At 41.3% G+C, this 1,153,433-nt stretch overlaps 4 protein-coding genes, 6 long non-coding RNA genes and 2 other non-coding genes across 36 annotated transcripts; 7 read left to right on the plus strand and 5 right to left on the minus strand.

Moving 5' to 3' along the window:
• Nucleotides 1-12,452: 12,452 nt before the first annotated feature.
• Nucleotides 12,453-75,380, minus strand: CREM (cAMP responsive element modulator). 21 transcript variants are annotated; one of them, XM_020872716.2, is made up of 10 exons: nucleotides 75,282-75,376; nucleotides 68,948-69,047; nucleotides 63,416-63,539; nucleotides 43,624-43,770; nucleotides 40,449-40,546; nucleotides 40,164-40,306; nucleotides 31,739-31,927; nucleotides 21,296-21,331; nucleotides 17,315-17,471; nucleotides 12,453-13,195 (listed from the first exon to the last, which is right to left on the minus strand). In XM_020872716.2, the coding sequence occupies exons 2-10, from the start codon at nucleotides 68,989-68,991 to the stop codon at nucleotides 13,051-13,053; spliced, it is 1,083 nt and encodes a 360-aa protein (XP_020728375.1). In that variant the 5' UTR covers nucleotides 68,992-69,047; nucleotides 75,282-75,376; the 3' UTR covers nucleotides 12,453-13,050. The 21 variants fall into 21 exon arrangements, with proteins under 21 accessions (XP_020728375.1, XP_020728378.1, XP_070328114.1 ...); XM_020872718.2 differs by lacking the exon at nucleotides 12,453-13,195 and adding an exon at nucleotides 13,467-13,616 and having other exon boundaries at nucleotides 75,282-75,379; XM_020872719.2 differs by lacking the exon at nucleotides 21,296-21,331 and having other exon boundaries at nucleotides 75,282-75,377.
• Nucleotides 75,282-76,671, minus strand: LOC139036565 (uncharacterized). Its single transcript, XM_070472022.1, has 2 exons — nucleotides 76,268-76,671; nucleotides 75,282-76,085 (listed from the first exon to the last, which is right to left on the minus strand). The coding sequence occupies exon 2, from the start codon at nucleotides 75,965-75,967 to the stop codon at nucleotides 75,314-75,316; it is 654 nt and encodes a 217-aa protein (XP_070328123.1). The 5' UTR covers nucleotides 75,968-76,085; nucleotides 76,268-76,671; the 3' UTR covers nucleotides 75,282-75,313.
• On the plus strand, nucleotides 75,744-92,924 carry LOC110124229 (uncharacterized). Its single transcript, XR_002309723.2, has 3 exons — nucleotides 75,744-75,860; nucleotides 91,906-92,105; nucleotides 92,837-92,924. It is a non-coding gene; the product is annotated as an uncharacterized lncRNA (long non-coding RNA).
• Nucleotides 92,925-101,324: 8,400 nt separating this feature from the next.
• CUL2 (cullin 2) lies at nucleotides 101,325-170,988 on the plus strand. Of its 2 annotated transcripts, XM_070472023.1 has the most exons (23): nucleotides 101,325-101,474; nucleotides 101,882-102,057; nucleotides 116,906-117,046; nucleotides 122,309-122,411; nucleotides 124,611-124,705; nucleotides 131,100-131,205; nucleotides 131,870-131,952; nucleotides 135,841-135,948; nucleotides 141,029-141,125; nucleotides 141,238-141,348; nucleotides 143,020-143,182; nucleotides 147,316-147,440; nucleotides 149,300-149,407; nucleotides 152,581-152,640; nucleotides 153,337-153,465; nucleotides 153,558-153,644; nucleotides 154,617-154,769; nucleotides 155,266-155,343; nucleotides 159,413-159,479; nucleotides 165,263-165,465; nucleotides 167,160-167,261; nucleotides 169,523-169,639; nucleotides 170,389-170,988. In XM_070472023.1, exons 3-23 carry the CDS (start codon nucleotides 116,928-116,930, stop codon nucleotides 170,518-170,520), a joined length of 2,346 nt encoding a protein of 781 aa, XP_070328124.1. In that variant the 5' UTR covers nucleotides 101,325-101,474; nucleotides 101,882-102,057; nucleotides 116,906-116,927; the 3' UTR covers nucleotides 170,521-170,988. The 2 variants fall into 2 exon arrangements, with proteins under 2 accessions (XP_070328124.1, XP_020728346.1); XM_020872687.2 differs by lacking the exons at nucleotides 101,882-102,057; nucleotides 135,841-135,948.
• Nucleotides 170,989-180,638: 9,650 nt separating this feature from the next.
• On the plus strand, nucleotides 180,639-180,742 carry LOC139036900 (U6 spliceosomal RNA). Its single transcript, XR_011489754.1, has one exon. It is a non-coding gene; the product is annotated as a U6 spliceosomal RNA (small nuclear RNA).
• A 39,305-nt stretch (nucleotides 180,743-220,047) lies between these two features.
• Nucleotides 220,048-220,151, minus strand: LOC139036903 (U6 spliceosomal RNA). The gene has a single exon (XR_011489757.1). It is a non-coding gene; the product is annotated as a U6 spliceosomal RNA (small nuclear RNA).
• A 45,240-nt stretch (nucleotides 220,152-265,391) lies between these two features.
• PARD3 (par-3 family cell polarity regulator) lies at nucleotides 265,392-820,261 on the plus strand. Its single transcript, XM_070472024.1, is given in 26 exon segments — nucleotides 265,392-265,814; nucleotides 357,199-357,300; nucleotides 478,543-478,723; nucleotides 513,719-513,894; nucleotides 531,518-531,649; nucleotides 568,795-568,886; nucleotides 571,139-571,222; nucleotides 581,649-581,774; nucleotides 582,787-583,166; nucleotides 586,977-587,116; nucleotides 589,873-590,001; nucleotides 592,296-592,334; nucleotides 601,843-602,031; nucleotides 603,346-603,472; nucleotides 603,475-603,515; nucleotides 611,798-611,948; nucleotides 618,288-618,477; nucleotides 622,988-623,136; nucleotides 624,193-624,237; nucleotides 629,114-629,341; nucleotides 643,284-643,515; nucleotides 673,496-673,606; nucleotides 683,441-683,683; nucleotides 803,656-803,776; nucleotides 813,342-813,469; nucleotides 819,811-820,261. Coding segments are annotated over 26 exon segments (4,053 nt in total). The 5' UTR covers nucleotides 265,392-265,694; the 3' UTR covers nucleotides 820,208-820,261.
• A 161,277-nt stretch (nucleotides 820,262-981,538) lies between these two features.
• Nucleotides 981,539-994,140, plus strand: LOC110124215 (uncharacterized). 3 transcript variants are annotated; one of them, XR_002309708.2, is made up of 3 exons: nucleotides 981,539-982,107; nucleotides 982,847-983,009; nucleotides 993,834-994,140. It is a non-coding gene; the product is annotated as an uncharacterized lncRNA (long non-coding RNA). The 3 variants fall into 3 exon arrangements; XR_002309710.2 differs by lacking the exon at nucleotides 993,834-994,140 and adding an exon at nucleotides 993,651-993,817; XR_002309709.2 differs by lacking the exon at nucleotides 993,834-994,140 and adding an exon at nucleotides 983,778-993,644.
• A 58,189-nt stretch (nucleotides 994,141-1,052,329) lies between these two features.
• Nucleotides 1,052,330-1,060,840, minus strand: LOC110124224 (uncharacterized). Its single transcript, XR_002309718.2, has 2 exons — nucleotides 1,060,579-1,060,840; nucleotides 1,052,330-1,052,984 (listed from the first exon to the last, which is right to left on the minus strand). It is a non-coding gene; the product is annotated as an uncharacterized lncRNA (long non-coding RNA).
• Nucleotides 1,060,841-1,079,413: 18,573 nt separating this feature from the next.
• LOC139036478 (uncharacterized) lies at nucleotides 1,079,414-1,080,829 on the minus strand. The gene is made up of 2 exons (XR_011489239.1): nucleotides 1,080,701-1,080,829; nucleotides 1,079,414-1,079,776 (listed from the first exon to the last, which is right to left on the minus strand). It is a non-coding gene; the product is annotated as an uncharacterized lncRNA (long non-coding RNA).
• A 1,095-nt stretch (nucleotides 1,080,830-1,081,924) lies between these two features.
• On the plus strand, nucleotides 1,081,925-1,104,458 carry LOC139036479 (uncharacterized). Of its 2 annotated transcripts, XR_011489241.1 has the most exons (5): nucleotides 1,081,925-1,082,089; nucleotides 1,093,582-1,093,662; nucleotides 1,095,298-1,095,362; nucleotides 1,100,537-1,100,617; nucleotides 1,104,389-1,104,458. It is a non-coding gene; the product is annotated as an uncharacterized lncRNA (long non-coding RNA). The 2 variants fall into 2 exon arrangements; XR_011489240.1 differs by lacking the exon at nucleotides 1,104,389-1,104,458 and having other exon boundaries at nucleotides 1,100,537-1,104,022.
• A 10,672-nt stretch (nucleotides 1,104,459-1,115,130) lies between these two features.
• LOC139036480 (uncharacterized) lies at nucleotides 1,115,131-1,141,677 on the plus strand. Its single transcript, XR_011489242.1, has 3 exons — nucleotides 1,115,131-1,115,189; nucleotides 1,140,086-1,140,212; nucleotides 1,141,081-1,141,677. It is a non-coding gene; the product is annotated as an uncharacterized lncRNA (long non-coding RNA).
• Nucleotides 1,141,678-1,153,433: the final 11,756 nt, after the last annotated feature.

Here is a 1,153,433-nt window from a genome sequence, read left to right on the forward strand (position 1 = left end):
CCCCAGCACCCCTGGCCTGGCTTGCACAGGCTCAGCACCATTCCTCCACCAGCCACCTCTGGACATCCCTGCCAGCCCACCAGCTATCAATAGGGTGGCTGCAATGGTTCTTGCCCAAGATAAAGGGCACACCTCTCTCTGACCACCCCCTTCTTCCTATGTGCAGCCCACACCCTGTAATAATGTCCTTGTGTGTTATAACTAGATCATGACCCTTCTCAGGTCATATGTCACCTCCTCACTTCTCTCAGACTCCTAGTGCCCGGTAGACAGTTAAATATACACCCCCCAAATGGTAATTATCTGTTAGACCTGTTGTTATCCAACGGTTTGAAGAATGTTTTCTCAGCTCAACAGATTAGCGCTTTCCTTAATAAACATTTCACTACCGTATAAACACCATTAGCTGAAAATATCATTCTGGCTTAGTGTATGTCCTTACATAATGATTTAAATTTGAAAAGCCCCCTGTATGATCATTATACATGGAAACAGCAATGTCTCACTGATGTGGCATTATAGGAAGGGGTCCAGGCCATTTAAGTAAACTTCCTGGGTAATTAAAAGACCTCTTTAAGGACCCTTTGAAAAGTTTCACCATTTTTGATGGCACTCTTCGTTTCAGAAATCATAATCAAACACTTAAGTACTTACATATTTATCAGTAGATGTTTTTCTAAAATGTATCTAGATATCTGCTGCTGCTAAGTTGCTTCAGTCGTGTCTGACTCTGTGCGACCCCATAGACGGCAGCCCACCAGGCCCCCCCATCCCTGGGATTCTCCAGGCAAGAATACTGGAGTGGGTTGCCATTTCCTTTTCCAATGCATGGAGGTGAAGTCGCTGAGTCGTGTCTGACTCCCAGTGACCCCATGGACTGCAGCTGACCAGGCTCCTCCGTCCATGGGGTTTTCCAGGCAAGAGTACTGGAGTGGGTTGCCATATAGATGTCTGCCTCCTTGTAAATGGGAAATCAGACATAATTTAAGTTTTTCATTGCATTCCAAAGCATCATTAAGTATATATTGAGTAGTATAATAATGCAGTGCTAGTTTTGCTTCTTAGAATTCTTGTTTCTCAGCCAGATTGCCAGACAACACACTGTCTAATTCACTGCTTCTAAACTACTCCACAGGCTTCCCAGGAGGCTCAGTGGTAGAGAATCCATCTGCCAGGGCAGGAAATGCGGGTTCGATCCCTGGGTCAGGAAGATCCCCTGGAGGAGGAAATGGCAACCCACTCAGTATTCTTGCCCCGGAATACCATGCACGGAGGATCCTGGCAGGCTACAGTTCAGAGGGTCGCAAAAGAGTCAGACACGACTTAGTGACTAAAGAAGCAATCTACTCCAGACCAGCACACCAGGAAATCAGACTTAGGAGTGAGAAACGTGTTTGTGCACTGCTGGTAGGAATGTAAACTGGTGCAGCTGCTATATGAACTAGGACGGTGGTGGTGGTTAGTCGCTAAGTCATGTCCGACTCGCAACCTCATGGACTGTAGCCTGCCAGGCTCCTCTGTCTATGGGATTCTCCAAGCAAGAATACTGGAGTGGGTTGCCATTTCCATCTCCAGGGGAATCCCCCCAAAATAAAAATAGAATTATTGTATGATTCAGCAATCCCACTTCTGAGTGTACCCCCCAAAAAAATTTGCAGGTGGGGGTCTCAGAAAGATTTTTGTACTTTCCTGTTCACAGCAGCAGCATCTGCAATAGCCAAAAGGTAGAAGCAATCTAGGGGTCTGTCGACAAATGAGTGGATAAACAAAATGTGGTGTATACCTACAATGGAATGTTTTTCAGCCTTAAAAAGAGTGTATTTCCCCTTGAGAATCCCTATCTTGTCCTGGATCTATTGAGTTTTCTTCCCTCTCAGCCTTTCCCCGCCAGGCTATGACCACTGCATGTCATGACCGACATTTCATCCTGGCCCCTCCCTCTCTCAGTTCCTAGGAGGGTCAAAAGAAGAGAGAAGGAAATTGAAGAGGGGGAGATGGGGTGCAGGGGAAAACCATCTTGAGGGGACTAGCAGGGGAGACCTAACAGCCCCTCATTCCCTCTTTTGTGCTAGGCAGTGTGCGCACGAACATGTATATATTATGACCCCATGTTACAAATGCGGGTAATGAGGCCCATTTCCAAAAGGTGAAATTAAATGAAGAGAAACAAGGGCACTGCTGTGAGTTCATTATTCTCAGATTAAATCTTTCCTAATTTTTCTCAGGGGGAGCAGCAGGTGGAGGGGGCTGTTAAAAAAAGGAAGAAAGGAAATTCTGACATATGCTACATATGAACCAACCTTGACATTGCGCCAAGTGAAATAAGCCAGTCACAAAAAGACAGATATTTTAAGATTCCACTTATATATGTGAAGCACCTGGGAAATCAAATCATAGATACAGTGGAAGCACAGAATCCTAACCTTAGGACCACCAGGGAATTCCCACTATGATTAAAATTTTTCATTTTGATCTCTCATCAACATCTGGGTGTATCTGCTTAGTTTCTCTTTCTGTCACAGATTAGGGAATGGAATGGGAGAGACTGAATGTACACATACCCAATGGCCAGACCATCAGAGCAATAGGTTGACCCACAGCCTGCAGCCACCTACCCTGGAGACCAACCCCTTATCTATAGTAACCAGCCCAGGAAGCCAGCCTCGTTTAAATCAAACTTACAGGAAGCAAGATTGCTGTCTCTAGCAACAAGCCAGGAAGCTCAACAGTAACTTCTCTAACAGTTAGCCTCAGATGGCTAGGGCTTGATTAATAACTGACACACCTTCCTAATTTTGTCCCTGCTTCCAACTTAAAGCCAACCAGAGAGAGTCAAACCTGACCCCCAACCAAGCACATAAGATCCGCGATTCTAGGTTATCCACCCTCAGCTGCCCCCTGCCACCAGCCTCTGGTCAGGCACACCTGAAACCTCCCTTTCTCCATCTTATAAAGTTTTCCCACTCCTTGCCCACCTTTGAGTCTCCACCGAAACACCAGTGACAGTGGCTGGCTCCCTTACTATTGTAAACTCAGAATGATGGTGTTTGCTTTTCTCATTTTGTTCATGGCTCTTTATTTCTGCAGATGTATAGTTTCTGCTGTGTAATGGCAAAACACTATTCAACTTTCTGCAACACTTAATAACCACCAAAACATAACTGTTACAACCCCAGTTTCCTACCAAGTTCTTTCATTATTACAGTGCTGAAATTTTAACAGTGGGTAGTCATTTGGAAAAGTTCTTTTAGAACAATTCTTTTGCCACTTAGACTCTTCTGTAACACTTCCTTCAGCCACTGAGAAACAGAGAACATCTGTTTGTTCTAGTGTTTGGGATGGCTGGAGTGGCCCCAACTGATGACCTCCGAATAGCAGGGATATTTGTCCATCTCACTTGAGAATGTACATGTGTTACTGAGTCCAAGCTTGTACTGCTCACTGCATGACAGAACAGTACGTCAAGAGATGAGTTGTTGGGGCAAGGAATAGCAACATTAAGAGGAAAGCCAGAAGCCTGAAAAAAGTAATGGATGTGTCCCAAATAAGCAGCTTGTCTGGAGTTAGAATTCAGGCTTCTTTTATACTAAAAGGGGAGGGAGTAAAGTGAGACATTTCCTGTTTCCGGTCAGCCTTGGAAGGGGATGTGTTAATTTCTTTCTCCCTGAAGTCATTCACAGGTGGGCCTGGTCAGGATGTTTCCTGGGAGCTAAACAAAGGTATTTTAGCTTAATGCTCATTACCTGGGAGGCAGGGTTCCCAGAGATGGGCCATTATGTATGATTTAAGTTTATAGGCAATATCCCTTTAGTGATTAACTTGTAATAAAATTAAAAGTAGGACGTATTTCTGTTTGCTTGGATCTGAATAACTACTGGTTAAACATCAGGTGTTAGAAAGTACTTGATAAAGCTGGCTTCACTGTCATGCTGAAAAGTAATAGATATTATTTTTTAATTAGGTGATGTCCTTCTCTCCCTGAATCTCCATGTACATGACCTCCCTATGCCATGTTGGTAGCATCTATTTGTCTCAGGCAGAATTATGATTCTTCTAGAAGACAAAGAAAAACATGTTATGTTTGTGCAGTCTAGCCTTTGCTGTCGACAATTTTTTAAGATCACAAACTTGCAAATCAGGCTTTCAAAAGAGACAGGACTTTCTAAATCCCAAATGCTCTGACTTTGTATTTCCAGGGGCAAACCCAGGCTGTCTCGTACATTAATGTAAGAGCTTGATTTTTAACACTAATGATCTTGTGGGAAAATGCAAGGGTGAAACAGAAGTTTACTTTAAACCAGAGCTCCAGGGAATCCCTTGAAACAGGAAAGGAAAATAGAGAAATCCCATCTCTTCCAGGTCTGGGGAGAGGAAGCAACAGCAAAATGAGTTGGTTTACCCTCTAGTCAGAGGACTGCAGGGAGGTGACATCCCACTGGCGGAGAGAATGGAGCTTAGAGATTTTCTACACTCTTTTCCTGGTATTCGATTCTGGTTTGCAGTTGTAGGTTCAGTGCATTACATCATCAGTCTTAGGGCTTGTTACCTGGGTACTTCCTGTGAGTCTGCACCTTCTCCCTGCTCTTCCCCATCTCCATTCATGGCAAATGGGAAATGTTTAAGGCAAAGCATACTCTTGTTGAAAAGCATATGTTGTTTGATACCTTTTTTAGACATCGGATACCTTAATTGTGTTATTTTGAGGATAAAAGAAAAACGCATGTCTTTCAGAAAAGTGATTCCCAAATAGGGTTCATTTTGACTTGCCGTTGAGACTGAGCAGACCGAGATGGGCTGTTGTTTCTGTTTAACAATTTCGCTCCATCTAGTGGTCAGTGTGGGAATTTCCACAGGTGCGCTTTCCTGTCGTGACTCTGCAGCCCCAAGGATGGGCGTGGGATTCCCCAGGCAAGAACACTGGCCTGGGTGGCCGTTCCCTCCTCCAGGGGATGTCCCGACCCAGGGATCAAACCCAAGTCTCGTGTCTCCTGCACTGGCAAGATGATTCTTTACCACTAGAGCCACCTTTAAAACTCCTCTTAAAACATAGTCATTTTTCTTAGGAAGGTTTGGGGGGGCGGGGGGTGGGGGAGGGATAACTGACTATAATTAAGGTAATATATGCATTTTTAGCAAATATGACAGTCATTTTTTGAAGAATGACTAAGGTTTGTATATATGATTGACAGGTTTAGCAAATAAAAATACAGGGTACTCAAAATTTAAATTTCAGATTAAAAATAATTTTAGTATAAAATTTAGTAAAATTTTTTAGTAGAAGTATGCTCCAAACACATTAATCTGGCAATTTATGTATTTCTGTCATGTTTTGCATCTCATTTAACAAATGAGAATTCTGAGGCTCAAAGGCTCAAAAAAATTCAAAGTATTTTTCCCATTTTACTATGGCTTGTCCTTGTTTTTTCTTTAAAAATTTTCCTCTAAGTTTCCAGAAGAAATCAGATCAGAGTCTGTGAGATAACACTTCAGTTTAAGCTCCAAGGATCCTGAGACATCTTTGTTTTAACTTGACCAGGTGAAATGATCACCATGCAAGATCCCAGGGGACCCTCAACCTCTCTCTGAAGCTTCCCCACCTGGCCCCTGGGGCTCACTTGTGGGTTCCAGTCATTTGTGAGGACACAGCTGCTACATGAGGGCAATCTTTATCATGAAACCCAGCCCAACCATAGGCTGCCTCAGGTTCTCTCCTGCAACTCCAGACTGTCATCATAAAATACACGGGGACTTCCCTGGTGGTCCAATTGTTAAAATGTGCTTCTACTTTCCACAGCAAGTGGCATGGGTTTGATCCCTGGTCAGGGAACTAAGATCCTGGAAACTGTGGTGCAGCCCAAAAAAAAAAAAATTCTCTCCTAGTTTTGATGAAATTGCAAATTACAAATGATATCTTACCATTCTTTATATCACAGGAAGCAAAAAAAAAAAAAAAAAGCAAATTAGTTAACTATAAATGGGCATGAACCATCTTAGTGGAGTGGTGGCAATGCTCTAACTTCTAGATTGTGGTGATGATTACGCAGCTAAAAGTCACTGAACTGTACACTTAAACTAGATGAAATGCAGCATGTCAATTATATCTCAATAAAGTTACTCCCACACGCCAAATTCATTGCAGTACACTGTATGACCACAGAGTGTCAGCCAAGACAAACGTAAAGGACTTTCCCATAAACCTCTCTCCAAAGAGAACATCACCAACCACACTGACTGTGGCTGCCTCTCACCACAAAAATTCCTGTGTCCTGGGCCTCAGGGGTTTGAAGTTACCAAGCACCAGAGTCAGGTAGCAGGAATAAGGAAATATTTTCAAATATTTGCTTATGCAAATCTACAGTGATCTTAGCTATCAAATCATTTAACCCATAATATTTGCTGAAGCTGAAACTCCAATACTTTGGCCACCTGATACGAAGAACTGACTCATTGGTAAAGACCCTGATGCTGGGAAAGATTAAAGGCAGGAGGAGAAGGGGACAACAGAGGATGAAATGGTTGTATGGCATCACCGACTCAATGGACATGAGTTTGAACAAGCTCCAGAATTGGTGAAGGACAGGGAAGACTGGCGTGCTGTAGTACATGGGGTTGCAAATAGTTGGACACGACTGAGTGACTGAACTGAACTGATATGCAATTAAGTTAAAAAAAAAAAAAAACAACCTCACGCCACAATAATCTTCAATAAGCAAACTAGAAATTCAGTCCTATTGGAAATATTAAAGTCCTTTAAAACTGGTTTTGGACTACTTATATGTTCTGTTATGTAAACTTTAACTTGTATAGCTACTATATAATACATTAAAACTGTAAATTTAAAAGTAGAATTTTTAAAATTTCCATCTAATTATATAAGAATCAATAAAACTATTCAAATAACAAGTTTGATTTTAAAAATCAGATAAAATAATCAATAAAACTTTTTCAAATACATAGTTAACATGGAGAGAAATCTAAAAGGAGTATAGTCTCTCTTACTCATGACTAATTTAGTTCTTTGAAGAAGGTAAAATTAACAGGTCGAGTTATGGGAAGGTAAATCTTCTAAAGCATTGAAAACCACAGTGGTTTCTGGGCTGGCAATACTTCCTTTTTACTCAGTGCAGCCGTGTTAAGATCAAGCAAGGCAGAGACCTGTGAGCTGAAAAATTTTCAGTCACATTTTGAGCATATTTATAAATAACTGTAAGTGAAGTAACATTTGTCTAAATAAAGTCTTCATATGTCAAAATCTTAACCTAGATGATCCGGATCAAACTAGACACCCCTTCTTTCATTAAGGCCAGTTTCAGTCTAAGGCCGTTTTGTTCATGAATTCTGTACCACATGTCAGAGATAGATGGATCCACCAGGGTCCTGCAACCTCCCAGTTTCAGGGGGCACAAGGGCAAATGGTTTCTCAGAAAACTATGCTTTCACCAAAAGCTGGTTGAAAATCCAGTTTATAAAAAAAGAGAGGCACCGTGGTAATGGAGTTAAGACTTCTGAGTATTTCTAATCTCGCCATTCCCAGTAACTATCAACATTTAAATACATCAACCTGAAATCTGGTTTCCTTGTCTATAAAATCAAAGCAGTAAGTTACACCTTTATGACTTCTTTTAGCTTGAGGATTCTATTCCAATGTGTAAGTCTGCAGCTTTGATAGCCCAACATCTAATCCTCAATCTGTGGTGCCATCTTCTCCTGATCGGCTTCATGGATTTTAAACACCAGAGAGAAATGGATGCATGCTCTCAAACAGATAACTGGCAAGGGCCTGCCATACGGCACAGGGAACTCTGCGCAGTGTTATGTGCCAGCCCGGATGGGAGGGGAGTTTAGGGGAGAATGGATACATGTCCATATACGGCTGAGTCCTTTTGCCGTGCACATGAAACTATCACGACATTGTTAATTGGCTATATTTCAACATAAAAAAGTTTTAAAAAGAAATGGGTCCATGCTCTTGTTCGTTACAACAGGAAGGGTTCGGGTGTTCTTAAGTCTGCCCAGTGGGACCACAGAGCTGTCTCCAGCCGACACCCACCTGGCCAGTACACAAGCCCTCCGGCCACCTTCGTGCTTTGGGCCCGGGTTCCCTTGCTCCCTACCAGGTTTGTTCTCGGCCCTGAGCCCTAACAGTTGTGTGACCTTGGGCAAGTCACTTAACCCTCTCAAAGTCTACTTCCTCATCTGCAAGATGGGGATGCTGGTGAAAGCACCAGTACTGATGAGAATTAGGTGCGATAAGCCCCGTATGGCATGCAGTTTGGTGCCAGGCACGGGGACAGCACTCAGTAAATGGCAGCCATTACTTTGGATAACAGCTGTGCGGTTGGAGCCTCCACCGGACTCAGGATGTAACAGAAGAGTCCAGAAGTGCAGTGTTGCCACGGGCCTTGGCCCTCTCTCCTTCCAGACCCTTTCTCACTTGTAGCAATGAACATGCTGCCTGACTCCGCAGGTCTCTTTCCAGAAACCTCTCATCACAGTGCTGAATATGGTGCAACAATTTGCGGAAACAGGAGGCATCAACCATGAATCTCTTTCCCAAAAAAGAAACGGATGACCGCAGCTGCCTCCCGGGTGACTGGAGCCGAGGATGGGAAACAAGACTTTGCACTCTATACCTTTGCATCCCTTGAATTTTGAATCTCAAATATGTCTTACCTATATTAAAAAATAAAGTTGATTTCTGAAAAGTAAAAGGGTACAATTTATTTTTTAAAGGTGACACCTTCCCCCCGGACAGTTAGGGAGCTGAAAGTGGAGCCTCACAGGCCTCCTCATCCCCTGCCCCCACCTCAGGGCTTTGGGCAGAAGCCACAGGGGCACAGAGCGGGGAGGAAGGGTGTTAAGTTCAGGCTCTGATTCTTTCTGCTCAAAGATCCAAGGAACTCGTAGATTTGGAGCAGGGCTTTATCTCCATATGTGATCGATGGCCCAGGAAAGTAAAGGTCTGGATTAAAAGCAAGAACAGGGACTCCCTGGTGGTTCAGTGGTTAAGACTCCACACTCCCAAAGCAAGGGTCACTGGTTCAATCCCCTGGTTGGGGAACTAAGATCCCTCCGCCAAAAAATAAAAATAAAGTAAAAACAAATGGTAATGAAGTGTGTACAGCGCAACCCACAGTGAGCTTTGGTACTATTTACACATAAACAAACATTTTTTTTAAATAAGGAAATCTGAAAAAACAAAAACCTCTATCTTCCTGAAAACTAAGACTGGCTTAGAAATAAGAAGGGTTGCATTTCATTTAAGCACATACAACCTACTGTAACAGAGTGCAAGGTTACTTTTGTTTTATTCATTTTCCATCTTTGATGGAATTATGTGTGAAGAGACTTAACCTTAAATCTCGTCATGAGTCATCACACAGTACCCTGTGGCAAAATAAATCTCTGAAGTACAAAGGACACTGTGTTAACAATGCTTTGTGTTTAAAAAAAATACATTTGGAATTCTGAAATGTACGAATATGAAATATATTAGGAGAAAATGGATTTATAGAGAAGCTTACGCACAAAGCATAAAGATTAAACTGTGCCACGCCTGAGTAGCTGGCATGGGGTTGGGTGTCTAGGACCACCTCAGATTCGGCACCTCAGCTGCCGAGAAGCTTGTGAAGTGCTGATAACTCAGCAGGGCTGGCTGAGTCTCAGGGGCAGCCTATGCCGCACATGTGCCCAAATCACGCCATTATTTTTGGATGAGAACTAGAAAAGCAGTGTGTTGGTTTCAAGAGTCCTCATATTTTAAAAATGTACTTTAGGCATAAAGGCACAGTCTTAGTGGACATAAGAAGAAGTGATGAAGGAAGCAGGGAGGCGAGGCTGCTGATACAAATGGTCCTACTTCGGGCAAGTGCAGAGCTCCTGGCCACACACCCAACAATGTCCTCCCTCTGTCCTTCCATTCTGAGCAATTTCACCTCACAAGCCACCTAGTTAAATCTGACAAGGTGGTGTAATCCTCCAACCTAGGGTCAGTAATTTCTATTTCCAATAGTACAGGTGCAGAAACTCTTAGGATTAAAAGAATAAAGTCACAGAAAGAGTGACAGCTCTGGATTCCATGCAACACTGCTGCATGAGACAAATGATGTTCACACAGCTTCTAGCTTACCTCTGGCTCCATCCACCAGGAGGCTGCAGGCAGTATCTGCTAACACTGGGTGGAGAGCTAGCACATTGTGCTAATCTAGCAGCAAAAGATGAGGTTCCAAGGTACAAATCAGATGAGCCAGAATCCGGGGAAGTCGTGTGCAGCTCCAGCCTCAGCTCCCACTGAGGTCCCCAGCTCCCGGCCAGCTGCAGCCTTGCACATCCCCAATATGGGAGACCCCATTAGCTGCCCACACCTGGCTCTTCTAGAATCCAGTTCTATTCAACACCAATTGGCCATATGCTTCACAGAAGCTGGCCGCCCTTCCAGCCCCAGAGGTTGCTTCCTCACTAGGAATCCAGAGCTTTTAACTCCACTCTCCAGCCAGTGAGCAGCTACAGAAGGTGACAATGAGCATCTGGCAGGTGAGACTCAGCTGGTGAGACCTGCAGAAGGTCTTCTGTGCAGGTTTTCTGTTCTGAAGACAGGACAACCAGAAGAGGTGCTGCCAGCTGCCCTCTGATGCCTGTATCCAGGCAATGACATCAGGATTGGGAGACTAGCCTACACACGGAGCCAATGCTCGTGAGGCCATGTTGAGCCACTGAATCTCTGGGCCTGGTGTTTTGTGAGATGATAATATTTCCTCATGTTTAAACTACTGGGGAAAAGGGGGGGCATTGGCTATCTGGAGGTCCCAAGTAGTCAGATGCAATCTCCTTCCCCTGAAATGACAGAGTTGGGGTACACATGTATACTCACAGTCTCTGTCGAACCAAATGGACACCCCCGCCGTGAGTCCTAACTTCACCTCCTCCATCTCCTTAGACTCTTCTCCTAGGAGGGGGTGTCTGCTCCGTACCCCATCTAGACACACCCACCCTCACCCGCTGCATTTCCAGTCACTCCCAAGTCTGGCTCCACCCACATCTGCCTCCCATTCTGACCTACTGCATCTCCTGCATCAACTTGTTTACGCCCTGTCTGCTGACCCCTGGGTCACCCTCTCAGTGTCCACACTTCTGAACATACATCTCATTGACACAGACTCTGAGCAACTAAATGAAAGGTTGAGTGATGGAGTGAATGATGACTGTGTGAGTACCAAGCACCCTTCTCCTTCACTTGAAACCTGGGGCTTTCCTTTCCTCTTTTCTTTCTTATCTTCTTTCCTCATCTTACTTCTCTGTAGAATGAAAGACAAACATTGAGATAAAAGAGATTCAGAGCTCAGGCTCTGAGGGGTGGATTAAGTATTTCTAGAGAAAGCCTCTAACGGTGCACCTGGCCTCCTGGGAGTTACAGATAAGAGATGACGCCATGGGGGTGGCACTGAGATGCCACACAGCGGCCTCCTGGCCTGCACCCCACACGCCTCCTCCACACAGTAACCGGCTCCGCTGCTGAAACCGGGGGAGAGGCAGCCTTCACAGGTCGGGAGTTACAGCAGAAACCAAGGCGAGTCCAGCCCACAGGAGGCCCTCAGCAGATGTCCCGCGAGTGAGTGAGGTGACAGAGTACCTTGTGGTCAGGGCTTTGGGCTTACATGTGTCTTCGAGGTTTTTTATTCTAAAAGCAGGATGAGATGTGAATACCAGTAATAATCTACTCGATGTAATGAACTTCATCTGAAAGTGCTGACTCAAAAAAGTATTTGATCTACAAGTAGCTGTTTCGAAGTGAAAAATAAAATCTTGCGTTGTCTTAGATTTTCCTTTAAAATTCCTACGGTGGGACTTCCCTGGTGGTCCAGTGGTTAAGAATCTGCCTTGCAATGCAAGGGGCTTGGATTGGATCCCTGATCGGGGAACTAAGATCCCACAGTCTGTGAGGCAACTAAGCCCACGTGCTACAACTAGAGAGTCCTTGCAGCAGCAAAACATCCCGTGTGTCGCAACTAAGCCCTGACACAGCCGAACAAACAAATATTAAAAAAAAAAAAAACAACCCTCCCATGGTTGTTAGCCAAAACTCAAAGTAGAGGGTCACCAGCAGGAGATTTCCAGGCCATGTGCAGAGAGGCCTAGTCCATCACACCAGCTGAATCTCTCAGAGCTACTCCGTTGTATACAGCTAAGCCCTGGGGCTGGGTTTCTGAGATGACGGCAGAAAGAACACGTGGCAGAGAACACGGCCCACTGTGGAAATCGGCAGTGGAGCCCGTGAAGGTCTGCAAATACAATTTGAACTTGTAACTCGGCACAGGTATTAAAATATATGTCACCTTTCATCACCTTAAGAGCAAACTGACACTAAAAGCTCTGCAAGATCTTTTATATTACACCATAGAGTAAAAACTGTAGTCAATGTTTGGATAGTTAAAAGAGCACCAAACACCACAAAGTGTAACCAACATGGTTCTATTAAAAACTGTTGTCAACTCTGGCATTCAAGGACAGCAATACAATATTTTCTTTACAAAGCAACCAATATAAAAATCTGCAAATGCCATAAATTCATTTATAGGCTATTATTTTCACATAGGCATGTCACTAGATTCTTTCCATTCCTTTCTTTCCATTCTCTCCTGAGGTATTTTTTGTGGTTTATTTTTATTGTACTGCTGGATGCATTTATCTTTGATCACCCTTTCCTAAAATGATTTTTAAAGATCTGCAAAAATTTTTATTGCATAGGACACTATTCATGACACAGAGATTGGGAACTGCAAATATGTGGCATTGGAACAAGTCTTACAAATATTGCATTTTAAGAATCTGTTACAGACTTTTTTTTACAGTTTGTCTCTTTAAAAAAAAAATTGAAGTTATAGCTAAGAGTTAACTACGTACAGTGAAGCAGTTTGGGAATGTTAGAGATTAGAAAATACGCTGAATGATACAAAGGAGGAAAAAAAAGCCATAATTCTTGCCAGCTATATATTGTATTGCCTTCAAAAGCAACTGTACAGGTTGTAATCAGTTCATAGTTAAATATTTCTACTAATCTGTTTTGGGAGAGCAAATGTCTTTCAAGGTTTCCAGTTCCTCTATAAGCTTCTTGTTTTGAACTTCCAGCACCGCAACTCGACTCTCCAGACACTTGACATATTCTTTCTTTCGACGTCGACATTCTTTAGCAGCTTCCCTGAAAGAAAATAGAAAGCAAAAGGGCAAACAAAACATTTTTTCGCATGCACGCTACTGACAAGGAGGCTGAAGGAGGCTTGGGAAGTGTGATCATGGTTGCGTTCCCCATCCTGGGACAAGAGGTCTCATTCAGTTTCAAACACTAAAGCCAAACTGGGTTCTCAAGGGTCACTGGGGTCCCTTCCACAAGTCATTCCACATGGCAATTAGTAGCATGGCTGCACCTCCTGCCTTGATTAGAGTTCAGAGCAAACAAGGTCCAAGCCAAAGACAGTTACTCTGCTTTATGGCAATAAAGATCTTTGAGGGCCTTGAGTTCCTCAATGAGGGTCTTGTTTTGGTTTTCAAGCACAGCCACGCGGTTTTCAAGACACTTGACATATTCTTTCTTCTTCCTGCGACACTCCCGGGCAGCTTCCCTGGAACCAACACAAGGCAAGTGACAAGGGGAACAACCTCTCAGCGCAGTCCAGAGCGGCCCCCCAGGCTCAACCGCCAGGTGGTCCTCGGTCAGGTCTGGACAGACCACACGACAGCTGTGACCAAGCACATGCCTGGGCGTGTGGTCACCCTCAGCCAGCACGAGCGATGGCAGAGCGACAACTGGCCCGGCATCTGTGGTACAAGGTGTTTCCTTAGGGCACATGGCCCATGGTCACAGGGGCCAGAAAGGTTTTCAGTAACCAAAACGATAGGAACACATCTCCACATGACTTTCTACCAAAAAAAAAAAAAATTACAGATCTGTTCAATTCTCTTAACTATCTTTGTCCACCAAAAGCCACATGTTCCATCACGAGTTAACTTTGATCAAAAATGATTAGAAAAATTAATCCTCAGCAACCTTAAACCTCAGTATGGGAGGTTTTCATTCTTCAAGACTAAATCTCAGTTAAGACAAGATCAATTGGGATGGCAAGCAATAATTTATTGGCTGGGAAAAACAACACGGATAAGAATAACAGGTCATGCACATTTTCATAAACCAAAATTAAAGGGACTAGGCTTTTGAAAATTAAGGGAGAGGAGAGAGGGTACAGAATATAACCCTCAGTAATTCAGACAACTTAAACATGGAAATGTGAGAATGCCATGACAGAAATCATGGAAAGGACATGAGACATTCATCTGCAAACCAGGACAGAAAGCAGTGCAGACATGCCCAAAGGAGACCAGACCAGCAGCCAAAGCAACACACACAAATGAACCTATGAGCTGAGTTGGTCATTTTATGCATAACCCCACCAAAAAACAATGGACACAGCCAACATTTTCTCTCCTTTTTTTTTTTCAGAGAGGGAGGAGGTGGCAACCACATCATTTAACTCCTCTGCAGAAGATACCCTTTGATCACAGCTTTGTTTTGGAGCATTCCTTTGAGAAGAACTGCCTTTCGGGTACACATCGTATCAAAAAGCCTACGTTGAAACAGATAATTCAAATATATAAACAAAAGTTGTTTTGAATGTCTAATTACCAGCTACTGTAATGCCAGTTACCTCTGCTACAATGCTGAACTAGGACTGACATGTGGACACACTTGGCCGATTCTGTTTTATGTTTGGGGGTAGTTGACGCTCACTAACAACTGGTTATCTGTGTTTTTTTCTGTGGGAAGTAAGGGTCAGCAGAAGAGAGACCTTGAAATCCCAATGAACCGCAGGAAGAGATCAAGCCTTACTGCCTAGCTGAGAACAATGCCATCGCCCTGTTAATTTAAGATGTTCTCAGACTTCTCAACTGGTTAACAGAAAAATTAACAGTGTAAAAGTGAGCCAAATCTGATAAACACAGATTAAGTTAATATAAATGATTCACATGGCAAAGTCAAGAATAACTCCAATCACACCTGGCAGTTTGAGAACATAATTCAACTCTTTCACAAAGAAATGAAAATACATTTCTGAACACCAAGTTTTTCATGATTAAATCATGAAATTCTAGATCTGGAAGGAAGATAGTCATTTTATAAAACAAGTTACCATGAAATTAAATTTTAAATATTGAAGAGCAGTGTTGTGGGATATCTAGTTTTTCAAGTTTTATTTACCAAGGTGAACTATTTCTAGTGAAATATCCATACTTCGTGTTTCATGTGTCTGCCTGCACGTTACCAGAGTCAAAATGTTCTAGGCACAACACTCTGGATGGTCATACCAGTAGGTGGTACATTCCTAAGTTGTCTCAGCTACGGAAAACACCTGTTTCTTCTATTAATAGTTAGCTCAGCTTTCAGGTCTTGCATTTGTCTGAAGATATCCTTGGCATGGAGAAGAAATACACAGCAAGGAGGAAAAGCTGATAAGCTTGTTAAAAAAATAAAAACCATCATGGGATTGGTAGAAATACAATTAAGTATCTATTATGAATGCCAGCCAAAGAATTTAGTCTTTTTAAAGAGAGAATGTGTAATAGGTCTTTTACATGAATAAGTCAGTCCTACGTGTCTCTCCGTGGAGGGGCTATGAGTAGTTTTAATTCTTTCTGTAAGGTCACACAACTACATGTGCAGAGGTCTCTTGCAGGTGACCTCACTGTTAGTGCTGTGTGGGCTCTGGGTAAAGACAACCTGAATGCAGTTCCAGGTTCCATGCAGTTTGGGCTGTGTGATCTTAACCAGCTTGTTACCTGACCTCTCTGAACCTCAGCTGCTCATCTGTAAAGTAAGGAGAAAGTGTGTGTGTGTGTGTGTGTGTGTGTGTATGCTCAGTCATGTCTGACTCTGCAATCCATGGGACTATAGCCCACAAGGCTCCTCTGTCCATGGGATTTCTCAGGCACGAATACTGGAGTGGGTAACCATTCCCTTCTCCAGAGGACCTTCCTGACCCAGGGATGGAACCCAGGTCTGCATTTCAGGCAGATTCTTTATGGTCTGAGCCACCAGGGAAGCCCATGGAAAGTAAGGAGAATAACTAGACCTATTCTCATGTGAAAGCTACGTGCCTGCAAGTTAAAGAAATGGTAGGAACAAGCATTGAAAATTGCTCAACAGACACTGAGCAACCGAACAGCCATTTGTCATCTGCTTTTCTCTTGTCCTGCTCTGAAACTGAAATCTGGAAGCTAAAATAGACCCTTCTCAGAATTCCTCGCACCTAGGGACTGTCTCAGTTATTTCTAGCCTAGGAAATATGCAGAACATGTGAGAAAATAAGAGAGGGAACTAGAAGTATATGTACTACAGGAGGTGTCTCTACATGGTGGGGCTGTGGGTAATTTTAATTCTTCCTCTTGCTTTGTCCCTGCACTCAGCTAGAATTTTTCAGAATAGACTGTAGTTTGGTATAATAGAGAAAAAAACAAAGTTACAAAATTGGTAGAAAAAATCTATATGTAAAAGACTTAGAAAATTCAGAACTCACACTCAAATTTATTTTGTTCATAAAGAAGTTTCTTTTTTTTTGTAACAGGCTCTTTATTTAACAAGTCAGAGGGGTGGGATGGGGTGGGATGGGGTGGGAGGTGGGAAGAAGGTTCAAGAGGAAGGGGACATATGTATGCGTACGGCTGATTCATGCAGATGTATGGCAGAAACCAACACAATATTGTAAAACAATTATTCTCCAATTAAAATAAATAATAAAAACAAACAAGTCAGGCCATTATTTTATTTCAGTCTTTTTGTATAAAGTATAGAAGTACTTCATTGTCATCATCGAACCATCTTCTAAGGTTTTCATTGTATCTGAATGTCTTATTTCATAATAATGATAATTATATTGACCATACTGACAAATTAAATAATGATAATTTTAAAAAATAATGATTAATTTTTATTGAGTATAGTTGCTAAGAAGCTAAAAATTACTTATCACCTATTTCACAAAGTAAATACCAAGTATAAAGTGAATCTTTATTTGTAATAAAGTCCTTCTGTTATCATTAAAAAAATTTAATGTATCATTTAGATATTACCCTACAACACAGGGGGATTTACCTTAGCTGATGAAAGTTTCATGGCTGGAACTCTGATTAGAAAACTTACCTATGAGCACAAGCACAGCAGGAGTCTACACAAAATGCCGCAGAACACGTAACTTGGGAGAAATAGCTGAGGACAAGTAGTAACTGATATGTCCCCTAGGTGGCCGCAGTTTCTAATGAAACGCCTTACCTGTTTTTCATGAGCCTCAGCTCTCGTTTGCGAGTCGCTTCCTCTGCGAGCTGCTGGGGACTGTGCAGGCTTCCGGGGGAGGCAGCCATCACCACTCCCTGTGGCAAAGCCGTAGTCGGAGCTCGGATCTGGTAAGTCGGCATGTCGCCAGTGGCAGCTGCAATGAGACAAAATGGCACAAGTCATATAAACAGTTTCCCACTTGATATAGTTTATATAAAGTTGACCTGGAAATAACAACCTTCTTTTTACATGTTGTGAGAGGTGATCTTGCTAACGTTTAAGATGACTGTTCAGGGCATTATAGAAATCTTAGGTATGAAAGATCCCATGAGCATTTGGAACAATGATACTCAGGATGGTCTATACATTTAATAGGAAAATGCCCTAACACTTTTTAGAAAGTTTTTTTTTTTAATCAAAGGCTAAAGTAGGGAGACTTTTGAATTAATAGTTCATTTAGCCTAAAATCAGTGGTGTGCTGATATATATTTAATCGCAAGCTCTCCAGGAGGGAAAAAAAAGCCCTGGTCTGTAGTGTTTATCGAATCCCAGGATGTGAACACTCTCACCATGGCCAGTTTCAAGCTACCAGTGTGACTTCACAAGATGTAGAGCTGGAAAGACATACTATAGTAAGGGGCACACCATACAGAGAAAACAGATGTAAAGAGCCTCAAGATCATGGATATAATCATTAGAAAGGATGAGTTTTAAGTGTTTTTTAATGTAATTTATTTGTTAAGTATATGTATATTATCAATACATCTAATTTTTACTGATGGCTGTTTTTGCAATCAGTTCATAAAAATCCTGAAAATGTAATCATTGGTACCAGCAAACCAGTGGGAGCTGGCCCTAGCACACCACTGCAAGAATTTTACTGAAGCAGAACATCTGTATCCTCTGAACAGCCCAGTGAAAAGGTTTTCCCATAGCCTACATCATACCTGGAACAGTTCCTGAAAATCTCTAAGTGCAAGTGTTATTAACAGATGACGACTGACTGGGCGGCTGGAAGGAAAATACTAGCTTACTGTATTTTCAGCTTAAAAACAAGAACAAAATAAGAAACAGGAAAGCTCTACTTAAAACTGGATTCTCTGCGGAATAACAACTTTTGTCTTTCCTAGGTTCCTTGGGAGAATAACACACTTCTAAACAATCATTTTTTAAAACACCTTTTCTAATTATAGTATAATCATAGCTAAATGATAAATTTAAATATTTAATATTCAGACTGAATACTAAAAGTCCTCAAAGTGTCCTGATTTCAAAATTTGTCTATCCACTGCCATAAACACAGCTTCCTAGAAAGGACAGATGGATTTAAGTCATGAAACATTTTTTTACCACCAACTTTTCAACTTTGAGAATGAATGGTCCATAGTTAATTTGACATTTTGATGAGATATTGCAAAATGCATGCTCTCTCAAAGTTAAATGCAAGAAAGGTTTAAAAAGTTATCAAGTTCTATAAAAATTGGTCTGAACCTAGTGCCAATCAAAATATGAAAGGTATCATCACTATGTGTCATTGAAATGTATTATACCCATTGAGTAAGAAACAAAATTTTACCCCAAAGGGAGACAAAGACTTTTTCACTAAAGTGGAATATTATCACTGAAAATAGCCAACCAGCTTAAAAGGTTCATCAAAAATGATCTATGTGCTTCTTTTGGATATATACCAGGATTTTTTTCCCTCTAGGGCTTGAGAATTAGGTGAAAGAATAAAAATATGGCTTTAAGTGAAGATAACAAGGTCTTTGTAAGATTAATAAAATCACCACTTATAAATTTCTCCCTTCTGTATATAAAAAAAAAATTTCTCCCTTCTGTATATAATTTAATAATCATGATAAACAGTAACCGCGATAGATATAACAATCACTAGCAAAATTTAATATTAGTAAACTTGGGAAAAATCCTAAATTTACTTTTGTGACTATTTAAAACACTGTATACACAGATGTATTATTATATGTCACAGAAAATTTTGAAATATTTTGAAATTATTTAAGAAGATTATTTTAAAAAATCAGTTGTAAACTGTTCACTTCCTAAAGATTTTTTAGAAAAACTTCAAATCATATTGCCAGGGCAACTAGAATGGTGCACAGAACACAGTTGTCTCCTTTCTCTGCCCTCACATCAGGGGAAGGTGGTTATGGGTTAATAAAGGTTAAACAATGGAACAGCTGGAGGCGACAGAGGCTTTCTAAAATTGGAACAATGGCCTGTGACGAATGAGAAGTTCATGTGTCGTCGCTGTGCTGACATTTGCAGGCGGCAAGGATGCAGACCTTGGTCTAGGGTTGTTCTGGCCAAACACTGCTCACAAAGAGTGCAATAAAAATTAACAGCAAGGTACAGAGGGGTTCAGGATGCTTGCTCTGGTTTTGTGTATATCTGCTATTTTTGGTACTGTAAGTTAGAGCAGACTGGTTATGTGATATACAAAAGTTAAAGAGTATCCATTTTTTTCAAAAGGAAAAGGGGTAGGGGGAGGAATATTTTGCAGGTGAAAAAATCAAGTTCATTCACTGGTCTTAAAGCCAGAAATGGTTCTAAACTTGTGCCTGTTTCCAAAAGCTGAAACTACCCTCCAAGGGCCAAACTTGGCACCATGAAGAAGAGTGGCACTTTTTAAAGAAGTATTCTTAAAACATTTTGAGCAACAGCTCAGGAATACATGCAGCTTTAAAATGGTATCTTGGAAAGGAATTTTATATTTGGATGTATTATTTCTAGATTATTCGCTAACAAAACTAGGTTTTATTACAATTTTTCAGACCTAGAATATATTCATTCTATCTCCTTCAACAAAAAAAATCACCCTGCAGTGCATTAGTTCAAGCCAGAAATAGGAATCAATGTAAATTAGTAGGAATTAGCATCAATTCCTATAATATCCCAAATAATCTATGTGATGGTGCTATTCTAATGTCTAAGGGTTACTGAATAAGGATCAAAGGATGAATTCCATATATTGAAACATGATCTTGTTAGTAAGCATGTTAATAAGATATGGGCAAAGAGAATCTTTTGTTTTAAGGAAATCCAAACGTCAAAAAGTTTTGTTTTTGAAACAAGTTATCAGAAAGTTTTTGTCTTAGCTTTTAGTTTTCAATGAAGTGATTCAGTGGTAATTTAAAGCAGGTTAGATGCTGAGGATCAGAGTTCAAAGAAACCTATTACATTCTTCGGTGTCACACTCTGATCCATGGATTCTTACAAAAGCCAATTCCTGTTCCTTCTAACTACTAAAAGTGCCCAAATTATTTTTTATTCCAGAATTTCACTGTACACATTATTTCTGAAAATAAGTAGACCATCTGTGGGGGCTTTAAACTCATGATCAAAGAAAAACAAGAAAAAGATATTGATATACTAATTTTATTCTAAGGCTGCAAACTTTAAAGACAAGTCAGGGACATCTTTTTTACCTTGGTATCCCCTAGAGTCTAGCTCAGTCTTTGATATTATGAGTGCCTGGTGAGTTTACATGTGCACCACATGGAGTAAAATTTGAACTTCCTGGGGTTTTGCAAAAGTCCACTGTCATTTAGAATGTCTAAAGTAAGCAATATTATGATTATAAGACCAAAATTAGCTATTGTTATTATAGCTAAGTCTTTAACACTAAGCCATGGAAAGCCCGATAAGGTGCCATGTGTTTTTTCAGACTTCTTGATAAAAGGCATTATTTCTTCAGTCTTCCCTTAGATAGTAGTCATCTAACATGTCATTTTAGAAGGAGAGAAGTTCTATTTATAGTGTCATTCCAACCATCTAACTCCTGACATGAAAAAAAAAGAAATGTTTAGGTTTAGTATCAATATTTCATGAGAAAGAAAATCCCTAGAACTCTCACTTCTGGTCAGTAACTTCATACCTCTCTTCGCAAAGCTTTAAACACGGAACAGCAGAAAGAGCATGGGGCTTGGAGTTTGGGTCCTAGTCAGCTCTGCCACTTACCAGCCATGTGACTTGGGGCAAGTTCAGTTTCCTCATCTGTAAAATGGGGATACATGGTCTCATTTCATACTCACAATAAACCCTGTAATGTATGTCAAAGTGTCTAGCACAGTGCCTGGCACATGGTAGGTTTTCAGCAAATGTTAGTTCCCTTCCTCTTCCCTTCCTTAAGTTCTGAAAGACAATATTCCAGATTATGCTTATACTGTATATTAATTAGTTCAAAGGCATATACAACCATAAATATATTTCCCCCTGGAGTTTCCCTTCTAACAAACTTGGGTAATGGAAATGGTTGAAATGTGTGGCTCTTATTCCTTATTGCGCTTTTTAAAAAATATGCCTCTTAAAAAACTTTTAAAATTTCTACTATAAAAATTTCTACCATATATTCTATCCCCTTAGAGAATAAAATTATTAAACAATAATAGAAAACATCCTTCTTAAGGTGTATAATCATTTAAAAGAGGACCTCAAAGGTGGAGAATCACAAATAAACAAATGGTACAATCTCATCATCCTGGTATTAAGAAAACTGAAAATCCCAGAAGTCAAAGGTGCTTGTTTCTTCCTAACAAAGAAAAGAAGAAACCCAACCAAATGGCTAGCTTGATAACTTCCAAAGTGAAACAATTTATCAATACCCCTAATGATGGTGATATTATTTGCTCATTTGTTTATTGAGTTCTCTGAGCACATTAACTGAATAAAGATTTTTTTTTCTACACACAGCTCCTACCTTCATGTGTCATGTTGCTCTATTTGGCTAATCCCACACACACTGGAGAAATGCAAGCAATGGAGGTGACTTAGCAGTCATACTGGTTAGCATGGGTTGCTTGCCCTGGCTCCAGCAAACCAACAACATCCTCATTTTTCTTTTCTGGCCCTCTTCCTCCCTGCCACCACACCAGGACTCAAAATGTCCAGACCAGGCTTGTCCTCGCCTGGTGTCTGACACCATCCAAAACGTCCCCTCCTCCACTGCCCCCCCCTTTTCCCAGGTAAATGAAATCCTATGTAAATGTAACTAAATACTGAACACTTTCAAATTTGCCAAATTTGTCAAAATTAGAAAAATTTCAAATACTGTAACACACAGACCCTGTAGAATTGAGCCAGTACTATTTTTTAAGTTACCCATAAGGGATCTTCCTGAATTGTTTATTAAGTAAAATTCTTCAAGTGAAAAAAAAAGTGTATGTTAAAGATGAAATTATGAATGTCAAAATTTAAAGTTCTATACAATAGCAAATATATACTATATCGTCCTAGGAGAGTAAAAGTAAATATTCTAGAAAAAAGTAACGTGATATGGTATGAACAGGACCCAACAAGGAGTCTGAAAATCCAAACGGGTTCATCGTTTGCTAATTCTGTGAGCAAGAAGAGCTTCACTCACTCTGATCCCTGTTCGGCTAGATGCGAATAAGAGTAACATCAGCAGCAGTCTACCGCGATAAGGCATGGAAGTGCTTCTCCTCTCACCTATTTAAATGTGTTTTCCTCAGTGGGGACTTTCCTGACCCCTTAACCTTGTTACCTGCTTCTTGTGGTCTCTCATGATCTGCCAGCTTTCTTATAGCACTCGCCACATTTGTATTTATTTGTAACAGTAAGTGATTTTTTTAAAGTTTACATAAATGCAAAGTATCATCATAATTATTTTATTAGGCAACATATTCATATAGGCATATAAAACTGGGCAAAGTGAAACAAGCATCCAAAATTGTATTTCATTAAAATATTTTTTCAAAAATAGTGGGGAAATAACACAATGGCAGTTTCTGTATACCTTCCACGCAGTTACAACCTGATCCAAAACATTTTTCATGTGAAAATCTCCAAACAAAAACCTTTTCCAGCAGCCCCCTTTCACAAAGGTGAAATGTATCCTTATTCTCATGCATCAAATATTAAGATACTATTTTCCAAATTTGAATAAGTTGTAACTTTTTAACAATTCAGAAATCCAGGCTGAATACCATGACAAAAACTATTTCTGATAAAAATTTAAAGTATAACCAACAACAACAAAAAAGTATAACCAACAGAAACAATAATATAATTCTATAAACTACACGGATATTCACTCTCACATTCAATTCCATGATCCTATAAGCAAATCCTCCTAAAACCTTTTCTAGGCCAGTCATTATTCTGGAGCCTGATTTTGGTCTAGATAAGCTTTTCAAACTATAAGTTGTAGACCATAAGCAATTCATTAGATTCATGGGTCAAGAACAACATTAAAAAAAGAATAGAATACATAGTATATCACAGAGCATAAGCACTATTTTTGAAACTGGTTTTATATAAATGTACCTGTTTTATATAAACACACACACACACAAAGTCTACTGCAGCATGATGTAAAATGTGCATCATGGTCAAAATTGGGTGGGGACGATCCCCTGGAGAAAGAAGTAGCAGCCCACTCCAGTCTTCTTGCCTGGAGAATCCCATGGACGGAGGAGCTTGGTGGGCCACAGTCCATAGGGTCACAAAGAGTCGGACACGACTGAAGAGACTTAACACACATGGTCAAAAAGTTGGCAAGTCAAAGATCCAGCTCTATCCACTCCCTTCAAAATCCGGATGGAGAGGGGATGAAACTGGAAGTCCAAGGTGGAGCCCAAAGCTGCATTACTGCCTTCAAAAGAACCCTTAAATCCTGTGTTTTGGGAGCTCCTCAAAAAAGCAAATAAAATACACTTTTCATTCTCAAATAGCATTTTAAACAGAACTGATTCTGTGAGAACTGACCAGATTTCCAAAAATAATGATTTCTGAAGACACAGTGAGGTCTTGTGAAAAACATTTGACATTTTAAAAATTTCAGCATTCTGAAAATTTTAAATTGGAATGGGTAAATCAGGTATAAGCACTGTGGACAAAACTGTGAGAAAAAAATCTTTTCTCACAGGACAGTAGTATGTTCAATGTTCTCTTATTTACAAGCAATGGTTAAAAATGTATGCACATTTTACTTTAACATTTAAATATATTCTAGGTATTCTCCAATCATTTAATTTTATTTTTTGCTATAATTTGTTTCTCATGTTTGGACATGAAAATTGGAATTAAAGGCTTAGTAAAGAAAGATACACACCAACTAATGATTTTTAGAAAATAAATGCATGCACAAAAATGCTTTTGGTCCTAAAATCATATGACATGGACTGTTTGAGATTAAGTCTATCTATCTCTTACAATAAGTCTGTCATCTGAGGGCTTCTGCAATCTGTAGCACCTCCAAAATCTCACAAAAACTTCTTTGGGAAAAACAATTTAACACAGGCTTTACTTGCTCAAGACAATGGAATGTTCCCTTCGGGGAGAGAGCGAGATCCACCAAGTGAACAGCTAAAAGGTGTTTACAGTCACCCTTTCTTAAGAAATTCGACTGCAAGTTTAGTATGGGTCTGGCACTCAACTGCAAGTCACTAAATCACAAGCATTACCTGTAACTAAGAGCATCAACCCCCAAGAAGAAGTGAAGGTGGGGGTGGGGTAGGTGGGGGGCGGCCAATCAAAGGCGTGCACTCCCTGGGCCGAGCGCGAGCGGGCGCTCCGTCCCCAGGCACCTGCGCAGGCCGCTAGGCCCCGCCGGGCACACACTTACCTGGGGTGCAAGGTGAAAGCAAGGCTTACGGGACCTGCTGGGAGCTAAAGGCGCCGTCGGGGAGGGTGGCCACCCCCACCTGCGCGCGGCCGAGCGGAAAGAACTGAGTCAATTACGGCGTGACTCGAACTGACGTCAGCGTGCAGCTCGCCTGCAGTTTAACTTTCCACTCCCCGCTGCACCGATTCCAGGAAATGTAATGACGTCGGCCCTCTGAACCCGGTGAGCGGAGCAGCAGACCGTTTTCCACAGGACGGAAGGAACGGCAGGCTCACCAACACCCTTGACGCGCTGGGTTCATTATTCTGTTTTGCAGCTACATTTGAACACAGCGTGAAAAAAATCGGAAGTTGACTTTGACTTTTTTTTTTTAACAACTCGAACAGAATGTGTGTTTCACTCGCAGCTGCACTGGATTTGCAACAGGTTGCAGATGAATCAACAGCGTATTTTAGTAGAGCAAATGGGGAGAGAGAGAGAGAGGGGCGTGGGGTGGGGGCGGCGGCAGATTACCGCTTTGGCTAAGGAAACAGCTCAGTACTGAGCGAAGAAGCAGCTATACTCAGATGCCTTCACAGGGTGCCGAGCAGATTACGGTTACAGATTAGAAGAAACGTCTTACTTCTCAGCTACTAGAAAGTTGATACTTTGGGAAACACTCAAGAGGTCCCTAAATAATTGTTCTAAACTTAAAAAAAAATTCTGCAGAATGTAAACCCCTCTTTAAAATTCTTACCTGTTTCATCCCCAGTTACAGCCATGATGGGCTTCTGCATACAGCACCGCCTGGCTTCCCCTGCCGCGGGTTCACAAAAAGTGTTCCAAACCAGCAAGCCCGTGCGGGGTGAGTAGGGGTACTGACATCACAATGACATCACTAGCCTATCACTGCCATCAATTTGCTTTGTCACACACGAGCTCACTGAAACCAAACCCTATTAAAACCCTTCCTGTAATAAATCATCTCAGTGTTCTAGTTCCTCACTTTTACATAAAAATCGAGTTGGGCTCTGGCAAAACAAACAAAAAAACCCCATCTCATTAGCATTAAAAGTTACCTGGTTGTTTTTTATGGGGCTACTTTTAATTATTGTTATGTCCAATGTCTCTAAGCAAGCAAAGTAGGCATAAACCTTAAATATTTTTCATAACTCATAAAAAGATAAAAAGCACTTACAGATTTTAAAAAAAAATTGACAATCAGCCCAGAAAAATGCTGTGTATTTCACTGATGCTTCTAAACTCACCAGGTTAGGAATACCCAGCCACCTTAGTTGACTTAATACATTTTTCTTTGCTACAATATCATAAAATCCAGCTGTTCCTAGGATGACACAGAATTTGCTAATTTCACTTGAGGGAAATACATACTGAAATTTTAAAAATTCACTCTGCCAAAAGTAGCAAGTATTATATAACATTCTTCCAGAAAAAATGAGATTGAATCATATGAATTGGCTGATAATTAACCTTTTTGGCCCATAAAAACAGCAATTTCATGTGGCTCAATCTAATATGCTATTTTACTCAATTAAAATCCCTTGAAAAGAATTTTGTGGTTTTAAAAAACTCATAAATAAATCATAATTACTATTCATACATTTAAAAAATACATCCAGTTTTATTTGGATCACTTAAAGGTTCAGCACATGAAGAGCTGGATCACTGCTGGAAATTTAAGTATTACAAAGTTAGACAAAAGACAGGCACATGTTCAACAGAAAAACAGACTACAGCCCTGGGGAAGAAAATGATATACATCTCTACTGCACAAACATAAATGATCTGTCGCTGATCTTGTATCTTGATTCAGTGGGCTTACAAAGTCCATTCCCTCTAGGACTAGGATTCAATTCAATGTTACATCAGTGGAAGGGTATTCATTCAACTACCTCCTCCTTGCTTTATTCAATGAAGTACTTCTAGTAAGGCAGAGACTTCACATTCAGACACTTGGGAGGCAAAACATGATGAAGGATCCATGGTTCTAGTAATTCTCTGAAGCACATAAACTAATGACATCCTAACTAAGGAAGAAAGTATGGAGACCAATGGAGAGTCCATGAGGGACTCTTTTCCATCCCAGCGACGCTTGAGGGCTTGGGTTCAAGACTGCTGACCAACTTTATTTCAAATTTGAGAAAGTTCACATTGATTTTAATCTCAACATTTCCTTAAATTGGCACCTGGGTGCTCAAACCTACTCGTGTAAAAAAAAGAGGGTACTTCCTTGGTGGCCCAGTGGCTAAGACTCCCAGTACAGGGGGCCTAGGTTCAATCCCTCGTCAGGGAACTAACTAGATCCTGCATGCCGCAGCTAAGACTCAGAGGAGGCAAGTAAATAAATATAAATTTATTTTTAAAAAAGAGTAGAGGAAGGAAAGGAAGAAGGGTTGGTTGCTTGGCTGACTACTGCTATTGGTACAGTTTTAATAAATCCCCGGGACTAGATATACTTGGTTAATCAGCACATGGAACTAGTTAGTCACATTTTTGCAGAGGGAGACCATTTCGCTTTTGTACAGTAAATGGTTATTGAACATTTATCACACGTCAGGGGTGTCAGGGGTCCCAGCAGCCAGATGTAGATGGTTGGGAAAGGCTGCCTAGGAAAGTGTTTCCCAGCATGAAGTGATGGGGGAAGTGCTCCTGCCAGGGCGCATGGCTCTAGGTGAGGGCCCTAGAGGGGAGAGGACGCATGGCACAGGACAGGAAATGAAAGGAACTCTGCACAAAAGAGGGAGAAGTGCAGGGAGAGTCCAGTAAGGAAGGAAAGCCTGGATCAAGCTTTGTTAGGGATTCTGATTCTGTCTAACAAGTAACAGGCATTCACAGAAGGGTTTGGAGCAGAAGAGGCTGACGTGATTACACACTTGAAAATTTTACAAACACCACTCTGAACTGCAGAAGGGAGAGCAGAATGGGAAAGAGGAAATGCTGGAGACAGAGACTTTTGTTTCTAAGAAATATTAGTAGCTCCCAGAACCACTGGGAAGGATGAGTAAAGGGAGCCTAGCTAAACTTTCAGGAGCAATTCCCAAAACACCAGGCCAACAAAGGAGCCGCTGCTTCTGGCATGAGGAAGAAAATCAGGGTGCTGCTCCATAGCTGCCAGCTTCAGGGCAGCCACCAGGCAGTGGCCGGGGATCACCGAGGTCCGGCAGGAGGACTGTGGAGTAGAGGTGGGGAGGAATGAAGAGATGGGCTCTTTAGCAAGAAGGAGGGATGAAGACGGGGCGGGAGAGTGACAGGTGGCACCCAGGATTCCGCATGAAGTAATAGGATGGACAGTTACTGAATGAAATAGGGTAACAGAAGGGGAAGTGCGGTGGGAAAAATTAACGTGGGGTTTTGGACTTCAGGCGTCAAGAGATGTGAGACGGGAGCAGGGATGAGGTGATCCAGAGAAAGCACTCAGGCCAGGCGGAAGAGGGCCCAGGATGCAGCCTGAGCACCGTCACAACCACCAGGGAGCTGGGCCGAGGGGACCAGAAGAGGGGCAGGGTTACCCAGGAAGTGAAGGAAGCAGGGGTCAGCAGTGCTAAATACTGCAGAGGGAGGGGGCCATCAAGATGACGCCAGAGACAATAAAACTAGTACTATTTCTGTCTAACACAAGCAAAATAAAAAATGTACAGATAGTCAGCTTAATTACAGGAGCATAGGTGTAGCTTATTCAGATGATCCAGAATGCATTTGTATTTTTATTAAATTTTGATCTAAACTGTTTAGAAATAAAAGTATGAAACATTGCCAGACCCCTGGGGTCTAGAAAGCTGTTTAAGAAGTAGTCATTTATAAACTTCTGTTGTACAGGAACACTTTGCATTCAAAAGCATTATGTGGCATAGTGTGGGGGAAAAAAAATGAGGACAGAGACTCACAGAGAAACTGCTGTGACCTTTCAAGGGGCAGACACGGTAGAAGGTGGACAGAGAGTAAGACAAGAACGCCCACGGACCCTGTTGTGTTTAAGGAAGAAGTAGAACCCCTGGCCACCATTATTTTTCAGATGGAGAAGGAGAAGATAAAAGTAAAGGCAAGGGGAAAGAACAAGAGGAATATTTATTTACATCTTATTTGTGTTTGATATAAACATTTATGTAGGATCACAGGGAGATTCACCAAGAGTCAGAATATTATTAGCAGTAGAAGTAATTAGAGTTTTAGCAAGATTCATAGATAAAAGATAAACTTTAAAAAAACCAATTATTTCTCTATACCAGCAACCAGAAAATGTAACAAAGAGCTACCACTCCCAATAGCAAAAACAAAAACCCAACCCCATCATGTATTTAAGAACTGAACACTGTTCAGAGTATGAGAGGATCCCCCCCCCCCCCCCCCCCTCCATGGAGAAAATTTTAAACTGTTAAAAAAAGTTAAGATCTGAATAAGTTATGCTCTGTTTGGTGGGAACATAAAGTGGTGCAGCCACTATGGAAAGCACTATGGAGGGTCCTCAAAAAATTAAAAATCAAACTATCCTATGATCCAGTAATCCTACTGCTGGGTATTTATCTGCAGAAAATAAAAATACTAACTCAAAAAGATATCTACACCCTCAGGTTCACTGCAGCAATATTTACAATAGCCAAAACATGGAAACAATCTAAGTGTCTATCAACAGATAAATAATTAAAGAAGATGTGGTATATGTATATATAAAATGTAATTTTAATCAACTATAAAAAAAGAAGGAAATTCTGCCATTTGTGACAGCATAGATGGACCCTGAGAAGAGCATCATGCTAAGTAAAATCAGTCAGACAGAGAAAGACAAATGCTGTATGATGTCACTTTTATGTGAAATTTAAACAAACAAAACTCAAACTCACAGACAAAGAAAACAGACTGGTGGATGCCGAAGGTGGGGAATGGGGGAGAGCAAAAAAGGGTGAAGGGGATGTCAAAAGGTACAAATTCTAGTTATAAAATAAGTTCCAGGAATGTAAAGTACAAATTGGTGACTACAGTTACTAATATTTCGTTGTATATTTGAAAAGTACTAAGAGTAAGTCTTTAAAAGTCCTCAGCACACACAAAAAAAGTCTGCAAGTATACATGGTTAAGTATGTTATAATAAATAGCCTTATCACGGTGATCACTAACTGTGACTATACAAATGTAAGATCATTATGTTGTACACCTGAAATTAACAAAAATGTTATGTGTAAGGTATACCTCAATAAGAAAAAAGACTTCAGTTCTCACTAAATCAATTGATAAATTGAGTGTAATCTCACATTGGTTTTCTTACTGCATTATACTACTAGTATTTAGAAATTCAACCTTATTCCCAATGCATATGAGAGAACAATAGTTCACAAAAGTGAAAACAGCACTAAAAACAAAAAGTTAAGACAAAAAAGGGGCGCTTGTTCTGTGACAACAAAAGCAGTGCAGTGCTGGCATGCAGCAGCGAGAATGCTGAGACATTTCACGACTGCACAAGGCCTACTTACTACACAGTTAAGACGGTGCATAACTGGCTGCATATGCAGAGAGAAAAAAATAAAAACAGGTTTTCACCCAACACTCTACACAGAGGTGGATCACAGGTAGGTTAGCAATGTAACGTGAAAGGTAAAACCATAAAGCTGACAGAATCAATGCAGAAAAATATCCTTTGTGACTTATAGAAGAAAAATACTTGTTAAACCCCCCCCAAATATAAGACTTATGTGTGTATTATTGATGCACAACACAAAACATTTAAAAAAAACTCTCCTTCTTAAAGTGGCAAGTTTTCAGTAGATTTTCCATATTAAAAAAGATAAAATGAGAAGAAATGAGAACATTCTTTATGATTTTTCATTTAAGTATAAAGGATATATGAGTATCAGATAAATAGAATGGGTGCTTTAATTTTATATTTAAAAGAAAACATTAAAGCACTGGGTAAATACTATTGATTTTTTTAAACTCCATAAATGTCACCAGTTTAGCTTTTCATTCACTTTTATTATACTCCATATAGTGCCCCAAATACTTCAGAGTAAATCTAAATTATCAAGAGACTCATCAATTGTAATCTGCTGTTTTCTATACTTGCAAAACTTTCAAACTAAAAGAACTGATGTTACCCCCTGCCCTTAAAATTAGTGCAAATAGACCAAGGGGAATAGAATGAAACTAAAACACAAGATTTTTGAAAGTTGCATTGAACACATTAAAGTTATTTGAGCACAACTGAATGAAATAAAAAATACTGTATACTTCAATTTTCACTGAAATCTTAGGTTACCCTAAAAACTTAAGGCTATATCACAACTGCTTCATTTCACTATTCTTAGCTTTCACAAGAGATAGAATAAGTACCTCAGAATTCAAATGTACTAAAAGTGCTCTAAAGAAAGCACAAAATAAGCATTTGTTTTGAAATAAGATGTTTAGAAAGTAGGCTTGAGTGTAACAACAGGGGAAAAACCCAAATTCAGTGCATTGTGGACTGGATACTTAAGTCTTCCTAAGACTAGATACTAAAAACATATTTGGTACATTTCTAATCCCCAGAGGAAGAATATTTACTTAAAAACTTCATGTTTCCAACTCCTTTTTTTCCATTATGTTACTCTGAATTTAACTTTTCTTTAGAGCCAATGAAATCTGCTAAAAATAAAAAACTGTATAGTTTATTTAACTTTTGGTATAGTATGCTAAAATACTTCTCCAAGCCTTTTTAAAGTCCTCCTTACCCCTTCCCTCCCTCCCCAAATCTACGTCCTGTATGTTTCAGAGAACTATGAAATCACCACTAAACGGCGTGCTCTAGTAACCCACAGGTATTCTAAATGAATTAGATGAATGACATATACCTTGAACCACCACCTGGCTGCCTGGGACAAAGAACTGCTGTGTGCCATCTGCTGACTGTGCTGCATACTGCACAATTGTAGCACCTGGTGGAGGAGCTCCTGAATTTGTCATTGTTAATGCCTGCAGTCCCTGAACACCATCAGATCCTGGGTTAGAAATCTGGATTGTTCCACCTTGGGCTATAGCAACTTAACAGAGAAAGAAAAGAAGTATTAGAGAATTTCAAGATTTGTTCTTAACAACCCCATATTGGAAGAATATATACTCTGGACCTATATATGACCAAAGCTTCTCATTCTCAAGTTACCCTTAATTCTCTATGCTAGATTGATTGATCAAGGGACCCTCCTTCATGGGACAACACACTGAAAAAGCTCAAAACACTTGAAAATTCTTATATTCAGGACTGCTTGAAATACACAGAACTCAGAGAGCTCCTCCTCCTCCCTGGCATCCATATATATATATAGTATTTAAGAGGAAGAATGGAGATGCAGGCAGGGATAAAGTCCAGGTTTTGACTTTCTCCTTTCTTTCTCATATATTATTAGTTATAAACAACATTCTTCTAAGACTTAAGCAATGGTCAGTTAAATTCCATCGAGCATTATAATTACAATAAATTTAAATAATAACCTTCAGTTAACTACTTGTCTAATTTATCATCAAAAGAAAGTAACTTTTAATGGAATATATATTTAATATATAGCTTTAAAGCCTATATATATGTATTAAAATATGTGTACTTATATATTTAATAAAACATATGTGTATATATATATATATATATATATATATATTTAGACATGAGGTTTTAAAGTGCAAGTCTATAAGACTGTAACCTTTACCATTTTGACTATGTCAGGAGAATCCTGAAATATAAAATGCTAAGTTGGAAAGAACCTTAAAAGGTATCTGTACAGAAAGAATTTGTGCTACAGTATTTACCTCTACGAAGTATCTTAAATAACTGTAGCTATGGCAACAGATATGAGGTAGACTTCCCTTAAACACTGAGACTTACCAACTATGTTTAAAAGTTGACATATTAACAGAAAGTTTCAAAAGAATAACTGATCAAATGTTATGTTTTAAAATTTCACTCTTAATAGACAAATAAGTATTATTGAAAATATCTGAGAGCTCTATATACTTTAACATAAAGATGACTCCATGTTTTAGTTTACACACTAGAGGTTAAGTGGAACAAGGGCTAGTCTTTAAAAAAAAAAAGTCACATATAAACCAGCTAACTAGACTTTACAATGAATATAGAAGTTAACACATAATCAGAGTAACATGACACCTAAGTGCATTACTGGAATGCTGTGGTAGTGTCTAAGGTATATTCTGAATATTTCAGAGTCATTTTCTAACTTTGTTATGGCATCTAAGCAAAGGTGACAATCTCATCAGATAAACCTGTCAGAACTATTAGTAACAATAACCACCACCACCACCAAATCTTCAGTTCTTTGACCTAAAGTTCTAGGGCCAACACAGAAAGATAAGTTACCATTTTAAAAAAAGATTTCAACACAGAGGCACTATCTGGTTTTAGTTCACTGGCAGGCTACCACAGATTGATAGAAACTGAAGAATCAATTACCAAAATGTCAACAGTTGAGAAACTCTGAAGTAATCTCACTTTATTTGTCTGGTTCATCTACAGCATTATATCTTGTACACATTTTCAAAACAAGATTTCACCATGACTGTCCAAAGATTTCAAGGATCTCAGGACTCACTCTTAATAATAAAAGGGTTTGAGAGAAATCTAAAAAAGAAGAGATCGCCTCCTTGGATCTTCATGGCTGGACATGAATGAATGTCATATGTTGTTATATATTTGAATGCATATTTTCAGTTGATAGTTGGATGTCAAAGAAACAGTGTTTTATAAAGAACAGGCACAGGCAGTGTACCCACCATGTTAAGAAGCACAAAGCCTAGCACACAGCAGGCCCTCAATAAATATTATTGATGAGTGAATGGCTATCATTTCCTCAAGACAGGACAGATAAAAACTTAAGCCACATGTAAGTGTAGAAGAGTTAAATGAAGTATGGTTTCAAATTGTAATTATAGAACTTAATTTTCCGTATTGACAATATTATCAAGTTTGTCAACTAGTAACAGATCTAAGTAGTTGCTTTCAAGGATAAGAACCATGAAATAGGTAGATAAAGATCCTTTCTTTCTTCTTTTCATACTTCATTTTTTTTACTCTTTTAGTTTTCAATGTTTTCCCAATAGATCTAACCAAATTTCTTTGCTTTCATGCTGTGAAAAACTGAATCTGTTCTTATCATTTTATTTTTCTGATCATTATATAATTAGAAATGGAAAACAAAAGACACGCGGGCACACAGAAGCTGGCTCTCGAGAGAAAATGTTTCTACTGATAAGTCTTGTCCTTTAGCCTAACTTTTATTTTTTTTTATATCAAAGGCACTCTTGATTTTAGCATAAGCAAATGACAGAGGGCTCTCTCATTTAAAAATATTATCTCTCAAATGACAATATCCCCAATGCTGAAAGATTTCTCAGTGCTTCAGGATACCGGAAATAGGCTTTGTGAGCATGTGTGTATATATTCAAAAGATGTGAGGAGGAACTTTTTAGGTTACAAAAATTTTCAAGGATAGCATAATATGTTTTCAATAAACACATCAGTATAAATTAAGTAGTAGGAAAAACAAAAATGAAATTAACTGAGTGAGTCTAGTCATATCTTAGCTAATTATTAGCTTTACAAGCTTATGGAAATTTTCTAGTGAACGTAAAAGGTAAAAGAATTTTGTGTCAATTATGTGCCCTACCCACTTATTCCAAACCTTTTTGTTGGGGGGGGTGCAGTCTGAAGTATTTTAAAACCAATATCAGACATCAGGTCTGGCAAATCATTTTAAAATAAAATCATTGGCCCATATCAAGGTCATTAGGAACCAATGAAAATAGACTGATTCCTAGGTCCTTAGAGACCTAGGTTTTACTAATGCTCTCTTGGACTGAAAGGGCTGCCCTGGAGGCTCAGATAGTAAAGAATCCACTTGCAATGCAGGAGACTTAGGTTTGATCCCTGGGTCAGGAAGATTCCCTGGAGAAGGGAATGGCTACCCATCCAGTATTCTTGCCTGGAGAATTCCATGAACAGAGCAGCCTGATGGGCATGCAACTGAGGCATAAAAACTTTTACTTATGGCCACTTTATTGTTTGTAATGGAGAGCCTACACGGGCCTTTGTATAGTGATCAGGATGCAAGCAGAGGTAAAGTAGTGTATTATTTTAGGCCACTTAACACATGCACACTTATTTTCCTCTTCTCAGTAAGCCTTAATAACATTACGATTTGATGAAATAATCTCAACTCAAGGAAAACTGAATGGTTAGATTAGACGATCAGTTAAATTCTACTTCACTGCCCATTATGAGTTGACTCAAGCCTGATGGTATACTATCTGCCCAGAGTAGTGGCGGGCAGAGGTTAAGCTCTGGTGTCGCAGTTGCTCTGGGAGATGCCTAACTTTCTGTCCCCTAAAGTCTCAGGTGAACAGCACCCCATCATTAAGTAGGTCACTCTGTACCCACAGAGTGAATGTTGAACACACTGACCTTACATTAAAAAAAAAAAAGTTTGTCTAGAGAGAGTTTAATTCATTAGTTAAGAAGTATTTTTCCACTAAGTCAGTTTTAGTGGTTACACAGATGTCTTCATATACATTCTGACATAGCCATGATATTTAGTTTCCAAATTAGAATTAACAAGTATGATCTCCCTATCCCCAACTTACCATATCCCATGTTAGCCAGGATGATACCATACCAACTAGTCTAGGCAATGAATTTTTAAAAAATTCTTGGCATAAAAAACTGTTTTAAAAAATCTGCTACTTCTACTATTCACTGCCATGGCACACTTCTCTTCTTAGAGGAAGTAGTATCACTGAAGCAAGGAAAACACTACTTATAGGGTGAAAATTCAAGAAATTGATTAAAAATAATATTTAAAGGCATATATAATCAATAAAGGAGGAAGAGAAAAATAAGGATGGAAACTGAAAAAGAAAAAATTCATGACCAAATGAGGAAGAAGCAAAATTTAAGATTTCATCTGACCTCTTTTCACATAATACATCTTTTAAAATCTAAATCTGTATATATGAGCTAATTCAAACTACAGGATCTTCCCTGTAGCTCAGATGGTAAAGAATCTGCCTGTGATGAAGAAGACCCAGGTTCGATCCCTGGGTCAGAAAGATCCTCTGGAGAAGGTAATGGCAATCCACTTCAGTATTCTTGCCTGGAGAATCCCATGGGCAGAGCAGCCTGCCGGGCCACAGTCCATGGGGTCTCAAAGAGTCGGACCCGACTGAGCGACTAACACTACCACTACTGCTATATATGAGCTAACTCAAACACATAGACATGTAAATGTTTAATTACTTACAATTTACAATTTAAAACCATCTTTATTCCAATTGCAATGAAAGGATTCATAAATAAAACCTCATTGAATGAACTTTAAAAAAGAACAGCCAAAAAAAAGAGAAAGAACAGACCTTATTCCAGTGAATTCTCAGACTGAGATTCAAAAAGTGAGCACAACAGAGCAACTATGAGTACCTGAAAGACTAAAACAGTCTGGTGCTACAAGAAGAACAGCAACACCAAAGTTAAAGAACCAGACTTACACTAAGCAGATACCATCCCAAGTCTGCTTTGACAGGTTCCTTGGGAGCACAGAAGCCAAGTCTTTCCTAACAGCAATAAATGCAACTGCATTTACTTTGGAATGCACAAGCCGATCATGCCAATTCCTCTTATGAAGAAATGGAATGGGTGCTTATTCATTTGAGTTTCCTGAGAATTCTGAATTCTTCAAGCAGTCCACAAAGGTCACAGAAAACCTTTCTGCATAATGCTGGATTTAGGATGAACTTACTCACCGTTAGCATACAGATGAGTTAATACTCACTCTAACAAGATTCCTAGGAAAGCAAAGTAGGAGCAAGAAAAGAAACAGGGATATTTAGGAAAAAATAATTTGAAGTCTTGGATGATAGCCCTTAACTGGTAAGGGAAGAAGTAGGATTAGCTCAACAATGGATTTTAAAAAAACCTGTCTTTAGAGAAAATTTAATGAAGAAACTTCAAACATTTAAATTTCTTTACCTACAACAGCACAAATAGAATAACCACAACCTCTGTTCATGAATTCATTCCCACTCAATGCATGTCATACAGCAAGTAACATTCTTTGCTAATTCTAAGACAGTCTGAACCACCATTGTTCAGAAACAGTCTCTTGAGACAAATCAGATTTTCTTTGACCAGAATGACTTAATTGGCATACAGCAACCCTGTCACTATGATCTGTACTTCCAGTAAAGTTTCGCAAGTGTAGCTCACTTTCTTGGTGTTGCAATAATGAATCCCTGCCTATTTTAAGTTATTTTCCCTACTCTTGGAAATAGCCTATTCTAACTTTCACTTCTTGCTTTTGTCATTAAAAAAAATAAGTCGAAATAATAAAGCCAACTTCCATAAATATCTCACTTTCAACTACTAAAAATGCAACTACTTGTATATGAGAAAACTTAAGCACACTTTTTTTTTAGCACACTTCATTTTTTAACTTTTTATTTTTATTTCTTCAACTTTTACAGTTCCTTTGTTTTTAACACCAACGAACTCACTGTATTAAATTAGAATAAATAATAATTAGTAAAATAAGTAAATAATAATTATAATTTATATATAATAATTTTTGAAGTTTTTTTATCCATGGATAAAAGTTGAAGAGAGAATTAAAATCTTTTTATAATAAAAGTTCATAGAACGATCTCAAAACTAGGTACATAGAAATACACAGAAAAATCTCCAGAAATTCTAGTAAAATAAACTCTAATCTAAAAACCAAAGGACACCAGTAACTCTTTCTATTTCTAGATATTTAAGAACACTTAATCCTTAATTTCTGTTAAGCTATTGCTCGTAAGAAATGGTTGATGAAAATGGATCTTGTTATAAATATACACTTAAAGCAAGGTCTTCTAAAGAAAAACTTAAATATTAGTATTTACTTGTCAAATGAAATAATTATCAACATAAACAAGTGTCACTAAGTATCTAAGAAATCCATTTTTAACATAGGCAATATCCCTTTTTTGAGAGCTGATAAAATGGCAGTTTTTAACCTGCAGACAACACATATTGGACAAACACAACTTTTTATTAAAATAATTGCCAGGATCATACTGTATGGGTCCAAATTAAGAAAACTAAGTAACAAACTGTCCATGACATCTTATGGAGAAACTGTATGGTAAACAGTAAATAAATATGCCTGAACTTCTATGCTAAGGAAAAAAAAATTGTCCATGACTTTTAATGTGGCAAATAAATATATACCCTGATTTCTAAACATTTGATTTTCTAGTTCTCAACCAGAACCCCTGACTCCACTCCCCCACACCCACATACTCCACACCCAAAGTAGTGACGACAATATTGAACCCCCAGCTCTAAGCGCACGCTAAGAGCTCAAGAAATGCTGCTGGAGAGGACAGTTTAATGACAGTGAGTGAGACACTGCCACAGCTGGCTTACATTTCTCTGTTTCACATCAAAAGCAGTATGTCTCTTTTGACATGAAGAGTCAAAAGATTTTACCCCACAGGTAAAATCTGTTGTCTCTTTTTGTTCTCACATTAACCCTGAGCTTGGTAATTTAGTGTTAGTCATACTTCAAAGAAACATGAGATGTGAAATTACACCAGGCAGTGACTGGCAGGACCATGTACCACCTCCTTCCCCGTATCATCGCCAGCTTCAACATCCTCTCAACCCAACATGTTCTCACGACTCCAAACTCTCAGCTAATAATCTAGGCAAATTCACCCACAGCGTCCTTGCCCATGTCACTTAGAAACAGATCAATTGCTAAGCAGCTTCAGGATATGCCAGAGAGATGTGTAAGATGATAGCATCTTAATCACCCTCCAAACTTTAAGATATCTTAGCATAATTTCAGCAGTAATTTCCAACATTTTCCCTGTCATGACACAAAAGAGACAATGATCAGATGGTAACAGCCCACTGCTCAAGGCCAGAGCTGACTAACCAAGAGGTTCCAGCATCTCCAAGCCCCGCCCAGTCACACTGGTTCTAAAACTTCCAGCATCTACTCCCACGGGTCAGACAAAAAAAGGCACATAAATCAGAGAAGTGATAAAAGAGAAATGAAGGGGAAAACCTCAAGGTCTCTTACAGACAGTGGAGAGTTCTCTTTTCCCAACATTGAATTTGGACATGTCCAATCAGCGCTATGTACAGGATGTGGACAAATTCTATTATAGCCCAGTTCTGCCTAGTACCAGGGTAGGAGCTACCCAAAGAACCAGAATCACCAAAGCAGAATTTGCTTAATACTGCAAATCTACCACAACTAAAAGAAAAAACTAATGACTGTATAAGGCCTTCCCACAGATTACAGCAGCCAGGTCACAAGTTAAAACTTGAGATGTTTTGTAGGTATTATTACTTTTTAAAGGGAAAACAGAAAATATATCTAAAATATTAACACTGTACTTGGATCAACACATTCATTAACATCACACATATTTCTGTACCTAACTAGCTTTTTTTTAAAAAAACTTTTTTCCTGCCCTTTTCTCTTTCCCTCCCCACTTTTCTTTCTTTTTTTACTGAAGTATTTTTTATACCAAATGTTCTTGATTTGGGGAAAGACTAGTGCCTTAACTGGAGCACAAAGCATAGAACTAGCAGCCCATTAAAATGCACAAGACTAAATGTGGATGCATCTGTTTATTTACAGCTTTTGGTGCTTAAAACTTCAGATAAAATGATCTGTCCAATTGCGTCAGTTTAAAAAAATAAGTCATTTTTCCATTCTCTTCCAGAAAAAGCTGCAGCACAATTAACACAGTAGAGAGTAGTGAAAACAGAATTACATTTAAAACATAGTTTAGAAAACATAAGCACCTGTTTGAGATTAGTAAGATGTAATTGTTGGTGACAAAAGTCAACAGGAACAAAATACAGACATTTATATCTTACTATGTTCACATGCATCATAGAGACAAAAACAGTAAGCTTTAAGTGTTTACTAGATGTGAATACAAACATATAAATAAGAAAAACCTCCTCTTTATTTTGAACCCAAAGTTTTCTTCTATATTTAGTAAACAAAATTTTTTTGTTATTTTTCAAAAGTATACGAAAACTGTCAGTACAAATCTCTCACTTATTTAACATGTACTTTTCACACTGTGATACACAATTTAGGTATTATGATGCATTTTTTAAATGGAACAGTTTAGTGCCAAAACCCAAGCTGCTTCAGGGAAACAAGAGACTTAAAGCTAGCACTACGTCATATGGAATTGCCGCATACATACTGTATTGCCCCGTGCTAGTCTGATATATGCCAGTCGGCACTGCCATAGCAGCGATGTTAGGCGGTGATCCCTCTTCCTCTGATTTTTCTTCTTCAATCTTGGGTACACCAGGCACATCAGAGGAAAGTTCATTCAGTATTTTTCTAAAATATAATTCATCAATACAAAGAATTAAGATACATGAATGAGATTTAAAACAGAAAAGCTATCAGGGGAGAATCTGAGGTTATCTTTATTTCTCCCTTTTTGGAAAAACTTTTCATGACTGTAGGAAACTTAACTTACCTGTAAGAGGGTCTTCGTGAAAGGATTTCTCTACGTTTATGAGAATCAATTACACCTTCTGAATCTGCAGACTCATCTGTTTCTGCAATGGTTGCTACCTATAACACAAGAGTTCCTGAGATGCATCATAAAACCCATGGTACCTCCTTCATTCACAACTCAGTGTCTGAAGGGGCTCTGTGTGCAGCCCAAAGCCGGGCACTGCCCACAGAACACAGAGCCGGGCTAACCGTGCTCACAACCTAGATCAGGAGAGGAAGGGCAGACACTGACGCTTCACTGTAAACCAGCCCGTGTATCAAGGATGACAGAGATGACAGACGCTACAGAAATGCACACGCGCCAGACAGGCTTCAGGAAAACACTCAATGTAAGACACACAAGGCCTAAGCCCCAACCCTGAAAACGTCTCACAAATCCAGCAGAGGGTGAGCAAGCACATGACAGAGAAAACAATACCACTGCTGACTTAGGCTGGGTCTTCAAATTAGACATTAGATCCAAAGAAAGAATATTAAGTAGGTAAATACTTGTGTTAACAAACCTGGTTAAAGTCATGATTTATATTACAAGAAGTAGGTTGGGCTTGATGTCAGTAGGTCTTGTCAAAATAAGGAATTACTCCTTAAAAGAAAGATCAGTTTTAAATACAATTTCATTTTTTGAAGGACTAGTATAATAGCATGAGTATTGAAGAAAGGAAACTAAAATAACAAATCTCTCCACAACATGACTGTTCTCAATATATTCAGCCATCTATCATAGGTTCTGAGTTTACAAAACTGCCTATTAATATCATCTATCATCTAGTTCTGAGCTTACAAAACTCCTCCAATGAATATTATAAGGACATGGGATTTGATTTGATATAATCAAAAAATCATATTAAAATACCAACAATGTAAGCAGGAACATATACTTCCCAAGGCATATGGATGTGCATGTATGTTTGCCCACACGTATAACCATGCATCTTTGGTCATGGATACCCTATACAGAAGCACACTCAGGCATGAAGAGAACTTATTAGAGAAACTATTGTTGCAGTCAGACAACCATACATCATCACCAACTATTTATCACTTTCAATTGGGCTTTCACACATCTCTTGCATAATCATAACCACCCCTTTGTGCAAGGTAGGCTATTACTGTAGAAAGTGAAAACTGAAGTTCATCATTCACCAGGTCAGAATTCTAAGACAAGATCCACATGCTCCTACCTCTGTAAAGATAATTAAGTCACCCATTTAACAAAATCTAAAACAGCCTACTGAAAATGAGATAATACTCTCTCTTCCAGTGCCAGCGAGGTTAAAGCTAAGTAGAAATATCTGCATCCTAATAAAAGTCACAAAAAGGAGAGTGGACAGTCTTGTTTTATAATCAGAGTCAGAAAGAGTCAGAAGCTCCTAGAATCAAGGTCCTCACAAGAAAGGAAAAAAAAAAAAAGACACTACTGAGAATCACTCAAACTTTTGAACAACTTGGAAGAGACATCTGTGCCACAAAGATAAACAGACTTTTATTGCACATGGATTTAGTACTTCCAGTATCGTGGTGCAACTCTTATCCTTATTCTGCAACAAACTAGATTCAAACACACAGAAAAAGGACAAGACCAACTAAGCAACAAGACCGTATAAGCAACTACGTTTTCTTCACAGATCTTTTTGTCATCAGATAGGTTCAAATAATTTCAATATTTAAAGGATAAAGACAAACTGACCTTAAAAAGGAACAGAAATAAATTTAGTAAAAGAGAAAAGTATGCTTTAAAAATGCATACTTAATAATTTATATCTGTTGATGCAAAAAAGACTGTTTTTGCTTAAGAAATGTTAAGAATTTATGACCAACTTTGGTGACAATAAATAACAAAACATGTCTCTGGATCACAACCGCAACACTAACCACATCTAAAAAAACCAAGGTTTAATCTGATGTATAAATGCAACAGCAATTAACAATTATATCATGGCACACATACTGAATGAACAATAAACATAAATTTCTACACTTTACTGTGAGTATTGGTGAAAACAGTGTCAGTACTACAATATTTACATTACGATGTTTATCAGACATCTCCAAAGAAGCCTCCAAGTACTTTTAAGTGTTTTTGGAGAGCTTTGCTAAATGAATCTGAGTTTGAGCAAAGAGCAACAATTTAAAGGAGAATACTGGACCTGCGAATTAGGAGCTGACAACAAAACTGCAGCTCGAGTCAACCTCTGTATCCGACAGGGCACCAAGCACTTCACAAAGAAAAAGGGATCTGCCTGCAACGTGGGCGACCTGGGTTCAAAGCCTGGGGCGGGAAGATCTCCTGGAGAAGGGAACAGCTAGCCACTCCAGTATTCTGGCCTGAATTCAGGAGAGAGGAGCCTGGTGTGCTACAGTCCATGGGGCAGCAAAGAGCTGGACATGACTCAGGAACTTTCAAAAAAAAAGAAACTTCTACAGAAATAAAAAGGAATTCTTCCAAATGTTTAATAACAAGAGTTGATCATCACTCTTTTCCATGCCCACCAGTTCAACCACTTAGAATTTATCCTAAAGAAATTTTTAGGCAAATATACAAATATAGCTTATGTACATATATTTAGATAAACACAGGGATGTGTATAAATAACATTTCTCAAGGTGTTAAAAACTTAAAAAATACTTTTAAAATATGGAAATTGTTACATTATGCTGAATTGTATTAAAATAATTTATATTAGGTCATCTGTGACTAAAAAAAGACACTACATATAATTGGTAACATTACTACCTTATAATTTGGTAATAATATAGTACATATAAATAATAGAATACTGCATGCCATTAAAACATGTTTATGTATGCACATAGAAAACATATATGGAAGACTTTCAACCAAATGTTAATAGTAGTTATATCTGAGTGTTGAGATTATTTTTACTTTCTTCTTTTCTGTATTTTATAATTTTTCTCTCAATGAACATAGGCAAATGTGCAATTTCAAAATAAATAAAGAAGCCAGTGTTGACAAAACAAAAAGAAATTACCACCATACTAATAGATTGTTCCTTATATGGTTAAAAAAAAAAAGCATCAAATCTACAGGGAAAAAAAAAGGATAAATGAATTAGTAAAAGAAAAAATAAAAGCTCAAGAAAGTCAAAGAGAAGTCATTTAGGAAGGAAGCCAACCTGAACAGTCTGTATTTGTGGCGACTGAATAACGGATGGCTGTGGTGTCTGAATTACTCCCTGGACATGGACGGTCTGGCCGGAAGGTAACTGTACGAGAGTTACAGCTGGGGAGCCTCTTCCGGTGCTGGATCCAGCTACAGAAACCTGCAAAAACCAGCATCACTGAAGATTAAGGCTGAACATTTTTTTTTTTCTCCACTGTTACAATCTGCCTATTTTCCCTGCTTCTAAGAAATGACCAGCAAGCCAGGGTACTCACCATTAGGAGATGGTTACAGTGCTGGAACAGTCATTCTCTGATGTGACAGATATTAAAGAACCCATGCGTCTCACTTTCAGTTCCCATGCTTCAGTGGCTAAGAATGTTCCAAGCACAAAGTTCTAAAGCAGTTAAACTACCTCACTACTACCTCAAGACTACTAACAGTGAAGCCTTCTTTAGGCCAGAGTATAAACTACTCTCTCTAACTTCTTAAGAGCAATCAGAGACAGAACTTAAATATGGTAAATTATTTTTTTAATAAGTGCAACTTCTGACATGTGATATTAGAGTATTACTCCAGATATAAGCTAATACCTTGTCTCTATACTGATGAAAATTGCAGTTATTTTTATGCCCCAAGAGTCACAAAAAAAGGCAAAGGTCAAAGAAGTCCCAGGACCTCTCAGGCTCTTAGCATCTCCAAACCAGAGAAAGCTCATGCCCTGGAGACTGTGTGGTCCTTGCACACTCCCCTCCCCACAGTTTCAGCATGCAGAAGCATCACTTGGTTTGCACAGAGGAGATACAGCTGTTTCCCACCACCTTGGGTGCTTGCAACAAAGAGCCCTGCCAGCAAAACACATTAAAACATGTTTTGTTTCGTTTTGTTCACTTCTCTGGACTCAAAACCTGCCAAGTTTCTAATTGGTAAACAACTCAGTCCTAAAAGCCGGCGTAATCTGACAAACTCTGCCTCATTTTACTAAGTTTCACTATTCATTATGACTTCTCCTCGGAACAGACAGAGACTTTGGACATGAAAGAACCTACTAGTTTCTATTATGAGTGGTGGCAGACTACAGAATCTAAAACAAATTTTGAAGGAAGCCTCTGTGGGCCCTCACTTGAAGGAAAACCAATCATTTCCAATCAACTTACACAAATACTTTTAAAAAATTACTACAAACTGGGTTTATAACAAATAATCAGATTTATTTACAGCATTCCCTTGGAAGGCAAACTTCTTCGGCAATCTAGAAGTAAAGTCTTCTATCCATGCAAGAGAACCTACATGGAGAGCACTGAACTAGGTGCACCAGGGTGGAAAGCAGAATTGCCAAAACCAACACCTAAAGAACAATAGCACGCAAACAGAGAGAACTAATTGCTCCATTGTCCAGGTCATGAAAACCACAGGAGTGCAGAACAGAAAGATCAGCAGGAGTCTGAACAAGTGGAGGTGTTGTGTGGAAGGTGCCCCTTGAGCCGGGCCTTCCTATGGTCTGGATAACAGCTGGACAGAAAAGTGAAAAACCGGGGCAGAGAGCACCCAACACGTAGCCCCATGGGCAAATTCAGCCCACCTGCCCCTGGAGTATTATTGCCAACTTTAGATTTCAGGGGAAAGAAAAAGGGCATCCCATAATGGAGCCCTCAGATTTAACATCCAGAAGTTTAAAAGCCACTAGATTTATTCTACAAACGTTCCCTGCATGAACTATATATAAGGGATTCTTCTCTTTGTGAACCAATTGCCAGAAAAAAAAAAAAAGTATTCCTCTGCCAAATGACTAAGGCTCAGACTTTTAAGTCTCAGGACACCTTTATACTCCTAAAAATGACTGATGACCTCAAATAACTTTTATGTTACATCCAGCAGGATCCTGTAAATGTACAGCCAGCTCCTGGGAAGGGAAAATGCTATGGGTAAATTTTGTAGATTTCTGTAATGAAAATACTCCTACTATGCAGATTTTAAGCTGCCAATGGGTGACACTGAACACAAAGCTGGAAGAAGATGTGCGCAACTGGCTATGACAAGCAGCTCAGCTCTTATATATATAAGCTGTTATATTATATGTGTGTGTGTGTATATTTATATATATATAATATTGATATTTACTAAATAGAAATTAAAACTGAGAAATTTTAAAAATAGTAATTAATTTAAAAATATCAATAATTCCATCACATGCTAACATAAATAGCATTTTCTGAAGACTATTTTCAAAGACATAATAATTAGTACCAAGAATGTCAATGTTTTACATTTTTACAAATTCTTTTAATGTCTGGTTTAACTTAAAACAAGCTGGATTTTCTTACCTATTTCTGCACTGAATCTGTTGCAATAAGTTATTTTAATTGGCATATGAATATGCCTTATACAGATGTATGATTAGAAAAGGTGGAGTGTTATCAATAGCTTTTTCAGAAAAATGTGGGTATTCTTCTTGGATACTACCCCAACACTCAGCAAGTGGTTTTTTTTAGTGGCCATGTGGAATCTGAAAACTTGGTTACGTTAAAATCGATTGATCCGGGACTTTCCTGGGGGACCAGTGGCTAACATAACACACTCCCAGTGCAGGGAATCCAGGTTCAATCCCTGGTCAGGGAACTGGATCCCACACACTGCAACTAAAGATCCTGCGTGCTACAACTAAGATCTGATGCAGCAGAATACATAAATGCTGAAAAAAAAAAAAAAAAAAGAAACTACTGCTCTGTCTTATACTTTAGATGGTTCTTTAGCCAGGCATGATTTTGTAATGTCATGTAGTAGTAGCTACTTGGAAAATACTGAGTTATTGAATTAAGTAGATCTCCCAAATGCTGATAAATTTCATGATACACTATCAGAAAATTACATTCACTAAAATCAAGATCAACTTCATCGGAAAACTATAAAATATTGGCAAGTTATCAAGCTCAAAATGGCAGATGAAGAATTTCCACAATTTGAAACTTCTGCTAAAAGCCTGAATTTTATCATCAGCAATAAACACTTTTTACTTGATGTGACAAGCTTACTTCATTTGCTTGAGAAAAATTTTTCAAATACTCAAGTTTGAACAGACATAGATATAATTTAGTTATTTGCTACTGCTTTGAGAAAAATTATATCCTGTGGCAGCGGCAGGTGTGTGTGTGTGTGAATGAAGCTAATTCATCTTGTCCCTCAGACAATAACTTGTCTTTTTTCTCAAGATACCATGGATCTTCAGTAAGTGGCAGAAATGCTTTCAATGAATGTTCCACTTTCAGAACACAGAATATTAAAACAACATGTACTTGAGGGTCAAGATTTAATATAATTGGTAATGATTACATGAAGCTCATGTGTGCTTCATCAGGGACAGTCTTAAGTGGAACAGACATTTAAAAAAAAACAATTGCAAATGAATGCAGTGAAGACTGCAATGACCACTAACAAAGTCTGGTGCCACTTACATGACTGGGATGAGGCCCCAACGGTTTTAACCCCCACTGTTTTTGCACCATCAAGACAAATGCCAATACAGAGGGAAAAAAAGTCTTAGTATTATTATGAAAATAGGGTTATCCTCCAAAACTTCCAGACATGATTGTGTAACATCATGTAGTAGTTATTTGGAAAATACTGGGTCCTTGGAGTCTCCTCCAGGGTTCCCTGGATTGCACTTTGAAAACTGCTGCTCTGGCCTCATGCAGCCTCTGGGCCCTGCTCACAGCTCAAAGCAGTGCTGAAATGGGCTGCGAGTTTAGCTCTACCACAGCAGCATGATCAAAATCACCATCCACAGTAATCTTGATGGACCATTCCTGTGTCAGAGACTGAGCAAAACAGAAGGTACATTATACCCAAGGGCATCACCAGTACTCCTACAGACGAGACCTGTGGCTTGAGATGCAGTTAATGCTCCACACACTTTCAAGGAAATGACCCTGCTGCAGAAAAATTAGATATTCTGAAGAACAACTCAAGAAAGATTCATGGGGGTTTTGATAAGTATAAATCATGCTTAAAGTCGCTCTAATTGTCTTTCAAGTGTAATTTTCAGGACTTTACATTATTAAACAATGTTTCATCAAAATGGCTTAGTGAGAAGAAACTCTGCTGTAGAAAAGAGAGCTATACCCACTAGAACAAAACTGAATTCCCAGAATTCTGGAGATGAGTTATATGAATCTGTATTTGCAGTAAAAACTCAATGTCCAGACTCTGGGCAGTGAAGAAGCTCATGTGTGAATGTTCTCAGTTGTATCCGACTCTTTGTGACCTCATGGACTGTAATCCACCAGACTCCTCTGTCTATGGAATTCTCCAGGCAAGAATACTAGAGTGGGTTGCCATTTCTTCCTCCAGGGGATCGTCCCAAACCAGGGTTCGAACCAAGTCTCCTGTGTCTCCTGCATTGCAGGTGGAGTCTTTGGCCACTGAAGCACCTGGGAAGCCTCATTTTTCTTATAAACATCAAATATTCATTCCAATAATTTGTAACAAGTCAATCTCACAGAAACAAGTCATACTTACAAATTAACTCATTCTTTAGTTCCCTCAACAAATGTTGGAAGCCTACCTTGTGGATCAGTCTAGACAGCAGAGATAAAGTAGTAAACAAGAAGTGCTAAATCAGAAGGAGATAGAAAACAGATGAAGAGACAAAAACATAATTTGGGAGAGGTGCCAAATTCTTAAAAGAAAATTAAGAAGGGTAACTAGTGAGGTGGGCTTCCCTGGTGTCTCAGGGATAAAGAATCCACCTGCCAATGCAGGAGACACGAGTTTGATCCCTGGGTAGGGAAGATCCCCGGGAGAAGGAAATGGCAACCTACTCCAATATTCTTGCCTGGGAAAATCCCATGGACAGAGGAAACTGGTGGGCCACAGTCCATGGGGTCACAAAAAATTGGACACAACTAAGAGACTAATCACCGACTCGATGGACATGAGTTTGAGTAAACTCCAGGAGTGGGTGATAGACAGGGAGGCCTGGTGTGCTGCCATTCATGGGGTTGCAAAGAGTTGGACACAACTGAGCGACTGAACTGACTGAAGAGACTAATCGACAGCAACTAATAAGGTAGACGAGGGTGGAAGGAAGCTACGTTAAGGTATACCTACTGTGGAAAGCTTCTCAGAGGAGGGAACTTCTGTGCAAAAAAAAAAACAGTCTAAAAGAAAAGTAGGCTCGGATGTATAGAACAAACTTGTGGACTCTGGGAGAAGGCAAGGGTGGGATGTTTCAAGAGAACATGTATATTATCGAAACATGTATATTATCTAGGATGAAACAGATCACCAGCCCAGGTTGGGTGCATGAGACAAGTGCTCGGGCCTGGTGCACTGGGAAGACCCAGAGGGATCGGGTGGAGAGGGAGGTGGGAGGGGGGACCGGGATGGGGAATACATGTAAATCCATGGCTAATTCATTTCAATGTATGACAAAAACCACTGCAATGATGTAAAGTAATTAGCCTCCAGCTAATAAAAATAAATGAAAAAAAAAGAAGGGTTATACCATAAATCCAGGTATTATAATAATAATTATTACTGTAATTCAATGTGGAAAAAAAAGAAAAGTAGGAAAGAAAGCCATGGGAAGATCTATCAATATACTCATCACATTCCAACAATCAAGCAAGCAACCGCTGAAAAAACAAACATAAAATGGGTGTATTTTATATTTTGTAATTTTACACCTCTATTTATGAGGCTCTGAAAAGTGTAAAAATGAACTCATGCTGGACAGTTTACCTTTTTTTCCAGATCCCCTGAAGAATAATCTTCTTCTATAGGATGGCTGAAACATAGATTATGCTGATGCCACCACATTCACCTGAAAACCTCACTAGAAACAGGAGTTAATGTGATGAAATAAATGAAGATGATGCAGTTGACAGCCTCACTTGGCTTTGGAATTATAAAAAAAATCTCCTAATAGTGACACTTATACCTGGTAAAACCTCACAATGTTGTAACACAGCATTTGATTAGCACCTAGTGGACTGGCACCAATCGGTAGCTAGGTTCCCTTATGATGGGGTTTGTGATGTCACAGTGCAGCTGAGCGTGTCACACAGCCACTGAGCCTGCCTTCCAGACAGTTAATAAAGGATGAGAAGATGTGAATGCATGGTCTAGCAGACTTAACTATCAACTCTGCTGCCTGAAAAATCAAATCTACACATTATCTATTTTAATTCTAAGGACTGCAGTGAAAACCCAGTAACACCCTATAGGAGAAGCTGGAAAAATATCTTGATTTCTGTGTATTAAGACAGGATTCTCAAAAAGAGTCTGTTTCTTCTATGGGGAAAAAGAAGTGTTTAAAGAATAAGGCTGAAAACAGGAAAAGAATATTGTAAATGTGTACACTTTAAAAATGACACAAAATATTTCACTTCATTTTTTTAAAAAGTTGTAGTTAGGGACTTCCTTGGTGGTCCAGTGTCTAAGACTCCATGCTCCCAATACAGGGGGCCCAGGTTTGATCTCTGGTCAGGGAACTAAATCTCACATGCCACTACTAAGACCTGGTGCAGCCAAATAAATAAATAAATAAATAAAAATTCTTTAAAAAGTTGTTTTTAATTGCATTAAATGAAGACAAACACAACATGAAAAATATAGAATTGGTATCACTGTAGTGTCTTTAGTGTTTTTCTTTCCCATATTGAGGTTCTGGTTTTTTTAAACAGTGTAACTAACAAATTGCAAAAATCAATGGAGTTAAATTTTACCTTGTAAATATCAAATGAAAGCACTGAAAACAGAGTTGGACACATAAGACTGATATTTTTATATCTATGTTAAAATTTTAAGGAGAACTACAATATGATCTTTGAATCCTTGTATAGGGAATAAACAAAAACTATCTAAAATCTATAATCTGAATTTAAAGGAAGTAGTTCTGTTTCTGTAATTATAAATGGCCAAATATGTCTCTTTTAAAAAATTCCCCTTTTGAAAGCAAAGCAAATATCAGAATCAAGTCATTCTTAATTATATCATCTATTCTGATAATACTTCCAATAAGCGGTGGTGATCACTGTGGCAACTGGTGATGACAAAATTAGGGTTTCTTTATGCTTTGAAAACCAACGCTCCAGCGAATTTTTTTCCCTAGCTGATCCTTATCATTTCCTATTAATAGTACTTGGAGCATCATTTTATATTCTAATATGATATGTGTTTTACTTATATTTATAAAGACTGTGAACATGATCTTTAGAGAAGTCAAAATTCTTTTAGCTCTAGACTTTTAAAAATCAGTCTTATATATTGATTTCAAAAGACTGAAATTAAAACTGATCATAATTTTCTAGCCAACTCCATTACAAAGTGATAAATGCACATAATAAAGTAGGTTGCTATGAGATCCTTAGCCCAAAATGACATTTACCCAACAGATGGCTTAAATTTAACGGCAAACAGTCGATATTAAAACTACTCTTGACAATGATATAGATTAGATTCATTTCTAATACTGAGGAAGAAATGAACATGCCAAAAGTCTGAAGCTACAGAATGAATGCCTAAAACCACTTACCTTTATTTCTGACCAGTATCAACTTATTGGGATCTTCTCTCGTAGCTTAGTGGGTAAAGAATCTGCCTGAAAGGCAGGAGACCTGGGTTCGATTCCTGGATCAGGAAGATCCCTTAGAGAAGGAAATGGCAATCCACTCCAGTATTCTTGCCTGAAGAATTCCATGGACAGAGAAGCCTGGCGGGCTACACAGTCCATGAGGGTGCAAGAGTCAGAAACGACTTAGCAACCAAACTACCACCACAATATCAACTCATAGGAATGCCTATGAAGGAAACTTCAATTCACTTGAATTATTCTACATTAATTTTTCTACCAATCACTTGATGCATAAGCCCTAAAGATTACTGACTTAACAACCTTAAAAAACAGTAATAATGAACAAAATGTGGTGTGTACATACAAAGAGGAAGGAATTCCTATCACATAAAATACAGATAAACCTTCAGGACATTATGTGACGTGAAATAAGCCAATCACAAAAAGACAAGGAAAAGAAATGCAAAAAGACAAAATGGCTGTCTGAGGAGGCCATACAAATAGCTGTGAATAGAAGAGAAGCGAAAGGCAAAGGAGAAAAGGAAAGATATACCCATTTAAATGCAGAGTTCCAAAGAATAGCAAGGAGAGATAAGAAAGCCTTCCTCAGTGATCAGTGCAAAGAAATAGAGGAAAACAATAGAATGGGAAAGTCTAGAGATCTCTTCAAGAAAATTAGAGATACCAAGGGAACATGCAAAGATGGGCTCAATAAAGGACAGAAATGGTATGGACCTAACAGACTCAGAAGATATTAAGAAGAGGTGGCAAGAATACACAGAAGAACTATACAAAAAAGATCTTCATGACCCAGATAATCACAATGGTGTGATCACCAACCTAGAGCCAGACATCCTAGAATGTGAAGTCAAGTGGGCCTTAGGAAGCATCACTACGAACAAAGCTAGTGGATGTGATGGAATTCCAGTTGAGCTACTTCAAATCCTAAAAGATGATGCTGTGAAAGTGCTGCACTCAATATGCCAGCAAATTTGAAAAACTCAGCAGTGGCCACAGGACTGGAAAAGGTCAGTTTTCATTCCAATCCCAAAGAAAGGCAATCTCAAAGAATGCTCAAACTACCGCACAATTGCACTTACCTCACACACTAGTAAAGCAATGCTCAAAATTCTCCAAGCCAGGCTTCAACAGTATGTGAATCATGAACTTCTAGATGTCCAAGCTGGTTTTAGAAAAGGCAGAGGAACCAGAGATCAAATTGCCAACATCCACTAGATCATCGAAAAAGCAAGAGAGTTCCAGAAAAACATCTATTTCTGCTTTATTGACTATGCCAAAGTCTCTGACTGTGTGGACCACAACGAACTCTGGAAAATTCTTAAAGAGATGGGAATACCAGGCTACCTGACCTTCGTCTTGAGAAATCTGTATGCAGGTCAGGAAGCAACTGTTAGAACTGGACATGGAACAACAGACTGGTTCTAAATAGGAGAAGGAGTACGTTAAGGCTGTATATTGTCACCCTGCTTGTTTAATTTATATGCAGATAATTTCAAATTTGCTGGCATATTGAGTGCAGCATTTTCACAGCATCATCTTTTAGGATTTGAAGTAGCTCAACTGGAATTCCATCACATCCACTAGCTTTGTTCATAGTGATGCTTCCTAAGGCCCACTTGACTTCACATTCTAGGATGTCTGGCTCTAGGTTGGTGATCACACCATCGTGATTATCTGAGTATAAGATAATCATGAGAAACGCTGGGCTGGAGGAAGTACAAGCTGGAATCAAGATTGCTGGGAGAAATATCAATAACTTCAGATATGCAGATGACACCACCCTTATCACAGAAAGAAAAGAAGAACTAAAGAGCCTCTTGATAAAAGTGAAAGAGGAGAGTGAAAAACTTGGCTTAAATCTCAACATTCAGAAAACTAAGATCGTGGTATCCGGTCCCATCACTTCATGGGAAATAGATGGGGAAATAGTGGAAGCAGTGACAGACTTTATTTTGGGAGGGGCTCCAGAATCACTGCAGATGGTGACTGCAGCCATGAAATTAAAAGACACTTACTCCTTGGAAGAAAAGTTATGACCAACCTAGACAGCATATTAAAAAGCAGAGACATTACTTTGTCAACAAAGGTCTGTCTAGTCAAAGCTCTGGTTTTTCCAGTAGTCACATATGGATGTGAGAGTTGGACTATAAAGAAAGCTGAGTGACAAAGAATTGATGCTTTTGAACTGTGGTGTTGGAGAAGACTCGTTCATTGGAAGGACTGATGCTGAAGCTGAAACTCCATTACTTTGGTCACCTGATGTGAAGAGCTGACTTATTTGAAAAGACCCTGATGATGGGAAAGATTGAGGGCAGGAGGAGAAGGGGATAACAGAGGATGAGATGGTTGGATGGCATCACGGACTCAATGGACATGAGATTGGTTGAACTCAGGGAGTTGGTGATGGACAGGGAGGCCTGGCATGCTGCAGTCCACGAGGTTGCAAAGAGTCGGACATGACTGAAAAGACAAATATTGATGATTCCTCTTATATGAGGTATCCAAAAGTAGGCAAATTCATAGAAACCAAACATAGAATGGTAGTTACAGGAGGTTGGGGGTGTGTATAAAAAGGAATTGTTGTTTAATAGGTACAGAGTGTTAGATCTGCAAGATGAAAAAGATCTAGAGATCTGTGTCACAACAATGCAAGTAGATTACAGCGAACACTACTGAACTATACACTTGAACTTGTTAAGACTGTGGATTTTATGTCTTTTCTTTAACCATACAGAAAAATAGCAATAACTTATTGCCCCACGTTTGCTGTATATGATAATTAGCTGACTCACTGCCAAGAAGATAATCAATCAATTGATTTTACTAAAGGCAATGAGACTGACTTCCCCACCATTTTATAAAACATAATTCTAAAGCTCTGAGTGCTCTTGTGCTCCTGGCCCCAGAGTTACTGCTCAGTACTTAGATTGGCTATTGGTGCCAGGATTTATAAGAACCAGTTACTAAAACATCAAAATGGATAAAGTTTAAATCTTCTATGCTCTTCATATATCCAAGATCAGAAGCTGAACTGGGACCTAAACATGAAACTATCTTGAAAGTGAAAAGTGTTAGTTGCTCAGTCTGTTGTCCAACTCTTTGACCCCATGGACTGTAGCCTGCCAGGCTCCTCTGTCCATAGAATTCTCCAGGCAAGAATACTGGAGTGGGTAGCCATTCCCTTCTCCAGGGGATCTTCCTGACTCAGGGATTGAACTTGGGTCTCCTGCATGGCAGGCAGATTCTTTACCATCTGAGCCACCAGGGAAGCCCCAAAATACTGGAGTGGGTAGCCTATCCCTTCTCCAGTGGAACTTCCCAACCCAGGAATCAAAACAGGGTCTCCTGAATTGCAGGCAGGTTCTTTACCAGCTAAGCCATCAGGGAAGCCCCACAGTAACTATACATAGCATATAATTATGACTACTCTTTGCTGATCATGCATGTTCCCAGGAAATGTCCTCTGAAATAATCTGGTTCAACACTGAGACCTATGTATTATCATAGAAGTAACGGAAATGTTTAATGCAATCTAAAGCCAGGTTTCCTGGGCTCTGCCTTTTACTAGCTGTGTGACCTGTGACAAGTTACTCAGCCTCTCTGTGCCAAATTTTCCTCAACTGCAAAAGATAATGAAAACAGTACCTTTCTACCGAGTTGTTGTGAGAACTGAGCTATGTGTAAAACATTTAATTCAAAGTGAGTATTGGTGTAAGTTAGGGTTCTTTTTCCTTATGCCAAGTACAAAGCAGGAAACAAGCCCTTAGAAAAGGTAAAACTGAAAGTTCTGAGGAACTGGCAGGCCAACTTGTACTGGCAGTACCTATCACGGTATATTAACATATCTGATATCAAATAAATAACCATTAGTTTTCAAAAGGTATTTAAAAAGAGGTCTACTGCTGTATAGAACCTACCTACTTAAAGGCAAGTACTTTTCCTGAACTATTTCTGCTTGCACTATTTTCACCTGATATTGCCTTTACTTAGCATTGGGTTTTGCCGTAAAACCTGAACAAACTTTTTTGGCCAACCCCATATTTTCGACCTCACAAGCAGGCTTTTCTCTCCTATGCCTTTTTGGAGAACCACAGGTTGTACCTCTGGGGGTGGGGGAGGGCTCGGAAAGCTCCCATTTCTGAAGATCATTACTAAGATGCTGTCATCACAATTAATCAATGAGTAAAAATTTCCCAAAGCCTCTGTGCTTCCCAAATGTAATTCCTTTAATAGTTTGGGGTTTACAGAGGTTGCAGCAGCAAAAACTGAAGTGAGGCAAAGTAAACAAGCTGAATCTTACTCAAGGAAGAAACTATAAAAATTAACATTTCTAATATTGAAAAATTTCAGTGTCTAGTCTACTATTTTTGTTTTTGCTGTTCTTTTTTTTATTGTGGTAAAAAAAAAACATAATATAAAATTCATCATCTTAACCACTTTTAAGTGTACTATTCATCATATTCACACTTTTGTAAAAGATCTTCAGAACATTTTTATCCTGCAAATTGGAAACTATAGCCCTTAATCAACAGCATTGCCTGTATTCCCTCCCCACAACATACTCTTTAACTAGGAAGAATCAGAGAAAGGGTAAAAAAGTAACTGTTTATACTCAGTTATTTTTCCATTACTGTTAGTGACAAACTACCTGCTACTAAAACTAAGACTTGAGCATCAAACAAAAAGTACCTAAAATCATTACAAATGAGAGAAAATCTCTAACAATCTCTTAAATACTAAAATAGATTTGTAGCAGTTTTTTTTTCTGATTATAAGAAGTGAAAAAACAAAATCTTTTTCTGAAATTTGACTTTGCTTTATACCTGCTGAAATTATCTTTGAAACATCAATTTTCTTTTTTTAAAAAAAATATTTATTTGTCTGCATCAGGTCTTAGTTGTGGCACATGAGCTAAGTTGCTCCTCGGTCTGTGGGATCTCACTTAGTTCCCTGACCAGGGATCAAATCTGCGTCCCCTAAATTAGAAAGTAGATTCTTAATCACTGGGGCACAAGGGAAGTTCCTGAAACATCAATTTTCATTCAAAGCAAAGTAAATCCATGGCTGATTCATGTCAATGTATGGCAAAAACCACTACAATATTGTAAAGTAATTAGCCTTCAACTAATAAAAATAAATGAAAAAAAAGCAAAGTATTATCACATTTAATACACTGGGATGAAAATACAGAGTGCGTTTTAAAGCCAAAAATTAACCTTTAAAGAAGCAGAAGGTGAAGAAGAACTAAAGAGCCTCTTGATGAAAGTGAAAGAGGAGAGTAAAAAAGTTGGCTTAAAGCTCAACATTCAGAAAATTAAGATCATGGCATCCGGTCTCATCACATCATGGCAAATAGATGGGGAAACAGTGGCTGACTTTATTTTTTGGGGCTCCAAAATCACTACAGATCATGATTGCAGCCATGAAATTAAAAAACACTTACTTCTTGCAAGGAAAGTTATGACCAACCTAGACAGCATATTCGGAGAAGGCAATGGCAACCCACTCCAGTACTCTTGCCTGGAAAATCCCAAGGACAGAGGAGCCTGGTGGGCTGCAGTCCATGGGGTTGTGAAGAGTCAGACATAATTGAGCGACTTCACTTTCACTATTCACTTTCATGCACTGGAGAAGGAAATGGCAATCCACTCCAGTGTTCTTGCCTGGAGAATCCCAGGGACGGCGGAGCCTGCTGGGCTGCCGTCTATGGGGTCACACAGAGTCAGACACGACTAAGTGACTTAGCAGCAGCAGCAGCAGACAGCATATTAAAAAGCAGAGACATTACTTTGTCAACAAAGGTCCGTCGTCAAGGCTATGGTTTTTCTAGTAGTCATGTATGGATGTAAGAGTTGGGACTACGAGTGCCAAAGAATCGATGCTTTTGAACTATGGTGCTGGAGAAGACTCTTAAGAGTCCCTTGGACTGCAAGGAGATCCAACCAGTCCATCCTAAAGGAGATCAGTCCTGGGTGTTCATTGGAAGGACTGATGTTGAAGCTGAAACTCCAATACTTTGGCCACCTGATGTGAAGAGCTGACTCATCTGAAAAGACCCTGATGCTGGGAAAGATTGAGGGCAGGAGAAGGGGATGACAGAGGATGAGATGGTTGGATGGCATCACTGACTCAATGGACATGAGTTTGGTTGAACTCTGGGAGTTGGCGACGGACAGGAAGGCCTAGTGTGCTGCAGTTCATGGGGTTGCAAAGAGTCAGACATGACTAAGCAACTGAACTGAACTGAAAGAAATATACTAGCAAAATAAATTAGCTATTATTATTAGGAAAGAAGGGGGCGACAGAGGATAAGATGGTTGGATGGCATTATCAACTCAAAGGACAAGAATTTGAGCAAAGTCTGGGAGATAGTGGAGGACAGGGAAGCCTGGCATGCCACAGTCCCTGGGGCTGCAAAGAGTCAGACATGACTTAAGAGACAGAACAACACAACTAGCTATTATATACAAAGTTATCAAAATGTGAGTACAAATTATATAAAAATTATTATTAAAATCAAACAAAATGGTCACTAATATTAATAGTTCACAAATTATTTTTACTTATGTCCCTTAAACCCTGAATTACCTTCAAGAATGAGTTACATGTCAAAGTAGTATATTTTCTTGAATTAGCTAAGGAACAACGAAGATTTAGCATTTACTGAAAAAAAAAATCAGTGTTCTATTTTCTCCTCCTAATTTGTTACTTTTTAGAGCTAAGTGAATACAAATATTATGATTAAAAAATTAAATTATGGCACTTAAAAATAACCAGGAGAAAGAATACATAAAATTAAAGAGCAACAAAAAGAAAGTGAAAAGTAAAATGAAACTTTTTATTTTACAATCTTAAAAGGAATATTTCCTCCTTCAGTAAGAGCCTCTCAAGTCACGGAATCAGCATACTGAGGTTTAAAAAACAAGATTCAATTAAACACTGAGCTTGAGCTAGATGTACTCAGCCAATAATAAGTATAACAAATCAACCGAACATGATGCAGACCATCATATACAAATATGATGTTGCTGGCCAATTAGCAATAACAAACATTGCTTGTTTTGTTTTCTGACAGCTATTCACATTATTCCTGGTCCTACTTAGGACAGAGGAGGTAGACTTTCGGCACAGCTGGCAGAACAATGAGAAATGCCATCCCAATTTTCCACCAGTTTGAAACAGCAAACATCTAAGTCATACACTGAAACCTATCCCTTGTTAAGTCAATCTTTCCTACTCCAATCCCTCACTGCAAGCCAGGCCTGTTTTCCTCGAAGGTGCTTCTTTAACACACCGCTGGCATCTACAGCAGACAGGGTAAGGAAGGTAAGACTGCAATCCCTGAACAATACGCCCTAGTGGCTTCCTCTGCTCCACAGAGTCCTCCTTTTCCTAAAACTACAGAGGGTGTCAGAAAGGTAGAATTTTATAGTAGAACTAAGTCTCTCAAGGCACTGTGCTGACCCTGATGCTCTCGAGTTTCTGCTCCTTGCATCTTTCCTTCCTATCTTGGCTGAAACTTTGAGAATTGGTCATCTACACCGCAGAGTTATTGAGCCTTCCGAGTCAGGCCTTGGGCTGCATCAGGAGCTGTAAGGCATGAAACCCCAGACAGCACACCCTCTCCCAGGGCTCCATCCGGGTTCCCTTACTCAGACAAGAGCTTCATGGCAGCATTATCAATTCCCAAGGGACATGGGACAAACAAAGGGCAGGGGGCCATCACTGTTGCTTTCAGAGCAGATTACACATTGTGAGATAAATGAGAAAACATGAGTATGGTGAGCCTATTATGCCAAGGAATTACGCTCAGTTTTATTAGGTATGCTCATGACATTTGGTTATTTTAGATAATATGCATAAGCACTGCATACCCAGAAGAAAGGAGGAATGAGATGACATGATGTCTGAGATCTGTAGAGCTGCTTAAAATTCTTTCACAAAAAGGGAAAAAGAAAAATTAAAAAAATATAAGTTTTGTAGCAAGTGCTACAAAATCTTAATTTTAGGTTTCTATAAATGTTGAAGTCTTATTTTACTCTTACATATGTCTGAAGTCTTTCATCACAAAAGAAATGATATGAAAAAAAAAAAAGAAAAAAGAAAAAGAAAAAGAAATGATACGTTCCCATTACCCATTTAAGGATTATATTACTTCCAAAGGCTCTATGTGTAACTTTTAAGACTACTTGTATATACAGTAATTTTACTTGTCACTATTTTGGCTTTGGGAAAGGGTTTTCTCCTGGCTTGGTGATATAAAATAGACTCTCTTAACTTATCACCAACAGTTTTTCCAGGGGGAGAGGAGTAGACTATAGTCTCATATACATTTCAACATATACACTTAGACAAGACTCCAACTTCAATTTTTTAAAAAAATAATTCAAAGCAAGAAAATACACAAGTCACAGTACTTAAACCTCAACAATCTTCCATGCCAGCCTACAGCCCTTGGATACTGTTACCACTTGATCTCTATTTGCTCTGGGATACAGACGGAAGGGGCAGGCTCCACTGATACCTGGGAAGTTATAAAACAGAAACACTGCAAACTGAGAACTCTAGCCTCCCTCCCTCAGTCAGCAGAGCAGAGGTGTGAGGGCCAAGAGCAAGCTTAAGTTTTCACATCTTTATAACTGGGATGATTTGCAGCGTTAACTTGATTAGCAGAAGCCCTGGAAAGGCCTGGATAGGCAAAACTACTACTATCGAATGGTCAGAGGCAAAGGATCACACCCATTAAAACTTTGGGTTATATCTTTTGTTCTTACACTGTTTAGTGATAAATAGACCACGTGAAAAGGAAAGTAAGTGTCACAAATTCCGCTTTATACAAGACTGAATCTAAGTCTAAAACATCTGGGAATTCATAATCCTCTAGTTTAAGATAAGTGGCAAGAATATACAAAATATCAGGAATTATTCAGAAGAGTCAGTCACTTTTAGAATACATTATAGGCTTAATGAATGAAGATTTCCTAATCCTTCTATCATATAATATTTCATAATAATGAATACTCACAAATGAACTGCTTCTGGCATTACAAGAATCTAAATTGATAATAACGTTTAGAAAATTTTGACTACTAAGAACTGTGTCCTAATTCTGCAAAACATCATGATCCATAAAAGATTTATGGCCTCACATCCATGGAGGATAACTCTTACTTAATCAAAAGAATCAATGAATCAGCATACAGATTTCTTCTTAATCTCTTAACATTCCTAGTATGTGAAAGATAAACACCGTGATATAATTTTTGATCAAGTGTTTTAAATATATGGAAAATAGAATAAGATAGCAGGTCTATGAACTTGCTATCCAGATGTAATGACTATCAACATTTGATATACTTGAGATTTTTAAGGAAGTAAACATTATGAATGTAAACCATAGCCTTTTCCTTGCTCTGTGGTTCAGCCTTCTCACAAGTCTCTATCTCTGAGCCCTTCTATTTTATTTAACTCTTCAAACTTCCCCACACTCCAGCTCACACTCCTTTGTCTCCCAGACCCATCTTTCTCTTTCACAGGAAAACTCTTGAAGAATCTATACTTCCAATTTCTACCTTCTCTCTCTCTTAATTATTTTGTAACCTACTAAAGCCTGGTTTCTGTTAACTAGACTCCTATGAGATTTCAAAAACCTCATTAATCCGAGGTTATTTTTCAGACTTTACATTACTTGACATCTTCAGCAACTTCTGACCGAGGCTACAGAGCTGGATGTCACCCAGGCTGAAGGCTGGAGGAAAAGGCGTGTAAAGGACAGGAAAGCAGTACCTACAGGGAGAGAAGTGGGTGCAGGAGGAAGAGTTGCTCTCAACTAGCACTTCAGCAAAAGGTGAACTAAAGATCTGGAATCACAGTTATAAAAACTCTAGTTGCCATTTTGGTCTTTTCTGAAATATCTGTCACCAAGGCAGGCAGGACTGGACTTCCTCGGTGGCTCAGACAGTAAAGAATCTGCCTGCAATGCAGGAGACCCAGATTCAATCCTGAGGTTGGGAAGATCCTCTGTAGAAGAAAATGGCAACCCACTCCAGTGTTCTTGCCCAGAGAATCCCATAGACAGAAGAGCCTGGCAGGCAGTCCATGGGGTCGCAAAGAGTCAGACATGACTGGGTGACTAACACACTTGGGACTTTGAAATGGTAAATAATTGTGATGTGTGAAAAAGCATGATACATAACTATAAGATCTTAATTACATAAAAATGGATGCTTGGTTGTGTAAATATACAAATGAGATCTAAAAGGACGCATCAGTAAAGTGCTTATGATTCTGGATGACTTTGGTTTTTGCTTTGGTTTCCTATTATGCACAGGTTAACTTTTAAGAAATAAATGTAATTTTAAAAATCTTAAAAGAAAACTCTTCTTAGAAGACCCCAGATTAATCAAAAGATATATGTATATTCTATTAATACTCTTTTGGCAGACAAAAAGACAATAGCATAAACATCAAGATGCTAACAACAATTAAATTTCTGCCTGTAAAGACTACAGGTGGCTTTAATTTTCTTCTTCATTTAATAATACACATTTTGCCAATTTTCTACAATTAACTTTTTTTTTTTAATGAGAAAAAGGCTGCTTTCTTGAAAAATAGCATGGTCTGCATGCCTGTTTTCCAGGGTGACAAAGAAGGGTGTTGCCAGGGAGACGCAGCTCTACAGAGCACTAGTGAGGAGGAAACCCCAGGGAGCGAGTGGGTGTTGGGAGCCTGAAAGAGGACGGAAGGGCAGGCGGGGTCCAGACCATGCAGGAGCCAGGCTGGCCGGAGACAACCCAGGAGCTGCCTGGCACTGCCGAGGGCCTTCCAGGCAGCCATCGGTCCTTCCCAGTCTCTCTTCCAGATACTGCAAAGTCTCTCTACTGCTCGAACTCACGTCACTGTGATGCCACCCAAATGGGGTCCCCGCTCCTGGCTTGCTGATGTCCCACCCAACACCACCTGGCCGCAGGTATCCTGCTTTGGTGAACACTTAGAACATGGGATGGTCTGCTCTCTCAGATGCACACCACCCTCCACTTAACCCTGACCAGCTCCACTTTCCAGCCCAGACACAGCTCCACTTGGCCTCAACGCCAGCAGTTCCTGCCACCACCCTCTGCCTTCTGTATACTCTTCTCCGGCCTAGAGAAAATGCTTCCCTCTCCTTATATACCCAGTGACCTCCACTCACCCTTCGTAATAAAACCCTCTACAGAGCACTCTGAATATTCAGGAAATCAACCCTGAATATTCACTGGAAGGACTGATGCTCAAGCTGAAGCTCCAATACTTTGGCCCTTGATAGCGAAGAACTGACTCACTTCTGGAAAAGACCTTGATGTTGGGAAAGATAGAAGGCAGGAGGAGAAGGGGACAACAGAAGACGAGACAGTTGGATAGCATCACCGACTCAATGGACACGAGTTTGAACAAGCTCCGGGAGATGGTGAAGGACAGGGAAGCCTGGCGTGTTGCAGTACATAGCGTCACAAAGAGTCAGACATGACTGAGCGACTGAACGACAACAGAGCACTCCTGGTCACCCAGCTGCTACCCCTCCGACAACTCAGTCATTTCTATGTAACATCTTGCAGCACTTCTTACATGGCGAGACTTCTTCCTTAAACACACTAAACCGAGAGACATCAAGTCCAGGAAATCCAGAGCCTCAATGCATCCAAAACAATGCCTAGATACAGAAGGGGCTCAGTAAGTAGTTGATGAACTAAATAAACGTATCTCTTTTTACTATATATTTTTACAGATATCTCAGAAATGAGGTTTAAGAGCTGAAAAACAGCTAACTCATATTGGTGCTCTCTAAATGAAACCAATTCAAAGTTTAAGGCCTAACTAAAAAGAAAGTAAAGATTAAACCAAGTATATACTGGGCAAATGGCAAGATTTCTGTCATCTTTAGAGGTGAGAATACAAAACTACATCAATTTGGAATTACCAACCTTACCAAATAGTAATTTGAGGACTACACACGATGCAGGGGGTTTTGTTTCTCTTTTACATAGTGTCTGTTTCAATGCAAAAGTAATTCAAACATATCTTCTCTTTGAAGGCAAATCAGTAAGAATGGCTGATACCCAGGGAACAGGGGAAACTTAAGATTAATGGCAAGAAAACAGAATCTGCGTGTAATTCTCATTTCCACACAGGCTGACTTTCACGGTTGCCTGCCTGATGCCTACGTTGAGTTTACCTGAGCTAAAGTGGGGATTGAATTTTGACCAGTCTGCATCTGCATGTGAGCAGATTCGCTCTCTGCCACAGAATCTGGTAAACTTCCGTCCTGCTGAGAGTCAATTGTTTCCATGGTCATTTGTCTGAAAAGACAATAAAAAGGAAGAAGAATTAAGGCCCTATCTGAAATATCTGTTTTCACCTGGCTTTCTGGTTGATATTCATTTCTATCATCCAATTGTTCTACCTTGTTTTTCAAGAGATAGATTCAGTGGCAAAGCTCTAACTCTCCAAACATAAAGGTACCTTCTCTGCTCACTGGATATGAACACTATACCAAGGGAGCACTGCACAATGTCCCATGGGAATTAGTTTATTCAAAAATTTTTTAATCTTACAATAAAGTCTCCTTGATAATTATTTTAAGCTCTCTAGCATAAATCAGTGATAAAGTTAGATTTTATATTTTACATGAAGTTGAAATATCCTACGACTCTCATGGCCTAATAAACCTGCTTTATACTATGATTTAGTATGAAAGAATTTCCACATTACCTACATTAAATGTGTTATTATATAAAGATGTATCTGACTTTGTCAGCACTGAATAGTTTCTGATTTTAAAAAAACATGTCAAATTGAATCAGAGTAGACCACTTGTCCTGCAGCTCCCCCTTCACTTAAAGAGGAGAATATAATTTTTCCAGGAAAAACTTGTACATTTTTTGCTTATAATTTCAACTTAAGTTAATGATTTCTATATAGGCTCTTTCTAGACAGAAGGTAAACCACATTATAATGTTACCCTACTACGAGAACATATAAAATGCAAATAAAATCAACAAAAAAATTTTTTTTAAACTTATAGGAACTACTCCCTGCAATTGTGTACTTTTCAATCGTGAATAATAGTGTTTTTTTTTTTTACCTCAGTAGCCTAAATATATATCCCAAAAGTATGCAGGCAACTTAGAACTTTAAATTGAAATGTCCAGATGTTTTTTCCAGACTGAATTCTTTTGCATTTCAAGAGGTATCACCTGAATCCAAGTCTTCTGTTCTCAAGGCTGTCTGCTATAGTCTGCACTACACCTAGAATTACTTTTCTCTATTCAGACAGTTTAATACTTACAACTGACCATGACAGTTTAGAGCAATTATAAAAATCTAGAGTCTACAATGAAAAGATGTCTTTCCCTCAACATTCCCCAATTCTTTTATCTCTCATTATTTCCCAGCATGGACCTTCTAATTCTAGGTAAGCAGAGGCCATCCCCCTGCAAAAACTGCCAATTCCTGAGGTTACACTTTTGCTTGTGAGCAGTTTCCAAGGAGAATACCTAGAACATTTGATTCTGCAGGATATGAAAAGATATTATCTGGGAAAAGAGTGTAACAGGAAAAAACGCTTGGTCAGAGTTTAAAATATCTGGGATTAAAAGGGTTTCTTGGCCGCAGAACTTTCTCTGAAGCTTGACTATTTCAGTTTGACTTGGGAAGGATGATGCAGATCCAGTCAACAGCATTTTCCAAAAGAACCATCCCAAACCCTTTTCCCACAAAGCGAGTCCTAGCAGAAGTGGTTTGGGAAGAGTGTGAGAAATGTTGTCTTCTGCTTCTTCTTACACCTTTATTAAAAGCTCTTCAGGTTCTGTCAAGAACTTGAGTCTCCACTCAAACATTACCCTCTGAAAGGCCTTTCCCTTTCAGAAACAATCCTTTAGCACCATTTACATGACAGACCCTGAGAGTACAAAAGTGGGTACATCACAATCCTTGCTCTCAAAGACACTGTTCTCCACTTGGGCCTTAGTTTCTCCAAGAGTCCTTGGACAGCCTGTTTTGGAATTGACAAACACACCTGTAAAGAGAAAAAATAGCAGATTCCCAGGCTTGACCCCAAACCTACTGATTCAAACTTTCTGGCCTGTGAAGTCGCTCAGTCGTGTCTGACTCTTCGCAACCCCATGGACTGTAGCCTACCAGGCTCCTCAGTCCATGGAATTTTCCAGGCAAGAGTACTGGAGTGGGTTGCCATTTCCTTCTCCAGGGGATCTTCCCAACCCAGGGATCAAACCCGGGTCTCCCGCACCACAGGCAGATGCTTTACCTCAAACTTTCTAAGGGGTCTAATTTTTATATCTAAGAGATTCTGATAGCTATTAAAAATTGAGAAAAACTTAGCTTATTGGTAAATGCTATTGGTTAGACCTGTAATGAACACAAATTGTGTGAAGGATGCTATGTATGAAATGCTTTGTGAAACACAGGAAAACTGAAATAGACCTGAGGATGGGGACATGAGTTGTACGCTGAAGAAGGAGAGGGTAGAAAAGAACAGGATAACCAAGAGAGGAAGGAAAATACAGAACATGTTTGGAAAACAGAGTAGCTGACTACAGTAGACAACCTGGTGAGGCATGCAGGAGCCTGCTGGTTTTCACCCTTAACAACTTCTAAAGGGCAATATAGTTAGTTCTTCTTATAGAGGTGAGGACAATGAGACATAAAGAGGTTTAGAATCTGATTTTCGACAAAGGGATTGAGTGGCAAAGCCAGGTTTCGAACCGAGGTCTTTTCCCGAAGCATATTCTCAATGACCAAACCAAACTGCCATTCAATCTCTCTCACAACATGAGCTCACTTTATCTTTACAGCCTCATCTCCAGTCACTCCATTCCTTCCCACATTCTGTATTCCAGCCTCCTTACGAGCCAGGTCTTTGGTCGAATACACATCTTATTTTCTCAATTCTAATTTTCTGTATCTGTACTTCTCTCTTCCTCGGATGCCCTTCAGTCTTTCTTTGTCCAATGGACACATTTCTACTCATTCTTCCAAGTCTGGATCAAAGACACCATCTTTTAAAAGTCTATTCTGATAGCCTTGGGCAGAATTATTCTGTCCTAAGTTCCCAAAGCATCTTGTGCAATCCCTCCATTTCAGCACTTGTCTAGCATATTCATCTGTCCACAAAGTTCTAGCAACAGTGTGAGGAACAGATACATCTTAGATTTCAATGTATTCCCAGTGCCTAGAATAGAATCTACCATAATCATTAAGTAGGGGAATTAATTAATCAACTATTCCAGAAGACTATATGACTATCAGGTGTTAAAATAATAACAAGGAGGTTCAGAGAGATTCGATGTCTTTCTCCAGGGCTCACAGAAGACTGCATGACAGAGGGTGAACAGGAGGTCCGGTGTTAATGACTCCAGGGTTCCTTCCACAGCTGGTACCCTGAGCAGTATCCCGTGTAGACACGTCTTACAAAAATGGCGTGCTTCTCAGTATGCTGCCACTGCTGTCACAGTCTTCACTCAGATGGGCCTTGTCTTTCACAGTAGGATGTACAGACTCTAATTTTAACCGATTTTATTCTCCTGGAGTGCCTTGTACAGGGCCCAGTACATGTCATTCAGTCCAAGTTTGTTACTAAATCAATTTATTTGAAAGTAAAAATCTACAGAAGAGCAAGGTCAGCACTACCAATTTATACAGCCTGTCATCTTCAAATAAGTTCATTCTGCTGATCTATACCCAACTCCTCTCCCGTACAACCTCCTAAACCCACTAAAAGCCAACCCCAGACCATGACTCGGGGCAGAAGATTCAATTAACATTGAAGTGCTCAACATGGGTCAGGCACTATATGGGGCATTTTCAGACACTAATCCAGCAGGAAATAAAGGGCCCAGACCTCAGATGGAAATGACACATATCAACACTAATATCTGTAAATCAGTCACAACTAGTTCCAATGGAATTTGTTTACCAAGTGTAAGAGAAAGACCCATTTTAATCTTGCACTGTTCACTTACCTACTTTATAGCAAAAATTAAAGAGGTGAATCATATGATATTTTCCCCCAAATCTCACTTTCTATACCAAATTTTAAACACAGTTGTACTAGTATTAATAATCTGTATATTAATTAATTATATAATATTTCAATCTTAAATACAAATGAGAAAAAGACGAATTAGGAAATAGAAATTATGGAATATTTAAAAATAAACACATAGAAAATGATAAAAATGAAAACAAAGTTAAAAGTCCATTAAGCACTATAATTTACAAGTAAGCAAAATACTGGCAAACATTTGGTCTACAATTCTAAAGAACAGATAAGGATTTGCTAACATGGGCATATTTAAACTTATAAATGATTAATGGTAGTAGCAACATTCTTTTCTTATGAAAGTTAAATATTTCTTCTGAAATCTTTATTTATTAACAAACCATTCTCTTCTTCAGTGGAAAGGTAAATGTTATCCCAACATGTTTTGAAAAGTTGGGATTTATTTTAATAAATGTTAATATAATCATTGTTTTAAAAGAACAGGATCCACTCAGTTGCACAGTTTTCAAAGTCTTCTAGGGTGAACTACCTTTAGTGTGGGTAGAATTGTATTTGTGGGTTACTGTTATTTTCTAGGCTTTTAGTAGAACATCTATGTCATATTTCAAAAACTCCCCAAAATACTGAACTACAGCAAACAGTACAGTACTGTTTATATATGATTTACATAACACATTTTGAAGAAATGAATACAAAGGAGTATATTTGTAAAAATTATGTTTTTATAATTATAGAAATATTTAGATAATTAATGACCAAAGTTATTTTGGCATATCTATGTACCAAGCACACACAAGATATTTAAAAAGAAGAAAAAATGAGAAGAAAAAGGAAAAATATTTTTGAAAAATTCTATCCTAGGTACCCAGGAAGATATTCTTTAAAGATAGGAAGAAAAAAAAAGAAAGAAACAAAGAAAAGACATACAAGCCAAAAATATCTAAATGAAAAATAAAAGTAGCTTCCTAGTTATAATTAAAATGTACAATTAATAACTTTGAAAATCTTAGTTGTATCCAATTTGTAAAGACAAATTATACTGTGGAGCAACTATATTTATCCATGCAAAACTTTTTCACCTGCTTAAAAAACAGAATCCAGCAACAGAAGGAAAAATGATTAAAGTTGTTTTTATTATGTCTTTTTAAATAGTTTTATAAAAACTGTCATGAAAAATTCATTTTCTTTTGGCTGCTAGACCCAACTGATGAACCAGAATGTCTCTGAAAATAACTAAAACAAAATCTGAAAAATAATATTTGGATTTCCAGAAAACATTGGTAGAGATGTGCTGTTTTACAACCTTAGGTACAGGTGTTGACTAAAGGCAAGAATGAAAATGAAAACTCTGTCCACTTCCATATATACCATCTCGTTTGTAACTGAAAAGGCCAGCACTTAGAACGAGCTGACCATGAGTGACCACTCAACTCCTATGTTGCCTAGCACAACTCATAGTAGAAGACAAACTCCCTAATTGAACAGCTGAGCAATTTGGGTACATACTATTATAGTTTTATTGTAAAAAAAAATATATATATATATATATATATATATATATATATACACACACAACCCATATACATACACAAACACATATACATATATACACACACCATTAATTTATCCATTTTAACTTTAAGCTAAGAACTTTCAAAAGAATAGAAAAATAACATATCCACCTACCTTAGATTTGTCTTCATATATTTTTTCCTGCCACATTTGCTCATTATTAAGACATTTATAATTAATGCTTTGCTCCTTCCTGTTTTCTTCTGTATTTATTCTGCAGTAAAATTATAATGTTGAATTGGGGGATCATAAGATTAAAAAAAATTAAAATCTCTCACAACTACAGAAAAATACCCTAGTTCCATAAAATTAAAAAAAAAAAAAAGCATAGAAAGCTGAAAATTATTTCATTCCCAATACTCTCTAAGAAGTCATCATTGACTACCTGCTTGCCACATCTAAAGCAATGGTTTTTAGTCTCTATCTTCCTTAATACACCTAACAGCATCTCCTACTCATCAAATTTTGTCCTCCTTGAACTCTTCAGGGCACCAAATTCAAGCTTCCCTGCCAAGTTATCCAGTCCTTTGCCCCAGTCTCCTTTGGCCCACGCTTTAAGGGTTGGTGTTTCCATGCTCCCAGTCACAAAAACAGCCACGCTCTCCCTCAAGACTGCTTCATCCATGCCAGATGAGTCTCACATCTCACCTCCAGCCTGACCCCTCTCTGGTTGAATGCTCAGGAGTATCCGACTCTTTTGCAACGCCATGGAGGCTCCTCTGTGCATGGAATTTCCCAGGCAAGAATACTGGAGAGGGTAGCCATTTCCTCCTCCAGGGGACTCGTTCTGACCCAGGGATTGAACTTTTGTCTCTTTTATTGGCAGTACCACCAGTGCCATCTGCGCCTGTATGTATCTGCCTATTTGACATCTCTCAACAGTTTGTTCACAGATTCTCAAGCCTGAAATATTTAAAACTAACCTCAACTCCTTTGCTCTACATCTCCCTTCCTGCTATATTTTTTATCTCAGTTGGAGGCTGACGTCACCATGGCCCCAGGCACCGTATCTGGGCATCCTCTGCCTTCACTCCCGCTTCCTTTGTCTGGCCCCAGGTCCTGAGGAGGCAGTGCGGTCTAATGGTCATACATGGCAGCACAGTGTGCGATCTAAAGACCACAGCACTGCAGGCTGATCTGGGTGTCAGCTTGAGTTCTAGCCCTTACTGGACTATGGTTTTCACAAGAAAGACAAAACTGAAGTCCCACTACAATGAGCATGGTCAAGATGAAAAGAATGCGGAATAAAGGGTGGTGCACCTCTAACGGAAGCAGGCAAAGAGAGAACACAGGAATGTACAATCTGCTTCTTGGGCTGTGGCTGAAGAAAGATTTTATCTCTTCGGGAAAGTAGGAGACCCTCACAGGTTAACTATGATTTAAGTAGCAACAGTAAGGTTTGGAAAAAGATAGGAGAAGACTATGAAGTTCATAATGTAAAGCTGGTTCTTCTCAACCAAGTCAATTAAAAAGTTGGGGAAGGGCAGGCTAGCTAGAAAAGAGAAGTACGGTTGACCTTTAAACAATACAGGATTGAAACAGTGTCGGTCCACCTATATGCGGATTCTTTTCAAAAGATATATTGGAAATTTGGGGGAAACAGGCAACAATTTGAAAAAACTCTCAGGTGAAATTCATAGCCTACAAATACTGAAAATATTTTTTTTTAAAAAGGGATGTCATGAATGCATAAAATATACGGAGATTCTAAACTAGCTGAACATAGGCATAAGGTGAGTGGTAGGCACTTAATACAATGTATTAGTTTTCTTACTGTTTTATAACTTTCAGAGGGTTACATGACCATACAGTATGCCTCACTCTCATAATTGGAAAAACTTTCATGATAGGTGTTTTGTTTTATAATGTAACAATGTTTCCAATACTGTATTATAAACGACTGTAATATTATATGCCATAAATTTCTATAAGGATTCACTCATCAGTGTATAGCCGAGGCTACTGTGCCACTGTCAATGCATGAATCATTATATCTATAAATGAAACAAAATTTCTTTTCATATTATCTTTTCATTTTTGATGTCTAGTATTAGGAATACATATAACAGCTACAGTGATTTGTATCATCTAAGATAGTATTGATGTACTGACAAATGATTCCTCTTGTCAATTTATAGTACTGATAAATACAGTACAGTCCTATAAATGTTTCTCTTCCTTATGGTTTTCTTAATAACATTTTCTTTTCTCTAGCTTCTTTATTTTAAGAATATAGTATATAATACATATAACATACAAAATACATTTCAATTGACTGTTTATGTTATTGGTGAGGTTTCTGGTCAATAATAGGTTATTAGCAGTTAAGTTTTAGGGGAGTCAAAAAGTATATGGGGATATTCAGGGGTTGGCGCCTCTAACCCCCATGTTGTTCAAGAGTCAACTTCAATTACCAAAAGCCATATATGTAAAGTTGACAGGGATGAGCCTATGATTATTATGTATTTTTAGGTGAAGATGAGTACAGGAAAAACAAAAAATACAGTAGTAACAGGAAATCATGCCACTTTTAACTTTCTGTAATCTTTGTGAGCAAAATTAGAACAAGTTTCATATAGCAATTTTTACACTTCTCTGTAAAAATACAAGTGGTCAGGAATAGTTTTTGTGAATAATTATTTGATACACTTGTAAATACTGTCTTCACTATTTTGAACATGAATCACTCAGAAAATCAAGCAACATTCTAATTCAGATTCAAGACCACCCAGTTTAATTGCTTCAGATACCTATTACATGTGTATGCATGCTCACTCAGGTGTGTCAGACTCTTTGTGATCCATGGGCTGCAGGCCGCCAGGCTCCCCCTTTCCACGGAATTTCCCCGGCAATGATACTGGAGTGGGTTGCCATTTCCTCCTCCAGGGGATCTTCTCAACCCAGGGACTGAACCCATGTCTCCTGCATTAGCAGGCAGATTCTTTACCACAGAGCCACCTCAGATACCTATTATTATTTAAGAAATATTAACTCTTTAAAAATGAAATTCAAGTAATCATGGCCCCCTTCCCTGCTGCGCCCCAATTCATGAAAGGAAACAAAACTTTCAATCTTTGGGGGAAGTTATTGTTTGACTAATAATCACTGTAGAGTTTTTCAACAGCATGCTCCATTGCTGCACTTTAGGTATATTTCAAAACACTTACCTACATATAAAGTACAACTGCACTGACCACTAACTAGTAAATCAGGGAAAGAGTAGGTAAGACACTGGAATTAGCTAAAGTTTATAGAAATGAATTTCAATGTTGTGATACTCAGCTTGGTCCTATCTTGCATAGTGTCCAAGTGCAGACACAGTCTAAATAAGTTAAACTTCACTCCTCTGATAATTTTAACAAATGAAAGAGCATCCCAAGTGTGTCTTTATGCATGATACATAGCTGTCCCAATGCCAGAGCTGGAAACTTTCATGATAATCAATGCTATGCTATAAATTACTAAGCATTTCTAGGTGGAAAAAATAATTTTTGTGCTACCAGTCGAAAAAAATTGAAGCTGTTTGAGAATGTGAACAAAACTCTGTAACATTTGACATTCTGAGTTTAGGATGTTCTAATTTTAAGTCTGATGAGTTTAAACAAAAACAAAAACAAAAATGTTCACTAAGATAACTTTTAAGAAACTGAGTTTATTTTCAGGAATCCTCAAAAGTAAAAATATCAGAATCACATGAACCCCACTGTTAAAATTTAGCAGGATTTCACTTTGACATTTGATTGGCCTGTTCACTGTTCAGAAAGTGTGCGTGAACTTGCTTCTCATTTGGGGAGAGAGACTTCAGGAGAGCCTCACAAAAAGTTGCTAGTAAGGTTTTCTTGGAGGCAAGCATCCTTCCTCACCAGTGAGACAGTTATTTTAAACAGTTCCAAATAACCTTACCAGCCCATGCTTCTTTTCAAAACTGTTTTGCATGCACCTTGCCAGTAATTTCCTGTAATGCTCCTGCGATGGTGTCAAGAGATTTGCAAAATAGATATTTTTAAAATTTGCTATAACTGAATTATACCGTAAGACTCAACTTGTCTTCATGAGTAATATTAAGATAAATCCCCAGTAATGTCATCCTTAGGTTATTCTCTTCATTCTTATTTTCTACTGGATATCCTATAGCATCATTAAAAGAAAACCCATGAATGAAAGATTTAAAAACAGGGCACTGTTTATTGTACAATTCTCATGGTAAAAAGTATTTTACATACTTTGTGTGCTTTAAAAGGGAATTAACAAAATTATTTAAAATGTATAACTTAGTTTCTTCTAAGTTATCTACATATGTACAATGGATGAGAAACACTTCCCCTGAAATCTATATTTTTACAATGTATATACCTGTACTGATAATATTGAAACTGGATTCAATGTAGGATCCTAACTCTTCTCAAAGTTGACTTTTATATGGGTCAACAGCAGTCCCATTAAGTAGAAACAGTTAACAGGATTCAATGACATTTCAGGTTTATTTACTTAATGACCAATACTGATTGCATGTCAAAACATCAACGGTGCAGTTGTTAAGTGTTTGCATTGTTCAGTTTTATTTTTCAAAGTTTATCTAAATAGGCCAAGACATTTGAGCACATTCCCCAGTTGAACTGGCCCAATATTAACTTGTAGAGAACACGATGGTGGAGAAAACAGTATCAGGAATATATGTTTACACTGATAAAAGATTCACTCAGGACTCCTTTTGTATGTTAACCTGAAACTCTTCCCTACTATTCATAAAATGTCCATAATTCTAAACATGACTTCATATTTTAATCATACAATGATTTGCGTCAGTAGGAAACTAGTCTATGGAATCTGTAATTTGTTAAATTCACCAGATTTCAGGAAAGTTTCTGGGGCAACAGGGAAACAGAAAAACTAAAGCGCTCCTCTTTGTTTACACATTCAATAAAAATTTATTCATACACTCTTACAAAATGTGTACACAAAACATCCGTGTAATTACAACTTCACACTCACCAAAGCAACTCCAGATTGAAGAGCAAGTCACTGCGCAAGCATTAGGTTACTCTTAACTATTTTACAGATGCACCAAAAATGTCTGTGTCATTACCATCACTTAACATGACAATGCTCTCAACGTTTACTTATCCAGGATCAAACCCATTGAAATATCTTCTCAAAAACTATGTCTGGATCACCAAGTAGCTCTTTAGACATCAGTATTTTTACTACTTCTTATAAAAAGGCCAAAACACACTGTTTGCAGATTGCCTTTCTGTAGTGGAAAGCTGAGCACCGAAGAATTGATGCTTTTGAACTGTGGTGTTGGAGAAGACTCTTGAGAGTCCCCTGGACTGCAAGGAGAGCCAAGCAGTTCATCCTAAAGGAAATCAGTCTTGAATATTCATTGTTAGGAATGATGCTGAAACTGAAACTACAATACTTTGGCCACCTTACGCGAAGAACTGACTCGCTGGAAAAGACCCTGATGCTGGGAAAGATTGAAGGCGGGAGGACAAGGGGACAGAGGATGAGATGGCTGGATGGCATCACCGACACGATGGACATAAGTTTGAGTAGGCTCCGGGAGTTGGTGATGGACAGGGAAGCCTGGCGTGCTGCAGTCCATGGGGTTGCAAAGAGTCGGACACGACTGAGCGACTGAACTGAACTGAGTGGGAAAAAGTTCCCTTTAAGTTCAAAGATTCAAAGACTGTGACTTATGAGGGGAAAGCAGCTTGTTATTCAAAAGCAGCATGGAGACTAGGCCAAAGATGTGGTACCCACAGGGGAACAACCAGAGAAAACGACCTTCCTGTCTTCTAACACAGTCTTCAGCTTGGACTTCCAGCCCTGCGCATCTCGGTTTGTGTTTATTTCCAGGGAGGGCGGCTGCACTCCCAGGAGCCCGGCGAATGCGGCGGGGAAGCCAGAGGTGTTCGGAAGCCGCTTGGGTGAGCCGCTCGGTTACGGGGCCAGCGGTGTGGGCCGAGCTGGTTCCGCCGGGCGGCATCGCTCACCCACTGGCCGGCCGGCCGACCGCCGCTGCTCGAGCCGCGCAGGGAGGGAAGCGGCTCACACTAGGGATCCGGGTCCGGCGGGGAGAGCGGTGAAGATGTCCGAGGACGCTCGTCCCTTTGAGTCCGCGGTCGGGACCGCGGTCGCCGGGCTGGATGGTCCTGGCGCCAGCGGGGCACGGGGAAGGAAGGTGGCGTGCCTTCCAGAAGCACCGCTCGGTCAGTCTCGGGTCGCGAGGATCGGGGGCGGCGGCTCCACCGAGCGAGCGAAGCCGACCGATTCGCGTCGCCCGCTTGCCCTCCCCTCTCAGGAACCCGAGAGGCGGCCCCTCGGAAAAAGCCCTTGAGGAGCGCGGGGCAAACGGCCCCCGGCTACCCGCTCCGCCCCGCCCCGCCCCCGCTCCGGCGCCGCCGGCTCAGGCCCCGCGGGTCCCGCCGGCCGGCGCGCCACTTACCCGCAGCGAAGCGATTTACGTAGCGGATCTCGTCACTGCTTACGGACGCGAGGAGGTGGGACGACGAGCCCCACCGGGACAGCCGCCGGCCCACGTCGCCCCACGTCAGCGCTGATGCGGCCGCGGCCTCCCCGCCGAGCGCGACCCAACGCGGCGTCGCAGCCGCCCGCCCGCTCGCGGCCTGGAGTCCGCGCGTCCACCCGCCCGCCCCGCTCCGCGCCTGTCCCTGCCCAGGGGACGCCGTGGAAATCCACGCTCGAACCCCGCCCCCTGCCGGCCGCCGGTGGGAGTGCAGCGCCGACAATCCAACAATTGAATGGAACGGGGAGGGGGAGGTGAGGGGCGGGGCCTGAGGGCGGATTGGGAGGAGGGGTCTGAGGTGGGGAGGAGGGGTCTGAACTGGGGAGGAGGGGTCTACAGTGGGGAGGAGGGGCCAGGGGCGGGGCCGGGAGAAGGAAGTAGGCTGGGCGGGGAAGAAGGCCGCGTTGTAGGCGGGTTCCGAGGAGGTGCAGAAGAAACCGGAAGTTTCCTGGTGGCACCTGCTCCCGGAAGTCAGTCCATTGGAAACTGCTAACCCAGGTGTTGCCGTTGTGTGTGCCTAAGTGGCTTCCCTTTGGATTGTCCCCAGCTGCCAGGCGAGGCCCGGGAGCGCATCCTACGCACACCACCCCGCCGCCGCAGGCCATGAGCCCCGGAGGCCCAGCCCGCCGCCGATCCTCGGCGACCTTGTCAGGGTCCCGGCGTCCTCATTTGGTGATTTGACGGAGGACAGGAAGGCTTTTTGGTAACAAGCGAAACCCCCGCCTGGAAGAGGGCAGAGTTTCGTTTTCGTCTAGCTGGAAACTCGAGGTTTTCTAGTAATAGGGGCGATCCCGGCCGATCAAACGATCACCTGTTGTATACCAGGAACCCTTATAACAGGGTTATAACCCTGTTAACCCTTATAACCCTTATAACCGTTATAACACGGTGACCCAACGCCCGACCTTAGGTTCTCAGGAGTGGGTCACACCGAGAACTGCCGTCAAGGACACTACTTGAAAAGTTGCTGAGTAAAGAAAATAAGAGTATAAGTCACGTAGTGCTGGTGGAGGAGGGCAGCTTTGAGAAATAGTAGGATCCCAGTGCGGAGAAGGCAATGGCAACCCACTCCAGTACTCTTGCCTGGAGAATCCCAGGGACGGAGGAGCCTGGTGGGCTGCCGTCTATGGGGTCGCACAGAGTCAGACACGACTGAAGTGAGTTAGCAGCAGCAGCAGCAGCAGCAGGATCCCAGTGCGGTTATCCCAGAAGGGGAGAATCCTGAACTGTTCAATGTTAGATTGTGGCCATTCCGACCTACTGTCAGCAGTAAATGTCTGCTAGCAGAGATGAGACGGTAATAACCTGGCCAGTTCACGTCCTCCTTTCCACATTGGCTGAGCTTTGAAATTCTTCCAGGACAATAATCGATGCCTGTCTCCTCCTCCTGTTAAAATTGAGGGACATTACAAAGCTAATAGAAAAGTTAACCAAGTCCTGTTTCTGTGTGTGCTGAGGTAAGGCTGGCACAGGTTACTTATTCTTAAGTAATCAATGAAGCTCATTTTAGTTCAGAAAAAAAGAGAGAGAGAGCCATTAGAAGAAATGAGAAGGAAAAAAGACCAGAATGCTAAACCTGAAAAGTCATAACCTTTGTTTTGTTCAAGGTTGACCATGTGCTGAAAGAATAGATCTTTAGCTTCCAGTGATTTATGGGGAATTGTGATCACTCTCCTTCCCAAAACATTGTTCTCCACCTACTTGTTTATCACTAAATTTTTAAAAACAAACTATACATTCTTTGTAGATAGAATCCATCAGACAGAGGGCTTCAAATGCAAATATGAGTCAGAGGGGGCCGAAAAGAATTTGCAGCCGGTTCCAGTGACAACTCAAGACAGAGCCTGTATCCCTGTTGTTCAGTTGCTAAGTAGTGACCAACTCTTTGGGATCATCACGTATTTAAAGCCCATCTCCCTTGCCAGAATGTAAACTCCATGATGACATCTGTCTTATCCAATGCAGCTTCCCTGATAACTTCTGAGTTATTCCTTAATTCAATAATAGGGAGAAATGATATTATGGGTAACACATTAAGTAGCTCTCAATACAGTTGCATCTTCATATTAGGCTCTTACATAGCTGTTCACCTGCTTTTGTTCTTCTTATCCAGATCAGGGCCATGTGCTAAAGATGATTAATAACTTTTCTAAAAAGATGAGGACTAGAATAAGATCCTGTTATCAAATGAACCATGTGAAAAATGCGCTTGAAATGAAAGATTAGCCAGTGCCTTTCTGTGAAACACAAGGGAAATGATATCCATATTATTTTGTATATAAAATGCCTTATTTTTTAAAAAAAAGATCTATTTAATTGACTGAATTGGCTCTGGATTGTGAAATGGGGAAATTTTGGTTTCCCTCAGGGCTCTCCAGCTCAGTAGTTATGGCATGCAGGTTTAGTTGCCCTGAGGCATGTGGGATCTTAGTTCCCCAACCAGGGATGGAACTCATGTCCCCTGCATTGGAAGGCATATTCTTAACCACCAGGGAAGTCTCTAAAATGCCATATATATATATATATATATATATGCATGCTCCATCAATAAAAAGTATTTTAACTAGAGTTTAAAATTAAAAAACTTAAGGCTATGACAAACCTAGACAGTTTATTAAAATACAGAGACATTACTTTGCTGACAAATGTCCATATAGTCAAAGCTATGGTTTTTCTGGTAATTATGTGTGAATGTGAAAGTTGGACCATAAAGAAGGCTGAGCACTGGAGAATTGATGTTTTTGAATTGTGATAATGACAGATGTCATCATGGAGTTTACATTCTGGCAAAGGAGATGGGCTTTAAAGACATGATGATATAATTACTTATCCAATGCAGCTTCCCTGATAAATTCTGAGTTATTCCTTAATTCAATAATAGGGAGAAATGATATTATGGGTAACACATTAAGTAGCTCTCAATACAGTTGCATCTTCATATTAGGCTCTTACATAGCTGTTCACCTGCTTTTGTTCTTCTTATCCAGATCAAACCAGTCAATCCTAAAGGAAATCAGTCCTGAATATTCATTGGAAGGACTGATGCTGAAGCTGAAGCTCTAATACTTTGGCCACCTGATGAGAAGAGCCAATTCATTAGAAAAGACCCTGATGCTGGGAAAGATTGAGGGCAGGAAGAGAAGGGGAGGACAGAGGATAAGATGGTTGGGTGGCATCACTGATTCAGTGGACATAAATTTGAGCAAACTCAGGAGATAGTGAGGGATAGGGAAGCCTCGTGTGCTGCAGACCATGGGGTCACAAAGGTAGGACACGACTTAGCAACTAAACAGCAACTAGAATTTACCAGGGCCTTGCTGCTACTGACAAGTACTAAGTTGTGTCTGACTCTTTTGCACCCCATGGACTACAGCCCGCCAAGCTCGTCTGTCCATGGAATTTTTCCAGGTAAGCATACTGGAGAGGGTTGCCATTTCCTTCTCCAGGAGATCTTCCTGACCAGGAATCAAACCTGGGTCTCTTGGTCTGCTGCATTGGCAGGCAGATTCTTTTACCACTAATGCCACCTGGGAAGCCCTTGATCTTCATAAACTGACAGCCTCTTATTTTGTAGGTTATAGTGCCATCATGTGGATATTTGATTTTCCTAAATTAAAATGTAACATTTTTGTAATACAGACTAGAACACTATGACTGGAAACCCAGCCATCCCACACTGAGGCACTACTTATAATTCAGTACCAGTTACCAAGTCTGGCTGAGTGAAGGTTCATTTGGGGACTTCTGAAACTTTGTTGTAATCATGCAGAATTTGGAAACATTCATTTAAATGATAAAAGAAACCTTACAAAATGCAATAGCTTGAAGATGCCTGCAATCCCTATGATATCAGGTTTTTTTGTGTGAGTAAGAATCCACCTGCCAATGCCGGAAACATGAGTTCAATCTCTGATCCAGGAGGATCCCACATGCCTCAGAGCAACTGGGCCTGGGCGCCACAACTACTGAACCTGTGATCTAGAGCCCGGGAGCTGCAAGTACAGAAGCCTACACACCCTAGACCCTGTGCTCCACGGCAAGTGAAGCCACTGTAGTGAGAAGCCAGCACACTACAACTAGCGAGTAGCCCCCACTCGTCGCAACTAGAGAAGAGCCCTCACAGCAGTGAAGACATAGCACAGCCATAACTAAATAAATTTTAAAAATTAAAAAAATAATAAAGCATACAGATGAGTAGCTAGATGAAGAGACACATAGGTCTGGAAGGGTCCCAGTGCAGGAGCTTCTTCTGTCCCTTGGAGCTGGGGTATGCCAGAATGAAGCAGGGCAAAGGCTAATAGAGTTTTGCCAAGAGAACGCACTGGTCATGGCAAACACCCTCTTCCACCAACACAAGAGAAGACTCTATGCATGGACATCACCAGATGGTCAACATAGAAATCAGATTGATTATTTTCTTTGCAGCCAGAGATGGAGAAGCTCTATACAGTCAGCAAAAACAAAACCCGGAGCTGGCTGTGGCTCAGATCATGAACTTCTTATTGCCAAATTCAGACTTAAATTGAAGAAAGTGGGGAAAACCAATAGACCATTCAGGTATGACCTAAATCAAATCCCTTATGATTATACAGTGGAAGTGAGAAATAGATTTAAGGGACTAGATCTGATAGAGTGCCTGATGAACTATGGACAGAGGTTCGTGACATTGTACAGGAGACAGGAATCAAGACCATCCCCAAGAAAAAGAAATGCAAAAAAGCAAAATGGCTGCCTGAGGAGGCCTTACAAATAGCTGTGAAACAAAGAGAGGCGAAAGGCAAAGGAGAAAAGGAAAGATATTCCCATTTGAATTCAGAGTTCCAAAGAATAGCAAGGAGAGATAAGAAAGCCTTCCTCAGCAATCAATGCAAAGAAATAGAGGAAAACAATAGAATGGGAAAGACTAGAGATCTCTTCAAGAAAATTAGAGATACCAAGGGAATATGTCATGCAAAGATGGGCTCAATAAAGGACAGAAATGGTATGGACCTAACAGACTCAGAAGATATTAAGAAGATGTGGAAAGAATACACAAAATAACTGTACAAAAAAGATCTTCATGACCCAGATAATCACAATGGTGTGCTCACTCACCTAGAACCAGACATCCTGGAATGTCAACTCAAGTGGGCCTTAGGAAGCATCACTACAAACAAAGTTAGTGGAGGTGATGGAATTCCTGTTTCAAATTCTGAATGATGATGCTGTGAAAGTGCTGCACTCAATATATCAGCAAATTTGGAAAGCTCAGCAGTGGTCACAGGAATGGAAAAGGTCAGTTTTAATTCCAATCCCAGAGAAAGGCAATGCCAAAGAATGCTCAAACTACTGCACAATTGCCCTCATCTCACAGGCTAGTAAATCAATGCTCAAAATTCTCCAAGCCAGGCTTCAGCAATACATGAAACATGAACTTCCACATGTTCAAGCTGGTTTTAGAAAAGGCAGAGGAACCAGAGATCAAATTGCCAACATCTGCTGGATCATTGAAAGAGCAAGAGAGTTCCAGAAAAACATCTGTTTCTGCTTTATTGACTATGCCAAAGCCTTTTGACTGTGTAGTGCACAATAAACTGTGGAAAATTCTGAAAGAGATGGGAATACCAGACCACCTGACCTGCCTCTTGAGAAATCTGTATGCAGGTCAGGAAGCAACCATTAGAACTGGACATGGAACAACAGACTGGTTCCTTATGGGAAAAGGAGTACATCAAGGCTGTATGTTGTCACCGTTTACTTAACTTATTTGCAGAGTACATCATGAGAAACGCTGGGCTCCAGGTTGGATGCATGAGACAAGTGCTCGGACCTGGTGCACTGGGAAGACCCAGAGGGATCGGGTGGAGAGGGAGGTGGGAGGGGGGATCGGGATGGGGAATACATGTATATCCATGGGTGATTCATGTCAATGTATGACAAAAACCACTACAATATTGTAAAGTAATTAGCCTCCAGCTAATAAAAAAAAGAGAGAGAAACGCTGGGCTGGAAGAAGCACAAGCTGGAATCAAGATTGCCGGGAGAAATATCAATAACCTCAGATATGCAGATGACACCACCCTTATGGCAGAAATGAAGAGGAACTAAAGAGCCTCTTGATGAAAGTGAAGGAGGAGAGTGAAAAAGTTGGCTTAAATCTCAACATTCAGAAAACTAAGATCATGGCATCTGGTCCCATCACTTCATGGGAAATAGATGGGGAAACAGTGGCTGACTTTATTTTTCTGGGCTCCAGAATCACTGCAGATGGTGATTGCAGCCATGAAATTAAAAGACACCTACTCCTTGGAAGGAAAGTTATGGCCAACCTAGATAGCATATTAAAAAGCAGAGGCATTACTTTGTCAGTAAAGGTCCATCTAGTCAAGGCTATGGTTTTTCCAGTAGTCATGTATGGATGTGAGAGTTGGACTATAAAGAAAGCTGAGTGCCAAAGAATTGATGCTTTTGAACTGTGGTGTTGGAGAAGACTCTTGAGAGTCCCTTGGACTGCAAGGAGATCCAACCAGCCCATCCTAAGGGAGATCAGTCCTGGATGTTCATTGGAAGGACTGATGTTGAAGCTGAAACTCCAGTACTTTGGCCACCTCATGTGAAGAGCTGGCTCATGTGAAAAGACTCTAAGGCTGGGAAAGATTGGAGGCAGGAGAAGAAGGGGACGACAGAGGATGAGGTGGTTGGATGGCATCACGGACTCAATGGACATGAGTTTGGGTGAACTCTGGGAGTTGGTGATGGACAGGGAGGCCTGGTGTGCTGCAGTTCATGGGGTTGCTAAGATTTGAACATGACTGAGTGGCTAAACTGAACCACCCTACCAGGCCCAACACAAGGATGTGTTTACCAACCTGGAAACTCTCAGAACCTCACAGTTTAAAGATTTTTATGGAGACTGCATTGTGCAGGTGAACGTCAGCTCCCTTCCCTCACTGTAAGCTTGAAGTTCCAAGCTTCAAATCCTGGCTTTGTTTTCCTGGAGACCAGCCTCCATCCTGAAGCCATCCAGACGCCACCGAAGATGCTTCTGTCACTCAGGAAATTCCAAGGGACCCATTGGAACTTTGTGTCAGGAATCAGGGGCAGTGACCAAACGTATATTTCTTTTTTTTCTTTTTTGACTGTGCCATGCAGCATGAAGTATCTTAAGTTTCCCGACTAGGGATGGAACCCATGCCCCCTCCAATGGAAGCATGGAGTCTTAACCACTGGATTGCCAAGGAAGCTCCTAAATACACATTTCTTATTATGTCACAATTAGCCATTCTGCAGCTGTGCAGAGGTATCTCGTCACTTTAGTTTGCAACTCCTCTAATGACTAAGGATGTTAAGTTGAGTAACTTTTCATGTGCTCATTTTCCTTCTCTATATCATATGTGAAGGGGCTTTGTTTATTTTAATTTTTTTTTATAACATTTGTCTCTGAGAATTATTTACACATTCCAATAGAAGTCCTTATTACGTACGTGCTTTGCAAGTATTTCCTCCCTGTCTCAGCTTGTCTCTTTATTTTCCTAATAATGGGCTTTGAAGAGAAGTTTTAAGCTTTGATGAAGAAATCCAATCAATTAATTTGCTATTTTGTGAATCAAGCCTTCAGTGTCATACCTAGGAAATCTTTGCCTGGAGAACAAAGATTTTTCTCATGGCTTTTCTTCCAGAAGAATAATAATTTCAGAGTTTACCGACCAGGCTGTTAAAATTTCCTTTATTTATGGTTAGGAGACTGTGAAAAAGAAATCAAGTTCCAAAGTCTTTTTTTTGCCATATTCTAGGTATTTTTGCCTGGAAAATCCCATGGACAGAGGAGCCTGGTGGGTTACAATCCACCCTTTTTAATGTAAACAGAATCACCTCAACCTGGCTCAGGAGAGCAATATAGTCTAAGGGAAAGAATCTTCTTTATCTCAGCACACACAGCCTCATTGCTTAGACCAAAAATCTGATAATCTTGAGACTTTTCTTTCTCTCGCTTAGAAATGGCAAACTTGGGAATTTCCTGGTATCCAGTGGATAAGAGGAGAAGGCAATGGCACCCAACTCCAGTACTCTTGCCTGGAAAATCCCTGGATGGAGGAGCCTGGTGGGCTGCAGTCCACGGGGTCCCTAAGAGTCGGACACGACTGAAGTGACTTCCCTTTCAGTTTTCCCTTTCATACATTGGAGAAGGAAATGGCAACCCACTCCAGTGTTCTTGACTGGAGAATCCCAGGGACGGCAGAGCCTGGTGGGCTGCTGTCTATGGGGTCACACAGAGTCCGACATGACTGAAGCGACTTAGCAGCAACAGTGGATAAGACTCTGCACTTCTACTATGGGTGGGGGAGGGTGCCTGGGTTTGATCTTAGTTTGGGAACTAAGACCCTGCAAGCAGCATGAATGTGGTCCAAAAAAAAAAAACAAGTGGCAAATCCATTCATGCTACCTCTAAAATAATTCCCTAATCCATCCACTTCTATCTTCTATGCTCAAAACCCTAATCCAAAACACTAGTATCTTTTGCTGAAACGCTGCAGAAATATCCTAACTGGTCTCTCTATTTCCATTCTTTACCATGTTACACAGACTGAATTGGGTCTCCCTACTCAAATTTGTACGTCCCCATAACATCTGAATGTAATCCTATTTGGAGCTAAGGTCTTCAAAGAGGTAATTAAGTTAAAATGAGGCCATTAGCGTGGGGACCTATTCCCATATGACTGGTTTTCTCATAAGAGAAAAGAGATCCCAGCAGTGTGCACAGAGGGGTGGACATGTGGAGAGAAAGGAAGCCAGGTGCAAGTCAAGGAGAGGCCCTGCGACCGTTCCTCCTCTTATAGCCTTCAGAGGAAACCTACCTCCTGGCTCCTTGATCTTGGACTTCTGGCCTCTGAAACTGTGAGGAAACAAACTTCTGTTGTTTAAGGGAACCCAGCGCATTGTGTTTTTGTTGTGGCGGCCCTAGAAAACCAATACATCCTCCTATAGCCCAGCAAATTTTCATTTGCTTATTGTTACCTATGCATGTGTGCTGTCGCTTCATTGTGTCCATCTCTTTGCGACTCTATGTACCACAGACTCCCGGCTCCTCTGTCCATGGGATTTTCCAGGCAAGAATACTGGAGTTGGTTACCATGCCCTCCTCCAGGGAATCTTCCTGACTCAGGGATCAAACCTACATCTCTTAAGTATCCTGCATTGGCAGGCAGATTCTTTTCCACTAGCGCCACCTGGGAAGCCTGTGGTTAAAAACCTCGTGGTTAAAAAACCCGTGGTTAAAAACCCATGCTCAAAAACCTCCAAAGATTTCCCACGTGGTTAGAATGAACTCTAAACTTCTTGTCATAGTATACAGGGTCCTACCCACACATTTTTTGATTTAGCCTCCAGTCTTCTCATTAATTCTTTGTTTCAGTAATTGTTGAGGATATATTTTTTCTCATCTTTCATAACTCTTTATATTTTATAAGCTAAAATTTTATTTTAAATTTTTATAACTTTATATTTCATAACTCTGTCTTTGTATTTTACATATAAAATACATTGTCACATATTTTGTGTGTGAAAATTTTTTTTCTTATAGTGTTTATTGATTTTTTTTTTTTAATTTAAGAAGGCTGCTTCTTGCAGGAGCCAGATTCATTGCTTTTCATTAAACGTGTAACTAACATTAACTGTACTCCCTTTATTGTATATAATTATTTAATTTTGGGGGGAACCCAAATCCAGGCCATCATATTTAACCCTTGTTGAATGTCATGCTATTTGTTTCATTTCTGGACCTTGAATATGTCTTTAAGTATCTTTATTCTGCATTGACCTATAACTTTTTTTCCAGAGATTTTTATTTATTTACTCTGAGTTGCGATCTGGGAGGAATCTTTTAAAAGGTTCCCTAAGTGATTCTAGCTAAAATTGAACCACTGCAAGATCAACAAAGTAGACAGGGTTGTTAGCAAGAATCGAGGCTCTCAGGTGATACAATTCTGATGTCTTTCTTCTGTTCGTTGTGAGTTCCTTTTTTTTTTATTTATTTATTTATTTTAAATGGAGGCTAATTTTTTACTTTACAATATTGTAGCAGTTTTTGCCTTGACCTATAAATTGAATTGTTGTTATTTAACCGCTAAGTCACGTCCAGCTCTTCTGGGACCCCGTGGACTGTAGTCTGCCAGGCTCCTCTGTCCATGGGATTTCCCAGGCAAGGATATTGGAATGGGTTGCTGTTTCCTTCTGCAGGGGAACTTCTTGACCCAGGGATCAAACCCATGTCTCTTGCATCAGCAGGCAGATTCTTTACCACTGAGCTAGCTGGGAAAGCCCATAAATTGAATTAACTTGACATTAATTGAGCACCTAGTATTTGCACATTACTATGCTTTCCTAAAATTTCATCTATCTTTAACACAACTAAGAACCAGAAAAGAGGGCCAGCAGTCCCTTTTTCCGACCACACCAAGTTTCTAAGCAACCAAGAAAAATGAGAGTCAAAAAGACTGGGAAAAAAAAAAAGACTGAGAAGGCAGAGGGCAGGAGAGAAAAGAGAAAAGAGAGACCAAAAGTCAAGATGCTAAGCTCAATGTGAAAAGAAATGTCTTGCACCATCTTCTGTATATGTGTGTGTGTGTGTGTTGTTAAGTGTGTATGTGTCTCATAGTAACATTGTTTTTGTACAGCTAATAAGCTGTATTTGAACTCTTCCAGATGTCAGAGACAGAAATGATTCACCATAAAGTTAATGCAGCTTTAATTTCCTTTCCAAGGCACTCTGTGGAGTCCTAATATATTTATTTGCAATTTTATATTCTTTTTCTTAAGGACAACCTCTCAAATCCTGGATCTGGTGAGGTTACATTTTATTGTGAAAATTTAGATTAAGTATAGAGGGGGAAGGATGAATGGAGGATAGAATCTGAGGTCAATATTAGATCCAAGAAGCTGAATGAACACATTTTGAGTCAAGTAGATTTTGGGTGGGACTACCTGGAAGGCTCATTGGTCTTTGGCTTAGAGGATTTGCAAAAATCCAACTGATTAGGCTTCAAATGAAGAAAATATCAAGTTATAGAGCTTTCCCTACTGATTTTATAACTAGCTGTTTCCCTTAAAAGGTAGCATTTATGGAATTTCAACAATTTGGAATGGAAATAACGTTGAAGATCACCTAGTTCAAGTTTCTTATTTTATCACGGAGGCACAGATATTTATTTTTTTTTAATTTTATTCATTTGTTTATTTACTTTTGGCTGTGCTGGGTCTTCACTGCTGTGCAGGCTTTCCTCTGGTTGCAGTGAGCAGGGGCTTCTCTTCCCCGTGGTGCACTGGCTTACCACTGCCGTGGCTTCTCTTGTGGAGCACAGGCTCTAGGGGGCACAGGTTCAGTCGTTGTGGTACACGGGCTTAGCTGCCCCACAGCATGTGGGATCATAGTTCCCCAACCAGGGATTGAACCTGTGTCCCCCTGCATTGGCAAGCGGACGCTCAACCACTGGACTACTACCAGGGAAGTCCCGAGGCACAGACATTTAAATGACTTTAAATGTGATGCTACAGCTACAAAACAGATCTCCTGTTTCGTGTGCTCTATTATGTCTACTCCCTCTAGTTAGAGACCGTTCTGTTTGGTGTGCTAGAATTAGAGCAATAAACTGAACACTAGCTCTGCTCCTACCAGTGTCAAAAGCAGCTGCTCAACATCCATTTATGACAGAAATTCTGCAGAGAGTGGGCACAGAGGGAACACATGTCAACATAATAAAGGCCACATATGACAAACCCACAGCTAACATTATACTCAATGTTGAAAAGCTGAAAGCATTTCCTGTATCAGGAATAAGATAAGGATGCCCACTCTGGCCACTTTTATTCAGCACAGCAAGTGTCTTTTAGCTTCATGGCTGCAGTCACCATCCACAGTGATTTTTGGAGCCCAAGAAAATAAAATCTATCACTTTCCACTTTTTCCTTTTCTATTTGCCATGAAGTGGTGGGACTAGATGCCATAATCTTAGTTTTTTTTTTTTTTAAATAATCTTAGTTTTTTGAATGTTGAGTTTTAAGCCAGCTTTTTCACTCTCCTCTTCCGCCTTCATCAAGGGGCTCTGTAGTTCCTCTTCACTTTCTGCTGTTAGAGTGGTGCCATCTGCACATGAGAGGCTGTTGGTATTTCTCCTGGCAATCTTGATTCCAGCATGTGATTCATCCAGCCTGGCATTCCACATGATGTACTCTGCACATAAGTTAAATAAGCAGGGTGACAACATATAGCCTTGTCCTACTCCTTTCCCAGTTTTGAACCAGTCCATTTCTCCATGTCCAGTTCTAACTGTTGTTTCTTGACCTGCATACAGGTTTCTCAGGAGGCAGGTAAGGTGATCTGGTATTCCCATCTTTTTAATGTATATGTATATATTTATATATATTTCAAACACATTTTAAACTGCTTGAAAAATGTCTTATTTTAAGATCAATTGCTATAGTTTAAGTTGTCTTTCTTTCCAGCTATCAATCATCACCTTTATCATTTATATATTCTTTCCTAGCACTGATAGGTAAAGCCTATACATAGAATTGTAAAATGTGGAACATGGAAGTAGACTTAGGATTCTTCTAGTCTAGTCTAGTCTAGTCTTTGTATGCTGGATTTAAGAATCTGCCTGCAATGTGGGAGACCTGGGTTCAATCCCTAGGTTGGGAAGATCCCCTGGAGAAGGGAAAGGCTACCCACTCCAGTATTCTGGCCTGGAGAATTCCATGGACTGTATAGTCCATGGGGTCACAAAGAGTTCACCACTAGCTCAGTGGTTAAAAATCCACCTGCAATGCAGGAGATGCAGGTTCAATCCCTGAGTTGGGAAGATGCCCTGGAGAATGAAATAGCAACCCACTCCAGTATTGCCTGGAAACCCCAAGGACAGAGAAGCCTGGTGGGCTATAGTCCCTGGAGTCACAAAGAGCTGGAAATGACTTAGTGACTGACACCACACACATCACTAAAGGTGAAAAATAATTATCTTAATTAGTAAAAGGCATTAGGCTCAGAGACCTAGTATTTCAATTTTCTCTTTCTCTTCCCACAAATTTTTAAACAATTTGTGCTTTCAATTTTTAAAAATAGAATTGAAGAGGCAGTTCAACATGGTGGTGTAGGAAGACCCTGAACTCACCTCCTCCCACAGACACACCAAACCCCCAGCTGCTTGTGGAACCATTCCCTCTGAAAAAGGTCTGGAAACTAGCTGAGCGGTTTCTGCACAACAAAGGATAAAAGGGCCACACAGAGGTGGGGAAGAGAAATACTCCACCCACAGCGTGGTGACCCACAATCACAACTACGGAGCTTTTCCCTAGGAAGCAAGGGGTTCACACCCCACAGCAGTCACCACAGCCATTGGGACCAGTACCAAAGAAATGAGCCCCCAGAACATCTGGCTTAGAAGACCAGTGGGGCTTACCTCCAGGAGACCCAAAAGGCTGGAGGGAGCTGAGAGCCCCGCTCTTAAATGGCTCAAGTGCAAACTTATTCACCTCAGGACGCAGTGCAAAAGCAGCAATGTGAAAAGTGTCTAGACCCCATGAGAAGGAGATTCATTTGCTTATTGTAAATCATCTGCCAGTGGGGCAAAGGCCTGTTGGGGGGTGTCTCATGGTGGTCATGCTGCCACTCCCAGGGCAGCATGCTGAAAAGTGCCCACAGTCTTCTCATGAAAAAGGCCTATTTACTGGTCCTGTCTTTTATTATTTACTTCAGCCTGAGGGGCAGGCTTCAGGTTTACCACACGTCTAGAGACTCCAGCGGTGCTCTCAGGGGACAGAGGTCATCTGTGCGTGCTCCCTTGGCCTCCCTGCAGCTCACCAACGTCTCCCAGAAAGAAGTACATACATTCCTCTGGAGCCCCAAATTTTGCAAATTTACCATGGGGACACCTCAAGATCAGCTTGTCTGGAGGCCAGCAGGGTTTGCACTGCAGTCCCACAGGACTGTATATATTTCTTTAAAAAACTTTTTTTGGCATGTGCACACAGCTATATTTATTTATTTACTCACTCCAATATCCTTGCCTGGAGAATCCCATGGACAGAGCAGCCTGGCGGGCTACAGTCTATAGGGTGGCAAAGCGTTGGACATGACTGAAGTGACTTAGCACGGGTCTTTGCTCCACGGCATGTGGAATCTTCCTGGACCAGGGAACAAATATGCATTGGTAGCTGGATTCCTATCCACTGTGCTAACAGGGAAGCCCAGGTTGCTTTTGTGTTGGTTTCTGCTATACATGAAGTGAATCAGCTATATGTGTACCTATATCCCCTTCTTGGATATCTCTCCCATCCTTCTCCCATCTATCATGAGGTTGAATAGTGAGAAATATTTGTATTAAGTCAATTGCTTTGCTTCCCTTGTGGCTCAGTGGTGAAGACCTCTCCTGCCAATGCAGGAGATACGGGTTCAATCCCTGGGTTGGGAAGATCCCTCCAGTATTCTTGCCTGGGGAATCCCATGGATGAAGGAGCCTGGCGGGCTACAGTCCATTGGGCCACAAAAGAGTCAGACAAGACTTTGAGACTAAACAACAAAGTCAATAGTAGGTTCCTAGGTGCAGTAACTGTATGATTTTCTCTGGTATCTCAGAGTCTAGAATAAGGTCCAAGAAAAAATAGACTCTCTTGATACTTGTTTAGTTAAATTAATGAATAAACAACATATTTGTAAATAAAAAAGATGCTGCCTGCAGGTGACTTCCCATCAGCCCAAGGTGCTTCCACTGCAGGGGGTGTTGCTTCTATCCTGGTTGGGGAACCAGTCAATAAAAAAGTGATTATACTTAGCAGTTAACCATAAGTATTTATAAACTTCCATAATGGGGCTTCCCTGATAGCTCAGTTGGTAAAGAATCCACCTGCAATGTGGGAGACCTGAGTTCAATTCCTGGGTTGGGAAGATCCCCTGGAGAAGGAAAAGGCTACCCACTTCAGTATTCTGGCCTGGAGAATTCCATGGACTATACAATCCACAGGGTCACAAAGAGTTGGACACAACGGAGCGACTTTCACTTTCATAATGACCTCAGAATTGTCCTGGCACTATGGCGAGTCTGTGACTATTCACCATCATTCTCCCAAGCGTGCTCATCATTCAGATTCAGAAGACTGACCAATACAACCATTTGTGTTGTGTTGCACGTCACAATTATTAAAGCTATGAAAGCTCAAAGGTGAGGAGCTTCAATAGACCTAGAAGGGGAGACTTACTGGAGGAGATGAGAATATTGCCAAGTCTCTGAAACCAAGCAAGACCCTGTGGAGTTCCCAAGGATTGGGGCCTTTCTGTCTCCCATTTCTTTCTTTCTTTCTTTTTTTTTTTCTGTCTCCCATTTCTTGTAGGCAAGACTCCTCCCCTGACTTCCAAAGGATGGATAGGAACAGTTGCTAATCAAGTAGGAGCAGCCATGAAATCACCTGAGGCAGCTTAAAGGGACCAGAGAAGCTTATCAGGATTAGGAGAGGGACCACCTGAGACGAGATTAAGGGAGTGCAAGGAGACACTTTGGAACTGTGGTGCTGAAGACTCTTGAGAGTCCCTTGGACTGCAGGGAGATCACAGTAGTCAATCCTAAAAGAAAGAAACCCTGAATATTCACTGGAAGGACAGATGATGAAGCTGAAACTACTTGATGTGAAGAGCCAACTCGTTGGAAAAGACCCTGATGCTGGGAAAGATTGAAGGCAGGAAGAGAAGGGGATGACAGAGGATGAGATGGTTGGATGGCATCAATGATTCGATGGACATGAGTTTGAGCAAACTCTGGGAGATGGTAAAGGACAGGGAAGCCTGGCATGCTGCAGTCCATGGGGTTGCAAAAACTGACATGACTGAAAAACCAACAAGAACAGAGGTCTGCTCACATCCTGATCTTGTCAGACCCCACCTTTGGCCCACTATTTTAAAAACCCTCATCAAATTCTTTAGGGTGGATATGCAGTTTTTTGAGGCTGAAGACCAGTGTGTCTTCCTTTGCCTGGAAAGCTATGAAGTTGTCCTTTTCTTCTTCACCCAAAATTCTATCCCTGGGATTTGATTCAGCACTGTTATACAGAGATGCTGAGCTTTTGGTAACATTTCCATGAGAAAGAAGGAAATCCTGCCATTCATGACAACTTGGATGAAACAAATAAAATAATAGAGAAAGAAATATTGTGTATTCTCACTTAACATGTGGAATTTAAAACATCTGATAGTCAAGTGGTAGTTCCCAGGGGCTATGGGGTGGGGAAATGGGGAGCTATTGGTCAGAGGGTCATACTTCCAGTTATAAGATGAATATGTTCTGGGGATCTAATGCACAGCATGGTGATTATAGTTAACACTACTGTCCTATATATCAAAAGTTGCTAAGACAGTAGATCTTAAATGTTCTCACTACAAAAAGGAAATGGTAACTTTGTGAGTTGATGGAGGTGTTAGCCAAGCTATGGTGATAACCATTTCACAACATGCAAGTGTATCAAAATGACAGGTTGTACACTTTAAACTCACATAAGGTTATATGTCACTTATCTTGACTTCCAGGTATTGTATCTCTCAAACGAGTCTAACTTCTCCAACTCCTGGTTTTTGTGGATGAGAGACCTGAGACTTCCTTGAAGGTTATGAGAGCTGCTCAGATGGAAGACTGAACACTGTGTTGTAAATACACTCTCTGCTTCCCTTCCACCCAGGAGACCTCTCCTCTCATTTTCTCCTCCTCCTCCTTCTCCCGGGTCCACCAGGTACCCATTTACGCATATAGCCATTGTCCTGCTCCCCTGTTCTTTTATGGGATCAACTGGTCAGAAAAGACTAGGTAAATTGGAGGAAAACATACATGAGAAAGAACTTGGATGAGAACCCAGGATGACATGGAAAGTAGAGTGATATAAACGAGTAGTGAGAGAGAGCTTGTCAGGGTGATGGAGCTCTTTTGAATCCCATGGTGGTGGCGGCGCCACAGATCTAAACAGTGTTGTTAGGGACTTCCCTGGTGGTTCAGTGGCTAAGACTTTGGCTTCCAGTGAAGGCGAGTGCAGGCTCAATCCCTGGTTGGGGAGCTAAATCTCACATGCCTTAGGAAAATCAAAACATAACAAAAAACAAAACAGACAACAGATGCAATATAGTAACAAATTCAATAAAGACTTTAATAATGCTCCACATCAAAAAGTCTTTAAACAGTGTTCAAATTGGTAAAAAAAAAAATGTATATCTCTCCCCTAATCAATGTTACTGCATGATAATTTAAAATTAAATGAAAACAGTGTAAAACAGTGCAAAGAGTCAGGCTTCTCATCTTTCCTATCTTCCTAAACAGTCATAAGGAAAATATGATGAGGATCCAGGTTACAAAGTGGGTATTTGTTAAGAATAGTAGAGGCTACACATGCTAATTTCTAAGACTACTTACACATTGTATGACTATGTGAATGTCACTTTCTCTCTCTCTCTCTTTTGTTTTTTTTACTAGCATAATACATCTTTTGGGAAGCAAGCAGTTGCTGACTTTTTTTTATAAGTTGTTGTGATACATGAATATTTTTATTAAACATTAAACCATCATGTAGTTCTTAGTATATTGGTCTTATTTGTTCATCCATAGAGATCTAGACAAGCAAACTTTAAGGTTAAAAGGGTCAAATTCTTTTTTTTGTTTCCTTATTTGACTTGCACTCTATTTACTGGCTCTTATCCTTGCCATGGGGTTCCCTGGTGGCTCAGACTGTAAAGAATCTGCCTGCAATGTGGGAGACCAGAGTTCGATCCTGGGAGGATTGGGAGGATCCCCTAGAGAAGGGAATGGCTACCCACTCCAGTATTCTTGCCTGGAGAATTCCATACACAGAAGATCTGGTGGGCTACAGTCCATGGAGTCACAAAGAGTGGACATGACCTTGCCCTACCTATTAATAAATATGCTGCTTTAGAAATCCAGTTGCATAATGGTGCACAGTTCTTATCTTCAACATTGGTGTTGAGCAGATGAAGCACTTAGGACCCACTCTGCACAATTTGACTTTATGAATTGACCTCCTTCTCTCGCTCAGAGATTGTGTCTTTGCCATTTGTTGTGGCTGTTGTTCAGTCACTAAGTCGTGTCCGACTCTTTGCGACCCCATGCACTATCTCCTGGAGTTTGCTCAAACTCATGTCCATTGAGTTGGTGATGCTTTGCCATTTACTCTTTCACAAAATTAGCTGCCTTCCTTCCTTCCAGACTGCCATATTTGATTTGCTCTGCTTCTTTGATCCCTTTCTCCTAGAATGGGATGGACCACATTTCTTATTTTCATTAAGTTACAAGTTTTCCCATCTTCTCTCATCACACTTCTTTGGGTGGATCATGATTCATTTCCACTCTAGTGACACACATATTTTTAATATGATATAACAGTTGAGAAAAATGTCATCTCTCTTTCATATATCACATATTATTTATTGTAATCCATTACTCAGAGTCACTCTTGGTTCCCAATTCTGGGAAATCACCTTCTAAATGCATTATCTCAGATAGGGAACTTTATAGATATTTCATTTCTCTTTCTTATTTAAAAAAATTTTTATTGAATAGTTGATTTACAATGCTGTGAGTGTATTTCTTTGAAATAAGCTCTCATTTGACACAGCTTTGATTTTGTTAAATTACCTGTCTGAATGTGACTGCAAAGAAATATAAAGGATTCGGAGGTAATTTTTTTTTAATTAAAGCAATTTTTTTTCTAATTTAAAAGAGGATACTTTTCCTTTTCTTTTTAAATAACTTTCAACCAGAATTATCTACATATAAACTTGGCATCTGGTTCCACTTCCCCATATGGAAAAGTCTTAAGTGCTCTTAGCTTTTCTGATTAGAGACCCTAGACTTTTTCTTTATTTAACTGTACATTTAGATGAGGTTTTTATTCTTATTTTTAATTAACAGACTTTATTTTTTAGAATAGCTTTAGATTTACACAGAAGCTGAGCAGATAATAATTCCCACCTCCTCTCTTCCCCCATCCCTGGTTTTCCCCTTTAACATCTTACATTGAGATGGCACATTTGTTACAATTAGTGAATGTATTTTGATATATTATTATTAGTATATATTTGAAATTTTCCTTAGTTTTTACCTAATGTCTTTTTTCTGACCCAGGATCCTCTCCAGAAACCCCATGTTACATTCAGCAGTAATGTCACTTGGCTGTGACAGTTTCTCAGACTTATCTTGTTTCTGTTTTTGTTTTCTGTGCAGATTTATTGAGATACAACTTATCTTGTTTTTGATGACCTTGACAGTTTTGAGGTGTACTGGGCAAGTATTTTGTAGAATGCTCCTCCCTGTATTAGAATCTTTCTCGTGGTTAGACTGAAATTTGGAGTTTGGGGTAGGATGATCACAGTAAAAGGGCCAGTCCCGTCCCATCACACCAAGGGGATATAGGATCAGCAATGAGCTGTCATTATCAATGTTGACCATCATCTGGCTAATATGACATTTGTCATGTTTCTCCACTAGAGATTTTCCCTTTTGAATTCCCTTTTTGTACTGTATTCTTTGGAAGGAAATCACTTTTCCTGGCCTATACTTAAGAAGCAGGGACTTACGGTCCCTTTCCTTTAGGTGGAATACCTACGTAATTTATTTGGCATTCTCCTGCCTGAGATTGCTTTTTTCTCCTCATATAAGGCTTATTCAGTCATTCCTTTATATTAGTATGGACCCATGGATAGTTCAGGCTTCCTTTGTGGCTCAGCTGGTAAAGTATCTGCCTGCAATGCGGGAGACATGGGTTTTATCCCTGAGTTGGGCAGATCCCCTGAAGAAGGGAAAGGCTACCCACTCCAGTATTCTGGCCTTGAGAATTCCATGGACTATATAGTCCATGGGATCACAAGGAGTCAGACATGACTAAGTGACTTTCACTTTCACTTTTCTTGGATATTTACTTTCTACTTTGGGTTATCATCTTTGACTTGTTTTCTTGGTTACATTGTTCTAGTTCTGACTCCGGAGCTTTTTCAGTTGGCTTCTGTGTCCTTTGACCTACTCCTATCAATGTGGATGTTTTTATTTTTGAGCACTTCCTTACTTTGTCACACTACAAGATGTTTCCAGACTCATCTTGTATATTTCCTGCCCTGGCCCTGCAGTTAGATGTTTCTCCAAAGAGGAGCCTTGCACTTTTATAAGCATAAAACAGCTCCTTAATCAGCTACTCCAAACATGAAAACAGTTCTTCAATCTCTGCTTTTCTTTTTTAGTTTACCAGAAACAAAAGATGGATAAGTGTTTTAATAAATGATGTAACGATGAAATACAAATTTCCACTAAAAGTTTAAGAAAATATATAAAAAGGAGATAAAATTATTTGAAATCATAAGTCCCAGAAAAATCAGGGCTCCTCGGGTTTCATGTCTATAAAGGATGCTTAGAAGCACAGAAAACGATTCTGGTTGGGATCCTTGAATGGTGGGTATTATTTGTAGATTATGAAATGAAGAGAGAAAACTATGTATACTCACAAGTGGAAAATGAATATTTACTGAGTTATGTAATGACATTTTAAGATATCCTATTTAAAATGTTTTTCATTAATTTACTTTAAATATAAATTTATAAATTACTATGCCTGTCTAAGAATTACTTAAATGTTCTCATAAAGACCAAAATCAGAAAGATTCAGAAGTAAAAATAGCTGGCTACAAAGTGGCAAATCTATAATATGTTCAGAGTTTGGTAAACATATTTAATCATATTCATAGAAAAATCTTGAGGAATATTTATCAACCTAAACATGGTTATCTATTTCTGTAATATTGGTCTTTTTAAAAAATTTGCTTTTTTTTTTAACAAAAAAAAACTGTTACTTTTGAAATTGGAAAAAAACAAAGGAATTCAATAAACATCACACAAAGCCAAAACACATTTTTAAGTAATATATGTAGCTTTTGCTAAGAAGTAAAACAAGAAAAGGACTCAGAGATGAACTAGAGTTTAAGGTTTGGTTGGAAGGTAAAGACCAAATATTGCTTAAAGCAGCGGCTTGAAGGGTTGGTTAGGAAGGATAACTTTGTTCTTCTGGAAGGAAGAAGTAATCCCAATTTAATATGAAGGTTATAACTTTTTGAAATGTAATTTCCCTATTATACAGTTTGGGGAAGGTATCCATCCCAGAAAGGTCTCTAGAATTTGGAAATAGAAGAGCAATGGGCTTCCCTGGTGGTCCAGTGGTTAAGAATTTGTCTGCCACTGCAGGGGGACACAAGTTTGATCCTCAGTCTGGGAAGATCCCTTATGCCACAGAGCAACTAACCTCGCGTACCAAAACTACTGGGTTCAGACTCTGGAGCCTGTGCTCTAAAACAAGAGAAGCAACCCCAATGAGAAGCCCGTGCAGGGAACAAGAGTAGGTCCAGCTCACCCACTAGAGAAAGCCTATGCACTGCAAGACCCAGCACAGCCAAAAAAAAAAAAATAAATAAATAATAATAATAAAATAAAGAAATCTTAAAAATAGAAAAGAAACATGAGTGTTACAGTGATTCAGGATTGACACTCTGTGCTAATCCACACCTTCAGCTGGAGTTTGCAAGGAAGGTGGGGCGAGCAGAGGTATTTCCTGAGTTCAGGGCAACTGTTATCAAACTTTTTAGTCCCTGGACCACTCTATAGTCTCAAATATTATTGTGTAACTCAAAGAACTGTGTTTATGTGGGTTATATCTAGCACTAGTTACCATATTAGAATTAAAAAGAGAAGATTTTTAAAACAGTAATTTTAAGAAACAAACACATTTTAACGAAATGTCTTTATGAAAAATCATCGTATTTTCTCTGGTCAGCAGAAAATCTCCATAAAACTTTAATCAGGTTGTCTGCTGATGGGTGTGGCTTCAATCCCTCCCAGTTAGTTGTTTGGCCTGAGGTGATCCAGCCCAGGAGCCTAAAAACCCTATGATAGGGTTAACGATGACCTATAAGAGCAGTGTAGGACGCTGCTACTGCCAGAGTCCGCGTCCCCACAGAGCGCTACTGCCGACCCACGCCTCTGCAAGAGACCCTCCAACACCAGCAGGTAGGTCTGATTCAGTCTTTGCGGAGTCACTGCTCCTTTGCCCTGGGTCTTGGTATTTGTCCGTTCCCTCTAAGAGTGGAGTCTCGGTTTCCCCCAGACCTGTGGAAGTCCTGCAATCAAATCCCACTGGCCTTCGAAGTCAGATTCCCCGGGGATTCCCTGTCCCTCTGCCGGATCCCCAGGCTGGGGAGCCTGATGTGGGGCTCAGAATCTTCCCAACAGTGGGAGAACTTCTCTGGTGTCTATTCTCCAGCTTGTGGGTCGCCCACCCAGTAGGTATGGGATTTGATTTTATCGTGATGGCCAACCAATCCTTACCTAACAAGCATCCTTACTTTTTGCTATTTCTAATCCTAAGTCCTGACAACTTAGGTTAACTTTGTGGTTTTTGCCCATATAAGCCTCCCTCATTTTTGAGCCTGAATCTGTGTCTCTTGGGCTATCTTCTCTGGTGCTATTGTTCTCCGGCTTGTGGGTTGCCCACCCAGTAGTTATGGGATTTGATTTTATCCTACTGTATTCTTGTGGCTTCTCCTTTGCGTTTGGATATGGAGTATCTTTTTTGGTAGGTTCCAGCTTCCTCCTGTTGATGGTTGTTCAACAGCTAGTTGTGATTTTGGTGCTTTCACAGGAGGAGATGAGTGTACATCCTTCTACTCGGCCATCTCAAACCAACCTCTCATATTTCCAAAATAAAAAGATTCTGTGAGTTTTCATTCTGTGAGAAGTAAGGCATTGCTTTCTGTTTTTGTGTATCTCTTTAATATCTGGCTTAATAAAAGACAGCTAGATTCTCTATGATTGAAGTATAGAAAGAAAATAGAAAGCCTTAGGTGGAGAATTCAATTGTCTTTTGGGGTGATTGTGGATATTCTTATCTGATACAGAAATTTTGACAGGTGGATGTTTCTTAAGTGTTAGTTGCAATGAAAATCTGCAACCATATCAGGTAATCTTTTGCACTCTGTGTTTTATGTGTATGTACACACACACACTCCCACACCTATCTATCCTCTGATCTATCTTTCACTTTGAATTGATATTTTATGGAGAAGGAAATGGCAACTCACTCCAGTATTCTTGCCTGGAAAAGTCCACGGACAGAGGAACCTGGCGGGCTGCAGTCCATGGGGGGTTACATGACTGAGCATGTGTGCAAGAGGGTGGAGGGAGATGGGTTGGTAACAATAAACTGGTCGAACTAAAAAAAAAAAAAAAAATCGATATTTTATTCATGGGTGATTTTAAAGTGGCCTGCATCAGTTATTTGGAAAATATTGGTTCACTGTGTCATGTAGATCTTCCATGTATTAAGATAGCTTATCATACAATATAAAAAAATCACAATCATTAATAGCATCAGAAAAGTCTTTAAGCTGTCAAGCTCATGGTGGTGATGGAAGACATTTTCACATCTGAAGTATGAAGTCATTCTGGCTTGAACTTTAGGCTAACTGGAACAGCCTATCTTATGGCTTATCAAAGGTACAATGTATGTCTACTTTAATCCTTAAAAAAAGAATTATTTAAGAAATGAAAATGGAGTAATTGTGGTTCAGGCATTCAAAGGGGAGCCAGGTGGCCATTATGGGTATAGTGTCACACTTGTTACTCCATCACTGAGAACTTGAATTTTCTGAACTCAAGGACAGCAGTTCCCAAACACAATTATCTGTTAGCAGCTGATTATCTGGCCGCAACCTTATGGTCTCAAGGTCTTCCCTTTAAACTATGCAACCGTTTTGGATCCCAACCAATCCTTACCTAACAAGCATCCTTACTTTTTGCTATTTCTAAACCTAAGTCCTGACAACTTAGGTTAACTTTGTGGTTTTTGCCCATATAAGCCTCCCTCATTTTTGAGCCTGAATCTGTGTCTCTTGGGCTATCATTCTCAGTTAGGCTGGAATAAAACTCTTTTCTATTCCTATTATAGATTGTTTATTGATTATCTCAGTTGACAGTATTGACACAAATTTCCCACATTTTCAAATTTCACTTGCAAGTGAAATTTTATCCTTGGCAACAAATACTGTCAGTTGTTTTGCTTGAAGTGTTAGGCTCATGTTACTCATTTTGTAGAAATGTCCAAGACAGAGTAATGTTAACATTTCTATCAACTGTTCTTTCAAGGAAAAATGGCACTCCATGAAAAAATAGTTCAGCTGGCAACTCAGCCACTCAAGTGTTTTTCTTCAAGACCACAGTCCTACTTGTGGTATTCAGCAAGAGTAGGCGTGTGCTTCCCATTTCTTCCTGCATAATGTTAGAAGACCTGTACTCAGGGTTGAAATTTATAAAATTAGTACTTTTTACTACTTCATCAAGGATATTCCCAATACAAAACAAGAACAAAGTGCCAAACTGGGAGTGTGTGGCATCAGTGCAAAGACCAACAGGACAGATTTGTGCCACCCTCTTTTTTTTTTTGGCCTTGCCATTCAGCTTGTGGCATCTTAGTTTCCCCACCAGGAATTGAACCCAGGCCCTGGCAGTAAAAGTGTATAGGCCTAACCACTGGTTGGCTAGGGAATGTCTCTTGCCACCCTCTTGATTCTGTCTGAGATGTCAGCCGGGTTTTGTGAACCCATAAAAAAATAACAAAGAACGTGTCATTTACAAAGAAGATTGTTTTTAACATCGGGACCCCTGAAAAGATCTCAGATTTCCAGAGGTCTGAGGGCCATACTTCGAGAATTGCTGGATTAAAAGAAAGAGACCATGTGAGAAAACAGGTCATATAGTGGGATTGATTTTAACATATGATAGCTTTCTTAAAATAAGTACTGCAGACTTCTAGTGCTGCGAGAGGCAGATTAAAGAGGAGAAAATCGGTGGGATTTACCAGGTCGGGAGATTTTACGTGGACCTTGAAGGAATGGAACCCACTCCAGTATTCTTGCTTGGAAAAATCCTATGGACAGTAGAGCCTGGCTACAGTCCATGGGGTCCCAAAGAGTCGGACACGATTTAATCCGACATTCATGCATTGAAGAAATGGTACAGAGTTTTAAGAAAGGGTGTTGGATGGGAAAGGCTCAAAACGCACAGAGAAGACAAGACTGACTTCTGAGATCTTTGGATACCAAAGGCTGATAAAAGAATAAAGCCAGGCTTTTGTTCCCTGGGGCGCTGTGCGTACTAGGGAGGAGATGGGTACTGTCTGAACTTCTGTCAACATCACCCTGAGCAATTGTAGGCGAAGGACACCCTTGGATTGACAGGTGCAGGGAGGCGGGGAGTTGGGGTCACAGGCTGTCAAGGGATGGCCTCTGCTGAAAATATATATTTATGTCTCAGAATGTCTACAGATAAAAACCCACTAGAAAAGGAGTATGTCCGAGGAAACTAATTTTGCTAATACCTATCAATCCTTTGAAAAGCCCATAGAAGTAGGTGGCAAGGAGATGGTGGTGTATCAGAATGTTCACGTAGTTCTAAAAGAACTTTAGGGGAAAATCCTGTGTTGAAACAACTTTTCTAACACGTTGTTATCAGCGGCCCCCAGACTTTGAGGTCCTCAGTCGCTAGCTCAGCGAACCGCGAGCGCTCGTGGGCAGCTGGGGCCGCTCGCAGTGGCTTGGAGCGAGGTTCCCTCGGCCTTCCGCGACCGCACAAGAGTGGCCCTCGGCCCTCGCCGTAGTCGGACTCTACCAACGCCGGCGCAGGGGGGGTGTTGGTGGTCGCGGAAGAGGAACCCCGAAGGTGTGCCGGGAAAGCAGGGCTTCGGAGGACGGTTGTTTCGCGGTTCGCGTGGCTCGCCCGCCCTTCTCCCCTGCACGCTCCCCACCGCGCCGTTCCATCCGGGATTCTCCCGTGTTCCCGTCACGGCAGGTGAGCGCCCCGGCCCCCGGCCCCGGGCCGGCCCCCCCCGTTCATCGGCGGTGGTGGCGGCCGGCGGGGAGGCGCCTGCGCGCAGTAATGGCAGCGCGGTGAGCAGGGACGGAGCTGACAGCCGCCGCCGCCCACCCTCCTCGCCGGGCACCGTCCTGCGCGCCCTCGGACTGTCTCCCTCCCCTGCTCCCTGCCCCGCGTCCCGCCTCTGCATCAGGTAACCCGCTGAAGGCCCGGAGCCTGCTGCGGGCTCCGGGAAACTTCCTCTCCCGGTTAGTGGGTGGCGGGGCTGGGGCGGGGAGAGGAGTTGGGGGCGCAGAGGGGGAGGGGAGGCATGGGGGGATGTCGGGGACCGGGTGTCCTGAGGGTGACCCCGGCTCCAGGAGCGCCGGCCCCGGAGCCTGGCCGCCCCCGGGCTGTATCCCGGGCCTCCAGCCGGCCTTGGCCGCCCCTCCCTCGGCCCCATTTTGCTCCCAGGGAGGGAAGGTGCGAGTGCGTGTTCTCTTTTATTTACGCGCTCACGCGGTTACACAGCTCTCTGTGTTTGCGGTGTGAGGGCGGCGGGGCGGGGGGCATCAATCTTTTACATCCTTACCACGAGTGTCTTCACTTTTGTTTCCGCAGACAGCGAAGATTGATAGCTCTGGGGAGGAGTGCCCTGCGTGCATGCTAGACCTGTCTCAACCCTTGGGGTCTGGTGAAATAAGATCCTTAGACTCTTAAGAGCACTTAGTTACACACCAGGGAGTCTGGACCATTCCCTATCACCCCGCAAATACGTGCATGTACAGAAAACATTTGTGAGTTGCAGACTGTTTTGTCGTTAAATACTCTGCTTTCCCCAGGGAGTACTAATACCTAGTTGTAAGGGAGAACCGTGGAAGTTTACATTTTGATAATAAGATTAAAGATTATTAACATTCACGTCAGACTTTGGCTTCACAGTGTAAGCATCTTTGAACTAGACCAGTCCCACATCTATACATAGTAAGATAGGGGAAATAATCACTTAGTTCTGAGTTACCACCGACTACATAATAGGCATTTAAGAACACTCAAAAGACTGCTCCCCCCTCTTTACTACCTCACGGTTCTCTCCAAGACAGACAGTCGAACAGATTGTTTATATTTTGCCTCTTTTGCCCAAATACGGTATTGGAAGACCCTTCCGAAAGAGTCAGAGATGAAATAGCAGATGTATACGGTGTTCTCAGTTACTCTTCCCTACCCCAGATACTGTTTATAAGTTGGAAGGACATCTGTACATAGTATGTGAAAAATACCCTTTCTATGTCTGAATGCTTACATGCATCTGAATTACTTTTACTTCACTCTCCACCCTATGGTGATTTTTAAGTGTTTTCTGTGGGACGATAGTTTATTCATGTTTTTTCATTTTCACCCGTGTGTCACTAAATGGAATGTTGTAGGCCTTCTTCAAAGTCCGTTTTCCCTTGTCTGTCAGTTCACTATTCATTAAGGAGCTGGTTTGTGTGACAAGCATTACCTGAGGCCTTAGGGATACAGCCATAAACGGGACATGTGAAATTTCTGCTTTCCTGGAGCTTCAGTTCTGGGAGGTAAGGGAACGTCAGAAGGTGAGAAATAGAGAAAGTTTCAGCCAATCGTAAGTCCTATAAAAGAGGTAAAACAGGGAGCCGTGGTAGTGACTAGGAGAGACAGCTTCAGATGCTGTGGTCAGGAAAGACCTGTCTGAGGAGACTTTTGACCTGATACCTGAAAAGTGGGAAGGATATGGCCTCTGGAAGTCTGAGGGAACAGAAAATGGATATGCCCACAAGGTAGTTTCAAGCTTAGATTCAGCAAACTGAAAGCAACTCACTGAAGTTGGGCTGAGACCCTGGTGAGAAAGAAGAGGTTAGGAGGTAGCCACAAGTCAGGTCATGTGAGGTCTCTTATCCAGAGGTGTTTGTTTGGCTTTTATTCTTAAGGGACATTGGAAAGCTATTCCCTTTTTGCGAAGCTGGGAGTGATATGGTTTGGTTTACAATCTGACTGTGAAGGAGATTGGATAAGAGGGAAGAAGCAGGGCTACCGGTGAGAAGTCTGGGACAGATCTGAGTAGTGACCAGAGTCCAGGAAAAAGATGCTGAGATATATTGTGGAGTTGAAAGTAGTGATCTGGCCTGGTTCGGATGGGAACGCAGTTGGCTGGGATGGGGGTGACTCCCAGGTTTGAGGCTTCACCTGGAACGTGATGATGCCGTGAATTGAGATGGGGAAGTGAGGGAAGCAGGTTGTTGTATGCGTGTAGGGTTGGATGGGACATTTGAAGTAGGACCTATTCAGTATTCATGTAGAGATGAGAAGCAGGCAGTTGGATATACAAGTCTGGAATTCAGTGGAGAGATTAGGGAGGCATTCATTCATTCAACAAGTATTTTTTAAGCACCAGCTATGGACTAGGCAGTGGGGATACATCATAGTGAAAAAACAGACAAAAATCTCTGCCTTCAAAGGATTTAACTTCTAGTCAGAGAAAGATATGGGGAGTCATCTGACTTTATCTGTTGGTTATTATAATTATGTTAATTTTTTAAAGAATTTAAAAAACTCCTCTGTTTTGCTTCTTGTTATAACTGTCTTTAGATACAAACTATATTCACATGATTCAGAATTTGAAATGCTTGGAGTATAGAATGAGAGTCTCTATTTCTTGTCCCAACATATTTGAGGCCAAATATTTTGGTGGTCTCTCAACACATCTTTCCAAAGATATACTTAGTGCACATGTAGACAAATGTGTGTAGGTTTCTTCTCCCCACTTGGCAAAAATGGTAGCATACTTGCTTTGATTTGACACGTTGTATTTTTTAGAGTATTAAATAGTATTTAAAAGGTTATGAAACAGTATGAGACCGTCTGAAATAAGAATGTAGGAAAGAGGAGGAGACAGTCCTGGGGCACCGCAGCATTTTCTGATTTGGTCCCTATCTTCTGTGAGTTTAGGACCTGCACATATGGAGTTGAGTTGAAAGAGCTGTTGTTTTGGTGAGGCTTTTTTTTTTTTTAACACAAGTTTGTACTGTTTCTTGTGTTTTACCTTTCTTATCTGCCTGTTTTCTTTATGTGCTAGAAAAATGTTTGATTATGATCAAAAGCAGCGTTTCCGTGAATGTACTGTCAGTTAAATTTAAGTAAGTTGATAAAAAGACCAGGGTTGAATCTTAATGTTTTGAGGGAGTTTAGCTAATGTTAAATCTTGGAAAAACAAGCATACATTTGGAATGTTTTCATGAGACAAAAGTTACTGCTCCTTGAGATGTATGACTGAATTCTCTCTCAGTAATCAGTTAATAATCCGACTATCTGTTCAGAGTCGTCTGGCCCTTTGCCTGGGCTTGAATCGTAACAGTCAAGTTTCTGTTGTGTTGCAGATGTTAGCATAATTCTTATGTCACCATCTTTAGGAATTCAGAACGTCCCCAATTTACGATGATTTGCCTTAACAGTTTTTCAACTTTGCGGTGGTACAAAAGCAATATGCATTCAGTAGAACCCTATTTTGAATTTTGATCTTTTCTTAGTCTAGCAGTATGGAGTATGACAGTCTTGTGATGCTGGGCAGTGGCAGCAAGCCTCAGCTCCCAGAGAGCCAAGCGGTCATGGGAGGGAACAACCAGTACGCTTAACAGTCATCCTGCACATGGACAACCATTTTGTTTTTCATCAATGTAGTAGTCACAAAATTACCTGAGATAGTCAACATGTTATTTCTAAGTAGGCTTTCTGTTAGATGATTTGCCCAACCGTGGGCTCTTGTAAGCGTCCTGAGTACTTTTAAGGTAGGCTAGGCTAAGCTATGATGTTCGGTAGGTGAGGTGTATTAAATGCATCTCAACTTGACGATATTTGTAACTTTCGATGGATTTGGGGAGACATAACCTGATCTTACGGAGAAGGCAATGGCAACCAACTCCAGTACTCTAGCCTGGAAAATCCCATGGACGGAGGAGCCTGGTGGGCTGTAGTCCATGGGGTCGCGAAGAGTCGGGACACGACTGAGTGACTTCACTTTCACTTTTCACTTTCACACATTGGAGAAGGAAATGGCTGCCCACTCCAGTGTTCTTGCCTGGAGAATCCCAGGGATGGCGGAGCCTGGTGGGCTGCCGTCCATGGGGTCGCACAGAGTCAGACACGACTGAAGCGATTTAGTAGCAGCAGCAACCTGATCTTAAGTTGAAGAAGATCTATATAAGATTCAGACTATGTTTGTATTTGGGAAGGCCTGTTGGAGATACTGGAACAGTGAAGTTCCTTGAAGTCTTAAAAGTTTTGAGGCAATGACTAGAGTTAAGGTCATGATATTAGCATCTGCTACAACTTTTGGGGTGCAGTTAATGTTAGTTCCATCTGTTGATTGACCCATAGGAGGAGAGATGGAATATTTTCTGTAAGTTGTTTTAAGCTTTGTATTTTTGAAGAATTAAAAAACTCAGACTCATTGTGTTCCTTGCTGAATTTAATACTATTTTTTATATTGGTTGACATTTTGATTTTCACTCAGCTGTCTTTAGCCAGACACTTTCTATATAAATTGATCTACCCCCCTCTTTTTTTTTGAGATTGTTGTGGATTTATCAACTGTTTTGTTCAGTTTGATTTTATTTATGTTATTGTTATCTCCCTTTTTTCTTTTTCATCTTGAGATAAGTAAGCATTTAGTTTCTAGGTTGGAGAAATACCTTAAAGATACTTAGTTTTTCTTTTTTGAAGCATTAGTAATTATTAATACTATGAAATGTGTGTGTTTAGTGTATTAAGCTTACTTAAACTCTGTAAATGTAGATATTAATGTTCTATTTGAAGATTTTAGTTATCCAGAGAATTTTCACTTGTATACTTAAACAGTGTAAGTGTTACTGTCGATATTTAATCATTGAATTATAGCCTGACTGATGAAAAATTCTGACACATATACAGTCAGGTTAGTAATTTATCATCTTTGTTTCTCTTATCAGCTGTAAGCTTCTTGAAAGCAACATCTTTAATACCTGGTAGAGGTTTGAGTATTATGAATACTTAATAAATATCTATTAACTCAATGACTTAAGTCTTGTTCTAATGTTGGTTGCTTTTCAAATAATGAAATGTCAGATTTACCGTGTGTAAATATTTCTTGAATTTCTCAGTTTTGCTTTACTTCAGTTGACAGAAAGTACAGGATACTTAAATTAAAAAAAAAAAAATTTTTGTTTCTTTTTTGTTGATTTGGCTGTACCACGTAGCAAATGGGATTTTAGTTCTCCAACCAGGGATCAAACACATGGCCCCTGCAGCGGAAGAACTGAGTCTCAGGCAAGCACTGTACTGCCAGGGAAGTCCCCTAAATTTAAATGTTGTTTTAGACTCTACAGAGAAGTTGCACAAATGGTACAGAAAGCTCGGGTACACCTTTCCCTCAGATTTCCCTAATGCTAACAGCTTACATAACCAGGGCACAATGATCAAAACGAGGAAAATTAACATTGGTACCATGTTAGTTAAACTACAGGTCTTTATGTGAATCCCACCAGTTTTTCCTGTAGTGTCCTTTACCTTTCCAAGATTCAGTTCAGTATCAGATACAGCATTTAGCATCTGCTCCCTAGTCTCTTCTAATCTGTGATTATCTTTTTTCATCTTCCATCATCTTCGTGCTTGCAATGAATGGTCAGTTTATTTTGTAGAATGACTCAATTTGGGTTTCTCTGATGGTTTCTCTTAGTTAGATTGAGGTGGTAATTTTTGGCAGGCATACTAAAAAAGTGATGCTGAGTCTACAGCATATCACATTGCAGGATACAGGATGTCAGTATATTGTATTAGAGGTCATATCTGTTAAATTGCTTGTAAAAGTTACTATTTTTTTCTTTGTAATTACTGGATATCTTGGGGGAGATTCTTTGAAACTATGTAGAAATCCTGTTCTCAATTTTTTTGTCCTTTCATTGCAGTGTTCTTTGGTAGGTCTTGCTTGTAACAGTAATTACAGCAGTGTTCACCTGATGGCAATTTTATATTTTCCTCATTTCCTTCTACACTTATTTTTTTTTTCCTTCTACGCTTATTAATTGGAATTCTTCTATAAGGGAGAACTGTCCCTTCTCCATATTTGTATCCATGTTGAGTCAGAGATATTTGTTTTACTCTGTGGTTTATAATTTAATTTTATCTTTATTTAATCACTCAGATTGTTCTGCTATGGCTTTCAAGTTGACTCTTTGTCTTTTTAACATCCTCCAACCTCTTTAGGAAAGCACTTTCTGTTTTCTGACATCTTAACATGTCCAGACTCATTATATTGTCCCTGCTGCAGCCCTGGAACCAATCACTTCTCCAGTGAGCTCTGGTTCTTTCTTTTGGAGAATGGTTTTTAGAAACCAAAATCTAGATGCTATGTGTGCTGATTGCCACTGGGTGTCTTTGCTCCTAGGCCCTCTCAGTGATCAGAGCTAGAAATATATGTATGAATATTAATCCATGCATATACAACATGTTTATTTCTATATCTTTTCATCTCTGTGTATGTTTTAAAAACCATACTGATAACTCTCATTCCAGTCAAACACTATAGCGTTTACACTAGCTGTCCCCTTTTATTTATAACTGCTGTTTTCTCATAGAAATAGAGCATACTTTTCCAACAGTCTTAATAATGGTTTGAAGTTACCAAAATGAGTCCAAGGTTTTTAGATATATGTGACTTAATTTAGCTCTCAGAATAGGATAACACATACTGCAAGTCATTGGGTTGTTAAAAAGGATGACTAGAATAAATTCGAGTAATCCTTTTTAATATTTGGATAGGAGGTCAGGACTAGAAAGAAAATTCAGTCTTAATGTTTATTTGTGAAAAGGCTTATTGGTCACAGCTTTGTCTAACCTGTGCGCCATAGTGGATGGGCTTGCCTACTCATGAGAAACTCAGATTAATTCAAGTTCTTTAACTCATCCCTGAAACATGTAAGAATTTTTTTTGAGGCTAGTTGGAGTCTTAAATTCCTGCCTGGCTTATTAAAATTGGAAAAAAGTGAGAAAGTAAGTGAAAAAGACATAACACTTCATTCAGATAGGAACCATGGAAAGAAATACTCTCTATAGACATGTGGGAGAGTCTCAAGTCATTGAGGAGAAAGGTCTTTATTTCTGGTTAACTTGACTTTAGTTTGGAAGCAGATTCTTCCATAATTTCTTTGTTGTATTATAAATATATTCCGTACTTCCTACTGTCCCCCGTTGCTAAGGTTTTCTTCCTGCACTGTACATTTTGCCAATTGGAGTTACAGACCACTATGTTTCTCTTGACTGCTTTTTTCACCCGTGTCCTCCTTTTTAAAAAAACACATTACTAGAAATTCTTTTTATTTATTTTTAATTAAATAACATTTTTCTTTATTTATTTGGCTGCACCAGATCTTAGTTGCAGCATGTGTAATCTCTAGTTGTTGCCTGTGAACTGTTAGTTGCAGCGTATGGGATCTAGTTCCCTGGCCAGGAATCAAGCCTGGACCCCCTGCCTTGGGAGCATGGACTCTTAGCAGGGAGGTCCCCTAAAAATTCTTAAGTAAGCAAGTCACGTGATGGAAATGACATTTGTTGTGTGTAGCTGTGTGTGTTAAGCCTTATTGCAACAGTAAGCATTATACCCTGAGCATGCAGCTAACGAAGATACCTCTTGGCTATAGCTCATGGGTCACACATTCAGTGCAGTAAGATGAAAGTGTTTAGATGCATACTTGGAGCTTATTTTCATATGAAATCATGATAACTTTTGATCAGTGTATACCAGAGACAGTCTTAGAAATGGAAAATATTGCAGAATTAATAACGCTCTTTGATTAGGTATTAAATATTTTCCTTATTTTGTGTATTTAGACTATAACCTGCTCAATAAGCCCCCTGTATATATAATTTTAAAAACTTAATAAGGTATATTGATTTACCTGAACTTTATTTAGGCCCCAATATTCTTTTGGTAATTTTTGGAATGCCAGAGTTTTATTGCTGGGAATGATCAGTACTGAAATAAAAAGTTAAATTTGATAGGTTTTTTGTTTTATTTATTTATTTATTTACTAAAAAGAGGACATTAAGTGTTTAGCCATTTACATTGTTGATAATTATACTTTTGGAAGGCAGCTGAAATGTTTATCAGTAATTAAGCTGTAGTCATACTGATTAGTATGTTGAACATGGTTATACATTTTGCTAAAATAGTTTGTGCTTCAAATAAAATATTTAATTATGTACCAGCATCAGTTCTGGACTTAAAATGAAATGTTTTGAGATGCTGTTACTGCTTTACCTGCTGAAGTGTAATTATCCTGGTCACTTCTTTGTATGAAAAATGTCTAAGTGAAAAACAGTATCACTCCAAATTAAAATCCACCTGATACTGGCAAAATTATATCTTTTGTATTTCTGGTATTGCTGGCAACTTTGTTTTCTTTAAAACTTTCTTGGGGTGGGAATTTTGTCAGGCTGTGTTAATACATGGTAACACATTGTCAGGCTGTGTTAACACTTTGGGACTGTACCATGTTGTTTCAGAGCTCTTTCAACATCTGTACTTCAAAGTTAAGATTCTTGGGAGAAAGGAAAGGTTAGTGCATTTGTGCATAATTGGTTGCTCAGTTATGTCCAACTCTTCTGTGAGTCCGTGGACCCACCAGGCTTCTCTGTCCATGGGATTCTCCAGGCAAGATTACTGGAATTGGGTTGCTATTTCCTCCTCCAGGGGATCTCGTGTTCTGGGGAGTGAGGTAGGTGTGTGAAGAGAAAAACTTAAAAGAATAAGAGTTTTAGAACATTGCTATCAGAAATCTAGATAACTTATCAATTTGATTTTTGTCTTTACCTTGGGTTATCTAGCTATTCTCATAGAACTAGTAACTGATTATAAAATGTTTGTTGTCAGAATACTAGTCAGTCTGTCCTGAGTCTTTGACAATCAGTGATTTGATGTATGTTTTTGTATGTTTGACTTTTTCAGCAACCATATAATACGTAGCCTAATGAGTATGTCTGCTTTCACGTGGCATAATGCTTTTGAGAATCATCTGTTGTCCACATATCAGTGATTTGTCCCACTTTAATACTGAATAGTATACTGTTGTGTGAATTCACCATATTTTGTTTTCCATCCACTAGTTGATGGGGTATTTGGGTTTGTGCATTTTGGTTTATTAATAAAGGTGCTCTAAAAATTTAGAGGTTTTAGGTTTAAATGTTTAGGTTTTCCTGTAAATGTATGTCTTCATTTCTCCTGTGTAAATACCCAGAAATGGAATTGCTGGATCCCATGGAAAGTATATGCTTAACTTTACTAGAAACTGCCTAAGTAGTTAATAGGCAGCTTGTCACTGTTTAGTATGTTAGCTGTGGGCTTGTCTCATATGACCTTTATTATGTTGAGGTACATCCCCTCTATGCCCACTTTGTTGAGAGTTTTTGTCATAAATGAATGTTGAATTTTGTCAGATGCTTTTTTCTGTATCTGTTGAGATCATCATGTGATTTTCTTCTTCATTTTATTAATGTCATTGATTGATCTGTGGATGTTGAACCTTGTATCCCTGGAATATATCACAGTTGATCATGGTGTATCAATCCTTTTAATGTGTTGTTGAATTTGGCTTGCTAAATTTTTTTTTTTTGCAGATTTTTGCATATATGTTCATCAAGAATATTGGCCTGTAGCTTTCTTTTCTTTTGGGGGTGTGTGTATTTTTTTATGTTGATACCCATGTTGTTTATTTATTTATTTTAAACTTTTTATTTTGTATTGAGGTATAGCTGATAACAAATATAAAAGTTTCAGGTGAACATCGAAGGGACTCAACCCTTTATGTGTATCTAGATTTTCTTTTCTTGTGGTGTCCTTTGGTAATCATGGTAATGCTGGCCTTGTAATATAAGTTTGGAAGTATCCTTCCCTCTTTTTTCTTGGAGAGAACCCTCCTGGAGCCCTTTGTTCTGTGTCTGTATAGACGGGTTGTTTTTAAAATCTGTCAAGCTTCTGTCCTGAAAAATTCCTGTTCCTCTCCTGTGTTCGATTCCTCTGTTTCTGGGATCCCAAGTCTTTCTTGGTTCATTAATTTCCTCCTGATAGAGGATATCTTCCAAGAGATTCCTGAGTAAAATGATTTCATGTAAATTATTTGATACCACTCTGGATAGAGAATTCTAGGTGATTATTTTCCCCTGAGCATTTTGAAGGCGTTGCTTTATATTACCTTCCAGCATCCAGTGTTGCAATTGTAAATCTAGATATAATTTATAGTCTGTTATGACTTTTTTCTTTTCTGAAAAATTATGAATTCCTTTCTTTATCCTCAGTGGTTTAGTATGCCAGAAAGCGGTGCCTTGTTATTTTTAAAATCAAATATTCTGGGTACTCAGTATGACCTTCTAAGTTGGAAAACTAATGTTCATTAGTTCTGCAGTATTTTTTCTTTGATAATTACCTCTTATTCTGATTTTCTAGAATGCATATTAATTGATTGTTAGATATTTTGGATTTATAATACTTTTTAAAAAAACTTTCTGATTCTGATTTCTTTTATGTGTTCCCCACTCTTCCTCATATTTATGGAACTGTTAATGATGATGATGGTAAAGATTTTTTTAAAACCCTTTTTCTTTGACAAATTGCAAACATATACAGAGAATGAATAGTTTAATAATGCCTACTGTACTTGTCACTCATTCTCAACAATTATCAATCAGTTCATAAAGAAGCCATTTAATTTTGAGGTAGGTCTCAGACAGCATTTATTACATTCATAAGTATTTTGGGATGTGTCTTTGACAGATAAGAACTCTCATTTTTAAAGCTCTCATTATTGTTATAAAAAATATTTTTAAGGTCATAAGGTCTCAGTGTTTTCAGATTTCCAGCGTTATCATAAATATAAATTTAAAAAAAAGAGTGTAAATCTAGATCCAAATAGGAACAATCATACTATGGTAGAGTAATATGCCTTTTCAGTCTATTTTAGTTTAATTTCTCATCCGTAAATGTCTCTCACTCTCATTTTCTTTTCTCTATCTTATGTGAGTGCATAATTTATTGGAGAAATCTGATTATCCAGTAGTTTCCTGTAGTCTGAATTTTGCTGACTTGCAGGTTGATGGTTAGTACTGTTTGTATGTATAATATGTATCACACAAGAGGAATTCAGAAGGTATTTAATGAACAGTAAGGATAATGATAAATTGTAATTTTCTTATTAATAAGTATTTGTAGCAATTGTAACTTGTGTTAACAGTATCTTTAGAAGAAAACTTTGTTGCTGTCAATGTGAAAATAACTTACTAATCCATTTAAAAAACTATTTTAACTCAAAAATACTGATATTAAACTAGGTACTTTAATTTTGGAGGACTCATCACATATCATATCAAACATAATAGAATGAATCCAAGTACAGCCAAACTGTGAAATGCTATTTGCCTAGTCACTAGGTCGTGTCCAACTCTGCCACCCCATGGACTGTAGCCGTGTCATAGACTGTAGCTCAATCCATGGGATTCTCCAGGCAAGAATGCTGGAGTGGGTTGCCATTTCCTTCTCCAAGAAATGCTATTAGGATTAAAGAAATCCTTAAGTATTAATATAGAATGCTTTTCCAAATGTACTGTTAAGTGAATATATTGTTAAGTAAGTGGTGTGATGCCATTTATATAAAACAGATGAAGAAAAACCATCTCTATATTCAATTATGTAAAAAGGGGGAATAGTGACATTTATGCGTAAAATACTCCCAGACACATATAATAGATTCCTCTAGTGATGGGACCTGGTGACTCTAGCATGGGAGTGAGAAGGAGACTGAGATTTCAGAATTTGCAATCATATAAATGTACCTGTTCTCCCCTACATTCCCCTCCATATTAAATTGCTCCAAAATTTTTGGTACGGTTATTTCACCTTAAGTGTCTTAACAGCTTTATTGAGTTATCCTTCATACTATTCAGTGTACTCATTTGAATTGTACAGTTCACTGGTTTTTAGCACATTTGAGGGTTGTGCAAACATGATGACAATCAGTTTTAAAACATTTTCATCACCTAATTAGCAGTCACTTTCCATTTTTCTCCAGGTCCTCTAACCCTGTGCAAACACTGAAATACTTCCTGTGTCTACTGATCTGTCTTTTCTGGATATTTCATGTAAACGGAACTCTGTAATAGGCGGTCTTTTATGACCAACTTTATTCACAGAGTATGTTTTTGAGGTTTATCCATATTGTAGCATCTGTCAGTACTCCATTTGTTTGTGTTACAGAATAATCATTGTATGGATGTACTACATTTTATTTATCCATTTTTTCCTTGATAGACATTTGAATGATTGCCTCTTTTTTGGCCTTTATGAATAAATGCTGCTATGAACGTTTGTGTCCAAGTTTTTCCGTTTTTTATTTTATTTTATTTATTTTTGGCTGGGCCAGGTCTTTGTTGCCATGTGGGCTTTTCTCTGTTGTGGTGCTTGGGCTTCTCACTGAAGGGCTTTGTGTTGCAGAGCAAGGCTCTCAGGCACTTGAGCTTCAGTAGTTGTGGCAAGTGGGGTCAGTAGTCGTGGTTTCTGGGCTTTAGTTGCTCCGTGGCATGTGGGGTCTTCCTGGATCAGGGATCAAACCAGAGTCTCTTGCATTGCCAGGTGGGTTCGTTACCCCCGAGCCACCAGGAAAGCCCCATATCCAAGTTTTTGTGTGGACATGTTTTCTCTTGCATAGGAGTGAATTACTGAGTCATGTGGTAGGTCTATGTTTATATAAATCACTTTTGTAATTATTAACAGCCATATGATACTTAGAAATGGTGCTCTCAGTGAGAAAATCTAATCTATGAATCATTTTTAAATGTAATGGAAATTTCATAAATGTTATTGTCATAACATTTCTTTCTTTGCCCTCTCTCTTTTACGTCCTTATATAAATTCTCCATGAGTAAATGATCGTTTAGACAATTTAATAAGATGAAGGAGCATACATTTTATTTAAGGAGCTTAAATAAAGGAGCTTTTGGTACCCAGTTACACAGTAGTCTCCCTCCCCTGAGGAAACACTCAGATAATCATGGCTCAGTTCAGTTCAGTTGCTCATGTCTGACTCTTTGTGACTCCGTGGACTGCAATATGCCAGGCTTCCCTGTCTATCACCAACTCCTGGAACTTGCTCAAATTCATGTCCATCGAATTGGCTGAGGATAGTTTAATTCTCTAATAGTGGTTAAAGAGAGTTCTGAAGTCATACAGAAGACACCTTACCTAGCTTAAATGGGCCCAGAACATTTCTTAAAAGCTAATATTCTGGGCCAAGGCTAAAATATCAGTAGGAGTTAGGTGAATGGATTGAAAGGAGGAGGCATGGAGAAGAGAAGAATTTTAGGTACGGAAAGCAATCAGGGTAACACTCAGTGTTTGTGAATCAGCCTGTTGTCTTCAGTGACCTCTAAGCAAAGAAGTTTTCAGATTGTGATGCCAAGGAAGGGAGAAGAGCAAGGTGAGGAGGGGCTTCAGTCCAAGGTCACATCATGGAAGCTTGATGAGCCATGTTGCCAATGAGCTTAAACCAGATGCTATCCATAGTGGATAGCTGCTTTAAGAACCAGAGTGAAACGGTCAGCTCTGTGGTTTAGGTATGTTATTTTTGTTGCTGAATGCCAGATCCAAGAGTCTAATTTTCTTACAAGACAAGAACTATGTTTGTTGATCACTGTTACCCTCACCAATACCATGCCTGGCATGTATCTAAGTACTCACTAAGGATGTTACTAAGTCTGCTGGAGTAGGACATGGTGACCCACTTGCCTGGGTAATCCCATGGACAGAGAAACCTGGTGGGCTACAGTTCATGGGGCCGCAAGGAGTCGGCCATCACTGAGCACACAGCATATAGTTGTATATGGCAATTGAGGGCAGGGTTTCCAGCACAGGTCTGAATCCTCCTGATGCCATCAATAAATAGCTCTGTGACCTTAAGCAAGTTTGTTAATCACCATGTAATTAGTTTTCTTATCCAGAAAATGGAGGGAACAGTGGGCCCTACTTCATCAGATTGTTGGGAGGATTAAGTGACTTTATATAAAGCACTTAGATTTGTGTTTGGCTCTTAGTAAGTATGGGCTTCCCTGATAGCTCAGTTGGTAAAGAATCTGCCTGCAACGCAGGAGACCCTTGTTCGATCCCTGGGTCGGGAAGATCCGCTGGAAAAGGGATAGGCTACCCACTCCAGTATTCTTGGGCTTCCCTTGTGGCTCAGCTGGTAAAGAATCCACATGCAATGTGGGAGACCTGGGTTGGGAAGATCCCCTGGAGAAGGGAAAGGCTACCCTCTTCAGTATTCTGGCCTGGAGAATAAATTCCATGGACTGTATAGTCCATGGGGTAGCAAAGAGTCAGACATGACTGAGCGACTTTCACTTTCATAGTAAGTACTGTATAAATATTAACAGTTATTAGTACTTCTTTGATAAATAAAAGATTAATGCAAACTGGAACTGTCGACGGCCTGACCCCAGAGCTTTCATGGGGTTGCACGAGAATGGAAGGATTTAAGAAAATCCCACACAGATAGGATGTGTGAAAAGTGTGAGGAGTTAAGGTTAATTTTCTGATTTAAAACTGGAGCTTTAGGTTCCCCTCTTCCCCTAATACACACATATACACACAGGGATTGCTGCTAGTTAGAGGAAGTTTAAGGCCTGGAGGTAGTCTCTGGTCTGTTGATCAGAGAGGGAGTTGATTTGGTGTGGCACACCCTCTTTGGGCTTTTGTCTGACCTCTCTGATTCCTTTTCTTCTCTCCTTGAAGTCTGTTCCCTGGACTCCTCTGGAATTCTTTTCTTCACCACGTAAGAAGGGCCCAGGCCCGTGGACCATGCAGCTGGTCTCTTGTCTCGTTGCCTTTCTCTCTGTGCATCCTGCCTTCCCCCTGCTGTCTCCTTTTCCCCGCAGTGGGACACAAAGAGGAAGAGCGTTTCCTCCTTGTTTGGCCCTGGCTGCTGACTGACTTGGGGCTTCACAGTCCCGGTAATGAGGGAAAACTTCGGGGAGGATGTGAAGGCTTGTGCTGGAAAAATGCTCCCTTGTGCAATTAAATGTGGCTTTAAGAGGTTTTTCTTTTGATTCTGTTCTTCTTGTGTGTTATGGAGAAGGATTTGGAATCCAGCTAAACTGATGCTTTAAGAAAAGAAACCCTTTAATGGTTTTGCGTTTCCTCATACATGGGCTTGGTCTCCAGTTTAAGGAGTGCAAATCACGAGGATTTGGGGCTGAAGCCTTTTTGTCTTGACTGAGTATCTGCTATGCATTTCTCAAAACTTTTTGACTCATTGAGCCCCAGCTTCTTTCTCTCAGCACGTGCAGCTTCTCATTCTTTGGACCACTCTGAATTATAAATAATCTGTGTTAAAAGCTCTCTATTTCTTAGAGTTTGTAGTGAATACAAACATTCTGAGGAATTCCTTGTCGGGACACTCATGAAAAGATGGCAGCCAGTGTTGATTGTCTCACCAAGTGCCAGGCTCTGTTCTCACCCCTTCCTGCATCCTGCTGTCTGATGATGCGATTGTTACAGAGACAAGTGACTGACCCCGTGGAATTCATGCTCATGTTAGCACTGTCTTTAATTAACAGATTTCAACACTAAACTTGCACAATGTCTTTGAAACCAAGAGTAGTGGATTTTGATGAAACCTGGAACAAACTCCTCACGACAATCAAAGCTGTGGTGATGTTGGAGTATGTGGAGAGAGCAACGTGGAACGACCGCTTCTCGTATCCTTTGGTGGCACCTATGCCTGCGCCTGTCAGTGCTGGGTTCATAAGCTTGTTGAAAACAGGTTTAAGCTTTCCTAAGTGGAAGAACTTTCCAGTATGACTGTTTTCAAATGTATTATTGTTCCCAGTTCCAAGTTTATTGCCCGTATGTGGCAGTCAACAATCTTCCATAACCTTTTGTTCAACAAATACTTTACTGAGATTTAGTGTATGTCAGACACCGCCTCAGGCTTTGGGAGTACAGCTGTGAACAAAACAAGCCACTTTCCCTTCATTCTACTGAAGGGATAGGCATTAAGTAGATGTAAAGCAAGCCTAATGCTAGTGCTTCTATTAATCATAACAGGTTAAATATCGGGGCGGTGGGCTGGGGAGGACTGAAGCAGGTCAAGGGTCTGAGTGTGGCTGGAGTGTGTGTGCAGCTCTGCAGACAGTGGTCAGGGAAGGTCTCTCTGCGGATGGTGATAAAACTTGAGCAAAGACTAGGACAAAGGGAGGGAGCAGGTCACACACAGACCTAGGGGCACCGTGCCAGGCAGAGGGCGCATAGCACATTCAGCGGCTGTGAGGCAGAAGCAGTTCTTAACTGGGTTGTCTACATTTGTGAGTTAGGGCTTGTATATGAAAACAGATTGGTGGTTTCCCTATGGTCTAACACCTGCTGCTCTGCATTCCTACATGACAGCAATCTTATTTTAAAAAATTAATATAACATACATAATATATACTATACCTAATATGGAGAAGCTCTATACAGTCAGCAAAAACAAGACCAGGAACTGACTGGCTCAGATCATGAACTCCTTATTGCCAGATTCAGACTTAAATTGAAGAAGGTAGAGAAAACAACTAGACTGTTCATGTATGACCTAAATCATATCCCTTGTGATTATACAGTGGGAATGACAAATAGATTCAAGGGATTGGGTTCAAGGGATTAGATCTGATAAAGTGCCTGATGAACTATGGATGGAGGTTCGTGACATTGTACAGGAGACAGTGATCAAGACCATCCCCAAGAGAAAAATGCAAAAAGGCAAAATGGTTGTCTGAGGAAGCCTTGCAAATAGCTGCGAAAAGAAGAGACGCTGAAAAGAAGAGATGTGAAAGGCAAAGGAGAAAAGAAAAGATATACCCATTTGAATGCAGAGTTCCAAAGAATAGCAAGGAGAGATAAAAAAGCGATCACTTCCTCAGTGATCAGTGCAGAGAAATAGAGGAAAACAATAGAAGGCCAAAGACTAGAGATCTCTTCAAGAAATTTAGAGATACCAAGGGAACATTTCATCCAAAGATGTGCTCAATAAAGGGCAGAAATGGTATGGACCTCACAGAAGCAGAAGATATTAAGAAGAGTTGGCAAGAATACATAGAAAAACTATACAAAAAAGATCTTCACAACCCAGATAACCATGATGGTGTGATCACTCACCTAGAACCAGACATCCTGGAATGCGAAGTCAAGTGGGCCTTAGGAAGCATCACTACAAGCAAAGTAGTGGAGGTGATGGAATTCCAGTTGAGCTATTTCAAATCCTAAAAGGTGATGCTGTGAAAGTGCTGCACTCAATATGCCAGCAAATTTGGAAAACTCGGCAGTGGCCACAGGACTGGAAGAGGTCAGTTTTCATTCTAATCCCAAAGAAAGGCAATGCCAAAGAATGCTCAAACTACCGCACAATTGCGCTCATCTCACACGCTAGCAAAGTAATGCTCAAAATTCTCCAAGCCAGGCTTCAACAGTACGTGAACTGTGACCTTCCAGATGTTCAAGCTGGATTTAGAAAAGGCAGAGGAACCAGAGATCAAATTGCCAACATCCGCTGGATCATTGAAAAAGCAAGAGAGTTCCAGAAAAACATCTATTTCTGCTTTATTAACTATGTCAAAGCCTTTGACTGTATAGATCACAATAAACTGGAAAATTCTGAAAGAGATGGGAATACCAGACCACCTGACCTGCCTCCTGAGAAACCTGTATGCAGGTACGGAAGCAACAGTTAGAACTGGACATGGAACAACAGACTGGTTCCACATTGGGAAAGGAGTACGTCAAGGCTGTATATTGTCACCACTGCTTATTTAACTTATATGCAGAGTACTTCGTGAGAAACGCTGGGCTGGATGAAGCACAAGTTGGAATCAAGACTGCTGAGAGAAATATCAATAACCTCAGATATGCAGATGACACCACGCTTACGGCAGAAAGTGAGAAAGAACTAAAGAGCCTCTTGATAAAAGTGAACAGAGTGAAAAAGTTGGCTTAAAACTCAACATTCAGAAAACTAAGGTCATGACATCTGATCCCATCACTTCATGGTAAATAGATGGGGAAACAATGGGAACAGTGACAGACTTTATTTTTTGCGGCTCCAAAATAAGTTCAGATGGTGATTGCAGCCATGAAATTAAAATATGCTTGCTCCTTGGAGGAAAAGCTATGACTAACCTAGATAGCATATTAAAAAGCAGAGACATTACTTTGCCAACAGAGGTCCGTCTAGTCAAAGCTATGCTTTTTCCAATAGTCATATATAGATGTGAGAGTTGGACTATAAAGAATGCTGGGAGCTGAAGAATTGATGCTTTTGAACTGTGGTGTTGGAGAAGACTCATGAGAGTCCCTTGGACTGCAAGGAGATTCAACCAGTCCATCCTAAAGGAGATCAGTCCTGGGTGTTCATTGGAAGGAATGACGCTGAAGCTTGAAACTCCAATACTTTGACCATCTGATGTGAAGAACTGACTCATTGGAAAAGACCCTGATGCTGGGAAAGATTGAAGGTGACAACAGAGGATGAAACGGTTGGATGGCATCACCAACGTGATGGACACAAGTTTGAGTAAGCTCTGGGAGTTGGTGATGGACGTGGAGGCCTGGCGTGCTGCAGTCCATGGAGTTGCAAAGAGTTGGACAGAACTGAGCAACTGAACTGAACTGAATACAGTGTGTCTATATGAAAGTGAAAGTTGCTCAGTCATGTCCAACTCTTTGCAACCTTTTGGCCTGTACAGTCCATGGAATTCTCCAGGCCAGAATACTGGAGTGGGTAGCCTTTCCCTTCTTCAGGGGATCTTCCCAACCCAGGGATTGAACCCAGGTGTCCCACCTTGCAGATGGAGTCTTTACCTGCTGAGTCACAAGGGAAGCCCAGGAATACTGGAGTGGGTAGCCTGTCCCTTCTCCAGCAGATCTTTCCAACCCAGGAATCGAGCTGGGGTCTCCTGCATTGCAGGTGGATTCTTTAGCAACTGAGCTATCAGGGAAGCCCTAAAAGAGTGATCTGCCTTTTCTGAGGTTCAAACTCAGGACCTTCAGATTATGAGACTGACATGCTGCCTTCTTTGCTAAGAGGGCAGACATGTATATTATATGTATATTACAGCATTAATAATATCATTATATAGGTAAAAACACAGTGTGACCTCCAGCACCCAGGATATATACTCTGAGAAAAACCCACAGCATTCCAGTGCTTTAGGAGGTTAAAGCAGTCTCTAGGAACCCTCAGCTGCAGGTAGCTGGGGAGAAGGGTGGGTGGTTGTCTCACCAGCTCTGCCCAGTGTCTGCCAGGCGCCTTGGCTGGTAGGGCCTGGGGGCAGCCCTGGCAGACTGCTGACCTGCCTTCACCTTCTACCACAGGACATTCCGCATGAAGGAAGGGAGTAGGGTTGAGGCCTGGTCTCTAGTTTGAAGGGCCCTGTAGGAGGCTTTATGGACTGAGTAGTCCCTGCAGGAACCAGAGACTCTTTCCATCTAAAGGGAAGATGAGACGTGAAGGTATTATTACCAGAGTGTGGGTGTAGGTTCCTGTCATCTCCTGCTCGCTGCCCTCTCCAGCAGTGCCCTGGTGCTGAAGGATGGCTGCCTCACTGAACAAGGTGTGTGTTCTCTAGAAAGGCTGGAATTTCGTAAGAGTGATTCACCTTGTCAGTGCCTAACCCAGTTGTTGATATTAAACTGAATGTTGGTGCAGGAACAGTGAAGGTCTTTGAATTCTGTTGCAGTTGTCAGTAAGAAACATTTGATAGGCTGTCTGTGTTCTGGTCACTGCAGATACAGAATATGATGGTAACTTTTCTAGAAGGCTTCGTGGTTTGCCGAGATCTCTTACATTTCTGTGTTATTCGGTGTCCCAAGCACGCCTGTCGGATCAGCGGGGCAGATGTAATAGATGCGGAAGGTGCTCGGGGGGAAGGGGCCCACCTACACTCTGCTGGCAGTCTCTGAGGAGCACGGATTTTGCGAGGTTTCTGACACCTGACTTCTTGTACTTTCCATTGTATTTAGATGATAATTGGTCATGGGTTTTGCCTTTGAAGAGCTTATTATTGAACTAGTCTCTTTTAAGTTTTTTTGGTGTGTGTGTGTGGAACATCATGAACTGTTTCTGATTGGAATCTTAGTAAAAACTTTAAAAAGTGTTAAAAGTTACTTGTGCATGAATGAGGTTGGGCTAGGCAAGTACTTAGGTACTCTTAAGGCTATTTTAACTAAAATAATGAGTAAAAAGAGAAGAGAAGGAGTTGGTCATAGAAGATGACAAGAAAATGAGCAGAAGTTAAAGAAAATGGAGTAATTAAATGTGTTCTTATTCTGCAGAATATATAGTTATTGTTGGTTTGTAAATGGTTTTGAGATAGCTTGCTTCCTTGAGAAGTGCCTTCAGTTACTGATATTTCTATGATGTTTATTGTCTGATCTATTTAAGATGGTCCAATTACTCTTCACCTGATCGTGAGTTTTCTGCTCCTCCCCTGAAATAAAAAAATGTCTGCGCAAACAGCAAACTTGGAATCTCAGTTTTAAAATTTTATTTTGAAAAATAAAGTACTGTGTTCCTAATTGTTCTCCAGCCAGTTTCTCTCCTTTTCCTGTTATTTTGCCCAAGAATATAAGGTTGACTTCTGATACTCAGATATTTTAGGTAGAAATTTTAGCGGTCGTAAATCTTGCATATTTTGAAACTGAAAAAAAAAAAAAAAACCAGCCCCCCACCCTCCTCTGAAAATTGTGCACCATCATATGTTAGAACTTTTGTTTACAAAGCATTTTTTGGGGTGTGTGACTTACCTTATGTGATCCTGTCCTCTCATGTGTTGGGTCGGTCTTCATTCTGTATGTATCTATATAATCCTAAACTATAAGAGTGAAATACAGGTTTTTCATGTTTTAACTTGAGTTCAAACTTCAGTTAAATCTCATTTGTTTTAAAGTAATGTCTCCAGTGAATATGAAAACCTTAACAATTTAACTAGAGATATCTATGCTTTATGTGTGGCCTATCCTGAACCCCTTGGAGAAAGACTTTATACAGAAACTAAGATTTTTTTGGAAAATCATGTTCGGCATTTGCACAAGGTAAGGTCTGCTGTATGCATGATATAAGTGTGTTTATGGCTACATAGTTATTTGACTAGTTCACTGTTTTCCAGTGCAGAACTTGTATCAAGTTAAGGTTATTTGTTTCCTAAATAGCATTTTTCTGAAATGTATTTAAGAGCTATGAGTCAAGCACTGTGTGGTTAGGTTCTCCAAGGGAAATCAGTTTAGTTGCTCAAGGTTATGCTACTAGTAAGTGAGGAGAGTTTCAAATCAAGATTTGTTCAACTTGAAATCAAGTCCTCACATGTTCTTCAGATGGTGTTTGTAGAACCAAGTTTTTTTGTTTTTACTGTCCCTTCCCCACCTCTTGGTGAATCTCTGTCTTTGTAATCAACCTTTTAGCTGCCTCTTAATATCCTATCTTGAAAGTCCTAGGATTAAAAAGGAGAATGGTAAATGAAGAAGTACGACAGGAACTCCCCATGACCAGTTATTTTGGTCAGGGTGCCATGCACATGAGGGAAACATCACAGACTTGATGATCTGCGTATACAAAGTGAACGAATTTGCAGTATTTGGCGAACGGCAGCATTTCTAACTTATTTCGGATTAGTGATCTTATCAGGAACTGGATGAGATCATTTATTGTTTGAGCTAAAAACTTGACCACTTTTTATTAGCCCTGTGACCCTGGGCAACTCACTTAACCTACCTCGTGGATTGAACTTTAGGTTCTTTTATCTATAAAATAAAGTAACATAAACTGTGTAGTGTGTCTAACCCTGTACACGACTAGGATGAGGCCTTTTTCAAAGGGTAATAACCTATAAGAGCACAATTGATGCTGTGATATTTCCCGTATAACCTTTGAAGAAAAGCTCATTTTCCAAAGCATGTTTTATCTATTTGTTTATTATTATTTCTAAATAGGGTAAGTCCCTAGACTTAGAATTACTAGGTCTTAGGTCATGAACATTTTTTATTTTTTTAACTTAACGCAGTTGGTCTTCCATGTCTATGTCTTCCATATTGGTGGATGTGGAGGCCTGACTGTAGGGGAGTTGAGCCTCTGTGGGATTTGATGTCCATGGGGCATCCTACAAACAGTCCCTGCTGATACTCAGGAATGACTGCAGTGATTTATATTTTATCCCACCAGCCACAGAAGTTCCCAAGGGGGCCCTGTTCCCTAGCATTGTTAATGCTGTGCCATGTCAGTCTCTCAGTCTTGTCCGTCTCTGCGATGCCATGGACTCTGCCTGCCAGGCTCCTCTGTCCGTGGAATTTCCCAGACAAGAATCCTGGAGTTGGGTTGCCCTTTCCTCCTCTAGGGGGTCTTCCCGACCCAGAGAGTGAACCTGTGTCTCCTGCATTGGCAGTGGGTTCTGTACCACACTATGCCACCTGGGAAGTGTTGCATTATTAATAGTGGTTGGTGTTTTTATTTACCACATGGTAGGCAAAAAAAGTACTATTTGTCAGCTCTTCCTATCATTGTGAGCTTTAATTGTTAAAATCCCAAGTTTAAAAGCATAGCATTTCATCAGAGTTATTAGATGAGCGTTGAGCTCAGGACTTGCCCAAGGTCACATGGACAGTTGATGGAAGGACAGTTGAAGTACAAGAAGCGGTGACTCTGGGAATGTCCGTCCTAGCCAGTGAATTTTTATTGTTATACCGAATTTCCATTAAAACTAACTTTTTAAATACCAGGCCTCAGATTTCAGCTTGATTTTCATTTTTCAAAAGATAGTAGGCTTTTATTTTTATTTTATTAAGTAAATATACAATAACTTATTTGGAGAATGTGGAAAAATTGTCAATTTTCATAGTCTTATTCACAGAAGTGAATAATGTGAGGTGATGATGTACAACTAGCAGTCTGATCAAAATTGATGGACATGAGGAAAAAGAGATACATGGCAATAGAATTACATTCTGTTTTAATCTGACAAGAAACAGCATCAAACCATTACATTTTATTTTTTTATCTTAGGAAATGAAGCATTTACTCTGTAATGTGGATGTTTCATTTTCATCTCTAAGATTCACGTTTTTTTTCCCCTAACTCTTTCATTGTTACTGAAGGTAGTTAAATTAGAATGTAATCTGTAAATATATAATTCTCAAATTATGTCACTTATGTAAGAACATTAATTTTTGATAAATTTCATTGCTTACAAATGAAAATGTTCATTGCTTTGTGAGTAAAAAGTGTTTTTCTTCTTTATCTAGAGAGTTCTGGAGTCTGAAGAGCAAGTGCTTGTTATGTATCATAGGTATTGGGAGGAATATAGCAAGGGTGCAGACTACATGGACTGCTTGTACAGGTAAGCGCACTTTCAGTCCCCTGACAGACGGTATTGCTTTTATGACCTGTTAAAATGCACGGAACTGAAGCGTTTCATGATGTATGGACTTTTCTCTGCTAAGGGGAAAGTTCTGTAGTGCGGGTCATGTGGATACTTGGGAGCCAGGCCACGTGTGGGAACAGTCTGTGAAAACTGCAGCTGTATTTGATGGCATAGCCCTGTTTCTTCAGTTGTCTGGGGCTGGGTAGCACGCATTAAATCTTGACAGCTCTAAAGTGAAACTTTGGCTTGGATGAAACTTCTGGTGGCTCTAAGCCAGCACGCTCCTCCAGCATGTTCCTGTTTGACTCCAGGATTCAGTATGTTATGTCTCATGGAGGTGCCCAGCCTCAGCTCATCCTGCCTTTCCTCATGCCGTTCTGTCCGTCTGTCTGGATTGCTTTTCTCCCTTTCCCTGAGTGACTAATCCCCATTCCCTGCCCTGAACTTCTTGCCTCGGTCTCCTGCTTAGATCTCCTGTCTTAACTGCCCCCTCCTACGTGTTTCCGCGGCACTGTGGCCTGGTCCTCTCTGACTCATTCACGCCAACGCTGGAAATAGGTGCTGGGGTACACAGGCAGAATCCCGTTGATTGAAGGGTCGTGGATAGAGAAAGGAATGATGCTGGCCCCAGTGGCCTGTGATGGCTGCAGTGAGAACTGTGCCCTCTCTGCATTGACTTGCACATTTACACAGTGCTTTGCAGGAAGCCACACCGGGGCCGAGGTATGGTCACCTCCTGTGTTTGTCCTTCTTTGCTTTATGGGTTTTTTGTTTGCTTTTATATCAACGTTGGACTTTACTAGTTGTAGGTTGCTTATGTTAGAAACTGGAGCTTAATTCTAAGTGGCCAGTAGCTCTGTTTCTTCTTAGAAGAGCATAATGTAATAAAACCAAACCAGAAACCAGCAATGGCTAACAAAGGCATGGCTTGCTGTGGCTTTGCCTTTTATAAAATGGTGTCTGCCATCCATTAAACGTCCTCACCATTTGATTTTTTTCCCTACCTCATCCATCAAAGTGACCCAGTCATAAATAAAACTGTAAGAATTCCTTAGCTAAACTATGCGGGAGAGCAGAGGGAGGTTTAAGGATCAGAGTGAGGGCACCTGTGTGCCTTTGCACCTGCTGAGAAGCTGGGTACAGATTTGTCATCTTTTGTACAGATGACAAAAGAAAGCGCTTCACCTGTGTGTGGGCAGTGGGACCCCTCATTAGCTGAGATGCTTCAGCAAAGGTCCAAGTTATTTTTCTGTTCTTTCGTAGTTTTCTGAGACAGCATTCTCTTGGTTCTTCTGCATCTCTCTTGACCAAAATCAATTTGGTGTTATTCAAATTAGTACTATTAAAGAACTTTATTAAGTTTTATAACATATATGATGCACACATATATATATGTGCATACAAATAAAGCCATATGAGGTGATTTTTTACAGTGGAGGAAAACTATGGGTCAGAGAGATTAAATGGCTTTGCTCAAGGTCCCTGAGCTGGAAAAATGACAAGGGGAGAATTTAAACCCATATCATCCTGAGTAAGTCCATTCAGTGCCTTCATTCTGCCTAGTCTCATTCAAGATAGAGACTGCAGTCATGTAGGTTCTATTCTCATTCCTTAGCCACACTCCTTTTTCTTTCTAGGATGATCTCAGTTACTCCTGGTTTTAACTACAACCTGTATATTGATTACTACCAAAATAGACGTTTATTGCAGGCAGCCTCAGTTTCAGAGGACAGCCTGTTCCTCCAAGGTGTTCTGTGGGTACATCCTACTGTTGCAGATGTTCACAGCTTGTTATCTATTTTTGCACACACTGCCCCCAGTAATGCTCATCTCAGTTAATGGTAGTACTGGACACCCAGATGTATGTGCCAGAAGTCGGTTGTCCTTCACTTGGGGTTATCTTCTGCCTGATGCCTCTTGGTCAAATCCTCCAAATGTCTCTTAAATTTATTATTTCCTTTGCATTGCTATTATAGTATGGTAGGTCAACCTTTTTCTCATTTTTCACCTTTATATTAACGATAATGTAACCAGTTTCCCAGCTTTTGTTTTCTAATTTATTCTATTTAGTAAATTTCTTAAGTGCAGATTTGATCATTTAGTAGCTTTCACTGTCTGTAGCAAAGGCTTAGAGTCAGTGGCTCACGGGATTCACTTAGAGTGTTTTGTTTGACCTCTATGTGGTTGGCTTCATGTGATGATCATCATTGGTTAATTTATACTGGTAGACTGAGTCATGATCTCATGGAGGTACATTTGGCAGTGATTAGATGAAAAGTGTTTGATACTTGTTGGATAGTAGGTTATCCAGGCTATCTTGTTAGCAGTCTCAGTCTATAAGGAAATCTGTGTAAAGAAATGTAAAGGGAAAAAAAATCAGTTTTGTTTCAAAAGTATTTTTCAATATTATTTCGAAGTAATTTCTAGCCTCTTCTTTACTCTGGTTGATTTATAAGATGGATGTGCCTTAGCATAGGTGACTTAAGGATTCTGATCATAAGGAAAATAATAATGTTCAACTTTTCCTGCTACTCCATACCTGTTTAGGCCCTGCTGGCCCTTGATGGAACTGCTGGGACATAAGGTTATTTGTTTAGTCCTAAATTGTGTCCGACTCTTTGCGACCTCATGCACTGGAGCAAGTAGCTTGAGAACTAACAACTCCTGAAATCCAGTAGGAATTAGCATGAGAACAGTTCTCATAATGCAGTTCTCCTAAGATAGGTTGAAATGCCTGATTTCTTAGAGGCTTCAAATTTACGTTTAGGCTCTTAGTTCTTGTTAGTTAATGCTATTGGGTTACTTCTAGTACTCCAGAAAAGCTGAGGATAATTATTAACCACTTTGAGCCAGGATGAATTATAAAAATGTGTACTAGTGCATGAGTTGCACCTGAGCAGTGCGGTATTACCTGTGCAAAAGAGTAAAGACTATTTAAAGGGTTTATTGGAAGCTATTGTACGATCTCATAGTATATATATGTTCGTTTAAAATTTTGAACTCTTTGGGAGAAGGTGAGGGTGGGATGTTTCAAGAGAACAGCATCAAAATATGTATATTATCTCGGGTGAAACAGATCACCAGCCCAGGCTGGATGCGTGAGACAAGTGCTCGGGCCTGGTGCACTGGGAAGACCCAGAGGGAGCTGGTGGAGAGGGAGGTGGGAGGGGGGATCGGGATGGGGAATACATGTAAATCCATGGCTGATTCATGTCAGTGTTTGACAAAAACCACTACAATATTGTAAAGTAATTAGCCTCCAACTAATAAAAATAAATGGGAAACAAAAAATAATAATGATAAAAAAAGATAAAAAAAAAAGAATATCTGAAATTGAATCCCTGTTCTTCCACTTGTTAAACATAATCATGGGCAAATTACTTACTTTGATTTTTACTTCTGCAAATACAGGAAAATAATGACACTTGTGAAAATTATGTAAGCTTATAAATTAATCTACATTAAAATAATAACTAAGAAAAATTTCAATAAATATTAGTCAACATGATTACTTTTAAAGATTTTTTTAATTTGTAAAAATCTCTTTATACTCATATCCCTTAAGGTAATTTTATGATGACAATCAGTATAAATGATAAAGGATTCATTATACTAAAAAAAAAATGTGTGGTTCATAAATTCTATTGTAAAGTGCTACAGTGACTTAGAAATTAAGAATCATGTCTGAATCAAAATGAAAAACTATCCTACTTTTTTCAGTTATATCTATAAATTATTTTAAAAGCTTCTCTATCAAGCTTGAGCTGTCAAGAGTAGAATATCTGGAATGAGAAGGATCTAGATAATAAAAGTTAGTTTAAAATTTATCCCATGAGGGAAAGAGAATAGTGACTGGTCCTCTGAAATAACACAGTGTATGAAGCTCTGAAGTATACACACAGACCGTGGGAAGGGATCAGTGAATCCAGACTGCTGCAGATCTAGCAGCTTCTCTTCCAAGTCAGCAGTGCTAAGAAGTTTACATTTAATATAGGAATAAGGGGGCTGCTGTAGGCTTCTGGATAGGAAGTTGGTATCCTGAAAATAGAGTTTTCAGATGAATGAGAGATGCCAGAAATGGGAAACAGAGACCAGTCATGAAAATGTTGCACTTGATCCAAACGAAGAGTCAACAAATGCATTGGAAGTGAAAAAAGAAAATAATGGGAAGAGGTGATGACTAGTTTAGAACAGGAGGACCAGCTGATGAAAAGGAGATAAAATGGAGCGTGAGGTAAGTGGTGCTAACGTTCTAGGTAGGATTCCTGATGGTCGTGGTACACTGCACAGAAAAGGAGTGGTTTAGAGCAGAGGCTCTAAAAGAAAGGCACATGTAATGGTGCAGATATGACAGCTAGGTTCCCCCTACTCAGAAATGTTACATTTCTTCCTGTTGTTATGTCCTGCCAGATGGGTAAGCTCACTGGGCAGAAATTACATTTTTTTTCTGTCCCCATTGCCTTGTTGTACCTGGCGTGTAGTACGCATTTGGTCAGCACTTGCTGAATGAGAGAGGGGGCCCTTGTGAATTTTCTCAGTCAGCTCTGCCACTTAGTAGTGGATGGACCTCTGCCGAATTCTTTAAACTCTCTAAACTGCAGTTTTCTTACACATAAAATGGGGATCCTAATGGTACCACAAATACCTACCTCCTATTATTTAGCCAGCTGCAATGCTTAGGGCTGTCTCTGATGCATAATAGTCACTCCATAAATATTAGTGACTGTTTTTATTTCCTGGCATTCGTGACTTATGATCTGGCTCCAGGCTGCTTTTCCAGACTTGTGTTCTACTGGTAGTTTTTACCATCCATGCTTGCTGGAAAGTTACCCGTTTATTCATTTAATTAATTCGAAGGAGTATTTTTCAAGGACTGCCTGTCTGCCGGCCACAGTTCTGGACACCGTCTGGCAACCCTCACGTTCTAGAGAGTATGTGCAGACAGAGAGAACAGAATTATTTCACATAGTGGCAAGTACTGTGAGGAAAAGAAAACAGTTTTGTATCGGATACTAACTTCACTGGGGGTTGGGGAGTGAAGGGTGGTTTGGATTGGGGGTCAGGTTAGGCCTGAGAGGTGTGTGAGTCAAGACCAGAGTGACCTAGGCCAGAGGTGCCTCCCTGCCCGAGAGTCTGGTTTCAGGTGAAGCAGGCGTTTTGTCTCGAGCTGAGGCTTCCTCTCTCTCTCCTGTTCCCCTTTCCTCAGCTGGAAGCATGGTTGGAAACCCAGCAGGAAATTATGAGGGTTATAGTGAGGATGGAAGGGAAGGTTCAATGGTACTTGGAAGGAAATGACTTTGTAAGCAGTGGACAGAAGAGACTAAAATGTTGAATGAAGCTCCATGGTGTAAGCCCTGGAGGCCAGAGCTCGAATTGAGTGAAGGTGGGAGGGAATGTGTGTAAACGATTGTGGCCTTGTGCTTTATTATTTCCCATCGTTTCCTAGAATTGGCAGAGGAGTTACGCCATTGAGATTTTTGTTGTCTTTGCTTTCAGTTTCAGTTGTCTGTGAACACTGAGTAGACTTTTGATTTTGATGCAGCAAACGTGTGTTTTAATACAGAGATTTTGTGGTTGTTGCCTAAATACTTGTATCGTTAATAGCCATTTTCACCTTGGCAGAACCTGTCCAACGAATAGTTATAGGAGGTGAGCATGAAGGGCCTTGTGAAATCTGGGATGGTGGCAAGTGGTACTTGAATATTGCGCACTCTTTGCACACATTTCCTTTAATCTTAGAACTCTGTTCATCTGAGTGATTCTAAGAGTTCGTCACAGTTGGTCTTTCTTTATAAAGCTTTTTCCCTCTGGTTGACACAGTGACCTTCCACGTGTCTGTAATAGTCTGTTCCATTTTGTTACCTAGTGATTGTGATTTTGTTTTTAGTTCAAAAATCAAAAGGTACACATTTAATGGTGATAAAATATAAATTAGAGAACTTACTTGAATTTGATCTTTTTAAGCATTTTCTGTTTAATTCTTTGCAGAGTGAACTCGGCTTATTTAAGGAGAACCTGAGAATGAGCAAATTAACTTGTAGAGGGTCTGACCCTTGGATAGCAGCTGTTGAGCTCTAAGAGTATTGGAAATTTTGGGAGCAAAACCCTTGAGTTTTTTAAGTGAGACTGTGGTAATAGGATTTTTTTTTTCTACCCTAGAGGTCTTACTTTTTGTCTCTTAGGGCCTTGCAAAGAGAGTTTGGCTGATAATTTTTATCTTTTTTAAAAATTATATTTCTAATTTCTTTGGGGCGTATTACTGAACTATTCTGTAGTTGATTATAACCCTAAAGTTATTGTTCTAAAATTTCAAGTTATTTCTTTCCTACTGATTTTGACATAGCATCTTGATACTACATTTGTTTTTCAGGTATCTCAACACACAGTTTATTAAAAAGAATAAACTGACAGAAGCTGATCTTCAGTATGGTTATGGTGGTGTAGATATGAATGAACCACTTATGGAAATAGGAGAGGTAGGAAATTCTTTAAAAGACTGGAAAACATAAACATGTTTTTATATACTAAGTTAATGTGATTCACTGACTTCTTAAGAACACTGAGTTGATTGTCTTAAAATTGTCAAGATTTGAAACATCCTAAATTTTAAATAAATGAAATACTGTTATGATTTACTAAGACTTTCACATAGATGAGAAGAACAGAAAAGATGTGGGATGAGCATTATTTTAATAATTAAGTTAATGGTGGATGAATGCCAGAAGGTTAATAGTTTGCCGTATGAAGAAGCTCATAAAATGTATTTAGAAAATGTTGAGACTCTTACAGTTTAAAAAAAAAATGTGAAGGACATGGACTTAAAAGAGAACCCAGAAGAGATGAAATAGAAATCTGTGGATGCAGCAAACTTCTTTTAACTAGGGTTTTATAAAAATCATTTATTTCTGTAAGATTTTCAGTTAATGATAAAACCTTAATTCTGTTCCTTGTTCAGAATGTCCGACATGAGAGTCAGTATCATTTTAAATTAAGACATTTATTTTCCTTATGTATATTCAGTTTTTATTTGAGTTTTGAAATAAAGTTATAAATACTTCTTCTGATAGGTATTTACTTTTACAAATGTTTAAAGAAGACACTGAGTAATTCAGCCTTGATGATTCTCATTTTTCCTGGCAGCTAGCATTGGACATGTGGAGGAAATTGATGGTTGAACCACTTCAGACCATCCTTATCCGAATGTTGCTCCGAGAAATCAAAAAGTGAGTGTTGACATTGATCTTCTTGAGTTGGTTCTGATTTGCTGATTGAAATGGTTTAAAATAGTGAACACTGGCCTGTCTGTCCACTGCACATAGGCCCCATTTTACTGTAATGACCCTCTTTTTCCATTTTAATAAAGCCAATATTTTAAAGTGGTTTTATAATCTTTTGGTTTTGGGGGGCAAAACCAACAAGATTTTACTGTGACATCATATGCTTAGTAAATAAGTAAGTCCCCAAAGGAAGTGACTTCTGTAGCCCTGAAACCTCTTGGATCCTGTAGGCAGTGCTGCTGAGTTGTTTGAACATATTCTCGGTTGAAACCCTGATGATGATAACCTGCTCAGGAAAAGAGATTCTTCTAGTTGGTTGGTTACCTTTATAACAAGTTAACCCATGAGGCAAATTTATGAGAAAAAGGCTCTAGAATGGTTGATTCTGCTTGTGGCCCAGATAGGATGGCTTGTCTAAGCTGCTGTATGAATGGATTGTGGCACAATGTAAGTTTTCCTGTGGAGTCCAGAGCGGGGCGTCCTTGGCTCAGGTGTGGCCTAGAAGATTCTTATTAGACCTTAGGTGACTGGAACTGCTGTGAAGGGAATTCCCTAGACCAGTGAATTGCCACATATAAGTGGCCACTCCCTCTGAAACTGCTTTCTTTAAGAAGACCCAAATAGGGAGTTTTTATGTGAGGAAAAAAAGGAAAGCATTGTTCTTACTATGGGGCTCCTAATAGGAAATAAGAGGTTATGAAAAAAAGTTCACAAAAGAGGATAAGACACTATTTTAATAGTTAATGTTAATACCAAATAGGAAGTATGTGGTAGGAATTAATAACTTGGTTTTTAAAAATGGTCACTCACACTTTAATAATTCCGTTGTCTCCGGAGGGGATGAGAGAGAGGAGGCTGTGGAGTGGCAGGGTGGAGCTGTTTCTTCCTTCTCTTTGCTGAACTGTGAATGACCAAAAGGGCCCTCCCAACAAGGGTTTTAGGTGCTAATGTAATCTCCTTTGCTAAAAATATCAATTTTATTCTTGAAATTCAGCTATTTTACAAGTATAATGGAAATATTGTTATAAATTTTCTAAATGCACTTTTAATGTGTGTCTCTTATAACAATTTTGATCTAACCTAGTAAATTTTTAAGTGTGATTATTAGCTTGTTAAAAGTGAATTTAATGAAAAATTAAGGAAAGCATGACTGTGTAAGAAAAACAGTAACAGCTGTAGGATACTAATTCTGGAGAAGACGTAGAGACTGGGGTCAGAAACATTGGGCCAACTCATTTTAGTTTTGTTGTTATAATCAGTTTCCTTCACAGTATTTGACATGCTTTACTAATACCTTATTTTTTTATGTCTGCTTTATTAAGTCAGTATTACTTTACATTTTCTAGCGAGGGGCACTAAGGCTTAATAATAACAATAAAATATGGAAACTGTGTGCCAAGCAGCTATTGAAGTTTTGCATGCTAATCCCATTTAATCCTAGCCACCCTAGGAGACTGGTATGATTTTCCATTTATAATGTGTTAATCTTCTTTGAAGATTTCAGAATGTTGAGGGCAGTCTCAGCCTTGAGGTAAAGTTATCTGTCAGGCTAATGGAGGATTTTTTTCAAAAGCAGAATGTAGATTACAGAATTTTTTTGTTTGCTTAAGAGAGTCAATGAAACAACTCTTAGTTTAATTTTTGTTTTTTGTGGTATCATTAAATCTGTACACACAAAATTTAATTGATAGTCCAAAAGTAAAGTTGCTCCTTCTGTTTAAGGAAGCAAGAAACAAGTGATGGAGTCATAGATTGTGTGTCAGCATATTTTCATAGTGTCTGCTTTACTAAGGAAAGATAGAAGTAATTCTATTCATATAATAATTTGTCTTTTGTAGTAAAATAGTAGAATGCCAACTGGGACTTTCAGTGTAGTAACAACCTAACATTGATAATTTTAATAAATGCTGTAATTTCATGGATCTAAATGTTACAGTGTAAGAATGTGAAATTGGAGAGAAGAAAGCAGATCAGTTTTTTAATGCAAGTAAAAGGAATTGTTTAGATACTTAAGGATACTACTGAAAACACAAACTCTTTAATGTTAAATGGATTCAAAATTGCTTTCCTTTTTCCCAGTGGCTCTGCAGTTAACTTTCTAGTTTCAGATAGTCTTTGCGCAAAAATAAAAACTTTAAATAAAATTCTTTGTTCACCTGTGAATTAGGAGCAGTTTATAACATAGGTTGCTGTGACTGATTTGTGTTTTCTCTGACATGTTCATAGGCTTTTTATTCTGTTTCTAAACTGTTAAGATTTCATTGAGGAAAAATGTAGATTTCATTGAAGAAAAATATAATCTTGGATAAAAATAAAATTTAATGCATGTGTATTAGTCACTCAGTTGTGTCTGACTCTTTGCAACTCCATGGATTATGGTCAGTCAGACTCCTCTGTCTATGGAATTCTCTAGGTAAGAATTCTGGAGTGGGTTGCCATTCCTTTCTCCAGGGGATCTTCCTGACCCAGGGATCAAACCCAGGTCTCCTGCGTTGCAGGCAGATTCTTTACCGTCTAAGCCATCAGGGTCTCTTAAAATTTAATGTAGTAGGCTTAATTCTTTCATATCTAAGTTTCTAAGAGAGGTTTAAATTTCCCAACTCATTTTAGATTTATTGATTTTCATCCTTGCAGTGGCTATTTTTGCTTTATGAATTTTGGGCCTCTGTTGTTGGTTGAATAAATATGAGGATTATTCTCTTCATGGGTTTCACTGTTACGTACTAACTTTATCTTGTGCTCTTTTTTACATGTTCTGTCACATGTTAATATTGTTATAACAGTTTCCTTGGATTTTGGGGGATTTTGTTGTGTGTGTGTATCATTTAACCTTCTTAGTGTAAAATTAAATATAGATAGAGGAGACCATACAATACAAATGTATAGCTGAATGAATTACTGAAAGGCAGATGTGCTTCTAACTGCCACCCCGGTTAAGAACTGGAGCTGTGCCAGTCTCCCCTGAAACCCTGTGTGCCCCAGCCCCTGCCTTTCTCCCAGAGAAACAGCTGTCCTGACTTTTGTGCAGTCATTTTCCTCTGTTTCTTTATGGGTTTTTCACCCATGTGTGCATTCCTAGATGCTATAGTTTAGTCCTGTTCTTCCTAAAAAACATTTTAATCAACAGATTTCTCCTCCATCCTTTATTTTTTTTCCACTTGTAATACATTTGTTCATGAATCCTGGCCATTTGATCCTCACGCTTTCCCACTGTCTAGATTTTGCCAGTTGAGTGCAGGAGGCCCATTTATATGTGTTTGTTTGTCCTGTGTGTTTCCTGTAAATTGGCAGTTAAGTGGCCTACTCAGAATCAGGTCGGTTCTCGCTGGCAAACCAAGATACTTTGTTCTTTCATAATGTATGATTTTTTTACTCTTTTTTTTTAATTTAAGCAGCCACTGAGGCTAAATGCTGGCATCTTTTAGTTTATTGAGGTTTGTAAAATGGTGCCACTTTAATCCTGTTTTTTGATTTTCATTTTTTAACTTGAAATATACTTACCCTTGTCTATTATTTGGTTATCATATATGAAAGATGAAATAACTGCTTTTTTTCCTTTTCTTTACCCATTTGTCAGGATAATGAATTGGTTTGCTGTCATCTTCAGGAAGTGGCCAGTTAGCTTTTTCCATCCAATAAATCATGATGAAACTTAAAGACTTAAATATATTTGATTTGTTTCTATTGTCTCGATTTTATTTAAGTTTGAATAACCTCTGTTTGGTTAGTTGGTGCCAGAGTCTTTTTGCTAGGACTGTTGTCATCCTTGATAACTTTCTTGCTATCTCATATGTCAGGGTGTTCCAGGCTTATCTTGTACATTTTCTTCCTCAGACCTGGCACCAGCTGCTCAGTGAAAAACTTAGTTCCAAACACACAAATGATATGTAAATGCATTCTTGAAAAACATTTAATGTTCCAGATCTTTTCCTCTCCCTGGAGGTAATCCCTGTTTATTATTTGGTTAACTGTCTTTTCAAACTTTTTCCTATGAATTTTTATATCTATGTACAGAAATAAATACAGATTTTTTTTTGTTTTCTTTTTCCAAGTGTATAATTTTTTCATTTTTTCCTAACTTTAAAAAATCATTTATGACATGCTGATTTATCTATTGTGATAATTTCTCTGTGTTTGTGTATAATTTTTTCATTTTTTCCTAACTTTAAAAAATCATTTATGACATGCTGATTTATCTATCGTGATAATTTCTCTGTGTTTGTACACAGAGATCTCACCTTCCTCCTTCCTAAACTCTGTATCTGGTATGCCTCTACCTCATTTTAGTGAACTCTTCTAGTGATGTGTATTAGTTTGCTCCCAATCTTTCCATTAGTACAACTCCGAGTTCTGTTATGCACATGGGCAGCTTTTTAGAGCCACAGAGTATATGCATTTAGAATTTTGCCCTCTATAAAGCACCTGTTCTGCCAAAGGCAGAGAGAGTATGAGAACCCATTTCTCTACCACTCATCAAGCCTTGATGCTACCAAATCTTGCTAGTCCTTGATTTCCTGGTACCACTGGGGGTGCCCTCAAGTGAATACCGCAGAGTCTGGGTGCAGGCAGTTTCCTTCCTCCTGGGACTGCGCTCACTGCTCCTGCAGGGACGCGCTGAGCAGCTAGTCTGCCTGTGAGCTCACTGGTTTTGTGCCAGCCCTCTTTGAGTAATGCCACTCCTTGTCCATCCTCCTTCACGTCTTCCACCCCCTTCTTGTAGCCATCCTTTCTCTTGTGCATTTTTGTTTTTCTGTGCTATCTAGTCTTCATTCGATCTTATTTTCAATTTCTACAGGCTCAAGGGCTATTGCCAACAATGGAATATTAAAAAGTATCCTTCCTATCACTTCACAGGTTTGGCTTGAGGCAGGAGACTGCATTTAATTTAACCTTCTCATCTTAATCACAGGGTCAAATGAAGGTTTCACCAAGAGATTAATTTGCCCATTGTCACATAGCAGAATCAGGACTTACGAGAGTTTCAGCCTTTTTGTTGTTGTTAATTTTTGGCTGCACTGGGTCTTCATTGCTACATGAGGGCTTTCTCCGTTGTGGCGAGCGGGGGCTACTCTCTAGTTGTGGTGCGTGGGCTTCTCATCGCCGTGGCTTCTCTTATTGCGGAGCACAGGCTCTAGAACACAGGCTCAGTAGTTATGATGCACAGGCTTAGTTGCCTCCGTGGGCATATGGGATCTTCCCGAACCAGGAATTGCACCCATGGCCCCTGCATTGGCCGGCGGACTCTTATTAACCGCTGTTACACCAGGGAAGTCCCTCAACCTAACTTTTAATGACCATCACAAAGCTAGTCTGCCCTGTTAGATGCCTTGGACTTAAAATCACACTCAGTGCTTTTTTTTTTTTGGTCTCTTAGCTTTCTTCTGCTTCCATTTTGCTCAGTCTGTACTTAAAATGCTAGCTTAGTGATGCTTCACTCATTTACTAGGCACTGTGCTGCATACTTTCTTGGATTATGCTTAATCTTTACCATATCCTCTTGAGAGTAGGTGCATTTCTTATCCCCACTTTACAGATGGAGAAATCTGAGTACTAAAGGTTAAGCACCTGCACATGGTGACATATTAATGCAACCAGAACTTGAGCCTAGGCAGTCTGACTCCAAAATCCGGGTCTTAAGAACTACAATAAACAATTCCTATAAGCTCCCAGCCGAGTGATTTCATTGTGGTGGTTGTAGGCATTTTCCACTTAGTTCTGTCAAGATCCAATAATGAACCACATAATAAAAATACTTTATATTCTTTTCTCAGGGCTCATCTCTTGGGATCACTGTTCTTAGATAAATCCAGAGCTTATTCACATAACCAGCTTAGTCATTGATTTTATATAGTACTACCTTAGCATCACTTCAGTTTATTTTCATTATCTGTCAACTTACTAGAAATAAATTACAATGATTTTGTTGTACATTTTGTGCAGTTATAAAAGTATGCAGTGATCTTAAAGATGGAATAATTATACCTAAAGGTTTATGAGTTCAGATATTATTCTTACAGTAGAAGACAGCTTAGTCATTAAGCACTAGGAATATTGATATTCTTTCTAGGGAACACCTTATCAGATTCCTGCTTCTCTGGGCCTTTTGTGGTCAGAAACAAAGGGCAGGAGTAGGAGTGGGTGTTTTCTGGATGCTGAGCAGGGACAATAGGATTTGGTCATGAAAATAACTTTAGGTAACCTCATTCAGATATTTCTCCCTTTGTCCCAGACAGAGTTAAAAGGCAAAGAGCTATGTGCTTCAAATTGATAAATTAAGTCATATCATTTTTTCACCAGATTTAATTTGGGCTTAAGAGGGAAGGTGAGCAGAAGACATGAGCTCACCTAGTATCACCTTGTATGTATTTATTGTTCTTATTAGTGATAACAAAATGTAGACTTTGTAACTGAGATTTTATGACTGTCAGAAGGACTGTAGCCATATTAATTCAATCACAAAAAACTTTTCCCAGAATATCCAGATAATTAAAGGAAGAAGGAAAGAGGGTTAGAGGGAGGTGAAAACAAGGAAGGACACTAACTTACAGTTTTCTGTTGCTTTTTTAGTAAAATAATTATTCATTCAAAGAAAGAAAATATTTTAAAGTGAGGTGGAAGATTACCAATAGAAAGGTAAACCTTTGACTGGATAATGGTTTGATTTAGGTATTATTACTGAATTCAGAGCCTTCCAACATAGAGCCAGGCTGTTTTACTGTGGCTTTAGGCAAACTTTTTTTTTTTTCTCCTATTTCTATAATTAGAAAAATAAAAAATTCACCTACATTTCTTATTGTGATTAAGACTTGCATCCCCGCAGTGCCCTTGACTGAGTAGGAGCTTGTCACAAGTCACATGAATAATTGAGATGATTTTAGATCCCTTTGTAACTGTAAAAGAATATAGAAATATTAAAGCATATCTCAGTAAATTCTAAGTAGAGAATTACCTTTGTGCTTAGATGAAAGCAACTCAGTGGCTCTAGCAGATATCTTAGAGAACAATAGTTATTAGTTGTTTCAGTGAGCAAAATACTGTATAGAGTGTACTGTATAATCTGAGGAATCCCGTCAGATTACTGCAGGCATAGTTGTGATGGTTTAAAAACTGGATTCTCAGACCAAATCCTCTAGTAATAGAGTTTGTGGTGACTGAAATTCAAATATTCTTAACCACTGGTATTGCAAGTCTTGAATTGATGGGCTCATAGCTACTCTGTTAAAATTGAAGAAGTATCTTAGTATCTACATAGTATCTTTTACACTTATGCTTTTCTGTTGTTTATTGAAATGACATCTAATGGGTACATTCAGTCAGTTGAGTTCAGTCTCTCAGTCATGTCCGACTCTTTGCCACTCCATGAACTGCAGCACACAAGGCCTCCCTGTCCATCACCAACTCCCAGAGTCCACCCAAACCCACGTCCGTCAAGTCGGTGATGCCATCCAACCCTCTCATCCTCTGTCGTCCCCTTCTCCTCCTGCCCTCAGTCTTTCCCAGCATCAGGGTCTTTTCAAATGAGTCAGCTCTTCGCATCAGGTGGCTGAAGTATTGGAGTTTCAGCTTCAACATCAGTCCTTCCAGTGAACACCCAGGACTGATCTCCTTTAGGATGGACTGGTTGGATCTCCTTGCAGTCCAAGGGACTCTCACAAGTCTTCTCCAACACCACAGTTCAAAAGCATCAATTCTTCGGCACTCAGCTTTCTTGATAGTCCAGCTCTCACATCCATACATGATTACTGGAAAAACCATAGCTTTGACTAGACGGACCTTTGTTGGCAAAGTAATGTCTTTGCTTTTTAATAAGCTGTCTAGGTTGATCATAACTTTCCTTCCAAGGAGCAAGTGTCTTTTAATTTCATGGCTGCAATCACCATCTGCAGTGATTTTGGAGCCCAACAAAATAAAGTCAGCCATTGTTTCCACTGTTTCCCCCATCTATTTGCCATGAAGTGATGGGGCTGGATACCATGATCTTAGTTTTCTGAATGTTGAGTTTTAAGCCAACTTTTTCACTCTCCTCTTTCACTTTCATCAAGAGTCTTTTCAGCTCTTCATCACTTTCTGCCATAAGGGTGGTGTCATCTGCATATCTGAGGTTATTGATATTTTTCCCAGCAATCTTGATTCCAGCTTGTGCTTCATCCAGCCCAGCGTTTCTCATGATGTACTCTGCATATAAGTTAAATAAGCAGGCTGACAATATATAGCCTTGACATACTCCTTTTCCTATTTGGAACCAGTCTTTTGTTTCATGTCCAGTTCTAACTGTTGCTTCCTGACCTGCATACAGATTTCTCAAGAGGCAGGTCAGGTGGTCTGGTATTCCCATCTCTTTCAGAATTTTCCACAGTTTATTGTGTGCTACACAGTCAAAGGCTTTGGCGTAGTCAATAAAGCAGAAATAGATGTTTTTCTGGAACTCTCTTGATTTTTCTATGATCCAGCGGATGTTGGCAATTTGATCTTTGGTTCCTCTGCCTTTTCTAAAACCAGCTTGAACACCTGGAAGTTCACAGTTCACGTATTGCTGAAGCCTGGCTTGGAGAATTTTGAGTATTACTTTACTAGCGTGTGAGATGAGTGTAATTGTGCGGTAGTCTGAGCATTCTTTGGCATTGCCTTTTTTTGGAATTGGAATGAAAACTGATCTTTTCCAGTCCTGTGGCCACTGCTGAGTTTTCCAAATTTGCTGACATATTGAGTGCAGCACTTTCACAGTGTTATCTTTCAGGATTTGAAATAGCTCAACTGGAATTCCATCACCTCCACTAGCTTTGTTCATAGTGATGCTTCCTAAGGCCCACTTGACTTCACATTCCATTAACTGTCATAAATATTAATTCAGCTGCAATATTAAAAATTGCATTTTAAGTATCATGCATGCATTGACCTTGAAAATACTTCATAAGTAAAGTGCTTAGACCAATAAAATTAGCAGCCATATTTTGGCATACTTTGGTATATTTCCATGGATACTTGTATTCTCAAGAGTGTTTTTTGTTTTACCTTGTTTTAGTGATCGTGGTGGAGAAGACCCAAACCAGAAAGTAATCCATGGGGTTATTAACTCCTTTGTTCATGTTGAACAGTATAAGAAAAAATTCCCTTTAAAGGTAACAGAGCTTCCTTTAAAACATAAATTATTCCTTTAAAACATAAATTTATTATTAATTTCTTAGGTTGCTTATTCTGATTTTTAAAATATGATTTCATTGATTTATTTAGTTTTATCAGGAAATCTTTGAGTCTCCCTTTCTGACTGAAACAGGAGAGTATTACAAACAAGAAGCTTCAAATTTACTACAAGAATCAAACTGCTCACAGTACATGGAGAAGGTAGGAAAGCATGATGGTAACTGTTGTCATCTGTTAGAGATCAGGTGTGGCTTACTTAATGTTAGTTATCTTAGTGAATATTTTTTTTGGTAGAAAAGGTTCCATTTTTCTTGATTTGTCATTGCTCTTGCTTGACATTTTCCATGAGAAAAAAATGCTGTCCCAGTTTCATTGTGATCAGTGCTTTCTGGTAATCCTGATTAATCTAAAACTAATATATTTCATATTCTTGACAAAATAATAAGCTACATTTTATGCCTAGTAGATAAGAGAATAGGCTAAGTACAAAAGCTAGGTATTGGGAGTTTTTATCTTTCTTCCTCTAAAATAGAAGGAAAAAAAATAGTAAAAATGCAATAATTCTAGAATACTTGGTCTTTTGGTCTGTTAAGTTTGCGGAGACTGAGAAAAACTTGCATGAGAAATTTTAATCATTAAACCAACACATTGATAACCATATTTAAAATGGCTATGTATGTTTTCTTAGTCAAAGAATAATCAGATTATAAATTGAGCCATCAGATATGTTAGACATTTTAACTAGTTTTTTTCTTCCACAGTGTTGGATCTCAGGCATTTTATTATCAGATGATTTTTGTTAGTTTGTTCACCTTTAAGAAGTGTTTGAAGTGGAAAAGCTGTAGTGAAGCCTCCATAGGACATAGATCAGAAAATATCAGTACTAACTGATGTGATACACTGGTGTCTGTCCCACAAACCCAGGTCCAGGAGTTGCTTAATTCTCTTTTGCTTTGTCAGTGATTAGCTCTGGGACCTTGAATAAGTTATCTAGGACATTTTTCTCCATTAAGTGCAGGTTACACTAAGTCAGTGGGTCTTAGCTTTTAGCCCTTTTTACATCTTAGACTCTTGCTAAAGGTTCTAGATCCAGTCTTGAAAGGTACACACAGAGTATCAGTGATATATAAACTCTCATGATTATATCTGACTCTCAAAACAGGCTGTTGGCAAACACTGAAAACAACCCAAATGTCTTTTTCAAGAGTTGAAAAAACAGGCAAAATGTATGTACATACAATGAACTATTATTCAGACTTAGAAAACAATAAAGTTCTGACACATGCTACAGCTGGGATTAACTTTGAAGACATTATGCTGAATTAAAGAAGCCAGAAACAAAAGAACAAATATCTTATGGTTTAACTTATGTCTAGAATAGACAGTCAGAGAGGCAGAAAGTAGATTAAAATTTTGGGGGAGAGGAGAACAGGGAGTTATAGCTTAATGGTTTCTGAGCTTCTGTTGGGTGTAATGAAAAAGTTTTGGGAATAGACAGTTGTGCAACATTGTAAATGCAGTTAATGCTACTAGATTATATACTTAAAAATGGATAAAATGACAAATTTTATGTTACATCTAGTTGACCACAATTCAAAAACACCAATAATATACCAAAAATCATTGAATTGTATGTATAGGACAATTGGAGTCAATAAATAAGGGAAAAAGTGCAGACCAGTTGACTTTTGTTCTTTTTCATAAGGCAGTGGTGAAGTGTAGCTTAAATAAGATTTTGAAATGATGGAATGTGACTTTGAATTGTGAATAGAATTATATAAATAGTTCTGTTTGTTAATTTGCCATGTAAGTTACTGATATTTCAAGTGTTTTCTTATAGTAGTTCATGACTGTAAGGATCTGTTTCTAAAGGTTCTAGGTAGATTAAAAGATGAAGAAATTCGGTGTCGAAAATACTTACATCCAAGTTCATATACTAAAGTGATTCACGAATGTCAACAACGAATGGTAGCAGACCACTTACAGTTCTTACATGCAGAATGTCATAATATCATCCGGCAAGAAAAAAAAAATGGTAAGTGATACCAAACATCAGTATGAATAGGAATGAAATTATAAACCCACTTTTTATATCATCTTCCAAACTACCTTAGACTTCAAACATATTTAAGTGATAGTTGATACATTTTTTTAATATGCCTTTTTACAGATTATTAATTATCTATTTTAAAAGAATGTTTGGAAAAGTATATTTTTTAACTATTTTCTAAAGTCAAAAGAAAAACTGGGAAAGTGTGTTTGCACATTTTTAAAAATCACAGGGACTAATTTCTTTAATACATTAAGAGTTTCCAGAAGGAGAAAAAACAACATGAAAGGGAAATAAAAATAGATTTTATATATCTGAAGATTCTCAGCCTTAGTCAAAATAGAAGTACAAAGTGAAGATAAGAGATGTTAACAAAAAGCAGTGAAAAAAATTTTTTTTAGAAAAAAACAATGAGAATTTTTCAAGAATAGGGAATAAATGTAACAAGATAGATGCCAGACGCGCACAGAAAACTAAACATCATTGAAAGCAGCACTGATAGATCCAGGGCAAGCTTCGCAAAACCCAAGATTATTTTTTTAAACTCTGAAAGTTACACTGTTAGCCTGAACAGTCAAGACAGTTTTGAAGAGCACAGTGAGAAACCTTTGCAGGATAGCATGACTTCTAAAAATTGTAGTAATTAAGAAAAGAAGTGGCACGAGGGTAGTCAAAGTGACCAGTGGAATAAAAGAAAAAGCCAGGAAATAACTCATGCATACGAAGATACCTCATTTAAGACCGTGGCAGCCAGCAGCACAGTGGGTGAAAGATAGCCTTTTGAACACACAGTGCCAAGTCCATTGGATAACCAGTTGGGGAAAAAGTGAAATTTGATCACTACTTCAAACACTGTATACAGAGTCAGTCAACACTTTGGGCTTTTGATCTCAGTGTAAGGCAGTAACACTTCCAGAAGATAACATAGGCGAATAACTTCAGGACTTGGGGGTAGAGAAAGATATTTTAAATGAGACACAGAAAGCATTAACCACAGGGAAAGATGATCAGGTTTATTACTTTATCGTTAAAAGCTTAAAATAAATACAAAACCATAAGACCTTTGGATCATCAAAAGAGCATCACAGTGACAGTCATAGGACAAAGGAACCAAAAATATACGACATGGAAAGGACAGTCTCTTTAATAAAGGTTTTTGAAGAAACTGGATGACCCGACTTAATACCGTCTACAAAAATTAACTCAAAATGAATTGAACACTTTAACTTGAGACCTGAAGCCATAAAACTCCTAGAAGCAAGCAAAGGTGATAGACTTCCTGATACTTGTGGTGATGGTGTTTTGAATCTGACACTAAAGTGAAAGTGAGAGCCGCTCAGTTGTGTCCTACTCTTGGCGACCCTGTGGACTGTCCATGGATTCTCCAGGCCAGAATACTGGGTGGGTAGTGTTTACCGTCTCCTGGGGATCTTCCCAACCCAGGGATCGGACCCAGGTGTCCTGCATTGCAGGCGGATTCTTTACCAGCTGAGCCACAAGGGAAGAGAAAATAAACACGTGGTTCTTCATCAAACTAAAAGGCGTCTGCCCAGCAAAGGGAACCATTAACAGAATGAAAAAGCGACCTACTGAATGGGAAAAAATCACATATCTGATAAAGGACTCATACAACTCAATAGCAAAAAAAAATTGAAAAATGAGCAGAAGACCTGAATGGGCATTTTTCTAAAGAAGACCTCCAAATGGCCAACAGGTACATGAAAAGGTGCTCACCATCATTAATCATCAGGGAAATACAAATCCAAAGCACAGTGAGGTATCACCTAGCACCTGTTAGCATGGCCATTATCCAAAAGACTAGAAATAACTAGGATATAAAGAAAAGGGAGCTCTCGTGTACTGTTGGTAAGAAATGAAAATTGGTGGAGCCACTATGAAGAATAGTATGGAGGTTTCTCAGAAATTAAAAAGTAAAACTTTCATGTGATCTAGCAGTTCTACCTCTGGGTATTTATCTAAAAAGAAAAAGAAAAAGCTAAAAAAAGATATAGGCATCCCAGTGTTCATTGCAGCATTATTTACAAGAGCCAAAATAAGGAAACAACTTAAGTGTCTGTCAGTAGATGAGTGGATGAAAATAAATACACAAACACAGAGAAATATCATTCAGCTATGTAAGCAAAATGAAGTATTGCTATTTTGAAACAACATGGAAGGATCTCCAGGGCATTGTGCTAAGTGAAATGTCAGACAAAGACAAATACTATGAGATCTCACTTATATATGGAATATAAAAAGCAAAACAAGTGAGCTCATTAATACAGAGAACAGATGGAGTGGTTGCTGAAGTCAAGGTGGTTGGGTGAAGGAAATCACGAGGCTTAATAACTTCCAGTTACTAAAAAAAAAAAAAGTCATGGGGATGTAATAATATGTAGCATGGTAGCTAGTTAATAATACTGTGTTACATATTTGAAAGTTGCTAAGAGAATAGATTTTAAAATGTCTCATCACAGGAAAAAGGTTATAAATATGTATGGTGAAAGATGGTAACTGGACTGTAATGATCATTTTGCAGTATATAACAATATTGAAAATCATTTTGTTATAATCTTTGGTATATGTCAGTTATACTTGAAAAAAAGACAGTCATAAGGTTATATATTTGCAATTGTTGAAAAAGGTTTGTCCAAAATATAAAATAATTAGGACATTTGAACAGTCACTGCAAAATAGAAGATATCTTAGATGGCCAATAAACATATAAAAAAGTCTCTCAATCTCACTAAAACAGGGAAATATAAATTAAAATCACACTAAGATATCAGTAATTAATCACATTTTGATATAAAATGAAAAAGACTGAAAATAATAAGTGTTTAAAAGTGTATAGAGTATCAGGAACTTGTTATACATTGGACGTAGAGTATAAATTGATGCACCCACCTTGAAACGCTTGACAGTGAGTAACACTGAATAACCATATCTCTTACGATCAGCCGTTGCTCTCCTAGGTGTTAACTCCCCCACCCAAAATGCATGCACACATGCACAGAAGAATGTGTGCAAGCATGCTCACAGCAGCGTTGTTTGTGATAGCCCCAAACTGTAAACAGTACAGATGTCCTGTAACTGTAGAATGAATAAAGTACCACACAGTGATATGATGGAAGATTAAAGAAGAGTGGGAAGGAACACCTGATAGCTGTGTACAACTCAGATGAACCTTTCATACTGAACCAAAGAAACCAAACCTGAAAGAATTGGATGATTTTGTTCTTACAGATAGTTAGATCAGGTAGATCTGATCTGTGGTTTAGTTGAGTAGTGTCGTCATGACTGTGATTACCGTTGTGGAAGAGCAGGAGCAGTAGTGAAGGCAAGGGGCTTCCGGGAGGAGGTGGTGTCCATTTCTTACTGTGGGTGGCTGGGGAGGGGGGTCGCTTGTGGTAATTCATTCAGCTGCACACTTATGGATTGTATACTCTTCCATATGTGTGTTATACTTCAATAAAAAGTTTAAAATAAAAACCACTACACTGAGATGTCATTTTGCACCTCTCCGTGTGAAGATCATAGCATTTGTTGACAGAGCGCCCCACTGCTGAGGCCTCTGTCTGCAAGGCCCTTCTGTAAGACAACTTTTGCATAGTAGTCCCACTTCTGGGAATTCATACTATGGATACTCTTGCCCATATGCAGGATTATTAATTGTAACAATGTAAATATCAAAAGATTAGAAACAGCAAAATTCCCATGAGTTGTTAAATAATTGTCATATAGCTGTCAAATGGAGTGTTAAGCAGTTGTAAAATATGAGGAAATGCTTTATGTACTGATATGAAAAGATCTTCAAGTTAAAATGTTGTGTTCTGCAGTCACAAATAACATATGAAACACGCTTCACTGTTTATTAAAAAAGGTGGGCAGAGGGAAGAATAGTGCTTGAATGGGTAGGAAACATCTCTGAGAAGATACTACACAGCCACCGCATTGCTTTCCCAGGAGAGGAGTACAGGGGATTAGGAGAAAGGTGTGGGGGACTTATTTGCATATGCTTCTGTAATTCTGCATTTTGAACCATGTATTACCTGTTGTATTAAAAATATTTTTTAAACTGTTTGTAAATTTCATAATAAATTTCTCTCTCCCCTCAGACATGGCAAATATGTATGTCTTACTCCGTGCTGTGTCCACTGGTTTACCTCATATGATTCAGGAGCTGCAAAATCATATCCACGATGAGGGCCTTAGAGCAACCAGTAATCTTACTCAGGAAAATGTGAGTGACATAAGGAATGGGAAGATTCTTCTCTTAATCAGACCATCATGGAGTTTTTCTTTTGACTTTACTGTTTAAAAGCATGAAGGAAAAGTCCTACCATGCCAATAAATGAGACGTCTTTATTAAAATGTTCAAATCTCGATTTTGTTGGACATGTTTTAGAATTATCAGTAATTAGGAAATCAGTGAGTAAGACTTCTTACACACTACTGTGTTCATTTAGCAATTCTTAGTTAATTTCTCACAGAAAAGTATGTTTGCAATTTCAAAATAGTTGTTTCTACATAACTAGCATCTATGATTAGTTAATTGTAGTGGTAATGGTGTTAATCACTGATCATATAGACAACTTACAATTTGGTTTCCTTTTACATGTCCTGGGTATGATAGCCAAGGAGGCAAATTTGGATTAAAACTATCTTCCCTAAATACATGCTTACTACCCAAAATACTCAACAGTGACCCTTATGTCTCCAATTCCTGTCTTTCTTAAGAGTTTCCTGCCATTTAAATGACAGTTTACAACAAGGTGTCTTTCTTATCAAAGCATGCTCCTGTTGTCAAATTTTGTTGGATCACCTTCCTTGGTTTTACTAGTAATGGATGACAACTAAGGTAGACATGACATCATATGTCACTTGTCTTCCCTAAGTAGAGCTGTTTGCTCCTCTGTGAGGAGTGATCTGTGTATAGACCTTATTTAAAAAAAAGAAAAGAGATGCCACTCAGTTGTTTCTGACTCTTTGCAACCCCATGGAATTCTCCAGGCCACAATACTGAAGGCGGTAGCTTTCCCTTCTCCAGGGAGTCTTCCCAACCCAGGGGTCAGACCCAGGTCTCCAGCATTGCAGGTGGATTTTTTCACCAGCTGAGCCACAAGGGAAGTCCAAGAATACTGGAGTGGGTAGCCTGTCCCTTCTCCAGCGGATCTTCCTGACCCAGGAACTGAACCTGGGTCTCTTGCATTGCAGAGGGATTCTTTACCAGCTGAGCTATTAGGGAAACCCTATGGACCTTATTGATCCAGGAACATTTATGAAATACTGTTCTCCTTAGCCGTAGAATTGTCCTTGGCAGATAATTCTTAGATGTCATGTCCTGTCACAGTCATGTATAAACTTTTCTATTTTTGTTAAACTGTTGGTTTATATTGTTTAGATATAATAGCCTGTATTATTTACTAGTTTTCTTAGTTTATGTTAGTTTACAGATTCAGGGTGTGGAATGACATTGGTCATAGAGGCATAGAGTTTAATGCCACGGCCTGGGAGATGCAAGTACAAGAGAATGTGTTCATAGGACACTTGGAAAATTTTTAGCTGACTTAGAAGTCTTAGGTCTAACTTCATAGTTATCTCCATTAATAGTGAAAACTCACTTTTGCACTACTAGGTAGGTATTTCTTTACTGTGAGATGTGGGCAACTGTACTTCTGTACTCTTGAGTCTCAGTTTTCACAGATAATATGTTTTTAACCTCTCCCCTCTCTCAGCCTTTAGTGGCTTTGAAGACCATTTTTGTTTACATAATGCCCCAAGAAATTGATAGGCCTGGTAGTTCTGAGGTTGTATCTAGTTACCTTTATGATACAGAATCCCAGCACCAGAGAGGTGTGTTTTCCATGGGTTCTTTTGGAAGAGGAACCACAGTCCTCCATTTCTGGTATTGAATGACAGCTAATTTCAACATTGAAGTTTTAGATTTTGACTGTTTTAGCTAAAAACATTTTTTGAGGATGTGTGTTGTGTGTAACATTGCTTGCTGGGGGAAAACTTCACTCTTAAGTAGTCATTACTAAGCCTAATTGTTATATCCCTGAACTTCTTAAAATATGATTTTGTATTTCTTATTTTTAGATGCCAACACTATTTGTGGAGTCAGTTTTAGAAGTACATGGTAAATTTGTTCAACTTATCAACACTGTTTTGAATGGTGATCAGCACTTTATGAGTGCGTTGGATAAGGTAACTTTTCAATACATGTATCTTTATCTGTATATAATTCTCCTAATTTAATCATTCTTTAAGTAGTTTCAGAAATAGGGATACTAATTATGAGATTTCTAATCTGTACATGAAGATTAACCTTAATCAACCAACTTCATAGTGAAAGTCAGAAGTATGTAACTTATAACTTTTAAGTAAATAACTGAATTATTAAATTGAATGCTTGGATTATATGGGAATTGAATTTCCCTTGATTTTGCTGTAAAAGGAGACTTGTTAATACACTAGTACATTCTGAGAATACATGTATAATTTTAGTATTATTTAGTGCTCTTTTTTCCTTTGAATATAATACTTAGGCTATATTGAATAATACTTGAAAGAAAATTAAATATATTTTACAAACTTGAATTTAAATTTGCTTACATGTTTGTTGTAAGATTTTTCACAATATAGTTTTATTCTGTGTTCAGATATTAGAAATGAGTTATAAAGAGCATCTTTCAGTAGGAACAGGATATATATAATCATTATATAATTGTCATGAGGGATACAAGGATTAGAGTTTACTTTGTATTATATATGAAAAGAATATTAATAAACTACCACCAAAATGCCGTTTTGTTTGAGGTAGTAATTTCTGGATGTACCGATTATAGCATATATTAAGCCAACTGTATTTTTACCCTGTTCAGTTCAGTTCAGTTACTTAGTTGTGTCTGACTTTTTGTGACCCCATGAACTGCAGCACACCAGGCCTCCCTGACCATCACCAACTCCCAGAGTTTACCCAAATTCATGTCCACTGAGTTGGTGATGCCATCCAGCCATCTCATCCTCTGTCCCCTTTTCCTCCTGCCCTCAATATTTCCCAGCATCAGGGTCCTTTCAAATGAGTCAGCTCTTTGCATCAGGTGGCCAAAGTATTGGAGTTTCAGCTTCAACATCAGTCCTTCCAATGAACATTAAGGACTCATCTCCTTTAGGATGGACTGGTTGGATCTCCTTACAGTCCAAGGGACTCTCAGGAGTCTTCTCCAACACCACAGCTCCAAAGCATCAATTGGTTCAACTTTCTTTTTAGTCCAACTCTCACATCCATACATGACTACTGGAAAAACCATAGCTTTGACTAGACGGACCTTTGTTGGCAAAGTAATGTCTCTGCTTTTTAATAAGCTGTCTAGGTTAATCATAACTTTCCTTCCAAGAAGCAAGCATATTTTAATTTCATGGCTGCAATTACCATCTGCAGTGATTTTGGAGCCCAAAAAAGTAAAGTCAGCCATTGTTTCCACCGTTTCCCCATCTATTTGCCATAAAGTGATGGGGCTGGATGCCATGATCTTAGTTTTCTGAATGTTGAGTTTTAAGCCAACTTTTTCACTCTCCTCTTTCACTTTCATCAAGAGGCTCTTTAGTTCTTCATCACTTTCTGCCATAAGGGTGGTGTCATTTGCATATCTGAGGTTATTGATGTTTCTCCCAGCAATCTCGATTCCAGCTTGTTCTTCATGCAGCCCAGTGTTTCTCATGATGTACTCTGTATATGAGTTAAATAAGCAGGGTGACAATATAAAGCCTCGAGGTACTCCTTTCCCTATTTGGAACCAGTCTGTTCCATGTCCAGTTTTAACTGTTGCTTCCTAATCTGCATATAGATTTCTCAAGAGGAAGGTCAGGTGGTCTGGTATTCCCATCTCTTTCAGAATTTTCCACAGTTTATTTTGATCCACACAGTCAAAGGCTTTGGCATAGTCAATAAAGTAGAAATAGATGATTTTCTGAAACTCTCTTGTGTTTTCGATGATCCATCAGATGTTGGCAATTTGATCTCTGGTTCCTCTGCCTTTTCTAAAACCAGCTTGAACACCTGGAAGTTCACAGTTCATGTATTGCTGAAGCCTGGCTTGGAGAATTTTGAGCATTACTTGACTAGCGTGTGAGATGAGTGTAATTGTGCGGTAGTTTGAGCATTCTTCGGCATTGCCTTTCTTTGTGATTGGAATGAAAACTGACCTTTTCCAGTCCTGTGGCCACTGCTGAGTTTTCCAAATTTGCTGGCATATTGAGTGCAACACTTCCATGGAATCATCTTTTAGGATTTGAAATACCTCAACTGGAATTCCATCACCTCCACTAGCTTTGTTTGTAGTGATGCTTCCTAAGGCCCACTTGAGTTGACATTCCAGGATGTCTGGCTCTAGATGAGTGATCACACCATCATGATTATCTGGGTCATGAAGATCTTTTTTGTATAGTTCTTCTGTGTGTCCTTTCTACCTCTTCTTAATATCTTCTGCTTCTGTTAGATCCATACCATCTCTGTCCTTTATTGAGCCCATCTTTGCATGAAATGTTCCCTTGTTGTATCTAATTTTCTTGAAGAGCTCTCTAGTCTTTCCCATTCTATTGTTTTCTTCTATTTGTTTGCATTGATCGCTGAGGAAGGCTTATCTCCTGGCTATTCTTTGGAACTCTGCATCAAATGGGAATATGTTTCCTTTTCTCCTTTGCATTTTGCTTCTCTTCTTTTCACAGCTATTTGTAAGGCCTCCTCAGGCAGCCATTTTGCTTTTTTGCATTTCTTTTTCTTGGGGATCATCTTGATCCCTGTCTCCAGTACACTGTCACGAACCTCCATCCATAGTTCATCAGGCACTCTGTCTATCAGATCTAGTCCCTTAAATCTTTTTCTCACCTCCACTGTATAATCGTAAGGGATTTGATTTAGGTCATACCTGAATGGTCTATTGGTTTTCCCCACTTTCTTCAATTTAAGTCTGAATTTGGCAATAAGAAGTTCATGATCTGAGCCACAGTCAACTCCTGGTCTTGTTTTTGCTGACTGTATAGAGCTTCTCCATCTTAGGCTGCAAAGAATATAATCAATCTGATTTTGGTGTTGGCCACCTAGTGATGTCCATGTGTAGAGTCTTCTCTTGTGTTGTTGGAAGAGGGTGTTTGCTATGACCAGTGCCTTCTCTTGGCAAAGCTCTTATTATTAGCCTTTGCCCTGCTTCATTCTGTACTCCCAAGGCCAAATTTTCCTGTTACTTCAGGTGTTTCTTGACTTCCTAGTTTTGCATTCTAGTCCCCTGTAACAAAAAGGACATCCTTTTTGGGTGTTAGTTCTAAAAGGTCTTTTACCCTATTGCTGGCGACTAATTCCTGTTCTGTCTTCTATTTAGGCCCTTACATCAGTTGTAAATTACAGAGAACCCAAGTCTGTTTGCAAAGCACCTGAATTGGTAAGTTTGATGGTTGCATAAATGTAATCTTATGAAAAATTGGCATTAGAGGATGCAAGCTGAGAGGAATGTCAGATTTGTTTTTGTAGCATTTTTTTAAAAAATTGATGAAATTAATTATTAAAAATAAAAACTGATCAACATTGTATATAATGTTGGCATTTGTATAAGGGATGCAGTAGGTCATCTCCATAGCGTTTTCTTAAAAAATATTTAAAATATTCCATCTTACAAAGTTTGGGTTGGAAAGTATGACTGCTTTAAAATAATTTGCATTAAAAAAAAATAATTTGGCATTTCATAGAGGTTTAATTTTATCTGAACTCTAAAAGGAGGAATTTGATGACAAATGAAAACCTTTAAAGGAAACTTGCTTATAAGGTTGTTGTAAGATTTTTATTAGGTATTTTTTTAGTGTCAGAAATGATAGTACTGCTCAAAACTCACCTGGGTGTTGCATCAAAACCTAGTTACTTATATCAGTGCTCCATTGGATCATTCAGTGTTGATTAGATTTTACTTGTTTATAGTTTTTTAAAAAAATTTACCCAGTGACATGTATTTTAAGTTTTAATGCAAAATTTCAAAACATAAGCTCGAGGATGACAAAAACCCATGATCTTATTTTGTGTTGTTACCATGGTGACTCCTTTGAGAAGGACCCTTTGTAAGAGTTACTGTCAATTTCTATTTGAGCTCGCTAAGTACTGTGACAACTTGCTGAAGAAATCAGCAAAGGGGATGACAGAGAATGAAGTAGAGGACAAGCTCACGAGCTTTATCACTGTCTTCAAATATATTGACGACAAAGATGTTTTTCAAAAGGTAATTTTTGAGTCTGACAGTTTTGTGTGTTAGCTTTGATTAATCTTTGAATTTTAAATCAGAAAATAATCTTTTAATCTTTTTTAATGTAGTTCTACGCAAGAATGTTGGCGAAGCGTTTAATTCATGGGTTATCTATGTCTATGGATTCTGAAGAAGCCATGATCAATAAATTAAAGGTACTGTAGGACTTTGATATGATGTCTTAGAAGTTATTTCACTAGCACACAGAGATGGTCATTTTCACAATATGAGTAATAGGAAATAATTCATTAGCAGTTGACTGGTTAAATGTTAAGTGTAGTTTCATGTTAGCACATGCAAATGCTGTATTAAAGGACAGAATCTCTGTGTTGATATAGAATCATCTACAAGATAAGATTTATATTACTTAGAAACGAACATACTTAAAATATTCCTTCAAGTATAAGTTTTGTGGAGAACATTTGAATTTCAGTTCACTTTTATGTGATTTTAGCTTACACACTGATGAGATAAGCACTTGCTGATTCATATTTATGCTGAGTTATTCAATAGTTGATAGTTTTCCTGTATAGCAGACATTGAATATGTAGTCCATTTCAAAGATGCCAAAAATAACTTTTAATTTTTAAAGATAATGTTAACAAAGATTTTAAATCCCAAGATTAGAGATCCAGATTTTTTGACCTTATGATCACAGAGTTTGGAATAATTTCAAAGAAATAGATTTCTTCATTATTCAGCTGATAGTATTAAAAATCTGCCTCAGTGTCCTCCTTATAACTTAACTACTGGCTCAAATATTCCCAGTTGTCTTTCATGTGTATTCGATACTATCTGTAAACCTTACAAGGTGTCTTACAGTAATGAAGCAGTTTTTAGTGTTGAAATGACATACAGATTTATAGAAAAGTTCTTGTTTTAAATGGAAATTTGTTACTTCATGAATATTTGTTTTCATTCACTTATTTAATCTGTGTTAAAAAAAGAAGAAGAAAGGGATTTTTGAAATGTTTTGAATAACTGCTTTGCATGATGAATAACACAGGCCTTTGGTGTGAGTGTACAGGCCGGCTCTTTGACCAGAGGCAGAGCAGTAGCAAAGCATTCTTAATAATCAGTATGGTTTATTATTTTTGTTTTTAAATCTTTTAAACTTTCTTCTACAGCAAGCCTGTGGTTATGAATTTACCAGCAAGCTACATCGGATGTATACAGATATGAGTGTCAGTGCAGATCTCAACAATAAGTTCAACAATTTTATAAAAAATCAGGACACAGTAATAGATTTGGGGATTAGTTTTCAAATATATGTTCTACAGGTATGTGTTCTATTGTGGGCATTTACTAATCATTTCTGATACAGAGGACTGATTAACAGATGGATGCCTGATTACCTTTCTTTCAGTCAGAGGGTTATAGCTTCTGAAGTTACATGTTACATTGATTTGGAATGAACTGTGCCCTGATAGTCATGCCGATGGGTTTAATCAGCATTTGGAGGAAGGAGAAAAAGTTGTTTTAGTCACTTGTGGTGGTGGGGTTAGTTGGTAAGTCATGACCAGCTCTTAAGATCCCATAGACTGTAGTCTGCTGATGTCCAAGGGATTTCCCAGGCAGGAATACTGGAGTGGGTTGGCATGTCCTTCTCCAGGGGATCTTTCTGACCAAGGAATCAGGCCTCGGTCTCCTGCATTGCAGGCAGATTCTTTACTGCTGAGTCACCAGGGGATCCCATTGTAGTTGCATCCTTTTTATAAACATTCACTTTCAAGTGAGAAATGTATCTATTTAACAATTTTACTCTTCTCCTTCTAGGCTGGTGCATGGCCTCTTACTCAGGCTCCTTCATCTACATTTGCAATTCCCCAGGAATTGGAAAAAAGTGTACAGATGGTAAGTGGACGGAAGATATATTGGAAGACCTAAGGAATTTTAATAATTGTCTTCATGTTATATCACTTTAAATATTTCTTCAAAGTCTTAAGGGCTCATGCGATATAAAATCATATTTACAAGTTATGATTATTCTGCCTTGTAGGAAGAATGTAAATGATAATAGTTTCTAATTAACACTAAACTAAAACACTTAGTGGTGTCAGTTGTCAGAACGTGTCTCTTAGTTAATTGATTATCTATCATAAGTAATTCTAAATTACAAAAATTTTGATATTAGAAGAAAGTTTTAGAATACAGGACTTAAAGGAGTCATCTTTTAATTTTTCACTTGAATGTGGAGCCATTTTTATAATTCATTTATCCTTTATAATAGTTATTTTTGTTTCTGGGCTATAATTTGGGTAAATATATAGAGAATGGGAAATATTCTAGAAAAAAAAATGAAGATGAAAAATACAGGTAAACATGGTCTTAAAGTGTGACTGAATAGAAACCTTAGAATTCTGTTTTCAGAGACTGTGGAGACTCCATTGTTAGCAGCTGTCGAGCTGTAATTCGTGTACCATGTGGCTTAGTCATATAGTTGTGTAGTCATTTTATCAGGCTGCTGTAACAAAATACCACAGCCTGTGCGGCTTATAAACAACAGAGATTGATTTCTCATGGTTCTGGAGGCTGGAGGTCCAAGGCCAGGATGACAGCATGGTGGGGCAAAGGCCCTCTAAGGAGAGACTGTGTCCTTATGTGGTAGCTGGAGCTGGGGAGCTCTGTGGGATTTAATGCCTTAGATGAGTGATCCAAGCACCTCCCAAAGGCACCACCTTCTAAAACCATCACGATGGGCATCAGGATTTCAACATACGAATTTGGGGAGACACAGACATTCAGGCCACAGCACTACACAGTTCATTTAACGTGTACACTTTCAGTGGTTTTCAGTATAGTCACAGTATGTTCGTTAGCACCGTTAATTTTAGAACATTTTAATTGTTTAATTACCCTGAAAGAAACCCCCTACCCATTAGTCACTCTTCACCTTCACCAACTCCCTACCCCCTCCCCAGCCCTAGGCAATCTGCTTGCTTTCTCTATAGATTTACCCATTCTAGACATCTGTCATGGTGCTCTGTCATATGTGGTCTTTTGTGACTGCCTTCATTCACTTTGCAGAATGTCGCGGTTCATCCATGTTTTAGCCTATGCCAAATACTGCCAAATAATGTTCCATTATATGTAGTCATCACGTTTTATTTACTCATCCAATATCAGTTGAGGGACGTTTGGGCTGTTTTGGTCTTTTTGGCGTATAAGTCATGCTACTCTGAACATTCATGTCTAAGTTTTTGAATGGATGGACATGTTTCCATTTCTCTTCCAGCTGACCCTTTTTGATTCTCTAACTCACCAAACAAGGCTTCTTATTTCTTGATAGGATGGAAGTTTATGTAGCATTTTTTTTTTTTTTATTATCCTTTTCATTAATGTTTTATTTTATATTGGAGTATAGCCAACTAACCAGAGCTTCCCTGGTAACTCAGCTGCTAAAGAATCTGCCTGCAATGCAGGAGACCCTGGTTCGATTTGTAGGTTGGGAAGATGCACTGGAGAAGGGATCGGCTACTCACTCCAGTGTTCTTGGGCTTCACTTGTGGCTCAGCTGGTAAAGAATCTGCCTGCAATGCAAGAGACCTGCATTTGATTCCTAGAGAAGATAAAGGCTACCCACTCCAGTATTCTGGCCTGGAGAATCCATGGACTATATAGTCCTTGGGGTCGCAAAGAGTTGGACATGACCGAGTGACTTTCAGTTTCACTGCCAACTAACAATCTTGTGATAATTTCACCTTCACAGCTGGTTAACAATCTTGTGATAGTTTCAGGTGAGCGGTGAAGGTGACTCAGTCATACGTACACATGTATCCAAAAGGCTTTCGTTATATTTTAGTAGTCTTTTATTTGGGCGATAACTTGAGGTTGTGAACCAGTGAGGTATGCATATGTTATTTAAAATGAAAATGGAGGGTTGCATGGAAACATATACACTACTATATCTAAAACAGGTAGCCAGTGGGAATTTGCTTTATGACTTAGGGAGCTCAGACCAGTGCCCTGGAGGAGTGGGATGGGGTGAGAGGTGGCGATGGGGGTTCCAGAGTGAGGGGACATGTATACTTACGGCTGCTTCATGTTGATGTATGGCAGAAACCAACACAATATTGTAAGACAATTATCCTTCAGTTAAAAATAAATAAAAATACATTGAAAATGATACTTCATTACACTGTTTCCTAGAGAAGTTCACAATGTGCCGTTTGAATCTTTGAATTACATATATTTTTGTTTCTTTCAAAATAAGGATTATAAGTCAAATAACAGTGTGAGCTTTGAAATCATAAATCCTGGTTTTACGTGTCAGTTCTGTAATTTACTGTGCTCTGTGACTCAGGGCAAATAACTTTCTAATTTTCTGTTAACTGATGATACTAATACTCAGAGTGCTGATATGAAGATAAAGTCAGATGTGTAAAGTAAGTACTCAATAAATGATAGCTGATAGTAGAAGTAGTAGTAGTTAATGCTAATATTGATAGTAGTGGTGACAGCAGGCTAGCCTAATATAAACAGTCAGGTATATTTTACAATACCGTGCATAAGGTAGACTTAGAAGACTGACCGACCCCTCACCTTTAACAGTCTTAAAACTCATTTCTTCATAAGAGCATACTTTGCCAATTGAAATTAAAGGAGAAGTTGGCGGCAGAAATAGTAATAGTTTCCTTGTAACTTTGTCATTCTTTTCTTTCTCCTTGAAATAATTATTTTCCAGTACTTATTGGAATACTGGAATAAACCCCTTAAACTTCATTTATTAACATATGGCCACCCCAGGTTCCAGTGTCCTTATTTACAAACAAAAAGTGGGTTTCTTTCTGATTGTAAAATCTTGATTTCAAGAATATTGTTTTCTCCATTTGAACTTTCTCTCAGTACCAGTAGAGGGAGTTTGTCCTTTGTTTTTTCCTAGTAAGTCCAGTTTCAGTATCATTTCACTGTAGGTTATGTACTAGCTCTTTAAAAAGAACTCTCTACTTTTTGGACTGATGTCCCACATTCAGTCAGAGGGAGGAATTTTTTTAATGTCAAAGCTGAGTTACTAGAATGTTTAATTTTCCACAATAGTATCAACAAAAGGATACGAAGTCAAGACTCTGATGCTTTGCTTGTGTTAATGTGTTTGACTGTATGTGGAAGTTAAATCATGGTTGTCACTTTTGGAGTAGCTATTGACACTAGTCAACCTGTCCCTTCAACAAGGGTATATGTTATTGGAGACTAGAGATGAAGGTATGATTTTAATTTATATTTTCATACTGAAATGTGCACAGTAATGTTTTTTGCTTAGTGCTTTATAGGCTTCCCTGGTAGCTCAGCTGGTAAAGAATCCACCTGCAATGCAGGAGACCCTGGTTCGATTTCTAGGTCGGGAAGATCCCCTGGAGAAGGGATAGGCTACCCACTCCAGGATTCTTGGGCTTCCCTGGTGGCTCAGCTGGTAAAGAATCTGCCTGCAGTGCGGGAGACCTGGGTTCAATCCCTGGGTTGGGAAGATCCCCTGGAAAAGGGAGCAGCTACCCACTCCAGTATTCTGGCCTGGAGAACTCTGTGGGTAGAGGGAGGAGCTGGCAGGCTACAGTCCATGGGGTCACAAGGAGTCTGACATGACTGAGCAACTTTCACTTGTATTTATAAAGTTCAAATTGATATCAATCAAAACAGTAGTTTCTGAATTTATACAAAAAGTCAGATTTGCAGGACTGTGGTTTGGCAGTGAAAACCACCGACCGAGTTGTAAGTGAAAAGGGCTGGTCTGCTATCTGCGTAATCTTTATAGGAGCTTTAATGTGTTTTGTGTTTTCTCGTCTGTCAACAGGAGTAAATATACTCTGTGGGCTCTAGTGTCTTTTTCTAACATGAATTTTCTTTTTGCTTTTTTAGTGTAGTGATAGCCAAGTAAGTTAGGTTGTTGTAGCTGAAAATAATTTGGTTCCTTTTTTCTTTTTTACAGTTTGAATTATTTTACAGCCAACATTTCAGTGGAAGGAAACTTACATGGTTACATTATCTTTGTACAGGTAAAATGCATTTAATTATATCTAGTTTAATGAAATCTACATGATAATGATTATGTTAAAATTTTGGACAGAGATTTCTTAGAGCCTAATTATAGTTTTTTTTTTTTTTTTTTTCTCTTCTAATTATAGTTTTTAACCTTTCCTTCTTCATCTACCTTTCTGGTTACCCTTAAAGCAACAATAAAGAAGTTCACATGCAGCACTTTTAATAGTGTGCTGCTGATAAAGAATTTCTGAATTTTATAATAGTTTCATACATTTCTGTAACAAAAACTTTTGATAGATATTTGGAATTTTATTTAGAAACCCAGACTTGATGAGTCAGATACTCTTAAAAGAACCTGTTCTTTCTAGATATGCCAGATATGCTCAGAAAGTTCATTAATTAATTTACAGCACCACAAGGAGACCTAACCATTTGATTTTTATTTGTGGTACTGTAGTGAACTGCTATAGAAAATGCTTTTTCCAAAATGTCCCAATTAACTTCCAGTACTTCCCAGTTTTAGAAAAGTTTAATCAAAATCTAATCATAGCTTCTTCCTGGAAGAAGAAGCTAATCGTAGCTTCTTCCTGGAAGAAGAAGCTAATCGTAGCTTCTTCCTGGAACAGTGGGGTGGACTTATTGGAAAGTAGGATTAATATTTTGGGTAGTGAGAGCTTGTATGTAATTGCTTTGAGCTGCCTGAAGATGTGAGCCCAAGCAAACACTAAGAATTTTGTCTACTTTTGCTAAAGCTATGCTTTGAAAAGTGCATTGAATCAACTTTCAGTTTGTATAAGAAGGAAAGGATATCCATGTATGTTAATGTCTCTTAGAAATGATACAGGAAAACCTGATTAGTTGCTATACCTTTATCAGGAAATTGACTCGAGAAATTTCTGGTGGCTCAGTGGTAAAGAATCCACCTGCCAATGCAGGATATGCAGATTGATCCCTGGGTTGGAAAGAGAAACATAAGTACCATTTATTTGATTACTTTATATTTGAAATACGATGTCTCATTATGTTAGTAATGCATATTAGTACATAATAATTAGTACATAGTAATACATATTTATACAAGTGTATCTTTAATGAACAAGTTGAGCATTTTGATTTTTCGTGAAATAAAGAGATGTTTGCTGATAGTCTTAGTATGTGGTCACTTAGTAGCTGGTTTTTAGTTTTATACCTGTTGTGAATTTTTATATTCTCATTTAGTAAATTGGTTTTAAGAAACTATACATTTGCTGGACCAGTGTTTTATTTATTTATTTATTTTTCTTTTCATTTATTTTTATTAGTTGGATGGACCAGTGTTTTAATGTACTTGAATTAAAGTTACTTTTACTTTCCCTAAATATATATCTTGGGGAGTTTAAACGCTCTTTGCAGTTACCTCAGCAGTAATCAGTCCATCTCTTCAAGTAGCTTTAATGAGGGACTTAACTTTTTGGTGTATGGAAACTAGTTGTATTAAGATACTGGTGAGAATATCTCTTCGGGGGTCCTGATCACTCGTGGCTGGAGCATCCGCTGGTGATCACGGCTTGAATCGGGTGTCTTACTCCTGGCTGCAGATCGGTGACACTCTGTCGTGCACTCGGCAGTTTAGCAGCTGACGTTACTCGTAACGAAAAATTCTCCGCTAAAGACTAGGTTGCTGATAGGTAAGGAGGGAGAAACTCAGATGAAACTGTTTTCAGAGTTCTGCCTACTCTTTATTTCTGGCAGCTGCTAATACCACTTGAATTATGGTTGGCTAATTTTTCAAGTATATATGTATCAGAATGTTTTATTCTAGTTGGGAGTCTCTTAGAGTATTCTAAAGGTTAAATGACCTCTTTGTCATTCTCCTTTCCTGTTTACCCAGCAGTAATTAAGTGAATCATCCAGATTTCGGGTTTTATCCCCTACCCCACATACTCCTCACCCTTTCCCCAGTCTTTTCAGCTCTGAGCAGAGTTATAAGAGAATGGTGCTGGAAAAAGTGAGAAGAGGTCCATGTACCCCTGATAATAATAATGTATTGGAAAAAGCAAGAAAACTAAGTTTTCATTTTTTCTCTAAGGGTTGCAGAAAGGATTTGATATCAGTGAATGATACTTTCAACCCTTAATTGTGTTGTCTCCTGATGCTTTCTGGGTTCTTGTGGCAGAGACTCACTCTGTTTCCAGACCCTTGGCAGTATGTTGCAGAATCTTTGACAGCTGGGTGATGGTCCTAGCTTAATCATCTAGATGCTTGAGGCATTATTTTATACTTTGTTTCTGGGATATGATTGAGCAGTCATTGCACAAATGGTCTAATGCCATTTATGTGGTTTATTTTTTTGCCTCTCACCACATTTTCTAAACTTTAATGTTGAGATGAAGCTCTTAAAATGCTCTTTATACTAATTGTTAGTAGGACAATCCTAGTGGTAGTATTCTTATACTTAAACTCTATGTGAATTGGATATTTCGATTAAGTATTAAAACCTTCTTTTATGGAAATTCAGAGATTAGAATTTTTTTTTCTCTAGGTGTTCAAATTTTGAAAGACATTTCTGAGTGTTCGTTTTTTAAAAAAAAAAGTTGAGGCAAAGTGCGAGTTAGAATAAGCATATCTATCTGGTGATACTAAGTTGGAGAATTGACTTATCGCCTTTAAATTCTTTAATTATGTAATGAATGAACTATATATTATTAAATAATAAAAGAAGCACAAAATCTTGACCAGAGTTGCTAATTATCACTAACAGAGCCTTTGGGGTAAGTTCATGTAAAATTCAATTCCTTGAGTTAAAATGTAGAACCCGAAAACCAGATCTCATACTGATTTAGTTTATAAGTCAGTAAAAGTCAAATAATGTAGGATGTGTATGTGCATTTAAGAGAAAGAGAAATGCAATAACTAAACCACAACTTTGTGCTTTAGGAAGAGATTCTTTGACTTGTAGTAACTGTTTCTTACGTTACAAGTGCATATCTGTTTGACAGCAGTGTTGGCTACAAGTTCTTCAGTGACCTCACCCACCACCCCCTGTGCCCCCAGATGGATAGAACTGTAGTTGAAGAAGGCTGATGTGTTTTTATAGCTCTCAGAGTAGTGTAGGGTCTAGAACATTTTTATTTCATCACTTGTTTCAACAAACTTGTTCAGTTGTCTGACTCTTTGTGACCACATGGACTCTGGTCCATGGAATTCTCCAGGCCAGAATACTGGAGTGGGTAGCCTTTCCCTTCTTCAGGGGATCTTCCCAACCCAGGAATCGAATCCAGATCTCCCACATTGCAGGTGGATTCTTTACCAGCTGAGCCACAAGGGAAGCCACATGGCAGAAAGCAAATAAGAACTAAAGAGCCTCTTGTTGAAAGTGAAAGAGGAGAGAGAAAAAGTTGACTTAAAACTCAACATTCAGAAAACTAAGATCATGGCATCTGGTCCCATCAGTTCAGTTCAGTGGCTCAGTCGTGTCCAACTCTTTGTGACCCCATGAATCGCAGCATGCCAGGCCTCCCTGTCCGTCACCAACTCCCAGAGTTTACTCACACTCATGTCCATCAAGGTCTGTGATGCCATCCAGCCATCTCATCCTCTGTCGTCCCATTCTCCTCCTGCCCCCAATCCCTCCCAGCATCAGGGTCTTTTTCCAATGAGTCAGCTCTTTGCATAAGGTGGCCAAAGTATTGGAGTTTCAGCTTCAGCATCAGTCCTTCCAGTGAACACCCAGGACTGATCTCCTTTAGGAGGGACTGGTTGGATCTCCTTGCCGTCCAAGGGACTCTCAAGAGTCTTCTCCAACACCACAGTTCAAAAGCATCAATTTTTCGGCACTCAGCTTTCTTCACAGTCCAACTCTCACATCCATACGCGACCACTGGAAAAACCATAGCCTTGACTAGACGGACCTTTGTTGGCAAAGTAATGTCTCTGCTTTTTAATATGCTATCTAGGTTGGTCATAACTTTCCTTCCAAGCAGTAAGCATCTTTTAATTTCATGGCTTCAATCACCATCTGCAGTGATTTCAGAGCCCAGAAAAATAGTCAGCTATTGTTTCCACTGTCTCCCCATCTATTTCCCATGAAGTGATGGGACCATATGCCATGATCTTAGCTTTCTGAATGTTGAGCTTTAAGCCAACTTTTTCACTCTCCTCTTTTTCATCAAGAAGCTTTTTAGTTCCTCTTCATTTTCTGCCATAGGGGTGGTGTCATCTGCATATCTAAGGTTGATATTTCTCCCAGCAATCTTGATTCCAGCTTGTGCTTCTTCCAGCCCAATATTTCTCATGATGTACTCTGCATATAAGTTAAATAAGTAGGGTGACAATATATAGCCTTGACTTACTCGTTTTCCTATTTGGAACCAGTCTGTTGTTCCCCGTCCAGTTCAAACTGTTGCTTCCTGACCTGCATATAGGTTTCTCAAGAGGCAGGTCAGGTGGTCTGGTATTCCCATCTCTTTCAGAATTTTCCACAGTTTATTGTGATCCACATAGTCAAAGGCTTTGGCATAGTCAGTAAAGCAGAAATAGATGTTTTTCTGGAACTCTCTTGCTTTTTCGATGATCCATCGGATGTTGGCCATTTGCTCTCTGGTTCCTCTGCCTTTTCTAAAACCACCTTGAACATCTGGAAGTTCTGGTCCCATCACTTCATGGCAAATAGATGGGGAAACAGTGGAAACAGTAAGAGACTTTATTTTGGGGCCATGAAATTAAAATATGCTTGCTCCTTGAAAGAAAAGCTATGACCAACCTAGATAGCATATTAAAAAGCAGAGGCATTACTTTGTCAGTAAAGGTCCATCTAGTCAAGGCTATGGTTTTTCCGGTGGTCATGTATGGATGTGAGAGTTGGACTGTAAAGAAAGCAGAGCGCCGAAGAATTGATGCTTTTGAACTGTGGTGTTGGAGAAGACTCTTTGAGAGTCCCTTGGATGGCAAGGAGATCCAACCAGTCCATCCTAAAGGAAATCAGCCCTGAATATTCACTGGAAGGACTGATGCTGAAGCTGAAACTCCAGTACTTTGGCCACCTGATGCAAAGAACTGACTCATTGGAAAAGATCCTGATGCTGGGAAAGATTGAGGGCAGGAGGAGAGTGGGACGACAGAGGATGAGATGGCTGGATGGCATCACCAACTCAATGGACATGAGTTTGAGTAAGCTCTGGGAGTTGGTGATAGACAGAGAGGCCTGGCATGCTGCGATTCATGGGGCCGCAAAGAGTTGGACACGACTGAGCGAGTGAACGGAACTGATTTCAGCAAAATAATGAAACTGCCTGTTTGTCTCTCCTCACATTTGTGTTTGTTTCTAGATGATTACTGGGGAGAAAGACTTAATTTATGAGACAAAATAGCATTGTTATAGTTTAGCAGAAATTATGCTTTAGCCAGAGCTGCAATAGAGGTGTCCTCCTCCAGGCACAAACCTTCCCTGGGGTAGACGAGATAGACACAGGAGGCAGTTGCTGGTAGCAGACTGTCATGTTCTCTTTCTGTCTGTTTCTCTTCCACCTCCACTTCTTACTGTTTTTTCTGCCCAAGTCTTAGCTTTCCTAGTAACTATTTGATAGCTTAACTGTGATTATACTAGATACCCCAGACTAATACCCCTCCACTCAATTCTCCCTCCTCCCGCATTCCCTCAGCAAACAAATACTACATTGCTAGCAGGAATAACTTTTCAATAATTAAGTTCTTAGTTCACTCTTTCAAGAGAAAATATTGGAAATAATTATTTATCAGGTAATTTTGGAATGCTTCTTTGAGTGATCAGCTTATTGTCCCAACTTTGTCTTAATTATAGGTGAAGTTAAAATGAACTATTTGGGCAAACCATACGTAGCTATGGTTACAACATACCAAATGGCAGTTCTCCTTGCCTTCAACAACAGTGAAACCGTCAGCTATAAAGAGCTTCAAGACAGCACTCAGATGAATGAAAAGGAATTGACGAAAACAATCAAATCATTACTCGATGTGAAAATGATTAACCATGATTCAGAAAAGGTATGGGGTAATACTTTTAGAAATTTAAGTATTATAGACAATAAAGCTTCATGGGACATTGGCAGTTTTAAAAGTAAGGTTATAATCGTTAATGCCCTTTGTACTTTGCAGCGCTTGAAAGCTGTGTTGCTTCAGGCTCTTTCAGTGTCGCAGAGAAGGCTCTGTCAGTTGGTACTCATGTGCCCTTTGTTAATCAGTTTTGTGTATCTTGTGACAGCTCACTGAAAAATTATTTAAGAGTTGACATCAGAAGGATTCTGATTAATTGAGGTTTTAAACCTGTAGTCATAAGTTTTCCTGGGCTCCTCTGTGTGTCTAGTTAATGTTTAATTACGTGGTTCTATGATAGGCAGTGAGAGCTTGTTGATGTCTAGTCTGTGTGTATTTACAATGTGTGACTCCCGTCTCAGATGCTGTCACTCTCACATTTAATTTAGAGTCCTAAACTCTAGGATTCAACTCAACCCCATATAGTTTCAGTATCTGTCACGGGACTAGCAAACTGATAGTACATTTCTTTATTTCCTTATAACTTTTTTCCCCTGGTAACATGTTTTTGTTGTTATAGTATCTCATAGATAGTTGAATAGTTAAAAAAGCAACAGATGTGGGTTCAACCTCCTGTTTCAGATTATTGTGCCTGTAAGAAAAACTTTCAAATGATGTTGTGTTTTTATTTTAGTTCATGGCCTACACCAGTTCATCTTGCTAGAGATGACGTTTGTAGCCTCTGAATGGCATGCCTGCTGTAATTCAAATCAAGCTTTTCTTAATTTTGAGAAATGATTAATTTTTCTGACTTCAGAAACTTAGCAGAATATTGAATTCTTAATATTAAATATTAGAGTTTTAATTAATTTTGAGTAAACACTTTTAAGATTAAAATTTAAGTTTAAATTTTTAAGCTTAATTAAAATGCTTAAAAAGGTAAGTAGTTTTCTAAAGCATGTTATATATTTTTGCTGCTCAGTAATGTACAAAATAAGTATTGATAGGTTTTATGCACATTAAATGTGAAATACAAAGCTGTCATTTCTTTAATAGACATTTTGTGGTTATTACGGAGAAAGTGCCATCTGCCAAGTGCTCCATGGTCCTGCTGGTGGAGAAATTCCAGTGTATGACAAAAGTGGCTTTCTTAAGCTTAAGAGCTAAAGATTGGCTTAACAGCTTCCACTTGAGAAGAGACCACTGGCTTCTGGCAGAGTGGATAAAATGTGCATTACAGGGTAATGTCGGAATTGCACTAGGTGGTAGGGAAGTGAGCTTGTGTGCCATTGAAACCAGCCAGCTTCTATCGTTAGGTTATTTTTAATTGGTGGTTCGTTATTGTAGCATTCAAAAAAAATTTGGTTATTTGGTTTTTCAAAATGTAATGAAAAAATTCTGAGCCTTGGTATTTAATAAAAATTAAAATGTTAAAATTCTGCTAAACAGTTGAGCCAGAAAAAGTTTTGCTGAATCTAAGCTGATTAAAATTCTATCAAGTGTAAAATTAGGAAAGAGTTGTTTTCTCCTTCACAGTTTGACAAAAAACGATTATTTTCTCTTAAATAATATTTATAATATAAGAGATTATGAGAGTTCAGTGTTTTTTGCTTGGTCATTATTTAACTTCATGGCGTGTTATTTGCAGCAATTGTTATTTGATGATTTTATTTTTATAAGTGTAAATGAATTATTTTTAATTATAGGAAGACATCGATGCAGAATCTTCATTTTCATTAAATATGAACTTTAGCAGTAAAAGAACAAAATTTAAAATTACTACATCAATGCAGAAAGACACACCACAGGTAAGTGCTTTCTGATGTCATTTCTTTTGGAAATATTTAAGCATTAGATTTTATAAGCAGTAACATTGAGACCAATGCAGAATCTGCACATCAAAATTATGATACATCTTCTCTGGTTTATTCTTTGCATTGACTGGCCTCACAAACAGTATTTTAAAGTTTAAAAACAGTAGTATAATCTTAGGGAAAAGGTGTCGTAATTTAGTCATATTTGCCCTTTTGTTTTTCTCCCAGTTTTATTGAGATATAATTGCCATACATCACGGTATAAGTTTAAGATGTACAGCATAGTGACTTGATTTACATACATTGTGAGATGATTATCACAGTCGGTTTAGTGAATATTGATCATCTCATATAGAGACACACACACACACACACAGTTAAAGAAGTAGGAAAAAAGCTTGCTTGTGATGAGAACTCAGGATTTACTCTCTTAACTGCTTTCATATATAACACACAGCAGCATTAATTATATTTATCATGTTGTACATTACATCTCTAGTACTCATTTTATAATTGGGAGTCTGTACCTTCTAACTGCCTTCATCCAATTTTCCTACTCTCCCCCACCAACCCCTGCCTCTGGTAACGTCAAATGTGATCTCTTTTTCTATGAGTTTGTGTGTTTTTGAAGTATAATTGATGCTATGTTAGTTCCTGTTACACAACATAGTGATTTATTTCTGTACATTTCAAAATGATCACTATGAGAAGCCTAGTTACAATATATCACCATACAAAGATACCACATAAATTCCCCCACTCTGCACATTTCATACCCAAGACTCATTTATTTTGCCACTGGAAGTTTATACCTCTTCATCTCCCTCACCGGTTTTTCTCTTTCCCCCATCGCCCTTCCAACCACCTGTTTATTCTTTGTATCTATAACTCTGTTTTGCTGTGTTTGTTCCGTTTTTTTTTTTTAGATTTTACATATACATGAAACCATGGAGACATGTCTTTCTCTGACTTATTTCACTCGGCATGATACTTTCTAGGTCCATCTGTGTTGTTGCAAATAGCAAGATTTTATTTATTCTTTTTTTATGACTGAGTAATATACCAGTGTGTGTGTGTGTGTGTTCACCATATCTTTTTTATCCATTCATCTATTGATGGGCACTTAGATTGCTTCCATATCTTTGCTATTGTAAGTAATGCTGCAATGAACATAGTCATATTTGCTTTTAAGTTTTATTAAAATGTATGGATTCGTTTCGTATTCTTTTCAAAAATTTCTACCTTGAAGAATAATGTAATCTCTCATATTCTTCATTCATAAAATAAGGGAAAGTTTTACAACACATTTCTTTCAAAGAAAAACTTGAAAATGCTTTCAGACTTCCCTGTGCAAATGAACTGTGTGGAGATTACGTTAAAACTCAAAGTGTGATGAACTCATAGGTCTGGAGTAGAGTCCGACCTGGGATGAGCCAGTGTGCACTGTGAACACCCACTATTGACATGGTGGTGGTTCTCAGGCAGCCTGTTACATCACTGCGGATTTCTTACTGCTTCCCGTGTGCCACCCTGCCCTTGGGCTTGAGGCAGGTTGTGAAGGTATCAGATATGTCAGGCTCCTCTGGGAACTTAACTTCCCCTGCCAAGGTCAAGTGTTAATTAGTTGCTATTCAGTTTGACCCCTAAGATGATCAAGATCTCATATTCCTGTAGGCTAATGGTGATAACATGTACTAGGTTGTATTTTATCTGTTAAGCTGCTGTGAGATCCCTATTAATGTGGCATTGCCTGCTTCTGTGCCTCCCCACCACTGTCTTCCCTTGAGCTCCATGGAGAGAGGCCCTTCTGGCCCAGCCTTCCTGGCTTCTCTGCTTGAGTCAAATGGAGCCCTTCCCAGCTCTTGCCCTTGAAGCCTGATCCAGTATCCACTTGGAGCCAGTTGCTAAAGTCTGCAAGCTTTGTGGTATAAGTCTTTACTCAATCATAGGTCCGCGGTCTTGAGACTTATTAGTCTGTGTCACTTAAGTTCTACTTTCTTGACTATTTACACTGAATACAATGTACTGTAGTGTTCATTTTTTAAAAAAATAGCCTTCCCACTTTAACCTGAGAAATTATATATAACTCATCATAGGTATTCTTTTGGTAATGGTTATGTTATATTGGGCACATAATCGTATAGTTTGATTCTGAGTATTGATTGGAGATTTATTTAAACTCACAAATAAAATGAGTTAAAAACAAGTGCAGTGTCTGAGGGTCTCATTTGCTTTTTATGGGCTTCATAAAACAGGAAATGGAGCAGACGAGAAGTGCTGTAGACGAAGACCGGAAAATGTACCTCCAGGCTGCTATAGTTCGTATCATGAAAGCGAGAAAAGTACTGCGGCATAACGCCCTTATTCAAGAGGTAAAAGGGGAAAGTCCTGAAGACTTCTTGGGCAGAGGGTATTAGGATTAGGCAGTGTTTCTTTGTGAAGATGATACAGAAACCTGTGACTCCTGTATAGCATAGAAATGCTTTTTGTTACTGAAAGAGAACAGTGCTCATAAATCCAATATGAAATTCACGTTTAGATTTAGAGGTCTGAGCCTCATGACCAGTTACTGAAGGAGGTCAACCGTGTCCCCCACTCACTCACTGCTTGAATACACGCGTGTCTCCCGTTTGGTGGAGCACTGTACTGGTCGCCATGGGGTGCACATCAGTTCAGGACATGGCTTCTGCCCTTTGGGAGTTCAGTGTCGTAAGGAAGAAATGCATTACTGAAGTAATGTGTGAGTAAATACAAAATTACACTAATGTGCCACAAAGAAAAGGTATATGGTACAATGAGAGTGTATACAGGTCTTGACTCAGGGGGTGTTAGGGAAAGCTTTCTTGAGCAAGTGTTGCTTCAGCCAAGAGCCAGAAGTCGCGGAGGGATTAAATGGAAGCTCGAGGGCGTGTTTGAATAGTTAGATTAATTAGTTTGTGATTTGATTTAGTGTGTTAGGTTTGGCTGTATCTGTGCCCTTGACCATTTAAATTCCTTCACAGCCTCAACGTTAAGACTTTTCCCATAGTTTGCGTGAAAATGTATTTTTGTGCATTGCATCAGAGCTGAACAAAGTGCTCCTGGCGAGAAGAGCATTTTACCATCTGCCTCTCTCCCACAGGTGATTAGCCAGTCAAGAGCTCGATTTAACCCTAGTATCAGCATGATTAAGAAGTGTATTGAAGTCCTGATAGACAAACAGTACATCGAACGCAGCCAGGCGTCCGCAGATGAGTACAGCTACGTAGCGTGACGTGGCGCTCCTCCGGCGTGGGTATGAGAAGGTCATTGCCATCAGCATCCGGTGTGTTCCTGTGGGAGAAAGCAGGCCTGTGCCTCCATAATTTGGTCATTTGGCAGCCCCTGTTTCTCTGCTGTTTACAACATCACCAGTGCCACGTCATGAGCGTCAGAGAAAATGCCTAGAGATATTTCAAGCTCATGTCATTATGACATTTCTTAAAACTTTATTAAAAAAAAGGATGAGTGAAGTATTGCTGAAATGTGGAAATCTGGCTGGGTACCATGCTTTTTCTCCCCTTCACGTTTGCAGTTGATGTGTTTTTTTTTTTTTTTTAATGTATCTTAAAGGACATAAGATTAAAAAAAAAAAAACCCTAAATATTGTAATATGACAGATAACCTAATAATTGTATCTACATTAAAATGACAAACATGATATTGCTGCTTGTCAAATAAAAAAATAAAGAAATAGAATGCCTTTTTTATGTGGATGGGGTATCACAATGTAATGCTCAGAAATGTCCATTGAGTCGTTGTGCTCCTGTTTAAATCCTACATGAAAAGTCTCAGTTATTGTTTCTGAATGCCTTCAGCATAAAGGATGCGTTCAGCATAAATGATGTTTCTTTTTATGGATTAGAGCTACATTGGATGTGAGCCTTGTGAGGAGTGAGGGTGTCACTCTGTCTCGAGTTTCTGGTGGTGTCCTGCTGCAGCGCAGATCCGTGAGCGAGGGGCCTGTGGTGACCTCACGTCTGGCTTAGAAAGAGCCGTCATTCCCAGGTTGTGTTACTTCTCTCTCCACAGTACATCAGTTCTAATGAGGTCTGACGCCCCTCTGCTCCTTCCCTGCCCCCTTCCTCGGGGTCGTAGGTCATCCTGCGGTGCCGGTGTCTTCCTGTGCGTTCCTCCCGTACCCCTGCCTGCCTGTTACTCTCCCACCTCCTTCCATTTTAACACTAGATTCACTCCTACATCACTGATACTCTTAGCAACGCATAACCTAAATACTTTTTTTTTCCTGTATAGTGCATTACACCAGGTGCCGCTTTTATAGACATGAAAGTTCATTATTTATGTGATCAACAGCAGTATTAGAACACTCTGGTTTATTTCCACATTTGTTATCTACCCTTCCTCCACCACTACACACACATTTTTTTAAAAAGCTGAGATATTTTAAAGCATATCCTTCGTGGATCATTTCACTTGCAATATTTCAGTCTATATCTCTAACAGAAAAGGCCTGTAGAAAACACAACCACAGTTACTTTACTACACTTAACAAATAAACAATAATTACTTAATATCATCTCATACATGGCTTGTATTCCAGTTTCTCTTACTGTTGCCAAAGTGGCTTTTTCAGTTGGATTGTTTGATGGTACTTTTTCTAACTCTTGTCTCTTCAGTGTTTTAAAAAAAAATGCTGAGCTTTTAATGACTTCTCTACTGTATTTCTCATTTTCCCTTTTATCCCCTAGAGGGGAAATAATGGCAAATGATACAATATTGTACATCCACTGTCAAAAAACAAACCTTTGTTTTGATAACTTGTTGGTAAAGTTTTCCAAATTGATTCCTTTTTTCTTAAATGCTTATAAATGTTAAGTCTTATCCAGCTATCTAATTGCCAAGAAAATATATTGAAAATTTTGGAGAAAATACTTGTGCTGAGATCAACAGAAATGACTGACAGGAGTTTTTGTCCCATCTTTTTTCCATTTCTCCTGAAAGGAGACATATTGAAGGCACAGTTGTCATCCGCGAGGAAGGAGCCAAGTTCCCTTAACAGAGGCGCCTTCCGAGAGGATGGATTTCGTGCGCCTTCTGGTGAGCAGCAAGGAGCTGGGGAAGACCTGAGGCTGGGGGGTCGGGTGGGGTCAGGCAGTTGGCATCACAGCACCAGCCAAACCTTGGCACACGGCCCTGTGCTGGGTGCCCAGAGCCATGGAAGAAAGGGTCAGAACAACAGAAGGGCAAAACGAGGGAGGACGGGAAAGGCTGTCAGTGCTTTGCCTCAGAGAACAAAAGGAATGTGACCAAAACTCAGAGAAGTTAAAAAATCACGAATACTGGGGTGGTGAACATGTGAGTCAGAGATCTGGCTTAGAGCCGTACAACGTATAGCTCTTGTCAGCACTTTGTCTTTTCCTTTCGAACCCAGATATTTTCATTGCTATTGTAGGTGCACATTTATTCTAGAGTTTGGTCCAATATTGTATGACAGTTGCTCTAATATGAACAATAGAATAGACATTCTGGAGTTTGCGTTTTACCTTATAACTTATGGTCTTAATAGGATTTTATAACCTGTATATGCTACAATGCTAAAACATTTCCATTAATTTTTTTTTACCTTTATTGAATGCAGACTGTGGCTGCTGCTTCTACATGTTATTTGTTTGCAATCTTCAGATAATCCTGAAAAATAAGCAACATTCCTCTCTTTTCATAGATGAGGAAACTAGAGTGCTTTCCAGGAGTCATTGCCAGAAACTGCATAACCTGAACTTAAAACCAAGGCTAAACTGTAGACCTAATATAGTACATCCTGTGAATTAGATAGAAATAACTTCATTTTATATGTGAAGAATGATCATTTTTCCTAACTTTTCATAATAAAAGTTTGTGTTCAGTTAACTTGTGAGTAATAAACACTTCCTATTTTAGTTTCTTAAGATACTTATTTAAGCTGTAAGTATACATGGTTAAATGAGTTGGCTCAAAACCTCCTCCATCACAGGTAGGTGGACAGAGTCCTGAACAAAAGCACTTTTAACAGTCAGGCAGAGGGACGGGGTTCTCTGAGGCAGGCCATTATGTATGATTATAATAACAAAAGCAACGAAAAGAGGTCAAAGAAACTGTTCCAACATGAAGTCAGGAGTCAGATTTGGCTCTTCACAACAAAAAAAGGATATGAGCTTCTGAAACAGTAGTTGTAAGGGCAGCTGTATGCAGGCCATAGCTAAATGGGTGGGAATGAATATGGAAAGGCTCACTAGTTGAGGACCGGCGTGTTCATGGGGCATATTTAAGGCCGAATCAATAGAATCCTCATGTGAGACACAAGCCCCATTGGCTGGAGTTCATTAAAGGCGGACTTCACTGGTGGGCAGGAATGACTTTCACATTTGGTGACTGTGCTGCCTGGGAAAAGGTAAGTTTATCTCCCATGCCTCCCTCTAGGGCTCAGGCAACCCCCCATCCTTTGTCACCTAACAGCCATGCCCTGGGGCCAGGTCTTGTGTGGGTACCATGGCTCTGACCATCAGCAGCCAAGGTATGATCTGTGCCCAAGTGGGGCATTTGGACTTGTGTTGGTCAGACGTGAACACAGCGTTCCAGGTGAAGGTGCTGAGGAAGGAAACTCCTGGGCTCTTGCAGGAGGTCGGGTAGGAGAAGTTAAAGGCAGAAAATGAAGGTGGGAGAGCGCAGGGTAGGCAGCAGCGGCCAGAACACCTGCTGAGCCTGAGCGGCTGGTGTTCACACAGTTTGCTTGGGCGGGTTATATTTGTATTGGAAAAAAACGGATGACGATGTTTTTTAAAGCATAGGTGGAGAGTGCATGAATGTTTCCTTTGCTGATGCTATATAGTGTATATATTTCTATTTTTTCTTTGGTGTTTGTGAACTGTTTCAGAGTATTTGCAATTTCAGTGGGAAATGGAGACTGTGTGTGTGCAGAATGGAGGGAGGGCGGGAGACGTCCACGCAGGACGGAGGAGTCCCAGGAGGGACTGGGCAGGGAGGAGGGGGCCAGTGGCGCCCTCCAGTGGCGGCAGTAGGTAAAGCGACACCCTTCCCAGTGGACTGGGTTGAGGGCAAAGGTGAGTCAAAGAGGACCTGAGACTCTTGGCTGTTACAGCAAATACCATCCAGCGAGATGGGGCACCTGGGCAGACGCGAAGGTGGAGAAGGAGCGGGGTGAGCCTGGTTCCAGACACCCGTGATGTGTGTGAGGAGCTGGCAGGTGGCCCCAGGGGCCTGATGCTCCTGATGTAGGTGCTCTGATCCTGGACCTCAGAAGCCAATCGTAGAGGCTTCTGAATCCATCCTCATTCCCCTGACTCTGCAGCTCTTGAATTACTGTCCCGGGTAAGTGTGACTACAGAGCAGTAGGCATTTACTACCACACGAGTATAGTACATAACATCTTGATGTTTCATCTTGATGAAACCAAGAACCAACAAGAATGAGAATATGTGATCGTTTGTACATGTCTCGAGAAGTCCCTTGGACTGCAAGGAGATCCAACCAGTCCACCCTAAAGGAAATCAACCCTGAACATTTATTAGAATGACTGATGCTAAAGCTGAGGCCCCAATACTTTGGCCACCGGATATGAAGAGAGCTGGCTCATTGGAAAAGACCCTGATGCTGGGAAAGATTGCGGGCAGGAGGAGAAGGGGATGACAGAGAATGAGATGGTTGGATGCCATCACTGACTCATTGGACATGACTTTGAGCAAACTCTGAGAGATAGCGAAGGACAGGGAAGCCTGGTATGCTGCAGTCCATGGGGTTGCAAAGAGATAGGACTGATCGACTGAACATGTTCTAGGGTCTGTCTTCCTAGAACTTCAGAGAGTGGTCTTTGTCACCCTACTTGGAGGCAAGAGCATGTTCGTAGAAGTAGAGGAATTGAGCCGTAAGTCACTCCATTTTATGATTATTTCTTACGTTCACAATCTTTGTTAGCGTTAAGCGGAAACCTGGAGGGAGGAACATATCGGTGTTTTGCATTCTCCTGACAACATTAATGGTACAATTTTTCAGCAAAAGGAAGAAACATTTGAGAACTAGCTTGTGGAAAAGAACTCAAATAAGGAAGGCAGGCAGGGTTTGTTCAGTTTTCGATTCTTTATTGTTTTCTTTTTCTCTAGTGCTTACTATTTATAGTTATAGTAATTGAAGAATTGCAGCTTGTGTCAGAGGTTCACAGTCCAGGGGAGGGTGGGTAAAGCGAATGGGTTGCTAATTTTATCCCTTGTGGTTAGTTCGGTATTTTCCTTGGAAGAACTTTGGGGTTATAGGAAAATGATGGAAATGTTTTGTGATTTTTGTAACCGCCCTGTTGAGGTATCATTCGCTTTGTGGGATTGCCTACCTCAGCACTGCACTGACAGCCTGACCTCAGAGTGGGTGGGCTTTATTAGTTTATCCTTTGGGGAAGAAAGGACAAGTTTGAAAAGCAAAGATCTTTCAACAGAAATAAGCTGGTTTAGCATCAACTGTACCTAATTTTGGCCACCTGATGCGAAGAACTGACTCGTTGAAAAAGACCCTGATGCTGGGAAAGATTGAAGGCAGGAGGAGAAGAGGACAACAGAGGATGAGATGGCTGGATGGCATCACTAACTCAATGGACATGAGTTTGAGCAAGCTCCGGGAGTTGGTGATGGACAGGGAGGCCTGGCATGCTCCAGTCCATGGTGTCGCAAAGAATCAGACACGAGTGAGGGACTGAACTGAACTGAACTGAACTGAACCTAACATGTCCAAGGAGGTCACCCATGCAGCAGAAGTGCCCTGATAGAGAAAAAGCTGAATGCTGAATAGGAAAAAAGAAAGGCTGTTTTAGGTGTTTATATACTGCTGAGGTGACTAAATTAAAATCTATGCTGTGCATGGAGGAAACTTGGGAGGCACTTTGTTTAGACTGTACATTTTACAATACCCATCTCTCAAGGTTGGCAGCCAAGAAAGATACCAGCCCTGCAGCCCCCTGGTGCAATGGTAAACTGGTCGTGCAGTGGGATAGGAAGGGGCCAGGACGGGTGGGGTGGGGGGACATGCAGTCCCTGATTGCACAGCACCTGCTCCACCTGGCTTGCCCCCCAACCCCCAGCACTGCCCCATGGAGCAGGGTGAGAGGAAGAGGTGTCCGCAGCCTAGCCCACTGCCTCTGCCCTCTTCCCTGCTGGCATCAGCCCAGGTCCAATCGGAGAGAGCCTATTTGTATTCCCAAGGAGACGGCACCTCCAGGAGGCCAGCCTTGCTCTGGACAAGTCAGGCAGGCTCACTGCTGATCCAGTCACTTAAATCCCAGCTGGCTCCCTCCGAAAGCTCCGACACGAATTGGAATTCCTTGTAGCTGCCGATCCCAGAAGCAGCACTCAAGGACCAGGCTGCTAGCTGATGCATCTTTGTCTCTGTCAGACCATCACTCCTTCCAGGGGTGATTCTCAAGAGGCAAGGATGGGGCCAACCAGGAAGCTCAGGGAACTCGGCGGAGCACTGTGCTGGGGTTTCTACACTGGAGGGGTGCGAGGTGTGATGTGAACTCGGAGGATTGGGGTCAGTCCTTTTCTGCCTGAAGGACTTACTTCATTAACTGCTTTGTTTTGCATTGGGTGAGTGTGTATGTTCATTTTCATTAGACTCATGCTGTCTTTGGTTGCATACTGATTGTTGTTGAGTCGCTCAGTCGTGTCCGACTCCTTTGTGACCTGGTGGACTGTAGCTCGCCAGGCGCCTCTGTCCATGGGATTCTCCAGGCAAGAATACTGGAGTGGGTTGCCATTTCCTTCTCCAGGGGATCTTCCCAACTTAGGGATTGAACCTGCATCTCCTGCATTGGCCGGCAGGATGCTTTACCACTGAGCCACCAGGGAAACCCACTTACTGTTCCTGCTTACTGCACTGTGTTGGATAGTGTCCCCCCAAACTGCATGTCTACCCAGAACCTCTGAATGTGACCTCGTTTGGAAATAGGGTCTTTGCAGTTGTAATCAAGCTAAGTTGAGGTCATGCTGGGTTAGTGTGAGCACTGATACAATGATGGGGTCCTTATAGGAAGGTCATGCTGGGTTAGTGTGAGTGCTGATACAATGATGGGGTCCTTATAGGAAGGTCATGCTGGGTTAGTGTGAGTGCTGATACAATGATGGGGTCCTTATAGGAAGGTCATGCTGGGTTAGTATGAGCCCTGATACAATGATGGGGTCCTTATAGGAAGGTCATGCTGGGTTAGTGTGAGCCCTGATACAAATGATGGGGTCCTTATAGGGAAAGGGAAGTTTGGACACAGACACACAGGAGAGGCAGCCATGTGAAGACAGAGGCAGAGATTGGAGTGATGCAGCCATGAGTATCACAAACAACCAGCAGAACCTGGGAGAGGCAAGACCTTCCACATGGGTATTAAAATTTCCAGAAAGAAACAAGAGCCAGGCAGAGGAGAAGCAAAAATAATAAATTCCTCTGTGCTAAAAAAGACGAGTGCTCAAAGCAAGTACATTTACCGAGGCTGGATTAATAAAACAGCCACTTAAGGAATATCCTGGTAAAAATTCCTGAATTTCAAGGAAAAAGAGAAAAATCTCTCGCACTCTGGACTAAAAGGGAAAGAATCAGCTTGCACCGAATTTGTCTTCCAAAACACTGAAAGCCAGAAACAGTGGAATAACATTTAAAACTGCTCAGAGGAAAGAAGCCAAGATTACTGTGCAACCATTAAGGTAAAAGGCGAATATTCTTTATGCAAAGATTCAGAGAATAAATCGCACATCTGCTTCCATTTGATGAAAATACTGGAGAACTCTATAATCAGACTATAAATAAAGCAGAAAAAAAAAAAAAAAGACCTCAAGGTTGGAGTGATGGGCAAGGAGCTTTGCAGAGGGCGTGTTGTGATACATGTAAAATGATACCATGGTCAAGAGTGTGTACCGTGCGTGCTAAGGACCTTAGAATAGAAACAATTCTACGAGCAAAAACCATAATAGTAGCCGGGAAATAAAAGCACTAAACTACCTGGTGGAGCAGGGGCCCCCGTGTCCCATCGGGGCCTGGGAGCTTGCAGGGCAGCTGTAATGTTCTCAAGGTTTCTTACTGATGAAGGAGTGGAGTTTTGTGGTGGAAAGACATCATCTTGCTCTGCATTTCTGTTGTTACTTATAGTGGTAGAGAAATAGGTGTCCATTGTACCAGGTATAGACTGGTATCCACTAGTGAAATGGGAAATTATGGTAGAATTTTCACGTCTGGTTTAGAAAAATTAGTCTAAGTGATGCCCAAGACTGGAATGGTGATGGACCCACTTCTGGCTGAAGTCGCCAGGTCAGAGCAGCAGAGGACACAGAGACCCATGGTTTCCAGCTCCTCTCCCTTCCCTGTGCCTCCTGGAGGAACCAGGGCCCGAGTCCAACCCATTCCAGGCAAGTACCTGGAGGCCCAGCTGCAGGGTGATGTTTTGTCACCATTTGCAAAAAGGAAAATTAAGAAAATCCATTCTTTGTTTAGGGTTTGCCCTTTTGGTAGTGTCGGGGGGGGGGGGGGGGGACGGTGAATATTCCTTTTTTTTTTTTTTTTTTGTAATTTCCAGCATGCAGAAATGTTGGAAGCATAACACAAAGACCTCTGTGATGCCCCCTCTCAGATGCGCCAATTATTTACATTTTGCTCAGTTTGGCTTATTATTTACCTATGGAAACCTTCTTCCTGAACTGTTGAGAATAAGGGGCTGAGCCTGTACCCGTGTGCCCCTGAATAGCCGAGTGTGTTCTCTTGTGTGAGCACAGGGTGATCAGAAGCAGGAGGCAGCATTTATACAGCACCCCTAATGACAACCTCCATTCACGTTTCATGTTTTTCTCATCTGGAATGGAAGCCCAGATCAGGCAGTATCATTTCTCTTCGGTCTGTTTCAATGTGGAAACATTTTTCAGTATTTCTTCATCCTTTGTGAGCTGATGAAAGGCAGGAGGCAGTTCTACAGAATGTGTCTGAGAAGGAGACGCGCCCTGGCACCGAGGCGCTGGCAGCTGCCGTCGGCTGGGCGCCGGTGGTGCTCTCGGGAGGCCAGCACCCACAGGAAGGGCTCGGTGTCCTCCTGCTGAGCCCCAGCCGTCTCGCAGAACCCCAGGGCCACTCTGTGACCACGCTGGATCGTGGCAAAGACAAACCACCCTATAATCATGTCTGAAGACAGACAAAACATGACCATTGCCAAAGCCACAATGTACCAGATGCCCCCTCTGGCTAGTGAGTGATGGCTTCTCTAGTCTGCCCTCCCTGTAGACAGGACAGAAACCTCCAGGTTCCTCTGTCCATGGGATTCTCCAGCTAAGAATACTGGAGTGGGTTGCCATGCCAACCCAGGGATCAAACCCGTCTCTTACATTTCCTGCATTGTCAGGCAGGTTCTTTACCACTAGTGCCACCTGGAAAGCCTGTACCAAATCCTGTCCTCCTAATATGTTAGGTCCTCCTGACATGCTTTGTTCTGATGAAGAATAAGGCCAGCTTGTCCAAACACAGGGATGCTCCTGGTCATCTTTTTTATGGTTTTATTTTTAATTGGAGGATAATTGCTTTGCAATATTGTGTTGGTTTCTGCTGTATAACAATGGGAATCAGTCATAAGTATACATAAATTCCCTCCCTCTTGAACCTCTCTTCCACTCTCCCCCACCCCACCCCTCTCCCTTGTCACAGGGCACCAGGAGCTCCTGGTCATCTTTGATTTATCCTCTCAAGTGAGGCCCCAAGATACTTGGGACAGCGTTTTGAAATAAATAAATTCTCTATGTGTGGACTTTTAAAAATCTGTTGTGTGATCCCAGGCTGACTTCTTATTGGCATCACGTTCACGTCTCATCATGTGCCTCCTGACGTGCTGGAACAGGATGACCTGAAAAGGAAGTAATCCGTGGAGCAGAGATTCGCTCTGTGAGAGAGGAGGATGGACAGGCATCTGGAGCAAGCCTGGGCGCATTCCTCAGGTCTCTTTTACGATGCAGTCCTTGAAGAACAGGTTGAACTCTTGCTCCCAAAGATAAGATCAACTTTGCAGAGGAAATGTCAAAAATTGAAGAAATCAGAACAAAGCCGTTATTAATCATCCCTTCACCTCAGGTAGCTGTTTCAAATACATCCTGCATGCAACCTACCATAGTCAATACTAAGGCTATGAGAAAACAGTGGAGCAGTTCTTACCCTCAAGCAACTCACAGTCTGATTATATTAAGTTGATAATTAAGTGTGCCAGGGTATTGTGGAAGGTGAAGGTGCATGTTCAAAGATGACTTCCTGGGGAAATGATGCTACAGGGTAGGAACTAAGCCTACCGATGGCCCACAGGACACAATAAAGACTGTTTTCAGTAAAGAATGAATGACAGTGCTCGCTTCGGCAGCACATATACTAAAATTGGAATGATACAGAGATTAGCATGGCCCCTGCGCAAGGATGACACTCAAATTCGTGAAACGTTCCATATTTTTGCTGATTCATGTCAGTGTATGACAAAAACCACTACAATATTGTAAAGTAATTAGCCTCCAACTAATAAATATAAATGGAAAAAAACCCAAAAACCAAAAAAAAGAATGAATGATGGGGGACTTCCCTGGTGGTCCAGGGACTAACACTCCACGCTCCCAAAGCAGGGAGCCTGGGTTCAATCCCTGGGTGGAGAACTAGGTGCCACGTGCCACAACAAAAGATCTCACATGCCAAAACTAAGACCTAGCACGGCCAAATAAATAAGTAAGAAAGAATAGTGACTCCTCTGTACTACTAGGTCTGGGCTGAACTACTTAATACCCCAATCGCCTGACTAAAGCCAGGAGAAAGCCAGACAATGTGTTTGAAAAACAGTCTTCCTGAAAGCCTCAAAGAACCAGGCAGGGAAGAGTCACGGGGACAAGGTCTGGAATGAGATAGGAATCAAGGGAATGAAGTTCCCAGGCAAAAGCAGTCCCTGGCCTTCATCCCCAGGTTCCTCATCTCAGCAGTGCTGTCTTAGTTACCCTCCTGTAGAGTGCACGCTCCATCAGGGCAGGTACGTGGCTGCCTGGACCGCCCATGAGGCTGGGGCTCTGCCGGCCTGGGCCCTCGGACCGGGGGCTCCATGATCACTGTCTGAGGCTGCATGGTCTCACCTCCACCTTGACTGGCAAGGTCACAGGGTCCCTCCTCCTTTCTGGGGTCCCACCCCTTTGCCTGTGAATGGCTCTTTTCCAGAGGTCCATGGCTCTCTGATCTCTGTCCCTCTCTGATCTCGGGACTGGGTCCTGGGCCCTGCGACCCAGAGTTGCTGTGAAGTGGATAGACAGGGGAACAGCCTCCCTGCCCTCCTTCCTCCGCCACTTTCTCAACAGAAGGTAGAAGTTTGGGGAGGGGGGTGTGGATTGGCCCAATTATACTCTGTGCCAGGGTCTGCTTCCTGCATTTCCCTCTGTATTTTTAAATTTTTTTATTTATTGATTTTTGGCCTTGCCAAACAGCTTGTGGGATCTTAGTTCCCTAATCAGGGATTGAATCCGTGCCCCAGAGGTGGAAGCACCAGGGAAGTCCCCCTCTCCAGTATTTTAAAATAATTTAAATCTAGAATCAACCCCCTGAGGTGGTTATCATGAGGCCTTTATATTGGAAAGTGAGCTGAGGTTTAGAAGAGGTGAGCTGGGTCTCCACCCTCCACTCACCTGGCTGCCCCCGAGGGAATTCCTGGCGGGCCTAGCATCTGCCTCTCTCCCCAGTTTGAAGCTGGCTTCTACTTCCTGAGGCTCAGGTCTTGAGCAGGTGGTTGAGCCTCCCTGGAAGTTAGGGAACTGGGTGGGGCCCCACCTCCCTGCCGGCTGCTGTCAACAGGCCCGGGGAGCCGAAGCGGAGGACCATGCTGGCTCAGGGCAGGGTTCAGGGCTGGGAGTTGGGATGGGTGGCAGCCTCTGCCCTGTCCCCTCACCAGGTTTGAGGACCTGGGCCAGTGGGGGCCTCAGACAGGAGAGCTGGCTGAGGGCCCTCATATGCACTGGGACCTTGGGGAAGATGGGAGTCCGAGGCCTGCAGAGAGCTTCATAAGCCAGGAGTCCCCAGCCACAGGACATGTGATGGAGGACATTCCTAAAGGGCGCTGGACACGCCAGAGCCCCCCTCCTCTGACCCTCAGGCCCCTTCTACGACCTTTTCTAGTTCCGCCTCAGGCCATGCTTCGCTCCTGAGTGTTGTTTGATGCCTCGGTTCAGAAGAGGCTGGACTCGTCCCAAGGTCTCTCTCTTTCCCCTGCTTCTCCTCTCAGGGCCTCTCGGCTGTCATCTCTTTACTGAGTGTGGCTGTTGCCTCCTTTCTGTCCCTTCCTTTTCATCTCTGAGCCGATTCAGATCAAAATCCTGCTCTTTCTTCAGAGCCTGCGGTCACGGCCTTAATAGGAACTATTCCTGCCTTCAGGGTCTTCTCACAGGTTTGACCCTATTTGACCCTATTTACCCCATGAGAGTTGGACCGTAAAGAAAGCTGAGTGCTGAAGAATTGCTTTTGAACTGTGGTGTTGGAGAAGACTCTTGAGAGTCCCTTGGACTACAAAGAGATCAAACCAGTCAATCCTAAAGGAAATCAGTCCTGAATATACATTGGAAGGACTGATGATGAAGCTGAAGCTCCAATACTTTGGGCACCCGATGGCGAAGAGATGACTCATCGGAAAAGACCCTGATGCTGGGAAAGATTGAAGGTAGAAGAAGGGGACGACAGAGAATGAGATGGTTGGATGGCATCACTGACTGGATAGACATGAGTTTAAGCAAGCTTCAGGAGCTGGCGATGGACAGGGAAGGCTGTGTGTTGCAGTCCATGGGATCACAAAGAGTAGAACACAGCTGAACACCTGAACGGACCCCACTGAGGGCTTCCCAAGTGGCGCTAGTGGTAAAGAACCCACCTGCCAACGCAGGAGACGTCAGAGATGAGAGTTTGATTCTGGGGTTAGGAAGATCCCCTGGAGGAGCGCATGGCAACCCACCCCAGTATTCTTGCCTGGAGAATTTCATGGACAGAGGAGCCTAGCAGATTGCAGTCCATAGGGTCGCAACGAGATGGACACAACTGAAGTGCTTTAGCATGCACACACCCTACTGAACCCCCGTGCGTACCTGATTCTCCTTTATTTCACAAACTTCTTGACTCTGAACTTGGTTTCCCCAGTGAGTGCTCATTTCAACTCAACAAACATTCCTTGAGATTCCAGGAGAGTTTCAGTCTTTGCCTTCAAGAAACCTTTAAATTTGTAGTAAAAATAAGACACTTCCACAGGAGATCAAAATATGTGATGTGGTGAATATTTCAGCTGATGAAGAAGCAAAGTGCTACTGGAGCCGAGAGGGAGAGACTAGTTCCAAATGAGTAGGGGGAAAGGGGTAGGGCAGGTCTGGGAAGGCTTCTTGGAGGAGGTGGCACTGAGCTGGGCTTGAACGCTTCAGAAAGTCCAGAAGGGTGGAAGAGGACACTGGACAGAGGGAAGGTGTGCTTGGGGAGTCACTAGCTTTCCACTATGGCTCAAGTACAAGTTGAGAGAGAAAGAGGGAGATAGAGATAGGATATTATCAAAGGAAGGTCGAAATGATGTCATTGATAGTCTTAGGTCAAGTTCAGAAGCTTAAACTTTTATGGAAAAAGAGGAACCAGAGAAGAATTTTGAGTCAAGAAATGCCCAAGACTCAACCTGGAAGGCATTCTTTTCCCCAGTCACCAAGTCTACATCCTCAACTGCTTTAAGAAGTGAGCAAGTCTCTCCATCCGTTAGGTCACCACACCTCCGTTCAGCCGCCACTTTCCCTCACCTGGATGGGCACGGCACTGTCCTAACTAGTTCTCCAATCTCCGGATGCCCCTCTGGCATGTCCACTCCTAATGTACTCCTCCCCCAGGAACCACACTGGGTCTTTGCCAAAGTGCAGATGCAATCGTGTCCATTTTCCGGCCTTGTGACTTGTGGAGGCTTCACGTTATTCTCAGGATAAAGCCAACATTCCTTACATATTACACACCTGTTCTTTCCTGTGTCTTGCCATTCCTGCCACCTTACTAACTAGTTTCTAATTCTGTATTCCCTTTCTTCATGGGGATGCCCCCTCCACTCATCAACTTGCTTGACCCCAGGGGTCTCTGGGTCAAAGTTCAGCTCCGGTGCCATCCCCCCACCCCCCCAGGGACCTGGCTTCCTGCTGTTTTAACACTTATCACACAGTGTTGAAATGGGCTGTTGATTTATTATTTTCCCCTACTCTCTGATTTATAATCGGATCTGCATTCCCATAGAGCAGGTGCTTGGGACAAAAAAAAAAAAAAAAAAGTGTTCTCAAATGTGTGAATAAGTGTTCACTTTCTCCCTAGACTGACTGACCTCTCCTGCCGACAGGCTCCATGCCCTCTGGACAAATTATTTGCTCCTGTTTCTTCATCTCTTCTTTTCTTTGCCTCTCTCTCTACAGTGATGACTATGGTCCTGTAGGAAGAGAACACACAAAGTCATTTCCAGATAACATCTCTGTGAAAATTCTGGAGTGAAAAGCCAAATGGTTAACAGCGGTGGCCTCTGGGCAGTGGGGCAGGGGATGATAGTGTATTGGTTCCATTTTCTCTAATTGCTTAAATAGACTATATTTTGTAGTGGGAAAAATACTCTTTTTTTCTTTTCTCTCTCTTTTTTTTTAGTTAGAAAGACTTAAAAAGCTTAGTTTCAGGCAGAATAGTATGTATATTAAATGGCTATCTGTCTAGAAAAAGAAAATCAGAAAAAACATATATTTATAAAATCTCTCTTGAAGGACATATAGATGGGCAATGTCAATCACTTCCTTGAAGGGGAGCTAAGAGGCCAGGGCCTGGGGAGGCAGGCTTTTCACCAAGTCCCTAAGTACGTTTTGGAGCTTCCCAGATGGTTCAGGGGTAGGGAATCTGCCTGCTAATACAAGAGATGCAGGTTTGATCCCTGGGTTGGAAAGATCCCCTGGAAATGCTTTCAGGGCTTCCCTCATAAGCTCAGTTGGTAAAGAATCTGCCTGTAATGCAGGAGACCCCAGTTTGATTACTGGGTTGGGAAGATCCGCTGGAAAAGGGATAGGTTACCCACTCCAGCATTTTTGGGCTTCGCTTGTGGTTCAGCTGGTAAAGAATCCGCCTGCAATACGGGAGCCTGGGTTCGATCCCTGGGTTGGGAAGATCCCCTGAAGAAGGGAAAGGCTACCTGCTCCAGTATTCTGGTCTGGAGAATCCCTTGGGCTACAGTCCATGGGGTCGCAAAGTTTCGGACACGACTGAGTGGCTTTCACTTTCCAGTATTCTTGCCTGGGAAAATCCCATGGACAGAGGAGCCTAGCAGGACTACAGTCCATGGGGTCGCAATGAGTCAGATATGACTTCGTGACAGAAAAAATAAGAAAGTACATTTTGGATTTTGAACCATGGGCAAAAGATAGAGTGCGATTGCAAAGAGTTGAGTTTGACTTTTAACCCGCAGATGACCGAGGGAACCTCCCTTTGCCCATCTGTGAAATGCAGGAAACACATGAAGGGTCACAGATGGTCCGTGATGGAAGAGTGGGCTCTAGGGCGCCACCCGGAGACGGGCCGGGGCCTCTGCTCCCCTAGCGCTGCCTCCCTCTCACCCTTGCTTGTCCTCCAAATGAAGCTGTCAAGGCCAAGCTGTGTCTGCCAACTCCCCCTGAGTTGTCCGCCTTGGCTCCCTGCCTGTTGGAACACAGCTAATAGCGTGGAGCGAAAGCCACCCTTGGAGGCGCTGGGCATCTCGGAGCGGCCAGACAGCTCTTTGTGTTTTCTCAGGCTCTCAGCTTGCCAGCTGGTTCCACACATTAGAAATATTTTGGGTCGGCACTGCAGTTTTCAACCACACAGATTCGTTTTGTTTCATGACTACTTCCTTATAATAGCTCTGGGAAAAACTGCGCTGGGCCCCATCCCAAACCACGTCCCTGGCGTGGCCAGCTACGTTCAAGATGGTGTCTTTGGGTAGAATAGTAAAAGAAGCCGAGATTTCCTGCAACTTACTAGGATTTGGTCTGGAAAAAAAGGAGTGTTTGGGTTGAGTTTCTCAAGGGCTGTCATCACCACGACCTTCAAGCTGTTTGAGGCAGGAAGAGGAGCTTAATTTGCCATGTTCCTGCCTGTTTAGATATTCCTGTTTTTCTCTGCAGCCCCGTGGATTTCTTTCTCCTGTTCGTGGATATTTATTGAGTGTTGATGAGAAGTACTTTCTTTGTTGACTGGGATAGAGCTGCCAGATTTGGCAAATAAAAATACAGGGCACTGGTTAAATCATAATTTCAGATAAACAACCAATTTTTTTTTAATATGTCTCATGCAATAATTGGGGCACATATGCATTAAATATTATTCATTATTTTAGAATGTCCCATGTAATATTTTCATACTTAAGCTAAAAATTATTCATTGTTGATCTGAAATTCAGATTTAACCTTAATTCGGTTAAGGTTGTATTCTCTCTGGCAACCTTGCCTTTGAAGGGCACGGATGAATCCTCTGTAGCCCTCATGAGTGTAAATGAATTCATCATATTCTTTTCTGAGATATATAGGGAAAGGTGAGGGGCACTTGAGGTTGGAGGTAAGAGCGGACACCTCCTTCTGGGACGGGATGGAGGGAACTGAGCCCCTGAGCACCTGGTAGGTGATCCTCGTGAAGAGTGGACCTCAGACCTTCCCCCATGCAGCCCTAGCAGTGATGCCAACACTCAGAGCAATGCCTCACTGCTCAGTCTCTGCACCACCCTTAGTCCAGCCTTGCAAATCCCCCTCCTTCTCTGGCAATTTCCTCGGGTACCAGAAAAGGATTTTCAAGGGATACATTGGAGATTTTTATCATCTGTCCATGTTTTGGCTAAGAAGGTGTTTGTTGTGACTGCTGGTCATACCTCTTTCCATCTGGTTTCTCGTGGTTTCCAGGACTGTCCTCTGCAAGGCCAATCAGAGCTTGGATTTTCAGGAATATTTCTCACCTGCTCGATTCTGCTCCCCTGAGAGCCCCTGCTGAGGAGAGTTCCACAGATACTGTCCCCGTTCATTTTTCTGTTTATAGAGCAGAGCAAGGTGGCATTTGTCCATGTCCTTGATCTAAGGCAACAGCATAGCTAAAACCCACCCCTTAGTTTACCCCCAGTTTTGATTTTCCTGGTTGAGGACCATCACTTTCTTAATTTTTTTAATGTTCAATTGCTAAGTCATGTCTGAATCTTTGTGACCCTGTGGACTATAGCCCACCAGGCTCCTCTGTCCATGGGATTCTCCAGGCAAGAATACTGGAGTGGGCTGCCATGTCCTCCTCCAGGGGACCTTCCCGTCCCAGAGATCGAACCTGCATCTCTCACGTCTCCCATATTGGCAGGTGGGGTTCTTTATCACTAGGTCCACCTGGAAAGCCAGTCAACTTTGATCCAGAGCCATTTATTACCTTGATAATTCATAGGAAGCAATGCAATATTAAAATCAATCAATTAATCCATACAAATAAATATTTGAAGCCTAAGAGAAAATGAAAGAAATGAGGCTCAGCAAAACTGCATTATGCCACGTCATTGACTTTTATAATCTTTTGCAAATAGCTGTAAATCAATAGATGTGGAGAATCTGTGGTGTTGCCTTGGCCACCCTCATCTTGTTGAAATAGAACTCAGCTCTGGATTTTGTCTCCTGTGTATTGCTGCTGACATTATGGCTTTTTCAGGTGTCTTTCATAAATTTGGGTACCTGAGAATGGCAAGCCCCTTCAGAACACAAACCATCTTCTCGTTGCAACTTTTAGCCTTTGTTCTCTGAGGCATCTTGGGCAAAATGTGTAAATATTCTTATCCTGGATCTTTTAAAATATTTGGAAATAAGAGCAATAGATCTTTTTATTTTGCTTGGAAAATTTAAATTGGAAAACAGTTAAGACATAAATATCTCGTGAGAAGGGAAACATATTGCTTAGCTCAACAGTAAATATTTACATAATTAATATAAAATGGACATTAACATATAAATATGTTTGGAGAATGAAAGAGGATAAATAGAAGTAGGTAGTTGTGTGAAAACATTGGAGCTAAAGCTAATATGTACCAGAAGCTAAAACGTTTTCTGTGTTCCCACTCCGAGTGGGGCTTAGGGTGGGGCTGCTGTTTTTCATTATAAACCCATAATCCTTGACTGTCAGGGTTCTTAGTTGAGATAACAATCTACTCTCGCTTTTTTCTTAAGCAGACAGGAGTTTAAGGACTAGCTGGAGCTCCGAAAATCTCAGGGAGATGTGAAGAGGCTGGGTTTGTTTGCTGGGTCCCATGCTGGGCTGCAGAAATGGACACTGCCTGGACGCCCACTGCCCTGCTGTCAACAGCAGCCTTCTCGCTTCAACCTGGGCCACAAAACGCAGGTCCCCCTTGCCAGGCTCCAAGTCAAAGGTGTGGGAGGTCAAGGGATGGGCAGAACCCACCTCCCACAGTCCAGAGCCATGCTGAGAAGCATCAAGGCTTAAACACTGCTGGGAAGGCAGGTTTTCATGATGTGGAACTGTTCAAATGGATTTTATTTTTTGAAGCCAAGCGTACATATTACTTTGATGAAAATAAAAGGAATAAAAAAAGAAAAGGGCTTTGTGAGCTGGCAGTAGAGCCAGCTTCTAGACTCATCAAGTACTCTTAATAGGATGAGTTGGCATTTTCACGTGGTTGGTGGAAAGTTATTTGAAGATGGGTTTTTAGCTCACTTCCTCTTGAAGGATGTGTGTAGCCCTCATGCTGGCTGCATTCAAGAGCAACTGCATTCATGAGTCTAGTCCTTACATTGGAAAGAAAAGTGTTTGCAAAGCCAATGCCTTCTCTTCGGTTTTATTCTGGGCCCTCCTTCCCTAGGCCCCTCAAGATTGACATTTGAGACCTGATTATCCTAAAGCAGTCTTCTTAAACCACACTGTGTCAGAGCAGATGGCTGATTGAGGCATGCCAGGACAGGTGTCTGGGAAAGAGGGAGCAAGTGGATCCACCAAGGTGTATATTTATAGCAGCTGGAGTTAAAAAATACAAGCAGCCTGGGCCTGTTGAGATGGTGTGGGGACCTCACTGTGTGATGAGTGAGGCCTGAGGTGCTGGGGTCTGAGTGGGCTGGGGAGGAAGGCCCCTTGCCTCAGAAAGCCGGAAGAGATGGGCAGCCTGGAGGTCGGACCACCGGAGGTGACCAGCCACCGGCAGCCTAAGGTCTCTGCCCTCATCCTCGCCAGTTGGAGCTCAGATCGTGGAACATCGAGGGGATTTGCAGGACATGTTTATGAAATCTGCAGCGCAGGGGAGGACTTTCTGAAGAGCTTCACATGTCATCATGGTGTTTACCCCTGAGCTTTACTGAGAGATAATGAACATATGACATCATCTTAGTTTTAGGTGTACAGCATAAAGACTTGATATATGTATAGATACGTATTGAGGAATGATCATGGTGATGTTTCATTAACACCCATCAACACTCACACTTACTTTTTTTTTTAGTTTTTTTTTTTTTAATTGTGGACCATTTTTAAAGTCTTTACTGAGTTTGTTACAATACTGCTTCTGTTTTATGTTTTGAGTTTTTGGCTGCGAGGCATGTGGGATCTTATCTCCCCAAACAGGGATCGAACCTGCACCCCCTGCATTGGAAGGCAAAATCTTAACCACTGGACTGCCATGGAAGTCCCCACTGTTACTCTTTATTCATAATAAAACTTATTGGCAAGTTTGTCACTGATGTACATTGTACTGTATCTATTGAAATGAACTTCCCGAGGTGGGGGGGGAGGCATTAGAGAAAACTGCTTTTGTGGTGAAGACACCGTTGCAAATCACAAAAACCACTTTCTGAAGGAAGAAAAAACTACTAGGAAGACAGGAGGAGGACCTTTGCCCACCCTAGGGGGACCGACTGCAGAGCAAGTCCCCATGAGGGATGCAGATGCAGAACAGACCTTGGGAGCCCCGGTGCAGGCCTGGACTCGCTGACACATGATGCCAGCTCCGTGGTACCGCCCACCAGGGTTAGTCATCCAGGGAATCAAGCCAGGGAGCCCCTGATATGCTGCCCTGGGGAGAGGACAGGGCCAAAGAGGAAAACATGCAAGGAGGAGGAGGCCTGATTGAGGAGCGCCTGGGGGGGCCCCACACGTGAACTCTAAAAAGAGGTGTTTTTTTCAAGAGAGTGAGAGCCAGGAAGAAGCATACTAACAGGAGACCTGGGAGTGAGCAGACGTGAGCCTCGTTCCCTGCATCTTGCACATACTGTGGCTGGGCCGTGGGGTCAGGCTTTGCTCTGGAGAGCTGGGCAACCACAGTTCTGAGCATTTAAAAGAATAATCACTGTGCCCATGGGTGCCTCTGGGTGCTCACAGGAAAGGGGTCAGCAGGGTCCTCCTTGGGAAGCTGCCCAGAGACCCTGACGAAAGCGGAAATTTGCATATGTCAAATGCCCTGCATCCTCTCCCTGTTTCTTCCTACTCACCTCTCCCTTCCCAGACCCCAAAGCGAAAAACAACACAGGAGTGACAACAGCTGCCAGCTGACAGAGAGCTGTGGAAAAAACACAAACTCGATTTTCAAGTCTGCCTGGGCACCCAACCCTGTTTATATGACTTTCCAAGTGGTTAAAGTCAATGAATACCAGCGCCGGATTTTAGGACACCCCCGGGTGTCTTTATTCCAAGGGCGATTGTGAAATTCTAAAACTAAAACGATTTTAAGTCCCTGCACTTTCAAATAAGCTCACACCTTGCAGTCTTTACAAGCGCACACTTTCAGAGGGAAGGAGATTGTGAAATCCAACAGCAGCCAGATTCTAGCAGGCCGACGACGGCAATCAAAACACCACTTGGTATTTGAGTAACGCTCTGCGGCTTTGAGAGCACTTTCCTGGGTTAGTGACTAAACCTGTGAATTAAGACAAAAGATGACTGTTCTAGCCTCCATGTTGAGCTAGAGGTAGATATGGAGACGGGCCCTTCCTCTGGCAGGAAGCTACTGTAGCTCATCTGTGAAGTTCCAGTTTGTCAACAGCTGGTGGAGGTGCTGTTTGAAAAGAAGCTTGTGGCCCAGGCCTGGGCAGCAGTGACATTGTTTGGGCCCGGCAGAAAGAGTGACCGATGCAGGGCCTTAGGTCACGGCCAGAGAAGGGAGGAGAAGGCAGTTCCAGGCTGGCTGTCCCTGTGTGCTGCGCTTGGCTGGGAGTTCTGGGGAAGCACCCTGAGCAGCTGGCCAAGTTAGCAATGACCTTGTGAGCAGCAAGGCCCAGACTGAAATCTGGGACCATTTCTTCTGGAGCTCACACCCCTGCCAGCCTGGGGAGCTGCCTCTCAGTTGAATTCCTAGAACTGAGCTGTGTTTGAGAGACAAGGGTCTCCTTATGTGGGCCTGCCTGCATCCTAACAGGCTGATGTTTAATTTAAAGCAGCACCATGGAAACTGAAGAATGGAGAACAAACTTGGTTTTAAAGAACATAAATATGGGAACTTTCCTGGCAGTCCAGTGGTTGTGATTTCACCTTCCAATCCAGAGGGTTTGGGTTTGATCCCTGGTCAGGGAACTAAGATCCCACCTGCCTTGGGGCTGAGAAATCAAAATGTAAAACAGAAACAAAAGGGTAAAAAATTCAATGAAGACTTTAAAAATGGTACACATTAAAAAAAAATCTAAGAAGAAAAGAAATATGAGATATGAGACAAAAACTTAGGTCTCATGAAAACCTCTTCAGAGAGGTTCAGGAGGCCTTCTGCTGAGTCAAGAAATTGTACCCTGCTCAGGGCTGGCCCACCCATTCACTCCACCCAGAAGGGCTGACATGCTGTCTACTTGTGGTTTCGATGTCTGTTGGGCAGGACGGCTCAGGGTCCCTCATGGGAGAGGGACAACTCATTGAGAAAATGGAAGAAGGCAGAGAAATGGCTCAAAAGGCCAATGAGACCATCCAGAAAGAATTAGTGGGGGTGTAATTAGTAGGATTTGGGTATCTCTCCAGAAATCTCATCCAACAGGTACACTGGGTGTTTAAAGAATGAACTAATGTTAAGGACATAAAAATGCATGTCATACCAACAGTTGCTTTGTGTTGTGAATGGCATTCACACACATGATGTACAACTGTACTTAATACAATTTTTCAATCTATATGTGAGACAGTGTGGCAAATCAATGATTTTGGCAATCGTATTAGCTGCAGATACCAAACATATAAACCCACACACTCCTGGAATTTGGCACAGCTTATCTGTATTTTAGGGAGTCATAACTAAAGCTGCAAAAATATGTTCAGGTTCACTTTATCAATCCAGGGACTGATGTGTTATTTTATATTTCACTCTGAAAAAATAAAATTAAAAAAAAAAAACTTTAGGGTAGAAAGATACATTTCAGAAGAATCTTTACTTCCTTTTAAAATTGCCCATATCTGGCTATATGCTATTTAACTTATTTTAGGATTTTTACTGTGGATAGTTAGACCTAAGTGAAAAAAGAATTATACCATTCCCCAGGGTATAATATACATGATAGAAAATGACTGTCTTCTGTATTCACATCGACACAGACAATTAGGAAAGGGATAATCTGGGATCTAATTTATTTTCTGTAGTTGCCATAAAAAGCAAATGTCTATTTTCACTTGGGAAATGAGATACATGATAAAAATAAGATTAAAAGATGCAGATAGTTGACACTGTTTATACATACTTTAAACCCTCAGAGAATGCTCTTAATGTTTTATTTCCCATTCATTTAGTAGGTTCTATGATTAGATTTGGGTGCGAGGAAGCTTCTGGAAATTCACCTCACAGAAAAACCGTGTACCACATGTTCTTAGTATACACTTTAAAGAGTCAGGCATGGTCTCCAGATTTCAACTTTCCTACTTAAGTCCTGGCAGTTTGCTACACGTCAGTGATATTGGATCATGCTTTATATTCTATTTTATGATGATTCAGGCAGATTCAGGGTTTAAGTGTCTTTTTAGGAGGATTGCATCCTTTATTACAATATATAGACAATGCTGCATAAATAATTTCTAGCCTAAATGGATAGTAACTGCACATTTTTACTTGCTGAGGCCAAATCTTCAGAATCATTCTTTATTTTTTAAATATTTATTTATTTATGTATTTGGCTGTGCTGAGTCTTCATTTCGGCGTGCGGTATCTAGTTCCCTGACCAGGAATGGAACCCAGGCCCCTGCATTTGAAGCGTTGAGTCCTAATCACGGGACAGCCAGGAAAGTTCCTGAATTCAACTTCTTCGTGTACTGAGTCCATTGCTAGATTGATCTACTGTCGGGGTGCCAAATGGATCTTCGTTCTGTTGTCCAGGTCAGCCGAGGCTTTCACAAATGGTACGAAGGAGAGGAACTGGCTGCCAGAGGCAGAGCCAGGGCTTAGGTCAGAAACGGAGTTAACATTTATGACATGTCTATGTAATCTGGACACACGTGACTATTCTTTGAAACACACACTGCTACTTAAAAAAAAGCTATTTATTTATTTACTATTTTTGGCTGTGCTGGGTCTTCGCTGATGTGCGAGGTCTTTCTCTAGTTGTGGTGAATGGGGGCTACTCTCTACTTGTGGTGTGCGGGCTTCTCATTGTAGTGGCCGCTCTTGTTGCGGACCACAGGCTCTAGGCACACAGGCTTCAGTAACTGTGGTGCTTGGGCTTAGTTGCCCCGACTAAGTTCTTAGTGGGTTCTTAGTTCCTCGACTAGGAATCAACCCTTCAACCTCTACGTTGGAAGGAAAATTTTTCTTTTTTAAAAAAATTTATTTATTTTTAATTGAAGAATAATTGCTTTACAATATTGAGTTGGTTTCTGCCAGACATCAACGGGAATCAGCCACAAGGATACACTTGTCCCCTCCCTCTTAAACTTCCCTCCCACCTCCCACCCCATCCTACCCCTCTAGGTTGTCACAGAACCCTGGTTTGAGTTCCCTGCATCATACAGAAAATTCCCACTGGCTATCTATTTCACGGAAGGTGGATTCTTAACCACTGGACCATCTGGGAAGCCCCCACACTGTTCTTTTGATTTTAAAAACTAAATGTAAATATGCCCCAACAGTGGGAAAGACCCATTGCCTCTAGGAAGAGTCAACTGGGGATCAGAGGTCAGGAGGTCAGCGGGCAGGAGAGTTTCTTTGCACAAAATGTCCTTTTATACTGTTAAATTTAATATGAGCACATGCTGTCATTAAAAATAAACCAAAAACCCCAAAACAATGGCTGTGCCTGGTAAACAGTGGCTTCTACAGACCGAAGGAAATTGGAATTTTCATTGGCTCTGGGAGCCATCCAAGCAGGGTCCAAAGTCAGTGAGATTTACTTGGTTGCACTTACTGTAGATGAGTTTTTTTATATATAATTTTATTTATTTACTTTTGACTGTGCTGGGTCTTCACTGTGCGTGGACTTTTCTGTAGTTGTGGCAAGTAGGGACTGCTCTCTAGTTGTGATGCTCAGGTCTCTCATTTCAGCAGCTTTTCTTGATGCAGAGCATGGGTTTTAGAGCCAAAGGGCTTCAGTATTTGTGGCTCCTAGGCTCCAGAGCACAGGCTCAATCATTGTGGCACACAGGCTTAGTCTTTCCTTGGCAAGTGGAATCTTCCCACATCAGGGATCGAACATGTCTCTCCTGCATCAGCAGGTGTATTCTTTACCTCTGAGCCACCAGGAAAGCCCTGTAGATGAGATTTAAAGAGCTCACCATTTCCTGGAGACAATGCCTCCTAGCTACTGTCTGAGAGGGGCAAAGAGGCTCCCCAGATCCCAGTAAGAGGCAGGCAACCTAAAATGTACCCGATGCCAAACAAGCCATGAGTTGTGACATGTTTCAGCTGTAGCTGGGCAAGGGAGAATGAATCACAGGTGAGAAAATGGTCACAAGGAGAAGTTGGGATAAGGGTTTTCTGGGTGATCCAGGGATGTGTCAGAAGCGGCTGCCGCAGCAGGCTGACCTCAACCTTCAGTTGCAGCAGGACAGTCACGGCCAAAAGGACCTGATACGGGATCATTGAAGGATATCGGGTCTCCTTTGACCTGTATTTATATCCAGTAAGTAACTTTCTTGGCTTCCTTTGCATTTTCACATGCATTTTCTTTCTGGGGAGAGACAGGGCTGATGACTGGTTAAAACACATCTGGTCACAATGCATGTCTCCCTTGGGAGTGAGTGTGTTAACTCGGCAGTGCCATGAGCCAGTCCAGGGTGAGTTTGGATTCAGGAGCCAGTGTCACATAGGGAGCCCACTCAGACTTGAAACGAGAGGAACCAGCTCCCGTTCTCAGCTTCTCCGCTCACTAATGTGGGATCTTGACCTTCTTAACCTAACTTCTGAGCTTCAGCTTCTCCTGTGCAAGATGGAAATAAGCTTGGGTGAAAACCAAGAAAATATGGACAAAACCCTTGAGATGATGTCATGTGATAGACATTCAATGGTTCTCTCTCACTGTCCCATATATAAAGGACCATGTTGTTGTTGTTGAGTCACTAAGTTGTATCTGACTCTCTGCCATCCCATGGATTATAGCCCGCCAGGTTCTTCTATCCATAGTGTTTTCCAGGCAAGAATACTGGAGTGGGTTGCCATTTCCTTCTCCAGGGGATCTTCCCAATTTAGGGACTGAACCTTCATCTCCTGCATTGGCAGATGGATTCTTTACCACTGAGCCATCAGGAAGCCCACGAATGACCATGTGTATCTGCATGACTGCAAGTCATTTCAGTCATGTTCGACTCTCTGCCAGCCTATGGACTGTAACCTGCCAGGCTCCCCTGTCCATGAAGATTCCCCAGGCACAAATACGGGAATGAGTTGCCATGCCCTCCTCCAGGGGATCTTCCCAACCCAGGGATCGAACCTGTATCTCTTATGTCTTCTGCATTTGCAGGTGGGTTCTTTACCACAAATGTCATCTGGGAGCCCTATAAATGACTATATTGAAGATTAAATTAGTGGGGATCTGTAGATCCTGGCCCTTAGGATTCATGAGGATCAGCATCATGCAGAAGCAAGCAGTAGAGAAACCAGGCACAGGATGGAGTGAACCTAAGAGGCAAAGCTCAGTTTTGAACAAACCCAAACATGGCAGGTGAGGGTAGAACAGCTTCTATGGTTCAATCAAGAAGAGGTTTAATCAGCAATCACCTAGTAAGAGGAGAAAAATTGTCGTTCTTCATCATCATTCCTCCATCTTCCCAACATGCACATGTGATGTAAATGACATTGCCCGGAAAGGGATCCCACGTTGGCCCACATGCCCCTTCAGTTACTGCATCCTCTCTCCTCTGTCTGCTCCCGGCTCCTGAAGGGTCCTTCCCTCCCTCCTACGTCCACAGCAGGACTCCAGGGGAGGGCTGCCCCTTGCACCATCCTTCTCTGTTCTGTCTTGATTTCTCTCCGGCCTGCTCCATTAGCCTTTACTCTGTGACAGCTGCCAATGACAGAGTCCCCAGTGACCTTCGTGGGGTTCCATCAACCCACAAATCTCAGGCTTCCTCTTTCTTGACTGATTTGTGGTTCTTGCCACATTCTACCCGTTCCTCCTCATGACATGATGGTCTTCAGTTGGCTTGGGGAACACCACACTCTCTTGGCTTTCTCCTCTGTCCCTCACTGCTGCTTTGGAGTCTCAAGTGCACTCCCAAATGCTGCCCATTGGGGTGCTCGGGCATAGTCACGAGTCCTCTTCCTTCCGGGGATCTCACTAGTTTCCCGGCCAGCAGTAGTGTGATGTCTTCCATGTTCATATCTCTGGCCCAGACCTGCCCCCTTATTTCCAAGTTCATTGGCAGAACCCTAGGTGAATAGTCATCTCAAGCCTCCAACTATTCATTTTTTTTTTTTTTTAAACTTAGGAACACCAACTTGATTTCATCCAGGAAGGATGTTAAAAGGAAAAAAAAAAAAAAAGACCTGACTATTTAAAATCACCTTCATTTCACAAAACAAAGGATGTGCTGACATTTTAAAAATAGAAAGGTCATAGTCTCAGAATCACACCTCCAGGTTTTTCTCCTTCCCCCAAATCTTGCTGCTTCTCATTTTAGTAAATGACAATTTCGTGCTTTCAGTTGCTGCTTTGGACTGAATTATGTCCCCCAAATTTACATGTTGAAGCCTAAGCCCCCATGTGAGTGTACTGGAGAGAAAACTTTACGGTAAGTTAGGTTAAATAAGGTCATAAAGGTAGCTCTGATCCCATAGAATCAGCGTCCTTTCAAGAAGAGAAGGAGACACAGAGAGACCTGTCAACAAATTTGTCTTCAAACTACATTCAGACTTTACCTGCCACTAATCACGACAGAGGATGAGATGGCTGAGATGGCTGGATGGTATCACCGACTTGATAGACATGAGTTTGAGTAAACTCCGGGAGTTGGTGATGGACAAGGAGGCCTGGCGTGCTGCGATTCATGGGGTCGCAAAGAGTCGGACACGACTGAGCGACTGAACTGAACTGAATCACTGACAGTGTTCAGGCTGTTGGGTGACTGCCATAACCTCTTAGCTCATCTTTCTATGCTGGATTTGTCACATCCACACCCCAGTCTGTTCTCTTATCAAAATAAACAAACAAAAACAAAACAGCCAGAGTAATGCTTTATTTTATATACTTAAGCATTTATTTTTTATTGAAGTATAGTTGATGTAGGCTTCCCTGATGGCTCAGTGGTAAAGAATTTGCCTGCCAATTGAGGAGACTGGATTCAATCCCTAGTCTGGAAAGATTCCCTGGAGGAAGAAATTGCAACCCACTCCAGTATTCCTTCCTGGAGAATCCCATGGATAGAAGAGCCTGGCGGACTACAGTTCATGGGGTTGCAAAGAGTTATACATGACATAGTGACTGGACAACAAATAGTTGATTTGCAATGTGTTAGTTTCTGGTGTACAGCGAAGTGAGACTATTTTTCAGATTCTTTCCTATTACAGATTATTATAAGATATTGAATCTAGCTCCCTGTGTTGTACAGTTCTGGTCCTTGTTGTTTATGTTTTATATATAGTAGGGCGTGCCTGCATGCTCAGTCGTGTCCAACTCTTTACAACCCTGTGGACTATAGTCCATCAGGCTCCTCTGTTCGTGGGGTTTTCCAGGGAAAATCCTGGAGTGGGTTGCCATTTCCTCCTACGGGGGATCTTCCTGACCCAGGGGTTGAACTGGCATCTCCTGTGTCTCCTGCATTGGCAGGTGGATTCTTTACCACGGAGACCTGCGAAGCCATGTCTGGTATTGTGCATGTTAACTCCAAACTTTTAATTTATCCCCACCTTCCCTCACTTTTAGTAACCATGTTTGCTTTCTATGTCTATGAGTCTGTTTCTGTTTTGTAAATAAGTTTGTTTGTATCATGTTTTTAGATTCCACATCTGAATGATGTTATATGTCTTTGTCTTTCTGATTTACTTCACTTAGAACGATCATCTCTAGGTCCATCCATATTTCTGCAAATAGCATTATTGCCAGAGCAATGCTGTTATCGCTGAAACAGAGTGTGTCCCTTCTGGGCTTGAGCACCTTGCATAGTCTTCTCCTCTTGTTCAGAGAAAAGCCTTTATCTTTAAGAATGGCCTCTAGGGGGACTTCCTGGCAGTCCCATGGTTAGAACTTCATCTTCTAATGTGAGGGGTGTGTGTTCAACCTCTGAAGGGTAGGGAGCTAGGATCCCACATGCCTCGGAGTCAAAAAACCATAATATAAACAACAGAAACAATAGTGTAATAAATCCAAGAAAGACTTTAAAAATGGTTGATTAAAAAAAAAAAGAACCTATGACTGATTGATGTTGATGTATGGCAAAAACCAACACAATATTGTAAAGCAATTATCATTCAATTAAAAATAAATTAAAAAAAACACATTTTGTAAGAAAAAAGAAAAAGAACAGAAGAATGGCCTCCAAGCCTTTATATCTACATCCCCTCTCTGCCATATCCTTTCTGAACTCAGCTTCCTTCCATCTAGTCGCCCTGCTTTCCAGCTGTTCCTCACGCACCTGTGTCCTCCTCTCTTGCAGGAGGCCTTCCCTGACCACCCTACTGGGGTTGCACACCCCCTTTTCCCCACGGTCCTCCTCCATTTGCCGGCTCTGATTTCCCCATAGCACTGTCACCATCTAACACTACATACAGTTTGCTTGTGTATTGTCAGCCTTCCTCCCCTAGGCTGTGTCCCGGGAGAGTAGGAATCGTTTTCTCTGTCGTTCATCGCTGTGGCCCCAGACTGAGACCAGGTCTGCTGTAGAGTGGCACCACTCCAGAAAGATTTGTTGAATAGCTGCACTGATGAATGAATAACTATTTCTCTACCTTTTTTCCCAGAAAATTCAATCTTTTGAAATAAAGCAGTCTTTAACTTTGGTTTACATAACCACCTTTAAGTAAGGATTTTTGCTCTTTAGAGAGCAATTAACTGCACAGTTCATGAGTTGGGTGAACCCAGGCAGCCAGAGCCACGGGGCCGCCTTGCAGCCATGTACTCTTAATTGCAAGAAAAGTCCTGTAAAGAAAAAGAAATGTTTTGAAGGCTGTGTTTGTAAACCTGAAGGGAAAATAACATTCTAGTGGTATTCTTTAAAAAGTAAAGGTTGGGAATTTTTAAGGATACTTTTAAAGGCAAATTATTCGGGGTGCTTGGTTCATTGAGAAGAGACTCATCCTTTCTACCATCCATCTGGCACCAGAAAAGCCATCATCCTTGGGGACATAGGGAGTTTCCATTCTTCCAGGGTGGGGATGATCCTTGGAGAAACAGTATGTGGACTCCTTGGGACTTACTGGCAGGAAAAAAAGGAAAATTATCTGGAACAACAGTGGTTCCAATGTCCTGTCAGGGTCCACGTGAGTCCACTAATAGCCCCTGCCCAGGATGCAGGTCACAGGCAGCCTGACCTGGCCCTTCATCCTCCACCAAACCCTCTCCGTTCCCAGGAGGGAGCCTGCCACTTGCGATGCAGCCAAGGACTGCTATTGGCACCGCATGTTCTGATGGCTTTTGCAGAGACTGCTGACATGGTTTTCAGAATGTCAGAATCTCCTCTTCTAGGGAAAGCCTTCTACAAAACAGATTTAAAATCATATCAAGTCATAAAAAATATTCTTTCTGACAAAGAGGCAGGAGGAGCCACGGGCTGCCTGACCTTTGGCAAAGGGTCAGCCTGGCCTGCCTGCAACTACTTGCAGTAATTAATCCTCAAAGACCAGAAAGCCCAGAGCAATCAGTGTGCTAAGCTCGCGGCCTCCCACATTCCTGGTAGGGGTTGATTATGGGGAGGCCGAGGGTCTTGGAGTTAGGCTCCTGCCAGCTTGGATTTTGAGGGCTGAATGCCTTCTGAGCACTTCTTTGGTTGAAGGCCTGTGCTCATTCCTTGAAACTTCCTGAAGCAAGCAGTAAAGAACCCGTTACTTCAACGTGAAATGGGATGGGGTAAGAGAAAAGCATCATTGTTGTTACTGTTGTTCAGTTGCTCAGTTGTGTCCAACTCTTTGCGACCCCATGCACTGCAGCACACCAGGCTTCCCTGTCCATCACCAGCTCCCGGAGTTTGTTCAAACTCATGTCCATTGAGTCAGTGATGCCATCCAGCCATCTTGTTCTCTGTTGCCCCTTCTCCTCCTGCCTTCAATCTTATCTGAGCATCTCATTTTCCAACAAGTCAGTTCTTTGCATCAGGTAGCTGAAAGTCTGTGCTCATTCCTTAAAACTTCCTGAAACAAGTGGTAAAGAACCGGTGACTTCAATGTGAAATGAAACGGAGAGAGAGAAAAACATCATGGGTATTCATATAGCCTCCACCTTCAAGAAACGCCGAGTACTTCACATCAGGGATGTCTTGAAATGCGGTCCCCAGACTCCGAAGGCTCAGGTCGCCTTCTGTCCCTTGCTGTGGGCTGCTGGCTGGATATAAATGATTTGTTTCTCGTCTTTAATAAGCTACTTAACATGGTCACAGTGGTACATGCATCTGGTTTAAAAGTTCCAACAGTGCAAAGGCTTCATGAAGGACCAGAGGCTTTGCTCCAGCTGTCTCTCCCCTCCCCGTCTCTGCTTGTCAGGGGGCTTTACTTCTTTAAATCTTTTTTATAATTTCATTTATTTTTGGCTGTCCTGGGTCTGTTGCTGGGTAGGCTTTTCTCTAGTTGTGGCAAGTGGGGGCAGCTCTCTTGTTGTCGGGCACGGGCCCTAGGTCTAGTGGGCTTCATTAACTGCAGCTCACAGGCTCTAGAGCACAGGCTCAATAGCTGTGGAGCATGGGATTAATTGCTCTGTGGCATGTGGAGTCTTCCTGAATCAGGAATCGAACCTGTGTCTCCTGCATTGGCAGGCAGATTCTTTACTACTGAGCCACCAGGGAAGCCCTGAACTAAGTCTTAGAGTAAACTCTTAGTAAATTATCTATTTGGGGAGGGGGTGCACTTTTCTGATACAATCATATAATATAGAATCCTTTCCTGATTTTACAGTCTGGCCATGAAAAGAACTGTTCTTGCACCACCAGGGAAGTCCTGTCAGGGGACTTTTAGTTTTACGCAATCTCAGTTCACATCCACATTTGCCATTAAAAACACAATGAAATCTGGTGCTCCATCTGTAGATTTATTTCAAATGTTTCAAACACCGGTGTTTGCTATGTAAATGTCAAGGATGTTTCAGATCTTTAGGGTCTAACTCTCTGAGGCCTGGGTCCCCTGTGTGTGATCACCAAACAAAACTCCGGCCTGGCCCATCCAGTTATCTCCTTATCATCCCCTTGGGGGTGGCAAGAGTCGTGCAGGCAGCAGCAGATCCCGTCATGCAGAGACTTCTCAGCCTGCACGTATCTACATGGCTCCCAACCAGCTTTGCAAGGCACCCGCAGACGTTGTACAATCACCTGGGAGGCAATTACTGACTAGTCTTGCTGACTGCCTCGCAATGAAGGCAGGGAGAAAGACTCCGCAGCTCAGTCCCCAGAATCTTCTTCTGAGCCTGAGTTTAGGACAGGATAACTGGTGAAGCTGGAAAAACAGTCTTCTGTGCAGCTGTCAGGGCATTTTGACCTCATCTTGCAAAAGCTGAAAAAATAAAATTAAAGTAAAATGGAAGTGAAAAGATTTCCCAAAGCCTTTGACAGAAGTCCTTTTTAACCAGATGCAGAAATGCTTCTCAGTAAATGGTGAAATGCCAATGAAGTGGGATCGGTTCTCAGTGGACCCAGGTGGACCTGGGTTTGGTTCTTGTCTTTGCTCCTTAAGAGCTGTTGGGTTCTGTTAACTTCCTTCCTTCCTCTCTGCAAGCCTGTTTCCTAAGGTGTAGGGGACGCGCCTTACCCTTCTTGGGGAATGGTAAACCTACACACCCAGCAAGCAGGCTGTGCACTCTGAGATTAAGTAGGCAGCAGGGCACCACCCCCTTGCCTGCTCCTAGGAGATGTTCATGTCTTCACTCTGGTCCATCCTGTTTTAGGCAAGATTGGGCCAACACCTGCAGACAGATCTTATTTTCAGATTTGCTTTTAGAGTTTCTGGAAAGAATTCCATCTCTCTCCCTACTCTAATAGTAATTTTACCAACTGGACTTTTTAACTTTCAAGATATTTTGCCTTTCTCAGGTGGGCTATATATAACAGCATACTTTAAAATTTCCTGATGGGCAATACTGTAAGCATTTAAAGTTATGTGTCCTCATCTCAGCCAGTGTGAGCCTAAGTGAGTTGGAGAAAGAGAGAGATGATATAAATTCTGATATTTTATGATTGTCTAATAGATGGAGATCCCAGAATGTGTGTATATGTTCCACATGAGGAAGTGTAATACCTGCATGGACCTCATTTTAGTGTCGGCATTAATTTCTTGGCCAGGTTTTTAAAAGGTGTTCATAAATAAGAAAACTTTTGTAAGATCATTCCAGTTTCTGTTGTGTGTGTATGAACAGAAATGATACCAGAGAAAATACAGGAATCTCAGCTGCTAAAACCTATGTGTAATGTGAAAGTAATTGTCGTATTTTGGAAGGAGCACAGTGGAAAAAGAGTTCTCAACATAAATATTGAATAAGCATGGAAGGTGTCCTGTGATTCATTGAGGTTACAACTATCATTATCATTTCCTCCCTGTGCTGCAAATAAGTTCTCCCGTTTTAAAAAGAAACAATTCATTCTCTGTAGTAATCAATCAAGAACCTTCTGTGTTCTCCTATATTCAATGTATCTTCTGGCCAAAACTGGCAATGTATCTTCTGCCAAACACTTACCGTGTTTCCTTTCTTATCTATGGTGTTGGTGACTAGATTACCTGGCGTGGTCATGTACTCTCATTCTTCGCAGCCCAACAATTTCTGAGAGTGGAGCCAGGTCAGATCAAAGAAGCAACAGGAAGATGTTTAGGAAGTATCTCAAGACTGCATCCCATACTGTGCAGTTGTGGTTGAAGCAGAAGGGATTTAGTACAGGGTATTGAAGAGTTGGTGATGGACAGGGAGGCCTGGCGTGCTGCGATTCATGGGGTTGCAAAGAGTCGGACATGACTGAGCGACTGAACTGAACTGAACTGAACTGATTGGCTGGCTGAAAGGAGCAGGGGGAGGACAGAAGAAGCAGAGTTGGGCTGAGTGGCCAGCTTCCACATCCCAGCAGCGGGCACTGGGGAGCCTAGGGCCCGGCCGCATGCGGGAGCTGCCTGCAGACCTGGGAGACCTCCCCTGCAGCGACTGGCCCCAGATCTACAGGATTCGGCTACAGTGCAGACCAGCAGGCGGGGGGCTCTGTGCCCCGCCTCTCCAGCATATAATTCCCTTCTAAATTCAAGTCTTGTGTGAGTGCCTCTAATTAGCAGCAGCTGGATCTCATGTAGAGCCCTGGCTGCTCAGGAGCCTGTGAAGCATCCTTTCCTGCCCTGGGTCCCAGGACAGGAGGCGCATTAGGATGAGGCTGGAGCACACACAGTGAGCAGATCCCCAGTCACACCTCACAGCCCTGCCAGGATTGTTCCTCTGAGGGACAGGGCTGCAGTGGGCCCTATCCCACTGCGGAATAAGAATAAGACTAAGAATAAGACTTCCCAGGGCCAGTGGTGGGCGACACTGGTACATTCCAGAAATCCAGCCCAGAAGACTCCCACTGAGAAATGGAAGGTCAGAGCTGGCAAATGAAGTGATGCCGCTGAGACCTCAGGTCCCGTCCCAAAAAGTGAAGCACAGGATGGAGGGCTGAGTGTCTGGGGCCCCTCGCGGTAAGAATCTAATTCAAGAGGACAGACAATCCATTTTTGTTCCCACGTTATCTGTGATTAATTCTTAATGGCTTCTTGGAGCACTAAATTAAGATTTTTCAGGTTCAGTGGAGAAGAAAGCTGCGATGTATTAGGAATATCTGCTGTAGGCACAGGTAAGGGCGACTTGAGTATAAAGAAGGAAGTGTGGGAAACTCAAGCTTGTGCTTGCGTTTGTGTCCAAGAAGAGAGTGAGGAGGTCATAGGGCCTGAGAAGTTAGAGGTGCTTTGCTTGGAGAGAGAGCGAGAGCCCGAGGGCAACATGAGGTCCCGCCTTGATGGAGGAGGACTGTACATTCAACTTTTCATGGAATACCATGAATGCAATACAAAATGACACTCGACTATTTATCTTGAAGTTAGCAGTGAAGGCTTTCTATTTTTTGGTCATAGGATAACCAAACAATTTAAGTGCACACAAAAAAGGCTAGTGGTGGTAACTGGCTTATGTTTAAAATTTTTTATTTTTTTAATTGAAGTTGCTTTACAATATTGTGTTAGTTTCTGCTATGTAGCTAAGTGAATCAGCTATACGTACACATTGATCCTCTTTGTCACTGCACAGCATTGAGTAAAATTTCCTGTGCTATACAATAGGTTCTCATTAGTTATCCATTTTATTCATAATAGTGTATATATCAATCCCAATCTTCCAATTCATCCTACCCTCCATCCTGGTCTTGGTGTCCATATGTTTGTTCTCTATGTCTGTGTCTTTATTTCTGCTTTGAAGATGGGTTCATCTATTTGTGGTAATTAACTTATATAATGGAAATATCCATCCTGAGCTGATTCCTAGTCTCAAGTGACGTCAACAGGTGATGAAGCCATGTGCTCACCTTCCTTAAACCCTGAAGACAGCAGAAGGCTCCACATCGCTCACCCCACACTTTCCTGAAGAACTCTAGACTATGGTGCAGTGAGGCTGGAATTCTGCACACCCCAGTTGTACTTTTCAGTTCCATTAAGAAAAGAACAATATGAATTATAAACTTTTTAGATATCTGTACAAAATGACTGAAACAAAAGTAGCCCAGAAGTGTCTCTGCAGAAATTAAATCACTGCTGAGGGCAACTAGTAACTGAATATTTCCAAATTGTTTTAGAATGCTTGAAAGGTTATTCTCTAAAGTTGCTCAAACAAACTGCTATCAACCTTATTTTTATTTGAGATTTTCTTTTTCTCTCAGTTGTCTTCACTTTTTCTGTCTTTCACTCCTACATTATATGACCATGATTGAAAGGGAAATATACAATATTATTGTCAAAATATAATTTTCATTTCAAAATAGACAATGCCATTTTCAAATGCTTGGGACCAAAAAAATCAAACCATAGAAATATATAAAAAAATAAAAAGAAAAACATGAAGCTTCCTCCCCATACTCATCCCCAAAGTCACCCTCTGTTAATAGAGGCATATTTGAAAAAAAATCTTGTGTCCCATGAATAGTTTTATATTCTTTTCTGTGAATGTAGAATTTACATTTTCCTCTCAAAGGAAAATTTCCTTAATCCATTTGTTATAAACCAACAAACCGGTAAGTGAGAGACTACTTTTTTAAAAACCAGATTGACTCTTATCTTCAAAATCACTGCAGATTGTAACTGCAGCCATGAAATTAAAAGATGCTTGCTCCTTGGAAGAAAAGCTATGACCAACCTAGACAGCATATTAAAAAGCAGAAACATTACTTTACCAACAAAGGTTCGTCTAGTCAAAGCTATGGTTTTTCCAGTAGTCACGTATGGATGTGAGAGTTGGACTATAAAGAAAGCTGAGTGCTGAAGAATTGATGCTTTTGAACTGTGGTGTTGGAGAAGACCCTTGAGAGTCCCTTGGACTGCAAGGAGATCAAACCAGTCCATCCTAAAGGAAATCAGCCCTGAATCTTCATTGGAAGGACTGATGCTGAAGCTGAAGCTTCAATACTTTGGCCACCTGATGCGAAGAACCGACTCATTGGAAAAGACCCTGTTGCTGGGAAAGATTGAAGGTGGGAGGAGAAGGGAATGACAGAGGATGAAATGGTTGGATGGCATCACCAACGCTATGGACATGAGTTTAAACAAGCTCCGGGAGTTGGTGAAGGACAGGGAAGCCTGGCATGCTGCAGTCAATGGGGTCGCAAAGAGCTGGACACGACAGAGTGATTGAACTGATTATGTATCTACTTATCTATCCATCTATCATCTATCTATCCATATACAATACACATACACACTGACATAGATATGTATTAAATACCATGCAATCTTTAGAATGATCTTAATTAAACTTTTTGTGGAGAGAAGCAATGGTTAAATCATAGCAATTATTACAACTGTTATTAGCAGTTATAACAAGAGTTCCTCATGTCTAGGTCTCCATCTCTCCCAGGATCCCCACCATCCATGGCCTGAATAAGCACACATCAACTCAGGCTTCTGAGGAAGGTTGTCTGCATTTCTTGACATTGTTATTGGTACCTGCTCTAATGCATGCATGCATGCATGCTCGGTCACTCCATCTTGTCTGACTCTTTGAGACCCCATGGACTGCAGCCCACCAGGCTCCTCTGTCCATGGAATTTCCCAGGCAAGAATACTGGAGTGGGTTGCCATGCCCTTCTCCAGGGGCATCTTCCCAACCCAGGGAACATCTCTTGCATCTCCTGAACTGGCAGATGGATTCTTTACCCTTGACCACCTGGGAAGCCCATATGCTCTCATACCTGTCTCTTAACAAAGTGTTTATTACTCAAATAAATATGATCTACATTCAATGGAAAGTTGCTCTTGACTACATTTTAGTGATGGCTCCAGGGTATGAGTGATGAGAAATGTCAGGCTTCATGTGTTGTCCAGGATGAGCCCTGAAGCTCTGGTGAGGCCGTGAGGAGTGCACTCCGTGTGCGGTCTCTCTCGTGGCCTGGAGTCTTGTCTGCTTTCTATAAAATTCTGAGTGCATTTCCAAAGCCCTGCAAATGAATAACAGCACAAGGCAAAATCTTTTAAAGTGTCCCTGTAGATCACAAATCTAATTAGAGTCCAGTCAACCTTGTGGTTTATTTCTCTCCCCACTGACAGAGGGCCTCAGCATTAGAGATGTTTCTCTGGGGTTTCTAAGTGACTTCTGAGCAGGTGCCTTGAAAACACCAATGTGTGGCCAGAGGAGGGTCACAGTAAACCCAATCTCTTTGATAGTATAAATTCTGGAGAGGCGGAGGAAGGAGCAGGAACCGGGAAAGCTTAGGCATGTATGTTCCCATGTGAAGAGTGGCAAGAGGAAACAAATAAAATGTTGGGGAGAAGATATGCAGAAAGACCTCGTGATGGTGGTGGGTCTTCCCAGAGATAAAACTCTAGCTTCATGTTGCCTAAGGTCTCTAAACCCTACACCAGGGGGGCTGGCAGACTCCTAAAATGTAATATGGTTTACTGCTTAAAAGATCCTATTGAGTCTAGTTCTGTCAGATAGGACCCAGCCTCACACCTACTTGCAGTTAACAGTGTCATCTCTGTCCTAATGTTCTTCAGCTTGAAGGAAGTAAATTCTGGGTACTAAACGTAGATAAACTGGAATGGTTCATGTACAATTGTCTTGGCTCAAGTCCAAGGGCATTGTGACTCTTGGCCTAATAAAACCCATGGGTTATTCTCAGCTTCTATAAGAAGATGTTGGTTTTCCATTTCGTCTCCTATAAGGAAATTAGAAATGAAACATCTTTATTTTCTTCCGAATTTTCATGTAAAGTTTAATTACATGGTGTTCAGCATATTTTCAAAGGTGGGTCACCATCCTGTCTAGCTGTTGGATTCCTCCAAGTGTAGAAACAAGTAGTGTCAATGTCATTTGCCTTTTTTACATTAGCAAGGTATATGTTCAGTGGGGCTGATAGCAAGGAAATAGACGCAACTGTTCTTCTGGCCAATTTGACGATATTAATCTTGATCTGCTGATCTGAAACCACACACGTGAAAACAAATAGAGTCTTGGCTTTGATGCGTGGTGCCCAAAGGACAGTGACTGATCAAAAAAATTCCAGGACCTTTTCTTCAAAAATACTTTCAAAAGGATTTTTACAATGAAAGTGCCCATCTTCTTCTGGAGGGTGATGCCCTGGGGCCCACCGAGTTCAGCACTGTCTCCGGTGGCCCTCATCTGGGCTTTCAAGGGCTGGACAGGGCCCTGAAGGTGGCTCCTGTGGCCGGTTCTCTCTCATCAGCATGTATGGACACAGGCCTTGTGCCCCAGTGGAGTGTGCTCATGGGCAGGAGCATTGAATTCCTAAGTGGAAGTTTCACTCATTCATGGGACAGTTATCCAGTGCTTGCTGTCTGTTGTTGAGGGCTGGGCACTCTCTAGGCACCACAGATAGAACAAGAGAGAATGTCCCTGCCTCTTGGAGCTTATATTTTAGTGAGAAGACAAACAATAACTGAGGAAAGGAAGCAGAAATGTGTGAGTACTAAGAAGGAATGAAGGTTTACTGAAGGGGAGGGAAGCGTGGGTTTCATATAGCAGGGCAGCCAGGGCGGTTATTTGCTTGAATGTAACCAATTTGTCCAGCCTGGCTTGTGACGAGCAGGTTAGCCCTTCCAGTCTCGGGTCCGCCACTTGACAGAGTGCTCCCAACGTTGAGTAGAAATCAGTGTCTGAGAGCTGCATGTCATTAACATGAACTGGGGTGCCAGCTGTCGCTGGCCACAATTAAAATGGAGCGTTATGGCCTTATAATTTTGTTAATGCAAAACCATCTTGCTGCGAGTGGGAACAAATGAAGGATGAATCTTATTAAATGCAAGTACTTACTCAGACAATTCTTTAAAACTCCCTCAAATGCCGCACGCAGAGGGCCAGGGGATGTGGATGGAAAGGCCCTTCCTCTGACGTGTGGTGCAGAGCGGCAGCGGCATAGAGTGGGACAAAGCTTCCACACGTCATCAGATGTCCAGCGCCGGCGGGACATGCAAGCGAGGCGTGGAAAACACCACTGTGCTCCCAGCAGTGGGCATTGAGCAACGTCTAAGGGGACATCTTTGCCTCTTAAATACGTTAGTCTCAATAAGACTGTGCAAGTTCTGACTTCTCAGGAAAATGCAATGAGAACAAAGCACTTGGTTGTGGGAGGTGGCTCTTTCCTGCGGCAGCTGTGAAGTCCTACCAGGGGGTGAACTACTGATCACACAAAAGGAGAGCAGCTGCAGGGGAGTCTCCGGGGTGGGGGGTCACTGTCCCAGAGAGCGCCCCCAACCTGGCTGGCCGGGAAGGCAGGGATCTGGGGTCGAGCTGTCAGATGACAGCTGCGGCCGCAGCCCCAGTGGACCCCACCGGGCCATCCTCCAGGCCGGAAGCTGGGGAAGTGAGGACAGCGACCCCGATTCAGCTGTTTTGGATAATTCCGAACATTTGGCGTCACATCTGGTGTCAGTGATTTGGTTACTGTTTCACATATTTCATTTCACGTTGGGTATTAAGGGATGAAGCCAGCCGTCCACAGAGGCAGGGAGAGTGGAAAAAGAGCCCACTTCTGAGCAAGTCCTCAGGTCATGAGGTTAATCCACTCCTGTGGCTCCTGTAAAAACTGCTAATTGAGGCATGGCTCAAGTCCTGGAGCGCAGGCAGCATCCTTGCCCTGGTTATCACCATATCCTCACGGATGTTCCTTCAGCTCCTGGCCCAACTGCCTTTCCATGGATGCTACCTGGTACCCAGACCGACAGTTTATTGGAACATTAAGTTTTTAGTGTCATTTCCCCATAATTATTGGTTATGTGAAAAGAGAAGAGAAAATCTATGATGTGTCAGTTGGGTGCCAGTAAAAGACCTGAGATCAGAGTGAAGAGCTGGGTGAAGAGTCACACCTGTGAGGCACGGTGGCTATTACTGGACCACAGGTTAGAAAGAGCCTGGCCAGGAATGACTGTTCCTCCTGTGAGCAGTGGGTCTCCGTGCAAAGAACACAAGAGCATTTGGGGTTGAACCTGGGTCGTGTAGGTTCTGCCTCTTGCGAACTGTGTGGCCGTGGTCGTGTCCTGGGCCCAGTGTCCCCACCTGCAAACGGGGACAGGACAGGTTTCAGATGGTCATTTGGGGTCAAGTGAGGGGAGTGAACGCAGTGGACGATCTGTCCACTGTAGTGGGCGGTGCCAACTGTGGGCAGCCCTCCTGCTGGGGACACGGGGCTTCCGGGAACCCCTGCTCCTGCCCAAGCTCCACCCCCGCCCCTCTCTCCGCCCCCGCCCCCCCACACCCCGCTCTCCCCAGTCATCTTCCTGCCACCTCCACACCTTCCCGCTGTTATCTTGGCCTCCCATTTCCTCATCACCTTTCAGATCCAACTCTCCCTGAGTTTTAGCTGTAATTGTCCCCCAAGTAGGGTGTCGCTGATTTCCTCCGAATTTCACACTCAGGAGTGAGAGTGTGTCTTTAACTGCCTGCCACATGGGTCAGTCTGCCTGAGCAGATTCTTATCCCCAAGGGCAGAAAATGCTCTGTCTGTTTGTCTGGTGGAAGTAGCCAGTGGGGAGATCTAAGGAACCCCTGAGCACCTGCTTTTTTTGGTCACAAGATAGAACAGGTGATGTTGACAGTATATAATAGTTTTGCAGGGTGTCCTGTTAGTCTAACCCAAGTTGGAATTAAAGTGACTGCCTTTGATAAGATGGTGGGACCATCCTTCCCTGGACAGAAGTGGAGGAGAACCCCAGACGGAAGATGCAGGGACGGGGAACTGAGGGGAGATGGTCCTTCATGGCCTCAACCAGTCCAACCCACCAGCTGCATCTGGGCATCTCAGAGCCCCCTTGGGGTTGGGGAGGTGAGCCGGCAGAAACCAGAGAGCTCTTGTGTTTCCAGAAACAAAGGACTTATTATGACTTTTCTTCTAATTCTAAAATATCTATTAAGCTTTCAAATGAGCCAAATACTATTTATAGGGTATCTAATAAGATGGTTCTTGCTCTCAGAATCAGTTTTGAAGGCACAATAATCACAGTTTTTTAGATAGTAAAGAAATTTTTCCCCTGATTTTTGAATGGCTGAGCCCGCCCAATCTGCTGTTTCCAGCTGGGTGGACCCCCAGGGGCTGCCCTTGGCCAAGTGGGGAAGTGGATAGAGCTGGTCCTTCCCACCCAGGTCCAGCTCTCAGGAACCTCCCCGCCAGGGGTGGGTGCCCACTGCTCACAGGAACCCCCACAGCTATCTGGAACAAGCATTCTCTTCCCTGGGAAGCTCAGCACAGCCATCTTTCTCCAGACCCCTCGTGGATCATGTTCTAGATAAAGTAGCTCTTCACTGCTAGGATGATCCATACAAAACTGAGGGCAGCAGTGGTCAAAAATCAGCAGTCTCATAGAGGTCACCTAATAGATGCCAGATCGAAAGAAACAGATAAATTATTTTAACTAATAGCCTAAGGGACCAGTGATTAGGAATTAGTGATTAGGAAGTGATTAGGAATTCAGTTTGAGGAGTCAGAGAGGCCTGAGTTGAAACACTGATGCTACCCCCTGCCTGTCCAATGTGGGTCACTGTCTCCCTCAGTTATCAAATGGAGGTAATAATACCAAATTCAAGATTAAAATTCATGACCTGGAAGAATGCTCTTGCTAATTGATGGGTGTTTACGGGTGAGCTTTGATGATAAGTTGGTAACAGAGCAGATCTTAGGTGGGTGTCCTTTGTTTGGAAGGCCTGCTGAATGCCAAGTGCACCCCAAATGCCCAGGGCTGATCAAAGTGATTGACATGTATTAACGTGTGGAACTCTCATAACAACAACCCTCCAAGGTAGATACTATTATTATTATTCCCATTTTAGAGATAAGGAAATGGAGGCTCAGAGAGGCGAGGAACTTGCTCAAAGACACACATCTAGAAAGGGGCAGATATGAGTTTCAAATCCATACAGTCTACCTCCAGAATCTGCACTTGTAATCTCCCTATACCTGGCTTCTCTCTGAGGCCTACAGTTACTCTGATTTTATTGTTGTTGTTGTTTTAGTTGCTAAACTGCACCCGACTTTCACAGCCTCATGGACTTATAGTCCTGCCAGGCTCCTCTGTCCATGAGATTTCCCAGGCAAGAAGACTGGAGTGGGTTGCCATTTCCTCCTCTAGGGGATCTTCACGACCCAGGGATCGAACCCATGTCTCCTGCTTTAGCAGGCAAATTCTTTACCCCTGAGCCACCTGGAAAGCCCAATCTACTCAGATAAGAACTGGATTTTCAAAAGACTGTCTTATTAAAAGGTGGGCAAAGGACCTGAACAGACATCTCACCAAAGATATACAGATGATATCGGTATATCTTCAATACTCAGGGAAAAAAAAAAAAATCCCTAACATCAACTCAGAGTTCACCAGACCAACACAGCATCTTGCCAAAGCTGTGCCTGTGTCTGTAAGGGAGAACCCCATGTTAACACAGCACCTCTGAACAAGAAGCTGAGAGGTAAGGGGGTTGCTAGACATTAGAGTTACTGGAATAGTTTCCTGGTAGTTTGGGCCTGGGGTTTTCAGGACAAGGCTCTTAGTGAATGAGATCTTCAACATATTTGTGAGCAAATGGTGTGTGGGCTCATGTCAGGCACCACCTGTGCATGAGGCAGAAGCAGTTTTTTAAAAATTCAAGCTGTTAGTGAAATCATGAAATCCAACACATGCAGAAACATCAACACTATGTCACTCAGAGGCCGTTCTCAGACACATGTCACGTGGAACTAATAAATTCAGACGCTGAAATAGTCCTTCTTTCCTGGGTTTCTTTCTTGTGTAACACTATCGAAACTCAGATAGTGTAGGTCTGCTCAACAAATTGATTTTGACTCACTGTTTCAGGGCCTGAACAGAACTAAGCCAAGCCTAAAGGAACTCGGATTGAAAAAAAAATGGAAAATACCATTTTTTAAGTAGATAGGGGGATTTCCAGGTGGCATCTCTGCTTGCCATCAGTGACAACTTCTGCTTGGACTGCAGAAGGGAAGAAGTAGCGAGAAGGCTTATAAGCTGAAGTTTCTAAGTTCTGTCTGGAAGAATCTGAGAGGATGTACACAGGAGTAAGTCTGCTGACTTAAAGCTCTTTCATGGTCTGTGTAGGAATCCTGGTTTTCAGTGAGAGTAGCGGAAACTAATTTTTTTATCCTGCAGACTTCAATTTTCTTTAAGGGGTACATCTTCTGGATCCTTCTCCCCTTGTGAGGTGGTCACACATTTGTAGAAATAAACTTACCATTCAGGACCCACCCTTGCTTTTTTGCTTAGAGTAGACAAAAGTGTGCCTGCTCAGTCATGTCTGACTCTGCGACCCTATGGACTGTATGTAGCCCGCCAGCCAGTCCATGGGATTCTCCAGACAAAAATACTGGAATGGGTTGCCATTTCCTCCTCCAGAGGATCTTACCCACCCAGGGATGAACCCGAGTCTCCTGCGATGCAGGCAGATTCTTTACTGCTGAGCCACCAGGAAAGCCTCGGACAAAAGAACACCCCCCCAAAATTCTGAGGGCTTTTTCTGGTTTTATAATTACTTGGCTGTAAATTACTTGGGGTTTAACTTTTGCTTCCATTACTATCCACATTATATTGGACGGTTTTCCATGCTGGCAGGTTTAGTGTTTCCGTAAGGACCAGTGCAATCCTGTTTCCCTGGATAACTAGTTTTAGAATGGAAAAGAATGGGTAGAAATAACTCACCATCTTTTGACTTCTTCAAAAAGTGCATATTGTCAGTGGGATTGGCCTTCTGGCACGGATTTGCACTTCAAAGGGTTCACAGCAGGCAGGGTGAGAATATCAGCACCCAAAGGAGACTCCCTAGTACTCTCCGAGTACTTTTAGTTTTAGAAAACTAAAACAAGTTTTCAGTCTGCCATAAAAAGAAGCAAGTAAACATCATTAAGGTGACTTTTCTGAAAACGAGTCATATTTCTCTGTGACTCTACTTCAGAGATGCTCAAGGAAACAGTTACCACTGGAATTGCTTGATCATCTCCTCAAAATGGGCTTTCCTGGTGGCTCAAATGGTAAAGAATCTGCCTGCAATGCAGGAGACCTGGGTTCAATCCCTGGGTTGCAAAGATCTCTTGGAGAAGGAAATGGCTACCCACTCCAGTATTCTTGCCTGGAGTATTCCATGGACAGAGGAGCCTGGTGGGCTACAGTCCATGGGGTCACAAGGAGTCGGACAGGACTAAGCAACTAGCACTTTCACTATTTTTCACTACTCAAAATGGTCAACAAAATTGATCGTTTAAGGGGCCAGGTTGTTTTCCATGTGCATTTCTCTATTATGCTAGTATAATTGGACAGATGGAGGCTAGTCTGAAAATACATTAAGATGAAGCTAAGGGATGATCATTTTTAATCAAAATGAGACATGCATGGCCCTTTCCCTCCTCCCAAGCATCCCACAAGCCAGTCCCTCATGTATGAGGCCAGGTGCTCAGCCATCAGAGAGGAAAGGTCCACATTCCAGCCCGTGATTCATGATGACAATGCCTGTCACTGTCTCTATGAGTCCACTCGGAGAAGTGAATTAATTCTCAGCCAAACTGCCTCAGTTGGTGGCTGGAATGAAACTTGGAAGTTGATCCACCTAGATGGTCGTTTCGGCGGTTGCCTTTCCTGAAAGCTCATATTTGTGATGTCTGTTCACCAGGGTTCATATATGGATATGATGTGGGTCCTACTACTTGGAAACATAGGACAGAGTCCCTGAGTCCCTTCTGGCTGGGACCCGCCTGGAGTGAGGGGCTGGTGGCTACCGAGCTTGGAGCTCTCGCCGCCCCACCCTGCTAACTGTGGGGAGCGGCTGCTCCAGACACACCATGCTCCCTCACTGTCATTCTCCTCTGAACTTCTGCCTTCCCCAGAATGTCTTTCTCACATTACACTGTTTGGTGTTATTTCTGAATTAGGCTGTTGGCACTGAGTTGGCATATACTGCTTTTGTTTCCTGGTGGACAGCGGCCCCTCTTTTCCACTCACTCACCTTCACCTCCAGGCACGGTGTGCAGAGTGCAAAGAGCTGGGCAGTTGGCAGATGCTTAGTAAACAGAGCGAGCGATCAATTGATTGAGTGAGTGGGTGACTAATTGGTTGATTGATTGGAACTCCCTGCTTTTTGCTTAGGTCACAGCAGTGCATCCCCGCAGGGATGGGGTGATGGACAACGTGCTTTTGAGGGATGGGCTACACCCAGCTTAGCCTCAGAGACCTCTTCCTCCAAATCACCCAGCTCCAAGACTCACATTTGCATGATTAAATCCAGAGGGGCATCGAAGTGCTCAAAGCCTCAGGACTAACAAGCTTTGCTGGAGGTGGGGTGGGGGGCAGGGGAAGAGCTTGTACTTGTGGCAGGCCCAGGCTTTGCTCTGTTCTTTGGCTCAGGGCTCTCTGCAACCAAACAAAAATAAGTACTAGAGGCCTGCTGGCTTCCGGCAGAATGAAGTAATCAGAATCCTGCTACAAGGGAGCTAGTGACTGTGTACATTCAAACAGCCCAGGGAAAGTCTAACTGCCCTGGTAATTTTGACACTGCAATGTTTGTCTTTGTCTTTAGGTTTAACCTGGAACACAGAGGATCTGAATTTTGTTATAAGCCAATGACATTTTTAGCTGGCATCTCTTTGCTTGGAGCTGACTCCATACGTGTATGGGTTTTGATTTTTGGAATAACTGTGCCTGGCAAAAATAATTATACAGAGGAATGTTCATTATTGTAAACTCTTCTTAGACAGTAGAAGACAATTTGGTCAGACTAATTGCTAAATTGAGCTTGCCTTAATCAAGCTCAGCTGATTAATTTTAAAGGTTTTTGACAATGGACATTTTAGGAGTGTTTAACCAGGCTAATAAGTGCTCTTAAAATAGCAATCGTATGATAACCACACTGTAAGCTGGATAAGTAAAAGTATGCAATGGACACCTCACCCATTAGCCACAAAGGGAAAAATTATAACCCACACATGTGCACACATATATCTTCTTTTAGCTGAAATCCTGTAATTTATTGCATATGATTATAGAATAGGAACAAATACGGAAATGGTTTAAGCACTGATGAAATTTTATCAATAAAATATGTTGGAATGGTTTGTGGTAGCAGAGCATAAATAAAGTTTAAAAGAACCCCCCATCCCAATATATAAGCAATGCAGACACACACACTCTATTTTACTCTGTTTTTGAATTAATAAAATTTAGATACACAGGGCACCTCTAATAGCCAAGCCCTTCTTTAACTTTGAAAATATGGTCCTTTTCAGGAGATTTCAAAATTCACTCCACATATACCTGAAAAACACAAATGCACAATTGGCTGGTTTTCTTTGTATGATAATAAAATGATCTGTTCTCTAACCCCTCATTTTTATCATTGGCAGGAATGTGACTGTACTGTAACCCAAAAGACATCTGTTAGCAATTTGCAGTCTCCAAGAGGCCCATGGTTTTATAGGAGCTTCATCTGAAACTCTGATTCATTTGGTAAGAAGTCAGCTAGCAGCTAACCTAAGCAGAGTGGGGGCAGCCACCCCCCGCTGGGCTCTGGGGAGGGGCTGCATAAGAGTCCAGGCTCTGTCTCACAGCATCTGCCTGATCAGTTCAGTTCAGTCGCTCAGTTGTGTCTGCCTCTTTGCAACCCCATGGACTGCTGCATGCCAGGCTTCCCTGTCCATCACCAACTCTGCTTTCTCTCTTGTTGCCTCTTCCGGCAGCTCGGTCCAGTAAGGAGCCCCCAGTTGTGCACTCCCTGGGGCAAACACTTTAGTTTCTTGTGGCTCTTTCTTCCAGTCTTTACCTTCATATTTCTCACTTTCTCTGCTGCTTTTCATTTCATCACATCCGGCCATTTTCTGTGGACTTGTAACAGCTGAGCATTATAACACAGCCTTCTTCCTCCCGCCTCCATCCAGTTGTATCTTGAGAGAATTGCACTGATGCAAACTAGTATGTATAGGATGGATAAACAACAAGGTCCTGTTGTATTGCACAGGGAACTATGTTCAATATCCTGTGTCAAACGATAATGGCAAAGAATATGAAAAATAATGTATATAGGTGTATAACTGAGTCATTTTGCTATGCAGTCAAAATTAACACAACACTGTCAGTCAACTATAGTTCAATAAATTTTTAAAAAAGAGAAGGCTGTGTTAATAGTGTCAGCATTGTTAGGCACTTTTAATTACTGTTCACTGCTGACCCATGGAGTGTGCTGTTTCCTTTCTCATACAACATTTCCCTTTTTCCTGGAATAAATAACCAGTGTTTTGTTGTTATGGCTTTTTGGTTTGTTTGTTTGTTTTGCTTTTTTATAAACTGTTCCCCTCTGTACTGGCCTGGACAAAGCTGTCCTCATAGAAAAGACCTTTACTACTTACTGCTGTCTGTACTGAATCCTGCTTCCTGGGTTGCTTTTCTTCTTCACTAATGTTCTTGATTTGCAGGGAGAAATGCTTCATTCTGGTAGAAGAATGTATGGTAGGTAAATTTAGGTCTGTGCGAAACTCGTGTTGGAGACTTTTCTCAGGTGCTCTTTTGCTCTTTGCCTGTCCATCTGTATTTGAGAGGGAGGTCCTTGGGATGTTCTTTGGAAGCTCTCTGTGCAGATGGAGCTTGTCAGCTCAGGAACTTGTGCATTGAATAATTGTGTGGGCTCTTTGTTGGCCCCTAAGTCAGCATTTTCAGGGTGTTAGGAGAAGATTCCTACAATCCCAACCGCTCCTGCCCTCCAATTTCCAAGGGGCCAGAGGGCATCCTGCTGGGATTCTGAAAGCAGATTAGGAATGAAGGGAGTCAACTAGAAGAATTTCACTTAATAACTATGTGTTCAAGCCCCAGGCTCATCCTGCTTTCTCTCTATCTACTTCTGGTCTCTTGGCATTTGGGGTGGTAAGGAGGGTGCATGGGTGGAGGTGGGGTGGGCAGGCTCCTGATTTCTGGGCAGGGGTGGGGGAATGAACTCCCACCTCTCTGTCTTCAGTTCTGAGCCTTCCTGAATCCCACGGGAAAAACTGATGCTTTTTTAGCGTCCCCTCTGCAAAGTATATGGGCTTTCCTGGTGACTCAGATGGTGAAGAATCTGCCTACAATGTGGGAGCACTGGGTTCAATCCCTGGCTCAGGAAAATCCCGTGGAGAAGGGAACAGCAACCCGCTCCATTATAATTGCCTGGAAAATCCCAAACACAGAGGAGTCTGGAGGGCTACAGTCCATGGGATTACAAAGAGTCAGCCATGACTGAGCAACTAACACTTCACTGCAAAGTACTGACCCAGTACTGATCACTATTCCAGTGATCTCTGTTCTTTCACTCTGCATGCTAACTGCCTGTAGCTTTCAGAAATGTGTTCAAATCTCCACCTGTAGCTTTCAGAAATGTGTTCACATCTTTCATCTTCTGATATTCCCTCTACCAATATCTTTGTCCTTGTGGCTTTGTATATTTTTTATTTTAAAGGGAAAGGAGATGCACATATGTGGTGAATTGATCACATTTAACCAGGAGCCTCAGACACATCAATTTTGCTGAATTTCACTGGCGCCGGTGACAGGAGGGACAGAGCTGAGGATTCCTACACTTCCGGGTGGTGACCTGTCCAGTGTCCACTCAGCACCCGGCGGAACTGGATGGGTTATTCTCCCAACTGAGGCAGGATGAAATTCTGTTTCTGGAAACGTCCTTTCATCTTTTAGACCTTCCCTAAGTTGGTCAGCCACATTCATGACCTTGGGCAAAGATGATACATCAGAAAGGCAGAGAAAAATCTTTTACCTCACACTTTCTTAACTTGGGATCAATGGAATGGTGGTAGTTGGGGAAGTCTGTGGTTAGAATGTGCATGAAGTTGGATGGGAGAAATGTCATATCATTTTTTTTATATCTATATTTGCATTAACTTCTAGTTGAAATTCAATGATGAATGCTGCAACAAACCACAGGGGTAAGTAATGGAAATATTCGTAACTTCATTACTGACAGAAATCACTGATGTTTTCATATCACAAAACAGTAGTTGTGGATACCTCTAATTATGATTTGGAAATTATGACCACTGGAAATTACGGTACTCATCAGACCTGTCAGTCTTATTTTTTTAATAGAAGCATGAGGTAACAACTTAATTTTTTTTTTTTTTTTGACCATGCCACTTGACTTGCAGGATCTCACTTCCCTGATCAGGCATTGAACCTGGACCACAACAGTGAAAATGCTGAGTCCTAACCACTAAGTGACTAGGGAACGCCCCTTAATATATATATATATATTTTAAATAACAGAAATTTATTGCCTCACAGTTCTAGAGACTAAAATTCTGAAATCAATGGGTAAGCAGGGTCCATTCATCCTGAAGCTGTGATCGAAAAGTAATTAGCCTCCAACAAATAAAAATAAATGAAAATAAATAAATAAATAAAATAAAGAAATTAACAACAACAACAAAAAAACCTGTTCCATACCTTGCTTCTTTTAGTTTGCTGGTCATCTTTGGCATTCCCCAACAAAAAAATATGGAACTCTTCACGAATTTGCATGTCATCCTTGCGCAGGGGCCATGCTAATCTCTGTATTGTTCCAATTTTAGTATATGTGCTGCCAAAGCGAGCACCCCTTAAATATTTTAATATATATATTTCCATATATTTGGCTTATTGTAGTCTATGTATCAATATCATGTTTTTGCGATCACAATATTTTCTGAGAACTTTGGAGCTGGTTCATTTAATCATTGTCAGCAGGGGTCTCCGTGTTTTCCTCCCTTGCAGCCTCAGCAAAAACTCTGGCTACTCACCCCCTGTTCGTAAGATCGTGACGGTAGACCCAAACCTCACATCCAGATACGGCCATGCGGGTGGAAGAAAAATGATCATTGCTTCACTTGTGACACTTCTCATAAACAAGAAAGTGTTTCTTAGAATTCCCTCATCCTCCAGAAGACCTCCCCTTATAACACGTGACCAGAAATGGGCACAGGGCCATCCCTAGATAAATCACTGTCCAGGGGATGGAGCCATTAGGACTGGCTTATCCATGAGTCACAGAGAAGCCCAGACACTGTGGCACAAAAGTAGGGCTCTCTTGATAATTCCCTGGTGGTCTAGTGGTTAAGACTGTGTTTCTACTGCAGGGAGCCTGGGTTTGATCCCTGGTCGGGCAACTGAGATCCTACAAGCCTGGTGATCAAGAAAAGAAAATAAAAAGGGTAGGGTTCTATTTGCAAAGATGAAATGGGGAGTGGTGCTGGTGGCCAAGGAGCTGTGCGTTACCCAGGCTGATATCTCTCCAGTTTGCTCAGGGAGCACATCTGCTCTTGTTAGGATGATGTCAGTGGACTTGAATTGCTCCCCTTCCTCAGAGAGACTGAACACCTCAAACCTTGCTACTTCCCAAGCCTCCTGAGGCACGTGCAGAGCCTCTGGTTCCATCTCAGGAGTGAGAGAGCTGCCTTGCGGGCTCCCCCTGGCCTGGGCAGTGCCGTGTGGTCAGACATCAGCCTCCTCCTCTTTGCCACATTTTGTGCGCCCTGACGGGCTTGTGGTCTGGAACTTTCACTCCACTCATGTGTCCCAAATGGCTCAAATGGTAAAGAGTCCACTTGCAATGCAGGAGACACGGGTTCGATCCCTAGGTCGGGAAGATCCCCTGGAGGAGGAAATGGAAACCCACTCTAGTATCCTTGCCTGAAAAATCCCAAGGACAGTGGAGCCTGGTGGACTGCAGTCCATGGGGTTGCAAAGATTTGGACATGACTGAGTGAATAGCTTAGCACACCTGCATCACAGGCCAGGCTCCCGCGCCCATGAGAGGGTGGAGTCCCCCGCCCCACCCCACCAAGATTCTTCATAGATGTGTCTCATGCCGACCAGGTTTATTTTAAACCCACTCGGTCCCCCATATTGGTGAATTGGACTTGGCACCTTACAGTGGAATAAAACCATTTTTCGTCACATTTGCTCTATGGCTTAAACTCAGGTGAGTTTATCTCAAGTCTGCTGATATGATGCAGAAGGCAGGGCTTATCCACCCATCCTAAGGTGTCTTTGGATTTCTTTGTGAAGGCAGTTGGAACCATCAAAGTTCAAGCAACTCCTGTGGTTTAAAAATGGAATTTCCCTCTGTCCCGCCCTAGGTGTTCTGATGGGATTGTGTCTCCAGCTTATTATGCCCACAGCCCAGATTTTGAAAGCTGATCTTCTACCACAGTCTCTCGTTTTTCTAATTTGCATGTCTTCCTTCTTCTGCCCACAGTGGCAGAGACTGCTGCACCATCCCAGGAAAGGGCCCGGGCAGGCTGGATTTCTCCCTGTGCCCAGCTGATGTGGCCAAGAGTCTGCCTCCTGTTCTAAAATCCTTGTAAAGCTGAGGTCCAAGCGGAGGTGATGGTCTGTTTGGAAGACCACAGGGCTGCAAATGTTTGTGTCTATAAACCTGAAATCCTTTTTTCCCTGAAAATCTTGTGTCCTTCCCCTTCCACTTGCTTCTAATACAAGTCAATCTGTGCCTGGGGCTGCATACACAGACCACAGCTCCAGGGCAGAGGAAGGGTGGACTGAAGAAACTAAAAAGCAAGTCAGCAAATATGCATTGGTGGTGGGTGCTGGGACAGGCAGGCCTGGCAGAGGGCTGAAATTCTGGGGTGTCTATGGCCCTTCCCTGAAGCCAGATCCCATCTGGCCAAGCAAGTCCAGCCTGAAACAGAGAACAGCTTTCAGGGGCTTCTTCTAAAGGGTGGGGACCGCTGAGTCTGTCTGCCAGTCCCTTTCCAGCCTACTGGATGCCCTCCATCCAGATGCAGGACAGGGAAAGGGCTCTGAGTCAACCTGCAAACTAGACTATGGATCCAGTTTGTCTTCCTTTACTCTGCAAATTGGCCAGCCTTCCACCTGTAGCTCTCAGAAATGTGTTCAGATCTTTCATCCTCTGGTATCTCCTCCACCAAAATCTTTGCCCTCGTGGCTTTGTATATTTTTTATTTTGAAGGGAAAGGAGATGCATGTATGTGGCTAATTGATTGCATTTTACCAGGAGCTGTAGACTTGTCAATTTTTTTAAGTTAATTTATTTGTTTTAATTAGAGGATAATTACTTAACAATGTTGTGATGGTTTTTCGCCATACCTCAACATGAATCGGCCAAAGGGATACATGTGTCCCCTACCACCAGGTACCTACAGGCCTCGAGGTTCTTCTTAACAAGCTGCAGTGTTGCTAGTGCTGAAATCACTTATTCAACCAAAGAGTCAAGGAAATCCACCCATGTTTATCATCTGAACCCTGATATATATGTGTGTGTTCAGTCTCTCAGTCGTGTCTGACTCATTGTAATACCCTGGACTATAGCCTGCCAGGCTCTTCTGTCCATGTCTGTGGAATTCTCCAGGCAAGAATACTGTTGCAGGTTGCCATTTCTTACTGCAGGGGATCCTCCCAACCCAGGGACCGAACCTGTGTCTCCTGTGTTTCCTACACGGGCAGGCAGATTCTTTACCACTGAGTTGGACCATAAAGATGGCTGAGTGGTGAAGAACTGATGCTTTTGAATTGTGCTGGAGAAGATTCTCGTGAGCCCCTGAACAGCAAGGAAATCAAACCAGTCAATCCAAAAGGAAATCAACCCTGAATATTCACAGAAAGGACTGATGCTAAGGCTGAAGCTCCAATACTTTGGCCACCTGATGTGAAGAGCCGGCTCATTGAAAAAGACCCTGATGCTGGGAAAGACTGAAGCCAAAATCAGAAGGGGGTGACAGAGGATGATGTGGTTAGATAGTATCACTGACTCAATGGACATGAATTCGAGCAAACTCTGGGAGATAGTGGAGGACATAGGAGCCTGGCATGCTGCAGTCCCTGGGGTTGCAAAGAGTAGAACATGACTTAGCAAGCAAACAACATCAGCCTGATACTCAATAAAGATGTAATCACTCCCCCTCAATAGAAAGAAGATAAGAATACTCTATGTGTAGAGAAGAGAGTTTGATCAGAGCTATCACATGTACTACATGTTATACAAAACTTCTACATTATTGATTTCATTTTACCCACTTGGTTTATAAACCATAGAGACAAGGGAGGAGGCCAGCATGTTTCTCTTTATTTCTCCTTTCCTCTCCTATAATTTCAAGTTTATGGGAGCTATTGCTTGGTTATTTGGTGCTTTATAACTATTTTATCTATTTATATTTAGGTAGACTAATAGTTATAAGTTTATAGCTATTTTATCTTCACTGTGAATCACGCCCTTTAGCTTTATAAGGTGCTTTTATTGGTCTTGCTTAATCACTTTTTTGGCCTGAATTCCAGCTTGCCTGAAAATCCAGGACCCCTGCTTCCTGTGGGTGTGCTGTGTGTGCTTCGTCACCCAGTCGTGTCCAACTCTTTGGGGCCCCCATGGACTGTAGCCCGCCAGGCTCTTCTGTCCATGGGGATTCTCCAGGCGAGAATACTAGAGTGGGTTGCCATGCCCTCCCCGAGGGGATCTTTCCAACCCAGGGACTGAACCCAGGTTTCCCACATTGCAGGGGGATTCTTTACCATCTGAGCCTCTAGGGAAGACTTTGGGGGTATTTTCCACTAAACTACCTTTACTTACCCTTTTACTTTCAATATTCTGATTTGTTTTAGTTGTGTCCCAGGTATATAGAATTCTGCTCTGCTTTATAATCAAATCTGAAAATATTCTTTCTTTTTGAGCATTAACCCTGTTTGTATTTGTTTATTGATGAAACTAGCATGTGTTTAGTCTTAGTTCTGTTATATTATTTTATATTATGATTTGCTTTTAAAGTTTTTTTAATAAGTCAACAGAATTCCATTTTATTTGTTGGTCTGTTTGCCTTTGTTTTTTAGTGTAATCTTTGTGATATTTAGGAAATTAATATATTTTCTAGTAGACATCTTTATAATAATAATGTTAACATTCTACTGAGTTGGCCAAAAGTTCATCTGGGTTTTTCCATCTGATGTGACAGAAAAACTTGAACAAGAAAACCCAATATTTGTATAGAAAGTATCTATTAGTTCCCTAAGCAACTAATCACTGTTACTAACCTCTTCTAGACAGCATGTTAAAAAGTGGAGACATTACTTTGGCAACAAAGGTCCATCTAGTCAAAGCTATGGTTTTTCCAATAGTCATGTATGGATGTGAGAGTTGGACTATAAAGAAAGCTGAGCGCTGAAGAATTGATGCTTTTGAACTGTGGTGTTGGAGAAGACTCTTGAGAGTCCCTTGGACTGCAAGATCAAACCAGTCAATCCTAAAGGAAATCAGTCCTGAATATTCATTGGAAGGACTGATGCTGAAGCTGAAACTCCAATACTTTGGCCACATGATGCAAAGAACTGACTTATTGGAAAAGACCCTGATGCTGAGAAAGATTGAAGGCAGGAGGAGAAGGAGACAATAGAAGATGAGAGAGTTGGATGGCATCACCGACTCGATGGACATGAGTTTGAGCAAGCTCCGGGAGTTGGTGATGGACGGGGAGGTCTGGCATGCTGCAGTCCATGGGGTCACAAAGAGTCGCATATGACTGAGAAACTGAACTGAACTGAACTGGTTATTTCCCTACTACTGCTGCTGCTAAGTCATGTCAGTCGTATCTGACTCTATGTGACCCCATAGACGGCGGCCCACTAGGCTCCCCCATCCCTGGCATTCTCCAGGCAAGAACACTGGAGTGGGTTGCCATTTCCTTCTCTAGTGCATGAAAGTGAAAAGTGAAAGTGAAGTCGCTCAGTTGTGTCCAATTCTTAGTGACCCCTTGGATGCAGCCTACCAGGCTCCTCCATCCATGGGATTTTCCAGGCAAGATTACTGGAGTGGGTTGCCATTGCTTTCTCCGTTCCCCACTACAAACAATGGCAAAATTAGTATGTTTCCTCTTCCTCATCATTCTACTACCAGCTCATTTTCAATAATAATTTAATATTTGTTACAATCCATCTTTGTTCTTTAAATAAGTTTCTAGTTTTTTTACTTGAGTTGTCAGCTCTTATGTCAGTCAGGGCCTAGGGAAACAGAAACCATGATGAAGTCCTTAAAACAAAGTGACTGGATCAGAAAGAACCCCTGAAGGAGAAAATGGCAGCCCACTTCAGTATTCTTGCCTGGAAAATCCCATGGACAGAGGAGCCTGGTAGGTTACAGTCCATAGGGTTGCAAAGAGTTGGACACAACTGAATGACTGAGCATACATGACCGTAAACCAAGGAAGTGGGTACACAGGTGGCAGAAATGCTAAGAAGCCCCAGTAAGACTCTGCAGATTACTAAAAGTGATAAGTTGCTACTTCCCCTCGGGGCTGGGAGGAGGTGGTGGTACTGAGTCAGGGACCAGACGTACCTTGAGGTGCTGCCCCAGGAGAGATGCAGCTGCTGTTGCCCAAGGCTTCCCTGCCCCGACCCTCCAGCTTCACACAGGCTCCTTCTAGCAACCCAGCCACAGACATCAGGCCCAGGATGCAGCCACACAGCTTGCTGGGATCAGCCTTCTTGTGATATTGGCCAGAGGAGCCAAAGGGCAAGATTGTACCTGAGAACAAGCAGGCCAAAGACTGCAGGGCTTTAAATGGTGTCCTTTGTCTACTGGTTGCTGTGGATGAACTGAAATATCCAAATGTTACTCTTTACTCTTGGTTTTTAACAGTTTGACTTGGATGTAACTCAGAAGCTTCTTTATGTTTATCCTGTTTGGTGTATGTTTATCCTGCTTGGTGTTTGTTTATCATTTTGCATCTACAAAATTCTATATTTCATCCAATTTGGGGAAATTTTGGCCTTTATTTCTTAAAAAAATTTTTTTCTGCCCATTCTCTCTTCTCTCCCTTTAGTGTTCCAATGACTCAAGTATTAGACCACTTGATATCATTTAACTGGTCCTTGAATTTCTGTTCAAACTTTTCAGAATTTTCTCTCCTCTGTATTCTTCATTTTGAATCATTTTAATTGACCTATCTTGCATTTATTTCATTTAGTCTTTACTCTGGTGTGTCTATTCCAGAATAAATCTATTCCTATGAAATTTTTATTTCAGAAATTTTGGGGGGTTTCGGTTCTAGAATTTCCATTTAGTTTTTTAAAAAATTGTGTCAGTATCTGTGATAAGATGTCTTGTTTTTGATTTATTTAAAACATATTTCTTTCATTTCACAAACAATAGTTAATATTCACTTCAAAGTCTTGCCTGTGGGTTCCATCTTTGGTTCATATTGAGATACGGCTTCGTTGCCTCTCTTTCCTCTTGAGAACAAATTCCATTTTCTTGATTTTTCAGATGACTGAAAAATCATTTTGGACTGACATAATGCCTAAACATTACGAATGTTAGGTTGTAGAGATTCTGGATTCTGCTCTTCCTCAATGAGTGTGTTTCATATGTTCACAGGAGCATTTTATGGGAAAATTCAGTTTTTCGATGTGAATACTGGTCTTGGTTTAGATCTTGTTTCCTTAGCTAGGCTGACTTAAACCTGTTTCACATGCACATGGCTCAGAGTCTGTCAGAGACCACTGGAGGATCCCACCTCTGAGTTTCTCCCTCCTGGGACTCCCCTGTCCCTCTCCTCACCATTCATGGTTTCTTGCCTTCATTTTTCCAGCTTCCTGTCTTTATTTTTCTTGTTTCTCAGGATAGAAAACCCGTGGGGTTTTCCTTGTTTGCCACTGTGCTGCTGGGCAGATACCCGGACCAGCCTTAGCCCCTGGCAAAACGCCAGAGACGGGAACTTACTTGCATGGCCCTCCCTTCTCCTCCCCAAATAAACGTGTACCCCTCCCCACACCCCCAGACTGTCAGCTTCGGTTCCGGCTCCAGTACTTCTTGTTTCACGTTCAGGTTTCCTGCAGGGAGGGTGGGTGAGGGCTTGTCTGATTGCGTTTTAGTCCATTAAATCTCGAGATAGAGTCTTTTTTTTTTTTTTAAAGGGAAGAAGAAATTCTAATGAGATTTTGCTACAGAAATAGCTACAGACGGCTGAGAGGGCTGGAGGGAGCAGCTGCATTTCCTCCATGCGGGTCACTGAGGAACTCATGGGAGCCTGGTAATGACCAGAGGGAGAGAGGACCCCTGGATGCCATATGGCTTGAGGGGTCTGATGTGAGGGAGCGAGAAAGAAAGAGAGAACCAGAGAAGGAAAGCAGGGAAGGAAGGAGCGAGGGGAGGAAGGAAGGAAAGCAGGATTTTGATTGCAGTTTTGCTATCAGAATAGACATGATTAGACCTTTAATATCCAATAAAGAGACTTCCGGTTGCCAGCTGAAAGTAAACAGTGAGATCTGTGTGAACTTATCTTGGATAGCGAAAAATAATTCAGCTGGAGTGTATTTGAAAAAAGGGCAGTGGTTTGATAACAATAAAATTTCTCTGTGCTAATTCATTCAATACATTGGCTGCAAGTGGAAGAAAGGATTTAATTATTTTCTACTCCACACACATTATCACTTCCTATTGACAGCCTCATCTTTTTTTTTTTCCATTTATTTTTATTAGTTGGAGGCTAATTACTTTACAATATTGTAGTGGTTTTTGTCATACGTTGACATGAATCAGCCATGGATTTACATGTGTTCCCCATCCCGATCCCCCCTCCCGCCTCCCTCTCCACCCCATCCCTCTGGGTCTTCCCAGTGCACCAGCCCTGAGCACCCGTCTCATGCATCCAACCTGGGCTAGTGATCTGTTTTAGCCTTTATAGTATACTTGTTTCAATGCTGTTCTCTCTGAACATCCCACCCTTGCCTTCTCCCACAGAGTCCAAAAGTCTGTTCTGTACATCTGTGTCTCTTTTTCTGTTTTGCATATAGGGTTATCATTACCATCTTTTAAAATTCCATATATATACGTTAGTATACTGTATTGGTCTTTATCTTTCTGGCTTACTTCACTCTGTATAATGGGCTCCAGTTTCATCCATCTCATTAGAACTGATTCAAATGAATTCTATTTAATGGCTGAGTAATATTCCATGGTGTATATGTACCACGGCTTCCTTATCGATTCGTCTGCTGATGGGCATCTAGGTTGCTTCCATGTCCTGGCTATTATAAACAGTGCTGTGATGAACATTGGGGTACACATGACACCCTCATCTTTTCTGTAGGGTTATATCACAATTTTTGTTAAATTCAAATTCATTGTTTATATTTTGTGATCATGTGTGATATTAGTCACCACAGAGTTGCTGGTTCTACTAGGAATACATTTTCTTTCTTGTATTAATTTCCCCTAGTGATAGTAATTGACTTGGATTTTGTTCCTTGGTTCTTCTGAGTTTTTGTCCACTTTATTTTGCATTTACCTAATGCTGATTCACCTCCTAACTTCCACAATAAATCTCTGATGTGTTCAGAATCATTAAGTAATCTACTTGTTTTATGTTTGTTTTCTCCTCTTGAGGATATGTCTTCTGAAATCCTCAGACTCTCTTTTAGCTGTTCTCCCCACAGTTGTCATCCTGTGACAGCACTTCTAGAAATTACTTTCTTTCCCTCCTATCCTAGACTTCTTGTGTCCTGAGTCTCAAGTCTTCTCTTTTGGTTTATTCCCTCATTGGATGAAGCATATCCTGTAGGATATTCCTAAGAAAGTGTATCAGTTCAGTCACTCAATCGTGTCCAACTCTTTGTGACCCCATGGACTGCAGCATGCCAGGCTTCCCTGTCCATCACCAACTCCTGGAGCTTGCTCAAACTCATATCCATCGAATCTGTGATGCCATCCAACCATCTCATCCTCCGTCATCCCCTTCTACTCCCGCCTTCAACCTTTCCCAGCATCAGGGTCTTTTCCTGAGTCAGTTCTTCCAATTAGGTTGCCAAAGTATTGGAGTTTCAGCTTCAGCATCAGTTCTTCCAATAAATATTCAGGACTGATTTCCTTTAGGATTGACTGGATTGATCTCCTTGCAGTCCAAGGGACTCTCATGAGTCTTTTCCAACACCACAACAGCATCAAAAGCATCAATTCTTTGGTGCTCATCTTTCTTTATGGCCCAACTCTCACATCCATTCATGACTACTGGATAAACCATAGCTTTGACTAGATGGACCTTTGTCAGCAAAGTAATGTGCATAGAAGACAAATTTTTTGGAGACTTCACATATCTAAAAATGTCATGATTCCCCTTCACAAATGATTGACCGTTTGGCTGGGTAGCTCCCTACTGAGTCCCTACTTTTGTTGTGGAGTAATACAATGAACAAGAACAAATATATTTATAAAGAAAGGGATAGAAAGAAGAAAGTTCTAGCAGACTTCTTTATCCATTCAAGCAATGGACTTTGCTTTCGTTGAGACTGAGGTTGTGGGTGTGGGTCTGGAGGGACCATGTGGTATTTGTCTGAAAGCACTTCTTAGGAAAATCACCTCCCTCTCATTTGTGGGGCTGGTCAATCATGGTGTCCTCTGTCTGACCACAAAGATATTCATGGGAGCTCAAGCAAGGCCAGTGTGGTTAATATTAATAACAGATCCGAGGGGGGGAAACCCCTCTGTGCTGCCTATCTTCTGTTGTCTGTCCAGACATGTTCTGGTCCTATGTTTGCCTGCTTACTGTCCAGAGAGGCTCCCTGATCTATCAGCCTCCCACTGAACTGAACCTGTGGGGCACTCCCTGAAAACCAGTGAGAGAGCAAGTAAAGGCCAGATAGCCTGGGTTCGCTGTGCTCCCCCAAAATGCCATGGCCCCTGCCAGTAAGCCCTCTCCACATCTCTCCCCACCCAGCTGCTCCAAATTGCTTCTTTCCCCAGCGTCCTCAGGTCTGGGAATAACATTATATTAGTAATAGTTTCTGCGGTTTATAGCACCAAGGACAGCACTAGCTGTCCTTAAAACTTGCACTCACCATCATGAACAGCCCCTTCATTAGATAACCCTCACGTCACCTAACTTGGAGTGTGCCATTTATTTTCTTCTGGGACTTCAGTGGAGCTATTCTTTCCCCTTAAAGGACTTAAGGCTGGATTTCTTAGTCACCACTAGCCGAGCAGGGCTTCCCTTGTAGCTCAGCTGGTAGAGAATCTACCTGCAATGTGGGAGACCTGGCTTCAATCCTTGGGTTGGAAGATACCCTGGAGAAGGGAAAGATTACCTACTCCAGTATTCTGGCCTGGAGAATTCCGTGGACTGTATAGTTCACGGGGTCGCAAAGAGTCACACATGACTGAGCGACTTTCACCAGCCAAGTAAGCAGAAACAGAGCCAAGAGGTAGAGATGACCCTGATAACATCCTCTGAGCACCTGGACTCAGCTTGGTCTGCAGCTAGTTGTATCCCAGTCTTCCTAGAATTATCAGCTAACAAACTTTCTTTAAAAAAAAAATTAATCTAATTGGTCCAGGAGCCATGAAATTTAATGGGAGCCTACTGGCTGTCCGTGATGCACAAGAATGTAGTTCTCAGCTTCATGTGGTGTTGCATAGCCATGAAAAATCATGTCATTCTTGATTTCATTATCTTTATCACAGCTAAATGTTTACTTGCCCCTACTGGCCTATCTTGTGGTCTATTGAAATAAGATCTTCAGAGCCATATCAATTCATATTTTGTGCCCAAGATATTGGCAATGCAGTTCAAGGTTTAAAAAAACATTATTGGAAGAAATATGTATCATATTCCCTCAAGAGACCTAGAACATTACATAGAAATTGCATATATGCATCCCTATGCTGGTGATTCTGAAGCCTAGAGACAGTGGACTTATTTAAAAAGTAGAAAATGCTTGATATGGTTCCTAACACCCTGCCACCTTCTTTTCAGTCTTGTGGGAGCCATTTTCTCCTCACTTACTCTTCTGGGGCCTCTTTCGTCAGGCACAGCAAACGATTTCCTGCCTCAGGACCTTTGCACAAGCAGTGTTCTTTAACACAAGGCTCTCCCCCCATTACTGGTTCTTCAGGCTGTGTTGAAATACCACATTTTTAGAGAGGCCCCTCTAAGCCCCTTATCCAATGGTATCTCCCTATTATCCTGTCTCTTTTTAACCTATGTTTTACAACCATGGCACTTATCACAATTTGAAATTATTTTCCCTTCCTGTGCGTAACTGGTATGACCTGCTTCACCAGCTTGGGGTGAAAATCAAGTCACAGTGCTTAAATCTTCAAGTCAGAACTGGCTCTGGTTCCATGAGCCAGATTTCCAGGAAGCTTACGCCCTTCCTGAGGCTAGGGGAGGTTCTTTTCCCATCAAATTGTCCAATAACTTCAGGGATTTACTCGCTTCAAAGGGGCCAGTCCTGACCCCAAACATCTCATCAAGAGTACCATGTATAAAGTAGATGACTAAGGAGAACCTGCTATATAGCACAGGGAACTCTATTCAGTGCTTGGTGGTGAGCCAAAAGGGAAGGAAATCCAAAAAAGAGTGAATATATACAAGCATAGTGGATTCAATTTGCTGTACGGTAGAAACTAACACACATTGTAAAGCTGCTATGCTCCGCTAAAAATTAAAAAGAAAAAGAAAAAGAGTCAGTTGGAGCCTCTGATGAGTTTAGTAGTTGGCTCCCTTATTTTTAAAATTTTTTTAAATATTTACTTATTTAAAAACAAATAACTATTTAATATAAATTACTTAGTTGAGGCATGCAGGTTCCAGCAGGTTCAGTAGTTGTGGTGTGCAGGCTTAATTGCTTCTCGGGCAGCATGTGGAAAGTTAGTTCCCCAGTCAGGGATTGAACCTATGTCCCCTGCATTGCAAGGCAGATTCTTAACCACTGGACCACTAGGGAAGTCCTGGTGGTTTGAAAGGGCTGTGCTCTTTGTTGAGAGCTGACCCCATGCACCTTTAGGGGTCAGTGTCCACTGCTGCTGGTCCACCTTCATTGGCTGAGCTCACACTTTGGGGCGCACCTCATGAGGGGGTGTCTGGTGTGACTCTGGGGCTCAGCCCCAGCGTCCCACCCCTGCCCAGTGGCCATGGGTGTCCTGGTTCTATAACAGGCCCTACAACTGGCACGGCTGCTTCAAGACGTTGGAGAATGGGTTCAGGGGAGATCCCTGAGGACCCCGGCCAGCTGCAGTGTAGACAGCTTACACTCCAGTGTCCCTTGTGGGATCCAGCTACTTCTCCGCCCTCTTTGTCTCTCTGTGGTCCTGCCTCCCACACACAAGCCACACCCTGGAAACATGTACTGATAATGCTTTCACCTCAGGGTCCGTGGCTGCAGGAGAGGACTTGAGACCCCCTTCCCCAAGATGAGCTCCCATCAGCACCCTTGAGATTTTCTCTGCTGGCTGATGGCTGGAACCATCTCATCCTCCAGGCCGTACAATCTTCACCCACTGTCAAGGTCTCCTGCCCCTTCATCCCAGGAAGGCCTGGCCCCAGTCTGAGTTGCCCTTGCCCGCTTGCCTGGAGGAGGAGGAGGAGGAGGACAGCAGCTGCAGTCAGGCGCACAGACATGGGCCTTCCGTCCCCTTGCTCTAGGGTAAAGGCGTCGCTCACCTCCTGTGACCAAGAAGGGCCACTCAAGTGAGCCTTTCCAACACGAAGACGATTTATCCCTGGATAACTGATAGAGACTGTGATAACTGTCTCTATAGATAACTGATAGATAACTGATAGAGTCTCTATCTATTCCTAGATAGAGACTGTGAGAGACTTTTAAATGGAAGCTCATTTTAGGTTAAAAAAAAAAAAAAGAACTCCATCATACTGCATGGCTGTCTCCTGTTTAAGCCTCAGAACCTCAGCTTCATCTGTGAACCCATTAATGGCACGTGGTGGGCAGACAAATCAGTTCTTGCTGAATGATTGTATCACCAATTCCTGAAAAAATTCATGCTTATCAGTAAACTAGGGTTTGAGAACCAAAGGATGGGTGCAGAATGATCTAATAACCCTGTTAAATGCTGCTGATCAGGGGTTTCCCTGGTGGCCCAGTGGTAATGATTCTGAGCTCCCAAAGCAGGGGGCAGGGGTTTGATCCCCTTGCTCGGGGAACTAAGATAGCACATGCGGCACAGCCTAAAGATAAATAAATGAATGAAAATAAAATAACAACAAAATGCCATCAAAAAAATTAACAATAAAGAGAACAGGAAATGCAAGTAGATACATAAGTAAACTTTGAAAACATTAAAAAAAACTGATCATGGATAGAAATATTAGCGTCCATATACATGCAATTTTATTCACGTTTTCTTCCTTTTAATTTCAAGAAGTGCAATTTTCTTTTCATTTGGAAACTTTCAAGAAGGATTTCAGACATTCAAAATGGTGTGAAAAAGAATATAACAAACACCAGGGAACCCAACACAGAATTTAAGAAATAAACCCAAACTAAAGTAGTTGCAGACACTTGGGTATCACTTCTCCTCCCACCAGAGGTACCATTGTCCTAATTTAAAGAAAGTTCCACAGCCCTAGAAGCCACAGACCAACACAGGTGTGATCTTGCCCCTCCTCCTCTGACCACGAGTGACTAAACCAGGTGGACGCCCCACACACCTGGGCCAATCAGCTGCTGCGTCTCAGGAGTTCAGACTTGAAGGCCTGAGCTTGTGTGCTGTGACGAGCAACGCTGACAGGTCTTGCTAGTTGCAGGACTTGGACTTATTTTGGGTGTGGCCACAAGGAGTCTTGTGAGAGAAGGTAAGTGAAAAGTGAACAGTGTGAAGGGATAAGAAGAGAGGATGTGGAGGGAAGGGAGGGGAAGGCTGAGGGGGAAGGGGAGACACAGGGAGGTAAGGAGAGTAAGTGGGCAGAGGGTGTGTCCAAGAAGAAACACTGCTAATTATCTTGTCTGCTGCTGTGCTCCGTCCTGTCTGACTCTCCGAAACCCTATGGTCTGTAGCCTGCCAGGCTTCTCTGTCTATGGAATTTTCCAGGCAAGAATACTGGAGTGGGTGGCCATTTCCTGCTCCAGCGGTCTTCCCGGCCCAGGGGTCGAACATGAGTTTCCTGTGTCTTCAGCACTGGCAGATTCTTTAACATTGAGATGCCTGGGAAGCCCTTTCTGCATCTAATCTCTGCTCAAAAGACTCAGTTTGCACCTGAATTTATTTTAAATTATGTTAACCTATTTTAACTTGGGTTTTTAGCAGACCAAATGCACTTTTCTTTTTTTTTTTCATTTATTTTTATTAGTTGGAGGCTAATTACTTCACAGCATTGCAGTGGTTTTTGTCATACATTGACATGAATCAGCCATGGAGTTACATGTACTCCCCATCCCGATACCCCCTCCCACCTCCCTCCAAATGCACTTTTCTATAAAAATTATTCTATATTATATTAAGGTATTATAATTCCTTTAGGGAATGATATCCATTTTTTAAAAATGCCTAGTTTTTCATTATCCTCATTTTTATTAGTGTCATTTCTTTGTCCAGTTTGCTCTGATTATATATGTATATATATATTACATATTTTATTTATATATATATATATAAAACTTCAGCTCATTTTTACCCCTGTAATCCTCTCCCTAATCCCTGCAGCATAATCGTGTTATAAGTCTTAGGGATGTATTCTTCTTACTCACCATTATTTTTTCATTCAGTCAATCATTTATTCATTCCACAAATAAAGTGTCTACTATGGTAAGAGGAACACAATAATATGGACAGATTTAAAGTAGTGAGCTGTGGAAGACACTAAAGCAGGGAGGAGGATAGAAGACTGAATTGTCTGGGGTTTCAATTCAGCACCTGAGGAGGTGACATTTTGTAAAGACTTGAAGGATTCAGGGGACTGTTCTAGTATTGTGCAGAGCCCCAGTGCAGGAAGCAGGGGTGGTAGGTGCAAAGGCCCTGGGGCAGAGAATGACCCTGGGAGCAGGATGAAGGAGGATAAGCAATAAGACGCGGGGTCACAGTCAGTGCAGGGCCTCAGGGCCATTGTCAGGACTCACTGGGAGCCATGGGGGCTTCTGGTGAGAGAACGGCCCAGTCAGACGTCTCCGATAGCAGGGTTACCCCAGCTGCTCTTTTGGCAACTGTCTGAAGCAGAGCTGTTCTTCAGCCAGGAGGCACTGGGGCCTGGCGTGTGTTCTTGTGTATTTTCATATCACCTGAGTGTGACGGAGGCAAGCATGCATGCAAGGTACCCGGGCAGGGGGCTATGATGATCATGCAGGTGAGCAGAGCAGGTGGCTTGGACCGGGGAGGGGACAACAGAGGAGGTGAGAAAGGGTCAAACTCTGGAAAGAGGTGAAGCAGAGCCCTTTGCCACCGTTAAAAAATTGTCAGTGATCTACACGGGAAATGTCATACGACATTGGTAGTTTAAACAATTCCTTTTACGAGAAGGAGGACCCAGGATGCTGGTGTAGATCCTTTCCTCTGATGCTTCATCCCAAATTCCACCCCTCTATTTCAACCAGGTCATTCTCTCCTCCATGCATCCCATTGGCTCACCTTCGTAAGTCCACGGACCCATTGCCAGTGAGGTGTGTTCTCATTTTTGAGGCCTGCTTCCAAATGGTCCTCCTTCCTGTGTTCCAGCCTCTGGGGTTCAGTTTCAGTTTTCAATACAAACTTATAGAATTTCAAGTATTACTTGGTAATTACTGCATACTAATTACTGGTGAAATTTTTCTTTCTAGCAAACAGCAAATGAACATGCCTTTCTGCTATCATGATCACATTGCAAATCTAATTTAACAACCTGTGGAGTAACCAAACATAGAGATAAATAGTACATTGTCAAGTGTTTTTAGCAAGGTAGAAAATTGGTCAAATCCTTGAAGGTGGCAATATTTAGCTTGGATTTGCTCTGTCTTCATGGCACTTTAGTTACTATGATCCTGGGCAATGTTCTAGACCAAAAAAAAAAAAAAAAAGAAAGAAAAAATACTTCCTGTTTTCAAATTCGTCAATCCACGTCTTATTAGTGGCTGTATTTATACATTTGTTGTTGTTGTTCAGTCACCCAGATGTGTCTGACTGTGACTCCACGGTGCAGCACACCAGGCCTCCCTGTCCCTCACCATCTCCTGGAGTTTGCCCAAGTTCACGTTCATTGCATCAGTGATGCCATCCAGCCATCTCATCCTCTGATATCCTCTTCTTCCTCAATCTTTCCCAGCATCAGGGACTTTTCCAATGAGTCGTCTGTTCGTATCAGATGACCAAAATTCTGGAGCTTCAACTTCAGCATTCAGCAACATTTATACGTTTAATTGTCTGTAAATAAAGAATATGGTAAGGGAGAGCATTTGGAATAAGACATGCTTCTATAGAAAAAGAATCAGCTCGAAGCATTCAACTTAAACGAGGGTGAAGCACACAGATAATTGTATTTAATGGCAATGAAATGTTTTGTTTTATTTTTAAATGTCATTTTGTCTTACTGTAAACTCAAAGTCCTCCTGTGAAGTACCTCATTAAGCAGAAAAACAAGACCAGACATGAATTAATGCTTTCTTCTATTCTGAGCTCTTCAAAATTCAAGGTGCTTCCTTTTTTTTTCTTTTTTTTTAATTGATGTATATTGGATTTACAATGCTGTGTTAGTTTAGGTGCACAGCCAAGTGATTCAGTTATTTATGTAAATATGCATTCATTTTCATATGTATGTCTTCTTTTTCAGATTCTTTTCCATTATAGGTCATTACCAAATATTGAGTATAGTTCCCTGTGCTCTACAGTAGGTTCCTATTGATTATCTATTATGTTTATATAGTAGTGGCAAGGTGCTTCTGAAGCATATAACATTTAGATTTTTTTTTTAACGTCCACAAAATCAGTGAATTCTTTGCTATTTAGGATTTAACCTTTTGAAAGCAAGTGCTTCTGCTAGGTTTTACTTAACTGCATGAGACTTTTCTTGTATCATTTTTGACACATTTTCAATTGACTTTCATATATGAACCCACTCACCTTCTCTAGATTTTACCCAGTACATTTTACCGAAGGTAAACTTTTCATGGTGAAGGACTATGCTTAGAATGAGACTCCTACAAGATACTGTATGTATATATGGCTCTTGGACTAACAGTTTCTTCTGTTTTATGGATAATTCCTGACAGGGATTGAATTGACTTCCAGATGCAGAGAAGAGAGATGCAAATATACACACTCATTAATATTACGGGTACTTTTTTTAGAGGAGTTATTCATTTAGATGATAATATAAGAGACACTTTCTCTTTAATGGCCAAACTACACAGTAAAAGCAAGTGTTTAGAGAAAAGACACCCTAATGAACCATTTCCTGTAGTATCTTGTCGCTCACATGCTCACACATACGTATTAAGCGCTTTCTTCTACCTACAGACCATCCCAGGCTATTTTTATGGTTTCTGAACCCATCTGTTCCAACCTGTACTCGCTGCTATTTAGAATACAGATGTTAATTACCTCCTTAACATCTCCCTGCTCCTTGCTAGAAGCCTCGAATGCCCCCAAGCAGCTATGAGGTTCTCAACACCAAAGCCTTGCTTCTGGTTTTTCAGAGCAGCCCGACTCAGACTCCTCTCCTCATCAGTCCTAGTTAGAGGGACATGGATATGCCCTCCAGGCAGAAATACAGACTTGATACTTCATCTATCTTCACTGAAGTCCCGACTAAGGCAGACCTTCTCGCTTTGAGTTGAATAAAATAATCCTAATTCTAAACATCTTAAACATCTCGTTAACAGGATGAGTCCAAACACGTCAGAGAGGCTCCTTCCCACCCCAGGTCTGTCCAGCTTGTTTGAAAGCTACGCTTTCTCTCCGTGCTGTGTAACCCTGGCTGGGTTTTTTCCCACTACTGGGCCATCCATAGGTGAAGGCTGGTGCTTTATCAGGGTTTGTTTTCATCCTTGGGCCCTATCATCTTTTCCCTCTGATTTAAAATCCCCTAAGGGGCCTAACATTGATTCTGTGATTGCTATTGGTTTGTCAACTGATCTTTTTCCCCCTTCATTTCCGGTGTAAGCTTCAGAAAGTTGCCACTATAATGAATGAAATGCAGCTTCCAATAGGCCTCTGAGAACACATAGAAACCCCACTTAGAATGAAAACATCCCTGAATTAATTTTTTTATTTTTGGTTGCATGCCACAGCATGTGGGACCTTAGTCCCCCCAGGGGTCGAACCCATGCCTCCTGCGTTGAAAGGTAGAGTCTTAACCACTGGGGAAGCCCCCCAAACATCACTTTAAATGGGTCATGGAGAATGACTCAGTTTTACCCCTTGAAAGTAACACATTTTAGTAGAAATTAAGTGTCATTTGATAAGTCTTCTAGAACTTTGTGCTAATTATAATGCCTCATTTTATTACGAAAAGCTGTAGAAAGAAGAGTGTCTTACAGTTGCTAAAAATGGAATTTTTTCACATGAGTTCTTTAAATTTATTACTTTACTCATTCCTTGTAGTTGATAATTGAATGGGAAAGGAAATAAGTCAGAAAACAGAGGAAAAAGAAGACAGCACAGTGCCAGGCAAGAATAGATTCTCAACAAATGTTTGCTGAATAAATGAATGAAAAGAAGCCCTGAAAATTTAAAAACAGTCATGATGTAAGATCTCAGCTCCTGGAATGAAATTCAGTTAAAAACATTCAGACCGTTGTGAGCATAAGTATGATTTTTGTAATGGGGAAAACATGTGTTTCTTTTTTTAATTAAAATTTTAGAGAAAGAAAAAGGGTGAAAAAAAAGATGAATGCCAGGAGAAGTTGAATGAGGTGAACAGAAAATAAAGGCAAAGAAGAAAAACAGATGAGTCTGGTAAAAGGAAAACAAACAGAAATGAAGCAAATTCGCTCACATTTCTGTTTTTCTTTTCTTTTTTTTCAGAGATAAATCTCTCACCTTTATTCTTCAAACTTGAGATCAGACATCTGATCTCAAGATGTCTGATCAAACATGTACTACTTAGTAGTGATAAATATGGGCTTCTCTGGTAGCTCAGATGGTAAAGAATCCACCTGCAATGCAGGAGACCTGGGTTCGATCCCTGGGTTGGGAAGATCCCCTGGAGGAGGGCATGGCAACCCACTCTAGTATTCTTGCCTGGATATTTTTAATATTACAAGAGCAAATAATTATGGAGGAATTACTATAGCTGAGTCATTTTATTTTTTGTTTTTTTAATCTGTCCGTTTCTTTCTTTTAATTAAATAATTTTTATTGGAGTGTATTTGCTTGTGTTGTGTTATTTTCTGCTGTACTTCTGTTTTTCTTTCTTCTTACTCCCTTTCCTTCTTTCTAGTATTTATACTCAGAATTCCAAAGGGATATTTAAGAACAATTTGGAAATACGTTAAGTAAGACAACACCAGGTGGCAAATAGCAATTTAATTCTCCTTGCCAACGGAGCTAAAGACAGCATGCTTTTTATTATTAATAGAAGACCCTGGTGGGAGGGAGAGGGGAGGGAGGAAGGAAAAAGCCATTTAGTGTGTGGTGATGAAGGCAGCACGGAGTTGATAGGACTCAGATAAGAAATCTCTCTCAATGCACGCATGAATTCTCCTTTTCATTATGCCGCCTGCTAGAAAATTGGGTGAACAGGCATTTAAGACTTTTTTTTCCCTACAGCAAATATTTGCATGGGAGCCATGCGTTGACACCGTGTGCTTTGGATCTCAGGGAGCAGGCTGATGCCTCTTGGGGCATGTAAGTACAGAAGACAGGGCCACACCCCCGAGAAGGTAGCTGGTTTCAGAGGCAGTTCCAAGAGTCCTATTTGCCGAAACTGAGTCAACTGTGGTATTTGTCACTTTGGAAAATAGGATGGGGGTCTCCTTCTGAAGTCTTCCATGTGATTATGTCCTATTTGGTTTTTATCTGATAGAACACTGGATTTTCTGGGCCCCTAAACATATACTATTTCAATTCAGTTCAGTCGCTCAGGCATGTCCAACTCTTTGCGACCCCAAGAACTGTAGCATGCCAGGCCTCCCTGTGCATCACCAACTCCCAGAGCCCACCCAAACCCATGTCCATTGAGTCGGTGATGCCATCCAACCATCTCATCCTCCGTCGTCCCCTTATCCTCCTGCCTCAATCTTTCCCAGCATCAGGGTCTTTTCAAATGAGTCAGCTCTTCACATCAGGTGGCCAAAATATTGGAGTTTCAGCTTCAACATCAGTCCTACCAATGAACACCCAGGACTGATCTTCTTTAGGATGGGCTGGTTGGATCTCCTTGCAGTCCAAGGGACTCTCAAGAGTCTTCTCCAACACCAGAGTTCAAAAGCATCAATTCTTCGGCGCTCAGCTTTCTTTACAGTCCAACTCTCACATCCGAACATGACCACTGGAAAAATCATCACCTTGACTAGATGGATCTTTGTCGGCAAAGTAATGTCTCTGCTTTTTAATATGCTGTCTAGGTTGGTCATAACTTTCCTTCCAAGGAGTAAGTGTCTTTTAATTTCATGGCTGCAGTCACCATCTGCAGTGATTTTGGAGCCCCCCAAATTAAAGTCAGCCACTGTTTCCACTGTTTCCCCATCTATTTGCCATGAAGTGATGGGACTGGATGCCACAGTCTTAGTTTTCTGAATATACTATACTATTATATACTATTTAGTGGTGATAAATACGGGCTTCTTTGGTGGCTCAGATGGTAAAGAATCCACCTGCAGTGCAGGAGACCTGAGTTCAACCCCTGAGTTGGGAAGATCCCCTGGAGGAGGACATGGCAACCCACTCCCAGTATTCTTGCCTGGAGAATCCCCATGGACAGAGGAGCCTGGTGGGCTACAGTCCAAGGGGGTCGCAAAGAGTCAGACACAACTGAGCGACTAAGCACAGCACACAGTGATAATATACCATTTAACATAAATTAGTAGATCTGGCCATTGTTATTGCTGTTATTTCAGCTTCTGTACCTGGCAGTATCTTCAGCTCCTCTCGCTGCAGAGGCTGCTGACGTTCTGTCTTCAGTCTGGCTGGGAGAATGGGAAAAGCCCAAGAAGGAAGGTTTTCTTTCTCTTGCTCTTTTTTCTTTTTCATTTTTGAGTTCCATATTTCTTTTTTGTGAGGTTCGGTAGGTACAAATGGAAGAAGCAGGTAACGAGCTCTGTTCTCCAAGGGAGCTGAACAGAAAGAGAGCCTCGTGTGAATGCATTGAGGTCCATGTTGAGAGCTTTTTGGATAGTGGGCCCTCGATGCCCTGTCTGACCAGAATAGGAATCATGGAATAGGAAGTGGGGCTCCAGGGCAGCTGCACACACCCAGAGAGGCTGGCTGTGCTTTCCTCTGCCCCACGGACAAACGGGCTGTATGGATATGGTGGTGGGAGGGCACCCTCGAGTAGGGGACTTCCCGTCTTGCCATGGGTTTGTGGGCAGCAGCCTTGTCAGGCTTTAGAATTTGAGTGCAGATCTCACACTAATCGGAGTTTCCTTTAAAAAAAAGCAATGCAGTGAGAGACAACATTAAGACTGTAAATGTAGCTCTCAATAGAGAATTTTTGAGTTCTTTCCCTTTTTTGGGAGTGGGGGAGGTACAAGGTTAAGGTCCAGGGCCCTAGCTGGGGATCAGAGTGGGGGTTTGTTCAGTTTACTTGTCTGTAAATGGGGCTGTCATGATGACTGCAAGAGCTGAGTTAATGAATCTTCAAAGCACTTAACATGCTTCTCTCACAGTCAGGCTCAGATGCACTTTAACATTAATCTATTATTATTACTTTCATTCACTTACCATGAGGTTTAAGCCCTCTTTGCCTGCAGGTCTTGGAACACTCTGTGCAGGACAGGTCACAGCTAGAAAGCATTCCACATTTCTCTAGAGATTTGTTTTCAAGACCCCATGTTTATTTCTCTAAAACTCCAAAATAGCAGGAACTTTTGCAATTTATTGAGTTAGCACAGAGGTCTAGATTCACACTGTAGGACAGACTTCCAAGATTCTAATGTAGCTGGCCCTTCTTGTCAGATGCCCAAGGACCTGCTCCCCCAACACAAAGCCAAGCAGAGGATGAAGGTAGCTTTCAGATAGGTGAGGTAAGGGAGATTTATCTGGGAACTTGTTTCAAAGCCCTGGGAACCTGCCTTTTGTAAAGAACTATTTTCTGGTTTCCCAGAACACAGAGTCTTGGAACTGTGACTTATCCATACAGAAAAGAAAAGCAAAAACTCCAGCTTGCAGGTTAGATGGCATCACTGATTCAACGGACATGAGTTTGAGCAAACTCCCGGAGACAGTGAAGGACAGGGAAGCCTGGCATGTGCAGTCCATGGGGACGCAAAGAGTCAGACATGCCTTAGAGACCAAACAATAACACATATTTGTTGAGAAATTATTATGTTGTTTGCCAGGGGTTGGATATCCAAAGATGAACAAGTTCCTTAACTTTGAGGAACTTAAAGTTAGTGATGGAAGCATGCTCAGTGGCTCAGTTGTGTCCAACTCTTTGACACCCCGGGACTGTGGCCCACCAGGCTCCCCTCTCCATGGAATTTTCCAGGTAAGAACACTTGAATGGGTTGCCATTTCCTGCTCCTGGAGATCTTCCTGACCCAGAGACCAAACCTTAGTCTCCTGCATTGCAGACAGATTCTTTACCACTCTGCCACCTGGGAAACCCCAGGTATGAATGTAAGAACAAGGTGATATGAGTGGGTGATATTATTACTTGGAGGATAAGTAGGAGTTGGTCAAGATGAAAATGGGAGAAAAGGCCACTCTAGAAAGATGCTGTATAGCATGAGCAAAAGGTTAACAGTCAGCCAAGACCCCGGATTACTGATCAGACGAGTGAGAAGTCTGCGGTGACCAGGGCACGATATCCTTCTCTCTCTGCTGAGGCGGTAACCCCACCAGCTACACTGCTCAGAGCTCAGCAAAAGATGAGAGCAGCGATCACCGTAACTGATGTTCAGACCGGGAGCAGGGCACTAACTCATTTCCAAGAGGGACCACCAAGCTTATGAGGCCCCAGAAACTTGTGAAATGACTCACTTGAGTGGACGTCATGGTATAAACCCTGACAGCTGGAGGGGAGGGTGAGCTTGAGGGGACTGGCTTGCAGAAGCCAGCCCAGGGCAGCACAGGCACTTCGGGGGCTGAGAGGTGCAAGCTCAGGGCTCATGAAGTGCCTTTGATGACTTTTCTGAGGTGTTGCATTCTGCCTTTCCCTGCAGGTGAGGGTGAACTGGTAGACTGTCTGCACACCTTTGCAGTGTGGAGAACATTCTGGAAGGAAAGGAGCCAAGACAGGAGTTGATGTTTAGTTAGGAGGCTGGAGCAGTGCTTCTGGGGAGCCCTAAGGTCTGAAGGAAGATGGTGCTGGTGGTGACAGGAGGGGTCAGTAGAACCTGGGGCTGTTTCTGGACTAGAAATGGCAGGATGTTGCGAAGCTGGATGAAGCAAGGAAGGAGGATGATGCTCAGGTCGGAGTCCTGTGGTCACAGGGGTCTGGGTGTGGAGCCGAGAGTACTCTCTCAGCAGAGCTGAGATGACCCTTCAGTGGGTTTGCGTCATTGGCACTTACAGCTGCCCCTGGTGGAGGGGGATCCCCAGGAGAGAGGGGGACCGGGATGCAGAAGGGTGGGGTGGCTGCCCACACTTACACAGGAGGCCGAGCTGCATCCGGCACCCACGTCTGCCCATCTCCTCCCTTTGTCACCATGTATGTTTGCTGTCTTTCCAGAAGTAGGAGGTATAACCTCAGTCTGAAAGTCTAAAGAGTTCCAGAATTTTGGAGGACAGGGTGGGCCGATCCCCCCATCTGGGGGACAGAAACGGGCCAGGAAAGGAGGGGATGTGAGCATCCAGCCCACACTGTCCCAGGGGGATGGTACAGGAGCACTGAATCAAGCAGGTGGTAAAAATGAAAGGCCTGTTTCCAGGAGGGCTGCTTAGGGGGCTGTGGAGCAGGGGCTGGGGAGCAGAACGCACTGGCCACCTTGGAAGGACTGGAGGCCCGAGGCTCAGGGAGGATATGTGGGTTGCACAGCCCTTGTCAGGGCGTTTGAAGATGCAGGATTCATCAGGGATGGCTTCAGGGACCAGGCGGAGGAAAACGAGGTCTCCTTTGTAGCAGCCAAGAGGGTTCAATTCTCAAACAGACCTGGGACACTCCTAGGGCTTCCGTGAACCACTGGGACTTCTGTCCACCAGAAGTTGGTTCTTAAATTCTGCCAGCGGACAAGGTCATGGACATACACTTTGTTACCGTGACCCTGTTTCCCCCTCGGGCAAGTACACACGGCTCAGTCCATGCAATAAATAATAACAATGACAGCAACACCTGTGCAACATTTGCCTGCCCCAGGCGTGGCACTGTTTACATGCACAGTCTTACTTAACCCCAAAATAATACGCAGAAGTTAGTGCCATTACTTCCTATCCTACACGTGATAGAATGGGACACGAGCTATTCCTGTGTCTGTCCTAAGTTAAAAGGTTAGGTACCAAGGCTCCTACAAACTTACTGTGATCATCACCCTTTCCTTACTCAATTAAAACGCCCACTTTTTAATTGGGTTAGGACTTCCTGGCAGTCCAGTGGTTAGGACTCTGAACTTCCTGTGCAGAGGGTGTGGGTTTGATCCCTGGTCGGGGACCTAAGAGCCCACATGCCTTGGGGCCAAAAAATCCCCTAAAACATACAACAGAAGCAATATTGTAATGAATTCAATACAGACTTTTAAAAATGGTCCACATCAAAAGTCCTAAAATAATAAAAATAAAAAAACAAAGAAGTCCAGTCTGTATGCATCTTACACAAATCCGCACGCCCAAGTGTTCTCTTTTTCTTCTTCAAGTTTGTTTTCTCAGCTGACTAGATTGTGGGCGAAGTGACATCACCATCTGATCAGCATCTAAAAACATTTCGGCTAAGTTAAAAAAAAAATAGAGATCTCGAACATACTCCCTTAATTACATTTGACCATTTGAGCAGCTGCGTGGAAACCCCGGGTAGCTGGCCTGTTCTGCAATTTGTTTTGAAAACAAGCTTTTCAGTCTCTCAGCTGCGAGGATTCTGTGTAAAGGGTGTACACTGTGAATCACAGTTTCAAAGGAAGACGACAAACACAGATCTCAGCCAAGCAATTTGTAAAACTGGATTGCTGACAGAAATTCAGGAAGCAGCAGAAAACAACCAAACACAAAGACACAGTCAAGAGGCTGGATGCAACCTGAAGCAATCGCGGGGAAGAAGCTCCGGGGTGAAGGAAAGACAAGGAGCAGAGAGCCTGCGGGGTTGAGAGCACGTGGTCTGAATGCAGGATGCCCTGCGTTTGGTACCTGAACTGTCTTCAGCTGTTCCTAACGTGTATTTAGTTCCCCGAGGAAACAGGGAACGGAATGTTTCTTCAGCTAGATTCGCGGCTTTCACAATCATCAGGAACTCAATCGTCCAAATCTCTTTAGTGGTTATTTCGTGGATTTTGTGGTCTTTTTCTCTAATAATAACAATAACAAAATAAAAATAAGTAACACTTACTGAGCTTTCTACCTTCAACAAGGATCAGAGAGACCTTCCTGGTGGTCCAGTGGTTAGGACTCTGAACTTCCAATGCAGGGGACTCAGGTTGTTGGATCCCTGGTCAGGGAACTAAGATCCCGCATGCCATGTGGCATGGACAAAAAATAAAAAAGGAAAAGTTCATTTGGATTCAGCCAAAAAAATAAACAAACAAAAAAACCACAACAAGTGTCAGAGTCTTTCTGTGCTCACATGAATGTAAACTCGGTGAGGGCAGAGGTGTCTACTGGGTCTGTTCATTGAGGTGACTACAGTTCCTGGAATAGTGCTGTGCTGGGTACACGGAAGATGCTTGTTAGATGTTTGGAGACCGAATGGATGGATAAACAAACACCTGTTGCACGTGGGCAGGTAGTAGTCTAAGGTCTTCACTGGTTCATTTAAACTTCGTCACCATTCTATTCAGAAGATATTTGTGATTCTTTCTGTTTTACAGATGAGCTAACTGGGTTCCAAGGTCACATGGCTACAGGGGCAGAGGCAGAATCGGACCCAGGAAATCCCACCCCAGAGTTCCCTTCTCCATACTGCTGCTGCTGCTAAGTCGCTTCAGTCGTGTCCGACTCTGTGCGACCCCATAGACGGCAGCCCACCAGGCTCCCCTGTCCCTGGGATTCTCCAGGCAAGAACACTGGAGTGGGTTGCCATTTCCTTCTCCAATGCATAAAAGTGAAAGTGAAGTGGCTCAGTCATGTCCGACTCTTAGCGACCCCATGGACTGTAGCCCACCAGGCTCCTCTGTCCATGGGATTTTCCAGGCAAGAGTACTGGAGTGGGGTGCCGTTGCCTTCTCCATTCTCCATACTGCTGGTCTTCAATTCACTCACTTTTATTTTAAACCTCTCCGATTGACTAGACTTCTGAGATTATACAAACGTGATGGCTGAGTCATATTTGAATGTGTAGAAAAATACACCACGAAATTGTCAAATCCAAAAGCCCATTGCTCCCCTACACACTAAATTAGAAGAATCTCTCCCATGATAAAGCAGTTCATCTCCTACTTTTATTTTTCAAACAAATATCAGGAAATCTGGTTGAATATTTATGTCTCACGTTATGAGACTATTCAGCAGTTTTCTCTTTTTGTAATTGTAGAAAATTCTTTCTTTGTAAATGTAGACACTTTGGAAAAACACAAAACTTTTTCTTGCCAGATAATTTTCATAAGACTAGTTTTGTCAAGTTTCCTTGTTAAAAACATTAGATTTTTGCCTTTGATTTATTTTATACTCCTTTGATTGGGTCTGAGGATATTTAAGTGGGTGTAGACCTCAAAGTTTCTAATCCAGATCTCTACATTTTTAGTTTTTACTGGGAAAACCATGTTCCTTTTCCGCATTTCCCCAATTAATTTAACAGATCATGCCCTCCTCCAAAGACCATTTCCAAATATCTGCTGAGATCTCTTCTCCTCCACATCCTCAGGGTCCACATCCTCAAGGGTCCATCCAAGGGCCACCCCACCGCTTCCCCAAACCATATATTCACTGACCTAAGATTCTTCTCCTCCCCTCCCCTTTCAGCTTTTCTTAGGGATCTTTTTGATCATTGAAAAGAAATACCTTCAAAGATGTATTACCTCAATAGAGTTTATATAATAACACCATAATGTACAATATTTACATTGAAATGACACAGTTAAGTTTTAAAAGGAGACCATGGTAATGAGGTGACAAAAATATTGCTCATTTATTTTCCAAAATTCCTTGGAAAATGAATCTACATGGTTACACTTGAAGGATGTTGTACTTTGCAATCACATAATGTAGCCCTGACTGCATCAACATCACTTGGAAAAGTTGGTGATAATAAAAGCTAAGGATATGGTTCCATTATATAGGTTAAAGCAAGTTTCATTTACCTGTCTGTGTATATTGCTTGTTTTTAATTAATTTAAGGTGTTTTTTTCCTTTGTAGCCTTCAGATAGAGACACCATCTGCCACCAAATAGAATCTAAAGAATCTGGATAGGGAAATATTCTCATTCTTCCCTTTTTTCTAACCCTTTCAATCCAACAAATCTCAGGGCTTTCTGATTATAACTACAAAGTATTTTTTGTCTTTGTCCTCCACGTGAAGAGTAGAAAGGAAGAAATAAACCTCTTATTATTTATTGATGATATGCTTGTCTACATAGAAAACCCAAAAGAATATAAAGAAAAATTATGAAAATCAATAAGAGTTTGGCTAGGCTGTGGAATACAAAATCAACACACTAATGCCAATTGCTTTTTTATATACCAGTGAAAGTAGAAAGTATACTTTTGAAAAAACAAAAAACAGTTACAGCAGCAGCAAAAGTATGAAGGAACAAGGGAGAAATCTTGCAAAATGAGTGAGCTCTTGAGGAAAACATTTTAGAACTTTGCGGACTGACGGTAAAGAAGGGCAAAGTAAGTGGAAAGATGTATTATATTCGTAGATGGAAAGAGTCAATATTAAGTGTTCCTATAATGGTCATTTTAAATCAAGGTCCCAAAGGTTCTGCCCCATCCCTCCCTAACGGAAACTTGACAAAATGATTAAAAAATGAATGAAGAAGAGCAAAGCGTGAAGAATGGTTAAGAGACTCCTGAAAATGTGTCTTGACTAGTTACATAAGACACATCATATGGCAGCAATGACTGTTGGTAATGGCACAAAGCTAGACAGCAAATGGACAGACTAATGCAAATATGAAAGCTCTATTTATGACTGGAGAGGCATCAAAGATTCGTGAAAAAAAAAAGTGGACAATTCAGCAAATGCTATTGATCCAAACAATTGGCTATACATACAGAAAAACATTAAGTTGGATTGCTTCCTCTCACATTAAAAATCCATTCTATGTGAATTTAAAGACAAAATCAAGAGGCAAAACTATGAAAAAATTTGAAAGACAATTAGAATATATTGAAGTAGGTACAGATACCTACTTCAATAAGCTTGAAGTAGGTACAGATTTTTAAAAATAAGTTGCAAAAAACAAACTGTGAAGGAAAATAAAGATAAGTTGGACTATGTTAAAAATAAAAATGTTTGCTCATTATAAGACAACTTACGAGAGTTAAAAAGAAAGTAACAAACTGGGGTAGGACATTTGCAATACATAGCACTGACAAAGGATCAATATACAAATTAATAAAACAAGTAGGTACAAAAATAAGACAGACCACCCAATAGGGAAACAGGCAAAGGCATGAAAAGGTACCTCATAGAAAAGGCAACATGAGTGGTCCATAAATACACGAAAAGGTGCACAATCTCATATAGCAATCAAGGTAAGGAATACTAAAGGCACCAATTAGATACGATTTCACACTCACCCCCAAGTTAAAAGGTCTAACAATCCTACACCCTGGAGAAGATGTAGAGACATGGAAATTTCCACTTGGGAAACAAATTCGGCAGTGACTAGTGAAGCCAACATGTGTAGGACCTACAACCAAGAAGCCCTACTCCTGAGAAATATATCCTAGGTAGAGCTCACGAAGAATCTGGAGCAAACTGAGCAAATTCAGGGTAGCTGTGCCTATGGAGTGGAAGGCAGGGGAGGGAGAACTCCGGGTGATTTTCAGGTTTATGGCTGGAGCACCTGGGCAGAGGGCAGTGCCACTTACTGAGATTCGGAAGCCTAGAAGAGAGGGGTGGGTATCCAGGGTTCTTTTTAGATTGCAGATGCCTTTTCTGCATGCAGGAGCTAATATCTTATGAGCAGATGGAAAAAGGAGTCTGGGAATCAGAGGAGAGGTGGGGGCTGGATTGCTATGGCCATCCTTCTATCCTCCCATCTGTCTATCTCGCCATCAGAATCAAGAATTAATGAATCAGATTAAATGAATGTTATTTAACCCCGTGGACTGGATGGGATATCTAGGTAGACAAGAGAGATGGAGAAGATATTGGGACTGAAGCTTGCTGTGCTCCACCATTTAATGATTCTTTAGACTTGAGATATCCAGCCAAGGTCATGGAAAAGGAGTGGCCAGAATGGCAGGAAAAAGATCAAAGTGTGTGATATCCTGGAAGCTCCTGAAAAAAGTGCTTCCAGAGGAAGGGACAGTGCCAAGTACAAGGGTCAAGTAAGAAAAGACCGCTGGACGCGGAAACAAGAAAGGTATCTGTGACCTTGAGGGATCTCAGTGGAATTGTGGAACATGATTCAAGAAGATTTAAGAGGAAATGGGAGTGATAGTGTGGGTGGCTGAACCAAGTCAGTCCTTTACAAAGTCATGCTCTAAAAGGCAGCAGAGAAACGGAAGTCCTTTCTAGGAGATTTGGAGACAAAGGAAGGTGTTGGGGTTTTTGTTTTTTGTTCAAGATATGAGTTTCTGGAACTTGTTTGTATGCTAATGGGAATGATTTAACAACAGAGGGAAATTCTGATAAAAAATTTGGGGACCAATGTTCTCAAGGCAAGAGTATTATATAAGGAACATGGAATTCAGATTATTGTCAACATGTGTGTTAATAAAAATGAATTTTGAAAAAAATCATTCCCCATAACTCTATAAAATAGACAATGAAATAAATATTAATAATAACAATAATGACAATTTGAGGCAAGAACCACATTTATCAAGTACCTTCTCTAAGTCAGGGACTCTGCTGCTTTAGTCATTGTATTACTCTGACGACACAGAGATGAAAAATTTATTAAGATTTTTCTTGATGTGGACCATTTTTAAAAAGTATTTTTTGAATTTGTTATGATATTGCTTTTGTTATTTATTTTTTTTTGCTTCTGTTTTATGTTTTGGTCATGAGGCATGTGGGATCTTAGCACTCCAATCAGGGGTCAAGCCCACACCCCCTACATTGGAAGGTGACGTCTTAACCACTGGACCTCCAGGGAAGTCCCCAAATATATGTTCTTATTTTTTGAAATGTTTACAAATGAAGAAGTTGAGATCAGAGCATTTCATGGGCTGGCAGTGAATAAGTGACAGATAGGTGGTGAATAGATGGCTGGTCTAGGATCCAAATCCAGACCTTAGTTAATGCCCAGGTGCTCTGACTGCCCCGTGATGTTCAGATCTGGGTCTGGCAAGCACCCCCTCTCCCTCCGCTCTGAGCTTCTGCAAACCCCATAGGCCCTGGGCTGTTGAGAGCCCAGATAGAGCAAGATGTATCACAGTTGGGAACCTGTCTCACTGTTCTGTTTAGAACATTTTTTCCCATTTGAAATGGTTATGTTATCTCTCCCATGACTGAAATGTTTACCACTGTTAATGCAAGAGCTATTTTCACATACCAGCCATTGCCTGAAAAGAAAAAGTCTCGTGAGAATAAATATGACCTGTTCAGGACAAGTTCTAGCAAGTTGTGTTTAAGGTTATTTGTACTTTTCAAAGGCTCCTTATTTCAAGTTCATAGATAAATGTGCATCTTTGTATGGCAATCTTCTGGAGATCAGGAATTGTGTTTTCCACTGTTTTTATACTTTCTTTATTATTCTCTAAGAGCTTGGCATTCTGAAGAGATGTTCAAAGTGGAGCTGCTGTCTGGTTGATGGCAAGTGTGTGTGGACATCTCAGAGTCTTACTGAGTTTCCTCCTATCTAGATCATGAAGAGCTCCAGGGAATGAGAACCTTATTGGATTGGACCCTTGATTGAACAATTTTTAACATTGATTGCTAAACTTTGAAAATTTTTTTTTTTTTTTTTTTGGTTCACATATGCCATGGAAGAAGCCCTCATTATCTTAGCATAAAAAACTAATAAAATGGAATCCACTTCCAATGTGGAACAAAATTTTCATATTAGTTAAATTAAAAAAAATTATTGGGGTTAGTAGATTTACAATGTTGTATTAGTTGGAGGTGTACAGTGAAATGAATGTGTTATATCTACTTTTATTTATATTCTTTTCACACATAGGCCTCATATTAATTAAATCTTTTAGATTTATTTTTGATTGGGATTTATCTAGAAAAGTGAAACTAGACAGCATAAAAACTACATTTTAAAAAATGTATATTAAACACAAAAATAAACTCAAAATGGATTAAAGATCTAAATGTAAGACCAGAAACTATCAAACTCCTAGAGGAGAACATAGGCAAAACACTCTCCGACATAAATCACAGCAGGATCCTCTATGACCCACATCCCAGAATTTTAGAAATAAAAGCAAAAATAAACAAATGGGACCTAATGAAACTTAAAAGCTTTTGCACAACAAAGGAAACTATAAGCAAGGTGAAAAGACAGCCCTCAGATTGGGAGAAAATAATAGCAAATGAAGCAACAGACAAAGGATTAATCTCAAAAATATACAAGCAACTCCTCCAGCTCAACTCCAGAAAAATAAATGACCCAATCAAAAAATGGGCCAAAGAACTCAACAGACATTTCTCCAAGGAAGACATACAGATGGCTAACAAACACATGAAAAGATGCTCAACATCACTCATTATCAGAGAAATGCAAATCAAAACCACAATGAGGTACCATTACACGCCAGTCAGGATGGCTGCTATCCAAAAGTCTACAAGCAATAAATGCTGGAGAGGGTGTGGAGAAAAGGGAACCCTCTTACACTGTTGGTGGGAATGCAAATTAGTACAGCCACTATGGAAAACAGTGTGGAGATTTCTTAAAAAGCTGGAAATAGAACTGCCATATGACCCAGCAATCCCACTTCTGGGCATACACACCGAGGAAACCAGCTCTGAAAGAGACACGTGCACCCCAATGTTCATCGCAGCACTGTTTATAATAGCCAGGACATGGAAGCAACCCAGATGCCCATCAGCAGACGAATGGATGAGGAAGCTGTGGTACATATACACCATGGAATATTACTCAGCCATTAAAAAGAATTCATTTGAATCAGTTCTAATGAGATGGATGAAACTGGAGCCCATTATACAGAGCGAAGTAAGCCAGAAAGATAAAGACCATTACAGTATACTAACACATATATATGGAATTTAGAAAGATGATAACGATAACCCTATATGCAAAACAGAAAAAGAGACTCAGATGTATAGAACAGACTTGTGGACTCTGGGAGAAGGCGAGGGTGGGATGTTTCAAGAGAACAGCATTGAAACATGTATATTATCTAGGGTGAAACAGATCACCAGCCCAGGTTGGATGCATGAGACAAGTGCTCGGGCCTGGTGCACTGGGAAGACCCAGAGGGATCGGGTGGAGAGGGAGGTGGGAGGGGGGACCGGGATGGGGAATACATGTAAATCCATGGCTAATTCATTTCAATGTATGACAAAAACTACTGTAATGATGTAAAGTAATTAGCCTCCAACTAATAAAAATAAATGGAAAAAAAAATAAAATGTATATTAAGAAGGTTTAGATTAGGTCACATTATAATATGAACTATGTCTTTTTAAAAACTAATGTTATTTAGTTATCTTCTTTTGTCTGTGTTGGGTTTTCGTTGCTGCTTGCGCTTTCTCTACTTTTGGTGAGCCAGGGCTATGCTTTAATTGCAGTGTCTGGGCTTCTCATTGCAGAGGATTCTCTGTGGAGCATGGGCTTTAGCGTGCAAGGGCTTCAGAAGCTGTAGCTCCCAGTCTCTAGAGCACAGGTGCACGGGCTTAGTTGCTCCGTGGCATGTGGGATCTTCCTGGATCAGGGATCGAACCTGTGTCTCCTGCATTGGCAGGCAGATTCTTTATCACTGAGCCACCAGGGAAGTTCTGAACTAAGTCTCAGAATAAACTCTAAGGAAATTATTTAATCTGAGGAGACAGAGAGCTTTTCTGACACAATCGTATAATCCTCTGCTGATTTTACACTTTGACCATGAAAAGAACTGCTTCTACAAAAATGTGCCCCAGTTTCATCAGTTTTCCCAAGGGCCTTTCTTAATCCTTTGATATTAAAGTCATTCTTTTCTGAAGCCCCATCTTCATTACTCTTGTGGACTCTTCCATCTTCAACCTGGGTGGACCTTACCTGGTCCACAGTGCTGCCTGTGATGAGGCTGGTTGTCCATATTGTTTCCACGAAAACCCAGCTATTTTATGAGATTACAGTTTTGCTCTGTGCACATCTAAACCAGATGTTTATAACCTCAGACCATCAGATTCTTAATGACTTATGACCTTGGTGACCTAGACGGCAATGGAGACGTGGGCATGGAGCAGAAAGAGACATCATCAGGTTGTGCATGGAGCTCCATTAGCGGCCTGTTTTGGTTGTTGTTTCTCTGTTATGTGAGTTTGGAATTAAGATAAAAATATTTGCCCATCCCAACTTGAAGTGGCGGGATGGAGGGAAAGGGGAACAGAAAGAAAAAATTAGGCTTCCCAGGTGACGCAAGTGGTAAAGAATTCGCTTGCCAATGCAGGAGATACAAGAGATGCAGGTTCAATCCCTGGCTTGGGAAGATCCTCTGGAGAAGGAAAAAATGCAGTCCACTCCAGTATTCTTGCTTGGGAAGTCCCATGGGAGAGGAGCCTGGTGGGCTACAGTCCATGGGGTCGCCAAGAGCCAGACGTGACTGACTGCACACACAAACAGAAGAGAATTCGCTCTTAACTGCCTTTCTCACTTCATCCCATTCAGCTCTCTCAATGTTCCATATTTCTCTGGAATAACATCCTTCCCCCTGTTTCAACCCCAAGTCTATTAGCCACAGTTACTAATGTTTCCTACCACCCACTCTTTCCCCCATCCCCAAGCACTGGGGGAGAGAGCCTAGAAGGGCTTGGAGGATAAAAGTGCTTCTCCAAGAGGCACTGGGCCCCTTAAACAATGAGGACATGGATTTAGGCCCTGAGAAAAGGTAGGTGGGTTGCACCTTTAGTCCCCATCCCATAATTTAAATTCTCAGCACACCCCGGGGACCGAGGCGCAGCTCCCTGCAGCAGCTGCTCTAATTACAGCCCCTCGGGGAATGCCGTCATGCTCCCTCCAACCTCCCTCTCCACCACCCCACCCACCGAGTCACTGCTGCCCAGCCCAGGCCCAGAGCCACCACCTCCAGTGCCCTGCCAAGGTCTAAACCAATGTTAGATGGCCATCCTTCCCAGAAGCACTGTCTTAAACCACTGCCTTATGTCCGTAGGTTACACGCTATCCAGAGTACAACAATCTCCGTTAATGAGATGAATCTACTTGCACTAATGTGAAAAGCTGCCTGAGATATATTAAGTGTACAAAAATGTGCAAAACTATCTATAATAGAACATTTTGCTAAAATATTGGTATCGACTTATATATTAGTTCGTGGAACTGGACATTAAAACGAAGATTCAATGACATCAACACTGTAGGTAGGATAGATGTCAGATACCACGCAGAGCGTGACACAGGTCAGCCTGGAGGAATCTTCAAAGTAAATACAGAAAACTAGTTCTGAGACCCTTGAATCCTGGTGCCCATTTTGAGAATATAAGCTAGTGGAGATGGAGGGTTTTGGGAGGAAGTGAATTTAAAGAGTTCTGCTATGGAGGCCAGGAACGGAAAAGTGCTGGAGCCCCTCAAGGATGGGCTCCTCCAGACCCTTGCAGAGCTGGGTTTGTGTCCCTCAGAGCTGGGGGACCTCATGGATTGGTGCCTGATTCATGCCTGACAAAGCAAAAGCAGCTTGTGGCAGGGCAGAGAGCAGAGGGCTGTTTGCACAAAGTGACCATGCTCCCGTGGACCTGTGTGTATGGAGGTATAATGCATGACTGTTTTCTTGCAAATCCTGGTGAGAGAGCCAGTCTACTGTCGCTTAAAGTCCAATAAAGTCCAAAAGGAGGGCTGGAAAGGGCCAGGGCCTCCATCACAGAGAGTCTGAGCCAGGAGTGGATCCTGAGACTTGAGGGCTGAACTGGGCAGGATCCAGTTGAAGAAGAGGCATCCTTTAGGCCTGAGGGCCTAGTAGGGGACCCACAAGATGACCCTGGAACACCCTGGGAAGGAGGTGTTGACTCGAAGCATTTTTTTCCACCCAATGTAGTAGCCAGCAGCCAAGTGGGGAGGTCCAAATCTCTCATCACTTGTGTTCCCCACCCTCGACTTGGCCAAGCCAGCGAGTAGGGATGAAAGAAAGAAAGTGAAGTCGCTCAGTTGTGTCCGACTCTTTGCGAGCCCATGGACTGTAGCCTACCAGGTTCCTCCATCCATGGAATTTTCCAGGCAACCTGTGAAGTGGGTTGCCATTTCCTTTTCCAGGGGATCTTCCCAAACCAGGGATTGGCCCCAGGTCTCCTGCATTTCTGGCAGACAGACACTTTACCATCTGAGCCACCATAAGGAAAAAAAAAAAAAGAGAGAGAACCAGATGCACCATTTGCAGCAAAGGAAGTATCTTCTTTGAACAAAGGCTGAATTGATGAACCAAATCTTGGACTGGATATCTAGTTTCTGATTTACTACTGTATTTTGAGATTGCATGAAAGTCTAGTTCCTAAAAACTGGGCAAGAAAATTGAGGAGACTTCCCAGCATTTAGCCAGTGGCAGGGGAAAATTTCCCCACTGGATCAACTTTAAGGGGCTTTGGAAACAAAAATACAGCAGTGTTATTCTCACACCTCTTCGTTGTGCTTCATGGAAAGACTGGTTTCATAAACAAGGCAAGAGGTCCCAGAAGAGGACCCACCAGCTCTGGTTATCTCCAGCAGGGTGGGGACAGGAAGTTGTCCTCTTTTTCTCTTATCTGTTTCCACTGTGTTTAAATTATGGAAGCAGGGCACGGGGATTTTTGTAATCAGAAAAGCCGTGATGACGAATATGCCTGTCTGAAATACTAGGGGGGAAAGTCATCTCTGGTGAGTGAAAAAAAAAAAAAAATGGTGAGAAAGAGAGCAAGCTGAAAAACAAAATAGCAATCATTGTAGCTAACATTTGTAGAGGCCATTCCATTTTCCAAAAGTTTTTCATGTTAATGATCTCATTTGATTGTTTCAGCAACCCTGGAGATATGCATTTGAATTATTCACATTGTGCAGATGTAGAAACAGAAACAGTCATAATTGTTGGTTACTTTGCTTGGCCAACAACACTGCTAGTAATGAGAAGGCTCAAATTTAAGTCTCTGACTGTGAGTCCCATATTCCTCCTATTGCATAACATCAAGTGCTGCCCTGAAAGAACATTTAGTTGTCAGGAAGCATTCGCCCAGCCCACTCCCTGTGGAGGGTACGTGGTCCCTTGGTGCGCATGACACAATAAAGCCATGCTGGCATGGCCTGAACTGACAATAGTTTTCTGAATTATGTTCCACTTTCCTCTTTAAAGAGGTTCTCTATGTGTTCCCTCCCACCTTCAAACGTCTTGCTGGATGCCTTGCCTGTCAATGACTCCATCATTGCCTCAAAGTTCAGTGTGCTTTGATTTCTCCACCTCATTTTATTGCAAAGTTGGTCATTTTTAAGTCTTTTAGCTTCTCTTCTAGAGGAATGTAGATCTGTTCATAGTCCATTTCCATGGATTGGACATCCCCCCCCTTGGTTCAGACGTTTAATTTCCTATGTGGCTTGCTGCCAACTGTCCATTTTTAAAATTGCCCTTTTCTGGAAGCTTTCTCTGGCCACTGAGGCTTCAGCCTTTGCGTTTCCATGGTAAACTACACTCTGTTATAATGGTCTGTTCACATTGATCTCTGGCTGCCTCCATCCCAAGAAGAAGGACATTCTTGAGGACAGTGATTATGTCTTACCTTTTATCACTATTTAGTATAGTGCTTGGCAAAATATTAATTTCCCAATAAAAGTTGAATGAGTGAATGAGTAAATTTTTTACAAAGGGACATCTTTGAAGAACATAGACTCTGGGTGTCATAAGTGGGAAAAAGAATGCTGGGCGACAGAGGGAGAGAGAAGGCCAAGTTGTACCACCGCACGTGGGACCTTTCCAGTCCAGGGACTGAACCTGCATTGGCAGGCAGTCTCTTAACCATTGGACTACAAGGGAAGCCCTAAAAGAGAGACTTTGGTATAAAAGGCCCCTAACACACATTTTCACCCTTTACTTCCAGCCACTCACTTCCAAGAATCCTCCACTTCCATAAGGCCCATCTGCTCACCACTGCTTCGCTCAAAGCCTGGATCATCCTGCTTCTTGCTCAGTGGGACTCCCTTCCTGAAGTTCCTGGGAGCCACCCTCAGGATGCTGGCAGGAATGTCTCCATGCTATCTCTGAGCTGAGCAGAGACCCAGGGCCACAAAGGTCGGCTTGCCTCAGTGAACTTACCCATCCGGAACAAGCTGGTAGCCACTGGTGAGATGCTGAGCAGATGACATTCCAAAGCACAGATAGCGCGAGCTTTTGAAATTGAACTCCTAGCTTAGCAGCGTATTAACCTGACAGAGCGGGGAGGATGACTCAGCCATCTCATGTCAGGGGCAGAGAAGCAGCTGGACTGGGTGTGCACTGGTCCAGCACACTCGCATTACGGCCTAGAACACAAGCACCTGGGTGCTGGATTTTATCACAGAGCAGCCTCGCTGCCACGTGGCTCCTTCTGACATGAGCAGGTCTGGTTTTGTGGAAGGAAGACTTCCTGTCGTCAGCTGGGTGAGCGTGGGGGTGGAGATGGGGAAATTTGGGTGGGGGTGGAGGTGGGGGACTTTGGGTGTGTCTCAGAAGGGGTAGCCCAGGTTGGCCCACTGCCCAGAGGTCCTCGGCGAAGGTCCCGCATGGTTGGTTGTTTTTTTAATGTTGATTAATTTGGCTGCATCGGGTCTTAGTTGTGGCATGTGGGCTTAGTTGCCCCTGGACATGTGGGACCTTAGTTCCCTAACCAGAGATCGAACCCATGTCCCCTGCATTGTAAGGTGAATTCTTAACCACTGGACCACTGGGGAAGTTCTGCCGCATGGTTAATTCCACCACAGTGACTGCAATTAAAGCTTCCCTGTCACCCAGCCTCATTCACTGTTTCAAGATTTGAGAATTTCAGACATTTAATCTTGACAAGATCAAGAAAAAGTATATTGTTCCAATGATCAACCACAGTGCATTTTTCTCCTTCTTTACTGAATGAAGCTGCTCAGCCACATTTGCTAAAAAAACAGTCTTTAAAAGCTGATTCATATCCCCTGTACTTTAGAGCTGAGATTTATCTAAGCATTGGTGCGAGGCTTTATGTGAACTCATTCCATCCTTTTCCTTTTAATCATCAAAGGTTAAGTATCCTCTGGGTGAGGAGAATTTCTCTTCTTGAGAAATGATTACAATCATTTCCTTGATCCGTTCCCCTTCCCACCTCATTTTCTCAAAGTCTTGGAGTAAAAATTAAAAACAAACAATGACTTCAGTACTTCGTGCCTCTAGGAGATCTAGGCCCACCTTGGAGAGAAGGCATAGTGGTTGTCCCAGATGGGAATTCCGATTCAGACTAGGAGTCTCACTTCCTATGCCTCTGGATTCCTCCAGCTTAGAAGGCCAGCACTCTAGGCCTTGCTGGAGAACTTGACTCAGGACTTTGCTCTCAAAGATTCAGCTGAAAGAACCTGAGGTGGACACACCTCTCCACACTACTGGCTGTTCCCATCTACCTCGGGTCAAGTGGCCACTGGGAAGTAGGCAGCTCAGACTGCTTTGTTTGACTCTCTGGCAGATCTGTCTCCAATAGCTCAGTTGGTAAAGAATCCACCTTCAATGTAGGAGACCCTGGTTCAATTCCTGGGTTGGGAAGATCTGCTGGAGAAGGGATAGGCTGTCCACTCCAGTATTCTTGGGCTTCCCTTGTGGCTCAGCTGGTAAAGAATCCGCCTGCACTGTGGGAGACCTGGGTTCGATTCCTGGGTTAGGAAGATGCCCTGGAGAAGGGAAAGGCTACCCATGCCAGTATTCTGGCCTGGAGAATTCTATGGACTGTGTAGTCCATGGGGTCACAAAGAGTTGAACATGCCTGAGTGACTTTCACTTTCTTACAGATCTGTCTCCAATATCTGGGTTTTAACATCACCAGCGGTGCCACCTTAACTCTGCTCCATGTGCTGCTAGGCTGGCCTTTGAGGACTTGATTGACAAGCTCCCTCATTCTTAGACTTTGGAGCATGGGAAGCAGAGAGGCATTTGATGAGGGAACCATGGCTCTTGAGTGGTGGATCACGATGCTGGATGGATGGATAGAAGGATGCAGGGGATGGCCTTTTGTAAGGAACTTGGATCTCTTCCTGCACACTGAGGTTGGGTGACATGGGGGCATCTAGAAGTGGTTTCCCAAGCAAGGCAGTGGGGCTGACACAGCTTCTGGTCATTTCTGGGGACTGGCATAGGACAGCAAGAATACAGTAGATACTCTGGTGACTACTGATGGACTGGTTGAGGGCAATCTGGACTATTTTGAAGGGAGGACTTGGAAGCCCATGGTTGGGTATGAAAGTCAACACCACCCCATCAGAAATCACAGGCTGGTGAGTCAGGTGCTTTTTGGATTACGCCAGCCTCTAGGGTAAAGACAGAGTGTTGGATGCAAGGGAAAAGGAGATGGGCCCACCTCATCCCATGAGATTTTCTTCTGGTCAGAACCAGGTCAATCTGTGTACTTTTCATCTCAGATGATGGGGGATAATTAAGGCTCCTCTTATCTCTTGTTCTTTTCCTTTTCTTTCATTGACTTATTACTCTCACCCTTACAATTCATATGAGCTCAAGCTTCATTGGAAAAACCACTGTTTTTAGACTTTGGTTTAATGTTGCACAACAGAGAAGATCTGTGAAGTCTAAGTGCCATTCTTTTTTTTTTTTTCTGGCTGTGACTCGGCCTTGGATCTTAGTTTGCCGACCAAGGATTGAACCCAGGTTACCTGCAGTGGAAGCGTGGAGTCTTAATCAAAGGACCACCAGGGAAGTCCCTTATGTGCCATTCTAATTTCCCTCAATCTTTGCATTCTATCTTAAACAGCTTTACTATTACAATATTTGTATGTATGTTAAGAAGCCATCTTTCCCCTATCACTCTGTATTCATTCACTCATTCATCACACTTAGAAACTAGTGTGCAGATAGCCTTGGGAGAACAATTCTGGGGAAGTGTTGTGAATAATACCACCTCTGCCCTCAGAGAGGGCACTTGTAAGTTCCTCAACGGTGCACGTGGCTTCCAGCCATTAGCAGTTCCATTCTGTAGAGCTTTGCTGTCCAATATGGCGGCCACCAGCCATATGCTCTCACAAGGTCAGATGCGTGCTGGTTACTCAGTCTTTGACGGATGAGTGAATGCATGAGTGAATGAATGTGAAGGACTGGTTCAAAGGATGTGCTGTATGTTTAAACTATGCACAGGGTCATGAAGAATTAGTAGGCAAAAAAAAAAAAAGTATGAAAAATAGTGGTTAGTAGACATTTGGTTCTGTCCAAAACTTTCACAGGACATTTGGCCTACACCAAGAGGTTCTCGATACTTGGTCACTTTCGGCCCTGTCCAAAAGATCCATGGAGACATTTGGTCCATGTTAAAAGGTCCTTGATATTTGGCCCTGTCCCAAACAATCTGGCATGGATCAAATATGCCCATGATGTTTTGTGTGCGTGCGTGCTAAATCGATTCAGTCCTGTCCGACTCTTTGCAACCCTATCGACTGTAGCCTGCCAGGTTCCTCTGTCCATGGGATTCTCCAAGCAAGAATACTGGAGTGGGTTGCCATGCCTTCCTCCAGGGGATCTTCCTGACCTGGGATTGAACCTGAGTCTCTTATGTCTCCTGCATTGGCAAGGCAGGTTCTTTACCATTAGTGCCACCTGGGAAGCCCTCATGATGTTTTGGACAGGACCAAGTGTCCTGCAAGGAAAATATTCATTAGTAGTTTTTAAAAGTTGATTATATGTTGAAATGATACTAGGATATACTGGGTTGAATAAAATATATTATTGAAATTAATTTCATCTGTGGCTACTAGAAGATTTAGAGTTAGGAATTTGGTTTGCTTGATGTTCCTCTTGGACAGTTTCACTCTAGGTGGCCTGCTTCCACCCCCTTCACTTTCTTCTCTCCCAGGAAGGAGCATTTCCTCTGGGTACCATCCTCATCTCCATATGTAGCACCTCTCATACCCTGCTGCTGCTGCTGCTAAGTCGCTCAGTTGTGTCCGACTCTTTGCGACCCCGTGGACTGTAGCCTACCAGGCTCCTCCGTCCATGGGATTTTCCAGGCAAGAGTGCTGGAGTGGGCTGCCATTGCCTTCTCCTTCTTGTACCCTAGTGGCCGCCTATTCATGTCTGAAACCGTTTCCAGTGTCAGAACCTCTTGAAGAAGGAACTTGCATACTCAGCCCACAGTGCTGTGCTTGTTATAAAATAGACAATAATTAATTGGTGAATACTGTTATCAGTTGCTCCTATTAGACTAAACTTGTGTGAGGCAAGGCATTTACGATTGTTAATGTGGTCTTAAGTATAATACTGCATAGGCGTTCAGTATGTGTGGGAAACATTTCAGAGATATTCCTAAAACACAAATGAATTTTAAAATTTCTGGAAATATTTTATTCCTAATTATTAAAACTTTTAAGGGTATGATGTTAGGTAATTCAATACTGTTCCTACACACATGGGATGTGTATTTATTTCACAGTGTACATGAATGCTCCTGGATAGAGCTGAATTTATGGTCCATGTGGTCACATCTGCCCATTTATAAAATACGCACAAAACCCAGCTAGATTCTAATCAATTTTCAGAATTCTCTGATGTTTTCAAAACCAATTTAAATCAATCAATTATAAAAGAGAAGTATAAGTTAGGTAAGGGTCATAACTTTTTTAACCGAAATAAGCAGAATTTAGGACAGTAAACACAGTAGAAAATATTTACTTAACGTTTGACCCTTAACTTTGATAAGTTTGCTTCTTAGGGGTTTGCTTTTATGCTTATCTCAAGTCAGAAGAAATATGGTCAAACTGAACATTTTGTAGATGTGAACGCAGCCTGGCCCTAATGCATCTTTATGGTTAGACGTTAGGTAAGTATATTAGTGAAAACAGATTCATTATTTGTGAGAAAATTTTATGAATTTGACTCAAGACACCAAAGTGTCTGGTATCTAAAATTAACGCAGTATTAGTTTTTCATCAGTTATTAATATAGAGGGAATCACTGTATCTAGATAAACTAGGTAGATTTAAATAAAGATTTAAGGTTTTATCTGGTTAGTTAAGTCACATTGTAATTATTAATCTTATGATCATATTTGTGAAAAACTGTCTAAAGTTATTAATGATTTAATAGTGGAAGGAATTGATGTACTTAAAACAGTACAGAAGTACTTGGATGTTGTCTCTTTTCTGAATTCAGGCCTCCCTCCCCAATTCGGCTGTAAACACTTTGCTGGCTTGAATTTGTAATGTCTTGAATTACAGTTATTGAAGTAGCTATCTTATTTTAAAATCTATATTTTTCTTACTCACTTTAAAAAAAATCTGCTTTCCACATGGAAGTTCTCTAACTGCGTGTGGGATCAAATTAAGGGAAGTGAGTACAGGCTTGATTGAAGGTCATGAGTCCTGGTCCAGACACTAAACAGCTGTATCACCAATCCAGCAATTTCTCTGAGCCCTGGACTCCTCTCCCAGGCGATCCCTCCCCCTCAGCATCCTCCTTTGCTATCTGGTCCTGACTTTGTTACCCTTCACCCACATCATGATGTGTGTGTGTGTGCTCGGCCCCTTAGTCATGTCCGACTCTTTGTGACCCCATGAACTGTAGCCTGCCAGGCTCTTCTGTCCATGGAATTTTCCAGGCATGAATACTGAAGCCAGTTGCCATTCCCTTCTCCAGGGGATCTTCCAGACACAGGGATCAAACCTGTCTCCAGCACTGACAGGTGGATTCTTTACCACTGCGCCACCTGGGAAGCCCTACATTACGGTAACTGGACTCTACTAAGCTACCCACTCCCACGTGGCAGCATGCACTAAGTGTCTTAACACATTATTTTAATCTTAATAATTTATCTCATAATTTATGGAGATCATCAGCCCACTTTTCAGCGAATAAAATTGAGGCTCGAGAGAGACTGAGTGGCATGCTAAAGGCCCAACAATGGTACAATTACTATTTCTACCTACATCCCAGCATTGTCTGATGTCCTCTGGCTACTCCTGAACTTGCCTTTCAACCAGAACTATTTTGAGAAAGCCCCACTCTAAACTTGTATACTCCTCTCTTCCCAAAGCATTAAAACAGAGACAACATCTATAATTATCAGTAATTGTTGTTGTGGATCCAAGTATTATTAATACAGAAGCAAGGAGACCTCCACAAGATTTGTTGTCGTCGCTGTTACAAACTTAATTATTGGGTAGAAATGTTGAAGGTTGCCTCTAAACAGAAGAGGAGTAAGAGAGCCTTTCCCATGAATGCATGGCGGGAAACTTGGGCTCTCTTTCTGGGTCATCCTCTAGCTTTCTCTGGGTGGCCTTGGGCTAGTGATTTCAACACTCCTTAGCATCCTGGGGGAAGATGGGATGATGACACATGGTGCCTACTTATTGCACTGCTGTGCCAGGATAATTGATTTTACTGGTCAAGGGCTGCAGAGGTGTGGAAGTACCTCGTGTATGGCAAACAGCACTATACCTGGGGCAGTGGAAAATGCAGGGATCCAAAAAGCAGATTAACCTGTCTTGTTTCCTTAGTTTAAAAAGGGAGGTGGACGGTCACCAAGTATATCTGCTGAAGTTCTCCTGGAGCCCACGGAGCTGTTGATCACTTTCACAAGCCCTAGAGACGCTGGCAAAAATGAATCCACTATCGCTTGGGACAGACCTGGGCGGGCCATGACTCTTTGTTGACACTTGAAGTCTCTGAACAGAGAGACACACAGTTGCCAGGAACGCTGAGATTCCTGCCATAACAGAGAGGAGCCTCAGTTACTTTTCTTGACGTGGTGTTGGTTCCTCTATTAACTGTCGCGGGTCCCCGCGCAGGTGACTCCAGGCGGCCCTGCTTTCTTCCCCAGGGCTGTGGTGGCCTTCCTAGTGCAGTGTTCCTAACTTTGCGTTCAGATTGCTTGGGTTGCAGAATTCTAAGAAATAAAACGATGCGAATTGCTGATGTCGGAGTTGCACACGACGAAGCGGGTGGGTCACCACGGGGTCACAGGAGCTTCAAGGTAAGTGGTGGCCTGGGGAGAAAGGCCTCCCCGCAGGGCAGCCCCTCACTCCTGGCCTCCGGGGGCGGGGTGGGGGGGATCGGGAGTTGGGGGGATCGGGCGGGAGCCCCCCCCACCGGACCTCTGGGGTAGTGTGGAGGCAGCCGCGATTCCGCCTGGGCCCCTCCAGCGCCAGGAGGGGGATCCACAGCGACAAAGGAAGGGGGGTGCGGGAGGCGGGGGCCGGGGGCTGCGGCGCCCAGGCTTGGGGGGCGGCGGCGGAGGGAGGCCGCCCCGCGCCCCTCGCCAGGTCTCCGCGTGTGCAGTGTGTTGTGGGCCGGCCGCGCCCCTCCCCTCCCCTCCCTCCCTCCCGTCTGCTCCCTTCCCCTCCCTCCTCGTCCCTCCCCTCCTCTCCCCTCCCCTCGCCTCCTCCCCGTCCCTCCCCGCGCCGCCGTCCCCTCCCCCGCGGCCCGGAGCGAGCGCCGCGCCAGCGCCACACGGCCCGGCCGCCGAGCGCGACGACACACACCGAACAGGTGGCCGGAGGCTGCGGCGCCGCGCGGGCACAGGCGGGCGAGCCCGGGGCCAGGCCCGGCTAGGCGCGGCGAGGGCGGCAGGCCGGGCATGCGAGCCGATCGGGCGCCCGGCCGCGGCCCCTAGCCTCGCGCCCCGCGCCCCGCGCCGCGCGCCCCGCGTGCAGCCGCCTCGGCCCAGGGCGCTCCGGGCCCTCCGGCCGCGGTCACCGAGGGGCGCGGGCCGGCCCGCGGCGGCGGCGGCGGCGGCGGCATGAAAGTGACCGTGTGCTTCGGCAGGACCCGGGTGGTCGTGCCGTGCGGGGACGGCCACATGAAAGTTTTCAGCCTCATCCAGCAAGCGGTGACCCGCTACCGGAAGGCCATCGCCAAGGTGAGGGGCCGGGGGCGCGGGCGGGGGCGGGCGGGCGGCCGAGGGGGCGGAGGAGGGGCGGAGGAGCGGGAGGAGGGAAGGCGCCGGGATCAATATGGCGCTTCCTGGAAGGGGAGGCGGCGGTGGAGGCGGGGAGAGGGAGCGCGCGGCGGCCGGCCGGGCCTGCGCCCCCCGCCCGGGCTGCGGGCCGCAAACTTCCCCGCGCCCGGGCCCCGCGCCCCGGCCCCCGCTGTTCCTTCGGGGCCCGGCCGCCGGCGCCCCGAGCCTCCGGGGAGCCGAGGCGGGGCGTGCGGAGCCTGCTCCCGGCCGCGGGCTGCGGCCCCGGCTCCCCGCCCTGGGCCGCGGGCGGAGGCCGGGCGAGGGAACTTTTCCTGCTGGAGCGGAGTTCGGCCCGCGCGCGGGGAGAGTGGCTCGCTGGTGCCTCTGCGCCCCCGGCCCGCGGTGGGGGGAGCCCCTCCTGCGTGCCCTGCCGGGCGGGGGTCCCGGGGCGGGTGGGGGCGCGGCGCCGGGAGCGACCAGCTCCAGCTGGCTCGCGATCGTCGCTGGAGCCCTGCACTTCTGAGACCGAGAGGCCGAGGAGCACAGCCTCGAGATGGGTCACCGAATTCCGAGTGTTCCTGCCGGCACCTCGCCGTGGACCCGTCTGCACAGAGCTCCCTGCGGAGCCCGGGCCGCGCCCCGGCCTGCAGTGGAGTGGATTTCCCTTTTCCCCGTGGAGTGATAACATTGTCTCCACTTCCCTGCATTCCTCTACAATGTGTCAGAAGTGAAAAGGCTTTTTGTTAAATTGTTTTATCGTCTGTCTGTTTGACAACGGCCCACGCCTCCCAAGTTTCTCTCAAGCACCTGAGGATATTTCCTTTGCGCCAGAGGAACGTTGGTTGGAATGCACAGTCACTTTCAGAAATCCCGTTTTGTCCCCGATCTTGGAGTGGTTTGAGCTCTGTGGGTCTGGGGCCACAGAGGAAAAAATTTTTTTACACTCCTGTTTTGAGCAGAGAGGAAAATTAGCACACGTTTGGCCTTTTAAAGATAATCTTGGGGACGTTTAAGAACCTGACACAATGATGGAAGATGTTGACTTTACTTCACGGCTCTAAAATGTTCCTTACAGTTGGTTGAACTTTTATTGAAAATCAAATAAAATTAGTGGAAATTGGGCACCTGCTTATCTTGAACCACTGTCAACTTCTGACCCTACCTTGAGCATTTTAAAGGATTGTTTATGGATGACAGTTTGTGATCTAAATGTTTGGTACCAATAATCACATTGCACATGTACTCGGGAAACCAACAAAATAAACCGTGAGAGGAAAGAGAATAATATATACTTTGCAGTGTGCTCAGGTCCATCAGAGAGGAGTGATGGATGTTTCTTGGCTTACATGCTTAAAATGGACCTGCTTAACATTAGTCATTTACATGCTTAGGCATTAACATGCTTAACATTAGTCATATTTCATTATGCACAAGATGCATGTGGGTGGAACAGCTTGTTTGGGAGATACAAATGTAGTTGTTTGGGTCATTTGTATGCTCCACAGAAATTCTTAAGCATTTACTGTGACTGAGGCATTGTTCTGGGTGCTGGACATCTGTGAGATCCACTGGCTGTTTATGGAAATTGGACTGTGAGACTCAAGGAGAGAGGCTACATGGTCCTGCCTTAGTCCTGCGCTTAGGGTAGCCAGCCTTTGGACTGCGAGTTACAGTGCAGTGGGGAGAAGACAGGCCTCTGGGGTTTTGAGTAGATGGAGTTGAGAGGCCTCAGTGAAAGAGCTGGACTTTGTCTTTAGGTATCAGTGGTGGTGGTTTTGTAATGACTGGGGAGCATGAAGAAGGAAGCATAAGTTTCTGCAGGGCACCTGGGAAGGCACCCAAGAGAAGGAGCATCAGAGCTGAGTTTTGAAGGATAGGCGTGAGACTGATTACTTTTCCTGGTGGAGATGGAAGGAAGGAAGGGTCATGCTCAGAGAGTGATGGTGTTATTGGAGTTGGATAGAAATGACTCAGAGATGATTCAGGGGCTTCCAAAATTGTTTAAATTCTCTTTAAGTGCAATTCACAGTTCAGCAGGTAAATTTTAAAATGGGCTTTGTGGTTTACAAAGTTCAGTCATCGGATCACAAGACTGTTGACTCTCTAGTGTTGCAAGAGCTGGAGTTTCTTCCAGGTCCATTTGTATTTTTTTCCTCTTAAATGATTAGGTAATGGCTAAGATGAAACTTTAGTGGTTCTTTCTATTTTGCCCACCTCCTTTAAAATGGTTATGAAGCAAACAATTATTAACACTTGTTTTAACTTTTATTCTCTTATCTCTTCCTTACCCCTTACCATTGAACAGAACAAGATAAATTTTGTATGAAGAACTGGGTAACTGGGTAGCTGTAGAGTGGTGTTTGGTTGCTAGGTGACATGTGCCATGCTGAACTCCCATCTGGTAGGGAAAAATGGGGGAAGATCATGTTTATGGCTTTGTATAAAAACCAGCTAAGCTGGAAAAAGAAAGAAATTAAGAAAAGAAAAAGGAAAGAGAAAGAATGATCCCAAGCCACTAAGACTTTTCTCTGCAGTGAGCATTTTGTGGTGTGGTGGGGCTAATTTTTGGCATTATATTTAAGCTGTTTTCAGGTTAAACAAATACATTTTTCTGGGCAGTGGAGTGGTGTGACTTAATACCAGAAATGTCCTCAATAAGCAGATATTTGAAGGCTTACAGTTATTCCTAGCACTTTTTTCCCCCCTCCAGTTAAAAACTGTTTTTCTGTTTATGATCCCTGATGGGTGAAAATGGGTTGGCTGTTCTTCCCCATCCACCCATCCTCATGCAGACCATCTCTGAGGACGGTGCTCTGCTAGACGTGGAGGACCATGTCCTGTGGACTGTCCTACTGCTACCTGTGGCCTGACTCATCCGTGGTCCCCGATGGACGCAGGGCGCAGAGCACCAGCTGCCCGGACTCTGTAATGTGGTGACTTGGCCTCTTTGCCTGCTTTTTCTTTATTCTCAGTGGATCAGGGCTGGCCTGAGACTTCCCATTTTTTTCCTGCTGTGCACCTCAACTCTGGTTAGCAGAAAAAAAAAAATCTCCATTCTTTTTTTTTTTTTTTTAATTGTTAATTTGTTGAAGGGCTACTGTGTGCAAAATGTCATGCTCTATGAAGAAATATAAGGCTGAATTCTTGCTCTCAAGAAGAATGTAAACTGGGAAACAGGGTGAATATATTAAACTATAAATAACAGTAGGCAATAACGCTAATTAGCAACAGGGTGGTACATACAGAGAGTAGTTGCTTCTGGATTTCAGAGATGGAAGTGGGCATTATAGACTTGGGGTGGCAATCTTCTGGAATCACCGGGGTTTGCATGTACTAGGCTTAGTCAGTGGGAAGGCTGGCCTGGATTTAGGACAGCACTTCCTAACTGGGTAGTGGGGTGACCCCCAAAACCACCTGCCTGACCCAGGGGTCCTGGGTTGGTAGGTGTTCAGTGGGTCCAGGCGTGTGCATCTGGAGTGTGTTGACTGCCGTGCTGAGAGGTCAGAGAGAGGACATCGCAGGTGAGCATCAGGGCTGGTTTGGCTCCCGTGCTGCCGTCCTGTCAGGTGGCGGGGCAGGACCAAGCTGGGGAGGGCCGGGAATGCCAGGGTGAGACCCCGAGGCTTTGTACAGTCTGATGGTCTGGGTGGACAGACTAGTTCTCTTCTGGGCAGAGGACCAGGATCACCTTCAGTCCACAGAAACACTGCTGATCGCTGAAGACTAATGAAGGGAAGACAGAAGTGAGCCAAGGGAGTGACTGGAACCTCTGGGCTGCCCTCCATCCCATCCCCAGACCTCTTTTAGGGTTTGAGGGGGAGCTTTGGGTTGAGTTTGGAGACCTGGGTTTTTTCACCATTTAACCCTGGGCAGACCAGCCCTACGGAGCCTCATTTCCTCATCTCTTGAACAGGTTCCTCCCCTGCAGGGTCCCTGTGAGTACTGAGGGGTGATGAATGGGCAGCTCCTCAGCTCTGCATCTGGATGCCTAATTGGTTTTACTCACCAAATGGTTTTACTGCCTGCGAGACTTTCCCGAGTAGTCTGCTAGTCCTGTTTGGGTTTTTCCTCTTTGCTCAGGAAGACAGTGTGTAATTTAATTAAAGAATAGGTAGGAATGTTAATATTTGCCTAAGCAACATCACAATCAGAAGAGCACATTGTGTGTGTGTGTAAAGTAGAGAATGTAAAAATCGCAGATGTTACAGCTTTACTCTGGGTTGACTTCTGGGTACCATTTTTATTTGTGGGGCAGGCACTGCTTCTGTTCCTTGAGCATGGAAACCTTACGAGTTATTTAATAATAATTTATTTGTGGCTCAGCTGGTAAAGAATGCAATGTGGGAGACCTGGGTTCAATCCCTGGGTTGGGAAGATCCCCTGGAGAAGGGAAAGGCTACCCACTCCAGTATTCTGGCCTGGAGAAAAGAGTTGGACATGACTGTACAACTTTCACTTTCAGTTTGTTGGTATTAAAAAAAAAACACAAACGTAAATTTATGGGCAGTAACTTTTGAAGATATACTTTCCTTTTTTGGGGGCGGGGAGGACTGTCGATTACCATAACCATGTAAGTCATGGTTTGTATGAAGAATCTTGTGTTTGGTGTGTGATTTCTTGTGGACAGATGGATGACTGCATGTTGTTACACATTCACGAGTTTATTGAAACTTTTAGGAAAACAGATTGTTGCAGAGTTTGAATGACTGTATTTTTGAATAATGAAATGAGATACATTTTATTATTTTGTTAACATTTTCTCATCTTCCTCTTCAAAAAGAAAAAAAGAAGAAACATGTCTGGAAGGTTGATCTTTCTAAAATGCACATCTCCGTGTACTCTTCTGTTTAAGGACCCCCGTATCAGCTTTCCCCAGAGGCCAGGTCCTGCCACCTCAGCAGGGCCTGTCCCTTGCAGGACTCCTCCTGCCTCTTCCACCCCAGGCCCTCCCACTTCATCCCTACCCATTTGGCGTTGCTTGCACTTTCCTGCCTTTGCTCTGGCATTTTCAGTTTCTCCCGCCTAGATGACTTGCTTGCTTCACATCTCCTCTCTTGAGCCTCAGCTCAGCTCAGGCTGGCCCCACACCCACAGCTGCTTGAGGTTCTTCCCGCTTCCCACAGCTCCCATACTGACCTGGAGGAATGTGCTTTGTTGTGGGTGCTTTTGGAACAGAACTGAGCCCCTTCTCCTGGGTGAGGTGCTTGGAGGTGCTTGAAGGTGATGGTCCTGCCTCAGTCTTACCAGTACCTGCCACATGTCATCTTACAAGCTGAGTAGGTGCAAAATTGAGGATAAATACGTGGCACGTATTCTCACACAAAAAGTGCACTTTTGCTTGGAAGACTGTCTGATTTTGAAGACTTTAAAGCTTGGAATGTTTGGCATATTGGGACAAAGAGATTGATTTAGTGTGGTTTCGGGGTATCTGGAAGTTATTCTTCTGTGTCATTTGTTTTCAAGGAGTTTGGTCTGTTTTTCAGGCAGAGCAGAGGAATCATCCTGGGGTTTGCTTCGGGCCTGTTTCGAGGCTGGTGGCCAGGGCAGTGCAGGAATCTGGCCCCAAGACACACCTTTGCTGGGTCTGGCGCTTCTAATTCTGTCAGTTGGGATCCGTGGGTAAGTGCCAGGAGTAAACAGAAATGTTTAGGATCTGAGATTCACAGGGAGAATCTGGCGACGCGAGGTGCTTCTTGGCTTGTGGCAAATGTGGTATTTAGGCACAGGAGGTAATCTGTGCACATCAAAGCGCCATGTGCACGAATCCCCATCTGTGCTGGAAGGTTTGTTCAAGCCTAGAGTTGGATGCAGGTGGTGGTGGTGAACACGTGGAAGATGACCCGAGCCCTCTGCCCTTTTTCAAGGATGGAAAGTGCTTTCCCCAGGTGGAGGTACTTTTCCATGGGGTAGGGGTGGGCAGCCCACACAGGCGACTTCTCTCCCACTTGGCCACTCACGCAGCAGTCCAGGTGCCACCAAGGTCAACAGCTCAAGAACAGGGCTCAGAAGGTTTATGAATTTCACTGATTTTTGGTATCTTTTCTGTTTTACATGGAAAAGAGAAAAATCTTAATAAGAAATGCAAAGCTCTATGATCATTGCAGGAAGGTGATTGTTTTTTGTCTTATAGTCATTATTTTCTCCCACTGAAAATTTTTTTTTCCATTTGGAAGGATTATGTAAAAAATGCTTTTCCTTCATGGCTCTGTCTTCCAGTATCTGACCTTCCATCTGTTCATGCCATAAAATATTACTTTTGTTTATTCTTTTCTCCTCCATCAACTAATATTGGAACTTAGAAATACAATTTCCAGCTTCTTTCCAAATGACTTGATATGTGAATTATTTAGTTTTTTTCTCTCAATAATAGCTTATACACACACAAGAAATTGAAAATACATCTATAGAAAAAATATGTATGTGAATGTTTATGACATGATTCCTAACAGCCAAAAAAATAGAACAAGTCAAATGTTCATCAACTGAAAAAATGTGGTATATCTATACATTAGAATATTATTAAGCTGTAAAGATGAGTGAAGCTGTGATGCATGCCTCACTAGAGATGGACCTTGCAAACAGTATGCTACATAAAGGAGGCCAGTCTTAAAGGCCCACATGCTATATCAGTCCAAATTTACAAAATGACCAGAATAGGCAAATTTGTAGATACAGAAAGTATAGTAGTGATTGCCAGGGCCTGGGGGTTGAAGAATGGTAGGTGACTGTTTATGGGGATGGGGTTGATCATAGGGATGATGAAAATGTTCTCAATTTAGATAGTGGTGATGGTTGTATGCCTCTGTAAGTATACTATAAACATCACTGAATTGTACACTTTAAATGGGTGAATTTTGTAATATATTGTTATGTCTCAATAAAGATGCTAAAAAAAAAAAAAGACTGCATAAGCCACTATGGACAGAGCTCCATTTTTAAGGTATTTTATAGTTCTGAGAGTCCCATAAAACATGTTTTTCTGTGTCAGAGATGCTCAAATGAAGACTGGCTATTTTTAGGAGTTTTCCATACAATGTGTGAACCTGCTTTCTCGAGGTTGCCTGCTCTCTCCTGGTGCTGTCTGCTAAGCCCTTGACTGCTGAGAATCTGCGTTTCCTAGTGCCCCCTGTAAAGGCTTCGCCAACTAACCGTTCACTTATTCTGCCTTGTTCTCTCTCAGCCCAGTCCACCAGCTGCCCTGGCAGTTGATTCAGATGACCTGAGATGTCCATCATGGAAGAACTCTTCCAGTTTTTGGTTTTGAGCTTTGGCAGGTCTCACAAGCCCTGTGCGCATCAGTTTTCTCATCTTCATCTCCCCGTACTCAGAAGTTCTGGGCTGGGCTTCTGCTTCCTGTCCCCCGGGGCAACAGCCACCCTGAGTCTGCGTGGTTGGTGGTTGTGTCCGTGGGGCCATCAGGCATGAGAGGCTTTTTCAGAGGCGAGAACAGAGTAGATCTCAATTCCCCCAACCCTCCCTGTGAGAATGTTTTGCTTCCGTTACTTTGAAATGATGGGCTTGACCTGCAGGTCAAACATACGCTGTTTTGAAAGTTAGGATGTATTTTGCCTGGACTGTCCCTCAGAATTCCTTACTGTCCCAAGATAAATATCTTTTAAAATAAATTACATGCTCAGAAGTAACTTAATAAGACTGTGTCCTTTGTGAAGTGTAACTAAAGGTGTGATTCTGCATGCTTCTGAATGTATGGCATGTATGTACACATACACACACCAATGTATTCATGAATTTGGTATTTTTATGGTGATACCAATTTAAGGGGTTTTAGAGATGACTGGTCCCTACTTTTAAAGTTCTTTAGTATTCAGAAATGATAAGGCAAGTTTTTGGAACTCAGGTTTATTTTTTCCTGGTGTGTAGTTTTTCTTGTTTTTGTACTGCATCCCTGTACGATAGGGTTTATGTATCTGAAAAGTCCTCTTTGAGATATTCTATGGCACAAAGCAATGTTTCCTTCTCTGTTTATTTTAGAAAACAACTCACTATATACAAAAAACCCTAAGCTTCCTAAATACTAATAATACATGCTATTAACAGATGAAAAACACAGGCTGCTTCCGTGTAAGTGGTTGAGATGAGAATGGGCTATTTTGTTCTAGTTCTTTGCAGTATACAATAAAAACTGGGAAATATTTTTTCATGTTCATGATTTAATATTTCTAAATCTAACATTGAATCCAGAATTAAAAAATAATCCATTTCCAAGGGAACACAGAAAGGCTTTTAAGATGTACCATTTGTAATTCTGAAACCTGTTGTGCAAAGTCATATGGGAATAATACTTAGCCAGGTTCCTGCCCAACAGGGGTATAGTCTAACCTGAGATTCTCTCATTCCAGCCAGCAGCACCTGCGGAAGAAGGAGGGGAGATGTGCAGGTTATTGGTTCCCGGTGAACCACCATACAGGATATGACTAATCACTAAATCCATGAAGGCTGAATGTAGGATTTGGTATTTTTATCGCTTTGTTAGAGATCTGGGAAAAAACCTTTCAGACAAATGAAGGGGATCTCTACATGAAAGTGCCTCATTTGGATTGATAACTACCTAAACAACTGCATCTGGAAGATGATGGCATTTCTGCATTTGTACTGCCCGAGGAATATGAAATGAGTCATATTTTAAATTACGAAGGCACATACTATTGGAAATATTTTTTGTCAAGGAAACCTGGAAAGCTAATAAAACCCTGAACTTTTTATAGTGGAATCAGTTTTATCTTTTGTATTTCACGACCCACTTTTTAAAAACACAGATGTTTGGTAAAACACAATTAGCTGGAGGTGGAAAGTTTGGTGGTGGATGTTTTTTGTTTTTTTCCTTCTAGGATGCAAGCACATCAGTATGACACAGTCTGGGCCAGGATTCAGAAGAACAGATTACATCATTTGTGTATCTGAAAGCAAGAACGGTAACCTCTGTCAGCCCAGGATACATGTCCTTCATAGGACTGTTGTGAAGGTTTAAAGACAGAATATTATAAAAAGGCATTGTAGGAAGTAAAACAGATTGAGAGCTGTACTGTTCTTTCGCTTTTGCTAAGAATGGTCGCAAGTGATTAAGGTTCACTTGAATAAATGCTTCTAAATTGTTTCTTCTCATCTTCCTTAGAATTGCTTTAGATGTGGAATATTGAATATTTGCGGGAAAAAAAAGAGTTCTCCCTTTAAAAGTCTTGAAAGCATTCCGCTGTTTGAGAAATAAAATCCCAGTGACATTGTTATAGATGCTCCAAAGATGTCCATAGAGGAATATCTTTTCTTGTTTTTAGTTTTGGCCGTGGTAGTTTTGAACTTTGATAAGTCTCACCATCTGTCTGAGCCTCAGTTTTCTCATCTGTAATTTGGGAATATTTTCTTTAGTCAGCAGTCATGAAGATCAAGGGATTTAATGTAGATAATTCCCCTGCCATGTTATAGACTCTTAGTCAATTTTAGATCTTTTCCTTTCCCTCAAGTTTCACACAGAAATTAGACATATAAAATCAACTTGATTTTTATTTGATTTATAATTCCAGTTGTCATTTTTCAAGATGGTTTGTCAAAGAGTTACCACTTTCTTCTTAAAAGTACTGTAGAAATTCCAGTATTTAGTATTCCAGTTTTGGTACTTTTACTAAATCAGCTAGAAATAGGGAAAAAGAATGTTCTGGTAACCCAGTAGCTGATTCTTTTACAGATCAAGAAGTGTGTTTCTCCTAACTCCGTAGCTTTTTCTGTTATTAGCCTGTCTTTTTTTAAACGTTATTTATTTACTTTTGGCTGTGCTGGGTCTTCGTTGCTGCCCGTGGACTTGAGTTGTGGCAGACGGGCTACTCCTTGCTGTGGCACTCGGGCTTCTCATTGTGGTGACTTCTCTGGTTGCAGAGCTCAGGCTCTAGGGTGAGTGGGTTTCGGTAGCTGCGCTCGAGCTTAGTTGCTCTGTAGCGTATGGGATCTACCTGGACCAGGGATTGAACTCCTGTCCCCTGCTTTGGCATGCAGATTCTTAACCACTGGACCATCAGGGAAGTCCTATTAGCCCTTCTAATTTTCTAAAATAATTGCAGCTGCCATACTGCTAGATGAATGGAGATTATGGAACCTTTCTTTGCTATATTTACAATATTTTAAAAGGCACTGGTTACACATTTTTCCATTAAAGAAATCTTTTGAAAGTTGGAAAGAGTAAAACTAGAAATTGTAAATACTATTGATATTTAAAAAATCCTAAAGATCTTTAAGATAGGTGTTTTAAAGACCTTTAGCAATTATTAACTAGTAGTTCTGAGGGTATCTTGGAGCTCAAAGAGATAATCTGAGTTATAAAAAAAGTGGGAAGGTTGACAGTTTTGTGACCCCTCTAATCCTTTATTCTATAGGCCTCTATAATTCACATGCCCATAACACTTCTTTACTCTTTTCTGTATCTTTAAGATGGTGATTTGGGGCAGCCAGATCAGCAGTAAATGAACACAGAACATCTTTTGCTTGGGTAGGTAGTTGTAAGGGTTGACAGATTGATACAACTTTTAATACTTTAGTTCAGCTAAAGGCACCCAATGCCAATCACCTGAAGACTTCGCCCAAGAGTTGACCTATTTATCATTCTGAACCAGGAGTGGTGCCTGGGAGGCTTCCTCAGGGTTCTGGGTGGGGCTGTGCTAAAATGCCAGACTTGCCAACTCATCAAAACTCAACTGAGTTCATGCCCAAGAGGACCACCTCTTTTTACTTACATTTTCCCTTTCACAGTATTGAGAGTTATCTTCCTGTCTTTGAGGACTTTAAACATCTTATTAATTCAAGCTTCCTCCCTCTCTGCATATGTGTATAGTGAAGTTGCTAGGTAGTGGTTAAAACAATAAAGCTTATCTAGTTGTGCAGCATTCATATTTTGACTTTGATTCCTTCCAGTATTTGTTTATAAACATTGTGTCATGTGAGTGCATTTGAAATCCAAGGCTTTTGATTCACACAAGGCCTAAAAAGAGGTACAGCAACATGGTTGATTGGAATTTATACTTATCTTTTCCATTTACAATTTCCTGTGTTTTTGTGCTTTGTAATGAAAGTGATAAATAGTGCTTTCAGAACCTTTCCAGAATATCCCAGCATTTTATAACAAAACTGTAGAGAAATAACTCTGGTTTTTTTTTTTTTTCCTCCCCAGCTTTATTGAGGTGTAATTGACAAATAAAATTGTAAGATATTTAAAAGTGTGCACCATTATTGATACACCTGTACATTGTGCAGACTTCCTCCATTTGAGTTAATTAACACATTCACCTCACCTTGAGTATTTCTTTATGTTTTCTGAGAACATTTAAATTGTACTCTTTGACTTGGGAGCATTTTAGACAGATCTGTTCTGATGGGTGATTGGGGTGGAGTTTTAGTCTAAAGCAGAAGACTTTTTGGTCCTGGGCTGTTTCTTCACCTATGAGGAGGGAAGCCGCCTCCTTTACAGATTCAGGATAGTGGTATTTTCAGGTCAGTCTTTTGGTGTCAATAACCTTTTTATGTCAGGGTCGATGATCGAAAGCTCTTGCACAAGAGGTGCTGTATCAAGGGCATTATTTATCTGCCTGTCACATTGGGGAGCTGTTGAGAAAATACCTTTAACAGTGATACCCATCACATCTCAGTCCCAATTTGTTGAGGAGTTTCTGACAGGTAGGAGGGGAACCAGCACACAGTGGGATCAGGTAAGAGTAGCAGTGATAACGCTTATTATCAACAGGCATGGTTAGCACTCTGGGGGCATTTTGTAACATCAGGCCCTAAGTCTGGGCTTATGCTCATTAAACCCATGGAGTGGTAGTGAGGCAACTCTGAGTTTATGGGTGAGGACACTTGGGCTAAAGCAGATTAAGAAGGTGGCAAACAGTTGTACATCTGCTGCGACCCCTCTGGCTGAAGAGCCCGTACTGTTCTACAGGAAAGAATGAACAGAGTCCATTGGAGAAGACAAGTTCTTTTCTGATCTAGGTTTCATCTAGTGGCTCATGAATGAAGGGGAAGAAGTGCACATTTGCGATGATGGAGCCAGCTGGGTCAAGGAGGCTAGACGTTGAAGCCCCTTGCTGCTCAGGTGTGGTCTATGGATCAGCAGCCCTGGCTTTGCTTGGAAAATTGTTAGGAATGGAGAATCATGGACCCCATCCCAGACAGATGCTCTCAAAATCTGCATTTTAGTCAGATCCTCAGATGATTCTGAGCTTCCTTGGTAGCTCAGCTGGTAAAGAATCCAAATGGTTACCCACTGCAGTATTGTGGCCTGGAAAATTCCATGAACAGGGAGCCTGGCAGGCTACAGTCCATGGGGTCACAAAGGGCCGGACATGACTGAGAGACTTTCACTCACTCAGATGATTCCAGGGGCTCCCCTGGTGGCTCAGTAGTAAAGAACCTGCCTACCAATGAAGGAGACTCGAGTTTGATCCCTGGGTCAGGAAGATCCCCTGGAGGAGGAAATGGCAACCCACTCTGCTGTTCTTGCCTGGAGAATCCCATGGAAAGAGGAGCCTGGCCGTCTATAATGCACGGGCTTGCAAAGAGTTGGACACAACTTATTGACTAAAACAACAACAGATGATTCAGAGCAGTTGCTCTCAACTCTGGCTGCAGGCAGGAACATCTGAAAGGGTTTTAAGAACTGAATGCTCAGGCTCCCCACGAACCAAGGGAATTGGATCTCTGGGTTGGAGTGGATACTGGTATTGCTCTGAAGCTCCTTGGGGGTTTCTCTGTGCTTCCAGGGTGGAGAACCACTGGTTTAGAGCAGCCTCCAGGCCCTTAGGGGTTGTTGTGTTATGTGACCTGGGACCTGCCACCTTGTAGTTATACATGGAAATTTCCAGAACACAAGTTGAGAGGATCAGCCAGGGTGCTCACAGGCTCGTTACTTAAGTGACAATGGCTCCACCTGTACATTTTCATTTCTGACTTTTGAAGTCACTCCCCAACTTAAAAAAATTTTTCTATTTTCTATTGGAGTATAGTTGATTGACCTGATGTAAAGAATTGACTCATTTGAAAAGACCCTGATGCTGTGTAAGATTGAAGGCAGGAGGAGAAGGGGATGACAGAGAATGAGATGGTTGGATGGCATCACTGACTCAATAGGCATGAGTTTGAGCAAACTCCGGGAGTTGGTGATGGACAGGGAAGCCTGGCGTGCTGAAATCCATGGGCTTGCAAAGAGTCGGACAAGACTGAGTGACTGAACTGAACTCATAGTTGATTGACAGTTTTGTGTTAGTTTCTAGTGTACAGCAAAAGTGATTCGAGGTATAAATATACAATAATCTATTCCTTTTCAAAATGAAATCACTGTCTTCTCCTGCCTGTTAATTAATTTTGAGTTTTATTTGTGGACGCAGTTGACAGCATTGGTACTAGGTATTCTTGAGGTTTCAGCTGTTAACTCTTAAGGACATCTAGTCTGAGTTTAGTGACAGAAATGACTTAAGAGATTCAGGAGGAGCAGTAAAACTGACAGCCCAAGAGATAGAAATAAGGGGGGAAAGGAAAGGTCATATTAAGTCAAACATGTGAGATTTGGTGCAAGTCATGTGATGTCCCCATGGTGTTTGTGATGTGTAGAGACAGGACAGCTAAGACTTTTGGTTCTGGGTAAATAAAGCAGGCTTGTGAGCAGTGGACTGAGCACTCCTTTTGCTGGACCTTCTCTTCAGGCTTGTTTGTGGCTGTGCCTGCCTGTGTAGGAGAAGGCACACCCTCACCAGGCCAAAGGGCATTCCTATCACACACATCCACGCTCAGCTTGTTGGAATATTCCAGTCAGACAGTCCCCACCCCCACCCCAGGGAGCAAGGGCATCAGGCGCCTCTGGGCCTGAGCCCTCGGGGACCTGAACGTGGGTCAGAGAATGTGCCTGCCCCCCGGGTCCATTTTACAAACTTGGACGTGAAATTAAAAGACGTTTGCTCCTTGGAAGGAAAGCTATGACAAACCTAGACAGTGTATTTAAAAAGCAAAGACATCACTTTGGACATCACTTTGCCAACAAAGGTGCATATAGTCAAAGCTATGGTTTTTCCAGTAGTCGTGTATGAATGTGAGAGTTGGACCATTAAGAAGGCTGAGCACTGAAGAATTGATGCCTTCAAACTGTGGTGTTGGAGAAGACTCTTGAGAATCCCTTGGACAGTAAGGAGATCAAACCAGTTGATCTTATAGAAAATCAACCCTGAATATTCATTGAAAGGACAGATGCTGAAGCTGAAACTCCAACACTTTGGCCACCCGTAGTGAAGAGCCGACTGATTAGAAAAGACCCCAATGTTGGAAAAGATTGAAGGCAAAGGAGAAGAGAGTGACAGAGAATAAGATGGTTAGATATCATCACTGACTCAGTGGACATGAATCTGAACAAACTCCAGGAGATAGTAAAGGACAGAGGAACATGACATACTGTAGTCGACAGGGTCGCAGAGTCGGACATGACTGAGTGTGCACAACAACAAAGACAACAGCAAATGGCATTGTAGTCTTTGCTTTTCCTGGCATTGTAGCTCCTTATACCATCCCTACATTTTTATACATTTCCTTTGTTACTTGAAGTAGGAAAAAGAGGACAGATGACCAGCTGTCATTCTTCACATGGATTTGCCAACTGACCTTCATTTGAAAAGTTTGCACATGGAATGGGGCTTCCTGCCACCACCCCCCCACCCCCCGCCCCCCAACCCCAGTCATAGTGCCAGGAGGACCCAGTACAGGGCTCACCAGCCAGAGATGATAAAGACAGGACATGTTTTCATCAAGGGAGATTTCAGAGATGCAAAGTGCAATATTTAAAACTGTGTCTTCAAAGGTACTGCAGCTATAAGAACTTACTTATAGACCTGTTAGAAATTACTTCAGTTAGAGGTGTAACATGTTTGGGAGCATTGCCCTTGTGAGAAGTTTTCCTTATTCGGCAGTTTCAAATAGCACTTAACCATGAGTTGATTAGTAAAAATGTTGTTTGAAAACTTATGTATGTTTAGGTATTGCTGCTTAACAAACTACCCAGAACTTCATGGCTTAAATCAATAACTAATTACATCTCATGATGTAGTGGGTCAGGATTTGGTCAGGGCTCAGCTGGGTGATTTTTCTGCTTCATTTGCAGTTACTTGGGGATATTTAGCTGGCAGGTCTTCCTGGTCTGGAAGGTCCTAGATGGCTGCATTCATTCACATGTTTGGTGCTGGTGGGGTTGGTAGAAGCTTGGGGTTCACTGGGACTGTTGACCAGGGCACCTAGTTTTTGCATCTCCAGCATGGAGGGCTCAGGGCTCCTGGAGAGGGTGTCCTATGAGTCAGAAGAAGAAGCTGTCACTCTATAAAGACCCTAATATGGAAGCCAGCACAGAATCACTAACCTTATATTCTATGTGCCAAACCAGTCACTAAACAGCAGAGATTACAGGGCAGGGGATACTGGCTGCACTTCTCAAAGCCAGGAGAGTCCAGGAACTTGTGACCATCTTTATTTTGCTGTCACTATAGAGGGGTGTGTGTGTGTGTATGTATTGTAGATAGCATCAAACATGCAGTCTTTTAACTGTTCTGTGTCATGTTGTAAAGTTCTCCTTTTCTTAGTCTGGGCACAGTAATAAAGTGTATATCCTGAACTGTCAACGCTGACAAATCTAAGAAGTCATTGGAGTTCCTAATTCATGAGTCCAGAGACCTGTCAGCTTTCCCAGACTGTACAGCAGAAAGAGATAAAAATAATAACACCTTGGATTTACATGGCATCTCCTCCGAGAGGTTCAAAGTGGCTGTGCCGCTCAGGATTCCTTTATTGGAATGTCTCGTGAGGTAAATTAGTCATATATCTTCAAGTTCATGTACTGATGAGGAAATGAAGTAATTCCATCAGTCTGCTAAGCAACAGTGTTCAGAAGGCAGCTCTTCCAATGTTCCATGTACTAAGAACTGGAGTATGAGTTTACCTTTTTTAGAGGGGATTTTGGAAGATGGTGGAGATGGACTTTTGAACATCTGGTAGTATTTTGAATTATATGTCTCCTGCCAAAACCAGTGTCAAGTTTAAAGAAGAGTTAGTTATTTTTCTAATGTGGATCTTTTTGGGGGGGAGGGTGGAAGCTTATGGATATTGCATCACTGGGGTGTTTCACTATAATGAGTTAAATTCTGTGGGCTCAGCAGAGATAGGCAGACAGTAGGCCTGGTGAAGGCAGCTGCTCTCTCATGAGTGTGTGCTGTGGATACAAGGTGGCTTTGGAAGTGGGAGAACCTTGTCGCCTCTGTGATGTCCATTCCCGAGTCCTCTCATTGTGGGAGCATCCCCTGGTGCTTATGAGTGATTCAGTGGAGTTTTCAGGGGGTAGTTTAACCATATGTTAAGCTCACCATGCTATTTAGTGCCTTACTTTTGGGTAATATGCTGCTCCACTGTAATGCTCTAAATGTGGTGCTGGTTACGTTCATTCGGTTTTACTTAAAATGAAACACTTTACATGTAATTGATAGGTATCAGGCTTTGGGAATAAAGTTCTCCAGTCACTACTTGTTAAGGGCATTTCCTGGTTCATGACCCCCCTCATCCACCCCCCCACCCCCCGCAACGTGTGCAGTGACCCACTCTATATGTTCCCAGCAGGGAAATTCCCCAAGGACAGCTTTCATCACAACACTCTCCAGCTCAGAGAAGTCCATGAGGCTTGGCAGGGCCTTCCAGGCAAAAACAACCTGTGTCAGCTTAAAACGGCCCCTGCCTACCTTTCCCCCTGACTTCTACCACCTCTCTTCACCTGCTCATCTTAATAGAATGGACTCATATTTCCCCCAAATTGTGCTGTTTCCTGGTTCCCTAGCCTGGAATCCTCTTGCCCTCATTTCTCTTCTCACTTGGGTTCTCCCATTCTTTCCTCTGTGTTGTTGACAGAGCTGTGCCTTTGTGTTCAGATAGATTCAGGGCTTCCCTGTTGCCCCCAAGACAATCTTCCTTCCATCCTCCCAGGGAGGATTCAAGACTCTGCCCCAGTCTCTGTCTCTCCTTGCCTGGCACCATGTGCCATTGCCTGGACCACTCAGGGTCCCCTATGCCACAGACCCAGGTGTGGCCCAAAAGGTACCCTCTGCTCCTCCCCACGCACAAACCAGAGAGATCCAAAAATAGACACATCCAGTTATAGGGATATAAGGCGTCACTAACACAAACCTTTTCTTTTTGAAAGGAAGTTACCCCAATAATTTCGACTGTGTTATTACGTGTTTTATTACTTGTGAATAATTAGAAGAGGATGAACTTTTAAGGGGTGACTCCCAGGTGACTCAGTGATAAGAATCTGTCTGCCAGTGCAGGAGACACAGGAGATGTGGGTTCAATCTCTGGGTCGGGATGATCCCCTGGGAAAGGAAGTGGCAACCCACTCCAGTATTCTTACCTGGGAACAGAGGAACCTAGTAGGCTACAGTCCATGGGTTGCAAAGAGACTATTGAGTGACTGAGCATGCATAAACAAATGTTTAAGAAAGAGTGTGTTGATAGCATTAAGAAGGACCTTTTGAATGTTTCTTCTGCAGCATGGTGCTGGTTCTTAGCAGTCTCCACTGGGAATCCTTGGTGCTGTCCACCTTCCCCTGCTGACTACTGTGGCTTGACATGTTGGATTTACTGCGCTCAGATGTTGCTGTAAAGATTGTGGGTGGATACCCACGTTCCAGGGGGTGGATGACTTTTCCATAAAGTGGCTAAAAGAGGGGGAGGTATGTCCTTAGTGGAAAAAGTGTCCTTGGAACCTGCACCGCAGCTATGACTAATGCTGGAATTGATTAAGAAATACTCCTCTGGCGGTGAGGAGCCACTTTTTCATGTGTCTGTGTCTTTTATCGGGGCTTCCCTGGTAGCTCAGCTGGTAAAGAAGCTGCCTGCAATGCAGGAGACCCTGGTTTGATTCCAGGGAAGATCTCCTGGAGAAGGGATAGGTTACCCACTCCAGTATTCTTGCCTGGAGAATCTCATGGACAGTGGAGCCTGGCAGGCTACAGTCCATGGGATCGCAAAGAGTCGGACTTGACTGAGCGACTAAGCACAGCACAGCGTTAAACCTGAATGAATGTTAAGTTTTTATTTTTTGCATTTGCTGTGCTGAGGAGTGGAGTCTGTGAAGCGTCAAGAGAGGGAGAACAGGTGCTGCTTGATTAATGACCATTTTTGAATGGAGGGAGCCCGGCATTTGAAATGTTCATCTCTTCTTACCTCAGAGAACTGGCAAGACCCTTTGGACTCTGTTCTATTATCACCCATCTCCTTGGCCCCAGGGTTTGGCAGAGCAGAAGGTCCATGCAGAGTGAATTGTACAAAGGCACCTTCCACAATGCTGTGACTGCATCCTGATGGATCAGAGCAGTTAGATGATGGATCAGGGGCCGTTAGGTGATGGTGTAGTAGAGTATGGCTGGGCACAGACCTTAGCACTGCCTTAGCTGTGCTGCCATTAACCTGCACCGCATTACTGCATGGCTGTTAGTGGTCCGGCTCAGCCATTGATTGGCACAGCTGTGGGCCCCTCCCCCAAGCAACCAACTGTCAGTGAGTGACCGGTAGAGGTCCCGCTCAGCCACTGGTTGCTGCTACACCCCACCCACAAGCAACCAACTGTCAGTGAGGGACCGCTAATGGTCTTGCTCAGCCATTGGTTGGTGTTAGGCCCCGCCCACAAGCAACCAACTGTCAGTGAGGGCCCATTAGTGAGGCGTTCAGTCAACTTCCTGTAGAGTGGTGGTCATCAGGCAGCGAGAGAAGAGGCAGATCTTGGCCTTCTCCCCGGGGCCCTCCAGCTCACTTAACCTCAAACCAACAGGTGAGCTGGGGGCCCAGGGGACAGGCTGGGGGCCATGTCCTGCAGGCTCCAGAGCCCTCACTAAGGCCACTAAGTGTGCCTAGGCCTTGAGGTGGTGATGACCCTCTCCCCCATTCCTGCCTCTGCAACCTCATGGCATGGGTCACCACCTGTGGGACCTGCTCTTCCTCCCACCGTTGTGTGGGTGGCCTGAAGAGCCTGAGGGCTGGTTGGATCCTGTGCCCTGGCTCCCTCAGTGATGACGGCTGGAGAGGATCTGGGGACCTGGCCCTGAGGGAGCTGTCAGCTGAGATCTGCCCCTCTCAGCCAGGACTGTACCTCGGAGGTGATGGTTGTGCCTGGGGACTGTGTCCTTTCTTGTCAGAACAGAGAATAACATTCAGTTGGTGGAGGTTTACAGGAGCATCATTCCTTTACTGTGTATGACCTGACCTCAGGAACGCAGGCTCTGCCACCAAGGCGTTTGCAGCGACTCACTCGCCCCTCTCTCTCCAAAGCCCTCTCTAAGAAAGGGCTTTGCTGAGAGTTCTTCGGGAGTTTGGGGTTTTTGAGGGCATGAGTCACTCATCTCCTTGCATGACCCTGAAGTAAACCTTTCTCTGCTCCAAACTGATGATTTGGTGGTGTTTGGCCTTGCTGTGCGTTGGGCCTATGGACTGGTATTTTGGTAACAGTGGGTCAGGGGCAGTGAAATGATGGGTTGGAGCAGTTAGATGAAATCTTGTATAGGAGAGTTCAGTTCAGTTCAATCATTCAGTCGTGCCCGACTCTGTGACCCCATGGACTGCAGCACACTAGGCTTCCCTCTCCTTCACCAATTCCCGGAGCTTGCTCAAACTCTTGTCCATCGAGTCGGTGATGCCATCCAACCATCTCATCCTCTGTCTTCCCCTTCTCTTCCTGACTTCAATCTTTCTAGGCCTTCAGTTTGGTTTCTTTTTCTCCCACTGGGGTGATTATCTATTTTGTGATGCTCTTAAACTATCAACCAGACTGTGGGTGCAACATGTATGTGTGTCTGTGTGAGAGGCAGGGGTGGAAGGTGGTTATTGCACTGTGTGAGTTCTTCGGTCAAAGACTTGGGATTTATTTCACAGTCATAGATGGGCTTTTTTTTGTCTTCCAGGGAATAAATACCTCTCATGTAATTCCATGGATTAAAGAAATGCAGTCAGTTTTTGTATGGCTCATTAAATCTTTTAAAAATCCATTTATACTGGGGTACATTTGCTGTAATATTTGAAAACAATTCACAAAAAACTTCATTTTTTCCCCCCAAGTTTGTATTAGCTCAGCCGTAACTTGATTTTCCCTGCTTCATTTACAAACTTCTCATTTACTTACAAGTACTGTGTTGCATGAATGCCAGTTCCACACAGGGCAGAGCCTCTGAGGCCCCCTCTGCCTCTCATCTGCGTGGGTGCTCAGTGCACCTGTGAAGTCATTTCAGCATCTTCCCCCCCTCATTTATGCATCAGCATCATTGTTGTGCCTGCGTCTTTGGGGATCTGACTGATTGGTAAATTAGAGCTGGCAGAGGAAGTGGAAGACAATGCACAAGTGTTTTACTTAAACAAACACACTGTACAATTTATTTTATTGGATTTTGTCCTTTGAATGAGAACGCCACAAGTAATCCTATTACAGACTAGAAATGCTTGCTCACACCAGATTACAAGCCTCAGAGTGTTGCTTTGCCTTTGGAAGCACATAAGTCTTTAATAAATGAGGCAATTTCCACATTCATCAATAATTAACCAGGAATATGAGAAGTTTTATCCCAATCCAAAGCTGCATGCAGAGGATTTGAGACAGTCTGCCTGTGCAGATGAAATCGCTCTGAAGCATCTGTGAATGCTGAATTCTTCCTCAGAGATGCTGGTTTGTGAGGTGTGATGAATGCTTTCTTGAAAAATGTTTGTTTGCATTAATTATTTACAGGAACATAAATACTTATTATAGGGAGTTTGCAATATACAGATGTTTTTGTAGAGCATATTACCTCACCTACAGTCTCACCACCCAGAATAATCTAAAATTTGAGTATTTTCAGTCTGAATTTCTGTATGTTTGTGTGTATATAAATACAGATGCTTTAAAAAAATAAGTTGAAGTCATGATGTATGATTGTTTGACTTTGTTTACTTGATATGTTCATGTTTTCCCGTGTCTTTTTATTTTATGTTGTGTGGCATGCAGGATCTTAGTTCCCTGACTAGGGGCTGAACATGGTCCCCTCCAGTCCTTCGCATGTCTTTTAAAAATCATCATAACAAAATTTAAAGGCTATATAGTATTTCAATGTTTGAATATATACATATTTGCCTATTGTTGGAAATTTGTTGCCCTATTTTTCACCGTTTAAAAATATTGTAACCATCCTAGTGCATAAAATTTGGTCAGTGGTTTGGATTATTTATTTAAATTAGGTGTATAATTTTTTTGGTTGAGGAAGTCATGAACTTTTTTTTAAGGCTCTCAGTTATGCATTTTGCCAGTTTGCTTTCCAGAAGTTGCACCGGTGTGTGCTTGGCTGGCCTGAGAGGTTCTTCTTGCCTCCTCTGGGGAGACCTCAGGGCTTAGTAGGTGGTACACCACACTCACAGCTGTGAGCCTCTGGGCCCAGGAATGAAGTCTGCAGCCTCATTTTGATCATCTGTTAGCTGGGCTATAATACATCTGCACCTTCTCTTTGAAGATTAAAGAGAGACACTTATGTAAAGGGTGTGACCTTGAGCTTGTCCAGTGTAGGCATCTGGTGCTTGGTTGTTGTGGAGAAGATGACTGATCTACTGTGCAGGATTTAGATTCTTCCCTGTTACTAGAGCAAGGTAGCGACTTCAGAGATGAACGGTAACTATATCAACTTGTCTTTCAGGAAGAGGCACAAGTGCTTTTCTGAACTGGGATTCTGTGTAAAACAGTTTTGACAACCAAAGTTTAATATTAAAAAACAGAACAAAATAGCTTTTTTTTCCTGAGGATGCTCTGTGCATGAAATGCAAAGGTGTCCCCTTGTCTAGAGCATCTCCCACCCATCCACATGGACCCCCTGCATTTTACAGACCCCTCAGTGCTTCATCAGTGCACTACGGCGCCCCTCTGCCCTGTGCTTTGGGTGTGGAATGACATTTTCCACAACTTTCCTGCTAGTCTGACTGGTACAGTGTCTGTTTTCCACTTTAAGACTTAAAACATTTCCTTTGCCATTATGGTTTTCTAGGATTCCTTCCATCTTGCCTGAGATACAGAAACACTCCATATCTTCACCATTGTTTGTCCAGCTCACATGCTCCCAGACCTTAGTTAATTGTAAAGCACATCTGGTCTTAGCATTTCCATGGCAGCTCTAAGCCCACTCACCTCCCTGAGGTCTTGTGTCATCAACACTCCACCTTTTGTTCAGATTCTACTGTTGGAATCATACTTGTTCTTTGAAGTGTGTCCCACCCACCCCTGATGTGTAAAGGGTGTGTCCTTGTTATCTCCTGTGTTTGGATCAGTCTATACTACATTAGTAGTGTTTATATGAACTGGGTCTTATCTTTGTATTATTGAGGTGCATAATAGATTTATGAGGATTTTTGTTAAATTTCCTAGGACTGAGAAAAGTTGGCAAACACCCAGTAGTTTTTCAGTTACTTGCCTCTGAACTGGTTGTGGTTTTTAGACTAATTGCTTTGGAGAACTCTTTACAAGCCTTGAAGGTGTGTGTCCCACTTTCGGGCATTTGATTCTCCTGATATAGTGATGCACAGCAGTCACATTTTCACTGAAGTCTGCATGACATCTTTGGACTTCTGAAAGCAAATCTATATGTACATATTGGAAAAGAAATAGACATAGAATCCTAAAGCCCATTTTTAAGTTTCTAACGAGGCAGTGGGTGTCAGAAATGGGTAGATTTTAAGTGGACTTTGGGCTTGTTACTTGAATGGGATAAGAATCTGTGTGTGGCTCTCCTAAACCATTAGACACTGGCAGGCGCCTGGGTTCCTTTCTAATCCCCAGATGTAACGGGATGCCTCTGACTCTAGTTACTTACAACTGCCATTCATAAAACTGCTGGCCGGTCCTCCCAGGTGGTCGTGGTCCTAGTGCCTTTCAGATGGCCGAGCCCACTTGCCCTTCCCTCGTGAGACTCACGTCACTCAGGCCGTCGGGTGCCGTGTGTTGGCTTGGGCTCTCCTGGCAGACAGTGCTCTCGCATCGCTTGGCCGCTTTCAGTCAGTGATTATGGGCCAAAGCTTTGGCCAGAATTAAAGAATGGTTGCCAGAAAGAGTTGGTTGGGTTATCCCGAGCTGCCGCGTGCATGCATGCTAAGTCGCTTCAGTCGTGTCTGACTCTTAACTCTGAGGACTGTAGTCCGCTGGGTCCATGGGAATTCTCCAGGCAGGAATACTGGAGTGGGTTGCCATTTCCTCCTCCAGGGGATTTTCCTGACCCAAAGGTTGAATCTGCGCCTCCTCTGACTCCTGCATTGCAGGTGGATTCTTTACCACTGAACCACTGGGGAAGTCTCATCCCAAGCTGCTACTGGAGAATGAATTTCAAAGTGCAAAGTTAAGGAAATAAGAAGAAAACTGTTAAAATCATAGATTTAGATGTCTGGGTTCCAAAATATGACTTTGTGATATTTCTACTAGTTTGGGAGATTGAGGTCATTTGAGATTAGAAAAAAACATTTTTAAAATTTTTTTTTTTGGTTGGAGGATAATTGCTTTACAATGTTGTGTTTCTGCTGTACAAAACCATGAATCAGTTACAAGTATTCATATATCCGCTAAAACCATTCATTTTTAGAAGCATGAGATAATTTTTCTTTTGTGTATTTAAGTAAAAATGTCACCTAATGTCCCAGGTAGCTTGATTAGTGACATTTTTATGAAGCTCTAGCCATTATTTTCTAGTATGAAGCACTTTAATATTCCCATGAATGAATTTAAATAAACTCCAATATCCACTTAAACCATTTCCAACAGTTTTAGGGCAGTAAGGAAGCTTAATTGGTGACTGGATTTCTGGCACCAGTTTTTCAAAGAGGACATTGAGGTGAAGATTGAGAAGAATAAATACTAGGCATTATTACTACTGAACTGCATTTATTAAGAGGGTTTCAAATGCCCATGAAGAGTTATGTTCATGTGTGGGAAAGTTCAAGATACATTTCCAGTTCCACAAGAGACATAGGAAAAGAAAAGGGAAGAAAATCTTAAAAAAAAAAAAAAAAATTTGAAAATACCAGGAGATGCTCATCTCCACTTCAGATCTTAGGACAAAGTGAAACATCCTAAAACACTTGAGTTGTTTTCTCCTGCCGTTTGGCAGGGAACTAGCATTTTATTTAATTTTTATTTATTTATTGCCTACTTTAAATATTAGAATGATGGTTATAAAAACTGTAGCTGTTTCAGAAACCACTTAAAAGATGCACATTTTATACAGAGTTTGCTTGCAAGTAGTTAAAGGAAGGCGTTAGATGATTTGGAAACATACTAGACCAACAGCAGTATTTGTTTTTTAGAGTGATAAAATAGGGTGGTTTTCCCTTTTTTTATTCTAAAATTTTTATAATGTGGTTATATGTTTGTGATAAATGAAAACTGTATACTTTCTTGTTTTTATTTTAAATGTGCTAGAGGACTTATTATAGTCTCAAATAGTATACACCCTGAGGCAATTATTCCACATTAAAACTGAAATAAAATATCTGAAAGTTCAAATAAATGTACCTTACAGAAAATATTTAGAAACCAAAATTTCTAGATGGGAGTTACATCAGTCCCAAATTAATGCTTTTTAACTATTGTCCCTTGGATGAAAATAAATTCAACTTGACCCAATCAAGGTTTCAGTTTTAGCACACTGATAAAAATGGTATTTTTAAAATGTTTTAGCTAAAGTTTAAATGTACAAACTTCTATATTTAAAATAGATAACCAACAAGGACCTACTGTATAACACAGGAAACTGCTCAGTACTCTGTAATAACCTAAAACCTAGTAAAAAAAAATTGAAACATATATGTATAACTGAGGGCTTCCCTGGTGGCTCAGTGGTTAAGAATCCACCTTCAGTGCAGGGGTTGGGGGTTCAGTCCCTGTGTTGGGAAGAACCCCTGGAGGAGGGCATAGCTACCTTCTCTAGTATTCTTGCCTGGAGACTCCAGTGGGCAGAGGAGCATGGTGGGCTATAGTCCATAGGGTTGCAGAGAGCACAACTGAAGTGACTGAGCATGCACACCTATGTATAACAGAATCACTTTGCCATACACCTGAAACTAACACAACACTGTTAATCATCTAGCCTCCAATATAAAATAAAAGTTAAAAAACTGCTTACTGTAAGTCCTTCTTGGAATATAGTTGGCATGTAGGAGGAAACCTTTGTATGTAAGTCATTGGGTAAAAGTGGCAGGACTGATGTGTTGGGGGCATAATCGCTTGTACTGCAGATCTGAGTATCTGGAAGTGGAGGGGCCAGCTCTTAGGTGTGTGGGTATCATTGTGAGAATTGCAGTTAGTTATAAAGAACAGAGGTAGAGCTCATCTCAACACTGGAGATTATTATGGAAGATGGAGCTCCTCAGAGAAGACCTTGCTGTGTGCCCCAGTGTTGGTTGAGTACCTCGGAGGGCACTGGGGATTCCAGACTCCATCGCAGCCTTTCTAAAACTTAACTCCAGCACCCGGTGAAGGTGGCTGGGTGCTGCCTCTCCTCACCTAGGGCCTCTCAGGATCTTCAGATGGGCAGGTCTTCTCGAGCTGCTTGATCAGAGTGGGCTTGGGTTACTTACACCCTGACCTTAAATCAGGCCTCTGCAATTTGTAGGAGACTCCTGCTAGGATGCAGTTGGGTCCAGAAGCAAGTTAGGATGATATTTGAAGGACAATTATGTGGTAAATAGTGGAGTTAGAGTGCATCCCCTTACTCTGCATTTTACAAGTTAAAAATATCTATAAAGTATGGCAGGCATTTCACAATTTCTCATAGGTGCCAGATTTAGGTATCACCTTTTAGAGTGCTTAAGCACTGTGAAGAGAGAATTCCATTAATCATAAAGTTCTGTTTTTCTAATAAGTTAAAAAACATCCCTACTGCTGTCTTTCTGGGACCGTGTAGTTCGGTCCCAGGTGTTCAGTGTGGTTCGTGTGCTCCCCCGGGTTCAGGAGCCCTCTTTCCTCCACAGAACCGTGAGCTCCAGGCCAGGAGCTCTGTGTCTTTTATACACTGAGTGTGGACTGTGCTGAGAAATCATTAATTTCTGTCCTACTTTTACTCCCAGAAAGCCTTGTTTATTCAAAGAACTGAAGTTAAATGTCTTACAGGAAAAGGCACGGTGAATTTAGAGAATCAGATCTACCTTTGTTTAAACATTCTGTTGTAGGATCTTGGTTTTAGAGGTCTTCACCTACCAGTTTTCCTTTTGCATCAAGTACTAGCTGCCAAAGAAAGCCGAAATCTGGTGGGCCTCTTTATTTTCCCTCCGCCTCACCCCCGCCCAATGTGGAAACCACCAGAAACCAATAAAAAAGGGTGGGAAGTGACTGGAGAGCAGACAGGAAATACCAGTTTCCCTAGCGCAGCTCCGCCGCTCACCCGAGCCCGCGGTTAGAGGGGGAGGGAGTAGCCCTGCTGCCTCTGCAGGGGCGTCCTGCCCCCCGTCCGCAGCGTCTGCAGCGGGGCAGCCTCTCGGTGTCACCCAGCTTCCTAGATTGCTGCTCCTGTGAGCCTCTGCAGATGCAGGCACTCCGGGAGCTGGGCAGAGGGGTGCCCGAAGGAGCAGAGCTTCACTCGGATGCTGTGCTGGGACTGGGAAGCCTGGGATGGGAGAGGCATCTGCCCGCCACCCCCCCGCAAAGTTCAAGAAAAGTACAGAGTAAACGGAAGTACTTCCCTTCAAATACAGGAAATCCCCAGTCACTTTTATGTTTCCCCTCACAGCTGTGTGAAATAATATCTTGCAATTTAGCCGTAACATTGAACTTCAGCTCCTTTTACTGTGTGGTATCCTAGGGGTTGATTTTCAGTATATCCTTATTACAGTGTATTGTATTTCTCACCTGCATGGATGATTGTTCTTTGTTAGTTTAGAAGTCCTGTTTTACCCAGAGAAAGAGAACAGAAAAATAACAGCAATTTTGAATTGCAGCTCTCTCCATTTTTATTTTTAAAAGATACCACTTCTGTAAAATATGCGGCGGGAGAAAAGAAGGGGTGTTCTGTTGTTCCTGGGGATAGACCAGGCAGGGGACCAAAGGCGACTCCGTTTCCACTTAGCAATGGTTTTATTAATGAATCCCAGTAGAGTTTTAACGGCAGAGCAGGATTTCCTCCTATTATGATTCCTGATGACCTCCAAGATAACAATTCTTTAGGAAAGTACTCATATGACCTCTTTCTGATTACAGGCTTGTAATAATTAGATGTTTATCTCCAGAAAAAAAAATACCATAAAATTTTATTAGTAGTACAAAGGAAATGCTTGTGTACCTTATCATGTAAATTGTTATCTTACAGTCTCCATCATTTCAAAAAACGCACTGAGAAGGCTGTTGACCAAGAGTTCTCCTATAGAGCAGTACTTGGACTTATAGACAGTATCCATCATGTCCACCAAGCGCCTAACAAGTTGTGCCCACACTCCCATTGTTGGATGCTATTCAACTTTTTGGGAAGAAGTGGGAAACCAGGGACTTATTTGGTGATGGCTTTTGAGGTTAGGTTAGGTCAAGGGCAAAATAAATGTGTCAGCAACTTTAAAACCATTCATATAAAAGATGTAGATTCAAAGCAAGGTTCATGGTGTTTCCATGGGGATAGCCAATAAGGCATCTCCTGTTCAAAGAAATTGATGCGGAGAAGACAGAGTGTGATGGCAAGTGTTGGATTACATGTGTCACTTGGTGGCATCAGTGTCATCATTCATTCATTTCTGAGCATCTGGATCCTCAGTTACAAGTGGTCAAAGAAGACAGGGACCCAGGAAGACCATGGAGGAATTTGCCCCATATAGGAATTTCTCTGAAATAAGCACATCTTCCTGAAAGTGCCAACTGAGAGAGCTGTGTTGGGTTTTTTCAGGTGTGAATCTCATCTGGATAGTATTTGCAGTTTTGCATGACGTGATTGAAATGTTACAATGAGTACCTCCTCTTGCTTTCACTGTCTACATGTCGCTTCATAGAAGTGAATTCCATGGGTTTTTATAGCAAATTCAGAAGAGAATGATTTACACACAGTTGCTTTATGTTATATGATTGGTGACTGTACCTTTATCCATATTAATCTTGATTGATTACATATATTGTATATGCTGTAGGTTGCTAGGTTATTCTAAGAGTCTGTCAGTTTTGACAATTAACTATTATTGACAATTAATCATCCCTTGTGAGCAAAAATCCTGGTTTATCTGCCTCATTTTAAGGGAATGGAGATGCATTTTTAAGGGAAAGGAGATGCCTTTTTAAACAAAATGCATTAAGAGGGAAAAAACCACACTAGGTCATTTAAATAGTAAGTTCTTCATTGAAAATATGATTTGTCATTTATATCAGTTCAGCATACATGCGATTACCTGTGTAACTGATAGAATAGAATGTGGGGTAACTATGGATCCTAAGAGATGGCTTCTAAGTATGTAGGCCTTCTGAGCACTGCAGACATACTTTCTTCACCAAATGTTTGCCTAGGGATCACATCTGTAGTGATACATTCACCACTGCTCACAGCAGCCAGTTCAAAGGGTTACAAACTCTTACTGGAAAAGTTCTGTTGGCCAGATACCTGTTTCCTTTTCATCTTTGGCAATTTATATTGCTTATCATTCAGCAAGACAGACAAGTCTCTTCACCTCCATCCGTGACACCCAGATCTGGAAGCTAAGAACCCAATATGAGAATCAGTCAGCACAGAGATATTGCTGTTTGCCAGACAAGTGACTCCGAACCAGCTGCTGTCTTATATATGTCCTTGGCCAAGGGGCGTAGAATCAAACAGACTGCGAGTCAGACCTGAAGGTCACCTGGTGCTCCCTCCCTCCCTCCATCCCTCCCTGCCCACTTATGGGGGACACCAGGAGACCCCACAAGCTTATATGTACTGTCTAAAGCCACACATGTTGGCTGTGAGCTCGGTGAATTTGTTTTAGGTCTGGGTTCAATAGTGAATACATACTTTGATCTCTGTGTTGGAGGTTGCTAGCTCTTGTTTCTGAGTGTGGTTTTGACTAGGTTCGACACTCAAGGACATTTACTATTTGTTCACAGTTTCACTGTTTAATGTAATAATAGTAATTTGGGAAATTTTAAAAATACCTTGTTGACATTTGACAGCCACAGTAGGAAAAAACAATGCTAGTTTCATGTACGTGGCCTGAGTGGTCCCGGGTAGGTCACGGCCTCCCTGCCCCTTTCGGATGTTCAGAGTTGACTGGAATCTAAGGGAGATGGGAGAAGCTTTAGAGACATGTGGACATGACGTTTGGAACCATTTCTTAGCTCAGACAAGTTACTCAGCCACTGAGTTGCAGCTTTTTCTTTTTCTTAAGGGCAGGATGTTGGAAGAATAAAGCTCTAACTCAGAGCCTAACTGGTTTCCATGTCCTTGGGGAGGCAGTACTGCTCATCTTCATTTTCTGATCTTTTTCCTGGTCTCATGACCATTCTTCAGGGAATCAGTCATTAGTTGATTGATTAACAAATGAACATCTCTTACTGAGTTCATGGTGTTAGTGATACGAAGATGTCCACTCAGACCCCTAGTCCGGTGGGAAACATCATCAGCAAGAGTGGGAAATGGGTTAGAGACCCAGGCCCCATGTGTCGTGGGACCCAGGGAAGGTCACCTTTGTTCTCCCCGGTCTGATGGCAAGTAAGAGCCCATCCAGAGAAGGTGACGTTGGAGGTAGACACGGTGAGTCCTTCGGGGGAAGAGGGACTGACCTTGGAGGGAATGGGCTTATTGTCAGCAGAGGAATTTTTACCTGCCTCCAAGCAGGTGAAGGTTCTAAAGTAGGGGATATAGCACAGAATTACCGAAAATGCTTTCGAAATGTTCTTAGTTTATTATTTTTATTATTTTGGAGTGAGAGAGAGGCTACTGATTTTCTTGTTCCTTTTTTAGCTTGAGATTCTTCTGTTATAAAAGACCAGTAAGAAAATTGGTTAGTAGTAGCCTACACTCTCCACATTGTAGCCTGCCTCCTTTCAAGCTCCAAATATAGCTTAGAATCTTCCTTTCCTCCTTTAGTTTCTTAAAAAAAAAAATTGTTCCTGCACTTCAGCTAATTCTGGGGTTTATCTTTCTGACGGAGTTCTTTGTGGTTCATACCACATTTTTGTTTCCTTCTTGGCCATGGGCCTGCCCCTCCAGTTTTTAGATAAACTGTTTTAAAAATGGAACTACCAGTTAGTTAGATTAATTGCTTTGGATAATGCTGATTCATCTTTCTCAGACTGTTGTGCTTTAGTGTCTTGAGTGCTGCAAAAGCAGTGATCTCTTGCAGGTGTGTAATGTGTTTTTTCTTGGACTTTTCAAATTTAAGTCTAGAAATGGTATCTGCTTAGTCCCTTGTATTGTTATTACTAGTTCCACAACTGGATTCTCACTTTCTTCCAGGGGTCTTGACGGTCTGACTGATGAGTTCCTGTTTGGTCCAAATTATGGGTGAATTTGATTTTCTTCATACGTTTCCAATATTTCTTCAGTGAGCTACTTTAATTTTGTTAAAGAACAAAGAATGAAACTGAGAATGATAGCTTTTCTTACTGCTTCTTCAGAGGCAAGTCACAAGTTCTTATGACATGCTCTTAGAATTCTAGAGTCATACCTGGAGGGTCCCTTATGTCTTGATTCTGTGCAAATTTGTGGTTAAAAATAAGAGAGGTTGACATATATATATATATATATGTACATATATATATATATATATAAATATTACTCAAACTCATGTCCATTGAGTAGGTGATGCCATCCAACCATCTCATCCTCTGTCGTCCCCTTCTCCTCCTGCCCCCAATCCCTCCCAGCATCAGGGTCTTTTCCTATGAATCAACTCTTCGTTTGAGGTGACCAAAGTACTGGAGTTTCAGCTTCAGCATCAGTCCTTCCAATGAACACCCAGGACTGATCTCCTTTAGGATGGACTGGTTGGGTCTCCTTGCTGCCAAAGGGACTCTCAAGAGTCTTCTCCAACACCACAGTTCGAAAGCATCAATTCTTTGGTGCTCAGTTTTCTTCACAGTCCAACTCTCACATCCATACATGACTACTGGAAAAACCATAGCTTTGACTAGATGGACCTTTGTTGGTAAAGTAATGTCTCTGCTTTTTAATATGCTGTCTAGGTTGGTCATAGTTTTTCTTCCAAGGAGCAAGCATCTTTTAATTTCATGGCTGCAGTCACCATCTGTAGTGATTTTGGAGCCCAACAAAATGAAGTCTGACACTGTTTCCACTGTTTCCCCATCTATTTGCCATGAAGTGATGGGACCAGATGCCATGATCTTAGTTTTCTGAATGTTGAGTTTTAAGCCAACTTTTTCACTCTCCTCTTTCACTTTCATGAAGAGCCTCTTTAGTTCCTCTTCACTTTCTGCCATAAGGGTGGTGTCATCTGCATATCTGAGGTTATTGATACTTCTCCAGGCAATCTTGATTTCAGCTTGTGCTTCATCCAGCCTAGCATTTCTCATGATGTACTCTGCATATAAGTTAAATAAGCAGGGTGACAATATACAGCCTTGACGTACTCCTTTCCCAATTTGGAACAAGTTTGTTGTTCCGTGTCCAGTTCTAACTTACTTCCTGACCTGCATACAGATTTCTCAGGAGGCAGGTAAGGTATTCTGGTATTTCCCATCTCTTGCACAATTTCCCACACAGTCAAAGGCTTTGGCATAATCAATAAAGCAGAACTAGATGTTTTTCTGGAACTCTCTTGGTTTTTTGATGGTTCAACGAATGTTGGCAATTTGATCTCTGGTTCCTCTGCCTTTTCTAAATCCAGCTTGCACATCTGGAAGTTCATGGTTCATATACTGTTGAAGCCTGGCTTGGAGAATTTTGAGTATTACTTTGCTAGTGTGTGAGATGAGTACAATTGTGTGGTAGTTTGAGCATTCTTTGGCGTTGCCTTTCTTTGGGATTGGAAAGAAAAGTGACCTTTTCCAGTCTTGTGGCCATTGCTGAGTTTTCCAAATTTGCTGGTATATTGAGTGCAGCATTTTTCACAGCATCATCTTTTAGGATTTGAAATAACTCAACTAGAATTCCATCACCTCCACTAGCTTTGTTCGTAGTGATGCTGCCTAAGGCCCATTTGACTTCATATTCCAGGATGTTTGGCTCTAGGTGAGTGATCACACCATCGTGATTATCTGGGTCATGAAGATCTTTTTTGTATATTTATCTATCTATCTTTGTTTTCTCTGGACAGTAAGTGGCAAATGCTCTTAGCAGGGCTTTGTCTGTTTTGTTTCCTTCTTATTTGCACCAAAATTTCTTCATGCTCCCACAAGTACACCCAGTATTTCCCCTTATGATACATTTTCTGAACAAAGGGTTACCTTTAACTGGCAGCCTTGTGTTCCATTGTCTGTCCAGTCTTGATCCTGTAAAGAATTTGTTTTTTTTTTTTTTTTTGCTGATCAGTCTTTATCTAACAGCACATAAAGGGTTAGAGTATTGCTGTATTTTGAGCAAGTTCTCTGTCGCATAACCTTGAACAACTGGGTACTATGCTACTTCTTTCTGTTGTACCAGTCTCCAGAGGAAAGGGATTTTGGAGTTAAAATTGCTTCTCTTTTTCCTCAAAGTATGTTTCCTTTATCTGGTTGGTACTTATCTTCAAAGCATAACTTTTGACAAGCATGAAATTCTGATGCAGAGTATATCTTGGGTTTTTCCATTTCATATACTTTCACTTTAAAAAAAAAAACTAAATAAACATTTGAATTACTTAAATATGGTATCTGTAAATGAAAAGTTAGTGTGTGATTTGAGTTCAGTATTTTAATGTCTGGGTGTCAGTATTATATTTGGCAGGATTGCAAAACAGTGACAGGTATGTACATGCAGGTGATTTTAATTCAGGTAAAACTGTTTTACCAGCGTAAGATCAGTGTGGTCTTTGAGTTGGTTGTGGTTTTCAATGGTTCCTTTTAAATGACAAATTAGTTCATTTGGCATCATCATTATCCATTTACAGTGTCATTGGGTCATGTGTATTTAACTTATGCTTATTTAACTGTAAATGTTTGCTTAAAAATAATTCAGTTCAGTTCAGTCACTCAGTTGTGTCCGACTCTTTGCGACCCCATGAATTGCAGCACCCTAGGCCTCCCTGTCCATCACCAACTCCCGAAGTTTACTCAAACTCATGCCCATCGAGTCGGTGATGCCATCCAGCCATCTCATCCTCTGTCATCCCCTTCTCCTCCTGCCCCCAATCCCTCCCAGCATCAGGATCTTTTCCTATGAATCAACTCTTCGCTTGAGGTGACCAAAGTACTGGAGTTTCAGCTTCAGCATCAGTCCTTCCAATGAACACCCAGGACTGATCTCCTTTAGGATGGACTGGTTGGATCTCCTTGCAGTCCAAGGGACTCTCAAGAGTCTTCTCCAACACCATAGTTCAAAAGCATCAATTTTTTGGCGCTCAGCTTTCTTCACAGTCCAACTCTTACATCCATACATGACCACTGGAAAAACCATAGCCTTGACTAGACGGACCTTTGTTGGCAAAGTAATGTCTCTGCTTTTTTTTTTTTCTTTTTTTAAAATATTTATTTTTATTTATTTAACTTATTTAGCTGCACAGGGTCTTAGTTGCGGCACATGAAATCTTGTAGCTGTGGCATGTGGGATCTAATTCCCTGACCAGGGATCGAACCTGAGCCCCCTGCATTGAGAGCTCATAGTCTTAGCCACTGGACCAGCAGGGAAGTCCCTGTCTCTGCTTTTTAATATGCTATCCAGGTTGGTCATAACTTTCCTTCCAAGGAGTAAGCGTCTTTTAATTTCATGGCTGCAGTCACCATCTGCAGTGATTTTGGACCCCCCAAAAATAAAGTCTGACACTGTTTCCACTGTTTCCCCATCTGTTTCCCATGAGGTGATGGGCCCAGATGCCATGATCTTAGTTTTCTGAATGTTAAGCTTTAAGCCAACTTTTTCACTCTCCTTTTTCACTTTTATCAAGAGGCTTTTTAATTCCTCTTCACTTTCTGCCATAAGGGTGGTTTCATAATTAATAGTATATATATATATATTTTTTCCATGCAGCATTCTCTTAAACAAGTCAGACTTGTATTTACCATACTTCTTGTATTCAACCAAAGAAAGTGCAGTCTCTTCCAACACCACAGGAAAAACTGGCAGCACAGGCAAACCTGCCTTTGTGAGAGAGAATGCAGTCCTCAAACGCCGGGCCTGCTGTACTGTGTGGTCTAGTCAAGTAATTTTCAGGGATAATTTTATCTTAAACCGTAGCCTTGGTCTTAGAAGCTCTGCATGAAAGGTTTGCTGTGAATTCCTTGGCCAGACCTACAGGGTGTAGCGATGTACTTTGTTATCAACAGCATTGAAGGGCTATAATTTTCCTATATAGAGCATTTAAGCTAGGTATGTTTTGCTGTTCAAGTGTGAACCGTCCGTGACCTATTTAAATAGCTATATATTTTCACCCTCAGTTTGTTCACACTGACAGTGCGTTTTTGTCACGGAGCTTGTTTTCTGTTGAGAAGTAGTAATGGCTGAGAAATGTGGGCTGTGTTAAGTAAACTGGAGAGCCACTGGTTTAAAGCAAAGAGCTGGGAGTCCCTGGGAGCAGTGATGTGTTGTTTACTTCTGAACATTCATCCAACTTCAGTGGTAGAATTAAGTCCCTATTATTCTTTGTCTAACGCGAAAGCTTCTCATTGAAACTGCAAGGCGCTTATCGGGCACTTTGACGCCATCAAATTAAAGAGAAAAATATTAAGAGCCCAGTGGATGGTTGGCCAAAGGACTCAAATGGGCAGTTTAAAAGGAGAGAATCAACTAGTGAAAAACCATGGAAAAACATTGAATAAACCTGCTATTCACAGGCTCAAAAATTAAATGATCATTCATCTTATTAAATTGGTAAAACAAAAACTGCATGACATGTTCAATGTGCCAAAGTCACGGTGACCCTGTGTGTTTGGATCGTCATGTCATTGCTGGTGCTTTTGTGCAACTGTATATTTCCTTCGAAAAGCAATTTGGCAAGATTATGAAGATCTGCAAAAACGTTCCTACTCTTTCATTCAGTTCCTGGAATATTGTCCTCTGAGATATTGTTTATCCCTAGGAAATTAAAATCATGGGTGAGGATATTCAGCCAGCATTATTTAAATTCTGAAATCCTCAGCATGACTTCAAAGGTCTGACATCAGGAAAATCATTATGTAAGCCACAGTTTATCCATTAGAAGAAATAGTATGTAGCCTTTAAATGGATATGAAGGCTTTATAGCAAAGTGAAAAAAGGTTATGCTAGGTTAAGTGAAAAAAGGTACAAAATGAAAGTGTACCCTACAGTTAGAAAAATGTTAAACATGCTAAGGTAAAACCCAAATGTTATTTGTCGAAGGGTGGAGAGTTAATAGATTTTTTTGTTTGTTTATAATTAAGAGCTTCTTCAAAGTAAAGAGAAAATTAAAGAATTAGATACGGCTATGGTAGGATGAAAATGAGATGCTGGGATGACTATATTTTGAATCCAAGGGAATGTATCAGCTTGTTTGGTGTGCTACCTGGTTCTGGCAGCAGTTCATTTGCTGTCTAAGTGGATTTCACTTTCCTACCACCCGGGTATGAATGAGAAGTAATTTTGGTAGCTAAATGAACATGTTGAGGCCTTTTTTTTTTTTTTTTTTTTTTGGAGGCCATATTTTAAAGTTCAAATTCCTTCTGCTAAATGTTTGTTTTTGCTAAAGGTATTTATTGTGTCTTCCTTTGCTCTAATGAGTATACAAACCAGAGAACCATATAGGAATAGATGTTTTTTTCTTAAGTGCTTAGAGTAAATCTTTGAATCATCAAATATTTTGACTCTCTTTTACTCCTCATTTTGGATCATTTCTATTATCCTGTTTGTAGAAGTTCTGTCCTACCTTTGAGATGTAATTGATAGATTAATGACATGCTTTTTTGGTGAAGTAGTTACTACATTTTTCTTTATACAAATTTCTCAAAGGTACTCAATCCTTACTAAGTAATTAAGATCACATGTTTTTGGATGAAGGTTGAAATTTGCATAAATGCTTATTCATACAGTGTAAGTGGGTCTTAGCCAAAGTGGCTCAGTGGTAAAAAAAAGTCCGTCTGCCAACTGGAGATGTAGGTTTAATCCCTTGGTTGGGAAGATCCCTTGCAGGAGGAAATAGCAACCCATTCCACTGTTCTTGCCTGGAAAAGCTCATGGACAGAGGAGTCCCAGGGGCTACAGTCCAAGAAGTTGGACATGGCTGAGCATGCATGCACACTGTATGTTGGTGACCTCCCAGCTGTGTTTTTTATTTGTATGTATTTTCCTTACTGTAGAAATTTAAAGTGGATTTATAGAGAAAATGTTCCAGGTCAGGAGACAAGTCTGAGCAATGAGGAATCTGCAGGGTATGTGATCTACATATGACAGGTGGCCCAGTGCACAGAGTGGGCAGTTGGTGTCCTGGAAGCTGAGGTGGGAGAGACCTACCTGTGTGGCAGGCTGCATGTGTTGATTTGGCCTTTTCTCCCGTATCCCCTAAGGAATAGGATCTTGTGAAGTTTGGGGCAGATGGGATTCCTGATGCTATCTGAGCAAGACTGTGGGCAGGGCCCTGTTGGGTGGTCTCAGTTACAGGGATTAGCCAGAGGACCCGGGGAAAGTATATTGTATTAGGCAGTGAGCGATGAGCATCTAACTAAGATATCAGTGGGACTAGAAAGGGCTAATGCAAGAGAAATGGATGCTTTTGATATGACATGAGAGGAGGGAGGCAAAGATGCCACTTGGAATTTGGACTGAGAGACAGGGATAGAGAATTATTCAATCATAACTCAATTCCAGGTCAGCGATCATTTTTGTAACCCTGTATATCAATTTTCTCACTTAGAGACTACAAAATTAACCTGAAGTTTCCCTTAAACTTGGAAGTGCAATGATTATCCACTTTTATGTAATCACACTTCCTATTTTCTGAGGACAGTCCTAGGTTGTGATTGAGGATAATTTCTGACCCCTGATTTTTGGTGTGCACATTTTGTCGGTGGGATATTATAGGAAGACTGTTGAGATTTCATCATTGCCACATGTAGGAGTGATCCTGTTTGATGAGTTATACTGTTTTGCTGCTGATATTTATACTGTTTTGCTGCTGATATTTGCTGTGGGTTTAATTTTTTTTTTTTTAATTTTAAAGAAAGTTTTATTTATTGTTGGCTGTGCTGGATCTTTGTTGTCTCTCGTGGGCTTTCTCTAGCTGCAGTACAAGGCTTTGTCATTGTGGTGGCTTTTCTTGTTTCAGAGTTTCCTGTGTTTTCAAAATGCCATACTCCTCTAGAGCAGCGCTTCTTCAGCTCACCTGCACACTGGGGATCTTGTGAAAGTGCAGTTTCTGATTCAGCAGGTCCAAGGTAGACCAAGAGTCTCCACTTCAGACAGGATCCCAGGTGGTGCAGGTGATGCTGGACCTTTGATGGTCAGGCGCAGCAAGGCTCTGCAGGATGCTTCTACTGAAACTGCATGCTTTGAAGATTACTTTTTGATGATGGGAAGGAACTCTACTGCTTCAGGCTTTTAGTGTGATTTGAACATTGCTGTGAAGGTGGATTTCATTTGCAATCTGATTTCCATATTATTGAAATATCAAAAAGAATCCCTACTATCTCCCTTCTAGAACTTGCATTATAGAAATGTTAATATTTAGAAGAAGTTTTACCTATTAAAATAAACTTGAGGTTTGAATAGTGATACTTTCTACCATTGAAGGAACCTAAGATGCTTAATAGTAGCTTCAGTATATGTATCAGTTCAGTTCAGTTCAGTCACTCAGTCGTGTCCCACTCTTTGCGACCCCATGAATCGCAGCACGCCAGGCCTCCCTGTACATCACCAACTCCCAGAGTTTACTTAGACTCATGCCCGTCGAGTTGGTGATGCCATCCAACCATCTCATCCTCTGTCGTCCCCTTCTCCTCCTGCCCCCAATCCCTCCCAGCATCAGGGTCTTTTCCAATGAGTCAACTCTTCACATGAGGTGGCCAAAGTATTGGAGTTTTAGCTTCAGCATCAGTCCTTCCAATGAACACCCAGGACTGATCTCCTTTAGGAAGGACTGGTTGGATCTCCTTGCTGTCCGAGGAACTCTGAAGAGTCTTCTCCAACACCACAGTTCAAAAGCATCAATTCTTTGGTGCTCTGCTTTCTTCACAGTCCAACTCTCACATCCATACATGACTACTGGAAAAACCATAGCCTTGACTAGATGGACCTTTGTTGGCATAGTAATGTCTTTGCCTTTTAATATGCTGTCTAGGTTGGTCATAACGTTCCTTCCAAGGAGCAAGCATCTTTTAATTTCATGGCTGCAGTCACCATCTGCAGTGATTTTGGAGCCCAACAAAATAAAGTCTGACATTGTTTCCACTGTTTCCTCATCTATTTCCCATGAAGTGATGGGACCAGATGCCATGATCTTAGTTTTCTGAATGTTGAGCTTTAAGCCAACTTTTTCACTCTCCTCCTTCACCTTCATCAAGAGGCTCTTTCGTTCTTCTTCACTTTCTGCCATAAGGGTGGTGTCATCTGCATATCTGAGGTTATTGATATTTCTCCTGGCAATCTTGATTCCAGCTTGTGCTTCTTCCAGCCCAGCGTTTCTCATGATGTACTCTGCATATAAGTTAAATAAGCAGGGTGACAATATACAGCCTTGACGTACTCCTTTTCCTATTTGGAACCAGCTGGTTGTTCCATGTGCAGTTCTAACTGTTGCTTCCTGACTTGCATACAGGTTTCTCAAGAGGCAGGTTAGGTGGTCTGGTATTCCCATCTCTTTCAGAATTTTCCACAGTTTACTGTGATCCACACAGTGAAAGGCTTTGGCATAGTCAATAAAGCAGAAATAGATGTTTTTTCTGGAACTCTCTTGTGTTTTCGATGATCCATCGGATGTTGGCAATTTGATCTCTGGTTCCTCTGCCTTTTCTAAAACCAGCTTGAACATTTGGAAGTTCACGGTTCATATATTGTTGAAGCCTGGCTTGGAGAATTTTGAGCATTATTTTACTAGCATATGAGTGCAATTGTGTGGTAGTTTGAGCATTCTTTGGCATTGCCTTTCTTTGGGATTGGAAAGAAAAGTGACCTTTTCCAGTCTTGTGGCCACTGCTGAGTTTTCCAAATATTTGCTGGCATATTGAGTGCAGCACTTTTCACAGCATCATCTTTCAGAATTTGAAATAGCTCACCTGGAATTGCATCACCTCCACTAGCTTTGTTCGTAGTGATGCTTCCTAAGGCCCACTTGACTTCTCATTCCAGGATGTTTGGCTCGAGGTGAGTGATCACACCATCATGATTATCTGGGTCATGAAGATCTTTTTTGTACAGTTCTTCTGTGTATTCTTGCCACCTGTTCTTAATATCTTCTACTTCTGTTAGGTCCATACCATTTCTGCCCTTTATTGAGCCCATCTTTGCATGAAATGTTCCCTTAGTATCTCTGATTTTCTTGAAGAGATCTGTAGTTTTTCCCATTCTGTTGTTTTCCTCTATTTCTTTGCCTGATTGCTGTGGAAGGCTTTCTTATCTCTCCTTGCTATTCTTTGGAACTCTGCATTCAAATGGGAATATCTTTCTTTTTCTCCTTTGCTTTTCTCTTCTCTTCTTTCACAGCTATTTGTAAGGCCTCCTCAGACAGCCATTTTGCTGTTTTGCATTTCTTTTCCATGGGGATGGTCTCGATCCTTGTCTCCTGTACAGTGTCAGGACCCTCTGTCCATAGTTCATCAGGCACTCTGTCTATCAGATCTAGTCCCTTAAATCTAGTTCTCACTTCCACTAGTTTCCAAATGACTCTATGCAACCTGCAGTTCAGAATAGACACAAGAAAAATGAGCAGGGTTTATTTTAATCATTTCAAGCAAAATGGCTTCCTTTTATTTTGAATCATGACAGTGGAATAAAATGATGTCCCGTGAAAAGTTTTGCAATTAGGTTAGTGAAATTTTCAACATCATTGTGTATCTCTCATATTTTGGTGAAAAATGATCTGAAGCAAAAGTAATTTTAGCTGTTTAAGAAGGTAATCATGGTACAGAATGAAATTTTTCTTTCTTTGGGAGGTTATTAGCTCTTTATTATCTTTTTTAAAGAGAAATATCTATAAATAGGCATTTTTCAAAAAAGGAAATACAGAGAAATCAGTTTTAAAAAACAAGTTGGGGGTTCAGGAGGGAGGTGACATGTGTACCTGTGTCTGATTCATGTTGATGTATGGCAGAGGCCAATGCAATATTGTAAAACAATTATCCTCCAATCAAAGAAAAGAAAAGAAACATGTTAAGAAAGTATTAACTTGTCCAATTTCTAGCATCTATTTCTAAATTACCTGGTATTTTGGAAAAATTTAATCTGTTTATTGTTTAATTGCTAACATTTAGGTACTTAAGATACTTTATATCTATATATTAAAATTTTTTTTTTATTTTACTTTTTTGGTCATGCCACTTGTCTGGTGGAATTCTCCAACCAGGAATTGAACACACTCCCCTTGCAGTGGATGCACAAAGTGCTAACCACTGGACCGCCAGGAAATTACACACACACCTAAACATATATATTTCATGTATTGGTGCTGCTGCTGCTGCTAAGTCGCTTCAGTCGTGTCTGACTCTGTGTGACCCCGTGGACGGCAGTCCACCAGGCTCCCCCGTCCCTGGGATTCTTCAGGCAAGAACACTGGAGTGGGTTGCCGTTTCCTTCTCCAATGCATGAAAGTGAGAAGTGAAAGTGAAGTCGCTCAGTCGTGTCCGACTCTTAGCGACCCCATGGACTGCAGCCTACCAGGCTCCTCTGTCTATGGGATTTTCCAGGCAAGAGTACTGGAATGGGGTGCCATTGCCTTCTCCATCATGTATTGGTAATCAGCCTTAAAGGGGTCACTTTATTAAATCGATACCTACTTTTTATTGTATTAGGAATTCTTAAGGATGTGGGTATAAAACTTGAACAACATCCTTGATGTATTGAGTTATAGATCCACTTCTGAATAGGAAATACAACATTTTGACAGTCTGGTAATAAAGTCACTTGGATGATTTTCCATTCACATTTTTAATATAATTGAATCTCTCAGGGAACAACTTGATTTTGCCAACTTTAGTGTAATTCCGTTTGTTCAAATTCTAGTATAGTTACATTTGCCCTGACTGTTTTAAAGAGTTCCTGGCTCAAGTTCTAGGTGTCATCCACCTATAGTGGCAACAAGAAAACAATATGTATACACACGTATAATGTGGGGCAGACATTGCTCCTGCCCCAGTTCTGTTAGCTCTGGCTGCTGCTCATGGACCAGCCTGCCTGCCAGCTACTTCAGCTGCTGCTTCCATAGCAAATGTGGGAAATTTTGCTCTAACAGCAGAGGATTTCAGAGAGATTAGCTGCCTTGAGAGGGTGGGCTTCAAACCTGATAATGTATACTGTGCAAAATCTGTTTTTATCTTTGAATCCTGTTTATATCCAACTCTGTTCATTTGGTTTATTCATTCAGTTCACATGGGACTGAGTGTCTGTTTTAGCAGGTATTGTAATCTGATGGGTATGTTTCTGCTGGAGAGTGGACTGGGGCATTACAGAGTTGCTGGAAAAAGCAGAACCCTTTGCTAGTTGGGATGAGCATAGGCAGCTCTGCCTTTCAGGTTGAAAAACTTCCTTGGCATTTGGATCCATGACTTCTTCCCACTGTCAGGGGCTGACCTGAGCTTGTTTCCAGGCATGACCCGTCTTTGTTGGCTTATCCTGTGAGCTCTTGGGAAATACTGTCATTTTAATTTGCTCTATTTCTGTGAAGCTCCATTAAACAAGGTCTGAGCTCACCCTATGGAAAAACTCCTTTGTTTCTGCCTAAAAGGACAGGGTGTTCATTTCTATCAGATCAGTTCCTTTAAATATACCAGCCTGGGCATGTGTGTGTCTTTGCTTAAACACTTATTGCTTCATAAGATATACCACAGAATTGGAAGAGGCAGGGAAAACTGTTCCTCAGCTGGCATTAAAAGCGGACACCAAAAAAAAAAAGTAGCAAGTAAGCCTTACATGGGTGGGACTGGCCAATGTTACGTTTCTTTCTTAGTTCTGTGCTAAGTATTTTTGGCTTTAAAAAATTGTTTTGCACTAACAACATATGGACTGATGTGCCCTGCTAATTGCACGGCAGTGATCTTGACAGTGGTGGTGATAGGTGTCCCTTGCTTACGCCCATGTGCCAGGCATGGTGCTTCACACAGGGAGACTCCTTCAGTGTCTCCCATCTGGCGGGTGCAGTGATTACTGTTGTTCTCAGGAAATGAACCTGGGATGCTGAGGGATGCGGAGTCTAACAGCTGGGATGGGCAGAGCTGCACCCCTGCCTTTGCAGGGTATCCATCCTGGTGAATGGCTTCATCACTGCTGTGCTTTGTCCACGTTTGCTTTCAGAGGCCAGAACACTTAAAATCAAAGGAGTACAAACTTAAAAACTGCTATGAATTTTGTGTAGTTTCTTGAAGAAAATCGTGACTGCTTGCATATTTTAAAATGACAGATTCTATTTTGTTTTAAAGATTTTTTTTTTAATGTGGACCATTAAAAAAAATTTATTGAATTTGTTAAAATATTGCTTGTTTTATGTTTTAGTTTTTTTGGCCATGAGGCCTGTGGGATCTTAACTCCCCAACCAGGACTGAACCCATACTTCCTGCAGTGCAAGACTGGAGTCTTAATCACTGGGCCTCCAGGGAAGTCCCTAAAATGACAGATTTTGATACCAGGTCTTCCTCCGTCGCCCCCTCCTCCTCATCAGCAAGAAGCATTTGATTGTTGTTTGGTTGTTCATTCCAGAGCAACCTCAGAGACTTTTAGGGCTTGAGTTCCCAGAGGAACATCGCAAAACCTCCCCAGATCCGGTGACTTTAGACCTTGAAGGTCATGGCCAAATCCATGGCCTCTTCTTGCTGCCCCTTTCAAATCCGGTGGTTTCTGAGAACTGGTCGCATGCTCTCTGTCTGGAGTCCCCATGTAACCTCAGTCATCGCAGACGCCACCACTGGTACATTGAAACTGCAACTTGACATGCAGTTTATTCGTCCCCTCTAATTTACTCTCAGAGCAGACATTCTGGGTCAGGTTCCTGTGGTCCGCGGGGTGAGTCATCTGTCCGCAGTTACATACCTGGTAAGTGGCAGGCGAGTTTGGACTCCTGGTCTCGTGCTTTCCGCTCTAGTAGGCCATCCTGCTGCTCTGCGAGTGAGCTCCAAGCCCATGATGCACCTGCTCAAAAATGGCCACCCAACATGAAAAGTTGGGTGAAGGATGCTTTATCAAGTCCAGGTAAGCCATTTTGTTCAGGGTGCTTAGCAGGAGTGATGGGATGATCAGAGCTCAAAGCTCTGTCTTCAGGGAGTTTACAGGCAAGCTCGGGGCTAGAGGTATAAGCTGAATTCAGGAATATTGAGAATACCAGGCAAAAGGGATGATTTTTAAACAGAGGGAGGAAATGGTTTTGCAGCTCACATGCTGGAGAGATGATAATTGGCTGAATAATGAGGAAAGATGTTGGAGGGGAGATAGCACTTAGTAAGATCTTAATAGAAGAACAGGTAAGTGGGCATGTTGGCTCAGACAGCGTGGTGAGCCACAGAGGTGGCAGAATGGCTTGTATCTGAGGTGCAGGGAATATTCGACTGGATAATGTAGCTGCACGTGGCAGACAAGATGGAAAAACGGCATCTGTAATAGACGGTCTTGAATATAGGGCCATCAGCTGAAATCTAATTTAGGAAGTTATTGGGAGCCACTGAAAATTTTTGAACAGGGGATCTAAGGGCTATATTTTAGTAAGACAAAGCTGGCTTGGTGGTAAGGGCAGATCAGAACAGAGTACCCCTCCCCCTCATTCTGAGTTAATGTCATTTAGGGAAAGAGCCAGGGAGACTCAGCAGCTGAGGGTTTAGGCCTTAGAGGCACTTAGGCCTCGCACCCAATTTCAGACACAAATGGATGTTGTCAGAGAAGGAGGATATGCTGGAGGAGCTTTTTGAAAGTCAATGGCAGCAATTGTGCTACTGAAGCGAGTGTTAATTAGAAGGCGCGATGTGAGGAGTTGTCACTCTTGGGAGTGTGGCATGGTTGTGGCGTGTTGTGTGTGACGTGGATGGGTGTATGATATAAGAACACTGTGTATGGTTTTAAACAAAGGAAAAATGGACAGGCCTTTGTCTCATGTCACTCTCTAAAAGTCTCAGTGACCAGTCTGTCGGGGCTAATGACTGTGCTGATGTATAACCTTTTTTTTTTAAAAGACCTTTGAGTTATTTGGAGTGTTTTGGTTGTTTTTTCATGATACGTAAAGTGCTAAGAGTATTGTTCTGTTCTTCGAATGAAAGAACTTGAGAAATCTTGAGGCCTTTTCATTTGTATAATCCTTTCAAAGCTGAAGTAGTTTGATGGAGAAGAGAGGGATTCTGTGTTCTGTTGTGATTTTCCTCAGTGAATCTCCATCAGTGTTTGGTTAAGAAGTCTTTTTTCACTAAACTCACCTTCCCTAAATGTCCCCCTCCCGCTACCTCCTTAGACACACTACTCAGTCCTTTTCTCACCCTGCCTCACCCAAGCCTGTTGTTCCTAGTGATCCCTTCGAGTTTCTGGTGTACTTTTATGGTATGTAACATGTTGTTATACGTCCTCTCATCCACTTGTATTGCCCTCAGACCATGGTCTCCATGAGAGCACGGATCCTGTTCATCTTCCACCCTGCTGTGTACGTGCTTGGTGGATGTCAGATAAACTGAGGAACCAACGTGCACTCACAGTGAAACTCGAGTGGGCTTTTGGGAGTAAAAGGAGAGCTCTTGTAACTGCTGTAATGTATGCAAACGCTTCAGTATATGAGGAAGGTAGGTACTGTTGAGCATTCCCTCCCTTTCAATCAGAAGAGTGAGGCTTATAGGTCACCCAGAGAATATCAGAGGATACAGAGAAGGCATTGATGACCTCTTCATTTTCGTATCTTAATGCTTGTGAAAAGCCTTCAGATAGATTATTTTAGGGCACTCATAGGGTTCGCAGTGCTCTGCGAAGCAGTGGAGGGTACGCGAAAAAGATTAGTCATGCCTTGATCCTGGAAGGGCTGTCACTGAAATGGCAGTGTAATATACAAATGTAGAACCCATGACATTTATGAGCGCGTGTCTGTGGTCCAGGGACAGTCTAACTGAAGAGTCACTGAAGACATTTTGGACAGTGGGAAGAAATTGGGCTAGCTCTCGTTCACCAATTTAATAAAGACTGGCACCTTTTGATCGGGGGTGTAAATGTGAGTATGGTAGGAGGGGGCACAGAATGAATTCAGGGCTGGCTGCGTTCTTCAGTGATGCTGAATTTTGTGTTCAGAGACTTTCAATTAAATCCGTTGCACGTAGTCTTTTAAGTGAGAACTTGGTTGTAGAGGTGGGTCGGTAGGCGGTGATAGAGTTGGTCCGGGTGGCAGTCTCGGCACCGTGGCTGCGTCTGCAGTGTTCTGAGGTTCAGCCATGTCCTCACCCCTGCTGGACAGCTGCAGAGCCTGCCTCAGAGCGGAACGTGGGCCAGTGTGGTTCTGTGGAGACCCTGGCTTTGTTGACAGTGACATCAGTTTGAGGTTGAGATTGGAGGGGATGATGGACATCATTGGGCTTTGACAGGAGGCTGACTCAAAGGAGTTTGTTGAATTCACTGATGGAAGCCTCGGAAGGGGAGGTGACGTGCATGCGTGTCCTCTGGTTGGTGAGCTGTGACGGCTGAGCACGGTGTTTGAGGGTGAGCTCGGCTCAGCGCTGAGAACTGGGCATCTACCTGTTTAGACCTAAGGGAGTCACACCTTTTGGAGCTCTGTCTGTGCCGGGCTGGAGCCACACCCCGACTGTGCGCACAGGTGGTGGCGTGTGTGCGGGGCTGCAGCCGGGCTGGGAGCCCGCCACCAAGTTGTTTGAGGATAAAGGTGGACAAGGGCCAAGCCAGGGCTCTTTTCCCTTGTCCCTCCATGGTGACACTCAGCAGTACTTTCAGGGCTGTATGTGGGAAACTTGGACCTCGGAAGATCCTTTGAGCGCTGAAGTCCAGTGAAATAATGGAACAGACAACATAAGGAGACAAAACAGCTGTGCGTGTCCTTTTAAAAAACAAACTCATGCTTCTTTCAGATAGATTGGAATCTCATCACCTAACATTTTGTATTTTGATCTTTTATTTCTCTCATATTCTTAGGAGTTTGGAGGTCACACAGAGATGATTATTTACTACTTTAAAAATGTAATTTTTCTTCTTTTAATATTATTTTAAACCTTCTCAATGGCTTACATGTTTCTTTGTATGGATATACTATTTACTTTTCTTCTGAGACATTTAAATTGTTTTTATAAATAACCTTGCATTGAGCTTGTTTGTATGTAAATACTTATCTAAATATCCAATATAGTCTTTAGATTCTAAAAGAGGAATTATTCTAAAGAAACAAACTGCATATATTGCCATGTTCTTTTTAGAAGGCTGTAATTGTATAGTCTCACCAGCATACCAACATTTATGAAGGTAATTCTTCATTTCACCTTTCTCTACTGACTGGATTATATCATTTAAATTTTTTTGCTAAATTTATTCAGAAATCACAATTAAAAAGTCTGCTGTCCTGGTGGTCCAGTGGTTAAGACTGGGCTCCCAGTGCAGGGGGCATGGGTTTGTCCTTGGTTAGGAAACTAGATCCCACATGCTGCAACTATAAGATCCACATTCTCCAGCTAAACATCCCGCATGTGGCAACCAAGGCCCAGCCCAGCCTAATAAATATATAAATAAATATTTTTAAAAAATCTGCTGTTGTCCTAGGTCTCCTGTAACTTTACCGAGGGAAAGTGTCCCCTGCTACACTTATGTCCAGCAGTGTTTGGATTGCAGCAGTAGCAGGAATGGACATGTTGGTCAATAAAACCCCAGAGAGAACGGGAGGTCACTTTTCAAGATGCTTCTGTTTGTAGTAGCAAGAAGTCATTATTGGTCGCCTCGAATTAGTTCAGTCAATTGAGGTTGAATTAAAAAGACATGGAGTCGGTTGACTTTCTTGGGACGCTCAGAGTGCAGGAGCACTTCACAGGGGCCTGTCCACCCCTCAGGACCCCAGAACTGCATTTGTTTCTCGCTTCCCTGCGCCTAGAGGAGTGAGGTGCCGCACTGGTCAGCTGCTGGGCTCCTCCTGCCCCTCTGTCTCCTTTTCCCGTCTAATTTTTAAGTGCCCGTCTTCCAACTGAAATCATTTACGTCTTTGATTGAGTCTTGTCTCCTTAGAATCCAGGCTCTATTATAACAAGCACTTGGTTTTTCTGGCTTGTGTTGCCTCCCCAGAATCTGTCCTGTAAGCGGTGCTGAAGGGGGCTCCCTGTTGCCCGTGGAGACAAGTGTAGCCTGTCACCCCATCTTCAGTTTGCCCCAGCGGCTTTCCCAGAGCATCTTCCTGAGTGACACTGCCCTGCATCCACGTGTGCGCCTGCCTGGGTACCCTGCTGCCCGGGCTCCTGTGTCTGACGCACCGGTTCACATGGGGCCTGGCTGAGGACTTGTTTAGCGTTCAACTCAGGATATCACTGACAAAACCTTCCCTCACATCCTAACTGGCTCTCATCTTGCTTCTCTGCATCCCGGAAAGGCATCCTGTTGACTAAAAAGTGGCTTCTTAACTGTGTATGGTTATGTCTTTGTGCCTCTAGAGTGGGGAGTCCCTGCTCACCCAGTTCCTGGCCCAGCAGTGCTTGGGGCTCAGCCAGCTAAAGGCCCACTGGACTTTTCATTCAAAAGTCTTTGTTTCTCAAACTGTCTCCCCACCGCCGCCCCGCCCCCCCAAATTTCTCAATTTGTTTCTCATTTTACCTCTTCAGTTGTATATTTTTTGGTTCGTGAAATAGTTAAAATATTACAGCCGGTGGGAATCGTGGCCAATATCTAGCCTCATTAGAATACGTACCTGTACTGTGGTTTTTCCATTAAGCTTTGCCCCAGGAGTTTCGGATCAGCTTTGGGCCTGGTAGCAAATGTAGATAATTGTTTCCTGATTAGGAGTCAGATTTGACACTTCCTATTGAAATGTTTTGCTGTCTGGGATATGAAGCAGATGGTTGCTTATGGCAGAACAGATGTCTGTGTTGAATCAGAGCGTTTTAATCTGCTCTTGTACCTTGAGGTGTTTCCCTTGGCAAATACTCACTTCTGACCTACTTGTTTCAGTTTTGGGTGATTTTCCCTGCTGAGGGCCTATATAGATCCTTACAAAGAAGTCTGATAAAGTATGAATAGAGCATAAGTAAGTTAGTATTGGTTAATCCACGTGCTTACCTGAGTGCAAGGCCAATGTCTTGATGACTGGGTAAGTAGTAATTTGTTGATTAACACACTGTTAGCATGAACTACTGATCATAACACTGAAAAAGTCGTTTCACTTAAATATAGTTTGACTCTTCAGATTATATGTGGAACTCAGGCTGTTGGTGGGTTGCCTGCTTTTGAAAGTTTGCTGTGTCATAAGACTAATGTAGATTTAGGCATGACCTGTGCTTCAGTTTCCTCATCTGTAAAATGGTTTGAGCAGGAGTGGTAATAGTATTGCTTTTCGAACTGAGTAGGGGTTACATGAGTTCATGAATGGAACATGTCAAGAATGCTTAATGGCTCATAGTCATTGCAGAAATGTTAGCTCTGTCACTAGTATCATCGATGTCTCATCATTACCATCCTCATCTGAGAAGTTGGAGCTCTCGCTGCCTGTGTGCACAGTGCAGAGACTGGACTCAGGGCCAGATCTGAGTAAGGAGTGTCCCGCTGAGACCTGTGTGTGGTCTACCCAGCTTGGCTTTGTTTCACTTTCTAAGGTGCTGATTGTGCCAGCTGTTCCCTGGGATGTGTAATGTCTGTGGACAGTTTTTGTTTGAAAGTATAGATTTTCGAGAGTCACAGACGTAGAGAACAGACTTGTGGTTGAGATGAGCTTGTTTGTGCCGGAAAATTATGAGTGTAAACTAGCGCATCAAGATAGCACTGTTAAGTGAAATTGAATTCTCTTTTGTGGGTGTTGTTCATGTATATACACGCATGTGTTATGTTGGTGCATCTCGGGGGTTCTCATGCAGTGTGTGTAAAGCTGCCTGTGCATGTGGAAGCAGTTTTTCAAGCTCCGTCCTTGAGCCCTCTTCCTCCCTATTTCCTTTATCATGACATCCATCATTTCCTCTGTCATAGCACTTTGTTTCTTTGAGATATCCTATTCTTAAATAGAAAATAATAGACCTTTTTAGGGGGAGAAGAGCATAAAATACTGCAAAGATATCACAGAAGGAAGGCATATGTCTTTGCTTAACATTGATTCTCCAGGGAAATCTACTCATTTAAATGTCATGGGAGGAATGCAAATATCATTTGTGACTTGGTAGAAGAAACGTGCCATCATTTGCCTCTGAAAATCTAGGAATACTATAATTTGGCTATACTTCTAAAATATTTCACTGATCATTTTCTTAGAGTTAAAGAATAAATCCTAATTGCTTAGTTTTAAACTACCTTAGCTAATAAAATATGTGTGTAACCTTTTTTTTTAAATGTTTGAAAAATAATAAATCCAAATTAGGATTCTTTTTGTTTTCAATAGGGCCAGATACTTGAATATATTTGTGCCTTAAACAAACAAAAAGATTGGTTGAACTTTATGCCCAAATAATGTTTTATCTTCTATGATGAGCTCTGTATAAAAAAGTATATTAATTATCTAATTTATCTATTGTGGAATAAAGATTATCCCAAAATGTAATGGCTTAAAATGCCAGGTGCTTATTAACTTGTTTCTGGGGGGCAGGACTTGAAGCGTGGATGGGCTGGGGGCTTTGGCTCATCTCTTAGGAGACTGAAGGTGAGAGTGGGACTGGGGAACCTGCTGAGCTCCACTCATGTGGCTGTCTGCTGGAGGCCTTGGTTCCTCACTGCAGTCAGTGAGCACCTGAAACAGAGGCCACCTGCTGTTATAACCAGTTCGGAAGCGACAGCCTGTTCCTGCTTTTGTATTCTGTTCATTAGAGGTAGACCAGGGAGAAGGGATCACACAGGGGCATAAACAAGAGATGGAGATCATGGGGGTGTTTTAGAGGCTGTCTCCCATATTTCATTTGCTTATATAATGTACAGTTTGCTAGATCTTGGAATTATAGTGAACTTGTTGAAAACTGAATACCTCATGGCAACGTGAAAGATTTTGATGGGTAAAGTTATGTTTCTGAAAATTAATAAAGAAATCTCCAAGGAAAATGAAGGATTTTTAAAATTCATAAATGTTCAGAGCGATCTTGAAAGTAAAGGGGAAATAGAAAATGTAGTGGTATATGCAGAGCTTCTCACTATATTAAAATATTACACTGTAAGACTTGTATTTCATATGTGAACTGACTGAATGAATCACCACTGGAGGTGAGCTTTCATTCAGTCATCTTCTCTAATATTAGTTTTTATCTTGGCATTGTTATGTGGGCTGAAATCCGAGCACTTAACATGTTGTTTGTGTCAAAGAATTTTGCCTTGATTTTGGGTACAGAGTGATGAATTGGCTGCCCGAAATCAGTTCTCTCAATTCTTTTTTAGATTGATACTTTTTCTTTAGCCTCTTTTCACTTGCTTTAATTTGGAATATTTGATTGCTAAGTATGTCATCCTTAAATGAAATGTTTGAGGCAGAAAGTTCTAGAAGCTTATTTTCTCTTTTCGCTGGGGTGCTGAATAGACTACAAGTCTCCTGGGAGATAATCTGGAGGATTCTAACCAAGGATGAAATGTTTTCCTTAAGCAGGGCCCCTTGTGAAACAGGTCTCAAGAGTACATTGTATCTACTATGAAGTCTGTTAAGTGCAGATACAGAATTTATTGGTTACATTTATACTTTAGTTTTCCTTTGAAGGTGATAGTTAGGTCCTAAGTTTAGAGATTTGACATTGTGGCTAAAATCCTCTGTCAGATCTCTGTATTCTCTTCTATGCAGTATATTTCTGTGGTTTCCTATTTCTGCTGTTAGTATTGAGTGTTGACTAATGGAAGCCGTAGTATTTCCTCTTTGTTTATTTCGGTCCTCACTTACCTTCAGTGCATGTGCTTCCATAGCTTTTCTTTTTTTTTTTTTTTCCATTTATTTTTATTAGTTGGAGGCTAATTACTTTACATCATTGCAGTGGTTTTTGTCATACATTGAAATGAATTAGCCATGGATTTACATGTATTCCCCATCCCGGTCCCCCCTCCCACCTCCCTCTCCACCCGATCCCTCTGGGTCTTCCCAGTGCACCAGGCCCGAGCACTTGTCTCATGCATCCAACCTGGGCTGGTGATCTGTTTCACCCTAGATAATATACATGTTTCAATGCTGTTCTCTTGAAACATCCCACCCTCGCCTTCTCCCAGAGTCCACAAGTCTGTTCTATACATCTGAGTCTCTTTTTCTGTTTTGCATATAGGGTTATCGTTACCATCTTTCTAAATTCCATACATATGTGTTAGTATACTGTAATGGTCTTTATCTTTCTGGCTTACCTTGCTCTGTATAATGGGCTCCAGCTTTTCTTTTCTCTTTCCCCTTTCTGCTCTTCTTGGGCAGCAGTATCTAAAAGCATCCCCAGTGAATCCTCTGTTTGCATAACCTATTTTGTCTGACACAGCCTTCTGTCATGACTTGGTTTAGCTGTTTCGGTCACACCCTTTATACAATGGGGGATTTCCAGTGCTGTTAAGCCCTCCTTGTCCCTGGGGTCCAAGGTGTGCCTTTCAGAGGGCAGGGCCAGAGCTCTCCAGGTCTTACATTTTAGGTGGGAGCTCATCTTAGGGATTGTTTTTTCTGTGAATGAGTAACAGTGAAATTAATCCAAGCTCAGTGCTGAAATGAAAACACATTTGCGTTTTACACTGTAAGTCAAAGGTCCGTAGTACTTAGCTGCCCCGATGAGAAAATGATTCATCATCAGGTATAGTTATGTAGAGCGCATGATGTGATAGAGCAAAAAGGAAACTGCTGGTGAAACAGCGACTCTGAAATTCACTCGGCTTCTCCGAAGTCCTTCACTTTGAAACTTCTTTGCTTTACCTGAGCATCAGATGGACCTCAGTGTGGTGGGGAGGTTTTGGAATTACCTACCACTTTGCAGCCATAGTGTTTGGAAAAATTACTTAATGTCTGTGGACCTGGGTTTGCTCATCTGTAAAATGGGGAGAATGCCAGTTTCCTTGAGAGATTGGCTGGAGATTCTATAAGAGTGTGTGAAATAACATCTAGCACAGTGGGTGGTAATTGGTGGGTATTCCACATTCTCTCCAGAGAAGGAAATGGCACCCCACTCCAGTATTCTTGCCTGGAGGATCCTGTGGATGGAGGAGTCTGGTGGGCTGCTGTCCATGGGGTTGCACAGAGTCGGTCATGACTGAAGTGACTTAGCATGCATGCATGCATTGGAGAAGGAAATGGCAACCCACTCCAGTGTTCTTGCCTGGAGAATCCCAGGGGCAGAGGAGCCTGGTGGGCTGCCATCTATGGGGTCGCACAGAGTCGGACACGACTGAAGTGACTTAGCAGCAGCAGCAGCCACACTCTCTCTTTATTCAGTTGATTCCTTCTGTGTCAATGCTATGACCTGGGTTGTGTGAGGTTTTGTTAAAGTGGCACCTGTCCATGATGATGGTAACATGTTCAGCATGGTCTAGGCAGCTAGTGAATAACAGAGAAACACCGAGCAGGTATAGCGGGTCAGGAACAGATGTGATTTAGAAGTAAATAGCAAGGTGGGCTCATCACTGAGTTGACAGTAAGGAGTTAGTTTAGAAAAGTAGATTTCATGCCCCCAAACTTCATGTGTAAAAAGGCAACTTTGCCTTAAAAGAGAGATTTTTAGAACATCTCTGTGAAGCATCAAGAGTGAATCCATCCCAGGTGTAAGGGCAAAATGAGGCATCACATGTTGGGTATTTTACAATAGTTGTGAGAAAAAATGTGTCCCTTACAAGGGCAAGAGGGGACCAGAAGCTTGGGCATGGTTTTAGATTGTCCAGGGGAATTTGCAATGGTTTTCAGGATGTACTCTTTAAGAAAACAGATTGTTTCAGAGTCTCAGTGAGTGGATAAGGAGACAGGAGGTGAGGGGCAGGTAGGTCGCTGAGCCCACAGCTTCTGTGAATTTCCTTCACCAGGCACTGTTGTATAAGAAGGCAAACTTTACTTACTTATTTATTTTTAGTTCATACTGATGTTCAGTTATGAAGTCTCAGAATCCAGGCTGAGAAACTAGCCCTGGAAAGCACATGGGGGCACAGAGGAAGGAGGGTTAAATAATCTTGTTTTTGGTGACTCTTCTACCAAAAGATTCAGCTCAGATCAGTTGAGGATTGTTTAGGTTAGAAACAAAATGCCCACATGCTTTAAATGAAGGCTTTAACTGTTGTACAGTAGAGCTTGCATTTTGTGGTGTGAAGTCACTGTTGTGTATAATTCATTTGGTGGGTTAGGATTGAAGAGAGTGGGGAGGAGAAGAAAGCATTGCTAAATCAATAAGAATTGAAGCATTTCCTTTTACCCTTTCAGTCTTGGTAAAAACTTTGCTTCCAGTCCTCTGCTTAAATTTGTGAGGCTTTAACTGGTGTCCTGTTACAACTGTTGTAAGTAGCTAAATACTTACCTGTATCCCAACTGGCATTTTGGTAGATAGGCAGCAGCAAACTATACAATTGCATTAATCAGCCAGAGCTTGAGTTCTTTTCTGTTACTTTACATGCCATGTGATAAGGTCTCGGGAATATTTGTGCCTTTGGCATATTGAATGACTGCATTCAGGACTTTACTTACAGTGGTCTGGTCTCCCGTGGTGGGGGACGTGGAGGTAAAATCTATGGTGTGTCAGGCTAAAGTGGCAGCCTGGCTCACGACTGGCACCAGCACACCTGCTCTCCGAGGTTTGCCCGGAGCTTGGCTGCCGGCTTCTCCAAGGGTGCCCTATGCTCTCGGGTTGTTCTTCCGTTCGTCAGTCCCAGCGCCCTTGGGGCCCGGCTGGTGTGTCATCCAGGTCTGCTCCTCAGCGTTGTGGGTGCGGAGGAGAGGCTTCCTGGGCGCACACTGGGTTGGGTTCTGAGGCCTGTCCTGGGTCCAAGACCACAAGGCCGAGGCCGCCGAGTGCATCAGGAGGGGTTCACCTGCTGCTCTGGTTGCTTTCTTCCATTAGGACATCTCATGATGGGACACTCCACTCTGAATTGGAAACCAGTTCCTGTCATTATTCGGATTAGTAAGTATAGGCTTCCCTGGAATGAGGACTTTTGGCTGAGGTATTCTCAGACAGCCCCTGGCCGGGCACTAGGGGAGAACGGCCACCCTTCGAACACTGTCCTCCGGGGTTGGCAAATACCAGTCTTTTCAGGTTTAGTGGTGTGACAGGTGACAGCATCCTCCTGCTGGTTAAGGACAGGTGTCATGAGTTGGATCTGCCTCTTGAATTTTGTTTGGATATTTTGTAAAGAGATTCCATTGAATTGAGAGATGGAAGTATTTGAGGTCAGTGATTACATTTGACTTCATAAGATACTCTAAAATGGTCTTCATATCCATCATCTCTGACGTCAGTGTAAGTACCTTAAAGTATGAATACTATAAATATATATATATATATATATATATATATTTTTTTTTTTTTTTTCCCAATACTTTCTTAGCTTTTGCTCTGGTTTCGGGGCATTTAAATGACTTTGTAAAAACTTACCCCTTAAATAATACAAAAAGCTGCCTTAAGTTGGTGGAGCTGCCAGGTCGGAAATGCTATCTGCACAATAATAGGCTGCAGCGAATACGTTATTTTCAGGTTGTCTCACTGAGTTTGAACTGGGGCAAGCAGGAGACGGCCTTTCTTGCACATGTCTGTGATTAGCAGATGGGCTGCTCTCTCCTGGTTAAGCTTGTCCCCACTAGTATTTCTAGTTCACGGTCACCTGAGAAACTGGGTTTTTGTTGTCCCACAGAAAAATCTCCCACAAAAATAAATTATTCTCTAAGAAAATAAAACTAAATTGTAGTTTATTGGGATAAGCACTAGCTTAACAAATTAGGAGAACTACATATTTCAGAAATGTAACCAATTTGACCTCCCTGTCTTACAAGTGTGCAGTACTTACTACGCAGGGTTGAGGTGCTCTTGTGTTTTTTTTTTTTTAATTAAAAAGTTAATTTTTTTTTTTTTTTTTTTGATGTGCCGGGTCCTGGTTGCAGCATGTAGGATCTTCGATCTTTGTTGCAGCGTGCAGGATCTTTAGCTGTGGTGTGTGGGATCTGGTTCCCTGAACCAGGGGTCAAGCCCCAGCCCTGTGCATTGGGAGCTTGGAGTCTTAGCCACTGGACCACCAGGGAAGTTCCCCTGCTCTTGCTGGTTTAACCATAGTCCTCATCAGCACAGCAGCTGTCTCCTTCTATTGGGTAATTATGTGCTGGATACTAGGCTGAGTAATTTTGTGTTTAACACTTAGAGCAACTCGATGAGGGCTTTGTCTTTGTCTTGCAGGTGAAGTTGCCTTAGCAACTGCCCCAGGCTCATGTCAGCAGTGCCTGAAAGTGAGGGATTTTGAGCCTGGTTTTGTCTGATGTCAATGCCTGTGCTTCTTTATGTGCCTCCCACTCTGAATTTACAGTGCGAAAGAGTTATAAATAAGAAAAGAAAAATGTTTCTTATATCACCTCCAAGAATAATCCAAATGGACTTAGCGTATAAACATTTAGACAGCTTAATCAGTGCAAACAAGAAATAAAGACTCCTGCTCTAGCTCCTCGCCTCCAAATGTAAACGCATTAATTGTGGCTTCTGCGTAGCCTTGCAGCCTTTAGACTTTTAGGCAGGGGTGTGTGTGCATGTGCCTGTGTGTCAGACAGAGGAGAGGGGGAGGATATAATCCCAGTTTTGGTAATACTACAAGTGGGTCTGCTGCTTTCTAGAAGTGGAATTGCTTGGCTATCTTTCTTTTCATAGTCTCTCATTTTTGCCTTTGCTTGAAATGTTGTATCTTCCACAAATTAAGGTATGTTTGATTCTTTTTATGTATTCTGTATCTATTCTGTTTATTTTTTCTCCTTTCCACCCTTCAGCCCCAGACTATTTTTAATTCTGTCTAAGCACCTCATGTTACTTTTTGTTTTCATAATTTTTCTAAATTTTTCATCTTTCCTTTTTAAGACTATAACTTTAGACTCATTTTGCCAAAGCTGACCCATTCCACAGAAATGAATGGAAATTTATTAATATTGTAATTGAGAATGCATTGCAATGATCAGTTACTTCAAGGAAGGGGTTAAGATTTTTATTTTATTTATTTGCTCAAACCTCCAAGTTTGCGAAATCTTAGTTCCCCAGCCAGGGTTGGAACCTGCTCCCCCTGCAGTGGAATCTCGGAGTCTTAACCATTGCGCTGCTAGTGAAGTCCTGACATCTTTAAAATAGTTAACTCTAACCCCCCAAAAAAAGAAAAAAAGAAAAGAAACAAAAGAAAATTCTAAGAATATGTATAATTTCCCTTTTATTTAAGTCTTTTTTGGTCACTTCTTAGAATTCTGAATAGCGTCTAATACATTTATTATTTCCTAGGTACTTAAACCCTTTTGATTGCTATTGTCAACTTTTCTCATAATGTTTTTATTTTTTTCCCCTCACCATATTTTCAAAGTGGCTATAATTTATATATAGGGAAGCAGTTAATGTATTTAATTTTTATAAAATTTATTATTTAAGTTTTATAATAATTCAAGTTATTCTTTGGGGCTTTCCAGGTATGTAATTTTATCATATGCAAATAATGATAATTTTGTTTCATTTTCTGTATTCTTAGCAAATATTTACTTCTCTGTTTATTGCCTGGCTAGCACTTTCAGGGTAATGTTAAGTGAGAGTGGTGTTAATGAGCATCCAGTCGACTATATGTCAGACACATAATAATGGTTTTGGTAAAAAGGATATCAAGATCTACCATAAAAACATGTAACTTAAATTTATAATTGTGAAAATGGATAAAGAGAAAGTAAATTGAAACGATAGTACAGGGGGCAGGTAATAGACTAGGACTAGAATTTGAGGAGTAAATAACGAGAAAATCTAATGGAAGAAAAGTAAGGTCAGTCCAGGCAGAAAGGTTGCACCGGAGGCTGTGTGTCCACCTGCTGAGTCAGTCTGGATTCTGAAACTTGCTGTGCATCAGGCTCCATTTTGGTTGGATGCTCTGAAGATGGCATCCTTTCATGAAGTGCCTGCGACAGAGAGGGGCTCGGTAAATGAAGGGAAAGGAAGGTGGGAGGAGAGGGAGGGGCTGCTGCTCAGAGGTGGATGCAGATGAATGCTCATCTGCTCAGAGCTGGATGCTCAGAGCTGGATGCAGGTGAACTGTTCCAGATGGGGTCTGGATGGGGGTCCTGTTTGCCGTGTGGGGCTTTGCAGGGGCAGGTGGATTGGGGGCAGGTGGAGGGCTCCTGGTGGCTGAGATCGTGTAGGAGCCCTCAGGGTGAGGGTGGAGGGGCTGGCTGCCTTTGGCTCCCGCACCCACATTTTCTCTGTGTTTCATGCTGTGAAGACAGGAAAGAGGGTGGTCCAAGTGCTGCCCAAACCCTGCGCCTGCACTCTATCTTTGGACAGCTGGTGTGGGGTCTCCGGGTCAGAGAGCAGTGGGGACAAGGCTTGAGCCTCTCTGTCCACCTCAGGGAAGCCAGCAAGGGCACAGGGTGTCAGAGTGGACGGAGAGCAAGGCGTTTGCAGGTCTACCCACAGAGCCAGGAGGTAAGAGCAGAGGTGAGCCATCCTCTGACTGTCCTGAACATGTCTCAGCCTTGCTTTCACTAGTGACTTTCTTAGTCATGGGTCCTTTGATTAAATGAACTGTGGGGAGAGAGAGCCCAGTCGGATGAACATACCTCGAGAAGACTGCTTTGATTTTGGGGTAGAGGGAAGGGAAGAGATGAGACCATCTGTCTGGGAAGCTTGAGGGTGTTGGACCAGGTCTCGAGGATGCTGCCGGAAGCTCAGGAAGAATATCAGCAAACTTCTGGAGAGTTGTAACGTGGTAATACTCAATTCTGGATGAGCACTGGTGAGGGTGGCAGAGAAGTTAGTGCTATATAAAGTCAGCACCCAGTGTTTGCTTTTATGTTGTTTAAGGATGAAATGTTTGACTTCCATGATTTAAAAATAATGTTTTCAATATTCTGACAACAGTATTAGGAACTGTTTTTTTTTTTTTTTAATTTAATTTTTTGGCTGTGCTGCAAGGCATTTGGGATTCCAGTGTTCTGGGGTTGTCAGTGGTGTTGATTGCCAGGATATATCACAGTCTAGGGGTTTTGGGTATGGTTTTTGATTAAGTCCTCATACTGATACTGTGATGTGGGTGATATTATCCCCATTTTGATAGGAGACGAAATTGAAGCTTGGTGTGGTTAAGTAATTGGCACCGTCTCTCAGAGCCTGTGGGTGAGACAGGCAGGATTGGAACCCAGGAATGTCTGACTGGAGCTCCTAGCTGGGGTGGAGGAGGTCCGGTCCCGGGCCGCGAGGTAATGTGACCTCACAGAGCACACATTGCAGTGGTGGGGCTAACCTCGAGGGGGAGAGGGAGCCTGGGATTTCTCCCTGATCTGAGGACTCAAGGCTCTGTTGCCTGTTCCCCTCGATGAGATGCTGTATACTAAAACTGGGGAATTCTCAGAGGAATTGTGGACCACACATGACCACTTAGCGTGCACTATAAAAAGCAACTTCAGGAGACTTTTGTGCTGCAACTTGCAAATCTTTGTAAAATGGGAATATCTGCCAACTCCAAAGTGATTTTAAAGAATAAAACCTAACGATGCATTTCCCATTATTTCTTATAATGGGAAACAAAAGGGAGAAACTTTGGCACTTGAAGAAAAGTGTATTGGTCCCCTTATGGTTATATTGGGACAGAGAAAATACTTGTTGCTGTTGATGATAAATACCTGACAGCTGCAAAGTGTTGGACATTTTGCTGGCATTATTACAAAACTGTAATCTGCTTTTTTTTAAAAGCTGCAAAGCTTCAGTTCTTTAGTTTTTTAGCCAAAAGTGTCATATGAAATGGCCATGAAACAGGACTACTAGTAGGTTAAAATATTAGAAATGTTTGAAAGAAATTAAAAATTTAAAAGTTGCATGTATGCATTTCCAAGTCTGTTCCTGCTGGAACGAGGCAAATAATCTGTTAGAAGTTCTAGTATATTAGAGAGTATTATTTAGTTACTGCTCTAGTTTTGATTTTTAAAGAGTTGTAATTGAAGAGGACAAATGAGGAGAGCTTTTTTGCATAGAAAAACTTCAAGGTTAATTACTATCATGCGATTACATACAGTAAGTCCCTATGTGCAAATGAGTTTTATTCCGAGAGCACGTTTCTTAAGCCAACCAAGTTAGCCTAAGTACTCAACTAACACAATAGGCTATATAGGACTGTATTGTTTATAAATTGTTTATAAATAATATTGTTTATAAATTGTTTATAAATAATACTGTTTATAAATAATATATTAAAAAACAAAAATTAAAATGTTTTTAATCTCACAGTACTGTGCCTCGAAAAGTATAGTGGTACCAGCTGACCCTCTTCTGATCCCTGGGGGGAGCAGTGTGGCCTGTGATTATAATGAACATTTGGAGGAAAGTTTTCTAAATTCTCCTTAAATGGTCCTGTTTTTATTTGAGATTTGACATTTTATTCATCATGGATTTTGACATTAATTTTGATTTTTTTTCAAACTTTTCATTAAAAGTGTTTATCACCACTGAGATTCTGCCCCCCACTCCACTTAAATTTTGTCTCCTAGACAGGCCCCCCTTGTCTCAACCCAGTCCTGGCCCTGCTCCAGTCATGGGTTTGTAAAGACTATAATTCTTTGTTGTTTGTCATAAAGAGTGGTTATCAAAGCCAGGTAATTTGGAGGTGTAGACAAGAGATTTCACTGATATGCTGGTAAACAGATGCCTGTTTATGCTGACTTAGTGGCCAGGCAATAGTAGTTGCAAAACCCTGAAGTGAAGACAGAGCAGTGAGGTGGGCAGTGGTCAGGGCGGCAGTCTCTTCCATTAGTGGTGAAAGGAAATCTTTCAGTCTTTCAATCCTGGAAGGTAAACAGCCAAATATTGGACTAACTTAAAAATGTTATTACTTTTGAGATGGGAAATATAATGTTCTTGCTACTGAATTCCTTTTCACAGTGAACACTTTTTTCTTTTAAACTGGAATTTCTTATGGCAAATATTTCAAGATTTATATGGATAATGCAAATCTTCCTCCAACATGAGTGATATTAAGAGAAACATAGCCATCTGGTTTGTTGCCTTTAGCTGTAAAATTGAGCTGTTGTGCTATTTATGGTCATTTCTGAGTGATACCGTGGAGGGTCCACGGAGCAGAAGGAGCTGCAGGAGTGGGGCTGGCGGTGGCTGGCTGGGCCCTGGGGGCACTGTGCTCTGTCTGTCACCAGGAGCGCCCGGGCTGGCTGTTTGCTGCTGCCTGCACGGGCTCAGTTGTATCTGGGAATCTCTTGGACGAGCAGAGACACGCTTCTCCTTGGCCCTGAGTGCCGACGGTGCCTGTGCCAGGTGCCCAGCGCTGCTGTATAAGGCAGGGACGGGCCGCGGTGGGAGGGCCCACCAGGGCCGCCGAGCCAAGCAGCGGCAGTCACGTGGCTCACCAGCCCCCAGGCCAGCTCTGTTTCCCTCTTTCCTCCTCTGACTGTGGCACTGACTTTGTTTGTTTGTTTTTTAAAACGTGGACCATTTTTAAAGTCTATGCTGAATTTATTACAGCATTGCTTCTGTTTTATGCGTTGGTTTTTTGGCCAGGAGGCGTGTGGGATCTCAGCTCCGTGACCAGGAACCGAACCCGAACCCCTTCATTGGAAGGCGAAGTTTAACCCTGGACTGCCAGGGAAGTCCCCTGACGGTGGCGTTGACTGTTGGCAGCTGATATGCAGGATCAGTCTTCATGTTACCTGCAGCCGTCACTTCAGCTTCCAATAGCCATTCCTAGTCAGTGCTGCATGTGAAAATCCGTCGCAGCTGGTGAGGATGGTCTGTGTTCAGAGGACGTAGGTTTCAGGTCAAGGAGAACTTGGCTGCTTGCCTTTGGCTCTGTGTGCTGCATTAATTGGCAGAAGTTTTAAGGGTCTGAAATTTAGAGGTGATTTCAATTCATTTTGAAAGACAGGTGAGAGGGACAGCTCTCAGTATGTCAGGTACTGATCAGTGGGGTCTTATCGGGGTTGATTTATCCTAAATCCAGCTATTTGTCAGATCTATCGCAGAAGCTGGTCTCAGGCTTCTGTCCTGAGCTGAGGCAGCTCTGTTGGGTCTTTGACTCTGAGCTGTGCGGATGAGAGGACTGAAGTTACCGACCAGACCTGTGGCTCTGGTTCCTTAGGAAACTGCTTTGATGGTGAAGAATCCGCCTGCAGTGTAGGAGACACAGGAAACTCCGGTTTGATCCCTGGGTTGGGAAGATCTCCTGTGGGAGGAAGTGGCGACCCACTCTGGTACTCTTGCCTGGAAAATCCCGTGGACAGAGGAGCCTGGTTGGCTGCAGTCCAGAGGGTCACAAAGAGTTGGACAGGACCGACTAAACACACACTCTCACACACACACACACACACACACACACACACACACACGAAGACAGGGGCAGACAAGCGCTGAGGCCTGAGTGTAGGGTTTTGCTTGGCTTCTGGTTCTTTTTGTGTACATGCCCTGGAACCCAGACATTCCTAGAAGTCTCCTGTTTGGGAGGAAGATGTAGTGGAGAATAATGAGGAGATGATAATACACTTTAATTGAATGTCACCTAAGTCCAGGGCACTCTCCTGGACCTTTGTAACTCAGATTTGTAACCCATGAACTAGGTGCTATCTTCACATCACACGAGGAGGACCCTTGGCAGTAAATGGAGCCTGAGACTGTTCAAAGTTGACCTCAAGAATCAGCAATTTGAGGAACTTCCTTGGCGGTCCAGTGGTTAAGACTCTGTGCTCCCAATCCATGGGATGCAGGTTGGATCCCTAGTTCGGGAGCTAAGATCTCACAAGTTGGGTGGTGCAGTAAAAAAAAAAGCCAGTGATTTGAGACCCCTCCAATGTTGTGTGCCCAGTAGATTACTGATGTAGTGATGTTTCTTCATAAATAGACTTGTGGAGTTATTTCACATTTTAAACATTTAAGATCACTATTGAAGTAAAAAAAGATACATGCCAATAATTGGTTTTTTTTTTTTTGGCTCAGAATAAAAATTCATCTCCGAGCCCTCAGGAGGAGAGAGAAGGAAACAGAGTTAGTTGTTCATAAAATACAGAAGAGGCTGGTAGGGGACACGTGGTGCTTTGGAATAGATGACATGAAGGAGGAGGAGATCCAGGGGTGGCAGGTGGGAGGAGTGGGAGTGTGAGATGGGGCGGAGCCAAAAGAGCATTCTTACAGTCCTGCCAGGAACTCACGGTAAACCTCTGTTTTGCTGTAACTGCAAAGGTGATTGACAGAGGAAGTTGTCTAGAGCCACTGCCACTGATTCAAAAGGCTGGTGACTTTGAGGTCATGAAAGAGGCTGAACCCTAATGGCACATGTATTTCCTGGGAGACAGATCCGCTGATACACTTTTTCATCATTTTGCATTCAGAACATCTGTGTCTGCTTGAATTAACTACTATCTCCGCATCCAGGAGAGCTGTTAGGGACATACATCTCCTGCCACTCAACTTGGAGATTTTTCCAGGGCGATGTGTCTGCCACTCAGCTCTTGCTGCTCTGGTCATCATCTGGAAAGGACCCCCCCCCCCCCCCCCCCCCCCCCCCCACTGCCTGCTTGCACTGGTTTCATATTTCCTTCCCTCCTCCTTTGGGGGTGGGTGGGGGGCCTGGCTCCCACCAGCTGCTGTCTTTGTGTTTTCTCTCTTGAGCTAAAGTCTCTGACATCCTCCCCGCTCGGCTTTGCCTCCTGTGAGCCCGTGCGAGGTGAACCCTAGTGGCTGGTTGTCTGTGCCCCCACTTCCACTGCTTACTGTGGCTTGTGTTAGTTAACTCCAGATTTTATTTGGTTTTCACTAGTTTTTCCATTAATGTCCCCTTTCTGTTCCATTTTAGTTAGTTGTTGACTGTTTATTAATGAAAACTAATGTTTCAGTGCTTAGTTATTTTATTTAAAGGGATGGTAATTCGGAGAGTTAGTTACCTTCTCCTGGGTGTCATCTTTCCTCACTTCCACTGGTTGGTATTTTGTTCAGATACATCATCTGTAGCCTTTCACTGAACACCCTCTTTTGTTTTTGCTCTGGTTTATGTTTTGTAGTAGTGTGTTCTTTAAACACCTTATATTTACAAGTAAAATTAGCAATATTTTGTACGAAGTGGCAACATGCTTCCCTGTATTTTAATGAGGTTTGAATACACAGTAGTTTTGTGTGCCATGGAGCTGATTAAAAGTGGGATTTTGTCAATATTTTGTAATAATTTATAAGGCAGAAGAATCTGAAAAAGAATATATGTATATATAGTAACTGAATCATTGTGTGGTACACATGAAACTTACACAGCATTGTAGATCAACTATACTTAAAAAAAAAAAAAATCCAGGATTCTCTTTGTATGATGGATGAGTCTAGTACCAGCTTTTCCAGGACCAGTGGTACTTGTAAAAGTGTGATCATTTCAGCCAGCTAGCTAATAAAGATATTTTCCTTAAAATTATAGATGCAGGTATTATGTAGGATAGTTCATATGGGAGAGAGAGGGGAGTTTGTTTCTTAGTAGGTTAAAACTGGCATTTAAAAAAAAAGAAAAGAAAATAGTCGAGGACATTGCGTGTAGTGAGACCTATAGCCTTCAGGAAAAACGCAGAGTCTCCCCTTGCCCAGCGAGACCCCCACGCCTGGCCTTGCCTCCCCCTTGCTCGTAGCCCAGGTGCGTCCTCTGTCCCAGGCTTCCGGGCATCACCCGGCATGCGCACGTCCCTGTTTCTTAAATGTGCGTCAGGCCGCCTTGCTGTGGTTTTGCCTCCACAGTAATATGAGCGTGTTGAGGAAGGGGATCGGCCTTTTGTCTCTGGCATCGGGATAAGTGCTGCTCTGGGGTGTTTGTGGCAGACCTCTTTTCCGTTCCTTGTTTGGGCCAAGGTTAAGGGCATGACTTCACCTGTCCTTGAAGGTGAATGTAGCCAAGTACCTAGAAGGGCTTTCTGCTTTTGCCTATTGTGACTGCCGAAATAGGAAATCCTCCTTACCTGACCGCATAATCACAGAATAAACTTTGGCTTCTGTTAAAAAATGAAAGGCAAAGTTGTACGAGTGAGATACCTTTGACCTCACGACTGTTAGCTCAGCCAGCTAAGTACACAGCTCAGAGCGAGTCCCAGGGACCAGATCCGCACCGCACACTGCTCCCCTTCCCCCTCTGTCCCTCTGGCTCCGTGCGTTCATGTTTCTGAGCCTGGATTTGGATACTGTGGTTCTCAGTTGAGATTGTGGAGAGTCTCAGCTATAGAAGGGGATGGAGACATGAGACTTCCCACGTTCTGGAATGTTTACAGTAACCTGTTTCCAACATTTCGAGATCATTCTTCAAGTTTGTTCTCTGTAGTTGTCATTTTTTATTGAACATAGACAGTCAGTTCAGTTCAGTCGCTCAGTCGTGTCCGACTCTTTGCGACCCCATGAGCCGCAGCACACCAGGCCTCCCTGTCCATCACCAACTCCCAGAGTCCACCCAAACCCATGTCCATCGAGTCGGTGATGCCATCCAACCATCTCATCCTCTGTTGTCCCCTTCTCCTCCTGCCCTCAATTTTTCCCAGCATCAGGGTCTTTTCCAGTGAGTCAGCTCTTTGCATGAGGTGGCCAAAGTGTTGGAGTTTCAGCTTCAACATCAGTCCTTCCAATGAACACCCAGGACTGGTCTCCTTTAGGATGGACTGGTTGGATCTCCTTGCAGTCCAGGGGACTCTCAAGAGTCTTCCCCAACACCACAGTTCAAAAGCATCAATTCCGTAGCAGCCGCCGCTCCTGTGCCAATAGCTGTGATTAATCTTGCAAAAACTGTTCTTTTCAACATTTTGCCTTGCAAGATTATTCCCTTTCCTTTTGTTTTTACCCTGTCAATTCTGAGAAGCAGGGACCCCTGAACCTGGGGCTTATTTCTTATTATGTCTGTCTCCTTAAAATTTAGTTGACTTATTTCTTTGCTCTCCTCTTATAAATATTTGCAAATTCATTACAGTATTTACTTTCCCTGTGGCTTAAGTTTTTTTTAAAGATTTTGGCAAAATGTGTGGCATGCTGGAGGATTATTGGAATAGTATTTGGGAGTTGGAAGTTTTTAGATCTTGCTCTCGAGTTAATGTTTAATTTTGAGCCTTGACTTTCTCAGTTGTTATTCATGACCTACAAATTCTTTGTGTTTGATTAAATCTTAGTGGTTTTAATGGCAAATAAAATTTGTTTTATATTCTTCTATGGCCTAAAAAATGTTATTTTAGGAAGAACCATAATTTATAGGACATAAAGGGTTTTTTTGCGCTGCTTCTAAAAAATCTCGGTACAATAGTTCAGGCAGCAATGTCAGCAATTAGTGTAAAGGACTTGTGTAAAAGAAAGTGAAAGTGAAAGTGAAGTCTTTTAGTCGTGTCCAGGCAATAGTGAAGTGGGCTGCCATTTCCTTCTCCAGGGGATCTTGTGTGAAATAACCCCTCGTCAAATAAGAGTTGGGTAGAATTTATAGGGGAACCGAAGATCTCATGCTAGAATACATTTTCTTTGCATACAGCCTCAAACTCAGACCTGCTCCATAAGAGAGTTCTTGAAAGAAGATGATCAGTCATCATTTCGTATTCTGACAGTTTTCGGAATCAGAGAAAAATGAAAGGCACAGAGAAAATAGTTTAAAGAAATAGCTCAAAGCATATTTTACAGATGTTTATAAATGTATACATTCACACAGATACAAATACCTTTATGATACAGAAACCTTGCCAATGGCAATTTGTAGCTGTAAAATTCTTAACTTTGGGGCACAAAATTGGATAACTTACAGTGGTAGAGATGTGTAATCAGATCAAATTTTGGACTCCTGTCCCTCCCCCATTGCAATAGATCATTTCCTTTTAATTGGGAGATTGTAAAAATAAACAGACACATGAAACTCATTGTTAGGTTTATTAAAGAATGGTTTTGAGGACATGAGTTTACTGTGTCTCACGCCACATTCATCTTAAGAATCTGCAAGGCAAACTTCCTCCTGGTGGCACACTCCTTGGTGGTTTGCCTCTTGTATGTACTCAGTGAGGGGTCCCCTCCCAGGCCAGGCTGCTGGATTTCCCCCAAGCCAGTCTGAAGATTTCATGGAGGTCAGTACCTTTGGTTTCATTGTAGTTTTCCAAAGTTAATTTCTCTACTCTTGATTTGGATTATTAAAAAATCCTACTGCATTATGCAACTTTGTAGCTGTATAGTGCAATCTAAAATGCAGGCTCAATGATTTCCACACATAGTTAATCTATCCTTTAGAAAAAAAAGAGGTTTGGATTTTGGAGAGGGAGAGAGGCTTTAAGAGTTGTGGTTGTGGATGAAATCACTTTATATCTGACTGCTTTTATATGATGCTGGCTTTACTTTGTTAATATTTTGTTAAGGATTTTTGTGCCTATGTTCATGAGGGAGATAACATATTTTAGTATCTTTGTCTGATTTTGGTATCAGGTTATGCTGGCCTTTCAACATGAGTTGAAACGTTTTCCCTCATATTTACATAGAGAATTTATATAAAATTGACATTAATTCTCCCTTAAATGTTTATGAGAGAATTCAGCAGTGAAACCATCTGAATTTGTAGTTTTCTTTGCGAGAAAGTTTAAAATTACGAATCTGTGTTTAACAGGGTTACTCAAATTTTCTATATCTTTTGGTATCAGTTTTGGTAATTTGTGTCTTTCAAGGAATTGGTCATTTCTTCCAAGTTGTCAAATTTATCAGCATAAAGCTGCTCATAATATTCTGTTATTAACTGTTTAATATCTAGGATTTGTAGTGATGTCCCTTTTGCATTCACAGATATAATCTGTGATTTCACTTTTTCTTTGATTAGTATAGCTAGGGGTTTATCACTTTTATTAATTTTCAAGAACCCAACGTTTGGCTCATATTCTGTATTTGTCCACTTTCCATTTTATTGATTTCTCACTTAACTTTAGTATTTCCTTTCTGCTTACTTTGGTTTAATTTGCTTGTCTGTTTTTCAAGCTTCTTAAGCTGGAACCATAGATAATTGTTTTTAGGCCTTTTTTCTTCTTTTTTAATTGGAGGATACTTGCTTTACAATATTGTGTTGGCCTCTGCCACATATCAACATGAATCAGCCACAGGTGTGTATGTACATCCCCTCGCCCCTGAATCCCCCTCCCATCTCCCACCCCATCCTGTCCCTCCAGGTCGTCGCCGATAACTGGACTGAGCTGCCTGTGTCACACAGCAAATGCCCACTTGCGCTCTATCTTGCCCTCTACCTTTTTTTTCTTTTTAAAATAAGCACATAGACCTATAAATTGACCATCAAGCTTTAACTCCAGTCCACAAATTGTGATATGTTGAAGTTTTATTATTATTTGGTTCAAAATCTTTTTAAAATTTCCCTTGTGATTTCTTTTAGCCTTGGGTTATTTAGAAGTATGTCCCTTAACCTTCAAATATCCAAACATTTGGAGATTTTCCAAATATCTTTATCGTTGATTTATAATTTAACTCTGTAACTAGAGAGCATACGCTGTATTATTTCAGTCCTTTGAAATTTACTGAGACTTGTTTTATAATTCAGCCTGTGGTTGAATCTGGGTGAACGTTCCATGTGCACTTGAAGCCGTTTTCACTTCTTATTTTAGCCAGAAAAGGAAAGACAAATTGGACTGAGAACAAAACAGCATCTTTCTCTGGGCTGAGGTGTGGAAGTGATGCAGGCAGCTCTGTTCACAATGACTTTCTTGGTGTGTTTTATGTGGGAGGGGATATGGGGTCCCCTCGCTGTATGGTTGACCGCAAAACTGTAATAACGAAACAGGAGGCAATTGTAGTCTATAGAAGGAAGATTGCTTAATTGGTTCCTTCCTCAAATTGCAAATTTGCTCATTCTGTGGGAAACTCAAGAAATGATAGGAATAATTCATCTTACTGAAATTCCATTTTTTAGCAGGAGGGCTTTCATATACATACAGCTGTCCCTCAGTATCCATGGTGCTTAGTTCCAAGGCACCAAGATCTGTGGATGCTCAAGTCCTTAATGGCATGGTATTTGTGTGTAACCTAAGCACATCCTCCTGTATACTTTAAGTCATCTCTAGATTATTTATTATATTAATACAATGTAAATGTTATGCAAATATATTGAAACGTGACAAATTAAAGTATTGCTTGTAGACCTTTCTGGAAAAATTTTTTTTTCCTTAATATTTTTGATCCATATAGTTGTTTGAATCCTTGGATGCAGAACCTGGGGGTACAGAAAGCTTAATATACCTGTGCTAAGGATGATAATTTCATAGAGGTGGATGACTCAGACTGTTTTGTTGTGAAATAACAATTTATTCACTGTGCATTTCCTATTAAAATAAATACTAAAATTTGATACCTTGAGCCTTTTCTGTCTTAACTTAGCATTCTGTAGCTAGAGTGAGGCAGGTAGAATAAGTTCCCTTGGATAGTCAAGACAGAAATGATCATCACCTCCTCTCATAGAACTTAGATGAATAATGGACTCTGTTAGGTAAATAAAGCAGCATACATTTTGTTTTCTAGGGAGACTGACATAACTGAATTTCACTAATCCCTGGACAGTGAATTTTTTAAAAAGCATTTTGCTCATACTGAATTGTGATAATTTTAAATTCATGGCAAATCACAACTGCAACCACAGTTTCTACCTCAATACTAATAATGCTAATGTAGTGTTCAGCTCCCATTAGGGTGAATAAAGGGCAAAGGAGGCACTGGTGTAAAAGTCTACTTTTAACCACTTGTAGATTAATTACCTAGTTGAAAGTTTTGAAATATTAACTATATTTTTTGGAAACCTTGGTAACATTAAATTTTCATTGCCTCTTGATGTGGTTTTCAGGCCCAGAGTCTCACTCTCAACAGTCTGGCATTCCCACATCTGTATATTTGTTTGTCCAGAAGGGCATAATTTCTAAAAGATGAGCCTAAAGATTAGATCCGACACAGGCATCAAAAGTATCTCACATTTCAAAAGCCAAACCTTGGTATTTCTCTGTGCTATGAGATGCTTCTGGACTGATAACACCTATCTTGGGTCAGGATATAGCCCTGAGAAATTATTTTCTTGAACATTTTAAGAAACACATAAAAATTCTTTATGAAATGCTCTTTAATTCTGGTTCAGATGATAAGACCTACTAAAATTCTGTAATACATATTGAAAAGCCCATGATTTTGCAAAAACGAGGCAAGGGGGATGTTGGAAGTGTTTTTTCTAAGAAAGGTCCTCCCTTCTTTTCTCATTCTTTTAAATTGCATCTCTCCCTGGGGATAGATCACAGATGAGTGCACAACTGCCAGAGTGAGCACTGTGAGCTGTTAGCCTGCTGTCAGATTACTTTCTGGCTCCTGTAGAAGGTTGTTCATTGCATAATGAGTTAATTTGTCGTAACTTCCTTAGTGTATTTTTAATCAAGTGGGGTTTTTGTGAGCATGTACTGGTCAGATTGGTGGTGATTTAGTCGCCAAGTCGTAGCCTGCCAGTCTCCTCTGTCCGTGGAATTCTCCAGGCAAGAGTACTGGAGTGGGTTGCCATTTCCTTCTCCAGTGGATCTTCCCAACCCAGGAAAAGAACCCGAGTCTCCTGCATTGCAGGCAGATTCTTTACCAACTGAGCTTCTGGTCATATTGGCTTATAGTAAACTTTCTATATTAAGTCAAGTCACACATGTTTAGCGTATATTTCACATGCAGAATATTTCAAATTCTTACAAGAAATTTTAACTCAGAGCATTATCTTTTTTAAAAGATAACACTTTCAGCATTTTAATTCAGAGCATTATCTTTTTAAAAAGATAATACTTTCAGCATTTGAAGGGTTTTACATTTGAGGATAATTCGATAATTTTGTCTAATGTGAGGATTTACAATACTGTGCTACATATGGTAGCGCTAGTGGTAAAAAAAAAACCCACCTGCCGATGCAGGAGACAGATGTAAGAGATACCGGCTTGACTCCTGGGTCGGGAAGATCCCCTGGAGGAGGGCATGGAAACCCACTCCAATATTCTTGCCCGGAGAATCCCATGGACAGAGGAACCTGGTGGGCTGCAGCTCATCAGGTCACATAGAGTCGGACATGATCGAAGTGATGTAGCACACACAGGAAAAACTATTTTAACATAAATGGGCTTCCTAAAATGTGGAATCTTTGCTGCTTCTAGGTAATGAGAAAAAAATAGTTAAGTATTGAAATGGTTGTGTTCTATTGGAAAACAGAAACATTTTATTGCCGCCTGCAGTGACATCAGAGGATTGAGGAGCATTTAAAAATAAGCACGCGTGTGACACATTTACTGTAAACTGGGTAGTGGGTGCATGCTAAGTTGCTCAGTCATGTCTGACTCTCTGCAACCCTATGGACTCTAGCCCGCCAGACTTCTCTGTCCTGGGATTCTCCAGGCGGGAATACTGGAGTGGGTTGCCATTTCCTTCCCCCAAACTGGGTAGTAGCTTATTGGAAATGAATCTTTTTAAAGTGGAAAGGCACTTTTAGGTGTGTATGTTCCTTTCTCTTATATTCATCTTCTAGGAGATGTTTCAGGGTTGAAGAGAATTTTGCTGCTTCAGTTTCTTAAGTGCCCTATTTGTTGCAGTCAGTAGAAATATTTGATTGGGACTTGCTGGCTACTAACCTGGCTTTTTCTAATATGTGAAGATGTTTACTAATGACACTCATTATCGGAGTCTGTTATAAGTTTTATTTGTTGTGTTTCAATCTACAGGTTTCCCAAAGGCTATTTGTATGTATTTGAAGCACTGTACACTTTTATTAAGTATTTGACAGCCAAAACATGGGAACTTTTTCTAAAAACTGTGCTTTATTAATGATGAGAAATTGAGGAAGACAGAATGAAGGGCTTTTCCTCTGCATGATCCTTACCTATGATCTATCATACACAACACACTACTGAGCCTCAAATTGGTGAAATCTAATCAAATAGATGGAATAAATACGGTCTTTAAACCAGAATGCCTGCAGGTATCTGGTGTTAAGGTCCCATGTCAGATATGCCCAGGACACAGTGGTGATGGAGGGGCATGCAGTGATGGGGTGGGGTTAATATTTCCATCATTTCCAATAGGAAACTCACTTATAGTTGTCAAAGATAGTGTTTAACAAGAGGGCCAGAAGAGTTTTATTCTGGCACCGTTAAAGGATCTGGGATGGAGAAAGAAGTGACCAGATACAGAAAGAAAATAAAAAAGGGTTTGAGCTGCCCATAAATCATTGATGAAGAGAAAAACTCAGTGATCTCTCTTGTGGCTGCGCTCAGACTTGTTCCAGTGAAATGAATTTTGACCTTTTTCCAGAATACCAGGTGGGAATTCTTTGAACTTTCAGGCTTAAGCCTGGAAGGACAGGCCTGCTTGGGATCCAGTGGGACTTGCTCTGCCTGCAGGTGGAGGCGGTCTGGGCAGCAGAGCTTTGATGGCGTTTGTCACGGCCACCTGAGCAGGTGAGAAGATTCCCCCATGGCCCTCAAAATGCGCAGCTTCTCCTGAGACCAGGGGCATCGAAGCAGGAGCAAGCCCACCGCACACGCCGGATTTTCCTCTCCAGGCTGCTGGAACCCTCATCCCGCCCCCATCGTTTGCTTTCTCAGTTGTTGTAGTCATGTGCGCTTGGGACTCTTGTGCCAGAGTGTTTAAGCTTGACTTCTCCCAACGATGGGCTGGCCCAGCCCACTGTGAAGGGGAAGGGGTGGTCCAGTTTTTGTGGTTTTCAGGATGATATATGTTAGGGGGAGTGGGGCCCTTAGATCTTGTGCTGCTCCTCTGTGATTACAGATGGGGAAATGGCCAGAGCTTTTAATTGCCTGAGTGCACACAGCTAGTTATTGGCAAAGCAGGGACTGGAGCTGACTCCAGTCTGCAGAATCTTGTGGAAAGCTGCCAGCCGTTGGGACTCAGGGATACTGTGGCCGTAAGGGAGCCCCTTCCAGGGCTGGGCTCACGGAAGATGCTGGACAGATGGAATGTTGGCCAGTCCCCTACGTCTAAGAGAAATCAGCTTTTGTTTTAGGATACCGCCAACTTCTAAGGATAAACGTAGTTATCACTAAGAGCTTTAGGAATGTTATATTACACCTGGCTCAGAGACGGTCGGCTGTTGATGGTTAAATTTAGGCCAAAATCCATGAGGAGCTAATTGATGATCTGTACTGACCCTTTAAGCTTGGATCAGATCTCAGTCTAGAGAAATTTATGCTTAGATAGTGCGTGTAGCTGTTGCAGGGCTGAGAATAGGGGAACAGGGGATTTCTTTATAAACCAGGAATGTACTTACCCAGGACAGCAGAGTTAGTCCACACCAAAGAAATCATATTCTGGGTTGCACAGAACCATTTTATTCAGTTATAACCCTTATGGATTGGGGGGTGGGGAGCTCCCCATGCTCATTCCTAGACCAGATGGTCTGGGTTGGGGTGTTGGGTAAGCTAATTAATAAAGCTCTTTGGGTGTTTCGGATAGTCAGGAATAAGAACTCCTGTGTACAACCTTACTCCCTTTTGAAGTAGATTGGCCCTAGATATTTGCGCCCCCAAAGGGTAGGGTTTGCAATGTACAATACCTATCCACGGTTGAGGAAGGAACCTTGGCTATAATAATAGTAACTAAAGTTACTGAGAGGTGACTCAGTCCCATGAACTATTTTAACTGCTTTAAAGGTTTAGACTCCTGTAATTGTTTTAACCACTATGTGTGTTGGGGACTCTCTGTTACTCTCATTTCTCAGCCGAGGAGAGTGCTGTGAGGAGAGGTTCAGTAGTTGGTTCAGTGAGGCCCAGAGCCTGGACGCTGACTCCTGGCTCTGTTGCTTGTGTGGAAGCAGCTCACCCATCCTTCATATTGATGATCCACAGAAGCCCCTCAGCTCGTGAGGTTGATTCAAAGCATTGGCATTTCTACTGCTTTGGGCACTTGCTCCACAGCACATCTTAGACCGTGGAGGCCAGAACTCTCTGTGATGTGCAGGAGTTCTGGAAACACCTGCTGCAGGGAGGGCTTATCCCGGAGTGTTCTGCGCCATGTGTGTGTGTATACATATATATGGATATATATATATTCACCGTGGCATTTCCTGTGGCTTTCTGTGATAAGTTTACTGTAATTAAAATTGTTATTTTTTTAAACAAATATTTATTTGGCTGTACCTGGTCTTAGTTGTGGCACACGAGATCTCTTTTTAGTTGAAGCATGTGCGATCTAGTTCCCTAGACAGAAATCAAACCCGGGCTCCCTGCATTGGGAACCTGGAGTCTTAACCCCTGGATCACCAGGGAAGTCCTAATAATCAAGTTATTTAAATTGTATATTGAGATTAGGAACAGAGAGAATTATTACATATAATTTAATTTTTTACAAGCAACTTTAGAAAAGTACTAATAAATTTAGAAACATTTTACTAACAAATATAGAAATGTATGAACTTTTTAAAAAAACCTAGTCATGTAGGGAACTGAAGGGACATAAACAGCTTTTTCTCTACCATCATGAGAGAGTGGATGGTCGTTGGTCATACAAATCTTTCAATGCGGGCATGATTTGGAAGGACGTTTTAATTGCATGGAGAAAGCCATAGACCACAATTCAGCTTCCAGATGCACTGCTCTGGGTTTCCCCCACCCTTAAAAAGTGTTTTATATAGTAAAATGTTTTAAACAGTATAGGATTTATTTTGTAGTGTCCTCAAATTGCCTGTTTATTTTCTCATGAACACGAGTTTATTCTAATTTCTGATTAAATTGCTCCCATGCTGAATATGAAGTATCAGTTAAGAATGCATTTTGCCTCGATTGGGGTGAAGAACTGTTTCCCTCCGCAGAGGAAAGGAACTTCTGCTCTCAGAGTGCACTCTGCTGGTGGCTCTGGGTTTTAGTAGTAGTCACAAGGCCAGCATCCTCTAAGTAACAGAAGGAATGTGGACTTGAGAGTCAAAGGCACTTTAGCACCCACTCCCAGCAGCAGCATCCCTCTGCCCTGGGGCCTAGAGTATAAGGCAGCCCCTCAGGAGGGACAAAGCAGCCCCTTTCTGGTCCTGCCTCCCCATCCCAGTCCTTCTTCCCCATCCCCATCCTGCCTCCCCATCCCCGTCCTGTCTCCTCAGCTCCGTCCTGTCTCCCCATCCCTGTCCTGTCTCCCCATCCCCGTCCTGTCTCCCCATCCCCGTCCTCTATCCCCATCCCCATCCTGTATCCCCATCCCTGTCCTGTATTCCCATTCCTGTCCTGTATTCCCATTCCTGTCCTGTATTTCCATCCTTGTCCTGCCTCCCCATCCCCGTCCTGCCTCCCCATCCCCGTCCTGCCTCCCCATCCCCGTTCTGCCTCCCCATCCCTATCCTGCCTCCCCATCCCCATCCTGTATCCCCATCCCCATCCTGCATCCCTGTGGAGTTGCCAAGTTCAGGGCAGCAGGCGCCTTCAGTGCCTCTGCTGCATCATTGTGGTCAATACTTGAGTGTATTTTAAAACACAATGTATCAAGATAATGCAAAATTTATGAGGTAATTGGGTTTTTCCCGCCACCTCCGAAGCATCAAACTAGCGAAAGTGAGAAGTTTCAAAGTTTTCTTGACATAATAGAGCCAAGGTTAATTACTCTGATCTGATTGATACTTAATACATTTTGTTTTTCAAGAGATTGCTAGAATTATACAGTGATCTGAGCTGAAAGAAGTTGAGAGACGATCTCTGACAGAGAAAATCTGGGGAGTTAGTAAGGCACTGTGTTTGTTTAAGGGGGAAGAAACTCCAGAAAGTCATAGTGGGCATGATGACTTTGCTGCTGCTGCTGTGTGTGTGTTTCGGCTTTCACTGACTACTTTTCCTCTTACGGTTTTATTGAGAACATGTGAATCGAGGGCAGCCTCTACCCTTCAAGTCAGTATATGCATTTGGCAAACAAGACCAGTGAACTAAGAACACCCTGCCCTTGGCTGTGCTTTGTAAAGGTGATTCTATTTTGGAAGGGGATTTTAAACAAACTCTGTGATATGCCAGATGCAGAAGCAAACAATTTGAAGTTAAAAGTTTTTGAGATGGAGGCCTTGAGCATGTGTCCTGACATGAGGAGGAAGTGTGAGTGGCCCTGCCCACACTGGAGATGGAGCAGCCAAGTCTTTCCCTCTGTTCCTGTCAGTCAAGAGGCCTCCATGGATGCTTCCTGTGATTGTGGTTGGCAGGGGCCCCTTGCACTGAACCAACTGACTCTTAAAACGTGCAATTGATAAACTATAACTTGTTTTCTCTGTAGGTGACTTCCCCTGGAAGTACAAGGGTGAAGGAAAGGGTGGCGGTGGGTGAAATCTTACTTATTACTATTTAGAAAATAACAAAGCCAGTGTTTTTCTAGTGTTATAGCTTATATGATTGCAGTTTAATATATGCTTCAAGGTATTGGTATAACCCCAGTGCACATTTTTTTTCATCTAACGCAGATTGCAAGTGATACTTAATGCTTTGTTTGTATCTTCCGTCAGTTACTGAATCCGCCTACTTGTTAGATCTCTCACATTCTTCTTCAGTCTTGCTTCTCACAGCTCCAGGAGATGATGCTCCGGCACCTCTGTGGCTTGAGCAGTGGACCCTCAGTGCCTTGCTGGCCTGTTGACCTTGTGGGGATTGAGTTCCCTGGTCATATGCTCATCCTTTGTGTACACTGGACACTCACAGGGAGAGGGACCCCCCTCCCCCAACCTCTCAGCCCCAATCCTGCCCCGCCTCATCTGACTCAGCGTGCTCACCCTGCCTTTGGAGGAAAGGGGTCCATTCTTCCATGTCCTCCTGCTTGCTGTCTTGCTAAACCCAGGTGCCAGTCAAACATCCCTGCAGCATTAGCCTCCATCACTTCTTTCTTTTCACATGGTTTAATTTACACTGTATTCTTTCCACAGTTGTTTGACTGTTTTCAAAAACAGCATGGAGATAGAGGGCAGAAAGAAACCTAATTTGAAGGTTAGAATTCTGTTATTTTCAGCATGCAGTCTCCTCAGCCCTGGAATTGATTTCACTTGATTGCCACTGGTCTTTGTGAAGAGTGGACCTTACTTAGGATTTATATGTAACCTAGTCAAGTTTGCTTCAGTAGCGTGTTACTTTGCATAAACGTTGTCAAGGGGGCTTGAAATTTGCTGTAGATTCAGGATTAATGCATCACCCTTCTCAAGGTGCTTCCATTGCCTTTCTGCTGTGATGGGGCTCAGAGTTGTGTCGAGTGCCTTCACATCAGTCTGAAAAGTTCTTTCTTAGTTCATAACATTGTGACTTCTCATTAAATGACAGCGACAGTCCTTAAAGGCAAATTATCTTGTTTAAATTACGATGGATTTTGCTTTCCTAAATAACTGGGCGCATTTTTAGGACTCTAGTGGCCTTTATATGTGTATCGATAGGTATTATTTTAGGTGCGTTGAGAAGAATTCTTGACAAGGTACAAAATGACATTAATTCCAAGGCACTTTTTTTTCCCTCCCAAGAGTAAGGGGAAAAAAGAAAAATGAGTGTCAGTAGTCTATGCTTTATTTACATTTACCCATGGGAGCAATTGTTTCCCACATAAGCACCATAAACTGAAATTTTGGTGCCAGTACCCTGGTGTGGGGCTCCATCCAGAATGGAGACAGGTTTGCAGGAATGTCATGTGACTGTGAGATGGGCCCCAGAGAGGCTTTGTGTCAAAACAAACACTCACCTGGTCCAAATGGACTTTGCCTCTTGTTCGTGGGAGATTTTCGGTTAAGAATGGGCTCTGGTGTCCAGGGGCTTGGAGACGCTGATGTTGCGCTCCTCCAGTCTCCTCTGTGCTCGTCCAGGCTCTGCGGTGACGGGAACAGAGCCCTGCCTCGGTGGCGGGAGGCGGTCAGAGGGCCGGGCTGGACGCGCCTGACGCCGCCGGTACGTGGGGCCGGCGACTGAAAGGACGGGCACTGCTCTGGCTCACGGAGCACATGTCAGACGGGTTTTCTCTCTTCCTTGTGGAGTCTTGTTGACCTGCTTTTCACTTTAGTCTTCTGATAAACAAGAAGTGCTGTGCAGGGCTGAGAGGGGGTGTCTGAAGGACTTTTACTGTTAAGCCCATATAGGATTTCATTTTAAAAAGAGGAGAGATGAGGGGTTGGAGAATGTAACCCAAGATGATCCCACAATCCTTATGATTTTGGAATTTTAACCAGTGTGATTTGGGGTCTTTCAAAATGCTTGTCGGATCTCAAACTGTGGATTCACATGTGCAGCTTCTGTGGGTGACATCTTGCTTAAATAGTTGTTTAGGGCAAGCAGGAAGCTGGAGATGATGTTGGGGTTGGGGGCTAGAGTGTCAGTGATTCCCACTCAGGTTTAGAGAGCTCTTCTGCAGCCTGGCCCCCAGAGTTCCTGTGTGTGTGGCTCAGCTCCCCACATCCCGGTCCCGTGAAGAGAGGCGTCAAGTGCAAGGCAGGTGCTGAGGGTGTGTGTGTGAGGTGTCTGGGCTTTACTCCCCGCTGTCCAAACATGCCAGGTACATCTTGGCCTTCTTACCTTTGTCTGAAGATGGCCCCCACTTGAGGGGACAGAGTTCCTTTGTGACGTGTGCTTTGTCTCTGCTATTTGTTTTTGTGATTCCTGTACCACTTGGTTGGCATTTAATCTTGATACCTAAGAATTGTTAGTGAACTTTCCACACACCTGTGGTTTGCCTCCCAAAGTTGATTTGAAGTCTTGGAGGGCAGGGGCCTCCATAGACCTGGCTGGACCCCTTTATGTTAAAACACAAGCTCGACTTTGAGACTGAGCGTTAAGCTTTTCATCGGCTGGTGGCGTGTCACATGCCATCGTGTCGCCTGCAGCTCTTAAACTGGGTAATAAGAATACAGTGTTTTCAGTCGTTAGGAGCCACTGCATGGATGTTCTTGCATATCCTCGACTGTTCCTGCTGGCAGGAGTCTTCCAGAAGCGTGGATGGATCTGTGGCCTTGCTTCCTGCTTCCTACTCTGGATGGTGCAGAGCGTGGTTCTGCTGCCATCAGGAGGCTGCCTGTGTTTGGAAAGGTGGATGGATCAACAGCTCAGAACTCTGCTACTGCCAAGACATATGTCTGTAAATATTGCTCAGTAGAGGATGTTGTAGGTAGGGGAGGTTAGGTAGTTTTAATTTTGTATGACGAGTTGCTTTCAAGATCAGATTATGGTGGTTGTGAAAATGCTTACCTTCCTTCCACTTTGAAAAGGAGAGCTATCTGGAGTGTGTTCGACTTTTGTGTCTGCTTGAACAACGTGTGACCCGCAGTGATAACTTACCTCCTTCATTGCTACACACACGGCCTCGAGTGTCTGCAGATAGGAAATGACTGTGTATCATCGGGCCACTGAGTCCATGGGGTCTTTTCACTGCCTTTTCTTTGTGGCTCTTGGTAGACAGGCTACATGCCCACTGGGTGCCTATGTCATTAAAGCTCTGTCTTTGTGCCCGGTCCACTGTATCTGGGCATCTTCAGTGCTTCACAGACCAGCTTTGCTTCTGTTTTGCTGTCTTCCCACCCTGTCTGATAAGTTTATAGTGACACATTTTATTGTTGTTTGAGATAGTCCATTTCATGCTTTAATTACTAGTTGTATAATTAGGTTTTGCCTGAGTTCCCAAACAGCTAATTTGTTTCTTTGCTTCCATGCAGGATTTTTATCAGAGACTTTAGGTATGGTGCAGAATATGTTGGGTCTATGCCTGCTATATTTTCTGTTTTAGTGCTTTGATTGCACTGCTTAGCATTTTGTTTTGTTTCTTTGGAAACACTGTGCACCGTATTTTCTTAGAAGTAATACATTGAAGGCACAGTTAACTAAATTTCAAATATCTCATAAAGGAAAACTTTACAAGGACAGCAAACTAACTGTGTACCTAAGGGATTAAGCAATGATATGGCATTAACCTCTATAATCTCCTCACATATTTCATAAGGTATCTTGAAGCCCTTTCTTTCAAATTCGCCCATTTCAAATGAATTTGAAATTGACCAGATGAAGCCAGATAACTTTGTGAGTCACACTAGGGATTTTCAAGGAAAAATTTTAAGTGCCAACACACTTGGAAACAGATGAGTTAGTAAAGGAATACAAATTGATCTTTGGTATGGGGTCACCAGTAACATGTACCGATGAGTTTTGGGGTGTGGGGCTGTGTTTAAGCGACTTGGTACTAGGGACCATTCGCTGCTGTAACCCTGTGTCTGTTCAGTGCGTGCCATTGAATAGATGCTCCGTGAGTGTGTGAATCAGGTCCTGAGGCTCGATTAGGGTGATACTGTAAAACATGCACATCTTCAAGACACTGTTGTGAGTGCTATGGAGAGATAGGGCAGGAGACAAAATGAGGTGCAGAGGTAGATGTTAGCAGGAACTGACATTTGGGTAAGCTTTTCATGGGGGAAAAGGTTGGGGTGGCTTTCCAGGAGGGTACAAACAAGCTATAGCAAGTCTGAGTGACAAGGAGATCCCGTGGATTCACTGGCCTGCATCTCAGTGTTTGTGGTGACGATGTGCGCTTTGTCTGTTTGTCACTCTCTTCTCTGCTGAAAATCATCCTAAAAGCTGATGCATGTTCCTCACCTGCAAATATGTCCATGGTAATGAGACTCCGAGAGGACTCTGGTCTCTGGCACATCTTTTGAAGATACCATCATAGCTCCCGCCCTGGACCCATACTGGGAGTGTCCTGGGAGGAGGAGGGTGCTCCACCTCTGGCATCAGCGGTCCCAGGAAACACTGGGACAGGCCCCTCCACCCTCCCGAGTGCCTGCAGTTGGAGCCGCGTTCTGAGCACCAGCATCAGCTGTCCCCCACCTTGGGGCGACCCCTGTGATGTGGTGGTGCTGTGGCCTTCCCCGCCGGACCCCGCGCAGCGAGGGCTATGCCGCGTTTGAGTGTAGGGGCCACAGAGTGCAGCTGGATGGCTGTGTGCCCAGGCTTCTAAAAAGGAGACCCCAGGTAGGTGCAAGTTATCTGTCAGAACCCACCGTTTCCTCACAGTCTCCTCTGTTAGTTCAAGAGTCATCTGATTCAGGCCGGTAGGGTACTGCCAGATGTAAGGAATTAATTGTGGATTTTTAAGCAACTTGAGATAACATCTTTTAAGAATAACTGGGGAGGTGGTTTTTGGATTAAGTCATAGGATCGGGGAGTGGAGAGCTGCTTTGGGGTCAGATTTGCTTGGTTTGTTTTAGAATTCTGCGCTATTAGAGTTTATCATGTTTCAGGGAGGCTTTCTTTCCGTTGGAGAAATTCCTTTTGGTCTGAGTCAGCCTCTCTTGTTGGCTGGTTGGAGAGTAAATAGGAGAGGGGAGATTTTTCTTTGGTGAATCTGGGTGAGAACCTCGAGAAGATCTCTTAGGTTGGTTATTTTTTTATAAACAGTAGAAAATCATTCAGCATCTTAGTTCACTTTAGAAGATCTTGGTTTTTGCCTTATCTGCACGGGTGCTGTGGGCTGCTGATGCCCCAGGGTGGGTCTCTGCCCTGAGGGGTCTGAAGCCTGGTTTTAATGGTTGTATGTGTGTACTAAGTCACTTCAGTTGAGTCTGACTCGTTGTAAACTTGTAGCTTGTCAGGCTCTTCTGTCCATAGGATTCTCCAGGCAAGAATACTGGAGTGGGTTGCCCTGTACTTCTCCAGGGGATCTTCCTGACCCAGGGGTCTCATGTCTCTTGCATTGGCAGGCAGATTCTTTACCACTAGTGCCACCTGGGAAGCCCTTTATGGTTATGGGTTTTTTGCTTTTTTTCCTTCAGCTTGGAATCCAGCACTTCCAGGTGCATGGCTGGCATAACATGCTTCTTAAATCTATGTCTTTATAGGTAACATGGGGGTAAAACATTACTTCCTTATACTGAAGTTAGTCAAGTCTGTATATACATGTAGACTTAGGTTATATATTTTTCATTATTTTTTTTTTCCATTCTAAGTGGGAAAAAAAAGAATGAAAGAAAAGAAAGGACTCTGTCCTGATCAGTTGTTCCCTTCCTCATATGTCCTCCTGACAAATCCGTCTGATCCTCCTGCAAGAAGCAGTGCGTCCAAAAGAGCGCAGCAGTCATTGAGAAGTCAGAGTGACATCTGAGCTGAAACTCCCTTTCCTCTTGGGTGATCTCAGACAAGTTGGGTTTCCTGCTCCCCTGGCCTCACACCTGCACATGGACCTGGAAGCGTTGACCTCGGATGAGCGTCCTGAAAACCGTCGCTGTGCATGAGCGGCCTCACGGCTGGCCCCTTGTGGAGTCAGGGGAGGGTTAGGAGGCGCAGGGCAGGCGCCCCCCTTCAGATCTCCGGTGGCCCCCTGCCTGGAAGGAGAGGCTTGGGCTTGGGGAGAACACTCTGTTTTCCGGGTCTCAGCCTCATTTCCTGTCTCACGCCCCTTCCTGCCCCTCTGGCCCCTCAGGTGACAGTACCGCCCACCCTCTGCCCTGGGCGTCCTGACCCTCACCAGGACGTAATCGGGGAGAACGTGGCTGGCCCCAGTAAGCTGTTGTCTGGCTCTCCTTTTCCTAGGTTGTAAGCAGGTGTGACCAGCATCAACTCACTTCTGCCCGGTCTTCCAGGCCAGTGGTGCTGGGGACGCAGCTCTGCGAGTGAGCGTGAAGGTGTTTCTGCAGGAAATTGGGTTCTTTTACATTGGAAGGATAGAGTACCTGGAAGGCTTCTTTCCCCACAGCTCAGGTCATCTGCAGTGTCAGCCAAGATAGTCACACTGAGGTTTTTGAGTGAGCTCTAAAGTCAGAGGATACAGGATGAAGGAGGCATTGATCCCAACAAGGTCCCTGTGTCCATGGGGTTTCTTTTGGTGGTTAGGGGAGCATAAGCCTATTTGTGGATTCTAGTTTTCTGAGAAAGTCTTGTTGAAATTTCTTTTTTGTCCAATTGGGTTATTATACATATTTTATACATTATTTGTGCAATAACGTGGTGTTTTGTTCATTGTTTTCTGCTAAAGAGAAGAAGATGGTCCCTGCATTTGGGGAACTTATCTAGAGATAAAAAATATCACCATGCATGTGCAAGGAAATAGGCTATTTGTGACATGTCTGTGGTCTAGATGAACGCCTTGGGGCTGGAGGGCATTTCACAGGGGAGGTGGTTGTGATCTCGGCCGAGAGTCTTGGACAGCCTGGGTCACTGGAATCATGGGGTGAATGCTCTCCGCTGTGTGGAGGGCAAGGAACCAGTGTTTACTGAGCACCTGCTGTGTCTCGGGCCTGGCTCTGGGTGCCTGGGGTAGGATCCACAGAGAGCCGGGAAAAGCAGGCTTGGAGAGAGTGTTGAGTGCTTGGCTGAGGACCTTGGGTTTTAGTGTTTAGGATGTAGTGAGTAACTGGAAGTGACTCATCACAGGGCAGGGACACGATGAAATAGGTGTTTTGTGAAGATGAATGCAGTCTAAGGATGTGGAGAGGATTAAAAGAGGAGCCTGGAAGAAGTGAGATGAGTTAGAAGGTGATTCCATTATTGAGAACAAAAGAAGAAGGAAGGGGAGAGGAAGGGATGTGTTCACTTGTTACTTAAGGTGATAAAATTATAAAATTACACATGTGTGTTTCTTATCAAAAACCAGAAGGGTGGCCAGTTGTGTTCAGCAGTTCTTTCCTCTTGTCTGTGGCTTCAGATTACACTCTCTTCAGACTGAAAATGAGATGATACCTTTTATGCTGTTCTGCGCACAGCATTTAAATTATTGTGCAGTATTTCATGGATTATATGTCCTCAGTTTCTAATTGTTGGGTGTGTAGCTGGTTTCCTATTTTGTACTACTGTTTATTAAAACATCTGATTTCCTATATACATCTTGACCACGTAGACACACATTTTAAATTCCTGGGTCACGTACTGATCACTTCCAGGAAATTTTCCATTTATCGATTCTGTCATGATATGACAGATTCTTCAATTGTCCTAGCTTTTTTTTTTTAAATAAAATTTCTCTCCAGATGCAGGATCTAATCTAGTATCATACATTGAATCTAGATATTAGACAACGTGCATTTTTAAAGAAAGAAATCAGTACAGTTGTGTTATTAAGGCCTCATATTCTGGACTTGTCTGGTTGTTTCCTTGTGGTGTCATTTGACTTGATTTTCTGTCCCCTGTATTTCCTGTGGGGAGGTGAGGTTTATGGCTTGATTAGGTTAAGTCAGAGGAGGACAGTATTGTCAGTAGGAATGAAGACAAAAAGTTGATTTTAGGGGGAAGACAAGGGATATAAGCTTCATAAATTAGAATTAAAATAGGACTTGATAAAAATATTGTTCAGTTATCAGTTATTCCCAAATGGACATCCTTTTATTCATTGCATTAAAATTTGCTGGCAAGTTATCAAAACAAGCTCCCTGGGGAACTCAGACGGCTCCCAAAGTCACGTGTAGTGAGAGAGGTTGATGTTTTTGAGTGTTGGTAGAGCTTTGAGGTGAAATTACTCTGAGAAAGAGTTTGTATCTGACACTGTGAATACATTTGTAACCATCTCTGTGATCATCACAGGAATGTGAAATATATATGTATTTATTCATGGTGATGTTTTTTAAGATGTAGTAACAAATATCTGTTTAATTTAAGAAATGTTCATGGGGCTTCCCCGGCGGTCCAGTGGTAAGGACACTGCGCTTCCACTGCAGGGGGCGTGCGTTTGACACCTGGTCAGGGTATGATCCTGCATGCCACATGGTGTGGGAAAGAAAAGAAGTGTTCCTGAAAGCATTAGCCCATGAATTTATGAGCTAAAACATAATAATAATAGTACCTAGAAGAAATAGAAAGCATTTCAGCCTTGAGAAGTTCTGATTCAGTAGAGCTGAGATTTGGAACTTCTGACTAGTAGTCAGGTGATGGTGATCTGGGCTGGAATCCTACTTAGAGAACCACTGCTTCAACTAGGATGAGGTTCAAACTGTAATATAATACTTAGGTGAGTGGTTTTTCAAATTTGATTTTTTTAAACAATCAGAACTTTTTTATTAAAATAAATATTTTACGGACCTATTCACTATGCAAAACATTAAAAAATGATGCTATTGGGTAGAGATTGGTAGGAAGGCCTGTAGGAAGACAAACAGCTGTGATGCTGCTGTTGGAAACCACCCATGTGGGTCTGAGAAAGGGCAAGGAATCATCGGCAGACCTGGGCCCAGTCTTGGTTGACAGCATTTATTAGTTGTGACTTCTTGGCAGCAATTTATGCTCTTTGAGTCTCAGTTTTCTCATCTGAAAACAGGTGTTATAAACCCTCCCATCACGTTAGATAATGCACACGAATGTAATGCAAACCTCACTGGGGGTTACTACATTCTCATTCTTCCCTTGGCTCTGTCCCAAGCCAACTCTGTGATCTTTGTTAGATGATTTCTTTGGAGTGGAGCAGGAATTGGGGAGCATCCGTGGCTCGGGTGATGTCTTTGCTGTTATGAAAGTAATGTCACAGGCACAGAGGTCAATCATGGGCTGATTTCCCATATTTCTGGGCTAATGTGCGACTGTAAAGTGATTATGTGCTGGTTCTAATAAAGCAGAATGCCAGACAGTTATTTCCTTGAGGTTGGAATTCACCTTTGGTTTCAGGCTGCACTTTTCTTTTTTGATCGACATATTAAATGAAGCCATCCACCCTTCAAGGGAGGCAGCAGGTTTGTGGTTTGCTCTGTTGTGTTGTGGTGGTGCGGTGGTGTCATGAGTGTTGGGTGTGGTTTGGGGTGGAAAAGGGGGGCAGCAGAGGTTGATCAATTGATCTATAGATTTCAATTGAAAATATTTTTAAAAATCCCAGAAAATTTCAAAAGCATAACTTGAATTCGCCATCCACACAGATGACTATTTACACAGTTCTTGCATTGTTTTAGGTATTATACATCATCTAAAGTATTCAGGAGGAGGTGGTAGGTTATATACAAATACTACATCATTTTGTACCATGGATTGAGCATCTCTGGATTTTGATGCCCCCTTAAGTCTTGGAACCCCATACTGAGGGAGGACTATATCATGTCTATCTTGAACTACCAATGTTCATTAAAAAAAAAAAAGAACTTTACAACATACTTAAAGTTTCTTGCTTTTGGTTTAAGTAGATTGGAAAGATACTTACCAAGATAGTCTAGCATGAGGCATCAATCCTACTGACTTTCTATTGCTCTTCTACTGACTTTAAAGAGAATATGCTTTCTATCTGTGATGTCATTACCAGTGACTTCATTTGTCTCTGCAACATAATTTTCCTTGGCTCATAGGATGGACAAATGCTAACCTTGAAGCCCTGTGCCACCATGCCCCTTATTTTAAGGATGTCTTCAAACAATTTCTTGTCTTTTGGTTTCTGAACATTATAGATGTGCAGAGTCAAGTGGTTCTACCAGGATTCTCATGAAAAAGAGCGGCCCCTCCTAGAGAGGTTGTCTTTTCCAACTTTGTGCCTGGTCATTTCCGTCTCCTCCATGTTTCTGTGTGAACAGTTATGTTACTCCTTCTGTCTGTCTTTTGACTCAGTGTGGAAGATTTAACCCCGTTTCACTGCCCTTGTGGGTTTTGCCTCCCTCTCTCGCAACCACTTCTTGGATTTCTCTCTTTCTCTCTCTCTCACACACACACACAAATGTGATGTTTGATGTCACATTATTATCTTTTAAAACTGCTCAGAGCTGAACCACGTAAGATACCTTGATTACTCATTCTTTGACAACTTTTGTGCTTTCTCTGGAATGAACTATTCTACCCACCCCCTCTCCCCCCCGCCCCACTTCGGTTGGTCTTCTGTGAACTTGCAGCTAATTCCACCCCAGCTTGGCCAGCTGTTAAGTAGCGTCTATTGTGTTGAGTTGCATGGGGTCGTCTCCTGGCCTTGCCTCCACGCCAGCTCCCACCGTGACCTGCCCTTCTCACCCCTGGGAAGTGTCCTGTGAGTTCTCTCGTGGGTTTGTGCCCTGCTTCACGCGCCGCAGTGTCCTCGTTTGTGGTTAGCTCTCTGTTGGCACACATCTTCTAGTACTCACCTGAGAAAGACAGAGGGTAACTTTCTGGTGACGCTGCATTTCTGAAAATGCACCTGTGCCTTACTGATGGGTGGCGAGTGAGGTCTAGAATTCTCTGTCGTGAAACATTCCTCTTAGGAGTTTTGAAGTCAGTGTGCTGGTATCATATATATTTGGTGCTGCTCTTAATAAAGTCCAACCCATTCTGATTTCTGATTCCTTTTCCCTTTGCTGAGGTGACTTGTATTTTACTTTCTGGAAGTTCCTTCCTTTCTTCATTCCTTCATTCCACCCCTCCCCCTTCTGGGATCTGATTCTCCTAAAACCTCACCGCCAACCTTTCCCAATTCTTCTCACTGATGTAATCTTTTTCTCTTCAGAACTCACAAAGTTATTTTTTAACTTACTTATTTTTAAGTGGAGGGAAATTGCTTCACAGTATTGTGAAGCCTCTGCCATACATCAACATGAGTCACCTATAGGTATACAAGTATCCTTTTCCTCTTTAACCTTCACAGCTCATTTTTATGTTTCATTTTCTTATGACCCATGATCTGTCTGTTTTTAAGGCGGGAGGAAAAGGGGACGACAGAGGATGAGATGGTTGGGTGGCATCAACAGCTTGATGGACATGAGTTTGAGTAAGCTCTGGGAATTGGTGATGGACAGGGAGGCCTGACGTGCTGCATGCAGTCCGTGGAGTTGAAAAGAGCTCTGACACGACTGAGTGACTGAACTGAACTGAACTGAACAGTGTGGTGGTGCTCTTTGTGGAGTGGTGAGAGATTTCTTGAAATTTGGATAGGAATCATTATTTCATTATGACTTTCCCGCCTCTGTTTCTCTTCCTGTGTCCTGGGATAGAGCTTTCTTTGCAGCATTCTTGGCAGTTTCCATCTTACCACATCTCTGTGCTTTCTTTCTTGCTGATCATAGAAGCATCCCCTCCATCTTTTCCCCAGTCTTGTTGGGTGAGAAGCAGTGATTCTGTGTGTGGGTTTGTCTCCTGGTTTCTACTCTGGGCTCGGATGCATCTTGGGGAGTGTTGCCTGGCGGGGACATTTGCTTCTTCATAGTCCTCTATCCAGCCACTTGTTGCGAACCTTGTCTTTCATTTCTGGATTTTTGTTCGTCATAATGTAAACTTATTGTTACTGTTCAAATATTTGGTTATTTTCTATGTGCATACTGTAAGTGAAACCTTTTTAAAAAATTGCATATATGTCACGTTTGTTTTTTAATCCAATGACAAGTCTACTGGTTGTAGAATTAATGTTTTTGGCATTTTTAAAAATGGCTTATCACTGCTTTCTGTTCAGTTGTATGTATAAATTTCTATAGCCAGGACAGCAATGATTTCTGCTATTATTTCTAACTTCTTAGTGAAAACCACCGTGAAGTGGAATCAACGAATATGTTCCAACTTGTTTAGAAAACAAGTTTTTCTCCTGGGTTCTTAACTGTTCCTTGAAAATACAGCCAGTCCTCTGGGTATTCAGAGAGAATTGTGTGGACGAAGGCTGTCATTTAACATCTCCTGAGAGACAACCCTTCCAAGATGTATTTCTCAGTGGCAAAAACATCCTGGTTTTTATACTCTTGTCGGGGGAGGTAATTCATGTGCTGCTCACATCTGACTGTTTTTTTAGTGTCCTTTGCTCTGTTAGGATTACTGATGATTCCCACTCTGTGCTTCTCTCCAAGCGGTTGTCTCCATTCAGCACATGGTCAGAGTGACATTTAATAATACCAGCCTGATGAAAGCCTTGACATGGTGTTGTCGTGGCTACTTGGCATAGCTGACCGCTGAATCAGGACTTCTCTGGAGGCAGGAATCAACAACTGGATCTCAGAATTAGACACACCCTGATCAGACAGTTGAAAGATGATAAGCCAAGTGTGGAGAATATTTCGAGGAGGAGGGAGTGACCAGCAGTGTCAGATTCTGCTGATAGACCAAGGAAGATGGGTCTTGAGAACTCACTAGCAACATGGAGGCTGTTGGTGACCTCAATAGACAGTTTTGGCACTTGTGGTGGGGAGGAAGCCTGACTGGAATGGGGCTATAGGAGAAGAAGAATCTGAGATGACAGATCTTTAAAATATTTTGCTGTCAGGAGGATCAAAGTGTGGTAGCTCAAGGACAAAAGTAGGGTCCATAGAAGATCTCATACAATTATTTTAGAATCTGCAAAAATACAGTAGTAACTTTTGAAGACTCTGAGTTGACATCTGAGTGCTATTTTCCATGCTGTTATGGATTTTAAAAAATTAATTTATAGTTGATTTAGTTTAGTTGATTTACACTGTTGTGTTAATTTCTACTGTATGAGTGATTCAGTCATACACATATATACATTCTTTTTAAAAAATACTCTTTTCCATTATGGTTTATCACAGGTACATTGAATATCGTTCCCTGTGCTATATAATGGGACCTTGTTGTGTATCCATATGATATATGCTAGTTTGCATCATACTGTTAATGGTTTTTAGAAACTTTAACAGTAAGACTGGGGATAGACTTTTAACCTTTCTTGGGATGTTCCAGTCAGGAGAAGCTCTTGGGGAAGAGAATGGCCATGGAGTCTTGAGGGATGGAAATGATCAGCCTGGGGGGTAAGTGGGGCTCCAAACCTTGGGCACGGTGGGGCGAGGTGCGTTTATACAGGACACAGTGCGGGCCGTGAGAGGGGAAGGGATATGAAGGAGGCCGGACTGTGGTAGGTTCTCCAGTATCAGTTTAAGAGACTGGAAAATCTTTAGGAGGGAATTTATTTCCAGGGAATACCTTCAAATGTTATAGAAAGGCAGTAGATTATGATCTCATGTGGAAAGAGTGAGGAGGGTTAAGAGGCTTTAAGAATGTGTTTTATAAGCTCCATTTTAGAGGTCTATCTGCTTCTGTGTTGGAGTAGGAAATGACAACCCACTCCAGTATTCTTGCCTGGGAAATTCCATGGACATTGGAGCCTGGCGGGCTTCATGGGGTTGCAAACAATTGGACATAACTGAGCACACACACATGCTGCTTTTGTGTGCATAAATGTGTTTCAGAAATGAGAGCAGATATGTAAGCTGGTTAGGTCTTCTGGCTTGGGGGAAGTGGAGGACAGAGTGGATCAGTGATAAATGGCTGGATATGATGGTGAAGGACCACCTTCTCTTTATTCACCCCCTGGGTTATTCATTCTTCCCCATTTCTCTTGCAGAGTGAATACTACTTGGGAAGGAAGAGTAGAAGTACAGTTTGTTTTAGGACTTTGTTCTTTAACAGCTCAACAAATCTAGAAATGAAAAATTCTGGAGCCTGGCTGGACTAACAGCAGCGGGTTTCCTAAGAACTCTCTAGGTGACGTTATTAATATAACCAGGGAATTAGCCGAGTAAGGCCCATGTATGAAGTGGATGCCAAGAGAGAGTGTGTGTGTGTGTGTGTGCGTGCGTGTGTGTTCTACAAGCTTACTGTCTGTGTTCTGGATGAGCAGTTGATTTCAGTACTGAACTCTTTTCTCTTTTTAAATTTTTTGGCCTTATGGCATCTTAGTTCCCCAGCTGAAAGTGCTGAGTCTTAACCTCTGCACCTCCAGGGAATTCCCTGAATTTCCTTTTAAAGAAGTCCAGATAAATGAAGGTGCATGCAGAGCAACTGTGGAGTGTTGGCATAGTGGTTTCTATGGTCATGTTTAATAACTTTGAGAACTGGAACCTGAACTGTTTTCTGTGCTGGTTAAAAAGTGACAGGGATTGATAATACATGTTCCATTTTAATGATTCCCTTGGAGGGCTTTGGATTCCCTGGCTTCACCCTTGGAAGGTCTGAGTCAGTAGATATGGGGTAGGGTCCATAGTCTGTGTTTTTATTAATAACTGTCATTAATCTTGTGCCTTCTCCACCCCAGCCTTTCCTCTCAGAAAGAGCTGTACCTGACATCACTGTTTAAGTTGGTAAAATAGAGTGTTAGTGTGAATTGAACTTTTTATTAGTAATTCTGTGCTATGGATGATTCAGTAGCTAATGGCAAAGGTTATAGTTTAGTGTATTTTTGAATATACAAGTGAAAGTGATTGTAGAAATTGAAAAACAGCTATGTTTTTTCCTCCTGTCATTTTAGAACTTGATTTGATGTTATATTCTGTGGTATATATGTTGTGTGTGTATGTGCATGTGTATATGTGTATATGCATGAGTGTGCACACACACCCAGGTAGAAGTGTGTGACACTTAAAATGAAGTCCTTTGTCTTCCTTCTTCCCAGCCCCACCCCTCAGGGGTAAATATGAAAGTGTTGGTGTGTGTATCTGGGGACGTTTTTCTATGCACACATATGAGTGTATGTAATTGTCTTTATAAAACAGACTCAAGCAGACATGCTGTTCTGAGCTTGCTTTGTTCACTTGTGGTCTTAACACTCTTCTGTCACTCTATTTTAGACAGTTTGTAGTGCTGACTTAGAACCACTAAGGCGGGCGGCCTCCTTTCTTCAGAGAGGCTGCACCATGAGTCTTTCAGACACACGGTGTGTGTTGCTTGCTTATTAGAATGCCTCAATAGATTGGGTTGGGGAGATTATGAAGTATTTCATATTGGCCCATGGGAAGCGCAGCACTTCAGAGGGATTACTGTTTTGTGCGCCATGAATTCTGCTGGTTTCTGCAGCTCCTATCACACTAGTGTATCTTGTCTGAGCAAAGGGATGTACATGCCTGAGTGCCTCCACCGTAAACAAAGCAAAATGGACTCAACCAAATATAGGGGGCTGCCTGAATTTTCCATCAAGTGCAGTGTTGTTGATGAGGTCAGTTCCTTTTCATGGCAGGAGTTTATCCCAGTTTAAATTGTTGCGTTCCCTTTTGGTGGTGCTAATTTGCCGTATACTCTCATACAGGATCCAAACTACTGGATACAAGTGCATCGACTGGAACATGGAGATGGAGGAATTCTGGATCTTGACGACATCCTCTGTGATGTGGCAGATGACAAAGACAGAGTGAGTTCAAATCCAGGGAAGCGGCTCCAGTGCATTTTGTGAAGACTGGGGAGGGTGTGGGTGGAGGGGAGCACTTTCTTTTCTGTTTCAGACTCATGTACTTTAAAGAGCATTGGGGCCACTCATACTGGTTTGTTTGTTTTATTGTAAGTATCATGAATCTTTTGCTTCCCTGAACCCCGGGGATCAAAACTAGGTTTTGGGAATTTTAAAATTGCAGCGTTTTAAATGGAAACATTTTAAGAGGTTTCCATGCCATTCCCCCCTTATTTTCACTGAACGTAACATCTTTCTTGACAACTCAGGCCTGTCATATGATCACCATTTCTGTTTTGATCCCAGTGGCTGGCATTCCCTGGCTGCATTCCAGCATCCTCCCAGTGGGCTTGGCTTCCAGGAAGCCACCCTTTCCTCTGTAACTCCTCTTTGAGTACTGTCATACTGCAACACCATCTTCACTGTCAGCACTTAAGCCATGGCCTGGATCCACCTCCTGTCTGTCCTCACTGAGGGAGGGGCCAGAGGAATGATTCAGAATGTGTTAGGAGTGTGACGGGATGCTGGGCTCCGGCATAGGAATGAACAGATTCCACCCCTCTCAATCCTACCCCTGCCCCCAGCTTTTTTTTTAGGCAGCTGGTTAATATGATTTTATTTCAGTATTTACTAAAGTTTGAAATATAATCACATAAAAACTATAAACATTTCAGAAAGTGTGAAATATTAGAAAGTTAATGAGTGCCATTGATCTTTCCAGGCAAACAATCTCTTTTGCTGAGATAAGCAATACCAGTTCTGCAGCTGGCAATATGTATGATACTCTACCAGAGTTTAAAAATAGGCTTGATCAAGAGATTGCACGTGATACAACTGTAGTGCCAGTTCTTGATTGGATGAGGTGCTGACTTGAGCAGGCTGTGGCCACGCCCCCTCACCTTTGGCAGTGAGATGATGGGGAGGACTAGCCGTCGCATCCTCACCTGTTCACCAAGGCCTGTGATGCTCAGGGTGGGCTCCGCAGTGATGTTCCGTCCTGGGATCAAGGAAGGTGAACTCCCAGCGGTCACTCCTGTCCCTCCCAGGCGATCACCCCAACCCCCGGGCCCGTGCCTCCTGGGCTGTGGGCTGCTGCATCGTCTTTACACCTGCATTCCCCACAGTTAGCATAGTGCCTGGTTTGGGACTGGCTGATGTCTTATGTGTTTTCTTGAAATCTTAAGGAAAAGGAAAATTTCCAGGTACCAGGTGTTGTGTAACGTCAAGGATATTTGATTCACTAGCCATTGTGGGGTTTGTCCCCTGCAGCTCCCGTGGGCTGGGAGCACATTTGTTGAAAATACAGAACTTCCCTGCCCATATGTGATTTGCTGCTGTTTCTCCAGGTGTCAGGTCTTCTCGTGAGGCTCCAGGAGCAAGAGGCTCTCAAGTCCTTTTGCTGAAATCCACACGAAGAGGCGCCTCTCGAGACTCAAATTATAGTCATTTTATTGTGCAGCTCAGCTCCAGAGCTTAGACAATTACAGAGATTTATGAAGAATTTAAACAGGTGTCCTTTCCCAGTCATAATCTGCAAAGAGATGAGCTAATGTTGTATTGATCTTTTAATATTTTTTCTTCTCCCTTCCTCTTCCTTCTTTTCTTTTTTCAGTTGTTTTTCTTCTGTAGGATAATATGGCTTCTTGTGCAGAAAGAGAAAAATACTGGCAAGGACATAGCTACCTGTGACCCCATTGCTGCCTGAAGCTCATTACTGCTGCTGCTTGAGTGGGATTTATTTTTCCTGACACTCTTTTTCTTCAGATACACACACACTTTTTCTCTTAAATAGGAGTGAGTGAGTAGTAGCCTACTCTACTGGAGTTGCTTATAAATATATTTCCTGTCCATTGACGGCGACTTTGCTGACAGAGCTGCACAGTGTTCTGTTTTAGGGAGTTTTGTGCTGGTTCATTCCTCCTGGTTTGGATTCTTGGATTTCTGTGGAGGAGGCCTTGTGGTCCCGGTGTGTCCCTGCCCCCAGCGGCAGTGATGAGCATGCCTGTTTTTCCACCTGTTTCCTTTCAATTTAAGTCTAGTTAATTTACAATCTTGTGTTAGTTTCAGGTGTATAGCAGGCTGATTCAGTTACACTTGTGCATATATCCTTTTCCATTATTGGTTATTACAGGATATTGAAAACTATTTCTTTTCTGGGTGGAGCACAGATGTAGGTTTCCCCCAGGTTGGTGCCTTTTCAGTCTACATTTTTACTTTATATCCAAGTAAAGAGAAGGAGTAAGAATTGGCTCTGAGATTGCCTCCGTGCTGTGTCTCGCCCTGATGTGTTGTGGGGCCGTGGGTGCCACAGGAGCAGGACGATATGGCACCCCCATCATGAAGCACCCCCATCAGCATTCAGGCTCCAGACACAGTTCACATTCTGAGCCGGTGTTGAGACGTAGGTGTTCAGCCATCGGGATGTTGAGACTTATTTTACGGCCCAGTGTGTGGTCTTTTTGGAGAGAGGGAGCGATAAGGAGAGAGAGAAAGTGGGGGCAGGGGGAGAGGAAGAAGAAAGAAAAGAGAGGGAGAGAGAGAATAAGGCCAACTGTAATCTGAAAGAGCTGCATATTAAAATTATAGGGTGCTTAATAAACTGTGTTTTAGATTTTATATTCTTATGTAGATTTGATGATGCTGAATCTACATTTTCTGGAATCTTTTTTTATATATCCTTTATAGGTCAAAAAATATATTTTTAACCTGAGAAAGAAATACTTAAAATATTAGTAAGAGAAATAAGTTTTCAGACAACTTTATACCATATAGATTTAGTTTTCAAAGGGAAAAATACCACTGACTGAAATAGTTTTTGAATCCGTTTTATTTGTTCAGAAATATTTAACTGTGTGTGTGCGTGCATGTGTGTTAGTCACTCAGTTGTGTCCAAATCTTTGTGACCCCATGGATTGTAGCCCACCGGGCTCCTCTGTCCATGGGATTCTCCAGACAAGAATACTGGAGCAGGTAGCTATTGCCTTCTCCAGGGGATCTTCCCACCCCAGGGATTGAACCCAGGTCTTCTGCACTGTAGGCAAATTCTTTACCATCTGAGTCATAGAGAAGCCCAAATATGTTTATGTGTATAATTAAGATTTTGAAAGAGCATCTTCATGGACCCACTTCAAGTTGTAACTAAAAAAATATAACTAATCCAGAATCTCAGCACCACATGAGTGTTGTTGGGTGATTGTTATATTATTTTGTGTATTATTTTTAGTTCAAAGAAAAGTGTATTATTTGAAGTGATAAAGTTATTCAAAGTGAGGGATTGTGTGTAGTCAGCTGCATGGCTGTTTTCCATGGTTCTGAAATTTGATTCTGTATAATCACCTTGGAGTGTTTTCAACTTTTTTTTGGCAGGTTCTCTGACTAAGAATCTTGACACCTATTTTGCTTTTAGGTTAGAAAAACAATCTTCTAAATAAATAATACAATCCCTCTTAAAAAAAAAAGTCCTGTTTTTTGGAACTCCTCTGGGCTCCTGCATTTTATACCCTCCACTCCTGAAGTGAGCCAACTCACTGGAAAGACCCTGATGCTGGGAAAGTTTGAGGGCAGGAGGAGAAGAGGGTGATGGAGGATGAGATGGTTGGATGGCATCACTGACTCAGTGTGCATGAGTTTGAGCAAACTCCGGGAGATAGTGAAGGACAGGGAAGCCTGGTGTGCTGCAGTCCATGGTCACAAAGAGATGGACACAACTCTGACTGAGCAACTCCTCAAGTGCCCCAGGTGCTGTTTTTGCTCCCAAACTGTGAAGAGAAGACTTCATTGGCTTGTCTGCTTGGCAGTCTCTGTAAAAGGGCAAACTCAGAGGTACAAATTTTTACCTGGTCATTGAATTTGTAAAATTATGAAAAAATATTTTTAACAGGATTAAGAGGAAATAATTCAAATGATCACAGAAGAAAATTGAAATATCTATTTAGCTATATTTTGGTCACTGTCCTTTAGTTATTAAAGTTCAATGCATAGCACTGAGAAATTTTCATTTAGTGCTTATATGATTCTAATTCCAGGGCTTACCCAAATGTATTCAAAATTGTGTGTGGGTTGTCTTGGGTTCTTGGAGTAGGTTTGATTTCCTAAGACACAGAATATTCTAGAAATACGTTGGGCATGAGGATGTGCCCTGTGAGTTCCTCTCTTCTGGACATCGATTCTTCCAGGCAGGGTACAGAGTCAGCCTGCAAGTGCCGTTACGCCGGTCTGTTTACTCTCAGAATCTGATTCTCAGTCTTCTCGTTGACATCCTGCCAAACTGTGAAAAACCAAAGTGGCTTTCACGCGTTCTCTAGCACGGTCGACAGCAGCTGTAACTCGCGCCTTCCTGAATGATGCACTTATGTTTTGTCTGAAATTCTTCCTGATTTGCTCCATTATTTATTATTTACTATCTCTGAGCTTCTCTTAGTTCTCTGTCTCTCCTGTCTTTCCCTCTGTACACTACAGTAAACTGGGTACATAGATGTCTGGGTAAGAATACTGGTCATTTACTTCTCCCTGAAAGCTGGCACCTTATATTGACTGAAGGGCGGAAATGGACATTTCAGGTGGAAGTGATCAGCACTTAAGAGTTGGAGAAGGATGCTTTGTGGGGGGCAGTCAGCAGGAAGAGAGTCTTTTTCTCACTCACAGCATTGTCTTAAGTCTTTGGTGTTGAAGGAGATTTAAGATGTGGTATCAAGCATTTCCTCTGTCATACTGGGATGTAGTTTTGTTTTGACCAAGGATGATGTCATGTGGTTCTATCTTGGTGATGGCCTTGGGAAATATCTTTCACTTATCCATATCTTGCTCTTTGTAGGAAGGGTTGGATGGGATAGCAATTTCAACTCTTGAAGAGTTTGTGTGTTTAGAATGGGGTCCAGGTTGTCGAAGGGTTGGTTGCTGTGGAGACAGCTGTCTGCTGCTTGTTGGAAAGAAGTCAGGATTCTCTGGGGGACAGTCTGGCTGGCCAGTGTCCTCATGTAGAAGAATATTGAGAAAAAGAAACTTATGTATTGGCATTGTGGACAAGCAACTGTTTCCACTTGTCGGTGGAAGCTAGCACAGAGGCATTTGTGGAATAGACAAGTTAGAACTGCATTGTTGAACCAAAGCCAAGTGCCCCTCCTGCTGTTGAAGAAGGGTTAAGTGGAGAAGTTTTCAAACCAGGGTGCTGAATAATAATAATAATGAAAAGACAACACATGAAATAATTTCCTTTGAAAGATAAGACTTTTGATATATATTTTAAAAAATTATTTTTAGTTAATTTAACCTATTTATTGACTGAGCACCTATTGTGTGTCAGACATTGTGGTTAGTGCCATGGTACATTGTTTAACACACAAGTAGATATAGTTCCTGCTTTCTTGGGGCTTAGGATCTATTATGAGAGTCAGACTTACTGATAGATAATGATTTTGAGGAAAAGGACCGATCCTGTGAAATACGTGACAAAGTCCCCTGGCCATGCTCAGCGGGAAACAAAACTTAAAAAAAAATGTGAGTGAGCTGGAATTTGAAGGCAAGCCAGGTCAGAACAATGAAGTGTTAGGTGTTCAGATGTACATTTGAGAAATATCCCCAGCTGAATGTGTCAAGATGGGCGAACTTTCCTGATGATCCATTGGTTAAAATTTTGTGCTTCCAAAGCAGTGAGTTACGGGTTCCATCCCTGGGCGGGGAGCTAAGATCCTACAAACTGGGTGGTTTGGCAAAAAATTAAAAAAGGAATGAATGAGCAGGAGGCATAGTGGACCCAGGGGGCCAGTTGGTGGGCTTTGTGGGAGACGGGAGATGGATGGAGGTTGGATCTGGTGGTGAAGTGGGAAGGTAGGCAGATCTGAGGTGGTTTAATAGGTAAATTTAATGGTGGGATTATTCCCTAAGGTCGGGAGTGTTGGGGGGGACCCTGGTGGGGGATCAGGATTTAGTCCTGACTTTAGCTGGTTGAAGTACCCTGGAGGATCAGTTTGGCAGGTGAATATTTGGAACCAAAGCACGGATAAATGTGTGAATCTGATATGAAATTGTTAAAAAATCAGATTAAAACAACATTGAAAATATAGCCTAATTTTAATGAAAATAATTATACACCTTTGGAAAGGTTTTAAGGGGCCAATTGAAATAGTTATCTCTGAGGGTGGTATAGGTGAATAACTGGAGATTTTGTTACTTTCTTTTTTAAAATTTCTCCATAGTTCTCCTTCTGCCTAATTCCAATACGAAGAGAACATGAGTTCTAAAATTAGGTTATAATAGAAACATCCTTTTTTTTCTTTAAAAACAAAAAACAAAACTTTAGTGTGAATTGGCATAGCGATGATTTAGAGTTTGCTAACTTGAAATAATTTGTATAAATAAACTTCATTTAGTTAGATGATTTGATTAATTTCCTCCTAAATGAATTTATTTGAGTTAGGTTCTAAACAAGAAAATATTTAAATTAAATGCCAATAGAGCACTAAATGGCTAATTAATTAACTCGAAGGGATTATTTCCCAACATTTAATTATTTCGTGAGTACTGGTTCACCCACTGCTCATTAGTTTGTGGGTTGGTGGGTCGGGGAGCACAGGGCCAGGTGTATTGGAGTTGGTGGTGGGTGAGGGGAGTTAGCTGAGGGGGACAGAAGTAGTAGGACCTTTGCCGGTGGGGGCTGGCTGTGGAATCTTGGCTGGGCAGCCTTCCTGGGGGAGGCCTGGAGGACTTAGCTTGGCTGGGGCCACCCAGTGAGTCAGGGGGAGTGGGGGTCAGTTCTCCATGTTAGTGGTAGGCTGGGGCTGGGTTCCCTGGTCTGCTGCATGCTGCTTGTCTATTGCTTCATCAGCAAGGGGCATCTTGGGGGTGGCTGCTGGGGGGTGGCTAAGAGGCTACAGGGCCCCTGTCTGAATCCTGGCCTGACTTCTTAATGACCCATGGCAAATCCGGACTTCTTTATGACCTTTGGCAAAGTATTTAATCTCTGTAAGCTCGATTTTCCCATCTCTAAATGGTGGATAGTAATTGTATTACCTTGTAAGTTTGTATTAATTTAAACCTGAGAATTTGTGTTAAGGTTTCAGCATTGTGCTTGGCAAAAATAAGACCCCAGGAAACGGTAATTTGATCATCCTCGATTGCTGTTGCTGCCACCATCTTTGAATTAGGGAAATTATTCATTCTTAAATACCACCTTCTAACGATTCAAAAATGAACATATAAGCTGGGCTATCTTAGGTATTTGTTTTATAGAAAGAATTTCTGTAGATATTCATTTTCATTTACTTAGTTTAGTATTTCTATCAATTTGAAGAGAACTTGATATGAAATAGATACTCAGGGATAGTTGAGGGGGAAATAGGTTATTTTCTAACAAACCAAACTAAAAGTTTTGACAGCAAAAGCAAAGGCAACAAAAAGCAAAAATAAATGAGTAGGAATATATCAAATTAAAAAGTTTCTGCTCAGCAAAGGAAACTACCAATATTAGGAAACTGCAACCTACAGAATGGGAAAAAATATTTGGAAATCATATATCTAATATCTCAAATAACCAAAAAAAGAACACCAAAACCAAAACCCAACTGGGTCAAGTAATGGACTGAGGAAATGAATAGATATTTTTCCAAAGAAGACATGCAGAATTACCACCAGGTAGGCAGACATGTGCTCAACATGACTGATCATCAGGGAAACACAACTCAAAACCTGTCAGAGTGGCTGGTATCAGAAAACAGGAGACAGTAGGTTTTGGTGGGGATGTAGGGGAAAGGGAGACCGAGGCCTTGTTTACTGTTCATGGGAATGTAAATCGGTGTAGCTGCAATGAAAAATTGTATGTAAAATTCTCAAAAAATCAAAACTAAAATTACCAAAGGATCAAGCAATCTGGGTATTTATGTAAATCAAATGAAAACACTGCCTTGAAATATCTGCCCTCCCATGTTCATTGAGCTATATTATTCAGTTGCCAAGACACAGAAACAACCCAAATGTCATCCATGGATGAATGGATACACACACACACCCACACACACACACACACACACACTCACAGGAATATTATTCAGCCATAAGGAAGAAGAAAATCCCATCATTTGTGACAACGTGGGTGGACCTTAGGGAATTTATGCTAAGTGAAATAAGTCAGAGAAAGACAAATATGTATTGTATGATCTCATTTGTACATAGAATCCAAAAAAAGCCAAACCTGTAGAACCAGAGATTAAAAGAATGGTGGTTACTAGGGGCTGAAAGGTGGGAGAAAAGGGGTGATGTTGGTTAAAGGGTACACAATTAAGATGAACAAGAACAACATAATGATTAGAGTTAGTAATATTGTATTACATGCTTGAAAGTTGCTACCACAGTAGATTTTAAGTGTTCTCACCCAAGAAAGATATGGTAATTATGTGCTGTGATGCAAATGTTGCTAATACTCCAGTGGTAATTGTTTTGCAGTATAATCAGTGCACCAAATCAACACTTTGTACACCTTAAACTTACATAATATTTTATGTCAGTTACATACCAAGCTGGGGAAGGACAGGAAGGAAGGCCTTGTTTATGGTTTTAAAATATTACTTGGCCAACACCAACAGTTCTCCAGAAAAAACAGCACATCTCAAAACAAGTGCTCCTGAATAAATGCTGTGAAAAGGTATTTTATAACAACTTTCATCTTTCAAAATGCTTTGCATAGGTTTTCCTTTCTCTCATATCTCAAGTGCAATGTATAAAATTCAACTTTTCATGTATACAATACACTGTTATCATCACAAAAAGGAAGAAAAAGGAGGAAGGTAGATGACTGTTGGCTTCTTCCTGATATTTTCTGGATAATTTCGGAGAAGTAATTATAAGTGATAAACATGATCATCCCATTCATTCATGCAACTATTAATAAAGGATAGAAATCATGTAGAAAGTAGCAGTTTTTTCCCCTTCCTGGATTGTGTAGTAACCTGGATTGTGTAGTAAAAAAGGAGGAAAATAGGAAAAGTGTGGATCCTTTGACCCTCTTATAATTCCAAAATAAGTCAACTATTAAAACTGAATCCTCTTGTGCTGCATACTGTAGCAGGATAGAGATGTAACTTTGTATCAGACCTGGGAGTTGGGTATGGTAGTGTGCTTGGTTTGAGAAGTGGGAGAACCAAATATACTTTCTAAACCTGCAGATCTCTTTCACTTCTTTGGAATCCTGCCTGGCCTCAGATAACAAACAGTTTAATTGCTGGTTGGGGTTGGAGAAAGAAGCTAGTTTAGCTAGTAAAAATATATTGACTTTAACTACTATATTAATTTTGTCAGACTACTTGTATGTAATCTTATATGAATATTCAAATGCCAAGAGTTTTGTCATGTGTAATTATATCACAATGATTATTATCACAGTGATTGATTATTATCACAATTATTGATGCCCCATGTTCCTATGTAAGACTAAAATTACAGCATCCGTTTGAACAAAGGTTAAGCAGATCTTACAGATTCACTCATTTCTTCATTCATTTCATCCTTCTGACATTCACTCAACAAATGCTTTTCAGTCGCTAATACGCTGGAGAAACAGATGGAGGTGCTGAGGATGTATTTGTGGCATGATGTCCTCTTATCTCACAAAGCTCTCCTTGCAGTGAGAAAAAGAGACTCTGAAGCAGTGAGTCTGGGCTGTAGTGGAGCATAGGAGGGAAGGCCAGCTCTCAGGACACAGGTGTGCTGACTTCAGTGAATGAGAAGGAGCAGATCTGAGAAAAACCGGAGGCAGAGGGAGAACAACCTGAAATGGGAAAAAGGTTGCAGGATCTGAAGGGGATGAGTGTGGCTGGGATGCAGTGAGCAGCTGGGAGTGGGGAAATGGTGGGGTTGGAGAGGAAGGCGGGTACTGAGGACTATATTAAGCTACTAAATTCAATAGAAAGCCATTAAACTGTCAAACTAAGAAGTGACACAGGTATGATTTTACAAGGTGGATTTTGAAAGAATGCATTCTAGATGTGAGTGAGGAATGAGGTCAAAGAAGATATATGGAGAATGATTTTAGAGTCTTAACTGGAGCAAGGTGGGTATACAGAGGTTCCATTTCATACACATGGAAGATGTCACAAGCGAAATAAGGATTCAGGGTTGGGGACAGTCAAGTCTTATTCCTGTTGAGACATTGAACTGATTTTGCAATGCCTGTGAGACATCCAGACAGAGATGTCAGGTAGGTCATTGGACATATAATTCTGAAGTTCAAGGGGAAGATCGTAGTTGGAGATATGAATTTGGAAATAACTACTACATAGAATAGATGGTATTTAAAGGTGTGTGACAAATAGTGTTTCCATGTGACAAAGTTTGCAATTATTCTAACCTGGTCACCTTTATTGGTTCCTCCAAGAGTGTACACCCTCATCTTATTGCTTGCCTTCACTGTGATGGAAAATACTAGTAACATTTTAATTAAAAATTAGTATGTGGAAAAGAAACTTCCTAAATTCTTCTGAGTCAAAACATTTGAATTAGAATAACTTGAGGTTTATATATTGAGGAAAACAACTGAGTGTAAAAAGCTCTAAAGAAACAGCTCAGGGAGATGACGCCTCAGACACAAGATAGTGGTCTTATTATTTCTAAGACGTGCACAGAAATGTGTGAATACTGTAACTGTTTGATCTTAGATGGCCTGGACGTGATTGCCTCCTAGGAAAGAGCTTATTTAATCCAGTAAAAGCACATAGTTAAAATCAGAAACTCACCTGGAATAGCGGGATCCTATAATCTGTATCCTGTATGTCAGAATTTTGATAGTCCCTCCATTGGAATGCCCAATAGATTGCTTAATTTCTTATAAAATATTAAGCATCACTTGTTTTTAAGGGGATAGTCAAATGCTGACTGTTCTCAGGCATTTTGTTATTAGCAGTAGCGTGTAGCGTCAGCAGAGATTTCTCAGTTCTAGGAGCTTGAGACTGAAACCTAGCTGCGCCTACATTTTCTTTTTTTAATAACAGCATCATTTTCTTTAATTTAGCTCAGATGTGGTTTTTGAACACCCGTTCCAGGCAGAAATTGAGATATTGAAGAGAATAGACAAATGCCCTTACTTTTCACCATCCATCGTAAAACAGGAAGATGAAAGTGCTTCTTTATAATCCTGTGTGCCATTTCTGACTTTCCCTCTTACAGAGCAGCAGTCTTAAGATAATTCTACCTTCATTTGATATAGCAGATGATTGCTTTGTTTAGTATTGTCCCCATTAAAGTTCTTGTACTTGTATGATTTATCAGCTATATATTCTGGTATAATCTAATGTTCGGTTATGTAGTTTTTACAATTATGTAGTTTCTTTAATGATTGGTATATGTGTGTTTTTAAAAACAATAATGTTGCACCACTTGTTACAAAAATGAACTCTTAGGATTATGAGCTAAATTTAAAAATATTACCTTGACTGTACTTCCTTTCAGTCCTTGGGTTAGGCTGTGTGTGTCCCAAAGCATGGAGTTTTGTGGGAGACTCTAGTATTAACTGTGCCAGGAGCATTCATTGTGTTGTGAATATTTGTAAGTTCTTGATTTTTCATCTTCATTTTCCTGCCCCCTCCTCCCACTCAAGCTTCATTCAGTTGGACTTGAGACAAACTGAAGGTATGATCCTGCCTTTGGAAAGGATGTAAAACACCCTCTTCTCCTTTCTGGGGCAGAGGACAGGTATTCCAGGCTCCTATTCATTTTTCTTGTGACTCTTTTGTCCTGTACTTTTCTGGGTAGAAGTATTTGAGCATCAGATTGCTTCAGTTCTCATTTATTGGAAGAAGAGATTGTTCAAGGAGTTTAGAAAACTCTTTGCTAAGTAAGAGGGCTCTGACTTTGAAGTTAGGGGTTGGGGCTCCATCCTGTCCTGGAACCAGCTGTCTGTTTTGGCAAGGAATGAGTTAAAGAGACTGCTTTGAACCTGCTGTGTTTACTCACACCCTGCTGACTCCTAGGTGTGTGGTTACACCCTGTGTCACTCCTGACATCTACCTCTGGCCTGTTTAACTGGTGGAGGGCGTTTTCCTATGGTGCAGAGGAAGCCGTGTCCTTGGTCTCCCTGCCCTGTGCAAACTCGCGTCTTCCTGGGGGGTTATGTATATGGAAAGGGTTCTTTCCTGTGTTTCCCACCTGTTTCTCATTTGTTGCCCTTTCTGGAGGGCTGAGCAAAACACAAGTCTTGTATCTGGGTTTGGGGGATCTTTTTTTTTTTTTTTCCTGAAGTTAGTTTTGGAACCTGAATCACTGTAGATTTTGCCTTCTGATGGACTGAGATGGCAGACAGATTGACAAGGAAACCTGCGAAGAGATATTACTCCTTTTCTGGAATCTCTCGGAAAGATTCAGTGAAGGCCCTGAGGTTTTCAAGGTCATTGAACCTTAAAAGAGCCACTTCAGAAATCAGCAAACGGCAGGTTGGTACAGAAATTTCTGATCCCTTCAAGTTTCCTTTGGAGTTGAAAGTACTTCAAACTTTTGAGAAAAGCTTTGAAAATTTGATTTGAAAATTTAATTTGAAAATTCTTCTAAGGTTTCAAAAACATTGCTATTTTCTGTGCCATCTGTCAGTTAATGGATGTTTATTATTTGTGTGTATGTTTGTTCATTTATTACCTGAGTTTAAATTATTCACTGTTACAACACAAAGTTGTCATGGTATCAGAAGATTCTGATTCCTAATATGAATTCTTCTCCTAAAAGTTTGTTTCAGTGAAGACTCTCATAGTACCAAAACATCTCACTGAAAGGATTAGTTGACTTTTGTGCATAAACAAAATATTACAGTAAATGCAAATTAGTGTTTATATACTTTCATAGGAATATTTTTCCATAGGACTATGTGGAATTAAACTGATTAAAAAAAATAATTGGAGGCTACTCCTTGGGAATATAAAAAAAATGATAGGATGCGATTCTGGCTGTGTGCTTTCTTGTTTAGTTTTACTATCTATGTGTTGAGTATGTAACTTAATGGCTGTTAAAATTAAACATGTGCTGTATGCTGTGCTGCGCTTAGTCGCTCAGTCGTGTCTACCTCTTTGTGACCCCGTGAACTGTGGTCAGCCAAGCCCCTCTGTCCATGGGGATTCTCCAGGCAAGAATACTGGAGTGGGTTGCCATGCCCTTCTACGGGGGATATTCCCAATCCAGGGATCGAACCCAGGTCTCCTGCATTGCCAGTGGATTCTTGTCTGAGATACCAGGGAAGCCCAAAGTAGTACATAGAATTTTTTTAAATAGTATTGTCTATTAGAATTGAAAAGATTTCTCTTCTTAATGTTAATATTTTTGGAGCTCCTTTTCAGTTACCAAATAACAGTAATAACTGATAAAAAGTCAAGTAACATCTCACATAGAATGTGATTTTCTTTTTACTTCATCATTTATTTTTGGACAAGGGCCATGGATTATGTGTGCCCCCCAGTGGTCTTTTGTAGAATGGTTATTTTTGAGCTCCATTAAGAAGCAGTCGTAATATCCAGACCACTACTAGGGAAGAATTGTGCTTTCAACATTACAGAGAAGTTCTTCAGAACAACTTCCTTCATATAATTCACACCCAGCTCAAATATGTGATATTTATTTGGATACTTTCTGAAGGATGTGTATTTCGGAACATCTCTCAGTGGTTTATAGGAGTGGACAGTGAAAACTCATGTTAATATGTACCATCACCTTATTTTGGACCTGACTGCTAATATTGAGTAATTTTAATTTCTTCTTTTCCCCCTTCTTTTCCTTTTTACCACAGAGAATGCTGACATATCAGATACAAATCAAGTCCAAGACATTCCAAATCACTAACCTATTTCCTCCAGCAAAAATCACAGCCATAGTAGATGTTTGTGGATTAGGGATTCTCAACAATCCTGATTTTTTTTCTAGTTATTTATGCACAGATCAGTGTAATTTGAATTGTGGACACAGATTAAAACCTGATTTTAAGAAATTAAAGCTTCGATGTAGAGTGTATAGAAAAGAAGATGAGAAATTAATGAGGAGATCAAAGGGGCTGATTCAGTTGTCAGAATCTTTTCTCTACCCCTTGAGGACGTACCAAGTTGCAAACTGCTTGAACTTGAGGGTGGGACCTGTGTGTTGGCATTCTGTGCTTGAGAATTGCAACAGGAGCACCCTGTCTTGTCATTAATGATTCCAGGGCATTGTTTACAGAAGTAGGGTGTTCACCTCCAGTTCTCCGCCAAAATCCAATTTGTCTAATTAAATTCTGCTGAGCATTTCTAACTTCCTGTCTGAAACGCATTCTAATTGCTTGTAGTTCCAGCAGTGGTAATAATAGTGATGGCTTTCTGCTCTGGTAAACATGTGTTTAAGTGATTACATTCCAACCTGTCGGGGATGATGAGATTACTTTTTCATGTTAAAGATGAAAAAGACTTGATTTTTTGGAGGACGCACGGGGATGCCGGCTGTGTTGGTGATGAGCTCAGATTCCTATGCAGGGTTCTTGGGTCATCTTGTATGAACAGTCAGTGACACTCTTGACCAAAAAAGGCGCTTGCCCTCCCCACAAGGAAGATGCATTGCCTCCTCAGAGCCTTGTTTTTCTCCTTGAAGCCTGTGTGTGAAATGTCAGCAGCCATTTAATTTCAGATTCCTGCATTGTTTTGCTTTAGGAAAGGTTTCCCTAGGTTTCAAAATCAGGGTTTTGCATACTTTTGGTTGCGGGGGGGTTATGGTTAGGACAAGAATGTAATACCTCTGAGACTTGTTAAGGGAATTAAGACCTCATATTAAGTGGAAAAAACTAAGAAAAGCAGAAATGTTGTATATTGGACAGTTTGCTGGGCTTACAAGGCAAAGCAGTTTAAAGAGTGTGTGGTTGAAAAATCTGTCTCAGCAAAAACACAACCAAGGCTTTTGGAGTAAACGGTCAGAATTTGTGCATCCAGGATCTGTGTGTGGTCCAGCGTGTGGATTTCACTAATTTACTGTGACTCCGTCATTGTGATCATTCATCTGTGTGTGTCTGTTTCTATGCTGACTTACTTCTACATCCTGATTATATAGAAAATCAGAATGTAGACTCAGAAGTCAGCAGAATGACACATTCTGACAAAGCTGCTTAATGATGGAAGAACAAGGAAGCTAACTCAGAAAGTTAGATGGTTTTTTAATTCAACAAAAAGGAACCTTAAGAGCCTTAAGTTATATAAACATGTATTTTATCTGCTAAAGAGCCTTCATTTTTAAGTAGAAGGTAAAGACCTTAGAATAAAGTTGTCTTGGTCTTTTAGGGCCTGAAGGTAATTATTTTGGATCCGTTTGTTGATTATCTTCAGGTACAAAGCAAAGGAAATTGTGTGGATTTTGTATTCAAACAAAGTAGAAAATTGTATTATCTATAGTGTGTGTGTGAGGACAACATGCTAAGTCTTTCTCCATGCTCTGTTAAGAGTGACATGTAGAAGGATCACATTTGGTCAAAGTGTACCTCTGGTTGAATGAAGTTGTTTTCTTATACCAACCATTCCTTAACGATAGATAGTGCCACTACTCACCAGTGAGAGATTGCAGTTATGCCCAGAGTAATTTGATGTATAGCACTGTTTATTGTAAAACACTAAAACATATGTCCTTGTTCAGTGCTTTTTAGAAAACTACTTTGAGAATATTTAACAAGCTAGGAATATGTAACAGTTCTCTTATTTCATAAAATGTAGCCACATTTCTTTTTAAAAGAGGGAATGATTTATAAATAGAGTGTATATGTGTGGATAACTTGGGAGAATCTTTTGGTTTTTTTGTTACCAGAATAGTTTTCTAATCATAGCAGAAAATATAGTGCTGCCGGTGTCACCCAGACGGGAAGAAGTGTGCTCTTGATGAGTTCTGTGACATAGCTTTGCTGTGTACATAATCAAACGTCATCAGGTTCTATTCTCTTTCACTCTTGTGTTGCAAAAGTTGTATATTCTTGCTTTTCTCACAACCTCAATTACTGAGAAGCTCTTAAACTTAAATGCAATTCATGTTTTCAAGAATAGCCTATATATTTTTTAATATTAAGTTTAGCTTTACCCTGTGTAATTAGGTGAAAATGTGCAGATGGTATTACATAAAGTATCAGTTTAAAAAATACAAACCTTTAGTATTTAAGACCCTCACATTATTCTAGGGCAAATACATTTTCTTTCAAAAGCACGCTGTCCCCAGATTGAGAGAGCTTTGATTTGGATTGAAGTAAGTTCTCTTTAGTTATTTTTTGAGGGGTTTGTTCCAGCATTAATTGTACTCCTTAGTTATCCTTTGACATTTCTTGATTAGGTAGTTTGATCTGAAATAGCAGCCAAGTTAAAGTAGCCTGAGATAATTTTGAATTTAAGAATAGATTAATCCAGAGCTTTTAATACATAAGGGGAAGTGAAATGTGTGTAGGTTTTAATGATGAAATGTATCATCCTTGAGGTGAGCAAAGGAAGACTGTTGAACAGTGTTTAAGAAAGAATCAAATGGGGCCAGGGTCTTTAACTTCTCTTATTCTATACCCCTTACTGGAGTTAGCGTCTCACCACGACATGTGTGTTAGTCACTCAGTCCTGTCCGATTCTCTGTGACCTCATGGACTGCAGCCTGCCAGGCTCCTCTGTCCATGGAATTCTCTAGGCAAGAATACTAGAGTGGGTTGCCATTCCCTTCTCCAGGGGATTTTCCTGACCCAGGGATAGAACCCAGATCTTCTGCATTACAGGTAGATCTTTACACTCTGAACCACCAGGGAAGTCCTCACCACATCATAATACAAGCCCAAGCAGGCCCTGGTGACCAAGAATGAAGGACCAGCATGGAATGTGGTTCATTTTGAGTAAAAAATTAAGGCCATGTAGTTGGAGGATGTATGTTTTTTGAAAGGCAGCAGCTCTTGCTTAGGGAGTGTCTTCAAACAGGGTAGAAGCGATGCAGCCCATCCATGCGGTGGATATAATTTATATTTTATGTAGTGTTGGTTATACATGTTCCCAAGGAGAAGTCCTCTCTGTCGGATTAGAACGAATGGTTGTTCCTGCCACGTGGGACCTGCCTGGTGAGAGTGATGGATACTCGGTTGGTGGTAAATTCCTTGTTTACCTTTTTGGGCTGTGAACTAAATGTACTGTAATTTATGTTAATTTGTGCTTTTAAAAGTCTTTAATTTTGTACTTGATCATAAAGGCGGGTAAGAAAGATGAAGTGCGCATGAATAATCGTGTTCCTGGGGAAAGGGAGAGTGGTTAACCTTTTGAATCAGAGTCATAGGTAAATGAACTCAGCTTTTTTTAAAGTGATATATCGATTTTCAAGCTGTGTCTTGAAAACCACAAAACAAGTTGATGTTGAAATTTGCAGCCTGTCCCCCTGTCCCTGAGGAGCCCTGCTCCTGGGCTCCCAAGCCCTTGCGGCTTGTGTGGCTCTTTGTAACAGCTGGAGTCACTGACATTCATTTTCAAACACTCAGTTCTCTCTGATTTGGAAACACATATAACCATACTTTGGCAAGCATTTTCCCATTCCAGTTTCTCCTAACCCTGATGTTTTAGTGTCTCTTGCAGCCATGTTAACATTGGTTCTTAGTTTTAAAATTTTTTTGAATTTAATCTTCACATGAAGTTTGAAATACATATTACTATGATGCAAAGAGTAAAACAATTTTTAAATGTTTTTAGGACTATGTTCTAAATATCAAGAGCCAAGCAAACTTTCAAGGTTTTTTTTTTTTTTTGTTTGTTTTTAGTTTTTTCAACTTTATGGAGGAGATTAATGCATTATTTGAGGAAATTGTTTTGAAATTCTAATTCACCCTTTTTTAAAGTTTGATTTGTGGGGTATCACTTTATTTTTCCTTACTGAAATTGGCATTTCTACACAATTTGAATATCTGCTGATACATTTGGGTTTTCCTTGATTCAAAACTATTTCTTAAATGCAAAAGCAGTGGTCTGGCCTTATCATGCAATTTACCCTTTCATTGGAGCCATGATTTTAACAGAAATAAGACTCTTAGCTCCTTTAAATTGAAGACCATCTGAGGAGTCTAGATACCCTAAGTAAAATGTGTGTGTGTTTTTTTTTTTTAAATAACATGATGCTGATCTTGGGAACACTCAAATCACCAAAATGTGGGAAAACTGGCATTTTTTGTCAAAGGATCTTGTTTCTTTTCATTCATTCTAAACTATCCTTCTTTTTCTTACAATGATAGTTATATTAGTAAATATATTATTTGATAAATAAAACAAATTCTTTAACTTTTCAAGTGTTTAAAATAAGCGATTTTATACTTAAGCCAGCCTTGAGGAAAAACACAAAGTTTACCAGCTTCCGTTATTTTACTTCCAACACCTCAAGCACCCGTTCTGTGTACAAGACTATTCTTGTTGCAGTGAAAGTGATTCTTAACCTTATACACCTGGTTGCACCTTCTGGGATTGTGTTCTCTCTCTTTCCAGAGAGTAAACATAAGTAAAATCACCATTGTTTACTACTGTATGTGCCTGCTAAGTCGCTTTAGTTGTGTCTGACTCTTTGCAACCCTGTGGATTATAGCCTGCCAGGCTCGTCTGTTTCTGGGATTCTCCAGGCAAGAATACTGGAGTGGGTTGCCATGCCCTCCTCCAGGGAATCTTCCTGACCCAGGGATCGAACCTGTATCTCCTGCAGCTCCTGCATTGCAGGTGAATTCTTTACCCCTGAGTCATGGGGGAAGCCCTTGTTTACTACTTACCTGCCCCAAATCTACTCTGGCTCATGGATATGTGGTATCTGTCACATTTAAGGTATTCAATGAACTCAACTCCTAATAGTTATCCCAGTATTACAGGAATTCCCCTCCCCCCTTTTCCATCTCCCATATTTTCATCTCTTGTATCCTCAACCTAGAACAATGCCTGGCACATAGGAAATGCTCAAGTATTTGTTGAATGAATCGGAATAGAGATATTGCCCCAAGTATCTTTGCTTTGAGAAGGCCTGACCATGTGAATACGTTTTTTTCTTTTGCTTATCTAATTAAATATTTGCCATTGGCTTCAAATATAACTACAAAGAAGGCTCTGGAGACATTTATATTGTGTGCATTTACAGTAAGTCAAGTTTTTATGCTGGTGGAAATGGACCTTTTTTTTTATTACAGTCAAGAAATTGACCCGAGTTGTGGTTTGTCTGGGCCTGCCCTGGTCTTTGTTGTTTTCACTTGTCTTTGTAGTTTAGGCTGTAGACAGGTAGTGATTACTCTTCCACCCACAGTCTATTGCAATCACTGCAGTCTACTGGTAAAAATCCATGTCCATCATCAGCTCATTCAGGAAGGTAAAGGACAAGGAGAGATGTGCCCCATGGCTGTGTGGTGTCTCCTTCCTCCCTTGGTTTTTGGAAAATCCATCCGTCTCACTTCTTTCTCTTATGATCTTAGAACAGTAAAGCAGCAGGTAGTTTCTCCTTCAGGCCTTACAAATGAGAATGGAACTTAAGATAATAAAGCTCATTATAATTACTTTTAACAAAGTCATCACAGTGTAATAAACACTTCCTGTGGAATTTTAAAAATAAACATTAGCCACAGTGGATCCTATTTAAATTTGGCTTAACTTACCAAGACCAAGTCTACCTTGGCTGGGCATTCATCTGTCCATCATCGGGTGCCTCCAGCTGGACTGGGCTCGAAAGGGGAGCGCTCTGGCTTTGTCCCACGACACCCACATGTGAGCACTTTGGTGCTTAGAATTCTCTACTGCAAACATTTCTCAAATATGCTAGATGCAAAGCCATTTAAAATCATTGTGCATTTTTCAGTGCTGGCCGATAAAAATATCTCTGTGCGTAGTGTTCTTTTGACTTGGTGGTGAATCAGGTGACAGCACTGTGGCCCCAGACTGATGTGCTGCTGTTGTAGCTGCCGGCCGTCTCAGCACCACTGCTTGCCCTGCATGTCGACCAGTATGTCTTGAGGATCTATGGAATGACGCTTGGAATACTACCCATTCTTTCCTTAGACATCAAATTCTAATTTCTGACATTGTGTGAACAGAAAGTTTGCTTCTTCCAGCTGATTGGCCTTTGTTAAGTGGTTTATTTTAGTGTTTTGGATTTTTTTTCTTGAATTTCCAAACCAATTTCTCAACCTGTGTGTCAATAATTATGTTATAATTTACCTTAGCATGTTTCTGAATGACCTGGAGCAGATATTTTGATTGTTGGATATGCATATCAAGGTCAGGTATCAAATTAGGTCCAAACAAGGTCTTGTTCAAAACATCCGTCTTTAGTTTCTGGAACTCCCAATCCTGTATGATGTGTACATGTCCTACTCCCACTCTTCCTGCCTTTAAGGATGAGGAGTAGGTAATCAAGCCCAGGAGCAGAACAAGATACGAGGAGCCCTCACTGAACAGATGGCAGAAGGTGAATAGGACAAACCTGAGTATTTGAAGTTTAGTCTTGTTGAGTGATTCCTATAGCACCATCTAGAGTCTGAGAGTGATACTGCACTAGCTCCTGTTCAGCCAGCACCAGGCTTTCCCTGGCTTTGACAGAAAGAGAGGTTCAGATTCTTAGATACTTTGTATTGTGTTGGGAACCAAAGACAGCAAGTCAGCAGCAATTTCTTGCTCCTTGATTAGCCACATAATTAGTCAATATATATTTCATGAGTACACATGCTATGGTTTAAAAAATAATTTATGCCTCAGTAATATATTTCCTATATTTAAAGTGCGGTTTTTGGAGGATTGACTTTTATTTAGAAGTAAATTAGGTAATTCATGAGAATCTCTACTATAGTGTCATTATCCTCTAGCTTATTTGAATTGCTATACCTGTTTTGATAAAGACAATCTAGAAATCTTTATTATTAATAACTTGCACAGATTATATTAAAACAGAGAACTACTCCAGGCAAGTTTTCTTTTTACTTAAAAGATATGATTTTCCTGGTAGTTATGGTTTTACTTATGTTGTGTCCCTATTTAATGGGATGCCTTTGTAGAAAGGTGCTTATTCTATCTTTTGGGCTATCTATCCTTCTATCTAAGGACATGTAAGATATACATGTAAACACATATGTACTTTATGAAGCATTTCTGAACCATGTGGATTCTGTGAAAGCTGTTACAGAGAGTAGGACAGAGTGTGCTTGAGAACCCAGAAGTCTTTAGAAAGCAGTATTTAATATTTTGCACAGAAAGACTTGCTTAGGATGAGCCTCTTAAAGGCCTTGTCTAGGATGATGGAAAACAGTGGCCACTAATTTGACTAACAAACAGGTTCTGATTGCACTTGCTGTTGATACTGACATTGACATAAATATATTAAAAGCATTCTTTTTGGAAAAAAAGTAGAAAGTGGAGCGTTTTGTGGATGAATAGGATGACACAGTATCTTTAAAACGTTTGCCTTGCCTGGCGCCTCCCAGGGCAGGAGTGTAACACACGAGAGCCCACCTCTTGTGTTAAGTGTGCCTGCTTGTCACATCAGTACTTGCCTATAACCAAGTGTCTGGAAGTAGAGGGGGTATTTTGAGACTGAGGGAAAACTGATCATACTGTTCTTGGGGTTCTCAAGGCAAAAATGCTGAAGTGATTTGCCATTCTCTTCTCCAGTGGACCAAGTTTTGACAAAGGTATGACCAACCTATACAGCATATTAAAAAGCACAGACATCACTTTGCTGAAAAAGGTCCGAATAGTCAAAGCCATGGTTTTTCCAGTAGTCAAGTATGGATGTGAGAGTTGGATCACAAAGAAGGCTGAGCACTGAAGAATTGATGCTTTTGAACTGTGATGTTGGAGAAGACTCTTGAGAGTCCCTTGGACTGCAAGGAGATCAAACCAGGCAATCCTAAAGGAAATCGACCCCAAAATATGCATTGGAAGGACTGATCCTGAAGCTGAAACTCCAGTCCTTTGGCCACCTGATGCAAAGAGCCAACTCACTAGAAAAGACCCTGATGCTGGGAAAGATTGAGGGTGGGAAGAGAAGGGGGCAACAGAGAATGAGATGGTTGGATGGCATCACTGACTCAATGAACATATGTTGGGGGAGCGGGAGTTGGTGAAGGACAGAGAAGCCTGGTGTGTTGCAGTCCATGGGGTCACAGAGAGTTGGACATGACTGAGTGACTGAACAACAACAAAAGCTGATCATGGAGAGAGAAGGGGCCACGCTTTCAGCCGACCTCAGGTGTCAGCTTAGCCTGCATTAGAGAATGTGATCACTGGTCCCGTGACATGGGTACCTCCCGGAAGGTGGGGGCATGGCTCTCTGCAGAGGAGAGAGATCTGTCCCTCTTCCTAAGGGTGCGCGATATTCTCAGGAGGTGCGGCCGTCTCTACACCACTCCCTCGGTGATGGGGAACCCTAGTGCGTCACTGACGAAGCCAGCCCCTGCCTCCGCTGAAGGTCAGGGGCTCTTGCTCGTGTCTGTCTGTCCACTGCAGCCGAGTTCACTGCCCTGAGCTCTGTGCAAAGCCATGGTGATAACAACTCTCCTTCTGTGGTTCTTTCCTCTGTGTCACTGAGCTTGGATGAAGGCCTGTGGACCACAACCCAGGCCCAGTTTTGGCTACAGATGAATAAATAGATCCTGTCCATTGTTTTTTCTTTCCCCTTTATTTTATGCAAAAATGACGCTTAATTGTTGTCACCTACTTTCCTGACCTCCATAGAAAGGGGTTTGTCTCAGTTTCTCTGCCATGACCCTCAAACCCTCCTTTGACTAGATGTGAGCAGTTTGGGAAAAACCACAGGTCCTTCATCAGGCCATTTCAGGGGGAAGGAAAAAGTTTGTATTTTTGCTGAACGGATGTCCCAGTTCCCTTTATTCGTTCACTTTAGGATGTTTGCAAGTAAGTTTTATTTCCTAAGATGCAGTTTCTTTATTAGTTACAGAAGAACTAGCTTTGTCAGCATGTTTGGTAAAGGAGATGCATCTTTTCTATCTCTTGTTTCTCGGGGAGAATAACTGCAGCTTCAATTAAGAAGTACTTTTTGACTTGAGGTGTCCAGTATGACCTGAAGGGCTGTATTATGTGTAAAGATGAATGCATATTTGTTAGACCAAATCTTCACATTATTTCTGTCAGTCCAATTAGTTACAATCCTAGCCCTTCTGCCACATGTAAGAAGGAGCTTTTGGTAGATAATTTAATGTGTGAAAAAATGTCTATTAGTTCCTTGTTGACGGGGTCAGCAGGGTCCGTTCTTATACACCAGCATGGAATACAAGGGGCAAATTGGGTTATAGCATCTACCACTGCAAAAATGGCTTAGAGTATTGAACTAGAGCACCATGCTTCTGTGTTGTGTTTTAAAATAATTTTCCAGTCTGAGGATGGCTGTGTTGGGTGGTTCAGTTCCTAAGTTCTTGCTGCCAGAGGCACTATCCTGGGTACTCACTGGGGCTCACGAGCGTCTGGTCAGGCTGGTTCAGCCACAGAAAGCCTAATGGTTGCTGCACCCACATGTGGAAACCCGAGGCTGTCTATCCATGTGTTCGCTGCTGCGCACTGGGATCAGTGAGGGAATGACAGTCCTCATCTCCGCAGGTGTCTTCACTGTGCCCGCTTCAGCTGTGACTTTCAGTGGCTCTGCACTCGGCGCCCACCCTATACAGCTCCCCCCCGGCAGGGTTGGGGGGAAGCACCCCGTGTACGTGGCAGCCTTGTGCATAGTCATGTACTCCTCAGAAAATACTGCCACGCTTAAGATGTCCTTTATGTTCTAAAATTGTAATCTAAGTTTTAAATGGTCTGTCTCTTCAGAAAAAGAAATGTGCAGTGCAGGCATTTATATTGATACCGTATGTGATTCAACCATACTTCTGTCCTATGAGATGTCTTCATTAAAACAAAAGACTTTTAGAAAATAGTTTCAAATTTGAAATTAAAGAGGATTTTTATAATTATAAAAATTTCAAACACTGGGGGGAAGTTTAGAAATAAATGTTTATCAGGCTTCCTCCTTTGGGGAAAGAACCACAGGCCCAGGTGGTGTGCTGGAGGCAGGACTTACCTCAGGCCAGGGTCTCCTGGGTCCTCGCTCCTTAAAGCCCACCTCTTTAGAGTTTGCTTCCTGAGGGTATAGTCCACACCCAGGCTTTGTGTGCTTTTGCTTTGCATGAGAGTTTTCTATTAAAGTGGATTTTGTGTGTGAATTCTAACCAAGAGAGTCATACACATTAAATAACAAACACTTTGAAAATAAAATAATGTCATGTATAAATTTAACACTTATCCTGTGCCAGGCATAACTATAAGGACTTTTTAACAAGCATGATGCACACCGTCTGTGAGTGGGTTCTGGTGTCTTCTCTGTGACATGTGCCAGGATAAGCTGCTATTTACCAGCCCCGACCAGGGCACTGAGCTCTGCATTGAATGTCTGGCTTGTTTGCTGCTCCCTGTCTCTGTGCTGGAGGAAGTCTAGAAGGAAGGATGGAGAGGAGGCACCTGGTTTTTCTTGTTTGCTCTTCCTGTCAGGGTTGCCCAGCCAGGGCGATTCAGTGGTAACTGATTCTAGTTTTCAGCTCTTTTTCTGGAAGCCCCAGAACCATCCCAGGAGGCAGCAGCCGGGTTTCCCTCTCAGAGCCCCAGCACGTGCTCTGCGGTGAGCTTCCTCCGAGCTCCTAGGGGCCAGCCCATCCTGCTGTGTCCTTGTTCCACGAAATCCCTCCACTAAGGGCCCTACATCCCAGTCCCAGCAGGCAGCACCCTCTGCTCTGGCCAGGGTACCAGCTGCCCAGGACCTTCCTCCAAGGCTCTTGGTTCTGCAAACCCCCGTCACCCTCCTCCTCTGGCATTCCCAACTCCAAGCTCACCTGTTTACCCTTCCTTATACTTTCCGTTGTGACTTCTCTTTTCCTTACTGGGCCCTGATTGCTCTTTTGGCATATATTAAATAATATTCAGGATTAAGCATATTAGCTAATAAGATAATTTTGGTGAACTTATCCTAAGAAATACTGTAATTTAAACCAGTATCTAATTATGAATTAGTACTAGTATTTGTTTTCAAATATTTGCCAAAGGATATAAAACCCAAACCATCTTTTTAAAAAAATGGAATGATTCCTTTACTGAGCTACAAAAAAAGTTAAAATGAGGCTGGAAGAAAATAGGAGATGGTTCTCAATTATTAATTAGTGAAAAACTGTGGCTTTTGGGAAAGCTGCTGATCCAGTTAAAATAAACAAATACCAGTTGATTTTAATGAACTCCAGTTGGACCTAAAGAAAATGATTTCATCAGATGAATTTCAAATTTCATGATCTTTGATCACAAACCTCTATGTCTAAATTCGTTTCTCATCATCCTCAATTTAAGGAAGCATGAAACAGTGCTTGAAAGTGTGTGTGTGCTTGTTCTGGCTTTTCTTATTTGTGCCTTTGCCAAGACTCTAAAAGACCTGGCCACTGTAGCAAAAATTTAGGGTCCAAGTTTGCATCTGAACATAATTCCTTATGGAGTAAAAAGTAGAACTGTGACAGCTTGGTTCTTCCCCCTCAGGCATAGTTTGGAATGTTTAATAAAAGGCTGTTTCTTCACACCGAGTTTCCATCGAGCTTGCATGCATGCCTTAGCTTGGTGCTTTTGCAATTTTTATGTAGCATCTGTTCCCCAATCCAAGGGCGCTAACAAGACCTTAATACAGATAGCAGTCAAGACAGCAGGGAGCTGCCCCTGTCGGCTTCTGACTCCTCCTGTGTCTTGAGTTATTATTCATAATGTAAACTCTCTCCCAATTCCCAGCATGTACATAATTAATGGAAGAGACTATCCCAGGAAGTTTAGCAGCCACAAGTAGGTCACCATTACCAGATGTTTAATTATTGTCATTAGAAAGCATTTGGAAATACCTGGTGAGCTTTCTAAAAGCATAACAATAAGCAAATCCCTTTGGATTTTGACGGATTGGTTCTTCTGTGTTGAACGATGATTAAAGTGATTACAGGCACAATGCTGGAGCCTTCCTCTGAATATCTTTATCAAAAAGAGGTAATAATTATGCTATACTCAATGTGAAATGCACGCCATCTTCCTTTTCATTTGTTTCCTGATTTTCTTCAGCTGTGCCAAGTTTTAATTAATGTGCTTCAATAGTATGAAAACTTGAACATCTATAATTACATATTTAGTAGTAATATTTAAATCTTTACTGACAATATATTTATCAGATAATATTTGCTAGAATTAAGGTCAGTTGCCTGGAACCTCAAGAAAATATTGGAATGGAATGTGTTCCAGATTCTTTTTTTTAATTTTGAAGGTTAAAAATAAAAATGCGAAATAGGAGAGGTCGAGAGAAATTGTTAGAATGAATTTACAACCATTCTGTTAACATTATAAATTTTAATTTTTTTGGTGGCATGTGAGGGTGGTCCTAGTAATGAAACTTGTCAAAGGAAGGAAATTTTGAAGAAAATGCTTGTTTATTTGACTTTCTTCAATCTCGTTTGTATGTCATAAAAAATTTTTACTTTTAACTACTATGTGAAAGGTCTGTTGTCAAGCCATCCTTCTGAAATGTCTGTTTTTGAGCTCACACTGAAGCTTACTCTAAAAAGTCCTTTTCTTTTTTGAATTCAGTTCTGAGGAACATAGGGAATTCCTGTATGTTATTCTTTACTGATTTCTTTCACTGCTTCTCTTGTTACTCGTAGTATTTTTTCATTTCCTCTCGTGGTTTGTCTTAGTGGAATTTAAAGTTTAATATTAAGGTAAAGTTTTGGTTTTTAAACCAAATTTCCTAGTGTCCAGTTACTATTAAGATGGACCCACTGGCTCCACCTTGTGGGCAACCTCTGTATTGTCATCCCCAAGGCTCTTGGTAAAAGGCCCAAGTGCAAATGACCATATCCTTCAGAGTTCTCATTTCCGTATTGACTCTTCCCAGTATTCTGCCCTATTTCACACATTTTGTAGTAATATCATGCACATGACACCCCTTACTGCATCCTGTGATCAGGAGAAACACAGACTAGAGCCATTCCTGTTGTCTTTTACAGAGAAAACATACAGATAAATCACTGAGAACTAATATGCTGAAAAGATTTCTAGACAAACATTGTGCAGTGTGCAAACGCTAACCAGGTGACCCTAGGAGAGACCTTCTCATCAAGTCTTTGTGTTAAGTAGTTCAAGCTCCACTTTTTAGGAGTTTGCAATGGTTTGATAGGAAGCTAAGCTCACTTCTCTTTTGAACAGTGTCACACAGGTAATCACAGAAGAATCACTTGATTACGTAAGGGGAATGGCTCTTTTTGGAACAGGGGTTTGAAGGGTAGACATTGTCCCAAGCTGTGCTTCGTGAATCTTGGGCAGAGTTTTGGGCTCCGAAAAGCATTTGTCTTGTGCTCTTCTATTTTCCTCACAGGAAAGACTAGCGATTTTTAAAATTTTATGGTTCTGTTATTAGACAGTTGGCAGGTGGAAGGGGATGAGCAATCTGGAATGGACTGTGGTTTTAGAGAATAGAGGCACAGAGGTCACAAATGTTGTGGGCACCAGCATCAGGGGAGCGCAGCTATGAAAATGCTCACTGTGTGTCCGCGTCGCGGTGGGCTGTGTTCATAGGAAGCGGCTGGAAAAGAGCCCACATGGAAGATCTTGACGGGCAGACGTCAGAGCTGAGTCTCGGAAGAAGTGCCAGGTGCTCGTAGGATTTTGTGACTGGATTTGGTGCTCGGCTTGATCGAATTTAGCGGTACAGCCACCATGGTGCCCTGGTTTTGTTTTTCCTCAGCCTGTCTACTGAGAGTCACAGATATTTTTCCATAGCAAGGCTGGGAGTACATCTTGGATTCTAGAGCACAGAGTCTGTATTCAGATGACTCGGGTTCAAATTCAGCCCAGATATCTGGCTTTGTGACTTTGGGCAAGTTACCAGAACTTTCCGCCCATCTGCAAAAAAGGGGGTGATTTATAGAAGTTCTATTTGCAAGGGAGTGGTTGTGAGGGTGAAAACAGTATGTGTCCATTGTGTCGCCTTATACGCATTGGTGGTGATTTTAGTCGCTAAGTCATGTCCAACTCTTTTTTTTTTTTTTTGGTTTTTTTTTTTTTTTTCCCATTTATTTTTATTAGTTGGAGGCTAATTACTTTACAGCATTGCAGTGGTTTTTGTCATACATTGAATTAGCCATGGATTTACATGTAATCCCCATCCCGGTCCCCCCTCCCACCTCCCTCTCCACCCCATCCCTCTGGGTCCTCCCCGTGCACCAGGCCTGAGCACTTGTCTCATGCATCCAACCTGGGCTGGTGATCTGTTTCACCATAGATATACATGTTTCGATGCTGTTCTCTTGAAACATCCCACCCCCGCGTTCTCCCATAGAGTCCACACATGTCCAACTCTTGCGACCCTGTGGACTGTAGTCCGCCAGGCTCCTCTGTCCATGGGATTTTACCAACACTGGAGTGAGTTACCATTTCCTCCTCCAGGGGTCTTTCTGACCCGGGCATTGAACCTGTATCTCCTGCATTGCAGTTGGAATCTTTGCTGCTGAGCTGTTAGGGAAGCCTAGAAGACTCTTGAGAATCTTGGACTGCAAGGAGATCCAACCAGTCCATCCTAAAGGAGATCATTCCTGAGTGTTCATTGAAAGGACTGATGGTGAAACTGAAGCTCCAATACTTTGGCCACCTGATGCAAAGAGCTGACTCATTTGAAAAGACCCTGATGTTGGGAAAGACTGAAGGCGGGAGAAGAAGGGGATGACAGAGGATGAGATGGTTGGATGGCATCACTGACTCAATGGACATGACTTTGGGTGGACTCTGGGAATTGGTGATGGACAGGGAGGCCTGGTGTGCTGCAGTCCATGGGGTTGCAAAGAGTCGGACACATCTGAGCAACTGAACTGAACTGAACTGTTTAGGAAAGCTCCTTTATATATGTTAGCTGTTATTATTTCATTCTTTTTGTATTTGCATAGCCTTCCCCAGAAACCAACATCTTTATGATACTTCTGAACTGTTTTTCACAATTTTACTGGCACCAAATGTGTTTATTTTCACCCAGTCCCTATTAGAACCATGTAATCATATTCATATTTTTATAAAGGTTGTCAGTTTACTATTAGAGCAATTAATAAAGACAAGGTGTGAATTATTCTGTTAGCTCATGCCTCTGTGTTAAGCAGATTTAAAGATTCTACTGTCATGAGTGAGTGTGTGAGTGTGTGTACATGGGTACAGACATGTCTTTTGCAGATTTCTTTCCGCCCTGTAATCACATCTCCGGGTCACAGGGAACGAACTCTTCCTTCACAGCTGGGTGCCCCACGGCCACCCCACGAGCTGTGCCAGGGTCCCCAGGGCTTGCCCAGGCCTTGGGTTTGGTCTCTGTGAGCATCTTTGTAGAGGTGTTCCGTGCATCTGAGTCCTTCATCTCTCCCTTCCAAATGCCCCTCCACAGGCACACCGTGCTATTGTTATGTTTGTTGTGGGAGCATTTTCTTTTCAGAGGAGGTGGTTTGTCAAAACTGGGAAAAAGATGAGTAGGTATGATTTTTTCAGTCCTTAAACTCAGTGAGCAGATCTCTGTGGGGACTGATGATGACGTGTTTTAGGGGACGTGTGAGGGGCAGGCTGACCACAGATCACAAGGAAAGACGTCTGCTTCCAGTTTAAGTGTCTGACCTTGAGGTTCTGCTTCTCAGGTGGTTCTGTTCCCAAATATTGTCTCCTTTTTAAAGTGTGAGAATAATTTGTTCCCTCCTAAAGAATGTAGTCCTTGTGACTGACCCCAAATATTATTTTTTTGATTATTTTTCATTATGTAAGACCCTCCAGCTCTTTCTTTTCCTTAAAAGGGAGGATCTAAGCTAACACATTTTCCCATCTCAAGCATGTGATTTGTCTCTTTTTTATTTATTTCTGGTCCCTTACCAGCCTCAGAGCTCTCGGGCTTGTCATTTAAATGAGCGCTTTTGGTTTCACATGCTGTAGCTCTTCATTCCCTTTGCCTTAGTGACCAACTTTTTATTTGAAATGCAGATCTCTAAGTAACAAGCCAAAGTTTGACCTGCTTATACAGTTTGTTGCTTTCCATATAGACTCCTTGTTACAGCTGAGGAGTTTGCATATTTGTTGCATATGGTTGCAGCGAGCCTGGATATGAGTGCGCTTCATTCTCTAGAATCTGAGTCTGTATTTCCCCTCGGGATCTTCTGGTGACTCTGCAAGCTCAGAGCTGCCCTGTCAGCTGAGACAGCACCCATACCCCAAACAGCATGCACCCCAGTTAGCCCCCAAGATCCCGCCGCACCTGTGCTCGTGTCTATTATTGGAGGATGTTGGCTGTTTTGGAGTCAGCATATCTGAGCTGTCCTCAGCATCCATGTGGTTGATTATTTGTAGAACATCTCAAACCAGGTACCTTTCCTGTTGTCTGAGATCTACTGTTCGGATTTGGCAGAAAGTGAAAGGAGATCTCTGTCTCAAATCCCCTAAGGAAACAGGATTAGAAAAAAAAGGCTTATCATTCAAACTGATAACCAACGAATGGGTGAGCAAGGTGGTTCCAGGCTGCTTGCCTGTTCCCTCAGAGATCCTTTCAGGTTGTGAATCATCTTGGTTGAGCTGGTGACTCACTCACAGCCAGAATATCAAAATAGTCTTTAGGTTTTTGAATAAAGAGAGGAGCTATTTTTTTTTAAACTTTCTTTTCTAGAAATTTAGGGAAAATGATGTATTTACTTTTGAACTCTTTAGGAGTAAAATGTAGATTTTTAACAAAGAAAAGGAAAAGGAAAAAAAGGCATGAAAGCTTCCTGGGCCATCACCTTGTTCGTCTTCAGCCCAGACCACCCGCGTATGCTGACCTGTCTCTCGGTGGCCGACAGTGGGTTGTGAAGTGGCCCTGTGCCTTGAAGTTGTGCACAGACTGGCGTGTCTGCACAGTCAGAGTCGGCTGGCTGGTGGCTGTGGGAGGCCTGGGAGGGAGACGGCGGAGGTGATGAAGGGCTGTTTGTCCAGCACGAACGAGGGCCGTGTCTTCTCACTGATACATACTTCTCCTTGGAGGCCAGCAACCAACCGCGGGACTGCGTGCTGAGTGTGATGTCTGTGAGGAGGGCTGGTAGTGTGTGCTGAGTGTGACGTCTGTGAGGAGGGCCGGTAGTGCGTGCTGAGTGTGACATCTGTGAGGAGGGCTGGTAGTGTGTGCTGAGGTCTACAGTGTGAGTAGGAGATAGGGGACCGATGGGCTCATTTTGTTCTGAAAAAAAAAAAAAAAAACCAAAAACCCGAACTCTTGTCATCTGAAACAGAAGAGACCCTAAAGTAATTAACCTGATGAACATTTCCTAAAGCCTGTCCGTGTCTCTCGCAGCAGTAAAATTGCTCAGGGAACTCGGCCTCCTGGGTGGTGTGCCTTTGTGACTCAGCAGCTGAGCTCCTGGTCTTGTTCACTGAAGGCAGCTTGGTTCCAGAGGATGCAGCTGGCACTTTTGCATCATTCCGTCACTTGGCACCTCTAGCCAGAGGGTGGCCTCAGTGCTGCGCAGCTCCGGAGTCTGGGAGGCCTTCCTGAGTCGGCTCTGCGGACCAGCTCCCAGGGTCCCGGGGCCTGAAGGTGCTGCCCCGGGTCTGGCCCCGGAGTGAACGTCAGGCTGGTGGGGACTTCTCTGCAGGGACCCTCTCGGCGAGGGTGAGCCTTCTCTGTATGGGGGCGGGGAGGCGAGAGGGGCCACTGACCCTCCCTGTGCAGCTGCCGGGGAGGCTGGTGGGCTGTTCTGTGGGAGGAATTCCTGAGAGAAGTGGGGGTCGCACGCCCCCTGGGAGGCATGTGAGGGCAAGAGTCTCCTCTTCAGAGAGTGTGTCGTTCTCTGCTCAGACCAGTGGAAAAGCACGTGGGAAGTCTTTGGCTATGTTGATTTTTGCCTTTTGGAGCAAAAAAAAAACAAAACTCTCTTTTGTGTCAGTGATGGCGGGAGCGAGTGAGCTATGGTCCCTGAGTACGGGCGGGTGTTGTGGACGCCCCTCCTCAGCTGTCACAGCAGGAACACCACGGTCAGACCCCGGAGTGTGCTCATGGTCCTGGGTTCAGGCGTCTCAGTTCTCCCTCCCTGTTCTGTGTTTTCTGACTCCAGTGTTGGCAGCAGCTGCACTGCTGAGTGAGTGGATGGTGAAGATAGTTTCTGGGCTCACCCTAAAGGTGCTCAGTTTTCCGAGGCCGCCTCCGGTATTTAAGCACCTTAAAGAACGTTCCCGTCCATCTTCGGGGTTGCCGCACTACCCAGCCAGCGGCTCCACTGTGCTTGTATTCATCATTCAAGACTTATTTGGTCTCTGGGCTTCATGGCCACTCACGGGGATGCAAGTACCCGGTGATGCACTTTGGCTGCGCCGGCGTGGGGCAAGGGAGGTTAATTGGGAGTCCCAGAAGTTCAGGAATCTTCTGACTCAGCCTGTTTAACTCGGAAGATGCATAGCTCCGCCACCATGCATAAAACCGAGGACACGGCTTCCCATTTTGGAGGTGTCATTGGGTAGTGACCATGATAAGTTCATCCCAGCTGCTCCCCAAGGGCAGCACCCCAAAAAGTGTGAGCTGATGTCCCAGCCCCTGTAGAAGTGCCATGTGCTGGGAGAAGGTGCTTGCAGTTGGCGTGGGGCTCCTTAGATCTCCGCGTGTCTTGGGGTCTTATCACGGACTTCTCAGTGCGTGGCCGACATGAAAAGAGGAGCTTTCCCACAGCTCTGGGCATTTGTTTTCAGATGAAATGCATCAGTATGAAAAATAAAGCATAAAACAGTCATGAAAGTTTTTGGAGTCCTTTTAAGAAGTGCTTTGAAGCTGAGTTAACATTGTAGCATTTATTACAGTCACTCTGCAGTTCAACTCTGCTTTATAGGTTTTTAATCTTGGGTTCCCATATGTGTTTTAAGATGATATAGCATTATATGCAGTTTCAGTCTGTTTATAAAAACCAAATGCAGTCTTCAAACCCATGTGCATGCCACATGGCAGTATCAGGCTGAAGAATGTGTTTCTATTTATAAACAAATATGCTGGTGAGGATTTTAGGTGTGATTTGCAGATTGCACATCTATCTAGGAGCAATCTCTACAGAGAATAGTAATAGTAATGATTCCCACCCCCCCCTTCCACCACACACATACACCTTGGACCCTATTCTTGAAGGTTTTAGTAGAAACAACGCTTAAATGCTCTCACTCCCAACTGCAGTTTCAAACAGTACAAAACTTGGTTTCCAAATATGTTTATCATTTCTTGATTGAATGTTTTCAAAAACTGACATGTCCTAGAATTTCTCTCACATAGGTCTTAGCAGATGCTCATATTGATTAGAAGACAAAGAGTGAAGGTATGTTATGCTTGCTGGCATTTTAGCTCAAAAATCACAAGGAAATTAAGGGTGCATGTCAGCCTGGTTCCGACACGAAAAGAGGGCTTTTCAGATTTTTTCTGGATTTTTATGTCTGGTGTAGATCTCCTCCTGGGTGCTTGAAGGGAAGGCTTTAAAGATTCCACTGTCCGCCCTGGGTGCTGGTTATATCTTAGAATATAGAACAGCTATAAGTCGGTGGGTTGTATTGGTAGGGCTGCTGGTTTTGTGAAGCTTCACCCAGCAGACATTCTGAAGTCGCCTGCCAGACTGCCATTTGTGAATCTTGTAATGTGTCCTCCAGATGAGGGGTGTGGCAGCCAGGGCACAGAGCCCTTCCCTGAGAGCCCGCACGCCAGCTGTGTGCATGGTTTGGGGAGGGAGGTGTTGTGGGTGCAGCTCATGATGAGGGTCCACTCCGTGCAGACAGAATGAAGTTTCACGTATGAGCAGCTGTCTGGTTGTGTTTAAGGCAACTTACCCTCCTCTCTTTCCTCTTAATGCATGTAGTAGCAATCAAGGTGGAAGAGTAATTAGTAACGCTCTCTTAAGTAAGAGTGGATACTTCCACATTTCCCATAAAAGCAGTACTAGACATAAGATATATGGCTGTGATGCTAGAGAGGACCATGAGAGGTGAATGGAAATTTGGAGAGGGGCCGTAATCTCATAAAAGATCGTGCAGTTACTACATTAGCAACATGATGGGGACGTGTTCCCATCTAAGTGATGACCAGAATGTGCTTTATGTGAAGAATATTCTGTGAGAGACAGAAAGTCCTACCAGGGCCCCCTCTCAGGTTATTAGTGGATGATGCTCACACTTCATTTTATTGCCAAATGACTATTATGCTCTCTAAGGTATGAAGTGATATTAATGATCATTTGCAATGAGAAATAACACTTTATAGCATTGCTATCATTTACACATATTAAAATATGTTGTAATATGGAAGAACACCCTAGGGGGGAGAGATGAAAACTTAGGAGTTTAATTTGAAATGCAGTTCAGAAATTATTTGGACAGGAGAGAAAGCTTCAGGGCAAAATTTCAATAAAAGTGTGTTGTTTTCTGAACTATTCATGAGAGTCTGTTTTTTTCATGTACCTGGACTTAATTATGGCTATCCCCCCCACCCCAAAAAATAGTTTGGTTAATTGTAGTCACTCATCTGTACTAATCCAAAAACAAAAAAGTTATTAATGTAGTTATTTAGAGAAAACAAAATTAATCATTTGATTGTAAGCACTTAGATATTATAATCACATCCTTAGTATTTTTATCTTGCTTCTTTTGTGAAAAGTCATATTTCTGCACTCTTACTGTGTTGGGGGAAATTATGTCCTACTTACTATCATATATACTTTTATCAAGCTTCAGTCTTGTCCTAGTGATTCTCCAGAGACCTAATCAGTTAAAGAGATTTTCTTTTCCATTTCAGATTTTAGCCTGAAGTTTTACTCTTAGTAGTCAAATATTCTATAACTATGTAACAGGGAAGAATTAGAACATGTCAAATATAGTAACACACTCTAATAGTTTGCTCTAAAATTCTGTTAATAATAGGTAATCTCTGCTTACCTGAATTTCTTCTTTTTCCCCTGTCATTTCTTAGGAAGGCTTTTATTTGCTCATTGATCTAATATTTAAAGGAGTCAAGAGGGTCTGGCTGTGCTCCCATTGAGGCAGCTGCCCCCCCGCCAGCCTTCTCCTCCCCCCTCACTGGGTCACCTTCCAACCATGAAGCAGGGCCGAGCTGGACCCGCCCTGGCATCAGGCCCTCTGGGATAATGGCGGGGTTGGGGGAGGTCGCTCTGTCCCCCACCCTGAGTGCCTTGCAGAGGCCAAGGAAACTGCGTGGTGCCCCGTCTCTGCTCTCCCCAAGACAGGGGAGGTGGTAACCCTGAGGGGCTGGGCAGAGTCTCCTTGAACCCCCTGGCTCTAGGGACTGAGACCAGGAGTCCCAGGCCGGCTCATTGCCAGACTGCTATTTCTAATTTTAAAAACTTGGTTTCTTTCTTTCTTTGTTTAAATTGAAGTATAGTTGGTTAACAATGTTGTGCTAATTTTCTGCTGTACGGCAAAGTGACTTGGTTATATACATACACATTCTTTTTTCATATTCTTTTCCATTATGGTTTATCATGGGAGGTTGAGTATGGTTCCCTGTGCTATATGATAGGTAGGACCTTCTATCTATGATAGTTTACATCCGCTAGCCCCTAACTCCAGTCTATCCCTCTCCACCCCCGTCTCTACCCTGGCATCTATAAGTCTGTTCTGTATGTCTGTCCGTATGAAAAACTTGGTTTCTTAATGTGCTGGTGGAAACACATGCCTGCAAAAAATTCTTGACTGCTTTTAATGACAATGTTGAGTCTGGAACCCCATTATCTTGGTTGGGATTTATCTTTATTATTATATTTATCAGTATCTTTATTGTCATTTTCTTTAAACTGTATGTACTGTCTGCTGCTCTGATCATGACAGACATCCCCCTTCCCTTGGAAAATTCAGTGAGCATCCCAGCACCACGAAGAAACCTTGTGAAATACACAGGCTTTCTTTTACTTGTATAAAATATGTATTTTTATCCTCACTTATTCGGCAAATAAATTTCTTAAAATTCATAAATGGCTTAAGACACTGAAGGCCAGTTTCCTTATCACTGAGAATGCTGTGGCCCCCGCAGAGACCCTCAGGCCAGATGGGTGCCCAGTCCTGTTGGTCAGGGGGGTATTTAGTGTAAAGACTGCAGAGCTGTTGTGTGCCCTGTAAACAGCATCCTGGAAATGGGGTGCATGCTTTATCCTTATTCCGTAAAGGGGTGCCTGGAATGAGCTGCCAGGAGGAATCCCAGGGCTGTGGGTGCACAGCGATGCATGCAGTGCCAGGGTGTCTGGGCCCTTGGAACCGGCTCCTCCCTGTGGCCACCCTTGGCCGCGTCTGTCAGCACCAGTCACACTTGCATCTCAGTGGTCAGATGGGCCCTGGGGACCCAGCTGCTCCCTCTGTGAAGCAGTTTTAATATATTAAGCTTGGAAAGCTCCTGCTGAGCTGGATAAAGACTTGGTGTCCTTTGGGTCTCGCCTGTTTTATTGGTTTCCTTCTGCAGGGCAGATACTCCCTCCCGCCCTGGCTGAGGCTCGGGCCCTGGGATGTGGAATTGGCAGGTTTGACTCTGGAAGCCCCCGAAGGCACAGGGAGATGGTTCTGAATTTGGCGTGTTTGTCTCAGAGTTCAATACCCAGTCACTGTGGACAGTTTTGCCAGGTTTTGCAGCCTAAAAATATCATGCAGGCAGTAAATTAAAAAAACAGACACAACATGCATATCTTGCCACTAAGGGGTCTTTTGTTCAGGTTATACTTCTCTTTCATTTTATTTATTTTTTTAATTCTCTGTTAGATTTACATGAGGAAATAATTATTTTAAAATGTGGAGAAGGAAATTCAGTGTTATTGTATTTGTAAGCGTGAAAGCAGAAAGTAACAGAATTAGAAAAGGTCTTTGTGCTCCTTTGACTTGTTTATTTTATATTTCTGTCAGTAAAGGACATTTTAATATATTTAGTCAGTGTAGAACTAAAATGTACACAGAATCTCCTGTTTACTCACTGCATAGATGTTCCCTGAGCTATTTCTTCTTCTCCACCTTTATTGAGATGTAATTGACATACCACACTGTAAGTTTAAGGTGTAGAATGTACTAACGTGCTGTGTAATGATATCACACTAAGGTTGGTTAATACACCTATCACTTCACAGAGTTACTCTGTGTGTGTGTGTGTGAGAGAGAGAGAGAGAGAGAGAGATGAGATCAAGATCTGTCTGTGCAACCTCCATGTATACAAGACAGTACACTACATCCCCAGAATTTATTTATTCATCCTAAAGCTGGACGTTTTTGCCTTTTGGCTAACATCTCCTCTCTTCCCCCTCACCCCCAGTCTCTGGTAACTACCAGTCAACCCTATTTCAATCAGTTCAGTTTTTTTAGTTTCCACTTATGAGTGAGATCATACAGTATTGGTCTTTCTCTCTCTGACTTATTTTTCACTTAGCACAATGTCCTTAAGTTTCATCCACGTTGTCACAAATGGCAGGACTTTCTTCTTTCTCATGGCTGAATAATATTCCATTGCACATTCATAGAATATTTCCTTTATCCGTTTATCCATTGACAGGCAGGTTGTTTTTCCATCTCAGCTACTGTGAATAATGATGCAAAGAACATAAGGATTCAGATATCTCTTCAAGACAGTGATTTCATTTCCTCTGGATGTATACCCAGAAGTGGGTTTGCTGGATCATATAGTAGTTTTATTTTAATTTTTTTTGTTTCGCAACCTCCATACTATTTTCCATCTATAGATAGCTTTAGGTAGTGTAGGCATTTCAATAACATTAATTCTTCCAATGTATGTGTCTCCTTTAATTTTTTCACTATTATCTTTCACCTCCTTGGTTAAGTTTATTCCTAAGTATTTTATTGAAATGCAATGGATATTTGTATATTGGTTTGTATCCTGTAATCTTGCTGAATTTGTTTACTAGCTCTCAGTTTTGTTTTTCTTCTCTTTTGGCGGAATCTTTAGGGTTTTCTGTGTATAATATCATGTCATCTGCAAATAGAGACAGTTTTCCTTTTTCCTTTTCAATTTGGATGCCTTTAATTTCGTTTTCTTGCTTAATTGCCTTGACCCCTGTCTGTGTGTGAGCTGTTCGGGGGCAGCAGGCCAGCTCCAGGCAGGGGACACGCAGGCCCTGCCGAGTGCAGCCCGCGAGGTGGCCCTTGCATGGCAGGCTCTCACTGTTCAGGAGCTGAGGTTGTGCCGTTAGGGCACTCACATGCTCCCGTGACTCCATCCCGGGGGATTGTCAGGAACGCGGCCCCTGAGATGCCTACTTTTAAACCAAAGTCAGCAGGTGATGGATCCGTGGGGGAAGGGAAGCTCGGAGGGGGAGGATGGGTCTTGCCTTCCTGGTGGGAGGCCAGCAGTGTTGGAGGGCTCCCCAGCCGAGTGGGAGTGCTCAGGTGGGCGGTCAGGGCAGCAGGGCCGCCCTGTGACTGCACGGGCCAGTGCAATTGGAGATTCAGGGAAACTGTGGTCTTCATGTTCTGGGGGCAGGCACGGGCAGTTACAGAAATGACATGGAGGGCGTCAGGAGGCCTGAGTACTGACAACACCCGTAACAAGGGAGACAGAGTGACCAGCGGTGGGTGCTGGTCTGATAGGCTGGCTGCCTGAGTCCATTTTCTCTGATGGGGCCACATGTCAGCGAGGCCCTTGAGGGCGTATTAGAGTTTCTGGGTCAGTAATAAGAGCGCAGGAAGCATGCAGCGGGCTCCGGGGAGTGACAAAATGTGTCTTTATCAAGGTGCTCTGGCTCCTCTGCGGACCATAAAGCAGTTAGGAGGCTCTTGTAGAGTCTAGGAGGTGGAGGGAGCGCAGCTCTGGCCAAGGAAAGAGGGAAGAGGGGGCTGATCTGAGCAGCTAGTTAGGAGGTGGAGTGACAGGCCACAGTTTCTGGCCAGTACAGCAGAAGCCAGGTCACAGTTAGGGGGTGCTGGTGACCGTGAGGGGCATTTTGGCATGTGCTGTGTAGCGTTCAAATCACGCTAGTGAGCAGGTGATCAGATCTGGGGCTATGAGGACAGGTCTAGGTCAGGGTGGGGAACTTGGGTGTGGTTGAGGATGGGCGAGCCTACGTCAGTGAAAGCAATGAGGTCCCAGACTGAGCCTTGGGGCCTCCAGCGAGGATGAGCCCCACACTTCAGTGGCAACCCTGGGGACCGGGGAGGGCGGGTGGGGAGGGATGCCTGCTGAGTAGGCCTGGGTCCACAGGCTGGGGGAACCATAGTGGGGAGGGAGTTGAGGGGTGAGGGAAGCAGCTGGGCTGTGGCTGAGGCGGCGGGGGGCGGGGGGGGGGTTGGGGGGAGTGGCAAGGAGGCTGGGAGGGAGTGGGAAGTGAAGGGTTGGTGACAACAGCACATTCACAGGCAGCTGGAGGGACTGGTGGGGGAGCGGAGGGGCTGGGGGCAGAGGGGCAGAGTTGGTGGATAGTCCAGGGCCCTGAGAAGGCCGGACGGCTGCGTGCATGAGACGCAGGAGACCTGGAGCTGCCCCTCAGGTGCAGGCATGCATTTGCAGCTGGTGCCCACCTGCCACCGAGTCCTCCCAGTCCTGTGGGAATTTGCTGGGGAGATGCCTGCCGCCTGGTAGGGGGACCTCGGTGCATCTTCTGGTCCCCTGAAGCACATCACCAGTGCCTCTTGCCCACCTTTTGCTCTCAGTGCATTGCGTCCTACACTTAATAATACACAACACGGAATTAAGGATCTCAGCAGTTACCTGCTGAGTGCTGCCCTAGGACACCTCCCTCCCAGCCTCCGCACTTTATAGACCAGGGGACTGACTTAGAGATGAGGAGCTGCATCCCGGCGTGCCCAGCACTTCCGGTGGCCCTCGGAGCACCGGGATGTGGTGTTGGGGCGAGTTCTGCTCGCGGCCTCCTGCTCAGTTTCCTCCGCGCCCCCCTGTCTCTGGGTGTGTGCTCTGAGGATGGATCACCCTAGGGCCCCGAAACTCTCAGCTGGTGCGAGTTAGAATCGCACAATCTGCCATTCAAGGCCACAGTCTGGGAGGAGATTGGATAGGAAGGTAGAGCTTGGATGCTCTCAGCTTCCACCTGTGCAGGAGTTGGCCAAGGGAGGGTGGAGATTTTGCGCAGAAGGAGCAGAGATGGGCCTGTCCTCCCCCACAGACGGTCTGCCCCAGGTGCCGGCAGGAAGGCAGCTCCATTTAATTGCTTTGCAGTTTTGGCCTCTGTGGTTTCCTTGCCGGCCTTGGATGTGTTTTAGCCCAAGCAAGAATTCAAGATGGGAGTTGTTTTAATTCTATAACACAGTGTGCTCGTGATAAGAAAGTCATCCATCACAGGAGAGCGTGAGGAAGCAGCTCGAAGCCGCATGTGCAGCAGAAGCCCTTCTGCTCCCTAGGCCGTCTCAGGGGAGGGCCGAGCAGGTCTCGGAGGACCTCTGTCTGGGTGGACCTCTGCCCTGAACAGGGAACCTGGGAAGACTTCGTGGGGGGGGGGGGGGCTCTGTCTTCTGTGTGTGTGTGCGTGCGCGCGTGCACAAAGATCTCCTGTTAAGTGTAGATGTGTGCTGGCGAGGTGCATACATGGATTCTCACAACAGCTCTGCTCAGTGGCTGCTGGTTCCCGGGTTTTAGCGGAGGAAGTAGGGCTCTGGCCATTCACCTGTGAGGTGGTCCCTGACGCTGTGCCCTTCCCCATGCAGATGAGAGAGCTGCTCCAGTCCTGTTGGTTTAAAAGCATGTGTTATATTTCCTCCTGTGTTTTCCTACGCATTTAATTTTTACTTTTTAAAATTATTTCTGTTTTTCTTTTTTTTGGTCTCTACTGCAAGGACTTGTGGGATCTTAACTCCCCCCCCAGGGATCAAACCTGTGTCCCCTGCAGTGCAAGTGTGGTGTCTTAACCATTAGACTGCCGGGAAGCCCCTCATGTGCATTTTGAAAAAGAGTAGTGGTCGTAATATATGTTGTGCTTTCCTGTGCACACTTTTTCAAGAAGAGGTTTTTTGTCATCTTTATGTATCCACCTTCATGTCTCATCAGATCTTGTTTCGTAGACTAGAATGACTTTGAAGCCAGAGAAAATCTTAGATATTATGCCAATGGCACGAGGACCTTAGGCCTAGTAAGAAATATTCTTTGAAATGAACTCTCACAGGCGTATTTCATATTTTATATATTCTCTTCTAAGAATGGAAAGGAATTTAATTTTATTTTTCCTGGAGGGAGAACTATAAATCACATAAATACTAACAGAGATGTTTGTGGATGACAGAACTCAATTCATAACTGATTTTCAAATCAAAGCAAACCCACTTAGAAGCTAAGCTTTTCAAGTGCTTTGTGACACCCGGTGGAAGGGGCTATTATAAGACTAAGTAGTTGTGCTGTTTGGTGATATTTTTACTTCAGAATACCCACAAATGAAAGTCAGTACCGTCTCCGTTTTCAGGGTGTGATTTCCGGACCTTCCAGCAGACGGCACTGCCAGTCTGTCATTGAGTTTTACTGCTGGCAGTTCAGGGAGCCTGTCTTCTGTATGTGGTGCTTCCCAGAAGAAATGGATCTGAGTGTGATGTGCAGATACTTAGATTTTATTTTAGGAAGTTATCATGAAAATTACTATAGGTGTCATAATAGCATTTGTAAGGTATCTCAGGAGATGGGACTGTTTCTTGTTACCTGAATGTAATGAACATTTTGCAATTAGCTACCCAGTGAGGTTTGACATAAAATTGGTTGGATGGCATCGCCGACTCAATGGACATGAGTTTGAGCAAACTCCAGCAGATAGTGAAGGACAGGGAAGCCTGGTGTGCTGCAGTTCATGGTGCCGCAAAGAGTTGGACACTGCTTAGCAGCTGAACAACAACAAAAGGCGTTGTTACTGACTATGCTTGAATCTCTACTTAGCCCGCTCCCTCCCCCGCCCCCCAGCTTGATTTGGGTTTTATAAAGGAAATCTTACTAATTTGAATTCAGGGGATGCATACAATTTGGGGGGTAATTTTTAGTATGTAGCAAAAAAGAACATATAACAATTCCTTACTGGTGGCTTTGTGATTTCCTGTTGATTTTTAATTGTTCTTAAATTTCAAGTATTTCTTTACCAGCTCTGGGTCCTGGTGATTGCATCTTCAATGGAGACTCCCATGGCTTTGTTACGTTCACTTCCCCCCTCCCTACAGTGTCCACCTTCTCTCTCCTGTACTTTTGTCTGCCAGACCTGCACAACCCTTATATTCTGTAGACTTGACTTGTCAGTGTTTTCTCAGCACAAGAATGGTGGGTGAAGTAGATGTCTGTGTATATGTGTGTTTTGTCTATACGTATGCATATGGATGCAGATACATTTTGGCTTAAGTTCTTTAGTGTGAAAAATTTTAAGTGATGTGTTGGCATGTCCATACAGTTCTGAGGTTTGAGTATCTTTCATGCCCGTAAAACTTGATTATTTGATGTCCATCAAATGTCGAATTTTTAGGAGAGACCTCTTTATATTTTCTGTGGTTAGCTTGTGTTTCTGTTTTTGTTTTTTTCTCCTTGGTCCAGCTCACAGGCTTTCCCTGCCTGTCCGCCCTTCTCCTTTATGGGCGCGGGGCCGGCATGGTCCGCTGGAGGGCAGCGCGGCTGCGCACAGCCCGGGAAAGTCCAGGGGCTTTCTTTTCAGCTGGCAGGTGCGAGGGGCACTTTTGAGAACAAAGCGCATTATTACCGAACACAGAAACCCCCAGCGACAGAGCATTGTCGTGAATTCAAATACACGATCCGGGAAAATTCTCAGGGTCCCCGGGACTGGTCTCTAGGGCGAGCCTGAGACACTGATCACTTGTAATTAGAGCTCACACTTGTGGATGGGGTGAGCGCCGACGTTACCGGGCGGCTCATTGTGGGGCTTTGGAAAGCGGTGGCAGGCCCGCGGAGCCAGCGCCTCTTATCCCTTGAATACTTATGAGGTACAGAAATAAGAGCTAGTTGGGAGGAGGCTTTTTATCTGGATCCATCCCTGTTTGTGAAGGGAATGGAAAATACTCGCAAATAAAGGCATATGGATCACTTTACCCGTCTTGCAGGAAGCTACACTCCAGCACCTGACGGAGTCCTTGCTGACAGACTTATTTTACTTGTTGATTTCTGGAAGCTGGACCATTTAACTAGTAAATCTTTGCAAAGAGGTATAATTACAGTATCAGATGTGTTTCTGTGTTAACTTGTGTTAACTCGTGTCTTGAACTATCATCTTGATTTTAAGTTGCTTCTTTAGGTTTCATGTTTTTCTTTTTTCCCGCAACGATCTTAGTGCCTGAATGTAAGTCATAGCCAACATTTCTTTGATAGGCTTTTATATGAACAAGTGCACCGTCCGCCCCCCGGCTCAGTTTCCCTGTTAACATCCTTTTCCCTCTCTCTGCGCGGATGCGCTTGCATCCGGGTCTTCCTGCCTGTCCATCACGGCCGCGTGCCACGCTCACTGACTCCTTGCTGGTCCCACAGGCACATTAACGCGGGGACATAGAGCATCGTGAAGTACATCAGTTTATCCTACTGACTGGTTGACAAAAGGCTGACGGGAACTGCGGCTTATCTTCAGCATCACTGTTGCTTTGACTGGGTGAGATGACTTGAATTTCGGTGTGGCTTTGTCTTCCTCCGGCCCTGCAGAAGCGCTTGTGCAGTCACCGGCTCAGTTGCGGCTCAGTTATTTGTCCAAGGTTTGCAAAACCTCTCACCCGGTGTGACATCGGCAACATGCCAGTGGTGAACCGGTGTCAGAGGCCGGTACCGCCCCGTAGCCCGACAAGGTGCTTGCCTCGGGCCTGGTGGAGAAGGTGGGCTCCTGCGGCCACGTGGATGGCCTGGGTGGCTGAGACGTGGCTGAGAGCGGAGCTACTGGGCTCAACTTGGGGAGGGCAGCTCTTCAATTTGGGTGTCCCGGGACCTGCGGCTGACTGTTGGTTTGGCTAAAACAAAGCTTGCATATAACCTTCGGGCAGAGTAAGAAAGACGAGTGTAGAGTTTTTGGGTTTTGCTTTTTTAAAGAAGAACAGTGCATTGAGACAGCATCCTCATCCTCATTAGACCAAACCCCATGGTGCTGTTCTGGGAGCATGTGGGCTTGAGGGTTCAGTTTGCTCTTCACCATCACCTCTGTGATCGGATCCTTCCCCGATTTTGTCCACTGGTGGGTGTGCTCTCTGCCCACACAGCTTGTGGGACGATGTCACATCGTGTTTGTAAAAACCCAGCACGCTGCTTGGTGCATTCCAGCAGGCGCACACATGTTCTCTTTCTCCATCACCCTTTACAGCTGAATTAATGGAAAAAATAAGCATCAAAACAAATACATTACTTCCTATGTGCTAGTTGTCTGATCTCAAGGAACGAACAGTTCAGGAGACTTGACTGATGTGTGACCTGGTACCAGGTTCTGAGTGCTTTCTTACCTCACTGAGTCCTCTTAACCACCCGCATCAAATTATTACCCTCCATTCACTCTGAGGTCACTCCGGACAGTCAGGAAGCCCAGGAAACCTTTCTTGAAAAGAAGGGGGTGGGGGCTCAGATGTCCCCTGTGTGGCCCCAGGGCCAAGCCCCCTCCCCCACCCCCCCAGCAGAGGTAGCCCGGAGCTGACCTTGCGAAAGCAGCCTGAACTCATGTGTTCTGCTCCTGCCACGCTAAATCCTGCACCAGTGGGCCCTTTCCTGAAATATGGACAGAGCTCAGGCGCTTGTGGCTGCCACGCCGGAGGAACCTGTGCGGAGGCCAGAAGGGGATCCTGGGTCCTCCTCCCTTTGGAGCTGTGTGTTTGGTGAAGATCTAGGGTGGAGAACCAGGCGGGTGCCCGTGCTGGCCCTTGCCTGCCTCCACCTCCTTCACATCGGGCCGTCTCCGCTTTGTTTCTTGATCCTTTTGTTCCAAGCACCACAGCTTCAACTTAACTAGAAATCACCCAACCAATTGAAAAGACTCCCAACTGTGGGAATGGAATTTTGTGCCTTTCACGCAATACGGGAGTATTCAGAGTATTCGGAAACACCACCTGTAGGATCTCTGCAAAAAAACAAAGCCATCCCCCTGCTTCACTGGAGGTGTTTTTGTTGTCTGTTACTCCTGGTGTCTGTGAGGGGACTCTGAGCCATGGAGTTCTTTCTTTTCTTCTTATTCAACAGAACATCTCTTAAAAACCCTACTCTCAGAATCTCTCTGTTCCTTTAAAGTCTGAGGGGTTTTTATTTTTTTTTCTTCCCTCTAAATTGTAATACTGATGGAAAAGAAAAGTGTATAAAATGGAAAATAACAAAAAATGCCCTGAATACCACACCCCTACCCTCCCTTGGAGGGAAAACACAATCATCTTTTTTCTGTTTTGGCAGCATTCTTCCAGAAATTTCTGCACATATATGAGCATTTTAAACACACCCCCACACACAAATGGTTTCCTGCTCTACATACTGTTCTGCCAGTATATCTTGGATGTGTTTCCACATCAGCAAATATAGATTGACTTCATCTGTTAGCAGCTCCTTAGTAATTAGGGGATAATTTCTTACAACTCTCCTAGTTTTTGGTTCCAAAGCAAGATGCTCTGGATCCATTCCCATGTTCTCCCAGTCCCACTTCCTGTGTTCCGTGCTCTCCCAGCCCTGCTTCCTTTAGGGAGAGTTTCATCTACTAATGTCACCCACTCAACTTCTTGTGGCTTTCAATTACTTAGGTGTGTTGCCAATTACATTCATAATAAGAAAAGTATGGGTCTCAGAATTTAGGTTGGCCACCAGAGGCAAATGCAGTTGGACAGGGAATTGGGGATCAAGACGGAGCAATGGCCTGTTATGCACAGTGTTAAAAACTGGAGCCTCCAACTCAGGAGAACTTCTGGAGATGAAAGCTCTGCCCAGTTATTTGACCAGCGGCCTGGGTCCCCCTTTAGGTCTCACCCTCTTTGTTCTTTCCTGAGTTGTCTTTGGCCACGGGGCTCCATTCACCATTTGAATTCAGTGGGACATAAAGAGGCAGTCAAAAAGTGCATTAGAAAAAAAAATCACAATTAAAAATATAATTGACTCCTTTTATTTGAACCAGTGTAAATATTATCAATGTTTCTATGACAGTATAGCTTACTAGGTTCATTTTCTAGAACTGTATGTGACTGAGAATTTGTATTTGTATATAATCAGTATAATTAGCTTTCAACTGCTTAAGATTCTTGCTTTCAAAATATGCACTTTTAGCTAATCCTTTTTCTAATTTCTCTTTAAAAGCAACATTTCTGAGTGTTAGCTACGTGGTATAAATGGCATAGAACTAGTGTGAGTACCTTTATCTACGATCATCTGTGTCAAACTATTCAGGCCTTCTTATTGACTTTTGTTTTCTATATGTTTTGCATCAGGCTCTTAAAATCAACATTAACTCCTTTATTCTAAGTCTGTCTGAAGCACTTGGGGGAAAGGCAGCCTCTTTTGACTATGAAGTGACATGGAGGTTGTGGTGTCCCCTTGGTGTGGATTTTGAGTTGGATTCTGGGTTTGGGTGATGGGGCCAGGAGGAGACCCGGAAAGTGGAACAGGTAAAGTCTGCAAAGAGCCAATCAGTGTGGTTGTAATAGCTGAGGTTTTTCTTTCTTTTTTTCATAACTGACAGCACTGTGAATTTCTAGGTCTCTCCTAGTGATGTTTGAGTGTAGGTGCCCAGTCATTCGGGGGCTTCCCAGGTGGTAAAGATCCTGCCTGCCAATGCAGGAAATGTAAGAGACACGGATTTGATTCCTGAGTCAGGAAGATCCCCTAGAGGAGGGTGTGGCAACCCACTCCAGTATTCTTGCCTGGAAAATCCCATGGACAGAGGAACATGACAGGCTATGGTTCATAGGGTCGTGAAGAGTTGGACACAACTGAAGTGACTCAGCACATACAAGCGCACCCAGTTATTCCAAGCCTGATCCCAGCTCTGTGTGCGTTATGTCAGAGTATCAGAACTTGTTTGCAGTTCCTGTGATGCTGTGGATGCCAGTTATTGGAGCAGCAGCTCATGGGAAAGTGGGGTCAGGTCCTCACTGGAACAGAAATAGAAAAACGAGGCTCCTGGATCCCTTGTAGTCCCCGACCCTGCTGAGGTGTGCGGGCTGACTGCTTGGCCTGGAGAATATTCTCTCTGCACAGCTCCCTGCTTCTCACATTATCCTCACCGGTCCACTTGCCTTTCCATTTGTGCCTTCCTGGGCCACACATGACTGTGGTTTCACACCGTAATCAGCAGGAAGCAGCTGGCCGCTGCCTGGAGGGCAGAAGGGCGAGGCCAAGCGGGTGCTTTCGGCAAGTTGACCACATGGGTGCTTTGCCTCTGTGGTCTCTCAGCCAGGATGGGAATGTTGAAAAACAGAGATCTTTGTTCACAGAAGTCACCCTGTGTGTTTGCTCCTTCCAGTGGGTCCTGAAAAGAGAGAGGCTGAGTGAGGGGCCAGCCTGGTATCCTGGTAGTGTCTTTGGAGGTTGGGAACCTGGACAGGTGGGAGGTGGCGTCTCTCTGTGCCCGCCAGGTCTGGGCAGGGGCTGTGGCCATGGATTAAATCTCTGTCACACCAAATGTGGCCTCGCAGCGGACGCAGAGGGAATCTGTTTTTCCAGTTTTGGTGACCTGGGGACCAGCCCCAGGCCCACAGGAAGTTGAAATGTTAATCCCAAAGCCCTGGGTTGCTGTGTCTCCTGGTAGATCTCCTGTCCCACCACTGGCTCCCTGTCCTCCTCTCGAGTGACGGTCTGTGCGGTCAGGTGGCTTCTGCAGGGCTGCTCAATATGGAGGGGATACAGGCCACATTCACCTAGCACACTGGGGACAGCTACGTGTTTTCCCAGGCATATTTTATCCTGGGCATTAGATATTTATCTAAATGTCTACATCCTGTATATATTCAGTATCTAAAGATCTATAATGTTGCTTAGTGAATAACTAAATGCTGTGTACTGTTGACCTCAGGAAAATGACAAATTATTAAAAAAATAGTCCTAAAAAACTAATGAAAGCTGAGTATTTTGGTGCTTGTTATTTTAATCAGGTCACTAAACAGAGGTTATGACAACCGGATGAGTGTTTTATCTGAAGCATTTGAGCGACTGGGTGGTCTCTTTTCCTTGGCTTCCAGATAATGCAATGCGATATTAATTTTGATGAATGAAATATGCTTAGCTGAGGCCCTCTCTGTGAGGAGGTTGTTTTCTCTCTGGGGTTGCAGTCAGTAGATGTTCTGAGCAGGAGACCATAGCACCACACTGTCCTTGCGTGTGTGTGTGTGTGTGTGTGTGTGTGTGTGTGTGTGTGTGTGTGTGTAAGTTAAGGGAACCCTCCACCCCTGTGCTTCAGGATTACTGTTTTTGTAATGGAGACTGGAAGACTTCCTCTTTTTTTGGCAAGGGCTATAAAGAGAGATCATATTAGTATAACCTTTGCCCCTTCAGGTGTGGATGAGTGCGTTGTGGTTAGAATTTAATTTTAACAGGTTTTATCAAACTGCTGAAAGATATTGAAAATGTTTAATATGAGAGTCGAGGCAGTAAATCACCCATTGGGCTTGTTAAATCAGCATCCTCGGGGGTGGGCGCTCAGGTCCCTCTCGGGACCCTCATTACTGCCCCGACCAGCACGTTGCAGTCACCTTGTAACTCTGCGATATTGAACGGCTGCTGGAGACCGTGGCGAAGGGGGATTTAACACCTTGTCTCCCCCTCCTGGGGGAGGGTTTATGGACCTAGTCTTAGATCATTTGGCTTTTCACCGGGATTTTAAAAATCATATCTGAGGTATGTAGACACATCATATTAGTGTCACCTGTGACATTGAATGGTGTCTTGTGACCCCCTCCCGTCTGTTGTGCATTTTGCTTCATCTTTTTTTTTTCCTCTCCTTTTTATACTTTTCTTCCCTCTTTTTGTTGGCTTCCAGTTTTCTTGCCCGTATCACACGTTCGGAGTGCAGGAGTGGCCACTCTTGTTGGGGACACATTGCTAGTCTCCACACAAACTACAGCCCGCGTGCCAAGCCCGCCAGGTTGTTGGACCCGGCTGCTGTCCCCGTGCGCTGTCCGTGGCCGCGCTCACTGTGCGGCACTGGGCGTTGCTGAGAAGTTGCCTCGGCGCCTGCAACACCTACTGTCAGGCCCTTCTCAAGAAAAGGTTGCTGAGCTCTGATCTAAATCTTAGTAGGTATTTACTAGCTGCTGAATGAATCGGTGTATGAAAGACTTCCCAATCAGGTTTTACTTAGTATAGAAACAAAACTGCCGGTTCCGGGTCCCGGGCTCCTGGTGCACCTGTGGCGAAGATCCATCAGAGCATGTGCTTGAGCCCACACAGGTGTGTATCATCCTGTCACGCCACTGTTGAGTGTGAACATTGTGTAAGCCTCTGCGCGGCACCTCTCAGAGGAAAAGGGAAGACGTGGGGAAGTAAGTTTCTGGACTGGAAAATATTCCCAGGTAGCATGGATTGGCATCCCACATGCATTGAGAATCAGTCCCTTCATCTTGGTGGTGCAGGTCCCCAGCGAGTCAGGCAGGTGAGATCGGAACCAGTGAGATGCTTGCCATCTGCCTGCCTTCAGATGGAAAAGACAGGCCCCGCCCATAGATTGAGCTGGTGAACGTGTGTACCAACAGCTTCAGACCTTTCAAGAAGTTGACAGGGCAACTTCTGTGTGTACTTCACGTCCTGCTAAAATCATTGATCTTATTTCCCACATGAAACTTGAAAAACTGTTTTAATCAGAGTGCTTATGGATGCTCTGTTAGTTTCCGAGGGATGTTCTGAAGGACCCAGAGCTGGGTGAGTTAAACAACAGAAATGTGTTATCTCTCAGTTCCTAAGACGAGATGTCTGGTCAAGGTGTTGGCAGGGCTGTCTTTCCTCTGAAGCCTCAGGAGAAGGAGTGCTGCCTGGCTTGTGGTGCTGAGCGTGCTCCTTGGCTTGAGGACACATCATTCCAGTCCTGTGTGTGTTCATGTTGTCTTACCTCAATGTCTGTCTGTCTGTGTGTTCAAATTTCCCCGATTTATAAGGATACCAGTCGTGTTTCACTAGGGCCTGCTGTAGTGAATTCATTTGAACTTAATTGCTTCTTTGAAAACCCTATCTCCAAATAAGGTCACCTTCTGAGGTCCTGGGGCTCAGGACTTTCACATATCATTTCAAGGGGACACAATTCAATAGATAGGTATCTCAGATCAGTATAACTCAAAAGGATGTTTGGCCTCAAAAGTGAAGTCGTACAGAAACATGGCCAAGAAAAGGTAACGTTTCATTCTCTGAGCTAAGACAGTGTTGGATATGATTGCTTAGGCTTCATAAATGGGCTCATGTGTTGATTGTATTGGTCACACATCTCTTTCTGGATATGCACATTCATATGTTTGGATATGGATAGAAAGAAGGGAACTGTTTTTGAAAGTTTGCCCTGAAATTACAGTGTACACAAGTATGTTAGGTGTCAGGATTGTAACCATGTTCTTCTCATGTGTTTTGTTGTGTTCTTGGCCAATTTTCAGATATTTGTATCCAAATGTGAGTTTTACCCCTCAAACCAGTCAGAATTTTATACTTGATTTTACATCTTAGCTATAACACGTATTCTGTGAGTGCTTTCAGAGACTCTGTACTGCCAAATGTAGAACTATGAGTTAACCACATAATCATGTCCAATGATATTGTTCTTTTTGTTCGATTTCCTTCCCCTGTCCTCTCTAGAAAGAAAGAGATTAGAAAAGACAAGTTTTATTCTTGGAGAGAGAGAGGATGAGAGTAAGAGTGAGAAAGACAGAAAATGCCTTTCCCCACACAGAGAGGAGAGAGCAAGAAAGCACACACAGAGGGAGAGTGATTCCAGAAGGATTGCCTGTGGACCTGCCCTTCCAACTCAGTGGATAGATTGAGAATGAGCATCCAGTGAAGCCTGTTCTTCCCTCCATCCCAGCTCCTTCTGGCCGCCCAATGCCAACATCTGTTGCACTGAATGAATTCCACTGTTTACACAGACACCCCCCGCCCCCCGCGTGCCTTTTGTTAGACACTTTTGTTCAGATGATAGAACACTGTTGTCCTAGAGGTTTTCATTTCAAATGTCTTGTTCCCGATTAAAGTTGAAGATTGAAGTTATTTAAAACTGAACATAATTATATAGGGGAAGAAAGTTTGATAGCCTGTTAAAAGATGCTTAGAAAATCCCCGTTTTGGTTTAGTTGCACTGTTAAATAATGCATATTTAATGTGCATAAATAATCGTGTGTCTGGAGTAGGCAGGTCTGCTATAAATAGATGCCGTCAGACAGGGTGTGATGCTGTTCCGTCATGTGTGGGAACAGCCTTGGGGGCTGTTCCGGGGCTCCCCGCCCCACGTGCTGCAGCCTCAGCCCTGTGAAGTGTCGGTTTTCACTTCTGGGTTGCTGAAGCCCAACGTATATTCCCATATGCTTTTGTGTGTCTTTGTAGAGCACTTTGGGGTGGATTTTTGGTATTTCATCACTTTTCTTACTCTGCCTTCAGGAGCCAGAAACACCGACATTTCACATGTGACCTGCAAACTCTCAAGCTTCTGACACAGCACTGAAGGGCCAGGAGAAAGAAAACAGTCTATTTGTCAGGAAAAAAAGAAATAAGTGAAAAAGCTCCCCCCAAAGCTTAATTCCCACTCTTCTCCAGTGATTTCCTCAGGAGGATTATGAGAAATACTATTAATATGGACTGTGCATGCCCTGGGCACTAAAAACCAACCGCATCCCAGGCAGCATTGTCCTGTCATGCATTTGGTTTTTGCAGAATCTTCTTGTTTTTCCCCGGAGCTTCTTGTTTTTATAAAAGACACTAAAAGCAGCTGACTAAAGTTTATTCAACATATTCTCTCAACCCTAATTTATTCAGTGTTTGTATGTAGCCCACTGGGACTGATTGTAATTGTTATCTTGCTTACAGATACAAACTCATCTTTATCTGTGCAGTGGCTCCTCCCTGTCCCCATACAAAGGGGGGAAAAACCTCTTCTGACAAATATTATCTGTCATCTTTTTGTAAGAATTGAAATGGCTGACATTTTAGGTGAAAGTTATAGTTTAGAATTATTTTCAGAAGCTTCAATAAAGGAAACATAATTTCCTTTCTCACATATAATTATCTTATTTGATATCTCTTTTCTATGTTAATTCATGATATCTTGAGACTTTGAGTTTTAATTTAAAGCAGCATTGGCCTGCAAATCCAAAGTTGATATTTCTATGAAATTTATGCAAAATGTGTAAGTCAGAAAAAAATGTTCTTCAGAATAAATGATGATCTTGAATTTCTGTCACTAGAGTATTTTCCAAATTAAGTTCTGAAAATGTATCTTTCTTTCTGTATGTTTCTAATAGATTGATAATGTTGCCCTGTCTAGAGGAATTCTGTTCTTTGTTTTTAGCAAGCAATATGGTCCGACATGAGTGTGACTTGGGTTAATAAGTAAAAATCTCTAATTGAAAACAAGTGCGGAAATGGCCACCTGTAGAAGTACCTAGTTCTTCTACTAAATTTTAGGAAAGGTGTGAAAATTGAATAATGATTAAATAAATGATTGGGATTCATGTGTTGCTTGAGAACTCTTTCTCCCTCAGCTGGCACAGAATGTTATATAAACATGAGCACCAGGGTTTTGATACTTATTTCATCCACATGTATTTTAAATGAAATTATATTTAGATATACAGTCTTTTTTTTCAGTTTAGGTACTGCAAAGTAGATTTAAAAAGACAAAATGACACTGGGGAAAAAAAAAAGAAATCTGTGCATCATATGACTGTATTTGTCCTTATTGGTATAGCCTGCCCTGGAAACTTCTTGAGCATAGAAACATACTATACATACTTCTTTAGAAGGCTTATATTTACATGAAAGAATTAACGTGATCATTTTAAGGAGGTGAGAAGGCAGAGGAGCTGTTTATTTCAGGTCATGGTGAGTCTGGCATCTGGATTCTGTCTTAACAGTTTTCAAGGGTGTTCTTGAGCAGCTAGGAATGTGCAGGTAAGCCATGTTCTGTTGTTCAGTGTTGGAGCTATGAATTCTTTAATGGGCCCTGCCTAATTTGATATTTTGTGTGCCTGCAAACCTAGAATAGAGTGGGATTCTCCTTCCATCTCTGTTCAGAGGTTTCTCTTCATTGGATCACGACAAAGGAAGAGGCCATGCCAGCCCACTTGGGGGGAAGGGGACCACCTGTGGGCTTGCGGGCACCTGCAGGCCTGCTCCGTGAGGTGCCTGGGCATGCATGTGGCCCTGCAGTCCTGTTCTAAGACTGAAGTGCTTCTCATCTCCTGTGGCTTTCATAAAGCATGAGAGCTGGTTCGTCATTAGTGATTTAACTTGGAATCAGAAGTTTTCCACTTCTCTTTCAAGCTTTGGAATTAGTTTAATTAAAAAGTGCCCTGAAATTGCAGGGTGAGCTTCTGTCTGTTTATCCGTGAGACTTTTAAGCTGATATCTTGGAAGCAGAACAGAAATGCAGAAACAGGATTCTGCGGTAGATGAAACGCTCAAACCCATTTTGACTTTTCTGTTGTGCTCATCAAACAGCAGCATTGTTTTCTTCCATTGTCTTTTTAATAAGAAATGATGTACATTCCAAATGAAAAGATAAATTTCTATAAGTCTAGATTTTAGCTTGTCTGTGTATGAGGACCCTGTGCAAGTTTTTTATTGTACAGTGATTCAGAGAGAGGAGTGCCCTCCACGCCCCTAGACCTCTTGGTCTCCAGTGACACAGAGTTTGGAGCAAGAGCATCTGGAAACAAGGCAGGAGAAGGTGCGGATGAAGTCTGGAGGGCACGGACTCGGTGTGGGTTCAGCCGCTCTGAGCTATGGATGGTGAGTCACCTCTTGGTTGTTAGGGATGCAGGATGCATTTTGTTGCCTTTTTTCTCTTTTTGGTAATAAGTTGGTGGCTTTTGAGAACGAGAGGAGGCAAGATGACATCATGCACAAGTGACTGATGACCTGGGGACACCTCTTGTGTGTGGTTGTCTGAGCAATGCCTATTTTTCCACTTGTTTTCACTTCACAAGAGCAGGGCCCATGGGTCTTGCTGCAGAGCTGGTGGGAGTGTTCATTACTCTCCCGGTGCCTGGCATAGGGGAGGGAGCTCATAGTAGGTCCTCAGGAAGCATTTGATGAATAAATAAATGAAGGCATACACCTAGAAGTAGGTTCTGCTCTCATGCAGACACGGACCCAGGCCTGCTCGGCTCAGCGCCAGGGGAAGTGCACGGTCCTGTGTTAGGAAAATCAGAGTCAGAGCTCCCTGAGATTGCTGTGAGCTGCCTGGGGAGGGAGGGACTGCAAGCAGAGAGTGAGTGGTAGAAATAGAGCAGAGGGCACTCAAAGAGTTTTAATGGGCAGTTAAGCCAGATGATTCTAAAGTGCTATTTATATTCTGAGACTCCATTAAATATTTGAGCATCTCCTGTTTCCATAACAATGTGTGAATCACCAGGGAGAGATCCTGCAGTGTGTGCAGTGAGATGCCTACCTTGGCTTGGGTATTCCCAACTGCATCTTGATAGTAAGAGAAAAACTAAAATTAAAACTTAGTGAATAACAAATTATAAATAGATGCAATGAAATTCAAAATATTTAAACCATTCATTCAGTAAAAATTTGGATGCCCATAGACATTGTAGATACAGGGGTCGTGTTTGTAGTTGCAGAGAACAGCAGAATCTTCTGAGAGGGAATGGGGTTGGGCTCACTGTGAAGATATTACACAAGAGCATCAGTGGTGGCGAGTGGGGAGTGCGGAAAGCCGGTGCGGGAGTGAGGCGGTGCCTCCAGCAGTGAGGAAAGCTTGCTGAAGAGAGAATGCAGGGAAACCAGGCAGGAAGCTGGAGTCCTGTCGTGGTTGACCTCAGGTGTCACTCAGGCACTGAGTTCATCCTGTGATGCAGTGTGGACAGAGAGGTGTGTGTGGTTCAAGTGCATTTAGAGAAGTTTTTGCCCCCACCAGAGAGGAAGGAGGACTAGGCAAAAATGACATGGAGATCCAACTGTGCAGAGTCCATCAGGGCCGTATCATAGCTAAAAAGACATCTTACGTTTTGTTAGTGGCTCATCTGTTTGCCAGTTTAAATGTACATTTAGTGCATTTGAGGTCTATTCTTTTTGGGGTCCATTTTCCTTTCAAGTGAATTCATTGGCATTTATCACTTTCTCATTTCTGTACTAATTGTGACTGGCTGTCACCGTTATGGAAGTATTCTCACATGCTGGTTTCACTGGTGTAAGATGTCACTTGATGTCACCAGGAGCTGAGAAAAGCTATTTTAAGTGGGGTGGGAAAGGAAATGTATTTCAGGTTTTAAAGGAGCCCCTGAGTTTTCGAACAAAGCTGAGGATTTTTAAGGAGCTTGGTCGCCTGTGCGTTCTCGGGAGGTCTTGTTAAAAGGCTTTGGATTTTATTCTGGTCCTTTGTTTCTAGGGCATTGTTGGTGGAACATCACTGGACGTTTATATAAACAAATAGAATCAAGTGTGAACCTAATGTTTTAAAATAAAGATGAGGAAGCCTGAATTTTAGAGGAAGCGATAGAGGAGTTGTGCCTTTCCTACCTTCTTCTCCTTCCTCCTCCTTCCCCTTGCCCATCTCGTGCTCTGGCTTAAAAAGGCCATGGTTTTGAGGACCCTCTGTTATACTATAATTTTGCTCCAGACGATACAGTTGAGTATCGATATTTTTAGAGAAGCCATAGCTGATACTTTCAAACCTTTTTCTTTAAAATTTTTTTTTCAAGCTGAATTGCATTTGACTTTTACTTCTCACAGTTTTTACCAAAACTAAGAAGTTAAAGAGTTAAAAACTTAAAGCTCTACATTTGATCTCTCTAAGCTCTGAGTCCTGGAGACTAGCCCCATACTCTCTGGGGGTGGCTGTCCCTCTGTGAAGCTAAGCGTTCAAGACCAGTCCTGTGAAAAAACTGTCCACTACCATGTGAACTCTGCTTCAGTCTGTGCGGCAGTGAGCTGCTACAGTTCTGTGGGCCAGACTGCCCGTTGATGTGTACTTAAAAATAACTTTCTTTTTGAAAAAGTTAGGTAAAAATGTTAATTAGTATTAACAGTGCTTTAAAAGCACATGCTAGACATTTAGAATATGACTTAAAGAAGTGATCTGGGTACCTTTAGATTATTTGTTAATAAATGTCATCATTATTCATTAGTTTTCTTATCCTTGAACAGCATACTTTTTTGGTCTCACTCTAATGTTCCTTAAACTTTATATTCCTTCTCTCTCAATTTTCTGTCAGAGAACTTCCTGATATATTCAAATTTGTCGTCTCCAGAGCTTCAGCTCTTATTAGCTCTTCTTCATAGGCAGCTCTGAAATAATTTCCCAGAGGATCCTGTCTCTTCCTCTGAGACCTGTGGTCCTCCTGCCGCCCCACGCAGAGGAGCCGAAGGAGGGGGTTTGTGCATTTGAATGACGGATGTTGGCTGACTTCAAATGTCACGAACACTTTTTCCCAGAAGGAACAAAAGTTTAAAGGAGAAAAAAACATTTTTTTCCCTCTCTCCAAATTTAGCTCTTTGCCTTTGAAAGCTGGATCCAGCAAAGCAAACACATCCATATGAACAAATATGTATATGTGAGTACGTTTGTTAACACATTTTAGTGTTTATAAACTTGTCCTATTAGGATGGCCTTGGAGTATATTCTTAGTGATTGCTTTAATTTTAGTAATTTGTATAAGTTGATTCATGAGAGGGAGGGTCTGCTGATCAATAGAGCATTATACATCTGTAGCTTGTGATGCATCATAATGTCAAAAAGCAAATTAAAATAAGTGACAGTGGTTTTAGAAAAAGATGCAAAATGTGTGTGTGTATGTGTTTTGTTTTAGAACTACATGGACTTATTTAAAGCTTTTTTTAATTAAAATTTTTAAAATTTATTTATTTTCGTTTGCAAAATATTTTTGGCATTTTTGACCCTAAAGGGTTTCCTCCATAAATTTAGAAACTTGGAAGCTGGTCCCTAGAGAATATTGGGCAGAAAACCATTTTTTAAGCCTTTTTTTATTCTACAGGAAATGAATGTGTTTGCTCTTTTCCTGTGGTGCCATATTGTCTGAATTTCTATTCTGTACTCATAATGGGCAGAAAGAGTAAGAAGGCCACACATTTGCTAATCCTCTTGATGCTGTGTGGTGCTATGCTGTGGGGTTGAATAATTATGATTAATTGTGAGCTAGACCATGTGCATTTCTGAGAGTGGGTTGTAATTAAATAAAACTTAATGATTTTAACATTGGGCTACTGGTACGTATTTATGATACATAGCTCTATTGTTCATATAAGATATACTTTGTAATCACACAGATGTTGTTGAGCTCAAATTTCAAGCCATAAAAATATTCTGGGACTGCTTTCTAATGAAAATAAGGTTTCATGTATCTTTGTGTTTCACAGATTAGACCTCAGAAAGGTGAAAACTGAGAGGTAAATGGAAAAGAAAGCAGGTGGCCAGTAGCACACATGTGATGCACTTTAATCAGGATGCATGTTGGCCTGATTTGTGTGTTGTTTACATATTTTTATAAAAGTGCAAAAGTAAGTTTTTGTGAGTGACTTATTTTTTAAGTCTTTTTTACATATTTTTATATGTTTTTACGTATTTTTATAAGAGTGCAAGAGTAAGTTTTTATGAATGACTTAAAATACTTGAAACAATTCAGCCTTTGTGGATTTGTTCTGAGCTCGCTTTTGAATTCAGAAATGAAGTTATTTTGTGTAATGGACTTTTAAGTTTAAATATTTATTAGTATTTGTACTTTAAGTAGCTTTGGTTGAATTATGGTCACCTATATGGGTTTAGATTTTATAGCTGCTTGGAGAATTATGTACATTAACTTGAAAGATTAATTACATTTAATTTTCATTTAAGATTAATTACTATTGTTGGCTTGATTGCTGTCAGAGTACTTTATCATCTCCCCTTCAGCTCGTTTCCAGCCCAAGGTTGCCCAGTCACTTTGCAACTAGCTTAGTGTCCTGGGTTGTCATTTTTCCCATAAAGAGAATAAGGAGACTCACCTTGCTGTGTTTTTGTAGCGAATAGCAATATTAGATTCCACTCACTGGGTCCGGTACTGTGCATCAGAATTAAGAGGCTTTCTGCGTCTGTTCTGTCATTAAACCTTGCTACTGCACTTTGGGGTAGAAATTGTTGCCCTAGTTTTCCCACTAGGGAAATGAATCATGCAGGTTTCCCACGCTTGCCCAGGGTTGCACACAGTTCCTCGGATGCTGTGTTGGGACAGTGCACATAGAGCGCCCAGCACCATCCTCTCACGTTGTTGTGGTTGTTATGGATCCACAGTGACCACTGGAGAAAAGTGTGTAAAGAGGTGAAAGCTAATTTTTTAAATATGACATTGTTTTGGGCATTTTTTTTGCCTTTTCAAAAATCGTGGTTTTCCTCTTCCTAAGGGATAATTTCTCACTGATAGGGCAAAAGTCTGTATGTTTAAGGATTTGGGTGTATATTTGCAAAAGGATTTTATATTTGTTTAAATTTTATATTTTTAATGCATTTTAAACATAGCTTTAGAACACTTTGGTGTATGCATACAATTATTTATACATATTTCTTCTGTCTATGTTTATATCTTACACACTGTGTTTATAGTTCTGTACTATATATATGGAGGACTTCCCAGGTGGCACAGTGGTAAAGAATCTGCCTGCCAATGCAGGAGATGCAAGAGATGTGGGCTCGATCCCTGGGTCAGGAAGATCCCCTGGAGTAGGAAATGACAACCCACTCCAGTATTCTTGCCTGGAGAATTCCATGGACAGAGGAGCCTGGCGGGCCACAGTCTATGGGGTTGCAAAGAGTCAGACACGACTGAGCGACTGGGCACACACTATATTTGAACTACTTTATTCTAAATGTCAGACATTACGTTTATTTCCCACTTTTGTGTGCATGGATTAAGATAAATTTAACAGTTTTTAGCTGCCTCCCCCTGATTTCATTATGCACAATTGGGGCCTCGAGGGTGGAATTCTTGTGGTTGGTCCAAGATCTAAATTTTTCCCTGGACCTCTTAGACTTTCACTTTTAACTTGTCCTATTAGAAGTTCATAGGAAAGTAATTTTAAAAATGATATTTTTAAATTTGCCAAGTTAATTTTTCTGGCCATATCTGAAATTTGAAAAGGCATTAGGAAAATCTAAAATAACTCCCTTATGCTTCTTTTCCTTGCCTTCCTCGATATATGAGTACTCCTGTGCCTTTTAATAGTTTGGTTTTTAATTTCTTCTGTCTTCCAGTTTTGTCCAGATGATGCTTGGTTGGTTAGATAATGCATCTCTAAGGGTCTTATTGTCTTGAACTTCTAGAAAAAGTTAAAATTTCACATTTTGGTTAGCTTACCTTGTCTCCATTTTTAGGTTGAGGACTACAGTTGTTTAACAGTAAACTGACTTAGTTGTTAGGCAAGGTTATGTTCCTAAAATGGTACAAAATTGGGATGGAAAAATATTCATGTTTGTATGACTTTGTGTTTTACAAGTAACTAGTAAACACAGAATACCTCTGAAAACTAAAATTAAACTTCTTGGCCATCACTGATTTTTACTTTTATGTAAGCATTGAACAATGAATGTAAAAATAAATTGGTCCTTATTCTGCCTAATCGCAGATTCATGAGTTTCTTCCATTTTTAGTGCTAAGTTTGGCAGGCATTGTGGCAATAGGCTGATTTATCTCCTAAATTGTTTAGGGGCTAGGATGTTTTCTGCAACACTTTACACAGAAAAGAAAACCATCCATTTCCCCCCCTTTTGTATGAATATATTTCCCTTGGTGCTGCTTACTTTTTAAAGTCATGGAAGAGTTGAAAATTTTCAAGTTTGCTGTTAGCATACACACACAGCCTTGTCTACTGGATCTGCAAATATAAATAATCCTTATGTTAAATTTTAAATAATCAAAATCTATGGCTATTTTCTAGTTGTTTCATTTGGTACCACACTCTATAAAACCTAGAGTTAATCATATACAACATTCAGCAATTTCATTTTATAGTCAGTGACAATCATGACATGAAACAAAACAAAATGCCTCCTTCCTATCATTAAAAAAACCTCCTAGCAGCATATTGCAGGAGCTCCATAAATGTTCTTTGGAACATGAATCTAGTTCAACCCTGATCCTATTGGTTCCTTCGAATTTTCCTCCTATGACTTCTCTGCACAGACCTGCCTCTTTTCCTGTGATTGACACAAGTCTACAGGTAACATTTTGGGGTGTATTTGCTAATCCGCTGAGCTGTCCTGGAAGGCGGGTCTCTGCTGAGACTGTCTGCATCAAGATTTCTTGCTTTGAAGAATGTCCTGGTTGCACAGAGCCCACTGGGTTTTGATGAGTGTTGCTCTTTTCTGTCATTTTGAACAGGGACACAGCCTAGCATGTTCACATGTTCACATGTAGAAGACTCTGAGGAGCAGCCAGAGACTAGTGAGCACCAGACCCTCACTCAGGACCGGCTGAGTAATTTGCTGGGATGCCTCGTGCAGGGTGATTCAAAGTGCCTGGTACTTGATTCAAAAAGTCACCATTCATGATGTCAACAGCAGAATGTAAACACAGTGTGGGCTCTGTGCTGAGGCCTGGGTGGTTGTACCCCTGAAGCCTGCCCTGCTCTTCCTCTCAAACAAATGAAGAACACATAAATACTTCTCACAAAGCTTTCTCGATTCTAATGCTAGAGGCCTGAGCAGAGTTAAGTGTTAGTCGCTCAGTCATGTCCAACTCTTTGCATCCCCACGAATTCCAGGCTCCTCTGTCCATGGGATTCTCCAGGCAAGAATACTGGAGCGGGTGGTCATTCCCTCTTCCAGGGCATCTTTCTGACCCAGGGATCGAAACCGTATCTCCTGCATTACAGAGAAATTCTTTCCCATCTGAGACATCAGGAAAGCCCTACTCCAGATCATGGGATCGAGTTTTCCCTGCTGACTGACCCCCAGTCTTCCCCCAGCTACAGAATGAGCTCTGAGAGGTGCCAGACACACAAGCAGAAATGTCTGAGAGGTGCCAAAAGAGGAATTTACCTTTCCTTCCTTTTCTCAACACACTCGGAACAGAAAAAGGATCATAAAAACAGACATCACCTCGGGTAACTGCCATTCAGAATTTGTATAATTTGTATAATTTGTAGAGTTTGTATAAAACACGGAGGATCCCTTTCTTTTAATCTATTCATTTTCCATTCATACTGTTTTCCCTCCCAAGAATCCCAGGAAGTTACTTAATTATTTAACTGTGCTTCTAGCTGTTACACATTAAGAATTCCTATTGTTGGCACAAAACCCATCACTTAAGCCTCATCTTGGGAATGCACTCACCCTTATTATTTCTGATATGACCATGAAATGTGGTTTTTAGCACATTTGTATGTACCCTGGAGGGTTGTTTGCAAACACAGATCACATATGTTGTGAATTTATTTGTAAAATGATGGAATATTTTTATGGTTTTAATGTACCTGGAGTAATGACTTTGTGGGTGGGATGAGGTGAAACTTTGACAGTTTTGAAATCTGTAAAATGCAGAAAGCTTGGTTTTGCCTTTTGAGGCACTTAGATGGGCCCCCAAAGATGAAGATTTATGCCAAAGCACATTTCTCAAGTTCTCCTTGTACCACAAAAATAACACATCTATCTGTGGATCTGGGCCACTCCTTCAATGTCCTAGCTGTGTTAGGGCTGTCTCCTGGATACTGTTAACTTCTCTGCCCCACTAGACCCATGAAGAACCAAGGAACCACCAAAAGCGAGAAATCCTGGAAATGCATGCTGCACAGCGTGGGGACTTGATGGAGGGGATTGGGTCAGGTGTGCTTTCCCACTTCCAGCTCATCTGTCTCCACCTCCCCTTTCTCCTGGTTGCTCTCTTGGTTTGAGGGACCCAGGCTCCCACATGTGTCCCCCTCTCCCCTGTACCTGTGAGCATGAACAGAGCATGTAATTTCTGTGAGCATGTAATTTCTCCTATGAAAACCAGCAAGACTAACAAAAAATCACTTGCATTTGCTGGTTGGCTGGGCGCAGTTTTATAACTCTCATAAAGTATATTTGGGGTGTCCTTTGCTTTGGGGGCCCTTTTGTGGAATGAGGGAATCAGCTTCCTTGTTAAAATTTCAGGGTAGCCATTTTTGGTGGGGGTGGGCGGAAATGAGGTTTTTTGATTTTCTTGTTCTTGAAAGTATCTGGGACTGAAGGCATCTTCAGTCACCTTATTCTTCCAGGATTTGGGTATAAAGGGGTTGATGGCATGTCAGATGGATTTCTACATGTAATTGTCTTTCTCTGAACCCCGAGTGGTGGTCTACACCAGCTTAGCATCTTCACACCTTTTTCTTTTCCCCATGACTGCTACACATATGTTTTCGGGTATGTTTTTTCTATTTCTGTTCCATCCTCGCTTTCTCGCCCCTGCTCCTTCTACTCCCTGTCTGGTGTGATGGGTGGATGTGATAACCTCCCATCCTGTTACATGTTTCTGGTTATGAAGTCTTTGGCAAAGAAGTGAGTTATCCGAGTCCTCTCTGCTAATGGATGGCTTAGATAACTGAGATTCCTTCTGAGTTTTGAACTCTGATTGACTTAGGAGCCCCACCCTGGACTGCATATCCACTTTTCAGTATGTTGCCTTACCCTTGCCTTCCTTTTCTGCATGATTTTGGAGGGAACTAGGCAGAAGGGACAGTCTTTGCAGATTAAACCCAGGCAAGTTAATGTTGTCATTGGGCAAAGAGTATTAACCCCTGGGGTTCTTGGAATATGTCAGGTCTTTTCTGCCAAGGACAAGATGCCATCAAGGACAAAGATGAACTCTTCAGGGAAACAAGGATGCAACTTTAATCACACTGGAACTGCAAAGCACCAGGCAGGGGTTCCCTTCTAATTTGAAAACTTGCAGCCCACCCAGGCGCCATTGCTTCACTCTGGGACACCTTGACAAGCTGCCAGCAAAGAGTAATTTTCAAAGCACAACAAAAATTTTTGGATACACTCTCTCAGGTCCTACATACAGTGCTTAATTTTGATAGCCATTTGTTGCTCTAGTATTCAATGGCACTTTCTTCTTTCCATTCATCTCTTTCTACCAAACAATCACATGGAAGGAAACAACATTTTGAACTTTAAAACCACAGCATTACTATTTGTCAACTATTTTAAACTATAACAATTTTAAGTCCTTGTGATGTTGGATACATATTTTACACTGTTCTGAACCTCAGTTTCTCTTTCTGTTCATTGTGGGCATTATATGGACAGTAGAAAAGGCCTTTAAACTTTGAAGTATGTATATATCTTAGTTTCCTGACGAGGGATCGAACTCCAGTTCTGGGAGTGAAAGGGCTGAGTCCTAACCACTGGGCCACGAGGGAATTTCCGAAAAGTATTTTTCTAAACAAATTGTCCCAGTAAAACTTGGGGATAATGGTAAGCAAGAAATACATACATATATAACATATATTACATTATAGAATATATAATAATATTATATAAGCAAAACCAACAAATCAGTAACAAATTATAAGAATAAGCAAGGAGGTACAGTCGTTCATCCAGCTTCTCTTAGCAGCCTACACAGCCCTGTGTCTGCTGGCACCATGGTGAAGTTGAGAACACCAGTCTTCCCAACTCGTATCCCTGTGTTATCTTGCAAGCCTGTCATAAGCTACTAACTCATTCCTTGTTCCAGTTTAGCCCTCCAGGACTAATTCCTTGACCATTCTGTTAGGAACCTAGAGACTTTGGGACTTTTCAGTGTTTCTTTGATTAAGCAGATTCTTGAAATGTCTTTAGCACTGGTAGTGTAAAGTCTACCCTCTTTCCATTTAAACTCTACAGCTGGGAGCGATTTCTTATTTATGTGCCTAAAGCTAGTCAAATCCCTTCTCTCTTTTGCAGTCTTTCTCTAGATTTATTTAAGATGGAGATAATGCATTGAAACACTGCTGGGGCATGTGTCTGCTGCTTTTTGAGGTTGCTTTATTAAAGGACACCCTCCACCCCCACCTCCCACCACTTTGTTGTCATCTCCACTCTCGAACTGGGTTAGGCACCTTTGGTGTGTGTTCACATTTCCTACAAGGCTTTGAAAAATGTGTGTGTATGTAATGGAAGGAAAGTCTGATGCAGTTATGTTTAAACAAGCACATATTCCAAAGAGAGGTAAAAATTAGAGTTGGATGAATATTGCTTGCAAACTTGAATGCTCCCAAGGTTATCTGCACAGACATGCCAAATCTCACTGGATCCATCGTGACTGTATAGGGTTTAACTGGAATTAGGGCTCAGGAACAAAAGCAATGATGGGAACAGTCACTGTTTTTTTTTCTTTTTCATGGAAAAAAAATTAAGGATAAAATTAAGTTTTTATCCTCATTTATTTGATATTTGAGCAAGAAGAGGAAAAAGAAAACTGCAGTAATTCTAATGCAAAAACCAAGGCGGAATATTTTTTGACCTAAATAATGAGCTCTATTTGAGGTAACAAAGTGAAAAAGAAAATTTTACTTTGTGTCTGTTTCCATGGAAAAACTCATTACACTACACTATAATAAACTTTACTTTTTATTCAAAAAAAGTGACTTAGTTATGGTGATACACACCCTCCTTCCTTGAAATATTTTAGATGGGTAATTCTGACCACCACCACCAACACAAACACCATAATTGGTATTTGAAATGCCATTGGGAACACATGAGGATCAGAGAAGGCAATGGCACCCCACTCCAGTACTCTTGCCTGGAAAATCCCATGGATGGAGGAGCCTGGTAGTCCATGGGGTTGCTGAGAGTTGGACACGACTGAGCGATTTCCCTTTCACTTCACTTTCATGCATTGGAGAAGGAAATGGCAACCCACTCCAGTGTTCTTGCCTGGAGAATCCCAGGGACAGAGAAGCCTGGTGGGCTTCTGTCGATGGGGTCGCACGGGGTCGGACACGACTGAAGCGACTTAGCAGCATGCATGAGGATAAAGGAGAAAATGTCATGAAATCAACTTGAAATTTTTTTTTTTCTTTTTCCCATTTATTTTTATTCGTTGGAGGCTAATTACTTTACAATATTGTAGTGGTTTTTGCCATACATCGACATGAATCAGCCATGGATTTACATGTGTTCCCCATCCCGATCCCCCCTCCCGCCTCCCTCTCAACTTGAAATTTAACCAACTTGGAGACATCATACCTTGTAGGGCGCCTTATGGAGTGTAGCCATGTTTTGTAGTACTTTTTAGTAGATTTCAGAAGTTGTAGTTGGAAGTGGAAAAATCTTTTATTTCTAAATTTATGAAGGATTGATTTCTTTAAGACTCTGAATATTCTGTGGATACTTCGGCCAATATTTTGCAGTAGAAATTTCTATTTTAGTATAGTATTTCATGTATTCAGTTGATTAATCTTTGCTATGCTGAGAGAAAAATAAATCTCTTTCCCTCTCCCTCATCTGACAAGAATGACTTTAAAAAATTTAATAAAGGCTGATTTGACTTGAAGACTAGAAAGAGGAGTGGAGACAGAATTTCCCCAGTGATGGCCTGAGTCATTTTAAGGGATATTTTGATTTTGAAGCCTTAAGTAGTTCTTGTGTATTCCTGGACCACAGGACTAAACCTCAAGTGTAGAGTTTTGGATAAAGAACTGAATAATAATGATGGTGACGACAGTGTCCTTTACTATTGTCCTTTACTCTGTGTCTGCTATTCGCTTGGCTCTGTCCTAGATGTTTTAAATGTTGCTGTTTATTCAACAGGCAAATAACTCCATGGTGCTGATCTGAAGAAACTAAACTTTGAAGAGTTGCTGGGCCAAGATGCCCTGCATTCAAAAGGCCAGTGTTAAGATAAAAGCCCATATCTGACTGATTTTAGGGCCATGTGCTTTCACTGTCCCCATCTGCCTTCAGAGAGACTTCATGGCCCTCTCTCTCTAACTGTTGGCATCACTTACCGCTCATTCTTGGGTTTTTCAGTTTTCTAGCAAAGTTGTGTGAGAGGAGAGTTGAAGAGCTTTTTACCCAGACTTCAGTGATGTATTATTGTAAATGAGCCTCAGAATCCACCCAAATACACTTCCTTATGACAGAACTGCCTGTATACTATTCTGTTGAAGCTTTCTGGTGCAAGTTGGAAATAGGAGTTGAAATGTAATAGCCATTAAGTGTAAATTGTGGGTCATTTCAGAGACATTGTTTTTACAAATTGATGACACACATGCTAGGTCTCTCATGTAGCAGTGTCAGACTGAACAGTCTTTACCAGCCGCACACGTTCCCAGTGCTTGGGATTGTTCTCAGGGCTTGCGATTGACTGTTGAAGTAATAAACCTTCTCTTTGCTGTCTGAGAGCTGAAAGGGAGGCTGTAGTCTGTTTGGGAAAAGGCGTAAGTCATAATTGTAGGCTGTAATAAATGTAAATCCATGAAAAATGGTTCAGCTTCAAACAGCTGAGTAGCAGAAGCTTGTAAAACCATGCCCCAATCCTCCTTTCTGGGGCCCAGATCACAGAAGAATTATTCATCTTTTTTTTTAAGCCATGAGATTCTGAAGGCTTCTTATAATCTCCAGTCTCTTGGCTTTCTGCAAGAAAACAAATATCAAGTCTTAAATGGCAAAATGATCCTAAATAAGTTGAACTTTTTCAAAATTTTTACCAAATTTGAATAATAGCAATGCTCCTTACAGATGGTAGCTCAGGCCAGCACTTCCTCAGTGGCGCTGAGCTAATATTCTAAATTCGAGATGGCATTCTCTCTGTTCTGCTGTCTGGGTAATCACTGATGAAACATTAATCATCTCAAGGTTCTATTCAAGTCCATTGATGGAAATGGTGAAATGTAATTTAGCTCGAGGAATTGAATTAATGTTTTCTAATAGCTCTGAGGTATTCAGTGATTTATAGGTTTCGATGCTGGAAGGTGTGTGTATTTCTGTGTGTGTTTGTGTGCAGTAGTTAATCTAAATAGATAGTTACAAATGATACACATTCTATACTATAAAAATATGTATTAACTTTATGGTGACTGTTAGTATGGTTTATTTGTGCCTGTCAGTGTAACATTGATTATGTTATATACCCAATACGAAGTAGTGCTCCATTAAGAACTATTTGTTGAATTTTTATAAAACCTTTAACTATGGATGTTCATATGCAGATGTGGACATGAATATCTGTCTATATATTTGTCAATATTGATATCTATGTTTAATGGTTTATTTTCAAGAAAGTTCAGGATTTATTCTTATTTGATTATACTATGAACTGCTATCATGCAAACATTAGTTTTCCATAATCCATCATTTCCCTCATTTATAGCTTTTATTTTCCTCCCACCTCCCGATACTCTCTAATCTATAACATTTTTGCCTAAAACCACGTTAATAACATACTTGTGTCTTTCTCACTACTTGCTTCTTTCAAAAGGTTACAGTATGATGCAGTTTCATTTTGTTCACTTTGGCACCTATAGGATCTGAGCAGTTTCTGGCCCTGTGTAGGCATTCACCATTGAACTAAGGTATTTAGTGTTGAATGAATGTGGACTGTGAAGAAGCCACGGCAATGTCCAGGGTCCTGGGGAAGGTTCATTCTATGATTCTGCCCCTCTTGCATCACTTTGTTTCCTCTATTTGGTTCTTTATTTGAACAACATGCATTATTATACCCCTGTCAGTGGATTGAGGGTTAATAAGATTATGTAAGTGAAATTCCTTATGTGTTGCCTAGAATGTAGTAGGCTTTCATAGTTGGCTCTATTTGAATGTTCTGTCCTAGGTATCCCTATGTGTGAGTGTCCTCATCTTATAAGGACGCCAGTCATACTGTGTTAGGACCCATCCATATGACCTATTTTAATTACCTCTTTAAAGACTCTTCGAATACAGTCACATTCTGAGGTATGGGAGTTAGGATTTTGACATATGAATTTGGGCAGGGCGGGGTGGGGAATATAGGTAGTCTTCTAACAGTGCAACACTTTAAAAATGTGATTTGAAGCTCTTGTTAAATGAATTGACTTTACTTGGCAAAGGGAAGGATAGACCAGCTCTGCTTAACCAAACTTCTTATATTGATTTCTGCAAAGCAGAATACTTGATTAATCACATTAAGCTCAGAGGAACTGACCCATTTGTCATATATCTTCCACAGCACAGGATATTGAAGGTACTTTGTATTTTCATGTAGAATTACTTCTGACAGAGCAGTACGCCTCAGACTTTAACGCGCACAGTTCTGTTGGAGGGATCTTGTTCATGTGCAGGTGTCAATTCGCCAGGTCTTTCTTAGAGGCTGAGATGCTGCATCTCATCTGTACTCCGGATGATACTGATGCCGCTGACACCACACCTTGAGAAGCAGGCAGGACTGGCTCCACAGGTGACAGGTCGAAATCAGAATCAGAGTGTGGTTCCTCGTTTTCCAAAATGATTCATAAATTTGAAACTGTACCAGCAGAGCATTAAACTAAGTGCATGGAACCCTGTGCTGTGACACCATTAAAATGCCCACGAGCCAGTCCTGAGCTGCTATCAGAGCGCTAGTGGAAATGATCTCAGGTCACTTACTCACACTGATCTGTGAAATGATTACCCTTATTGACCCATATAAAACCTTTGTATTGCTAACCACTCATGGTTTTTCATAATGTTTGCACAAAACTCTGAAGATGTGGGGAAGCGTGAACATGTGGGAGGGATAAATAGAGTTGCCCTGATACTCTGCACATCCCTGTGACTGTGATATACAACTCCTCCTTCATTTGGAAAGGTTCAAAGGCATCTAGGCCATGACATGTGAATTCCTTGGCAAAAATGATGATTCTTCTTTTCTGTCCTTGAGATAGCACTAAGCCTTCTTTTTTAGCTGAGTTTAACACTAGGAGCAAAATCCATTGCATTTTTTTTGAGACGATCATTATAATAATATAAAATCTTAAAAACTTGGGTTACTCATATACGTGGATTTGTCAGTTTTCTGTGCAGGGAACACAACCACCCATGTACTGAGTCACACATCTTAGAGTTATCTCCCCATTTTCCTGCTACCTTCTCCCCTCCTCTCCTCTTCATTAAGAGAACTGTATAGGTAGATAATTCCAGAAGCCGAGGAGATGTTTTTCATTTAGGATTAGCCCAAGGAGAACCCCGAGGTTTGATGAGAATGGTCTGAGGTCTCTTCCTCCTCTTTCATCCTACTAGGTTTCTTGGTACTTTTCCAAGTCCTTGGTACTGAGTTCCTGTAATCAAGCAGTTATTGTAAAGACAACGGTCAGGTTTCTATGGAGTGATTACTTCTGTTATAGTTGTGTTTTTTAATACTCTTTCCCATATCTTTATCTCCAGGTGTCTTATTTCTGTATGAATTATGGAATTTTTGTAAATTAATTTTTTTGATCATGCTGTTTACCACGTGGGATCTTCCTTGTGACCGGGGATCAAATCAGTACTCCCTGCAATGGAAGCATGGATTCTTAACCACTGGACCACCAGGGAAGTCCCTGAATTATGCGATTTAAGGGAAAATAGTTTCTTTAAAAAATTCTGGTAAACATCTTGTGGAGGATTGTGATTGTCTTGGTCTGGAATGGTAACCTGAATTTTTTGAATAAGTGCTAGTTCCATTTGTTGTTGTTATTCAGTCACCAAGTTGTGTCTTACTCTTTGTGACCCCGTGGGCTGCAGCACCTAGGCTCCTCTGTCCTCCAGTATCTCCTGCAGTTTGCTCAAATTCATGTGTATTGAGTTGGTGACTCTATCTAACAATCTTCTCCTCTGCCACCCCCTTCTCCTTTTGCTTTCAATCTTTCCCAGCATCAAGGTCTTTTCCAATGAGTCAGTTCTTTGCATTAGGTGGCCAAAGTATTGGAGCTTCAGCTTTAGCATCAGTCCTTCCAATGAATATTTAGGGTCATATTAGTCAATCCTTTGGGATTGACTGGTTTGATCTTCTTTCTGTCCAAGGACTCTCAGGAGTCTTCTTTAGCACCATAGTTCGAAAGCATCAATTCTTTAGCGCTCAGCCATCTTTATGGTCCAACTCTCATATCTGTACCTGACTACTTGAAAAACTATAGTTTTGACTGTATGGACCTTTGTTGGCAAAGTGATGTCTCTGCTTTTTAATATGCTATCTATGTTTGTCCATACAGCTCAAAATTCAAAAGGCGTGTGTGTCCTCTAAAGTTAGTTTAGGCTTACATGAGCAAATGCACCCACCCTTCCCTCATTTTACACTAGCAAACTATTTTCATGGTTTTGCACATTTAAAAAATTATCTAAACTATAATACAGGATTTTGTGAAAGGTAATAACCTTCAGGGCTGTAAACAATGGAGGTGGAAGATTTGAGGGGTGAGAAGTGTGTGCTCAGTAGCCAGAGATCCCACCTGCTGCCACAGTCACCTTTTCTTACTGCTCTTAGAGTTGGTGCTATTCCTAGGCTTTCAGAGTTTTGCCCAAAAAAAGGAATATTAGAAAAAGTGGTGGGCTTTTGTATTAGAAATAATAAAGAATTACCAGGGGAAATTTAGTAGATTGTTTTTAAAAAGAAAAATTATCATCCAGTTAGTTTAATTTCAGTTCCTAATAGACTGATGAAATAACATTAACAAGAATGTGTAAACATCTATAAGATAATGGAAACAGAACCAAAGACTTTAAAGCAGTAATCATCACACAAAAACCTGATTGCTTTCCTTGATAGCTTTATACAATTACTTGATTAAAAAAGGCTATATATGTTAAATATCATGATTTTAAGAAAACAGTGTTTTTTGAAATCTTATGTACCAAATTAACTGAATTGGATAAGAAATGGTAAATGTATAATGAGCTATCCAAAGAGATAATGATTATTGAAAATATATCAAATTGAAGAGACCCACAGGGTAATGTGTATATATTTTTTAATGATCTGGAAGAATTAGCTAAGCAGTGTATTAATGACATCTACAGATAATGGTGAATGGGAGGGTGCCTCTTTTTTTTTTTTTTTTTTGTATTAGTGAGAATGAAGCATAGGAGTCAAAATGCATGTTTAGTATAACAGCAAAAGATGAAACAGACTTATTTTAAAAAAACTATTGTATTTGAGAGAAATCATCAAATCAATGGGTCAAGGGAAGGAAAGACATAGTGACCAGATGACCATTTCAGGAGATGGCAGTATAATAGCAGTTAATTATTATGTGAATTTGATAAGATCTTGATGTACAATTAACCTAAAGATTTTTAGTCCATATAATGAACAAATATCAAGTGCTAATCTAGGAATGATATTATACATATTTGTCAGTTCCATTACCATCCCATCATTAGATGGCATCTTGACTGCAAAAGCAAGAGGTTGTACTGCATTAAAGGAAAATTTTCTATGAAGAAGTGTCTTTCAACTGAGAAAATAAAGTGGACATACATTGTAGAGACACGTGAAAACTCGTTGAGGCAGATGACATTTGTTTTATTGTAAATTATCAGCATGAGTTGGGTACCATGTTGCTGTCTTCCTAAAGGAACTGCACACGATCACTTGAGAAAGCGCGGTGGGACCAAGGAGCTGGCCTCTGAATGCCCTTTGTCGTAGGTGTTGCCCCTTGTTTTACATGGTTGGGCTTTAGCTTAGAGAAGTTGCAGCATCTTATGAAGTGTGTCATAGACAGTCTATGGGTGTTTAGGCATATAATTGCTGCTTACTAGAGAGTCTTTGCACTGGATTTCCTGAGGTGACATCAGTAGTCATTCTTCATGTTAGCAAGCAGTAGGGGTATTATGTCTGCATGGACAAGGAAGAGGATAAGATTTCAGTCTCTAAGGCAGTCATGATGGGTTGCCCTTTTGACTTACAGCGTCTCGCAGTAACAAATGCATGTCTACTTGGGACCAGGAAGAAACAGTAGTTTGAAATTTAATAGCTTGAAAAGTCAGGAGGACATGCCAGTCATTTTTGTGTCATCAAATTTGTGGATCAATCATAGGTTTTCTAACCTGAGCGATCCTAAGAATTTATCATAGTGCATAACTTGTGTATACCAAGGGCTGTAATAAATAAAATACCCCAGGATAGTAGCATTATTGATATATGTTAAACTGGTGGAGATGCTGGAATTAAAATTAGTCTCTAATTTGCATTGATTTTTTAAAGAATACATCAATTTTATGGAAACTTTTGAAGAATTAAAGTGATAGGAAACTGTAAAGCACACTCTTCTTCTGGTAGAAAATGTTCTTTTTTCCCCTCTCCTGATGAGTTTAGCACAGAATCAATATTAATATTGTTTGTATTGTACTTTAGTGTTTACCAAGTGGATTCGCATATATTCTCATATTTCATCTGTGCAACGACCTCTGGAAGACAAGATTTCCTAATTATGTTTTTTACTGTCTATTTCTTAACTCTGTCTAAAAGCAGATTGATTGAACTCCATTTCCTCAATTTCGAAGGCTGGACGGATTAACTGTATGATGATTCAAGGAGGCAGAGGAAGGGAAGAGCTAGAGATTCTAGATGATAGAAACCACCCCTTAAATGATTTCACCAGCAGTCTCACTTCTTTTTCCAAAGGCTGAAAACGGAATACAACCTAAAGACGAGGAAAGCAGGGAGCACGTGTGTTTCTGAACTTGGCAGTGCAGCAGGGCCTTCCTGCTGTGCCTTGGGGAGGAATTCGATTTGGCTGTCTGTCCTGCAAAGTCAACTTTGTTTTTTTCTCCTCAGAGTCCTGTTTTACTGGCATATGCTTATACTGGATTTACATTTCATCTCATTAAAACAAAAATTGAGACCTCTGTATCATTCTTTTCATAATTATATTTACTAAATATTTGGTAAAGACTTTCTTGTGGCTCTCTGACTTTGTTAGTTAGGATTAAGCATGGCACTATACAACCCCTGATTCCCCAAATAACAGCAGGATCTTAAACATGCTAAAAGTTAATTTCCCTCTTACATAAAGAAGTCAAGCAGTCTGCAACCCAGAACTGATTTGTGTGATAGCTCCAGAGGCAGAGAACCAGATGCCTGACTCACTTCAGTGTTATCTTCAGACTGTCTACCTTGTGGTCCAGAGGGGTTGCTTGAGTGTCAACCATCAGGTCCACATTCTGGACATCAGGAGGGAAGAAGGGTGCCTGATTTCCCTTTTAGGACGGTTTTTTGATATACCAAACAGCTTTCCTGTTTTTCTTCCTGCTCTAGTTAGAGGGCCGATGACGAGCAACTTGCTGCCAGGTCAGCTCAGCTCAGGACCGGAGCTCCTTACTGAGGGGGAGAGGAGAGTGAGTGCTGGTGCAGGACCTCCCATCTTGCACATGTAATGCAGGACACCATCGATGAGCAGTGAGGGTGCCTCTGCAGTCTGTCCGTTGTCTGGCTGCACTGATGGGTTTATAGTGGTAAGGTGCTGTGACTTACTGCTCTTCATGTAGATGTGCACATATATTAGAATAATCACCTGATTCATTTAAACTCGTGCCTGTAAAAGGAGAGTGTATTTGTTCTCAGAAGTCACTGAGTAAGGCTAGATTTCTGTACTGTTTCTAATTTTTACATTATTTCCTAAGGCTTCAGGGGAAAATGTGAGCAGCTTGATGCTAGAATAGTTTTCTATGTGATTTCCTCTCCTTTTTCTTTAAAGGAACAATAAAGTGTATAGAGAACAATGGGCAAAATGCCAGCCACCGTCTTTAAGGTCTGGGATTTGGCTGTGGAGCATAGAGGAAAATTCCAGAAACACTCTTAAGAAAGTTATTATTTTCTCTTAAATGTGATTTGGAACAGCAAAGGACAATGTTTTATAGCACATCTTTTAAGACAACTGAATTGGCAATAAATTCACACAATGAAACTTCCAGCAAGTCTTTATATTTCTACTGGGGAATTCCTTAGTGCTTGGTGTAAATTTTTAAATAGTTAATATCAGCTTTCCATTCTTTCGTTCCTTTCTTTGTAGAGCTAGTGGGAAGAAAGCTTGCTGTGTTACAAAGAATGCCTTTTAGTAAGACTATGAATCAATTCACGTGCGTTTCTGTGTCAGACATATTAAGTAGTAGTTTTTAGGCACTTGAGGGATTGCCTGTAATGTCATAATTGTGAGATTCTCTTTCTCATCCATAACCAAGTGAAATCCTTCCTTTCCACCACTGCTTGTCCAGGCTCCCAGCCTGCTGGTTCTTTCTCACAATCTATTTTCATCAGGTTCATCTCTAAACCAGCAGAGCAAGTCCTAGCTTCTCAAAGACCTGGATCTTAGTTTTAGATTTGCTGTTGAAGGACAAGGTATAAATTAAGGCAAATTGATGTGTGTTTTGAGGCCTCAGTATTCCCACATTTAAAACAGTAACTTGAGTTACAGTATTATTCTCTCCCACTTACAAAAATCTGAAACTCAGTGCAATGGTTTCTTTAAAAATTAGCAAAGAAATTTTCTAGAACATGTTTTTCTAATAATCCCAAACATGTTAATTTATATTTAAAGATGCTACATTTAAGTTATTAAATTATTAGCTTTTTAAAATGAATTAAAGTAAAAAAATTTTGAATATTTGTGATTATGAGTTCAAGTAGGTAAGCTTAATTTTTATGATACCTATATTTTGTGGGGAAAAAAGTTACCACGAAACTGTTACTTTCAAACCCTAATCATATTCTGCATTTTCTGTTAGAAATTTAATGATAAATGTGTTGAATTACTGAAGTCAGATAAGGAGAAACCATCTCAAAAGCTGAATAGTCTGTCAGTCTCCTTGATGACATTCAGTTTTATTTGTATTCAAACAGCAAGTCTCCTTGGATTAGCAGCTGCCATTGTTCTGAAGCTTGGTCCTTGTCCTGAGTACAATGTGTCTGTTGTCTTTGTAAATCTTCATGTGCTTTACGTGTGTGATTATGATTTCAAACTTAAAGAATTTAAACTTCGGAGAGTACAGGTTTTTAGAATAGATTTTAAGGATAACAGCCAGGATTAGTGAAAACGATAGGGGAATAGATACTGCCTTTAAAAAAGAAATTTAATTTTGCAATTTTTAGCAAATGGGTTAAAGTGCTTTTTGAGATTCTATCTGAAATGTTTAATTGGGAGATTTAAAATTATTTTTAGTGAAAATGGTAGGTATTATTTACTTAGTATCTACTTTCTGGCAATGAACTAGCCTCTACACATTTATTTTTTTCATTTAATATCTTCAGAGGGTTCACACCTATTTCACAGGTGGGGAAACTGAGGTCATCCAGAGTGAGTGACAGGAAGGCAGAGTTGAGGGCTGCTAACCCTTATCTGAGAGTACTTAGATACTAGTATTTATTGAGAAGGATGTTGCTAAAGTGGTTTATTTAATATTTTGCTTTCCTGATTAAGCAGATCTCTTGAAATTTTATATAACTGGTATATCTTCCTCTTTTTAGAACTTCTAAGTAATAGGAATTCAGCCTGAACTGATTCAGAAAAAAAAAAAAAATTTTTTTGCCCACATAAAATCTGATTAATACGTTTACTTTTGTTGTACTGCGCTAAGTCTCTTTAGTCGTGTACAACTCTTTGCAACCCTATAGCCCTTTGCGGCTATAGCCCATCAAGCTCCCCTGTCCATGGGATTCTCCAGGCAAGAAGACTGGAGTGGGTTGCCTTGCCCTCCTCCAGGGGATCTTCCCTATCCAGGGATTGAACCCTGGTCTCTTATGTCTCCTGCATTGGCAGGCGGGTTCTTTATTACCAGTGCCGCTTGGAAAGCCCAGTACATGTACTTGTGTGCATCCTAATACTCTTAGAAATGTGAGGCATGTACGTTACCTCAGGGACGGAGTGCATCTGGAGAGTTGCAAACATCACTGTGAATGAAAGGCTCAGGCTGTGTAGACAGAGACCCTGTGTTTGAATCCTAGCTCCACCAAGTCCTTGACGTATGAGCACTTAAGAGCCTCAGTTTCCACATATGTTAAACTTACCTCCGGGCTCTCAGGTTAAAGGGAATGATGTGTTTGAACCACAAGCATGGTGCTTGGCAATATTTGAGTTGCCGTTGCTCTTTTATAGTGTCTTCTGGGGTAAGTTTATTGTTCATTGGCATGGGAATGCCTTCTCATTTGAGTCAAGAAAAATAACATGTGTTCAGAATTCTAAAAATAAGAAACGAAGACTTACTAATTAAGTAATATTGAGTGTATTTTTTATGTTACTTAAAGACTCTGTAGAAGTCCCCTAAATAGATTTTTTCCCCCCAGTGAGCCTTGAATATGATTCAGTTAAAAATTAGTTTCCTTTAAAATTTTCAAACATTTTCAAAAAATTTTCTGTGATATTTTTATTCAGTAGTAGTTGAAGTATTGAGGAAGTGTTACAGTTTTAAATTTATTCTAGTATCAATTGACACATTAAATGAATGATTCATATCCCTGAACAGTATAAAACTGTTTCACATATATGTGTACACACACACACACACACATACATATATATAGTTTTAAACACATATATTTAAATAAAATGTTTTGGGGGTTCTTTTTATTGAAAAAACTTATTCACATTTTACAGGCAGGGAAGATGAGTCATAAAATGGTGCTTAGAAGAGCAGTGAGAGTGATGGATTTGCAGAGAAGGAAAAGGGTGTGAGGAGGCAGGCATCCTTGATTCTCATTCAAATTGGATTCATTTCTGCTGTGCTGTGTGGCTTTCCAGCATGGCTCGCTTTCTGAAATGTTTTAAATTTTGCTTCTGTGTTGTCATATAGTTCAGTGCTTGTGACTGGAACGGTCTCTTGGGCAAAGATACTAATTTAAGAATGTTACCAATCTAAATTTCCCTAAGAGGATTAAATAAATTCCACAGCAAATAAATGGACGTGTTTAGAAGTTTTTTCCCCCCAAGTTAATTTCCAGAAAACACCCAGGAATCATTTGCTAAGCTAAACACACAGGTACATGAACGAGCCCCGGTTATGTGGATGGCCAGTCGCATGGAACCTTATCCGTAGGCTTGGGTTCTGTAGTAGGAGCCACGCACCTCACAGCTAGAAGCTGCTCCTATATGTCTCTCCCCAAAGTCGGCGAGGCAGCTCCCCTCTTTGCCTGATCATTAGTATTCATCAGCCCACAGCTCAGACTCTTTTCCCTTGTTTTTGTCAGGGGAAGATGATGGAGCAAGGTTGCTTAGAAACACTTAGCCACACTCTCCACGGGAATTATCAATCTGTCCTGTGCGTTCACCTCTGCACACAGGGGAGAAAATTGAGTTTTGCTGCTGACAATGTTAATTGATTGCAAGTTGTTTTAGATGCTGTGTGATGTTGAAAACCGGATTCCCTTTCCTTTTTATGTGTTGGATGTGGAGAAACCATACGGTGACTCGTTGCACTGAAGCTAAAACGATCGTAGAGGCATCTGAATTTGGATTTGTACGTGTTAGTATTCAGATCTTGACACTGGTCAGCTTGTATCCTCTTTGGTTTTGGAGACTGTTTCTGTAGTGATTTCTTTGGTTTCCAATAAATTCACACAGCTGTCTCCTTCAGTAGAGTTCTGATTAGCACAGTCAGGGAGTGACAGGTGAAACTGGGGTGGGGGAGAGGGCTGAGATGAAAACCAGCCCCCAGCTGATCACCTCTAATTTTTATGGCCCCCAAATTCTTTTGTCACTTTTTTCTCTTCTCCAGCCCTTCTGGTCAGATTGTCATCTTCAAAAATGTCTTGCCCTAAAAGGTAAAGTTATGAATACAGTGTGTTTCTGTGGTTGATTTTATTGGACTTGAACTCCTTTTTAAAGATTTTTCTGATTTTGACTATTAGGAGCTCTTGAAAGCTGGAAGAGGAACAGAGCAGATGAGAGAAAGTTAGGTAAACAAGCTGCCGCCTCTCTGAAGTTAGACTGGGTTGACTGGGGTAGGAAGAGGGGCTAGAGGCAGGCCAACGGGATGAGTTTGTTTTGGGTCTGCAGCTCTCTCCTGTCTTGTGCCTAAGCCAGCTTGAGTGTGAAAAGGACAGTACCTTTGGTCCTGGGTGTGTTCTACCAAGGACTCCCGTTGAAGTGAATGTATTGAACTTTTCGGAGGCCCTAATATCTTTTATATATATACATATATATATATATATATATATATATATATATGTATATATATGTATTTATTAAAGATTACAAAGATGTTTAACACACACTGTGTGGCCTGTGGGATCTCAGTTCCCTGACCGGGGATTGAACGCAGGTCAAGGCAGCGAAAGCCTGGAATCCTAACCACTAGGCGACCAGGGACCTTCCAAGCACATTTAAAACCAATTCTTCTTTCTTCAAGACAACACGTAAGAATTGCCTGTAGAGCTTGAAAAATCAGTGCTTATTCGTTGTCTTGCTCTTGGCAGATTCTGATTTAGTAGGAAAGAAAAATTTTCTAAATTCTTATAGGACTTATTAGTTTATAATGTTAACGTATATACGGTAGATTATATTATATGCTAATGAGTGACCTATCATAATAAGATTGCAAATACGAAGGATGTTACTTAAAATAAAAATATTAATCCCAAATGGAAATGTTCAAGCCTTATCTAACCAGAAAACAAATGGCTTCACAGTATCAAAAGACCTCTTGACGAGCTCCCTGTTAAGGTTACACTTCTTGGTAGTGTTTTGTGAAAAGGGGATGCATGAAAGCAATTCAATCCAGAAACTGCATTGAAGCTGACACTTTGATTTCCTTCTAAACCCCAGCTATAATGGATCCTTGAAATTTCCGGTGTACATTACAGAGACTATTTTAAATCTCCAAAAATTATAATACCAGTGTATAATATAATGAACCCCACAAAATATGTTACATAAAGCAGAAAACATTAGATACCTCCTTTAGTATAGAAATAAATCATTGTTAAAAATTTCTACTACCAAAATGAATTTTATATCACATTGCATCATTAGATTTGACAGCTTCACTATCATTTATTTTTACTGTGACATCTAGTATTTTATTAATCTTTTTTTTTTTTTTCAGAAAAAAATCATTTTATCAGATCTTGTGTTAGAGATGATGAGCAGAGCAACAAAGCTATGAACATGATGTTGGATATTCTAAGATTAACTTGGTCACAGCTCTGTTTTACAACCTCATGCTGAAGAGGAAGTCTTGTGATTGTGTGTGTTTATTTATTTTTATGCATTTATTTATTTATTTTTTTTGCCAAATGGCATGAGGGATCTTAGTTCCCTGACCACGGAATGGAACCCTGTGCCCCCTGCAATGGAAGCATGGATTCTTAACCACTGGACCACCAGGGAAGTCCCTGTTTATGTTTCATAGTAAGATGTACACTGCTTGGTGCTACCTCACAGGGTTATAAAGACCAGATAAATTATATGCATAAAGACTTGGAGCAATGCTTAGCCCATATTAAGTGTGTACATTAATGTTAGCTGTTGACATTATCACAGCACCATCATAATTACACCGTTATCATGGTTAATCTGTTAATATCTGTTAATATGTTAATATTAATCCATATTATCCCTTTAACTTCTCCAGAGGAGAGAATTTAGTCTTCTAAGTATGTTTTTGCCAAGCTTATAATCAATTAAACCCTTTAAAAAACTTTCCTATTCGTAGGACTATAAGTGCCTGATGTATTTATTTTTGGTCCTGTGCTGTCTTCTTGGCAGAGGGTAATTTTTCTATGGTTGAGGAATCCACAAGACACTTGATTTAGTTCTGTGGTTTCTCAGTGTGATCTGACAACATCTAAATGTTAATTTCTGAAATGGGTGATGTCGACAGGTATACCCCGTGCAGGGCTCCCCCAGTGGCTCAATAGTAAAGAGCCTGCCTACCGTGCAGGAGATGTGGGTTCAATCCTTGGGTCGGGAAGATCCCCTGGAGAAGGAAATGTCAACCCACTGCAGTGTTCTTGCCTAGAGAATCCCATGGAGAGAGGAACTTGGCAAGCTACATTCCGTGGGCTCTCAAAAGAGGCGGACATTACTTAGTGACTAAACGACATACCACATATATACAAAATCTCTGTGGAGTTTCCACTAACTTCTTAGAGCAGAAATGTTCCTGAAGCATCTGACTTTGATCAAAACAGGTGAGGTACAAGGCAGTGACTCCTTGGTCCCAGGTTGCGGCCAAGCTTTGTAGCTCCATTTGCTCCCCGAGGCATGAGGATTAAAAATTAAAAACCCACTTCTCTGTTACTTTTCATAGAATCCCAGGATTTAAAGTTTTACTGTGTGAAGAGGGGTGCTGATTCTAATTCACATTCATCTAGCTTTAAGAATAAATGACTGGAACTTCATAACCTATTGGAGTTTTGAGTGGAGACAAAAAGTCCATCACTTCTTAATTTTTCCTGAATAGTCCTTTGTAGCCCATCTTCACCACTGAGCAGGAAAACATTGCTCAGCACTGTGATAAACTAAACATATATAATATGTAAATTTACATATTATAATATGTAAATTTACATAATTTATAATATGTAAATTATAATATGTAATTTATAATATGTAAATTTACACAATATGTAAACTAACATACTGTATTTTCTTTTATGAAAGAACTCAAACAACAGGTAAAACTTTGAAAATATTTTCAAGTGTTTTGGCTAAAACTAAGTGAGGAAGCAACTTTGGGAGTTTAAGACTGAAAATTTTTATATGATTAGATACATGTGTGTTTAATTTGCCAACTTTTAGAAAACTTCATCTGAGCCTATTATTTGTCCCTGTTTGAGGAAAGTAAAAATATGTATTGGTGGCATTAGAATCACTTATTCCTGCTTTTGTTTTAGCAAGATTTCCATATGAAATCTTTAGTAGTAGTAGGGAAAATATTTACATGTAGTCTGTTGTTTCTAGTTGTCTGAGTAGAAAGGAAAGGCTTGCTTAACCAGTGGTCAGCTAATCCTCACTCATTTGGGTGGGGAAGAACTAAGTTTCATCATTTTTTCTGATACTACAATTTTTCTTCACGTTCTGATAACATTTAGTGATGGTGACTTGTATTGACTTTTTAAAAAATTACTGTCATTTATAACACAGGATTACATAGCATTGCATATTTATTTTGAATCATTTTCTTCCTCATAATTTAAAAATCAAAACCATGTCTATCTAAATTTTCTTGTGGTAGTAAGATCAGCCTGTCCCCTGCCCTCATTCTTCTGTAGGATTATTTTCCCTTTTCTCTATAGTTTCCATATGCTGATGTTTAAATGCTAATGCAGTAAAACTTTTCTTATTTTGCACTTGGCTAATGTTGTGTTACTGTCTTTTCTTGTTCTGAAGGGCTCTGGCTGTTTATCTGGCATTTTAAAAGTTTCTGTACATTTTTAGATGGTATGAAAAGTAGTATGATGAGTTTAGCTTTGAATATTAATACCTGTTAAACATTCTAAGGAATGGTTTTTTGTTTTTGGAAGGTTTTATTAACATTTTTATTTGGAGATAATAATACATACTGAATTGTAATTGCTTGTGTCAGTTGAAGTATTTCATACTCAGTAAGTTAGGAAGGGCAGTGGGCAATTGACATTTGAGTACATCCTTCCTATAGCTCAGGGAATTGAAGTTCAGAGAGGTTAATTGCCCGAAGTAAAACAGTGAGCAAGTTCTAGAACAGAACTTCAGAGTCTGACTCCAGTGTCTCTGTTCTTTAACTTGCAAATTGCTGCATCTGAGAAGAACAGAGTGGGTCACCCCCGTTCTGCCACCTCTTAGCTGTGTGACTCTGTTAGTTTATTATTAATTGTAATGTTGTTATTCTTATCGTTAGACCTCAGAGTTATATCATTTATGAAAATAATCTCCAAGGTTTTTTAAAAATAAAATATTCCCCCTTTTATTATTTCTTTAAAAATTTAAAGATAACGATTTATGTTTCCTGGTGTAATTGGCAAAGAGATACATTTTCTTTTTTATTGTATAGACACTTTCAAATTAAGCAGGGTTTTAATTCATAACAGAAGTATTTAAAATCATAATGAATTCAAGCTTCTTCATAGGGTGTCTCTTTTGCCAATAATGGCACGATTCTTACAGCACTGGTTGATTGTCAAAGTGTGATCATTTTGGTGGAGGTCATTCACATCTGTAATACTAACTTCAGTTGGGTGAAGTTTGATTTCACTCTTTTGTCCAATGATAGTCCCAGCCTAGATAAAATGCAGTTTTTTGGGAAGGCAGTTCCTGAAACTCCTCCTCTACTCGGTAGGAAGTGTAGCTAGCAGGATGGAAGGTTGGTCCTGATGGTGACTGATGGACTGTGGAAGGGAGGGTGAGGTGCAATGTCTATTTGATGGTCCCACAGGAAGAGAAATGGATAGTGAGTGGAAGATAGTTGGTTTCCTTCTCTTTTAGCCCACCTATCAGTTCTTCGTCAGACAGAACCTTCCATACTGGGGAGTCAACTACTCCTGCTTGCTAGCTAGCTCCTCCAACAATGACACACACCTTACCGTCCAAGGACAGATGGCTGGAGCATAAATCTGTAAATGTCAAGTTAAGTCTGTTGTGCAAGGCTTCTAGCTAAAATATTGATAGCTTAGTGTCCAGCTGTAACTGCTGGTTTCTGCTCTTCCTATGTTTATCTTATTATTTAAATGAATAATGCTCTTACTACTTTAAAAGCCACTGGAAATTTTTAAATTAGATTAAATTGTCAAAGCACATAAGTGATGTTTGCTTCTGTCTGTATGTGTGTTAATGAATGATTTGAGGTAGTACTCTAAGGATGAGTTTAGCCTCTGAATGTTTGAAATTCTATCTAGGCCAGTTGTTTAATGTGAAGTCAAATCAGTGTAAAAAGAGAATGTTATCAAAGGACTCAGACTTCTTAAGGATTAAAAATGTTTTGGAAATGTCTTAGGGATTTAAATTTTTATAATACATGTTACACCCAAGCAAACACTCATATGTATGCCCACACACATATTTAGTTACTATTTTAATTTAAAATGGTCTCAGTTCTTATCACTATTTTTTGACATGAGTGCTTGTCTATATTGACATTGTTTTTAAAATTTTTTTTTAGTAGGTTCAGAGTTTGTTTTCAGAACATATACTGAATCAGTTCATGGTGTAATAGGACTATGCTCCAAAGGTTGATATTGACACTCTGTTGAATACCTTTTTTCTCTGTTGCACATTAACTAGCAACCCTGTTTTCAGGCAAGGTTGGCGAGACAAGATCTCATTAACCTCTTGTTTTCTTTGCGTGGGGCACTGTGCTAGCAGCTATAAATTGCATTTCCTGTTATTAGTTTCCTGTGTAGCAATCTTTCTTAACTAGTCTATAGTGCTCTTTATTTCCAAGTCTTTATAGAGGAAGTAACTATAAATAGAGAAGTTAAATTTTATTCTAAAATACATTAAAAAAAAAAATCCGGAAAGTATCTGAACAGTTACAGAATTTTATTTTTAAAAAAGTTTATCCCTTAATATAGTACATTCAGAAAACATTTAAAGACATATTGTTGTCTTAAAGCAGTATTGCCTTTATAGCCATCTGATCAGCATCATGTATGTTGTTTGGGCTGATGTGGGGTGGGTGTGCCAATTGCAAAAACTCTTGGATTAATTTGTTTAATTAGTATCCAGATGAGCTACCATGGGACTTCTACGTGATATTTTCCATTGCAAAAGCAAAAGCAGTATATGAAGAAAACACACAACTCATGTTCAAAACTTTTCTTTGTTCAAAGCTTTTCTTCTTTGTTCAAAGCTTTTCTTCTTTGTTTTGACATTACAAAGGTAAATTTTGCACTGTGATCCATTTTGCACCACTTTCTTTACCACTCTTGGTCAGACATTCTCACTGCATTTCCTGAATAATGTATTTACCATACATTTTACTCCTCATACCCCTGACTCTCCACCTTGTTTCCCCCAGGAAGTTTTTGCACTTGCCTGTCAAAAGGTCAAGTCATGACCTGAGTTGGTTTTTAAGGATTTTAAAATCTGTATTTGGAATTAGTAACTATCTGTGGTTTTCTGTAACATTACACCTCTTTGCATATACTTACAATGACCGTTAGAGAAATGTCCCTCAAGGGGTGCTTCGTGTTGTTTTCACATCCTTTTCAAGAATGCACAGCTCTGTCTGTCAACCTCTGAAAAAAAAAAATAGTTCAAAACTTTCTGCAGAGTAGAAATTTCCATCCTGGGCCATAGTGCTGCCAGGCCTGTTGCTCCCTCCCCCACGCTGCAGGGAGTTGTTGACCGAACCTTGAAATCCCCCCACCCCCACTAGAAGAGCCCCTTGCTGCTTTTTCCTTGGGGCGACCCTAGGATCAATGGAATGTGTTCAGTTGGACTTTAAAGGGTCAGTTCATTGGATTTTGTTTAATCACTGACTGGTATTTTCCTTTTGATAGGGTGGAATGATAGTTGAATCCTGACTTTCATTTTTGTTTTTTTGCCATCTATGGGCCGAATTAGGAAAAACCAATAACCACGATGATTTGAATCCTATGTTTTTTTGAAGGTTGTCTTCCTTGCACCAACTCTGGTGCTCTGATTAGTGTTGTGCACTTACACACACTCTTAAAGGAAAGCACCATTGCCTTTTCCCGTTTGAAAAGTGAAAGGTCATCCATCATCCATAAAAACCCAAGGTGCAGGTTCCCAGGTGTACTATGCATCAAAATCACTTTCTGAAAAGTCAGATTTTAAGAATTAGGAATAAATAATTTGCAGTACAGAGTTGCTGCAAATAACTCGGTGTTTTCTTGAGTTTATTGAGACAAGAAAAATGATATTAAATCTTTTAATGTTATATATTCTATCTGGCCATATGGTTTTCAGTAGTGACCAGATGAAGCACTGTCTTTATATAATTAAACTAGCTCTCATAATTGAGTATAATTGAACAATAAGTTATCTTGGGTTTCTGGCCAGCAATTAATATCACTGATGGTCTGAATTTGTTTTAATACTATTCCTTTCACAGACAGTATTGGTTAACAATAATGAGTGGACTTTAGAAGCAGTTTCCTGAACTTAGTGGGGATAAGAGATATACTTATTGCATAACTTTATAGTAAGAAATACATGAATTACAGTGGACATTTGAGAAGTGTTGGTTGTTTTTATCAGTAAATGAAAAATTATCATATTAATGACATAACTATAGACTGAGATTATTTCATTAATTATGTAATTCAATAATGTTCAATTAGAGGGACCCAATTTTTTCTTTTCTGTCATCCCCAGCATCTAGGCTTGTTCTTCCCAGGATCACAAAAGAACTGTAGTGGCTCCATTGCACACATTCCAGCAATATGAGTTTGCTTTTTCTTTTCTTTTTTTTTTTCCCATTTATTTTTATTAGTTGGAGGCTAATTACCTTACATCATTGCAGTGGTTTTTGTCATACATTGAAATGAATTAGCCATGGATTTACATGTATTCCCCATCCCGGTCCCCCCCCCCCCCCAATCCCTCTGGGTCTTCCCAGTGCACCAGGCCCGAGCACTTGTCTCATGCACCTAACCTGGGCTGGTGATCTGTTTCACCCTAGATAATATACATGTTTTGATGCTGTTCTCTTGAAACATCCCACCCTCGCCTTCTCCCAGAGTCCACAAGTCTGTTCTATACATCTGAGTCTCTTTTTCTGTTTTGCATATAGGGTTATCGTTACCATCTTTCTAAATTCCATATATATGTGTTAGTATACTGTAATTGTCTTTATCTTTCTGGCTTAATTCACTCTGTATAATGGGCTCCAGTTTCATCCATCTCATTAGAACTGATTCAAATGAATTCTTTTTAATGGCTGAGTAATATTCCATGGTGTATATGTACCACAGCTTCCTCATCCATTCGTCTGCTGATGGGCATCTAGGTTGCTTCCGTGTCCTGGCTGTTATAAACAGTCCAGCAATATGAGTTTGAAGCCCATCTCCAAAGCCCTAGGAAGGCTTCACCTGCTGACCTGTGTGCTAGAATTGAATCCCTTATTCTTCTCTGAGCAGACCTTGAAAATGAAAGGAAATTATAAGAAGTCATAGAGCCAGTCAGAGACAGATACTAAAAAATTGGTGTTCAGTTAGTGACACAAAAGTTTGGAAAGGATATTGAGTAACATTGTTCTAGCATTTATTTTTATATTTTACTGATACATAAATGTATGTGTGTGTGTGCTAAGTTGCTTCAGTTGTGTCCGACTCTTTGCAGCCCTATGGACTGTAGGCTGCCGGACTCCTCTGTCCATGGGACTCTTCAGCCAAGAATACAGAAGTGGATTGCCATGCCCTCCTCCAGGGGATCATTCCCAACCAAGGGATCGAACCTGCACCTCCTGTGGGTCCTCCAGTAGCAGTGGGTTCTTTACCACTAGTGCTGCTTGGTAAGCCCAAAGGACACTTGTCCCACTGAACCAGCCAGGAGACGAAGCTGGAATCTTTTGATCCATAGTCAGATGCATTATAAAGACATAGATAAATAGTATTTATTTATATGTGAACGAAAGCTAATATTTGGGCATGTGGAGCCTACCAACCAGAGGATAAATTAATTATTATATAATTTCTCCTCATAAAATCCCCATGAGGTAGAAACTATTAACTCCATTTCATAGATAGACAGGGTCAAGCAGTCCAAGGTGGTGGGATCAGGATCTGCTGAAAGAAATGTGGTTCTCTGAAGTTGAAGCTCTTTCTATTATAAAATGCAGTTTCTTATTCCTTTTGGACATCAGAATATTAACTGATGCTCTTAATTTTACTTTATGGTAAATCAGGACTGATTTCCTTTAGGGTGGACTGATTGGATCTCCTCTTAGTCCAAGGACTCTCAAGAGTCTTCTCCAACACCACAGTTCAAAAGTATCAATTCTTCGGCACTCAGCTTTCTTTATAGTCTAGCTCTCACATCCATATATGACTACCGGAAAAACCATAGCCTTGACTAGATGGACCTTTGTTGGAAAAGTAACGTCTCTGCTTTTTAATAAGCTGTCTATGTTGGTAATAACTTTCCTTCCAAGGAGCAAATGTCTTTTAATTTCATGGCTGCAATCACATTCTACAGTGATTTTTGGAGCCCCCGAAAATAAAGCCTGCCATTGTTTCTGCTGTTTCCCCATCTATTTGCCATGAAGTGACGGGACCAGATGCCATAATCTTAGTTTTCTGAATGTTGAGCTTTAAGCCAACTTTTTCACCCTCCTGTTTCACTTTCATCAAGAGGCTCTTTAGTTCTCCTTCGCTTTCTGCCATAAGGGTGGTGTCATCTGCAGATCTGAGGTTATTGATAGTTCTCCAGGCAATCTTGATTTCAGTTTATGCTTCATCCACCCCAGCATTTCTCATGACGTACTCTGCATATAAGTTAAATAAGCAGGGTGACAATATACAGCCTTGACATATTTCTTTTCCTATTTGAAACCAGTCTATTATTTTATGTCCAGTTCTAACTGTTGCATCCTGACCTGCATACAGATTTCTCAAGAGGCAGGACAGGTGGTATGATATTCCCATTTCTTTCAGAATTTTCCACAGTTTATTGTGATTCACACAGTCAAAGGCTTTGGTGTAGTCAATAAAGCAGAAATAGATATTTTTCTAGAACTCTTGCTTTTTCAATGATCCAGCGGATGTTGGCAATTTGATCTCTGGTTCCTCTGCCTTTTCTAAAACCAGCTTGAACATCTGGAAGTTCACGGTTCACGTATTGCTGAAGCCTGGCTTGGAGAATTTTGAGCATTACTTTACTAGAGCGTGTGAGATGAGTGCAACTGTGTGGTAGTTGGAACATTCTTTGGCTTTGCCTTTCTTTGGGATTGGAATGAAAACTGACCTCTTCCAGTCCTGTGGCCATGGCTGAGTTTTCCAAATTTGTTGGCATATTGAGTGCAGCACTTTCACAGCATCATCTTTTAGGATTTGAAACAGCTCAACTGGAATTCCATCACCTCTACTAGCTTTGTTTGTAGTGATGCTTCCTAAGGCCCGCCTGACTTCACATTCCAGGATGTGTAAGTTAAAAAGACCATATTTTTCTTTATGCCTCTCATTTTCCTACCAGAAGATGATGATTCATTTGGTTGAAACCATTTATGTTCTGAGTGGTTTAAAAAATGGTTTTGATAGTTATAAAAATGATAGACTTAAAAAAGCTTTAAATGGTGATCCCTCCTGTGAATTTTCCTGTAAGAAGCTTGGAAGCTGAAAAACGGAAATGGACGAATAGAGTGAGCGAAAGGTCTGTATGCCTGTCCTAGGAGGAGAGGGTGGTGACTCCCACGCATGGTCCTAGGTGTGCCTCCAGCTACTTGGAGTTACATGATTTCAACATGGCTTCTACCCTGTACTTGGTTTTACTGAATTTGATTTTGGACAAGGATAAATGGAAATTGGAAGTGACAAATCAGATACTGGTTTGAAATTAGAGGAAAAAGGCAAAGCAGTTGGTCCACTTTTAGCAAGAGAAGATTCCCATCATTTCACCTTTGCTATTGCCATGATGAACACTGAGACTGGGATAATTTTAATTCCTGCAACACAAAATGTTTGATAGTGGTAAAGGGGGGTTCTTGTTATCGATCCTCTTCTTACCTCACTGCCCCCAAGGTTGGAGACAGGGTGTAATCTGCATCAGTAATTGAAGTAATCAAGAGTATTTCTGGTCCCTGACCCCTCTCAGGATCAGAAACTCAGCTCTTGGCGTTCTTAATGTTGAGTAGCTGTGTCACCTGTTTTTACCAATAGTAGTGTTTAATTTGTTTAAACGATGCTATTTGTTTAATTAATTAATTTTTAAACTTTTTGTTTGTTTTTGCTCTAAAACTTTACACTAAACAGTGGTTTGGGAGAGTATATTCCCAGAAGGAAAGCATAGAGACTAATTTGACCTTAGATTCTGTCATTTTTGCATAAAAATGCTGAGTTAGTTCCAAATGCCTCAGATCAAAAGGAGAGCTGACACTTTATTCCCCTTGCTATCCTTTGGAACTTATGAAAACGTGTTCAAAATTTAATACTATTGTTTTAAAAAGGCATAAAAGAGCTCCCTGGACCTGCGTGCCTTCTGCTGTTCCCAGTCACTCCCCCAGCCCCAAACTAGATGACAGGGTACTGGCCCCATTCTTTCAAGACTTTGTCTCCCTGGAGTTTTAAACATAAATTTCTTGCATCTGTTGACATTAACTTTCAAACATAAGAAATTTTTTTTAATACTATAACCATGTATCAAAAATTTTTTAAAAAATCCTATTGTCTATGACCAGATATCTGGTGTATGCTGAAGTTTTTGGTATACCCTTTAGAGAATTGCTTATTAATTTTTTTGCACCTTACAAAGCACATGCCTGTGTTGAGACTGACAGTATAATTTATACACATACAGTGACAAACATTTATATTTGACAGAATAAATTTAAGTTTTTCATTGACTTTGTTACTTTAAAGCATTTTCTAATTGAAATATATCTTTAGTTAATCCTACTTTGATACATTGCCTAGTAAAGTACCTTTACTGTAGTTAGATGTTACAGCCTTAAGTATACCCTGGTATACCTCGGAGAGGATTGCTTTGTACCCATAAATATTAAAATATTGTCCTCACTGATTCATGGATTAAAAAGATAAATTAAAAAAATGCATTACTTGGAGGAAACCAAAAAATGAATGTATTTCCATTTAGCAGATTGTTTTAGTTTTCTGTGACATTGTACCAGGCTTGTGTCCTTTTTTCATTATCAAGCCCTACACATGTAACAACCCCTTAAACTCTTTAAGCATTAGATTAAGAATTAGAATTAACATATATAAGAGTATTTGCTTTTGATATTTGGTATCATTAACTTTTTCTGCATGGCCTAGTTTTGAAAAACAATCGTTCTGGGTTTGAGAAGTAGTGATATTATGTGCCAATATGCCAGTACAGAACATACTAGAAAAAATATTCAGGGTATGGTAAAGTCAACCTTCAAAAGGTTAGGAAAAGTATCCCAAAAATGCTGCTTTGGACTCTGATTCCTTCTTCAGGAATCTTGGTTAGTTACGGTTCCTCATGTATAATTTTTATAAGTTGAGCACTTTTTTTTTTTTTTTTTTTTTGCCTGGAAAGCCAAACATTTACCACTATTTTGAGTTACTTAGTAGAATATACTGGTGTTTATGTTGCACATAGTTAAAGCATATGACCTATGTCAGCTTCTAATTCAAGCTTAAAATTTTTTTGACTTTGTAAACAATATTTTGTTAAAAAAGAAAACTCTCTTCACAGACTCATTTTAAATGCCCATTTCTATACAATGTGAAGGATCTTCGTTCAGCTTCCAGGATAATCCTAAAACAAATACATCCATTTCTTCATAAATGCACCAAATCTTCTTCACTTTGACAAGTGGTAGAAGCCTCTCAAGTGTGTTTTGTTGTTATAATCATTTCTGTTCTCATTGAGTAAGTAAGGTCAGATTATATTGCTATCCTGGGCGTCATCCTTTTCACCAGTTATTGTGTGTCTTTCTGTTCAGTGAGTAAGTCTTTATTAAACTATGAAATAATTAGGAACTTAAGGAACCTTGACTTGCTGAGATGTTAAAAAGGCAGTGATATTGTTTTTTACTTTCATTGGTGTGTGTCTGTTCTGACTGGTAACTATTGTGACTCAGGTGGAATTTACAACTCAATGTTTTATTTTTCTTTTAGTATTATAAAAGCTCTAGATGCTGGCAGTTTACAATAAAATTGGGCTTAAAAACCATTTCTGTCTAATTCTCTAGACTTTATGAGTGAGTGAATGTTAGTCGCTCAGTCGTGTCCGACTCTGTGTGACCCCATGGACTGTCATGTGCCAGGCTCCTCTATCCATGGAATTCTCCAGGCAAGAATACTGGCATGGGTTGCCATTTCCTTCTCCACTAGATTTTATGACCCTTGCCTAAAAATGCACAGGTACTTAGCAGTTACAAATAGGAGAGCAAGACACCTCAGCCATGGGTTATAGAAAATCATAACAAATTTGCACCAATTAGCCTACAAGCCTTTATCTTAGATCCATGAAAAATACTACTTTGCCAATAAAATCAATTCAGGCAGATCGATCTCTTGTAAGATGTGCACAGTGAGCTGGAGTAGAAGGCAGAGTGTGGGGCCAGGATTAACAGGGTGTGTGGACCAAGGGCAGAAGAATGCCATGAGGGAGTGTTTTGGGATAGAGGCTCCAGAAAACTTAAAACTTTGGGAAAAAAAAGTCTTAATTCTAGATGAGCTGTTTATCTCAGGGAGAAGAAATAGCAAATGTGTGGGTTTGGAAGTGAGCATCTAATTGATGTCTGGCTCCCTGTAATTGGAATAAAAGCTCAGTGCACACACTTGGGGGAGGGCACATCGTGGAGCCGAGGCACAGACGCTGTGTTTGCAGTAGGCACCTTCACACTCTTGCATATTAGAGTCAAGGGGACCCTCAGAAAGGAAATAGAACTTGTTCTCAGATTACTTAGGACTTAAGATGTTTGAGGAAAGGAGTTAGTAGGACTGGTGAGAATTTTATCGGTCCTAAAGATGAAGGCAATGATGATAGTTTACAACGTGCTTCTTTTCTATAATTCCATACTCATAGGTGATAAAACGAAGCAGTATTTCTGTTAAGAACTACAACTTTGTAACAGCATCCACTCCAAGTGTTTTTGGAATACTCAAGTCACAAATGCACCTCTGACATGCCTGTGCTAGATCATTTGGGCTGTAACAGAGAAGGGTATAATGACTCATTCGATACTTCTGAGCAAAGACATTGTCAGCCACATGCATGAGTAAGTAGGGTCTGAGAAATATTTGGCATCTTCTACGGAGAAGTATGTTTTGGAAGGTCTTTATTTACCCATAGCTATTATATATGGACAAGTGGTCCAGCGGTTAAGATTCTGTGTCTTCACTGTAGGTGGTACAGGTTTGATCTATGGTTGGGGAACTATAATCATGCTGTGTGCCACAGTCAAAAAATTAGGGCTTCCCATGTGGCTAAGTGGTAAAGAATTTGCCTGCAATGCAGGAGGCCTGGGTTCAGTCCCTGGATTGGGAAGATCCCCTGGAGAAGGAAATGGCAACCCACTCCTGTATTCTTGCCTGGGAAGTCCCATGGACAGAGGAACCTGGCGGGCTACAGTCCATGCGGTTGGTTGCAAAGAGTTGGACATGATGGAGCTACTAAACAACAGCAACAACAACAGGAATACAACAGTTGTCTGCATCTTTGATTGAGAAACAATCCTGGCATCATCATCATCATAATTATATCATGCTTTTTGTATTTTCTAGTTATTCTGATTGGTAATTATTTTCTGTGCATGTACTATATTCTACAAGATGTATTGGGTACCAAGGATACAAAATTGAATAAAGCAATTTTGAATAACTTTGAACTTTATTGAATAAAGTTGAATTTATTTTTTTTAATAAAGTTCGTACTTTTCAAGTAGCTTAGTAATCCTCATCTATTTTCATGCCCAAACCACTCAGGATAAAAACACCTTATAGTGATAACAATGACCTCCTTTGGAATGGATGTTGTTTGGACACTCCTCTGTCCTGTGTAAACCTCTGGGTCCTTTAAGCATTGCTGTGCTACCGGCTGTGAGAAAAAGTTAAACTGACTATTATACTTGTTTTTATCACTTGTCCCTGCTGGTGGATTGGGGTCATATATGTGTATGTGTTCAGAAAGATTCTGAATGAAATATAAACTGTCTGTGAATCAGAAATATCCTTGTATAGGTATTTTGGGTGGAACTTAGAAAAGTGAAGGGCAGTGAACCGGGGAGGGGCCGTGGGAGGGGAACGAGTGTGCTGGGGAGGGTTAGTTATCACCCTTGAGATTCATAATCGAAACAGACCTGGACATAAAAAACCCAATGGTAATAATGTTGTCCATCTAAAAGATCTTAAGCCACGGGATTGAAGAGTGGTAGCATGTTGCATATATTAAATATTTGTTGCACATAGGATATTAGGGCATATTCAGTTGAGTTTCTTGATATTCCACATAACAACAGCCAAATCAGATTAGCATAAGAAAAATGGAATTGGGACAGTACCAGAGGGCTTCTTCATGACCTCAGTAGTGCAAGCAGTTGATGGGAACAGAGACTGTAAAGGCCTTAGGAAAACCAAAAGTCCCTCTTTTTTATGCTGTGATTTCTTGCTTGCTTCTGGAATTTCTTCTTTATTTTTCCTCCCCAAGAGCAGCTTTCTTCACTCCTGTTTCCACGTCATTATTTGTCTGTCTCAACATCCCCACCTGTGCCTTCTATTAGTCTCAGCCCCTTTCAGTCTGTCAGTCTCACAGGTAAGTTTCCTTGTAAGTCTTCAGATGGTCTAGTTTAGCTCAAAGGTCCACCTCTGATGTCATCAGTGTCGCTGGAAGGGGAGGGTGTGGGTGATGACAGTGTCTGTGGAGATGGAGTAGACCCACTCAGAACACCTGACCCACACCCCTTTGGATGGGTGGTAGGCTGGTGGGCGTGCAGTTAAGTGGAGTTGTTTCTCAGACAATGAGAGATGGCACTGAACTTGGGCAAAGTGGTCCCATGATTATTAAAAAAACCTGAAACATCTTGAGGACATTAGAAAATAATAAAGATAATAAAATAATAATGGAAGGTATGTATTTAGTTGTGAAAGTTTCATGATCTACCTCTTTGGAAAAAGACTTTGTAGTAGTTGAAGCAAAACTTGAAGTATTCATTTCTTTGATCTGGTAACTTTGTTTTGTTTCTTGGTTATTTTGATTTAAATTTTTTTCTAGATCATTTTGCCATATTCAATAGACAAGCTTTTGTTTTCTAATGGAATTTTTAAAATGGAAGTATAACTTTCCAACGTTTTCTTCAAGTAGAATAGTGGCAGCATCGTTCTGTTTGAATGGATTGGGACCACAGTCCATGCAGTCCATGTCTTGAAAGCTAACATTACAGTTACTATTCTTAAAAGACAAAACTATCTGTCCATTTTCAATCAATTTGTTGATCCTCAAATATTTTATTCACTGCCATCAAAATATCTTACTATTAGTATTCTAGATTTTTCCCCTCGAGTGAATGATGTTGGCTATTTTTCTCATTGTGAAAGTGTTGGTGTGGTTTAATAAAACTATATTGGTTCCTACTATTAAAAGTTTTTTGTCCCAGTCTTAAAGCTCAACACTTGAAAAATGGCCCCCATTCTGTGGTATCCTGATTCTTAATAAAGGCTGTTGAGTTGTCATTGACCTTAATTTTAAGTTGGTTAACTTGGCATATTAAGTTTCTTTGATTTATATTACATTTCTTTTTTTAACTATGGGAATTACTCTTCTTAGAAAATAAATTCTTTAAATGATGAAGAATTTATTTTCTTTTTAGGTTGCATAAGAAGGAAGCTTGACATTAAGCCATGTGCCAGGCACTCTAACTTTTTCTATTATTTAAAAAAGGCAAGCATTAAAAGGGTAGTACAAAGAAAGAACCTAAGCTACCTTTCTTCGAAATTTTTCACCTTCTTAGTTCACTGAAAGCATTTGTCAACACTTCATCACTAACATGGAGTATAAGTTAATGATGCACTAAGTTTAAAACCTCTTATATTCAATTAGAGGACCTGTTAGCTTTGAAAGCAGTAAATAATAATTGGCATTTACTGAATTTTAAATAGGATCTACACATTGGATTTTTGGTTTAGAGCACATATAGCATTTTGTGTTATGCCATGAAACTCGATGTTCTAAGAATATAGTTACCTTTTAGCATTTAACCTAAAATCTCTTCCTGATTTTAATGTGGAATAGTTCCTCTCTTTAATTGCTAACATGTTTTTCAAATATTTACACATGATTTTAAAGGTGCTAATTGGCACTAGAATAGCTGATGGATAGTAAACATTAACTTAAGCACATCCATAATAAATTTTTGTATCCTGCCCTGGAATTGCTGGCATTTGTGCATTAAATGCATCCTGGCTTAGCAGTAAAATGCATAAAATGGTAGTGTGCAGTTTCAGCTTTTACCTTTCCAGGGCCTTGGATGCCAGCTTTGGGGTCTGCCTCGGCAGAATTTGATGGATTCTTTTGTAAAATTGTAAATGTTATGGTGAAGCTCTGATTTTTTTTTTTTAAACAGAAACATTGCCTGTTTATGTGTTACAGCTTATTTGGCCCAATGGACTCTCTAAAAACCCACCTTCTAAAACCCAGATATGTGATTAATGTCCTCTTTTGTTTCTTACTCTTGCTTTTTGTTTCATGCTTGTTATTCTTCCCACATTTCTGCCCAGTGTCATTTGTATGTTTCATAAAAACATGCATCCTCGGATGGGTCATGTTCCACTGAGCCAGGCATCTTGTCCGCCTCATCTGTTCATCCCACTTTACCTCTCTGTAGTTTCCCTGAGAGTTTGCAGTTTATTCAATACATCATTTTTGCAATTATTTTGTTATTGTTCAGAGATGTACAAAGGTCTTTTCTCTGAATGTAGAACCTGACTAGGAACCCCCAGCTCCAGGCTGTTTTCTTGTGTATCTCCTGGGGACTCAGGTTCGGGGGACCAGAGAGGAGGCCTGGGGTTCTTCTGTCAACCGTGCCTGCACTGGTTTTGACCTGGGAAATGAGGTCACTCACAGTGAGTCATTTCCCAGCTCTAAACCTGGCTGCTGATCAATTCCTAGAGCCAAGTGCAACAACAGCAACGAAACATCCCATCACATACTGCATGCATGCATGTGTGCCTGCTCAGCAATGTTTGACTCTTTGTGAGCGCATGGGCTCTAGCCTGCCACGATCCTCTGTCCATGGAATTTTCCAGGCAAGAATACTGGAGTGAGTTTGCCATTTCATTCTCTAGGGGATCTTCCTGGCCCAGGGATAGAACTTGGTCTCTTGAGTCTTCTGCATTGGCAGGCAGGTTCTTTATTACCAAGCCAATAGGAAGCCCATCATATTTTGCTCTTACTACTGTGGATTCAATACAAACAGGAGATTCTCACCTCTGTAAAGTGAAGGTGTGGGGCTATATTGTATTTTCAACTTTAGATAAAAGGTGCATCATAAAGTCTAAGACCTTCAGAGGAGGAAATTATTGAACGTTGCCTTTGTTGTGTATTATTTAAATAAAGCTTTGTGGTCAAGTGCTCCAAATCAAAGGGGACCATCTGAGTTCTGCTGAGATAAACCCATAGCATATCCCAGCAGGGCTTGTAATCCAGAGTTTCTTATGGGAGAATCAGCATTTTTTGTGAGCAGTTTTCAAGGTACTGGATTTTAAAAGCTATCACAGTTAATATATGGAAAGACATAGTGGCTTGAAGTTTCCATTGTTGAAAGATACCAGCTAAAAACAGTGAAAAGTGTGACTGTTGAGATGAGAACTATCTGATTGTTGCAGTTTGGTTTTCCAGCTCCTGCTCATCTTCTTTATAGATGTTTGGGTAGTTTGGTTGGTCTGATTCAGCAGAAAGAAGATCTAGTGGTGGATATTCCTGAAGCATTCTGCTCCTGGTCTGTTGAAAGCTGACCACTACAGACGACCTAACTTCTGAGAGTGATGAACAGGCAAGAGGATTTGGGGTGTGATAGAGACTAAACAAGAACTTGTAGGGGGCAGTCCTGTTCAAAGTGTTTAGAGAGTAAAGTCAGGCAAAGGAGACTCTACTACCACTTTTCTTTAGTTCTTCACGTTGGTCTTCAAATAAAAGAGAAGAACACTACTTCTTATTCGGAAGGCTGGTGTGTTGAAGAGGATTGTTCATAAATCAGTATGCTTAAGATCAGATTTTAATGCTGTTTGGGAAGTGAGCTTCATCCTGTTTTAAACAGTGGAGAAACTTCTGTGGGAAATGATATTTAAAAATGAAAGGAAGAGAGAAAGAGATTGTTCTGAATTATAGAAAACTGGGTTTCCAGGGTAAATCAATGTTACTCCTTTTGAATAAATTTCTAAAGAACAGGCTGGCTAACTGATAAAATCCAAAACATCAAATGGGGAGTTGGTGGGCTTGATCAGTAGAGACTGAGGCCCCCATTGTATAACTTGTTTGTCACCATCTTGTTAGCTTTTAGAGCCCAGAGAAGCACAACCACATACATACATGAAGTCATGGGGGATTGTTTATGTTTAATGTCAGCTAATTTTTTCAGTAGCTACTAGAAGTGATGGTCAGAGTTTGCTGGTTAATTAGCCATTTTAAACATAGTCATTGACTGAAATATGTTTTTCTGTTACACAGCATATTTTTTCTCTCATCATTAAGCAGTATTTTAATTTGAGTTGCTACTTGAGCAATAGATGTCAGGTTATTTAAGGAGAAGAAGAAAACTCTCAGTATTTAATCCATTCAATTGCAAACAGCGTTGCCTCGCCAATGTTCCTTCTTTTTAAAAAAAATTTTATTGGAGTATAGTTGACTTACATGTTGTATTAATTTCTGCTATACAGCATGGTGACTTAGTTACACATGTGCATATATTCTCTCTTTTTTAGGTTTTTTTTTTCCCATATAGGCCGTTACACAGTATCGATAGATTTCCCTGTGCTAGACAGTTAAGTCCTTACTAGCTGTCTGTTTTATATACAGTAGTGTGTATCTGTCAATCCCAATCTCCCTGCTACTTTCCCCCCTGGTATTCTTCCTCAGTCTTGATGAGCGTTTCTAGGTGTTATTAAGACCTAAACGTGCAATTTCCTAACAGAGCTTTGAAGCTGTATGTCTCAGTATCATAAATCTCTAGGTGAATTCTTGGCAGTGATGCATATGTTTTATGTGTACTGTGATTATCTCTAGTCATAATTATTTAATACACATGGTATATGTAACATTTATCTTCCCAGGGAAAAATGATGTGTAATTCTGGCAGATTATTTGTATTGTTTATCCTTCAAATATTTGGTAAAAATTCTATGTATCTGTCTTTGAAATACCCCTACTGTTCTATTTTTAAACAGTTGTATGAAAATAAAGAAACTAAGCAGAGTAATCTTGTTTCTACCTATTTCCTCTTGTCAATTACTATAAATGGTGAACATTCATTAAATTGACTGGCTGGTGGGAACTGGCTGACAGTAGGAGTGTCCCCCTAACTTTTTGATGGATAGTTCAATAATGTCACCCCTTGCATAAATTTGCATGAAGATTTGAAAGTTTCATTCGCCACTGGATACTAGGAAAATTTCTGCAATCTTATCAAATATTGAAAAAGTAAATTTTATAAAAATAACTCTTGTAGTAAGCTAAGCAATTTAAAAATATTTCTTGCTTTGTGTGTTTGAAAACTAGACAGCAGACTAATAATTTCTTGCCTTTTCAGATAATTTCATTTGTGTTCTGGCAATAATAAATGGCCTTAAATTCTAATGTGCTCATTCATTGTATTGACCCAGGAGAATACGTTAAATGTCTAAAACAGTATAAAAGGAGAGATATGATACTTAGCTAATACAGTGAAAACAAAAGCTATATATTTATTTTCAGTGGAACCCTGAATCTTGTTAATAAAGTGAGTACTGCTAATTACTGTGATCTGCAAAGTACTATTTTTCTTCTTTGTACAAAAATGTATGCATCTAGTATATTCAGTGTTTTAGTGAATAATATAAGGTATTAACTGCAGAATTTTAAACAATTTTTTATTATTACATTGACATCACCCTATATGTTGAATATTTACTAGGTTCTAGAACTACAGAACATGTAATTTACATATGGTATTTTTTTTTCTAATTTTATCATAAATATACATTATACATTAAAACATACTTGTAGTGTAAGATGGGCTTCGCTTGTGGCTCAGATGGTAAAGAATCCACCTGCAATGCAGGAGTATAAGATATTGAAAAACAAACGAGTAAAAGCCACAAAATAAATCTCCTGTAATTCTACAATATCAGATGTTGACTACAATATGTTAGTATTTTGGGGACTTCCGTAGCAATCTAGTGGTTAAGACTGCACTTCCACTGCAGGGGGTTCAGGTTCCATCCCTCTTTGGGAATGAAGATCCCTCATGCCGCAGCGGGGCAGCCAAAACATAATAAAAATTAATTTAAAAACTGTTAATATTTTGGAGTATATCATTTGTTCTCTTTTCAATGTCTGTGGATGTATATTTTAATAGCTATATTGGTTTAAAATACTGTGGATATTCAGTGATTTATTTATTTTTTCAGTGATTTATTTAAAACATCTACTGTGTATAGTTAAGGGTGTGGTTATGAATTTGTGACAGAATTCTTCTCAGTGTTTTCCCTCTCAACATCCATGTGGCTAGATTCTCATGGAAATCTCTTCCACATATCTTATCTCTGTTGACAAGTGCTTTCCAGCAATGTGATATTTGGTTCCTCACATCTCTCATTTCCTAGATCTTTAGGGGCCTCAGGCTACTTTGAAAGCTCTACTCCCAGAGTGTCTGTTTGTCTCTCAACTTGCCCCTTAAATTGAAGCAGTTGGGATTTTGGTTAGAGATGACCGAGTTGTGAAAACTTGGCCTTGATTTAGGAATGGGTGATCACATTGTAAAGATGGCAAGATGGGCTGCACATAAGTTACTCTTTGGTCAAGCAATTAAATAAAAATTTGAACTAATGGAAGAGGACTCCAATGGCTATCTGAAATCCACACCCTGCCTATTTTTTGAGGAGGGAGTAGTATCAATGAGTGTGGGACTTTCTACGTGTTATAGAAACTGAAATTACATCCTCAGGAAAGCTATCTATTTGCACAGAGCTTGTGTAAGTTACCGAGTGGATGAGCCTGGTTCTGTGAAAGCAGGAAGGGAGGAACACTCCCCGTGTGTGGTGGACGATAGTGGTTAACAGTAGACTTTGGTTTCACACTACTTCTTAGGGCCTCAGCTTACTGTTTAATATGACTGAGCTAGAGCTGCTCCAGGGAGAAGGCAGTGGCACCGCACTCCAGTACTCTTGCCTGGAAAATCCCATGGACGGAGGAGCCTGGTGGGCTGCCGTCCATGAGGTCACTAAGAGTTGGACACGACTGAGCGACTTCACTTTCACTTTTCACTTTCATGTGCTGGAGAAGGAAATGGCAACCCACTCCAGTGTTCTTGCCTGGAGAATCCCAAGGACGGGGGAGCCTGGTGGGCTGCCGTCTGTGGGGTCGCACAGAGTCGGACACGACTGAAGTGACTTAGCAGCAGAGCTGCTCCAGAGTCATGAGAAAATGTGTTCCTACATCATGAAACTATCATAAGGGTGAAATGGGCTAAGTTGTGGATGTTGCTTAGCACAGGAAGTCTTAGCACTTACTTGCAGGTTAGGATAGTGCTTCTCCAACTTTGGATTATAGTTGCTGGAGGGTTCAGAAAAACAGACTTCCAGCCCCAAGTTTCTTACTCAGTAGGTCTGGGCTGAGGCCTAAGCATTTACATTTCTCATGAGTTCCCACATGGTGCTGATGCTCCTGGCCAGAGACCACACTTTGAGAACTATAGGGCATTGTTAAGGGCAGGTATTATTTTGAACCATTATATGATTGAACTCTTTCTTTTTGGCCACCTGCATAGATAACATTTAAATCACTTCCAACTTATCATCTAGTCCCATTTTTTGTAAGTGGTCAGATCTGAATTGTTTTGGATTATTGTAGAAATTTAAAGCTAGAATTACATAGTTATTTTAAATTTTGGAATTTAAATAAAATCTAGAATTTTGAGGATTTTGATAGCCTTTAAGTATATACATGAGTATGTAGTATTATATGAGTATATAATGTGCTTACTCACTCAGTTGTGTCCAACTCTTTCTGAGCCCATGGATTGTTGCCTGCCAGGCTCGTCTGTTCACGGAATTCTCTAGCAAGAATACTGGAATGGTTGGCTGTTTCCTTCTCCAGGGGCTCTTCCCAACCCAGGGATTGAACCCAGGTCTCCTGCATTGCAGGTGTATTTTTTACCATCTGAGCCACCAATATTGGCTTAAGTTTTAAAGAAAATGGTTTAATAAAAGTCATTTTCCTTTGATGTGGACTCTGTATATGTTTCTGGTGGATCTAGAACATTTGAACATGAGATATTTTCCATAGTTTTAAAATAGATGCAGAATTTAAAATAGTGTTAGACTGTGAGCCTTGATTTTTCTTTTTTTTTCTTTGCTTCCTTGTGAAAGATCTGCAGGGACTAGGCTCCTCTGACGACATTATTTCTGCCAGATGTTTAAAGCAACTGGAATCATCTAGAGTATTGTCATGAGTTGCCAGTGATTGGCCATCATCATGAGAACAAAGCTTCACTTGTAATTTTCTTGATGAGCGCAAGACAGGGGCAGGCGTGAGTGTGTGGTGTTGGCACACTTAGTTTAGTACTCCTTCCACAAAGCTGTTACACTGACTATTAATTGGCCTTCTGGTAAAATTTCTGCTTGATGCAAATGATGAAAAAAATGCACCCTTGGATACTAGCTGCTGCTTCTGAAAAATTTGCATGCCCCGAGATCTCATTAGTGACAGAAAACATATCTTCTTTTGAAGGTGATTAGGTTTCTTTTAAATATAATGATTAAAATGTATTAGACCGGACTGTGGTTAAAAAAGACTTAACTTGCAACTGTATAGTTTGTGGTTCTGTTGCCTTGTCTCTTTCTCAGCAGTTTGAAAAGCAAAGAGGAGCTTGTCTGTGTTCAGTCCTTCACCGGGCTGTGCTTTTCCAAGGTAGAGCCTGTGTCTGCAGTTGTGAAGTTTAGCAGTTTCAAACCAGAAAACCTCCAGCTCACACTGTATTTTGAAAAGCATGAGTGGTGAATAGGAAGTTGATTTCTGCTTGTGTTTTCCCGGCTTGTTTTTTTTTTTCCCCCTGCTTTATTTCTCTTTCTGGTCCTCTCTTTGTCACTTACTACCTTCTGTTTTAGGGTCAACTCTAATAACTTACTCTGGTGATTCTGACGATGGAAGGACTGTCAAGTCAAAAAAAAAAAAACGGGGGGGAAACCTGAAACCGTTGGCTTCTTCACAATGTGTTGAGTGTAGAGATTTTTTACTTTCTGAGTAAGGATTTACAAATAATGAAACTGTCCTGCCTTGCTTTATCTTTTTGTCAGTTTGTCACAAAATCCTTTATTGTCTTAGTTTCCCACCTCCCCGAAGTGAGCATCATAATTTTTTTTATTAGGGAAAAAATTGGAGCTAAGTTTTAACTGTGTCCATTGAGAAGCTGTTGTTACATTCATTTCTTAAGTATTAGCAGACTCTGCTTACAGTGGTGCACATATGTGCCCTATAGGAATGACCCTCAGATGGTGTGAGATACAGCTCAGTTAGTGGCCTTGAAACTTGTGACCGCCTCTAGGGTTGGCAGTGGTGACATTTGCGACTAGATTGTTCTTGGCTCTGTGGTCTGTCCTGTGTGTTGTAGGAGGTTTTGTGGTTTTCCCTGACCTGTACCACCTAGATGTCGATAGCACCTTCCCAGAGTCGTGACAGACGCTGCCAACGTCCCCTCAACAAATCCCCTGTAGTAAAAGGTGCACTTGGCTTGGCAGCCCTGTGAAGAAAAATGTAAACTTGTAAACAGCCTCCCTGCATAAGATGTACGTTGATATTTTCTATTCTTTCCTATTCCATTTCATTAGTTCCATGCCGTTTTATTTAAAAATTCTTCTAAGTATATTTTTCTAGTAGGACCCTATGGCACTTAGTTGGCACTTAAAACTGTATGTGGAATAATGGTTTACTAAGGGTGGGAAATGGCACACTCCAGTGTTCTTGCCTTGAGAATCCCGGGGACGGGGGAACCTGGTGGACTGCCTTCTATGGGGTCACACAGAGTCGGACACGACCGAAGCGACTTAGCGACAACAACAAAGGGTTTTCTTAAAGTGAGGCACCAGGCTGAAGAACATGCTTTTCCTGGGCTCCCAGTAGCTGCTGTGTGCAGAGATGGTTCTGAAAAGCAGCACCAGGTGAGGCGGCAGAACTGCCCAGGGCCCCTCCAGCCTGTGGTCCAGCACACACCACCCAAGAGGGATTGTTCTGGTCTGGAATTGTGGCTGCTTTGGTTTAGGAGACACAGTTTATGCTGTCAGCAGGAGAAGGTGTGTTGTTTTGGGCTTCAGGGATTTTGCACACGGTTCACAATGGAAGATGCCTGTGAGGCTAGAATTCATCTGTTGTTCAGTCACTCAGTCCTGTCCGACTCTTTAAGACTCAATGGACTGCAGCACACCAGGCTTCCCTGTCCTTCACTGTCTCCCCAAGTTTGCTCAAAGTCATGTCTGTTGAGTCGATGATTCCATCCAACCATCTCATCCTCTGTCACCTCCTTCTCCTCCTGCCCTCAATCTTTCCCAGCATCAGGGTCTTTTCCAGTGAGTCAGCTCTTCATCTGTAGAGCATCCGTGGAACAAGAGAATGTTGTTATTCCTTTAGGGACTTAGATTAGATCTTGGGGTAGAAGGCTTTTTGTCTCATACCACAACATTTAGTTTCATTTCTCTAAAAGAAGCATTTATGTTACATGTGTGTGCGTTGTAAGTTCTTCCCTTCTCTTTGCATTTGTTTTTCTAATGCAAACACTATGTGTGAAATATCAGTTATGCACAGTTATGTACAAGATGATGATCCTCCTGGCCACAAATAAGAAACCTTCCGACTGCCCTAAAAATAATGTGTTAAGATTCAAAAAGAAGCATTAACTTTATCTCCTGAAAAATCAGCTCCTGCATTTTCAACATTCTTTTGAATGTATCTTTGTGGAATGTTTCAATTATTTAATTTTTTTGGATAATTTTTTTTTCTTTCAAAATTTTACCTGTATCTCAGATTAAAGCTATGAGAGCTTGTGAAAAAGTTGCTATGGTGATTATATATTTAGGCTTTTTTCTCAAATTTAGGAATGGATTGGCAGTCTAAAACCTCATTTTAAAATCAGTTATTTGGAACTGTTACTTTTTTCACAGAAACAATATTGAAAGTAATAGTTAGGTTTTAGACTCAAGCAAAAAACTTACTTAAACCAGAAAGTAAAGGAAATTTCATATACTCATTTTTTCCCTCATGAATTCTTCAACTAGAAGAAGTTTAGCAGACGGTTTATTTGTTTTGCACTTTTTCTTACCTTGTTGTTGTTTAGTCAGTCAGCCATGTCTGACTCTTTGCAACTCCATGGACTATAGCCCGCCAGGCTCTTCTGTCCCTGGGATTTCTCAGGTAAGAATTCTGGAGTGGGTTGCCATTTCCTTCTCCAGGGGATCTTCCCAACTCTGGGATCGATCCCACATGTCCTGCATTGGCAGGAGAATTCTTTGCCTCTGAGCCACCAGGGAAGCCCCTTTTCTAACTTTACAGGATTTGAAATATAGGGTATATTGAACCACAAGGGGCTTTGGAGGATTTATTCATTCCTGTAGTAAATATTTACTGTGTCCCTACTATTTGCAAGGCACTGGTTGAGACCCAGCATCAAATAAAATGATGCTAGTCATTCCCCATTGCCTACTGGCAGTTGGGAGCTGACCTCTAATTTCATGCCCTGGGAATGAGGTAGGAGGCCAGGAAGGAGGCTGCTTGCCTTGTCCTCCAATGGCTAATAGAACCCTGGAAAAGGGGCACTGGGGTTCCTGAAGCCTCTGCTCCATCAACCTGCCTCCCAAGTTTCCCTTCTAGTCTGTCTATTATCCACGGGAGCCATTCCTGAGCTCTGCCATCCTGACATCTTCTTCGTTCATCTTTGTCTTCACAGTGTCAAGAGAGCCTGAAGCACTGATGTGGATGTCTAACATCCAACCTATTTGTAGCATTTGTTGGTTTCTGTGGTGTGAATGCTTTACTGCGGCCAATTTCAAGAACCAGTGTGATGTCAGTGAGTGTGGACTTGGAAACACACTGTACATACCATTTTGTAGTATTTCTACCCTTTGGATGAGGTAGATGTGCTTCCCAGGTGGCTCAAGTGGCAAAGCATCTGCCTACCAATGCAGGAGCCAGAGGAGACACGTGTTCGATTCCTGGGTCAGGAAGATCCCCTGGAGGAGAGCATGGCAACCCACTGCAGTATTCTTGCCTGGAGACTCCCATAGAGGAGCCTGACAGGCTACAAAGAGACTCAACTGAGCACAGATGCATGGATGAGGTAGATACACATCCTCAGATGACACAAAGCAGTGAAATGCAGTCGTGTAATCAGAAAGCGGTATCTTCCACGAAACTGGTCCCTGGTGCCAAAAAGTTTGGGGACCACTGATCTGCACAGCCTGCCACTGCCCTCCTCACCCAGTGTTTGCAGTCTCCAGCTGAGTGCTGATGCTGTCGAGGCCACAGCCTCTGGGGTCCAGCCCCCAAGCTCATCCTCCAGGAAGTGGATTGGAGTGGACAGCTCCCTCTGAAGATCTGATTCCCAGGGGCAGTTCATTCCAATTGCTTGGAGTTGTGTCTTAACAAAGCTTCTTTCCTTTCAACTCCGGAGACAGCTTCAGTGAGATTCTCATCAATCAGACCCGTTTCCTTGCACACTTGTTTACAAGGAGCATATATCCAAGGGACATTATCTGTGGTGGCATCCATGAAGGCGACCACGTTAGGGAAGAGCAGCCAGTCTTTTGGAGCGCCAGTGCATGGTGGCATTCAGCTTTCCTGACTCTCTTGTGGTTTTTAAGGTTCTGCTGGGAATGTTTGAGAATAGGAACTCTGAATCACTAATTTCAGAGGTTTTCCATTAGTATTTATTTTATTTACTATTTATTTATTGGTTGCACTGCATGGCAGGCATGTGGGGTCTTAGTTACCCAACCAGGGATTGAACCTGCACCTCTTGCCTTAGAAGCAGAGTCTTAACCACTGGACTGCCAGTGAATTCCCTTCGTTAGTAGTATTTTTTGTGGGCAAACTAATAATTGAACTGAACTTATGTTTCAATCACTTTATATGGAAGTTTAATTCAACCTTTCTTGGTGAAAACATTATATATTAAGATTTCACAGTCTTGCATAATAGTCTATTTTATTCATTTATTACACTTAGCAATGCCACAAGTTTTGAGGTGACTTTTCTCCCTCTTAATTTACCACTTACTTAAGTGTGTTTCACTGTCTGACAAGATTGAATCAGGCAAGTTTTAAGGTGGCAGCAATTTATAAATAATGTGCTTCTTCCAAAGAAAAAGCAGCAGCCTATTAATGGTTTGTTTACATGAAATTTGTGTTTATTTCTGGCAATTTTGATGCTAATTGTCTCATCAGATTTGTGTTGTACAATAAACACGGATCTGGCCAGTTGGGAAGTTTGTGTTTTCCTACCTTTTCGGCTATTTTGCAAGCATAGGGACTGTGTTTACATATCCGAGCCATGGCCTTTCCTGCGTTTGCTCTCACACCTGTGTAGGCAGACCCTGTGCTCTGTGGAGTCTCTTGTATGTGAGGCGATTTTATTGTCTGAGCAGTTTCCAGCTTCTGGGTCATTAAGACATTTTCAGCATTTTCTGTGGCTTCAGAGATAAAACTGTTGATGAGGCACGTGGGCTCCACAGCATCCACTGTGGTTGGTCTGCTACTGGATCCAAAAACACCAAAGTCTCCTCAGCTTGTGGGTGGCTTCCTGTTGTTACTTTCTTTTGCATTCTCTCTCACCGTTCCTTTCAGTCCTTGGGTCATTCGGACTGCTGTTTTAAATCCCTTACATCCAATGTATTGAGTATGTTCACTTCCTCAGAAGAGGGCAGGGCGATGTGCTGAGACGATGAGCTCTTCCAGATGGGGTGAAGTGTCAACACAAAGGTTCCACCCAGGACCGCCGAATTCAGGGTTCGGGGCCCCACCAGACCAGGTGGTTGGTTTTCTGGGGTGGGTGCTGTCTTCTAGAAAAGTGTGAGATCCTTCTAAAAGGAGCCTGTGGGGGGTAATGGTTCTGAGCTATGTCTCCTTGTAATGCCTTGGTATAGTATTAGTATCTGTAGAAAACCGAATGGTTGAGGCTGTAGGGAGCTTAGTTTTGGTTCTGATTGTGTCCTTGACATCTTTATGTCATTGGAGACATACTGGTTTTGGGAAGGACCACAGCCCATTTCTCCTTTTGTAGATAGATGGTGGGGGTGATTGTTAATATGGCCTTAGCTCTTCCCCAGATTTTCTTATGTTTGGTAAATTTATGTCAGTTTTTGATTTGAAAGCATAATAGCACTCAATGATTTAAATATCTTTAATATACATACTTATGTTTGAGGGGGGATAACAATTAGAATATTTAAAATGTTATTACACTATACTGAAACCCTACACATTGGTTCTGGTTTGTGGAAACACAGATAGTAACTGGAGGCTGAGGTGACTGGTGTACTAGATCCCAAAGTGGATCAGTGCTAAGCACTTGGGATGGATTGTGTTTGGAATATTTCCTCATACTTCTGACCACAGGACACTATACTAAATGCTAACATTTAAAGGAAAAACACTAACAACACTAACTTAATTCCTTTACAAAAACTGGTTTGGGTAATTGTCCTGTAGATTTAGTACCAATACCAACAAAAATGTAAGCATTTGGAGTTCAGTGTATTCGGATTTGACTTTTTACAGCCTAAGTTTATTTTCAAGATCATTGCAAATCAGATGCTAGTTTTTTAAAACTGTTTTGCTTTAACATTGCTCTTCTTGGATATCTGTTGCTGCCCTTATCAAGGCCCCTCTGCTTGTTAGCCATGATGGAGGGTGTGTCCTGAATAGTACCTTGCAGGGTTTGAAGCCAAACCATTGGTCTTAAACGGGCGTGGGCAGTTCTGCTACATATCAGCAGTGCTGGATCAAAGCCAGTTAATGCAACCCTATAGGTTTCCCTTTCACTGTTTGTTTGTTTTTTTAATGTGGACCATTTTTAAAGTCTTTATTGAATTTGTTACAATATGGCTTTTGTTTTATGTTTTGGTCTTTTGGCTGTGAGACAGATGGGATTTTAATTCCCTGATCAGGGATCGATCCTGCACCGCTTGTGTTGGAAAGCGAAGTCTTAATCACTGGACCACCAGGGATGTCCCTGCCAGAATTGAGTGGATGTTCTTTGTATTTCAAGGCTAAGAAGGGTCAGCTCCCGTCATTTAGTATAACTTGGTTGTTATTGCTGTTACTGTAATCACATTTTTTACATAGTTAGGAATTTTGTTTATGATTCTCTTACTTTTATTCTAATCCATGTAAAGTGAAACCGTATTTCTAGGTTTTAACATTGAATATTTATAGAGTAAAATGAGAAGATGAAGCAGAAAAAGTAGCAGGGACGTGCTTCAAGGAAATAAGAAGAATCTGAGGATATTGAGAAGAGATGGACACTCAGCTACTATATAACTGTGGTTATCAGAGTTATGTGATGGAACTTAAGAAATATGAATTGATATTTAATTGAATTTTAGAAAATGTGTTTTAAATTCTGTCTTCATTGTCTTAGAAGGGAGATCTGTGAACCTGCTGAAATTACATCCAGAGTGCAATGTGTCTGTGCAGTTTTGTTCTGTGGAGAAGGTTCATTCAGTCATTGCTTGGCACATAGTAGGTGTGTGGTGTGAGTAAAAGAATAAAGTGAAGCATGTGATGAGCTTTAGCCTTATGATCTGGGATAGCATTGTATAATCAGCAATGCATTGTGATCCTTCTTATAGGAAAGGCAGAAATAACAGCTGGAGGGTCAGGGGCTCCAGGAACATGCAAGACCCCTTGTTTTGCATCAGTCTACTGTTTCCTGGATTCTAGTCTCAGTCTAGTTGAAACATACTTCTGGCTTCTGAGAATGATGAGATCTGGATGTTAGGGTATTGAGAAGTAGGAGGACGGTAACGGGGGCAGTTGGTCTGCTTCCTTGGACTGAGGTACGTGCCGCGCTGCTCACTCCTCTCCTCTTGCAGGCTGTGATTTTCTGGGTGTGTGAGCAGAGGGGTGAGGTCAGGGCAGGGGGCCCAGAGGACTTGCAGTGACTCAGCTGCTGGCATTAGCTTGCCTACACTTCTCAAAGGGGTTGCAAAATCATTATGCAACGTGACATTAATTCATCATGTATTTATTGCAGCATCTTTCAGACAGGAGCAGGGTGGGACACAGAGGTTAAAGAAATAGACCCTTTCACAAAAAACCAAGAGCTGTTTATAGAATCCTCATTTGTTGAGACAAGCATATTATGAAGATGAATTACCTACTTAGTGTTATTTGAACAAATATCTGAGTATCTATCAGTGGACTAAAAATTTAGCTTTTTCCTATTCTTTTATTATTCATCCCCTATCAGTAAAATTCTTTTAGCACGAGTGTTACAGTAACTTTAGGTCCCACTTGTTGAAAATATATATTGATGTCACCTTCCTCGAGAAAGTGTTAATGTGCCTTCTCGTGGTATTTCAGTAATACTGATCATGACTCCATGATACTCTCCTCTTTCTGGCTTCTGTGAAACCATGTTTCCTTGAGTTTACTTCTATTCCCTAGTCAATTCTTAAATTTCTTCCGAAGTGAAATTGGAGGAAGAGAAGAGAAGCCTGCCATCTCAGCTTTGTGCTGGTTTGGTTTGCAGTTCCCTACTTGTTCCACATCCAGATTGGGACCTTAACTAAACTCCTGGTTTCACCCACCACCCACTGATGACATTGCCAGTTCCATATCTTTAACCTTGAACACCCCTTCCCATCCTGGAACGCCATCTCCAGGTGTCTACTGGGAACTGAATCCAGGGGGTACCTCAACTGAAGGCATCATCTTTTGTCTCAGACGTCTTTGTCCTTGTCCTTGCCCCCTGACCAGCCACCCAAGGCACAAACCTAGACATCTCAGATTCGATCCTGTCCTCCACAATGGCACCCGTCTTACCAAGTACCAAAGCCTTTTAACTAAGTCTCAATTTGGTATTTTCATCATTATTTAATTGTCTTTTCACGCCACTGCTTTCCCATGAGTCTAACCTCTCCTGACTTCTTCATTATTGGGCTAACGAGCTGTGTGTGTTTACCCTTCCAGTCCTTTCTCCAAACTCCTCCAAACCTTCTGCAGAATAAATGTAGATCACACTGCTGTGCATTCAGGATTGCCTTGTGGCAGCCCTTCATCTCCCTCCCTTGATTGCCTCAATCTCTTGATATTCTCTCTCTCAAATCATCAGGGTAGCTGACATTTATTGAGTACTTGTAACCTGCAGGAACTTCCGAGCACTTGGTCAGAATTAAATAACACATGTGACAGTCCTGTGCAGTGCAGAGACCAGAGTGAGGAGGAGCTGTCTGGGTCCTCCAGCTGGGGGTCATCTCTGTGAGCCTCACCCATCCCGGGAAACCCACCCAAGACAGGCAGTCTCGCCCTATTGAAATGAGTGGAGGACACGGCACATGATGGGGTGACCTTGACTCGAGCCCCTGTTCCAGGTCCGCTGTGGGGAAGTTTTTTGTGAGACGTAAATGGAAGCAGAAAGTTTGGCTATCTTTAGAATACATTAGAATACATTCTCCTGAAAGTTAAGCTTTCCAAACTCTTTGTGCTTGTCTAAATCCATTAGGTGGCACTGGATTTCAAAAGATTTTTGTGCAGTTTTAGTATTAAAGCGATTTGCGGATTGGGGGATATGTTTAACTTCTAAGGTATTTCTTTTTATCTGTCAAATGTGGGGCAGAAAGGATTGACACACAATTAGTATTTATTCTGTGTTCATTTTTTAAAAAAAAACAGTATTAAGCAAGTTATACTAATGAAGAGTTGTTATAAAGAATTTTATTATTTAGTTACTTTTTGAATAAGCCTGCCAGCTGATTAAAATGAGCCTAATTTAATCAGCATTGTGTTGCATACTGAAGATAATTTGGGATAATGTCAAGGACACGTTCTGTCTTCTTTGTGGAAGGTGGTGAGATAATGAGTGTAGCAAAAAGGAGTCAGAACATGTTTGAAGTTTTTCATCTCTGCCTCTGGCTGGATATTTAAAAATCACACTTTGTCTTTTTGCATGCAAATTAATCTGAAAGGCATTTTGTAATGTAACATTAGAGTTATATTTTACAAAACAAATTTGTTGAACTCTGATCTTTTGCTAATATTGGCTTGTGGTTGTCAGAATGAAGACTGACTTTGTTACGTATCAGCATAAACCCAACTTTCATTCAGAGCTTGGAGGGAGCAGAAGTGATGGGTTTGATGTGTTTTCAGTGGGAAAGAAATCACCAAGAAGCAGTGACTCCCAGTTCTTCTACTGTGCTTTTCTGAGTCACCTTTTTTCTCCTGTGTCCCCTGCTGCTCCTCAAAGTCAGTGCCATAGAATCTTCTGAATTTCTGTCTGTTAAAGCAGTTAAACTCTCCTTATTTCTGATGATGCTTTTCAGTTGGAAGCTAAGCTATCAGTGGGAGTCTGGTTCAAATTGTGAAGTCAGCAGTTAAGGGATTACTAACCCTGAGTAAGTCCTCTATACAAATGGCAAGTTGCCTTGGAAACAGGCTGGTTCCTTTAGCTGAAAGTGTGATCTCGTCTGTAAATGCTGGGGATGATGGCTTTTACCTTTATTGCACCACCTCTAGGACTAGCGTACTGAGAGGCTTTCTGCTTGACTCCTTCTCAGTACTGATGCCTTGATGGAGCCAGAGCCAAGTTTTCATTTCTCATGCTTTTAATTTTAAACATAATCTGCAAAATTTAGAACTAAGGAAGCGATCCTTTAAATTTCTATTTTAGGATAGGAAATTTTCCTTTGCTGATTGCCAAAAAAAATGAAAGTACTATGGCTCCCTGGATTTGACTGGCAAGGAATTTTAGTGATGAGTCATATATTCAACAGTGGGATCAGTGATGGGTGATTAGGGAGAGGATGTGAATGCATTGTTCTGTTAGGTGGTTATTTTGATGAATCCGGTGGATTTCTCCTGGAAGCCTGGAATCACCTGATCTGCACTCCATTGAGCACAGAGTCAGGGTGCAGGTTGGTGGGAGGCTGCGCTGGTGACTTGAAGCTTAAATGCACTCCTGCTTCCCTCTTATGTAGATGTTTCTCATGCTAGGTGCAGGGGTGATGAGGGCATATGGAGACAAGGGTCTCAGGCCAGTGGAAGAGGCACTGGCTGAATTTACCTGGCTAGCTGAGGAGGTAAAAAGACTAGAGGGCCTTCCTGACGGAGGCCTCAACTTGGCTTCTGCAGACTCTCCAAATGGAGGCAGAAGTTCCGAAGTGCAGGATGGCAGGATGAGCTCTTCCCTCTCACGACCCAGTGGTCCTGCCTGGTGGTAATGTGGTGCTGCGTTTCTGAACTGAGCAATCACATTGCAGCTGTCATCCCTTAGGTCTGTGTGTTGGGGTTTGGGGAGAGTTGAGTCTGGCGCCCCAGAAATGACACATCTTTGTGGGACAAAGAAGAGAGGTGTCACTCATGCATACTTACTCCTCAAAGCTCAGGTGGCATGGTTGGGGCTGTGGGTTTGGTAGTGAGCCTTTAAATCACAGTTCAGAGTAAGGTATTGATGGAAAGGGCTCTCTGTGTGTGTCTTTTCTATGTGTGCCTATGATTTTGGCTTGCCATTGTGTCTGTCTGTTTCCTGTGTGATCTTGGGCTTTTGGTTAATAACATATATATTTTAAAATTTAGATCCATAACCCCCACACCATGGCATTCAGGAAGGAGTCAGTCTTGGTGGAATCTCTAATTTGTGATTTGTTGATGTAGCTGTTCCTGAGTCAATATGTAACCCTTACTGATTGTCAAGCTAAATTGTGTACAGATTAAAACTACTTGTGGTTGAATCCTGTCTCCACACCTTGCTGATTTTTGGAGAGATGTATGTGAGAACGTTGGAAGAGCGGCAAGGTGGCAGGGGAGTACCCATGGATGAGGACCTGCTGTCTCTCAAATCTTAAGCTCTGGAGCTGGAGGTGAAGACAGATTGAGGTCAAGGACTCCCACTCTTTGCTGTTCCTAGCTTAGTCTTGAGGAAAAATTGCTAAGCCTTCAGTGTGCTTATGGCATTTAGAGTTCTTTTCTAAGCTTTGGGCTTTTTTGTTTTGGTCATTCGTTTTTTGTTGTTGGTGTCTTTTTTTTTTTTTTTTTTTTGCATCAGACAAGATACACTTAATTCTTGAAATGCTGATGAAGCAGAGAATTAATCTTGCATATATAACATTTAAAGTTTTTCAGTGGCAAACTTGAGATTCTCTGTCTGCCATTAGTCAGCTTTTATCAGCATTACTACTATTATAAAACACCATTGGTGCAAATATATTCTTTTACTAATGTTTTGCTTACTCGACCAGTAAAAACAGTAGCTTTATTTAAATGAGTTTTTAATGAATCATGAGAGCAAGTAAGGCTCAGAGAATGGCTAAGGATTTAGTGTTGTCCCTGTCTTTAAAAGGAATTCGGTCATTAGAAAGCTTATGAATTGATTTAATGGGTGTTTTTGTTTGTTTTTGTCATGTCTACGTAATAATTTGTTATTACATCATTACATTTGATCTGAGGTTCATATGATTCTTTCCCAATTTTACCATCATCTCTTCAAGAGAAACCTGCATGTGTTGTAAAGTCACAACAAATGCCACCTCCTCCAATTTGGAGTCAACCTATATACGTTTGATTAGCCAGTTTCAGGATTACTTTGTTCTGTCTTACTGTGCAGTCTTGCTTTTTATTAACAGTTCAACAATAGTGTAATGTACTTGTAACCTCATGGATGGGTTCAAATAGAACAGTGGCTCTTGGGGATGGGCATGGGTGGGGGAGAAGTTTGCATTGTCTGACAAGTGGGTCAGCCAGCTCGTGGCTACAGCATTTGCATATGTTCATTGTGGTTTGCGGTTGACAAACTCAAGGCTATTAGTTGAGCATAACTCAGATTGGGAATCTAATTAGTCTGAAGGCTCAGTGGGTGACGGAGTGTGTCTCCCTGAGGGACGGCAGAATTAAACCCCAGTCCTAAAATGTAAGCTGGGGAGTGTCATAGGTGAATATATGTTTCACTGTGACTTCCAGATGAAGCGTAGCATATTTATTAGGCATCTGTGACCACGAAATGGCACCTTCTTAAAGGATGCTGTTACTCTTGTGGGACAGTGACTGGGAGCATCTGATCATGTTGGTCTCCTTGGTTGCTCAGGTAGCAAGGGGGATATCTTACCCCCCAATGTGGTATGTTGTTTGAAATGGCACTGTTGAATATTTTTCTCATTAGTTCCCCTTTTTGTGAGTAGATAATGTAATCTGCTAGTGTCTCTTAGCTTTCATTTGGTTTTTGGCTGTGCTGCATGGCTTACAGGATTTTAGTTGTTGAACCAGGGATTGAACCTGGGCCCATGGCAGTGAAAAGCATGGAGTCCTAACCACTGGGCCACCAGGGACTTCTCTAGTTTTTCTTTTCTTTTATTTGTGTTATCACCACACCAGTTATCAAGTGTGCTTTATGGGAAACAACTGTATGTGGGTTTTTTTTTTTTTTTTTTTTAAGGAATGGATAAAGCAAAATCCAGGAACCAAAATATGTGATCTACTTAACCTTGTTTTTAAAAGTGCCGCCTTGAGTCAAAAGACAAGGGGGGAAAAAAGTAAAGGTATTGATACATGTGATCTTAGCTATAGAAACTCAGATTGGCCTAGGGGAAGGAAAAGTAATTTTTGGAATAGTGGTAGTTTAGTATGTTACAGAACAGCCTCACTTTTGTCATGAAATACATGTATCTCCAACTACTTGATTTTCATTGTTATTTTTTGGAAATGCTACACTGTGCTACAACTCCCACCTTTGTAATGCATTTTCTCTCTGTTGCATTTTTTCTTTATAGGCACATTTACCCATGAAACCTCCCTGACATTGTTCAGAGAGATGTTATTTTACTTGATGTCATCATTACTTTGGGTTTCAAAAGCATCATCACCATGGTCTCCTGTTAGGAAGAATATTGAAAAATGTGTCAAGCAAAGTTCCCCACCAGAAGCATAGTCACTCTTTTTTGGTGATTGGTGATTTTGTTTTGATACTGTAGACCAAGTGATTCAGTGAAATCTGGCTTACTCATATTTCTTAGGTGAAGAAAGGATCTTGAAGCCATCTTCAAGTTCCTTGTCATTTTTAGTATTTTCCCATATGCTCTGGACCTTTTCCAGGGCCAGAAATATGATGCCTTTCTAAAGAGTTATAGGTCTTTATTTCAAAGTCAAACAATTCAATACATTAATGTTGAACATGCTAAAGGCATTCATGAAACCCATAATAATCAACTTTTTCTGGATATATGCAGACTGTACATGAAGAAATCAACAGAGACAGGTGGGTTACTTAAAGGCTAGGGCAGTAAAACAGCTTTGGAGGGTGTATGGAACCTAGGCCTAGAGTCTTGGTGACTTCACTTAGACAGCCGCTTAAGTCCCCTGCCATTTCCTGTATGAAGATAGAATCCACAAGATCTTTTGATTCTTTAAAAAAAAAAAATTCTTCTGGGACTTCCCTGGGGCTCCAGTGATGAAGACTCTACTTCTAATGCAGGAAGCATAGGTTTGATCCCTGGGTTGGGGAACTAGGATCCCACATGCCACCCCCAACTCCCAAATAAATAAAAGGCTTTTCTGATTAAAACTGAGTGACAATACCTTTAGCACGGTTACCCTCAAGTACGTTCAGAAACTTTCACTTAGTAGTATCAAAATAATGTGAACTTGGTAAGGTGGAATATTATCTGTGATTTATCCTGAATGAACAGAATTCAGTTCCAAGACTTGCCGGTGCTCATAGCTCGGAGATTCCCTGCAGGCCATGCTGTTGAGTTTTTAGATGCTCCAGGGTGGTGAGGTGGGGAGAAAAGTATCTTTGAAGTTAGATAGATTTGAACTTCCAATTTCAGATTCATCGTATACTACCAGCTAAGCTCTAGTCATATGAATCTTTCTGAGCCTCAGTTTTCTTTTCCCTGAAAGAAAATGTAAAAAGCTGCTCCGTGTTTCTGTGAGGGGTTTAGGCAGGTTGCAGAGCATCTGCAGAAGAACTTCGCTCTGTTGTTATTGCGATGCTGAATTTTCCAGCAAGCCTTCTCCTTTCCTTTTCCTGTTGTTTTCCCCTCTTATTATTGGTGTCCAAGAACTTTGCCTCAGCCTCCAGTTACTCTTGGAACTGATCCTCAAAATTCCAGAAGTCTGTGTTTATCAACCCCCATGATCGCGTTCATTTTACGTAACAGTGAGGGTGCGCTTGTGTTCTGGAAGCTGATGTGCCTTCTCTCTTATGTGTCCCAAGTCCAGGAGGAGAGGCCAGGGCTTCAAGTAGTTTCCTGTTGCTGCCGCAGCAAATTCCCATAGACTAGTGGTTTAAAACACCACACATTTATTAATATCTATCATCATTTTTGAATAGTATTTATTTGGCTGCATTGAGTCTTTGTTGTGGCCCTCAGACTCTCTAGTTGTGGCATATTTACTCAGTAGCTGTGGCACACAGGCTTTCCAGCTGCATCGCACATTTTTAAATTGACAGTTCTGTAGGGTAGGAGTCTGACGTAGGTAAAACCAAGGTGTGAGCAGAGCTTCGTTCTCTCCTGAGGTGCGAGGGGAGAATTCATCTCCTTACCTTCCGGAGACCCCCACCTTCCTTAAAGCCAGCAGTGTACTATGTCGACACATTTCTCTCTGACCACAGCTGGGAAAGAGTCTCCATTTATCCAGACTTGTGTGATTAGATGGGGCCCGCTGGACAGTCTCCCTGTTTGAAGGTCATTAATCTGAATCACATCTTCAAGTCCCATTCGCTGTGGAAGCGCAAGTTCCCACAGATTCTGAGGACTTGGGTGGACAGTCGTGAGCATTATTCTGCCAACCTCACCACCATCCTCTTTTGAGATGAGGAGGTGTAAGGCTTAGGGATGGCAGAGGCCAGTGGATTGGGGCAACACCCATCTAAGAAGTAAGGTTAGAGCTGGTTTTGATTGTAGTTCTCTTTGATTGTGAATTCTGTGTCCTTAGCCACTTTGTTCCATGCAGTTTTTTATTCATAAAACAGGCCACCCTCGATCCTCAAGTGGTTTACATATGCATTTGCATGCGATATTTATGAAATGGGTTTTCTGCTGGTGTTCTGGTGTCTCAGGCAGCTGAAATGACTCGTTCCAAGGGAAGTGGAAATGTGTGGCCAAGTTTGGAGTTTTATTTACAGGTGGGTCATCTTAGGTGTTTCCATGGACAGAGGAGCCCACTGGGCTACAGTCCACAGGGTCGCAAGGAGCCGGACATGATCGAGCAACTGTCACTTTCACTTTCATTATGGCTGTTATCCTAAATTCTGCCTCTCTTTTCTTGTGGATACTTTTTGGGTGAATGGATCACAAGAGTGATGAAATAATAACTGTTGAAATTAAAACTGAACTTTCAAAAACAGTCTACTTCATGGGCCGCAGTGAAGATTCCATCTGTTAAAATACGGGTTTGAGTCACGTTTCACAAATTGAAGAGCAAGACGGTTCCTTTATTTTTTGAAGGGCACGATAGAGTTTTTAAATATGTGATGTTTCTGTGAAGGTCTTGCTTCTTTTGCTGTGCTACTGTGTATTCTTGTAGAGTAGATTTTCTAAAATTATATATCCTTCCCAATTTAACACAAAATTGCTTTATATCTGCACCTGGCACTTAAATTTCAGTTTAAAAGAAAGCCGTAGAATTGTATGTTTTTGGCATATTGCAAATCACCAACTGTGATTCTGCCATTGAAATTCAAACAGCATTTGTTCATGACACAGTCCAGATTTCATAATACTTGTGTTTTCTAAAAATGCTGGAGATAATTATTGAAACTAATATATGTGTATAAGTTCTTTCATCATGTGTGGCATTTAAAGACTCGTTCTTTGTAATTTTCAATCTCCATTTTCCGTTTGCAAAAAGGACTTTATTCTTAGGAGAACACATCATTGTGAAAAGTTAATAACAAAACTTGAATTTCATTTGCTTCCAATTAAGCGCCAAAATGTCAAAACTTAATATCTTCAAAATGCATATGAAGCCACACACCTTGTAAGAAGTCTGATAAAATTAAAATCAAGTACAGAAATTCAAAATCCTGATGAAGAGCTTGAAATGAATATTCTTAGCTTGGTCAAGGAACCTTGACTTTTAGTTTTATTTCTCACACGGAAATTTTTAAATTGGATGTTACTAGAGGGATGAGCAATCTCATGCAGGATCATCAATTTATGGCCCATGGGTTAAGTTTGGCTCATTATCTGCTTTGTAAGTAAAGTTTTATTTAAACATAGTCACTGTCATTTATTTATATATTGTGAATGGCTATTTTCATGACACAATGCAAAGTAGAATAGTGTGACAGAGACTATATGACTTGCATGGCTCCAAAAATAGTCTCTGTACATTTTTAGAAAAATGTTTGCTGACCCTGATCTGTAGAATGTCTATTATTAATCAGAGGAGATGCTTGTGAGATAAACAGGTTGATAATGTATACATATATATACCGTTTGTGAAAACTAGTGTATACATACAAATACCTTTACATTTTTACAATTGCTAAGGATTTCTTTTCCCACTGATGTTGCTTATTATAAGGTTGAGTGGCCCAACTCCTCATCTGACTTTAATTTCTTCTTACCACTTAGCCTTCCTTCAGATTGTTTAATCAGCTAATTATATAAGATGCCACAGCAGGATTCTGAGCTTCCTGTTTGTCTACATATCTCTATGACCTTATGGTGGTTTTCTTTTTTGTCTTATGAATTGATGGATGTAAATAGAATTAATTCAAACTGTAATTATAAAAACTTTTCATCATCTGTGAATTCTTCTTTCAGTCTGTTAACTAAAAGGAGTTGAAAAGACTTAGGTTGGAAGCTGAAGGCTTGGTTCTTTTGGGGTGTGGTCCTGTCTCTTCTTTCCTTGGAAGGCTAAGCTGTGCCATAGAGCTTTTTTCCTCTTTGAGATTTTAAAGTAGTGCTGCCACTGTTTAGTTGTGAGAAGAAATAGAGTGAGTTTAAATAGAGTGAATTCACACAGTACTTGGTAATACTGTATTATGAAAATTTTCAATTTTCAGAAAAGTTACAAAAATAGTACAGAGGGTTTTCATGTACTCTTCACCTATCCCTAATGTTAACATCTGACATAACCGTAGTATAGTTATCAAAGTTAGGAAATGAACAGTACCGAGTACATACTAACTAGTCTATAGCCCTCATCTGAATTTTGCCTCTTCTCCACTAGTGCCCGTTTCCTAGTCCAGGATCTGGGCAGAGACCTCATATTGCATGCGGTTTGTATTCCTCCCCAGTCTCTTCCAAGGTGCACAGTTAGGTCAGCCCTTTACTTTCCTGGTCTTGATATTTTTAAAGAATAGGAGTTATTTTATGGAATGTTCCTTAGTTTGGATTCGTCTGATGTTTCCTCGCAATTAGACCAAAGTTACGTGTTTCGGGCAGGAGTACCATGGAAGTAATGTCGTACACTTCTTGGTGTATTTTTCAGAGAGTACATGCTGTCAACACGTCTTATTACTTAACGAAATGCTGTCTGCCAAGTTTCTGCCCTGCAAGATACTATTTTCTCTTTTTAATTAAAAAGCATCTTACAGGGAGATACTCTGAGATATGTCCACCTCTGATCATATTCTTACCATTAATGTTCGCATCCACTGCATCCACTGTTAGATCTTGCCTGCGACAGTTCTGACTGTGGAGATTGCTTAGTGATGATTTCTCTTTATTTTTTCCATGTTTATTAATTTGGATGCTCCAGTAAGGAAGAACTGTCCATTCTCCATCATTTATTTCTTTGATTATTTGATTATATCATTATGGACTCAAGGAGGTTTAGTTTTATCTTGGGTTATAGTCTAATGCTATCATTATTTGCTTACAAGTGTCCCAGATGGCTTTGGTGATTCAGAGCTCCTTCAGGTTGGCCCCTGATTCCCTTAGATGTTCTCGTTAACATCATAAGCTGTTCCAGGCTCATCATGTATTTTTCTTACCCTGCCCCTGGAGTTAACTGTTTTTCTATGAACTTCTAGTTCATTTATTGGAAAATGGTATTAGAAACCAAGATCTGGTCTTTCATATCCATTGGTTCTTAAATTAGTAACTTGACATTGAAGCAATGTCATTGCTTCAAGGATCTCTCAGTAGACAGAACTAGGACATACGTGTGTGGTCTGTATACCACCCATGGATTCGCATCCATCTGTACCTGCCTACCTACCTACTTAGGAAAACCTTGAGTTCATATTGATGCCTCCAGTTCAAATCTAATACTACAGTTAATTTCTTTTTTTTGTCACTTCTGTTTTTGAACTTTGTAAGAACTTTGGCTCTTATTATCCAAAATACTTTTCTTTTTCATTCTTCCTTGAGGTGTGTGTATAGTAGGAGGAGGAGGAGAAGGGATAGTAATAATAGTGGTAACAGTAGTAGTAGAAGTAGCATGGATTTCTAAATCATATGCTTGTGAGAAACAAACTTACTAACTGAATACAGTATTTCTGTTCCTGTCCTTTTTCCTTTAGACGTGCTTTAAACAGTGAAAACAATTTTCCAGAGTTACTTAGTTCTTTTCTTCCCCACCCTTTTCTGTGTGGTTGTGTTTTTCATTTGTAACAGGTTTATTTGTTTGTGTTCCATTTTAGATAATCCAGCCTCCAGACCTCCACCTTGCCTCTTGGTTGATTTCAATTATTTATTTGTTTTAAATGTTTTAATTATTTTGATGGCTCTAAGAGTCGGAGTTACAGAAAAACATGTTCAGGAAAGTGTCACCACCCATTACCCTCATTACCTGCTCCCATTCTCTTTCTTTCAGCCTCGTTCCCTCCAACTCTCTGTAGGCTACCAGCCTCATTAATTTCTTTTATCCTTCCTGTGTTTCTTATGCACCATGAGCAGATGCTTTATGACAGTTCATATCCCCTTCTTCCCACACGAGGGGCCCCTTATTACCCTATGCTGTGTATACTATATGTCATATATATGTATATGTATTTATGTATAGGTATATGCATTTTCTTTTCCGCTTGATATACTATCTACAAAAAGATTTAAATCCACTCTATCCCCTTTAGCATTCTGAGATACAAAACCGTTGTATTATTTTCCACCTGTAGAATTTTGGATATGACATGTACAACTTAGAAATGTAAAAGTATCAAAACCCAGGGAAAGCCTATTTCTCTGAAGTTCCTCTTCCTAAAATATAACATTCCTGGGTGTGTAAATATCACTATTTACACCAAAGATGGTGTAAGTTTGGGGTTGTCCTTTCAAATGCCTTTGTATATAACTGCAAATTCACCTGTCATTTCTAGCTGGTAGCCGTGTTTGATGAGCAAGACCCACATCATGGAGGTGATGGCACCAGTGCCAGCTCCACAGGCACCCAGAGCCCAGAGATATTCGGCAGTGAGCTCGGCACCAACAATGTCTCAGCCTTCCAGCCTTACCAAGCAACAAGTGAGATCGAGGTCACCCCTTCAGTCCTTCGTGCGAGTAAGTGCATATTTCATCTTCATTTACAGGAATGCCAACTTTTGTTATTCAGGCATGCTCCTGTGAGTGGAATTCATTATCTGTTTAAAATTGATTAAGTTTAGAATCTGGGCAAATGTCTTTTGCAAGAGAGATAAGTAAGATTCTTTACATTTTTGGATTGAGCTTAGATTACTTTGGACTGGTAAACTTTTAATAGCTCACTAAAGATCAATAAGGATAACTTAAAGTTATATTACTTGAATTTTTCTTCCTATGTGTTTTGTTTGAATGCTAGAACAAATGAAAGTAATCAAAAGCCTTCTGTTGAAACAAAGCAGAGCATGTTTGATTGATAGTCAACTTGGTTATAATCATCTCTGGATCTTTATCTGGAGGGGGTCAGCGTTAGCTTCAGGGATCTGGAAGAGCTGATATGAGATACCATCTCAAGGAAAGAAAATATCAGACTTAGTGGGTTTATAGTAGAAATCCTAGGATGCAGAGTGTCCAAGTTCCAGTACACTAGCTTGAAGAATTCTATAGCCACTCCTGCCATTCCTTCACTTCTTTTACTCACAAATGTGAAGAATGTCTGCTAAACATAATATTTAGTGTTTGTAAGTGTATAATCTTATCATTGAGCAGTTGGTAAGAGAAAGAAGGCCTATTTCAAGAACTTTATATTAGAAATCACTTATTTTTTAGGCACACCTAATTTAGAAACATTTCAGTTTTCAAGTAGAAAATTTAATCTTGTGTGATGTTACTGGTCATCTTCAGTGGATCTTCACATAGAGATATGGAATAATATATAAAAGTAATATATAGAATATAGTTATATAATTTTAAAAATATGCAGTTTTTCTTGCAAAATGTATCTTTGTCCCCACTTTCTGTATTGGTAGCAGTCTACAGCATCTTGGTAATTTGCTTCTAGATGTTTATAAACTATTTCTGCTTCCACTGTCCCTTGGAGTATATATATATATATATATATATATATATATATATATATATACACACACACACACACACATATATATAAATATATTACTATATAATATCTCCATATTTCTATCTATCTGTCTATGGAGAATAAGGAAAGGACATCAATTTAATAGTTAACACATCTGATGATCCAAAATGTGATATGTGTACCATGTATGGTATATGAAGTAATATGTAGAGTGTGCACAGGTCATTTTCTTTTATTATATACTGACTCAATAAGTCCATGCTTTAATGATTATCTGCTTGGAGCAAATGTGTTTAAAAAATAGATTGCCTAGTTTCAATTTAAAGAAAATTTTAATTAAATAATAGTGTAAGTATTCATAGGTACCTGATGTTTGGAAAGCAGTGTCTTTATGTGAGTAATTACACCAATGTATATAATGAAGTACAGAGTTTTTTGTTGCGTTATTGTTGTAGTTTTTTTATTCATGTGTTTTATATAGCAAGATGCACCTTAAATTTAGATATGTGCTGGAAGAAAGGCCAGTCCTGTCTTTAAGTTAGGAAGAATTTGAATGGCTTGCTGCCCATCCGTTTGTATCTTTTGACTTCACCGATTCAACAAGATTTCTCCACCACCACCACCACCCACATTTGGCTGGCTCTGTTTCAACCCCAAACATCTCTTTTACCTTGCTTTTATTGAGAAAAGGAAGCTATATTTGAAGCGTATATGTTGTCTTGTAGCCACCAGTGAGAAAATACACAATTATTAAGAACAAGAAGCTCTGGCTTTTATTTGCTAAGGTTATTTAGATTTTATGTCCTTGACAGGCATTGGGTAAATGCATGTTAAAAACATACTAAATACAAGGTTTGGTGACTATGTAAAAGTTAGTCCATACATATGAGTCATTTTCTATAGTATTAATACTATTCATTCAGAAATAAAACAAGGGTCAGTCAGTGCTGGCCAGACTTTGTGCTAGGTGATCAGAGCCTAGAGTTGAGTTTGTAAGTCTTTGCTATCAAGGAGTTTATGTTCAGTGATCTTCCTCATTTTCAGGTATAAAAGGAAAGGAACCAACAATATGTAGAGATCTGTTCAGTCATGCAATAATCAACTGCAGTTAGAGGCATAGTTAATATAGGATTTCAGATAAATAAGCCTCAATACTTATCTTGAAGAAATAAAGTGATGATTTTTCTTTGAATTAATTCACTCATCTCTTTTATTCTATAAGGAACTGATGGAAGCTAAGAAAACTCTAGAAGTATCATTGTCTTGTGATGTGAGAAAAAAAATGAAAGCGTTTTCTTTTTCTCCTAAAGTTTACTTTTCCTCTTCTGATTAAAAAAAATCAAGACATTTGGGCATCCTGAAGTGCTGTGGGCCCTGGTCATTGAATCTCCTCAGTCACGGTGGAGAAATCCAGAGGCTTTCAGGCCAACAGAGCCATTTTAAGGAGTGGCAAATGAGGAAGGTGATGATTTGACAGCAAACACTTCAAACTGTTGTTCTGGCATCTCTTGGCAGGTTTCTGCATCCTTCAGTCGTAGATAGGTATACTTTGATTTAATGATAACCAGATGCTGATAACCTGTTCTTTTTTTTTTAAGAAAACAGACTTTGGATAAGTTTGAGAGTCTATTGTACTTTACACTTTTAACATGAGCTTACTCTGCAGACACTCCTTTCTAGAACATGGTTTAGAGTATTCATGGTTCAGAAAAAGTAAGGCAGAACCACATCAAGTACAATCTGTGGCCTTGCTCGGCCTCAGTTCTTGCATCTCAAGGTAGCTGGCCTAGGACCGTGAAGAGTGAATGAGATGCTTGAACTCTTGATAGTGTCTGACACATGATGAACACTAGAGTAATGGGAACTTGTAGAAAGGGGATGGTGATAATGACATCTCTTGAGTACAGACCCAGTTCTTATGGATGTTTTAAAGTTACAGAGGAGTTACAGAGCCCAAGTATATAGAATGTGTCTTCCTGGATAGAACACATTACCTTTCTTGGGTGGGGTGGGGTGGAGTACTCTCGTATAGAGTGAAACTGGAACTGTGTTCTCCTAACCTCACAGTTCTGTTATAGATAACTTAGCTTCCTCTGTGTTTAATGTTCACAAATCCAGATTTAGAGAGACTTACTGTGCTCAGGGGCACAATTTCTGGAGCAGATCATTGAGGCCAAGTCTTATTTTTCTCACTCTATGATGTTTTTTTCTTTTTAAAAATTTTTTCTAAAGGCTGTTTATAGGGCCAGACATTCTGAGGGTACTCTAGCTTTAGAATGCTGGCAGGATTCCTTTTCACCCCAGAATGCTGAATTAGTGTTTCCTTTGGAAGAGCCAGACTAAAGATTCAAGATACCTTGGCAGTGGCATTTGCCCTAGTGATGGAAAAAGTCCTAGAAATAAAATTGCTGTAGAAGTTCTGAGAAACAAAGTACCTGATTAGATTGTCTTTTAACATTTTAACTTTTCTGAGCTATTTTAATTTTATAGTGAATTTTTATCATTTCTGGCAAAATGTTGCTGAAGTGGTGCTCTTTAGTTGGTAAGATTTTACTAGCTTCCTGGCTTTTAGAACTTACAGAGACATCAACAATTACTATGCAAGCTTGTGTTATGAAGTTAGCCCCCCTGCCTTTTTTGAGCTCTAAATTTTTTTCATACTCAAGAATATACAGATTGGTTTTCTCTTGCTAGGAGATCTAAGATCTTTGGTTTAGAGATCTATCCTTTTAACTGGTATTAGAATACTATTTTCCAGATTTAATTTAAATATATATTGAAAATAGAAATAATATTCCTATTGTATTTCCTTTTAACTTGTGAAGTGGAGCATGGCATATAAATGGCATTCTCAGTATTTCAAATAATTACCTTCTTACTGTGCAAGTTCTATTCAGCCTATAAAACTCATCCAGTTTTGTTGTAGATGCAATCTGATTATTACATGTTGACAAGGTCATATATCTATTAATTGGATTGGAGATGGGATACAAAATTGCTGTAATTATTGTAATTTTCTAGCTAATTGCAGGGTTGGTGGTGAATATTTTACTTCTGCAAAATGAAAAACAGTATTCCATCAAAAGTTGTTCTATGGGGTTTCGGACATTTTGTTTCATATCTTTGGTGCTTTTTGCCCACAAAGTACCTCTTTTGTATCTATTTTTTGTGTATCAGTCCGCCTTTGGATGTCAGAGTGCTCACTGGCAGGCATCAGTGGAAGCAGCAAGGCAGAGAGCCTGGAGTATGCTCTCTGCCTCTTTGTTCTGGTTGCCACGGTGCCTCTATTGTTTGTTTATAAATTGGAGCACCCTCCTTTCAGACTTACAATCAGGGTTGAATGGGTCATATCCAATTGGAAGAGGGCTGCTCCGCTCTGCTCTGTTGTCACCTGTGCACTCAGAAATACTCCCCAAAATGAACATTCTTCACTCCATTCACATTGTTTATGTTCTTTTTTGGCATGAATAATTAAATAAATTATTGGTCAGCCCATTTTGCATTGTAATATATGGCTTATTTTGCATATCGTCTCTTTTTTGTGTGTTTTTTGCTTCATTTAAACTAAGCCAGCTTCTAAGAGCTGGAAGCGGAACTGACATTTTAAAAATAATGGTGTGTACACAAGGTGAGTGTGTTTGGAGAGTTCCTGGTGGGTGGGGGCTGAGTTACTGAGGCGGGTGTTGGAAGCTCACTACCTAGGATGGTGCAGGCAGACTGATGTTTATTCCCTGCTGGAGCGTAAACTGGAGGCGCAGGTGAAAATTGCCAGGCCTAATGAGCAATTTGGCAGATAAGATGGGCTGTCAGGCGACAGCAGTTCAGCCGCAGGCATACTGTCTGCAGACCAAGATGCTTGTTCCACAGACAGCATTTCAGTACCATAAAGGAAGCTTTTTTGGTTGGTATCTGGTGTGGCAAATATGTTTATTTCATCCGTCGATTTTCCAGTGAAGTAACCAGACATCAACATATGGCAATTTTGATTGCAAAATTATTTTTAAACTTGCCTTTTCATATGGTTCATCCATTAAAAAAAGAAGAAAAGGCCAATATATGTTCCCCCCACACCAGAACACAAGAAATATTAGGTTTTAAAATGCTGATAAAATGTAAGCCATCCATGCTTCCTTGGTCTGAAGCATTGTGTCTGTGGTCTTTAAGTTGGAACTTAACACTCGACAAAGAAACATGTAGTCTTTTCAGCGAACTGTGTCATTTCTATCTGCTTCTTTAACCCAAGAATCCTTTCCTTCCATGCAGCACATGAAAGTCTAGGCATATGGATGACTTCTCCCCACCGAGGCTGTCAGTGTATTGTAAAAGGGATGCTGGGACAGGTTTCCGTATCCTTGTAGTGGCAGGCAGTCCCTTGGGAAACCACAAGGTCCCTCTCCCCTAGTTTACCATCGGGCGTCTGAGGCTCAGCGGAGTGAACTAACAGAGGCTGTGCTTACGGTGCAACCATAGTGCACGTCTTCACGTTCAAGACAAGTGGAGTTACTGCTGAAAATGCATCGATACTTACTGTACACCAAAGTCCCTTTGTGACATTTCGAGATACCAGACTTGGAGTCAGAGTGCTGTCGCGCTTCCTGTCTGACACCAGTATTTCCCAATTATCTTTCAGCAGAATAACCACTGGTTTCCTACATTGCTTAATTGAATTTCTGTGAAATACTTAATTAAAAAAAAAAACCGTCCACACATCACATGTATACAGTATTTTACTCTTAATAATAACGACTGTGGACCGTGGGGAGGAGGAGTATATTTTAGAAACTCTCTGCCTCCTGTGGTCAGGTGGACTTTGGACTGTAGTTAGCAGCTGATGCTTGGTCAGTGGAAAGGTTTCCTGTAGGGTTCACAGCACCGCCTGTGTGTGGTCCCCACACCCTGAACCTTAGAGAGCTGGACACCTGTGCATGGAGCTCTCTGTCTGTTGCACCTGCTGAAATCTAGGGAAGAGCAGTTTTACAGATTTCCCGCCTCTCCCTACCCCCAAGCCCAAGATTTCCCCATGGTCCAATCACCGCTGTATTCTTCACTTCTTTTTGTCCTTGGCTAGTATATTTTACTTGATCCTGAAGTCTTGCCTTATACTCTTGTCTTTGTATGGGAATATACCTTAAGTGCCCACTGTTTATCTGTTTATCAGGCAGAGAAACAGTTACTGACACTTGAAAATTTGTAAAAGTGATATAGCTATGAATACGTTAAGAAAGTACAATTTAAATCCAAGCAAGAAAGCCCATTTTCACATCGCAATAAGAAGTGCATTACAGAGAGAAAATAATTCTATGAAAATGTTTGAGCAGACACGATTGGATTGTAAACAAGCTTTCTTTTTCATTTTCATCCTCCATTCTAACCAGGTATCCAGATTCTTTTTTTCTATTAGCGGATGTCACAGAGAGACCCATATGTGGATTATTTTGTCAGCATGAAAGCCTGGCAGATAACATCTTTTCTTCCCTTTTTGTTGCACTTGATATAGATCTCTTGTATAGCTCTTCTTGAAACTGTTTGCTTATTTAGTCTTTCATTGCTTTTAATGTCAGAAACAGCCTAGTGTTCCTCAACTTGTTTGCTCCTGTCTGCAGCTAGAGACTGACTTCATCTCTCAGAATCCTTGTGTGAGTCCCAAATGGGGAGGGACCCAGAGGTAGGGTGATTTTTAAAGGCACCCCTGAGGTTGTCACCTCTTCTGCCTTTTCCCTGGAATGGACAGCTAGTGATCCCTGTGGTGGCCACGTTTTGAAGAAAAACTAACATGTCTAAATCACTGTATGAATTCATCAAGTTATTTTGCATTTACAAATTTCACTTATATTGACATTTAAGTTAATTTAATTCTTATTTACCACTTCATTGCCTACATTTCAGCAAATTATCTTTCTCCTTAACAAAGAGCCTGGGCGCTGTAGCAAGTGGGCATAGTGGCATGAGTGCTGTGGTCCCAGACACACATGAAAGAGGACAGCCCCTTCTTAAAATGAGATCATATCTGTCCAGCACTTTCTGTGGCTTAGAGTTGATGCTTCTGTTTCGTAGTTCCCTCCTCTTGGCATTTGACAGGACTTAAATGAATCCAGAATTTTCATAACAACAAAAAGGGGGACTGTGCATCCATTTACCAAACCCTCCTGTTTCTCTCTCTTGGTCTCTAAAATGATCCAGACCATATACCTGGCTTATTCTCAGATACTGTCACCCTGCTTGTTCCTCAGTGGAATGCCTTTCCATTTGTGTTCTCTCTAAAATTTGTAGAAAGCTTTCTGTCTCTACATTTTTCTCTATCACCCTGATGTTTTCTATCTGTTCTGAGGATTAAGCAATCTCGATATGTTATTTTCCAGCTCTTTCTTACAGAGTCAAGGGTAAATACAGCAATGCCAGCTTGTTGCCTGGTTGCAGTTCTGTTTCGACAGTATTATATAAGGGTTGTTTTCTTGTCTTTATAGTGGTACCGTACTAATAAGTGTTTGTATGGTTAGGGTTGGCCAAAATGTTTGTTGGGTTTTTCCATACAATCTTTGGGAAAAACTCGAACTTTTTTGGCCCACCCAATACATATACACACATATATAGCTGATACTTAGTGAGGTTATATGAGGAAGGAGTATAGGAGTAGCATGTACCTTCAGGAAAATAATCATTTTTGTAGAGATAATTCAGGTGTTCAAAGATGGAAGATTGCAACTGGATCCATCTAGGACTAATCGTAATATGGAAAGAGCAGGAGCCAAAGGCATTTCAGACTACTACTAGATTAGTCAACCCATCACCTAAAATGTCAATTTGTACCATAGCTGATCTACTGGTTAATTTGTTATTTAGATCAGCTTGAGAAGTATTTATTTTAAATACAGAATTTGTGTTAATGCATTGGAAAAGAATATTCTCTTGCTTGGCAGAGATGTTACAACCTAAAGATTTATGATTTAGAACAACAAAAACCAGCTGGTGATCAGTTTGCATAAGTAGTGTAGAATTATCTACTAATGCTGGATAATAACTCTTCTTTTTGTAACCAGAGTCAGGAAGTTGGAAATGGGAGGCAGAAGCAAGGTCAGTGATGAGTCCCTGGGACTTCCCTGGTGGTCCAGTGGTTAGGAGTCCATGCTTCCACTGTTGAAGGCACAGGTTCAATCCCTGGTTAAGGAACTAAGATCTGCATGGCCCTTAGGATGATTACATAAATTGATGGAGCTTGTGAGTATTAGATGTAATTTCCATTCTTGAACCTCCGTATCACCTCACCTCCAGTTCACATTCTTGAGCTCTCCTAGGAGTTTCTAATAATTCTGCTTTGAACAGAGGTGTTGAAGTGACTGAAGACCACTTCTAACAAGCCTTCATGGGCTTATTCATCTAAAGACCTTTTATTTTGTGTTACTGCACCTTTTTTATTTGTTTTCTTGTAAAGAAGTGGATTGTTAGGCATTTACTAAATTTTTTTAAAAGAAAGAAACATTTTCTAAAACACAGTGCTCTTTCCTGTTTCTGGGTTTCCTGATATGCTGCTTTATGTTGTAACTGCTTATGTACCTCTCTGGCAGTTCAGTTGCTGCATAATTAAATGTGATAAAAAGACTCTTTATAACTTTGAACATAAAATTTCTACTGATCCAAGTTCAAATGTATATTTGATCTCTTAATTTTATTTACAAGGATGCTAACATTCCTTTAATAGGATTTTTTTTTTTTCTTTTACACTGAAGAAATGTTTGATAACATTTGCAACTGAACACGATTTTTTATATATTTCAATATTCCTACGTTCTCAAAGACTGTAAATTTATATGAAAACTTTGCAAACAGTCATCTTTGGGGCTTCCCTGGTGGCTCAGTTGGTAAAAGTTGCTAAAGAATCTGCCTGCAATGCATGAGACAGGTTTGATTTCTGGGTGGGGAAGATCCTCCAGAGAAGGGAATGGCAACTCACTTCAGTGTTCTTGCCTGGAGAATTCCATGGACAGGGGAGCCTGGCAGGCTACGGCCCAGGGGTTGCAAAGAGTCAGACATGACTGAGTGACTAACACTTTCACTTTTCTGCATTTATATCCTCAATTGGATATGCTTGACGCAGTCCTCTATCAGTGTAGAAAATTGAGACCCTTAATTAGAAAAAATATCTGCTGAAAACACATATAAAATGACCGCTCTCTGTTTGATGGTTACATCATCCATCTTCGTTCACTTCCTTTATTATCAAGACATACTGAATCACTGCATTTGTGTTACATCTTACTATAAGACTTAATTGTTTCAGAGGAGAAGTTTGGTTTAGCTATAGATGGTTTTGTAGTTGTGGTTATTATACCTTACGAATTGTAAAGACAGTATATACTTAGGGGAAGAAACATTTGAACTAACAAATAGAGTAACTACTAGTGGCATAGTTTTATTCTCTGGAACTTGGCTATTGTAGACTTTGATTCCCATTTATTTATTTACAGCAATGATGCTTCACTGTCATGGGTAACACAAATGTTGGTGTGTGGAATCTACTTTCATATGCAAGCGTCAGTACGGTCATGACAGTGGTGTACTAAACATGTCTGGAGAAGGTGTGTGTGTATATGTGTGATTTGCAGTGATTCTTTGTTTTTGTCTTTTCACAAGTATTGCCCTTTTTGACTGACAGGAAACTGAATTTTAATATGGGCTTTTTAACTTCAAATGTCCATAGCAATATTAAAGAATATTATATAATGTGAAGATATTTCTCATAAAACTAATGGGACAGTTTTTTTTTCTGTATGATGAATATGTTACATTTCGAAATAAATGAAATGTCTGTCTAGATTTTTTTCTTCATTTACTCTCATAAACTCTGCCCTTGAAATAAATACACATCAGACTTTTGAGGAAGTTATTAATCAGATGAAGCTAATAAACAGTGAAGACTATCTTCATGTGACTGGTTTTTATAATTTGCTTTCAATTTCTATTCCAAGCTTTAAGATTTTATGCTACTCATATTTGAAAATTTAGATTTTTTTTCCTGTCTACTCATCTGCTAACTATATTGGTAACTATTACATTTTTGAGCATTTTCTCATAATAAACTTTAAGACATCAAAATAATGTAAGAATATTTTTCACTTCTCTACCATTATTTATTGTCTGTCAATCCATTGCTGCTTGAAAAGATCTACTAGGTGTGGGGTGGGAAAATGCAACTGCTTTATATCTGTGCCTTGATTTTGATCAAATGTGCTTCATCTTTCTGAAAAATGGGAGAAATCAGATTACAGTAGCACTTGTTCCTTACCTTTTCAAAATCAAGGCACAGCTGAGTAAATGGGGTTCAGGGGCCACACCTGGACCCACTAATCATGTTGTTAAACTTCTTGCTGCTTCTTAGCCCTGTAATTTGTGAGAAGCAACATTTTAAGAGACTTGACTTGGCAAATCTTTTTGGGGAAACTGAGCATCTTCTGAATAAATGCATAAAGTCCGCATAGTCTGTTCAGAGGAGATTCATTCAATTGTAGTACACAAAATATTAAAGAAACTGTCATGATGAATATGCAACTTTGTATAGCTTTTTAAAAAATTTAATCCTAGTTGAGAAAAAAAGACGATTACTCAGTATCATTACATTGCTTATTTTCACTTGCCTTTATAATTTTCAATATTGCAAGGTTACTTGTCTTCTGTTCAGTTTTTCATCATAGAAAATTTCAAGCACATACGTGATTAGAGAGAAGAGTGTAAGGAAATGCCATGCCCCACTCTCAGTTCTAACCATTATCAGTTGGTGGCTAGTCTTGTTTCATCTGTACTCCCCCAAATAGCATTGTTATCAAAGTAAGTTCTAGATCTTATATAATTTCTTCTGAAAATATTTCAGTACTGTGTTTATTTCTAAAAAGTAAAACTGTAAATATGTAATCTTATATGATACTTTCTTAATGCTATGTAATGTGATATTAGTATTAACATTACTCTATTTTGTAAATGTAGTTTTTCTATTTGGCTTGTTTAAATCAGCATCTTGGGAAAATCCACATACTACATCTGATTGATATGTTTCTTTTGGTCTATGAGTTCCTCTTTCTGTGTGTGTGTCTGCATGTATCTATACATGGGTATGAGTATATGTACGTACATACACACACACACACACACATTTATTCCTTGGACTGTTTTTCCTGTGGTTTTCCTCTGCCAAGCCCATTATTAGAAAAGACCCTGATGCTGGGAAAGATAGGAGGCGGGAGGAGAAGGGGATGACAGAGGATGAGATGGTTGGATGGCATCACGGACTCAATGCACATGAGTTTGACCAAGTTCTGGAAGATGGTGATGAACAGGGAAGCCTGCTGCGCTGCAGTCCATGGGGTTGCAAGGAGTCGGACCCAACTGAGCGACTGAACAACAACGAGCCGCAGTGTGTCTGTGGCATCTGCTGCGTCCTCGTGTACCCTGTGCTGCTTGTAACCTGGTGGTTGTCAGATGCGGCGTCTTCTTTCTGGCTTGGCTCTCTGACAGGTGTCTCTGGCCGCTGTTGTGTGTTATGGTTCACTTAGGAGACACATACGGCCTGGTGACTGTTTCTCGTTGTGGGATGTTAGCAGCATTGGTAATTTTTGCCTAGATCTGTTATTACAATTTTTTTAAATGTTTGCAGCATGTTGCTATTCCAGTTCTTTCACTTATTGGCCACATTATTTCTATAAAGTTCATCTTTTTGTCAACTGGTTTGTTACTCTGAGATACGCTATGTCCAAGAAGAATAGACCAAATGCCTAATTCTGTCTCTGTCTGTATTAGTTTTCACAATAACATGGTTTTTGTTTTGTTTGTTTTCCGGCTGGCATTCTGCTGGTTTCATTTTTTCCTGTTTCCTTCTTTAAAAAGTCACAAGAACTCATAAGCTCTAGTATAGTTCTTGTTTCTGTCTGCTCTGTTACTGTTCAGATCATCCATATTTGTAGTGATGTGACCTCTCTAAACTGGCTCCTGAGAGCCCTTTAATGGCAGCATCCTCGCTTTCTGCCATGAAATGTGTTCCATGGTCATCTTATGTATTTTCTGCCCCACATCTGCAATCAGTCACTTCCTGAAGCAGCCTTGTCCTTTGAATGGGGAAAGGTATTCAGAGACTGCTGTGTGGGTACATTGGTTTTATTTTGCTAAGCCTAAAAGTGAGTTAAAATTAAGACATCCTGGTCTGATTTCAGTTTTCAAAGTGGTGCCTCAAAGTGCATGATGATGTGATTATTTGAGAGTGAGTCTTTCTAGTGGTACTAGTCAGCACAGGTTGTTCATGCCAATTCCAGGTTTCCTTTATTTGGGTGGTGAAATTTTATGGTAACTAGTAAGACTGGTGTTGTGAGTTTCCTGGTGGTCCAGTGGTTAGGACTACATGCTTTCACTGGCAGGACCCAGGTTCAGTCCCTGGTTGGGGAACTGAGATCCTGCAAGCTGTGAGGCACAACTGGGAAGAAAACAAAAGGACTCTGTCGTGTTTCCCTGGGCTCTATGACCATGAGTGTGATGAGGTCATCCTTAGCAGGTGTCTGAAGCATTGGTGGACGTTCTGCTTGGCTGTCAGTAGATGCCAGAACACAGAGCTGCCGGCATGCTGGTATTTGCAGGGAGTCCCTCAAAAGGAACCCAGGGTGTTTGTATCATGACCGGCAAGCAGTGTTTTCGTTCTTTTTGTTGTTGTTGTTCAAGTTGTGAAGAAGAAATGGCCTCTCAGTTAGTGAGCTTGGCACTGTATGTGCCCCTTGTGAAACAGTGGCCAGAGGATGGCTCCAGATCACTGTGCCATCTCTGGTGGGCACTCTCGGGGAATATGGCACTGGCCAGGGATGCTGGGGTCTGCAGCGGTCTGTTGTAATTGTCACCGAGGGTGGTTCTGTCCCCAGCTCTCACAGCCTCACCAGGTCCTGTGGCTTCACGACCTGCCTTTGAGCTTCCAAGGATGGTGCTGCTGGTGGTCTCTGCAGTGGGGTCATGACTGGGGACGTAGGGAAACAGAATGCTAGAACTTTGCATTAGTTTATCGCTTACTTTCTTGTATCCAAGAATTTACCGTTTCTTGTATGTGGTTACTAGTGCCTCTATTAGTTGAGCATGCATTTAAATAATAAGTAAGCAGAAGCCTGCGTGCTCAAGGCTGTGCTGGTAGCGCTCTGCTGTCCAGGAAGCAGGGCGCCCAGGCCGCCTCTGGCTGTTCTCTCCTAGTCCTCTGTCGGGCAGCTCTGCGGTCCTTTTTGCAGTAGCAGGAGTGATTGTAAACCCCACATCTCCTCCTTTCACCCCAGTGCCTCAAAACCTTCCGTGGCTTCCTAACATTTTTAAATACAGTTAACATCAGTAACATCACTTCATGGCAAATAGATGGGGAAATAGTGGAAACAGTGACTGACTATTTTTCTGGGCTCCAAAATCACTGCAGATGGTGACTGCAGCCATGAAATTAAAAGACGCTTACTCCTTGGAAGGAAAGTTATGACCAACCTAGACAGCATATTAAAAAGCAGAGACATCACTTTGTCAGCAAAGGTCGTCTAGTCAAGGCTATGGTTCTTCCAGTGGTCATGTATGGATGTGAGCGTTGGACTATAAAGAAAGCTGAGCGCCGAAGAATTGATGCTTTTGAACTGTGTGTTGGAAAAGACTCTTGAGAGTCCCTTGGACTGCAAGGAGATCCAGCCAGTCAATCCTGAAGGAGATCAGTCCTGGGTGTTCATTGGAAGGACTGATGTTGAAGCTGAAACTCCAATACTTTGGCCACCTGATGCGAAGAGCTCACTCATTGGAAAAGACCCTGATGCTGGGAAAGATTGAGGGCAGGAGGAGAAGGGGATGACAGAGGATACGATGGTTGGATGGCATCACTGACTCAGTGGACATTGGTTTGGGCGGACTCTGAGAGTTAGTGATGGACAGGGAGGCCTGGCGTGCTGTGGTTCATGGGGTCGCAAAGAGTCAGACAGGACTGAGTGACTGAACTGAACTGAACATCAGTAAGTTTTGGTAAAGTTTGCAAGAACTGTCTTGTGTCCGTCTTTTTTACCCTGTAACAAGTCCCCTTGCTTGAGTTTCTTGGATTGGTCTCAGGCCTCCGGGGCCCTAAGCTCCCTGCTTCCCCACAAGTGTGGTGAGGCCGCTTCTCTGTCCTCGCTGCTCACCTGCCTCACCTTGACTTATCTCTCAGGACTCTGCTCGAAGCCACAGTTTCTCCCGTGGTCTTCCCTGATTGCACAGACTTGCAGTGCAGTCCTGTGGTGTCTTGTGCTTTTCTTGACTCCAGGAGAAGAGGATTTGTCTGGTTCTGCAGATCCACTGGTGCACTGGTAACCTTTTAACAGCTGTGTCTCTGAAAACCAAAGAAGGCCTGGCTCATGGCATTTGCCTATTTCCATGGTGTAAACATTCTCACTGACCAGTTTTATGTTCCCAGCGCCATGTCTCTGAGCACAGAATTGGTGAGAGATGCAGTACTATATGGTGTTTCCACCACACAGATGCAATTGATGTATCACGATGTACCAAGCATACATAATAACAACTTGTTGTAAAGGACTTGGAAAGTGATGTGTTTTGAAGTGAAAGTGAAAGTCACGCAGTCATGTCCGGCTCTTTGCGACCCCAAGGACTATACAGTCCATGGAATTCTCCAGACCAGAATACTGGAGTGGGTAGCCTTTCCCTACCCCAGGGGATCTTCCCAACCGAGGGATCCAACCGAGGTCTCCCACATTGCAGACGGAATCTTTACCAGCTGAGCCACCAGGAAAGCCTAAGAATACTGGAGTGTTTTAATATAATCTGTTTAATTATGCATGCATGTGTGTGTGCTAAGTTGCTTTAGTTGTGTCCAACTCTTTGTGACCCTGTGGATCAACAACAATTACTGCAAAGGTTCAAAAGAAGAAGGATGCTATCAATTGGAGTATCTTTCTACTGGAAAACAAATACAGGGTACTGAAAATTGTCCTCTGTTGCGAAATACAAATAGATGAATGGAAGTTTGGTGTCTTCAGCTTTAATTTATGCAGGATGCTAAATCCTAGTCTCTGTATGGGCATTTGTTTGGTCTCTAAATATTAGGATTATGAAAGAAAATGCAAGCTTTCGAAAAGCCAAAAATAAATTCATTAAATTTTTGACATGATCATGATACAGAATAGATGCTAACCATCAGGTAAGTCAGAGCATCAGGACTAGGCAAGGATTCCTCTGTGATCATATGTGCATGCATGCTTAGTTGTTCAGTTGTGTCCAACTCTTTGCAATGCTATGGACTGTATCCCACCAGGCTCCTCTGACCATGGGATTCTCCAGGCAAGAATACTGGAGTGGGTTGCCGTGCCCTCCTCCAGGGGATCATTCCCAACTGAGGGATCGAACCCACATCTCTTAGGTCTCCTGCATTGGTAGGTGGGTTCTTTACCACTAGCCCTACCTTGGAAACCCCTATTTAATAAGTTTATGTAATTTGAATTTGAATAATAGTTCTGTTCAATGACCAACTTTCAAAAATTTCTTTAATCTTTATTTTTTCTTGTAAGATGATTTGAACCAACTCTAGACATCCCCTGTGGAAGCACAGACAAGTCACACATTTTGATTTTGATTAAAAACAGTGGGATAAGGCAAGTATGATAGGTATTTACTGCAAATAGTTCCAATTGTGAGGGGCCTGGAGCAATTTTGGGACAAGTCTGTAGAGGAGGAAGAGAGAGTGTTTCAGGTAGATCGATATATAGATTAGCAACATTTGGACACTGCACTGGATCGGGGGAAAGAAGGGAAAGAGAATGTTCAGATTTTTGGCCATGTTTGTACTAAAAATGTAGATAATCTCCTTCCCCCATGAATGTTTATTTTCCTGTCATCCTTGGCATTTATTTTCATACCATATTTTTGAACCCTGTGTGATGATTACGCATTCTTGGGTATGCATAGCATAGCTAACAATGCACTCCTAGTGGTACACTTCAGCCTGCTCCAGCTTATCCTGATGAGAAGCAGAGATAGGGTTCTTTTTCCTGCTTGCTGTTTTCCAGCGACTTAGCTATCCTAGAAACATAGGTGATTTTTATTTTTGATATTTTAATTCAGTAGGGTTTTGACATGGAGTCAGCTCTCTAATAGCCAATTTATTCTGAATGCATCTTATGATTAATTCGGAAAGATACTGAATACTATTTTTTTTTTTTTCAATAGGAATTTCTCTTTTTAGAAATGCAAGCACTAAAAGTTTGTGGCTTGTCAAGTCACTGTTTAATCCCTTGTAAAGATCTTACACTTAGGTCATGATCATTATTTCCCCATAATTTGCTTTAGAGCATATGAGAGTTTTTGAAATTTGAGGATTCAAAGATTTGCTGTTACCTTTTTTTTTTCCCCATAAAGGAAGACCTGTATTCAGTCCCAGGTCTCTTGTGAAATGTGTGATGCTTAATTGGAATATTGTTGCTTGGAATAACTCAATGCCAATTAACTGATTTCTTCAACATATACTTTTTGAGCATATTAAGTTCTAGATATGTTAGAATAAATAAGTTGTATATATCCTGTTAATTTTGATACTTTAAAGCTTATTTTCCTTTGTATAATTATAATGTTGATACTGTACAGACTCAATAATGTTAGATATGTTCTCTGATTATCTAGCACATGTGGATTTATGTTGAATTTCTAAAAATAACACTAAAATAATAATTAGAAAATAAAAGTAGAGAATTGTGAAAAAGGACAATGTAAGTTGGAAACCAAGACACAGAAAATTTTATCTGTGTGTAATCTATATATATCTATACTACCGTATCACACATAGTAGTTAAATCTGCAAATCTTTGGGTTTGCTTCCTGGCAGCTCGCATGAAAAGAGAAAGAAATCTTTTAACATTTCCTTCCTAATCAAGTTTAGGCTTTGTCAGACTCCTCGCAGACATACGTATAATTTCAGTCTGTCTACTCATGAGATTCTTTTAGGATTTACTCTTCTCATTTTTCTTTTAATGGCCAAATTGCTTAAATTTTCTTTCAACTGATCTTATATGTATCATGTATGAAAGAGCTTATTTCTACAGATGCTTAATGATGTTCAGTGTTCTGAAGAGTAGACAGTTGAAGAATCTAGATAGCAAGATAAAAAGCAAAAAGAAAGGTAATTATAAGTGAACTGAAATTAATTTATGAGGATGTACTTACCAATATGCTGTGCTGTGCCGTGTTTAGTCACTCAGTCATGTCCGACTCTTTGTGACACCATGAACTGTAGCCCGCTAGGCTCCTCTGTCCGTGGGGATTCTCCAGGCAAGAATACTGGAGTGGGTTGCCATGCCCTCCCCCAGGGCATCTTCCCCACCCAGGAATCGAACCGAGGTCTCCCGCATTGCAGGCGGGTTCTTTACCATCTGAGCCACCAGGGAACCACAAGAATACTGGACTGGGTAGCCTATCTCTTCTCCCAGGGATCTTCCCAGCCCAGGAATTGAACCAGGATCTGCTGCATTGCAGGGAGGTCCTTTACCAGCTGAGCTACCAGGGACGCCCCCACTTACCAACATATGTGCTGATATTTCACGGAATGCGTATGTCTCAGCTTTTGAATTATTAACTTTTTCTGTTGTAACTTAACATTTCTTTCATTGTAATAACTTTTGTATGAGAGCAAGTGTGTATATATAAAAAAAAGAGGGAGGCATGTCAGTGCACCCAGATACCCAAGTTGATTTCAGGGAAGCACCTAATTCCTGAAGAAATTAAAGGGATCTAATGAAGTTCAAGGGTAGGTGATTGGCTTTGGAGAATGAATTATAATGTATTAATCTGACTTTGTTGGGTAGACAAGAGAGAAAAAGAAAAACTGTGAACATATTCTTGTTTGGAAGCACCAGTTTGCTATTCATTCCCTTAATTCATCAATCATTGAAAGGTGAATTATCAGAAAAACATTTCAGTGACATTTGCCTGCAGCTACTAAATTGGTAGTTTTGCCTGAATTACTTGATCAATTCAACCTGAGTTCCTAAATTGACTAAACGTTTGGCTGAAAAGACTCTTGGTGAAAATATAGACTATTTCACAAGCTTGTAGTGACACATTGTGTGAAAATATAGATTATGAGCATCCAACACATTTTAGTTAATCCAAGTAAATGTTCCTGACCTAAATATAAGAGCAAATGCCATCACGAAAGCTGATGTAAGACGTAGACATTTAAATAGCTGTGTAGTAGAACATTTCCAATATTATTTTCTAAAGGTTAGCTGTCAAAGTTTACATCCTGTGAAGAAAAAGTTTTAAAATGGCTTAGAATCTAGCCTGTGTTTTGTTCTTAGTGTTTTTAGACAAAACGGCCCTTCTGTACTTTATTTCTAAAAATCGAAAGCTGCTAGAGCCAGAAAGGGTTTTGCGATGGAATCCAAGCCCTTCTTGTTACAGATGATGAAACAGAAGCCAGGTGAGAATATGGACAGCCCAGTGCTTTTTAATCTGTGTTGTGAAGTGCGTGGTTCTATTTGAATTAAGACCTAAGCAGGTATGAGCATGTCTTTGTAAAGAAGATGCTCAGACGCACCCTGTATCCTGTTCTGCCTTGTCTTTCTGGCTGACTCTCTTCTTTTGTCCATTGAATTAATGTACGGTCCTATTTGTCGAGAAAACTAAGGAGGCATATTAAAAATCTGTACTAATGTAGATAAATTTTGTAAAATCAACCAAGATTGATCACCGTCCCTACTTAATTCAGAGCAAAGGAAGAGAACCTAATTTTTCTATTTTTCCACACCTCGTTTGCTGTAATGAAAATGGCTTTTTGCTTTGAATCGTTTTCAGTGAAATGATTTTCAATATTGTTGTCTTTGTGGCATTTTGACAATTAAAATGTATTTCTCAAGCCCACTGGAAATGCTGCAGTGCTTTTTCTCCTTTTCATTTTTTCCATTGGTCGTATCTGTGCTTGTTGCCTAGGAAACTACACTTGGGTTGAATTCTGTTTGCTTGCTTGTCAGGCTGTCAGAGTTATGGGTAAAGTTCGTGACTTTATAGTTGGAAAAGTACTTCCTAAATATTAGAAATGTTTTATCTATATTAAAGTGCTTTATCTCCTCAATTAAAAAGCAGACTAGCAGTTGTTTGGTTTTCTTAATATAATAAATAGAGGATTCCTCCCCACCTCCCATTACTATTGGAATTTTCTATGTTGTATACAGATTTGCAGTAGGATTTGAATTGTCACATAGGTTCATTCCAAATATAGCAGTTTAATAAAAAAATTCTTCTGTAAATATTTGTTTCTTTGGGGAGTCATGGTCATGTATTATGGTTATTGAAATATGCAAATATAAACATAAAAATATTACATAAAAAAGTCCAATGAGATTTTAGAAAATGCAAGTTATTTGCCCTATATCTAACAAGTTGAAAGATTGTTTTCTGTTTATGACATTTTCAAATTAAAAAGATGCAGGAGGACCGTTTCACATCTTATTCTTTCTTAGTGATTAGTTAATAAAATGGAGAGTATAAAATTACTGATTATTGAATTATATTTTTGTTTAGCTAAATTCAGTATCTGACAGAATTGTTTAATATAAAAACTTGCAATGACATGTTTTGCACACTCTGGCTAGTGCTACCTACCTGGCAGCACAGATAGGGGTCTTGCTAGTCCAAGGCACCGTATGGGGCCTTGTTAGAAATGCAGTCTCTCAGCCCTGCCCAGAACCTACTGAATCAGCACCTGTATTTTTAACAAGATCTCCCAGGTTAGATGCGCAGTGCTCTCTGGTCGAGAGCAGTGATTCGCTGTCTTGGCTGCAAATAGAATTTCCTGGAGAGCTTGTAAAAGTAATGTCTGGACTTTGTCCTAGACCCTAGACCCAAGTTTCAGGATTTCTTTGTGGGGGCCCAGGAACCCACATTTTACAGGATACTCCCAGATCATTTTTAATGACTAGTGATTATTTGCACCCGTGGGTGTAACTCAAAAGAGTTACAAACCAGAGCACGGTGGGGATGGGAAGACCGTAGTACTGACCTGCATTTCTGACCTTTTATTAAGGTCAGATATAGCAAGGCTGCAGATGAGAGAATTAGCCCTTGTTGAGTACTTAGTATATTCTAGGTATTATTGTCTGAAACAGACTACATATTTGACTGAAAAGAGCCTTTCGGCAAATATATAGCCTACATCACAAGGTTGTAGTGACATACTGTGTGAATATATACATTGAACCTATTAATCCCCATCAGAGTTTCCTATATGGGTATGAAGCATGAAGCATTTAGTTTTACACACACACACACACACACACACACACACACACACACACTCTCACTCCATGATGTCACCCCACTTCACTTCAGTGTGTACCACTGCCCATTTCTCCCCACAAATCCCCTAAGAATAAAATAAACTGTGATGAAGTTAAAAGTCTCGTTTGTCTGCCAGTCTTAGAAGGGAAATGTCTCATTCTGAAGTTCCTTCATGACCTTTGTTTTTACCCGTGGAAAGGACTGCAAGGACCCCAGCATCAGGGGAGCCGCCAGCTTAGTGACAGTGGTGGTCCTGCAGCTCTGAGCAAACCCACATGCATTTTTACTGCTCTTCTTCCAGGTTGGCGGGGAAGCCAGAGCCCTGATCTTTCAGTCCTTGGTGTTGCAGGACTCCATGCTTCCTGGGAAGGGGTGTGCTCTCCATGGCTTGACTATCATGGCTGGGATTTGTCTCCTCCAGTTAGTGGTAGGTTAGCTTCACCAGTTTCCCTACTTATTAAGTGGGAGTAATAATGTAACCTGTATTTAGCCTTGTTCTGAGGAGATTATCAATTAATGCAGTAAGATTCTTAGCACACACATGACCCCATAGTAAATGTTCAATGAGTGTTAGTGATTACAGACTTAATTGGCTCGTTACAAATGATTAGGATGTATTTACTTTTACATGATTCTTTCCTCAACAAAAAGGAGGGATGGATTAGATTAGCTCTGAAAGATCTCTGCACTTTGAAGGTAACACAAACAGACACAAGGCCATATGTTTCAGAAATATCCAGTCTTATTGCCGCCTTGCAGCAACCAGGGCCAAATGGCTTTATGAATAGCCAGGATGTATAAGGCTCTTAGCAAGGAATTAATTTGAAACTGGAACACTCAGGACAGGAGAGTGGATAATGAGCTGTTTGAATGCTTTCTTAGTCTGCTGTCAGGCTCCCCCAGATAAACTAGCATTCCTCCACCTTCCCCAGCCCCCGATTCCTTCCTCAGCTTCACTTTACAGCACTGATCACCTCATGACATTATCTGACCTTGTTTATCCATTGTCCTTCTCATCACTAGTAAAGGAGACGGACAAGGGATCTCTCTGGTGATTTGTATCACCAGAGTGTGTCGTCCTAGAGGGGTCACTTACGGGCAGCAACTAGAAGTGTGCCTAGCACACAGAAGGTGCTTGTCAGATATTTGTATTGAATTAGTGACTTTTTATACCTTCTTGTATAGCTTTTAGTACCATGAAGATTCAAGTTCAAGATGAAGAATCTATATATGAGCATGATGATGCGTAGCGACTCTGGTGGAAGTTTACCACCTGAATGCTAAGAAGGGCTTTGCTTCTTAGCTGGCCCTTCCAGCTAAGAAATTCCCTCGCGGTCCAGTGGTAAGACTTTGCCTTCCAATGTAGGGGGTGTGGGTTTGATCCCTTGTTGGACAGCTAAGATCCTACATGCCTTGTGGCCAAGAAACAAAAACATAAAAGAGAAGCAAAATTGTAACAAATTCAATAAAGATTTTGAAATAGTCCACATTAAAAGAAAAAAAAACTTAAAAAAGGAGTTCCTTGCCATTGTGAAGTAGCTGATGACGGTTAATATGCTCATGAAATAATTATAAAGTCTACTTACATAGAGGACCTTCCTTATATAACAGAAAGTTGTACTTTCCTTAAATAATAGAAAGGATTACATCCTTAAAGAATGTACTTTCTTAAAGAAAAGAAAGTTGGCTCATGAAATAGGTGAAAAGCTGGTCCCTGGTTAGGAGAAAAATATTACACTTTTGTAGAGTATTATGAAATAAAGGTTAAAATAATAAAGGAATGGGAGAATAATTCTAATCAAAAGTTAACTTGACAGTTACTGAGTTACTTGAATCCTTAATAAAATAATAGAAGACAAATGTCAAAGGAGAAAGGGCACTGTGCATTTAGAGAGTATCTCCGAAACCATCAATAGGTAACATCAATTTTGAAAGACAGATGACTTGTCAGGTGAAGCTGATAATTTCAAAATTTAATTTACATGGTGGTTGAACTAAATTGGTACAGTGGAAGTCATATAAGGGATTTGATAGATATACATATAAAATTATATATGAAGAATTTAGATTTACTCACGCTCAAATATTTTCAGAGGAGAGCAAACACTGAGTGAAGAACAATAGTACAAAGTTAAAAATAAATAGTAGAATGTTGCTGAGATTCTTGATGAGAGAGTTTATCACTAATGTATCAGTTAGTAATTCTTTGAGCTTCTCCTAACAGAAACCACCCCCCCCCCTTTATTTTTGGTCTTCTCTGGCCATCTAATATCTGTAATTGTTTTTTCTTTGCTAAAAAGGTTGCCCTTATAATACTTGAGACAGTCAATATGAAAGGATGGAGATAGATGGTTAGTCACATTCATTCATACAACAACATTTTAGCAAACATTTGCTGAGCTGGGATCTAAGGGTGGAACCTCTGAGATCAACAAGGGAGATGGGTAAGAGAGCACTGGTCCTAATAGTGAAATTAACCCAAGGCGTGGACTCACCATGCTTTCAGAACCTAGGGACTCCTTAGAGAAGGAGGTGCTCTCCAGATTCTCAGAGTGGTCAAGAGAATGGACAAGAAGGGACGGAGGGGTCTGTGGCCTCTGGTCACTTCAGAGCACTCCAACTGGATCTCAGCATTGGGTGGAGAGGTGCCAGGGCTTGATCTGATGTCTTGTGACCCCACCGGATCAACCTCTCTGAGTTGTGCCGTCTGACAGGTACTTTAGTAAAGGTATGAGTGATGTGCAGGGGATGCATTCATGCATTCAGAGGTCTGGGCTGGAGGCAAGGAACACACGAGCTGATGAGAGCCCATCAAAATGTTGTAGCACAGCTAAAGAAAGTTTTAATGTGGCATAGTGGTAAAGAACCCGCCTTGCCAAGGCAGGAGATGCGAGAGACGAGGGTTCAATCCCTGGGTTGGGAAGATCCTCTGGAGAAGGAAATGGCAACCCACTCTGGTATTCTTGCCGGGAAAATCTCATCAACCCAGAAGCTCAGGTATAGCCAATGGGATTGCAAAGAGTTGGATGGCTCAGGTATAGCCAATGGGATTGCAAAGAGTTGGACCTGACTGAGCGACTGAGCACACACACAGCCCTGCGGAGTCTTCAAGTGCAATGGTGGGAGCAGCAGCCTGGATGTCAGGGTTACACTGGAAATGCAGAATTTCATCTTCCATGACCCAAGATCTGCGGAATCATCTTAACAAGATCCCTTGGTGTGTTGTATGCACATTAAAGTTGGAGGATTTCTGGATTAAACGACCCTGGTTGACTCGTCCAGGGCTCCCTCCCTGGTGTTCACTTTCTCCATCGCTTCTTTAATGCTACATTTTAGCCGCACAAATTTCTTGCTGTCGTTTTAATTGTGTAGAATTAAGTGTCTGCCCTCTGTCCCTGCAGTTTTCTCAATCTGTGTGTTTTCTTCCTCTCTCACTATCCCACTGGCCAAACACCACCATCTCCGTGATGAAACAAAACCCCAAACAGACAAACCTAAACCTTCAGTTCTGATGACTTATTCACTTCTTTGCTGGTTCAGCACCCTCTGGGGAGTTGTGGCAGTAACAAGTGTAGTGTTATTTCCTAGGAGCTGTGTGCTTAGGGGAGGCAGACCCCCAAACTCAGGGTAACAGCATGGCAGATACTTTGGTGGGGTCAGGCCATTAAAGGAGCACCTTGCCACTGAAGGTGTGTTCAGTGGCTTCCTGAGAGAGGAGACCTCAAGAGTGAGAAAGGACAGCCGGGTAAGATTGAGCCGTCCCTTCTGTCGAAGGCTTCGAGGATGCTCTGAGAAAGTGCCCTGTCCCGACCCCTGCGGAGGCTCTCAGTATTCCTCCTTTAGCACCGTGTCACCCTGCGCAGGGTTGGGTGATTAGTCCGCCTTCTCCATGGCACGACAGCCTCCACGAGGGCAGAGCCATGACTGTGCCCCACACTGAGCTCCCCGGGGACTGGTGGTCAAAAGCATCCATTGAGGAAGAGAGGGCGGTTTATGGTTCTGTACTGGGGGCTGGTGGGGAGAAGGCTCTAACCCACATGAGGGTGGGTTAAAGGAAAAGTGAGGGTAAAGCAGCCTTCTTTCTCCAAAGTTGCTTATCAAGGAAAGAACACAAGAGAGCAGCATCTGGAGAGGAATTGGAGGAAGTGGGATCGGTTCTTAAGATTTCTGAGTTGATTATTCAATCGACAAATATTAATGGAAGAAGGTATAGTTGGACCTCACTCTCTATGGAGGTTCCCACAAATATTTTTGAATCCTAATGCATGTATCTCCAGCAAGGACCCTGCCTCTTTTTCAGCGCTTATACTGTAAACAAGGTCCCTTTCATGGTCTACTGGGTGCCATGTTTTTCACATTTTTGTGCTTTTGGTTGGTGATCTTGCCATTCAAAATGACCCCCCAAATGTAAAATGCAGTTTTGTGGTCCTAAATCCAGCAAGTCAGATGTACCTCACGGAGAAAATACATGTTATTTCAGCTTCAGCCAGGCATGAGATTTAATCCTGTTGGCTGTGAGTTTAGCGTTCATGAATCAACCATATCAATGTGATGAAGAGTCTTTAAACAGAAACTCACAGAAAACATGGCCGTGCAGAGGCTCGGGCCTCACCCGCAGCCCCTCCCGGACTGAGGCCTCAGTGTTCTGAGTTCGGGGAGGGTGGGCAGTGGCCTCACAGTGTGGCTGCCGCGAGCAGCAGGAGTCAGGGACTTTCTCTCCTGGGGGCCGCTCCGGGCCCTGGGATCAGGCAGTGAGGACGGACAGAGCCGGACTTCACCCCCGAGCCCTCCCCGCCAGCCGGGCGACTGTCCCTGGAAATAGAGGACGTGTGCAGGGCCCAGCGCCCATCTGTGGGGGAAGCATTACCTCTCACGATAACACAGAATCCTCCCGGCCGCAGCATGCACCTTTTCTGTCCTCTCAACTTTCTCTCTCTCTGCTGCTGCTTTCTCCCCTCCTTTGCTTTTCCTCAATCCTGCTGTATCTTTGTCCTTCCTTTAAACTTCTCTTTAATTGCCTCTTTCTGAATCTGCTGCTGGATCAGACGGGATTGAGGAGCAGCCGCGGGGGCCCCTGGGCAGTGAGGACCGGGGTGGGTGGACGCCAGAGGCCGCCCAGGAGGGGAGACGTGGAAGTACCTGAGCTGGGAGCACATTGCGGGGAACCATTGGTGTGGACAGTCAGCAAGGCATGTGGCTGTGTGCAGAGGCGAGGAGACTGCTCTCGAAGACGTGGTTAGATGTTTTCAGTCTTGTGGCTACAGGCCTAGACCTCAAGACTTCTCACCTGGGGTTGTTTTTTTGGAGGGGGGCTTTTATTTAATATTTTAAATTGAGAGAACTGAGAATCACATGTAAGAAATAATATCTAGAGATTCCCTGTCTGTTTCCCTCACTGGTAAGATTTTGAAACACTGAAGTTTTAGATCCTAACAGCACTGAGACAACCCACTGATCTTATTCACTTCTCTCCATTTACTTGTACTCGTATGAATATTTGGGAGGTTCCTGATGAGGGCGGATGTACTATTTTTTTCCAGAATGGGAATCCTAATGATTCCAATTTCATATGCCTCAGAGAAATTCTTGAGTTTTTCTTTGTAAATATTTTCACATGACATTAGAACACTGAGTATTTGTTTCCCTCTTGACTCTCATATGTGATATGTATATCACATATACATATGAGGATATGTATCTAAGATTCAGTGGGACCTTTGAACTCATCGTCTTATCTATAGAAATGGGTTTTAAACTCAGTCTTCCCAAGAATCTCCTGTTATTTCTAGTGAAGGGTAAGCATACTGTGGTGGCTATGACACGTCTTAATTCTTCCTGGATAGCAGTGTGGTCACATCCAAATGACACGGAATGGGGAGTCTATTGACAAGCACTCCAGGGACATCTAGGCTCAGAGGAGTAGTGTAACCTTTGACCCAGCCCTACACTCTCTTTCTGGTCTCAGGTCACTCATCTGTAAATGTGGTATTTCAGTTTATCTCAGACCACCTTCCAACTATAGTGTTCTTTATTTATAGCTTGTAAATTTTGTAGGGGTGTGTGTATGTGTCTACATGTGTGTGTGTATATATATATATATATATATATGATAACAGGGTAATAAAATTCATTTTTTTGTCCTTCTCTCTGAGTCATCTGCTGTTTTTTTCAAAGCTTATTTCCTGTCTTGCCTTTCCTCAGACTTTTTCCAAGGATTTTATCTCCGTAAGTGAAATACAAATAAATACCTTTATAAATAGGGGCACTTTTATATTGGAAGGTGGCAATTCTGTTGTCATGTTTTTCTCCCCATGGCTTGTATTAATAACTTCTCTCCTCACTGTGATATGTGTCTTTAAGAAATGTGTTATTGCCAAAGATGGCGGAGATGGTCTCATTTTGCATGAAGCATAATTTTGCTGTTTGCATCATATGTTCTAACACATGTGTCAACTGTGTGTTATTTTTAGATTTGATTAAACACCTTGATGGCTGGTGTCTGTCTTCTTGGAAAAGACTTCTTCATTGCCTTGGGTGGTTAAATGATTTAAATATCACTGGAAGAATAAAAGAAGAGAAACATTGGGAAAACTGGCTAGGAGTATAACCGTTAAAAATGTATATATCTGACCTTTTAAGTATTGCTCTAATTAATTATTAGATGTTCCATTTTTTTCACTTATTTAAAAGGCACCTTATCAAGAGAGGCAAATTAATATTTACAGTGCATTAGTGCCAGAGAGAATTTGAAGGTTTATCCACTCTTCAAAGGAAGGCACACATCAAACAGCCTCCACCACCACCCAGGACCTGGTGACATCGTCCCCATCTCTGGGTGCTTCATCCAGTAGCTTAATTATTGAAGATCTTCATCTTTGAATTTTCTTTAATATTTCAGAGCCATACTTTGAAAATCTATATATTCAATAAATCAGAGATTACCAGGAGAGAAAGTTTTATTATTGTGTTTTGAGAAGTATTGATTTTCCTAAAATGGAGGGTAAGGAATGATAATAATAATGACCAAATTACCTTAAATGATAAGCTCCCATTATTTCTAATTGCTTGCAAGAATGCAAATTGCACAGGATTATTAGTAATGCTGAAAAATTGTGAGCCCTAGAAACATGAAGCAAATTATAGGCAAAAAGGCTGTATTTGTATTTTATTTCTCTGAGGCCAAGACAAAATTGCATTCTTTTATGCAATATTTTGCTTTATCAGGACAGTGAGAGGTGGGGAGCTTGTCAAATGAATCAGGCAGTTGTGTTTCATGCTTCATTTTGTTGATAAGGTCAGACCTCTGGAGTAGTCTCTTTCCTCAAAATCATGTTCAAGTCATCCAAAGACCTGAAGGCAGTTGTGGCTACTTCTGCGTTGTAACCCATAACTCTTGTACATTTTTCATTCTTCTCTGAGGCAACTGTTAATGACACTACTTTGAGATGCTTTTATATTTTTTTCTAGTGCCTCTTCATAAATGGTTTTAAGTTCTGTTTAGGATGAGGTTTGGTGGATGATTATCAGTATAGGAGCATATGATCCTGTATGGAATCAAACAGAAAGTTTTAATGCTAAATCTCTGATTTTACAGATGGGGACACTGAGGTCCAGTGAGGTGGACTAACATGTTGGGATTACACATCTAGGCAGGTGGTGGTTCTTTTTTTCTTTTCGGTAGACTGAACAGTTTTATTTGTGCTTTATAGTTCTAAAATCTGCTTACTTGATAGACTGTTGTTGGTCAGTCGATAGGTTGTGTCTGACTCTTGCGACCTCATGGACTGCATCAAGCCAGGCTTCCTTGTCCTTCACCTAGTAGTCCCTAGACTACTAGGAGGGAAAAGGTACAAACCAACACGTACAGTATGAGCCCGTTTTTGTGAAATAAAGCAGAAACACACTAGGAATACAAAAACTAAAGGCAAAGGCTGAAGTGAATGTTAACCAAAGTTATAAAAATTATAGCTCTTTATAATTCTTCATCCAAGTACGTGGTCAGTTCAGTTCCATTCAGTTGCTCAGTTGTGTCTGACTCTTTGCCACCCTGCAGACTATAGCATGCTGGGCTCCCCTGTCCATCACCAACTCCCGGAGTTTACTCAAACTCATGTCCATAGAGTCGGTGATGCCACCCAACCATCTCATCCTCTGTCGTCCCCTTTTCCTCCTGCCTTCAATCTCCCAGCATCTTTTCCAGTGAGTCAGTTCTTTGCATCAGGTGGCCAAAGTATTGGAGTTTCAGCTTCAGCATCAGTCCTTTTAACGAATATTCAGGACTAATTTCCTTTAGGATGAACTGGTTGGATCTCCTTGCAGTCCATGGGACTCTCAAGAATCTTCTCCAACACCACAGTTCAAGAGCATCAATTCTTTGGTGCTCAGCTTTCTTTATATAGTCCAGTTCTCACATCCATACATGACTACTGGAAAAACCATCACTTTGACTAGATGGACCTTTGTTGGCAAAGTAATGTCTCTGCTTTTTAATAAGCTGTCTAGGTTGGTCATAACTTTTCTTCCAAGGAGCAAGTGTCTTTTAATTTCATGGCTGCAGTCACCATCCGCAGTGATTTTGGAGCCCAAGAAAAGAAAGTGTCTCACTGTTCCCATTGCTTCCCTGTCTATTTGCTGTGAAGTGATGGGACTGGATGCCATAATCTTAGTTTTCTAATGTTGAGTTTTAAGCCAACTTTTTCACTCTCCTCCTTCACTTTCATCAAGAGGCTCTTTAGTTCTTCTTTGCTTTCTGCCATAACAGTGATATCATCTGTGTATCTGAGGTTATTGATATTTCTCCTGGCAATCTTGATTCCAGTTTGTGCTTCCTCCAGCCCAGCATTTCTCATGATGTACTCTGCATATAAGTTAAATAAGCAGGGTGACCATATACAGGCTTGACGTACTCCTTTCCTGATTTGGAACCAGTCTGTTGTTCCATGTCCAGTTCTAACTGTTGCTTCCTGACCTGCATACAGATTTCTCAGAGGTCTGGTAATCCCATTCTCTTGAAGAGTTTTCCACATTTTGTTTTGATCCACACAGTAAAAGGCTTTGGTGTAGTCAATAAAGCAGCAGTAGGTGTTTTTCTGGAACTCTCTTGCTTTTTCAATGGATGTTGGCAATTTGATCTCTGATTCCTCTGCCTTTTCTAAATCCAGTTTGAACATCTGGAAGTTCATGTTCAAGTACATGGTCAGTACTGTAATACTGCATATCATAGCTTCTCCTAATCTGTATTCAATTTTTTTATCTTTCTAATGGTGTCATTTAATGAACATCTATTAATTTTAATGGAGATTTGGATCCTTTGCATCACGAAGAACATCTCAGGGAGACTGTTAGGCAAAACTCTATTCATAGTGATCCAGAAACATATTTTGTGTTGTTCACTGAGTTGATATTGAACCAAAGGTGCCCAGACACTAATGGGTAAGATGAGTCCCCTTGGCACAAAATAAGATGGTAGCCCCAAATGTATTCCTCACTCAGCACAGCTGCAGTTTAAAGAAAAAGCCATTTTATCTGCTATTCTTGATGAGGCAGCAAAATGATAACTTTAAAAAAATCCTGACCGTTGAACATGCAATTTAATATTTTGTGTAACAACATAGGAGGCAGGCATAAAGCACTTGTACATGTTGAAAGTAGTGAAGGTGTTACTCTCTCAGTCGTGTCCAACTTTTTGTTACCCCATGGACTATAGCCCTCCAGGCACAGCTCATCTATCCAAACGATTTCCCAGGCAAGAATACTGGAGTGGGTTGCCCTTTCCTTCTGCAAGGGATCTTCCTGGCCCAGGAATCCAACCCTGGTTTCGTGCATTTCAGGTGCACTCTCTCATCTGAGCCACCAGGGAAACTACATATTGAGAAAAACTTTTATATGATGATTTGAGTTGTAAGCTAAGATAACCATTTTTAATGGAGAAGTGCTTTTATTTGAAAGAAGAATGAAAAAGCTGTGTTTATTCAGACTTTGGTTATTTGGCAGAGTTTCTAAAAAATGGATGAACTGAGCCTGTCATTACATGGAAAACAACTTACAGTGTTCATTGCCAAAGATAACATTCAAGCTTTAAATTCTAGTAGAATTAGATTCTGGAGAACTTATATCTCATTGTGAGCATGATAACGTCCCAATACTTAATGATTTTTCTGATGGAATTGGTAGTAATATTCACATATGTGATTTTCTGCTATAAAGAAATATGTCAACATTTTGAGGGTTGGTTTAACCTAATTACGAATATGTTCCAAGTAATTGTTGCAAAATTTTTCATGGGTAGAAGATCCGTTCAAAGAGCAAGATGTAACAAGAGAACAAGATGTTTGCATTCTATATTGCAGCTAACCTTCGAGTCAAGTTTTGATGTGGTATCAAAGATTTATAGTTATCTGAGGAGATTAATTTTTATTTTCTTTATTTGACTGCACTGAGTCTTAGTTCTCTAGGCCAGAATACTGGAGTGGGTAGTCTCCCTTCTCTAGGGCATCTTCCCAACCCAGTGATTGAACCCAGGTCTCCCACATTGCAGGCAGATTCTTTTCCAGTTGAGCCACTTAGTTATGACACATGGGCTTTTAGTTGCTGCATGTGGTATCTAGTTCCTTGACCAGGGATCCCTGGGCCCCTTGCATTGGGAGTGTGGCATCTTAGCCACTGGACCACCAGGGAAGTCCATCTGAGAAGATTATTAAAATTCTATTTCCTGTCGCAGCTAAGTGTCTGTGGAGTTCTTTTTTTCTTTGTATACTTGGTCATATTGCAGCAGGTTAATGAAGAAGCAGAAATGAGAATCCAGATGTCTGCTGCTAAGCAACATGTGAAACAGTGCCCCTCTCCAGCTTCATATGCTTTGTTTTGTAAAATTATTTTCATAAAATTCTGTTGTTTATGTTAACATGTAATAGGTTTATTATTGTTAACTTAAAAATGAATGAATAAATATTAAAAAACTTTTTTTTCATTTTCACTTCTAGCATGGTATATGCCTAGCTATACCCCACATAAACAGAAGTTTTTTGGGTTCTTCAGTAACTTTTAGGGTAAGAAAGGGTCCTGAGGTCAAAGTTGAGAAATACTGGTATAGGTATCTGTCCCTTGGGGCATGCTTCGTCATCTTATGCATCATACTTCCTTTATTGAACAAGTAGAGATTTTTTATTTTTTTCCTTCATTTTCTTTTCCCCTCTCCTTTTAACATTTTTGGAATTGGGATTCCTCTTGTTTCAGTTTATATGTATAGTTTATGTAATAGTCCTTCAACTCTCCCAAATCTAATGATGCTATTAAAATCTGTGTTTGATTTCTCAGTGTATGTAATTTTACTTTGAAAACACTGCAAAATTCTTCCCCTTTACAAAATTGAGACTGACATTTATATCTGCAAGTAGCTAGAAGTGGAGTTTATTTTTCAATGAATGGGCGAATAACAGAATTAATTTCATGATTTGGGTGGTGATGGTGCTCTGACCAAGGAGCCTCAAGTTCTGGCCAGAAAACTCTCCCCATGCTCTTCCTGTCACTTATCAGGCTCCACTTACTGGTCTGTGAAGTGAGTCATGTGTTTCTCCACTGGGCCTGCATGCATGCTAAGTCAGTTCAGTTATGTCCAACTCTGCGACCCTATGGACTGAAGCCCACCAGGATCCTCTGTCTATGGGATTCTCCAGGCAAGAATACTGACTGGAGTGGGTTGCCATTCCCTCCTCCAGGGGATCTTCCTGTCCCAGAGATCTAACCTGCATCTCCTACAGCTCCTGCATTGCCGGTGGATTCTTTACCACTAAGCCACCAGGGAAGCCCCCTTCTCCATTAGGATTAATGCTTAAAATAAAGATTCAGATCCTTTCAAGTCATTGACTTCTTAATGTTATTTAATATGTGCATGCGTGAGTATAAACTGGATGAAAATGACATAACTTTCACACAGCCATAAAATGAAGAAATTATAAACCAATAAAAATGTAAATTGTCACTATCAGCGTGAGACACTGTCTAAATCGCAGCCAGCATGAGTGTGGACATGCGGTATGTTATGGTGTCTTCACATTTGCTACCTGTGTGCTCTTTGATGACTGTTCTTACAGCTCATCAACTGCAAGGAAACCTGACTTCAAGATCATCATGCTGTCACTTGGCATTCCTTTGCTGAGAACATATTGTTTACTTTTCAAAATGAGTTTTGATCTCCTGCGGCATCCTTCATCGTGTGGTTTGTGTCAATGCTGCCTGCGGTCTGTGCCCTGGCATCTCCCCAGAAGGGGCAACTGAAAGGTCTGCAGTCCCGCTATAACTCCACCTCTTCTTGAATCCACTTTCTTCCCCTGCATCTCTAATTTTGAGGGTTACAGATGCAAAGAGGTACAAAGTGCTAATTATTTGTGTCTGTTTCAGACTAACAGATTAACACAGTGATCATGACTTTTCAGAAGACGATGATCCTAATTATTTATCTAATCTGAATCGGGTCTGCAGTGTATTTCTCTTGGGGAGAATTTCAGAAACAAGTTGAGTAAGCTGTTTTATTGTGTTCAGTTGAATTCATTGAAATTTATAGTCCCTGAATTTATTTGGGGGTGAAATGTAGTTTCATGTACTTTTTTATTTTATCATTGTCGGGACTGCTTTTAGTCATTGCTTCTTGACCATTTTTAAGGCCTTTTGTGAACTAATAGTGCTTCTTTTAGACTTAACACACACACACACACACACACACACACACACACACACACACACACACAAATATAGGTATACATAGTTCGTTAACAACCAAGCAATCAGCAACCCTGTAACTGGAGGCAACAGAACCCATATCTAAGGAGCAGTATTTTAATTTCCCAGAAGTATTTTATTCTCCCTCCTCCCCATTTTGTTGCTTTTCTGCTTACATTTTTGATGTTTGAATCTGAGAACAATTTTTTTTTAATTGGGAGAGGACTTTTTTATGGTAAGAGCGTAGTACTATTAACACACCTAGATCCTTAGAGGTATATTTTTGTGAACTTGTTTTTGAGAGTGATTGTATAGTTCTTTGTTTTGTTTTGTTTCTATTTTTTTGGTATAAATTATAAGCAGTAAGGACTGTCACATGTTTTTACATACACTTAAAAACTGGAAATTATTCTTTCCTGTAATTTTCCTGTATGTATTTCTCTTAGCAATTTAAGATAAACACCAATAGTATTAAATTAAATGTTCAATGTATTTTTTTCTCTGGTTATGTTACTTAGACTCTTTATTGGTTATCAAATCCTCATGATGTGGAAGTAAATGTTAAATGCAATATTTTATTATGATTCATATGCTTCTCTGATCATTTATATATTTTCTCTGATCGTTTCTAATTTGCTTTAACATATTTGAGACTATTGGATTGACAATGGTTTAAATGTAACTGTTAACACATATAAATCATCTATCCTTAGTTTCACATCCTCAAGGATCTCCATAGCCACACATTGACCCGATGCATCAATATTCCAAAATTGTTTCTCATAGAATAAATGATGAGTTTACTCCTTCTCCATTAAAACTGTTTTGTTTGAGGCTTTTAATAAATATTTACCCTGCATCCTAGGTTTTGTAAACAAATTGCTCTAAGCGTTAATTTAATCTAAAATTTTGTCGTATGTTTATTATGCTTTCCGCTCAGTTGACGTGTGGGGCTTTTGGTTCTGATTCTCAGTGTTACAGATGCATATGCCTGTGTTCTTCTACCTGGTTTTCTAGTGTTTCTTTTCCGTTGTCACAGTCATCACATCTGCTAGCATGTACCCAGTGCTACCATACGAAGGCTGACCTGAGTTTGTTATTGATTTTTGTTAGAGTAATTGCAAACAGAATACAGCTGATAAAACACCACCTTTTATGTAATTGTGTATGTGAGTATATGGCAGGTACTACCTGAGTATACTACCATGTGGTGCAGTGGTCAAGAATCTGCCTGCCAGTGCAGGAGATGCAAGAGACAAGAGTTCGCTCCTTGGGTTGGGAAGATCCCCTGTAGAAGGCATGGCCACCCACTCCAGTATTCTTGCCTGGAAAATTCCATGGACAGAGGAGCCTGGTGGGCTATAGTCCATGGGATTGTAAAGAGTTGGACTCATTGACAGCATGCCACTTGCATATTGGTGTTCTACTTTTAAGATTTCATTATCTAAAGGATAAGAAATATGTTTGTGCTTTGCACTTTCTGATAATACTTTGTTGAGCAAAAGAAATATTTTATTCAACAGATTTATTTACTAGCAAAGCCAAACCAATGTCAGGATGATAATAGCAGCAATGGTTATTTTTGTCACTCTCTGTTGAGTGCTCACCGTATATCAGGATCTGTTTTAGGCAGTCTATCTCATTTAGTCCTTGCAGTCCCCTTAGGTGAGAAGTGATGTTTTATTGCTGTTTGTGCAGGAAGGGACCAGGGAGAGGACAGTGAAGCCACTTGCCTAGAGCTACACAGGTAACAGGTGTGAAATGCAGATACACCTGGCCGTCTTACTCCAGAGCAGGTGATCCTGTGGATAAGTATTCTTTCATCCTGTAGACATCCTGTTTCTTTCACAGTGAAGTCTTTTAAAGAAACGAATGGAATTTCTACTTAGGATGCTCACCCGCTGTCACCTTAAAGTGTTACTCTACTCTTTAATCTTTGGGACTTAACTATCTTTATTCTCACACACAGTTTTCAGGTGTTAGGTTATCTCTTAAAAACACAATGCTTTTTTGTGTTACAGATATGCCTCTTCACGTCCGACGGAGCAGTGACCCAGCGTTAATTGGCCTTTCCACGTCTGTCAGTGATAATAACTTCTCTGAAGAGCCTTCAAGGAAAAACCCCACACGCTGGTCGACAACCGCTGGCTTCCTCAAGCAAAACACTGCTGGCAGTCCTGCAGCCTGTGACAGGAAGGTGAGCGCCCCTCGTTCGTGTCTCCTTCAGGCCAGTGAGGGCTGGCGCCCATGGGCTGGAACTTTTGTGTCCACAGCATCCCCACCGTGTCCTCTGTGACCTTCACGCCAAAGTTCCAAGAGCTTCCTTATTTTGTATTGCCCTTGAATTTTCTGATAAAAATCTGTGTTATTTTTTCATTTTTTTGAACTGATAACATGTTCATGTGGTTAAACATGACAACTTTCAACATGAAGCACATACACGTAAGGTCGCTCTCAGACTGGTCTCTTGGCTGCCCTCGTCTCTGTCCTCTTCAGCAACCGTCTTAGGAGCTTTCTGCGCGTCCTCAAAGGGGTATTTTATCAGTGTGTAGGTGTGTATCCACATTGGCCCCGGAGGTACGCTAAAGAAATCACAGCATATGGGTTGTTGAGGATGAAAGTGGACGTTGTCCACGGTCATTTGCTCTCACTATGCAATTGTTAATTTTATCTTCATGCGAAATGAAAGTGCACTGTCTAGTCTTAATAATATTCTCTTCTTTGACCTGATTTAATTTTGTCCGTGACCTAATTTATTTAGTCTAAATAAACAAACGTTATTTTAGTCTATTTAGCCTACTTTTTTCCACTTTGTATTAACAGTCTTTGTCATATATTCCTTATCATCCCGTTCTGTTAGATCTCTAACCTTTTACCCAATGAGCTGTAAGCTGTGCTTGTCATTTTCACTGCTGAATTTATAAAATAGATTCTCAGCAAACATCTATTGAATGAATTAATGACAAATTTTCAGTTCAGTCTGTAACTGAGCACTGTATGTATTGAGAAGTACAGAAGCATATTAATCACATATTAATAGTAAAATCACTTCAGTCATGTCTGACTCTGTGACCCCGTAGATGTCAGCCCACCAGGCTCCCCTGTCCCTGGGATCCTCCAGGCACGAACACTGAAATGTAGCTTGGTATTTGCTTGATTTAGCCTTTGCATCTATGTTAAAATACCTTTTAAATTTCTTTTAACTTAGTTTCACATTTCAACAAACTCCTTTTTGTACTAGTTTGTGTAAAGAAAAAAGATGGAATATATAAGATTAAACTGAGAAGGCTCTATTAAGAAAAGCAATGTACTGTAGTCTCTGCTTATTTTGGATGAGAGGTTTAACTGTTAGGCTCATTCTTCTGATCTATTTTATTAGATATGTGATGAGTATCTTATTGAGATTAGCCTGAAAATTTAGAATTTTTTATCACACAACAAACTATTCAAAGAATCTGGTTTCTGAATAGGCCTCGCGACCTTTCATTTATGTTTGGAACAGACCTGATTTACTTGGATATTCACAAATATATGGCTTCCCTGGTGACTCAGATGGTAAAGCGTCTGCCTGCAATGTGGGAGACCTGGATTCGATCCCTGGGTTGGGAAGATCCTCCGGAGAAGGCAATGGCAACCCACTCCTGTATTCTTGCCTGGAGAATCCTATGAATGGAGGAGCCTGGTAGGCTACAGTCCATGGGGTTGCAAAGAGTTGGACACGATGGAGCCCCTTCACTTCACTTCACAAATATATAACAAGTCAAGTTGGTAGTTTAAAAATATTTATTCCTTTTAGAAAGGTTTTTGCTTAGTTGTAGGATAGTGCGTCAGAACTCACTGAAGAAATGAAGGTTTTCTTTCTACCTCATTCAACATCTTGTCTGTATGAGTCAGCTTCACTTGTAGCGAAGAGAACCACAGGAGCTATTTTAGACATAAAAGAACTTAATATTGAGAATTTGTGTTTCAGAAAATCACTGGAAGGGCTGGCAGAGCAGGCCATAGTCTGGGCCCCCAGGGCTTTCTGGACAGTCTGGCTGGTCTGAGGAGTGGGTCCAAGACCTAATGTCCCCATGCCTGCATCTGCTCACTAGACATTAGCACCATCTCCTCATGTGCTCACCTTGCCTCCTGTCACCTGTGTACCTGACCTGAACCCAGGAATACCCCAGAAAACACCACCATTTCCACTGCTTGCCACTAACGATAGCCCAAGAAAATCTCTATTTCACAATTATCATTAACATCACAGGCTCTTGAATCCCAATGAGCAGAATGAAGTTTGCTCCAGATACTTGTCTACAGGGGCGTTTTTTTCCTGGGAAATGAACTTTAGTGTTCTAGCCTCCAGAGCCCACAGAGGCTACCTGGAGCAGATGGGGATCCTTCTGGCCAGTTCTTTTTAAAATAACATGTATCTATCATTGTAAAAATGTGGGCAACTAGTAGCACAGAACAAAACTATAATATCCTATTTCGAAACTCAGCTTAATACAGATGTTAATGATCACACACACAAAGTTGGAGTCATTCTCTGTCTACATAGTTGCATCCTGATGATTTCTACATTTATTTCCATTTCCTGGGGATTTCCCCTGGTGTGAATTTTGTTAGAAATATTTTTGATGAATGCAAGATATTCCAGTGTAGAGTGTACTTCATCATTCTCTCATTGTTGGACATTTATACTATTTTTTCACATTATAAATATCAGTGCTATGAGATAAACTCGAATATAATTTTATTGGTTTTAAAAATGATTACTTTACCCAATAAACTTTTTTCCTATTGGGAGTGGCATTTAATGTAGCCAGATAGCCACACTATTCCTTAGCAAAGTCCTTGATTCACACACATATCTCTAGATGACTTCGTATTCACCTATGGCACATGTAAAAGGTAGTGTGCAGGGAATTTGTCTTTTGAATTGTCTTTGGCTTTACTTTTCAATACCTGTTTACTAAGTTTCCTGGTCTAGATTTTAAGCTGTTTGTAGTTTAGTCTGAGGAGTTTTTTTTTTTTCTTTTTAACATGTATATGTCTGATAATGCTGTCTTATTTTCTGTAAATGACTTGTGATGTTTACAGTATTAAGGAAGAATGCTTGAAGGAAAGCATACTTGCTTATTGGTATGAAATTTTATTTATTTGTGTTGCATCCATGAGAGCTCACTCATGCTGGGAAATTTCAAGATGTTATAAATTCTTATCAGTGTGTAGAGATTTAGGTTTTCTGTATAAAAACATGGAAATAAATTAGTTAAGCGTTCATGGTCCTGTGATTCATTGATCTCTGTGCTTGTATAAATCATCTGTTCTTGTATAACTCATCTGCATATGTAAGTAGTTTTCTATTTTTCCAAGTTAAATAAACAAAATGGTTTTGGAGTAACCAATCAGCTAAAGCCTCTTCTTTCTGAACAAGGCAGTCACAGTCAATTATCCCTTGTGGTTCAAAACCACGGATGAGAGATGGAATCTAACCAGGTTAAAGAGTGATACTGTGCTGTCAAGTTTAGAGGGCATAGTGCACAGACTTTGATGCTACTAAGCCAGATGAGAACTCAGAAACCAAGAGTGCTGCAAACTTCTGAATTTCTTAAATTTTGTCAGTTTTACCTGGCAATGAGGCATAGAGGGGAAGAGAATCTTGGCTTTTTTTTCCTGAGATCTCTGGAACATTGGCTCATTCCTGTTTTTCAACATTTTGTGGCTGACTGCCCTTTCCACCTCTTTGAGACCAATTTGCTCACACTGTGTGTGGAAGGTATCTTGCTAGAAGATGTATTGTCCTTTGAGATTTTGTGTGTGCAAATTAAATATTTCATCTTGGGAAAGAGTCAAGATATTTCAGTCAGTGTGAATATTTAAGTTGTCTTGCCACCTGTTCCGCCATCCTTGTTAGGTCCACGTCCCTATGAATGAAGTGGCCACCTAGGATGTGGACATAGTTTGACTTAATTCAGTGTAATGAGGCGCTTATCACAACCAGCCTGCCATGAGATTTCAGGGACAAGGTCTCTGTTCTGTTCATTGGGCAGTGGTTATAAGCTGTAGTTTCTTTCTGATAAGTAATAAGAGGTGTTGCTTAGAAGTAGATGTTTTTCTGGAACTCTCTTGCTTTTTTGATGATCCAATAGATGTTGGAAATTTGATCTCTGGTTCCTCTGTCTTTTCTAAAACCAGCTTGAACGTCTGGAAGTTCTCGGTTCATGTACTGTTGAAGCCTAGCTTGGAGAATTTTGAACATTACTTTGCTAGTGTGTGAGATGAGTGCAATTGTGTGGCAGTTTGAACATTCTTTGGCATTGCCTTTCTTTGGGATTGGGATGAAAACTGACCTTTTCCATTCCTATGGCCACTGTTGAGTTTTCCACATTTGCTGGCATATCGAGTGCAGCACTTTCACAGCATCATCTTTCAGGATTTGAAATAGCTCATCTGGAATTCCATCACCTCCACTAGCTTTGTTCATAGTGATGCTTCCTAAGGCCCACTTGACTTTGCATTCCAGGATGTCTGGCTCTAGGTGAATGATCACACCGTTGTGATTGTCTGGGTCATGAAGATCTTTTTTGTGTAGTCCTTCTGTGTATTCTGCCACCTCTTCTTAATATTTTCTGCTTCTGTTAGGTCTATGCCATTTCTGTCCTTTATTGTGCTCATCTTTGCATGAAATGTTCCCTTGGTATCTCTATTCAATAAATATAGTTTAATTTCCTGCCTTTTTTTGCTAATTTGTGATATATTGAGAGCATTTTTCTGTGTCTTGTAAATATTGATAGTTTGCACAATGTTCTGTTATGTAATGATTTTTTGGACTTGTTTATTAACTTTGGTGTTTCTTATTGTTGTTATTTAACATATTTATACATTTTCCTTTTTTTTGCTCTTATAAATAATCTTTAGAAGTATCCTCCAGAGGATATCCTAATATACCAATCATATGTTGACATCTCTGATTGTTTTCTTAGAATAGTTTTCTTAAGTAGACTTATTTGACCAAGGAAACAAACATTTTTAAGGCTATTGATAGTTATTTCCCATAAATTCATAAATGATAAAGTGAAAAGTATTTATGTTATGTAAAGAGATTTGTGATAATTCCTAGAGGGCTGGGCTGGGAAGTGAGAGGTAGAATGAAGAGCACCAAGAAGCACCTGGTACTCCTTCTGAATTCCAGTACTTACTGTTCTACTGAATAGCTTAATGGTTCCATTTGACTGCATCAGAATTATGTATGGACTTTTAAAAGATAAAACACATTGATACTGATAGATTCATTCATCTGTTTCAGGACATTTGTGTGTGTTTATTTAAAGCTCTTCTGTTGATTCCAGGAGGGTCTTTTTTAAAAGAACTTGGGTCCAGTTCAAAAGGGATGATATCTTTGCCTATCAAGAGAAGGCAAAGAAAAGTATAATTCTGATTTTGAGATGTTTTCTTTTTAGGTTAGATTTTCTGTCTTAGAATAGAATCTGGAACATTTAGCGTATTTGATTTTGTGACATTTCACTTCATTTCACACTCAGCTCTTATTTATCATTTTTAAATGAAAATCTATTATTGAGTCTTTTTAAAAAGTATAACAACACCCCATGGAGATATTAGATCCTATCGTATCAATACAAAGCTAGAACAGGAAATATTTTTCTAGATAGAAGCTATAATAAAAGCAGTGTTTTTGTTTATTGGTAATTTGTGAATCCATCCTGCCCCTAATCTTAGTTGAAAGTGCATTTGAATACATAAGGTCATTTTCTGGGACATCAAATTCCTAGCATTAGGGTCACCAATGCTAATCAGACATAAGAAACCTCCAGAGAACTCCTGCTACCTGTTTTATTGAGAGCGGGAATAAGAAAACTTTTACAGTTGATATGTAGACAATAAAATAGCAATAATCTTTGAATCCTATTTCATGTGATTATAAAGTAGCTGCTTGCTAGCTCAGTTATTCATTCATTTGTTCATTCACTGTAAAATGGTATTCTATATTTAGCTCTTTTTTGCTTCCTCCTCTTCTCAAACCTTTGGCTCCTTAGTCTGCTTCTTCTCATTTTTCTTTCTAATGTAGAAGACCAGTCATATTGGTAAATTTGAAAATACTAGTCCATTTTAGCAGAAGGCTAGTACAAAAAAGTTGTTCATGCCATCTAGTTACAGTAACCATCTAAAACCTCAAAGGATGGGTTAAGAAGTTTTTTAAAACCATGTTTTCTCTGTGTATAGCTGTGTTTAATTTTCTGCGAGATTGTTGTTAAGTTGCTAAGTTGTGTCAGGCTCTTTGCGACTCCATGAACTGCAGCACACCAGGCTTCCCTGTCCTACACCATCTCCTGGAGTTTGCTCAAATTCATATCCATTGAGTCAGTGATGCCATCCAGCCATCTCATCCTCTGTCATCTCCTTCTCCTCTTTCCCTCAATCTTTTCCATCTTCAGGGTCTTTTCCAACGAGTATGCTCTTTGTATCAGGTGGCCACAATATTGGAGCTTCAGCATCAGTCTTTCTAATGAATATACAGGGTTGATTTCCTTTAGGATTCACTGGCTCTATCTCCTTGCTGTCCAAGGGACTCTTAAGAGACTTATTCAGTACCACAGTTCAAAAGCATCAATTCTTCATTGCTCAGCCTTCTTTATGATACAGCTCTCACATCCTTACATGACTAGTGGAAAAACCATAGCTTTAACTGTATAGACTTTTGTTGGCAAAGTGATGTTTCTGCTTTTTAATACACTGTCTCAGTTGGTCATAGCTTTTCTTCCAAGGAGCAAGCATTTTTAAATTTTGTGGCTACAGTCACCATCTGCAGTGATTTTGGAGCCCAAGAAAATAAAATACGTCACTGTTTCCAGTTTTCCTCTATCTGATTAGCTTTGAGGGAAATCCAGCTGAGACCCAGGTCTATGACTAACCCGGTACAGTACAACACTTGTACTTTCTGTAAAAGACCACTAAAACTATAAATATCATTTATATTTTTATTTTGCATATTAAAAGATCTTAATTTGAATGCACTGCATCTTTGTGCTTTCAGTACTTAATGAATCTACTCGTTTCTGCAATAGGCTAACCTCAAGTGCCAAGCTCTACTAGTCTGAGTTTTTAATAGCCTAGACTCATCTTCTACTTCTGTGCCACATTTAGGAATGTAATCTCCCTCCACATGCTTTAAATATTATAATTTGTGTTCATAGTTATGAAATCTTAAGGTGGTATTGAGAAAATGGTTAAGCCTGGATATGATATTTTTACAGCTCACAAACCATTCCAGGAATATAAATCCAAAGCAAAGTCAGGATTCTTGTTTAGTGCCCTCAAAGTTACACATCATACAGATGGAAATGAAGATACCAAACCCATTTTCTTAATTTGAGGGAGGAGACCAGGAACTCATTAACTTACATTGAAGAAAAATTCAGGTATTCTTTAGACATGTAAAAGTACTTTGGCCTCATTTCATCTTTCTAAGTGGTTTCTATTTTTAATGTTTGATACGTTAGCTTCTAAACCTACCAATTCAGGTCATAAAGTTGTGGCCTGTCACTGAAGAGAAGAGCCTTGGTTGGCTGCTGGGACTGGGCTCCCTGGTGTTTGCCCTCCAGCTCTATCTTATTAATAGCTTGCATGTGTTCTAGGTGCCATCGTGTGGGCTTCTGTGGGGAGGTGTATTCCAGTCAACATTTTTTACAGAGTCGGGGTAGAAGTGGTTTCCATCTCTCCCATCTCCTAAGGGTACTGTTTCTGAGGTTTTGGTGTTTTTGTGTAGTGATAGCCAAGCTGATCTGAGTACTTGCAGGGTGTGTTACGTGTTGTATCTCATCCATTCACTCTCTGAAGTCTAAGTATTGTTACAATTCATTGATGAAGAGGTAGAGTCTGAAAGAGTTTAAATAATTCACCTTAGAGTTAAACCAACTGCTAAACAATAAAGTTATTAATCTCTATTAGCCAGTTTCACATTCTGTGCTCTTGATTTTACTACCCACTTTCCTACATGCTTACAGACTTTACATATTGCCCAATATTCATTTAGTTGTATATTTTAAACTGTAAAATATTTCATAACAACCTCATTTCTGTCACCTCTAAAACTTTCTGTTAGGCAATTAAAATAGATATATAAGAATAATCAGCATTTGTTATTAAAAAACTGGCATAATTTTAAAACCTTACCAAGTCTATATTATATCTTAGCATCTTAGTCTTGAGTAAAAATACGCTAGCTTTGTTAGTGTCACTAATCCTTTTGGTGAGTACCACTGAGCTGTACAGTTAAATATAGTTAAAATAGTGTGTTTTATATTATGTGACTTTTATCACAGTGGTGGTGCTGGTTTAGTCACTAAGTCATGTCCAACTCTTGTGACCCCGTGGACTGTAGCCCGCCAGGCTCCTCTGTCCATGGGATCCTCCAGGCAAGAATACCGGAGTGGGTTGCCATTTCCTTCTCCAGGGGATCTTCCTGACCCAGGAATCAAACCCGGGTCTCCTGAACTGCAGGCAGATTCTTTACCGACTGAACTATGAGGAAGCCCTTTATAATTAATAAACTTTATTACTTATTGCTGATTAGTGCTGACAGTTCTTATATTCCTTTTTATTGCTTAACAGAAAGTTTTAGAGGAGATAAAAATGATGTTCTATATTTTTCAAAAATATATCTGTGGAGATGCTTTACCCAGGAAACAATTGCACAATTAAGGGGAAAACTTCACCAGGACTAAATTGTATTAATAGATGGTCCCTGAGAACTTTTCACAAAAATGACTCAGTTGTTCTGCTAAACCACTCAGTCCATTGAACTTATGCTTAGAAAAATGTAAGAAGGAGCTGCAAATATTTACATTGTCACATCAATTGTATATGGTGCCTATTTTAGTAAGTTCTTTGGATATACATTGCTTTAAAATTAAGGTAAAATATTTTCAGATTTTAGCACCCTCTTTTACTATAATATATGCTTTAAAATCAAGGTAAAATATTTAGATAGGTAAACCTAAGTGATTCACATTGCACATTTAGGTGATATGTAACATGGCAGATATTTTGGATTCAGATGGCCACTCAAAATGTTTTTCTGTCTCTCCTTCACCTCCTTGCATCTGTTCCCTTCCACCCTCGCAGTTTGCTCCTGATGCAAAATGCGATTGTTACTTGCAATTTTAGTTTGAGATATGAACATTTGGAGTTATGTGTTTTTGAAAGAAAATGAAATGTAGATGGGTATTTTGTATCTTCAAAATAAGAAACAAGTAGCACTTTCTAAAATGTTTGAAAATTGTTTCAGATTCAAATTTGTTTTGCAGAGTCAAACAAGTGCTGCTTGTCATCTTTATTGTATTAATTGTTTGGAAAATGAGCCAGGCTCCGCAATGTGATCTGACTCACAGCATTTGCATCCTGTTTTTCCTTATACACTTGTTCTTGGTGGAAGGAGGATGGTCAGAAGTGGTCATCCCGACCTTACTGACTATGGGGTGCATGTGGCTGTAGGCCAACTAGGTGACCATGTTGATTTTATGAAATACTGTGAAAGAAACGAAACGGGAGCTGCTGTAACTGCTGCTTCCCTGTTAGCTCTTTTCCTTTGTTGCTCAGAATCCAGATGGAGACAGCATCTTTGAAACTGGAGAAAATATTATATTTTCCTCTGCCTCTACCTTCTCCTCACTCCCTGATGCGTATTTTCATAGGATAAAGGAGCTAATCCCAGCTGTATCAGACAAGAGACCATTGTATTTAAAACAGTTTTAAAGCAAACATTTTATTGCTCATGATTATTCCCAAGACTATGCAGTATTTATCAATGAACCAGCCGTCTCTAAGGTAAATATATTTTGTGATTCAAGAACTTGGGTGGTACTTTCTCATGGGAGAGGGTCATTGTGTAAGAATGGCTAGATATCAAAATTATATCATTACTCAGGTAAACCACAATTCCTGCTTAGATTGAGAGCGAGAGCTTGGAAATGTCATCATGCAGAAACTGGGCACTGAAGTGGGGAGGTAGAACCTTGGGAGCTGGTTAATCATCTTAATCTCTGTACAGTATTTGTCATAACTTCCCTGAATCCCTGTTTCTTCTTTTAGACAGTGAGCGGTTCAGTTGGATGTTCTCTACCTTTTTTCTTCCAGTTTTTAAAATTCTGTTTCTAAAGTTTTTCATAGCATTCAAACTGTTGAGGTGGGTTAGGAACAGCTGGGGACATTGGTTCGAAGAAGAAGCCTGACTGAGAATGAGTTTCACTGATCTTTTGCTTTTCTTGGATTTCCTGGTCTGCTCCACAGGCATATCTGGCCGCTTCAGAGAACCCTGTGTTCTGATGGTCACCTCTGGAAGCATTATGGCATTCATAAGTAGATGTACCTCCACGAGAAATTTGAACAACCCCTTTATCCTTTATGTTCATAGCCTGATGCACATCTGTGTTCCACGGATTACTTTTCTTACTGGATATCAAAACTGTTACCAAGCCTAGTTGTAAGTTGTGAGATAAAACTATAGCATCAAGCTTCTGGTTTTGTGAATATACCAACCTGAAAGATTTGCTGTGTGATAGGAAACTTATCTGCAAAGTTAATTTTAATTCTCAGATGTGTTCTTCCATATTGGAGAGTTCCAATGTGATTTTTTTTTTTATTTAACATTCCTCAGTGTGCCACTGATCCAAATGTAATTTTACTATTGCATATATTTCATAAAGGCTAGAAAAGATATGAGTTATAGTTCAAAATTAAAGGCCAGAATGAGTTTGAGAACTGTTTATAGTACTTTTAACATTTCAAGGAAAAAAAAAGAAAAACTGATGAAATTTGATGTGCCTGCTAGGAGATACTACTTTATACCTTAATTTTAAAATTGACTTGAATCAATTAATATTTTCAATTGTTTTTACTAACTCCTGTTTAATACTTAAACTCAGTTTATCAAGAAAATTAAAATAGTTAACAATAGTTATGAAATTTGAGCTAAAGTCATGCTGTAATACAGTTTTGGCATTCAAAATCTTTGGATTTTGGTTTTTTTTTTGGATTTTGACTCTTTAAAATTTTAAACAAGTTACAGTGTAAAGTGTAAATTAGTGTCTCTTGTTGCAAATTCTACCACATTTTAGTAGACAATATCATTTATAAATAGATATATAGTCTACTACTAGACAAAATTTTGTTTTGACAAAAATAATATGAATTTTGAATTTCCTTTTTGTCTTGTCATAGTTCTGCTCAGAAGTAGGAACAGATTTTAAAACACATATCATTTTCTTTGTCTCCTCTACCCCTGTTATTAATAATGATTAAGACTGTGAAAGATGGCAATTATCAAAATGGAAAGGAAGATGTATACATATATGTACCAGTATTTATGTTCATTTAGAGATGGGAATTACTACTAATATGGAAATGATTGCTTGACCTACCAGAGTTTCAAATAATGCTTTTCAGTTCATTCCACTTGAAAATAGACATGTGCCTAGTATGTGTGTGTGTGCTAAGTCGCTTCAGTCATGTCCAGTTCTTTGCAACTCTTTGGACTGTAGCCTGCCAGGCTCCTCTGTCCATGGGATTCTCCAGGCAAAAATACTGGAATGGTTTGCCATTCCCTTGCCAGGGGATCTTCCTGAACCAGGGTTTGAACTTGTGTCTCCTGCATTGGCAGGCAGATTCTTTACTGTTGACCCACCTGGGAAGCCCTCAAAAAGTGCCTTAATAGGCACGCAGTTGGTTTAAACTGATAGGGGCTGCCAAACTTTCTGACTTCATTTACAAGTTGGTTGTTGAACCTATGTTTTTGTGTGTGTGTGAGTCACTTTATCTATCCTCACCCTCTCTCTCCTCCTGACCAACCCTCTCAACTCCTATTTGTATCTGTGAAGTGGTATGAAGGTCAGAACAGTGCATTGACAACAATCCTGTTTACAGACCATTTTGTGGTTATCTTTAAACTTTAGCTTTGGTGTTGCTTCCAAGGTCATGCTCTGGTGTAGCCTTCAAGAGGGACAGAAGGCAAAACTCTGACCCAGAAGGGGAGTGGATCTACCACACTGACTTGACAATATGACTGTTGAAGATTTTAGCCAGCTTGCTGCAGTTAAAAAAACATGGTCTAAGCTATAACTACTCATTTCACTTCAGCCTCATAATCTCAGAGTAGACATCCTGAAAAGAGTTTCCTTTGTTTTCTGTCTTTTCTTGGGGAAACGATAAAGTGGAAAATTGAATTCTCTTGGACCACAATTGCCGAGTTGAAAAATATTGTAAATTTAAAATATTAAAACAACACAGGAATATTCAAAACCATAGGATTCATAGAGGGTGTAAAAATAAAATCTATATGTGTTGGGTGTTTAGTGTTTCAAAACATGGCACAATCCCTAATGATTTTTTTAAAGATGTTTGGAATTTTTGTTTTGAGATAAAGTGGAAATAGAATTTAGTTTCCTGTGCTAACTTAGAAATATCCATTACTTCTATAATGCTCATGAAATTTTCCTTTATTTCTGCAGTAGTGATGTAGGTCTGCCAGGAAATCTGACCATCAGCTAAATAGCTGTTTCTGAGAGATAAAGCCTTGAAGCTGCAGCTTATTATGCCAGGAATAAGCCTCTGTCCCAAGGCATTGGGTGGGTTCTGTGTGATTTCTTTTTATTGAATTGTAATTGGCTCAGGAAGAGGGGAGAGGGAAAAGCTACTTTGCTTACCCTGGAAGAGATTTACTCCATACCCAGGGTACTGCTACCAGGGAGCAGCAAATTAATATGCATTTCTCAGCCTGGGTGGCTTTTTGACACCTGATGATGTGGCAGTACATTTAGATGATAAGGAAAATCCCTGATCACAGCAGGAACATCTGGGTTTTTCTGGCAAGAGGGCAAGTTTCCCACCTTGTGCAGAAGCTTAAGTGGCTGTTTTGGTCCAGTCTCTTCTAATTTAAAAGAAGAGTAATTCCTTATGGTATTTTTCTTATATAATCTTTTAGATATAAAGTTGTGGCTTTAATAATTTTTTGCTGTTTGCAAATTTAGTACTTATTAGGGCTTTCTATTGGTCTGTTGGTCTATTTCTACTAATATATTGGTCCTACTGCTAGATTTTTATAAGTCTCAAGAAAAAGATTTCATGTTTTGCTTTAAATTTACCAATATACAGAATTGAGACATTAATTTGATCATAGAATAAAATAGATGTAAAAGCCCATTCTCCAATTTATTATAAATTCAGTGTGAAAATATCAATGACTAACATTTTGGTTGGTTTATTTTTTTCTTTAGGTTATGGTATATAAGTTTTACAAATTCATTCAAAAAATATTTTTGACTTTTATGTAGTTAGTTATAGTTTGGTCCATGGAAAATGTAGTCTTGCAGACATAGTTAAGAGTACCATAATTTTAAAATCATTTACACTGGAATAAATATTTTCAAATTGAAAATAGAACACACTGTATACATTTCATTTGAAAACAGTGACTGTTCATGCATATATTGTAGAAAATACAAGTAGAAACACATAGTTTGCCATTAGGTTTAAGTATGTGCTTACATCATTGAATATGAATCACAGCCTAATAGAACTATAAAGTGTTTGTACTTGATCCAGACTTCAGGCAGGATTTTGAGGAAGAACATTGCTGAAATGCCAGTAGCATGAGATGGTGCAGTCGACAAAATAGCAGATAATGTAGGGTAACAATTGGTAACATATTTTAGAAATTCTTCACTTACCTGGTGATGACTAAGGTGACTGACTGTAACTGGGCTTTTCATAAACACATTAATATATGAGTTTATTACTGACTTTACCATATCAACATTGAATTAGGAAAATCTTTTTATGAGGGATTATTTTTCTTACCATTTAAATGCTCAAAGCTGATTCTACTGATAGATCTTTTGATTTTTTTTTTTAAACCCATATCTGCCTTAATACGATTACTTTGTGGTAGCCTGCTGCATGAATTACATGTCATAATTGACATAAATGGAGAAATGCCACACTACTTTTTAGATGCAATTAGAAATAATCATATTTTCCTCAGACATTGTATACTGTGGTACTGTAGGTGTGACATAAAATTGAAATAGGCATCTAACAGTAGTATGCTGCAGTCCATGGGGTCTCAGAGTTGAACACCACTTAGCGGCTGATGACAGCAATACGTCTTTTAGTATAAATTTAAAAGTAGAGTCTTTGTATTTCAGTGAAAGTGCATTTCCACTAAATTTTGTCATGGTACCTTTATTAAAGCATTCCATTATCAATTTGATTTTTATTAAAAAATTTTTTTTCATTTTTATTTCTTGAGTTGTTTCTGGTGTTTTTCAAGATTATTTTATTAATTTCTTATTGTGATTATTTGCCGAGCTGTGCCACGTGGGATTCTAGTTCCCCTACCAAAGATAGAACCTGTGCCCCCTGCAGTGGAAGCATGCAGCCCTAACCCCTGGACTTCAGGAAGTCCCTCAATTTGATTTTTAAAACAACTGATAGAAATGTTCCTTTAAAATTATGGGATTCTGAAACCTCGTGAAAATAGGAAACATAATAAGTATTCCAGAAAAAGCCATCCATGTAGGTGTAGGCCACTGAGCTAAGTGCCAGAGTTTAAAGGTGCCTGGTGATCTTCTGCCCAGGCGTCACTGTGATCATGAAAATAGCCATTTTGAGAATTAACTAAATTATAAGTTAGAACTATAATTAGAAGTAAAATTGGAATATAGTGATAACAAAATGCATGACATTATTAGTTCTGGTGAGAACCAGGGAATGCCTCTTACAGAAAGCATCTTGGGAACTGGGTGTTGAAGAGTGGTGAGTGTTTTTACAGAAGAAGCATTACTGGGAGTCTAGACTCAGGAAGATCCTGATGGAGATGAGAGGCCTATGGCACTAAAGGTCCCCAGCTCAGCCTCGTGTTTGTTCCAGGTGTGATGTGACCTAAAGGGCATTGTAGAAGAATCCTCTGTGGCACGTTGTTGGAGAGGATGAGGATTGAGCAAGCCTCCAATTTGAGGGCTGCTGTAATTGTTCAGATGAGAGGCACATTGATTCTGTACGAGGGTGATGTCCAAAATGTAAGATTTTGGCCATGACCTCTGGATTCACAAGACGTAGCAACTGTGGGGATTAGGTGGGATGGAAAGAGGTGAAGCAGATGATGCTGTTTTTCAGAAGGGTGCCAGAATTGATAGAGGAGTTGGGTTTCATTTTGATCTACTAATTTGGAGATATCTTTGGGACATCCTGTTGGAAATTTAGATCATGAATTCAGAAAAAATATTTAGTGTTGGTGACTTGTGTGTAGATATTTTCATGGGTTAGGTTTTGAAGGACTTCACAGGTGGCGCCAGTGGTAAAGAACATGCCTGCCAATGCAGGAGACTTAAGGACCATCCCTGGGTGGAGAAGATCCCCTGCAGGAGGGCATGGCAACCCACTCCAGTAATCTTGCCTGGAGAATCCCATGGACAGAGGAGCCTAGCGGGCTGAGGTCCATGGGTTTGCAAAGAATTAGATACGACTGAAGTGACTTAGTATATGTGCAGATTTTGAAACTGCATACTTTTGGGCTTGTTCAGGGAGATGGTGGTGAGTGGTCCATAGTAAGAGTCCACAGGGGCCATTTAAAAGATGAGGAATCTCCATCATTATGGAGATTCAAAAGTACCAGCAGCTTCTTGGATTCTAGATGTCAAGAAGAGTGTTTTGTAGCATCTTATCTCATCATTTTAAAGATGTATTTTCCCCTTTGCAAGTGGTATTTCATCATGTTGCATACACCCTGTTCATTATCAGCTTTTCACCTAATGGTTTTAGCATCCATTAATTATATTTTCCTGAATGAATGATTTCATTAGGAGTTGAAAATGGTGATTTTTTGAATTCTATTAATTATTCTATTATTATGTCCATTACTCTGCATGTTTCTGAAAGGACAAGCTTTCCTCCTTGACTATTGGTTACTTTGAAATACCGTTCCTACAGAAAAAGCAGGATATATGTATTTTTTTAATGCTGTCTGTTTGATTGTTCATTTTCAAAGTAGAGAGTTGGTATAATAATAATTTCTAATGGTGGGAAATGAATAGCAAAACCAGTTCCCTAGTCAATGGTAGGAGCCCAAGATCCTTGATGTAAAAATTGTGCTTCTGTTTCTCCACTCTTCCACCTTTCCTCTCTTCATGGATCTTTTAGTTTCTGTCATTAATAAGTTTATCTGCCTTTTATGACTTATTTGAATTTCTGGTCAGTAAGTTTAGGGACTACCACGTGAAGCATAGATTTGCTTTGTTCTGAAGTTATTATGCTCAAGGAAGGGCTCTCAATATTTTGAGATACAGTGAACTTTAGTGTCTTCATTTGCTTGATTCCTTTCTTTAGACTTTGTGTCTCTACTTTACTTTACCCTTTCCACGTTCTTATCAGCAAGGTCAGTACTTCATCGTGGGCCTGGAGAGCAGTCTAATCTCACCAGCATTTTCCTTGTACTTGTGGTTGTGCCTCCTCACAACTTTGACCCATAGTAACCAGGAGGATACAGAGTTTTTCTAGTAAAAAGTAGTTGCTGCTAATGGTTAATTCTACTACTGTGTTTTTAATGTTCACTTTCTGTAATTTGGCTTTAAAAAGTTACAAAGTTTCACGCTACACTTTATACTGGTGGATATTTATAGATTAATTTTTTTTTTCAGAAGTCACAATATTGGCATAGGTTCAGGATAACCAGTTCATTTTTTAAGTTTTATCCTCTGATGGAACAGAAAACAGTATCCTGGTCTATTCTAAGGTCTATACAATCAATCCTATTATATTACACTTTTTGTTTCTATGTGTGTGTTTGCTGCTAATGTGGTTTGAGTAATGAAGAATAAGAATCAGTCATGTGTATGAAGATTTTTACAGTCAGACTACCCCCAACAAAGTTTTTAAGGAAAATATTTGGGTATTTAACGTGGGGCACTGATTGCAAGTTAGCTGAAGTGAGGCTAACATTTTAAATTTGTTCTTTTAGAAGATACTTAGATTTAGCTATTGAACTGAAATGCTCAATTTTACTACCTTATCCTAGCCTTCTCATTTCTTTTCAGAACATTGAGATTAAGCCAAAGCAAGTTGTCATAAATTATTATTTGAAAGAAATACCTTGGCTGCTCTGGGGTATATTAAATAAATATTGAGCAATCAAAGACATCTCATCTCAAGCATGTTGGGGTGAACAATTTTGTGTCTATTATGTACCAGGTGTTGGGATAGGCTAATTTTTTTCTTCTCTTACTATTTGAATTAATGTGTACGACTAGCTTGTGAAGGAGGTAACTGAAGAGCCCAGAGTCTTCAATCTCTTGCCCAAAGTCATGAAACTATGAGGATCTAAATAAAGAGCAAATTCATTCATCTTCTCTGTTTTAAGTGTTTTTGGTAAATTATAGAAAACATCTCACAACATTATTCTAAGATTGGAAAGAAGAAGAAAAGAGAAATGCCGTGATTGAGTGATGGTAAAAGTCCGGTATAGAAGTATTTTCCTGCAGAGGTTGACCCCAGAGGAGGGCGGAGTATGCTATTCTATCTACTGTGTGGTGTGTCTACCTGTGTGGCCAGAGCCATCAGACTCCCTTTCCCAGGCAGGCGACTGCATTTCTGAGGTCTAACCTGCAGGAAATGACCTCGGTCAGCTCTTTGGTATAGACTTGGGGAAAACATTTTAAATATGTAGAATAATTTTTTTTCTGCTACTTTAGAAAAACCGGGTGCATCATTAATTTGCAAGGGCTGGTTTTTTACAAGATACCTTTTTGTTTCTTTTTGAATAGAAAGATGAAAACTACAGAAGCCTCCCACGGGACACTAGTAACTGGTCTAACCAATTTCAGAGAGACAATGCTCGCTCATCTCTGAGTGCCAGTCACCCAATGGTGGACAAGTGGCTGGAGAAGCAAGAACAGGTAACATAAACGCATCCTTCTACACGCATCGGTGGTATAACTTCCTGGCCCACCCCCTAGGCGTTTCCCTCCATCACAGTGATGCTTGGAGATAAGTGGTTCTGCCCAACTGTAGTTAAATACCAGGCTCTGTATCTGAGTGTGTATAACATAAATGTAGACTGTTTTGGTGGTGGTCCCTGATGAAAGATTTCTCCTAAGCAGTTGCTGTAGATTCTCAAGTATTACCACCATAGAGCTTTTTAGGTTGTGAGGCACAGATATTTGGTATGAATAATGCAGTTTATAAGTAGACTTTCAAGGCCACCCCTGGGGACTGCCCTGGCAGTCCAGTGGTTAATCACCCTCCAATGTAGGGGGTGTGGGTTCGACCCCTGGTTGGGGAGCTGAGATCCCACATGCCTCAGAGCCAAAAAACCAAAACATAAAAAAACAGAAGCAATATTGTAACAAATTTAATAAAAACATTAAAAACGGTCTATATAAAAAGGGGGGGCGCTTAAAAAAAAAATCACCCATGGGTTCCCCTCTCAATTGAGAGGCAGTACAGTTGAAAGATCTGAAGGGACGAAATAAAAATTTCTGTTATCCCTGACTTCACTTTATGGGAGAAACGGACATTCTAGTGTTGTTTCAACAATTGTCAGGTCTGCGGACTTGTCCTTTCACAAAAGACCAGGACCTGTTGTAGGCATGTGTTATCCCAATTGCTTAGTTCACTCTGCAGGCTAGCCACCTCCAATTCATAAAATCAAAAATTGTTCACCACTCAGCGTACATAATGGCTTCCTATCTTAGGAAGGGGACTGTTTGCAATTTGTTTGAAAACTAAGAGGTTATCTGCTAAGTTTTGATGTATAAAAAAGTTCTTGCAGTGTCATTGTTTTTAAAAAAGTGTTAATTGCTTATTGTTAGTCACAGTGGTTTCTCTATAGTTGGAACCCCAGTGTTTTCTCTGTAGTTTTAGTAGTATTGATATTAAAAATCTATGTATTTGGTTCCCTCATCACTTATTTTCTTTAAAAAGTTCGTATGGATCACAAACTAGGTGAGTATTCAGTGACAGAATGCTTTGTTGTGTATTTGTTTCAGTAATTTCTAAAATTATTGATAATGTGGTTGCCTAGATACTGGAATAAGCTGTTTTTCAATTTAGATTAATGATATCAGTGGAAGGAAACCCTATTCTACTGAATTCATCTCAGTTTCTTTTTTCAGTATAATCTCCTAAAATAGTGCTATGTATGTGGGGTGTTTGAACAACAGAAAATGACAGTTTGCCTTTGATACGTGCAATGGTATATGCTTTTTACCCTATAGTAAGGAGCATAAAACTGTGTGTGATGGAAAAGTTTTTAAATAATTTAAAAGCCATTGAAGTTCTAGTTGGAAGAACAAGTGATAAAAACAAGTGAAAAGCCAGTGGTAATGAAATAGTAATCCCGATTAGATTGAAGTCCATGTTGTTTTGAGAAGATTATCACTTTGAAGTAAAGTTTTTTTACTGTTTACTTTTTATTTGAAAAAAAAAAAGTAGTACAATAAATCACAGAGACAGCACAAAGCGTTCTGATGCACACTGCACATGGCTTAGTGATATCAGCTAACGCAAATAACCACATTATCCAAAAGTGGAAACAGCACTACTAACTAAGCTGCTGTTTGGTTTCTACCAGTTTTTACTTGCATTGTTTTGATGTATGTGTGTTAGTCGCTCAGTCATGTCCTGCTGTTTGTGACCTCATGGACCATAGCCCACCTGGAGTGGGTTGCCATTTCCTTCTCCAGGGGTCTTGATGTGTAGATTTATGAAAGAAATTTTTATTGGGGTGTAGTTGCTTTACAGTGTTAGTTTCTGCTGGACAGCAAAGTGAATCAGCTCTACGTATATATACATCCCCTCTTCTGTGGATTTCCTTCTCACGTAGGTCACCACACTATGTTGGGTAGAGTTCCCTGTACTATACAGTCAGCTCTCACTGAAGTAACTTTTTAAAATGAAGATGGTTTAGCTGGGCCTGGGATCAGACTGGCAGCTACCTGCTGTTCACCTTGTATGGTATTTGGGCGCTTGCTCGCCTTGTCTACCCCTCGGTTTATTCATGTAGCAGATGAGTTTGTCATCAAACCTGCCTCGTCAGTGATGTAATACCCGCTGAGGATTTAGAGTCATGCCTGGTACGCAGAAAGACTCACTGTGTCTTAGTGTATTTGTTGGAAAGACATTGGGTGTGAATATAGAACATCTGGATTGCGTGATAAGGAAGCACTCCTTGCTCCCGTAGCAAGAAGTCTGGGGGAAGGGCAAAGGGGGCTTCGTTTTTGGCCTGGTGGCCTCCTTCAAGGTCTGGGGTCCCCAGCTTTACTGGGAGTCTCCCGAGGTCTCCACTAGTCTTTTCCTGCCTGATTCAGACCATCATATCCTTGTAGAGGAAGGGGGCCGTTCCCTTCTCTTCACTGTGGCTCACTTGAGAGCAGATAAGCTTTTCCTGCCAGCTTGCCTCTTTCCTCACCCACCAGATGCCCTCCCTGTTTTGTTGTTCACAATCACATGACTTGCCTGCCCATTTCTAAATCAAAGGCAGTAAAGTACCTGTGTTGGTTTAGACTAATCAAACTTGACCTCCTGGAACTGGGGGTGGAAATGGGGGTTCACCTTTGCTGAAACACATTTGCTCCTCACTAAACACAACCCCACACACACACTCAAAATCAGGGCTCTGTTCAGGAAAAAGTTGCTGAATCGGATAGTTTTTTTTTTTTTGCAAGATTCAGAGAAAAAAATTGGCAGCCCAGAGCTCCTAAAATATGATACATTTAATTATTTCCAAAAATATAACTTTGTCTTACTATTGTGATTGTAGGCCTGTAAAGAAAGTAAAATAGTTTTTCTTTGTAATTTTGGAGTTTCTTTTTAAGCAAAAGGGATTCATTGAGAAGCCACACAAACACCTCCCCCCACCCCAAATAAGCCTTGCTTTGCTTCTGTTGAAGTTATCTAAAGTATTTGTTCTATGATAAAAAAAGTTTTTTTAAAAAACTACTTTTTTAGTCTATGTAGTCCACTGTAGACGGCATTAGCTAATTGCTAATTGATTCCTGAGCCCACAACATCTTTTTCCTTAGCTTAAGAAATGATGATTCATTCATTAAATTTAGTGGTTTACCATCAGCTGGATAATTAACCAACCTGAAAACTACTTAACTAGACAGGAAGAGCAAAAAAAAAAATTCATATTAAAACTTTGGCTTAAAGTAAGCATGGTTGTTTGGACAGAAGAGGACAAATAAGTTATGCTGGATACACTGGAAATCTAGTCCAGCCATTCTCATTTAATTGTGGATTTATTCATTTAACTGTTCCCTCGAGTCATCTGACTTTAATGACCTGATGCCTCGTTTGTGGCTTTTTTTTCCCCTCCTTAATTTTTGCCATTAAAAATAAAGTAAAGGCGTGGCATCAGGTAGATAAAAGAATGTTTCATGCGGTTTAAAAAAAAAGTCAGCCCTTGCCTTTAGGATTTGAGATCACAAGGGTGGAACTGATATCTTCTCTTAGTTATGCCATCTGTCCTAAAGAGGTCAACAGAGTTCCAGATTTTATATGCCTGCAGTGGTTTTGTTTTTGCTCTATTTCCTACTAGAGTGCTTGCCTCTCATTATCTCTGTTTTTTGAAGGCAATTATGCCCACATCAGCCGTGCCAATGGGAATAAACAGTAGGGATGAAAAGGACAAAGGAGGGTGTGAGTGCTGAGCTAGCAGGCACCTCTGGAAGCTGAGGTGCTTTCCCTTTTGTGCAAGGACCCTACATAAGTGGGCCACTTAATCTTCCTTCCCTCTGAGTGTTGCTAAGTTACACCTCTGTCACCAGAGATAGGTGGTATACTGAACTCTGACCCAGGAAGCACTTGGAATCAAACTTAACATGATTATGGAATCATGACTGACTCACTCCGCTCAGAATAGCTTGTAGCTGCATCCTACATCAAGATCATCTTAGAAGGTAGGACTGAGCATCCTTCAAAGGCAACCTTTTCTTACCTCAGTCATTTGACTTCCTTCTTCTGAGAGCACTCAGAGGAAGCACAGAGGATTTGAAGACTAAATCAGTTTTTGTTGTGTTGCCTTTAAAAAGTTCTCCTGGGACTTCCCTGGTGGTCCAGTAGCTAGGACTCTGAGGTTTCCCAACTCAGTTTCCAACTGAGCAGGGGGCATTAGTTGGAACCCTGGTGGGGGCACTAAGATCCCACATGCCATGCAGCCAAGTTTTATAAAAATAATAAAATTAGGTCTTAAATAAATAAAATGTAAAAAAAAAGTTCTCCTGCTTTAAAAATTTTGATTCTAAGATCTAAGTAACAAAAAACGCAACGAAGTCCTTAGTTTTGATGTGTGGCTATGTTTTAAGAAATCTGAATTTCTTTTTATTATTACCACTTCCCTGACTCTGCATGGACTATAATATTGGCAGATAATAGATCATAAGCTGCCTTTGTTCTTATATCCCCACGGTTTATTGCAGCTAATAAATTCTGCAAAAGAGGAGGCAGGATCTTTACAATATGTGATTGGGAGAATTTGGGACCAGAACTGTAGAGGGAGCTTAAGGGAAATTTAAGCTAATTGGGAGCCTGCCATTTTCACTACCTTGTCTGGGTGAACAGGCCTGAAGCCAATTAACAGAAAGAGTGGTGAGGTGGAAGGCACATTCCAGCCACCACTTACACTGTCTTACAGGGGACGACTGCCCTGACCTTTAGAGAAAAGTCCATGCTTTAAGGTTTTTTCCATCAAGCAAAAACTTCATCTAATTGGCAGGTTATACTGAGGGAGGCAGACTCAGGGAAAGCCTTAAATGTGTGGTGATGGTGTGATTCCGGCTTGACATTGAATGTGCTGCCCCCTCCCCGCTGGAGCCTATGAGGCTGTGAGTTTTAGAAGCACTGACCTGCCTTTTTCCTTCTTATTTTGTGTACTTCTGTCACTGTCTCTAGACGTGATGCTTTTGCTCCAGACTTTTTCATGTCGACAGGACATTTCTGACTTATGATCACTTCTTCCTTATGAAATGAAGGTGGCTAATCCAAGGAGGGATAGGTTTGTTTTTATGTCAGCCTGTGTTTGTTGAGTCGTGGAGATTATAATGAGAAAATAATTGACTGTTAAATAGAAAACAGATGTAATAAAATAATGCCAGAGAATGAAAGTTTATCATTGGTCTTATTTGCAAAAAGAAAAAAAAGAGTCCAACATTGTCTGCTTATCCTGATGCTTTTTAAAGTTTTGAAAATATTTATGCATTGTGACTACTACTATCATGCTACATAGTGAGTATATTCACAAATCATAGAAAAGGTAAGTTACTATGAAAGGGTTTCATTTTTATTTTTCATTATAATTTGTTTAAGGCCAAATTTTTGAAGATCTGGGGCAGAGTAAATTTTAAAAATTAGAGCCTGGGGACTTCCCTGGTGGTCCAGTGTCTTAAGACTCCACACTGCCAGTGCAGGGGGCCTGGCTTCCATTCCTGATAAGGGAACTAGATCTCACATACTGCATCTAAGAGTTCTAATGCTGCAGCTAAGACCCAGTGCGGCCAAATAAATAAATGAACAAATAATTAAAAATAAGTACTGAAAAATAAAAGTTAGAGTCTGTTTTGGATGTGAATAAGCAGTGTGTGAAGAAATATTTTTAGAATGGATACGTGTATGGGTATGGCTGGGTCCCCTCACTGTTCACCCGAAACTGCTACAGCATTGTTAATCAGCTACAAATACAAAATAAAATAAAAAGTTTTATTTAAAAAAAGAGAGAAATTTTCATCTTATCCAAATTTTTATACGGGATAGTTTAAAAAATGAGTAAGTCGGTCAGTAATTCCTCATGGTCCTAGGTCATGCCTGTTTCGCCCTGGTGTAATGAATGACAGAGGCCAAGGGTCACACCATGGGCCCTGCCTGCACACCTCTCTTTGAGGCTGATTTTTCTTTTGTCTACCTGCACAGGGGCAGATCCTCATTCTTTCCCAAGTGCTTAAAACCCTTTCAATGACACTTAGAACCATCCAGATGACATAATAAATAAGTTGTTTTCCAGAATATGAACTGATCATACTTTCTTAATGACGAAATTAGGAGGTGGCTTCCTCAGAAACCCGATTACAACAGCTGCAAACCCATCACTGAGATGACTGCAGGGTCATCCAGTTAGAACCAGGAATCACGATGGAAATTCTGACCGGGGAACTGGCCGGGCTTCATGGTCTCTGTTGACATTAACGGAACAGGAGGTTAGGGTCTGGTGGTGCCAGATAGTAATTAGAATGTGTTTTGTTTATTATTTCTGTAGCACATAGACACTGAGGAACCAAAAGACTAGATTATCTGGTTAAAAATAATCAAAGGTCCTTGCCTCCCGATTCTCAAATTCTTCAGTTTTCTATTAAAAGGTAGGGGATCTATTAATATTATTTCCTAGTTGGCAAAGTTTGGCAGAACTTGCGCCGAAGCAAGTATAATTGCATTCCCCTCTAGCAACAGCAAATGTAGAAACAAGAAACATTGATCGTTTTAAAATTAAATTTAGTTTTCATTATAAAATGCCAGAGAGTTTCTTCATAGCAGAAACCTGTCATGTTCACAATAACACCAAAAGTAAAACCCAAACAACCTCTGAAGTGAGGTGTCATGTCTCTTGGATATGCCAAGAGCAGATTGTCTTGGACTTTGATAACGGGGTGCCTACCATAATAAGACATGTCTTTACATTAGCTGAGGTTTAAAACATGATTAAAGTGACTTCTGTGTACATGACACATATTATTTCTCATAAACCCTACACATTTTCTACTTGTATTATCAAAGAACTGTGGACTCATAGCATCAAATACAAAATCAGGACTGGAAGGCAAGGGGCTGGTGGACATTTTTCCAAGAAGGGCACATGAGTTTCCTGGGGAGCCTTGCCAAAACACATGCAGGGCCACTTTCGTGAGAGTGATAAGCTGCATTTTACCCTTATCTAAACTCACAATTCAGTGGCATGGCCTTGACTGGGTTGTGTAAACCCTGCAAACTTCATTTTCACTACAGACAAGATGGGGAAAATAATGCCCACTGTTGGCGTGTGTGCAGGTGAGGTGAGGGAACACATACCAAAACTCAGATCCAGATTTTGGTGCATCATGGGCACTTGCTCGGTGCTGCTTTCCTGTCTTAATTTTGGGGGAGAATGGGCTCAATGGTTACACTTCACTTAACTCTCCCTAGTTTTGGGTCACTGAAATGTTATTTTCTCCTAGCATATTAGACGTACCACTTGGTGTGCTGGGCTGGTTCGTTTTCATCCCTGGTGTATTTCTAATGCCCTCATCATCCTTCCAGAATTGGATTCTTGTTTCCATGGCATCTTATCAGAATTAGAATAAAAGTTAATCATTTTAAATCATCTCTGGTTCTTCTCTGAAAAACCTAGTCTGACATAAGAATGACATTAGTGTTAATCTCTGTGTCTGTGTCCATGTTTTATATTCCCTTCTGTTTTTGGCAAACACATGTGGTTTTGATACGATTAGACCCAAGGATACCATTTAAGAATGCTAAGTGTCTTACGGGGGCTTCTGCTCTGCCACTTTCTAAGCATCTGGGTCCCTTTGTGAATGGAAGACGCTCCGGAGGCATAGTGCTGCTCACTGGTTTTTGGAGTGTTGGGTTGGGGGTAGTGCAGTTTAATGGGAACTAGTCAATTCTCCTCTTCCTTTATGACTGGCCCTTTTTATTGCTTCTTTGGCCTATGGAGCTAAAAGCCTGGGAGCAGCAGGGAAGTGCGTCTGAAATTCTACTGAGTGAAAAATCTTTGGTGGTGTGTGGATTAACCTTCACGGGGTGTCTGTTAGTAGCTGATGATTTTCTTGCCCGTGAATACAGCTGCTATAACTCGATGTTTAGAGCTTGTGCTGTGGATAAAGGCACATTTTCTTTTTTAGCTATGACCCTCAGGTGCCTTTTCATATATTCATTGCAGGCAGTCTTCAAGATTTTTGTTGTGAGCTGCACGATTAAATATGACTATGAAAAGAATACAGGTTTTCTCCTCTCTCTTCTACATTCACTGAGCAGTGAACTGCTCTCTTTTAAAGAAATTTGACGAAGAAATTTCTTTAAAATCTTTAGCTTACAATATGTTGTCTTCCCTGCCCGTGTCCTGCAGCCTGCCCATAGCAAGTGAATCCCTCACAAGCCATTTTATATTTGGGGGTTTTGTGATCTAGGTAGGTGTAGTTTTTCAAAGTCAGTCTCATACAGGCTTTTTCTAGCTACCTTCAGCAGGATTCTGGGTGGTCCTGAAAAAAATGGCTATTTTTAAACACTAAAGCATTTTGCTCGATGGTTGTGTGTTCTTTTCTCTCACTGAGGCCTGGGTATGTGTGCCCTACAGTATTTTCACTGGGTCTGTGTATCTGTGAGCTATTTTTTCCTTCAGTTTTTCCCTCCTTTCTTTCTCTTTCTGCTCTTATGGCTGAAGGAGGTTGTTGATCAGCTTTCTTCAACATCTGAGAAGATTTTAAAGAAGAAAATACTGAAAATAAACACGTAGTTTCCAATATAAAGGACTTCCCTGTAACTCAGATGGTAAAGAATCTGCCTGCCATGCAGGAGACCGGGGTTCGATCCCTGGGTCAGGAAGATCCTCTGGAGAAGGGAGTGGCAAGTCACTCCAGTGTTCTTGCCTGGAGAATCCCATGGACAGAGGAGCCTGTTGGGCTGCAGTCTGTGGGGTTGCAAATTGTCAGACGTGACTGAGAGACTAACACACACATTTCCATAATATAACCGCAATAGCATTGCAGGGGAGAGGGGTTTGGAGTGGGCTTTTGGGTTTTACTTCATGTTTTTGTAGAAATACATACTCCTTTGCAATAAGAACTTATTACTTGTAACGTTTTTATTTTTAGCAAATCAAGCTTCATAAGATTGAAAGATGGAGTAATGTTTTTTCTCTTTCTCTTTATTAAGCAAATACTGTAATTACCAAATTATAAGATAAAATGGCAATGTGGATATTTATCAGAATCAAGTCAAAACTTTTGAGAAGCAGAGTGTTTCTTCCTGCCTGCTGTATTCCTTCACTTCTCTGAGGCCATGCTTGAGTTCTCTGGCTCCTCCGGTTCCCAGCGCTGTGTTCACACACCTACCGTGGCGTGTGCTGCCGCCCTCCTCATGCCTGGAGGAAATTTCCCTGCGGTCAGCAGCCCTCCTCTCTGCTTTGTCTGCTGTGCCTCCTCAGTCACAGGACTTTGCCTTGTGTTTATTTCTTCCCTAGGCAGCCCTGAGTGTGTGTGTGTGTGTCTGCACTAGGTCTTCTAGGCAGCAGCTGCAGGCTGCCCACTGCAGTATTCTTGGCCTTCCCTGGGGGCTCAGGCAGAAAGAATCCGCCTGCAATGCAGGAGACCTGGGTTTGATTCCTGGCTTGGGAAGATTCCCTGGAGGAGAGCATGGCAACCCACTCCAGTGTTCTTGCTTGGAGAATCCCACGAACAGACGATTCTGGCAGGCTACAGTCCCTGGGGCCACAAAAAGTCAGACACGACTGAGGGACTAAACACAGCACATAGGCTTCATTAACACTGACGCTGTCCTGCAAGCTCGTGTCTCCTGGTTGCCCTGCTAATTCACAGACTTGGTTCCTTCCTTTTTTTTTTAACTGTGGTAAAAGTCACATAATATAAAACATACTATTTTAATCATATTTAATCGTGCAGTTCAGTAGCACTGGGTCCATTCACATTGTTTTGCAACTCTCACCATCATCCATCTCCTGGAGTTTTCACCTTCCTAAACTGAAGCTCTGTCCTCCTTAAACAGTAAGTCCCTATCTCCACAGCCCCACCCCCACCACCTGGCCCCTGGCATCTCCTGATGTACCTTCTGATCATGAATTTGACTATTCTAGGTACTCCGTATAAGTGGAATCAAACAATATTCATCTGCCCCTTCTGTATACTGGAATGCATTTTTTTTTTAAGGTTAACTTAACATACATCCTACAATCAGATTGCACCTTCTCCCCCCCCACCCCCCACCCCCACCCCCACTCTGGTCATGTCATACAGTAGGCCCTCATACATAATAGTGTACATGCATCAATCCCAATCTCCTCCTTGGTGTCCACAGGTTTGTTCTTTATGTTCTTTATCTTTCCTGTATCCAGCCCCTTGCCTCCTTCCTACCCCCTGCCCCGTCCCTCCCTAATCTTCCTGCTGAAGGAGGGGCACATTCCTGCAGCCTCAGGCTATTGTCTCTTCTTTCATCAGCCTTTTCTTTATTACACTTATGAATTTGAATTTATCTTTGTTTATGTCTGTTTCCATGCACTAAAATGGCACAAGCATCATCCTGGTTACTATTTGTTTGTAGCTCTGACTCAACCCCCATGTGTTTTTGAGTGAATAAGTGTTTTGAGAAATTTGAAGGAGAAAGTCCATAATGATTTTACTTTTCCTGATACCATGTATTGCAGGTTGCTTCTTTGCTGGGTGGACTAGATTGGCTGTTTTTATGTCATGTGATAAGATCCTGTGATTTTTATTAGTCACCAGCTAAAAACGGCAGATTATAGGTAAAGCAAAGAAAACCTGTTAAACGTTAAGACATGTTCCCAAGTCAGCCTCATGCATGCCCATGGGCATACTTCTGAGTCATCAGTGTTTGGCTGCATCCTCGCTCGTTTTGCAAGGGCTGCAAGTGTTACACCGAAATCCTGGTCTGATGGATATCTTGGTCTTCGTCGTTTACAGATTTATTTAATCGCTTCTTTATTTATTTATTATTTTATTTATTTAATTTGTTATTTATTTAATTTATCTATTTAATCACTTTCCCTGAGAGTGTCTTGTAACTGAACATGGTGTTAAAAGGTGACCCCGAGCAGTCTGTTACCAGCAGTGTCTCAGTATCCTTATAATTTTTGCTGGATCACAGATCACAGTTGCCCTGGGAAAGACACCTGAGCCTTTTCAGGCTTTTAAAGCTTTCTAGAGAACATCATGATTGTAGAAGGTACAAGCTGCTGGGACTTACTTAAGGGAGGCATTAGTGGGACATAAAAAAAAGCCCTCTAAAATGTTGCTCACGTTCCTACATAGTCATCGGTTCTATTAGCTCTAAAGTTTTTAATTACTTGAATATTGAAAATATTTAATTATCAGAAAATGTGAAATTACTCTGTGGTTGTAGCTAAAGCGACAGATTAATTTTCCGTTTAATTGGAAAACAATATTTGAACAAGTTGTTTGATTATATTTAATATTTTATAAGCAAGTGAGTTGAATGTAATATATTCTCCTGAATATGTCATATATTTTGTTTGTTTCAGACCTGTTTTCTTGCTATTTAAAAATTGTTTTTCAGAGAGTTCTGAGGTTTGTATTGTCATTAGAATAAATATGAATTATAATTATTACTCTTGGACCCCAGGCTAGCAAAAATTTTATTTTCTTTTAGGGACAAATTTTCTTATTCTGGGAACACTGGAGTTTCATATTTATATGTTCAGTGTATATAACATGTGGATATTATAAATTCGGAGCTACCATTAACATTTTAGATCTAGTATATAGATTTTTTATATTATTTTCTTCATCCAATTCTGAGTAACGTTTCTCTTTTTATACATGGATATTTCATATAAAATTGAATTTTAGAAATTATTTTCAAAAAGAGATGTGATGTCCTTTATTTCTTATGGAACTGCACAAAAAGTTTTTTAGTAAAATGAACTGATTCTTATAGGAAGATAACCCACACAGTCTGTAGAGAATTTTTAAAAAGAAATTAATACTAATAAGTGTCCCTGTTTATTCCTATCATACTCTGGGCTCATTGGCCATCTAGTGAGATGAATGATGAGAATAATGGGGTCTTCTCTGTTATCCTTTAAAACAGTATACTTGTTGGACTATATGGGGATTAATTTGACAATGTTTCTTTTTTTAAATAAAAAAGTTAGGATATGTTATTTAAGTTTGGCAAAGGTGATATATTCATAGTCCACAAATCAAACATTATACATGGATATTACAAAATACTGCCTTCCAGTGTCCAGCTCTCCTCCCTTTATGCAATCACTGTTACTGGGTTCTTATGGATCCTTTCACATAGTACCATTCTTTTCTAAGCTAACATGAAAATATATTCTTTTTTCACATTTTTGCATAAATACTATCCATTATCTTCTGAGCTTTGACTTCTCTGCTGAGAATGACTCATCAGTCTTTTTATATTGAAGCATAAATAGTGTCTGTTTATGAAACAGTTTAATAATTTTCCTTTGTACAGATGGGACATTTCTGCTGATGAGCACTCTGCTGTTCACTGGGCTTTGCACCCCAGTGAATAACCTTTGTCCTTAAGCTACTTGGCATTGACTGTCTCGTGGATAGATACCTAAAGTTGAAATTGTACATTTGTGGGTTTGTACGAGAGTATATACATACATAACTTTGATGGATGTTTCCAGATTGATCTCAGTAGATATTGGACCAGCTTATACTCCCATCAGCAATGCCCAGGAGACCCTGTGCACTCTGTCATGTTGCCTTACAACATGAGGCTCTGTGAAATCTGTTCAGCTGACGAGATGTGCCTTTAAAATTCCCCCCTTTCCGCGCTCTCTAGAACAGAAGAGTGTAGACTCAGTTGGCAGCACGTGAGCTGAGAGTGGACTTCCTTTCCTCTTCAGGAGAGCATGTCACTCAATCCCTGTCTTCCTGGAAGGAAAAGGAAGCCTTAGGGGTAGGGGTGGAGGTTCTTGTTATTCCTTCAGAGACAAAAGACACAGTAGTATTAGTATTTTTTTTTTAATTCTTTCCATTCTATTTTATTTGTTTTTTGGCCATGCCATGTGGCATGTGGGATCTTAGTTCCCCAAGCAGGGATCAGACCAACACCACCTGCATTGGAAGCATGGAGTCTTAACTACTGGACTGCCAGGGAAGTCCCAATAGTACTAGTTTTGATGCTAGTGTTTCTGTTGTGGGTGGGTCTTCTGCTGCTCTTTCACTGACATCCCAGTGCTTTTCCCTTTTCTCCGTCATTGCCAGCTGCCTGGACCTTCTTTGGTCTCTAGATTCATGTCGCTCTTCCATCGCTGGCTTTTTGAACATGCGTGTTGACTGTCCCTTCCCCTCTTCCTAACTCCTCTCCTCTGGTCAGAACTAGGAGAGCTCCACCTCTGGAGAGGTCCTGACACCTGCCTCCTGTGGCCCATTATCCTATCCCCTTGCTTTCGGCCAAACCAAAAGATGGTGCACCCAGCAACTGCTGATTCCCTTTCTTCCCAACATAGCAATTATGTTTAGCATAGCATAGCATCAGGCTTCATTTTAAATGTGTCTTTTTCTTTTAAGGAGGGCATGCCTGTATCTGTTGCTCTGGGTTTCTGTTTTTGAGGGAGGCATGCCTTAACTTCTGGTGGCATGAAATCTCTTTCACAACCTTTGCATCTAAACACAACTTTACTTTCATTGAATGCACATGTAGTTGTAAAGGGCTACCTATTTGTAATTTTTGTATCTAAACTGTTCTTCTCGTGAAACATTTTTGTAGCAAACATTTTGATTAAAAATATACTACTCCTTAGATAGTATATCTTTCCTTACATTGAATGTTTAAGTTTTCATGAATCTCTTCTAGATTAAGTTGGGGAAAATTTGAAGGGAGGGCAAGGAAAGTTAGATTATATCAGCAGAAATCTAGGCTTTTGGATTTACTCCTATTTTAAGTCCCTAGAGGAAGTAATTTTCCTGAGAACTTTGTATTTTAATCATAAACAGACCTGATTCAGTAATAACTTTCATAAACCTTTGGCTGAGAGTTTGGCATTAATGTCCTGAACTCATAGAAAGAGAAACATATTTCCGTGGATTGGCCAAGAAAAATAGGTCTCAATTCAAATAAAAATAATGTTTGTTATTTTAAAAAGATTTTTCCACTGAGTTATGTGTTAAACTTTTGCTAATTTAGTTGTCTAATATTGGACATGACTTAGGCAGCAATTTGATATACTTTCTGTGGCTCAGTATAATGACTATTTGAGTTTTTACAATTTTGCTCTTGAGTAGGAGTTAAGTTGAATTAGGGTATACGTAATTATTTAATTAACTTTTGTTATTTGTAGATTTTTATAAAAAGATAAATCCCACGTCTTATTTCCTTCAATTTATTGGAAACCGTAAAATATGCAGTGGATTTTATTGATGGTGAACATGTCTTCTTTAAGGGGTGTGTGCATTTTTCCTTCTGTAAGTGGCTGAACTAGCATTTTGGATCTACTGCATCCCTAGGAAGTCTTTCTCTTGGCTTCTCTGCCATTCTGTCTGTAAGCTCACTCACTGTTTTATTTGCAGAGATCCCTTTCTTTTGCTCTGTCTGAGTGTGCACAGGTCATTTTTCTAAATGGAATTTTATGTGCTCTTCTTTGGCATGACCTTTTAGTTTCTCTTCCCATCCCTCCAGCCTTATGTTACCCACAAAAACTAGCCAACTACTTCTTTCTAGATGTCTTTTAGCCATTTTTACACTTTCTCCCAAGCAGAGGGGAAGTGGTCCCTTGTCTGAAGGGCAGTGTGAGGTAAATCCCCTAGTTCTGGACGTGACCCACCTTCCACATCCAGTTGTGCGATCCATCGCAGCCTCTGGATGCCAGAATGACCTAACTCCCTGGGAAATGGTCTGCAGTGAATTTCCGAATGTTTCCTAGAGCTAGAAAATTCTATGATTGTCAGTGACTTTCTTATTTTTTGTCATTTTGCCATGGGTCTCCCAGGTTTCAGACTACTTTTGCTTTTTCTCTTCCTTCTGCTGCTTCTTGTTTCACCTGTTGCCAGGTGCTGCATGTTGTACCTCTAGTGTAGTGTGTCTCTGTGCCTTTCTACCTTTTTTGCACCTGTTCGCACTTCAGCCTCACTCCCTCGACTGGACTCATGTAACATTTGTCTCTCTCCACCATCTGTCCTTTCCTTAGCCAACCCTGCATCTTGCTGTTTGCTTCATCTTTCAAACCACCGTTTGTATTGCCTCACCTCCAAGTGTAAAAGCATTAAAAAACTCTCCTGCACTGATTTAAAATTAACTACATTAGCTGGGTGTTTTGAGAATTCTGCAATCCAGAACTCTAGTTAACCTTTTTTAGACTTTATCTCCTACCTGACCTCATGGATATCCTATGCTCTGTTGGACTTCTTCTGTGCCTTTCTTTCAGTGAATATTCTCTTTCTTCTGCCTCCGTGTCCCCCCTCCTTTAGAGTCAGCGTCGTGTCATTAATTACTTAATCCAGTCTCTGGTGTGTTTTGTTTTTGGCTGTGCTGCACCATTTGCAGAATCTTAGTTCTCCGGCCAGGGATTGAACCCAGACCCTCAACTGTGGAAGTGCCAAGTCCTAACCACTGGACTGCCAGGGAAGTCACATATGTTTTGAATGTTCACTCTGAGACATCATCCTGCTTGAGAACAGAGTGATTAGAACAGGGAAGAGGTCCAGATTGGGTCCTAGTTCATGCTTCTTACCTGGGATCCTAAATAAGCTGCTTAATCTCTAGCTTCCCGGAGGGGTGGGCATAACCTGGATGGAAATTGTCACTTAAGGAAAACCAATATTCCAAAAGCCTCTCTGGAGAACAAGGCATCTGGTAAAATTTTGAGGAACTCCAAATCATTGATTTCGGTTAATGATCTTTCCACAAAGCACCAGTCAGTTTTTATTTCATGCCATCAGGTGTTATTTTCATTGCTTTTGAGTCAAAGATGTTCTGGTGGCCCCTCAAGAGGAGGTGATGTCATGTGCTCATAGCCAAAGGCTCAGACTTGACTTCCACTTTGAGGGACTTACTAGCCTGACCGCTATGAGCTGCTCTTTCCTTCTCTGGGCAATTAGGGAAATTATTAATACCCCCCCCCCCCCTTTTTTTTTTACCAACACAGTTTTTCAGAAGCTTTCATGACCTCCTCATAGTTGTTAACAGCTTATGCTCCTAAACCCTGAAAAACCGTGGTCACTTTGATTTGACTCTTTGACTCTTAAAAATTGTCTTATTTGTAAAATAGTGGATGGTATTCTCTTTGGGACTTGAAAGATGACAGTGGTACCCCTAGTAAAGCCAGGATACAGAAACATGAAACGCAGGGGAGTTTTGTTGGTAATCATCTGATATGCTGGGTTTTAGTGACATGTGTGGACAAGATGGATATTAGAAGTTAAGTTGGGTCCAGATTTGCACAGGTATTCAAATATATATTATGCAAAGGCAACACTGGTGATGGAGAAAGGGGGTCAAATCTGTCACATTGGTTCAGACAACAAATTTTTTTAACCATTCAAGTCCACCTAAAATGGATTTGAAATGAGAAAGCTCTATTAAGAGATAAGAAATAATGTCTTAGATCCATGCTGTTGCAGCGGAGATAAAAAAGAATAAATTTGACAGGTACCAGGAGGAAGAATCTTTTGGTCTTGGTAATAATCAAGGTGTGATTTTCTCTGGTTCAGATATTAAAAATTGCTGACAATAATTTCAGTAGAACAAAGGGTCAGGCACCAGATTTCTATGGGGGTTTGGAATAGTGGGTCTTCCCAGGTGGTGCCAGTGCAGGAGACATAAGAGACACAAGTTTGATCCCTGGGTCAGGAAGATCTCTTGGAGGAGGGCACGGCAGCCCACTCCAGTATTCTTGCCTGGAGAATCCCATGGACAGAGGAGCCTGGTGGGCTACAGTCCAGAGGGTTGCAAAGAGCTGGACACAACTGAAGTGACTTAGCACGCCTGCACGAGGGGTAGGAGGGGGTATAAAACATGAAAAACAAGAGAAAAAGAGGAAGGCATTTTGTTTTTTTCAATGATGGGGGGAGTGGTTGCCTAGTTGCCTGTTGGTATAAAGAAGTCATTGCTCATTGGGATAGAGCTGTGCACTCAAAATTTAAAGAGAACCTTGATTACCTTGCATTAATAAGCCAGCTTTCATCAGGCTTCATATTTGATTAGTTCCTCCTGGAGTCTTCCAAAGGCCCTCTGGTTTCTCCTAACCTGAATGGTTTTGTGTTACTGGAATTTATCTTGTTGTCTATTTCTTCTAACAGATTGCTATGGAAATATTAAATAACACTGGGCTTGATTCTTATCTCAAGGGATTCTGACTCTTAAAATTTCTGTTCATGCTAAGGAACTTTTTGTTTGGTAGAAAATTTGATATGACTGGTGATTTTGTTTTTTCTTTTTTACCCTCTGCATACTTTGCTCTACGTAATGAGATGATGGAACTGTTTATCATCAAAATTTATAGCTTCTTTCTTATATTGTTTTTCTGTTAGGTAAGAGGCTAATGTGTACAAATTAAAATATTGATTTTTTTTTTTTTTTACTGTAGTTTAGCAAAAACATTTAGCAAAAAAATTTTAGTAACCAAGTGATTATAAGGCAGTGGCCCTAAAGGCAAACTTGTGTACTATAGATTGGAATGTAATTGATGAGTGAATCTGGCAATGCCTGTCTTTGATTTCAATATTTTACTAATGTGAGTACTGTTTACAGAGAAATGTTTGCTGTTGGATAAGTATGTTAATTGTTACAGTAGTGAAAAGTGCTAGGAACAATCTACTGTTGTCCATTTATGGAGGAGTATCTATATCAGTTATTTTATATTTGTACTGAGGGATACTCTTAAAAGCCATTAAAAGAATTGAGGTAAAAGTTTTGAAAGATTTCCCAAATGTGTCTTTAAATGAAAAGAACAAGTTTCACAGGGTATATATTATATGTTTCACTTCACATAAAAATTATACCTGAGTATATGGGCATCTCATGCATATGTAAGTATAGAGAGAAAATTGGAGAGATATTTTCCAAATTGCAGGTGTGATTCTAAATTGCAATTGTGAATCATTCTAAAGAGAAAACTTGGACTAGGAGTGTAGTGATGACATGGGACCGCCATGTTTTATTCTCTATACTTTAGCACCAGCTAATCTTTTATGAGATGATTTGATGATGGGGAAATACTCCCTACAACATTAAAAGAAATTACTAAGGAGACATACTTCCAACACTGAGGTGGGTTGGTCTCCCCTGCTTCTGATGTTTCTTTGTATTACTTCTATTTTTCCCTCAATATCTAGCATCTTCTTTAACATTTACTTTATGATCTGTTTTAAATTAATATTTAAAATTGTTCTTTTTTTTTATTCAATTTTATAAATGCATAATGTCTTTCATTAAAAAGTTTAATGCAAGATTGGAGTCATTTGCCCTGTGAAAAGTGGCACATGACTGGATATATGTCCTTGTGTTTTGTGCCCTGATGTGAAGGTTCAGTTCAGTTCAGTTCAGTCGCTCAGTCGTGTCCGACTCTTTGCAACCCCATGAATTGCAGCACGCCAGGCCTCCCTGTCCATCACCAACTCCCCGAGTTTACTCAAACTCGTGTCCATTGAGTTGGTGATGCCATCCAACCATTTCATCCTCTGTCGTCCCTTTCTACTCCCGCCTTCAATCTTTCCCAGCATCAGGGTCTTTTACAATGAATCAGTTCTTCGCATGAGGTGGCAGAAGTACTGGAGTTTCAGCTTCAGCATCAGTCCTTCCAATGAACACCCAGGACTGATCTCCTTTAGGATGGACTGGTTGGATCTCCTTGCAGTTCATGGGACTCTCAAGAGTCTTCTCCAACACCACAGTTCAAAAGCATCAATTCTTCGGAGCTCAGCTTTCTTTATAGTCCAACTCTCAGATCCATACATGACTACTGGAAAAACCATAGCTTTGACTAGATGAACTTTTGTTGGCAAAGTAATGTCTGTGCTTTTTAATAAGCTGTGTAGGTTAGTAATAACTTTCCTTTCAAGGAACAAATTTCTTTTAATTTCATGGCTGCAGTCACCATCAGCAGTGATTTTGGAGACCGAAAAATAAAGTCTGCCACTGTTTCCATTGTTTCCCCATTTATTTGCTATGAAGTGATGGGACTGAATGCCATGATCTTAGTTTTCTGAATGTCGAGCTTTAAGCCAACTTTTTCGCTCTCATCTTTCACTTTCATCAAGAGGCTGTTTTAGTTCTTCTTCACTTTCTGCCATAAGTGTGGTGTCATCTGCATATCTGAGCTTATTGATATTTCTCCCAGCAATCTTGATTCCAGCTTGTGCTTCATCCAGCCCAGCATTTTTCATGATGCACTCTGCATATAAGTTAAATAAGCAGGGTAACAGTATATAGCCTTGATGTACTCCTTTTTCTATTTAGAACCAGTCTGTTGTTCCAAGTCCAGTTCTAACTGTTGCTTCCTGACCTGCATACAAATTTCTCAGGAGGCAGGTCAGGTAGTCTGGTATTCCCATCTCTTTCAGAATTTTCCACAGTTTATTGTGATCCACACAGTCAAAGGCTTTGTCATAGTCAATAAAGCAGAAGTAGATATTTTCCTGGAAAATATCCAGTGGATGTTGGCAACTTGATCTCTGGTTCCTCTGCCTTTTCTAAATCCAGCTTGAATTATCTGGAATTTTATGGTTCACATACTGTTGAAGCCTGGCTTGGAGAATTTTGAGCATTACTTTGCTAGCATGTGAGATGAGTGCAACTGTGTGGTAGTTTGAGCATTCTTTGGCATTGCGTTTCTTAGGGATTGTAGTGAAAACTGACCTTTTCCAGTCCTGTGGCCATTGCTGAGTTTTTAAGATTTGCAGGCGTATTGAGTGCAGCACTTTCACAGCATCATCTTTAGAATTTGAAATAGCTCAACTGGAATTCCATCACCTCCACCAGCTTTGTTTGTAGTGATGCTTCCTAAGGCCCAGTTAACTTCACATTCCAGGTTGTCTGGCTGTAGGTGAGTGATCACGCCATCGTGATTATCTGGGTTGTGAAGATCTTTTTTGTATAGTTCTTTTTTGTACAATAAACACTGGTAGATTAAAGATTTCTAATCAGATTAATTTTCTGAAGAATTGTAATCATGGATTTTTAAATGGACCATGAATTTATTTGCTCTCATTTATGAAGCACAAGATTAAATCTGATATAATAGCAGTCACTTCCTATTTCCATCAGGAATGTGGAGAGTATCCAAAATAAAGAATGGATAATCACCAACCATGATTACTCTCTTGAAGAGTTTCATTATAAACTTCTAAAAATTTACTTTTTAAATCTCAAAAATTATCACCCACCATCTAGCATGTAGAATTATGGGTTTTTTTTGGAATTAGTACATTCAAATCTTTGAAAATATGCAATTATGAAATGAATTTACTTTATAGGCTTAAGAACAACCTTTATAAATATGCTTTTAATAAACAGAAATTGGATTTATTCTTTAAAATTTTATTTTAGACTTGCCTAACTTTGCCTACTTTCCAACCATATTCTCTGAAACCAAACCTTGTCTTTTCTAGTTTGGTCATGGGTCATTTCCCTCTATGAAAACTTTTATAAAATCACATTATAATCTGTTAAAACAAGGGTATTTTTAGTTGTACTGTTGGGGAAAGCACCTGTGAAATCTTTGACTAAATTTCTAATCTTTTGTAATTTAAGCTTAGCCTCTCTCCCCCCCCCTTTTTTTTTGAGGGAGATAGTTTGAAATATCTGCAAAGGTGAACAGAAGTACATGCATTTGGTAATTGAAAACCATTATGATGTATACTCTTGCCATTTTCTTAGAAAAATTTCTCCAAATTAAAACTAAACCTAGACAATTGCACTCCATTTTCTATTTTTGAAAACAATTTATTATCCTCAAGTCACCTTCCAGGTTTAAAAATAAAACATATATAAGATAGACAACAACAACAACAAAAAAAAGATAGACAACAAATGCTTGCAATTAGTGAATATAGGTGAAGAGTCTGTTGAGTGTATTTATTCAATTTTCTGTAGGTTGGACATTTCCCCCCAATATTTGGGGGGAAAGCAAGTTACCTGTAATCCAGATTTTTTGCATTTTCTTTAAAATAACAGTGAACTCATTCCTATCTGAATGTGGTCCTTGCAGCTCAGGAAGTGAAAAGTATTTCAGCCTCAGCTTAAGGCCTTGATTTAAGAAATATTGGGTCATACAACTCAGGTTCTATTTCATCTGCAGCCGCCTCTGTTTATAATTTCTCTGTCCTCATTGTCCTCAACAATGGATGAGGATGTGGATGTTGGTAGACTGGGTCAGGCTATGTTTTCATTCTCATGGTGCACTTAGTTTGTTACCTTTTTTTTGAGGACTTTATTGGATTTGTTACAATATGCTGTTTTCTTTCTTTCTTTTTTTAAATGTTTTGTGGTTTTGGCTGCAAGGCATGTGTGATCTTAGCTCCTCAACAAGGGATCAGACCCACACTCTCTGCGTTGGAAAGCCAGGTCTTAACCACTGGACCAGGGAAGTCCCTAGGTTATCACTTTAGCAATCCAGAGCGGTCCAGGACTGGCCTCACGGGTAGGACCCTGGAGACAGGAGCTGAGTTGGATGGTGCTAGTTTGTAAAGATGCCCCTGAGGCCTTCTGACCTGGCTCAGCAGTAGCTGACTGCTGAATAGCAAGCAGGGGTGATTGTGGGTGTTCCTTCCTTCCCTGCCTGCAGGGTCTCTTTGCATTTCACCTTGTGGTGCTGGGAACCTGGGTTTGGGCCCTGTACAGGTCACCTGTCTTGCCCTGTAGGAGCTTGCCTTTGAGTCTGGGAGATTACCATGTGGACTGATGGCTATATAATGAAGGATGGGTTACTTAATCACTCTGAGCTGCAATTCTCTGTAGAACAGAAACAGTATGTGTATAGGGTCTGGCACATTTGTGGAGATGTTTAATATTATCACAACTCTCAATAAAGTGTTTTCTCTCTTCCTACCCATCTTTATCCTCTGAGGGAAGTACTCTATATATAAAGGTCTTCTCAGTATTTCTCTAAAATATCTATAAGATAAAATAAATGTTTTGTTCAAAATGTGTGCATTTAATAGGTATACTTATTAAACCCTAAAAGTAATGTTATGCTGAAGGCCACGACTTTTTAGTTGCTTTGCTGAAGGGAAGAATTGGGGTGAACTATAACTTGTGTTTTGTACCCCAAGTCAGACCCTCCAAGGTGATACCTTTCTCTAGGCTTAGATGCCACAGAGGTACCAGATGCACTTTGGTGTCGAATCTCTTTCTAACTGGATTTTTAGGAAATCAAATTACCATTTCAGATAAGAATTGCCCTTTGCTGTCAGAGTGGTGGTGGTAGTTGTTAGAAATTCATTGGCTGATCGTCCACATGGTTCCTGACTTAGGAATGTTCAGTTTGCATTCATCAGAAACTTATTTCGAATTTTGAATTTGGATCTAGTTGTGTACCATTGCATTCTTTCTTGTGATGCTGGGTGGTGGCAGTGATTCGCAGCTCCCAGTCAGTGTGATCAGGAGGGTAAACAATCAGTACACCAACAAACATCTATTCTTCCCTTTCAATACAGTGTTCAATAAATTACATGAGATAGCCAACACTTGATTATAAAATAGGCTCTGTGTTAGATAATTTTGCCTAACTGTCAGCTAATGTGTTTGGAGCACATGTAAATCAGCCTCGGCTAAGCTGTGATAGTCAGTAGGTTAGGAGTATTAGATGCATTTTGGATTTAACAATATTTTTGCCTCACTATGGGTTTGTTGGGACCTAACTCCATCATAGGAGATCTGTAATTCATCTGTTAGTTGGTTCAAACGATAAACATCTGATAGATGAATAGCCCTGTTAGGATATAAAACTAAGCAGTAATCTGGCCAAGTATGATTAGGTGTCAAATATGATGCTGGCATTTGTATATTATTAATATCTGTTATTAATCTGCTAAGACCTCTTTTTTTCACTCATCCTAGGCCCACCTGGGTAATCATAGCTGGCTCCTACCCAAAGGTCATATGTCTTCCAAACTGTTCAGTGACATGATATTGGTGGTTTGCAATCTGCCATGGGGGGGAGTACTTGTATTGGCAGACATTACAAGTAATATCTTTTTTCCTGTTTAACAGTTTGTTTTTGGAGAGCCTGCTCTAGCACACTCCTAGTCATGTCACATCTTCATGGCACTTTCTAATTTTTTGGCTATCCCTCCAGGTCTCTGCTTTGAGAGCCCGTCATCGTATCGAACTTTTCTCTAACCTGGATGATCAGACTTCTCTTTAGCCCAAATGAGTTTCTGTGCATCAGTGTCTGCCCGCACCTTCTCTGCTGGAGCCCTGCAAAGAGCTGTGCTTAGGGTGGTTCAGGTCCCTCTCCCTGTGCTTTCTTAGTGACCTTGCTGCGATGGGAACCCCAGGACTCTGGCCTGGGGAGAGTGAAAGTCGCTCAGTCACGTCTGACTCTTTGCAACCCCAGGACCTCTGCAGTCCGTGGGATTCTCCAGGCCAGCATCCTGGAGTAGGTAGCCTTTCCCTCCTCCAGGGGATCTTCCAACCCAGGTCTCCTGTACTGAGGGTGGATTCACCAGCTGAGCCACAAGGGAAGCCCAAGAATACTGGAGTGGGTAGCCTATCCCTTCTCTGGTGGATCTCTCTGACCCAGGAATCAAACTGGGGTCTCCTGTATTACTGGTGGATCCTTTACCAGCTGAGCTATCAGGGAAGCCCATGAGGATGCGATGTGAAACTGACCCTTTCAAACTTGCAGACCTATCAGAAAAGCCAGGCAGGGTGCCAAGTATTCTTTAGGGTGTCACGGATTAAGTGTCTTGAGAAGACACCTCCTTAGATGTTTGCAGGACAGTATATGTGTTTCTATTTTTAACATACATTTGTGTCTTGATGGTATCTCTTTAGACTGTTAGAAGTGAGTTCTGTGATTGCAGGTCTCTTTGACTTCCTCAAGCATGTTTGACTCAACTATATAACTTTCATATCTTCACTAGTAGTAGTGTTTGTTTAATGATTCTTTTAAGAAGTTGGAATTTTATTAATATCTGATTGCTACCCTCAAGAATATGTACAGGCACAAAAACCACCTGCAGTTCTATCTTGACCAGGAATTCTCATGTGGAGATGATTTTTGAAACGATGGAGAATAGAGACAAAGGCCAGTGTGGCCTGAGGAGGCTGGGTTTCACATTTAATGCCCAAGGGAGAAAGGAAAGACACTTCAGGAAGGAGGGATCTGGCCACTAGGGCTCAGAGAGAGGCAAGAATCAGGATGAAAGGGAAGGGCTGTGAGACTTATTTTAGAAATTGCGGAATGACAGATTCAGGGTTTTGAATAGGAAATAGTATTTGGTATTCTAGATTTAAAGCTAACCTGAATCACAAAGGCTGAGCTGACTTTACAGGGAAAGTGTGAAAGGTTTCTGAAGGTGTTTCCCTTGTATTTTCTCTATCTGAAGATATGTTGTTCACAAGTTGTTCACAAGGGTGAAATAAGTCCTTACTCTGGGTCGTGATGCCAAAGATAGCTGTTGAGCTTTTTAAAAATACATGGATTGTCTAATACCTTAAATTTTGTTTCAGTTTGTTATCAGTTACCAAGTCTGTTTTCTACTGAATCCCAGTACTTGCTGGGTAAAACTTTAAGAGAGGAGGCTAAGTTCTTTAGCAGCCCAATTCAACCTGTCTGTCTTCTGAGGAATAAGTAGCAGACAACTCTATCTTCTTTTATCTCAACATTTGGGAGTAAATATTTCAAGAGTCAAACAGTTTCTATCCCCATGAATGACCTAAAATCTTAAATATTTCAAGACTTTTATTTTTGTAACTGAAAGTAACTAGGTATCTGTTATGTTTCCTATTAATGTTTTAATTTGTGCTATCACTGCTGCAATCATTTTTTACTGAAAACTGTATAAAATGAGCCTCTTGCTCTGAAGGCCTCTTTCTGGTAAATATTGATAAGACAGTCTTTGATATAAAATGAGCTCAAGTTTTTTAGACCATGTGCAAATCACAAATTCTGGTTTTAATTATATCTCAAGGGAACAACCTGAGGAAACCAAAAGAACTGACATAATTGGATCAAATTGTGTAATCAAAAGCAAATGATGTGGTTATTAATCCTAATGAAATGATTTCCCAGCATTTAATTCATTTCTCTGATTCCAGAAATTTTAGTAATAAGTGTGTTGAAAAGGGTATTCTGAGCAGGTACTCTTCCTAAATAGTCCTTTTCTCCAGACTGTTTTTGGTTGAAATATTTCTGAAGGTTAAACCTTAGAACAGAGTCTATTCTATATATGAAGTCACATGCTATACATGAAGGTTTAGTCCTATTTTATTTATGTAGAAGGCAGTATTCCAAGCATTTTATGTTAACTTATCCTCATAGATTACCAGTAGATAGTACTATATTATTCTTCTCAGTTTATAAAATGAGTCAAATCAGAGAAGTTACATCATTTGTCAAAACCATTCTGCATGGAGATTCCGTTTTAACCACAAGGCTAATGTGCTCAGCTGGTAAAGAATCCGTCTGTAGTGCAGAAGACCCCAGTTTGATTCCTGGGTCGGGAAGATCCCCTGGAGAAGGGAAGGCTACCCATCCCAGTATTCTGGCCTGGAGAATTCCATGGACTGTATAGGCCATGGGGTTGCAAAAAGTCAGACACGACTGAGTGACTTTCACTTTCACTAAGGTGCTAAAACAACCATAATACATTTAATAGTTTAAATTAACGTATTTGTTAACATCTTAATTTTCGTTTGGTATTTGCATCCCATTCCAAGCATTAGGGCAATGTAAAAATGCACAGCTAATTAGCTTTATTAATGTTAACCTCTGCATTTATTATAAACTTTTGAACCATAATCTAAAATTGAGCATTCAGACCATGCACCTTGTGTTAAACATATAATAGGTTTTGTTTTGTTTGAGAATACGATCTCTTGATCCCCAGGAAAGCTAGCTTTTGCGTCACTGACTTTAACTAGGAAATTGAGGAATTTTTTGTTTTGGAAAGCTACTTTCTCTAAGCCATTTCAAGTAAGTTAATGACTGTGTTTCATATGTCAATTATAAGACTGCATTGGAAAGTAATAAACCAGTACAAATAGATGTTTATATGAGTGGATTTTGTTATGGGACCCACGTGTTGTTCTTTACTTGTTTCTTAACAATTTAAAATAATGAGGTGTAGAACTTTGAGGACTACACAAATTTTTTAATAAGCCCTTAAAAATTAATAATGGTGAAGTATGTATTTATCATCAAGGAAAAAGGATTAAATAAATACATGTTAGTCCCCATTGGAAGCAATATGAGGTTTTTATGGACCACAAAGCACAGTGATGAACTTGCCTTGTAAGGACTCTTCTTTACTCTTTTTTGGATTTTTTTTTTAATTGAAATTTCTTCTAATGTATTTGATGCGGCATCTTACCAATCTTCTTTTTTTAAACTTTTCTACCATTCAGATACTACACCAAAATGATTAAGAAAAAAACAACTGTCTGCTGGAACTGATTCAATACGATATACATTCAGTGTCAATGCCCAGTTCCATCTTTTTACTTCCCAATAATATTCTAATTTTCTTTCTAGATCCTTAATTCTTTGTAGAGTCATTTTTCAAAGGAGTTATAAAGTAGCAATATCCCATAATAAAAAGCAATTTATGAAAGTTTTGTAACATTTTTTAAAACTAAAAATACCCTTTATTTCTAAAAGATTTTATGCTCATTGTAAAAATACTTAATGTTATAAAGACAGTAAAAATCACTGCCATTCAGTTGTAATAACTGGTAAGATTTCCTGATGTTCATTGTTTATATGTATGTGTGTGCACTGTTTGCTCAGTTGTGTCTGACTGTTTGTGACCCCGTGGACTATAGAATCCCACCCACCAGCCTCCTTTGTCCATGAAATTTCCCAGACAAGAATACTGGAGTGGGTTGCCATTTCCTTCTCCAGGGGATCTTCCTGACCCAGGGATTAAACCCAGGTCTCCTATATCAGCAGTCAGATTCTTTAATGCTGTACCACCTGGGAAACCATTATTTACATGTTTCTCCTAAAATGATGTGATGGTTGGTTGGCATCATTGACTCAATGGACATGAGTTTGAACAGACTCCAGGAGATAGTGAAGAACAGGGAAGCCTGGCATGCTGCAGTCCATGGGGTCAGAGGAAGTTGGACATAACTGAGCTACTGAACAACAGCCTAAAATGAAAATTCATAGACAAAAATATTTTAACAGTAATTCTCCCTCTATATGAAAGTACATGTATTATATGTTCAGAGTCTAATATTTGTTACAACATGATTATTATATTTTCTCACAGACCCTGGCCCTGACTTACTAGTTGGCGAGGGTCACATCCAGTACTGAATTGTGCTTGGCTCCTCTTCTCTGGGTTATAAAGAGTGAAACTGAAGAAGCACAGGCCATAAGACTGTTCTCAAAATCACAGGGCTGCTGCTGCAGAGAAATCTGCAATCTTTTTTAGGCCTAATTTCTTCATAATAAACATTCCTGCCTTGTTGTGAGGATTAAATGAAAGATTGTGTAGGCAGTTTGTTGTGTGTTATAGATGTTTCATAAAATTAGTTCTTTCTCTTTTCCCTAAAAATTTTGCTTTAATAGGTAGGATGCTTTGCATGTAGTGATAGCCATGAATCTATTCCAGCAAGCTCTTGAGACGGAGAATGTTGTATTTCTTTAATTCGGATTAATGTACAGGGTGGACCCATTATATGTCTAGTTATAATTTCATGTAGAGCGTTCAGTAAACTTTATTAAAGAATACTTTGCATGTCAGCAACATAGCTCTGTTATCCAGGTTACGTTGTGCTCAAAGATTTGTGAACTTATGACATGGTTACATTGCTCAGTTATAATTGAAAAAAGACTAGAAGAAACTTAATTCACAAAAAAGATCCCATCTGTTTTGTTTGCTGAAATATATTTAAGGGTTGTATTGTTGACTAAATTGAGGTTGTATTGAGGAATAGAGAAGTGTGTTCTTTAGTAATTGGCACATTGGAAGTCCTCAGTATATGCTAGCAATTATCACTTTTTGTTAATTAAAATTTATAAAATTTAAAATTCATAAGTACCTTGCCTTTCGAAGAAGTGATTTGTCTTTATGAAGAAATATTTGTTTAGACTTTTCATTTTTTACTGATTTAAGTAAAAGTTTACTTAAACTAAAGAGCCTTTTAATGAATGGGAAGATTGATGATGAATGGAAAAGCCCTGATGCTGGAAAGATTGATGGCAGGAGGAGAAGGGATGGTTGGATGGCCTCATCAGCTCAGTGAACATGACTTTGCGCAAACTCCAGGTGTTATTGAAGGGTGGGGAAGCCTGGTGTGCCACAGTCCATGGGGTCGCAAGGAGTCTGACATGACTGAGCAACTGAACAACAAGTTTCTACATTAACAAATTGGTGATTAATTTTGTAATAATTTTTAAGCCAAGGAGAAATTGAGTTTTTGAGAGAAAATAGTTATAAATTGTTTTTTTAAATTAAATCTAGATATTTACTTACTCATGTATTGCACTTATTTTACCCTGAAGATAAAGCATTTTAAAATGTCACCTCTGTAAGGATTAAGTGTTAGTTAGAACAGCGAAATTGGTCAGATCACAAAATCAGTTTGTTTCTACAATCCATAAATTAGAGTGTTTTTTTCAGGAATGTTCAAAAGAAACCAATGGGTATTAGTCTGATAAGGAAGCCACACTTGAACCAGATTGATTACGCTGGTTAAAATCATGTCACCTAATGGGTACACTTAGCCTTTGGTGTGTGGTAGGGAACCTGGGCAGTAGAGCTACTTCCTGCAAAATAAGTGGCTTCCATATTGTTGAAGTGGTGATAGTGGTCAAGTCTTTGGGATAAATATGCTAGGAGTCAGGCAGAGGATGCCAGGAGGGATGCTGGAGTTAGTTATTGAACTCAGTGATACTTAGTAAGGCTTCCTTTGTGTCTCTTGGAGTACAGGAATCCTGGAGGAAGATTCCTGCATGTGACTGGATGTCAGACTAAGTATGCCTGATAGGATTCCTCCACTCCCTGAAACCTAATAATCTATAAGAAGCAAGCTTAGATTTTGAAACTTAATTTCAGGATTCCACTGTGCATGTAACAGGTGCAAAGATACATACTATTTGTTGTTCTCTGTGGTTAGATAGCTTCATAAATCAGCACCATCTGTTCTTCTTCTAAAAGACTCTTCTCTTGCCTTGGGTTGTGTGGAGTCATGTTGTGTATGTTTCAAGACAGGAAATGTTTCATTTCTGTGGGAAATGGAAATTTCATGGACTGTGTTCAGGACTGTGTTTGCCATTCCGTTTGATCAGTATTAACTTGAGATGAGGGTATTAGGCATCCTGTTGAGGGTGGGCAACTCACATATAATATTCAACATCGCAGGTACTGAATTATTCTTCATTTAATCCAAAGTTATTTGACATTGAACTCTGGAGTTCTGTGGAGCAAGTTTATATTAAGATGAACTGCACTGCCTTTAAAGGTATAAGAGCTATTATTTTCCCTGTATAATACAAGAAGGCAGTTTTATTTTTTAAAAGTCTTGCTTATTATCTAGTACTGTCTTTTCTTAAGAGCATTTTAATTCTTTTTGGTAAAGTGCTTTTGCTCTAGTAGAATACAATGATCTTTAAATAAAATATTACACATTTCCTGATTTTATTTCTTTAGAAGTTTGCTTATAGGTTTATCATTTTCAACAGTGAAATCCACCCCCCCCCCGCCCCCGCCAAATGTTTTCAATTGTTTTCCACATATGATGGAAAATTATTTTTCCCTGGGGATTAGGCTAATTAATCAAATAGTGGCAACCTTAACACAAAAGCCTTCTGGAATCCAATTTGTGATACTCAGGGGACTTGGAAACAGATTCCCCTCAGAATTTATTTTCCACCAAATGTGATCCCCTAAAGTGGTTTAATTCATACTGTCAACATTCAAGTAGTGTTGGAAGCTATGGCTCACTAAGAGTTAATGTATCTCTCATTAAGTTTGGAAAATTTTGGAATTCCAAAACTTCAAAAAGGTGAAAAAGATCATTTAGTTGAGCACTTGTGTAGCAGCGTAATTAAACTGGTTAAATTATTTTACATGAAAAATAATAATAACAACATTTGAGGAAGAATATTATAAATTTGTTTAGCAAGATATCATCAGAACTTTCTTTTCCTTTCTTGCTTCCTAAACATAAAAATCAAAGATTGGTATGCTGGAAATTTAAGTAAGCAAGGATAACTTAAGTTTTTAAAACACATTTAAACAGTATTTAAATTTTTTCTTGAAATTGTAGGCTTTTCTTTAAAGTAATAGCTATTCAAAATATTTATATCCTCAGAACTCAAGAGTATGAATGCAGAGATGCAGGTGATTGCTTTCTGGGTGAATTTTTATTGTGTTCCATAAAACAGACAATTTTCCTTGTTTTGTAAACAAGCCGATTACAAAGTTTATCCTCTTGTATGAATGATGGAAGCAGGATTCAGATTTTAAGTGTTCTAACTACCAATTCTGTACTATTTTGCAATAGTATCCACTTAAGTTTTTGGATATTATTAACAAAAATCTGTGAATATAGAGAAAATATTTAGTGCACAAGAAGGAAAAAATACAACTAGATAATTTTTGAAATTAAAAAGATAATTATGGATTTAGCCTAATTTCATTTTTTCCCCTCTCCTCTTACTGCTTGACTCTTCCATCTTAAAAACATTGCTTAGGTCAGTTTTATATCACAGATAAAGGGTTAAGAAAAATTATTTCCCCCTCTGCATAAGAGTATAAACTTTGGTGAGGTTTTTGGTTTTGTTTTGCTCCCTTTTCCTGGAAACCTGATAAAGGTTTCCGTGAACAATCTTTGTATGATAATTAAATTATTTTGATTGGTAAATTGTATCTGGACTGGAAAAACTAGATATCTGACAAGCAGCTGTCCCTTTGGTGATGTCATGAGACATCCTGGCTTCTCTGAGGCAGGAGTCTGCTGAGCCAGGGTCGCACTTTGCATCCCGCCCCATCAGTGTCTTCCTGTGCACCTCAACTGTCATCTGGGGGACCCACAGGAGAAGGTCGTGGGCAGCTTCCAGGAAGGCGCCTGCCAGGGACCTGAGCACGATACTGCCTTCCTGGCAAGTTGGGTTTCCTGTCTTTTATTGTTTGAAGTATACCTGGTGCCAGATTTAAATTAAAATTAAATACAACATACTGGGAGGCATTTAATGAAAAAAACTAGCACTCCCTGTGTTCCCCAGACCCTCTCACTAGAGTCACTAGAGGCAGCAGCTCCCAATTTATGCAGATGTTGGTTCCTTCCAGTATTTACTTCCATGTTTCGGAATAAAATATTTATGTTGTTGTTTTGTGGTTACTAGCTATTGACATCTTTTGATTTGTCATTATGGAAGATGGGGTTTTCCCTTTAATGCCACATTTGCCTTCCTGATTCCCCTCCTCTAAGTCTTGTTACATGAAAATTCCAAGTGGAATCAATACTCAGTGTCACATTATATGGTGATGTGAGAACCGCTCACGGCTTAGCCGAGTGGGTTCTCTGATTACGTTTCCTTTCCCACGCATTTTCCTTTGCTGTTCTTGGAGCTGATTGCTTTGGCATTTTGACAGTTTGGTTTGTTTTCTCTGTCTATACTTTAGTCTGTGTCCGCCCCCCCCCTCCCCCCATCATTCTCTATCAGGTCTCTGAAAATATTTCCCAGATACTAGAAAATATCAGAGTAATTATTATTATGATTTTTCTCATGGAGACGGACTTCCCAGACTTCTGTGTCCTGCTGGACTGTCACCATATTCTGGACTTACCTTGCGTTCTGTCCATTGTCTCATTGAGTTTTCTGGGTTTTACTGGAAGACATCCAAAAATAATGTTATAGGAAAGGGACCAGAGGAAGTATAGACTTTGCTTGTCTAATTGGTGTTGTGTTTTTTTTTTTTCACACTTGATTTTTGTTTTTCTTTGATTGGGCATATTGTTCTACATTGAAAAATATGTTTTTCCCTTGATATAGAAGGTATAACTCTCTTCATGTAGTAGAATTTAATGTTTTACTGTTCAAAAGACATTCTTATCATAGAGCGTGTGTTAATCATGTTCCCAGTTTTAGTTTGCTAGCGATCATACAAATGTGTGTATGTACTGTGTGTGTGTACTCAGTCGCTTTAGTCATGTCCGACTCTGCAACTCCGTGGACCACAGTCCGCCAGGCTCCCGTGTCCGCAGACTTCTCCAGGCAAGAATACTGGAGTGGGTTGCCGTGCCTTCCCGCAGGGGCCTGCAGATGCTACCACTTGGCAATGCTCAGATTAAATTCTGTTACTGGGAGATAATTTTCCATGGTTCTTTTGCATTTCTGTACATCTTGAGAATGAAGGCCTTTGTGCCGCACTCTTCTTTCAACCATGTGTGTACGGCAAACAGCCTTGGAAGACAGACACGGGGTCTCCCTCCAGAGCAGTGAGCAGGCATGTGAACTGTTTGTGTAAAGGGTTCCAGTTCCCTGGGCCCAGTTTCTCCTGTGGAGACCAATGCCCCCTGGCCCTCTTCTTATCACCTTTGAGAATTTTAGCTTAGGAATCAGTACCCAAATGGGTGATACTCTGGCTAATGCCATTGCTGTAATGAACTGTCCTTTGTCTCTGAACCAAGGTGTCCTCTTTGACACCCATGAAGCTATGTGGCAGGCTAACTTAGAGCTTTCAAGCAGGATGAAATCATAGCCCCGTCACAGGTCTTCACATCTGTTTTCTCTCTGAAAATTTCCTCTATTAGCAACCCATGGTGTTTTCTTTTCCCTGCCATTTATTGGATTGTAGAATATTCATTGGAAGGAGTGTTGTTGAAGCTGAAGCTCTAATATTTTGGCCACCTGATGTGAAGAGCCAAGTCATTAGAAAAGACCCCAGTGCTGGGAAAGATTGAAGGCAACCGGAGAAGGGGGCAGCAGAGGATGAGATGGTTAGAGAGCATCACAGACTCAATGGACAAAACTTGAGCAACCTGCAGGAGATAGTAGAGGACAGAGGAGCCCGGTGCGCTGGTGGCCCGCGGGGTCACAAAGAGCTGAGCACGACTTAGTGAATGGACAACAGCAGCAAGGCAGCATTTAGCTGTTTATCATTTTTGGTATGTTTTCTCATTCTGAAACCCTTTTATGATGAAAGTACTTTGTATAAAGCAAAGTGCAAGAAATTATGGGTTTTATGTAGCTTTCTAAAATGCATATGATACATTCTGTATTTAATTGAGTGGGTAATATGTTTGGTATTAAATTTTACTGCAAGACACAAAGTATGAAAGGGTGAATATATACTCTTAAAATATCTTATGGTTGTATAACATTACCCTAAAACAATTACTGAGTTATGTTTTATATGTCATGTATTTACTGTTTCTCTTTTCAATAACAGCCAACATTTATTGTCAATTACCATGTGTCAGGTACTATGTTCTAATTTGTGACATGGGTTTATCTTACTTTTTCCTCTCAGTAATCTTAAGAAGAATTAGATGGTTTTATTGTTCCTAGTTTACAGAAGAAGGGATAGAAATACAGAAGGGATATATAACTTGTTTAAGGATGTAAAATTGGCAGATGGCACACTCTTTGTTCACATCCAGGTCTGTTTAATTTTCAAAACTGAACTCTCAACCACTATTCTCTACTGTAAAATAGACGGGATAGGACAGAAAGTACATGGACTCACCTGAAAAAATTTCTTCACACTGCATAGTTTAAATTACTACTCTAGGCCTTCCATCTTGATTTGGCACATTTAATAACTGAGCTTCATTTACTGTGGTTACAGTGGAATTCAGTGTGTAACTCCTGCTGAAAGTGACTGTGTTCAGTTGCAGCTCTGAAGAGTATGCAACAACAGACTGAAGCAGCACAAAGTTGCTGTGTGCACATTCCCAGACTGCAGTTCCCACAGCAATTGCAGCCCAGCCTCAGGGCAGTGAGTTTTGCAAAATAACTCAACACCATATGCAGCGACATGAAATAACATTCTTCATGCTCTTGGGGCCCTGATAATGGCCACTGTGGGAACAGTGAATGTGTCAATTATCAGTTGCTGTTTCATCACTATAGTTTGGGGCATTTCATTTATGTGGCTATTTCCCAGTGCTGCATAGGTGTTTCTGCCAGTTGTTTATTGTGGTGGTGTTTCAGCAGTGCTTAAATTATTAATGAATCCTGAAACTAAATGTCTTTAACCCATAAACTGTTTGTATGTTTTCCATCTGATTTATATACTACTGTGTTTCTCTCCTGTCTATCCCAACTCCCAATGGAAAAGCTTAATTTTGGGAATTTATTGTTTACATTGTAAGTGTGGCTCTTAGGCAGGTTCAGATGTTGGTTCACCTTGGAAATGTATCATGTACTGGTGCTTAAAAGAGATAAATGACTAAGAAGGACATAGGCAGAGCCCTTCAAAGCACAGGATCATCAGTCTTCAAGTAGTTTGGCCTCATGCGGTGCTCCACCATTGAGGATGCATGGAGTTTATCTAAACTCATAGAAGAACTTGGCACATCCAGCTTCTTATTTTGCTGGATTCTCAGAGGAAATGTCAATTGGGCAATACCAACTACCTTGCCTTCATATTGCCTTAGTGACTTGAAATATCATTTGATGCTCTATCTTGAACTTAGAGCCATTGCTTATCATTTTGTTGATTGATGTCTCTGTTAATGGCTTATACATTTATACTATGAGTTAAAAATATACAACTTTTCTGTAATGGTAGACTCTCATTAGGTGGTTTAATAAGTTCATATATAAACTCACTGTTATCAAGTTTATATAGTAGAAAAAGATAAACCTAACAAATTATGGGTATGTAAATTGTACACATAAACCTCCAAGATGTAAATTAAATAAATTTCATTGAGTTGTATTTGGAAGCATGTTACCCCAGAGATTCCTGAGGATGATTTTGTTTTCATTAGCAAATACTTGCATACTACCTGCTGGGTATAAGACACTGTGGAGCCAAAGTAAAGCCCACGTGAGCCTCTTAGTCACTGTGTTTGGAGATTCTGAGTCTTTTCTAAGTATTCTAATTTGGATAATAAAGCCGTTGCTGTCACCAGACATGTTTATCCTTATTCAGATGATCCTGCAAAGTCAACATCACTGTTAGTGAACTGCTTAGTGAAAAGACAGTGGACAAGATGACAAAGAGAGGTATATTCTTGGGTGATATTTTATTTACTTTTATGGACCATCACATTTATTCCACATGCACCTTTTGAAGCACCAGCATATTTACTCAATTTCTACAACATGTTGGAATATAATATTTTTTTTGGACAAACTATTGCCTTTCTGAAAGGAAGAGTGCAATGCTGGGAGATGGTTTGCTTATTCTTTGTCCCTTTCCCTGCACCTGATCCTTTGTAACAGAAGTAAACAGAAGTGGTTCTTCATGGCTAAGATCTTACTGCCTTTACCTTTAAATGATCAGTCAGTGGGCTTAGGATAACCTTATGTGACATTTCACAGGATGAAGTGTTTAAGTCTAGGATTGGACTAACTTCATGTTCATTTTGATGACCTGTGTTAATAGGAACTAGGGAACTGACAATAAGACTGAAGATTTTGCTAATCTTTAAGATTTATAATGGTCTCAACTGTTTGGATTACTAAAATGTAAAATATCTGTCCCCAATGTAATGTACCTTTATTTGAATATTATAACATTGTAGTAATATATTCAGAGCAGTAGTAGGCTTGCATGCATGTATGCTTAGTCGCTCAGTTATGTCCAACTCTTTGCAACCCTTTGGACTGTAGCCTGCTAGGCTTCTCTGTCCATGGAATCTTTCAGGCAAGAATACTGGAATGGATTGCCATTTCCTCTTCCAGAGGATCTTCCTGACCCAGAGATCAAACCTGTGTCTCCTGCATTGCAAGCAGATTCCTTACCCGCTGAGCCATCAGGGACACCCAATATATATCAACAACCTCAGATTTGCAGATGATAGCACTCGAATGGCAGAAAGTGAAGAGGAACTAATGAGCCTCTTGATGAAGGTGAAAGAGGAGAGTGGAAAAGCTGGCTTAAAACTCAACATTCCAAAAATAAAGATCATGGGATCCAGTCCCATCACTTCATGAGAAATAGATGGGGAAAAAATGGAAACAGTAACAGACTTTATTTTCTTGGGCTCCAAAATCACTGGGGACAGTGACTATAGCCACAAAATTAAAAGACGCTTGCTCCTTGGATAAAAAAGCTATGACAAACCTAGACAGTATATTAAAAAGCAGAGGCATCACTTCGCCGACAGAAGTCCATATAGTCAAAGGTATGGTTTTTCCAGTAGTCATGTATGGGTGTGAGAGAAGTCAGTTGTGAGGTCCAGAACTTTCCTAGCAGTGAGTGTAGCTAATGGTCACCCCGTTCAGGAGGACTTATTGCCACACGCTGCGACTCCCAGGACTGCTGTTGCTAGAATCTCTGTCTCTGCGGCAGGCCACTGCTGACTCATGTCTTTGCAGGAGAGCCTCAGACACTCAGAGGCAGGTCTGCCTTGGGCTCTTGTGGGGCAGGTCTGCTCCTTTCCTTTGGTCTTGGTGCACACAAGGTTCTGTTTGTGCCCTCCAACCGTCTCTGGCAGGTATGAGGTTTGATTTTACATGTGATTGGGTCCCTCTTACCATCTTGTTGCAGCTTCTCCTTTGCCCTTGATTGTGGGGTATCTTTTTTTGGTGGGTTCCAACATTTTCCTGTCAATGGTTGTTCAGTAGCTAGTTACAATTTTGGTATTCTCGCAGGAGAAGATGAGTGCATGTCCTTCTGCTCCGCCATCTTGGGTTTGATTTTTACATATTAAATATACCAAAAGGTGAAGTAAAAGTGATAAGGAGTTAACATAGGTATAAGTCTTAATGTTTCCTTTCCTTACTGCAGAGGCGTCTTGTTCACCCCCTGGGATATACTAACTCGGGGACTTACTGCTTTAAAATGCAACTTTTCATACGTTCAAACCCATGTTATCATTAAAGGTCATCCTCACTAGACGAGGGACGTAGTTAATGTGATCATAATGCCTGTTAGACTCCAGTTTTATCCAGTTTCTTTTCATTCCCTTTCTAAGAATAAACCTGACCCAGGGTGTGCTTCTCTTTGTCTAGGATGAGGATGTTGCAGAGGAAGACAGCAGCCGCGTGGAGCCCGTGGGCCATGCCGACACCGGTGTGGAGAACATCCCCAACTTCTCTCTGGAGTAAGTTGCTGACAGTTTCCGCTAAGTTCGTGACATCCATGTAGCTTCACTGATGGCAGCAAGTATTCTGAAACCGTATGGCATGCGGAATGTCTGTGCTTATTTAAAACATGCTTTGCACTGGTTTGTTTTCCAAAGAGCATCTTTCACCTACTGAGTTAATGATCTAATGTTAGGACTGTAGCATGGAAGTTCACATGTACCTGCTCTGAGTTTCATGCCTTGGCAAATACTATTAAATGGTAGTCTAAAGTAGTATGTGATTGAAAATGTTTGTCATGTTCATGGCACAGTCACTGTTCTCAGGTTGCTTTTGTATGTCAGTATTTTGTTTGTTTTCAACTTTGCCAAATTAAAAAAGATAGACGTACTTTACTTGAAAAACTAGTTGGATCAGGTAAGCATCAGTCATTTTAGTATATGTTTTTATTGATTTGAAGAAATAGAATCTCTCAAGATATTTGACTGGGACCTTATATGAGGTTAGAGACCTTGAACATGATTTTAAGTATAAAAGGTCAAAGAAAAACTTTCATATATTGTCACAACTTTGCAATTATCTTAAATAACGTCATGTTTGAATGGAAAATGTTTTTAAGACTTTGTCGGAGTTACCTTAGAGCAGTCATTCTAAATTTTTTCTTTGACTTTGGGTAAAAGTTGGGGTAGAGATATTAATGATTAGACCCTTTTTTTCTTTAATTATTAGACTCTTAATTTTGTCTTTTCTTGGTTTTCCAAGAAAGGGCTATAAGAATTTTCTCAGTGAAATTAAACAGGGTCCTGAGTCAGATTGTGTTTGGATATTCAGCACCCAGTGCTCTCTAAGTAATTACATTTAAGAAATACTTGTACTGTCATAGTTCTTTTGAGAAAGACTATGAAATAAATAAATGTATCAAAAATACCATACTATCCTTAGTTGACAAACAGACATTAAATAGGTGTTCAAATGCTATTAATGATATCTGAAATAGGATTTTAGGACCTTCTATGAAAACATTAAAAACTTAAATATCCATGTAAATAGTATTACTTTAGTAAATATTTTGCAACATGACAATTTTAATTTAGCTAATTAGGATATTAACTAATGTCCCAAGTAGTATATATGATTAAATCTATATACATATTTTCAATTTTGATTTGTTTGATATTCCTATCTTTAATTTTCTTGAGTCTTTGTATGACATAACCAGGGTACTTACAGTATATAGGATTACCTCAGGTTTTTATTTAAGACATACAGTTGAAGTATTGGCATTTTCCAGTGCATAAGAACTGTACTGGGATCCTGATCAAGTCCATTGGTAGTTACTTATGTTTGTCCAGGTTTCCTTAGATACCTAATATCTAGTTGAAATAGTATTTCCAAATATTGCTCATTGGATCAGTACTGTTTAGATTTCTGTGCCATGTTCATACCCACAGAAATACGTACAAAGTGAAATCTCATTGAAATGGTTTAGTAAATTTACATTCTCTAGATTACACCAATTTGCAGTAAATTTGGGCTTACGATATTAATATTAAAGTAGTGTAGTTATGTAGTAGAAGTCTACAAATGAAGTCATGTAACTTCATATAAACAGTGTAAAGACTTGAGAGTTCAATTACGAACACTCTTAAGGTAATTGTTTGATTTTTCATGGGTGTCCACTGGGGTTGTGTCACCTGTATATACAGTGAGCTTACAGCAGGCAGGATGTTAGGAGCAAGGGTGGTGGCATCCTATCTGGATGGCTACCTCCAGGGGCAGAGCTGTGCCCTTACTGGACTATTGGAAGGATCAATGAGGTGACCTGTGCAGGAGCGCTTTGTAAATTATAAAGTGCTGTGCAATGGAAACATCTTTGGCCCATTAGTCTTCATAATCCTTGATTAGATATTAGGATGGGAAATTTTCAGTGCAAGTCTAGAGATCTGATTAAAAATGTGAACTTGGACTATACAGAAGAGTGTGGTCCAAGAGCAATGTGCTGGGTGATTTTTAATATAGTTATTTCTGATGATTGCTCCCCTCCCATGCCCTCAGACTAGCGTGCAGGTATGTAGTGTTGAATGTGCTTTCATCACCATGCTTCTATTCCAGAATGTGAATGTATATGCGTGTGTGCCCCTTGGAATTTTTGTTTTGTCCTCTTTTGTTGTTTACTGTGTGTCTGTGCCGTTGCAGTTTTGTGTTTGGTTTGGTTTGGTTTTGGTTTGTGACAGTACATGTTCATGCTCCCTCATTCATCATTGTCTCACAGTGCTATGGTAAAGCTCGTACAAGTCCCCAACGATGGAGGGCCTCTGGGAATCCATGTAGTGCCTTTCAGTGCTCGAGGCGGCAGGTAACGTATCTTGCAGGTTTTTAATTGAATCATAATGTACAGTGTTTTATCTTCATTTATGCTCAGATGTAGAGTAGTGTTGACTTAGCATATGCTTAATAGAAGCCTTTTCATTTGGGGGCCACTTTGCCTTCCTTCACACATATGCATCATAATCACAGAAAGCACTTAGGCTGATGAAGAAATCGGGCATTTGAATTATTCTAATAATTTTATTGTTCATCACATCCATGCAAACATTTTACCACACTGCAAATTGATGATAGCCTTTATTGCCAGAACTCCAGCTGAATGTGCAAAGGTAAGGAAGTTCTTCAAGCATTTTTCTGGAAAACATGTATCCAGTATAAGTTATCTGGATAACATAGAAAATGATTCATTGAAAATTTGTTTATATGTTTGTTTAGTTCTTTAATTTTGTATGATTTTTATAATTGTGTTCTAAAATTTTTAAGTTAGAGAAGCTATAGATTTATTTCCTCCCGTGAGATCTGTGTCTCCTCTTCAATCTGCCCACCCAAATGGCACAGTTTTGCACTGTTTGTTACTGACTTCATTACTTCATAGAAGATGTATCCTTAAATATGTCAAATGTTACATGAGTTTCTTTTACCCAAGTGCTTGCTTTCAATGAAAGAATTATTGTTTGCTTTATATATATTCAAATACTAAGAACTGATTTTGCAGCTAATCACATCAACTAATCAAATGTTTGATGAGTCTTTCATCATCTGCCTCCTCCTGAGGCATGGTGGGGCATGCGAAGAGGCATTAACCTTTGAGGATCTACTTATTACCCACTGAAACATATTTATGATCTATTTGTGTTTTTAGTTTGAACTTCTTTCTTTTATTGTTATCCCTTTATCTATTTATTTTTAAACTTCCTTTGTGCTGGGAGAAGAAAACAGGGAGCTGGAAAGTCGCCTTAGGCCAGTGAGTGAGAACACAGGACATTCTTTCAACTCTTGCAAAGGAATTATAAGCATCTAGTATGTTGTAAGAGAATGGAATGTCAATTACAGGCGTGTGACTGAATTATCTGTTTAATTTTTTAAAATAAGTGTTTGAACAATTGCACTACCTTCCTAGTATATGTTCCTGACAGTGCTGTGTCCAGACTTCATGTTTCTGGTAAAGCACATGCCTTATGGAAGGTCTGGAAGCTGATACATTGATTTACCTAGAACTCTGCTGGAGTAGGAGGCTTGAAAGTGAGCATTATCTAACAAGATGAAAAATTCTCCTGGAATTGAGAGCAGGGTGTTAAATTCACAGACTTATGACCACTTTTACTTTTTTCCCTTCTTTTCTTCTTTTTTTAAAACTCTAGAGAAACACTGAACTTTTGTCAAAGAACTTTTATTTAAATGAGCTCAGTTGTTTTCAAAATGGCCCTTGCTTTTATCTCCTTTAAAAATTATAATTTTAAATGATCTCAGAAGTTAAATTCCTTTTCCATTTATTTCATGAGTAGAAAAATAAGCTAAGAGGGTAAAATGCATGGATGATAGCTTTCCAATACTAGTGTGCCTTTAACTGCTTGTGGAATATAACCCACTACAACTGAGACTCAATTGTGTATGGACCAGCTTTGAACCAGTATTTCAAACATATTATTTTCTGCCATTTATTACACATTTTCTACATTGTGAAAGGATGTTGGGATAAAATAGATAGGTAAAAAGCCTAAAGCAAAAAAACTGTAAGATAGAAAAATAAATCTACTGCAGATTAATTCAGTGGAAGGTATTTATACTGGTTACCATGGCATTTCATTTTGATATACAGAATTCATTCAACTAGACAAGGATCCCTTTGCAGAACTAGAAGGTGTCATTTTTAATCCCTGTTGATTTGGCAATGTAATGAAGAAAATCCTGTACAGCATTCTTGTACAAGGGACAAAGAGATTAAGACAATGAGATTCTTTATAAACCCTTTCTAGGCATCAGCAATTTCCATCCTGGGAAACAGAGCAGAATTCTTTCCGCTTAACACCTGTAATGTGTCTTTGAGCTTCCTCATTGTCTTGACATTCCTGGTTCTCTGGAGTGAGGCCGAAGATGCAGAGAACAACAGGGGGCCTCCTCCAGAATTCTAGATGTCAATCTTCAGGAGCCAGAGACACCCATCTCCCTTGTCCTCAGAAATGCTGACAAGTAAATTCTTTCCCAGTCTGTCAGAAACCTTCCCGAGCATTTGCTGTGTTAGGTGTTGGGAAGCAAGGATGAATGGGACGTGGTCTGTCTCCAGGGATTTGCAGTCAAGATGGAGTGATAGCCAGGAACTCACACTGTTATAATTATGTGATAAATGCCGATGTTGTGAGTTGATAGAGGAGGGGTTGTCTGAATTAGGTAACAAGCTGGCTTGTTGTAGAAGATGATTTTAATTGAGATGACACCTTATGAAGGAACCTACATCAGCTCCATGGTGACTGTGAGGGCAAATTAAGCAATGCAGCATAGCATAAAGGAGGAAATTAAGTGGAACTCGTGAAGAAATTGCATATATTATCCAGTGGGAATATGAGAATACATATTTGTGGGATGTAAGTTGAAATTTCTGAGAATAAGTTTCTTTGTGCAAAATTCCAGTCATACTTGGGCCCCTGTCAGGTTTGGAGATGTAATCAATTGAATAACACTTAATGAATACTTATTTTTCTAAAAGTGACATATACATGTCAGTATTGCTTTCTGATTTCAATTTCAAAGTCAAAAAGTTTTAAGGAACAGTACAGAATGGGAATTATACATCCTAAAGAGAAGAAACTCGATGCGAAACATCTCAAATATCAAACATAATTCAGGGAAATTGGAGAAAATGTGAAGTCAATGTTAGAGAAATTTTTAAAGCTGCTTCTGTATTTGGTATTATTTTGATCTGCGGTATAATGAAGTTTTTTGAATAAAGATTCTGCTGCATCAGTTTTAAAAGGCCATCTTCTAGGGTGGGTTGAACGTTCTTTAGTGACACCTGGCTTGTGGCTGCCCTTCCCCAGCCACTGCCTTGGGCACTAAAAATGGGGACAAATGGCTGCACAGGGGAGTCTGTGTTGATACCCCTTGGTGCTCTGTTTTTCTCTAGTTATCATCCTGTATTTTATTCAAAAATATAAAATTAGCTGATCCCCACCCAGAATTCTTTATTCACAGTTTCACTACCTTGAAATCAATTTTCACTTCACACATATAATTTCATTTCCTCTTGATTTAAATGTCAAACATAACCTCCTTATTTAAATCACAAGTGCTACTACTTTCAGGATGGATCTGCCAAGTAATTGTCATTTCCTTTGGCAGAAAAACCATGTTTCATGTTAAAATTTTTTATATTTCTAGGACCTAGCCCAACAATATTGCTCAGCGAAGCTTACTGTGACTATCCCTACTAACTCTGCATTGCTATTGAAATAAAATACATATAAAAATAAATACCTGATGTACATTAGAAATAAAACAATAAGGATGTATCCTGGCTTAATGTTAATAAGTTTTCCCGAGCCTTTCCAATTACTTAGGAATATGATTATGCTATAATATTAAATATTTAGAAAGCAAGATAAAATGTATATTCTGAAATCGGGGCTGGGCTTATGAAATAGTAAGATTTTGTAGTTTTAAGGGACTTAAAGTCTAATTGAGAAATGTGTATTACATAAAGAGATCTATACTATGTGTCCAAAGAACTTGATGCATGTGTGTGGTAGGATTTAGAGGAAGTGGAGCTGTGAAGCAATGGAACTTGATCTGTTCTTTAAAGGAAATATATGATTTAATGCTAGTGATGTCTGAAAAGATCTTCTTTCCAGGAAGAGGACATACAAAAGGAAGATGTTCCATACAAATGTGTGTGATTTGCTGAGAAATAATGATTTGAAACAGAGTGTATTGGAAATGGCTCTTAGAAAGCACTTTATGAATGGCCTGTGAGACTTCATTCCGTAAATAATAGAGAAATTGTTGAAGGTTTTTGAGAAATTGCATTGTATTATTTTTTAGATTAGCTATTATTCTTCTATTCGGTCCCAGTCTAACTTATAGAAGTCATTCTTAATCTTCTCCCCTATGGAAACACATATGGCTAAAGCATATTATTCTTTTTTAAATTAAATTTTATTCTTTATTTTATTTTTTAAAGCATATTATTCTTAATAAAGTGTAGCCTGCTTCTCTCTCTCTTTTCTGTAATGGACATAATTGAATAATTTTTGTCTCAAATAAAACTCAAGTGTTTATTAAGTTTTAACTATTCTGTATAAAAGAGTAGTTAGTAGACATATTCGGAAGGTCTTAAGAAAAATACTCATCTACTTAATAATTCAGTGAAATTCTATGAACTTGATTCCTTTAATACTTACATGAGTTATAAATAGTGTTAGTTTTAACCCTTAGGTCACTGAACCTTTATTATATTACTTTTTGCTGTATAAGACATCAAAAACAGAAAGCTCATCTTCTTTCCAGAATTCCCAGTTACCTGTGCTGTGTTCCCTCTTTGTGGCAGTCAGTGATGGCCTTAACCACATACTGAGTCTTCATGTTATTGGCCAAGGGCTTGTTAGAAACAGTCCAGGCTAAGAGATGCATCTTGATGGCACCTTTTTTGGGACCAAAGATACTTGGGACAGTTCCTGGCTCTGTCCTTCAAGTAAGTGTGGCCTGAGCAGGTTTCCTTCACTTAGCCTCAGTCTTCACATCTGAAGGCTGGGACACTCCTGTGACTTTGTATGGTTTAAATAAGAAAATACAGGAACTTACAAAGTGCGTGTAAAATTCCTTTAGTGAGGTATTTGGCAGTGGCAGCTAATATAATAAGAATGGTGTTGACATTTCACCTTCTACTTATCTACCTGTGATACACTTTAAGATTACCTCCAAATTCTGGGTGTTCTGGTTGTCTAGGCAAGTGCTAATGAGACTGTATAATAGTGGAATATGATCTCAAAACAATCTCTTCTATCATGAATGTGAGGTGAAAATTTACTGTTACATCATAAATTTGAGAATTTCAGTACAAACTTATTTAGGTAGTTGGGTGTATTTGTTAATGAAGAATTACAGCCAATTTGAATTTCATGGAAACAGCTCAGGTGTTAAGAAGAGCTTTATTTGAGGCTTGTATATTTCCGTTCACTTTAGAGTTTTTAAGTTGAATATTCACTTTTAAAAGAATAAATGTCCTCTTGCACTTTGAGTACTCTATTTCAATTCATTTCCCCCAAAACACAATTTATTTACTATATCTGTATCCTGTTGTCTGGAAGATTTCAGTTGTTCATTCTCAGCTGCAGATTCATTTTGTTCGAATCAAGGGGACATATTAAATGCATTTGTTTTAGAGAGAAAAGTTGTATTTTACATTTAGATAAAACTTGCTTCTTTAAATGTAGTAATATGATGACTATCATTTCTGCCCTAATTTTAAGGAATTCTCTATTTTCACTTTGCCATGTTTTGGTCCACTTTATCTCCTCCACTAAAGATTAAAAAAAAAAATCAAGATGTTTTATATTAACTTGGGGTTCTGACTGCAGTTCTGAGGGATTGAATGTAGGTCATTTCCAGCCCACTGTCCCTGGCTCAGTGAGGAGAGAGGGTCCTGCTGCTGGGAGCTCGTTCTGCTTTTGCCTTCTCTGCTTTTGCTGTAGTTGTGGTGTTTACACTGTGTCAGCTTTTATTAAGATGAATTATGATCATTTCCATACAGCTGGGTGGCAGTTGTGGGAGTTTACGTTATCAAAGCAAAACTCAGACTTGCTCAGCCAATTTAGATGTCAATAAAACATTTGTTACTTATTTTCAGTTTTATCATTGGCTGTAATTTATACTTAGGATTGAAAATGTTAACATGTGTGACTGAGTTTGTTTTAATTAAGTGTATAATTAGGCTAATGAACCTTGTAAAAATGTAGTGGTGCAATCCTTAATATAATCTAAGCAGTTAAATTTCTAATTATGCATCCAAAATCATGTACAGAGATGCTGCCTTTCCAAGGCTGGCTCTCTGGGGCTGTATTCTCCTTCTTTGCCCCCTTTTGGGGGTAAGAAACATTGTACAAAAGCCATGGTGAAGGACTTCAAAGAAATATGTGTATATTTATATATTTTTAAATGTAGGAAATTCATTCAAAAGTGGGATTTGTACATAGCGGACATAGTGTGTTTTCCCCTAAATTTTTGAAAAGATAGAGGAACCAGGGAAGAGAGGTAGTTTTGGGGGTGTTTTCAGTTTACCAGAAGAAATCCACTTGCCCAGAAAGCATCTTGCCAAGTCAGGTTTGCATTAGATTCATGCAGGAGGTGAAGAGGTGCTGCCCCATGTAACCCTGAGCCCTGATGCTGTGGCTTCCCGGCTGACCTCCCTGCTCTGTTAATAATGACCTGCTCCTGCGTCCTCTGCACAGTCAGGCTGGTGCTCTGCCCCTGGTCCTTCCCCCAGGCGACCTCCCCTCCCCACTGCCCGACTCCTCTGCTCCCTCTCCTCGCTCTTCTGTCTTTCTCGCAAAGTGGTTCCTTCCGATGAAAAGTGGTTGCCCCTAATGAGGAATTCCGGTACTGACTGCCAAGAAGGAAAACTACTCCACCCTGGCAGAGAGTCATGCCAAAACGCTCTGACCTTCACGACCTTTAATTATTCTCTCTAATAAGAGTGTTAAGGGAATCACAACAGCATCAGCACTCACTTCTTTATTCCTTTAGAGGGAATTCTAGTTGCTGGTTGAATTTGCAAAACAGACTCCTAAAATTTGTTTCTAATTATAAATACTACCTGAGCTGCCTTTTCATGGGCAGTGGGGGTGGGGGGGTGGGGGGGGTGGAGACGTCTCTGCTGGCAGACACAACATTCCAGGAAGATGAAAATCTCTGTTATTACTTCCCATTGATTTCCCTCCAGAGGGTCCTCTTCATTCTCATTTTGGCTGTTATGTTATCGGTTCAATTTTCCTGTGAAGTTTTTTTGATCGTTCATTCCCATTCCTTTTGTAATCATTTTCACCTAGTGAAGCAAATGGGATAATATTGCAGATTGTACCATTTTCCTTTTCAATTAATCCATTCTTTTGAAGAGAATGATTCTAATAGTGTGGTCAAGCGCTTAGAAATCAGCAGGCTACTAACGTCTCCTTAATTCAGTCTGTTCTGTTGCTTCCCTGATCTCTTGCTGATTTCACTCGGTGAAATTTCTCCCTTTCTGCTCCCCTACTCACCACCCTCAACCACCCCGTCGACTCTCTGGTCTCTAGTGCTGAGAAAAGGATTCTGAGGTTTCTGCGACTACTTTAATAATGTTGGATTCTAAAACCTCATTTAATAAACTTTGGCAATATTTCATGTAAATGTGATAGCATACTTGTTTTCCATTTGTAGCATTTTTACTGTATGTGAGGATTACTCATGCATTTGGTTGTATAAGAGGGCTTGTATAGAAAGACAAGCCATTCTATGAATGAAGCATGTCAGGCCTTTTTACTGTATATTATTATCCTGGAATGATTCCCATGGGGGGGAAAGTAGATTTAAGAAAAGAAAAATGATTATCTAGATGAATATAAATCCATGGACCTATTCATCTGAAGAATATTAATACCACTTGTAGAATTAAATTACAGATTTCCAAGTTAGATTATTTAAACTCTTATAGATACTGAAAGGTTTTATTGGAGATAAATTTATAAATTTAAACAAATGACTGATACTAGCTACCTGCTAAGTAATTTCCATTAAACTTGGTCTGACTTTCTCTATTTCCCTAAAAATACTCTATTTCAGAATACACAAAATATTTCAGAATATATAAAAACATACTAATTTTTAGACACTTGAGATCACAGCAATGTTGTAACTGTATTGAGAAATTGCTCATGATCTCACTGATTAAAAATTAATTAACTGGAGTGACTCTTGGTAGGGCATACTTTTACTCAGGGGCTGAGCACATGAACTTGAAAGAACTGTTGTTGGTCCTTTGAGGCAGCGTTCAGCAACAGAAGTGATCCCGAGTCATGGTTCTATTAGGATTGCCTGTGGGTGGCTCAGTCATCTTTTTTTCCTGCTGTGCTCTCACGTTGATGCTTGGATGGCAAACTGGCCCCACATCTTCTCCTGGTTCCACTATTACCAATAACTGTGATTCAGTTTGATTTCTCTTCTTATTTTGTCCCATCCAGCAGAGACATGGGCATATCTTAATGATGTGATGCCTCTGGATAGAACACTTTGTTCAGTTGCCCATGCATGTGTGTGCGCTCCGTCACTCTTTCCCATCCGACTCTGCGGCCTCGTGGACTGTATCTCACCAGTCTTCTCTGTCCATGGGATTACCCAGGCAAGAATACTGGAGTGGGTTGCCATTTCCTTCTCCAGGGGATCTTTCCAACTAAGGGATCAAACCTGTGTCTCCTGCATTGGCAGGTGGATTCTTTACCACTGAGCCACATGGGAAGCCCATAGACACAGACAAATCATAGGGAAGCTTGGGAAGGTAGACTGTGGGCTTGCTTACATTTTAGAAGTCACTTTACATTTACCGTGCACTTTGGTGATGCACAGTAAGGTCTCACTTCCTGCCAAGCAGGGACTCTGACGGCTCTGGTCTCATGCTGCTGGCTCAGTGTACTTTTTCTTACCTTTGAGCTTAGAGGATTTTTATATTGATTTAGTTCCAATGTATGATGGCAAGTAACTAACAATGACCCACGTCATACTTTTCACTAGTCACCAAGCTTCTTAGACTCTTACACTAGTAGATGTTAATCCCCAATTATTAACATGACCCAAAGGCAATTTAAATGTCATCTCCTCTTATTCTTGCAGTAGGTATACTTAACCATAGTAAGACACTGTGCCTCTTCAGTATATTTAATAATAAAGTTTAGAATGACATTAATAGTGACTCAGTAAATATTCATCAATGAAACAGGGTTAAACTGTAGAATAACAACCAAAAAACAAAAGGGCCTTCACCTCAGTGAATTTCAGCTCAGTCCTGTATTTGGTATAAATGATACCATCATGAAAAAGAGGATCTGATTCTGCATTTTATTTCACTTACTCTATTTTGCAAAACCTTGTTAGGAGACTTGTTTGCCTCAGATAAACCTAAGCACCCATTCATTCAGTTTTCATTTGTCAAGACCTTACTACAAGCTCAGGCCAATGTTCCCCACTTTCCAGGAGTTGACAGGGCAGCAATAGAGATAAGATGTGTGTATAAGTAACAGTGACAGGTCAATGAGATCAGCAGCAACAGTTACCTAAAAGGTTTAAAAGAAGGATGCTATCTATTGGAGCATCTTTCTATTGGACAGTACATACTTCAGATTGTACTCCGTTGGAAAATACAGATAGGTGATTGGAAATTTGGTGTCTTCAACTTTAATTTATGCAGGATTCTTAATGCTAGTCTCCATATGGGCATTTTTTTGTGTCTCTAAATATTAGGATTATGAAAGAAAATTTAAGCTTGGGACAAGCCGAAAATAAATTCATAAAAATTTTAACATGATCATGATACGGAATAGATGCTAATCTTCACAGTAAATCAGAGCATCAGGACTAGGTGAGGATTCCTGTTACTTATGAAGCTGTGATCATATATAGTGTTTGCTATTTCTATGGGGTATATAGAATGTCCATCCTGTCAGTCAAGGAGTTGGTGCTCCAGACCAAGTACATTTGCAATAATCTTTCTCCCCCCTCCATCTTGGTCTCTAAAAGTTCACTCAGGCTTTTCTTTCTACTTGAAGTTTGACTCAACACTGAGAGCTGAATGGTGACTGCCAAGATTGGAACTTGTCCCTGGCTTCCTATTTTCTTCCGAAGGGAATAATGGCAACAAATTACGTACTTCTGGGAGACCTAACAAGTTTTGAATTTCAGAACATGAGGCAATATCAAATTCAGATGCCAGGAATGGAAACTCTTCTATTTTTGAAATCTTCCCAATTCTCCTTCTCAAATGTGCAATGCACCCGGGTGAGCTTCTCCTCCTTACCTTTCCTTTCGTGGAAAGATGGAGTTGCCATCAGCACTGTACCAGCTGGCTTGAAACAGAAGACTGCCAGACCGCTCACTAATCCATGCTCATTCACTCTGCCCGCTGCCTCAGCCACCGAGTCGTTAGGCCGGCTCTGTTGGGAGCGTTTGTAAGCATAGAGAGAAGTGTACACTGTATTTCAGAAGCATGACTCTGACACTCCAGAAACAATTGCTCATATTTATTGAGAAGATCCCTTTTTATGCACCATTTATACCATCATGATTTTTGTGTTGGTGTTATCCTAAAATGTCTGAATAGCGATTTAACATACCCCTTTATTAGGCAGCCTTTGTAAATATAATACCAACATTAAAGCAGTAGGGTATTGTGCACAGTAGCAATATTACATGTGTAACGATTTGCATTCTTAATGTTCCAGAACCCTGGGGTTATTAGTAAAACGATTGGAGAAAGGTGGTAAAGCTGAACAAGAAAACCTTTTTCATGAGAATGATTGCATTGTCAGGATTAATGATGGCGACCTTCGAAATAGAAGATTTGAACAGTAAGTGTGGGCTGCCTCATTGCTGCTCTTTTCTGCGTCAGGCATGACAGGAGTGCAGGTGCTGGGAGTACCTTGGACCATGTGTCTGTGCTCTTTGCCTTCATGCTGGAGAGGGGAATTTTCTGCCATTCTCTCGCTTTTAAAAACTTCGTCAAACTCCAGGTAATCGCTACCATTAGACTATAGTCTAACGGCACTCCTTCAGATGTTATGGGCCCAGTTTAGGCTTTACAATTTGGCAACTTCCTCACCTTCTGGAAAATTCACCAGGTTGCTAGTTTTTATTATACTTTTAGCTCACACTACCAACTTTGTCACACATAACATGACAAGCAGGCAGATTCTCCTTATCTTGATTCAAGCCCTTACTCAATTAAAAAGCTACAAATTCTCCAGTTCCTATCAAATAAGGCAAGAATGAACCGGAGTCACAAGGGCCCGGTTTAAGACCTGAGTAGGGATCCAGATGAAACAGAGGAGCTTCTTATACTGGTCTGGGAGTTGCACGGCAACCAACTGCTCTTGGGTCACTGAAGCTGTGTTGGCATTTTTGAGGGATTTTTTTGCGTGTAGAGACTTGGATTAATTTTTCTGATAAATAATGGATAGTCACTTTATATAGTTTTCTAAGTATATTTTTAAGTATGTTTCCTTAAAAACTCGATTGGTCTCCTTGCAAGGAAATACTTAATAATGATTTTCAAAAGTCCTATTGGATAATGTTGTAGAGAGGTTATATTTAATTTCTCTTAATATTGAAATGATAATACCTCATGCTTAAAGCTATAGTATAACCAAATGATTGACAGTGCAGGACCCAGCATTTCAACTGTAGTTGTAGATAGTTTTGTCATTTTTAATTTGAGAATTAAAATTTATATTGGGGTTGTTTTTAGTTTCAACAAAGTGTGTCCATTCTTGTTGCTTAATGCATATACTTAATTAAGTTCATAACACCTTCGAGTCCGCCAGTCTTTTTTTTTGCTAACTTTCCATTCTTCCTCAAAACCAGAGCACAACACATGTTTCGCCAAGCCATGCGGACATCCATCATTTGGTTCCATGTGGTTCCCGCAGCCAATAAAGAGCAGTATGAACAACTGTCCCAAAGCGAGAGGAACAATTACTACTCCAGCCGCTTCAGCCCGGACAGCCAGCATGCGGATCACAGGGGTGTGACCAGCGCGGGCCCGCAGGCCCTGCCCAGGGCGTCCCGGCTGAACCCCCCACCTGAGCACGCGGACCCGCACCCCCGACTCCTACCTCAGGGCGCGCAGCCCTTGGGCAAGCCGCCTGCCGCTCCGGCCCTGGCAGCACAGCACGTGTTCAGTCCCAGCAGTGGTTACAACACCAAAAAAATAGGCAAGAAGCTTAACATCCAGCTCAAGAAAGGTACAGCTGATCTGCCCGTCAAGTCAGCTTTCTGTCAACTAACCCCAAGTGCCCCAAACACCTTAAGTCTTATCTCATTATTACAACTGACATGACTTTTAAAGAAAGTACTGCAAGTTGTGTTTTTTTATGCTTTTCAGATTCCCTTTGCTGTATAAAAATTTACACGTACAAGTTCAGAGGATAAACCAGATGTTTCTAGGAAAGGGATAGTGGTTATGACTGCAGTACGATTGTTGACAGTGAAGGAAATGGGATTCAGGATGTTACCATCAAGCCCAAAGCAACAGGGAGGCTTTGACTGTTTTGAGTGCCCCATTGATGTCCAGGAGAACCAGAGGCCCTTCCTCCACTTTGGGTCTGTCTTTTGGTGATGGGAAGGGATTGATTCCTTTGAAGCAATGGGTGGTTCCTGGTGGAATGCTGAGAAGCAAGGCCCCTGGTCCCTCGTCTCCTGCTCTTCTGGAATATCCTGTTGCTTCCCTTTCTTAATGTGCCAAGGAGAATCGGAGTGGCCCTGGCTGATACTTCACCCATGCCTTACATCGTGTGTTTTGTAAGCATCTCCACCTGCAGATGAGGAATCCCTGCGTGCTGGGGGACGTGTGTGTCTGCTCTGACCTTCCCCATGACTCAGAGCAAGCAAACTGCTAGGCTCTTTTCTGACTCCCTGTCACTGTCCCCTCCAGATGCTGTCATTAATCATCCCTTCTAGCTGAGCATTTTTATGTGTTTTTAAATCATGCCCCTCAAAATGGTGTCATTATAAAGAATGTTTCTCCTTTTATGAGGTCAACCATCTCCCACGGTTAGTTGGAAAGGAACCCAAGAGAGGTTGAGTGATTGCTGCAAGTCACGTGGCCATTGGTGGCAGAGTCTTACTAGAACCTTTTCCCTATCCTGACACTGAGACCATTCTTCTTTTCATCTGGTGTAGGGTTTCCGATGCTGTAAACTCTGAGATTCCTATTTCCTTCCTAAATCATACTCTTTCGTTGGACTTTATGTGAACCACAAAAGCCTTCTTTCTGGTGACTGGCTTTTTTAACCTGCAAATACTTGGTAGACCTGATCAGGAATTGACAGCCTCACTCCACTTTTGAAGCCCCTTACAAATACAGAATCGTATCAGCTTAAACTCTTCTCCTCCTGTTAATACAGGAATATCAGGTAAATGACAGGACTTGGTTTTTTAAGCAAAAGCATATCAAGGAACACAAATAGAGTTGTATACAACATAAAATTCTGCTTGGGGTCTCTCAACAGAGGAAGATTATTTTCAATTGTCATAGAGATGTTAGTTCTTAAGTGTCTCTACCTTTTTACTCTGATGTAGGCATATTCACTGTTTAATTACAGTTTCCCATACAATTATTATATTACCACTTTATGATCTAGTATGAACTTTTTAAATGAAGTGAAATTTTATTTGCCATTAAAAGAATCACTCTTTTGAATACAGAAATGAATAGTTTATTTTGATAATATTTAAAAATATCTGATTATATGTATTACAGAAGCTAATTGCTTATGTTACAGAAGCTAATTTAGAAAGATTATGCTCGATCAACATAAAATAGAAATAATGGTTTTCTTTTAAACATTTTTCTGACCTTGAGTTATGTAATTGATATGGAGCCTCATAGATCTGGCTTGATTTTAGTTTATTAAATATGAGAATGTATGGCAAAAGGCAGAAACTGCCTGTGCATTCTGCCAGTACTTACAAATATTTTGTAAAAAAAAAAAACTATGTTCACTCTAAACAACAGTGGCAAAGAATGCTCATTGTCTTTGATTAGTACTAAATATAGATGCTTTAATGATTGAAGTTGAACAAGCTTTCATTCTAGTTAACAGATACTATTTTTTCTAATTATTATTGTTGCACTTAACATTTTTAAGGAAGTACATCAAAAACATAGTGTTTGTCAGTGTTAAACTTTAAATTCAATTCAGAGTTAACTGATACAATTTGAATGACAGAAGCTCTTTATAAACTGAGGTCAATCATTATAATGATTCTTTGGCATAATTTTGAAACTATGTCATATAACATGTCAAAAGAGAATAGCTCCTATGTACTTCTTCCATAATTATGATTTCTTAATATTTATTGTCATTTTGGCATTCTCAAGTACCCTGCTCTTTTGTAGAAATTAGCTTTTTAATAAAGTCAGAGGAGAAGGTCAGTGATCTATTTCAGTCAGTGCAAAATGTTTTGTTGGCTTTGCTAAATGAAAATTGATATCTATTTATCTTTCTTTGAAAGGTCATTGTCTGAACTTTTGGCTTACAGATTTAGGGGTTATTGCTGATATTTTAATAGTATTGAGGTTCATATAACAATCAGTCTTTGTAGTTCATAGAAATTAATATTAGAGAAGGAGAATCATTTAGAATTCTTTCTTAATAAATGTTATTGCAAGTCATTAGAGTTTCATGAAAGCACAGAGACATATGGAAAAGTCCCAGCAGAATAATTAGGAAAATTTCATATAGACAATATGCCATTCAACTCTTCACAGAAGACTTAAGAAATTAACAGCCCAGGCACATTAAAGTGATTTCAGACTTGAAATAAATGAATGTTTTGTTTGAATTTGAGAATATTTACAGTAGGTTTTGTTAAACATACCATGTTTTTTTCATTTCTACTTTGTTTCTTCTTTAACCCACATTTTTATTCATATTTATTTTCCCATGGATGTTTGTTTACCTAGAGATTCAAACCCTTACTTACCATTTTTTACTGAGTGCTACATCCAATTTATGAATTCTTCTATAAAGATTTTTCACCCCTTTACAAATATCTTTATTCTTCCTTTATGAACAAGTATTTGTCCTCATGTCATTTTAACTGGAATTAAAAAGTAACTCTTTAAGAAACTCTGGTAGAAATTAATCCTCATTGGAAGAGATAAAAATTCTGTGAATCATTAGAAATTTGTCATTATCTCCACACTTTATCCCGAGTTATTCTGACTCGCTGCATTGTTGGTTTCATTGATATTGAACTTATTGCATTGAACTTTTCACTGTATTGAACTTACAAGGGTGCCTGTTGAGAAAGCTACCAAAGAGCCTGGAATTGAAATTTTGCAAACCAGCACAGTGATGGGTAATTGTCTCATTGGTTTCAGTATCTTTAAGCATTGGATGGTGATCCTCAGACTTGGTAGCTATGATCTCAGATGGGCAATTTGCTTTTTTTGTTTTAAAGAAATATACATGGTAAGATTTAGGTGAATTAGCAAAGAATGAGGCAAAGATAATATGATTTATCCTGTCAGTTTGGGGAGGTCCTGTTATCCATATCTAGAAACATTTCACTGTTTCTTTTCCATCTCCCTGGACTTGTTCTCTTCCTTTTCTTTACTGCCTACCCTTCAAATCTGAATACCATTATTGCACAATAACCCTTGATATTTGAGATACTATGAATTTTAACAGAAGGGTTTGCTGTGTGTATGTGTGTGTGTGTGTGTGTGTGTAGAGAAATTGTTTATTTCCATAATCAAAGATTTAAAAACATTCAGCAGGCATATTTGTATATTATTTTCACCTGTCTGAGTATGTTCCCATTTCTTCTTAGACTAATGAATCTTCATATATGTACCATTTAAATCTTCCACAATTTGGTATATTTTGAAAATCTATTAAAATTTTTAAAGTATTAAAAGAAATGGATACCTGTGTGAAAATTACAAAATGTCAAGATAAAGTAGAGAATAATAGCCAAACCTTTATGTATATTTACCTGTGAAATCTCACTTTTTTTTTTTTTTTTTTTGCCTGTTATACATTCAGGTACAGAAGGTTTGGGATTCAGCATCACTTCCAGGGATGTAACAATAGGTGGCTCAGCACCAATTTATGTGAAAAACATCCTCCCAAGGGGTGCTGCCATCCAAGATGGCCGGCTGAAGGCTGGTGATAGACTCATAGAGGTGAGTGGCTTCTCTGCATCCCAAGTTCCATAATTCTTGAAAAGCTCTCTTTTTAAGGGTCAAGGTTTTCCTAATATTTTCATAAAATTTGAAATTAAATTATATATTTTAGAAGTAGTATGCATCCTAAAACAATGTATTTCCGCTTCAGTTTTACATTTCTCCTTGTTATTTGATGAGAAATGTCTTTCATTTAGTTCACTCATAAATTTTTAGTTACTTGGACATTTGGTTTATGAGATAACATAACATTTGTCATTATGTAAGTACAGTGTCTGTTAGGTTATATTTCTGGATGACTTTAAATTTATGTCTGGCAGTATAGAAATGTTATCTCCTCTGGAATCAGAGCAGAGACAAATGAAGTAAATGAAAACAGTGTGTCTTGATGAGAAGAACAAGGAAATTTGGAAATGTCAGCGTGGAGAATGAATTGAGACATAAAAATCAAATGTCAGGGGGAAAAAAGAAGATACTTTTTCAAAGTTTCCTTTCTGTACCTCATGGGTTTCGGTTCATTGGTCTTTGAGGCTATCTTTGACATACACAGGATGGCTAATTTCTGTTTGCATGAGTTTTGTGCATGTAGAAATTCAGGAGAAAATGATTGAGAAAGAGGGTACCTTATTAGTGGTTTTTCTTAGTGTTCTCCTTAGGAAACAGTCTGTATTTTTAGTGGTAAGTGCATTCAAATACTAATATTAAATATATGGAAGGGGTAAACAACAAGGTCCTACTGTACAGCACAGAGAACTATATTCAATATCTCATGATAAACTAAAATGGAAAAGAGTATTTATTATTTTAAAAAAATTTTCATTGGAGTATAGTTGCTTTACAGTGTTACGTTAATATCCACTGTATAGCAAAGTGAATCAACTGTACATATCCATATATGCCTTCTTTGGAAAAGAGTATTTTCTTTTCTTGGCTGCACTGTGCACATGTGGGATCTTAGTTCCCCAACCAGGGATTGAACCTGTGCCTTCTGCATGGGGACCATGGAGTTGGAAAAGGTTATTTTAAAAAAGAATATATATATGTGTATAACTAACTCACTTTGCTGTACATCAGAAATTAATACAATGCTGTAAATCAACTATACTTTTAAAATATACTAACATTAAGGTAAATGTTTATGATGTTATCCTCTTTTCTTAACTTGTAGTCTCATTATGTAACTTGAATCTCTCCAGCTCCAGCTCTCCTCCTAAAGATTTTTTGAAAAGGATGAAACCAAGGAATAGCTTCCAGATTTTTTCCCGCATATACATTTTAGGCCTAGATTCCTTCAATCTTCTTCTTTCCTCTTTGTCTGTTAGCATGACACTGCATTTTAAAGGGATACAGATAGAAACCCAATGAAAAGAAAGGTTTGAGTAAAAATTGTGTTTCTGGTATTGTTTCTTGAAAGAGGCTCTTGTCCTCAGGCTATGAGTGAGGGTGGGTATTAGTCCCCATTTGTAGTTGTAGCTTGTTTCATTTAGGAAGTGTCTCATCTGGGACATGAGCCTGGTTATTTTTTGCCCCTAAATAAAAAAAAAAGTCTGTGTCCCTGTCTCCCTCTTCCTCCACCTTCTTCCTTGCTGAAGGTAATCACTTTATTTTTGTGTCTCCCTTTCATCATGTGATCGCTTTGCTTGTGACACATTACAGAGGCTTTTGCTCTGCTTTTTGAGGAATGGAAGGGCCTGCGACCTGTACCTCTTCAGAATTACACTTTCTTTTCCCTAGCTGTCAATCATATTTTAACTTAATTATCTGGTATCTATAGTTATATCTACAGAATATCAGCAGTTCCGTGGGCAAAAAGTTTTCTGAGTATCTGGATATTTTCAAGCCTGTACATTTAAAACAAGTATCATGTGATTAATTTTTTAAAATGATCTAGAAAATTTTTGCTTTCTTTAAACCTGTTACTACCAAAAGGTTCCAAAACATATTTTAACTACAGGAAAGTTTTGATGTTACTATTTAAGTGATACACTTAATTGCCTTAATGTTATTTCTGTCTGAAGAGAGTATTATAGGATACTTTTTAAAAGAAATTTCCATTCTTATTTCTGTTAGCTATGTCATGTTGCTGATAATGTTATTATACTTTCTACAACAATGATGAGATTCCCCAGGATGTGGTTGTTTAAAGTCTATCTCTGTCTTTTTTTTTTTTTTTTGCTGGTAGAATTCTCTTAAAACGTTGAAAAATCTTGAGATGAAATACTGCTTGCCCTCCAAAAATATTATTTTATAGAGATTCTTCTTCTGTGTTTGCTATTTAGTGATAAAAAGTTATTGCCATAATTTTCAGTAACATCTCAATGAAAGCTAAGATGCTTTTACCAAAATATTTTTGGTGTGTTTTACTACCCCTGTAAGGGCGGCACTTTTAAATTTTGATATAAGAGAATCTGTGATGAACAAGGGCATCATGGAATCGCAGTTCAAAAATAGGAAGTTTTGTGCCAATGTGGCATTGTGGATATATTTGTATCTCTGGTTACTTGTTAATGTGCTGGCGGCTATGCTTTTGATTTATTGATGAGATCTGAAAGATTGACTGTTTCCTGCCTTGCTTCAAGATAACTGGTATGCCTTTCATTATTAGCCCCAGCAGCCTGCTGGTTACCAGATCAGGGCAGAATATACCATGCAATGAGTCTTGTTCCATGGCAGACATGATCAGTTCTAGAATGTGTCTCATCTCCTGTTAATCTGTTTGCATGGTATCGTCGCTGAAAACTTTTTGTTTGTTTTAGGTTAATGGAGTCGATCTAGCAGGCAAATCCCAGGAGGAAGTTGTTTCCTTGTTGAGAAGCACCAAGATGGAAGGGACTGTGAGCCTTCTGGTCTTTCGCCAAGAAGATGCCTTCCACCCAAGGGAACTGGTGTGTAACTTCAGAGCAGATGAATGGTTTCTGACACACATGAGTCAGTGATCTGGGCTAGCTACCTGCTAGCCAATGTTTATTAAAACATTTTCCAAGCCATTTCTATATTTTATATATCTTTCAGCCTTAACATAATATAAGCTTTCTTTCCTCACATTTCCTCCGTTTTGGAAATAAATATCCACAATGTTGCATGCAGGAATATTTGAAAATCAAATTGCAGGAATATTTTCTAGGACAGCAAATGTTTATTACTGAACACTTTTAGATGGATTGATTGAATACAGAGATGTCAATTATTCCATAACTGTCACTTCAAAGGCTGTTGTTGAAAGCTTGCCATATTCTCCACTACATATGACAAATTTTCATATTTCAAGTTTTCATGGTACATGTAGCTGAGCCAAATAAAGATGCTTGCTTACTGTTGTATGAAAAAGAGGGCCTTAATTAAATAGTCTTACTGAAAGTAAAAAGACCTAAGATGCAAGAAGCCCTGGGGCCATTAATTCCTAATATAGACATTATTTGGAATGACATAAATGAAAAGGGATTTGTTTGCAAACTATTTATTTCACTTTTTATACATATGTCAATGTATCTAAATATTAGATACTGGTATTTATGTAGTATTAGTGTGAGTGAAATATGTATATTAAATTGACATGGTTCTTGATAATATAAGTAATCACCTTAATTTTTTTGTTTTGATGTAGTAGGAAAATCAATTTACTTCAAAAACAAGTGATATTTGATATATTTCAAAAGATATTCCTGTTGGGTCATTTTAGGACATTTGACCTGTCTTTCAGATAGCTTTTAACTTTATCTAAACAGTAATTAATCCATGTATACTAGAGTGGGTAGGTTTTAGGGATGCAGTTTCAAAAGTCTTCTGATTACAGTAATTCTCTTAGGCTAATCCTTCAAATATAGATGTGTCATGGTTAGTAAAAATTCTCCTTTATTATAAAACAAATAAATTTTAGTCATGGGAATATCTCATCCCTTGGTGACACACACATTGACAATTTACTGTGATTTCATGGAAATTTCAGATTGTGATAGGGCTAAAAACTGAACACTTGTGTTTTAAATAGATTTTAAGGAATGACAAAAACTTCTTTATTTCTGTTTAAAAATGTTTAATGCATTATTTCTCAATTTAAATTCAGTTTTCCATTTCCCCCCACTGTTATCCAATTTTGTGCTTAAAATGCCACCTGATCCTAAATCTGGAGTTGTCTCTATTAAATTGTAAATGAGCACTTAAAAAAAAAAAAAAGACTGAACTTTCTATGCAATGAAGCTTTAGTCCTTCCTCAGTGTATCTGAGCCTGGGTGATAGTTGGCATTATTAGGTTGCCAAAGCTTAACTGCTGCTCTTACCGCCTTTCCTGAGTTCCTGCCAGCATAGACCAGCTTAAGGTTAATCAGGTTCTCCTGGCCCAAGTTTGATCTTCCAGGCTTCTGTTTTCCCCTTCTGCTGCCTTCTTTTTTTTTTTCTTGGTTATTTAATTTATTGCTTGTGAGCTTTTCATTAAGGAGTGAGCCAGTAGGCCGTCAGTTTATTATTCACATTGCAGCTGCTATAAAAGATTTAAAAAAGAAAATTCTGAAAACTTAAAGGTGGGGGGTGGTGTTTAAAATGATCTTTCAATCCACTTAACAGAACACTTTTCCTTTCTTTGGGGTGTTTATATTTAAATTCTATGTCTAAAGCAAAATTTATCAATAGGTACCTTTTTAGTAAGTCATCCATATAACTATATTAATTAAAGCAACTCTATAGTACATGAAAACCATATCACATTTATAACCTGTGTAATATTATAAAGTATAATGCTTGTGGTTCAGACTGTGGTTCAGACTGTTATTATTTGGCCTAGCTATCAAATTACAATATACTTTATAATTTAGACTTAGTTAGGAAAATTAGAAAACAAAATTAGAAACAGTGCCAGGAATAGAGAAGCAGTTTTGTGGGATTTGTTTTCCTCCCAGTAATAAATTCATGATGTACTCCAAATGAGCAACTAAAAATTTACATCTAGAGAAAAATTTTTAAAGAACCACTCCCTGCAGCGTGCACACACACACACAAGATAACATAACTAGATCAATGAAACTTTGCAAGGCAGAGTAATATATCAACCATAATTGATCACCCTCTATATATTTTGTTGATTTTAAGAAAAAACAATTTTTCCTTGAAAGTAAAGCTTTGTCTCCCTGTGTGTTGAAGGTGGCTTTGGTCAGTCTGTATTTATGTTTTTCTTCAATTCTTCTAGAATGCAGAGCCAAGCCAGATGCAGATTCCAAAAGAAACGGTAAGAGCTTTGTCTTTTGCAGGATGCAGAGATGTTGGAAAGATAAATTGAACTAACTTCTTACTAATTAATTATGAAGTTACTTGTCCTCTCTTTTCCTGGCTCATAATAGATCCTACATAAATTTATTAAATCCTAAATTGGTCTTGCCTTAAGTGACTTATTGCTCCTACCCCAAATGAAGAATATTTCATGATTATTTTTGATCAGACAGGGCTAAAAAATGGACATTAAAGACTCTCTTATTCACCTGTGTAATAAGAGTGACTAAAATTGGTGAGTTTTGTAATTTCATATACACACCCCCACACACATATATATATGACACATACATCTATATATGGAAAGTATTTTACGAGTTGTGAAGTGCTATATTATAACTGGCTACAAAAATGAAAAAAAAAAAAAAAAGAAAGCCCAAGTAAAAAAAATAGGGAGGACTATAAGGCATAAAAATGTGTCATAAATAGGAAAACTAAAATATGTCAGCAGTTAGACTAAACATATTGTCATAATAACATATTTAATAATTTTTAAAATTTATTATCAGTTATTATGACATTTTATATGGGACTAAAAATTCCCCTAACAGAAGTAAGTTTTCACAGCTTTGATTAAAATGCAAAAATAGGTGTTTAGAAGACAAATCTTAATACAGGCTGAAAATAAAAGAAGAAGCAGGCAGTACTAACATAATGAAAGAGAACGAATTGCTATATTAGTTTCTAAGCTTATCTTTTTGTGTATGTGGATGCACTGCATGGGGGAAAAAGAGAGGGTGTTTTATGTTGACATATGATGTCATCCAGTAGAAAACCTAACAGACAGGATATTTTATACATTAAACATCACAGCACAAAAACATGTCATTCTCAAACCCTTGTGAAGAAAATGGAAATTTGCAAAACCATATCTACAGTGGGTAATGCTAGTATGTATTTTTCCAAATTTGGCATGTTAGACAAATAATATATGAATCTGAATGACATAGTAACACTATTAAAATATAATATAACATAATTTAATTTTCATTGACACATTCATAGCCAGACAGCTTTGAACCTAATAAACAAGCAAAATATCATTTTCAAATATTCCATCATTACAAAAAATGTATGAATAATCAGACCTCAGAGAAAAGTCAGGAAACAACCTGGAGAATATTACACGTTTATAAGTATAGGTTGTAGGAATTTCATAGGCTTTATTTTTTATCCATTAAATCAATAGGTCTGTGATAATAGGTCTGTGATCAATAGGTCTGTGTTAATCAGAATCACAATGGTGTGTGTGTGTGTGTGTGTGTGTGTGTGTGTAGTTGTGGCTGGGGTAGTTTGAGGGAAAATCAGACCCAGGTTAATTCTAAAGAATCAAGTAGGGCTTAAGAGTGTCTTTTTTATTTCCTATTTTAACAAACAACATGCTAGCAAAATGCACTATAAAGCTAAGCACTTGAAATAGCATGATGTTGTTGTAGGAGCAGACAAGTAGATAATTTAAACACATTGATGATGGAAGCGGTCCCAGTGTTTACATGTGTGCGCATGTTTGTTAAAGGAGGCATTTCAAAATAGTGGTAAAGAGTGGTGTATTTAGTATTTAGAACAATTGGCCATTGACTTAAAAAATTTAGATTCATTTTATTCACCATAAAAAAATAGATCTCAATTGATTATGAAATTAAATCTAAAAACATACCAAAAAGAATTGAGGAAGTATGTGAAAAATTTCTGTGTTAAATTTGGCTAGTGAATGGTTGTCCTGGCATGACAAAGTCAAAATGTCCTAAGAGAGCAGATTGATGGGTTTATTTATATGTATTTAAAAACTTGTATAGCAGTAACTGCACCATGAAAGAGTTGCAAGATCGATACTAAAAGCGGCAAGTATTTTTCAGTGTGTTTCTTGGGTGAAGAACCACTGTTTGGTGTTTGGAATCTTAATGTCATAGAACTTTTTTGGAAAAGTGAATGGCATCACAAATAAACTCTATCTGTTAATACCTAAGATGATCTGAGATGGAGAATGATGCCATAAGCAGTGAAGATAAGCGTGTTGTTTTGAAACATGTAATCAGTCCTGGTGAGGAAATTGAGGATTAGCTCTGAAGTTTTCGATCACCACTGGGAAGAAGCAGCTTTGGCTTTAAAGGTGGTATTCCATAGAAAATGTCCAGGTGCCCTCTATTCTGCGCCTCACCCCCCACTCTTTTGTGGTCGTGATAGCATGCCAGAGCAAATGCCAGTTCAGGCACCTGAACAAGAGATGGTATGTGTGTATGTGAATCTGATTTGAGATTGCAAATGGAGATTGTTTCTGACAAGGGTTTTCCAAGCTAGGTAAAAAAAAGGTAAAGTTTTTTTTTTTTTTTTTTTTGGTCTAAATGTTTTCTTTTCGGTTTATTGTTCTTTTTTTGGTCGTCTCACACCTGGGTCTCTCTTTGTACTTTTGACAGGCAAAACCATTTTGGGGCTGTTAAAGGTTTTATGTTAAAATTTCAGTTTATAAAAATTGGCTTTCAGGGTCTCTCTCTGCCTTTTGGTGGCGTCTTAAATTCGTTCACATAGTAAAGTTCTCTGACATTATATTTGTTAAACTTTCAGGTGATTGTAAGCACCTTGAGAATGGAATGCCCTAAAACCCAACTAGTTGATCACAATGACCCCCAGAACTGATTGTCTTAGAAGCTGTAAGAAAGGCCATTTAGGTAGATGAGCCAAGCTGTACCAGTGGCTGATGGACCTTTTAAATACCTGAGACTCGGGTTTCTTGTACATCTTCTAAATTTTGTTTTAGTTAGCCAGAGTGTGTAGCTAGAAACCCTACTGAGTTTTAGGTTATCCATTCAAAATTGGACGAAAAGCTGAATTGTTTAGCATAAGCTCAAGGTCACTTATTCCATGACTTGAACAAACTCCCTGCCCTTGGAAAGTTTATTCACTTGATAGTTTATTTTTGTGCTCATCCAGGTTGGACAAGATGATACATGTATGTATTAGCCAGGGTTCTCCAGAGAAACAGGACCAGTGGGGTGTGTAGATAGTCATAGAGAGACTCATTATAAGGAATTGGTTTGTGTGATTATGAAGGCCGGGAAGCCTAAGTCTGTGGTGTGGGCCAGCAGAGACCTAGGAGAGTCCACAGCGTGGACGAAGTCCAGAGACAGTCTGCCTGAGAATCCCGCTTACTCAGGCAGGCCTGTCTTTCTGTTCTTTAACTGATTGGATGATGTGGACGGTAATCTGTTTTATTCAGATTCAAAAATTTAAATGTTAATCTTATCACAAAACACCTTCCAAGTGGACACAAAATTAAGCATCACAATGAAGTAGTGAGGTTGCCTACTGGCTATCAGGCCTTAATTTACCAAAGTGCCAATTTCTTCCTTGGGCTTCAAAGGACAGTGCAAAACTGCTTAGGAAGGCCCCCAAGAGCTCTTTCTAAGATCCATGTAAGAATATCATTGTATGTAAAACAAATTCAGAGCTACTGGATTTAAGTAGGGCTTTAGAAAACAGTAGTTTTTAGAGATTGATGCTAGAGCATATAGATAAGATATGAAACATGCTTAAAGGTCAAAAATTTAACATGCATGGAATCTCCACTTGGGATCCCTTGCAGAGCCAGGGGAATCTCCCTGTAGAAGCTGCAGGGATACAGTGAGGAAATTTGGGGATAAGCTAACTGATAGATTATAATCTTGATCTGGAAAATTTAATGAGCTAATCAGTCTAAGTCTGGCCCTAGGCTTATTAATGTAATGGTTGTGGTAGATCAAGTAGAGCCTACCATGTAAAGTAAGAAAACGATCCCATTTATAATAGGATTCCCCCCCCACCCCGAAAATACTTAGGAATAAATTTAACCAAGGAGATGAAAGACCTGCACACTGACAGAGATAAGAATGGTTGGCTGGAGGATCAGGAGAGTGTGGGAAAGGAGATACTGGTCAGAGAGTATAAACTTCTACTAGTTATAGGATGAGTGAATTCTGGAGGTCTAATGTAGAGCATGGTGATTATAGCTAATAATACTGTGGTGTATACTCAAAAATTGCTAAGACAGTAGATCTTAAATGTTCTCACCACAAAAAAATGTAGTTTTGTGAGGTGATGGAGGTGTGTTAGCTAAACTATGGTGTTGATTGTTTTGCAATATATAAATGTACCTAATGAACACTTTGTACATCCTAAACTTACACAGTGTTATATGTCAAATATATCTCAAGAAAGCTGGGGAGAAAATAGTCCAAAGTAAGACAAAGCACATAGCGGGCCTAATGGGGGGTTGAATTATGGGTTGGTACTTCTTTATTCAAAGCCTTGTATAAATTCTTTGGGATAAACTGATCATCAAATATTTCTGATCATCAAACTTGGGCTCTCCTGGCTAACACTGATGGAAGAATACAAAATTCTCTAATTTGAGTTTTTGTTGAAGATTTCTGCTATCACACATTAATCATATGGTAACCTAATCATATGTTAAACTAATCATAATAGTTTGGCTTTGACAATCAAATGCTGCTATTATCACAAAGAATTTTATAAAATATGTGGTATTCTAGTGCTTTAAGTACTCAAGCTTAAAGTCATGATTCAGTGAAAAACTTTTCAATTCAAATGATTCAAACATCCTTTAAAACAATCTTATTCCAAGATTGGGATAGAATGATATTTTCATGATCTTACAAAAATAGTAATGATTTTGTATAATAAATCTGTATCCATTTTTAGGGGATTCATTTGAAATTCCCTACTTTCACTAAAGTAAGTTAAAGGTTTCCTAATGTTTGGTGTATTTTCCCTTGGGAAATATATCTTAGTTATTTTTTATTGTCTTCCTTTAATGGTAAAGTGATAAAAATTATTTTTAAAATATATTCTGTGTTTTGTTTTTGGTATTGAACTCACGTCATTTTAAAGATTATATTGGTAGTAATGTCTGTATTAAAAATAAGGACTGTTTTAGATACAGCAATACTATTCTGGATTAATTACTATGTGTAATTTTTATTCTGAAGCATCATTCTTTCAGGAAAGTTTCGAGAATAGCCTGAGGAGCTCCAGTATATTTGTCTTTTTGTTAATATTTAACCACATTTGACATGTAATTTTCTTCCATTCTTCCCTCTCTCTCCCTCTAATATCTCCATCTTTCCTTTCCACTATATAATTTTTTTCAGAATTGAGAAAAATTGTAGACATAATTCCCCTTCATCTGTAAACCTTTCAGTGTGTGTATCCTAAAGAATGACATTTTCGCATGTAACTAGGTTATAGTCATCAAAGCCATGAAGTCAACATTGACTTAACAGTGTTGTATTACCTGTTGTCTCAGTTAGCGTCCTTCATGGTGTGCAGACGTGAACAAACGAATGAATACATATGCATCAAATTGTGGTCCATTTTCCACTGTACAATCACCCCTGGCATCTAGTTGTCATGTCTCTTTAGTCTTTCTTAATCCAGAGCATTTCTTCTGTTTATCTTTGGTTTTCATTTTTGAAGAGCAAATTACTTTGAGAATGTCCCTCAGTTTGGGTTTTTGGGGATTTCTTTGAGAAATGATTTTTCTTGCTTCACATTACAGATTAACAACTGTAATGTAACAACTGTAAAAAAAAAAAAAAAGCCTTTAATTTCCCCTCCTCAGTATTTGTAGCATCAAGCAAAACATTAAAAAAATTTTTAAATGTTATTTATTTTAGATCTACTGTTTGAATTAGAAAAGAGCACATAAAACCAGATGTGACATTTTAACTTTGCTAATAAGAGTAATTAACCTTAAAATATCAGCACAAATATCATGCATAAACATTCATCTTGCATATGGGATAAAATAAAATCTGTAGCTTAAACTGTAGGGTTATTCCTTTATGCAAAAAATATAAACACAGTACCATCTCTTACTTTAAAAAATCCTGCTCTTGGTTAAAACTGTAAATGGTTATTATTATGTCTGCTATACTTGCATATTATTTAAACTCTAGGTGTTGTTAGTGTATTCTGTCTTTAACTTGTATGAAAACTCAAGTTAGGCATGAGAATATGATGCTGTACTTATTTTGTAAGATCCATCATAAAGTTTTCAGCCCTACCTGTCTTCCCCATCCTATTGCTAATCCCTGCCCAATGGTCATGTTTTGGCCACATAATATAGTCAACTTCTACTTCCTTGCTACCAAGTTTGCAGATTAACTGCAGGCTGAGAGTGGCCTGTGGGCCAGCTGTGTCCCCTCAGCTATTGGGACTGTTGTTTGGGGCAGAAAGGAAAGCTAGGCTTTAGTGCAGATCACTTGTGACTATTTTTCTGTCTCGCTGCACATATGTGTGCATCTTTTCTGCCATCTGAGGATTAGTAGGAAAATAAATAGTCTTCATACTGCCTATGCTTTAAGTTTTCTGTTTCTAGTATGCTTAGCAAAAATGCTCTTTTTTTCTGGACATTTGAAGGCAAAAATGCCTATGGAATAATGGCTAAGGGAAAACACGCCAGATTGTATGGATAGAAAAAAATCAACGTGTGCATATGAGGGACCTGATGTGTATTTGAGGGACATGATGTGCATTTGAGTGACATGCATGTCCAAATGGCTTAAGGAGCAAATTAAAGGGAAACAAAATATTTATTGTGTTTCTTTAGGAAAAAACTTGACTCAAGAAACAGTTGATACAGTACAGAATCTGGATGGAGTAACAATTAAAGATGATAGAAAATTAGCTTCTCCTTGTATCAGAATGAAGAGATCCTCATACTAGTAAGATTTTTGGAAAAATTCTCTATAAAGTAGACTTTGAAATAGTTTTTGAAGAGCAAATTTTTTGAAAACATTTTGCTGCCGGAGAATTAAGTTCTAAAAGCTGGCATTAATTTCAGTCTTATGTCAAGAGCGAAATGGATTAATAATACTGTATCAAATGAAAAGTACAATCTCTCACTTAAATGTTTTTAATGACAATAATGACTTAAGACTTGATAAGAAAGCTGGAAAAGAGTATTACTCCCATCCTGCAGTTTTCATAAAAAATGAAACTTTTCCATGGAGAATACAGTCTCCTTTAAAACAGGTTCAGAGCAGGGCAACATGTCAGGAAGTGATTTGAACTTGATTAAAATTTCTGTTCACGTATTCAGTCAGCTCCTTATCTTGATTTTTCGAGTAGAAGAAAAATGAAAATTTTAAGTCTTAGTAGAACATTATGGAAATGTCAATATAAGTAAACATTAAAAAGTCAAACTGAAGCTACAAATCAGTAAGTGATAATTAAGAACCTTCCAGATTTGAGGCAGATAAAGGTACTGAATGATGAGACTTAAAAATGCCCTTGTAAGGGACTGTCTTTGGTTTCTGTGACTTTTTTTTTTTAAATTAATTAATTAATTTTACTTTACAACATTGTATTGGTTTTTCAAATGCAATTTTCCCAGGAATATAAGTACTGGTTCTGATTCACAAAGTGAATTTTATCTTTCGGTTTCCTCTGAATTTAAAGCAGAAGGGCTGTATTGTGTTCTGATACTATTTTGTATTTCAAACTTCAGAAACATTTTATATTAAGGTAGCTGTGTTCATTCATGCAAGGTTTTTATTTATGCTCTCCAATCATTTTGAACCATATGGATGAAAATAAAATTTATAGAGCAAAACAAATATATAAAGATACTTTTGCATAGTAAATATGATGTCAGTATTTTAATAGAGTGTTTAATGTTTATTTTTCCCCAATCCATTGATTTTATTTGAGCTGTAATTATTCTCTGGGAATATTTTAAATGTAAGAAGGCTTTTATAATGCACAGGCATAGGATTTATTTTGATTCTGGTACTTTGTATAGTTAACATACTATCCCTCTGTATCTTTTCAAGTTCTTTTAAAAATATTCTTTATTATATGATTTTCCTATTTTTAACATATTAGAGTTTTTTTTTTAAACATACCTTGTCTTGATAACTTTGAGGCTATCTTTTCAGATGGCACAGAGAATGTTAGCATTTAATATTAGTAAGTTAGAAACAACAAAAAAACCACACATTATTGTGGATTTGGATAACGTACCTTTTGTATTATGATAATCTAAAAAAAAGACTCTTACTGATAAACTCTATACTTCCAAAAATTATTTCATCCGATGGAGATATCTCAGATTGGATGTTAACTTTCTAAATGCCTTTTAAAAATTATTTTATATTATTATGTTAATTTTTATAATTATTAGAAAATTTTAAAAATCTGTTGAGATGCAAAGAAAAAAGCTGAAGTCTACTCACAGTTTCAGTGCTCAGCAGTAGGCTTACACATGTGTAACTGAACATTTCTTAAGAGTGCAATCTTCAAAGCATGCCTTATAGTCCAATCTCATTAAGTACCATTGGATGTTTAACCATTCTTCAAGCGTATTTTGATAATCTCAGTATTTTGATAATACTGGAGAAATATTCCAAAAGTACGAAAAGAGAAGGAAGAAAACTTGTAAGACTAGATGAGGCATTTAGTTGTGATTCAAAGAACTTGTGCCCCATGTCTATTTTGTGGTTGGAAATGCTGAACTTGATAAAGAATTTGGGCCTCACCTATTTGGAGATGGCCAGCATAGAGTTGGGAACACTACCAAGGATTACAGAAGGCAGAGGACATCCTCTTCCGGTGTCCAGTATACTTACCTGTCATCACACTGCGTCTCATCAGGTTATACCTGAAGCATTCACTTGCTCCTTGCTTTTTGGGAGGAGCTGGGCAAAAGTTTGTGCATCTCAAATGTGTTGGGTTCTGCCGCAGTCTCCTTATGCACTTGATGTCTACTATTATGAAATCAAGGTCGGCATATACAACTTTTTAATTGAACAATATTGCTTGAATAATATCCACCAGCTGTAGTATGTGGCATACAGTACTGTGGAAAAAAAAATTTCTCCAAAGTTATTTATCTCTACTTTGTCTCACAAATGTTGAAGGTTAAAACTCTCTAGCAACTCTCTGAAAATGAACCCCTTTTTCTGCTGACTTTGTATCATCAGGATTTGTTGTTGTTTGAGAATGAAATGATACACCCTAATGAACATTAAGCTATTAATAACATTGAAAATTCCTAGTGAAAAACAAAGGGACAAATGAGTTATATTTATTTATTTTGATTTCCTGCTGTTTCTGTTTTTCTCCTGTGGTTTAGAACATATAAACAAATGAAAACCCCCCACCGAAAACAAAAACAAACCAAAACTCTAAGGGTCTACATGTCTTTAGTCCTTCTGCTACATTTTTTCTCCTAAATTTCTCAGACTCTGATTTAGGTTTGTTTCAATATTGAAATAAGTGTCACATAAAAATATTAGCATCTGGCTCCAGGAATCATCTGGAAGGGGTGCAGTATGCACTGTTATCATGGATCCTGTTGTGGAACTTCTGTGGAAATACTGTGCCTGTTATAATTAAAGAACTGCTCATTAGCAGTCCTTCAAAATAACAGAAACATTGGAATATAACTGTGCAATTTTGTTTCCTGTTAGAAAGCAGAAGATGAGGATACCGTTCTCACACCCGACGGCACCCGGGAATTTCTGACGTTTGAAGTTCCGCTGAATGATTCAGGATCTGCTGGTCTTGGCGTCAGTGTCAAAGGTAACCGGTCGAAAGAGAACCACGCAGATTTGGGAATCTTCGTCAAGTCCATTATTAATGGAGGAGCAGCATCGAAGGTAAGCCAATGTCAGTCTTATCAAGCTTGTGCGCACTCACAAATGTTTGATTTATAGCCCCATTCCTTGGAAACATTTAAATGGTTGGGGTGAAATCATTCCTTTTCCCTATTTATGTTCATTTCTGTGGCCTGTGAAGTAAACCGACAGAAAACAGGTTAATAGGAGAAAAAGTTTACAAATTTTACTGATGGTAAAATTTCCAATTTTATGTGTATGGGGGCTCCCCAGGAAGAAGTGAAAACCTAAAACCTAAGGAAGCAGTTAGATTTAGAAGCTTGTATACCATTTTAGCAAATGGTGACAAATTGTAGAGTAGGGATTAGACAAAGAGACAGTTTGGGCTTCCAGGGGCAGTCAGTTGTGGGGTGGTAAACCTCTGAAGGAAACCCGTGGAAGACGCATCTCCGTAAGTCTCTGTCTGTGGTGTGAGGGTGGTTCTCCACTTGCAGGTTAGAGAGAAGAGAACCGGCACCTTCACAAGGGGGACCTTCTACCCTGGGTCCAGCCAGAGGCAGGGAGGACGCAGCCTTCTCTCCGTGTCTGACATTTCTCACTTGCCTTCTGCTGAGAATAATCCCTATGTCAAAGTGGTGTGTTTTGGGATGGTGTATTCTGATCCCCTGTAACACTTAAATATTTTCTGGGTTTTTGTCTAATACTCCAAACAGGATCAAACAACTAGTGAAATCTCAGTGATGTTTCCTTTGGGGATGCAAGTCTTATCTTCAGCTCCTCATTTTTGATCTCCGAGTTCACAGCCCATATTCATGCTAGTGAAATGAAGATTATCTTTGCAGAGATTTAGCTCAGGTTCTGGCACAGACCTGCCTGACAGGAAAGGTTAATCCCTCCCTCTTCTCTCCCCTCCCCTCTCATGGGTCACTTCTGTTTCCCAGAGGAGAGAAAATGTCCTGGCTGGCTGTTGAGGGGCTGCTCCTCTTCTCTGCAATTGTCTAATAGCCTGGAGCTTTTGCACGTCTTGGGTTGTAAATAACCTCTCTGGGTGTCTGTGGAAGCAGGAAAGTAATCACTTTGTGTCCTTTGAATTAGTATGCTATTTTGGTAAATAGATTATGATAATGACTTGATTTACAAATGTATAAATGATTGAAGTAGACACGGCTGCAAGGGCTGCTTACACATTATTATGCTCGTGTTCAATTGGGCATAATCCATTAGTATTAAAGTGTCCCCCCCCCTTTTTTTTCCTTTTTTGCTTTGTTTTCATTTTATTTTTTTAACAAAGGGGAAAGCAGCTTCTTTTATCACAGATTATTTAATGGCACTTATTTTTACCTGCTTCCTTCCCAGGATGGGAGGCTTCGGGTGAATGATCAACTGATAGCAGTGAATGGAGAATCCCTGTTGGGCAAGACAAACCAGGATGCCATGGAAACCCTCCGGAGGTCCATGTCCACTGAAGGGAACAAGCGAGGAATGATCAGCTCATTGTGGCGAGGAGAATAAGCAAATGCACTGAGGTAAAGAATGAGAAAGACAAAAGGCATCTGAAGTGGCCGTAGTACCAAGTTCTGTCCTAACACTGAACAAAGAATTACAGGTCCCTGGGCTTTACCTCAAAAGATTCTCAATTATCTCTGGTAGCTAGAGTTTATTTCATTGTCATTAGATTGTGATTTATTTTCTTAATTCTGTGATCAAAATATTCCTGAGCATGCAGTAATATTTCTATTGCCACCTCAACAGTTAATGCCAGGATTTGGAAGGCACCTTTATTTAGCTGGGTTCACACCTTGGAAACAAAGCCACACATTCCTGCTCAGAGTCCAGTTTCTCTTCTGTTCATCAGTGTTGAACCAGGAGGGAAAAACATCAATGCAACAATTGCTTGATCCCTTGCTTATCTAGTTTGGGTGCCTTGCAAAGTCCCTCAAGGGGGAGAGTCTGTTTCTCTTGTCATGTGGTCAGAAATGGAAGCCTGCCTTCCCACTCCTGACCCGCTTCATCCTTTACTGTAGGGCTGGGCATTTTCCTCTGAAGAACCTGCTTTTCAGTGGTATCTGCTGCATGAAACCATGGTGGGTTCTGCACCTGTGCTGTGTCTAACCAGGTGTGAGTGGGAAGGTTTTCTTTCCTGAAGGACGTGAGCTTTTGTTTTCCCAAATAGCAAAAACATACCAAGTAGAAACATACTACTTATTTTTCAATAGCAGAGCATTTGAAAATTTAAAGGGAATTAAATATAGATTTGTTAATAAATATTAGAACCTGAAAAAAAAACATGTTTTTTTAAAGACATTTTGTGAAGTATGTGCCATCTATAAGAAAGAGGTAGAACCTGCTTTCTGAAAGTATTGTTAATTGTTTTTCTTTTTATTGATGTTCAACTCCCCACACTTTCAAATCAACTAAGAGAAAATGTTTAGCAAATTGCACAAACTGGAAAGTATACCTAACCTGCTTAGGTGTTTTTCTTAATTTTAAAATTAAGAAATATAAATATATATTTATGTGTTAAATATATAAAGAAAGTTTTTCAGGTCATGATGATGGCTCATCCAATCCATTAATATAACTGGATTTTACAACATACCTTTGAGCTCAGGAGGTAGTCAGTGGAGAAGTGACCAATTTTTGAAAAATTATTGACCATAGACTGACTTTTACATTTTCATTTTCCAGATGAAGAATGACTTAATGCTAATTAACAAATTAATTTCCACAACAGCAGGAGAAGAGTGTCACCTTAACTAGAAACCTCAGAGTGGAAAACTGTGAAAAGTAAAACATTTGCTTTCTTATGATAAATATAAATGCTAGTCCCTCAGATTAGGCTACTGGATTGATTTTCTTGAATGATAATTTTTATTGGTTTCCAAATCATTCACTGATGTTTTAAATGTAAGTCCTGTAACGCGCTATCTCCACAGTTAGTTCACAAGACACATTGTTCTTTATTAGGTCTTTTTCAAAAATGGAAGAATTTCATTTCCCCTAAGACTGTATTCATTAGACAGATGGTCATTGAGAAAATGTGTTAGATCCTGGGGGTATAGCGGTGAGTAAAAACATTGGGGGACTTCCCTGGTGGTCCAGTCACTGAGACTCCAATCTCCCAGCGCAGGGGGTCTGGGTTCGATTCCTGGTCAGGGAACTAGATCCCACATGCCGCAACTAAGACCCGGTGCAAATAAAAAACAAACAAAGAGAACAGATGGGGTTTCCATCCCTGGATGTTCTCCTGGACAATATATCATATTCTTATCACCTTCTCAAAGTTTTCCTTCAGAGAAAAGCATTGAAATATTATATGGGCACTTAGACTGTAAGAAACAGACCCAAGGTCAGCGTCCTGAATCTAGCCATGCTTTCATTTGGTTCAGGTGATTCCCTCTTGTTCCCCAGACAAACCTGTACTAGCCTGAAAATGCTTTGATCCCCTGTCACCCTATGAGATGCATGGAATTGAAATCCCACTACAATATCTTTGTGTCTCATTCACTTCTGCATATGAATTTATGTGAATGAAAATGATTTAAATAAAGGAACAGCGGCAGTAGGCAGTAATAGACTTTAATATTCAATATTCTTTATGGTATCACTTTCATACATTGCTGGTTATTACTATTTCTTAGCATAGAGTAAGCTTATAAAGCAATTAGATAAAAAAAAATCTTATCACAAGTGCTGTGCTGTCTTTGTAATACCAGTGAAAAGCCTTTTGTACTGTCAGGATTTAACTAAAGAATTATATGAAGACAGAGAGCTCATTTCAGCTTCCCATAAGTCTTAAGACATGATTTTGCTGCTGTTGTACTTATATTATATATTACCTTTGGAGAAACATCTCCCTGAATTACCGAGAGGGTATGTGTAAATTATGTTACCGTAAATATTGATGTAACCAGAGCATGTCTTGTCATGCATGAACCTCAAACCAGAATAATGTGCTAAGTTCCCTCCTTCTGGGTCTATCCGTCAGCTGTGTAGTCCAGCCTTGGACGGAATCACAGAACTTTATTTCACTGACTCATCTTTAAATCAAGGGTTTGCATACTTAATTTCAAGCTAAAGAAGATGAAAATTTGCCAAAAGCTCGTCTTTTGTGCTTTGTCACATCTTTCCCTGCCCTCTCTTATATGTGGGAAGTGCTGTATGTTATCTCAATATGTTTTCTTTAAAAATCAGCAACTGAGGAATTTCCTAAGAGTCTTGTGATTAAGATTCAGGGCTTCCAAAGCAGGCAGTGCAGGTTTGATCCCTGGTCAGGGAACTAAGATCCCACATTCTGTGTGGTATGCCCCCCCCCCCCCCAAAAAAAAGGCAACTCTTTGCAGTAGGTACATCTTCCCCTGCACTTCTCTGTTCTTTGTGTCCATACAGCACATTCAAGACATTTTCTAGAAGATGTTTCTCAGTCTATTCCTCTTGACTTCTCAGGAGTCTGTGAATGCTGCCTTGTTCTTGAATCCTTTCCTGTCAGTTCTCTCCGTTTTTCTCCTACTTCAGTCTGGCCCTCCTGTCTCCTCCAAGGTTGCTGTCTTCTGCCTGTCCCTTTATTGGTTAGTATTCTTCACGGCATTTCCTAGGCTGTGTCTTCTGCACACGCTCCCTGGGAGACCTTTGTTCCCTGGTGTTCGGGTGCTGCGTTCGTTGTGATGAATCCTGTGACCATGTTAGCATCTCAGGGCCCTGCTCTAGTTCCAGATCCCCCTCTTCAGTGGGGACGTCTACTGGTGTGTCTCTGAGGCACCTGTGCTTTTTTCTCCTTGAGTTCCTCTTCGAGTTCTTCATCTACCTTTGCCCTTGCCCGAAGAAATAGCTGCACTGGTTCTTCAATTGTAGAAGCTGGAAATCTGGGGTAACTCTGACCTCTCAGATGCCTTTCTTGTCTCCTCTGGAATCTCTCCTCCCCCGTCTCCTGCATCCCCTGCCGTTGCCCCGTCACCTAGCAGGGCTCTGTGTTGCAGCTCCCTGGAGGATTTCCCCCTCGACCTGTTTCGTTTACACTGCAGTAAAGCCCGTCTTCCCTCAAAGCAAGCTGATCCTGTTCTAAATATCAAAAACTGTAAAATACTTTGGGAGGAATTGAACAATGCAGGTAGTCTCTGTACTCGTAATTCTATAAAACATTGCTGAAGAATTAAGTTAGATCGAAATTGGTAGAGTGATACATGATTAGAAGATTCAGTATCATTGAAGTATCAGTTTTCTCAAATTGCCTATAGATTTAATAAGCTCTTGTTAATCATCCCAGCAAGCATTTTTATAGCTATGAATGTGCTGATATCAATTGGGATTATTAATTTTTTATACTGTTATTATTATTAACATTATTTAATTTATATGAAAATCTAGAACTGGGAAAACTGGGTGAAAATATCATTGGTTGCTTTTGAGCAAGTTGGGACTGAGTGGGAAATAATAGGGAGGAATTTAATAAGGTAATGGGGATGCGCTTTATCCAAAGAGAGGTGTATGTTACATGGATTTATCAATTTGTCAAAACTCACTGAACTGACCAAGGACTACTTTAAAATGAATTCTCTCTCTCAGTTTAATCCTCTTAGAATTAGAAAGCTATATTAGAACAGAAAGGAGCCAAAGGTATCATTTATGATTCTCTTTATGTGTGAAGAAATATGGAGGTCACACCTCCCTGTGACCACAGGGAGGTCAAATGATGTGCTTAATGCCGGCAAGTGATGTAAGAAATTGAGAAGCAAGGTGTCCATCCCTTAGGCACGTGAGAGGGTCTGATGCCATGTGCCTTGTTTGGGCAGTTGATACTCTGGCTGTGTTGGGAAGTGTGGACAGTAACCCTGAGTCAGGTAGGCCCTCTGTTCTGCGTCTGCCACGTCCAGGCTTACTTTACACTCTGGTCCTTGCTGTCGACCACAAGGAGACATGAAGGACATTAGCAATGGTTCTTCGTAAGAGCAGAACCCGGAATTGCTCCCTGAAACTCTGGTCACTCTTTTCCAAAGTTAAACCCCATCTTTTTATCCACTGTTTTGTGTTAACTTGTCCTTTGGATATTAGTATTGAGTTGGCCAAGAAGTTCGTTTGGGTTTTTCTTTTAGGTGGTATGGAAAACCTGAATGAACTTTTTGACCAAACCAGTACTTTCTACAGTGTGTGATTTTTATTTATTTATGTTTTTCTTCTCATTTTATTTATTTATTTATTTTCATTTATTTTTATTAGTTGGAGGCTAATTACTTTACAATATTGTAGTGGGTTTTGTCATACATTGACATGAATCAGCCATGGATTTACATGTATTCCCCATCCCGATCCCCCCTCCCACCTCCCTCTCTACCCAATCCCTCTGAGTCTTCCCAGTGCACCAGGCCCGAGCACTTGTCTCATGTGTGTGATTTTTAATCTTGATCAACTTTCTTTTACTCTTCGTGTTGTGCTGTGTCCTCAGCTTTAAGGGCCTGCTTCCACATGGCCTATATATATGATATCTCTAAACCATTTTAAGGAAACTCTTGAGTCATTCACTCAGAAATGAATTTATTCATCCAATTATTCACCCAGTGCCTGCTCTGTGCCAGGAATTGGGGATAAAATAGAATAAGCTTATAAAGACTGAAATATCAGATAATGAGACTGTGCCAATTACTAACTCGGACCCAGTTTTAGGCTTGCTGAAGGGGATTAGGGCAGTATCTGTGCCAGCTTTTCACTGTTTATAGTTGAGATGGTAGGATACATTCTCTTTATGGGAAAGACACGATTTGACCTGCTAACACACACTTAAAACAACATGAGATTTTACAAAGCCCTATAGATTTTGTATTCGTTTTTAAAAAGAAACCAATCTTTTACCTTTTCCCAGGAAGAGTAGGCCAAGTGTATAATATAAAGCATATTCGTTGGACAATATCCAGCTTTTTGTTATTAAATAGAACTTATTATTTTCTGATTATAAAAGCTACATATAATCATTTGAATATCTTTTTTAAGAGAATGCTGTATTTCCATTGTTTTTAGGTATGGGGTAATTCCCAATGTTTATGCCTTCGTAAATGAAGTTCTGATAAATATTGATTGGCATGAATCTTTGTTATTCACTTAGCTTCTTACTTTGTGAGGATAGCAACTGGAAAATGGAATAAATGGACTGGTCAAAGTGTATAGGATATTTCTTGGCCCATGACGTGCACTTGCACGTTCCTTTGGGAAAAGACTGTATCACTTCATGCTGATCTCCAGTATAGGTTTTCTTGTTGCAGCCTAGGGCTGAATTCTCTTTAATGGGTGAAAAGGCGTTCCTATTTTCCTAGCACTGGAGCTGATGGGGTCCCAAACTTCTGCTCCTACTTGGGACTGAATTCTGTTGCATGGAAGAATATTTTTTTTTTGCAGCTGAAAAGACAAAGTGAAAATTTCAGTCCTTTTATTTTGGTGTCCTCTTCGAATTAAGCTTAATGTGATAAGGTTTTCATATAAGGAAAATATATGGTCTGCCTGGGAGCAGACCATACTGCAGGAAGGCCACTCACTGTTCTAGGACCACCTTACTTGGAGTGGCCACTCCCACACTCTGATGTGATACACTCTTCTTTCTTAAACTCTTTTGCTTGCAACAACAAAAAGAATCATCAAAAGATTTAAAACAAAGCTCTGTACTCCATTTTTTTTAAAGAAATTAAAAGGCATTGTATCTTCTGTTAAATATTTATGTAGGAGGCCATTGATGTCTTCATTTAAATCTGTCTTTTGAGATGCAAATTAGACACAGTTAGGGAGGTGGGGAGGTGCAGATGCTTTCCCAGGAAAGTGTGCAAGTATGACTTTCCTAATGAACAGGCATCTTATTGTTTTTCTCTGGAAAGCCTGCGTATACTATTCTTTAAATGGAATTTTTATTTGACTTTATAAAATTCTTAAGTAGCCTCTTGGGATATTTAGGGGTTTCTCATAAAGGTGCTTTATAAAGAGTTTATCATCTAAAAAATTGCAGTTATGTAGTTCAATTAAATGTATTTGTTAAGCAAACTCAAGGATGTGTTGTCTGTGTTATGATAAAATTAATTATTGTGTAGGATACAGGTTTTCCATGTTGAGACTTGTATAGTGAGTCTCTTTAATATATGTGCTCATTAAAAATACTCATGCATGTCTATTTTTAAAGACATCAGATATTTGCTGTGTTTATTTTTGTTTTTACCCCCCAGAGTCCCTTGGAATTACGGCATCGTGTCCTTTCAGAAAATATTCTTTTATTTTTTTATATCCGAGACCTTGAGTATTTAATTTTCTTTTCAGTAAAGCTGTCGGTTGTAATCTGCAATTAAAAAAGAAAAAAACTAATAAATCCTCATTTCACAATTTAAACCTTATTGAGTCTAATTCACCAGCACTGCACGTTTATTATTCTCCTGCAGTTTGACGTGCCTCCAGTTGTAATTGTGTTGACCCTTCAATGCATTAAATCTCCCCAGTGCTTATCAAACTGGGCGAGATAAGTCTACAATTCGGAACTTCATTAAATATCTCATTTATATTAAACAGATGATAGCTTCTAACAGAAATAAGAGTTTGCTCCAACGGAGAAGCCACAGTTGTGGTTTCCTCCGTGTTTGGAATGTGCCGTGTTTGCTTTGCTGTGCTGTAGCCCCTGCCTCCCCGCTGCCCCCACTACCCGAGTCCTCCCTGCCTCTGGCTGTAGGCCTTTGCCGAAGCATCAGGTGGGGTTAACCTTGGAGCCCCCATTGGGAGGATTTGTATTTATATGTTCTGTTCCCTATTGTTTCATGGCCTTACTAGCATATATTTCTCTCTCCTATTATTTTATGAAGTTCATAACTTATAAGGCACAGCTGTTATGCCACTCACTATTTTAATTCTCGGTGATGGGAATCAACCTATATTCTCCACTTATCTAGCAGATTGTATGTTTGTGAAATAGGCATCTTTGCCTCCTTCATTAGAATACTTGATCTTTACTTCTGTATTGTCAATATCCTATATAGCTTTTTGTTGTTGTTGTTGTTTTTCAGCCTTTATTGAATTTGTGACAGTATTACTTTTGTTTTATGTTTTGGATTTTTTTGGCCATGAGGCATGTGGGATCTTTGTTCCTCAACCAGGGATTGAACCCAAACCCCCTGCATTGGAAGGCAAAATCTTAACCACTGGGCCACCAGCGAGGTCCCTATCCTATATGGTTTATTTTCTCTCATACTTAGGATCACAATGAGAGAATAGGATGTTCGTTTCTAATTTCAGCAGAAAAAAATGGAGGCTCAGTGTGTTGTTGAAGACACCTGAGCTAACAAGTGGCCTTTAGGTCTTCGAGTGTAGGTGGTCATTCTCCCCTGCACACGCATCATGGTGTGCTAATGGTTAGCTGTATTACACACTCTAAGTGTAAAAAGCAGAGTTAAATTTCAGCTTCCATTCTGATGATGATAAAGCATGTGTTGCACAGGGCAGCATGTCATAAAGAATTCTGAATTAAACCATAACTTAAATTGACTTCAACAGATACTTAACCGTCAAACTGAAAAAATAAGCAACAAATAAGTTTGGAAAAAAGCCTTTAATATACATATTTTTCCTCTAGTGCTTGAAATCTGACAGAACTTCATGGGAGGCACAGTGTAAAGTGGCACAGAAAGTTGGTCATTAGGCAGAGCTGTCACCACAAATTATTTTGGTACAGGGTGAAAAGTTCTAGTTCATTTGGTACTCAGTTGGGTGCAGGCCTTGGGCAAGTTGTTATAATCCCCCCATGCTGCTCCCGGGCCCCCACTTCTGATTTGCCTTTCTCCATCTTTCTCCGCAGCCGAAGTCACCTGGGAGCCCCTCTGGACCCGAGCTGCCCATTGAAACGGTGTTGGATGATAGAGAACGACGAATTTCCCATTCCCTCTACAGCGGGCTCGAGGGTCTTGATGAATCACCCACAAGAAATGCTGCGCTCAGTAGGATAATGGGTGAGTCAGGTACAGCCCTGTTGGCCCCATCTTATTTTTATGCTTTTACTGGTTCACGGAGAGGTTATTAATGTAATATTAATGTAAAGGAGCCCCGTGTTTTCAAGAGGAAAAGGAGCAGGTTCGTTATGATCATTCAGGAAGTGTTAATGCCAAGAGAGGCAATCAGTGCATTGATTTTGTTAAGTGAGGTTTAGATCCTATAACACGTGGGAAAGGAGAAAAAGAAGGGGATCACACAGAAGTGCTTTCCAGTGATCAAGATATTCTTAGTGTGTCTGAGATGTTAAATGAAGCCGTGTTTTGTTTTTTGTTTTTAATCAAAATTTAGAGGTTTATGGCAAGATTTCAAAGTCATATTTTTATAATAGCACTGTTTACAGGGAGAGGAAAAAATACGTAGATATGTGTATATGAAGTATTCACATTTTGTGGTTGTTATGGACTAAAGTGTTATCCTGTTTTAATTACACCTCGACTTTTTCAAAGGCTTCATTTGAAAACCCTGAAACCAGTGTTTTGCGTCCTTTGTCTGCATTCAGCACCATTCTGTCTGCGTGCCCCCAGTGGGCAATGAGGTTATTAGCGCTTGCTGTGCGGCCTTTCAGCTCTCTGCTAACAGACCCGGTTAATAAAGACTTGCTCTGCCACCAGAGTGGTTGGATTTACTGAGTTGCTCATCTTGGGATTAGCTTGTGAGAGTTGTCAAATTTAAAATGTAAGAAGCTGTTTTGATTAAAATGGCACGTGACCTAAAATGCTTTGATTGCTGGTGTGTTTTGCAAGCCTCTAATACAAAGTACAAGCCTAAATTTTACTCCATTCGCAGCACATTTAATGGAGATTGAATACAGTCCATGTCTCCATTAGGAAGTTTCATTGGGACAGGAATTTGTTTCCTTCATCAGTGTATGTTTATGGAAAGCCTGCTGTTGGCAAGACACTGTATTTACTTTTGCTGTAGATGCAAAGAGGAGTGAGAAACAGTCTGCCTTCAAAGAACTTTCTACCAGGCATGATCAGAAAAATACATGAACATGACTAGTAGAATTTTCTGTTGTTCTTCCTCTAATCCTTCCAGCTTTCTTATTTGGATATACTGCTAAATTCCCCATTTCTTATTTTATTACATGTAGAATAAAGACATGCCAGCTCTCTGGTTTAATTTTGTCAACATTTTTGTTTGATCTTCTTGGTGCAGTGTGAGCAGGGGAAGAATGCCAAAGGTATTGCATACCTGTCAGACTACAGGCATTGCACATGGTGTGTTAGATTAGCCTTCATTTATTAAAAATCACTCTCCTCACTGCTGTGAGGTTTTCCCTACTTTCCCAGTTTTGGTGTGTCACTTGATCTTCATTAAACACTTTTTTTATTGTTGAAAATTCAGACCTCTTAAGAGAGAAAGAGAGTATATGTGTCCCTGGATCTGTATGCATACAAAGTGATTCGCTGTAATTTCCCCTTTATTATAGGAACATAGGACTTGCCATACTGAATCAGACCATTGGTCCACCAGTTCCTGTAACCTGCATCCTGCCTCCAATCCCTGATGCTTCAGAGGAAGGCGAAAAACTAAAACTAAAAAACAAACCAAAAGCCCCAAACTCACCTAGTGACTTTTGGAAATGCTGTATATATGGGTTGAGGATTCCTTCTTTTTCTTTGGTCTTGTGCCCTGCTTTTGTTAGTAATGTCCTCATTAGTCCTAAGTTTCCTTTAGAGTTGGCATTGTTTTCCTTTCCTCTGCTGGAGATGTAATGGACTTTAAAATTCCAGATGGTTCTGCTGGGGTAGTAACCTCCCTTTCAGCTCTGTGCTTTGTAATGTATTGTGGGTTCTGTTTTGGGCTGGGGGTGACAGACTCCTTTTATGGTAGGCCAAACTGATATTGTATGATTTGGGTATTTTAAGATATTTTTTAACAAGTTGTACTGGAAACTAGGAGTCTCATATATTTGACTCTGAGAAATGTATGTGCTGAATTTGATTTTTTATCTTGAGTTTTAAAAATTTGATAATTCTTCAGTCTTTGTCAGTCCCTATTTGAGCATCATTGACCCTAAGAAACAAACAATATTCATAATGTCACTTCCCACTTATAGTTAGAAATCTTGCAAAAAATAGTGTCTTTCAAAAAGATACCAAAGCAAGGTACCAAATATAAGAAATTAAAGCACTGAATTTCAGTTAAGCTAAACCGGTAGCACCATTATTTACTACTAATGGGTGCAGTATCTGGGTGCATGAAAATTTCTCAGACAGATCTTGTTTGGTTGGTGGTTGTCTTCTATCCATTTGACTGCTGTTTGGACACCATTGGAGGTGGTGGTATTTGCTTCATGATCTGCTATGATTCAGATAGAACTTTGTATTGAAATTCCAGATGACTACATTAAGAAATGATACATTTCATGTGGACAGGGTAAATTTTCACATAGAATATTCCTCCTGTGGAACTCTAGGTCCAAAAGGAGCTTTGAAGCTGACTCATTTCTATGGGAACATAACCCAGGAGAGAAGCTTCCAAAAAACAGACCAAAAAAGGGAGCGATTCTAGAATTGGGAACATGTCAGATGTCACCAGCCACACTTTCCCACTTAACAAATAAAAGAGCTAAGCCCCAAGATCCCATGATGGTTTTAGTTTTATTTTGTTCTTGGCTATTTCCTCTTTCTAAAAATAGCCCTCTCTGGGGATTAGTGGGATCACATAGTAAGTGGTAGTGACATTTAACCTTTATTAACATCCATTTTGAAGTATCCACATTTTCAAGCAACTGGCATTACACAGTCTACAGAATCTTCCATTCTGCCCAACACTGTGATTTAAATCAAAGAAGTTGTTTCAGAGGAAACTGTCTTACAAACCCTGTGCCCAGCCTACTTAACATCTCTTCAGGGGAATTTTGGACTAAAGAAATTAAGTGACAGGTCGGAAGCCCCAGAATTCTGGGTTTCTGAACCGAAGTTATGATGTATATTTTTTCTGAGTCATGAATCCCATGTTATTGGAACCTGAGTCATCTCCTCAGCTTTTGGGTGAAGTCAGCCAGACTTGCAAACAAAGGCAAGAGTTCTCCAGGTATCTCTGTATTGGCTGACTCTTCACTATCATGGATTTTCAAGGAGTGATCTTGGACACTCATCAAAGAGAAATCTGTATGGTGTCTACGTAGGATTTCTTCCTTTTAAAAGCCTTAAAAGTATTTTACAAGTCCTGGACCGTCTTAACTACTACTACTAATAACAATAGCAGTAATAGGTGCAGCTAATTTCACCAACATGTGCACTTCATAGGACACCATCACACGCTGACATTTGGGAGCATGGAGCCTTAACATGTTTTCCAACATTTTTTATCTGAAGAATTTTTCTGTTTAAAGCACAACTGAAATCTGTTGACTCCATTTTCAAATGTAATTCAGTAGTTTTTATATTCATATACTTGTGGTGAGTTTAAAAAGTAACTTTGTTTAGAGTAGTATGAACTTGTTAGAAATTAAACATAGAGAAATGGAACATTAATGTTGTTTTCTATTGTGAGTCAAATCACTGGCAAAGTTTTCATTGGTTTCTAGTGTCATGCATGGTGCTGCCTTCTATGTAAATGTACCAATGAATAAATGTTTGGTAAAGTCATTCTGTATCACATTGTTTCACTCTGCTACAGTTTAAATCTTAGCTTGTTTTTTAACTAGTTGTGGAAAGAGGAAAGTTCATTCACTGAAAACCAGATCAAAGGCTTCTGAAGTCAGCCCTCCACGTACCTGCAAACTAGGTAGAGTTTGGTAGAATATGTAGTTTGATAACTTATTTATTACCCCCAATATATTCCTGAAGTTGGATCCCAAAACAATATTCTGACAAGTTTGTTATTGTTGCAAAGTGGAAAATTGATGGGAAAATATGTATTCTCAAGTCTTTTGAAATATTAACCTCCAGAATCACGGGTGAAAGAAAAAAAGCTGAGTCCTTGTTTTCCTGTTAATAGGGACATTTTGTCCTGTTTATTTAGGTATAAAGTTTTGGATCACTTAAGGAACAGTATTTCTACTCAAAACAGCATGAAAAAGGATTGTCACATGCAGAACCATTCTGTATTTCATATTGCTTGCTAGACTGCCTCTCAGAATATATTGCATATAAGTTCTCATTTTTATGTTTAGAAATTAGTTCGCTATCATTACACCATAATGGTTTCTTCCAATAAATTTTGCCTGTGTGAGGACATGACATTTAAAGCTGTGACCTGTCAGTGGTGTGCTATTAGGGATAACTTGTGTTTTTTCATTGTCTACATTTTTTTTGTGGGGAAAGTATGTCTTGAGTAGGAAATATTTCTTTGGGTAATAGTGCTGCAATGTCCAACCTTATTTATGAATGATATTTTATTGAATAGCTTTCTGTCTTTCTGTACTAATATCCTAAAACTGGAGTGGACATAAATGAGTCATTTGAATTCAGGAAAAGGAAACAGTGAAGTATTAAATTCGACTCCCATTTTTATTATGAACATTCATAAAAAGTTGCTAGTTTTCAGAGTTTGTCAAAATGGATGTATTTCAAATCAGAATCGAGTATTTTTCTTGATAATTTGCTGAGGAGAGATTCCAGTGTACATATAGTATTTCTGTAATAGAGTAGTCTTGGTGCTAAGTAATGAATTCATTGGAAATTTCTAGCAATTGTGATTTGGGTTGTCCTGAAAAACTCTCTATCAACTTCGTGTTTGTGCCTTTGTTTAAATGTCTAGAACAATAATATATATTTAAATCCTTCAAGTCTATATGTATGCCATCCTCTAATTTCCAAAATGGTGTTAAAACAAAAATTATTATGTACACACTCTTATGAATGTTTACAAATGAGATCTTAAGACAGATATTAAAGTGTTATGAACTGTCTTCACATTGCTGTTGTGCTGTTTTTAAAAGTAATTTATCATAGAGGACAAGGACACCCTTTTAAAACAGTGATAGGATTTGGAAAGGGCAGCAGTCCTGTTTATTTGCCTAGGAACCAGGAGAGCTGATTTCACAGATGTGGATGTTGGACTTACAAGGAGGGTGTTTCTATCCTCCTGTAAGGTGACAGGCAGTGTGTCCATTTTCCTTGCTCTGTTGGAAGAGCCAGACCAGCGTGACCACCTCACACTGTGATGAATGTATCTCTGAGGACAGCCTTTCTCAAGATATTCATGTGAACTGAAGTCTCCGCCCATGAGTTCTTGCTCAGAGGAAATACGGCACAAGGTTTGAGGAGGAAGCCAGAAGAGCTGTAGGTGTCTTGGGGCTGGAAGATGGCAGCATTTGGACCCCAGCTTTATCTATAAGGATTCAGGCCCTTGAATCATAATTTTATCCTAAGAAAGATAAACACCTCCCAAGCTGATCGGTGATCTTGAGCAGATTTTCCTGAAAGAAAGTGATCAATGTGGACAGTTCTGGGTCTTTTCTTACCAAGAACACCATATCCTAATTGAATAAATCAGAATTCACAAGCTCCTGTGTCTTGGCCTGAAAGACCTCCCGGCAGTGAGATCCTAACCTTTTCTCTTTAAGATCACTCCTGCTGTTTCCCCACAAGGTCCCGATTCTGCATGCACTTGTCTCTGAAGTGTCACTGGAGTGTACTATGGGCTTTTCTCCATCATGCATTTAGAGATGCTGTTGCTGATGTCTGTAATGAATGTCATCATTTCTTCTAGCAGAATAAATCATAGTCATCATTCAAAACTCCTCTCAGATGTTGACTTTTGCTGTGATTTCCAGCATCCTCTGCCTTCAGCTACCAGCACTAGTGAATGGCAGGGCACTTGCGGGACATCTCTCACAGCTACCAGTCAATTACCACTGTATCTGGTCTGTCTCCTTCTGCAGGCTGTGAGCCACTTGAGAGACAGAGATTGTCTTTCTTACAGATCCGCTAGGTGGTAGGTGCCCAGTGAGTGAATGAGTGAGTGATTGATGTAAGTCTGCAGGGCTTCCCTCCAAATTTCCTGGTAAAAATTTTCAAAACAACTTTAACGACTTAGAATCCACGTGGCATTTTCATGTTAGAAGTCATTCTAGAGATCAACTCTGGCCTTAGGAAGCATAAAACTGGAGACATGGAATACCACACCCAGAGCTCCATAGCATCAGAGGAAGAAATAGACCAGAGGTCTCCAATGGACATCTATTTATAAAAAATAAATTTTCTTAATTCTGTTTTGTTCTACCAGGTTGAGACATTTTGGAAATTCAGACTTTTTCTGATATAGGAAAGTATTAACATTAATGCATCTCACCCTTAGATGGATGTCTAGAATGTCTCTTTTGTTTTTCCATTGGACAGGTAAATACCAGCTGTCCCCCACGGTGAATATGCCCCAGGATGACACTGTCATTATTGAGGATGACAGGTTGCCAGTGCTTCCACCACATCTCTCTGACCAGTCATCTTCCAGCTCCCATGATGATGTAGGATTTGTGACGACAGATGCTGGCACGTGGGCCAAGGTTGGCATCAGCGACTCTGCAGACTGGTAAGAACACTCCAGGGCTGGAAAACATTGGGTAATTGTAATCACACTTGATTTTATGTTTAAATATTCTGTCATTGAGCTCAGTGAAATGGGTATATTTTATAGCTAAGTTCTGTTTTCATGATTTTAATACTCATAATTATCACTCTGAACAAAAGATTTCCCTCAACCTCATAAGCCTGCCCAAATGTGTTAGCCTTTCCAGGTCTATGGTTAGGAATTGAACCAAACCAACAAGAAAACTCTCACTAACTCCAAAATCCTACGCATTTTTTAAGTTTCATTTTTAATTATTTTGTGCTAAGTCACTTCAGTCATGTCCGACTCTGTGTGACCCAGTGAACCATAGGCAGCCAGATTCCTCTGTCCATGGGATTCTCCAGGAAGGAATACAGGAGTGGGTTGCCATGCCCTCCTCCAGGGGATCTTCTCAATGCAGGGATTGAACCTGTGTCTCTTATGTCTCCTGCCTTGGCAGTCAACTTCTATACCACTAGCACCTCCTGGGAAGCCCTTTAATTATTTTATATCTGTGTTAATTTGATGAATTGTTTTTCTATTTGATAAATAAATTCTAAGCAAATCCCTCATGGTGACTGAGAATTTATAACAGCTAGATGACTTTGGCCAAATGAATAGTTGTTATGTTTCGGGAGTGGAGAAGAGGCTTTTACAGGTTTTCTTTTTAGAGTGTTGTGACTATTCTAGTCTTTGTACTTACTTCTTTTATTATAATTATTATTATTATTATTTTGGCCTCGTGGTGCTGCATGTGGGATCTTAGTTCCTCGGCCAAGGATCAAACCTTCGCCTCCTGCATCTACTGGACCACCAGGGAAATCCCTACTGTCTAACATCATGACTTCTGAGGCAGTTGAATCCTACTTTTTCTCCTTTTTTAAAATAGAAGAAAGTATTTGATATTATTGAGTCAGTGGGTGGCACAGAAATGAGGATGTGCCTAGTAATTATATACATCAATAAGCAAAAGGATCATCCCTCCTAGGGATGACCATGGAAGGCTGTAGTGATAATTAACACAAACCATGTGAAGCATTATACCTGAATTTTCTTACTGCCCTTTCTATGGTGTCTTTTATGAATCTATCAGCAAAATGATATCTCATTGTTGTGGCTTTGAGCTACACTCAAGTCCGCGTGATAATAGCTTATCTTTGAATGAAGTTTTTGGTTCAGCATAAAGAACTGTCATACAAAGAAGAAACCCACCACTCGAAATCCTCAGATGCTGTCTCATTTACTGCTGCATTTTATGTCTTTTACTGAATGTGAAAGTGATGACAAAGTAAGGATTAGATATTTGCAATATTCATCATAGGTACAAAAGCCTTTAAGTCGACACTGTGATGAGGAATTATGAAGGCAGCCATAGGAATAGATCTGTTTGGGGCCTGAAGAAGCTCTGTATTGGTGAAAATAAATGAATAACGAACAGGGCTGGAGTGTGGCATTAATATCCCTAAGGGGATTCATAAAATGGTGAGGACATTTTGCTGTGGGGAATGTGCAGGGGTTGGAAAAGAATATGAATGAAGGGTTATCCAAACAAGAATGGCAGCTGTTCTGAATCACAGCAGAAAATGTAAGCTTTTCCAGCCTGACAGTATCTCCCTAATCCTTGATGAAAATGTTATGAAAACAAAAGGGCAATAAGGCAGGATTAATAACTGGAATTTTAATAACTTTGGGCGGGGGGACCAGGATATGGTTACATTCTTTAAAGAATCAGCTGTCAGTCCTGCAGACTAAGTTGCTAAGTATGCTAGTGTATTGTTTCTTGAGTCTGAAATTAGTTTACTAGGTATATTGATAGGGCAGAATTAATTATGGTTTAAGAATATTTAGTTATTTTAAGATGCTTATTAACTCACAAACTCATTTGACATTTTCAATTGTGTATGTTTACAGTTCGCTACACAATTATGGAAGGTTAAATATGTTAAATGGCTAAACTTTGCATTTTTTCACTGACATAATATACTTTTATTCAATCCATGAATTGACTTAGGAAACAGACAATGTTTGTAAGGTGAAAAAGGTAAAAACAGCATATTCTAATCTTAGTGACAATGTAATTTCAGAGAACAGAAAATTAGTTTAAAAAATACAGCAATATGTGGTTTTCAGCAACAACAATTTGCACACCTTTGAAAAACCACTAACCAATAATTTCTATTAAAAATATATTGCACATTTGCTCTGTCTGCAAATTTGATGCCTACTTGGAGTTCAGGTTTAGTGTATTTCACATGATATGGAAAAGGGTTGATGATCATATGCAAAATGGTTAAAGAGATCAACTTCCAGTATTTAAAAGAATTACTCTTTGTTTGCTGTTGCAAAATTAGATCATAGTTTTCATGATATGGGTTTTAAATTTTCACTTCTAGGGCTGTGTTTCCGAATTGGGGTGTATATACCCTGAAAATTATAAGCATAGTATGGTCAGCTTAGATACTACTTATAGATACTACTATATAAATAATATATGCAGTATATATTTATATAAAAGCAGTCTATATTTATATGAATAATATATGCTAGAGCTGTGCAAGCAAAGTAGGATGTGAAGGGACACCTGAGGCTTCAAGATGAACATGATGCTACTTCTTCCTGGAACATCATATTTACTCAAAGCTTTATAGGAGAAATATGGCACATTAAAAATGAAAAGATTTTATATAGGATGCAAAAAAATAACATGAATTAGGATATAACAGAAGTTGTTTTTGCTTTGGACTGAACACCTAGTCACTGTGGGATGCTCTTTGCTTGGCCTCTAGGTTAGAAGAAGGGTGGACAAGCTAGGTGCCCAGGGTAGTACTGATGTAAGGTCTCACTCGGATATGGCCCCTAAACTTGCTGGACCCTGAGATTAGAACTGCCTTATATCCTGAGTTCCAGGCACCTGTCTTGCCTCCTCCTTGGACCCGGCTCTCTATGTGGTGGAAAAGATGAAGAAGGATTTTTCAGTTCCTTTTTAAGTCTTTGGTTGGTTTTTAAAGACCCTATTTCTGTTATCATAATTTGCATTGCATCGATAATTTGAGTTAGCAAGTATTTGTTGGGTAATAATAACTCATCTTGTACAGTGGTTTGCAGTTGACAGAGTGCTTTCCCCTTGGGTCCTTGAATTTTCTTAGTGGCCCTGACTGGGCCTTACTGGTGAGTGGGGCCATTCTTCTCTTCCTGGAGCCGATGAAGACATAGGGACCCAAAGCATTCAAGCCACGTCATTTGATGGGAATCACTACGTTATGTCTTTCTTGTCATAATTTTTGGTTTAGGTCATTTCATGCACCGCGTATTGCAGCTAAATTTCTGCTGCATATCCAAACCAAATCACTACCTTTTTATTAATATGCATAGTCTTTCTCATAGGGCCAATATGGGATTAGAGAAGCTGGTTTCCACAGAGGCTTAAGGAGGGCTTGTATAGTGAAAGGTGACATGGTGGCCACCACCACATTGTATGGGGTCCAGTGAGCTGTGGAGGGACGTTCTTCTACCTGACCACATATGCAAGGTGGCTCCACCCTCAGATGGGAGAGCTCTCTATTTATTCAATGTGCTCAGCATAGACAAAAACCAGTTCATTCTGGCAGCTTGGCTCACAACACCTGGTGGTGCTTCTGACACTGTTCCCAGGGTTCTACTAGGAAGACCGATTCCCCTGCCGCGTACCTCACAAAGACACCTGACACTGTATCCTGTCACCACTGATCTGCCCTGTGCTTCATCTTCTCTGCTGGAGCTACTGTGTTGGTATCACATGAATCCAATGCCATCCAGCCTTAATCCTGGAATACGGTTCACTCTCTCTCCTACCCGTCCCCAGAGCCTGCTTTCTGCTTCTGCTTGGTATTTTTCTTAGGGAATAGAGATCTTTTCTTGTTTATTACCTTGACTTTGGTATCCAGCACAATGTCTCCATCTGAATAGGCTCTAATTATGATTTGTTGAGTTGATTTCTTCTCAGTTGATTAAGTGTTACAGTGAAATTACATCCTCATAAAACAACCTGCCATACTCTGTACTCTACAGTAGGACCTAGTTGTTTACCCAGTCTGTAATTAATATTTTGTGTCTGCTAATCCCAAACTCCCAGTCTACCCTTGCTCCATCTCCTCTCCCCCTTGGCAACCACAAATCTGCAGAACATACCCTTTTTAACACTTCTATTCCATTGCAGTACATGTAGTCACTTATTTGCTGCCAGTATTTGTATGAATATATGAAGGTTTTCCTCAAATATTCAGTCTTTCTCACATGGAGAAAGAATTGCTCTAGGCGTAAATTAATGTCATGTTTTTCCATTGCCTCCTACACAACCACAGTTTTTTTGATGGATTATATTTGTACTCTTTAAATATTTCTGAGGAACGTGCACATACGCACGTTCATACACACAGGTGTAGGTGAACTTTGCTGACCGGCATGTCTCCTATTTTCAGTAAATGTTTTTGTTTCTCTTTCCTCTTCACACCAGCTCTTTGAGTCCAGACGTCGATCCAGTTCTTGCTTTTCAACGAGAAGGATTTGGACGTCAGAGTATGTCAGAAAAACGCACAAAGCAATTTTCAGATGCCAGTCAATTGGATTTCGTTAAAACGCGAAAATCAAAAAGCATGGATTTAGGTAGTGAGTACAATCTCCATGAATCTTTATCTAAATAAGGTTTAGATGCTTTTGGATGAAAACTGATGATCCCAAACACATGTCTGTTTACTGTGAGCAATAAAGAAAATAAATGTGAAATGAGGCAATTTGGCAAAAATTAGTTTTTCTTGAAGTTTGAGATAACTACATTTCTCCTAAGTGGCATGTTTACATCATGTGCAATATGTTAATATATATGTTTTCTGATGAGAAAAGAAACAAACACATGTGCATATCATGCTCTGTTCATGTATATTTATTTGAAAAAATGAAATGTTTTAATGCGTTAGCTGATTAAAACCAATTTCATTGGTCTTATGATTTGGTTGGTTGTGGGGATTCTTGAAGTAGAAGAAAAAGTTTTGGAGAGAAACCATTATCTCAATCCATGTCTAGAGTTTGGTTACTTCATCATATTTTCCTTCCATCACTGTCCTTTAAAGTTTATTTAATGAAAACTCTTCTGTGTTGATAATTAAGGCCTTTAATTGGAATCATAATTTGAGAGCATATTTATTGTAGAAAGTATTTGGAAGCAAATGAGAGAAGGAAAATAATCCTAGTTGTTCAATCACATACCAATCAGGTAGTGTCTCGTTTTAAATCCAAATCCACCAAAAACCAAAACAAACAAAAAAATTAATTAATTAATTATATCCATGCACTGATTGAATGATTAGAAAACACTTTCTTAATCAACTGTAACGTATTTACGCTGTTGTCTGGTGGCTGTTTTTACTTTGAGACTAAAAGCATTAATTTATCCCATGCATAAATGAAAATTGGGCGATGACTTGCCTGGCTAATGATGATATGCTAACATATCAGTAACACACATGTCATGAAATGAGATGACTGGCATTGCATGGAGACACGGCTTTCCCCCCTTTTTTGATTGTTTGCTTGATGTTTCATATTATTTGCATGAAATATTATTTAAGAATTATCACCTAACTGGAAAGATCTGGGAATGGTTGAAGCATGTTGGGCTGTGGGACTAACTGGGCTAACCATTATACATTTACCTTTTAACAGTAGCTGACGAGACTAAACTCAATACAGTGGATGACCAGAAAGCAGGTAAGAATGGACACTTAGACTGTTTCCATAGAAACTGTAGTCCAAGGAGTTTATCATAATTATAGAGCTGCCAATCATATGGCTGTAAACATAAATATTCCAGGCTGCCATGGATGTTTTCATTTTAGGAAATCAAATTGTACAAGGAAAGGAAAATTTTCTTTCAGCAGAAATTTATCAATGTAGTATATACTAAGTGGAAATATAATTTAGTGCTTCAGAAATGCTAACACAGCCCAGATTCTCTTAATTATATTTGTGTAGGAATGTTTTGTCACAGTTAAGAAAAAATCAAAATCCTGAAAGCATGATCGCTTAGGGTTGATTCTTTAAGTTTCAAAGTCATCTATCTGATGCTTAACTTAACATCCAAAAAATGATTGTCAAAAGGTGATTTTGGTTAGGAGGATAACAGCACATATATAAATATTTTCACTGAAGGACAGTGTTCAATATAGCTCTCATTAGTCACTCAGAAAACCTTAGTTCTTTTTGTAATGCAGGCTTTAGTTCCTTGCTACAGAGCATTGAATTAGGCTATATGTTGCTTCTGTATCGTAACTTTGTGAACATGCTTGAAAAGCTTTTTGTTTTGTCTTTAACTATTTAGGATTTGCTGCTAAAATGCTACCTAAATCCTTCTGTAGAAATAATGGATTATGTTGACCTGGGTTTTACATCATGGATTTTACTTTATATGTTATCTTACAACAGTAATCAGAGGAAATCTTTATGTGTAATTAAAGTCATGTGCTTTGTACAGTTGAGCATTTTGATTTATTATTATAGGTTTGGAATAGAGTTTTAATTATTGTAGATCCAGTATGATGTAGTTATACCACTTAGCGCTAATTAGCTTCAATTCACCTTTTTAACCTGCAATAGTAATTAGTTTTAGGCTTCTTGAAAAGTGTGTATCCCATATACATATGTAAAGATAACTGTGGACATGCCTGGAGTTATCACATTCTGTAAAGATAGATTGTAAAAACTGCATCCAATAAATCACTGGATTAACTGTAGTGCAAGGCAATTAACAATAGCCTCAGCCCTTTTAAGTAGTTATTTCTTTTATCAAACATAAAATTCATTGGAATTCTGGAGCAGGGCTAAAGAAAAACATTATTTGATAGTTTACATATGTAAATTAGTAATTAGTTTTTGGAGTTAATAGTATTCAGTGCTTTTCAAGAAGTAACCCTTGTCCAATGTAATGTTTATAAAAACCAAATTGAGCTGCTCAGGTTAAAGAACATGATTTTATATAATATGCCAATTGGTTAAGTGAAGAAAATAGTTAATTTAACCAAATCACTGTTACTAACAGGAAAAGAACAATTTATTGCGATTAAGAAATAATAATAATATCCAGATGTCAACTGAAAACATTAAATACCTTTTATGGTGAGTAGGCAGATTTTATCATCTAATTGAATCATCTGCTTTTATAGTGTTTAAAACGTTAGATAGCTCCTAGATAAAAAGAGCATTTTAAAAATATTATGTGCAATCTGTTTTACTGAATTAAACTGGAAAAACTTAGGACCAAAATTATGACATAAAGGTAGAAGTATTTGCTGGTCTATTGATTTTAAATCTAAAATGAATAAAATATCTCCACTGGATTCTTCCCACCCTCCAGTATTAGACAGTGAACAGATTTTATTATTTTCCTTTCTTCACTTCACTTGAATTGCTAAGATTATCATGATTTTACAGTTTAGTCCAAAGGTTTTTAGTAGAGTCACAGTGGCATTTTAGTGTAGATTGTCTGTCTAGCCATAAGCCTTTCGTAATGAAAATTGAATTCCATTTCCCTTTGCCCTTGCAAAAGACATCCTCTTCTTTTTTTCTGGCAAGAGAGGTATTAGTAGAGAAAGAGAGACCTAAGGAAAATAGTATCATTATGATTTCCTCTTTTATTCTTGGATTTAGGAATCCTGTATGATAGTTTGGGAGTAAATTTATTTTCTACAGGAAAAGAGAGAATGGGAATAAGAATTGGGTTTCTAACAATTTAATCTTTGAGTATACGAATAAATGAAGCATCCTAATGACTTAATATATTTACATAAAGAGCTTCAAAATATTATTTAAAAATTAAAGACATTGATTTTGTGTGTGTGTAAATAAAATTAATCTTTGCCTATACCTTGTATAGGGAAAGACATTTTCAACTTTTATGATAAGTTATGATGTCGTAAATCCCAGTGACCCTCATTTAGCAGTCTTCCTAATATATTAACGAACTCTTTTGTTAAAGTGTCTTTGATGAGTGTACCACCTTACATGAGTGAAATCTATGTTTTAGATCAGGAGTCAGCAAGCTCTTTCTGTAAAGAACCAGGGAGTAAATATTATAGATCTTTCAAACCAGACAGCGTCTGGAACAATTGCTTAATTCTGTTGTGATGTGAAGGCAGCCATGGAGAATATGGAGACAAATGGACCCAGGACTGTGTTCTAGTAAAATGTCCAGGTTTGACCCATGGTTTGCTGATCCCTGTTATAGATACACAAATAACAGATGTTATGAAAAGTTTCAACTATGTATAAATAGACTGTAGTTTATTAGTCTCCCTTATACCCAATACTCACCATATTTAATTATCAACATTTTGCCAAAATGTTATACTATGGTGTTAAGAACTAGAGAAAAGAGTAGTTAGGTAAGCTTCTAGTGATTCCTACAATATAATCTATTGCTAATTTTGTTACAACTTCACTTTTTTTAAATCTTAGATTTGCTTTGTGTTTATGTTTCTTCATAAATACATATGTACAGATATATATGTATCAATATTTATATGTATGTAATATGTATATGTACATTTATTTGAATACTCATGCCATTTCTGAAATTAATTGTTAAAGTTTTTAGGGTCCTGAGTATACTAAATCAAATCTCAGCTAACTTTTTATATATAAATTATGTTTTAATGCTAATCTTTATGCTTTACTGGGAGCATATATACATACATATCTTTATTAGAGATATATACATAGATATATGTGTGTATGTATATATAGACGCACACATAATTACACACACATACATACATATGTCCTTTATGAATCCAAGGAAACACCAAATGTTTGGCATATAAATGTTGTTAGGACCTAAATGTAGCTAGTAAGTTATGAAAATTAATAGGCATGACTTATTCAGGAAAAAATCTTCCCAATGCTAATTCTTGAAAATGTGAAGGTAAATGTCCCTGCTGAGAAATCATTTTTTTCCATTCTCTTTGATTCTTTAATCTCTTACTTTTTCTTTAGCTCTTTTGAACAAAATCATTTTCCTTCCTGTGACATGACTTTTATGGATATTTAAAACATGAACTTGTCAAACATTATAGTGCTATCAAGAGAAAAAGTAAGATTGATCATACTGGCAAGAAATGTTCCTTGTGAATTTTTGTCATGAAATAATCAAATATAGACAAACCTGCATGGAGAAAGTTAAATAAATCATCTTTTTCTCTCAAGCACTCTAATTTATGGAATATTTTTTCTTCATTAGAATCATCTGTCTGCCTTCCTGCCTATGTTACCTTTTTAACATACTTGTTCTAACTTAAAACTGCTACCCCATTGTGAAGATTATGTGAAAGATGTCATGTAAATGAATCTTAAAAAGATAATTCTTGTTTTGACTCTCCCAATTTAATTTTTATTCTGTTTTATACTCTGAGCCATGGAACGACCATGTCAGAACTATTTGTCTTCTATGTGAAAACATATCAAAGTTACTCCTTAATTATTGATCCACATATGGGCTGATGGCCCCATGTAGAGATAAGATATCCAATCTTGCCTCTCCTATTCCCTGCATTTTTTTTTTCTTTGTACCTGTCTTGTTAACAGTGTAAGTGAAGAACTAGTTCTGTCACCTGGATTGCCCAGCTGGTGGTTGCAGGTATTTCAGTGATCTTGAGGTTAAACTCATCTATTTGAGTGCCAGGTCAAGCAATCATCGATGAAGTTGTCTTACCTGGTTAAAGAAATCCATTTAGATTGCCTTCTAAAGGTTAGTTACAAATCTTAAGTCTTCCTAGATCCTCAAGTCACCAAGCCACAATTTTAGTGCTCTGAATTCTTCTCTACTGAAAATTTCTTGGTAATTGTGATGTCTTCTTCCTTCTGTTCATCACCTGTTTCTCTTTGCTGACCTGGAGGCATAAGTCCTCCCATGCAGTTCTGGCAGCTTTCCTCCTTTACTTCTCTCTCTCTTGATAGTACTTCTATAGTTTATTTCTATTCACATCTTGTATTGCTATTCAATACAAGAGAACCACCATTTTCCAGAAATAGGTTTCTACCTGGTGCTAGGGTACCCAGTTGGCGACATGTGGTGTCTTGTGCTTTTCTCACTTGCTGAGTTGTCTGAACCTGTGCCATATGAGGACGACTTGATGAAACTTAGTGAGATAAAAGTTTCACTTCCATTGTAAATAACTGTAAACTGATAAAAAATGTTTTCAGCTAAGTTACAAAGTGTACTCTTGGTTGCTTCCCTTAGCCTTTTCATCATCCTGCTTTGCAGAATGATTTTCTGGGTTATTCTGGTTTTTTAGATTATTAACATAACTTGAAGCAAATGATTTGACAAAGATTTTATCTGTTGAGCTAAAAATGGAAACTAATAGCTTAAAATGTCTCCTAATGAGAATAGAGAAAATAGACCAAATTTAATACACATTTGGGAAAAGTTAAAATTAGTTATTGTCACTTTACTTTTTTTATCTTGCCACCCACGTTCCAGAAGTTGACACAGAGCAAATAATTTGTCCCTGATATTTTCTACAATTCATAAATATTTAGCCATGTAATTTTCACCACTCATTCTAATATTTTGTTTTTGCCAACTTCCAAGGTTCCCCCAGCAGAGATGTGGGGCCTTCCCTGGGTCTGAAGAAGTCAAGCTCTTTAGAGAGTCTGCAGACAGCAGTTGCCGAGGTGACTTTGAATGGGGACATTCCTTTCCATCGCCCTAGGCCACGGATAATCCGAGGAAGGGGATGCAATGAGAGCTTCAGAGCTGCCATTGACAAGTCCTATGATAAACCTGCAGTGGATGATGACGACGAAGGCATGGAGACGTGTAAGTGTACAATGTCTGAAGGAATAGCCATGACAAGCATCTCTATAGTGAGTTCTTAAAGTGTGCTTCAGGGAACCCTCGGGGACCTCAGCATCCCTTCAGAGGGATCTAGGAGGTCTAAACTATTTTCATAATATGAAGAAGATGTTATTTACCATTTTTACTCTTATTTTCTCACAAATGTACAGTTGGTTTTTCTAGAGGCAACATGTCATGTGATATTGCAAGAGACTAAATGCAGAGCAGATAGAAGAATCTTTTCAACTAGATATTAAAGAAATTTTCCTTTCTTCTCAATAATTGTTTTTGGAAAATACAGATTTCTTTTTTTTTTTTAATGTAATTTCTGCTAACTTGAAATCTATTATTTTTTAAGAAGTAATTTGTATTTTTAAACTTTCTCAGTTTTAGTTCAGTAAATATTGATAGATAGAATCCACAGAAAAATTTTGAGCCCATATAAATTTTAGGAGTATAAAGGTATCCTGAGACTAAAATATTTGAAAACCACTGCTGTACAGTATATCTGTAATATATATCAAATGAATATGTGTAATCATCTGTGATTTTGATAACATATTTTTGTTTTATTTTCATGATTTACTCTTTCCTTGAACTAGGCTAGCAAGATATGTTTATGTATGTGTATTTCCAAATTGCCAAATATTTTAAGCCAAGATTATTGAAAGTTAAAGTTTACTGTGAATGAACAATGTGTTTTTCATAGTATTGATACATTGAGAAAAAAGTAGCGTTTAAAAATACATATAAATGTATGCTTCAGGGAGTTGTTGAAGTTAAACATTTATAAATCAGTTGTTGAAGTTAAACATTTATAAATCAGTTTAAACATAAGAAGGAAACTCAGCATTGTATTTATTTAGAAGAGAATGGACTTGAGTTCTAGTAGAAAACAATTAGCTTATATTGTTTGTAACTACTGATTCATATTTTAGTTTTTTAACTTAAAGTAACTCTACCTGGTTAACCATTGTAAGAAACACTGTTGGGAAAAGATAGAAGAAGAAAGAAAGGATAAAGAAAAGCAGAGGATACCCCTACCCAAAGTTAAAGCAGAGATCATTTAGGTGGATTGTAAATGATGACAGTTTAACTTTTGGGGGACCACTTCCATTACACATGCCTAAGGGAGATTGTGGTGGGGAAGGAGAGTTTCAAATGGAAATCACATTCTGAGGAGATTTAAAGCAAAATTATATAATCTTTGCCTGTCACATATAATGTGTTTGGGAAAATGAATATTTCTGCTATAATGTAACATGCAAAGCAAAGCTTAGTCGAGAAGCCCTGCATTCTCCCCCACCCCCCACCTAATTCTTAGTTTAAATCTGGACAGCTTTTCACTCCATCCAGCCAGTGATTTCAAATATATGCAGCCCATTCTTGCCAGATGAAGAACATATTTCCTATTTTTGCTGCCAAGCCTGGTCTCCAAGCTCCTGAGTCATATGAGCTTCCAACCCTCTTGGGTTTTTCCTGGCATCTCAGGGGCGCCTTGCCAGTCTCACCCAGTGTTATTGGTGTTGCCTTTCTAGGGTGGGGACCCTCTATCACTTGGAGACCTTGCCTCTGTCCTGGGTGCACATTTAATAAGAGATCCAGTGCTCCAGCACCTCAGTATTTGTTTTTTTAACAAATACAGTTTTTGCTCCTGAGCTTTTTTCTTGTCCTGGTTCACATGTTATTTAAATTCCTTCATAGAATGCAATTTTCTCACATATACCACGTATTTCAAATGCAGCAGGGGATGGAATAGTGATCAGTACCAGGCATGTTCTTAATTCTGTAGCCTCCAGAGCTTCCCACCGTGTGAATGTCTAAATTTGTCCCTGACATAAACTTAGCTTCCGGTTTTAACTGGAAATAACTGATTTAAGTATTTCATATTAAAACTTTTGTACTCAACTATCATCAAGACAAAACCAAGTAAGCAGATGAACTACAATGTGTGAACCAGAGGGGAAGTTCTAGACAAGAACTGGGGGAGACACCCTGACGCGTGCGCCTGCAACCACAAAGTGCTGGGTTTCCAGAGTCCTGACTTGATGGTGTTTTCTCCCAGACCAGTCTGGGGAACTGGATATGGCCAGAGAAAGGCAACTGTTTTATATTTCAAATGTCTGCAGCGTGGGTTGTCAAAACTATACGACTGAAGTGATCTGAGCACTGGCCTGGGGTCCTCCACATTCTTCTCACCCACTTGGAATTTGGGTCAAGTTGCTTAAAATTCTTTTCCTTTAATTCCTTCAGTTGTGAAGCTGAAGCTTTGGATGCCGAGGCCATGAATGCTCAGACTGTCTCGGTGTCTACTGAGGAGGGGAGGCTCGGCGGTCTGTGGGAGCTGGGAAACTTGTGGGAGGCTGAGCGGGTGGCCTCTATCAGGGCCACCAGCTCCCCGCACACCCACCGTCACTGCAGCCGTCTTGGGGGTTTATTTATTCCCATGCGACTTGTGGGATCTTAGATCCCCCGCAGGGGTTGAACCCGGGCGCTTGGCAGTGAAAACACCAAGTCCTAATCACTGGACCACCAGGGAACTCCTAGTTGTGGGGTTTTTAAATCCCTCTTCATAGTTTGTGATTCTTTGTCAATTGTAAGTTTAAAAAAGGGAAGTTCACAGTTTGCCAGAGAAAGGTGGAAAAGCTCTGGTTTAGATGGTTCCGTTTCTGAGTTCCTTTCCAGTTTTAACTTTCCATGACTCTGTGTCCTCCTTGACTTACCTACCGACCTCAGTCCTGCCTTCCTGCTTCTCTCACCATCTGTAAACTCTACCAGGAAGGATGCCACCGCGTCTGATTCCTGCGTAACCGGGCTCAGAGCTTGACCAGTGTCGGAGTCAGGGACTGCTTGTCGCGGCAGTGCGCGGGCTCCTGCTTGACGAGCAGCGCTGCGTGTGAGACGCGCCCCAGACACGGCGAGCGGCAGCGGCAGCGGCAGCACACGCGTGGCGTCGGCGTTTCGCTCCTCCCGCTCGCTTCCCGCTCTGGACCTGGGTGTCCGAGACCTCTGCGCGAGAAAAGGCCTGTCAGGGCTGCTCTTCCTGCCGGCGGTTATGAGACTGTTGCCTTCCCTTATGACTGGGTGCCGCTGAGGGAAAGGAGTCTGTTTGGCTCCCTCCTCTCGTTTCCTAAAGCCCACCCTTTTCGGAGTGGATTCTCAAGGCGCGTTCTGCATACTCTCTTTCTCTGTCTGCATTCGTGTCTGTGCTCGTGCCCTCACTGCGCATCCCTCGCTGGGCAGCCTCGCCCTGCCTCCTTGCTGTGCTGGCGCTGTCCCTGGGCGCATGTCTGAGCCCTGACGGCCTCGTGCTTCGTGGAACTCTGTGGCTGAGGTCCTTTCTTATGGAGGTGGGACTCAGGGGCCTCAGTTATGGCCACCATGTCACTGTTGTGCAGTGCTCTGAAAGAGGACCCTGTCCGAGCCGACGGTCTCTGTTAGATGGCCGTCCTGTGAGGATGCCGTCCGTTCACCCTGGAAGCATGGGGCTGGGGGTGGGGCGGGCATAACCTGTCCTGCTCAGCCTATGTCTGTCCCATGCAGTCCTTTCCCTCTTCACAGGTGGAAGTCACACACGTGGAGGGCGAACTTGATTGTTCTTGTCAGCCGGGTCAAGCTCCTCCCTGGTGATGCTCTTCCAGGCTTGGAGCAGGCTTGCCTCTTCTCAGCAGCGCTGCAGTCGTGGCATGCAGACAACAATGGGGGCCAAGAGACCCGGGCGGGATCCATGTGGTATCTGGTATCTGTCATCTTCTGTAACACTTATGTGCTTCCTGTGGAGATGGCAGAAGTCAGCGTTTTTGTCTCTCATTTAATCCATCTGGCCTCTCCACGTTGTCTGTGTCTGTCTGGATCAAGATGGAGCTTTGTATTCTGGGACCCATTATCTCCAAGGCCCTACCTGTGTTTGACAGGTCAGGGCATCTACAATCTGCTCCCTCTTCTATGCAAATCATACTTCCCGCCTGGCTCTCAGCGAGAGGCTCCTACAGCCCCCGTCATAAATCAGCTTCTGTTGAAACCAAGAACATGGATGCTACATAACTGACTTGTTTTATTTTTGAAAATATAGAGTACACCCCCCACTCCTTTTTACCCTCTATTAAAAATTGTCAAGTCATCAGCCTCGCTATCAATTCAGGAACAGCTTTTTGTCGGGATCAAGGAGGTGATACACAGCAAAACCAAAGACTGTCCTATTCATTGTACTCTTGATTTTAAGATCTATCCAGTTTACATTTTTAAATGTGAGAACATTATTCCTTGAAAACATAGAGACAGATTGCGTTTAAGGAGCTTGCCTGCTTGCTTATAGTACTCTTAACAGGAGATAAGGGGGAAAAAAAAGCCATTGCTCTAAAGTATACACAACTTAGGTTAGCAGTATGAGATTTGAAGAAACAATTTATGTTAGGAAGTTAGCTAATCTGAGAGCTTCAAGATTAATTTTCCTTTATTTTGTCAGCTTCAAAATAGCAGATTACATGAGTATCTCAGATTTTTCTACTCTTAGCATCCTCTACATTTCTAGCCATCTTTTGTCACTACCTATTTGAGCAAAAATTATGTAAATTAGATAGTTATCTTAAGAAACTCCATCAGATTACCATAAATCCATAGTGGAAGAATTCAGTATATGGTTTTCAGAGTCGAAGTACTTTGTAAAGGATTTACCATTTGGTTAATCTATCTTTTTGGATAATTGGATGTTGATCTATTAAAAATATTTATTCTGAAGTGCTGGGAATAAGGATAACCTGTCTAATCCTCTTATGACAATTTGTATACTTCAGTATCACTTGCAGTTTAAGAAAAGGAGCTTTGGATAATTTTAGGGCATTTCTGAATGCAGTAGAAGTATAACCATGTGTCACAGCCAAAGCTGTCAATTCCTTATATTTCTTTTTTAGGTGAAAAGTAAGTTAAGCTAAAAGTATGATGAAAAGTCACATCTGAAGTGTCTGAATTATAGATTCCTCATTTGAAACATTTTCTGATAAGAAAAAGTATATAAATATTTGACTAAGATAGTACTTAGGAATTAAATCAGAATGCATTCCTTGTGCTTTGCAGTCCTGTGAGTTTTCTAGAATATTAAACAAACTTCCTAATGGGAAAATCCATTACACTAAAACTGCAATAAGGTATTAATGAGTCATGGGACCTAAAATCTGATATTAAGGCTGTAAGTTCCAGAGGGGCTAAGGATGGCTTCAGCCCACTGGGCAAACCAACTCAAGGGAAGCAGTGTGGTTAATGGTTAAGGGCCACTGTGATGCACAGGTTAGCATCACACCAAAGCATGGGGCACCCACTCAGCCTGAGTGGATGAGGGGAGGGAGGGGGAGAAGCTTCTCACAAGAGGTATGAGTTGAGTAATCCTGCTTGAGTGGTCTTCATCAGGGTGTGTCAGAAGCTTAGGGAGGGGGGACCATCTCTGGACCACCATTATTCTATTGAGGTTGATGTGTGCAGATGAGAGCGTGGTGAGGAGTGAGATGTAAGACATATGCAGAGAACAGCTTGCAGACAGCCTTGTTTAAATAATTTTTTGTTCATACTAAGGACCTTAAAGAGCATTTGAAGAATTTCAAGTGAAAGAATATGAGTGTTGGGGCTGTAGAATCAAGTGTTGGGGTTATTGGGGGTGGGCCTGTAAATAGCAGTGTTGGTGGCAAGATTGGTTCTAGGACAGTAATGCAATAATCCAGGTGAGTAATGATGCTTGGCAAAGTCAGAGGAAAGGAAGAAACTGCATTTACATGCTTAGCATATCATACATATGGATGGATGATAGTGACGAGGTTTTTCTCATTAGTACCTCCAGGCACAGAAACTTAGAATTATCATTTCACTGTGTAATCACTCCATTACCAAATTTTCTTAATTTTTCCACATGAAATCTCATAATTTTGCTCCTTCTACACAATCCAGCCCCAATTCTCATTATTTAATATCTGAAGTTACTATTAGGACCTCATAACTGGTCCAGCTGTCTCTTCATTTGCTGAGTAAGCTCTGGAATCGCACTGTCCTCATGCTCCCGTGCGCGTTCTCATCCAGACCATGTACCATCCCTGAGGTCTGTCTTCTCCCTGCCCTGACTGTCCCCTATCCTCTCCTGTACATAGGACTGTTGTCTTTCTTCTTCAAGACGCTTTCCCCTAACCTAGCTAGTTTCCCCTCGACTTCCTAAAGCTCTGAGTATGGATGTTCCCGACTTAACGATGGTTCAACTTAGGATTTCTTGACTTTACAGTGGTTTGAAAGTGACGTCCTTTTGGTAGAAATTGTACATTTGACTTTCAACTTGGATCTTTTCCTGGTTGGTGATAATGCAGATCTTCTCTAGAGATGATGGGCAGTGGTAGCAGCCTCAGCTCCCAGTCAGCCATGTGATCAAAAAGGAAACAGCCCAAAACCTTTCTGGTTTTCACTTTCAGGACTGTAGTCACTAAATTACATGAGACATTTGACACTTTGTTATAACTTAGGCCCTGTGTTAGATGACTGAGCCCAATTGTGGGCTAATGTCAGTGTTCTGAACACTTTTAAGGTAGATGAGCCTAAGCTGTGATGTTTGGTAGGTTAGGTGTAGTCTGTACATTTTTGACTTCAGTATTATGTTGGAGTTTATTGTGCCATAACCCCACTAGAAGTCAAGCAAAATCTGTATACAGATGTGTATGAGCCTTCTTAGTATTTTTATAACATTGAGAAATTTTTGTGGCTCTCTCAACAAGGGTTGCATGGCATGGGAGTTGAGAACACTGACTTTTCGGGGACAGTCATTTTGACTTCTCATTAAATAGCGATGCTCACCCTTCACTGTTCCATCACTTTTGCACATTCTTATGTTGTTCTTTATTTTTGCTCTTGTTTTTCCACTTAATAGAGTCAGAGCAGTGACCTGGACTCTCCTTCCCTGACACCATAAATTTTTTGTATATGTTAAAATATACATTTGACACCAGTTCAATCCATGATAAAAATAAAATTCTTAGTGGCAATTCCAACAGTGGGGTTATAAGTGCTACTGTGTTCATTGTGTAGTCAGTCCATTGGGTCTGCTGAAAGGAAAGCCTTCAGCTTCTTTCTGTGTTGTTCTCTGTGTACAGGAAACAGTACCCATTATAGATCATTATTTGAATGTGAAATTTAATTATACACTGAAAGCAAATTTACAAAGGTTCAGAAACTGGAGGGTCCAACCACCCTTGTATTTGTTCTACTGCATTCTCTTGGACAGGGAGCGATAGAGGAGGTGACATTCTACCAAGATCTTTAGGAACGTTCTGCCTGTTTGTTTGAAGGGAGGCATTAAAGAAAACTTTAGAATATAAAGTAGAAATGAAGAATGGTTTTTGGTAATAAGTCTTAATCTCTTTGGAAGTGTGATTTTATTGTTTTTGTTCTCTCTACTCCTTACCCCAATGTAAACTAAGTGGTTTTTTTTTTAATGAAATAAATCTAATTTTAGAACACTGGGTTTTAGGAATCAACTATTTGAACATTCCTCCAGTCACAGAAACCCCTTCTCTAAGACCGCTGATAAATGTCATCCACTTCCTTTGTGCCTTTTTCTCCTTTGAGTATTCTCTCTGTTCTTCATAATATCAGTTATTATTCTCACCCCACATTTTAGTATAAAAGCTGTTTAATTCTTCATGTTTCTTGCCAGCTTTGTGTGTGTGTGTGTGTGTGTGTGTGTTTCAAATGTTCTGAAAAAGCTAAGTTTTTCCATTGCCAAGAGCTCATCATTCTAATGTTAAAAGTCAGGGTCTAGAAAAGCAGATCCTATTATTCGACACCATCTGTGTCACTAGCTGTTCATTTCCTACATCTTTTATTCCTTTTCCAAAGTCAATATTCCACTAAAATAAGAAACAAAAATAACATATTTATTAATAATAAAAACTTCTTAAATACTAAACAGAACTTTGCAGTACCTGGGAATTCAGTCCTCATTTATTTTTGTTACACTGTATTTTAACTAACATTAGTCAGTAGAAATTGGTAGTGGTCAGTGGATTTGCTAAATTTAGTGAAATTTTCCAGTTATTAATGCCTCATTTTAACTCATTCATTTTAAATTTTAAGCAGGTAGATTCTGAAGACTGCGTACTCTTGTGTCCAATTATTACCTTTAATACTTTGTCTTGCAAAGTAAATTGTAAATTACTCAAGAGTATGTGTTTCTATTATCCAATATTGCTATTACTAGAGTAGCTCTTTCTAAACAGGGCGCAATAAAGGATGTTTTTCATATGATGGGCTATTTGTTCAATTTATTCAACAAATATTTAATAACAGTCTTTTGAGCTATGCCCTCAAAGGAGAGTACTTGTTCACTGATGAGTAAGAAGTAATGTTATCATTTTAATTTTGTATTTCTCTGTTTTCTATTTCTCTAAATGCTTGTACCAACTCATTTCACACTAGTAATAAGTCTGAGAAAATCACAATTTTAGTAAAATTGTCAAAGCTACCTAGAGTGATATTAACTGCTAAATCTTACACTTGTGATAAATAGTGCAGTGGATATTCCACAGCTGCTCTGAAGTTTGATTTATGTAATGTACCTATTAAGATGCTTTCAGCTGCATTTAGTAGAAAAATCAGTTCAGACCAATTCAAACCTTGAGGGAATACACTGTCCTACCTGGTTCTATAGTTGGGCGGCTTCAGGGATAACAGCCTAAGGTGTTATCAAAGCTCTACTATCTTTCTGATCTTTCTGCCACACCATCCACAAGTTACTTTATCCAGAAGGTAACTGCAGGGCTCAAAATCCTAGTGCTTTCTTGATCACATCCAAGTGAAGGGAGTGAGTCATCTCCCCAGGCATAGAATATGTCCTTTCAAGGTGTTGGGGCCATTCTTGGACTAATAAGAGTAGACAGGGGCAGGGACCCATAAGCCAGCGTAAACCTAGTAATGAATTCATCCCTTGAAGCTGGATCATATTCCTGAACATGATCAGAGTTCCATTAGAAAGGAGAAAGGGAGAAATAGATTTGGGATAAACAGGCAACAGAGATCATTACAGTCCCCAAAGTTGTATTGCTTCTTAATGGAAAAAAAATGGTGAATGACCATGTGGTTTAGAGTCAACTCTTGACAGTGAATTGTGTGTGATGACCAGATTGAACAAAGTGTTTATTTACGGCAGAAGTTACAGAACTTTGAGGTTCAGTGGACACCTAAGGTCATTTTCCCAGTGACTTTTTACTATCTAAGGGCTTAATCTTTTCCAAACTTCTTGACCCAGTCCTAATAGGATAACTTGCAGAACTGAGTAGCTGAATTTGTCACATGGAGTAGAATTTTAATTGCGCTGTATTTGCATCTGTTGAAAACATGGTAATTAGATATGTCTTAATTGCAGAATGTGCTGCCTGGAAGAGAAATAAGCAGCTTCATGTTATACCTTCTTTAAAAAGAGAAACTTTAGAATATCTGTCTTTACAGATAATCACATAGGAAAGCAGCTGATAGTGTAGTGCACAGAGTGGGTTAAAATAGGCAGAAATGTTAGTTAAAAATAGAAATTTCCGTTTGTGTGGAAGGAGGTAATCGTCTTTCTTTGGGCAGACTCTCTGCAAAAGGAAAGCAAACAACATGTAAAGAGTAAAATTAAAGAGAAAAAAATGTAAATTTATATAGCATTTAAAATAGTAAATTACCTAAATGTAGATTTATGATTAGTTCTTTCATTGTAATTTACTCTATGAACACAATAGATCAAGTCATTTGTGCGTTATATATCACCAGTGCTTTTCTTCCTTGAAAATTGTTTATCTGAATATCTTTTGTGTTTTCTTAAGGGAATAAAATATTTTATTTACCTTATACTGGTATAAGGTATAAGGTATACCTTATACCTTAAGCTGGTATTAATTATACAAAGATTGGTTTTAAAACTGAAAATAATTTGATTAGTCTATCAATGACCTTGAATATATGCATTTTTTAAAAAATTAAGCTTGTGTAACCAATTTACATAAGCTTTTAAAAACCAAAGTAATTCTGCCTAGAAATGGGGTAAAGTGAGATTCTTATTTTTCTCGATCAAATAATTTTAGTGTTTGAAGCATATATAATGTAATACTCTAAAAGAACATCTTATGTTTATACATAGGAAGCCACATATTGCTAAATATTTTTAATTAGTTGGCATTCGAAAGGATTAGTTGCATCCATACACCCCCAGAAGAGTTTCTGTGATAGTGTATCATCTAAATCAGAATGTTCAGAACAAGCATAAAGAATTCTCAAATGCACAAGTATGATTGTGAAACAGTCCACTTGCTTTGAGCAGGAAGCTGAGCTAGGAGTTTTGATTTTACAAAATGAGGTTACAAAACCTGGAGTTAATAAATGATTTAATACTAATTTTCTCTGCTTCACCCACTTTTGAAGATAAGTTGTATTACATACACTGGGAAATTATTGGGAATATGAAAGGAATTGGCAACAAATGTGACTTCAGCATATAGTTAGTTATGAAGGCGCTGCCTTTTTTCTGTGTCAGAGCCAAGAGCAGACATATGCCCCGTGTGCTTCTGCCAAAACTATTAGGCAGAAAACTAGCAGAATCGCTCCTGATCTTCCATTCATGATTTATGATAATGGTCGCTGTGGAAGACGAAATCATTTATGTTTATTGAGCTCGTTTTTTTGTTTATAGTTTCAGACATTGTAGAGGGTCATACAATCCATTAGACGGTATGTACAGCATTAACAATAATAGTATAAAGCCCTACCAGAAACTGATGAGAGCTTGACCAAGAACAACGACCTCCGTGTGGTTACTGTCACTGGGGTGTGGCTGGTGTTGTCAGGCTTAATTAGAGGAACATAGGCATCGTTTTGAAGTCAGAGGATAGTGATATGTGGAGATTGGGTAAAAGTTTGTCTGCTTGGGATAAAGCCATGAGTCAAGTTTACCACTAATCTTCCTGTTAAACAGTCATTCATATGCAGCTTCTGTCTGTCCAGTGGTCCTCACTTTAGAAGCTTAGAGAGTGGCAAACAGACATGTGACTGTATCATATGAGAAGTACAATAATAAAAGTTTGTAGAAAGCACTTTGGACAGGTAGGTAAAATGAGTTTTGCCTGCAGGACTTGTAGAATATTGACTAGCATCCCTTTATCTAACTTAAGAATATATATCAATAGGTTTTGCAGCTCCTGAATACTTTTGAGAACTGTTTTCATCATGATTTGGTCCATTGCCTCCAAGTCGAGACCACACTCATTTCCCCCAAAGTGTGGAAGCAGTGGTTTGTGTTTTCAGACAAGAGGCTGCATCCCTGCTTAAGCTGTATTTTACATTCTCTTGGAGAGCACCCATTGGAAAGGCCACACAGTGAGACCTCCCTGGGCCAGGTCCATTGTTCCCTCCCGCTCTGCGTGTGCAGCACAACCACCACAGCCGTGACTCAGCATTTATTTGTCAGGCTGTGGATTTTCTCTAGCAACGCCCATCTCGAAGTTGGAACTGGCTTTCTCTAACAAACCCGCTCCATTCGTATTTCCATAGGAATGGACAGAGACAAAAATGATCAGCTTTTGAAAATGCTTGCTTGTCCCTTGGAGGAGGAGAGTGGCTCCCAGTTAGTTGCCCCAGTGCAGAGGGAAGCCAGCCTTCCTGCTCATCTCTTTGGTTGGAAGCCCGTCCTTGAGTCCCTGTGTGTATTGGTTCGAACTCCGGGAGTGGTTTCATCAGTAGCAGCTACTAGTCACAGTGCTGGCCGACCACGCAAGACTGGCAGTGGGTTTCTTGAGATCTGGTGCTGGCTGCTGGAAAGATCTTCTGGGCAGAGAGTGGAGTGACTGCATGATAGATGACCTGCATCCATGCTATATGAAGCATGGAACTGAGCAGTCACAAACAGAGCTGATCAGAGAAACACATGAAGGTCTGGCTGAGGTACAGCTGTGCCAGAATACAGTGCAGAGAGCCCCACACTGGCCGTGTGCCGGCCCCAAACCTCTGTTTCCTTAGCAAGACATGGAAGACGTTGGTCTAAGTGACTTCCAAAGTGCCTTCTGGATTTAGACACAGTGGTAATTTTACCCTTCGACTATAGCCTGGGATGGGATGGGAAATAGGTTGCCTTATGTTTTCAATCAAGTGTGAAAACAAAAGAATTCTACACTTTCTTTGGGTATTAGCTAAATAATTAGCATTAAAAATTCTTTTTAACTTGGCTAAGGTTGTACCATCATTTGTTAGTATCTTCTAAGATCTGTGAGAGTTTAATAGCGGAACACTAAGATACTAACATGTCGTTTTTTTTCATTTGATTTTTATTTCACATTAGAACATAGTTGATTTGCAATGTTGTGCTAGTTTGCAGTGTACAGCAAAGATTCAATGATGTATATACATATATCCATACTTTTCAGATTTTTTTTCCCATGTAGGTTATTATAGAATATTGGGTAGAATTCCCTTTGCTATACAGTGGGTCCTTGTTGGTTATAGATTTTATGTATAATAGCATGTATATTTTACAAACTCCTAATTTATCCCTCCCCCAGTCTTCCCCCTTTGTAATCCTAAATTTTGTTTTCCAAGGCTGTGAGTGTTTCTGTCTTGTAAATAAGATGATACTGAGACTAGTTTTATTATACTCGTAATTTTGTGTCTTGCTAACTCAAGTTTTGGTGGAGAGGCAAGACTGAATTTCACTTGAAGGTATATTCACTTGATCTAGAGGTCGGTTCTTTGTGAAAGATTTCTGTCTTATATGGTTCTGTGTTAAAAGAAGCTCAAAAACACTGATTCCTACTTTTTTTTTGTTGATGCAGGAGGGCAGAAATGACCTCAGATTTCAAGAGGTACCCTGGAGCCCCAATAATTCTTAGACTATATTTGGAAAAACCTTAGGCAACTAATCTGGTAAAGGCTTTATGAGGATGGCCGTGCATGTGTGCATCTATTGCTTCCTAAAATAGAAATTCCTGAAGTTCTTTTGGAGGTGGGAACTTGCCATTCTTTCAAATGCAAAAAGTTGGGGGTACATCCTTGGACCATATGCTGACTTAAGTGTTGCTTCAAAGGATGGAATATTGTTATCACTAAGTATAGCTTTTATCTGCAAAGTTCAGAGGACTGTGAGGCTGTGGATTTATGCCTTCATGACTCCATCCACCTCTGTTCACCTGCCATTGTGTCAACCAAAACACAGCATTATTTCAGATTAGAACATATCGTAACATTGGCTTGTAAAGCTGGCCTCACAATGACAATGTAGTGACAATATAAGGAAAAGTTAGAGAGGCTGTGAACATCCAGTCTTCTCTATGCAGAAATCACAAACGGACATATTTGGGAGGCTGAGGAAAGAAGTCCGGTGTTGACATTGGTGTGCTTAAGTGAGTGGTGCAACCGAACAAATTGTTGAGGGCCTGGGGTGGAGCTTCATCCCCCTTACCCAAGAGGAAAGGAAGCTGTTGGTGAGAGGCTGCGTGTTTTCATTTTGCGAATGTGGAACTGAGGACCTTTGGGGTCAGTTGTGTGATGAGGGCTTGCTTATCCCCACAGCAGTATAGGCTCCATATCAGCATGAGGGAATCCATCTGGTCTGGGACTCAGGTTACTATTACCATACTAACACTATACTATTACTAACAATACACTGTTGCTATTACTAATGCTATACTATTACCATTGCTGTTACTGTAACTATTACTCTCTTACCGTTGGCCCATTATCTTCACACAGGAGTACACACATGTGTGGTAGTCATCCACATCACATGTTCCATTCTAATTCTACTCAGGATAAACAACGTTTGCAAGCCTCATTGGAAATTTGGGAAAGAAACCCTCACACGACTTCAGCCTCCTTATTTTTATCCCTTTGGTTCCCCATGTTCCTTATCTTTTTTGTGTGTTTGTTTCCTTCTAAGTGGAAGAAGACACGGAAGAAAGTTCGAGATCAGGAAGGGAATCTGTATCCACAGCCAGCGACCAGCCTTCCCACTCTCTGGAGAGACAGATGAATGGAAACCAAGACAGAGGCGAGAAGCCCGATCGGAGGAAAGAGAAAATAGGCAAAGAAAAGAAGAAAGACAGAGACAAGGAGAAGGAGAAGATGAAAGCCAAGAAGGGGAAGCTGAGGGGCTTGGGAGACATGTTCAGGTAGGTGCTGCCGGGCGGGGCTGGCCCGTCCCCACTGTGAGTGTCAGGCCAGCGCCAGGTTTGAGGACTTTGTCTTTGAGATCTGCTGAGAGTCCTCTCTAACTCCCAGGTTTCACTGCTGTGTTTTTACTTAAGGATTTCACTGGAGCTATTTCAGACCCTTTTAAAGTGCCTGAAAGATGCTATCTTGCCAACCATGTAAATAACTGTTGAGAGGAAGGAGGGACAGAGACAAAGGGCCCTCACAGCCCCTGTTTATTCTTTTGTGTGTGTGAACAATGGTTCATTGTTGACACTGAACGTGGAGCTCAAGTTAGTGGTAGTGCATAAAGGCTCATTAATAACAAGTCTAAAAAAAAATGTTACAAATAGAGCTTCAATTAAGCTGTGTTGATTAATTTAATACTTATTACTTCAGTCGGTAAAGATTTCATTAAATGCAGTCTCTGCCTGTTTCCTGACAGTTGTTTTTGTGCCCCTAAATTATACTCTAGGATTACTTAGCATATAATTTTTTTACAAATCATGGCTACACAATAAAAGTGACAAGTTGTTCAGAAGTTGCTCTGAAACTCTCCCATAAATGTTCATTGAAGGTGATTTATAATATTCAGGTATTTAATGTTAAATATAAAGATTGCTTGATTGTTCCATAAATTAAAACCCTAAACATATCAAGATGATGGTTTAAATTGAAAACAGATGGTATCACCACTTAACTCTTCAAAAAGTAGTTATCCTGCATTATGAATCCCTTCCTTTTAGCTTTTTTTAATTGTAAAATGTGAACAAGAGTTTTTATTTTCATAGAATTTCCTGATTTATGGTCCTGAGGTTGACCTCAATAACTCAGGGAGTTATAGATAAGTCAAGACCATGAAGTTGAGGGCTCAAGCCCAACCTGCAGGCTACACACACACCAGATGTGTCCTGTGGATGGACTCAGCCAGAGCTAAGTCAAGTGCATGGAGGAAGTAAACTATAGGCGTAGAGAACACGGAGCCTGGCCTATGAGCAGTATCAGCTTTAAATTAAATACGATCACATTTCCATATTCAGTGCTTCAGAACACTAGAATTGGCATCCTTTTATACAGGAGTTTTTCTTGTTGATATACCACTCCTCCTGAATGCATTTTCAGGTAGATCATCTTTCATCATTATATTTTCATGTCCAGGAACACTGACGGGTAGAATTGCTCTAACTGCTACTTTATTTCCATTTTGGTGTTAGGCAGAAGGCTACTCAGCTCATAATCAGGCATCTATATAACACACAGAAATTAGGCTGTTGCCCATCAATTAACATTGAGGGAATTTGCACCCCTGTCTTCTTTGAAATAAGAGGAAACCTCCCCTAAAATGTACACATCTGGCCTGGAGACCAGTCCTGCTTCTGTAACCTCCTCCTGAGTGAAGTCTTCCTGAAGGCCTGTAGGTTTCCTTCATCAGCCAACCATTATCTGATGGATTCAGTGCTCTGGTCTCCTCATGGAATATGAAATAAGCAAAATTCTAGTTTGTTTATAGATTATTTTAGAAATTTATACATTATTTTAATTAGATTTTTTTTCTGTAACGTGCAACTCTAGAATAAGAGAGGCTTTATGGTACAGTTTTCTTTTTGGGGCCAGAGGAATGGTGAGTGTGGGGGCACTTGGCAAATTTATTTTCTTTCAAAGGGACCCTGAATGCAACCCTACGCAATTTTTTTGAGCTAAAAGTTCTATAAAACATATGATGTTTTCCCTAGATCAGATTCTGGGCTTCCTTGGTGGCTCAGTGGTGGAGAATCTGGCCTGCTAATGCAGGAGACCAGGTTCAATTCCTGCCTCAGGAAGATCCCCTGCAGAAAGAAATGGCAACCCACTCCAGTATTTTTGCCTGGGAAATCCCATGCACTGAGGAGCCTGGTGGACTATAGTCCACAGGGTTGCAAAGACTCGGACACGACTTAGTGACTGAGACACATACACTAGATGAAATGCTGTAGATTATACCTCTAACCTGTAGCGAAAGCCAGCTCTGTGACAATGGCGACTGATCTGTAACTTCAAAGGCCTGAGTGTCCTTGAAAATCACATTTTTTTGTTAAAGTGCAGGGGCTGAAGGTTTTTTCCTAAAAACTAAGTCCATAGCCTCCCAGTGTTTAAGAATGGCTGCTGAGAAACGCATGGACATTCACCCTTTTCTGGGACAGGTATGCTGGAGTAAGCCCATGCTGACTTGTTAGAGTTGTTCAATTTTTGGAAATTTTGCCAACTGACTGTTAAACCCAGCCATTATTAAAAATTAAATAGCTTCTATGACAAAGATAACGAATAGTCAAAACTCGTCACTTCCTAATCCTTTTATTACATTTCACTATGATCTCTGCTTTTGAGGTGATTTATGCCCACTGTATCGGCAGAGCACTGACGCTACATGCAGGTAGCTTCAAATTAGCTGTGTCGGGAGTACTTTTACCCCAGGAAGTGCATGAATTCCACAAAACAGAGTTGTTCTTTTTCCCTCCCAGGAGAGCCACACACCACCACATGGAGAAGGCAGATATATCCTAACAGATTGCAGTATCTTGTCTAGTTCCCTGGAACATGGCCCTCTTGCCTCTGGTTTCCTTTAGGGAAATGGTTGAAGCTTGGCGAATACTCCTCCTTAGTTGAGGACCCTTTATTAGAGTAAAATACACTTTTTCTTTGGTTGTCTCTTGGCACTCCTTCATACCATTATGATATGTTCTTAGCATTTGAGAAGACTCATAAAGCATTGTTAGATTTTTCAAAACATTTTTTATACTGCCTCCGTACCTACTGAATCTAATTATTTGAGACTAAATAGACTTTTGGGTTGATTCTTTTATGTTTCCTTTTTTTTTTTTGTAACAACAGAAGGGAAGATAGTAAGATTTAAAATGAATCTCTTCCTTCCTTTTTGTTCTTTAGAGGAAAACCGGATGAGATTCCCTTAGTGCTGTTGCTTTAAAATACCTTAATCAAAAAGTGTATGTGCATTTAATTTCTTAGAACACTGTAGGGAGATGTGGGGTGTGTGTGTGTGTGTGTGGTGGGGGATGTTATGATTTGTTTCATAAGCAAAGAGTAAGCAAAGCAAAGAGTAAGGGTAAGGGTAAAAGCATATCTGGCTTTTTAGGCAGGTGAACTTATTAGTCTCTTGAGGGAATAATGATATGCTTTCCTTCAAATTAGGATCACAGGCTCTGCTCCCCACTATCCCCCTGCCCTGCTCCCAAAACACACACAATCTCTCCCTTCCCCTGTAAGTTGTCTGTGAGTTTTGGTTACATTCGATGAGGGCCAAATAGATATACCATATTTTTTAAAAATTTTATTATTGGAGTATGATTGCTTTACAGTGTTGTGTTTCCGCTGTACAACTGAATCAGCTCTGTGTATCCATGTATCCCCCCCTCCCCCCTTGAGCTTCCCTCCCATCCTGCCCCTCTCAGTCAGCACAGAGCGCGGAGCCCCGTGCAATGCAGCGACTTCCCACTAGCTCTCTGTTTTACACATGGTAATATATATATATATTTAAAACTGTACTGCAGGAATCCATGGCACCTTAAATAGGTATTTTTATTCGTTGGTCTATACAGATGACATGGTTTTCTACTTTGAGTATTGAATAGTAGTCATAAAAATGGCTTAATTATTGATAAACAGCTCTAGGAAAGAATATTGGGAGTCATATTTATATGTCTGCTTATAAATTATGGAGTATATGAAATGCAAAAGCTGCCTTACTGCAAGTTTGAAGTCACAAATGTAAATCCGTAAGGAATCAATGACAAATGTAACGTGTTCCTTGTTTGAATGACTTCTCCTTGGAAGACACCTTCTCTTACCCCTGATGCACTCCCACAGCCTTAATTAAAGTGGCTTTGGATCTGAGAAACCTGAGTTTCTCTACGAAACAGATCAGCGTGACTTTGTTGATGTGATCATTCTTTGTGAAAGTGCAGGGCAGAGGGAGGGTCTGATTTAGAGCCTTCGTTCTTTTTCGAATATCATGGAATTGTCTGCCCTCTGATATATCAAAGATTCCTTTGGATATGTCTGGTTCTCGAATGCTTGGCTATTCAAATTTAATACCATAAAATGTTTACTAGAATTCTGCAATTGTCTGAAATTGCCGCCAAAGAGGGAGCTTAGTCTATTCTTTAGAAGGAGAGAGATCTGCTGTTTAATGTTTTAAATGTGTCTGCTTTTCAAAGAAAGCAACAGCATCATTAAGCAATGTGTTTTTTGGTGAGTTTCCATCTCCAGAATGAAATAATCAAAAAGATAATAAATTTCCTTATTTGGGACTGTATAATCAGCACTTAAAATTATATATTTCCCCCTTTTTCACCCTGGAATAAGTGTAATTTGATGCTACTCTGCCTGAAAAATTAGAATCATTCTCAATGTCCTAGAATTGTCTGCCGTCTGAAATTGAAGCTTCCTGGACGTGACCCCGCTCACGCCGTATAAGGGTGCTTCGTTTGCTGCTGTGACACATGACGGCTGAGGGCCTGTCGCCCCCTGGACCATGAAAGCAAAAGCCATGGTGCTTTGTCACCATTAAAACTGAATCCTCCAGTTACATTGACAGTGATTCCCTGGGTCCCTCCAGCATGGTTTCATCCTGTTCTGTACGAGGTAAAGGATAATTTCATTTGAAACCTTGTTTGGTTGAAATCAGATATATGGCTGTCGTTCCCTCTTCAGTATGTAATTGTCTTCAGAACACAATGAACACGATCAGATCTTAAAACTCGATGTTGTAGTTTGGATCACACGTTGTAGGCTTTTGAGAGAATAGCAAACACGCGTCGTGGTTGTCTCTCTTACCTGTGCTCACTAACCGTGTGTCTGTACCGTGTTTCTCGTTTAGCCTGGCCAAACTGAAGCCTGAGAAGAGATGAGCAACAAGCCAGAGTCCAAATGTCTTGAGAAGCACATATTGCACAGTTGTTTTTGTTTTTTTTTTAAAACAAACAATAAATTTACTTTTAATGAATTCTTAGTGGCTGTTGACAAATTTTGTTTACGACATCAGCAGTTTTGATGGTTTCATGTTTGTATTAATTGCTTTGGAACTTTTTATTATTTCTTTTTTACATTTATTATTTATTTATTTGGCTGAGCCGGGTCTCAGCTGAGGCATGTGGGATCTAGTTCCCCAACCAGAATTTGAACCCGGGTGCCCTGCTTTGGGAGCTCAGAGTCTTAGCCACTGGACCACCAGGGAAGTCCCCTGGAACTTTTTGTTCTTGATGTCAAGCTTGGGGGTTTACTGCTTGGCAGAGAAGTGTTTTTATCCCCTCTTTTCTTGGCCTCTTTTCATAGTGGAAAGCCATCATCCTCGTTGCTGGTGTATTCAGAGCTCACCCAACTATACCCATCAGTTGTGAGGATGGGTGCTTTGGGAGGAGGTGATGTACTGGTTTGGTTTCATTGAGTGACATGACGGCTGGGGACACAGGCAGGCAGAGGGTGTTGTCTGTGGGTGATGAGAGGTGTGTTGGTTGGGATAGTCACCCATCCATTGATGGACAAATGGGCCAGTTTGAAAGGCAATTTTTGGCAAAGGTTCATCCCTTGATGGATTATACAGTTTAGACAAAAAAAATTGGGGTGGGGGAAGCTTCTGAACAAATAAATATCTTTGGTCAGGGATGGCTGAACCAGGAAATTCTTCCAGTGTGAAAAAGTAGAGAGACATTGGCAAATAGTGACACCGAGGTTTGTGGGGACCCCAAGGGTGAGGGGACATGTTCTTTTATAAAAAACTTTTCTGGACAGAGCTGCCAGCCCAGGTGTTGTCATCACAGGTGTGAAAGCTCTTGTAGGTGGATCTCAGACTGTCCTTCCTTTAGAGTAGGAGTCCCCAACCTTTTTGCACCAAGGACTGGTTTCATGGAGGACAATTTTTCCACAGAGCAGGGGTGTGGTGGGGATGGTTTTGGGATGATTCGAGTGCATTACATTTATTGTGCACCTTATTTCTGTTACATGAGCTCCATGTCAGATCATCAGGCATTAGATCCTGGAGTTTGGGCATCCCTGCTTTAGGGCAAAGCATTCTTCCACAGCCCTTCATGCTTCATGGCCCCTTGGGTTTTCAGAAAGACTGCTGAGTTAGCTCTGTTTCCTGAGATGTGTAGAACTGCATCCTACTCAGAGAGAAGTGAGATGATGAAGAGGAAAACCGTGTCCTAAGTGGTCTTAAGGTATTGGGGTGGGCGCCTGTGAGAAGGAGTCACTTCTGCTCTGACCTGGCAGCAATGTGCAGCCCTCCCCGCATCCCCTTGCCCCCTCCCCAGCTGAGCAAGCCCTCTTTGTTGCAGGATGGAGGCACACGCAACATTGTCCATTTGCTCCTGTCAGAAACACCTGGACTTGTGGATTTTTGCCTCAGGCCCAGTTGCCCTGTGGATTAAGGTTAGCGGTTTCTCATTGGTAAAATTGAATGACATCCCTTGCAGCCTGCTGGTGATTCAGGGGACGCAGTTAAAATAAATGTGGAGAAAATTAGGCCCACTTAGCAAAACACAGGGGCAGTCACGGGAAAGAAAGAGCTGGAAGAGAGCAATTTTACATACTTTTATTTGTTTTTCTGTTTGTCATCTGGGCAGAGAACAGGTCCTTTATATAAGTACACCTGTTGGGAGGTTTCCTTGGAATAAGTTCTGAATTCCTTAATCCCATACTTGATATATACTTCTTCTAACTTGAATGGAAACAGAGGTTCCCATTTTTAACAGTGGAAAGTAAGTGACAGACTGACCTGTTAGCAAAGATGAGTTCTTGGGCAGCTGATAGCATCCTTCTCGTCCTCGTTAGAAGCTGAAGCACAGAGCCGCTGACATCTCCAGCTCGGAAACTGACTGCAGAGGGAGCCGAGGGGCGCCGAGCGTGACGGCCCGGCCTCGCTAAGACCTTTTCTGACGTTCTTTAACGCCACTTTTCCAGAGAACAGCGGCCTGAATACAAAATGCAAGTGTCAAGGATGACACCTGCTTTATAGTCTCTGTAAAGCAAACCTTTTCGTAAAAGAAATTTTTGACAGTTCTGAGATGCTAAGTCAATTTCAATACCAGACTGTGTAGAATATAGAATCTTTTTTCTGCGATTGATGTGAAAATTGAAAGCCAGTGACTATTCATTCCTTACTAACATGGGATAAATAAATACCACACACCATCGAAAAATGCACTAGAAGACAAACTTGGCTAATGACATTTACCACCGCAAAGACAGGAAATATTCTTTCTGAATGTTTTTATTTGTTACCATCAGAGAGACTCTTTGAATCTTTTACATTAAATGTACTGGATCAAGTACATGTTATTCCTAAATGGATTTTTGTCAAGCCACAGTGTATTATATGAAAGAAACTGTTTGATCCTTTCCAACTGCCTTTTAAAGGAGTCACTGGGGAAGTGACCTCTTACACAGTTGAATGTTGGAGTCTTTTTTTCTGACCTATGTTTAATAATACTCAATTTAGAAAAAAAAGAGTAAAATTTGGTTAGATTTCCTATCATACTGAGATAACCTATGGTCTCCTGTTAAACTTTCTACTTACATTTTTTTTTTCTAGGACCCACGCTTTAAGCTTCCTTATGTCAGGACGTTGCTCCAGCAATGCTTGCTTCTCTCTCCTTCACCCTGATTCCGGCCCTTCCCTCCTGGAGCATCCACTCTGTCTTCTCCACCTAGAGAAAATCTGTCTTACCCCATTTCCCCTTCCAGCTACTGCTTCATTTTCTCTTTTATCCCTTACAGTAAACCGTGGGGTCAGCTTCTGTCTGCTGCCTCCATCTTCCTGTTTTCTCTTAAACCCCCTTTAATGAAGCCCTTGCACCCCATGGCTCCATGAGGCGTGTTCTCACCTGGCCACCAGCGGCCTCTCCCGCTGCACCTTCCCGCTGTATTTGCACCCTTTCCTTGGTCTGCGGGCGCATTCAGCACATCAGTTCTTGCTCTTCTCTGAGATCACGCTGCTGGGGCCTCCTTCCTCCCTGCTCACCCCATTGCCTTCTCCTCTGCCAGTTCAGGTCCTGCCCTGTCCTCCAGATATCGTGGTGCCCAAAGCTCAGGCCTCGGTCTCTGTCTCTGCCTATTTTTTGTAACACAGAATGTTTGCGTTCTTAGGAAACAGGGCCTTAGAACTTAAAGACAGGCTGCGGGCAGATGATTCAACTTCACATCTCTCGCTTGGGCAATTTCTTTTGACCTCTGGATGGGCAAGGTGCTACCTCTTCTTCACGCAATTGCTTGGATGCCGAGCAGGCATCTGAAACCTAATGTGTGTTCCCCACGCAGCTCAGGTGTTTCTCTGGACTGTTCCTGCCCATCTTCCTTTCTTGTGTAACGGCAGCTCGGTTCTTTCAGTTGCTTAGGTCTGAAAGCTTGGAGTACTCCTTGATTCCTTTTCCCCTTACACTCCACATTTAATCTATAACATACGAAAGCAAAGGTCTCTTTGATCTGTTTTCAGCACATCTCTGTAATCCTCGTACTTTGCAGCATCTTCGTCCCTTCCTGGGTCTGGGCGGCAGTCTCCCAGCTACACTCCCTATGCTCCTGCCCTTGCTCCCCTGCCACACAGTCTGAACGTTGCAGCTAGAAGTCGTGGCATGTCCCTCCCTCCTCTCAAACCCCAGCAGCCTTCCAAGTCTCGCAGAGTAAACGCTGAACATACCAGATGCTGGCTTGTCCAGAGGCCCCAGCCCCGCTGCGTAGAACTGCCGGCAGTGCCCGCAACAATGCCTGCTCAGGGCAGCCTCATCCGATGACCCAAGAAAGCCCAATGACCCAGAATGGCCTTAGGGTTGGAACGCTAAGGTGTTAAGTCTGTGCCCTTAGCCATGAATGTGCATGGCAGGACCTTGGGAGCCTATCAGAAACGCGGCTAGCAGAAACCCCAGGTCCCACCCTTACCTACTGACATCAGAATCTGCGCTCATCTGCCCTGGGGAGCCCAGGGTAGAGAGGCCTTCCCTCCTCCAGCTCCCAGAGTTTGTCTGTGCATCAGCCCCTCTGCTTCCAGGCTTGGGAACCATCCTGCCCATCTGCCTTTCCTTCCTTCTGTCTCATTGCCACTTCCTGACCCAAATTCTTCAGCTTCCATTAGACCACAGCCCCAAACCCTGACTCAGGATCTGCTTCTGACTCAGGATCTGTTTGCTGTGTGGACAGATAAATAAGTCCATGAAATTGCTAGAATAAGTGGTGACAGTGCCCGTGAGGAATTTCTGCCTGGAGTGGTTTTGCAGGTGATGAGCAGTGGCTGCGCCAGGGCAGGGCTGTGCTTGTTCCTGCCTTTGGGAGCTGAAGTCACTCCCCTAGTTGGCCTGTGACTCAGGGGATGGTCCTCAGGGAGCAAGCCTTTTCATGCTCAAGGAGCTACATCAAGTTCTTTCGTTTGCTCTGGAGGTGACCATTTTCTCTGCTCTGAGTAGCCATAAATGATTTAAGAATATTTTATTACATCAGACTTGCAAGAAAAAAGATGATAGGATTTCCAGGTTAGGTTCCTCTCGGGCAGACCCCAAGTTTCAGGCTGGGGGTTGTCTGGTTGAGGAGGTCATAGATTCAAACAAGGAGGAAGTGTTAAGATTGCATATGACTGTCTTCCTAAGGCTCAAATGCCAGGCTCCAGGAGATGGTGTAAGATCTTGTTCCTAAAAGACGTCAGAACCTTAGTTTTACTCTTCACAAGCTGTGCCAAGCAGCTCTCTGGGTTTTACCCAGAGAGAATGACCTGGTGGCTAGCTTTTCCCTTTTTGGGGCCCACTCCCACCAGGTTAGCTTACAGACAGCCCCACTCCTACGTGGCACTCTGGAGCTTTCCCCTTTTCCCTCCCAGCCCTGCAGGGTCTGGAATGGTCCTGACCGTTGAGGTGTGGCTTGACCAGGATGGGGAATGATGCTCACCTCCTTCGTCTCTCCTGCCACAGCATCTGTAATGTGCTTACCTTCCACCTGTATGGAAAACATCATCTTTCTTTCTCACGACCTATTGCTTTATGTAACAATCCCGGTCCCTATAAAAAAGAAACTCAAAGAACAACTTTACATTCTCTGTCCACACAAAGGAACAGGGACCTTGAACTGAACTGACACAAACTAACTGGAAAAGATCCCCACTTTCGGTACTAAGCTCTCTCCATTTCTGCTCTTCCAGTTAATTTAGAGGACTGTCCATCCTGGACCACTTCTTGGCCCATGTTTCTGATCTTGGGGGTGATGGGCTGGTCATTACAACTCTCTCCAAATTAATTCTTAAGGACTCAAGTATTTAACTGTTAATTAAAAATTAACATCCACATCCGCTTGTTCACAATGGACCCTCAAACTTGTCTATTCTGTGTCTAGAATGCTATGATGATGATTTTATTTTTTAAAGTTAATTTTTATTGGAGCTTAGTTGCTTTACAAAGTTTGTGCTAGCTTCACATGTACGTTATCAACATTGTGTTCTTTTCACATATACACTATTGATACTGTGTATTAAATAGATGACTAATGGGCACAGCTCAGGGAACCACTCAGGGCTCTGTGGTGACCTGAATGACGATGATGATGATAAAAAGGCCATCTCTCCTCCTGCTCCTCCGTGTCAGGATGGCCCCAGAGTCCTGGGGAGGCTCTGACTTCCATTCTGTTCTCACACCTCATTCCCCTTCTCTTTCTACACACCTTCCTGCTGGCTCCATCACTGCTGTTTTATTATTTCTATTAAAATAATTTCAAGACAGTTCTTTCCTGAGAATAAGCTCTCAGCTCTTCTTCCTCTCCTAATCCCCTGGTGTGTCCTTCCCCCGCTCTCGTCCCTGCCGCCCATATCAGCACCTGCCTGGAGCTTGGAAGTGCCCAGCCCTGGGTCCCCACTCTGGGAGGCTGGTCCCACATCCAGCTTCCTGGGAGCCTCACCCCTGGCCTTGGCAGATTCCCACTGCTGCTTGCGGGGAACTCATTGACCTAATTCCTGCATTTATAACTGATTTTAGTCCTTAGGAAAACCATCTCATCTGCACTTTTGAATTCTGAGAGTTTCAGGTTTCTTTTCTTTCCTTTTGAATTTTGTCTTCTTTTAGAAGATAAAAACATTTTTAACAGAGAAAATGAGAGCATCTACTTACTTTATCTCAGGATAGGTTGATTCTGGAACAGTTTTAAGAGAGTGAAACCACTGTCACAGGAGGCGATTTTCCTTTGGAGTGTGTCTAGGAGCCTGGCTGCAGTCGCCTGGCAGTGTCAAAGCGCTGATAACCATCTGTGTTGGGCACTCTCTACTGCACACCCGAGTTGTCCTCAGCACACAGGGGAAAGGTGATTCCCCGGTAATAAATTTGGTTTGATGTGTCTCCGCGTTCAGGTAAGTATAAATGAGCAGGAAACCTCCTGATGGGCCGTTGTCTTGACAAGTAATTCTATTAAAGATTAACTTTCGGGTCTCCTTTGCAAACTGGCAGCTGAGGGCTGCGGATCTGAAGCCAAAACAGTGCCGTGAAGTGTAGTGTGCTCCCCAGATGGTGCTTTGGGCAGGAAAGGCAGTTACCTGGTGTGGGATGGCCAGGGGTCTCTGCTCCTGATTGCTTTTTTTCTTTTGGTTTCTTTCTTTTTTTAATTAAAATTTTTTTTAATTGAAGTATAGTTGTTTTACAGTGTTGTGCCATACTGCCGTACAGTAAAATGACTCAGTTATACACATACAGACATTTTTTAAATATTCTTTTCCACTGATGACTTCTGAAGGGAACTGCCTCCTTTTCCTACTGTATCTAGTCCCGTTTCTGCGTCCCTCTGTCAGCGGTCACATCACATGACTCAGGCGCATGTGCAATAGGCATGTGCAGCCATGCACCGCCCACAAACGTCGGTGTAATGAATGAATTCTGAGAATTTTCACTGCTCCCCTGGAAAGATTTGTTTCTGAGCATGAGGGGATGGGTTTTTTTCAAGTCTGTTTATGGAGTGTGTATGATTTTCAGTAACTGAGGGATCAAAGCTTTAATCTGCACATTCCACAAATACTGGAGGCTTACTCCAGGGGAGGCTCCACATCAGGTGTGGGGGATGACGCGGTGGGAGTAAGAAGGGCAGGAGGCAGGGAGCCAGTGGGAGAGGGCTTGTGGAGGTGGGGGGTCAGAGCAAGTGGGCCAGCCCTGCAGGCAGAGGCAGCCTCCCTCCAGAAGATGACCGCAAAACCGAGGACCTAGAGAGGTTGTGAGCTCTGTTGGGGCTTCTGGGGGCGAGTAGCCTTTTGCATCAAAGGGATTCAAACTCTTTTGATGTGATCTTCCGCGAGAAACACATTCCACCTGGAACACGTGCATGCGTGCTCAGCATGTTCAGTCGTGTCTGACTCTCGCGACCCCATGGACGGTAGCCCACCAGGCTCCTCGGTCCAAGGGATTCTCCCGGCAAGAATTCTGAAGTGGGTTGCCGTTTCCTCCTCCAGGGGATCTTTCTGATCCAGGGATCAACCCGAGTCTTCTGTATTGCAGGCAGATTCTTTACCATCTGAGCCACGGGGGAAGCCATATATGCATCAGTAAACATTTAAGCAGTGTGATCCTTGCCCTTCCTCCTCACGGTGGGCTCGATGTTGAGAGGCCGTGGGGTATAAAGGTCGAGGGCCTGGACTTTGAAGATAGATGGCTCAGGTCCAAATTCCAGCTGTACCCTCAGCAGCCTTGTGTTTGGGGCAAGTTCACAAACACCCTTGAGCTTAACTTTTCTCAGCTGTAAAGTATGGATCGTCACAGTGCTTGCTTCACAGAGGTGCCTAGAAGCTCCAGGGAGTTAATGTGTGCTAAGCACTTTAGAACCCCTCCTGGCACGAAGAATGCACTTTGTAAACGCTAGCAGTTGTAGCTATTATCATTACTTTGTAATTCGTTAAAAAAAAATGCTAGGTGAGTCCCACCAAATCGATTTTACGTCTTTAATGGATTACGGCACACAATTTGAAAGATGCTGTTTAGATGCTAGAGGTCCTCTAGGTTTGCGAAGGTGTAGAAGGAGGAGCCTGGCGGCATTTGGGAGGCCGAGCTGCCTGTTGTCAAGGACTCATGATGCAGTTGGGACATCGTCCTGAGGACACTGTGTTCAACAGAATGGCTTGACCATCTCACAAGTGGAAAATATTTTAATACACATTTCTCTGTTGAGTGCGGTTGGACACTTTCATGTGTTACTCCTTTTCTGTGAACTACTAATTCATATCTTTTGCTCTTTATTCTACTGGTTTGTTTTTGTCATTTAACTTTGCTTCAGGACCTGATCATTGCCATTCCGCTCCCCCCCCCCCCACCCCCACCAGTTCCCATTGCTGTCACAGTTTCTGGCACACAGAAAATGCTCAGTAAATGTTTGTGACATAAACAGGGAAACCTTGCTCAGTGCCTCATTTTCACTGCAGAGTCAGCACAGAGAATCACATGTCCTCTCCTTTCTTTTATTTTTTTAAAATTAATTTTTACCTTATTTTATACTTTCCTCTTTTAATATGGTTAAAATAGATTTCGGTTGGTTAATGTTTAAATTGTCTTTTTTTTTTTCTAATTTTCTATAGATCAAATTTTACATGTGTCTCTCTAAGAAAAAGGAGAATGGCTTGAAAAACTTTACAGTTTTAAAGAAACTTGTAATTTTTAACTTTAAACACTCTGCTAGGCTGCTGTTGTAAAAATCATCACCAGAGGTGGTGGTGGTTGAGGGGACAGAGATGCAATATGTATTTCTTGGCGGAATCTAGGGGACCTGAATCCTTGGTTAGATATAAAAAATGAGAGAGAAAGGGCAGTGAGCAACAATTCTGTGCTTCAGCCCAATCAGCTGGGTGGAGAGTCAGGTGCTGACAGGTAAACTCCAGAGGATCATATTTGGGGAGACATGACATGTTGAAACTGGTGTTTACTTGTCTGCAGGTAAAAGTAGAGGCGCTGGGGGCACATGGGGAGGCCTGATGATGTGGAGGTTTGGGAGCTGAGGATGGAAAAGGTGACTCAGAGTTTGGGGCAGAGTCAACCGAGCGGCTGCCCGGGAAGCCTGTGCTGGTCAGGAGGGCAGAGGCCGAGCTCCGAGGACCCTTCGGATGCCCGAGGGCTCAGTGTGGGGACCCAGTTGGCAGAAGGAGATGCCGGGGACCCAGGAGAGGCCAGTGCAGAGAGAGGAGGAAAACAGGTGTGGTCGTCAAAGCCAGGGCAGGGCTGCGTTTCTCTTTTTAAATTATTATTTTTTTAAATTACAGTATATGTGCTGTGTAGTATTCTATAAGTTGCAGGATGTCAATATAGTGATTCACAATTTTTTAAACATTCTGCTCCATTTATAGTTATTATAAACCATTGGCTATATTCCCTATGTTGTATAATAGATCCTTGTAGCCTGTCTTACACCCAATAGTCTGTACCTCTTCATCCCGCACCCCTAAACCCTAAATTGCTTCTCCCATCCTTCCCTCTTCCCCCCCTAGTAACCACTAGTTCTCTTTACCTGTGAGTCTGCTTCTTTAAAAAAGTGAACCATTTGCAACAGCGTGGATGGACTTGGAGGGCATTATTGTGCCAAGTGAAATAAATCACAGAAAGACAAATACTGTGTGATGTCACTTACATATGGAATCAAAAGCGTACAACAGGCTAGGAGTGTGTTTCTTATTCACTGGAAGGACTTTTAAAGCAGTGCTTCTACTGAGGAGCTACAGGTGCTCATGGCCTTGGCTGCATGGGAGCTGCTGACCACAGATGTCCCTGGACACATGTGGAGTGGTTACCGTTGTTTCGTTCTTCAGTGTCTCTGTGTGATGCCAGCACAATCTCCTGACACTAAAGCTTGTTCCAAGGATATCATGTATTAACTCCCATTTCAAGAAGCAACGTTCTTCTCCCCCCTGCCCCCACTCTTTCACAAGTACAGAAACCTGTGCCAGAAGTCTGTGTTTTTGAGCCATAGAATTGACGTTTTAAATGGCATGTTAATCCCAACTGCAGATTTTTACAAAGGTTTCAATCCCTGGGGTGGAAAGATCCCCTGGAGAAGGGAAAGGGTACCCACCCCAGTATTCTGGCCCGGAGAATTCCATGGACTGTATAGCCCATGGGGTTGCAAAGAGTTGGACATGACTGAGTGACTTTCACTTTTCATAGAAATTAGGATACGAGGAGTTAAGTTTTTTTAAAGTAAGTTATTGCCAAAATGTAATTGGAGGAAAGAGAAGTAGAGTGATGGAATGATGTTTTTGACTGTGGGAGCCCTTCTTCCCTCATCTCTGTCTCTGCCTGTCCCCTCCTGTTGGCAGCAGTGGAGCTGCCGTGCACAGGACCAGAGAGGGTGGGCCCTGGCGACTCAGATGCCTCCAGCTTTCTCTCATGCTTGCAAAACATGGCCTGGGGTTGGAAAAAATTGCTTGCTTCATCAAAACACCAGCTCTAAAATTACCTTGTGTGAGAGGTTTGTTTGTTTGTTTTTTTAATATTGTGATGTTTAACCATTACAACATGTATATCAGGAGTCCTCATTCTACAATGCATGCATTTTCAGACTCTGTTTTCCCAGAACTGATTTCCCCAATATTTATGAGTTCTGCCTTTCCCGTGGCTTCAAAGAAAATTTAATAAACTGTGATTTGCAGATATCTTTGCTTTTCAAGGCCACACAGCTCATGTTTCATGTTCCATTCAAGAGGGTATGAAGTTTTGGATATGTTCAAGCTATTAATGGTTTTTATAGACCATTGAATTGGTATATAGAACAGTGCCTGTGATTTTATTTAGTTTGTAGACTTTCCCTGAAGGGTTCCTGGCTGTGTCCTGCATATGTGCATCATTTGTTAAGAGCCTTTATGTTATTTTTTACATGCATTTTTTAATATTACAAATCAATCTGTATATTCTGTACTTTATAGCCATTGTTGCATTCAAAAATACTGCATCTAGATTTCTTTCTGAAAATATATTTCACAGGAAAGTATAGAATTATGTGTGTATTTCCTGCTGTGACACAGTTTTGCCTTTTATAATTTCAGTAATAAGATATTATAAACTAATTTTTAAGAAGCAGAAAATGTAACTAGTTAGCTCCTGTTTGGTCATAGTTAGAAACCATTGCGATGCTTTAAAAGGTTTTTTCAAAGCTTGTAGATCTGTCTTCTCAACTTTAATGAACAAATAGAAAAATATATGTAACATTTTCCCTATGGAACTCTTTTTTTTTTTTTGAAAGGTCCCCCCATATTTAAATATAGTTTTACCCATCTGGGTTTTATTATCTTCACTGTCAAAGTTTTATGCTTTTTCTCTTAAGAGTTGACCCCTGCTTGTCTATTTAGTCTGGCAAAACTCCTTTGAACATTATTATTCTTGTGAGGTAAGAATTATAAAATTTTCCTATTATTTCCTAGTATTCTGGGTCTGTAATGGAAAAGGATATTTTCTTCTAAAAGTATCCTCCACTGTCTTGAATACACACAGCTAAGAGGTAGCCGTGTGATTGGAGAGAAAGTCTATTAACAGCCAAATAAAAAGAAGTGTGTGAAGGCGTTTTTGCACCCCAACTGGAGAAATGCCCACATAGCCTCAGGAACAATGAGGGGAAATGAAATCATTTCTGACTCAGGGAATGTTGTTTTCTTCTTGTTTATCTGCTGAGAAGTCTTTGTCAGCTGGAATGGCAGTGTTGGCCTGAATCGAAGAGGCTCCAATTGTGGGTTTTTGGTTCTCAGGTAGTTCTGCTCATTTCCCTTTTGGAAGGCTGTTGTCTACATCCTGCTGTTCCTTGGCCGCTGTGGACTGACTGTGTGGGGAGACGTCTGGAGAAAGTTGGTTGCTGGGAACTGTAGGACCAAACCAGCTGAGGTATTGACATGAAGATGGGGTCTTTTATAAAGATCCTCTGTTGGAGAAGCCAAATCCCTGAAAGGAAACTTTTTTTCTTTCCTGCTCACCTCCATGATTTTTTCTGGGAGAAATTGTTCTGGTTGTAGCACAGACCCAAGTAACTATGGTTGAAACAAGACACAACTTATTTTTCTCTAAAAGAAGTCTGAAGATTGACCGTCCAAGACTTGTATGGTGGCCCCAGAGTGTCAGCACTGTCAGTACCTTCTTTTTTATTCAGCCATCCTTAATGTATATTTCTTTATTTCTTAAATTGTGGCAAAGTACCTATAACATTTACCCTCTTAACCACTTAAAACATTTTTCATTGAATTATAGTTAATGTACAATGTTGCATTAGTTTCCAGTGTACAGCAAAGTTATTCAGTTATAATATACCTTCCATTATACCTCCCCTCTCCTCATCCCCTTTGGTAACCATATGCTTGTTTTCTACGTCTGTGAGTCTATTTCTGATCCGTTCATTTGTACATTTGTATCATTTATTTTAGATTGCAGATATAAGTATATCATATGGTGTTTGTCTTTGTCTGACTTAATATGCTAATCTCTAGGTTCATCCATTTTGCTACAGTTGGCAGTATTTCATTCTTTTTATGGATGAATAATATTCCATTGTGCATGCACATACACACACACACACACCCCACATCTTTATTCAGTTATCTGCCCATGGACATTTAGGTTGCTTTCATATCTTGGCTCCATCTTAACCGTCTTCACATTGTTGGGCAACCATCACCACCATCCATCTCCATAGACTTTTTTTTTTTTTCCATTTATTTTTATTAGTTGGAGGCTAATTATTTTACAATATTGTAGTGGTTTTTGCCATGCATTGACATAGACTTTTGATCTTGTAAAATGCAAACTGAGTCCTCTTTAAACAGTAATTTCCCTTTCTCCATTCCTCATCCCTAGTAACCACCATTCTACCTTTCTATCTTTCTGAACTTTGCTACTTGAGCTATTTCATGTAAGTAGAATCATACAGTGCTATCTTTTTGTGACTGGCTGACTTCACTTAGCATAATGTCCTTAAGTTTCAAACATGTTGTAACACATGTCAGAATGTCCATCCTTTTTAAGGTTGAATAATATTCCATTGTGTGTATAGACCCCATTTTCCTCATCCACAGACACTTCGCTTGCATCTACCTTTTGGCTGTTGTGAATAGTGCTGCTGAGAACACGAATCTCCCGACATGTATTTCTGTCCTCACTGTCACTTCATGGTGACAACTCTGGGTGTCTTATGAGAATTCTAAGCAGAAAGAAGCAAGAAGGGGAAGAGGCAGCTGCTAGTGGAGGCAGCCCCCTTTTTAAAGGAGCTCCCTGGAAGTGCCATCAAGTTTTGTAAGGCAGAAATAAAGACTAACAATGATAATAAAATAGTTAATATGTACTGAGTGCTTTTTTGTGCCAACACACAGTGAATGTATAACTCACTTCATAAAATGAAGCTGTGAGGGTGGTTGCTTTTTAGCCAAGACATGCGGCAACTTGGCCAAGCGTCGGAAGTCACATAGCTAGTGGCAGGCAAAGCTGGGATTCTGACCCGGGAATCTGGCTCCTGTGTCACGCTCTTAACTAATGTCTTCTCTTCTTTTTGAAAAAGGCTGGGGAAAATAGTTTTATCTCAACTGGTGGTATTTCCATTCCCTGCCGAATTGGATCTGCCCTTCCAAGGAGGAGTGTGTATGTGTGTTGACCTCAATGAAGTGAGGTTTGCTAATGTACCATGATTATACTAGTTTAGACCAGACAGATCGAACTTCAACCCAGGAAAAGCAACATGGTGATATCCTGTAACAGCAGCTGTAACTGGGGCAACTTGGCAATTTAAACCCATGTGAGTGGTGTTGGCTTCAGTTCCAGAAGTGTTGGTTGGACACACACATATGTTCTGATGGAGCCCCACTTTTATGCCATGTGTCTGCCTAAGAATTAGGTGTGGTCTCCAGCTCCTGGTGGGGATTCCCTCATAGCTCAGTCGGTAAAGAATCTGCCTGTAATGCAGGAGACTTGGGTTTGATGCCAGGATCAGAAAGATCCCTTGGAGAAGGAAATGGCCACCCACTCCAGTATTCATGCCTGGGAGATCCATGGACAGAGGAGCCTGGCAGGCTACAGTCCATGGGGTTGCAAGAGTCAGACACAACTTAGCGACTAAACCATCACCGCCAGCTCCTGGTAATTTGCCTGCACAGCCCTATTGGGTCTTAAAAGAACATGTCAGCTCCTTAATGTTAAATTTGAATATGAAAATCCACTGAAAGATAAAAAATGAAAAGCTCTGTGTCCTAATTTATTCTGCAGAGGGCATTCTCAGAAATGTGAATCAACAGAAACTGTTTCCTATCATCGACAGAAAAAAGTGCTGACTGACACCTTCACTTTACAGATAATGAGCTCTTTGGGGAAGTTTTCATCTTTCAAAGTTTCCGGGAGCTATCCAAAAATCTGTTTCCATCCTCCCCCTACCCCCGACCCAAACTCCAATGATCACATTATCTCTCAGTCTTTGCCTCTCTCATTAGCTCAGTAAGCATCAGGATATATTGGAGGGTGCTTAAGCTGGCCCTTTCATTAGGTATCTCTTATCAAGTGTCAAAGCAATGAATTTCAATCGCAATACATATTTAATTGATGGTGAATATTTCTGACTCAAAAAAGATACCCCGAAGCTGTATGTGTGTGTTTGCATTCTTTTCTAAGCATGTGTAACCTGGATGCCAGGGTGAGTATCATATCAGATAGGCAGAGGGTAACAGAAATTATTGGGATTGTCTGTCTTCGTTACTAAATACTCTGGATTCTTTGTCCTAATAGGGAAAAAAAAAAGTGTGCAGTAAAGTATCGTTCTCTCTTCCTTTTCTTCTCTCAAGTGCCCTGTTACATAGATGTGTTTTTTGACTTAGGTCTCATTAGCATTTGAGGAATTGCCTTTGGGGCAGTACCACTTACTAAATTGTTCTGATGCTTCAGGAAAAGGAAAACCATGGTAACCAGATGTAGGGTATGATTATTTGCCTCTAACCTGGCAGAGTGTTGGGTTTAACAAAAGAAGCTTAATAGAAATGTTCAAATTGACCCTTCTCATCACTTGGACTGCTTACTGCTCAATCAATCTCTCATTATTATCGGAGTTATTCGGGCAAAGGCAGCAGTGATAGTGTTTTTCATAATCACTCCTTGAGCCAAATGTAATTTGCAATTTGTAGTATTGTATTATGAAACAATAATGCATTAAAATGAACCGTGCAAGAATTAAGAGCATAGTCGTAAAGAAAGGATTCAGAGAAGTAGTTGGGTGAAAGACTCTCAAAATCATGTAAAGTGGACATGGCTGATTTCAGTGCCAAATTAAGCATTTAGAAAAATCAGAATTGTGTCTTGTTTTTACCTTATTTAAGTGTGCATGTGTGTGTGTGTATATGTATATATATATATATAATCCATTATAAAGTCAATGTAGTAGCTAGAAGGGGAAACAAATTACTTTGCATTTGCATTTTTGGTGTTTTGGGTTAATGTGGTTTGATTGCCTGTGTGGGTATGTTTTGAAAAAAAAATGAAGTATATCAAACCTCATAAAAATCTTGTATGGAACAGTCATTACTGATTGACCCCTTTTTACAAAGAGGGAGTTTATTTACCACAGAAAATATATCATGTGGTCCATGAACTAGCTGATGTCAGGGAAGCTCTAACATCATAATTAAGATATACTTTCACCCATCTCCTGTCATTTGACTTGAATGCCTCCACATATAGATTATGAATATTATTTCAGGTTATTTATGTAGTCATCTTGTATTTTGAAAGATTACTGTGTTTGCTTTCCCCCCCCCCCCCTTAAATCTTTTTATCTGGATCCCATGCTTTCTGTGTGTGTGTGTGTGTGTGTGTATGTATGTTTGGTTTGGTTTTTAAAATCCTTGGAGTTTATGATGATTCTGGTAAAGTCAAAATTGATAATGTGCTAGGTTCAGTTTCTTAATTGCTTTAATATTTCCTTGTCTGTATCCTTCCAGGACTCCTGCAGTGTCGGGTTACTAGGCATATCTGGGCATCCTTGATTTGATAACACAAGCTCCACAGGGGAAACATGCACTTGTGAGGACACTTAATGGGAGTCCTAAGAAGGGCACATTGTCCATTAAGGGACCATCTCAGATCTGAAGGCTGTTTTAGCTTGGTTGAGTAAAAGCTATGTTTTCTTAAAAAAAAAAAAAAAAAGTCACCTATTTTTTTCCTGGATGCCAAGCAACACAAATTTCGTTTATTAAATCTAATCAGACTAGCGCTGATGAAAACCGTACACAATCAAATAATGATCCTCAAGTTTGTGAATTTCCTTTTAAAGAGAACCCCCGCTACACTGCGCCGGCTTAAAACAGCATCCTATTTGACAAAAGCACTATCAAGTTGTCATGTACGCTTTCCAGGGCTGCTGCTCATCATGGTTGATTGCCAAGATGTTTTTTGCCTAAATGGGAGCTTTTTCTGCTTTTCCTAATCAGATCTCTCTTCCCTGATTCATCTAGCATCACCACAAACCACTGCTGAGCAAATCAGTACATGATCATGGTAGCAGTTTCTTTAAATGTCGCTAAAATATGAAAGATCCTGTATCAGAAGGATACTTTGGAAAGTTGGAAAGGATTTTTATTTTTTCCTCATTGATAAAATGGAGGCTGAGGCAAAAAAAAAAAAAAAAAAAATAGGGCCAGAAACCATGAGCCCATTATTATACACAGAAGTATGCCCAGTGACTTCTTGCTGTCTTACCCTCTGATTGGGTTTGGGTGATTTGACCCACTTCTGCTGTTGCCTGGCAGGATTTGCATGTGTCATGCAGACCCCTTTCACTTCTGGAGTATCATTGCACTTAGGAATATTGGCAATGACCTAGAAATGGGGATGTAGCCATTTGTGTGACCCTTTCCAATGGTTAGGATCAGACCCCCCCTGCTCCTTTTTATAAACTTTTAATTTTGTATTGGAGCATAGCCGATTTACAATGTAGTGATAGTTTCAGGTGGACAGCAAAGGGATTCAGCCTTATACAGAGGCGTATCCATTCTCCCCCAAACTCAGGGATCAGTTCTTGATCTTGAGTCTGGATTCCTGGCCTCCATAGAAAAGTTCATTCGGGAACAATGTCTCCTGGACCTCCTTGCCGCTGGCAAAGCAAGATTTATCTCAGTAATTTCAACCAAGATGTTTGAATCAACTGCTTTCAGTATAAAGGCATAGAGTGGCTAGCTGTCTTTGGTTCCTAAAGCTTTGGAGGTGGCTGGGTGTGGTTATAAAAAAAGCCTTAGGCTGGAATCCTGGCTTTGCTGCTTAGTGGCTAGACGGCATGTGTGCTCAGTTGTGTCCAACTCTTTGTGAACCCATGGACTGTGTAGCCTGCCAGGCTCCTCTGTCTATGGAATTTTCCAGGCAAGAATACTGAGTGGGTTGACATTTCCTTCTCCAGGGGATCGTCCCAACCCAGGGATCAAACCCACATCTCTTATATATCCTGCATTGGCAGGCAGGTTCTTGACCACTAGTGCGACCCGACAAGCCCCAGATTTTCTGTCTTCTGTGTGTGCTCAGTCACTGAGCCGTGCTCGACTCTTTGTGACCCCACGGACTATAGCCCGCCAGGCTCCTCTGTCCATGCGATTTCCCAGGCAAGAACACTGGAGTGGCTTGCCATTTCTTCCTTCTGGGATCTTCCCGACCCAGGGATCGAACCCAGTCTTCTGCATCCCTTGCCCTGGCAGGTGGAGTCTCTACCACTGGGCCACCAGGGCCTGGCTCTTAGTTGCTAGATGACCTGTTAAATCACCAAATCCCCCTCTGCTTCCTGGGGTTTTCTCTAAACAGGAAGGCGAGAATACCTATCTAATATGCTGGTTGTGGGGATCAATAAGATCAAGTACATAAAGAAGAATTCAATAAATTCTAGTTAAGTGTAATTAAATGAGCAAAAAAGCCTTCAACAGGTGCTCAATTATACATCTCACATAGGATTTACAGAGTGAACTTCACTGGTCTGGGGATTTCATTTTCTCTAGAGGGCCCAAGTTTAGAGCCACCAAGGTCTCTTAAACTCAGCGAGGTAACCTGAACTCTGTTCCTCCCTTGAAAGGTGACTTTGGACAGCTCTGAGTGCAGACCTCTTGGGCGTCAACTTCCTTGACTATCAAATAAAGACATCAGACAAGGTGGACTCATCTCCAGGCTTCTGTCTTCAAATAGATATGCACATAGAGCTTCAGTCCACTGAGACAGGAATGCACTAGAACAGTCTGCAGAGACACGTGGCTAGATGTTTGTTTCCTTCAGCTAAAGTTTAGAGCAGTTGATATTTAGGACTTTAAGGCAAGTTGAATTGGGGGAAGTCATTGCTCATACCAAGAATGTGGGGAAAGATTGTACCAGAATCAATCGAAAAAGAGCCTCTAGAGAAACTTGGATCTAAAACCATTTATGAAAAGTATGACTCAAACGGGGCTTCCCTGGTGTTTCAGACACTAAGGAATCCACCTACAATGCAGGAGACCCAGGTTCAATCCCTGGGTTGGGAAGATCCCCTGGAGAAGAGAATGGCTACCCACTCCATGTTCTTGCTTGGAGAATTCCATGGACAGAGGAGCCTGGCAGGCTACAGTCCAAGGATTTGCAAAGAGTTGGACATAACTGAGCGACTAACACTTTCACTTTTTTCACATGACTCAAAGGACTACAGAGGAATGAGGTTAAAAGCTGGTGGTGATTTTGCTTGTGTGAACATGTGCCCTGCCCAAGGCATGCGTGTTTCTCATGGTGATGCAGGATTGCAGGGCGGAGTCTTCAGTTTCGCTCTGCAGTTTCTTGAACTTGGCCCACTGGGTGGCTGGCATCTCCCAGGGATCACCAGGGCCCTGGCACATTGTGATAGCAAGCAGTGCTCAAAGACGGTGCAGCACCGTGGCTGTACCACACGGGTGTCTGCCAGAAACTGGAAATTTCCAGAGAGAGATACAGAGTTCCTAGGGAAAGGAAGGGATTAAAGCACATAATGGTGCAAGTATGCAGAAATGAAGGGCAAAACATATGCAGAAATGAAGGGCGGGGGATGGAGTCAGATGACATGCTGCCCGCACCAGTGCAGGAGCTGCTATTGGCTGGGGACAGGGTCGCGTGGGGTGCGGGGACACAAGGGGTAGCTGATACTGAATTGTCTGCCATTTTCACTTCTCTCCTCAGTCAAGTAGCATCATTTAACCTATACATTTCTTAGGGTAGATAGTAAGACAAACCTTTATAGCAAAGCCCTCCTTAGACATGAAGACCTCAGTAATTAGCAGTGAGAAATGCCAGATTTCTAGGTGACATTTCAGTGAGTTTTTTTTTACAAGAAAATCTTATTTTAAAAATTATTCCTCAAAACCTTACAAGTTAATTGGTTCTAGTTAGTCTGTGTGTTGATTTTTACATATGGCAGCAGACTTAAGACTTTCTTTTTCCTCTTGTGTTTTCAAGTATGATATTAGGAAAAACCCTTTCATTACAAAACTAGTTTTATTCTCTTTATAGCAGCCTGTTGTGTGTTATCGTTCAGTCTAGTCCCTCCTAAAGATCAAAGATTTTGAGGTGGATGAAACTAGAACCTATTGTACTAAGTGAAGTAATTCAGCAAGAGAAAGATAAATATTGTATATTAACGTGTGCATATGGGGTCTAGAGAGATGGTGCTGATGAACCTATTTGCAGGGGAGCAGCGCAGATGCAGACATAGAGAACAGAGTCGGGGACACAGTGGGGGAAGGAGGAGGGCGGCAGACTGAGAGAATATGCGGAAACATGTACATTACCGTACGTAAAATAGAGAGCAAAGGGGAAGCGGCTGTGTGAGGGAGCTCAACCCAGTGCCCTGACAACCTAGAGCGGTGGGATGGCGAGGGAGATGGGAGGGCTTTAGAAGGGACGGGACGTATGGAAACTTGTGGCTGATTCATGTTGACGTATGGCAGAAACCAACACAGTATTAATTTAAAAAAAAAACTCTGATTTTAGTAGCAGTATAAAATATAGGAAGAGTTCAGTGTTATTCATACCACAGCGAGAATGAGGTTATCTTCCTAAAAACCAAAATATTGGTTGAAAAGCACAAACCTCTTACAGTAGTTAATTTCCCACAACAGCTCTTTCTGTAAAAAAACAACAGAATTTGGTTGCAAGCCATTATGACTGTTGGTTTGTGGGTTTTGTTTTTTTTTCCTCCTCCATTCATCAACAAGTGCACATCTTGCCCATCACTCTTCGCAGTAATAATATATATGGCTGATCTGGCAGACAGCCGTGATCTCATTTGTAGTGCGTCACGGTGGAACCCATTTAGCAGATTACGTGGAGATTACTTTAGCTGAATGAAAGCATTGCTGTATCCTTTATGAAGAAAGCCATATGTTTAAGCAATCAATTTCACTCTGATAAGACGGGCTCATCCACTGTATCCTTCTGTGAAGGAGTCTTCAGTGGCTTGTTGGCATTTTTTCCATTGTACCTTTTATCTCTATAGGGCAATACCAATTTCCTATCAATTTTTTTCTCAAGCTCTCTATTTGTCTTTTTGTCCCTATTAAAAAACAAATAAAGGTCATTCTACTGTATTAACACATCATAAGATTTAACCAACAAATTCTTCCAGAACTGGTGGTGACTTCTCTTTGAACGTGTGTATGGGGTAGTCAGAAGGCAGTTCATGAGACGGATTCTTTCCTGGGAATGGGTTTGCTTCCTGGACATATTATTAACATAATATTTTTTTCAGTTATTCTCTTCCTTGGAAAATGACCTAGTTGAAATTCATTGGTGGCTTTTCAAAGGTAATACAATAAATGTAATTGATGTCCTCCAAGTTTCTAAGCATCTTGCTATTAAATGATTGTCTTCATATGTTGATTACTGATTTCAGCTCTGAAACTGACTGTGTGAGTATAAGTGTGGCTGGAATTTCTCGATGACCTCCCCTGTCCCTCTTTCAGGAAGAATTAAGCAACTGTAAATTAAGATGAACACTAGAATAGATTGGCGATTAAAGTGATGAGGATATAGCTACCTGTTTTTTTTTCTTTCTTTTTATACTGTAGAATGGTTGGTGTATTTTTTTTTTTTCATTTACAGTCTTTATTTCATTCTGTCAAAAATTACAGCTGAGGGATCCATTTTTACCCCAATTATCAAGTAATGTGCTATGCTTTTATAGTATGCCTTAAAGAAATCACATAATTTATTAACTAAAGCAGGCATGAAGGGGAATGTCCAAAAGCTAACCTATACACATTTTATCTGTGGTTCATTCACTTTTTTCCTATATTAATTTGAATGTGTAATTTTAAAAAGGAAAGTATAGCAATTTGATAACAAATTTACAAATAATAAAATAGCATATTCTGATGATTGGCAGCAGCCTGAAAAGTAAAAAATAGTCTGTCGCTAAGTTGTGTCTGACTATTTGCGACCCCATGGACTGTAGCCCACCAGCATTCTCTGTCCATGGGATTTTCCAGGCAGGAATATTGAGTGGGTAGCCATTTCCTTTTCCAGGGGATCTTCCCAACCCAGGAGTTTGTCTCCTGATTAGCCGGTGATTCTTTACCACTGAGCCACCTGAGAAGCCCCAGCAGGCAGCCTAGGAAACTAATATTTTGACAACAAATACAATTAAAGAAAAATTCAGTTCTTAAATATGAGTTGGGATTCACAGGTTGTTTTTTTTTTTTCTTTTTGATTGTGTATTTTAGATAAAAAACTAAAAGTTGGTAGACTGAGTTAGAAAACTGAAACTTTCTTAACAAAATAGGACAAAGACCATTTGAAAAAAAAATCTTAACAATAGCTAATTAAACTCAGTGCTAGATTGGGGCTGAAAATAGCTAAACTGCTTTAAAACATGGAAAAGTCAACCACCTCAGTTTTCCCCTGGATTATTAACTCAAAGGGTAGATCCTTGTAAGATTAAGCTGTACCACCCACTCTAGTATTCTTCGGCTTCCCTTGTAGCTCAGCTGGTAAAGAATTTGCCTGTACTGTGAGAGACGTGGGTTCAATCTCTGGGTTGGGAAGATCCCTTAGAGAAGGGAAAAGCTACCCACTCCAGTATTGTGGCCTGGAGATTTACATGTACTGTATGGGGTTGCAAAGAGTTGGACACAACTGAGCAACTTTCACTTTCACTTTGGTTCAGATAGATGATATTGCTGGTGCCATGGTAATGTTTCTCAAATATGATACAGGGTTGAACGTATATAATCCAGAATGAGAACCAGTACCACAAAAGAAGCAGGTCAATATGGTGACAATGTAGTGTTTGAAGGGTATTAATGAACTGAGAAACTAAATGGTTAAATGATTTACCTTAGGAATCCCTGTTATAAGTAAATGTTATGCATTAAGATGTGAACTTGACATTTTTCTTAAAGTTAGAATTTAATGGCTTTTATATTTCCAGGTGCCTTAGTGTTGCAGAATTTTCACAATGGCATTCACATGGGCTTTAAATAACATGTACATGCTGACAACACACAAATTAATTTGTCCAGCCCTGCACTGTTCCCTGAACCCCTTGTAGATGCTCAGTAAATTCTGTCAAATGAATGAACATTATGTGTTAGATGATGGCTCCTCCTGAGATATGTCAGTTGTTTTGGTTTGCTCTTTTGTTAATTCATTCTATAAAGATAGTCATTATGAAAATAAAAGACTCGCTCCTTGGAAGAAAAGCTATGACAAACCTAGCAGCATATTAAAAAGCAGAGACATCACTTTGCTGACAAAGGTCTGCACAGTCAAAGCTATGGTTTTTCCAGTAGTCATGTATGTGAGCTGGACTATAAGGAAGGTTGAGCACCGCAGAATTAATGCTTTCAAATGGTGGTGCTGGAGAAGACTCTTGAGAATCCCTTGGACAGCAAGGAGATCAAACCAGTTAGTCCTAAAGGAAATCAAGCCTGAACATTCATTGGAAGGACTGATGTTGAAGCTGAAGCTCCAATATTTTGGCCACCTGATGCAGAGAACTGACTCCTTGGAAAAGACCCTGGTGCTGGGAAAGATTGAGGGCAGGAGGAGAAGGGGACGACAGAGGATGAGACAGTTGAATGGCTTTACCGACTCAATGGACATGAGTTTGAGCAAACTCTGGGAGTTAGTAAAGGACAGGGAGGCCTGGCACGCCGCAGTCCATGGGTTCACAGTTGGACACGACTTAGTGACCGAACAACAACCACAAAGATACTCATTATGTTTACCTCCTAGGCATTATTGATATATTGACAAGAACAAAGGAAAGAGAAAATTTTTTATTTTTAAAGGTTTGTATTTATTAGTTTTAAAAGCATGCTACATATTTTCTCCCTTGTAAGAAGTCATTAGTTTCTGGGCTTAGGTTTCTAGGGAGTTTTTCTTTTCTTTTTGCAACAGAAATAATCTTCTAATTTCTAAATAACATTAAAATTTAGGGATATGTTTGCTTTGTGAAAGTTAATTTCACAGGCAGTTTTCATTGTCATTTAATGATACAGATAATTTTAAAGGAATAGTGGTGGTGATGCTCTAACTATTTTCTGTTTTAACCTTTTCAGAATGCTTTCCCTTACTTACTTATAACATAGTGTTACTTTCATGAACACAGGAAGTATTCCCGTGTACTCAAATGCTGCATATTTGAGATCACATTTATATCAAAAAAGAAAGATGTATGTTCCCAACCATTCTAGTAATTGAGATTTCTCTTTTTTTTTTTGTTTTTAAAGATTTTTTTTTAAAGTTAACCAGTTTTTAAAAAAGCCTTGAATGACTTTGTTACAATATTGCTTCTGCTTTATGCTTTGGTGTTTTGACCTTGAGGCATGTGGGGTCTTAGCTCCCTGACCAGGGATAGAAACCATGCCCCCTGCATTGGAAGTCAAAGTCCTAGCCACTGGACTGCCGGCAAAGTCACTTGTTTTTTTCCTCTCTCTTTTATATCAACTTTGATCCTACCCTTTTACTCCTCTTTTTTCAGTATGATTATCACCATAAGCCAAATTCCTACTTTGTGCTCAATTGAGAATTCTCAATATACTTTATATACTCGTGAATGTGTAGTTGACTAACTGTCTATAAAAGAGTTGCTTTTTGAAACATGTGGTGACCAAATCACTCCAGATGAATGTTATTTCTGTGGACAGAGCACATGCCTTCTAGGCAACATGGTCTGGTCTGGAGAACAGTAGAAAAAAGCAACAGAGTGGAAAAAGAATGGATACCGAGTATGGGGTTTCTGAGGCATTTCAGATGCCGAAGGGAATCATATTAGTGTTTTCTTGGAAAGCCTAGAATTCAGTGCCCATCTGTGGAAATGTGTGTGGACTGTTTCTGAATCACGTGTTTGTTCCTCATGTTTGTTTTTGATCGGATACAGATTTCCAAGTCAGAGATGCCACATTCAGCAATAGCGTTTCATCAGGTTTAGGAACAGTATTTGTTGAGACTGCCTTAAAGCCTTCAGTTTAATAAGCCCAAAGTATGGTCAGAGTGTAAATTATCCTTTTTTTGCTTCAAACCTTGCAAATATAACCTTGTTTGTCAGCGTTTAAAGTATGACACATGTTGCCAATAAACCTGTCTATGAAAATAAAGAATAGTTGTTTGTGAAGATATCATTAAAATGATGCTTGTGGATTTCCATTCTGTAGTCCTAAGAGAAACCCACTCTGATGCAGATTTTTATCCTCTTTCACTCAGTTCTGTGCATTTATGGATTGTGTGTTTAATAAGGATGAAGCATAAGGATTTTGTTATTTTTCTGTTGGCTAAAGAAAAACAGCTATGGAGGCCATTTCCAAAGACGGTTTTTCTCTGGAAAGTTGCCCTTAAAGTGGATTAAAGTAATCTGTCTGAAAATATTAATACTGGGCAGGAGGCATTGGGGCCTCATTTTGAGGATGCTCACACTTCGTTGAGTGCATAGGTCTTATCCCAGGAGAATGACAATGCATTTTGTATACATTGACAAGTTAGAATTTTTTGTTATCAACAGGTTTGGCAAACATCGAAAAGATGACAAGATTGAGAAAACGGGTAAAATAAAAATACAGGACTCCCTTACGTCAGAAGAAGAGAGAGTACGGATGAAGCAGGAGCGGGAAAGGTAGATGTCAGTTATTTGGGTGGACCTCATTCAAGGGAGGCGCTTGTGTTCCTTTCTACTCTTTCTTTTTTTAATATAAAGAGATTTATGAAATTTGTATTTTATGCATTTATTTTTATTTTATCTTTCTGTGTCAGTCCAAATACTGATGGTTGGATGAATACAATGTAAAAACAATTAAAAGGAAAAAACCTTATTTTACTTTGTGGCATTGAAATGAATTTTATTGGTTTTGGTTAAGATCTTTGCATAGAAGATGGTAGGGCATATGAGCATGGATATTAACAGAAAATAAATCAGCATTAGTGATCACTGAAAATGGCAAAAATATGTAATCTGTCTCATTCACCTATGAGTATGTAGTATACTGTAATACTTTTAAAGAAATATTCATCTGGAAATAAAATTATTTGAGTTTTTATATCTCATTTAAAATATTTTGATTTTTAATAAGAATTGAGGAGGCTATTGATTTTTTACTATATTGTTTTCCTATGAAGTCAGACATCTATTTCTTTTTCCTCCTGTTTTGCTATCATATTTTGTGTGACATTTTTTACTTAAATGTTTCTCTATCTCTTCCTGAAAGATTGTTATCTACTGTTGAATCATTTCATGGTGGGAACCCACAGACCAATGAAATGGATGAAAAGTTACTTTGATCAAGGTTATAAAGCTAAATATTATCCATAACTAGGGTTGTAACCCAGCATCTCTAAAGCTAAGTCGGCTATTCTTACTATAATTCTAGAGTTGTGGCACCTTTGATCTCATTCTTAACAAGGACACAAAGAAAGACAGGCTTTTCTGTCAGAAGTGATTCATGTTTGGATATTTTTCATTCATCTTTCTTATACCCCTGAGGGTTATGTTTTTGTGTTTTTCTGGAATGGTGTGATTCTCTATTTCTAGCATTGCAGTTTATAAAATAAATAAGTGGGGGAAAATATGCACTTTTAATCTATTTTACAAAATTGAGTCTATTTTTCCACTTCTTCTCCAATTAAAAAAGTCATTCCACCTTTCTTGCTTTTCTGACTCTCTCTAATCCTCACCAGTTTAGACATCCCCAAACTTAATAAACTCACTATTTTTAGAACAGGACACGCAGTGTTCTCAGTGTTTGAGTATGGCATTTAAGTGTTCAGCAGTATAAACATCTACCTTAAAAGACTTTCTTATCCCTTAAGGAAGAGCATATACCAGGTAAATGTATGAACTCAGATATATCCACAGGCAAATATGTGATTTAGTTAGAGACTAATTTAATGGGTAGGAAGAAACAATGTACTTCTCCCTATCTTGATGCCAGCTTAGGGGAAGAGTGTCATTAATCCTGCACCATTTTTCATATTCTAAATGTTCCCTTTTTTGCAGTTTAAGATGAACTGCTCTGTTTCAATGCGGAATTCTATCAACGTTTTCCAAAATCCTTTATAATGCATAGTCAAATTTTTACAGCCAAACAATGGTTTTACATAATGGCTTCACTTGTATTATTAATTTGCCTAAGGCACAGTTCACCTCTCCACTTTGCTTTTAATCTGCATCTCTGTACCTCTAATGATGCAATACTTCTGGGAACTAGGTTGGTCCTAATGAATTTACAACGTACAAGAGGCCTAGAATAAAGAATCTTTTAGGGTCAGGGAACAAGTGAATGGTCCATTAAAAAAAATCAATTAGCCTCATAATTTAAGAAAACTGTTTGACTGCATGTTTCAATAACAGTTTTTACAAGTATGTTTTATTTAAACTCATGGATCCTGTAACTGAGCAGGGGAATATATGAGACTCATTGACTTGCATAAGTGGTTCTTGTTTAGTGTGTGCTATTTTGATAAAGCAGTTCTGCTTTTGTAAAACCTCTTTCCTATTCTGTCTATTGGCATTGACATTGCTCCTTTTGAGAATGAAAACTGCAGCTTCTTTGGGAAGAACCTGACTGGAGGTAATAGAAAAAACTAAATAAGCCACTGCCTGTATTCTCCTGACAGCTTTTCCTTCACTGCTGATGGGCAGTGAAACATCTCCTGTAATATTATTTACTACTGTAGCTATTTGAGTTCCAAAAATAATTTCGGCTGATTCTATCTAAAAATAGAAAACCTGATATTCTTTAGTTGTTAGTTATGTCAGGTTCACATACCAAAATTTTTCTTTTGTCAGTACAAATCCACGATGCCTGAATATGACTTGATAGAATATTGAAAAATTGAAAGGACAATAAATATAGTAGAAAATGGTTTTTCCTACCATGTTAATATCTATTTAGATAGTGAAAGTAAGTTAGATTCTTCAGAGCAGGGGTCTGAGATGGAATTTGCCTTCATTCTTGCTCACTTTGCTGCCTTTCCTTCCACTCGCTGCCGTCACTGGGTCTCAGATACATGCTATCTACTTGGAGAAAAGAGGAGAAGGATCCTGGTGTGGGTCTGTCTTTGGGCTTCACCAGTTCTCTCTGAACCAAAGCCTCTGTGCCTCAGGTCTCCTCTTCAGAAGTAAAACAGCAAGGGTGAAGTTAGCTGATCCTGAGATGTGCTATTTTGATTTCCAGCTTTGAGCGCTAAGCTTGGTACCGTACCTGTTCGGTGAAGCTGTTGACCACATTTGGTAGCCCCTGTTAGCTCATTTGGGCTTCCTTGGTAGCTCAGCTGGTAAAGAATCTGCCTGCAATGCAGGAGACCCCAGTTCAATCCCTGGGTTGGGAAGATCCCCTGGAGGAGGGCATGGCAACCCACTCCAGTGTTCTAGTCTGGAGAATCCGCATGGACAGAGGTGCCTGGCAGGCTACAGTCCATGGAGTTGCAAAGGGTCAGACATGACTGAGGGACTAAGTACATTTAGGGACTTCCCCCAGTAACTGCAGTGCAGGAGATGCAAGAGACACAGGTTCAGTCTCTGGATCAGGAAGATTCCCTGGAGAAGGGCATGGCCACCCACTCCAGTATTCTGGCCTGGAGAATCCCATGCACAGAGAAGCCTGGTGGGCTACAGTCCATGTGGTCACAAAGAGTTGGACATGACTGAGCACCTGAGCATGCATGCATGCACATTAGCTCATTCCACCTCACAAAAGGATGGGGCTCTGATTCCCAAATAACACAGATTCAATCACATGATCTCTGTAACTTTGGGCCCACTGAGCTTCAAGTATAAAGCACATCAATGGATTTTTCTGTTAACTCAGTGTCAGAAGTAATCTTTGGCTTTCTTTTTTTTTTTGGAGGGGAGGCTTTCTACTATATTCTTGCTCTGTTGATAGCTTCATTTATATTTTAATGGCATATAAATATTGTGGTGTGGGGTTTCCCAAATAGCATTCATCAGCAGAAAAAGGGCTCCACATGCAAATATGTTTGAGAAACACTTGGTTAAAAGCAGCTTATGCATATTTCTTTACTCTATTATTTCTCAACAGCCTAATTCTGTTCATGTACATTGTGAGTCACCAAAATGTTTGTGGGCATGTTCGTGCTAAGTTGCTTCAGTCATGTCCAAGTCTGTGTGACCCTGTGGACTATAGCCCGCCAGGCTCCTCTGTCCATGGGATTCTCCAGGCAATACTGGAGTGGGTTGCCGTGCCCTCCTCCTGGGAATCTTCCCGACCCAGGGGTTGAATCCACATCTCATACATCTCATGCATCAGCAGGCAGGTTCTTTACCACTAGTGCCACCTGGGAAGCCCACAGACTAGAGAATCATCATTTCCTAACTTATTTACTCATAGATATACATCCGTCTTCATTACTTTTTCCCACAAAATACTAATATCTCTCAGAATTAAGAGTCATTTGGGAAATACTGATGACAAGTAAAGACCATTGGCTCCTAGTTTAGCCATGTCCAGCTCATTCATCTAGCTGGCTATAGAAATCAGAATTGAGTTTTTTTTTTTTTTTCTTATGATGACCACAATAAGTTTAGTGAACATTCATCATCTTATATAGATACGACATTCAAGAAATAAAAATTTCTGGCCTTTTTGCCTCCAGTTTCCAATCACTGGCATTTCTCTTTTCAGTTTTACCGTTTCTAATATCTGCTTTGAGTAAGTTCTTGAAATTTCGATAGAAACATTTTTGTGGTCTTTCTTAGTTGATAAGATCCTTTTCAGAGATGGCATGCGTTTATTTATTAGTTTTTGCAGGATTATCATTTTAAAAATATGTATCAGGATATAGTAGTAAGGTTTCTTTAAAGTGCATGAATAAGAATGAGTAAAATTACAGAAGGAATAAACCATATAGCAACAATAGGTGTATTCCCTGTGCATCTAAAAGAATAAACAATTTTCATTCCTTTTTGGCTTGAAACTTAAGATTCAGATTCCCTGAATTCTGACATCAGAACCCAGATATTCTGGATAATTTTTGCATGCAGGTCACATATTTTCATTCAAATACAACTCAACTTTTAAAGTTTATCCTTTTAGTGGAAAAATATATTTTTCTATAATTTAGCAGGGTTCTTCGTATTTTCTCTGTCCCCTTAAATCCTTCAGAAAAGTCAGTTCTAATCAATGAGATTAGTTCATCAGACATATTTTAAGAACTTACTGTGCAGGTGAACAAATTTTTAAAGAATCTATTAACTTCATGGAAATCCAAAATAGACCAATACTTGGGCAAATTGAAACAGATTTTATTGGCAGTCTGTAACTGGAGTAGGAAAGTCAGTTTTATTTTTGATTAGAGCTTTCTTAGATTTGGCATTATAGCATCTCTTTGAGTTGGAAGTAAATGAAGGTGCTTTGACATTTGTGAAAGCCGGAACATAATGTGAGTGAATGAGCAAGTATCTGTGAGAGAGAGTAGTGAGTGTGTGTGTGTGTGTGTGTGTTTGTTAGTCAAATATCATTCTAGTGTTTTGTTAGTGTAAAAGAGAAATTTTTCTTGCTCACAATATATTAAATTAATAAAATAGTGGTATAAAACTTTTATTCTTATTATAATTGTTCCTCTGTCAAGAATTTCTTACCTTTGTTAAGGTGGAGAAAAGATTTAAACCTCCTAACATTAAAAAATCAGCATAAGACATTATAATCAATTTTGAAAGTTGATGGCCACAGAGCTTTGGGAAGGGGAGAGGCTGGTGGGGCTGGAGTTAATAAGGAACACTATACAGAGATGATAATTGGGGTCTAGATCTAGTTCTCAAGAACTCAGCATTTAGCAAAGTGAGGAATTCTATACCCATGCTTAGACAAAGGGCTGCTGAGAGTGTACATTCTTGTAACTGTGTAGATTCTGGAAAAATTGTGGTGTGTTAGTGGATAGTATTGTCTCTGTGAATGCTTTTCTTTGATCTTTTTTCAACTTTTAATCATTTTATATTATAAATATAGTAGTTTTGAGGGGTGAAGTTTGACTCCCCAATCCCTAACCTACTATAACCACTGTGGTTTTCAACAGCTGCCTTCTTCCCTTGAATTGGAAATATATCTTTAAAACAATTGTTCCTATTCAATAATTTTTTTAAAAGAATCCATTCAGAACATGGAAGGCTTTTCCAGTCAACTTTTGCCCCAATACTATACACATATTAAAATCCTACTTAAAACGACAACTCTTCATATTTAGTGGGACATTTTCCTTCTTTTGGGAATTCAGCATAGATGATCCACTGGCAGCTTACGTCTAGGTAGATGGCAGTTGTTTGATTTGCCCAGCAGGGTAAGGTGAAGATTGAAGGTTTCTGATGTCTGCCATTTACTCAACTGTTTTGAGGGGCAAGTCAGGATTCAGTCAGTTGGTCAAACTGTTTTTTCCAGTTGCCTTGTTGCTTACATTTCATTCTGTCATGAAATTGGGATTTTATTTGATGAATTTCTCTAATACTGATTTTTAGAGAGGAAATATTGCTGGGAAAAGATCCAGGAACTTTGTTCCCAGAATCAGGCTTCCATATGATAGTACAATAATTTGGGGGACAAAATGTTACCCAAAAGAGTTGATTTCAAGCTCTTGAACATTGTTTTGAAGATAGTTTACACTTATCTAATATGTAGCAATCTAAAATTTATTTTAATTAGTATGTTAAAGTAATATTAGTATATCCTATCTTTTGTAGATGTTAAAAGCGATTTTTTTAAAATTAAAAACATTAAAGGTCAATTTCTGCTTCTTGGAGTTTTTAAAAACTTATTATTCAGAACATTCCATGTATTGAGCCTTCATAATGTTGGAGGTAGAAGTATTTTGAATACAATAGAGTAATTTAAGGAACCATTGATTTTTCTATCTTGAGAAGTTGGTTCCTTAATAGTAGTGCTTATTAAGCCTTGTGTCTTTTCTGGATATGTAAGGACTATACTTCATAGTCATAAAAAAGTTATTTTCATTTTACTCTCCTGCAATTAGTGTTAAAAGCCATTTATTGTAAAAGCAAAAATTCTAATGAATAGAAATGTTACAAGAACAGAAGTCTTGTGTGTTTTATCTTCATCATGCATCATCCATTTTAATTAGAGAAAAGGGTGGTGAACACTGTGACAAGAGTCTGGAGTGAAAATCATTAATTGATGTCAAGCTGAAGAGAGACTGTTAGCATGAATTTAGTGACAGCAGGAAAGAAATTAACCTTATTACTTTATTTAGTATATTACATTATTTTGTGTATTATTTTCTATGCAGGTTCAAGGCAATTTCATTATCATAATGGAAAATACTTTTTTTTTCTAACAAAAAAGAAAGGTGTGAATATTTATGTTTGAACATACCAAATTGAAATGATAAATTCTTTATTAACATTTTTAAAGGTCTTAATAAAAAGTTTTAGTAGTTGTTTTCACATTTTTTTCTTAACATTCAGAGAATTGGGAAATAGTGCCTGAATGTGTTGCCCATCCATGTCAGAACAGCTGTCTGCCATCATTTAAACCTCAGAATGGTTCTCTTGTTTATGGCTCAGAACGACTTTCTGGGCTGCTTAAATCAATAGACATTTATTTCTTTGGCTAAGTTTTCTGCTAATCAGTTACTTTTGTCATTGCTGAGATTTGGCTGGAGATAAATTAGATGGATACCGCTAAACAACAACCTGACTGTTCAGAAAAACGGATGAGCCTTACATCTTAGAGATAATTTGTGACCTTAGGGTCACCGTAGAACAGCAGAGGGGGTGTCCTTTTATAGCACTGACCATCTGGAGTTGTTAAGGGCTACACTGCAAGACACCCTCTTTTTGAAAAGTTTCCTTAAACTATGTGATTTTCCTTAAACAAAACCATTTTCTCTCCTGAACCAAAATTTTTTTTCCTGAAATGAGAAAAATATGACAATGAAAATAAACATGAAAATATATGAGATGAATATGTAACTTTTGGTTGTCTCGCGGTGTCTTTTCTCACTTTATAACAAGTAAGACATTCAAATGTAAAAGTATAAAATAAACTCATTGTGTGACTTTTCTTGGCCGAATTATCACTAAAGTGCACCAAAATCACACTGCATTCCTCGTCCTAAAGCTCCACTTTTAGGGCCATTGGTGCAGCAAGCTTCGATAGCATCTATTTCTAGGATGAACATTAAAATGCACATTGGTTCAGGGTAATAACGAGATTTGTCAGTTCTTTGAGTCCTATCCCACTGTTGGTGGCCACAGGTAAACTGTAGTTTTACATATAAATTTGTGATCCATTTTTAGTTAATTTTTGTATCAGGGATGAAGTTTAAATTCAATGTGGGTTTTGTTCTGTTTGGTTTTGTTTTCGTTTTTGCCTACGGATGTCTTAATTGCTCCAGCACTATTTGTTGAAAAGACTTGTTTCATTGAATTGCTTTTGTACAATTATGAGAAATCAATTGGCCATACTTGTAAGCTTTTTCTGAGTTTTTTATCCTGTTCAACTGATCTAAGTGTCTCTCCCGCCATAGGAAACACACCATCAAGTGTGATTCCTCCCAATTTTTTTGTTCTTATCCCAATTGTTTAGCTATTTTTTCCTTTGCCCTTTTATATAAACTTAAAAATAATCTTGTTTGTATCTACTAGAGTCTTGCTGGAGTTTTATAGGAATTACATTAAGCTGTTTATCAACTTGGGGAGAACTGACTTTACTATGTTGAGTCTTTCATTCATGAAAATCATATGTCTCTCCAGTTTTTAGATCTTCCTTGATTTCTTTCATCATCTGTGTATAATTTTCAGCATATAAGTCCTGTATATGTTGTGTTAGGTTTATACCTGTGTATTTTATACATATCTATAAACAAACCTTTCTAATCAGTGTATTTCATTCTTTTAGTGGTTGTAAATGACATTGTAGTTTAATTTTGGCATCTGTGTTCACTGCCAAGATATAGAAATATGATGGATTTTTGCTTATTAATATTGTATTCCTATTCTGTTACCTTACTGAACTTTCCTTTTAGTTATAGGAGATTTTTTGTAGATTCCTAAGACCATCATGCTGTCTACAAATAAGAATGGTTTTATTTCTTCCTTTCCAGTCTATATGCCAGTTATTTCCTTTCCTAAGCTGACTTCATTGTCTAGAATTTCACTATGTTGAATTATAGTGGTGGGAGCAGATATCCTTACCTTTTTCCTGATCTTAAGGGAAAGCAGTCAGTCTTTCTCCATTATGTTATCAATGGGTTTTTTATAGATGCTTTTTATCAAGTTTAGGAAGTTAGTTCTGCTCTATTTAGTTCTTTGAGGAATTCTCTCATGATGACTACTGAATTTTATCAGATGCATTTTCTGCATCAGTTGATATAATCTTGTAATTTTTTCTTCTTTATCTCTTAATATGATGTATTGCATTGTTTGATTTTTAAAATATTGAACCAGCCTTGCATTCAGGCAATAAACATCACTTTGTCATGGTATATAATTCTTTTTATATATTACCAAATTCTATTTGCTAATATTTTGGTAAGGAATTTGGTTTCTATATTCATGAGAAATACTGACCTTAGTTTTCTCTTCTATTAATGGACTATGTTCATCTGATTTTTTATCTTTTCTGTATTCTTTTAAATATATTTATGTATCATTTATTCTAGCAGTGGTCTACTTTGAATATAAAAAAGTAAATAACCTTGCAATAAAATGTTAAACACAGCCCAAAGTATTGCTTTTATAAATAAGACTTCACTTTTAAGTAAACATTTAAATTTATAAGTATGTAATAGAAATATTTTTTCCCATTAAAAATTTTCAAACTTCTATCAAGGGTTGTTGAATTATCTTCAGCTAACTAAGACCAACTTAGTACAATATCAATAGATTGATTTCAGAATTTGGTTGAGTACATGCCTTCTTGTCCTTAATCTCGGGATTTTGCCAGCACTGTATACATCACAAAAAATAAAAGTCAGTATCATTAAACTGAGATCTTTTGCCACTAATAAAGAATAATAGTGTGGATTCATACTTAAGCTTCAGAGTATGTTGAATGTGTATGGTATCACTATAATGAGAAGATCGTACATGTATATCCATACATAAATGTATGCAAATACAGTATATGTGTGTATAACTTTTTAAAAAGTGACTTTTTGCCTCAAAAATTTCATGAATAAAATGCAAGTGGATGCCTAAAACTATTCCTAGTGGGTTTTTAGAGTTAGTTAATAAATGATAATTTAAAATAAGATGTAAATTATGAGTATGTCTTATTGACATGAACAAAGCTATCTGAAATGATAATTTTTGAGAATCCATGACATTACCTTGATAATCTAAAAATAACATTGTTTATCCTATCTAGCTTCTTAGAACTGCGTGAAAGAATATGTATTTTGCAGTGTATTTTGATGAATGTTCTATATCCAGTTCTTAGGAAAGGCATAGTTTTTCTTGCTCCAACTTATTTTAATTTTACAGGATTCAAGCCAAAACTCGAGAATTTAGGGAGCGACAGGCTCGGGAACGTGACTATGCTGAAATCCAAGATTTTCATCGGACATTTGGCTGTGATGATGAGCTGTTGTACGGGGGAATTTCTTCCTATGAAGGTTCCATGGCTCTCAGCACCAGACCTCAGAGCCCAAGAGAAGGGCATATGATGGATGCTTTGTATGCCCAAGTGAAGAAGCCGCGGAATTCCAAACCTTTACCTGCAGACAGGTAGGCTCCAGAAGCAATCAGAGTATTGCTTCCAAATTAGCTATTATATAGTTTGTGACAAGTTCATCAGTTCTCAAGCAAGAACTGCCTTTTATTAACAGCCTTTGAAAAGCTGTTGTGTCTGAGAGCATCGAGTTTACACAAATTAAAGTCTAATGGAAGGAACAGTAGAGATTTTGATAGCTTGTCTCGTGATCCCAGCGTATTTCATCTTGTTCTTAAAATGGTTTCAGATGGGAGACCTGTAGTTTAAAACTCAGATAAGAAAAAGTTGAAATTGTGGTTCTTCAATTTAAGGCTTGTTTTTTTTTATTGTGAGGTGAGCCTCTATTTATGATAATTAAATAGATGAGCAATGACATGATTTGTTTTAATTATGGTTTATTTGGGCCTTTTTTTTTTTTTTTTTTGGTGACATGATTTTCATGTCATGAAAGAATTAGTGAATGAGATATATAGTATAGCCAGTCTTGAAACTGCTTGTTAACAAACCACAGGTCTGATTGTGTACATTAGTATAGCACAAAGAAGTGCAATGCTGACCCTATGTTAATGGTTATATATTTATTTCAAATTTTATCTGAAACAATTTAGAAACATCTTTTTCCATCCCTCCATTTATATATTCAGGCACCATATAAAATTTAGTTCATGAAGAAAATAGTACTCATTTCTTTTTATTTGAAACACTTGCATGCTATTGTCATAAACAATACACTCACTCCATCCCATCTTATAATGGTGTCTTAAAATCATTGCTCAATAGTGGAGCTATGCTTTGAACATTAAAAGTAGGAAGGTTTCCCTTCAAACCACTGGTTCTTTAGCATGCATCAGATACCTGGAGGGCTTCTTAAAACACAGATGGATTAACCCTTTTCCAGAATCAAAATTCTGGAGAAATCACAGAAATTTAAATTTTGTGTTTTGTAATTATTTTTTTCAGAGATAAGCAGTCCATTGAACAATGATATTGCTAATCCAAAAAGTTGGTAATTATGGTACCTGTGAAGTATTTCTTCATCAACCTATACCTGAATATGAATTGGGCTTGGAAATAATGGCTTCACCCCCATTGTCTTTTTCTGTCAGAATGAAAGCTGTAAAAAAGTGTTTCTCAGACTAGAGTAGCGTAGAGACTCTTCAAAAAACAATCTCTTGATACTGCCGTATAGAATTAAATTGTTTTGATTATAATGTTATTTAAATATGTATAAAAATAAAATAGGGCTGAACTCCTTCTGTTTATAGCCATTATATAACTATAAAACCAAACATCTTTACAAATTAAATACAAACAAAACCGCAAAACCATTACATGCAAATGAACAACATTACTTTAATGTGGCCAATAATGTTTTTTTTTTTTAAAATCTAAAGTCTCGCACAAATCATGAACATGGTGGTGGATACTCCGTGGCAGATTCATTTCAGTTTGGCTCACAAGTCGAGGGCTGACTCAGTTCAGCCGTCTCTCTTCTCAGTTAGACCCTGTGGTTCTTTTGCGTGTCTGTAGCCAGCAATCTCTGACCTGTGCGCCCTATCCATGTATCCTTAGGCGTGAAGTCCAGCCTGCTTCTCTATCATTAACTCAAGACATCAGTGAAGGTAGCACTTCTTGATGCCTCTGTATGTATAAACTTAAATTCAGACAGGGAAATGACATACAAGATGACCTAGAATATGGTTCTATTAACTTTCTAAAAAGTTAAATAATGGAAACATAAAACTTGAGACTCCTCAGAGAGAGTTTATACCCAGTAAAGAATCTCCCATCAACTAACTAAATTTCACCCAAGTTTGCTGTTGGTGTCAGATGAACTTTACTATTCAAATTTTTGGATTTCATGGGAGTATCGCCAGTCCATTGACAGTGTGAAGTATAGCCTGAATCTGTTCTGGTGTTTTTATTGTTCAGTAACAAAGCCGTATTCTGAATTTCACTGCTTATTATTTTGATTGATCCGATGGAAATGTGGATCTGGTAGCCCCACATGGAAATAACCAGGGATCCTGTATTAAGTGCTGTGAATTTGATGTCAGAATGGGACACTTCCTCCATTTCCACATATTATTTATAAAATATTTTTTCTAGAATAGCTTCATGCCCTGTCCGGCAATATGTCCATGCCTGTTTAATTGACTTAACATGTGTACTATTATCTGACCGTACCCTTTGGTCATAGCGTCATTGTTATTACTATTTATTAATGCTCTTGATAACATTCTGTGTTTCGTATTGGGTGGATGCCAGAGAAGCCAGACCTATTCTTCTATTTTCTATGAATAACAAAGCTCAAACTCACAAAAGTTTTGGTGTATTTAACTTTTATCCTGCTTGTAACCAGACTCTATTGTCAGTGATTCCTAATCCTATATCTCTTTGGTGGAGTGTATATCCTATTTGATTGCTGTGTCTTCAGAGTGTGATGCAGCTGATCCAAATCAAATCAGAACTCTAATATCAGTTTGTTTAGTAAGGTCTGTTTACAGTGAAGCTGTGAAATGATATATAATTTCCATATTGGGTACGACTTTATCTGGGCATCCATAAATGCCCATTGTTTACCTATGACCGAATCATCATGTTATTCAAAATGTCAGCCTGCAGGTGTGTTATTTATAAACTTTATTCAGTGTTTCTTGACACTCAGCAAAAAGTTTCTTTTTGTAAATTATACAATTTAAATCCAAAAGTTTTGTGTGCTTCGAATTCTTAAAAAAAAAATACACTGATGGAATGACAGTCAGTAATGTTTTTTATTTATTTGAGGGCACCAACAATTCATATTTTTATAGTAAGATCCCAGAATCTGTAGTCAAAAACTCCACAGAAGGACAGTTCTAATGGACATTTGCTGGCTGTCACCATGCAATCATTTGCCACCAAGAGAGCACTGTCCTCAAATATAATTGAAATAAAATAGTTACTGTGTTGCTATAAATCTAAATAGCAGGAAAATAGTAGGCTAGACTCCCCCAGCTTGCTGAGGACACCTTAATGGAAACATAAATACCATAATCACAAGCTTTTTGCATGCATTTTACGACTAAAGAGAAAATGCCGATTTTAAAAGAAAAGACCTCTGTGAACTTGTTTTCTCCCCCATTAAAAACTGAAATCCAGTTGTGTCAAAAGGAAGTCTGCCAAACATAGAGCAAACTGATTTTCTTAGCTATGGGCCATTATTAAACATGTGCTCTTTTTAAAAGGTTGGGTCATATAACAAAGTTGTATTTGCTATTCAAAAAGTCAAAGACCATTTTATTTACTTACATTTACTTAGTATTTTTTTTTTTAATCTCTGCTTTTCTTGAGATGTGAGAAAGATATTTCAAATGGAGTCTGTCTCATTGTAACGTGTGTGTTTTGCAAGTTTGATGCCCTTGCTGATGAATGAGCTCTACGCTGACCCCATCTCAGTGTTCCTACTACCCATCTCTGACCTTGGCCAGCTCCATCCACCTCCTCCATCTGCCTGGACCACCTCTCTCTCCCTGCTTACTGAAGATCCACTTTTCTTCTTCTTGGCCAGCCCTGTGAACACTATTCCAGATCCCAGTCTTACCCCTGCAAGGAGCCTGCTCCTCGGTCCCCCTTTTTGTCCCTTCTTAGCCTGTGTGTCTCTGCTGCCACTTCCTCATAGCTGGTGAGCTTGCTGATGTCCTGATCATGTTGCTTTAAAAAAAAAAAAAAATCCTTTTTACCCTCTGGCTTTTCTCTGCCCTATTTTCCCTCTTCACTTCTAATCCAGACTTCTTGAAGGATTAATCTAGGATTGATAGAGACTGCTGTTTCTTCTTTCCTGCATCTTGTTCTCTCCATGTGGTAGGCAGAATAATGACCCCTGCAAAGATGCCCCACCCCAGTCCCTGGAACCTGTAAATAGGTTCCTTCATGCATCCAAAAGGATGCTGCAGATCTGATTGCATTATCTTTAAGTGGGGATGTTTCCCTGGATTCTCCAACTGGGCCCAGTGGATCATAGGTGAAGGAGGCGAGAGAATCAAGGTCAGAGAGGGACTTGAAGATGCAGACTGCTGCCATAAAGGCAGGAAGGAGCCATGAGCCCAGGAAGGCAGTGGATTCTAGAAGCTGCTAAAAGCCATGAAGCAGGTTCTCCTTGAAAGACTCCAGAGGAAGCAGCTCTGTTAACCCCTTGGTGTAAAGTCCAGCAAAACTCATTTCAGACTTCTGACCTCCAGCCCTCAAATGTGATAAACTGGAGTTATCTTAAGGCGGTAGGTCTGTGGGCACTGGGTTACCGCAGCCATGCTGTGTTAGCTTCCCAGTCCTGGGCTCCTGATTCAGTGAACGCTTCTGTTCTTTCCCTCTGGGTCACTCTGGCCTCCCTGCAGCTCTGTTCTTTTAGTTGTTATGTCCAGTACTGCTATCTCTTGCTTCCTTTCTGACTCTTCTTTCACTGTCTCTTTAGAGATTCTCTTTTCTTTGTCTCCTAATTTGGGATTGCCTGAGGAAAAAACTCTGACCACTGATAATTCCTATGTGTTCCTTTTGGTTATAGCTTTAACTGCTCTGAAGCACTGGTGATGCGTATTCTGCACTAACTCAGTCCTCCATAAACCCTAGATTCTTGGAGCTAACTACCAGCATGTGCTTCCTGTGTCTCCCAGGCACCTACACCCCGTCCAAAACCAAGTTCATTGTTTCTCCGTCCAGACCTCCTCTGCTATCGTCAGCCTAGTCTCAGAGAATGCTGTCACCACCCGCACACTGACTCTAGACAATATTTTCTTCTGCAGCCAGCCTCCCTCACCAGACATCAGTCAGAGACAAAGGCCTAACAATTTTACTTTCCGAATAATTCCAAACTCCTCCCTGTTCTTATACACAGATGCTGGCAGTCACCTCCTAGCTCTTCTCCCAGCCACCAGTCTTGTTCTCTTCGAACTCCCACAATACCTGGGGTTTTCTATCTAAAATTAAAATCTGACATTTCATTCTCTTGCTTAAATTTGTTCTCCAGCTGCTCATTGTCTCCAAGATGCAGTCCAAGCCCTCAGCACGATGTCTGTGGGCCCCAGAACCTCATCCTTAATTATGTCATATTGGCTCACATCATACTTTTCCTAAAAGAGGATCAGCCTCAAAGTATAAATCCAACTTCTTCTAATTCATGGATGAATTAAGTGGCTCTTTGGTGTTATATGTTCTGCAAATGTTACATTTTGGTGAGTAAAAACAAGCCATCACCATTCATTAAGCTATTCTAATATAGTTAGAGATGCAGCAATTAAATTAAAGGCTGAGGTGACATAAACAACCCAACAAATGAAATCTTGAAAGTAATGAAGCCATAAATAAGGTCATGGCTAATTTTAAAGACTTCTTGTTTAATTCTTTTTGTTGATTAACATTGCCTGAAACCATAATTTGTTTGGAGAACTAATGTGTAATGGGGGTTGTTTATTTATATATTTATTTTAGCCTTAGAGAAAGTTTAAATATTCTGCAGAAATATGAGGATGAATGGAAACTATTTTAGACCTTGGTACTTATTTGGCAGACAGTCCTCCAGCAGAGTGTGTTTCTTTTGTTTTAATGTCTTTCCTTTTGCAAGGCACTGAACTTTGGGATCTTTGATGATGAGCTGGCCACACTTTTGGAAATTCCCCTTAGCTGCTTGGTATTTCATTTGATTTTAGCCTTCACACAGAAGCTCTAAAATCCTGCTTTACATGCAACTCATCATAACAACTCTTCTTTTTATTTTGACCCAACCACCTGGTTCTTCTGTCCTTTAGACAGTCCAAACCTGTGGATTCAAGTACCAATCTTATTGGTATTTAGTGGTTTTAGGTTGGTGGCTCTTTCCTTCTTGCTTCTGCACCAAGATGGAATATCAATCAGTTCTTAATATAAATTCATGAGGATTTATGTGGAGCCCTATTGTGAGATGCATTTTCAACTTCTTGGGAGACTTATCAAGATCTGAATTCAAAATCCATTTTTAAATTAACTTCTCAGATATTCTAGAGCTTTTCCTTGGACACTTCCAGCCCTCACTGTGGATAACTGTTTGATTATTCTCTGTTCGATGCTTTTTCCTTTCTACTTCCTTTAGTGGCCCATTGGTTGATTTTGTGTAACTTAAGTATTTGATTAGTAATGTGTTTGTTTTCCTTTCCAATCCTTAGTCTTTATATTCTTCCACTAAAATAGATGTGGAGATAGGAGTGTGAAAATTCCAAACCTTCTGTATTGTCACAGAACAGAAAATGATTAGATAATTCATATATTCTCTGGTTCTGTGGTAATTACTTAATATACACTTAAAATTGCATAAAAGGGACTAAATAAATCCTTGTAGAATGAATGAATGAATATTATTATATACATTTCTATAAAACTCAAAAAATATTTTAAAAACAATTTTCTTACTTTATACCTTTCATAATTAGTTCTAACAAATAAACTACACAGGGTTATATTGCTGAATCCTTAGGAATACAGAGTTTTCAAAATATTTGTCTTTGAAATTAAATACCTTGGGGCCAGATAAGCATCTCCAGGGCGGTTCCTTTGGGTAGGATGGTGGAGTGGGTGGGTGGCTCCTTCAGCTTAGCTTTTTTCTGATGACACTTAGAATTCTTAAAGAAGGTTGGGAGCAGAGATGGGCAGGATGCAGAAGGAACTGGGGGTTACTGGAGAACATGGGGTATCCGTGGAACAAGTCACAGACAGCATGACTCCCAGGAGTCCCGTGGAGCTGCCAGCTGTGGACTAGGACAAGGACAGTGAATTCTGGCACCCCGTGTCTGAGGCATGAGGGTTTTCTCTAGATTTCAGTCTCCCTGTGGCCTATGAAGGAAAGGAAGACCTAGGAATGATTCTATAAAATTCAAATTCTGATGCAGGAGAGTTCCAATTTCAGTTTTGGTTTTACATGCTGTGTTGGTGTAGCTTAAAAAAAAATCACCTACTTTGTGATAGAAACTAAAGCTGGGGGTAAATACTTAATTCAAATTATTCTCTTTTCCTTCTCTTTCTTTCTTTCCTTTCATGTGGATATTCAAGCTTTGCGAAGCTTTAAACTCTTTGAACAAGCCCTGGATTCTGGTATGGTTCTTCTTCTAGCCTCTGTCCCTCCCCCTCCCCAACACTTACTTGGCAGCTACAGTGTTCAAGGATGTGGGAGGGGTCTGGATACAGAAATGAATAAGAGATTCCCGTTTCCTCTCAACTTGGTGCCATGTGACAGACCATGCCCTGTGTTATACACAGAGTGATGTGCATTCAGTAGGGAGGGGAAGGCAGGTTGGGTGACACCAGACTGGTTGCCATTCCAAGTGGATTCTGGGGCCTTGCTTGAGTCTCAGGCCTGTGGAGGAATTATGCAGTTTTTGGCCTTAAAAAAAAAAAAAAGTTGTTTTTGCATGAGCATGATATTGGAGAATTCTCTGTTTTTTTAAAAGCATCTTTTGTGTGTGAAACTTTTAGTTTCCTCGACTTGTAATTTTGATGCTACAGTTGATGCCTGTGGCTTTTTACATTCTATACGGATGCTCAAATGTGCCTGACTGAGGACATTTGATTGATTTCCGTAATTAAGAAGCAACTTTACCTGCAGAAATTTGGTACAGGACTTAAGCTTGAATAGTCACAGGTTCATTTCTAAACCAAGGGACTAGGGGATAAGGGTTATGATCTTTGAGACATAAATGAAGACGGTGCGGGCCTGGGGCTGTGGTCAGACCCTCCTGCAGCCTGTGACGTGACGTGTAGACAAGCTCACCTTTGGAGACACTGTTTGGCTTCCCTCTGGAGGTGTGGTTGGAATTTTTTCAAGAGCATTTTCAATAGCTATGTGATATATTTAAATAAAAATGACCACTTAATTGCATAATATTGGTATTATAAATGCCTTGTATTCATTATATGATAATTAATTAAAATAAGGTTCAGTGTTAATATGTAGTAGAGTATTATGGATGTTTTATTTATGGTACACAGAAAATGTCCCTGGTGATTTTTTTTTAATTCCCAGTTCAGAAATGCTACATCAAATATGAAAAGGAACTAGATGTTTTTCTTTAATGGTGTGTCTTTCTCTGGCACACACGTCCACGTAACTGGCATCAGCTACACACGCGCCCCCCAAAATCAAGTCTGACTGCACCCAAGGATAGCTAAATGCCCATCAAGGAGTCAATGAATGCGTTTGAGTTGTTTTAATTAGCTAGGTGTGATTTAAAGGTTGCCGAAATCAAAAAGGCTTATTCATTTTTCATCAATAATCACTTACCTTAATATTTCATTAGAACCTGCTGATTTGCAGACCTCCTTCTGGGCTTTGGTTCATTATGACTGCAGACATAATTTAACTTTCCCTCTTTTTCCCATTCTGTATTGTACTCTTTCATCTGCGAGACACTGTTAAGATGTTTCCGACGTTCATGGGGCTGCTAATTGATCCAACTCTTTTTTTCTTCTTTAAACTGTACTTAAAGCTGAGGGTTCTAGGCTATGGAAAGCTCTGTGAGTGTGTGTGTGTGTGTGTGTGTGTGTGTGTGCAAAGTCAGTTTTCTTTCATCACTTGAATATCTGGTAATAATGTGCAAATTTTCTGTTTCCTGTGTTCTGAGAGTAAGGGCTGATTTCTTGCATGCAGAAGTTAGGAAGTAAATAGTTTGGGTGCAGTCTTAGACTGTGCCATTAATCTGAAAACATCTTGTATGTGGCATACTCAGCAGATGACTATACTCTATGCATATACCTTGTTTTCACAACAGTTCTCTGGTTGCCTTAGATGCAGACCCGCACTTCGTCTCTGCATACCTTTGTGTCCTCAGGTACTGGCATCATCCTTGGCTTCTGTGACACCCCTTTGGGGGTGCTGCATGGACGCAGGGAGGCTGAGAGATGATCCTCCCATTAATATGGTGCATGTGCGGAAGACAGCCATTTCTCTTATATTGTCCATTGACTATGTGCTTGATCTTAGCCACAGACAGTCCATGCAAGAGGTGGGGATCTGATTGGAACCTCTTAAAACCCCAAATTTCAATCACCTATTCTTAAATGTGTAGAAAGTCCTCATTTTTTTAGAAGTCATTCATCTAAAACATGGAAACAGGTTAGATCCCTAACACAGACTGAGATTCTGACAAGCTGATGCTAGCAATGAAAAAAAAAGATACATTAATAGATAGATATTTTTTACTTTTCCATATTAGCTATAAATACTCTATGTCTCTCTCCTATATCCCTATTAAACAATTTGTATAAATTACATATTATTAACATTCACCAATTGTAGCAATTTTGAGGCTGAGTAAAAATTACTTCATGCAAAGAAATAAAAACTTGTGTGCTTCAAAATTTGGTAAATATATATTGAATTATAAATATTTTCATTGGACAGGAAGCTTTCTTACCTTTTAAATATTTCCTAGAAAAAGCAGTGCTGACTTTCCTTATGTCCAAGTTTTCTGTTACAGAAATATGTCTGAAAAAAATGAATGAACCACCAAGAGATATATAGATATCTGCTTATGGAGAATTTAAAGAACACATGTATTTGGAGATATTCAGTTCAGTTCAGTTCAATTCAGTCGCTCAGTTGTGTCTGACTCTTTGGAACCCCATGAATCACTGCACGCCAGGCCTCCCTGTCCATCACAAACTCCCGGAGTTTACTCAAACACATGTCCATAGAGTCGGTGATGCCATCCAGCCATCTCATCCTCTGTTGTTCCCTTCTCCTCCTGCCCCCAATCTTTCCCAGCATCAGGGTCTTTTCCAATGAGTCAACTCTTTGCATGAGGTGGCCAAAGTATTGGAGTTTCAGCTTCAGCATCAGTCCTTCCAATGAACACCCAGGACTGATCTCCTTCAGGATGGACTGGTTGGATCTCCTTGAAGTCCAAGGGACTCTCAAGAGTCTTCTCCAACACCACAGTTCAAAAGCATCATCAATTCTTTGGTGCTCAGCTTTCTTCACAGTCCAACTCTCACATCCATACATGACCACTGGAAAAACCATAGCCTTGACTAGATGGATCTTTGTTGGCAAAGTAATGTCTCTGCTTTTTAATATGCTATCTAAGTAGGAGATGTTAGCCACCACTAAAAATTAGAAGTCATTGTTTTCCCAGAGCTACTCTTTACATCTTGCTTCAGAATGTTTGTTGGAAACCCTTTCCATAAAATAGATTCATTAGAGTTAACATGACTTGCTTTGGGAGAGTATGTAGATTTCAGTTATCCTATTCTTGGCATATGATGCTCTTCACGATTCTGGGAGCAAGTGTGGAGGTAGAGTGGACAAGGTCTCTTTGCTGGACTTCTCCTTTACCTCTGTGACCTTCTCAACCTGCCTGTCCTGCTTAACAGTCTTTGTTCCTTCTGCCCTTGAATACAGGTCTGAGGAAGCACAGTAGGTTACATTGTCCACTGAGGTGGTTTTAGATTTAGATCTTGGCTCTGCCATTTACTTGAATGGCTGGCAAGTTATTTAACCTCTGTGACCCTCGTTAAACTCATCTGTATTTAAAATTTTTTGTCCCATTGTTGGACCATATATATGTCAGCGTGTCCTGATTTTTATATTTAGAAAATACATTCTTTATAACTGTCCATCATGATCTGTGTTAGTGACTGTTGGGAGTAAAAGAGAAATACAGGTCCAGCCTCTGATAGTAATGCTCTTCTAGTCTTTTGGGAGAACAACAGACGGATTTAAATAACACAACCGGTTTTATGGACCATGCTGTTTATTCTAATAGCTAGACCAGAATGGTTTGATTGACTTTTTAAAAATCTGGTATGTTTTTTACCATATGGCCAAAGCCATATCCAGAGTGCCAAGCTAATAAGCCTTCTTTTCTCCGCCAGTGAACCATGAAAGTTGTTAGCAAAATGTTTTATTGTGAATTGATCCATTTTCCAAGCTCTTGGTGAAATAAACACCATCTAAAAAGATAAAGTGTAGATTTCCAAACATTAGTCACTGAAAATTTGTTGCACCAAAGGACCATAGACCACCTGTCTATGAGATGACCCAGAGTAGAAGGTACATAATATGGTTAGAGATGCCTGAAAAATGTTATAAAACTACCCTAAATCAGTTGGTTGTGGGTACACAGTACAGGTTATGTTCTTTTGAATGATGTTGTAACATAAGAAGAATGTAAAAATGTGTTTAGTAATACTTTGCAATAACATTATTTTGAGATAGGATTTAAAATAGAATGACATTGTGCTTCCCTCATTTATGACAACTTTTTTATAAAAAGGGCTCAATGTGCAAATTCTTCTGAATAATAACCACTAATTCCTGTGTATAGCAATGTAATGATGTAACGGGATTAGTTTGTCCTCTAATCGATCAATAGTTCATGGCATTTCTAGCTTCCTTGTACCATCAGACTATTTGTATCTTTCATTTTCTCTCCTCCTCATGTTTGTGTCTTCCTTTACATCCTTCAGCATATACACCACATTTAAATTAGCTTCTAAAAAGTCCTTTTGCCTCTTGCATCCTCACAGCCCTTTCAGGATCTGTCTCTATGGACTGATTTTTTTCCTGCTTCTGGGTCACATTTTCCTCCTTTTTCTTGTTTTGAATTTATTTATTTTTGGCCGTGCTAGGTCTTTGTTGCTATGCAGGTTTTTCTCTAATTGCAGCGAGCAGCGGCTACTGTCTAGTTGCCGTGTACGGACTTTGCCTTGTGGTGGCTTCTCTCGTTGTGGAGCACGGGCTCCAGGGCACCAGGGCTTCAGGAGTTGCAGCTCATGGGCTCAAAGTTGCAGCCCCTGGGCTCTAGAGCACAAGCTACGTAATTGTGGCACATGGGCTTGGTTGTTCTGCTACATGTGGGATCTTCCCAGATCAGGGATCAAGCCCATGTCTCCTGCTTTGGCAGGGGGATTCTTTACCACTGAACCACTAGGTAAGCCCCACTCCTTCTTCTTATATCTAATAATTTTTTCATCAGTTGTCAGATATTTTGAAATTTAGGATGTAGAGGATTATATTTTGTTCTGTCCAGTCAGAATTACCTCCCTAAAGTTTAGTTTGGGTGGCATCAGTTCTGCCCAAAAAAACCGGACTGCAGAATCAAGTCTAGACTTCTTAATGTGGCAGTCTCCTCCCAGAGAACCATCAAGGTCTTAACCCTCTGTATCGTCCTCTTCAAAACTCTAGTCACTCCAGGCTGTTTACCTTCCTAGAATATATCAAGTATTTTTCTACCTCATTTCCCTCTGCATGTACTTTTATTTGTTTATTTTTGGTCAGTCTGGAATTGATGCATTCAGCTCTCTCTACCTCTGTTGTTAACATCCCAATTCTCCAAATGCCATCTTTCTGCAGTATAGTGCAACTAGTTGGAATGAGTCTGTCCTTTTCCTTGGATTCAAAACAGTTTGTCTGTCTATAAATGATTTCCTTAAGTGCTTGGACAGCATAGTTGGAAACTGTCTCCCCTCTACTTTTTGCATGATTTTTTTTTCCCTCTCCTTTTTTTGTACACTGTCTTTAGCAATGGTGGGAAATCGTTGTTAAGTCATTCCCAAGAACTATGGTTAGGACCTGACTGCCGCTATCTAGTTATCTCAGACATAGGGTCCTGATCACTCTGTTATGCATGTACACAGGTTACTTCTACTGTTAGGAAATGAGGACTTATCTATAAGGAGTTAAAGATAAGGATCATGCTTTATTTAGCCTCATACCTTCCCTCATAACTCAGTTGGTAAAGAATCTGTCTGCAATGTAGGAGACCTGGGTTTGAGTCCTGGGAAGATCCCCTGGAGAAGGAAATGGCAACCCACTCCAGTATTCTTGCCTGGAGAATCCCATGGACAGAGGAGCCTGGCAGGCTATAGTCCATGGGGTCGCAAAGGGTCGGACACGACTTAATGATTAAACCCAAACCTTCCAAATGCTTTTGTTTATGTTAGGAGAATTTTAAAGTGGGTGTGTAGGATGAATGAATGAAAAAAAATTGGCTTCAAGTAGTTTAGTGATTTGATTTATTTGAGAAGAGTCATTTACCTAACATGCAACTTCAACATGTAAGGATAATTCAATTCATAAATGTTAAGTACCTGTAACTTTCCAGTACCCTATCAATGACATGGAACAGAATAGATTGCTTTACAAATCTATTATTATACTATTTTTTTTTTTGGCTAGGACTTTCCCCCCAAAATATTTATAATTCAGTGTTAATGAAGTTGCATATATGTTTTTTCTTTGTACATTTCTTAAGCCAGCCGTAATGGTAATTCTTCTACCGATAATGCTGGATTCAAGACTGAGCCACAAAGAGCTGAGCTTATTTTCGGACCCTTTGGTATCTCTATCCTGTCTGTTTTCTTCCTGTGAAGCTAGTTACTCAGACACTACTGGGCACTGTTTAACTAGGCACAACATTTTGCTGATTTCCTCTAAGTGTTTCCTGAGTAAGAATCATATAATCCCTTAATCAGCTTCTTTTGAGATGTCTGTTTACACTAAACACAGTCCTCTTCCAATTAGTTTCAAATTCTAAGCAAAAGTCCTGGTAATTAAACCTTGTCTGAAGGAACATCCCATGACTGTACTGCAGCATTGAAAGTGAGGTACAGTAGAAACATTAAGCTTGTTAGCATGTTCATCAATTTCATTGATCAACTACATTGAAGGACTATATACTGATGTAAAGGGATTTTTTTTCTCTCAAACTTCAACATTATGTGACTTTGGGAAACAATACTTCTTTCCTCTTTTGTAAGATGAAATAGCTATATACAAATAAATGATAATTTTAAATAAATAATAATCACTCTTTTGTAGGGTTGTGTGGGATAAATGAGATAATACAAGTAAATTATTTGGTATAGTAACTGCTGGCAGTATTATAAATATATATATTTAATGGTGGTAGAGGTCAAATTTCATATCAGACTCTGTTATGAGATGCAAACTATTACATATAGGATGGATAAATAACAAGGTCCTACTGTAGAACACAGGGAACTATATTCAGTATCCTGTGCTAAACCATAATAGAAAAGAATATGAAAAAGGGTATGTATTTGTATAGCTGAATCACTTTACCATACAGTAGAGATTAACACAATATTGTAAATCAACTAGACTTTCATAAAATTTTTAAAAACTATATTATGATTAAAAAGTCTTCTAAGTAGATCTTGAAAATTCAGTGAGGAGCACAGTCACTTGAATAAGCATTCTGTTTTAACATATCATAAAATTTGGGGCAACTTCTTGGACTTATTTTTAAATGGAATTTAATCTGTATAAACTGCTAGGCTAACTATGGAATAAAGTGAGATAATCCTTGAATGTGACATAGTTGGCAGTTTACTTAAAATATGTCACATATGTCAGCTGTGTGCTACTCTTTGTGACCCCATGTACTGTAGCCTGCCAGGCTCCTCTGTCTGTGGAGTTCTCCAGGCAAGAATGCTGGAAGTGGGTAGCCATTTTCCTCCCCAGGGGATCTTCCTGACCCAGGGATCAAACCCAGGTCTCCTGAATTGCAGGCAGATTCTTTACTGTCTGAGCTACCAGGAAAGCCAGTCAATGTCACATGTACATGATAACAATTCTGTATTTCTCTAGTGTGTCCTGCATATGGTGTTAAAATGTTGGCATCAGCTGAGATGAGAGTTTTTCAAACCTGGATGGTCGGTAGATGAACCACTGTAATATTAATTGGCAATAGAATTTATTTCATAATGTGTGTGATCTGTTGCAGTGGTAAAATAGATTATTTTTAGATTCCCTTGTAAAATTGTTTTCTCACTAGATAATTATAATTGGCTCTGTGTGTAACACAAATTTTAAATATTTTATGTTATTAGTAACACCAGCGTAACATGAGAATTAACAAGATAGAAATGCAAATACATTTTCCTGTTTCTGAAACTGTGGCTGCAAACAGAGAATTGGTTCTGTAAATTATTTTTAATGTGCACACTTTTTAACAAGGTTCTTAAAGTGGTAATCATTTTTCAGTTTCCAGCGTCGAGGGGTAGTGATGGTTTGACAGCCATACTGTTGCTTTCGTGGGTGATGAAATATTGGTTTTCATTAAATTTTATGTTAAAAGCCCTTATTCAGAGTCATAGATTTCTACCATTTTAGAGCGTGAAGAAACTTCTGTTTTACAAAAGTGGGGACAGAGGGGTGGGGGTGTGGAAGAAGGTGACTGTTTCTTATCCCCATCTTTCCAGTTAAGAAAGTCTTGGTACCATGGCAGGAATACCTGATGGGGACCAGGAAACCTGCAGGCTGAGGTGGGGTGGGGGCACGGTTCTTAAGTAGCGGTGCTGCCTTGGGTGAAATCCCGATCACACGCGGCCTTTTCACAGGTTTATAAAACAGGGATAATCATTCCTGGTTTGCCACTTACAGAAGAAATAAATATTCATCAAATAAAGTATATTTGTGAAAGCATACTTACCAACACAAATATCTACCTGTGTTGTAGCACAGTTATAATTTTGCCTGCCTCTTGACCTCTTCCGTGACCTATAGACTTATGTTGAGTGGGTGAGTTAATTCAAAGACAGATATGAAAGCAACTTTGAGAAGTTGAGTACATCTCACCATGCCAGCGGTTCATTGGAATACTCCTAGATTTAGATATAAATACATTTTTATAAGTAATAACCAAGTAAGAGTCTAATTGGACTTCACATGAGATTTTTTTTTTAAAGAGAACTCAAAATGCACCATCTTGAGAATCATAACCAGGTTTCCTTCAAAGTTAAATGCAGCAGACACAGCTGTGTGTGAGTAAACAGTGCGCGTGTGATGCGCATGTTTATCATCCCTTTTATTGAGAACCTGATAAGGTGCTCTGGCCTGTGACATCCAAGTCCATTTCCACTAAATCACACCTTGTCATCCTTGCTGCTCCCACTGGCCAGGGAGGTCGTGGTGCCTTTCACTGTGTCTGGGGTCGTTTACAGTCTGTTGCAGGTTCCCACTCAGCATCTGGGTGTCCCTTCACTGCATGTGGGCCGAGGCGCATGAACCATTTTGTATCACATGCTCCCCCTGCCCCCTGCTCCCTCCATCCTTTTCTCACCTCAGGGTGCTTCCTCCTCTTCAGTTTGGTTCTTTTATTCCTTTCTCCCTGCCCAGGCCCCCTCCTCACAGGCCCTCTCTGGCTGGTCCCTCTCCTGTAATTCCTTGCGTACATGTACTCCTCTCTCCCAGATGCCCCCCTTACCCATGTGTCTTATCACTCCTCATTGCGGAGCAGAGACCCCACCTGTTGCATCCACCTGTGTGTCTGTAAGTCCTCACACACTGGCTGGCAAGCAGCAGGTGCTGGCTGCTATTTGTTTAATGGCTGTATGCGTGTGCATGTGTTTCATGTATGTATGCATGTACATGGTAAGTTTTATGCATGTTTATAATGTGTTTTTATGGGTTTCTCTATGCGTGCTTGCATGTGTGTTTATTGATGTATTGTGTGTATTGTGAATGTTTGCATGTATGTCTGTATGTATGTTTATATGTCTGTCTGTCTGTCTGTGGGGTGTGGGCTCCCCACCTCTTGCCTGGTTAGCACTCTCACCTACTTTCAGAAAATCCTGCTGGATGGGAGCGGGGGTTGACTGACTACTGGCTGTGCCTCTGAGAGATCATCCCCACCAGGAAGACAGCAACCTTCTCTTTTTAAAAAAATTATTTTATTTTATTTTCTGGCCATGCTGCATGTGGGATCTTAGTTCCCTGACCAGGTATTAAACCTGTGCCTGTTGCATTGGGAGCGTGGAGTCTTAACCACTGGACCAGCAGGGAAGTCCCTTAAACCCTCTCTCTCTTTAAGATGCTTCCTGTTTCTGATTTTCAAAACATCTCCTTTTCACCAAATCCAAAAATCCTACGTTATCCCAGGCAGCTCTATGTAAAAGGCTATTTATCAAAGATTTTGCTTTTAACCCTTCTTGCATGCCTTCTAAAAATTCCCCTTCAATAATATGTCATGGAGAGCTTCTAGAAGCTGTTAACATGGAATAACACACAGTAAGGGTTTAATTCCTTTCACTAAACCTAAAAGTTATCTTACTATTAAAGTAGAACTTTTTTGTATAAAACTTAGAAAATACAGAAAAATTAAAGACCTCACCCCAAGCCAATAATAACCTTTTAAGTATATTCTTAAACACATAGACTGATATCTGCATATGTATACTTCTACAAAACTAAAAATAGAGTTATATACATACCTCTTCAGGAATCTGCCTTTTACCTACTATGTCAAAAACATCTTTCCATGCCAGGAAATAGTCTCTTAGAAAACATTTTGTAAAATTGCAGCAATATTTCATTTCATGGATTTATCTTGCTCAAATTGATGAACTGCCCAAGCTTCAATCTTCTCATGTGTAAAAAGGAACAATAATATTGCCTTAAACAGTCTCAGGGAATTAAATGAGATAACACACAGGAAGTACTGAGAATAATGCCTGTCACAGAAAGTACTCAATTGATTATTCAGTTCAGTTCAGTCGCTCAGTCGTGTCCAACTCTTTGTGGCCCCATGGACTGCAGCATGCCAGGCTTCCCTGTCCATCACCAATTCCCAGAGCCTGCTCAAACTCATGTCAATTGATTATTAGTTTCAGTTTATAGTTATCCATTTCCTACTGTCTTTCAACAGCTTAACATGTCTTATGGTCTGTCTATAATTTTTGCAAATTTAAGTATGTATTTGCATTTCATTCATCAAATGTTTTTAAACTCTAAAAATATACATGTTCTTCATTTTCAAATAGTATTATCAAAAGATGGTAGGGCATTTCTACTGAAGGCAGATCCTGAATTTAAAACACTTTGGGATTTGCCCTACAGATTTCCTTCTGAAAGCAGAAGTTCCTCCCCCTTCCCTCAGGCTGTTTCATCCTCTGGGCCTCTGTGGTCTCTTTCACTGGACCTTGTGCTACAGGTCAGTGGTCCCCTAGGCTGTTCCAGAAAGACACGCTGGAGCCTCTGCGTTGGGTCTGGACAACTCCCCTCCTGGTCTTTATTTCTTCTCTCCAGGGCTAATCGGGCTGCTAGCCTCAGAGTGGTATTAGGTCAAAGAAATTATCTATCAGAGTTTAGGAACTCACCAGTAATCTTTCAGAGTGCACGTGACCTTAAATAAAAAGTTGTTTGATTTAATTTAGATGTTCTTTTCTCTCATTAGGTGAAGCATGGAAGTAAAAAATTTATTAATGTTGGGCTATTTTTACTATTTTGGATTAAAAAAAATACTCATTTCTAACTCTAAGGAAGATGTAGTCCCCTTTTAAAATATGTCAAAAATAAATTTCTGAAGCGTTGTGTATTAAAAAATCTGTGTTCATGGTCATATAATGCAGTCTTTAGAATTGGAAAGAAAATCCTGTTTGGGCTTTATTTAGGTTGACACAGTATATCTGTTATTTTTGTTCCTCCATTTCATGAATTGATCTTTCATATAGGGGGTGGAGAGTGAACATCTCTTGCCTGGACTCCTGTATCCCAAATAGAGAAAATTTAAAGCGTTTGCCCCAGCATCGTCTTTTAAAAGCCCTTTTTTTTCTTTTTTTTTCTGATTTTGAAAATATTACTTTGGCCAAAAAGTTAGTTTGGGTTTTTCATGGAAACTGAAACGAACTTTTTGGCCAACCCATTATTTTTCTTATGTTTTCTCTAGAAATTACACATCTTCTTCCCCCACCCCCCTCAAACCCCATATTTCCCTTTCTTAGTCTAAACCAAATGTTGGCTGCCAGCGCCTTTGTTCTGGGCCCACATGTGGGGGAGGTATTTGAGACGGAGAGAGTTTGTCACCCTCCTGACACCTGCATTGTGGAAGTGGGACCCGCCATTGAGAAATGCTACCACAAAGCCTCCGCCATTCCTTTACCGGCGTGTTCGAGAGATCCTGACCACATTTCAAAACCGGGAGAGCCTTGTTGAGCCTGAATCTGTTAGACTCTGAAATGCACCCTGGGTTTTGAGGAAGAAGTGAGCCCATTTATAGCTTTAATTACTCATTTGGGATACTACAGGCTGTTGCCAAAGCCAGTTATCATCAGCTTTGATTAGAAATCAGGAAAGGCAGCTGCTGAAATGCAGAGTGAAAAGAATTGTATTGGATTAGAAAGGCGTTCTTTTGAATCTGAAAGAGAAGGCATGCATCTTTGGGAAACATCTGAATATGCATTTATTTTAATAATTGAATAGCTAGAGGTATAGTACAGTACATTGTATCTTGGAGTGGTTTTCATTATTAAATTAAGTGCCTTTGTTCAGTTCATCTAGATTTCCTATTGGCTGCTCTAGTCTTTTTCCTTTTAGCTCCAATTTAAGGCAGTGTTACATCCCAATTTGTGGGTTGAAATGTGTCAATATTCATAAAGTAAATTCATGAACCATCTTCCCAATCATTTGGGCTTGATGAAACACCATTAACCAGTGTGAAGCCAAGCCAGGAGGGGCATGTAAAAAAATGCATTCAAATACTAAGCTTAAAAAGACAGTGTTCTTTATTCTCAACTCTGTGTATGTGAAATACTACTTTGAGTCCTGTTATTTTCACGATGTAATTTCAGATCAGAACGTATATCAGAATAATGTCATAAACAAATGCTCATAAGTAAATCAAAACTAAATTCACATGTGTGTGTCCATAGCTTGTAAAATCAAAAGAAGTGTCAGGAAGATAGACTTTCCACCTTTTGAGAGCTGTTTGAGGCTTTATCCTCGTATCTTTAGTTGAACTTTGTTCAATGCCAGCATTTCTCCTGTTTCTACAAAAGATGATTACAGTTGCTTAAGGAAATAGATAAACAATATATATAGAAGTGTGCCTATCCCTTAAATAAACGTGTAATCGCTAAGAATAGTTGTATTTATATTCATATTTGCAGAAGAGTAAACATTTATGCAAATACACTAAGAGAAATTATCAAACACTTCTTTTCCCTGTGCTCTGGCTTCAAAGTAAAGCTGAGAATTTTCACCCAGTTATTTAACTCTAGGCAGTGTAATGCTTAAACAAAACAAAGATAACATTCTGTACCTACACAATGGATCAAAACAGCTTCCTTCATCCTCACTTTGGACCATCTGTTTAAAAGAAACTAAAAACCCTCAGGAAGCAAGCCTCTAATCTGTGGTTAAGAGTTTAAAGACACAGGCTCTTTCTGACAACCCGGCACTCTATACAGAGCGCTGTCTCATATTAGCTGTAAAAGGCTGCCTGGTTTGACCTCAGCATCTGTCACTTACAGCTTCTCGCTCTTAGTAGGAATTCTGCACTTCTCTTTGTGGAGCATCTCAGTCTACGTTATTTTAGCATCCACTGTTATAAAGATTGGCAATAATATTTTCCAGGAGTTCAGTTATTCTTAAAGTTTCCAAACGTGTAATTTTCAGCCGTCCCTCCCCGCCTTGCCAATAACATATTTGCATAATGGAAGTCACTCAGGCTGACTGGAGAATAGGCTTGATTGGTGCCAAGAGCATTGTGAAAACTGTGATCCCGCATTATTCTTTCCTGAATCCCACCAAAACTTTTGAAAGTTTTACCTTGGCACAGAAATTTGGGCATCTGTTCACATTTTCTGAACTTCAGCATCTCAATGGGTTTAAAACCCTTCCTTCCCATGAGCTAGGCTTGCAAGACAGTCAAGTTGCAAGATGATTTGTATGTACTATAAATGGGAAAGCAACAATGGAAAGGCTTCTGTTTACTAGGGTGGAAGAACATTTTTCATAAATTAAAGCTTTTAATGGCTATTATATACTCCTTATAGGAAAATGCTATTATTTTTATTCTTTCATTTGACACAATTAAATAAATTACCCCTTGTTTATTAGAATTGTGGGAAAACTTGAGCGAGTGTGGTGTTAGAACTGTAGCGGCTCTCCCCTGGCAGTGCAGTGGTTGAGACTTCGCCTTCCGATGCAGGGGGTGTGGGTTCCATCCCTGGCTGGGGAGCTGAGATCCCCCGTGGCTCTTGGCCAACAAACCAAAACATAAAGCAGAAGCAATGCTGTAACAACAAGTTCAATAAAGACTTGAAAAATGGTCCACATTTTTTTTTTAAAAATCTTTAAAAAAAAACCCCAAAACAAAAATAACAACTATACCTATCAGGCAAGCCTGTAAACAGAGGTGGCTGAGGATGGGGAATAAGGGTACATTGCAGCATCTGAGAGCTGGTAGATACTGTCTGTTACTTCATGTGGTTTTCTTTGTTTGACGTTGTGTCACTGGACAACAGGCTGTGCAGACTCTGGACTCTCTCCCTGTCCTCCAGCCTCCTGAACCGTAGATGACTCCTGTGACAGCTGATCACAAGACCTCAACACTGGCCTTGTCCTTTAGCAGGATTGGATCAGGTGTAATCATCCAGGTCTTTTGTGACTCCAGTTCTGTGTGTGTACGCACGCGCGCTCAGTCATATCCAACTCTTTGCGGTCCTCTGGACTGTAGCCCGCCAGACTCCTTTGTCCATGGGATTTTCCAGGCAAGAAGCTGGAGTGGGTTGCCATTTCCTACTTTAAGAACTCTGTTTCTAGCATTTAGGATTTCATCAACTCTGGAACAGATGACACTATCCTACTGGAACCTGGTGGTTGTATAGGATTTTCTTGATAACTTCTGTCTCCAATATAAAGGCATTTTAAAATGTATGAATGTTTTTATACGGTTGGATTCTTTTAGAGGGGAAAGGTTTCAGCTGGAAAATGCATTGACATGGATATTGTCAGACATTTTCTTAGTACAAATAAAAATCATTTTATACTATGTCAGATATAAAAGACATGCAAATGCCAAAGCAGTGATGGTGACCTTCACTCTTATAAACTTGTACTGCATTTAGATCAGTGAGACCACCAGTGAATATCCTTAGTGAGAACTTGGTGAGATCTGGTTTCATGCCAGTCACATGCACACATGCACAGGTTTGTTTGTTTATGTCAGTCATTAGACAGCAGTAGCTAAACGGCAGTGGTAGGTAATGTGGCATCTTATAAACACATAAATGAATCAGAAAAAAGTAAATTATTCACGAAGAGTGACCATCTGTAAATGATGTCATGTCCATTGCAAAAATACCTATGAATAAGAAAAAACAGAACAAAGGCCACTAATTGAATGACAGTAGACAAAAAAGTCCAACTGGGTGACTGGAAGAGGGCCTAGAACCTTCCCAGCCCTTGACGTCATCTCCAGCCTCGGGGCTGACTTTGTAAATCTCTTCTCTGCCTCTTCCCTGTTTCAGTATTATATTTTCAGGATAACTTTTTGTGACATTCCAACCTTTGGAATTAAAAGGATGTTTATACTTCTATAACAAAATAATCTTACTTTGAAAAAAAATGAATGCAGAAAGAACAGTAAAACTTAATAAATTCATGTTAAGTAGGAGAAAGACCTAACCAAGTTAGTGGCCTGAATTATAGAATCTTAAAAAAATTTAATAGTAATTTAATTACTTTCAGATTCATGGAGTTCCTTGGAGAAATTGCTTTGGTAAGTAGCTAAGAAAAATTTACAAATAGCACATCAGTGGGTAAATAAAGTAATATTTCTAAAGAATCCACCATGGACTAGGATTTTTAAGTGGTTTTGCTCCCTGAAGTATATGCATGTTATGAATTTGCCTTGCAAAAAAATGATTCTCTATGAGACAGAGATAGCCCTGATTTTTAAATTATTTGTGGTATTTGGAAGGCCTTCATTTACTCATTCGTTCTTGCATTCACTCACTGAGCAAACACACACGGAGGTCATTGTGCTGGGGACCCAGCGGCGAGTTCAGCGTAGCCCCCGCTTTCTACATCCTGTGGGTTGGAGTTAATCCCTCTCCACCCGATCCCTCTGGGTCTTCCCAGTCCACCAGGCCCGAGCAAGGAAGTAAGTTTTAATGAATAAATATGTAGTTACCAATTACGCTAAGGATGTAATCAGAGTACAGAAATACTTTAGGAAGAAAGAGATTTCTTTGAGATGATGCCATTTGGGCCAAATCCCGAAGGATAGAGAGAGGTCAGATGTGGAGAACAGAACAATCTGGGCAGAGGGAGCTGCATGAGCTGGTGAGAGGCAGGGAAATGGCCAGTGTGTTCCAGAAACTAGAAAGACGCCAAGGTGGTCTGGGATGAAGTTGGAAAGGTGTGTGGAAGTTGAATCTATCCAGGCAAGGCTTACGAGATGAGCTTTATTCAGTGTCATGAGGGAGTTATGATAGAGTTTTAAATTATTTTAACTTACTTATGTATTTATTGGTCACGCCACACAATTTGTGGGATCTTAGTTCCCAGACCAGGGATTGAACTGAGGCCCTTAACAGTGAGAGTGCCAAGTCCTAACCCCTGGAACTCCAAGGAATTGCCCAGTATTTTTACCTTGTGAGCACAATCTGGTTTATGATTTTTAAATACACCAATGGCTGCTCTGTGCAAAGTAGATTATAAGGTGAGTATATCAATCAGGAAAACAGAAGCCATACTAGACTTTTCAAACAATAAAGGGGCCTGATGGCATAGAGGGTACAGAGGAAAAAGACAACACAGAAGTTTCTGGAGCTAACAAGTGCAGGAAGAGCCCTCATAGCACAGAGGAGAGTGTAAGGTAGCTTTGGAGCAGAGGAGGATAAATACCCAGCAGCAGCTTCAGGAGAGCTGCCTGGTCCTGAAGGCGAAGCAGTGGGGTTTGGACTAGTTTGTGGGATGGGAAGGGAGTTGATTTGAGCGAGATTTTGGAGCTGGAACCAGTAGAACCTGCTGTGATGGTGTGGATTCACTGAGAAGGAAGTTAAGAGGAACTCCCAAGCTTCAGACTGATGGATGGAGGTTGGGAAGCCAAGAGGGGCAGGTGTGCCGAGGGATGTAAGGATTGATTATGAACATGTCAAGTTATCAGTCATTCAGTCATGTCTGACTCCTTGTGACCCCATAGACCGCAGCATGCCAGGCTTCCCTGTCCTTCAGCATCTCCCGGAGCTTGCTCAAACTCATGTCCATTGAGTTGGTGATGCCATCCAACCACCTCATCCTCTGCCATCGCTTTCTCCTCCTGCCTTCAGTCTTTCCCAGCATCAGGGTCTTTTCCAATGAGTCGGCTCTTTGCATCAACTGGCCAAAGTATTGGAGCTTCAGCATCAGTCCTTTCAATGAATATTCAGGGTTGATTTCCTTGTCAAGTTGGGATGTCAAGTAAACTGTTGGGTTCATGAGTGAGGTGGTCAGAGGTGAGACAAATATGGGGAATCATTGATTTTCAGATAATATTTAAAAACTAGAAATGCACTATGTCATCTAGAGCAGCAGTCTCCAACCATTTTGGCACCAGGGACCAGTTTTTTTGAAGACGATTTTTTCATGGGATGGGATGTGGAGGATGGTTTCGGGATGATTCAAGCACATTTCATTTATTGTGCACTTTATTTCTTTTATTATTATGATGTCAACTTCTCCTCAGATAGTCAGGCATTAAATCCCAGAAGCTGTGAACCCCTGATCTAGGGAAAGGATGGAGAGAGGGAAGGGTGAGTTCTGAGCCCTGGGATTCCCCTGTTGTGAGAGGTCAGCACAGGAGTGGGAGAGAGTGAAGAATGAGGATGGCAAGAACAGTGGGAAGGAAATCAAGACAGGGTGTTTCTATAGAAACCAAAATCAGAAGGAGGCAGCGGTCCCTCGTTTGTAATGGTGCTGAGTGTGTGGAATGAGATGCGAACAGAAGGATAGCCATGGGTGTAGCCACATGGAGATAGCTGACGACACGCTTGATAGGGTGAGCGATGGGAGACGTCATAGAAGGCTAGGACACTCACTCCATTCTGACACAAAGTGTCCTGAGGGTACGGGGAAGCCACACTTTCTCCAGCTCAGGGGCCCATGCAGAGCTAGGCACATATACACAAAGGTTATTCCTGGTTGGCACTGATGTTTGGGAGTCCTGATGGTCTTCTCGCATTTATTCTCTACCTGCCGTGAGACGAAGATCCCACCTAGGCTTCTAGGCTGCTTTCTCCCCTGTGTGATTTGACTGAGTCCCCAGTGTGTACATTTCACAGACCCGTTACTTGGTGCTTTTTATGACCAACTTCATTCAGTCATACTTCTCAATAAATGAGAACTCCATTCACACGTGAAAAATCCTCGTTTGGGAAAATCAGAAAAGATGTTGTTGGGACTTAAGAGCTAATAAAAGACTTGCCTATCCCAAGTGCCAAAGTGAAGCTGCATTTTAGCAGATTTTCTAAACTTGTAGGTCTGCTCTGGGATGCCAGAGAGCAGTGTCATCATAACCTTTTCAAGCTTTGCTGCCTGCCAGTCACAGCCAGGTGGAGCCAGCTTTACCAAATAATCAGGGGGATAAAACTGCCATTGATGGGGTATTTGGAAACTGACATTTTGTCAGCTTTCTCAGGTTCCAAATATCCCATCTAGACCAAAAGCATAATTTAGATGTTCCTCTGGGTTTCCCAGGTGGCTCAGTGGTAAAGAATCTGCCTGCTAATGCAGGAGATGGAAGAGATGTGGGTCTGATCCCTGGGTTGGGAAGATCCCCTGGAGGAGGAAGTGACAACCCGCTCCTGTATTCTTGCCTGGGAAATCCCATGGATAAAGGAGCCTCACAGGCTAGTCCATGGGTCACAAAGAGTCGGACACGACTGAGTATACACATTAATGCACTTGTGTACATATAAGATGTTTTCTGTAGTAACACCTGCCTGTTCTCTTGGACCTGGATTGGGAAAGGGATTGTTCGCTAAATGATCAATTAATATGGATGTCTTTAAAATGCCTGACATAACCTTGAGAGTTTAGGCTCTTATCTCATCTTACAGAAGAAGTTATCTTTCCATTTGCTTTGCTGCCATAACTAGGGGAATAAGAGCAGAAATCCTGCTTCTTGGTCAAAGTGCTGCTTTTATAGGAGGACAAAACATGCATTGTTTTACTTGACTTATCAACAGGCCACACTGCTGTTCACTCAGGTGGTGTTTAGTAAGTGTGTTCTCTTGGGCCAAATGTCAAATATATCCCTAATGAGTTCAGTGACATCACCGAGCTTGCTTGTGTTCCCTGCCAATAGCCGGCATTGTTGGAGCAGATCATGTTAGCTGGCGTTCAAGCACAGATGCCAAGGTCAGGGCATTAACAGGCGAAAAAAGATGCAGATTTAAAGCAGAAGTCTGTCCATGTCGGAGAACGGCAGGTGGCTGTTTGTGGAGAGTGCTGGAGACTGTCCGGAGGCCACCCTTGCCTCAGACAAGTTTACCATTGTCTCTGCCTTGTGAAAACTGTGTTTAAGCAGTGATGAACGTGAAAGATGATCACCGTTAAGTCACAGCTGCCACTTTGAATGTTGACTTTCAGACCATGCCACAGACAGCCCTGACATTCCAAAATTGATCAAAATTTTATGACCTTCAGAGGTAACTCATATATTTCCAGCTAGTGTGATTTCTGAAAATAATGAAGTTCAGTAACCAAACAGTTCATGAATAAGTTCTATATTTGTCTTTTAAGATTTTAGCACTAAACCTTGTGGCAGATAAAGCAGGGAAAATCTCATGTTACATACACTTTCTCCTGTGAAGGGTAGAAGTGATAATTTCATGTGTACGTACGGATGTGGGGATCTCTAAATCTAACTTGACAAACTGGCAGGTTTTCGTGGCTAGGAAGAGCCTCTCCTCTGCATGCAGGTGGAGGAACCTAAGAAAGGAAACCAGTGTTAGAGAAGGCTTATGTCTTTTAAAGTTATTACTTGTACATTTTCTCCTCTGCTTTCTCAACCTGTTATCATTTTAGGGGGACTAGGAAAAGGAGTTCTTGTTTTGCAGGTGGCTGGCTTGAGCAGTTAAAGTTCAAAAAAGGGCAAGACAGCCTGGTCCTGAGTGGATTAACAGAAACATAACTTCCACTATACAGCAAAGTGAATCATTTAAACATATTCATACATACATTCTCTTTCAGGTTCTTTCCTCATAGAGGTTATTACAGAATCTCTGTCTTCCCTAAGCAAACATAGATATTGGCTATATCCAAGTGCCTTTTTACTATTGCTTTTTGACAAATATAAACAAAATGCTTAGCTTTACCAGTGTGAATCTAGAAAGAAGTCTGTCTTTGTAGAGCAGGCTTGGGTAGAGCTCGGGTGAGAATGGAATGGGGCTGGAGTGCTTTTGGTACCAGCTGGTGCTGTGGCCTGGACTGGGCTAAGCCAGGGGTATTTGTCTCCATCCAGGGAATCGGCAGGTTGGGGTTCTCCTGGTTTCTGTGACCAGGGTGGTTTATGTTCTGTTGTGTGTGTTTCTTTATTGGTTGCATTCTTTGATTAGTAGTTGTTCCATGTACTAAACAGAGCCCAAGTGTCAAAATGTTGTCTATGCTCAGGGTCTTCTGAAGCTGGGAGAAGAAAGGTAATCCATTTTTGACATGAATGTATTTCACTTTTCTCTCTCACCCCATAGCTGACCAAATGCATAATTATGAACTAAAGCTATGGTGTTTCCAAATCACCCAAATGTAAATAGGAATTAATATGAGAGCCACATGATAAGTATTAGAGGATAAAGAGTTTGCAACTAGGACTTTTCTTTTGTGACCCAAAGTATTCAGATGGGCAAATTGAATGAATCATTTAGAATGAAAGCAATGTTTTCTTTAGTGCATCTGCCTTCATCCATTCATTCCTTTGGCCATTTGCTCTTGGATTGCCCAATAACAAAAATAATAAAGATGGATTAGGCATGTTTAAAGCATCAGAAACAGGATAGAACAGGGTTTGTGATCTTGAGATTTCAATCCGGTTACACACACATACACTCCTCCAACTACAGAGGAATGACAAAATGACATATGAATAAGAAGAAAATAATACCATTAAAGAGACTTATGTAAGCTTAACAGTCGTGGGATGCGTTTAGAAAGAAAAGTGCTAAGCCACCGTTGGAGGAGCAGACATGAACTGCACCAGGGGAGAAGAGGAGACACTCCCATAGGAAGAGTCCTGGACTGACGCTGAGAAGCTGGGCTTTGACTGTGTGGCTGAGGCTTAGACCTAAAGGAACAAGGTACCAGCTGCTGGAGGTTTTGAGGCTGAGGAAGGTGATAAAGAGACACTGCTGGTAACTCTGGGACTTGGGTAACTGGGATATAAAAGGAAGAAAGCACAATCGCAGGCAAAGTAAGGTGACTGCAGAAATGAAAGCAGAGTAGAGAGACTTCAGAATAGTCCCAGAGTTACCCTCCAGTCACAAAAGTACATGTTTTCCACAAAGGAGAAGGTGAACGAGTTTCCATATGATGGGGGCTATTTATCAACATTATGTTGGGGACATGATGTTCATTCTTTTATTTTTCTATTCATTTGTTTAAAAGTTTTTTATCACACTCCAGGCTAATCAATGGTCATTCTGCCCCCAAATATTTGCTTCCCTATTTTTCACCCTAACCAATAATTTTAATAACTTTATTGAGGTATAATTTACAAATCATAAAATTCACCTGTTTTAAGTGTACAATTCAATTATTTAAAATAAATGTATAGAATTGTGCAACCATTGTTATAATCTGGTTTTAGAACATTCTCCATCATCCCCAAAAGTCCTCTGTGCCTGTTGGAAAGTAATCTCTCTGCTCATCCCCAACCCTAGGCAACCACTTACCTGCTTTCTGTCTTTATAGGTTTGCCTTTTCTGAACATTTCACATTTCATCTAAGTGAAATAATACATTACATTTTTTTACATTTGTTGTCTTTAGCTTTGCTTATTGTTTTCACGTTCATCTATTTCCCCTAAAATCAGGAACAAGACAAGGGCGCCCACTCTCACCACTACTATTCAACATAGTTTTGGAAGTTTTGGCCACAGCAATCAGAGCAGAAAAAGAAATAAAAGGAATCCAGATAGGAAAAAGAGAAGTGAAACTCTCACTGTTTGCAGATGACATGATCCTCTACATAGAAAACCCTAAAGACTCTACCAGAAAATTACTAGAGCTAATCAGTGAATATAGTAATGTTGCAGGATATAAAATTAACACACAGAAATCCCTTGCATTCCTATACACTAACAAGGAGAAAACAGAAAGAAAAATTAAGATCTGTATGATCTATGTGATTCTTTACCATCTGAGCCACCAGGGAAGCCCCATCTATATGGTAGCATGTATTAATAGTTCCTTCCTTTTTATTGCCTCATAATATTCCAGTGTGTGCATATTCTACATTTTATTTGTTCGTTCACCAGTAGATGGATTTTTTTTCAGTGTGAGGGTATTATGAATAATGCTGCAATGAATTTTTGCATTCAGACTTTTCTGTGGACACACATTTTATTTCTCTTTAATCCTACTCCAGGAGAGGGATTAAGGGGTGGGATTGCTGGGTTATATCATTGGTTTATGTTTAATGTTTTAAAAAAACCTGCCACACTGTTTTCTCAAAGTGGCTGTATTATTTTACATTCCTACCAGCAATGTATGAGAGTTTCAATTATTTAAATCCTTGTCAACACTTGTTATTGTCCAGTTTTTTGATTATGGCCATCCTCATGGGTGTGAAATAGTATTATGATTTTAATTTGCATTTTCCTAATGACTAATGACATGGAATGTCTTTTCATCTGTTTATTAACCATTTGTATGTCTTTTTTCTGGTAAACTATTCATATCTTTTGCCTATGTTTTAATAAGGCTTGTTATCTCATTATTGGGTTGTAAGATTCCTTTATATGTTTTGGATATAAGTACTTGAACAGATAAATGATTTACCAATATTTCTCACAGTGTGTAGCTTGTCAGTTTTCTTAATAATGTCATTTGATTAATCCAATTTACCACTGTTTTACTTTTCTTGATCATACTTTTGGGGTCATAGCTAAGAACTGTTACACTAACCCAAGACCTGAAAGAGTTTCTCTTACATTTTCTTCCAGAATTTTACAAATTAACTCCTACATTCAAGTCTGTGGTCCGGATGATTTTTGTGTGTATTGTGACGTTAAGAACTAAAGTAATTTTATTTACATGTGGCTATCCTAACCAACAATCAACTCAAGATAGACAAGAGTCTGCCTGGCAAACCCATTCATTCATTTGTTTATTCATCCTTGAGAACACAGTTGGATAATTAAGTTCTTTTTGATGTAGTCAATGTCCTCTCTTCTCCACTTAAATAGAAACTTGCTTCTTCTCTGTGTCTTTGTACATTTGATACTGTTGAATGTGAACTCCATGTGATCATAATATGTTTATGTTGTCTCCCTCACTCTTCATCTCCAGAGCCTCAGTGCTGGAAACCTACTAGGACCTGAAGTATTTGGGGTTGAATTTGATTAAATATCAACCTCCAGTGAGACTTGAACATCTCTTTCCCTCTTTTTCTCTTTTAAAATTTGAAACATGCTAGCATTTGAACCTCCAGCAACAATGAAAATAATCCAGGGAACCAGCTTGTTCAGGAGAAGGAATAAATCATTCTAGCTGACAGGACCCAGGTTTCTACAGAGCTGCTTTGTAGCTTTGTGAGACAGACGTATAAAAAGGGACGGTGATTTGATGGGACTTGAATAGGGTGATGGATAACTGCTACAGACCTAATGAAAGAGTATATCTGAGAAAGCCTGGAAACCCTAGGACGGCAGCAGTCGTGTGACCAGCTCCAGCTCTATTATTATTTACTCGTGGTCCTGCTGTGTTGAGTTCCACTGAGGGCCCTCCTCATCCCTGGTGATCCTGAGATGCACATTTTTCCATCTCCCTGGCCTGTACGCTTCCCACTGTGGCCCCTGACACATCGTTTTTCTACTCCACAAGGTGAGGCAACAACCAGTGCCTTAGGGATTTATTTTAAATTTGCTGCAATAAAGGTTTGTGTATATTTCATTGTGATCAGGTGAGACAGAATCTAGCTCATTTTCTCCACAGGTACTTACTGAGGATTTAGCATGTATTAAGCTCTCCGCCCTATGGCAGATACACACGCATATGCACGCACACACATGCACTTGAGACCTGGCCCTTCCCCCATGGGAGGTTTTCAATATGTTTAGAACGTTGATGAAAAAAGAAGAAGTAAGGCTGCAATTCCCCTATGTGCCCCTGCAAAATCTGGTTATATTTTCCCAAATCCGACTGAGAAATAATCTTTCCATATTGTCAGTATAAGCAGGATTCTGTGAGCAGTGTATTCTGGATATTGATCTTCTTAACTATGTCTTAGGAAAAGGTTTTAGGTCAATCTCTTAAGGTTTGTTATTTTGAGACGGGAAGGTAAGGGCAGCTATGATCCTAGGATTCTCCCTCCAGAGGCTGACCTGCTCTGGTAGCTGAACATATCAAACAGTAGGGATCAAATACATTCTCATGGTTTAAGAAGGAGCCTTTAAGATCCACCTTTATGTCCTCACCTTTGCGTTAGTTTAAAACATGCCATGTGGAATAATGATCAGGCTGGGGTTTGGAGCCACGGAGATCTGGGTTGGAATCTTGAGGCTGTGTGTCCTTGAGTATGTGACCCGAGGTCTCCATTTCTTGTTCTATAGCAATGGTGTTCAGACCTAGAGAGGTTGTAAAGACTGACTGAGGAATACGCGAAGGCGTGTGGACCTAAGCCTGGCACATAATAAGCTCTTATTAAATGACCATCATTATTAATATTTTTGACAATTTCTGTGCTGCCTCGAATTTGATTGTCATACCCATATGATCTCAACATAGCATTCTGTGCCTCACAAAGTGTCCCTTGCTTTGATTCTCTTTTTTAATGCTCTAGATTTCTTATGAAAGAAATCATGTATTACAGATATGGTCCAATGCACCTGCCATTCTGTTCACCTCCCCTCATAAACATGTGAGTGATGTTCTGAAATTGATATTTGTCCTCTAGCCCATTCTTTAAAACTCATCCCCCATATATTAATATTGACTCCATAGTATCTAATGGGTAATCCACATTCACATCCCCCCAGTTGGTATAGTTGTTTTGATCCAGAATCAGTTCAGTTTCGTGTAGTACATTTGCTTGCACGCTTTCTCAGATTCTTCCCGTCTAGTACGTTCTCCCCCACGCATCCCCTTTTCATGTCTGTTTTGACGGTGCCATTTATGCAGTCCAGCTGGTGGTCTTGTATAACATCCCTTGAGTTTCCCTGAGCCTGTGCTTTCCTCGTGGCCCAGGAGCCCTGCGCGCTGATGGGAAGTGCGGCTGCAAACTCAGCTGCCTCTCGCTGCTCTCCGTGACGTCACATGTACCACCCCATCTCTCAGAGCCTGCTTTGCATCTCAAATGTGGGATTTGGATCTATTGTGCTAGGATTTGGTGTCCAGAAGGAGCTGGACAGCTGGAGTGTTAGAGCAAGAGACTGAGGCAACAATTCCAAAGGGCTGTGAGGGCAGAAAAGCACCCTTTAAGGGTGGAAGTTAGAGAAGACATTGCTGGTGGCTTCTGGTCCAGTCCTGGTTCCCTAGCAGGCCCTTTCTTACCCCAGGCATGCTTGCGGACCCAACATAGCCTGCAGGTAAGAAGTGCATCCTCTCCCTTCACCACCACCAGGTGGACCCCTCCTTCTCTCGTGAGTTATTATCCGGTTGTGCCAGAAAGCTGCTGCTTTCCTGCTGTTTCTGTCATTGCATTTATTGCCAGAGCAGCAGGGTCTATGAAGTGTTCCTGAATCTTTAAGCTGTCTCTCCACTCGCAGTCCGGTGCTGGCAGTCCCTCATGGGAGGGGCTCTGCAGTCTGTTTTCTGTGGGTGGGCAGCTCCCCATCCTTGGGGCCAGCCTCAGTTTTTTCCAGGTCACACTGAGGACAAAGACTTGTGCTCAGACACCTGGCTAGAGGTCAGGGCCAGCTGTGTGCATGGTAAGGCCTAGTGCAAAATGGGGCCCCTTATCTGAAATGCAAGGGGGAAAAAAATGCTGTAAAAGGCACGAAAATTCAAAGCTCCTTTCTTCTATTTTCTCTTTTCTGACTTGTCATGATGTTTTTAATTTGTTATTGGATGTTGTTCCAAATAAAGAAACGTTGACATTTTAGCTTCTTAGCATGACTTTTACCATTCATCTTTATCTTGCACAATGCCATTCTTTTTATTGTGGTCAAAACCACATAACATAAAATTTGCCATCTTAACCATTTTAAAGTGTTCAGCTCAGCAGTGCTAAGTACATCCACATTGTAGTGATCAATGCCAGTTTTAAATGCAAATAGAAGAGCATTTAACTCATGCACAGAATCACTGAAATTATATAATTTGTTTTTCATAAAGCATGCATGCACATGGATTGCATTGTCAATAGAGCAATGAAATACTGCCCGAAACTAATCAGCTGTTTGTATGTTCCTTTCTTTTTTTCCAAGACTTTTATAAAATATGGACAGTTTTTAAAGTCTTTATGGAATTTGTTACAGTATTGCTTCTGTTTTATATTTTGGTTTTTCACTGCGAGGCATGTGGGATCTTAGCTCCCCGACCAGGGAGGGAACCCACACCCCCTCAATAGGAAGGCAATGTCTTAACCACGGATGAATGTGTGTTGTAGCCACACTCCCTGCCTTTGACTTACTGAGGGAGTAAGGAAGAATTAAAAGGAAAAGGAACTATGGTTGCCCTATCTTTTCCTTCCCTTACCTCTGTGCCTCTTTTATATTGTGTTTCATCAGTTCAAGAGTTAACAGAAGAAAGGATACAGGGCTTCCCAGGTGGTGCTAGTGGTCAAGAATCTGTCTGACAATGCAGGAGACATAAGGGGCACAGGTTTGATCCTTGGGTCGGGAAGATCCCCTGGAGAAGGGCAAGGCGACCCGCTCCTGGACAGAATCCCATGAACAGAAAAGCCTGGTGGGCTACAGTCCTTCGGGTCGCAAAGCAGCCAAACACAACTGAAGCAACTTAGCATACACACAAGAAAGGATACAGTAGGGCTCCCTGAACATTCCTCTTTCATAGAACACTGTTACCTCCTTTCTGCATTTAAATAAGTTCTAGTTTGAATGGCAAGTGTGGTTTCTCCAGATCATCAGCTCCTGTGCTCTGGAAGCATCCAGAACAGGACATGGAAATGGGGTGAGGAGGACCCTCACTGGACCTGACATTGCTAGGATCTCCTGTCTTCACACACACACTCTCCATTGTCCCAAGAGACTTCACTTCCACAACACAAGTTCAAAGACAAATGATCAGTGGACTTCTCTGGAGGTCCACTGGTTAAGACTTTGCCTTCCAATGCAGGGGGTGAGGGTTCAATCCCTAGTCGGGGAACTAAGATCCCACATGCCTTGGGGCCAAAATAACCAAAAGATAAGCCAGAAGCAAAATTGTAACAAATTCAATAAAGACTTAAAAACACAACAACAACAAAGATAAATGACCAAGACGGTTGAAGCAGAACCCTTTCACAACACAGGCCCTGAGTGTCCGCCAGGTCACACACCCATGGAGCTGACCCTGTCCCTGGTGGGTATCTTACACATCGTTGCAGGAGGGGAAGATTCTGGGAACCACACTACTCTTGGAAGTTTCTTAATTAAATCAGACCGTGCAGTCTTGAAATCAGTCTCTTGAAGTCTGACCGTGCTGCCACTTTATCGCCTTCCTCACCTCAGTAGCTCTTTCCCTGGAATTCCAGATGTCAAGTGGCAGCTCTAAGAGATGGGCCTGGATGTGCTTTATTAATCAGAATACATTTAATTAATTCAAACTATCTGTGAATCAGAGAATCACAGTTTTCTAAGATGTGTACAGCATGGGTTTTCAAATAACTATTTTATTAAATGTATGCTGGGAAGTGCATACTTGCAACTATGACCTAAGAAGAAAATATCATCAGCCCATTTTACAGACAAGGAAATTGAAGCCCCAGGCAGGTAACATGGCTTTGACATTCCTCATTTAAGTACAGATACACATATTCTGATTTCAGAGCTTTGTCAATAACCCCTTAATGTGAGGGCTGAAAGAAAGCTTCCTTCTTAGCCCTGGCTAAGTCACCAGTCCCCTTTAAGCAGTGTTTAAGCATAAAAACCTACAGGTAAAATGCACTCTAGGTGTGAGGCACTAGGTGGGATCCAAGTGGAGAAAAGCACTCATTAGTTTGAAGGTTGCAAATGGATTTCAAAAGTGGGACTGTCCCTTTCACTTCCTTCTGAAGATGAAAGTGTACAATTTTCACAACATATTTTTTTCAATGGCTATATGAAAAGCTTCATTAAAAAAAAAAAATGCAGCTTGCCACTGCCCATCATCTCTGTAGTTCCCCCGTGGTTGAACATTTTAATCAGCTGTTTTTGTGCTTTAAAGATTTTTCATTTGATTTACAACTTGTAGGAGTGGAGTTGCAGTGAGTAATCAGGAAGAATGCCGCACAGAGGACAAAAGGAAGGTGAAACACAGCGTTAATAATTTAGTTTCAATAACCTTAAAAGGTTTACTGTTCACTTTTAACCTTGTATCCCAAAAAGCAAGCTACTGCAGTGAATCAGAAAAATGTTTCTTTTAATTTGCAAGTCATTGATTTAAGTCTGCTTACAGGGACTGATGTATTTCTTAAACAAAAAGGTAGAGAAGTGATCACAGCTGCTTGTTTCAATTCTGACTGTTTGAGGATGCTTTACCTTTGATAGGAAGGATCTTAGGGTTTAAAGTCTGTTACGATTTGCTTTAAAAATGTATGGATTATTAGGGTGTCAAATTATTCATTCAATAACATTTTAGGTTAGTACTGGGCAAATCAAAAGAGATTCACAGTGGTAGAGAGGCAGGAAGGGAGCAGAAGTGATGGTTGCTGAGGGCAGATTGAAGTTTACAGGTGATATTTAGAATCGACTGTCAGAACTTGGGGCAGGCTGGGGCCAGGATTGACGAGGAAGTTTAAAACACTTGCCAACTAGAATTTTAACATCTCAGGAGGACTGCTAAATTAGCAGAGAGATTTTTCACCCAGATCTCATTACCAGGCCTGTTAAAACAATCCCCGTTGCACACTGCACTGTGCATTACCTAGAAGGTCGTCAGGTGCATAAAGGTGTACCGTGTTTCATAATTAGGGGGAGATGCATCGGCCAGCTACCATGAAAGAGCTGATGGCATATTTCTTCGGGGCTTTTCCTCATCTTTAATTAAAAATACTTACCATAATAAATGGGACCAGTTCTTCCTAGGATTCTTCTTTTATCCCTGGTTTGTCCGTATATTTTGTTTCTCAGTTTCTTAAGAAGCATCGTGTTTGTATGATTCACCTTGAAGAAAAAGAGAGGTTGAGATTATTTAGAAATCCAGAAGAAAGGTTACTAGACTTCCATTTTGATTTTAGTGTGTTAAATGGACAGACCCAACTGAGAGGGGGAATTAACAATTCTCAATTATTAATTGATTAAAATCTGGGTCCTACCATGAATTTTTATTTTTAATGTGGATGTAAAAGCTATCTTTTCCTTCTCGTCTAGGCCTGTGAATGCTGTATCTGCAGCTCCGCCTCTGCCCTTTGGCCCTCAGTTCGCATTGCTGAAGCTCTCCACATTCCCCGTCGTTACCTTTTCCTGGGCTCTTAGTCCTGGGCACCAGCCTTGACATGGTCTCTTCCAGTTGGACTCTCAGCTCTTTCACCTGGATCTTTCTTGAATGCTTCAGCTCTTATGTGAGCTTCCCTTCCAGCCGGCACTTGGCAGGGCTGCCTCACTGTCTTGCCATAGAAAGTATTGGGCTGGTTTAAGCGACAAAGAGGAGCCCTTACTCAATTTTTAAACATAGACCTTATCTTAAAATATTCTCACACTCTGCCATTCTCAGATACCACTGATCACAGAATGAATCAGTATTTTGCCCTTCTCCTTTCTCTTTCTTCTTCTGCATCCGTAATCCTCCTTGCCCCCATCTTCCCATCCTCATGGCCCCTCTTCCCCATTCTCCAGGCATCTTGCTCCTCATCCTCCATGCCCTCTCCACCCATAAGATGGTATCTCATCACCTGTTTTACTTCCGTTGAAGGTCATTTTAAGGGTAATTGTGATAATGAATTGTCATCTCCAGAGGCATACAAAAAAGTATGGAGACTTGTACAAATGGAACCTTTTTAACACATGTGAGAAGTGGTCTGTGCCCTTCCTGTTTTGACAGTTGAAGGACAGCTTGCACCAGCACCTCGAGTGGTATCAGGTCCTTAGCACTCGCCACCATCTCCCAAGTGATGATGGGGAGAGTGTGGAAAGCGCTCAGTGACAGGAGGGCAGTCAGGTGGCCCATCCCATCCTGAGAGGGCGAGGTCTCAGGCAGAGCTAGAATTCATGATTTCAGGCTCTCAGCCTCCTTGCCAGGAATGTTCCCTTCCCCCAGCGCGACTCTTTATCTCCCATACTCTTCTGAGGAAGAGTGATGCTTTGATGGGTAATCACTGAAGGTTTCATAACTAAAGAAGCCATTTGTCCAAAATAGAGTTAGAGAAGAAACAAACCTGTATTTAAAATGAAGAGTTTTCTCGAAAGAATGCCATTGGCTGGGGTGTGGGGATGGAGTTTAAACATGACGAGAGCTCAGAACGTATGAACCAGAGCAATTTCCTCTAAAGTGTGACTGACTGTGGTATTAATTCTGATGTCCGTGGTCAAGGAAATCACCATTATAGTTTTCACAGGAGAGGAAAGTCAGACATGCCTTGTTTACATTATTGCCATTTATAAAACATTTAAAACAGCCATTCTACTGAATAAACATTCAAGAGCCTGAAGGATAAGCGTATCACTTAAACTTCTTAAGACTAAACTTTCTAAACCATTTCCTGCCAGAGGGACCCAACAGCAAAATTGCAAACTCTGTGCCCTGAGATGAGATAGGCTGAATTAGATTAAGCCGCTTACTGTTGACAAGTCTATTGATCTGGGTTCAGCGCAGTTTCCTGTCCCTGCCAGCAGTCAGATTGCTGTATACAATAACACAGTGGCCTGGTTTATGTGAAATTGGGGACTCCAAGCATCAATTACTCCAGGAAGGCAGTGGCACTGGGAGATAAGGGTAAGCTGCTTGCAGTGTTTAAGACTGCTAAAATCCAAGCCACATATTTGCTGTGTAAAATGTTGCTTATAAATTTGACAGTGTTCCATTTATAACATTTCCAAAGAGATGATCCAGTGTTATTCTCTGCAGGTAGTAGTACAAATAGCATTATGAATGGTTACTGTTAAAGCAGTGTAACCCACTTACTCAGTTTCAGGCATGTTTCTTATATATTTGCATAAAGAGATTGAATTGGGTGGCAGGGCAAGGACATGGTAGCCCCATCTTGGACCACGGCTGTGCCCACGTGAGAGAATGCAGGTAGTGCCAAAAATAAATGTTAGCAATTTGATGTGCATTTCCCCCCCCCCCCCACTTTTTAGGGGGCCAATTGAGTAGATTGAATCAACTACCTTCTTTGTATTTCTACTACCTACTCATGTATTTTCAGAGAGCACTTATTTTCCCAAACACTGTATCTTTAAGGCCAAAAGCATGAAGAATACAGAAAAGCACAGTGAAAAACACAAATGTCACCTCCAGTGATAATTATTTTGTGTTTGTGGATAGAGTATTTCAGGTATTATTTTTGGATGCATCTCTCTCCCACTTCCCCTGCCTCCTGCTCACTTGTACACACACATTTCTTTTCTTCACTAAACACTCATTTAATTGTGCATATAATTTGTTTTCGTTTTCTTTCTTTTTTTCTTTCTGGAATAAAGGAAATGTGGCTTTTCTTGCTTCAAACATTATGGGAAGGAGAGCTGTCAAACGTATGTTTATATACTTCTGTAGAAAGTGACAGAAAGGCATTTTTATAGTCCATGAGGTTGGGACTCTTCAAAAATTCTCTATGGGTCAGCTCTTTAAGTCTGTTCACACAAGTTGTTAAGTTTCATACTTAAAATGCAACTCCTTGTTCCTGTAAGAGATGCTCACAGAGCAAATTCCATGCTTTCTGGTAAGACGTGTGTGCTATGATTTGGATAAAAGGATAAATTTTTTGTAAGTGACATTTCAGTTTGCTTATTGTGACATTTTCTGTATTTTTCAATATACATTTATCTCAGAAATAGCTCCCTTACTTTGTTACAGGTAGAAACAGTTTCATATAAAACTTAGGAAATCCCTTTAATATGGTACTGATGAAAACCAGACCTGGAAATCTAACAAGTCTGGACACATTTTACTAACTTAATTGCATTTTCTGTTTTGATCTCCTGAGTCCGGCACTGTCCGGAAGGCTTTGCAACATTCATGCTATTCTTTTCCATTTTATGCCCTCTAAGAATGATGCAAATGAATGTACTTCAAGTGTGTTTAGCATTTATTGGCATAGTTTTAGGTTTTATCTTTTAATGAGTTTTTAATTGGTTTTATTGCAGGATTTATGCAAGGTGCCTGGAATGCCGATAGGCAAGGGGGACCCAATAAGTCAGCAGGCCGTTAATGCTAATATGACGTCCCTCAGCAAAGCTCGTGTGTTAACTTCCTGACACGGCTGGTCGCTAAGGGAACCCAAGCCTGATGACTTTAGGTTTTGCAAAAAGGAGCATAGACTCTTTGACTTGCTGAAAGTTCATCTTGTAGTTTTCCCTTCCTGCAAAGTCCTGACTTTGTCAAGTTCTTAATTATCTTCAGAATGTCATTTTCTGATATTAGATTTCTCCTGAGGAAGAGTTATTCAAGGCCCCTTCATATATTCTATTTGTAGGCATTCATTATATGAAACACAATGAAGAGAACCACAGTTTCTTTTTGTTTTTTTAACTTAATTTATTTATTTTAATTGGAGGCTAATTACTTTACAATATTGTAGTGGTTTTTGCCATGAGACCCACAGTTTCTTCCTGTTTGTGTAATGGTGGTGGTAATGAGAAGGAGGGCTGGTGGGAGACCCATGGGCTGGTCTCGTGTGTGTACAGACCAGGCACCCCCACCCCACCCCACTTTGCTTGAAACCACAGAGTCCTTTATGGTCAGTTTAACTTGTCACTGACAGTGGGGAAGGGAGAATTGCCGAATTCTTTCATGCAAATTGCATGTGTGGCCATATTAATAATGCCAGTGGCTTCTCTATGGCTTCTGAAATCACAAACACCCACCCTGCTCCCAATTTGCAGGCCCTGAAGAAAGCTATAAATGAAAGCACTCTACTTAATCAAAAGACTCCACGTACAGAAACCATCATGAGAAGTTACTGCATAAGAAATCTCAAAAAGTTAAAAAAAATGTGCACAGAAAAAGTCAGCAGTTAGTCATCATCGAATGAAAGGTTCTAGGATGTGGAGCAGCAGTGACTGCTTCCCCTCCCATCCTCTGAGCTGCTGGGTTGTACTTTGCCCTCCTCCAGTGTTGTTTACATCCAATCTCCACCTCTGGCTGTGAGTCTCAGAGAGCCTCTCCTGACGTCCCCCCACAACCAGATGAGCAGCAGGTCTGCACTTAGCATCCTCAGTAAACACTTACTTGGTCACCGACTTGAATCAAGTTAGGCCAATAGGTTTTCTCCGTCTGGATGGAGCACAAGAAGTGGGGATGAAATTATAGTTGGCTTCATCTGATAGAAGACCTGGGGGAGTTTTCTAAAGGCCTGAGATCGTGTGAAGAACAAGGAGAAGCAGGAAAATTTTAGGTTGATTTAAGATGATTTTAGGAGCAGGATAGAAGAGGAACATTGGAGATGAAAGGGCTTTCAAGAAAAATGTCCCAGTGGGTCTGATGAGCCTGAGGGCTGGAACAAGTGTTGATGGGATACATCTCTTTCCTGGACTCTGGCAAGTGCTTCCTATCTGATTTATTCATGAGTTTCTGGTCTCTCCAGATCAATCCTGAATATAGGGTTTGCTGATTCATGAATAGCCTTTTTCACTGCTCCTCCCTCTCTCCTCCTCCCCCGCCCCATGCCCTGCATTAGCTAAAGGGTCATATACAGGCATCTCAGCATCTTACAATGAACTGAGGCCCATCCATCGTCCTCTTCTCCCCTGGTCGTACCCTGCACCCCCTGTGAATCTTCCACCCACCTTCCCATTGTTCCCTTCTCCACAAGGGCTGAAGACATACAAGATATGTCTTGGTCTTGTTTCCCTTATATATGTGTACGTGTATATATATAATTTTTTTTTCTTCCAGATTTACTGAGATATAAATGACATACAGCACTGTATGAGTTTAAGATGTACAGCATAATGATATGACTTACATACATCATGAGATGATTATTACAATAAGTTCAGTGAACATCCCTCATCTCATATGGATATAAAATAAAACAAATAGGAAAAAAAAATTTCCTTACAATGAGAACTCTTAGGATTTCCTCCCTAAGACATAACATGCAGCAGCGTTTAATTGTATTTATCATGTTGCATCCCTGAGGCTCCCCAGTGGCTCACTGGTAAAGAACCTGCCTGCCAATGCAGGAGACGTGGGCTTGATCCCTGGGTTGGGAAGATCCCCTGGAGAAGGAAATGGCAACATGCTCCAATATTCGTGGCTGGAAATTCCCATGGAAAGAGGAGCCTGGAAGGCTATAGTCCACAGGGTCACAAAAGAGTCCAATATGACGGAGCAACTAAGCCCACATACACATTGCATCCCTGATGCTTATTTATAACTAGGAGTTTTTACCTTTTGACTAGCTCATCCAATTTCCCTGCCCTCAACCCCTGCCTCTGGTAACCATAAATATTATCTTTTTCTATGAGTTTGTTTATTTTGGAAGTATAATTGACCTGCAACACTGTTGGTTCCTCTTTCACAACATAATGATTCAAAATTTCTATACATTTCAAAATGATCACCACAGTAAGTTTAGTTACCATCTGTCACCATACAAAGATACTACATAATTATTGACTATATTCCCCACACCATACATTCTATACCTGTGACTCCTTTCTTTTGCAACTGGGACTTTTTAACCTCTTAATCTCCCTCACCTATTTCTTGTCTCCCTCATAGTCAACATTTTATGGTTTCACCTTGGGAGTTATTTCCCTGCCTAATTGAGGTCCTTTTCTGAATAACTTTCTAGATCTCACTGCCTAGAAGAATATTCTGACTTTTAATGATGGAAACAAAAAGCTTGGAAAACAGAAGGCAGAGGACAAAATAATGAAGCTAATTTGGGCTTGAGGAGATTGCTGTTAGGTGTCAGGCTAGAACAATGTGGAAGTTGCAGGGTCTCATAGGAAAGCAGCCACAAGGTCCAGAGGAATGGGCCTAGATAGCAGGACTTCACATTCTGACATGAGTTCATTAAAGAAATTTTCAAAGTATATATTGGCCAAGTTGTGGGAATCTAGGGAAATAAAAACATGGGGGGAGAATAATAATTATGAGCATTGGATTCCCCAACATGGCTCATCTAATAGCGTCCTAAATTCAGCTGGCACAAGGGTGATTTGAGCACACTGCAATAAGGAGACATGAAAATGGGAAGAGTGGGCAGAAATCTACATTGAAGCCCTCCCCACTCCCCCCGCCCCTCGGCCAAAAAAAAGTGGTCTAGGGCAACTGTCCCCAACCTTTTTGGCACCAAGAACTGGTTTCATGGGAGACTACTTTTCCACAGACTAAGTGTGGGAGATGGTCTGGGGGAAGATTCAAGTGCGTTACAATTATTGTGCATTTTATTTCACCTTATTATTACACCAGCTCCACCTCAGACCATCAGGCATGAGATCCCGGAGGTTGGGGATCCCTGGTCCAGGGCACTGACGGATTCTAAAGAAATAACATCTTATATGGAACACCAAGAAGTCACCTTTTGTAATGATGGAAAGGAGGAAACACAGTCTCCCAGATTCCTGACAGCAGGGGTAGGGAAGGGGCTTTAGGGTAAGCAGTGGGGGGGGATGCTCTTTGATCAAGGGGAAAGGAACCCACATCTCTACTCAATTTTCCAACTGGAACTTTGTTTCCTGCTCCTCATCCTTCTTTCTCCCTCCACCTCCTCTTGCTTTGTCTTTTTCTTCATGCCCCTGCCCCCACCAGATTCTCAGCATTTCTAAGTGTGTAGTCATTTCCCAATATCAGGGCTCTGATCTTAAAGAGGAAGCATATACTTGAGGAGGTGACTTTTCAGAGAGGAAAGGGTCTGCCCAGACTTTGGGGTCAGATGGGCCAAAACTGGGCATAAATCCTTACTCAGTGACTTCCTGTCTTGAGGACTCAAGACATGTTTCTGAATCTATGGGTTGGGGGGGTGATTACACTGACATTACAGAAGGGCACGCATTAAGGCTCAAGGGCAGAGAAGGACTGTTTACTAGTGCTTATAATGTGCTAGGCGGAGGCCAGGGCTATGCATATGTTCTCTGTCTCTTTTTATTAATTGCTGTAGAGTTGATTTACAATGCTGTGTTAATTTCTGCTCTGGAGCGAAGTGATCCATTAATGTGTATGATTCACATATATTCATTTTTAAAATATTCTTTTCCATTATGGCTTATCATAGAATATTAAATGGAGTTCCCTGTGCTACACAGTAGGACCTTGTTGTTTGCCCATTCCATATACAATAATTTACATCTGCTAACCCCAGCCTTCCCCTCCATCCCTTCCCCAGCTCCCTCCCCTTGGCAACCACGGGTCTGCTTTCTTTGTCCATGAATTTGGTTCTGTTCCACAGAGGGTTCATTTGTATCACATTTTAGATTCCACATATAAGTGATATTATATGATATTTGTCTTCCTCTTCCTCTTTCTTATATCACTTAGTAGGATAATCTCTAGTTGTATTTGTGTTGCCGCAGACGGCATTGTCACATCCTTTTTATGGCTGAGTAATATTCTGTTTTCTGTGTGTGTGTGTGTGTTTATTCATTCATCTTGTTTATTCATTCACCTGCTGATGGACATTTAGATGGTTTCCATGTCTTGGCTATTGTGAATAGTGCGGGAATGAACACAGGGATGTGTGTGCATGCGTTCTCAATCCTCCTGACAGCCCCATGGAGCAGGCATTCGTGTGAACACCATGACACAGAAAGTAGGGAGCAGGACACTCTCACCTTCTCCTGGTGTTGGGGGGAGGGGATCACAGCGGGTCTGGCACGACCCTTCACTCCCTTCCGGTGTTGCAAATCTAAGTCAAGAGGAAACTGTCAGTTTGTGAATGGCCATTGTGCGCTGAATTCTTGTTTTCTTGGGAATCAGGGGGTGGGGGTCCTCCCAGACCATCACAGGCCCTGGGAAAGGAGGCCAGAATGTGGCTGCTGTGGCACAGAGGCGAGTCACTCCTGCTTCACAGGCATGACGTCGTCTCAGGTTGCAAGTTTGTGATAATTAATGTTTATTCCTTCAGTCACAAGACAAGGATAGACTATTTCCATGTTGTACCACTGGCTAGATCTTTCCTCGTTGTATATGGAGGAGCCATAACAAGTTGAGCTGTTTCAGATGCTGCTGATCCCTGGACTCCCTTTCTGGTAGGTGGTACCTACCTGAAACCCTTTCTGTCTCCTCTGGTCTCATCAAACGCCTCCTCCAACATTCACAAGCAAGACATGTGGGGGCAATCCACCTATGAAAGAGCAGTTTAGACTTATATTAACTTGTCACTGAGGAATTAAACAACACTCCTAACAGAGTAAAGCAGGAAAAACCAAATAAATACATTTAATATTGTTCCAGTTTCTCTCCTTTCCACCACCTCCAAACACACACACACACACACACACAACACATGTGAACTCACACACACAACCCATCTTTACATTTATCATGGTAACAGAAGTGATGTGTGAGATATTTTCTTATGTTATATGTTGGGAAATCCCTAGTCCTGATCTTGTATTGACAACATCACAGACAAAGTATCATGCAAAGGTTCACAGTTTGGTGTGAATCCTATAAAATCTTTCTATCCTTATAATATGTGCATAATTTTAAAAAGCAACATATTAAAACTTCAGTGAATCTCATCACCACTAAGGAGGATTTTTGGTAACTGAAGATGAAGGTTGCATGTGTATGATAATCAAACCCGGTACCTATTTTGGATTTCTGTCCATGAATATCTCACCTAATATAGTTTCATCATTACCACAACTTTGTGATAAAAATAAGGATGTTAATGATAACTAATAATAGCTAACATTTATTAAGTGCTTTCTCGTGCAAGAATTTGCATGCATTTTCTCATTTTGTTTTCTGCACCATCTCTGTGAGGTGGGCACTTTTTAAAGCAATTTAACAGTACACAGAAGACTCAGTGGGGTGACTCAGCCAAGTTCCAGCCGCCACTAAACAGTTGAGGCAGCGTTTGAACCCGGGTCTCTCTGACTCAGGTTTCTTTGCTCTTGGTTGAGAAAACTGAGTTAAGAACTCTTTTTCCTATTTATAAAAGATGCTAGATGTTTACTCCCATGGTGGTTCTTCCCCAGTACATTAATGTTAAACATAAATATCAGTTATCTCACAAAGAAAAGAATCAGCCAAGCTTTGCTTCTCAAAACACTTCTCTCCCAGGTCCAGACTCTACTCTTTGTACCAACATCTCCATGTAAATTCCACCCCTCCTTCACCTCTAGACTACTTAATATTAAAAGCAGCTAAGTAAGATTGAATCCTTTGGGCTCCTGATAACCAAATAATCCTCCAACTAAATATTCTGCTAGACTTTTGATGAGAAGATGTTTCCTGCAAAATGAAGTTTGTTTCTCATTAAAACAACCAGTGCATTCATATATTCTTCCTCTCTTGACCCAAGAAATAGAATTTGAAGGAATCAGGGATTCTTAGGTTACCAAAGTAGAAAGAAAATCTTAAGCCATTTTCCACCCCCCTTCTAGTTAATTTTAAATGACAGGATGAGTTTGCTTTGTTTTACCTCTCTCTTTCTGGGGGTGGGGAGTGTCAAAATATCATATGTGAACATCTAGTTTGCATTAAAATGGTTGTCCTCAAATATTACTTTTCCCCTTTAGTAAAAATATTCAAATGTATCAAACAAGTATATTTCTGGAATACAACTGGTAAAGGACTGATTGCTGAGTACACAGCTCCTGCTCACTACCAAATTGTCCTGAGAGGGGTACCTGGGAGCCATCACATCCTGCCATCTTTGCTGGATCTTTTCTGCTTTGTCTGTTATCTGTTGTTGTTCAGTCACTAAGTCATGTCTGACTCTTTGTAATCCCATGGGCTGCAGCACGCCAGGCTCCTCTGTCTTCCACTATCTCCCAGAATTTACTCAAATTCATGTCCATTGAGTCAGTGATGGTATCTAACCATCTCATCCTCTGTGGCCCCCTTCTCCTTTTGCCTTCAATCTTTCCCAGCATCAGGGTCTTTTCCAGTGAGTGGGCTCTTTGCATCAGGTGGCCAAAGTACTGGAACTTCAGCTTCAGTATCAGTCCTTCCAAAGAACATTCAGGGTTGATTTCCTTTAGGATTGACTGGTTTGATCTCCTTAATGTCCAAGGGACTCTAAGAGTCCTCTCCAGCACCACAGTTTGAAAGCATCAATTCTTCAGCACTCAGCCTTCTTTATGGACTGACTCATATCCATACATAACTACTGGAAAAACCATAGGTTTGACTATACAGACCTTTGTCAGCAAAGTGATGTCTCTGCTTTTTAATATGCTGTCTAGGTTTGTCATAGTTTTCCTTTCAAGGGGTAACTTGGTGTAAAATGAGACACAAGAAATCAGCCATAGGTGAACCTATGCCATGAGGTGTGATATATTAGTAAAATGCCTTGTTAAAGATGTACTGAAAGGCCTGGCATCCCCTGGTGGTGTTGGCAAGGATTCTGAAGATGGAAGACAAAAGGAATATTGTTAGTAATGTTAGAAGAGAACTCAGAAATATTACTCTTCTCATCTTGAACAATTGAATAAATAGTCATGTAAAACCTCTGTAATTCGGTTCAGCATCTCACATTCAGGCCACCTGCAGGCAATCTTCACTTACACGTCATCCTTATTGTCAGTTACTTTTGCTAAAATACCTCTTCTTTAATGAACGCTATTACTTGCATTTTAGAGAATGGCTCATTAGTCCTGATTTGACTTGTGTCCGTGACAAAGATCGAATTTTTTAAAAATGACACATACAGAGAAGGAAAAAAAAAAAGTAAATCTTACATTCATGGCTATGTGTTTCTAAAAAAAAAGATGCAATTCTGCTGATTTACAGCTAAAAGCAGCTTATTAATTAGCAAAGGTACTTACAATTGTTTTACACCATAGAGAATATCCAAGCTTTGAAAAATCGGAGCGGTACGTTCTTTGCATGAGAATCCCAGGCATAATTTGTCCAGAGAGAGCTCATTACTTTTTTTCCTTTTTAAAAAGTTAGATCACTGCCTCTTTTGACATCAAATATCTATTTTTTGGGAAAAAGGAGTTTAAAAAAAAAATCAGATATTTGAACTTTTCTCCTAAATCCTCAGTGTCCACTCTGAAGGGAATTGATATCATCTTAAAAATTAAGATCATACTGGCTATTTCTATTTAAAGTTGGAATTGAGAAATCTGAAATGAAACCCTTTTGATAAATATCAATTGGGAATTCCCATAAGGTTTACTGTGTATCTCTAATAGAGTGTGCTTTGGGAGATTTGTAAAAAAGGGGGGAAGAATCATCTTTTCTTGGTAAAAGAAAAGGTGGAACATGCATTTAACCCTTTGGTGCCTCTAGCTTTATTTATGTAACCAGGTTTGTCCTGAGAGTGAAACTCAATCCATGGTGTCCCAGCCTGACATGGCCTCTAACACTGTCTCCCTCTGAGGATGGGGGTGGGGGGGGGGTCGGGGGGGGGGGGGTCGCTCTCCACCCACTCAGTATGGTTGGGGTTTCACTTTTTCTATGTCCTGACTTGTTTACATTAAATTAGCTTGCAGAAAATGGGCTCCACTGCCCAGCAGTTAGTGTGAGGATTACTTATTGAAAACACTCACTGCTCTGCTTATTTTTATTTATTTTATTACTTTTTTTTTTTTTTTTTGCCCAAGAGTTGCAAAACAAACAACCATCTGAATGAGAAATAATCAGAAGACTGAATCTTAATCAAGTATAAATCCCTCTATAAGATAAAGGGGGAATATATAGGGGCAAATTGCTGATGTGCGCTTCATCAGTCTTGTTCCTCCAGTTAAATTGTAAACAGAGGGAACTTACCTGCCTGAAGTCTCCGGCACACAGACCAGCCAGCACACCTGTGGGCACTCATACACCACAGCAGATGGTGGCTTCAGACTGGGTGCAGGGCGAGGGAGGGCTGATGCCTGTTGTTTGTTTAATCTGCGTAGCCTCCTGCATTGCTGCTCCTGAATTACACAGAGATATCAAAAGTTTTCTCTGATCTCAGGGGAACTTCCTCCAGTATCATACAAATGGGACAGGCCTGGACCTCAACAGCTTCTCAGTAACAGAGGGAGAGGCATAACCAGGGCATTAGGGGCTCACTCAAGGAAAATGTCACCTGCCTTCTGCTTTCTGACACTGCTGTATCTTCTAATCTGTCAGGATCTTGCCAACTGCAAGCGCTAGACTAGTTTGACGCCCCATGTACTAAGGGCTTCCCTTGTGGCTCAGCTGGTAAAGAATCCGCCTGCAATGCAGGAGACCTGGGTTCGATCCCTGGGTTGGCAAGATCCCCTGGAGAAGGGAAGAGCTACCCATTCCAGTATTCTGGCCTGGAGAATTCCACGGACCAGTCCATGGGGTCGCAAAGAGGCAGGCAGGGCTGAGCGCCTTTCGCTTCACTTCCGTATACTAAAGGTCTGCGAGTTGCGGCCAGGGGGCGCTAGAGCGCTTGACCAGCCAGCCTGCAATTCCCTCGCTGTCTCGGCCGTCAGGTAGGCGGCCTCAGGTACACCTGGACCTTCTCAGGTACAGCCGCCTCTCACACTTGCTTCTGGACCACCCCCTACTTCTCTCTCCCATGAGACTGAAGTGAGTGTCCAGTGAGACGCTGTGTGGGGTTGAAGGTCAAGCTGTGCATCCGTGCCCGCGTCTCTCCATCATCTTGCCCTCCCTCTCACCCCATCCTCCACCACGACTGCTCTTCCCCCCACGCTCAGCATCAGTCCTCAGCCACCGCCCCCTGGGCTTTGATGACAGCAGCTCACCCAGCCCAAGGGGTGGGAAACTCTATCCTGAGCAAGTGCCCCAGGGTGCTGCCTCCTTCCAGTCCAGGCAGCCCCAGCAGAAACCAGGCAGGGAGTCCTTGCGATCTGCTGCTTTTCCTGGACCCCAGATGAGATTAAAAAGTAGGGAGCCTGGAAGAACAGTATCAGGAGGTGAGTCCTTGCATTTCTCCAGGACCCAGTCTCTGCTTCCTTTGTGGCTTTACCCTGACTTTGCCTTCTCTGTGTGGTACCCTCTTTCCCTGCCTGTCCCCTCACCTCCTTAGGGCTTGGCATCCTTCTCCAAAATCCAGACCCTTGCATGTGACACTTCACCAGAGGCCTACGTGATGAATGTTTGTGAACTGGCTTCTGAAAACTGATCTAGGGAATAGAGCTGAAAGAGTTTTTTTCCTTAAAAAAAACTACAGAAAGATTTGAATGCACTATTAACTGTTTCCCAATACATTGAAAAGTTTTTCCTCATTTACACCTGGCCTATGAAGCATTTCAAGAGAATTTAGGCCAGCATAGGAATATTTTAAACTTGAGTTCAGATATCAATATAACAGAATAAATATAGTCAGATTAGGCAAGTTCAACACAAAGGTGTTAAAGTTCTTGGCTCCTGCTGATATTCACCTGAAAGTTCCAATGACTTCAGCATCAGATGTGTCTTAGTTGAGAAATACAAAATCAAAGTTTTTTTTCCATTGTTAAATATGTAACACACCTAATTGATTTCACTGGAGCCCTCAAACCGCTATTGACGAAATCTGCTTATGATGCAAAGGTTTACAGTATGTTGTTTTCCAATTTTTTTGAAGATGATTGTCCCCAGACTCAAATTATGCCTTACATTTGCCTTAATAAAGCTGGTACAATCATTATGCTTAATTATGGTTGAGTGTCTAAAACTGCCTTTCCCTTGAGTCATTGAAAGTTTTATTGGAGTTCTTTAATATGATTGTAAAAATTAACAAACTTGTACCTAGATATAAGTTAAGCAGATCCAAAATTTGCCAAACAAGCAATTGTTCTATGTATTAAGTTATGTATTTCTGACTATATGCCAGAAATATAGGTGGCACGAGTTGGAATATTTTATGCTGGCTAAATTCACATCAAGAAAGATAATTTGAAAACTAATCCATATAACTTTTCATTGAAAAGGTAACATATTATCATCATTGAAATCAATACCATCAATAAATGTTGATATACTAAGTTTTACTTTCCATACTCCTTCTACTTTCTACTTAAGATCTAGGCTTAGTCAATACATTTACTATTCAGAAACCTTTAATCAAGGCATAGAACTCTAACTGAATATTCTAATTACAATCTAGCTGCCATTGATTTTTAATCATAACATGAGAAGTATCTTTGACTCATTCAGAACATTCTTCAAAATAGATTTGACATCTCTCCAAATTCTCTTGCCTATGTACAAAACATTTTCATATCAGTCCTATTTCATAACTTGAGTATATTTTCTACTGTAGCAAAACTAGTCTTTGGTAGATCAACAGAACTCAGATTTGTGGATTCCAGGTGGTGATGATTCTGATGTTATTTGGGAGGTTAACTTCAGAAGCTTTGCTAGGTGAGGAGTCTGGGGGAGTTGTATCAGCCTCAGAACCGCCATTCATTTGGTCTGAGTGGAGAGTCTGGAGGAGATGTTGGCGATTAGTCTCTTCTGTCTTCGTTCTTCAGGTGCTTGGCTGATACACTGAAGGGTTTTACTCTTCTGTCTCTTGGTAGAGTCCGAAGCGGACAGAGCTCCTCTTTACACTGCAACCACCCCCCAAATGACCTTCAAATTTAGACTGTCCTGGTGTCTTGGCACAGGAGAAATGAAGATGTGTCCCGTGGGTTTGCAGATGGTGGAAGGGCCAGGGCAGTGGGGAAGGCGATGTGGGCAATCCCTGGCATGGTTGCCTTCAAGTGCAGAGCTGGGTGCATTCCGGCTCTGGCTGCTCAGACATGCTGTCACAGCCGGGTCAGGATGGCCACTGTCATTGAGAGGACCTTTTTATTTTCTTCTGGACCTAAGCCACTTGTCTTTAGTGTATGTATCACAATAAGAGAAATCGATTCACGTTTTGTGGCTTAAATGTTACCAGGAAAGTAACGTATTAAACACATCTTTAGACCTATTTTCCTTCTTTTCTTCTATCATTAAATTGGAGATAAACTCATAAAAGGAATGATTATATAAAAGGAATATAATTGTCAATACAATTGGAGATAAACTCATAAACTCACAAATTGGAGATAAACTCATAAAAGGAATGATTATATAAAAGGAATATAATTGTCAGTACAATTATATTGACACATATAAGGAATGCCACCATATGCAAAAACATTCTTTGAAATAAAAGGAAGAGAAAGTCTGTCTTAATGAGTTTTCAGATAAGCTGGAAGGAGTTTTGGTTTCTTGCCGGGGCCCTGGTTCTCCGTCCACTGTATGAAGTCACTTAGTTTCTCTGTACCTCTGTTTTATTCTTCATTTATCCAATGTGATGTTTAGACAGAGATGATGCTTTCTCACGTCTCATCTGTACAATGGTAAAGGAATGTGTATTGAATATGCTTGAAAAGTCTTTAAACTACTTTGGAAGCCTTCTAGTCCTTCTCACCCACAGCAGTGATGCTCTAGGGTGGAGATCGCTGTCTTTCAGCTTCACCTCTCTAGTGAGTATCTGGCACACTCAGCATGAGTGAGCATTTGGGGGGGTGTCTGCTAAACAGACCTTACTTCTCCTCTTTAAATTTTTAGGGTGATGGACTCTGGAGCCTGACTGTAGAGTACTTACCCAAGTGTCCTAATGGGTTAAAGCTCAGTTTCAAAATGAATTCATTTTACTTTGAAAATGGATCCATTTTACTTTAAATATATTTTTGGTGTATAAAAAGACATTTTATTTTTAAAATTATTTTAATGAATATTATTGTAAAATTAATTTAAAATATATTTTATCCTTAGTTTGTTTCCTTTTTAAATTTTATTTTTATTTAACCTCTTGATGTGTAAAAAATTAATTTTCTGAGAGTGAGTTAACATTTTTGGTGTACAACTCTATGGACTTTAAAGCAGAGAACCACAAAAAGTCAATTTTATTCTATGTTGATTTAAAATTTAAAAAACAAAATCTCCCCTCGTGAAAGAGTCACTGTCAGCACTCTGAAGAGATGAACCAGCAGTTGGAATTTCTCTCTCCAAAATATGTCAGCCTTCTTAATATCTGTGGCTTTTTGTTTCTTTCTAATTTTAAGTTTATATTTCTCTTTGGTTTTCTAATAATTTACTTAACATTTTACTTATGCTGAGATAAAGATCTTCCTTTGTTATATAAAATATTGTTTTTAAACAACGAGAGACTACCTGTTTTCTTCCCAGAAGTTTCTCACAGTGGAATTACAATGTGATTTATCAGCATTTCCTGCACAGTGGCTCCTAACAATAGCTTTAGTGAGTCGCGTTCACTGAGTATACTGTGTACATTGTGACTTGACTTCATCCTCAGAGCTCCTTGCAAGTAGGTGAGCACATCCTTCATTGGCAGGTGGGAGATGTAAAGCGTAATCTTCTCTGGGGACAGAGACCGGACTGGAACCCGTTCTCCCTCTGTCTCCAAGCCCACACCTTTCCCGTTCCAGGCTGCCTCCTCGTGAGCAGATACAGGGATTAGATAACTTGGCCGGTGCGTGTGTCTGCTGAGCACACAGACACTTGCACATCTATTGCAGGGAGAAAAGCGGAGGTTTGCCAAGAAGCTGCCAAAGAGTTTGTTTGACATCTGCCCTGTTCACGATGCCAAGTCGGCCACACTGGTCCAGGTGCCTGGGTGGGCCTCACAGCCGCTGAAAATCACTTGCTGTCGCAGCCCTGCCGGCGGTCCGGGGCCGTGGTTCCATGGGGCGGACAGGGGCAGTAGCCTAATAACTGACGCTTTGTCTCTACCTTCCTGTTGTCGCTGCTCGGGGCCTACTGCTGCTCAGTCCCCCGGCAAGCCCGTTCTTTATCGCATATCTAGCTGAGCGGTTGGACCAACCCCAATGAGCTATTGATGCCTTATTGGAATTCGGTAGGTAGCAAGTCATATGATGGATGGATGGAGGGCAGCTAACGGTTTCCTTTTTTCCTCAGACAGGCTGAGACTCCTCAACTAGAGATGAGCAAATAGCAGATAGGTCCCGTGTACTGACACAAATCCCTTTACTGTTGTGCTTCTTCTCTAAAGTGAGGTTTTAACTCCCTCCATTTTGGGCAATTTTCCACAGAGCTGCAGCTGTTTTTTTCTGATTTATTTTATTGAAGTGTAGTTGATTTACAATGATGTGTAAATCTACTATACAGCACAGTAATTCAGTTACACGTATATATATATATATATTCTTTTTCATATTCTTTTCCATTATGGTTTATCAGAATATTGAATACAGTTCCCTGTGCTCTGCAGTAGGAACTTATCCACTCTGTATATAGTAGTTTGCATCTGCTAATCTCAAACTCCCAGTCCGGCCCGCCCCAACCTTCCTCCCCCTAGCAACTACAAGTCTGTTCTCTGTGTCTGTGAGTCTGTTTCGTAGATGAGTCCTTTTGTGTCCTATTTTAGATTCCACATATAAGCAATATCATATGGTATTTGTCTTTCTCTTTCTTACTTCATTTAGTGTGATAATCTCTGAATCCATCCATGTTCAGCAGACATGTTCTTTTAACCTCCCCTCCCAACCTGTGAAAATATCACACATCCCTCAGTAAGTTAACTGTCCACAGGAAATCTATGGTTTCCTTTTCCTGTTGTTAAGAGGTTTGAAAGTCAGTACTCTTGGGAGCTCGCTCTTCCTGACCCTAACTTTGATAGGTGACATGAGACCAGTGACTCAGCCTGTCTAAGCTGTATTCCATGAAAGAAGAATCATGGTTCTCCCGTCTCCTGGGGTTGACTTGGAGATTAAGTGAGACAATGTATAAACTGTATAACATAGCCAGAGGTCAGTGAATTTTCACTGTTTTCACTATTTGTGACAAAGATCCACATGATCATAGTCTCAAAGATAGTTCTTTTATAAAATTGCACTTTTTTGAGCAGGTCTTTACTTCCAAATCCCATTTCATGGCTATCTTGATGATTTCCTTGCCTCAGTGAAATGCAGGATATATGCATGACGTTCAGGAATCACTAGCCCATTTTTTCATGGATGTAATATTCAGCTTTCTGTTGGGCTACAGTGTTGCTACTAATATCTGAAGGTTGGTCTTTGTGGTTAAAGAACCTAGGAGAATGCCAGGGAAAAAGAACTGGGCTCTAACTAAGAATTCACACCTTCCTTTTGACCATCTTCTGAGTCTCCTGTTCTATAATCAGGAGAGCCTGCTCACAATAGAAAGAACCTCTTAGGAAGGTGAATGTTTAGTACTCTGAGTGCTTTATTCTCATGTCCTTATTTGAGCTTCCTCAACACGACAGGCGCCTTTGCTCACAGGTGACTGGAGTTGGGGGCATCCTCAGTGGTTGGAGACAAAATTAGATCCCTGGGTCAAGAAGATCCCCAGGAGGAGGAAATGACAATCCACTCCTGGAAACTTCCATGGACAGACAAGCCTGACGGGCCACGGTCTGTGGAGTTGCAAAGAGTTGGACATGACTGAGCACACATGTGCACATCAATGGCTGTCAGCCTAGCAGGCTCCTTGGTCATCAGCTTGAAGCTGTTGACTGTGGCCTGGTTAACTCTGGGCTCTGACTGTCTTAACCAGCCACCGGGAGCACTCATGGTCACCTCGTGGTCCTCGCATCCGCGCTTCTGGGAAGACCCTCCCTCAGGTCTACATGTGGTTTGTCTACAGCTCCATGGAGCCAGCCTCTATGCCGGTGGTTTCTCCAGGCTGGGGCTGGTACTCTCTCTAAACAGCCCCCCCTGGGGAGCAGGGCATCACTCACGTCAGTCTGAACCCGAAGCCTCAAGGATTGCCCCAGTACATTCAAGGTCTGGGGTTCAACCTAGCAATTTGTCTTTTCTTTTGTGTTTGCCTATTTGGTGACACCTTTTGAAGAAATTAACTGCTTATGACAATTTTGTCGGCTGTAAAGAGATATCGGGGAGTGTCTGGTGTTTAGTGGACAATCGTAAAACAAAATGACAGTGAAAACTTCCCAACAAATGGAATAATTTTTAAAAATAAAAGATATTATTCATTATAAAAATTTTAAAATGCAGAAAAGCATAAAGAAAAAAATTAAGGTGATTCCATATCCTATCAACATCCTTCTAGGATTATCCTTCCAGAAGTCTCTTTATGTGTGTACACATGCCAATCAGTGATTTCAAATGAGCATTCTTCTAGATTCTAAATTAATTTTAGTTAAAATCAATACCCAGGTGGAACGTATTGAAATATGATAAATCTTCATTGTGCCACTAATTGAATGTTGACTGTGGGCATTCCTTGGAGAAAGTGTGGGTTGGGTTCTGGACCACAGCAATTCAGCGAATATTGCGGTAAAGTGACACACCAGAATTTTTTGGTTCCCCAGTGTCTATGAAAGTTATGTTTGCACTATATTGTAGTCTATTAAGTGTGCAGTAGCACTGTGTCTAAAAATGTGCATACCTTGATTAAAAATATTAATACCGTTGCTAAAAATTGCTAACCATGATTGGAACCTTCAGCAATGGTAGCAGTAACATCAGAGATCCCTGATCACAGATCATCAGACAAATAAAATTATAATGTAAAAGTTCGAAAGAGTATGAAAATTACCAAAATGTGACACAGAGACATAAAGTGAGCAAACGCTGTTGGAAAATGTGTGCCAATACACTTGCTCCACGAAGGGTTGCCACACATATTCAGTTTGTAAAAAAAGGAAAAAAACCGCAGTTATTTGTAAGCGCAATAAAATGAGGTCTGTCTGTAGAAGGAAAAAAGACCAAAACATTAAACTCATAATTGCTGAGATAACAAATGATTTCTTCTTTTTTATATAGCTGTATTATCTGAATTTATTGTGGTTCTCTGATAATCAAAACATAATTTTAAATGTAAGTTGGCTAGAAATTTTGCTTGTGCTTGGCTTATAGATTTTTCCCCCACAATTTTAATTACTGCACCATCTTCTAAAATCTTGCTGCTGTCATCGGTGTTAAAAATTATATTGTGAGCATCTGGGTCTAAGAATTTCTCATTCTTTTCATAAAATAATAACAGTTTTACATTGTTCTGTAGTAGGAACTAAGGTTTGTACAGTAAACAATAGTGGAGAATTTAAGCTAATAACTAGTTAATTTATGTATAAGAAAAGAAATAATCTCTTACGTGTTAACCTGGAGTCCTAAATTTGCTAGTTCTGTATGCACCTGGTCTAAGCAGGAGAGTAGAACTGAGCAATTTTTTTTTTTTTTTTTTTTTGTCCCAGAGGAATTAAACAAAAGCTAACTATATTTACATTGTTGAAGGAATCCATGCCAGGAACTTGGCAGTTGGTGGTGGGGTGTTTTTTATGTTTGTTTTTTTGTTTTAAATTTGTTAGAGGTGGGCAGGTGGTCTGCGTTTTTTCTTAGAGGAAAACAATATATCGTCCTAAGAGTTGTCTGAACAGAGTGCCGATGGGACACAAAACAGGAGGTTGAAGGTTTCATTCCAGTTCTGGTCCAATCAATTCCTCAGACTGAATAATTAAAACATGAAGACCATCTGTGTGTACTCAGAAGCCAACTGGATCCTCATAGCAAGTGTTTTCCTAAGAATACATGCGTGGTGTTTGGTCACTGCAAGGAGTTGTTCAGGATGGTGTGCATCTGTGTGTGTGTGTAAGTGTGTACACACACTTCTCATCTGTTGAGTACAGGTGGGAAAGGATGATGAAGGATGATGACTACCAGTGTCCAGGCACGGCCAGCCATTTCCCGGGAAGGACACACACGCTTGCTCTGCAAAGTTACATCAGGAACAAAAGAAGGAGCTGATGCCCCACAAATACTGGTTTTAGTTCTGGTCTTCCGCTTAAAGCCTGTAGTGATCGGAACAGAAAGTGTACGAAGAATTTGTAACTTAGAAGGTAATACAGGTCAAAAATAAGTAACACAAAATGCCACTGTCGTGAAAATCTATGTGACAGAATGAGTTCCAGGCTTCCCTTGTTTCTTTACTTAAAATTATTTATTTATTATTATTTTTGGCTGCACTGGGTCTTTGTTGCTCCCAGAGGTCTTCCTAGTTGCAATGACGGGTCTCCTCGTCCTTTCGGTGTGTGGGCTTCTCAGTGTGGTGGTTTCTCCTGTTGTGGCTCCCCGGCTCGAGGGCGTGGGCTCCGTAGTTCTGGGGCATGGGCTTTGTCGCTCCTCGGCATGTGGGATCTTTCCAGACCAGGGATCAAACCCCTGTCCTCTGCACTGGCAGGTGAATTTTTAACCACTGGACCACCAGGGAAATCCACTCCCCCTGTTTATTTCACACATTGTTCCACTTATAATGGGAGGTAGGATCATCCCTGTAGTGTGTCAAAAATAATCACAAACACAGGAACCAGTCCACGATGCAAAGACATGCAGAGATCTTAAGAGTAACATGATTTAAAAAGAAAAAAAAAAATGACTCTTGCCTTAGGGTGCTCTTTCATGAGATTTGATCACAGATGGGTGGGTGTGATTGCATCCATGCCCTTTGTCTACAAGCTGCGTGTCATTCAGCTCAGTCATCCTGTGTAACCAACACCAAACTCTGCTTGGGTCACTTATTTCTAGAAAGTGTATAAAAAAGGCTCCCAGGCCAGCTGCAAGGCTGATGATGAGAGCAAATCAAATGACACGAGAATGAATAACTGGGCTAGGAGAGGTGAGGTAAGTTTAACGTCAATCAGTTCCATTAAAGCTAATGTTTCTTGAAAGCGTGATCCGTGTACCAGGCACCATGTAAGTGCTGTGCATGGATTCAGGTGGCATTTGTGCATTTTGCTTTCACAACAGCTCTGTGCATGACTGCTATGATCCACGGTGACTGGATCGGGAAACTAAAGATTTAGAGAGATGGCTATGAGCTTGCCCAAGTTTTCATAGCCGGAGAGTGGCAAGCTTTTCTGTTTGTGAGGGTGTGAGGATGTGTTTGTGTATATACATAGAGCTTGTCCTGTTCTGTTTGCTGATATCACACACCTCTTCCTAAGATTCTGTTTGGGATATTTGTGCCCATATATATGACTCTAAATACATTTCTAAGCGTTGCTTCTTCTGGCACCTTCTGTCCCTTCTCTTTCACATGTAACATATGATGCCTTATATTGTTAGTTGTATAAATAGAGCTTGTCTTCCAAACTGGAACTGGTTTCTTGAGGATGGTAAATGTGTCTCTTGCCCCAGTACATAAACACTCCATAAATGTTTGTTTATGATGTATAAACTTATGATCTGTCTCTTTTAAAGAAATTTCCTCTGACAGGCACCTAGTGTGTACCATCAGTTAATATACATTTTAGTACTTTGAACTGCATATGTGTGTGTGTGTGTGTGTGTGTATTCATAGCAGGCTTTCTGCAAACGTGCATATTATACAGTATATTCACAGAATGCCTGTTCTAAGTGCCAGTCATTGCTAGAACAGCTCAGAAAAGAGCAGACACCTTGCTCGGTGTGGTGAAGAAAGTCCACTGTCAGCACTAAGGATCCTATTATTTGTCTAAGTCTGAAAATGACATAAAAAATAAATTTTATTTTAAGGTTGGGATTAGATAAGATGAAAATTGAAGGAAGAAGCCACAAACATTGGGTTGTGTTCAATTTTGCAGCTTATTCTATTTGATTATCATTATGCTTTTCCTTAAGAGACATCGTTTGGCATTATTTATTTGTAAAATAAAACAACTTGGATTCTCCCATTTACTGAGCATGGAGAAGTCACTTTTGGAGCATCTTGAAGTATTTGAAGACAATTCAGGAAGTTGCAAAATCAGTACTAGGAATTATTCTTCTAGTCCAAAAGTAGCAAATCTGTTTTATAAACAAGCATATGCTGACATTTTAACTTAATGGATTAGGTTCATCAGATTTTACTTTCTTTAATGTATGTAATCACACCTGCTGTACAGTTTAAGTTTACAAAGTTTTCTTAAAGCCCTAAGATAAAAACGGTGTTTTTTTTTTCGTGGTACCCTTCGGGGGCTAGGGTGAGACCTTAGATCTTTCATTCACAATCTGTCTCCCATCATCCACCTAACGTCCCATTCTCCTTGAGAATGGAGGGAGAAAAGCATTTAAAAAAAAAAAAAAGAACAACAACGTGGCTTTGGCATGTTGCAGGATATTCATAGTGATTTCTTGAATTATTTTAGGAAACTCAGTTCTTGCTCATTTCCAGAGACCACAGCTGACGTATAAATTCCCTAATTTGTTTACTTTAGAGAGATCATCTCAAGTGCAGCATCTGTTTTTGCTTTCTCTGCGAGATCTTGGTTTTACATTAGGGGGACTGAGGCAGTGGAATCACATGACCCTCGGAGCCCACACAGGAAGCTGCTGGAGCCTTCTCCAGCCCCTGGGGGCCCCAGTCCTCCCACCGTCCGACTGCTCTGTGAAGGCAGCTTCCACTCTGCCTTTTCCACTGTCTTTCAAACTGCATCTGCCAGTTAACATTATTTTACACCCAGAAGATTGTCAAAACTCTCATTCTGCTTAGGTACGTCTTCTTGAGGATAGGCAGCTTTCTTTCCCGAAGCTCAGACCAGTAACCCAGAGTTCCTCCCAATATGGAGAGGGGAGAGCCTTCTGGAAGTGCAGTGGTTATTTATGAAGCTTGGGTGGGCGCACTCCCTGCCTGTTCCAGTGAAATTAGAGATAAAATTTTAATGTGGAAGGCACTTATATTTTAAGTGTCTGCTACCATTTTGCTCCCTCTGCAGCCTTGCAGAAATGGCTGCCTCAGGAAATCTCATCCCAGCGCCCCATCAGACCCCATGCTCAAGGTCACAGGCAGAGGGGCACCCCATATTTATAATGCTGGTGGAAATGCAAGGCATTGAAAACCAGGCAAGTATCAACAGCTTCCATCTCTGCAAAATAACCAACTTGAATTTTCTTGTGTAAAGAGTGGCCAGAGCCGTTCCCCCAGCTTCTCGTAAGGATGGCGCAGTTATTGTGAAGATAAATTTAAGCTCAAGAGGAGAGAGGGATGTGGAGAAAAATCCAATTAACTGGAGTGAAAGTCATATAGAATAAATACCCTGAGCTAGTAGAAATAGTTTTTAAATTGGATGAATCTTTAGAGGAGAATTGATAAACTATGTCCTTATTGTCTGAGAGGATGCACTTGGCAAATAATATTTTTGAGGAGACATTATCTGCTTGAGGATGTTTCATGTTCTTATTAAGAAGGCGATTAGAAGTTTGGAGACTTTTTCATCGTTCTGATTAACTTGCAGGGGAAAATCTTCCTACTGCAGTAGTCATTAAATGAATCTCTTTGTGTGTACAAATATTAAAAGTAGTCTTGAAAGTACTATAGACAAGCAAGGAAGAAATGCACTGTTTGTTTCCTCATAGAGTTGACATTTTTATTTAGGGGGAAAAAAAATCCACGAATTTACAATCTCTCCCTTTCTAGGTTTTTCAACATTTCTTGCAAATTGTATGTAAATGAATGCAAATAAGCAATCCTCACTCGCAAGCTGCTTAGAAGTGTAAAATGCATAAAATTAAGATGCTGAGAGAAACGTGCATCTAATTAAGGTAGCATGTAAAGAAATGTTTAAATTCAAATTAGATACTTCAGTGGGAAGAATTACTTGTTTAATTCAAAGGATGTATAATTCAGGGAAGACTTCTTAGCAGTCTTCCCATTTCCTTCAAAAATCAGTTTTAGGAGATGTCACTGGCTCAGCCAAACTTTTAAATTGAGTTTAACCTAAGAGTGAGAATGCCATCAAAATGTATTCTGCTTTTCATGCCTTTCCCCCTAACAGACAGGAGAGTGAGGGTGGAGGTTTGGTTATCACTCTTTCTACCCATTTCACATGAAGCTCCCATGACACTTTTGTGCTCTGAGTTCAAGAAAAGCCTTGAAACACAGACCACAGCCAGCCAGCCACCCCTAGATCCTAAGAAGGTTTTTTTTTTTTTTAAGCAAAACAGGAAGGACGGTAGCCTAAGCCATCCATTCACAGGCATCTTCCAGCCTTGCCAGGGCCAGAAGAAAAGGAGAAGAAATTGATCTCCACTTGGAAGCTTTCAAATAAGTGGAAGACTTATTTGCAACACATGAAACAAGCAAATAATTGAAAAATGTAAGATTTGTGTTGAGAAGTTATGGACTGTCTTCTAAGATTGATGCTGCTTCCTCCTCAGACACATCCACCCGAGAAGTAGGCAGGAGAGTGGTTGATGCTTGATTTTGAAGCGTTCCACAAAGTTCCACTTCCCATGGTAAAGTTCTGCCTTTCTACCGGATTATGTATTCAGAGCAAGTCCTCTGATTGAAATGGAGCCCATGTGTTAGCCCAGAAAATCTATTTCCTGGATTCAGAGATGAAAATAGTTCCTTGTTTTGAAATAGTTTTGATCACATGTCATGTACAAAACTCTCCTGGACTTGGGTTCCCTCCTCTGGAATACCTCCATGTCTGCCATGAGGAATTAAAGGCTGTCGTTGTCCATTTGGGGCATTGACTCTGTTCCCTCTTTTCAGCAGTCACAGAAACCCTTCTGACTCAATGCCAGGCTCCTTAATCTTTCCTCCCTCTTCTTCGCCAGACCCATCCTCACCCCCACCCACCCCCGGGGCTGAAGCTCCTACTATACTAAGCCTTTGGGATTGTGAGTTGGAGAACATCTGATTGGTGATGTCCACTTTTGATCCAACAAGTCAATTTAGGTTTGATCAGAAGGCTCATGGTTGTTGATGTTTCCTCCTTGGACCAGGGGATGTTTGTGATATTCAGCTTAGAGTGTGCTTTCCTGTCTGTTTACCTTCCTCTTTCTTTCACTCCGATTCCTTAGTACTTTCAGTGACTGCCTCTTCATCGGTTCGTTGGTTTTAGTGATTGCTACAGTCATAGCCCAGAGCCCATCTAGCTGCCCACCTGGAGTCCCTTTCCTGCAAGTCCCACATTCAATGCAATCAATCTATCCCAATTCAACTTGGTAACTTTGCTCCAAACTGGCCTCTTCCCTACCCGTCCCTCTGAATAATGATGCTCCATTTGCTCTCCTCTCCCTCCAAATTGTCCATGCCACTACCTAGGCTGCTTTATTTCTTACCTAAATTTACTGCTATAGTCTCCTAACTGCTCTCTCCCACTCTCATCCTATGCCCCTTTGTTCTTTTCACGCTACTGACCAAACAGATTTATCTTAAAACACAAATCATCTGTCACATCCCTGATGAAAGCCTTTCTGGTACCTGTTCTCACCTTTTGGGCTTGGAATTCAACCTGTCCTCTCTCTCTATTCTTCCCCACATTCTGTGCTCTACCTCGTTGTTGCAAATTGGGACTTGTAAAATGCCATGTCATTCATATTTTTAAGCCTTTGCATATGCTGTTTTCTCTGCCTAAAATGCTCTTTCCCCAGCAGCATCTTCCATAATCTGCCTGGGAACCTGCTACTCCTCTTCGTGGTCCTTCTGTCACCCGCCTGGGCTGGGCATGTTGTGCTTTCTTTTCTTTTTTTTTTAAATTTTTTTAAGTAAAAATATTTTTATTGAAGTACAGTTGATTTACAATGTTGTGTTAGTTTCAGATATACAGCAAAGAGAATATATATATGTATATGTAAACATGTAGTATACTACATATATATGTAGTATCTATTTTTTTTCAAGTTCTTTTCCATTACAGGTTATTACAAGATATTGAGTATAGTTCCCTGTGCTATATATAATAGGTCCTTTTTGATTATCTGTTTTATATGTAGTAGTGTGTTTATTTTGCATGGAGAATCCCAGGGACGGGGGAGCCTGGTGGGCTGCCATCTATGGGGTTGCACAGAGTTGGACACAACTGAAGCAATTTAGCAGCAGCAGCAGTATGTATATTTTAATCCTAACCTCCTAATTTATCCCCCTTTCCCCTTTGGTAAGTTTGCTTTCTATGTTTATGAGTCTGTTTCTGTTTTGCAAATAAGTTCATTTGTATCTTTTTTTTTTTTTTAGATTTCATGTATAAGTGGTATCATATGATTTTTGTCTTTGTCTGTTAATATGATAATCTCTAGGTCCATCCATGTTGCTGTGAGTGACATTATTTCATTCTTTTTTGTGTTCTCTTCTGTTGCATGTTGGGCTCTGGTCACACGCTCATTGCATAGTGCTACTGAGGCCTTCAAAGAACCTTTAGTTTATTGTGTGGTAAACAGATTGATATTTGCCATATTTGAAATTTAAACTGAGACATTTATTTATTCATTCCTTTAAAATCAACAATAATTCATTATGTGGTATTATAAAGTACATTTTTATTTAAGATAGCTATTCTTCAAAATGAAATGTACTAAGAAGATGGACGTTGTTTTATATTTTTTCAAAGCTCTTCGTGTTTTTAGAATGTCTGACTTATTAAGAGAAGACAGCTGGATTCTCATAACTGCCTCTACATTCAATCTGGTTCAGTGGGTGGTTTCGTTTAAAATTTATGAAAACAGTTCACCTGATTGTGGGTAGTTTTCTACACCAAAGCTGACATGAGGTAATTTCTTTCATTCAATTCTAATGTGAAACCTGAAACCACAGGGATGAACTTTTCTCTATTACCTTGAAACTATTGATCTCTCCTGCTCTCAAAACCCATTTTTTTTTTGTTTGTTTGTTTTGTTTTTTTGAGCCCTGAATGATTTACTTACACTAGGCATTGGTCACTTGGAAAATATGTGTCCACTAAGTTCTAAAGATCTTCCAAATTTGTGTTTTATACAGTAAGAGAAAACAGAACAGAAAGCTGAAAGTATTAGGGAGTTCTCAAACTCATGGTGAATTTTCCAAAGCTTGAATTATTACTAAAATGCTCAGATTTTATCATTGGCACAAATATTGTCAGTTAATTTTCCTCAAAGGGACAATTACACACTTTGTTTATTTTCAAGAAAGTTCCTTTTAAATAGTTAAGTCTGAATAGCAGATTTTTGTTACTTGTTCTTTTTAATTAAAAATGGTGTTTTGTGGGGAGAGGGGCAAGGCTAGTTCAGCTTGCAACTCAATCCCACAAGTACTTTTTCTTGAGACAAACATCATACTACAGTCTGTATGTAACACAGCGGTTTTATGCATGGGTGCTTTCTCAGGAGAGAAGATTAAAAAGAGGTATACGTGGAGTCAAATTTGCTAACATTAATATTTACCACTTCATCAAGTTTGTGCCTGAGTGAAAATGGCACTCATTTTCCTTCAAGTGCTTGGAGCTGAAGAGCAAAACAACCACCACTATTGTTTGGTGCCGAATTATTGATTTGGTACTGTTTGGTACTGATTATTGATTTCTGCCAAATCACCAGCTGTTTCACCAGCTCCCTGGTGCACTTTTTTGCACCATCACGGCAAATGTTAATCCAGTACAGAAGGCAAACGATGTCTTGGTATTATTATAAAATAGTTCTGGACCCTTGGAAAGGGTCTTGGAGACCCAGGAGTGCACAGACTACACTTTGAGTACCATCGGACCAGAGGGTCAGGATGAGGTCCTTGGCGGGGGTGCAGAGTTGGTCAGTGCTGTGCCGGGAAGGACAGGACTGGAGGAGCCACATGGTCAGATTTGTACTTTAGAGGGAATGTGGTGGCTGCAGGTGGAACATCTTCTGGGGACTTGGGAAATTGGCACTGGGCATCATTGCCAAAATTAGCCATGTTTTTTTTGAGTGGCCAAGTGGATGTACAAGCTTGAGTATGGTCTTCATTTTTCAAAACTTTGGAGTGGTGTCTACTCAAGTCATATTTAGTTGCACAAATAAATTAGATTGGAGGTACTTCTGGGTGTTCTCGTATCTACTACATGGGTGTTACTTGGTGGATGAATCCTAGGCATATACACACGTATCCATGTGTGTAAGCTTGGATGTTTGGGCACCCTTAACTGGTTGGCCTCCCAGCGTGTTACTTTGTGTTTTATCATCAGCAGTACATTCCTTGGACGATACACATTTATCCTGTATCGTATGTGGAAAATATTTGTTTACCGTGGAGACCTCCCACTCATGGGAACTGTGGGAGACTCGTTCCACAGTTAAAAGGCCCAAGTCAATGTATGTGCACAAGTGATCACGTCATCTGCCCGGGCCAGCAGTGCTTGTCTAGGATTCCATTCTTCAGCCCAGCTTCTCTGTGGATCTCTGTAAAGACACTAAGCAGAAGACAATGAATCTACAAACTTGGCTGATTCCATTGTGATTGATCTGAGACAATTTTTAAGGTAATTGATGATATTGCCTTAGTTGAGTCTGTTAGTGCAAATAATTATTAATCAATATGCTCTCAGCTCTTACTTCAGAAGATAATTTGAACACATGATTTATTCTGAACATTTCAATTGAGCTACCTTTACAAGAGGAAAATCAATGGGCAAGTGGTCCTGAGCACTTCAATTATCTGCTGCCCCATCCTCCTTTTCCAGCTTACCCACCTAGTGGTTTGCTGTCCTGCCCTGGCAAGGGTGACAGGAAGGTTTCCATTGCCATGACAGAAAGAGAATATATCGCTCACTCTTGATTGGCTAGGTTGATTAAAGTGATTTAGTTAAATGCCTTAGAAACAAAGCCTGGCGGCTTCACTTTCGAGAGCATAGTTAACACTGCCCTAAAAAAAGAAGGAACATACTGCTAATTTCCTTCCACTTGGAAAGCAGTTTACTATTGTGGGTATATTAATAAATGTCATGTTAGTTTATCCTGAAGACACGGGGATACTGGGGTCACAGAAGGAGATTCAGGTGGAAAGCATTTGGGGCTGGGTTTATGTAACCCCCCACATGACTGCCGTCACTGAAGATGCTTTGTGACTTCCTTATGCTGAGACTTTCCGATCTGGAATTCACTGCTTTGCCCTTTCAGACAATGTCCTGATGAATGCTGTGGTTTGCTACTTTTTTCCGTGAGGTGAGGTGCAGGAGAATGATCTGCACCAGGGTCGAGCCCGCCTTCGTCCCTGGGAAGAGCTTCCAAGCACCTGTTGGGGTTGTTCTAGTGGAGGGTCCGGGAGTGTCTGGGCCTCAGCCAGGAGCTTTCAGACGTGGTTCTAACAGATGGGACTTTTCAACCACAATTCTGTCATTATCCTTGTATTAATAGAAGCATCAAGATGTTGTGTTACAGTTCGTGCTCAGTACCGTGCCTCTTGCTGCTGCTATGGTGTTTGGAAATGGCCGGCTGTGAAGGTGTCCAGCAGCCTTCAGGGCCAGTCCTGGAAGTCTCCACTCCCACCCCTCATGACCTCCCGGAACCAAGACCCCACACTCCAGTAAACTGAAATCCAACCTACTGGTAGCAGCTGGCACAGGGTCCTATCTCTAGAAGGAAATGTTCTTACACATTGAATAGAGCCCATACTATCAACTGAACAGTGGGAGAGAGCAAAGCTGGGTTCTGAAAGGACTCGGGATTTTTCAGGAGCTAATTCAGTAGACAACTTTGGAATGTCTGGCTTGGAGTTAGTATTACGTGGAATACCAAGAAAAACGAAGTCCTGCTTCTGGCTGCAGGAAGTCACAGTCCTGTTGGGAAGGGTTGGAGCAGAGAGGGGAGACATCAAATGTGAAGGACACAGGAGACAGGAGCTGACCCCAGAAGGGCAAGGCTGGTGGGGAGGCAGATGGCTGAACCCTCAACACCCAGCGAAGGAGAGGCAGTGAGTCACATGGCCTTTGAGGTGGACATTGGTTGTGTGTCTCCACTTCCCCACTCCCTGCCCAGCTGTCCCACTCAGCGTTCCCTGGGGATAGTAACTCACGCTCGGCTGATCAGAGGGAAGCTGAGGCATCAAATCTGGGGCCAGCTGCGGTCTCTTGGATGACTTCTTCCAGAAAGCCTCTCAGACTCACCAGTGGAGGCCAGGGGACCACACTGAGCTGTGACTGAGGGTCAGACCTCATATCTCAACTTGTGTAAGCAGACCCATGTGGGAAAGTCTTTCTGACAGAAGTGCTGGTGAGAAGCTGGTGTCTGAGAAAGCTGTCACCCGTTTCCTTGAACATCCCTCACCTGCTCCACCTGCATTTCTTCTCTACTGTGTTCTCTTCCTCCACATCATCAGTTGAGATAGAGTGTGAGAGGCTGACCCCTCTCTACTGCTCCCTGGAGAACAAGCACCTTGACCAGCTCTGTGCTCTTAGGCATGTCACCCACTCCTTGGAGGCAGAGTTTCCCTATCTGTTGAGAGGGTGTAGTACTTGTGGGTTTGTTGTGAGAGTTAAATGAGCACATCGTTAAGCACTTTCAAAACCATAGAATATACAATATGTACACATGTGTGGATGTAATATGATAGGTAAGGAGTTATTTGACTTTTTCAATCTTAACTGTTACCCCTTACCTACTCTGGAGCCTGTCAACGTTCCCATGAGCTGCTCTGGTTCTGAGATGAAGCCCTGAGCGGGCGTTGTGGCTCCTGCTTGCCCTGTCACCTTCTTCCATGGCTGAGTTCCATAGGAGAGTTCAATAAATATCCTGCAAATGAAGCATTCCTTACAGTGATTCCTTTCTTTCCCTTTGTTCCTGTTTCTGTTTTTAACATACAAATAGACTCATGTAAATCCTTTTCTCCTTCCTCTAGCATGTTTGGAGACCTCTACGCAGCATGCCCTAAAGTTGTATTAAAATGACATGATAGAAAAGAGTGTTTTTTAGTATACTAAGGAATGGAATTCTCAGAGACCAATAAAAGTTGCCAAAGGTATTTGAGGATCGAGACCCAGGGTAATGCTTACATAACCTCCCAACTGTTTTCCTAGGTCTAAAGTGAAAATAACAGAGATAAAGCAGAGAGTACATGTGTAAACACGATATGTGAATGGCTACTCCAATCTACATAGCAAAATAAACCAGGGGTCTAGACCCTAAAAGCAATGCCATGGTGGTGGTAGCCTGCTCCCCTTATTCCGGAGGGTGGGCTGCGACAGGTACAAGCAGCACTTGTTTAAACAGAACCGAGAGAGACTGCAAAACATTCAAGGGCAGAAAGTGGCATAAATACCTCCCGCGGTTGGAGTGGCTGGAGACCTTGAGGTGAGCAGGCTGTAATCACTCAAAGTGGAATTCGGCCAGGGCCTCCCGAGTCAACCAGGGGACACTGCGAACTTTCCAGAAAACCAAGACCTCCATCTTATCTCCTCCCAATGAATAGAAGGGGAGAGCTGAAATTCCTTTCTGGAGGTGGGATTTGCTCTCCATGATGAGTTCTGATCTTTTTCGCAGGCTTCGAGCCTGAGAACCAAGAGTCCCAAAATAGGTCCCCAAGGGAGAAAAAAAAAAATTAAAACTCCACAAAGACCTGCTCAGGGTGATGTGCAGAAGTTGGTGATCTGGGTTGTAAATCCGCAACCCACTTCACAGAGGAAGACCTAGATAGGGAGACTTGGTTTTCTTCTAAGGTGTGAATGAGTGCTCTGGGCAATCTGCCCCTATAGAAAACAGAATAATGCTAGTAATTTGCATTTATATAGTACCCCTGGGCTTGTGGATCTACAAGCACTTTGCAAACATTAATTAATCCTCTAAACCCCCTATGAGCCAGAGGGTGCCTTCAGTAACCTATCAGGAAGGAGGGCCAGAGATTTGCTCCAGAGTGAAGATCCAGGTCAGTCCAGCTCTGCGGGCCTGGGGGCCAGGGAGGTTGTGTGGAATTTTTAGGAGAAAGAACCGCAGAGGTAGAATGTGGGTCAGCCTGAGTGGAGAATAAACCTGGATGTTATGACTGGGCTGAGTGAAGGCCTGTCCACTAACAATTCAACTTCTCTGCTGCGATTCCAGGCATTTGTCAGGAAGTGTGCTGTGTGATCGTTTCGCCTCTTGCTCTTCCTTCTTCATTATCCAAGTTCTGCTTGTACTTGGTTTAAAACCTAAGAGCAGGGATCTGGGCTCAGCTCACCTTGGCTCAGTATAGGAGGACGGGCAGCAGCTGGACCCTACAGGAAGTCAGTATTTCCCTAGATGTTTTATTTATTTATCTATTGCCACACTGCGTGGCTTGTGGGATCTTCATTTCCTGACTAGGGACTGAACCTGGGCCCTTGTATCACCTGGATGGATGGGTAATTTTAAAGTGCTTGAGAGCTGGTTATAGCAGTTGTTTGCTATGATAGATTCCCCCATTGTGTTATATTTTTTTAAAATTACAAGTAATTACACAACAACCTTTCATAGTGCACAAGTGCACAAGACAACTTCAGTCTGGCTTTTCTGAAGTTATAAGAATAAGCAGAATATGACTTGCTGAGATTTATCCTGTGTTCATGCACATGTATGTCTGTCCTATGGCAAACCAGATGAGCAGTTAAATTATTGGAGGGGGTAGTTAAATCATTTTTATGTTACTTTCAGGTTAACTAGTATATAAGGAGAGATCTACTTGTGGGGGGATGTGTATTTTTTCAAGTACTTTTGAGCTTTAGGACAAAAAAAGATGAGGTGATGCTATTGCTTCCGAAGTCCTTGCTGAGCCGGCTGCCAGGACAGTGACACAGGCATGGACTTCAGGAAGAGGGGAGCTCTGTTTGGTGCGTGTAAAAGATCAAACACGCCGGGGCTGGGACTCCTCCCAGCAAGACACACGCTTTCTTTCAGGCTGTTGCCAGCTGGTTTTGCTGTGTGGTGGTGTTAAGCTTTGCAGATTGAAAACATCTGGCTTTTCACCAGCCGTGTGTACTCAGAAGGAGAGCTGCACTGGCCAAAGTAAATTCACCGAATTCTTATCTGACACATTTAGTTGACCCTGATATGATAAGTTGGGGCAATTTCTGAGGATGAATCCTGTTTCCAGCTGTGCGACTGTTCTATCCTTCCCTTGCCTTTGGAAGAATCTAGATTTTAGCATTTTCAAATGCAGCACCAGCAGCCATGTCTGAAAGTACCCATGTTATTTGCATAGAGGTCAAACACAATGTTTCCTGTAGGGACCTCCTGAATTATGAAGCTGCAGAGCAATCCCATGTAAGCAGATGTCAGCAGGTTCCAGAAAGATGGCTTGTTGCCTGTGGCCGTTAAGACTTCTGGTGTGAACTGATTTGCAAGGGAAAAAAAACAAACTTGTAAACTGGAGAGGTTTGTATGTATCTATCTACTAGACACATACTGATAAACAACTACAAATTATGGTGATGGTACTCTTGGTTGCATTTACCTTCTGAACGGTTTGGTAGATCTTTTCTTCTTCATCACTTTACAGAAGTGGTCCGGAGATGTTGAAACTGAAGCTTCCTGTAAATCTGTGTCCAAATTTTGGCCTGTGAATGTGTTTTAACTTGCAAAATGGACATTGTACAGATTGGTATTTTTGAACAGCAATCCCCAAACTGAACATTGCTTAATTGGATCGTGGCTTCCCACCGCGTTAAGGCTTCAGAGCTGACGGATCCATGTTTATAATCGGTCTGCTCTTGTCATTGGTCTTGGGGCATTAGCTTGAAGTGTCTCGAGAAGTTAATGACTTGTTAAAAGAAAATTCACAAGAGAACCTTCTTAAAAGAGACTGGTCAAGCCAGGAGTACTTATGTCAACAGTAGTTTAGCACACCTATTGTGTGCCAGGCATGTATCTTCATGATAATCACATCAAGATGGTAGTAATTATCCCCATTTTACATTGAGGCTCAGAGAGGTGAAGCAGCTGGCCCCAGGTCATCCAGCTAGCAAGTTCCTGTGTTAGTTGCCCCCCTGGTGACCAAAGCTATGTTGCAGTTTAGGTAATCATCTTGGATTACTTAACCTAGCCCCTTCTCCGATTTGAAAGAGCTCAGAGGGTGAAAAGGAACGTAACACTCTCGAGCATGCATGGTGAGTATCGTGCACTGAGCTAGCGCTCGTACCCCTGCTAATGAGGCTTTTCTTGTTCAAAAGTACAATTTTTTTGTTGCCCCAGGGCCTTTGCACTTGCTGTTTCTTCTGTCTGAGACCCTGTTTCCCCAGATCACCATGTACCATAGATGTGGTTTTCTCCTTCTTGGGGAGTCCATCGAACCCCACTGCCTCAACAAAACTACAACTCAGACCCCTCTAGAGATTGCTTTCCTGGTGGATGCTAAGAACTGGCCTCTCCTATTTCTCTGCCTGCCTAGATTACTGGCGTTCTGTCCTAGTAAGGAGTTTTAGCCACAGGCTGACCTAAGTGTGCCTGCCCCTGCATACATGCTCATTCTTATTTTTCACATCTTCCCAAAGGAAGCAGTTGAGAAACTTACTTTATTAAAAATATAGCATGGCTCTCTTTGATGGATATTGTGATTATCTTTGTTGATTTTTGTTTGTTTGTTTTTTACCCTGGACTTCATTTTCCCCATTCATAAACCTGCATATGTGCTTTGTGTAGGTTTGCTGGATGAGAATCAGATAGTAACTGGAAGGTAATTTCATTTAGGACAGATGTAGTCAGACATGTGGTTTTCAGCATGAGTTATGTGAAGAAAGTCAAGTCACGTTATGAGCAAATGAGTTCTGAATTTCTTTTGAGTCTGGGGACATTTATTTATCTTGGATTGTTCCAGAGATTTTCTGCACTATTTTTCTGTAATCACCTTGATTAATCTTTAAGTGGTATGTTTACATTTTGAGTTGATTTATGTGAAGCTTTGCTTTTCCTCCACGGAAACACCCAGGTTTCTCGTGTTACCAAGTGATAGAAACCACCTCTCGGTTCCATGCCTGCCACACTCACAGGCTGCCTCCAGCTGAAGGATGCCATGTGTCCTCGAGGATTGTTCCAAGCAGCAGCAGTCACACAGCTGAAATGTTCCACCAGAGGGCTACCCTTCCAGTCCCCATGCTATTTATAGATGCCTCCACGCAGGGCCTCTGTGACCTGCAGTAGATTTACAAATACACTCTCTAACTTGGTGTGTATGTGCGGGTGCTCTGAATGAATCACCTGTGTGTTATATCTGTGTTAGAAGGGCAGAGAAAAACATCGGTATCTTTTCATCCCCCCACCCTGGCGTATTCCTGGCTTTCCTCTCCCTCACTTCCCACTTCCCATGGTGGGCAGAGCCCACCAGTCACTGACAGCTCCAGGACCCTGGTATCCAGTCTTCATTCCAGTGCTTCTTTCATATCACATTCTAACCAAATCATGTATCCTCTTTGAACCTCAACTGCACCATTAGTGAAACAGTTATAATCATCTAAAAATTATGAAAGCACTGTGTTAGCTAACCACCGTAGACTCAGTTCAGTTCAGTTGCTCAGTCTTGTCCGACTCTTTGCGACCCCATGGACTGCAGCACGCCATGCAGACTATGAGAAGTGAAAATGATCATATATATCTGTGATCACCAAATTGTTTTTTCCATTCCTTCCATCCCAAAGCATTCTTCTTTGGAGTTGTGCTCATCCCTCTAGAAACGCCAACCCCTATGCGTCAAGGTCCAGCATTTCTCCTGCATTGCAGGCAGACGCTTTACCCTCTGAGCCACCAGGAGAGCGTTTAGATGGAGGCAGTTCTGTCCATTTCCTCATGGTGATTGCAGATAATCCCATAGAAACCACTCAGTAAGGAGGGTCATGAGGATTACTTTCTTATCCCTGATTTTCCTTAGGAGAAATTCTTACATTAAAGGTCAGTGTTTGTGAAGCATTCTCACTCATGGGTTTCTTTTTTTTTTTTCACAGAAGGTTTCTTTTTTTTTTTTTTTCACAGAAATATGAAAACTCATTGTCTTGTCTTAAAAAGAAAAAAATTATGTTTGCACCCACATCTCTGTGGGGCTTCCCAGGTGGCGCTAGTGGTAAAGAACCTGCCTGCCAATGCAGGAGACATGAGACGTGGGTTCAATCCCTGGGTAAGGAAGCTTCCCCTGGAGGAGGAAACGGGCAACCTACTCCAGTATTCTTGCCTGGAGAATCCCATGGACAGAGGAACCTGGTGGGCTACAGTCCATAGGGTCACAAAGAGTTGGATAAGACTGAATCAACTTAGCACACATGCATATGCGTCTCTGTAGTCTGGTGGAAAGCGGGCTGTGGGTTAACCCATCGCCGGGATGCCTCAACTTTCATAATCTTCCCTTTTGCTGCTGAAATCTTAAGTTTTTCCACTTTCTGTACTTGGATGTATGAATAAAAGAAACCAACTTTGCTGCAGGTAATTATGTTAGAGGAAAGTTGACTGGTTGTTTTGTTAGAAAAATCTCAGTCTATTCACGATACATCTTTTATCCTCCTTGTCTCTATAAATGTACAATTTACGAGATCTGCAACCCCAAATATATTGTTCTAATGAAATCACTTTGATCAAATGTAAAAGTTTTATATATGTTAGTTTTTATAGCAAAGACATTAGAAGATACCTCTGCAGAAGTATTTTTCTGTATCCTTAAGGTCAGAGGTCCCCAACCTCAGATCTGATGCCTGATGATCTGAAGTGGAGCTGATATGATAATAACAGAAAGAAATAAAGTGCACAAAAAATGTGGTGTGCTTGAATCATTCCAAAATCTCTGGTCCATGGAAAAATTGTCTTCCATGAAACTGGTCCCTGGTGCCGAGAAGGTTGGGGACCACTGCTTCAGGTTATGTGTTATTGCAGTACATTCTCAGGCCCAGTGACAGTAATTTGCGTAAACAGCTTTATAATGTCGGAAGCATTTGAAGTCATAGTGGCCAAGGGCTGCGAGTCCCTATCAGGGCAGAGCTGCCGCGGCAGATGAAGAGGCGGGAGCTAGGGAAGCAAGGACTCCCTCTTCCTGGTGTCCCTCTGTTAACTGTGAGGGCGGACGTCGCAGCATCTTGAAAGCGGCTGTGATGTTCCCCCAGCCTGGCGCAGGCTTCCTGCCCTTTCAAGGGAACTCCTTGATCAGGCATTCGACTAAACCGCGGCGGCTGGAGAGCAGTTCTTGTGTTCTAATTGCCCAGTGGGTTGAGGTTTGGCGACAATAAGTGGATATCAAGGAAGGGTCAGGCTTGAAAGCTGGCAGCTCAGTGAGCAGACCAAATTGGAGAGAAGAAAGGATGACTTTTTTAAAATTTATTTTGTCTAAGATAGAGGCTTTCTTTCTCAAACATTTTGAAATCTGCTTGATGAATATTTGTCAAATTGATTTGGGAGGTCTTTGTCTTATCTTTTATCTTCTTCTATCAACTCAGGAATGCAAATCTCATCTCTAAAAGAGGAATAGACCGAGATGTGTCCACAAGAATAGCAGCCCAGGAGCTGTGTAGGGGGTGGGGCAGGCAGTGGGCAGAGCACTGGTCACAGCAGTGCCCAGCTCTTGGTTATTTCCTGCTCCCATTTTTAGCATTTGCTGTGCCTGAGTGCAGTGTTCAATATTTGGTATATTTTTAGAAGACTGCATGTCCTTTCACTACTTTCTTGCCTTCCACATGCATATATATAATGTCTATATATATGTTGTGTCTTTTTATAAATATGAATACACATAATGTCTCTCTATATATATATCCATACTAGCCTTAGATTCGAAGATCAAGACATTTATAATAAAACAAATAATGGCACAGATTCCTCCAACTGCACTCCTCTTAGGAAGCATTTTTTAATGTTATTTTAATTTGTTTTTTAAATTTTATTTTTTCATCCATGCTGCGTGGCGTGCGGGATCTTAGTTCCTTGACTAGGGAGGGATCAAACCCATGCCCACTGCAGTGGAAACGCAGGGTCTTGACCACTGGATCCCCAGGGAAGACCGTAGGAAGGATTTTTAAAGAAAAAAACCTTCATTGTGCATAACTGCAAATCACTTCCCACTGACAATCTTGTACCAATGGAAGCACTGAGACTTCAGGCGCTTTTGTTATTTAAGGCTTTATCCTTGGCTCTCTTTCATCCCTATGGCGGGGCTTACCCCTTGCAAACTTTTTTTTTTTTTTAATTGTAGTCATTTTCGGATCTGATTGCACCAGCCTTGGCAACACCTAAGTCCCTTAACCCAAGAAATCCAGGCCTCTTCCATGGTGTGTGATGGTGTAGAGAGTGATTGGCAAGCCTAGTGTGGAGGTGGGGATGGGGACCAAGGCGACTGGTACAGGTGGCAGGAGCTGCCCCAGAGACAAAATACAACACCACTGGGGCCATTATTTTGGTTGGAAATACGTAAGAAAATCTTTCCTCAAAGTGGAAACAATAAACAAATTATCTACTTCCACCATCAGCTAATTGAGGCTGTCTCTCAATAAACAAGTGGATTTTCTGCTAACAAGCAGTTTTACGAATTTAATCGCCAGCGCTCTGTTGCCTTTCCCCCATTTAATTGATGCTTGCTGAAATTTTTCTTAATAACGTTACACATTAGTGAGACTCACTGTCCCTATTTTTGCATCCTCATGGCTTAAAAGTCTGTGACTGTCATTTAATTGCCAGACACATTTTTTTAATTGGAATTAAAATTAAATTGATTCAATTCTTTTTTTATTTTCTTGAATCTAATAAATCAAGTGCCAGCAGTCCACATGCAGACAAGTGCCAGTCATTGTAGGAGCTTGGTGACACCCTACAGTTTTATAATAACTTCTTATTTTAAAAATCATGTCAAAGAGATAACTTTTAATCCAAAAATCTGAAATAAAATTTTAGAGGGTGTTTGTTTAGAGGTGTGTTTGTTGGACATTTGCCTAAGAGAATTACCTCTTTCTCTACTGATGGGTTGTTTTCAGTCATCCTTGTATGACGGATGCTCAGTAACTAAAGTCACTATTTGAAAATTACCTTGATACAGCTAGAGGAAAACAGTGGTGGAAGTATGAAAAATGTAGTGTAAGATTAAACACCTGTTTTCTGTTTAGCAATATAAGGGGATTGGAATGAGCTGACACATGGGGATTTAACACTTAAATTGTTAATATAATTTTACTTTAAAACTCTCAATCATCCCATAAATTTGATTGTTTTAAATTCCCTTTCTTATATCTCCTATATTCGTCACTCTATATTACCTTCTAATACAAGGCAAAGTAGTAGCTTTATTAGGCTTTTTAAAATCCAGAATGTTCATTTATTATAAATTGTCTGATACTTGAACGTCTAAATAAAATATCCCATTGCTTGCCCGAGGAATATTTTTCCCCAAGTGGAAATATATTTTGTTTTATGTGATTGTGATGATGAAATTGCTTGGTACACTTTTTGAATCAAAAATTCATGGAGACAATTTAAATGTGCGAGTTTATGACTGAGTCTCTGGGGCCCCTGCACTGGCATATGGAAGCATATTTAAGTTTATTTTTAATTTCCTTTATGGCTGGCATGGTTTCTTTGGGTTCAGACACATGCACATTTACTCATGTGTTTGCACATACACGCACACACACACACACACACACACACAGGCAGAAAGCATAAACAGGGCTTTTCCAAGTTATCAAGGCAATTTTCTGAATGAGTTGCAAAACTGAAATTAATATCTTTCTTTAGTCATCAAGGACAAAAGCCCATCATCGGCCAGCCCTGCTTGATGCTTAACTCACCGTGAAGTTAATGTGGATGTTGTATATTTAAGGAAGGAGGAGGCAGTTCCTTTTGACCATGTGCAGTTAAATCCCACAACAGTACATGTTCTGACTTAATTAGTTCTCATCATATCATGTGATGTGGCCAGATTGATATAATTAATAATATGATGCTGTAATAACTTTGCCATCATAGGTACTAGGACCTCCAAGTGTCAAATGAAGCATTTGTATTATTTTTAAAGTATAATGAATTTTAAATTAGTCTTGACACAAATTTGTATTGTAAAGAAAAGAAAAATACTTGAAATTAACTAATGCTATTCCTCCCTGTAGTAACTAAAAAAAATAGCTCTCCCTTACCATTTATTCTTTTTTTCAATGAAGCTATGTAGAAACTCAGTACATAGAACTAATCAAAACAGCTTTATTTTATTAGTATGAACTTATTTTTAAGGTTAAATGTATTACATTTATATACTTGAATACAAGTCCTTGAGAATTTTGAGTCATCTCTGTAGCATCTTAGAATTCTGAGGCATTATTTGGAAAGCGTCCACACTCTGGCTGGCATCCAGACTTTGATTTGATGGTTCTCTTACTTTCATACAACCTAAATTCCTACCTGATTTGCCCCTGTTGCATCAGTCAGACAGGTGAGCGTCAGGGTTTCAGGACTGCACACCTTCAATCTGGAACGCTTTACCTTTCTCTTTCTTTCCTCATTTTTCCTGACTTTGAAGACCTAGCTCAGGACCCTCTTTCTTTCTTGTAGTTCTTACCATTTAATGACATGAACATCCTTGGCTCTGTAACACAGCTTAACTGCTTACATGTGGGTCTCTTGTCTTCCCACCTAGACGGCAACCCTCTTCAGTTAAAAGATAAGAAGAACAGTCAGCACTGTTCAAAAACTCAGGCTAGCATCATGCTCTGCATATTGTTGCTGTTCAACTAACACTTGAAGGGTGAATTTGACATCGTTTCTTTGAAAAGTCCATCTTGAACAGTCGAACTCAAATAGATAGCACTATTATTTCTGTTTGGCCCTGTGTACATTGGGGTACATTTTCCTGGAGAGCATCATTAGGTTTCGTGACCCATGCTTGGCTCAACCAGCCAACCAGCACATAGGACATCGCATCCACGACCAAGTGGCCGACCATGTAACATGCTGCAAGGTGGAAATGTTTCCTATCTCTGCTTGAGGGTGGTCAGCAGACTGTGCGGCTGCCTTGGTGATAGGGGTTGTGGCCTTGGGGTCTCAGCTGCAGAAAAACTCAGAGTAGGGATGGGAACCCACAGCTAGAATTCTGGGGCCACACTGGCTGGTGGCCCTGCTCCAATTCCTGGGAGCATCTTCTGTGTTAGTTCAGTCCAGGTGCTCTTCTGTGGAAAAGGAAGGGAAGTATCCAGTGGCTCTTTAAGTGGCAGGTTTGTGCGTGGGTTTTCAGAAGCTGGGATTACTTTGCTCTTGGAGATGCTAGTCAGAGGTCATGGTTTGGAAGTTGAGGGGCTTGCTCATCTCTTTGCTCATGTTGCCACTGTGGTAGGATGCTAGGAATGCTGCTTCTCTGCTTTCATTCACCCAGCAGGAGAAAGGTAGCATTCTTCATCTTAACAAGGTTCCTCTAAAGCTGCATGTATGAAAAATGGGCCCATTCAACCCCTCAGGGAGGAAAGAAGGCACACATTTTTCAACAAGCCTTGTGGGTAAAGAGTGAATGTTTTCTCAGAGCATGCGTATTTCCTTATCCAGCTCCAGCTTCAGCCCCTGCCCTCATCCCCTCCCTCCAGGTGACAAATAGAACCCGCTTTATTGCGTGCTGAGCAGCATGAATTCTGACATTGTAGAAAAGGCTATGGCTGTTGGACAGCCGTGAAAAATCGCCATCTGAGGTTTACCAGGACCTTGTATGGTTATACAGGCCCTGCGGGTGGTTTCATAGTCAACTGAGAAAGCACACTGCGGGTTCTGGGGAATTCAAGAAGGAAGAAGGCCGTCCCCACCCTTGCAGAGGTTAAAATCTAGTTGTGAAAATAAGACATCTGTATGTGCAAAGCCCATGCGTGCAAAAGACCAGCGGATGTCTTACTAATCAGTCATGTGGTAAACACAAAGTGCTTGAATTCAAAATGGGCTGTCTCTCTGATGTCCGGAATGATTTGGAAGATTTTGTGAGAGAATTCCCTGTTGGATTAGGATGTAAAGTGGTAGCAGAGCTGGTAATGATGAATATTTACTGTTTCTTATTTGTTTTCTCATTGTTCATGTATCATAATGAATACATTACTCATTACTACTAATCAGTGAATATTGTCATGTAAATTTCAGAGCAATTATCTATACCTTTTTAGCAAGATATTTTAATTTTCATTTATGTAATTTTGCCTGGATTTTTTTTTTTTTGTCATCAAACGAATAGGAATCTCAGGCAGTCCAGTGATTTGTAAACATGGTATTAAATGACTTACATGACGCTCAGCATGGGGACTTGCTGCCCTGGTGGGGTCCATGGACCATCGGCATCAGTGTTACCTGGGAGCTTGCTGTCAGTACAGAATTTCAGGCCCCACCTGAGACTTGCCGAATCAGAGTGAATTTTCATGATTCCCAGACAATACACATGCACTTTTCTTGGTTTCATTCTCATCTGATTCTGTGGGAGGTCTTTACAAAATTTTGAAGATGGGTGCTTGTCTATATATCAGTATATATAATCACTATGTATGTAGCTTTCCCTGAGCATGACGCATTATTGAAGAGAAAGAAGTTGTGGAGTTTTATGGATGACTGATTTCTGGCCATAGTTAAAAGTCAAAGTGAATACCTAAACCATTTTCCCAGCACTTGAAGTTTTTCAAAACTCAAACCATTCTTTGGAAAACACTGTTTTCCCTTTCATATCTGAGTCCATATGAATTCAATTTTTGTGGGAAATTTAAGCCACATGTTTCTGATTCATTTACACTTAACCCTTGAGAAGGTTGTGTTACAACAGCAATTGCCTGTCCAAAAAAATCTCAGTCTTTGAGTAAATCCTTCACAAGGGCAAAGAGATGGGGAGGAGGAAATGGGGGGAAATCATTGGAAAGACCCCAGAGAAACTGGCGTTCGGGTTCCTGCTTCTGAACCTGGAGGCAGATTTGCACAGCCTCCTCGTGTGGACAGTTTCTGTTTTATACACCTTTGATGGGGTGGGGTTGGAGAATGGTACAAGTTTACGTGCTGAAAAGAACCAGGACGTGTGTAGGTCAGGCAGCCTAGCCCAAGCCCGTATTTCTACTAATCATACATTGACAATCCTCTCCCTTTCTTGTACAAATTGAATTTATATCCCTTTGTGAGATTTCTATGATTTGACCCCCAGCAGAGACCTTATCCATATTTCCTATTAGCGACCTCTTAGCCATGCTGATGAAGTGGACAAAGGCTGTGAAGAAGCCCCAGTGGGTGGTGAGCCTACAAACACAACTTCAGTTATCTTTACTCTTGAATTTTATAGTTTGAACTGATATATAACTGGAAAAACTTAAAAAATGCATTAAAGCTTCTTTTTGCCTCTTGGTAAAGCTTGAGTTCTAGCTTGCCAAATCATATATTCCATGTGACACCCCTTTTCCCCCCCTGATTGATGGATATTATGCATAAACACATATGTCCACATATGAGAATATATGTCACGAATGAAGAGTGAATGTTTACCGGGGGAGAAATCAGTGATCAGTAAATCATGTTTTCTGTTTAGACATCTACCCTTACATTTAGTGAGTTTTGTTTAGATAAGAGGACTTGGCTTGATTACAGTTCTTAGTGGCCATTGATAAACAAAAGGGCATTCGAATTCCATGTCTAACACATTCCTCTTAGGAGCCAGCAAATACATATTCATATGACAGATGCTCTAATCAAGGCTGAAGTTCTTACTTAAATATTGTAAAAAGCACCCTCATCTCTGGAAGGCAGAGAGAATGCCAGTTGAGACTGTAGTGGTGATTTTGCCAGATTTCCCCATGCCACAGGCTTTCTCACCATCCTCTTTTGTGATGGCACCTAATGCCTTCCAACATGCCTTGCCCTTTATCTGGGAAGAAACCTTTTCTGCTCTGTGGTCAGCTGCCTGAATTTTTCTCCCAGGATCACTCTGTGTCCGCCTGTGTCCCTCTGCCCTCTGTCTAGGGTCAATGTCTGCCATCTGTGCTTCCCCCACATTCTGAGCTTCCCTCTGTCCTAACATGGGTCACTCTGGTGCATAATTAACTGTTTACATGCCTGTCTTTCCCAGGGTGGTGGTGACTCTCTGTTACCCTCTGTCTACCACCTATACACACAGTAAGCATCTGAGTTGTTGGATGGATAAACCTGTGACTTCAATAGTATCTTAAACCAAAGGCTAAACATCTGAGGACGCCAGACTTAAAATCTGAGTGGGTGGACTGAGTTTGTGAAGGATCCTGCAAACGAATCTAATGCTGTGGGTTCATGTCACACAGAGGCTGAATCTCGATTCCGATCCGGGCTCCCCTGTGTTAGTTACCTTGCAGACGCTCTCTCTGGGTCAGGGGTTGCTATGTGAAGGACCATCAAAGCTGGAGGAGGAATCCAAGCAGAGGGAGACAAGGAGCCTTTGTTAATTCTTGGAGGTTAATGGTTGTGGTTGCGACTCGGCACACTCCATGCCTCACTGCTCCGTTCTGTTGTTGCTGTTGTTGAGTCACTCAGTTGTGTCCGACTCTCTGTGACCCCATGGACTGTAGCCCATCAGGCTTCTCTGTCCATGGGATTTCCTAGGCAAGAACACTGGAGCGGGTTGCCATTTCCTTCTCCAGGGGATCTTACCGACCCAGGGATCGAACCCGCATCTCCTGCACTGGCAGGCAGATTCTTTCCCACTGAGGCACCTGGGGAGCCCGCTCCATTCTTTAGGTTGTTGAAAATATATCCCAATTTTAAAGACTTGCACAGATGCCATTTCACAGTTTCCTTCTCTAACCTCTTCCATTATTTGTTTAATAAAGTCTCACTGTTGGGAATGTATTCTTTTGCTGTAATCTAAATCCCTCAATGCCCATTTTCCTCCATTCAGTCTCCAAGGTGGGGGGGAACAGCTGGCCACCTGCAAGGGGTCTTCCTTGGCCACCCCTTGGATCATGTTATCATCTCCTTAGGGTTTCCAAAAGTTTCTCATTATATTTAAAAAAACAAACTTGAACTTTCAGCTTCAAGTTTATCACCAGAATATCCAGCTTGCTTTGTCATCTCCAGCTCCCCTATGTGTCTTCCTCCCAGACTGTTTTCCTGTCTCCTTTTGTCACCATCATGGGACACCAGACTTACTCCTGTGCTCTGTTCTGCTTCTGATCTGCCCCTCCAGTTGTAAGCTTCTAGAAAGATTGCACTCCTCTTTGTATTTCCTGCAGTGGGTAGTAAGTCAAAGTTGGGTTTTCAGCAGCTGTTTCTTTCTTTGATGTGCATAGTATCCGTCTGTCTGAAATTAATTACGAACTGGTGAACTTAATTCCTGGTGAATTAAGCTGGTGAACTTAATTCCTACTCACAGGGAAAAGTCTGAGTAGGGAAGAGGCATTTTAGAAAAAGAAGTTGAGCACCAAAATGTAACATGGAAAGCACAATGTGAAACAGGGAAGAGTCTGTGGTGTGCACTTCAGAATTCTTTGTCAACAAGGCAGCAGGCGTTTCTAGGTAACATTAAAGCATATTCCATGAAGGTATTTCTATGATGCAATCCAATATAGAAAGTGGATTTGTTGGTATTATGGATAATTAGGATAACAGTAACACCAATAATTACTCTGGAAGGATTTTGTGTGGCATAATTAATGCCCTTAAACTACTTGAAAGCCTTGGATGAAAGAAAATGCAGAAGTGGGAGTTTTGGTGCTGAAAAGACAGAAGCAAACCATGTTTAAAATATGTTACCAATGTCATGTTTTATGAGCTCAGATTGGCAAAAGCATCAGGGCACAGCTGTTGATTGTAAATGCTCTCTTTAGTGACTACCTCGGAGCCAGTAAACCCTGCACAGGGAGATCCCGTCAGGACAATCAAAGCAAAACACATCACCCTCCTGATGACTTATCAAATCCTATGCCTGTCCAGGAGACTTCCCTCGATGTCTCAGGAAAGTTCTTGGCTAAATGGAACCACATAGCAATGTGTGGAGTTTGAATATTTAACATCAAAACCAGGCTTTGACAAGATATGTTGGCATAGCCCAAAAATATGCTCTTGGTTCTCTGGATTAAAGAAAAATAAAAATAAAAAATTAGAAACTCATTTTAAAATGAGTATTCATTCATACACCTTTTTATGCTAACATAGTTTTGCAGAAAAAACTCACCATTTCAGATAAAAGTGTACATCAAAAGAATTATCTACTAAGCTTTCCTACCAAATACAAAACTATTACTAAATAACTATTTCTGAATCATAGAGTATAGCCCATCATGTAGTAAATTATTAACATTTCTGTTGGAGGAGACATTTTTCATAAAATATTTAAGCTAAGGGTCTCAGAACTCTATTTCAGCAACAGATACTAAAGCTATAAAATGAGGATAGCTCACATGTTACAGTTCTGTCAAATATTCAGCCTTTTGATTAAGGAGAAAAGAAGAACTGAACCTGAAACCATTACTAGTGACATGACCTTTGCTCCAAAAGATCCATGTTTCAACATAATACCCTTGCACCCCTGGGATCAGTGAAGGCCAGAGGGTGGCCCTTTCTGTTGATGGTGGTACAAGATTTTGGGACAGGGTTCAGTGTGTGCTTCAATTAGCACCAAGAGTCTATTATTGTTCCCAAGGACACACATGTGTAGCTATGAGAATAATTACATTAGAAAACAAATGAGAAATTCATGTCTTATGAAACTATCTTCCATTACTGCAGTAGAGACACGTCCAAGCATAAACATGTTATTCTGTTTGAAATTGGTAGGATAAGTTTAGACTATATCACAGATAAATTACCCTTAAGGAAGACATTTTTCTATTTTCCTCAGTTCTGCTCCTTTGTGTGCTTTCTAACTTTTTTTCATTTCAGAAGATGTTCTCTTTTCCATTTACCTGAATATTGCTTTTTTCAATTTTCTCCAACTAAACAGAGGAGTGATTTCTTGACTTGAGAGGGGTTTTTTTTTTGTTGTTGTTTTTTCTTTTTCTTTAGAGAATGAAGAACTCTTGTCACTTGTGGAGCACCCTTTCTTGAAACACACTCAGTACTGTTTGTGGTGTAGAATGTGTAATGCAAAGGCTTTCCTGGGAGCCTAACTGTGCTTGGCAAGGCACCCCTTCAGGCGCCACAGCCCATCACACCAACACGCAGATGCTGGCGGAGGCTGACAGTGAGGGTGGACCTTCTTAGTGAGCCTCAGGTGCTCAGTATAATTTGGGCTAAGGGTACTCAGTCATAGGGAAGGTAAGGATACTGGATGTCTTTGGGGAAGTAAGATCAGGATGAATAATTGTAAGTCAACAATATTTAGTATGCTGCTGTGGATAAGTGGGAGATTTCGGTAGCCAAACTCAGCCTCTCCCCTGCCTGAGGTTACTGCCGCAGACAGACACACGGACGCAGCATGCCAGCAGCCAAGGGGAAGGCAGTGGAGAGCTTGAGCTGACGCCACAGCAGGTGTGAATCTTCCGTGGTGCACCAGGTTTATAATCATTACTGCCCAGACAAATTGGCCATGCTTTATTTGTTCTCACAAATCACTCTCTTAGTTGGCGCCATAGTTTTATTTTTTGATTTTTCTCAAATAGTGGCCCCAACACAGTGCATTGTTTCAGATGGAGTATTCAGAATGTGGATACCGAATAATAGCAGCTGTCCATCCTTAACTGGAAATGGAGCAAAACATAGGGCACAAAGACGGGCAAGGTTTAGTTTGTTTTTAAACTTCCAGTTATGAGAAAAATAAGTACTTGGGAGGTAATGTACAATATGATCTGTAGAAAAGTTCTTTAGGGAGTAAATCCTAAGAGTTCTCATTACAAGGAAAAATCTTTTCTTGTTCTTTCTTTCTTTTCATTATGTCTATAAGAGGAGATGGATGTTTGCCGAGTCTACTATCTTAATCTACTACTATTAAGAAATCTGTCACTTCTTAATAAATATAAATCAAACCATCACGTTGTGTGCCTTAGACTTATACAGTGACATATGTCAATCGTTCCTCAATAAATCTGGGGAAAAAATTAAAAGAAGTGTTTCAGGATTGTAGATTAGATGTTGTGTGTGTGTGTGTTGTGGAGGGTGTTTACCCAGTGTTTTGTGACCGTTCACTCTTCTAGAGGGGTGAAAGGGCCTCAGACAGCCATACGGGGGTTCAGAGTCTTTGAGATTTTTCTGAGCTCTTTTTAATGCAAGTGAAATTTCTGGTGTTTCCATTTGTCAAAGTCAAAATAGAATTTTCTTTGAGACTCAGGAGGAGAATTAGCATCTACCAGTACTTCTTAAGAAAGAGAATCATCCATACTTTGGAACACACCATGCTTTATTACTAATTTAATTTTAGTAATAAAATTATTACTAAATTATAGAACAGAACTATTTTCCATAGTTTATTGTTTTATCAGCATTAAAGTAAAATCTCTTATTCCTTCTTTATATCTTTGAGTCCAGCTCATTGAGTTTGAGGGGAAAATTAGGGAGAAAGAAGCGGTTGATTTTAAAGACAAAATGATGGTCATATTAACAGATATAGGGATGGGAGAAAGAGGGGAAGCTCTAGGTAGAAAAACTTCATTTTTGTTTGGTTGTCCCTCTGTATTCATGGGGGGTTGGTTCCAGGACCCCCCACTTACAGATACCAAAATCCACTGCTGTAAAATGGCATAGTGTTTGCATAGAACCTGTACACAACCTCCACGTTTAGATCATCTTTAGATCACCTCTAGATGACTGGGCTCTATCCCTGGGTTGGGAAGATCCCCTGGAGAAGGGTATGGCAACCCTCTCCAATATTCTTGCCTGGAGAACCCCATGGACAGAGGAACCTGGCGGGTAACAGTGCATGGGGTCGCAAAGAGCCAGACGTGATTGAGCGAGTAAGCACGGCCCAGCACAGATGGCTTACAATACCTAAGACAGCACTAATACTATGTCAATAGTTGCTTGTGCGTGACAAATTCAAATTTTGTTTTTTGGACCTTTCTGGAAATTTTTTTTCCAATTTTTTTTCTTTTATGCTTAGTTTGTTGAGTTCAAAGATGGAGAACTCGCAGATGCAGAGGGCCGACTGTGTATACCAGGTTAGAGATGTCATCAGCATATGCAGGTGAGATACCCAGCAGGCAGGCAGGCCATTAGAATAATGGATGTGGATTTTAGGAGAGAAGTCAGCTGCAGTAAAAGGAATGTGCCAGCCTAGGGCTGCAGCAAAGATAAGAGATGTGTCGTAATCTGGGGTGCTCCTTAACAAATATGGGGGATTCATGCTTTTGCCAAGGGAAGGGAGGCAGCAGCGTCAATTTGTGCTGGAAATGAGCCCCTAAAGAGGTCATCCACTGATGTAGCTGTCAGAATGTCCTATGAGGGTGCAGTGGGTGGAGTTGGTGCCCGCCTGCTGGCTGCTGAGAAGAGTGTGAAGTGCGGGCGCTGGGGATACAGTGGTTCTCAGGCAGCATTGGACACAGAAGGCAGAGATGGAACTGAGCATCTATAACTCAGCTGAAGAGGAAGGACGGTCAAGGAAATGTTATGACGCTGAATTAAATCAACCAGCGATGAAAGAGGCACTGATGATGTAAGAGAAAAATAACTCAGGTAGGGACGTTCTAGTTACTCATCCAGAATGAGCAGGGGTAGAGAGGGCGGTGTGCTGGCAGGTGGGTGGAGGAGAGTATAAAATAGACACAAAAGCTCAAGTTAGCCTTGGGAAAAATAACATGGACCTTTTTCCCTTTGAGCCATGATGAAGTTTGTCCCCAAGACAGAGCCTCAGAACATGCTAGATACTCAGTACGGTTTCAGGAAACACAGACTCTGGCTTCTTAAATTTCTTACTTTCCTGATTTTTAATAGAAGAAGGTTATGGTGTGCTGGAGATGTGATGGAAGGCCAGAGTGAAATTTGATGTCTGCTTATCGAAAGCGCCGCGGAGGACCTGGCGGGCTTCATGGACGGGACTGAAGGAATGGAGGGGAGGCTTCATGTCAAAGCTAGAGAACTGAGATTTACTCAGCTTATGAAAGAGAAAACTGGGTGGAGACCTAGTTCTTATTCTCAGAAACACAAAGGGTGTTATGAGGCTGAATCTGACCAGTGTTTTCCTACTCTTCTGAAAGCTAAAATAAGGGTGAAATGAGTTTAAAGATTTTCTTTTTGTCTGTGTCTTAGAATTTGAGGAAATGGTAGGGTTAGATTCTGTCAGGGTCTGTAGAGAAAAGCCCCCTCTTTTGTAAGGAAAAAGAAAGACTTATCTGTTTTAAATAACTGATACTTGATTGACTGAAGTCAAAGGTTAAGGCCAGGTGATTTCTTGAAAACTTTCCATTTAATGACTTGATAACGTCTGTGGATGTTTTCAGCCAGTTTGTTTCAGAAATGCTACCATGTGCCTTTAAAAAACAAACAAAGGACTATGAAATTGAAGTACTGTGTGTGTCTATCCAATGAGGAGAGAAACTAAAAGTATTACTTTGTAAATTTTGAAAAAGAACAGTTTCTTTTTTAAAAAACCTTTTTATTATTCTGTATTGGAGTATAGCTGATTAACTATAGCTGTGATAGTTTCTAGTAGGCAGTAAAGAAACTCAGTGATACATATACATGTGCCCATTCTTCCCTAAACTCTCCTCCCATCCAGGTGGGAAAAGAACAATTTCTTTATATGTAAGTCAGCTTTTGATTGTTTGCTCATAGTGAAGCTATAAGATGTGTTCAGCAGTGACTGTAAAACGTCTACAAAACTTGTTGCTGAAATTTACTTAAATGTTTCTCAAAGTTAAAAGAAAAAGGACTGGTCTGTTCTCTCTGCTTCAGACTGGGATTCTTTGTCTTGCATTGTCCTGTATTTTGGCAAGAATAATTCAACAGCTGCTATTCCTCATTGAAAGTGTTGCATGTTCCTTTTTAGAACATTCCAATATACTACAGAATATATTTATGATAAGTGTAATCCATAACTTTTCCAGTAATCATGTATGTGTGTGAGAGTTGGTCCCTGAAGAAGGTTGAGTGCTGAAGAATTGATGCTTTAGAATTGTGGCTCTCTAGAAGATTGTTGAGAGTCCCTTGGACAGCCAGGAGATCAAACCAGTCGATCCTAGAGGAAAGCAACCCTGAATAGTCATTGAAAGGACTGATGCTGAAGCTCCAATACTTTGGCAACCTGATGCAAAGAGCCAACTCATTGGAAAAGACTCTGATGCTAGGAAAGGCAAAAGGGAAAGGGGGCGGCAGAGGATGAGATAGTTAGGTAACCTCACTGACACTATGGACATGAATTTGAGCAAACTGCAGGAGATAGTGGAGGACAGAGGAGTCTGGCATGCTGCAGTCCATGGGGTCACAAAGAGGTGGACATGACATAGCAACCGCAGGACAATAGTCTTAAGGTATTGAATGACCTGAAGGTATCTCTTTTGGGTTAATTCTTGGAAATTGTAAGCATTATGGGAGTTCACACAGAAGCTGTTTGCACTCGCCAACGGCAGCAGTAAACCGTGATCGTGCTTCAGCATGTTCCCCAATCTGAACGGCTCAGTGGAAAAACTGCGCATCTGAGATAAACAGAAACCTTTCCACTCATCTCTCACAAGTTAGTCAAAAAGAGAAGAAATGATTTTTATGGCTGTCTCATTTTCTTCATTGTTTGGTAGCCCTTTGTTAGAAATACAAAGCCTTTTACAAGCTTCTTCTCTGCTTTAGGGAAAGTCTGTCTTAGTGATTTTTGTTCACTGCCTTCCCCATTCCGCCAAGGTGCGTGGTATTTCACGTAACCATTTTTGAGTCTGTGTTTACTCTTTATATATTAAGACTATAATAACTAGGGAAAGTAACAACATGGAGTAATGCCCCAGTTGGGTTCCTTTGCTCCGTGTTACCTCTTTCTGTTTGGTATGTATTGCTTGGGGAACCATATGGTATGAATAGCAAGAATCCTTACTTCCGAGTGTTGGCATTGCTCACTGGACCCCCTCTCATCCGGGTCCTCCTGCAGGACACCCCTGATTTGACCTCTGCTGTGCCAATGGACCCCCACAGCTGTTCTTGAGCAGATCTTCTCTTTCTGAAGTCTTCCAACACAGGATCAGACCAAGTGTCCCATGAGCCATCTTGGGAGATATCGTCTATTTGTCTATGGTACTTTGTCTCCTGCAAGGGCAGAGCTGAGTGGTTAAAACAAACTGTTTGGCAAAAAATATTTGCTATATGGCCCTTTATAGAAAACTTTGCTAGGAATTCTCAATCCCACTGCAAACGATTTGTCCCCTGTGTCTTCCCACTTCTATCTTTCACTTCCCTCTCTCACCAGTTGAGTATCATGTGTCTCAGCCTTATTTTTGACTAACATTCCTTTTTTTAAAAAAATCCAACCACATCATCATGCCTACATTATGTTTTCCTAGTCTTCAAATTCTACTTCTAAGATCCACATACATGCTACCTCACCTAAGAAGTCTTCTTTGATTGTACCAGCAAGGATTACTCCACTTTCGATCTAACTGTCTGTGCGGCACCTTATGGTAGGTCCTAAGTCAGCCCACAGAGTGTCCAGGAGCTCAGGTGTCTCCCCCAGACTTAACTTCTAAGATAAGGGCTCGGTGTGTGGCTGCCGTGAGTCCCAGCCTGAGTGCTGGGCTTACATCCCCATCATCCATAGTCTAGTCGGTGACAGTCATTGTTTCTAAAGTCAAAAGTAGCAGGTTTGATCACCTGACAATCACAGAAGCATTTAATTAGTTTATAGTGATATGAAAAGCCACCCTTTAGGGGCATCAGTAAGAACCTGGGCTTGTTTGCACTCTGGTGGAGTCTTAGCTGGCTTTTAGCTATATGTGCCCTTATCCCCCTACAACTCAACTTGTCAGTGTGAGAAAGCATCTCCAGCTCTGAAATTATGTGGTTTCAAATTCCCACAAGGGGGTGACCTCCATCCGAGCAGCTCACCCCAGGGCTAAGGGGACAAGTCTGAATTCTCACAGTCCTGTCGGAAGTGTGTGGCTGGGCTTTAGATACCCATCCGAAGGCACTTGCATCACTGTGGGTCCTCCTAGCCCATCAGGTCAACATTTACTCATTTCAACCCATTTCATGAAGTCAGAATTCGGGTGGATTCAGTCCAGGTGTGCCTTGTTTTTCTCCATCCTGGCACATAACACAATCCTAGTTAAAAATTTTTATGGGTGCAGTTACTCTAAAAGGACAGAACACTTACCTATTCTAAGCATCACTTGTGCCCAGCACGTAGCACAATGGACTCTGCCGAGAGGCACAGAATGACGTGAATAGGTCCACACACCCAGGTATGTACCTTTCCTGCTCTTGAGACTGTGTCTTATTCATCTTTTTATTCCCTATGGGTATAACACTGTGCCTTTCACTCACCATACACCATAGAAATGTGGGAAAGAATCCATTTGTTAGCCTCTCGGCATTGAATTTCTGGTGAGTACCACCCCCCAAGTCATCCTACCTTTATTTTCTTTTATGATGCTTCTCCCTAGTTTGCATGGGCCTAAAGAGGAATGGGCCTTCTCTATGTGCAGGTCCCAAAGGCACAGCATTTCTTTACCCAGGAGCGTTGCAGTCCTTCCCTCCAGCTGACCAGTCACTGCACACTGAAAGGCCAGAGCGTCCACATCTGCCATCTGGGGAATACACACCACTGTTCTCTTGCTTTCCACCTCCACTGGCAAACAGGGTGTGGAACACTGAAGCACGATGATGGAAGATGATACCTTTGAAAGGCAGTCTCTGCACCTCACTCAGTGTGAGAACGCAGCCGGCAAGATGGAGTGTGACTAGCACAGCAGTTCTCCCCTTGTTAGATCTAATTTCAGAATGCCTCCTTGGCCCAATATTTTAGCACATTTTTTCAATGTCCCCAACAGCAGTGTTGACGCTGCAAGTCTCTTGAAGGCTGTTGTGTAGATGCCTACCGATTGCCCCGGACTATAGACTCTCTTTTGAATGTAAGCACTTAGGGGACACTGAATCCAGTCCATTTTGATTTTGTTTGTTTGTTTTAAATACTTATTTATTTATCTAGCTGTGCTGGGCCTTAGTTGCAGCATGTGGGATCTAGGGGTCGACCAGGGATCAAACTGACCAGGGATCCAAGCCCCCTGCTTTGGGAGCTTGGGGTCGTAGCCACTGGGAGGCCCCCCAGTCCATTTTGTTTATTGAAGTCCTATTAGTTCTGCATAGCTATTTCATGTGTTCCTGGGTTTCATATGTATAGTGAATCTTTGAATTAACTAAGATTTACTGCTTTTCAAAACTAAAACAGTTTCCTGTATTATCTGCAGTACTGAATGAAAATTCTCTTTCAGTAAATGTGGGGACTCCCTAACTTGTCCCAGCAGTTATTCAAATGATAATTGAACCTTACTTAATGATTCTAGGTTATCTATTTGCATTAATTATTGGTTTCCTAAGATATAAAGAACTGATGGCTCCTATATTAAATCACTGCAGATTGTTGAAATATTTTAGTCTGCTTTTATAAGACTTCTTCTAGAGTCATCTACTGTTTCTCACTTCTACTATTGTGCCCTTGATGCTTTTCAGTTACCATCTTATTTTAAATACGAGTTCCTGGGTGAGTATGTTAAGATGCCTATACTCTGTAAAAAAAAAAAAAAAAAACCCACTTCTCATATAAAGGGAGGTTTGTATAATGATTAAAAGTGTGCACCCTACATTTTAATCCCTGTTCTGCTTTCAGTTAGCTGTTGATCTTGGACAAGTTACTTAATTTTTCCACTTCTTTCCTCGTGTCTCATCCGTTGAATGTGCATAATTGTTCTCACTTCCTAGAACTTTGGAAATTAGATGCCTAGGACAGGCCTCCCACGTGGAAAGAGTTGCATGGCTGTGTTAGCTGCTTTTGCTGTGGATACACTCATGAATGACAGAGCACGGAGCCTGGCGGGCTACAGTCCATGGGGTCGCAAGGTGTTAGACACAGCTGAGCAACTGAGCACACACATGGCGCAGAGAGCTGATTTTGGCCAGCTGCATTTTAGCTTTGGGCATTGGCTGATAGTGTAGATTGTAAACTGGGACGTTTTTATTCAGATTACCCTATGTCCTTTGAATCATATCAGAACTTCTCTCTTGAGATGAAATGAGAGATAGAAAACTCTTAGATCTTAAACCATGGGTCACTTCCCATTGTCAGTTCATAAAATCATTTTAGTAGGTTAGCATCAAGGGTTTTTAAAGAGAAAGAGCAGAAATAGAGTAGAAAACATTTTGTTTTGTTTCACAATTTCTATTTCAGTTATAGATTTATGTATACACACTGTACCAGTTGCTATGTAAAATGTGCTTTTTATTGTGGGTGTGGTCAAAGTCTGAATAACCCTGAGTTAGAATTGTAGCTAATGCAATAGCTAGGATTCTTTTTCTCATTTTCCAATGTCCATGTCTGTAACAGTGTTAGACTTGCTTTGTCGAGGTTTATGTCATCTTTTTCTGGGTATCACAACCATGAAAAATAAGTGCCTCATTCTGGGGGTGTGTGGTTGGAGTGGGGGACCCTGTCCAGGAAGCACATGATGGTCTGAGATCTCAAAACACATAAGTCACAAGTTTGGAAATCTTGGAAATATAGGATGAAAAGAGTTTTGTTGTGAAATCTGCAGATGTGAGTAGAGGGGATGCTTTCTGTTTGTTTTCATGGGGGAAACACTGTGTGATGTACTCATGATATTCTGTATTGGGAGGCACAGGCATGAAATATAACTACTTATCAAAGAAAATGGGAGAGAAGGGAGCGGATCCCCGGAAAGCATAGATGACAGGTTCTCATTCATTCAGCAGATTCAGGGAGCATGCATTTCCCTGGCATAGGGATCAGGGCTGTAGGAGCAAACATGAAAATGGCAAGGCCCCTCCACTCAGAAAGCTTGCTGCCTGTTTCCAGGGAGAGCCAAAACTCTAAGACAGCTGAGCGTGGGGGCTGGAGGCGTGGAAGGGTGTTATCATCATCCCTGGGGCCTTGCCTGGTCCAAGTAGGATCTCCTGCCCCATGTCACCTTCATCATCCTGAGTTTGAGAATATCTGCCCTTCACTAGAGTGTGAAGTTCACTGGGTTCCATGCACAGCCATTCCAAGGATTTATAAGTAGCTATAAAATGAGATTTTTAAAATTCAGCTTGAATCTTTTCATATCATAATCACACTTGTGATTCAGCAGAGGGTTTTTTCATGTTGCATTCATACTCAAGGGCTGGGTTTTTTTTTCCCCCTCCTTTTTTCCACTGAAAGAATGCTAACAAGAATAAATTGAGTGGATGAGCCTTCATTGTCGCCGTTTTTCTTCACCGAGGTATTTATAGTAAGAAGATTAAATGTGCCGAAGCTGTTCTTCCCATTCATGTAAACCAAAGAGACGAGGAGTTTCATGAGTGCCTGGGCGGTGGTTTGGTCTAATGAGAAGAGCATCCCCCGGCAGCCTGGAGACTTGGAGCAGCTGAGCTCAACCCCCGCAGCTCTGGTGGGGAGCGGGGCTGCTCCCTCCAAAAGTGGAATTGAGCAGCTATGCTCAGTTCTGGGCTTCGAGGAAGCAAGACCTCCTCATGCAGAACCTTGAGTGCAGCTCACCTGTCCCTCCTGAATTTTCCTGAGGGAGCACTTGCCTTAGGCCAGGCTGACCAGCTAGGACCAACTGAAAAATCAGGGCATGCAGTTTGACCCTGAGCATTCTGTTCGTGGACAGAGTATTTGAAATTGTGGCTTTCCAACAATATCTAGGACTTGTAGCTGCTGTATAAAAATAGGAAGTTGAACTGTGTGGTGTAATAATGACCCCCTGCCTGCAGACCACGTGGCTGTGTCTCCTTCCCGTCTTCTTGCTCAAGGACCGTCATCAAAGGGAGGCAGCTGCCCGGGTCACAGGGTCACGCAGTGACCTCTGGACTGTGCTGAGCAGCTGAGTGTCGCCCTGCTGGGGCAGAGCCTCAAGCTGTACACAGGTGGTACTGCTTCCACCCCCTACCTCTGAGCGAGATGGTCCGTGCAGATGGTCCCCACACAGATGCCCCATTCCCAGAGGGCCTGTGTGTCCACCAGCGGCCACACTTCTCCACTGAGCTTCCTTTCACCAGCTCCACTGCTGCTGCCATGGGAACCAAAAATATTGATATATATATACACGTGTGTGTGTACATACCATGTACACACACATGTGTACTCACACACATATCTTTAAAGTGCTTGTGGTTTCTGAGGATGGAGAAAGGGGTAAACTGTGTAAATCAAAAATATCCAAAGGGTCATCTTCCCTGGCTAATCTTCAGAGGTTCCTGGGCTTCAGTTCTCAAGTCCCTCTGGGGTCCCGCAGAACTGACACTTTGCCTCTTGTTTTTTCTTCCATAAAGGCTCAGCTTTTCACCTTCTCAGATGTGCTAAGTCCCATCCCTTAGCCTTCCAGCTTCTAATATCTCATCTTTTATTTATTTATTTCAGTCTCCTCTATTGTTGGGCTTCCCTGGTGGTGCAGACAGTAAAGAATTTGCCTGCAACGTGGGAGAAGATCCTCTGGAGAAGGGAACAGCTACCCACTCTAGTATTCTGGCCTGGAGAATCCCATGGACAGAGGAGCCTGGTGGGCTACAGTCCGTGGGATCACAAAGAGTTGGACATGGCCGAGCAACTTCCACTTCACTTTCCTCTATTGTCAGTCTCTTTATCCTTTTGGTTTTAAGACTTTTTATTCCTCTGTTGTTATTCTAGAGGGGTTTTGGAAGAGAGCCGAGCTGCCTGTCCTGTCCAGTTGGTACCTCAACAGCCTCTCCCTAGTAACTTTCAGCATCCAGTCACACACCCCTGAGCCACTTGCTTTTCAATCCTGTATCACCTGTGGTCCATCTCTCTGCTGTTCCTTACTCCAAGCCCATCCCAAATCCAGGGAGCCCATGAAAATGCAGCTGGCTGGGTCTCTGCCTTCCCTGAAGAGTTGGTTGCCTTCTCCTCTTATGGTCATAGAAAAAGTACACATTTCTTTTCTGACCTAAGCCCTCATTTTTTGTGGTTGCTTGACTGTTGAGTGTGCTGTGCTGTGCTTAGTCACTCAGTCATGTACAACTCTTAGCGGTCCCATGGAATGTAGCCCGCCAGGCTCCAATGCCCGTGGAAGTTTCCAGGCAAGAACACTGGAGCAAGTTGTCATTTTCCACTCCAGGGGATCTTCCTGACGCATGGATTGAACCTGTGTCTCCTGCATTGGCAGGCGGATTCTTTACCACCATTTTTCACACTTTGGTATTCTCCACAATTGGCAGGATACCTGGCATCTAATAGATGATTAGTAAATTACAATGGTGATTGTTTTCATGGATTACAAATTACAGAAGTATGTTATAGCAGTTTTATGTCTCAGCTAATCTTCCCATAGGAACTGGGAAAAACGTTCTCCACCAACAGCAGTGAGACAGCTACGGCCCTGTAGGCATGGTGTTTGAGAGAGGGATGGGGGTGCAAAGAAATAAAACACATGTTGCTGCCACTTCTCTCTCTTGTATTAAAAAGGAGGACCCTCCTACACTGTCGGTGGGAATGTAAATTGGTACAGCCACTGTACCAATTGGAATAGTATGGAGGTTCCTTAAAAACTAAAAACAGATACCATACGGTCTTGCAGCCCCACTCCTCTCTGGACATAATATCCGGAGAAAAACATGAGCTGAAAGGACACATGCACCCAGTGTTCATTGCAGCTCTGTTTACAACAGCTGACACATAGAAACAACCTAAGTGTCCATTGATAGAGGAACAAATGAAGAAGATGCGATATATATTTATACAGCGGAATATTTCTCAGTCATAAAAAGAGTGAAATAATGCCATTTACCGCAACATGAATGAACCTTGAGATTGTCACACTGAATGAAGTAAGTCAGTCAGAGAAAGAGAAATATTGTATGATAGTGCTTATATGTGGAATCTAAAAAAAAATTATACAAATGAACTTATTTACAAAACAGAAACAGACTCACAGGCAAGGAATGAACTTATGGTTACCAGGGGGGTAAGGGTGAAGAAAGGGGATCGTTAGGGAGTTTGGGATCAACATGTACGCACTGCTATGTTTAAAATACATAACCAACAAGATCCTACTGTGTATTATGCTGCTCAATATTATGTAACAACCAAAATGGGAAAAGAATTTGAAAAAGAATAGATACATGTGTATGTGTAACTGAATCACTCTGCTATACATCTGAAACTATCATAATGTCATTCATCAACTGTACTCCAATATAAAATAAAAAATTTTTTAAATAAAAAAATTTTTTTTAAAAAAGGAGGGGTGGTGTGCGGAAGACAGGGACAGTGTAGGGAGAGGCACACTCTTGGGGAAATGTGCCTTAGTTTTCCTACCCAGTTACCCAGTGAGCGTGGCCCAGGCATTCAGCGATTGGAAATCTTTGCGGCTGCTCTTCTGTCTGCGGTCGTTCCTTATTGATGGAGAGAATCAGGTGATGCCTGACTGGGACTGTCTGTGTCGTCCTTTGCTCAGAATTCAGGCGGGCTCAGTTCCAGGCATTCTGAAGTCGGACCATTGCCAGGAAAGCTGTGGGTGCTGAGAGGATTCACCCACGGCTGTAAAATTTGCAGTATTTCTTTGCATTCACACTCACTGAAGTGAGAGCTTCACTGGTATTTGCCCAACACATATTATTATCATTTTATGTTTCCTTGGAGAGCTTTCCGCTGAAGCCTCATAGTCTCCTTCCTGTCCCGCCACCATCCCCACCACCATACACGCTGTCATGTCAGTGGCAAGTCTGTTTGTCAGAAAACTCTAATTGCTTTATGTGTGAGAACATTAAACTACGATAAATTTATGTACGCAGCTGCTCCATTACTGCAGAACAAGTTTTATCTCCTAATAAATTGATGTTTCTTTTTAGTGTCAACTAAAACCAAAATTTACACCCGAGGAAGTGAACCTTAACATTAAATAATTACTTCAATGCCACTCGTGGTAAGAAAGGGCCCGCACTACCCAGCTCTAAAAAGGCTGGAGCCAGGGAAATGGTTTTTTCCTCTGTTAATTGTTTCTTGAAAGCATAATTGCACAATGGCTTTAATTGAAATAGGAATGGAAGCTATGCCCTTTTAAAGCAGATACTGTAAATAGTGTCATCATTTGGTATGAGTTACACCATCAGGGAAAAGACTAAAAGGCTTATTTATGTTGAAGGGTTAGGGGGAAGGAAACAGATTTGCTTTGGTGGTTTGTCTGCAGTTGCATTTAAGATAATGGGATAGATGCTTAAAATTCACTGGACTTTGATTAATATTTAATTCATCTTTTCTACCAGACTTTGAATCCAACTGACTACTAATAAAAGAGCTTAGACAAAGGACTCCTATAAATTTGACTGACTTTCAGAGGATCCGCATTAAAATGGCCAGAGGCTGGTGTTCTTCTTATTTTTGTGTTTGTTATACCTCAAATATGGTGCTCTTTTAGGAATAATAGACATTAAAGACTTTACTTGGTTGATCCCATGTGGAATAAATAAGGAGTAGTTTTATGTTTATTATTTTTTAATTCAACTCTTTATGGTGGCTTTTCTTAAATTGAAATATTTTACAATATATTAGTTTCATGTGTACAATAAACTGATTCAGTTATATTGATATATATATATATAAAATCTTTTTCAGAGTCCTTTTCCCTGTAGGAAAAGAATACTATTTTTTTATTATTTTATTATTACAGAATATTGAGTAGAGTTCTCTGATATACAGTAGGTCCTTGTTGCTTAATTTATATATAGCAGTGTGTATTTGCTAATCCCAACCTCTTTAGGATGGATTTCTGCAGAGGGGAGATGCTGTTAAGGCAGGGTTTACCAAGGTTGGGCTGTTCTTTCTATTTTTCTTTATTTAATCCCCACAGTGAACCTGCAAGGAAATTCCCACTTCACAGAAGAGGTTTAGACATTTTGTCATCTGATTCAATTTACACGACTGATCAGAGGTGGAGGAAGCCTGATGGAACCCGGCTCTCTGCTTTCAAACCCTAGGCTACACTCACCTCTAAAAAGCCCCCTTTTCCTTGGATCTGACAGATTGTTTCCAGATCACACTGAGGGCTGCTTCTGCCATAGTCGATCGTGGGTGGTGTGTGGAGGTCTCAATGCCTGAAGGGTGAGAGCCCTGCGGATACATATGCTTGCTTTAAATTCATATTATGATCTGAAAGTTTATTATATATACATGTGTGTCTGTGTGTGTGTGTGAGAGAGAGAGATCCCCTTTGAGTCTGGCACAGATGAGAAAGCTTTTTCTCCAAATTCTATGCATCAGGAAGACAACAGCAACAACAGAATGTTAAGACATGGGCCAACCTGGCATAGCCCTGGGCTAAGAATCTGTATATTTGCATCGTCCTGAATCCGCTCTCTCCTAGTTTGTTAATAACTTTGGCAGGCCATTTTATCTCTGGGCCTCAATTTCTTCTTTGATAAAGAGAAGGATCTCAAAGCTACCTTATGATTTGAGTGTTCTTCGGTTCTTCTTTTAAAGTGGTCCTGTGATGGTAGACTAGAGTCTGCAGTATAAAATTTATTTGAGTGTCGGCTGTTCATTCCACACTGTGTAAAAAACACTTACGGTTTCCTTTTCTTTGCCTTAACCTTCCCAGCCGGTGTCTGAGCGAGGAGACAGGAAAGCCAGACAGTCCAAGGACAGCCTGGATGTTGTTCTATGCCAGTTCTACCAATTATCTAGGAAATTATTGAATATTCCTTTTTCTAAAGCTGGGTTTGTTTTTTAAATGGCATTTGAATAAAATGTTAAATGCCATGATGGAGATCAACACACACCCAAACACTTAATTGGACAATCTGTGTTGTCCTGGCTCTAGCATTTTGGAAGAGTTCTGAAGTTGATGACTTTATTTTATTCCAAAGTCTCTGTTAACTACAGGGAAATTTTTTCAAAGTAACTGAAAGATCTGTAAAAAATCACATAAAAAGCATGTTGGGTCTACAGGGTAAAATTAAAGGATTTAACTAGATATCTTTCTTCATCGTCCAAAACAAAATCTGATCTTGATCCTCTGTAAAGCCATTTTCGGTTAAAAAAAAAAAATGATTACAATATTTAGTTGGCATATTCATTTGGTGCCAAATTTCTAAAAATTTCTTAGTACTATAGGTAGTGAAGTCGCTCAGTCATGTCTGACTCTTTGCGACCCCATGGACTGTAAGCTACCAGGCTCCTCTGTCCATGGGACTCTCCAGGCAAGACTACTGGAGTGGGTTGTCATTTCCTTCTCCAGGGGATCTTCCCAACCCAGGGATTGAACCTGGGTCGCCCGCATTGCAGGCAGACACTTTACCATCTGAGCCACAAGGAAAGCCTATAGATAGATATATCTATATATAGATATATCTATATATATATGTATAGATACCTATATATATATATATTCTCTAGAATCTTGTGTTTTCTTGTATAAGTAATACATAGATCACAGTTAAACTCATTTTACAGTATTTGCAGTCTACTTTTACTATTAGCTAACTATAAAGATTTAGAATTATTATATCTTTGCTTATATGAGCCATTGCTACTGTATCATGGCCTTGTCTGGTGCCAACTCCTTGGTCAGAAACATAACCTCCAATTATAAGATTGCTCCTATGGGAAAATGTGATTCACTTTACGATGTGGTTTTTAGAAACACACTGTGGCAAAAAGTTGAGAATGCCTGCCTTTTTTAAAATATAAGCTTTTCAATCCTTTATACCGTCAGTTACAACTTGGCAAGATGTGATATGCCTAGGGTTGGAGGTTATTCATGGATTGAATTTGACTAAAGTCTCAGAGCACACCCCCCACAAATGGATACAAAAAGGGTAACAAATGCATATGTCAAACTTAAGATTTAGTTGAAAAGTTTGGTTTTCCCAGGTGACTCAGTGGTAAAGAATCCACCTGCCCATGCAGAAGATAGGGGTTTAATCCCTGGGTCAGGAAGATCCCCTAGAAGAGGAAATGGCAACCCACACCAGTAGTCTTGCCTGAAAAATTACATGGACAGAGGAGCCTAGGGGGCTATAGTCCATATACACCCATGTTTTGAATGAGAGTTTTACTTAAAATGTTATCAAATAAAAGATTTCTGGAATGCTCAACATCTTGATCTTCCAAGCACAGATTATGGTCATCGTTACTGATAAATCCTGGCTTTTCTCTTAAAAATTCAAAACCTTGTTGTCCTTTTATGCTCCTTTTGTTCATTAATTAGACTTACATTATTGGTAAAAATCTTTAAAATGATATTTTAATTGCTTCTAAAATCCTGAGATCTTAATTGCAAAATTAAAAGGACAAAACATAAAGCTAATTAAGTTTGGGGGGTCTTTTTTAAGTCTCCTTCGTAATAATATCCCTTGGGACTTGGAAGTTACACAAACTGGGTAACCCATCTCTAAAGAAATACTGAGAATATAGTGAATGGTAGCCTTCATCAGGAGAGCGCACATACTAGACTCTTTCATGTACTCTTTTCTTGAGAAGCATTAACCAAACTCTTGGTAGAACATACTTGATAACAGATATTCACCTAACATTAAGGAAATGAGAAGGTTAGAGATTTGGACTTAGGATACTCAAGACAACAGTCTATCAGAGCTGTCATGTTTAGTTCATTCAAGCAAAATTTTAAGTTACTCTAAAATTTCTTTCAATTAGTGAAAGCTTAGCTCTCATGAAAGGAAGGAGATTGACAACCCCTGAGGACACTCTGCTTCGTCATCAGCGCAGCAGCAGATACCACCGGCCAGCAGCCCAGGTATCACAAGCCCGAGGCCCAGCCTGAAGGGAGCAGAGAGGCTAGTGTTTCCACCCATGGGGACTCCCTGCAATGAGCCTTTAGCAGCAAAGCCTTCCAGGTTACTTAAGGTGCTGCTCAGACTGGGCACATTTTTATATCATGAGATCCCCCCTTTCATAAGCACAATCCAGCCTTCCCTTTTGCTTCTCTATTGCTGCAAAAAGTAAACCTACTCCTTTTCTAACAATATTTGTTGAATTTATCATATATATAAATCCCTCTTCTCTTTCAACATGTTCTTTCTGTATCCAATCCACTGTCATGGCTTAAATATGCATGGCATGTGTTGATGGCAGCTGATATTCCCTTCGAAATCACTTCTTTCCTGAGCTACAGGACCAGATGTATAATCTACTTCCTGCCTGTCTCAGAAGTCATTGTTTTCAGTGTTTATCAAGTGCCTGGGTTACAGGCTTTCTTAGACATCATCTCACGTTATTTGCATACACTTATTATTAGCCAAGTGTTATGTCTATTAGAAGAGTTGGAATAAATAACTACTCAAACTAGGGAAAGAAATTCTAGGCTTTAGAGTCCATACTCAATAGAGTGGTCATTGTGGACCTCTACTCACTGTCATTAGCGAAACAAAATTTATTCTTACAGGAGAACTGACCACCGAATTTCTAAAAATTATTGGAAGCAGCTCTTCAAAATGGTTATTAAGATGAAGTTTAAAAGGACTCCCAAAAGTAAAAGGTATATTAGAAAATTGATTGTGTAATTTTAATTGGACATTAAGTATATCTCAGAGTTTATTGGTAGCTAAGGCAAAAAGGACAACATGAAAACCATCCTCTATGACAAAAGGAAATGTATGAGTTTATTTGGAGAAATGCTCTCATTAGCACTAAGTTCCAGGAGTCATTTTTAACATACGTACTTGTAAAAGGGAAATTGTATAACAAAATGACCATTTTCAATGGAAGGGATGTATGAGATTTATTAATGTTTTTATTATGATCAATTGTGCAATAAATGGAAAGATATGAGGTCATATATAGGAATACCTTCTCCAGTGTGATCTATTGGGAGTAATTTCTCACATATATTCTTTCTAAAATTAAAATTATATGACGAATTGGATTATGTTTGTATAGGGTTTGTAAATACAGGCAGGCAGATTCTTTACCACTGAGCCACCTGGGAAGCCCACACATATATATACATATTCTTTTTCATTGTGGTTTTTTATAGGAAATTGAATACATTTCCCTGTGCTATACAGTAGGGCCTTGTTGTTTATCTATATTATAAACAGTAGTTTGTATCTACTAATTCCAAACTCTTAATTTATCCATCCCCCACCTCCTTTACCCTTTGCTAACCATAAATTTGTTTTGTATATCTGAGTCTGTTTCTGTCTTCTAAATAAGTTTGTTTGTGTCATATTTTAGATTCCACATATAAGTGATATCGTATAATATTTGTCTTTCTCTTTCTGACTTGCTTTGCTTAGTATGATAATCTCTAGGTTCATCCATGTTGCTACAAATGGCGATTTAATGATGTCTTAAATTCAGCAAAATATAGTTATAATTGTATACTTCATGCATACCTCTTACATTTTAATTCAGTTTGCAACACACAGAAGAAACAGACTATATTGATTAAAAGAAAAAAAAAATCTAGATTCTGGCAACAGAAGAGTAGTGGATTACTTCTCCAAGTTTTTGACATGTTATTGGAAAGATAGAAAATCAACTCCTTAACTGAATCCATGTTGTAATAAACTCTAGTGACTTGATGGAAACAATTTTGCAAAATTTGCAGTAAGTTTCATATAAATTTGTGTTTCTCAAAAGCACCTTCAAATTTATTAAATGTTCTGCAGTTTACCTATCTATTCCAAGGACTCCATACATCTTCACAAAGTTCTGTAGATAATGTCTTGCCAAGACCATGGAGATGACATTTTGATGTCAAAACAAAATAATGTAACAGAAACCTATAGAAACAGTGTCGCAGTGACAAAATGAAATGTCAGTAGAGGTCTGTTGTAGCATAATGTCAAAACAAAATGTCAACCAAAATCCATGGAGACACTATTGTGATATCAGAATGAAACAACATCAGTGCCAGTCTGTAGAGACATTACAATATGAGAAAAGACAAAACAATATCGTTGAGATCTGTGACTCCTGAGACTCAATGAAGCTTCATGTCAGGTTAAGTGGTTTCTGACAAACATGGGTAATATTTTGGTATAGATTTTCTAAATCCTTCTTTTGCCACTCAAGAGAATATCCCCAACTAGTTCTTTAGTATAAATGCTGTGTTAGAAAATTGCTCATGTTTACAGCTAAATCTATGTCAAAGTCTATGTCTATGTTCATTCTGGCCTTCTGTTCTACTATACACATAATTAGTTCGGTTTGGTCTTGGCTTAGCTTCTCTGCACACCAGTACTTGGACATCAGTTGAACATAAAAATATGGGACAGGCGGTGTTACAATCTGCTTGTAAGGGACCATACTGGGCTTTAGCAGCTGTTTTGTCCCATTTCTTTCTCCTCTGTCCTCAGGTGCAACTGGCACTACTGCTGCCTTGGGGAGCCTTCAGGCATCAAGGCTGGTTTTGAAATGTATACCTGAATTCTCGTGACCTTTGCCTCTCCCACTCATGGTTCAATAGCACCTTGGCTGGGTAGTTATTCTGTTTTCCAGCTCTTCAATATTAATTGAAAGATAAAAAAATTCTATGTTTATGGCAGTAAAACAAATCTTTACTAAAATCTGTAATCTTGTTAAATTAGGGTTTTTTCCCCTAAAGAAAGTTATTTAAATGAGTATACTGTCAGGTTAAATTCTTTGAATACCATATTAGACATAGAGAAGTGAAAATTTCACCATATAAATCACCTTATAAAGGTCGACATTTTAGGAATCAGTGAACTAAAATGGACTGGAATGGGTGAATTTAACTCAGATGACCATTATATCTACTACTGTGGGCAAGAATCCCTTAGAAGAAATGGAGTGGCCATCATCGCCAACAAAAGAATCCAAAATGCAGTACTTGTGTGCAGTCTTAAAAACAACAGAATGATCTCTGTTCATTTCCAAGGCAAACTGTTCGATATCACGGTAATCCAAGTCTATGCCCCAACCAGTGATGCTGAAGAAGCTGAAGTTGAACGGTTCTATGAAGACCTACAAGACCTTCTAGAACTAACACCCAAAAGAGATGTCCTTTTCATTACAGGGGACTGGAATGCAAAAGTAGGAAGTCAAGAAACACCTGGAGTAACAGGCAAATTTGGCCTTGGAGAATGAATGAAGCAGGGCAAAGGCTAATAGAGTTTTGCCAAGAGAACACACTGGTCATAGCAAACACCATCTTCCAACAACACAAGAGAAGACTCTACACATGGACATCACCAGATGGTCAACACCAAAATCAGATTGATTATATTCTTTGCAGCCAAAGATGGAGAAGCTCTATATAGTCAGCAAAAACAAGACCGAGAGCTGACTGTGGGTCAGATCATTAACTCCTTGTTGTCAAATTCAAACTTAAATTGAAGAAAGTAGGGAAAACCACTAGACCATTCACGTATGACCTAAATCAAATCTTTTACAATTATACACTGGAAGTGAGAAATAGATTTAAGTGCCTGATGAACTATGGATGAAAGGTTCATTACACTGTACAGGAGACAGGGATCAAGACCATCCCCAAGGAAAAAAATACAAAAAGGCAAAATGGCTGTCTGAGGAGGCCTTACAAATAGCTGTGAAAAGAAGAGAAGCAAAAAGCAAAGGAGAAAAGGAAAGATACATCCATTTGAATGCAGAGTTCCAAAGAATAGCAAGGAGAGATAAGAAAGCCTTCCTCAGTGATCCGTGCAAAGAAATAGAGGAAAACAACAGAATGGGAAAGACTAGAGATCTCTTCAAGAAAATTAGAGATACCAAGGAAACATTTCAGGCAAAGATGGGTTCGATAAGGGACAGAAATGGTATAGACCTATCAGAAGCAGAAGATATTAAGAAGAGGTGGCAAGACTACACAGAAGAACTGTACCAAAAAAAATCTTCATGACGCAGATAATCACGATGGTGTGATCACTCACCTAGAGCCAAACATCCTGGAATGTGAAGTCAAGTGGGCCTTAGGAAGCATCACTACAAACAAAGCTAGTGGAGGTGGTGGAATTCCAGTTGAGCTATTTCAAATCCTAAAAGATGATGCTGCGAAAGTACTGCACTCAATATGCTAGTAAATTTGGAAAACTCAGCAGTGGCCACAGGACTGGAAAAGGTCTGTTTTCATTCCAGTTCCAAAAAGGCAATCCCAAAGAATGCCCAAACTACACAATTGCACTCATCTCACACGCTAGTAAAGTAATGCTCAAAATTCTCCAAGCCAGGCTTCAGCAATATGTGAACTTCCAGATGTTCAAGCTGGTTTTAGAAAAGGCAGAGGAACCAGAGATCAAATTGCCAACATCTGCTGGATCATTGAAAGAGCAAGAGAAACATCTATTTCTGCTTAATTGACTATGCCAATGCCTTTGACTGTGTGGATCCCAATAAACTGTGGAAAATTCTGAAAGAGATGGGAATACTAGACCACCTGATCTGCCTCTTGAGAAATCTGTATGCAGGTAAGGAAGCAACAGTTAGAATTGGACATGGAACAAGAGATTGGTTCCAAATATGAAAAGGAGTACGTCAAGGCTGTATATTGTCACTCTGCTTATTTAACTTGTATGCAGAGTACATCATGAGAAACACTGGGCTGGAAGAAGCACAAGCTGGAATCAAGATTGCCGGGACAAATATCAAAAACCTCAGATATGCAGATGATACCACCCTTATGGCCGAAAGTGAAGAAGACTTAAAGGCCTCTTGATGAAAGTGAAAGAGGAGCGGGAAAAAGTTGGCTTAAAACTCAACATTCAGAAAACTAAGATCATGGCATCCTGTCCCATCACTTCATGGCAAATAGATAGGGAAACAGTGGAAACAGTGGCAGACTTTATTCTTCTGGGCTCCAAAATCATTGCAGATGGTGACTGCAGCCATGAAATTAAAAGACACTTACTCTTTGGAAGGAAAGTTACGACCCACCTAGACAGCATATTAAAAAGCAGACACATTACTTTGCCAACAAAGGTCCATCTAATGAAGACTATGGTTTTTCCAGTAGTCATGTATGAATGTGAGAGTTGGAGTATAAAGAAAGCTGAGTGCTGAAGAATTGATGCTTTTGAACTGTGGTGTTGGAGAAGACTCTTGAGAGTCCCTTGGACTGCAAGGATATCCAACCAGTCCATCCTAAAGGAAATCAGTCCTGAATATTTGTTGGAAGAACTGATGTTGAAGCTGAAACTCCAGTACTTTGGCCACCTGATGCGAAGAGCTGACTCATTTGAAAAGACCCTGATGCTTGGAAAGATTGAAGGCGGGAAGAGAAGGGGATGACAGAGGATGAGATAGTTGGATGGCATCACCGACTCAATGGTGGCTCAAAGGTTAAAGCATCTGCCTGCAATGCGGGAGACCTGGGTTCGGGAAGATCCCCTGGAGAAGGAACTGGCAACCCACTCCAGTATTCTTGCCTGGAGAATCCCATGGACGGAGAAGCCTGGTGGGCTACAGTCCATGGGGTCGCAAAGAGTCGGACATGACTGAGCGACTTCACTTTCACTTTTGAGTAAACTCCGGGGTTGGTGATGGACAGGGAGGCCTGATGTGCTGCAGTCCATGGGGTCACAAAGAGTCGGACATGACTGAGCAACTGAACTGAACTGAACTGAACTGATATAGGTCAAAGTGTTCTTTTCCACATTTTAAATGATTTGTCTGGAATTCAATATTATTGATTTTTTTTAAATTTAAAAAACCCCTGAAATTGAGAAAGAAAAAATCAAATGAAAGAAAAGAAACTTCTATGAATACTATGGCAACAAAAGAAATATTTTTTTCTCATTCAGCTACAGTATAATTCTAAAATGTATAAATATTTAAGCAAAATGATACAACGGAGTTTCCAGTAACTAGAAGTCAATTAAGCAGATTCACAATTAGCCAATGAGCATGCAAATTGCCCTTTTTAGGAGAAAGAAGTGGGTGCATAAGAAGTGCCATTATGGGGAGTTTGTTTAAAAAAGAAGAAAAAAGTTAGAAAGGTGAAAGGGCTTTGGGGGTAATACCTATAGTCAATAGAGTAAGATTCAGCTCAATTTCTTCCCTTTTTTTTACTCAGAGTAGTCAGTAATCAGAACTAAAGGCCATGAGAATCTTAAAACTGTTTAAAAGTTAAATGATATTCATTTTTCCTTCTTTCAAAGATGGAAGAGACTTTAGTGCTTTCTGTAAGGATTTTTGAACATAAAGATTGAAACATGTATAACACAAATAAAAATATAAGCTTAAAACATAAAAGCATCATTAATGATGTCCACCATTAATTCCAAATCAATATGGTCACACATTTTGTTGCTTTCTCATAATAATTCAGCTAAGCATGGAATGAGAACTTCAATTGATTGACATTTTTGTCTCATTTATTTCCAGATAAATAATTTATAAATTAGGTCATGGTCAAATCATGAATAGAAGAAGAGTAATTTGTTAACTAATAACTATGAATTTAATTCAGAGCACAAAAAGAAGTAAAAAAAAAAAAATTACCAGTCAAAAAAATATTCTAATGCTCTTTAAAATGTTTGAAAATAATAGATGAAGACTCGCTATTAGGCCTGTCTAGTGTTCTGTTTTTTAGAAAATGAGTAAATTTATGTTTCTACTTTTATTTTAGGTATCAAAACCTTTTAGAGTTAGGCACTCATGAAACCTACAGGCATTACATCTTCTGTTATGTTATTTTCCACTTTGAATCATTTCAGAAAAGCCATATAGAATTTAACCATTATTTAGAATTATGATCATTAAGCACTGCATTGCATTAGAATTTTTATCTTAAACAAAATCTTAGTTTTTATAGTATTTTGCATTTATGCTGTCATTAAAGACAGAGACTGCAAAAACAAAGACAATGTTAGTCTTAAATTCTATGTAATCATTTCATGATTAAAGAATTAAAATAATGGTTCTATAATTAGTTTCTATGCTTGTATGATAAAACCTCTATAATGTGAAAAAGAACATAATTGTTTTTATTTTGTCATCAAACCCCATCAGGTTTTGTAATTTAATCTCCATTGCTTTTTTATTTCAAATTTCCATAATGTATTCCTCATTTTCACTCTACTTTTAGTTCTTCAAGGTTTTCACCTGTAATTTTAAAAATCCATTCACTATTTATTCAAACACTCAAATGCATATTTTAGTTTGAAGCATAGACTTTAACTGTAGGTCACAACTCACTAAACTTTGTATTCTCAATGGTTTTATTGAATGAATAGTATAATCTATAAACTTTCCTCAACTCTGTAACCCATTAGAATAACCTTACATGTCCTTGCCATTTAATAGACAGTTCAAGAAAATCACACGATTTATGAAAAGTAAATGCACTTTGGGCATTAACCCCAAATTATAACTGCTTCTTGCATTGTGCAAAGAAAAATGACATATGTGGTTTCTTATAGGCAGTAACATTTTATTTTCAGGAGTGCATTTAAATTCATAGGTGTACCTGGAAAACATTTTCTCTCCCATCATTTATTCGTTTAAAGCCACACAGAGTTGCCTGCTAGGAAGACTCATGCCTTGAGGACTCGGCTTCCGTCTACGGCTCAGCACTCTTCTCTCAGAGGGGCTTCTGTAGATTCAGTATGAATTTCTCCACCATCCCTGGGGTTTTAGATTCTAACATTCACCCTCACAAAATTCAAAGACTGTTTAGCAAGACTTATTAGAATATGATCTCTGATAATTTTACATTGATAATTTTTTAAAGCTTGCTAAACAATATTACTTTTGATATGGAGTTTTACCATTTGTGTCACTGGAGGTGTAACTAGAAGACTGAGCAACCATTTTGGGTAGCAACCAACTTGGATTATTTCTGTGAAATTTACTAGTCAGGAGGAGCCATGTCAGGCTCACGTGGAACATATTTTTTCATGTATTTATTGTGGGGTCCTGAAATTATGTATGCTTATGCATGTGTGTATTCTTTGCGAGTGGAGGAATTCCCCTTGAAAAAAGTAAAGCTAAATTTTTCTCACTCCTGCCTGAACCCAGTGACAGGCTAATAAGGAAGAATGATGATAGTAATAAAAGGGGGCGAGGGGTACATTCCTGAGATTCTGCTGCTGATAAAATGATAGCCCTTTTACCGAATGACCACAGAGGAACTCAGACTAGAGCCCCAGTCCCAGGTCCTTCTGATGGAGAGAGGTGACCCTCCCTCTGACGCATCACATCAGAAGCAGATGCAGTATTAACAGCTTTGGTGACCACCTTTTCAACCCAGAGAACAGAGCTATATGTTTTTAATTTTTTATGATTTATTACACTGAAATTGGTGTGAAATGGACAACAAATCATGGCTGTCAGAATCTGAAAATGAATTTTATCAGCTGAGGAAAGTAAGTGCCTTTGGGATTTGCATAAGTTTCTCATAATTCTTTTCATATTACAGATGATGAGTAAAACTGTGAAAATAAACCAAAAATGACATGATATTTCCCAGGTAGCTAATTTCACATGTACACATAGACATATATAAATATAGCCATTTAGTCTCACTGTAGACTTTCCTTGTAATTCAAGGTGATTTGTACCTACTCATAGAAATATTTGTCTAAAATCCTTAGAGTAAACCTTAAGACTGTTACATCTCATAAATATCTGGGATTATCTACAGAAAAGTGCGAACATTATAACAAGGTATTCACCAACTTTATTTTTTCACTGTACAAACTTGGAAGAGAGAATTTATGCCAGTATGAAAATACTAAGGCTGAAGAAAGACCTATCCTCAAATCTCAGATGTTATAAATACCTTTCAGCATCACACCAAAAAATGCCCTTGTTAGAAACTAACTTTGCATGCATAATTAATTTGAGCACCACATTCCTACTTCACAACCAGAAGAGAAATTGAATTCAGGTGTTTGGTGAACATATGGAGAATTTACTGTGAATTTATGACCTGTGGTTTGAGTGTAAAACCCCAAGATACTTGCTGATAAAACTTAATGAAGCTTGTGCAGAGGAGCTATTTTTATTTGTAGTTTGGTAATTGATACATTTCTTGGTTTAACCCTCCCACCCTTTCCCCCATTCCTCATAAATCTTCCAGTCTGAGAGGTAAAGCCATAGCAGAAAGCTAGTTTTCTCAGTCAGGTTGTGCTAAGGCGTGTAGCTAAGCTGAAGTTCAGAGTTGGTTTTGTCATGGCATTTTAGCCCGTTCCTTCCTTCCCTTTTAATTTCTCAATTTATGCTTCTTCGCCTACACAGGGGACAGGAGACAGGGCCTCGGGAGGAAGTGTCTCCAAGTTCCTCTAATACAGGGTCCCCGAACTCTGGGACCTAATGCCTGATGATCTGAGGTGCAGCTGATGTAATAATAGAAATGCATTGCCATGCGTAAAATAGGTAGCTAAAGGCAAGTTTCTATATAACACTGGGAGCTCAACCCGGTGCTTTGTGACGATCTAGAGGGGTAGGATGGAATGGGAGGGAGTTCAAGAGGCGGAGGACGTGTGATTACTTAGGGTTGACTCATGTTGTTGTATGGCAGAAGCCAACACAATATTGTAAAGCAATTATCCTCCAACTAAGAATAAAACAGAAAGAAAGGAAGTACACAATAAATGTCACGTGCTTGCTGCTGTCGCTTCAGTCGTGTCTGACTCTGTGCGACCCCATAGACGGCAGCCCACTAGGCTCCCCCGTCCCTGAGATTCTCAGGGCAAGAACACTGGAGTGGGTGGCCATTTCCTTCTCCAGTGTGTGAAAGTGAAAAGTGAAAGTGAAGTCGCTCAGTCATGTCTGACTCGTATCGACCCAATGGACTGCAGACTACCAGGCTCCGCCGTCCATGGGATTTTCCAGGCAAGAGTACTGGAGTGAGGTGCCATTGTCTTGTCCATGTAATGTGCTTGAATCATCCCAAAACCATATCCTATCCGGGTCTGTGGAAAAATTGTCTTCACAAAACTGATCCCTGGTGCCAAAAAGGTTGGGGTGGGGACCAGTGCTCTGAGAGAAGCAGAAGTTTTCAGAGGGGTGACACCACTGTGCCTTAAAGAAGCAAAGATGGGATGCAGTGTCACTCATTGTTAAAATATAGGCAGCACATTCATTGCCATTTAGAGGGTTTTTTTTTTTACCCCCAGAATAAACTTACCTTCAGGGATAGGAACCTGCCACACGTACCCTACCATCTCTCTCTGCTGCTCTGTCTGCCCCCAGGATTTCACAGAGGATGCCAGGAAAGAGAACGCATGACACGTGCTCCGTTTTACCATACGGGGTGTAATGGGTTTAATGAGAAACCTGTGTTTGCTCACTAATTTACAGCAATTAAGAACTCAGATCTGACATCTGTAGATTATAACTACTTGTCTGGCGATTACAAGATCAGGAATATTTGATGGAATTGCTAATCAGTATGGAAAAATATCTGAGTGAGAACAGTGCTATTTACCTGCAGCCTCTGAACAGCGTTGGTTCCTGGTCCCCGAGCCAGCATCCGTTATTAGTTCAGTAACATCCCCACCCCCAACACTTCAGTCATCCCTGTCCAGGAACGTGTTTATATCCACTTTATCATGCTGACAATCTGTCTGTTTTGAAAGGATTACAACTCTGTACATCCACCCGTGACATCACAGTCAGACGTTGCTTAATGATCTGAGACGCTTGTGGTCATCGCTGGCTGCCTGTTTCCGTAGCTGTGTGACAGGTCTGCCCTACATATGCTTTTCCCAGTGTCAGTTTTGGCCTGCTCCAGGCCTGGTGTCTGATTTAAGTGACATCCTAGAAATAGTTGAATTTTAGACTTGCCATTGGTATGAATAAAGGGACTAAAAGATTTTCCTTTCCTAGGATGTTAGAAGAATTAACGGGACAAGGGAGGGAAATAGGCTTTAATTTTTCTCCAGTGAAAATGTTTCCAAAAATAACAAGTAATCTTGCAGGATTTGCCTTTCCATCTGTGTAAATACTGAGGAAATCAATAAAAAGGTACACCTCCCTTAAATAGGTCGACTAAAACCGAGGAACCTCGCATGAAGGCTGAGTTGTTACCTGAAGACACTGCCAAGTCTTGGAGAAGACGGACGTCAGCAGAACAGGATCTGAGTGTTCATGAATGGAGTCCTGGAAGCTTTAGTTTACTCTCTCCTTTCTAAATGTGCTGTGGTGCAGACCATAATGAGGGTTCAGCATCTTAACTGCGGAATCCTAGGATCTGGAGAGGATAGGTCTTTGAAGTCCCGACAGGTGGAGAAGAAAGAGCACCTTCAGCAGAAAAGTGGGCAGTTTTCCCCTCTGGTGCCCATGGAATACCTGCGGGGAGGGATGGATATACACCAGGGAAATGCTTTCAGTGTGAAGCTCTGTTATTTCCACCGTCTCAGATATAGTTTGGAAATTGGCTTTTGCATCTTTTTAATTGAGAAAGAGAATAACATCCTCTTGCATCCCAATGCCAAGTACAGGTGTGAAATTTATTAGCATTTAGAATAGAATTTTGTACTTAGGCCAAAAAAGTGAATTGGTAGAGCTGAGAAGTATATAACAAAAATGAAGAAGCTGAAGGTATGAGCTGATATGGTTAACCAAAATTTTTTACTATGTACCTATTCTTTTGTAAATTGGGGATTTGAAGGGAATCTGTTACGCAGTGCATGCATGCTCGGTTGCTCAGTCGTGTCCTTCTCTTTGTGACCTCAGGCTCCTCTGTTCATGGGATTTCCTAGGCATAAATACTGGAGTGGGCTGCCATTCCCTTCTCCAGGGGATCTTCGCAACCCAGGGATCAAACCCACATCTCCTGCATCTCCTGCATCTCCTGCATTGGCAGGTGGATTCTTTACTTCTGCACCACTTGTTATGTACTGAATCCTTGGCAAACTAGGTAAAACCCATTTTAACCAGGAATATCTCCTTGTGGGTTGTGTGTGACCCACATCCTAGCTGGTTACCAGTCTCTGCCAGAAAGAAAAAACTAGAATGAGTCCTTGAGTTTAGTTTTACCAAACAACCTGGTTGAGGCGTCTGTTCTCACTACACTCTGGAAGATCCTCGCAATGCTGCTTTGACCTTATGAGGGCTGATTGCAGAGAGCACAGAGTCAGAGTGGGGTGTTTTGGTGAAGTGGTGGGGAGTTTGACAAAAGGAGTCATCCTACGCCTTTGGATAGACTTCCATGGGGCATTTTGGCTGTAACTGGTGTCGAGAGGAGAGCATGCTCTGTTGGTTGCATGCATTAAGATCTGGCAGTTACCATCTTTCATTGACATCTTGTGCAATTATATTTACTTTGGGCAATTTTTCTCAAAGACCAAAACTTTGGAGTGACTAACTGTATAAATGGTAGTGGTGAAACTCATTCATCAAGTAAGTTTCCTCTCTCTTCCTCTTTTATCAAACAGGCTTTGCAACAGGCAATATTTATTAGGTTGCAAGTGTCGGCAAGGCATAGTTCTGCGTGCCCTTCTAGGCCACTTGATATTTAGTTAGTGTGTACATCCCCTTCACATTGTCAAAGGGTGATGTGGTGGTGATGGTGGTGGGGATATGTGCTTGTATGGAAGACAGGAAGGTTTAGGGAATTTACATGTTATCTTTTGTGGTCACCAGGGGGAGACCCACCATGCAATTGCGTTGCAAATCCCTGTTTGCGTCACAGCCACTAACATCCTACTGGCCAGATCAAGTCACATGGCCAAGGCCATCATCAATGGGCATTTGTTTTCTTGCTGAAGAACAAGTTAACAGACTCAGCAGCTTCAAACAACACACTGTATCAGTTTCATGGGTCTGGAGTGTGACAACAGCTTAGCAGAATCCCCTTCTCAGGGTCTCATTCTGGTGCAACCAAGATGTCAGCAGCCTGTGTTCTCACCCAGAGGCTCCTCTTCTAGGGAAGTACCACTTCCCGCTTTTAGAGTCGTTGGCAGCATTCACTTCTTGGAAGCTGTAGGATTCATGGTGGCTTCCTTCTTCAGTGCCAGAAAGGAGAGAGATGGACCAGCAAGATGGACCCTGCATTCCTACACAACCACATACATATAATCATATCTATTTCGTGACCTTTGCCACGCTTCTATGGATAGCAGCAAGTCATGGGCCCTGCCCACACTCAATTGTTTGAGTGTGACTTACTCACAAAGGTGTGAATCCCAGAAACAGGGATTGTGGGACACCTGAAAATTCTATTCATTATAAATACTTGCTAACAATTTACCTGCCATGGGGATGTGACTTACAAAATATATACATGCCAGAGAACAAGGATTATTGAGGAGTTGAAAGGAAAAAAATGAACAGGGGTTGCAGTATAAGGAAAGGCTTCAAGGAGGTGGAATTTGAATTATTCGACTTCCTAGAAGAAATGGAAAGATGGAAAGAAAAGGAGAGGTTATCTAAGAAAGAAAGATACGAGCAAATTTATCTTCTCTCTTTCTTGGGAGCCTCTCTTCTCTTAGAAACTAGAAGCTTCTCCCCTTTCTGAGCCCCTGGATCCATGCCCTCCCTCTGTCTAGCTCCTCTCTTTCCTTTCACGCTCTCCTTCTTTCCATAGAAAGGGAAGTGTTTCCCTAGGAGGTACCTCCTTTTCCAGAACCACAAGTGGTTTTTCTCCCTTGCCCTCTATTCCAGCTTTCTGGATTTCCTCTGCATAATTAAACATGCAAATGGTAAAGTATTTTTAGTCCATGAAGAATTCATCAGTTACATCACAAATGCTTCTATCTCAGCAAATGCTGATCTGAAAAGATAGGTCGGAACTCAAGCTTGCAGGCCAGTGTGCCCATGGGTTAGACAACTCAGGAGCAGAGGCAAGGCTCCATGGACAATGCTAAGTGGTCTTTTTTTTTTCTTTAATATTTGTTTCTTGGGCCTCTCACTAGGGATCCTGTAGCCTTATCTCAGTGCAGTGAAAGTAAATAGACTAGAAAGGCAACATACAAGATAAGCAGCATCTGCAGAATATAAAGTGGAGATTACAAGCTAGCAGGCAACAAACATTTTTTGTCTCACCTAGGACTGAAAAAATAAAACAAGCCAATATTTAAAATTAGGAGGTGGGAAGACTATAACTCTGACTTCTCTCTCAAAAAAAAAACTTAGAAGGCAACATCAGACCTGTACTCTTTCAGGACAATAATCTACTGGAACCAAGTAAGGGCCTCCCTTTGTAGACCAAGCATATTTCCCCCAATTGTCATAGCACAGTGGGTCTCCTTCACTCTTTAGTTAATTGTCCTGCATGCACTGGAATTTGTCCCAACTATGAGGCCTGCCTTTTCATACTGTTCATGGGCTTCTTGAGACAACAATACTGGAGTGGGTAGCCATTTCCTCCTCTAGCATATTAAAAAGCAAAGACATCGCTTCGCTGACAAAGGTCCATATAGTCAAAGCTGTGACTTTTCTAGTAGTCATATACAGATATGAGAGTTGGACCAAAAGGCTGAGTGCTGAAGAATTGATGATTTCAAACTGTGGTGCTGCAGAAGACTCTTGAGAGTCCCTTGGACAGCAAGGAGATCAAACCAGTCAATCCTAAAGGAAGTCAACCCTGAATATTCATTGGAAGGATTGACGCTGAAGCTGAAGCTCCAAAACTTTGGTCATCTGACATGAGAAGACCCTGATGCTGGGAAAATTGAAGGCAAAAGGAGAAGAGAGTGGCAGAGGATGACATGGTTGGATAACATCGTCGACTCAACGGACTTGAGTTTAAGCAAACTCCGGGAGACACAGAAGGATGGGGAAGCCTGGCATGCTGCTGTCCATGGGGTCACAGAATCGGACACAACTTATTAACTGAACAACAGCAAATGAAACCTGCAGGCATAGTTTTCAAAGCACTTGCAGTGCTTTCAAATGTATGCAGATTCCTGGGCCTGCAGTGGATGGATTGATTGGCTCAGAATATCTCAAGGTGAGTCTTAATCAGCATTTTTAAACAAGCATTCTGGATGATGAGATTCATATACAAGACATGTGTAGTGGTGAGAGCCTCGGTTATGAAGTTTTTCCCTCATTCAGAGCACCTAAGAAGATGGCTGGAGTATATACGCCTGTGCGGCATGGGTGGAGGATGGGCTCTGATGCTTATCTACAAATAGGATTGTGGCTGCATTTGGCATGGATTGGTGTTTTCAGCTACTTTCATTTGTGAAGCACATTGCAGGAGTCCAATCTGAAGGTTTTAAGGCTTAGCACTCTGTGATCTACCTCTGATAGGAAAGGGTACATCCCCATGGTAATTGAATGGGAAAGATCTGAGTTCCGTATAAGTCAAGGTTAGGTTGTACATGTGGTTTAGGGATCTCTATAGTGTCTGATCCAATGTACGCTTTCTTGATTCTGTTAGAATCTTCATTTAGTTTAAAATACACACACCCATTCCCTCACACACATACACACACACACATACATACATGTGTGTGTGCACATGTATAAACACCAACATGCTAAATGCTAGTGTTGAATGTAAACTATGTGGGTTTTTTTGCACAAAAAGCATCTTTGATTCCTCTCCGTATGAGGGGGAATCAATTATAATTGATTGACTGATTGACTCCTCATAAAGAGTTTTATTGTTTTATTCACCCACCTGATCGACTTAGGTGATATCTTTATATATTCCTCACCAAAAAGTAATAATAATGAGCAACTTTAAGTTGGCAATGAACCCAAATGTAAGTTGATTGGGGTCTTCAGGAACTCATCACTAATGCTAATAAGCATTTCAAATTTCTTTTGGCCTTCTTGGCAGAAGAGGTAACCAAAAACTTCAGAAATCCAGATGTGAGATATTGACGCTTAGGACCTGCCCCAAGAGGCAGAGCTGAGCGGTTGCAATATTACATCTCTGGAAGCCAGGGTCTCACCTGCAGGCTGCCTGCTGCTATCGCCCAAGGCTGCTTAATGGGCTCCCAGTCTTTGAGAACCTCCATCCATCAGGAAACTGCCACAGCCTTCAACCCCCAGGTGCTTTGCTAGTCTCGGGCAGGTCAGTCTGCTTCTTCTAGAGCATAAGAAGAAAGGAAGCGAGGAAAAGAGAGTGAGACAGTGGTCTTGCCAGCAGCTCAGATTTGGAAATAAGGTTGGAAATGACTTCCAGGACTTGTCTTAGCCTATGAGAAACATGAAGGTCACTAGAATTGAACATTAAGGACCCTGGGTCCACTTCCCTTGTTGGGAGACTGTATGTTCAAGTAATCACAAATAGTAAGAAGTCTGTTTTCACCAACGGCTTGGACTTCATGGACCTAATAATTATGAGGTTAAAACTGTGCTACATGAAAATAAATAATAGGAAAATATTTCTACTTGGACTTGTAAAATACTTCATCAGTCAAGCCTCCTAAATCCCTCTAGTAAAAACTGTGAAGTTGGACTTCTCTGACAGTACAGTGGATGGGAAGCCACCAGCCAATAAAGGGGACATGGGTTTGATCACTAATCCAGGAAGATTCCACATCCTGCAGGCAACTTAAGCCCATGTGCCGGAACTTCTGAGCCCACACTAGGGACTGCGAACCGCAACTACTGAGGCCCTGTGCTGCAGTTACTGAAGCCCATGTGCCTAGAGCCTCTGCTCCACAAGAGAAGTCGCCACAATGAAAAGCCTGCACACCCACAACAAAGAGTAGCCCCCACTAACTGCAACTAGAGAAAGCCTGTGCACAGCATTGAAGACCCAGTACAGTCAAAAAGAAAGAATGAAAGGACATTAGAGGAACACTTAGGGAATTCTCTGGCAGTCCAGTAGTTAGGACTCCCCCTTTCCATGGCAGGGGAACTGTGTTCAATCCCTGTTTGGGGAACGAAGATTCTACAAACTGAGCTACCTGGTCAAAAAAAAAAGAAAATGCTGTAAAGTTAGCCAGGAACAAAAGAGAGTCACAGCTGGAAAGAGGGAGTGAGATGAATGAATGTTGACTCTCCTAGCCTTTGTCTGAGGAATGTACACACATGCCTATACCATCACTGTTTCCCATGGAGAGTGAGGAGTTCTGTGGTTTGGGCATTACACTGCGAAAATGTGTCTGCTGGGGCAAGATAAGATGCTGTATATGTGACCTAAAAGCCTGCTAGGCTGCCAGGCTCAAGAGTGTGGAGGGGAAGTCTGAAGCAGTGGAAGGATGCCTCATGTGTCAAGTTGCACATCCTACAGATGCATTAACTTTCTATGTCCTCCAGCTGATCAATCCCAAAGATTTGTCAGAAGAGAAACAAAGGGAAAATGAGTTTTCTTTGATGGGAAAATCATCAAATTGAATGTGTCAACCGGCTATTTCAAAAACTCTCATGAAATTAATAGAAACGTGAAGGTGGTAGGAACCTACCCAGGAGATGAAGTGAAGAGAGACAATCCTGTCTTCTTAGAAGGTGTTCATGTTATGGTCCTCAATGTGATCATTTCAGTTCGAGATTTTCAAACCTTTAGAGTCCCTCAAAATTTGTGAAATAATACAAAGACATATGTGAGTTTGAGAATTTTATAGTCTCTTCTCTGACACGTTCTCTTTCCAGGCTAGCCCTCACAAATGCCACTACCCAGGAGCTGTGTGGCCAAGAGAAGTCAGATCTGCTCTAACCAGGGCAGCGTATGCTCCATGAAGGGACCCATCCTTCTGTTGGCTGACAGCTTCCCATTCTGCCACCAGCTTGGAGGGTATATGTGATAAATATAAGACTTGGTTCTTGCCCTCAAGAAATCTAAAGTTTCATTGGAAAACTGTGTACCAAATGTGCTTGAGTAGCTGTCCGGATTGGATGTGATTTTGTGCTAAGGGAATGGAATTGACCAAAAGCACCGTGAGATTTAAGATTGATTTGTGCATACTCGGTCACTTCAGCCATGTTCAATTTTTTGCAACCCTGAACTCCAATACTTTGGCCACCTGATGCGAAGAGCTGACTCATTGGAAAAGACCCTGATGCTGGGAAAGATTGAGGGCAGGAGAAGAAGGGGACAACAGAGGATAAGATGGTTGGATGGCATCACCGACTCAATGGACATGGGTTTGGGTGGACTCCGCGAGTTGGTGACGGACAGGGAGGCCTGGCATGCTGCGGTTCATGGGGTCGCAAAGAGTAGGACATGACTGAGCGACTGAACTGAATGGACTGTAGGGTCCCCGACCGGCTCCACTGTCGGCAAAAATGCTGGAGTGGGTTGTCATGCTCCGCTCCAGGGGATCTGCCTGACCTAGGGATCGAACCAGGTTCTTCTGCATTGCAGGCAGATTCTTCCCTGTCTGAGAGTGGCTAGAAAATTCTGAATTCTAGTCTCAGCTTTCCCAACTGGCCGGGGAAAGACTGGAAACAAGTTCCTTATCTTCTCTGAATGGCAGTTTGTATCTGTATGTGTATGTGTGTGTGTGTGTGTGTGTGCGCGTGCACGCGCGCATGTGTGTATGAAATACTACCTTCTGCACCTATCTTATAAGCTTTCTGTGAGGATAAAACAGAATTCAAAGTTATCAAAATTCAGGCAACAATATTATTAACTTATTCATTCAATTCAACTACCACCTGAAGTTGTCTTTAAATTGTTTTTTGTTTATGCTATGAGTGTTAGCTTTTGTGTTTAGACCTCTGATAACTCATAAATAAGAACATTATATAATGGCATTATGTAAATAATACTGCATGTTTGTGAGGCTATAATGTATGGCATTATCTCACTTGATTGTTACAACTGTGATATTTGGAGCAGAAGGAATTCTTATGTGCACTTTCTGTATACAAAGAAGCCACAGCCCAGAGGCACTGTGTCTTATTCCAAGAAGGTAGAGGACCTTGGTATTTATGATTTTTCATGCAGTGTCCTTTCTAAACTATTGTTGTTGCCAACACCTTACCAGATTACAGAGGAAATGAGGCTTTTAAAGAGCTGCGTAAAAAAGGAATGTCTAAAAATACTGCTCACCGTCTTGAATATCTGCCTGAAATCACCTCCATAAGTCTTAATCATAAGAACAAAATGAACACAGATTTGAAATGCCTAGATATGGTCTTAAAATTTCACTTCCTCCCAAACAGCACCATTTCACAGCACGCTGCCATTTTTTCCCTAGTAACTGCCATCCACAGATTGTATTTCTGAAGAGTGTTCATTGTTGCCCATTTTGTCTTTCAGCAACAGATCAACTCCTAGCAACCATGATCGGATACAGCGTCTCCGGCAAGAATTTCAGCAAGCAAAACAGGATGAAGACGTGGAGGATCGGCGACGTACCTATAGCTTTGAACAACCCTGGGTGAGTGTCTGGTGCCTCTACACAGTTGTAGGAAGTCCTACAACTTCCCTGTGGTAAAAGCCATTAATAGCTGTGACCTCAGACCTTTACAAAACGAGACGAGATGGAGCCAAATTCCTTTGACCTTTAGCATATTGACCTTTTTCCTCATTTCCTTCTGGGTTTCATCATTGCTAATTTCATTTTATATCTTATTGCACCATCTGTCCATTGCATAATAGGTTTCGTTTGCCTGATGACAAGACAGCAGGAATATTCTGAGTCGCAACTATGCCTTTTTTAAAGTTTACTAAATATTTTCTGTATACATTTTTCTGAGAATCAGAGCCTAAATAAATTAGTTCTCTGTATCTATGATGTATCTACTCTGCACAAAGTACAGTATTTAGAGATTCTTGATTCACCCCCATCCCCTATGTGTATTTGTTGAACCCCCACCGTGTATCTTCCTGTAGCTCAATTCCATTTCTTCTTCCCAAAGCCTCCAGAGTGGTCTTTTTACAGCGAAGTTTTTGAATGGGCTTCTCAATGCCCCCAAGATAAGTCCAGATTCCACAGTGTGGCAGGCTAATTAATCCTCCCCAATCCAGCCCCAGACTTGAGCTCTGACCTTGTGTTTTATCTTGGAGATGATAGCCCATGTGCAGATGGGAGGTGTTGAAGCAGATTTGGGGGTTCAAGGTGATGGGAATTGTGAAGACACCTTGAAAACTTGAGGGAGAGAAGTAATTAGAAATGAGTAAATAGGCTGCTGGAGGCAGGAAAATCTAGCTGAAGTAATGTGTTAGTTAAGTCTAGTCCACATGGTGGTGGGATCATAGCCAACAACCCTTAAAGGGATGAGAAAGGAAAATAATTATTTTTAATTTATTTTATTGAAGTAGAGTTGATTTACAGTGTTGTGTTCATTTCTGCTATATTATTCAGTTTTATACATTCTTTTAACATTCTTTTCCATTATGGCTTATCACAGGATATTGAATAGAGTTCAATATAGTAGGACCTTGCTATTTAGAAAAATAATTTTTTTAGATTAATTCCATGATGAGGAATGGCAAGACAGACATGGCAGAAAGTCAAGGAAGGCGAGCCTGGGGAGGATGATGGTGAAGCGCTGCCACATCTGGGCAGGTGGTCAGTGCAGCTCAGGGAGGTGTTACCCTGATAGCCTGGGAGGATTCTGGAGTTGGGGTGGGGTATCAGTAGTCTAGGATTATGAAGCCTAGGAGGCCGTGGTCCAAAGAGTGTGTTTTTGGAGTCTTGGAACATCTGGATGGTGTTGGGATCAAAGGTGTCCCATCCATGCATGTAAACTCCTAAAGCACAGGGATTAGGGTCCCAAAAGTGGATGAGTTCAGTCCACTGTGTCGGGAATATGATTACACTCAATATTTGGGAGAATGAGAAAAGGCTGGCATAGAACTGAGTGTGGCCACATTGCAGGGAAGGAGAGACGAAGACGGGAAGATGGTAGGAGCTTTCCATGCTAGTTGGAAAGTCTGAATGTGGATGGTATCGAACAGAACGCTGGCCCACTAGCCAGGTCAGAAAATAATTTTAATGTTTTTCTCCAGGCATCAGTTTTCTTATTTGTAAACCAAGGGGATTAGAGTAGCTGATTGAGTGTCACTTACTAAACCTTTTGTTAGAATAAACATTTAAAAGGAAGCTGGGTGTGTAAAGCAGATATCAGTAGAGCTCCTCAGGTTGCATACAGAGGTCTCCATGGACCCAGGTGACTGCAGACATGGTTCAGAGCTTCTCCAAGTGCGGTCCATGGACCATCTGTGAGAAGCACTGCTCCAGAGTTTAGATCATTGCTGAGGTCCTCTTTGAACCTAAAATCCAGCATGGTTAGTACACTCCACACAAAGCCAGAAACCCAGAAACCCTAGACATTATGATCTGGAATTTGGTGATCAAGTTGGAGTCTGTAGATGGCTCATTTTGTAAATGAAAGAAGGGAAAATTGGAGAAGTGATCCCAGTTTGAAGGACCTTACCTTGGTACAGGTGAGGAAGATGAGGGCCTTAGAAGAGACAATATGTGAACTGCATCCTGGAAGAAATCAATGGTAGCCGATATAAGAGGTTATAAAACATGTAAATACCTATGAAAATCTAATTGTCCTCTGCAACAATATCACTATTAATAATATGTAGTTTATTTTCCTAGATGGTGAGCAAAATGAGTCATTCCCATGTAGCACCAGGATGGAATTATGTTCATTTACTTCTGTTGTTGGACTTAATGACTCAACCTAGTCCTGTTAGGCTTCTTAAAGCAGACCTCTTTGTGTTGTGGGATAAACATCCTTAACTATGTATATTTTCACAAAGGTGCTGAAAGGAAGAATGAGGCCAGTGCAACCTGGAGGGATAGGCATGTGGAAATGGTTCTCACACCCCCAGCTCTATAGCGCTGCAGTCCAGCGGGGGCAGCGTTGTGCCATTTTACTTTCCCTGGGCATGTGACTTTCCAAGCAGCATGTTTTATTCTAAAATTAATTATTTAACCCATCAAATTTCTTGAGTGTTCATTATGTTCTGTTTATTATTGTGTTTGGCTCGGGAAAACAGAGAAAGAAAGCCCTTAGAATCGTAGAATCGAGTTGATACAAAAAAAGGAATGCTGCATGCAGTCTTGGTAGGGAAAAGCAGGGACATTTGAACACAAGGGAACCACACCCAAATTAGTTGTGGCTGTGCACAAAAAGCTTGAAAGAACACATCTTTGAAGTTGGAAGATAACTTTGAGAAACAGAGGAGCCCATCTTTGGGACCTAAAATTAATTGGAATTATTTCTGGATAGTAACATCATGTCCACATGAAGGCTCTACATGTTTGTTGGAAGCGAAATAAGCATTTCCTACTCCTTAGCTCTAGAAGTTTTGTACTGAGAGATGTGGCAACAATTTGGTATCCATTTGACATCTTTGTAAGTTTTCTTTTTAATGTAGGACATGAACATTTTGGCATAGATTTCTATGTTGCCTATTGAATATGAGCAATCATGTTAGAAATCTGAGACTATCTTATACATTAGGAAACTCAACTACTGAAGTTCATAGACCAAATTATTGTGTATCAAAAGTGCCATAGCAACTTCAGATGGACCACTTGGCTTGGCTCAATAGGGTCTTTTCCTATTGAGCAGGGAATTATTTGGATGACAGGCTGATTACCTTGGGAATGGAATAATTTCCTAAATTGTGGGTCAAAAGTTGACTTATTATTATTATTTTTTCATTTTCAAACAGTTGGGATCTTGCTGGGTATTCCCCATTCTATAGATCAGGTAAATGAGCTTCAAGTGACTGTAATTCTATGTAGTGTGTTAATTTTCATACCAATTCTCATTGTTGCCTTAGGAAGAGCTGCTCAGTTGTTCAGAATGTAGCTTGGTCTATGGTGTTTATTATCTGTTTTACAAAAAGAGTTTTGAGTATTTTGGACTGTTTATTCTCTTCTCATATATATTCTGACCTTGAAAGATCACTGTATTTGGAAAAGATGAAACCATGATCTCACCTACTGGAACTGTTTGTAATCATTTTAGTGTTAAGGAACCATAAGCACATCTTCAAACTGTGGGTACAACTTAGACCATATTAGCTGAAACTGTCCTGCTTGTTGGAAATGCCCACACGTGCAGTGCAGTCAGATGTATCATACAGAAAAATACCCAAGCCAAGACTTCACACACAGAGAGAGATGCTACAGAAAATTCCTCCAAGTGGTCCTTTTTAACTCTTCCATTTTTCAAACTGTTCTCTTGATTCTAGCAGCACAGAATGCACCTGTTCCCGGGCTTTTGTTCAAAATAACATTTGGGCTGGAGGGCGCTGATTTTTGGCACAAAAGGTCTTTAGATGAGCAGAGGCCTAGAAAATTTCCGTAGCTCCATAATTGAAGTGAGTTATCTCCCAAGTTGAGTAAAAGAAGAAGCAGCAGGAAAAGCAACTTCTTCCCCACGTAGTGCCAGGTGCAGCATAAATAAAGCAGCAAGTTGCTTTAAATCTTTCTTAAGATAATGGAACAATAGCTGAGGTTAGGGTTATTATCACAGAGCTCAGATATGGACAGGACTTAGTGTGTTGCTTTTAAAAGAATTAAATTGCAGGCTGCAGACCTAAGTACAGTATGCTGTTAAAACTTTGCAGATACCTGACTGTTGCCCACAAGCAGACTCAGTGACTGAGACGGGTGATGGATGGGATAATGGAGCCTTTAATAGCTGTATTGCTAAATCCTTTCCATCCTGGGTGGGTAGGGGCTGAAAGTAGTTTAGTCCTTCAGATAGAAAATTGATCCTCCACAATGTGAAAATCCTCTTCTCCCCCAAGCTTTCTTCCTAGCTGTCTGTCCTTAGATAAAACAAAAGCTGCTCCTTTCTTCATTTTCCTACTTTGGACTTTTGATTTTAAAGAAACTTCTATTTTAAGTGTTTATTTATTTATTTGGCCATGCCGGGTCTTAGTTGCAGCACTTGGGATCTTCCATCTTTGTTGCAGCATGCAGGGTCATTAGTTGTGGCCTGTGGGATCTAGTTCCCTGACCAGAGATTCAATCCAGGACCCCTGTATTGGATGCACAGAGTTTTAGTCACTAGACCATCAGAGCAGTCCCTACCTTGGACTTTTATTGGCTCCTCTTAACATTTTAGTGTCTCACCTGCTTTAATTAGATGGCTGGTCAGACTGCACAGCCATCCTGCACCCCTAGACTGCCTTCCCTGGACCAGGGGAGTTTGAGGAAATGATGGTTCTTTTTTGTCTTCCTCTTTCTTAAGACTTTAAAGGCATCTGCTGTCATCCCCTTCTAGTGGGCCTCCACGCGGGGACTCAGGAAATTCCTTCTTAGTTGACAGTCTTACTGTGTGGAGTCTGACTCCAGTTCACATTGGGTGGCCATCACCTCCCTTGGAAATCCACCTGGAGGGAGCCAAAGGGGTGCCCTGGAGCCGTGGAAGGGTGTCCTTGTGCTGCTGCGGGGCAGCCCTCTTTCTTGGAGTCCCATGACCCGAGGGCTGTAATACCCAAGGAGCCCTCTGGTGGAGAAGTGCGGGAGGCTGCCCGCCTCCCATCAGCGACGCTGGAGGCTGCTCCTTTATTTTCAACCTATCTGCTGATTCAGACGGGAAGCCAGACCCCAGCCCTGGTTGGGAAAGATGAGAAGAAGACAAATAGTGTGTTAAGACCAAAACACATATTTATAAAATCTTGATGAGGGAAATTGGTATGCACTGCCATTTTTCAACCATTACTCACATCATTAGTAGCAATTAAGCTTTTCAACATTCAGAACCCACAGAGTTCAATCGATAGCTGTGTCAGTACAGTGTGTGATGGGTAGAGGGGAGGAGGGCTGGGAAGATAGGATCCAGAGACAAAAGTTAACTTTGTTTGGATTAGAAGTTGGCAATTAAGTCCACAGTAGAAAATCATTTACCAGTGTTAGCAATGGCCACTTTTAAACAGAGTCCAAAACTTACACCCTTACCGTGATTCAGTGACCTTTTATTATCAGAACATGGAATTCATACTAGGATCACAGTATATCTGAAAGCTAAAACGAGAACGTTAAATCTCAAGGGATATCATTGTTCTTTGTGTTATCATTGTCATCTTCATTGTCCTCATCATCTTCATCACATGTTTTCATCCAAAGCACACAGACTTTTTGTATTTTATTTTTGCTTTCTCTCCATGCCCTGGACATATGTGAAAATTTGGGAAAAAATTTTTTTAAATAACTGCTTTACAATATTGTGTTAGTATTCTGCTGTACAACAACATGAATCAGCTGTATGTACACACATACCCCTTCCCACTCCCCACAGCTATCCCTTTTATGTCACTACAGAGCTGAAGATTTTTGTTATTCATAATTTAAGTAGAAAACCCTCCCCCAAACAATCACTTATAAGATTATTACATATATGTGTATGCATGAACACATACAAAAGCACACACACATATCCTTACATGCTTTTTCTTATCTATAAGAAGAAAAATTAGTGTATTTAAAAATTATTAAATGCTTTATGTACATGTTAATAGAACTAATGAATTTTATTCATGGGGCACATTTTTTACATGAAGCTTTAAAAGTCTTATGATATCACCTAGTTCTGATCAGTTCTGAAACTTGTAAGGTGTATATTTATTTTTGTTCTTTCTTTAGTATATTAACAGTTTGGGCTTTGTATTTTTATTTTTCTGTATTGTCTTTTTTAATTTGGAAAAATAAGGATGGTTTTACTTAATGGAGAGAACTGCTGAAGCATTTCTTAATTTACTGAAATAGTCCACAGAAGAGACTTTCACATTCTGTTCTACGCTAGTAAGTAATACCGAAATTGTGCAGCTTTCAAAGTTTTATGTAATTTTTTAATATAGTATAAATAGTATCTCTTCATAATCATGATAAACACCAGTACTTTACAGCTCATTTACAAATGCAACCTGCATAGTCTTGACTGGTGGTTTTTAAACATAAGCCATGAAGAGAGTCACGTATCTGTGGTTCTCCAGCGTATTGTGTAAGAGATAATCATGTATTTACTTCTGTCTTACAACCTCTATCATTATTATGGCTGTGGCAACCTTGGCTATTTTTTTCCTTCAAAGGTCATTGCTTGTCACCAGTTTCATCACAAACAAGGCCAGGGTTATTTATAATTTGCTCTGTTAAAACAGAGCTGCTGTCTTGTTATCTGGTGAATCTCTAGAATCATCACAATTATGCTTTGCCTGTATGTTTCCCCATACAGATGCTGCTTTGTCATTGTAGCTGCTGTTACTGTTTTATCTGAAAACATGCCCTTCTCGCTGGGGTTACACAGGATCTCTTTCTTCATTTCTGTCTTTATTTTTGTGATTTTGGACTCTAGATATTTCCATTTCTGCTGTTTCATTCTATTTCTGCCATTGGGATGGAAACCACAAGCTCCATTGTCTTAAAGTCAGGGTTCCTGGTGGTAATCCGTTTCCACAATTCACATTTTTATGAGATCTTCATTGAAATCATGAATCCAATTATTTTTGATGCAGCCCAAGTAGAGAACTGGCCAGGAAGAACTTCTTTCGCTGTTGCTCTGGGCCCATCATGCACACAATCTCCCTGGAAATCTGTGGCCCAGTCAACTTTCATCCTAAAGATAAGGGTGATTCTTTCTAATAACCTGAAGAGAGAGAGTAAAATATTAATAGCAAGGCTGGGGTGTGTATTTCATCAGAGTGAAGCAAACAATGAAATCTGTCAGTTTGCTGATTCCAGACTCCTTCCCTCATTCTAAGTTTTCAGGTCCCACTTGATGATAATTTCATTACTGGGATTCATCCAGATGCACTGAGATATGCCACTGATAAGGTTGGAGGTGAACAGTCCCAGAAAACACAAAGCCCTTCAACTTTTTTTCTTCCCTCCATCAGTATCAAATTTTCAGGCCTCTGGGAGAAGCAACTTAAAAATACACCTGAAATTTCTACAAGACCTTGCATTTCTTTTCACAACTCCACAAGCAGCATGTCACAGAACAGCGTGAGCTTGAAAAGCTGGTTAGTAAATCTTGCAGCAGAATGCCAGGTCTTTCAAGACTATTTGACACATGTGTGTAGCTTAGACTGAGTGTAAAGGAAACGAAAATGGGGTTCTTTTTGAAGGCATATTTTCTTGCTTCACTTTTCCTGTCCATTGGCGCTTTCCCGGACTCCCTACCAACAACAGATGACCCCAGCACTGTTCTGGGCCAGCCTCGTCCAGGGTCATGGAAGAAACTGTTTGTCTCCTTGATGCTGTTGACGAACAATTGCTTCATGCTTTGTTTGCATAAGCAGAACTCATTCAGCAACATGTTTTCTTTACTGAAGGCACCACGGATGTTATTTGAACTGTGTTGTGGAGTGGGTCTCCGAACACACATTTGTTCCAATGTGTGTGGTTATAAACATCCACTAGGAGAGACTGGGGTATCGTAAAGTCTAATCTCTTCACATATTATTTTTGTATCGGGATATTTTTAATATGCTCGCTGACGATGCCCATATGCTTTGAAATTTTGTCCTGCATATTGCTTCATTATTGCTTACCAACAAATGGGATATGCTGGCCAGGCAGAAAGGGGACAATAGAGGTTACTGCCTTTCTCTTTGCACAAAAGCCACCAGAAGAGCCACTCTTTAAGGAACAAGCCTACGTGTTATCTTTCTAGGCTCCAAATGAGTGCTGAGACTTGTATTATTTTAGAAAGTGATTATCGAGTCCAAGTCTGCTATTGGCTTTCAGCTCTAAAAAAAAAAAAATCAATAACTTGTTTATCACAGACATTCTTTGTTTGGAATAAACCTATTGCACAATGTTGCACAACTCAGAGGGGAGAGAGGTTGGTGAGTGCCAAAAAGGGTTACTTAAGAGTGCGTGCCATTGATGGCTGTGACGGGTGTTTGTAAAGTTAGAGGCATCGTTGCCTATTGTGATTGGAGCTGCTTTCAAAATGCTAGATCGTAAAGGTGAGCTCAAAGCCATTGGTTCGAAGCTAAAGCACGCACAATGGCCCAGCACCATACACTCCCCCAGTATCTGGTTCCGGTCAGCGGCAGCTATCAGCAGACGACCTTCTGCATGAAGTGTTTAGCCAGAAGGATTGACTGTTTCTCTGTAGCATATAATTAACCTGGGTAAAAATGCCATTTCTTAATAACTAGGGCAAAGTGTATTATTTCACATCCAATCCCAGAAGCTATTAGCTTGCAGGTTTATTCTTTGGATAAGCTATTCTGTTCACATGTGGCTACCACGGTGGATTAGAAGACCTGTATATGGTGAACTGTGCCTAGTTTCAGCTAATCTCAGTTCAAAATTTAACTGTCGTTCTTTAACAAAAGGGAAATCAGCCACATTGCATCCTACTGCTAGACTAAGATGTGTAACTACTGAAAGCTTCACCAGCATGGCCAACCTTCCAGCGTACAGCCTGGGACTTTCCCACTGTTGTGAATCATTGAAGCAAATGTTTATATTTTTGGCTCCTTTAAAATTGGGCTATAGTAGCTTTACAGTGCTGTATTAGTTTCTGTGGTACAGGCAGTGAGTCAGCCATGTGTATACATATGTCCCCTCCCTCCTGGCTCCCTTCCCCGCCTCATCCTGCCCCTCCAGGTCATCACAGGGCATCGAGCTGTGCCCCCTGCGCGGTACAGCAGCTTCCCACAAACTATCCTAGTCTTCCGAGCAGGGTTGTTCCCCTCTATTTGCTGTCTATGCAAGGGATGTAAACTAGTGTCTAATGTCTGTATTCACCAAGCCTCACTAGGCAGACTAGAAAGGTGGATCTCTCAATTTTAAACCATCCTAAGGCCGTAATTAGAATTTAGGGTGATGGGGTATTTGGGGCTGACAAGACCAAAAAAGGTGCCTCTTGAGAAAGCTGCACGTGATTTTTTAAAAGCTCACGGAAGTCACATGTTGTTTCTGCGTCAGTCTCTGAGAACTGAAATAGTCCCCGAGCCCTGTGCTGTCCGGAGTTCCTTTCCCGTGACCTGTGCTGTGTTCCCTCCTGCAGCCCAACTCCAGGCCGTCCGCGCAGAGCGGGCGACACTCGGTGTCGGTGGAGGTGCAGATGCAGCGGCAGCGGCAGGAGGAGCGCGAGAGCTTCCAGCAGGCCCAGCGCCAGTACAGCTCGCTGCCCCGGTACGAGCCACACCCCCGCCCCCGCGCCCGTCCCTGTCCCTTGGGAAATCCTCCTTCCCAGTGCACTGGCTTTTCCTCCTCCGAGGAACCGCTCTTAAATGGTGGGAACCGTGGCTTACTTGGCCGGACCACCGCCTGGCCGGGGGACCAGGCACGAAGGTGTTTCAGGAGATGCCAGCATCCCCAGCTGACAGCTCCCTCCTGGGAAGTGAAGTGACCTGCTCCCCACAAAGACGGGGCTTAGGGGTCAGACCTGGGATCTGGTGTTTGTTCTGTGTCCTCCCGTGGGGCGGAGACAGATTCCTCCGCTGAGAAATGGAAAAAGAACTTTTACTTTGCACGGCTCAGGGGTGACTAGCATAAATGGACCTCGTAAATCTAGAGTTCTCCAAAAGGACAGGTGTAACTAGTATAAAAGCTCAAGGGGCTATGTGGTCTTCTTGGCCAAATGTTTGGCTTCCTGTATTTTAGTTGTGTTTGAGATTATTTTTTAAGGGATGGGGGAGAGCTCTCATAAAGTGTGTGAAAAGAAGTGAGAAGAGAAATGTCCAGGACTCGGGAAGGGTAGGAGGAGGGACTGGGGTGGGAGGGCCTGGCGGGAAGATGGGAGGAGACCTGGGGCTCCTTCCTTGGGAAGAGGACAAGAGAGAAGCAAGTGCATCCACCGGGTTTCTCCTGCTCACCTCCCAAAGCTGTTCAGTCCTCCAAACTGATCCTTTTGTCCTGGTGCGCCCCTCTGCATGTCCGCTGCTAACTCTCTCCTGCACCCCACCCCACGCCTCCCTCCCACCTCCCCTCTGAAGCACCTGTGATTCCATAGTCCTGAGGCTTGCTGCCCATCAGTCAGTGATCCCCTAAGAGTCAGAACTTGCCCTTTGATCAACTGCAGCTCCCTTCTGGTTAGCCATTTTACTCTGTGCGGATAGGAGAATAGTAGAAACCTTAAGAAAGAGTGCCGTGAGTTTAGGTGTGCGGGGCTGGTCGACTTCTATACCCGCTTCACTCCTTTTAGAGAGTACAGGTGTGTGGGTGGGTGGGTGGGGGGTAATTTGCATATAACTTTTACAATAAGTCCCCTACATACAAATCTTCAAGTTGTGCAAAGATGCAAACGTGTTCCATCAGCGATAGGCGTGAGTGAAACTGCAGCTTGCCCTCCGTCTCCTGTTGCTGATGACCCTTCAGCTCCACCATCTCCCACCTCCTCTTCCTCCTCCGTCAGTAACTTCTTGCCCGTTCACTCCATGCCAGCCCCTGTGTACCATCTGCTGTACTAAGCTACTGTACTTTTCAAGGTACTACACCGTAAGATTTAAAGTGATTTCTTTATTTTGTGTGTTTGTTTTTTATATATTATTTATGTGAAAAGTATTATAAGCCTATTCCAGTACAGCACTATAGGGCCAGTTGTGTTAGCTGAGTACCTAGGCTTACTTTGTTGGACTTACGAACAAATTGGACTCGTGAACACGCCCTCAAAACGGAACCCGTTTGTATGTAGGGGACTTACTGTAGTCGGCCCTCCACATCCGTGGTTCCATCCATGGCTTCTCTGTATCCTCAGATTCAACCAACCACAGACGTGTTGTCCTGAGGTATTCATTATTGGAAAATATCCACGTATAAGTGGACTAATGCGGTCGAACACACACAGTTCAAGGGTCAACCGTAACTCCTCCATGTGCACCTCTGATTGAGGAAATTAGAAACTCGGGGTCTTGCAGGCAGCTTGGTTCCTTGCAGAGCCACCTCACTCAGCTTGAGGCTGGAGGGAGGTTGAGGGGGGCTGTGACCCTCATGAACTGGAAGCAAATCCCAGTTTCTGACATGTGATATTTTTCAAAGACACTTGACCTCTGCTCTTTGGATATGGACAATTGACAGAGTTTGGTCTAAACAAGTCGCCGTGGCATTTGATACCAAAAAGATTTCACACACACACAGAGTTCAGTTGCAAAGTGGAGCATAAAAGAAAACAAATGGTCAGGACTTGGGATCAGGCATGCTAGATGAGGTGGTTTGAATTAGAGGGCTATATACGTGCCAGAGGGGTTTGTAAAGTCTTGCCGTGATTAGGGAAACCTATAGGCTGAATTCAGGTTCCGCTGTGAAATGTCAGTGAGAAACACTAGCCAGGTGGTAATGTGAGATCAGTGAGGAAAGGAGACCTGACTGGCCCAACACTCAATTCTTAACTGGAAGTGGATTTTTTTTTTTTAATTCCTAAATTAGTTTTGTTTTTTCTGTTTTACTCTCTTTTTTCAAATCCTTTTTAAAATTTCTAGCTTTATTCCTTAGTATCCAAAGTGTTAGTCGCTCAGTCATGTCCGACTATGCAACCGCCTGTACTATAGCCCACCAGGCTCCTCTGTCCATGAAATTCTCCAGGTAGAGAATACTGGAGTGGATTGCCATTTCCTTCTCCAGGGGATCTTCCTAACCCAAGGATCGAACCCAGGTCTCCTGCATTGCAGGCAGGTTCTTTACAGTCTGAGCTACCATAGAAGGTCTAGTATCCAAAAGGCAGTTCTAAATCTGAGCAGTAGAAGTAGGTTGGGTCATAGTCACTGATAGAAAAGTGTGTTCAAGACCCTTTGGGGATGTTTTACTTTATTCCTTTGTCCCACCGTCTGTTTCCTCTCCATGTTTCCTCCTGCCATTGGTGGCTTCTTGCTCATCCGCCTTGCTTCCTGGTTATGTCTCCATGCCCTGACTCAGTCTCCCCACCAGGCCCATTTATTACGTGTCTCCACTATTTGTCACCTTGCCAGCCCAGGTCTGTCCGTCTTCATCCTTCTGTGTCCTCCTCAACGTGATGCCTGACAGCTTTCCTCAGGTGCGGGAGCTTTTCTGGGTGTCCTCTACATGAGGGTGGCCTTCAGACACAATCACTAAGAGGCAATTATTGCCAAACCAGGGTGTGGGCTTTGGGTGGCCTCCGGCGACTCCAGCGAGCTCATTCCAGGACCCAACAAACCTGTGTGTTGGTTGTAAAGAGATTCACTGGGAGGAATGATGCTTTGTTGCTCCTGTGTTAATTGGTAGCCTTTGAGCAGCCCTGGGACAGTGGAAGGCTTGCTTCTGGTTCTCACTCTGGGACGTGTTTGTGAGTTGCTTCTCCGAGTGAAGGTTCTCCAGTTTGTCTTTGGTGTCTTTCTTTGTTCCTTGATCTCTACCAACCCTTCCATCCCAAAGGACAAAATGGTAATCTTTTTGTTTATTTTTTTTCCTTGGTCAGAAAGATGCTCCCCCCAAACTCAGAGCCTAACCATTGGAGGCAAAGTCACTGACCTGCATATGCTACACTTTTGTGAGCATTTTACAGAAGTGATTTTTTAAAATTTCTCCCCATAATCCCATGAGATTAGAGATTCTGCCTGTTGCATTGATGAAGCCACCTGAGCCCAGAGTAGCCCACCTGAGCCTGAGGCCCTGAGAACCCTGAGGTTCTTAGAGACCCTGAGAACCCTCCCAGGCTCACGGCTGCACGTGCAGACCCAGGGCTGGGTCTATGCCCTTGGGGCACCCAGCCGGTCTCCCACAGTGCCTCGTGCCTCATCTTCCAGTATGTGGAGGAAACTTACTGTCTGCTGTTTTCTCGTGTTTCTCTACAGCCTGCTCATTTCTTGTCCTGTTCTTTAATCAAGAGCTTGCTGATACACTAGCTTTCTTTCCAAGGTAGTGTGTGTATGTATGTACATGTGTCCACATGTACACATCTGTGTGTATGAACTTTCCCCACGTGTCTTACTTCAAACCTCTGGGAGGTTTTCTTCCTTCTCTCTAAACTGCTTAATCTGAAGAAAATTTTAGCTACAAGAAATTCTTTTTCCCACATTCATAATTTCCATCCCAAACAAACTGTTAATGAATTTTCAATGTGTCCTACTACAAAAAAACTCTGCCTTCCTGGACTGATTCAACTTCTGGTCCATGACCATGTGGAGCAAAGCCTCAGGCTTCGTGCAGCTGGGGACCAGGATGAACAGGGCTAGTGGATCCCCGCGGACCAAGATTGAAGAAGCTTATCTCCAGTTATCCTTAAATTGATAGCTAACCCATGAAAGAATCCCATGTTGTTGCTGTAACATCAGTAACAAGTTTGTTGTTTTAATTAAAGTTTCATGATTAATATCAAATCCCTTGGTTTCATGCTGGCACTTTCCATCATTCACGGCTCTGAGCAGATTAATTTATGACTCTTTAAGTGGAGATAATCAGTGCTTTAGGCAAATAAACTGTTCCATCAAATCTAAGGATTCTTGCCTGAGCTGATTGTACCCATGGCCTGATTCCCATTACAAGGATGAATATACTTTAGACTGTTTAATTCATCATTAAACAGTCATTGCCAGAGATGATTCTGAACAGTAGTTCATCTTCCTTATTGAGAATACCCTTGACTACATTTTAGGTCATATGGAAAATGGGCAGATTTCATCCCAAACCATATTGATGGCACTTCTGAATGTTCAGAAATGCAAATGGCTTGATTCCTATGGGAGACCCAATGCTGCATAGACCTTACTTTTCCCCTACCCGAGTCTTTTTGAACACTCTGTCATGTTGTGTGTGTTGATGTGAAAGGCTGAACAATACATACTGTCACCAAATCATTTTTTTATTGATAAATGGAGCAATATATTTTGTTTTATGACTCAATTCTCACTCCCTCTCTTCCATTTTCAAGGCGAAAAAATTAGGGCATGTCTGTCTTTCTGGCACAAAATTGTTTTACTTTATCATAGCCAATCTTATTGTAAATTCATAAAAGCATCTAGAGACCTGATAGTAAATTAAAGATGTTTCGAAACAATAATGTTTCCTGAAAATGATGTGCAACTTTATTGCAGAAAGTATAAGAAGTTGAAATTTCTATAGGTCTCTGATTTATTTCCCCATCTCGGGGTGACAGAATGTGAGTAAGTTACCCTGGCCTTGGATGAGGATACTGTGGGCAGAAAATAGTGCTTACTCCTCACACACCCAGGTTCTGCAATCTTGATAAGCGTGTATTCCAGAGGTTGTCAGTTGCTGACATATATAACTCGAAAGCCAGGGCTTTAAGGGACTGCCTGTTGCATTTTTAATCATAGAGGAGTCTAGACTTAAATCTTTCATAACTGAAGTCATATTGTAATCCATTCCATGTACTTCATATTAGCTAGCATCTCTGGCATGAGGGTGGCAGCTGTGTAAAATATTTGTTTGGCTTGTTTAGAATTGAATTGTAATGTTGTAAAGCGAGCAATTATTGCTGGTACAGAAGCTGCCAAATCTCTAATACCCCTATAGAGCATCCTGCCAATGAGTCTAAATTGCAGGATATGTTGTTACCCTAAGCAGAACAGATCGCAGCCTCCCAGACACAGAAGGAAGACCCTGTTTCTGAGTAGCTGTGGAATCTGTTTGGTGTCTCTCCTATGCAGCCATTGTCCATGCAGACTTGTCTCAGACTTGAGCTTGCCGGAGTCAGTCACGTTTTCATCCTTCAGCTCCTATCACAATGTCTGAGAATCAGCTGAAGCCAAATACAGTAAGTCCCCTTACTGGGAACATATGAATGAGTTCCATTCTGAGAGTGCATTTGAAAGTCCTCATTTGTTCATAAGTCCAACAAAGTTAGCCCAGGTACCTGACTAACACAATTGCCTATATAGTAATGTACTGGAATAAGTTTAGAATACTTTTCATACAAATAATACATAAACAACAAACACAGAAAATAAAGAAAACATTTTTACTCTTAGAGTGCAGTACCTTGAAAACTGTATTAGTCCAGTACGACAGCTGGCATACAGGGGCTGGCATTGAATGAACAGGCAAGAAGAGTTAGTGACTGGAGGAGGGAGACGAGGTGGGAGATGGCAGAGCTGAAGGGTCATCGGCAACAGGAGGGCAAGCTGCAGTTTCACTCATGCCTGACATTGATGGCACAGGTTCTGGTTCCTTGCTCGATTCAGTTCTCTCTACTCTCTTGACAAAATGATCCAGTGATGTCTGCATAGATCCTGGATTTGGAGTAAAGATACTGTACTACCGTACTCTCTACAGTACTGCACAGTAAAGTGCATAAAAGCGTAACCACTTACAGAGGATGCAAGCACATGACAATGTACGCGGACACGGGAACTAACTTCCGTGATTGGACACAGGAATGCGCGCTTGCATGTCTGAAAGTTCATGACTTAAGGTTCATATATAGAGGACTCACTGTGATGTTTGTTGAGATGTAGCGATGCTATTCTGGCTCCCACACCACCACCCCCTCACCCTTCCCCTTCGTCTCCCTCCCTCCCCTTTTCCCAACACTCACACTCACCTTGGGCTTTGCTTCCTAGGCAAAGCAGGAAGAACGCCAGCTCTGTCTCCCAGGATTCTTGGGAGCAGAACTACCCTCCCGGGGAAGGCTTCCAGAGTGCCAAGGAGAACCCCAGGTACTCGAGCTACCAAGGTTCCCGGAACGGCTATCTGGGCGGGCACGGCTTCAACGCCAGGGTCATGCTGGAGACCCAGGAGCTGCTCCGCCAGGAGCAAAGGCGGAAGGAGCAGCAGATGAAGAAGCAACCTCCGGCCCCCGAGGGGCTCAACAACTATGATTCGTATAAGAAAGTCCAGGACCCCAGTCACATCCCCGCCAAGGGGCCATTCCGGCAGGACGTGCCCCCCTCGCCGTCTCAGGTTGCCAGGCTGAACAGACTCCAGACCCCCGAGAAAGGGAGGCCCTTCTATTCCTGAGCAGGAGCAGAGCGGACGCTTCGTGTCATGCAATAAAGGACACTTTCCTACGAAGACTTGTATTCGGGAGTTTTTTTTTTAACACCCTGGTGGTACTACGGAGTATTTCTGTTGCTGGTATCAGTGCCTTTAAGCAGTGTGGGCAGTTTGATGGAAGGCCTTAATGTCTTTGCCACTGTGTCTCACTTGTCTATTTCATGGAAGAATTTCCCGCCATGTGACAATCACCTGTTCAAGGCATCCTACGCTCCTCATCTCTTGGGCACTGGGAACCTGGCCCAGCCCGGGAGACCCTGTGGCTTTGTGTTACCGCCCTGTGCAGCTTGTGGCAACAGATCATCCTGAAGTCACAGGTGATGCTGATCCCTCCTTTTTTTCCCCCTTTGAGTTTCTCAGATGAGGTGACATCTCCATCTCTGGTGAATGAAAGTGGGTGACATACACCAGAAATCGGGGCTCTGTGGTACTTCCCAGCACAGTCATTTTTAACCCTTTGTGACCAGTATGGTTTCCCTTTTCTTTCTCAGCTCCTTGTAACGGGAACTTCCTTCATCTAAAAGAAGCTAAGCCATATTCCAACACTGTCTGGTTATCAGGGGGGTCCTTTTGTAACTGCCTTATAACTCAGTGTTACCAGTGATGTGATCATTCTGTCTGCATTTATAAATACCCTCGTGTAGTCCTATTCCCTCACGCATGTGTTGAGTCATCACAGCTCTTCGGGGAGAACATGGGAGACGGGCCTCAGCCCCGGTGGGGCAGGGGGCCGCTCGCCCACCAACCCAGTGTGTGTCACGACGTGGAGGGGTGATAGCTGGAGAAAGAATTCTCCCAGGATGAGCGTCTGGCCCAGTACCTTCCAGTCATCCTTTTAATTGGTTTTTATTTGATGAATTGGCAAGAAGGGCATAGCATGGGACAAAGATCAGGCAGACACTCATTTTGGGATTCCAAAATCTCACCTGCTGTCTCCGGCTTTTAAAGTCGATTGGAATCGATGTTTGTCTTTTCATCCACCTGCCGTCTCCCTGCCTGGTGATGCCATCAGGCTTCTAGAGAGTTCTACCATGAAACAGAAAAGGCAAATAAGAGGACAGTCGTCCCACATCCCACAGGACGTTCTGGTGTCCCCAGACAGTGACAACAAAAGATCGTCCTTGTGTCACTACGTTAACATACGTGTGGGTCATGAGGACCTGGGTTGCTCCCGTCTTTCCATCTTCTCATCTGTTGGTCTGAATCCTGTTGTAAACCATGGCTGGATTGCTAAAGTGCCTGCAAATCCCGACGTGAAAAAACCTTGAGATGAAAGCTCAGCATATTGTGTGTTAACAAAAAGAAAAAAAAAAAAGATGTACTGATATGCCTATTTTTTTTTTTTACTGGCACATTGTATTTTTGTGTCCACTTGTTTTTAGAAAATATGTGAGGGGTCCGTCCCTGTACCTGCGTCTCTTTTTTGCATCTCTGTGTAATGGTTCTGTTTGTTCACGGAGCGTGGCGATGTTGGAATGATGTGACTGGCGCAAGCGTGGTGACCTCTGATGACAGCGGCTCTTCCTCACAGCCTCCACTGTGCTGTGAGGAACAGCTTTCCTGTACATACGAGACTTCTAATAAAAGGCATATTTCTTCCTGTTCTCTGTGTTTCTTTAGTATTCCTGTGAAAATTCTCCTAGCTGGGTTTTTTAAAAGTCTATTAGCAGTTGTGATTTTTTTCCCCCCTATATTTAGAGAAAGTTGAAAGTTTCCTCATCTCTATCTGTGCAAACATGGAAATGGATGATTGATTGTTTATTTGAACACCTGAGGAGAGAGGGGACCGGGAAAAGAGAAGGACCTAATTAATGAGTCCACTGGAAGGCCTGGGCTGCCCAGAGTAGCTGGGAAATTCTGAATGGAAGGAGCCGATGATACACTAGAATAGATAAAAGAATAATTGTAGAGAGCAATGTGTTAGTAAGACTTCCACCACTGGCCTTTGCTCTATGGACCATTTAGACAGGCTGAATGTTCTGACTGAGTCCTAGCCATGTATACGTGGAGCTCAGAGAGAAGTCCAAATTCAAGCCCACTTTCAATTAATCCAGTTCTTACTTCCCAAATTACACAATGAGACTTTGCTCTTTCTTCCAGAAGGACACTAGTTAATATTTGTATGGTGCTTTGAAGGCACAAAGGGTACTAGATCCCTGAGTAGGTCCTTGTCCAAAAGGCAGGCTTTGCAAAGACCTGTTCAAAATACCCTCCCATGGAGGGCCAAGCATCAGCTGGTTGTCATAGCTACCCTCATCTTGACACTAAATCCAAATTCTGTCACCTCAGGATTAGTGACGAGAGGTGTATGGCAAGCCAAGATAATAGATAACACATCTTTTGTTCTTATATGCCTACAAGGTGTGGGAAAGGAGGAGAGAGAAAGATGGACAGATTTGTTAATTTTCTCACTGACCAGGAGGCCCGCTGCAAATGCCAAAACTCACAGGTTATTTAGCTCAACTGACAGTGAGAAGCAGAACAGGAGAGGCAGTAGCGAATGTTACGGGGGCCCAAATCACAGAAGATTTGTAGATTAGGACTGACAATTGGAGCTGCATGGAGAAGAGGAGGAGGAATGGATATGGGTCAGCACAGAAATGAGAATATGCCTGTGATGCCATCTTGTCTAAAAATGAACTGGCCTCTACTCCAGGCCATCCCACAAGGACTTGCTGGGACCGGTGGAAGAACATGTTCACAAGAAGTCCTGAGTCTTGAATGGGGGTGAATGTCAACCTCAAGGTACCCACAAAGCTGAAGATCAAGGTGCAGTCACTCAACAGTTCTTCAAAAAAAGATGGTCCCACTGTTACCACCTATCTAAGCCCATTAAGACTATAGAAAGTCTATAAATATGTATGTGTAATTATCCATTATAAAGACAACATTATGTAATGTATGGATAGTCTATATAACCTAGTCATCATACCCACCTCCTCTCCCTGGGGTCAGGTAGACCAGCAATAGCTCAGGGGTGCATGCACCCCACTACAGTCAGGCCGCCTCACTAAAAGGAAAGCGATATCAACCCAGGCGTCTCAGGTTTTCTGTCAAGGAAGTCAGATCTATCCATTCTTTTTTTAATCTATCAATTCTGAGTCAGTAAGCCAAATGAATTTTGTTTGTTGAGTGCGAGCCTTTGGTTCTCCTGCAAACTCTTTCTGAAAATGAGCAGAAAATAAGCAAAGCTTGCTGACCACCCCCTGTCTGAACCATGAGTCACCAGCATAAGTCTGAACAAGAGGCCAGAGGGAAGAAGAGGCCAGGCCCCAGAGGCTGTGACTTATCCCAAAGGGCTGCTTCCCTCCTCCCAGAGCTGCCATTAGGAAGTAGAGTGTTTGCGTATGCACATGAGAGGTACATGCAGGAAGTGTGAAATGCATACGGAATTCTACATTTAACAGCTTATTTTCATGCGTCGCTTATGTCCTTAAAACCCAGTCTTAATCAACTATACTTTAATATAAAATAAACAGTTAAAAGGAATAGAACTACCATAAGATCCAGAAATCCCATTTCTAGCTATTTAGGTTAGGTTAGTTTAGGTTAGGTTTAGTCGCTCAGTCGTGTCCAACTCTTGTGAATCCATGGCCTATAGGCTCCTCTGTCCGTGGGATTCTCCAAGACAAGAATACTGGAATGGTTTGCCATTTCCATCTCCAGGGGAATCTTCCCAACCCAGGGATTGAACCTTGGTCTCCTGCATTGCAGGCAGTGCATGCGTGCTTAGTCGCTTCAGTCGTGTCCAGCTCTTTGCGACCCCATGGACTGTAGCCCACCAGGCTCCTCTGTCCATGGGATTCTCCAGGTAAGAATACTGGAGTGGGTTACCAAGTCCTTCTACAGGGGATCTGCCCGAACCAGGGATTGAACCTGTGTCTCCTGTAGCTCCTGCATTGCAGGGAGATTCTTTACCATCTGAACCACCATGGAAGCCCACTAGCTATTTAGCCAACAGAAGTGAAATAAACTGCTATTTCAAAGAAGAAAAAAAAATAGCCTCAGTAAGTTAAAGTCCCTAACAAATGAAGACAGCATTTCCTCTGGTATAATATCAAGAATGCCAGAGTTTTGTTTTAACACAGTGATTGCTGACTCACAACACAATATATATTTTGTTTTACTAAATTTTAAAGCATAAAGGGGTAGCTATAAAAGCAGTGGAACACTAACTTAAAAACATACTAAAGTTGTTGAATCAGGGAAAAAAAAGTCTTGACTCCAGTTAATACCAACCTAAGCTTAAGCAGACAGCAATTTGTTTCTAGCTTGCTTTGCTGGTCCTAGTGGAGGAAGTGACTGAGGTTCCATCACATTCGTCCCATCATAAATGTCCTCCTATGACACCAAGGGCTATAAATTTAAATGTCTGTTTAACAGCTCTCTCTCTCTTTTTTTTTTTAACAAAGATTAGTTCGACAATGACATGTCAGGTAAAGAGATAATCTTCTTTTCTTACTTCAGAGACAGGATATCATCTTAATAAGGCAGCTAATAAGAACGTTTGCAGGTCAGAAAGTGAGAGTGATGGAGACACTTTAATGGAAAACCACCTTCATCTCTGACTAATGATTAGATCACGAAGCTGGTTGAATTAAATTGACTTCTATTTTTTTAACGCGTGGAGGATGAGGGTTGTAATTCTGAGCATAAGCTTTTTTTTTTTTTTTAAATGAGAAACTGACATTTGACTTCAGATTTCATGGAGAAAAGGTGGGGTTATCATTACACTCCCCACGGAAGGAACTTACTTTCCTGTTAGAGGCTTGTTGTTCCCTCCAAAATTCATCATCTCCCCAGTCAGCACACATCTTCCTCTGCCTCTTTTTTTCTTTTCCCTCAGCTTTCATATTCAGCAAAGGAAAAATCAATGGATGTTCTTTGTCCGTAAATTTAGTTTTAGAGGAAACCCTATAGTGGAGAATTTCATTTTTATAAAAGATTTCACTATGAGCCGGATAAGATCAAATGTTTTTGCTAAAGAGGATAATCATGTTCCTTCATGAGTTTTCTTTTCCTTTCTGAGTTTAAATCCCACTGATCAATTTTTATTTCCTCATTTTTAATTTTTTAAAGCGAGTTACCTGTGCATCAGCCTGTCACTCCCCAGGTGTGTCTATGTTACTCTGGACTTGGGAGAAAAGTGCAAGAAACTGTAAGTAAGGTTTCCCACAGTGAGTTTGAACAATTACTCATCCTTCATCCTTAACACTTATTTCCTCGCAGGATCAATTAACTGTGTGAAAAACACGGTTTTTTTTTGAGTTGCTCAGCTAACTGCCGAGTGGCCTCGCTCCGTTGTTGGCTTAGGAGAGCCGTGTGGAGTTGGTTCCCATCTCTACCGTGTCTCCCGTGGAGCTGCGTCTCCTCCTGGGGCGCCGTCAGTTCTGGAAGGCGGTGCCCAGGAGGAATCCTTCTCCCCTCTCTGAAGGTGAGTCGTACTTGCTAGGAGACTCCTCCTGAAGCTCAAGTTTGGCTTCCATGTGGGATTTTATGATGCAAATATTTTAAGTACAACTTTGAAGATTTTGCCATTAAAAACAGTCTCATGTGGCTCCGGGCCCAGCCGACTGCAAACTAGAAGGGGGACGTGCCATAAATTGCTGGCGAGTGACAGGAAGGAAACGGCCCCACATGTCTAAATCAGTCGTGACCTTGGAGACCCATCTGGCTTCAGGGTTCATTCGGTTCCTATCTCTTGCTCTCAGTGGCAGCAAACTTACCAGGGTTGTTTACCTTGGGAGGAAATGGGAGCAAACACCAGCCTGACAACCCAGAGAGGGCTGGAAGAAGGACTCACCCTGGAGGCCAGGTATTTTGGAATAATGTAGACCTCTGAACTTGGCTTGCAGGGCCTCCACCTAAGTTTGTTCTGCATGTGCCCTTGACTTGCAACTCCATTTCCTAGCCTCCTTTAATGTTTTCTGCGTGACTGGCCTCCCCTCGGAGCCTAAGGCACTCACCCTCTGGTCCAAGCAACCAAAGTGTTAACACAAAATCTGAAGCGGCTGTCAAGAGTGCAGAGAGGCCCCTGGCTCCCACATTCCTGGGTGGACTTAAGCGTGCAGGGCTTTACAATTTGTACGGCATTCGCTTCTTTTGCATCCCAAACCCTGTGAAGCACGTTAGAGCAACGAGAGTCCAATTTTACGCATGAGGAAACCGGGAGAGTTTGTGACTTGCCGGTTGGCGAACAGCCCGATTGGAAGGTGGAACCCATTGTCCTGAACCTGTGGTGTTATGAGGGTTTTAGCAAAAGGAAAGGTTTTTGTTTCAAACCAATTTAAAATTCCTTACTTGATGGTAATTCATTGATTGGCAAAACAAACACAAGGGTATGCAGTAAGAGAGAATTAACAACACCCTCAAAATAAATTTTATTAATCATAATACTATTTGCATACACTTGAAAATTACATATGTACATATATTACACACATTGTGTGAGATAAATATAATGGTTCTATAATGGTTTACTTTAGCCCCCAGATTGCCTTTTGAAATAGACAACCAGCCAAGCCTCTGTGTGGACCTGCAGACCCCACTGGGTCCCTTGTTGGAAACCACTGTTCCATGCTTTGGATCCATTGCTTCACTATTTAAACCTCTTAGACCTGAAAGTATGCATTTCTCAGCCAGGTTTTAGTGCTGAGAAAAGAAAGAGTCCTATGAGATTAGAGACAGTGAAATTAAAGAAAAAAAAGAAAAAAAAAAAAGAGTAGGGTCTGCACCATGGGGAAGGCAGTGTGCATTCAAAGAGAGTGGCCTCAACAGAAAGCCAACCCTAGCAGGCAAGTTTCTGAAGCAGATGCAAAGGAGACCCCCAAATGCTAATACAAAATAGAAAAGATCCCCGGGAGATTGTGCAAAAACACAATAACAATTTGCATTAAATCATCAGCTGTTTTCAGCACAGATGGGTAAAGCCTGTAACAAAATGTTGTAAGACATTTGTGGCGGGTTTCAAGCTGGACAGGCATTAAAAACATTCTTAAGCGTTTCACGTTGGAAGAAAAATGTAAATCATTTTTAGCGAGGCGTTCTTCTTTACCTATCATTTTTCTTTGTGTTTTATTGTATTTTTGGTAAAGAGACGACATACTAATAGCCAAGGGGAAACGATCCATTTACAGAGTTGGATAGATAAAATTTATCTCCAAAGAGGTGGAATATTAATTATGCATAGAAAGGAACTTTTAGCTCTGAAGACATTCCCAGCTTATTTCACTCAAGATCCTAATCAAACACAGTCACAGCGTCTGGAGAGAAACACAGGCGGTTACTGGGTGTCTCTCCAGGCGATGAGCAGGGTTGGGTGGTTCGGACGGGACACCTCTTCCAGGAGGCTCTCTGGGGTTTGTCTGCTGCTTCACCACACAGCTGTGCCCACCCTCTGCGCCTTTAAATGGACTGTGGGGCTGCGAGGCGGAAGCCAGCAGCTGATGCTACAGGGCCCGCTCCGTTCCCCTGATCTGTGCCCCTGAAGGAGAGACGCAGACAGCCACAGACTCAGCGTCTGGAAGGACTGGCTGGCCCAAGGAAGCGAGTTTCCAATAACTAATCCAGCTGTATGAGGCACTTCCCTGGGCTCCGCTCTCCTTCCCGTAAGCCAGGAAATGCTCTCTCTGTTCGTTAGGGGATGGCTCACCAGGGATTTCTAATTTCTGATTGGCTACTTCATACACTCTCCGAGTATCTTCTGCCCATCTTAATTCCTTTTAGGGTTCCCTCTGGATTAATTGAAAGTCACGGATATCCTGTATGTGTGATCTATTCAAGGTAATTGTAAGCCCATGAAGAGGCCGATGTTGATTTTTAAAGACAGTGCCACTGTATAGGGCCTGCAATGCACAATGTGTAAAGTGGAGTCAGTTTAGGAAAAAATCATTTATTCCTTCCTTCACTCACTCATTCATTCATTTGTAGCTCCTGCTGTGCACTGAGTGTTGGGTTAAACACTAGAAACACGCCAGTGAGTAACATAGGTCTTATTCTAAGGAGGAGTCTCTGATAATAGTCAGGGGGTGATGCTGGCACGAGGAAAACGAAGGAAGATTAGGAAATAGAGAAGCAAGGGAAGCCAGGGGTCTGCTCTTTCAGGGGGAGCAGATGGGGATTGCAACTGCGCAGAGGTACAATAATATCTCAAAAGTCCAATAATGAAAGTCGCTTAGTCGTGTCCGACTCTTTGTGACCCCCTGGACTATATAGTCCATGAAATTCTCCAGGCCAGAATACTGGAGTGGGTAGCCTTTCCCTTCTCCAGGGGATCTTCCCAACCCAGGGATCAAACCCAGGTCTCCCACATTGCAGGCGGATTCTCTACCAGCTGAGCCACAAAGGAAGCCCAAGAATACTGGAGTGTATAGTCTATCTGTTCCCCGGCGGACCTTCCAGACCCAGGAATCGAACCAGGGTCTCCTGCATTGCAGGTAGATTCTTTACCAACTGAGCTATCAGGGAAGCCCTCAAAAGTTCAATAAATGAGCTTTAAATGTAGCATGTATGTGTAGGAGGTTAACTTTTACTCAGGAAGACTCCATGCAGATCATGAAAGCTTTTAACATGTGAAGATTGCTGATATATTTTACTACATCACTTAGTATGAAGAGTAATAACCAAAATCAGAAATATTGTTGATGTGCAATAATACAAATATGCCACAGTTTATAGTCAGTTCCTTTCCTTTCCCTAAGGTTCTTCAGTTCAGTTCAGTTCAGTCGCTCAGTCGTGTCCGACTCTTTGCGACCCCATGAATCGCAGCACGCTAGGCCTCCCTGTCCATCACCAACTCCTGGAGTTTACTGAAACCCATGTCCATTGAGTCGGTGATGCCATCCAACCATCTCATCCTCTGTCGTCCCCTTCTCCTCCTGGCCCCAATCCGTCCCAGCATCAGGGTCTTTTCCAATGAGTCAACTCTTCGCATGAGGTGGCCAAAGTCTGTTCCATAATATGTTACAAGAAGCCCACAGAAAGAAGAGGTCTTGAACTGGGTGACTTTTGACAAAACTTTGAGTTTTCTTACTTATGGACTGAGGATAGTGCAGTCTTATGGCCACTGTACCTGAAACAGCTCCCCTCACAAGTCCTCAAGTTATTTAAATTTAAAGTCCTTGAAATGTTCCAATTTATCTTGCCTCAACTTCTTAACTAGTAACCATCCCATGTTTTCTGGGTAAGTGACATTGATCAAAATTATTTTGACTTCTCTTCAAATCTGGTTGCTCTGTGGGAATTCATTGGTATTAACCAGTGATTTCAGCTTAAAAAATTAAGAGAGACTATTTTCCATTGAGCACATGTGAGAGAGGTTTGTTGTTGTTCAGTCACTGAGTCATGTTGAACTCTTTGAGACCCAAAGAACTGCAGCACGCCAGGCTTCCCTGTCCTTCACCATCTTCCAGAGTTTGCTCAAACCCATGTCCATTGAGTCAGTGATGCCATCCAACCACTTCATCCTCTGTCGTCCCCTTCTCCTCCTGCCCTCAATCTATCCCAGCATCAGGGTCTTTTCTGATGAGTTGGTTCAGGGCTTTGGAAGAGTTTTATTTTTTCCTTAAATAACAACAACAACAAAATGCTGGGTGCAGTAAAGAGGAGCCTGAGAAGTTTTCTAAACCCTCAGTTTGGTTCAGCAGCAAAAGCCTTACACACCATTTGCCTGTTTTCTTAATCATCGATTCAGTACCTGGAACAAGTTTACATCTCTTACCGTGATGAACTCTTGGCCCGGTCTTTTCTGACTGACCTTTATCAAAAGATTTTAAAGTTTAGTAAGAAAAAAGCATTGTTTAAAAGCTTTGCTTTTACAAATGCTAGAAGTAAGAGCTGTCACTTAGCTACAGGTTGATCTTCCGGATGGAGAGTCCAATTCTAGGGGGGGAAGAGCATTGGACATTCTCTACAGGGTGAGGGCCTCCCTAGGACCTCCCTCCTCTCATTTATGACCCAAATCACAGTTCTTCCAGAATGAGTTCAAGCAATGACAACTTTTTTTTTTTTTTTTTTTTTGCTAGAACTCAAACTGAGGATGAGCCAGAGACACAGAGAAGTCAGGTAACATACTGGAAAGTTGAGGTGCAAGTTTTCCAGCTCATCCTTGGGGAGATGAAGGAGCTGGGATGAGGAGCAGGTGCTTGGCACATAGGCAGGCCTTCAAATCCTGAGATGACAAGATGCAGGGGAGTCTAGAGCCGTCTGATTACTATTTAATAATGTTGGCCATTAGGAGACTGTCAAAGATTCATGCTCTGCTCAGGAGTGCCAACTTTCCTTTTGAAACTTGGAGAGACTGGCAAAAATGCTGGCTTTGGCAGATGGGCTCTTGGCATGAGTGGGAATATTGATCACCCTTGCAGGGCAGGAAATGCTACTTTCTCTCTGATTAAAAGTTTCTTACCAAGGCACGCACAAGCCTAAGGTGGTCAGCATGGTTAATAGCCTACATTAAAGAAATCTCTACATTAAGGAGTGTGTCTGCTGCCAGAGCGTCCATCCCAATTGTTGCCACCATGTAGTTTTACTGGATCTGACAGCCTTCCTTTTCCCTTTCAGAGGCTGTGTCTTTCTGACTCAATCATTGTGCATCTTCTCTTTACCCATATTCTTTTAAAATTTTTAATTTGATTTATTTATTTTCTGTTTGGCTGCTCTGGGTCTTTGTTGCTGTTATACAGGCTTTCTCTAGTTGCAGTACATGGTCTTCTTGTTTAGGCGGCTTCTCTTGTTGCAGAGCGCAGACTCCTGGGCATGCAGGCTCAGTAGTCGTGGTTCCCAGGCTCTAGAGCACAGGCTCAATAGTTGTGCTGCACAGACTTAGTTGCTCCATGGCCTGTGGGATTTTCCTGGATCGGGGATTGAACCTGTGTCTCCTGCAATGGCAGATGTATTCTTTACCAGTGAGCCACCAGGCAAGCTCTATCCATTTTCTTTATAAACCTTTCTTTGTGAAGATCTATGGTTTTTCCTGTGAAAATATGACCATCAGTTGGATTAAAAAAAAAAAAACCCATGAATACTAAGATTTTTAGGGACATGCATGTTCAATCCCATTTTGGTGAATATGAAGGTAAGATATCACACCACCATGCAAAGTGATCCATCTGCAGGTTGCAGGCCTTGGGTCCCTTCAAATCCAGATAAGACTTTGGTTCATTGTTTTAGAAACAGCTGAAGCCCTTGGAAATCCCAGAGGTGCACCTGAATCCTGGATTTCAGGTAAGCTCTGAGGCCCCGATGCATGCGTGCATGCTAAGTCACTTCAGTCGTGTCTGACTCTTTGTGACTCTACGGACTGTAGCCCGACAGGCTCCTCTGTCTGTGGGTTTCTCCAGGCAAGAATACTGGAGAGGGTGGACATGCCCTCCTCCAGAGGATCTTTCCGACCCAGGGACAGAAACCGAGTCTCCTGCACTGCAGGCAGATTCTTTACCACCTGAGCAACCGGGGAAGTCCCTGAAAGCTGATACTGATGATTAAATCTCCAAGTGATCTTTTCACCCCATAACCTCAAGGACTTGTTTAATCCCAGTGCTGTATTTCAGGCTTATTTCTGGCTTTGGTTCACATCTCCCCTATGCAAGTCCTTCTTTCAGGGCTCAGCCTTCACTGTCCTTTCATTTGACCAAGCTGCTCAGCTGCATCTCTTCAAACATGCTCCAGCCTTGGACCACATTTGCTGTCCCCAGATGGCACCCAGGACACTGTATCCATCACCTCTGATAGGTTACCTTGGCGAAATTAATTGACCATGAAATTAACCTGGCTTCTCCTGGCTTCTTTTTTGTAGTAGACACTCAATAAATGTTTGTTGAGTGAATGCTTTGCCTGAAACTTTATTTAAAGGACTTTTAAGTTTTGGTGGTAGCATCCTTTTGATTTCCTTCTTTGCACTTACAGCAAGTGTGTAGTGTTTCTGTAAACAGTGAGAGAGAGAGATAGAAAGAGGTAGAGCAAGGTTTGAGAAAAGAGATGTAGGGACTTTCCTGGAGGTCCAGTGGTTAAGACATCGCCTTCCAATGCTGGTTGGGGAACTGAGCTCCCACAGGCTTCACGGCCTACAGACCAGCACATAAACAACAGAAGCAATATTATAACAAGATCAACATAGACTTTAAAAATGCTCCACATAAAAAATACTTTATAAAAAAAAAAAAGGAAAAAGATGTAAATACAGTTGAAGTAGAAAAACTCAAAGAAGGCAAATTCCCCTAGACTCTTGAGTGACTGTTAGGGAGTTATTCCTACGGAGGGGCTCACTGGTCACTCAGTGGTAAAGAGTCTGCCTGCCAGTGCTGGAGACTCAGGTTTGATCCCTAGGTTGGAAGATTCCACGTGCAGTGGGGCAATTGGAATATTGGAATAGTGACCCCCCTCTTCATCCCTGAAATGTTGCTATTCCTTTGGGATTTGTATTGAGCTCTTTTCCCTTCTCTTCTTTGTCCCCTTCTTGCTCATCCCTTCCACTGCTATATACACACAGAGGACACCCAGCCACCATGTCCCTGGGACCCCCATCTTGCCCATGGTCTTCACTCTGCTTTGCTCCTGTCTGCAGCCCCAAGGAGCCACTCCCTCTGATGGTGGTGCCCTCTATGACTCAACGGTGCCTGGCCTGAGGCCCTGGTCTCTGGGGACCCTCCAGCCGTCACTGGGGCTCATTGTTCCCCCGATTGCCTCCTGTTCTGCATAGTATTGTCCCCAGCCTTGCTTGTGACACAATTTTGTGCAATATTACATGGCAGGTACTTGAGTCAACTGGCTTGAGTTTGGATCCTAGCTTTGCCACTTACTGAATAATCTTGCATTTTTACCTCTGGAAGCCTCAGTGTTCCCATCTGTGAAATGGGGACAGTACCCCATTTCAGTACCTGCCTCACAGAGCTGTCAAGAGGAGTCATCAATAATGCAACTGCTTAGGCCCGCGCTTAGAACCTAAATGCTCCCTGCCCCCACCAAATGCTGTTTTTCTTCACAGATTCCTTTGTAAGGGTGTCTCCTTCAGTTTTTCCTGGTGGTCCCCTTTTATCCATGCAGCTCAGAAGGGAGTTTTCAGGGACATTCAGAAAACTGGAGCTTAGACAGCCACTGAGCTCTTCATCCTCTACCCACTGATCCCTCTCCTGTTCCCTCCTCCCCTCCAGCAGATGTATTTTATAGAAATTGACTGTTGGAAACTTCGGGCTCTGATTCATCACATGCTCAGAGCTTGTGCATCTAGGCTGGAACCCTCAACAATCTTCCCAGCACTAAGGATTCAACAGTAACCCCAGGAGCAGAGGCCACCCCACTCCTGTCCCCAAAAGAGCCAGCTCACTTGCCCAGCCTGCTGGCAAGTGACAGACCCTTGCTTCCTGAGGGCTTGGGGCATCATCAGGATATTTAACTCCTTTTGGGGGTCTGTTATGCTTCAGAGAGAATTTCCTAACATGTTAATAGGGTAGTCGTTTAAATAACTCCATAATTTGTTTTTGAAGCTTATTATTCTGCTTAAGTTCCTTAAATGATTATGATGATCTGGTTTCTCTGGAGGTAGTTGTGTTTTAGAGGAATTTTCTACTACAGGGAACACTTGGATATTGTCTTGGGAAGGGATGCACTAAAAAAACCCATTAAGTCTATTCATTCTTTTTCCTAATTCTCCTGTTCAGTACCAGGTGAGAGAATATTTGTCCATTACTCAGCTTCCACAGCTGTTGCAATAATTCTCAAACGGCTCCCTCTTGCTTTTGATTTGGTTTTGTTTCTCTTGCAGTAAGAATGGCCCCTCTGAGAACACAGAAGCCTGTAGAAGGAACACTCAACAGTGAGCGAGGAGCGCCCAGCGCAGGCGGACACACCAGTGTGAGGGGCGCAGGGAATAGTTCCTGATGGTCAGGACCAGGCTGTCCCACGGCCAGAGGATGACTTGCTAGATTATTCAGTGCCATCTGCACTGGGAGCTGCCGGTTGGGGCTATATCCTGAGGCAAGACCAACCTTCCTTAATCAACATTATCAAGTCAGTCTGCAGCTTAAGGGATCCGTGGAGCCTCATGGTCTGTGACAAGACACCCAACTTTCTTAGCTTGACTTCAAGGCTTTCTGTGGCCCAGATGCGTCTTTCTGACCCTTTCTCCTCTAGGTTGCATCTCTAACTTTCCCTCCTGTCAAACTGCATCCCACCTTCCTGTCTGATTTGGGTCCATGACATTCCCTGGACTGAAAGATCTCCCTCAGCCCTGCCCTCGCCACCAGCCATCCTGCCCGCCTGGATCCTGCTCACCTTTCAACATCCAACTCGATTCCTGTCTCCTTCCTTTAAAACTCTGCCCAGCTGCTCTGTGATTCCCCTCCACATACAGCTCTTAGATTACATATACCACCCACCGAGCACTCCTCCTGCTTGGCATCTCATTGGTGGTCATGCTTCTTTGTGCTCATGCCTTACTGGTCTCCCTGGTCTGTTAGCTTCCCTGGGGCAAAGCCCGTATTCTGTGTTTCTGTGTTTTCTCAGTGGGCCTTCTCTCCTGGAAGCAGCCCTGCCACCTTTGGATTCATTGATTAACTTAAAGCAAGTCCAGACTCTTTGGGAAACTGTCAGCTCGTCAATCCTATAATCCCTGCCTAACAGCAGTGCAGAAAGGCAGTATGATGGAATCCATTTCACTCTGATTTAGGAAGGAGAACTAGTTCAAATCAGTCCAGCGGGTGCTGTGGGCTGCACCCTGTGCCAGATATTTTTTTCTTTTTTTGGCTGTGCCACATGGCACGCAAAATCATCTTCAACCAGGGATAAAACCTGTGCCCACTGCAGTGGGAGGGAGGATCTTGGCCACCGGACCATGAGGGAAGCCCCAGATATTTTTTTTTTTAAAGAATATACATTGGCTGAGCATGTGTATGTGTGTGTGTGGGGGGGGGGGTGTTTGTGTGTGTATAAAATAAAGGATGAAAGGTCATTTGCAGCAACATGGATGGACCTAGAGATTATCATGCTAAGTGAAGTAAGCCAGACAGAGAAAGACAACTATCACATGATACCATTTATATGTGGAATCAAAAAAATTATACAAAGGAACTTATTTATAGAATAGAAATAAACTTGCAGACACAGAAAACAAATTTGTGGTTACTAAAGGGGAAAGGAGGAGAAGGAATAAATTAAGAGTTTGGGATTAACATATAGACACTACAATATGTAAACGAGATAACCAGCAAGAACCTACTGTACAGCACAGGAAACTCACTCAATATCTTGCAATAACCTAAAAGAATCTGAAAAAGAATATACAAGATGATATATTGGGCACAGCTTCTCCTTTCAAACAGCTCACTCTTTAGGAGACATCATTTCCAGTATGAAATTAGGAAATGCTTGCCCCAGAGGAAGAGGTCATATCCATTCAAGTTTTAAATTGATCAAATTCCCAAGTCCATATGTTGTAGGACAAGCAGTAAGAGGTGTGGGTTCCAAGATGTGGGGGAGCCGAGAAGAGACCTCAGGGGGCTCCAGAGAAGAGTCAGAGGTTTCAGGGGAGAAGACAGGATCGGGGATGCTTTAGGTCAGAGGGACAACAAATAGTTCAAAACACGGAGTGAGGAAAAGAAAGTGACTGAGTGCTCCTTACGCAGCAGGCATTATGTAGACGCCAACTCATTTATTCCCCGGGTCCCTGCAAGGCTCTCCTCACATTCCGATCACAGGGGAAGAATCACTGCAAGAGGCTGAGTAACTTGCCCACCGCAGAGGCAGTACCGGCCCGATGACCCGCGTGGCTCCGCCCATCCGTCCCTAAGGGAGGGGCGGAGTCGAGGGAGGGAACGCCCTCGCTGGAGCAGCACCCCTTGTTTAGGACCTGCTCTCTCTTCGCGTCAAATGCAGTTCAGAGGGAGGAATTGTTCAACTTGGGGAAGAAACCCATTCTCAGCCGCCTCTGCAGTGGCTCCCCATGATCCCTACCTCCTGCTGGTCTCCCCCTGCGTGAAGCGCATGAAGCGCGCCCCCAGCCCCGCACGTATGCGGGCTGCCCCTGGTGACGTGTTTCTAGCGCGTCAATTACGGCAAAAGTGGTGGGCTTCTCCATGACTGGGTTATAACAGAGGGTGACCTCAGCCCTGCTGGCACTTTCTCTCTCTGACTTCCCTCTTATGTTCCCTGTGATAAGACAAATTGCGGTCCAGAGGGGCCCATGTGGCCAGGAACCGAGGGCCCCCTCAGTCCAGCATGTGAGGAAGGGATGCTGCCAGCATCGGCTCACCCTCAACCTGCCTCTCCAGCGCTCAGGGACCAGCTCCTAAGGACGGTTCTCTCTCTTGGTCTCTGCTCTGTCCTGGCTTCCAAGTTTCCTGGGTTTAGAGTGAGACCTAGGTATCAGATTTCCTTTTTCTTCTAGCCTAGAACAACAGGTGCCTCATCCTGGTTCCTAGAACCCAGCCAGATCCATTTGCTGGAACGAAGAACCAGACACCAGATTTCACCTCCCTACCCCTGACGCCCTCCCCGTCTCAATAAGTTCCCATCTCCAGCCTTCCAGGGACCATGAGCTAATGTTCTTAGGATGCAGCCCATATCACGTGTATTAGCCTGCAGGAGGCACAGTAATTACCTAACCTTGCAGCTGATTTAAGCTTCAGGTTACACACAAAACATTGGGAGTTGGAGGAAGGGACTCCACTATTGTTATCTAGAATACTCATTGTGGTGGACTCTTGTGATAAAGGTATAAAGAAAATCATTTTTTCTGCCTTGGACTTTGGCCAGGAGAAATGTGGAGAAATTCTTTTGTGAATAACCATTCACAAATTTCAACAATTGTTCGTTCTTGAGTCTGAAGTCTCTTTGCATGAATGATTTTCTCATCTTTATGCAGAATTTTTCCACATTTTTGTTGACTAAAATATTACTAATCTAATTTCCTATTAAAAAACTCATTTCCAGCATCGCAGAGCTGAAAGGTGCTACCAACCATTTAGTCTTCAATTTACATACAACAAATCCTGTAATCTGATGGGGGCTTTTACACAAGGGTGGCTGCAAGCAATTACATGGGCAAAGAAATATTTTAGTCCAGAGCTGTGTGCTGTGTTAATTTCATCTGTTGAACTCCCATTGCGATTTCACCTTTTGTTAAATTACCTATTGATGTGGATTTAGAGAGGAAACTCCACCGAACATAGCAATTCAAACTTATAATGCTGTTTGTGCTCTAATATTTTTCTTTTAATTATAATTTGGGAAATTGGGGTTTATTAGAAAAAAAGAAGGTATTGGACTGGAACAATTTATTCTATTTTTCCCCACTCAATGCCATGACAAAATAGAACATTTCCAGTTTGATTTGGAAAGGCCTAAAAAATTCTTGACATCACAACAGGGCTCTGGGTTGGACTGAATCTCATGATGCCTGACATGTAGGGAGCATGGGGTCTGAGCTGCTGGCCTGGGGGCACTGTGGCTATTGGTAAAGTTTCAAAGGGAGAGTTCAGAAGCTTACTCCAAGTCGTGAGGAATTATAACCTCAAATGCTGCAGGATCAGGTGTGAATGAGACCATTTTGTGTGTAACTTGGAAGCTTACATCAGCTGCAAGGGTAGGTTATTACTGTGCCTCCTGCATGCTAATACATGGGATGTGGGGGGCATCCATCGATCCATCCAATCACCCATTCATCCATCCACCCATCCATCTAACTGTCTATCCATCAATCCATTCATCCATCCACCTATCCGTCCATCCACACATCCACCAGTTCATCTACCCATGTACCCATCCATCCTTCCACCCGTCTACCCATCCAACTCATCCATCCATACATCCATCTAGCCTTCCATCCATCTTTTGTTGAATATTAAGCATATAATATCTTCATTCTTTGGTATCTAGTGTTTTAGAAGATGCAAAGTAAATATTTTGGTATCTAGTGTTTTAGAAGATGCAAAGTAAATATTTAAAAATTGTTCATTTAGTCATTCATTCAACAAACATTCACTGAACATAACATTCCTGATGCCACAGTAGGTGCCAAAGATGCAAAAATGAAAGGTGGAGCCCAACTTTCAGTACCACACAAGACGATCAATCCTTACAAAATACCCTAAAGAGTGTTATCATAGAGGATGGAAGGGGGGCAAGGTGTGGGCCTAAACAGAGGCGGTGGGGCAGAAATGGGGAGGGGTGGTGGCCAAGAAACCTTCCCAGAGAAGGTGCTCAATGCTCAAAGGATAAGGAAAGGCAGAAGACTAAAAGACATGGGTGTTTTTAAAACAGCTTTAATGAGGCCTAATTACCATACAATAAACTACACATGTTGAAAGGATGTAATTGATAAACTTTGTTCTGTGTTTACACCTGCAAAATCACCATCACAATAAAGATAAGGAATATACTCATTAGCCCCAAATTTTCTCATGCCCTTCTGTGACCTCTTCCTGCTGTCCACTTCATCCATAGGAAACCACTGAAGCTGTCAATACAGATTAGTACGAATTTCCTAGACTTTTAAATAAGTGAAATTATGTAGTAATTTGTACCATTTTACCAACAGTGTGGGGTATTTTGCACCCTCATAAAAGACACATATGGGCTTCTCTGGTGGCTCAGTGGTAAAGAAGCTGCCTGCCATTGCCGGAGATGCAAGAGGTGCAGGTTCGATCCCTGGATCGGAAAGATTCCCCTGGAGAAGGAAATGGCAACCCACTCCAGTATCCATGCCTGGTGAATTCCATGGACAGAGGGACCTGGTGGGCTACAGTCCAGGACACTGCAAAGAGTCGGACATGACCGAGCCCGAACGCACGCAAAAAGTGTATTGTCTGTCACTGAGTGCAAAAGGTCTTGAGGCTTCCAGGCCTGAGTGCTGGGGCTGTCAGTCACAGAAGGCCCGGCGCATCCTTGTCTGCTGGCCCAGCAGGGTGCTGCCTGACTTTGCTCTGGGCTCAGTCTGGAATAAGAGCAGCCTTGTGGCTGTGCTGGGCTCCTGGCTGAGGGCACTGGTGGCGATGCAGTCACACAAAGTCAAGTCCAGGCTGGCGCTTTTGTTAAACAGCCCTTCCTAGTAAAGCTGGTGAACTCCAGACACTGGTCCGGTGTGGCTTTTTCCTCATGAGAGGTTTCAATGCTATCTACCTCTCAGGACCCAAATCCTTCCCGAATGGATGCGAGGAGGATTAGGGAAAACAGCTCCATGACTTCCCAAAGCACTGTTCCTGGGGCAGGAACTGCTCAGCCACCCACCTTGCTTTGTCCTGAAGCTGCTGCATAATCTCTGCTCCAGGCCCTGCAGGGTGGACGGGCACATAAAGGACTCCTGCTAGGTCCCTTTGACCAGCCTTTACTTCAGAAACCCTTTTAAGCTAATTTTTCCTGACATTTCCAATAGGCCTTTGAAAATGCAGTGACTGAAAGAGCAAACATGTGCTCCATAACAAGCTCCCGAGTAGGGGGCGTTATTACATCTAATCTCCACCTTCTGCCTTGGACCTGAACCTTCCGGGCAGCAAACAGCTAAGAAGATTAAGAAGCAAACGCTGGAAGGCCGGATGTGTATGTGTCCAGGAAATGTGGCGGTCTGATCTGCCAAATGCGTGGGCATGAGTTTTCCGAGCCCAGAGCCGGGAGCAGTATTCTTCCTCTTTTTACAACTGCCTGAGGCAGCGCGCATCACTGTCTTTGGCCTCCTCTCCACAATCCCCTGGCTTCCTTCTTCCTGGGAACTTGGACTCAATGTGTGTTTCTGTGTTTGTACCCCAGGGTCTCCGGGGATTACATTTATGGAATTATGCTAACAGAGGAAATCAGAAAATTGAAAGTTGATGTTTGCAATCACATGTTCCCTTGGTGACGTAGCCTTTGGAAATTGTATGTAGGTCCTGCAGCTGAGGTCGGAGATGCTGGTAAAAGTGACTCCAACCATCCCCTGCCTGGAAGCGAGCTTGGGACCCGAGAGAAGAGAGATCTGTGATCCTGGCTCCAGAGCAGATGGTCAGGGGAGGCACAGGGAAGCCAAGTGACCAAATAGGCTGATATTGCCTGCAGCAGCTGTGTGTTTCTAAATTTTGTGGATTTTGGGGGGTCAAATCCCACCAAATCTGCCAATTCAAGGGATCCTCACCCTCCTCGATAAAGTACCAGTATTTTTTCATGTCTAGATGCAGTGAGGAGGAGAAGGCATTGGTGAAAATCATGGTGACAAAACGTTAGCTGTGCTGAAACGTTAGCACTGGAAAAGACCTTGGTGACCCTCATCAAAATTCCTCATCAACTGAAGCCCAGGGAGAGGCTCAGTGATTCTCTCAAGCTGGTTGATGGTCAAACTATGTGTATAAGATGTGGCCACAATGCACTCTGAGGTAAGAGCAAATCTACCATCAAAAAAAAAAAAATCATGACACGCTGAGGGCTTCCCAACAGAACACACAGCCCTAAAGTGAAGCTCTGAAGATTCAACAGCGTCTTCGTGAAAGTCTGATGTTCTGAGCTGACTTTGAAAGGCAGCCGCCGTGTTGTCCACCAGTTCTGTCCCTCTCAATATCTGCTTCTTCAGCACTTGGCTTGCCACGACCCCATCTCCACCTCCCAGCTCCTTTATCTTATCCGTAAACATGTGGAGCTCCCGCTGTTCTGGGAACGTTCTCTTTCCATCTTTTCAGGTACTGTTCTTGCTGTTGGCTTGATTTGGCTTCACAGTTCAGATTTCTGATAAGCATGTCCCAAATTTTTTGAGGACAACGTCACTGACCGATAGAAACACTGGCTTGCCTATGGGTCATCTGTCTGTCGGTGATTCAATATGATCTGTTTGTGAAGAGGGGCTATGTTGCCTTCAATGAGATTGTCAGAGGTGCCATGGGGGCTTCCCAGGTGGCATTAGTGGTAAAGAACCCACCAGCCAATGCAGGAGACGTAAGAGATGTGGGTTAGATCCCTGGGTCAGGAAGATCCCCTGGAGGAGAGCATTAACAACTCACTCCAGTATTCTTGCCTGGAAAATTGCATGGACAAAAGAGCCTGGTGGTCTATGTAGAGTCCACAGTGTCACAAAGAGTCGGACACGACTGAAGTGACTTAGCACGCGCTCACAAGGTGCTATGGATGGGCCAGGTTTTGAAACAGTAACTCCAGCCCCATCCTGTGCTGGGACGGCAGGACCGTACATATGATGTCTTCTCCAGATTTACAAAATGCCCAACATGTTTGCAAAGAAATGATCTAGTCACTTCTGGACAGGGGGACCAATCAGAGCTTGGATGTATCCGTTGTTGGCTGGTAAAATCTAATGTTTTAATCTGTTGGCTAGCTTCTTTTTGGTTCCTAAACATTGCTCAAGTTTTCACTTGATTTTTTCTCAAGAAACAGTCTTTGCGGGCTTTGGCCACACCCAGAACCCTAGTCTGCTCTGTCTCTCCTCCCAGACAGACACTCCCGGGTTCATGTCAGGAGAAGGATGGCTCCCAGCTCCCCAGGGGAGGGATTCAAGCCGTGGGAAGAGCCGAGCTCCAAGGACATCGTGTTACACCCACTAAAATGGTGTCAGGAGGCCCAGGAGGGAGGCGGCTCCAGGAAGAAAGTACAAGGAGGCCTGGGACTGTGTGGCAACAATCTGTCACAGAGCATCTGTCCTCAGGTCCTTCTGGGACGGGGCCTCCTGAGCCACCCACAGCACCCCCGCCACCCTTTTCCAGCACTGGGGCTGCTGTCCCACCTGGCCTCCAGCCCCCGAGGGGTGCCAGCCAGGCCATGGATGGGAAGGAGAGCCCCATTTGGGGTGCTCACCTTGGACACCTCTTTGCATCCAGGGCAGACCCTGTGTTTGGGGAGAAGCCCCGATTCAGAACTTGGAATTGGAGTTTTGTGCTAACTGGATGCTTTTCTTCTGGCTGCAAAATAATATTGTTTTGGTTGCTAAGAAACCTTCTTTTAATTGAACAAGGGGCTGAATGGTTCAGTACAGTGATGCGCCGTGCAGAAGTTGGAGAATAGCACGGTGCCCAGGTGACGGTGGACCATTTCTTGGGACAGACATGTCATACCATACGAGTGACTTCCCAGGTTTTCCTCACCAGGTGCCAAGGTGCTCATTTGTGATTGCAAACGCAGGAGTCCCTGCCTAGTTCTGAGGCATGGTCCATCATTGAGTGATCTGTGCCTAGAACCCAACTCAGCTTGGTTTTATAGGCTAATGATATCTTGCAGGCTTGAAGAGGGAAATGGTAACCCACTCCAGTATTCTGGCCTGGGAAATCCCATGGATGGAGGAGCCCGCAGTCTGTGGGACTGCGGAGTCGGACACAAGTTAGTGACCAAACAACAAACAACATCTTGCAGGCTATTGGTCTGACCGAACCACTCTCCTAGAGATCAGATCACTATAATGGTGTGCTCATGTGATGCAGGGCAATGAAATACCTTTACCTGCATCGGGCTGGCTGTCTCCTGTGGACCTGATCTCATAATCCTTGCTTCACGGAGGTCTCGATTTCTTCTGTAGTGAAGAATAGGAATCTGAGAGAAGATCCCTTTGGCAAAAGGTCTTTAGTGTCACTGCAAAAAGCAAAGATTAAAGTTTAATATTCCTAATAGTAATTGCTTTCTGTTTTGTTTTTCACAGCTGAGAGAAAGTGTTTGGCTGAATCTCTAGGGGGAGGTGAGAGAAGCAGGTGAATACCCCTAGCTCTGAAAGCCCTGATAAAATTAATGTGTTCTTTGACTTTAGAGCCAGAGGACGGTCATACACTGTTCTCTGGGCACTTTCCTAGCACACGGATACCGTAGGCCCAAGGTGGTTTCATATCTGTTTGCTAAGAAATCAGATACACGTACTGGTGGGGTTAAGGGCGCTGATGAGTACGAGGACTTGAGTAGATGCCCTGCTTCTCACCGCAATGGGCTGAGAGTTGTTTCAGTGTTTAAAACGTGGCCTGAATAACATCAAAGTTGTTCAAAAGCTGGTTTTTAACCATCTCTTAGTGGATAGAATTAGAGTCTTTTTTTTTTAAAGAAGTCATTCCCCCTCCCTGTTCCCCTGCTAGCAGGTGGTATTCCATCTGTGACAGCCAGGGTTCTTTAAGTGCAAGCAACAGCAGTGCTGCTGACCTTCATCTGAAAAGGAGTTTATTAAAATGATATTGAGTGGCAAATATATCTTAAAGAACCATTTGAACAGCCAGGAATCCGGAAGAGGGTACGTAAAGGACACTGAAATCAGAACACAGTGGCTTCTACCGTTTCCTGTATTTTTATTACTTTGAGATTCAAATGTCAGGAGAGTGTAATTTGTTCAATGGCTCTAAGGGGCAGCTCCAAAGTTCCAATGTAGGAGGGACTCCAACTCTTGGCGAGGAAGTGGAAGTTACCCTGGGTCTTGGAAGAGAGCGAGGAAAAGGTGTCAGGAGCAAAGAGTGGTGTGAACAAATCCACAGGGGCAGGAACCAGCAAAGTGAACATGGGAGCCAGAGATGGGTGCCTGTTGTAACTCAGGTGTGCAAGGGAGGCGCCAGGGAGGGACACACTGGTGTATAAGGGGCCAGGAGAACCCTGGCATCGTGGTGCGGTGGAAACAGAGGGACGGAGGAAGGACTCTAAATAGGGAAATGACCTGAGGGAAGCAAAGTTATTACAAGTCAGGGGGTAGGTCTTAAAAAAGCCCAGTTCCCAAGTCTGAGCCTGGGGAGCGAGATGGTAGAGTGGTACCTGGTGAGGCATCCACTATGTCATGACGATGCCACTGTGGGTCCTGTGTGTCCTAAAGGGTGGCATTTAGGGTTGGGTGTTAGTGAGGACAAGGAATTTGACCATCACCATGAAATTGGCCCCCTGAAAAAGGCTGAGGCTCCCATTACTGAGAGTATTTGAGCCAACCTGGACATCCAGCCCCTCGTCCTGGGATAATCTTGGGAGGAAAGATGAATTTGACTTCAAAGGTCAATTTAACTTCTGTGAATCTATGAGTCAATGAAATAAGAAGCCATCCAGATTGTTAAAAAATATAAGACAACACTATCTGCATGTATATGCATGTAAAAAAGATACCCATATGATAAATAATATGCATTTTAGAAGAATATTTATTTTGTAAGATTACATACACATTAAACGCAATTGAATCACATTTAGTGGGGAGCAAAGTGGTGATGAGGGCAAAAGGAGAAGGGGACGACAGAGGACAAGACGGATGGATGGCACCACCGACTTGATGGATATGAGTCTGAGCAAACTCCGGGAGATAGTGAAGGACAGGGAAGCCTGGTGTGCTGCAGTCTGTGGGGTCGCAAAGAGTTGGACACAATTTAACAACTGAACAACAAAGAAGTGGTATGTGAAGACAAAGGGAATTAATTAATTGATTAGTTGGGGGGGGAGAATAAAGATGAGATCCAAATATATATTTTGGGTGCTCATATAAAAGACATAAAATAGTGGAATGCCAGTTTCTGATTTAGTTGGTAGAATAAACTCCTCAGTAGTCAGCAATTGGAATCTTATTGTTAAGCTCTCATTATTTTGAAGAATACTAGACTTGGGTTGTAAATGTTTCTTTTATGCTGTGACATTATTATTTATTAAGCCAATCAAAAAAGAAACACTTCTGATACTGCTGGGTCCCAACCGGCGCTCTACCTGAGAACTCCGTTAACTTAAATCACCCAGCCACAGTTTGTTTTAGCTTGTTATTTGTGATAATATGAGAGAGAAAATATAGTTGATTTAAAAATTTGTTTTAGTCGATTTTTCTGGGGCAATTTTCTCAAGTGGTTTTTCACAATTACCTATATCATCAGGGAGAGATGATAATCCCTAAAAGACTGTGCATCAGTATACAATGTATTTGATTTTGTAAAGAGGAGGAAAAGTCTCTCTCTCTGTCTGCCGTGAGATTCACTCTTTCCTGCCACGTATCAAAAGTCGGGTTGCAAAACTGCTTTAATGAGCCACCACAGAGAACTCAGCTTCACTTAATTTAAAAAGAAATGTGAAATTGCTCCCATGTAAAACTTGACATTCAGATTCCTTACCAGTGTGTCCTCAACAAGATCAGTCACTTTCTTGGCTCTGTCTTCTTTCTTATATTGCAGACAACCCATATGGGATCACTTTCCTTCTGCCTAAAGTGCATTCTTTAAAACTGTGCTACTGAAAGTGTGGTCCCCAGAAAGACTGCCAGTCTTCAAACTGTCAGTTACCACCACAGAGTACAGAAAAGTGAGAATCTAAAACTTGTATAGTGATCTAGCCTTGCTGCATATCCGAGGACCAATGTGCTTGACTTGTTGAGCAAGGAATAAACCAAAGGTCTTCAAAGACCCGCTCAGATGGGGAGGAAGGCAGTCAGTCAGTTTATACTAATGAACAAAGTTCCCAAAGTAAGACCCTAAATGGTAAAGCTAAATCACCAGTGGAATTCTCCTTTTTTCCAGTAGCAAAAGATTTGCGCATCCCTGGATGGGTGTGTGGAAAAGCATTGAAAGTATTTTGCTGGGCATTAGATGGTTTGTTATTGGGGAACATCTCTCATGAGAGGCTGGACTGGGATATACATGGGTTACCAGGGATCCCGAACCCCCAGGCTGTGGACCCGGTACTTTTTCTGTGGCCTGTTAGGAACCAGGCTGCGGAGCAGGAGGTATGTGGCGGGCAAGCGAGTGAAGCTTCGTCTGCTGCTCCCCAGTGCTCTCCATCACTGGTGTTACCGCCTGAACCATCCTCTCCCTGGACTCTTTGTAGAAAAATTGTCTTCCACAAAATGGGTACCTGGTGCCAAAAATATTGAGGATCCCTGGGTTAAGTGGTCCAAGAACCAGTGAACATTCCTCCTCTAGGCTCTTCTTTGCAGCATCACATCCCTCCTCCAACTTGTTGGGAGCCACTTCTGCATAAGGTGGCACCGACTTCTCACACTTGGTTATCGCCTAGAACCTTGCCCTTCAAGGCTGTGATCCAGGGACCAGTAGCATCAGCATTTTATGGGGGCTTCTGAGGAATGTGTGTTTTCAGGTCACACCCCAGACCTCCTGAATCAAACCCTGATTTTTAATAAGATCCCCTGGTAGTTTCACATAGCTATTAATGATTGAGAAATGCCAACCTAGAAAACAGATACATTGTTTTAACTGAAAATGCCCTTCCTTAACCAGATTTGGGGGACTGACCCTGTGGCCTGGCCGGGAAAGGAGATGGGGCCTCTAGGTAAACTTTCTGAGATAGAAGGACCTTTCAACCGAATCCAAGGTTCCGGATCATCGGTGTTCATGTGGGCTCATTCTCTTGTTCCAACTTGTGAGTTTGGAGTCGCCTGAGGTTTTTGCTTTGATATAATGAGATAAATACATGGTGTTGGTTTATCTTACTCTCTCTTCTCTAGACTGTTCCAGAAATAATCATCTGTAAGCCTTAGGGGAGTTGAGATGAAAAGTTTTGGTACATGAAATTTTGGTCCAAATGGGATTTTTTTTTTTTTGCTGGTGTTACTAATTAAGATTCTTGTCAAAACTAGGCCAGCTCCATGCCATCCAGCTGGCAGCATATTTAGAATCCCTCTGTAAGCACGCAGCGGCTTGTACAAATAGGGAGGCTTTTCTCTCCCATCATAAGGAGGGCCTGAAACAAATCCCAGACAACTTGAGGAGTTTGTCTTTGCCATAAAAATAGTGGAATTCATTGAAAGCTATCTCACATCACCCAGACAGGATACGGGCTGGCTGGTTAATTGTCGCTGGGAACGGGCTGGCAGTGGGTTTCACTCTGATCAGACTGCAGAGGGGAGGCCCCTCTTTAGCTTTGCTTTCTGGAGTATTGAAAGCTTTGCAGTTAGATGATGCTATCATCCAGGTAGAGTACGAAGTGCCTGATTTTCATTAAAGACCCTGTAGAACTCCTCTGTAGTTGTTCTTCTTAAAAAAAAAATTTACTCAGCTGAGAGCTGGTATCACTGTCCTCATCTTTGAGATAGAAATCTCTATATTGTCTGGGATTTCCCTGGTGGCTCAGTGGCTAAGCCTCCACACTCCCAATGTAGGGGGCCTGGATTTGATCCCTGCTCAAAGAACTAGATCCCACATGCTGCAACCAAGACCTTATGTAGCCAAAAAAGTAAATATTTTTTAAAAAAGAAAAAGAAGAGAATTCACGATTGTCAACTCCCGACTTCTGTATGGTTAGTTGAAAGAAAGGAAGAGTTCCATATTCTTTTCTTCATAGACTGGAGGGGGAGGATCATGGGTGGCCAACGCAGCCGTCAAGCTAAGTAACTGGATGAAACTGGGGCTGGTAGAGCCAGAAAGGCACCAGCCATGCCAGCCCAGGGCTTTGAATATTGTATGAGCAAAGCAGGTGTGGAGAGAATGACTGAGCAATTGATTCTCCACAGGGACAGAGATTTTATTTGTTGTGTTCGTCTCTGTATTCTCAGAGGCGAGAACAGTGCCTGATAAGCAGCAGACTCTTGACAAATCTTTGTTGAATGTGTGAATGGATTGGACCATTCGCCTCTGGGAAGGTAACTCTTGAAACTGAGTCCATTTTTTTATCACTTAATCGTATGCATTTCTGCCCATTTCTCACTGCCTTCAGGGTCCCCAAACTTATTTCTCTCGCTTCCTTGTTGGGGGTCCTCCAATACCTGAGCTGATCCAAAAACTATGGCTGGGGCTAATGCAAACTGCCTGTTTATCAATGTGGGACATGAAGATAGGGCCTGAAATTCAGTATCCAGTTTACAGACTTCTTAAAGAAAACATCTGTAGGTATTTCCCTTTGGAAGTTCACAAGAGATGATGTGAGGTTTGAGTAGATCTTAATGTCAGATCTAAGTATGTCTCACCAAATTGCCACTTCCCTAGCTAGTGGGCCCTGCTCAAGCATCATATAAAGACCTGTGTGTTTAGGCTTTAGAATGGCTTGGATAGATAAGCCGTGTGAGGGCAAGACCTTCAGATTCTGTCCCACAACATTTTCTTTGAAGCAGAGGCAGTGAGAGGGCTGACTTCGGGAGTCAGAGAGGCGGTAGCACCGTCCAGCATGGGCAGTGGGGACAAGCCTGTCTCCTCCAGGGGCAGTAGGCTGGCAGGCGGGGAGGACTCAGGCTCCCACCGGGTGCTGCGCTGTGATTCCATCAGAGGGGAAGGGCAGAGCTGCACCCTCCGTCTCCTCCCCAGGTGGTATGTGATGGTGTGTCTTGACAGCAAAGTGACTTTGCTCAATTCCAAGGTGCTCTGACAGGAGAAAGTGTTGCTTTTCCAAAGCCCCTTCCTATTTTTCTTCTAGGTCTTTCCTACCAAGGATGTGGGGCTCGTCCAACTGAGTGAAGGGTACCTTGGAGGCTGGGCTATCTGGCCTCCGCCCAGGGTCAGGAAAAGAAAGTACTAATGACATTTCGAGCTGTGTGAACTTGAGCAAGAACTTGAGTCTCTCTGAGCCTCAGGTAGACAGGTTATTATCACTTGCGTGTGTTAGTCACTTAGTTGTGTCCGACTCTTTGCGACCCCATGGACTGTAGCCTCCCAGGCTTCTCTGTCCATGGGGATTCTCCAGGCAAGAATACTGGTTGCCATTCCCTTCTCCAGGGGATCTTCCTGATCCAGGGATTGAACCCAACTCTCCTGTATTGCAGGCAGACTCTTTACTGTCTGAGCCACCAGAGAAGCCACTTACCACTTCAGTCAGTTCAGTTCAGTCGCTCAGTCGTGTCCAACTCTTTGCGACCCCATGAATCACAGCACGCCAGGCCTCCCTGTCCATCACAAACTCCCGGAGTTTACTCAAACTCATGCCCATCGAGTCGGTGATGCCATCCAGCCATCTCATCATCTCTCATCCCCTTCTCCTCCTGCCCCCAATCCTTCCAAGCATCAGGGTCTTTTCCAATGAGTCAACTCTTCGCATGAGGTGGCCAAAGTACTGGAGTTTCAACTTCAGCATCAGTCCTTCCAGTGAAGACCCAGGACTGATCTCCTTTAGGATGGACTGGTTGGATCTCCTTGCAGTCCAAGGGACTCTCAAGAGTCTTCTCCAACACCACAGTTCAAAAACATCATTTCTTTGGCTCTCAGCTTTCTTCACAGTCCAACTCTCACATCCATACATGACCACTGGAAAAACCATAGCCTTGACTAGACGGACCTTGGTTGGTAAAGTAATGTCTCTGGTTTTTAATATGCTATCTAGGTTGGTCATAACTTTCCTTCCAAGGAGTAAGCATCTTTTAATTTCATGGCTGCAGTCACCATCTGCAGTGATTTTGGAGCCCCCCAAAAATGAAGTCTGACACTGTTTCCACTGTCTCCCCATCTATTTCCCATGAGGTGATGGGACCAGATGCCATGATCTTAGTTTTCTGAATGTTGAGCTTTAAGCCAACTTTTTCACTCTCCTCTTTCACTTTCATCAAGAGGCTTTTTAGTTCCTCTTCACTTTCTGGCATAAGGGTGGTGTCATCTGCATATCTGAGGTTATTGATAATTGTCCCGGCAATCTTGATTCCAGCTTGTGCTTCTTCCAGCCCAGAGTTTCTCATGATGTACTTTGCATATAAGTTAAATAAGCAGGGTGACAATATACAGCCTTGACGTACTACTCCTTTTCCTATTGGGAACCAGTCTGTCGTTCCATGTCCAGTTCTAACTGTTGCTTCCTGACCTGCATACAGGTTTCTCAAGAGGCAGGTCAGGTGGTCTGGTATTCCCATCTCTTTCAGAATTTTCCACAGTTTATTGTGATCCACACAGTCGAAGGCTTTGGCGTAGTCAATAAAGCAGAAATAGATGTTTTTCTGGAACTCTCTTGCTTTTTCGATGGTTCAGCGGATATTGGCAATTTGATCTCTGGTTCCTCTGCCTTTTCTAAAACCAACTTGAACATCTGGAAGTTCTCGGTTCACGTATTGCTGAAGCCTGGCTTGGAGAATTTTGAGCATTACTTTACTAGCAAGTGAGATGAGCGCAATTGTGAGGTAGTTTGAGCATTCTTTGGCATTGCCTTTCTTAGGGATTGGAATGAAAACTGACCTTTTCCAGTCCTGTGACCACTGCTGAGTTTTCCAAATTTGCTGGCATATTGAATGCAACACTCTCACAGCATCATCTTTCAGGATTTGAAATAGCTCAACTGGAATTCCATCACCTCCACTAGCTTTGTTCATAGTGATGCTTCCTAAGGCCCACTTGACTTCACATTCCAGGATGTCTGGCTCTAGGTGAGTGATCACACCATTGTGATTATCTGGGTCATGAAGATCTTTTTTGTACAGTTCTTCTGTGTATTCTTGCCACCTCTTCTTAATATCTTCTGCTTCTGTTAGGTCCATACCATTTCTGTCCTTTATTGAGCCCATTTTTGCATGAAATGTTCCCTTGGTATCTCTAATTTTCTTGAGATCTCTATCTTTCCCATTCTGTTGTTTTCTTCTATTTCTTTGCACTGATCGCTAAGGAAGGCTTTCTTATCTCTCCTGGCTATTCTTTGGATCTCTGCATTCAAATGGGAATATCTTCCCTTTTCTCCTTTGCTTTTTGCTTCTCTTCTTTTCACTGCTATTTGTAAGGCCTCCTCAGACAACCATTTTGCTTTTTTGCATTTCTTTTCCTTGGGGATGGTCTTGATCCCTGTCTCCTATACAACGTCACAAACCTCCGTCCATAGTTCTTCAGGCTCTCTGTCTATCAGATCTAGTCCCTTAAGTCTATTTCTCACTTCCACTGAATATTCATAAGGAATTTGATTTAGGTCATACCTGAATGGTCTAGTGCTTATCCCTACTCTCTTCAGTTTAAGTCTGAATTTGGCAATAAGAAGTTCATGATCTGAGCCACAGGCAGCTCCAGGTCTTGTTTTTGCTGACTGTATAGAGCTTCTCCATCTTTGGCTGCAAAGAATATAATCAGTCTGATTTCGGTGTTGGCCATCTGGTGATGTCCATGTGTAGAGTCTTCTCTTGTGTTGTTGGAAGAGGGTGATTGCTATGACCAGTGCGTTCTCTTGGCAAAACTCTATTAGCCTTTGCCCTGCTTCATTCCGTGCTCCAAGGCCAAATTTGCCTGTTACTCCAGGTGTTTCTTGACTTCCTACTTTTGCATTCCAGTCCCCTATAATGAAAAGGACATTTTTTTTGGGTGTTAGTTCTAAAAGGTCTTGTAGGTCTTCATAGAACCGTTCAACTTTGGCTTCTTCAGTGTTACTGGTTGGGGCATAGGCTTGGATTACCATGATATTGAATGGTTTGCCTTGGAAATGAACAAAGACCATTCTGTCATTTTTGAGATTGCATCCAAGTACTGCATTTCAGACTCTTTTGTTGACTATGATGGCCACTCCATTTCTTCTAAGAGATTCCTGCCCACAGTAGTAGATATAATGGTCATCTGAGTTAAACTCACCTATTCCAGTCCATTTTAGTTCGCTGTTTCCTAGAATGTCAACATTCACTCTTGCCCATCTCCTGTTTGACCACTTCCAATTTGTCTTGATTCATGGACCTGACGTTCCAGGTTCCTATGCAATATTGCTCTTTACAGCATCAGGCCTTGCTTCTATCACCAGTCCCGTCCACAACTGGGTATTGTTTTTTCTTTGGCCCCATCCCTTCATTCTTTCTAGAGTTATTTCTCCACTGATCTCCAGTAGTATATTGGGCACCTACCGACCTGGGGAGTTCCTCTTTCAGTATCCTATCATTTTGCCTTCTCATACTGTTCATGGGGCTCTCAAGGCAAGAATACTGAAGTGGTTTGCCATTCCCTTCTCCAGTGGACCACATTCTGTCAGACCTCTCCACCATGACCCGACTGTCTTGGGTGGCCCCACATGGCATGGCTTAGTTTCACTGAGTTAGACAAGACTGTGGTCCTGTGATCAGATTGGCTGGTTTTCTGTGATTGTGGTTTTAGTGTGTCTGCCCTCTGATGCCCTCTCGCAACACCTACTGTCTTACCTGGGTTTCTCTTACCTTGGGCGTGGGGTATCTCTTCACGGCTGCTCCAGCAAAGCGCAGCCACTGCTCCTTACCTTGGATGAGGGGTATCTTCTCACGGCCACCCCTCCTGACCTTGGACGTGGAGTAGCTCCTCTAGGCCCTCCTGCGCCCGCGCAGCAGCCGCTCTTGGTGGCTCAGTGGTAAAGAATCTGCCTGCCAGTGCAGGAGACCTGGGTTCGGCCCCTGGGTCAGGAAGATCCTCTGGAGAAGGGAATGACAACTCACTCCAGTATTCTTGCCTAGGAAATCTCATGGACCAGGGAGCCTGGCGGGCTACCATCCATGGGGTCGCAAAGAGTCGGACGTGACTGAGCGACTCAACAACAACAACTTACCACTTAGGGGGTAATTATATTTCCCTTGATAAATGCCTTGCTGGCATACAGAATGATACTTGCTGCCATTTATTGAGTACCTGCTATTATTCTGACCTAAACTTTGAGAATTAATCATATAGATTACAGAAGGAGTTATCAGTCTTGTGTGATAATCTGGGTACCATATCATTAAGAGGAGAGATAACAAATGCTTCTTTGCACTAACTCACTTTTCTTTTGAACCTTCACTTGTGTTATATTAATAGGTGCACATAACCACAGGCCAATTCTGTGGTTTAGTATCAGCATCTCCTTTCTAAAGCTCACTCTGCTTATATTAGCAGCTAAATTTGGATACTTCTGTGTGTGTGTGTGTGTGTGTGTGTGTGTTTTGAAAATTTTTGAAACATTTCTGTTACGCTTGTTGGCTTAGAATCAGTATTCAGAAAGCTGCACTGCTATATTAACTTATGCAAAATCCTTGCAGAATTTACCTATCTTATGAGATTCTTTGAAAACATTTTTTTGAAAGAATTCAGTTTTCAAGTCAAAAATACAGCAATTCTTTTTAATGGAACTGTTTGAGATCAAGGGCAACCTAATAGTTCATCATTTCTGAATACTTCAGTGTATATTTCCTGTAAGCAAGAACATTTCTCTGTCTAAGCACAGAGAAACTATCAAAATTAGGATATTGAAAAGGGTATATTTCTATAATGGAGAAGGCAATGGCACCCCACTCCAGTACTCTTGCCTGGAAAATCCCATGGACAGAGGAGCCTGGTAGGCTGCAGTCCATGGGGTTGCTAAGAGTCAGACACGACTGAGCAACTTCACTTTCACTTTTCACTTTCATGCATTGGGGAAGGAAATGGCAGCCCACTCCAGCGTTCTTGCTTGGAGGATCCCAGGGACAGGGGATCCTGGTGGGCTGCTGTCTAAGGGGTCGCACAGAGTCGGGCATGACTGAAGTGACTTAGCAGCAGCAGCAGCAGCACATTTCTATAATCTAATCCTCTGACTTCCTTCCAGTTTCACCCATTGTCCCAATCCTGTATAGCAAAGGGATCCAGTCCAATAACATGCCCTGCATTTAGTCATCATGCCGTTTTAGTCTCAGTCTGGAAATTTTCTCAGTTTCTGCTTGATGATCAGGATGTTGACATTTTTAAAGATTACAGCCTAGTAGCAATGTAGAGCATCACTCAGTCTAGGTTTGTCTGTGAGTCCAGTCCCCAGTGAAGCCAACTCTGCATAGATACCCCCTCACCCAGCTAGGGTTCCCATCCCTAGTCGCTGACCCTTCTATGCAAATATCCTCCTTATCCTCTGTGGCATCTTCAGCGCACTCTGGTCCACTGTGGCCCCCTCCATCCAGCCCTTGCTCTGCCTCACCTAACAGCTCTAGGACTGGGCAGTTCAGAAAATGGTCGGAATAGAAAGGACCACACCAGATTTTTATGATTTGGAATATAAATCTTTCCTTAGTTTGAAAGACCGTCCTAGTTAGATCAAATCACCGTGAAACTTGAGCTGGTGTCGGACCCCTCCCTGGGATGGAACAGAAACCCCGCAGCTAAGTTAGGATGTTCTTGTCTAGTACTAGCAGGTGATCCCCTCTCCATGTTCTCTGATAAGATCATTGGGAGCCAAGGTTTCCATCCCCAGCCTCACACTGTTTGCCAGTTGCATTTCTACTCCTCTTGTTACTGTTCTCAGTTCTTGGCATATGCTTCCCAAATCCAGCAAACAAACACAACGTTCACAACCACTGATGCCTTCCACTGATGCAGTGGGAAAAATTGACAAGATTATGGTCTTAGGTGAGAAAATGAAAAAAAAAAAAAACATACAGAGCAAAACAAAAGTCCTTTGCAATCCAAGTGTTACCCCAAAGACTAGGAATTCACTCAACCTCACTTTCATCTCTGGTGCTTTTGGGGTCTTACTGCAACCATCCCACCGGGAGGGGACTTGCAGCACCCATTACCACTCAGATCTTCATCCCTTGGGGATGGATTTCACCGAGGCTAGCCCCACGTCACACATGACTAGAGCGAGGGCTGCTTGCTAGGGCCGCCGCTGCCCCAGGTCACACCTGTGTTTTGCTGTTTGCCAGCTTCCTGTTTCATGGCAACACCACTCATCCATTTCAGAACAGGCTTCCACTTAAAAGGATAGCCTTGGCTACTCGTGTTCGGAAGTGTGAAATCAAAGTAGGTGTTTTGGGAAAAGCTTCCTGAAATAATAGGAACTTTTGACTGCTGTTTTCACATAATTCCTTTCAAAAGCATTCCTGATGTATGGTTAAGTGTTGATGTAGGCAATGCCACTTGAAGTGGGAGGGATGGTATTAAAAAAAAAAAAAAAATCCTCTTAGCTGTTGACATTAGCTTCCTGGAATTATTTTTCTTCTTTTAAACAAATCTTAATGGAACAAATGACATGACAAAATACTCTGAAAGCATCTGCAACACGAGTTCCACCTACACACGCCTCCAGATGATCATCTCGACAAGTCTGAATGCCTGACTTCGGTGGGTGCCTCCGGGGCTGACTCACGGCTCCATGCTCCCAGTTCCCAGGGTCTCCAAGCTCATCCCCTCCTCACCGGCCTCTCTTTCTTTGATGTAATTGGGCCACGCAGAGCAAGTGCCCTCTCAACTGTTCTGAACCCCTGCACCTTCTCTCAGGTGAGTTTGGCTTTTGAATGATGCCTGGAGGGAAGAATTTCCTAGCACTAGATTTACATTATTTTCCTGCTGTGCTTTAGATATCATTTTTAAAATTCCATTCACACGATCAGAGGAAATATTTTCGAGAAAATGAAGGGGTTGAAAATCCATCTCCTCTGCGCACCCATAATTCCCACTCTGCCCCACTGTCAACGAATCAAAGAATCAGGCCAGTGGACGCTGGCTAGGACAACCTTCTCCAGAGGTGTCAAAGATGATTTTTTAAAAACACAGTAGGAAGGGGATGTGGCTCCTTCAAATTGCTTTATTTTTCTACGTGGGCAGGCAAGTTGCTTCTTGGAGTGGAGTGGAATGTTGAGAGTGGTGGGCATGTGGTCTTGGGAGAGAGACTGCTCTGAAACCACTGCTCATCAGAGAGAGAAATCTGGGGGGCAAGAAGGCATGGTGAGATGAAGCAGGTGACAGTAGCTCAGAGTTCATGTGGAAAAGAGGAGCAGATGTACCCAAATCCTTCCTCAAGCTGGGGAAACGCAAGACATTGAGAACACTGGGACTCAAGGCTCCCTTAGAGAAGCTGGGACCTTCATGTCATAATTTTCACAAAGCTAACCTGATAGGATCTATAGATAGCCAAGTGTTTAAATTAAATCCAGCTAAGTCAAATGTATCTAGAGAGTCCCTCAAAGAGATGTTGAGAGAAGTGGCTGATAAGGTCTGATGAAGATTCTTAACAGAGCTGATTTTCAGACTGGTGTGGAGAGCAGACCCTGACAGTTGTGAAGTTGGACAGCTTATGATCAAGCATTTGTGCTGCGTGTGAACCAGCTCTCCACAGATGGACAGGGTTGGTCAGTGGGCACAGGTGCCCGAGTGAGCTGGTCCAGCAGGAAGGACTTGCCCTGGGCCATGGCACATGCCCACATTGCCAGACTTATAAACTTGAAAATTGGGGGATATTTTCTTGTCCTTATGGTCTGAATATTTGATGCACCACCTGGAGACTTCTCTACGATGGAAAGATCATGTAATGGGAAGACTGGAAAATCAACTTCATATGTTCTGTTCTATTGCTTAAGGATAAACACAGAAACCCACCAAACAGCTGATGGTCATCTACCATCACTAATTTGGGTTCTGAAATATTTCTTACACTGGCCAGCTCTCAAAACTCGACCTTTCTGTCATTAGACAATACTTTCAGCGTTGGGATAGTGAAGGTACTACCTAGGTCATGTGATCAATCTTGACACTTTGCTGATCCCGTAAAGTCAGTCAAAAGTGAAAGTGTCAGTTGCTCAGTCATGTGCAATGCTTTGTGACCCCATGGACTGTATGTAGCCTGCCAGGCTCCTGTGTCCGTGGGATTTCCCAGGCAAGACTACTAGAGTGGGTGGCCAGTCCCTTCTCCAGATCCAGGTATGGAACCTGGGTCTCTTGCATTGCAGGCAGACGCTTTACTGTCTGAGCCCAAAGCCAGACAAGGCGGGCCCCAGAACAAGAGGACAGGAGAGGTTTTGGTCTGGGGGAAGGAAGGGAAGGCGTATAAGTGGGTCACAGGAAACCAGCCTCCAAGACAGATGTTATAAAATATCGTCATCTCTGGAACAGTTGGCTTCCTGCTGGCCCGCTGTGGGCCGGGCAGCTCCCTAGGTCACCCTGTGGCACAGACTGGAGAAAGCTTTGTGGAGTTGACCTGCCCCCTCCACCCCCATCTCCTGCTCCGCCCATCTCCCTGAGTGCTTCTTGGCTTGGGGTACGCACTGTGCATTAGTGATGGGTAGATTTTGCCATGAGAGTGCTTTAGAAATACACATGAACTCGAGGCATCGAATCCTGAGCAGGAAATGAGAACTGAGGTGACGGATGAAAGCACTTTTGGAAGGAGAGAGTGTTCCTGTAGCCGTCTTAGACCTGCCAAGCCCAGTGTTGTTCTCTGAGCGGGTGACAGGACTGATCACGTGTGGCTCTGCTCAGGCCCGACGCCCCGCAGGAAAATCTGCTATGGCTCTAAGTGCTGGAGTTCGGTAACATTTTGCCCTTGGGGTTTGTGTGAAGCGGAAAATCACGCAAAATCTGTTTTAGCTTTGGCTTCTGTGGCTCTATGGAGACAAGGCAGCAGTGGTGAGAATCCGGGGAAAGAAAGAAGAGCTGAGGCAGCGAAGCCTGGGGTGGGGGCGAGGGGAGGCGGGATGAGGCACAGTAGAATTTACTGGGGACTCTGCTCAGCTGTTCACTTTTGTCTCTGAGATCTGAAATAAGGAACTTTCTCAATGCGCTGCTGACTTGGATCTGAGAGAGAGAGAGTTATTGGTGGTATTTAGAGAAAAGCTTTGAACAAGAAGGAAGAGGGTATGGATGTCCTATTGTCTGAGCGTTTTCAACCTTGTCTTGTTAATAACGCTTTGGCGTTTTCCCGCCCCGTTAGGAAGAGTGGAACAATAGGACAACATTTCATTTGAATTGTCCTCTCTATTTTTCATAATCATAGGATGGGAAGCTCTCAAAGGCTGAGAACTGCAGCTCTGGGATGGTCTGCATGCTTGAGACTGGGGCAGCGATGCCCGGTGGGTACCCCAGCTCCATCTGTGATGCTGCTGTATGGATGAGACATACACTGAATTTGTGGCAGATGGCCAGACTGCTCTCAGGGTTCAGAGGGAGTATATGGATATTTACATATACACAAACATGCCTGCAGCAGCTGTCTGTCCCTGTGTCTCTGGCGAAACCAGAGACAGGGTCCCCAGGTCAGCAGCCCCGAGCCATTGTCACTGCTCCCCTGCAGTTCCTTCTGACAGCACGTTCAAGGTACAAGTCCCACAAGGACTGTCCCCTGAGGGTCCGGGGAGCCGTCCTTCACTGTGTGGTCACACAAAATAGTGCCGTTGGAGAGACAGATAGGAGATAAGCTGAGCTAGTGAGCAGCATAGTTATTGATCTCAGTGAATTTGAGACTCCAAAGAATGTAACCAGTTGCTCTGTCCAGCACCTTGATTTAAACCTAAGAGGATCAGTCAAAATGACCCGGTGTCCCTTCCATTCTTCTGCTTTCTTCCACACCAGTGTAGTTTGATGTTAAATTATCTGATTAAAAAATAATAGGTGACAGGAAACCATGGAGAAAAGGGACTTTTACCTAGGACTGAATATAAATGAGACAAATTGACAAGGCTTGTACTCATGAATTTAATATAATCTACATGTAACCTGCTACAGGAAAGATTTTTAAGATGTTTAACAAGTACTTGTTCATCAATGTCCTCATCAAAAATCATTCTGTGGTCTGGGTGCCTCCCCTCTCTGGGATGAAACTGCATGTTACACAGCCAAAGTCTCAGCTAGGAATTCACCATGTGGAAGTGATGGCATGGATACCGGTGTGCATGTCAATATCGGCATACACCAAAATCCATGGTGAACAGTGAACAAAACAGTGTGGAAATGGCGGGAGTTTTCTGGCCAGCTGGTACTAAGGTGATAAACACTCTTCTCTTTCTCCAAGTTGCCCAGCACAGCTGCTTCTATGCTGAGAATGAGGTAGTAGTTACCTGGAGGAGAGGTCCTGTGCTGTCTGGGGGGTGCTTCTCTGCTGGGAAGGGGTAGGGGGAAGAGGGGGCTCCCCAGCTTGGATCGCAGATTATGCTCAATGGTTGATCTCCTAGTGATTGTTGTTGTTGCTTAGTCACTAAGTCGTGTCTGACTCTGCGACCCCATGACTGCTGTAGCCCACCAGGCTCCTCTGTCCATGGGATTTCCCAGGCAACAATGCTGGAGTGGGTGGCCACTTCCTTCTCCAGGGCATCTTCCTGACCCAGGAACTGAACCCACCTCTCCTGCTTTGGGAAGGAAAAGTTTCACCAGGGAAACTCCACAACCCATACTGATTAGGCTCCAATATTATGGTCTCTTTAGTTCCTGTTCACGTCCCCAGGTATGTGTTCCAGAACACTGCACTGCCCCAGCCACGTGGATCTGGAGGGGCCGAGACTAGTCCATCCTCTGACTTCACCCTTGGCTGAGCTCAGGTCACTCAGTGACCCCCTTCCCTCAGGAACTTCCTATTTGGGCTCCTTGGCTTCTTTTCTGCCACAGTCCACAGCCAGAGTCCCTAGCCATATTGGCTGGCCTCATCGATTTTCAGAATCCAGAAGCAATTCTGGCCATTGGCCATGCCCTCTCTGCAGAACCCTCCACCAAGGGTTCCGGGGGATGCATCCCTCCAGCCTTGAGTGTCTCTCCGGGTTTCCCTTAGGCTTGTGGCACCTGCTGGCTCTGCAAGCCTTTAACTAAGTAAAGCAACCAAGTGACTCCACTCAAAAGAGTGAAGATTAGCTCCAAAGGGACCAGTCGGCTTCTCTTTCTTGGGCAGGCCTTGAAAGTGCTGGGCCTTGGTTTAAACACTCTGCCCTTCTCTGTACCTTGTACTGACCCTAAAGGAGCAAGCAGAGCCTCCCGGCTGAGGAACAGCCTTTGCATTTGGAGTGAATGGATGTAAGCGTGTCCATTGAGCGCCATCCACGGCGGGCTTCTGGCCCTTATGTGAGCAGGTCCCAGCTGTTCCTGCCCCTCTGCCATCTGTCACAGCCCTGCCCATCTCCAGGGCCCGTGTAAATCACAGCCCTCTTTGGGGAACCTCGCTGAAGCCTTCCATCTGCCTCTGAACTGGCCGTGGTGCCTCGCTCCGCATTCCGCCCCCCTCCTTCGCTCTCCACTTGCTCGACACCATGAGTATCTTTCTGTTCTCATCCAGATGCCCTGAACTAGAACTTCCTTGAGGAAGGACCCTGGTTTGGAGAGATACACGTGTATCTCTCCAGTGTGTGGTATAAGCCAGTATTTGATATAGTGGTTCTCAGACTTAAAGCTTTTTGTTTTTTCCTCTCTTTTGGGTAATGAGAAAAATTCTTTCTCCTCCTCTGCCTAATCTGAGACATAACTCAGCTATCAAATTCTTAATTTCAGCTAATTTATTTTCTTTTTAAAATTGAAGTATAGTTGTTTTACAGTATTATACTAGTTTCAGGTGTACAACATAATTCAATATTTTTATACACAATACTATAAAGTGTTATTATAAAATAATGGCTATATCTCCCTGGGCTGTACAGTATATGCTTGCAGCTTACTTATTTTACTCATAGTAGTTTGTGTCTCTTAATCCCCTACCCCTATCTTGCCCTCTGCCCTTCCATCTCCCCACTGGAGAGGGAAACACAAACCACTAGTTTGTTTTCTATATCTGTGAGTTTGTTTCTGTTTTGTTATAATTGTTCATTTGTTTTATTTTTTTCTATTCCACATATAAGGGTTAAAATGCAGTAACTGTCTTTCTCTATCTGACTTCTTTCAGTAAGTATAATCATAATACCCAAGAAGTCCATTCATGTTGTTTCAAATGGCAGAATTTCATTCTTTTTTGTGCCTGAGTAATATTCCATTGTGTGTGTGTGTGTGTGTGTGTGTGTGTGTGTGTGTGTGTATGCACATATATATACATACCACATTTTTCTTACTTATTCATCTGTTGATGGATATTTAGTTTGATTCCATATCTTGGCTATTGTAAATAATGCTGCATTGAACATATATTCTCAAATCAGTGATTTTGTTTTACTTAGATATTTATCAAGGAGTAGAATTTCTGGATCAGAGTGCTGAAGGATTGGTGGTTTCGAATTATGGTGCTGAAGAAGGCTCTTGAGAGTCCCTTGGACAGCAAGGAGATCAAACCAGTCAATCCAAAAGGAAATCAACCCTGAATATTCATTGGAAGGACTGATGTTGAAGCTAAAGCTCCAATACTCTGGCCACCTGATGTGAAGAGCCAACTCATTGGAAAAGACCCTGATGCTGAGAAAGATTGAGGGCAGGAGAAGGGGATGACAGAAGATGAAATGGTTGGATAGCATCACTGACTCAACGGACTTGAGTTTGAACAAACTCAGGGAGAGAGTGAAGGACAGGAAGGCCTGGCGTGCCTGTGGAGTCCGTGGAGTCACAAAGAGTTCGACACGACTTAGCAACTGAATGACAACCGTGGTAGTTCTCTTTAATTTTTTGAAGAACTTCCACACTGTTTTCTGTAGTGGCTGCACCCATTTGCATTCCCACTAACAGTGTACAAGGGGTCCCTTTTCTCTTCATCCTCCCTGAAGTTCGTTATTTGTAGATGTTTTGATGATAGTCTTTTTGACACACGTGAGATAATATCTCCTTGTAGTTTGATTTGCCTTTCTCTGATGATTAGTGACGTTGAACATCTTTTCAAGTGCCTGTTAGCCATCTGTATATTTTCTTTGGAAAAACACCTATTCTGGTCTTCTGCCCATTTTTCAATTGGGTTTTTTGAAATTAAGTTGTATGAGCATTTATATATCTTGTACATTAACCCTGTATTTGTCATTTCATTTGCAAATATTTCTTGTTCAGTAGATTTTCCTTTCCTTTTGTTGGTGCTTCCAGACTTTCTGTTCCTTAAGAAACTCTTAGAAGGATTTCCCTGGTGTTCCAGTGGCTAAGATTCCACTCTTCCAACCCCGGGCGCCTGGGGTGCAACCCCTGGTCAGGAAACTAGATCCCACATGCTGCAACTAAGAGTTTGCATGCCAGAACTAAGGACCAGCATGTTGCAACAGAAAAAAAAGCTATGTCCCAGAGTTTTCTCAAAGTCATGTCCGTTGAGTCAGTGATGCCATCCAACCATCTCATCCTCTGTCCTTCTCCTCCTGCCCTCAGTCTTTCCCAGCATCAGGGTCTTTTCAAATGAGTCAGCCCTTTGCATCAGGTGGCCAGAGTATTGGAGTTTCAGCTTCAGCATGTGGCAATGAAGAGCCCATGTGCTGAAATTGAGTACAGCCAAAAAAATGAATTAGAATGTATTAAAAAGCAGAGATATTACTTTGCCAACAAAGGTCTCTCTAGTCAAGGTGATGGTTTTTCCAGTAGTCATGTATGGATGTGAAAGTTGAACTATAAAGGAAGCTGAGTGCCGAAGAATTGATGCTTTTGAACTGTGGCGTTGGAGAAGACTCTTGGGAATCCCTTGGACTGCAAGGAGATCAAACCAGTCAATTCTAAAGGAAATCAGTCCTGAATATTTATTGAAAGGACTGATGCTGAAGCTGAAACTCCATTACTTTGGCCACCTGATGTGAAGAACTGACTCCTTAGAAAAGCCCCTGATGCTGGGAAAGATTAAAGACAGGATGAGAAGGGGACGACAGAGGATGAAATGGTTGGATGGCATCACCAACTCGACGGTCATGAGTTTGAGCAAGTTCTGAGAATTGGTGGTGGATGGGTAAGCCTGGTGTGCTGCAATCCATGGGGTCTCAAAGAGTCAGACACAACTGAGAGACCAAAAAAAATAAATAAATAAAATTTTTTAAAAAGCTCATATAACATTAAAAGCACAGATCCTTAGCCTCTCCCACCAAAGATCCTGACTTCATAGGAGTAGGACCTAGAAAGTTGTAGCTCCAAAGGACATTCCTATGGACTCTGATACTTGAAGAAATAATGACTTAATAAGTTAGGCCTGTTAGAGATACACTTCGAAAATTCCTGCATGGTCAAGCATATACATTTTTTTAATTCCAAGTGAGTGATTCCCTAATGATAGGCTTCTAGGCAAAAAATTGCTCACACACACATACACACACACATGCACAGGCACTCACTCACTCGTGCAAAGATAATGTCTTGAAGTGATGAAGGGTTTTCTTACCTGTCACCACACCATGTGAATAGTGATCCCACTTACATATAATTTTGGAAAGAGCAATGTCAGATGAAAATTAAGCACCCTAAAAATAATCAGAACTATGACTTCCTTTAATTTCAGTTAATGTAAAGCAGAATATAAAGAACCCAAGTCAAGGGCATCTTTCCCAGACCATACTTTCCTAGCCATCAGAAAAATGTCTGGATTGGATGACCAGACAGAAGAAAGAGTTTTCAAAACTCTTCAAGAGGCAAGGGCAAGAATCTTCAATAGACTGCATCAGTGGCTTCCACTTACTCTTGGAAGAACTTCCTCTAGGTTTAACAAAGATCCAGGATCTATCTAACATGACCTATCTAAGGATCTTGGGTGTGGGTACATCTTGAAATACAACAGCCTTGGGGTCACTGGGACATTCCTGGGTGGACCACATTGAAGGTGATCTCACTCAAACGTTTTGGGCCATGTCATCTACCAGAACAGAAAGAAAACCTTCTAGCACTTTTCCAAAGGGTGAAATATGACATGAGAACAGTATTACAGCACCAGGAGACTTTACCAACAGAGTTGGGACCTCAGAGGCAGAGTCTCCAGAGCTGGCTGGAGTCCAGAGCAGACTTCATGGAACCAGGTAAGAGACATTTTTCAGAACTGAGCAATTTTTTGGGAAGAGACTCAAAAGCTTAAGGAGCCTAAGGAGACTATTTGAGAGATATGAATATATACTTAGACTGGATTAGGATTTACAGATGAGGGATGGAATGAATTATCTCTGAATTCCTTTCTCATACAAAAGGTGATTTGCTGAGATATTTCTTATGCACAGTCCTTCAGAGTAGTGATGTCGTTGGGGTGGAACCAGCCAGCTGGTTGAATGATTGTAATAAGCATTCAAGTTTTATCTTTGTGGAAATATAACTATATTAATTAGCATCCAGATGGGTTTACTAGTATTTGCTGGTCTGTGAATACCTGTACTCTGGTGATCTGAATATGTTTAAATGCCTGTAGGAAAGTATTTGATCAATTTCAAGAATTTTTCATTTTATGCATTTTATGTATATAATATGTATATTAATAAAACCCAGTAAACTTAAAAGAATCTCTTTGCTGTAGAATATTTTTGAGATATGAATCATCTGTCCCCCCAATCTTTCTTTCCTTTTTGTGGGAAAAATATCGGATTTCTTTTTTATTGAATTATAGTTGATGTACAATATTATATAAGTTACAGGTGTACAATACAATGATTCACAACTTTTTAAGTTTATACTCCACTTATAGCTATTACAAAATATTGGCAATATTTCCTGTGCCTCAATATTTCCTTTTTTATTTTTTTTCCTGTTTCCCATTCAAGATCTGGACTGGTCTGTAACTCTTGACTCTTAAAGGGGAAATGAGAGTAGGAAACAGAAAAAAAGAAAGGTCTTCCTGGATCATTTTTCCTTTTAATGGAGAAGGCAAGGACTCAACCTAGATGAAATTAGGGAGAAGAAAACCTCATGAGTAAAAACAAGGCTCCTACCTGATCCTCCTCCCTCCGCCCCTGCACCAGGATGGATGTCCAGGCCCAGGAGTTGGGGCAGATGGAGCGAGAGGATGGAGACCATGGGAAGAGACTGGAGAGACAGGAGAGAACTGGTGTGCAGGTTGCCTTTCCTCCCTGGGGGGAGGCTGAGCCAGCATCCTGCCCAGCAGCTCAGCTGGTGAGGACTGTGTGGGTCCTCACCAACACCTTCCAGTCTGACTAACTGTGGGCGGGGAGCTCCCCTAAAATATCCTTGAAAATGTTCAAGAGAAAGCTATGGAGGGGACCTCACTGGTGGTCCAGTGTTTACGACTCTGCCTTCCAATGCAGGGGGTGCAGGTTCCATCCCTGGTTGGGGAGTTAAGATACCGTGGGCCTTGAGGCCAAAAAACCAAAACATAAAACAGAAGCCATATTGTAATAGATTCCATAAAGACTTTAAAAATGGTCCACATAAAAATGTTCAAAATAAAAAAAAGATGTGGGACTCTGAACACCCAGCAGTACAATGGAAAGGAAGAGGACATGCCTCTCTCGGTATGCAGGTGGACTCAGGAGCCACCTGGAGCCAGGACGATGTGATACACACCCCTTTACATAGCACACCAGTGGCGCTTTAATTTTCCTTGCCAGGGTGCCATTTTTGTATCAGTACATTGGTAATGGAGGTGAGGGAGGATCTTGTGGTTCCTTAACAGGTGAAAGTAATCCATTTTATAAAATGCAGATGTAATCAGGTGCTTTCCTGGGGAAGATTGTATGGGGGCCTCCAGGATGTCTCTCGAGCACAGAGGGCAATGGCGCTTACAGTCAGACCCTCTGGCTCTCCACATCTCTGTACACCCTCCACTGAGGGTGCATTGGACCAGCCAGGCTTCCCAAGAACCTGTGTGTCTTCACTCTTCCCTGCCTTTGCTTGTGACTTTCCTCTTCCAGGAACCCTGGTCCATCCTCACTCTCAGCCCCACCCAAGCACATCATGCAACACTCAATGTCAATATTTAGGAAACTCTTAGCCCTTCCTCAGAGCCCAGCGAAACATTGCTTTGTAAATCAACCTCTCCTTGCCTCCATCCACCAGTCCCACCTCAAGGAAGACTCACGCTAGTGAGTGTCACCATACTTGGGTCTCAACACATCTCTATGAATTGTGAACCCTTCCTTCTCCTGATACAGTTGTGCTGCCTGAAAGCAGACACTGCGTCCTTCTCATTCTGGTCTGGAATGTGGCACAGAGGTTTGCATACACCAGTTACTTAATGTTTCTGAGTTTAAAAGAAACGATAGGGAAATAATTCTCTGTTGATTACCCACTGATGTGGGTCTTCCCAGTGGTAAAGAACCCGCCTGCCAATGCAGGAGACATAAGAGACCCGGGTTCCATCCCTGGATCGGAAAGATCCCCTGGAGGAGGAAACGGCAACCCACTCCAGCACCCTTGCCTGGAGAATCCCATGGACAGAGGAGCCTGGCGGGCTACGGCCCACAGAGTTGCAGAGTCAGACACAACTGAAGCGACTAAGCACGCATGCACACACACATGCAGGGATATGGACACACGTTACATACCAGATACTGTATTCTTTCCCATGGTTCAAGAGTTCTCTAACAATCCCAGGATGAATCCTATAAGGATCAGTCTTTTTAGTGATGTTTGAGAATCTATCACAGTTTTTGTTTGGGGCCCAAATGTTTCAACACCATTTATAGTGTCTTCTATGTGCTATTCACAATTACCCCCTTTCTCTACTTCCGCTGAGAGAAGGGAAGGCTGGAGTAGAGAAGGGAATGGGGAAAGTCAGCTCCGTTCATTCCCTCACGCTGCCATTCTCACCCGGCCCCCACTGCCCCACATGTTCCAAGGTGAGAGGAGGTTTGGGATGCTCTCCAGGGAAAGAGGGGAGACACCACGGTGCAGAAATCTGTGACTGCTGGCAAAGCTGTGCCTGGAGCGAACTGGTGCCTTTGTGCTCCCAAAAGGAAGGTCAGCTGAGGCTGGAGGGGAGATTGATGCTGTGCAGAGTGGGACGTGGGCAGGGAGAAAGACGTGAGCTCTTCCATCCTGCGCTTGGCACGTGGCCCCGGCAAGTGACAGGCCTTCCAGGTCTTTCGCTTAAAACCCGGATGAGTCATCTTTGGCGGGAGAAAAGCTCGGCGGCGGGGAGAATTTTGGCAAACTCCCACGCTCCTTTGCCACAGATGGAAGTCATATTTCCATACGTAGAGGACAGTCAGGACGGGAAACAAGGCTGAAGCGCCCAGTCCCGACTTCCACGTGTCCACCTTCACACGCTCTGTTCCAGGACATAGCTGGCCCCCAGCTCTACACCGTGTGGGAAGTCACTGGCCCTGGATACCGTCCTTATCCTTAAAGAGCCTATGTAACTGATGCAGCAGAAAAGGCTGACGTGTACCAGCCATTAATCAGCCATGACAGTGAATCAAGTCAAGCGCCAAAATAAATAGCTCTCCCTTCGGCTTGCAGGATACAGGTATCCCCCACTTTTTGAAAGTTCCCTTTCCACCACTTTGCTTTGATGAAAAACTTACATGAGCCTCTGTTTTCACCAGTCAAAAGAAATCTAAAGAGGATTTTCACTTTCATGGTAAAAGAAGTCATTTCTTCTTCACTGTATGCCATCTCCACTTATGAAAGGCTTCGCAAGGAGCTCTCTTTGCAGACAGTAGGGGAAACCTGTACCCTGAACTGCAGGGCTGGCCCAAAGATGTGCAGAGCCCCGGGGAGTCCTTGATTTCTTAGTGACAGCTAATGTCCCACCAGCCCCGCAGCCATGCCTGCCCGCCAGGGCCACGTTGCTGTACATGGTCCTGGAGCAATGCCCAGTGGATGGAAGCCATGAGAGAGGGAAGTGGGGAGAAGGTGTCCATGGCCAAGCCTGCAGCTTAGCAGCCACATGCCTCATGGGGGCGGAACCTCTCTGGGGACACTGCTTGGGCTTATGACACTGTTGTGACAGGATGGACTGCAAAGGGGAAATGGTTGTGAGATATTTTAACGATGTTTCTCACTTGGCCGTGATGCACTCAAACTCCAAGTTCAATCACCGGTGTCTCTTGCAGGTCTGCAGGTGGATGGGTTCCTGCAGTCATAAGCCAGGCAGAGCTTCCTTGGCCCGTGTGTTCCTGGTTATGTAAAACTCCCGACTGATTCTTCAGGATTTGTTCTCACCTTTCTTCCATCTGTCTTGATCTTCATGCTCTTTTCATCAAATTGCCTCCTTCTTCTCCTTTGTTAGTCTAGCTCTTCCTAATACCATTTTCCTTCCTACCGCTTTCTAAATTTTTCCAGGACCTGATACTTACAGTTGAGAATAGAGAATGAGAGGAAAAGAGATGTATTTTTAGTCTATGTAGATGGGTCCCCTAAACAAGGTTGAGATGATCAGTGGAGCAAAGCCACATGGACATTGCTCTTGGCTCTAAACCCTAGGGTCTTGCTCGGGGGTGATGCTCTGGGGTGACAGAGGGAACCTTAGTTCATGGAACAGGTATTTGTAAGCTGAATAGGGAAGTTTTCCCTTTGTGACCTTTTTTTTACTCTTCTCTCTATCAGAGGCCAGTGCAGTTCCCAGGGCAGGAGCAGCTGCTCCCAGCTACTGTGCCAGCGCCTGAGAATCCATTCCCAGTGGGGAGCCCTGGGTGGCATTCACAGCCTTGTTACCTCCCTCGGCCCCTGATGACTAACCCCCACAGTGGGGCAGTCCCACTGCAGGAATCAGAGCACAGATTGTGTTGACTGACTCATGTCTATACGGAGGCCACCAGAGTGTTAGAGCTGGGTAAATCCCAGGAACTCAGAGCCAAGCTGGAGAAGGAAATGGCAACCCACTCTGGTATTCTTGCCTAGAGAATCCTGTGGACAGCGGAACCTGGTGGGCTGCCGTCTATGGGGCTCGCACAAAGTCGGACACGACTGAAGCGACTTAGCATGCATGCATGCATTGGAGAAGGAAATGGCAATGCACTCCAGTATCCTTGCCTGGAGAATCCCAGGGACAGAGGGGCCTGGTGGGCTGCCATCGATGGGGTTGCACAGAGTCGGACATGACTGAAGTGACTTAGCAGCAGCAGCAGAAGCAAGTATGAACTTCCTACATGGTAGTTCTCTCCCTGTAAGTCCTAGGAGATGAAGGCATGATGTGTCAACTGGCTCCTATCTGACAGTGACACTGAAGGACAGAGGATGGATCCCACGGGGAAGGCCACCATGCTTGTCCACACAGCAACTGAACAGGATTTTGCTTCGAGTAGATGACTGGTATTTAGAGACCAGTGGGTGTTGGCACCATATTTAATTCCCGAGCTCATTTACTCACTGGTTCTGTAAATGCCTCCCGAGGGTCTGCCACCAAGGAGGTGTCCTGCTTTGCGTGGAATGGAGCACACGCAGCAGCGAGTCAGCAACAGTGACAGGTGGACAGGGACGGAAGCCAGGACTGGATGGAGGGGAGAACGTCTGAGCCATGGAGGCCGATGCTAATGGCCCCAGAGCGATGGCCAAGTGGGTAGGAAGCTCAGGTTTAGGGGCACAGATCAGCTACACTGTATCTACTACTTATTATGTACCATCCAACTCATAACTAAACCATGAGCTAAATATTATCCTCTTTATTTTGAAGATTAAGCTGCTGAAGCTTAGAAAGGATAACTTGCCCAAGACTTTGATGGAAGTATGGTTTGCACCCAGGTGTCCTGAATCCAGGGCTTCAAACTACAATCCTCACCACACTCCTGAGAGTGGTTAGGTAGGTGTCAGTGATATATGACATCTATCTATCTATTTATGGATTGATCGATCAGCTATGTGATGGGCTCTGCATGGCCATAGAAGGAAGGTGGGAAAATGGTATTAAGAGCCTCCTCCCTTCGTGGCAGGACCCAGTCATACCCAGAGAGGAAGGAAACTTGCAAGAAGGTGACAGGGTGCTAGGATATGGGCTTGAAGACCAGGGGTCACTAGTGGCTCCCAGTTTCCCCATAGAGCACAGGGTGCCACCCTCTCTTAGCTAAAGGTCAGAAATTCCCAGGGCAGCTCAGGTCTCATTCAGGAAGCGCCCCGACCCACATCCCCATTAGAAGAAGCACTTGATGTCTGGAAGGAAGAGCATCTCCCAGAAGAAACAGTGGAGGAGGAAGTAGGCAACCACCTTGGAGGTGCCTTCATAGACCTCAGGTGGCCCCTGAGGACTGGATTCGAGTTTTCTGATTCCTCATCCAGGGCACTTCCCGAGTTTCTCCTTTGCTTCTGTTTTCTGGCTCTGTGGATTGTTATTTCCGTGTCAAGAACACAGCTGATGTTGGCTGCGTCTGAACCGTCACATTCCACATTCAACAAGGATACACAAGTGTCAGGACATAATCCTTCTCAGTCTTGCGAACCAGTTAATGCTGCAAACAGGCAGAACCATTAACACGGCGACTTACTCTTCTAACATAATCGTCCTCCGGCAGCCTGAGCTTTACTGATTGATAGTCAGCCTAATAAAGCTGACCTGGATAAGCTTCCTGGTCTCCAAGGACATGCTTCTCCCTGTGAAGAGTAAAACAAAAAGAATTTTTTTGTTAAAGTCAGTTTAATGTCTTTATGGGAATACACTTTACAACCTCCTTGCTGGGTCTGACGCATCTGAGCACCTTCTGTGGAAATACAGCCCACAGCCTAAGGACCCGCTCCATCCATCCACTGGATACAGTCACGGCCAAGCACTGTCCACGCTGCCTCTGCCTCCCACAGCCAATCCCCCTCTGGAATGGAAAGATTCAGTGGGTTGATTCAAGCGTCCAGGAGGCTAACAAGCAAAGCAAACAATAAAACAGCAGACAGAAGAAAGGAAGCTAGCAAACAATAAAAAATAGCAGGAAGGTTCCCAGCCCATCTGTAATCCATTAGAAGGCTGCTTACCATTTTCCAGGATATTTTTTTCCGGAGTTGTTTGCAGCTTCTGTGCTTGTTAGGAAGAGCCCTTTTGGGAACAAGGACAGTGGGACTGAGTAAAGGAACCCCTTAGAGGCACAACAGTCCTAGGAAGTTTCTTTGAAGGGGCTTGCTGCTCTTGTTAGTAAAACGACAGATAAGAACAACCCATTATTAATGTCTACGTGCCCTTAAACCAGCTTCCACAAAACTGATTTTCTAAAGACACAGTGTGTTTAAAATTAAAAACAGAGCTTGCTATGAATGAGTGAAATACACTTATTTTTTCCGGTGAAGCTTTCTCATTCTTGTCCTGGTGATAGGCCCAAAGTGCTAAATACACATTTTAGTGAATGGTATGGGAAAAATGTCTTTTAAAATGGTTTCTCATGTGGCGGGTACTTATATTTTGACTTGTAGATCCCATAACTCCTGGCCTAAAAGAAGGGAATTTAATAGGCTAGCTGGGAATAGTTCCGAGAATTTTATCCAAGTCCCTTAACTATTATCGAATTCAACTGGAATAATTAAGAAATATTGGATGAAAGAAATTGGATCTAGGAAGTTAAAATAATGTTTTCTAATTTTTTTAAATGGACAAATATGATTACTGTTCTGAAAAAAGTTAAATTGGGGGAAAAGATTAACAAGCAAATTGCTCTTAAGAGGGATGTGAAGAAAGGATTTTATATTCCTGTTTAAAATGTATGTTTCCATTTAAATATATTTTAAGATATGTCTTCTGGGAGAAAAAGGGATGTGTATGGTAATTTCAAAAATCAAAAGATTGGGGATTACGTTTGAATCCTGCCAGATGTGATACAGGGAGCGTGTGTGTGTGTCTGCATGTGTTTGTGTGTCTGTGTGTGTCTGAGAATCTGTGTGTCTGCTTCAGTGTCTCTGTGTGTATGTGTGTCTTTGTGGACATTAGTGTACCTGTGTCTATGTGTGTTTGAACGTTTGTGTGTCTGTGTATCTGTACGTGTCTGTTTTAGTGTGTGTCTGTGTGCGTTTCTCCCCGGTGAATTCCAGGCTGAGCTGCTTGCTGGGGGAAGAACATGTCCATGGGCTGCAGCAGGAGCCGACCTCCTTTGCAAACTGTGGCACGTTCTTCTACAGCGGTGTGCTTCTCCTCGCGGTGGGCGAGTCTCTCGGCCCCTGGGGGCCAGCGGCTCCTTGCCTGTGAAGTGGGACGCCCCAGGACGGTTGGGGTGATCACACAGAGAAAGGCGTACACATGTGAGCTCGTAAAGAGTTTTCAGCGAGTGCTGCTGCTACTCGGATCACCACTGTTTCCGTGAGTCAGGACCTCATCTGGGTGGGGGTCTCTGCTGACCCTCATCTGGGCGGCAGTTCTCGGCCAGGAGGCTTCCTCCTCCCCGACCAGGGTCCAGCCAGCAGCTGCTTCCCTGGGCATGTGGAGCTTCCCGAGGGATGGCATCACGTTTGGTTTTCATCTTCACTTCCTCCATCCAACTCCGTGTGAGTGGGAACAGCTTCTCGTCCCGCCACCTGTCCGGGGACCGCCTTTGCCAGAGAAGAGGGTCTGCTTCCCGTTCCCCGGCACGCCGCCCGGCAGCTGCTTCTCATTCTCCTCACCTGTGGGGCTCGAGGCCAGACTGTCTGAGGACCCGCAGGGCCAGGCCAGCAGAGACAGAGGAAGAACATCTGGTCGTGGGGGCGTCCGCTGTCTGAGCAGCAGGCTCTGTCTCCCCCGTGTGCTGGTGCCCGGGTCCCAGAGCATCTTGGGGCCCGCTCCCAGCATGTGGACCCTTGGTCTGTTTCTCTAGCACCGCCCCTGCTCTGGGCTGCCGTTGAGGATGCTCTTTGCTTGGACTCTGGGTTTCTTGCCTTGCCCGGACTTTCTGACCTGCCCTCTTGAACACTGTTGACTCATGGGGTCTCAGAGCACATCACTGTCTAGTTCCCCTTTCTGTGCTCTTTCCCCAGCCCTTCCCCCCTCAGAGACACAAGTTCAAGGGAATCAGTGAGAGTCGACAAGGATCACGTGAAGAGAGAGCTTTGCAGCCGTGCAGACCCGAGTTTGAATTCTAGCTCAGCCGCTTTCTTGTCCTGGGCACTGGGGGAGCTCCTCAATGTCCCTGAGCCCGACTTCTTTCACAGGTAAAGTCACAGCAACCGTAGCATTGCCACCAGGCTCACAGGTATCCTTTGCATGTGGTGAGCCCTACAACCGTGCCTCTCCAACGGGGGACTGGCTCAATCATTGATGAAACGTCATTTGTTGTTTTTCAGTTGCTAAGTTGTGTCTGACTCTTTATGACCCCATGGGCTGCAGCACATCAGGCTTCCCTGTCCTTCACCGTCTCTTGGAGTTTGCTCACATTCATGTCCATTGAGTCGGTGATGCCATCCAACCATCTCATCTTCTGTGTCACCTTCAATGCAGACCCAAATCTGGAGTGAAAACAGCACTGTGATTTGTCCATATTATATCAAAATTTGTACCATAGCCATTTGCTGTCTGGATGGAAATGCCACGATTCCCTATGTGTCCCATTCACTGAAAGAGTCTATGTCCTGTCCGAAGCCAGCCTGAGGCTATGACCCAGGACTCGGGGTTGCATGGCGTGGCGGCATCTGTGTGGTGACCACAGGAAAGCGTGGACAGACCTCCTGGGGGTTTGCCACGAGCCACGGAGCCCAGCAGAAGCAGATGGAAGGTGAGGCCAAGCCTCAGGAAGGGGTTGGCCACGCTTGGTCTCTCCTTTTCTCTTGAGTTCTTTCTTTCAAGTTATATCTTGCTTCCTATAACTTCCTTATGGGTTGCAAATAGGCCAATGGATCTCGAGTGAACACTTTATTCATTTAGATTGCTTCTACAAGAGAGGTTGAGTGAATATGAATGTTTATAAAAGTCTCCATTACTTTAGGAGACGTTCAGAAAGAAGACCAAAAATTTCAACTTTCTTTTTCTTTTTATTGCGCTATAATTGCTTTACAATATTGTGTTCCTTTCTGTGGTACAACAAGTGAATCAGCTATGTGCATACATATATCCCCTCCCTTCTGAGCTTCCCTCCCACTCCCCCCACCCCACCCCTCAGGCCATCACAGAGCACCCAGCTGAGTTCCCTGTGCTGCATAGCAGCTTCCTACTAGTTACCTACTAATATCTTGCAAATCATAGTGTATATATGTCAAGGCTACTCTCTCCATTCGTCTCACCCTCTCCTTCTTCCTCTGTGTCCACAAGTCCATTCTCTATATCTGTGTCTCTATTCCTACCCTGCAAATAGGGTCATCAGCACTATTTTTCTAGATTAGAATTTCCAGCTTCTGGAACTAATAGTCCCCCACCACCCACTAGCTGTTTCCACGAATCGCAACAGAGTTTCATTAGAGTCACAGGGTCCCGGGTTCCTGCTGAGCTAATCCAACTCCCTCATTCACAGCAGACCTTGCATCCTTCTTTATGCAGTATGTGTGTGGATAGTTTGCAGGCCCTTTTCTCTGCCTCTGTGTGCCCAGAAAGTGGGTTTAGATTATCTCCTCTAGCTGATTAGAAGGAATCCCATTCAGTCAAGCATGTAATATTGAGTTATCACCCAAGCCTGACTCTGAGAAATAGATATTGATCCTACCCCTGAACGTGGCCCAGGAAGAAACCAGTAGTATTTTCTGTTCAGAGAAGAGTGGGCAGTATTCTCCAGTCCCCTGTGCTGTGGTGCCACAGAAGCGGCCTCATCATTAAGCTCCAGGCTGTACCCCTGGCGAGCCTACCACCCAGTCCTAAGAAATGAAAGATGACATCTCGGAACATACTTTTCATGATAATCTCTTTCAAAATTAACACAGATAAAGGTCTCCAAAAGCTATCAAGGCAACTTATGACAGAGATGAATGTAAGCAATACCCTGTTAAGTATATCCATTAATCACTATTTGCGGAATTTTTTTAACAAGCAAATTTTTTTCTGTTATTTTTTAGTTTTAGCTTGCCTTCCGACAGAGCTATTCAGTCAACTATTTAAGTGAGACTTGATGCTTTTAACGCTTTCTCCCCCATGGAATTGGCCTGGAGTATTCAAGGAATTCAACCCACTGTAGCTACACAGTCTAAAACGGGGGTCCCCATTTCCAGGATCTCATGCCTGATGATCTGAGGTGGAGCTGATGCAATAATAATAGAGATACATGTAATGCACTTGAATCATCCTGAAACCATCCCTCCTCGACCCTGATCCATGGAAAGATTATCGTCCATGAAATGGTTCCCTGGGACCAAAAAGGTTGGGGAACTGCTGTTATAGAAAACTCCGCGTTGATCCTATGAGTTTTGGTGTCCCAACAGAATCACGAAAAGGCATTCACTCGGCAGCCAGCTGTGTGCAGTGCTGTCTAGGACACGGCCACACAGGAAGCAGAGGAATATTTGCTCTCTGGGAATGCACGCTTGGTTTTACCACTTTTGAAAACCCAGCGGAAGGTGAGGTTGTACCCCACTGGGGAGTAGACTGCAGTAAGATTAGTGTTGCCAGATCATGACATGCTGGAATACTCTGTTTCTATTTCCCTCCACTTGTGTTCTTGTCAAGCTATGTAGATGAGCTATGTTTTGGCTCAGAACATGAGGAAGTAAAATGTGTGTATGTAAAAATATGTGTGTGTGTGTGTGTGTGTGCATGCACACATGCATGCATGTACAGAGATCTGCGGGAACATATAAACACACACTAGCAGTAGTGTACTTACTGATTCTGGGCTCTGGAAAGGTAGAAAGTAACAGTCATTCTTCTACACTGCTTCTGGAGATCTTAGTCAACACGTGGTAGGAGGCGGAATCTGTAAAGCAGGTCCCTGAGTCTGAGAGATGGCTTCGGTACAATGGGCTCGAACAGTCCCTGAATTATTTCCTTTCTCGGCAGCATACTCTCTCACTGCCCCTTTACACTCTGGGCTGTAGTTGCCGTGGGTTCAGGTCCTGACCTCAGGGGAAGCCTCCCTGAAGCTTCTGGCTGACCCAGAGCTCTGCCTCCACTCAGCATCCTCTGGCTGTTGGTGCCTGAGAGTGATTGTCAGGGCTGTCTACTGCCCAGGCTCACGGTTGTGTCCTTTTTTAAAACCGTTCAATTGGAGGATAATCGCTTTACGATGTTGTGTTGTTTCCGCCATCCAACAACATGATTTAGCTGCAGGTACATATGTCCCCTCCCTCTTGCATCCCACCCCTCTAGCTTGTCACAGAGCACCGGCTTGAGCTCCCTGCGTTATGCAGCCACTGCCCATTAGCCAGCTATTTTCCATATGGTGATGTATCTGTTCCAGCGCTACGCTCTCAATTTGTCTCTTCCCCCTGCTGTGGCCACACGTCTGTTCTTTACGTCTGTGTCTCTATTCCTGCCCTGCAAGTAGGTTCACCAGTACCATTTTTCTACACTATGTATATATGTATACATGAACATACAATATTTGTTGTCTCCTTCTGACTTACTTCACTCACTGATGGCCATGTCTTAAACTCAGAAAACTGTGCTCTGGACCATCTCCTCACTTCATCCCAACATTCACAGAAAGGCTGTAATGCGCAGTGTTGCCTTTTTGACCGCCATGCTGCGATGAGACATCCTTTCTCTCCTGCCCTGGTTGTGCTCCCTCTTGTACTACAGATAACCCTGTTTTTTTGGAGTATCTTTTGCTATGAAAACTTCCTGAGTGGCATGTCCCATTATGTAGGGTCTTGATTTCTTGGAGTATTACTCCAGGCTGAGTGATAGTCCATCTTTCCGGCCTCCTGAGCCTCCCAAGCCCCCAGTTTCATCGTTTACATCCCATCATGTAAATACCTTGGCTATAAGGAAGGACTAAGCAATACAAGGACAGGGACGGACAGGGGCAGGGGCAACTCAAAATGACTTATCATATCCCTGATGGACACACATGCAAAAATCCTCAGCAAAATATTAGCAAACTGAATTCAATAGTACATTATAAGAATTATACACCATGATCAAGTGGGATTGATTTAAGGGACACAAAGGTGTTGAACAACACCCACAAATCAAGGTGATGTACCACATTAAAAATATGAAGGATAAAATCATACATTTATCTCAATAGATGCAGAAAAGCAACTTGACAAAACTCAACATCCTTTCATGATAAAAATGCTCAACAAACACTATTGAAGTAACATACTTCAGTGCAATAATAGCCATATATAACAAGTCCCGCAGCTAATATCATATAAAAAAATCTTTTCTTCTAGGATCAGGACAAGACAAGGATGCCCACTATCATCATTTTTCTTCCACATAGTCCTGGAAGTTGTAGCCAGAACAATCAGGCAAGGAAAAGAAAGGAAAAAACATCTAAATTGGAAAGGAAAGGAAAAAGTAAAGTTTCTGTATTTGCAGATGACATTATATTATATAGAGAAACTCCCAAATATTCCATCAAAAACTGTTAGAACTAATGAACAAATTCAGTAAAGTTTCAGGATACAAGATAACATACAAGATAGGATTTTTTGTTGTTGAATTGATAAGTTGTGTCTGATTCTTTGCGACCCCATGGACTGGGGTCCGTGGGATTTCCCAGGCAAGAGCACTGGAGTGGGTTTCCATTTCCTTCTCCAAGGGATCGGGATCTTCCTGACTCAGGGATCAAACCTGTGTCTCCTGCATAGACATACAGGTACTGTGTGTCTCCAGCGCATTGTGTTGTATGGATGTATCATGTTATCTAAGGCATCAATGTCCTCTGTTAAAATGCAAATATACTCTCTGAAAGAAAGCCTGCCAGAGTGGGCATCGGCAAAGTTGGACTTCCACCCTTCCTAGCTAAGTGGCCTTTGTGTGGAAGCACAGAGTACTAATCACGGAAGGCGTCTGGAAGACATGAAGTGATTCTCCCCACCCAGTGTGTGAAAAAATCCTCCTAAGACCTCCTCCACGTTTCCAGTGACATGGGTGGGTCACAAAGTGAGCAACATTATGCACTGGCATCTCCTCTTTCTCGAGTCCAGGGCAGTTTTATCGTGTGGTGCAGGTAATCGCCACCTCGTCCCTCTTCTGAGTCAGCCTTGTTCTCATGCTGGACTGCCCATCTGAGTTTATTTCTGTTAAATGGAAGCCACTGGGGTATCAGATGTTCATCAGAGGTCATAGGTACCCTAGGAAGCCTGGAGCAGGGAGCGCCTCTGTTCACATTAACTGTGGGTGAGCCACATCATATTTTCATTTCTTTTCAGTTAAAATCAACCAGAGCTTCTAAATCTTTTCCTGTTGAATAGTTAAGTCACTCCTCTCCCCTTCCTATAGGGGGTGGATTTTTGACCCTGAGGGCAGGATTTAAAATTTATCTCAGATACCTTTATCTTCCTTAATGTGGAACAAGCGGCAGATTTTGTTCGGAATCAGTTTTCTCACCGAAATGATGATAATGTTGCCTGTTCTGTCCACCCAGCTCCCTGCTGTGTGATGTACATGAAGGATGCGGGGTGCCTGCCTCAGGTCCAGCTCCGAGCCGTTGGTGGTGGCTTCCTGAAGGGCTGTATAGAGATGATTTCTGAGGACCTAGCTGGAAAGAGACCCATGGTTGATTTGTGATGTCAGCCATGGTGCCTATGTGTGTCCATGTGTGTGCGTGTGTTGCATTGTTCTTGACACAGATTTGTCACACTTATACTATACCTATGCAGGAAATATTATCATTATTAATTCATTAACATTGAACATATACTAATCACCTAACTTGCATTAGAAGTCAGGTGCATTTTGATGAGTAAAGAGTGTAGCTCGTTACTCAGAGAACTTTTGGCATTGTAGGGGAGATGTTGTGGAGGGCATGAGGGAAAGGAACACCACGGTCCAATTCATGTACCCCTCAAATTTGATTTGAAGGACAGTCCTGGGCTAGCAACATTGGTCAGTGTAGGTTCCATGGATTGCCCTTGCAAGGGCTTGCAAGCAGAGGTTGCGAACTCTAATGCCCACAGGGGAGGCATAGGTTACATCAATGAGGCAGGGGACCAGGGAGGGCTGGGGAGTGGGGTGAAGTGAGGTATACATGCTCCATCCAAAGGGAGCAGGCCGGCTCCTACTTTAGTCATTTTCTCTCGGAAATGAATATGGGCTTGCTGTTGCCAGAACACTCTACTTTTAGAGAAGCTGAAAATCTGGCATTTTACATAAAATATTCCATTGAAAAATGTTGACTCAATTAAAAAAATAACTGTGGATTCAACAAAACACATCTGTGGGCCAGATTCAGCTTCTAACTGCCAATTTGGGACCTCTGTTCTAGATGCCACTAGAAAAGAAAAAAAATTAACTCTTATTAACAAATGCTTACACATGTGCAATGGAATCTCATTAATTCAGGCCAACAGACAATTACTACCCACCCAAAGCTCCTGGGTTAACAGACATGGATTTGGCCTAGAGAAATCTTGGACTGCAGCAGAGGGTGATTAATTCCAAGACACAAATGATTATAATTAAGAAAAGAAAAAACAGTGAGTGTCACAACAGAAGTACAATAGAAATGCTATGAGGAATTTTTGAGGGACTTGGAAGGGACATGTTGATGGAGAGGAGTTGATGGTGGATATGATGTTGGAGATGGTCCTCATGGAGTGGAAGGACTTCCAGAGAGGAAACAAGGTGAGAAACGTGGATTTAATTTGTTGAAAGGTTAACAGTCTCACTTGCTTAGGATTTAGAGAGCAGGCAGAGGAACAGTAAACCAGAAAGGTGAGCTATGGAGTGTCAAGTTATAGAGGGCTCTGAAGGCCTATAGGAGAGGCTTTACTTAATTCAACAGGCAATGGGGAGACATGAAAACTCCTAAGCAGCAGAAACATGAGTGGAGCTGGACCTTCCACCAAAATGTACAGCCTGCTGAAGAGACAGAATGTTAAGACGGCCAATTAAAGATCTGTTGGCAGAGAGGAAGAATAGCCTAAACCAGAATGGCGGGTGTGTAACGGAAGGCAGGGGAGGAGGTGATCAAAACTTTAGGCATGAGGTAGATGGGATCTCTCCACAGACTGGAGGCCAGGACCCAAAGTCAAGCGAGAAATTGGGAAATGAAGGAACAGAGGAGTTGAGAGGTGGAAGGGTGGAGTGTCAGTGCAGAGTTCAGGTGGATTCTCTTGAGTTTAAGGTGTTTTTGGTTGATGAAGTTCCGGAAGCAAGGTACACAGGTCTTAATGTTGTGGTGAAGAAGGAATTCATAGGGCCTGGACTCCATCTGAGGCCTGTCCATGCTGATCGTGCGCGGCCACCACTCCAGTGGACTCTGAACTCTGTGCTTAGCTCCTGTGGGAATGACAATGGAAGGATAAGACCCCCTCTGGGCAGGGGAATCTTGAAGATCACATCCAGGTTACTCATTGCCTAAGAGAAAACAGACACTAATCACCCCTGCCTTCAGACGGTATCTACCGGAATGTAACCACAAGCTTATCGGTTATTAACTGGTAGGAATATAACCGCGGGCTTATTGATTATTAACTGTTTGAACACATAACACGTGAATGATGGGGTTATTGTGATTTTATTTACCCTTCCTTTGTAAGCCTCAAGGGATTTGGGCTGGTGGGTTTGGACACGTACACATGGGGTATAAAAGATTTTCACAAATGCTGGTCGGGGTCCTTGGCTAAGAGGAGACTCTGCCTTGGGCCCGCCGGTATAATAAACTGCACTCCACTATCTGCATTGTCCTTCTGAGTGAGTTTGTTTCCCGGAAAGCATGGCTATAACAGTGGTGGGAGTCACAGGAATTCCTGTCAGAACTGGAGAGGGAAGGATGGGGAGGAAGAGACGGACAGAGCCGGAGGGAGCAAAAGGCTTGGATGAAGAGCTGTAGGAGGTATGTTGCGGCCATGGAAGTGATGAAGGCGGAGGATGGGGCTTAGGGAGGGGAGGCAAGAGCAAGGAGGGAGCAGGAAGGTCTCCGGCCTGGACCTTGGGGAGTGCCTGTGCCCAGTGGGCTTGGGCAGGAAGAAAAGGATCCAGGAAATGAACCATCTGGGATGGAAGAGAAGCTGAAACCCAGATGCCAATGAAAACTTGTGGGAGAGACAGGCGGTGGCTGTTGCTAGTCCTGCTGAGAGGCCTGTTAGGTGAGCTTTACAACTGGACTTTTAATCATCCCTTTACTGAAGTGTTCTCAACAAGGCCTCCAGTGACCTCTTTGCCCTTGAACTCAATGGCTGTGAGTTGACCTTCATCTTTTGGTAGCACTCAGCACTGTCTCTTTTTCCTTCTCCAACTACCCTCTTTCTTGGTGTTTATAAGAACATACTCACTTAGTTTTCCTTCTACTTCTCCAGGTCTTCCCACTCAGCTTTTTCACTTTTTCTTCCCCAAACCCTGTTAAATGTTACCGCTAATTAGGTTTTTGTCCCTGTTCTTTTCTCCTCTTAATTCCCTCTTTCTGCCGCTAATGACTTCCATTGCCATTTGTATGTTAATGATTCCCAGATCTCATCTCCAAGTCAGAGCTCATCTGATCCAAGACGGAGCCTTTGTCTGGTCTGCAGACTCACACAGTCAGTTGCCAACCAGTCACTTCCAACTGGGTGTTCACTAGCACCTCAAACTCCACTTACTGTCTCTTTGCAGTCCCCACTCCCCATCCTGTATTCTCTGTCACAGTGAATGATGCGATTTGCCCAAGTACCCAAGGCAGAACCCATGGTCTCATCCTTGACTTCTCCATCTGCTCATCCTAAATTCAACCAATCACTGACTCCTTTAGATGTTACCTCGATATCTGAAAAGACCAACCACTTCTCTCTGTCTCCATAGCAACTGCCCTGGCCTAGGTCACACCACCTTCTCCTAACTGCTCTCCTCGGGCACATCTTGACCATCTTTCATTAATTATCTACACTACAGTTTCATATCATTGTATCATCTTATTCCTCTATCGTGCATGTGTGTGTGCTCCATAGCTTCAGTTGGGTCTGACTCTTTGCGACCCAATGTACTGTAGCCCATGAGGCTTCTCTCTCCATGGGATTCTTCAGGCAAGGATACTGGAGTGGGTTGCTGTGTCCTCCTCCAGGGGATCTTCCTGACCCAGGGCTGGAGCCCGTATCCCCTGTGTCTCATCTTTTGTAGGTGGATTCTTCCCGCCTGGGAAGTCCCTATCCCTGTATCTTAGGCCACTTCAGTGGGCTTTGCCATCAAAGTCCAAACTTCTTAACATGGCTCACAAGATCCTGGCTGATCTTACCGCTGCTCACACTTGTTTTTCTGGTTTCCCCTTTCCTCACTTCCTCCTGCCCTCCTTCTTCCCTCCCTCCCTTCCTTCCTTCCACCTCTACACCCTTGAGCTCCAGTTCAGCTTAAAATTGCTCCCCTAACATGCTCTTTCTCACCTCCTCTCTTCCATATGAACAGTTCCTCCTGACTAGAGAGTTTGCTGCTGTTGTTTTTCAATTGCTAAGTCATGCCCAACTCTTTGTGACCCCATGGACTGCAGCACTCCAGGCCTCCTCCCTGTCCCTCACCATCTCCTGGAGTTTGCCCAAGTTCATGCCCATAGACTAGATGATGCTATCCAAGCATCTCATCCTCTGCTGTCCTTTTCTCCTCTTGCCTTCAATCTTTCCCAGCATCTGGGTCTTTTCCAATGAGTCAGGTCTTCACATCAGATGACCAAAGTATTGGAGCATCAGTCCTTCCAAAGGGTATTCATGACTACAGAGTGTCCCTTGACAGAACTATCACATCTTGCCGGATGCTACTAAGCCCTCAGGTTTCAGCTGGGGTCTCTTCCTTTGGGAAGAAGCTCTTCCTTTGGGAACCACTCCTGAAGCCAGGAGAGTCTGCAGCTCTTCTCTATCACTTGACTGCCGAGTAATGGCAGCTTGTAAAATTCTGCCTCCCTCTCCTGAATTGTAACCTAGTTTATATGTTTTTCTTGACTCTAGTGGGGAGTACATTGCCTGAAATATAATAGCCCCTTAGTAAATATTTATTGAATTGGCTGTGAATGAGCTGTTATTAATAGATGTGGCAGAGAAAGGATAGATGGTGACTTGAATAGCCAATTCAATAAGATGATTTGGATGTTTTCCACTTTGCAAGATTTTCAAAAGGTTGTGGGTCTTGGGGAAATAGATCAGTGACTGAAGCCTGAATTTGCCACTAATTAGCTGGAGTGAAATCCATTTCAGTGATCCAGGCACAGAATCACAGATTTTATATATATATATATATATATATATATATATATATATTTAACATAATTTGATTTAGAGCACCAAATGAAACTGTTATCAAAATGAATAAGGATGTATAATTATATAATCAATTTGGAAAAAAATAGATATACTTGAAGTGCAGGGAGAAAAAAGAGAGAGAGAGAAAAGGAAGCTTTTGCTCATTTTCCCTGAGTCTTGTATGTCAGACTCTATTAGTTTTTCAACAAACATCTTTTTTTTCCTTATGCTGTTATACCGAGCAAAGATAAACCTTAGTATAACATTTGATTGCAAATTAATGAATAAGAACCACAGACTATTAAAGCTCAGAAGAAATTTAAAGATCATCTAAGTTAAATGCCTGACTGGGTTGTTGAATAATGAAGTTTTGGCCCTCCAACAAAACACTTAACATACATATGTTTAATTAACAGATTTATTAATTATTTACTATACAAGCTATTGTGTTAAATGAAGTTGGGAAGAGTTATAAAAATATGTGACCTTATCAGATTATCTCATTTCCAATGGCTTCTGTGTCAATTAGTTTACCGTCTACTCTGACAGCATGATATGTTTACATAAACAGACAACTAACTCTACCAGTTAGGGCAAGTAGCTAGTGAATGTTCAAGATAAGAGCTTGTGGAGAGGAAGAGAGAGACAGGGACTTTGGGCTGGGCTGGTCAGGAAAAGGCCTGAAAATATGAGACATCATTGTAGAGGATGTCAATCCCAGTATTGACCCTTCTTATTTTTTTAAAGTAGTTTTTGTTGGTCTATAGTTGCTTTAGAATATTGTGTTAGTTTCCGCTACACAGCAAAGTAAATTAGCTGTGCATATACACGTATCCCCTCTCTTTTGGATCTCCTTTCCATTTAGGTCACCACTGAGCACAGTCAATCCTTCTGCTCCTTGTCTGTTTTCCCCAAACGTCAAGGAGACAATCCCATGTTCCCAGGAGGGACTGCAGTCATGCTGAGGGAGAATTTAGATTCGACATCGTGAGTCCAGGGCAAGGGCTTGACGAACGAGATGGTTCAATGTGAACAATGAAATTCCCCAGGCTGAATCCTTTGTGGAAAGCTTCACTCTGTTAAGGTGTGTGAGCAGCAATCATTAGGATGCTGAGACAGTAAATCATTCTTCTGTTTATAATAGAACCGGCAGAGCTTAATTACATTTCTCATTTTCCTTATTACTCAAGTTTTTTCTTTTTCTTAAGTTGATGATTTGGATCATCTAACATGTCAGCATTATCTCTTTGGCTGTTGACCTTTTCTCTCCTACTTTCTCCTCTTCAATGAGAGCTAGAAATATGTTCTCAAGGGAAATGATTCGCAGCAAATTCATCAAATCATAGATTCCATTTATAAGTATATGTGTCTGTCACAGACATAGAAAACAAACTTAGGGAGAAAATAACCAAAAAGGAGAGGGAGAGAGAGGAGGGATAAATTAGGCATATTAATAAGGCAGGAGGAGAAGGGGACGACAGAGGATGAGATGGTTGGATGGCATCACCGACTGAATGGACATGAGCCTGAGAAAGCTCCGGGAGTTGGTGATGGACAGGGAAACGCAGCATGCTGCAGTCCATGGGGTTGCACAGAGTCAGACATGACTTAGTGACTGAACCGAAACTGATGGGATTAACAGATACAAACTGGTATACATAAGCAACAAGGACCTACTGCATGGCATGGAGCATTACGTTCAACATCTTGTAATGACTTATAATGGAAAACAATCTGCAAGAGAAATATAACTCAGTCACTTTGCTGCACCCCTGAAACTACCACAATATTCTAAATCAACTATACTTCAACAGTAATATAAAAATGATAGAGGTGTCCATATCTAGACTTTTCTGTCAGTATGGATGTCTGAGACTTTGTCCTAAAGGTCTGTGGAGAGACACGGATGGACCTGGATCCTGTCACACAGAGTGAAGTAAATCAGAAAGAGAAAAACAAACACTGTGTATTAACACCTATGTGTGGAATCTAGAAAACTGGTGTAGAAGATCTTATCTGCAATACAGAGCAAGCATATAGATACTGAGGGGGGAAAAGGGATGGGAAGAACTGGGATACTGAGATTGACCCACATACACTGTTGATACTATGTATAAAAGAGATATCTAATGAGAACCTGTGAATAGCACAGTGCTCTGTGGTGACCTAAATGAAAAGGAAGCCCAAAAAAGAGGGGATATATGTAAACATATAGGTGAGTCATTTTTCTGTATGGCAGAAACTAACACACCATTGTAAAGCACCTGTGCTCTAATAGAAATTAATAATAAAAGAAAAAACAAAGGTCTGTGGAATTTGGAAGCCCAGCCTGAGAGCGGTAACATTAAATGGCCCAGGATGAAGAGATGTAATTGTGTTGGTTGCAATCTTTATTGTAGAAGCTATGAAAAACATCAAGGAGTTTATTTGTAGGGCCGAAGAGGGGGTAATCCTGAGAAACTGAGATGTGGAATACTGACTTTCTCAAAGTCATAATTAACACATCTCTCGTGCTCAGCTGTCAGATCTCAATCCTGAGTCCTTCAGCCTCTGCTTGTTTTCTAACCTTGACACTGGTGAGTCGTCCCTTACATTCTTAAGAATGGTCTTCCTGTAAGTGTTTATTGGGGAAATGCTTAGCATCAGGATCCAGTCTAACTTTCTGAATGGTTGGTTAGCCAATCATTAAGAAAGATGGTCCCTTTCTATCTTCTCAGTTTTCAAATGGAGTTGAGGCTTATGTTTGGCACATACAACAGCCTGGCTGGAAGGCAGGATCTAAACATATTTATAGAACAGGGCTGAATTCCGAACTGGTGGTGATGCTTACCTGTCAGCTCTTTGATGTTGAAGCTGTTGAAATAATTTGTTTTCCAGGAGCTGAGTCACCAACTTTCTATTTAGAGGTGGTAGTTTATCTTTAATTCATAATGGTGCAAAACTTAAACAGGGAAAAATCTAAGTTACTTGAGAATGTGGTGTTTACTCACAAGTATCCACTGACATGTTGAATAGCAATTTTACTTCACACTGAGAACACAGATCAAAAAAGAAAGAGCCATGTGTCTTAAGACTGTTTTACCCTGCAAAGCAGCAGTGCGGTTCAATGATGGAGCAGGGAGGCTGTGTTAGGTTTTGGGGTTGGGGAGGGGCCTCCTGAGGTGAGAGTTTTGTTGACTGTTAAGAATAGTCATAAGGGAGTCTTTCTTTGGGGCTCCTTGTACCTTTTAGGATCATTCATTTTGTTCTCCCCTTTGGGGTTATTTATGATTGTCCTATTAGATTTTATTTGGGAGACACCACTCTCTATTCTTAAAACCATCATACTTTCGGCCCTGATTCCCAGTTTTCTTTCCTCTGATCTTGACAACATCCGATGAAATGGGATCATTGCCTTGTCCAGAATTCTTGACTGACACAATGCTATCATAACCTCATGTCTTCCTTTCAAAGGGTCACACATACTGGGCAAAATTAGCTAGAGAGTTTGCTCTTTGGATCACTTTTCCAAAAGTACTGATGGGGTTTGGTGAAGTCTTGGTACTGGGTCCCCATGTGGCCTGAGATGCCTGCTCGTGAGACTCCCTGACCGTGTTTATCATTCTCCGTCTCCAAGGACAATGAGCCCATATGGGGTTTGACCCTGCCACCCTGCCACCGTTAGCATCGTTTTCGAAACAACTCAGCTAACCCAGTCACAGCTTTGGCGACTTTGTTATACCAGCTCAACTGGCCCAGAGAGGAAATCATTTCCGCTCAATTGCTTGTGAATTGCAACTCCTCTGTCCAGTAAAAGGGCCCCGGTGTCTATCGGGGTCACTGACCTGCCTCCTAGGTCATTTGTAAATGACAACTTTCAGGCTTGGCTTTGCACCTGGTGTCCAGGGGCTGGACTGATAAGAGTTAGGAAGTTTTCTGAAAGGTATCACTTCATCTACTTTTTGATCCAACAATATATTTGTTATTAGGATCAAATTCCTCTTACTTCTTACAGATCGACTTTATGCCTTTTTATTTGATTCACCCGAGAATGCTTCTGGGTCTTCATATCAAGATCAACTATGTGTGTGTCTTGTTATATTTGATGGAATTTAATTCCTTTGTGTAATCATCTTTCTTAACCAGACCATTCATGCAAGCTCGTTAAGAAAATCATATTTTATAGTTCTCTTGGGAAGAAGTAAAGCATTTTGAACGCTTGTTTTGAGAGAGCAAGCTGTGTGTTTACCCATTCTATCCTCTGGAAAGTTTTCTACACTAGACACTAACCATCCATTTCAGAATGGAAACCAAAGAGATGGGCGAGAGAGAACAAAGGCAGACAACAAGGACGTGGGCGGGGACTTGGTCCTTTCAGAATTTCCTGTGTGATTTACAAGCTGCTAAGGAGCGGGAACAGTCTCTGGTTCAATGTCACGGTGGGGAGGGCCTGTCTGATCCTTAAGAGGACTGCGTGCGTAGTTCAGCTCATTTTAAAATGCTCTGCTCTGGCACCCATAAAATATGTCTTGAGGAGAGGACAGTTTTAATGCAGAGCCTTGCTTGCCTCTCAAGGACACTAAGTGGCTTCCACTTGGCTGGAATTAGAAGCCACTTCTGCAGGAAACCCCGGGCCACTCCGAACTTGGGTTTCTTGGTCCCCTGCCTCTTCGGAAAGATCCCTGGGCGCAGCAATGCATCACTCCTGCCACATTATAGATGATCCTGGCACTTCAGCCGAGCCCAGCTGATTTTTCCAGCTGGCCACTTTCTCTTGATCTCTCCCACCGATCAGAAAGGCAGCAATGTTCCGTTTATCATACACTGTTCTGTGCGGTCCCTTAGAAATACTCACGCACACGCCCAGTGAATATTGATAAGATACATTTGGAATGAGATAAAAACGTGGTAAAGGAAGCTTTCCCATGTGATAAGGAACTTTCGAACTTGTGATAAAAAAAATGATTAAAAAGTATGGTCCAATGCTGTTCTTGGGAAGAGCTGTCTGGGGTGTGCCCTGCACTTGGGGTGTGGGGAACCCCTGGGGGGAGGCTTACTCTTTGAATCTGCTCTTTCAAATGTCTGGGGGCCTTTCATTTGTGTTTCTAAGGGCAAAGCTCTTTGAAGGTCATGTTTGAATTAAAAGTTGTGTTTATTATCTGTTTTTCCATGTTATCTATATGACAATTGCATATCAAGTTTGGAAGCTCAGGATCTCCTGAAGGTAGCTATTTTCTAATTCCACTTTTATCCTACCCTCTGGTATAGTATTTGCGTGTGTTTGCATCTGCTGGAGCTGATAAGGTAGAAGTGGCTACCTGACTAACATTATTATAGTTCTCTCCTCCTTCCTCTCCTAGCTGGTTGGAAATGATGATCACCTCTGGACGCTGGTAACCTGCCCAAGGATAACATGGCAGCTGGCTGCAAGACCTCCCCCATCACTTTGAAGTAGTGGTGGCTCCGCCTATACAGGCCAGTGGGACACCCTAGTCGCTGTCTGAGCAAGAAAGGGAAAGGTCAGCATAGGACTAAAATGGATGGGGTGAGTGCTGGTTTTATAACCAAAAGTCAAGAGCTCACTGCTTGTTCAGATTTCAGAGCAGGCATTTCATCTTTCTCATTTGAGAACATTCCTGTGTGGACCTTAGAGCTGCCGTGGTCGCTCCCAGGGTCGAGGGCAGCATCCTCGAACTGACCTTGTTATGGACATATTTTCTCAGTCTACCTCACCTTTTTAATTTAGAAGAGAATCATATTAATAAATAACAGCCAATCTTTATTTTAAGCCTACCACTTGCCAAGCATTTGAACTCACTTGACTCTTGAAAACCACCAATAGACGAGATTCTGGTAAATCCACCATTTTACAGATGTGCAGACACTTGCTTAAAAAGATTAAGTGACCTGCCCAAGGTTGCATAGATGTGAGAGGGGAGAGGAGCTGATGCAGGTAATCTTTACACTTTTCTCATAGAGTATCTCTCATGGTACCCACTACATCTAAAAAATACAATGTCACTTCTAAGTGCCGCCTTCCACAGGCACTGGTGGAATGATACCTAGGTTTCCCCCATCCCTCCCCCCACTACATTTATTAAATTTAAGTTGTACAAGTTGATTTGATACACTTTTATATTATTGCACTCATCTCACACGCTAGTAAAGTAATGCTCAAAGTTCTCCAAGCCAGGCTTCAGCAATACATGAACCGAGAACTTCCAGATGTTCAAGCTGGCTTTAAAAAAGTCAGAGGAACCAGAGATCAAATTGCCAATATCTGCTGGATCATCGAAAAAGCAAGAGAGTTCCAGAAAAATATCTATTTCTGCTTTATTGACTACGCCAAAGCCTTCAACTGTGTGGGTCACAATAAACTGTGGAAAATTCTGAAGGAGATGGGAATACTAGACCACCTGACCTGCCTCTTGAGAAACCTGTATGCAGGTCAGGAAGCAACAGTTAGAACTGGACATGGAACAACAGACTGGTTCCAAATAGGAAAAGGAGTATGTCAAGGCTGTATATTGTCACCCTGCTTATTTAACTTATATGCAGAGTACATCATGAGAAACGCTGGACTGGAAGAAGCACAAGCTGGAATCAAGATTGCCGGGAGAAATATCAATAAACTCAGATATGCAGATGATACCACCCTTATAGCAGAGAGTGAAGAGAAACTAAAAAGCTTCTTGATGAAAATGAAAGAGAGAGTGAAAAAGTTGGCTTAAAGCTTAACATTCAGAAAACTAAGATCATGGCATCTGATCCCATCATCTCATGGGAAATAGATGGGGAGACAGTGGAAACAGTGTCAAACTTCATGTTTTGGGGCTCCAAAATCACTGTGGATGATGACTGCAGCCATGAAATTAAAAGACGCTTACTCCTTGGAAGGAAAGTTATGACCAACCTAGATGGCATATTAAAAAGCAGAGACATTACTTTGCCAACAAAGGTCCATCTGGTCAAGGCTATGGTTTTTCCATTGGTCATGTATAGATGTGAGAGTGGAACTGTGAAGAAAGCTGAGTGCCGAAAAAGTCATGTATGGATGTGAGAGTTGGATTGTGAAGAAAGCTGAGCGCCGAGAAATTGATGATTTTGAACTATGGTGTTGGAGAAGACTCTTGAGAGTCTCTTGGACTGCAAGGAGATCCAACCAGTCCATCCTAAAGGAGATCAGTCCTGGGTGTTCATTGGAAGGACTGATGCTGAAGCTGAAACTCCAATACTTTGGCCACCTCATGCGAAGAGTTGACTCATTGGAAAACACCCTGATGCTGGGAGGGATTGGGGGCAGGAGGAGAAGGGGGCGACAGAGGATGGATGGCATCACCGACTCAATGGGCATGAGTTTGAGTAAACTCCGGGAGTTGGTGATGGACAGGGAGGCCTGGCGTGCTGCAATTCACGGGGTTGCAAAGAGTCGGACATGACTGAGCGACTGAACTATATTACAAAATGGTTACCACCATAGCTTAGCTAACACCCACATCGCATCTCATGATTATAATTTCTTTTTCTGGAGGGAACATTTAGGATCTACTGTCTTAGCCTCTTTCAAGTGAATAATACATTTTATCAACTATAATCACCATACTCTACATTACAGTTCCAGAACTTACTCATTTTCTAACTGGAAATTGTACCTTTGACTACTGTCTTCTTATTCCCCTCCCTCCTCTCCCCAGCCCCTGGTTAACCACCATTCTACTCTATTTTTATAAATTTGGCTTTTTCAGATTCCGTATATCATACAGCATTTGTTTTTTTCTGCCCAACTTCTTTCACTTAACGTAGTACCCTTAAGGCCCATCTATGTTATCTCAAATGACAGTATTTCCCTCTTTCTAATGACTGAATAATATTCCACTGTATAAAAATACCACATCTTTTTATCCATCCATTTATTGATAGTTACTTAGGCTGTTTCCATATTTTGGTTATTGTGAATAATGCTGCAATGAACATGGGAATACAGTATCTCTTTGACATCCTGTTTTCATTTTCTTTGGATATGTACCCAAAGGTGAGATTGCTGGGTCATATGGTAGTTCTATTTTTAATTTTTTGAGGCATATCCAAGCTCTTCCATAGTGGCTACACCATTTTACATTCTCACCAACAGTGCACAAGTGTTCCCTTTTCTCCACATCCTCATCAACACTTATTATCTCGTGTCTTTCTGACAACAGACATTCTAACAGCTGTGAGCTGTAATCTCACTGTGGTTTTGATTTGCATTTCTCTGATGATTAATGATATTGAGCATCTTTTCATGTACCTGTTGGCCACTTGTGTGTCTTCTTTAGAAAAATATTTGCTGCCCATATCTTAGTTGGCTTGTTCATTTGCTATTGAGCTGTAAGTTCTTTACATGTTTCTGATATTAACCCCTTATCAGTTTTGTGATTTGCAAGTATGTTTTTCCCACTCCACAGGTTGCCCTTTCATCTGTTGGCTGTTTCTTTTGCTGTTCAGAAGACTTAGAGGTTTTTGAGAACGTAGGGAAAATTCACAATGAGTTCAAGTCCTGATCTGTCTATACTCTCGAGTCACCTCCTACCCGATTCTGCAGTAGAATGGCTATGTTTAGTTCCCTTTTGAGCTCAGGGATATCAACTGCTAAAAATATATTTCTAAAACAGACTTGGCTCTTTCTTAATGATCACTGGCTAGAATTACTAAGAAATATGGAATAGTTGCTGAGCACTAGCAATGCCAGGTCACACTGAAGTGAAAATCGCTCAGTCGTGTCCGACTCTTTGTGACCCCATGGACTATATAGTCCATGGACTTCTCCAGGCCAGAATACTGGAATGGGTAGCTGTTCCCTTCTCCAGGGGATCTTCCCAACCCAGGGATCGAACCCGTGTCTCCCGCATTGCAGGCAGATTCTTTACCAGCTGAGCCACAAGGGAAACCACCTCCACCCCATCTACTATCATTTCCATCTTATTAGATGACAGAATTTAAGCCTAAAGAAATTAAGTGACTTACCCAAACCTGAATATGAGAAATTTCGACTCATGTCGGACACAGGGCCTGTCACAGTGCCTCTGAGCAGGTCTCTGTCACTGTGAGTTCGGGGGACCAGGGAACAGAATCAGATGCTGGGCGTGCTTTGTGATGGCCACTGGGTGGGTGTAATAGGTAATAGAGTGCTCCAAAACAGCATTGCTCTTTGTCCTGAGAACTGTTTCTTTTAACATATTTTTCTTTCCCTTGACTATACCTGGAAGAATGGATAAAATTTCTATAATCTTGATGAGAATTTTGAGATTCAAAAAAAACAACAACAACAGATGCCTGTTTTTTTCTTTTCTTAATTAAGCTGGGATTAAGATGTTTCTGGGATTTCTAGATGGTGGAGAAAAGTATAGCCCCAGTTAATTCTAGTAATAATGGTATGGCTTTGCATGGCAGAGAAAACACCACCAAAGGCTGAGGTATCAGAGCTGCCACTTGGTACACGCAGCAAATGCTGTGGTTTCATCTTGGGTCCGTTTTCTGATGAGCTGGGCATGGGCTTACGTTACCTGCGGGAGGTTTCCAGAAGCCGCAGAGCTGGAGTGGAGGGATTTTTAGTTCCCGCCTTTGTATTCTGTCTTTGCCCTCCACTCAGAAACACCAAAGAGGAAAAATGAGGTAAGGCAAGAAAGGAATGTATTCCTTCCAAAATACACACACATTACCATCTTGGCCCTGTACACCAAGACTGTCTCACTCTACGATCCAGTGGACCTATGGAGTATAGAAAACCCATGGAGAGACCAATATCTTCAAAGAAAATTCATTTCTCAGAAGAATGTTAAAAGATGAAGAGTGAGGCAGGAAAAAAAATTCCTTAAATCTTTGTTTTTCTTTTGACTTCTATTTCTTTTTGCTAAAGATGAAAGAGGATCCTGTCTTCTTTCACCTTTCTTCTTTTGCACTGCAGTTGTTTGCTCATTTGCCTTACATTTTTAGATATAAGGTATTTTGGAAATGCAAGGTATTTGCTGTTAATGTTTATCATTACTTGCATTTTTAATTTTCAAACATATTCATATTTGAATATCTTGTTTATGTGTTTTCTTCCATTAGCTCATTTCTGCTTTCATGGCAATTTTATTTCATAATTTAAATTTTCTCTAATCTTCACTACTGAATGGGTTACCTTAATGAAAAATGGAAATAATTACTACTTCTACTCAAGAAAATATCTTTATTTCACTCAGAACTGTCACTTTTACTTGTAAGATAAGATGATTTTAAATGAAATGAAATTCTGTAAAGCTGACTGCACTAAGAAATACTGACAAGCAGTGACGAAAAGAAACTTCTGTTTCTGAGTGAAATCAAAACACTGGACATATATCTTACTAGCCTTGTAAATAATTTAAAAAGAATAACAACACAAAACTTCCCATAAAATTCTCATTCTTTCTTCTCCACCCTGGAGTTTATGGCATCTATTAAGCTGATAACATTTAGGATACTGAAATAGGTAACACTGAGAATATTTATAGAATGTATCTTATACTCCCAGTAATATAAAGAATAAAAAGTATCATTCCAGAGATCTGAAAGATCTGGATCCAGAAGTAACCTATGGTTAACAGGTGTTGCTGTGATGATTCAGAAACAGTCACTTTCCTAGAATTTGAGTTATCTATTTATCACTCAGGCTTTCTAGGTGGCTCAGCGGTAAAGAATCTGCCTGCCAATGAAGGTGATGAGGGAGCAACCTCTGGGTCAGGAAGATCCCCTGGAGAAGGAAATGGCAACCCACTCCAGGATTCTTGCCGGGAACATCCCACGGGCAGAGAAGCCTGGCCGGCTACAGTCCATGGGGTCTCAAAAGAGTCAGACGTGACTTAGCAACTAAACAACAACAACATTTGTTGCTCACAGTGTTTACAGCAAGCTCCCAGGCTATCAGAGTAAGGGAAGAACCTGTAAAATACACAGAGTTTTCAGCTGCGCAGAAAAGTCATTTAAAATGTTCGTAACGATTTGCAGTGCAACTCAGGAAATACATTAGAGTGTGCTAATTGTCAAGTGCGTCCATTCAAACACATTTTTGGGGGGCTGGGACTCCGCTCAAATTATTGTAAGGCAAGATGGGATGGAAATTACACCCATGTGATTAAATGCTAACCTCAAGGCCTTTAAAAGATCCAGTTGATGAGTACAGTAATGATGTTTATTTTAAAGGGAAAAATAAAGGTTCATTGATGTTTTCAGCACTGGGTAGGGAGATAGACCAATGACTTCCTAGATCTTTTGGACATTTAATGGTTAAGTTTGGCATGTTTTATACCTTTAATTATAATGATAATTAAGGAAGATAACCTTTAGTTGCACAAACGTGTTTCCTTTGGACTTCTCTCCTTCACATATCCTGCGTTTTCTCCCACATTAGTTCTCACTGTCCCAACCATTTCTGTTCATGATGGGGGAGGATAGTAGCCCATTTAGGGGACAGTACTTCTAGCTTCAGTCCTGGGTGCTCTGCTAGTCTTTGCCTCCATTCATCTGTGGTCACTTGTCTCCTTGGTCTGTCCAACAGTCAGTGAACTTTGAGTGTGGAACGAGAGAGTCTCGTTCCCAGGAAAAAATTTTGTCTCCTAGAAGCACTATACAGACAATTTCTTTTTCAATTTCCACTAAGATGAGGCGACCTGGAGAATTTTTAAAATTAATTAATTAATTAGGCTGCACTGGGTCTTAGCTGCGGTATATAAACTCTCAGTTGCGGCACATGGGATCTACTTCCCTGACCAGGGATTGAATCCAGGCCCCCTGCCTTGGGAGCACGAAGTTTTACCTGCTGGATCACCGGGCAAGTACAGACCTAGAACATTTTCAAGAGTGTAGTTGCAGTTGCTGTTATTTGTAAACCTATAGACACCTCCCTTTACTTAATAATAAACATATTCAAATGACTCCATTTTCCTTTGGAGAATACAATGAGAGAGAGAAAGAAAACAACCTCTTGTTTGATATGTACCCTTAAGTGAGAGTATTATAAATCTCACCTGCACTTTAGTATAACCATTCAAGCTTTCACAAGTGATTATTTAAAGTTATTCTTTCCCTAGAGAAAGCGGGTTGATAGAAAGATTGAATAACCAGTAAAAATGATAGGGAAGAAAATGCAATAACCAGTTATTATAATGAAAATTATTATTGATTGTAAAACTTCCATTAGGGAGTTTATTAATTTATTCCTTTGATAAACATTTATAAAACACTATTTATAGTGGGGCACTGGGTAGCAAATACAAAGAATCACATAGCGTGACTCAGGTCTTGGAGTTTGCAGAAGTGATGGTCTATTAGTCACAATGTGATCAAATGATATCAGAAAGGTAGAACAGGGAATTCCCTGGTGGTCCGGTGGTTAGGACTCACTCCATGCTTTCACTCCTGAGGGTACAGGTTCAATTCCTGGTCTGGGAATTAAGATCCCACGAGTTTTGCAGCACAGTCAAAAACGAAACCATAGGGAGAGAGAGAAAGGTAGGCACAAACCCTGATTGGAGTTTAAAGGAGAGATGAATTACTGTCAATGGAGATGAATTGAATTTACATTAAAGAAGCAAAATTTGAGCTGGGTTATTTTTACTGACATATATATCAATTATACTGATAATAGTTTCAGATGTACTGCCTAATGGTTCGATATTTGCATGTATTGTAAATCATCACCACACTAAGTCTGGTTAATATCTAACATCATACATAGTTACAGTTACTTTTTTCTGGACAAGTAAACTGGTGGACAGTTACTGCTTTTCTTCCCAGAACCCATTTCCCTTCCTCCCTGTGGCATCTCGGGGAAATCCAGCCTTTTCTACCCTGCAGGGGAAAAGACTGAGCGCAACTCAGATTCAAGCACCAAATCCCACATCAAAGTAGGATTTAAATCTGGTGCCCCATGGTTAGGGACTACCGAAACCAGGCCAGCTATGAAGGGTTAGTTTTGTGGGATGAGTATGGAGGTGGGCTCAGCAGGTTGAGTATGGTTGGAGGAGGTGTACGGTTAATGAACACCCACCCAAAGGTCCAAATGGAAGAGACAGAGGTCTTGTTTTGGACCACCAAATTCTAAATAGATACCCTAAGTCAGTGGGATTGAGGGTGGATCACGGGAGAGACATTGGGGCAGACCGGGGAGCATAGACCTCTGAAAACGTTTTTCCAAAGTTCCCTCCATCAGCAGTTATTGAATATCTACTTACTATGTAGTAACAATAATAGTAATATGACAGCTGCCATGGGGCTTCCCGATGGCTCAGCGGGTAAGAATCTGCCTGCAATGCAGGAGACACAGGAGACACAGGCTCGATCCCTGGGTCAGGAAGATCCCCTGGAGCAGGAAATGACAACCCCCTCCAGTAACCTTGCCTGGAAAACCCCATGGACAGAGGAGCCTGGTGGGCTACAGTCCAAAGGGCCGCAAAGAGTTGGACAGGACTAAGCACGTAGTCACCACCTGTGATGTTACCTCCCATAGACTTGTTACAAATGGTTCACATTATTTAATCCTCCTTGCAGTCCTTGGAGGAAGGGCTATTATGATTCCCTTTGCGAGATAAGGCATGAAAGCTTAGATGAGCTAAACCACGTGCTTAAGGCCCCATTGCTGGGACCAACCCGGGTCCATGTGACTCCAAGTCATGCTCTGCGTCATCCGACGATGTTGCTCTGCACGGATTAAACAGCCAGGGACCAAAGATGCATATGACAATTTCTCTTTTATAGAAAGTGGCTGAGGATGGACTCTTCACATTAACGACTCATTTCAGAACATTTAGGGATATTTTGAGCAATATTGGCCTTGATGTGCTTAGCCCTTTTAAAGCTGTATTCCTTTAGTAATGGCATTCTAAAATATCCTTTTGTCTCTGGTGTTTGAAAATCCAATTCACTCTCTAGACTGACTATAAACGCACATAGGAGCATTGATTTCCTCATTTCATCACCTCCAGAGAACAATTCATAAAGCACGGAAGTTCTAACCAGCCAATCAATAGTCACTACTTAAATCAGAAACTCAAAGAGTAGTTTATTATTATTTAAAAGTGTTCCTCTGAAGATGATGTTAAATGAAAATAAAGGGACCAATCTGGGCTCTGATCTGTATTCAGCTTCAGGAAACAGTCTGGAGGAAAGGGTACCGTTAACTGTATTTAGAGCTTTTCCTGTTTCTGGTTCCTGCCTGAGGAAAAGTGGGGGAAATCCAATTTCTCAAAAGCCACTTAAGTGATATTAAGCAATTCACAGAAAGGAGCAGGGCAATGGGCAAGGCTTTCCCCCAACTATGATGTACAAAGCAAATGCTATCTGTCTCATTTTGGCCTATATTTGACTACAGAATAAATACAGATCTGCTTGAAATGTTCACTGCATCTACCAAGACAACCAGACTCATTAATTATTGGAAATGCTATTATCCTACCCATTCTGTAATCCTATTTCTGGAGTTAGTTATGTAATTTCACCTGACATAGAAAAGGAAACTTTGACCTGAATTACATCTAAAATGAGCTTTTCACTAAATCAGGAAGAAAGGTGTTTTTTTTTTTCTTAATGAATCATAAATTGGAAGGCTATAAGAGGTGTGAATGTGAACTTGGGAAAGGATTCCATTCATTATTCCAAGTAGTTCAAAGATTTAAAGCCATACTTTGTCATTCCACATTGGGGTTTTTTATTGGACTGTTATTCATTTTTGTCTAATATTGTGTTCTTAAAATTCAAGAGGCTTTATTGCTGGTGGGGATTTTTGAAATCAAGCTCTCCATCTGGGTGAGAATTTTAGATCCTAACCCAGGAAGATATGATTTGTTCAAGATCTCACAGCAGGAAGTCCATGATTTGAATTTATAGCTTTGGTTCTTAGTCCAAAATTCATTTCATTCTACTTGCTTCTTTCTCTGGGAGTGACTAAAAATGAAGAGTTGATTCAGCTATCAGGTCAACAGAAATTCTGTTGTTCTTTCTCATGCATAAGATATCTGTAGATAAGGAGACCACTGATGTTGTGTGTATTCTACAATTTCTCCTCTTCCTCAGTTCAGGGAAATTTCCTTCAGATAAACAAAGAAAATGTGTTGAGTGTCTTGCCTTCTGTATTTTGAAAAAGCATGGAGAATAGGAATGCTACATGTATAATGAGATTGTGCAACATTTTGCAAAGTGCTATTCTGTAATGTCAAATTGAAATACCTCATCTAATACATACTTATGAGTAATAGCAAGATTTATGCTTAAAATGGAACCATTTGCTGTTGTTTTTTTCTCTCTTTCTTTCTTTTTTAATAAAAAAGTAAGGCTCGACATAGACAGAGAAGCATGGAAGACCATAAAGGGCACTCCTTGGAGCAATTCTGAACCAAATAGTTCTTCTCTGGCTGACCATAAGGACCTGAAATCTCAAATTAAGTGTTACCTTTTTCTGGAATGTTAACGATTCCTTGTTAGTGCACAAATATCCCTGGAAGAGGTAATTTGAATGTTTTGCTACATTTGCTATAAACACCTTAGTAAGTATGGGTCTAGATTTCCCCAGCAGGGGAAATTTCTACCAAAGGGGACAGCACCAGTGATAAGTTTTGCCTGTTTAACAATTTTGCCTAAAGCTGAACCTCAGTCTAACTATGAATAATAAGTGAAAATAACTTAAATTCCATTAGTAATATGATTCTAGCCAATAGATTCCACCCTAGGAGGGGATGCTATTATAAATCATTATTATTTTATGTTCAGAAAATGAATACACCGATGTTTCCAGCAAGGGAAAAATGCAAGCCAGCCTTCACCTTTCCTCCTGAGGAAAGTGATGAACTAGTATGCATTTAGAAAATACTGAATGTCTTCTTGAATCTAACCAACTCTTTCCCTCCTAAAATGTCCATATGTGAATTAGGCACTTTGCAGATTTTTTTTTTTAAACTCAGCATTTACTGATCTTAAAAAGAATTGCTAGTGTAAAAATATACCTTACCTTTGAAAGAAACCTGTTATAAGAAAAGGTGTGAACAAAATGCATTATGTTTGTCTGACATATTGCAAGTAGCTTACTTCATTCAAAGGTATGCTTTTTCTCCTTTTTCTAAAGTTCAAGTGCAGTGTAGTTTAACAGATAGATGACCAATAGCCTTCTGGGGCCCATTTTCTCTGACTTATCTCTCAACATTTCCTTTGCTAAAAGGACTCAGCATTACCTAACCGGATAATGGAAAAAGAAAGGTTAGTTTTTAGGCAATTGTAGTATGGGAATTTTGTGAAACAAAGACCATAGCTTTTCTTCTTACTTTTTTGGGGTCTAGTAGGTATTAGGTCCTTAACATTTTCTAAATGAATAATTAATCTAATAATTGAATTCTTAAAAGTCCAACATGTGATAAATTCCCAAGGCTTTTTTTTTTTAAAGGTATATCTATTAAAATCAGGAGGGAAAAATTAGTATCATTTTGCTACTCAATGTAGGTTACAAAGCAACACATCAATCTTCATTGCATATAGAAAACCAATGAGAAAACTGTGAAATGGCATGAATAAGGTTCTTCTCTGATCCATTTGCCAAAATATACAAAACTTGAAAACCACAGAACAATTTTCTCTAGGCTAGTGTACCATGTCGGGGAAGAAAGTGGCAGCCTACTCTGTCCTTTATTCAGTAAATCAACTTTACCTGGAAAAATCAGGACAGAAATTGTAACACAGAGGAACATTTTGTGAAGAACTTTTTTGTCCTAAATATTTAGGTAGCATATCACTTTTTTTTCTTCCAAATAATGCTAACAATTTGTCTTTGTTGTGTACATGTCTTTGTCATGCAGACCCTTCCCAAGTTTTGGGTAATAGATAATCAATATATGGTGTTATGTCTCAGTGATTCAACATAGAAACTCAGGTAAGTATTGCATGCAAAGATTTGATATTTTTTTTTAATTTAATAGAATGTAAGTGGGGAATAGATTCTTTAGATGGACCTTTCGGGAGACATTTTAGCAAAGACATGAGTGCACAGATTGCCTTAGAGCAGTGAGAATTAGACGAGTCCACCTTGTCTCACTTCATGTGTTGAAGGCAAGATGTTAGCAAGGGGATGCTGAGAGTGTTTGTAAATCAACAGGCCAGATAGTCAAACCTGGGAGGCACCAACCGGGAGAGCTGTTGATTCTAGATGCACATAGCTGATAAAGTCAACTAATTTTGTATGTGCCATTTGCACCCAAGAGCCAGCTTCTGTTCTCCCTGTGAGTCATCATTATAATCTCTCAGATATCAGAACATTTCATACTTAAGGGACCCAAAAACATGAGTGGAGAAGGATAACATACTCTTCCTTTGCTTTTACTTTTTGTTTTATATGGGAGTAGAGTTGATTAACAATGTGGTGTTAGTTTCAGGTGTAGAGCAAAGTGATTCATCTATACATATACACGTAGCTATTCTTTTCCAAATCCTTTCCCCATTTAGGTTGTTAAATAACACTGAGCCGAGTTCCCTGTGCTAAATACTTGGGTATAGCACAGTTTTTCCTGTACTATACAATGGGTCCTTGCCGGTTACCCATTTTAAATATTTATTAACATTTCTCTATTATGTGGGAATGATTGAAGGCAGGAGGAGAAGGGGACGACAGAGGATGAGATGGTTGGATGGCATCACCGACTCAGTGGGCATGAGTTTGAGTAAGCTCCAGGAGTTGGTGATGGACAGGGAGGCCTGGTGTACAGTAGTCCATGGGGTGGCAAAGAGTCAGAGATGACTGAGAGACTCAACTGAACTGAACTGAACTGAAGCCAAGAAGAGGCAGTGTCCTTCTTAAAAGAGAAAGAAAGAAGAAAGTGAAGTCGCTCAGTTGTGTCCAACTCTTTGTGACCCCGTGGACTGTAGCCTACCAGGCTCCTCCATCCATGGGATTCTCCAGGCAAGAATACTGGAGTGGGTTACCATTTCCTTCTCCAGGGGATCTTCCCAACCCACGGATCTAACCTGGGTCTCCCGCATTGGAGGCAGATACTTTACCCTCTGAGCCACCAGGGAAGCCCAAAGAGATAACGTTCTAAATGGAACACGACTCCTGGTCTGGAGTGGGAAGGCACAAGTCTTTTATCAGAGAAAGAGTTATTCATCTCACGTGACCTGAGATGGTTGGAAACTGTCTGCCGCTTTAAGCCAGTTTGTAGGAAATGGGCGTGGTTTGTTTTCCTAAAAGCTCAGCCAAGAGCCTAGAGGAGTAAAACCCTGGTAGCCTGAGGGCAGTTTTGAAAACAAAGACCAGCTATGGACCCAGTTGAAATAGGTGATGTGGCTCTCCTTCCCCCCCGCAGGCTCTCTGTCTGTTGGAGGCAGCAAGGGACTGTTGCCTCCAGGGTTGGTCATCTGTCACCCTCCAGGATAACTCTATTTCAGAGGCAGGGAGGCAGCAGGGCCGCCGGCCCCCTGTGGCCTGATGTCTGGGTCTGACAAGACTGCTCCCTCTCAGCCAGGCATTGACCTGAAGTCCTGGGCTTACAGCTATGACCCAGAGCCAGGATGATCTGCATCTTGTTCTGTTCTGTTTCGTATTGAAGTTGTGCTCTGCTAAGCAGACAGAGATCATGGGAGAAGCAGAGAAAGAAGAGAACCAGTCATCACGCAGTTCCAGTGTCTTGTTGAAAAGTATCAGTTCAGTCGCTCAGTCGTATCTGACTCCTTGTGACCCCATGAATTGCAGCACACCAGGCTTCCGTCCATCACCAATTCCTGGAGTTTGCTCAAACTCATGTCCATTTAGTCAGTGATACCATCCAACCATCTCATCCTCTGTCACCCCCTTATCCTCCTGCCTTCAATCTTTCCCAGCATCCCAGTCTTTTCCAATAAGGCAGTTCTTTGTATCAGGTGGCCAAAGTATTGGAACTTCAGCTTGAGCATCAATCCTTCCAATGATTATTCAGGACTGATTTCCTATAGGATGGACTGGTTTGACCTCCTTGCAGCCCAAGACAAAGGACAAAAATCTGTGTACATTTTCTAGTCCAGTAATTCCTGATTTTTGTTTGTTTCTAATATTATTGGCTTCATCTCGCTTTTCAAGTCCCTGTTTTTTTCTGCAGGTGCTTTGTGAAACCCATGGTTGTGTGTACATGCTCACACTCATGTGGGTGCGTGCATGCTAGGTCACTTTAGTCGTGTCTGACTGTTTGTGACTCCATGGACTGTAGCCCACCAGGCTTCTCCATCTGTGGGATCCTCCAGGCAAGAGTACTGGAGCGGGTGGTCATGCCCTCCTCCAGGTATCTTCTCAACCCAGGGATCAAACCCACCTCTCTTATATCTCCTGTATTATCAGGTGGGTTCTTACCACTAGCGCCACCTGGGAAGCCTGCTCACATACATACCTAAACTAAAATTAATTTTGTCCAGAGTAATTACAGATAATTACAAAGTTTGAGGAGAGCCAATGATGTTTTACTTCATGCATCTCCAAGAAGTTTCCTTGTTGTTTTTGATTGATTGAAGGAATATTTTCTGCCACAAAATAAATATCAAAGATAGGTTTTTCTCCTCAATGGGGATTTTAAGGCCAAATTAACTTTGACTGGTTTTCTTTAGTTCAAGTACTTGCATTCTATAGCGAATGAAATTTTAATCTATGGGATCTCCCTGGTGTCCATGAGTTTTGTTGACAATGAGTTGTTTGGAAAGAGGGGGCAGTGGGTCACTTGAGATGCTGACAACCATTGTAAGGAGACTTGATCGCTTGCTGGGACACAGGACACAAAAATTTGGGTTAAGAAATAAAAGTGTCTACATCAGCTTTTACATAAAAATACCATCTTCCAGTGAAGCAAAGGCAAGGAGATAGTTTTTCAGAATCAAATTAAAGGGGTTGGAGGAGAGAGTCTCTTTGGCTTTAAAAGATAAAATGACATTTGTTTTATTGTAGAAACACAATTTCATTCCTTCTGAATAGACTCTATCTACCCTTTATCAAAATGCATTAAACTGCAACATTATCGCAAAGCAAGCCACCACTGGTGTGGTAAAGATGGCCCAGATAATAAATTGCAGACTAGCAGAGGGCTCAACACTACTTAGTACAATTTAAGATGGGTTGATTTCTTTGCTTTTAATCCAATATCAGGAACCAGAAATAAACATCAAAAACAAAATTTCCAGGGAAAAGAATACTGCCAATTTAACTCCGGAAGATGAAAATGGTCATCATGCAAAACCATCTTCATTCAGGCACCTATTGCATTTCCCAAATGGTCCATGAATTATCACTCCAGACTACTCTGAACCATATTTTAATCACTGGTTCTGACCCCCAATCTTCCTCATTTGCTTAAACTGCCTTCTGGAACTAGTTAAGCTATTACATGTTTACTTGTTCTGACCTCCACTAGATCCTAAATACCAGCTCCAAAAACTGCTTGCCTTCTATATTTCATACATGTCTTTCTCAGCTGTTCTCATATGCACTCAGCTAGCCAGTGGATTTCACTAAAGTGTCTTTAGGACATTCTTGTGAGTTCAAGAGATGGAATGGGAATGTGTCTGTGCCTTTTAGCTGTGTCTAACAACCTCCACGGTTGGTGAGTGGAGATGCATTGCTGATGGAGCAAGGGTTAAGGGGTGGAGAGAAAGTTCTAGAACCATCAGCAACAGTGTTGGGATTCCAGAATATAGGAGAAGGGGAGAAGGGGGTTGAGTGTCAAGAGAAAATGGATGGCCTAGTACATATTTGATTAGGCATTTTCTATCTTAAGCAACACTCACTCAAGATAGATGTGGGCTAGTATAGAAGTCATGGAAATAGAGATAGGTCAGGTGCTCTCTTGGGTTTCCCCGGTAGTCAGACGGTAAAGAATCCACCTGCCATATGGGAGACCTGAGTTCGATCCCTGGGTTGGGAAGATCTACTGGAGGAGGGCATGGCAACCTATTTCAGTATTCTTGCCTGGAGAATCCCCATGAACTACAGTCCTGGGGGTGTGCTCCCTTAAGATTAGCACAATCTTTTGTCATGATGTGTCTTTCTTTTTGTTCCATTCTTATGATACCAACTGACCATTCCTTGCATGTCTAGCCCAAATCCCCATTCTTCTTGGTTCTCTACCTCGGATGCTGTTGGAGAGGGCTATTCATGTCACGAAGCTGCGCCCTGGTGATGTGGGAGGTCCCCGTCGGGCCGTCTCGGAGGGCAGGGACTGCTGGTGGCTCCATGAAAGAAGTAAGGAAGACTGGACAGAATAGTTGAATCACATTCTAGATTAAAGAAAGTGTAGTCGCTCAGTCATGTCCAACTTATTGCAACCCCATGGACTGTAGCCCGCCAGGCTCCTCTGTCCATGGAATTCTCCAGGTTAAGAATACTGGAGTGGATTGCCATTTCCTTCTCCAAGGTTAAAGAAAGGGGAGTTTAGACCATACTGGGGAAAGGTATTTGAAGTGTGTGTTAGAGGTTAAAAAAAAAAAAAGGCGCTTAGAGCAGAAAGAGGCTTGGAGACAAGGAACAGAGAACAATGAACAATTTTTCCTCTTCCTCTTTGGAGAAGCCTGTCTACACTCAGTTCTCTGCCAGGAGCTCCTACAAGGGCAAGTGGTTTGTGGCCCTATAACAATCTTCCACAGAAATATTGGAGAGAAGGTATTTTCCCTTCCAAGCATCTCGTGGATGTGGGCTGCATTCTACAAAGGAGATTAGGAAAGGGCAAGGAGAAATATTTCTGAGTGGACCATTTTGATCGTTTTCCTTTGTGTTGCAGTTGAGTCATTCCCATGAGCTTTTTACCTGTGGGGCTCTTCTCTGGGTTGGGGACTTGATTCATACCAACTGCCCTGACTTGCTCTCAAATGAGGGGGAAAAAATCTGAATGAAGAAACACAAGAGCTTTTACAACCCATCAGGTAACTGGAGCCATCACTGCACACAGAGTCATTTTATTAATATAAAACACTATGATCTTAATATAAAAATGCAAGTTGAACTGAAAAAAAAACGGATGAGTCTAAATATGCCTTTTTTCCTCTTAAGGATATTCTGGGAATGATATTTTAGTGGAGAAACATAAAGAGATCATCATTAAAAATTTAGTCTGTACATGAAAACTGAATCCTGAGGACAAAATAAGATGTTTTATATGTGATTTATGGGAAGGCATTTTGGCTTTCTCAGACACATGTGAGCTCTACTGAACACTCACTACAGCCATACCTGCAAGTGAATTCTTAATAGATGTTCCCTGGTAGGAACTCTTGCTAAATGTGCAACTACATGTATTGGCTTTCCTTACATTAAAGTGGAGAAGAGGGATAAATTAGGAGTTAAGGATAAACATATACACAGTACTATACCCAAAATAGATAACCAACAAGGACCTGCTCTAAAGCACAGGGAACTATTTCAATATCTTGTAATAACTTACAAAGGAAGAGGATGTAAAAAAGAACGTTTTTTGTATAACTGCATTACTTTGCTGTACACCTAAGACTAACACAACATTGTAGATCAACTATATTTCAATAAAAATTAAAAAAACAAAATGCAGAACTGTAATGTAGGTAAAATTGCTCCCTCCAAGCCAAATGATAAATTGCTTAATATGGTTACACATGTAATCATTTTCTGGGCATCTTAAAAGGAAAGATATACCATCTGGATGGAACTGCACATGTGTGAGATATAATGTGGGCTGGAACTGGCATCCTTGAATCAATGTGCTCGCATCATTTAATTTTTCTATTTTACATTTTAAAAATTCAGTACAACTGTTAGGAGACCTATTTTTGTCTTCTCTGAAGCCAATTACATTTTAAGCTGGGCCAGTTCAATAAAAATGAATTTGAGAAATATAATCAACACAGAAAGAGGAAGCTAAATGTGCATTCAGTCCCCAAAATTACACATTTCCTTGCTCTGTGGAGAGAGGCTATTGGGTGGGATATTCTTGGCATTTGTTCATTTAAAAATGAGGATAACTCCCTTCCTTCTACCTCCACAAGTGGGATGAAATGAAAATTTCATCAGAGGCTGTGTAATTCTGTAAGCATGTTCTTGGGAGTTACAGAAATTCTTACCCCTCCTCACATCAGCAATGAGTCTCCTCATTTGTCTTGGATGATTGAAGTCTTTTTCTAATTAAGCAGATACTTCCATTTTAGAGGAGGACCAGAAGACAATAAATTGAATTTTTTTTTTTTTTTTGGTTTTGGTTTTGGACAGTGCTAGAATTAGCCCTGGCTAATTCTAATGATTGACTTGTGTCCTCATTAAAGCCCAGTTTGATTGATTCTGCTTGTGCCTTTCTGTAGGGAGCACAGAACAACTTTGTACATTGACAACATGCTGGATTTGCTGATGGCTTCTGATTCCCTGATATGTTCTGACATCCACAATCCCCCACACAGAAGTCCAAGTTGCTGTGGATGTGTCTCTCAGCTCCCACACTGACAGAGCATCCCATCTTACTTTTCCTTATTCCCTTTGCTGTAATATATTAATATATTCAAATGCAATTACAAAACAGGATCTTATGGAGTAAATACAATGATGTCAGTTTCCATCATCTTAATAGTCTACATAAGAGAGAAAAATCACTTCCAGAATCCCAGCAAATCTATGCTGGCTTCCCCCGCTTCTTTGCCTTTAGCTTCGAAGGCTTGAAAAGTCCTAAAAATTAAATTGGTTTTTTGCATTGCCTACAGATGGCAACGCCTTGTGCCGGGTCCGGCTGTCATTTCCTTCCTTTAAAGAGTAGAGGGGAAAGTAGGGTATCATCAGCTCACCTGCAGCCCCGAACTTCCAGTAGGAAAGTGAACACTCGGTAGAGTAAGAAAGGCTGTGAAATGTCCTACATTTGCACAAAAGAAGATTGCCTTTTCTTTTTGGGGGAAAAAAAAAAAAAAAAAAAACCACGAGAGTTTTCACTGTAACTCATCGCCAGGATTCTTCCAAACACACTTTCAAGTCTAGGAAAAGACAGCAACAACAGATTTGTAGCTCTGCTAAGGAGATCATCATTTGAAAGCTTTCATATTTGCACAAGGAAGGCAGGATGTTTATAGGGTCACCAGAGTAGATTATCTCCCCAAATTTTACATTAAATATACAAAGAGTCCAGCCATTCTCCAGCCCAAGATAGAATCAACCTGTCTCCGGAGGGATCATCCATTTCTTTCAGACTGTGTCACGTCCAGCCAGCCCTCCAACCTACCCCAAGTTTATCTCTTTCTACCAAAGGGTAAGGTTCTTACCTTGTCTTCTTAGTGTTTGTTAAATGCTTATTAAATAAATGCATGAAATTTTTACAGATAGATAAAGCATGTTACCCACATCATCATAAAGTGTGTCTGCTGTCCTGTGTCATTGAACAGGCATTCAGAGAAGTCCTCCATACTGGGTTTGACTTCTCATTGTCAAGTTCCAGTAAATTCATGGCTTCAAATATGGTCCAAGGTTGTGCATTTTTCACTAGATAATGCAAACGAGGTGAACAGAGAAATGATCATGCTTTGGCTGGCGGAGGGGAGAGCTGCTCACTTAGCAAGCACCTCCGCCAGCAGATTGCTGAGCATTCTCCGAGTTTATTTTGCAGTGTGCGTAGGCCCACTTTGCTGGAGCAAGGCGACGGAGATGCGCTCTGCCAGAAATCTGGAGTAAGGCTTATGTTGGTGCCATAGAGGGAAACTTTCTTGTAGGGCATCATGGAAATCTGTCTTGGCTATTTTTCAAGCCTGCATTTATGCCTGGGTCAATAACAGGAAGAAAATCTGTTATTAATTACTATAATTTGAAAGGAAGTTACAACTGACCTCCAGCAGTCTGGCTTGGCAGCATAAAGACTTTTACCACTCAGACGTTTGGAACTTGCCCGAGCACAGACATTATCTGCTGACCATGGCAGAAGGTAGAGATATGCCCAGCTCTGGGTAGGCACTGTGTGCCATGAAAGGTAGTGAGAGACGACTTTTAGTTTTTGTCAGTGGAGTCCAATCTCAGCGTGTTTAAGGAATGGTCCTTCTATGAAAGAGTCAGTTTTATGATATGGTAACAATTCACCTGGGTGTAAACTTGGATTTTCAAAGAACAGTTTTACCTGACATGACATGCTTCTGTACTTGAAGATAAATCACCACTTGGTTACAGACACTAGAATTAAGTAATTTCTGGAAATGAATTACCATATTGACTTGTGTAGGCCAGGGAGGATGGCACTCCGGAATGGGGCTGTAGCCATGTTTCTGTTTCGTATATGTGATTCGGAATGCACCTCTTCTTCTGATTTATGATCAGTCTGCTTTGATAAAACAGATTGTCTGAGTTATATTTAATTGAATGCTCATTTCTCCAACTTTTCCTTTAGAAATGGGCACCATCAAAAAAATCCAAGGGTCTCCTGAAAGGTGGGGTCGAAAGACATTCATCCTTGAGTGAGGTCACAGACTCAAAGATAGAAAAAACAATTAATGAAGTGCAGAGTGGGAGATTGGATTAGATGGTCCCCAGCTTCCCGTCCTGCCCACTTACTTGTTCTGGAAGAAATGGAAAGCCCACCAGTACATTCACGGGAGCCCAGTGTTCAGTGATGACTCCTGCAGAAGCCATCTTCCCATCAGTGTGGGCAGGGAAATGACCGCACAGATGCCCCAGTTTCTTGTAAAGCTAGCCCACTTAAGTGGCCCAACAGGTTGGCGTGAGCAGAAACGTGCCTAAGATAACATGATGTTCTCCTTGTCATCCTGCCCCACCCTGAACGGTCTTGGCTTTTTGTTCAAGCCTCCTTTCCAGCATGCCTCAGAGCCTACCCTCCCACTCTTCTCCCCACTGGCCTTTGCACTTTCCTAGGCAGGAGGCAAGTCTCAGATAGCCCCTCAATCCTTACAGATTCTAGGGCAATTTACCCAAAATGGTACTCCAGAAATGCCTAAGAGGTTTTGGTTTTGCTAGTGTTAGTTTTTCTTCACCTTTCTCTCTTTAAATTAATTGGCAACTTTTTATTTGGCTGCATGGAGTCCTCCTTGCTGCTCATTGTCTTTCCCTGGTTGTGGGAGTGGGGGCTGCTCTCTAGTTGCGGTGTGTGGGCTTCCCACTGCCGTGGCTTCCCTTGTCGCCGAGCAAGGGCCCTAGAGCACAGGCTTCAGAGTTGGGGCACGCGGGGTTCGTTGCTCTGTGGCACACGGAAACTTCCCAGACCAGGGATCAAACCTGTGTCCCCTGCACTGGCAGTTTCTCAACCATTGTATTACCAGGGAAATCCCACTTTCTTAAAAATCATTTGAAATATGTTGCATGGTCATCATCATTGAGATTATGAAAAGACAGCATGTCAAGAACACCAGCAGATTTGATTTTGTTCGTATAAACCTATTCTCTGTTTCAGCTGCACAGTAGGTCACGAAGGCAGATGTTTACAGTCTCCAGAACAATGCATAGTCTGGCACGTGGTAGCTACTCAAGACATATTAGTTGAATAAGCAAAAGAATTTGGATTTCTCCATGCCAGACATAGTGCGGGGTGCGGGAGAGCCACATGAAATGGGTCTTACCCTAAAGGAATTCAGACTTTACTGGATGATGACAAGGGCATAAACATCTGAGGCTTGTTTAGTTAGAGCTTTATGTTGTGTTTGTAGAGAGCTACGAATAAAGGTTGCTTTCAATTACATGGTTTCATTTGATCTTACAACCACATGAGGTTGTCAGCATAGTAAGTTATTTTTCCTGTTTGTCAGAATTTTAGCTCTTCTCCTTCTCCTCCTTAAATACAGATGTTTTCCTGTTATTTCCAAGTTTCTTTACCATAAAAAAATACAAGAAAAAAGGCAAGATCTATATCTGTCTGTCTGTATGTACACACACATAAAACACATATATATATATAGTCTATATTTTACTTTGAAACCTTTTTCCTGATATCATCTTTGTTTTTTACATAAACATGTATTAATACCCACAGAGTTCCAGGCTTCATCAGAGGCTTTAGTGAATATAAAGTCTAATATGGAAGTTTCTGTACACAAACTTGCAGTCAAGAAAGGGAGTCAAAATTAAATCAACAGTGACAATGGAGACCTGTGGAAAAGAAAACAACACTTTTTGTAAAACCAGAATGAAAGTGAAGTGAGATTGGGTGAAAACTGGAGGGAAGCCAGATTGAAGGTCAAGAAGAGAGGGAATTTCAAGGATTGAGAGCATCAAGATTGACTCCCATCTCACACCATATACAAAAATTAGCTCAAAATAAATAAAGCATGAACCTTAGGATAGTGGAACACTGAAATTCCAGATACTGAAGAGCCATACCCCAGGTTCGTGGATGTATATTATATCAGATAACCATGCCATCAGGAGGGTTGAATAAAACTAGGGTAGAGAGCAACATTGTGTAGCAGGTGGCAAAATGCTCCATGAATGTGTGGGAGAAACTGAAAAATCAGCAGCTAACAGTGACTGAGATGGACAGAATGGCCTTGTTGTTTATGCCATCTGTGTAGTTCATTTTCCTAATACTACAAATGTTTTCCTTGTTGCAATCTACTTTATATACAGTTATACTTTTGTAACTGATGATTATGTCTATGGTTATATTTATGAATCTCTTGCTACATTTCAGTTGTTTCCAATTTTTCAATATTAAACCTATAGTAAATATCATTTAGTCTCTTTAATTCTGTGTATATTTCCAACCAAAATTGAAGACAACTTTCAGTTCAAACAATGGTTTTGCCTTTTAATTTAACAACTGTGGTCAAATTTCATAATGTGACTTTGTTGACTGGTTAAGCTCATTTTATTCCCACCATTCAAGAAGTTGGCCCTGCCCTGGTTATCATTTCAGATCCCCAGCCCACTAAGAGAATGTAGAAGATAGATAGGTAGAGCATGCTCAGTACTTTAGATGAATAGTTAGGTATTTTTCTGGTTTCTAAATTGAGAATAAAGTATTCTGAGTTTCTTCTGATCAGGGAGTTTGTCAGATCTGATCTGTGAGGTAATCTAAACTGTAAATTAGAAGTTTAGGCACAAATATATCTGAGTGTGTGATAGCTGTTTGAAGCTATTTGGAGTGGTTAATGACTACGTCTTGATGAGAAATAGAAAGTAAATTTCTGGGTTAATTGTTGGAAAATCAGAAATGGTTCTGAATCCCTAAGAGAGGTATATAAGTCCAGAAATTCCAGCAAATCAGTGCAAACTTAGGCTTCAAGGGTAGAAGCAGAAAATGGTGAAAAATGGAAAAATTTGTGTCAGCAGGTAGACTGCTAAGACTACCAGGAAGAAAGTCTCCACTGGAAGTTGGAGGAGTAGGTCTTTTTGTGGTTTCATATTGGGAGGAAAAAGGGGAAAGGGGAGAGGGTCAGGAGGAGGTTAGCATGTGCTGGGAATAAAAACTGGTTACAATTAGAACAGCAAAGGACTAAACCTTCACTGAGAGCCAGCTCTATGCCAGGCATATTAACAAATTACTCTATTTTATCTTCACAATGATTATATAATAGAGGTATTCTCATCAGGTAGAATTAGGTTTGGCTGCTGATAAGAGAAAATTCTAAACAAGGCTAGCTTAATCAAACAATGTTTCTTGGTACAGTTATAAGATAGTGAATGAGTCAGTTCAGGGTAAAAGTGACAGCTCCATGGTATCCCAAGGGACTTGGGCACTAGCTTTTCTTTTCTAATATTCTTAAAGAATGGCTTCATTAAGATCACAATATGACTGCTAGAGCTCCAGCCATCACATCTGAGTTCCAAGCATCAGGAAGGAGGGAATGTGAAAGAGTTTTTTTCTCAAGTAGTCCTGCTTTTAAGAAGTCTTCCCCAAAAGTAAATAGGGCCAGCCACTATCGAAAACAGTATAGATGTTTTTTAAAAAATAAAAGTAGAACTGCCATGATCCAACAATCCCACTTCTGGATATATATCTGAAGGAAATAAATCATTATCTCAAACAGCTATCTAGAGGTGGGGAGTGGGCAAAGTGGGTGAAGGGAGTCAAAATGTGCAAACTTTCAGTTATGAAATAAACAAGTCTTAGAAATATAATTTCCAGCATGCAACTATAGTTAATAATACTGTATTGCATATTTTAAAGTTGCTGGGAGAGTAAGTCTTATAAGGTCTTATTTCAAGAAAAGAATGCTATATATTGTGACAGATGTTAACTAGGCTTATTGTGCTGATCATTTCATAGTGTATAGGAATATTGAATCATTATGCCGTACACCTGAAACTGACACAATATTGTATGTCAATTATGCCTTAATGAAAAAAGAAAGAAGTAAAAAAGAGATAGCTGTTCTCCCAGGTTCATTGCAGCATTACAACATCCAAGACATGGAAACAGCCCAAGTGTACATCCACAGAGGAATGGATGAAGAAAATGACGTTTATATTAAATTTTTATATTACACATTATACAAATGTTACAAACGCCATATACACATACATGCAGAAATATTGTTTAGTCATTAAAAAGAAGGAAATCCTGTTGTTTGCAACAACATGAATGGACCTTAAAGGTCTTATGCTAAGTGAAATAAGTCAGAGGATGATGGATGCTATAGGATCTCACTTATGTGTGGAATCTGAAGAAGAAGAAAAACTCATAGAATTAGGGAACAGATTGGTTGTTTACAGGGGTGAGGGGGAAATGGATATTGGTCAAAAGTACAAACTTGAGTCAGAGGATGAATGAGTCCTGGAAAATCGCGTATGGCATGGTGACTACAGATAATAGGATTGTATCTTATACTTGAAAGTTTCTAAGAGGGTAGATCGTAAATATTCTCACCACACATACAAAACAAGATAAGTACATGAGGTGATCGGTGTGTTAACTAATCTTAATGAGGTGATCATTTTGCAATACATATGTGTATTACATCATCATGTTGTACACCTTAAACTTACATACTGTTGTAAGACAATTGTGTCTAGGCAGTATATATATGGGCTACGCTGGTGGCTCAGTCAGTGACGAATCCGCCTGCCATGTGGGAGACCTGGGTTTGATCCCGGGGTTGGGAAGATTCCCTGGGTATGGCAACCCACTCCAGTATTCTTGCCTGGAGAATCCGCATGGACAGAGGAGCCTGGCAGGCTAGAGTCCATGGGGTCACAAAGAGTCAGACACAGCTGAGCGACTAAGCACAGCACAGCATGGTACATATATACACACAATGGAATATTACTCAGCCGTAAAAAGGAACAAAACTGACTCATTTGTGTAAAGTGTATGACCCTAGAGTTTGTCATACAGAGTGAAGTAGGTCAGAAAGAGAAAAAGAAATATAATATATTAACACATGCCCCAACCAGTAATTCTGAGGAAGCTGAAGTTGAACAGTTCTATGAAGACCTACAAGACCTTCTAGAACTAACACCCACAAAAGATGTCCTTTTCATTACGGTGGACTGGAATGCAAAAGTAGGAAGTCAAGAAACACCTGGAGTAACAGGCAAATTTGGTCTTGGAGTACGGAATGAAGCAGGGCAAAGGCTAATAGAGTTTTGCCAAGAGAACGCACTGGTCATAGCAAACACCCTCTTCCAACAACACAAGAGAAGACTCTACACATGAACATCACCAGTCAACACTGAAATCAGATTGATTGTATTCTCTGCAGCCAAACATGGAGAAGTTCTATACATTCAGCAAAAACAAGACCAGGAGCTGACTGTGGCTCAGATCATGAACTCCTTATTGCCATATCAGACTTAAATTGAAGAAAGTGGAGAAAACCACTAGACCATTCATGTATGACCTAAATCAAATCCCTTACAATTATACAGTGGAAGTGAGAAATAGATTTAAGAGACTAGATCTGATAGACAGAGTGCCTGATGAATTATGGACGGATGTTTGTGACATTGTATAGGAGACAGGTGTCAAGACAATCCCCAGGAAAAAGAAATGCAAAAAAGCAAAATGGCTGTCTGAGGAGGCCTTACAAATAGCTGTGAAAAGAAGAGAAGTGAAAAGCAAAGGAGAAAAGGAAAGATATATCCATTTGAATGCAGAGTTCCAAAGAATAGTAAGGAGAGATAAGAAAGCCTTCCTCAGGGATCAGTGCAAAGAAATAGAGGAAAACAATAGAATGGAAAGATTAGAGATCTCCTCAAAAAAATTAGAGATAGTCCAGGTTCAGTGCATGAGACAGGGTGCTCAGGGCTGGTGCACTGGGATGACCCAGAGGGACGGGATGGGGAGGGAGGTGGGAGGGGAGTTCAGGATGGGGAATACATGTATACCTATGGCTGATGTATGGCAAAACCATCACAATATTGTAAAGTATTTAGCCTCTAATTAAAATAAATAAATAAATAAATAAAAAGAAAATTAGAGATACCAAGGTGACATTTCATGCAAAGATGGGCTCAAAAAAGGACAGAAATGGTATGGACCTAACAGAAGCAGCAGATATCAAGAAGAGATGACAAGACTACACAGAAGAACTGTACAAAACAGATCTTAAGGACCCAGATAATCACAATGGTGTGATCACTCACCTACAGTCAGACATCCAGAAATGTGAAGTGAAGTGGGCCTTAGGAAGCATCACTATGAACAAAGCTAGTGGAGGTTATGGAATTCCAGCTTAGCTATTTCAAATCCTAAAAGATGATGCTGTGAAAGTGCTGCACTCAACATGCCAGCAAATTTGGAAAACTCAGCAGTGGTCACAGGACTGGAAAAGGTCAGTTTTCATTCCAATCCCAAAGAAAGGCAATGCCAAAGAATGCTCAAACTACCACACAATTGCACTCATCTCACACGCTAGTAAAGTAATGCTCAAAATTCTCCAAGCCATGCTTCAGCAATACGTGAACCGAGAACTTCCAGATGTTCAAGCTGGTTTTAGAAAAGGCAGAGGAACCAGATCAAATTGCCAACATCCGCTGGATCATCGAAAAAGCAAGAGATTTCCAGAAAAACATCTATTTCTGCTTTACTGACTATGCCAAATTCTTTGACTGTGTGGATCACCACAAACTGTGGAAAATTCTGAAAGAGATAGGAATACCAAACCACCTGACCTGCCTCTTGAGAAACCTGTATGCAGGTCAGGAAGCAACAGTTAGAACTGGACATGGAACAGCAGACTGGTTCCAAATAGGAAAAGGAGTACGTCAAGGCTGTATATTGTTCAGTTCAGTTCAGTTCAGTTGCTCAGTTGTGTCCGACTCTTTGCGACCCCATGAATTGCAGCACGCCAGGCCTCCCTGTCCATCACCAACTCCTGGAGTTTACTCAAACTCATGTCCATCGAGTTGATGATGCCATCCAGCCATCTATATTGTTACCTTGCTTATTTAACTTATATGCAGAGTACATCATGAGAAGCACTGGGCTGGAGGAAGCTCAAGCTGGAATCAAGATTGCCGGGAGAAATATCAATAGCCTCAGATATGCAGATGACACCACCCTTATGCCAGAAAGTGAAGAGGAACTAATGAGCCTCTTGATGAAAGTGAAAGAGGAGAGTCAAAAAGTTGGCTTAAAGCTCAACATTCAGAAAACTAAGATCGTGGCATCTGGTCCCATCACTTCATGGCAAATAGATGGGGAAACAGTGGGAACAGCGTCTGACTTTATGTTTTTGGGCTCCAAAATCACTGCAGATGGTGACTGCAGCAATGAAATTAAAAGACGTTTGCTCCTTGGAAGGAAGGTTTTGACCAACCTAGACAGCATATTAAAAAGCAGAGACATTGCTTTGTTGACAAAGTTCTGTCTAGTCAAGGCTATCGTTTTTCCAGTAGTCATGTATGGATATGAGAGTTGGACTATCAAGAAAGTTGAGCGCAGAAGAATTGATGCTTTTGAACTTTGGTGTTGGAGAAGACTCTTGAGAGTCCCTTGGACTACTGCAAGGAGATCCAACCAGTCCATCCTAAAAAAGATCAGTCCTGAATGTTCATTGGAAGGACTGATGTTGAAGCTGAAACTTCAATACTTCGGCCACCTGATATGAAGAACTGACTCATTGGAAAAGACGCTGATGCTGGGAAAGAATGAAGGTGGGAGGAGAAGGGAACAACACAGGATGAGATGGTTGGATGGCATCACTGACTCAATGAGTGAGTAAACTCCAGGAGTTAGTGATGGACAGGGAGGCCTGGCGTGCTGCAGCCCATGGTCGCAGAGTCGGACACGACTGAGCGACTGAACTGAACTGAACTGAACACATAGATGTGGAGTGTAGAAAAATGGTACTGATGAACGTATTTGCAGGGCAGGAATAGAGACACTGATATAGAGAATGGACTTGTGGACACAGTGGGGGACGGAGGAGGTGGGAGAAGTTGAGAGAGTAGCATTGACATGTATACACTACCTTTTATAAAACAGAGAGCTAGCGGGCAGCTGCTATATAGCACAGGGATCTCAGCTCTGTGCCCTGTGATGACCTGGGTGGTGGGGACGGTGGTGTTGTGGGAGGTGGGAGGTAAGCTCAAAAAGGAGGGGGTATGTATATATATATATGTATGTATGCATGATTCATATTGTTGTATAGCAGAAACTAACACGACACTGTAAAGCAATTATATTCCAATCTTAGAGAAAGCTAGGAAAAAATTCTTTCTAGGAGTTCCACAACTTCCCCTTACATTTTAGGATGAAGTTTTAATACTTAAGGCTGCCTCTAGCCACATTTAACTGTTCAGGGATCCTGACTTGGTCATAACTTCACTCGGTACAATGTTTCCTCAAATGAGAAACAGGGTTCTGATAGTAAGAAAGAGAGGAGAACAAGCGAGCATTTTTGGACGTTTCTTTCTCTTATCTTCACTGTGTCTTTGGAGAAAGTAGGGCTCAGGGCATTACCCAAGGTCACATGCTGACAAGTGGAGGTGTCAGGATTAGAACACAGGTCTGTCTGGCTCCACAGCTTCCTTTTGTCAAGTGGCACCAACACTCAACAGAACAGTCGACTCGTGGAGTGGAAGATGAACCAAAAAGTCAGGGTTGTGCCTTGAGGCCAAGAGATGGTTACTTCATCCTCACCGCCCTAAATGGATGAAGTTAGACTCTGGCCTGTGTATCATTTTTCATCTTCAATATACTCTTGCCTTTTAGTACTTGAGCCATTCCATTTCTACGAACTTCACATATGGAAATAATTAAAATGGGTGCAAAGATTTATGTGCTAGGATGTTCACTGAAACTTTATTTATAATAGTGGGAAATTAAAAACAACCAAAATACCCAACAAAGGAAATTGGTTAAATTTCAGAATGCTGAAACATCCATATGGTAGAACACATTGCAACCATTAGAAATCATGTTCTTCAAGAATATTTAAGGACATGCATGATAGAGCTCATAAGTTATGTTAAAAAGATTAAAAATAGTAATCGCTATGATCCCAGTTTTGTAAGATATGTGAATAGAGGCATAGGAAGAAACCTGGAAGAATAAGCATGGTCACAGTGGTTCTTTTGTAAATGATGAGAGTATTAATTATTTTACTTTTTTATTTATGCTTTTCTGAATTTCCCAAATTTCTACCATGAATATGTATTACTTTTGTAATCAGAAAAAGCTCACACGTGTCATTTGGAAATATGCTTCCTCCTTAGAAAAACAGTTTTGTTATTCTCAAGTTGACTGGCTAAGATGTATAGCATCGTCAAAGTGCTAGCATGAAGAAGGTTGCAGCAGATTGACTCCAATAAATATTTATTGGGTTCTGGTGGTATGGGAGCTGCTGTTCTGGGAATTGTGGGAGTGACAGAACACAGGGTACAAACTACAAAGATGAACAAGCCAAGCTCCCTGCCCTCCAGAGAAGTCTCTATCTGAGGACCCTTCTTGGAAGGTGATGGTCATAGTGTAGGGCCTCAGGCCATTGTGGGGTGACAACCGAGGCAGAAAGCCATGATCTGAGACTGTGTTTTAAGAATGTAGTAAACATGTCATCTCATTATTTTTAATTAATTATTTTTTAAATTTTTTGGCCATACTGCACGGCATGTGGGATCTTAGTTCCCTGACTAGGGATCAAACCTGTGCCCTCTGCATTGGAAGTGCAGGCTCTTAAAGTACTGGACCACCTCTTCTCATTATATGCCTAGTTCCCCTTTCTGTCTGTCAGGCGTAGTCCATTCAGACTGAAGTCAGCGTGGGCTACTCATCAGCACAGCTTACTCACCTGGTCTCCCCACAGGGACCCAAGACCCTTGAAGGAGAGAGTCACCCAGCCAACCCTCCTAAGGAAGAGGAGGTCCAGACGACATCTCACTCCAGACAACAGTAACACAGCAACAATAATCAGCAAACAAGTGAACCCAGGAATGGGACGAGCTTTCTGTGTGGTTTCTATGTAGTTAATACAGCATCACTATGCAGCAAATGACCTGGTCTGTACTTGAATCCTGGTCCCACTGTTTATCAGGATTTGGAGGAAAAAATCCAATTTCTTCCTAGTTTCAACTGGTGAGAATGCTGAGTCTCATTTGGGGATGAGAAAGCTTTTAGAATCGGGCGGTATTTCTCCTGCTTTGAACCCATCAGGTTTGCTTCTCAGTGGGCCTCTCTGAATTCTGCCCTTAGCCCTAGTATGAGAGCTTCTTGCGTCAGGGTCCCCAGAACCAGCTGGAAGACAGCCTCACCCTCTGCTTGTGTTCTGGCTTCACCAAGAGGACGAAAATTTAACAAACGTATACTCGGGGGCTTTGCTTCTCCCCTGCACTCATCAACCCTGTGTCACACTGACGTCTACGGATGACCTTTTCTCTACCTGCACGGTCCTGCAGGTTTCTCCTTCTGGGTGTTTTCTAGGTTTTTGCCCTCGGCTGTGGTGTTTTTGTGTTGTGATTTTGGTAACGGGAGGAGTTGGAAATCTCATTCTTTTGGGTGGATAATTAAGTTCCTGGCTAGGTCAGAGTGGAAAGGGTTCTACTCGTGGGGAGAGACGGTCACTTTGTAGACCTTTGTCCTCCATCCTGCCTGGTTGTGGAGCTAGGAATTGAGGCTGCTGGTGGCAAGGAGGTGGTGGCATGGATGGTTAACCTTATCACTTCCAGTGTCCAGGGAGTGAGACATTGACCTGCACTTCCTTTTTAGTTTTTTTTTTTTTTTTAAGATGATCTGGTTTCAGGAAACATCACACCTGGTCCAATGCATCTGTCTTTCAAAATTATTCTTGAAAATAATCTAGCCAATGCACTACCCTGTTCAATACCTTTTCCCTCTAAAAATAGAACTCTTTTAGAATCCTTTCCTTCCATTCTTTCTTCCAGGAAATTAGACCATATGTCTTCTTGGCTTGGAGGAGCTCTCCCCAAGTTCTCTTTCACAACAAATGGGTGGCTTCTAACTTTCCTTGAAGTGCAGGAAAGGTCCAGGCATTTATAGGAGGCCAAGGGACAGGGAGGCAAATAGGAGGAGGTAGGTGCAAGTGCTGAGCGTGCTCCTGAGAGTGCTCCGAGGATGTGCCGACTTAGTGCACCTGAGCCGCTGCAGGGCTTTGGAATCTGCCCTCATGAGCTGCAGGGGAGGGTACCGTGTTTGCAGAATGCCCATCTGCATCAAGTACTGGCAAGACACAGGGCATTCAACTGGATGTTGTGCTTATCCTGAGACACTTCTTCCATCCATTATGTGGGGAAATACCCTACAGTGCTGTCATGATAGTCCACATAGTGGCACTTAGGAGACCCTGCAGTAAAGAAACAGATTCGGATGCTTTGCTCAAGTCAAGGCCAAAGAAAAGTTGTTTTTTTTTTAAAGTAAAACTCTGCTTTTCAATAGTCCTAATTATGGCAAATTGAATATTCAATGAAATAAATGTCTGAATATTTCATGATTAAAATATGCTATTTTGTTAGGCTGAGGCTTCCCTGGTGGCTCAGTGGGTAAAGAATTCGCCTGCAATGCAGGAGATGCCAGTCCACAGGTTTGATCCCTGGGTCAGGAAGATCCCATGGAGAAGGAAATGGCAACCCAGTCCAGTATTCTTGTCTGGGAAATCCCATGGACAAGAGAGCCTGGCGGGCTATAGTTGGACATGACTTAGTGACTAAACCATCACCACCATTGTTTCCTTAGGTAAAAGGGAAACCTTGCTGCAAGCTGACCTCAGCAGTCCAAACCACAGGGCAGACACATCTGGGGCTTCGGTGTTGGTTACCCTCAATCTCTGTCCTTCTTTTATCTGTTAGGAGTTTGGGGATCTTGGACAAATGAAAGAAACTTCACATCTCTGTTTCTTCCTCAGTAAAAGGTGTTTTCATTGTCTCATCTTTTCTCCCCCGGGGGCCTGGGCTGTGCTATAAGCAGGCAGTGTCTCCATTGAGAACGCAGCCGGGAACATTCACATCACGGGCTACACCTCAGGTGTGCCAACAGTCCTCCTGAACATGACTGCATCCTGCTTATGGCTGGTACTTGGGTGAGTCCTTGAAACACATAAAATGTAGTCTCGGTGGCTCACGGATCGAAATAAACAGGTCTCTCTATTTGGTCATAATCAATTCGCGTTGTCCTCTCTCCTTGGGTAAAAGATAAAGAGCATTCAATTTTCATGCAATGTGCTCTAAACCAGGGAGTGAGGAGGAAATGGGAGAGGGGGGTCCTCAGGAGGGAATGTTCCCGGTGAATTCGGGTGGAAAAAGCAGCACGTGGCAGCCCAGAGTACCATGTGGCTCCAATCAGAGCACAGTGGCTGTTAGCACTTCGTTTTTTTAAGCTGAGTTGCCTTTCTGTTTGTGTGGGTAGTTTGGCATGATGCTGTTCCACAGCATTTGTTTGAGACATTTCAAACATAGCAATTTAATGAGTGGCAATAAAAATATCTTTATTCAAGCGGCGTCTTTGGTTATGTGTATAGTATAGCTACACATTCATATTTTGGGGCTTTCCGGGTATGAAACAATTTGAGTTCTGAGTGTAACTGTGGGTACATGCGCTGTGGGGGAGTTGCTGGGCAAAGAGAACAGCCAGTGCTATAACATTGCTGCAGATGGTTAATGTGTTTGTGTAGAAAGTTTGCCTCTTTGAGGCACCGCGGTGCCAGTCCAGACAACTCACCTGTTAGGTTCCCTCATCAGGCAGCGACAGAGGTGACTTTTTTCCTTCTAACACATCCATTCAACTTGTGTTACAGTTTGTACTATGAATGGATTGGTTTGATATGAGATTTAAAAAAAAAAAGAGTCAATGTTAAGTGAAGGGCGATGGAGTGTTTTTAATTCTAAAATATAAAGTTGGGACTTACCTTGTGGTCCAATGGCTAAGACTTCGCCTTCCAAAACAGAGAATGTGAGTTCAATCCCTGATTGGGGACCTAAGATCCCACAGGCATTGCTGTCACAAAACCAAAACATTTAACAGAGGCAGTATTGCAACAAACTCAGTAAAGATGAAAAATGGTTCATATAATAAAAAATTTTTTTAAAGTAGGTTGAATTTCAGGAAGCTATGGACAAGGATCACCGTGGAATTATGCTGTCACTAAAATATTTGTCTAAAAAGACTAATATTTATTATCAGCACTTATGCAGTCTTCATGCCTTCATAGACAGATATCAAGTAGTTAGATAATGTTAGAATCATAGATCACTGAATAAAATGGAAGAAGGGTAAATGACTCAGGTCTTCATTTTTAAGTGAGTCTAGTGGTTTGGTGCCAACCAGGGATGCATCAGGAAATCCACAGGGGATTTTTCTTGAGTAATCCTCCTGTATCCACAGTGGGAGGACACAGATGATTTTCCTGTTAGCCTGACTTCACAGAACTTGGAGACTTGACAATTGTCACTTCTCAGTCTTGGACTGGCCCCAGGGGACATGGATGCAGGACTTGTCCCAGGCCTGGAGGTGAAGTGATTCCCTGGCCGTAGCTGGGGATCAACAAAGTCCCCATCTCAGAAGTTTGGGACTGAAAGCTAGTTACTTTGAGTAGCCCTTGCCTACAACTGAAGCGATATAGAGAAAAAGAGTGGTGAAATAGTCAGGCAACATTTTCCATATTTGTGTTTCATGAAGCCTAAGAGATACTGAAGAGAAGAGAAAAGGAAAGGGGTATGTATGTTCATGTAAATTTGGGAAATACTCTATGCCAGGTTCTTTTTTTGATGTTCAAAATGAATGCAACAACAACAAAAAAAAAGAACGTTAACATATAAGTTTTCTGAGAATCAAATGCAATCAAGAAATCAGTTTTACTTTGCTCAAGATGGTGTTTTCCAAGCTTATTTGACCCAGGAATCTCTTATTTGTATAACCATGTATCAGAATCCTATGGAATGTTCTTTAAAAAGTATTGTACCTTGTATCTCCCATAAAGTCAGGAGCAAGACAAAAATATTTGATATCATCTCTAGAACTTTTGGCAATGTAGTAAGTTGGAGAAGAGGTTTTCTGCAGAGAAGTATAGCCACTGGAAAGGAGAAATTAAGTAGTTGTAATCTATAGAAACCCCAAGATAATCAGTTGGAAAAAAATTAGATGTAATGTGCTGATGTGCTCAGTCGTGGCTGACTCTTTGTGACCCCATGGACTGTAGCCTGCCAGGTTCCTCTGTCTGTGGAATTTTCCAGGCAAGAATACTGGAGTGGGTTGCCATTTCCTTCTCCAATTAGATGTAATTGTGAATACTATTGTAAAGTAATGAGTCACAAAATCATTACCAAAGCTGGAAGCTTTCTTGTATATCAGATAAAGTGGCAATCAGGTGAAAAATACATTTGGAAAAAGGATTCTAATTCATAACAAGAAAACACACCTCCTTAAAGTGGGCCTTGTAAGAAGTACATGTGATTTACATGAAGAAGAGAAGGAAATATTGCCGAAGGGGAATAAAGGAGGATGTGAATAAATGGAACAGCAAACTATGTTCCTTGTTAGAGGATAAATATGGTACGAAACCATCCACTGTCCACAAAGCCATTCAGAGATTGAACTTAATCTTAATTAAATCACAGTGGGTTTTAGATTCTGAACTGATCTGCGAAAGTCTCATAGATTATCAAACCCCCTAAGTACTTTCCCTTTCTCCACATCATGTCATCTCTCCTACCATCAGGCAGCTATCATTTCTTGGATTGCCTCCTAAGTAGTCTTCCTTTCCAATCGTTGCACTTGGCAACCTCCATTCTTTTTTTTTTTCTTAAACAGTAATAATAAGGAACGTTTTTGATCTTATAACCCCACTGCTTCAAATCCTTCCATAGCTTCTTGCTGTGCTGTGTTTAGTCACTAGTCATGTTGGACTCTTTGCAACCCCATGGACTATAACTCACCAGGCTCCTCTGTCCATGGGTATTCTCCCAGCAAGAATACTGGAGTAGGTTCCCATGCCCTCCTCCAGGGGATCTTCCCAACTCCAGGGATCAAACCCAGGTCTCCTACATTGCAGGTGGATTCTTTACCATCTGAGCCACCAGGGAAGCCCAAGACTACTGGAGTGGGTAGCCTATCCCTTCTCCAGGGGATCTCCCCGACCCAGGAATCAAACTGGGGTCTTGTGCATTCAGAGCTTCTTACTGCTGTTCAAACACAAGCTCTGACCCACTGTGGTCCACAGAGTCCTGCATCACACAGCCCTCTCTGACCTCGCTCACTGCATCTTGGCTTTCCAGTCTGACACATGGGTGCTCTGGGCATGTAACTTTAGTCTACAAATTGCTAGTATATTTGCACACCAAGGTCTTTACTATTCCTTCTTTTTGACTCTCTTTCTCTTCCTCTTCCCTGGTTATGCCTTCCTTGTCCTCTAAGAACCAGTTCAACATCATGTATTTCAAGGCAGACTTCAGTTCATCCCCTCGTTTCATTGTAGCCCCATACTTCCTCACGTGCATGAAAATTCTAAAGAATAGTTTGTGTAACTAACTGCTTAATGGTTGCATATCCTGCAAGAATATAGGTCTCCTGTCTGCAGACCCTTTTGTATATTATTCACCTGTGTATTCTTTTGCTAGTCACAATTCCCGGCATTAGCAGTTTTGTGGAATATTGAATGGAAACCAGGAAGGAAAATATTAAAAGAGTAGCAGAGGACCTGTAGGAATGGATAACAGCAAAGCCATAGTGTTTAAAACAAGTGCTGCTTGTACCAAAGCTAAAAGAAAGATCATTGAAATAGGAAACAATCATCTCTAGGTATCTGTGGGAGATTGGTTCTAGGACCCCCAGTGGATACCAAAGTCCATGGGATTACTACATAAACTAAAACCTATTTAACATATGGTGCTAGAACAATTCGCTAACTCTTTGGATTACAGATATAGAACTCTACCTCCTGAACAACAGCATAAATCCCAAGTAGGAGAGAAAATAGCAATTTCTAAACATGTTCAAAGGAACATTAACTTGTAGGCTGTTAATAGAATTAACATGAAAACTAGTTCTATGGATGCATAAGTTTGGGAAGTGCCAAATTAAACTAAATTAAGCTGGTTTCTTTACAGCAAAAAACTCTAAAAATGAAGTTAATGTGCATTGTGAATTCAGGAGCTGCATTAGACTGCAGCACTTGGCATAATTATGTAGAACTATTTTTATTTTCAAAGTATAGTACCAATTTGGGAAATTTGGATTTAAAAATCTAAAACAAACAACAACAACAACAAAAAATAACTAGAGGGCAGTTCCAAGAAACAATTTTATAATTTTGGTGTTTGGAAAGACTTTCTAGACATAGTACTGAAGGTAGATCTCCAAAAGAAAAACTGTATTATAAAAGATTTTTGGTTCCAAGCAGCAGGAAACCTCTCTGATGAATTAAGCATAGTCAATATTATACTAATATTGCTTCCAAATACTCACATTTGCTCAGTGGGTAAAAGTTATACCTTTCTGCCTCTGTAATATCTGGCTTGGTCACATGACCTGCTCTGATCAAAGAAGAGTAAGCAGAAACAATGGTATGCCACTTCTGGGCAGGAAGGGAATGGCAACCCACTCCAGTGTTCTTGCTGGGAAATCCCATGGACAGAGGAGCCGGGTGGGCAACAGTCCATGGGGTCACAAAGGTGTCAGACATGACTTAGTGCCTGAGCACGCAGGCAGTTATCCTAAGAGCTTGGGAGACTAGGAAATTAAAATCCTAAGAATGATTTTGTAGCAGGAAACAGGGCATTTCAACTGGAGTTGGAGGAACTCAAATCTTTTTCAGTATCTTTTGTTTCCCAGCCAAAACTTTGAACTTCAAAGACAGCATGCACTAAAGGACTAATTTTTATCATGTATCCATGCTCTGGCTAAGAGAGGTGAAGCTTCTAATTACAGTCCCCCTAGAGCAGGAGTCCTAAACCTCCAGGATCTAATGCCTAACAATCTGAGATGGAGCTAATGTGATAATAATAGAAATAAAGTGCACAATAAAAGTAATGCTCTTGAATCATCCTGAAACAATTCCCCCCACCCTGGTCCGTGAAAATATTGTCTTCAATGAAACCAGTCTCTGGGGCCAAGAAGGTTGGGGACCACTGCTCTAGAGGATATCCAAAGGGAGTGCTGTTAAGGAGGATATCCTTGATGGTTCGGAAGGTGAAGAATCTGCTTGCAATGCAGGAGACCCAAGGTTCAATCCCTGGGTTGAGAAGATGCCCTGGAGAAGGGAATGGCTACCCATTCCAATATTCTTGCCTGGAGAATTCCATGGACAGAGGAGCCTAGCAGGCTACACTCCATGAGGTCGCAAATAATCAGATGTGACTGAGCAACTAACACTTTGACTAAGGAAGATATGGATACTGGGAAGCCAGCATACAAACTTTTAGTACCAAAAAGCTGGTAGATTTCCCCACTAAAAAGTTCAGTCCATAGAAAACACCTTTTAATGCAATTAAAGGAAAATGAACAAAAAATATTTGTAACATATGAGAGCAAAAGGCTAATATCTTAAATATATAAATGCACAAATGAAAAGCAAAAGAAGATGACATCAGTAGAAGATTATCCTAGGAAATTTATTAAAAATTTCAAGTCACCAGCATTCAATAAAATGGAAATTTTTTTAATGAGATATTTTTCATGTCAGAATTTTCAAAATAGACACTACCCTTTCATTTTAAAGAATGGAGAAATTACCCCAAACTAATATCATGTTGCAGAGGAAACTATTTTTCTCTTACTTTGTGGTGAACGTAAATTACTCAGTCTCTCTATAGGGTCATTTGGCAGTACATATTTAGTCTCAATAATACTTAAAAATTTTAATTAAGTAATTCCACTTTGATGAATTTAACCTAAGGAAATAGCCTCAGATTTTGGAGATTCATTAATAGAAATATTTATTTTAGCTTCTTTTATAATAATGAAAAATTAGGAAAAAAATCAATGACCAATGACAGAAAATGTGTTAAATAAATTATGGTATAGTGCATTTGTAAACTGATACAGCCAGTAGAAATGGTATTCTAGAAAACTACTAATGACATGGAAGATCATTTATGTTATATTGATATTATTAATTATGTCAAAGAAAGCCATGTTATAAACAGGTATCATAAAATGCCAACTAGCTAGAAAAATATATACTGGGAAGATATAGCAAAACATTAGTGAATTTGGGACATGGTTTTGGAATGATAATATAAAATTACTTCTTTGTACTTTATTTTTCCTTGTGTATTTCCATATTTCCTAATTGTTCTATAATGAATTGTGTCATTTTCTAACAAAGCCTAATTAATAAATGTTAACAAAATATATCACTTTAGGAAGTGATATATCACCTTTTAGGAAGCTATTGATTAACACAGTACTTTGCACTTTATAGTTTATTAATACAAATAAAAAGTGCCAGAATTTTGATTTGACTTGTTCACTTCAGTCACTCAGTCATGTCTGACTCCTTGTGACCCCATGGACTGCATGCAGCACCCCAGGTTCCCTGTTCATAACCAACTTCTGGAATTTGCTCAGACTCATGTCCATTGAGTCAGTAATGCCATCCAACCATCTCACCGTCTGTTGTCCCCCTCTCCTCCCACCTTCAATCTTTCCCAGCACCAAGGTCTTTTCAAATGAGTCAGTTCTTCGCATCAGGTGGCCAAAGTATTGGAGTTTCAGCCTCAGCATTAGTCCTTCCAATGAATATTCAGGACTGATTTCCTTTAGGATGGACTGGTTGGATCTCCTTGCAGTCCAAGGGACTCTCAAGAGTCTTCTCCAACACCACCATTCAAAAGCATCAATTCTTCAGTGCTCAGCTTTCTTTATGGTCCAACTCTCACATCCATACATGACTACTGGAAAAACCATAGCTATGACTAGATGACCTTTCTCAGAAAAGTAATGTCTCTGTTTTTTAATATGCTGTCTAGTTTTGCCATAGCTTTTCTTTCAAGGAGCAAGCATCTTTTAATTCCATGGCTGCAGTCACCCCTTGCAGTGATTTTGGAGCCCAAGAAAATAATTCTGTCACTGTTTTCATTGTTTTCCCATCTATTTGCCATGAAGTGATGGGACCAGATGCCATGATCTTTTTAAGCAAGCTTTTTCACTCTCCTCTTTCACATTTATCAAGAGGCTCTTTAGTACTTCTTTATTTTCTGCCATAAGGGTGGTATCATCTGCATATCTGAAGTTATTGACATTTTTCCCTGAAATCTTGATTTCAGCTTGTGCTTCATCCAACCCACCATCTTGTATGATGTACACTGCATATAAGTTAAATAAGCAAGGTGACGATAGACAGCCTTGACATACTCTTTTCCTGATTTGGAACCAGTCTGTTGTTTCTTGACCTGCAAACAGATTTCTCAGGAGACATGTAAGGTGGTCTGGTATTCCCATCTCTTGAAGAATTTTCCACAGTTTGTTGTGATCCACACAGTTAAAGGCTTTGGTGTAGTCAATGAAGCAGAAGTAGATGTTCTTCTGGAATTCTCTTGCTTTTTCTATGATCCAACAGATAGATGTTGGAAATTTGATCTCTGGTTCCTCTGCTTTTTAAAATCCAGCTTGAACATCTGGAAGTTCTTGGTTCATGTACTGTTGTAGCCTGGCTTGGAGAATTTTGAGCATTACTTTGCTAGCATGTGAGATGAGTGCAATTGTATGGTAGTTTGAACATTCTTTGGCATTGACTTTCTTTGGGATTGGAATGAAAACTGACCTTTTCCAGTCCTGTGGCCACTCCTGAGTTTTCCAAATTTGCTGGCATATTGAGTGCAGCACTTTCACAGCATCATCTTTTAGGATCTGAAATAGCTCAACTGGAATTCCATCACCTCCACTAGCTTTGTTCATAGTGATGCTTCCTAAGGCCCACTTCACTTCACATTCTAGGATATCTGGCTGTAGGTGAGTGATCACACCATCGTGATTATCTGCATCATGAAGATCTTTTTTGTATTGTTCTTCAGTGTATTCTTGACATCTCTTCTTCATATCTTCTGTTTCTGTTAGGTCCATACCATTTCTGTCCTTTATGGCCCATCTTTGCATGAAATGTTCCCTTGGTATCTCTAATTTTCTTGAAGAGATCTCTAGTCTTTCCCATTCTATTGTTTCCCTCTATTTCTTTACATTGATCAACTTGGGAACGCTTTCTTATCTTCCTTGCTATTCTTTGGAACTCTGCAGTCAGATGGAACTATCTTCCCTTTTCTACTTTGCCTTTTGCTTCTCTTTTCTCAGCTATCTGAAAGGCCTCCTCAGACAATCATTTTGCCTTTTTGCATTTCTTTCTCCTGGAGTTGGTTTTGTTCACCACCTCCTGTATGATGTTATGAACCTCTGTTCATATTTCTTCAGACATTCTGCCTATCAGATCTAGTTCCTTAAATCTATTTGTCATTTCCACCATATAATTTTAATGAATTTGATTTAGGTCACACCTGAATGGGCTAGTGGTTTTCCCTGCTTTCTTCAATTTAAGTCTGAATTTTCCTTTGACATGTACTCTCCACTAATTAGAAACTGTGGTCTACAGAAATATTTGTCATCCTTGGAAGATTTTTCTGTAAAAATTAAATTTAACAGGTATATGTCAAGTGCTTTTATGTACTTGATACCGTGACATAGGATGGTATAAGATATTCCCTTGAGAAACACACAGCACGTAGATATGGTCTACCACACAGAAGGGGATCAACCTCAGACAGGAAAGAAGAAGCATACAAGTTTCACTTGATAGTATACCACTGGAGACCTTTAGAATACCAGCTCCCAATGTGGGATTATATTTTACCTCTCATTATCTGTACATATGAGCAGCCAACTTCTCTATGTGAGGTTTATATGAAAGATCTTTAATTCTAGCAACTCTATTTTCAGGTACTCTCTCAGGAAACTTTTTCTCCAAGTTTTAAAAGAAAGATACTGTTTTTAAAAATGATTGGATGTTCATTTTGGTAATTTGCCTTCTTCTTTGAAGAATACATATAAGCTTGCCATTTATTTCTGGTAGTCCAGAATAATTTCTCCGTGGACTCATGGCTAAATTTATTTTCTACCTCTGTTTTTATGGCTATATGACAATGGATGTTTTTCCAGAGATTTCCTGGTTTTGCTTGTTTTTTGGTCACCACTTCAGTCATCATCAGTAATACAGAAATACAAGAAAATGTGGCCCATATTCTCCAATTAGTTATATTATGCTTATTGGCATGTGTGCACACACATGTATCTCACATCCATGAAATAAAGTGCACAATGTTCCAGCTGATAAAATGTTAAATAAATGACATATCTGATAAGGGCTTTGAGCATTCTGAGCAGATGGAGAGTAATCAAAAAGAACTTTAAAGACTATTGCTTCATAATACAGAATGATAATTTAGATATGAAATATTATTGCAGATTGCTGTTATACTGAGATAATAAGCTATGTAGTAAATCTAAATTTAAATGTCTATTCTCAAAAAAATCACTGTTCTATGGCTGATTCCAGAAGTGAGCTATATTGTCAGGTGGTAGTTTGCTTCAGGCAATAGATGCATTCCTGAAAAGCCAGGTGAAACTGTTATTTGCTGAATTAAAATTATTTCCATAACATCTGCAATTTGGAATAATAACTCCAGGTCTGTTCTACTAATCACATGTGAATTTAAGAAAGAAGCCAATCTATTTTCATCATTAGAACAGAGTGAATATAAAGAACCACATGATTAAACCTGCTCACTTCTTCACCTTCACTGCTGAGGATTGTGACAGACCCATCCTTGATCTTTAGCTTAAGCCAGCTGCTCCCTTGGTCCACTAGATCTTATCCAGTCTCAAACTAGGACATTGTTCTAACAGTTTTTTTCTCTCCTACACTTTCATTCTCCATTTCCAGTGGATTATTCCCATCAGCACATGAATATGCAATTATTTCTCATTTTAGAAAAAATGCAACAAATAAAAAATCTTTCTAGAGTGCACTTCCCCTATTGCTACTACTCTGTTTATCTTTTTATAAAAACTGAAATTTTCTTACATACGTTCTCTGTAATTTCCCTCTAGTCATTCTTGCATCCTCTCCATTGTACTTTTGCCTCACCACCTCTCCAAACCTCCATCCTCAAGGCCATAGATGACCTTCATGTTGCTAATCCCAGTAGTCAGTTCTTGGTCATTATTTTACCTGACCTACAAGCACACACATACATTTATATATATATTTATATAATATATATGCATTTATACTATATATATAGTATATATACTATATATATATATACTATATACTATATATATGGATGTATACACCATATCTTCTTTATCCATTCATCTGTCAGTGGACATTTAGATTGCTTCCATGTCTTGGCTACTTTAAGTAGAGCTGCTATGAACATGGGGGTGCACGTGTCTTTTTAAATTTATTTTCATAGTTTCTGCATATATGCCCAGGAGTGGGATTGCTAGATCATCTGGTAGCTCTGTTTTTAGATGTTTAAGGGACCTCCATACTGTTTTCCATAGTGGCTGCACTAATTTATACTCCCACCAACAGTGTAGGATGGTTCCATTTCTTTCATACGCTCTTCAGTATTTATTATTTGCAGACTTTTTGATGATGACCATTGTGACCAGTGTGAGGCGATACCTCACTGTAATTTTGACTTGCATTTCTCTAATAATTAGCAATGTTGTGCATACTTTTTTTTGTCTTGATTTCTTTCATTTTTTAAAAAATTTATTTTAATTGGCGGCTAATTACTTTACAATATTGTATTGGTTTTGCCATACATTTACATGAGTCCGCCATGGGTGTACATGTGCTCCCCATCCTGAACCCCCCTCCCACCTCCCTCCCCATCCCATCCCTCTGGGTCATCCCCAGTGCACCAGCCCCGAGCACCCTGTATCATGCATCAAACCTGGACCAGTGATTCATTTCACATGTGATAATATACATGCTTCAATGCCATTCTCCCAGATCATCCCACCCTCGCCCTCTCCCACAGAGTCCAAAAGACTGTTCTATACATCTGTGTCTCTTTTCCTGTCTCATATAAAGTCCATCCTAAAGGAGATAAGTCCTGGGTGTTCATTGGAAGGACTGATGCTGAAGCTGAACTCCAATATTTTGGCCACCTGTGAGAAGAGTTGACTCATTGGAAAAGACCCTGATGCTGGGAGGGATTGGGGGCAGGAGGAGAAGGGGACAACAGAGAATGAGATGGCTGGATGGCATCATCGACTCTATGGACTTGAGTTTGAGTAAACTCCAAGAGTTAGTGATGGACAGGGAGGTCTGGCGTGCTGCGATTCACGTGGTCGCAAAGAGTCAGACATGACTGAGTGACTGAACTGAACTGATACAGGGTTATCATTACCATCTTTCTAAATTCCATATATATGCATTAGTATACTGTATTGGTGTTTAAGGCCATCCTATCTTCGACAAAGGAGGCAAGAATATACAATGGAGAAAAGACAATCTCTTTAACAAGTGGTGCTGGGAAAACTGGTCAATCACTTGAACACTTTCTAACACCATACACAAAAATAAACTCAAAATGGATTAAAGATCTAAACTAAGACCAGAAACTATAAAACTCCTAGAGGAAAACATAGGCAAGACACTCTCCGACATAAATCACAGCAGGATCCTCTATGACCCACATCCCAGAATACTGGAAATAAAAGCAAAAATAAACAAATGGGACCTAATTAAAATTAAAAGCTTCTGCACAACAAAGGAAACTATAAGCAAGGTGAAAAGACAGCCTTTAGAATGGGAGAAAATAATAGCAAATGAAGCAACTGACAAAGAATTAATCTCAAAAATATACAAGCAACTCCTGCAGCTCAATTCCAGAAAAGTAAATGACCCAACCAAAAAGTGGGCCAAAGAACTAAACAGACATTTCTCCAAAGAAGACATACAGATGGCTAATAAACACATGAAAAGATGCTCAACATTACTCATTATCAGAGAAATGCAAATCAAAACCACAATGAGGTACCATTTCACGCCAGTCAGAATGGCTGCTATCCAAAAGTCTACAAGCAATAAATGCTGGAGAGGGTGTGGAGAAAGGGGAACCCTCTTACACTGTTGGTGTGAATCAAACTAGTACAGCCACTATGGAGAACAGTATGGAGATTCCTTAAAAAAACTGGAGATAGAACTGCCATATGACCCAGTAATCCCACTGCTGCGCATACACACTGAGGAAACCAGAATTGAAAGAGACATATGCACCTCAATGTTCATCACAGCACTGTTTATAATAGCCAGGACATGGAAACAACCTAGATGCCCATCAGCAGACGAATGGATAAGGAAGCTGTGGTACATATACACAATGGAATATTACTCAGCCATTAAAAAGCATACAATTGAATCAGTTCTAATGAGGTGGATGAAACTGGAGCCTATTATACACAATGAAGTAAGCCAGAAAGAAAAACACCAATACAGTATACTAGTGCATACTTTTTTTAATGTGTCTATCCCTTGACTATATTCTTCACAAAATCAGAGATGTTAGGTTGCTTGCTCCTATCATTAAGTGATTCATTCATTTATATTGGGATCCCAAAGGATCGTAATATATGAATAAGACATAATCCCTGCCTCAAAAAGTTTATAGTCTACTGGGAAAGATAAGGAAATACAGAGAAACACAGTCTTTATTCCCTCACACTATCATTTATATCAGATCTTTACCTCATATAAGATTTCTATAATAAAATAGCAGTTCATATTTCTGTGAGTGAGTTGACTTGCTATTTTTGTCATTTGAATTGTTTTGTGAAGATTCTTTTGTAAAATGTAATCATCGTCTAGTTCAATCATAGACTCTTACAACTGGATGAACCCTCAGATATGAACATTTACATTATTGTTGCTGTTCAGTCGCTAAGTTGTGTTATAGGGCTGAAGAATTTGTGGCCTAGAAATAATGTCTTAGGAGTAATAATGATACACATTATTTATTGTATGTTATTATGTACCAGATGCTCTGCTAAATGCTTCATATGCTTTACTGCACGCAATGTTTACAACAGCCTCATGAGTTGGTTACTATTATTGTGTCCCTTTTATAGATGCAGAAAACTGAGGCTCAGGCAGTAATTTGCTGAAGGTCACACAGATATATGTGGTAGAGTTTCAATTTAAACCAAGGTCTGTCTCATTTATCAGTTCCAGACTCTTGTCAAATGAATGTGCTTAAGTGACCAATGGGCATCTGAAATCCTTTTTCTGATTCCCAGTCCAGTGCTTTCTCTACATAAAATTACTATTTTTGCTTCCAAAGTGTTTTCTATGATGGTTTTATCTCTTGGGAGGAGAGGAATTGACATGCACAGATACACTAAATCTTAAGCAAACAACTAGGCTAGAAGTTCTATGACTATTGCGTCTCATCCATTTTCCAATGATGTAGGAATAAAAGAGAAAATTGAGATTGAGTCACATCTTTATAACAATGTCAATAGCCTCTTTTGTTTATGTGACATTAACCCAACATTCTGCAGAAGAGCCAAAGATCTCCAACAGTTCAACAGTCCAAGGGGAATGAAGTAATTCTATCACATCGATGTATGTTGCCCACAACTGTTTACACAGAAACACACACTTGTGATTGTAGAATAGTTTGCTAGAGTCAGAGAAAATGATCATATAAGTTTTTCCTTCCCTTGCATCACTCAAAAAAAATTGTTTACTCTGCTTAACGACAGAACAATCTGTGTATTTTTGCCATCGTTGTAAGTAGCTGTAAAAAGCATTGTGATAAACATCAATAGAAGCACAGTATGGTAATGTAAAATTAATGAGTGAGATGGCAATCTCCTTTTCAGGCAAATCGTACTTTACAGCACAGTCCACCCTCTCAACCAGTCTGTTCTCAAGAACCCAAGAATATGGATATTGTGGTGAAGTTATTATCTGAAGATGTGGAAGGGGCCAAGGAGGAGGGTTACAAGTGATGGATAATATACTTCCTCACAGTGGCTGCTTACAAGGTGTAAAGAAACTATGCACAATGTGTCTGCATTTACTTTTTTTAAAATAAATTAATTTATTTATTTTAATTGGAGGCTAATTACTTTACAATATTGTAGTGGTTTTTGCCATGCATTGACATGAGTCAGCAATGGGTGTGTATGTGTTCCCCATCTTGAACCCCCCTCCCACCTCTCACTCTTTCTTGCTGGCCAACAACATGATTGAAACTTAACTGACTTGTTTTTAGTATAATAAATAATGAAATTAAGTAAGTAAACAAATAAGTAAGTGCCATTCCAAGTTTTCCTGCTTTCCAAAATGGTGTAAGTTCGATGAATAGCAGCAAAATGCAGAGAGATCTAGCCTTGCTTATCACAATAATCAACCAATTTCATCATCAAGGCTGAGATGCAGATTTCCCTGCCTTGAGTTGAGATCCAAATCTCTTAATAAATACTGAACTGGACTTTGAAAGAGAAGGGCTGTAGTGTACTTTCCGACTCACAGTTGGAAGGAGTTGAATTGCAGAAAACAGAAAAGATCAAGAGGAATGTTTAGAAAGTGCTAGATGAACACTATGAATTGTGTCTCCTCAAAATGATTCGTGAGGTTTGATCTGACTGAGGCATACAGAAGAGTGAGATACAATATTTCATTCAGATATGATATAGTTTCAAACAAAGAAAACACAGGCTCTGTAGGACTTGTTTTAATTATCATCTAGTTTTCTTCTATAACTTATGATTTTTTTTAATATGCCTGTGGGCTCACAAAGAAAGATGTTGAAAATTGTGACTGTTAGCTAAATTTAAAGTGTTTTTGTTTAAAAATTCTTTATATGCCAATTGTAGGAAATAGAAAAAATATTTATGTAAATACAATAGAACATTATATTTTATGTTACTGCCCAGAGAAAAGCTTGTTAGTTTGGTATGCAGTCAGCCCCCTGTGTCTGCAGGTTCCATATCCACGGATTCAAGCAATGGTAAATTGAAAAGTATTCAGGAAAAAGAGTCCAAAAAGTTCCAAAATGCTATTAAACTTGAATTTGCCACAGGGCAGCAGCAATTTGCATAGCATTTACATTGTATTAGGTATTATAAGAATCTCGCTCTATTTTCCTAGCAGATTTGGGGGCTACTTCTTTGTGTCTTTCCATCACATGGACCATGCCTCTGGTAAACTCCTGTGCTGTGCTGTGTTCAGTCGCTTCAGTTGTGTCCAACTCTTTACGACCCCATGGACTGAAGTCCGCCAGGCTCCTCTATCCATGGGGTTCTCCAGGCAAGAATACTGGACGGGTTACCGTGATCTCCTCCAGGGGATCTTCCCAACCCAGGGATCAAACCCACATCTCTTACATCTCCTGCATCAGCAGATGGGTTCTTTATCATTAGCACCACTTGGGAAGCCTCATGCTAAATGCTAGTTACATGTCAGTTTCTCAGCCTAGGCTCAGAGTTCCTTGAGAGTCATGTCTTGTCCATCTTTTTATCCCTAAAACTTAACACAGCACCTGACAATTGTCAACTGCTTGGATGAATAACTAGTGTCAAAGCTATAGACACTAGAAGTGTGCAGACTTTGCTGAACACTGCTGGAGGGGCATTACCCACATGGTTGTTTTAAAAACTCAAATCATGTCATTGGTCTCCACATCCTTTTGGGTTTTAAATGTATGAAACATATTGGTAATTTGAACATAGCAACTCTGATGCCAGACAGATGGTTCTTCACTCATAGAGCACAAGCAGCATCTCATAAAATCTCCTTTCAAATGGATATTATCACCATGGATAGATGTCCATGCTTTTGAGACAGGAAACTAGTCATTTCTGCTAGCAATGACCTCCCTTTATCAGTATGCTAGAGCAAAAAGAGGAAATATTTTGAGAGTGCTGTAAATCTTACATGAGCGTTTATTAGAATTGACTGTGGAGGTCTTATCTCATTTATATTTTATGAGTTTTTATATCTATTGTTTTACCTGGACTTAAGTTGGCATTTTAAACTTAGTGGTCATATACTAATTTTGTTCCAGGGAAGTTGGCCAATTGCATCTAGCTATGATGGAATAGGAGTAGCCACATGTACCCCTAGTGATGCTTGATAATTGTGGATTAATTTGTCTGCGGAAAACTCTGCTTTCACCCATGCTAAGTACTGTACTTAGAAAAACGAAAACTTGTGCATGCATCATTTGATAGTAACTAATTATAGCCTTGTTCACTTCTCAACTCAATTTTTTTTTGTATAGACATTTTTTGAAGCCAAACTACTTGCCTCCCACAAAAATTATTGAGAGAGCAAAATTTAACTGTTTAAGAAAGAACAGCCTATTATTAGCAAAGGTGTTGCCAAGGATGCCTTATTCATTCATTCATTTAGTTGACTGATGAAAACTTTTCAAATGTCTACTGCATGTGAGACACCATATTTAATATTGTGATTATTTATACAGAAGTATTAGACACCCAAGAGGTGAACTATGTGGAAAAGCTGGGCTATGTGAAAAAATTAAACACAAATATGGTAATTATAATACTCTAGACATGAGACACCATCACCTACTTGACATATAATCAGAGAATAAACATGTGAAAAGGAAGAGACTACAAATTTCTGACTGAAATTGGGGGAGAAGCTTAGTCAATAAAGATATAGTTGGTTGGGTCTTTAAGAATGCATAGAATTTTAATAGCTAGAAGTAGCAGGAGGTCCTCAATCCTAGAGGGAAATGGATGGTGGAGAGTTAGAATGAGTGAAATATCCTGGTCATCAGGGACCATGATGAGGAGGTGGAAGATTTGATGTGGAAGTATAGTTGAAGACATTTGGGAGAGATTTAACCATGAGGCTTAAGATTGGACTCTGTTCAACAAGTAAAGAGAAATCATTCACTGAGCACCTCTCAGTAGGAAATTAACACAAACAAATTGATATCCTGTGATGATTCATTTGGTACCAGGGTGTGAAATGGGTAAGGATTTCAGGAGACTGGAAGGTGGCTGCAGATCTTAAAATGAGATAAACAGTCTGGTGAGATGGTGAGTGAAAATGAACCTAAGGGGGACTATGAGACTCCCAAGTACAATAGGAGACGTTCTTTTTTGTCCAATGAGAACAGAAATTGAGTCTGGTTAAATATGCAAGAGGGCTTCCCTAGTGGCTCAGTGATAAAGAATCTACCTGCCCATGCAGGAGATGCAGGTTCAATCCCTGGGTTGGGAAGTTCCCCTGGAAAAGGGAATGGCAACCCAATCCAGTATTCTTGCCTGGAGAATCCCACGGAAGCCTGGCAGGCTACAGTCCATGAGGTCACAAAGTGGTCACTTAGTGGCTGAACAACAACGACAGTAATATGTAAAGTTTAGGGTAGTAAGTGAAAGATGGAGATTGGGGGCTTTTGGGGAGAGCGGAAGTGAATTTGTGGACTCAGAGCTGGGAGGAAGATTCCACTGACCCAGGGACATTGTGGAGCCCCGCACCGTCTCCAAAGACAAAGGAGCTGAGTGGGAACCAAGGAGAGGCTGCAGGCCTTGAGTTGTATGTTCTTCTAATGTGTTGTATTGGAACACATACTATAGCTTCTTTTTTGTCAAAGATGGACTTTTGACTATTGAACTCAGGGAATCCTGAGATAGCACATTGTATCCAGTAAGAATAATATGGAGTGTTTGAGTGTCCTATGTTATGTTTTTATATGGACACTTCCCCATATACTTGATATTGTTTTAGTGGGCTCCATGGTGAAGTGGGGTGAGTTATGGACGCACCTTTGGGAGAGATGGTTCAAGTCTGTCATAGGTTGTCAGTGTGGGGCCGTTGATGATTTCATTTTAATTCATACTGGCCATTTCTCCATATCATAGAATCACTGACCATGAAATCTGGCAGAAATGGCAATTTTGTTCACTGCAGGGCTAGCGCTCCCAGGGTACAGGATATTACAGATCAGATGTAAAGTGTTTTATCGCTGTTCCCTAGGAAAGTTTGCTGGTACTTAAGGCTATTTTCTGCAATCTCTAACTGATCTGTAAACCTGATAACCATGGCTAAATCATTTGTTTTGTTTTATATGGATAAAGATGCTGTGGACCACAGACTGAATTTGACTAGGAGGTATAATTTAAGGGATTCAGAAAGTGAAAAAGTTTACCTAAATGACCTCACTAGATAGCCTTGATATTCACACATTATTCACATTTTTGTGGGGTTAAGTTAAGGTATTGGCTTCTGAATAAGTTGATCTGATTAGCTATCTTGGCAGAGAACATTCCCTGCTCACCCCCACCTCGGGGTTGGGGTGAAGGGATATAGATTGGGGACATTTGATGGAAAGAAAGTTTGGGAAAGATTAGGGTTTGGGATGTTGTGTGGAAGGCATGCTGTAAGCATCAAAGTGACAGTGGGGGACCAGAGGACAGTGAGCACACGGGGCTCCTGGAAAGAGGGTGAACCCCAAAAAGAGGAGGGCACAGGCGGGATTATTAGGGAGGCACCAAGTGTGTTATTTAAACCAACATACTCATCTACTCTAGTTTTTCTCCTTCACTCAACTGAATAGGCTTGTCTCCAGTATTAAAAATGCATTCCAATATATTAATACATTAGATACCAATACTGATTCCACTTATAGGAGGTACCTAGAATAGTCAAATTCATAGAGTCAGAAAATATACTCGTAGATGGAGGGAGATTGCAAGGTGGGAGGGGGGAGTGGGGAGAAGGGGAGAAAGGGAGAGGGAGAGTTCATGTTTAATGGGAAGATACTTTCAGTTTAGGAAGGTGAAAAATTTGGGAAATGATGAAAGTTGCAAAACAACGTGAACGTACTTAGTGGCACGGAGCTGTATAGTTCATATGGTAACGTAGTATGTTTTATATTATGTGTTTTTACCACAATGAAAAAAAAATTGAACAGAAAAGAAGGGTCACTAAGAGTAGGCTTTTCTGAACCTACAGAACACAAAAGTGGGGGCAAGTTTTGAGAAGCCAGATCGAGATTCGAAATCCAATCTCCAACTCTTGTAAGTTGTAAAAGCTGAGAAGGGTGCTCCATTCTTTGAGTTTCTTTCATCGATTAAACTGACATACCTTCCTCAGAACGTTGTTACTGGTGTTCCCTGCAAAAGCAGGTATTAAATACAACTGTCCGGTGTCATGTGTGACACTGATGGATGCTCTTCTTGTCCTCTGGACCCAAACTGCTTTCCCACTAACCCAGCAGGATGTGAGATGAAGGGAGAACAGCGGCCTCACTCTTCTGTCTCCTGTTCCCTCTGAGACCTCTCCTGGGCGCTAGTTCTAGCCCCGTTTGAGAGGGCTTACTCTCTGAGAGGGAGGTGAGCTTCTGGTGAGTGGGACTAGAGCTAAGAGAGAGGCTGGACTTGATTTCATGGTCCACTATTGCCACCTGGAAATCCTGAATCATTTTTGAAATAGGGGTTGATGTTTCATTTGGGTTCGGATCTCATCCTTCACCAGGACATTTCTGCTGGTGCTGCTGCTAAGAAGCTTCAGTCGTGTCCGACTCTGTGCGACCCCATATAGACGGCAGCCCACCAGGCTCCTCCCTCCCTGGGATTCTCCAGGCAAGGATACCGGAGGGGGTTGCCATTTCCTTCTCCAATGCATGCATGCATGCTAAGTTGCTTCAGTCGTGTCCGACTCTGTGCGACCCTATGGACGGCAGCCCACCAGGCTCCTCTGTCCACGGGATTCTCTAGGCAAGAATACTGGAGTGGGGTGCCATTTCCTCCTCCAACGTTAAGTCCTGGTAAAGGATGCTTCCTCGGTGCTTGGCCCGGTCCTGCAGGCACGCATGAGCACTGTTACTCCACGTTCTAAGATGAGCCCCTTCCAGGCGATGATGACTAGATAAGCTGCCGGGTGTGGGAAAATGACGGAGAACGATGAGAAAGACTCTCAGGAGATCCCTTTTCTGGTGTGAAAGAATTAAAAAAAAAAAAGGAATGAAAGAGGCATAATTTCACTAAGGTTTACTTGGTCAGTGGAAGCATTGTGTGATGTCAGGGTGAATATTTAAGTATATTTTCTCTCTCTCTCTCTTTTTTTAACATTACATATTTGGAACCTTAAAATATACATATTCACGTATACTAAAACACAAACCAAATAATACAGCTGCCAAAGGATTTCGATATTTTAGGACACGTTTGTTTCTCTTGCATTTTGTTGACGTCTAAACACAGGCCTTCGAAGTGAAAATTCCCTCATCTAGTTAAATTTATTCACATCTTTACATTGACTCCCTGAGTGGTTTTTGAGACCAGTTGTGCTGAAGTTTTGTTTCCAACCTCTGAAAGCAAACACCAAAACCTCTCGGAGTATTTTCACTGAACAGAGGAGACACGGGTGGTTTTCATAAACTCGTCTATTCTTTGTGCTGAACCTGGGCCCAGCCTCCCAGGAAACTGCTCCCTGGCTGAATGAATGAAGACTAGGAATCACTGTGCTTTGTAGCCCCTTACACTAGCCCAGGATTTGGGAGTCAAGTGGAAGCCCACTTGAAGCGAACTGCTGAGAAGGACCAGAGTCAAAACGAAAGCTCATGAACCACTGAACACAGCTACTGTGGTTCACAGTGGCATTGACAGAAAACGCGCTATAAGATATAAGGAGATGCTTTGTCAGAGCATCTCTTTACTTTCTGTCTGGAGAATATTTCAAAGGCCTTGAATAGTCAGAAAAAGGCATCAAGATAAGGGTGGGCCTGGGAGCCTTCTCAGTTCAGCCATTGTCCCGGGTGCTCAGTGACACTGCTTTCCATCAAAGACCCAGAGGGGCTGGAAATGGAAGAAGCAAGAAAAATGGGGCTTTTCCCTGGCTCACCACCTATAAAATCAAGCTTCACGTGGGAGGAAGAAAAAAAGGAGCAGAGGAAAGATTCTGATTTTCCTCTGGTTTTCTGACCAGGCTGAGGATGGGAATCCCAACATTACCATGTGAAAGCCTAGCCTCTGGACAGTGTCTCCTAACTTAGAGCAAAATCACCAAAAACAGTACCACCAACCTCATTACCAAAGTTCAGAAATGTTTCAGCATGGTGTCATAAGCCAAGAAAGAAGCTTGGATGAGCTTCTAAAAGTTGAATTCAATGAATGAGTGGACATGAAAGGATTTTGCAAAGTATAAATTGCCATCTAATTGCCTGGTGTTATTATTATTAATTAAAATCTATTCAACATCTATTTGAGGCTGATGTCCTTTTCTGAGAAATATGCAAATTGTTCTTAGATGTAGTACTTAATTGGAGGATAACAGCAGTTTTTATCAGGGAAGGAAAACAAACTGGGGCCTAGTGAGAATGAGGGAATCAAGAGGACTTTGAAATTCAGAAAAAAAAAAAAAAAAAGTGGTGACAGTTTAAGTCAATTTTCTGAAACTAAAAAACCAAACATTCATTCCTAATTTTAAAAAGTTGGTGGTGAGGGGGAAAGTTTTGCATTGGAATGCTGACAAACCAACAGGAGGCTATCAACTGGTTTGGGAAATGGAGAGGAAAGTTAGTGCCATGTTGCTAGGCAACAGATTCCCAAGCTGAGTTCTCTTCCTTTCTTAAAGGATGGGTGCAATGCTTTAGTTCTGTAAATACTAGCCATTTATTTACTTCTTCATTGTGAATTAGAGGGGTTAGTCTCAGAACAAGACTGGCTAAGCCAGAAAGAGTCCAAATGCAGGCAATTAGAATACAATTAGGAAGGCAACATTGTGTATGGAATAAATAAAGCATTTGCTTTGTGGAGTGAAAAAGTGGCTACCTAATGCTATTCTGAAGGAAAAACCAAAGTTTTACATGACTAAGATGATTGCTAATTAGAGCTCCAAGTCTAAGAGAATTATAGTTGCCCAATAAAAATTTATTACAAAAGATAAAATGACTCATGGAAGACAAATGGCTGAGTGGCTGACAGCAAAGAAAGTGAGAAATTGTCATTTGGAAAAGGATCCCGGATGTGTGTTCAAGGGTCAAGTCCCCCCTGGGGAGGGGGGAGCTGTCCCTTGTAGGTCATCGCTTCACAAACATGCCAGATTGGTCGCTGCTAGTTCTCAGGTGTGGACTCTGACCCCGCAATGGAGGGGCTCCGAGGGGACAGATAAGGCACAGCCTGATGGGTTTGCTAACCGGGAGATGGAATCTGTGGTCTTGGAGATGAAAGCCCCTCGGGGTCTCCCTCACAACAGAATCGCTCCATCAACTTTCCTAATATGGACTCGGACTTCAGGCTAGAGGGAGGGAAAGAAAACACTCTAGGAGCTTGAGAAAAAGGGGAGGATTTGATGAATGTACAGATAGGGAGGGAACCCGTTCTCAGGGAAAAGAATCTTTGATCAATGGTATGGAGAAGCATCTTTCAAAGCCCCCTCAGATTCCAGCCACTTTAGAAGGAACAAAAAGAAGCTGATTCAGAGCCCAGCTGTTGTTATGAAAACCCAAACCAAAACAAGAAAAGGAAAAGAGAGACTTGGCAAAATATCATCTCAAATGGATTACCTGAAAGAGCCACAAACGATATTTCTCATCAGAATTCACCTCGAAACCAGAGGGGGAATGTTTGGGCCACTGTGTTGAAATAAATACAGGTCTTCTGGGAGTGCGTAGGGGGATTTTGTTATTGGTCTTTTCCCTGTGTAGGTGAATATCCTCTAAAATAGCAAGCTAATCTATCAAAGAAGCCTGAGCGCCCAAGAATTGATGCTTTCAAACTGTGGTGTTGGAGAATACTCTGGAGAGTCCCTTGGGCAGCAAGGAGATCAAAGCAGATAATTCTAAAGGAAATCAACCTTAAATGTTCATTAGAAGGACTGATGCTGAAGCTGACGCTCCAAAACTTGGCCACCTGATGCGAAGAGCTGACTCGTTGGAAAAGACTCTGATGCTGGGAAAGACTGAAGGCAGGAGGAGAAGGGGACAACAGAAGAAGAGATAGTTGGATGGCATCACTGACTCAATGGACCTGAGTTTGAACAAATTCTGGGAGATGGTGAAGGGCAGGGAAGCCTGGTGTGCTGCAGTCCATGGGGTCACAAAGAGTCGAACACCACTTAGCAACTGAACAACAATAACTTATCAAGTCACGGGAAGGAGCCTAGCCTCCGTCAGTTGCCTACTGTGTGCAGGACCCCTCACGTGGGTTATCTGATTTAGACAATGATTTTCCTCAGAGCATTCATACTGCATGAAACTGCTCACAGAAAATATGGATCCTCTGTGCTTGCATTAATAGCTGATGGGCAGATGCCTTAGATGGAGTTGAGTAATCATTTCATCTCCTGTGCTCGATGTGTGAGTTTGTCCAAATGGATCCTTTTGAACTTCAATGTCAGTTTTTGATGTCACTTTTTTCTAGGAACCTGTTTTGCCCCTTAATTATTTTCTTTCTGTTTAAAGCCAGGCATGAATTTAAAGGTTTTGGATGTTTGACTCTTTTGTTCCAATCATCTCTATGAAGTATTACACATACATGCAGATTAAACAACAGCAGCAAATAGCTATTTGTGGTTTGTCTTACAGGCTTCCCAGGTGGATTAGTGGTAAAGAACCTGCCTGTCAATGCAGGAGACATAATAGATGGAGTTTCAATCCCTGGGTGGGTAATATCCCCTAGAGCAGGGCATGGCAATCCACTCCAGTGTTCTTGCCTGGAGAATCCCATGGGCAGAAGAGCCTAGTGGGCTACAGTCCATGGGATTGCAAAGAGTTGGACACAACTGAGTGACTAACACTTACCTGAGAAGATATGAAAGCATAAATCCAAGAACATATATACCTTCTCTCTATGGACCTAGGTGGGTCATCCGTGCTTGGCTGCTAGAATGTTCCTGATGGCTACTTTTCTCTTACTCTTTGGTCTTTACTAAAACCCGTTGATCTAGCACTGCTACCCTCAAAACGTTCAAAGAGTTTCAGAGTTCTCCAGCAAAACTGCACAATATTTGCAAAGTTTTCTCTCTGTGCCATTCAGAAGAGGGAACAGTTTATGCCTTTTTACAGACCTGTCCTGTGAAATAAGTCTGAGTCTTAACCAGGCCTTCGCCAGGACTGGAAAACTGATAGAGAACTGGAGAAGGAGATGCTGAATGGGCAGAAACTGCAAGGACCTCAGACTCCGACCGAGGTGTACCGCATCCTCAAACAGAGGGGGCTGCTCAACATTGGGGTGCTGCCTGTGACCAGGACTCTGCTATTGATAATTCTCTGTTGCCACTGGACCTGCGAGGTGTTTGATCTGCGGGGTGTCTTAGGCTGAGCCCCAACACCTGGGGCGCTGTAGCTGCAATGATGTTTCGATCCTAGCTGTTGGTCAAAGCAGGCTGTAAGGAGTGAGCACAGAGGGGTAAGAGCAGCGTCCCCCTGATGAGGGACCCGTGAGCCCACCTCGGGGACAGGCTCCTCAGCTGCTTCAGGACAGCCCTGGGGATCACAGACCTGCTTCAGCCAGATGCAGAGTCCACGTTTTCCACGGGGCAGGTTGTGCTGCAACAGGGCTGTGTTCTATTCATCTTGAGGTGTGATCCTGGGTCCCTGCTGGTCAGCATATTCCCCAAGGACCCTCTGGTCGCCCTCATCTGGTTTCCCACTCTGCTTCCTGGGGCCTGGCCTGTCAGTGTGCTGCTGAGAAGGCATAAATCAGGGATGCTCTCCGGCCTTTATCTCTAGTGAGCATCTCCACTGCGGGAAGGACTGATGCTTCATAACCAAATGTATCGATCGGAGTCTGAGCGAGTCTGGGCCTAATGCTGTGCTGAAATGGAGTTTGCCATTATGTGTGGAGCTAAATAGTTCATTTTCTGCCATGAGACAGAAGGAAATCACTCAGGGAAGCCTTCGAGAAGGACGATCCCCATAGCTGCAAAGCTATGGAGAAAAAAAAAATTAAGTTTTTCAGAATTGATTGCAATATTTCGAAAGATATTCTTTACCTCTTCACAAAAATCAAACTTTCCATTTGGACTTGTCAGAGTCAGCTTTTAGTGAGACCTATTTTTTTTTTTTTTTGGTTCTTTTGATTAATGGCAAGGAGCCGTTTTTCTTTTTCTTCACTGTAATAAAAATCAAGCTGTCGGAGGGTGCCCTTCAAAATAGAAATCAGGAGATGATTCGAACAGAATATTAATACTGCTCTTTTAAACCCCTGTGTTCGTATCCTGGTTTAATAAACTAAATTTTCAGCCGATTTCTTCTCTAGAAGGCAAGCGACATTTTGTGGAAATATGAGCATTTCCGACAGAACTTGATCACAATCTTTCATACATTCTTTCCTATTTACAGATAGCAGTGAGAAGAAAGGCTGGGTCTCATTCTTTTGTGCTTGAATAGGCCAGACAGAATGTGTGATTAGATGAATTTGGGCATCTCAATCATTTTATTGTAGCTATTGTTATCGTTCAGAATTCATGGGGCATAATTTTTAATTCAAGAATACAGAGTGGATTTTTCTCTTGGAAAAAAAAAATGATTTCTCAGTTTCCAGCGATAAGGCTCTTTAGAATCAGGCTTGGAGCTAACTGACAACACAATGGAATGTACTTTACGATGCATTGCTTTAATTTCACCCCATCATGGCCTGTCTTAAAACTTTTGCCAATGACGATGCCTTCCAGAAACTCTGAGGCCCCTCTTGGAATCTTCAGCAGGCATTGGGTTTATTTTAGTGGTTCTTTTATCTGAGCATCCTGAGTTTTTCTGCCACCAAATTTGCATCAGCTTCATTCACTGAAATAGTATTTCTCAACCTTTTTTCATTAATCTTCTCCTACACCACCCTGCCAAGATTTTTAGACACCTTTTTCTCAATTGCTTCTTTTCCCCATGACATTTTAGTGCTTCAAATATACTTTATGCCTGTCAATGTGCTGTGGCCCTCCAGATGACCATTGTTGTTTAGGCGCTAAGTTGTGTCTGATTATTTTGTGACCCCATGGACTGACTGTAGCCTGCCCGTCTCTTCTGTCCATGAGATCTCCCAGGCAGGAATACTGGAGTGGGTTGCTCTTTCCTCCTCCAGGGGATCTTCCTTACCCTGGGGTTGAACTTGGGTCTTCAGCATTGCAAGTGGATTCTTCACCCCTGAGCCCCCAGGGGAGCCCCCAGATGACCTTAAACTATTGTATAATGTGAGATTCTTTTGCCTCCAAAGAATGGATGTTATCACCTTGGAGCAGTAGTCCCACTCCCTACATATACTGAAATATACACACAATACTTCTATCAAGTCACTCTTACATTTTGTTTCCTTAAGGCATTGTATGTGCCAAAAACCTACTGAAATGATTGCTACTGACTGAAAAGCACTTATTAGTCATTTGGCTACACTGGGTTTCAGTTTCAGCTTGCAGGATCTTTGGTTGTAGCTCGAGAACTCTTGGTTGTGACGTGTGGGCTCTAGTTCCTTGACCAGGGATCGAACCCCAGTCCCCTGCTTTGGGAGTGCAGAGTCTTAGCAACTGGACCACCAGGGAAGTCCTTTGAAAAGTACGTATTACACTTAATGTATACTTGTAGTAAAAGATGATACTCATTGAGTGCACACATCCTCTTGGTTAATGTCAACAATGCTGCTGCTGTGCCATAAGGGGCAGTGAGGACTCAGCCGGACTCAAGCTGGACATCCAAAAACTGGTCTTGGTCTACAGGTGTGTCATCAGAATTCAGCCCAGTCCATTAAGGAAGCGAAAGTGCCTTCAGCCACACCTGGTCAGGACACTTCGTATTATATTGTGGGGTTTTCACCATTTGTGGCTTCAAGGTAACAAAGTTTATCTCCCTCCAAGCCTCCTCCCAATCTCTTCAATCTGACCCTGACACCTTCAGCCAGGAACAGCTTTGCTTTCTCCACTTTGGTTCTATAATGTCGTGTTTTGATTTCCAAGAGGGTAAAATAGCAGACTAGGAGAGGAAAAGAAAGAACAACTACAGGAGGAGACATTGGGAAAGGCATTAGAAAGTGTCTGATTGGACAGGGAAGGATTATGGAAAGTGGGAATTATTCTAAAAGCTTACAGGCACTCACAGAATCTTCCCAGCAAATGTTTGCTTATCAACATCCTCCTCCTACAGTGGGTGATATCAATTAGAATGGAGGTGCTTACCGAGAGGTTAAGTGACTTGCCCAAGGTTACCCAGCTAGTAACCTGCAGAACCATGATCTGAACACAGACAAATGAGTCTTGGGGCTGATCTCATCATCATGTATGCCAAGAACCTGCCCTGTTTTCCAGGTGGCTCCCTCTCTCTAGGCCCATTCTCTCCAAATTCTTAAGTAATTGGTGTTATAACCTGGAATAATGTTTTTCCAATTATCCTTAGCAGAGCTCTTTGGGTGATGTTATTCAACTTTTACTGTTTCAAAGAGTTGTCCAAGAATCTTATTTAAAACTCAGATGCCCATTCTCCATGCCTGAAAGAAGAAGATCCAGAGGTTCTAAGTGAAGCCTGAAAAACTGTTATTCTAATAAGCACTCCCAGTGACTGTCTGTAAGGTGACCCCTATCCTCTCTTTCCCTGGGCCCGTGGTTCTGTTGTAGGAAGGGGGAGGCCCCCTTCCTGGGCCCCAAGAGCGGGCTCCTGTCTAACACTCGGAAAAGAATTGTCCAAGGAGACACGTGTTGACAAAGCAAGAGATTTTATTGGGATAGGGGATCCAGGTGGAGAGCCGTAGGGTAAGGGAACCCAGGAGAACTGCTCTGCCAGGAGACTGGCTCACAGTCTCGGGTTTTATGGTGATGGGATAGTTTCCGGGTGGTCTTTGGCCAATCATTCTAATTCAGAGTCTTTCTTGATGGCGCATGCTTCACTCAGCCAAGATGGATGCCAGCGAGAGGGATTCTGGGAAGTGGATGGACACGCGGTGTCCCCTTTTGACATTTCCCGAACTCTTCCAGCTGGTGGTGGCTTATTAATTCCGTATTCCTTATCAGGATCTCCTGCCATAAAACAACTTATGCAAATAGTTACTATGGTCCCTGGCCAGGGTGGGCGGTTTCAATCAGTGTGCTTCCCCTAACAGTTCCACTTCACTCAAATCAATTCCTTGTGTCCAATGTGTTACTGGGCTTCTATCTAACATTTCCTTCAAGAAGGAAGTTCATCTACCATTTCTACAGCTTTCTTTATGTATTAATAGTTTGATGGAACTGCAGCAAAGCCAATTCAGTGGATGTAATCTAGTCAAGGACCAAAATCAGAGAGTCAGACACTCTGTTCTCCAGTGATCAAGGATGCATTTGAAAGCAGCTAGACCTTAGGGTAAAGTAGTAAATTATGGACTGTGGGTCAAATGTGATTTTTTTTTTTTTTTTTTTTTTGTATTTAGAAGTGGTTGCAAAAAAGATTTTATGGCATGAAAATTATATAAAATTCCAATTACAGTATCGATAATTAAAACCTTATCAGAACACGTAATCTCATTTAGTCACATATTTTTTATGCCTGCATTTGTACTACAACAGCAGTTACATATTTGGAACAGAACATGCTGCTCACAAAGTCTGAAATATTTACTAGCTGGGCCTTTACAGAGAAAGCTTACCCCTGCTTCAGATTATGCAGAAGGGGACGGACCGAATCTCCTTCCGTCTTGTTTTTCTTACCGAGAAAGACAAGGAATGAAGTAGAAGTCCCTGATGAGTAGGTAGCGGGTATGTGTGTGTGCTCTTTTTCCTCCTATTAAGGTAGGATAGACTTTTAAAAAGTTTTTTATTATTTTTCTTGGCTGTACCATGCAGTGTGTGGGATCTTCGTTCCCCAACTGGGGACCGAGTCTGCACCCCCTGCAGTGGCAGCATGGAGTCTTAACCACTGGACCACCAGGGAAGTCCCAAGACAGATATTTTTAAAGTCAGTTGAGCTGGGGGTAGAAACACTGCCCCTCCTCTGAAACTTGAAAAACTGAACACAGGTGTGTGACATGTTAGTGATATAAAACCACCACCATGAGCACATACCTACAGGGGAAGAGAAAAAGCTGTTGAATCAGCAGGGTCCTCTATTACTGAGTTTCCTTGACTATTTGCTATTTGTTCACCCACGTTGTCATCTGCCAGTGTATTCTAATGGCCTTGTGGGGAACAAGCATCAAGGATTTAGGAAAGATATATGTGAGGAAACCCACTTGACAATCATAACTCCATCTTTTTCCTAGCAATTGTCTCTGCCTGATGTTGTTGGACATTACTTGAGGAATATTTTGGCCCACCTTCTGGAGCCCTGTTATTTTAAGGAAACAGTTTGAGAATGAATAGTCTAAAACACAAGTGAACCCTTAAGTCCTTTATTGCAAGACTGGTGCCTGAAATTTTCCAGGGAGAGAACCTCCAAGTGACTCCATCATCAACCAATAACAATATACTTGTACCACGATAATGATTTTTATACAATCTGGGCGCCTGGATATGTATGTTCCTACAAGTGCATAATGTGAACATCTCTGACAAGTTTGTTTGGGGTTCATTAGTGTAAGCATATGCCAGTCCCCTGAGCATGAGTCCATGATGTGACAAAATTCCTAGGATGCACTTTTTTTTTCTATTGTAGATTAGAAAAGTTGGCTAGGTTACATGCTCCCTAATCATGTTCTGAAGGTGAGGAGAAGGCTGTCCTGGCACCAGCTGTCAATCTGTGTCTAGAAAGTTCACCAATAATTTGTAGCCTGGGAGCACTTGACTTGGGGACCCCTGGAGCTAATTGGATTCACTGATTTTCTGTAAAATCCCCGCCTGTCATCAGCTCAGCAGTAGGTATGATACTGAAGCTCTAATGAACCCAGGGATAGCTTTGAGTTGGTCTGATTTCTTTGGAGTAAATTATCGGGCCCTAGATTTGGATTTTTAGGGAGGAAACTTCTTGTATTGTCTCTTATAACCTTTCATTAGGATCCAAGCTATTTAAGAAGGTGGTCAGGTTTTATCCTGGAAGACACACCATTCTTGCAGAAAGGTTGCTAGAATCTAAGAACTCATCAGTCAGGTGGAGCTTGGTTAGAACCTGCAAGGAAAATGAACCTGGGATACTTATTAACTGGGGACTGACCTGCTCCACAACAGCAACAAAAGAACCCATCCCAGGGAGTGGGGAGCCAGGGACCTGGGCTCTGGGTTGCTGCCTGAGCTGTTTTGCTTTGGTAGCTAGTTTCTTTGTTGCTTCCATGTCAGAGCAGAAGTCACTTGCAAACCTGTTTTATCTCGCCCTGGGAGTTCCCTGTCTCTAAAAACAGAGACTGTCCTGTCACGGGGTACCATCCTCTGGGAGGAACAAGAATACATTTGGATGGGCTCCAGCATGCCTGGCTGTTCTTTGATATCACAGATGAGGCCACCAGTCTCCTTTTTTTAAGCAGGGCACTCACAGGAGCTGTTTGTGTCTACACTGTCTGCAGACAATCACCACTTCCATTTGGGCTGAAGTGCTGTGTGGTCGTTGTCAGAATCTTCTCCTGACATTATCTAGGTCAGAAAAATATGTGTTTACATCCTTATGTTTAGTTAGATGGATGAAATGTAAAATGCCTCCCTTCCCCAAACATACCCCACCAGCCACCTGAAAATCCCACAAGGACCAAAATGTTCCTAAGAAACGTGGATGTTTATTGTCAAGAAGCAGTTTGCTTTTATGGTGATGAAGCACTCGCGTACCCGCAGAGAAAACATACTTGTATATTGTTATCCCCTTGGCCCAGACTAGCAATTTAATACCCTGCCCCATCAGCCAAGGTCCAATTGATTGCTACGATTTTGTTCTTGTTTGAGGAGCCCTCGGGCCCTTGCTGCGGCTCCCACCCAGGGACCAGCATAGACGCGAGAGGAAAGACTTGTTAGGTCACGCAGCCCTATCACCTGATCCCTCTGGTGTGTCTCTCTGATGCCTGGACTTGCTTGGATTTGAGTGATGCCAAGAGTGGGTCGTCAGTGTCTTCCCTTGGGAATGGATAATGTATTTTCTTCTGGATTCAATTTTTCCCCCCCATTTCTTGAGTTTTTTCAATCATTCCTGGGAAGCTGACTCTCTTTAGGGCTTCCTCCCTCCTCCTCCTCCTCCTCTGGGTATTTTCTGATATTTACCCACCGAGGGGCATGAAGGTTGTCTCAGACCTCCAGTTCATAGTCATCCGTTTGCTCCTCTCTGTTCGCTGTGGATTCCTTTGCAGCGCAAGCTTTCCTCCCCCCTTCACTGTGTCATTGCTGCGTGTCTGCACATTCCCTTCATTTTTTCTCAGCCCTTTCACTCCGTGTACTGTTGATGAGTCGGTGTGAGAGAAAGGGAGCGTGGGAAGAGAGACGCGCGGGGACCAGGAGCGGCCCTTGCTAGGGACTTTGGGAGCCAATGGTTGGGCTCAGGGCTGACTTGGAGTCAGAGATGCCAGTGTGGAGAAAAGACTGGAGATGCTGGCGTTCCAAGATCTGAGATGGAAACTGTGAAACTGAAAAACAGGCTCTTGCAATTCCACCACCTGCCATTTTTTTTGGATTACATTGCTGGCCTGGATTTTCAGCTTGAACTAATTTTCTTCCAGACCACTGTCTCTTACCTTTGTTCTCTGTTCTCTCCATGACTGTTCTTTTCCATAACCAGAGATGATGATATGAGGGGTGTTGGGGTGGGGGGAATCCTTGAGATCATCCCATGCAGCCACCTCTCAATCTGATATGAAGACTCAGGCCCCAGAGTGGTGATGGCATCTTCAAGCTCACATGGAAGCTGGCGGAGGAGCCAGGACCAGAGCCCAGCTCCTGAATCCCATGCCAAAGCTGTCTTCTCTAATGGGTCCCTGGTTCAATCTGTGGAGTTCAGAAAAGGAGACTTCTGCTGAAGCTGCTGCCTCCGAGCATGCTCAGAAAGTAACAGTGTACATCTATTTGTCAGAGAGACATGGCAAAGAAAAGAGCCCACAGCCCTGAGAAAGGAAATATCAGATCAACCTTCAGTGAGCCTTCCTCTTCTGTAGGAAAACTGAAATGAACGTAGCACGTGACACCAAATAAAGTGATTCGACTTGAATGCTAGTGTTATTAACGTCTTCTGGGTTTTCTCCCCTTCAAAAATAAGGGGTTTTCTCCCTTTTTAAGCAACAAAGAGTCAAATTTTAAGACAAGCCTTTTAGGCATTATTTAATTATCCAAAGTCTCTTTACCTATAATCCTTGAACCAGGTGATATATAATTGGCTAATTATAATTTGGAAGCTGGAATAAAGTCTTTTAAGCAGATACTACAGTAGGCAGCAACATGTATGATTAATAATAAAGCGACATGCCCTGGTTGTAAATTCCTTTGCCTCTGATACTGTTTATGATTTGCCCTTGATCTGTCCTCTGGTCTGTTACCCAGTCATTGTTGGTTTTTGTTTTTTTTTTTCATTGACATATGCATGTGAAAATGGAGCTGTTGAGAATGTGCTATAACCTACATGGAAACTCCTCTCAACCATAAATGAGCTTTTCTAGGGTGTTAATTATATAATTTCCTGATTCTTAACCTTAAAATATTATCCACAAATGGCAACATCTCAAAATAAAGGTGAGAAGAGATACTTAGCTTCTATTTTGGTTTGGAATATTTGAAACTAAGAACCTAAGTTATTTCTCATGTTATAAGATGTAAAAAAGAAAGGAAATATCAACTAAAAATTTCTCCAAAGATCTTTGTGACTTCACACTCTAGCTTTGTTCACCGTAATAGGTAGATTTCAGGTTGAATGTTGCCTCTAAGGTATCAGAGAACCATAAAGCTGATTGAACGAAGCATCCAGATAAGAAATCATCTTGAGGTTTGGAGGGTGGTGGTGAAGAAATGACAGACAAGCATGGAGATTTAACCCAAGATGAGGACGTTCTTTCTAGAGACTTGGAAGGATTGGATGTCAGTAGATACACATGCCACTTTTGCCTTTCATGTGTCTCAATGCCTGAATGTGTACTTGTGTACATTTGGTATTTACACGCTTCCTTTTAGAGCATCTTTGGTTAGAATCATGTCCTTGTCTCTGATCATAGCCTCTGTAAGTACTTTAGGTGTGCGGATAGTGTCAGTCATCCCCTTCCAGGGCACAAACCTTGTACATCCCCCTCCATACAGTGGTACAGAGTTTTATGAAACAAAGATGTATAGCATGATGCATCTGGGAATTGGGTGTGGGAACGAAGAGGCTTGGCAAGTGGTCTCAGTCTTTTAGAACTCTGTCTCTCTCAGGTTCTCTGCTCTTTGAGTGTGCTCCTATTTGGGGTCTTTCTATTTTGCCAGGTCTGGTGTTTCTGGTTTTCAGGAACCCACGCCGGGAGGAGAGCAGCTCAACCCTTGCAAGGATGCCCTAGAGTACGCACTCAGATTCCCAACCCTCACAAGGTACATCTTATACCGTCTCACTCTTGTTCTGGAGCAGCTCTGATGACACCCCCACTTTACCCCTCTTCATCGGAAGCACCTAGCCACCACTTTCCTGCCTTGACCAACCCCATTTACTGAGAGTTAATCTGGATACCAGCCTAGGTGACTCCATGGACAGTCATTTGCGGAATGCCTCCTGACTCACAGTGGTAGATCCACCCCGCCTGGGACTCCCCTCATGAGCAGCCCAGAGACTCAGGCCAGACCCCACTCACAGGCTATAGTCCATGAGGCCCCAAAGCATCAGATACGGCTTAGCAGCTGATCCACAGCAACAGGCTGGTCATGGTGCTGGCCCAGGCACGTCCTTGTTGGAAAGGTAGACTCAATAGATTCCTTGAAATTAACCTCCAACTATTTTCTTTTTTTTTTTCAGTTTTACTTATTAATTTACATTTTTTAAATTTCGTTTTTATTTTATACTAGAGTGTAGTTGATTTACAATGTTGTGTTAGTTTCAGGTGTATGGTAGTAATTCAGTTATACACATACATGTATCCATTCTTTTTTAGTTTCTTTCCCATATACATTGCTTCATAAAGTTTCCTGTGCTATACCGTATGTCCTTGTTGAGTATTTTTTATACAGTAGTGCATACATGCTAATTCCAAAATCCTAATTTATCCCTTCCCCCATATTTCCCTTTTGGTAACGATAAATTTGTTTCTGAAGTCTATGGGTCTGTTTTGTAAATAAGTTCATTTGTATCATTTGTTTAGATTCCATATGTAAGTGGTGCATGATACTTGTCTTTGTCTGACTTACTTCACTCAGTATGATAGAGCCTCCAAGGATTTTCCCTCTTTGATGAAGATGACAGACCCTCCCCTTCCCCAAGGTGTTAGGATTATATCAAGGATATGGCTGTATTTTGTACTAACCCACACAATCTGCTCCTCATCCTTCTGAACTTCCTTACAGAAAGGTTCTATCAAAGAAGGATGTACAAGCAGAGCTGTGCTCAAAGGATGCTTTCAGGTACTGTCACAGGTGCTCTTGGGGACTGAGGCAGGACGGGCACGGACACATAGCATTTCACTTTTGGGAAAAATGATGATGAATGTTTCCATGTCTGTTTCTGGGGATAATTCTTCCCTGCTTTGTGTTACCTGTAGTGTGTGTGTCATGTCCGACTCTGCGACCTCAGGAATTGTAGCCCTCCAGGCTTCACTATGGAATGTTCCAGGCAAGAGTCCTGGAGCGTGTTGCTATTTCCTACTCCGGGGATTTTCCTGACCCAGGGATTGAGCTGATGTCTCTTGCATCTCCTGCATTGGCAGGCAGATCCTCTACCACTGTGCCACCTGGGAAACCTGCCTGTAGAATAAACTGCAGACTCCTTTCCAGGAGGCGTATATCTCTTTATGACCGTATTACTCCTAAAACCTTGTTCTTTAACATTCCTCTCCCCCACCCCCCACTTTATGTTACAGATGTGTAGAACAACAACATTAGTCATCAACATTTATCTATTCAACAAACATCCACTGATGGCATGTGGTAAAGCAGGTCTGTGTTAGAGCTGGGGCAAGGGCTTCCCCGGCAGTCCAGTGGTTAAGAACCTGGGCTTCACTGCAGGAGGCACAGGTTCCATCCCTGGTGTGGAACTAAGATCCATGCATGCTGTAGAGTGTGGCCAAAAAAAAAAAAAAAAAAACACTGGAGAAAATCAGTGGACAAATGGGTCCCGCTGGTCAGTTCTCTCCAGAGCAGGCTCATCCCTCCTGGATGCTCTGTTATGTGCTCGCCCTTCTCTGATAGACAACATTTACAACTTAGTGATTTCTCTTACAACCCACTTGCTCCCAGAGATTTTCTCTGACTCTGAGTCTTAAGTTTCCTTCCTTTGTGCTCTTCCACCATGGAAGGTGTATTTCTGCCATTGCAAGGATCACCCTTATTTTAGCCAATTGTTTACTTCTGAGACCTGCTCTCTCCAGCCCTTCAGTTCAGCACTCATGGTTAGTGTCACAATTTTAAAGCAAGATCTATGTCTTGTTCACATTTTTTATCCTAAGGGCCTTATATAGCATCTGACACATACTAAACATTCAATAAATATGTTGTAGAATCAATGAATGATTAACTTACTGAGGCTACTCTGATTTTGTGTTACCCCATGTACAGAATCATAGATTGATAGAACTGGAGGCATGAGGGAATTCATAAGACCATTTCTAACCCTCCATGTTATAGATGACACGTTTTAGTTGAATCACAGGAAGCAATGCAAATACCAAATACGTAGTGTTTGGAGCTGCAGAAAATCCGTCAACAGAAATAATAATAACCAAAGTGGGAGGAGATACTTCTGTTCAGCCATTAGCCTAAGTTCTAGTCAGTACAACAGGTAGGGCCTTTGTGTCACGATAGATTATGTTGAAGTCTGTTCTGTTTTGTTGAGTTCAGCTTCAGAGTCAAGGGCCATGAAACGCTCACTCAGCTGTGAGCTTGATGATGAATCATGTTATTCATCTGCCATCCTGCAGCCCATGTATGCAGAGATGTTCAGTGAACGTCTGCAAGGTAGAGAAGGGAGAAGAACCGTTCAAGTTTAGGGTAGAACGCCTGAGACAGATTCAAGTGGAGAGGAGGGGGTGGAAATGGTTTTTATTAGGTGAATGGAGGTGAGACTTGAGTCTGGTGTCTGGAGGAGCTATGAGGCAGGAAGGAAAGGGAGGAGATGGCTTCTCTAGAGGAAATTAATTTTTTTTTTTATTCTCTGATGTATCCTCTTTTCATTATCTCTTGCTTTTCTTTTTCTTCTCTCCTTGTGTTTCTCCCGTAGAAATTGCTGTCTGTCTCTGGCAACAGTTAAGTTCTTTAAAATGCAGCCACCTGTGTGTGCTGGGGAGCATATGCTTTTCATCTTCTGCTAAGTTGCCTTTAGAGTCAGTTAAGTTCTACCAGCGTGGACTATGCCCAAGAAAACGTCCAACAACTTGTGGAATGTGATTAAACTTTGGTAAAGACAATTCTTTTATTTTTAGATTGAAGTATAGTTGATGATTATGATATAAATTATAGGTGTATGACACAGTGATTCAGAATTTTTAAAGGTTATACTCTATTTATAGCTATTATAAAATATTGGTTGAGTTTCCTGTGTTGTACAGTATATCCTTGTAGCTTATTTTAAACCTAATAGCCTGTACCTCTTAATCCCCTAGCCCTGTAAAATTGCCCCTCCCTTCTTCCCTTGTCCCATTGGTAACCACTAGTTCTCTGTATCTGTGAGTCTGCTGCTTTTTTGTTATATCCACTAGTTTCTTGTATTTTTTTTAGATCCCACATGTAAGTGATGTCATGCAGTCTTTTTCTTTGACTTATTTCACTTAGCATAATGTCCTCCAAGTCCATCCAGGCAAATGGCAAATTTTGTTCTTTATGGCTGAGTGGTATTCCATTGTATATATACACCATATCTTTTTTATCCATCCATCTACTGATGGATACTTAGGTTGCTTCTATATTTTGGCAACCATAAATAATACTGCTATAAACACTGCAGTGCATGTATCTTTTTGAATTAGTGTTTTGGTTTCTTTTTTTTTAAGATATATACCCAGGAGAGAAGTTGCTGGGTCATATGATAGTTCTATTTTTAGTTTTTGAGAAGCCTTTGGACCATTTTCTAGAGTGGCTGCACCAATTCACATTCCTACCAACAGTGTACGAGGGTTCCCTCTTCTCCAGATCCTCATCAACATTTGTTATTTGTGTTCTCTTTTGATGACAGTAGTTCTGACAGGTGTGGGGTGATAACTCATTGCTGTTTTGACTTGCATTTCCCTGAGGATTAGCGATGTTGAGCATCTCTCATGAGTGATGAGGGCAATTCTTAAGCTAAAGAGTGACTTTTCTCACTGATAGTTCATGACCAGGCCAATTGGATTTTTGAAGCACGTCCTCCACCTGGTGACATGCTTTTCTAACTGGTGGCTACTGTCCTTATCATCAGTTTATAATTGTTAAAACTGGCCAAAAAGAGAAAACAAAACACCTTTTTTTTAATGTCTAATAAAAAAAAACTCCCTTAATGCATTAAGGTCTTGAACCACGTCCATTAAAAGAAAATTCTTTTCAATATGAAAGTAAGGAGTTAACAAATCTTCTGATATTTATAAATGCAAAATAATGACTTTAAGTTTAGAGTTTATATCTCCAAGCAAAATTTGCCAAGAAGTACTCATCACTCCAGTATTCTTGAACTTTCCTGGTGGCTCAGTTGGTAAAGAATCTGCCTGCAATGCAGGAGACCCTGGTTCGATTCCTGGGTTGGGAAGGATAGGCTCTTCACTCCAGTAATCTTGGGCTTCCCTTGCAGCTCAACTGGTAAAGAATCTGCCTGCAATGCGGAAGATCTGGATTTGATCCCTGGGTTGGGAAGATCCCCTGGAGAAGGGAAAGGCTACCCACTCCAGTATTCTGGCTTGGAGAATTCCATGGACTGTGTAGTCCATGGTCTCAAAGAGTCAGACACGACTGAGTGACTTTCACTTTCACTCACCATTGCCTGGATGTTCTTTCTCTGGGCTATCTGGCTGTTCAGGAGCTGACCCTTATTCTGTTTTATCATGTGCATTCGTTTATGGCCTGTATTTTTCTACAAACTTGGAGGTCAAGTCATGCAAATGAAGGTCATTTTGATAGTTACAGTTCATTACCTAGAAATCTGATACATATTTTTATCCTAGTATTTTTATTCCAGTAAAATGTTTTATCCCAGTAAACGTGCTTGTTCATGTGTGTACAATTTCAAATCTTTTCTTTTCTTACTTTCCTGATTCCCTTGTTGGTCAGGCCAACCTATATATTAACAAAAGCCCAATGAATGCTATGCAACTCTTGAGTCTGAGCTTCTGAGAGGAAGAGGAGGGATGGTGAAGAACTAAGTATATTCTGTTCAGAAAGGCTGTCATAATTTTTTTTTCCCTCAGCTTGTGAAGCTAATGTGCCCAGCAAGGAAAACACCGGAACTCTTTTGTTTCTATATTTCCGACTGTGTTAATCATCATCTGTTTTATCAGAAACTTCTCATTTCCTTGAAATATGCAATTTTAACAGGATTTGGTACATTTTAAGTACCTCTACTCCATCTCTTAGCAAGTATTTTTTCATGAAGCCATGTCAAAATTCATAATGGAGTTTGATATAATTTTAAATATTTGATGGATTTTTAATTTTTAATATTTGAATAGCTTATATATGACATAGTAAAATATTCAAAGCCTATAAAGGTTATATATGAAAAGTAAACCTTTCCACATTCCCTGCCTACGGTTCCCTATTTTTCAGAAACAAGCTAGATTACTCATTTCTTATGTGTCTTCCAAACATACACTTATATATGCAGAGTATTTATACTTGCCCCTCCTTCTTTGAACAAATAGGGGGTATACTACACACTGTTCTGAATTTTGTTTTCCTCACATATCTACATACTTCAGAAAATGTTCCAAATTGGTATTTACTGAAATACCATCTCATTATTTTTATTGCTGTTATTTAGTCACTAAGTTGTGTCCAACTCTTTTGCAACACCATAGACTGCAACCTGCCAGGCTCTTCTGTCCATGGGATTTCCCAGGCAGGAATACTGAAGCAGGTTGCCATTTCCTTCTCCAGGGGATCTTCCCAACCAAGAGATTGAACCCGTGTCGTCTCCATTGGCAGGCAGATTCTTTACCACTGAGCCACCTCGATGTACTTTATTCCCGTGTATGGAAATAACCATAATTTATTCAACCAATTCCATACTGATGAACACCTAAGTTGTTTCCAATATTTTGCTATTACCCTTCACTCTGCAATAACCATCCTTGCCCATACGTCTTTGTGCACACTTATAAAACTGTCTGTAGGGTGGAGTTTAGATCCACATTGCTCGGTTGAAGGGAATAGAAGCACATTTCAGTTTCCATAGGTGTTGTCAAATTGCTCTCCAAAGACGTTCCCCCAATTTAGATTCACAATAACGTGGCTTGAGAATATGGGTTTCTTTTTAAAAGGTGCACCATCTATAACCTGCTCAATATTTGCCACTATGTCTTGCAATCAGCAACTAAATGAATCTAGCAGACACTACATGTAATTAAGAGCCCATTACAGTTACTACTGAAATTAGTCAGTGTGATGCTCCATCTCACCTTCTGCAGCTGATTAAACACATGCTTAGCATCCACGCCTCAACTTGCAATCCCGCCAGCATTCGTGGCTGCACCCAGAGCATTTGACAGCGATGCTCACTGACAGGAGAGAGAGTGTTCTGTGTGTTTTAGACAAATAAAGATCAATGTCTTCAGCCAGATGCTGTTTTGTTAGACAAGTATTTAAACTCTGATCTTATATCTCAAAATTCAGCACAGTATTAACCATGATGGGAAGTTCAGCAGGTGTTTGCTCTCCTTGCTGAAAACTGTCTGCACATTTGATGTTGGCTTATAATCAGATCGTTCAGAGTCAGCCTGAAACAATTCTGCTTTTCACATGTCAATAAAAATAGAAATAGTTTCCACCTCCAACTTTAGAATTAGGACTGTTAGTTTTATTACTATTATTGCTGGAATAAATATTTTATAATGAAAATTTCTTGTAAGTAATTACTTTTTCATTTTTGGAAATTCTTAGTTGACAGCAGGAGGTTCCTTTTTTTTCTCTGTGATGTGTTATAACCAAACCCATTACCTTGTCTGAATCCTGAGGTGAATCCTCATACTTTGCTTTGTCAATTCAGCTCAATGCCCTGATGTCTCTGGACATCAGCCTGCCATCTACATTTGGGATCAGTGTTTTCTTAATAGGATGTAAGCTTATAACAACAGCCTGATGGCGCAAATCATGACTTTTCACTCTTGTAAAAGTAAAGCAACTAGCAAGGAATTCATTATGAAATACCTATTCCATTATATAAAGCTTTAACTTTGCTAATTCTAAAATCAGAAGCTGAAGCCAACCTTACTTTTTATTGATGTGTTCAAAGTGGCCAGTATTCATCAGTGAGATGTCTGTTTCTAAGTGTTAAATAAATGCCTCTCACAAAGGAGAGTAGCAATGATCCATAAAATACAAAAAGGCATGATTGCAATTCTTTTTTTTTTTTTTTTTGACCATATCATGCAGAATGCAGGATCTAAGTTTCCCAGCCAGGGATTGAACCCACATCCCATGCAGTGAAAGTGCAAAGTCTTAATCACTGCAACAGCAAGGAAGTCCCATGGTCACAATTCCCATCTTCTTCTATTTCTATTCTTTATAATCTACTTTCTTTCTGACTATTTCATCCCCTAGCCTTACCTTTTAATGAGTTTTCACCCCTCACTCCATAAACATCCTGCTTATCCAAGTCAAACTGGACGTATTCCAAACCAAACTTATGTCACTCCATACCAGCTCCTCCTCAAGAGTTCCCTGTGTCAGCGAGCAGTGTCACCGTGCATCCATGCCATATTAACATCTTCTCCTCCCTCCTCTGCCCGTCAGCCACCAAATACTGTTGAGTCCTCCTAATACCTCTCAAACCCATCCACTTCTCTCCCTCTTTAGGCTTATTGGACACAGCCTCCTAAATGAAATCCCACATTGAGTCATTAATTCTAAGTCAAGTTTTCTACATAGAAGGGCATAAGGGTAACATTTGTATTGTAAGCCAAGACAAAGTAAAATAGACCAGATTTACCCTTTCACTCGAAAAGCTAAAAGACTAGGAAAAATAGGTGAAACAAAAGTCCTCAAGACGTTGGACATCAGGCCACCAGGTAATAAAAGACAGAGATATGAGGCAAGGAAACGAGCCAGACTGAGTCCCATGAATGACCCAGGGTGAGACGTGGAGAATGTTTCCAGGTCATGATGCCAGCTGGAGAAGCTGAACTCGGTTGAACGAGAGTCTTGCCAGCAACACAAGAAGCCCAGGGCACCAGCAGGGGGTCTGGCTGAGAGCCCTGTCATGATGAACGACCAGGAGAAGAACTCTCTCTTCTCACCGGGAGGCACCACCAAGGGGGATCCCACTGCAAAACAGCACCTGGCCAGGGAAGTGCTCTAATTCCCTCCAGGCCTGAGATTCGCATCCTCCACCCAGCATGGTTGGGTGGCACAAGTGAAGGGAACCCACCACAGTAAGAACCTGGTCCAGGTTGGCTCTTGGTCCTCGGGGAGAGAACCCCTTCCCCCACCTAAAGGCACCAGATACTTCGAGAAAACTACATCCCATCACCCCAAGAAGTACCATCAGGGACCCGAGGGAGCCCCAGTGGCACCAAAGAAAACAGACAAAATAAGATGACATGGCCCTAAAACCTAAGTTGCATTGGAACCATGGTCTCAAAATTAAGCAAGGACCTGTGGGCTAAACCCAAATGTGGTGACTGCCTGGTATCATAAAAGAGCCTCTAGTAAATAGGACCTAGAGTCTGCTAAGGAAGAAAAAAAAAGTCCAGGAAATAATTTTAAAAAGCCATCTGTACACCAAAACCCAGAATTTTAAAGCAGTGATCAGGAGTTCCCTGGTGGTACAGTGGATAAGAATCTGACTGCCTGTGCAAGGGACATGGGTTCAATCCCTGGTTTAGGAAGATTCCACTTACTGTGGAGCAACGAAGCCAGTATGCCACAACTACTGAGTTGCAACTACTGAAGTCTGTGTGCCCAGAGGCCTGTGCTCCTCTGCAACAAGAGAAGTCCCTGCAATGAGAAGCACGTGCACCCCCATGAAGAGTAGCCCCTTCTTGCAATTAGAGAAAGCCTGCATGCAGTAATGAAGACCCATCACAACCAAAAATAAATTTTAAAAAATTAAAAAGAAAATAAAACAGTGATCATAAAAATGCCTCACCAAGGTATTATAAATTCTCTTGAAACAAATGAAAAAAAAAAAAATAGAAAATCTCAGCAAAGAAATTAAAGTGGTTTAAGAAAGATCCAAATGGAAAGTATACAACTAAATAAATAAGAGAAACAAAATCTAGGTGGATGGCTCAATAGTAGAGTGAGTATAGCAGAGAATAGAATCAGTGAAATTGAGGACAGATCGATAGAATTTATATAATCTGAAAAACAGAAGGAAATAGAAAAAATAAAAAGAATGATGGGGACCTGAGGGACAATATCAGGAGACCTAACATTTTTATCAGTGGAGTCTCAGAAGAAGAAGAGAAAGAAAGTGGGACTGAAAGAGTATTCAAGTCAATACTGGCTGCAACATTTGGCAAAAGACCACACTTTAATAGTAAGGATTTCTTTCAATCTCTTTCTCTAACAGGTGAGGGATAGGTGGTCCTTCTCCTAGCTTTTTAGAGCATTGCAATGACTACGGAGGACTTAGCATCAATGGACCTGAGTTTTATTCATAGCATTTCCTCAAATTCTTATCACAGAGGTCTCTGAGCTGGCCCTTCATGCTGCCCTTCCTGTGTCATGGTTTCCAATATTCCTTCAATTCTATGACTGTATTGGAAAATTCCTTTCAGCTAATCTCTTCCTCCCCCCGCCCTTGTTTTTTTTTGCTTTAGTTATCCAGAATCAGCTTCTGTTGTATGTGGTCAAAAGAGCCTCCACTAATACACTAAGTATAGGCTGTGCATTGGACTTGGAGTGCAAAGAAACATAGCATATATACTTCACAAGAAAATAAGTGCTTCTCCTCCTGGGATGTACCAATTGAAATATTTTCTTAAAAGTTTACACAGCCCCCTGGTGACTCTGAAATATTCTGCTACAACATGACCTTTCCCCTCATCTTTGAGACTCCTGTCCATCATTCTAATTGACGTCTCCATTTGAATATCTAAAAAATGCATCAAGTTTCATATGTCCAAAGCAAAACCTAATCTTCCACAGCAAATGGCACTATCTTTCATGTAGCTGCTCAGATAAAACCCTGCGAATCTTCCCTGATTTCTCTTTTTCTCTCCCCCAAATCTGATCAATTAGTAGGTTTTGTCCATTCTGCCTTAAAAATATAGCTAGAATCCAACCATTTAACATCTGAACTGCTTCATTCTACTCTACACCACCACTCTCTCTCCCTTGGAAAAATGCAACAGCCTCCTAATTACACTTTCTGCTTCTCCTCTAGGTTTGCCATGCGGTAACCAGAGTCATTCTTTTAAAATGTAAACCAGATTATGTGTCTTTCATGCTCAAAACCTGTCAGTAGCTTCTCATGACACCGAGAATAAAAGGCAAACACCCTCACATGATCTACAAGATCTTATGTGATCTGAGTCCCAGCTCAACCTCTTATTTCAGCTTCCTCACATCTTCTCCTTGCATACCCTGCTTCAGTCATTCTGGTCCCCTTCTCTCTCCCCAGCTAGAGGTTACATCTTTAGGGAGTAACAGAGATTTTGTCTGCTTTACTCACTATTATATTTCCAGTGTCTGGAATAATGCCTGTCATCAAGTAGTTGAAATTGAATAGCTCTGAAATAAATCAGCAATTCAAAAATTTTGCTGTGCTCAGTCACTCAGTTGTGTCCGACTCTTTGTGACACCATGTGATGTAGCCCACCAGGCTCCTCTGTCCATGGGATTTTCCAGGCAAGAACACTGGAGTGGGTTGCCATGCCCTCCTCCAGGGGATCTTCCCAACCCAGGGATTGAACCCAGGTTTCCCGTATTGCAAGTGGGTTCTTCACTGTCCGAGCCCTCAAGGATACTGTATCTTAAAGTCGCTTCCCAAGAGGCACACTGATAAAGAATCCACCTGCAATGCAAGACACACTGGTTGGATCCCTGGGTAGGGAAGATCCCCTGGAGAAGGAAATGGCCACCCACTCCAGTATTCTTGCCTGAAAAATCCCATGGACAAAGGAGGCTGGAAGGCTACAGTCCATGGAGTTGCATAGAGTTGGACTGGACTGAGTGACTGAGCACACACACATAACAACAATGTATCCAAAGGAAAGCAGAGAAAGAAGAAAAGAGAGAGGGAGAAATAGACAGGACAAATACAAATAAATAGTGAAAATCAATCAATCAATCAATCAATTCAGTTGCTCAGTCGTGTCCGACTCTTTGCAACCCCATGAACCGCAGCATACCAGGCCTCCCTGTCCATCACCAACTCCCAGAGTCCACCCAAACCCATGTCCGTTGAGTCGGTGATGCCATCCAACCATCTCATCCTCTGTCGTCCCCTTCTCCTCCTGCCCTCAACAAATCTAGTGGAGGTTATAGAATTCCAGCTGAGGTATTTCAAACCCTAAAAGATGATGCTGTGAAAGTGCTGCACTCAATATGCCAGCAAATTTGGAAAACTCAGCAGTGGCCACAGGACTGGAAAAGGTCAGTTTTCATTCCAATCCCAAAGAAAGGCAATGCCAAAGAATGCTCAAACCACCACACAATTGCACTCATCTCACACACTAGTAAAATGATGCTTAAAATTCTCCAAGCCAGGCTTCACCAATATGTGAACCGTGAACTTCCAGATGTTCAAGCTGGTTTTAGAAAAGGCAGAGGAACCAGAGATCAAATTGCCAATATCCACTGGATCCTTCGAAAAAGCATGAGAGTTCCAGAAAAACATCTATTTCTGCTTTATTGACTAAGCCAAATCCTTTGACTGTGTGGATCACCACAAACTGTGGAAAGTTCAAGAGATGGGAATACCAATCCACCTGACCTGCCTCTTGAAAACCCTGTATGCAGGTCAGGAAGCAACAGTTAGAACTGGACCTGGAAAAACAGACTGGTTCCAAATAGGAAAAAGATTATGTCAAGGCTGTATATTGTCACCCTGTTTATTTAACTTATATGCAGAGTACATCATGAGAAATGCTGGACTGGAAGAAGCACAAGCTGGAATCAAGATTGCTGGGAGAAATATCAATAACCTCAGATATGCAGATGATACCACCCTTATGGCAGAAAGTGAAGAAGAACTAAAGAGCCTCTTGATGAAAGTGAAAAAGGAGAGTGAAAAAGTTGGCTTAAAGCTCAACATTCAGAAAACTAAGATCATGGCATCGGTCCCATCACTTCATGGCAAATAGATGGGGAAACAGTGGCTGACTTTATTTTTCTGGGCTCCAAAATCACTGCAGATGGTGATTGCAGCCATGAAATTAAAAGACGCTTACTCCTTGGGAGGAAATAGTGAAAAGATAGATATAATTCAACCATTTAACAAGAAATAGATGGGACCAAAAAAATAAATAAATAAACACGATGTGGATATAACCCTATCATTTCTATAATCACATTAAATCACAATGGCCTAACACTTCAATTAAAAGGCAGAAACTGTCAGCCACTGATGGGAACAAAATATTTGCAAATCATATGTCAGCTAAGGAACTTAGAATTCAGAATACAGAAAGAAGTTTTAAGACTCAGTAATAAGGCCTGGCAAGGCCAGGCATGCTGCAGTCCATAGGGTTGCAAAGAGTTGGACACAACTGAGTGACTGAATAACAACAAATAAGATAAACAGCCAAAACCAAAACGGGCAAATTATTTGAATAGATATTTCATCAGAGAAGACATATGAGTGGCAAATAAACTCATGGAAATATGCTGAACATGCTGTGCTGTGCCTAGTCTCTCAGTCGCGCCTGACTCTTTGCAACCCCATGGACTGTAGCCCACCAGGCTCCTCTGTCCATGGGGATTCTTTGGGCAAGAAACCTGGAGTGGGTTGCCATTCCCTTCTCCAGGGGACCTTCCCAACCCAGGGATCGAACCCAGGTCTCCTGCATTGCAGGTGGATTCTTTACCAGCTGAGCCACCAGGGAAGCCCATGATGAACATTGGAAAATGCAAATTAAAGACTCAGTTACATCTTGATGCACACCAATTAGAATGTGTAAAATTAGAAACACTGATGATACCAAAGTTGGCAAGGATGTGGAGAAACTGGAACTCTCACAATCTGCAGGTGGGAATGTATATGCACATAATCCCTGTGGAAACAGTGTGTCCGCTTCTTAAGAAGTTAAAGATACACTTACTATATGATCCAGCCACTCTGTTCTTAGAAATAAAAATACATGTCCAAAGATTTATACACAAATGTTCTTAGCAGCTTTATGTGTAATAATCCCAAAATGGAAACAACTGTGATGTCCATTAACAGGTTAATGGATAAACAAATTCTGGTATCTCCATACAATCGAATACTGCTAAACAATAAAGAGGAATAGATTATCAATATTTGCAAGAATAGGAGTGAATCTCAAAATAATTATGCTGAGTGAAAGAAGTCAAACCAAAAACTAATTCCTACTGTGTATTTTTAAATGTAAAAATTGTATATAAAATCCCCCAAAAAAACCCTTAATCTGTAGTGAATAAAGCAGATCTGTGGTCGCCTGGGGATTGGAATGGGGTTGAGGGGAAGGGAGGGACAGGAAAGGGGGATTACAGAGGAACATAAGGAATTTGTCTGGGTGATGGAGATGGTCATTATCCTGATTGTGGTTATGATGGGTACATGCATGAATCAAAACTTATCAAATTGCATGCTTTAATTATGTGCAGTTTATTATATATCATTTTTAGCTCAATATATGTTTTTCAAAAAGGAAATAGAAGCTGACCTATTTGAATGTCTCATGCTGCCATTTGACCTATGAAAAACCAGCTTTTTTTTTTTTAAGGCTGCATCTCTTTGACTACAATGCAATTATGAATTTCTGAAGGTTATGGATCAAATTTATAATCTTATAAAATATACAATCAAGAGACTTTAGGGTTTCAGCATTGATATTTTTTTAGGTGAAGAAGCTAGCGTGGGTGGGGTAAATTGATGTGCCCTGAATCACATAACAATGCAATGTGTCTAAACTAGCTCACAGAAATGAAAGTTTTGGTTTCCTGTCACCGATAAAGCTAAGTCACTGTGACATTTTAACAAATGGCTAGAATGTCATACTCATGTAGTCTCAAACCTGACTTCCTGATGGTGAAATCTACTGGCTGAAACATTCAAGCAATCTTTTGAATCACTGTTGAATGTAGCACAAAATATCCACGAGTTTCATCTAACCATAAATCCCAATCAAAATATTTTGGTATATTCTATAGACCATATCAGTGGCTTTAAATGGAATGCATTTAATATATTTAGTATTTGCTTCTGTGCAAATTAGAAAAAGGTATACTTTCCTCAGAGTAGTTTTGCTTTCTGCTCTCAGAAAATTGTCACAATGTGCTCTTCTCAGTTTGTTTAAGATCAAAGGAGTTTAATCTCATTTGCTGGAGAATTGTAATAAATACATAAACCTATGACTTTTTTCAATGTGAGTGGCACTCTATAGAGTTTGTCAACAGTGGAGGCCTTAGATGTATTTTTATCAGAAAAAGGGAATGCAAGGACTTCCCTGCTGGTCCAGCGGTTAAAACTGCAGGAGGGAGTGGGAGTTATGCTCCCATTGCAAGAGGCACAAGTTCAATCCTCGGTTGGAAAGCTAAGATTGCACAAGCTATGTGGCATGGTGCAAAAAGGAATAAGAATAAAATAAACAAAAATAAAGCTTTTTAAAAGGAGAATATACCACAAATTTGTTAGAAGTATAACGGCTGTAATTTCAATACATTTAAGTATTATTAACTCTGAAATTTTAATCTTCCTCAACTAGTAAACAGAAGTGTATTCTCATACCAGTATTTGTAAGTAACTTTTAAACTAATATTGTTTCTCGAAGTTTTCAGGACATTTGGGAATTAGACAAGACCTTTCTCCATCTTTAGGAGGAAATGCTTTAAACCCTGTCATTTATGAGTTGAATATATGTAAATAAACAAGATCGATTATATTTTAGAAACCATATTTTTGCAGTAATAGTCCTAGTTTAAGATGACTAAGGATGAAGTAATCATGGCTCAGTACGTGTTTTAGTTAAGACTGAACTCAAGAGAATTTGATTTGCTTCCCAGCTCTACAGTTTGGCCAAGAAAAGTAATTACAGTGATTAATAATAATATTTGATTTTCTGGTCCCCAAGCCCACTCCTCAGAGCTGGTATTATCTGGAGGCAGAGAAACAAATTGCAGGAAGGAAATGAGAAGAATGTTCTACCATTTGAATTTATAAGCATTACATGGTCCCCAAACTGCCTTTGCAAACCCTGCCTGTGTCACCCAGGAATTTTTACAGATTTTCAGCACCTTGATTTCCTGGTCACCCCAGAACTGAGGGCAGAGCAGAGGTGATGATTTTACTCTTTAGGGACAAATTCTGATGACTACTTATCACTTAAGTAGTACCTCCTCATGTTGGTTAAGTGCTGTTAAGGAATATGTAAATGGTGATGGAGAGTTCAGATTTAAATGAGTCAGGACCTCTGCTTAGAAACCCCCAAATGAAACAAAACAAAAATAATACATCTTTTTGTCCTTAAAAGGATCTCATACTCTCATGTTCTCATCTCTGGCAGGATTTTGAAGGCAAATACAAGGAAGTTCTAAAATACCCAAGATTTAATATAAACACGTAAATGGAGAAAGAGAGAGCGAGAGAGAGAAACCTGCCCAGGGCAGGCTGAGTTTCAAGGTACCAGTAGCCTTCAGCTCTGCCTCTACCAGGAGGAGTTGCTATGGGAACCATCGCAAAAGATGAAATATATCAAGAGTACACATGATTGTGAGAAATGGGTGGGAAAAGGAATTATATTAATGTTGAAATGGTGGTTCTTCTATTTGTGGGGTTTTCACTTTTTTTTTTTCCTAAATCACAAAAACTCCTTCCCAGACACAGAACTCATTAACAAATAAGTCTTTGCCGTATGATAAACACAGAGAAAATAAAATGTTCACATTTCACAGTAAGAATTAAAGGGTTATAATTTTTTTGTAGTGCTTGCTTGTTTTCTGACCCCAGCATCACTTTTGGAGTGGGCTCTGCCATCTCCTCTTAACTGGCAAAATGACTTCATAGGGTTGTTGGCACAGGCTCCTGGGGCAACTCATCATGAAGTTCCTCACCTTCCCTCTCATCCTTCCATGGATAACATGCACCATCTTTATCTTGTAGTAGAAAAAAAAAAATTAAACTCTGTTTCTCATTGCAAAGCTGCTTAAAAAAAATCTTCCAGGGAAGTCAAAGCTAGAAGGTGAGTCTTTTAAGAAAATGTCTTGAATAATGTAAATACTATGATTTGATTCATGAAGTTCAGAATTTTTCAAAAGAAGCTTTCTTCTCCTCCATCTTATTTATTAATTATTATTATTATTATTAAGACAGCTTTTCAATCTATGAGAAGTCAGTTATTGAGTCTCACCTCGCAAGTGGAGAAAGTTGGATCAATTTCAGTAATTGACTCCTGGGGCCCTTGTCACCCAGAAGCAGAGCTGAAACTCGGCATTGCCAGGCCATTGCTTTGTCTGTTACCACATTGTCTCTTTGCCCTTTTATTTACTTTAGGAAATGAGATTGAACTGAGCAAAGTCCATTGTTCCCTCATTTTAGATCAACTTGTTCAGATGAGGTGGGTTTCTAAAAAATGACAGGAAAGTGTTTCTCTCTTTTGCAATTATTATGGGTCACATTTCCAAGTAAATCCCTGTAAGGCAAATATTGCACTTTTTTTGTTTATTCTGCCTTTTCCCACCCTTTATTATTGCCATCTATAGAAAAACTACACAAAAATTATACAAGAACTAGTGGAGGTGATGGAATTGCAGCTGACCTATTTTAAATCCTAAAAGATGATGTTGTGAAAGTGCTGCATTCAATATGCCAGCACATTTGGAAAACTCAGCAGTGGCCACAGAACTGGAAAAGGTCAGTTTTCATTCCAATCCCAAAGAAAGGCAATGCCAAAGAATGCTCAAACTACCGCACAATTGTACTCATCTCATATGCTAGCAAAGAAATGCTCAAAATTCTCCAAGCCAGGCTTCACCAATACATGAACCATCAACTTCCAGATGTTTGAGCTGAGTTAAGAAAAGGCAGAGGAACCAGAGATCAAATTGCCAACATCTGCTGGATCATCAAAAAAGCAGGAGAATTCTAGAAAGACATCTATCTCTGCTTTATTGACTATGCCAAAGCCTTTGACTGTGTGGATCACAACAAACTGTGGAAAGTTCTTCAAGAGATGGGAATACCAGATCACCTGATATGCCTCCTGAGAAATCTGTGTGAAGGTCAGGAAGCAACAGTTAAAAGGAGTACGTCAAGGCTGTATATTGTCACCTTGCTTATTTAACTTATATGCAAGGTACATCATGAGAAATGCTGGGCTAGATGAAGCACAAGCTGGAATCAAGATTGCTGGGAGAAATATCAATAACCTCAGATATGCAGATGACACCACCCTTATGGCAGAAAGTGAAGAGGTACTAAAGAGCCTCTTGGTAAATGTGAAAGAGGAGAGTAAAAAAGTTGGCTGAAAGCTCAACATTCAGAAAACTAAGATCATGGCTTCTGGTCCCATCACTTCATGGCAAATAGATGGGGAAACAATGGAAACAGTGACAGACTTTATTTTGGGGGGCTCCATTTAATCACTGCAGATGGTGACTACAGCCATGAAATTAAAAGACTTACTCCTTGGAAGAAAAGTTATGACCAACCTAGACAGCATTTTAAAAAGCAGAGACATTACTTTGCCAACAAAAGCCCATCTAGTCAAAGTTATGGTTTTTCCAGTAGTCATGTATGGATGTGAGAGTTTGACTAAAAAGAAAGCTGAGCACTGAAGAATTGATGCTTTTGAATGGTGGTGTTGGAGAAGACTCTTGAGAGTCCCTTGGACTGCAAGGAGATCCAACCAGTCCATCCTAAAGGAAATCAGTCCTGAATATTCATTGGAAGGACTGATGCTGAAGCTGAAACTCCAATACTTTGGCCACCTCCTGCGAAGAACTGATTCATTGGAAAAGACCCTGATGCTGGGAAAGACTGAAGGTGGGAGAAGGGGATGACAGAGGATGAGATGGTTGGATGACATCACCGGCTCAATGGACATGAGTTTGAGTAAACTCTGGGAGTTGGTGATGGTCAGGGAGACCTGGTGTGCTGCAGTCCATGGGATCATAAAGAGCTGGACACGACTGAGCAACTAAACAGAGTTGACTGATTATTGCCATCACAGCTGGCTGAAAAGGTTCGTGTGTCCGGTAAGATGATGCTTTCTGCAGATTTATTCTCTGCAAACATTTTGTTCTAGAGAAACAGTCTAACAACAGGACATTTATTCTTTAAAACTGTAATATTGACCACATATAAGTGCATTTTCATTGAAGCATTTAAAATTAAGAAGTAGGCTATGGGGATTTCCCTACTAGTCCTGTGGTTAAGAATCCACCTTCCAATACAGGGGTCTCAGGTTTGATCCCTGGTCAGGGAATTAAGATTTTGTACATGCCTCAGAGCAAACTAAGCCCCTGGGACCACAACTACTGAGCCCTGGCACCACATCTAGAGAGAAGCCTGTGTACTTCAGCTCTGATGCAGCCAAAAATAAACAAACATAAAAAGAAACAGACTATGTTAAGTGTCCATGCTTTGTAAAATATGGCTTCACATTATTTCAAAAATAATAATTTTTTCACTTGGAAAAGAATAAACAGAAGGAAAAAGAGGGGTCTTAGCCAGGAGGGAGCAGTGGAATCTACTCATTCCTTGAGCCGCCCTCAAGGTTGGGTTTCTAAAAGATGTTTGACTCCTCTTTCTTTTGCCTGCTGCTGCTCTTTTTCTGTATTGGAAATGTGCTCAGGATGGGAGGGACATCAACGGCTGGGGATAAAATGTTGGACATTGTTCCCCTGTGGGCTTCCCTGTTACTCAGGGGTAAAGGATCTGCTTGCAACGCAGGAGACTCCAGTTTGATCCCTGGGTTGGGAAGCTCCTCTGGAGGAGAGCATGGCAGCTCACTCCAGTATTCTTGCCTAAGAATCCCATGGACATGGGAGCCTGACGGGCTACAGTCAGGCTGCACAGAGTCAGACACACCTGAGCGAATAAGCAGCAGCAACAGCATGGTCTCCTTGGTGGGAGAGAGGGGGTCATATCTTGGGAGAATTTGTATGAAAATCTTGCATAAAAGTACTTTTGTTGGGAAAAAAAGGATCACCAAGTTTTCTTATATTAATAATAAATAACACTAAGCAACAACAATATCATCAAGCTAGACACAAAGGCTACCACTAATTGTCACTTTTTCTCAGATAGAAGCCTTGACAACCACCTTCCCTTCCTGTGAATGAAGGCTGTTTATACATAGATACTGCATGGCTCACAAGCTAAGGGTGCTATAGACAAATGCCTCCATGCCACCTACAAATTTTAGGAGGTGGCTGGAAAAAGCAAGATCAGGTAACTGACATGGCCTTTATCTCATGGTGAAGGGTCTTTTGAGGGCGGTGGCCGATGACAGCGGGACCCTGCAAATCAAGCATCACCAAGCAAAACCAGTTCTTCTCTGCCACCTTTTTCCTGAGCACTTTTGGTCTTTCCAGCCTGAGAAACAAGCCCACACTTATTTCAAGATTATGAGAGTTGGGTAATTAAATTAACCCCCCACCACCCTCTGCCAGAGGGCTTCGTTGCGTGTACACACCTTGTTCGTTTTTCAGATTTGCTCTGAATGATCTCACTGTGGACAGAAACCAAACACAAAGTCATATTTTACTGCAGTTAAGACTCGAGGTTTACATTCAGCATGCTTCTGTTTCATTTGTGGGTATTTTCTTCCTCAAGAGCTGTCAACTGCACTTGGTTTGATTCTTCTCAAATGCAGCTTGGCAATAATGCTGACCACATCGATTTCATATTCTCTTTTGTCTGACTCGAGGATATCAGACACTGTTTCATCTTAATGAGGTTCTGTTCCTAACACCAGGCAAATTTGCTTTGCTAAATCACAGTGTCCTGTAGTGTCCCAGCACCTGTAATGGCAGGCAGGTGAAGAGCAAACCTCCACGCTTGTTTCCTAACCAACTGAGGCATTGTTCAGCAGCAGAGGCGCCCGGTTTCAAGGTCTTGAGCAAATTCCCATCCTGTGGGTTTGTTTCCCTGTGCCATGCCTGGACTCACCCCTCACACAGGCTCTGACTCATAGTGTGAAACAAGGTCTCTGTAAGAGGGTACAACACGTGGCTCGCATGAAGGGATTCTTGAAGGGAATACATACGAAAGCTTTTCTCTTTGGTTTTAAGAAATGCCAAAGCAGGCCCAAATGACTATTTTCTCCCAAAAGGATTGTGTTAAATAAAGTAAGAAAGTGAAGTTGCTCAGTCATGTCCGACTCTTTGCGACTCCATGGACTGTAGCCTACCAGGCTCCTCCATCTATGGGATTCTCCAGGCAAGAGTACTGGAGTGGGTTGCCATTTCAAGAGTGAGAGAATTCTGACTTTACTGCCTAACACAGCCAAGAGAAACTTCTGAGATAAACAGTCATATATTTACTTACTCATTCAATATTAATTGGACACCAAACTTGGGAGAGACATTGTTCTGTTTGATCTGTGGGATACACAGCTAACAGACTTTGAGTGCCGGATGGGTATAGGGTTTCATTTCTGTTGGGATCAGAGAGGTATTTCCCCTGGAGGAAACAATGTGAGCATTGGCAGAGAGATGGAAGGGCAGAATCTGTGTGGGATAAAAATGCTTGGAAAGACAGGATGAGATCCAAAGATGATATAGCTAATTTTGTAAGTAAAAGAAAACAAAACTTTTAAAATCAGAAGTGTACTTTAGAAATCTAAAACTTATTAATAATTCCATCTAAATTATTCTAACTCTTCCCAAAGTGTGGAGACTGGAGGATCTTTGAGTTCAGTAATTCCAGGGGAGGTGCCGTGACCTGACCTAGGGCAGGAGCAGAGAGGAGGTTTCAGGAAGACCATGAAGATGACTGCTTTTTAAAGCTCTGCAAGTGAAATGCAGGAGGTGGGTTATGAGTCAGTGCTTAATATTGTTCAAAGGCTTGTTTTCAAGATAATTGAAAAGGACAATTGCCTTAAAGATGTGCAATCTACCCATTTTTTTCTAAATAGACCACACTGTCTTGGATTAAGCCAGACCAGGGTACAGTGGATTCTCTGGAATGTTCTGAAATTCTCTGGACCACATCATGGCATTCTCTGATTGAGCTCTCCTCTGGGGTTGAACCACTGGCATGCATTCAGGGATGTATAGAATCCAAGTCTTTTAAAAATCATTATTATATCAAGTAGGAAATCTGTTGAGAATACAGAGAATTCTTTCTAAACTGATCCAGGTTAAACTCTTCACTTGGGTCTCGGAACCAAAACCAATTATACTTCTCTTGAGCAATTGCTTTCTTTCCTAATAGTTTCAAAAACAGTGTTTCTTTCTTTGTGCTGGCTGCTAGAAATTGCAGATCCCAATATACAGCAGACTTTTAGTGAAGTGTACTTATAGCGATTATTGTATCTTTTTTCCTTGTTTCCTTGGTTTGCTTTTAAAAGTATTGTATGTGCTTACATAAGTCACAGCAAATCATTTTAAGAGTAAGAAGTGACATAAATAATAACTAAAATATGAGTTACAGAAAAGGTTTAATCTTTCAAATATATTCTAGGCTAAGATTTGAACTTTCTCTTCTTTATCCCTAAGGGTTGAAGCTATGAGTCATAGCATCATTCATTTCCTGGAATCTACAGTAGAAAAACAATATCAGAGAAAACTTCTAGACTTGTGGACGGCCAGACATGTTCCCAATTCATATTGTCTTTTGGCGCTATCTTATGTGACCAGTTCCCAAATAGTTATTTAAAGAAAGTTCTCAGACATAAATATGAATTAGGAAAGAAAGGATTTGGCAACTTTGGGACTCAGGAGTTCCAAACAAAAATGAGGATAGGACATGAAGTCCTTCAATTTTCTGATGCAGAATTTCTGGTATCAAGAGCTATAAAACAATATGAATTTGAAAAAAGATGCTTCTCTTTTCTCGTGCACAAAGAGACATAGATTGTAGCCAGGAGAATCATTCCACCTTCCATATATTTAGACCAATTTTCTTTCAGGCCAATTTGGTCAAAATTTTGCCAACACCATTTCTCCAGGAAAAATATAGGCATTAATCCCAGAGTCAGATACATCTGTAAATAGTTGAAAATCAAACAGTTGTGCCACTTACACTGCCAAAGTGACACCCCATTTAAATTTTTCATAAATGTTTTCCAGATTTGCAAATCCTCTTTGAAGTTTTAAATTCAATGAACAAGTGCTGAAATGGTTTTACAGGGGAAGCGAGGCTTTTGAACCAATAGTTAAAGTGACTGTCTCACTCTGATCACCTGGGGACACAATTTCTGGATGGCCAAATGGAATATATCTGTCTGGGAGTCATTGACTTTTTCAGTTAAAAGTGTGGTGTGTATTACCGTAATTTCCCGTGGAGAGCGCCTCAACACCAAACAGCCAATGTGTTGAGCCATATTGAGCCATATTAGCTTTTTCCAGAGCTACTGTGATTCTCAGTTTTCTGAACAGGTGTTCATACATCTCCAAGGACTTTAAATAGGCCTGGGTACAAACCATTGCTTCTGAAGAAAGAGAAAAAAACATACTAGCCTAAAATATATGGATTTCTTGAGTTGTCTTGAAACAGAGAACACAAAAGAAGTGGAACCACAGAATAGTGAGACTTTCCATTAGTTTAGAGAAGGGCTCGAAAAGCTGTGTATATATTTGAACCAAACTTTTGCCTGAGGCAGAGAAATGACACTTAGCGATAAGCCCTGTCTCTGGTTCCTGAGAGTGCGGGCCCCACTGGACACTCTGTGCATCTCAGGGATGAGCTGGAATAGACTGTCGCACTGCCCATTAAAGGCATGTGAACCTCGTTTCCTGTCATAGTCCTGCAGAGTAACCAAGCTCCCTTGCAGAAATGTATCTATCAACAGTGCCAGCAGTCTTGGCACCACCTGTGAGTTTTTCAGACATGCAAATGTATTGGCCCCATCCCAGACCTGCCAGACCAGAATCTATGGGGCTGGAGGCCCTACCCCTCCTTCCCCCTCCCTCCCGGCATGATGACAGGTGATTCCGTGGATGCTGAACCCTGATCAGAGGTACCTTCTGCTCCCTGGGCTCTTTAAGCCTTGGTGTTGGCCTTGCTCTCAGCCATCCTCAACATGGGACCTTCATTCAGAGACTCCCTGGCACACTCTTCGACTACTTCCTCCCAGCTGGTGTATCCCGCACCCCCACTGGCCCACCAACAGGACAGTGCAGTGCATCCTCCGTTGTTTCTTCTTAACCCTGCGGCCATTTATGCTTAGCTTCTCCTTATTGTGTGGAGAGAACCCTTGTCTATTCGTGGAAGCAGAGAATAAAATCCCCCTGCAAGAAAATAAATTGTTCCTTTTTATATCTTTCTCTCCAATACCATGCACTTAAGTGGCTTTTTTGTGCTTGTCGTGATCTAGGTCATAAAGCTTGAATAACTCACCTTCCCAGAGTTGGAGGAGGAGCCTTATCCAGTTTGAAAACAGCGTAAGAAAATCAAATATTCTTCCACACTCAGCTTGACCGTGCTAGTGACTTGTTTGACAGAGATCAGGAGTACCATTCCTCTGGTACCCATGGCTCTACCCAAGCCAGGGCTGATATGATTCTATTTGTGGTCAGATTGGCCGTGGGCTCCTGGTGACTTTAGCGTATGGATATGGGTACCTGGGGCTTCCCAGACAGCACTAGTGGTAAAGAACCCATCTGCCAATGCAGGAGATGCAGGGACACGGATTTGATCCCTGGGTCATGGAAGATTCCCTGGAGGAGGGCATGGCAATCCACTCCAGTATTCTTGTTTGGAGAATCCCATGGACAGAGAAACCTGGCGGACTGCAACCCATAAAGTCGCAAAGAGTCAGAGGCAAATTAGCACGCATTGGGTTCAGAGAGTATGTGCGTCAGCTAACAAGATGGAGGAAGAAATAGAAAAGCTAGCGATATCATTGCCAGTAAGATTCCTTCAAGTTCATGAAGGCTAGTGGTTGAGTCTTCAAAGGCAGACTTTGGGGTTTGGGGTAGGATGTGGTTGGCTGCACATTAGGAAGTGAAGGCTGTTTCCTGGTTCTTTCATTAGGACCTCAAGTTCGTCATGGTTACATAGAATGCTTCCAAACTTTTTTTTTTTTTTCAAGGATCTTGAAGAATTTACCTTCCCAAAAGAAAGTTTGGACTGAGGTCAGAGAGCTAACTGCATTGCCCTTTTTGAATATACAAATTAAAGAATGCATTTCCCCAGAGCTGGCTTTAATTACTAATCATATGGAAGACTCGGGCTCCTAGCTTGGGAATCAGGATATTACGTCGTCTCTCTATCAGACTGTTTTGAGCCTTAACAGACTGATTCAATTAATTGCTCCTTCCCACGTATCACTCTTTTGTGAGCCATTATTCTATCTCTTTTGAACTTCTCTTCCTGCTCACCACTCAACCTTCACAATCACACACAGATACTCTTTTCTGCCCCCTTCCCCTTTATCTTGAACTCTTTTGGTTTAAATATCGTTTCAAACCCTTGAAGAAACACTTGAATTGCATGAGGATGTCACCTGTGTGCTGTGTTTCCTAGGGAAAAAAAAGTGTATCAGTTTATTGCAAGCCCTAGCACTTTCTCTGACCACAATTAGCTCATCCACCAAGTACAATGAAAACTGTGGTCTTGGTGACGTCACAGAGCAGCTTAGAAGCCAGTTTTACTTCCCTTTCCTCGTAAGCTTTGAAACAGGCTCAGCCCTGTTTATCTATTTCAATGCAGTCTTCTCATCCAGCCTGAAGACAAAAAAGTAACTTGGGTAACTCCCAATCAATTGGCTTTGTACTGACACCGCTCCCTGAAAGCCTGAGATTTTAAGGCTGGCATTTCTTCTTCAGCCATGGACCTCAGACCCTTTCCTGAGAGACAGGAGGGCGGTGGGAGCTGGAGGCTGGTGTTTCTGAGATAGCTGGTGAGGGAGATGGGATGCAGCATGGTGACAGAGAGAAAAGAGTGGGGGCCAAGACAAAGGAAGCAACTCACACTTTTGCCCTCTGCATTCCCTGGGCTGAGAAGAGGCGGTGGTGGGAGGGATACACACCGCCCAAGGGGGCCCTAGAGGAAGGGTCCCCGGGCCCAGCCATCTCCAACAGTGACAGCAAGTGGGGAGCTTCATAGTTTCCCCGTTGATACATTTTTTAAGGGCAAGTGCATGCCCACATGCATGCTCAGTCACTTCAGTCGTGTCCGACTCTTTGCTACCCCATGGACTGTAGCCTGTCAAGCTCCTTTGTTCATGGGATTCTCCAGGCAAGAGTCCTGGAGTGGATTGCCATGCTGTCCTCCGGGGGATCTTCCCGACCCAGGGATCAAACCCTCATCTCCTAAGTCTCATGCATTGGCAGGCGGGTTCTTTACCACTAACGCCACCTGGGAAGCCCCAAGGGCAGGAGTTGGAATCCCTCACGAGACTGGCTCTCCATGAGTGTCTGTGGACTCGGTGCAAGGGTGTCTGGGCTGGGCTTCACCTTTGCTAATTCTCTCATAACTGGAAAAGATCATTCCTCTGCTCCCCTCTGTCCTCAGGAAAACCACCTGATGGGCTAGGAAGGCAGAATCGTGAGGACTTCATCCTCTCCTCCTTTGAGGGTTCGTGGCAGTGGGGGAAGGATGGTGGCTGAGAGCAATTTTAGATCCCTTAGCTGCCAACTTGTTTGAGAACCACACAAAAGGATGTGAAATTTGAAAGATGCCTGGACTTTGTACAAATTATTTATGAATTCCAATAGCTGGAATACATTTTACCTTATCTTTGGCAGCTGGGTTGAGAAAATGTGGAGACAGACATTCCTGGACTTCACTAACAGAGTTGGAATGTCCATCTGTCTATTTATTTATTTACATATTGATAGAAGTTAAGTTTTGCATATGGTGGCTTCCCTATACAACTCCCATCTCCCAGCAAAGGCCCTCCTTTCTACCTCTATCCCCCACTATCACTCCTGTAGCAAAGTTATTTTCTTTCAAAATGAAAGGCTATGATTCTTCCAATTATTAATTCTTCTTAGTCCTGCAGCTAGGGGAAATTTTGTGCAAGTCATTTCAGATGAGATATTCACCGTGAAGGTTTAGAAAGGACTGACCTTTGATTCAAAGAGGACTCAGATCTAAGAATTGACATCTTAATAACACTCTATTGGTGGAGTACAGAAAGCCCTGCCCGATGTCTCAGTGGTAAAAAATCCGCCTGCAATGCAGGTAATGCTGGAGATGTGGGTTCGATCCCTGGGTTGAGAGGATCCCCTGGAGGAGAAAATGGCAACCCACTCCAGTATTCTTGCCTGGGACATCCCAAGGACAGAGAAGCCTGACAGGCTACAGTCCATGGGGTCTCAAAGAGTTGAACATGACTCAGTGACTGATCACACACACAATGCAGAAAATTTTATTGACCAAGTTCAAAAATCACTAGCATGAAGACCATCACATTTTCCATCTACACTGGTGTTACAAAATAGCTCTAAAATCATCCTCAACTCTTTCAAGCGAGGATGCTGTGGAAATACAAATTGTTAATATTATTACATGTCCCCATTTCTTCTCTGCCCCTGACAATTTTTTGGATAAGTGCATTCAGATTTTCCGCTAACAACCAACTTCTCAAGAAATGAGAAAACAATTGTTTAAAGGAATAACTATTGTCTATAACTTCACTGCTATAACATGTTGCTAGTTTCAAGAGAGAATAAACAAACAAAGCAAATTATTTACAACAGTTGATGACCTGAAACATTGTTCTCAGTGAGATATTCCAAAGATTGGACATCCCATGTAATAAGCCACTTCTGGCAAGCAGGATGCTCAGATTCTCAAACCTAGAAATACCTACTGTTTTAGAAGAATGCCATAGGTCTATTTGATTATGTGATTTATTGAACAGAGCAGTACTCTTGGTACTTTAAGAAATATTCTTGGATTTTGTGAGTGGTTGTTATTATTCATTAGTGCAAGTTATGCTCTGTGATATAATTACATCATGATATGCCTATTTTATTAAGTAATTTCTAGATGGCAGGAATGGTTTCAATTTAACTAAGTTTTTTCAGAGCACTTGCTTCCTTGGATCTTTTGTACTTTCCAGCCTTTATCTGTATCTGAATTTCATTGATTCCATTTTTGCTGTAAGTAGGGTGGGGGGCAGCTAATGAATATATATTCATATTTTTCTCCCTTTCTCATTCATTTTAGAAACTGATACTTAGGAGGTGAGTAGCACCTTGCCAGTCACCCTGGGATTTCTTACATTATGCAGACCCCATCCCTTCCCCCCACACCACACACCCATCCCCATTTCTGGCTCTTAGCTCATTTCTCTCCTGCAGGCCTGTGTCTTTAAGGTCAGACTTGGACATCTGGCTGTCCCCTCACTGAAACATCCAGAATAGGTTCCTTGGATCCCTCTTTGGTGACACAGCCTTCCTGGTCACTTGGGCTGTGAACCTCAGAGTAACTGCAGTTCCTTTCTCACTCCTCAGGTCCAACTCAGATCCAAGTCTTTGGTGCATCCTCTGTCCCCTACTTCCAGCCCCACTTTCACCAGTGACTCAGACCTTCACCTCCCTTGAAGATGAGTGCCCCAGCCTACCAGGTACTGTCTGCTTTTCTCTTCTGTCTCCAACACACTTGCATGGTCAGATTCATCTTCCTTGAGAATACTGCTCTGATTATGACAATCCTTTGCTCAGAAGCCATCAGGGGCTCCCCTTTGTCTGCAGAAAAATCTACCTACTTCCATATGGAAATCAGACCAGCCAACTAGAGACCTTCTAGCTGCCTTCCCAGCGTCTCACCTCCCCCATCCCCTGTTGCCTTCCCGCCTTTGCTGCTACTATTTCTTCTTGTAAGAAGACAAGGGACCACACAAGTCAGGTGCTTCTGCATGATGAGTCCTTATTCTGCCTTTTCTTCAAAATCTTGCTCAAGGCTTGCCTCTTTGTACAGCTCTTCTCAACTTTCTTGTAATCCAGCATATGGAATAAGCTGAATCTATTTGAAACATTATTATTTGCTGGAGATCTAGTAACATGGTATTGTTTTCAAGCCAATGTGCCCTAGCTTTGTCTAAAATACAAACTTCACTTCTCATTTCCCTCCCATCTCTCTCCACAGGCTGATTTCGACCAGGACAGGTATCATCCTTTAGCTTCCTCCACTGGGTCACAGAGATGGTGTTCGCTTTGTCATGATTACCCACGACACCATGGCAACGTGCTTTCTCTGTCATTATGAAGCGGGGATGAGGCAACCATTGCCTGGTACACTGCCGAGAGCCTCATGTGCAGAGCAGACCTTGGGGCTTGGCAGGGAAGGAGGGGGTTGGGGTGAGCCAGAGGAGGCAGAATCAGAAGGAAGCTGTGTCTAGGAGACTTTAAGTAGAAGTGAAAAGGGAGAGCCAGACAGGGACCGCACAAGTCAGGTACCACTGGATAGATGTCTTCTGGGCAGATGAGCTTTGTGGTTATGTTGACTGAGACAAGTCTCCCTCCTAATGGGATGAGTCAGATCTTCCCTTCCAGTTCCATCCAGGGGCTTAGAGCCCACATCTAGAAAAAGGAGACTCTCGGCTCTTTAACGAGGAGTGTAATTGCAGTGTGTGTGTTTCCACCTATCAGTTAATCATGAGTAATGAGGTAAAATACATCTTGAAGGGACTGATTCAGATGCTCTGAAAGATGCTCCGGTCATCAGGAACAGTGATCGTCTTCTGTAAGTGAGCTGCGTGAGGATAGGTACAGAGTGTCTTGGTCATCCAATGATTTACACCAATCAAGAAAAATATCCAGGAATTATGGATTTAATCCTAGCAACAAAAGGTAAAAGTAAATGGCGAATGTCTTCTTTTGTTTTTGAATAGTAACTTGAACTTAGTAAACTGGCCAAAGGAAAGTCACAGTTGCTGTTCTTGTGAGAGAGCCAGCAGGATTTCCTTAGGGATTGTTTATTTCTATAAAATTATTTTTTCAATTTCTCTCAGCCCTCCTTAAATGAAATACTTCAGTAACTTCTATAGATGTTAAGATTGTGTTTTTCAGCTGTCTTCCAAGTGGCAGCATTCTCTTCCTGGGCTTCTTAGCGTCCCGGGGGCAACTTATTTGCTATAAAAATTTCTTGATATATTTAGATACTGGCTCCAAAAAAAACTTATTTAAAAATGGTATCTTTCTGGTGAGGAAACCAAGTGATCCACTTTTATATGAGTGTAATTGGACTAAGTTCTCTTTTAAAAAAAAAAATGGAGTAAGCTTCGGGGAACTTCAAATCTCATCAAGTGCATTTGATCTCAGATATTATCTAGCCTTAGCTAGCATAGGAAAATGCCAAAGGCTCCAGTGCTGAGACTCCAAAAGCATTTTCTCTCATCAGGAAGTTGATGAAACTTGTTATCTGTTGTCCAAAAAAAAAAAAAAAGAGAAAAACTTCAGGTGCTTACTGACCTGGACCAAACTTGAAAATAGTCAAAAGAGAAAAGGAATGTTTTCATAATTGAAAGCCTCAAGGAAACTGCAAAGTAGAGATGGTCCACAAAGCATAGATGGTCACTTCTTGGTGCAGGTTGGGGAGCTGAGGGGTTTTTTTCACCAAGAGTCTGCAGCATGAGAAGGCACATTTCCCATCACCTCCTGAGACCGGTGACATCCGACTCCACGCTTACAGAAGCTCAGCCATGTTTTCACACCTGGTTAAGTGTCCGTGTTTCCTGGCATCCCAACGAGAAGTGAGTTTTATACATATCTTTTCACTCGAGGGTTTGAACTCTCAGGAGAACTATCCAGCAGCCTCGTTCTAGAGTTGCTCAGCCCCAAATGTTGGATTTATTCAGTACCCACAAAGGATCCCAGTGCCTGCCAAGAAAAACAGGCCAGCAGCTGCATCCTTGCTTTCACAGGGCAGGCTTTACAATATTAATCTTCAAGTCCCTGCTTTGGGGAAGATAAAGAAACTTTAGCCATATTGGTATTTTTAAGGTCTGGTTAGTGAAATACTTCCCCTCCCCCCAAATTATCACTTTTGTCTTCCATTTTGTTCCACTGGCTATGGTTCTCTCAATTGATTAAAAAGCACCCAAACTTTGTTTTACACAAATTACTTCAATTTTCCTACGGAAATTACAAAGATCCCATATTTACCAGGAAAAAAATGTCAATGAAAGAATTATTTGAAAGTCACTTCTGGGATAAATTACACTGTTATTTTTACTACTTTATTCACAATTGGATATTGATGGTGAAAACTAATTACCTACTGTTGTGATTGGGCAAAATTTTAAAATTTGGGCTTTATTATAAAAAGCCAGGGAGTGTATCCTGAATGGTCTGAGGCTGGTATAAAGTCCCCCTTTTCAGCCTTACTAATGTCTGTCTGCAGGGAGTATGGTCTGGGGAGGCAACAGAGGGTGGGGGAACATTTAAAGAACATGCATGACTTAATCTTCCTGTGAAGTATTCGATGAATCAAAACGTATTTTCTTTATTTTATTCTGAAGGATGAGGTTTCTTATCTCTTCTGTGAATTCAGTATTTTTCAACCCAAGAAAAGTTCGGAGATGACATGTGAAATTTTATCAGCCAAGATAAACAATCTTCTATTCTAAACCAAAATATTTTGTGGGACTGGCAAACCTCCTGAACTCACTGGGAGGTTTACTGAGCGAGGGTGGAAGTGGACAGTTAACTCAACCAGGGGTGTCTAACTTGAAGTATTGCCAGCATTTCTTTGTATTAACAAGTTAACAATTCAGGAGGTTTCAGCCAGACAACAGTATTGTTATTAAACCATACTCACATGCTTGCAAGATTCACTGTGTATCTTTTCCTAGGTTGCTCTGCACTGTGATCTCAAGTAGAAAGTTGCCAAACAATTACCCTTCATGTTACCTGCAGGTGCTGTTAGTTTTGCTGCTGTGCCTTTGATATTTCCTCACATTTTTTCCCCTCTGCCCTTTCACTCCAGAGTTGAAAGCTCTTGCAAAAACCAAGAAGTTTCAGTGCATAAAGGTCTTTTTTGGGGCACTCCCGTCTCTGTTGTATATACATAAATAAGTAAGCTGGAGAATCCCAAGGACATGAGAAATATTCAAAAGAGCAGAGATCTCATTTGCAACCACAATTCCAATTCTCTGCAGGAAGATGATGCGGTACTTAGGGAGAAAGACGGAAAGACCCAGGAATGGAAATGGACACTTTCTTCAGAAATCTGAGTAGCTGTATTGAAAGGCCATGGGGAAGGGTCGCCAATAATTCATATTCCAGGCAAAGAAAGGATCTTGGCTTGTCTCCGTGAACAACTCCAGGTTAAGAAAGGGGGAAAAATACCCCAATATTTCTCTATCTGTGTCATCCGGGGCAGAGGTGAGGTCTTCGCAGACCTCGGAGCAGCCTCCTCCCTGTGTTTTCTCTAAGAGCTCAGGTCAGAGGATACACCCCTCTGACTTGGATATACGCAGCTTCCCTTCACTGCTTGTGTGTGGAGTTGTGGGATGTGTTCTGAGAAGCCGTTGTTTGCTCTTATTTCCTTGATTATTTTCCGCTCCACACGAAGCCTTTTCTCTGAGGAGCTCAGGGCCACATGCCACAATTAAAGGACTTAATTTGAAGTTCAATTATGTCTTGCCGGGTCAGTGATCTGTGAGCCAAATTATCGAGATCCTGCTGATGACCTGACAAGGAGAAAGCCAACCAGGGCAATTGGAACCAGGAAGAGGTGAAGGAAATGTGGAAACATGAAGATGGGTTTGTGAGAGAAAGACTTGCCAGGAGCCAGAGGGTTCACAGCGAGGTCATGGTGTAGTCAGGGGCCGATTAGAAAGGGACTGGAAGAAAGGAGCCCAGGTTTGGGGAAAGCCAATGAAGAGGTGCAATCAAGTTGGGAGGGAGAAGAAAGAGTCAGTCAGTCAGGCAGAAAACACGTGAAATAGTCCAGGTTCTGAGTTCTCACCAACAGCATTTCTTTTCTAAACTACCTCTTATTCACAGTAGCCAGAGGATATGGGCAATGGTTATTAATAGAAATATTAATGGATAACCTTCTTATCATTGATAATAATGACAATAGTAAAATTGTCTTTATTCAACATCAAGGTGGACTGAACACATATAGTTCAATAAGAACAATATGCAATGGGAAAACTAGAAAGAGCTTTTAGAAATTAATAATAGTTTAAAAATATTTAATAGAGAGGGGAAAAATTAAAAATTGTTCAAAAGGTAGAAGAACGAAGATGACTTTTATCCTCATCAAAGGAGAAAAAGAAGAAAAGTACAGTAAGTAATACGTAAGTATTTTACTTACAATCCAGTAAGTAAAACATCTAATTAATGGGAATTCCAGAAAGATAAACAGAGAAAAAAGAAGGGAGAAAATTATCAAAGATATAATCCAAGAAAAAATGTCAAAACTGAAGGACCTGAGTTTCTACACTGATTCCAAAATACTAAAAACAGAAAAATACAAAGAAAAGTACCCAAGACCCATTAATATGAAATTCCAGAGCAACAAAAATAAAGAAAAAACCTGAGAGGCTTCTACAGATTAAAAAAATACAAACCAAACACACACATACACACACACAGGCACACACACACATACACAAAGGATTGAGTTTTAGAATTGTACCAGATTTGGTAACAACAGTGGAAGCTGGAAAAACAGTATTACAATGCCCTTAAAATTGGTTTCCCACCTGACATTCTTGAGCAAATCAAATTAGCAAATGAAAGTGAAGATTTTTCAAAGGCATATTAAAATCTCAAAATAGTGAGCATCCCTAGGTCTTGTCTATGGAAGCCACTAGAACATTGCTCTAGGAAGACAAAGGAGTAAAGAGAAAGATAGGAGACCAGGAAACTGGATTTGGTACGAAAGAGAGGGAAAAAAAATGTTCCTGGGTTGATGGTGAAGAGAAGGCATAGAACTGCAGTCATTCACTGGAAACAGAACAGATTAGAGCAAGAGACAGAAGTCTCCAGAAACATGAATCAAAAAAAGGGTCAGGATTTATGATGCATGTGGGCATATTAGGAGGCCTCATCTCTATCAAAGAATGATTGAGTGATGGGGCATATAAAACCAATCAAATCATCCAACCGAACTGAGGCAATTGTGAACTGAAAAAAAAATTATGTGAAGAAGGAAATGTTGTCACAGTTCACTCTGTGATTCAGCTGGAAACAATAATTGCACAGGGTAACAAATTTGTTATATAATGTTACGGGAGGATAATGGGTAACAGAGACCTCTGTGTGTGTGTATGTGTGTGTGTGTGTGTGTGTGTGTGTGTGTATTTATTGGTATAAGAGAGTTAAATCCTCCCCTATTTCAACAGAATTGATATATCTGGTCTGAATTTAATTACAATATTTAGCAACATGAAAGCAAACATTGAAAGAATCAGCTAAAAAGCTGAAGCTCTTGCCGCTGGGCAGCAGGACGTTGGTGGAAAGAGGTGTGGGGAAGGGAATGGCTCTAGTTATCCGTGATAAACTTTGTAGTACATTTTACTCTGTAAATTATGCACGAATATTGATTTCATAGAAACAGACCATCTAACACTCTGCTATGCATTAGTCGTTCTTTTTCATTAACTTTATGTGAGTCACAATGGTATCTCCTTCCAGGCTGTATTTATGCAATGGTTAGGTAGCTTGAAATTGTATTCTTTAGCATATCAATGTTTCATAAAAGCATGATTCTAGTGAGCATAGTAAAAATGCTTAATGGCAAGGCTGAAGAATTTCAGAAAGGAGGGAAACAATGGGAATATGGCTCCCCCTTCTTCTCTTTCCCCCCATATTTTCTCTCTCTTTTTAAATTGGAGGATAACTGCTTTATAATATTGTGCTGATTTCTGTGTATAATAACGCGAATCAGCTCTAAGTGTATGCATATCCCTTTCCTCTTGAACCTCCCTCTCACCCTACCCCATCCCACCTCTCTAGATCATCACAGAGCACCCAGCTGAGATCCCTATGCTATGAAGCAGCTCCCCACTAGCTATTTAACACATGGTAGTGTATATATGTCAGTGCTCTATGGTTTTAAAGGAAACAAAAATAAAGCAAGTCAGAAGGACACCTCACTGAAGATTCGTCTGACACCACTGGGCCAGGAGGGGCTGGAGCTGGGGCCCAAAACCAGGTCCCAGGACCCAAAACAAAATGTTTGCCTGTGTCACACCATCACTCATCTGGGTCACCTGCCAAGCAGAGAGCTAGAAATAAGCACTTCTCCGATTTTGTCATACAGACTGTTGGGTGAATCTCAGAAAATAATGTGACTTCTTTGAAGTCAGGACCATGAAATTGCCATAGCAATCATTCTATGCCTCAGTGGATGATTTTGAATAATTATGAGTACAATAAGTGAAAAGCAGAGTGCTAATGCTGAGCATGTCCTAAGTGCAGAGTCAGAATGATTACCTGATTTATTTATATCAGCATACACATCTAAAGGGGGCTTGATCACTATGCAGGGTCAGAATTGATACCTTGTTTACTTGCTTATATCACAGATCTTTTTTGGGGGGGATGGTCATTAGTGAGGCTAAATTTTTAAATTTCAGTTGCATGTACTTAATCTGTTTTGTAAGTTTAAAAGGAAGACAGTTGCCTTGATATAGCATAATGTTTGCTGTCAGGACAGCATGAAGGGGCTGCACGAAGAAATTTGCCTTGCCTTTGATTTCATAAGAAAACTTAGCAATATCGCACAGCTCCAAAGTGTTGGAGGCCAGGCAGTTGCCACACGCCCGTCTCTCTGTCCACCCTCCTAGCGCCCAGGGTTATCTCTGTCGAACCAACCCTGATTTTGATATTGAATTTTTCAGGCTTACCGCCTAAGTAATTACCGGTATCAACTTTTTAACCCCTGGGCTTTGAGCAGGTCTAGACTTGCCCCTCACAACCCGTGTCTTCCATTCTGCCTTCTCAGCAGGATGAGAATTTACACCGCAAGGATCGTGTTGTAGAAATCAGATTATAAAACTTTATATACTGTCAGAGCCTTGGACTCTATAAAAATCGGTTTTCATGCCCCTCTTGGGCCTGGCATCAGACTAAGAAAAGCTGAACTCCAGATCCTGAAGACTCCTCTGTGCCATCTTGACCACAAACTCCTGTCCGCTGGAAGCTTAAGAAGTAGCCACAAGCAGTCTGATTGTGATACCTGCCAACATTTGCCTTAAGCAAGCCCCTGACTGCTTTCATAATTCACTTTTAAAAGCTACATAGTCCGTGTTAAGTCGATGAAACTAAATGCTGTCAGCTGCTGGCTTTCAAGTCGTTTCTCTGATGGTGACCTAATATTTCTGTGTTCTCACCTCCTTCTCCTGGAGGCATGAGCTTGCAGAATTAAGCTATTAGTTCCACCCAAGACTGTAGTCTAAGGCAGACCAAAGACAAAAGATGGATGCAGGAGACAGATGTTTCTGAAACTACAGTCAAAAGTTTTATTAGACTATGTCAAACGCCCGCTAAAAGGGTTATTATTCTGTCTTACTTATACATTCAGCATTTGGGTTCAGGTGGTGGCTCAATAAGAATTCGCCTGTAATGCTGGAGCCATAGGAGATGTGGGTTCAATCCCTGGGCTGGGAGCATCCCTCGGAGGGAATGGCAACCCACTCTAGTATTCTTGCTGAAGAATCGCATGGACGGAGGATCCTGGTGGGCTACAGCCCATAGAGTCGCGAAGAGTCGGTCACGACTGGAGTGACTTAGCAGGCATGTACTCATGGGGTGTGAGACACAGACAAGTTACCTGCTCATGGAAAACAGAATATTCTGGCTTCCTTCTCCCCCTGTGTCTTTATGTTTCTGCTTATTACTTCATTTCTCTTTTCTTCTCCTGGGAAGAGAGAATAGCTCAAAACTGGGATGCTTCTGTTGTGAAAGATTTTTCTCTCTCTTTTTTTTTTAAGAGTTCACTTATGAGCTCATCTTTTAGATTTGTATTTTAAATTGCTTTTCTTTTAATCTGGATCTTGGCTTCATTCAACAAGTGAATTAAAACATAGCATTTGAATAGTAACTCAATTCACAATTAGGTTTTTTTTTTTTTACCAAACAAGAATCTAATGCAAAGACACTTCTCCCTATGCCATAAAATCATGTGTTGGTTAAAGCTTCCTTTCACCCAAATTAATTTCTAGATCTTCATAATGGCTTTTATTAGTTTCAACCTCTGAATATTCTTTCCAATGTACTAACAGAGCTTTAAGAGAAAAATTTTCTGAGTAGGGGAGATGGAGATTTCTGAGTTTTCTTTTGAATAAGGGTTCAAATTGTTTGTTTGGGTCAGACAGCATAGAAGACAAAGTTTTGGGTCAGTCATTCTTTGATAAATCCTCTTCATCTTGGCCCCTTGTTTTCCCCACAGCAACGTATGAAGGCATGGTAAAGTTGAGAACATCAAAACCCAGCCACCGGCAGCTGTGAGGGGAAGGTAGTGGCCTGTTAGAAAATGTCTGCAGTTATGTTAAACTGGGATTCTCCACAAGGGTTGATGCTTTCAACAACAGCACTGTTTACAAACCTTCTTGATGAAGGAGGGCTGCTTTTATTTTTCAACAAAACATTTTATTCTGTGTTAGAGTATTGCATACTAGCAAACAAAGTTGTGATAGTTTCAGTGAATAGCAAAGGGACTAGCCATACATATACATGTATCCATTTCTCCCCCAAAGTCCCTCTCCCATCCAGGCTGCCACCCAACATTGAGCAAAGTTCCCTATGATATACAGTAGGTCCTTGTTGATTAGCCATTTAAAATATAGCAGTATGTGAAGACTTTAAATCCTCCCCAATACAGTTTGTTTTCTATGTGACTACTGCCAAAGATAAAAAACCTCTGTTATCTAGGGGTTCTTTTCCTCCCACTTATCTTTCACTTCCTCTATGTAGGGAAACCTCACTTCTTATTAGTACAAGTGTATTTACTTAAACAGAAGAGAAATGTGTGGTTTTCAAAGATCCACCTCTTGACCTGTTACCACAAGATGTTTTCTTTAAATCTTCCCACCAATGTCTGTCCCCGTTTTCTGGTTTTGCTGGTTGAGCTGCATCAATACACCTGAAGACAAACCTCAGCCTTTCCTCTGGGATAGATCCACCCCTCCCTGCTGCGTGCACTCAGATGCTTAGCACATCAAGACGCTCTAATGAAGCCAGAGAGGAGATCCACACTCCGAGGCCATGGTCATGTGACCAGGAAGACAGGATGTGTGTCATCCTATAGTGGGTGAGCACCAGCATCAGAGAGAGACTGAAACCAACCATTTATTTTCGAGTGAGATCTGCTAAAATGAGCATCTAAAGTAGGTAGAACAAGAAGGCATACCAGGCAGGCTGGAGAGGTTTGGGACAAAGGATGGAGGGCTGTGTCTTTTCTCTCTGGGTGAAGCTGTGTGCATTTCTATTAGTTCATGTGAGAAAGGGGAGCTGGACCAGTCCATCCTAAACAACGTGGATGTTTCCACCTCATCTTTTTTCCCTGACAGTGAATTGTGTAGAGTGTAGACAGAAGGGAAGGGTGGAGGGATAAACAGTGCACTAAATCATGGAGTGGGGAGGAATGTGGATCTGGAGTGGCTCCTGACACCTCTCAGCTTTATTCCTGCAGCCCCCAGCACTTCCGCTGCTCCTGCTAGGTTGTCACCTTCCATTCATCCCGTTGTACTGTCCCGGGGTGAAGTCCAACCAGCTTGACAGTACACACAAAGCCCTTTCTGATCTGTCCACTTCAGTTCTCCAGTTTGATCACTCAGCTAAGCTTGAGCTGCTCCCAAGAGCCAGGCACTCCCATCCAGTTCTCAGCGCTCCCTCCAATGAGCTTGTCTCACCTGCAGCCTCCTAGACATCTTTTATCGTTTTCCTCCTCCCAGAGCCCAGGGTCGGACCACTGCTTCCACTTCCCCCCGGGGAAGTTTGAACAGACAATCCTCTCCTTGAGATTCTGATTCCAAAGATCCAGAGAGAGACATCCAGGCTTGAGCAGTCTCAAAGGCTCCCCTGGAAACTCTGGAAGTTTGGGAGCCAAGTGTGGACACACTTCTCTGAAGTGTAGTTCAAGCTGAACTACAGTGTCTGATTGTGTGTCTCTGATAAACATCCACTTCATGAAGGCAGGGACTCAGGCTTAGAAGTGTTCAAAAATAACCAACGAACTGAATCAAAACTGGGGTGTGATTCCTTTATTTCTCTCTGCTCTTGCTAAAACAAAAGCAAACTTCTTTTTGGCAGTTTTTGTTGATTTTTTAGAAAAGCATGACTTAGAAATGAAGACTGTAGGCACATTACAAATCTGCAACAACAAAGTCTTACAAAGGCTGGTGACACTAGCCCTTGGTTGGTGTTTAAATGTGAATGATGCCAGGCTCACACTCAAACTTTTTAATATATTTTTTTTAAGCTTGACTCCAGTGAAGTCCCTTTTCTCATTTTTTTCAGTCTTTCATAACATGATGTAGAAGATGTCATGTTTTCTCAGGAAGAAAATTTACATACTTTGTTTCCATCCTCCTCCAATGTATCCCTTCTCTCTCTTTCATGCACATGCACCTACACAATTCTCCATAGATTCTGCCAGGATTGAAACACACAAGTTGAATCTTGTGGGATTCTCAAATTTGCAGAATTCTATCATCTTCCCCTGCTCCCCCACTGTCCAGTTTTCAGCACACCCACGCATCTACAAGTCTCCTAAAACTGTTAGTCCCTTAGTTGGGTCCCTTGCAACCCCATGGATAGTAGTTCACCAGACTCCACTGTCCATGGGATTCTCCAGGCAAGAATACTGGAGTGGGTTGCCATGCCTCCTCCAGGGGAACGTCCCAAATCAGGGATCAAACCCAGGTCTCCTGCATTGCAGGCGTATTCTTTATAGTCTGAGCCACCAAGGAAGTCCATAACTCTCCTGAGGTAAATTTATTTCTCAGATGCTGAGAAGAGCAATGCCTGATCCTGACTCTTGATTATCTGCAGGTCTAGAAGACCTGATTTTGTGCTATTAACTCTTATTTTTGTCGATGCGGATGCCGTTATCTGATTTAAACTTCGAAGGGATTATTTTATTTTGTTTGTGCCCTGGAGACTTTAGGGGAAAAAAAGGAAAGAAAAAAGCCAGTACCATTTTGAAAAGGAAAGCATCCAATAATTTAATATACTTTCCCACAGAGCTGAGGAACAGATGTTCCATCTCCTCCTGGAGTGGGAGGGTGTGGACTCAGAGAGGCTTGGACCAAGAGTATGTTTCATAATCTTAAAAAGTCAAGGGGTTTGAGGAAGGTCCCTAAACATGGGAGGTCTGGTTGGGGTAAATTTTTACTTGTGCAGCAACAAAAAAGGGAATTTACCACAGCTTTTGGCAATCACGTATTTTTCGAATTCTTTTTGTTGAACTCTCAAGATGAGAAAGATTTTTATCACCACAAATTAATAGAGTTTTTGAAATTGAGAGAAAAAAAAGAGAACCTTTTAGACTTGGCTAAGACAGTTTTATTGAATAAATTGTTATAGTCATTTCCTTAGCAGTCTACCCAGCAGAAAGAAAGTTAGGCCATGTGAGAAGTGAAGCCAAGTTTGGAAGAAAAATGGTTAACAAAATAGATGGAAAGGAAGGAAAATTCTTTTTATTCTGTTTTCTGTGAAATGATTCTGAAGCAGAGAATCACCTGAGGAACCTTTCAAACACACTCTTGCCTTATCACCCCTCCCCCACCCACTCTCTCAGCCTCTCCATGGGACATATTTATTTCTTAATTTTTATTTTATTTTTTTCCAGGTTTCTCCATTTATTTGGGATATGGAGTATATAATTATCATCATTACAAGTAATGATAAGTTGAATAGCTAAACCAGGGTGCATATTTCAAACTATTTTGTTGAAACAAACTCCATGAAATGGAATCATTTGGTTAAAGAAAGTTTCAAAGTTCTTGATATATTGCCAAATTGGAGTTCAAAATAGTATAGATCAATTTATACTTCAAGTATTCTTTTTTCAACAATCCTTGAAAATTTTGAGAAGGAAGATAATATTTCCCCGTAGTCTAATTATTTTATTTTCTTTGATTACTAATTGAAAGTAAACATTTTTTTTAGTCAGCTGTTTGGGGGCAGGAGGAGAAGGGGATGACAGAGGATGAGGTGGCTGGATGGCGTCACCAACTCGATGGGCATGAGTTTGAGTAGACTCCGGGAGTTGCTGATGGACAGGGAGGCCTGGTGTGCTGCAGTTCATGGGGTCGCAGAGTCAGACATGACTGAGTGACTGAACTGAACTGATGAAAGGACATGTAATTCAGAAAGACTCCTGGGTTAATTCTAATATGGTGTCTCTGCCCTACCCTCTCCCTCAATTTCAGAACCAGTGCTACAAAAAGAAATTCTTGAAGGGTGTCCAACTGTTTGTGACCCCAGTGACTGTAGCCTGCCAGGCTCCTCTGTCCATGGGATTCTCCAGGCAAGAATACTAGAGTGGGTTGCCATGCCCTCCTCCAGGGGATCTTCCCAACCCAGAAATTGAACCTGGGTCTCCTGTATTGCAGGCAGATTCTTTACCATCAGAGCCACCAGGCAAGTCCTAAATTCTTGAAGAAAGATTAGCTACTTAAGACTGTTTTAGGAGGACGACTTGATTTCTCTGATCGCCTGTCCTACGGCCACCCTCTGAAATGGCTCCATGGCCCCGGTCCTTCCTGTTTGGACAAATTGGCCTCTGAAGATGAAACCACCATTCCTGATTTTCTGAGACATTTGCTTCAAAGTGGAGTCTCGGCTGCTCTTTTTTGTGTGCTGTGGCCATGATTAAATTCCTTCTGTATCATTTATAATGTTATTCTTTTCTGATCTCTCTTTCACTGAACTAGAAATATCTGCATATCTGAAATCTTCTGCGAGTGAAATAAATCTCCAAAGTTATACAATTTTTAGAGTTGGAAGGAGCACGAGAGAGTGCTCAATTTTGCACAATTTTTCATAAATTCATTTTATAGTATTCTAGATGGTTGCTGCTTTGTATATTTGCAAAAATTAGGCACCTGTGACTTCATGTGGAAATGTGTTTTATTTTGGGAGAGTGCGGTATTGAGCCAAAAGAAATGCACTTCTCTTAAGCTTTTCCTGTTGTATGAATCATACGTGGAAAGAGATGGCACGTCCTTCTTCAGTAACCTCTGAGCCCAAATCAAGCTGTCAGTCGGCTTGGGAGCGGAATACACTCCCATTTGGTAATCACAGACGTCATGCCCTCTGCTGAATCTGATTTCTCAGCAGATCCACAATGCTCCTGGTAACTGAGGCATCCTCTTGGTGAGGAGAGCTCCTTGGAGTCTCCTGGGAAGACAGCTGGTAAGGGGACCCTGGCTCTCCCCTGACTGCCATCCTGGCAGCAGGAGAGTCTGGGATACTCAAAAGTGGCCTCATTGAAAGCCCTCAGCATTCAGTATTTATCAAGTGTCTGCTCTGTGCCAGGCATGATGCTCACTGCCAAGGATGCAGCAATGAAATCAGATGTGGTCCCTCCCTGAAGGAATGCAGTCAGATAAGGGTGTTAGTCTCCTATCAGCGTGAACAGCACATACAAGCAGGGTGCCAGGGCCACTGGAGCAGCATAGAGAAGGGGCACCCAACCCAAAGAGAGGCCTCACTTTCCAGAAACAGAAATGACTTCAGAACAACGTGGCATAATTGAATCCACTTTACAGATCGTCTCAGCGGAGAGGATTTTGACATGAGATAAAAAGCTCAGTTATGTAGATTGGAAAGAAAGACCAGTTATCCAGGGTATGGTCAGGAGTCTCTTGCTGCCTTTGTTTTGGAAATGAGCAAAAGATGTCCATCAATCTTTTGAACTTCCAGGTTTAATCTAACGATCTGCTTTTGCTGTGCCAAGGGAGCTGTGATCATTTGCAGGTGAAGAATGGAATCTATTCCTCCATTATCATGTAAATCCCATATTTGAATATTCCAGCACCACTGTTTTTTTTCCACCTAAGTTTCTTTCCTTTCAGATCTGTGGGAGTGAGTAGGTTCTGATATTATCAATTGATTTTTTTAAAATGCAGGCTAATGAATCTAGAGTTTGGCGAGAGCTGCATGCGGAGAGTCTGTCATTATATGTGAGCTGATGGAAGGTGAGAATCTTAGAGCAGCGGCTAATCTTACAGGCTGCTGACAGGGCAACCCCAGCAGAGGGGCTCCTGGAGGAGACCGAGACAGCAACACACGTGCTCAGAGACAGACCGCTTCCCGAGTTGGTTTGTGTTTCAAATTGCCCTATTATGGGTTGAGAGATGGCTGAGCCAAGGAAGACTGGGGACTGGAGAATGAATAACTGCTGTTCTCGACAGAAATAATTCCTGGAAGTGGGGGCAGATGGATAGTTAGGTGGAGAAATGGATGACTCAGTGTGTATTTCCCAAAATGGATTGGCGGCCCTATGTCTTTATTATTGTCTAATGGGCTAGTTGTCTTTGTTAGAATTTTATGAGTGAGTGAGTTCAGGTAGGAAAGGAATAAAGACCAAGAGCTCGTTTCAACAACTAAAGGCCCAGACTCTTAAATTGAACCTTTTTTCTTTGAAGAGATGCACAGCCTGAATCTGATGTCAAGAGCTTTGGGGAGGTTTCATGAAGCACTTGGCTGATATGGAAACCAGCAGGCGTCTGTGCTGGCCTTGGCAGGACGGGCTTCCATCGGGGTTCAAAGACAGCATACAGAGAAAGTGTTGGTCTCTGAGACTCTGCTCTAAGACAGGCCGTGTAAACACAAGAATTTCTTAGAAGTCTGGGAAATTTTCAAGGTTAAACTGGGGTGACAGGCAAATTCTAAATCTCAGCAGTGTGAAAAAACAGGGTATACTTTCTGTCTGTGCACTTGTCCATTTTGTGCCTTGTCCCATCTCTGGGATCTAGTCTGAAAGAATATCAGCTAAAAAACTGCCAGTCAACTCAACAGAGAGGAAGAAGAACGTGAATCATATGCAGGCTTTTCAAGCTTGCCCTGGAAGGGAATGTGTCACTCCTATTCCTTTTCTTGCCAGAGCTGATCACAGTCCCATACTTGTCTAGGAGGGCAAGGAATTGCAATCCTAATATGTGCTCAGAAGAAAATCCAGGAAGATGTTCTGGACAGCTCTGATGATGTTCACAACTGTAAACACTGCACACTGCATTCGAGCCAACCCCAGATAGCCGGCTGCGGGATGCAAAACTTCAGAGAGCCCTTCCTAACTTCCAGTGTGTGTGTGCATGCGTGTGTGTATGCATGCAAAAGTGAAGAACTAAGACTGACTATAAACAACCTTATAGAAATACAAATCAGACCCGCCCTAGCCCCAGCCCCCGTCAATCTCTTCTGCATCCAGGTGTTTAACTACAGTAGAACTGCTTCATTTACGCTCTAGGAACCCCTGTCTACAGTAGCCAGGACACAGAAGCCACCTAAATGTCCATCGACAGAGGGATGGATAAAGAAGATATGGCATACACATGTACAATGGAATATTACTCGGTCATAAAAATAAAAGCAATTAGTTCACTTGTAGAGACATGGGTGGACCTAGAGACTTTTTGCAGGGTGAAGTAAGAAAGAAAGAGAAAAATATTGTTTACAAATGCATATGTGTGGAATCTAGAAAAATGGTATAGATGATTTTATTTGCAAGGCAGAGATAGAGATACAGATGTATAGAACAAACCAAGGGGGAAAGGGAGGAGGTGGGAGGAAATGGAAGATTGTGATCAATATATATACACTATTGATACTATGTATAAAATAGATAACTAATGAAAACCTACTGTATAGCTCAGGGAACTCCATTCAATGTTCCGTGGTGACCTAAACGGGGAGGAAATCCAAAAAAGAGAGAATACACGTTTATGGATACCTAATTCACTTTGCTATAGAGTAGAAACTAACACGACTTTGTAAAGCAATTATATTCCAGTAAAAATTAATAATAATAATAATAATAATAATAATAATAAAACCCTGTCTGCTGAGCTAGAAACAAGCTGGGATAGCTGAGTATGGTTGAAGAGCATCTCTGCCCTGGAGAGCAGAGAGGAATTGAACTGTCTCAAACAAGAGGCCGAAAGCCGGCCATCCGCTCAGGACACCAGCAGGAAGGCTGGTGGTTTGGAGAAAAAAAGAAAGGTTTTTCTAGTAGGGAAGCAATTCCCACCCTCTGGATTTCTAATCTTGTGTAGTGATTTTATCTGTCACAAAAGAAATTGGGGGTCATGCACATCTTTTCTTCCCTCTTCACCCGGAGGGTAAGCCTTAAAAAGAGGGTGATCTTTTTTGATCCATCTTCTCAGCTCTAACCTACCTTTTGCACGATTAGTGCTTTATGGATGTGGCAAACTCTTCTGGAATCCAGGTCAACATGGGAGCGGCTGCCTCCCATGCAGCCTGGAAGAAGTGGACAGCTTGCGAATCCTCAGGTTCATGTTAATTACAGTTTCCCACCACCCTGTCCTCTTTCTTTTGTTACTCACATGGGTTTTTGGGAATCATGCTGTTTACAAATCAGGCTAAATCCAAATGCCACACTCACATTTGAATATCCAGATCCAAGCCCATTCTGAATTGCTGGGTGCAATGAGGGGGTAATCAGTGGACAAAGAAGGCAGGTCTTCTGGGATGCGAGAGCCACACAATTCAGCTTCCTGTAAAATAATGTCAAGAGCTATATAAACTTCCCTTTGTGAACTGAAATTTCTGGAAGCCAAACGTCTGAGATGTACAAACTGTAATTTGCCAGGGTTTGTAGCCATTTCCTCAAATTTAAGATTTCACTTGCGGGATGTAAACATAAGCAGCTTATTTTGTGTAAAATCTCAGATTCATTACGTGGATGTATGAACAGGTGGAAAAAGAAATAAAGCACCTAAAAATATAAAAGTATTTTTTGACACATGAGCCTTACAGAATCTTTTTAATCTGCCGGTCAGATGGTGTTATGTCCAGAGAGCAAAGCTCTACTGTGCTTCATTTTACCCACACAATTCCTGTTATAAATGGAATAATTTGTGAAGTCTACTTGTATCAAATTTTAATGATTATTCATTAAACATGTTTGAATGAGATTAATGTCAATTTCAAATATACATGAATCAACCTCACCTGATTCCCCCACTAATTAGAAAAATGTTTCAGAGTTCCTGGCTCTAACTTAAGTTGTCCAGACTGATGAAACCTTCAAGACAATTTTATATGGTTATGTTCACAAATTTATCAGCGAATTCGGAATTTTTTCTTGGTAGTGGACATGCTGAGCTGGGTAGAAGGCACTGCTGTAAGGAGGTCTTTAGGGCCATGATGGTGAGGTTGGGTGGTGGTTGGTGGGGAGTGTGCTGGGGTCCCAGGAAGAGGTCTCAGCCTTGCTGAGCCTGTGACTCTGGACCATGAACTTCAAAAGTGCTTCTTGGCCCACAGTCTGTCCCTTAGATGGCACAGGATAGTGGGCTGGAGCTGGGTATTTCCCCCTGCTGGTCAGCGGTATCTGATGAAACCCCAGCAGGTGAGGCTGAGGTTAACTAGTCTCTCCTGAGGGCAGCCCTGGTTAATTGAACGGAGTGTCTGGAATATTTCACAATGGTTGCTTTTCCCTCCCCGACTGAAGCACTCAGAGTTTGCTCTGCTCTTCCCTATGAGAACCAGGTAGATCTCCAGGAGGCAAAAACTCACCCAAGGCTAGGAACGCCCTCCCTCATCCTCTCCATGACTGGGCCTCCCTGGAGTTTCTAACTCTTAGACTTGCCCCCACTGAGGCTCCAGGAATTCAGTTCAGTTTCGGTCCATGACAGTTGAGGTTTCCCTGCCCCGGCACTGGTTCCCAGGAGGGTTGTGGCTTGTGGGTTTCTGCTCCAGTAAGTCATGATTTTCTGTATTCGCCTCAGTGTCTCCAATTTGGGAAGCAGCAGTCTGTCCTGTGACCTCACCTCTGCGGCTGCTGCTAAGTTGCTTCAGTCGTGTCCGACTCTATGCAACCCCACAGACGGCAGCCCACCAGGCTCCCCCATTCCTGGGACTCTCCAGGCAAGAACACTGGAGTGGGTTGCCATTTCCTTCTCTAATGCAGGAAAGTGAAACGTGAAAGTGAAGTCGCCTAGTCATGTCTGACTTTTAGCAACCCCGTGGACTGCAGCCCACCAGGCTCCTCCTTCCATGGGATTTTCCAGTCAAGAGTACTGGAGTGGGGTGCCATTGCCTTCTCCGGACCTCATCTCTAGGCTGGCTCAAAGGACTGTTGTTGACTTTCAGTTTGTTAAGGTTTTACTTGCTGTTAAGATGGGGCGATGACTTCTAAGCTCTTTATCTGCTAGACTGGAAACCACAAATTTGTCTACAAATTTGAAATCATGTTTATATGCCTGTTTTGCATGGTACATACTTGCGTACTCAGTCGATTCAGTCTTGTCCAACCCTTTGCGACCTCATGGACTGTAGCCTGCCAGTCTCCTCTGGCCATGGGATTTCTCAGGCAAGAATACTGGAGTGGGTTGTCGTGCCCTCCTCCACGGGATCTTCCTGACTTAGAGTTTGAACCTGTGTCTCCTGCATCTCCTGTGTCTGCATTCCAGGCAGATTCTTTACCGCTGAGCTACCGGGGAAGCCAGTCCTGCAAGGAGGACCCATGTTAAAATCCACATCCATAAACAATCACAGCTCTTGATGACTTTTCCCACATGAGATCCATAGTACACTGCCCAGCGTCAAACAGTTGTTGAGTCACGTTTGTTGACAGACCAGCTGGCAGATCAGAAAGGATGGCTTCCCAACAAGAGATTCTGGCCAGAGGAGCAGGTGATGTTGGGAACAGCCATCCAGCAACTGGTGAGTCTGGAGAAGGAAATGGGAACCCACTCCAGTGTTCTTGCCCGGAAGATCCTATGGATAGAGGAGCCTGGCAGGCTACAGTCCATGGGGTAACAAGAGTCGGACATGACTTAGTGATTAAACCAACCAAACCAACTGGTGACTCTAGGAGGCAAGGGAAAGCAGAGAATGGGGAAAGGAGAGAGAACAATGGGCAAAATGAAAAAAAGAGGAAAAGGAGAGACAAGATGGAGAAGAATCTAGTATCACAGCAAGGTTCCCATCTCCAACTGCCACAGGTGGGCTGGGGGCAACACTGCCAGCAGCGCCCCCACCCTCCAGCCTCACCGACAGCACTCAGGCCCCCGGGCTCTGAACTCCCAACCGGCACATCATTGTTCTCGACATCCCTCTATTCTATTCTCATTTATCCACTTCCCACAACTAAGATTGTGATATCAACATTGCTAACAGTGTGGGCGTGGAGTCTTATCAGCTTAGCTGAGTTACCCTTGACAGTGTAAGTGGCACTCTTAATAATCACTTAATTATTACATCAGGGCAACTGGGACTTCCTGGAAATCCTGGGAGGTAAGGTGACCCTATTAACAGCCCATTCTTCTTGTTCTTGTTCAGTTGCTAAGTCATGTCCTGCTCTTTGTGACCTCATGGACTGCAGCATGCCAGGTTCCCCTATTCTCCACCATCTCCCGGAGTTTGCTCAGACTCATGTCCATTCAGTCAGTGATGCCATCCAACCATCTCATACTCTGTTGCCCCTTTCTCCTCATGCCCACAATCTTTCCCAGCATCAGGGTCTTTTCCAATGAGTTGGCTCTTTGCATCAGGTGGCCAAAGTATTGGAGCTTCAGCTTCGGCATCAGTCCTTCCAAAGAATATTCAGGGTTGATTTCCTTTAGGATTGACTGGTTTGATCTCCTTGCAGTCCAGGGGACTCTCGAGAGCCTTCTTCAGCACCACAATTTGAAAGCATCAACCCTTCGGCGCTCAGCCTTCTTTATGGTCCAACTCTCATATTCATACATGACTACTGCAAAAACCACAGCTTTTGAATATGTGGACCTTTGTTGACAAAGTGATGTCTCTGCTTTTTAATATGCTGTCTAAGTTTGTCATAGCTTTCCTTCCCATTCTGCCTACAGGTAATTTCCCTTTTTGGGCTTGGAATATAGGTATATCTATTGGTGTTCTATTAGGATTGATAAATGTGTGCATCATATAAAATGAAAAATTTGGATGGTTAAATCTTTTAATTTTTTCCTTCTAGTACTTGAGAACCCATATAAATACTCCACACACATCTTTCTTAACACTCCAGAGTCTGAAACACCCTCTCCTTCTTTGTTTGCTTTCTTTTTCCCTCCCATTTTGTACTAGAGTTCTACCTGCACCCATCTCTCTTCCCCTCTAGATATTGTTATTTGAGGGCAAAATCCTCATTTCTTTAAATAAAAATCTTTAAAGCTATTGGAAGTACCAGTGAAGATTGGATTTTGATAAACATAAAAAGCAAGAAGACATTTCTAAGGAAATCATGATTTGAGAATAAGAAATCTTATTTACATTGAAATTAAGGAGTGGAGGGGAGGCATTTTGAAATGCCTCCTTTTCTGATGACCCTTTGAAAGTCAATTTTTGTTAAATGAGTTTACATCTAAATTTTCCTTCTGTTGACAGTTAATGCCAGGATCCTTTATCTATGCTTAATGTCACTAGCTATATCCTGCCATCGATCTAGGGGAAAAACTCCCTATTGCAATCAATGGGGAGTTCTATGTAAAAATCAATGGCAGGATATGGCTTGCAAGAATGGTGGTTACTACAAGCTTTCGGCTGGGAGGCCTCCATCAACGGTGCTGCAAGGTAGTCCTTTTGATCATGTTCAAAAACACCAGTGAAAAACCCTGCTATTCTTTAGAAGGGGGAGAAAATGTCAGGAAGGAAGTGGCACATATTTGTACAGGGTGATCTACATGTTCCCACAGTTTAACAGCAGCTTTCAAGATTCTCAAAGAAAAATCCACAGAGAAAGACAAATGCTTGGAAAAAAGTCTGCGTTCCTTGAATGGAAAGCAAGGATAGCAAACATCAGCGCCCGGCCCCCTCGTTCATAGCAGCCCCCGGCTCACCTCTTACCCTCAACTTCAAAGGGTGGGCTTGCTGATCGAAGATGAGAGAAAGAAGGAATCTATGTATTTATTTATTTATTTGGTGTGCCAGGTCTTAGTTCTGGCACTCTAGGATCCCCAATCTTCCCTGTGCCATGTGGACTCTGAATTGCAGCATATGGGATCCATCTCCCTAACTAGGGATAGAACACGGGTCCCCAGCACTGGGAGTGAGGCATCCTAGCCACTGGCCCACCAGGGGAGTGCGTGTCTTAGCTATGTAAACTGGCCTTCTCATAACGAAACCATGAAACCGTGTCAATTTCTCTCCACCATCTACAATTTGTCTCCCTCCCCCGATTTGTATCTTTGAGTTGAGTTGTATTTCAATGGTCAGGGAGGGGTTGGTTGAAACGAGGGCAAATATTGGCCGTTTATACTTTTTACATGAGAACAGACATTAAGAACCCAAAGCTTAGACAGCCATGGATAGAAAGAAGGACCAAATCTCCCATTTCATTCTAATTTTTTCTCCTAATTCTACCATACTCATGCATTCTGCAACAATTTGAATATTGGCTATGTCCTGGCCATCATAGTAGGCACTGAGATTACAGAAAAGCAAGGTCGCCCTTAACCCCAAGGGGCCCATCACCCACGTACAAGCCAGAAAACCAGGTTGGCTTATCCCTGGTGAAACAAGGATGGGAAGAAGCACCTGAGGCAGCCTTTGGAGGAAGGTCCCAGGGAAGAGTTCCTGGAGGAGCAGGAGCAATTTTCCCTGAAGGGAAATTTTGCTGGCAAACAAGACTTAGTCGGATATAGAAATGCCATGTTAAACAGCCATTGAAGAGATAAAAGTAGCTAGACAGAGTGACCATGGGGACATGACAGTGAAGGAAAAGAAGGGGTCCAGGGTAATTCAGATGCAAACTTTAAGAAAGCCTCAAGGATGTGAAAAAGCATGGCATTTCCAAGGAAGCATAAGTAGCTTCCAGGTTTCTGGAACTTAGAATTTGGTGAGAAAGAAGACTGGATCACATGATCAAAAAGGCTTGAATGAAAGTGGTCCACCTTGAAATACTTGAATCCTGGGAAGTAAGCAGTAGTGAAATGATGAAAGGCCTTGAATGCCCCTGGAAAAGCAACAGGAGTCACGTGACCCGACTTGCACTGCTCACCTCACTACTGCTTTGGAGATGATGGGGCACTTTTGAGAGGTAATTAAGGAGAAATCTTTTGAAAGAGACTGATGTAGCCAAACACTATAATTGATTCAATGGGAGGCTGTGCAAGTGAGGATCTTGATGGGTTGGTTTCTGGCTGGGGCAACTGGATGAGGTGTTGTTAAGGCAACCAGCACCCTGAGGAGGCAGGAGAGAGTGCCAGCCCAAAGCTCCATGCGTGCACCCAGGAAGAGAGTATGCACTGTGATAAACACATTTGCAGGATGTGAGATGTTCAGGGATTTTTGTCTGGTGGCTAGACTCCTCTGTCATTGACAGGGCTGAGCCAAGAGCTAAGGGTGATGGGACAGATGGGGTTGCAGATGCTCTAAGTGTGGGGGCCCCGTTCCCCTTGGTTTTGCTAAGAACATGCAGGATGGAGAGAGAGGAGAAGGATGCTTGGACTGACAGCTTGACCAGGTAGAGGGCTGGGGAGGGTCCACACTGACTTTTTCAGGAAGGTACCCCCTCACAGTGGCCCCAAGTCACCTGCCCAAACCTCACTGGATTGCAGTGGATGTTTTTCTCATCTTTTCTCCACTGGATGGTGTGATCCCTGAAGGTGGGCACAGTCATCTTTCATCTCTCTTTCTTCCTGCTCCGAATTAGATCCTTAAGGTTTTGCTGAATGATTGACTAGATTAATACGGAGGAATTTAGAGAGACAACAGTAAGATTAGGAGGTGGTTTAGCACTGAGCTTTTCTTTGTGGTTATTAAAAAGGCTGGGTTTTTGGTTATCACTGTGAGCTTCTAAAGTGTCATGGAGGTTAAGTTCAAGTACCCGTGAGGCTTATATCTGTTGTCATCTGCTCAGCATTTCTTGAGGGCTGGAGCGGCACGGGGTGGAGAGGCAGGCTGGGAACCTGACCTCACCATCTTGATGCAAGCAAGTTATATTTACTGACCACATCACATAAAAATATACACTCACTATATCAAAGCATAGGACTATGCTGCATGTTTTAACCTCCATGAGGAGAACTACTGTGTAAGGTTTTGTCCTTGTTCTCAATTAACTGGCAGTCTCTCTGGGCAGCAAACTGAGACCAATGCTGTGAGTGAAAGAAGTTTATACTTTGGTCACCAACAGTCAGCATGATGGTCATCGGATTATCCTCCTCTGTCGATGACTAGATTGACCTTCAGGTGTGGCCATACGCCAAGGTCTATATGCCAGGGCCTTGAACTGTAAGCCCATAATTTTATTTTATTGTTTTATCTTTTTAATTTCTTAGAAGGATTTTTTTTAATGTGGACCATTTTTAAAGTCTTTATTGAATTTGCTACAATATTGCTTCTGTTTCATGTTTTGGTTTTTTGGCCATGAGGCATGTGAGATCTTTACTCCCCAGCCAGGGATCAAACCCACACCCCCTGCCTTGGAAGGCTAAGTCTTAACCACTGGGCCACCAGAAAAGTCCCCAAGCCCATAATTTTAGTGTTTTGATTTTACTCACAGACAAATAAAGAAAATGATAGAAATCTGACCATGAGCTTCATTTCACTCATACTCTTGGTATTGGGGATGAGAAGCCACGTGAAGTAACAGTAAGAATTAAACATGAGGTAAGACTGTGGGAATGGGCTTCCTTGAGGCATGGTGGTAAAGAATCCTCCTGCCGATGCAGGGGACATGAATTCAACCCCCGGGTTGAGAAGATCCTGTGGAGAAGGAAATGGCCACCCACTCCAGTGTTCTTGCCTGGGAGATCCCATGGACAGAGGTGCCTGGCAGGCTACAGTCTATGGGGTCACAAAAGAGTGGGACACAGCTTAATGACTAAACAATAACATTACCAACAAGAGTCTGGGGGCAGGGTAGACAGTGTGGAGCTGCTAGGCAGGGCCTTTGGGACCCAGCAGACAGGACCCTGTTGTCCTACTTGCAGTCTGAGGTCTCTGAGCTCCTGTTCCTTCTACTGTAAGGCAAGCACACTAACACACACCTTTCTCATGGACTTATGTGAAGCCCAAGGAGGTCATCTTGTGTCTGGCGTGTAGAGTGATGTGCGCTCTGAAGACAGCTACAAATATGTGAGCCTGGATGAAGCCTGATGGGATCTTGGTGAGGCAGCCATGGGCGCAGTTTCACACTCGGGGGAATGTTTCTGTCTACTGGCCTGAAAAAACGCATTCTTTGCTGAGTGCTACTGGACTTCTATAGGCCAGAATTGAATGTTTGTACCATTTATAAACTAACCCTTTTCCTTATTTTTAATTTGTTATTAATAAAATATAATGATGACCATGAAGGTCTAGTGATGCGAAGTACCCAACCCAAATTAGGGGCAGGCTTTCATTCAGCACCAGTATATTTTGTGTATTTAAAGCAAAATGTAACTCTCAGCTAGAGATGGTGGCTATCACTCTTGTGGTCACTATTTATTATTTGATGAGTTCCTTTATTGGCTGTATTATGTGAGTGATGTGAAGAAATGAAGCCCTCATCCTGGTGTGATATAATGTGGGTTCTTTTTTCTTTTTGGCCGCATTATGCACTACCGGCTTAGGAGATCTCAGGTCCCCTGCCAGGGATTGAACCTGGGCCCTGGCACAGAAAGCAGAGTCTCAACCACTGGGCCACCAGGGAATTCCCTAATATGTTCTTTCTTTTTTCATTTAAGGACCCACTGAATTTGTGCTCTGGTCACATTTGACCAGAGTGGTATGGGAATAACATTAGCTTTAGGAAGTTTGCTTTTTAAATTGTGTGTTAGTGTCAGATAGGAAGAAAAATACAAATGGGTTTGCAGATTAATTTTATCATAATGAGGAGTATTCTCATCTGGTTAAAATGATTGCGTACATGCTGGCATTTTAAGATACATTTGTGGATTTGATTTTATGCCTAATACGTTGTTTATTAATTTCATTTACTACCAAAATTAGTGGTATTATATTTATGTAGGCCCAGAACTCCTCTTCAAACACTGTTTTTGTGAGGCATGTGTTGGAGGGTTTTTAGAGCAAATTATAACCTAAGGCTCTCTTTGTGATGTTGCCATCTCGAACCCTCGGGGGTGGTATGTAGGGCATACATAAGCACATAAATACATGCTGTCAAACATCCAAATAAAAATATGAAATATTCAAGTTAAAAATGAGTATTTTATCTACACAGCCAGATTTTTTGACTGTCTTTGAATATGGGTGGGAGTGGAGAGTCAAAGAGACAGAGCCTTAGGTGGTTCGATATCTCTCTCTTTTATCTGGTTTTGGAAAATTGTCCAGAGCTGCGTCCTGCAAGCAAGTAGCACCCTCGACTATGGAAGTAACTGCACCCTGATGTGTTCTTCTGCCTGGTAATTTTTTTCTGCTCCAGGGCTCACAGGAAATTCTCTCTCCTGGAAATTGACTCTTTTGCCTCCAAAGACAGGAGAACTTCCTGGAGGCACAGACATTCTCACTTGTCTCTTGTGACTGGTTTGGTGGTAAGCTAAGCCTCTGGTGACTCTCTCTAACAGTGGATACAGGCAAAGGTCACTTGCATTTCACACTAAAACTTCTAAATACACACAAATAGATTTGGGATCTCTGATTATTTTAAGAAAAGGGAGAGTTTGGGTAGCGGTTATTAAATCAAAAGATGGTCTAAATTTAAATTTAAATCATCTAGTGAGGGTTTTCTGCAACTTGCTTTTTGTGTGCATTATTTTTTCATATGGTTTTTCCTAAGAGATAATGACTAGTAAGTAACCCCAATTTATGATAATAAAACTGAGGCTCAGAGAGGTTAAATACTTTGTTCAAGATCAAAAGCTAGAAGATGGTAGAGCCAAGGGTCCATTCTGGTTGCAAGTCTGCTTTTACTGCTGTTTTCTGATAGAATCTCAACACATTTGCACATATGACCTTTAGTCAAACTAGAGGTTAATCTACGTGTGGTAATTTGTGGGGTGTTCCTTTTATAACCCATGCTCCATGTTGCTTTGAAAAATGAAACCACTGTCCCCTTACTCCCCCTCCCATAAGGGTCCCAATATCTTCCCTGAATGAGAACATCCCACCTGCCTGAAAGTCACCTGACTGTCAGCCCAGGGAAGATCTTGTCAACTTTTGCTTTCTTCAGAGTATGTTGCTAAAAATTGTTTCTCCCTAATATAAAAGGCTATTTTACAGCTTTTTGCAATGACACATAATTCCCCATCCCACAAAGAACTCTGATCACCCTCTTGAGAACTCAGAGACCTCATCCTTATCTACTCATAATTCATAACTCTTGAGACACATTGGCTTAAAACTGATGTGTGAAGTGTATCAATGAAACTATGAGAAAAAATTAATATAACATAAAAGTCTCTTCTTCACATGAGCACTGCATACAGAAGATGTTGACTGAGCCAGCCAGCCAAATTTCACAGTGATGAAGGGAATGGAGATCAGTGAGTTGGCATCTAACAGCCCTGCTAGGAAAGCAAAATGTGTGTTCCTTTTATGGTGAGTCTACGGCTAAATGGAAGCATCCATACCATGTCACTTGAAGGATAACAGGATCTCCATACAGCTCCAGGGAACACCACTCAATTTGTTGTGCAGTGCAGAACATGTACAACTGTACACAGCAACCCTGCTTGCACCAATATTAACTCCAGCTTAGTTCTCTGAGAGAATCTGAGCTTCTGTTTTTCACAATGAAGATATTGTGTCTTATCATAGAAAATATATTTTTTTGTTTGGCTTCAGCCCCTGATTCCTGGGACAGAGGTTTTTAAACCCTTGTAATTTCCTAAGTGATAAGAGCATCAGGATCACCCTTTGTTCTAACGTTTGGTCCTTGACACCAGTTCCTGACACTGAGTTCCTAAATCCCTGGGGATTTCCTGGGTGATAGGAGTGTTTTTTGTTCCACTGAGGCTATTCTAGATAGACTCCTGACTCAGGGGGCAGTCACCAAAAAGACCAAATCATGATGAGAGGCTTGGAATTCTTAGCCCTACCCCTGTCCTCCAGAGGGGAGAGAAGCTGGAGAGGGAGAGCATAATGATCTGTATGTGATGAAACCTCCACAAAATCCCAATGGTATGGAATTCTGGGAGTATCTAGGTTGATGAACACATCCATGGACCAGAAGGTGACATACCCCAACTCCATGGAACAGAGGAGCCTGCGCTCAGGACTCTCCCAGAGCTGCCCCGTGAATCTGCTCATCTGGCTATTCTTCTGCATCCTTTATGCTATCCTTTTTGTTGTTGTTGTTTAGTTACTAAGTCATGTCCGACTCTGTGACCCCATGGGTTGTAGTCCACCAGCTTCCCCTGTCCATGGGATTTCCCGGGCAAGAATGCTGAAGTGGGTTGTAATTTCCTTCTCCAGGGGATCTTCCCACCCCAGGGATCGAACTCGCATCTCCTGCATTGGCAGGAGGATTCTTTACCACTGAGCCACCAGGGAAGCCCACTCTATCCTTTAATAAACTGTGAATATAAGTTCTGTTTCCCTGAGTTCTGTGACCTACTCTGGCAAGTTAATAGAACCAGAGGAGGACATTGTGGGAACCTCTGAATTATAGCCAAATCAGATGGAAGTTACAGGTAATCTGGGGACCTACTCTTTGTGACTGGCATCCCAAGTGGGACTGAGCCCTTAACCTGTGAGATGTGGTGCTACCACCAGGTAAATAGTGGCAGAATTGAGTTAAATTGTAAAGAATCCACCTGCCAATGCTGGAGACACAGGAGATGAGGGTTGGATCCCTGGGTCGGGAAGATCTGGAGGAGGAAATGGCAATCCACTCCAGTATTCTTGCCTGGAGAACCTCACAGACAGAGGAGCCTGGCAGGTTGCAGTCCATGGGGTGCAGAGCGTCGGACACAAATAAGCATGGAGCACATATTGAATCAAATTCTAGAACACTCTGCTGGTGTCTCAGAATTGCCTGAGGTGGGGAAAACACCCACACATGGGGTCTGGAGTATTCCTTTCTGTCAGGAGACAAGTCTTAAAATATTTGAAATGAATTTGTCTCAGAAATGATCATTTGTGTATTAGCAGAAAGGACTAGAGTTTTCACTAGATGCCAAATAGAGATGGAGTGCTGTGCTTTGATTTGCAGGACTTTAAATGCTCTGTGAGATATTAATTCTGCTAGTAGACAATTTGTTTGAAAACTTAGTATAGCTTACCCCTCACAAACTTGGATCAGAACTGAATTCATAAAGCACTCATGGCTACAGTTGTGTTCGATTCTTTGCGACCCCACAGACTATACAGTCCATGGAATTCTCCAGGCCAGAATACTGGAGTGAATAGCCTTTCCCTTCTCCAGGGGATCTTCCCAACCCAGGGATCAAACCCAGGTCTCCTGCATTGCAGGTGGATTCTTTACCAGCTGAGCCACAGGGAAGCCCAAGAATACTGGAGTGGGTAGCTTATCCCTTCTCCAGCAGGTCTTCCTGACCCAGGAATCAAACTGGGGTGGCCTGCTTTGCAGGTGGATTCTTTACCAACTAAGTTCCCAGGGAAGCATGGCTACAGCAGAGTTTATTAAATGGTTTGCCGTAGCTCACCAGGTCAGTTCCCTGGCTCCTGAGATGCTAATACAGTAGCAGATGACAGAGGCAGCCCATGCATATTTAGGGGATCCTGCTCTGTCCTCTTCCAAGGGACTCAAGGGATTTTAGAAAAAAGGTAAAGAGCAAACCTTAGGAAGAGATGGGTATCTTGGTTTCCTGGAAACTAGTCACAAGGTAGTATAATCTTCTTCAATTCCATGACAATAATTTGTAGAACATTTTTCTGTTTTTTTAGATTAAGTTAAAATGATAGTTCAAATTCAGTTCTTTCCTGAAATAATAAGACTGTTATTTCAGAGTACAGGCAAGATGGCGAGACTAGTTCCAGAGTCATTGATTGTTATTTCCATTAAAGAAATAGTACAACTAAAATAATTATTTTTCCATTAAAATGAAAATTGGTTACCTATAAGAAAAGAGATTGATCTTTCAACTCTGAAGCCTATTACAAGAGGTTGGTACAAAACACATGTAAAGAACTTGGTCACTGATAGTCTTAAACTGAGCAGAAATGTATAAGGTAGATAACAAAATTGATCAGAAGACTTTAATTTGTAAGAAAAATATAAAAAAATTATTATGATGTGTTGGAATGGTGTGATTGCAGTATCATTTGGAAGAGGCGAGCCAGCTCCACCAGGCATGCTAAAATTATTTTACCAAAATGATTTTAAAATCTTCCATGTATTTTAAATGGCCTAAGTTTTATTAACTTCATTCACAGATATAATAAAGGCAATACAAACAATGTTAAGAGCCGTTATGTGGCAAGAAATGATATAATACAGATAAGGAAAATGAAATTATGGTGTTGTAAGATTCGATCCCCGGTACCTCAGAGAATTGGCACTCGGACTGGTTATCAGGCCTAAGAAAGGATGAAATTGCTCTTAAGGGGTTGTACTGCATGGAAACCAAAATGACATCAAGCTTCCATAATTCAATTCTAGGGAAGGCTGAGTGGGATGGCTTTGTTTCCAATAGGGCGCAAGAGAGTTCTGGTCAGTGTCTTAATTGCTCTTTTAGAGTAATGAAGAGAACTAAAACATTTCTCCTTCTATTTGTCCAAAAAAAGCAAAGTCGAATGTAAGTATTTGACAGCTGACACAAGGACGCTTTGTTTGGGAAAAAACATCAGAACATAGGCTATTAAGAGCTGGAATAATACCAAAGGGCTTCAGAGAAAGAGCACGCATGAGAAATAAATAGGTAGAGCTGAACTGAGACCAGATAGAGCCAAGGTGTGCCAGGCACAACGGTCCTTTTCTTCCTCTGGGACATTTGAGATTCTAATGAGGAAAACAAGTCCATCCGGCTCACAGCACAGCTCGGTCAGGAACACAACTGCCAGGGAGAATGTGGAATGGCAGGAAATCTTCCTCGAAGAAGTTGCATAGGCAAGCCTTCCATGCTGCTGAGATTCCCAAGATCCACAGGAAGGTCTGCTTCTGAGCAGGAAAACCTCAGCTCCTGTTTGCAACCTCTAATGCTCCCTCTCCCAACGACTCCAGTAGACTAAAGGGAAGACAGTAAGTCTTGAAGCCTGTTTCCCAAAGCCTCAGGCATTGTCTCCCCCATTAAAGACATCTGGAGTGGTTTGATTTTTAGATTGAATTTGACTACCCTGTTAAAATGTCAAGCAGATACAGCTCCATTGTGACCTTGGAAACATGGTATCTTCTGAGCCCAGGCTCTAATCCTCTGTCTGGGGTTGGGGGGTAAGGGAGGCGTGGAGTGGGGAGACTGTTCTGATCAGCAGCTGTTTCTTGAGTTCAGGTCATGTATTTGGTTCCATGGCACAGACAACATAGAGGTATGATACTTATTTTCAAGAAGTTTGTCACCAGGTAGAATTAGCCTTGCTTTATTGTTCCAGGAAGCTAGCTGCCAGCCAAATGGTTGGAATGTTCATGTCAGAATTTTATTTTTTTATTTGTTTATTTTTTTCATGTCAGAATTTTAACTGCAAGGTCCATCACCCCTTCAATGGAAAGTATCAACGGATTGTTGATGTCCTAACATTCTTTGAATCCTTTGTCTGAAAACTCTCACCTCACTCTTTTCGTTCATCCGGACTGTCATACTGTGATCCTAACTCGATTTGAATCAGGGCTCACCTTTTGAAAAACTTACCTTTGAACTAAACCTCAAATCCTCAGTAGGATCCAATCTTCTCTTTTTCTTCCCAAGATGCTTCAAGAACTGTTTGAAGGTGGTACTGTCCATCAAGGCAGTAAAGTACTAAACTCATCTTTGTCTCATAAGATGTGTTGGCAATGGGACAGACTCACAAATAAATGGCAGATAGGCGGTAGGACCAGAATTTCACACCAGCGTTGTCTGATTTGAACACTCATTCCCTTAACAGCTACACACAGTACTTCTTCTGAGTGGGGTTGGGACTCAGATTTCTCTGGGATGGATTTGAACAGAAAGGAAACTTTGGGACCAAAAAGCAAACAGAAACCCCCAAGAGTCAAACCAACACCTGAAAGTTATTCCACCCAGGCAATTTTCTGTTGCATTAGACACAAGTCTGTGTGATTATATAACAGAAAATTGACTCTGCAAAATAACTGTAATTGTACCATCTGACAAGTAAACTACATGAGAGAATAGCGAATTCCTTTTAAATGAATACCTTGTCAAGGAATAGAGGGAAGAACTATGTCCATGTAGGCCCCATTTCTGGTTTTTTTTTTTTTTTTGCTGACAAATACCCTTTGTCAATATTCTCTGACCAGCTATTCATTTTACAAGGCGTTGCTGTTCTCTTTGTTTGTGTCCTGTTTGCCGTCTGGTACAATTACAGAGTAAATTAAGTTGGGTACCACAATATGCATTATGCTCTTCACTCTAGTGGAAGCTGTAGTTAGGTTTGTAAGAAATTTCTATTGTAACCCCAAGTTTCAGTCCATTGAAACTTTCCAAAACATTATCCTTTGGGGTTAAATTCTTCCTTGCTTCTTTTTTCAGGCCAATTTTTTTTTTTTTCTTTTTGAAACATAAGAGAAAGATTGCCTGCAGCTGCTTCTGAGTTATTGGTGAATTAAATCAAAATGGCTGTTTCCATTGTAACATACTTTGTTTTATAATCTCTGCAAAACTCAACAAAGAAAGTTATCTGAACAGAAATCCTCATAACACTCTAAGAGTTATATAAAAGGCAGATTTATTACTATTTGTTGGTCAGTCTGATTTCCAGGTTAAAAAAAGCAAAACAATCCTACCTCAGTAAGATAATAAAGCAAATGACTAATTCTGTGAATTCAAACACTTGGCTTATGTTAAAAAGGCAGCATTCTTCTCTTATTAACAAATATTAACTAAGTGCCTACTTTGGATTTAGTTCAGTCGCTCAGTCATGTCCGACTCTTTGCAACCCCATGAATCGCAGCACGCCGGGCCTCCCTGTCCATCACAAACTCCCGGAGTTCACTCAAATTCATGCCCATCGAGTCGGTGATGCCATCCAGCCATCTCATCCTCTGTCGTCCCCTTCTCCTCCTGCCCCCAATCCCTCCCAGCATCAGGGTCTTTTCCAATGAGTCAACTCTTCGCATGAGGTGGCCAAAGTACTGGAGTTTCAGCCTACTAAGTGCATTTAATTTCTTCAACAGCCCCTATGGGCCAGATACTGTTTTGCAGCTGAAAATACAGAAGCATAGAGTGATATAAATTAGAAAAGCAAGATAAAATGAATGTTTAGTAGATTAATGGGAATTAATTAATGTTATTCATTCAACGAGCATTTATTGAGCACCTGCTCTGTGCCATTGGCACTGCAAAGGTGAGGAAGACAGACATAGTTCCTGACCCATAGACCTTGTCCCACATAGTGTTTTTAATTCTTGGGCTTGTTAAGAGAATTCCATAAAGCAATGGACATTTTAAAAAAACATTTGATCTGTAGGGGGCCAAATATCTATAAACTGAAAAACATATAATGTATCTCGTTCTACACTTGGTGCTATGGAAGATACAGTTTTACTAGGGCAACTCAGGGAATGGACACCTTATATGATACAGTGAAAGAACAACTAACATTGTGACGGGAACAGTAATTATAATCTGCACCAAAATTCAGATTCTAAATATCTTGAAACAGTCATGTTGGAGAGACATGATCGTGATAAGGCTGAGGCTGACCTTGGAATCAATGATGTTAATTTTGAAGCTAGGCATGATTACAGACATAGATAATCTAGTCTTTTCAAACTCTACTTCTAGATGTTCACATAGACCCTTCCCAAAGTCCCACATGATGGGAAAGAGTGTAGACAGAGGAAAGGAAAGCAGGGGCAAGATGGAAGAAGGTTCTGTACTCTGTTTCAATAAGAACAATTCTATGATCTTTTTATATGTGAATTTATAATACTGTTGGAAGAAAGCACACTACCGCAAAAAAAAAAAAAAAAAAAAGAGGATGCGATTTTAAAATCACTTATCTGACCTAAATACCTCCCAGACAAATCCTTCTAACTACTCTATCATTTCCTTCTGTTTTAGGTTGACGACAAAAATGAGAATAATTAGATTAGTGAACGGTCAAGACAAGAATTTCAGATGTGATCATAATTAATGCAAATTGTCCTCCTACAGATCTTACTCAAGAATTCATTTCAATATTGAAGAAGCCAAGAGGATCATACAGTTCAAGAGCCAAAGGTTTATTCACGTCATTCACAAGGAATTTCAAATTAGAGATGGATCTGTAAGATAAAACTTCATTTAGGGAAGGTCTGGGAAGAAAGAAACTCCCTACTACAAAGGAGGGTCTCCCACACATGCGAATCACTTGACCCAGGATAATCATCTGTCTTATTCAAAAACATCAAAGGAAACCAACCAGATCACCTTTCTCCATTTTCCAGAGAAAATCATCCACTCATTCTGGTTCAGAAGCCCCTTTGCTGCCAGATAAAAAGATGTTATCAAACCTGCATATAAAATAACAAAGACCAAGGGACAATTTATCAAGATTAGGAATGTTCTTTAATCATCCAAATCAAGATGCTTAGAAGAATCCACACTCTTCAAGAAACACCAGCCTTTCTGGCAACAGAGGAAGTAGTACTTTTCTGTAGCACTCTTTGCAGCTCTGGAAATGACCACTAACTCTTTATCAACTTCATCCATGCTTATTGTTACCTAGTCCAAGCCCATAGTGATTGCCACACAACAGGCTGATAAATTGAGAGATGAGAAGTTTGGGCAAGGAATAGTGACTTTATTTGAAAAGCCAGCAGACATAGAAAATGGTGGACTAGCACCACAAATTACCATTTTACCTGAGCTAGAATTCGGGCTTCTTTTATAGTCAAAGGGGAGGGGCTGTGACTGGTTCTCGCGAACTTCTCAATGCTAGAATCCTTTGTTCTTGCACCTGTCCAGATAGATCTGGTCACATGTTTCTGTAAAACTCCAAGAAGGCAATAGTTATTCTCTGTTCTACAATTTTTTATTTTCTATATAAATGGAAATGTGTTGTACATTTAAAGGCCAGAACCTTGAGAAGTAGAGTTTGAAAAGACTAGATTATCTATGTCTGCAATCTTGCCTAGCTCTAAAATTAGCATCATTGATTCCAAGGTCAGCCTCAGCCTTATCACAATCATGTCTCTCATGTCTTTACTGGTTGTAGGCAACATTGTTTTAGGAAAGGTGCAGAGCCAGCATGGCTAAGCTCAGGCAACAGAGCACAGAGTTAGAGCTAAAGGAATACATCCAATATGGAGTCAGGTTTGTTCTTCTCTGTTGCACTATGACTAGCAGAGACCTATTGAGCTAGTTCTGGGTAACATGCTCAATGTCTGATCGGTACCAACCAAGGCAATCAGGAGTAAGAGATAAGAACCCTTGGGAAGTCTATGTCTTCCTCACTGTCTGTGTTCATGATGCTGAACACATAGTAGAAAATAAATATTTATTAATGAATCAGGGAACACATAGGAGTATTACAGACGCAGGAAGTTTGATACACCAGATAAAGGCTGTGGTGGGGAAGGACAGAACAGATAGGGGAACAGAGGCTCATGCAGTGCATTGAAAGCAAGAAACTGGAAGATGAGACAAAGTTCATCTCCCCTGGGCAGTTACACTATACAGTGTGGAGCAGGGGTGGGAGGAGCCTTAACAGGCTTCCCTTGTCTTAGCCAATCCAGGCCAGAGGATTCAGAGGCTGTCTTGATGCAGCAGTTCCCTGCATTACCAAATTATCCCCAACATGAAATAAATCCCCTATTTGGGGCCACTCAATTAACCTAAACTCTCACTCTAATCTAGTGATGATTTATAAAGTTTTTATCTGGGATACTAATCATGTAGTTAAGAGTCATGTATTAAGAGACTGTACTTGGATTTGGTAAAGCAATATAAAATAGACTGAGCAACACTTTGAAGAAATATGGTCTTGAAGTTAGCCAGGTGGACTAGAAGGACGCCTTTATAAAACAGTCTTTCCCCTATCTTTTGTCACATACTCTGAATGTACATGCCTAAGCAGTGTGGTAAAGTGGCATGAGCACTGGATTTGGCATTCAACCTACCTGATTCCAAATCCGGGATTTGCCGCTGATGAGAGGTTGCCATTGGACAAATTCCTTACCTCTCCAAGCCTTCATTTGGAACATCTGAGAATAATTCCTCTCCAGTAGGGTTATTATGAAGTTTAAGCAACAGCATGTGTGAAGCCCCTGACCCATGGTAGACACTCCAGATATATTGATACTGTTGTTATTAATTTATTGCCTTGAATTATGATGATAATTTGGTCCATAAAGGCCAAAGTTGAAGAGAGATCAGTGCTTGAACCTTGGTTGGCACCTTGGCCAGGATTAGTCTTGAGTAACTAGGAAGAAGATGCATCATGGAACCAGGAGTGGGGATGAGGAGCTAAGAAAGGCATTGCTCTTTGCTGTTTATGGGTTTCCTCTATTATTTTCCTCCACTTTGCAGGAGCCAGCTCCTTCTCTAGGCCAATTTGCATCCTTCAAGGCAGCAAGTAATTGCACAGATTATGTGCGAAGCCATTGCCTCTGGCTCTCAAGCTGCCCTGCATTCTGCTTGGTGTGTTCCTGTGACAGTGTGGCCCCCAGGGTTTGTGCACATATCAGGGGCTGCAGTTCTATTCATGGGCATCTCTTAAACATGACTGGATCCCCTAGACCTGAATGGACTTTACTCCATTTCAGCATTTACAAAACTTAATAGAAATTCTTAACAATCTCCTAGTTTTTCTGGGGGAATTAGAGTGTACAAAATCTCTGCTAATAACACGGGGTAAATAAAAATAGAATGGTCATATGTTTCCATTGGGCTAATCATAGGAAAAGCCTGTTTTGCTCCTTATTCCCCTAATATCAATATCTTATCAAGACTTCCTCTTCTGTAAGTTTGGGATATGAACTCTAAACTACCTCAGGAGTCATGCCAGCTCTTCAAGACTGTAAACATGTTCTGAGAACACGTTTCCCGAAAGTGTTACTCTGTAGAAATCCCACCAGATAGGACTCCTGAAATGCTGGTCAGAAAGTTTTTAGAGTTTTCACATGAGGTGGCTGCCATCTCAGAGGTGGACTCAGGAATCTTCTATGACTAATTAAATACAGAATGAGTCAAGTACTACAAACAGTGATCTTGCTTACATATTCTACATCAGAAAAAAAAATTCTGTAATGAAATAAATATTACTTTTCTTGCATGGATTCTGTCCAAAGAATTTTGACACTGTTTGGAGAAATGTTTGAAGCACAATCTGCTCATTATGCTTAAGGAGAAGCTGAAATCTTATCTCAGGGCCCTAAATGTAATTTATAGCCTTATCTTATGTAAAAATAATGTAAAATACGATAATCTTAGAGTACAAATTTTCTGAATAGCTATTAGAGGATGGAATTGGAGGGACAATATCTAAGTAATATCTAAGATAAGCCATATCTTTTCTGAGTTTTTGAATTTATAAAAGTAAATGACATTTACAAAATTCCATAGGAATGATATATCAAAAATAGATAACTTATCCTTTAATTAAACTATGGAAATGTTAGAAATGCAGATTACTTTCATATGGCACATCTCTGGACATTTTTCAGCTGCTGGTTCGATATTTGCATGTGTACTTTTATCATGTATTGTGTGCCATGCAAGACTATGAATAAATTTATGAATATCTTCATTTTAATAGCTTTTATATATGTTTATATTTTCACCTGAGAATTGCTTTACCAAGAATGATTGTGATTAATTGAGACTGGAAGTGAAAAAAGACTAGGTGGTTGTCTATATTGTTTCATCATTGTATTGTATAAATGTTCATTATTTCATTATAGGCTTACCAAGAGTAATGATGTATCATTTTATAGTGTGGCTTTTTTAAATTTATATTTGTTTGATTTCAGAAATGATCTTTTCCACAAGGCTATTCTTTGAGCAGGTGTTCATTTAAGTGGGCTTCATTGTTTTGTGGTGGGGGGGGGGGGGCGTTGCATAAAATTAAACTGCCAAAGCAATAGTTTGGCCTCAACATCCTATTTTTAATTATACCTTTTAAATAAGTTTAGATGCAGTTAGCTCACATTTGACCAAAACAAATATTTAAAGAATAAACATTAACTCAAACTCTGAAAGTCCCCATACCAATTCCTACTGGAAATTAAAATCCTCCCAAAGCACAAATAAGATGCTTGTTTGCTTAGTCACTCAGTCGCGCCTGATTCTTTGCAACCCCATGGACTGTAGCCCACCAGGCTCCTCTGTCCGTGGAATGTTTCAGGCAAGAATATTGGAGTGGGTTGCCATTTCCTCCTCCAGGGGGTTTTCCTGACCCAGGGATCGAACCTGCATCCATTGCACCTCCTGAGTTGGCAGGTGGATTATCTACCCACTGAGCCATTAAGGTAGAGCCCTTGTGTGTGAATAAAGAAACAACTTTTCCTACTATTTATGGAGAGAAAGCGATTTCTTTCGAAAGTGATGCCTATTGTCTTCTTATCTGGAGAGCTTACTGATTTTATGTTTTCCTAAATTTATTTTAAAAGAACTTGGAAAAGGATTCTTTGTTTGGTCTTTGAATCAAAATTTTATAGTCACAGAGTTTAACTGCAGTGTATCTTCAACCATATCACAATGCTAATGTAAATGATAACAGTAAAATAAGTAAAATAAGAAGTTCAGAATGTTTACAGTAAAATAAGAAGTTCAGAATGTTTGATTAATCCTTGAGGACTATCATAATCCATTTTCTGTATGTGCTTCCTGAGCCTGCAAATCCTTTAATCCACTCATCAGACTTGCCTATAAATGTGAAAGTTGGGTCTCAGTGAGGTCTGATTATTCTAGAAGGTAATTGGGTATTTGCCTCTTGACCTGAGAAACACACTTGCTTTTGGTGATGGGTGACCTGTAGCTCCTTCGTCTCAGGCTAGAATGCCTTCCAGGAATTTGATTGACCTGTTTTTGAGAAATGATCCAACTTAAGAGTTGATCTCTATCTCATACTGGTAAGAGAATCAGGGGGTTTATTGCAATGGTGCTTGTCACATTATAAACATTTCCTTGAACTTCTATGATGAACATGATGAGCAAGCAGGCAGGTGATATTCCCTTAGAGCCCAATGTTGAACTTTGCCAGAATACCTGAAGGAGTGTTTTACTATCACTAGATAGAGCAATGAGGGGATTAGAACCAGACCCTTGCTAAATCACAATGTCACCAAAGTTGCCAAAGTAAGTAAGTCTCATTTGTGCTGAGAAAGAAATGATCATGATGCACTTGGTATGTATTTGGTCTAGAAATCTGTGGTTCACATGAAAAAAAGAATATGGAAGGGGCTATTCTTAGCTTTCAGAAAGGAAGTTTCCAGACTATCTCAGTGGTTGCCGCTTATTTTGATTCTCGTTTTTTTTAGGCAGGTGTCTGGCCCCTTCTTACCAGGCAGCCTGGCACTTTGTCTTTTTTCCCCTTTTTATTGGGAAACACATTTTAACATCTGCAAGTCATTTGTAACCAAGCAATCAGCATCAGGTTTTCATGTATCTTCTGCCATTCTTTAACCCATGACAAATACATTGATTTACCGTGACAAACTTCCAAAAAAGTTTCTCCCTTTGGCAATGATTTACAACAAGTTCAACTAACAAAATGCATTCTTGCTGCTCTCAGCTTGAGAGGGGAAAGAAAAAGTTCTTCTCCATCTTTCTGTCCCATGGAATATGGTTCAAGTAGGGACCTAAAAAGTTATTTTAACAGGAATAAATACTAAACAATTTGCCAGATTAGAAAGATCCCTTTAAAATGATCTTCAGTTAATGGTTTATTATGTTCTTATATCTTTCACTACGTTGTTTTAAAAAACAAAAAAAAAAATTGTGAACTTTTTTCATTCTAATAACTTAAAATTTTCTCTTAAGTGGATGTCTAACCAACTTTGTGCTTTGGGACTGAGAATAAACTAATCAAATCAGGTAAAATGGTAGAAACGAGATGCTTTTCAAAACAATCCTTTGCGGAGAGCAAGCCTGGAGGTTGAAGCTTTTGCCACACAGTTGGGCAATTTTCTTTGAAACAATTCTCTTCACACAACCTGTATTCAAGTGCATCATGGTTTTCAATGTAGTTCTAGAGTTAAAGATCCCAGCAGATGAGAAAAAACATGGAAAATATGCACTACTATATCTATTCAGTCTAGTTCAGTTCAGTCACTCAGTCGCATCCGACTCTGCGACCCCATGAACTGCAGCATGCCAGGCTTCCCTGTCCATCACCAACTCCTGGAGTTTACTCAAACCCATGTCCATTGAGTCAGTGATGCCATCCAACCATCTCAACCTCTGTCGTCCCCTTCTCCTCCTGCCATCAATCATTCCCAGCGTCAGGGTCTTTTCAAATGAGTCAGTTATTCACATCAGGTAGCCAAAGTATTGGAGTTTCAGCTTCAGCATCAATCCTTCCTATGAATATTCAGGATTGATTTCCTTTAGGATGGACTGGTTGGATCTCCTTGCTATCTGAGGGACTCTCAAGAGTCTTCTCTAACACCACATTTCAAAAACATCAATTCTTCAGTGCTCAGCTTTCTTTATAGTCCAACTCTCACATCCATATGTGACTACTGGAAAAACCATCGCTTTGACTAGATGAACCTTTGTTGCAAAGTAATGTCTCTGCTTTTTAATATGCTGTCTAGGTTGGTCATAACTTTCCTTCCAAGGAGCAAGAGCCTTTTCATTTCATGGCTACAGTCACCATCTACAGTGATTTTGGAGCCCAGAAAAATAAAGTACGTCACTATTTCCACTGTTTCCCCATCTATTTGCCATGAAGTGATGGGACCAGATGTCATGATCTTAGTTTTCTGAATGGTGAGTTTTAAGCCAACTTTTTCACTCTCCTCTTTCACTTTCATCAAGAGGCTCTTTAGTTCTTCTTCACTTTCTGCCATAAGGGTGGTGTCATCTGCATATCTGAGGTTATTGATATTTCTCCCAGCAATCTCGATTCCAGTTTGTGCTTCATCCAGCCCAGCATTTCTCATGATGTTGTCTGCTTATAAGTTAAATAAGCAGGGTGACAATATACAGCCTGACGTATTCCTTTCCTGATTTGGAACCAGTCTGTGTTCCATGTCCAGTTCTAACTGTTGCTTCCTGACCTACATACAGATTTCTCAAAAGGCAGGGCAGGTAGCCTGGTATTCCCATCTCTTGAAGAATTTTCTACAGTTTGTGGTGATCCACACAATCAAAAGCTTTGGCATTTTAGGAATCAGCGAACTAAAATGGACTGGAATGGGTGAATTTAACTCAGATGACCATTATATCTACTACTGTGGGCAGGAATCCCTTAGAAGAAATGGAGTGGCCATCATAGTCAACAAAAGAGTCCAAAATGCAATACTTGGGTGCAATCTCAAAAACGACAGAATGATCTCTATTCATTTCCAAGGCAAGCTGTTCAATATCACGGTAATCCAAGTCTTTGCCCCAACAAGTAATGCTGAAGAAGCTGAAGTTGAATGGTTCTATGAAGACTTACAAGACCTTCTAGAACTAACACCCAAAAAAGATGTCATTTTCACTATAGGGGACTGGAATGCAAAAGTAGGAAGTCAAGAGAATCCTGGATTAACAGTCAAATTTGGCCTTGGAGTACAGAATGAAGCAGGGCAAAGGCTAATAGAGTTGTTCCAAGAGAATACACTGATCATAGCAAACACTCTCTTCCAACAACACAAGAGAAGACTCTACACGGGGACATTACCAGATGGTCAATAACAAAACCAGATTGATTATATTCTTTGCAGCCAAAGATGGAGACGCTCTATACTATGTGTATAGAATAGATAACTAATAAAGACCCACTCATGGCACAAGGAACCCTATTCAGTATTCACCTACGTGGGAAAGACTCTGAAAAAGAATGGATATGTGTATGTGAAAGTGAGAGGATTAGTTTCTCAGTCATGTCCAACACTTTGCAACCCCATGGACCATAGCTATGCTCCGGAAAGCTCCTCTGTCCATGGAATTTTTCAGGCAAGAATACTGGAGTGGGTAGCCATTCACTTCTCCAGGGGTCTTCCAGACCCATGGGTTAAACTCAGGTCTCCTGCATTTCAGGCAGATTCTTTACTATCTGAGCCACCGTATGTATGACTGATTTGCTCTGTTGTACATCTGAAAGTTACTCAACACTGGAAATCAACTATACTCTAGTTAAAAAAAATTTTTAATGGAAAATAGGTAACAGAGAAGGGAAACACTGACAAGTAAATAATTATAGCTGAAGCTGTGCAAAAAAGACGACAAAAGAACTGTGAAGTTCGTTGCAGGAGAGTGAACTGAAAAAGTTCTAGTATTGGAGGTAATACGTCTTTTTATACAGGGTTTTGAAAAGGCCAAGCATTAATTGGTGAGAAAAACAAAAAAGGGAGAAGCTTAAATCAGAGATGAAGTTTGGTCAAAATAAATCAATGGTTAATGTCCAGAATAATGAGAAGGATTCATCAAACTTTGAATGTGAGGAGGGAGGGGACCTCGTGTTGGGTCGGATGGTGAGGTATCTAAGCTGTCACATGGGAACAAGGTGGTCCAAACCTGAAGGCAACAGGAATCTGGGGATCTGCGTGGGGGTTTAGATGGGAATGTAAACCAGAGGCCCGAGTTCTTAGTCATATTATATATCTAAGTAGCACCTCTGATGTGCCCCCAAAGACTTTGCTTTTTGCTGAACAATTTCATCCATTGCTCACAGGACCTCTAAAGTGGATTAATGTTCTTAACTTCCTTCATCTTCCTTTTCCATTTGGCTTCAGACAGAGGAAAATTAAGTCAGGGCAGTAAAAGAGGCGGTTCCAAGTGCAGATCATGAGTATCTTTTGAAGCTGCCCATGATAAAGAACATATTTAGGCCTACAACTAGCTGGTTTCATCTCTTGAATGTTTGAATACATTATAAGTAAATTTGCCCTGTGATTAATATCTCACCTCAATTTTCTTGGTCATCCCAACTACAAATAAACTACAAATAAACAGAGTCCCACTGCTGATAGTAATTTTAGAGGTCTTTATTGGAGGATTGTAAATACACTATTTTTCAAGTGCCTTGAACTAAACTGGAATTTTGCAAATATTTACATTGAGAAACTGTCATTTTTAACTACTCTAAGAATATGATGGCTAAAAGCATAGTCCTGTGCATGAAAAGCCCCAAACTCATGAATTAAATTATGAAAATGTTTTCTCCCCTCTCTCTCACTATGTCTATATATAAATATAAACCAAGTTTTTTCTCCAGTTGATTGGACCACACCAGTAGTATAAAAAAGTCCAGCCAAGAAATAGTCACAGCATTTTTGTTAATAATTCCAAATGTTCTTGCCCAAGGGAGGGAAGAATGTTTTCCAGCCATAAATCTTTCTACTGTACAGTGAAGCTGAAATTGTTCCTTTTGTCATGATAGTACCAAATGCAAGGAGTCTGATTTCATCCATCTTGACAAAATAAAGGTGCTACATCTACTTCTTTTATGTTTTTTGAAGTAATCCATTTCAGTTGGTCAGCACTATCTATAGGGGTGTGAAAAAATCATGCAGTGGTGCCATGATTTCTAATGGTCTCACATACTGTTGAAAAATGTGTGGACCACCCCCCCCACCTCAAGCTCTTAGAATGAACAAGGGCTCTTTGGATATGTCACTGACATTTATTGCTTCTCTGTGGTCTCTAAAAGAGAGGAAGTGTGAGGATTAGAGAGGATTTGTAAACTATATATTACAGGAATCCACTTGGAATCTCCTATCTAAACTTGATAGAACTAATGCAACATTTTTCTATGGGTCAGATTTTTGTACATTAAACCTTATACATCAAGAATTATTCTGACCGTCTCTGATATCTCAGTTCATTTCCAGTGTCTCTGTTTAGGTACAAGGAAAGATAGCAGGTGGTGTTCACATGTAGTGTGTGAAAATTTCTGCAACCAAAACAGTCAAGACTCACCTTCTGTCCATTCCATCAAATGATCATTAATCAAATTTCTCTCTTATCTGTGCCAGAATTTGCTGATCTTTGCTTATGATTCTGGCCAAACTGAAACCTGGATTGTTGTGCTGCCTAAACTCATCAGAGGTCAAAGCTAAATTCCAATTCTTGCCACTGGTTGTTGATTGAATAAGTAGGCATGAATTCACCCCATCCAAGACACCAGGAGATGAAGAGGGGAGGAGAGCATAGGAGGAAAAGTAGAAGAGGAAATGATTATGAAACTTCCTTTCAGTGTTAAGTCATCACACCTTGCCATTTTTGGAAAGTACCGGTTTATTTTATAAACCACTTTCAGTGTGTGTTTATGTGATGTTTCCTTGTGAATAGATTCAAGTTATGAATTTTTGGTAATACTACAAAAATGAAGCCATATCCTTCTTAGTGCATCACATGGGGAGACGTGTATCCCATGCTTGGTGATGTTAACTTGGGTTGCTTGGTCATGGAGATGGCTGCCAGGTCTCTACTTGTTGTTTCCTAGAAGTCTTAAATTACCAAATGTAAAATTTACATTTTACAATTGTAAAATGAAATTGACACCAAACAGGATTGAAACTTTATGTGAAAAAAATAAAATTGTTGCATAATGGTTCCATTTCTCTTTAATTCTTTAGTGCAAATAGTGATCTAAGGTTATAATAAAAACATTCTGATCTTCCATGGTTACTTTATAATGACTTTTCAGACACTTACTTAAACAAAATGTACAGTTGGTATTGCCATTTTATTTGAGAAAAATGATGAGTTGGAAGGAATTGTTCCAAGGAGTTTGATGTTTAAGTTTATTCAACTGTGGTTTCCTTTGGCCAGATTGTACTCATGCATGCTTAGGTAATAATGTGTGTCCCACCACCTGAGGGAGTTTCCCAGTGGGGGAATGAAGGGGGCCCTTCCATACAAGATTGTTTTTTTTTTAGCTTAATATGTGAGTATTTTAAATCATTCCAAGATTTCTAGGGATGGAAAGCACTCAAAAGGTCCGAAGCTTGTTGCCATATTTTAGGTAAGGATTATACTCAAATAATCTGAGGAAGATCCCAGTTTATCCTTAAAATAAAAAGTGTAGAGCAATCTAGAATTACTCACCGTCCCTTTGCTGCTCAGCTCTTGTTGCTGACCAAGTAAACAAGGACTGGATTCCTTCTTCAAACTTCTCTCTGGCCAAGGGCAGCCGCGGGCAGGGACACAGAGCCGGACTCAGCCTTGACAACTCACTGATGGGGAAAAGATTCTCTGAAACACATCTTTTATTTATTTATTTATTTATTTATTTTTAATTGTTTTTTTTTTTCTTTTCCATTTATTTTTATTAGTTGGAGGCTAATTACTTTACAGCATTGCAGTGGTTTTTGTCATACATTGAAATGAATTAGCCATGGATTTACATGTATTCCCCATCCCGGTCCCCCCTCCCACCTCCCTCTCCACCCCATCCCTATCTGGGTCTTCCCAGTGCACCAGGTCTGAGCACTTGTCTCATGCATCCAACCTGGGCTGGTGATCTGTTTCACCCTAGATATACATGTTTCGATGCTGTTCTCTGAAACATCCCACCCTCGCCTTCTCCCACAGAGTCCACAAGTCTGTTCTATACATCTGAGTCTCTTTTTCTTTTTTTTGCATATAGGGTTATCGTTACCATCTTTCTAATTCCATTAGTATACTGTAATGATCTTTCTCTTTCTGGCTTACTTTGCTCTGTATAATGGGCTCCAGTTTCATCCATCTCATTAGAACTGATTCAAATGAATTCTTTTTAATGGCTGAGTAATATTCCATGGTGTATATGTACCACAGCTTCCTCATCCATTCGTCTGCTGATGGGCATCTAGGTTGCTTCCATGTCCTGGCAATTATAAACAGTGCTGCGATGAACATTGGGGTGCACATGTCTCTTTCAGATCTGGTTTCCTCAGTGTGTATGCCTAGAAGTGGTATTGCTGGGTCATATGGCAGTTCTATTTTCAGTTTTTTAAGAAATCTCCACACTGTTTTCCATAGCAGCTGTACTAGTTTGCATTCCCACCAACAGTGTAAGAGGGCTCCCTTTTCTCCACACCCTCTCCAGCATTTATTGCTTGTAGACTTTTGGATAGCAGCCATCCTGACTGGCGTGTAATGGTACCTCATTGTGGTTTTGATTTGCATTTCTCTGATAATGAGTGATGTTGAGCATCTTTTCATGTGTTTGTTAGCCATCTGTATGTCTTCCTTGGAGAAATGTCTGTTGAGTTCTTTGGCCCATTTTTTGATTGGGTCATTTATTTTTCTGGAATTGAGCTGCAGGAGTTGCTTGTATATTTTTGAGATTAATCCTTTGTCTGTTGCTTCATTTGCTATTATTTTCTCCCAATCTGAGGGCTGTCTTTTCACCTTGCTTATAGTTTCCTTTGTTGTGCAAAAGCTTTTAAGTTTCATTAGGTCCCATTTGTTTATTTTTGCTTTTGTTTCTAAAATTCTGGGATGTGGGTCATAGAGGATCCTGCTGTGATTTATGTCAGAGAGTGTTTTGCCTATGTTCTCCTCTAGGAGTTTTATAGTTTCTGGTCTTACATTTAGATCTTTAATCCATTTTGAGTTTATTTTTGTGAAACACATCTTTTCTATAGGGAGGCATTTGCTGAGACCATCCAGGGGATTCTAGAGCTCAGGCAATATAGAGCAGTATTTGAGTTTATAATCTGAGTTCTACCTCTCCTCATGGACATATTGGCCTTTGCCTGTTGATCTGGATATTCTTGGTGGACTGGTCAAGTAAAGACCTGAATGTCCTTGACCTGCTGTTTGTGAATACTGATTGGTGGTCTGAAATAGACTTCTCTATTTTGTGGGGGAAGGAAAAGAGAAAGTATTGAATATCTACTCTGTACCAGGAACAGTTATCTCATTTAATTCTTAACCCATGCCTGTAAAGTAGATTTCTTAAATTCCTTCATTCATCCATTAATTGAAGTGTTTAATGAGTACTTACTATGTGCTGGGCATTGTGAAAAGTGCTGGAACTCAGTGTTCCTTGCCTTCTAGGACCTTCTAATATTGTGTATTTCTTCATTTATATGACCTGAATCAATTTTTAGTTTAACTTGATGATTAAAATATTTTTGTAATATATTAATATATAGGAAGATAATAAAAATATGTAGCAAGTAGGGTGGAAGAAGAAGAGTAAATGATCTGTTTTCTCCATGTTTTTATATGACGAAGGAAGGGAATGTGAACAAAAGAACAAAAACCCACTTCCCTGATTTATCTTTAAAATTTTACTCATTTTCTGAAACAAAATACATTCCACATATATAGCAACTTCTCTGATTTTTTAACTGCTCACAGTAGGCCTTGCAGTCACCTCTGTTACCTGATAATCCTTGGCTTCTGAGATTTTCCCTTAATCATACGCCAATGAACTTTATTTCAAGAGCAGCCTATCTGTTTCACAAGACTGATCTCCTTCCAGACTTCAGATGGGAAATGTCAGCCCTCCTGTCAACATCCCTAAGGTTTGAATTCCTGGGATACCAGAGATACTCAGAGAGAACAGTCCGGAGTCGGCTGTGGGCACACACCATTCTCCCCAACACCACTGGTAAAAGCCGAGGAGAGGTCTTCTCAACTGTTTTTTTAATAGCAAAATAGGACAATAAAAAGATTCTACAAACCTGGAACCCCTGATCAGGGGAGAGATTCTTTGGAACACATCATTTCTATGTAGGGGGGCATTTGCTGAGAACACGCAGGAGGAAGGGGGCGGTTCTAGAGCTGAGGCAGTGGGAGGCAGTATCTGGTTTTATAATCTGAGTTCCACCTCTCCTCATGGGCATATTGGGCCTTGTCTACTGACCTGGATATTCTTGGTGGACCAGACAAGTAATGATCTGAACGTCCTTGACCTGCTATTTGTGAAACTGAATGGTGGTTTCCTTGCTGAAAAGTTTAGTGGGTATATATAAAACAGAAAGAAGCAAGGTTGATAATTTATTTGATAATTTTTTACTGATAACTTATCAACATTGTAAAATATTTATAGAAACAGTCATTCCACTGTTTTTCAATCCTAAAGTTTAAGGAAGACCTCTCTGTGGTCACAGATGGGAGGGACTGACCGGGCATTCTGGGCTTCTTCATCAAAAGGACATCAAATTTACTCCTAGGACACATTTGCCTGAGTGGGGGTATTTTGAGACATTCTAAGCTCCAAAGAACCATTTCCACAGAAGCGCGTCCTTCAGCCTGGCCTATGGGGCAGCTAGCATAGGAGCCTGACTTTCATAGCAAATGATCCTCCCCATCATTAGGTCTGAACGTGTGAACTTGCCCTGTGATTTTGCATGCCTGAGCACCCCACAGCTGACTCAGAAGAAATTCTCGAGGTTGTTTGCTGTGTCTGAAGAATTATCCCCATTCTGGCTGGCAAGCAGATGCTTTGATCTGATGACAGGACTTACTGTAATTGGTGGAGTGCTAAAATTAAGCCTGGCAGCTACCTACAGGGGCAGCAGGATATGTCTCGTGGACCAAGGAGCTGCCCAGAGAAACACTGACAGGCAGGAAGCAGGTGAAGCGGAACTTGGGTAAAGATGCCATCTCAGAATAGACATGAAAAATGGGCAAGATGAGCTTGTGAAGGATTCGGGGGGCAGGAGGATAGTGATGATCTGAGGGTGTGGTATTATAAGAAGGCTCAGAGAGGAGGGAATTGTTTTCCCAGGAGACCAAGATCTGAAGAGACTGCTGAAGAGATAGTGTATTTGTCATAGCGAGAATAATCAGGACGTTGGCATTTGGACTCGGGTGACAGGGATGAAAATGAGATTCTGTGAAAGATGCATCAGAGTCAACAGGCAGGGGCTTGGCAGGAGGATGAAACCACCGAATGGAGACAATTTGCTGCAGAAAGCGAGAGAGTCATAATTGTCTCAATCCTAATGGACACCCGCGGTGGGAGAGTGGGGTGCTCAGCAGAAAGCAGGGTGAGCTCTGAGCCCCTGGCCAGGCTCCTGGGGAGAACAGCGGGGCACGGCGTGAAGGCCACTGCCCAGAGGGAGACGCTGACACTGGGCTGTGTATGGCCGCTGACCCCACACCAGGTTCGGTTTTTGTTGTATGCCTTAACAGGGCTCAGCGTGACCTCCTTACTCTCTTCAGCTATTATGTGGGACCCAGACGAACCACGGATGAGGAGGCTTGTACTCAGGGCCATATTTCAGCACAGCTCTATTAACTAAAAATAGAGCATGAGCTGTGGTTTACCCGAGGCCAGCCCATGTGTGAGTCCTGGACTCCTATTTATCAACAAGCTGTGCCTCGGTGCATCGCAAACAATTCAGATCCATTCTGATGGCGTGTCAGCCAAACAATGCCCGTCTCACACGGGACCATTGGTAAGTGTAGTATCCATCATTCTTCCAGCCCCCAGGCAAGGACACCGAAGAACTCCAAAAGCATCATGTCACTGCCCACACGAGGCTTTCACAAGGTGCGGAGGGGAGCTAGTTTGGTTCCCTCTGCTCTCTGGAGGGGTGAAGACACAGGCTCAGCGCATCACCCAGGATCAAACAAGAATGACGGCTTGCCATCCTCCCACCTATCACAAAACTGGGCTTTCTCAGCCCTGATTTCATTTTCTGTATGGATAATGTGCACGGAAACCTATACACTGAGACCGCCTGCCCAGTCCAGTCTCAGGGAGCTTCTAACAGGCACTAAAGGGGGATAGAACCTCTTCCAAGGGGGCAGAAACATCACTTCTTAGCGGAAAATAAACCCTTAATGGGAAATGCAGCCTGAGGCCACTGGGGTCTGGGGAATAAACGGTCCCTGGGGGCTGCTAGGATTAGTACACACAGACACCTTTCTTCAAAAATGTTTAAAAGATCACACAGAGCTGGCAGCCATGAGGAGAGCCTGGGGTTCTGATTTTATGAGCTACCTTCAAGATCATTTGAGAGTCAATTAAAAAACCCCTGCCATAGGACAGGGCACGTTCGTGGAGTAAGGAGAGAAAACTGGAAAGCCTATCACCAGACAGGCATGGGAACGTGGAATGTGTGAGAGAAAAGATGGCCGAGTGCCAGGACTTAAAAGAACAAATGATGCCTCTTAGGCCACAGAAGCCTAGGGCAGAGCTGATGGGTTATGGGAAGGCCAAGTTGCTAGTAACCGCTGTGGTCAAAATTGGGTTCAGTTCTGCAGTAACACAGTGACTAAATGCTGTAGTTGTTTTTGAGCATAAACTTTACCTACATTCAAAGACAAGATCATTACCCCTAAACCTCGTTAGAAAAAAGTACTGCCTGATGAGAAAGGAAGATAGCATTTCCATCATTCTAAATTTGTTTTTAGATATTGTTTAGGCTTCTCTCTTTAAACAGCTTCCTTTCAGCCTTCCTAGCTTCTGCCCTACCTACAATTCTACCTACCCGAACAACAGATGCTGAGACCTGTCTAAAGGGACTACATGTCTGACTTATCTCAGAAGGCCTGTCAAAGACACTCGGGGGCAAAGCTACTTGTTTGAGGTGACAGTAGCTCATTTTTTCTAGGAAAATAGATCCATAGGTTAAAAAACAGAAAAAAGAAAGAAAACAACATCGCCTAATACAGCTGGTATTTCCAGTCCTCATTTTCTCCCTGGGGAGAAAACCTCTTGATTATTGCAAAAATATGCCAGAGATAACAGAAATCCTGCATGTATTTAGTTCCCAGAGAGAAACCTTGAAGCTGTTCCTAAGTTTTTGTGTGTTTTTGGTCCCTTTTGTTGCTGCTGTTGTTGCTTTAGTCTGTTTATGACAGAGATTCTATCACCTCGAAATGCCAGAGTGGAAGAAAAGTGAAAACTTGGAGTTTTCCAAGAAAGTGAAAACTTCCAGTTTTCCACACTTTGACTTGGCATATGATACAGCACAGATGTGGGTCATTTGCATTGACTTCTGATTTCACACCTCTGTCCCCGCCCCCACTGGGATAGATGCTCTTCTGCAGAAAGGCGGGGCTATAAGACCTCCAGGATGACTTGGTCCAAGTGTGTCCCTCAGATCTCAAGAAGGTAATGACGCAGCTGCCTGGGTTTATATCTCAATGACCCTGGACAACTTAGTCTTCCTGTACCTCGGTGTCTCCATCCATAAAACAGGGGTAATATGAGTATCCACCTCCTGTGGTTGTTGTTGGGAGAGCTCATGGGTTAACAAGTGCACTAATATAGAGGTCGGAGATGGCTGCTATCACTGCCATCATTTTAAGTAAATTAGTGTCTCACTTAACTTTCCCATTTATGGCATCTCTTCCTGTAGCTTTCTGGAGCTCTGAGCACCTTTTTGGGCTATGGCTCTTTTTATTTTCCTTGGGAGTGTGTGTTGTACAGAATGTAAGTGCTGCTGTGGAAATAAAAGAGAACTTCAGAGCCTAAAAACAGCTGCTTGTTTAATATGTAGCATCAACTGTTTCAACAAACAATTACAGTTCCCTTATCCAGGCCAAACTTTGCTCTTCAGTATCATGAATGAGGATTTCACAGATAAACCCCAGCTAAGCCAGAACATGGATATTTGCGTAAACACACTTGGCCCCACTCGTATGTAAAGATGGCTTCTGAGTGCTGCAAGAGCGTCCACGTAAACTTTCTAGAGCACGTGGCCCACAGCCCCTGTGAGAGCATCTGTGTCCTCCCATCACAGGCCTCATGCAGGCACTGTGGGAACCTCGGTCCATTCTTTCTCGGCCATGAAACAGCTTTATGTAGAGTGGATTATAACGGTCCAGGTCCTGAAAGTCAGCACAGTCAAGTCAGGGTGCTGGGGACCGGAGCACCCTTGGAGGCAGCTCTGGGAGCGTCTGGAAAGTCGAGGGCTTGCTTTGGCCTCCCAGGACCCTGGATCAGCTCCTTCAGCTCTCCGTGCTGCCTGGTGCCCCGCCTGATGGCCCCCCAGCAAGTTCCCAGGCTCTGCATCTGCTCTGATCTCCTTTTCCATCTAAACAGACTTCCTTTCTTGCCCGCCTTCTTAGGACTCTGCACTTGGCTAAGAATAACCTGATAAACTTGGTCTAGTTGCCATGAACTGCCTGAGCACAAGTGTGTATGTGTGTGTGTGTGTGTGTGTGTGTGTGTCTTTTTCTCTGTGTCTGTATGCATGTGGGTGTGTCCCTGTATGGGGGGGGGTGTGTGTGTGTATGCATAGAAGCACAAGCGCAGGCTTGCAAAAGATGTTAGCGGTTGAGCTTATTAAAACTCCCAGATTCAGTTTAAATTTTAGCAAACATTGGTGATCCACTAATGCCAAAAACAGAGTCCTGGGAAGGGGCATGGAGTCCGGACCAGTAGAGAAGGTTGTCCAAGAAAGTCGTTTCCTCTGTCTCTCAGGTCCTGCTATGAGCAGCCTGAATATTATGTTGGCTTTGAAAATAATATTAGAGATAAAATCCAGAGACCAAATCCAAAGGTCCTGATGCTTCAAGACTAGCAATTTAAAATTTTTAATGTTTATTGTTGGAAGAGGACTTTAAGATGTCAGGGAGACACATAGTGGTAGAGTTTTGAAAGCTTTGCATGTTAACATTACTGAAGAAGATTATAGTGACCACAGTGACTGAGCTGTCTTGCCCCTCAGACCCCTGGGGCATCTTGCTAGGGGAGTAGCTTGAAAAGATACTAGGTCTGCCAGCTTCTCCATTTCTGGTTAAGAACTGACCCACACCTAAACCAGACGGTGTTGAGTCCTAGTTCTGCCACTCACCAGCCGAGGGAGTTTGGATAGGTTACTGAACCTTTCTTAGTTTCCTAAATTTATAAGACAGGGACAATACTACCTAATTCACAGTGTCACTGAGATGAGTTGATATAACACAGGTAAATGGCTGGATGCATTGCAGGCTTACCTATAATGTTAATTTCACTTCCCGAATGGTCAATTTCCTTGTGGCAGAAACGAGGCTTTGATTTAATCCAGATTTACTCCAGATCAGCACTGACAGAATATTATCAATGATGGCTGATTGACAAAGTTAATCCTCAACAAACTCCATTTATCATCCCTGCTTTTTCTAGAAAGGCAGAGAGGGCAGGATTCACAGTATCAGGGTAGATGTGAGCTTTCAGGCCATCAAGTTATAACAAATTATGTCCAACACAAGTATGGTAATTTTGTGACAACTGTTACTCTGCGGGAAGTTGAGATGAGATGACCAAATATATAATTTTCGTGTTTCAACTTTTCTCTACCACCTTATTATCTTTAAATAGAAAATAATGTACAAACAAAATGGTTAGGTACTCTTTTTTTGTTTCCTCTCTTTTTCTGTGAGGTCTCTTCAAAACCTTTCAGTCTTCAAGCTGTCTACAAAGTGCTGCTTTCAAATATTAAGGGCCAAAGTTTCAACTGGCCTTCTTTCTCTCACCTCCTGTTATTTACAGGTGCTGATTCTAAATGCGAAAGTTCCAATTTACTAGTATAATTACCCAATTTATATGCATAAAAGTGGGTGCCACTCACAAAAATTAATGCAACCCAAAATACCACAGGTAAGGCCAATTCAAATGTGATTCTCACTTAACGTATTCAGAGTGGGCAGGGAACGCCACTGGCTAGATTATTTTAGCTTTGCCACATCTCCTACTGGGCTTCCCCAGTGGCTCAGAGGTAAAAAATCTGCCTGCCAATGCAGGAAACTCAGGTTCAATCCCTGGATCAGGAAGATCCCTTGGATGAGGAAATGGCAACCCACTCCAGTATTCTTGCCTAGAGAATCCCATGGACCGAAGAGGCTGCTGGGCTAGAGTCCATAGAGTTGCAAAGAGTCAGAAATGACTGAGCAGCTCAGCACATCTCCTAATTTTGCATCAGTACCATAATGGGGTTCCGTCCTGAGTACCCAAGGAGGAATCCAGATTGGGTCTTGGTGGGGAGCTTCAGTGGGTTCTTCAGGAAGGTGATATAATGGAACTGGAATTTTTGCAAAATGAATCTGTGCACCTGTGCAGGGTGATTGGTGTATCCTGGGTTGGAGACATAGGAGAAGACCATCACCAGTGAGGCCAGGTGGGTTGGGAACCATGACCTGGGGTGTGGGAAACACATCTGATGGGTGGAGGGTGGATAAAGAAGGTTGGCGATGGCTAATATTCTCACCGAATGAGATGACTCAGAGTCTCAAGCTGTTCAGGAAAATAATAAATGTCTTTGACTGGAAGGGGAGGTGATTTGGGAATTCCTGCTAGGAAACAGAGAGCAAGCTTGGTACAGCATGGTCTTTGATGGCAGGGACCTCATCTCCATTCCCATGATCTCTGTAGTATTTATTCAGAGTTATGACCTGAGTGCATAGATGCTCAATTAAAAACTCTGATGGATAATTGACTGAGTGACCTGTGAACCTTTGAATAATACAGTCACAAGTCAAAGCAGGTCCAGGATGACTGTTCTACTGAAGTTTACACAACTGACAATTTTCACTGGATAAGATGTCCAGTTAGTAGAAGATAGGCTAAAACAGCTTATTCCAGAAATCTGGTAAATTTTTATTTCTCTGGCTTCCTCAGTCTGCCATCTGTATGCGTTAGGTCACGGGCTTTCCCTCACCACGCTGTTAGGCAAACAGCAAAAGTAGAACTCAGGGTCCCTAAACCTGGTTTGTTACAGCTGTGTTAGGAGGCAGGGTCATCTGGAAGCCACATGGATTGAAAGTTTGGGATCACAAAGCCCCATTAAGGCAGAAGCGTTGTGTCCCCTGAACACTGTTCAGCATCTGGACTGTACATGTTGGTGCCCAGTGATGACAGGAGCCCTGGCAACTCATCAGATGACAAGCAAGTGGACACCATAAGCCCCGAAGTTATGCAACACTAGTATCTGCGCTGAGTTCACATCTATTAAAAGCTGCCTGATGCTAGAGTAAGCTCTATCTTTGGACCTGAGAAGCTTTTACAAACTTCTAAAACAACTTGCCATTTAGGAAGGCAAGTGTCCAAGGACTGGGGCTTGAAACGACCATGAAAATTGGGTTTGCTTTTTCAGTTACCTGCAAAGAGGAAATTTTTAATTTCTCCCTCTTTTCTTTTTTTTCCTTTTGGTTCACCACCATGTGGGCCTACTGCCACTCATTTATTCAACAATCTGTATAATTTTAACATCAAATGATTAATGATTTCCCTGCCAAATTTAAGGAGACAATTGCACTCAAACCCCTCTGATATCAGTGGCATATTTAAAAGTCTAATTTAACAGTAACATACTTGGCATTTTGATTCCTTTTGATTTGCCTTATCTTTTTCATCTACTTAAGAGATTTTTCAGCTACAGTCTTTTTGGAACGTTTTTGACTGTCAGGGTGTGTGAGTGCCCTGGGCTCCTTCATTCATTTTTTTTTTTTTTTTAAGATTTTAAAAAATTGAAGTATAGCTGATTTACAAAGTTATGTTAGTTTCAGGTGTACATAAAAGTGATTCAGTTATATATCCATATATATGTATGTATAAAATTCTTCATGTATACATATACACATAGATTTATTCTTTTTCAGAATCTTTTCCTTTATAGGTTATTATAAAATATTAAATATAGTTCCCTGTGCTATACAGTAGGTCATTGTTGCTTATCTATTTTATATATAGCAGTGTGTATCTGTTAACTCCCCAGTGGCTTCCAGGTGGTGCTGGTGGTAAAGAACCTGCCTGCCAATACAGGAGATGCAGGTTCAATCCCTGAGTCAGGAAGATCCCCTGGAGCAGGACATGGCAACTCACTCTAGTATTCTTGCCTGGAGAATCCCCATAGACAGAGGAGCCTGGAGAGCTGCAGTCCAGTGGGCCGCAAGGAGTCGGACATGACTGAAGCAACTTAGCATGCATGCACACATGTTAACCCCCGAATCCTAACTTATCCCTCTGACCCCCTTTCCACTTTGGTAGCTATAAGTTTCTTGTCTATGTCTGTGAGTCTGTTTCTGTTTCGTAAGTTCATTTGCATCATTTTTTTAAAAATTTCACATATAAGTGACATCGTATGATATTTGTCTTTCTCTGTCTGCCTTACTTCAGTTAGTGAGATAATCTCTAGGTCCATCTATGTTGCTGCAAAAGGTATTATTTCATTCTTTTTCACAGCTGAGTCCCTGGGCTCCTTCAGAGGGAACATGGTAGGGAGAAGGTCAGAGCATGCCCTTTCTGCTCTGGCAAGACAAAGATGTTCGCATGACTGGCGTTGCTGAAAGCAGGCTCCTCAACTGGCCTGTTTATCTTCACGGGTCACGTTTGAGGAATTCTTTCTATCCTAGTCTCCTGATAGGGAAAGTGAATTCCAAACCCGAGGCCAATACTTTGAAAGGTTATGGGAAAAATAAATACTTTAGTGTCTGCAAATAATCCCTTCTTGCTACAAGAAAAATATATCTATTAATAAAAAAAAATTGTTGGGCAAATATTTCTTCAAAGAAAGGCAATAAAAATGACAAGGTGCTTTACACGAAGGCCTCCAGCCCATGGTAAATGTCCTAAGTTGCTACAAATGCTGTGTTAACCCCAGAGTAAAGTGCTTGTCGGACATGAGACCATCAGTCGTGGCTCGGGGATGCATGGCTTGAGTGGAGGGGTTCCCAGAGAATCAAGCCAATCCAGAGAAGAGTTTTCTAAGTGCATTTGCCTGATGCCTAACTCCTTTGCTTCTGGAAGGTCCAAGTGAGAGGGGAATGGAATAAAACCATTGGAGGATCCTGGTTGTACCTAGTAGGTGAATAAAATTCAGGGTTGTCAGTACCTCTGGCATCTTTTTAGATTCCAACAACCAGAAAGCTTATTTAAAGATCTGTAACTGAGAACATATGAGATGTTAAACATCTTCTATCTCTCTCTCTCTTTTTTTTTTTTTTGTATTTGGACCATTTTTAGTCTTTATTGAATTTCTTACAATATTGCTTCTGTTTCATGTTTTAATTTTTTGGCCCTGAGGCATGTAGGATCTTAGTTCCCCAACCAGGGATTGAACCTGCAGCCCTTGCACTGAAAGAAAGTCTTAATCACTGAACAGCCAGGGAAATCCCTTAAATATCTACTCTTCGTTTTTTAAAAAAAAATTTTCCTTTAGCCCCTACCCACCTCCTTCAGGTAGAGGAATATTTGAAACTGCTAAATATCTCAAAGACAGTATCAAGGGATTAATAGACTGGAATTTCAAAGTCCATAGGTCTAGAAGTATCTAGAAAGACTTGGGATGGTTTGAGACAATGGGATTAGCACTTCTTAAAACAATACAGTTAGGAATCCAGCAAATGTCTTCAGGAGATTCTGAATGATAAAGACAAATTTCAAATGTAAAACTAAGAATTTTAAATACATACTTATTTTCTAATTAATAAATGTTTATGGTAGAAATGGGAAATGCAGAAGACTGTAAAGAGCCTTTCCATAGAACTATTCATAATCCTACCACCTTTAAATACTTTGGGAGTCTGGCAGGGAGATACACACCTATACACACAAAGGAACAATACATACATATATACTCACTGGAGGGAACAGTATTGGCCATGGGATCAGTGGAGACCTCTCTTCCCAGGTTTATCCCTAGAAGGAATCCGGATGCCATGAGAAGTGTCTGTTATGTTAAGGCCCATTTCCTGCCACAGTGTGCGCTCAGTCAAGTGCTGGGCTTTGAAAGTGGACATGGAGGACACTCTGGCCACCTCCCCTTGCAAAGAATGCACATCCAGAATCCATCAGCTTCCAGTTCAAACCACAGAGAGACTGACTTGCTGAGGCAAAGCTGTGCTGCCTGCACAGTGTAGCTGCCTCCCGTGAGCAATCCGAGGTTGATCATAATTATCAAACACCCGCACATTCTTTATACAGATGCATCAGCTGCTTCACTCCCAAACACATCCTTTTCCTAGTCCATGTGTTGCCAATAAACCTGGACTCTGAGCTGGCTGCCATTTCAGAGCTGCTGTTTGAGGGCAGCCTGGGGAACCCACAGTGGCTGGACAGGGACTCCCTGAAGCCCTGAGAATGATGCAATAATTGAAAACAGGGAGGCTATGTGTCTTTGTGACCCAGAGGAAAACAGATGTTTGCACAAAGTGACCGATGACCCTGGGTCACTGCCCTCCTTTAAACTTTAAGCTAACCTAAAGTAAGATAACCATGTTTTTAACTTCGAAAATCCAAAGAAAACCGACTCCTCTTTGTTGTAAGGATACATCACAGGCACCAACTTAATAAGTGAGCATATTACTTAAATCAGTACTTAGGTACTGACTCAATTAAATTCACAGGTGGTAAAATCTGAATGTGCTGTAGACAGAGCAATTTATCTATAGATGCTCACGTTTTGCCGAAAATAGAATATAGCGTCTTCTACAGATGCTCTTCCTACGTTAGTTCTTATTTTTTCTAAAGATTAATTGCTTCATGTAGTAGACATTCGTTATCCTTCTCCCTCATACAGAGAGGAAGGACGTTTGCGGGGGGAGCAGTTCACTTAGCTCTCCAGAGGCGGCTGGTGAGCTGAAGGGGGGATGCAGCTGTCTGCACAAAGTTGACATCTCCCGCCAGCATCTCAATGGCCACCATTGTTCTCTCTGCCCACGAGGAGCTCATTGTGGATGAATGGGCCTTCCTCCAGGGTCCATAATGAACTCTGGGCAGGTGGAGGTAACAATCAGCCTTGGATGGAACCCATTGCTGCCAAGCTCACGGAGGCTTGAGTCTGCCAACTGGGATGATACCCATGATAAATTAAGACTGTCCATTAGGATGATCTACCCCTCGCCAAAGGAAACTGGCCCCAAATCAGCAGCTCCTGGCACAGATGACTTTGAAAAGCTGACCTGGGATCCAAACTTAGATTGCAAAAATGCTCATCATCTTTGACCTAGTCAATCTTCTACTAGGCCTTTTTCTAAGAAAATGATCTATTTATCCAGCAATCTACACACAAACACATATGCAATTATCCATTGAGGTAACCCTTTATAATAACTAAAAATTAGAAACTCTTAAGTGGCATACAATGAAGGAATATTAATTTGGGGGTATACACACACAAAAAAAGACCTTTAAAAAATATGCCCATTCCAGGTAATCTTCCTGTAGAACATCACACAGAATCCTTTTGCTCGTCGTCATTGAATCAAGGAGTTGCTGTGGAGCTTGAGGGATCTTCTCTCTGACTTTCCGTCTTTCAGTAAGCGAATGACCAAGTCACCCAGGACAGACCAGGCTTACACTTTCTTTTCAAAGGACCTCATAATGATACCAAGTGTTGGCAAGTGCAGGAGGAAATGTGTTCTCTATACATTGGTGCCTGTAAGTTGATACTTTCACCATGGTCTGCAAAAAAGATTAAGAATAGCTTAAGTATCTATAATAAGGGAATAAACTCTTTAGATCCATATCATGGAATACTTTGCAAAAGGTGGCTCAGTATATACTGACATGGAAAGATAAGCAAAATGAATACTTTTGAAATGAAAAATGTGTAGAAGGACATGTGTAGAAGGACAGTATCTATCATGTATGAATAGAATACTCCCTACAAGAATATGTACTGGGTATGTGCCTGTGCTTGCATGTAAGAAAAAGATCTGGAAAAGGACAGAGAAGATTACCTATTGCATAACACATATTTTGAGACAGAAATCAGGTCTGGGGAAGAGCATGGTCCGGGGGAAGCTCAGCTTTATTTGTAATGTTTATAATTTGTATAACTAGTGTTTATTACTTATGTATTTTATTCATATATTTATTACTTTACTCTTGATATTACACTATTGCTTCATTGTAGGATTTACATATTATACATTTATTTATTAAGTATTGTTTTCTTTATTTTTAATTGGTTGATGATTGCTTTACAATATGATTTGATTTCTGTCATATATTAAAATGAATTAACCACAGATGGACACAAATCCCCTCCTTCTTAAATCCCCCTCCCACTTCCCACCCATTCCTACCCCTTATTTTTAAAAAAGTAGGAGAAAATCTCCTGAGAGCAAGATAGATGGTGGTCACACATGCATGCGTGCTAAGTCACTTGAGTCGTGTACGACTCTTTGATACCCTATGGACAAGCCAGGGTAGCCTGCTAGGCTTCTCTCTCTGTGGGGATTCTTTAGGCAAGAATACTGGAGTGGGTTGCCATGCTCTTCTCCAGGGGATCTTCCTGACCCAAGGATTGAAACTGCATCTCTAAAGTTTCCTGCATTGGCAGGTGGATTCTTTACCACTAGCATCACCTGGGAAGCCCCCGGGTTGTCATAGAGATAGCCAAAAGTGGTATTTAAGCATCTCATATCCTGGAGCACAGACCTTCTTCCTTCTGGTAAGTTGAGATCTTCCCCTTTTTGATTGAGCTGATGCTTATTTTTCTGGGTTTCCTTTCCTGTTGGGCATTTTGAAAATTCAGAGAATGCAGTCAGCGCTTTCTGCCTGTTGCAAGGCCTCCAACTGGCCTGACTTCAACTAAGCAGCTTCCCCTTCTCCCTGGAGGGGGCAGTTCTCAGCCCCACTCTCGGGGCTGCTGGACAGCCACTCTTCTCACTGACTGTGCTTGCTTGAACACGAGCATGGACACCCGTGCGGTCTTAGCCTCAGGATTCCTGGACCACATCTGTCCACGTCTTGCCAACAGCATGCAGGAAAGGCCCCTGTTGGTTGAGAGGAAAACGTTAAGATTTATTTTTCTTTTTGAAGGTGATTGACTCCAGGAAAGAGTGCTCGTTTGGAACATGAGCTGTCAGACAATGCTGCGGACGATTAGTTCTCTGTGGCTCGTCGCATATCAATACATGTGTGCAAATTCAGAGATTTAACAACTCAAGCCAAACATAGTTATCTGCACACAGTGGGGAAAAATGTTCACAGAAGATTATGTGAACTGTCGATTCAAGTTCTTCTTAACACATGAAAACAGCTGTCTTACTTTCCTCACAAGTCAGCAGCCTGTAGAATTCTATTACCTGAGTCAAATTTAACACAATTTTCTTTTTTTAAAGTGATGAGCTTTATGATGAGAGACAAATAGAAAATTCCATCTTTGGTTGGTGGCAAGAGGTCAAGGGCAGCAGATTGAATCTATGGGAAATGGTACAACCATTCACAGAGAAGGTGGGGTACCCCAGTCTTTAATTTCACTCCTAGGACCTATTAGATTTCTCACATCAAATAATGATGTTGGTCTCACCCCATCCTTGCCAAGTGAACCCCAGCGTGATGTTAAAGTGAAAGCCAGCACTGACAAGTTCTAGAAGCTTTCCCTTCTTCAGTAGTTTCTGAATGTTTTTTAAAAATGTCTTTCATAGGTGGTTTCCATCCACACAAATTGATGAAAAGCATATGCTGAACAGAACACAGCATCAGAGAATGCAGATCTTGTGAACAAAGCATCAGTCATTTGGTGCTCCTGCCTCTGAAATTCTGGATGGACTTCTAGCCCATCGGCCCATCTACCAGCCTCTTGAGTCCCCATGGGAGTTCTACCCCCTGAGTGGGTGGCTGGGTATAGTGAAAGCAGAGCCACCTGCAGCCTGGGATCTGCCATCATTCCTTCTCTTTCAGGTCCTGACAGAGGGATTCCTAAATGGAATTGGCTCCTTCTCTCTCATGCCTGCTGGCTCAGCTGGTAAAGAATCTGCCTGCCATGCAGGAGACCTGGGTTCAACCCCTGGCTTGGGAAGATCCCCTGGAGAAGGAAACAGCTATCTACTCCGGTATTTTGGACTGGAGAATTCCATGGACTGTGTAGTCCATGGGGTCGCAAAGAGTCGGACACGGCTGAGCGACTTTCACTCGCATGCCTTCCTCCATCCCAAGGGAGTCTTGAGAAGACACATGCCCACCTCTTCCCAAGTCAGGGTCATCTGAACACTGAAGGACTCCTGCCTGTGAGTTTTTCAGGGTCGTAGAGTTACTTACAAGTAAATACCTCCCCCTATCAGTTGGAAATATCCCTGTTATTTTGCCTGTGTCTTTCAAGATACTGCACTATAAACATGCAGCCAAGGGTAGATTTGATGCGGCAGGAGAGTCTGTTAGGCCCAAGCCCTGGACCTTGGCTGTGTGTGGGATGCCCTGTTCGCAGAGCAGGCAGACAGAAGGGGTTTGTGGCTTCTCCTCCCCTCTTCATGCTGGACCACTGCTCCTGCCACACTTCCGATGAGCTGCCGCAGTGGCCTCTGTCTAGGTCTCTAGGATTCTCCTCTCTTGTTATATCACCCATGTCTTTCCTCCATTCCCTTGTGCTGCCTACTGAACAATATGAAAACTATGTGTAAATATCCGGTTCATTTTATCCCCACCCTTGCCACATCCACATTTCTGCTCTCTTTGTCTGCATCTCTACTCCTGCCCTGCAAATACGTTCACCTGCTCATTTCCCTGGATTCTACATATATATGTTAATATATGATATTTGTTTTTCTCTTTCTGACATTTCATTCTGTATGACAGTCTCTAGGTCCATCCATGTCTCTACAAATGACCCGATTCCATTTCTTTTAATACCCGAGTAATACATACAGCTGATTCACTTCACTGTACAGCAGAAATCAACACCAATAGTGTAAAGTAACTATACTCTAATGAAAAAGCATTATACTTGATTTTAGTATAGAGAGGCCCTTGAGTATGACATGACTTGCCATCTATTGTGGGCTGAACTGTGTCCCACAGTGAGATTCAAATCCTATTTTTGATACCTGTGAATGTGACTCTTTTTGGAAACAGGGTCTTTGCAGATACAATTAGTTCAAATGAAGCCACCGACAAAGGTCTGTCCAGTCAAAGCTGTGTTTTTTCCAGTGATCATGTATGGATGTGAGAGGTGGACCAAAAAGAAAGCTGAGTGCTGAAGAACTGATACTTTTGAACTGTGGTGTTGGAGAAGACTCTTGAGAGTCTCTTTGACTGCAAGGAGATCCAACCAGTCCATCCTAAAGGAGATCAGTCCTGAATATTCATCGGAAGGACTGATACTGAAGCTGAAGCTCTAATACTTTGGCCACCTGATGCGAAGAACTGAGTCACTGGAAAAGACCGTGATGCTGGGAAAGATTGAAGGCAGGAGGAGAAGGGGATGACAGAGGGTGAAATGGTCAGATGGCATCACTGATTTGGTGGATGTGAGTTTGATTAAGCTCTGGGAGTTGGTGATGGACAGAGAAGCCTGGCGTGCTGCAGTCCATGGGGTTGCAAATAGTCAGACACGACTGAGTGACTGAACTGAATTGAACTGACTGAGGTCATCCTGGATAGTAGGGTGGGTCTCTAATCGAACATGACTCGTATGAAGAGGGAAAAAAAAGACAGGGACATTCATGCAGACAGAGGAAAGCCATGTGACTACAGAGACAGGTGATACAAGCAAGGGGAGCAAGCAGAGCCAAGACAGGAGCATGGAACAGACTCTTCCTCAGAGCCTCCAGAAGAGCCAGTCCTGTCAGCACGTTGATTTGGACTTCTGATTTCCAGAACCACAAAACAGAACATTCCTGTTGTTTTACATTGCCCGGTTTGTAGTAATTTCTTAAAGCAGCCCTAGAAAACTAATGCATCACCTCACCTCCCTCCCTATGAATGAATGCAGGGGAATCAGAGGGTATGTGTGTAATAAGACCGGGAGCCCAAGAGGAAAGACATCCTCAGAGGAAGCCTATCCCTGATCAGGTTACCTAGGAGTGGACTCACTGATACCCCAGCTGGAGGAAACCCTCACAGTAGATAAACTGCTCATGTCTCTGTTGTGTGCACCAGACCAAGTCCATGGTCAAACATGGCTTTAATCTTGAAGGTCAGACTCTGCTAGCTGCAGGGGAACTATAGGAGATGTGAGTACATTTCCATTTCTTTTAGTTTCTTGCTTTTGCTCTCTTTATCCATAGATACTTTCTCTGACTTCAGTTCAAGGACATGCTGTGAAGTTTAAGTCTTTCCCCCCCATCACCTTTGTAGTGCAAGTGGCACTGAGGACGTAAGAGAGAAGAAGAAATTTGAGAGAAAAACAGATTTGCGTATTGAATGCATTTCTTTAGCTCTAACCCTGTGCTCTATTGTCTGAGCTTTGCCATGCTGGTTCTGTACCTTTTGTAAAAGAATATTGCCTATACCCTGAAATACATAGTAGAGCCCATTCTCAAGGCTCTGCCCCTTAAAGGTATAACATTTTCCCATTCGCATAGACATAAAAAGTTGCAGAACAGAGAATAGCAATTGTTTTGTTGCAGGATTCCTGCATCAAGAAGTTTGCAGTAACCAGCCACAACCACTCCCTTTTAGTATAAAAGACGTCTGAATTCTAACCGGTAAGATTGTTCTCTGGGACACTAGCCACCATCTTCTCTGTCTGCTGACTTTCCAAATAGTAGTACTATTCCTTCCCTCAACACCCTATCTCTTGATTTATCAGCCTGTCATGAGATAAGCAGTATGAGCTTGAACTTGGTAGCAAGGAGGCATTTACTGACTTAGATGGAAAGAGCTAATATACAATTGAATGAATGAATAAGTGAACAGAAGTCTTTCAAACCCTAAATTATCACGCTGAAGCTTCTCAACCTGGTTTATTTTGCAGGGTGAAAGAGCAGGAGAGAAGATGCTCGGGCGGGTGGTGCTTCCCTAGAGAGCAGGCATGCCCTCTGGGATCTGAGAGGAACAGCATTGCTCCCTCACTCAGCAAGAACAGCTGGTCCATCTTCCCCTGCTTGGTTAGGCAGAAATTCTTTTCAGAAATCATGAAGGGTTTGCCTTTATTAAATTACAGATTTTTTTTTCACATTTGCATTTTTTTTTAAACTCAAGGCTATATCCATGGGATTTGTGGGACTAATTGGAAACAAAATTTCTTATATTTAATCCAGTCAGCCTTTCCCCACATGCTTGCTTCTTCAGAGGGACTAAAGCTTTCTCCAGTTTGTGGGCAGTGCAAACTACAACTTCACTTTAAAATCAGAACTAAATATGGGGTTCCAATGAGCTCTGTCAGCCCCAGACAAAACTGAGTACACTGCCTTTGCATCCACCTCTTTAAGACTGTTCCTGAGCTATTTCTGAACTACGTGGAAACAACTGCCAGCGTGTGTACACGCATGCGCATATGCCACACGCACAGACACACACACAGAGGTGTGCACAAACCACCATGCTGGTTTTCTATAAAGAAATCATTTCCTCCCCTTCATGGAATGAGGCTTAATCCAGAACGGAACAAGCTGAACCCCATTTCAGCACCAGGCAGCAGGCAAGGCCGCACAACTGAGCAGCCCAAGTATTTACTGTTGCATTTGTTGTTGATTTAGAAAACAAACAAATGTGTATTGACGGAAAGCGATCTAAAAATTCAATTCAGGCATACTGACTTTTTCACACTTAGGCATCAGAGAGTAGCTGAGAAATGAGAGATTCAACCAATGATGGATGTGTGCCAGCCCCTGGTTGTAAAGCGCATTTGAAGGCTTCTCGTCTCAAGCATCTATCACAGTATTTAGCACAAAACGAGTGCTCTGGTTGGTGCTTTGTATGTCTTAAGGGGAGTAGAGGAGCACAAATGCTTGTGTGTTTTTTTTTTTCCTCCTTCTTCAACCCCTTCACTCTATCAGGATGTACACAGAGGGGTCTTTACAAGAAATCCATCCTCTCCACCTCTGTGCTTCACCAGACCCCCTCAGAGACAAGTAAACTACTACCTCCCCTGACCCTAAAGTATAGCCGATAATTCAGGGTAAATTGGAAATGGTGAGAAATCTGAGAAGCCATTGTTTGGTGCAGATTTCTCAAATACAAATGATGCTCCTTATTTAAAAAAATTTTTTTATGTGTACCATTTTAAAAGTCTTTATTGAATTTGTTACAATATTGCTTCTGTTTTAGGTTTTGGTTTACTGGCTGTTGAGGCCTGCGGGATTTTAGTTACCCAACCAGGGATCCACCCCACAGCCCCTGCCTTGGAAGGCAAAGTCTTAACCACTGGACTGCTGGGAAAGTCTTGATGCTCTTTTTCTGATATATGAGTTATCCAGGGAATTCCCAACCTTTGGGTAACTACCACACTTTGTCGCTGGGGTTCTGCTGTCCTTGTCTTCTAAAAGCATCTATTTTAGACCCATGAGCTAGAGTGTCAGGGAAATTAAAATTATTGTTATCTCTTGAGGTAGTTTATAAAAGGGTGTGAGTTTCTGTTACATTCACTATAATCGTCCCATCCCGGGACCACATCAAGGTAGCCAAGTGCTGTCATCTTTTAGAGCAAGAAGACCTTTGTTGTTGTCTTTTCTCTCAGCTGTGTCCGACTCTTTGTGATTCCACGGACTCTAGCCCGCCAGGCTCCTCCGTCCATGGGATTCTCCAGGCAAGAATGCTGGAGTGGTTTGCCATTTCCTCCTCCAGGGGATCTTCCCGACCCAGGAGTTGAACTCGTGTCTCCTGTGTCTCCTGCATGGCAGGCAGATTCTTTACCGCTGAGCCACCAAGAGCTGCCATTCTGTAAAATGGGGTATCATTTGACACAAGTGTTTCTTTACACATATAAGAGAAAGCGTGGTCCCCAAATTATAAGCAAACCTGATTTTGTTCACTGAGTACACGGAGTAATTACAGGTTCTGGAGAGACAGGGACTGTGGATAGGAGCTGTCTCAGGTTGGGCTTTTTTTGGGGGGACGTGTTTTAATTATGTCTTTGACGGCTTCAAATTCACAAGAAACTGCAAAGGCAATACACTGATATCCTTCTTGGGGCTGTATCGGCTGACTGTATTTGCTTTTTTAAGTGATACAAGGAAATGGTTTAAAGGCTATAAATTCTTGAAGAAGATGCTTATCTCCCTCTGAAACTGGCAGATTTCTAACCTCAGGATGAACCTTGATGGGTAGCATTTTAGGTTGTTTATGGAGAGGGGCACAGGACCCTTTTTCAGTTTCCAGGGTCTGAAAGATGGATTTCTCACTTTGTATCGATTGCAGTCATCTTGTGTAGCTTCAGTAAGTCTAAGCTATAAAATATAACAAGGAAGTTTGTACTGTTGGCATTTTCATAATTAGAAATAGTTGAAAAGCATTATCTTTTACCCAGACTTGAACTTTTAGAAAGAAGCTTAGAAGTTTTTAAGAAGTTTAGAAGGATATCATATTCCTTTAAAAGTTATAAACATGTTCCTTATTTCTTAAGCCATATGGATTGCATGATTAAACGAACTGAGAAAACATATAACATTGCCTACAAAATTATTTTTATTGTATTTGATGCATTAAAAAAGAAAGGATATTTTAAAATGAAGGCTGGTGATGACTTCCTTCTGGAGTCTCCTGTTAGTGTATTTATCAAATGCCAACCAACCAAGGCAATCTATGAATCAGTCATGTTGGTGGGAAAAAGTGAATCAAACCAATTACTTGGCCTTATATAGCTAAAAGTGTTGGTTAAATGCCTAATTATTTTTTGTTGGCCAATAGGTTAGTATGATGTCTTGTAGTTATCACCTAAATTAGTTTTGGAGGCAGAGTAGACAAAAGATTGAAAAGACTATCTGATTAGCTCCTTCGCTTTTTGGATGTTTAGTATTACTATATTTTACTTGCTCTTCTCTTTGTTGTAGACAATGTGATTCTCCCAAAGCTTCGGAGGGACAAGCTGCCTCCTGAAACTCTCCCATAGTCTCATCCATGACAAGAGAACAGAGGGGAAAGTGAAATTATTCCTCTTTACAGATTCATGCATTCTCTTTTTATTTGTAGTAGAATCATCTAACACCTGCTAGACTTTGTCGCTGGAGATTTGGTACTGGTTTATATAAAAGTGAAATTCAAGGGTATATAGAAATACTGTTCTGTTTAATTCTTAGCACTGTGACATGGGGCCCAGTTTGGTGACAGTGTCCTGAGGGTGCTGATGTCACTCTGCTAGATGTCTAGCTGCATGACGACAGGAAATCCTCCTGGGGAAGGTCTCGGCCTGAGTATGTATTGAGGCGCGTAGAAGAACATGATTAAGAGCACTGTGACATCTGTCTCTCTAATATCTTTCGCCCAAACCCCCAAGGACTCAAACAGCAACCCTAGGAAGAGGAAGTAATAATAAAGACCTCAATGTCACAGACAAGCGCTGTTTCCCTAAGAGCCCTGTATCACATGCGAGTAACCGCAGCATCCTGGCCAGCATGAGAGCACAGCGCCAGTGTGGATGGAGGGAATGCTCTCCCTTCCAGCTTGTTACCGGGCTGTGACACAGCTCTAGCAAGGACCTTTGCCCCACTAGCCACACAGGTATTTCCAGGTTGGTGCATTTCCATAAGCAGTGCAGGCTCTGGTACCTCCTCAGAAGGACCACGGTGGCCCTGGACACTTTAGGTGCTAGTGGAAGGATCAGGCCGCTAGCATCACTGTGACAAGTTGAGAGTCAGTAGCAACTGGAGGCATCTCAACAAGAAGCCAGATCGAAGGGCCATGGAAGGGGCCACCGGGTACCTGAGAGGCCTCAGGCACAAAGGAGTAACCTCCCGAGTCTCCTGGGAGGGAGCATGAGGATTAGAGGGGCAGGCCATTCTGCCCATGTGTGGCCAGAGGTGAGACAGACAGAGAAGTACCATTTTGTCACAATGCAAAGGACCTTACTGCTGTTCTTAGGTTGGAGTAGTCTCACCACACACTGGCCATGTGTCAATGGCTCAGACTAAGTTGCTCAGAAAGGCTACGGATTTCTCATATCCCAACCTCTGGGCAAGAAGAACTTCTTGAAAATCGGAAGAGAAATGCTTTTAGTGCAGAGTTGCTGTCAAAACTGTGTTATCTTGTCAACCAGGGTGTCAATTAAACTGGGCTTGAAGAAGCATGTTTGAAGCTCCTCATCAAGTATGGGCTCTTGAAATTTCAGGCAGCATCCTCCACATAGCGTGCATGCAGCGTTTCTGTCATAATGTGAGAATGGGAATCATATGCTCTGCCTTCCTGAGGGGGAGAAAAATATTCTCTAATGTTTTCCAGAAATGACACTGTTTCTCATTACCTGGTGCGTTTTGGGTCTGTTGTTCAGCTCGGAACGTTGGATTCGCATCACAGTGGTTGCTCCCAGGGGCTGCGCTGGGGTACCAGCGTTTTCCTCGGCTACGAGTTAGTCAAGTATATATCCATTTCTCTTGAGAAAACAAGACTGAATGCCTCTTCCCTGTCTCTCTCCCTTACCCTCTGCCACCTCATTTATGCTATGACAAGTGTGTTAGCTCTATCTTGAAAACAATTCCCCAGGATTACAACATTAACATCATAATAATGGACATGGCTAAGGCATTACGAGAATTTTCTTTGCCATAATTTACTGTTTCGACATAGTTCTTGAAGGGATTTTCGCAAAATATGATTCTGTGTGTTTCTAGGCAGAAGGGGGCCATATGGTCTATCCAAACCTATCCACCTGTCTGTCTAATGTTTATACCATGGAACTTTCTTTGTCCTTGTCCAGCTCTTCTTTGAATACACTCACAGTGCATGTTGCATTGTTGCCTTAGGTGGACAATTCTGCACAATAATTATTCTCTATGTAAAGAAGGTAGGTACCTTTTTTATTCTTCCTAAAAGCTGAAGGGGAAAAGGCGGACCACACCAAACCAGAATCACATACTAGCAGGTGGTCATTTAATTGGGAAATGAAAGCAACCTAACACTAATTTGCAGGCGTGTTCAGATTTCATGAGTAATTGCCATGGAGAAGGTAACTTGGGGGCGGGCTCAGTGGAGCTGAACAACAGACACGTCTAAATATGGCTGTGGCATTTGTGACATATGCTCTTCACCTCGGGGTGTGAGCAAAACAGAAGGGTTGTTCCCGGAGGTAAACTTTGAATCAGGAGATAAAGGATATTTTTCAATGGGAAGTAGAAGCAAAGGGGGCTGTGGGTCATCGCTGGAGTCAGACGTCCTCTCTGAGGGGCTGGATGCTGTATCGCAGTGCTGGATTGATGCAGGTGCTATTGCCCGAGGCTGAATCTCTCCCGCTAAAGCCAAGAGAAAGCTTGTGCCTGCAATCTTGAGGGGAGAGTCTGCATTTTGCCATCAAATAGCCTATACAAGACCTATGAACATGGCTTGAACCTGACACGTGCTCAACAAACAGAAGGTTTGGTGGAAATATGGAAGGTGCAGGGGCTTGCCTTATAGCTCAGTTGGTAAAGAATCCACCTGCAATGCAGGAGACCCTGGCTCAATTCCTGAGTTGGGAAGATCCACTGGAGAAGGGAAAGGCTACTCACTCCAGTATTCAGTCCTGGAAAATTCCATGGACTCTATAGTCCATGGGGTTGTGCAGAGTCAGAGTCAGATAGGACTGAGAGACGTTCACTTTCACTTCCATGGAAGTTGTGGGCTTTCAAGGCCATCTTGAAGCCAGTGTCCAGATGGAAACTTTTGAGGGACCTGGTATTCTAATCCAGCACTGGATGCCTTGATGAACGGTAAACAATGTATTCACTTTTGAATTCATTTCCCCCTACATCTCTATCCTCTTTACTGTTGACCTTTCACCCCAGTTGTTTCTTTTATAGTATCATGTTAGTTTCAAGGTGTACACCAAAGTGATTCAGTCATATATATACATATATTTATTCATATACATTCAGCCATATATATTTATATAAAAATATATGTATTCTTTTTCAGATTCTTTTCCCTTATAGGTTATTACTAAATTTGAGTATAATTCTTTGTGGCCTGGTGTGCTGCAGTTCATGGGGTTGCAAAGAGTCGGATACAACTGAGCGACTGAACTGAACTGAATACAGTAGGTACTTGATATTTATTTTATATTTAGTAGTGTGTATGTTAATCCCCCTAATTTATATCCCACTCCACCTTTCTCCTTTGCTAACCATAAGTTTGCTTTCTATGTCTGTGTGTCTATTTCTGTTTTATAAATGAGCTCATTTGTATCTTTTTTTTTTCAGATTCCACATATAAGCAATATCATATGATATTTGTCTTTCTCAGTCTGACTTACTTCACTTAGTATGATAATCTCTAGGTCCATCCAGGTAGCTGCAAATGGTATTATTTCATTCTTTTTTGATGGCTGGGTAATATTCTATTGTATATATATTTACCACATCTTCTTTACCTATTCATCTGTCAATGAACACTTGGGTTGCTTCCATGTCTTGGCTATTGTAAACAGTGCTGCTATGATCACTGGGATGCATGAATCTTTTTGAACTAGAGTTTTCTCTGGATATATGCCTTGAGTTGGATTCCTGGACCATATGGCAGTCCATGGGCTCACAAAGAGTTGGACATGACTGAACAACTGAACACCATACGGTGACTCTATGAAGAACATGTGGAGGCTCCTTCCACTCCGATTTGAATCCTGGTTATTTGAGTGCTGTTACCCGAAATGAAACTTCATCTTTGACTTGTTCTTGAGGTAACCATGAACCAGAAAGAGTTTTACTGAATTCTTGGCCAAAAGCTGCCTCCTACATAAGAGAGCTTAAAAAATAAGCTCAAAGATCTGGGATTATAGCCCTGGGATGGAACTCCTTTAGAAGGAATATCTACTTGAACACAATCTGGACCAGAAGCCCACAACTTGGGGGCTCACAAGGTCAGATGGCCCAGAGGCATTGTCTTATATCCACAGACATGTCCCTGGGGATGGAGAGATGGAGTTTGTAACTGACTGGGCCCTAAACACAATTGTTGTATTTGGCTGGTGTTCCAACCTCAAATTCTGTCACTTAGGGTCAGAGGCTACTGACTAAGTCACAGCCAAGGGAGGGGACAGAGCAGCCTCAAGGAGAATTTCTCTTTCATGAGTCAGGAAGGTGGTCATTAAGACCCACAGAATGTGTGTAGACCAAGGAAATTCACTTTAATGGGAGTATTTCAGTCATATGGAGAAGCATTTGGAAGAATCACAATTTTACTCCTGGCTTCCCAAGTCCCTAAGGAAAAAAATTTCAGGAAAGGTTTCTTCACCGTTTGTGAATTGTGAAATAAATGCATCTCCAGGGGGGTGCGTGGGTGTGTGTACATATTAATATTCCAGGGGTGTGGGCAATATTGACACTGATGATTTTCTAAGTTATTTGTGATTCCTCCGCGCCGAATTCATCTGAAATCGGTGCGCTGCAGACCTTTAAGCCTGCAGATTCCTTTGGAAAGGAACTGCTTCCTCCCACTACCTTTCAAATCAGTTCTCCTGGGTTTAGCCAAGTGCTGTTTCCCAGCGTGGAACAGAGAGGAAGAGGAAGTCTGCCTCTCGGAGAGGAGGAGCGGGGAGGCCAGGAGAGTAACTGCAGCCACATTAGAGAGAAAATGTGCCTGATGACTTCACTGGGGCCGTTGTATCCCCACCATTTACCAACAATTTGCTAAATGCCTTCATTAAACTGCATCTTCTTCTGCTCCCATTGTTCTATGGAACTGAAACAAGCTAGCATAGCATTGTCATCTGTGTCAATAACGGTCACAAAATGGCTTTTCCTCCTTCTGCAGCAGACTGCCTGCAAAACATAAAAGAGTGTAGTGATGCACCCGAGCAAATTACCCTCCCAAGCTCATTTAAATAACGTTTTCCCCTCATATATGCAAAATTCAGATGAATATTTACAACATCCAGGAATAGGTACCAGAGGAAGAAAAAAAAAGAACGATGACACACTACCAACCCACCCCAACCCGCAAGTGCAATCATTCTCAAAATGCTCCCCAAACAAATTGTTCTGGCTGCTGTTGCCCGGCAACAATCCCACGGCAGTGTTCAGCCCAAGCACATGTAAAGCGGGCGTCCTCTCTGCTCAGAGCGTGTATAGTCAGGATAGCAGCAGAGATGGAAAATGAGATGTGAGGAGGGTCAAAGTCAGGGTCAAAAGTGCAGATGGCCATGACCCTAAAATCAATTTGAAGCACTATTTGTGGCATTTTTTCCCTGTGTTCCAGTGCTTGATGTGCGTCTTGCAATGAACCAGCTAATCAGACTTCGGGAACCATGGGACCTTGGGGTTTTCATAGTGTCAGGTCAATTTCTACCCATCAGTGTATTGCCCCTCAATGAGGCAGACCATTATCTTGACTTTGGAGAATTTCAAAGCTGTAAATATCTGAGTGGAGAGAGGAGGACCCAGCAGAGCTCATCTAGGGCTTTGGCTGGAACCAGAGCAACCCACTCATGGAGGGCAGCTCCTTTAGACAAAATCTGCCATGTGTGCGGGACGTTTTTCCTAAGGCATTCTTCCAAAGGTACAAGAATGCTTTTATTCTTCTTTCTAATGGATGCACATGTACAGAAGAAAGAGGGAGGGATCGTGTAAAATAAGCTATCACCATATGGCACTAATCATTAGTTTAAGAGTTATGGATGTATATAGGGGTGGGCTATAGTGGACTCAGGCCAAATTAGGCTTCTACCTAAAGACTGGGGTGATTCCAAATATCGTTGGGCCTTTTGTTTTATTTCTAGATATTCCTTAGGTGGTATGATAGAGCTAAGCAATAGATGACTTTATTTATAACTGAGATTTTCCCTTTTTATCATTATTAATTTCTGATAAAATTAAGGCATTTTATTCAGTAAACACAATCATTCGGGGAAGCAATTAATTCATAATTATTTAATCTAAGACTGCTGAGCAAAATATTGACAGTTCGTCTGAAAACTACCACATAAATATTTCCCCAATACCTCTTTGGTTAGGAAGACTCTCCTGCTCAAAGTTCTTTAGTGAATCCTCATTCCTTAGAATAACATTTAAAACCACTACTTTAGTATCTTTTCAGCATCACCTGGACTTATCTTGCTAAACGTGATCTCCTACATTTTTCCTTTGGCGAAACTAGGTTCCATTAACCCAAGGTGCAGGCTGACAGAGCAGAGACGCATAGCAAGAAGTCCAGGATCTAAGTTCTGGTCTTGGCTCCCTCCAAACTGGCTGTATGATTAACAAGTGCCTTAATTTTCCTTGGTGTTTGTTTCCTTATAAGAGCTGCTGGTGCTAATCAACGAATATAGTAAAGTTGCAGGATATAAAATTAGCACACAGAAATCCCTTGCATCCCTCGAGAAAACAGAAAGAGAAATTAAGGAAATGATACCATTCACCATTGCAACAAAAAGAATAAAATACTTAGGAGTATATCTACCTAAAGAAACAAAAGACCTATACATAGAAAACTATAAAACACTGATGAAAGAAATCAAAGAGGACACAAACAGATGGAGAAATATACCATGTTCATGGATTGGAAGAATCAATATTGTCAAAATGGCTATACTACCCAAAGCAATCTATAGATTCAGTGCAATCCCTTTCAAGCTACCAATGGCATTTTTCACAGAACTAGAACAAATAATTTCACAATTTGTATGGAAATACAAAAAACCTCGAATAGCTAAAGTAATCTTGAGAAAGAAGAATGGAACTGGAGGAATCAACCTGCCTGACTTCAGACTATACTACAAAGCCACAGTCATCAAGACAGTATGGTACTGGCACAAAGACAGAAATATAGATCAATGGAATAGAATAGAAAGCCCAGAGATAAATCCATGAACCTATGGACACCTTATCTTTGACAAGGGAGGCAAGAATATACAATGGAGAAAAGACAACCTCTTTAACAAGTGGTGCTGGGAAAACTGGTCAACCACTTGTAAAAGAATGAAACTAGAACACTTTTTAACACCATACACAAAAATCAACTCAAAATGGATTAAAGATCTAAATGTAAGACCAGAAACTATAAAACTCCTAGAGGAGAACATAGGCAAAACACTCTCCGACATAAATCACAGCAGGACCCTCTATGACCCACCTCCCAGAATATTGGAAATAAAAGCAAAAATAAACAAATGGGACCTAATGAAACTTAAAAGCTTTTGCACAACAAAGGAAACTATAAGCAAGGTGAAAAGACAGCCCTCAGATTGGGAGAAAATAATAGCAAATGAAGCAACAGACAAAGGATTAATCTCAAAAATATACAAGCAACTCCTGCAGCTCAACTCCAGAAAAATAAATGACCCAACCAAAAAGTGGGCCAAAGAACTAAACAGACATTTCTCCAAAGAAGACATACAGATGGCTAACAAACACATGAAAAGATGCTCAACATCACTCATTATCAGAGAAATGCAAATCAAAACCACAATGAGGTACCATTACACACCAGTCAGGATGGCTGCTATCCAAAAGTCTACAAGCAATAAATGCTGGAGAGGGTGTGGAGAAAAGGGAACCCTCTTGCACTGTTGGTGGGAATGCAAACTAGTACTGTCGCTATGGAGAACAGTGTGGAGTTTTCTTGAAAAACTGAAAATAGAACTGCCATATGACCCAGCAATCCCACTCCTGGGCATACACACTGAGGAAACCAGATCTGAAAGAGACACGTGCACCCCAATGTTCATTGCAGCACTGTTTATAATTGCCAAGACATGGAAGCAACCTAGATGCCCATCAGCAGACGAATGGATAAGGAAGCTGTGGTACATATACACCATGGAATATTACTCAGCCATTAAAAAGAATTCATTTGAATCAGTTCTAATGAGATGGATGAAACTGGAGCCCATTATACAGAGTGAAGTAAGCCAGAAGGATAGAGACCAATACAGTATACTAACGCATATATATGGAATTTAGAAAGATGGTAACGATAACCCTATATGCGAAACAGAAAAAGAGACACAGATGTACAGAACAGAATTTTGGACGCTGTGGGAGAAGGCAAGGGTGGGAGGTTTCGAGAGAACAGCATCGAAACATGTATATTATCTAGGGTGAAACAGATCACCAGCCCAGGTTGGATGCATGAGACAAGTGCTCGGGCCTGGTGCACTGAGAAGTCCCAGAGGAATCGGGTGGAGAGGGAGGCGGGAGAGGGGATCGGGATGGGGAATACATGTAAACCCATGGCTGATTCATGTCAATGTATGACAAAAACCACTACAATATTGTAAAGTAATTAGCCTCCAACTAATAAAAATAAATGGAAAAAAAAAGAGCTGCTGGTGCTGCTGCTAAATCGCTTTGGTCGTGTCTGACTCTGTGTGACCCCATAGATGGCAGCCCACCAGACTCCCCCATCCCTGAGACTCTCCAGGCAAGAATACTGGAGTGGGTTACCATTTCCTTCTCCAACGCATGAAAGTGAAACATGTCACTCAGTCGTGTCTGACTCCTAGAGACCCCATGGACTGCAGCAGCCTACCAGGCTTCTCCTCCCATGGGATTTTCCAGGCAAGAGTACTGGAGTGGGCGCCATTGCCTTCTCCACCTTATAAGAGCGCTGCAGGCATAAGGCCACAGGGTCCGAACACCCCACACACTCAGACCCTTACTCCCCCAGAACATTTGTCACTGCTGTCTACACTCATTGTACATAGGTCCTTTTTTTGTCTTTCACGATACCACTCTCTCCTTGTTTTTCTTTCTTCTTTTCTTTATGTTTTTCATGAAATGCTTCGCCTGATCCACTCTGCAATATTGCAGTTACATGTCTACAGCAAGCCCGTCCTTCAGTTACCTGAATGGGCTCAACTCTGACCACGACTTCCTTTAATGCCCCCACCCTGACCTCTGCTGCCTCCATTGTCAGCCCAGAAGGCCCCCTGAGTTTCCAGTTCCATGTCTCCATCTCTATCAGACTCTGCATGGGGAAGAGGCTGAACCCCTCCCAACATTTCCATTCCCAAGGAACGTATCATCTTCCTCCTCAAGTCAGTTTCTCCTTGACTTTGCATATAATACTCAAATTTGAAGACTTTCTTCTTTCCTTCCCTAAGTCTTTTTCAATCATCAAAAATCAAGTCTATTTTCAGAAAGAACTTACACCTTATTTCTTTTATAAAGTGCCTCATATTCTTATCTCTTACTCTGCAGGTAAGTCATTAGAAGGACTTACATTTACATTTTTATTCTATATTGGAGTCTAGTTGATTAACAATGTTGTGTTAATTTCAGGCATACAGCAATGTGTTTTAGTTATACATGCACTTATTTTGTATTGTTTGTGATTATTTGCCAAATGAGTATGATAAGGTTGTATACTGTCACCCTGTTTATTTACCTTAAATGCAGAGTACATCATGCAAAATGCCAGGCTGGATGAGTCACAGGCTGGAGTCTCAGATACGCTGATGATACCACCCTTATGGCAGAAAGTGAAGAGGAACTAAAGAGTCTCTTGATGAGGGTGAAAGAGGAGGGTGAATAAGCTGGCATAAAACTCAACATTAAAAAAGCTGAGATCATGGCCTCAGGTCCCATCACTTCATGGCAAATAGAAGGGGAAAAAGTAGAAGCAGTGTCAGCTTTTCTTTTCTGCAAAATCACTGCAGGTGGTGACTGCAGCCATAAAATTAGATGATGCCTGCTTCTTGGAAGGAGAGCTGTGACAAACCTAGATGGCATATTAAAAAGCAATGGCATCACTTTGCCAACAAACGTCACTATAGGCAAAGCTATGGTTTTTCCAGTAGTCATGTATGGATGTGAAAGTTGGACCGTAAAACAGGCTGAGGGCTGAAGAACTGACGCTTTCAAATCATGGTGTTGGAGAAGACTCTTGAGAGTCCCTTGGACAGCAAGGAGATCAAACCAGTCAATCCTAAAGGAAATCAACCCTGAATATTCATTGGAAGGACTGATGCTATAGCTGAAGCTCCAATACTTGGCTACCTGATGTGAAGATTGAATTCACTGAAAAAGACCCTGATGCTGGGAAAGATAGAAGGCGAAAGGGCAGCAGAGGATGAGATGTTTAGATAGCATTACCAACTCAATTGACATGAGTTTGAGCAAACTCCAGGAGATAGTGAGGGACAGGGAAGTCTGGCGTGATGTAACCATGGGGTTGCAAAGAGTCAGACAAGACTTAACAACTGAAAAATAACAAATTTGCCAAACAGTGGTCTTCAGAAAGCATTTTTCTCTGTATTAATTATTGCTAATAATCTTCTTATTAATGCCAAATTTGTCTCTTTGTTTTTTTTCTAGTGCAACTTTTATCCAGCTGGAGAGAAGTGAGAACTCTTAACCCTTCATTCCTTTATGTTTGTGATAAGGAATGGGGGTGACATAATTTTTTCTTCCTTTTACTGCAAGTCTTCCTCCCTTATTTGTTTTTTCATATTTAAAGAAATAAAGCAAGATGTCAGACTGACATTATAGCAAATGTTGTCATGACAAGCATTTATAGTGAAGAAATTCTAGTTTTGTTTGTGCTTCCACAACATGTCCATTTTAATTAATCTTGCAAGAGAAACTCATTTTGTTCTCAAAGCAACAATGTGAAAAGACAGGTTCCAAATGCCTTGGAATGGTTTTGGAAAGTTTGTGGGGGAGATTTGTTATTAAGATGAACTGGTTACTTAAGAGCTGTTATAATTCAAGATTCTGCTTCAGATGTCTAATATTTTCTGCAGAGGCTCAAGCAAAGATTGTTGCTGCATTTCTGTGGTCAGTGGAAAAGCCCAGTGTGAAACCCAAAACTAGGAATAAATGAATCTTTTTAAAAAACAAGGTTTGGGTTGGGATAAATATCCTACAGTAGGCAGGAAATGTCATAGAACTTCCCTAACCTGCTCTCAGAAGACTTTCAGAACTTCCTGCCACATTGCAAATACCAAGAGGATGGATTTTCTGGGGATATTTCTGTGCTTCACTTAGGACTCCGACAAAAAGAAAAAGTTGTGCAAATGAAAAATTGTTCATCAGTTTCCTTTGGGCCAGGACAGAGTCTGGACTGAAGTTTCAGATATGCTATTTATTTAGCACTTAAATTTTTAGAACTAAATCTTAGTCCTCAGTGAAAATTATAATTATAGAAACCTACTGAAATGAAAATTGTTGCTTATCATTTTAAGAATTAACCATTTCTCTAAATGCTTTTAGCATGGTGAGAAATGATTTTTTAAGGAAAGCATTTACTTACTGGGTCAGTGAGCCCTGAAGCAAATTACTAATACTATTAGATTTTGATAGCCAATGTCAAGTTTTCTGGAGGCATAATTTGTTCTCATATGGTAAAATTTAGGAGGTCATGGGCTTTTAAAGAAATTTCCATTGGACTATAGTTGCTTTACAATGTCATGTTAGTTTTTGCTGTACGGCAAATTGGATCGGCTGTATGTATACATATATCCCTCTTTTTTGGATTTCCTTCCCATTTAGATCACCACAGAGCATTGCGTAGAGTTCCCTGTGCTATATACAGTTGGTTCTCATTAGTTATCTGTTTTATATATAGTGGTAGATATATGTCAATCCCAATCTCCCAATTCATCCCACGATCCTTACCCCCTTGGTATTCACACATTTGTTCTCTACATCTGTGTTTCTATCTCTGTTTCGCAAGTAAATTCATTTGTACCATTTCCTAAGTTCTACATATAAGCAATTTTATATGATATTAATATTTGTTTTTCTCTTTCTGACTTATTTCACCCTGTGTGACAGTCTCTAGGTCTATCCACATCTCTGTTAAAGGCACAATTTCATTCCTTTTTATGACTGAGTAATAGCTAATCGTATATATGTACCACATCTTTATCCATTCCTCTGTTGATGAACATTTACGTTGTTTCTCTGCCCTGGCTATTATAAATAGAGCTACAGTGAGCATTGGGGTGCATGTGTCTTTTTAAATTATGCTTTCTCTGGATTTTTATCCAGGAGTGGTGTTGCTGGGTCATATGGTAACTCCATTCTTAGTTTTTTAAGTAACCTCCATACTGCCCTCTACACTGTTCTCCACAGTAAACTACTGATTTACTACATCAGCCTTAACTTTTAATTGAAGAAGATCCAATTGGTCAAATACATTCAGTCATCACTCTCAAAAGTACCTTTTAGTCTCTGACACCTCACGCTAAGAAAATTTACTGGAAGGGTTCAAAGGACATATTGGAAGACATTGAATAGAAGATATGATAGAAACAGATTTAGCCAAAAAACACATGGCATTCTGATTTCTTGGGCTTTTGATATGTATGAACTTGGTTCAGGAAAACTGGACCTTGGAACTAAATTTTTAAAGCAAAATATACCTAACTTTGCTTTCACTATGTTGAATAAGTAAAATTAATAAAAGCCTCACACGCTTCTCTGGGCTGACAGGGCTAGGGAACTGAATCCAAAAGCTGCAGCAGTGGATGAGGATCTGAGGAAACCAGACTCAGGATGGGCTGTGATGTCACAATTGCTGTTCCTGTGTGGACCACTTCCTCATGCTGACACTGAGATGGGCTGGACCCACCCACCCCTAAGGGCCAACAAAGAGCTTGGTCTGCATCTTCCAAAATAAAAGACTCAAATCAAGTAATCTTCCCCAATTTTGTCAGTGTATGGTTCCAGGAGATCTCTCCTGCCAATGAGATGTTGCATTTGATCGTAACTGTCTCAACCAGTCCTCTGGCAGGTCTAGCCACCATGGAAGACCTTGGCGAAGCCCCAGGTAATCCCATGTTGCAGGTGGGGTTTAGCTGTCCTGTGACAGCCACTAGGGTCACTCATCCCTCGAAATCCATCAGATTTGAAGTTCTATTTAAGATGTTCCTTGTTAAATGTCATTTCGTATAGCAAAACCATCAGTACTATGATATGCCAAGCCGCTGCACAAAGTTACTGTGACATGCACCTGAAAGACGGAATGTTACTTCATAAAGTCCCAAATCAAAGGAACAACAACAAAAAAAGAACCCCTTACATTTCACCTAGGTATCTGGCCAGCCTCCTTCATCACAATTATCTTCTCTTGACTGTTGGCATGGAGCCCATGGTTCCCCTGGCAACAGAGCTCTCCTCCTCACTCGCAGTCTCCCAATTGACTCCATGCTATGTTTTCCATGTCATTTAGTCCACTTCTTCACTTTGAGTCACTTTGTTTCACTCTATTGTACTACAAAAAATGTTTCTTTCTATATCCAACTTTGCATATTTGCTTTCTTTCCAGTTTCAGCTCACTTAGTTCTGGCTACACTGATTCTTAGAGTCATCTAGCTGCACTTCTAAAGTGTTGAAATTTCTTTTGGTTGCACTTAGTAGAAACCACCTCTGAGGAAATCAAGAGAAGGAATTCATTGAAAGGATATAAGAGAATTCCAGGAAAAAATGAACAAGTAAAACTTCAGAAGGGAAGAAACAAGGGCAGCTCTAGCGACTTCAAGGACCAAACAGCATAAACTTCCTCTCAAGTATAAATGCCAACAGTATTCTGCAAGGACTCCTAACCAGGAGACACTTGATGGGAAATTCTGACTTCCCACAGAGAAGAATCTGATAGAGCCAGTTCAGCTTTGGTTGCCCAATGGTCCAGTCCTGCATGAAGGGCTTAGAGCCAAGAGGATGAGTGTTTTGTAGAGACATATCTGCTTTCTCTGGAGAAAGATCTGGACATCAGAAAAAGGAATCCTTGTGAACTAAGAAGATGTCCCAAGCATAATAATTTCTCAGTAGAGTGAGATCTCAGTCACACTTTTTTGGTATCACAGTATAGTATCACTGTGTGTGTGAGTGCTCATTCATGTCCAACTCTTTGCGACCCTGTGGACTGTAGCCTGCCAGGTTCCTCTATCCATGGGATTTTCCAGACAAAAATATTGGAGTGGGTTGCCATTTCCTTCTCCAGGAGATCTTCTGACCCAGGGATTGAACCTGCATCTCCCGCATTGGCAGGTAGATTCCTTACCCCTGAGCCACTGGGGCTTCTGTGTAGTATACATTTTTAAAACTATGTTATTTTCCCTGAGCCAGACTGTTAAGCCCTTGGTTGGGGAAATGGGCTGTGTCCTTGCTCTCGTCCCAATTAACTGGCAAGCTTCCAGTGAAGGCCTGACTGGCCAAGTCAGCTAACATGATGCCAATTCTTGAAGGGTAGGTTTCACATGGCTGATGTTCCTTTCTAAACCTGACACTTAATAAACAGCCACCATACCAAGATACCTTCAGGGTGGGGAGGCGGGGGAGTGGAGGGAGGGGAAGCGAGGAGGAAGGAGGACTTAGTGTTTAATGGGCACAGAGTTCCCTTTTAGGAAATTGAAGAATTCAGGAGATGGATGATGCTGAGAGTTTCACAACAATGTGAATGTACTTAGTGACACTGAAATATACAGTCAAAAATGGCTCAAAGAGTATATTTTATATTATGTGACTTTTCCCACAAATTTTTTTAAAAAGTAAATAAAAAATAAAGATAAATTAGACATGACCTCTGTTGTTAAGACAGAATCTAATAGATTTTCTGTATGATTAATTTTTAGGAGGGAATTGAATCAACAAATACTTTAAACAAATCATTAACGGACCCATTTGGAGGGTTCTCAGAAGCTGGGCAGGTCTCCCCAGGTAGATTAGTGGTAAAGAAGCTGCCTGCCAATGCAGGAGACACAGGAGATGTGGGTTCAATTCTTGAATCAGGAAACTCTCCTGGAGAAGGAAATGGCAAGCCAGTCCAGTACACCTGCCTGGGAAAATCCCATAGGAGAGGAGCCTGGTGGGCTACAGCCCATGGGGTCACAAAGAGTCAGACACAAGTGAGCACACACACGCACATACACAGAAGCTGGGCCGTTTCTACTTGGGTCATCACGTGGGTTCCACTTTCGGCAAATGTGGAATTGCCATCAAGTCGAGGATTTTGCCATCAAGGACAGGATTCCAATGGACTGTTTTTTTTCCAGCTTCCACCCTTAACATAGTGTTTTTGTTATCATTCACCAAGCCTGCCATTCGGAGCCTGTATCTATATCTATAGATAGGTATATCTCTATCTATGTATCTGTTTATCTATGTGCTTCCCTAATTGCTCAGATGGTAAAGGATCTGCCTGCAATTCAGGAGAACCAGGTTCGATTTCTGGGTTAGGAGGATCCTCTGGAGAAGGGAATGGCAACCCCTCTGGTACTCTTGCCTGGAGAATCCCATGGACTGAGAAGTCTGGCAGGCTACAGTCCACAGGATGGCAAAGAGTCAGACACGATGGGATTCTCCAGGCAAGAATACTGGTGCAGGTTGCCATGCCTTCCTCCTGGGATCTTCCCTACCCAGGGATCAAATCCATGTCTCTTTCATTTAACCTGCATTGGCAGGTAGGTTCTTTACCACTAGTTCCACCTGGGAAGCCTATACATAAAATAATCACAAAAGGGTTTTTTTCCTCCTCTAATGATCTAAGATAATGGTTGGAAGACTGTGTATTTCTCCACTTTGTTATTTGTATTTTCACACTGTACTTATTTGGGATATTTGAGAGTTGTTATGCTGCTTCTGTATTATGTATATAAGTGCCCTTCTATGACTCAGAGATCTTACTGAGTATACATGAAAACTGTTGAAGTAGAAAGAGACCCCAGAGTAAGCCAGACTTGGGTTGAAAGCCTGGTTTCATAGCTTAGTAGCTCTCTGAACTTGGGTCAAGCTACTTTCAGATCCTTGGTTGTTTCATCTACACAGTGGGATAATACCTAATTCACACGCTTGTGGGAAATAAATGAGATAATTTGCGTGAAAGTGAAAGTTGCTCAGTCATGTCCAACTCTTTGTGACCCCATGGAATTCTCCAGGCCAGAATACTGGAGTGGGTAGCTGTTCCCTTCTCCAGGGGATCTTCCCAACCCAGGGATTGAACCCAGGTCTCCAGCATTGCAGGCAGATTCTTTACCACCTGAACCACAAGAGAAGCCCAGATTGTGTGGAGGGGCCTGACAAACAGAGGAAAATCAGTGTGCATTTTCTCACCTCCCACAGAGTGAAACCAGGAGCTTTCTTCCCTGGGCCTGCTTCCTACCACAGTAGCTGCCTTCTGTGATTCCTAGCCTGCAATGACCAGCAGCCCAAGGCGGGTGGCCAGGTGGGCTTCTACTCCCAGGAGTAAATCAAGTCCAGCTTGATTTCTGAGGGTGTATTGCCACAGGTAGTCAAACTCTGACTACTATCCCAAACAAAAGGCTAAAACTGCAGAACAATCTCCCTGTCACTGCTGGCACAGTTTTGCATGTTCTATAGAGGCTTACTGTTACTAAACTCAGGTCCAGCTTCTCGCTGCTCAAAAATCAACATAGAGAGGCAAGTGTTTGTAGCAAGGAAAGTTGCTTTTGATCAGAAAGCTGGCAATATGGGGAAGAGATGGACTCATGTCCCTCAAAACCAGCTCTGAAGATTCTGCTCAGCCATGACAGTTGTTAAAGAGAAACAGGGATGTACCCACTGTTAGTTACTCATTGAGATGGGGGTCAGCACCGTCAGCATCCCCCAACTGCTTGCAAGCTTGTCGGCTTCTTGTGATCTATCTTCAGATGTTATCTTGTTCACACAGTTCACACAGTTTGTTCATGAGATGACTGAAGAGGAAGCTAGGGAAGAAATCTGGTCCTCTGTTAAACACTTATTCTTCATTTCTACTTCTTTGATCTACAGAAAGAGCCAACAGGTTAGGCAAGGTATTGTGTGATCAAAGATTAGAAAAATGTGCTAGGGCCAGAGCTTGGGGGTGCCTTATTTAAAAGTTAGTTACAACGTACCTTTGCTAAATTGACAAGAAAAGGGGTTTCTGGCTGAAGGCAGTTTCCTGAAAAAAAAAAAAAAGTTTTCATTATTGTGTATTTTGTTTCAATATGGAGATAAATATGCTAATATAAAAAACTGGCACAGGCTTCCCTTGTGGCATTAGTGGTGAAGAACCTGCCTGTCAATGCAGGAGATGTAAGAGATGAGGGTTCAATCCCTGGTTAGGAAGATCCCCTGGAGGAGGGCAGGGCAACCCACTCCAATACTCTTGCCTGAAGAATCCCCATGGAAAGAAGAGCCTGGTGGGCTGCAGTCAGTGAGTTCACAAAGAGTGGGACACGACTAAAGCGACTTAACATGCAATCAGTTGATGGCTCACCTGGTGGTTTTTGTTTCTTGAAACAAGTGGATGAATGAATATATTGGCCTTGGGATGCCATTCAGCTCAAAGTTGGTGGTGATCACAAATGGTTTTAATAAATGAAAGAGGTATTTTGGCAGCACCCATTGAGGCAAATAAAGATTAAGGTCCTCGCCAACATCACAGAGTATATTAGATCCTCTACTTTAATTGCATCTTATAAATGGAAAGGATGCAGGAAATGGAATTTTAATTTGTACATCTAAGTTATGTTATTGAAGGAGAAGGTCTTTGTGACCTTATGGATTTGAGAAAAAAAAAAAACTTTATAGGGCATAACTGAAACTAGTATAAAAGTTAGGTCTCATGGCTGACATTGCTGCTGTTTGATGCTTGCTGCTAAATTGTAGAAAAGCAGGACATGAATCCCTGATTGATTTTTCTGGACATGCATTTGCAACAAACGAGACTGAGTCTGGCTGGAACCGTGTGATGTTCAGAAACAGTAGAAACACAGTCAGTTTGTGTCCCGTACCCCCATCGAGTTCTAGGGCTGGTGGTGGCTTTAATTGTTTTTATATATTTTGCTTGATATCAGACGTAAACTACATATTTCTGTGGACAGACTAATATATTCTATGTTAAGACCTAGGGGCTTCTAGCATGAATGAAGAAAGCCCTGGAATGGCATTGACATTCATTTTCAGAAATTCAGGGAGAAGGCATGAAGAGTAAGGCTGGGATGCAAGCTGGGTAACTCCTTCACTTTGGCCCTGTTATCATTTCCATAGCCCTTTGTTTCCTGCCACGCCCTCAAGTGCATTCCTTAATGACAGAAACTCATCTCCATTTGACTCTGGGTGTTCATGACTTATTCTGTGAATGGCCTCAGCTCATCAGTCCCCCTGAACCACAGCTGTGGTGCAGTCACATCTCTGCCTTTGCTCACATAATTCTCAGACCATCTTGGCTACCCGAAGATAAGCAGCTTGATTTGAGTTATCAGGCAATCTAATCTTCTCTGCTTGCATCCCTAATTTCCCAAAATGAGTTCATTCCTCACAGTATATAAATAGATATTTGATATATATCTGACATGTGCCTGAAAAATCCCATATACACAGCCACATGAGAAGCCACATGGTACAATGAAAAAAAAAGGCATTAAGCGAAAGAGAAAGCCAGAAGACAAAGGACTTTGCTTCTAACTAATTATGTGATCTTGAATAAATAAATAATGTATTCTCATCGAACCTCTCGTTTCTCATCATTGGAATTCACTAACAAGATATTATAAAAATCAAATGAGATAATCTATAAAAGTGTTTGAAAACTATTAAGATTTGTATAAATGGGAGGCAATATTTTACTACATACTTTAACCCCAGCACATTGATAGTCATTAAGAAAGATCAAGAAATGAAAAGAGGTGAATGAACTTAGAGCCTGTTATACAGAGTGAAGTAAATCAGAAAGAGAAAAACAAATATCCTACATTAATGGATATATATGGAATCTAGAAATTGGTATTGATGAACCTAGTTGTAGGAAGGAACAGAGACGCAGATACAGAGAATGGACTTGTGGACACAGTGGGGGAAGGAAAGAGTGGGATGAATGGAGAAAGTAGCATCAACATATATACACTACCATGTATAAAACAGATACTTGGAAAAAAGTTACTACATAAAACAGGGGGCCCAGCTTGACGCTCTCTGATGACCTAAAGGGCTGGGTTGGGAGGATGGGAGGGAGATGATATATGGATAATTATGGCTGATTTGCATTGCTGTAAGGCAGAGGCCAACACAACATTGTAAAGCAATTTTCCTCCAATTAAAAAATAAATTAAAAAAATCAGCTAATAAATAAATGAAAAGCACACGACCTGCCTTTGTGGAATTTACAACCTACTCAGGAAGATCACACATATACACATGTAAAATAATTAGTCTCATAAGTCATTATAAACTGATACATATATATATATATATATATATATATATATATATATAATGTAGACAGATGGCATACCACATGATAATAGTTTTAAACAATTAAATACTATGCATATAAAATTGGTGCACAAGCATCATGCTATTATTAATAATGAGCATAATCATCATCTTTACCACTTTCTCATCATGCAGATTACTTTAGGGATTGTCTCTGTCCTTCTTTACATCCTAGTTTAAGTTTGAGATGAGCTTAATTTATATATACTATTTATTTAGTGCCTTTCTATGTCTCATTTACCAATATATCCCAACACCTAAGACAACATCTCAATAAATGCCATTGAATGAATGGATGAATCAGTTAATCAATGCAGGAGAAAAGAAGCCACTTTCCATTTGGATTCACATATGGTATTTTCTAATTCTGGATAAAGAGTAAAGACAGGGGAAAGAAGACTGGCCTATGAACACATGTGCACACACATGCACACACACTCACATACACTAGCTTAATCTTATGGAAACACATCAGAATTGAAGAGAGCAAGTGTGAGGTTGGTGGACAGACTGAAAAAGTCACCCAGACAGCTCTGTCCATCTCTCCCATCCACTGAGAACCACTATCTAACATTTTTAGGGCTCTATCTCTCTAACATGGGGTTCCAAAAAAATGGGAACCTTTCTTGGACAGTCTACTGCCTTTTTTCTAATCCTTTCAGCTGTTTAGAACCTCATGCTATTAAAACATTTCCTTAACATTAGTGTGTGAATTCAAGTCTGATTGGATATCAGTTCTTGTAACCTGGATAATATTCTGAGCATAGTTGGAGGTACATAAAGCAAGCTCTTAACCCATTGATGTTTACCTATTGCGGGTAATGATCTGTTCAGATGGAGCTGTTTTCCATGAAGATAAACTACTCTAATCAGTTTCAGTGTAATACTTAACCCCTCAGGCCAGAGCATATGGTTGTCATTGTGCAGCTGTGCTGATAGAATAGCTTGGCCCTTCTGAATGTTTGTTCCATTTTTATATAATTGCTGACCACCCATTATCTGTACAGGATAATCATTTTTCTTCTTTCCTTCTCAGTTTCTAAGGAACAAAAGCTTCCCTCCCTTTCTTATTGTAAACAGTTTGAGAAAAAGCAAAAGGTGAAGTAAGTAAGAATGCCTCATTGCCCCATGCCTACCCCAGTGCTGAGCTCCCTACCCTGGACTGTTTTCAAGTATTTCTGCAAAAAAAACAAGAGGCATTTTCCTAAACTAAGATGTATTACGTGGAAGCCAAACAAATCCTAGGCTTCATGGATAAGGCACTGTAAAATGGCTCACATCTCTAAATGAGAAGAGACATGGTTGGAAATTACAATGATCTTCTTATTTTAAATGGAAATACCTGCAGATGTCACAAGAAACGTATAGAACTAGGCACAGACAAATACAGAATGCTTTGGGGGTGTGGAGTAGAGAAGAGGGAGCATCCACCTTGGACTATGGAGGAGGGGGATAGTGGACTAGGAGTTCAGCAAGGAGCTTGCTGAATCTGAACAGTATTAACCATCTTGGAAATTTAAACATTTCTTGTCAAGCACTTTTAGGACACTATCCACAGTTATATTTATTTCACAATAGGTTGATCCCAGACACCTTTTCAAATGTGCTCACCATTGAATTTGCACGTTGTTATGGGTTCCCTCTTTGCATTTCAGAGTGAAACAAAAGGGACAGGCAGCAAAATTGGGACAGGGAGACGGTGTCCATCGGCAGTTCCCCCTGCAGAGGTCTCCTAACCCTGTGCCGGCTTGTTAATTTCTTGCTCTTGCCTGTCTGTCAAAAGAACGGAGACGGTATTTGACAGCCCACACATTTTTTTTTAAAGCTGTATGTTTATACATTTCCCTGATTTCCAAAAATATGACCAATGTTATTCTGGCAGAGGTGTTTTACTCCCCGAGAATGGCGATAACAGAGTAAATGTTCTCTCACTCATGTGCTACACTGAATCGTGCTATCATGAGATACCAAGAAGACAATCACAAGTCATCTTTCCTTAAGTGATATTCAGTTCAGTTCAGTTCAGTTCAGTCACTCAGTCGTGTCCGACTCTTTGCAACCCCATGAATCACAGCATGCCAGGCCTCCCTGTCCATCACAAACTCCCGGAGTTTACTCAAACTCAAGCCCATCGAGCCTGTGATGCCATCCAGCCATCTCATCCTCTGTCGTCCCCTTGTCCTCCTGCCCCCAATCCCTCCCAGCATCAGGGTCTTTTCCAATGAGTCAACTCTTTGCATGAGGTGGCCAGAGTACTGGAGTTTCAGCTTCAGCATCAGTCATTCCAATGAACACCCAGGGCTGATCTCCTTTACGATGGACTGGTTGGAGCTCCTTGTGGTCCAAGGGACTCTCAAGAGTCTTCTCCAACACCATAGTTCAAAAGCATCAATTATTCGGCGCTCAGCTTTCCTCATTGTCCAACTCTCACATCCATACATGACCACTGGAAAAACCATAGCCTTGACTAGACGGACCTTTGTTGGCAAAGTAATGTCTCTGCTTTTTAATATGCTATCTAGGTTGGTCATAACTTTCCTTCCAAGAAGTAAGCGTCTTTTAATTTCATGGCTGCAATCACCATCCGCAGTGACTTTGGAGCCCCCCAAAACAAAGTCTGACACTGTTTCCCCTGTTTCCCCATCTATTTCCCATGAGGTGATGGGACCAGATGCCATGATCTTAGTTTTCTGAATGTTGAGCTTTAAGCCAACTTTTTCACTCTCCTCTTTCACTTTCATCAAGAGGCTTTTTAGTTCCTCTTCACTTTCTGGCATAAAGGTGGTGTCATCTGCATATCTGAGGTTATTGATATTTCTCCTGGCAATCTTGATTCCAGCTTGTGCTTCTTCCAGCCCAGAGTTTCTCATGATGTACTCTGCATATAAGTTAAATAAGCCAGGTGACAATATACAGCCTTGACGTACTCCTTTTCCTATTTGGGACCAGTCTGTTGTTCCATTTCTATTAATCCTTCCCAAATAAAGGTCTTCTCCAGTAGCTCAGACAGTAAAGTGTCTGCCTGCAATGTGGGAGACCTGAGTTTGATCCCTGGGTTGAGAAAATCCCCTGGAGAAGGGAGTGGCAACTCACTCCAGTATTCAGGCCTGGAGAATCCCATGGACAGAGGCGCTTACTGGGCTGTACTTTATAGGGTAGCAAAGAGTCAAACACAACTGAGCAACTACCCCACACACACCCCCCCCCACACCCCACACCCAGCCACCCACACACACATCTTTCCCAAATAGTTCACTGGGGGGGACTGCAATAGGAATAAAAGTGTCTCTATACTCACAAGTTTTGTTTCTAAGGATGAAACAGCGCTGAAACTCTGACTGACATTCAAGTTGGAGGTACTGTGAGTCTGTGGAAAAATAGGATTTTACACACTGACACCACCAATAAGAGTTCTGAAAGGCATGCTTGTCATGAAAGAGTTCCGCGTGGAACAGCCCAGATTGGGGACTAAAACGGTCTCCGTGTGGCGGAGGATGTTTGTGAATGAAGTGCCTTTCAATGAGGAGAAATCGATTTTAACAGCTCATTTATTGATGAAACTAAGTCTAGTCTCAGCAGTTAGAGAGCTTTCTTGGAACAAGGACTCGAGGATTCATCTGTCTCACCTGAACGGATCAAAGAAAAAGCTTCTCATAAAAGATGTTTATGGTCCCTCTGCTCCTGGAGTCTGGATGAGCTAGTATTTGATAATGAGTTACTAGGCAATTGGGGCGACTAGAAGGCCTACTAACATTTCCCGTTCCTGTTGGACTCTGTGGAGTTAAGATTATTCAAATACACCTAAAGATGAACCCTCCAATGGCCGAATCGTGGATTCATTTAACGTCTTCATTCCACTAAGCTTCCTTAGCACTACTCTTTGCTGTGGGCTATGCTGGCTCATTTCCTGTTCCAACATGGTGCCTGTCATTTCTCCACCTCTAATTCTGAACTTACACAGCCAAGTGGGGTCAGAATCCTTTCTTTCTGCAGCTGTCCACTGCAGGTCAGGTCACAATGTTCCTATAAGACACGTGCAAACCAGAAGATCTAAGGTAAATCTCTTGAAAATATAGGCACAACCACTTTGGTGACATGGTGACTGCTAACTTCTAGGCGCTCCAGAAAAAACCATACTTGGACTTCGTATCACTAAGTGGGAGCCTCTTTGGGTTTGAGAGGTAATATATACAAGGTCTGCATGCCCCACTCTGATCCATTTATTAATACAACGTGAACTAAAAGACTGGGGGGGAGCTACAGAAAAATGGTGGTCTCTGGCCAGTGCAAGCTGAGGATGAGCCATTTATTCAATTCTCCTGGCCTAGCAGAATTCTGGTGCTTTAAGCGTCTTAAAAAATAAAAATGCCCACATGAAACAATGAATGAAACATGAAAGTATCTAATGGGATATCATCGGAATTTTGGAGCAAAACATATTTTGGAGAACATATTCTTCTTTTGAAAGAAAGCTTTTCTACACCCGGCTTTGGTATCACAAGCTCCAAGTCACCATGTGACTCACGTTGCCCATGATGGAGTAAGGATTACCTGATTCCTGTTGCCAAAAAAATCAGACATCCCCAGCGGGCCTTCATCACATGGAAGCAATGTCTATGAGGCAGGAATCAGCAGGTTGTGAGGGTACGAGTCAGTTTTATAAGCATGCTGTTCACATTCCCAGGGTGACTGCCTCTCTCATCTGCCACACCCTCCTGAATCTGCCCTGCAACCTCCTAGGAGGTCCTGTGAAAAGGTGGCTACAGAGGCATCGTTTTTAAGCCTGGGTTCCAGATGGCTCTGCTAAGTGCAAGTGTGCTGGTCCCACTGGGAAGGGACTACTCTGTTATTACAGCTGCATTTATCACAGGTGGTCCTGAGGGGAGGGGAGGAAGGAGATTTTTCCTGCATAAATAACTGAATAGAAATATCTCAGAGCCCCACACTGTCAGAAAGGAGAGAGAGCCTGAGATCAGAATCTATACCAGCTTATGCTCTGGGGACAGTTAATGATGTGGCTCTATAGTTGGGTACATGGAGGAAAGAGATTGAAGGACTTGCCAGATGATGAGGAAGGGAAGGCGTCATGTGGATGGACCTCTGGAATGGGTCCAGACTGAGATGTTCTTGATTCACACAAATGCTCACCAAAAGGATTCCATGATGGAAATATGTCTTGGCTGTTAGATTTTCAAGATGAGTTATCTCTGTGGATGGGGGCTTCCCAGGGGGCTCAGTGGTAGAGAACCTGTCTGCTACAGCAGGAGATGTGGGTTTGATCTCTGGGTCGGGAAGATCCCCTGGAGAGGAAAATGGCAACCAACTCCAGTATTCTTGTCTGGAAAGTCCCACTAACAGAGGAGACTAATGGGCTACAGTCCCTGGGTTCACGAAGAGTCAGATGCAACTGAGCGACTAAACAACAACAACAATCCTTGTGGATATTTGTCAACCTCATTGTCCAGCTATTTTAGACTCCTCCGTGGGTGTATGACCAAAGTGACCGTGGTGGCAGAGGTGAGACTCAGCATAGCTTCGACAACTTGGACATTTTGTCAGTAGAGTTTATCTGATACTGCCTTCCCTAAGAGACTTAGCATCAGTAAATAGACTTGAAACCCTGATATAGTATATTCTTTAGGGTGAGGGTATGGGTAGACAGTAGTAATCCAGTGGCAGACTTTCCATCTTGGAAAGGAAAGTATCATTATGATCTAATGCACAGTGTTGCTTCTGGTCCAGGAATTCACCTATACACAAAATAAAAGCCTGGTGTTCCTTGCAGTCTCTAATATGTACCCTTATTGCTGCAGGCATCTGGGTTTGTAGGATGAAATGTCACCTCCTTGGAGAGATTTCACTGACTACCCAGTAAGATACCCAAGTATCTTATTCTTCTGTTTTATCTTTATCCCCCAATGTATTTGTACCCAGTTTTAAACATCAGTTTCCCATTAGAAATTAAACTATATGCAATTGAACTAGTTCATTTGTTCATTACAATATCTGTAGCACCTAGAACAGTTCTAGGAGCAAAGCCAATGTTTAATAAATATTTGTTTAATTAGTATATGAATAAATTATTTATTAGAATGCATAGTTAAGATCCAAGACATATTTGATTAACCATTAAGAACTTAAGGCCCAAATTACTTAATAAACAGGTAAGGATACAATTTCCATTTTAATTGGCTGATTTGGTTCCTGGTCAGGAATCTTATAATTATAGAAATTTTAATGCTTGGGAAGAAATTCAAGGATAAATCAAATCTACATTCATTCTCTGAGAGTCCGTTACTTGCAAGCCATTATACTAGATCATAGGGAACATACTGATGGATGTAACATGACCCTATACTCAAGGAGTTTAAAATTGGGAAAACACAGAAAATAATAAATAACAGACAGAAGTAGGACACTTGAGGAACTCTGTGTGTGTGTTTGTATATGTGTGTGTGTGTTTATATGTGTGTGTGAGTGCATGCATGTGTGCATGCACATGAAGAGGAAGTAGCCATTTATTCAGCCATGTTGGGGAAATCAGAAAGGTTTTGTGGCAGCAGTAACCTAAGAGCTGGGCTTCCCCAGTGGGCCAGTGGTAAAGAATCAGCCTGCCAATGCAGGAGATGCAGGTTCAATCCCTGGTTCAGAAAGATCCCTTGGACAAGGAAATGGCAACCCACTCCAATATTCTTGCCTGGGAAATCCATGGACAGTGGAGCCTGGTAGGCTGTAATTCATGGGGTTGCAAAAGAGTCAGATACTACTTAGCATCTAAAAAACAAGAACAACCTATGAGCTAGGACTTGAAAAATCCACAGAAGTTCAACAGGTAAATCTGGAGGAAAAGGTCCAGGCTTGGAGAACTGGGCATCCAGAAATCACAGAGGGCTTAAAGGAGGTTTGGGTGGATCCCTTCAAGATGCTGGATGCCATATTAAGATGGTGGCCTTTACTTTGTAGCAGTGTGGAGAGATCAACAAAGATTTGTGAGAAAAAGTCTAACACCTTCTGACCTGTGACTTTGGCCACACTCTGAAGGACAGATTAGTGAGGGAAGAGACTGGAGACAAGGACACCAATCAGGAGCCTCATCTGATAGTCCAGGGGTGATAAGAAGCTAGTGGACTTGAAACAGGCCCACAGCAGAAGGGATTAAGTGAATGAGGTAGATGCAGAGATATTGAGAGGATTTGTAACAGGATTTGGCCAGATGTTTTATGTTGATGGGTTGAGAGGAAGCATAGCCTAAAATAGCTTCTGTAGTTCCTGTCTGGGTGATATGGAGGATGGAGGTGATGTCAAGTGATGGGAAGACAGAATAAATCAGGGAGATTTTGGAAGAGAAATTTGGCTCTGTCCAGTCTGAAGATCAATTGCATATCTATCTTCATATGCCAAACTTGCATTTGAAGATCAATGGTGTATCTATCTTCATATGCCAAGTTTGCATTTGAAAATTTGGGACAAAAGCTCAGGGTGGAAGTCCAGTACAGTGATGTAGTTTTGAAGTGATATTTAAATATTGCAAAGAAGTTAAAAAGAGAAGACTGTCAACACTTAACAACAAACAGGAAATGCAAAGGTAGATAAAGAAAATGAATGCTTTCCCCAAACAGCATGACAAAGTAGAAATATGTATCACTGAGGCTCCCAGTCCTGTTTTCTACCTTTTCCCCCATGATTCTTCGTCTTTTTTTTTTTAAATCAAATTTCTTTCTTTTTTCAAAATTATTTTTATTTTATTTTATGGGCTCTGCTGGGTCTTCATTACAGTGTACAAGCATCTCTAATTGCAGTGTGTGGGCTTCTCTCTAGTTGTATTGTGTAGGTTCTGGAGTGTAAGGGCTTAGTAGTTGTGGCACGCAGGCTCTCTAGTTGTGGTGTGTAGATTTCTTTAGTTATGGCACTCGGTCTTAGTTGCCCCCAGTTATACAGAATCTTAGTTCCCTGATCAGGGATTAAACCCAGGTCCCCTGCACTGAAAGGTGGATTCTTTACCACTGGACCACCAGGGAAGTCTCCCTCTTTTTTCCTTTCCCTTTCAATTATAGCTGTTTCATCTTTCCTACGGGGAGAAAAGAAACCTACCATGGCAACTTGAACTTAAAACCTTGATTAATGTAGTTTTCTACTCAAAAACCATTCATGGTTCATGGTTTCTTCTACACCAATGTCCTGACTCTTTCTGTAGCATTTGGTGATTCCCCCATTGTGGCCACCCTCTTACCTTACCCCCAGGACAGTCAGATACACCTAAGCTCCTTGTCGATTTTCCTACCTGGGGATCTCTGCTCCAGCTGTTCCGTGAAACCAGCATTTCCTTCTTTTCCTTCTCCACATACATGTCAAGGCTTTGAAACCTGCCCAGTTTTCCCACTCAAAATCCTCTCACTTTATCCTCTCTTACAGAATACCCGTCACTTTGGTTGTAGCCTCTGCCTCAATGTTCTTTGCTGTTTCCACGCCTTAGTCCCTCAGTAGCCTGCAGCTGTAGAAGATTGCAACTTATTCCCTTTGTGCTTTATACTGGCTTTTTTGAGACTCTCAACACAGCAGTGATTAGATGGATGTTTTGAAATGAGAGAGGAGAGAAAAATAATTGCAGTAAAGCCCATTCCTGCTCTGTATGTTCCCTTTCTTAGCCTGACTGATTTGATGCGATGATACGAGACATCATTGAACTCTCATAAACAGGTGTAAAGGTCTCTGGTATTGCCTCATTCTCTGGGCTGATTACTTTCAGAGAGAGAGAGAAAGAAAGAAACCCACAAAACATATGAGGTCTGGGACTGGAGGGGACTTCATTATTTTTAATGTCTCAGTAAAACATCTTTTTTCTCTCTCTCTACATTTACCAGACTAATCCCAATAATGTCTTTTAAACAATTAATTCTAGTTTCAAAAGCATTCTACTCTGCAGTTTGTCCAGAATTAAGTGACCATTAGAAGGCATTAGCTTAGAAATGAGTGCCCTAATTACTTCTGAAAGTTAGCCATAAAAGACAGGAAAAAAAGTCCAGATTTCAGAGACATCAGCATCCTTGCAGTGCTGGCTGCTTCCTGTGGTCCTTTCTGTCTTCCCACCTCGCAAAGTGTCGGGCCGAGGAAAGCACTGGAGCATTTTGGCACCTGACAATTTAATTCTGTATTAGCAAACATTTCTTTATCTTTCCCTGATTCTGGAAAATAAAATGTATTGAAAGATATTAAGATGTGGACCATTTTTCTCTAGATGAGTTTTTGGGAATGCCAGGAAGCTTGATGGTATCGATGTGTACAGATGATGCGTGTCCAATTGTGCAGCCGTGGAGTTTGTTACCACTTAAGAACAACACATATAAATGGAATCTAGAAAAATGGTACCGATGAACCTATTTGCAGGGCAGGAATAGAGGCACTGACTTAGAGAAGGCACTTGTGGACACAATGGGGGAAGAAGGGGGGTGAATTGAGAGAGTAGCATTGACTTAGATACACTTCCGTGTGTAAAATTAGATAGCAAGTGGGAAGCTGCTGCATAACCAAGGGAGCTCGGCTGGGAGCTCTGTGATGACCAAGACGGGTGGGGTGGGGGGGTGGGAGGGGAGTTCTAGAGGGAGGGGATATATGTATACATATGGCTGATTCACAATGTTGTCAGGCAGAAGCTGACACAACGTTGCAAAGCAATTATATTATAGCTTTAAATAGCTTAAAAAAAGAGTGTCATAGGCACAGTGGTTACCTGTGCTAAGCGTTCTTGTTTCAGCAGCAACATCAATTTACTGTATGGGTTTAGACTTCACAGCTGTTTGCAGAGGCCTGGTGGATACTCTGTCCCTACGCCTAGGTGTAGAAGAAGTGCCAAATTTCTAGCACAGTCTCTTTTCGAGGTGGGAGTAGTTTTCACCATGAAGCCTGGTCAAGAATCCAACTGCCAGTGCAGGAGACTCAAGGTCCATCCCTGGGTCAGGAAGATCCCCTGGAGAAGGAAATGGGAACCCATTCCAGTGTTCTTGCCTGGAAAATCCCATGGACAGAGGAGCCGGGTGGCTACAGTCTATGGGATTGCAAAGAGCTGGACGTGACTGAGCGACTAACACACACACACACACACACACCCACACACACACGCTCAGGGGAGCTGTGTACCTGCACGGCTCAGGAGACAGGGTTCTCCCAGTGGGTAGGTCCATGCATCGCATGTGTAACCAGTCAGCTCACGTTGGACGGGAGCGTTGGCAGTGCTCACAGCCTTGACGTCCACTGTATAGGTGATTGCTTTCAGCTTGCATGTCTGCCCATGGAAAGCGGGTGTTCTCAAAGAGGGTTCTTGCGCTGTGGGAGTGGAAGCTTCTTGGATTTACTGCTTCTCCCTTTCCCCCTGCTGGAACATAAGATCTTCCCTGCTGTAACCCTCGCGTGCTCAGTCGCTAAGTCGTGTCTGACTCTTTTGTGACCCCATGGCCCACCAGGCTTGTCTGTCCACGGGATTTCCCAGGCAAGAATACTGGAGTGAGCTGCCATTTCCTTCTCCAGGGGATCTCTTCAACCCAAGGATCAAACCCGCGTCTCCTGAATTGGCAGACAGATTCTTTACCACTGAGCCACCAGGAAAGCCCATGGTAACCCTTGGGGAACCAGGATAGGATTACGAGGGCTTCCCCGGTGGCTCAGTGGGTAAAACTCCTCCAGCAATGCAGGAGACCCAGGTTCGATCCCTGGGTCGGGGAGATCCCCTGGAGGAGGGCATGACTACCCAGTCCAGTATTCTTGCCTGGAGAATCCCACGGATAGAGAAGCCTGGTGGGCTACAGTCCATGGGGTTGCAAAGAATTGGACAGGACTGAAGTGACTGAGCAGAGCACAGCACATGAGATTGTGAATGCTTTAGAGAGGCAGAGTAGTTCTTGAGCTCATTGGATTTCTTTGCAAAGATTATGAGGTTTAGGAACAGAAAGAATCAAATGGGTGATTTTTCTCCCCACTAGCTTTGGCTCCAAAATAGAGTGGCCTCCAGTCAGGCTCACCTGCCTTTTCCACAACTCCTCACTGATTAGGGGCCCTTTGAGAGAACCCTTGAATAAATTCACAGGCCAATCTGCTCCAGGTTTTTCCTTTCCTCTCCCCTAGTGGAAAGTAGGAAGTTGAAATGGGGAAGCAGTCTAGGTAAGTGGGGCCCCCTGGGAGCTCTGGCAGTGCACCTTCCTTGCTGTGAGATATTAGACACCTTCCTTACCTGTAAAACCCATCTCACACTCTCAGTGGGAAGATGACGTGAGCTAACATGGCTGGAGTATTTGACACAATGCTGAGTGTGTAAGTCAACAAATGTTGGCTGTCATCAAACTAACACCACCACCAACAATGGGAATTTTGTGGTCCAGCTACCCAGAGCTTCACCAAGGAAGCTCTTTGTCCATCCAAAGAAAGGAGTGCAGAGGGGCGGCATCACTGTCTCCATATTGCTGTTTCATCAGGAATCTGGACTTTTATCAAATGAAAGCATATTAGCTTCGAGCCTCACTGTAGTCAGATGCTAGGGACTGTACCTGCTGGCCTAATGAAGGCTTTGATGTGGCTTGTCCAGGTTGTATAGGTACCCTACCTTTAATCATGGAAAACCAATAACAGATAGCAAATCACAAGGCTTCCTTTCATCTCAGAGTGTTCTTCTAGCATGATTTCAGAAGTAAATATCTAGGCATATTATTTTTGCCTTTATCCCAAATTAGAATCAGGTGAGAGGATGCTATTTTGTGGCTTTTGCCACAAGATGAGCTGCCCCTGGTTGGGAGAGGGGGGTGGCAGGAGCGGAATATGTGTTCTTCTTCAAAATTTATGTATTTCTCTGAACCCCAGTGTTTTATGAAAGAACTCAGGGCTAGGATATCTGAAAGTTGTGGAAACTACATACAGGCTTTGCATCCTGGAAACTGGTTCCCACTCGTTCCAGAAAGGTCGTCAAAGGCAAGAAGGCTATGAATTCATCATGCATTAATCATTTAGCCCCACCAGGGGGTTTTCTATTCCCTGTCTTATCTGTCATTGAAAAAAAGATTCACAAGACCTACATTATTCCATTTATTTCATGGTTATAAATAATCAAGTACAATTTGCAACTCTGTGGTTTGTAATGCATTCAGATGGGCTGAGGACGTGATGGAAAAGAACAGGCTTGGTTTGTGCAGGAGGTTTGCTGAGGTCTGACTTCCCTGGGGAGTTCCCTCTCTTTGCAGAGAAGGGCTCAGTTATGTTGGAGGGACTTCTCCAGAGGCCAGGGCAAGGAAGGCCTCTGCTCCCAAGGCATGTTGCAGGAAGCACCCCTGGGTGATACTCTGCAGAACTGCAGGCTGGGAGAAGAAGGATCACGATTTCCAACATGGAAATCTTTTGAGTCATCTTGGCTGGAGATTTCTTTGGATCTCCAAATCCTTCCATGCAAAAAAGAAAAAGAGGGTGAGAATTCGAAACTGAAGATTGTTGCTGTGAATTGCTAGTGACAACAATATGGTCACGGTCTGTTTTTCACAGTTCGGTTCACACTTATTTCAGGGCTGGGGGGAGGGGGGAAATGTGTTCTTGAAATAAATCAGAACTCATTCAGAGATTGTGAGCAGGAGATCTTAATGGAGATTTTTTTTTTCTTTCTTTCGAAATCGTGAGCTTTATTCAGAGTCCAGCCTCCCTGCCTGCTTGCTGAAGATCCTCCAGCGAACTAGAGGCGGATGCTTATTCTCTCTGGCTTTTCCAAGATCAACTTCCAAACATCGTCCCACCTGCCCTGTTGGCTGGAGCGCCCGATTCTGATTAAGTCATCGCACACTCCGGCTGTCTCCTCTGGTGACAGAACCATGCCTAGGGAGATTTCTGAGCCTATGGCAGTGTGTTCCTGAGGCCCCATCCCTGGCACCAGGCTGCTCTGCTCCTGGCATCCTGCCCCTGCTGTGAGCCCACGGGCTTTTTCAGATGGTGTTCACATGAGCAGGTGAGCCATCCAAGGAAACTGTCACCCTTGTTAAAGCATCAGTAAAGTTTAAGGTCCCCACACCTGACCTCTATTGGGGTGTGGATACAGCTGCTAAATCTTTGCTCTGATAGGTACTGGCTACCCTCCCTGGTCAGACAAACAAGGTCAAGATTAGATGGGGGTCTTCTGAGTGTGCTGACCTTGCTCCAGGGGAGAAGAGAGCCTTGGCCCCTGTATCCTTTATTCGGCCACAATCCTGGAACTGGTTGATCTCCTTAATCCCTTATGCTTTGATTAGACACTGTAAGTGTCTTTTCCCAAGAGAAGTGGGGCCGGTAGAGTCCACCTCAAATCTCTCTGCATCAATATCTGAAAGATTGATCTTCACCTGTGCTGGAGAGGTAAGACTCAGTCATCTTCAGAAATTTCTCCTCTCTGCTTTTTCTTGTCCCTTGCTTCAATCTGGGTCTTGAAATCCAGCACCGTGATCATCTAACCCAAATGCCCCGGGCCTTACCAGCTTGTAAAGACAAAGAAGAAATGGAAATGTGGTATTTGAATATTCTTGCCCTCCTCCTTGTGAAACCAATCTCTCTTCCACCTCCCTCACCTGACGCTCCCTCTGCACCTGTCCATCCAGTCCTGCTGGCAGGAGCCTGACTGAAGAGGTGCGATGTCCTAGGCCGCCACTTTTCAGATCTACCTCGTACCAGGAATGAGGTAGGGAATGGGCCCTAAGCTCCCTTCAGCTTCTGTCATTAACTTCCCTGCCGAGGACTCCAGCCCTGCACCCCCACCCCTTCCCCAACCCCATGAAGTGTGCCTTGGGGTTGAATTAACTGCCCTGTTCTCAGGTTCTTGTTTAGTCACTCAGTCATGACCAACTCTATGCGACCCCATGGACTGTAGCCTGCCAATCTCCTCTGTCCATGAAATTCTCCAGGCAAGAATACTGGAGTGGGTTGCCATTTCCTGCTCCATGTTCTCAGGTGGTTCTATTCAAATTAATAAAACAGCAACGACATTAACAAAACATCTCTCCTTCCATTTAAAAGCACAGCACCCTCCTACAGGTTGACTTATGTTCATGGATACTGACTGGTCAGCAGTCCTCCTGTTCTATAATCAGTCAAAATAGAAGCCCCACGGGCTTGACTAGGACTCTGTAAAAGACAACACCCACAGCACAGGGCAGAGATCACCTGGCTCCTTAAAAAGACTCAATCAGCCCAGTCCTTTCTCTGGGCGTTTGTTATGAACTGAACTGAAAGCATTAGTGTTAGTAACTCAGTCATGTCCGGCTCTATGTGACGCCATGAACTATAGCCCGCCATTCTCCTCTGTCCGTTGAATTCTCCAGGTGAAAATACTGGAGTGGGTTACCATTTATTTACCTAGGGGTTCTTCCCTACCCAGGGATCGAACCCAGGTCCCCTGCATTGCAGGCAGATTCTTTCCCTTCTGAGCCACCAGGGAAGACTTGGGCTCCCTTAAAATCCAAGTTTGAAGACCTGACCCTTAATGTGACTGTCCTCAGAGATGGGCCCGTTGAGGGGATAATTAAGGTTCTGTGAGGTCGTAAGGGTGGGGCCCTGATCGAATAGGATTGGTGTCCTCATGAGGAGAGGAAGAGATGCCAGAGATCACTCTCCTGTTTGCACACAAGCTGTGTGGGTGGACAGGGCAGCCGTCCTCAAGTCAGGAGGAGAGGCCTCATCAGACCCCAACCCTGCTGACACCTTGACCTTGAACTCCAAGTGTCCAGAGCCTTGAGAAAGTAGGTCTGTACTGTGTAAGCCTCCATGCTATGGTGTCTTGAAAGGGACCCTCAAGCCTTGATGCTCATGTGGTGACAGATGGGTGGGGGGCGAGGCAGGCTGGGCCCCCTGGCAAGGGTGTACACCTCCTCATGACAGGCTTGTGGCAGCAGGACTAGAGGAACCATAACCCCATGCTGTTGTCCTCTGACTCGTCCCTCTCAGATGGCTGTCATGCATGATGTTTCATGTGGGTCTCATAATACCTTTATGATCCTTTGCAGGCGTCAGAGTGTTTTATTGCTGTTCTATAGCTGGTGAAACTGAGGTATTAAACAGGCTGTGCAATTTATGTAATGTGTCTGAAATTGCCCTGAGAGTTGGTGCTCCAGGCTTGCCGCAGCCTGATTTAGTATTCTTGCCGTGCAGGTAATCTCCAAGTGGGCAAGGCCGAGGGACCTCTGCTAGGCTGGGGACAATTTCAGTTCTTTTGTTTCATAGTTTTCAGCATCTGTAGGATGGCCAAGGGCCCCAGTTCCCAGCTGTGGAGTAGCTGAGGAGTAGCTGTGAGGGAACCCAGTGGGGGCCTTTTTATGAGACACACGACAAGCTGGGAGCTGCAGGAACTGGCAACCTTGATGCCGAAAGACAAGCCTGGGGCCACCAAGGGGAGCCGGTCTGGGAAGCACAAGCAGGCTAAGTATTGGGCAGGAGCTGGGGACGTCTTGCTTAACTGTCTGTTAAATATACTTAATACATTTAGTATACACTTGATGAAACTAAAACCCATCCACTGAGAGATAGATGCCTCATGTCCTTCACTTCTTGGGGCTGGTAGCTCTACAGTTAAGGCCCCCCCCCCCCTTCTTCTAAGTTGGGCACTGGCATCCTCACCCCTCAACTAGAAGGCAAGCTTCTTGACAGCCAGAATCTCCTGGGGCTTGTATGCTAATGGGTCTCCTGTACTAAGAATAAAGGAGTAACTCTTTTTAATTGACTGGGCTTCCCAAGTGACTCAGTGGTAAAGAATCTACCTGCCAATTAAGGAAATGTGAGTTCAATCCCTGGATGAGGAAGATCCCCTGGATAAGGAAAGGCAACTCACTACAGTATTCTTGCCTGGAGAATCCCATGGACAGAGGAGCCTGGTAGACTACAGTCCTTGGGGTCACGAAAGGGTTGGGCAGAACTTGGCAACTAAACAACATTGTTCATTGATTATCTTTCAGCTGCTACCCTTTCTTCCTTGCCAACAAAATCCTTAATTTTCAGTGCTTCAGAAAATCTAGTCCTCAGCCTGGCCCAGAGGGTGTGCTTTAATCATTTTAAGTCAATCTTAGGTTTTCCTATTCTTGTTGCTAGTGGTTGGTTTAGAAATGGACCTGTTCTATGCTTCTGGGACTGTTATCCTTGCCCTTGAAAAGGGCCATGTGGTGCCTTGATCTGTGGCAACCATCTTGGTATTATGAGGGGACCCAACTTGAGAACACAAGCTAAGATCCACTGGTGGCAGAGTGGGAAGGAGAGAGACTCTGGGACTTGAACAACATTGTCAAGCTACTACCAATTAACCAAAGTTGGAACCAGTCCACCATCAGACTTATGTGAGATAAGGCATATCTGTGGTTGCTTAAGCCCCTCCTGACTAGGTCTTGATCTTCCATAACCGAAAACATCCAGACCCAAGAGGCATGCCATAAATGTTTGTTCACCTGCTGACAGATGAAACCTGCCTTAATCCATGTCGTATTGGTGAATTAAAGCTCTAAATGTTGACCACTAGAGGCAGAAATTCTGGTATAATAAAATGTTATTAAAGTAATCAGGAAAGCATCCTTTTATGTTGCTTCAGGTCTTGGCTTTGCTAGTGAGGTTGATGGATAAGGAGATTCTAAACCTTGGGAAAATCATATTAAGAGAAAATTTTTTAAAAAAACTTTCTATTTTCACTTTTTATTTAAATTATAGATTTAAATTGGCCAGTGTGCAAAACAGTCTACTTGCTAAGGTGACCCAGGAAGGTGAGTGTACTCTGGCTTGTCTTGAGGTGGGATGTGGACTCTAGTGCCATTTTGTGATGGGGGGGCTGCTCCCCTGGTCGCCTCCAGGGTCACCACCCATGGAACTCTGTGGCAAGTACCATTTGTGTGGACATATTCCATCAGGTACCTTTGGGAGCACTTGCAGCCCAGAGAATCAGCCCATTTTTATTCTTTCCACACCGTTGGAGATTCCTTTCCTGCCTGCATAATCTGTGGGAGCTTAGAGGATCACAGCACTGCTCCAAGAAGGAAAGCAGAACCAGATAGAAGGCAGAGCCTTTGCTTCAGCCTGTTCCGCTCAGCAGAAGTACTTCTGGTGACTGGTCAGTTGGATGTTCTTCCTCCTCACCTGGAATACTGCAGGGACCTCATGTCTACTGGACTATCTTTTTGTTGTTGTTGTGTAGTTGTTAAGTCATGTCTGACTCTTTTGTGGCCCTACGGACTGTAGTCTGCCATGCTCCTCTTTCCATGGGATTTCCCAGGCAAGAATACTGGAATGGGTGGCCCTTTCCTTCTCCAGGGGATCTTCCCCACCCAGGAATCAAACCCTTGTCTCCTGCGTGGGCATGGACAGAGGAGACTGGCAGGCTATAGTTCATGGCTTTGCGAAAGGGTTGAATACCACCTAGTGACTAAATTAACAGCACTAACTCTCTAGTTTTGCCTGATTCCAGCTCGTACCCTACACTGGTCCCCAAAGCTGATGGTGTCGCTTCTTCTCTGCTTACAGTCCTTTAGTGGCACTGCATCCTCTACAGACCACTGTGAGCTCCTTAGTCTGTCATGTGAGGCGAGGCTCTGGACTCTGCCCTCCTCTCCAGCCTCTTCTCTCCCTTTTATCTCCCACAGACAAAAATCTACCCGCATCCAACTCCTGGTAGCTTCTAAAGCCCGCACATTCCTGGCACCTCCTTAGCACCCTTCCCCACGCTCTCATCTCTGGATGCCTCTTCACCTTGTCTCTCTGCACCTTGCACCTCCTTTTTTAAGACATGTCTCTGATGTCCTCTGGGAAGCCTTCCCAGATCCCCTGGTGCAGAGTTAGAGTCATCTTTTCCTCTGTACTTCCTCCTCCTCATCACCGCTTCACACCCAGCACTCAGTCTCTGGCTGGTTTCTCCATCTGCCCCTCCCACTATCTTCTGAGCATCTTGTGGTCAGGATTTGGTCCTGTGCATTTTGTATCACTGTGTCCAGCACAGAACTTAGCACACAGTAAGTGCATACCAGTCACTTTTTGGTTCAAACTGAAGTAAATCAAACTGAAAAAAAAAAAAAAAAAAGAGTAGGAAGAAACACCTGCAGCAATTTCTGAGGCAAACAGGTTTGTTGTAGGCGTCTTCTTTTTGTCAGGATCCTGGGAACTCAGAAAATGCATCAAACATTAACTCCTTTGCCGGTTAGTGCCTAGGAGTAGATATTGAACAGAGAGAAAATTGGGGAGGTTGAGGAAGCAGGTACAGAGAAACACCACGGATGGGCCCTAAAATAACCCCCTGCCCTGTCACTCTCTCATTCTTTGTCCTCACTCAGTTTTAAAATAGTTCCTCTAATTTACAGTTACTCGTGGAGTCTTAGATGGGTTAATTCTTTTCATTTCATCCTCAGAAATTACTGGCAGATTTATGGGGCAATGAAACTGCACAAGCTCCTGAAAATTCTGAATCCTTGACTCATTGGAAGACCAGAATATTTGTTATTCTTTTACATAGGGTTTCCTCCATCCCCAACTTGGAAATTACCATCTGCTTCTGTGAGCTCTCCCCAGCTTCCTCTGTGAACAAAAGGGCAAAGTTTTTACTCAATGATTTTAGCAATATCTACCTCCCTTGTTGATGAGTAAAACTTTTTCTGCTTTCTTCAGGGAATTCTGTATCTTCTTTGGTCACCTATTATTCAATACACATTCCTGGCCTTTTAGGAACTTTCTCAGGTCTGTCGTTCAGATTTATCTTGGACAGAAAGATGGACCTAGAATCTGGAAAGGTGGTCTCTGAGGGATCCTCTGCATCAGATCCTTCCCTGGTATTTTTCCCAGTGGATCAACAGAATCCTCCTCAATCCTCCATTACTACTGTAAGCAGAAAATTGGTCATTCTTTTGTGGGGAATGGGAAACACCCAGTGACTGAGAAATTTGAATGAGATGTATTTGTTTTCATTCCTTTCTTCATGGCAACCGATTCTGTTCACTTCTGCAGTTTTTGTAAGCTGGAAGAATAGACGTACCTGATAGTAATTTTATTTTCCCAACCTATAGGTTTTGAGAAAAGTCTACATTTCCTTTTTCTGGGTTACTATGGCTAAAAGTATAATTAGAAAGACAAAAAGATGATATTTTATATAGAAACATTTGTATTAGTGCCTAATAAAAGAATGTGCAGATAATAGGGAATGTGACAGATAATTACGCTTTTGCTTTAACTGCATGAAAGAAAGTAGAAGTGGTAGTTGCTCAGTCATGTCTGACTCTTTGCAACCACATGGACTGTAGCCCGCCAGGTTCCTCTGTCCATGGAATTCTCCAGGCAAGAATACTGGAGTGGGTAGCCATTCCCTTCTCCAGGGGATCTTCCTGACCAGGGGATCAAACCCAGGTCTTCTTCATTGCAGGAAAATTCTTTACAGTCTGAACCACCAGGAGCTACATGGGATATAGTTTATCTCTGAAAGGACGAGGCACATATACAGCTTCCTGGCATGGATACAATCAGAAAGCTCTAAGGAATGTCCAGGATCTCTGAGCCCTTCAGCATCTTTAGGAAAGCTACACCCACATGCTTCAGTTTCTTTAATGTTTTACAAGAGACTTTTTACTAGTTTCCTTTGGTGAACTGGTTTCCAAATAGTAGGGGGAAAAATAAAGAAACGGGATGACGAACGGTTGTCATGTGCTTTAGCTCCCAGGCATGAAATTGGGGCTCAAGCCAGCAGGGTGAGTTTTCTTTGGGTCCAGGCCAGCAAAATGAAACCCCAAGAACCCAGGCTTTGGATATGTCATTATCTAACAAGCCAAAGGAAATGGATGACATGATGCTGACTGAAGGAGATGATGAATTCTGGTCTGTAATTTATGTGAACATCCACTCACAGTTAAAAATACTGATTAGTATCAGTATCAAATTGTCCAATCTCAGTATCAAATGAGAACAGAGACGCAAAGCACACAGACCCTGCGCGGTAATAAGGAGTTTGGTCTCGGTATCCCGGCAATGATCATTAATTTCGCTGTGTTTTGATTTCGTGTTTGTGTTGATGTATTCTAGTTTGTCTGAGAATATGAAAGTAACACCTGGTGTGCTCTGTACAAATGGGTCTCCGCTCTAGGAGGAAAGCCAGAGGGGACACGCAGCTGAACCCGAAGCATCGTTATAAACAGGCTCCAGGGAATCGACTCCTCAGATTTCCGAGAATAAAACAAAGTCAGAGAAAATATACTAATGTGGGAGCCTTCCTCGTATGCAAGATATACCTTTAAGGAAATAGTATGCTCAGAAGTTTGTTTAGGGGCAGTTTGTAAGCCAAGCTATGTTTTCACAGCATAGGTTTGCATGCAAATGGCATTACACACCCTCCCACCCACACCCACACCCACACCACACCCACACCCACACACATACGCTCTTCACAAGCAGAGGCAATGAGGCCGATTTTAAAAATGCTCATGTCCAGAGGTTTAATTTTGCTGATATGTCAACACTGTCAAAAGGTGGTTATTCCTTCTAGACTATTTCTGCCAGCGTTGGGCACACTGTTGACTTCATCTTCCTTGAGGCAATTACTCCAGTTCTCAATGCCTCTGAGATCAGCGTTCCTTTCCCTTGTGTAATTGAGAGCTGGCAACTCACACTTTTAGCTTATTATATAAAGAGTCTCCAAGAAGAACTGACAAGGCAAGAAGCAGTTCTTGCCTGGGAAGACCTAGAAGCACAGCATCTTTGCAGAGAGAAAAGCTGCTATTATTACTTGAAATGTATGATATTTCCTAGATCTGCACAAATCTAATAAGGGAAGATAAATTGACTTTTTGGATTTTCTTGTACTAAAATATCAAAAACCCATTTCATCCTTTTATTCCATTTTAACTTAAAACCTAACAGCTGAGTTTCATTCAAGTCTAGCTTGCTCCTGCCACCCCTGTTCAAATTCATCACGAAGGAGAGGATAAACTAATCACTCTGTCCCATTTTCATGGCTATGTTCATCTTACACCTTATTGGCAATCCGGTTGGACATGTCTAAGGTGTAACGTGAGTAAGAGCCAAGCCACCTTTTTTCTCCCAATGTCTAGAGGAGCGAATGGTTCCCATTTGCCACAATCCCAGGGCTAGGAGGTCCCGCTAGCAATCTCTGCCTTCACCTGGAAGGGAAAGGTGAGAATAGGCAATCCATGAATTCAATACACCCTGAAAAGATATTTTTGGCTCAACAAGAGTGCTGAGTATTCAGCTGGAGTTCTCAGGTGCAGTAGGGAAAATGCAGTGGTCTGTTGCGCTCCCATTCTGGCTGATTGATACACTGCTAAATGCTCTTTGGACCTCTGCCAGGAGAAATATAAACAGCAAAAGAACTTACTCTATAAGTATCTGCCTTTTTGCCAAATCGTATGAGGAAAATGTGTTTAAGGAAAAAAAAAAGGAGGATGTGTTTTTATTACATGTATGCTCATCAGACCCCAGCTCTGTAAAACCCATTAAAAACAACATGAAGTATTTAAAATCAGCAGTGGTCACCGTCACTGGTTACTAATTTACAAGATTAAGAACATTTGGATCAGAAGATGAAAGTACATTAATAGACGCAGATTTCTGAAAGAATCCTTGGTGATTAATTGCCGATCTATTTAGAGAGAGGGCTCAACATCTCAAGGAAAAATGTCAGCACGTAAGTGAGGACAAGGCACTGATACTTGACAATGACACTGGGAAGTGGAGAGGGTTGTTTAACGGTCACTTGCAGAGCCCTGAAAACTATCAGTAGTTTTTTTTTAATTTACTTATTTTTAATTGGAGGATAACTTATTTGCAATATTGCATTGGCTTCTGCCATACATCAACATGAATCAGCCATAGGGATACATATGTCCCCCCTCTCTTGGACCTTCCTAGAGGGGACCATTCCACCCCTCTAGGTTGTCACAGGCACCAGGTTTGAATTCCAGAGTCATACGGCAAATTTTCACTGGCTATCTATTTTACATAGGGTAATAAATATGTTTCAATGCTACTCTCTCAGTTCACCCCACCCTCTCCTTCCCCTACTGTGTCCACAAATCTCTTCTTTGTGTCTGCATGCATGACTGCAGGGGCACAAGTTTTCAAGCTAATATGCATCACAGGGCTTTCCCAGTGTTAGGGAAGATGTTCCCTTTATTCCAGGCTTGTTTGGTTTTGTAACTCAGCTCCTGGAACCCAGGAAAGTTCCCACACCAATACAGGGTGCAGTCACCACCGACACCCACACCCACACCCAGTGCTTACTCTGAGCCCCACTCCATTCTGCACGTCTACAGATTCAAACACATTTAACCTTCCCAACCATCTCAGCTAGACCCTCTCATTATCCCCAGTGGCTGGAGGAGGAAGCTGAGGCTGGGAAAGGTCTAATAGCTTGTGGAAGATGCTCTCACAGCCAGTCCATGGTGGAGACAAGACACAAAACCAGTTGGCTGGCTTTCAAAACCAGCATCTGAGAGTGGGGAGCAGGCACCTTGGGCTGTTTTAACACATCAGAGCCTTGTCCCTTGAGGAGCTCAACTTGACAGTTTCTCCTGTCATTTGTCCTCTCCCCAAATCAATAATTTTGGAGGGAAAAAAAATCTCAAACCCACCAGACCTTTTAAATCTATGTTTCAAGTGAGATAATATGGTGGCTGCATAGTAAATATACATAAACAAGGAAAGTGGAAAAATAGCAGATGGCAGGCTGTGGTCAGCACTGAGGACTAGATGTCTGATTATAGCCATGTTTACGTGTGTGAGGCTCACCGGGGTCTTGGCATCAGCAGATGTTTAAATGCTTCATTTGCGGATGTGACTAGAGGGTAGATAAAGGCAAGGGAGTTGTGAAGGCAGGAATGAAACCAACAACAGCTGCACTTTCATCCATTCTTATGCCCCAGAGTCCCTGCAGGGTGAGTCTTCCTCAGTGAGTGCCACATGGCTCCCTGTGGTATGTGATGGCAGGAATGTCTATTTGATGAAACTTCCATAGGCATCTATGCTTCTTGCACTGAAGGGTCCCTCAGACTTTTAAGGGTTACAGACCATGTGAACTCTTTCTAATGCTGCAAAACCACTGCACCCAGGTGGGCTGCCCTGACCCAAGAGGAGAAGATCGTGGAATCTTCCACAAGGCTGAGCTGAAGAGCGAAGGCTGGGGCACATCCCCAGAGTATGTTCCACTCCTGCCTTTCAGATGCTGCCCAGACATTTGCAAACCAATGTATAAGAAAGCATTAGACTTTGCCTTTGTGCCTTAGTTTCTTTTAGCTTGGCTTTCTAAGTAGGTCCATTTTCAAATACAAGTTGTCAGACAAAGAAAAACTGCTTTGCCAAGCGAGGCCCTCTGTCTCTGGGGCAGCGAGGCGTCCCAACAGCCCCTCTGAAGTCCTGGTAAAGGCTCTGGGTTTCTCTGCTCCAGTGACTCAGGGTTTCATCCAGATGCCACTCTGTCCCCATGACGACCACTTTCGCTCCTGCCTTGGGTCCTGCAGCTTCGCACCTGGACTTGCCTTGAACAGCCGCTGCAGAGCCCTTCTGGACGGTCCGGTGGGCTTTGGGGCACAGCTTCCTCCTGGATGCTGTCTCTGGCTCAACCCTGACGCCTACCCACTAACTCCCCCAGGCCTTGGGACCCCAGTCCAGCAGCTGCTGCTCTGAGAGGGAAGGTGAAAAATTGCACAGGGGCCTCCAGACCCTTCAACTAGATCTCCTCCTGGCTTTTCTTCTTAAGAGTCACTTTTTCTGTTGCAGAACGTAGAGTCAGTCTTTTTGTCCATGCAGTACTGTGTCTTCCAGGTCACCAGAGTCAAGACACAGCCCAGAAGGAAATCTCACTCCTTGATTCTTGGGGTTTGGGCCTCCAGAGTTCGGGCTTAGCTAAAGTCCTAGGTTTCGAAGTACAATGCTGCCGCTGCTGCTAAGTCACTTCAGTCATGTCTGACTCTGTGTGACCCCATAGACGGCAGCCCACCAGACTCCCCTGTCCCTGGGATTCTCCAGGCAAGAACACTGGAGTGGGTTGCCATTTCCTTCTCCAATGCATGAAAGTGAAAAGTGAAAGTGGAGTCTCTCAGTTGTGTCCGACTCTTAGCGACCCCATGGACCGCAGCCTACCAGGCTCCTCCGTCCATGGGATTTTCCAGGCAAGAGTACTGGAGTGGGGTGCCATTGCCTTCTCCTTGAAGTACAATAGATGCCATCTATTTCATAGATGCTATCTGGCTTTTTAAAATTTTCTTGATTTTGTCCAAACAAGAAAATTACATCAAAATGGAAAATGTTTGCTTTTGGCATTCTCAAGTGACAAAATGAAACTTCCAATTCCTAAAAATCACTTAAATCAAAATTTGAATAAAAAGTCAAAGTACTTATGACAAGCTTTGGTGAATCCAATCCTCCCCATTTTGCCTACATTTCAATATTCTGGCATTGCCTTGAGTTCCTTTTTACCTTCAGATAGCATGTTTAAGAAATGACTCTTCTTAATTTTTTTGTAAGTTAACTCACATCAAGAAAATGTGATTTGATGGGTAATTTTTCTATCCAATATCCAACTTGCTCCTCGTGGTTTGGAAAAGCCTGTCACGATTCCCAAGTGTGAATGCTAAACCAGCCATAAAGAGAGGCACATGCCTAGGGCTACAGCAAGCTAAACTAATGACAGCCAAGATCAGGCTGAAAAGGAAATATACACACAAGTTAGCACATAGGCACATACACACATGTGGGCATACACATACCTTCACACACATTTGTGCTAATAGAATAGATATATCTGAAAAAAAATCTTTTTATTCCCATGCTTTATTTTTTTCTTTTTGATGAGTTTTAGTGGAACTCTAAATTGAAAGCAAGTTGGTACAATTTCTGTATTAAGCAAATGAAATGTCTTAAATGTTTAAAAACCTCTGATGGAAGACTGGCTTCTTAAATTTTAAGGAGTAGCTGTCTTCTTCTAGAAGTTACTGGGCTGGAAATATAGAAGCTGGGTCCCTGACCAGGTTCTGTGAAACATTTAGGCTCAATGGCTTGGTAGGACTGGGCTTCTTTCTTTACATGGGAAATGAAAGGTGGGGGTCTTTAATGAAATTTCTAGCTCTAAAAATTTTGTGTGTATGTGTGCTAAGTCACTTCAGTTGTGTCCGACTCTTTGCAACCCTATGGACTGTAGCCCACTAAGCTCCTCTGTCCATGGGATTCTCCAAGCAAGAATACTGGAGTGGGTTGCCACGCCCTCCTCCAGGGGATCTTCCTGACCTAGGGATTGAACCCGAGTCTCTTATGTCTCCTGCATTGGCAGGCAGGCTCTTTACCACTAAACATTTTGAGTCTATAATTAATAAAAATACACTGAATGTGAATTTTCCTACTGTTACTGTTCGTGGCTGTGATTGATCCTTTTGGATGTTGGAGGGGCCATGTGCACTCGTGAGACATTCATTTCCTGTGTCCTGGCAGCTGTGGCTCGGGGCATGAGGCTGTGGGTGGCGATTTTGGCTGGTGGATGATGCCATCAGGGTCTGAGCCCGGGAATCCAGCGTCCCTGCCTCCCACACCATTGAAGTATTTCTGCCGTGAGGTCATTTGCTCACTACTTAACATGTTAACATTCCATACATCTACGTGGAAAATTGCGAACACTAAGACCCGAAACAAAGTGCATCATTCAGGACAGCAACAAGGAACAGATGGCTCACTGGGATTAGGACATTTCAAAGGTTGGCTCACAAAGAGGCCCTTTATGAAAATGGGGGGAAGCACAAAGGAATATGGTAGTAACCTGGGGTTAATAGCAGCAGAGAAGTCACCATGACTAGGACTGGGGAGACAACGGGAGGGAGGGGGCCAGTGGTGTCTGGAATTCTTAAGCCACTACAAGAGGAGACCTTCCGGAGAGGGGCAGGGACGTTTGCTGGAGCGATGCAAATAGGCCACGGGAATATCTCAGAAAGGGGCCAAGGATAGTGAATAACCCGAGCTCCTCCCTGCCCTCCCTGCCTTCCACCAAGCCTGGAGTCAGGGAGTCCATTGACGGAATCCATATCCACCAGCCTTCTTGGGGCGGAAGGAGGCTGGAGAAGACAGAGTGTAGGTCTGGAAGATCAAAAAGTATGGCGTACAAAGAAAACAAACAAACACGCCCTAAGGACAAAACGGTTTCAGACGCTTTCAGGAGGTAACTACGACCTTTCATCATTAGCTGCACGGAAACAATCACATATTTGTTTTAGCTTTTTTGTTATAGGCTACTTGGGAGGCAGTCCCTGAGAAACGGAAGGAAAAAGATTACCCTGTGAGCATCAAATGATGATATCGACACCTAAAGGTAAAAAAGGACCAGATGACTTCCTGGTCTGCAGGACCAGGAAATAACCAGTGAGCCCGTGTGCATCTATGAAGCAATGTGCTGGTCAGCAATCTGTGTGGGTGGGTCTGGGAGACAAGATTTTGGCGATGCTTATTTCAGCATTGGGAGAGAGTGCTCAGGCCAGAGGAAGGAACCAGCCTGACCCGGCATGGACCCTCAGCCTGTTGCAGAGAGGGACGTACCTGGGACGTACCTCCTCCACCCAGGAAATGCCTTTTCTGGAGTGCATGATGGCGTGGCTGTGGTCAGTACCCCACTCTGCCTTGCTGCTGTGGGCTGTCTGCCTCTCAAGCTGCCCATCACATTTCCAGTCTGCAAAGCGGACATGGATATGGAGGTGGACACTCCCAAGGCTCTGGGGGAGCCCAGCTGCCATTACCCTTGAACCTTTGAGAACGTCCACCAGCTTCCTGTCTAATGTCACTTCCACAAGCACCCTCTCTTGCACTCTTCATGACAGCCCTCTTAGCGTGAGTGTATTGTTCTTTTTCAAAGAAGACAAACAGAAGGTCCTAGAAGGGAGGCACATAGATGAAGTTTCCATGACCGGTGGGCTGCAGAGTAAAAATCTCACGTCACTAATCATGAGTGCTTGAGTGCGTTAAGAAACGAGTCGCAAGAGAGTCAGACACGACTTAGCGAGTAAACAATAGCAAAGGCACTAGACCTTCTTCTAAGTGTTTTATGAACATTAACTCATCTATTTCTTAACTCTGGGAATGAGGCTGTTATCATCCCCATTTAGCATGTGAGGAGAATATAGCCAGAGTATTAAGTAGCTGGCCCAAGGTCACCTAGCTACTCAGGTGAACTTTCAACTCCAGGCAGTCTGAGTCCAAAGACCAGCTCTTAAACATTTGTGCATGGAGCTCAAGGGGCCAGACACAAGGAAGGGAGAGGGTGAGGGGCAAGTCAATTCAGGTCAAGACCACTGTTAAGGGTGTAAAGTGAAGGTGAAGTCGCTCAGTTGAGTCCGACTTTTTGTGACCCCATGGACTGTAGCCTACCAGGCTCCTCTGTCCATGGGATTTTCCAGGCAAGAATACTGGAGTGGGTTGCCATTTCCTTCTCCAGGAGATCTTCCGGACCCAAAGACTGAACCCTGGTCTCCCACATTGTAAGCAGACGCTTTACCATCTGAGCCACCAGGGAAGTCTTATTAAGGGTGTAAGGAAAGTGAAAATGTTAGTCACTCAGTCATGTCTATGTCCATGAACCTGGGGCTTGGAGGGGCTGGGGTGCATGCACAGGCTGTCCTATCCCATCTCCTGCCTCCATGCAGTGGCCCCTACTTGTGAAGTTCTGGATTGCTTCCAGGGACCCACGAGGCGCTGGCCTACGCTCTTCCCTCTTCCATTTTTCAATGCTCCGCGATCTGAATTCTCCAGGCAAAGAATACTGGAGTGGGTTCCCATGCCCTACTCCAAGGGATCTTCCTGACCCAGGAAACAAACCCGGGTCTCCGGCATTGCAGGCAGATTCTTAACCATCTGAACCACCAAGGGTGTAAACAGCTCAGATGTTAATTACAGATCTTAATTAATAGTTTACTTTCTAGCTCTCAGAATTAAATGTTGCTTCCTTGCTTTTCAGATTATCTGGGGATCTAAGTCCAGCCCTTGTTACCCACTGGAATGAACAACAAGGAGGTTCAAAAGGTTAAGTTACTAAAAACAAAAACCTTGGTGCTTTGCTTTGTTTGGTTTGGGGATCCCAAAATGTCCGTGTCCAGTATTTATGGAACCAGGAAGTGCTAATGTCACAGGAATGTGACAGGCAGAGTCATTTGATACCAAAGAAATCAGGAAGTGCTGGAAACTTGAAAAAACGTAGCTGTTGCAACATTTCAGCTTGACTTTTTCCCCCAGTCCAAATCAAGTGTTGGTGTGTTAGAGGTTTTTGCAAGGATGAAGCTAGTGGTTCATTTAATTTTTACCCAGGCTGTGGCTCAGCTGAATGGCAGAGTCATCCAGCTCACGTTGAGGTCATGGACTATATATTTCACTGCCCTTCTTTCTGAAGCAACTCCACAAAAGAGCACTATTTATTTACTTATTTTTTCATTTCAGAACTAAGAACTCGCTTTTACTTGAGTGAGGCTGAAAGATATTGCAGAATTTTGCTGGTTTTCACTCAGTCATGTCCCACTCTTTGTGACCCCAGGGACTGCAGCACGTCAGGCTCCTCTGTCTTTCACTGTCTCCCGGAGTTTGCTCAAACTCATGCCCATTGAGTCAATGATGCCATCCAATCATCTCATCCTTTGCTGCCCTCTTCTCCTCTTGCCCTCAATCTTTCCAGACATCAGGGTCTTTTCCAATGAGTCAGCTCTTCACATCAGGTGGCCAAATTATTGAAGCTTCAGTTTCAGCATCAGCCCTTGCAATGAATATTCAAGGTTGATTAGGATTGACAGGTTTGATCTCCTTGCAGTCTAAGGGACTCTCAAGAGTCTTCTCCAGTACCACAATCCGAAGGCATCAATTCGTCGGCACTCAGCCTTCTTTAAGGTCCAACTCTTATGCAGAATGGAATACACCTTAAATGGCATTATTGTGTAGTACCACTGACCACATATGACAATTTAAACATAAAGTGGTTAAAATTAAATACAGCAAGAATTCATTTCATCAGTTTCACAAGCCACCTTTGGAATGCTCAGTGGCTCGTTGGCTGTTGACTGGTGCCTGCTGCATTGGACAGGGCCGTGCAGAATGTTCTTCTTGTCATAGAAGCCACTTTTGGAGAGCCACACAGGACCTGATCTCAATTGGGAAAAAGAGGCCAAGCGTTAAAAGGGGGCTGTGAGGAATCTTCCCTGAAAGGGGCCCTCTTTACTGGACTTATGACTGGAATGCAAGGCATGTGTAAGTCTCAGAGGGCCAGCTGGCTCAGGTGGACTCCAGAAGATGTGCTTTGGAAAGCAGCCTATGGCTATCCCATGCTCTGCTTCTGCTTCTCTCCTCTCGTTCTCGGCAAAGTAACTGATGTTAGAGCCTTTATCAACCGCACAACAGGAGCCAAGGAAAAGGCTGTGGGGAAGAGCTGAGCCAACATTTAGAGGTGATGCTGATGATGATAGGGCTTCCCAGGTGGCTCAGTGGTAAAGAATCTGCCTGCCAGGCAGGAGACCTGGTTCTCCAGGGGACGATCCCCTGGAGAAGGGAATGGCAACCCACTCCAGTATTCTTGCCTGGAGAATTTCATGGACAGAGGAGCCTGGCGGGCTACAGTCCATGGGGTCACAAAGAGTCAGACATGACTTAGCAACAAAATGACAACAATGACAAGCTGATGGTGATGGTGATGGTGGTGGTGATGTTAGTAAGAGATCCCTAAAGGGAAATGACACTTGAGGGAAGGGCATGGAGGGCCCTCAGTCCATGTTTTTCACCAAAGAATCATGACCTGATGCACCAAGCCTCACCTGTGGGCACTGTAATCTGGAGGTGTCGGACTTGAAGAGTTCTAACCCACCTCACATTGCACACTTTGTGCTAAAGATGGTACTATGCATGAATGTGGAGATGATGGACCTTTGATGATACAGCTGTGGACTCAGTAAGTACTTAAGGATAAGGAAACCTTTGCTCCTTTCATACTCCCAGGAGTGGAGCGACGCTTCCCTGTGTGTTGTAGGCACTTATTAGTGCCAGATGAGTGACTGTGAACTTTAGTCTTATTCAGGGTATTGATGAGTCTATTTCACACATGAAAAGAGAGGTCTTGTCATAGGGCAGTGTGATGCAAGGCTTCCCCCGGACGCCCAGCCTGCTCACTGTCTGCCTCCCCCGCCCTGTATGACTGGTAGAGTCTGAGTGGCCATGAAACATACATGAGAGGGCTTGGGAATAGAACCCAGGATGCTGCACATGGGTTGAACTTGACCATGATGCATGCTGGGGCTCCCAATAGATGTCTTCCATCATCAGACTGGCTCAAGTTCTAGGTATAGTTGAGCTTTCCAGTTGAAAGCAGCAGAACTCGAAACCGCTTTAGGAATAATCCAGGAGACTAAGACCCTTACCGCTATCTGCTGCATGAACCTGGGTGCCAAAAGTGTCTTTGTACATCAGTTTTCTTATTTTTAAAATAAGTTGCTGGAGCCATGTGATTTTAAGGTCCTTTCCAAATATAAAACCATGTGAAAGAACACTTTCTTTGGAAAGCAATCCTTGTTATTACTCATTGCCCTGTTCTTTTCAAGGTGCTTGACAGATTTTGTGATTATTTTTTCTGTCTTTTTCTCTAACTTCCTACGTAGAGAAGTTAGAAGTCCAGGTTTTTGGGGGTCATTTTCTTTCTCCATTTTGAAGAGGAATCTGAATTGCTCCATTCTTGCTTTGGTCAAAAAAAAAAAAGTCTTTAAAAGGATAGCTAATGATGCTGAAATTACTCTGGGCATGTTCTTAAGTGTTTGTAGTTCAAGCTGTCAGGGATTGCAATGGATTTTAACTGTTTCTCTTACTTTGCTACATTTTTCTTTCTTCTATCCCCAGGTTTCTCTGTGTCTAGACTAAAATAGAATAGCTTGACTTTGGGGAAATTTGCCAACAATTTTCCCCGTCCTTTCATCCAGAGGTTCTTAGTGCATGGTCCTCTGACCAGCAGCATCTACATTATGTGGGCACTTGGAAGAAATGCAAAGTATCAGGCAATCTGACCTCAGAATAATCAGTCCATGCTTTAGTCCTTTTTTGGCTGTACCATGTAGCTGGCATGTAGAATCTTAGTTCCCAGTGGTGGTGGTTTAATTGCTAAATTGTGTCAAACTCTTTGCAACCCCATGGACTATATCCCACCAGATTTCTCTGTCCATGGGATTCTCCAGGAGTGGGTTCCCATTTTCTTCTCCAGGGATCTTCCTGACCCAGGGATCAAACCCATGGCCCTGCATTAAAACCTCGGAGTCTTAACACAGGACCACCAGGCAAGTCCAGTCCAAGTTTTGAACAGCCTTAAGGTGATTTTGATGTGTGCTGAATCTGAGAATTTAAGAACTCTTGCTAATAAAAGACAACATTTTCTCTTACCCTTCTCATTCTTAATGTATTTCTCTACTTTCTTATATAACACACTAAAAGACTATGAGATTGTTTTTCTAAATCTTTTGAAAATAGAATTCTATTTTCTACATGGATTTTTCTTATTTTGGCTGTAAAGGACCTATTAATTTCTCTTCTTTATTGAATGGCTTAGTTTCCTCTTTATCAGGCTTTGGCAAAGAATAAGTTTATCATCTGGCATGAATTAAATGAAATGCAACCAAATTGGTAGTTGATGAATTTTTTTTTATAAAACTCTAGAATCTTGTTACTCCAGGCTGATTGATTCTGCAAAATCTGTCTCCACCCCAGCTCCACTGAATCAGATTCTGTATTCTACTAAGATCTCCACGTCATTTGTCTACAAATTAAAGTTTGTGATGCATGGCTGTAAAAGACTATATTAGACCTTCAATGGGATAATTGTTTCAGAAGTTGGAATAAAGTCACTTGAAACTTTTAGCCAAGCAGTCAGATTTTATCTCCAAGGTAATTCAATTGGTCCTCCATATCTGTGGGTTCTGAATCTGGATATTCAAGCCACCACAGATAGAAAATACTGATAGAATATTTTCTGAAAATATTCAGAAAAATTAATTCCAGAAAGTTCCAGAAAGCAAAACTTGAATTTGCCACATGCTGGCAACTATTTACATAGCACTTACATTTTATTAGGTATTATAAGTCATCTAGAGATGGTTTAAAGTGTATTATAGTATGTACATTGGTAATATGGAAATACTATGCCATTTTATGGGCCACCTAGGTGGTGCTAGTGGTAAATATCTCACCTGACAATGCAGGAGATGTAAGAGATGTGGTTCAATCCCTGGGTCTAGAAGATCCCCTGGAAGAGGACGTGGGAACCCACTCTGGTATTCTTGCCTGGAGAATAACATGGCCAGCGTAGCCTGGAGGGCTAGGGACTCCATAGGGTCTCAAGAGTCAGACGTGACTGAAGTGACAGCGCCCATGCACGTATGCACACACACATGCCATTTTTTATGAGACTTGAGCATCCCTGGATTTTGGTATCCACGAATCGTCCGTGAATACCGAAGGATAGTTGACAACATGAGCTTTATGATGACAAAAGAGAAAAGGTATAGTTAATCTGCAATAAATGGATTACACACATAATAATCAATAAAAAAAGGTTTTCATTCTATGTAGGATTGCACTAACCTAAGGATGGAATCACAGAGAAAAACATGCATGTATATACAAAGGAAGGCTAATTAGAAAATATACGCTGGTATTCTGATATACCAGACAGCACAGTCAAGGAAATGACATAGATAAAATCTCTGTAAAGAGATTACCCAGTAGCTCTAGAGGCAGATATGGCTCCATGGAAGTGCAATATAGTGATAACATTAGTCCTGCCATGCATTTGCTCTGGTGGTGGTGGTTTAGTAGCTAAGTCACCTCAGACTTTTTGCTGAGCAGATCCTAAATGTTCGGCATACTGCTTATCACCAAGTACTTGGCCAGTGTTATCTCACACAGCACCCATAGCAAGCAGTGAGATAGTATGGTTACCATCCCTCTTGTATAAGGGAGAAACTTGAAGATGGAAGGTTAAAATTAAATATAGACTTTCATTCCAGGTACCTTTAATTGCTCTGCTGTTTTAATGAGGGTAACATTGGTGGCAGTAGTGGGTAAAATCTCAACTCTCAATGGTTTATGAAAAATTCATTCTTACGTTCAGAAAGGTGTTCCTGATTAATGGGAGATTTTTCTTAAACACAGTTTTAGTAACCCAGCTTCCTTTATCTTTTTAGCTCTGCCACATTCCACATTTGGCTTCCAGGACCTGCCTGCATCTGCATCGCACCCGTGGAAGAAGAAAGTGCGTGGATTGGGTAAATGGGATTTATTTTTAAATGAGTTGGACTAGAATGGGGTGAATTGCTTCCACTCACGTTCCACTGGCTTGAACTTCAAGGGAAGCTGGGAAGCGTGTTCAGTCCCAGAAAGAAGCCACCTGCCCAAGTTCACACGAGGAGCTTATCCTCGCCAACTTCCATGTCCCCATTGGTAAAGGAGAATAATTATATGAGCAACCTCAGGTGGCTGCTAGAATGAAGTTACCTAACCACTGTTTTTACTGCAATGCACGGGCTCATGAAAGTTTGCCCTTCCTAGCTGATAACTCTCAGGTCCAGAAGATACAGTCTACTTAAGACTTTTCCTGATCTTACTGAGGATGAAGATAGAATGGAGATGTTGGAATGATGTGAAAATCTCACCCAGGAGTCCAGATGAGCAAGGAAATTAAATATGCAGCAGTTAGGCATAAACATGGGATTTTAGCAAAGCAGATTTCAAAGACTTCAAAGGAAATATGTTATAGCCTCCTGGTTATGGACCATAAATGTGAATGTGGTTCATTAAAGAGGGAAGGATCTAAGGGAAAAGCCAACTCTGACAGCACAATCATTCACGATTACACTGAGGAAGAAAAAGCAATGCAAAAGCCAGAGGAAACTTTACTGCTGTTCACAGTGTTCTCTTATAAAAGGGTATGTTCAAGATATGGCATATACTTCTGAAATTATCAAGGAGCTTCACGTGTCAGGAAAAGCTGGAACCTGAGGCAACAGAAACAACTTCTCCTTCTGTTGAGAGGAGAGGCAGAAAGGAACCAGATCCTGGCCGGAACAAGAGTGTGAAGTTCACGGCTATCAGAGGAAAGAGAGCCTCCTAGTCCCACTTTGCTTTCCTGTTCTTCTTCAAGAATTGGAAAGGGTGGACATCTAGCTGGGCAAGGAGATCATCTAACCTTTAAAATGGGTCCAGACCTCCAGGCTTCAGTGAAGTTTACCCTAGGGCTTCTGAGAATGTATAGATTGAGAATCAGTATCCTAAAAATCGGCTGACATTCGATTTTCAAAAAGCTGAGAAAAGGAGGTGATGGCAACCCCAGTCTGATAAGCTTAATAGAGATCCACAGGAACCCCTGAAATAGATGATTTATGTGAGGGCTTGCAAGTACTTTGAAAATAAGAGGCATGTCTGGGAAATAGTGGGCTTTCCTGGTGGCAAAGTGGTAAGGAATCCACCTGCAATACAGGAGACATGGGCTGGAGAAGATCCCCTGGAGAAGGAAATGGCAACCCACTCCAGTATTTTTTGCCTAGGAAATATCATGGACAGAGGAGCCTGGTGGATTACAGTCTAGTAGGTCACAAAGAATTGGACACAACAGAGAGATTAAACAACAGCTGGGAAACAGCATGGTTTCACCACATCAAACCCATCTCCCTCCCCCTTGGAGGGGGAAATGTGAAACAGTCTTAATTTTAACATAAATTTATTTCAGCAAAGAACTTAACAACCTTAGTATGGCACTTAGCACAGAATAGGTGCTCAATTAATCTTGGTGAATTAAAACATGAACAAGATCCTCAGGAAGAGAAAGAAACAGTGATTTGGATTCCGAAGTTAGGTGAACTTGTGCAGTTTGAACAATGGATCTATATTTACATGGAGAAAGGTCTTTATGAGGGTTTCTGTCTGAGCTCTGTATGGCTTGGTCTTGGCCTTGGAATGGACATGAAATGAAGACACAGAATATAAATATGTCAAATCTAGGAAGGATGTGCCCAATTTAAGGAAGTGGTAGCTACATGGTTCTCTGCAGAGGTTAATTTAGCTGCAGTTTTAAATAGAAGCCTGGAAACCACATAGCAAGGGGTAAACTAGAAAGTGTCCAAGTAGGTAACAGTGAAGATGAGAGGATAGAAATCGGGTCACGGAAGAAATGATAAGAGGGATGAGGGTTGTTTAGTCTGGATGGAGAAGATTGGAGGTTGGCCATGGACATATGCTACTTTCTATATGTTCTAAAGATGGAGGAGGGCAGGACCATGATGGCCACATCAGCTGTCAGAGGGATTCCAGTCTTATTTCAATACAGAGAGAACTTATAAAAGGATGAGGAGGGACTTCCCTGGTGATCCAGTGGTTAAGACTTCGCCTTCCAATGCAGAGGGTGCAGGTTCAATCCCTGGTTGGGGAGTTAAGATCCCACATGCCTCGTGGCTAAAAAACCAAAGCATAAACAACAAAAGCAATATTTTAACAGATTCAATAAAAGACTTTAAAGATGGAAAGAATGAGTGATCGCCCCAAGGTAGTGATCTCCCGCTACTCAGAACGGCCATCTTTCAATGATGTTTAACAGATGATGTTGTTGTTTAGTAACTCAGTTGGGTCCAACTCTTTGTGGCCACATGGACTGCAGCACATCAGGCTTCCCTGTCCTTCACTATTTCCTGGAGCTTACTCAAACTTGTCCATTGAGTTGGTGATGCTATCCAACCATCTCATCCTCTGTTGTCCCCTTCTCCTCCTGCCCTCAATCTTTCCCAGCATCAGGGTCTTTTCCAGTGAGACAGCACTTCGCATCAGGTGGTCAAAGTGCTAGAGCTTCAGCTTCAGCATCAGTCCTTCCTATGAACATTCAGGGTTGATTTTCTTTAAGATGGACCCCAAAACTTCTCAAACGGAAAGCCCAGATGGCTGTAGGCCCCTTTCTGGCTCTTTGTCCTGCTTCCCGATGGAGAGCGGAGGTGCTCCGTGTGCAGCAACCGCAGGTACTCAGAAGCCAGGACTGCCGGCCTGAAGCTCTGCCTGCCTTGGCTGCCGGGCTGGGAGAAGCAGCACGCATGTGTCCCTTCCGTAAGGCATGCCGCCCCTCGGGGAGAGACACCCCCGACAGCTGGCCAACCAAGAGCCCCGATGTCAACTGTCAAAGCACCCAGTAGTCCACGCTTGCGAGCAGGGGGAGGGAATGAGATTTCATTGCAGCAATAAGAGAGCAGACAATATGTTCGACACTAAACCAAACTGAAGTGAGTCCCTTAAATCTATTTGATACTGAGAGTTCTCCTGGGCCAGCTGATATAATTATCGTTAAGGTGATACTTACAACGAATGGTACATCATTAGCATAGTGATGAATATTGTAATCTTTGTGTTTGGTTTGAACACCCAGGGGATATCCTACTCTTCTATTTATTTCTCTTTAACCATACACACACACACACACACAAAAATAACCTTCCTCATTCATCACTATCTCCTATTGCTAAAGTGTTTTTTTTTTTTTTTAGGGGACCAAAATCAGAAAATTTGGGAACTGGGGAGCTCTGAATGAGTGTTTCTAGAACAAAAATGTCAATATTGATTTCATAGATTGCTCACACAGAGGTCCAACATTGAGCCTGAAGCTGATCTGATGCAAATAAAGTAGTGATGTGAGATTCTTCCTGGTACCGTGGATCAGAGTCAATTTCAGCATACCATTAAAAGGCAACAGTGAAACATTTCAGGACCATTGCACTGCACTCTCCATGTAATTAAGAGATAGCTGGGAGTCTGGGATGGACATGCACACACTGCTCTATGTAAAATGGATAACCAAGGTCCTACTGTTTAGCACAGGGAACTCTGCTCAATTTAATATGGCAGCCTGATACGAGGGCAGTTTGGGGAGAATGGATACATATGTATGTATGGCTAGTTCCTTCTCTGTTCACCCGAAACTATCACTATTGTTTATTGGCTATCCTCCAATATAAAATTAAAAAGTTTCTTAAAAAAAGCATTTTGACTCTTCTTCTTTACAGGTTTTTCTTTTACACTTGTAACTCTGTTATTCACCTCAAGCTATTGACCATAACGAGAGATCCTAGAGGGTAAGGATGAATTTTTACTCATTCTTCTATCCCCTACATGGCCTGGCACAGTACCTAGCTCATAGACACTTAATTATTTGTTGAATACATGGACAAAAGAGTGGATAAATGACATTTTATTCAAACAAATTGAACTATAAGTGATCTCCAAAAGAATTAGAGAAACTCAGTGGCTAAATGTTAAAGACTTTGTTTCTTTAATCCCCTCAGCACCATCTCTACCAAACACTTTTCTTTTGAGATACTCACTGCCACTGTGGGCACTTAATTCCAGCTTTGGTTGGAATGGATGACTTTGTGTTAAACTCTTCTTTATGTTGGTTCCATGTGGTTCCCTGGGGTTTCTCCAGTGGTAAAGAATCCACCTGCAATTCAGGAGCCACAGGAGATGCGGGTTTGATCCTTGGGTTGGAAAGATCCCCTGGAGGAGGGTGAGGCAACCCACTCCAATGGGTTGTCCAACCCATGGACAGAGGAGCCAGGTGGGCTACAGTCCGTAGCGTCACAAAGAGTCAGACACAACTGAAGCCGCTTAGCATGCATGCACGCCTGTGGCTCCCTTGAGTTTTCACTCAGAGTGTTCATGGCCCCATCCTTGGATCTGTGCTTGAGAATTCCCATCCACTGTAACTTTACTTCCTTCCATATAATTGAAAGCAGCTTTTGTGAAACCCATATGCTTCCATTTTCCGAGTAAATATCCCAGGTTCTCCATCCATTCTCCATAAGAGATCTTTCACAAATACCCTCTAGGCCAGGGATCCCCAACCTTCGAGATCTTTTAACTAATGCCTGATCTAATGCCTGATGATCTGAGGTGCAGCTGATGTAATAATAACAAATAAAGAACACTAATACATTTTAATCATTCCCAAACAATCCCCTGCCCTGATTCATGAAAAAATTATCTTCCACATAACTGGTCCCTGGTGCCGAAAAGCTTGGGGACCACTGGTCTCGACCATGTGGGATACTTGAGTTGGTTTTGAAGAGAAATGGCCAGAAGGAACTCCCAGATACCAGAGAGCAGAGGGGGACCTCCAACACACCATCTAATTTTTATTCTGGCTACTTTCTTTCTCTTAATGTGACCTCAGAGCACGTTTTTTCTCAAGGCAATCTCCATGGGCTCTTGGTTTATGCAAAGCTCACTCTCAACATCTAAGCCTTTTATCCTGTTCCTGGTTAGTTAAGTCACATCTTCTTCATACCATATTGTTCAGGGTTATTCATTTTTTAACACAGATGGAACATTTTGCATGTATCTCTGTTATATTTCATCTTGTGAGATTTGATTTATTGTATCATTCTGACAAGCACTTTTTGAGCTGGTTCCATGATCCAACCTTTTTCCTATCCCTCTAAACCTTGTGTGAGCCGCAGAGCAAATAAACCCACCTTCCGTGTCTTCATCTAAGTCTACCACAAAGGACATGACCGTGGACTTTGAGTCTCTTTTCCCCTTTAAAAGCATTTGGCTGGAATATATGAAGGCATCTTTATTTTTATTCTGTACTTACCTTCCTTGCCAGCTGTTATTTTGTATGTCCCAGTTATTTGCAGATGTAGTGACCTGAAACAATCACTGCTTTATAGATGTTTGCAGATGATGGCTCAGAAATTTGGACAGGGCACAGCAGGGTGGCTTGTCTCCGCTTTGTGATGTTTAGAGTCTCAGCTGGGAAGATGTGAATGGCCGCCGGTGACTCAAAAAGCTGGGAGCCAGAATCATCTGGAGGCTTCTTCACTCACACGCCAGGCACATGGGCTAAGCTGGGGCTGTCCCGTGAGCAGTGACATGTGGCATGTCCACATGGCTCAGGCTTCTCACAGCATGGGACTGGGTCCAAGAAGAAGCATCTGGAGAGAGCACTCCCAGAGAACCAGAGGAGAAGCTGCCTAGTCTTCACTGACCTAGTCTCACATGTCACAAAGCATCTTTCACTGTGTTGGTTGAAGCAGTTACCAGCCTGTCCAGATGTAAGGAAAGAGGCCCCTGCACCCCATCTATCAGTGGAATAATGTCAAAGAAGTTGAAGTCATATTTTAAAAAACCACATCTAACTGGCATCTGATTAACAACTTGCCAAATCTATCAGGTCTTACAAAATGAGAATACATTTTTGTTAAGGCTTTCTTCAGAGAGAAAAAGGAAGGATGAGCCCATAAAAAGGCTACACATTTTTAATGCTTGACTCATATGGAGCTTCTGTTTGTTTTCACGTGTCAGTTTTGGAGACATGTCTAAAGATCAGTAGAATACTTAAAAGTATTGCATTTGCTGGTGGTTCAGAAGGTAAAAAAATCTGCCTGCAATGCCGGAGACCTGGGTTCTATCCCTGATTCAGGAAGATCCCCTGGAGAAGGGAAAGGCAACCCACTCAAGTATTCTTGTCTGGAGAACTCCATGGACAGAGGAGCCTGACAGGCTATAGTCCATGGGGTCGCAAAGAGTCAGACATGACTGAATGACTAACACATACTTGGTGGGTTGAGTACATTACAGTGACGTGTGATAGTCAAGGTTCTAATGAACTATGCATGTAATTTCTGCAGTTCATCAATGCCGTCTTCATAAGTGGTCTGATGCTCAATCCTAAACATGGCCACTGGTGCCTAGTTGCTGTTGAAACCAGGAACTCCCACTCACCCCAGGTGGGGGTGTCCTGTCTGTCCCAGGAGAGCTGATGGCTCATGGCACCAGCCCTTCCTGAAACTCTCACAACCCTCAGAATTCAATTCTGTGGGAAGGAAATGCTCAAGAGCAACAGGTGTTTTTTCCACTTCACAAGTAGCTCATGATAAGTCAACCAGAAAAGGAAAATACAAGGGAAAAAGATGAAGAGTGAAGAGGATGGTTTCCATACAATTCTTAGAGGGAACAGTAGCATTGGTAAAGTAACATGATAAAGACATTGGAAACAAATTTAAACTAAATTTTAACCTAAATGGTCTAAGCCAGGTTTCATGGGTTTTTTTGGTTTTTTTTTGTTTGTTTGTTTTGTTTTTTTTTTATCATTACATAAGGGCTTCCCTGGTAGCTCAGATGGTAAAAAATATGCTTACAATGTAGCAGGCACAGGTTCAATCCCTGGGTCTGTAAGATCCCCTGGAAAAGGATATGGCAACCCACTCCAGTATTCTTGCCTGGAAAAATCCCAGAGGAACCTGGTGGGCTACAGTCCATGGGATCCCAAGAGTCAGGCATTTAGCTGACTTAGCTACTAAACCATCACCACCATCAGATTTTATGTTTTTAATCATTACATGAAAGTACCATTCAAGAACCTTCTCAAGGGAGTTTGTGAACATCAGCAACAACTGGACAATTTTAGAAGACAATGTCCCAGAGGCCATGGGATCTGCCTGTTGGGACAGTGAACAGATAGCCTCATCTTCTACTGACCTCTTCTTTGAGATTGAATGAGGATCTTGATGAATTGTGCGTTGGCCAGCTCGACCAGCCAGACCTCAGAAATGTGCCTGCTTGAATGCCTGGATGTAAAAACTATTGTCATTTTCCCCCTACAGTTTGTTATATGTCAATCCACAGGGCCACCTAGTAGCTTCTAGACAAACATTCCCCTTGGAGCATATGTTTGAGGGGGAAGGCGTATGTTCCTGAAGAGTTCCGTGATGAAAATGTCACTTAAGATTCCAAGTGCTCCCTTTAAGAGATTCAAGCTTTAACAGATCATTTTAATTAAAGTTCTCTAGACAGGAGGCAGAAAAACAAGATTGACTGAAATGAATATAACCTGCATGGAGCAGTGGGGAAAAAAAGCCCATGTGGAGAGGTAGAGTTCTACTACATATTTTCAGAAGGAAATCAATATGGAGTCCACAAACAAAGTATGGGTGTCCAAAGATAAAGTTAAAAATATCACATCAAGTGGCTGGAGGCATAGGTTTGTTTGAAGAAATACATCTTTATTGCCTTACAAATTCACTTTAAACAAGAGATTTGTTTTTTATTTCCCCACTGAAGGACATGCTGATTATTGTCCTGCGGTTTTTCAATTAATAAGTTCACAGTTAACAGTTTTTAAGTACACTGAATCATGTAAATTTCCGTATCTCAGCAGCTAATTTATTTGTTTATTGTGGTATAGCAGGCACCACATGAATCTGGTTTTGAAATCAATTCCAAGTAAAGTGGATGAGTTTTGCAGTACAGATGATATGAAATGAAGACCCTCAAACCTCATGGCCCAAGCCACTGCATTCCAGAGTGGGATTCAAGCTGCCATCGTGAGCTGAACAGGGAAAGAATCCTGTGTTCATAACCCCACTGACAGAGCGGGAGGGTTGAGACCTGTTTCTATATGACTGCCTGTGATTCACTTCTATCTTTTATTTATGATGACACAATTTTTGCCTTGAGAGCTCTTAATGTATTCACAGACACACAAACACAAGGATCATTAAGTTACAAGCTGGGATTATTTACCATTTACAGTGAGCTCAGATAGTAGGGCTCCACTGAGCAGCATTTGAAATTTAAGATTATATTAATATACCAGGATTTCCAGGTCTCCTGCACCTTGTCCCAGATGCAGGCATGCACAGGGGATCTTCTTCTGAGTTTTGGAAGCTGATTCTTCACAGAATGCTTTAGAATTAAGAAAGGATCCTTTTTAAAGGCCAGATGTTGCAAAAGCTTCTCAGAGAAGCAATAGGAAATGACTTACAGTGAAGTGATAGAGATAGAGGGAAGAGTTAGAAAGAGGAAAAGTAAATGGAGAGAAAAGACTCTGATACTGGGAAAGATTGAAGGCAAAGAGAGAAAAGGGCGGCAGAGGATGAGATGGTTAGATAGCATCACCAATTCAATAGGCATGAATCTGAGCAAACTCTAGGAGACAGTGGAGGACAGAGGAGCTTGGCATGTTGCAGTTCATGGGGTTGCAAAGAGTCAGACAAGACTTAGCAACTGAACAATAGCAACGAAATGGAGAGAAGGCACAGAAGGGAATTTTAGAAAGTTCTGACACTCTTCTTTAAAAAAAAAAAAATCTCATAATGATGATCTGTTCCTTTGCAAGGAATCAACTTATGAGCACTTCAATTAGTAGAATGCACAAACCTTGAAGAAAAAGTGACAAAAGCACAGGGATAAAATTGAGTAAAACGTCCTCAGTTAATTTGAAAAATTCCAATACACCCTTGAAATTGCTGGCAACTGAAAGAAACCTCACAGCCACGCAAACTGGAATTTTCTTTTCCTGTGAGTTCATGAAGCTGGTGGAGTTGCATATCTGAATGTATATGCTGGTGTTTATACTGGCCTTGAATGTGTTGATCTTGGAGACTATTCTTGCATAACTTATTAATGTTAACATTTTCTCCCAATGCAATATGAGCTACCATAAGCGTTTGAGTCCTAAAGCAGCTTGATTCCTTTATATTTAGTGTTCCATGAACATAATGAGGAGAGCCCATTTCTGTCCTTCCCCAGAGCTGTCATTTAAAGCAGCCCCACCTTACACATGTTTGCCCCATCTGTCTCCCTTCAAGTCTGCCTTTGTTTTGCAGCAGAAAAAAAAAAAAAGGGCAAGATGGAGATGAAAAACACAGAAACCACCATAGATTGAAAAATATTTGAATCATGCCCTTAAAAGTGGTTTAATTTGGGATTCTTGGAAAAATAAAATTCAGATGCAATTAAGCTAAGCACGAGTGGATCTGGTTTCAAAACAGGGACTAGTTTTTCCCTGAAAGCTGGACACACTCCGTGTTGCTCCCAACCCTTGGGTATGTGAGTTAATGCCTCCTAGTAAATCAGGCCTGGGGAGTTGGCCATTCTTCCTGCAGGCCATAAGGCGCCAGGACACAAAGTTAGCCATCACTGTTTGCATATTAGGGCACCCCATTCTGATCTTGAAGCACAGATGATAAAATCTGCAGTGGAACAAAGTGTCTCCTCAATTAAAATATACCTGAACCAACAGGAAACCAGTCCTGGCACTCTTCAGTTGTCTTCATCCCAAGTCCCTGCTATCTTTGTAGACAAAAGACTGAACAGAATGATCTGGCTCAGTGGACCTATGTTGGCAAGGAATTTGGGAGATAAAAGAAATGCCTATCAGATTCTTTTGAACTCTAGTGTTCTAGAAGTGGGAATTCACTGAGACTGTGGTATTGGCTCTTCTTGATCCACTCAGCACAGGTGCACTGCTAACACTTGAATCATGACATAGCAACCTCCTTGTGTTGACCAGCGAGGGAGGCCACTTAACTCATGCTCCTGTCGATTTGCTCTGTGCATTCCATCTGGAGAATTCCTACAAGGGTGCCCACTGTGGGGGGGCGGGGAGTGCTTATGCCCCCTGCCAACTAGATCCTCCACACAGGTTACCAACTCACTTTACATCAGCCAAGACCCAGCTGCCTATAGGCAAGGCGTTGGTGGGTCAAAGTCCATCTGGATGACGTCAAATTCACATTCTTGGACGGGTCACTCCATATGTGTTAACAGACTCACCGATCTGTTCTAAGCAAATATTTGTGATGTGAAATTTCAAATTCTTTTGTCTTATATTATTTAGTGGATGACTTAACCGTCTAGGGGAGATTCTTTTTTAAAAATATTTATTTATTTTATTTGGCTGGGTCAGGTCCTAGTTGTGGCACATGGGCTCTAGAGCACACGGCTTCAGTAGCTGCAGCATGTGGACTTAGCTGCTCCATAGCGTGTGGCAGGAGGATTCTTAACCCCTGAACCATCAGGGTAGTCCCTACAGGAGATTCTGAGTCAAGATTTGGAGTTTTTTCATGGGTATGCTTTTTTAAAAAATAATTTTCTTCACAATATTTTATTAAATATACATATTTTTAATTTTATTTATTTATTTTCGGCTGTGCCTGGGCTTTTCCCCAGTTGTGGCAAGTGGCAGCTACTCTCCTATTGTGGTTCATGGGTTTCTCATTGCAGTGGTTTTTCTTGTGGTGGAACACAGGCTCTAGGAATCCAGGCCTCAGTAGTTGTGGCCCATGGGCTTAGTTGCTCTGTGGCATATGGGATCTTCCCAGACCAGGGATGGTATTCGTGTCCTCTGCACTGGCAGGCTGATTCTTATGCAATATGTCACCAGGGAAGTCCTGGGGTATTTTTCAATGCCATCATTTGCTGTTTGGCGAGTGGCTAGATTGTTAGTGACTTTGTTAAGGTAGAGATGGATGGAGTTGAATAAGCACTTCCCAATAACTCAATTTACCCACATCAAATTGCCAACATCTGTTATATCATAGAAAAAGCTCGAGAATTTCAGGCAAACATTCACTTCTACATTATGACTATGCTAAAGCCTTTGTGTGGATCACAATAAACTATGGGAAATTCTTCAAGAGATGGGAATACCAGACCATTTTATCTGCCTCCCGAGAAACCTCTATGCAGATCAAGAAGCAACAGTTAGAACTGGACATGGAACAACAGACTGGTTCCACATTGGGAAAGGAGTACATCAAGGCTGTGTATTGTCACCCTGCTTATTTAACTTATATGCCGAGTACATCATACGAAATGCCAGGCTGGATGAAGCACAAGCTGGAATCAAGATTGTCAGGAGAGATATCAATAACCTCAGATATGCAGATGACACCACCCTTATGGCAGAAAGCAAAGAGAAACTAAAGAGTCTCTCGATGAAAGTGAAAGCGAAGAGTGAAAAAACTGATTTAAATCTCAACATTCAAAAAATGAAGATCATGGAATCTGGTGCCATCACTTCATGGCAAATAGATGGGGAAGCAATGGAAACAGTGACTGACTTTATTTTCTTCGGCTCCAAAATCACTGTGGACAGTAACTGCAGCCATGAAATTAAAAGACGCTTTCTCCTTAGAAGGAAAGAAATAACAAATCTAGACAGCATATTAAAAAGCAAAGATATTACTTTGCCAACAAAGGTTCTTATAGTCAAAGATATGGTTTTCTAATAGTCATGGATGGATGTGAGAGCTGGACAATAAAAAACGGCTGAGACCTGAAGAAATGATGTCTTCAAACTGGTGTTGGAGAAGACTCTTGAGAGTTGTTTGGACTGTTCCTTTTACAGAAGGAGATCAAACCAGTCAATCCTAAAATTAATCAACCCTGAATATTCATTGGAAGGATTATTGCTGAAACTGAAGCCCCAGTACTTTGTCCACCTGATGCAAAGAGCCAACTCATTGGAAAAGACCTGATTCTGGGAAGAGTGAAGGCAGGAGGAGAAGGGTATGACAGAGGATGAGATAGTTTAATGGCATCACTGACTTAATGACATGAGTTTGGGCAAACTCTGGGAGATGGTGAAGGGCTGCGAAGCCTGATGTGCCGCAGTCCGTGGTGGTGCAAAGAGTCGGACACGACTGGGCAACTGAACAACAAATAACTCAATATTGACATGCAGGTAGGGTAGAAAAGGGTGCTCATATGAGTATACAAGGTTGTTTTTGATTTAAAACAATCTAGAAGAATCATCAGTGCTTCACAAAGAAAGAAAGTGAAGTCGCTCAGTCGTGTCCGACTCTTTGCTACCCCATGGACTGTAGCCTACCAGACTCCTCCGTCCATGGGATTTTCCAGGCAAGAACACTGGAGCAGGTTGCCATTTCCTTCTCCAGGAGATCTTCCTGACCCAGGGATTGAACCCGGGTCTCCCACATTGTAGGCAGACACTTTACCATCTAAGCCACCAGGGAAGTCCTTTGGCAGGTTGGTATAAACCCCTGACAGGGTTCCTGCCATTAGCCATATGAGGTCACCGCAGAACTGCAGAGCAGGGCTCCTCACTTGCTTTGCACAGGGCATGTCATTCATTCACAAATGCTTCCTATAACTTCAGAGTAAAGAAGTGGTTTCTGCCACATACTGGGTGAGATTAATGGGAATAAATGAATTTAGTATTTTTACATGGACAAAAGAACCTCTCAGAGTCTTGTGGGCTTAAGGAATCAGGATTACGTGTCCACCGGTAGTCAGGGGGATGAAAACTGAGGCTAACACTCCAAGAGATATAGAATCCAAGATATAACTGGTGGGTTGGTTCAAGAAGCCTAAAACAAGTGGGAATCAGATAGGCTTATTCTTAGATAACAGGCACTGCCAGGTCCATGACTCAGTCTAGCCTGCATGGTCTTGAAAAAGCTCTTCCTTCTGAGAGTCTAGGGTTACAAAAATAGGTAACAAAATAGGGATTAAAAATTACTCAACAGAAAAAAGTTTACAAAATTGCTGTGAGGATTAAATTTGATGAGTGGAAAGTGCATCACGCAATGCTTGACAAAAAATAAGTGTGAACTATTGCTATTGTCAGATGATTATTAATAAGATAAAGTGAAAGTTATTCACTCAGTCGTGACTGACTCTTTGTGACCCTATGGACTGTAGCCCACTAGGCTTCTCTGTCCATGGAATTCTCCAGGCAAGAATACTTGAGTGGGTTGCCATTTCTTTCTCCAGGGACTCTTCCCACCCCAAGGATCGAACCTAGGTCTCTGGTATTACAGGCAGACTCTGTACCGACTGAGCCACCAGGGAAATCAGATAAGATAAAGCCATTCTGTTAATATAGTCTAAAGACTGAAGCCATGAAATTAAAAGACGCCTGCTCCTTGGAAGGAAACCTATGGCAAACCTAGACAGCATATTGAAAAGCAGAGACATCACTTTGTCAACAAAGGTTTGTATAGTCAAAGCTATGGTTTTTCCAGTAGTCATGTAGAGATGTGATGGTTGGGCCATAAAGAAGGCTGAGCGCTGAAGAATTGATGCTTTTGAACTGTGGTGCTGAAGAAGACTCTTGAGAGTCCCTTGTTCTGCAAGTAAATCAACCAGTCAGTTCTAAAGGAAATCAACACCTGACTATTCATTGGAAGGACTGATGCTGAAGCTCCAATATTTTGGCCACCTCATGTGAAGAGCCGACTTATTGGAAAAGACCCTGAGGCTGGAAAAGATTGAGGGGGGGAGGATAAAGGGGCAACAGATGATGAGATGGTTACATAGTATCACCAACTCAATGGACATGAGTTTGAGCAAACTCCAGGAGATAGTGAAGAACAGAGAAGCCTGGCATGTTGCAGTCCATGAGGTTGCAGAGTCAGACACAACTAGTGACTAAACAACTACAACAAACATATTATGTATTCTATAATTATATATTATGTATGTTATATATTATAATATAAATGTTAATTATATTACTATACATGATATGTTGAAGTGAAGTGAAAGTCGTTCAGTCGTGTCTGACTCTTCGTGATCCCATGGACTATACAGTCCATGGAATTCTCTAGGCTAGAATACTGGAGTGGGTAGTCTTTCCCTTCTCCAGGGGATCTTCCCAACCCAGGATTGAACCCAGGTCTCCCACATTGCAGGTAATTTCTTTATCAGCTGAGCCACAAGGGGAGCCCAAGAATACTGGAGTGGGTAGCCTATCCCTTCTCCAGTGGATCTTCCCAACCCAGGAGTCAAACCAGGGTCTCCTGCATTGCAGGCTGATTCTTTACCAACTGAGTTAATATTATCTAATACATAACACATATTATAATATATAGATACAATTATTTTATTATTACAATAGTTTTTTACAAGGAGAAAGAATAATAGTTTGGGGGGTTCTGGGAGCATTTCTGACTAAGCAATTTTTTTTTTTTTCCCACAAATGATGGTCACAAGGAAGACTTCCTAGCTACCCTCTGGCTGGATGCTTCTACTCAGCCCTTGCTGTTCTCCACTATGGTGAGATTTTGCTCTGAGTCTTGAGTGTCTCAGAGAGGAGAAGGAGCCAAATGAGGCTTTTGGACACATCTGAGAGCCTCAGGGAACCTGACTCATACAGTCTATGGCAAGATGCCTGATCCGTGGACATTTCCAGGTCGTTTGGAGGCTCCATGTGGGAAAGGAGTCAGTTCTCCTTCCCACAGTATTTAAAACTCTTTCCGTCTTCCAGCTGTGCCTAAAGTGATAGGCCCTGGGATACCCACCAAATACATTAGCTGGCTACATCCTCCTCTCCTAGGATTTCTTTTCTCCACAGGTGGGGAAGGGAAAAGCCTATAGGTGGCCCAATAGAAATACTCAGTATCTAAACTGAGTAGGGAAACATCCTCCCCAGAATAAAGACCACCTTCCTGAAAGCCGGGTAGTGCTTCTCTAGTGCTGAAAACAAAGGCATCCCAGTATATATCCTTTACTCCATCAAGGAACCAAAGCTTGTTCACAGCCCATGACACGATGTTATAGAAGAATCTAGGGTGCTGAGAAAGGGGTTGGCATTGTGGCTGGATGGTAGATGGGATGTGTTACAGGGGATGCAAATAGTAAATAGTCATAATTCCTGCCCCCAATAAAATTTCAATCTAGGTATCCTCTGTAGCTGCAGTGCTCCCTGAAAACCCCAAAGCTTTGTTTTATCCTAATTGATCCTGCAATGTTAGGTGCTAAATTGGCATCTTCTGTTGAGCTTACTTGAACTTTAAAGTCCCCATGTTCAAGTTTAAAGGCATCTCATGTTGTGATCAATTACCTCCCTAAGATGGGATCCCCTGTCTATTCATCATGAAGGAAAAACCAGAAACATCTTTAATTCCTCTCCCTCTCTCCACCTAAGTTCAGGCATCTGCCAAGTCTGGATGTGTCTAGTTTCAATATCTGTTTGTCTATTTCCAGTTCCATTATCCTACTTGTTACTTTTATTCAAACTGCTCTCTCCATCTTCCTCTTTGATTTGATCCAATTCTATCTACCTCTAAGTGCTAGATTAATCTTTATAAGGAATTGACTAAATATGCTCAAAAAGGAAAAGTCACTCTGCTAAAAGTGGACAATTTACTGATATGAAAAACACACTTTTATAAAGTTAGCTTTATTTGTTGTTGTTGAGTAAGTTGTGTCTCTTTGTGACCCCATGCACTGTAGCACACCATGCTTTCCTATTCTTCATTATCTCCTAGAGTTTGCTCAAATTCATGTTCATTAAGTCAATGATGCTATCTAACCATTTCATCCTCTGCCGTCCCCTTCTCCTTTTGCCTTCAATCCAATCAATTCATTAATGTTTTGCCACCATTGGGTGGATGCATATAGCTGAGTTTCTGAACCCTTAATGTTTGACATATATGGTAACCCCACTGAGGTGCAATGGCCTCAGTCTGGGACACCAGTCCCTGATATCGCCAATTTTAGAGATATAAGCATTTCTATCACAGCACTGAACATGTAAACGTTTACCAAAGATTGTGGTCTGGGGACCCAAACAGAATTAATTCCAAACTCTGTTTACACTATTTACAAACTTCAGGCCTTGGGAAAATCATTTGGCCTTGATGAACTTGAGCAATTGTTTCTGTTTTTCTGTTTTAATTTATGCAATAGGAATAGTCATGCCTACTTAATGAGTTGTATGCATATACACATGCTTATACATAGATAAATAGATATGCTAGTGTACCTAGTACATAGTGGCTACTTTAATAATAATTATCCTTACAAATATTGCAGTTACCTTTGGGATTACCTTGTTATTTGTATCTTAACCCTGAAACTGTAATATTCACTGGGCTTCTCCCCAAATATTATTCTTCCCATGTCAGTTTTAAATGTAGTTCCCTTTTCTACCTCTGATCCAAAAACAAGTAGAATTGCTGCAAAAATCTCATTCAAAGTAGAGGAGAAGAGGCTGTCCATTGCTGACCTTGAAGTCACCTTTGGCATTTTCTTTTCACTAGAGCAAATAAAGGGAAATACTGAACCACTTTCCTGCAGAACTTGGTTGGACTTGCTCCTCTGTCACCTCTTTCTTCCTACTAATAATCACCCTTTTCCTCTCTAGAGAAATAGTTCTCTCTAAGTGCTTGAAAATGCATTAGGAATAAAGAAAAATCCAGCTCCCTTCTCTTGAGCAAAGGACACCAGCCGCAGTGAAAACCCTGGTCAGTACCAAGGTGAGAGGAGAGCATCTTTTTTCCCGAGGGTACCTCCCCTCTGAAGTCATCTTGCATTCTGGTGAGAGCTTCTCCTGATGAGCTCCAATAGGCTGGAAGAAGTGGAGAAGCAGAAGTGATTCAGGAGAAGCTTCTAGGCTAGTAGTGTGTGGAGACCTTGAGCTCAAGGCTCTAGTCCCTGATCTCTCTAGGCTGGAGGAGCCCTGGGGCTGGGAGCTGTGCCCAAGCAGTGAAAGATGTGCCTTCAGTCAGCAAGGACCTTCACCAGAGTCCTCATCCTCTTCTGGGCAATTAGAACATGTCCTTGACTTGGCTTCCTTTCAGTTTACTGATGTCAGTGCCACCTTGTCTTCAGTCCAAACCCCATCCTGCCATCCCACTGAGTCACTATAATTTAAGAGGATGTGGGGGTGGAGAGAGAGCTGAGCCAAGGAAGCAGGAGGCCAATGTTCTCTTTTATGCTCCACCACTGACCTTCCATGGGACCTTGGGCCCAACACTTAGCCCCAAACCATTCTTGTCTCTTTATCGGCTGCAACAGAGGTCATAGCAAGTAAGTTGCCCAGCCAGGAGGGTCTCTCTGAAAAGCAGATGAGCTCATGCAAGTGAAGGTATAGCGTGATGTGCGAGGAGGAGGCATTTTTATGATGTGCTCTTACTGAAACTGTTTCCTTTGCTCTCAGATGGGACTAATAATATGAGCACTCTTCAGAGGGGGTGTGCTTCAACTAACAAACACATGATTCAGCCCTTAATGAATAGAATAGGAAGTGTGTGTAGCAATCAGAATCCAGCAAGCACCGTTCCTAGTAGCCACTGTTTAGAAAACAACAACTGGAATCTAGACACTGCAGACCTCTTTAATAAATATCATCTTAATTTTCTGAACAATTGAAAAGCTTAGGCAGAGGAAGCAGCCTGTGGACCAAAGTTCAAAGGGGAGGATGGTCAGGCAGCTGAGTGTCTGAAGACACATCTTTATTTAGCATCTTGTTCTCACAGCCAAGTTATAGACACCCAGAACTCATGTGAAGAATTGTGAGAGCTGGTACAAGAAGCAGGAGTGGAACCCTAGCTTCTTGAGGCCACCTCAATAGGAAGGGAGATGATTGAAAAACTGAAAATCTAAATAAAAGAATACCGTTATTAGTAACCAAAATGTATAATACTTAGAGACAAATTTAACAAAATATACTTAATACCTGTAGACTAAATAGCATATGACAAACCTGACAAAAAGGAAGCTAACTGTAAACAAATGGAGAAAAATATTATTTTCATGAATTGGCAGATTTAATATTATTAAAGTGACAGTTCTCCCTATGTTGGTCAATAGAATCAGTGCTATCATAATACAAATCCCAGTAAGCAAGTGGGTTCTGTTGATGTAAAAGCAAGGGGCTTAAAAAAAAGCAAAGCAGTTTTGAGAAAAAGAGAAGAGAACTAGAATAAAGCTGAAAAACCTACGTTACAAGATTTCAAACATTACGATAAAGCTAAAGTAATCAGGAAAGTTGAATACTGGCATAAAAATAATACGTATGTCAATGGAAAATAGAGACTCCAGAAATACTCTTGCTCTCATATGGCTCACTAATTTTGAAAGAGGTGCCAAGGTAATTCAATGTGGAAAGGAGTTTCTTTTAAAAATGTACGTATGTATGTTGCTGTTTAGTTACTAAATCATGTCCAACTCTTTTGCAACCCCATGGACTGTATCCCACCAGGCTCCTCTGTCCATGGGATTTCCCAGGCAAGAATACTGGAGTGGGAAGCCATTCCCTTCTCCAGGAGATTTCCCTGACCCAGTGATTGAAACTGCATCTCCTGTATTGCAGATTCTTTATCACCAAACCACAAGGGAAGCCCTTTTGTATGTATGTATTTGTGCATTTATGTAAGTAGGTATCTATTTATTTATCAACTTTACTGAGGTATTATTCACAAATACAATTGTGTGTATTTAAAGTGTACCTTGATTGACATAAGTGTACTGTGTGGAATGTTACCACTATCAAATTAATAAACTTATCTATCGCCTCATGTTACTATTTCTGTGATATATTCTGAGGGTTTTAGGAATTCAGAGAACTGGAAAAGTATCCTCAGCTGGGTAGTCAGATAAATTTTTATGAAGGAGATGAAATTTAAGTAAGCTTGGAGCAACCTTCATCCCCATTAAACATTCTTCCTGGGACCATTAGTCCATCCCTCGGGTCATTTCAGGCTCTTTCCTCCAGAACCCACAGGAAAAATGGGGTTATTTCATAACAAAGCTGGTGGTGTGAGGGTACACCTGAGAGAGTTTAGTGGAGAAATATGCAAAACGGGCATCTCTCCGGATCACAGCTGCAAGATTTTGCAGGGATCTAGAGAACCTAAGCTTTGTACTTTGCAGTTTGTTTTTGTCATCTTGCATTCTTCTTGCTTCCTCTGCAGCTCAGGATGCCACAGGAATATCAAGATTCTGGAAGTTACAAAAACGAACTCTCAGGAGGCAAGCTTTCTTGCTAGATCTGGTAGAAAGAAAAGGAGTCATGTGTACCAGGAAAGATGGCAAAATCTATAAGGAGGCATCAATCATAGAGAATACGCTAGAAATGCAGTATGCTCTGGCATCTTCTACCCATCGGTTTCATTAGGCTTTTGTCTGTAACAGTCAAGGAGAAAGAGCTCTAAATTGAAACTGGGCAAATATACTTTGCCCATTAATATCTAATTTGTGAGTGTATCAAAGCTTTCCAAAGCTAATATTTCTCTTTCTACTAATCATTATCAAATCTGTTATTGGTTGCTCTAACTTAAAAGAGGTATTGATAGCAAAATGGGTGTATCTTCCATTAATATATGATAGGCGTAAACACACCTCATCTTCACTCAGTTGTGGACCCTTTAGAGTAGCTGAAAATAATTACTGTTGTTCTTGGGAAGGCTTGCCTTATTGGACAATAAGATAATTCCAAATTTCCACAGAATATAGATGATCACATCTCCCAAATGACCCACTCTAGTATTCTTACGAAGCCCCAAAATCTCATTAGTAAATTAAAGAGATGTTTATAGGACCTGAAATTAGCTCTAAATATACTACATAGAAGAAAATAACATATTAGTCTTCTCTTAAATTCATCAGAACAGCTAATTTGTCTGATGGAGAGACAGGGCCTGAGGGAAAAGATGAGGGATGCTGACTCCAATCCTATGTGTTTACACCAACAATACCCACCAATGGATCAGATTACTGGGAGCTAGAACACTGAGCCTCATGAACCGTAATTCAATCTGAGAAAATTGCTTAAGGCCCTTACTCCACAGTGATGGTGATAGTAGTGTCGTATTGCTCTTTGCTTCTCTTCTTCCCCCTCCTCCTCCTCTCCCTTGCTTCCTTCTCCTCATCTTTCTCCTGTTCTTCCTCCTCTTCTCTTTCTCTTCCTTCTTCTATTGTTCCTCTTTCTTATTTCTTATTCTTCTGTATTTGTTACTCTTTGGCTCTGATCCTAATACCACGTTTCTCTCTTGAGATTAACAACAGTTATTCATTTCCCTGAGTTTCTTCCTTTTAACTTTGTAAAGGACACAATTAGATTCCTTTTGGACTCTCCCTATCTTGGATTTCTGGGATGTGAGTTTTAAGCTATTATAGCTCTGGTTCTAAGCAGCAAAGCTTGGGGTCAGTTACTTTTCTGGCTTCTTTCTACGTTAGCGGGTAAGGAGCTGAAGACACAAAAGAGAAAGATTCAGAAGTTTTAGAAGGCACTGGAGAAATCAAGCAGAAACCTCCCCATGGAAGCAAGAACATCAGGCCCAAAGAAGGTAGGAGAGAGCTGTGATCTGGGATGACATGTGGGTTAGGGTCTGTTTTGGAATCTGAGCTTTATCACTCAGAAAAGAAAGAGTTAAGTTTGGTCTTTCAAATTTCCCCAGTGGTGCAATAAGAAGCTTTCAGAAATGAAAACAAAAGCAGAAGGACATATAACAAAAGAAACTATAAAAACAATACCATACAAAGAGTAAGGTATTTCTTAGATGTAGGAGATAAGCATGACTAACCCTACTCTCTATTTCCTCATCTGCGTGGTCATAATAACCACGCAAGCTACTTTATTGGGCAACAGAGATAATCTCATGAAAGAAAGGGTATAAATGTGTTTCACAATATATTTGAAGAAGGCTTTAATTTTTTAGTTGGAGAAAAACATTGACTGCAGACTTCCTTTTCTCACATCAAATCCATCATAACCATGGAAATGAATGCATATGCATTGTCTTACTTGGGAAAAAGAGAGAACAGGAACTATGAGAAATCTTAAAAGAATGTAAATGAAAATCTGCAGAGGGACCATCAGCCAAGGAACAAGCCTGGAGATCAGGACAGGCCTAGGAGGAAGCCATAACATACAGATGGGAGAAGCACTAACCGAGCTTCCTGCCTGGGGGTGGTGGGAGCTGGAGGCAAGAGAACAACCAGGAGGGTGATTCGCTGATATCTCAGAGGGAGGGGTCCGGTGGGTTTACCCCTGAACTTTGCTCTCCCCACCCTGCGAGCAACAGTAGTAGATGCATCTGAGTCACAAAAGAAGAGTGACTGTCAGATCTTATAGAAGAAAGAACTGGCAGAATCTGGGCTGGCTTGCAGCTCCCAGAAAGTACGGAGTTGTACCATATGGAGGAATAGATGCTGAGATATCCTGTGCTCCAGTTGTCCCCCACATCATTACCCCAAATTACCCTGGCTGGCAGGTCAAGTCAAGCAACAGAATAATAAAGGCAGCCAGTGGACTAACCTAGAATCTCAACTTCAGAAACAGGTGCCTGGGAATGCTCTAATATTTGATGAAATTCAACAGAATGAAAGAGAAGCAATGCCATCAACAAACGGAAGAACTTACATGAAGACTAACAGAAACAATGGAATAATTAGAAGAGGACTTAAAAAACAGACTAGCATCAGGTTTCCCACCAACTAGATTAAAACAAATATTGAGCAATTTCTTGTATGGAAAAGAAATAATTATAAATCTGTGTGGCCAACACTGTTGGTTTTCTACATAGTATCTATTTTAGTCTCATCTCTTGCTGACTAATAAAATGCTAGCATTACTTAGAACAGCAACATATGCACTTAAAAATACTCACTTCTCCAAACTCCCTCAGGACAAGGATTGGCCATGTGACACAGAAATAGAAGCAGAAAGTTATTTGGGCTATGGTTCCTGGAAATAAGTTATTTTCCCAATAAAAAGGACAAAATTACCTTGTACATGTTTTCCTTATCCTTTTTTCTGCCTGGAACATAGACTTAAAGTTTATTGATTAAGATATGTGAACTATTTATGACACTGAGAACTAAAACCACATGGTGAGGGTTGCAGATTTGTAAAGTAGAAGAAGCTTTTGATGACTTCTCTGAGCAATTGCAAAAGCATAAGACTTCCAATCTCCAACTTCTTACTACATTAAAAAGATCTCCATTTTGACAAGTCTCCGAAACCAGCCTCATTGATCACATGCCTATTCATGTAGCTGGATGCAATTCCTAACTTCTAGAAGCTAGTCCTCTCTACCTAGCTAAACTACCATTTAAAGACAGACTACAATAAAAAAAAATTTTTTTTTTCAGGGAAATAATAAGAAGAAATGGAGAAAGCAGTGGCATTACTTGCATAATGTTAAAAACGTTATAATAGTACAAAGTGATATTAAATGCCAGGTGATTCATAGTTTTACTTGTCAAACTTGATCACTAAACCTTTAAATGATTTTTCAATTATATATACCATGAGAGTGAAATTTTACAATTAAAAATCATGTTATCTCATACCATCTTATATTGGTTCAAAATATTTAATACATTCTATCTTCCCAGGAAATAAGTTAAGGAGAGATACCGATGGAAACGAGAGAAGGAGAATGGAAGAGAAAAAGAGGGAGGGGGAGAGAGACAGAGAAGAAAACTCTGTATTTGCTAAACCCTGAGCTACTCTCCCAACTCTGTATACTTACCCATCAAAGACCCTAGAGACATTTGAAAGGCTATAATAATATTTAACATTCATTCATCCTTGATAGCAAACTCAGAAAACAAAATGTGACCTATCGTCAGATCAGTGCTTGGAGATGATAATAGAGATGATGAGGAGAAGGGGCAAGAGAAGAGGAGGCAGAGGATAGAAAGTATGACGAGAGTGGCTACAACATGCTCATACATGCCAGGCTCTTTGCTCTGTGCTGTACAAGCATTGTCTTTTTTACCTGTTTGGAGCCTCTCTGGGCTTTGCAGTTGAGGATTTGGATCATTCATGTGTCAAAGAATGAGGCAGGTGAATTCAACAATTCAGCAACCGATTTAAGAGGAGGAGAAACTCTGCAACAATTTCTTTGTTGGGGAAAGTTGCCAGACATGGAGACTCCCAGTTGCTGGGGTCATGTATTGGAGCCCTTTTACTTCTCTGCTTCCCATTTGCTTTTATGCTGGATGATAAATGGGTCTCTTTAAAGCTCTGCCTCATGGAGATCATTAACATCTAGATTCTGTTGACTTTGGCTGACTGGGGAAGAAGAACATGGGCAAACAAGAACAACAGAACAAAGAGGAATAAAGTTGAGTTCTAACGTCAAGCTAGAGGAATATTTCTTTCTGGACTTATGCCCCCCCAAAATGCCTACCAAATTAACTTGCTATATTTATCCTTCTATATAAAACCGAGATGGAAAAAAGGCATGAAATACAGCAGAGGAAAAGGCAGAGAGCAGAGTAAAGGTACAAGAAAACACTTGTTCACTCTCCTTTGCTATTTCTATAGCATGATACTCCTTTGCTGTTCCTCCTGGAAGACTAATTAAAACTTTATCAGAACTTTGCTTCCCTTTCTTCCCCTACACTGTCATCGCCCACCTTTGGATGGGGTGTGGGGACGTACCTATGCTGTGTTCTCGACATTACCTAGGTTGCCAGTCATCAGCAATGTTGGCGATTTCACATCTGCATGCTAAGGAACTCCTTGATTGATGGGTAAGTGATCCTGTGCATTACTCAGAAGAGTCTTGCAGCAAGGTTATAGACTCTACATTTCCTAGTGTAAAATTTAAGTTGGATTTAATGGTTTCATAGTCAGAGTAATTTTTTCCTAAGATTTTCAAGTCTACTCCATATTAACCTAACTCTTTCTCTGCTCAGCTATTCAGGTTGGTCTTATCTCCTCGTTGCCTGCATTCTCATATCCTTCCCCAGCTAGGATACTCTTTCCTTGCTGTCTGGCATTAAGCCTGACTTTCTAGCTGCCTGTCCAGTCCAGATGGCTTGAATTTTGAGCCCTGATTGATGATTTGGATTTGAGATGCTCTTCTCTGTCCACAAAGAGCTCTCCTAGACTTTTACTCTTTTTTTTACTCCTATAAAATTAACATGGTGGCGTAGCTCAGATATTAAAGAATCTGCCCACAATATGGGAGACTGGGTTCAATCCCTGGGTCAGGAAGATCCCCTGGAGAAGGAAATGGCAAACCACTCCAGTATTCTTGCCTGGAGAATCCCATGGACAGAGGAGCCAGGTGGGCTACAGTCCACTGGGTCACAAGGAGTCGGACACGACTGAGCAACGTACCACTAACACATAGGAGAAACATTGGGTTTTGAGAACATCTAGGTTTGAACATTATGAGTGGCTTTTTAAAAATTCATTAGGATATAGTTGTTTACACTTTTGTGTTAATTTTTGCTGTACCGTGAAGCGCATCTGGTGTATATATACATGTAGCCCCTCCCTCTTGGGCCTCTCTTCCATCCCTCATTCCAACCCTCTAGGTCATCACAGAGCATCAAGTTGAGATTCCAGTGTTATACAGCAGCTTCCCGCTAGCTACCTATTTTACACATGGTAGCATATATTTATGTAAGTCCCAACCTCCCAATTAATCCCCTGCACCCAGTGTCCACATGTGTCTGCATCTCTATTCCTGCCCAGCAAACAAGTACCATTTTTCTAGATTCCACACATATGTGTTAATATGAGTTTTGAAAAGTCACTTCACTAATCTGGACAAAACACTTTTCTGATAAATGATGGATTTGGCCTGGCTGGGTGGTGTGGAAGATGCCTCAGGCTACAGCATCCTTGGATGCTTGTGACAGGTCTTTCTTTAACATGACTTAGTCAAGTAGCTTCCATATAAAGAGATTATGCAATTAACGTTGTTTCAGAAATGATGCACCCTCACACCTACTTTGGTTGGAGAAGTGAAAGTGAAAGTGTTAATCTCTCAGTCATGTCTGACTCTTTGCGAACCCACGGACTATAGCTTGCCAGGCTCCTCAGTCTGTGGGATTCTCCAAGCAGGAATACCGGTGTGTGTAGCCTTTCCTTTCTCTAGGACATCTTCCCTACCCAGGGATCAAACCTGTGCCTCCCACATTGCAGGCAGATTCTTTACCATCTGAGCCACCAGGGGAGCCCTTAGTTGGAGCAGGGTATGTGTAAATAGGTCTATAAACATAGAGATAATTCAGAAGTCTTCCTTGAAGAAACATAATACAGTTTTTAAAATATTTGGCATATTGTTAAAGCTAAGGAAAAATAAAGGGAGATTTCACCTTCTTTTCTCCACACTGAACAGCTCAGTCCAGAAGAGACCGTCTATAAACTGGCCTCTGACATCGGCATTATTTTTAACCCCAATACCCACTGCACCTTGAATTCTGTTCCATCTTTTTGTTCTCTGGTCAACCCACAACAGATGTTTTGTTGCTGTTTGTATGTTAAAAACAGAGAGAAAGAATGGGACCTTTGTAAGGCTCGGTGGTGACAACAGAGTCTGCAATTGATGGGTTTGCCTGAGAGCCACTTAGGCAAGTTCCAGGGTCCCCTCTGATGGATGGACAAGCTGTGTAAGCAGCATCCCACAGCGGGTGCTCGGACCCAGCCCCTCTGGGGTCACAGGCAGTCATTCTGCCCAAGGGAACTTTGCCCTGGCAGAGAAATTCCTGCCAGCCTGCCTCGGCGAGGAGTCTCGCTTATCACAGAGCTTAATGGGTCTGCTAGCTAGTGTTGACACCGTGTTATTTTTCAGGAGGTGGTGTTCTTTTCTGGACAGCATATTTGCAGCAGTGGACATTGCAGCCTTGGCAGGAGCGCAAATGTAGTGGAAGTCCCATCAGGTTCTTCCCGACTAATGATGGTGGATGCTGGAGGCTGGGAGACCTGGGGAGTGGATGTCCATCCTTCTCCCTCCACTGCCCACATTTCCCTTTCCATTATGTCTTTGAGCTTTGTTTCAGATAAGTTGCCTGTGGCGGTGGGTTGGGAAGATGACTCTGAAGGGGCTCCAGCCCACGCGGGGACATGTGTGACAAATTATCCTGACAGGACTGCCACTCCAATATTAGCAGTTCGTTAGAAGAGATGGGCAAAATTCATCTCGGCTTTGATCAATTTTCTGCTAGCATTTCAGGGCTTTCAAAGAATCCCATCTCGCCTACCCCTTCCACCCCCACCACTAATTTCTCCTAATTTTCTGTCATTGGGGCCGCACTTGGCAGGACTTCCCTAAGGTTCAGAGGATCTGTCAGAACACCAAGTAGGTCTTATGAGAGTTGATGCCCCGTGTCAGGAAGGAGAAAGGGAATGTGAGCCATTTGTACTTGAAGAAATAAAGAAACAAAGAGCCTGGATGATATAATCTCCAAGGTTCTATCCAACTCTCACACTCCATGATTCTATGGAAAGAATTCTAAGGTGGGGAGTGGGGTGGGGAGGGGAAGGCCTGTGCTCAGGTATTTCCACCATCTGGGGAATCTGGGAGCTGGGAAAAACCACAGAGAATGGCCAGTCTAGACACAGGATGGGGAAATGCACATGAGACAAGATCTGGTCTTCCTGATTTTCAATCCAGCACCCCTCCCACTTGACTGTGTCATCACAAGAGAGAAAAGCATCAGAAGTGAATTTATCAATTAGGTCTCTCCATAGGAACCAATAGGAGGCGTGTGCGTGTGTGTTTGTGTGTATGAGAGAGAGATTTACTTTAAGGAATTTGCTCATGTGACTGTGGGGTGTAACAAGTTAACCGGCTGAATAGATAGGAGTTGATGCTGCCAGATTGAGGCAGAATTTTTTTTCCTAGGAAACCTCCATATTTGCTCTTGGAGACTTCACCTAATTGGGTGAGGCCCACCCACATTGTTGAGGGTAATCTCCCTTACTTATTCAACTAATTGTAGATGTTAATCACGTCGACAAAGTATCTTCACAGCAGCATTTAGACTATTTTGTTAAATACCTGTGTAACCTAGTTGGCACATAAACTTAACCACCACAGCAAAGAAATGAGCCATCACATGGATATAAAACCTGGTATAATAATATCTTGTGTGATAATAACAAACACTGTATACGGGGCTTATCATATGCCAGAAAAAATGCATAGTTCTTAAATGATTGATCCTCATCATATGTGGATTCTGTATATGTAAATTCATCTACACACTAAAAACTGTTTATAATCTCCAAATAAATTAATGTGGTCACTTCACGGTCCTTCGTAGACACGGATGAAAGATTGTTGTCACCACACATGCATACTTCCGTCTGAGGCTGAGCAGAGCAACATTTTCTGCCTGCTTGTTTCAGCTCCGACTGTAAACGCCCTTTCTACTGTCTATTGAGTGCCGTGGCTTTGCATCTGTGTGTGTTTTGGTGGTGGCTTTGCTGTTTAAAGTGGCTCCCTGACATGTGCTGAAATGCTGTCCAATGTCCTAAGCACAAGAAGGCTGAGAGGTGCTTTACGAAGAAAATGTGGGTGTCAGATGAGCTTCATTCAGTCATGAGCTATACAATGCTATTGGCTGTGAATGTGAGTTCAGTGCTAATGAGTCAACAATGTATAATAAGTAAAGTGGATTTAAAGAAACACATATAACTGGGCATTTATCCAGAGAAGCGGGAAACTAACTTGAAAAGTTACATGCACCCCAGTGTTCACAACAACACTATTTACAACAGCCAAGGCATGGAAGCAACCTAAACGTCCATTGACAGATGAATGGAAAAAGATGTAGCGTACACACACACACACACACACACACACACACAAATGGACTATCTCTCGGTCAAAGAAAAGAATGAAATAATGCCATTTGCAGCAACATGGATAAACCTAGAGACTTTCACACTAAGTGAAGGAAGCCATACAGAGAAAGACAAATATTATATGATATTGCTTTAGATGTGCAAATCTAAAGGAAGTGATACAAATGAAATTATTTACAAATCATAAATAGACTAATAGCCATAGAAAACAAACTCGTGGTTACCAAAGGGAAAGGAGGTGGTAGACAAATAAGGAGTCTGGGATTAAGAGATACACACTACTATATATAAAATAGATTAACAACGAGGATCTGCTTTATAATTCAGAGAATTATATATTTAGTATCTTCTAATAACCTTCAATAACCCACTCCAGTACTCTTGCCTGAAAAATCCCGTGGATGGAGGAGCCTGTTAGGCTGCAGTCCATGGGGTCGCTAAGAGTCGAACACAACTGAGTGACTTGACTATCACTTTTCCCTTTCATGCACTGGAGAAAGAAATGGCAACCCAATCCAGTGTTCTTGCCTGGAGAATCCCATGGACAGGGGAGTCTGGTGGGCTGCCATTTCTGGGGTCGCACAGAGTCAGACACAACTGAAGCGACTTAGCGGCCGCAGCGCAATAACCTTCAATGGAAAAGAATCTGAAAGAGAATGTATATAACCAAAGCACCTTGCTGTACTTCTGAAACTAACGCAGAATTGTAAATCAACTTTACTTCAGTTAAAAAGTCTCATAAACACGCACACACACACACAAAGTAAGGTAATATATTCAAATATATTGAATATATTTGTCAATATATTCAATTGACAAAAATGTTGGGACCAGAGACTCAGGGAAGCTAAGCCCATGTTTCTTCTAGAGTCATGGTTCAGTATTCACTAATTCAGAGCTCTTGACAACTTTACAGAATGTAAATACTTCATGTAACTGCAGATAATACGGTTCAGCTGTATGTTAATGTGTTTAATCCTAGGACGACCCTATTATTTCCATTTCAAAGGTGAGAACTCTGAGGCACAGAGAAGGTAAGCAGGTGTTAGAGCTCTGATTCAGCCTGCAGGGTCAGGGTCCAGTGCTCCTAACTGCTGCCCTGTAGTGTATCCCTGTCAGGACTCTGCTAATATTACAGTTCCATCTATGCATTTATCTTTGCTGACCCCTTTACATGTTATATCTTATCCCAGTTTCCTGAATTTTAATGTTCTGTGGGCCTTCATTTATGTTTTTTTCTCTTGGTATTATAATGCTGTTAAAAATGGCAGTAAGCAGAATAACGGAAGAAAGATCAAACTCAAAGAAACATGGAAACTTGTTATTGCCACTCTCTAATGTTCTGAACATTGGGGGCCTCAAGGACAAGCCAGAACAGAGAACAACGATGAAGGGAGACAGACCCTGAGTGAGTGGGGGATGTTCAGTCAGGTGCAAAAGAAGACAGGTTAAAATTGGTTTGCATAGATTCCCACAAGGCATTTTTAATTGTGTGTCACTTAAAATGTAACGTGTGATCTCTCCCTCTTCTTAATAGTTGTCTTTCTGGAAAATGTAAACTAGGCAAAACACAGCAAGGCAGGCTGCTTTCTGAAGACTTCTGTTTACCTGTGCGGGGAGGCACCGTGCAGCGTGCCCACCTTTGAGGATTTTATTGTGTTTGAGGAAATAGACCAAAAGCAATACTTTTAATGGAGTAGTAGAGGTCTCCAGCAGGGGAATCTGTGAACAAAGATAGAAGAAGCAGGACCGTGTCTGACTTGTTGCAGAAAAGGCAGGTCATCCATTGCATTTAGAGCAGGAAGGTGTGATGGGCGAGGCCACCACTCTGCGTGATTCCAACGGTGTCAGTTCACCATCTCCCAGGGGAATAGAGCCTTCTGGTGTTGCCCAGTGCATGACCTGAGAAGCTGGACAGGGAGGCCCTGGGTAAGCTTGGGAAGGGGGCCCCTTCTCTCCTTTTCTCTTGTTATATAGGGAAAGATTGGAAGGAAGAAATGACATCAGATATTCCCATTAAAATTTTTCTTTTAGTTTTTATTTATGTTTGGATATGCTGGGTCTTCGTTGCTGCGTGAGGGCTTTGTCTCCTTGCAGAGATCAGGGGCTAACCTAGCTGCAGCGCGTGGCTTCTCGCTGCAGTGGCTTCTTCTGTTGGAGAGCGTGGGCTCTAGAGCCAGTGCTCAGTAAGCACATGGGCTTAGCTGTCCCGCGGCATGCAGAGTCTTCCCAGACCAGCTATCGAACCCATGTCCCCCGCACTGATAGCTGGATTCTTAATGACTGGACTACCAGGGAAGTCCAGATGTTCCCATTTTCAAAAGGACAAAAAGCTTTGCATTTTCCCGGATCAGCAAAACCATCAACTAGAGTTAAGGTGTTTGTGACTAATTCCCGGAGTACCTGCTTGAAATGTTACTATCAGTGGTAAAGTAAAAATGCCGAGTTATAGACTCTCCATGGATGATCAGTGCTGTGACCTAAGTTGTCAAGAACTCAGTCAGAAAAATAGCCTTTCCAAGTGTTGAAGCCTTTTCAGAATGAAATGCATTAGCCCCTGGAATATGCAAAGGCTCTGAGAAAGCTGGATGAACTTTTACAGAAATTCCAGTCTCCTTTATAGATCAGGCCAAATATCTTTGCAAATTCAATCTTAGGCAGCAGCAGCATAAGAGGTGGAGCTCAGGTCCTTGGCTTTAATATGGTGAGCTTTCCTCTCCACCGACCTGCCACGAAAATAAACAACAATAATAAACTTTCACGGTCTTTTAACTGGGATGGAGGGGCCAGGCCAAGCTTTTCCCCAAAATGTTTCTCCCCCATTTTCCATTGCCTCAACTTAATCTCAGGTTTGTACTGGAACTGAGTTCAAACAGGATAAAATACCATGAGAAGCTTTGTTGGGATCGCTACGAGCTGGCCAAAGACAGGAAATGGTAGAAATCATGAGAGAGCCTGTTCTGACGAGAATTCCAGCAGAGCTTGGTTCCATTCAAGCAAGTTCCAAAACAAAGGAAAAATCCCTTACATGGTCCGCCAACATTTTGAAGGTGCTCCTCCAACACAAACAGAAATTTGCATCTTTAGAGTCCCCGAGTCTGGAGCCAGCCCACTGCCCGCGGTGCCCTGGCAGCCCCTCCCCCTGGATCAGAAGAGGAAAGTCAGGGGTGTGGACCTTTGGTGAGGCTGCGACTTGTCACAAGCCTCGTGGGTAACTCTGACAGCAAGTGCTTTCCTGGGGCTGGGACATAAAAAACTCTTGAGTTTCATCTCTCTTGTGCCAACACTAATTGATATGATGCTGTCGTTCTCTCACCCTGTAAAAGAAAATCGCTCTAAGTTCATGGCTTCATCTCTGCTCATAGGAGACGTAATAAAAGCTCCAGCTCCCCCAAAAGAGAGGTGAGCACTGTTAATCACTCTGTCAGTGTGGAAAGATTCCTTTCTGCTGCGCAGTTGTTCCCTGACCTAAGACGAATTGAAAGAAGAGGTCCAATGCTCGTCTATGCTCCAGAGGCCATCTTGTTTTGCAGATGGTGGAATAAATAAAATATTTCCTGAAGAGTGAACACGTGCGGGAAGGAGCAGGGTGTGAGGATATGCTGCAGGAAACTGGGCTAGCCAGATGTGAGCGCTGACCCCCACTCGCTGGAATCTGATTGACACTGGGGTTGGATTTCTCCAGCTGTTTGGAAGAGCTACATGGGAAGTCAACTCTTTCCCAAGACTGAAGGGGGCCACCTGCACAATATCCCTTTCGTTGCCATTGGGATTTCCATTGTGTGTATTTCTGGGATCTCGAATCCCTATTTTTCAATGTACAGAAATGTTAGAAAAGGGATTACAAATTTATCAGCAACCAGATCTCCGAACGAGAGCTCTGTGTTATTTCCATCATGCTAAGTGCTCAGAGTGTCAGCTGAACCCTACACGTCCATGTTTAATATTTAGCTGCAGGATGATTTGAACAGTGGATGGTACATAATCGAAGCCAACAAACTAACAGAAAATGCACATATGTATTGTGCGTGTTTATGAAAGTAGATGTGTGCTGTGAACAAGTTCCTGCAAATGGAAACCATCTATAAAGCTGCCCACTGGAGCCAATGGAATGCTCACTAATTAGAATCATTTCTGGAAACTATTGTTTCAGGAAAGGGGTAGTTCCAGGAAGCCTTGTAGATTTTATTTATTTATGTATTTATTTATGTAGATTTTTTTTAAATAACTGCAGCCTTGGCTAAAATTAGCATCACAAAGCAAAGAGAGCAAAACTGCATGTTTTAAATGTGCCTTAAAACTGAGCATCCATCATAATAAAACATCAGATACCCCAGGTTTCAAAAATCAGCAATTCTGGTAAAAACCACAGAAATTTGGACCTCATATGTGGATTAGTTTGCTGAAATTTACCTTTGCATGAGCTATAAAATAAAGTGTCTGGGAGTAAACTGCAAATGCAAATTAAATGGCAGGCCAAAGTTTAAAGAGAACAACTGGTTTCAAACAGAACCTTCAACATCTCAGAAGCAGCTATTTACATATAAGCAATTAATGCCTGAATTACAAATCATTCTTATCAGTTCATTAAAACAAGCTCCCCAAGGACCTCTGCTAAACTTTTTTAAAAATTGAGATCTATAAATTGTATACATTTGAAAAAAGGAACACATTCCACAGTTCACCCTCTGCTAATTCAGATTGTCCTTTTTGACAGTCTGAGGGAGAAAGGTTTCCGCTTGCTCTTGGAGCGAGAACAGCTCTTAGTGATAATGCTGACATTGATCTCTGATGTCTGGGGGATGTAGAAAAAGGACCTCCTCGGAGTGTAAGAGCATGTCACACTTACATGTGACAGAAGAGCCATTTACATGATGTAATTTAAGGGGCCCCTCTTGCCCCCCGAATAGGTCCCCACTTGAGTCTCTGGCATTTAACATTTCTGTGATTGAATCCATTTGGATGAAGGCAAATAGCTTTTTCAAGGTGCCCCTGTTTAAATGAACATCTTTTCTGAGTGGAGGGCAATCCATGAGCCTGGATGGGTTCACGAACATCAAGGCAGCCAGGGTTCAGGGCCGGGGGCTCAGACAGAGAACAATGTGGTGGAGGGAAAGTCTGAACCTCGGGGCCTTCATTCTCAGATGTAAATCTCAAGAGCATAATGGTGTCAGGTGGAAGGGGAAGATAAGGAAAAGAAGTATTCAGAACAAACTTGTATCGCTTCTCGGCCTTTTGGTTAAGATCAAGTGCAGAACAAACTTGTAATTATGCTGAGGGCCAGTCTTGGCTCCAAAATGCTGGTTTAGCTTCATTGTCTCTGGGATGTGATTTCTAAACTTCTGGGGTTTTGCTCTCTCAAGGCTGAAGCCCCAGGCCAATCCCTTCTGTAAGGCTTCTTCTGGTTCCTAGCAAGTCCTTTAAAATCCTGAGTGCTTGCCTGAAACATCTGTATGTTCTCTGGAGAGGAGCTTTATCACCCCTGATCAAGTATGGTTCTCACTTCTGCATAAATCTCCCCACTTCTGTGAGAAAGCTTTCCAAAATTAAAATTCAAGCCCAGGCAAAGTAGTTCTGGGATATCGTGAAATACAGTCAGCAACCCTAACATTTCACATGCTGAGAAGTCAAATACATAAAAAATCCATGCATTTATATGACCTACTGAACATTTACACATTGTCCAAAGATTTTCTTTTAAATGTTATTTTAGCCCAAGGGGATGTATCTACTAAAAACCATATGAAAATACATCCAAGTGGATGTTTTAAAGCATAGTTGCCTATTGACCAGTCTTTTTCTTTTTCCATTTAAAAGAAAAAATTAGAACTTCTTTTAAAGGAAATACCATTTTTCCTTGGAGAAAGTAAGTGAGAATCTTGTCTTTTCTTCCATCACAGGTGTTATTGTTCAATTCTGGAAGAGGTCTCTGTCCCACCAGGCAGCTCTGTGTCAGACCAATGACAAGTAACTCACTGCCTTCTTTCCTAACTGGACCACTTCTATGAATGACCAGTCCCTACAAATTGTTCACTATTTAAATGACGACCACTTTTTTTCCATTTACTTTTTTCCATCTACTTTTTGGAGCTGTTAAACTTTATTCCTAGGAGGTTTCTACTAGCTGCTTGAAGATCTGTGATTATTTTGAGGGTCATGTCTGAAATGTGAATAGGGGAAGGTAACCTTTATTTGAGAACTCTGGTGTATCAGTGCAGATTTTTTTAATGCATAAAATCCTATGCTCTCCATGCATCCTGCAGAGAATGGTAAAAGGAATTTGGGGACTGCTAATCAGGTCCTCAGGGCTTCCCTGGTGGGCTAGTGGTGAAAAATCCACCTGCCAACGCAGGAGAGGTGGGTTTGACCCCGGGGTCAGGAAGATCCCCTGGAGAAGAAAATGGCAACCCACTCCAATATTCTTGCCTGGGAAATCCCATGGACAGGGGGTCTGGCCGGCTACAGCCCATAGGGTCACAAAAGAGTCAGGCATGACTTAGCAAGTAAACAACAATAATCAAGTCCTAAGGACACACAATGAAGACAATTAAAGAGTCTCCAGAAAGAGAAAGACAAATACCGTGTGATATCACTTATATGTGGTGGAAAGATTGAGGGCAGGAGGAGGAGAAAAGGGTGACAGAGGATGAGATGGTTGGATGGCATCACTGACGCAGTGGACATGAGTTTGAGCAAGCTCCGGGAGATGGTGAAGGACAGGGAGACCTGGTGTGCTGCAGTCCGTGGGGTCGTAAAGAGTCGGACACAACTTAGTGACTGAACAACAGCAACAACATCACTTATATGTGGAATCTAAAATATGGCACAGGTGAACCTACCTATCAAACAGAAAGGGGTGTCCCTCATAGCTCAGTTGGTATGAGCTCAGAATCTGCCTGCAGTGCAGGAGACCAGGGTTCGATTCCTGGGTCAGGAAGATCCTCTGGAAAAGGAAATAGCAACCCACTCCAGAATTCTTGCCTGGAGAAGCCCATGGACAGAGGAGCCTGGCAGGCTACAATCCATGGGATTGCATGAGTCAGACATGACTTAGCAACTAAACCACCATGAAACAGAAACAGACTCAAAGACACAGAGAACAGACTGGTGGCTGCTAAGGGAGAGGGGATTGGGAGAGGGAAGGAGTAGGAGGTTGGCATTGTCAAATCTAAACTTTTACATAAATAGATATACAATAATGTCCTACTGCATAGCACAGAGAACTATATTCAATATCCTATGATGAACCACAGTGGAAAAGAATATTAAAAAAATATATACGTGTGTGTATAAATGTATGGGCTTCCCAGGTGGATGCGTGATAAAGAATCTGCCTGCCAATGCAGGAGACGAAGTTTCAATCAATCCTTCTGTCAAGAAGATCCCCTGGAGTGGGAAAAGGCAACCCACTCTAGTATTCTTGCCTGGGAAATCCCATGGATAGAGGAGCCTGGTGGGCTACAGTCCATGGCATTGCAAAGAGTCAGACACGACTGAGCGTGTGTGTGTGTGTGTGTGTGTGTGTGTAACCGAATCACTTTGCCGTACAGCAGTAATTAACACATTATAAATCAACTATGCTATTAAAAAAAAAGACTCTGAAGACTCTGGAACAAAGAGAGAAGTACAGAAGAAGGTCCAACTGGACTATCCTCAGAAAGCTGAGTGTGTGTTCTGCACAGAGAGATTGGAGTGTCCCCTTTCAGGACATCAGCAGGTGACAGGCGGGGAAACTTTCAGGGCTGATCCAGCATGATGCCAGACGTGGCAGCGGCCCCTGCCAAGTGAACAGGGGTACAGTGACAACCGCCTGGGAGGACAAAGCCGCCTCGGCCTCCTGCGCCCCTTGGTCGAGAGATGCGGAATTCAGCGATGAAGCAGTACGGGACCCCAGCACTAAACACCACTGCGATTGTCACCTAAGCCCTGGATGGTCCCCGGCAGACAGAGTCTGGGAAATCAAGAGTCAGGTGTTGCACCACGTCATCTAAGTTCAAACAGAAATAGAACACGTTTGACTTCAGCTACACGTTACGTTATGGCAGATCTCGCCACCCATTCCTCTTGATCCCCAAAATCAGGCAAACCCAGAGGGGCAGTGGGAAACAAAATTCCACCATCCATAAGCGGAACTCTGCTTTTCACTGTCTGCTTGAAACTTTAAAGCGGGCTTTATAGTTTATCACTTAACCCACCCACCACTCTCAGGACCAAGAAACTGCTAATCTGATTTTATTCCTCCTGGATAGGTGCTGACATCAGAAGGTCAAGTGCAGATCAACTCACTGGTGTAAAACATGCCTTTACAACCTTGTGGATTGATCTCTCCAACAGCTTCTGTCTTTCACCTCATGAGCCAAGGCAGTGTGGACACTGAAATTCAGTCTGAAAAGTCGATGACCACCCCAGCTCAGCAGCATCCCCTCCCCACACATCATTGGTTGCCTTGACCCTCCCTCTGAACAGTATCTGACTCTTAAACTCTGAGAAGATCTTAAAGAAGCCTACTCATTAGAGCAATTGCTCCATTGACTTTAGGAATGAAATTTCAATGTTAAGATCAAAAACTTTATTTTTCCAAAGTCACTGAAATTTTCAACCTGCCCCCAACAACACCCACCAAAAAGAGAAAATAAATGGTGAAAGCAGAACAAAAAAACAAATGTGCTAATTTTACCCAGAGATTCATTGAAAAGTTGTTAAAGCCAGTGACATATGTATTTTGAAATGAGCATCGTTTTTAGCCAAAATCTTCTTCAAATATTTCGTAGCAGAATGTTTTTCCTTGTCCTCCTCCATCTTTTTCCTAGAAGTTCCTGGTCTTTAAGTGATGTCACTTAGCTCTCAAGAAGTTTTTATGCTAGAAATTATCCTATGTTTAGTTGGAAGGATGTCTTCACTTGATTCTGGGAAAAGTCCAAAGATAATCATGAAGAAAATATCTTGATTTAAAGATGCTTCTGCAAGATTTCTCAGAAATTTCACAAATTAGTGATTAAGGCAGCCTGATCACAAATTGGCAAATTAGTCACAGCTCCTTGAAGCAGATATGGCATAAGAAACAGCAGGGTCGTGAGTTCACAACAGTCAACACTTTAGAGAAGGCAATGAACACTCTATGGGTGTCAGTACCTAACCAGGAACTAGACTGGCCCTGCGTGATGCTGCACAGAAATGTTTAAAGACAGTGTCTTCAGCCAACATGGCTTGACCTTTGTTGTCAGCCTACCACATGTAAATAGCAGGAAAAAAAAAAGTAAGACCCAGGCCCTGGCTCCCATCCCATGAGGTGCTGAGGACATGCTAACCTGAGAGAAAAACCACTGGGCCAGGGCATAAAATAGTGTGTTTATCTGTCAGTGTGGTCATGGTTTTATTGAGGAAATAGATTATCCAGAGAAAAGTGTACTGTTTATAGTTCTGTCAAATGGAAGGGTTGTTTCTAGGTCACATAACTTCTTTATTATCAGAAGATCCTCAGCCCCAGCAGTCTCCCCAAGAAGATGGCCTGGCTCCCAAAGCCCAGGATCAACTCCATCACTCATCCATCGGCCGTTGACCAAGACCAGTGATGTGCCAGGACTTATTAAAGTCTGATTATACAAGCAGAAAACTAAACAAAGCCTTTCCTCATGGTCTGGCTGAGGATACGGACACAGAGAGGGAGAATGGATCATTTGAACCATATGAAATGCCCATTTTTATGTCCAAAAGGATGGCTCTTGACCATTTCATATGGTGTAACCTCTCAGATGCAATTTGTTGCTCAGTGATAGAAACATGCGTGGTTGCTGTTTGTTGTTTGCATTTAACATAAGAAAGGGCTGTTCAGCTGAGGGAGCATGGATTGGAGAAGGGGCAGAGGTGACTGGGTGCATTTGCTGGGGAGCCCTGGTCACAAAAGAGGAAGGAGTGGACTGTGCACGTGAGAAGAACTTTCTGGAACAGACTACCTTTAGGAAGTTATCTCGATGAGCCAATTATTTGTTTAATCAGGGAAATTGTTCCAAAACAACATATTAGAATTGAAGGGCTATGACCTAGGGAGCTGACATAAAAGCCAGCAAGTATCTGAATGACCCTTGATTTCTTTGCTTTTACTGACCCAGAGAGTCCCCCACCCTCTATCTGCCTGCTTCCCACCACAGTCCCTAGAGTGGGCTTCCTGACCAGTAATCCCTGTAAAAGATGATACCCTGGTATTAGACCTTGAGCATCCTACTTATTCACAGTCATCTCATACGTAGAGACCTCCTGCTTCCCAAGGGTGGTGTCATCCAGCCAAGGATTTCTGACTCTTGCCTTGGGAAACAGTCCTCAAGCTCAATGTCTGGATTCTAAGCCCAGCTCCACTGATTCAAGGTTGGCGACTCCAGGCCCATGAGTACTGACCTTGGCTGGGTTTCTGATTGTTCTCACCCTTGCAAAATTTCTTGGTTTTCATTTCCTGAATTTCAAAATGTCCACTCCTGCTCCATTGGGCTCCTGCCATGTATGAAGCGGGCCGCCTTCTCTGGTTCTGCTTTTGATTCTGAGCGAGCAGCCTCAGATCCTGAAAACCCGGTGTTTTGAAGTTCTAACACAAGAGCACGGGGGACTGAAGCGTACTGAGCATATTGAGTTAGACTCCAATAAACCTTTGAAGCAACTCAGGGTTCTCCAAAAGTTCACTGAAAGTGTGTTACCATATCCCTGTCTGGGAGACTCCGGATGGTACAGACTGCCAGTGGTTTCACTTTACGCTCTGCGGCTTACCACACAGACAGTGTTATGGGGAGGGGAACAAGCTTGCAGCCTAATAATTCATTAGAACTGGAAAGAGTGTGGCTCATGAAGATAAAAGTTTGTACACAGACACATGTTTCTGTATCTGCATCACTGCTGAATGATGAGGCCGGAAATAGGACAGTTCAGAGGAATCACATCCCTCGGGGTAGCTATGGCTGCTCCCCGTGCTCCAGAGACTAGACTTAACTGAGCTTAAGGCCTCTTAAGGTTGCATCTGATTCCATGATACCATGACTTGCAAAAGCCGTTTTCTTCCTCCCCCGAAACATGAAATAGGACCTTTCGTTACCTAACAACACTAAGGTCATAAGACAAATGGGTGCTATTACTGCAAGTTCTCTGAAGCGTGGGCAGCATTTCCGGGGACGTTTTAACTCATGTACTCCCTCCAGCTTTTCATCATTCCAGGAAAGGCCTGTGACCCATTGACAAGAGCAGCAGAGTCTGCTTGTAGAAAGCAGCCCAGAGCACTGGATGCTGACGAGCTTTGGCACACAGTTGGCCACGACATCTGGGGCCACTCTACTTGTATTTTTTTCCTGCAGTCAAGGAATAATCCATTTCTGGATGGGCAGACACATTCTGATACCTCATCTGTACCTTTTTTTAGTAAAGCCTACTAGGAACTTGTTTTCTGTGACGACAAGATGTGTCGCAAATTACTCTAAAGATGATATTGATTTTCCTGCAAATAATAAGTCCAGCCGCAGGAGAACCATAAAACTTCAAGTTGTTGCTTCAGTGAGTATTACCGTGTAATGTCAGTAGCTTTGGTTTTTATTTAATTTTGTGATTAAAGTTTTTATTGATTTCCCTGCAGGGTAGAATATATCAATACCTTTGGTTTCAAAGGAGCATTCAGGAACAAGAAAACATAAAAGGACTCAACTACAGAAAACCGGGGCTTTCTTTTAAAATTTAAGAAACTGCCACTGGAAATCTCCAAGGTATGTCTTTGTAACTAATTTTGGATGGGGCCGCTCAGCCTTGTGCTGGGAGCTAATCCCTCAGGTTCACAGGCCTGTGAAGTTTAGTTGAGAAATGCTTAGCTGGTAGTTATCACACCTAATACTCTTTTGCAGAGGCTGATACACCAGCAAGTGAATCATGCCCCCACGTTACCATAAATCATGCATCTCCTTCCTCTTCACCAGAAAGGAGTGGCCTGATGGGGCCCATGTACGGAGGCCCTGTGGGCAGCTATGTATGTGTAAGAGAGCTGGTCCTTTGCAGAAATGCTGCATCCTTGAGAAAGAGAGACTGCATCTCCAACTCAGGATGGACCCCACCGTGACTCTGCAGGGTCTACAAAACTATACAGGAAGTGCATACTTTCCTTTAGTCCTAGAAAAGGCCACACAGTCCTCTGAGCCATCCAGTTTCCTGCATGATCTTCTCTTCCACTTCAGATTGGGGGCCAGACAGGGTGCCTTCCCTTTTATGGGATGGGCATGGTAGACACTCTCTTGAGACCAAACTACTTCCCGTTACGCAGATCAGCAGGCTATGTATCCTTGTCATTGTCGTCATGTTCAGTTGTGTCTGACTCTTTGCGACCCTGAGGACTGTAACCCACCAAGTTCCTCTGTCCATGGACAGTTCCTTGTCCATGGCAAGAAAACTGGAGTGGGCTGTCAGGTCCTCCTTCTGGGGATCTTCCTGACCCAGGGTTCGAACCCACATCTCTTGCATCTCCTGCATTGTCAGGCAGATTCTTTATCACTGAACCATCAGGGAATTCCCTTTATGTATCCTTAACACTCACAGCTAAGATGCATATTTCACCAATGACATTTTATCTTATCCTCCCTATAGCTCCAATGTTCCAAGCTTTTTCCCACCGAGTGGCAGACTAGGATCTGGAGGGATGCGAAAGGCGTGTTTCGTGACCGACAGTTGGCAGAGTGGCAGAGCTAAAAATCACACACAGCTCTCTTGGCCACTGACCCATTCTACCACTGGAAGATGACTTCAATCAACTTACTTCTTGCCTGTTGACACTGGTGGATTGGTTTGATGTTTTTTTTCTGTCTGGGTCAACCGGTCATTCTGGTGTAGAAGAGCCAGGGAGGCCTGGTCTGCCCTGCACACGGGTCCACGTGCAGCCTCTTTATTTCCAACAACTGGGAGTGCCATACCTTGGGGTAGGGCCTTTTGGTAGAGACTTGGGGCATCCTTTGGAACTAGAGAAATGAACCCTCTCACAAAGGCATCAGCCTGGTCGATTTTGCAGGCTCACCAAACAGTCATCTCTCTGCAGCCAGAAAGACAGAGCTGTCTTCCCCCTCTTCTTCCTCCTTAAAAACACATTCCTCTTTGTTTGAAATTCCAACCAATTTCTAAAAGAATAAGGCAGAATGATCTCTGTAGCAGACAACCCTGAGAGTATAATTGACTGCACTGCAGCCATGGAGAGCGCCAGGAAATGGGATGAGATGGCCATTCATCAATAAAAAACAGTGTTAGAAAGAAGGCCCTGTCCTCTGGCCAGTTCCTCCCCTATCCTGCTTCATCCTGCTTCGAGAAAAGCAAAGAGGAGCGAAAAACCCAGTGTAAGTCAAAGAGGAAGGAAGTTCACTTTTGATTCTCACTGCTTAGAAATCCAATCCATATTCAGATTCTCATGGGATCTGTTGCTTTGAACATTCGTGTTCCCAGGGTAAGGTCCACGGTGAGCGGAGGAGCCCTGAGTAGCTTCAGGGCTTTGCCTCCAAGAATACACCCCTCTCCGGGCTGAGGTCAGAGCTGCTCTCATGGAAAGGCATGGCCTAGCGGTCTAGAGTGAAAGGAAAGGGGCCAAAAACACAGCAACTTGAGAAATGGGGTGACTGAGAGTATTGGTCCCCTCTGTGGGGTTGAAGTTCCCACAGGAAGGACCCCTCTGGACTCAGATGTTGTTGATACTATAGGAAAATGTTAAATGGTTGAGATACCACCTGAGGTTACCATTGTCCATCAACTCTGAATGCCTGTTTAATGAACTGATCTCACCAAGTCTTTATTTTCCCCAGAAAGTCCCCACGGAATTGACACAAGGCAGGTAAAAGAGAAATGGTCTGGAACCTCTGCTTGTAATTAGGGTTCCTCTGCTGACTCAAATCAGGGGCAGGGGGAGAGGATGTGCCCAAGGGAGCCAGGAAAGGGGTCCAAGGTCCAAGGCGAACAGTCACAGTTCGGCTCCAGCAAATCCTCTGTTGGGTAAATTTGGATTTCCCCAACTGGGTTAAACTGGTCTTGTTACTTGTAGCTGTTGCAAAACCCTTGGGCTTTTCTCAAAATACCCTAAGAGTAAGCCAAAGAAAGGGCAGAGGGTGGTGTTGCTGGGACAACTGCCAAGACAAAGACACTTTCAGATTTCTGGAGACAAGAGGCCATGTGAAAGGAGTTTTCCCTTTATACACACACACTCACACATGCACTCACATATACTGAAATGCCCATGGAGGGTGGTGTGGCTGGCAGAAATTTGATTAATTCTCTGAGCAGCAGCAACTTTAAAACAATTTCAAATGTAGCAGGAGAAAACATGGATGGGACACAGTCTTAAAATGAGCACAGGAAATAGAGGCAGAGCCATTTGGAAAAGTGAATCCAGACCATCTGGAGCTGAAGAGGAAGTCAATGGAGCTGCAAGCGTCTGGCATGCTGAGTGTCCTTCTAGGGGAGGGGGTGCGGGGCTGGCAGGGGGCCCGTCCACAGGTCTGGGGGCCGGGCAGGTGACCCCTCTACCCAGGTGGCAGCAGCCAGGGCTGGGAGCTCAGCAGAACAGGCTGCAGGCTCCCCAGGGACAACGAGGAGACACCGGCCCTGGGGTTGCTGGCTCCTCAGTCTGCTTCTGACCCACAGATTGGATGCCAAGACTCCCTGGACAGGAAATGAGTGAGACTCCATGGAGGATAGTTCAGGGATTTGAGAGGAAGCCATGGACCCTGGCAGCAATAGGAAGATGGGAGGGTGGGGGTAGAGGAAAGGTTTGTTTGCTGAATGTTGATCTACTAAAGGTCACTGAGAAATATTTGCAAAGTCCTTTGCATACAAGGAACTTCAGAGAACAAGGGGGAGCTGGGAATGCTCAGAGCTGAAAGGACCCCTAGATTCCAGCCTCACCTGTACACCCCTGACACTCCCTTCTCCTAGTCAGCCTCTCCCCAGTATTAGATGATGCTTAGCATCGCTTTGTAATTCAGGCACAGTCTATAATTTCTTAGCTCAGGCTGAGCAGCGAGAAATTGAGTCCCAATTTTCCCCAAAGCCTCTGAATGATGCTCTGGACTAGTTACCTTTGTGTCCTCATTTGCAAATTCGACAAAGCTTGTTTATAGAACATTTTAATCACTTAGCACCTTACTCAACACTTAATAACTGCCCTCAATCAGTGTAGCCATTCTGTTTCATTACCAGTATTACTATGTATTCCAATCATTTCCCTTTTCCTTTGTTATAAATAACACTGCAGTGGATGTCTTCATATGTAAACTCCTGTCTGGATCTCTGATTATCTCTCTAGTGTAAATTTCTAAAAGCAGTAAATGAAGTCAAAGGATAGAAACTTTTTAGAGGTGTTTGATAACATGTGTCAGATGATTTCCCATCCTGATTGTACCCACACCTCTCCCCGCTGTCCTGAAATAGGAATGCAGGTAGAACAACCTTGATGATCCCATGTCATGCCATTCAAGTCCATTCCATCAGCACTTATTTACTGTGTGTTGGGTATGCTTCTGGGCCCTTGAGATAATAGCCGTGAACAACAACAGTTTCCTGTCTTCAAGGCACTCAGATCCTGTGGGAATATGGGCTAAAATAAATAAATACATTCACAGTAGATTGTTGGTGAAACCATTAGTCCTATGAAGAAAGTAAAGCAGGCTAAGGGCTTGCTGGCTGGTGCTATTTAAAAATTTTATTTTTATTTGTTTTTTGTCTGCATCACAAGGCATGTGGGATCTTAGTTCCCTGACCAGGGATTAAACCTGCGCTCCCAGCAATGGAAGTGCAGATTCTTAACCACTGGACTGCCAGGGAAGTCCCAGGCTGACGTTATTTTGGACTGGATCTATCTATCTAGTTTAGATAGGAAATGACACCTGAGCCTGGAACAGGGTGAAAAGAAGCCTTGTGAAGATGCAAGGGAATCACATCCAGGCAGCAGGGGACCAGGCACAGGGGCCCTGAGGTTGGCCTTGCCCCCCATCATTTTGAGGGCTGGTGAGGTGGCTGGTGTGAGCAGGGCAGTGAGAGGGGTTGGGGGCAGTGTGTGCTTGGGGTTGCAGATGGTGGGCAGCAGGTGATAGACTGCTGTTCCTAGTGGGAAGGGAGCCTGGAAATTCCTAAGCAGGGGAGAGACTCCAGGCTGGTGAGGCTCACTCAGCCTATCCTGCTAGATGTATCTTAGATGAGACTAAAGGGCCCCCAATTAAGGCATCACCTGTACGTGCGTGCTAAGTCTCTTCAGTCATGCCCAACTTTTTGCAAACCTATGGACTGTAGCCCACCAGGCTCCTCTGTCCATGGGATTCTCCAGGTAAGAATACTGGAGTGGGTTGCCATGCCTTCCTCCAGGGGATCTTCCACCACCTGGGGATCAAACCCACGTCTCTTACATCTCCTGCGTTGGCAGGAACCCACAATGGCAGCTGGGTTCTTTACCACTGGCACCACCTGGGAAACCCAACCTACTTGGTGCTAATTTGATAGATGAGAAAATATTTCTTCTTTTAATCTGCATAACTTGTGAGGCCGCCTTTTCTGTATTCCTTTTGAGCATCTACATTTAGCTTTCTTGAACCTCACCTTCCTACAGGACTACTCCTGCCGGGCCATCCAGAATGTATCACCTCCTACCTTTGACAGGGACTTCAAGACAGCACCCAGAAATCTCCCTCCGGTTTTGAGTGTGTGTAAGTCTCCATGTTGGAAGCATTTGGAAGAGTTTTGTGGTTCTGTTTCTGGCTCCTCTCACTGTTTTCTAACAGCCTACATTTTAAAATATGTCCTTTATTAAGCTGTGATTGCGCAGATGGGGGGATGGGATGAGTTTGGATGTATTAAGCCGAAAATTCAGGCTGGATAAATATTACATTGGGATTTACTCTTTTATTAGGTTTTTAATCATTCTGTGAATGCTTTTTCAAAAACTGCTGGCATCTCAGCAGAATCATTCAGCATCATGCTCTTTAACTGCTAAAAACTACTAGATAAACGAAATCTTTAAAATAACTAAATGGTAGCGTGCATTTGTTATGCGACATCACACAACCGTTCCATCGCACACCTTCCTAATGGCTTCTTTATGCAAACGTTATCGTCTTTGTGCTATTTTCTACTTCTGCTGTTTCCAGTACATTTATTTCAATGAGGGTGGCTGAAAAGCCTCTAAAGGAATTGGAGAGGCTGGCCTTTTTCCTCATGCTTCAGGATGTGTATTTACTTAATGAACTTGCTTAGATGACCAGCTGAAACCTTGAAGGGGCCATTCTATGCTTAAAGTATGCATTTCATACATTGGCAGAAAGTGCCAAGTATATGCAACCCATTTAGGAGCTTCGGATTCTTAGAGAACTATTTCATTAAAGACACTGAACTGGGGTTTAGATTAAATCTGATCTTCGGAAGAGCTTACCTTCAGGTCCATGTATAGATTTAGTAAGGTGGTCAGGGGTAAGAATGCTCGATGGTTGCCCCTCCAGAGTGAAGGCTGAAGAATTTGCCCCCTCTGGATTCTGAATTCTGTTTCCTCTGTGATGACGAGCTTAAGGAAGAGTAGAGGTGTCCCTTTGGGACTCCTCACATCCAGCCCCTTTTCATTTTGTTTAGGGCTCACCAGGTTCAGCAGGTGCTTCACAAAATCTTGTACATTATGGACCTTCAGCCTTGGTGTATCTTGCTTCAGCATTTTTACTGGAGTCTGACACTGGAAAGGGCATCGAGCATGGTCCGTGTGCTGCTTTAACGTGTTCTTTCCACATCATGTACATGAAGACATGGCCACTAGGACTGTGGTGTGACAAGAGAGCCACTGGACCTGATGGTGCTGACGCTGAGCCTTTGGAAGAAACCGAAGCCCCTGGAAAGTCAACCCATTATCACGATGCACAGAAGTTGATTGCCTTAGTGTAGAAGCTCTAATGAGGTTTTTTTTCATGTCTAACACCATTTACCCGAACAGCAAATTCCCACTAATAGCATCTCTCACTTCTGGGAGGCAGGATGACAAAGAGGTTAGGAGCCAGGGCTCTGCCAGCCTGGAGATGAAGATGCAGAGGATTGTTCAGATGCTCAAACTCTAATCAACTAAATATTGTCCTGTAAGCAACATTTCCACAGAGATCTAAAGAGATTAGAGAGATAGAATATCCTAATTACACATACTCTATAATAATGTATAACAGACATACTTTTAAGTCGTTATAAATATTAGCTGAAATTCCTTCTATATCACAAATATGCTGTCATAAATAAAATATGAATGAATTTGAGTGTTAAAGGAATATTATATATCCTTATATATTGACATATATATTTCCATAACATTCAGAATTATTCATACTTTATTGTTTGCACTTTTTTTGGTCATGGTTGGCTTTACCTACCAGGTTGTTTAGATAAAGCATCTACCTCTGTCAAAGAATGAAAATCACCTAATCTTTTCTGTAAAAGGTGAAATGTCTCACACTCCAAAATTCTTATATAGTGCAAACTGTCTCTATTAATCCCATGGTTAATAGAGGTGTACGAAGGACTGATGCTGAAGCTGAAGCTGCAATACCTTGGCCACCTGATACAAAGAGCCGACTCATTGGAAAAGACTCTGATTCTGGAAAGATTGAGGGCAAGAGGTGAAGGGGGCAACAGAAGATGAGATGGTTAGATGGCATCACCAACTCAATAGACATGAGTCTGAGCAAACTCTGGGAGATAGTGAAGGACAGGGAAGCCTGGAATGCTGCAGTCCATGGGGTTACAAAAAAGTCAGACACAACTTAGTGACTGAACAACTCTTACACAAGCAGTAAGTTGACTTTGGGTATGGAATGGTAAACAGATTTTACTCCTGAATTCAATAATAAGATTTTCTTACTGAGTCTCAGTGGATTTTGATTTCTAGTGCGACCCTTATGCTTGGAATAGTGTTTTTGAGTAAGTATGGAAGGAGTTTATAGGAATGCCACTTGCTGACAATGAGTGTTGTAACTTTAAGTTTCAGAAACACACAGACAACATCAGTCTAAACCTGGGCTTGGCACACCATGTCCCCACCACTTGTTTCTGTAAATAAAGTTTTATCGGAACACAGCCACACCCTTCAGTTACATAAATAACGCCCTCAAAGACTAAAAATATTTACTAACAGATCCTTTAGGAAAAACATTTGCTGACACCTGGGCTAAATTGCACTGGGTAAAATAAGATCAAGGTCAACCACAAAAATAAAAAGTAAATAAATCACTTTTATTTTAGGACTTGGAAAAGAAATGGGGTTTAAAAACTGTAGTCTCCACCACATTCAGAATTCTGCCCACAATTGTGGGACAGCTGTTCCCCTTTTAAAATTCGTATTCAACATGCCTGCATGAGCCAGCCCACATTCATCGTTTCACTTCCCTTAGAACCCCGGAGTCATCCGTGCAGGTCAAAGAGAGTACACAGCCTGCTGGACCCCAGTGTGGGTGGGACGGGTAACCAGGAACCAAGAACGTGGAACCCTGTGGGTTCTCTGCTGGAGGTAGAATCGTGAAGTCTTTCCTATTTCTGTTTCCCAAATATCAATTACCTCCCAGCAGGGCACCTCTTGCATTTCCCAAAAATTGCTGCCTTCACTTGCAGCCTAGAGAACTGTTCCATTTTGAAAAACTGGAAGAACTGAAGTTTAAAGTGTTCTTTAGCTGGTGGAGTTTGGACTTCAGCGCACCATGTTCTCCCATGGGAACTATCTCTAGATTAAAATCGACCTTGATTGACAGTGAGGAAAGCCTGGCATTGTGACAAGAGGTGGAGTTGAAACACCGGGGCAAATGCTCCATTATGGGTTTGCTGTGTGAATCTGAATTGTTCACTGTTGAGCCTCTGTTTGCTCATCTCTCCCTGTTTCTTAACCTGGGATAGTCATGCCTAATTTATCTACCTCACTCAAACCATTGCCAGGATAAAATGAGATGGTAATCATAAATTTTTGTGCAATAAGTGGAATTACACAAAAGTCCAGGGACCAACCATATTTGATCTGAGGAACCATACAGAAAAACCTTGTTTGATATTAATTTGGGATGATATGCTGGGACCTCCAGGGACCACCTCTGTGGGGCAGGAATAAATATGGGTAAGCAGAACCAGGGGCTGGAAAGTCAGCCCAGATCAGGCTGGACCCTCCAGAGAAGTCAGTCTCATGCTCCACGAACACAGGTCATTCTCGGTGGGTCAGTGTCTGGATGGGAGCAGAACCACTCCCTCCCAGGGAGCCCAGTGTTGAGAGCTGAGAACTCCGCCTTCAGAGTCAGAGCGAGGCCCAGTATTAAACCAAAGTGAAGAGAACAATTCTGATGGAGGTTCCTTACTCCAGGCAAGGGAAGAGGAGGGACCAATGTGGCAGAAAGCAGGGGAAACAGGGAAACTAAATAGTGAGTCATCCTGGTGCCCAGGACTGTACCACAGCAAAACCAGTTTCAAATCCCGTCCCCTGGTGATCGGAGGCAACCAACAGGTTCCTGCTTTGACTGAAGGGTCCAGGGCTGTCTTGACTGGGAGGCCTGAGCTGAACTCTCCTCACCCAAATACAATTCCAGCACTGGTTAACCCTCGTATGGAATATTTCAACATTTTTAGTCTTCTTTTTTGTCAGAAAACATTGAATTAAAGATAAATCTCCTAGGAGAGAACACATTAAACTATTAACAGCCATTCTTGCTTTTTACTGATTTTACTTCATTGGGTTCATTTCCGCCATGGCTATACCCGTGAGGATATGGAAGTAAGAATGTTGTTGTTTAGTCACTTCAGCCATGTCTGACTCTTTTGCGACCCCATGGACTATAGCCTGCCAGGCTCCTCTGTCCATGGGATTTCCCAGGTGAGAATACCGGAGTGGGTTACCATTTCTTTCTCCAGGAGATGTCCCCTACCCAGGGCAGACTGAACCCACGTCTCCTGCATTGCAGGCAGATTCTTTACCACTGAGCCAATGGGGAAGCCAAAATAAAGGATAGGGAGCTTACAAAACACTGATGACAAACCACCTGTTTAAATCTCTTGACTTGTCTTATGGGAAAGGCCACCGGGAACAGGTGTGTCCCACACAAGCCATCAGTAGACAGGAAATGGCTACCTACCAGTGACCATAATACACAAAAGAGGGTACTTCCCAGAGGGGCAGCTAATTGCAAACGCTCTGCCTGGAGGTGACATCTTTTTCTAAACCTCCCAAAGGCATCCTATGAGCTTGATAATATCCATGAAGCAAGATGGTCATGGGCTCTATGGAATGGCTCAAGCCAGCTGCTTTGACTGCAAGATCAGAAAACTTGGAGGAATTCTGCTTCTTCCAGGGTCCCTCTGCAGACAGTCAGGATTAGGAGAGGAGATTCTTTATCTTTTGCTGCCTGGATTTCTTGAGGAAAGGATACTAAGGTTGTCAGAGGTGAGATCAGCCAGCCACTTTCAAAAATCATCTTGCTTTCTCTGAAAGTCTCCAAGTGATAATAAGCATCTCTCAGGATTGAGACTTCGAGAATGAATTTGCAGCTCCCCAGTGATGGATAAAACACCATCAGAAAGTGTGACCGTGCCCTGCATGTCCAACTCTGTCAGAGGGAAATGGATCACACTCACACAGAAGAAAAAAATCACAGAGCAGACACCCTGGCATGTACTGCACTCATAACCCAGAAACACCCTCGACCAAATTTTGGTTATCTGCAAACAGTGCACAGGGCTAATTTTCTGCTGAAAGGCAGCATGCCTGTACTAAACTGGCTTTATTAACTCAATTGGAAAAAATGATTTTGCAATTTGCATGGGGCTTAAGAGTATAATTAATACAATTCATAAAATGCCAATGGCACTTTGCAGACATTAGCCCCACAGGGGATTATGCAGTAGTTTGCTTTGGAGAGAGTCCTTAGGTCTGCAATTCCAAGTACCAACATAGCCCTGCCTTTTTTGCTGGGCCACTCTGATCTTTCTCCCCATTCAACTAGATTTGTCTCTCCTGGCTCGTCTGCTCTCCAGAAATAAATGCTTTTGTTTGGATGGAAATAAAAGAATGATTTAAGATTGGTGTTCAGGGGTAGAAGCATGAAGAAGTGATAACTCTGTGCACTGCATTTATCATCCAGTTTCCTTGTTGTGTGTCCATGTATTAAGAGTTAAGTTGAAAGAAAGGGCTAGGTTTTCCTTGCCCACAGAGAACCTGGCTTTTAAACAGTGTAGGTTCAACCAGGGACTGCCTGGAATTTGGGGAGAAGGAAGGCTGAGTGGTAAAGAATCGGTCTGCCAATGCAGGAGACACGGGACACACAGGTTCAATTCCTGGGTCAGGAAGACATGCTGGAGAAGGAAATGGCCATCCACTCCAGTGTTCTTGCCTGGGAAATCCCATGGACAGAGGAGCCTGACAAGTTATAGTTCATGAGGTCGCAAAGAGTCGGACATGACTCAGTGACTAAATAACAAAGGAGCAGTTAGATGAAGACGCTGGGGTCTGAGAGTGAAAGGAGACGGATGTGATGGCTGCTGGGAGGGGAGGGGAGGGGAGGGGAGGTTTGTGTGGGGATCTTTTTGTTGAGAAGAAAATGTAAATCTGTTTCTATCCTTTTTTTGTGAAATTCTGGAACTGAGAGCATGATGTGATCTCCAAGGTGAGGAGAGGGTGGGCAAAGATGGCATTGCCAGGCAGACGGTCATGTGAAAGGGAACACAGACTTTAAGGGCAACAAGGGGCACTGAAGGATTCTAAGCAGACGGCGTCCTGATTGAGTTCATGTTACCTGAAGACCTCTCTGGAAGCCTGAATTCGAGCAGTTGAAACAGAAAAAAGTACAACTGGGCGAGGTGATTAAGCAGGAGAGCTGGCAGGATTGGCACGGGGAAGATTTAGAGCAGTAAATGAGTGGAGATTGATGTCCAGGTTCCTGGACTGAGAACTGGATTGGCGATGATGATCGTTACTGAGACAAAGATTAAAGAAGGAGAGTAAGGTTCCCAGTTGGGAGGGAGATTTGGGAGGCAAACTCTTGGCCTAGGGAAGGCTAATCGCAGGGTTGAGCAGTGGAGGCAGTCTTTCAGGACCTTCACAATCTCTCTCTTTGGATCCTGCCACAGTTCTAGCAATTTCTGTATTATTTCTTCTGAGGGATTATACCACCAACATTCAGGTTAAAATAGAAACACTCCTTTGGAAGGAGACCTGCTTTGCCATGATCAACTTTAAATGAGTTAGTTTGAACTAGGTTATCAGCTTGGCCCTCTGGCGTTGGAAGCCTTGGCATTGGAAGGAAGGCAGGTGATATCCAGAGGTCATGGGTCTTGCTGGTGAAGGCAGGTAAGAACACATTAGGAGGCTGAGGGGGTGTTAGAGAGGCATGGCTGGGAGATCCTGCCAAGCATGAGCTTGCAGGAAAGCATTCCCTACAGTGAATGCTTTATTTCTCTCCTGCTCAGCCTATGGAAGAGGACAGGGCCCTGAGCTGGGCGTTATCGGCGCAGAGATTTAAAAAATAGCCACTCTCACAGTTTAAAGTGTCCTCTGGCAAAGTTTCCCTAACTTATGATAAGAGGAAAAACAAGAAACAATGCGTGGAGAGTGGGCTTTCCCTATGAAGAGCATGAGAATACGTCACCCGCAAATCTACTACTTTGATGCAAGGATGGTTTTGACCTGAAGAAGTAGCAAGCACTCTGCTCTCTGACCTCTGCCTAAAAGTGGGACATAAATTTCTCTTTGAGAAGTCTCCTTCCCTCCAATCCCCCACCCTACCCTAGGAGGAGGAAAAATTACCACTATCACAAGAGATATAAAGTCAGCACATAGATGGGTCTACACCAAAGAACCGCATTAACAAAATCCTTATCTTCCTTTAGTTTACCATATATTTACTTTCCCGCAATTTACTGCCCCTAGAATCCAATCCCCTTTTCCTTTCCCCTGTCACTTCTCCATGAATTTATTGCCCTCTGTGACAATGACGTATAAGCCCCTATGTCTAACTCCTTCTTTGGAGTTTCACTTCTGTTTTATGACGGTTTCCATGCATGTGACATTAAAATATTAACATCAAATAAGATTTTTGTGCCTTCTCTCCTGTGACTCTATCTTTTGTAAGTTTAATTTGTGGGCCCTAGACACTAAATGTAAGAGGATGAAGGAAAAGTTTTTGCCCTCCCCTACACTTATAAGATCTACACATTGTTGGGCTAAAGAACACTGTGGTAAAAAACCCTTCTGTCAGTGAAGGAGACGTAAGAGATGCGGTTCGACCCCTGGGTCGGGAAGATCCCCCGGAGGAGGGCATGGCAACCCACTCCAGTACTCTTGCCTGGAGAATCCCATGGACAGAGGGACCTAGTGGCCTACGGTCCACAGGGTCACAGCGACTCGGACGTGACTGAAGTGACTGAGCACAAATGCAAAGGGCATTTCAACAGGAGAAATACCCGATTTTCTTCATGTTTCTTTGTACTGACTTTTTTAAAAGCCTTCTCTTTTTTATTTCAAATTTAATAATTTGCTTTGAGTTGAGAGAAAAATAAAAGTAACTCAAGATTCTAACAATTTATTATTAGTACTATGATTTATCACAGGATTATAAAGTGTCTGGAACCTGAAGAAAACAGAAACTTAAACCTGAGTTTATTTTTGTGGCTGAGTAGATAATAATTAGGCACACCACTAAATCATGAATGCTTACTCATCTTCTTTTCTCTATAACATTTTTCCAGTATCTTCTAGAACTTTTCTAGAACAAATCCATTTGCTCGAGTGCTCCTGGTTCTTTTGGCTCTATGACTCACATGCTCACAATCTCACCTCTGATTTTAGCCACCTGGATGGACAGGCAGTAAGGCTTTCACTCACTTCCTGCCAGCAAACTTCACTTCAAGCATAAGCTTCCTTCCTCCTTTCTGTCCCCTGGGCTCCTCCAATGCCTGCTGGGAGTCTCTGCTGGTACACACCT

This window comes from Odocoileus virginianus, chromosome 9, assembly GCF_023699985.2.
Source record: "Odocoileus virginianus isolate 20LAN1187 ecotype Illinois chromosome 9, Ovbor_1.2, whole genome shotgun sequence".
In the NCBI taxonomy this organism is placed as follows: Eukaryota; Metazoa; Chordata; class Mammalia; order Artiodactyla; family Cervidae; genus Odocoileus; species Odocoileus virginianus.

Excerpts from the sequence above, each read along its gene's own strand:
- CREM (XM_020872716.2), bottom strand. The coding sequence starts at position 68,991 with ATGAGCAAATGTGGCAGGAAAAAATATATGAAGACAAATCTAAG. Across the intron at positions 63,540-68,947 it reads TATATGAAGACAAATCTAAG|ACAAATGACCATGGAAACAA; the intron begins GTAGGTGGATAT and ends TTGTCTTTTCAG. Across the intron at positions 13,196-17,314 it reads CTGAGGCTCATGAAAAACAG|GGAAGCTGCTAAAGAATGTC; the intron begins GTAAGGCGTTTC and ends ATTTTCTTTCAG.
- LOC139036565 (XM_070472022.1), bottom strand. The coding sequence starts at position 75,967 with ATGGCCTGCGGCGGCGGGGTGGTGTGCGTAGGATGCGCTCCCGGGCCT.
- CUL2 (XM_070472023.1), top strand. The coding sequence starts at position 116,928 with ATGTCTTTGAAACCAAGAGTAGTGGATTTTGATGAAACCTGGAACAAA. Across the intron at positions 124,706-131,099 it reads TACATGGACTGCTTGTACAG|GTATCTCAACACACAGTTTA; the intron begins GTAAGCGCACTT and ends TTTGTTTTTCAG. Across the intron at positions 143,183-147,315 it reads CCGGCAAGAAAAAAAAAATG|ACATGGCAAATATGTATGTC; the intron begins GTAAGTGATACC and ends CTCTCCCCTCAG.